At 46.2% G+C, this 1,105,067-nt stretch overlaps 23 protein-coding genes and 1 long non-coding RNA gene across 48 annotated transcripts; 8 read left to right on the top strand and 16 right to left on the bottom strand.

The window, feature by feature from the left end:
• Positions 1 to 893: 893 nt before the first annotated feature.
• Positions 894 to 25,477, bottom strand: MICALL2 (MICAL like 2). Its single transcript, XM_066560833.1, has 17 exons — positions 25,335 to 25,477; positions 18,610 to 18,658; positions 14,973 to 15,114; positions 12,394 to 12,554; positions 11,635 to 11,756; positions 10,602 to 11,273; positions 10,224 to 10,393; positions 9,292 to 9,367; positions 9,036 to 9,151; positions 8,360 to 8,509; positions 5,660 to 5,715; positions 4,774 to 4,897; positions 4,236 to 4,326; positions 3,830 to 3,903; positions 3,454 to 3,568; positions 2,517 to 2,563; positions 894 to 2,425 (listed from the first exon to the last, which is right to left on the bottom strand). The coding sequence occupies exons 1-17, from the start codon at positions 25,475 to 25,477 to the stop codon at positions 2,340 to 2,342; spliced, it is 2,394 nt and encodes a 797-aa protein (XP_066416930.1). The 3' UTR covers positions 894 to 2,339.
• An 8,948-nt stretch (positions 25,478 to 34,425) lies between these two features.
• On the bottom strand, positions 34,426 to 62,672 carry INTS1 (integrator complex subunit 1). Its single transcript, XM_066561147.1, has 47 exons — positions 62,615 to 62,672; positions 62,238 to 62,528; positions 61,493 to 61,689; positions 61,136 to 61,273; positions 60,382 to 60,541; positions 59,908 to 60,013; positions 59,454 to 59,640; positions 59,179 to 59,324; positions 58,742 to 58,883; positions 58,228 to 58,404; positions 57,871 to 57,979; positions 57,148 to 57,268; positions 56,399 to 56,476; positions 55,736 to 55,893; positions 54,474 to 54,570; positions 53,975 to 54,066; positions 53,586 to 53,646; positions 53,008 to 53,205; positions 52,597 to 52,726; positions 52,211 to 52,390; positions 51,970 to 52,119; positions 51,203 to 51,382; positions 50,911 to 51,015; positions 49,915 to 50,082; positions 49,495 to 49,606; positions 49,010 to 49,171; positions 48,124 to 48,270; positions 47,630 to 47,728; positions 47,132 to 47,256; positions 46,105 to 46,434; positions 45,226 to 45,385; positions 44,476 to 44,616; positions 43,830 to 44,004; positions 43,623 to 43,746; positions 42,973 to 43,091; positions 41,908 to 41,995; positions 41,095 to 41,321; positions 39,995 to 40,118; positions 39,383 to 39,516; positions 38,822 to 39,014; positions 38,426 to 38,553; positions 37,848 to 37,960; positions 37,183 to 37,296; positions 36,254 to 36,324; positions 35,671 to 35,762; positions 35,429 to 35,538; positions 34,426 to 35,034 (listed from the first exon to the last, which is right to left on the bottom strand). The coding sequence occupies exons 1-47, from the start codon at positions 62,670 to 62,672 to the stop codon at positions 34,919 to 34,921; spliced, it is 6,633 nt and encodes a 2,210-aa protein (XP_066417244.1). The 3' UTR covers positions 34,426 to 34,918.
• An 841-nt stretch (positions 62,673 to 63,513) lies between these two features.
• Positions 63,514 to 74,299, bottom strand: LOC136563253 (lysosomal alpha-glucosidase-like). Of its 3 annotated transcripts, none has more exons than XM_066560496.1 (20): positions 74,200 to 74,299; positions 72,535 to 73,066; positions 72,183 to 72,328; positions 71,070 to 71,235; positions 70,506 to 70,602; positions 69,271 to 69,390; positions 68,890 to 69,008; positions 68,649 to 68,780; positions 67,773 to 67,883; positions 66,856 to 66,969; positions 66,613 to 66,697; positions 66,158 to 66,275; positions 65,676 to 65,809; positions 65,440 to 65,591; positions 65,047 to 65,195; positions 64,825 to 64,966; positions 64,538 to 64,636; positions 64,257 to 64,421; positions 64,030 to 64,176; positions 63,514 to 63,826 (listed from the first exon to the last, which is right to left on the bottom strand). In XM_066560496.1, exons 2-20 carry the CDS (start codon positions 73,054 to 73,056, stop codon positions 63,764 to 63,766), a joined length of 2,781 nt encoding a protein of 926 aa, XP_066416593.1. In that variant the 5' UTR covers positions 73,057 to 73,066; positions 74,200 to 74,299; the 3' UTR covers positions 63,514 to 63,763. The 3 variants fall into 3 exon arrangements, with proteins under 3 accessions (XP_066416593.1, XP_066416594.1, XP_066416592.1); XM_066560497.1 differs by having other exon boundaries at positions 72,535 to 73,063; positions 74,200 to 74,294; XM_066560495.1 differs by having other exon boundaries at positions 72,535 to 73,224; positions 74,200 to 74,263.
• A 2,192-nt stretch (positions 74,300 to 76,491) lies between these two features.
• On the bottom strand, positions 76,492 to 84,796 carry LOC136563657 (collagen alpha-1(I) chain-like). The gene is made up of 6 exons (XM_066561148.1): positions 84,578 to 84,796; positions 83,521 to 83,644; positions 83,187 to 83,301; positions 78,264 to 78,539; positions 77,252 to 78,177; positions 76,492 to 76,571 (listed from the first exon to the last, which is right to left on the bottom strand). The coding sequence occupies exons 1-6, from the start codon at positions 84,794 to 84,796 to the stop codon at positions 76,492 to 76,494; spliced, it is 1,740 nt and encodes a 579-aa protein (XP_066417245.1).
• Positions 77,516 to 91,675, top strand: MAFK (MAF bZIP transcription factor K). Of its 4 annotated transcripts, none has more exons than XM_066560499.1 (3): positions 77,516 to 77,568; positions 85,571 to 85,650; positions 86,839 to 91,675. In XM_066560499.1, the coding sequence occupies exons 2-3, from the start codon at positions 85,615 to 85,617 to the stop codon at positions 87,271 to 87,273; spliced, it is 471 nt and encodes a 156-aa protein (XP_066416596.1). In that variant the 5' UTR covers positions 77,516 to 77,568; positions 85,571 to 85,614; the 3' UTR covers positions 87,274 to 91,675. The 4 variants fall into 4 exon arrangements, with proteins under 4 accessions (XP_066416596.1, XP_066416598.1, XP_066416597.1 ...); XM_066560501.1 differs by lacking the exon at positions 77,516 to 77,568 and adding an exon at positions 78,640 to 78,671; XM_066560500.1 differs by lacking the exon at positions 77,516 to 77,568 and adding an exon at positions 81,385 to 81,452.
• Positions 91,676 to 96,017: 4,342 nt separating this feature from the next.
• TMEM184A (transmembrane protein 184A) lies at positions 96,018 to 102,955 on the bottom strand. Of its 2 annotated transcripts, XM_066561042.1 has the most exons (9): positions 102,941 to 102,955; positions 100,124 to 100,348; positions 99,319 to 99,484; positions 98,404 to 98,494; positions 98,241 to 98,316; positions 97,601 to 97,692; positions 97,015 to 97,184; positions 96,718 to 96,915; positions 96,018 to 96,285 (listed from the first exon to the last, which is right to left on the bottom strand). In XM_066561042.1, exons 1-9 carry the CDS (start codon positions 102,953 to 102,955, stop codon positions 96,035 to 96,037), a joined length of 1,284 nt encoding a protein of 427 aa, XP_066417139.1. In that variant the 3' UTR covers positions 96,018 to 96,034. The 2 variants fall into 2 exon arrangements, with proteins under 2 accessions (XP_066417139.1, XP_066417137.1); XM_066561040.1 differs by lacking the exon at positions 102,941 to 102,955 and having other exon boundaries at positions 100,124 to 100,423.
• Positions 102,956 to 105,318: 2,363 nt separating this feature from the next.
• Positions 105,319 to 108,548, bottom strand: PSMG3 (proteasome assembly chaperone 3). Of its 3 annotated transcripts, none has more exons than XM_066560748.1 (3): positions 108,446 to 108,548; positions 107,858 to 108,075; positions 105,319 to 105,869 (listed from the first exon to the last, which is right to left on the bottom strand). In XM_066560748.1, exons 2-3 carry the CDS (start codon positions 108,071 to 108,073, stop codon positions 105,717 to 105,719), a joined length of 369 nt encoding a protein of 122 aa, XP_066416845.1. In that variant the 5' UTR covers positions 108,074 to 108,075; positions 108,446 to 108,548; the 3' UTR covers positions 105,319 to 105,716. The 3 variants fall into 3 exon arrangements, with proteins under 3 accessions (XP_066416845.1, XP_066416846.1, XP_066416847.1); XM_066560749.1 differs by lacking the exon at positions 108,446 to 108,548 and adding an exon at positions 108,184 to 108,435; XM_066560750.1 differs by having other exon boundaries at positions 105,757 to 105,869; positions 107,853 to 108,075.
• Positions 108,549 to 145,395: 36,847 nt separating this feature from the next.
• Positions 145,396 to 250,854, top strand: ELFN1 (extracellular leucine rich repeat and fibronectin type III domain containing 1). Of its 3 annotated transcripts, none has more exons than XM_066560991.1 (4): positions 145,396 to 145,503; positions 168,121 to 168,233; positions 203,567 to 203,701; positions 246,015 to 250,854. In XM_066560991.1, exon 4 carries the CDS (start codon positions 246,454 to 246,456, stop codon positions 248,842 to 248,844), a length of 2,391 nt encoding a protein of 796 aa, XP_066417088.1. In that variant the 5' UTR covers positions 145,396 to 145,503; positions 168,121 to 168,233; positions 203,567 to 203,701; positions 246,015 to 246,453; the 3' UTR covers positions 248,845 to 250,854. The 3 variants fall into 3 exon arrangements, with proteins under 3 accessions (XP_066417088.1, XP_066417087.1, XP_066417089.1); XM_066560990.1 differs by lacking the exon at positions 145,396 to 145,503 and adding an exon at positions 148,325 to 148,549; XM_066560992.1 differs by lacking the exons at positions 145,396 to 145,503; positions 168,121 to 168,233 and adding an exon at positions 194,358 to 194,428.
• On the bottom strand, positions 171,717 to 178,525 carry LOC136563328 (uncharacterized). The gene is made up of 3 exons (XR_010784619.1): positions 178,412 to 178,525; positions 177,979 to 178,051; positions 171,717 to 171,832 (listed from the first exon to the last, which is right to left on the bottom strand). It is a non-coding gene; the product is annotated as an uncharacterized lncRNA (long non-coding RNA).
• Positions 250,855 to 265,595: 14,741 nt separating the features above from the next.
• Positions 265,596 to 617,950, bottom strand: MAD1L1 (mitotic arrest deficient 1 like 1). Of its 4 annotated transcripts, none has more exons than XM_066561061.1 (18): positions 617,836 to 617,950; positions 614,462 to 614,615; positions 613,079 to 613,219; positions 611,204 to 611,383; positions 609,880 to 610,004; positions 609,104 to 609,185; positions 607,854 to 607,984; positions 606,616 to 606,730; positions 606,003 to 606,064; positions 580,222 to 580,308; positions 513,350 to 513,494; positions 471,669 to 471,809; positions 445,593 to 445,649; positions 428,459 to 428,547; positions 419,437 to 419,527; positions 387,514 to 387,721; positions 355,269 to 355,459; positions 265,596 to 266,670 (listed from the first exon to the last, which is right to left on the bottom strand). In XM_066561061.1, the coding sequence occupies exons 2-18, from the start codon at positions 614,609 to 614,611 to the stop codon at positions 266,512 to 266,514; spliced, it is 2,154 nt and encodes a 717-aa protein (XP_066417158.1). In that variant the 5' UTR covers positions 614,612 to 614,615; positions 617,836 to 617,950; the 3' UTR covers positions 265,596 to 266,511. The 4 variants fall into 4 exon arrangements, with proteins under 4 accessions (XP_066417158.1, XP_066417156.1, XP_066417157.1 ...); XM_066561059.1 differs by lacking the exon at positions 617,836 to 617,950 and adding an exon at positions 615,679 to 615,716; XM_066561060.1 differs by lacking the exon at positions 617,836 to 617,950 and adding an exon at positions 615,417 to 615,505.
• MRM2 (mitochondrial rRNA methyltransferase 2) lies at positions 616,475 to 618,794 on the bottom strand. Its single transcript, XM_066561063.1, has 3 exons — positions 618,737 to 618,794; positions 617,836 to 618,086; positions 616,475 to 617,131 (listed from the first exon to the last, which is right to left on the bottom strand). Exons 1-3 carry the CDS (start codon positions 618,772 to 618,774, stop codon positions 616,707 to 616,709), a joined length of 714 nt encoding a protein of 237 aa, XP_066417160.1. The 5' UTR covers positions 618,775 to 618,794; the 3' UTR covers positions 616,475 to 616,706.
• Positions 618,795 to 618,824: 30 nt separating this feature from the next.
• NUDT1 (nudix hydrolase 1) lies at positions 618,825 to 623,285 on the top strand. Its single transcript, XM_066560997.1, has 4 exons — positions 618,825 to 618,912; positions 619,501 to 619,661; positions 622,508 to 622,653; positions 622,866 to 623,285. The coding sequence occupies exons 2-4, from the start codon at positions 619,510 to 619,512 to the stop codon at positions 623,036 to 623,038; spliced, it is 471 nt and encodes a 156-aa protein (XP_066417094.1). The 5' UTR covers positions 618,825 to 618,912; positions 619,501 to 619,509; the 3' UTR covers positions 623,039 to 623,285.
• Positions 623,286 to 623,671: 386 nt separating this feature from the next.
• Positions 623,672 to 642,469, bottom strand: SNX8 (sorting nexin 8). 2 transcript variants are annotated; one of them, XM_066561099.1, is made up of 11 exons: positions 642,403 to 642,469; positions 634,606 to 634,796; positions 634,056 to 634,173; positions 633,656 to 633,777; positions 633,233 to 633,313; positions 632,132 to 632,292; positions 631,598 to 631,730; positions 630,444 to 630,512; positions 629,537 to 629,686; positions 629,006 to 629,155; positions 623,672 to 628,273 (listed from the first exon to the last, which is right to left on the bottom strand). In XM_066561099.1, the coding sequence occupies exons 1-11, from the start codon at positions 642,449 to 642,451 to the stop codon at positions 628,160 to 628,162; spliced, it is 1,338 nt and encodes a 445-aa protein (XP_066417196.1). In that variant the 5' UTR covers positions 642,452 to 642,469; the 3' UTR covers positions 623,672 to 628,159. The 2 variants fall into 2 exon arrangements, with proteins under 2 accessions (XP_066417196.1, XP_066417197.1); XM_066561100.1 differs by lacking the exon at positions 642,403 to 642,469 and adding an exon at positions 641,314 to 641,390.
• Positions 642,470 to 647,377: 4,908 nt separating this feature from the next.
• Positions 647,378 to 662,568, top strand: EIF3B (eukaryotic translation initiation factor 3 subunit B). Its single transcript, XM_066561037.1, has 19 exons — positions 647,378 to 647,949; positions 651,073 to 651,265; positions 652,292 to 652,411; positions 652,503 to 652,560; positions 653,230 to 653,358; positions 654,373 to 654,530; positions 655,125 to 655,256; positions 655,356 to 655,422; positions 655,521 to 655,567; positions 656,314 to 656,524; positions 657,080 to 657,152; positions 657,619 to 657,741; positions 657,917 to 657,995; positions 658,821 to 658,959; positions 659,156 to 659,281; positions 659,764 to 659,841; positions 660,361 to 660,469; positions 660,838 to 660,955; positions 661,998 to 662,568. The coding sequence occupies exons 1-18, from the start codon at positions 647,496 to 647,498 to the stop codon at positions 660,939 to 660,941; spliced, it is 2,400 nt and encodes a 799-aa protein (XP_066417134.1). The 5' UTR covers positions 647,378 to 647,495; the 3' UTR covers positions 660,942 to 660,955; positions 661,998 to 662,568.
• A 16,543-nt stretch (positions 662,569 to 679,111) lies between these two features.
• Positions 679,112 to 688,341, top strand: CHST12 (carbohydrate sulfotransferase 12). Of its 2 annotated transcripts, none has more exons than XM_066560830.1 (2): positions 679,112 to 679,197; positions 686,578 to 688,341. In XM_066560830.1, the coding sequence occupies exon 2, from the start codon at positions 686,672 to 686,674 to the stop codon at positions 687,920 to 687,922; it is 1,251 nt and encodes a 416-aa protein (XP_066416927.1). In that variant the 5' UTR covers positions 679,112 to 679,197; positions 686,578 to 686,671; the 3' UTR covers positions 687,923 to 688,341. The 2 variants fall into 2 exon arrangements, with proteins under 2 accessions (XP_066416927.1, XP_066416929.1); XM_066560832.1 differs by lacking the exon at positions 679,112 to 679,197 and adding an exon at positions 679,517 to 679,537.
• A 26,843-nt stretch (positions 688,342 to 715,184) lies between these two features.
• LOC136563511 (galanin receptor type 1-like) lies at positions 715,185 to 719,542 on the bottom strand. The gene is made up of 2 exons (XM_066560951.1): positions 719,421 to 719,542; positions 715,185 to 718,954 (listed from the first exon to the last, which is right to left on the bottom strand). The coding sequence occupies exon 2, from the start codon at positions 718,857 to 718,859 to the stop codon at positions 717,531 to 717,533; it is 1,329 nt and encodes a 442-aa protein (XP_066417048.1). The 5' UTR covers positions 718,860 to 718,954; positions 719,421 to 719,542; the 3' UTR covers positions 715,185 to 717,530.
• An 11,921-nt stretch (positions 719,543 to 731,463) lies between these two features.
• Positions 731,464 to 734,262, bottom strand: GRIFIN (galectin-related inter-fiber protein). The gene is made up of 4 exons (XM_066561149.1): positions 734,251 to 734,262; positions 732,308 to 732,387; positions 732,055 to 732,217; positions 731,464 to 731,628 (listed from the first exon to the last, which is right to left on the bottom strand). Exons 1-4 carry the CDS (start codon positions 734,260 to 734,262, stop codon positions 731,464 to 731,466), a joined length of 420 nt encoding a protein of 139 aa, XP_066417246.1.
• A 56,524-nt stretch (positions 734,263 to 790,786) lies between these two features.
• LFNG (LFNG O-fucosylpeptide 3-beta-N-acetylglucosaminyltransferase) lies at positions 790,787 to 801,957 on the top strand. Of its 2 annotated transcripts, XM_066560956.1 has the most exons (8): positions 790,787 to 791,203; positions 798,024 to 798,072; positions 798,901 to 799,000; positions 799,142 to 799,295; positions 799,386 to 799,471; positions 799,756 to 799,921; positions 800,145 to 800,230; positions 800,317 to 801,957. In XM_066560956.1, the coding sequence occupies exons 1-8, from the start codon at positions 790,808 to 790,810 to the stop codon at positions 800,381 to 800,383; spliced, it is 1,104 nt and encodes a 367-aa protein (XP_066417053.1). In that variant the 5' UTR covers positions 790,787 to 790,807; the 3' UTR covers positions 800,384 to 801,957. The 2 variants fall into 2 exon arrangements, with proteins under 2 accessions (XP_066417053.1, XP_066417052.1); XM_066560955.1 differs by lacking the exon at positions 790,787 to 791,203 and having other exon boundaries at positions 796,013 to 798,072.
• Positions 801,958 to 811,825: 9,868 nt separating this feature from the next.
• TTYH3 (tweety family member 3) lies at positions 811,826 to 884,361 on the bottom strand. 3 transcript variants are annotated; one of them, XM_066560523.1, is made up of 14 exons: positions 884,168 to 884,361; positions 845,992 to 846,161; positions 837,876 to 837,987; positions 837,040 to 837,260; positions 836,147 to 836,242; positions 833,591 to 833,663; positions 833,190 to 833,265; positions 826,444 to 826,499; positions 825,063 to 825,155; positions 824,851 to 824,943; positions 824,015 to 824,151; positions 821,970 to 822,146; positions 821,012 to 821,087; positions 811,826 to 813,484 (listed from the first exon to the last, which is right to left on the bottom strand). In XM_066560523.1, exons 1-14 carry the CDS (start codon positions 884,288 to 884,290, stop codon positions 813,413 to 813,415), a joined length of 1,575 nt encoding a protein of 524 aa, XP_066416620.1. In that variant the 5' UTR covers positions 884,291 to 884,361; the 3' UTR covers positions 811,826 to 813,412. The 3 variants fall into 3 exon arrangements, with proteins under 3 accessions (XP_066416620.1, XP_066416621.1, XP_066416619.1); XM_066560522.1 differs by lacking the exon at positions 811,826 to 813,484 and adding an exon at positions 818,285 to 818,939; XM_066560524.1 differs by lacking the exons at positions 821,012 to 821,087; positions 821,970 to 822,146.
• Positions 884,362 to 889,308: 4,947 nt separating this feature from the next.
• Positions 889,309 to 916,014, bottom strand: IQCE (IQ motif containing E). Of its 4 annotated transcripts, none has more exons than XM_066561034.1 (23): positions 915,916 to 916,014; positions 914,076 to 914,123; positions 913,418 to 913,460; positions 912,336 to 912,476; positions 911,911 to 912,042; positions 910,870 to 910,940; positions 910,223 to 910,336; positions 909,588 to 909,638; positions 909,018 to 909,088; positions 908,724 to 908,796; positions 908,265 to 908,314; positions 905,560 to 905,717; positions 905,037 to 905,092; positions 904,542 to 904,744; positions 903,634 to 903,738; positions 902,786 to 902,888; positions 900,526 to 900,621; positions 900,285 to 900,308; positions 899,305 to 899,400; positions 898,141 to 898,271; positions 897,332 to 897,447; positions 893,060 to 893,145; positions 889,309 to 889,532 (listed from the first exon to the last, which is right to left on the bottom strand). In XM_066561034.1, the coding sequence occupies exons 1-23, from the start codon at positions 915,955 to 915,957 to the stop codon at positions 889,524 to 889,526; spliced, it is 2,019 nt and encodes a 672-aa protein (XP_066417131.1). In that variant the 5' UTR covers positions 915,958 to 916,014; the 3' UTR covers positions 889,309 to 889,523. The 4 variants fall into 4 exon arrangements, with proteins under 4 accessions (XP_066417131.1, XP_066417129.1, XP_066417127.1 ...); XM_066561032.1 differs by lacking the exon at positions 889,309 to 889,532 and adding an exon at positions 889,919 to 892,232 and having other exon boundaries at positions 904,542 to 904,741; XM_066561030.1 differs by lacking the exon at positions 889,309 to 889,532 and adding an exon at positions 889,919 to 892,232.
• Positions 916,015 to 916,418: 404 nt separating this feature from the next.
• On the top strand, positions 916,419 to 925,067 carry BRAT1 (BRCA1 associated ATM activator 1). 4 transcript variants are annotated; one of them, XM_066561067.1, is made up of 13 exons: positions 916,419 to 916,657; positions 917,164 to 917,318; positions 918,111 to 918,258; positions 919,364 to 919,748; positions 919,839 to 919,958; positions 920,406 to 920,497; positions 920,747 to 920,865; positions 921,367 to 921,553; positions 921,679 to 921,752; positions 922,334 to 922,436; positions 922,718 to 922,816; positions 923,792 to 923,970; positions 924,164 to 925,067. In XM_066561067.1, exons 1-13 carry the CDS (start codon positions 916,480 to 916,482, stop codon positions 924,887 to 924,889), a joined length of 2,565 nt encoding a protein of 854 aa, XP_066417164.1. In that variant the 5' UTR covers positions 916,419 to 916,479; the 3' UTR covers positions 924,890 to 925,067. The 4 variants fall into 4 exon arrangements, with proteins under 4 accessions (XP_066417164.1, XP_066417165.1, XP_066417168.1 ...); XM_066561068.1 differs by having other exon boundaries at positions 918,114 to 918,258; XM_066561071.1 differs by lacking the exons at positions 916,419 to 916,657; positions 918,111 to 918,258 and having other exon boundaries at positions 917,157 to 917,318.
• A 13,175-nt stretch (positions 925,068 to 938,242) lies between these two features.
• On the top strand, positions 938,243 to 954,151 carry AMZ1 (archaelysin family metallopeptidase 1). Its single transcript, XM_066560865.1, has 7 exons — positions 938,243 to 938,329; positions 945,806 to 946,136; positions 946,746 to 946,913; positions 947,776 to 947,904; positions 948,232 to 948,395; positions 949,812 to 949,988; positions 953,451 to 954,151. Exons 2-7 carry the CDS (start codon positions 945,833 to 945,835, stop codon positions 954,018 to 954,020), a joined length of 1,512 nt encoding a protein of 503 aa, XP_066416962.1. The 5' UTR covers positions 938,243 to 938,329; positions 945,806 to 945,832; the 3' UTR covers positions 954,021 to 954,151.
• Positions 954,152 to 963,070: 8,919 nt separating this feature from the next.
• GNA12 (G protein subunit alpha 12) lies at positions 963,071 to 999,400 on the bottom strand. Its single transcript, XM_066560569.1, has 4 exons — positions 999,080 to 999,400; positions 987,447 to 987,662; positions 967,134 to 967,184; positions 963,071 to 966,144 (listed from the first exon to the last, which is right to left on the bottom strand). The coding sequence occupies exons 1-4, from the start codon at positions 999,398 to 999,400 to the stop codon at positions 965,575 to 965,577; spliced, it is 1,158 nt and encodes a 385-aa protein (XP_066416666.1). The 3' UTR covers positions 963,071 to 965,574.
• A 19,027-nt stretch (positions 999,401 to 1,018,427) lies between these two features.
• Positions 1,018,428 to 1,042,574, bottom strand: CARD11 (caspase recruitment domain family member 11). The gene is made up of 23 exons (XM_066561150.1): positions 1,042,376 to 1,042,574; positions 1,041,661 to 1,041,798; positions 1,040,695 to 1,041,020; positions 1,039,780 to 1,039,959; positions 1,038,058 to 1,038,210; positions 1,037,839 to 1,037,964; positions 1,037,155 to 1,037,352; positions 1,036,147 to 1,036,326; positions 1,035,058 to 1,035,112; positions 1,033,731 to 1,033,840; positions 1,032,475 to 1,032,578; positions 1,029,505 to 1,029,557; positions 1,028,824 to 1,028,956; positions 1,028,160 to 1,028,361; positions 1,027,592 to 1,027,718; positions 1,026,269 to 1,026,509; positions 1,025,764 to 1,025,860; positions 1,024,637 to 1,024,732; positions 1,023,588 to 1,023,720; positions 1,022,899 to 1,023,078; positions 1,021,620 to 1,021,744; positions 1,020,661 to 1,020,776; positions 1,018,428 to 1,020,100 (listed from the first exon to the last, which is right to left on the bottom strand). The coding sequence occupies exons 1-23, from the start codon at positions 1,042,572 to 1,042,574 to the stop codon at positions 1,019,896 to 1,019,898; spliced, it is 3,477 nt and encodes a 1,158-aa protein (XP_066417247.1). The 3' UTR covers positions 1,018,428 to 1,019,895.
• Positions 1,042,575 to 1,105,067: the final 62,493 nt, after the last annotated feature.

Raw genomic sequence — 1,105,067 nt, forward strand, 5'->3', positions numbered from 1 at the left:
ACCACAGGGCCCTGGGGGTGTTGTTTAAGCACTTTGTTATCACATTCCTACAGAGGTCCATTTCCTGCCTGTTTCCAAGGTGGGTGAAGGCTGGAGAGGGAAGGATTGGATGAGTTTGGATGGTGCTGCCACCATCCTCCACATCCATGCAGACTAAACTTCTTGAGGCTGGAGAATCAGAGCCTGAAAAGATGAAAGCCCAGCAATACTGACAGCCTGGGATAGCTCATCAGGAAAGGTATTTCTCTCCTTCAGCAGAGATGGTTTCAGCTCCCCTCCTCTCAGCTGGCAGCCCACAAAGGCAGGTTTAGTTCTGGGGATTTGCTGCCACTGCCCAGGTCTGGAAGAGGAGCCCTCCTCTGTCCCCTCTTGTTTACACACCAGGGAAGAAAGAGCTTCCTGACAAGCAGACGAGGATGGCAAGGCACAGCATGCCAGCCCCTGTGGCCAGCATGTCCCCACAGCCCAGTCTGTCCTCCCCTCTGGGTGAGCACAGGGGGCAGAGAGGCAGCAGAGCCTCCATCAGCCTTTCCCCGGTGACACTGCAGCTCTGCCACCCGTGTCACCAACGCCACGGTCCAGCTGTGGCACAACCAGCTCTGCCTCTTTGTGTCCCCCATCTGCTGGCCAGGCTGGGACCCCACAGGCTTTGGGACGTGTGTGATGCTAAAGCAGCAAGGGGGGAATTGCATTTACCTGAGAGCAGGGGTGAGTTTGACACCTAAACAAAGTCGGTGAAAAACCCCTTGGTGCCACGGCTCCCTCGGGACGTGCAGCTGCCCTGCAGGCTGTGGGCAAGGACTGCTCCATCACAGGCACACCGAGCTCCAGAGAGGGACTATCAGTGCTCCCAGGACAGCCATATCACACTGGGATGCTGAGATTTGCTCCAGTAATTCTTTATTGGGTGAAAGCATCTGCAGGCTCGGGGTGTCCCAGCACTTGCGCACACACGGTCCCCCTGCGGGCTCCAGGGCACTGGTGCCACCCCAGCACACCCCTGCCCGGAGAGTCCCACTGCCACCTCGTGGGAAAGGGATGCATCACCTCTGCTCTGCCGCCGGCACTGCGAACCTGCTCCGGCCAAAGCCCTGCTCCTGCTGGGCAGCAGCGCCCGCAGGAACCTCCAGCAGCTGCCCTGGAGGGAGGAGGCCACAGACCAGAGGCATCGTGAATTAATCTGATCCTTCCATGGCTGTCTCCATCCCTGCTCCCCAGGCTGACTGGGAACAGAGGGTGCACCCAGGGCAGGGTGCACTGAGGGAAGAGGGGAAAGGCTCCCTGCAACAGCCCAGAACCTGCTCCTGCACTCCTGCTCCCACCAGGGTGACCCACAACACCCCTTGAGGGTGATGGATGTCCAGGGATGGAGCTCAGGAACTGAAATACTGGTCCCAAGCAGAAGACTCAGGGGTGAGGCAAACCCATGAATTCCCTTGTGCTCCCAAGTTAGCACCAGGTTATTAAAATAATGGTTCTGTTCATTTTCATCAGGATAGGCCACAGACAATGAAAACACTGCTTCACTGAGCAGTCAGAGAAATAAGGAGGCTACAAATCTCCCCCACAGAGGGAATGAAGCAGTGAGCAGCCTCTCATGGCTTTGAGAAATCAGCCTACAGCAACTTCCAAGAGAGGTCTGGAAACAATTCACTATTGCTGAAACTACTGTGGGTGGAGAACATCCCACACCACAGACACAGAGGAGGGTCTGCTCCCTGCTCCCCCCAGACATGGAGCCTCCAGTTTGCAGGGGTGTGGTAAGAAGGGAACCATCAACCCCTCTTGTCCTGTAGCATCTCCCTCTCTGCATCTCTGATCCTGCCCAAAGAGCCACAGCACAAGCAGGAGGGAGGAAGGGAGGGACAAAGGCCCTTCCACAGCCCTGGGGACAGGATGGGACACTGTGAGGTGCCATGCAGGGCCATGCTCCTGCTTCCAGGACTGTACTGAGCCAGGCACTGGGTGGGCAACCTGAGCTCTGCCCTCCTGAGCTGCCAACAAGGCTGAACCAGCTCTGACCCAGAGCCAGAGAAGGAAGACAGTCTCAAAAGTCCACGTGCTGGGAAAGGTATCCTTGGGCTCCATACCAGGGCCAGGGGGCATTCACACTGTCCCTCTGGTCAGCAAACCTGCAGTCTCCACATCAGGGAGCACAGGGGCCTCTCACAGCCCAGGAGCTCCAGGAAAGCAGCACTCAGGAAGGACCACACCTTTGACAGGCCTCCTGGGGCCTCTCACAGTCCTGCACAGCTCCAGGAACACAGCACTGAGGAAGGACCACACCTTTGATGGGTCTCTCTGGACCACTGGGAAAAGGAACATCAAGCTCCTGAGCTTTACTCTTGTTTTTTCTGCCTCCATATTTTGGACAGGCAGAACTTGTTCTTCTTCCTCTCTGGCTCCTGGCTCTCAAGAGATCCATCTGCAGGAGAGGGAGCAGACACAGAGCAGGTTGAGACCCACAGCCCCAGTGAGCCCCAATGCTGCCCTGGAAAAGGAGAAAGGGCCCTTACCCAACCTCTGTATCATGTCTGCCAACATCTGGTCTTCCTCTTTCTCTCTGTAATGGAACAGCATAGCATTAGGAAACTTCCCTGTGCTCATGACAAGCTGGTAGATCCCAAAGCCCATGCAAATACTGCTCTTATTCCCCAGTAAGAAAGGACCAACCTCCACAGCATACCCTGAGAAGGCTGCAGGAAAAAACCCAACAGTTAGAGTCTTAGACATGAGCAAATTCCATCTGGTTCCCTTGAAAGCAAGGGCCTGTGTGGGGATTTCCAGACCTTCTCCCAGCTGGCTGATGAATCATCAGAGTTCATGGAGTGGTGGGACACCAGCTCACCCCAGGAGATGAGTGAAGCTGAGACAGCAGCCTGGGGTGCTACAGAGGTGCTCACTGCCATGAGGGACAAGCACACTGCTGTCACCCCCTTGTCCTGGCAGTACCAGAATCCACAAGCAGGAGCTGGTGCTCTGAGGTCAAGAAATGGAGGCTGTTCTCAGCATCAGGAGGCACAAATCCAGCTACTTGACACAGTTTTCCTTTGAACTTGGGAAGGATCCAGTTCTTGGCTACAGTTGTTCTTCCACTTGCTGCAGCAGACATTCCTGACTTCATGTTCCCAGATTCCTCCTGCATCTCCCATACTGCCTGCAGCCTCCCCATCTCCAGCCTCTCCCTCTCCTCCCCTGCATTCCACATCTCCCAGCCCTGTTCTCACAGCAGCTTTAGCTGGAGAGAGAACAGGGCTGTGGTCCTGATCTCTTCCCAACAGCTGCCAAGGATGCAAAGACAGCAGCATTCAGGACAAGATGTTGATGACAGGTGACCACCCACCTCTCATGGAGCAGAAGTCTGGACTACAGCCACCCACCCACCCCTACAGCCTGGGCAGCAGTGGAAACACAGCAGTGCTGGCTCATTTCCCACCACCTGAGCAGCCTCACCTGAGCCTGTCCTCATCCAGGCAATCCACAATATTATTGCGATCATTGACCGTGTTCAGGTACGACTCCAGCAGCTCCTTCTCTTGCTCCTTCTCCCTGGGAGTCTTCAGTTCCTCTGCACAAGACAAGGGAAGCCCATCTCACAGCTGCAGGCAGTACCTCCCCACTGTGGCTCCTGCCTCCACCCCAGTTTTACAGTCCTCACGCTCAGGGGCACATCCTACACGCCCTCACAAAGCAGAGGTGGGCTGGATGTCACAGGGAGTCTGCCCTGCCAGGGGACACCCACAGTGCAATCCCTTCAGATCTGAAGGACATCCCAGGGCTGGCTCACAAGGTGGAGGCTCCTGGGGCCAGCAGGACTCCCAGTCCTCACCTGGTTTGCTCATGAGCCTTCGCAGCTCCATCTCAATGTTCCACTGCTGCTCCTCCAGGTTCTGCTGCTTCATCCTGGAAGCAATGACAGGAGTGATGAGCTACTGCCATGCCCCAGGGTTGGACCCTTCTGCTGTCATGCTGAAGTCTCATCTCTCTGTAGCCCACCACCTGGGCAGGGGCTGCTGGCTCAGGGGAAATCTTCCTCTATCACATTTCTGAAGTTTCCCTCCTCACGAGCTCTTCCCAGACCCTGGGTGCTCAAAGCCCACCAGCTAATGCATCAGGATGCTGGCAGTTCTCCCAGAGACACTCTCAACCCTTCTCATCCCACCAACTGGCACAGGACTTTTTTGGGCTCACAGGAAGTGAGCACAAGCAGACAGGAGAATTTCTGATTTACTCACTTGTACATCAGCTCTGATTCCTGTCTGAGCAGCAGCTGCTTCTCATGGATCAGTTTGAACCAATCCACCATAAGGGCATCCTCAGACTCATCTACAGAGGAGACAAAGGGCAAGAAGCTGCATCAGTTCAGCCCCCCTGGCTCAAACACACAATCTCTTGAGGGAGAGCCTAGGATGACTTAGGTGAGCCCCAGGCAAGCTCAAGTGAAAACTGGCAATCTTTGGAGCCCCTGGCTCCAAGGGATGCAGGTCACTCCCTGTGGATTCAAGGAAGCTGCTTATGGATACTCTGCTACTGGACTCCCAAAACTCTGATCCTCAGCCAAATTAACACAAGACCTGCTCAAAAAATATATTACAAAGCAGCCAGAGAAGGTTGAAAATCCCCCAGGCTTTATCTTTGTATACCAGGTACCTCTGGCAACCTGGTGACTCACATGCAGCCTGAGCTCCTAAAAATGGTGCCAAGAGTGCCCAGGGGTAGGACATGAGCCCCACAGCTCCCCAGCAGGGCACAGCTGGCACCAGGGCTCCTCACCTCCCTCACAGGCACGCAGCTGCTTCTCCAGATCCACTCCTTTCAATTCCAGCTCATCCAGCTGCTTCTCGATGGCACAAACCTTCTCCTGGATCTTCTCCTCAGGGAGGTAGTCTGGGTGCAGCTAGGGAAAAAAATGTAGGGCCAAATGCAGCTCAGGAACCCTCAGACTGCCTGGTGAGGTCACAACAGAGATGGCAAAGGGCATAAAGAGCCCAGGTACAGAGCCACAGCCTGCGAGGGCCAGGCCAGCACAGGGGCAGAGCTGGCTGCTCACACCAGAGCAGGGGCCACTGCAAGGCTGTGACACATCTGCTGCCAGTGGCCACTGCAGGCTGGGACTCATCTGCTGCCAGTGGCCACTGCAGGCTGTGACACATCTGCTGCCAGTGGCCACTGCAGGCTGGGACTCATCTGCTGCCAGTGGCCACTGCAGGCTGTGACACATCTGCTGCCAGTGGCCACTGCAGGCTGGGACTCATCTGCTGCGAATGGCCACTGCAGGCTGGGACTCATCTGCTGCCAGTGGCCACTGCAGGCTGGGACACATCTGCTGTGAGTGGCCACTGCAGGCTGGGACACATCTGCTGCCAGTGGTAACTCCCCCACACCTGTCAGCCTGCAGACATTCTCCCTCATTCTGTGGGGGATGCAATGTCTGCCACAGTTTTGTTTGGCTCTGTCTGATTCCAGCTCTGATTGTCTCCCTGCATGGAAGATACCAGCAGCTTCTCCACCTTGTTCTGCCCCAGAGCCTTTCACCCCTTCCCTGGGTACCCAAATAAACATTCCCAATAAGACAAACTTAGATATATCTGGACAAGCACTCCAGAAGGATATTTAACCACCCCACCCTGCTCCCCTGACACCTGGTTTCCAGCCATACCTTGGTTGGGGACACCACTTGAGGCTTCCCTTTGCTTTTTGGAACAGGGAGTTCAACTAGAAGAGAGAGAAAAAAAAATCACAACAACCTTTAAATAATTTTATGGTGTGGGACAGTGCCTGTCCCACACCACCAGAGCACAACAGGTGCCAGCTACCCAGCAGAGGTCACAGATGATACACATGCATCCAAAGGCCTGACCAAAGTAAGAGACATCTCCTCACAGCCTGATTTACTCCTTGTGGCTTGTCCCTCAGGTCACAGGTTGCTGCTTTCAACCCCAGGGTACAGACAGTCACCTAATTCAGGTGTGACTTTGGAATTTCCACCCAAGAATACTGACTTGCATGTTCATTCACTATCTTGTTAAAACACGAAGATATTTGTTGTGGCAAAACCCATTCCTTATTAAGGTTCCAAAGGGCAGCACAGAAAGACAGGGTTACTGTCATAGCAAACACCAAGACACACTAAAAATGTCCCTCTAGTGCTCTTTTACAAAGGAGCATCAGTAAATACTGATGAAACAAAGATGGTCTAGGGGACCTCAGTGTAGATCTCAGGAAACTAAGGTTCAATTCCTCCCACAAAACACTTCTTAGGTGAGAAGTCCCTTAGGCCCCACTCCACAGCATTATTCAGGCTCTGGACACCTATTAAAATCAATCCTTAAGCAATGTGTATTTGTTCCACTGTGCCTCAGCTTCCTCTGCCCAACTGTGCTGCAAGGATAACTACAGAAGAGTGTGAGGTATTTGGATCCCCAAGGGGCTGGGCTGGATAATTACCACAGAGAGGGAACAGAGGCGTGAGTGGATGATGAGATAAGGGAGGAAAACTCTGCTACCAAAAGAGCAGGGTTGTAACAAAGGCAGCAGCAATGCAGGCTGAGCACACACAAGCAGAAAGGCAGGACAGACAGACTAGGGGAGCCTCCTGAGAGTCTCTGGAGATTGAGGAAGAGCTCAAGGACAGCTCTCCAGTTGCCATTGTGCTTTCTAGGAGGAGTGCAGAGGGAGAAGGTGCTGGATGTGGCTGTGCTGTTCCTGCACTGCTGGGCTCTGTCAGGGATCTCTTCCCTCTGGATGCTGCTGTTTTGCTGCCTGTGCACTGCCTGCAACTTCTCTTAAAGATTCCTCCAAGAGGGACTTGTCCTGCCTCGAGCTGTCTGCCTGAACAACACTTCCCTCTCCCAGCTCAGTCCTGCACCTCTGGGCTCCTCCCAGGTGGCCCCAGCAGCACCTCCAAGCACGGCAGAAAGCTGCACCCCTGATGGAGAGAAGGCCAGGGTCATTGCAGGGGAAAAGCCTGTAAAGTGACACCCTGTGACCAGCCCAGGATCTGATATCCCCTGATGCCCCCAGGTTGTGGCCTGACAGACACAGGATGGGCTGGCTGCTTGCCAGCAAGCTGGAAGTAGGACAGCTGCAGGAAAACCCTGGAGCCTCCTTTCTCAGCAGAAAACACCACCTACCACCAAAGAAAATGAAGGACCTACAGAAATGCTCCCCATTCACAGCTCAACCAGGACTGAGGGCAGGAACAGCAGCTGACTGTTCACAGCTCTGAGTGCTGAGGTAAAAATCTACAGAGGAGCAAGAGCTCCGTCCCTAACCCACAGCCTGCCCAGTGACAGCACAGGAACCAGCCTGGGGAAAAGTGGGGGGACACTGCCAGGAACATTTCCCAACGGCCCTCCCCCATGGCAATCACTCACCTTTAGGAAGACAGATATGAACCCAGCCTCCCTTCTCTTAACAGCTCACCCACTTCTTGGGAGAGACTGGAGCTGAACCCTGGGGCTGAGGCTGAGGAAAGAGGAGCTGGGAAGCTTTGGGAAAATGCTGGCAAAGGAGGCACAGCAAACTTTTAAAAAAGACAACACAACTGGAGACTGAATGTTTGGTAGCTGGCTAAGGACAATGCTGAAACCAGCTGACAAAAAATAGAGCATGAGGCCATTGAGCCACCAGGACCCATCCTGCTTGCTCCAAGACAAATATCAAGGGCAGGACTGAACCCTCCTGTGTGAATCTTCTACTCCAGACAGGTAAGACACAGCAAGATGGGCCAAGGAAAGGGGAGACAAAGAAGCTGAGGAAACAGGACAGCAGCAAACATCAGGTTAGCTCCAGAAAATTTCCTCAGCATTGTGGTGGGATATGTCAGAGCAAGGATAACTGGGCATTGGAGAAGAGGTGGGTGAACAAATAGCAGTAAGAAACTGGGTAAAGAGTAGGGACAAACTGGTCAGGACATCTTTGAATACCAAAGAAACAGCAGCCTTGGCTCTGCTCCTGTGGGTCCTGCCAGCTGGAGTCTCTGGATGACAGTTCTCTGCATTCCTTTTATTTCCTAAAGCCACTCAGCTGAAGAGGAACAGAGACATCAACTAGATCCCAGTTCCCCAAATTAGGAGATGGTCCTCTTCATAGCACTAAGTCTAAAGAATGAAAGGGCAGTGACCTTGAAAAATTCCTATTTCAATTTCTTCCTTTCCCACTGAATTCTCTGGCCTTGCTGCTTCCTGCTCAGGCCAAGCTGGCTAATAAAAATCAATTACACAAACTCTGCCCCCATGACAGCAGCCACAGGGTTAGGCACAGAAAACTCTGGGACTCATATTCCATAGTGACCACTGAGGCTGCTCCCTGACAGGGCAGGGGAGAGGGTGACTTTGGTAGGCAGAAGAGATCTTACATGTAGCAGTGCTTGTTTTCAACTGGTTGCCATCTCCCTCCTTCTTGGCAGACCCTCCAGGATCTTTCCAGTCTTGCTTTGAATTCTGACAGCTCCTGATAAGATCTGAGCTGGGAATCAACAACTTCTTTGTGAATCCACCAGATGAACCTGGATTAAGAAGCACAGACAGGTTTTGGGTAAGAAATTTCAACCCTTATCTCATAAAAATCCCTTTAATGCCCAACGTCTCTGGCAGTCACCACTACCAAACTCCATTTCTAGTCCTAGTCCTAGTCCTCCTCTCTTGATGATAATGAAGGGCATAAACCCAAAGTAAACAGGGAAAAAGCACTCATTACAAGGCCAGAGTAAGAGGAGAATAAACATTTGGGAGGAGAATAAACAGCTGGGAACCATCACTAAGATTTCTCAATATTCTACAAGAGAGTAAGTGGAATCTTGCTGGCTGTCTTGCAGAAAAGGGAACCGTATGGATACTGAGTGCCTCTCCCTGGGAAAGGATGGGAGGCCACCCACCAAAGGCACAAAATAAAGGCACCACAAGGCTAAAGCAGGTGCAGAGAGCAAAGATCCCTGAAAGCAAAGGCACATTCTCTACCAACACATCCTTGCAGTACAATGCCTGTCCCTTTCCTGAGCAGCAAAATGAAGGCAAAGCTTTTATCCTTCATACCAGAGTCCTGCTTTGCTGGTGGGACAACTACTGGGCTTGGCTTTGGCTCCTTCTGTGCTGGGCTCCCTGCTCCCACCTGGGAGATAGCAGCAGGTTTCTTAGAGCCATCTTGGTCCCTGCAAAGAAAAAAGACAAAGGTAGGGAAAATCCCTCATGCTGAATGGTCCACAGGAAAAGTTCTGGACATCCTGGTGTGGATCTCCACCTGGGATGGTCACATTTGTCATGGAAACCCACCAGCTGCAAAGACACTCACTTGCTGGCCACAGGCTTCAACCGAGATCTCCACCCTTCTGGGCTCTCAGACTTGTTGTCAGCAACATTTGTGCTTCCTGAAGAAAAGAACACAGCAAGGTAAATAAAGATACACAAGAACAAAAACATCCAATAAAAAGAAACAAGCCAGATTTGAGTCTCAGGAGAATCCTAGGAGATAAGGCATGCACTGGGGCAGGTACTATGATGTTATTGCAGCAAACCAGCACCAGCTCAACAAGTTTAACATGGGCAGATTCAGATACAATAGGCAGTAGGCAATCTCAGTGGCATTTTGTCTTCCATATCAAATGCTTTAAAACCTACACAGTTACAGAAATTCAGCCACAGAGTACGTGAACAGGCACATTCAACAGCAATACAACACAAACAGCTCAGATCTCAGAGACCAAAGGCTGGGGCAGGAAGAGACAAAAAAGCCCCACAAAGTCACAGCAAACTGCAAGCAGACAGTTCTTCTGGCCCCAAAAAAATTCCAGCCACCCAAAAGTGCCTGGGACACTGGGAACCCCCAGATACCACCCCCTGGCCTGCTGCTAAGTCACCATGATGGAAGCTTGGTACAAAACAGACAAGGAGGCTGGATGACCTGCAACTGCAATTAAAAAACCATCCCAAAGCTCTGGCAAGGTCTCCCACCTGGGAAACCCTAAGCCTTTGAAAGCCACCTGATCCCAATGCTTGATGACAGCAAGTACAACTTCAAACACCTGGAGATCCTCAGAGCAGTAGAACTCCCCATGCTAGAGGGAGCAGTTGCACAGGGATAGTGCACACAGGGAGAAAACACAGCTCAGAAAACACAGACACAAAGGACAGAGTCATGGACACATCTGCTGTACTGGTCCAAGAGGAAGGCATAAAGTTGGAGTGGTGTGTCCAGGCAGAGCTGTGTGAATCATTCATCCTCACCTTTGATGCCTTTTGACTCTGGCTTGTGCAAAGGGTCAGCAGGTTTGCTGGCAGCCTGGCTCTTGGGCACAGGGTCTGGAATCTTTTCCTGCTTTGGTGCTGGGTACCCTGTTTTGCTGGACTGTGGTTTTGGAGCTGGACTCTGAGAACTGGTGGGAGAAAACTTGCCACTGCAAAAAAGAACAACTTAATGAGTCTTTTTGAAAGGATGGACCTTTTTATTTGCCTCTGTTCCAATGATTTGTATGTGTCCCTCTACATGCCTTTAAAACGGAGCCACAAGAGCAGTCAGGACAAAGCAAAGAAAGATGCAGGGGCTTCTCAAATTATCCCAAGGAACATCTTGGCAGTAAAAAGGGAAAGAGAAATAGTGCTTACCTGCCAGGTGCTGAGGAGCCAGTGGAACTGAGTCCTCCTGGCCTGCTTGGAGCAGTGCCTGATGCAGACAGAGCCTGTATAATATGGTTACGTGCCTGATCCTTCCCAACATTCACCCGACTGACCTCAGCAGTGCTTCTGGCAGGGGCAGTTCTATCAGGGCCCTGAGGAGACTGCACTTGTTTTTGAGTCTCAGAAGATTTATTGCTGGAGGACTCAAAAGACCGAAAAAAGTTTTCTCGTGCTTGCTGTGTTTTAGTTGTGGAGGATGTCCAAGGAGACTTTGCTGGGGTGCCTTCATGGGGATCTGATTTAATCCCCAACGAGACACCTTTGCAGTCATCTGATTTATTTACAGCTGAGGAGGACCATGGAGTATTTACACTTTTGAAGCCAGAGCTTCCAGAAGATGAAACAGATGGCTTGGTTGAATTAGTGAGGCCTTCCTGGCTGGGTTTCTTCAACACCTGCTCTGGTTTCTTGGGTTCTGCTGCTTTCTGGAACGCCCTGGCAGCAGTAGGGGCTGGGGTACTGTCAGGCTTTTTCCCAGTACTGTGGAGACCAGAGATCTGGGCATTGTCAGGCTGCTGGTGGCTGGTACAGATGAACGTACCGGGCTCAGGCCCAGCTTTGTAGCTTCCAGGAAGAAGCAAGTTCCAACACTGCCTGCACCTGTGGATACAAAAATCTCAGGAAACATCCTCCAGAGTGCTGGGAGACACACAGCTGGGAGTGCAGGCACGACTCCACCACCCACAGGAGGGTGAAGGCACCACACTGGCAGTGAGCAGAGCCTGTGTGCACACTCCTCAGGCACCAGAACAAGAGCTGTTGATAGCACAGCCTGAAGCAGGAAAGGTGTAGATGAAAACAGACCTGTGGAGATGGTTTCCCTTACACACAGGTCAAGAGCAAGCCCAGATTGCCTCCACTCTGAATAAAATGTGCCACACCACTCTCTCCAGTCCCAAAGAACCAGGCTGGCCCCCTGTGAGTCCCAGGGCTGTGCCCCTGCCTTGAAGAGCTGCTGTACCTGAAGCAGTTCCTGTGATAGAGCTTCCCATCGACCAGGTAGCGCTGCACCAGGTGCACATGTTTCCCACAGACCCCACAGCTGCTGCTGGGGACATTCCCACTCTCTGCCAGGACCCTTTTCTGGGGGGAGAAGCAGAGGGTGAGCAGACAAGAGCATGGCCCTGGGCACAGCTACAAACCTCCCAAGAAGGTGAGTGTTTGGCATGCACAGCCAGGACAGAGAAGTGGCACCCAGGAAATCCCCTCTCCCTCTAATCCCTTGGTCATAGAAGTCACAGAAGTGGAACAGCCCTTGGAAGGACAAAGCATGGGGAATATGTTCCCACAAAACCAGAGGACCAGGGTGCTCTGTCTGCCTGTAGGCAAAGGTCTCTGATTTAAATTAGCTGGGAAAGGGCTTCTACCCTGTTTTCATCCCTACTCTGCTTTGAAACCGTATCCAGTAATTGGATCAACGTTTTCTAGTAAAAATAATATTACATCCTGTAAAAATCTCCATTCCCCATATCTAGGAGCAGCACATCCATGTCCTAAGACACCCACATCCTGTTCAGGAAGTATCCAGGCTGACTTATGATTTTCCAGCGATTCCCACCTCAATCTATGCCAGAATCAGACCTCTGGATTAAATCACTCATAGTGAACAGAAAATGTAGGGACTAAGTCCTTACCAGCAGGAGCCCTGCACCAGCCCAGTACTCTCCATCTCACTGAACACATTTAAGGTATAAGGAACACCCAAAGCCACATTTCTTACTGTGGTAACTGGAGAGGTTTCCTTTGGCTTAGCTCTGGCTGGTGGGTGGGCAGGAGGCAGTTTTGGTGGCACTGGCTTAGGAGGCTCTGGTGCAGTTTTCTTCCCAGGATGCTGCTCTGGAGATTCAGAGGAAGGACGCTTGATTCCAGCCATGCCTCCAACTGGAAGAATGGAAGAAGGGAATATTTTTAAGGAAACATAAGGAAAACTCACTGGTTTGGGAATAATTTATAAAGTAAGAATATCAAGAGGTGCCTGATGGGTAACATGAAAAGCACACAAGGAGACACAGACTTCCTTCATGAGCAGCTCTGTACTGGACTGAGGGGCAAGAAGCAACAAGTGAATTGTAACAACATTCTGAAACTGCTGATTTTTCTCTTCTCAGGGAATTTCATGAAGAGAAATGCAAAAGTGAAGAAATGCAAATCAACATCCATCGCTGGTGAGAACAAGACCTTGGGTTTTCAATTCCAGCCCATGGTTTGGCTGGAACTGATCCCAGCTGGAACAGGCCCTGCTGGAACAGGCAGAGGAGTCATGAATAAGGAGCTGAAGGGTTTGCAAACAGAGGGTTTGCTTCATTCAAGCTGTTGTGCTCCAGACTTCCTACAGAGCCTGAACATTCACTGCTGCAAGTGTGCAACCCACACCCCAGCTGGGACTCCCACAGAGCAAACAGCCTTGTTGAATGTGGAAATGACCACTAAAAATGGGTAATTCTGCAAAGATTTGGAGGTGCCATAAAGGTGCTGATGTGGAAACCAAGACTTGCCACAAGCAGCCCGAAAATGCCCAATTCCCTTTTCTTTGCAGATGAAATAGAACCCCTCAAAATTCACTACAAGTGGAGGAAAGAGATTCTCCAGCACACTTCAGTCAAGCAGGGAATGGTGCCCTGGGAAGTGCAGGGAACCTTCCCTGGGAAATAAGGCTTTGTGCAAAGTTTTTACAGACACAAACCCCAAGTGTCTCACAGGGATGTTATTCTTGCACCACTTCCTATTCTGAACGAGATGTCTCTGTGTTCCTTGTGGGATATTTGAGCCACAGCTCCACTTTCCAAGTGACACTTCAATGGCCACTCATCTGAAAAGAGATTATACCCTGCTCAGTAAACACAGAAAGGGCAGGGAGCAGAGAGGGAGCCCAGTTCCCAGCAGTCTGCCCTCAAGAAAGCCAACTCTCCAAATAAACACCCAGGACTCCTAGTGCAGGGAGCAGGGCACAGCTGACCCAGCACACAGGCTCCGACTGCCCCTCACTTGTGTCCCTCACTGAACTCCCAAAGCCCAGCACAAAGATGGGTGGCTTCAACTCTGCTCATCCACAACAGCGTGACCTCACTGAAGCCTTGTCTGCTCTCCCTGCCTGCCCTCCTGTGCCCTGCTTGTTCCAGGGTCCTGTGGAACCCATCTGAAGGGCACGGCTGTGCGTCCGCGACTCCGCTCGGTGCCAGAGGGCACATTCCAGGCTGGGCTCATTTTCAGACATTCCCATTCACCCCAGCAACAAGAATGCAACCAAAGTGTTTTGAGGGACACTTGTGGGAGTATAAAAATGTGCTGTGCTTGATGATGGGGTGGAAAAGATGCAGCGGGGAGGGGGCAAGGACCCCAGCCTGACCCAGGTTCTCACCACTTGGCACGAACATGACGGAATTTGTTTGAATTCAATCAGAACAGTTTTAAAACAAGAAATAAAAAATGAAGAGGGGGAGAGAAGAAGTTGTGGAAGGAGAGAAAAAGCATGGTTAAATGTCTAAAGAGGTGGAGAAGTAGGAAGAGTTTAAACAGTAAAGGCAGCTCTGAGTGAATTGTGCTTTCTTTCCAAGACGTAGGACATTTTCAATACATATCTCTCCATTTGCATTCACCTTAACCACTTAAGACATTCATGTCCCACTTTAGAAAGTTTCCTCTGGAGGAACCTGTAAAATTGGTTTATTATATTACTTCATTTTGTGTGAGCTTAAAGTGAAATATAAACCAAGACTACAAAAATGCTCCTGTGAGCCCAACTAAACTCTCCAGTATATGAATACAATGCCTTGGCAGCTCCGTTTTATGTTTGACAGAATTTCTATCACAATTATGTCAGTTAGGGTGGTAATTTTCTTCTCCTTCCTTCTATCAGTGCTGCTGTGCTGTACAAGCCCTACCACTGATGCTGTCACATTGGCACAGCCCAAGAGACAAGCTCAGCCTTGTTCTGCTCCATGCTCTCACCAGCCCTCAGGTGTGGTGAGACTGGAACAGGGGTGGAGGTGCTCAAGAATGGGAAGCTGAGGTGGGGACCGTGGAGAGGAACCTTCAGTGCTCCTCTCTGGCTGGACCACAAGAAATTTTAGACTGTATTTTAAATTTTAAGGCAGAGTTTCAAAGACAAGACATGGCCCTGTACCCTTTCAAAAGCACTGGTGCAACTGTAGGCTGGTGTGCAAAGAGTTTAACCCCCCAGTGAAACAGTTCTGATACCAAAAAGGCCTCTGTGCAGTTTATTTTGCTTTTTCCAAGCTTGTCAGGAGGCAAGGGAAAGCATGAAATGCTTCCCAGCCCTCCAGGGAATATGGTACTTACTAGGAGACCGTCCATGGAAGTAGTTATAGTACTGGGAAACGTAGGTGAGGATGCTCAGCCTGTCTGGCACCTTCAGAGCAACCATATCCTCTGCATCCAGCAAGGCTGGGATCCCCAGCTCCTCCTCTGCCACCCGAAACGCCTGGAGAAGGGGAAAAATAAAATAAAAATAAAAATACAGGGGTTTTATCCACAGCAGGCAGGAGAGCTGCTCCTCATCATAAGTAAGAAAGTGCACTGCAAACAGCCCCACTCAAATAAAAATAACTCTAGTGGGGAACAGCTGCACCAGTTTAACTCCTACATCATAGGAACCAACGGAGTCATGGCTTCCAGCCACTGCCTTGAGAAACCCAGGCAAGGAGCCAAAAATCTGTCCTGGCAAGTTGGCCATAGCTCAGTGCTCAGTAACTCACCTGGGCTTGCCTTGCTCTTCCCTCAGCCTGCCTGTGTGTGTGAGTGCACAGCTGCAGAGAGCCAGGCTGGCAGAAGGGGATGTGTCAGGCCAGGCTGGCAGAGCTGTTTCCAGGCTCCCAGCCCAACCTGAGCTCTTCCCAATTAATGGTGGGCTGGTAGGTGCTTGCAGGCAGCTTTCATCTCTGAGTGCTGTGCTAAACTTTCCAGCCTCCTACGGCCTGCTCTTCTCCATCTGAAAATTGGGCTGCAGGAGAGACCCTGCTCTCCCAGAGCAGAAAGGGGGAAAAGAGGTGTAATGCAGAAAAATTCCTGATACAGAGCTGCCTTCCAGTTTAACTGCTTCCATGCTGCCTAACATGTATTAGGGGTAAATATTCCTCTTTCTGGTGTCCTCTGCTTTGAAACTGCAGGTAAAGGAGGCAAAAGCTATTTGCTCTTGCCTCTGAAAAAAAGCCTTTAATAGAATACAAAAAAAACCTGCAACAACCAAACTTCACCCTTGCCCAGCTCAGTTTAGGGCTTTTACTCAGGACCTTCTCCAGCCTTGTTCCTTCCCAATTCATGGGGAAAAAAATCCTTTTTCTCCCCCTTTGGAGCACCCCTGTTGAAATGCCAATACAGCAAAGGAAAACAGCACTTGCAGGACCAGAGGTGCAAGGATAGCTACTGCTAAAGTCCAGAGTGAAAGGGTTAAAAAAAAAACTTGAATATATTAAACCCCTCCACATCTGACCTCTGGCACGGACACACACAGTGTTGGTGTACAAGCCAACCATTCCTGCTTAGAAGAAACAAACAGCCACTATTTTTCAGCAAGATAATTACCATTTTTTTCCATTGGGTATCCCAGTAAAAATGCAACAGAGCTGACATTAAAAACGCTTTCAGCCAGTTACCACCGGCTGCGTCACCCCAGCTGCCAGCCCAGCCTGGCACTTTCCTGTCTTGCAAACTGGTACTTAATGCATTCTTTGGAGTGCTCCCCACTGCACTGGCTGCACAACAGGTCTGACCAGTTGAGTTTCCCTGCTGGACACTGCTGGTGTGGGGTTTAGTGGGGACACAGGTCATGCCACCTCCTGCCACGGGTGACACCGGGCACGGAGCACGAGCCAGGGGCTGCTGGACCACAGAGAGGAGGATGCTCTGTGCTCCCACCTGGTTTGGGCAGAGCCAGGTGAGCAATGCAGAGAGCACCACCAGGACATGGTGTCCCCTGTGCCTGCAGCACCCTCGTGTTCCTGGGAGCTGCTCTTGCCTGGAGACCCAACAGGATCAGCACCTAACAGGACCCAGTCACCTCCTCCTCTGCCTGCCTGCCCAGGCTGCCCTTTAAAGGACCAACGTGTTGGTTTTGCATCATGGTTTTCATCAGTGCAGCTCCAAGGGCTTTCCAGGGGAAGAAAGTGCCACTGCTGCCATGTCCATGCAAAATGGGAAAGTGATATGCTTGAGGCCACCTGAGCTGCCTGGCACAGGCTCCACCTGCTACACCACACCACCATCCACCAGCACTGACTCCAAGCCTCTAGAAACTTTCCTCCTCTTTATATATTTTTGAAATCTCTAGCCAAAAAAGTGCCACCAACTGAAATTTTTCACGGGTCTGGGGTTGGTCTTGTGGCACTTGAGAAGTGACAAATTCTTCCTTGACAGATGACCTTAAATGGCCAGCTGCAGCTCAAACAAAGCTTTTTTACAGGCACAATACAGCCCTTGCAAAGAAGCCTCTGATGAGTAAGGCATCAGGGAGGGTCTGGACAATAGCAGAGCAGTAATTTTGGGAGAAATCAGCAAATCCTTGTATCCCAAGGACAGGCAGAGAGAGCAAGGCAGGGTAGGAGCCAGGATGGAGAGCAGCCCAAGGGGGATTCCAGGCCAGGAGCACAGAGAGGTGGAGGGACAGTCCCACAGCCAGCACAGCCAGCACAGCCAGCACACCAGCAGGGAAAGGACAACACAGACAAGTCACCCCACAGCAGGTGGAGTAAGGAAGAGAGAGCAGAACAAAGGACATAAAAGAAACTCAGAAAGGGGGAGGAGGGGGGGACACACAGACTGCAACAAAGGAGGGAAGCAACTCTTTATGAGAAGCACAAAGAAGCTTTTCATTAATGAAAGCAGCAGAGGCAGCTCACAGAGCTCATTTCCCAGACACAAGCAGACACCATCAGCCCAGCTGGACAAGGAGCAACACTCAGGGATCCTCAGCACTTCAGCCAAGATTCCATGGAGAAGAGGCCCCAACTCCTGCCAAACACCAAACCCCCAGGGCAAAATGCATGGTCTGAATCTGCCCTTGAGGAGAGGAACACACGGGGCTGAGCCCCAGAGTGTCACCAACCCCTCACAGGCTGCAGCCCCAGCCTGGGCACACAGGGGCTGTGAGGGACATGCCAGGGATGAAGGGGAGCAGGAGCTAAGGAGCCATGAGGGGACAAGTTTAGCTCTTCCAGAGGCAAGAAGCACTCCAGCCAGCTCACTGCCTGAGAGTGTGTCACTCCTCCAGCCCAGACTGGGCTAAGCTGCCATGGTTTGCTCATATCCCAAGCTCCTGTCAAGCAGCCAAGAAACTGCATGGAGCAATGCCAGGGGAAGAGAGGTGTTATAATTCACTGCCTCTCCTTTTGCAGTGGAGAGAGGGAGAGGAAAATCCCTCCTTGGATCACTAAGACCATGCTAGAATCCAGTGCAGGAGGGGGTTGGCCAGCCTAACTTCTGTTTTCTTTGTGGGAAGAACATGAGAAACTCCAATACCAGGCTGAAGTGTCCAGGCAGCATCCAGACAGGTTTTAGGATGTATCCACCTTGATCCCCTGCACCAGAAAGGAACAGAAGTGGGAGGACACTCCCTGTGCTTCCCCTCTCACACCAGCTTTTCCCCAGCTCCTGCTCCCCCCCATCAGGAGCATCACACACTCAACATGTCCATGTTTTGAGCTCTAGCAGCTCTGTCTGAGCTCCTGCTGCCACAGGACACACTGGGAACAGGCATCCCTGTGTGAGCTAAGAAGTGTGAACAGCCTGAAGGTGCTTCCAGGCAGCCAGCCAGGCTGGACATTGCTGTCCACAGGAGAAGGCTGGAAGGTGCAGAATAAGGCAAAGGTTTGGAACACAGCACAATGGGCACACTGTGTCTGCAGGGTTTCTGTTGCTAAATCACATGAGCAAAGTGCCACGTCCCAGACTAAACCAAAAGTAAACATGAAAAGTCACTTACCAACTTGTTGTTCTCATACACATTTTCTTTTCTGAGGGAGTCAAAGTTTCTGAAATACAGAAAGAGGAAAAATCTCAGATTGGTGATGAAGAGTGAGCTGCTCCACTTCCAGCTCTGGCTCAGGGGACAGAGCATCCCATCCAGCCTTGAACAGCTCCAGAGAGGGCAGCGTGGCAGATCCCACCTGAGAGTCCCAGACCTGCTGTACCCAGGACAGGGATGTGCAGCAGGCACAGCACCTGCCCACAGGCAGCACCAGAGAATTTTGGCACATCTGCCTCTGCAGGGCTGGCTCCCACAGCTGCCTGTGGACAGGACATGTTGGTGCAAAAACATCCCAGGCACATTGAGGGGTTCTGCTGAGACAGCCAGGAGCAACCTCTAATTCATGGGGTGGTTTCTTGGCCCCCAGAAAAGCCTTGCTTCCCTCCCACCTCAAAGAGACACACCAACACCTGCTGGCCAGGTATGAGCACTGTCACCCCAAAAGTACTTTCCATGTTCTTCTCCTGCCTTGAAAGTTGCCTCCACACAGAGAGCTCAGCTCCAAGGAGGTCTCTCATGGATCCCTCACACACTGCATGTATCACATGCTTTTCCAACACACCCATATCCTCTGATCTCAGAAGCTCCTGGGTCCAGCAGCACATGAGTTCTGGCTTCAAATCTTCCTTTTTCCTCTGGCAGAACTCCACAAAACCAGCACCAGGGATCTGCCTGGGAAAACCTCTGCCCATACCATACTGCATCTGGTAACACCAAAGTTGCCAGTAGAAATTTTTGTCTGCTTTCCCTAGGGCTGTAACTTTTGATTTGTGCTCATAATCAGTAACTGAAAAGGAAGTGACAATTACTGTTCACAAATCCAAGCCAAAGTCAACAACTCCTTTCTGCTGTCTCCAGACATCACTTCCCTCTTCACCTCTCCCCAGATTTGCTTTCCCTCTCCCTGGTCCAGCCCAGAAGCCACACTCCCTGCACTGTGCTGGGAACTGAGAACCTGGGATGTGCTGGGACAGGGATGGAAGCACAGGGGAGAGTTTGTGCTGCTGCAAGTGGAGCCCTGTGGCAGTGCTCCCTCAGCCACAGCAGAGTGTGTCCCTTGCTTAGGGAACAGCATCACCAGCTTTGTTAGAAACCCACTGCCACTTGCTAAACAGGGAACACAAAACTGGCTGCTGGCTGGCAGCCCTGCTCTCCAACACTGCTTCCTCCTGCCCAGGCAAGTTGGCAGGGTCAATTCCTTTCTGATAACCCCGTTTCACCTTCCAATCCTTGTGTCTGCTGGCACAGAGGCTGATACCTGAGAGGGGAATTCTCACTGACAAACAGAAAGCAGCACCAACTTTGCATTCCTTGTATGTAGCACCTTTATATCTGAGGTGGACCCACCTTCTTAGCCCATCCCTCTCCTCTGGGATGAGCCAGGGTAGCCCTGAGAGCCAGGGCAGAGCTGGCTCACAGCACCCTATTCATGAGAGAAACACATGATCCGTATGGCAGCGGGGGAACTTTTTCCACTGCTTGTAACAGCAAGGAGCAAGCCAGGTCCTCTATCTGCTCAGCACAGAAAGTGGAGCATTACATCATAAATAAGAGAGGAACCTTAAACAGGCTGGCTCATCATGCCACAGCCTTTGCCTCCTCCCTGCTTCCCACAGCTGGTATTGCTGTGTGGGATAAGGACAGAAGGAATGAAGATAAAAAAACCCTGAGGTTAAACTCCCCCAAGGAGCACGTAAAGACAAGGCACATCCCACCTCTAAAACACAGAGTCCTTCCTGTGCAAAATCAAAGGGAGTTGCAGAGGTTTCTCTTCAAGCAGTGCTCCTGCCCAAAGATTTCCCTTCCCTGAGACAATGGATTAAAAAGAGCAACAAAAATAATCATGTGCCAAAAAAGTCTCAGTGGAACAATAGATGCAGCCATCCTTGGGTTAAGTCAGGCCAGAAAATTGGTTTTTTTTAAGACCCAGCAGAAGGAGGTGATATCAGCTCTTTGCCTCACTCCCAGTTCTGCTCCCAAACAGTCTCTGTAGCATGGAAATGCAGCAAAACACTGCAAGAACAAAGAGGAGCTCCAGCTTCCTTGGTCCTTCTGACATGTAAGACACTGGAATTACTATTTATTGTCAGTCAGTGGCCTTAGCCACACTCAACACTGTTTGCTGTGGTGGTGTGTGCACCCTCTGGCATGCAGCAGAGACCTAAAAACCCCAATCTTTTGATGGTGAATGTCTCAAATCCCCTTCTATTCCTGAAAAGAAAGTGCAAACAACCAGGTTATTTGGTCATTTCAAGAGTCCCCTGACCTCTCAGCATCATTCTTTCCTGGCTAGTCAGGTGAACTGCTTACATCTAATATTTCTTGTGGAAATTGATCTTGCTGGTGCATCTCCTATCTTGGAATATCAAAGCTCTCTGGACCAATGTAATCCTAAGACAGCAAAGGTAATACAAACAGAGAAGTAGGAGTTCTCCACTGAGAAAACACAGGCAACTGAATTAATTGGAAAATGTGAAAAATATAAATGTGACCCAAGAGAGGCCTCCAGTGTTGGAAACAAATCAGAGTGGAGTTCACAAGCACAGAAATACTTTTATTCCTGTTTTAAAACAGGGCAAGTTTTTAGCTCTGAAAAAAAAACAAACCCTTCCCTTAGCAAATAAGTGGCTGAGCATTTCCCATGCCCACAAATCTCTGTGACCACCCCCTGCTCCAGCTGCACAGACCCAGCACTCACAAACATGTCACAGTGCTCTGCAAGCACATGTGCTTCCACAGGAGGAATCCCTGCTGCTGCAAGCACTAACTTGATTGGAAACTTGACCTTGGAGCAGACTGAGCTAAAAAAAAATCCCAGAGCCTCAATGGCACCAAAAAAGTTTCTGCTTTTTGGCACTTTTGTACTACTTTCTCTACAGACAATAAGATGTGCAGTCAAAAGGACCACTGTAAAGGAGTGAGGCACCCTTTGCCAGCTTGCACAGGGGGCTCAAATCCAGCCTGCTCTGCTGGGAACAGGAGCTTTCAGCTGTGCTCTTTCTGGAGATGCAAAGGTGGGACAAGGCTGGGAATTCCAGGAGGGAGATGTCCTCCATGTGCCCATCCTCCTCTGAGGAATGCCTGCCCACACTGCCATGCTCTGGCTGGCAAGAGACAGAATGCTGCCGAAATGAACCCCCAGCCATCCTCCCCTGCCTATGCCTGTCACACAAACCACAAACCCACCAAGCCAAGGCAGCTCTGCCTCACCCCAGCCTGCTGCTGACAACCCATCCCCAGCCTGACCTCATCCTGCCCTGCTGAGCTGCCCTTGACCTGGAAATGCTGCTGGGGAAAGAGCACTGCTGCTGCTCAGCTGCCAAGGGGGATTTCACCACCAGCCCATTCCCAGAACACCAGCCTGCAGCCTGGGAAAGAGCAAGATCCTGGATGAAGAGAAGGATCTTAATCAAAACCTTTCCTTGACATCTGGCATTAATATCTGAGTGAGCGTGCACAGCTCCCCTGCCTCTTCAACTCATTTATCAGGACAAGGCCACTAAAATCCTGGCTGAAGCTTACACAACCTTCACCACCACATGTGGCAGCTGCTGACCTCAGCCTCCTACCATGAGGCTTCATGTTCCTCTGACAAGAGATGTCCCCAGGCTCTACAACCATCCCAGAAAAAGAGCTGGAGCCTGCCTGAAACACTGTGTGTGCCCAGCTGGGACTGACTCTGAAGCACTCTTTATCTGGGACAAAAAAGAAGTGGATTTCCATGGTAATTCAGCATGGATCTTCACTCCCCCAAGCATCCTTGCATGAGTGGGAAGTGAGTGGGAAATGCATTTCTAATTTTACACAGCTTGCCCTGTTCACTGGTAAGACACAAGCCAACATTGGCTAAGTTTGAGAGGAGTTATCATATTTTCCATATGTTTTCCAGCAAGAAAACAGGAAGGAAGGAGAGACCCACACCAGCCTGCCCTCTGAGCCACATACCTCACAAGAGAAGCCCGTGTTTATGTCCATGTTTTGAGCTTGAAGTTTTCCTGGTAATTTTTCAGGCTCCTGCAGGAGAAATCCCCTGCACTCAGCCCAAGAATGTAATTTGTGTAAACCAAGGCAGAAAACACGCTGTTGCAAAACTGATGCTGTGACTGAATCACGTTCTGCAAGTAATCTGTGCAGCAGAGCTGCTGCAAACTCACCAAGAGCTCCAAACACCCCTTTCTAGTTTTACTTTCAGTCTGGTGTTTTTAATCTTTAACTAGAATCCTTGGTAGAAGCAAGGACAGGAGCCCAGGATGGAGCCCTGGGAAGGAGAGGTCACAGTCACACATGCACCCAGCTGCACTTCTCCACCTCTGTACCCTGCACCAGGAACACTCAGAGAAGCTTTTTGGGATAAATGGAGAATCTGCACAAGAATTCTGCCCCAGGATCTGACACATGGCACCTGGCAACCCTGGCCACCAACCACCCAAAAGCACCATTTCCTTCCAGCAGGACTTTGCCCAGTCAGTAGTACACGTGGTGCTTTCCTGAATTACAGCACTGACACGGATGAAGGAGGTGACAAATAAAGGCTTCTCTTACTTTAACCTTCAGGCAGCCCTTGCTGAGCTGGTCTGAGTCAGAAAGAGCTTCTGTGATGTCCCAAATAAAGTCAGGCAGAATGTCCACCATAAAAGAAAATGAATGGCAACAGAGAGATGCCTCAAGGAACATCTTCCCTCTCCAGCACAGGAAAATTTATTTAAGAAATGTCTATCCACAACCCTTTTTGCACAGTTCAAGGATTATAAACAACTCACTAAACTGGGCAACAGGATTATTCCAGCTCTCACACTGCTGAGCCCCTGTGCACAGCCGTGCTCCGGATGGGCCAGCTGCAGGAAGCAGTCACAGCCCCTCCACAAGAACACCTCAACCCTTCTGCCCCGGTGTTTTGTATTTTTGGGACTGCGAATCAAAGGAAGGAAAGGAAATATTTGGAGTCACATGGGCATGACAACATGTCAGGAAGTCATTCATGGCAACACCACGGTGACGGCGCAAGCACTGGGACAACAAAGGGTGCCTGGAGCTCCTGAACCAACCTCTTGCTGCCCAAGCCTGCTCCAGCTTCTGACAAGTTTCAAGGTAACAGAGGAGAGAAAACAAGAGGTCTTCTCTTGGGTTCAAGCAGAAGCAAACACCTGCAAGAGGGATGGCTGCACACAAACGCATGTGGCAGGCTGTCCTGGGAGCATGAAGAAAAAGGGAGAAGATGCAGGACAGGTGGAAAACTGCAGTACAGACCACCCAATCTGTTCCTCACCCAGCTGGGCACATCTGACAGGAGAGACCTAATGCTTAAATCAATACTCCTGGGCACTCTTTCCCTTGACTTCATCTTCCCCCTCAATCCCACCATCTCAAAGACCCCAGAAGAAAAAATTAATCAAACCCAAAGAACCCCAGCTATGAAGCAGGACCTATGACTCCCTTTGGCCATTCACCTTCCATATGTCATTTGGGCAGAGACAGTTCAAAATTCACAGGGCACCAGAAATGGCCCCAGCAAGGCATGAAAAGCACTTAAGCTCCCACAAACAGAGCTCTAGATGGGAAAAACAAGGATGTGCAAGAATCCAGTGGCTGTGGGGCCCTGCCCTTTTATTGCATTTTGTTTAAATAGCCCTTGCCTCATGACTTGTGAGTACTGTGCTGCTGTTGGGCTGAGCAAGGAGAGCCCAGCCAGAGCAAACACAACAGCAAAGAAGGAAATGCTGCCCCAAAGATCAGTGCCTGAACTTGTTCTGCAATGGAAAGGATGCATGTGGAACATTTATAATCCGGCTACTGAGGGAAGAAAAGGGAAAAAGGAAAAATGCATGGAAAAAACCAGCACGTAGGCTGGGAGAGCAGAGCTTTTCTCTTGGAGATTCTCAGTGTGGGTGTGAGCAGAATGCTGCTGGTGATGTGCCCACAGGGAGGGCAAGAGCCTGGGGAAGGTGGAAGACCAGGGTCCACAGCTCAATGGATGGCAAGACAGCCACAGCCCATCCACAACTTGATGGTTGGCGGCATGACCACAGGCTCAAGAGGGTTCTTGGGTGGATGGAGAACCTGGGGTCTGCAGCTTGATGGACAGCAGGATGGGCACAGCACATCAACAGCTCGATGGATGGAGGGATGGGCACAGCCCAGTGAGGGTTCTGAGGGGATGGAGGACACGGGGTCCACAGCGCAATGGAAGGCGGGATGGGCACAGCACAAGCACAGCTCAATGGATGGAGGGATGGGCACAGCACATCCACAGCTCAATGGATGGAGGGATGGGCAAGGCACATCCACAGCTCGATGGATGGAGGGATGGGCACAGCACATCCACAGCTTGATGGAAGGCGGGATGGGCACAGCACAAGCACAGCTCAATGGATGGAGGGATGGGCACAGCACATCCACAGCTCAATGGATGGAGGGATGGGCACAGCACATCCACAGCTCAATGGATGGAGGGATGGGCACAGCACAAGCACAGCTCGATGGACGGCGGGATGGGCACAGCACAAGCACAGCTCAATGGAAGGCGGGATGGGCACAGCACATCTACAGCCCGATGGAAGGCGGGATGGGCACAGCCCAGCATGGGTTCTTTGGGGATGGAGGACACGGGGTCGATGGGCACAGCCCAGCGCGGGTCCCGGGGTGTCCCTGGCGCGGCCCTCGATGCCCAGCACGGTACTCACATGAGGTCGGGGCGGTGTCGGTGCAGGATGGCGCAGAAGGCGAGGCCGTCGCGGAACGAGGTGGTCATGTTGGTGATGCTGACATCGCGGTAGCCCTCGCACTGCTGCCGGCACCACAGCTGCAGGTTCTGGATGGCCGCCATGGCCCGCGGGAGCCGCAGGGCTCGGCAGGGCCGGGCAGGGCCGGGCAGGGCCGGGCAGGGCCGGGCAGGGCCGGGACCCTCCGCGCCGCGCCGTGCCCAGCCCGGGCCGAGCAGCCCGCGGGTGGCGGCCGGACCGGCGGCGGGAGGCGGGGAAAGGGGCGGCTCTGGGGCGGTTCTCCGGCGGTTCAGGGGCGGAGAAGCGGCGGGGAAGGCGCCGCCTCGCCTCGGGGAGCGGGCAGCGGCGCCCCCGGCACAAGGGGGCCCGCAGCAAGGGCAAGGGAAATTTCCTCTGCTCCCACACAAAAACGTCCTGCCCGAAGGGGCGGCCACCAGCGGAGGCGTGAATCATATTTAGTCACTGGATGTTTTCTCCCCTTTTGGAGGAGAAAAAGTTAAAAAGCACCATAAAGCATCTAAATGTAAAGTGTTCGCTGGATAGTCCTGAGCTGGGATGATGGATTCATCCCCAGCATCACCGGCTAACACCAAGGGCGAGCGGTGCCGGAGCCGCCAGAGACCCTCCTCTGTCCTAGCGAGAGACGGCCGGGCAGGGAACGGGGAGGAGGAGGAGGGAGGACGAAGCTCGGCTGCCAGAACCTGCCCGGAACCTGCCCAGAACCTGCTCAGAACCTGCCCGGAGCCTGCCCAGAACCAGCCCGGAACCAGCCCGGAGCCTGCCCAGAACCAGCCCGGAACCAGCCCGGAGCCTGCCCAGAACCAGCCCGGAGCCTGCCCAGAGGTCTCGCTGTGGCCAGGCCAGCCGGGAGCAGGAGCTCTGTCCCTGCTGGGGCAGCGCATCAGGCATCGGCAGTGCCATGAAATCAAGGACTCGTTCAGGCTGGAAAAGCCCCGCGGGCTCCTCCCCACGCCGTCCCCGCAGGGAATGTGGCTCGATAAGGGGAAGGAAGGCGGTCCCGCTGGGCTCGCTCCGGCGCTGCCATGGCCCGCTCGGAACAGCTGCCCCGCAGCACACGCGTCCCATAAAATAACTCGGCAGACCTCACGCAGCTGGCAAAACACGAGAAGAGACAAGGTAACACTTAAACAGCTGCCTATAAATTAGGGGAAAATAATCAATAATACATATAATACATTAACGGCATTTCTGTGACATGATATGGATAATATACATTAATATATAAATACCTCACAAATAATTCAGAGTGTTTCCATTTCATCAACAATCACTGGCCAATGTATTTACTTTATGGTAAGGATTATACATTTCATTATAAATGGCTTGCTGGGCATGTCAGCAACTTTTACATCTCCATTCACTTTATTATTAATGGTTTCCTGAACAGTAATGGCATAATAATGCACACAATGCAGCATGAATATTTGATGTGGCATCTATAGTCTCCCATTTATCATTTATAACAGGCTACAAAAACATTATAAAACATTTATTACAAATTTATAGATCACTTTATACTAAAAAAAAGTTGTGTTATAAATACATTATTAATCCTTTATGTCATTTATAGGAATCCCTTGTAATAAGGCCTTAGCATATGTTGCTGCACAACCGTAACAAGAGTGGTGTGGTGAGGAGGAAATACAGCACTGTGAGGCTGCTCCCAGGTCCTGGGTGTATTCTGTGATGGAAAGCAGAAACATCTGCACTCAAAATTAATCAGACTGCCAAGGGACCAATCAAAAGAAAGGCTGGATTAACTCAAAGTTGGGTTTTTACCCCTCACTTCCCTCAAAAAAGACATTTGCTGGAGCCCTGAAAGATGAGCTGTCCCACATTTCCAGAACACCTTTGATAAAATAGTATAATTTACAAAAAGCCTGGCTAACAGTGAGCAGTCCTTCCCATCTCAGGTATCTTAGGGCTTGGTAAGAAATAAAGAGGAAGTGCTGGGTTTAGGAAATGTGTCTGTGGAGTTTCTGTTTAGCAGTGTGCATCCCCTGCTGCGCTTCCAATCGACACAGCGCAGCTCTGGGAAAGGAGGAGAAGGAAATGAGGTTTGGAAATGGAGTGGTTGCCAGTTGCCATCATACAAACAGTGAAAATCAGCTCCTGAGTGCAGCTTTGACACAGCTGTACTTACCCCTTTCAGATTTAATGGCCCAGATGGGGCACAGCCCAGGGAATGAGACTTCATTTTTTAAAAAATATATTTGTTTAACATGACAATCTGTCTTCTAACAAACCCAGCTCAATGAGCCAATGCAGTCAGTCCCTTCTCATTACCTCGTGCCTTGGGAAGGGGCAGCTGGGGCTGGGTGGCAGGGGACACAGACCCACAGAGTGGAAAGCCAGGCTGGGCTCAGAGCAGCTGTGGTTTCCTGTGTGTCACAGGCCACCACATCTCACCTTGTCCCTCCCTGTACTGAGCCCTGTTTATCACCAGGATGGTCAGACTACAAATCCAGGTTTGCAGGCACCAGAAGAAGAAACTATTAGTTGCTGGCTCCAAGCTGTGCACCCCAAGAGAGGGTTAGTCTGGAGGTACAGCCCTTGGTACACCAGAAGAATCAGGTGCACATTTTCCACTGAGGTGATTAAAATGACATTGCTGAAGGAGTTTGCTAATACAGTAAGGGTATTGCTGCTGGCCCAAGAATGGCTTTCCAAAGTACAGGCAGCAGAGAGTTGTGCAACCTCTGGAGGAGAGCTCTGTGGGAGTTTGCAGCTCTGATGAGCCTTTAATGCACCAACAGGTAAAGTAACACAGGAAAGGGCAGGAAGGGAGCAGAGCTGCCTGTGCAGCTGCCTGTTACCCACAGCTGCTGCTCTCTGAGGATGTTCCTCAGGGGATGATGCTGACAAATCCTTACTCTGCATTGTACCTCTCCTTTCTACATCTTTTCCTTCGAGGGAGTCTTATAGGTCCATATCCTTTTTTGGAGACTTTGCCCCTGCTCACTGAGCTTTTCCCAGAGCTGCTGGGTGAGGTTTCCCACCTGTGATGCACAGCTGGCTCATGGAGCAAAGTGTGTCCTGCAGCACAGTGCCTGCTCCCCTAGCTCCCTTCCCAAAGTGTGTTTGGAAGCTTGTTGGAGCAGCAATCCACAGATATGGACTGATTTATTCTTCTCTACTTATAGACACTCTTCTTTCTCTTCCTCGGTCCTTTTCAGTTCTCTTCTTAGATACCAGGCTGCACCAGGGAAATGCTGGTGCTTCCTGACAGTTGCTATAACTATGACCAGTGGGGATTACTCTGCTATCACCTCTTAAATTTATCCTGGTTCCCATATGCAGCAACCAAAGGATTTTACCATTAGTAGAGAAAAAACTTAAATATCTGACTAGGCCACCCTAAAGCCCAAAAAAACCCAACCAACATTTGTCACCTTGAAGACTCGAGAGGAGGAAGGGCCAATTCCTTGTATCAGGAAATGTGGGGCCTCATGAAGCTGAGAATCAAGTGATGCTTTTATTTTTTCCCTCATAAGAGAGCGTAACATCATAGAAAAAAATCACATCTTTTAACTATTGTGAGAAATCAGCTGATCAAATTGAGCTACTTCATAATTTTGCCTCAGGCTGTGTGCAGGGCTGTTCACCCCCAACAATAGGAAGTGTGTGTTGTAGCCAAGAGCTCTCATACATCCCCGTGCCAATGGCTTGAATGAAATTGAGGGATTTAAAACAAGAAGGAAAAAGCATTTGTCTCATCAGTAACATGCCTCATCAGCTCTCTCTTCCCAGAAGGCAGCCAGGCTGACTCCACAGAGATGGAAAGGCCCCAAACAGGGAAAAGAAAGCCCAACAATTTCACAGCTACTCACGCAGAAATGCTTCCACATGATACCTGCCTCCCCTCAGAGTCTGACTAGTTTGACCTGTAAAAGTGGCAGAAAAAAAGTTATTATGAAATTCAAGTCTGAACAAGAATCTCCACTTCTTCCATTCTTCCAAGAAGATGAAAGAGAAAACGTGAAGTTACAGGAAAAGGCACTTTGGTAAATCTCTCTGCAACACATCCTCCTGAGAAGCTCACAAATGGTAAACCCATTATCCTAAAATCTCAAAGGACCAAAACCAGTGAGCATCAGAAAACAGAGTGTCCTATCACCTAGGTATAATACAATATCACATCAAAACAGAAAGAAGTCTCTCCCTTGTCCCTCCTGCCCACCAGCCAGATGTCCTGCTGGCTTTTCTGTCCCCCAGTGCAGTGAAATGAGGGACAGGCTAGAGGGTGATTTCAGAAAGTTGTTTCCAGGCAACAAAGATAAGAGATTGCTCACATCCTGCATCCTACACACCAGGTGATAGGAAAAATGAAAAGGGCATTAACAGCAGCTTGGTGGGTCACCAGTCCCAGGGAGCTGAAAGGAGCACTCCAAGAGGGTTGGGGTGGTATTTATTTCATAAGGTGCTCTCCCCTTGTCGGACAAGGAGGGGAAACAGATAAATGTGATTCCAGTCTTTGCACTGCCATGGCAGAACACTCTCTCTGGTCCTCCAGGAGCTGCAAACATCCCCATTCTTATCAGAAAGCAAAAGCAAAGGTGTGTTTTGCAGACCAAAACCTGTTTGGATCATGCAACTGGGTGAAGTGACCCCAGGTTTATCAAGGCACATCCATGGGAGCAGAACACACCCTGGAGCAGGAACTGGCTTGGGCACTTTGAAATGCTGTGTCTTATCAGTAAAGCAGAATTTAAAGCCTGTAAAACCAATAAAATTTGTTAGTGATTAACAGTGTGAACATGCTGAAGCAAAAAATCACGTCACATTTTCCAGGCCCAAGTGAAGTTTCCTTTTCCTGGTAGTGAGGGTGAGGTCTTGTTCTTGTTTCAAGGAACACAAAAACACTTGCTCATCATTCAGCTTATTTCTGAATCCTGAAATCCAGCTGGAACCTCACCTGGAAAAGAAGCCAGCTCTTACCTCAGGTTACAAACTTCATAGGAATAAAATCCTTGAGACAGAGTAACTCTAAAGGCCTGAACTTTCCACTTCTGCACTGAATTGTCAGAAAAACTACAAATTGCCTTGTTTTCACCCAGACCAATCCTGAAGCACTCTGTTTTATTAGGGGGAGAACAGGGACTGCCCTAGAACATTTATGACAGTATAAAATTGTGACTCTCCAGTCCTGGCCACCCTGTGTCCCTGTGCTGGTGCCTTGGTGGGTGCAGAACCAGGGATGGCCTCATGTGGGGCACTACAAACTCTGCAAGAGAACTCATGGTGGATGTGTTTTGGGATGCCCCAAAAGGGCTGAGCACCCTTAGAGGTCTCACTCCTCTCCAAAGATACTCACAATAAAATCATATGCATCACTTTAGATTTTGAATATCATTATTGGTTAAAAAAAAAAAGAGAGAAAGGGAGGTAATTTTATTACTCTTATGGCATGTTTTCCATTATTTGCATAATTGCTTAATGCTAATAAGACAATTAGCAATTCTTACAGCTTAATAATTACCCAGCAATGACTGGGCTACTGTAGCTTAATTAATTTTTTAATTGTTGCTGGGGGTCTTGACATTTTTGTCAGTATCTTCTTGTGTTAGAGATGGTGTTCCTTCAAACAGGCTGATACCAAAACACCACCAGCAACACGGGACAGGCAGATATGTTTTTATAGATGTCTTCTGATTTTAAAATGATGGGAAATTTCAAGCTCTATATTCTGCTACTTTAGGGGCAAATTATCTGAATACAAGGATAGAGAACAGTCCACCTCAGGAAAGTGCTACCCCTAGAGCAGCCAGGGTTACTTGGATGGTATGGGGCTGGCTTTGACACTCCTGTAGTTACCATTTTTAGCTTTTAGCAAACCAGTCCTCGAGTTAAGTGTGAACTGCACTGTCCTGAACCATGGTGTGGCCAGAAGGAAGTTAATTGAGGGCAGGCAGGGCCAGGATTGCATTTGTCACTGATGGGGGTCACAGATGAGGTTGGCTGGAGGAAGGGGATGGCAGAGCCCCGGGGAGCTGTCCTGGGAACAGGCTCCACTCAAAGACACCAGGTAGAAGGAGTTTTCCTCTCCTTTTTCATTTTGCACAAGACTTCCTGCCTGCTGCTCCTTGCAAGGTGAGGCTTCTCTTTACCCTTTCTCATTTCTCATGGCTGGCACAACATCAGCCTTTAGGCATGAAATCCCAGTTGGTGGCTGTTACCTGCACACCTCTCCCTGTGCTTCTGCTGTTGGTGTGGCAGGTTGGGCAGATTTCCCTCTGAGCTCAGTGGTGGGACTTGTCCAGCTGCCCAATGCCAAGCATGTCCCAGAGGCAGCAGCCACTGGGGCAGGAACAGGCAGGCACCTCCCTGCTTAGTCACACCCTGCTCATGAGCAAATTTACATGCTGCTCCAGGACACCCCTCACAGTTCCTGGGATGCACAACCTTGCCCAGAGCTGTGCCAAAAAGCCACAAACCTCCAGGACACTGGCACATGTGAGGGGCCACAATTGCAGCCCCACAGAGCCTGGCAGGTGTGTGGCATGGCCAGCTTGGAGATGCCCATCCAAGCAGTTGAGGTCCATCATTTGCATGCTGGACAAGAGCCAGCCTTGCCCTGAGCTGGGTGCAGCCCCAGCATGAGACACAAACCTCTGGCCAGTTTTCTCCTCCCCATCATGCCTCCCCCTACAGCTGGCAAGGCATTCCCAGTGTATCTGAGAAGACAAAAAGCCTCCCCACGAGCCAGTGTTAAACATATTTCCCAACCCCAGACACCAGCTCTGGCAGCCCAGTTCTCTTTAGAGAGCTCTTGACTACAGGAGATGATGGTTAAAAAGTGTCTAAACAAGCATTCTGCACCAGTCTGGGATGTGCTGCCTGTAAGGCAGATGGGAGCAGTGACTTCCACTGGGTGAGTCATGGGGCCCCATGGGCTTGGCCAGGAAAGACCCTGCAAACCTCCTCCCCACTCCTCTTCTGATCAAGGCACAAGCTCTTGAAGACAGAGAAGATGGGCCCAGCCCCAGGAGGAGCCTGGGATGAGCTGTGAAGGGTGACACTGCCAGCTCAGCCAGGATGGGAGGAGAGGAGGTGCTCAGCCAGGCAGAGATGGAAATTACAGAGCACAGACTACAGGCAGCAAGTGTCAGGGCATCAGCAGCACTGTCACTAACCATGTGAGAGCTGTCACAGCTGCCTTCCCCAACAGCAGGGATGGGGCCCAGCCAGGCACCCTCTAACAGCCCTGTTTTCAGCATTGATCTGGTTTTGATGATGTGCTTCAAGCCAAGGCAACCTGCTTAGCTCCACTGGGTCCAGTGAGAGGGTGGCAGCAGATAAAATGCATTGTGGGAACCTTCAACACAGCAAAAAGGAGAGATCAACAAATCATAAGATGATTTTTGTACTGGGAGATCCATGGGAAGTGTCGGTTCTGCAGAGTAACTCCACCCACATCATCTCCATTTGACTTCATTTCCTGATTTCCCAAAAGGAGATTCCTGCTGCTGCTAAAGAGAAGCTCCTTCCACCTTCCCAGACACATCTCTTTCCACACAGCTCTGCAAAGCCTGTCTGCTCTGGACTGGGGGGTCCTGAAGTAGTTCTGCCAACATTCAAGTGTGCCCTGCTCCTGACCCAGGCATCCTGGAGCAGCTCTGCTCACCACAGGCATTGCAAAACAGACACAGGATAATTTGGGACCAACCACATTGTTTGGTTTTTGCCTGTAAATGTTTCTAGTTGCAGCCCCAGAGTGGAATTTCTGGAAAGCCCCAGCTGCAGAGAGGATCTTTACCAAAGCACCACTATTGTGCTTGACTCACTGTCCTTGCACAATAACAGTCTTGAGACATCTTCCTTGCTCCTTGGCTCCAAGTCCTTAAAAGCCCTTTTCCAGGAAGTCCCACAAGTTCCCAGCTGCTCTAGGCCCACAGCAGCACCAACAGAACTACCCCCCTGCCCTGACAAACTGAGCAGTGCCTTAATGATGTGTGATAAGGGACTAAGGAAAGGGTTCCCAGTGAGATTGCTGGCTCCCCTTGGACAGGCATTAATCCTGCTGTCACTGAGCCCCCCAGGAAACCCATTCCACTGACTTGATCTCCTTCAGCTGTTCCTCCACATAATTTACATGGAGCTAATTGCCACAGTAGTGGCTCTGGATGCAAAGCAGATGCTGCTGAGGAAAAGAGCATGTTGCATCCATAACTGATGGCTCTAATCTCTATTTAAAGACAAGGCTACTTAGAGTTGATGGGAGGTTCAGTTCTCCCCCTTTTCTTCTCCATTTCTTTGCAAAGCCAGCTGGACATTCATTCATTTTTTGACACACCTGCTAAAGTGCTCAGCTGTGGTATTCCTCATGTGCAAGAACAGCCAATATTTCCCCACCAGCCACCTATGAGGTCACAACTGTCCCTGCCACCAGCAAGGAGATAAAATTCCTCCAGGATGTTTGTCATTAGAATACTACAGTGCTTCTCTACTAACAAGTGGAGCAGCAGAGGAATAGAGACAAATGACAGGAGAACAAATTGGTGATTAGACATAAGTGAGGCTGGAGAACAAGCATACAGAGCAGTAATTTCTCTGGAGCAGGGGAAAGGAAGATTTCCTGTCCTCAAATGACAGCTGGCAAATAAACCCTCACCCCTATCTGAGGCAAGGACCAGAGAGCAGTGGTCAGAAGAGTCACAGGGAGGAACTGGCAGATCCCAACGAGGAAACCCAGCTGCTGGTTCAAAGTCTCCACTGTGACAGTGGCCAGCTGCTGGGATGTTTGCAGATTTACCAAGAAGTCTGTTGTATTTGTTTTTAAACAAAAGTTTTCCAAGGAACCTCTTAAAAGTTGTCCTGTCAGCAGCTGGTACTGACCCAACTCATCCATAGTCCCTCACTGACCCTTCCAAATCTGTTTCATTTCTTGCATATCCTGTAAAAGGTCTAGACAGCTCTGTGAGCCCTTGGCCATGGAGGTCTTCCAGAGATGCTTTGTCTAGAGTAACAAGAGACTGAAGAACAGGGTGAGAGGGATGTCAAGCTATGCCCAAGAGAGCAGAGAAAGGCACGATGGAAACAAAGAGAATTTTAATTATAAAATAAAAAAACCACCCACCCCCAGAAACCAAAGTGGTCTCCCCCTGCACAAATCTGCATGTTCTCTCCAGCACAGAGAGTGCAGACACTTCAATTGCAAGGGCCATCGCTCACTCCCTTCTGCTCTCCCAGCAGCTCTGCCTTCTTGGAGAGACAAAAAACCCCAAACAACAAACCAACAGCCACTGCCCCAAGACCCCAAGAAGGAAGTGGTCCCTGTTTGGCACAATGTTTAGGAGATTTTTCTCCCACAATAATGGCATCTCAGCCAGGCAGATTGATCCTTGCCCTTTTCTGATCTTCAGTCAGCACCTTCTTCTTTTCCAGCACAGTCTGGGCTGCCACATCACCTCTTTGATCCTCCAGCACATGGGTTGCAATACACTGCTCTTCTTACAGGGTTGTAATGCAGCTGATGAATCCATTAAATTAATTCCTCTGGAAATGGAACTCCCAGAACCACATGTTCATATCATGGCCTCCATATGCAGAATCTTCAAGGCCTCTGAGATCTGAGAGCTGGTGTCAATCTGGCCGTACATGCCCACCAGGAAGGCCCTGTGCAGCAGCACTGCTGCATGTTCTGGGAAAGGGAAAGGCAGAGTGAGGACTGGCCCCAGGGCTCCATGTGCAAGAGCAATCCACCAACAACCACTGGGTGAGCATTTGCAGCTGTATGAGAAATCTCTCCTTCCATAAGAACTTGGCACAATGCCCCCTCTAACAGCTCTGTGGGTTTGTGATCATGTGAGAGGTCACAACTCAGAGAAAACCATAAAGGAGCAAATCTACTTGAAGGAAGCCCCCCTTGTCTCTATGCCAACTCCCCCTTGTGAAGCTCAGCCCAAAGCTACTGCTGGTATTGACAGCCTGGTCTAAGCAACAGCAATCCATGGCAACTTCCCAGGGAGTACAGGACCCCAGCTTTGACCCTTGTGAGGCCAACCATGGCCCAAAAGGGGCTGATCTCCAGGTACCTTGGCAAAGGAGGGTGTACTCAGGCAGGTTCCTCAGCGCTGTCTGCACCACCTCGAAGTCTCGGCTGCCCAGGCAGTACATGTAGGTGGGCAGGAAATCTGCAGCAATGCTGGGAGTGAAACATGACAGGGTCAGTACATGTAGGTGGGCAGGAAATCTGCAGCAATGCTGGGAGTGAAACATGACAGGGTCAGTGGAGCCCCAGATCAGCCAGCACAGCCTCAGGTGCAGTGGTGCTCACCTGGGGCTGTTCTGGATGGAGCGCAGAGCCAGGCTGAAGGCCAGGTTTCGGCAGGAATCCTCTGATGAACTCATCAGCTTCTGCAGGTTTGTCTGAAAGATGGACAAATGTGGATCACAGGGCCATTCAGGGAGCACAAACTCCTCAGACTGGCATTACTCCCCCTCCACACCAATCCAGCCCAACACAAATCCAGCAGGTACTGGCTGACCCCAGAAATCCCTCTTTGTAAGACAGATTATCCTGGTTTTGAATACTTTAAAGTACCCTTCTGTAATCTTATTTCATGTGGGACAGCTGAGTTTTCCCTAGTTTCCAGCTTATTCAACAGAGCTGTTCTGTTCTCTTCTCTCCTTGCCCTGGGAAGAGGACAGAGGTTTAATTCTTCCTCTGACATACAGTAGATGATAGCTGAGGCAGTATGCAATGGAGGGAAATATTGTCTGCTCTCAGCAGGGCTAACTGAGGACACTTTTTTCCTATGGTGCTGCAACAACCACTCAAAAAGCAGAGGAAGGGTAGTGCTTAAGCTGGCTGGTGAAAAGAATCTCTTCCAGTTGCAGTTTAAGACACCAATACTCACAGCAAAAAAGGCAAGAATTTCTGGCCTCCGTCTGGACATCTCATCAATGTCTGTCAGCACCTCCAGGATATCTGGGAGAAGACACAGGTTGGAAAGGTGACTGAAATTCACTGATCCAGCAAAGAATCTTTCCTTTTCCCCCCCAAAACAAATCTCCCAAGCCATCAAGTTTCCCCACTTGCACACAGAGGTAGTGTAATGAAGGCAGTTCTTCAGAAAGGAGGAGACCAGGGATGTGCCAGATCAACACATCCCAACCTGCCCAGGCAGAAGGAATCCAAGGGGTGAGAGGTTTCAGTTTCAGAACACCTTCTTCTGTAAATAAAGACCTTCAGAGTGTCTCTTTAAAAAACAGGGTACAGGCAGGACGTTTTTGTCCTATTGTACCTTGGAAGGAAAACTGTCACAGCTTAGGTATGAACACAGGACGCTTGTAATTGCAGAAGACCTTTGGAGATTATTGTTCCCATATGCCAGATTAACATGGTTTTCTTCCATGAAGGCCATTTGGGGATTTCTAGCAAATCCTGCTTCTCATCAGTTTGGTATTTCATTCCTATCAGCACTTTAGACCTGGCTTGAACTGCAGCATTCCTTGATTTACTCATGCTATCTCCCAAAATGCTTGAAGATCCTTGAAGAGCCTCAAAGGGGCCATCAAATGGCCCAGAAGGGCCAATCTCAAATGGCCTAGAAGGGCCACTGAAGTAGTGCTGAGCTAAGAGATAACAGAATCACAGGAAGCCTCTGTCACAGAATCACAGGAGGCTATGGACAAGTTAATCCAAAAATGGAACAACATCCTAACTGCTGGTGACTTCCAAACACAAGACTGAAACAGGAAACCAGGCTGCTGCTGACAGATAAGTAACAAGGTTGACAAATGTCTGCATTTGCCCTGTGTCTCTGCACAGCAGGGCCTCACTCACCCTCCACTGTCTGGCCTCTGGAGAGCCTCTTCATGTATGGGGCCATTTCAGCCGGCGTGAGGGGAGTGAAGAGGGACACGCTGACCAGGGGGAGAGAGCCAGCAGCTGCTTCATCTGGGGGAGAGAGAGAGCAGGGCACTCCTGACAGCCTCTGGGCTGGCCAGGATTCCCCAGCAATGCAGTGGTGTATCATGAGCCACCAGCAATGCTGAGATACAATTGTCTCACACTGTCTCTAATCTCACTGCACCTCCTGTAACCCACTCAGCTGACACTGAGGAGGAAGCTTTGCAAGCTCTTTTAATGCTGAATAATTTTCCCCATGCAAGCTGTGCAAGCTGTCAACAGTGGAAGAATGGATGTACCCTTAGTCCCCCCAACAGGTCAATCCTTAATTGTGGATTAAAAGGGCAAAATCCACAACCAGGAAACTCACCATTGTTAAGAGCTGTTCTGCTTCAGTAGTGATACCACTGGCAGGAAAACAAATTAACCCATCCCAAATACTGGTTCCCAACTGCTGAGCATACAAGTGCCATTCTCCACTCTAAACACACTGAACTGCTACAAGAACAATCACAGTACACACCCCACAAAAACACCTATTCTCCAAAACAGAGTGCAGGTTCACCAGCTGGAATAACTCTTCTCCCACCCAGACTCACCATCCTTCTCTTCATCAGAGCCCCTGTCCAAGATGCCACTCTTACTAGGCAGACTCAGCCCAGCCAGGAGGGACTTCAGCATTGCTAGGTCACTGTTGTCTGATGACAGGTCACTGGGAAAAAGAAGTGGTGTGTTTGGCTTTCAATAGCAATAAGGGCATGAGAACAGATATGCACACTGAAACAAAGAGCTTCTCAGAAGCAGAAACAAGATTTTTTCTTTTCTTCATAACTGCAACTCAAATGCATTTCCCCCACATAGCTGTAGGTGGGACCCTGCTGCCACTGCTCTGGGTAAAGACTCTCCAGCTGCCTCTAGGAAAGGTTGCAGGGCACTATAATACCTCAATATAACATTTAGGCCATTATGTGAGTTAAAGTCATTATGTGACTTCCTTGGGCTCAGTTTTCACCTATAAAGAAGAGATATGCTGCTCATTTCAGTGGTGACTTAAGGTAGCCAAGGGTAAAAAAGTGCCATATTAGCAGCTACTCTGTCACATCCTCTTGCTGTCTTCTGTCTGATTAGCTCCTGGCAATCTGACTGTGCATGGGCTAAGAGACATAAGGAAGCTTACTGGAGTGGATCCGAGTGCTTCTGCAAGAAGGAGACAGCTGCCTGGGCATTGCACGTGATGTACTTGTGGATAAACTGCACAAACTTGCTGATGAAGGCAGCCAGGTGCCGGGAGGATTTTCTGTAGTTCTGGGAAAGAATCAAAAAGGTGAGAGTTAACCAAAAAATAGCAGCAATGCACTGCTCCATCCTACACCTCTGGGTACCAGGGAGCAGTTTCTTGATCTGCTGCCTCCACTTCAAGCTCTCCAAAATACTTAATGCATTTTTTTGTTCTTAAGCATTCAGGAAGGCTTTCCCTTCAAATGAGAAGCACCAAGGTTGGCCCTGTGTTACAGGAGCTTCCCCATCTAGTGGCCAGCAGCCGGCAGAGGGAGGGAAGCAGGGATTTTCCTACCAGCAGCAGACGGATGAAGGACAGGAGACAGTCCCAGAGTGCCGCCTGGTGCTCGTTCTGGAACACCTGCGGCTGGAGCAGCTCCAGGATCCCCAGGACATGGATGAAGAAGGTCAAGTGGTTCTGCTGCCTGAATTCCTGGAAATTGAGGTGAACGCGGCCGTGCAGCAGTGCTGCAATCATTGGCAAGTGTCTGAAACACCAAACGAGAAAATCTAGGCCTAGATCTTTCAAAGGTACATGTTACCTCAGTTCCTGGAAGGCAAAATCCCTTATCCTCTCCCAGAGTTCTTGTCTTGATCCCTGTATAGATAGACTCAGCATGCCCCATTTCCCACCCATACTCTGCTCCCTAGTCTCCAATTCCAAGATTATTTCCTGACAGACACAAGGTGTTGCCTCATTGTAAAAGGTGTCACTTTGCTGCCTTTTCTCCTGACTTCTCTACATGAAGGTGAATTCTCTCACCAACATTGTGACTGCTGCCAGTTTGTTCCCTTTCTAGGACAAGGGTGGATGCTTTTCAATAAGCCCCAGAGACACACAGGGAGAGAGAAGTACCTAAGGAGGAGGATGGGATGAGCCACAGCCAGCTTCCTGCAGGCCATATTGGCATCCCACACGCGGCTTTCGGATGACTTGGAGTCACTGGTGTCTGCGAGGAGGTTAATGAATCTGTGAACCAGGGCATCAAGCTGCAAGACAAATAATGAGCAAACTGTTAAGAAGTTTAATGTACAAACCAGCCCCTGGCTCTCCAGCAGTGTTTCCCAATTCCTTTCCAGCTACACAGGGGGGTTAACAGAAATTATTTTCAGGTAGAATCTGCGAGCAGATGCAGTGTTCCAGCTGGCATGGGATCTGAAGTCCACAGTCCCTACAGACACCAAAGCAGGATCAGATGCCTGCACACTTGTGCCTTACAGAAGCCTTTGGCACACAGAAGCTTGTGGAGCTTATACTATTTTATAGAAGGACACTGCAAAACAAACCACACCAGAACTCTCTTCTCTGGAGAGTGCAAGCAGGGATGGGGTAAGAGAAAATCAAAATAAAGAAACCAAAGTCACCCAGGAAGCTTTTGCCAGCCCTCAGCTTCTAAACTGGACATCAAGGTAGCATCCATTGTGCATACACAACTGAAAAGGGGCCTTCCTATGCCTCTAACTTTACCTTGCAAGTGCTGCTGTCTCTGGCTCCTTCACTGGTAAGAAGCATCTCAGGCATAGGGACCAGGAGCTCAGGTAGTTGCAGGTATATCTGCAGCAGAAGGTCCTGGCAGCATTTGCCCACAGAGCTAAAGGAAAAGGGGAGAGGTCAGCCACTGGACACTACATTAGTTCAACCAGCAAACACCCCAGACCCATCAGATTAGTAACACCCTTCCTGCATGTGGTAAACAGAGCATGTGAAAACAAAGACATCAAGAATCTCAACCAGTGTTTTTTAAGTCTTTGCTTCTTTTGAACAGCTCAAATCATTCACTTTCTACACAGATCCATGCACAGTCTATGGGGATCCACCAGGAGGCCATTTGGAGTTAGAAAACTGCAATTCAAAGGAGAAGAAAGCTCTGCTTACATCTCCAGTGCTGAGTTCCTGCATGTGGTACTCACAGTCAGCCCCATCCCAATTGGAAAATAAGCCAGAACCAGAACCATTCAGACTAACCAGCATGTTCTCTACACACCTGAAACCCCTGGAGATCTCTGGCATAGTCTGTACTGGGAGGCAGTAGGAAGAAACAGTCACTCAGAATCTTTCCTAATATCACCATAAGCAAGGTTGGAATTAGGTCAGTTCCTTTCACTGCCACAAAAACATCATCTTCCTGTTCTTTCCACAGTCTTAAAATAGCTGTTAGGAAATAATTTGGTCTCCATTCAGCTTTCAAAGCAAGTCAGAAGCAGGATGTATTACAAGCAGTGACTCAAGGGATGAGTAGACAAGAAATCCCACGTTAGAAACTAGTAATCAAAAATAACCACTGCCTTAAAGAACAAAAGAAAAAACCTCAAGCATGTCAAGAATTTCATTCTGAAGTCCTAAAAGCAAGAAGGCCCTTAAATTTCACTTTTGAAGTCAGCTTCCTGGGCTGAGTACCACTTAAAACCACTTGTTATTTCCCCAGACCTTGGGAGGATAGTGTGCACTTTCATACAGGCTCTGAACATGATATTCTTAATGAAGACATACTGGCAAGTCTCAGCATTACCTGCTTGTGCCCAAGAACTACAATTCCAGCAGACAATGCTCCTCATTTGCACCCTCACCTGCTTCCCCACTGCTGGATGCAGTTGGTCAAATATTCTGTTACTTTTTTGATGTTCTCAAGGTCTCCATGAGAACAACTGAGCAGCAATGGCAGTCGAGACTGGATGAGTGTGCAGGAGGCTTCATCAGTGTTCTGGTGTCTGGTCTCTGCTTCAGCCAGGATCAGCTCCACCATGCTGATCAGTTCTGATGCCTTCAGGTGGAGCACAAATTCCTCACGGCGCTTCTGTAAGGCAAGAGAACACCCCAAATTATTCCACCCCAAATCCCAAGATCCTTAGCTCCTTCTAGTCACACCTTCCTCAACTGGAATGGAACCTTAAAACCCTACTTAAGAATGGCTCCATATCTAGAGCTCTGAAAAAATCACAACCCCAAATAAAATCTCTTTACCCCTCCTCTACTTCTTCATTTACTTCCATGTCAGCATGTGTGATGGGTCAGAAAGCATAATTCAGTCACCAGTTCTGTGGAGAAGAGACACAGCTTCCTTTTCTTTGTAATATGGCAATTATCCCATGCTGAGTTTTAGCTTGCTTGCCACTCTCTTGTGCCTTTACCAGATATTGTGGCAACTACTGCAGGGGAAGTGCCAAGTGGGCAAACTTTATGTGTTCCTATCAGCTTTCTGGACTCTAAACTGCCACTGTAATATGGAACAGCTAAGTAATCAGCTGAGGTACAGGCAGCAAACTTGGCACACTGCACCTGAATCACTCCAGCCACCTCTTGGCCATGGAAAAATCAGGCGCTGTGAAAACATTGCCTCTCACTCCATCCAGATAGGAATCTTGGAAGAACTGAACCAATACCTGAGGAGTTCTCTGGTCCCTTCCCTGCCAGATCCGAGGAATGTGAATACAGGCCCACAAGAAATCCAAGGATGCAGTTGGGTCAAATCTGCCAGAAGACAAAAGAAGACAGATTTGCAATTAGAGTCAACACAACCCTCGGGCAGCACACAAACACATGGAAGCATCACTAAACATGATGAGTACTGTGAAGAAAGAAACATCTGCAAATGTAAAAATAGGACCTATTAAGTCCCAAGAAGGGGGTTGGTTCTGTTCCCAGATTATGACTAAATAGTTGCTGCAATAAGCACAGCACAGGGTACAGAACAGAACAAATGGCATTCAGCAAGTGTGGGGGCTACATGGAGCCTTACACCAAGGTCAGGAGCTGGTCACCACCAAATAGCTGGTACAATCAGACCAATGACCTTACTGTCCCTATCACAGCAGTTACCTTGAACTGAGAAAGTAATTTAATTTTGAGCAAGAAATTAAGAATAAAATAATAAACTGAAATGCTACCAGTTTTAGAAGTATTGCTGTTACTAGGTTTTAGCATTTCCTGGTCCATAACTGTAACAATACCACTACACTGGAACTTCAGTATTTGAAAGCTGTGTACAGAAGCTCAGAGCTAGAGCTGCTGCAGAGATCAAAACTGGGAGGCTGATGCCATGAAAGGGTTACAAAAAAGACTGGAAATGGAGTTTAGTACAACCAAAAAATCCATCAGAGCCTGCCCAAGTACAGAGACAGCCCTCAGTTTGCTATCCAAGCCATCCTGCAAACCCTGTGTTCATAAAGACTACCAACAAGGGCAATGCAAGATGGATTACCCACAATTAGCACTTCCTGTTTAGAACACAGCCAAATCTTTATGTGCTGCTTCCATCAAACAGTAGGCAATATTTACATCAAGGTACACAAATCAGCAGGACTGAAATCTGCAGCCTTCTCACAAAGTCTATTTCTGGCTGACTTACATCTCCTGGCAGACACATCATGAACATGGCAGGTCTTGTTCTCCCTCAGACAGACAGAGTTGCCCAACTCAATCCCTTGGCTGGGCCAAACAAGGCTCACCTCTGCTCCCTGTTCCTGCCAAGCAGAAGCCTGATGCACTGGTGCAGTGTGGTCCAGCTGGACTGGTGAGTCAGGAGAGCCAGGAGGTATGGGCGGAAGGAGGGCACCTGGGACCCTGCCTGGAAGCACCAAGAGAGGAAGAGATGTAATGAACAGGTCCTGGTAGCAAGGTGGCTGCAGGACATGCCATGTGTATTGCAGAAGGATAACAACCCAGGAGGGCAGACAGCACAGACAGCATGAGGATTTAGGGCAACACTTTCTGAGAGAATAAGGCATCAGATGTGAAATTCAGTTTCAGCCTTAACTTTGGCATGGCACTTTGGGCAAGCCATTGATCTGTCTGCAAAAATACCAATGAAAACACAGCTGGCTGGGTTGTTATGAGACTGTGCTGTGTCTGCAAAGCACTTTGAAGTCCTTAAAAGAACATAACTGAGGAAATATAAAGATAAGAGGAAACATAAGCCCTGCACTGACAAATGTGAGCCTTGCACACAACTGTCCCCCTAGTCAGCCTGTACAGCTCTGGAACTCCTACAGTAACCTGTGCCAGAACATAAAAACAGCCCTTGCCCTGTTTCCAGGTGCAGGTCAGTACCCCAGAAAGTTGTTCCAGCACAGCAATCCTTCTGCCCAGCAACTCTTACTTTGTTCCAGGAGAACAGTAGCTTCTGCTGTAGATCAGGGCAGCTGCTGATGACCTCTGGGTCCAACATCTCCAGCCAGTCATTGAGAAGGCCAGAGGCAGGCCCTGGCCAAGCTGATTCAGCACTGTGGACAAAGCAAGGCCAGTGTCACTGGTGATACCATGCAGCCAGACCTACCTGTGAATTCCCATCATTGCCTTGGCTCACCTGCAGCTCTCCACCTCCTTCTTTACTGGGGTTTCTTCCTTGTCCTGGAGCAACAAGGAGCACACCACAGCAATTGGTTTCATGGCAGGACACCTGGTCTCAACAGTAGCTGAGAAGAGGACAGTCAGGAGCTCCTCCAGGTATGGAGAGTGGGTTTCAATCAGACCTTGAAGGACTAGCAGAGGGAGAAAGATGCCACTCATTAACTCCAGGATGTGGTGAAAGGTGAATCTTGCAAGTATTATTCCTGATAGCCAGGCAGGACCTTGTATCAAGATCCTGTATCTATCAAGATACTTGTGAATCTTGCAAGTATTATTCCTGATAGCCAGGCTCAGTGAGGAAGAGGGAAGCAGTGAGGAAGAGGGAAGCCATTTTTATTTGGGATAGTAGGCTTCCATTTCTTTTTGCTAGTGGAAACCAACGGTTTGCTCAGAGACTTAATCTGAGCCCCAGATCACAGTTTATAAAGCCACATAGAGTGGGGGAAAGGAGGTGATACAGGACAGGGCCAAGCTTAGATCAGTTCACATTTTCTGATCCAGGAGAAGGCAGATTCCCACAGCCTGCACACTAGGCACTGCCTTGCTGGGCTGGAAGTTCAAGCTGATGCTACAAAGAAGGAGAGCAGAAGGGACATCCATACCTTTGCTGATGAGCTCTGGCTCCACATTACACTTCTCTCCTGATTTCAGGGTTGCAATGATGGCACAGACCGTGGAGCTGATCAAGTCCGGGTCACGACGGAAAGAAAGAGCTTCTGTGAGGTGCAGGAAGCCACCTCTAACTGCAACAAAATCACAGCACTGGCATCACAGGGACAAGCCAGCCCCCACATCAGACTTCCCTCCTCCAGATTCCCCATGTGGCTCCAGGGCACAACTACTCAAACATATAATACACATTCTACTGCCATTTATGGCCACCACAACCCTTGACAGCTCTCCTGCATGTTGGGACATGTGGCTAAGAAGAAGCTCTGTAACCACAAACTTCCATGCCCAAGCTCTTGGTTAGACTCCTGCTCCCAAGGGATGGCAGATGATAAACAACTCTGTAAGTCATGATGCGACCTTGCTCCAGAGGCATTCCTGCATGCTCATCTACCAAAACTAGAGCTCACACAGAATTCCTGGCCTGAGAAATTTTAAGTTTTTCCAGAGAGATCTGCTGTGCTTGGTGAGATGCTACCAGGTGTCTACTGCAAACCCCCAGAGCTAAGGCACTTGGTTCACAGCCTCAAAGAGCTTCTGCAGCACAATGTGCTACTTTTGTAACTCCTTATGACACCTATCTAAAAGGCTGCCCGTGACACTTCCTGCTCCAGGTGCAGTTTTGTCTCTTTCTTGCCCCACTTTGCCCCCTCTGAGCCCCATAAGCTGCCCAATGCCAGTACCATCACTGATCCTGTGCCTTGAGGAGTATTGCACAGCAAAGGCCTTCAGCTGAGCTCGCAGGGGACCATCTTCCACAGCAGGGTTCTCCAGCCACTGCAGCATCTGCATGAGCACTTTAAAGAAGAGCGAGGAGAAGGCAGTGTCCTGTGGCACGGCGCGCTGGGAAGAAATTCTTTACAGTTAGGGTGGTGAGGCACTGGCTGAGGTTGCCCAGAGGTTCTGGACTCCCCATCCCTGAAAGTGTTCAAAGCCAGGTAGGATGGGCTTGGAGCAACCTGGTCTCGTGAAAGGTGCCCCTGCCCAAGGCAGGGGAATTGGAGCCAGGTGATCTTTAAGGTCCCTTCCAACCCAAACCATTTTATGACTCTGTGAATTAGACTTCTGCTCTCAATGGTCTGCAAATGCCCTGGCTTGCAAGACACATCAAATGCTACAGAATACTACAGATCCTAAAGCCAGCAGAGACCTACAGCTGTAAATCCAAAAAACAGTTACCAGGCTAGGTAAGGTACACTAACTCTGCAGGTAATCTCAGCAGTGCCAGCCTAGTCCCACCAGCCTGCATCCAGCTGCCCATGGCCAGGCAACCTGAGCTGAGCATTACAAAGTGTGCACACAGCAGAGCAGATGCCCTGAAGATTTCCCATTTCTCCCTCACCACTCTTTATGAAATGCTCCCAAACAGATTCCCTGTTTCTCCCTCAGTCCTCTGTATGAAATGCTCCCAAACAGATTCCCTGTTTCTCCCTCAGCCCTCTGTATGAAATGCTCCCAAACAGATTCCCTGTTTCTCCCTCAGCCCTCTGTATGAACTGCTCCCAAACAGATTTCCCGTTCCGCCCTCAGCCCTCTGTATGAACTGCTCCCAAGGCACTCACGTGGTACTGGTAGAGCTGGCGCATGAGCGGGCAGGAGATGAAGTGGTGGCGGTGCATGGCCATGACCAGGGCGCCGCCGTGCGCGGAGTTGAGCAGCGCAGCCACGGCCTGCAGCAGCCGCCCTGTGACCCCGCTGGCTGTGACCCCACTGGCCACAACCCCACTGGCTGTGACTCCACTGCTTGTGACCCCACTGGCTGTGACCCCACTCTCTGGCACAGCCCCTTGGCGGATGTGGGCCAGCTCCTGCCCCAGTGACTGCTGCAGCGCCAGGGCCAGCGGCCGCAGGCTGGAGTTCTGCCACCGCGGGTCCGGGGTCAGTGGGAAAAGCTGGGGAGATACAACAGGGAGTACATTTATGACAGACAATGAAAGGTTTGCTGTACCATGAACACCCTGAGGCTGAGGAGTGATTTACCTTGTACAGTTATACTGATTGTAGGCTAATGGGAACCTTCTGCTACAGCTTTTTCTATATTCTAGTGCCTGGCACATGAACATAAGCAGCATCTCTGCAACCCCAACACGATTATCCACACTGACACTGCAGGGGAATCCTACTACCCAAACACCAACAACTGACTTGGCCAATTAATTCCCTGTAGGCTCCTTCTGGAGTCAATGAAGGGAGGGAAGCTCTGTAAGCAGACAAGCCAGAGTACAAATGCTGTTTGCACACAGCTTTGCTGCCAGGGCCCTGTGAGCATTTCACAAATCCTGCATCCACTGCTGAGAGGAAAGGCACTATGCACAGAACAAACAAGGTGCAGAGACAGCAACATGCTAGTAGGTACTGACAGTACCAGGCATGATCAAAAGCCACATCACGTTCCAACGACAAGAGAAAATTCCTGCCAGTACCAACTCCACCAGGCTGTAATGGCACAGCCTCATTGCATCAGGGTTTCCATATTTATTGCCTGCAAACACTGCAGGATAAGGAGTCACAAGACACAGGTATAAGAGAAATGGATTTCGTGAAGCTGCTGCAGGGAAGCAGCTACTCAGCTGGAGGTTATGACAGTACCTGCAGCAAGATGCCTGCCAGATCATCTTCTGGGCCCAGCACACGGACCTGGCTCAAGGCCCGGATCCGACTCTGACTTTGGGAGTTTTCAGGACTAGATTTTGACCTTGCAGCCTCAGCGCTGTCTGCAAGAGGAATAAAAGGAAAAAAAGGAAATGCTGTTATGGTAGATAGCATCTAGAACCCCAACACCAGATCACCTTCAGCTTCACGGTCTCTAACTACTGAGAAATTCAGCAGCTTTTCACTTAATTCCAAGCAAGACCTACTTTTCCATATGACTCAGAAAAACTCACTGTAATAAACTCCAAAAATACTGGAATGTCTCTCTTTGCCAGAAGCAAAAAAACTCTGGCAAAGCACTGGTGTCTAACTGTAGCTTGCTGGTTTATTACAACATGCCTGCTTTTTAAGACATCTCTGCCTGTTCCTCTCAATAGCAACAAAGGAGGGAAATTTGGAAGATGACTTTGATATTTAGGCTATCCTGGGCAGTACCTCGGCGGGCTGGTAAGGAGGCAGTAAGCAGGGAGTGGAAAGTCTGGCCTCCTGTTGCTCCTCTCTCATGTTGAACCTCCACAAGATGAGCCATGTAGTCTGAAAAAAGGAGGAAATAAGAACACATCATCATCTTGCCTTCTTCATTAAAACAGGACAGAATTGGCTGTTTGTACAGCCCTCACAGACAAGAGAATCTGCTGTTCCCACAGACTTTGTAAACATGATGCCTTGAAAGCTTTGGTTCTTTTACAAAGTACCCTCCAAAGTACTTTTTGACTCTGTACATTCCAATCCAAAAAAATCCTCCTCTATTTTGGGAAATACAGCCAAGGGCCACCCAGGTGTCTACAGTGACAACAAGCTGCCAAAGCAGCCTGTGCACAAAGTTTGCTGAACTAGCTTGGATTTTTCCAAGGAAGTCACAGGAGATACTCATGGAAACAGTTCAAGAAAAAGTTAAATGCCTAGTCAGCCTCATCTGCAGCTCTTACTTTTGTCCATGATGTTCTGCTCCAGCGTCTGTGGATCATGAGATACTGCCTGATCCAGGTACTGCAGAAGTTTGCTCATGCTGGAAACTGGGATTCCAAAAGACTGAACAAAGAGAAGCAGCTGCTGTGGCTCCAGGTCCTGCAGGGCTGCAAGAGACAAACACTGATTCTTCAGACCTCTGAACTGTCTATGGAAGGTCATCTTTATTACCTGATCTTTATGCTTTTATCTGGACCAAGAGTGACACGTTAAGGACAGAGCTGCAGAGAGCCTAAAGCCAGAAGTCTGACAGCTGCCTACTATATTTTCTTTCCTCTGCAAATCATTGCTGCCTTATTGCATCTTCCAGTTAATTCACTCACTGGCTAATCTGGTCTTCTGTTTAATTTTATTAGAACTTCAGTAATGCAATCATTTGTATTAAAAAATAACTTCCACCCTATCTCTTGACAGCTGCAGGCAGGAATTATTGAATAATTCAATCACTGGCTATAGACAGCTGTCATTTAATTAGTAAAATGGGATGAAAGCTCTGAATACCAAGAAGAAAGAGAGCACTGATGAGTGGTACAAGGACCAGAATAACTAGAGGTTTAACTTACATCCTTTAGGCACAGCTTTCCACAGCGCTGTGCCTATTGTCTGGTGATTGCATAGCTTGAATTGAATTGTTGTAAAAGAGATAGGACCTCAATTCAGAGTCTCCCATTCCTTTAAAATACACAGAAAGGGGAATATCCATTCAGACTCACTCTCCTACTTTAAAAGTAACATGGGTACATCCAAAGGCATCCAAACAGGATGGCTGGGCACACTTGAGCAAGGAAGCCTCTCCCTTTCCTTTCAGCAGGGTTTGAAACACCAACAGACACGGCCCAGGCTCACCTGCATCCACGAGCCGCGGGACCTCGGAGCGGATCATGCGCAGCTTCAGCCAGTCGGGGAGCAGCAGGGCCTCCTCGGAGGTGTCCACCAGAAAAGCAGTAGGGAGGGGCTTTTTCTCAGGGAACCATATATCCAGTAAGGTGTAAAAATCACCATCCCCTGCTTAAGAGTGGATAAAAAATTATTTCTCATGTTCACAAGTACCTAGAATGCCCTGCCCCTCTCTGTCAATACACCACAACACGCCATTGTTTTGGCATTTCCTGCTGTCTGCAGAAAGGAAAAAGAAAAATAAATCAGCCTGCAAATCCTTCACTCTTTGCAGCAATATTCTGATAAATCTTACAGCTACAAACATGTACTGCAAGGGTCAAGCCTGTGAATAGGATTAACACCAGTCTGATCTGTTAGGAGACAGCAAATAGAGAAAAGCCATCCTGTATTGACCGTTACCTCCCCAAAAAATCTGAGCATACTTCACCAACCTTGAGGTGGCCCCAATGTCAGGAGAATAACCATGGCATGGACCACAAGGATATGCATGGTGGCTGTTTCCCCACTAGTCCAACGAAGGAACACCTGATCCTGGGACTCTGACTGGAAAAAAGCAGGATAAGACAGGATGAGCAAATTGGGGAGAGAAAGGAGAACATGAGAATGGACAAATTTAGTCAGACCATAGTTCCCAACATCTCCAACAGTGGCCAAAAGATACGTGGGATAAAGTTAAAAAGGCATTTTACAAACACACAGGTTTGGCTCTGATACTATGTCACAATCCAATTATTTTCAGATCAGGGAATTCTTGAGCTGGACTTGGTTTATTCAAATTGAGTAACCCATTAAGGGCTCCTGCTAAGCTGCCCAGTGCCTGTGAGCTGTGGGGCAGGGCAGGAGGCACTCACCCAGCTGTACACCTCCTCGCCCTCCTTGCTCTGCCGCATGCGCTTGATGTAGCGCGAGAAGATGGAGAGCAGAGCCACGAGCACTGCATCTGACTCAGCACTGTAGGACAGCTTGGAGAACAGGTGGGACATGATGGTGGAGCGCTCCACGATCAGTCGGGCAACATCCTGCAGGGACAAAACATCCAGGAGGTGTTGACTGCAAAGCACAGCCAGGCCCCACTGTTTCACTGCATCATGCTCTCCAGTTCCCATCATCAGCCCCGTACACACCGCTCTGGAGATCACCTTGTGGAGTCAGGAACTGACACAGGAGGGAAAAGGCTGGTGCTTTGCATACATCTTACAGTGCCTGAGTGGAGCACAGATGCAGTCTGATGCACCCCATTACAAAATAAGCCTTTACATAGCTTTATTCCAAAGAAAAAGATCTCCTGACACTTATCATTCAATCTCCTCTGTGTATCCAAACAGAGGCAATATCACCACATGAGTCTTAAAAGCAATAAAAAAAGCACCCAGGGAGAAAAAAAAGAAAAAAATCATTATTAAAAAAATCACCAAAAGCTTTTCTAAAAAGAAAAAAACTCACACAAACAAATCAACCCAGAAATCTAGTTTTGGTTATAGGGGAATACATAGTCCACCACCGAAGTTCCTGACTTCCCATTCTCTCCCCAAACACATATGACTGCAGGTTTAGCACCTGCTTATTTATGAAACACTGCCAGGTGGTGGGATTTCCATCAAAACACTACCCACTCTTGCATCCCCCATTCCAGCTGATGGGCTGCTGCACCAGAGGTTATTGCTCTGATTACCATTTCATTATATAAACCAAAGACACAGGTTGGCCTTTCAACCCATGCACAGACACAAACATGCAGTTATCGGAGTAACACACTCCCCAAAACTCCTCCTGGTGGTACAGCAAGTCCCATGCCTACCACTCTCCTGGAACATGCCATGTGTCCCCCATACAATCCCTCCTCTCACCAGAGCAAGGTCATTGTGCTGTCCCTGCTCCTCCACTGGGGCATGCTGGGAGAGGTACACCAGGTAAGCACTGATGGTCTGGGGATCTGTCTCCATGTGGATGGCCTGGAATGAGAATTCTTTTCATTAGAAATCAGGATTTAATGAAAACAAGCACCAGCATAAGCAAAATTCTTGTGCAAGCACACAAACATGCCAATATCACAGCCAGATCCAGTTTGTTTAGATCTGTTTCATCACTAGCAGCAAAAGAACAAGCCTGACACTCCTCCCTTCAGCTGCTTGCACCCACCTGCTGCAAGGCCAGAGCTGTCGTGGCTCTCACACTGTCAAACAGTGGCAGCCTTGGGAGGTCTCTCAGCAGCCACTGATATCCCTGCAGCAGCTCAGAATCACCAGAATCTTCTTCCATGGGGTGATCCTTCTCCTCCCCATCACGCATCCCTCCTTCTGACAGCACCAAGGACAGGCCCTGCAAGGTCACACACAAACAGCTGCTGCATTTGAAGCCACAGCTGGACTGCTAGGTTCATACTGGTGAATGTAACAGAAACATGCTTCAAACACCACAGAACAATCCAAATGCAGCACACACAACAGGTTTCATCTCATATAATGTGTTTTCTTGACAGATAACCTGCTTGAAGTTTCAGTCTGAGCATGATCTTTGTGAGGCTTCCTGCAATTCTTTTTGCCTTGTCTATGCACCAGAGCACCAGGCACTCACTCACAAACAACAGCCTCTGCCAATTACTCCACATGGCACAAAATCTCCTGAGTCTACACCTGAACTCCAGAGGAAACACAGTAAAATCCAGCTCTATCTTCAGTACAACTTAGCTGTAGAACAATAACTTCAGTACAACTTAGCTGTTGAACAATAACTTCTGAGCAGCAGGGAGCAGAAGTGTATTTGATGGGGTTTGGAGATTGAGACAAGTCACTGGAGGAGGATGACATGGAACAGTTTCACTGTGCTGGCTCTGGACTCAAGATAACCTAGGGCTCTGCCCTGGGCTTCAGACAGACCCTAGTCAAGATGATTTCCATTCTGCTCACCTTCATGGCCAGGACCCTGGAAGCCACCTGGGAGGAGCTCAGGCGCCGCAGGAAGTAGTCAAGCACCTCACAGGTTGTCTGCTCATCTGCTTTGGGTCCCAACAGCAAGTCTTGCAAACGTCCAAGCAACTGCCTTTGTTTCTGTTGTCTCTGTGGAGTGATAAGTTGGTCTGTTCAGTGAAATCAAATCTGGGATGCACAGAAAGTAGGTAACAGAAGGGATCCCCAAAAGAATGCTCACCTGGCGTTTCTTGGCACGCTGGTCCTTACTCTCACCCTCCTCTTCTTCTTCACCTGAGGTGGACTCATCAGCAGCATCATGAAGCAGGAATTCACAAAGACACTGCACAGGCAGGACATCCAAGGAGCCCTCACTGGACTGAACCAGGTCTGCCAGCCATGGCATTGACTGTGATGAGGCCTGGGAAAGATGAGAGTAACAAGGTCAGCAGAACATAGAGCATAGATCAGATAGAACATAGATCATAGAACATAGATCAGAGAAGCACACTGATAATTTAATTCCTAAGCAGCAAACCACCTTCCCCTAAATCTCACTCAGCTTCCTTTTGCCCCTCACTCTGTTCAAGTTTCAGAGGCAAAGGATCCAGTCCCACCACAGCCCACCTGTCTCTGGATGATGTTGAGCAGAAAGTCAGGATGGCGACTGCGACACAGAAGGTGGCCCAAGCGAAGAGACTGGTTCAGGCTTTTCACCTGCTCCAGGACATGTGGTGGAGGTCTGCGAGGGGGGCCCCTGCCACAGAAACAGCAAGTTACAGGCTGATAGATCCCCACTCTGATGTGAGGAGGATCAGTCAGTTCTGTAGTGCATAAGGGGTTTATAGGAAGGTGGCAGGAAGGTTGGAACCAGATGATCTTCCAACCAAAACCATTCTGTGATTATGTGATCCCATGGGCTACCACACCACAGGGTTCTTCTTCCCCACATCAAGCACCCTGTGGGGGAGCAGGGTTTCCTGATAGTGCTGTTAACTAGGATTTCATAATGGTACTAGAATGCAGAAGGCTACTTACTGAGGGTCCAGACTTGTCAGCTGGGACAGCAAGAGGCTGCTGCTTTCTGTAATTGTTTGTTTTGTGGAGGCAGCTGCCAGATGACCCTCAAATGCAAGAATCTCCTGTTTTTCTCTCTGCGAGATTTGAAGTTCACGATTAATCATCTCTGTGCGTGTCTCCTCATCCGTCAAGGTACATTGAGGATAGGAATAATTACTGAGAAAAAAAGTTTAGAAAAGGAAATGGTTATCTTGTTCTATTCAAAATTCATGAACCACAGTCAGAAAGAACACAGGACCTCAGCTCTGATAGACAACATAGAAAAAACCAAGTAGCTTCTCAGTGGAGCCAGGAGACTGAGACCTTCTCAGCAAGGCACAGCAGTCATCCCCCCATCCCTTTTCTCAGCTTTACTCCCTTGCTTACAATATTCTTGTCAAGGGAAAGCACTTTTCCCACTCCAACTGCAGTGTTGATGCCAGTTTATTTTACACAAGTCCCACTGGAAAGGAAGGAGTTGCATGGCACAAACTTAATTCAGAAATGTGTGTTTTCAGTGATCTGTTTGACATACATAGGGATTTAACCATACTAACTTGGTCATGACCATTTCCATGAGCATCTTTAGAGAGGGGTACTCCTCCCAAGCAGCCAGACCTGCAGCAGAGAATAGAAGAACAATAAGGAACACAGGAAAAAAATAGAGCCTTTATATATACTCCAACACATTGCAAGGTGGGGAAACACAAGCTCACTTGAGAACAGCTCATAACACTTAAGAGCACAAACAAGGCAATTTCAGCCACATGCTAGTCCAAATCCCACCTGCACACATTTTTCACCCACAGGGGATACAGTTATTTAAGTGCAGTTCCCTAACCCTAACCCAGCACAGGCCTTGCACACAAGCAACCAGACTTCTGCAGAAAACCCCTTGGCCAATTTTTACAGCAGAACTGGCATCCTGAGAAATGTCCAAACTCACCAATATTTTCAGGATTGAATGCAGCCACTACTAGCAGAAGAGGCCAGGCTTTCCAGTAGAGAGTAGAAATAGCTAGATTTGGAGGCTGGTACCTGCAAAAGCCACCAAGAGAGATAAGTGGTCAAGTTTGGTTCCTTAGCTCATCCCAAGTCTGCTTTTCTCCTTCATCATGCACTGTTAGATTCAGTCATGCCAGTTCTTTTCTCAACAAAGAGACACCCACACACACACACAAAAATCCTTTCAGAAGGGAAAGCAGGATTCAGCTGAAGATTTCTAGGGCAAAAAGGTCAGTGTTTGCAGACCAAAGTACATTCCACGACTTGGGTCTTGATTGCTCTAGAGAAATACCCATCTGAACATGATCCTGTTAATCTTTGTCATTTTATTATTACAAATTTTAAGAGAAAAGCATCTTAAAATCTGTGAGCTGGGAATGTTAGTCACAAGGTGAAAGTGAGCTAGATCACAGCAAGATTATCTATATGATAAGTCTTACCCTGGAGGTAGCTGGATATTCTCTGGATGGTGATAAGTGCACAGATTTAAGACTGCATCGATCAGCTGGATTCTTTCTACCCTCAGGACCTCAACATCTGGAGAAGAAAAGACTGAGCAAGTTATTGACCTGTCTACCTGCCTGAAAGTCCTTCAAGAAAAGCAGCACAGTGTAAAAAAATTTTACTTCAAGCAACTATGTTATTGTGGGCTTGCTCTTGTGATATTACAAAAACTAAAAATCAACATTTAAAGAGCAACAACACTTAAAAAATCCTATAAGTCAATATATAAGGATATAGAGCTTTTCAGCAGCAATCTGGTTTAAATTCTTAAGGGTACTTTTTTTCCCAAATGCATCCAATATGATACTTGTAACTTTTTCAGAACTTGGATACACTCCTTCAGGTAAGCAACAAATCTGCTCAGAACTGCTGGAGCTTGGAGGAACTAAAAATGCATTTCAACTTTGTTGCAAGTTTTCAGATTCACTCTAATTCTGAGTCTTCCAGTATATGAAATGGTGCAGGATATAAAATCCTATATGAGAGGCTGGAAACATACTGAACAGCAACAAAGCAAGGAAAGTCTAGATCCTTCCATAAGCACTGAGCCCTTCAAGATCACTCTTTGCCATTAACCAGTCAGCACTAAGAGCATGTAAGATGTTTTAGAATCAAACCCTGACAACACCCTCAATTCTGCCACAAACACATACAGCTCAGCTGAATGGATGTATTTACCTGCAACGCAGGAATTTAGACAAATGCTAAATGAATTCATAAAAGGAGTAAGAGTAAAGATTGCTTTTGTAACTGCTATTCTGTAAGTGTCCCAATAATGGACTTGAGAAGAGCACACAATTGGTTAATTAATTTAACTTCCAATCCTTCCATTTTTGCATAGCCTACAAATTTCATTTTACAGTACGTACAAAGGACTAAATTGAATTTTAAAACGCTGACTCAAAACTCTGGGTGGTTGTTCACATTCCTTCATTCTCCACACAACCAATAATTTCCCAAACACTCCACGATACAAAATTAGTAACAGAGAGAAACAGTAAGAAAAAATAAGAAGCTCCTCAAGTGAGAAAGCAACTGCTGGCTTTGAGCCAAATGTTTAGCCATCACGACTAAAATATGCTTTAAGTGATGCAAAGGCTCTTTGGTAGGTGGCAGGAGCTGTCTCAGCCCTGGGTGGCAATAGGAGGATGTGGAGACAGAAGCCAGCACTTGCTGGTGGGAGCTTGTGCAGCCTCACCATCTGCTTGCACAGCTGCAGCCCTCTTCACCAAGTGGTCGGCGAGCTCCATGGCATCGGCGGGGCCCAGGGGCAGGTCCCGCGACAGCCCGATCACCAGGATGCGCATCAGCGTGTCCTCCAGGATGGGCACCTCCGAGCACAGCCGGAGGAAGAAGCTGCAGGAGACACCAGGCATCAATCACACCTTGCACAGCAGCCTCCTGGAAGCCTCCACAGACCTTACAACGTATCTGAGCAGAAGATACATCACAGCTTCTTTCCCTGGATCTCCAGCTCCAAATGCAACTATTTGAAACAAATTATTATCTGAGTGTCCCTTGCAGTGCCTTGTACCTCTATGCTTCAGCTTCCTTGAGTCTGAGCTCCCTAACCTTACCCCAGTTACCCACACACTGTGGGGCTACTCTCCTTACAACTACAGTGTCAAGATACAGAACAGCTTGGCACAGGGAGCAGGAATGAAGGAGGAAGAGAAACAGATGGAGAGTGGAACAACACCCCCCAGTTTTATGGCAGTGTAACAGATGAAGAAAATCTGAGCACAGTTCCAAGCCTTTCCAACACAGAGCTATATAAGGATGACCAGAAAACACCCATTCCTCTGCCTCCAGCTGGAGCAGCTCCCCACCTGCACCCACCACAGGAAGGGCACGCACTCACTTGCGGTCACTCTCGGGGGGCCAGTTGTCCCATTTGTAGTAGGTTTCTGGCTGCTCTGTGAAGAGCACCTTGTGGAGGCTGTAGAGATGAAGAGGACAGTAAACACCATCTGTGAGGCTTAAGAATACATACAACAGTCCCATCTCCCTCAAATCCTGCTAAAGCTTCCCAACCTGCACATGAAGGAGCCCCATCAGATAACTGAGTCTAGCAACAGTAACAACATGATCAGAACAGAGAGGACTATGCAATCAACATGGGCTCTGGGCTTTTATACTTTCAGTAGCCTGTCTTGCTTACGAGTAATTCTGGCTTGAACTGTCTCAGTAATGCCTTGTGTGTGTCAAGACCCCAGAATACCACCTGTCCTCCAGAAGACAGAACAATCTGTGGAGCCTTCAGCCACAGAGCCTTAAAAAATACATCAAACAAAAAAACAACAAGGAGTCCACAGGGAATTTGTTTGGTCAGATAGCTAAAAATCCCCTACTGAGTGGACCCAAATAATATAAATCAGAAATATTTTCCATTATCATATAAATCAGAAATATTTTCCATTATCATATATTTCTGAATGCATCTGAAGGAGTTTCAGAGAGGGAGACAGTCCCTGCTAAAATTGTTTCTGCTCCCTGTCTGAAAATGGGAGAGAAATCTAACCAAACCCTGGTGTATACTTGGCTTTTCATCATATATCAGTGCTGGGGAAGGGACTGGTTATGCACAGACATGACCAGGCTGACTCTCACCAGTGCACATAGTCCTTTGGAGCCAGCTTGCTGATAGATGGAACAACTGTATGCAGCCACCAGACAGCATCACGCTGGATAGCTGCAATCTGGTTCTGGAAAGAGCGCAGCACTTCCAAGTCTGAAAAACAGTCAGGGCACAAAATACACACACAGGCCCCGTCAGAAGCATGGCGGTTTCAAGACAGTAACCAGAACTCTGAGGCATCAACAGTAAATCACAGAATGGTTTGAATTGGAAGGAACCTTAAAGATCATTTTGTTTCAATTCCTGCACCACACGTTCCACTAGAGAAGGAGAATCAGAGGGGTGTATGAGAAGGACTTGAGTCCCCTAGCTCTGGCAGAACGTGTTCTTTGCTTTCTGACACATGCTGCAGCAAAACCCCCAACACAAAGCACAGATGGATGAGTTTTGTGAGAAGAAGGCACATGGGCAGTCATGTCAGTGCCACACCAAAGGCCTGTCTTCCCAGCCCCTTAATCCTTACAGCTGCCCCTTCAGGCCTGAGGCCCCTCCTCCCACAGCTCCCTCTCCCCAGCCTCTCAGCCACTGCTTCCATAGATACAAGAAGCACTGGCCATGCAAATGCCACATCCCCAATCTCTGTCAGCCCCAGGATGACAGCAGGCTCCCAACCCTAGCTGATGTTCTCCCAACACCAGGGGCAGATATCCACTAAAATGCTCATCCTCAGAGATAACCTAGGTTCTTCTACTTACTCTTTTTCTCTCCTTTGTCCCAAGCAATTCCAGCCTCCTTCACCTGGGCTGTGATACCAAGCATCATGGAGACAGCTAGCAGGTCGGTTATGTGGATGACAAACCGCTCCTTAAAATAGAAAAGAAAAAAAAAGAGTTGAATAGCAACAACCAGAGCTGCCTTCTGGAAGTGTTTTGTCATCAAAAATGATGAACGTGGATGTTTGAAAATGAGATATGGGAGTGCTGCTATGAGACACACAAACAGTGACTCACTCAGATACCAAAGAGCAAAAGGAAGAATGGCCAGGAAAGCAGACACGGAAGAGCTCAGGGCATCACCGGCACATCCAGCAGCACAAGGGTGGAGAATGGTACCTTGAATTCCATCTCTGCGTACAGGGCCTCCTTCCTTTCCTGCATGAGACCCAGGCAGAAGGCCTGGAAGTTGATCTCATGCTTTGTCTGCTTGATGATCTCTCTCAGCAGAGCCCGTGAAGCTCGCAGGTAATCGTCCTTGGTGGTCAACAGGTCCTGGAACACCATTGCCAGGTACTGGGGCCACACAGAGAGAAAACATTCAGTGCACTGTAATGGGTCTGCATCCACAAAATGAAGAGACACAAGGAAACCATGCTGGAGGTATCCTGTCCTTCATACCCCTGGGGAGCGGTAATAATGTTTCTCTCATGAAACTGCATTATCACCCAGAATGTGGGGGTTAGAAAATGTCCATTTATGTTTATTCCTAGCAAGAATAATTATATAATTTCAAAATAGTATGATACAGATCAGACAGCTGTCTCTGAAAAGATTCATCTGGGGCTCAAAACAACTAAATCTCTCAGGTGGGGTTCTGGGGTTACCATCAGTTATCCAAGACATCACCTACCTTTGGAGCTTGCTCTGAGCTGTGCTGAAGCACAGTATACAGGATCTGCATGTTGTTGGGATTTCTTGCATTTGACAGTTCATTGAAAATCACAAACTTAATGGTGGTGCCCAGGTTATCCCTGTGTGCATTCAGCAGCTCCCTGCAAGGGAAGACCAGGGATACCTGAACTGACATTTCATTGCAGCTGGACACATTCTTTTCATTTCTCCTTGAAGTATTTAGCACACAAAAGTGAAAAGGATGGAACAGCACATATCAAAGGACAATATCAAAGGACTACTGAAAGATTTCTAGGACAATGAAATTCATTTAAATGAGCACAAGACACTCTGTGCCCCAAGCTGGTATTTAAAACCAGAGACATTGAGACTGTCAAGTCCCTGGGCATGTCTCCCACAGTGCTTTCCCTTCCTGTCACAGACCCAGTCACTCACCTGACACACAGCATGTAGTGGTTGAGAAGGACTTTTGGCTTGAGACGAATTTTGATCAGGTTGGAGATAACTTCCATGTCCTCTGAGCTGTGGGTGTTACAGTTCATACACACTGACATCAGCAAGTCCTGAGCTGGCTTGGTCAACTGCAGAAAAAGAGCAGAAAGACTCCAGCCACTCGCCATTACAGACCAGAAACGTAACTGGAGTACAGCATGCAGCCCTCCTGGCTGGACTGCAGACCAGGGCTGTGCTCCAGCTGCTCCTCTCCTTACCTTTGGGTTCTGCAGCCACATCTCCAGCCTCTGCACAGCCATCTGGCGCACCTCTTTGTAGCCACAGGTTGCTGTCAGCAGGCGCAGGAGGTTCCTGGAGACGTTGTCCATGGGCTGGCGCCGGTTCAGCTGGTCCCGAAGCATGTCTAGCACATATTCCTCCACACTCTCTGCAAGGTCTTCATACCTGGGCCACACAAACTGAATTTTACTCATTTCCACAAAAGACAGTCCAGGGATCAGCACTCTTTCTTGTTTGTGGTATGACCCGCAAACCAAGAAAATCCTCTCTTTTCTCTTGGCACCAGTTTTATCTTTATTGACACCCCCCAACAGATGCCACAGGAGCACAGAGAAGGAGCTTCCTGCCACAGCTCTGCAGGGTGGGTGAGCACAGACACATCTACAGACACACCTGCACACAACTGTGCTAGGAAAGGAAGAGGCACTGTACCTGGGCATGAGCTGGCCCGCCTGCTCGGGGCTCATTTTCTCCTCTGCAATCAGCAGCTCACTCTGGCTGTCCTCCTCCTCTGTCATGGAAGGGTGTGGGCTACTCCCTAAGAGAGACCAGGACACAGCACACTCCATGAAAGAACTCCTCTCCCTACAGATCCATCACTGGGCACAGCACACAACTCCTCTCTAGAGATCAACCACTTGTGCTCTGGTTTGTTCAGCTTCTTTCAGGGAACCCTTTCAGCAGACCACAGCCTCTCACACTGCATCCCATACAAGCCCATTTTTCACTACCCCCAAACATCCCCTGGACATGAAAGAGCCCCAAAAAGAAGAAAAGCAATGCCTGGAACTCAAAGCCTGGTCTATGTGGCTCCATCTAATACCAAACTATTCTCACAACCAATAAGCACTGCAGGCTCCATGCTCTCCCTAAACCTTTGTTCCCGGTTCCCAAACATCTTCTTACCAGCACTAAGGTCCCCTCCACTACGTCCAACTTCTCCATGTAAGAGCATGGTCTTAGGAGGCATCTTGGTGTTAAAAGCTGTCTGGATGTTATCCACAAATGTCTTGCAGTGAGGGCTGTCCACCCAGATACGCTCCCCAAGGGAGTCCTCGATGTACACCTGCAGCAGGGAGCACAATCCATTTCCATGGGGTTAAGCAAAGGAGTATTTGTGAGTTTTTATAAATTTCTAATGTATAGAAACTAACATAACCAGTGCATGGATGAAAACCAGACCAGATTATCATAAAAGAGAAAAAATATACACCACCACATCTCAAGCTCTACTGGGCACCTTCTCAAAAGAGATTTTACAACAAGTTATACCACCAAAATATAGAAGCTGGTCAGCTCAGCCTTTTTAAGTTAATGAGCTATTTTAATCCCTACACATCAAATAGAAAGCAAGGAGTCTCTGCAACATCAATACAGACTCTCAAAGATATCTCAGGAAAGAGCAGAAATAAGGCAACAAAAGGCAATGGAGGCTATGTTCCAGAAACCCATGGAGAGTTTTCTTTACAAGGATGGGTCCAGACTCCAATTTCTGCCTCCTCCAGCTGCATTCCCACAGTGGATAAGAGGACACTAACCACCCCCTTCCCTACAGCTGAAATAAATCCTGTGCTGCTCTCCTACTCCAACACATCCACATTTGCCAAACCAGCCTGCCCACCACTGCCTCAGTCAGCAGAAATCCCCTCAATTCACCAACCTTCACAAAGATCTCTGGCCAGTTCTCATCCTCTTCGTAGGCTGCCATGAGAAGGTTGCATGCCAAGACAGACACAAGACTATTCCCTTTGGCTTTGAAATTGATGGAGGCATCTCTTCGGAGTAGGCTGCACAGTGCCTGGAATAACATCCACCAAAAAATAAAATAATAAACAAGTCATCTATTGAGAAAGCATGCAGAGAAGGTGCAGAAAGAGAAATACAAATTGCAGCAGCTTGCCACAGAGCTCTGGTATTTACAAAGCCATGCAGACCACGCACTGGCCTGAGCAGAGAAAGTGCAACTCTGCTCACAGTTTGGCAGGAATGATCAGTCAGTGACTTTGTGAGTCCTCACCTCGATAACTCCTTCGGTGGCAAATATGTTGGGTTTGATTTTTGCCAGGTACATGAGGCTCAGGTAGAGAGTGGTGTCAGGTTTGGCTCTGTTCATCTTCAGCTGCTTCACAGCTCCACACAGCACCCCCTCAATACGGTCATCGTTGCCTTCTGCCTCTGCTGCCTCAATCTCATCCAGCAGCACCGTGGGGACGACTGCAACCACCAACACACAGGCATCAGAATTTACCCTCATGCCAAACGACCACCCTGATGTGCTGCAGGGGACAGCAAAGCACAGACCAGCTCACTTTTAGCCCCTGCAATAGCTTTTCCCTACTCAATTGCCATTAAAAGTTCTGTTTCACAACTGACAATGCCCCTTCATTGTTTTTCCATGATAGCACACTCCTCTGAAAATGTATCCAACATCAGAAACAGAATGACAATTTAAAAGGCAACATCCAGACCCAGAGTTTGCTAAAGAAGTACGTGAATAAAACACCACAATCCAGACTTTGAGATCTCCTCAAAGGAGTATTTCACATACGGCTACTAAACAGCTGTCAGACAGAATGAACACAACCCAATGCCAACAGAAGAGAAAACCTTGACTCCAGCCCCATATCCAGGGAAGGAAACCCTCGAGGACAGCACATAATTGCATTGTGGTCTTCCAGAACGACTCCTGGGATGAGACTCCAGAGCAAGTAGAAGTTTCCCCGAGGCTTCCGTGTGACGGCAGGAGCGCAGCGAGGCCTCACCTTCGATGGGGATGACAGACGGCTCCTTGATGGAGGGCGAGATGGCTCTTTTCTCCGCCACGGCCGCCTCTGCCAGGCGTCCCAGGGCGCTGAGGGGCGGCGTGGAGGAGAGCTTGGGGCGCTTGGTGAGCCCGGGCAGCCCCGCCGGGCCCGCCAAGGCGGCGGCCGCGTCCCGCTTGCGCTCCGAGGGCAGCCCGGGCGGCGCCGGCTTCAGCAGCGTCACGGCGGCCTTGCCCTCGCCGCTCTGCCCCTTGGAGCCCAGCGCGATGAAGTCTCCGGGCGGCGGGTGCGCTGCGAGGGGAAACACGGAGACAGTGAGGGACAGCGACAGTGAGGGACAGTGAGGGACAGCGCCCGCCCGGCCCCGCGGGACTCACCGGAGGGCTTGGGCACGGCGCTGGGCCGCCGCACGGCCGCCGCCTTCGGCCGGTTCATGGCGCCACCAAGCACCGGCCCAGCGACGGACCGTGCGACAGCCGGGACGGGCAGACAGACACCGGGATCGGCAGCCGGGACCGACCGACGGCCGCGGCCGCACGGAACCGGAACCGCCGCCGCAGCGGCACCGCCCGGCCCGGCCCGCCCCGCCGGGCAGCGCCGTCTGGCGGGCGGGAGGGGGAACTGCAGCGCCGGGGGATCGCGGGCAGCCCGAGGTCAGAGAGGCTGCGAGGTGTGGAATATGTAAATATCTTCTTATAAAAATGTGTTCTTTGGTGCTCGATCCGTCTGTTCTCCCACGCCGCTAGCAGCAGGACAAGAGGACATAGTCTCAGGCTGCACCAGGGGGTGTTAAGTCAGACACCAGGAGGAATTTCTTCACAAAAAGGGGGATTACATGTTGGGATGGGCTGCCCAGGGTGGTGATGGAGTCACCGCCTCTGGAGGTGTTCAAGAAATGACTGGACGTGGCACTCAGTGCCATGGTGTATGGAAAAGTGATTAGTTCACGGCTGGACTTGATCTTGGAGGTCTTTTCCAGCTTAAATGATTCTGTGATGAGAGGATCTGGGATGAAAGAAGGGAATCAAGGAGGTGGGATTGGAGGATGTAGTCAGGGGCTGAAACTGGGGAGCTGGAAGTAGTGGTTGAAGTTGGAGGGGTGGAATGTGGGGCAGGAATTTTGGGGGGGTTGGACTGGGGCTAAAATTGAGCAGCTGACACCAGGGTGATGGAGCCAGGAGAACCGAGGTCAAGGATTAAAACAGCAGAAACTGTCTGCCCACCCCCTGTCCCCCATGCCACCCCTTCTGTCCCGACATCATGCTCCCAGGACAAGTTCTCCACATGCCTTTATTGCAGTGGGGACAGCAGGTACCCACACCTCCACCCACCCAGGACCATGCAGGGGGCACCCAGCAGCCAAGCCCCCATCCCACGCCCCCTGTCCCCAGCTGTGCTGGAGGGGGACGAGCAGCAGCAGGTGACAGTGCCCAGTGCCCCCTCCATGGCAGCATCCTGGCTTCAGGGGCTGGAGCATGGACCATCTCCCAGCAGGGTGTCCTGGGGGTGACCCCACAGCCCCCTGCTCACAGCCACTGCAGGGAGAAGCCCTGGCTGAGGCTCATGCCAAGGTCACTCACGTTGAGAACCTGTGGAGGGAGAGGAGACATTTTGGGGTACAGCCCTGACAGGAGGGAAATAGAGAATGCTTTCCCCTAACCCCTGGCATGGCAGGAGAGCCACAGAGAGTCCTCACCCCCTCTTTGGTCACTCTGTGACCTGGAGGAGGAGGGGTGGAGACCCTCAGGATGGGCACCCCCACCCAGCAAAGGGCACTCTGAACTTTTCCCACCTGGTTGTCCAGGTAGGAAAAGGGCTTCTCCTGGCCATTCAGGAGGACCTTGCTGGGCGGCTTCTGCACCCCAAAGATGCTCAGTGTGCCAATGGTGACCTTGGTGGCCTCGGTGCTGGCATGGAGGACGGTGGAGGTGAAGATGTTCTGTAGGAGGGGAGAGCTTGAGCTCAAGGTCACCAGGTAGCATGGGACCCTCCGCTCCTGCCCTCCCCACCACATTCCACCTGTGTGACATTGAACACCACGTAGGAGTAGTTGCCCTTCTCGAAGGTGTCCAGGCTCTCGCCATCATCCCAGAAAAGGTCACCCCAGGCAGTGGCATGTGAGGACAAGGCCACAATGAGACGCAGGGGGTTCCCTCGGGTGGCCTCTGTGGTGGTTCCTGGTTTCTGGGGTTCAAAGACATGGGTTCTGTAGGGCCATGACCTCAGGCTCCAGGAGTTGAGGTGCTGGGGGACGCACACACTGTGGGCAGCACCCAGGGAGGTGATGGGTGGGCACTCACTTGGGTGGGCAGGATGGAACCTTCCCGGATGTGCAGGTTGAGGTGCTCCAGAGGGGCTGACATCTTCAACATCTCCCCACTGCTGTTCACTGAAGAGCCCTGGGCAGGCAGTGAGAGACATGGGTGTGAGGGACCAGGGCTCAGGCATGGGTCTGCAGGGCAGCCATCCCCAACCCTCACCCATTAGGGCACACTGGGCTCAGCCAGGGCTTCCCACCCACAGCTTGACCCAAGAGGGTCAAGCAGGGATCAGCCAGCCCCTGGCCAAATGCTGTGATGCTCCTCACCGTGTAGAAGTCATACCACGTGCCTTGGGGGACATAACCTATGACTGAGTCCACCCCAGGCTCCAGCACTGGGGTTACCAGCAGGCTCTGGCCCCACAGGAACTGCCTGTCCAGCTCCCACGTGGCCTCATCCCGAGGGAACCTGTGGTGGGATGGAGACACCGCTCGGTCTCCCTGGTTCAGCCCAAGCATCTCCCCAGCTCCCGGTGGGGACGGCCTTACTCAAAGAACAAGGGCCGGGCCACGGTGTCCCCCTGCAGGTGGGCACGGTGGAAAAGGCTGTAGAGGAAGGGCAGGAGGGAATAGCGGGTCAGCAGCACGTCCTTCATGGCTGTCCTGGCTGCGGGGCTGAACACTGTTGGGTCCTGGGCCTGGGGGAGACACGGGCACTCAGCAGCTGTCCCACCCCTGACCCCACCTCCTGCATCCCCCACTCACATCTCATATCCTGCATTCCACACCCCATATCCTGCATCCCCAATTCCACATCCCATATCCTGCATCCCCCATCCCACACCCCATATCCTGCATCCCCCATCCCACACCCCATATCCTGCATCCCCCATCCTATACCCCAGCCCTAGGATGCCTCCCCCTGGGCACCCTGCCCTGGACCTTCTCGTTCTGGGTGTTGTGGTTGCGAGAGAAGGGGTAGAAGGCGCCGAGCTGCATCCAGCGTGTGCACAGCTCCTCCGAGGTGCTGCCCGAGAAGCCGCAGATGTCTGCCCCAACCAGAGGGATGCCAAAGAGGCTGAAGCTCAGCAGCCCTGGGGGCAGGGACAGTTAACAGGGCACAGTTTTGGAGACATCTCCAAACATTAGAGAGCTGGCAGGGGCTCTGTGCCACCCACCTGGGATTGAGTAACGCATGTCCTTCCACTGGCTCCGGTTGTCACCCAGCCAGTGCCCGGAGTAGCGGCCCTGGCTGGGGAAGGTGGAGCGGGAGATGAGGAAGGGGCGCTTCCCCCGGATCTGGATCAAGGCGCTGGAAAACAACAGCAAAGCTGGGGGCAGAAGGTAAGAGCAGCCTGCCAAGGGTTTGCCTCACCCCACAACAGCTGAGGGAAAATTCCAGCCCCCTGGCAGAGGGGGGGAGAGCCAGTCCCAGCAGTATGGCAAAGGCTTCCAGCAGGACCAGCCTCATTCACCCATTCCTCCCAGAGCAGTGTCAGCTCTCCTCTTCTCCTGGGTTATTCCCATCCCAGAAGCTGTGAGCAGTCAGAGCTTCTCCACTTCAGACCACACTCAAATCCCCATCCTTTTCCTGCTCAGCTCTGAGAAGGATTTTTCCCAGCCCACCCCCAGGCTGTCAGGAAGTGGGATGCCCAGGTACCTTGCTGTGGCTTTGGCTTCCATCAGCCCATAGAGGTTGTGGAGGTTGTAGTGCACAGAGACTTTCTGCTTTGCCGAGGCACACACTGTCTTTGCAGAAAGGGAATCGCCCAGCACGGCTGCCAGGAGGGAGAGCCCAGTTGGACCCAGCTGGGGTGCAGGGGATATGGACCCCCCACACTTGCTGGCCCTGGGTCAGCCCTCCCACAGCCAGCTGTCACTGCCAACCAGTGCCAAAAGCTCATGCAAATGGCCCCATCCTGCACCCTGACATGGCCCTAACAAGTGTGCATGGCTTAGACATGGATACTGGCACATGAAGGTAGGGATGGAGGCATTCAGGGTGTAAGAGACACAATGTCTTAGAAATGGTTTTCCTCACCACACTCAGCTGGCAGCCATATCAAAGCACACAGTACCTACGAGCACAGCCTTGTATCTCATCTCCCTCCTCACCTGGAGTGTAGGGTGGGTTGTCCAACTCTCCTGGGGGGCAGCCATCTTCAGACCCATCCATGAAGTTGGATGGCTCATTCATGTCCTAAGCAAAGAAAATTGTGCTGCAATTTCAGGTGTGTGTTTTTGGGATTAGTGGTAGACCTATAAAAGCTGCATTTGAGGGATAGCCCTGCCAGGACACACACCAGGCATGAGCTGAGCTGCTGGCAGGGAGCAACCCACGGGCAAGGAGGGACTTACGATCCAGAGGCCATCAAAGGGCACGTGGGCATGGAAGTGCTGCAGGTTCTCCAGCCACCACTGGTGTGTGTCTGGGTTGGAGAAGTCTGCAAAGGCAGTGAAACCAGGCCAGACCTGTGGAGACACCACCAATGCATGGGTTCAGCAAGCAGGTGATTTGTGGGGAGCCACCATGAGGAACAGGGTACCACAGCACGCCAGGAATTTCAGCTGGGGGTGAAACAGGAAATGAGACAGAAGATAAACCCAGCCAATGCTTTGAGTCCTGGGTGCTACACACACACAGCATCCCTCCTACTCCATGGTACCAGGAGTACCAGGTGCTGAGGAGCCCCCATAGGCCATGGGCAGTGGCAGCTGATGGAGCTGCTCTGCCCTCGCTTGCACAAGGCCTGATACCACCTCACCAAGAACATGTCAGGGAAAAGCCAAGATTTCTCTGTGCTTTGCCCCATTCCAGGAATTTTAGCCATTTCCCCCCGTGTTTTCAGGCTACATCAAAAGCTTCCTCCTTGGAGACAGCAAGAGAGAGAGCAGGTGGGAGAAAACAACCAGAGGGGTCAAAGTGGGAGGGAACAGCTGCAGAGCAGGTCTCGAGGCACACTGCTCATCACAGACAACCTCCCCTCACCCCAGAAACAGGAAGGGAGAGAAATCAGATGATCAGCCTTAGGCAGCACTGCTGACTCTGTGAAGCTCATATGACTTCCACAGGCTCCTCTGCTGAGCAGGGGCTGGTCCCTGGGCTGGTGAAGACACCAGGAGGTGACACAGGAGGAGGACAAGGGCTGAGCCAGGCTCTGGCAATTATCCCAGAGAAGTCCCTTGGCCACTTGGCTTTCCCTCCGGTGTGATGAAATCCCAACCCTGGTATTGCACAACCCTCTGGGCTGGGATTTCCCCCTGGAGCTCCTCACCTGCCCGATGAGCGGCTGCCCTTGGGTGGTGTTGAGGAACAAGCCCCGTCTCAAGCCCTCATCAAAAGGCCAGTAGGAGCCACGAGGGCTGGTGCTGCTGATGCCAGGATCCTGGGGATGGAGCAGAGGGTTAGTGACACTCCAGGCAACCCATGGCCCCTCACCCTGGCCAGACCAGTGTGATTCACAGAAGAGAACCCAGGCAGGGTCAGCCAGAGCCCACACACAGCGGCTGTTTCCCCCCAAGGGGAAGAGAAACTTGTGTTCAACACTTCCAGGCATGTTTTCTAAAATGCCACTTCTGCAAGTCCCCAGGACCCGTTACAGTGTTTTGGGGAGGGGGGGACAAATACAAGAACTCTTGCTCTTATGCAAGAAATGTCAGGTCACGGACAGAGCTGCTACAGAGAGTCCATTGAGGAGGAAATCCAACTTCCCCCTGCAAGGACCTGCTGGTCCCCACTGCCTCCAGCAAGCAGAACCCGTGCCCCCACTCCTTGCAGAGGGAAGAAGGGACATCACAGCCAGGTCACAAGATCCCAGCACTTGTGGGGATGTGAGGGCACCTGAGCTGAGCACCCACAAGTTAAACTGCCTGACCCACAGTTCCTCCATTCCTTCCCTCACAGGGGTCAGGGCCATCCTTGTACCCACAGAAGGACAGGAGCACAGCACAAGAACCTGGCTGTGTCTCCAAGGTCCCTGCATTAGGGGGATTTCCAGCCACAGTTTACAGTGCCTGACCAGCACTGGGAACTGGCTTCCTACAAAAATCCCCAGAGCCAGAAACGACCAGCTGGGACCAGGAGCATCCATTATGCCCTTGTCTGACATCCCTGCAGCAAAGACAGCACAGTGGGAGAGGAGGGGGAGTACCAAGATCATAACGTAGCGCTGCCCGTGTTTGTGGAGGTCTTCCACCAGGGAGGGCAGGGAGGAAAACCTCTGGGAATCCAAGGTGAAGTCCCGGTACCCATCCATGTAATCGATGTCATTCCACTGCCCATCCTGCAGGAAAGAGGCTCAGGAATGGGTGATGGAGACTCTGGAATGGGTGATGGGGCTCAGGAATGGGTGATGGAGAGTGCACTCCCTGCCCTACAGGCCTGGGGCTTACCTGGGGGATCTGGTAGTTCCTCATGGCTCTCACAGTCTGCCAGGTCCCGTTGCTGGATCCGTAGCCCCAGCGGCAGAGGTGGAAGCCAAGAGCCCAGATGGGTGGCATGGCTGGGAAACCTGCAGTGGGACAGTGGGAGCATGGATGGAGATTCCCAAGATGACAGCAGCATCTCAAAAGGATGGGAAGGTAAGGGAAGAGGGAGGATAAAAGGTGATCACTGACCACAGTGTGCTGGAAGGGCTGGGAATGGGATGGCTGGGGAATGCTGATCCCTCCCCAGCAGAGAGGGTTGGGGATGGTGGTGAAGCTGGGGTGAGACAGGGATGTGGGCATGAAGGAGGTGCCTGCAGAGAGCTGTGCTGAGGTGTGGGCACTTACCTATCACCTGCTGGTACTGCTGGATGACCATGTTGGGATCGGGCCCCAGGAAGATGTAAAAATCCAGCACCCCTCCAATGGTCCTCCAGGTCAGTCCTGGAGCAGGCTGCAGAGCCACCTCTTTGAGTGGGAAGGCAAAAAGGGAAAGAGAAGAAGAGAGAAGAAGAGAGAAGAGAAGAGAAGAGAAGAGAAGAGAAGAGAAGAGAAGAGAAGAGAAGAGAAGAGAAGAGAAGAGAAGAGAAGAGAAGAGAAGAGAAGAGAAGAGAAGAGAAGAGAAGAGAAGAGAAGAGAAGAGAAGAGACAATTGGGGAGCAGCCCCCAGACCTTAGCCCCTGTGATGGGGCCCAGGCAGCACCACAGGCAATGCTCAGGGCGGAATAGAGAAATCCCTGTCTTGCACTCAGCAGATGCTAAATGGGTGTCTGGAAGCTTAAATCATCACAGCCCAGAGAGATCATGGGTTTATGCTATCTTGAAAATCTGCTCTTTAATCTCAAATCTGTGCCAGCTTCTGGACCAAGACTAAGCACTTCAGTGCAGTGCTTTCCTTCATGTCCTCCCCTGAAATCCCCTCCTAAGTGAATTGAGAGCTGCTTTTACAAGCAAGCATGTGGAAGCCAGGCCTTTCCTGGGAAGGGCTCCTCACATGGAGCAGCCTTTTCACCTCAGCTCAGGAGGCTGCATCTCACAGGAGCTCCTCCTCAGCAGCATCACAGCCACAGAGCTGAGCACAGCTGGAGCTGCCAGAGCCCTGGGGTGAGCAGCATCATCCCAGCTGGCAGCAAGAGGCAGCTGCAGGGAGGACGGGTGGTCCTGGTGCTGCCCCTGGCACGGCAGGAGCTGCTGTGTTATCAGCTGGCACACACGGGCAGATCCCGTGGCCACAGCTGGCAGCACAGCTGGAAGAGTGAGGGTGACAGATGGCACCCCTGGCTGTGCCCCAGTGCTGGAGCAGGGGAATGGGCATGGAGCTGCATGCAGGGGACTTGCCTTGCTGATGGCAGCTCGGCAGCTGGGTGTGTGGTTAAACTGCTCGGCAGTTGCTAAAGAGCCTCGCCGTAGCCAGGAAACAGATGGCTGCTCTCAATAACGGAGCCATCAAACCACATCTTTCCTTTTTACGCCTTCCTCTCACCCCAAGGTCCCAAACTGGCCACTCCAGCAGCCCCCATCTGTCCCAATCTGCCACGTCCTCCACCATGGACAAGCTGGCCTGGGGTCCCCTGGACACCTACCCATGGCGTTGCTGTTGAGCAGGAAAACACCATGAGCATTTCCACCCTCCTCCATCAGCAGGTAGAAGGGGTGAGCACCATACAGGTTGAATGATTCCTGCAAGGAAAGGTGCCCAGTAAGAGAGCAAAGAGGGCAAAGCAGGAGAGCCCCATGTCACTGAAGGTGAATAAATGATTCTGAGTTCTACATGCTGCCACCACCTCACCAGGCATCTGTCACTCCTCTGGAGCATAAGGCAAGGAATGAGGATAGGTTTGGAGCTTAGGACCATGGGAGGCTGCTTCTTCCTCCAGCTCAGGGGCTGCTACTGAGCTGGGCTGGGTGAGGGGGAAACCTCCTGCCTCACCACAACACATTGCACGAGGAGCAGGGTGGAGCGGAAACACCCAGTGGCCTTGGAGTGCCAAGAGCATTTTGCAATTCTCTGAAATCCTCCCTGGCACATACCTGCTCATCAGCCTCTCCCAGTGCTGCTGCCCACCCCTGCCATGCTTTCCCAGGCACAGGAGAGCGGCACTCCTGCTCTCAGCCCCTGCACTCCCACGGGGAGAGGGCAGATGTACCGTGGGAGACACATCACGGGCCCACAGTGTGAGGGTGTTCCAGTCCAGGCTGTGCAGGAGGCTGCCACGGTGCTCCCCCAGCCCATAGAGGAACTTGGATGGGAGTGATGTGGATATCTGGAGAAACTGGTCAGCAAAGATCAAGGGTGCCACGGTGGTGTTTAGCCTGCCAGGGTGACACCAAGAAAGAGAGAGGGTCAAAAGAGGGTTCTGGGACTCATTAGGATCCATTTGCCCATCAATAACTGATCTCTTCCCTCTCAAAGCATCTCAAGGGGAAGTCTAGCAGCACATCCCACCCTGCATCCAGCCCCCAACATCCTGGCCCAGGAACAAATTCAGGTCTGGCTGGACACAAGGCACAGCCCAAGCCAGCACAGCACAGCCTTCCCTTTGACACCAGAAGTTTCCACCCAGGTTATTATTAACCACCGAGGTGATATGGCCATGGGGTTTCTCAGCCTGCTGTCACTGATAAGCAGCTCCCAAGTACAGAATGGATCACAGCCACCAGCAAATGGGAAAGAGGAGGAAAGGATGGGATCCCAAAACAGCCTGACCAGACATTGTTCAGATGGTGGTGCTTACCACCAACTTAGTGTGGGCAAAGCCGTGGAGGTGACAGAAGCTGTACAGAAAAGTCACCCACAGGCCTTTTCCACAAAAAGCCTGGAGCTGTGTGTGTCCCTATAGCTTGGACAGCCAGGGAAACCCAAAAGCAGGGAGAGGGCAAAGCCAGAACTGTTCTCTGACACTTTTCCTGAGCCACCAGATCATTCATTTGTGATGTGCTGGGATCTACACAATGTTTGGCTTCTGTAGCACCTTGGAAGGAATCAGAGCACTAGGAAGTTTTTGGAGAGATGCTGATCCCACACAGGCCTGCCATGGCCAGAGCAAGCACATGGCCAGCCCAGGGCCAGGAAGCCACCTGCTGCCACATCCCCATGTCAGCATTGCTCAAAAGATGTAAGACAAAGAGTAATAATTGGCTGGAGATCTCACAGCAAGGGATTTCCTAATGAAAAACCTCTGGGAAGCATGCTGGAGCCTGTCTAGGGTGGGAAAAGCTTCCATCCACTGGCACAGTATGAGCATGAGGTGGGTTCTTACAGCACTGTCCCTGTTGCCTTGCGCTGCAGCAGCACCCCAAAGGGGTCCCAGGAGAAGTTCAGACTGTAGATGGGGTTTTCTGCTCTCTTCATCACCCGGGGAACATCAAGGGGAACCTCATAGCGTGGATTGGCTGCATCTGTTATCTGCAAAAGGGAGAAAAAGGGCTTTAAAGACCAGCAAAGTGAGAGGGCAAAGAGCTAGAGATGCTCACTGGCCCCACACAGCCACGCCTGGAGCACAGCAGATTCCAGACTTGATCCAAAACAAGGGGTGGTTACCTACAGGATGGCAGGTGCAAGGGTCAGGAGCACGGTCACAGGCTCTTGAGGGCAGCCAGCAGGAAGCTCACCTTGATGTGCAGCCGTGTGTCCGTCTCAAACTCCACATCCAGCCTCAGCTTCTGGATGTCCCGGGGGTAATAGGCCTTCTCCCTCCGCACCAGCAGCCCCACCATGCCCAGCGCTGTCTGGTTGAGGCTCTCCAGGGTGTAGCTGGGGAAGTCAGGGGGATAGAAGCACCAGGGCACCCCCTGCTTGCCCTCTGCCAGCGGGGGACCCTGGATGAAGCAGCAGCCTCGGCTTTCGCAGAGCTCCTGGGTCACCACCACGCGCCGCTCCGGGTAGCAGTCAAAGCGATGGCTCTCAGGGACCACGAGACATTTTGGGGGTGCTGTGGGTCCCAGCCAGCCCCCCGACACTTGCCGCAGCACCCAGACAGTGATGGTGCTCAGCAGAACAGCGGCCACCAGCAGCCCACTGCCCACCCACCACGGGGCCAGCTTCCCATGGCCAGAGGGCACCGGGGCAGCCCCCTCCTCTTCCACCCGGCATGCTGCTGGCTGTGCTGCTGTCAGCCTCTGGTACGACTTCATTGTCCTGCTGCTGGATGGAAGGGGTGAAGGAGACTGAGGGGGAGAGCTTGCCCAGGCCTCAAGGACAGCTTCCTCCTCTCCTGATGCCTGTGGTTTGGGCAGAGCCTGCTCCCTCAGCACCCTGCAGCATCACATCTGCACCTTCAGCCAAGATGCACCTGGTAAACTCTGCAAAGGAAGGCTTTACCAAGGTCAGGTGGAACTGAGCCTGCTAAGTGTGGGGAGACACTGACACCCAACTGTCCACCAGTCCCAAGGGTCAAAGTGTGCCTGCTGCTCTCTGTGAAGAGGCCAAAGCACCATTTGCTTTTGGGAGGTGGCAGAGTGGCCCCTCAAGGAGTTTCTCCCAGGTCTGAATTAATGGGCTGCAGTGTTTCTGGAAGGTGCAAGCAAAACCGAGCTTGTTCTTCCTGTGGGAACGGAGCTGTGATGCTGAGAGCTGCAGCTCCGAGGTGAGGAGCATTCTCTGCTCTGAGCATTCCTCTGCTCAGAGCATCCTCTGTCATCACCGTCCAAAGCCCTGACTCAGAGGTTTTAGACCTAAGGAGGGCTGAGCAAGGGATGGCTGGGAATATGCCATTAGTCCTTGCTTTCCACTGATAAATGCTGATCCTGACAACCTCTCAGGCAAACAACTCCCGTACTCTATGCAAAGGAGACCCCCGTGCTAAGTTTGCAGGCAGCAATCTCAGCACCTTAAAAAAGATACACAACTTTCTTCCCTCCATCTCCTCACTCTCATTCAGACCCTGCTCCCCTCACCCTCCTCCCTGCACAGGCTCAGAAAACGGCTCCATCCCCCACCAACACATTTAGTCCCCAGCCCTCTCCCAGCTCGGGCCACCACCACGGCTCGACCCGGCCGCGAACCTCCCCGAGCGGCAGCGCCTCCGCTTTATGGACCCGCCCGCCGCTTCCCCAGGCACGGCCGGCTCCCGAACCCCGGGGCCCTCTGTCCGCCACGGCCACACGCACCGGGGACAGTGCCCGGCCGGCCGGGGGACACACAGCCGGGGGGACACACGGACAGGGGGGACACACGGCCGAAGGGGGGCACAGCCGGAGCGTCCCCGGGCAGCGGCGCGCCCCGGCAGCCCCTGCCCGCCTGCGGGCCCCGCTCCGGCCGTGCCGGCGCTTACATACACGTGTGTCCTCTTGACATTGTGGCTGCGGGCAGCGGGCACGGGCAGCGGGCAGGGCACGGGCAGCGGGCAGGGCACGGGCAGCGCTCCCGGCGCTGCGGCTCCGCCGGCCCCGCCGTAAACACCCGACGAGCCGCTCGGCCGGCTCCTACCGCGCCTCTCTAGTAGCAGCGCATCCCCACACGCCCCTCCTCAGCTCGCTCTTCCGCGTTGGGTGCTGTTTTTAATTTTATTTTTAATATTTGTGTCTAGAGTATGGGAGAGCAGCGGGTTTTTTAGGTTTTTCCACAGTTGATGCACGCAGGATGTCAAAACCCAAAGAATGAACACCTCTGTTTAGGTGTTCTAAACCTCTGTTCAGGTGACTAAACTTCTGTGGCCCCTTATAGAGTGAGAGTACTTTATCTCTGCTCGGTGGCTTCAGGGAATCGTGATGCTGGGTGTGTTTTGGGCCAGACTCACAAAACCTCACACATCCCAGAACCTTTCTCCATCCAAGTTTTCACCAGAGGTCCATGCACTCCACTTGCTTAACAAGTGTGTGTACTGCCCAGGCTTTCCCACTTTTCGAGGGACTAGAGAGCTCCTCCTTGTTTACTATTGAAGGCCACCGCTGTCTAAAGTTCAGCAGCAAATGAAAACAGACCTTTGGAGCAGAGGTACTTTCCCCAGGGAATGAAAACGAAAAGTAACCTGTTGTGAACAGGGCAATTCATCCAGAAACAGAATTTCAGGTGACACAGTTGCTCCCCTCCTGCTCTATGTGATCTGTCAAAGCCCATGTTGTTGTAAAAACAGGGGGAAATACCTCAGTTCTGGTGAGCTCCATGCGCAGGGTTGTCACCACAGAGGGCGAAACCCCCGTCCAGGATGCAGCCAGCCCATCCCTCCTGGTGGTCCTCGAGGACCACCATCTCGTGGATGTCTCAGGGATAAACCCTGGATGATTTAGCATGGCTCTGACCACTCTTAGTTATCACCACTCAGAGAGAGCACAAGGAGTAGGTGGCTGTGTTGGGGACATCAGTGGCCCCAAAGGCTCCCACACCCAGCATCCCTCTCCTTGCTCGTCTTGGCTCTCTGAGCCACTAGAACCTTCCTGGATGGAAAGAGATCTGGAGACAAACCTCTGAGGCATCAGTGGAGACCGCAGTGATGGCTGAAATCTGCCCCCCAACCCTTAGCTCACCCTGTCCCAGCACCCAGTGCAGGATTTCAACCAGTGCCTGCAAATCTGGGAGAGGTGAAGGCCAAAGCTGCTGCAGCTACACTGGACAGCAGCTTCATGCCACCCATCACCTGGGAGCTTTAGCCAACCTCATTAGCTCAGTTCCAATGATAAATAGGGATTTCTTAACATCAGGGAGGTGCATTCACTAAACCTTGCTCTGGCTGCCCAGATCCATGGGGCTGTGCCAGGTATGAGGCTCCCTGTGTTTTGCAGCTTGTGTTGTTCAAAGGGAGCAGGGAAAAAGATGGGATCTTACTCACAGCCTCAGCTGTGGCCCTTAGAGCTGCTCCAGTATTTGGCCCCAAGGCTGGAAAGCACAAGCTGCACGGGGCTGACACAGACTTTCCAACATTGTTATGGACACAGAGAAATCAAAACAAGCCCAGATGAGATGGAGCCAGTTTGGTTTAGTAAATTGCCTGTGTTATTACATTTTTTGATGCATTATCATGATTGTTGGATGCCCCCAGGGTCCAGAATGCTGTTCACACCACTGGGGTCAGGGTGCTGTGTTTAGCAGCTCACACAACTGCATGAGGAAAGTGCAAAGATTGGGTTGAGGATCCAGCCCTGGGCAGGATTTGGCCCTGCTGCAAAGCTCAGGGGGCTGCAGGACAGGCAGTCCACAGGTCCACAGGCAGGACAGGCAGTCCAAAGGCTGGTCCAGAGCTAGTGGAGGACAAGGCTGGTCAGTGGCCACCTCAAGCAGCCCAGGGAACAAGCGAGTCTTCCCAAGAGCATTGGGATGCCCAGGACATGTTTCCCCATCATCATTTGCCCTGCAACAAGGCCAAGTGCTGGTGCTGCACCTGGTTAGGGGAACTCCTGGTATTAATCCAGACTGGGGGATGAAAGGATCAAGAGCAGCCCTTCCAAGGATTTGGGGGTGCTGGTGGATGAGAGGCTGGATATGAGCTAACAAAGTGCTTGCAGCCTAGAAAGCCAACCGTGTCCTGGGCTGCACCAAAAGCAGAGGGGCCAGCAGGTCAAGGGAAGTGATTCTACCCCTCTGCTGTGCTCTGTGAGACCCCACCTGCAGTGCTGTGTCCAGCTCTGGGGTCCTCAGCACAGGAAGGACATGAAGCTGTTGGAGAGAGTCCAGAGGAGGCCACCAAATTGATTAGAGGGACGGAACACCTCTCCTATGAGGAAAGGAGAGAATTGGGATTGCTCAGCCTGGACAAGAGAAGGCTTCAGGGAGACCTTATTGCCATCTTTGTCTGAAGGGAGCCTGCAAGAAAGCTAAAGAGGAACTTTTGACCAGGGCATGTGGTGGCAGGACAAGGGGTAATGGTTTAAAACTGACAAAGAGCAGGTTTAGTTTAGACGTCAGGAAAAAATCTTTTCCATGAGGCTGGTGAGGCACTGGCACAGGTTGCACAGAAAAGTTGTGGATGCCACATCCCTGGAGGTGTTCAAGGCCAATTTAGATGGGGTTTGGAGCAACCTCGTCTAGTGGAAGGTGTCCCTGCCCATGGCAGGGGGGTTGAATGGCGATGAGCTTTAAGGTCCCTCCCTAACCAACCATTCTATGATTCCATAAAACGCACCCGTGTGTGAGCGTGCAAAACCCCCAGCCACGCTGCGCCCCCGCCATCGGGACTGATCCGAGCGGTCGGGAGCTGTCGGAGAGGGGTGAGCCCCGCAGCGGGGCGGGGGCACGGGGCGTGGTGTAGAGGAGACGCGGATGAGGATGGGCATGAAGGGGGCATAATAGAGGAATCAGGACCAGGGTGAGGATGGGGAGAAAGATGGAGATGAAGGAGGGATGGGGACCAGGATGAGAACAAGGACGGGGACGGGGATGAAGGGGGGCGACTACGTGCCGGCAGCGGGCAGTGCCCCGCCCGTCCCGCGCCCTCGGCCATGAATGAACGGCGCGGGCGGTCCCGGGGTGACGCGGCGGGCGGGCCGGGCCGGGCGGTGACGCGCGCGGTGACGCGCCATGCCGGAAGCGGCGGGGGCGCTGGTTGGTCGGCGGCGCGGCGGGGGGGAGGCGGCCGCCCCGCGCTTGTTGTTGTCCGCGGGACTCGCTGGCAGGGAGGGAGGAGGGAGCCGCGCAGCGCCCCCGCCGCCGCCCCCGCGCCCCCGCCGCCCCCGCCGCCGCCCCCGCCACGGGGCGCTCCCGCCGGCACGCAGGTGAGGAGCCGCCCGGGCGCGGCGCGGAGGGGGCGGGGGCGGGGGGGTGGGTCGGAGCCGGGAAGGGGGGGTGGCCGCGCGTTGCCGCTCGATCGCGGGGGAAGGGGCGGCTCGGCCCGGCTCCGGCCCGGCTCCCGCTCGGTCCGGTCGGGTCCGGTTGGGCGCGGGCGGGCGGGGCGGCGGAGGTAAAAGTGCTGAGTCACCACCGCGCCGGGCACGTGGTGCCGCCGCCCCTCGCACCGGGCCGGGCCGGGCCGGGCGCGCACGTGGGGCCCGGCGGGGGGCTCGGGGCGGGCGGCGGCGGCCCCGCCGTGCGGGAGCGGGAGGGGGCTCGGGGAGCGCCGCCCGCCCCCGCCGAGCGGCCCCCGAAGCCCCCGCGGGGCGGAGGCGCGACGGCCCCGCCGCCACAGCTTCCCTGTCACCTCGCACCAGCGGTGCGGAGCCGGCACCGCTGAACCCCCGTGGGACGGGGACGGGGCCGGCAGCGCCCCCGCACCCTCGGGGACACGGGGCTGGGGGGTCCCCTGGGTGTTTGCCGGGGTGATGCTTTCCCTGTCTCTTGTTGTTATTTTTCTTCCCCCCGAGGATGAGCGCGCTGCCTGCCTCTGCCTTTGAATGGCTCTTAAAATACATGTGAGGAAACCTGTTGTGACGCCGCGCGCTCCGCCGACTAAAAATAGCAGCTTTTGTAGTACGGAGGGAGCCGGGGCGCAGCCGGGGCCGGGCAGCGTGGCCGCGGCGTGCGGCGCTGGCCGGGCGTGGTGGCGGCTTCGTGATCCGCTGTCCGCCCCGGGTTATCGGGCAGGAGCAGCCGCCGCCACCGGGAAATGCCAGGCGGGCGCGTCGCTGCCTGTCGGATGGGCTGGGGGGTCAGGGCTGCGGCGGGTGGGGGGCTTATCTCTGCTGAGCACAGCTGCTGGTCGGGTGGAAAGAGGGAGAGGTGCGTGGTGTGTTCGGGCTGGTCCCGGAGCCTGTGGGGAGGGAGGGATGCGTGTGCATGGGGCCGCCCTGCAAGCGGGGTGCTCTGCGGCCGCCCTGGACTGGCCGTGGGAGGAAAGGGGACGGTGACATTCCGGGAGCGGGCAGTGCCGCGTGACTGTCTGGTGGGTGCGGGACGGTTTGGGGATTTAATCAGAAGTGAGGAGGTGGGTGGGGGGAACCTCTTCAGCCTCCCCGTGACGGCAGCGGCATAAGGTGGGGAAACATCCAGGCCACGAGCGACGGGAACTGAAATCTCCAAACTCTCACAGTGTGTCAGGGTCTGTTTCCTTCCTCCTCTTCCTCGGGCTGAGAGCCCGCTCCCCTCCCTCGTGGGTTTCTCCGTGGAGGATTTATTTTACAGATTCTGCTGAAAGCAGGCCATGAGGTCTCAAATTAGGAACGAGCCCCCTTTGGGCAAAGTTGTTACAGAAAAGGGAAAGGCCTCCATTTTCGCTTTCACCTGGCCGCCCCCTCCTTTGCCAGCGTGCCTAAAGCTGAGCTGGGACTGCGGAAGGTGGAGGGAGCCAGTGAGAGCAAAGTGGTGTTTCCCTGAAAAGCTGCACGCCTTTTTCTTGCACTTTCAGTTTTTGTGAGCCCTGTGGCGGACGCAGCCCAGCGCCCCAGCCCAGCGCCTGGTGCCGTCGGGGTTCTAGCAGCGAATGACTTTACCTGGTGGCTTTTTCTCACTGATGAAAGCAGCGTGCGTCCCTCCGCTCTTTCCCCCCTCTCCTTCCGTGTGTGTCCGCGGTGCTGCCTGCGGAGAGCCCTTCCCCAAGCCTTCAGTCACTTCCTCGGGCTGATGGACGCCGCGGCTGCCCAATGGCAGGCAGGGCTGCGCGGCCCCGGAGTTAACTCTGCTCCCGCCCGGCCGGGCTGCCGGACCTGCGGCTGCCTAGGGTTTCAATGCACTTGCCGCAAGGTTGGGCACACGGTGACTCTGGCCGTCAGGACACCCTGCCCGCTTCTGCACGCTCTGAGCTTGACAGGGCTTTGAGCCCTGTTAAGTGTTCTGGCTGTATTGTGCCAGCTTCTTGCCTTGCTTCACAACTGTTTCTGAACCAGAGGTAGAAATTTGTTGGGTTTTTTATTTTTTTTTTCCACTGCTTGCCTGTCAAGGACAGCGTGCTTTGTCATGTTTTATGTCATTTCTGCGCCGTCGCCTGCTTCAGCAATCTGTTGCGGCGTGGAGTTCAGTACTGCTGTGTGCCTCCTGAAAGGGAAAAATACAGATCAGCTTGATACCCTCTGATTTCCATCAGCATTGGAAGATGATTAATGGCATGGAATGTGCTGCAGGATTTGGTATTGAAAATCTCTAGCTGTATGAGATGTTTGGGAAGCGAAGAAAGGACAGCTGGGAGCGCTGGCCCCTGCGGCAGTCGGGGTTTGCGGGATAAGCTCGCTCGCTGATCATTTTTGTAAACATCCAGCTGTGAAATACTTGAGTGGTGCTAGCACTTTCAATTATCAGGAAGTTTCAGGCTCAGCACCCTGTAGAGATGAACAGGCAATTTCCACTTCTGTCTCAGCTATTGTTTGAGGCTATCTTCAAACTTGGGCAGAGCGTCTTCCAAGCATGAAGCAAGCACAAGTGATGCAGTGCTCTGTGACCATCAGCACAAGGGCTGGGGGAAGGCAGTAATGAGAGCAATTACCCTGGCACTGTGCTCCTGAGTTGAGAGACAGGCTGCATAGTGGATCCCACTGCTTTGCAATATTGCAGGACGCCAAATAGCGATGCTATGTTCCATTAGTAAAGTTAGTGAAGATCTCTGACTTGATGGCTGGCACTTGGGGTCAGGAGCAGCAAAGTTAGGAATCCCAGTTCTGCCCCAGGGTCTGGCTGTGCATCCGAGCAAGTTATTTGCTGCTTGGTGGCTCAGCTTGTCCGGCTGGGGAGCTGCATCTCTGGGCTGGTGATGCTGAGGTGTAATTCCAGTATATCTCTGTCACCGTGTTTTACAAGCACGTGATGGAAAAAGTGCTGTAAGCTTGTCAGTACCAGGGCTGGCTGTCGCATACCTTTCCCCTTCAGTCTCCTCCTCCATGAAGTTTCAGAGGTGACACACAGACATACCCGCCTGGTGCTCTGTATCCCTGCTCCCTAACCACAGGCTCTTTGCAGCTTCTGACTAGGTTGTTTACCAAAGCACTGAAGACTGTCTGATCCATGTCCAGGCTTCCCCAGAGAGTGCCTCAGAGAGCTCTGTCCTGGCAGCTCTCAAATGTGCTCTGAAGGTTCCTGAATCTCCCCTTTGCTGCTGGATGCTGGTTCTGATCCATAAGGGAAATGGAAAGCTGGCCAGCTGGGCGAGGGCTGCGTGGAGCTCCTCTAGAACAGTAAACAGTGACTCACCCCCTCCTTGTGTCTTCTCTCTCTTCATGTCAAATATATTGCCTCGCATATGCTTCTCTACTCTCTGATTCACACCACCAGCCCGTCCCTCCCCGCTCTCATTACAAATGAGTGACAAGCGTCAGTCTGCCTTACAGGATGTGTGAAGGTTGTCAGAGCAGGAGAATGGCTTTTTGAGTGATGGGAAGAGGGATGGTGCTCTGCCTACCATGCTGCAATGTGCTGGAAATCCGTGTCGTGCCTCCGAGCGGCAGAGGCACGGCGATGAGGATTTAAGCATCTGTAGTTGCCTTCACCTGTCAGCTCAGATGTTACCCGGGATAGGCACATCCGTTTGGCTGGCGCTCTGGAGCTGGGAACAACTTGAGGATAAACGAGAAATTTAAACAGCTGCCTAGGATTTAAATGGCTGCATTTGGGAACGAGTAGAGTGTTCCCTGCGTAGCTGTCGGTGCCGAATTGAGACGTGATGGCAGAGATCCCTGTCACTGCTTGAACCTTGCGCTGTTTTTCTGCCCTCGGGAAGTCGTCGCTGGCCTGGCGGAAGGTGAGGCTTGCATGTTTTCAGTTTGCTCTGTCTGTGTGAGGATGGAAGCTAAACACCAGCAGGGCTGTCTGCCAGGCACTCGTCTTGTGGCCGGGGTTGTCTTTCGGTGTAGAAAGAGTTTTAAAATTCAAGTTCATCTGCAGTTGTTGGGTGTCGGCAGTGATTTTATAGTAATTCCTTAATGTGTAACGTGCTTGGAAAGCCCTGTAGCGTGGAAAGTCTGAAATCTCACTCTGGCATGTTTTCTTTCTTAATTGCAAGCCTTGAGTGGAAAGCTCTGTCCTACCTCTGCCTGAGTCAGGCTTTCTGCTGCCTTTCCCTTTCAAAGCAAAGGAACTGAGATCTCTAGATGCTCTAAGCTGAGACTGTCAGACTTAGGATGTCAGCTGGAGACTTCCAGGTTTTTGGGAGGATGCTGCAGGAGGCACAGGAGCTGTCTGAGAGAGGGAGAGGGCGTTGGCAAGGCTGTCAATGGGTAACTTTATTGCAGAATTACAAGGGCTCTTTATGTAACCCACAGTCAAAACACTTGCTGTAAATACGAGCGTGGAGCAGCTCTGGAAAAGCTTTTTCCCCTCACAGTTGGTGTAATACTACTTGCTGCTTTATTGATGTGGCATTCAGAATGTGTCGTACTGCTTACAGAGCAGGGATGTAGCGCGGTGCTTGTTCCAAAAAGCTGAGCTCCTAATTTTAGATGTGATGCAGCAAATGCAATTAAGGAAAGAAGGGCAGGAGTAGGGTAAAGACTAAAAGGGTTCTAATAATCAAATCGCAGGCAGGGTCCCAGAAGACCCCTGTGCAGCATGTTTAGGGAACGCTGCTGGGTATGACTTGTTTGCAGAGTGGTTTATGATTTCATTGTGGGGTTTTGCTTTGTAAGTAACAAATGTAAGGGAGATGACATGCTGATTTTTAGTGTCTTCTTGCTGGTAGCTGAATAGTCCCAAATAATCCTGATGGGAAGGATTTGGTAGATAGGATGAGGCCCAAGGCTCTGGAGGACTGCTGGTGAGGATTGCGAGTGTTGCTGTATCGGTTTCGAGTGAAGCCCAGACCACACCTGTGTCTTCACCTAGTGCAGAGATAAGACTCACCCTTGCACTCATATCTGACTTGAGCATGTTTGAGTGTTTCTACTTGCTCTGTGAAATCTTGCCCTTTGGGTCAGGCCAGCCCACAGTCTCCCACCCCTGTTTTAAGAGGGTCTGGCATCACAATTCCTGATGGTGCCTTGAACCTCCTCGTTAATCTGTGTCAGCAGCAGCTTTGGCCATGGCCCCTGGTGCAGTAGGGTGGATCCCAGCCTATATCTGAGGGATGCTGGCCCATCCAGGGTGTTTTGGTGTGGGGGGAGACAGGTGTGCAGCGGAAGACTCCGAGCCAAGCGCCTGTGCTGTCCTCTGAGGAATGTGCAGGGTAAGGAGCTGTTGCTTGGGTGACATGGAGCAACAGGTGACCCGCAGGGTTTCATCACTCAGAGCTGGAGCACTGCTCAGGGTGGCAGGTGAGCCCTCACACTGACCCCCAGTGGAGGCAACCTCACCCCTCGCCTCTTGTTTTCCATGATACTTTACATTTCTTTCCATCTCCGCGCGGCCAAGCGGCCGCGTTCAGTTTTTCCATCGGCTGGCGCACGAAACGCTTTGAAGACGCGCTGGGTGAGGATCAAAAGGCTTTTTGTGCACTCGGTGGGTGTGACGGGGCTCTCGTCGGCCTCCCCCTCCTTTTTGCCTTTCCTTTTCCGGCGTTCGCAGCGCGGCCAGCGGCCAGTGCGCCCCTTCCCTTGTAGGGATGGGGGCGGCGCGGGAGGGGGGGATGCCGCCGAGGGAAGGAAGAGTTTCTGATGCTGTGGGAATGTGAGCGCTCAAACTCTGTAAACAGCTGGTGACTCACTGCATAACTATGGCACCAACTGCCTGCGGCCCGGCTGCGCCTCTGCAGGGAGGGGGCTGCCGGCCCTTTCCTCTCCGCACTGGCAGCGCCTCTGCGCTCCTCAGCTCCGAGACCTCCTGGCCAAGACAAGGAGCTTTTTCCTTCCCCCCCCGCCCCGCCTGCCAGTGCCTACGTCTGCGGCTCCGGCCGGGAGGTAGGGGTGGGCAGCAAATGCCTGGTGTGGAGGGGAAGCGATGGACGGTGCAAGGGCAGCGCTGGGGTCTGGAGAGGTGCCTGCGCTCGCAGGAGATGGTGCTCTGAAGAGCGCGCAGACAGAGGGTGGGCGCATCCCCGTCTGTCGCAGGCAGCTCAGGGGGGCTGGGAGTCGCCCCCCTGGCCCGTGCCCTGCCCATTCCTGCTGTCCTGGCGAGACAAGGGGCGGCTGTGGCTGGAGGTGTGCCCGGGGTGGGGCTCAGTGCTGGAGGAGAGCAGGGAAGGACTCGCTGATGCTCTAGAAAATGCAGCGCACACCAGTTGCTGTAAGTGGTCCATTCATCACGGAGCATCTTGGCTTGTGTGCTGTGCGGCTGTCCTTGTCCCTCCTCCAGACATGGAGAGCTGTGCTGTCTCAGGCTTAAAAATAGAGGAGGTGCCTAAATACACTCCCTAATATCTAGGATAGTATCTTGCAGCTCTGCAATTACAGGATTATTTTTTTCCCCCTCCTGCTCTTCATCTTGATTTTTATGTAAGTCGTGTGATGATGAGGTGCCTTGACTGATAAAATTCAAGTGACAGCAGCACAGGCTGAGCCAGCACCTTCACCCACTCAGCTCCCACTGGTCCCCACACCCCACCTTTGCACCCCCCCAAATCCCGCCACCCCTGTTTGCAGATATGAATGAGTTTGTTTACTCTCCGACGACCTCGTGATGTCTTTGCACAGACATGACCTGAAGTCATTATTGCTTTTGGGCTTCTCTGTTTCCATGGCGACTGTCTCCGGGTTGGCTACTTTCCCAAGGTCACCATGGCAACTATCAGAAGGGAATCATGCTTGGGATGCTTTGGCTGGATTTTTCATGAATGATTAGGATGTGTGACACGATGCAGACGTGGAAATGGGGAGGGTTTGGGCTGGGCAGGAGAAGGTGGGGGGAGACAGAGGACTCCCGCCAGACAGGAGCTCTGCGGTGCCGCGGGTGTGCAGCCCTCGAAGCCGCCCTGTGTCGGGGGCACCAGCGCCTCACCCCTCCCCTCTGGGGAGCCATAGCAGAGGCTGTGATGGTGGCACGGCTGCTGGTGCCTCTCCCGGGGTAGGTACCATCAGACCGTGGGGTGAAGGGGTTGGGTGGAGGTGCAGACAGGTGGATTTTCTGCAGGGCGCTGCTCGGAGGGGTGTAGTCGTGGCTAAGGTGAGAGTGAAGGGCAGTGTCACAGCAGGGGATGGGCTGGCTGTGGATGGACATGCCTCCACGTCACTAGAAACATCAAGCAGGTCTGATCTTGCAGTCTGGGGCTGGAGGGTTGGGAAGCAACAGTCTTGGTGTGTTGGGAGAGGTGAACTCCTTCCTGGCTTTGTTGTTGGGGGGGCTTTTGTTTCTGTTGTTTGGGTTTTCTGGTAGCATCTCCTTTGGGTGGGGACAGCGCTGGAAGCAGGTTACAAACCAGGCAGCTTCTCTCTGGGTTGCTGGCTCAATTTGGAGCCGAGCTAATAATCATCAAAATGAGGATGAAGGGAGTTGTTGTCTTGTGGCTTTTCAGTGCCTTTTATGAGCAGAGGTAACTCGTAATTCAGTCCCTAATAGGCCATTTGGAGCGTCTGGGATGCCTCCAGAGGGAGGTGAGCCAGTGACGGGGCCTCGGAGGCCACGCTCCATTCTCCCCTTGGGAAGGGGTGGCACATGGCAAGGTGGTGCGTGATGCTTAGTGTGACTCTTGTTTACAGATGAATGTGGGTGTCCTTCTTTCCTCCCTGCCCTGTCTTCTCTGCTGCATCTTAGCGTGGTTAACAGCAAAATACGAGGTCTGGCTGTTTAAAAGCAATGCACTTGTCAACACAAATTTCTCTTGCTCTTATCTGAATAGGGTAAATGATATCTGAATCCATCCCAGTGCTTCAAACAACTGTGTGCTTATTTCTTTTAATGGCGGTTGATTTGGGGGTTTGGGCTGTATGTTGGGTATCTTCATCCTGCCCTCATCTCTGTGATTAACCTGGAAACCTTGTTTTGTTTTTCCAGTTGCAATTTCTGAGCAGTTTTGTCCGGAAGACTGTGCTCAGGTTATGACGACTAATCCCAAACCGAACAAGGCATTAAAGGTAGGGAAGAGGCTGAGTGGGTGGTGCTGGGTGGCTGGGGAGGCTGTCACAGAGCTGTGCCGTGCTGCTCCTACGTGACTGTTCTTTTTCATTCCCAGAGACTCTTAGAAATGGGTGCTGGTACAATTTCCCCCTGTTTACAGGAAAGGTTAGGGTAGAAGAATACTGGCATTACCCAGAAAGAGGCCTGAAGTCTCTGGGGTGGCATGGAGGCTGGCATATCTCAGCAGCTACCCAAGAGACTTCTGACTACAGGAGGTATTGGCAGCATCCTGAGACCAGTGCTCCCAGTCTTTGCAATGAGCTGCTTTTACTCTCAGGATTAGGAGGCACTGAGCAAGGGACTTTTTCAGCTGGTGTCTCCCAGATCCATGAGACAGTAAATGCCTCAGACTTAGCAGCCTGATGGTGGTCTGTGCCTGGGCTGTTCATGCATGGTTGAAATTTCTTTCTAGTATTTTGGCTCTTCATTCCATATGTCCTGCAGTCTCTGAAAAGACAAAAGGATGGTGTCCTAAAAGTTCTGTGTTCAGTGATATTGATGGTGTTTTTCAGCCTAAACAATTTTGTGATTCTGAAAATGGTGGTGGCAAATGTGCTTGAGGAACAGGCAAGGACTTGGTGGTTTTTCTCATGTAACTTCAGTTACTACATGCTGTGCCCCAGCAAAACCAAATCGGACTGTCCTTGAAGCCAAGCATGGTTGGTTTTGTTCACGACTCAAATGAGCAATCTTCAACGAAAAACCACAAAATGCTGAATTAAGCCCTGCACAGAAGCAGCTATTCTGCTTTTGAGATGCTGCACTGGTGTCCCAGCATAATGCTGGGATAAGGTGTCATCTTTAGCATTCATGATGAATTCCAGGTCCTGACAAAGGACTTCACAAAAAAAGGCTTCAGCTGACTCTACATTTATCCCCTTGAAAATCTTGCTGTTGGGTTCCCACTGGGTGTGTAAAGATCTGTGACCTGAGAGGGTGACCCAGACCCAGACAACTGCAGTGCTCAGATCTCTGCCATGTTTAACCCAGATGTTTTAGTGGAGTTTGTGCTCTCCACAGCCCATCAGGAGTATTTCCCAGGTAGGGATGTCACGTTGCTGAGGGGTGGCCTTTTCTCCTTCTGCTGCCCAGACCATCCGCTCACCATCGGGTTGCTGCTACCCCTGTGCTGTTGGTATTTGCAGGTAAAGGAGGAGTCAGGAGAGAATGCCCCAGTGCTGAGTGATGATGAACTCGTGTCAATGTCCGTACGGGAGCTGAACCAGCACCTGAGGGGTCTCACCAAAGAGGAGGTCATCCGTCTGAAGCAGCGGAGGCGCACGCTCAAGAACCGGGGCTACGCTGCCAGCTGCCGCATCAAGCGTGTGACTCAGAAAGAGGAGCTCGAGAGGCAGCGGGTTGAGCTGCAGCAAGAGGTGGAGAAGCTGGCCAGAGAAAACAGCAGCATGAAGCTAGAGCTGGATGCCTTGCGCTCCAAGTACGAAGCACTCCAGACCTTTGCTCGTACTGTGGCGCGAGGGCCTATTACCCCGACCAAAGTTGCCACCACCAGTGTCATCACCATCGTGAAATCAGCCGAAATCTCATCCAGTTCTGTGCCCTTTTCAGCAGCCTCCTAGTGCTCTCGGTGGGGGGAACTAGCAGCCTTTCAGAGGGGAGGGGATAAGGCTCTTATGCATTGTTCCGGAGTCCTTGGTCACGTCAAGAATTGGCATTTTAAGAAGTCTCTTCCAAAAGTGCAAAAAAACAGAAGAATATTAAAAAAAAAAAGAAAAGAGAAAAACAAACAAACCCAAAGGGTTCCTACAAAGGGAACTTAACTGGCTGCTTCTGTCTGGACTCAGTGGCTCCATCAACCTCTCGTGTCCAGGATTTGAGCTCTGTATGCAGTACAAATTGCAAGATCTGCTTCCTCCTTCCCTCTGCCTCCACAAACCCCTCTCAGCTGTGGGCAGCTTTCCAGCTGGGAGAAGATACCTGAGGAGCCTCTGGAGTCTTCGTGAATGATGCTCAAGAGCCAGGAAACATATGGACCGTAGAAATCATCACGTGAGATGAATGTATAGGAAAAAGAGTTTCCTTTAGTGGCCTCCTACTCCTTGTAAGAAGGGTCTCCCCTACCTTCTCCACTTCCACCTGATATTATGAGGGCAGGAATATAGGCTTTTTGGGTTTGATTTCATCCTGCTAACAGTGGATGGGAGTGGGAGGATGATGGAGATAAATGCTTGGGTCTGACCACACCCATTAAGAATAACCTTTTGTTTTCAATCCATGCTGTTAAAATATGGAAAAATATATATTTTACATATTTTAATATGCCCCATTACCTGTGTGGCCTGTAAAAAAAACTACATTGCAGCCTCCTTTATTCCAAGCCCAAGTTTCCTGATAGCTCCTTCCCAAAGGTGTGCCTGTGAATTGGGTATATTTATGCAGTTTATTTCTTCCAAATGATCCGCAGTCTTGAAGTAGCAGCTTTTTTTTTCCTGGGTTACCTGAAGCTGAAGGGAGGGAGGCACAGTAAATGCTGTGAAGAGCAGTGTGGTGAGGAGGAGAAGGGGAGATGAGGAGGAAAAATGCTGCATGTATTACTGGTGGAGGCAGAATTGGCTGGGAGAGAAGGTGGGACAGTTCTGCTGGGATCAGCACTGCGAGAAAGGGTTTGTGCAGAGGATGTTGGAAGGATGTTTTTAAAGCACTGAACTGTAACTAGAGGGCAATAGCATTCAGCCAGGAGGAGAGAAGTTTAGAGCCTCTTCTTTGACAAAAGCATTTGTATGTTAGCAATGAGCATCCTTAGCTGGAGAGCTGTGCTCACCAGTCCTTGGTGATCAGAAAAGGGCTGTGGGGAGGTCAGATGGGAGCTTGGAAGAGTCTTTCCCTCTCCACAGCACGTCAGATGCTGGATTTGGGATCCAAAGAGTACAGTGAACAACCCTCAGTGTTCAGATAACCTGTGTGAATGTGACCCTGAAACTTGATGCTTTCTCTTGCAAGTGGGTGAGTTATAATGAGGGCAGGATGGAAAATCAATGTGCGTGTAGGGGACAGAAGAATTGGGATGGAGAAGTCGTTTGTTTGGCTCTGAGCAGTGGTTTGGGAGAGGGATTTCTGGCTTGGCAGTGGGCAGGATTTGGGAAGCTGAAAGGAGAGATTTTGCTGTCACGCAGCAGTGATGAACAATGAATGTTTCCAGGTCACTGTAAAAAAAAAAATAGCTATGTTGGTGTTTGTGTGTTTTGTTGTTGTTTTTTTTTCTTCTTGAAGTAGGAAAGGGAAGGGACTGTGTGTTTTGTAGGGCAGGTCAGAGACTTATGGAATGGACGATGCCTGTTGTCATGCAGGTGAGAAAAGAATGAGATTGCTGAGGTTTTTAAGATGAGGAGAAGAGCTTAGAGAATTTGGGCTCTGGAACAAAGATCACGGATAATTCATAAGTGGTTTGGACTGAAAGAGAATAATCAAGTGCTACCGTTGTTGGAAAGAGGACAGTGAACTGGCATATGACACCCAGTATAATTTGTTGTTTGAGGCTTTGTCTTGCCTTGAATGGCAGTAAGTTGCTAGAAATTTAGTGAAGCCCTACTTGTCTTTGGAAGAAGTTGTTAGCTTGCTTTTTCTTTTTTTTTTCACCTTGTCATCGGAGTCTCTGGATTTCCCAGGAGGATCCTTTGTGAAATAGGTTAATGAAAAGAGAAACCTCAGACTTGGTTCTCATTCAGTCCCCAACATCGACATCCGTGACTTTACTGAGCCAGAAAGGGTGTCAGTGAAATGCTTCCTGAAGGCTCGTTCCCCCTGCCAGATCCACGCGTTTTGGAGGGGAGCAGGAAGTTTCCTTCAAGTGATTTTCCAACACGTAGAGTTTGGATGGCACTTAGTGTTACCTCATTTCTCCTCCATTCCCTCCCTATCTCCAAACAGGCAGATCGATGTCCTGTGTATCAGTACCAGTTATTGACTCCCACAGCAGAAGCTGAGGAAGAGAAAGATGTTACGGTCATTTCCTGGTCCTCTCATGTTCTCCAGCTCACAGACATTGGACACTTTCCCAGACCTTACAGGTGCCTCCAAAAACAGGCAAAATGGAGACTCCTGGCACTGTTGGGGCTTTAAATGAAAACTTTATTGAAAAAGGCCAGTTGACTTGAAAATGCCCAAATGCTTCCAGTCTTTAAAACAGCTCCAGAGCTCCATAACATTCCTGGCTAGATAGGAACACCCTCTGGCTGCCCTTGACACCCCTCCGGGGAAATCAGACCTGTCTCACTGAAGGGGACAGAGGTTGAACTTTGTTCCTGGGGTCTTCTTGCTGTTGGAATGAGTTGAGAAACATATCTTTATGTGGCACTTCCCTTGTGGCCAAGTATTTCTTTTTTTTCCAGTTCTTGGAAGGGTGCCAAAGGCTTGTCCAAGTGATTGCTAGTTTAGTGCTGGTAGGCACTTAAATCTCTGGTCACTCGATAAAGAACAAGAGGCCTGGGTGTTGTTAAAGCTGTTGATACCATAGCCATGGTAGGTAATCCATATTGGATATCCATAAGGACCACGTGGAAATATTTAAAGAGAGAGAAATATATATATAAATATATAATTATATACATTTTATCGTACAGATTTTTCGTAAAAAAGAAAAAAAATAATTTTTTTTCCAAGTTTGATACTGTAAATCTTTATTAAAAGAAATTGCCAGTCCAGGGCTCCCTGGGTGGTGACCTGGAGGAGAATGAAATGTCCTGGCTAAACTTCCACAGAGGGATCAGAATTGCAAGGTAACGTGGAGGGAGGAATGACCCGAAAGCTGTTGATCGCGTTGGAGACCCAGCTCCTCCACCCTCCTCCCTGGAGGGCCCTCCAGCTTGGGGTTGTCGCGTTGCATTCCTCTGGGGTTCGGTTTGTTTCTGTTGTGTTTTAATTTTTTTGTTTTGTTTTGTTTGTTTTTTTTTTCTCTCCGTCCTGCACTTGCCAGCCTGACACCCAGGGTGAGCGGGGCACGGGGAGCTGGCGGCGTGGGATGCGTCCCGCAGCCGCACCTCCCGCGTTTCTCTGCTGCAGTACTTTGGATGGCTCCCTTCCCTGCCCCTCTTAGTTTGTCCCCCCGACCCTGCTGAGGAGGAGCAGGGGATCTGATTTTTGGGTGCTGGGATCCTCTCCCCTGGGCCTGGCCTTTCTTTGGTTGCTCCCCATCCTTGGTGTGACGCGGGAGGTGAGGCTGGGTGGGAGGCAGGAGAAGACGAAGGCGTCGGGAAGGGACTCCTCTGTTCTCGTAGACGTGTTTGCTGTGCTCTCTGTTGGGAGTGGGGAACCTTTCCCTCCAGGGCAGCTCCAGATCCCTTTGAAACAAGGCAGCATCTCTGCTCCTGCCCAGCTCTACATCTGCCAGGAGGAGACCACAAATTGCAGAGACCTGGGTGCCACGGCAGCTCCGGGACGGTGGGAGGGACGAGGCGCTGGCACTGGGCTGGGGCGGATGTGAGCTGTGCCACGGGATGGCTCAGACCCGGGGAGGAGGAGAAGGTGGCAGTTTTTTCTCTCTCGAATCATTTAAACTTCATTGTCATGATTGTTTTTATTTAAAAAAAAAAAAAAGGAAAAAAAGAAAAAAAAAACGGAAAAAAAAAAAGAAACAAAACAAAACCGAAAAACTTTTGTAATGTGGATTTGTTTTCCTTCGTCTGTATTTCAGTCTGCTGGGGTGTTTCCGTAGATGGTGGATACTTGCTTTCATTTTTTTAATGATAGAAGTCTTCTGTTTTAAGTTGTTTTTTATCACCAGCTCATTCTATCCTCTGTGGTTACTCAGTAATTTCATTTCAATATTTATTTTTGTGCTGCTTTTTTATTATAAAATAAATTATTGATATACCAAGCAATGTGGATTCCTGTTTGTAAGGCAAATAGCCCTGTGTATGTGTCCATTACTTCTCTTGACAGCCACAACGTAATTTATTGCTGTAAATTTAGCTGCAGTGACTGGTTTTTTTGTACCTTTCCAATAAAGCATTTTCTGGTTTCAGACTTGCCCTGGTCTATGGTCAGCGTTTTGGAGCCTGAATTGATCTTCAGTGGAGTGTTTTCCTCGGGTTTTTTTTGCTGCCTGTCCCAAGTGCAGCACCCGGTTGCGGTGAGCCGTGTGTTTTTTGGAGGCAGGCTGGGCTAAGGCGAGTGGGATGGCAGCTTGGGCTTTTGCAATCATCTGACCCAGCCTCCTGGAGCCCATCTTGGCCTTGCTGTAGTGCTTTCTTGGGCCACTTGGAATGTGCTCCAGGGATAGCTGTTGTCCGAGCTGTTTGTCAGGTCGATGCTGTGCTCAGACCGCGTGTGTTCCTGACCCAGGGGCCCTGTCTTTGTGCACAATCAGGGGCTGTCTGTGTTAGCACAAGCAGGACTGACAGCTCAGCAGGCACCTGCCTGTAGTTGTGATGCTGAGCAAAGCCGCTTGTGGCTTGGAGACACTGTGACCTGCCTGGAAGTGCTGGAGAGAGATACTCCTCTCTCTTCCTTTGGGTTGTGAAATATCCCTTCATGGTTTCCCTGTGTGACTGCTTGTGAATAAACTGCTTTAACCCCTTACATCAAATACTTCATCTTTTTGCTTTTCCCTGTTGGGGCTTTTAAAAAGGTGGTAGCTTGTGCCAGTGAGCTTCCAGGGGTTGTGTTGGCTTTAATGCCCTATTTCAAGTGGTAGAATTTCTTGAGGGAACAGCTGAAGGGGGTAAAACACTTGGCCTGTGTTGAGGCAGTAGGTTGGAGACAGATGGGTGTGTTGGCCAAAGCTGGAATTAAGAGGTAGGGCAAAGTGAAGAGGTGCAGGGCTGAAAGGCTTTGTGTGTCAGCAGGTAATGGATGGTCATTAGGTGGGGCCAGGCAGGCTTGGCTGAGCAGCACGTGGGTGAAGCCTGAGGGTGATGGCAGTTTCTGTGCTGAGCAAAAAAAGCATCATCAGCTGCTTTGGCTCCTGCCTGGAGTCACTGCAGCGAGGAGCTGGCAACAACAGAGGGGACAGGGAGGTGGGACAGTTGTGACTGTTGGAGGGATGGAGGAGCATCAGTTCAGGAGGAAAAGGGCATCAGGAATGGGCCAGGTGAATGTTCAGAAGTGAAAGGAAACTCAACATTTACCATGCATAGGTGAGGAGCATAGAAGGTCGCTGTGAACAGGGTGACAAAAGCACAAATCCTGCTCTCTGGCACAGGTTTGGCAGTCTGGTGCCTGTCAGCAGCTGGGCCCAGAGACTTGGTGAGTGCTAGCACCCAAGAAAAGAAATGTCTGTCTCTGACTGGGTGCTGTGCAGTGAGCAGCCATGTGTGAGAGCTGCTCTGCTTTGGTGCCAGCAGCTGCCTTCCTTCCCCTCTGCTTTTAGAGAGGTCAGCCTCAGCTCCTGCAGGTGTAGTGGCAGGGTTTGCTGTGATGATCATCCCTGATATGAGTGGGGTGTAAACCTGCCTGATCCAAGCCCAAAAAACACCAGGAGATCCGATAGCTGCAGCTTGGCCTTGTCCTTGGGGAAAGCCCGAGGACAAGCGACAACGGGAAAACAAATCTGCCGACCACTGGAGCCTGCTGCTGGCAGTGAGAGACGCCTGTTCCTCCCAGGCTGCCTGCTGGCGTGGCTCCAGGCACAGCAGGCTCCTGTGTAGGTCACCCGTGTGCTCGCCGCCAGCTTTCGCCGTGTCCTTGTTGAGGAGGTGGAGGAGACGCGTGAGCGGAGGAGACGGCGTCCAGCCTACATCAGCGTTGGCATTTCTGTTCCCCATGGATGCCTTTTGACAGCCTGAGGGTTTGAGGGCCGTGACAGCGCCCAGCCTGAGCCATCAGCTCTTGCCTCTCTCCCCTCTCCAAGAAGAAGGACGAGCAGGAGGCCCGGGCTGGAGCAGGGAGGGTGCCTGCTGTTGCCGTCGCGGCAGCCAGCTGGTGTCCAGCCCAGCACGGCTCCTTCAGGCTGGTATCACACTGCTGACTTGCATGAGTCACAGCTGACTTTTTTTTTCTTCCCCCCCTTGTTTGGCTTGCAAGAAAGATCTGGTTTACATATAATACAGTAATCAGGGCTTGACATAAATAGGCAAATGTTATTGTCTGCATTGGGAATTGCACCTGCTGGCAGAGCAGTGGAGGCAGCCCATTATGCACCGGAGTCGATCATCTGTGCAATGAAGTACAACCACGGTTCTTGCTGTGTTCTTGTGCAAGTCTTTATCTCAGCGGCTGCGAGAGCACCAGCAGATGTGCCATCATCACCTTTGCAGTCTGTCCTCGCCCCAGGAGCCAGAGCAGCCTCTGTTCCTGCAGCTGTGGCTGTCCTCTCCCAGAGGGGTGAAGACCAAGATGTTCAGCTGAGATGTCCCTGCTCCTGTGCTGGCTGCATTACAAAACCAGGCAGCCTTGGCCCCGAGTACTGAGGCTGCACTTTCTATGCAGGACAGTCTGGCTCCCAGGATGTGCAGGATCCTGGATGAATGCCTGGATGTGCACAGCATCTGGCTCTTGTTTGTGGACCTCCTTGCAGGAAAAGTGGCAGCAGTCTCACTGGCTGAGCAGGTATGAGCAGTGCTCCTTCTGACCAGAGGGACTTGCAGGACTGGCTGAACTATGGGTTGCTCATGTGGAGTCTGGGCTATAGCATGGTAAGATTTCTCCAATAATAATAATAATAATAAACAGAGCTTGTCTTACTGGTGCCGGAGTCTGGGCTTAGCTTAGCTAAACCAGATCCAGCACCTCTGAACGAGCTTAGGTGAGGATTGGAAGAGGTGCTGTACAAGGAGAGGAAGCAGGAGACACACACGTTTTTTGTGGAGTGAAAAAGATGAGCACAAATCCTGTAGGAATGCCAAAATGTGCAGGATGCTGCGTGTGCAGGTATTTCTGCTGGGCCAGCACTGAGGGGCAGGGAGGACGTTAAGCTTAAGAGCATCAGCATTATAGCAGGAACAGGCAGATCGTGGGCTTTGCTTGCTGAGCTCAGTGAAAATGCTTGCTTGCTCTGTGCTAGAAATTGCTGTTTATTAGAAAAAAAAAAATAAATAATTTTGTGTTGTGATTTACATTTTGCAGCTTAAGAGCAGGGAAAAAAAAGATCCAAATTCTCTGAGTTGTGTTTAAAAGGGCTCCAAGCCTTATCCATTGGTTTGTTTGCCACATGAGTGCAAATCTAAGGCTATAGATTTGCCTTCATTCTTCCACTAGCCAGCTACCATCCCAGACAACAGCCCAACCAGTGCCTAAGTTCATTCCCAGGGATCATCTCATTAACAGGAGAATAGAAATTAGACTAAAAATTGGGGAAGAAAGAAGAAGTAGTCTTAACAGAAGGATATGAGCTCACCATCACTGATACAAAGAGCATCCCTCCATACAGTCTTCCCTTGCCTGTGGTCTTGCCCCACGTGGCAACATCCCTCAGCACCTCTCTACCCTCACCATGGTCACCCAGCTGGGCTCAGCTCCTGCTTGCCTTCCCACAGGTCAGGCAAAGCCCAGGGATGGGGAATGGTGAAGGGTTGGGAGGAACAGACAGTTCCCAGTAAGTGAATTCCTACCACCACCAGTCACAGTCTGGTTCCCTAATAAAGATTCTGATAAGGAAGCTGGAATCCCTTTTAACTTCTGATCCGTTCAGAGATAAGCTGGTTTAGACATAAACAAGCACTTCTGTCACCAGCAGCTCTCAGAAATGCAGCTGCAGACCTCTGCCTAGTCCCAGTGAGGTCCTGCCACACTCCCAGGGGAATTACTTGGACAGCTGCATCCACATCTGGAGGGAGAAGAGGATGACTTACTCTTTCTCCATGGTAAAGATCTTTTGCACATCTCTATAAGCTTTGCTGTGAGAAGGAGAGGGGGTAAGATGTAAAAATAAGGAATGACGTCTTTCAACATTTACCGGGTTTTGAGGTGAAGCGAAGTCACCTTCCTGGGCTGGTTTTCTCCACGGAGCCCTTGGAGATCATTTTTTACTCAAATAGGGAGAAACTAGAGCAGAACTGTGCTGAGAAAAGCATTTCTCTCAGGCCTCAGCACTGCTTGGAGGTAAGAGTAGGGCGAGGGCGGCGGGTCTGTCCTGCACCCCGGCTCCCCCCCTGCCTGGCATCCCCCAGCATTGGCACAGGGCTGGCAGAGAGACAGCAGCAGTGGGGCAGCAAAGCCCAGGCTGCAACACAGGGTCCAACACAGCTTCATCCATGACAGCAGAAGCTGGCACTATTTCACTTAACCTTTTCTGGGTTATTGCATCTTCCCTTTGAGAGACTGGCTTTTTGCACAGAGTTCCTGGCTTCTCAGTATTCTGATTAGCCCAGGCTGTCTCAGCCTCAAGAGACCTCCCCTCTGCATGGGTTAAAACCTCTTCAGTGTCAGTGTCTCTTCTGATACCTCCTACAGCTCCTCATCTGACAGGATTAGCATTCTCTTTTCAATGTTTTTGCTCTTCCTGCTGCTCTGTCCATCTATCTTGGAGGCCACGTGCCCGTTGTCCCCCGGCGCTTTGCGCTCTGCCTCCTGCATGGACTGCTGGGTGTAGTGCTGGTATGCAGGTGAGAAGTTGTGGATGGCATCCTGCACAATGTCCTGGGGGCTGATTGTCTCCTTCAGCCCACTCGAGATGCTCTGCATTGGGGCGAGGTTTGCTGCAAAACAGGGAGAGCAGGAGGGTGATGGGACAGCAGACAGTCAATGAGCACGAGTGATCCAAGACACTTCTACTTAGAAATTCGAGATCAGGGGCTCATTGTGGGCCACATCAGCTTGTGATTCCAAGTTCCAAGGAGAAGGAAGGCAATCCCAACTCCATGTTCCAAAGGATAGATCCTCTCCAAGAGCATGTGGGTAATACCACCATCCCCTAATCCTGCCCAGCCACACCAAGGTCTCCTTACCTGCCCCATTGTTTTAGCTTGTGGGTGTCATGAGGGAAGAGGGAGAAGAAATGCATGGAGTACAGGGAAAAGAAATTCCTCTTGTGGCTTGTAGCATCCCATTGGCAATGGGATACTAATAAAATAGGGGAGGTTTCCTCTTTCCTTAGTCATTGCAGAAAGGAAGAAGTGAGGAAGAGTTACCTGTTGAGTTTTCTTTCTTCTCCCTGTACACGTGGCAGGTGAATGCGTAGCGCAGAGCAATGGAAGCGAAGAACATTTCAATGCAGATGATGAAGTTCTGGTAGCCAGCAGCCACTGTCCCAGCTCCCACCTCCTTCCCATCGATGATCTGAACTTCAGGGATCACCCCACATTTCTCCAGGATTGCCAGCAGTGTCCCTGTGTGGGGGAAAGGAGAGGGATCAGTTCTGCTCCTGCACCCCTGATCCAGGTGGGGCTATGGGAGGAGAAGCACAGGGTGTCCATGGTGGGACCCACCTTGCCAGAAGGAGAGGAAAATGACAGCCTTGATGGTGATGAACTTGAGGACTGGCTCAAACGGGCGCAGCAGGTCCATGGTGGCGAAGTAGAAGAGGAAAAGGGCATAAAGGGCCAGGCTGACAGAGAAGTTGTAGATGATGGTGATGTAGAGATATCCACTGTGGACACTGCAGGCAGAGACAGAGAGAGGGGGAGAGAGCTGCTGCCCTGGGCTGTGGGGAGCAAAGCAGGTGCAGCTGGGGGCAAAAAGAGATCAAATGGGGAAGAGGAGGGTGCATAGCTTTGCTGTGGGGGAGAACACAGCCCAGGAGGGGGAGGAGGGCAGAGGTAACAGCTTCTCCTCTGCTGGTGGGACCTAATTTTATTAATTTTTTTAATTTATTATTTTATTTATTATGGCTCACAGGAGTTTTGTCCCTTTATGGTTTGGGGGCAGTGAGTCTCTGTTCCCCAGCACTTTGGGCTCACAGTGCTCTCACTATCCATGGAGCAGCTTCCTGGGGAGACTGGCAGGACACACTGTGATGGAGCAGGGATCCTTCCTCTCCCATTCACCCCCCCCAGCCCCAGCCAGCATCCTCACTTGAAGTCTCCGTCGTGGTACTTCCCAAACGCCTGCAGGATGATGGTGACAATTGCCATGAGGGGTTTCACAATGCAGAACTGCAGTGTGGCCTGCACAGGGGAGAGACACGGTGTCCCATGGGCAGCAGGACATCCCACCCCTCTGCTCCAGGGACACACTCAAAGGAGGGAGCAGGGCTCTGGGGTGAAATATGAACCAGCACAAAGTCTGCACATGTGAGGGAGTGGGGTTTCCAGAAGGCAGCTCTCAAAAGGCAGCTTAGCCAGTCAAAGGTGGGGGAACCAGAGGGCTTGGGGACAGACAGGTGACAGGATTCAGCCCACAGTGCAGTCCTGGGGAGTGAGACAGCATCCAGGCTAACCTGGGACTGGACAGAGATGGCAATCTGAGCTCTGCAGTGGGAGGAGACCCTGACTCAGCAATGAGTCAGAAGCAAGGACAGCAAGCAGCCTTGCTGCTGGCCAGGTGCCAGCAAGCTGGTGACCTGCCTCGCTCAGAGGAAAAAAGCCTCCAAATCCAGCATTTTAAGTGAATAATGAAGCTAAGCTCCCTTGGCAGGGCAGTGGGGAAGGAACCTGCCTCCCAGAGAGCCCTCATCCGGGGGAAGTGGAGTCGATGCTCCCCATGGGGTACCCACCTGCTTGCAGAAGCGCAGGAACCCGATGGAGTAGGACATACCCTGAAGGCAGCAGGTCCCATAAAAACAGCTGGACCTGGAAGCAGAAGGCAAAGAGATGCCATTGGGGGTGCTGGGTGGGGAAAGTGGGTGGAGGAGGAACTCCCAGGATGGTGGGACTTACGCAATGGGCTTCCCTCGGATCTCGGTCATGATGGTGCTCTCCCCTCCGAGGTACTCGAAGCACAGGCTCAGGAAGCTGTAAATCACAAAAGCTGCCAAGGCAAGGGCAGACAGGATCAGCAGGACTGATGGAAGTCCTGGAGGGGGTTGTTTCACCTCACATTTCTTCCTGCTCAGGTGTTTCCTCATCCAACCTGGCACTGCATCACGATTTGGGATGCTGGTGGGTGGGAGCCCAGTGAGAGGAGCAGCAGGTCAAATCTATCCGATTTCCAAGTGGAGTCGGACACATTGCACTATGTGCACAGAGTTCATTACAGACACAGCAGCTCCTCTGGGCACACACAGTCTATCCAGGGACCATCTGCATGGAAGTACCTCAAAATTGCTAAGGGGCAGCACAAACGGCTGGTGGCCAGCAAGCAGCAGGTCCTGAACAGTTTTCTTGGACATCCCCACCACTTATTTTTCATATACACCAAACCTGAAGTAATGCAAATGCCCACACAACTTAATTCCTGAGGAAGACAGGACCAAGGTAGAAAAACAGCCTTAATCCTGACAAGTTTCCCTTGTACTTCAACACACCCCAACTCCCCAATTTCTTGGGTATATCTGCCTCGTGTTTTAGAGAAGCACTTCTACCCCACAGGTAAGCAGAAAACCTCTTTCCCAGGCATGTGGTGCTGGGATCCCTCCAAGCCTGTGTCTGAAAGGCAGCAGCTTGTGTTTGTGTGTGGGGCATCTCCTCCATGCTACTGACAGAGAAGGAAGGGGAAAACTTCCTCATGGAGGAAGGGAGAGTGGGAAGTGAAAGCAATGGAGATTTGCCACTTCAAGATGCTCCAGAGACAGGTCAGCAGGACGAGAGCCCTGCTTTGCCTTCAGCCTCCCTGCTGACAGATGCTGTGCTCACCTTCGTAGCAGTCCCGCACCGAGTCGAAGTAGACGTAGTACTGGTGGCTGCCGAGGAGGAGGAGGCTGAGCCAGGAGTCGAAGGCGTAGACGGGCACGATGAAGAGGATGCGGATGATGTAGCGCTGCTCCTTGGGGATGGTGTAATTCCTCAGGTGTGTGTAGATCTGCAAAGTGCCCAGCATGCAGAGTTGTAGCTGACACAGGTCAGGATGGGAACCCCCAAGGCACAGAGGTGCTGTGCTAACCCTCCTCTCTGGGGCGAGAGCTCTGCCAGCCTTCCACCGCAGACCATCGCAGTGAACACACACAGCAGGCTCCATCCCACTCCCTGGGCCCATCCCTTGCATGAAAACATGTAGAAATCAGGGTCCTTCCCTGGGCTGTGTGAGGAATGTGCCCTCCCCTGTGCAGCCCCATCCCAGTGCTTGGAGACAGCCGCTTGCCTCACGCTTGCCTTCAGCAGCATGGACCTGCACAGCCCCCTGAACCATGCCCACTCAGGGTATGCTTCAAGGCAGCTGGTGCTGAGCACCCCAAACGCCCCACTGGGTGTTGCCTCTGGGCAGTGCCAATGTCCTGCAGCCTCTCCTGGCTCTGGCAACCACCTGAGGAGAGTGTGGGCAAAGTTCATCCTTATGAGCTGCCAGCACCAGGCTCCTGACAGCAGGGATATCACCTCTGGGCAGCAACAGGAAGAAATACTTACCAGAAGCTGAGTAATTTGCAATGGACTTGGGGGTAATCAATAGTTTTGCTCTCATTTCAACCCCTGTGCTGAGCCCCACCTCTGCTGCAGCCCATACCTGGTGGAAGGTGACGATGAGTGCTGACCACACGAAGATGCCAGAGATGACCTTTGCTGCTGTGGTGGTCAGGAAAAGCTGCTGGCCCTCCTGGGAGGTGTTGTGGGCAGCCGTGAGCAGGGCAACAGCTGAGAATGGCGGGGCTGAGGCCAGCCTGGCTGCTGTGCCAGGCCCCGGCGTGCCAGGTGCCACGAGAGAGGGCACAGCACGTGTGGCATTACTCATCTGCAGGGAGGGAGAGGGAAGGGGAGTGGTGCAGGACAGGGAAGGCCCCAGCAGATTTCCCAGCCCGCACAACATGTACAAACCTCCTGGGAGGTTTATCTCCTCCCCAGGGTTTTTCCAGGGTGTCCTCCACCCAAACCAGCCCCTTTGCCATGATTGGGTCTGCTTCTCCCAGCGGGAAAATGCAAATATCCTTCAGGAGCAGACCCTCTTTTCCCTGAGGAGGTCTATGCAGTTCCCATGTTTCCCAAAAGACACGCTTCTCCTTCCCAGATTGGCTCCTTGCTTTCTCAGGAATCACTCCCACTTGAAAGGGAATGATCTATGCATCTTTTCCATCGGAAAATAGAGACTTAAGGGTTAAACCAATCCCTCACCCAGGATAATAAAGAGTCCCTTACCAACAAGCCATCAGGACACTTGTGTCATCTTCCTTGGGAGCCCAGAAAACACCAGGTTCCCCCCCAAATTTGGCTCCTTTCATCATGTGTGGCCTGCTGGGGGAAAGCCTGGGGCTGCCCAAAAAAAGAGACGTTTGGTGTCACCCACATTCTTCACCCAGTCATTTTGGGATTGTGGGGGTGTCACTGTGCCAGTAGTGCCAACCCCAAGACCTGAAGGACAGCCAGCAGTCCCTCCTGCACCCAAATTAAGCACAGGGGAGCAAGCCTGCCATGCCAGAGGCAGAGCTATGGCATCTCCCTGCTCAGTGTGTGCTCCTCAAAGCTGGCTGCCCCAAGGCACTGAGCATTCCTGGTGCAGAGGGTGGCTGGGCATACGGACGCCGTGTACCCTGTGGTTACAGACAGCAAGGACCAACCTAATAATAAGCAATTATTTATAGGGCAGCTTCATATCTCAAGGCCAACAGATGCATAAACTGCCATGTTTGGGTTCTCTTTCTGTTAATCTATGGAAAGCTGCTTTTTCCCCAAGTATAACAATAGTGGTTTAAAAACCCAACAACCTGCAAGCTGAACTCTAACAATATAGATGCTTCTCAGTGCATTGTTAATAAACAAATATTTTAGCTGCTGGGTAACTATTGCCTGGGGCAAAACTGTAAGCATGAACAGGAGAGAAGCACAAAAATATCTGCCACAGATAAGAGTGGTAGAGAATGACCTCGGTCCAATTAAACACTGAAAACAAACCAAAGCAAGAGCTGACCCTGCAGCTCCCTGTTCTGCCCTCTCACCGAACCCCAACCTCACAGGACAGCAAACTCAGCTGGTGTCAGATCAACAGCCCTAAAAATACCTTTCCCCGGCTCTGGCAGCAGCCCGTGTAAGCGGAGATGCCCGGGCTGGCGAGGCCCCAGCCGCTCACCCCCAGTACCTGCGCTGCGAGAGGGGGAGCGGAGCTGGAGCTGGAGCTGGCTGCGGGGCAGCAGCGGGGCCGATAGTGTTACACAGCCAGCAGCGAGCCCGTTCCTCCCCCCAACACCGTCCTGTGCTCCTGCCCCGGCCAGCAGGAAAAAGGATCCCGGGAAAGCCGGGGCGGGAGCTGGTCTTTGGACAGACTTGGATGCTGCCGGACTTGCCTTGTAAACATTAACAGGAGGACGGAGATAGCTCGTGGCACAGGGAAGGAGATGAGAGTCCGGCTGTGCCTCGTTCCCCAACCACTCCTCAATCTTTCTGGGGGTTGCCCTGCTGCTGGCTGGGGTGAATGGCTGCATTTGTGCTTTGCTTCTGCCAGAGCATCATGACTGAGCAGTAAAGCTCACTCTTGAAAAGCTCACTCTTGAAAAGCTCACTCTTTCTAGCTGTGTTTTCTAGCCACTTTTTTAATGATCCAGCTTACTCTCCAAGACATGGCAGAGAGCTGTGCTCTTCACTAGATCCATTTATTCTGCTTTCAGCCCAGCGCTGTGCCACAGATGCTTGGCCCAAGACATCCCATCTCCTATTAACTTTCCCAGCCATCGCGGTGTGAGCACGGTGGCACCAACAGCCAGTCCTGGCAGCCTCCCCGACATTGTCACACTCTGAACATTGCAGAACAAGTCGTTAAAAGCAAAAGCCTCGGTGCTGCTCACAGACAGGGCTCCCAGCTCCACAGGTAATTAGATCCCGGCCGTGGAAGGTAGTCAGGCAATTCAATGCAGTTAGAGAGCCATTTGCTTCCAAAACAAAGGCAGCAAGGAGACACCGGGAATAATACCAGCTGCAAAATTCAGCTCCTCGATGGGACTGAGCCGTATCCAATCTGTCTGTTTTCAGACACCTTGCAGGTAGCTGCCATACAGTGTCTACCTGTTACATGCACTCCCTGGGATATTAGAGATGCTAAGTGAGAACTGAAAAGATAAACTGAGCAGTGAAGCTTGTGTTCAGGCAGGCCACCTGCAAATGGGGCTTTTCACCTTGCCAGGGATTCCTCTCCATCTGCAGGCTGCCAGAGCCCAGACTCCCAGCTCACACCCCTCCCTGTGTCCTGCAGCACTTAGGACAAATCCCCACCTCAGTGGCAGCCCCCTGTGGGGTGAAGCAAGTCAGAAGGGAAAGGTGAGCCCTGCAGCCCCCCAGCAGCACCTCTGAGATCCCTGACCCACATCCTGGGGAGGGGAGCATCCAGGCTTAGCCCCACCAGAGCAGGAGGCATGCCTTTCCTCCTGATTGCTGTCAGATAAAGCCAGGACACTCGGGTTGTTCACGGGACCAGCCTCTCCACACCACCATCAGGCCACTCAGGGGGAAGGACCTACAGCACACAGCTACAAATCGCGGCAGGGCAGCATCGAGCCCTCTCTGAAGCCCATCTGGAGGAGTGGATGACGCAGGCACAGGGCTCTTAGCGGCGGCTCTGCCCTCCCAGCAGCTCCCACAGGTGCTCAGAATCAATGGCTGGGTCAACTCTGATTTGTGGGGTTTCCCCCAGCTGCACCCCCCAGGGCCCCACTCACCCTTTGGAGCTCCTCCGGGAGGGAGTCTGGCTGCCGTGCACCTGCCTCTGCATCCCCCGTGCCCTCCTCCACCTGCACCGCCGGAGACTCCTCCTCCGGCCACCGTCCCAGCCCTGCCCGCCTGCTGGCCGCGGGCCCTGCCACTGCCCCAGTTACCCTCGCTGCTCCCCGGCTCCCACCAGCACCCCACTTTTCCCACCAGCGTCCCACTCTCCCTGCCAGCCCCCAGTGGTTCTTGCTGTGCCCCGGGCTCGCCGGTGCCCCGCTTACCTTACCCGCACCCCTTGGCTGTGCCCGGCTCACCCTGCCAGCGCCCTCCCTGCGCCCCGGGCCCCGCGGGAGCTGGAGCAGCAGGTCGGGCTTTGTCTCCCGCAGAAAAGCCACCCAACTTACCTTTCCAGTCCGCCGTGCTCGGCACCCACGCCCGGAAAGCAAACACGGATGGAAAGCCGCGGCCCGACGCCGCTGCCCCCCGCCCAGCACACGTCCGAGGGCAAGAGCTCTGCCTGGGTGGCAGAGGCAGCTTTCCCTCAGCTGGGAATTAATCCCTACCTGGAGGAGAGCAGTGACTAAAAGGCAGGCAGCTGGTGGCACCTTGTGCCTGTTGTTTGAGCAGGCCTTCCCCTTGGTTTATTGTGCAGCAGACAGGAGCAAAGTCGAAGGACCAATTGCTCGTGCTCTAATTTACGGCACGTGGAAAGGCAGCAAGGTAAGTCTGTCGTGGCTCTGAGCATCAAATCAGAGAGGTTTCCACGTCCTTTCCTCACCCACAGCCCTAAGCAGACCAGGTGGCACATACACAGCCAGGAAATGAAGGTACTTAACTTGTGCCTGGCTTTTAGGTAGTAGCACTCAGCTCTTTGGGGCACAGCAGTGGTATCCACTGTATCACCACAGTGGAAGATGCAATTTTCATCCAATTTGCTGATTCATGCATGTTCTCAAGCTGCTGGAGCTATGGACACAGTAAGAGCCTCAGTTTTGTGTCAGGAGAGAATCCCTACTAGCAAACCAAAATTGACAATAACTAATTCCACATGCCTCTCTCAGCCTTCCTAGACAAAAAAAAAAAAAAAAAGGGAAGTGTAAAAGAGGAAAAATTTATAGCTCTGACAGATGCGAATCTTTGATTCTTGGAAGCACAGTTTAGAAAATTATTTTTAGATGAAGTTTCTTGTCAAGGGCAGCTGGAAGCCTGCAGTGTTTGAACGTATTTTTAAAAGAGAGTTTCATTTCTCATAATCCCTTTAAATGCTGTAAATAACTCTTACTTCAGAGAAAAGAGTCCTTTCAAAATCCATTTTCTGCTTTTCTGCTTCTAGGGGATTTTTTAGCAGCAGAATGACCTGGCAGCTGGATCGCCGTGGTGGGGCAGGCACAGGCTCTGTGCTGATTCTGCTGTACCAACTGGTCTTAGCACAACTCCTCCCTGCCCAGAATCCAAGACCTGGCCTCCGTCTGTGCTGTCAAGTTTATAAGTGACAAAAGTGTGTAACAGCTCACTTAAAAATTTACTACTTGTTGTTGTTTATTACAAGAGGTAAAAACAAATGTGTTTTCCAAGCCAAAGGCAAAAGTTTGGCTATTAATCTTTGCATCAGCTCATACAACATAATGTGACACTTTCTGTGAATGACTTGGCAGAAACAACCCTGTGTAACCCCTCAAACCATCTGTCCCCACATCTCCTAAGACAGATGCTCATTGCAGGTGATCAGCCTATGGATGTTCTGTTTCTCCAACGTGTTGGTACCACATAACCCATTGGCAGAGATCATTTTCTTACCACTATTTTGGGTTCCTGTCTTCCACCCTGACATCAGCTTTGATGAAATTTGCAGAGCGTCATGATCTGCCTCTCTTTAAAATCGGAGTGAAAGTGGAAAATGAATTCAGACTACCTCCAGAAAAGAATGGACATAAGGACAAAAGCAGCCATCTAGGACTCATTTCCTAAAAAAAGGCAAGAAAACCTTTCCCATTATACAACTGTTGATTTTTTACCAAAGCTTGTATTTCAATTGAAGTGATTCTCACAGAGCAAAAAAGAAAACAGGTAAAATTTGATTTGACAATATTTCTTTTATTCCCTCTGCACTGGGTGTTCCCCCTTTGTGGTATGGCACAGCTACAGGGCTTGGCATCTGCTGCTCCTCAGGACACATGTGCAGAGCCGAGCCCTTTCCCAAATAAGTGACCCACCCAACATGATAAAAGTAGCACTTCTCTCCTATGTTGAGACAATTGCTCTCATCTCACCACTGTCTATATGGACTTGCAAACCTGTCCCAGTAATAAAACCCACAAATGTTCTACACAGTAGAGAAAAATTCATGAAATTCCTCAGGACGTCCAAAACCACCACAAAGACATTCCATCATTTTCATTTCTAGTCCTTTTAACTAGGTGGTGATGAGTCATGGGCTCAGGATCATTTCCTTGAATCCAGATGGCACAACTTCACCACACTTGGCAACTTCGGATCACTTCTCGTAGAGCCTGTATTCCTTCCATGGTTTTGTCCTTTAAAGCCATGGCGAGGAGAACAGGTTTGTTCCCAGCTTCCTGCGACACAAATGCCACCAGGTTTTTGGCACAAACATGAACGAGGGGCTGAAAAGCAAAGGGATACAGATGTACACTCCTACAGATGGGAGAGTCCTCCTGCAGGAGTTAGGAGAGGAAGAGCCCTGGAGTGATGTGGAGAACCTGTTGATCCTGGGCTCAGACTGAGCAGTTCCAACATGGTCAGCAAAGACCAGCCATGGGACAGGGAATTTCAGAAAGCACTTTCTCAACCAGCTTAAAAGGGAAGAGTTTGCTCCCATGAGTGTGCCAGCCACCCACACCACCCTGAAACAACTTTACTGGAGCTGCACTTGAATTGAGTTCAGCACTGTCTGGGAAACTTGGAAACTCAGTACAGAGAATCCTTCCATAATCCTCCCACCTGAACTATGGCACCAGTGTTAAATGATATGAAATGCTGTGGATCCAAACGCCTTTATTTCCTTCACAGCCGGGTTTCTAAAGAAGGTTGCAAGCACAGTTTTTTTGTTTAAAAACTTATTCTGAAGAGGGGATGTTCCACTGACAAGCTCTGAAAAAAAGCTGTTATTTTTGTAATTCCTAGAGATCCCCAAATGGTGTTATATACAAAGTTTTTGTATGCCTGGTGTTACAGACATGTTGCTTTTTATTTTAAGAGAATCACGAGAAGCAGAAATAAGAAGTGAGGTTGAAGGTGGCAAAAAAAAAGGGATATAACCTTTTCCATGAGCTTTCTTTAACAAGAATAGATCAGAACAGCATTGACTATTTCACTTGGAAGGCACCTACAATGACATCTAGCCCAACTGCCTGACCAACTCAGAGCTCAGGTTAAAACATTATTCAGGGGATTGTCCAAATGGCTCTTAAACACTGACAGGCTCAGAGCATCAACCACCTCAAGCCTGTTCCAGTGTCTGACCACACTCTTGGTGAAGAGGTATTTTCTCCTGCCCAGTCTCAACCTCAGCCAGCACAGCTTTGAACCCTAGGGTTTATTTACACCCAGAGCTGTGTATTTGTCAGAAGGATCAGTTTCCTTGATTTTAGCTGCTGTTTGGTAATGTGCAACATCCCAAAGAATGATGTTAGCAGTGACAAGCAGGAAAGCAGCAAATTAGTGAAAGTCTTTTCTTGAACTTTAGATCAGTTAGTTAAAATAATTTAAAAATAGAATGGAACAAAGTAAACATAGCACTTCCCATTTCCAAATAAAACCCAAAATAAGTTTGGCGATGGAGGTGGTCAGCATTTGCAGATATCAAAGCAGAGAAAGCAAAATATCTCCCAAAAAGGGAAGGCTATTGCACAAGAAAAAGAACTCCACAAGGGGAACTCATGGATAGAATCAGGAACTTGTGCTGCTATAGCTTTTCTAGTTAAAGCTAGCAAGTAATATGTGATAGCTTCAACGCTGATGGAAAGCCTCATAATCTTGTAGCTCTGTAACTTTCTGTTTTAATGTTTGACCAGTTGATGCTTTTAGAAACACATTTGCTTCTGCTTTCTCTCTACCTTTGTGAAATGGTCGATAAAAACCTCATTTTGTTGAAGCAAAACAAATTAAACTTTATCAAGGGAACGTGCTGGCAGGCACACTTGGGAGTGGGCAACTAAAGTCCATTATGGGGCTGGCATAGATGGGGGAGGACAGGGGTGGGAAAACAGACCTGAAAAGGAAGACAAACTCACTGGAACAGAAACCCAAAAAGGTTATCAATGGCTGCATATTTAATCTTGCAACCCTTAAATCAACAGAGCTTTATCAAACTTTCCATAAACATGCAGAAGCAATCCATATCCTGTAGGATAAAAACAACAGATCGCCAAACCACTCACGGTTTAGTTAAACTTTTATGTCCAAGAGCAGACGAGCACACATACTTTTCTGATGAGCCCCTCTTTCCTCATTTTAAAATTAATCTTATCACTATTCAAACACTGCTTAACTGCTGTGATTCATCAACTCCCTGGCAACTCGCACAGCCCCACCTACCACATTTCCCCCTTATCCTTGCTGCCTCTGCGCTTCGCATCCGCTCTCACCTCACCTCATCCTTGCCCAGCAGCACCTTCGTGGTGAGCGAGGGCCTGCCCACGTTGTCGCCGATGGTGTTGGGGTCCACGTAGACGATGGTGCCCATCTTGCCGTACTGTGTGACCACCACGAGCACCGAGTTGGAGAAGGCCGTGCACACCACCTCGGTCGGCACCCCGTGCACCACCTCCTCTCGCTGCTTGGACGTCACGATGGGACTCGCTTCCATCGCTTCCGAAAAAGAACAAAACGACAACAAGAGTGTGACAACATTAGATTAAAAACATGCGCCACAAGCTACAAAAAGACAGAATCCTTCCCATAATTTGGAATACCCACGGTTAAGTTAATTTCAGTGCAAACTCGCACCCCTGACGGGGGGGGGGGGGGGGACTTCGCAGCCCCGCAGCGATGGCATCACTACGCCGCATGGCCCCGCTGCCTCCGACCGGGGCCCCGCTAGCGCGGATAGCTGGTACCGAGGGTGAAACCTCGAGCCCTGCTTTCCACCCCGGCTCCACCAGGCTTTTCCTAAGAGAGACATGGAGTCAGGGAGACAGCCACCCCCATCCCGCCGGGCCGCGGCCCTCACCGCCCCTACCCTCGCTAGCCCCGCCGCGCCGCCGCTCTCCGCCCCGGCCCGCCCCGCCGTGGCGGAAGCGGCGCCTTTCTTTTCCTTTCCCTTCCCATCCCTCCCTCTCTCCCTCCCGCAGCCGGCGGGGGGCGATGGCGCAGGGCAGCTGCTGCCCTCACGGGCTGTCTCCTCCCCTTCCCTCAGCGCCGCCGCCATTACCCGCCGCAGCAAGGCGCCATCTCCGACCCCCCCGCGCTGTCCTCACGGTCCCTCGCCGGCCCCGGGCAGAGCTGCCGCACCCGGTCCCCTCTCTGGGGATGAATCCCTTCCCTCGGGAATGATCCCCTTCCCTCGGGGATGATCCCTTTCTCCGGCGATAAACCCATTCCCAGGGATGAACCCCTTCTCCCGGGGATGAACCCGTTCCCCTGGTCCGATCTTCACTCTCGGTTTCTCCCCGTTTCACGCCAGGAGTTGGGGAGGACTCAGGCAGGACCTGTGGCTGTGAGGGGACAGGTGGCCCTGGGGACACAGAAGCGCTGTGAATATTGTTTTTCCCTCCGTTTCCCCATGGGATACGATCACTCTCAGTACTGGGTTTTGTTAGGCCACGCTCTAAGACCCTGAGTGTACTTTCCCATCTTAATAAAAATGGCTTATAAAGGGGGCTTGTGTGAAAAAGACAACTTTTTACATAGACAAACAGAGCTAGGACGAGGTGAATGCTTTTAAACTTAAAGGAAAGAAATGTATATTGGTTGTTAGGACTCAGACTTCCTCATAAGGGTGCTGAGGCCCTGGCACAGGTTGCCCAGAGCAGCTGAGGTTGTCTCATCCCTGGAGGTGCCCAAGACCAGGTTGGACAAGGCTTGGAGCAACCTGGGATGGTGGAAGGTGTCACCCACAACAGGGTGAAAGAAGATGATCTTTAAGGTCCTTTCCAACCCAAACCATTCTGTGATTCTATGAAAACAGGGCTGGTTTTGGTCGTGGAAGTGGCTTTGCTGTTAACTGAGCGAGCATTGGTAGGTGACTGATGGAACTGTACTGGGGGATAAAATAAAGACATCTGTGTGTGAGGAGAGTGAAAACAAATGTGTCTGTCCCAGGTGCAAACATTAGTTTCTATTAATTATACCTAATTAATACAGTGCTAACTTTTTCCTTTGAAATACTAGTATTCATGACTAAAAATTTTGTATTCTAATTTATACAATGCCCTGAAAACTGGCATTTCCCAGAAGTTTGCAACCTCCCAGATTCTACAATTGCTTCATATAAAATACAGTCAAAACCTGCATTCCCATGTTTTAGCTCTCCTTTGCCAGCATCCTCACCACATCCCAAATATCCTGGCCATGGATACAGCAATAGTTACCTGATCTGTGAGTTATCTGTTCAGGTAACATCTCTGAAGGACCCCATGAACACTTCTTTTGTTTGTTTTGCATTAAAAGTTTTACCAAAACTTGATTACAGGAAGAACACATACACTTTGTGCTGAGAATCCTTTAAGGCACCGTTAGAGAGCAGCAGAGATCCATGGAAAAGCTTTTAATTCAGCAGGTTATTTTTGTGGTTAATTCAAACAGAGAGACTCGATACCTTTTCAGTACTCTTTGCAGTCTGGCAAATAGTCTGTTTTCCAGCACTGAATAAACAGCATTCCTCTTTCTTGCTTACCACAGTCACTCGAGGCTTTGCCTGTTTGACAGAGATAATAGCAGCTATTGTCAGTAAAACCTCCTGACTCATAAAGAAGTTTATTCCTGCTCTGCCTTCTCCAGAGAGTAACTTTACTTCAGGACACAAAGGACTGGATTCTTCCTGCCATTCTTGCCAGACTTCATTTTATTTTTTACATGACAGGGGAACAAAGGGAGTCCACTGTAGTTCAGATTTACATGGAAACATGATTCTTTGCTGTTTTGCGTTAGTTTGGGACAAAAAAAAAAAGTTGTCTTCACAGCTTCCGTCAATTAGATGTCTCATTTTGGCATGTAGCTGAGATGGGATATAGCAAGCTGAAGAAACTGAGCAGTGAATCCTCATCACTGAAAGTGAATGTGTGAAAGAAATGAACTAAGGAGAAGATTCCTGTTTGTGTGACTGAGGCAGGGCATGGGGATTTGAGCATACACACCAGGACAGGTAATGAGACCTTTCCTGGAGGGCTCTGTCTGCCTGTCACCTGCTTCCCAGCATTTCTGGCTGAGAAGGGCTGTATCCGTACTCACACTCCTGGTTTCTATGACACTTTACCTCCACAGATCCCTGATCACATTGCAAACATTATTACATTTAGCTTCATAAACTGTCTTTCATCATAATAGATTGTTAATATAACCCATTTTATGGTTCGAGGGAAATAAAGAATTGAGACCGACAGCAGTTTCAGAGCCATCAAATCCTCAGCTGGAGATTTCACAGGATTTCAAGATCCCTTCTTCCATCCCCATGCACTCACTGCCAAAGAAGCATAAGTCATGCATGTCACTATCTCAATTATAAGAGAAAATCAATGACTGTGCAGCCCCATACTTTGACAAGTAAAACTACTCCTAATATTGCAGCTTAATACCTTTATTATTATTTATTCAAGCAGTTTTGCACTGCTTTTCTTTTTAAACTGCTTAAGTGCCTCTGTGTGTGTAGACTAGAAGGAGGCTGCTTTTATATTAGTCTTTGCATTTATCTGAACTGATTTTATAAGAACATATGTGTAAGATCCACAGAGCATCAGAAATATTTCCCACTTCTCTCGAACATAGACACACAGTGTTTCAGGACACCCATTAATAATCCCTGCTCTGGGGAGTGCCTCACTATCAAAGTGCTGGTTTGGTTTATTAGTTTACAGGTTATTACTTCTCCAGTTTAGATTTCTCTCTTGTATCTTTTATGATGCAGAATATAGACTGTGAGCTGGAACCTCGGGTGCAGCTGGACTCTGGGCTCCGCAGCTGAGGAGAGAGGAAAGAAATTGGTTTGCTCCCTGATGCAGGAGCTGCTTGGGAATTATTCTGACCCTTGTTATAAATCAGTTACATGAAGTGGAGCTGCCTGTGAGTACATTCCTCGGGCCAGACAATATCAGAACTCTCCTTCTCCTCTTATTGCTGTCACAGCAAGGTTGGGGTGTGGGCGGTGTGGGGTTGTGTGAGGGCTCTCTCCATGGGGCCATTGTAAAAGGAGTAGAATGGCAGAAATTCACCTCCTGGATTTCTCCTTTCAAGCCATCCCCACTGCATTTAATTAGTCTGGAAGAGACCGTGTTCAGAAAATAACAGTGAATCGAGGCCCTGGGGGAGGCAGGGAGCAGAGCACACCTGGGGCTGTTTGGCCCAGCACTCGGGTCTTCCTGGCTGGCTGCAGTCAGCAGAGAGAGGCTTTGGCCTTTGGTGCAGAGTGGAAACAGCTTTGAACCCCACTGTCTGCAGTCAGGAGTCACCCCTGCTGCACCTGACATTGGTTGGTTTATCTCTGGGCTTCTAGATCTCCTCCTGATAGAGGTATGAGCCTGCCAAACATGACCACAGCTCAGCCGCTTCTGCACGTGGGACATCAGGTGTGCAGGGGAGCCTGAGGTTGGAGTGTGAGCTGCTGAGGAGCTCAGATGTGTCCAGGATTAGGTGATACCTGAACAGCATCTCGGAGATAAAGCTCTGAGGCTCTCAGTTTATGTGCTCATACTTTGGAGGAAGATGAGGGGATTCTGGCTCTTTTGTGCGTTGGTCCCTTTGCTGTGCTCCCTAGGATAACAAAATTATCAGTTCTTATTCTGAGAGACAATTCTAAGAGGTTTGCTTTGTTCTGAAGTTGTCCCCATGGCTCTTATTGTATGGAACATCTCTTATTTCATTGATTGTGTGAGAGGAAGGCTCAGCCAATCTATGAGGCATTGCAGAACCACTCCAACCTACTTTGTTGTTGATGAAACATTTTTTTCTCCCAGTGTAGAATTCAGCCAGCAAAAAACATAGTGTTCGAAGAAAAAACATAAACATAACACTTAAACCCAAATTGTTCCCTTTCTTAGTGAGCTGCACTCAGCTGCACATCTGAAATAGAAATGCTGGATGTGCTTACATGCTTGAGACTGTCAGGTCATGTTATTGTTTTGGTTTCTTGCACTTGCAGCTTAGTAAGGAAGCAGTAGGGGAATGTTCATTAATGTTTGTGTCAATAGTAACAGCCCACACATGAGCACTAGCAGATTTTCCTGAGAAAGCTCAATGCACAGGGTAGGATTTAAAAACATGGCAGTAAGCCAGCATGCCCTGGCTGGGCCTGGAAACATCTAGGTAGCAATTTGACTGGTGCTCTGTGGAAGTTTTTTTTAGTCAGATTTAGCGACCTATAAATAGAGGAGTGCTCCAGCCCTTGTAGGACTTTTTTATGCTGTGTCATTGGTGTTTTCTGAGCTGCTCTGCAGGCTGGGGGAGGAGGATTACAGATACATGGGGCTAAGAGGAGAAAGGAGCAACTTTGGTGCTGGGGGAGAATTTTGGGAAGGGGCTCCTGCTGAGATTGCAGAGCCTGGCAAGAGTGAAGCAAGTCACACCTGCAGAAGGACTTTGCTGAAAACAGTTTCTGGGGTGCTTGATCTCAAACAGCAGTGTTTTTCAATATTCAGTACCCTTAAAACCAGCAGATCTTAGATTTCTTTGCAAAAATTTATGCAGAAATTATTTCAACAACCACTGAAATGAAAATGATTTTCTGGAAATGTGTGAGATACACCTCCAGAAACACTCCAGACTACCTAAGAGAGCTAAAAGAGCTCCAGCTACCTAAAGAGCCAGGATTACATCATTCAGACAACCTGGTGCTGTCTGATGATAATTTTATCCTCGATATTTATCATGAGATAACAGCTGGCTGTTCTGGGCACTGTAGGCAGGGGGTATGGAACAGACAGAGTCATCATGAGGCAAGATTGAGTTTGAGTACTGTTTACATAATTTTCATTTGTCAAATAACAGCCCCTCATAGATCACAACCATGACAGCGCCTGTGGATGGTATCATCCATCAGCAGATCTACTCTGAGAGCAGCAGAAGCTTTGTATTGCTGCAGTGGCCAAAGGAATTATTTCCATGGATCAGTAAAGACAGTAATTGCCTTAAAGCTCACTATAGTTTATGTAGGAGATTTTCAGGTGCTTGTGGTGATCTGTCAGATGGAAGACAACATGCAAATGGAGTGGATTGTAAAAATTACTGTGGCATAGCTTCTAACAGTAAAACTCATACCCCTCTGTTGCTGAGGAGTGTGAAAGCACTGAAAATAACTCCATGGCCCTTGCAGAAGTAACAAGAATGTCAGAGTATTAGTATGATGCTAATAGTATAGTCAGTCCTATAAATCACTTAATTGTGACAGCAAATTAAATAGTGTTGTTGTCTAGAATTCACCCACAGTTAAAATGATATATCTTGATGAGACAAATGCCTTCTGTGCTGCCAGTAATAAATTAGCTCCTCTTTCAAGTGAGAAAACAATTAAAAACTTGGTTGAAAAGGGCATGTTTCTCTGTGGCCACTGATCCCTCAAACTCTGGAAATAATAAAGTGGTTCTAATAGCTGTTCATTGTTACACAGTTGAAGGAGGAAAAATCCATTGCCTCATTATGTTCAAGACAGTTATGAAATTACATTGGGAATATTTGAGAATGTAAGAGGCATCTAACCAAATGGTTTCAACTTTGACAATGTGTCATCATTTGCAGTTCATAATGCTGCTGTTAACTTTTGGAGGTATCAGTCAGTGCACACAGTAGAAAATGAGAATAAATATTTACCTTGCATTTATATACTGCATAAATAACAGCAAAGTACACAGTAGACAAGTCATGATTCCATTTTGAGGGTTGTGTAACAAAAGTTCCAAAATTACAGGAGTATTCATTTTCAACACTCAAATATGTGGAAGCATTCAGGCAGTTCTCAAGAAAATGGGCAACAATGCCTTGCCAGTGAAACAGTAACAAAATGATTTATGAATTACCTCTGAATATTAGGTGAAAATTGGCCTAATCTAATTTTTAAGTTCTTTATGTGTTGAAGATATTGAAGATGGTGGAATTGCCTGGTGTCTGAATCTCTTTCATTATACATTAAATTTGTTTGCCATCTAATCAAAATTATCATGCTGTCTGGTGCTTAAGTTGAGCACATAAAACTGAAGCCACAATAAAGAATCCAAGTCAGCCTTGCATAAAGACATTCCATGGCAAGGCAGGAGAGTGCAGGCAGGTGTCCTTTAGTGGGCCATAGAGACTCTCAGATTTCTGTCTTCATCTGCCTATACTAAGCAGACTCACTGTAAAGAGAGAGATTTTAGGAATCTGGGAGCTCTATTGAAGGACCTACCTATAACAGGAGGTTGGAAATACATTTATGAAGATTATTGTGATTTGAAAGATTTTGTGAGACATCATGTGCATGTACTGCAGGAGTTCATTTTTAGAAGAGTTTCTAATCCTGGTTATCTCCATTTTAGAAAACTTGTGGAGTTTACTACATCTCCTCCTGTGTCTAGTGAGCAATCAAATAAATATTTCCTCTTGAAAGCAGATTTAATATTCCAAAGCCCTGCAAAATATTGAGTTGGGTAAAGTTGAAGTTCAAAGTTAATTTTAACTGACCATATAAATTCTTTTATGAATAAGATACATAAAAAGAACAAATACTGAAGTTGTTTGTTAGTGCCATTCTAGGTAACGAACTGAAGTTTGTGATAATTTAATTGTGCTTTTGATGGACTGTACAAATGTACTCTTAGAAGAAAATACAATTATATACTGGAGAAAATGGCATTAAAATGGAGTATTGTCCCTTATTTCATAGGTGCTTATCTCCTGTTTCTGCACAAGAAACATGATAATTAAAAAAGGCAGATATGCTATCAACTTTTTAAGTTTCATCCTGGAAATGAGGTTGGAATATTCCATGAGGAAATCAATGTTATTTTCCTACTCTCTTCTGTTTCAGTAAGAAATGCTGTGCCTAAATCCTTCTTTGCTCTGCATTTGCAATTCTTCTTCTGTATCTTTAGGTGACTCTAGGCTGAGCTCTTGTTTTTGTTCTCAACTTCATGTGAGCCTCCTTTTCTAACCCTTCCAAGAGCATTTTGGAACTAGTTTGCCCTGAAACCCTGACATCTGAGAACACTGGAGGATTAGTTTTAAACTTGTTAAACTGAATTAACACTCCTGCCACATGATTCTGGCCTGTGCCAGTCCTTCTAATCTCGTTCAGAGTTTAGGATAATTTGTTTAGTAGGGCTGATCAGCTGGAGGTTAATTCAATTGGACTTTGGCTATTTATTCATGCCCAGATTTGCTCAGTGTCACAGCAGATACATGAGGTCTCTGTTACAGTTATGAGATGGCTTCATTAGTGTGACGGAGAGTCCATCTGGGTGACTTCCTCTCCTCAGTGCAATAACTGCCTGTCAGGGCTCTCTCCAGTGGAAAAAATCTCCTTATGTAACATCTCCCTTTCATTTGTGTCACAAGTGTATTGATTAGAAGTTAAAAGGCACCTCTCTGTTCTGATTGCTGGGATTGCTGATAAACTTTCTCAGAGATGTCAGTAGTATTCCAGCTCGACATTTTCAACTGATACCAGAATTTAAAAGAAAAGCACCAAAATGTTTTAAAAGCCATTTATTATTAACTATGTGTTTTCATGCAGGATTTTGGTCCTTCTCACTTCAAGGTCCACTTTCCTTCTGACAGAGGTGCTGCCAGTGCTGGGTTGGAAGGTGGTCAGTCTTTTGCACTGTCCAGAATTAACTACCCAGAAATGGATGGCAAAAAGGAAGGAGAAAATTCCATCCTTCTGAAACCTCTGGAGGAATTTAGGTTGGCAGAATGTTGTTACTCAAACTGGAATGTGGCCAGGACACCAGGATTAATGTTAGCACAAAATGCCATTTGATTGCAAGTGTTCAGATAACCTTGGATGAAAGTCTTAACAGAAAAGAGGCTCTTCTAACAGAAAAGGGCTCCCTGATGTTGGCTGGGACTTTGGTTCAGGGTTGACTCTGAGAATTTTTGCTTTTTGCTTCAGCAGTTTTTGAATGGGACAGCTCTTGAATGGTAACAGATCTCCCCTACACAGCCTGCAGCACAGCAGATTATTTCCCAGAGACAATTCCATGCCACAGACTGATGTCTCTTTTTAGAGATGTTTCCTGATATATCATGCAAACAGGACAAATAAGAGCTTGACAGAACACTTGCTAGGGGAAGGTCCTAAAGATTAGAAAGCAGGACAAATGTTGAGAAGGCACTGGGACAAACTGAGCTTCTGCAGCCACATTAATGCAGAGTAGCTATTTATGTCATGGAGTTGGTCTTGAGCAAGTGAGACCATAATTTACCCCATTCTTACTTTGTTCTCCTCTCTGGTTCTTTCTACTGTCAGTCCTCTAATACATGTTATGGCTTGGACTGGCAAAACCAGGTGCTTTCCAGCTAAAGCTTTGGTGATTAAGAGCAGTGTTAATCAAAGTCTCTTTCTCTCTTTTTTATTTTATTTTTTTCAATTAAATTGTAAATCTGTGCTGAGGAGCAACCATTAGCTTCCAGGGACTGAGAAGTGTTCCCACATGCTTGGCCATCTTCAGAAAACCCTGTCACAGTTACAGACCATGAAATATGGTTTCCAACAGAACAATGTTCCCCAAACCAGCTGGGACCAGCATTACAACTCAGCATTCTTTGCAGAAGTTTATTTGCTGATGATTTTGGAAGCTACATTACAGCTTTGGAGAGGAGTTTCTGCTTTTCTACACAACAGTGCAACAGAGATCCCACAGCATCAGCTCCCACAGAGAAGCTGGAGACAGCAGATGATGTGTCTGTAGCCACCCTTGTCTCCAAATTGCTGCTGGAGGGGTGGCCCTTGCATTGGGCCTGGGTCCCAAATGCCTGCCCAGGGACAGGAAAGCATCCAGGGAGATGTTGAGGCGACTTGCATCAATTAGGAAGGGGGCTGTGTCTGCAAAAGGCAGTGTGTATTCCCACGGGACTGTGTCCCTGTCTGGAGGAGAAAGAGAAGTGTGCAGCTCCATCTCTGGGTGCTCTCCTGACCCTACAACTCCATCTTTCTGTAAGGCAGGAGCTCCATGCAATGGGAGCAATCCTTACAGGGCTGTGTGCGTGGATAACCTGTATGTGAGCCTGAGACTTGCTTTGCTCTTTGTTTTTGAGGGCAAAACACATTGCTGCTGTTATGTGGTATGAATGTGACCTAAACTTTTTTAAGTGGAGCTATTTTCCATTCTACCCAAGCTCCACTGATGTTTTCCCTTGTTTTCCATGAGAGGACACTGATTTTCCCTTTTCTTCCAGCTCAGTCTTCCCATTCCTTTCCTGCAGCACTGAGGACTTGTATATGAGCCAAGATATGATTCCTCTAAGAATACACTTAATTTAATATTCCTTTTTCCAGCCTTCATTATTTTTCATTTATGGGTTAACCAGCACCTGAGATGCTCAGTGCTTTCCCTAACTTTGTTTTGACTAGTTAAACTTTTAAATTAAACATTTTTATTCCCCTCTCCTTCAGTTTGAGGGTTATTGTATAATTCTGCATTTAAAAAACCCAGCAAATGGAGAAGTAATCACAGATACGTTTTTCTGAGAAGAGATAGATGACATAAAGGATTGAACATACTATCCCACAGATACCCCTGCATCTGACAAAATAGGCCAGACTCATTCTTTACGTGGCTCCACCAGGGATAACAAGGCTCAGGGCTGTGAGGAAGACCACGTGCTGACTTTTTGTTTCATGGAGTCCCTGGAACATCGAATATGTTCTTAATATGCAAGAGTAGGCTGAAATCTGCAATCAGCTCCATGAGTGTACTTGAATCTGAGTCAGGAGAAGTGACACCTGCAATGATGAAGAAGGGCATTCATTCTGCTCTGTTCAGGTCTGTACCAGCCTACTGGTGTGGACAGAGTTCAGCATGTGCGGTCTTGGGCTGAGGGATCACACAATCATGCTCCAACAATCATCTTCTATATCTATTTCTACTATGAGCTGGACATCTCAGTGCTCTGCTGACAAGTGCATGAGCACACCCCCTCTTATCTGAGTATCTGCTCTGTACATGCACAGCAGCAAACAGCAGCACATTGGACTTACCAATGTGAATTGGGCAAAACTTGTTGTATGACCTTCATGTGGGGCTGCTTTCCCTCTGAAAGATCAATCCAATGAGTCCCCCATTATTGCAGGGAAATGTGATACAGCTGTGCAGGGTCTGTGGTGCTGTGCATCTCACACACCTGCTCCCCATGCCCAACATTAATAACAGGACTTGGTACAAAAGATTGAAAGTCTCAAAGACAGCACATGAAAGAAGGAAAGACCAATGCATGTCACCATTGCCTTAAAAGGAAGCATAAGAGGAGAAAATTCCTAGGTGATCTCTGCATGTTATCACCAGGAATGGTCCTTTTGGGAATGGTGCAATGAAGAGCCTTTGAGAAAATGTTGTTAAAGGAATTTTTGTTGGAAATGTTATTTCGACACATCAGGCCGTATTGTTTTGATCACTCCCTTTTCAAAAGTAACTTTTAGGTTACAGTGTTCTGCTTTGATGATTTTTCAAACAAAGTTGCAGTCATTTCACTTCATGTCGATTTTTTTATCCACATTTTATCTTATATGGGAAAAGTGAGCAAAGGAAAACATTTGATTGACCCAAACTACCTGCAGGACATGCTGTTTTTGTGAAAACCTTTAAAATATTTCTTCCTTTTTCCCTATTTGGGTGAAAATCTTAGGATGCCCCACATTTTGGAGAAAGGACAACACATGAGGGCATGTGGTACCTAGACCAAGGTGCTAAACCAGGACTGGTTCTGAATCTCTCTCTGGTGCATCTGGATGCAGATGGGTTTTGTATTTATCTACACAGTGATCCCACGTTTCAGTCATGCCACCATGTGAGCAGTGTCCCTGGGGAAGGCTGGGCTCAGTGCTTGGCAGGAAGGCTTTTGGGACCATGTGCTGCAGACTTACACCCTCTGAAACACAGCCCAGGGCTCCTGGGGGGATCACCAGCAGGATTAGCCCTCAAGGAAGGTACTCAGGTGCCCTTGATGGGTGGGTAAATGGAGAAAGCAGCACGTCTTGCCGGGGAGACAAACAGCCTTGGCAGGTGGCCTTTGTGCAGGACAAGGGCATGGCAGCCCTCCTTTAGAGGAGGGAAATGTGATGTGGTGACAAGAATGAGGGTTAGACCCACTCCAGCCCCTTTGGATTTCCACTCAAGGCTGGAGTTCCATGTTCCTTCCCTATATAAAGTAGGAAACACTCAGTGTTTCTCCATGCTTGGAGGAATTCTTACCCAAATCCCCTGTGTAGACATACATGTATAAAATCAGTTACTGAAAGCAAGAGAACAATACTATTAAAGTAGCCAGATCCTCCAGAGAGTGATGCAAAATATGTATCCAATAAAACTTTTCTGATGATATCCATAAATACAGACCTGAAGTGCTGGCCCTGCTGTCCTCTCCAGTACCATTCCACCAGAAATATGTAACTCACATCTGAGTCATCCCCAAGGAGAGCAATAGATGTTATACACTGGAAATAGTTTAATTTCTAACTGGTCCAAGCACAGTTCATCCCTCTTTCATCAGGAAAGAGGAAGATGAAGAATTTTAATATCTCCTGGTGAGATCATGGGACCTCTGAGTCTCTAGGCTTATTCAATGCGGTCAGTGCATTTTGCCAGTTCCATGCAGGAAACTGCAGGTGTGGGAGAATTTGGGCTCCCAGATGCTCCTGCAAGGGCAGGAGAGTGATGATGCTTGTGCAGAAAGTTGGACTTTTCTGTTTGCTCTGTGCAGGACCACAAGATCTCCATTTTCAGATGAGGGAGACTTTTTTTTAGTCTCATGAGTTTATAGCAAGGTATCCTAATGGCTTTATTTCCAGAGGCAGGGATGATGGATTCCCACTTGAATAAAAAGGTCTCTAGGCAGATTTGTTTGGTGGGATCTAACACTTCATTTACCCTGGGAGACTGTAGCTTGCAACATCTATTTCTTGATTACTCCCAGCCTGAAAGCTGAGAGCTCACAGCCTCTGCTGTCCCCTCCAAAATAGTTGTCCCAGCATACACAGAGGGTTGGCTCCCAGGAATCTGCCCTCACCCCACTTTAATGCCCTGTAAATAAGTTTCCCTGGGAATAAGTGACTGATGGCTGCAATTACAGAATGAGATCTTTGGAACAGATCCAGCCCCCTCTATAAGAGAGTCAAAGGGCAAGAAAGATCTTTCAGGCGTCCTGCAGCTGTGAGGTGGCTTTGCTTTAAACATAAACAAGAAATACATTTTCAGAGCACTTGGAGTCCACAAGTGAAAAGGGAAAGAAAAAATGAGGAAATCAAATGGCTGAATTACTAACTCATCAGAAGCCAGTAGAGATTGTGGTAGTACAAGCTACATTATATTGTCAATTTGTACTGTACATTGGGAACAACAACAATCACGTTATTTTGAAATTAAGAGTAACCTGAAGGGGGAAAATAAACTAACAGTGTACCACATAGTTGAGAGGGAGAGAGAATTTGTACTTGGCAATAATCAATACTCATGTATGTCTTCTAATTGAGTCAGCCCAGTCTTCCTCCAGGATGTGACAGTGACAACTGAACTCCTCTTCCCGTTTGATGGATTTGGTTGTGCTGCAGCTGTAAATAGAGAGAGTGCACCAGAAATGGCTTTGGTTTGTCCTCAGCATCTGAGCACCAACTCTGCTGGGTCCCAAATATCAATCAGGGGATCAGGCAGGACAGGGGCACCAGTGCTGTGTTGCCTGGGACAGTTGGGGGTCACAACCGAGGACGTATCACCCATCTATCTCCTCATGTCCCCAGCATTCAGCCACAATCATATCAAAAAAGCATCTTCTGAAGAATCAAATGATCAGTTCTGCTGGCTTTCTCAACAATTTGATCCTTGTCCTGTCTCCTAAAATATTTTTAAAATACTCTGCTGCCAGAGGCACTGACTGGGTTGGTTGATCAGCACAACCCAGTGCTTGGGGATCCACAGAGGAAGTGTGCATTGTTAATTTGGAATCTGAGGTCCTTGCTTATGTGTGCAAACCTGCAGTGGTTGTTGGATTCATGGTGGAAATAATTGCAAGGATCCAGGGCTCTCATCTGGCACAGGGCCAGAACAGACCCCAGGCACCCTTTTCTCACATCTCCAACCCTGGCACTTCCTAGCTTGTATTACTTCCTCTGTCCCTCTGCTGTGGCTGGAGGCACAGTTCAAATGAAAGGCTTCCCTTTTCCCTCCTGAAATTGCTGCTTGCCTTGCCGACTCAAGCTCTTCCCTTGCTTTGCACTGGGGGGTGAGTCAAAGCCCTGGTCTATTCATATTTCACATCATGTGCACATTAATTGGTGCTTTACAACCCAGGAACTTCCTAAGGAAGCACAGATTTGGTCTCTTAACAATTTTACTACAAACACATTTCGCCCCCTTCCTTTTCCCTCTTTGTCATAGATAAGATTCATTTTTTTCTGGACATGAATCCATTGCCTGAGGTTTCTCAAATCTCTGCTCTGGGACAGTGAATTCTTATCTCTGAGGCAGAGTGGGAAAGGAAAAGTAGTACATGAGGGGAACTGTGACTCATGCAGAAATTGAAATGATGAAGCAGATGCTGCTATTACAAAGACCCAGAGGTGTTCAAAGACCTACTGGTGGAAAGGCAAAAGCCTGGGCTTTTCAGACTTGAAAGCTTCTGCATTTTGAAGCTTTGAGCAGCAGATGAGGGCTGCAGACTCGGGAGCTCTCTGCTTGCCTGCTAAGTCCTTTCCATGTCAGCAGCAGTGCAGCAGAGCCGAGAGCTCGACTGCAGGCATCGTGCAGCTGATTTAACATCTGATTTAAGCCTGATCAATAGAAGATCTGTTAAAAGTTGAAATGGTGCTACCTTCTTCTCTGCAACAGAAACTTTAATTTACTTTTTTTTTTCCTTTTAAGGGGCTAAATCTGAATGAAACGAAATAAGGAGCAAACATGCCTGATTTTTCTATTTCAATGAATGAGCTGAAGGAGGCACCTATGTGTCTGTCATCGTGAAAAGCTCCTTGTTTTGATGGAGCCTTAATGGATTTTTCAAAAGACTCTTTGAGTGCCTCACCCAGCTCTATTGCAAACAGTTCTGTTTTGAAGCTGGCACCTTGCCATGTCTATTTATATTCAATATTGCCTTCAAAAATAGCATTGCTTCTGTCTTTTCCCAATATTCAGGGCAGTGTCAGTACATAGGATGATGAGCTGGCCTTGCCTCCCCTGTTCTAGGGAAAATGCTTCAGGGGAGCTGAGACAAGCTTCTCTCCTCAAGGATGGGTAAAATTCTAAAATTCCTTTGCCACACAGATAGCATTTTAGACATCACAGAAGGGAGAAAAGACCTGTAGATGAACAAGAAAGAAAAGTTTACAGCTCTCAACATGGAGACTCCCCAGCATCCCAAAGTTATCTACTCCAGACCCTGTAAACAGTCCTGTGTGTCTAACCTGATTAGCTCTCACTGCAATTGTGTCATCAATGTGGCATCTTGTCCTGTCTGCTGCAGCTGTGCAGGACAGACTCTTCCTCTCCTCAGAAGGTTATCTTTTAAAGGCCTTAAGAACTGAATAGTTAAGCTGAGGGGGAGACAAGGTTAACATCTCTTCTCTGCTGCTTGTTAAGCTATGCAAGGAGAGGAACCATTTGGAGCTGAAGAAGAGACCATTACCCTGTAACTGCCATTATCCCAGCTCCTTTCTGGAAGAAAAGCCGTGCCTCTGTTCATTCCCACCCTGGATGTGAGCAGTTTGTGCCTCCTGCTGAAATGCAGTGCCTGGCTGTTGTCCCCCATTTGCATTTCACCCGAGTATTTGGGGCTGTTTCATCCAACTTGTCTAAGTAATTCTGAATTCTAACCTTGTCCCCAAAGTGTCCTTGCCATCCCTCCCCAATCACTCTTGTCTGCATGCATAATAACCCTGCTCCTTCATCCCTCACTGTGTCTTCCTGTTGTATTTGGGTTGCCCCCAGACAGAGGAAGGAATGATGAATCTGACTCCATGTTCTCAGAAGGTTAATTTATTATTTTATGATATTATATTATATTATATAAAAGAATGCTATACTAAACTATACTAAAGAATACAGAAAGGATAGTTACAGAAGGCTAACAAGATAATAATGGAAACTCCTGACTCTTTCCAGAGTCCTGACGCAGCTTGGCACCAATTGGCCAATGAGTCAAAAACAACTCACACCAGAATCCAATGAAACAATCACCTGTGGTAAACAATCTCCAAACACATTCCACATGTGAGCACAACACAGGAGAAGCAAATGAGATAAGAATTGCTTTCCTTTTTCTCTGAAGCTTCTCAGCTTCCCAGGAGAAAAATCCTGGGTGAAGGGATTTTTCAGAAAATATGAATGCCACATCTTCCATTCAAACAAAGTGGAGCAAACCCAGGAGAAAGTGCAGCCCAGCTGTCCATACAGTCTGAGAGCCATTGGATGCAGCAGATCTGCAGGGTTCTGCCATTCCAATTTGTCTATGCCTGGGGCCACAGTCCTTTCACTGCATGCTCAGTGGTTTCAGGGGCACTAAAACAACGGGGCCGAGTCTTGTCACCCCACAATCAGGGTGTGATGCAGCACCACTACATCACATGGCTGTGGAGGTGGCAAGGCAAGCAGAGGGCATTTTCCCAGGAAGACCTCCTCTCCTCTGTAGGAGTTGGCTGCAGGATGAGTAAGGTGCCCAGTCATGTTGTGACTCCCAAGAAATCCATTATCAAAAGCCTTTTTTCCCTTTGAAGTATCCTCAGCTCGGTGAGCGTGCAACCTTATCTTTCTCTATGCCAAATTCTCCTTAATGAGGTTTATCCAGCTTTGCCAGCATGGCTTAACATTGTCCATCCAGTCTGGCCAGAAAGGATCCTTTATTTTGCTAACATAATTAAAAGCAATAAGCGGCCCATGGTGTGCAGCGATAATGGTATTGATTCTGTAATGCCCCACAGACAGTGCTTGGGATTTAGAGAAAGTTTCATTTTGTGTGCAACGTTAGCAATTTCCCCAGCTCCCTTCCTGAACGATTTCTGTTTCTATTTCACATCCTATGCTGGAATTCTGCCTCATGCCGTTTACATTAAAAATGCATTATACGTGTGTTGAAACCATTGAGTTCTATGTTGCTGGCAAGGAAGGATGCTGTTGTGTTTAAGAAGCACTCTCTTATATTATTATCACTTTTGTTTAATTTAGTAGGATTATTTTCTCTAATTCCAAAGCTGGGAAAAGACTCCTGTAAATATTCTTCCCACTAGCCAATTTTTGTATCATCCAAACCCATGTATAAGCTGACTTGCTTATGAAATGCCACATCACCAATCCTGATTTAAATGCTGATTTCCCTCTGTTAGCTTTCTCCTGTGCTTTGGATCAAAAATATACAAAGAAAAGGTAATGTCATTTAAAAGAGCTCTAAAGGGCTTGCTGCAGCACAGGGGAGCTGGGATTTATGTTGGCAACAGAGCAGTGCTAGGCTGGGGAAATATTGAAGTTTCTAAACTCCACAGAAGAGTCACATGGAGTAGGAGGAGTGAGACTGAGCAACTCTGCACCTGTAGGGACCTAATGTTCAAATGCACTTTGCCATCCTCCATAAATGAGCCTCAGAGGGATTTTCTATGAGTCTCAGTGGTGTCATATCTAAGCACCTTATTGTAAAAACAGAGTGTGTCAGGGAGGGGAGTTAAACCCCTGTCTCTGAGCCCCAGAGCTTTAACTACATGGACATTTCTAGTCTTTGTAATGTAACTTACTGTTAAAGTGGCTTTTTAAAGAGATGATTCCCCATATCAACTGATCTGTGTCCCTGATTGTTCATGGGTCTTTGCACATCTTCCAGGGTGGTGAGAGATACCTGTTGACCCTCTGCAATTAGTACCCTAATTGTTAAGGGTATCCACCTTTGTCCTGGATGGCTCCATCTGCTCATTCAGGACAAAGGTGGATCTCCTTGAGATGCAGTTACAGATGAGAGGCAGATGTAGGGCAAATTTCATGCTCTTAGCACACATGAGGGAAGCTTTAAGGCTGCTGTCAAGGGGTGAGTGGCTCCTGGGACCATGCCATGGCCATGGCCTGCACAGCATTGATCCCAATCATCCTGTCTGCTCTGGCAGGGATGTGGGAGGATGCTGTGCCAGCCCCTCTGACAGCAGCATTTCTGAGTTTCAGAGGGAAAAGGCACTGGAGCTCACTCTCTGCTTGCATAACTGCATCCTTCACGTCTCACTGCCTTGGTTGGGGTCTGGGCAGGCGCACGTGAGCTGAGCTGTGCTTGCTGCTGCAGCCTTGAGGGGAACAGGGAACATCCATGCATGTAAAGCCATCAGCTCTGGAGTGAAACCTCTGCCTGACCCAGTAATCATTGGCAGGGATGAGCAGAGAAACCACTCCTGACAGGCTTTGCCAACCTGGCTTTTTGCGAGGGATGTGTTCAGAGACCTTAAAAACCCAATGACTGGGCTCTGGCTTCAAATAAATCATTCTCCTGCCTTTGCTGTCATTAGAAGATGTGATGAAGCCACCCCCCAGGGGCTGAGTCTCATCTAATCCCATGTAAATCTGCTAATATTCCATGCCTCAGATCTCCAGATTGTGCTGTCCCATTCCCTGGTTTGGGCAACAGGGACACAAATGCATCTTGCCGAAGGCCTTGAGATGCTGCTTGGTTTTTTAAGGTTGGCTTTGTGCCTGCTTGGGAGCCTGACCTTGCAGGAGGAGGTCTGCCAAGAGGATCTCCAGCCCCTGCTTCTGCAAATGCCACACACGCAGCCTGGCTGGGACTGAGGGAGGGACAGCAGGGCTGGGAAGAGATACTGCCTCCAGGCCATCTGCATGGCACCAAGGCAATGTGCTCCTGCCCACCTTGCACACAAAAGTGTTTCTCCTATGCAGAGGTTGTGATGTGCCCCAGGCCTTGGCCCCTTCCCCGCGGTGCCTGGGGACCCCTTTCAGGGCAATTGCTGGGAAAGCTGTGGGGCACAGCAGTCAGTGTCACCCTTGGCATGGGCGCAGTGACATCCAACGGAGTTGCTCTGTGTTGGCATCCTGTGGCCCATGTAACCTGTCATGTTGTCTTGGTGTTTCAGTGTTCCCTGGTTTCCCTGGGCACAGAAATTGCTCAGCTTGGCCTCAGATGTCTCAGCTCTTGTCACTCAATTCCACAGACCATGTCAGTGTTCAGCACCCAGCTGCTGACTGGCTGCTGCAGGTTGGTGTTCACCGTACAGGCTTCTCCAGCAAGCCCAGGGTTGCTGGAACCAGCAGAGCTCTTGGCTCTCATTCTGCTCTCTCCTTGAAACCAAGAGATTTAACTCCAAGAGAAGAAGGTTTGGGGCTTGCTGGGGAGGATGCAGCAGGACCATGTCCTTTAGCTGCTGGATCTCTCATCCTAGGTGCAATAGGAGTGTGCAGTGACCTGCAGACAGCCCCATTTGCTCCAGCCTGCCCCTCTCTAACATCCTTGAGCCAGCAACAGGACAGGGGATGCTCATGCACAATTCCCCTTGAGAACTAAGCTAACCAGCCACTGGATGTCATTATTGCTCCAAACCAATACATTGAAGAATCTATTCCAGACCTCCAAAAAAAAAAAGTGAGTTTTCAGTATTTAAAATGCTTCAAATGTGCTTCCTGAGGATACAAATCTGTTCCCTTCTTCTCCTGCAGCTCCTGTGTTCCCCAGCACACCTTTCCATGCCCGGGCACAGAGTGCCTGGGGTTTGGCACAGGGAGGACACAATCCTGGGTGACCTCCCTGCCCTTCCCGGGAGCTCCATCTGCGGGATGACATCACAGCTGTTTCTGTAGCAACAGAGAGGGGCACAGCAACTCCTGAGCGGGGTCCAGCAGCAGGGAGATGCTCCCCAGCAGTGTCCTGTGGGTGCCCCTGCACGGCCCTGGGCTGGAGAGCAGAGCTGGCAAGTCAGAGAGCTTTTGGCTGGTATCTGATCCAATAAATCAGGGGGAAAATTTGGTTCAGTTTCCCCCTGCTTTGTCTTTCAGCTGGGGACCCCAGCTGTCTCACTAGACCTGAATTGAAATATTTTGCTTTAAGTTATTTGACCTGACACACACTTTTCCTGCTTTCTCCCTGCTTCACTTTAAAAATGAAATCTAGTCTTAAAGAAAACTGTCCTTTGAAACCAAAGTTAGAAATTTCATTTATAGAGGGCAACATCTTTCTTCTGCCTTCTTCCCCCAGGGATTTTCATTGCAGCTTTCCCAAATTCAGCCTGATTTCACCAATGATTTTGGATTCTTGGACTGTCCATTTCCTGGCTGGTTTGATATTTACTGAGAACATTTTACGTGTGCCTGGTTCAATGTGAGAGCTGATGGGAGTAGGGGATCAAGGGTTCAGTTGATGCCTGACCCTCCTCTCCCCAGGCTACTCACATGTCCTCTCGTAGCACTCCCAGTGTGCCATCACTGCCTCCCATGAGCTCTGGCACAGACTTTTCCTGATGAACTGGGAAGTCTTGGGCATCCCATTTGATGTGTGTATGGTCAAGACTTTATGGGGGAGCGGAGAGGAGCTGCAGAGGAGGGCTGGTGTTTGCACTGCAGTGCAGTAGAGAGAGGAGTGGACAATCCCTGGGGAAATCCTGGCAGGATGCTTGCTGGGGAGAGCTTCCATAGAGCCTCACTGATCTGTACTCTTTCATCTTTATGTGCCTGCTTCTAAGTTGCTCTATTTCAGTTATATCCCTTTCATTGGCTTTTCTTCTTCCACCACAGCTGTAAAACAAGCCAGGGAAACATCAACTGCTGCAAGCCTGATGTGAAGAAATAATCCTGAAACAGCAGAGCAGGATGTATGTGGGCTGTGCCTCATCTCTAGCACTACCTTGGGTCCCACAAACAGCTCTGGCCAACAGCAGCATCATCTGCTCCCACTGCAAACCATTGCAAGGAGCTGCAGCCCAAGGGAAAAAAAAAACCACTCTGCTCAGCCTTGCTCTTAAACTCTTGCAGAGAAGAGCTTGGGACAGGCCTTGGGTGTGTGTGAGCAGAAAGGAAGGAGTCTCAGCCTCATAAGAGCTCTCAGCATATGCCAGCACTCCCTGCTTGTTTTGACTCGTGTGGGAATCTTTGCAATCAAAATGATCCGACAGTTCCAATCACTGCTGATCGCTTTAGGCAGCTGTAATTCAAGCTCTGGCTGTCATTTAATTAACAAGGAAAGAGCCAAAATTCTGTGTAAGGCTGGGGAAGGCAAAGAGAAGAGCCTGAGGGGGACTTGTGATAATAGAGAGCGGAGGATGCCAGCAGACTTACTCAGAGTTGATCTGTTCCCACAGCCAGGTAACGCTGACATTCCCTGCACCACAGCAGCAAGGTGTGTGAGCTGTGGTGGGCAGCACAGTTATGCACTTACTTCAGTCCAAGTCGTGGGCAATACCTTGAGGACAACACCCAGGGTAACAAGTCTCAGTATTGTTACCAGCTCTAGGAACTCACAGGCTCTGAACACTTTTTTCTCTCGCTGTTTCACCACTTTGATTTCATTCCTGGCTCAAGCAGCAGTATCTCTGGGGCCAAGCTCAGCTGGGTACAAATTGCTGCCGTTCTCTTTGGCCACTGGACTGGTGCTGGACAGTGCAGCATTTGTCCCTGTGCTGCTCCCTTTGTAGCTGCTGGCTTGCCAGGGCTGGTATTTCTTTGCAGTGGCTGTGTACCTTGTGTGCCTCTGCTTTCCACGCTTCTGACCCAGATTTCAATTTTCTACACCTCAAATGAAATTAATATGTCCTGTTACTGCAGCAGGGGAAGTGGTGGGCAGGGGAGGAAGTGCTTCAGTCCTGCTTATCTTGGGCAAATTGAGCACGTTTTGAAATGGTTTTCAATAACTCATGTCCTGACAGTGCAATGCAGCACCTGGAGCAGAGGGGAGCTGTGGGATGGGGTCACACACCCACCCCATCCCAGCAGGGTGGGGATGCTGGGCCCACCTTCAGCCAGGAGCACTGGTCACTGGAGCAGTGACCTCCCTTTGGGAGCCTCAAGTGAGGGACCAAGGGAAAGACCTCCTATGCTGGGCAGTGTTGATCTGGTGGAGGGATTTCCAGTTGTAGAGATGGCAGGAAATGTCACTCATTTGTCCCTTGGACCATGGGAGTGCCTGTGTGCATTGGTACAACCTTGCATTTGCATGGCCCAGAGAATGCATCCTGCTGGACCTGATCCAGCTCAACAAAACCATCCTTGTTGTCCCACTTGGTGTTGTGGCTTCTCATTTAACATCCCTGAGCTATGGAGATGGCAAGGCCTTGTAGTCTTTTAATTTACTTCTGTCTCTGGCTGTAATACTAAGAACCAAGTTTTGGAGAGGAGGGAGATGAAAATCCAGAGGAAATTGCTGGCTTCCTGCAGTGCTGACTCTGAGCTGTTTGATATTCTCCCTTTTTTAAGGTTTGCTTGTTTTAAAGCAACATTAATTGGAAAGATGCTGGAGTGTCAAATAGAAACCACTCCCTGAATAACCTCGCTAATGAGCATGTTATTAAAGCAGGGTTAGGAGCTCCCTAGAGGGCTCTCTCTGGATAGGATTAAATTAAAAAAAAAATCATCTAAACTAGAGAGAAAATCTCTGTTAGTCTGCAGTGATGAATATAGAAAAGTCCAATGAAAAATGGCTTTGAAAGGTTTAAGTGTATGTCTTCCTATCTAGGACTAGACTTCTCCATCCCTCAGGGCTCAGTCAGGCAGGGAAGAAATTTTTAATGAAGCAGAGGGTGGAGGAGTTGCAGTTCAGAGCCTGACAAGCCCACTTTCCATGTGGCCACTTCCCCATGCAGTTCAACAAGGGCAGTCCCTGCAGGCCACCAGGGTGGACAGTGTCTCTGCCCAAGTGGTGTGGCTGGTGGGAGGCAAGGGCCAGCAGAGGTGGGGATGCTGAGAGCCTGTGCCAGGAGATGAGAGTGCCTGTCCTCTCTGCAAAGTGCAGCTTTTTTCTGACTCCACTGGAGCAGTTTCCTGATAAAGCCTCGTGGTGCTCCAACCACTGTGATCCTTCTAAGTGCTGGCATCTCCAACTCCATCTGCCTCTCCCATAGGTGTGGAGCCATCTCTGAGAGCTCTGGGGCAGATGTAGCAGTGGGATGGGATCACACATTCCCCCTGTGACAGCAGGGTGGGGATGCTGGGCCCACCTTCAGCCAGGAGCACTGGTCACTGGAGCAGAGACCTCCCTTTGGGGAGGGATAGTGAAGGAGTGGTTCCATGGCTCCCTTCCCTCCTGCTGGAAAGGATGTGGGAGGATTTAGGGCAGGAAAACTGTTCTCACACCGTCTGAAGACAGGCATGAAATGCTTTAGCAAAGCTTCCCTGCAGGCAACAGCGACTTCCAGAGCAATTCCAGCTTTTTTGTGGCTTGCCCTTGCTGTGGATGGTGGGCAGGTCATCCCTGCCCCGGCCTCAGCAGGGGCTGCCTGGGGAGCTGATTTACTGCACATGCAGGCAAGGGGCTTCAGAGCTTAACACCATTCTTTGCCTGCATTACCACGGAGCACATTTTCAGGGGAGCTTGGCTGCCTGGGCTGCTCCTGCCCAGATATTTGGGCTTTGCAGGCAGGAGCATCCCTTCAGAGAGGATTTTGTCCATGTGCAGAAGGAAATGTATTGCCTTTGCAAAGCACTGTCTGACAGGCTAATGCAAAACATGCCAGCACCAAGCTGTGACTCCAAACAAAGAGAGGGAAAACGGGGTATTTTTATTTTCTCTGCTGCTGCACTCAGTTGGAGTTTTTTCTTTCTTCTTGTTTTTGTTTCTTTTTCTTTTTTTTTTTTTTCTTTGCCTGAGACAGGTATTTGGATTCTCTGTGCTCCCCAAACTCTTCCCTGGGCTGTCTCCAGCAATCAGACAGAGTGACAGCTCTGAAACTCTCCAAGTTAACAAGTTCAAGTGCTGATGATTAACTAGATTCACAAAGTTGATTGGAAAAAAATAGGGATATAAATAAATATTCCTGGAGATATTCCACCCCCTGTAGTCATGAACTTTGAATAATTGGAGGGAATTATGCTGAGTACTAATCAAAAGGGTTGTTTTTTTTTTTTAATTTGCTAATTACTGCTGGGTTTCATCAGTGTCAGACTCTAATCATCTCAAGACATGTTAATTGACCCTTGGGAGTTGTTTATCTGATGCAGAAAGTTTTAGATGGGGTCATACAAAGAAATGCAATCACTGAGGTTACTTCTTGCCTGCCACTCAGCTGGAGAGAAGAGTTAAAAAGTCTTTGGGCCATGAGGAGGTGTGCACTGACCTTCCCACCAGGCAGGCTCTGGAATGGCTCCTTGTGGACACTGTGGCATCCTCCATCCTTTGGGGACCTTCTCTTTCTTGTCCCTTGCACTTCAGTGTCCTCTCTGCAGGCCCCCTGGTTCTTTACACACACACACACAGAGTAACTTTGCTAACAGAGACATCCCTCTGGGATATGGTGATGCTGTAAGGCTGTTCTTTTCCATGGCAAGATCTCTGGGACAGGTTTGTGGTGCTCCAGGAGCAGGCTGAGGTTCATGCTAAGGATGCAGGCATCACTGTGGAAGGATGTATGCAGAGAGGAAGGTTTTGGGTTTTCTAACTAAATTCAGATACAGACCTTTAAATCCCCACGTTGCTTCCACCTCCTGAGAAGGCAGTGACCAGCAGCAGTCTGTCACTGTGACCACAGAGGGCCTCAGTCTGTCCCTAAGAGCACCTGTGTGGTCCCCTCCTGCTCAGAGACAAGGCTGCTGAGGTGCACGCTTCAGGGCTGGGTCACCTCCCTAAGCTGTGTCCTTTATTCCATCATTACCCCAAAACTGACTTCCTGGGCAGTTCCACAGCCTGGCTGCCTCACCTGTCTCACGTCCTGTTAATAAAACAAGAGGAGGTGGGAATTAGTGGGATAAAAGTTGGGGGTGGTGAGGAGCAGGGAAGCACTAAGCAAAGGGCTGACCAGGTTTCTCAAGGGCAGGTTTCAGGAATGCCAATGTTTTCATCATTTAATGTTTTAATTAATGACCTTGGTATAAAAATTAGTCTTATGCTAATGAAATGCTCTAGAGACGCAATGCTGTGAAATATCCTCAATAGAGAGGCACATAATGTCATAGCAGAAGACCTGGGTGATCTCAACATGAGTAGAAGTGATTAAATCTAAGAGTGCCAGCAGTGCAAGGTCGCTCACATAAGGGCAGATGAGGAGAACTTGTGCTACCAGCTGGGAACTGAGCAGCAGCTCGGGAAAAATGCCTGAGTCACGTAGTTAATGGTGGGTGACCACACTGCAGAGATGGAACCCAGCCCCAGGAGTGGCCTGTTGTGTCCACCTCAGCATCACAGCACAACAGGGATGTAAGTCAAATAAAGGAAGAATATTTCCAGGAGGTGTGAGATCCCCATGGCACACAGGGGCACCACCAGGAGCTGTGCCAGGCTCTGTGCATCCAGTGGCATCACAATTCATGGTGACAGTGATGGAAGCATCTGTGTTCCCATTACTGACTGATAATATTTTACCACCTCTTTTGTACCCATTTTCATTTTGATTCCAGGATAATTTCTATCAGTTTATGAAATGTGGCTTTTCTTTCATTGCAGAAGAACACAAACACAACTATGTTGTCTAGGTATTATTGGCTTAAGGCGTATATAGGAGTGTGTTTTTATTTGATGACCTTCATTTTTCTAATTTTCCCCTTCCCATAATCTTTTTCCTTTTTATTACATTGCTGGCTGTTCGAGGCCCTTAAATAGACATAAACTTTCTAGGTAATATTTCTTAATAAAAAGCATCATTTATTATTGTTATTCCCTACCAGTAAATGCTCAGTTCCCTCTCTCATTTGTTATAAGTATGGATTAAAATATTTTGTGGCAAGGCTGGGATACCTGAATATGACTGCAGCTGTACTCAGTTGAAGGTGTGCTAACAGAGGTCAGGTCTCAGCCACTGGCAGTGTGTCACATGTGGCAATTCCTTGCTGCCACAGCTGGACACTGAGTATAGAAGAGATTTTGTTTCAGGCTCCTGCATTTACCCTGTAGTGCAGAGAGGTGAGAGGCTCCTGACACCAGTGCCTGATCCTGCACCACTTCTTGTCCTCCAGTCAAGGTGCTGCTCGTTGAATCTCAGCTCAGTTCCTTCCCCTCCTGTTTGCTTCAACAGGAAGTAGGGGTAGAGATGTCTCTGAAAGACACCTGAGCTGTTGTTTACTGTGATGCCATTTCAAGGAAAAGCCTTTTGTGTAAAAGACACAAAAATAACTAATGGCATTAATATAAACATATACTTTAACTACCGTTTAAGGCTGTCATTGGGTTAAAATAATCCCTGGTGCTGCATCCCAAGTGCACAGTAATTATGTGGCAAATCTCTTTATTACAGGGTGTCAGTCAAGCAACAAGGTAGCTGTGAGTGAAATCTCTTTGTGTCTGCGCTGGTATTCCCAGCACGGAGCTGCATGCTCCATGATGCTCCTGGAGCTCTGTGTGCCTGTGCCCAGGATGTCTCATTAAAACATGGCTCTAGGAAGGACAATTGGGCACAGCAACTGTGCTTGGCTTTTGGGAAGGAAATGCCTCAGCCAAGTGTCTGTCCAGCTCCCTGTGTCAAAGGAAAGCACACAGAAATATTTGTTCTAGTTGTGTGCATCTCCAGGTGATGCTCACAGGGCACGGCACTGCAGTCCCCAATGTGGATGGCCAAGTGGTTGGGCAGAAACTGGTCCTGATTTTGCTGGTCCTGGCAAGCACTGAGCTGTACATGCAGCCACCCTCACCACAGCTAGAGCCTCAGTGCTGTTCCCAGGACACTACCTGGGGTGTGCAGCCTCTTCTGGGAGCATTCTGGGACCATCTCTTGCCATTCCTCCTGCTGGGACAAATGCATGGTGGCCAGGGACAGTGGCAGGGAGCTGAAAGGCTGCCAGACCTTGAGTGCAGCTGGCCAGTGGCTCCTGGCAGTCCCCACACAGAGGCCAGGGCAGAGGTCAGGGCAGGCAGGTTAATCCTGTAGCCAGGGTCTCTGGAGCCCAGCAGGTGGGGTGCATTATTTGGTTTTGGCCTGGAGGATGTTCTCAGCTGTTGGGATCTCATCTGCAACTTCTGCAGAGACAGAAGTACTTGGGGAGAGACAGAGCATGCATCCTGTGGGACTGCACAGCACCAGGGACTCTGTGGCTGCAATGAGTCTCTCCCTCTCCCACCCTGCCAGGCCATTGCTCATTGAGGATAAATATTCCTTTTGCTTTTCCACTTCCAGTTGCACTCCTTATCTCCTCCCACTCCCCTGCCCCTCCACCTTTCATTTCTCCACCTTTCCTTCTAACACTGCCTTCCCCTTGTACATGCTCTAGTATTGGTGGGTCAGACGGTTTTTGAGCAGAGGTTACAGAAATAATCCTAGGTTTTTCTTGGTGAAGATCTATCCAAAAGGAGGGCAGAAGAAATTTCCATGTGTTCTTGACTGAGGAGCAGGGATGTTGGCTGCTGAAGTGAACACAGACTGGACTGTTTAGTACACAGATCTTTTGGGCAGGAGCATAAATCCCACACCCCTGCTTTTGTGGGAGCCAAGGATGTGGTTTTCTTGGTCCAAATTCCCCCTTCCTCTCTCCTAAAAGGAGGATGGTGGCTGCTTTGCTGCTGTTGCATCCCACCAGGGCCTGTGTTTCTGCAGCTTTCAGAGGACATGATAACAAATCACTCTAGGGACTGTTTATGATAAAAAGTGCAATACAAACAGATAATATCATCATACTCCACTATTAACAGGCTTAAATCCCAAGGATGGGGAGAAGCTCCTGTGGAGAGCAGAGCTATCTCTCAAACACTTCTGCTGCAATTTAAAAGCACTCCCTAGTGTGGCAAGGCTAATTTCACTTTTTTTTTTCTCCAGGGAGTATATTTGGGGCTCTCCCTGCTTGAGGCAGGAGCCCTCCGTGCTGATTGGATTCAGACAGTAGTTTTGGTGATTGCTCTCCTTGAATTCTGATGGAACATGATGGAGAAGAACATGGTTGTCACCCCCAGTGAGGCCAAATCAGCTGTGAGCTGGGCAGGATGTGCTTACTGAGTTGTGTCCCAGTGAATGTGGCGCCTGGGGTGGGCAATGGGGACAGCTGGCCAAATTTCCCTTTTTTTATTGCTGCCACTGTGGTCTTTGGCTGGTCAGTGTGGGAGAGTCTCAGAGGTGAGGCGGGAGAGTCAGTAAAAATAAAATAGAAAAAGAGAAGAGCATGAAAGACAAAAATCCTTTTCATAATTAGGGCAGATGTTCCACCCTTTCAGTTTGTACTGAGGGATGGAAATTGCTTTTTCAGAATATTTCTTTGTCTGGAAAGATATTTGTATCCAGATATTGCTGGTGTGGTTGGTGTCTTGACTGGGCCTTTTCATTCCAATGGCCCTTCTGGAAGAGCCACGTTTTCATGCATTAAATTTGGTTTCTGCTTTGAACAGTGACTCACTGAGCCTTAACCTGGGTCATCCCTGGTGATGCACATGAAGGCAGTGGGAATGCCAGGGATGAGGAGCGGGTGAAGGGATGCCCTCAACAGGAGGAAAAGCGATAGTAAAGATTGAGTTGTGCTACAGCTACAGCCCCATAGTGCCTTCAGAGAGCATCTTCAGTTCCTGCAGGCACCTCCTGCCAACACCTGCTCAAAGCATGGCTGGGCCTCAGCTCAGACACCTCTTAGTTCTGACTGGTTTTAAATCACTGCGTTTCCCTTCTCGATTTCTTTTGCAGTGGGGGCTTTACCCCACTCAGCAGCATTTCCCTGCTCATCTCCGGCTCAGACAAGGCAGGAAACATATTTTCAATGTATTAATTAAAATGTCTTTGCAGCAGAACATCTGCATGGAGAGCGATAGATCACCGAAGTGTGCGTGTGCCTGCACGTTGCAGCCCTCCAGATAACGCATTGCTTTGCATAATTTATTCCAGCCAGCACAGCAATAATTTTCATAGCCTGTGATCTTCAAGTATGCGATTATCAACCTGCAACCTGGCTCCATGTGACCCAGATTATTCCCAGATAAAGGAGATGCAGGACGTTTGGTGCTCTGTCACCTCTGGCCAAATGGTTGTATGGGATAAGATCGAGCATTGTTTTGTTAGGTCCCACCTTGCTGAAGCAATGGATCTTCTCAGGTATTCATCACTGTCAGCTATTTTGGGAGAGGATGGTCTTTGCCAATGATGCTATTCAATTTCCTGATTGTTCAGCTCATATCAGTTTAGCTTGAAAGATAATAAGATAGAAGCCAGAGACTTCCCAGTCAATAAAAGGAAACCTCAGAGGCTTTTTCAGTCTTGCATCTGTCATACTTTGTTGATATTTTAGCTGCTGAGCATTTGACAGCTGGTTGTAAAACTCTTATTTTCTCCTTTGAGAGAATTAAATGAAGAACATTTAATTTATTCCATGGAGGTTTCCCCAAGTGACCCATGGAACAGGTCTCTTTCTGGCAGCTGGACCAAATCTGGAGGGATTTGGAGCTTTCTTCACTCCAGGGAGAAAAAAAGTGATTTCATTACCTTTGTCCCTCCTTTTTATATCATCAAACCAGTTCTGTGTTTTCCAGCACTGGTCCTACTTCCCATGAGTGCCACAAACCATCGCTGGCATCTGTGGTGCCAGCCTGGCCCTGCCAGTGGCACCCAGCATCTCCTGAGTGGAGACCTTGGCGCAGGATTGCACTGGGGTCCAACCTCCAGGCACTGGTGGAACTGGGAATGGCAACTGGGATCATTTCTCCTGCAACAGGCACAGGGTGCTCCTGCATCAGACACACAGGTGGGCACCCAGCACCATCCCTGGGGACGTCCCAGCCCCTTCAGCAGGTCAGGACTTTAATGGGCTCATGGTTAATGTCACTAATCAGTATCAGGGGAAGGCTCCCTTTGCTGTGCCAAGGGCAGGCAGCTGCTCAAACAGCACAATAATTAAGTATAGCCTAAGTAATTATTTTTGTCACATCTTCCTGGCAGGAGAAGACCATTTGTGGGCTGGGTTTAGCTACCTTCCACAACACGCCTGTGTCTTATTTATCCAGAACAATACGCTCAGTGTGATTTTTCTGTCGTCTTTTTCCTTTTAACGTCGTTTCCAGCCCACACTGCTTTTAATTTGGTGAGGTAAATTGAGACTGGGAGGGGAAGCTGCAGAAAACCTCCAAACTCCCATTCTCTGAGCAAAACATTCCCCTGGGAGCTGACGGCACTGCTGAATAGCTGGTCCTTCCCTTCCCAAGGGGCTTGTGAGTCTCAGTGGAGACAAATGCTATTTTGGACGGCTGTAGTCACTGCACAGCCAGGGCTTGTCGTGGGATCTGCTCACAGCTTTGGATCCTTCCCAGCAGCTCCTTCCTTACCTGGGGACCTCTGAGTCAGCAGCCCCAGCTGCCCTATTTTGATTGTCGTGTCAATAAAAGGGACATTAGCAGAGCTCTGCCTTCAGAGTCCTGTGCTGGGTTGGTGTGGAGGGAGGAGAATTGCTCCCCACACTCTTATTTCAAGGATGCACTCAGCCTGCCTGGGCCCAGCTAAAGAAGGTGATGGGTGGGAAGGTCTCTGCTCCTGGAACCCTGGGGAAAGGAGATGCACCACAAGACTCATTCTGAGCCCAGTTCCATTCCCTTCCTGAAAGCACTCATGTTCTCCTGGATCTCAAGTCAGCCTTAAAATAGGAGAAGAAGCTGAGATGGTGTCATTAATCCCAGATTTGGTGGATTGAGTAGCTGGATTCCCATCTGAATTTCTAATTTGTTCACTGCTTTCAGCCATCTTAATTTTTTTTCTGCTTTTCAAAGCAAAAGAGTTTAAATGTCCACAGCTGAGCCATAACCAGTCCTGTCTTGTAGCTTCTCCTACACATCTCCACTATTCTCTCCTTTCTCCCCAAAATACTAATGACCCTTAAATAGTGCAGGTGGCCACAAACAGGAACCAGCAGCCAGCCTCCAATGTGGCAGTCAGACAGGGTACTGCCATTTCCCCTTGTCATGGACACCTTGAATATGCAGCTTGAAGGTCCTAACGAGGATTCCCTGTCTGGATTTTGCACCCCTCACCTGTTGTATCCACTGTGGAGTCACACAGCTTTGAAAGGCACATTCTGTTTTGCATGGGGACAGCCTCCAAGTCTGCTTAATACATGAGTGCTCACTCAGAGGTGTCCTTTCATTTACTGCTTTCACCATCAGCAATCTATAGAAGTTTAGGGAGCCTTAGGGAATTCCTGGCTTTAGCATCTTTTGCTTGGTAACAGCACAGCTGCTCCTGGTGCAAATGGGTTTCTCCGGCCCCCTCCCCACCACGTTGCAGCATCCCCCATCCTCTCTTTCTTGGCTTTCTCCCTCCTCCTTCCTCTTCCTCTGGGTGTACTTGCAAAGTGTCTGCTATAACTATTGAAATGGATATAGTGGTAATTTGGGGAGAAGATGCTGTTTAAAGCTCTTTAATTTAAAGGATGCTAATTCACTCCACTCCATCCTCGGGTGAGTTATCCAGCTTCGTGCAAACCTCCTTCTCTACGGGTGTCAAATAGGAGGATGATTTTCTTCAGTCTATATTTAGAGACTTTGCTGAGCCCATGGCCCACAGGGCATCCTGCAAGGACAGCTGGGGGAGCAGGGTGCTCACAAAAGGCAGAGATGCTTTGGACACCATCCCCATGCTGCTGGGATGCTGCTGGGATGCTGTAGCCTGTGCTGGGGTTCCCTGGGCTCTGCTTTGTCTCTCCTGCTTGGGACCACAGGAAAGGGGCAACCTGAGGCAGGCTGTGGTTGGCAGCCAGGGATCAGGGTGAAGGCACTTGCTGGGAATAATAATCAGAAACTTGGCTACAGATCTCCGTCCCAGGTCGGGTGCTCCAAGGGCTGTAGTTAACCCATGTGAAAAATTGGCTGGAGACCTCCCTGCAAACCAGGTTCTGCCTCCAAGGCAAACTGGATTAATAGCTCTTCAAGCCAGGGGGGCAGCTCCAAAGAGAAGGCACAGGGTGATTCCCTGTGTTTAAAAGATCCCTCCAGTTACCATCCCAAATGATTCCTGTCCTGGGCCTGTGTGTGCTCCATTATCTCCCAGGCTCATCTGTGTCCCCACACAATTGCTCTGCAATCTCCCCCCGTGTGATATTGCAGGATATTCCACTGCATTAGCAAGTTGAACATGTTTTTACTGCCCACTGTCTCTCCATGCAATATTTCACTGTCTCCCTGGCTATTATCCTGGCGGCACAAAGTCCTATTGAAATTCATGGTGCAAGTCGCCCATTTGTTTCCTTTGAGCTTTGCAGGGTTGTTCTATGCAGCTTTATGCATATCATTTTTTGCTATGCAAAGTGAGGGTAATGACTTTACCTGCTCTCTTTCAAAGCACTGAACAAAGCCTGTCCCCATGCCGTAGACTGATTTTGGAATATTTGTTCTAGGGTTTGAGAGGGATGAATCAGAGCTCTTAGGGAATGTGCAATCTGATGCTCTGTAAATAAAAAGAAAGTCTTGCTGCATCTACATGTCTCCAAGGCAGGCGTGTGCTCCCTGTCAACCTTTCTTGCTGGAATCAGCTTCAGGGATGGCTTTGGCAAAAGTGAATAGCTTCATTTTAATGACAGCCCTGAACAGCATCACTTGGTTTGGCCAATGCCACTGACAAGCCTTGAACTGGCTCTGCCTTTTGAGGAACAGATGATGCCCCTCATGCATGATAAGGTGAGACTCTTCAAGCAAAGGGTCACTGGAGATATCCTCATGGACATCAGGAGAGTGGGAGAACCAAATGCACAGCAACAAAGGAAGGGTTTTGCTGTGAGGATCTCCAGGCTCAGGCTGACTTTCCTTCACCACCACCCCAAAGGAGACTGAACCTTGGGTACCCACAGCATGGCTTTGATGTCTTGAATGAAGCCCCCAAACCAGTGACCACTTGTAAACCTGGGGTTCACAATGTCTGTGCTTGGATCTGTGCAGTGCCAGGAGGGCAGAGACAAGGCTTCCTTCTCCAGCCTGGTGTTTGGACATGGCTAAGCGTGCAGGGTGGATTTTGGACATTGCCCTGGGATGCATGGTTTGAAATGTGTGTTTTGTTGGGCCATGATCAAATTGTCACTTGAAGGTTTGGTGACAGACTCCTTGCTTTGAAAGCATGCACAAGCTGAGAGTTATTCTCCAAAAATACTTGTGAGTAGCAAGTAACAAGTGCACTGGAGAATTTCTCATTTTCTTCATGGACAATGTATGTGAGACAGAGAAAAAAAAAAAAACCAACAAAAAAGACAAATATCTTTAAAGAATTTGCTCATTTTGAATTATTTACTCTGTCTACTTTCTTGGAGTCCCCAAGAGGAAGATGCTGTGCAATCTGCATTACAATAGCATGTCAAGGTATCCAGAAGGTCCAAAAGAAACCATCAACAGTGGGATGAGTCCCCTGGGGCCTTGGTGAAGGACATCCAACTGTGCTGCACTGAATCCAGAGCTGCAGATGTAGGCTCCACAGGGATGCAAGCACAGCAGGGAGGCAGTGATCAGCATCAATGAGGACCGAATGAAACCCATTTTCAGACTTAGTGGTCAATACAAGCAGCACACAGGACAGGGAAGTGTCCCTGCTTTGGGAGGTGGGTGAGCAGGAATGGCTGCCTGGGAACTGCACCATCCTCATGGACATCTCAGCTGCCAGGACCAGCAAGTAAAGCTAGAACTAGAGACCAAGCCAGTCCTGGATGTCCCCACCAGCTCCAGGTGCTGAGCAGAGCAACTCAGGATGCACAATCACTCTGCACCTGGGCTGTGGGCTGGCAGGAGTCCCCTGTTCCCACTGCTGTCACCTCTCGCTGACTTTCATGGACTTCTTGAGAGTTTCAAAGTCAAAATTGAAAGAGAAGCTCAGAACAAATGGGGGCCTATAAAAACACATCCAAGCTGCCAAGTCTACAGCAGATGTGATTTGCAATGGATGAGGTATTAATGCCCTGAAAAATTGGAGTAATGATGTGCAGTAATATTTGTCATCACCAAGGCTGAGTATGTTAAACAAAAATGTTTTGAAATGCAGCTTCTGCCTGGGCCTGGTAACTTTCCCAGATGTAAATATTGCAGTTGTTTTCCAAACATTCTCTAAATACCATAAGGCCCTAGTCCACTTACAGCACTAACAGCCCATAAAATGTCATTTTTTGTTTTCTAATTAATCTGATGATTTTTAGATAGGATTTGACAGCAGCAGTGAAAAAGCATTTCAGGCTGAAAAAAAAAAATTATCCCTTGGATGTCAAGTAACCCACAGCCAAGCTGGTGCATCCTTGGGTACTGCAGAGCAGCATCCCCTCATCCTACTGGATGGTGACTCATGGTTGGGCACATCTACTCACCCTCCAAGCCGGGGGACAGCAGCCAGTCTTGTGGGGATGCAAAGGGGGAGATCACACCCTTCCTGCAAGGATCATCCTCCCTCTTTTCTGGTAAGAGCTCGCCGTTGTGGTGCATATTTCATATGCTCACAGCAGAGAGGGGAGCTGGAGGCAGAGCCCTGGTGGAGGTTGCAGGTGGAGCAGGGCTGGTTGGATTTTCACCCTCTCTGTCAGGTGGGTCATTGCTGGTCTCACTGTGGGGCTTCAGGTGCTTGGGATTTTTAAGCCAGTTGAAGCCACTGCTTTTGGGAGGAGATGAACAGTATAGCCAAGCAAAGTACACCAGGCCTCCATCCCTTGTGTGGTGGGGACTTGTGACTGTCCCCCAGGCTCTGCACAGAGGCAGTCCCACGGCTGTCACATCACCACCTTTCCCTCCAGACCCCCCTGTTTTGGTGAGCCCTTCCCTCTCTGCAGGACACCAGCTTGTCACGCTCACTGTGGCATGAGGAGAATCCAGAGTCAAGCCCTGCTGCTGTGGGCACTGCAGGGGAACAACTCAGTCCCTGCCCTGAGCAAGGACACAGGAGACACTGCCTACCCAAAGTCACACTTTGTTTCCTTATCTTACTCAACACCTCCCCGTTCTGCATGGGCAAATGGAGCAGTGCCCAGCCAACACTCTGTCCCTTGGCCAGCATTTCTTTCCAGGTGATTCTCAAAAAGGCAGCAGAAGAGCTCTCATTCCCATTCCCCCTCCACATCATCGTGGGAAGCAGCCAGTGTTTCATTAACCACCTCTCTCTCCTTGTTAAACTGGGTTAGGGCTGCCTGAGCCTGCTGTGTCAGACACCTTCTGCTGGTGGAGGGGAAGGGCTCACAGGAGCTCTCCTGACCCCAGACACCTTTCTCACAGCCCTCCTCCTGCCATCCCTCATAAATAGATCAGTCATCCCAGCATGGCTACGTCTTCTTTTACTCCTTCCTGTCTTTAATAATATTATCAATGTCTGGTTTAGATTTTTACTAAATATAGGGGCCAGAGTCTGGACTGGCGTCACTTCCTCCCAGAAGAACTGGAACAGCTTGCTCAGAAGTACTTACTCCTTTTATTAATTTATCTTGGTTTGCAAAGTTGTTTGATTGCACCAAGTCTTTCCACCCCCCATTGACCTGGCAGCTGGAAGAAGTGATGCTGCTTAAAGCCTGTCCTTGATCCATGGGTGAGGCTTGAGGTTTTTGGTGCTGCCTCTCCCAAAGCAGCCCTGAGGAGCAGGGACACAGGCAGGACATTTGCAAAGAGCCTTTGGCAAATCTTCCCTCTCCTCACTGCTGATCTCCATGGGTGAAGATCTTTAATGGAGTGCCAGTGGCATCCATGTCCCCTCTGGGCAATTCTTCTTGCAGCTGCAGCTCCAGGGCTGGCATGAGCCCTCAGTGTTTGTGGCTGCCCAGGGTTTGTGTGGCACAGATGTGGAGGCTGAGCCCCAGAGCATCCTGCTCCTGGCAGTATCTGTTCCCTGCCCAGGAAATCCAGTCTGTTCCTTCTCCAGCAAAGGCAGAGGAGGGATGGGACCTCTTATCTGTCATCTCCCCAGGAGGGCATTTGACCCCAGAGCCACCCTCATGGTGTCCCCTGCTATTTCATGTCATTGCCTGGGTATTTATGAGTCCAAAGCAATTCCAGTGGGAATTCCTTGCCTTTAGGGCATCCCATGGGATGTGGGAGAATGGGATATCCCTGCTGCAGGGAGGAAGGAGTCTTCCATGCTTCAGGGGCATGAGCACAGGTGGTGATGGTGAAGGGGAATGGAAGAACCTCAGATCAACCTCCTCACCCAGAGACCAAGCCCCTGGGGACTGGGTGACAGCTGTGCAAGAGAGGATGCTGGATCCATTCTCCACGCCCATCCTCTCCATTGTGCAGGGTATCTCCTGCACTCCCATGGGCACTTCCCTGGGCTGTGTGTCTAATGCAGCTGAGTGCTGTGCCAGGTTGCCAGCTGCCATTTGGAGAGGGGCCATTGCTTGCCTGTTCCCAGGCTCTCTCCCAGCTCTATTACTCCACGCTTCAGGTTTTTTGGCTGTGGTGATGTTGGTGTTGTTGCTATTAAATTGAAAGGAGTAAAATTTCTCTCCTGCACCCATCTTTTTCTGCCTCCCCTGATACCTTCTTGCAGGGCTGCAAAAGGAAATCACTGTCTAGGAGGTGATTTTGGAGATGGTTTGAGACACCTCAAACCATCACAAAAAAATAAACGGGACAGTCCTTACCTCAAATGACAGTGCCTGGGGAGAGAGAAGAACACTTCTGTTCCAAGGGCCAGCTCAGTGCCAGCCACACTTTAATCATCCTGATTAAAAGTGTGTTGTGTTGCTAAAACAGCATAAAAAAACCTGCCCAAAATGGGAAGGCAGGATAGCAGCCTCTGGGACAGGGGAAGGGAGGTCTGAGGCAGGAGGATGCCTGGGAAGGGATGAGCACAGGGGCTGGGGACCCCTGGGAGCTGTGGGCAGGGGTCATGGTCCAGCCCCAGCAGTGTCATGGCTAGTCCCAGTGCTCGAGCTCCCTGCATCACCTGGTGCTGCCCAGATTTGGCCCATGGATGTTCAGATTTGGTGTGAGGGGTGGGGTGGCTGTCATGCACTCATGGGGACACACAGAGATGTTCACACAGACACACAGACACACGGACACATGTACACACGGACACACAGACACAGCCCGGGCCCTGCACCCTCCCACTGCACAGGTACACCTCAACACACAGACACACACCCCAACACGATCACCCCCGCACCCCCTCAGGGTGTCACCACACACACACACACAAAGGCAGAGTGTCCCCGACTCGGACACTCACACCTTCACAAGCCCTGCACACTCACAGCCGCGCTCTCACAAGGTGTCACTTGCACAGGCAGTGTCACACACATGCGAGTGACACAAATACAGTGTCGTGTACACACGGTACCGCGCAGTGTCACACAGCCAGTGTCACAGTGTCACACACCCCGTGTCACACTCACAGTGTCACCCACAGCCCCCAGCCCCCGGTGCCAGCCCGACTCTGCCGGCCAAGCCGTTTATGGCTCCGGGCCGTCACCGAGCCCGGAGAGCTCTACCGAACCGAACCGTGCCGTGCCGTGCCGGAACCGAGCCCAACCGGCCGTGCTGAGCCGTACCGGACCGTGCTAGGCCGTACCGAGCCGAACCGTGCCGTGCCCCATCGCACCCCTGCACCCGGCCCGCAGCGAGCCGTGCCCATCCCATCCCAGCCGAGCCGCGTCGAGCCGAGCCGTGCCGAGCCGTGCCGGCGGAGCCCCCCGGGCCTGGCAGCGCTGCCCGGCGCCGCCTGCACGGGCAGGGCTCTTCGCCTGACGCAGTGAGGAGCTGCAGCCCTTCTCTTCTCGGAGGCCGGGCTCCAGCGCTGGGATTTGCTCGGCTCCGGCTGCGTTTCCCTGCCCGCCTCCTGCCCCCGGCCCGCCCGCTTGGAAGGGCGCGGGGAGCCGCAGCCGCGGGTGCGTCCGCCGCCCATCACCGCGCTTCGGGGCTGGGCGCGCCGCCGAGCGCCGGGAGCCGCCTCCGGAGCAGGTAAATGCGCCCGCATCCCCCGCCGCAGCCCGCCCGGGCCCCCCGCGCCGCCCCCGGCCCCGAGCGGAGCCCCCCGCTCCGCTCCGCTCCGGCCCCGCGCCCGCTGTCGCCCCGCCGCGGCGCCCCGCTCTGCCCGGAGCCCCGCGCAGCCCCCGGTGGCCGTTCCGTGTCGCCAAACTTTTAGCGGCTGCAGCCCAGGCTGGGGCTCCGGAGGGAGGGGAGCGCGGGGCCGGCGGCGGGGGGAGCGGGGCGCCCTCCCCTCCGCGGGCGGGGAGTCCCCCGGCTCGGCCGGGGCTGCTCCCGCTGTGCTTATCCCCAGGGCGAGCGGGAGATCGGGAGCGGAGCGGCTCCGCGGCCACGGAGCCGGGAACCCCTCCGGCCGCTCGGGCCGTGTTCCCTCCCCCGCCCAGGGGGGATTCCCATTTCGGGGTCTCCCTCCGCCGGCGGGGTGCGCCCGAGCCGGAGCATCCTCCGGGGCAGCCCCTGCAACTGTTGCCTGCGGGAAGCTCCGGAGCAAGAGCCGGTGCCGCGGGCAGTAGCATCGCCTCGGGGGCAGGGGTCTTCCGCCCGGGTCGTCACAGCGCCGCACGGACCGCTCGGACAGGGGAGACCGTCCCCTCACCCCAAATAACCCTGGAGGCTGCGAACCTTGGGGTGGGAGCTGTGCGGAGCCGCTCTCCGGCTCTGCTCCCCCCGCCCCCCCAATCCCTTCTGCATTCCCACGCCGGCAGTTGGGACCTGCCTCCCCCCACACGCGCTCCTTCGGCGGCTATTTCTGTCCTCGCCAAACGCGCCGCACATTGAGCTTTAATTAAAGAAAATTAGTGGAGGAGGGCGAGGGGGGGGTGTCCGTGCTCCGGAGAGGGGGACGGTCCCCGGGACCTCGCCGGGTGCGACTGCCGTGGCTGATGGCTCGGGGGAGGCGGGGGGCAGGTGCCCGCCTGAGAGTTTGAGCCGCTTTCGCTTGGTTGGTTGTTGTTTTTATTTTAGAAAAGGGTGGCGGTGGAGGTGTGTGTGTGTATGGGGGGGTGGTACGGACACACGACGACGCGGGAACGCGTTCCTTCCCGGAGGGTGTGTTGCAGTTTTAATTATAATGACAGATGTTGCCGTAAAGTTCCGTCTCGGTTTCTGAACACAAGCAGAGCACGAAGCACCGGCAAACTCGCCCGTCGGACCGGGGCACTCGCCCGTCGGACCGGGGCACTCGCCCGTCGGACCGGGCACTCGCCCGTCGGCGCAGCGAAGTTGCCAAAGAATTTTTTGGTTGCGTTTTAACGAGGCTCGGCCGGGTCTGGGGGTCCTCGGGGCAGTGCGTGGAACCCGGGGATGCCCGGGAGATGCGGGAAGCCTCCGCTCCTTGGGCAGGATCCCTCCAACAGCCCGAACCCCCGGCGGTCCCCAGTTCTCATCCCGCTCCATGTGGAGCGTGGCTGCTCGTCCCGTGCGCGGCGGGACCCTCCGGTGCCGGGGACATGCCCGGGTGTCCGCCCCCGCAGTTCTTTCCTCCTCCAGCTGTCCCTGGACAGAATCCTCCGCACCTCCGCTCATCCCTGCCTTTCCGGCTCGGGCAGCCCGGGGGACCTGCGGTGCTGCCCACGTCCAGGCTGTGATTTGCAGCCCCGGGAAAGCCCCGCGGAGGGAGGGGACGGGGGGGACTGGCATCACCGGGCTCCCCCGGGGCAGAGCCGCCGCTCCCGCCTCCCCGGCCGGGGACTCGCCTCCTCCCGTCAGCTTCGCGCGTTCCGCCGCCGGTTCGCGCTGGATTAAATATTTAGAAGTTTGCAGCGTTGAATAAAGCGATCGTTAATAGAAATTGATGGCACCGATGCAAAGGGGGTGGCACCGGCGGCAGGAGCGGCGCGGCTCAACGGGAGCGGGCGGGGCGCTCCTGGGAAGGTTTTTAAGGGGTTTCACCCCAAGTTAAGGGTTTATCGCTCCAATGCTGTGGCAGCGCCAAAACCCGAGAGCGGCTCTTCACATTCCCGACGATGTCATTAAAAAGCATGTTTTTTCCGCCCTGCCTGCCTGGAAAGAATAACCCTCTGCTTTCGCAGGGACGAGGCAATCCGCTCGAATTTAGCACCTAAAATCCCCCGTCAGCACCTCCCGTCGTGCTGCCTGACACCAAGCAGGGCTCACACTCCTCCAGACCCTCCGGGTTTGCCATGGCAGCGGGGGTGCTGTCGGTAGGGACCGGGAGTGTTTCCCCAGCCCCCCGAAGTGCAGCGCTGGGCAGCGGGGGCACCAGGCTGGAGCAGGGATGAAGTTTGCCCCATGAGCTGGAGGAGCGAGCCCCCGGGGTCGGGGCGGCCTCCGCAGGGTGGGGTGGGAAGGACACGGGGCTGGCGGGGGCCCGGTGAGCCCTGGCCCCGCACACCGGGCTCCGCCGCCCCGCTCCGAGCTGGAGACAGCGCTCCGGCCAGCGGCGGGGATGGGGCAGCGCTCGGGGAGCGGGATGCGGTCCCGGCGCGGCTGCGGAGGCAGCGGCAGAGGAAAGACGAGCTGGAATAGGATGGAGGGGAGAGCAGAGAGCGAAAGAAAGGGCGAGGGTTGCCCGGGGAGCAGCCGGGGGTGCGGGCCCTCTCCGCAGAGCCGCTGCTCGGTGTGAGCCAGCGGCGATGGGCAGCGGCTCGGCGTGGGGATGGGTAGGGCGGAAAGCCCTGGGGCCGACCTGCTACGGGCGCCAGAGACAGTCTGTACCCAGCAGGGCGGGTCGGTGCCGTGCCCACGCCCGCCCACGCCCCTCAGCCCGCGCTGGGGGACGCTCCCCCGGCCCGGTGCTGCCCACGCGTGTCCCAGCCCGGCCGCCGCTCCGGGCTGGGGCAGCGCCGCTCTGTGACAACAGAAAGTGGCTGGAAAGGGGCGAGGCGTCACACGGTCTGCCTCCGGGAGGCAGGGAAAGGCTGAGGGACCGATGGGAAGGCATGAATGAATGAATCTCCATAAAGAGCCCCAAGCAGCAGGGAGAGGGAGAGAGGAGGAGGAAGGAGAGGAGGAGGAAGAGCCGGAGCAGGGCAGGCAGCAGCAGACGTGACGCCGGCAGGTAAGGGGGTGCCGGTGCAGCACGGCCCCGCGGTGCCCGGGATGGCAGATTAGGGGGCACAGCCAAAGGGGGGACAGGAGCTGCCGGGACCCTGCATGGGTTTGGGTATTATTTTTTTTTTTTAGGAAGCATGTTTTCCTCCTGACTCCTTGCAAAATGTGGAGTCCTTAAACTTCCTGGGACTCCTTTCCTCCCCCGGTACCGCCGCCCCGAGCCCGCCGGCTGTGGAGGGTTCCGGGCAGGGCACCGGCCCCGGCGGCTGGACCGGCTCCGTACCGGGGCAGCCCCGAGCCGGGCCAGCCTGCCCGGCGGCAGCGCCACTCGGCCGGGCGTCTAGAGTTACCTTGCCGGGGATATCCAGCTTCTGCCGCGGCCCCTTTGCTTTCGGGGCTCAGCGGGGAGCTCCTCTCCCCCCGGTCTCCATCCCCCTTCGGCGCTCCGTCCCTGCCACGGTTACATAAGGCAGAGGAGCCCGTAGCCAGCGCTGCCGCGGGCCGGATCATCGGGATCGGAGGATCGGACCCAGGGATGCCCAGAGCCGAGCTCAGCCTTGCCCGGCTGCTCGCCATCCTCGCTCGCTCCTGCCCCGCTGTCCGCGCTGAGCCACCCGCTGCCTGTCCCTGCTCGCTGCAGGGACTGTGCGGCACAGGTAGCCCTACACACACAGACACCGTGCCCTGCCTGCCCTGCCCTGCCCTCGGCTCTCTCGCAGAGCCGCCCCGCACTAACGCCGCTGGAATGCCCGTCCCGGGGAGCTGCCTGGCTCCCGCAGACGGGCCCACGCCAGGGCGATGCACTCTGGAAGTGTTTGCACACAAACACAGCGCTGCAGGCAGCACACGGGGCACGCTCCCGCACACACATGGGCTGGTGCTCGCCCGGGGCCGGAGATGCTCGCCCGGGGCCGGAGATGCTCGCCAGGGGCCGGTGCTCGCCAGGGGCGGCTCGGGGCTGCTGGGTGCTCTCGTCGTGCCGGCTCCCAGCCCAGGCAGGCGCTGGGAACCGTGCCGGGAGCGCTGCAGGCCTGGCAGGGCAGCCCTGGCTGGCTGCGGTGGGCAGCTCTGCTCTGCGGCTGCCCGCAGCTTCCCCCTCCCTGACCGAGGTGCTCCGAGCAGGGATCAATAATGCCTTTCTGATTGGCTTCGGTTCCCCATTCAAAGTCACTGCATTAGGGCTTGATTTTTCTCCCCTTTGACTCCTGGCCAGATTAGATTGTGAATTTGGCTGCTTTCAAGCTACTGGGGGAGGGAAGAATCATACAGCGAGCAAGAGAGAACTGAAATATCCTACAGGATCCCCTGGAGGGGAGAGAAATCAGGTCTAGATAAGAGCTTGTTCTCCCTGTCTGGCTAATGCTTCCCTGTTTGATGATCAGAAAACACAAGATCTAACCTCTCACCAGGATGCTTAACTGTGAAAGGTCAGGCTTTTGGCTTGTTCTAGGTGCAAGGTCTGTGAGCTGTGGACTGTGCATTCCAGTTCTCCTGTCTGTGGCAAACACAGGAGTGCACAATGCATGCAAACAGAAGGACGTGGTCAGTGCTTCTGAGGTTTAGGAGTTGAGCTCTGGGTGTAATGCTGAGGTTGGAGGAACTGTGATGGGGACAGGACACAAGGTCTGTGCCCTGGAGAGCCCAGAGCTGTCCCATCTGTTTGTCCAGTCTCAGCCTCATCCGTGGGGAGTTTTTTCCAATACTTATTCCTCCATGTATGTGCTGAGGATAAGTGAGTGGATTGTGTCAGTGAAGCCCTGCATTCCAGAGGGACGCAGAAAGCAGCACCCAGGAGCATCCCAGCTGTGCTGGTTGGGGTGCTCATCCCTGCTGGCTGCTCCAGGACCAGGATTTCATGCTGAAAAAGCCCCAGCATCACAGCATCACCTGCAGCATGCCAGCTGCCAGCACTTGCTGTGAATTGCTGTTAGCTCCAGGTGAAGCAAAAGCCTGGGATTATGTGGTTTTTCAGCAAAGGGCACTGGGAAGTCTGGTGGAGCAGAGGCACTTGTGAAGGAGCTGTTCTGGGTGGTGAGGAGCCTCAGGAGGAGAGGATGTGGGGCTGGGGGCTTGCTGCAGGTAAGCTGTGCTGTCCGGGCAGTCGGGAGGCAGCTGTGGAGTCACCAACAAGGCTGTGAGTGCAGGGCTGAGGAGATGGGAGCTGCTGTGGAGGCTGTGAAGGGGGTATGAGCAAGGAGCACAGCCTCGAGAAGTGTTTGGCATGATTTTGTGCAGCTGCTGGATTTTCTTGGTGCTGCAAACTCAGGGCTTGGAGTGGGTTGGAGTGAGCCCGATGTCAGGACAGCCTTGGGGTGGGGTATCTGGGTGTGAGGAGATGGAGATGTGATGGCCAGCAGTAACCTGGGCCCAGAGGAGGCTGATGAGGAGGAGAGGAGCTGTGTGGAGCTGGATGGGACAGCTATGGAGTTATACACTGCCCAAACTGTGGGTGAGGAGGGAGGCAGAGCTGTGAAAGCAGTAGGTCTGTGAGGACCTTGGGGTGAAGGGACTGGAGACCCTGAGCCTTGGTCCAGGGTGCAGACCGGTGCCAGGGGCTCAGTGGGGAAAAAGAGGACAAAGAGCATGAAATGAGTTGTGTGGTGTTATTTGGCTGCTGGAGTGGGGAGTGAATGCACCCAGCATGAGGGTGATCTCAGTCCCTGAGACATCTCTGTAATAGGAGCAAAGGATAATAAATATCAAAGAAAGGAGCTGTGAGAGTTAGCTCCAGGTGAGGAGGACCTGGAGCCTCCATGCACCATGAGGAGCTGGGGCAGGAGGGTCTGGGGGAGGTGGCACTGAGGGTGCAGGGGGTTTAGGAGCCTGGGTAAGGAGGCTGGGGAGGTGGAGATGGGAGTTGGTGTGGTTATGGCAGGAGCCTGTGAGAAAGCTGCATGTTTAGAAAACCACCTCAGTAACCAAACCCAAAACACCCATCAATCAGGACAGGCTGAAATCTCTTGTTTGGACTTGGCCTCTGCACTGCCTGGTCTGGTCCCCCGTGCAATGTGAGGTTAAAGGCACAGTTAAAGATGGCCCAGTGGCTGTAGAACCAGTGCTCATGAGGAAAGCCCTCAGCTGATGGAAGTGTGGACAGCTCCCTCAGGGAGCAGAGCATCCCACATCTGTGCCCTGAGAGCTCCTTGTCCTCCTCTCTGGAGACTGATGAGGGAGAAATGGGGTCCCAGGGCTGTGACCTCTGCTCCTGCTGGGTGGGTCCTGCCCCTCTTGGGGACCAAACCATCAGGGGATTGTTCTAGCACACACCCCATGTGTGTTCAGGGCTCCCAGAAAAGCCAAATGACCACAACTCTGCTGGCTTCCCCTACCCCTCTCTCCTTTGTGCTTAGAGGGAGTCAGTGGGAAAATCTCCAAGATCTGGGTTTTTTTTTCCTTTCCTATTCCAGCATTTCTTTATGAGCTGGACAAGGGCAATCTCTGAACTCATTTGTATTTTTAAATCTGCAGGAATAAGTGTATGGAAATATATGTGTTTTACTGTATCAGCTGCTATCAGCTTTTAACTTTATTACAGGAAGTGCAGAGTTTTCGTGGGCCAAACTCATTCATTGGATTTAATGGAGTTAAACTGCAGGCAGATTTGGCTACTTGTTTGTGTATATCTTTGTAAAATGGACAGGCAGAGATCATAAAATTTTATACTCTCCGTGGCATCTTTTAGGGAAAAGTCTTCCAATATGTTTTATAAACAGCATACATATTTTGCTACAGTGTATGCTCATACCTAACACAAGGCACTTTAGTGCTGCTTCTTTTTTCCCTTTCCCAGAGCCATATGTATGTCTGTGAACTTGGATTTGCCTGCATTATTTTTTCTTGCTGTTCTCCTTAAAAGAGTCTTTAACATTTTTAAACAATTTAACTGGATTTATTTCTTTCTTTTTGGTGTATTTGTATCTCTTCCTATAAATGGTAATAAGAGCTCTAACCCTTGCTCTGAAGGGCTCAAAATGAGGGGATAATAATGTTTGTAAAGCCTCTTGCTAAATACCCAAAGTACTCCTAAACCATTCGAGCTGCAAATGCATGATCTCAGGACATTTCACAGATGCTGTGATACGTTTGAGGGGCTGACTTTCCCCCTCCCTTTTCCCTGAGATACTGTTTTCTTCTGTTTTCACGATGTGATGATGTTGGTTTCTTGAATCTATTCTGGGCTGGGTTTAGATCCTACATGTGCAGGGCCTTTCCCAGTGTAACATGGAGCAAACTGACACTTGAAGCTGTAGAAAAAATGTATTTCTAGGAGATGGATTTATTTTCTAATGAGGTATTTGATGTTTTTCCAGGCTCTAAACAAATTAGACCCAGATCTGTGGCTGCAGGGCATTGGGAGGGGAAGTGGTTGATGAGCTGAGCTAATTAATTGCACTTACTTATGACTTATCAAATGGTGATCACCACCCCATATGGAGCACTTGAGTGTGTGGAATTGAGGAGAGAGGATATTGATATGTGGGGTAAATGTAAAGCAGTGGTCAATGGCAAGGACATAAATAAATCTGGAGATTCTCGTGACATTAAAATAAATTGTGGGTAGTGAGGTATGAGAGAGACTTAATGTCAAAGGAACCCTATAATGTATTTATATTCCCACTCAGGATTTGCTGGGGTTTCTAAATAATGCATTAATTCAATTACACATTCTTAATTAGTGTTTTCTCAAACTGGAGCAACATCATTAATTTACTGCGTCATATTTTTACTTTGCTGGTGTGGTGAGTTTCATTTTCGACTCTTTCCCCTCTCTGGTTTGTGAGACTTGTAACACTCAGCTGTGATGCTCATGCCACAAGCTGCAGCTTCTTTGGGAATACCAGTTTTCTCTATTATGATTTTTTAAAATATATTTTTTTTTTTACACTGACAGGCAGCACAGCACTGACCTGACCCCGTAATAGGAGTAAGAGGGAGAAAAAGAGCCCAGATCTGAAGCAGCTCCTTTTGAATGCTGAGCAGCATCTGTTCTCCATAGAGCAGGGCGATCTGCAGCATGCTGGGGCAGGATTAGGCCCTTTGGACTCCCCCAAATGGGATTATTTGATTTTTTTCCCCTCTCTGGAAACACATGGTACTTGCAGGGATGGGTGCTCCCTGTCCCTCTGGGGTGAGTGTGACACACAAGGGCTGCTCCTCCCTGGCACTGCACAGGGATGGGGGGACAGGGAGCTGTCTGCCACCCTGTGGGGCTTGTCTGCCTGCTTCTGCATGGGAAAGGTTGAGGGACAGCACCTTTGCTGCTGTGCCCCTCGCTGCTCTGTCTGCAGGGAAGATGTGCTCCTGAGAGCTGCTCTCGGGCGTTTGCTCTTGGGCAGCTCCTGGAAAGCAGAGCTGGGTCAGTGGCACACGGGCAGCTGGGTGCTGGTGCCAGGGCTCTGGTCCTCGCCACAAGCCAGGCTTGGGTCAACACTTGCTTAAAACAAATGTGTTACCTGGTTTATTCGAGTTGTAGGATGGTAACTGATCAGGAGACCAAGGCAAGCCAAGACTGCTCCCTCCAAGCGACGCCTTCCAGACCAACACTGGTCCAACTTCGCAGCGAGCGCTTTGGGCTTTTCTACCTGCCACCCCATTTCTTCCTTTTGATTTTTGTTCCTTGCTTTGCTTCTGTTCCCCACCCTCTGCCCACGCTCTGCTGTGGCTCGGAGGCGAGCGGAGCAGCCTCCAAAGCCCCATTCATCACCGCCTGCTCGCCAGGCACCGGCAGCCGCCGCTCCATTGATTGACTGCGGCGCGCAGTGAATTTAAAATCATTACGCTCCTGAGACAGATTTTAAATATGAGCAAAATCAAGTCTGTGAAGAAGCCCTTGTGGAAAGGGTGTCTCCAGCCAGGGAATTCCATGTGGCACCAGGGGGCTGTTTGGATCCAGAGGAGATTCTGCTGCTCTGGACCTCACGAGTGTCCTTGTGTGAGCCTGGACCACTCCGTGCTGGTGTGATGAGAGTGGGCAGGCAGCTGCTGGTGAGGAATTAAGTAGAAATATTTCACTGTAGAAAACACTATTGTGTAAAGCCATCCATCTGCTGCCTGTCTCATGCTTTGCATGAATTAATGAGCTGATTGATTAGGAGAACCTTGCAGCAGCCGGGTGAGGGAGATGATTCTTGTTCTCATGTTACAGGTGGGGGGAGCTCAGAGGTGCACAGGTTAAGATTAAGGTTTCCAAGTTAGGTTGGATTTTTTTGCTGTTAGTGAAGGCTAGAGTTGAGACATTTGTCTGTCTTGTTTTACTGATTGATCAGTCTGAGCTTTTGGATGTGTTTTGCCTTCAAGAGCAGTTGTGAGAGCTTGCTGTGGCTGCCACTCAGCCCCGGACAGTCTCTCTCAGGATCTGCTCTTCCAGTTTGTGGCAAAACAGCAAAGTCTACTGCAGCTCTTGGCTGTGGTGTTTGCAACCAACTGTCCCCTTTCTTTCTATTGAGAAAGACAAACTCACAATTTCTTACAGCATTGGCTGTTGACACACTCTCCTCTTGCTCCACAGCCTTTACCAGTCAAAGCTTTCTGTAAGCACCCCCCAGTTCCTCACAGAATCTCTCCTGGCCACCTGCAGCTGGCAGAGGCAGGTAACTGATGGCTGATGCATGGAGCATCCCCCTCCTCCATGCTACAACGAGTGCAGCTTTTCAGGAATGGAGCATTGAGCAAATGTCACTCCACAGCCCCAAAAATCTATCAAAGGAAATGACAGTGGCTGTAAGCATTAATCATCCCGTATCGTCAAAATAAAGTTGTTGCAATGGAGAATTGTCAAAGGATAAATGTCTTAACTTCAGCTCAGTGCTGGTTCCTTTAATGCTGCTGGTTCACCAAGGAGGAGATGGTCGTTGTGTGGCCCAGGGACTTTATTAATTAACCCTTCCCTCTCCAGGATAAACAATTGTTCAGTCTGGTTACCAGAAAAAGGCCTGGGACACTTGAGAAGTTGAAGTAGTTTCTTTTCATCATTGTGCTGAGAAATTTGTGCCTGGCCTGGAGTAAAAGCAGGAGTGTGTGGAGCAGCACTGTAGGAGCACTTCCCACTCACCTTTCTGAGCTCTCACTGCCCCCCAAAAGAAGGGTAGATTTGTTAAAGTAATGCAAAAAAGGCAGTGATTAAAAAAAGGTATTAAACATCTGATTTGCAGTGTAAAAACACCTGTTTGTGCTTTACTCCTGCCAAAGGATGGGGCTGGAAAGCAAACCCTGTAACCCTCGTGGTGGTCTCACCTGCTCAGGGTGAAGCAGGTACAAAGGCTGATGTGGGCAGACATCAGGAGTGTGCCAGACACAGCTTCCATCAGGAGCAGTGGGATGAGGGATGGGAGTGTGCCAGACACAGCTTCCATCAGGAGCAGTGGGATGAGGGATGCACTGCTGGTGGATTGACTCCTGGGGGTGAGGGAGCCACTGCAGCAATGTCACTTCCAGCCTTCTCCTGGGGAAGGTGGTGCTGAACAATGAATTGCAAAGTCTGGTGTGCAGCCCAAGGGGGATGGAGAGCTGCTGGAAATCTCTTTGTGTTTAAAATCTGGGTGTTCAAGCCAGTCTCTTGTGTTTTCTGGCACCATTGAACTTCTGTGCTGCCTGGGTTGGAGCCTCTGTCCCTAGGGGCTGCAGGGACCTGACCCAGGCCGTGCTTTGCCAGCTGTGCAGCAGAGCAGGGCACTGAGGGGGGAATGGAGAGCAGCTCTGCCCCTGCCCAGCTCTGCTGAGCAGGCAGGTGGGGCTGGAAATGAGGAGTGCACACAGCGGGGATGGGGATTCACACCTCGCTGGGCCCCTCTGGTGCTGCTCGCCTGTCCTGGCTCCTTTTTTACATTGCCCATGGAAATGCCGAAGCCTGGGCTCAGGAATAATGCAACTGCTTCTGGAGAACATCTAGCACAGAGGAGCAAGGGGAAAACTTCAATAAATCAGCACGTTTCACCTTCTGTCCCAGTTCACAAAGGAGCAGAAATCGGGCTGTGGAGTTTGTGTAACTGCTTCATGTATAAAGAAAAAAAGGAGAAATAAGTCTGTGGGATGAGATTCTTAAAGCTTCATTAGAAACCATATATTCATTTAGGTTGGAAAATAGCCTAAAAGACAAAGTCCAGCCATAATGCTTACAAGCAAAGTGAACCTAAGGGCCCTATCCAAGTTCAGAGAAGTTTGTCTCATTGTTTACTGTGGGTTAATCTTGAGATTCACTGATGGACTTGGTGATCTTGGAGATATTTTCCAATGTAAATGAGTCTATGATTCTCCAACTGTTTTGCAGAAAAGTCCTCTTCTACATTAAAATCCTTTCCAGTTGTGGACTAGCTTGTAGGTTCTCTAATACCACATTGGCTTTAAGAAAAAGCCCCAAACTTTCTGCATGGCTTTTCCCACTCTCTGTCAATAAAGAATGGATGGTTCATATTATGATTTTTTGGTCCATTTTAGTCCCAGTCTTAACAAAACAGCCATAAAACAGCATGAGCTTGTATAGCCCTTAGGACAGCACACTCTCTTTTGCACTGGAACTCTAATTTGTGGGGGTAAACAGAATAACACACTTCATTTTAATGAGGCTGGCTTGGGAATTAAGTGTGTGTCACTTATTGATCTTGCTTTTTCTCCCTGCTTATTTTGAAAAGCTGTTGTCTTTATTTTCAGCAGGTGAAATCTGAAGTGCTGTTGCAGATGCTGACTTGCTTCTGTGGTTTAGCTCAGCAGCTCCTCACAGCCAGGGCCTGTGGGGTCCTGGGAGGGGCTGAGTTACAGGTGACCTGTCCTGCACACAGCTCGTAGAGAGCCAGGCATGGGGACCAGATGGGAAATGAGCTCCTGTGCTGGTCAGGTTGTCTGTGACCATCTGAGAGCCCCTTATCTCATCAGAATGATATCCAGAGAGCCGGCTGCTGCATTCCGTGGGTAAACCTGGAAGGGGAGGGACATGCCCAGGGTTATCTGGGGTGTCAGTAGCAGAGCCTTGCTGGGACCAGGTCCTCCAACACCTGCTTCTGCACTACCCACAAGACTTCCTCGCTTTCTTTGTCCTTAGTTTTGCAGTGCAAGGAAATTTTTGTTTAATTTTAAATGTTCTCCTAAATCTTGGTGACGGCAGATTGACGTAAGCGTGTGCTGGATCAGGGCCTGTTCTCTAATGCATATGGATGTGGACACAGCTGTAAGCTTTCTCCATCTCCAGCCTTCTGCAGGGAAGCGAGAGATCTTCCCTCCCTGCCCATGGGTGTGCCCCCTTGTAGGGGGATGGAATAGAAGAAAATAAAGATAGTGTAGAAAGTAATCTGACCCCTGAGGAGATGCAGCTGGGTCAATTATCAAAGATCAGGAACAGGCCTGACTTTACCAGGCCACAGCTGTGACCAATGAGAAGAAGATGCTATAAAAGAGTGGGGTGGGGCCTTGAGAAGGAAACTGGAGTCAGTGCTCAGAGGAGCTGCCCATGAGAAGCACCAAGAAGGTCTGAAACTTTTGTGGTAAAGAGACAACAGAATGGAACCCCTGCAATAAGATGACAACACCCCCTCTCCCCTTTCACCAGGGGCAGCAGCTCTGGCTGCCCTGCCCTCCAAGGAGCACATGGGGGTGAATCCATGTGAGATCTGAATTCACTGAATCCTCCATGTGAGGACATTGGGGTGAATTTGGGCAGAATGGCTGCTTGCTTGGCTCAGTTATTGTCCATCAGGGTTCCTGCTGAAGCCTGTGTGTGTGTGCAGCCTGCTGGGACACTTGGGAGCTGGGCAGGGCAGCAGGGAGAGAGCCTCTGTGTTGGTTACATCTTCCTTGCACCACACAAGCTGGGAAATTCCTCCAAGCCTGATGCTCTTGAAGGTTTTGGGTGGTATGTCAGCACACCAGCAGCAGTACTGCATGTTGGCCATCTCTTGCCTGCCAGCTTGCCCAGGGTTTTGCTCCTGCTGGTGTCACCATAGCCAGAACGTGGCTGCTGCCTTGGGGTGGGAGCAGCAGCTCCTGGAAAGGGCAGCACAAGCAGGCTGGGTCAGATGGCAAAGCAGGTTGTGTTCATCCCAGCTGGTCACACGCTGACTGGAAAGCCCAGGCTCTGCATCTCTCCATGTGTGACATCCCCTCAGTCACACCATGGCCCATGTGCTTGCTCTAGAGAGCACAAGCTGCTTCCTCATCCCACTGCAGTATCTGCAACACCCAAGGGTGCTCCATCCTTTTGCCAGCATGGATTGTGCCCAGGAAGCTCCTGAATCAATCTGGATGCAGCCTGATGAAACTGCAGGGAGAATATTAAAGGAAAAAAAATGGTGAGAGAGAGCAAGTCAGCCCAAGTCTGTTTATGGTGATTCCATCTTATTTTAAAAGGATAGCAAAGCATAAACCATTTAAATATTTCATCAGCAGAAGAGCCCTGAATGAGTTTGTACTACATGTGCATGTGTGATGAATGAGTGGGGGTGGCACCAGCCCTGCTCAGGCCCATGTGCATGTGGAGGAAGTGGTGATGTTGTTTAGAGTTTTTTTACTTAAAAAGGGAATTCTTATTTTATTCTTTTGTTGGTGAAAGTTATCACTGTCCTAACAGGTTGGGTCTATCTGGAGTCAAGGGCCTTATCCTGCTCCTTGGTGCTTTCTGCCTGCTGGGTGCCTGGAGGATGCTCAAAATAGCCCCAAATCAGAGCTCTGCCTGCCCAACCTTGTGGAGAGTCACGAGGTCACTGGTGTAACTGGGAGGAGAATTTGTCCTTCTGGCTTTAAAAATAGCTGTGTTTTCTTTAATGGCATTTTCCTTGGGGCAGCCAGGAGCTTGCAGGAGTGCACAGCCCAGCTGAGGTGCTGCTGAGTGGGAAGGGGTGCCAGCACACCCCAGCTAATCCCATTTCTAAACCACATTTGTCTCTAAAAATGAACCAAACCAAGCTGGATTTCTTCTTCCTTCCAACATTTTCTATTTGACTGGCTTCCTAGAGCCAGATTGATGATGTTTCCTCTGTGAAAAATGCTCTCTGGTATAACTAAATAGGATTGTGTAATCTCCAGCAGCTGAAGTGTTTAGTTAGGGTCCAGGGGTGGGGTTTTTTTCATCCCAGCTGTGTCTGCCCTCACCCAAGTGTGGGGTTTCTAGTGATGAGTGATTTGGGGCTTATCTCTGGGAAGTGCCGTGAATGCCAGACCTGTGCTTACACAAGGAGAGAGAAATGCATGAATTTTTCCACATCAGTAGGAGCTGGAGATTTTGCTAAAGGTGTCTCCAGCTGCAAGGAGGGAGATAGGGCTCTGCTGGAGAGCTCTGGAGAGGCAGAACCGAGTAGGAAATTTAAATGTGGATTTAATGCCTCAGAAAGCCATCTGTAAGGGAAGGTTCAGGTGCTGCCTGGCTCCTGGCCATGCAACAGGTCACCGGGGCTGGCTGCTTGTGAGGCTGCTGAGGCACAGGCGCGGTGTTTAATCTGACTTGGGAGATGTTCATTAGGGAGCCCTGGGCTGTGGCACAGCCCAAGGCCAGTGATGTCCCTGGGAGTGCTCTCCATGCCCTGCTTGCACGGGGTCTGGCTGGATCAGCTGCTTGTGCCCCTATTTTTAAATAGAAAAGCTGCATTGAATGTTGTCAGGACCTGGGATGCAGATGGACAGACTGACCACAGCAGGGCAGGGGATGCAGTTGCCTTCCAAATTCCAGGCTCTGCCTGCATGTGCTGAAGGAAAAGCAATGGGTACAATCTGTTTGCTGCCCTGTTGGATGGTGAGGCAATGCTGAACCTGACCCTACACAGCACTTTTGTGGAGTGGCAGGGTGCCTCGGTTAAACCCCACCTCTGTATGGACACAGAGCTGCACCTCCTCCTGCTGCTCATTCCATTTTGTGCTGGGCATTCTGGTGTCCAGGGCAGGTCTGTGCAGGGCAAACCCACGCTGGGAGGGATGGGTGTGGACACAGCTGTAAGCCTTTTCCATCTCCAGGCTTCTGCAGGGAAGGGAGAGAGAGAGATCTTCCCCTCCTGCCCATGGGTGTGTCCAGGGGCAGCAGCTCTGGGTGCCCTGGCCTCCAAGGAGCACATGGGGGTGAGTTAATTTGGGCAGAATGGCTGCTTGCTTGGCTCAGTCATTGTCCATCAGGGTTCCTGCTGAAGGCTCTGTGTGTGTGTGCGCAGCCTCCAGGGAGGGAGCATCACCTCTGCCCTGCTCAGAACCCTCTGTGCTCACCCCACCACAGCAGGGTGGTGGCCAGGGTGCAGCAGTGCCCTGTTTGGGGGTCCTGCAGCCCCCTGTGCCCCCAACCTTGCGCTGCTGCCCTGAGCATCACATCAGCCTTGCCCCTGCCTGTGCCCCCTCCTCACACCCACCCTGGGGTTCTGTTGCCCAGCACGTAGCTGATGTCAATTTGTAAAACAATACTTCAGCATTACCCAGTGAAAACACAGACAGCATTGTACAGCTGGGAGCAACATTGATTGAAGTGATATTTAATCCAAGGAAAATACATGATACATAGTCTAGGATTCCTCGCTTATCCATCATATAATGCAGTTCATGGGGATTAAATATCCCTCCTGTAAAGTTGGTTGAGATCAGTGTTGTTATTTGTTTTGCAAATGATCCTGACAGTGATGCTGAGAGCTATTGATTATCAATGGTTCTTTAAAAATTACTATTATACTGCAAATTACAAACCTTGGGGGTATCCAGTTATATGATAATGGAAAGGCATTGGTGTGTAATGACACATGCATCATAACAAATTTGCTCTGGCTATATAATGGAGATTGAAAGGGACATGATTTATGACCAACAGGATTAGCTGTTTGCCATGATACATCTGAGGTAACATGACAACTGCCTAGTTGTTCATTGTGGCAAGGAGTCCTGATGATTAGAACATTTTAGAAATAAATGAAGGAAAAAAAAATAAAAGCAAAATCACCTCTACCTTTCCATTTAAAATACGTAAAGCACTCTTCTAATTAACAAATAGCAAAAATCCCTCCATCGCTCTCCCAGGAGCATCCACAAAGCACTGCACAGGTGCAAACCAAGGCTGCCAGTCCTGGTGGAACTCCTGGGTTTGCCTGGAAAGCCTTCAGAGCTTCTGGCTGTGGCTGTGTTGGAAGTGCAAACAAGATCCCTGAATCTGCTGGGAATTTCAATGCGTGTGTGCCCTTGAAGGCAGTGGAGGACACTCGTGTTGAGTTGTGTGCTCTCATTCCTGATGATGAATGCCTGATAACACAACTGCTTGTCTTCCAGGCTCTCCTGGTGTTTCCCAGCTCCCTAGATGAGAATTGAATACTTGATGTGTTTGAGTGGAGCCTGAGGGCTGCTCTAGCCTGTGGTGGCTTTAGCAGAGAGGCACAGGAGCCTTTGGCAGAGCTGGGTGCTGTGACCTTGCCCTGCCAGCCTGGGATGGCACAGAAAGAGGGCTGGTGGGAGGATTTTGCATTCAGGAGGGTGTGTGGTGTGAAGGTTAACTCCTGTGGCATCCTGTGCTCTGGACATGCTGCAAATACCAAATGCCAGCAATGCAAACAAGCCTTTTCCTCATCACCAGCTGAGCCCACAGACAGCAGTGCCTGGGTCTGTGCTGCTGGGTTAGCATGCTCAGCTGGGCATGGCGAAATGCATGTCCAGGAGCCAGTGCCAGCAGAAGCACTTGTAAAACAAAAGGGAGGGAAAAACTGTTTCCCTTCTTCACCAGCACCTTCTCACATCTTTTGTCATGGAGTTGTGTTGCACTGAGGGTCACCAGGCTGCCAGTGTGGAGAAATACCCATGGACAGGAGTCCTGCTCCACAAACACTGATTTACTCTTGCCCTGTGCTCTTTTATTCTTTGGTGCTGCAATAATAGGGACACTTGCCCGGTAATTTCTTTAAAGAATTTTAGCACTTGATAGCATGGCTCTTCAGATGGGGGAAGAAAGAGGTGCATACTTGTTTAGGTATTATTCTGTACAACATCTGAAGATCCAGCTCCAGCCTCCCAGGAATCCCACCAGCTCACCTGGAAGTGGGATGGAGGAAGTTTGAAATGATAAAAGGTAACTTGGACCCACCTGCACTAGTGGTTGGTGGGAGGGGAGTGCATGCCTGAGCACGAGCAGCACTGTGCTGTCACCCCCTCTGTTCCCAGAGGAATTACTCCCTCTGCCTGAAGTGTAAGCAGTGTCCTGGGATGAGGCTGCCAGCCTTCCTCCCAGAGTGAGGAGGAGCAAGGGCTCTTTGAGACCACACCATAGAAGCAGTTTGTGATATAAAAATCAGTGCAGAGTAAAATTCTCCTCCTTGTGGAAGTGCTGGCCCTTGACTTGCAATAGAGCACTTGTGCTTTTTACTCAGCCTGAGTCCTGTGCAGGTCACCATGAGCTGTACCCTGTCCTGGGGCCTGTCCCTGTGTGTGCTGTGCTTAGGGGTGCAGATGCAGAGATGCTGCTTGTTGCCAGGGGAGGGGCACCTGCAGAGGGAGCCTTGTTTTTCCAATAAAAATGAAATCCCAGTGTTTTGTCAGTACTTCATGTATGAGAATTTCTTCTTGTGGAGACAGAGAGCTCTCCAGAGGAGCTGCATTTCCAAGATTGTGGAGGAAGGTGAACCAGGAGGGGAGGACTCTGGGACTCTGCAGCTCAGTTTCATTTTTGAAGCAGGGCTTTTGCCAGTGGTGACTCAGGTTGGTGTTGTCTTTGTCTGGACAGGTCTCAGAACTCCTCCCAGGATGGATATGGGTGGTGGGCTGACTGCTCAGGTTCCTGCCTTCTGGGGGGAGCAGAGGTATTTGGGGGTACAGCTCATGGGATCCATCCTGTGACTGCAGACCCAGTGTGAGATCCTCTGGCTCTTCAGAAAGAAGGAGGAGCAAGGACCTGAGCTGGAGAAGTTGTGGGGCGTGGGGGAAAGGGCTGGTTTTGGCTGTTTGTTCATCTTCTTTGTCACTCCCAGCTGAAGCTGGGTCAGGGTACAGAACTGGACAGGAGATGCCCTCACCCAGAGCGTGCCTGACCTCTGCTCAGATGTGCCCAGACATGAATGTGCTCAGGAATGATGTTTTCCCCACCATTACCTTTGTAGATGACCTGACCTGATGTCTCTGGTCCAGGCCCTCCCAGGTGGGAGGGCTCTCTTGCAGGAGCTCTTTGATTAGCAAACACTTCACAGGGCTCAGGGGAGGCTGGAGTGGGAGGAAGAGAGAGCCCTTGTTCCTCTCAGCTGCTCTGGGTCGGGTGGACCTAAAAGTAGCAGGTATGAATGCAACTGTCATTACCTTAGTGCTTTGAATCACAGCTGGAGTGGGACACTGTCACATGTATGGATTCTGGGAGGTCTTTTGATCCAGCATTGTATCACATTTTTTTGACAAAAATCAGCGTAAAGTGGTTGAGCTGTGTCCTTCAGCCCAGTGAGTGGCTGCACAAGTCACTGAGTCTGTGCACAGCAGCAAAGCCAGGCACAATTCAGGAGGGACCTCTGAGTGTCAGAGGGGACAGAGGGGCCACACAGCTGTCACTGCACTGTGGGTTGGGCTGGGTGAAGGTGGGGAGTCCCCCCTGTCCCCAGAACACTCTGGGCAGAACCTGCTCTTCTCAGAGCGGCATCACTGGGGTTGTGTTGTGTGAGACACACATTGGGACAGGATTTGCTTCTCCTTGGAAGAGTTTATCTGGAAAATGTGGGTATAGAAGCATTTCTGGGTGGAGTACCCCACCCTGGACCATTGCCTGTCCTTGTGTGTGTGTGTCAAGCAGCCCCTTCCTGCTCTGATGGCATCTCCCTTGCTGGGATAGAGTGGGGCAAAGGGAGCCTCAGGGATCATGTGGCCATGGTTTAGAGAAGTTTGTAAGGGATTTGATAACAGCTTAGAAAAACTTCCTCCCTCTCCTATGTGCGAGTGATGACTTTCCATTTATTTCTCTGCCATTGTAATGAAAGTCCAAGTGCTACACAACTGCAGAGATCCTGACATTGGAGCAGCCAGCGTGCACCATTTCTCTGGGGGAAAAAAGGATCCATCCAAATGGTTCCTTTATGTCATGCTCTAATTTTGCTGCTGTTGGTTTATTTTTGTTTTTGGCTTCTTTTATTCACGGTATTCTTAAAACTTCTCTTTCAGGGCTTAACAGCTTAACCATTTCAAAATCATGCCAAGCGGAAATGTAGCATACGATTTTCTCACTAAACATTGTGCTGAGCGCTCAAATGTATTCTGGATTTGTGGAAAAGCTGCAAAAAACTGGGATGAAAGAGAGTGAGAATTAGCACTCAAATGAAGAGCCAGGTCTTTGCATGATTGAGAAAGGTCTGTGGAAGCAAGCAGAGTGCTCCTGGTTACCTTCTTGCTCTGCAGCATCCCACACTGGTGTGGCTCACAGGACTGGAGGGCAGGCAGGTGGTGAAGCACAGGTCTACAGTCTTTAAATATGGATCTTAGTCCTGGTTGTTGGTCCCCTGATATCTGAATTATGCCACAGGCTCTGCTACCAGATTCCTCTCTGTGCCTCAGCAGCTCCTTCAGTCTCTTGGGCCTCCCTCTCTTCTTCACAGGAAAGGGATTTTAGTGCCAAAAATAGCCTATTTTCCTAGGTGGGCCTCTTTGTGACTCTCTTCTGTGAAATACGTCTTTCTCCCTGTTCCTCCAAGTGAAATACAAAGGAGATGTGATTCACCACCAGTGCTGATGTGCCAAGGCAGCAGGGAAGCTGCTGGTGTGCAAAGGATGCTTTGTACCTGCACATGTGCCCCTCTGAAACACAGATCCCCTGCCTGGGCTGGTGGCTTCCTGCTCTGCTTGTCCTCCTGAGTAGCTAGAGGATTCAGGGCAGGAGTGGCCCTGCTCCTGGTGCTGATGGAGCACCTCTGCTGGGAGCAAATGCCGCTTCTGGGAGGTGAGGTGGGTGTTGTGTGATCATATGGACAGTCCTGTCCTATGAGAACTGATTTGGGATGGGTCTGTTGTGACTTTTGTTTGGCTCTTGCTCCCGCAAGGAGCTCCATTTTCCCAAGGAGGAGGAGGGCAAGGGACACATTTGGAAATGTAGGCTTTCTCTTGGAACTAAATTATCACTATCTAATGACTGCTGTGACTGTTGCTGAGCAAACCTGGGCTCCTGGGATGATCACAGGGGTGCAGGCTGGAACAGGAGAAGTCAGGTTGGTGTTGCAAAGCTGGGAGGCTTGTTTTAATCTTGCTTTCCGAACGCAAGGATAACAGAGTTATTTTTTTGCCATTTCTGATTATTTATGGTTGTTCACATTAGGAGATCTTTGAGGGTCCTCCCTACTTGCAGAAAATTCCTGTGGGACCTTGAGCTGTGGAGCTGAGCTGTGGACCAGAGCTTACAGATGCTCTGAGCTGGAATTTGCTCTTTCATTACAGCTCTCAGGCTTGTGAGGTGAAGTGAGGGACAGCTGATGATTATTAGTAGCTTTAAAATTAATATTGCTCTTTGGGACATTTAATCTTTCATTAACAGTGAATACAATACACGCTGGGGTGCATGCAGACCAAGAAATGTTCAGGTTCCTGCAGTGCTACAGCTTGGGCAGCTGTGAGTTCTGTGAGCAAGGGATTTTCCAAATCAGCAGAGGATGTGAGGAAGGGCTCAATTTGATTTCCAGAAGTCTCATCTGTGTAAATCCTGGACAGGGGATAGGCAAGACCCTGTGCCCTGCCAGTGCTTTGTGTCTTTGAACAGTTCCACATCCCTGCTTGTATCACAGACCAAGAGCTGAACGTGGGCCCTGATTTATTTAGAATATTCCTGGGAGAAGGAGGGACACGTGGAGGTCTCTGGACTAGAAGCAGAGGTGGAGAACATGGCCTGGGTACAAACCACAGAGAGGATGAAGATTTTGGACATGAAGTGAGAACACTTAGTGAGAAACCACTGTTTGAAAAAACCTCAGGATGCAGGAGAAGGGAGTAGAGGCATCCCTCAATTCATCTCTGTGCCTCTCCCAAGTAAATCCTTTCTGGCTGATGTGGTTGGCAAATGCAGAGCATCTTGGCTTGGTGCTTCAGTGGATGGTCTTCAGCTGGGGTGACAGCTCAGAGCTGGGAGGGGGGAAGCATTAGGGAGCCCAGGGGGCAAAATGTCTTGCCATGATCTTGAAAGAACAGGAAGGAAGAGCATTTTTTCTGTTATTGTTCATATTACAGGAAATTTCCCCACTCTCTTTTTCAGTTAATAACCACTGGGGCAAGAGGCTTTCCTGGCTCATAGGGGAGCAAATCTGAATAAACCATTAACAGTCATGTTGTTGAAGAGTGGCTCCTCTTGAGTTGTTTTTCCACTGTTTGGATAAATAAGACAATAAGAAGAGCTGCTGAGATAGTTGGCAGAGAAATGGATCCCCCAGGAGATTGGGGAAATGTTTTTTATTTGTGGGAGCTGCCTGTGCATGAGGGGTCAGTCCTGCAGTTCTGTAGAGAGAAGGGAAACAAACATTCTCTGTTCTAGCACTGGATTCATTGCAAGGAGGTATGCCAGGGATCATTAGTGCCACAGCCACCATGATCTTTTGCTCAGATTAGTTTTCTCTTTTTAAGGCAAAAAAAAAAAAAAAAAAAAAAAAAGAATAATGGCAGGTTCCCGTTACATCAGATATGGACAAAATAATAGCAGTATCACAGAGATTGAGGTCTGCAAGATTAAAATGTGAGAGGGAGGAGAAATGATAGCTTTGGCCCTGCTTGCTGTTACAGCAGCCATGTGAATAAATGACTCTATGCAGATAAGCAGGGCAAAAATAAAAGGGATGCTTAGGACGAGATGGCAAAAAAAAAAAAAAAAAGGGAACTAATCAGCAGATTCAACCACTGTAATAATGCAGTAAACATGGAAAATTACATTATATTAGCTCCTCTGCTTCCCCTTGTAGACACTAGCCACAAAGTCATCGATAGGTGATTCCCTGTGAAGGTGCAGTGCAGCAGAATCCAGAGCTCCCTGCTCCTGGGGGAAGGCCTGAGTGATGCTAAAGGAGAAGGTTGACTTTTGAACTGCCTGAGGAAGAAGTGGCTCAAGTGGAGCTGTAGAAAAGCTCACAGTTCACCAAATTAAAAACCTGCTCCTGGAAAAGGACGGCCGGCGTGTTTGTCCTCAGTGCTCAGGCAGCTGTAGGGTTCGTACTGAGCCACAGCTTAATTGCAGTCCTGGGACGTTCCCCTGATGCGGGAGAAATTGGTCTGCTGCAGATTTTTATATATATATATATATGTATATATTTCTTTTTTAACTAGTGAACTGATTTCCATTTTGTTCAATTTCTCACAAAGAATGACAAGTAGCCACTGCGGCTTTTCCCTGCGTTCAAGCAAAACCAGCATGTAACATTATTTGCAAATTAGCTTCATCCCTCTGGCTCCCAGTTAAAGCAGGAACTGCTTGGTCCAGAGTTGCTCCCAAAATATCCATTTAAACCATGTAATGATTCTGACTCTCTCATGCATAGTAGATGAAAGACGATCCGCGATTTATTTTTGAAGCTTTGAACCCCAAACATGGTCAATCATAGAAAAAAAGATTAAAAAAGGAGGAAGTCATGATAATGCAAAGCTGGGAGAAAAGCAGCCCTGCACTTCACAGTAAAATCCGTTTTCTTTGCACTTTTTTATTAACAGCCTCAACTCTGATCAGTGCATAAATCTACCTGCAACACAGGATGTTGGAAAATTACCGAGAGACAGCAACGTCCTCCCTGCTGCTTGGTGAGAAAAGAAGGATGCACCTTCAGGTATGGGCTGGAAAATTGTTTCATCCTCTGTTCCCTATTTGTGTTGCACTAAGCTTGCTCATTGCATTGATTAGAGGGGGGAAATAAGGTGTTTGCAAGAGGGAAACTTCAGAAGGGATTCTCTAAAAGTCTCAAGCCATAGTTAAGTGTCTCCTCTGCACCCAAGCAGTGCAAGGCTTTTTGGGCTCTACTGGGGGTTAATGCTGGTGTTTTGTCCTGTGTTTGCTGTTGTTCTTTCCCTGCCCCTGTGGTGGTTTTTGTTAAAAAAAGGGGTTCTCCTTCTTAATGAGAACCAGATCAGCTCCTCTCTGGGTGCCCCTGCAGCCTCCCAGGAGGAGCAGCTCTGCACAGCATCGGGCAGCAGAGCACATGCTCTGCCATTCCCTGCTCCTGGTTCAGGGAGGATCAGCTCCTCTCTGGGTTCTCCTGGAGCGTTGGGAAGCTGAGCACAAGCCCTGCCATTCCCTGCCCCTGATCCAGCTCCTCTCTGGGTTCTCCTGGAGCGTTGGGAAGCTGAGCACAAGCCCTGCCGTTCCCGGCTCCCGGATCACGTCAAACCGCGCATACGAAATCACTGCTTCCCCGGCCCTTGGAAGGGATCACATGGAGAGCTGAGCAGGATGAAGCTGTGCTGGCTGCTGCTGCTCAGCAGCCTTTTTAGAGCAGGAGCAGAGCTAAGCACTCCTCCTGGGTTTTCTTAATCCAGCCTCAATCCATGCACTTCAAACAGGAGCCTTGTTTTAGGGCTGTGCTGAGCACTCGAGTCTCCCAGAAAGCTGCTCTCATGCCTGGAAGGGCCAGCCAGAAGCCAAAAAGCTGGTTTTACTCTCTTTTGAAGAGGATGGAAATTGCTCCCTGTGAGCAGGGGAGTATGGAGAGGAGTTGTGGTTCCCAGGACAAGAAAAGGGAGGGTTGGTGACTTTCTGAATGTGGATTTTACTGACAGTTGTCTGATGCTTTGGGCTCAACATGGACAAGCCACTGTCCCTGAAATCCAGCATAGCAACTGGATTATAGCTGCCACATCCATCTCCCTAGGGAGAAAAACAGAGGCCAGTTTAAAACATGCCAGCCTTCTCCAGCATGCTTCCCTAAATGTATGCTTTGTAGCAAACAAGGACCCAAGGGCTACTTAAATCTTGGTAACTGGTGAGCACCGTGATCCCGCAGGTTGAGGTTTCTCATTTATCTAGGTGGGTTGATTGCTTGCTTTGCCACCTGTGCAAGTGGTTTGAGGAAATAGTGGGAATGAGCTCATCTGTCATCTCAGTGTTTATAGATGCCTGTCCAGTGGGAGTCGTTGTTTCTGGTAAAGCTCTTGCTCTTCATCGTGTCCATCACTCCTGCTTGTATTTCCCTAATCCCCTCGTTTGCTCCCTGCAGTGACCTCTGGGGACTTGAAATGGACAAATTGCTGTTGCTGGGGCTGGTTTTCACCTGGGGCCTCTTAGAAGGTGGCAGTATTGTGAGCATTGGGGTCCCCAGCATGTGACATGGCCTCCAGAGGAAGCCTGTGGTGGCACCTGATGTCCTGACATTCCAGTTGGAGTGTGTCTGTGCTGGTGGGTAAATGGAGTGGAGCAAGATGTGCTGGGGTCAGAAAGGAGCTGCAGATTTTGGGGCTTGAGTAGGTCTGTTTCACTGATGTGTTTCATGGATGTGCTGGCCAGCACCAAGGCTTCCTCATCTGTGGGATGTGCTGGCGGTCTTAGAGAAGTAGCTTAGGTTGAGTTGTGTCTGCTGAGTGGTGCTGGGTCCTGTCTGGATGTGGATTAGTTAATCAGGTAGTTCTGTATGTATTTATGTATTTTCCAAAGGTGAGGAGACGCAACAGGGGATGGGTGTTTGAAGGGAGGTGGATGAGAGCTGTCCTTGTGTGCAGGGCCACTTTTGTGCTGAATTTTCAGCTGGATTTCCAGCTTTCTGCCACTTCTGCCTTGGCTGTGGTGCTCCATCAGTACTTTGCACCACACTGATCTCTCCCCAGTTTTTCCTTTAGCCTCCCCCTGCATGACACACGATGCACAAGGGCCTGACACCATGTGCCAGGAGACACCATGAAAGTGGGGTTTGCTCCCTGCAACCTACTGTTCCCACTCTGCATTTCTTGGGAGAACTCTGGCATCCTGTCAGGCCATGGGGGAGATGTTTTTCACCCCTTCCCACATCCATGCATGCCTTCCTCCCTGCAGGGAAACCCGAGCTGGCACAGGACAATGTCGGATGATGCTGCACATTCAGTAAGAGGACGCTCCTCTAAAGCAGGATGAAGGCTGAGAGTAACGCCTTTTAATGTTCCTTCTCATAATTATCCTCTTAATTACTCAATGAAATGCCCAATAAAACAAATCACTATAATTTCTATTTTATTCCCTGCCTTTTGTGGGTTATTTAAGAGCTCAGGATACATTAAGGAGGCGCTTTCTCATGAGGGAATGCTTTCCAGTAGATGATACTTGCTAAATGGTTTTATGTCCCTATCCTGTGTGTTTCATCCTCATTTTCCATGCCAGTTTGCTAATTACCAGAGGCACTGGGAAGCACTGCCTCCCTCGCTGCTGATCTCTGCTGTGATGAAGTCACAGCTCTGAGTTTGTGACATCCCCATGGCAACGGCCCGTGATGTCACTAGCGGGGATTACAACTTTGCAAAGCACCCAGGCACAGGCAGCCGGGCTGGAACTCTCGGGCTCTCACATGGCTTTAAATAGCAAGGAACTTAAACACAGGGAAGTCTTTAAGAAGGCTTTAGATTTCCCTTTTTTTACTCTGAAGGAGGGGAGGCTGTTGACTGCAGGGCTGGCACCAGCAGTGCTGTCCCCTTGTCCTGCAGCAAGCCCAGCTCCCTCATGCAAATATGGGGTTTGCTTGGGGGAGCTCAGCCCTGCGGTGACCCTGGTGCAGGATTCTGTGGCCAAGGGCTGATGTGTTGGGCATCTCCCCAATGTCCCTGGGGGCTGCAGGTGTCCCCAGCCCCATGCAACTCCCTCTTGCTCTGTACTTCTTGCTGATAAAGTGAACATAAAGCAAAACTGGGGACCATGGATCCCCACAGCCCACCCCTGCCCATGCTCCACTCCCTCTAAACTGCTGGCTCCACTGGCTTTCTTCTGTGCTTTTTGTCCAATACTCCTAGTGTTTGCATAATAAGACATTGTTCATGCACAGGCAGTGAGAGAGGAAGATTCATGTGTGTGCCTCTCTAGCAACAGGAAAATCATGTAATAACCACACTTTATTTTGCACCTGGGGAGGAAATCCAGCTCCCACAGCTGGTATCACAAACTGTGCAGGATGTTTAAACACACAGCCCCAAAACTTACACAGGGTGGCCACCTGACTGATATTTATGTCCCTTGTTTAAACAGCAGAAGCAAATCAAGCAGATGGAAGAGTCAATCTCTTTATTTTAGCTTTTCCAAGGTAGGAATAAAAATGATATTTCAAAGGCCAGCGTGTCTCAGCTGAGCGGTGGTGGGGAAAAGCCGGTGCCGCAGAACATACTGTCCTGTCTCCCTCTTCCTCAGATCATAACTTCTAAGCTGGATTCAATAGAAATAAATGTTCAGTAGTTCCAGTGGTGGCCTTTGGAAATGGAGCTAATGGAACAAGACAAAAAAGTAGTTACAACGTTTTGACAAGCGCTTAAATGTTTAATGCTATGCACGGCGCAGCCCGACTGTGGGGAGGTGGTGGGTGCACCTGCAGGGAGCTGTGCCCCTCGTTAGCAGACAACGAGTCCTCCCACAGACACAGGAAATTAAGCAAGTGCTGTTTGAGCTGTGTGGTAGTAAACAGGCCGAGGGCAGCTGTGGTTTTGGCGGCCCTGCACTGTGCAGCAGGTGAAGAGGGAGAGGAGGGTGGCCAGTTCTTGGAGAAAAGCAGTGGAGGAGAAAGCATAACATTACCCTGAGCTGAGACAGGGGAGATGAAGAGGCTGCGGTGATTAAATTGGATCTACTGCAATCCTTCCAAAGCAGGCTTAGGAATTAAGAGCCATCAATGTCACATTGAGGGTCACTCGCTGCAGGACACCTCCGGCATCCCCCCCCACCCCGTGCCTCTGTTTAGCCCCATCTGAGCCTGAAGAAACTCATCCTTTGTTTCAGAGCCCAGCTGGACATTCCCCTCTGCCACAGAACAGTGGATCTCAGCGAGGAGGGCCTCTAAGAAGCCAATTTGTCTGGAGAGGGAGGATCAGACTGTGTATGGCCAGATTTGCTTTGAATTCAGGTGTCGTCAGGGATTTAATAACAGGGGAAGGTGGTGGGGACAGGAGGCATTGAACGTGCTGGGCTGACAGGGATCTGCTGGCTGGTCCCCTGGCAGCAGCAGTGATGGAGACTGAGCCCAGGAGGTGTCAGCTGGTGTCCCCTGTGTGTCAGGGACAGTGTGGTTTGCTCACTGAGACGATTCTTATCGTGCTCCTGGGACCTGACTGAAGCCACCGTGCTGTGCTGCAGGCTGGTCATGCCTGCCTGTCCCTGGGGCTGGATCCAGCTCGCACAGTCTCACCCAGAGGAGTCACAGCCCAGAGCAATGCTCCAGCAGCACAGCTGTGCCATGGCAGCCTGCACACCCCAGCTGCACCTCAGTCTGGGATCATTGCCCCCAACGCCAGCATGGGAGTATTGGTGGGACCAGCCAGAGCCAGGATGGAACCCACCCATGAAGCTGGCAGGCATTCCTTGCCTGGGAGTGAGCTTCCAGAGCGGCTCAGATGCTTTGGTCATGCTGACCTGCTCTCGACCAGGACCCCAATTCATCTGCTGCCACCGGTGGTGACACATTTACACACATTCCCATCAGTTCTGTGAAGCAGGGCCACCTCTGCCAGCCTCATGCAGGCACTGAGCAGAGCCCCAGAGGGACTGTCCTGCCTGACAAACCTCTGTCTGATCTGGGACTCCCACTGAAGGTTTTTTTAATGCCCCTCCTCCGCCTTTCTCCTTATTTTCCACAGCTGGAACGACGGGTCACAGCAGGGAGATTTTCACACATCATTAGAGCCAAGTGTCCAATTCCACACAGCCGTCAACCCCAATCAGAGCGATTTAAAAGGCAGAGCTTCCTTTAATCATCCGGGGACGCTCAGATCTGTTGGTGTGAACGGAGTGCTCCCATAGGCACGGCAGAAGCAGGGGGATGGAGCAAAGGGGGGATGATGCTGAGATGAGACTTGTGGTGTTCAAAGGCAGCGGCTCCTCACACGTAGATCAGCCCCAGGGCAGACCTGGAGGGTGAGGTCCTTCCTCCCTGTCTGTCTCCTCTGGTTTGGATGGATGATTGAGGTGGCCATGGGCCCGTGTGTGCATGAGCAGGGCTGCTGTCTGCAGCTGAGACCTGAGCCTGAGTGATGGATCAGAATGTTCCTAAGCATGAGAGAGCCTCGGCACCAGCATTTCTGACTCGGGAGGTGGAAACATCCTGCTCTGTAGGGCCCTGAGCATCGGAGGTGTCCTGGGGACCTGCGGGTGCTGCGTCAACCTGCGGCTCCGCGGATTCCCACGGAACAAATGAGTAACCCGAAATCTCAGAGCTCTGCTTCGCCTCTGCTTGCTCCTGACCTCTGTAAAGATGTGTGCTGGGCTCTGTGAGGCGGTGCAGCTCCGTGTCTGTGCCAGCAGCAGGAGACACAGGGGCACAAGCGGCACCTGGAGCGCGCAGAGCCGTGCGCGCGCAGCCTGCCAGGGGCGCGCTGCGTTTCCCCGTGTGCAGGCACACGACCTTCTCCTGGCCTTCTCACAGGCCTGCCACAGCCCCCGACCTTCTCCTGGCCTTCTCACAGGCCTGCCACAGCCCCCGACCTTCTGCTGGCCTTCTCACAGGCCTGCCACAGCCCCCGACCTTCTCCTGGCCTTCTCACAGGCCTGCCACAGCCCCCGACCTTCTCCTGGCCTTCTCACAGGCCTGCCACAGCCCCCGTGCAACGCAGGCTGCACGTGGATGGGGGAAGGACAAACACATGAGGAACGTCCCGGAGTTAGCAGCACACCTGACTGCAGGAAGATGAATGTCCTTCCCAAACGCGCGCAGAGTCCCTTCCCACAGCCTCCCTGTCTCAGAGCTTTCTGTGCTCATGATTTGTCCAAGGGCAACTTTGCAAAATGTCAACGTTTTTATCAAAATTCCCTGTGACAGGCTTCAAGTTTTAATTAATGGGACTTGGGGGTGTATGTTTGTTTGTTTCCATGAAATTAGTTTTTTTTTTTTTTTTCCTAAGAAAGTAAATGTTTTTCCAAGGAAAAAATGACAGCCCCTGTTTTTTTTTGCTACTCTGCCATGTCTTTCTGGCTAACCTGCTTTCTAAACCAACCTGTGAGCCTCTCCAGCAGGAAGCTCAGCAGCTTGGTGGTCCTGTGTCACAGGTTCCTCTGAGAGAGTAGCACTGCACGAGTGCCCAAGGCAGCATGTACACACCACTGGCCAGATCCACACGTGCCAAGACACCTACAGCCCTGAAAACACAACCAACTGATGCTGTAGATAAACCAGCGACTTGCAGACAAGGTTCTGCTTTAAAATCCCTGAGATCAGCAGAAACACAGGCAAAGGCTAGGGGAAATTTTGCCATTAGCCTCTGAAAACCCAAACATTTCTGCTAAAGAAGCAATCAGGTTGGTGTTTGTTCTGTCCTTGCTGCTGCAAATTGATTGGATTGATAGGAATGAAGGCAGTGGTGTAAGAGAGAGTCAGAGCAGCCTTCTGGACTTGGATTCGATCTCTGCCTTTCATGGTCTTCCCTTTTGTACTTGCTCATCGCTTTTTAAAGCAACTCTTTGATGAGAGGTGGCAAAATCTCACTTAGGCAGAGCTTTTTTGGCAACGAACATTTGACTTTTGGAGCTGCCCTCATCTGTTGGGTAAACATGAAATGATCATCTTTGACTCCTAGATGATCCTCTAGAGCCATGTCATTCCACTGGGGAGAGGTATTTGCACTGATTTTCAATGTGGATTATTTCTGTAACTGACTGTAATAGTTTCTTTGGCAGTATTAGGGCTTATTATGTCAGGATTTATTTCGGCGTGAGGTGATTCAACATGCTGTAGTCCTGTAACTTCCCTGTGCTTGCTGAAATCCAGGGGCTCCTCTCCTGCTCCCACCACAGACACAATGGGGGCAACCTCTCTGCAGCTGGACCTGTCTCCCAAGGTCAGCTTTCCCCCAGCTGCTTTGTAAACGCTGAAGGAGCAAGTTAAGAGAAGAAATTCCCTGTGAAGGACAGGTAAAATCTCATCTAGGTGAAACATCTATACAGAAAAGCCTCCTAGAAAGAGAAGGAGACGGCAGCAGGGAGGGGATTGCAGCTTCAGAGGAGCAGTGCAGGCTCTGGGAGCTCCCCAGCTTTAGCAGAGGGGTTAGCTGCAGAAAACACAATTGAGGATTAAATGTGGATTATGCTGCAGCGATCCTGAAACATCGGCAGTGCTGAGGCAACCAACAAAGGACTTTATTTCCTAAGGAGAAGAACTGCTGGGCCCAAAGCAGCTGTGGATAAAACTCTTCAGGAGCTGCTGGTGATGAAGTGGTGAGGCAGTGAGCCAAGGCAGCTTGTTTTGGTATCTGGTACCTCCTGGAGAATTTGGCAATGCAAACTGGTGGATCTGCTCCCCAAAGCCCCATGTAATATGAGATTTTGGGCATCACTTCACCATCAAACACTGCCCAGGCTGCACTGAGTATCAGAAGAAAAGATTCGCATAAACCCCTTCAGTGCTGTTGAGTAGAAATGAATGGGTAAGACTGGCTGCTGTTCCCTCTCTGTCAGCATCATTAAAATCATTCAGGACCTTGGGTTTATGGTGCACCTGTCTTGCTGGGATTGGGAAAGGATTGGGTTCATTATTTTTGGTTTCCTCTCAGCCAAAACAAAGGCTTGTGTGTAGGAACTCCTCTGGGCTGTGCAGCCAGCCAGGCTTGGGGCTTCCTTGGGTCCCAGCTGAACCACTCAGGGCAAACATCAGCTCAGTGGAACTCTGAGATGTAGAGATGGATGATTGGGATGGATGGACTAGGTCATGTTGAGGTGGAAGAGGCCAGGAAATTGGGACCTCACTTGCCTGCAAACCCTGCCTTGCTCAACAAATGACATTGAGCAACACTGCCCTCCTCAAGCTGGAGTTTGGATCATGCTCTGCTTGATCCAAACTCCAGCTTGAGGAGGGAGTTGAGTGCCTCCAGCTTTCAGCCTGCTGAGCTGACCCCTCTGGCTCCCTTCACAGGGCTGTGTGCAGGAAGGGGGATGCACCATGAGCAAGGCAGCGCTTACACCCTGTCTGCAGCCACAGGGCATTTGTGGGTCCCCTGGCATGACCTCGGGGCTGGGAGGAGCAGGGGGCTGTCTGTCTGTCCATCCTCTCCCACCACACGAGCTGGAGTTAGCCACAGCTCCTCTTGGCAGCCTGATTCCCTGCTCCAGCAAGTGCTGGGCTAATGGGGAGGCGGCCGCAAGAGGAACACTCTGTTCAGCAGCTGCACATTCCATTAATTTAATGAGGATTTTTTTTTTTTTACAAGGCAGATGGTAAAATAGCTATTTTCTGTTGTCTAATAAATACCATCAGCAAGGCAGAAAATGTGCAATCTCGCCAAGTCCTTTCTGATTCCTCGCCCTCCTGTCCCGATGCGTTTCCCTGTTCTCTGCTGGCAGCTGGTGGGGCTGGGAGGTGGGATGGGAGGGAGAGGTGGGACACCAAAGGCAAGTCCAAAATTGCTGGTGGGACCTGCAGATTGAGTTAGCAGCTTTCCCTGATTGGGCAGAGCCTCGGTGTCCTGCTGGGAGAGCTGTGCTCTGGCAGCCTCCGCCGATCCAATTCTCACTTCATCTGATTGCAGTAATAACAACTCACACAAATTTCCTGCCTCAACCTGAAATCTTCCAGCTCTGCAATGCAAATAATATAATGTGTGATGAGGAGCCCAATGACGGGGATAATAATAATAATAGTGATGAAGCCTTTATTCAATGAATGAGTGAATCAAGCAAGCAAAAATAAATGGTATTCAGGGCTTGGGAATCAATAGGAAGAGAAATCAGGAGGAAATGCAGGGGGACTTGCATCTCTGGGAGAGTGCTGTCCTTAGGAACGGCGTGAAGGAGAGATGAGCAGAGCCCTCTGATCTGGGCACTCCTTGTCTGCTCCTGGGCTCGCTCCTCTCCTGTGGTTGTGTTGCTCACTGCTGTGCCTGGTCCCAGCCTCCCTTGATCTCCTTGGCCCCCTTGATTTACAGCTCTCCTGGGCTCTCTGAATGTGTCTAGGCAGCTGGCAGGCTACAGACCTGACCTGGGGTTGGGTAATAACTTGTCTTTTGTCCCATGCCCAGGAGGTTGGCCATAAAAAAGCTCCAGACATCAATTTTCCTCTCCACCGGGGTGGAATTGCAAAATGATGAGTTGGTCTTTGCCCTCATTTATCTCTTTTTTCTTTTCTCCTCCTCTTTTTATCTTTCTCTATTCTTCCAACTCTGCTGTTCATTGCTCTCTTCTTCAACCCCTTTCCACTATCTCCTCCATCATTTACCAGCCTGCCTCCCCTCTGCACATCACTGCTTCTCCTCTCTCCCCCTTTTCTCCTCTTCTGCCTCATTTTTTCTGTGTGTTTTCTTCCCATCTCAAAACTTTCATGATTTTTCTTGCTGTGCATAGCATTTTGATATCTATACCTGTAATAGCTCGCTAATACAGTAATTCCACAAGTGACCCTTTAAAAACCCAAAGCCTTGGCAGGTAGTAAAACTCACCTTTCAACTTGGCTGCCTCTTTATCAGGGATTCATTTCAGACAGGATTTCTGTGTGCACAGCTCTGCCACTCTCTGTTAGTAAAAAAAAAAAAAGATTAATTCCTGCAACAGGTGAATATGTTTCACAGCTCTGGTAAGCAGGATCTATTCTCCACTTCCTGCAGGTACATGGGGGATTTAATCACCTAACATGGTGCTTCTCTTTGTCCAGTGTGTGTTTAAACCTGTGCAGACACCTCCTGGGGAATGCACCAGTGGGGAATTCCCATGGAACCTTGGCATTGTCCAAGAAATTTTCCACTTTCTGGAGAGAGATGCCACATAGCAAATTCTGGGCTGACATCCTGCTCTCTCAGGTGCTACTGGCATGGGTTGAGGTTTCTGAATGCTCTGTCCCAGCCCCATCAGTGCCAACCCCTGCCCTGAACTCACCTGTTGAGGTCTCCCATGGCTCCTGCTGTGTCTCCAAGCAGAGCTTGCTCAGGTGAGGGGCTGGCACAGCTCCAGGCACAGCCCCTTCTCTGACCTCTGGGAACAGAATCTTCCATAAGCCTAAAGAAAAAGCACAAGCTTCTCCTGCCCTTTTCCCCTCCAGCCTCTTTTGATGGTGTCTGCAGCTTTGTATTGTGTTTAAATCTATGCAAATGTGTTAGTGGATAAAACATGCAGAAGGCAAACCTGGGAAATTTAATCTGACTTGCAAATGTGCAAATTTCACTTGGTAAATCGAAACCAGGCTTTTATTCCTTTTGCCCCAAGACCTCCAGCAGGACCTGCCCTGGGGCAGTAGGGAAATATCTGAGTCCTGACATCCTCTCCATCTCCACTGTTAGGTGGGGTCATGAAGGAACCAGGGCATTCCCCTGTATTGTAAATATTGCAGCAGGACTGACCTCTCCTGGGCTCCCCAGTGTCACCCAGTTTCCCTGCTGGTCCCTGAGTGTGAAAGGGCAGCATTTGGTTTCTCTGCAGTGGTGGCTGAGGTGGTGGTGTCTTGGTGGGAGCATTGAGAGTGATGGGAACAGGCAGTGAGCAGCCCTTGGAGCTGCAGCAGGCAGTGAGAGCTGCCTGCCAGCTCCTGCTTTGGGACTGCCAACCCTCTCCCAGGCTGGGGAGCCCAGATTTCATCATCTCTGGTGGGTTCCTGAGCAATGGGGCAGGAGATGGCACTGAGCAGGGAGATGTGACTTGCAAATCTTCTTGTCAGGCTGTTTTCTGGACAGCACAAATCTGGAATAATTCCCCTGACCAGGCTGCCAGCTTTATACACAGGAGATGAGGTAGGAGATAATACAGCATGTCTGGTGCCAGATATTCAAGAATTTCTAAGTATATTGCAAACAGGGAGCTACAGGGCAGCATTGCTCTTTCCATTTCACACACAGGAAGGCCCTTGAAAATGGTGAAGTTTCCTGCCAAGTCACCCCAGGGACCATAATCTCTGCTTTGTATTTACAAAACTTTGGAACAATGTCTCTCTGTGCTTCCCTGACAAGACAGGAGAAAGTATTCATCTTTTCCAAGATAAAAGAACCTGATCTGACAGAGGTTCCACTCTGGACTAGTCAAACATGGTATTTTTCAATAGCAAAATCTGGCTAGCTCCAACCAAAATGGGATTTTCAGCAAGCAGGGTGACCAGGGTTTGGGGAGGGGGCCTGCAGGTAGAAAGACAGATACCAAAATATTGTGGTGAGTCACATTTCCTTGATAACAGAGCTGTGGGATGCCCTTCTTGCATTGCTGAGCAGAGCAGCGGCTGCCATCTGATCCTCCTTCCTCATCTCACTGACCCTCACCCAAAGAGCTGAGAGGGGCCCAGGAGCCCTCTTGGGAGGCACAGGGTGCCCGGGGGGAGCTGACCCAAGGAAATCCGTGGCTTTCTTAATCTGGTTTGATGTGCACTGCTAGTTCCCTTCACCAGCACTGTCAGACCAACATTCCAGGGCATCCAGAGACTCCTCATCCTGCCAGACAGCAGGATCAGAGTTGGAAAGGCAGCATGAAATAGCTACAGCTGCTTGGGCAGAGCCTGCAGAGGCAGCAGGGCCAAACTCTTGCCAAGAGCAGCAGGCAGCCTCACAGGGGGCAGGGGGCACACAGGCAGCTTGGGAGGCTCAGGATGGGCACTGGGAAGGAGATGTGCACTGAGGGTGCTCCACAACAGATGGCCAGAAAAGGCTGTGGGATCTCCATCCTTGGAGGTCTCCAGGACTCAGCCAAGCCATGGCTGGTCCAGGAGTGAAGATAATCTTGGAGATAACTCACAGGAGAGCTCGCTGTGAGAGACTTGGCACCCCAAACTGTTGTGTACTTTGTGCTGAGAGAAGAGGCAGGCTTGAAATGTCACCTCATTAGAGCTGATAGGTGAGATTTGTTACAGAAAAGGAGAGCTATCAGTCTTCTGGCTCCTGAGGGGACCAGCTCCTCAGCCAGAATGACTGGGGGATTGTAATGGAGTTAACTGAGATTGCCACCAGGGAGCTCAGACACTGGCATTTAGCTGAAGAGGAGAAAACATCTAGATTTCTTACAAACCCCAAGAAAACAGCATTTTCTCAAAGCAGAAGGAGGGAGCTCCTGCCGCCGTGGATTCCTGCATGTTTGGGGCAGGGAGTGTGGTCAGTCGAGGCTGCAGCAGAGGGATCAGCCCTTTCCTTTAGTGGAGAGTGGTCCAGTTCTCCAAGGTTACTCTGGGTCTGCCCAGATGGGCTTCCATGGAGCCAGGGCTGGGGTGCAGCCTTCAGCCTTCCCCTCCTCTCACCCAGGTGTGAAATCTTTCTCCAAATCAGCCTCTCTCATCTTGCCTGCAGTGGGAAACTGATGGAGAGGAATCCTTTACTGGGGGCAGGGGAGATTTTAGCAAACAGCTCTGGACTTCTGTGTTAAACAGCAGCACCCGGGGGGTGGTTTTGCTGCAGATGCTCCCTCCCTGCTGCAGAGGTGCCCACCTGAGCCCCAGCCCAGCCCTGGCCTGGCAGCTGCTCTGCCCTGAGGGTCCCGTCTCCAGGGGCTTGGCTTCATTAACTTCCTGATAAGTTGAGAGTTCAGCACTGAGTCTTAAGAAATTGGCAACAATGCCAAACCCTCTTACAAGGGTAAAAATAGCCCTAATAATTTAGGCAATTAGTTAATTAGCCTCATTTACTTGAAAGCACAGAGTGGCGTGGGAAGACTTTTCTGCTGGGTTTGTTATGCTTTCCTCATTCACTTTGTTTGCTTTTCCCTTGCCATTTTCTCTGCTCCCTGACATAGATACAGGGACCCAGAGCATTCCAAAGCAGTGGGATGCCAGCAGGAGAGTGAATGCCAGCCAGGGCAGGATGCAGGGAGGCAGGACTGCCTCTGGTACCCAGGCTTGGTGTGTCTTAGGGGAAGTGGGTAGTTCTTTGTGATAGGGTCCAGTGGTCATGGTGGTCTTTTCCAGCCTTAATGATCCTGTGATTTTTTCCCCATGCTGTTCCTTCCTCATGCCACCGCTGACCCCTCATCTCAGGCAGAGGCTGTGGCACATTCAGGGTGTCTGACAGCTCTTTATCAAATACCTAAGGGCAATATCCCACTGTTCATAGCACGGCTTGTTTGTTCCCAGTCAGAGAATTCCTGTCTAGAATTCCTGACTAGAACTGACCGAGAGCTGAAAGGAGGTGAGGTAAAACAGGCATTTACTGATGGGAACTGGGCTGCTGGAGTAGCACAAGGCTCAAGACCATGCTGGTCCTTACTGTGGTGGCAGAGCAGCCTCCTGCTGTTGGGCTGCACCTGCCAGCCCCAGGCTGCTGCAGCCTTTGGTCCTCTCTGCTCACACCCATTTCTGCAGCACCTGTGGCTGATGCCTTAAGCTTTAACTTTCATTTTTCTCAGGTTCTGTGCTGCCTAGGTGTGTAGCTCTGAGCTTCATATTAAGTGGTAGTAAGCCCTCTTCACAGAGTAGTTAGAATAAACAATCCTTTTCCAGCTTGAGACCAAGGACAACTGTTAAAAACTTCAGGACCAAAAGAATAAACAGTGAAGAACTGAGGGGAGCAAACAAGGAGGATGGGATTTCATAACCCGAAGCTGTAACTGGACAATCAACCCCAAGATGCAAACGGACCAAAACTTATAAAAGTGTGAAACCTCATGACTGGTTGTCCATTTTATGACCATTTTAGGTCTAGCTTGGGTGTAGCCCTGGCTGGGCTTTTGTGCTGCCCAAGGTGGATCCATTGAGGCCTTTTAATAAATCCCTGCTTTATTCTTTAGCTTTGTCTGTTCTCTGTTCCAGGTTCAGCCTCTCAATGCACCAGAGCCTCCAGTCCCAGGTGCTCAGAGCCTTTGTCAGTGCCCCTGCATGGCTGCACAGGCTCACCTGGTTTTGGAGAGCTGAGGCTGCTCAGGTGCCCCCTGTCCTCCTCTGACTCACACGAGTCCCATTCATTACTGACCTGGGGACCTGAATGAATTCTGTCTTCCTGAATTATTTCTGTAGACATTAGATCTTCTCAAATTGTTCATCTTCCCCAGAAATGACAGCTTGCAGGCACCTGGGAATAAATGGTGCCTTGGAACAATTTCATTGTTTCTATTCCAGGCAACAGGAATTCCTCAGATCTCAACATCAGTCCCCAGACCCTGGCGTGTTAGCATAACCTCCAGACAGCTACGAGTTTCTTGACCCAGAAAAAGGAGAGGATTTATTGTGAACCCTGGGAGCCCAGTGTCCTTGCAGCCTGTGTGCCCTAATGGTGTGCAGCATATTGTGTGCTCCTCTGGCTGGAATTGTCCAAACAGCTCCCTGTCAGCAAATGCCACTTCCACAAAACAGGCTTATGTGTGTGAAATCGAATCAGTGTTGATTAATTTTGAGTTTGGAAAAGAGGGGGGAAAAAAACCCGTTAAAAAATGTCAAGATGCCTTCTCCTTTCATTCTTGCAAGAAGAGCTTCAATTCTTTATCTCTTAATGACCTTTTGTTTAAAGCCTTTGTGTTTTCTAAGAAGTATTCAGAAAAGGATGGAGCAAAAATGAAGTGTTAAATATCTTTTGAAGGAAAATGTGTCCAGTTCTATAGGCTCTTTTTTGTAATTATTATTTAAAGGGAGGCAGGAGTCACACTTCTTTTCTCTCTGATTTTTTGCCATTTTGTCCCAAACCAAGTATACTTTCCAAGGCTCCTTGCTCTGCCCTGGCTGACGTGTGGTGGCACAACAAACAAACTTTTTAGCAGGGTCAGTAGTGATAGGACAAAGGGTGATGGGTTTAAATTAAAAGAGGGTCAATTTGGATTAGATAAAGAGAAATTTTTTAGAATGAGGGTGGTGAAACACTGGCCCAGGTTGCCCAGAGAAACTGTGGCTGCCCCATTGTTGGAAGTGTTCAGAGCAGCTTGGATGGGGTGTTGAGAAACCTGGGATGGTGGAAAATGTCCCTGCCCACAACAGAGAATTTGGACTTGGTGACCTTTAAAGGTCCCTTCCACCCCAAACTCTTCCATGGTTTTATAATTCTGTGATTTTTTTTTGCACAGGCAGTTGTGGCAAAGCTTTTATAGAGAGCTGATCCACATTGTTTCACCCACATTAAGGGCTTTTGTTTAGGCTTTTTTTTTAATCCTGGGAAGAAGTTTTTTTGACCTACATAAAAAAGTTTGCCAAAAGCTCTTGCATCCTTCAAAATCACTCATAAAGCTTAAAAAAATTTTTCTTTTTTCAAGTTATTTGAAACTCATGTAAAAAATTTCATTCTGGTTTTGTTAGTTTTCCTTTCCTCATCTCCTTTTTTTTTTAAACTCTAAGTAAAAAGCAGAGTAGTGGGGGGAAAAGGAGTCATTAAAGAAAACCGAACATTTCTACTTGAAAGAACAAGAGTTGAACTGGAAAATGTTCTTTCAACTTAAAGAAAAAAAATCAGGAAAAAGTTTTTTGTTTTTTTTTTTTTTTTCTGAAGGGTAAATAGAAACGTTTCCAGTGAAAATGTTCTGAGGGGAGAACGGTTATTTTGGAGCATTTCTTTTCCCCAGCCCCATGGGATGCCCTTAGTTGTACACTGAAAAATCTGAGCTGCACAGATCAGAGCCAGTGGATGCCTGGGCTCCTCCTTGGGGCTGTGACTTTCCTGCTGTTGCTTGGAGGGACAAAGTGTCTGGGTGTGGGGTTAAAGTGAGCAGGGCTTTGCTCCCAGACTAAGGGGCAGTTTTAACCTCTGGAGCTGGGATTTCACCCATGAACAGGGTGAAAGAGCACTCACTCTTATGCTTAATGAACCTTCTTTAAAAAAACCTCTTTACTGATGCTGCGAGGGGCAGTTTCAAAGCCATGGAGCCTTTTATTCCATCTGCATCTCTTCCTGCTGCACAGGGCTGAGCTCCTCTGTGTGTGCATCACTTTTCTCTTTCCTGGCACCACATCCCTCTCAGCCTTCTGACACATATGTCTCTTGCTGGAATTTTTTTTTCTCCCAGCCTCCAGCACTCCAGCAGCCCAGCAGCATTTGTGTGTCTCCAACAAGTAGCCACTGAGCCTGAGAAATGCATTAGCTGCCTGACCTGGTTCCATCCAGGTGTGAAAAGATGCAGTGGCTCTGGCTCTGCTCCACCTTTTCTGACCATGTGAGGAGAGGCAGAAGGCTTCTCCACTCTCCACCAGTTTGCATCATTCAAGTCTATGAAAAAAAAAAAAATAAACAGGATAGGAGTGGTGAGCGGATAGACAGAGCCAATCATGGGGAAACTGTGCAGACTAAAAGGCATTTACTGGGTTTTCTGTACTAGAAATGAAAGGAAAACCCTTCAATTAGCTGTCTGCCCGAGGAGCTGAGCAGAAAGGGATGAAAGCTGAGATGCTTTTGCAGGAGCAAAGGGAAATCACCAGCCAGGAGATGGTTTGTGGGCTCTGAGTCAGGCATCCTCGTCAGAGGGGTGTTCAGCATCTCCTGCTGCAAGGTGGAGAGCCTCCCTCTGTCCAGCTTTTGTGCCTTCCCCTGCTTTCTCCCACAGCTCTCCTTCCTGGCAGTGTTTCTGCAATCCTCAATTTGTGCTCAGAGCTTTGGAGCTTCACCTCCTCAAGTGCTGGTGCTCATGTCTGGAGCACTCAGCTCGTCCCTGTGCCCAGGAGGGTGATGTGGGTGCTGAGCAGCAGGATTACAGCTCATGGCCTTGTCTTGCTCACCCAAGGGCCTCCTGCCCCATTCCCTGTGCCCCAAATAGCAGCACATCCAACCCCCCTGGCCAGTGCTTTGGGCCACTTGTCCCCATTTTGTAAAGCAAACAGGTCACCTGGGAAGGGAGGCAGCAGCTGCTCTGCTTCTGGAGTTTCAGGCATCTGCTCCTTGCACACACATACAGACACACACAGACACACACAGGCTGCCTTTACCTAACAAACAATTATTTAACAAAGTATGCAAATAGTATAATTACTGTTATTTGTTTAGCTGTTATAAGTGTTTGAAATGTAAATGTCAACTTTGGGATTTTTTTTGCAGGGTATGTGTGTGTTGCTGGCTTTCTCTCTCTCTTGTGTGTGCTCTCCCTGGATTGCAATTTGATGAATTTCTCCTTGTCCTAGAAAAAAAAAGCTAATGTGATTTCTCTGCGATTACAGCCAAAGACGTCGGAGTGGGGATTACTCACAGTAACTCCTCTTACTTAGCAGATCTGAGTGGGAGGCAGGATTCATTACACCAGCACAGAAACAAAGAGGAAATGTCTTTCAGCTTGTGTCTGCCGAGGCAGGATCCTCACCAGAGCCAGGGCTTCCCTCCTGGCAGGCAGAGGGTCAGGCAGGGCAGTGACAGCGGTGTCAGGATCTTGGCAGCAGGATCACAGGAACCTGTTCCTGGCCTGCCACAGCTCCTCCCTGCACAGGAGCAGCAGCCAGTCTGAACTCTGGTTTTCTAAGCAATGTTTTTCCTTCTGAAGGAGACTGGAGAGATAGAAATAACATTACAGCCACCAGCATGCTCAAAGTAGAGCCCTGGTGGTCGGTAGAGTGACATTTTCCAAGGGTGTGTCCCACTGTCACCCATCCTGGCTGGCATTCAGGACAAATGGAGCTCTGAGGAGGTGGTCATCAGTAGGTCACAGCCTGTAGTTCAGGCCATCCATCCAAGGCTTGTCACCATTGCCTCAGTCAGTCTGAACTCTTGTTCCTGACTGGCTTTGAGTCCAGTCTCAGCAGCTGCTCCGTGCTGGAAATGCTGTCATGGACAGAGCAGTGCTCTGGAGCTCAGCACCTCTCTGATATTTCACAGCATCCCAAACCTGCTGGGCAGAGCACAGCATCCCAAACCCGTGCTCTGGCTTTGGAGCTTTCTCAGATGCACAGATCCAAGATGAATCCAGTTGGATTCATCAGCTGGCAGCAAGCCTGGCACCAGCTTTTCCTTCAGTTGGCTCAAAAGCCAGAGCAGGAGATGGAGTGAAAGTGGAAAGGCTGCACTGTTGCCATATCCCACCCTCCATCCTCTCTGTGACCCCTGTTCATGCAGACTGCTGGGGTGAGGAGCTCGTGGTTTTCATGGGAATCCCAGGGCTCTGAGAGGGGTAAGAGATTTCCCAGTGTGAACCAGAGGGACTGGAAAGAACGAGGCAGTAAACACAACTAAGAGCTCGGCTCCTGGAGGAGCAGGGAGAGCTTTGTGCCCAGCTCAGCACCAAGGGGTGAGCCCCAGGGCGTGGTGCACAGCCAGGGCACTCTCTGCTTGTGGCAGGAGATCAGGATTTCTCCACGTGTAGATGCTGAGCAGGCTGTGCCTGTGCCCAGCAGGGATCCAGGTCTGCTGGGATCAGTGCCTGTGGCTGAGGGTGTGTTGGGGCACAAGCCTGCACAGGGTGGTGGTGGTAGAGCACAGGCTGGGCTCTGTGGCATGGCAAGAAGATGCTGAACCAGGCTTTGCTGCTGCTCCAGGTTTCCCCCTGCTCTCTGGCAGGCCTTGAGTTGCTGGCACAGGAGCCCTTTGGCGTGCTGGCAGAGTGCTGGGAGCTGGTGCATGGCTCTGACACGTTCATCTCCTGGCTGGGGCTGTCTGTGCTCTCTGGACCAGCTTGTTAGTGCCCATCAGCAAGGCTGCTGGTCCCTGGGCATTCCCCCCAGACAGTGGTGCCATGGGGTGGAACCAGCAAAGCCACTTGGTTTTTAGTTGCAAAGACAGGAATCCAGTGACCTTTGGCAGATTTCATAGCCCAGCAGGCTCGTGTAATTGAAGCTGGTGATGATTTGTCATGGCTCTAAGCTTTCCCTATCTATTTCATTCTTCAGTCCCTCAGTCTCTCTTGTTCTCTCTTTCTCTTTCCTTCTTTGTGATCTCATTATCTCCATGCCTTTCTGTTTTTCTCTCTTTAACTGTAGCATTTCCCAGCATGGAGAGGTACCTTAGGATGTATTTGTCTTCGAGGGATTTAACTTCTGCCTGTCACAGTATTTTCTCCACATCCATTATCCAAGAAAACCTCTTTCTACCCATGACCAGGAGACCTGCACCTGCCAGAAAAATCCAGTCCATTCCATCATAAATAATGCATTGCTGTGGTCAGTACCCCCAAGCAGCCATGAGCTCCAAATCCCAACTTTCCTCCCCCTGTCAGGTGAAGGTTGAAGTGACATTATCACTTTTATTGAAATTCCCTGGTAGAAGGCAGGTTCAATGCTATTAACATATTTCAATTCAAGCCATTCTTATTTTAATTAGCCTTAAGTAATTAGTTCTAATTCATTGCCATTTTTTGCTCTGCATATTTTGGGTTATTTACTTCCCTTGCTAAGTAACAATTTGATGTAATTATGTGCTACTCATTCTTTCTATTTACATATGCTCACTCACTCAGATTTCCTCGTTGAAATTTCAACAGATCCTTTGAATTCCCTCTTGAATTGTTTTCTGAGTTGTCAGCGGTGTGGAAATTGTGGGGTGGGGAGAGAATTGATCCTGTTCTTTGGACATGCCTGGTGCCAAAGGCAGTGAGAGTGCATGTGAGCACCTGGGCTGGCAATGGGCTGCTCTTGGCAGGGAGGGTCCATTGCCAGCTTTTGTTCCTGGGAGTCTGGATTGCCATATGAAAGGAGTTTGGGGACTGTTTCCAACTCTCTCTGTCTTCCTCTTGGGTTGCTTTAGCCCAGATGCCAAAGGGACCAGTCAGTGTTGCTGCTTCCTTTCATTTGCTTTGTGCAGACAAAGATGCTTTGGCTTTCCAGAATGGAAATGCTCTGGATTTCCAGAGATGCAGTGCCTCTGTTGCTCAAAAAGCCTGCACCCTTTCAAGTCCTGTATTTTTTTTGACATTTTGAGTACTTTGAGCAATTTGTCACATTTATATATATGTCAGTTTCTTATCTGGAATGTACTTAGCAACCATTTTTCTAATTCCTCTGAAGGACTATATTGTTGTCTTCTTCTTTCTTCAAGGACTGTCCTTTTCTTACACCTTCTCCATAGCTGAGATTCTCAGAGGGTTGTGGTTCATCCATCTGAGGCTGTTTGCTGTTCAGCTGCTCTGAACCCATCTTTTCCATTGCCTCAAAACTTGATTCTGAGCAGTCTTAACATCTGCCTTCCTGCAGATCCTGCAAAAACGTGGATTTCATGCTCACATGGAGTGTGTTTATACCTGGGTGTATATGCCTCACAACTTTTAAGTGCATTATCCAACTCCAGCCGAATTTGATAGAGGGTAGCAGTCTCAAAAATAGCAAGTTCCCTCAAGGTTTGAGCAGACAGGCAGAGGTAGAAGAGAGATGCCCTACTTCTACAGAGGAAAAAGCTGCCATGTTGTGTTGAGCCTTTATTTGATGCTGGTGAATCCATTTGGGAGAGAGCACAAATCTCAGCACCCCACCCACAGGAAGGACTTCAATCAGCCCATGCCCCTTCTCAGTGCCCAAGTCAATCAAGATCAAAGAAAGCAGGAATTCATAGTTATGATGCTCATGGAACTACTTGGTTGTTTTTTTTTTCAAGTATCTTTTTCACTAAAATTTTATCAGCCATTTGAATCCATGTTCCATTAGCAAATCCTGCTTGCTTCATGAATATGCACGTTCACAATGTGTAGCACTGGCTTAACTGCTCCCATTGAAGTTGGTAATAAAACTCCTGCTGACTTCAAAGAGAATAAAGTCAGGCCAATGCTGAGTGCTTTGGAAAATCCCACCTCTTGTTGTTATTTTATTCTTAAGGCATCCACGCAGGAGCTGCGGGATGAGACTAAATACTCCAGAATGAGTAAAGAGGGGAAAAAGTTAACAAAAAGATCAAAGAGCCAAAAATGAAAATCCAGATTCTGAGGTAAATATTTGAGGACCTGTCTTTCAAGATGGGAAGTGAGAGCAGTTCTGCTTTTGTTTGAGGCAGGGTCACAAGCTGCAGCCTTGAGGCAGGAGAGGTGCTCGCACCTCACTGAGGCCATCGTGAAAGTTCAGATCTGAAAGTGTGGGGCCTCCAAGCTGTGCCAAGGCTACACATGACCATGAGCTGGAGTAGAATTTATCCTTAAATTCTCTCCTTACACTTCAGCTTTCCATGTCTAGGAGGGTCCAAAGAGGTTCTGGTTGCCTCTGCTGGCACCAGGAAAAGGCAAAAACCCAAAACATCCCATGGGTTATCAACATCTGCAAGTGAGCAGATCCCTCTTAAATGATCTGTTCCTCCGCTCCTCTCTTGCTGTGAATGATGCAGGGAAAAGGTGTTGCAGAGCTTTACAGCTCTTCACTTTGGGTTTTTTCCCCCAGTGAATGAAGTTCTCAGTTTTTTCCCCCCAATGAATGAAGTTCTCAGGTCAAGTTTTCCTACTACTTGAAGCCATAGCTCCCAAACTGCCATGGGAAGGGGAAGTTTCTCTACTACCACCCAATTTAGTGGAGCATTATGCATCCAGCTGACTTCAAGGGGCATAAACAAAATTGTCATACACAAATGATTTCCAAAATTGTCATACACAAATGATTTCCACTGGGCAGAACTCCCCTGGCATGAAGCCATTCTTACCTGTTTTGCTGAATCAGGGCACGTTCTTCTTGCAGGGACTTTGTGTTTTAGTGTGGGCTATTTTGGTATTTTTCCTCTCCTAAGATTATTTCCACTGGAAAAAACACAGTATTTTTCATTCCAGCTGTATTTTTGGTCACAGTTACTATTTCCTGACAATATGTCTGTATTTTAGGACAAAACCAAATTACATGTTGGAAGTGCCTTTCCCCACTGCAGTTTCTCCAGCACTACTCACAAGCCAGTTACATCAAGAACATAATCTGCAAGAGGCACAATAGAGGCTATATTAAGTTTTATACAGACTTGCCACAAAATTACATGCAATAGCTACTTGATCATGTTATATCCATCAATTTTTGCCTGGCCATTTGGAAAGCAATTGCTTTTATCTTGATGGCTTATTTTTTTAATTCAGACCTTGCAAAGATTTTACCAGGAGTTTTTGTCCAATGGCTGCAGAATTCTCCTGGTCACATGGTTTAGTACAATATGACTGTTAGTGCACTGTTGCATGATAAAGGGTTTTGGCAAAAAGAACCCTCTCACTGTAGTTCATTTTCATTGTTTTTCTGATTTTTTTTGGCTTTTACTCTCTGTTCCTTGACGTCTATAAAAATTTTGACAGCAGTTGGAACTGGATGCTATGAAACAGGCTAGAAACTGTGACAAATATAATTTTTTTTGCTCTTCTGTCTGCCACTTTGCTCCAGAAGAATGTGAATTTACCATCAAACTTCTGCAGAGTTAGAACCTCTCTTTTAAGCTTGGTAATAATAGGTAAAATCCTACTCCCTGGCTGCACCATATAATCATTATTATCTTACAAATCCTAAGTGCTTTGTGTAATCTTCAAGGCTGTGTTCCTGGTACTGTGCTTTAGTAGAAAATAGAAGTATCATAATTGTGGAAAATTGCATTTTGTTGCATCTTTTGCCAATTCCCAGAGATCAAAACGGTTAATTTCCCCCTGCCTGTACAAACTTTGAATCAGTACAATTTACTCTGGTGAGCCAGAACAGGGCTGCAGATTTACACTGCAGGTTTTTCTTGTTGCTAGATTCCTTCAGCTTGGTCATGGAAAGACCTAAAGAGGTTGAGTGTCCAGTTTTGATTAGATACAAATTATTCCTAATTTGCCTCCCAAATATCTGTTGTTTTTCTGGTCTGTACTTTAACTTCAAGATTAGTATTGGTTTTCTCTAAGAAGGGTTGTGAGGTTGATTTTTAAAACTTAACAAAAATTAAGTTTTAAAAATTTAGTTTTTAAAATTATGTTTCTAAAATAAAACTTAATAAAAATCAGTAAGTTTTAGTATTAATAAAGATCTGAACAGCTATGGTTGCACTTTTTTTTTAAGTGCCAAAGAAATCTTGCATAGCTGCAGAAATAACCCTAGGAAAGAGGGGAAATGATGAAGGAAGGAGTTCATTCAAATGCTGCCTAGCTGGAACCTGTGTACTTTGTTCTACTTTGCAGTTTCATTCTGAAACTTATGCAAAAACACCGTATGGGATGAAACTTTCAGGTGTATTAAACCCATCCCCATAATGTTTATTTTTGTACATGGACAAGAGATTACAGCTTTTCCATTGAACTTCCAAAGTCATCATCAAAAGCCATCGTCACTTTGTGAGCACTTTGTAGTCTGCTGTCTGTCCTACACTAGTTAATTCATGTAAATCTAAAGAAGTGGTTGCAGGCAGGATGGCATCAGAAATATGGAAATAGAGCATCTGGGTAGAAAGGGTAGGTTTTTGCAATGTTTCCATTGAAATTATTTCTTCCTGCCAAGTGAACAGATGCAGTGAAAACAGACAGTCTTATCGGCAGCCTTTCTTTTGGGGAGAATAAATGAGTGAATGATCTATCAAAATATTTTTTCCGTTTGATTAAACAGATGATATTTATAGCATTTCTAAATATAAACCAAACTGAGGTGAAAAAGAGGAAGATTCACAAAGAATGGCCACTCTACAAAGTCAGGTGCTGTTCCTGTACCCAAAAGTATTTTTAAATTCCTATTTCTTCACCTAAGCTGAGTGAATGCAGTTCACTGCACTCTGAGGGTGTTTAGCAGACTCAGTCCTGATGCTCATTTTGGTCTGATGCTGTGGGCTGCAGGTATGTTTGCTTATAGATTTCCTTTTGTTTCACATTAAAATGACAACAATATACCTAAGGGTTTCAAGAGTCTGTCTTTTTCTTATGTTACAGTACAGGTTCTGGAATAAATACCTGGAAAGGCTGAAAATTTAGCAATGAGATAATAGAAAAATTTGTACCTTGCAGAAAAACACAAGATTTTGACACTAGGTTGCATTCTGAATCGAATATTAAGTTATTATTAAAATATACTTCAGGTTAATTTTAATGTCATTTAGATATGAAAGTATTAAGATTTTGTTATGCAATAAAAGTAGAAATGGAAAATTCTCCTGAAGTCTTGCAAATGAAGTGTTTGATTTATCAAAACATTCCTAATTCTTTTAAAATATGATTTTGCCAGAACTAATTGATGTCATGAGAAATTTCAGCTTTGTTGAAATGCAACTTTCTGCTGGGAAAGTGAACTAACACCTGACCGGGGCTGCCTGGCTGCCTGAATTAAATGCTGGTCACATTTAATTCCTTTGCCAGAAATTACATGGTTATTAACCTTTTGACCATTGGTATGATACTGTAATGTTGGGCTTTTTTGTTTTTGCCTTTTTCCAAACTGAGCTACATCTTCTTATTAAAATAATTTTGCATTTGTTCTGAAGCATTTCCATATTTTTGTACTTTATATACACTGCCTTGTAATAAGGCAAAGCAAACCCTTTTATCTTGCTGCCCCTTTCATGGAAGTCTCCTTTGGCCACTTTTATTTGTGATTTTGCCTTTTCCCTTGATTATGTGTTGAGATTTGTGTTAGACTCTTTAGCATTCTGTCCTGCTTTTGGGTTACAGTGTTCATCTTTGGAGTTTGTTGTCCCTGTGTTTCTTTATCAAGGGAAGCAGCTTTTTCACAAATGCATTTTCTTTACATTATTATCAATCCCAAAAACTGTCCTGAAATGAGAGTTTTCACTGCTTAATGCAAGATGTCATCATGAGTAATCCTGAGTCATTTAATTTCATATCTTTTAAAATGTCTTTTCTAAGATGGTCAAACTGACATTTGTGTTCTCTGTCAACATAGTATTGAGTCTAATACTGTGTGTTCCCCTCTTTCCAGTGAACAATCTGAACCCAGAAGATATCACTATTTGAATGTTTTTGCTCAGATATTTAAATGCTGGTATGGAAGATGATTATTGACTTTTCACTTAAATGATGTAGTCGTTTGAGAAAATCAATTTTCCTTATATATTCACCAGCTGTATTTAAGAACTAGCATTTGGCTAGCAATTTTCACAATTTAAAATAGAAAAATCTCTCATGCGGTGGCTTTCCCTAAGAGATCTCCAACACTTCCCTGTCACATTAATCTCTTTTTAAATAGAGGAAAATTGAGGCAGAGATGTAGAAAGTCATCCCAGGAAACTCAGTGGCTGAAGCAGGAAGGAAAAGAGAAAACAAGTCGAAAAGCAGAAACCAAGCATTGGTATCTGTCCTGCTGGACTATCATATTGTTACGTGAACCTGTTCAATTCACAGGAGGGTAATTCATATCACTTAGGCTCTAAAAATCCTGTGTGTTCCATGTTTCTGGATAGACAGATGGATGCTCCCTTCACATGTCTGAGTTACTTTTGGTATCACACCGTGAACTGAAGGTCTTGCTCTGCCTTGTCTTGAACACGCTCCCATGAGCACTGCGAATAGCCTGTTAAATATGGATGATCCATCTTGATTTTCCAGATGAGTCAAGAAAAAATACTGGGAATGTTTTTTGACAGGTGTAAGCCAATTGGTGTAGAGAGCTGAAGTCTCCAAGGCATTTCCCTGGCCCCCAAGGAACCCTTTGGCTTCCAGCCATGGGCTTTTTGTCATCGGCTGCATCCTGTTCCTGGCAGCAGCACGCCCCAGGAAAGAGCACAAATCTCTGTCTTGGTGAATTAGCTCTCACAACTCTTCATTAATTTTATCCCCACTCTTCCTCCACATTTTTTGGCTTTGGAGAAGGGTCCTGAGATACTTTTTGCAATTTGTGTGCCCCGCTCAGAACCAGTTGCAAACATTTCCTTGGCAAAGCTGTATATGGATGGCAGCCTGGCCTTCCTCTGGTGACTTCTCCTGCCATTTAGGTCCCTATTTGATTTTCTCGTGTTGATCTTTGAAATGGCAATATCTGATTTTCCTGTAGACTTCCTGAATCCTGACTTCTGGGTTTTGCACAGATAACCTGTCCTTTTTTATAAAGCAGGAGTGGAATCTGGAGAGGTTTTGGCAGGATGGCTCTAAGAGGTGGCTTCAATGGCTCTAAGATCTAAAACCTGAGCTGGCACTAAGAACTTGGTCTTCTGAGAGGACTAAAACTGGCTCCCACTGAAGTAATGGAAGGTAATAATCTTATTTATTTATGGAAGACTTATAGCAAGAAGCCTCCTAGAACACAGTAGGGTTATTTCTGCAGTGTGGGTCATTAGCGCTGACCCTGGACTATGGCAAAACAGAGACATGAAACCTTCTGTTTCCAAATAGCTCTCAAGGTTATAAGGAAACCCTTAAAATTGCAAGACATGGCTATTCAAGACTGGGAAGATGGGTAGGAGAATACAGGTGGTGTCTCAGAAATAAATTAGTGTTCTGGAGAAGTTTGGAATTGCTAACCTCAGGAAAACCCAAGCTCAGTAAAAGGCTTGGTCTTTTAGGAAGACTGCACATAGTTGAGAGACCAGTCCCTGCTTTCCTCCTAGGACTGCAAAATTACACCTTTCAGGTCACACTTAAAAAGCAATTGGATGTAATCTGTACCTTGTGCATGACATAAAAGAAGTAGATGAGATAATCAGGCACCAGTGTGCCCTCAGGTCTTTTTTAAATACTGATATCACTCCAGGGTATGCTTATGATGATTTCCCCTCCTCCATCTCCTGTCTGCTGAGGGAGCTGCTTCTCTTGTGTCTGTTCACTTCAGGTGTTGGCCAAGTGCTCCCGACCTACCACCAATATTGGCACAACTTGAGTTGTCTTTGGTGGAGCACTCCCTGTTTCAACACTGAAAGGTGAAGTGTCTAGGCCAAGTTCATCATCCAGACTCCACAGTCAGTGGAGAAAGTTGAACACCTCCAGTGTGTAATTCATCCCATCCAAAAATAGATGTTTAAGACAGGAAGAATGAATCACTCTCTGGGGGCTGGTGCACGTCTCTCTGTTCACTGATGATAAAAGAAGTCTAGACAATTACCTTAACCTAGACATCCAGCTGTAAGACACCTTCAGCTGCGTGAGATCGAGCTGTGCTTTCAGGTCCCTAAGGACTGATTTCCACCCCCCTGTTCAAATGGGAAGTAGTTTTCTGATTTCACAGCAGCTTTCTAACTGAAGTCACTGACAATCAGAATCTCAGTGAGCCACATATGGCAGTTTTACCATAACTGAATAGCTTTTTAATGAAAGGGTTTTTTACCCTCAGTCCCATCTGGGAGTTATCCATGAGAAGTTGATGGTGTTTTGAGGAAAATTTCTTTCTATTACTTGCTGAACCATTGCCACCATTAAATATTGCTGCATAATTTCCTCCCAAGGAGTCTGTTGCATGGAGATAATATTCAAAATGTGGTCCCCATTGATTACTTTGATTGAACACATGATGTTCTCCATGAGCAGGAGCACAGCCCTTCAGATGGTGCTTGCAGGCACTCTTATTTGTGAGTTCATTTCTTATGGTCTGAAATTCATCTCATCTTCTCTCTTGCCTTCCCATGAGCTCATTTGTTAAAGTATTTGGGGAAAGGCAGACAGGGAAAGGCAATGGATGACTGCAGAAGGCAACAAAGCACCAAGATCATAAGGAGCATCCACAGAGCCCTGGAGAAGGAAACCACAGTGGAGGCAGCTGAGAGGAGGGAAAGCCTCCAGCATTGGACAACCAAAGAGCTGGAGTAGCCAGTTCCCAGTCCACCTCTGCAGTTCCTCACTGCCCACCTTGCCCCATGGCAGTGACCAGTGCAGGAGCAAAGCTGGCAGAGCAACCCAGGGTTCTGGGATATTGGCTGCTCCCCTTTCCAGCCCAGCACTTGGAGCAAAGCCACCTTCAGCTGGTGTTCCCATGGAGAGACCAGGGAGCAGGGGCCAGCACAGCCCAGCTCAGCCCTGCCTGGTTGTCCTTGCCCCCAGGACTGTGGTTCCTGTTGCCACTGATTGCAGAGAAGATAGCTGAGGATGATGATGTCTCCAAGGGGACAAAGGGTTCCCTGGCAAAGGCGGGCAGATGTGAACTGATGGAGAGGAGAGTTCAGGGTGCCAGTCTGTGATCCTAAAGCTTCCATCCCAGACAGGTTAAAAGGTTTGGAAATTACACAGCTTTGGCATCTCTGCAGAGAAGAACATCTCAGCTCACCTTGAAATATGTGACGATTTAATTCCTTTGACTTTCACATTTAGATTACATTTTACCCTTGCTCTTTTAAAAGTTCAATTCAACAAGGAAGTGCAATCTTCAAGGAAAATACTTGGAAAATATATTGGCCAATATGGTTAATGGAAAACATTCCTTTTTTCAAGATGTCTCTCTTTTGGAAGACGGCAGGAAGTCTGGATGAATCCTGAAGTGTTTGTGGTTTTTGTTTGTTTGTTTTCATCTGTTTGTTTATTGGTTTTGTTTTGTTTTTTGTTGTTTGCATGTGTATGTGAATTTTCTAGCTGCCAGAAAAAATAATTTGCCCAGTGATGTTCCAGGTGCCTCTTTGCTCCCCCTGCCAAGACTGCTGCCCACTGCTGCCTGCAGGAGCCCTCGGTGGAGTCCAAGCCGAAGCAGGGGATGTTTCTCTCAGGGAGTTCCCTGCTTCATCCCTGCTGCGTCAGAGCTGAACACATCCTGCCAAGACTCAAGCAAAATATTCCGGAAAAGGTTGAGATATTCACCGAGCTCAAACTTAGAGTACAAGAAGTTCCCTGGAGCAAAAGCAGAGCTGCGAGACACCGTCACAGCGCGGCGCTTCCCCCAGCCCGGCAGGCACCGCGCCGTACCAGACAAACTCCTCCAGATAGGATCCAGGCAGAGATGTTTGCTTAACACAGCAGCTCTTTGAAAAGGCAAATAAATGGACAGTGAAGCTACACAGACATGTCACTGTGCAGCGATTTCCGTTTAGCATTTACGTTTAGTGCCAGGAAAGCCTGACTCATGAATATGAAATCAGAAGGAAAGGAAGAAAGCAGTTGTTCATTATTAGAGCTTCGAATTGGGCATGTGGTGGGAATTAGCATTGAAAAATGTGCAGGTTAAAAAGAGAGGGGCTGGCTCTGGTGGTCCAGGAGGCTTGAAGAGCCTGGCTCTTCAATCAGGGGATGTGCTTTCGTGGGGGCCTCTCTGCTCTCAGGCTTTGCCCACGGGGAGTTGCTGCTAAAGAAGAGCCCTGGAGCTCAGGGCTACCATGATGAGGCTCTTGCTCATTTTGAAGAGGGTGAAAGCAGGTCCTGAATATTCTTGGAAATCCTCCAAATTTACCTTGAGATAATGGTGAGGAAAGGCAGGGAAGAAGAGCCTCTTAATTACCAGAAATAAGAGAAATAACTGAGAGGAACCTCCAAGAAAACAGATAGAAATCCTGAGGTCCCTAAAGGAAGCTCACATTTAATTGAGACTCATTGGGGTAAAAGTGAAGGAACCCACAGCCCTGATGCTTCTGCACTCTAGAGCTGAGAAAAGCCTCCGTGAGCCTGGGGTGAGCCTGGCTCCCTTCAACACTGGCTATCTTCCTTCCAGCCATCAAGGTGGGACACCAACCTTCTTTCTGCTCGTATTTCACCTTGAGAGAGCTGAGCTTGTTCTGCCAAGGAGGCATGTGGGTCAGAATCACAGAATCACAGAATATCCTGAGTTGGAAGGGGTCCAGAAGGGTCACTGAGCCCAGCTCCTGGCCCTACACAAGACAACCAACCCCAAGAATCACACCAGGCACCTGAGAGTCATCCAAACTTTTTCTTGAACTCTGGTAGGCTTGGTGCTTCAACCACTTCCCTGGGGAGTCTGTTCCAGTGCCCAAACACCCTCTGGGTAAAGAATCTTTTCCTAATGTCTCTAAGAAGAGTGATGCTATTGCAGCAAATATTTTTGATGGTGCTGGGAAGGAAGAAGCAAATGAAGACATTGCTGCAGGGTGGCAAGGGCTTGTTTTCCAGAGCAGCTCCTTGCTTCAAACCCTGGGAGCAGCTCAAGGCAGCAAGGAATTGTGTCATCCCCTCCAGTGCCTTCATCTGAAGCAGCCCAGCTGTGCTCTATAAGTACCCCTCATTTTCCTTGCATTTTGGTAATTCCAGTGCCCTTAAAATACAACAAGAGCTGATCTGTCTCTGTGGGGCACAGCAGCTCACAGTAATAGTAAAATAGTAAAAGCATTTGGCTGATACCCCTGGCCTGGAGGATACAAGGTGCCAGGCAGGAGGCTGGACAATGGGCTGGGTGGGCAAATGCCCACAGGACCAGACAGATCTGCCAGGGTGCTCCTCACCCAAGTGTCCCCTCTGCCCTCAGTGACAGCACTGGATCATGGTTGCTCTGCAGAGCCAGGCTTTGCCCCAAGGCCAGGCCATGGGAAGCTGCTGGCAGGGCTCTGCTCCACCCCATGCAGCTATGACAGCTTCAGAGAGTCGTTAGCTTGATGTGAATAATTAAAATACCTGCTGTGCTTCTAAATAGTTCAGAGCCAGCCTCGGAGCTGCATGTGCGAGCCATGGCTGCTGTCTTTGGAGGAGGCCAGAGGAAAGAGGAGGGCTGATATCCAGTGGAAAATTCAGGGCTTGATGCTGCTTCTGGCAGGAGGAGGGATGATGCTGGCAGCTTCCAGAGGGATGCAGGCAGTCCCTGCTCCTGAGGGAGGCTGGTGGCTGACACAGCTCTCCTTGCTGATGAGCAGACATCACGGCACAGAACTCTCCAAAGTCTCCTCTCTGCCAAAAATCTGAGCATCACTGGAGCTCAGCACCCACCCCTCCAACTGCCCCCGGGCTCTCATGCTGGTTCAGCTCTCCAAACCTTTGGGATGAGGATGTGGAGCAGGGGAACAGGGACAACCCCACAGCCTTGGGGCTGCCTCAGTGCTGGCAGCGTGGGGCCCCTCAACTGAACACACACAGGTGGGCTCTGGGGAGGATGCTCTGTCTTTTGTAAAGATTTCCCCAAGATATCAATTAGACACTGAAATCAAAACAGTTTCTGCATGAACAACTAACAGAGAGTTCCCTGCAGTCTCTCAGCAGCCGGACTCCTCCTGTTCCTCCCCCCAGCTGCCAGAGTTTGGATCAGAATAGCACTGAAGGGCCCCATGCCCCAGCATGGAGGAGCTTCATTGAACAGGGGAGGATATCAAACACTGTGGCTGTCAGTGCTGCTGGAGCATGGAGCTGTAAATCATCTCTTCTCATGGAAAAAAATGGGTTTCTGGGCAGAGGATGGAGGGAAAAATGACATTCCCCATGAGTTAGTTTCAGATTGAATTAAACCATTGTTTGACCATAGAGCTATATCTTTTATATATCTGTATTTATATCTATTTTTCTGTGGAGACCCTGGACAATTCCAATTTGGGGTCACTGTGCAGTGATTTTTTCTTTTTCCTTTTTTTTTTTTTAGTTCAACCAATGAACCAAAAAATTGGTTATTTTCACAGCTTTTTCATTATTACCTCCGGGGCAGGTAAAAGCAAAGTTTTTAGAGACAGAGGAAAAAAGTCTGTTTGGGGACTGGCATGGAGAGGAAAGAGAGAGAGCTGTGTGCTGACAGCTTTGCAGCAGTGTGTGAACATCATCCTGATGTTTGGTGCAGTCCCTGGTCCCAGGAGGGGAGTGGGAGCTGCCACCTGCTCCCCTTTCCTGTGGCCTTTTGCCCATGAAAGGCCAGGGCTCCTGAGCTGAAGATCAGCAAATTAGTCTTCTTCTCCCCCACTGCAGAATGTTATCCATCTAAATATTTCCTTTAATTTAGAGCCATGTAGAGTTTGAAAAGCCCTTCAAGTTCACTTGGGCTGATGAATTGGTAATTGAGTGTACCTGGATGTCAGTGCCTCTCTCTGCATTTGTATCAGTCCGTGTTTGTTTTCTCCAGCTGTAAATCACTCAGAACTTGGAGAGGCTTTTATCAAATCCTGCTAGGAATCAGTTGCTCTCCCTTTCACAAACACATTGCTAATGCCACGTGGAACCCACTGGCTTTGCTGTTCATTTAAAAACAATGAGGATGGTATTAAATGGGAAGAAAAAATCCTTAGCAACGAGGGAGAAGGAGGAGGAAAAGAATTGCTCCTGTCTCTCTGGAGTTTGCTCCTTTGGACTAATGTCTGTCCCATTGATCTCCTAATATGCTCTGCTTTGAGAGCCTGAGTTATTGCTCCACACTCCCCTATCCCCCTGGGTGTTAGAGCACACTTTGTGCTCAGCTTCTTCAGCCACCAGCAGGTTGGCTGCCAGCCTAGGTCCAGCCTCACCAGTGCTTCCATCTCCTGTGCCCCTTTCTCCACAGCCCTGGCCGGCACTGGGCATGGAAAAAATTTTTCACCAAAAGAATACTAAAGCACTGGAATGCTCTTCCCAGGGCGGTGGTAGAATCACCATCTCTGGATGTGTTTAAACATAGACTGGACATGGCACTTGGTGCTATAGTCTAGCAGAGGTGTTGGGGCATAGGTTGGACTCGATGGTCTTAGAGGTCTCTTCCAACCTCATTACTCTGTGATTCTGTGATTCTGTGATATGGAGAGTTAAGCAGGTGGTTTTAGGGGTTTAAGGGAGTCAGGGTCATCATCTAAAGGTCTCCATGTTCTCCAGTGTGTCCTTGGTGAATAGCTCTCCAGTAGCTTTGACAATACAAACTGGCTCTCCCATCAGTTACAGAGGGACCACAGCTGGCTCCCTTCCCACATTGCCCATATCCATGGCTCAGCCCAGTAAATGTGCTCCAGCACTGACAGATTTGGCAAAAGGAATTTCAAACAAGAGAGGTTAACAGTCCTGATTTGCATTTCTTGGAGCTCCTCTGATCCCTCAGCCAATGGAAGAATGGAGGAACAGCACCACGTGTCTGGCATAACCCATCCACCCAGCCTGTGCTTGACTGCAGATTTTTCAATGAACCGTTACGTTGCTGTTTGCTCAGTGGAAAAAACCAGCAAGTTATATCCTTTTGACAAAGAAATGTGAGGACTTTGCAATCTGTGTGTGAATGTTTCCTGAGCATAAAATGAGGTGAAGTTTGCCAAACAATTTTTCTTTAGGAATTGTTCATTCAGCTCTAATTGGTTGGGTCTAACTGTTCTTAGAAGGACTGTGACATCTTTGGAATATGCAGTTAAGGTCACAAAAGTATTGGTAGAAATTACTTCATGTTAAGTCAAGTTTTTATTTGGGTATAACAGGGCTGTTCTCCCTTAGCTTAGAAAAAGCAGTAAATGATGCTGCCTGTTAGTAAATGATGCCAGCCCAGTTAGCTAATGGAGGGTGAGTGGTGCCTTATTGACTCCTACTTTCTCTGTGGAAGGAGTAATTAAATTCACCTGCAGAATCCCCATCTTCTCATGTGTGGCAGTGTGCAACTTCCCTGCATCTCAGCTAACTAGATTAGAGATTACTCATGCTGATGAGAAAGCACCAGCTAGACAGGGTCTGGCCTGGCTTTCAGATCCCAGCTGTTATTTGCAGGACTTATGCTTAAGAAAAGCATCACTTTCTTTTGTTTTGCTTCTAACCTGACAAAGTTTGTCTGGAAACCCAGAGGAACAAGCACCAGGGAGCCCCACTGTCTGTCTTCCAGCAGCATTTTCTGAAATGGAACAGCACTTTAAAGTCTCGCCAGCTCAGCCTTTCACTTCACAGAATATGTGCCTGTCTCTAAAATACCAGCTTATTTTTCCTTACCCCCATAATATTCCCATCCAGCATTCACTCTCCTGGAAATCACCAATCCAACATTCACCTACCTTTATTGAAACACCTGTCATTGTTCTTGTGCTACTGCTCCTCTCCTTCCAATTTAGAGATTATATTTTATCACTGACCTCTAACTACCTATTGCCTCCCCGTGACACCTCACCCTTGTCTGCCTGATTGATTAGTCTATTATGCTCTGCACTCTTCCTGATGACTTACAGATTGCCCAGGATCTGTCACAGTCTTCCTTTTGTTCTCTAATATTCTTGGAGTTTTGGAACACCCTCCGGCTGCCATTCTCTCTCCATAGTCCCTGGCCACCACCTGCCTCTCTTATGAATGTCTAGTTTGGAAAAAAATGACAAGAAATCTTTTGCAAAATAAACCCCTACCTGCTGTGAGTTCACACATACCTGGTAAAACACACTTCTAAGACACTGTCATTTTTCAATGGGGCTCTTTATTTTCTTTGCACAATTTGGAGGTATAAAAATGTCATTAGATCAGGCTGTGATCAGTGACATGGCTTGGAAGGCAACTTTCCTCAGGAAATTTCCTCACCTGCAGAAGTCAATGAAGTGACAGAGAGAGAGCAATGTTGTGTTTAAAGATGTGGGGGGTAGGAGGGTTCTGTGTCTGCTGGGGGAGAGGTCTGGGACGTGTCCCAGATCCATCCATCTCCCTGTGCCTGCCAGAGGTTGTCCAGCTCTCTGATATTGTTCCAGGCTTGTCCCAGCTCTGTCCATCACTCTGACATTTAATTAACTGCCCCATTCTCCTGGATCTCGCACTGGATTTGTGTTGTCTTTCTGAAATACCTCTTAGGTCATGTCTGAATATTACTAACAGGAGTAACAAAATGGTTGTCACCAATATTGCTATTATTGTTACTGTGCAGATGATAATAAAACAAGACATTGAATATCACAAAGATGAGTACTGGTACCCTCAGTGTCACTTCTTCTTGCTGTACTGGTTGTTTGGCATCACAGGTGAGCAGGAGCTGACAGCAGTGGGAAACAGAGAGAGCCCTGGCCAGCCAGGCATCCAAAAGTAATAGAAAAACAGTGAAAGTGTGGGAACTGACCACTGAGAGCAATAAAATCACACTTATGATTTCAAAATACATTTATGAGACCAATCTTCAGGTGTAACAAGGATTATTAAACTTACTAAAACCTGCACATGCTGGGTGGCTGGTGCTGGTGGAGGCAGTGGCTCCTCACTCCTCCAGGAGCTCTGCATTGATGTTTTGCACCATCTGCCCTGGCCATGCCCATCCTTCTTCCCTGCATCTCTTTCCATCCTTGTCTGGCATTTGTCCCATTCTTTTTACTTCAGTCCCAGGTTCCCTTCGAGCATTTCTCACAGTCCCAAATCCATTGGCAAGTGGATTTATTTTCCCTTTTAGTTACTCTGTTGAGCTGCTGCTCTCATTTGGACCTCCCTGTGGTCTTCATCCCCTTCACCTTTGGTCCCCGTGTCTCTGTGTTTGATCCAAGGCTTAAGCAGCTGTTCTGTCCCTGGGATGGTTTGGTATTAATCAAGCCATCAATCAATCTTTTATCCCCTTTGTTGAAACTCCCTCTTATGCTTTCTCTTTTATCCTTGCAGGTTAAATACTTGGCTTGGTGACCACCTCGTGGGATCCTGAATGCTGTCTCCAGTGTGCCTCCCTGCCCCTGAGGACAACAACTAGGACCCATCCAGGACTGTGGCTGGGGCCAGCGGTGACACACGGGCTCAGAGGTGAGGGGTGGCGTCTCTGGAGTGAGAGGAGGAGCTGCCTGTGGGAGGGGAGAGCCAGCAGGGATGGAGCAGGTCCTTCTGGAGAGGGCTGAGTGCTGGGAAACCCTCCCGGGGTGGATGGTGAAGGGGAGCCCGAGGCACTCATTCTCAGCAGGAAATAGTGTGATGCAAACAGGACAGTGAGCCAGGGTTGTGTTTCTCACACTGCTCATCATGGGGTGGTTCCTGGTGGGGCTCTTCTCCAAGTCTGACCTTCCTGGAGAACCCCTGAGCTGTGGCTGCTCCACTCCTGGAAGCGTGGCAGCAGTGACACTTATTGTGGTTGCATATTTGATTTTTATTTTTTTTAAAGATTGAGTTCACATTCTTCTTTTAAGATTTAGGGAAAAAAGAAAAAGCACGTTATTTCTCCCCTGCAGATGAGAAGTGCAGTGCATGCCTCCATCCCAGCTTCTACAAAATTGTGTTTTACAAAGCAGAAAAAGAATATCAGGTTCATGTTGGAGCTGTAGCTCAGTTTTCTAAGACCAGATTTTGCCCCATGTTCCCTGTTCAAATGAGTAGCTGTGCTGGGCACTTTGAAATTTTCTCTCTCTTTCTCATCTCCACCTTGACATTATGAAAGGAGTTTTTATCAATCCATTGAAAGAAGGAGATAGCTTTTGTATAAAAGTGCATGGTTGACAGGGTTGAGTTTTTTGGGTAGTGTGTAATTTTTTTTTTACACTGTTATTATTTAAAAGATGCTTTCTAAGAGGACAAAAGGGAATAGCTTAATGGAAACAAATTTCTGTAGCAAAATGTGCAGCTGGATAAAAAAAGATTATTTCTGTTATTGCTTGGTTAGACAGGTGAATTTCGAATTTGAGTACAAAAGGTGCTAAAAACTGTGCCTTAACTTCTCTTCAGTGTGCTGTTGAGATTGAAAAGAATAATTTTTGGAGAAAAACTTTTCTCTGAGCCTCTATTTCCAGCATTGTCAAATCTTTAGCAGTGGCCTTTTCCCACAGCTATTATCATGTTTTCACCTTTTCTTCTTCCACCTCATTTGTCCTTTCTTGAAGAAAATGTAGTGCTGCTGAAAGGCAGGCAGGGCTGTGGGCTGGCACTGATCTGGAAGGGAGGGACAGCAGAGCTGGAGGCACACAGGCATGTCTGGAAGCCAGACCAGAGATGCAGTCCCAGGGAAAGATGGACAGCCTGGCCTGGGGGAAGTCATTTTGAAAGCATCCACAAGCCTACAGCCCTTAAAGACCACCTTTCCAAAATGACTTTTAACCAATTAGGAACCTAAGCATCAATGAAGATAAGCAGAGCTTAGGTGCTCAGGTCCCTTGGGGCAGACACAAATATCTCAGCAATGCAGACAGATAGACAGTTTGCCTGTCCAGATGGATCCAGACCCAGAGCCAGGCAATGAATTACAAATATAAGTGCCAAAACAGCAGGCTTGGGACACAAGGGATAAAAGACAGTTGTGTTATTTGAGCTGATAAGCTCTGCATCTCGTCTGGAAGATGCTGGCATCAAAGGCTCCTGCAGGGATTTCACAATGGAGTGTTACACATCCAGCACTGAGTTACCTAAGAAGTAAAATGGGCCTTGCAGAGAAAGCTTCATGCCTGCCACAAAGGAGCAGAATTAGAGTTTGTTTTTGAGGACTATTAGGCTGAATAATTTGGGATTGATCTCCATGGGCATTGTGAGATATTGCTCCCAACAGAGCAATGATTGCCATTAGTGTCTCAGCTCCCTGCCTTCTTCCTCCTTTTCTCTCCAGCCTTTGCAAGGGTCAAATGCTTCCCAGGCAGCATGAACAATATTTCCTCCTTTTTTGGTAATCATTGTCCCTTCTATTCATTCCTCAGAAGCCTTTTCAGAAGCAAGAGGTATTTTCAAGGGTTGTAAGCATTCATCTCAATGCACATTTTTATGCCTATTCTCCTTGGAAGAGCTGGAGAACTAGTTAACTTTATTAGACCAAATGAAAGGAGCTTATGGAGGTAGCCTTGTGCAGGAGGTCAGGGAGTCAGAGAAGAGACACCTCTGAGACTGCTGTGGAATTTCTTGCAGGAGCTGAAAAGTAGCTTTTGCTGTTTAGATTGGTGCTGTTCTTCCTTGCATTGTGCTGGCTCCATTTCCAGCACTGAGTGCTGAGATCTTCTGCATGGTCCCATCACTGCTCCAGCCATGAGGGCTTAGGAGCAGTGACAGCTGTAAGTACCTTGGATTGGCAAGCCTGGAGGTAGCCAGGCTCACAGCACTGGGTTGCTGTGCCAGGGAAGAGGTGCCCAGGGGGCTCTGGTGAAGGTTCCCACCATGGGGCATTCAAGTTTTCTGAAAAATCCCTTCACCCAGGATTTTTCTCCTGGAAAGCTGAGAAGCTTCAGAGAAAAGGGAAAACAATAATTGTCTGATTTGCTTCTCCTGTGTTTTGCTCCTTTGGAATCTGGAGGTTGTTTCTCAACAGGTGATTGTTTCATTGGTTTCTGCTGTGGGTTGTTTTCACTCATTGGCCAATTGGGACCAAGTTGCGTTGGGACTCTGAAAAGAGTCACAAGTTTTCATTATTATCTTTTTAGCCTTCTGTCTGTATCCTTTCTGTATTCTTTAGTATAGTTTAGTATAGTATTCTTTAATATCATATAGTATCATAAAATAATAAATTAGCCTGCTGAGAACATGGAGTCAGATCCATCATTCCTTCCTTCATCTGGGGGGAACCCAAATACAATTCCAGCCAGTCCAACCCAAGCCCACTTGACTGTTCAAACCCTTCTCCAAGCAGCTTCATGCAGTGAGCAGATGACTAAAACCTGTCTCGTGGGCAATTCACTTCATTCATCAATTAAATTGTTTGCTGTGAACGCTTTGGCCCCATCCAGCTCCAGGATTTCAGCCTTGTAATTTTGCTGGCAGAGGACAGCGGTGCCATGTCCGTGAAATCTGCCTGCCAACTGCTTCCCCTGCTAAGCATTTTCTAGGCTAACGATCCCAAAATCCTTGCCAGCAGCCCCAGCTCTGTCCCTTTCAGGGCAAGGCACTCATTTAAACGTGAGCACATCTAAATGACTCCATCTGCTAAGTGACGTTGGTAAAGAAAAGATTATAGCAGGAGTTAGTGCAGTGTCCTGGGGTTGTAACCCTGTTATAAAATGGGCTGGGAGAACAAGGGGACTGTGAGGAGCTGAGGACCAAAACCACCTGGGTGACTGTCAGCTTGATTTATTTTCTTGCTCATTAGATAAATTAGAAAACTGGCAAAAGAAAATCATCTCCCGCTCTCAGCTGCTTGGTAACCCGCCACGTGGCACGAGATGCCAGCTGCAGGGAGATGCAGCTCCTTCTCACCCCTGTGGCCCCTCTCCCCAGGGACACAGGATGGGACTTGGGCCTGCTAGTGCCACACATCTCAATCATCCTGGCACCCCAAACCACCTCACTGACCCATCTGGCCAATGGCTGGCAAACACTAGAGTTCCACTGTTCTCTAATATCGTTGGTTTTTGAATAGCAGCTATTCTCTAGGTGAAAACAGCAGCACCAAATATTGCTTCTGAACACTGGCTTTGACCTCAGAACTGCTTCTTACCCTCATTTCACAAATCAGGCTAAAGCAAAATAACCTGGTTTGTGCTGTATCATCAGGCAGGATCTGCTGCCCTTCAGAGGTGTTGTTCAACACTTTGATCTTGTGGCTTGTGACCAGTCTGCCTTCAGCAGCTGTCCCCCCTTGCTTATGAACCAGACTAATTTTTATTTGTCAGAAGGATGAAGCTTAATGGTCAGACTTGATTTAAATCCATGGGTAAAATTCACTGTCTAGGAGGTCAGGCTCCATTTACAGCACCTTCTAACCTAAAAACTCACTGAAATATTCAGCCTACATAACCAAATGTTAAATTTGGACCATTTAAGCCATCCTCAGTACCTTTAGCTGTGTCTGATGCACTCCTATAGTGGGAAATGAGGCCACTGTTACACACACTGTATTTACACACGAGGAAAAGCTTCCAGACAGGATGAGCTATTAAGAGACTGCAATGTATTTCTCAGCCAAGGTGGAGGAATCCCTGCTGCAAACAGATGCTGAAAACAGGGGAGAAGCAGGGCAGGAGCTCCTGGGAGGGAGACCCGGGGGTTCCAGCACTGCTGTGCCAGTGCAAGGAGTTGTGGGGGCAAGAGCTGCCCTGTGGATGATGGTTGGAGCAGGTTTCCTCTGCTCTCTGTGCCCCTTCTTCTGCCCCTGGGAGTTGTGTGCTGCCTGCCCAGCATCCTTGTCACCCTGTCCCCGGCCAGCATCGGGACACACGTGTCCCGTGGCTCAGCCCCCTGCCAGGTGTGTGCCCATGTGTGCAAACATTGCCCGGAGGGAGGGCGGGGACCCCGCGCTAATTCCTTCCTGTCATATGCAAGGAATCGGCTTACAGCCCCGAGCTCCGATTACTCTTATCTTAGCCTGCAGGGTGCTGGCCACATCCTGAAATTACCCGGATTTTTTCAAAATCCAGGGGATGGCTTGGATTTACCCGACCAACTGAGCAAACTCCAGCCCTGCTTTCAACCCCAGCAGGTTTGGGGGGCTGTGAGTCAGTGCAGAGGTTGGGGCATGTGGTTTGAACCTCCAAATGCACCTGGGTGTGATGCCCAATCCACCTGAAACAGCTGATGGGGTCCCACATGGAGCAACATCACAGCCCCTTCCCGGGCTCTGTGCAGAGCTGATTGCTCAGGCAGACTCACCTGCTGGGATCCTGGCAGATAACATGCCTCTGAAATGGCCAGCCAGGGAGAGATGCTGTCAAGCAAAACATGGAGTGAAATGTTTGGGCTGCTGGGATTAGGCTGTGAGTCCCACCTGTCTGCTGTGTGACATGTGGCACTGCACCCTCCATCCACCACCACTCCCCGTTCCCCATCACTGCCTGCCAAGCCCACCCTGCTTGGAAATTCGAGTGGGGAAATCAGAGTCCTTCTCCACCCACCCCTGCTGTGCCTCTCAGCCACTGACATTAACACCGAGCTGGCTGACATTAGCTCTGAATGGATTTTAATAACCCCCCTGTGAGCCTGAATTACCCACACAGCGTGAGGGCCACTGTGAGTGTGGGGATCTGGTGGTGAGCAGGGCATCAGGGGCCATTCCTGCTCCCCAGGCTGTGCATACAGGGCCAGACCTGCTCCCCTATGGACACAGGGCCATTCCTGCTCCCCAGGCTGTGCATAGAGGGCCAGACCTGCTCCCCTATGGACACAGGGCCATTCCTGCTCCCCAGGCTGTGCATAGAGGGCCATTCCTGCTCCCCTATGGACACAGGGCCATTCCTGCTCCCTAAGCTGTGGATACAGGACCATTCCTGCTCCCCTATGGACACAGGGCCATTCCTGCTCCCCAGGCTGTGGATACAGGACCATTCCTGCTGCCCAGGCTGTGGACACAGAATCAGGGCCACTCCAGGAGCTGCAGTGGCTTCTGCCAGTGGCAGCTGCTGGTGTGGAACCCTGGCTGTTGCCTGGCCCCTGGAGAGCTGCTGCTCTGGCTCCTGCTGCCCACAAATGTCCTGCCACCAGCAGCTCTGCCAGGGGCTGATGAGCTCCCCATCACTGTCTGCTGTCATCCCCCATCCCACTGGGCTGCTGGTCCAGGCGTCTGCCTCCGTGGGATGTTCTCCCCTCTGGGGTAAGGTCTGGCTGCTGCAGGGGGGTGAGAACCCCCTGTGCCATCAGTGAGAGCATCCCCAGCCCCTACCAGTGCATGGCATAAAATACCAGCCCTGGTTTAGCTGCCTCTGTGCATGGGATGCTAAATGAGATCATGCCTGGCCCAGCTGGGAGTCTGGACTAGTGTATGAAAATCTAGCAAGAAGATTAAAAGGTGTCCCCAGGCAGAAGAGGGTATTTATCCCTTTCCTTGTGGCTGAGATGCACATGGTGTGGGAGGCACAGGGACAGTGACCTCACCAGGGCACGTGGGCAGGGCTGTGTCCCCACGGGGGCTGGTCTGGGGAAAACACACTGACCACAAAAGCTCCTTCTGAGATACCGGTGGGCACAGCCAATCTCCCCTCCTGCGCCAGGAAAGCCTTCCTGCCCTGCATCTTCACTGCCAGCCCTGCAGCTCCTCCACAAAGGGAAAACTCCTCATTTTCCTTTCCTTTTACAAGAGGGAAAGCTAAAAGAGATGGTCAGGTGGTTCTCACTTCTGGAATGTGCATGGCCTGGAAACATGCTCTGAAGTTACTTTTCCGCAGTTAAAGCTCACAAGATCTGAGCAAGGGATGCAGCCTTCTCGGCCAGTGACAAAGTCACATCACCATTTGAGAGTGATGATTCCAACTGCCATTGAAACCCAGAGATATTTCCAGTATGGAAACAGGAACATCCACAGGAACATGGACAGGAGATCCCAACTGGGGTGGGCCAGCAGCTTCTCCAAGTCAGGCTCTACAGGGGCTGTGAAATCATCAGGCACTTGTAAGAGCTGAGTACTGATAAAAACCCCTGCAAAACAGTCCATGATAATGATTGAGTTATATTTAAGAGGCTCCTTCATACTAAGTAAGTGTAAATAGTTTACTCAGAAGATATTTCCCACTAAGATCTTCTCTACATAAAATGCTAACAGATTGAGATTATGACTCTAATGATTATTTTTATTGCTGGTTTACATTTAAATGGCATATATTTCCCCCTACTGTTCTCTCTTTGGGTTAAATCAATAAAACCTATTAAGAAGGTTCTTCCTCTAAGATTCCTCCCTCTCTTCTTTCTGTCTCATCTCCACTGGTGCCCTTTTTATCCACCCACCACCAGAGATTTCTCAGAGCTGCCTCCACGATATTGGTGCCAAGGATTTGAACATCCCCTTTGACAGAGTGGAGTGATTTTGGTCTTTGCTGAGATGTGGGACTAGAGAGGAACTCCAGGGCTGCTCCTTTTCCTCCTCTTGGGCTGTACTGCAAGGAGATGCAGTTGGAGCCTCTTCTAACACAGAAGCTGTACCTGTTTGTAGTCCTGTACCTCCTCAGCTATGGATGCTCTTGTGCTCCTTCAAGCACTGCCTGTGGCTCACTGAGGAGGTGCTGGATTTCTGTTTGGAGAGGAATTATCCTGCTATATACGCAGTGAAAACCATTAAGATGCTGACCTTTAAATTGGGCTTCTTCCTGCTCATGTAGGGAGGAGGTGGGTTGAGTGCCCAAATCTTATTCATTTTAATGACAAATCCTTCACACAGAGGCTTTGAAATGCTCAGCATTAATGCAATTTTCCTCCCTCTGCTGCAGCTTGGCTTTGCTGTGCAGGGGATGTCTCTGCTTCCCTCTCACAGTGACAGACCCTACAGATTTGCTCCAAAACTACCATGCCCAGGTACCATTGTGTATGGATTTGTGAGCTTAAGGCAGTGCTAACACAGGGATCTCCGTGCTCCTTAATCAGCATCACTGACCTTTCTTTCCTTCATTACTCTCAGCATTACTTTTTTTTCCACCCTAGCTTAATTTGCATAGGTCTCATGTTATCCATGTTTTTGCTTTGTGCCTGTTATCCCATTACCCTGGATAATCAAAGCTGGCTGTAATGGAAACAGCAGAAACAATTTGCTTACCCTTCTATTACAAGATATTCCCTCTACTAAGTCTGAGAATACCTGCAGTTCTGTGGTAATGCTAATTAACTGTGCATACATATAGAAAGTAAAGCAAAGGCCACCAGCATCCTTTGGGATGCTGGGGATTAAAGAAAGATAAGATATTATTCTCCTCTTTCTCTGTTCTTCACTGTCCCTACCCTCAATGGAAATTGCTTTGCACTTATAGAATAAAATGTAATACATGGTGGAGGAGTCACTGACTCTGCAGAGAGATGGAGTTAGAAGGAGCAGAGTTCTCTCTGCTGTGATCCTCCCTGATGTCTTGCTTCTTGTCTATTCCCAGAGTGGGATCTTTTCCCCATGCAGGTGCCCCCTGCCTTGGAGCCCAGTGCTGATTCCACAGCAATCCCCCAGAGCAGAGCTCCAGCAAAACATGGGTGGAAAACCTCCTGCCCAGCCTCAAGGATTGCTTGGAACAGTGTCTGTAAATGAATGCCTGTGGCTGAGCAGGGTACCTGCTGTTGGAAGTGGCTGTGGTGTCCATCAGGATGCTCAGGTACCATTCACTCTTCTTGGGTGGCTGAGGCAGCAGCAGCTTCAGAGCAGGTGAAGGGCCTGGGGACAATAAGAAAGATGGTGATGAAAAAAGAAAGATCATTGGGAGAGGGGGGACTGTGCCACCCACCCCTCTTGCTTTTGCACTGCACAGTGCCTCAGGTGAAGGCACAGGGGGCAATCTCCCCCCATTAGTGTGCAGCACCCTCTGACAGTCCCACATGAGGCTGTCCTGTGTGTCAGCTAAACCAGGAGTGACTGACACTGCCAGGCATGTGTGGAGGACTGCTGAGCTCTCCATGCAGGAGAAATCCCACTCAAGTCCACCCACCAGCTCCTTGCTGATTTCCCCAGCTCCTGTGCCAGCAGCATGGACAGACCACCTCACTGCACCCCTTGGAGCATCTCAGATTGGCCCTGGGTATGGACCCTGTGCTCCAGGAGGGTGGTTAGACAGCCCTTGCACTACTCCTGCCCCTGGAATTGTGAGGGAGATGTTATTTGTGCTCTGATAACCACAGAACCTTTGATGCAATACTCATGTTTGGGATTTTACCACATCTCTCATCCTCCAGGTCTGTCAAGGAGCTTCACACAGCCGTGACTCAGAGAGAGGCATCAGTGGAGAGAGTCTGTAGAAGCAGCCAGCAGCTGTCATGTGGAGGGCTTTAATAATGTATATGCAGGCATATATGCATGACCTACGAGCTCAGGACCCTCCCTGCCTGAGTGGCACCGACTCCTTTAAAATATCCCTGCACCATGCCAGAGGGCTGGGATTGCACAGGCATCACACACATCTGTCTGAGGAAAATGGGCAATAAAAGGGCTGACAGGGGTGAGTCTTGGGCCTGCTTGAGCAATGTAATAACTCCTTCCCTGTCACTGAAACCTTCAGTGCTCGCTGCTCTCCATCACCCTGCGGGTGGTTTTAGGACTGTGGGTGCAGCAGAGCCTTGCTCTGCTCACAAACCTGGTGATGTTTAAGGTGCTTTGAAACTGCCCCCATGGTATTCATCATTTAAAGCAACCCAGCTGCAGGGTTTTGGTACAAAGGGCTTTTAAACCAAGGGATTGGTGAGGCCAAAGGGATTTTCAACCAAGTGCACACCAAGGGCTTGCACAGAGCCATGCTTTGCCTTGCAGGTGCATTATCCCAACAGAGAGCTCAGTCCTGAAACTCTTGAGCCTCAGCAGAGGTGAGGAGACTCAGATCTGAGTGCTGAAGTCAGTCCCAAAGCCCAGCCCAGCCATCTGAGGCATTTTGGTTCTGATCAGGCAGCACAAGCCTCAAGTGGAAGAATGGGTTTAAAAATGAAAATGTGCGTTTGACTTGTAGAAGGGATGCTTGGGATTGGAGATGGAACCGTGTATCACTGTGATCAGAGGGGAATTTCTTGTTGATTTTACATGGCTGAGTCAAAGGTAAACTTCCTATTAACTTCCCTGAGTGACTCTGTAATGATTTGACCCTTAAAATTAAAGATGTGCAGTTACCAACTCCAGCATAGCTGCGCTGGTGGAGTTCAAGAAGCACACAGAAACAGCCAGCAGCCTTCAACAGCAATTGCACTCAGCACTGCTCTGTCTCCTCAACTCCTGACATCATTTAGGGGGGCAAAAAATGGCAAAGTTTGAATTCACAGCTTTTGTTTCTCTGCAGTTCAAAGGCTCCAAGAGCCTGGTTTTTAATTGGCACTGAGTTCTCCCAGCTGGTACCCAGGGCAGTCCTGGGACTGACACCCAGCCAGGCAGGAGCAGCAGCAGCCAAGGGGGGGAGGCTGTTGGATGTCCTGGGTGCCTGCCACCCATTGCAGGGACTCAGAACTCTCCTTGCCAGATCTGGGGGCAGAGGAGCACTGCTTCATTTCTGATCATTAATGCATTGGTCTCTTCTCTGTTTTCTTCTCACTGTTCTTCTCTGTGCACAGGCCAGGGAGAGCCGCACAGTGAGTGGTTTGTGCTGGAGATCACAGTGCAGAGACAGCAAAGCTGTTGGTGTTTCTCACAGTGCCCAGGGCAGGAGCCTTGCCCTGCCAGGGTGGGCTGCATGTCCCTGCAGAGAGAAGCAGGAAGGAGCATCCCAGGCTGTGCAGACCCTCAGCTGAGCCCCAGCACCTTGGCCAAGGGGCATTCAGCAGTGCTGCATGCAGAGCCTGGGGAGTGCAGGAGCTGCTGGCATGGAGGGGGTGGCAGCCAGGAATGGAGGGGTTGTGTTTGTTAGGGAAGCCCTGGCTGCCTCAGAGAGAGTCACAGCCCCTCTGACAAGGGTCACAGGGTGTCTGTGGCACTGTGCAGTGACACCTGGAGCACAGACTTACTTCAAGCACAGCTGGGGTGGGGAGCAGTGACCTGCTTCAACAGGCACTGTTATCTTCCACACCAATGGGACTTGAAAATTCCTTGTTGACTGAGATCCAACCAAAGCATCTTTCCAGGCCTTTTCTCCTCTGTCCAGGAGCAGGAAGGCTCTGTGGCTTCTACAGGCAGTGCAGCTCCCATTGATGGTTTCCTTAATGCTTAGAATGGGGTCCCACCTGCTTCTCTCTGCAGGTTCAGCATCACTCCCACCTTTCTGGCTGCCTGCTTTTCTTGACCTCACCTCTCCTTGGAGAGCTGGCTCATGGCTTTGCATCCTGCAGACTTCTTCACCCCTTTGTCTCTTCTGCTCATTTGTGGTTTGACCTCAGGAAAGCACCATTACAGGTGCCCTCTGTTCTGTGCTCATTGTGCTCCATCTCCATGCTCACACCTGCTTTGCCTCAGGTGCCTTTATATTTCCACCAGCAGTGTCAGTAAATCCTGTGCAATACAAAAACCTCAGCAAAGCTTTGTCACTCCACCTGGCCCACACCAAGCTGGAGCTGTCAACCCCAGAAGCTCAGTGGGGTGGATATACTTATTGCTAGAAAGCTTTATATTTACCATGGCCTTCCTGACATTACAATAAATGCATTTCAGAGCCCAAGAAGTATAAAAATAAACTGCAAGAAAATCAAGACAGCTAATTAGCCAAAGGTTACTGCTGGGCTCTGTGACTGTCAGCCCTTTTGAAGTTCTCCTTTACACAGGCAGATGTGTGTGCAATGCTGCTGCTCCTTTGAATAAATGTCTTGGTTTTCAGAGTGGCTTCATATCTGGATGTGACTGAACACATGTGAAGGCTGTCACAGCCAGCCTGGGCAGGAGAATCAGAATCCTTTAACCCTGCACTTCTCCAGTACTGCAGAGCACCTCATCCTGGGGAGTGGCTGATCAGGGCTGCGCTGCCTCCAGCCCCTCGTGAGGTGAGGAGAGGCCAGAGAGCTGCCTGTCTGCACAGAGAGCCCTCTGTGCTGGAGGTGCTCCTTCCCCTCTGTGTCCCTGCCCTCTGCCCTGTGGTCACAGGGAGCTGCTGAGGGCTGCACTGCTCATCCAGGGTTTGGATGGTGCCATTGGGGAGCAGCTCTGGGAGTGCCCTGGGAGCCTGGGAAGTGCTGGGGCACATCCCCCAGCATATCATGGTCTCACCCCACGTGTCCATCATTCCTCAGTGTCCAGTATCCCCCTGAGGACTGAGCATCTTGTATGGAGCTGCTGTACACCAGATGGGACAAGAGGAAGGGGAATGGGGTCCTGGCTGAGCTGAGAGCTGAGGGAGGGATGTGAGTGCCCCACCAGAGGAGAGAGGCTGAGCTGGTCATGACAGTGGTCCTGGTGCACTGATACTGGGTCCAGAGGAGTGTTTTGCTCATGTTTGGGCAGGAGAGCCCTGGAGCAGTGATGGAGTTTGAGCCATGTCCCTTGAGCCCAGCCATCCCCTGGCCACAAGCTGTGTGAGCTTTCTCTCCCTGTGCTCTGAACTGCTCCACACAGGGATCAGAGCTTGGGCACAGTGACCACAGGAACCACCAGCATCATCTGTGCTGTCCTCTCACTCCTCCTCTCAGGTTTTCCTCCTTCCCTTGCTCTGCTTTCTTTGGGCTCAGTTTTCCCTAGGAAAATCCTTTTTGCAGCTCCCTCTTCCCTCTCTGGCAGTTTCTCCTGTCTCCTGCTCACAGCTCGTGCTGTGTCATGTGTTTGCTCAGCATTGCTCCTCCTGGAACCTTCATTTGCTGCTCATTTCCTCACAGACTTTACACCACGAGCTGGGGCTTTATGTGCATGTGTGTGTGTGATTCAATTAAACAAAACACAATAAAATCAGGGAAAACAGAGGGAGACACAGACAGACAGCAATTCCCTGCTCTCTGAGGGCTAAGCTTGTCTGCCTGTGAGCTCGGCCCCAGCGTGGCTTTCTGATGTTGCCACATGGATTTGCTTGTAGCAGCTCCCTGGATCTCATGCTTGGGGTTTCCATCCCTCTGCTGGGACCCTGGGACAGCAGCTGCTCCTTCTCTGCTGTCAGAAGTTGGGGCTGCTTCATCACATGAGGTGAGCCTTGCAGGAGCTGTGTTCATTCTGAATAAGCCCTGAAATGCTGAGGCATCTCTTAATACTCAGCCTCCTCCATCTCTCCTTCTCTACAGCTCAGTCCCAGCAGCCCTCAGGATCCTGCAAGCCAGCAATGTTCCTATCCCCCATCCTGCTCCAGCCCTCTGGGGTGGCAGATTGTCCCTGTGCTAGCACCCAGCCTTCTCCCATGTCACACCTTTCCCTTGCAGTGCCACTTGAACAGCAACAGCTGTGCTCTGCAGGGCTTTGCCTGGCTGTGAGCTTCCCTTCCACTGCTCTGTCCGCCTCTCTGCCATGCCCTTCCCTTGCTCACTCCTTCCTGCCTTGTTTTCTTTGCCCTTTTCCCCCCTAATCCATTCATACTGTGAACAGATGCTTTCTGAGCATCCTTTGCTCCCTGCTCTCCCTGGCAGGTTTCTCACCTCTCTGCATGCCACATGGCTGTGGGTGTCTCTCTCTCCTGGAGAGCCTGTTCCTGCTCAGCCTCCTGAGCCTGTTCCTGCTCCCCCAGCCCTGGCTGGCTCCCTGGCTCTGCAGATTCATTCTGTGAATCCAGCCTCTTCTCTTTGGGCTGCAAATGTGGCACCTAAAGTGGGTCAGTGCAAGTGGAGGGAGGTGGTCTCAGGAAGGGCAGAGACAGAGCAGGCATGAGAGGCAGCCCCTGCCAGATTACAGGGTGGGTGGGAGAGGAGCAGATGCTCTTAAAAAGTGAAGATTTCAGGTTATTCACATGGCTCCAAACCCAGATGAAAGAGTGTTACCTCCACCAGCTCCAGTCTTATGCTCCTGGCTCTGGGTTGGCAGCAACCTTGGCAGCTTATTGATGACTTCTGTGGTACCTCAGTGTTCCCAAAGTACAGGACAGATCAGATTTTCAGGGTTTTAAAATGCACATAAAATGTGATTAAGGAAATCCTGGCACTCAATGCCTTCAACTTAGGAAAAAACACTGACAGCAGAAGGGACCCCCCCCTTTTCCTGATAGCAGCCCCCAGCACACAGAGCCCTCCTGGGGATGTGAAAGGTCTCACTGTGCCACTGCCCCTGGGTTTAACACTCTTCTGAAGTCCTTGTGAGGATGATCTCCCCCTTGTGAGGGGCCTTGTGCTGCTGAAAGGGAAAGATCCCAAGGAGCTCATCCCTGATCAATGCTTTAGGGCTTGTTCTTGCTCAGCAGGGCAATTGCACCTTGCCCAGCCACCCCCAGCCACCCTCAGGGTGGGCTCCAGAACATTGCAGAGAGATGCTCCATGCTTTGAGCCTCTGTCCCCTCCATGTAACCTCAGAGCTCCTTCTAGCCCCAAATCTTTATCTCTGCTCGATCCAGTGCTTGGTGGAACAGCAGGAAGAGGTGCCACTCCCCATGCTCTGTGTGTCCTGGCAGTGCTGGCGGCTGTGAGGTGACACTCAGGTGTCCCTGACTCCTGTCTCTGCTGACTGCATGCCCAGCAGGGGCAGGATGGATGCAATGGCACCTCTCACTCCAGCTTTGGCTCCTGGCTTCCACAGCTCAGACCGTCCCATCACTTGGGCTGTATGGACCTTCTTGGTGAGCAGAGTCAGAGGATGGGGCCAACATTGCTGGTGTGCAGAGAAGGGAGGGAGCTGCCTTGTGGAGCAGAGAACCAAGGGATTGTCCACCTTCCTTCCTCAGTTTCACCTCCACATGGGGACCCTGGTCCCTGAGCTGTTGTCCTCATGGACCACACGTGTCCCCAGCACAGAATCACTTTTAGCTGACAGCAGTACTGCAGCCTTTCCTGTGCATGCAGCCAATGCACCTGGAGCCATTCCCAGATGTCTCTCCTCATTAATGCCCCCTTAGCAATTTTCTGAGGACCAGCATCCATCTCCAACATTAAAAACAGTTCCTTCCTCTTTGATTTATGGATATTAATCCATGCCAGCAGGCAAGAGGCATGACATGTCTACATAATATATTCATTATTAAATTGTTCCTTTCCTTTCTCCTCCACCTTCCCAGGCTGCACTTTTCTTATTTCTCTGTAACATTTGAACCTGCATGCTGCACAAGAGACAGCCTGCAACATGGAGCAGTCAGATCACTTGCTAGATCACCCTCACCAGTCTCTGCTTCCTCACCAGTGGCCACAGGCAGGCTCCAGCAGAGAGAAGACCCACTTAGCCCTGTCCCTGAGTGTCTGGCTGCTCCAGAGCTCTGCCCAGGGCAGCTGCTGCTGTGGGCAGGGCTGTGGCAGGCTCTCAGTGCCACATCACTTGTGCTGATCATTGCACAGGACAGGCCAACTGCATGAGCCTGCTGGCAGCTGTGCCTGACACAGTGCCCAGGCAGGGCTCCAGTTGGGGTGAGCTTCTTCTGCAGTCATTCAGATGCTGGCTCCACATCAGTGATGGTTAATGCTGGCCAGCCCTCTGATTCAGGGCCCAAAACCCAGATGAGAGAGTGTTACCTCCACCTGCCTGAGCCATGCTCCTGGCTCTGGGTTGGCAGCCACCTTGGCAGCTTGTTGATGACTTCTGTGGTACCTCAGTGTTCCCAAAGTACAGGACAGATCAGATTTAGCAGCCAGCCTCTAGTGATCTCACTCTGCTGTGGCCTGGGAAGAGAGGAAAGGAAGATCTCAGGACCTTGGCATGGGGCTGCTTTAATTTTCCTTTCCTGTGTCTGTGCTGTGTGAGAACTCAGCCTGCTCTGCACCCTCAGGACAGCCCTGGGGCCTGGCAGCAATGCCCTTCATCCCTCTGAGCTGCACCCTGCTCCCCATGGCAGCTTCTGCAGGCCCATCTCCCTGCCCTGGTCACTTGTTCTGGTGAAGAAAAGGGGAGAAGAGGCAGATTGGGGGATCCCATCCCTGCACTTCCCTCAGTGCATCCTGGCTTTGCTATCAGCAGTGTGACAGCTGTGGTGGCAAAGTGGGGTGGTTATCTCTGTTATCCCCCTGGATAATCCAACCCCAAGAAGTGCCTGCAGCTCCCACTGCTGCCTGCCCAGCTGCCCTGGACCATTCCTTCAGCTCTCAGCAGCACCTTCACAGGGAGAGCTGCTGTGCTGGTGAGCTCTGTGCACATAACCTCACCCTCTCTACATAACCTCACCCTCTCTACATAACCTCACCCTCTCTACATAACCTCACCCTCTCTACATAACCTCACCCTCTCTACATAACCTCACCCTCACTACATAACCCCACCCTCACTCAACCCTACGTTCCTGACTATCCTAGCTATCCTAGGAGGATGAATGGGACTCAACCAAAGACAAATCTGAAAAATCCTAGCCTTTTCTTCCATCTCCCACCTAGGCTGAATAGCAATCATTATCATCTACAAGCCTAAACTCACCCTCCTCAACCTCTACCTATACGCTGTAATAACTGCAGCCGTCTTCCTCACCCTAAACACCATCAAAGTCCTAAAGCTATCTACCCTAAGAACTGCATGGACCAAAATTCCATGTCCTTTAAAATTTGTGCTTTTCTCTGTCCCTTGAAGGATTGGAAATACAGCCCTGCCTGAATGGCCCCTTGAGACACAGCCTGTGCCATGCCTGCCCCTCATCCCCACCCAGGTTTCTCCAGACCTCCTGTCTCCCTACCATAAAACAGCAGTTAGAGGAAAAGACTACAGCTAAAAAACTGATGGCATCTCTCTTTGCAGCCTGGCACAGCTGAGCCTGCTCCAAATCACCTTCCTCTCTCTCTCCTGCCCCCACTTTGCACTGCCCACGTGTCCCTGCTGGGGCTCTGCTCCCAGGGCCCTCTGTGAGGGGAAGCAGCAAGGCATTAACAACTTAGGGAGCTCAAGAGCAGCTTAAAAAATACTTGTGTTCTTTTGGTAAGTATGAATTTGTCCCAGTGGTAATAAGGCTGGTTTTGTTCAGCAGGCTCTTAGCAGTGATTATTGCTGTTTTTCAATTTAAAAACCAGACGGTCTATTTATAATGCATAGTATGTGGACTGAGATTTTTTTTTTATTATTATTCTCTTTAACCCAGCCTTTAAAACGTGCTGTCCTTGCCACTACTACAGTCCAAGGAAGCAGAGGGGCATCTGTCACCTTCAGAGCCTGTGGGTGGAATGATAAGTAAAATGTAGATAACAGAGCAAGGCTGCAGTGATGCTTTGGGGAACTGGTGAAAGGTGCCAGGAGGGAAAGGAACACGTGGGGATGTACCTGGGAGGTGTTTTTGGTGGGGTTGGAGGGGCTCTGGACACAGGTGCTGAGTATTTGGACTGTCTATGTCCATCTTTTCTCTCTTTTCTAGAGTAGGAGTGCTCAGTGCTCACATCAGCCCCATCCCCAGCACAGAGAGCAGGGAAAAGCCGAGTTCCAGCCTTGGCCTGGCACTGGCTCCAAGATGGCAAAGACCCCTGGGAAGAAAGCAGCCAATGCCCATGGGTGCTGGGGTGATACTGAGCAGGATGGGGGTCCCAGGGGTGCACTGAGGGGTCCAGCAGAGCACTGACAAGCTCCTGCAGGCATTATATGAACATCCCTACCTGCTTTGGGCATTGGCCAGTGCTGGGCTGGCATGGCCCCTTCCAGGCTCACAGCTTGCCAGCCCTGTGTGCTGCTCAGCTGCAGGGATGTGCCAATGCCAGACCTTAGGAGACCTTGGACACTGAGCACAGGAATGCTGTAAGACAGTTCTGCTGTGGCAGCCTTGAAGGTGTTTGTTGGATGCTCCCATGCAGGATGTGGGGGCTGCTTTGGCTCCTCTGTGCCTGGCTCTCCATGCACAGTCCAGCACCACTGGACAGCAGGAAATTTCACACTTGCATGTGAATGACTGAGTCCCTCTTGGACACTGCAGCTCACCTGTTGGCCCAAGAAGCTTCTTGAGGCAGGCTTTGCTGCAGACAGGTGTTCTGAAGGCCAGGTTACCTTGTGTTTGCAGCCAGGCTGGAGGCCACAGCCCTGCTGCCTCTGCCCTGCTGAGGCTCCTGTTTGTTCCCTTTCTCACTGCAGCTTATCTGACAGTGTTCCTCTCTCCATTTCCCCACACAGCCCCTTTTACTGCCACCATTTAGTTATTTTCTTAATTAAATATAGATTATGGCTCTGGGAATAAGGGATTATTACTTATTCATAAGCTACTTAGATTTTAAAGCGTGTGCAGAGCAGAGCTGATCACACATCTGTGTCTGCATCATTTCCATGCCAGGAGCCAAGGTGAGCTCCTGTGGCTGCCAGGGCTTCACCCAAACCTTGCTCCTCTTCTCTCCTCATGACCTCTGCACCCAGAGGAGCTCTGCTCCCTCCTCCTTGCTGTCTTTTTTCCAGTTGAGTCTTGCCAGGCTTTTCCCAAGGAAACCACCACCACTGCCCTCTCCCAAGCTGTTCCAGCCCCTCCACCACGCCTCTGCCTTGCCCCCTCCCCAGGGCTGTGCCAGCTCTCTCCCGCTGCTTCCCCAGCCTCCCCACGGTGCCAGCAGCTGCTCCACCTGCCCTCCGCAGGGGAATGGGCACGTAGCAGGAAGCAGCTCTGCAGGAGGTGCTTTGCTGCAAGGTTTTCTAGGAAATTCCCCCCCGTATGTGGGTAATTGTTGACTGAACTGCAGCCCTCCTGAGGGGCAGGAGGAGGAGGAGGCAGAGGAAGGGGCTGTTGGCAGGGTGGTGGGAGAAGTAGAGGAAGGAGAGTGTGGTGGGAAGGTGGATACTGCTGTGTACCCATAATATTTGTCCAAAGCCTTGTGCTCCTGCAGTGTGCCCAAGCAGAAGGGTTGGGAGCTACTCCTTCCACCCCAGGACAAGCAGCAGCTTCCCAAGACTCTTCCTGTGCCTTGAGGAGTGGAGCACTCCAATCTCTGGGTAATAATAATAATAATAATAATAATAATAATAATAATAATAATAGCAACAACAAAGCCATCTGACCTGGTTTGTGCTCACCAGAGTGCACTTCTGTCTCCATGTCACTGCAGTTTTTCTGTCCCCAGACAGTGCCATTAATGCCTGGTGCTGCAGGGCTTGTCCCAGTCTGCTGGCAAGCCCTCAGGTGGGAACAGGGCAGCTCATCAGACGCTGACCTGAAAGGAAAGAGGCACCATTAAATCCCAGAGCCCATCTCCCTCCATCCCCCTGCTCCAGGGCTGTCCCCAGGGCTGCAGCAGGGTCCCAGCATCTCTCAGCAGGTATCCCTGCTCTCACCCTTGGGGACCCATTAGCATTTCCATCTTGCTCCTCCTGTCTTCTCCTCTTGCTGCTGCTCCTTGCCTGGCTGAGATGGCAGCGTGGGGCTGCTCTGTGTGAGCCAGTCTGTCACTGCCACCTGCACTGTCCCCATGCCTCCCATGTGGTTCTTTCTGACTATTTCCAGGACTAATGCAAAGCTCTGGCTTGATAGCCCTGAGGTCTAAAGACCTTTTGTCAACAGAGCAGATATAAGACAAGCTGCTGCCAGATTCCTCTGAGCAAAATGATCTTGATAAATTGGAGAAATGGCCTGAAATCAATACACTGAAATTCAATAAAGTCGAGTGCAAAGTGTTGCACTTAGGAAGGCAATATCAAAATCACAGATATAAGATGGGGAAGGACTGGTGAGCCAGCAGGAGAGTGGCTCAAGCAATGGAGCAGCCCTCAAAGTGAGCAGCAGACAATAACCTGGTGCTTGAGAAAGGGAGAGCAAAGGCACATCTTGCCCACAGATATATTAATAGTTTCAGATAGAAGGCAGCGAGGTAATTTATTTGGCTCCATTTAGTGCCAGTGATGCATCAGCTGGAGACATATATCTCCAGGCCTTGGCATCACAACTCTGAGAAAGATTCAGACAAATTGAGTGAGTTCACAGAGTTTTGAAAACATGCTCCAGGGAAGATGGACTGAGAGAGCTGGTTTGTGCTCCAGGACTGAGACAACTGGAGGTAGGATGTGTAACATTCATCAGGGTGGAAAAAAGCAGTTAGAAAAATGATGCTGATCAATTGGTCAAGGGTTGGACAAGCTGTAATAGGCTTAAACTGCAGCCAAGAGTCTTGGGTTAGATTCTCAGGAAAAGCTTCCTAAGGACAAGGTTGTCTGAGAGCCTGTGCAGGCTGTAAAGGGGGTGTGTGGGAGTCCTGTCCCCAAGAGAGCTTCAACAACCAACTGAGGAAGCACCTGCATGGAGGTCACCTCCACAGCAGGGGTGAAGTTTCACCCCAAGCAGGATTAGCCATGCCCTTGGGATTACCAGGTTGAGACAAGCAATTTGCTTTCTCTTGTCTCATGTCCTCTTAGCAGCCCTACCAGGGGCACCTAGATATATCTACAGACAAATTACATATAGATATAGATATAGATGATATAGATATAGATATAGATGATATAGATATAGATGATATAGATGATGTAGATGTAGATATAGATAGATATAGAGATATATAGATATAGATATAGATATAGATATAGATATAGATATAGATATAGATATAGATATAGATATAGATATGTCTACAAACAGATTTATCCACTTCTCAGTTGCCTTGCACCACAAACTGGGAGAGCCAATGAAAGGAACCAGAGACTGAGGTGGCCAAGCCACATGTCACTGAGGATGACAATCATGTCAGCTTTGCTGTCTGGACCAACCCCACTGATTTGGTGTTTGGTAATTTGGTGGCTAGCTGCCACCCTCCTCCAGATCAATCCCTCTCAGTTGCATTTTCTGATCATAATTAATGTTTGCTGTGTAATTACATTGATTTTTAATGTGCTCTGAGAGATGAGGGGAATTCCTGGGCAGCCCAAGTGAGGGAGGAGGGGGCATGGTGGTGGTCCTGTGCTGAAGGGGAGGGCAGTGGGGGCTGCTCCCAGCATGTGCAGGGGGGAATCTGCTCAAAAAGCCCACATTGCACAGGGGTGTTGCCAAGCTGCAGTGACAAGGGGCAGGACACTGAAATGTTTGCACTGCTGCTCCTTCATTCCCTGCTCAGCTGGCCCTGCTTTCCACCTGCCAGCCCTGGTTGGCTGCTGCCCTGGCAGCCCTGCTGCCATTACTGAGCTCAGCAGGGAACAGGGTTTTATTTATTTACAAGTCACAGTGGGAAGAAGGATTTTAGGGCAGCCTGAGCTTCCCAGAGCTGTGAGCAGTGGATAAAACCTCCTCCAGCTTTGTACAGGGAGGCTCCTGCAAGGAAGAAACCTCAGTCTGTGCACAGCCAGAGCTGTGCTTCTCGCTCACTCATGCTACCAAGCAGCTTTGTCATGAGCATGTAGAAATGTAAGAGGCACCTGTAAGCCTCCCAGGCTGCTCTGTGCTTCCTGAGCAGCCAGGCTGTTACAGCCAGCACCTGCACAGCAAGCCCTGGGAGATGCTGTAGGGAGGCAGCTTTTGGTAGGCAGCACTCAAGGCTGTCAAAATCGTGAGGATTTGGGTGGCAGCACCAGCAGTGAGCTTCAGAATCCTTTCACTCATGATAAAAACTACCTGGGCAGTGCTGGGCCTCCAGACCTGACAGTGGAGGAGAAGAATTCTGGGCTTTCAGCCATCTGGGGATGCCTGCTGCCTTCTGGGTTCACTGTGCACAGCTGGCAGAGCCAGGGCTGCAGCAGCTCCTCGTGCCCCAGCACGGGGGTGACATTTCCCAGGCACATCTGGGCTGCAGCAAATGTGCAAATGTTTGTCAGAGCAGGAGTGGGCAGGGCAGGTGCCCAGAGCAGCTGTGTCAATGGCACAAGGGCAGTTTGTGTTCCTGCTGCCAGCAGCCCCCTGGGCTCTGCAGGTCCCAGAGCTGGCACTGCTGTGGCACACGCTGCTCCAAAGGGCTGCAAGAGGAGCGCCAGCCTTGCCCGTGCCCCCTCGGGGAGCAGGCAGCTCCTGGGCCACAAAAGAAATGGGGCGCTGCAAACACTGCCCAAAATGCTGATGGAAAGGCCAAATCCCCTCTGCCACCTCCTCTTACCATAACACCCGAGCTGGGTTGGCAGCCCAGCTCTCCCCCTGAGTGCCAGCAGCATTTGTTCAGATGATGCCAAGCTTTCCCCTTTTTAAAGGGATGTCTTTCATATTTTTTTCCTCAGCACCTTGTTTTCCATCACATGTTAATTCCACACCATCCAAGGATGGTTCTTGCCTGAGCAGTTCAGAGGAGGCCACACAGCACTGACTCAGCATTGCCCAGATGAGAATGCTGTGACAATCACTGCTGAAAATCAGCCTCGTCTCACACAGGTGTTTAGGAAGCAGCCACAGATGTTACACAATTTTTTCAATTAAAACCCCATAAATTAAAAAAAATAATGAGGCAGGCGCTGTGCTCAGCAGAGACAAAGGAACAAGTTGTCAGTGGCACTGTGTGGGCCCACTCACCACTGTGGGCAGAGAATGCTCAGCTGGTCACACAGGCCACTGGCCAAACACCTGTGGGCCCTTTGTGTTACACAGGTGGTGCCAGGAACATTTGATTTCTCCACTGGCCAAGGCCATCCAGCCCTGCTCTCCCCCCTCTTCCTGGCTGGAGCTGGGGAGAGGCAGGACCAGTGCTGGAGCTGCAGTCAGTGGTGACCATTCCCAGCATTGAGTGGATATTGCAGGAATTGGGAATTAGCCCTTTAAATAGGCTGAGAGCCCATTGGTACAACAAAGGTTGTGTCTTTGGGGTTTGAGAGCCGTGGTGAATGGAGGTGGCTCTCCCTTTTGTGTTGTGTGCGTGCCCTAAATGCAATTATTTGGCTCCTACCATGTCTGATATTATTATTTTCTTGCTATCTTTGGTACTTTTATGGCCCCATCACCATAGTAACTGAGCATCTCAGAACCCTGTGAGGAGGGAATAATATTATTCCCCTTGTAGAGTTGAAGGAAGAGAACAACAGCAAGGCTCAGAGCTGGAGGCACAGGAGGACTTGAGTCCATCCATGGCCAGGGATTTTGGTGTCATATTCCTGATACTTCCAGTTTTACAGTCGCACTGAGTTTTCCTAGTCAGCCCCAGGCCACATTTCCATCCCATTTCTCTTCCTCTTTCCTTGAGTTAGTCCAGTACCAGCCTCATACCTGGAGCTGCTCCCTCCTGCTGCCCCCTTCCCTGCGCACCAGCAGCTGATGGGCACTGCCCAAGGCAGGGGAAGTGTTGGTTTGCTCTGCTGAGGACCTTCCCTTTGCACAGACTATTTCCTGCTCAAACCCACCTTTAAATATTGAATGAAAACCAGAGCGAGGTCAGAGCCAGACGTCTCAGATTTTCTTCATCCCTGACCTATTCCTGACTCATTTCCACTCTGGGGGTTTGGCTGTCTGACAGAGACTCAGAAAGAAGGGTTTGGAACCAAGTCCTCAGCAGCACAAACTAAAGATTCAGCAGGTAAGGGCAGGCCAATGTGGTGCCCAAAAGATTGACCTGGGTTTCCCTCTACCTGCTTCTGGCTGTTTTTCTCTTCTGTGGGCACCTCCTCCCAGTGTGATGGGACTGCTCCCTCATGGCTTCCTCTGCCACCAGTTCATGGCTTGTGGTGCTGCCATCACCCTCCCCAACACATCATCTCTTTACTGCCTTCCCTGCCTCAGGTTGTTCTGGAATAAAACAATCTTCAATTATTTATCTCCTTTTTTTCTCCCCCTTTTGTGCAATATATCATTTTTTAATTAAAAAAATGCCTTGCGGAAGTGAAAGGGGCTATTAAATGTTTTGGTCCATAATTAACATCAATCCCTTGACTTAAAATCTTTATGTATTGAGTGATCTTCCTTAGCTGTTGCATGGATAACACTGCACAACTTTTGGTGGCCCAGGGGCTTCAAATCCCCCATATTTCTGTCTGACAGGAGAGACACATCTGCTGGGGCTGCTGGCAAATTTGAAGCATATTTCCACCCACACTCTAAAGGTGGCAATAGCACTGGCATTGAAGAACTGGTCTTTGATCCTGCTGGATTTTATGGATGACCAGCTCTTGTTTGAGCTGATGAATGCAGCTGCCACCTTGCCAATTTATGGAATTATTCTTTCTGGCCACCTCCACTGGCACATTGGTTATGGCCATTGGACACTAAGTGACAAGTTCCATATTCTTGGCTTTCTGAATGAGGCTGGAGTTAGCAGATACTGGTGTTCTCATTAGGTCTCTGCTGTGTACTCAGCTATTAGCCTGCTCTTGCTAAGAAGCTCTGGACTGTCTTTCAGGCTTTGCTTGTACATGAAATGAGCTGTCAATTGAAAACCCCTTGGCTGTGTTTCATAGCCAGGCTGTCACTCAGGCCCCTCATAACAGCGAGGACATCAGAAGCAGGCACTGTCCAAGGTAGGAGAAGATGGTCAACTTTCAGCACTTTTATATTTTTCTCTTCAGCTTAAAATGAATTTTTCCTTAAAGGAATCTTGGTTCACCTGGGACAGGATCCAACTGCAGTCCCCAGGGCTACATTGGCATGGCAGCTTGGCCATCCTCTGTAATCCACCTTCTCTTTCCAGTTCCAGCCCTTGAAGGAGGAGAACCTGAGAAAAAGGCCAGGCTGTGGAGGGGACACTCATCCCCCAGGCAAGACCTGCTTGGGACAGCACTGCCCCACCAACATCAACAAACAAGGTGTGCTGCCATTGTGCACAGATGTCAGACTGTGCCACAGGCACAGCCAAGGATCCACAGCCTGGGAAAAGGAAAGCAGAAGCAGGCTTGGCTGCATGGGCTATGTTAAAATGACTCCAAGCCCCAGTTTGCTGCTGTTGCAGTGTGGGAAAGAACTGGCACCATGTTCCCCGTGGCAGGGCTTGCCTATACCTGGGGGGAACTGGAGAGATATTTTAATAATCTAAGGATTAGTTGCATCCCCAGTCCCCTCCTTGAGACTGATGCTGGGCAGCGAGGCTGAAAATTAATTGCAGGGTTTTAATTTTTTCATTATTTCTTCATTTTTCTTCTTTTTATTTTTTGATTCTTATCTCAACAGTATTAAACTTTAAATCAATAGAATATGGGATATACAGCAGGGATTCTGCCAGCTCTCTTTTGCTCTCCTCCACTTCAGTCCCAGCCCTTTGGGTCAGCAACAGCATTTGCTGCACATAGCCAAGAGCCTGTGGAGAAAACAAAGCTGGGAAGAGTCCATTTTCTGCTGCTTTGTTTCCAATCCTGCCCAGGAGTGGAATAAACTCAAACAGGCACGGTTTCAATCAAGTTAGCTTCTGCTGAGTCAGCTCCATTTAAAACTTGGCCTTTCCAAAAACCCTGCAACTCTCAGAAACCCCGGCCAAGATTCTATGGGTAAATATAAAATGAATTAGGAGGCAGCTTTTTAAGATAAAGGATTGCTCTTGGAACCCAGGGGTAATAATAATTCCTCAGGAGAACACAGAATCTCTTAATCAGTAGCCCTGAGGTGCATGCTCAGCAGCACAGTGGAGGTGGAGGTGGATGGAGCTGCTCTTGGACACTGTGGTGGATCCCCCATCCTGGCTGCTGCTCAGTGGGGGCACGGCTGGGTTGGAAGGGGCCCTGGTTTTGTTTTCTTTTTGTCTCTCGGGTAGCAACAATCCTGTGAGCTGGCTGAAAAACCTCTCCAGGCAAGTCTGTGCCCTCAGAACTGGTGATTCAACCCCACCCGGCTGTCTGGAGGAGAGAGATTGGCTTCATTGCTGTTTTCAGCAAGGACATTATCAAACAGGTTTCATTTGGATGGTGTCATTTCAGCCTGGCTGTGTGGCGTGGCTGGGATGCTCCGCTTCGTTTGTGTTACAATCGAGTGACTGAAAGAGATGAGAGGGAAAAGGAAAATCAATTTTGAAGTATTTCTTTACTGCAAGAAAAATAACCCAAAACATTGACTTGTGCCCCCAGTCTGCTACCAAATCAAGTTTTGCTATCTTGAATCTTCTCACAAGCCAAAATGTTTGGGATTTGTCCAGCCAGCTGAAGTGATTGCTGCAGGATGATCTCACTTTGAGCTCCAGACTCGTGCTGGAGGCACCACAGGAGCATGGAGAGGGTGCAGCCCTGCCCCAGGACAGCCCCCTCTCCCCATGGATGTTTGCCAGCCTGTCCCCAAACAGCATTTTTTGTGTTTGTAGTGACAGAGCCCCTCCACCTCCCAGGTAACCACTGCCTTGCTCCAGGAGCCTGTTTTTGTCCCCAAGTCTAACCTGATTTCTCTTGCTGTAATTTAAGCTGATTATTTCTTGTCCTGTCCACCATGGACATAAAGAACAGATTATTCTCTTCCCCTTAGCAGCAGCCTTTTAAGCACTTGAAAACTGTTATCACATCTCTTCTTCCATCATCTCTTTTAGGCAAAATAACCCAGTTCTTTCAATCTTTCTTTGTAGGTCATGTCTCATAGACCTCTGATCATCCTGTTAGCTCTGTGCTGCCTACAGCAGCGCCACCTCCTTTCTGATATGAGCTGCCAATACCAGAATCCACTCCAGTGTAGACCTCACGAGGCCTGAACAGATCAGAGAGATGATTTTGTGAGGCTCCTGGGCTGCACTGCAGCTCGTGCATCCCAGGGCTCTGTCTGCCTCTTGATGCGACGCGGATACTTCATGTTCAGCCTGTGACCCATGATAATTCACAGACCTTTTTCTGGAGAGCTATTGCTTGTGGGCTTGGTGTTGCCCATGAGGTTTTGAGGTGAATAGCAAGAGGCAGGAATGAAGCATCTCAAATGAATGTTGTGTTCTCTTGTGTTTGTCAGTCTCTTGCAGGTCCTGATTTTGGTGTGCTCATGCATTCAAAGCACGCTTTTGGCCAGACTTTTGGCTAGGCTGTGTGGTACCTGGGTTAGATGTAACTCTGTCCATGCTGAAGGAGCTTTATTGATGATCCTTTCAGTTGCTGACTCCCATTACCTCATAATTTCTAGTGTTTTATCTCTTTTGTGCATGTCCTTTTACTGTCTAAAATGTGCTTGTGTTTAGCAGTCGTTAATCAGCATTTTATGCAAAAGAGATGAGATTTTCAATTTTCTGCAGCCAACAGAGCATTGAAAAGCCTGTCTCCATCCCTCAGGAGCTGCTTTTAGAGTGAGTTGAGCCTTTTTCCATGACTTGAATTTTTTCCTTAGAAACTGGAGGTTTCTGTCCAGAAGGACTCCATAGTGGGAAGCTGAAGGGACTCAGTGCAGGGACTCCAGATGATCCCAGGAGAAATGCTTCCACCACCCAGCCACAGAGTCAGTCCCCAATGAATATTTAAATTGTTTATGCCACGTGGAAAAGCCCATGCCCCAGAGATGGGGCAGCACTGCTGCTGCTGCTCAGGGAGGCAAGGGGTGAAGGAGCCCCCCGTGCTCAGGTGAGCCTGGACCAGAGCCTGACTGCCTGTCCTCCTCCCCAGGGGCTATCACAGCATCAGCTTTGCTCAGTGCTGGAAATCCCAGTCATGCCAAAGGTCCCAGGGGGAGGGAAATGCAGGTCACTGCTGGGACAGGCGTTCCAGGCAGGGGAGCTGTGCCAAGGTACTTGGGTATGATAGTAATTAATGTGGACATTGCTGGTAATGGCAGAGCTGGTGCTTCAAGTAAGTGCACAGAGGCAGGAAATGAACCCCATCAATTTTTAAGGCGTCGGCTGTTTGATGGGGCAGCTGCAGAGATGGGGATGACTGGAGCTGGTTTGTTGGGCAGGTCCTGCCCACAGCTGGCAGCTGGATGCAAACACACAGGTCCTACCCACAGGTCCTGGCAGCTGCATGCAAACACACTCCTGCCCTGCCATGGGGTGGGGCTGCCTTGCTGCCTGCAGGGAGATGGCCCTGGGAAGCTAAAATGGTCCCAGTTCAGTGAGAGTGTGAGCAAGGCTGTGGATATTCAGGCATTCAACCAGAAGGTGTGTTTGAGGGTGATGATTTAGATGAGGGTCTCTCTGTTTCTGTCTGCAGCTATTCAGCCCATGCTTCCAATGGGTCCCAATTCAGCAAAGCATGTTTGACTGTAGGTGAGGGCATTTCCACACCAAACCCTTCCTTTGCAGTGGAAGAGCCCCTTTCTGTCCAGGACCTGAGTGGTATTTGTAACATTTGGGAAACCACCCTGTTCCCACTGAAAACCAGGAGTCCCTTGTCCCCAGTTCCCACAGAATCAGTACAGATTGTCACAGAGTAGGTGTTTTTATGGACTGGCTGCTCTCTCCCTTCACAGTTCTAATTAAGTTGTATATTTTGGAAGTAAAAATGTCCTTTTTGATGATATTGGTCAGGAAAGCTCTCCAGCATCTCCAATAAAGGGCAGGGAAGAGGCAAGTGATCAAAGGCAGGCTGTAATGAGCTATCAGAGGCAAGCCCAAGGTCAGTGGGGGCAAAAGGGCCCCTGTCACACTGGCTGGTGGTGCTCAGCTGGTCCCCTGCTCCTGCACACTCCCATCCCCATCACTGTGGCTGAGGATTTGGGTCTGCACTCCCTAAACACACTCTGGTGTGGAGAGAAGCCCCTGCCACGTGGGCAGCACACTTTAAATCCACACGGTGAGAGCAGGGATGCTCACCTCACTTTAGGGAGGGGACAGACACATGCCAAGACCCTTCTCCCCACAGGGGTGAGAGTATCCAGTTGCTCTGGAAGAGCTGGAAGCACTGCAGGAATCATCTGCAGGGAGGGACACCATGTTGGCAGCAGGCAGAGATCTGGGGCACTGATGAGAGGAAATCTAGGGCATCAAAGAGCAGAGATTGGGATAATCAAGGAGAAGAGATCTAGGGCATGGAGGAGCAGAGATGTAGGTAATCAAGGAGCTGAGATCTGGGGCATCAAAGAACAGAGATGTGGATAATCAAGGAGCAGTGATCTAGGGCAGGGAGGAGAAGGGGTCTAGGTAATCAAGGAGTGACAATCTAAGGCACCCAGTGGGGTTGCTGTGGGGCATCAAGGAGAGGGGATCTGAGGAGGTGCAAGAAGGTGGAGACAAGGCTAATGTGCAGCCCAGACTAGCATTTCATAGTCCAGGCTAGAGGGGAACAAACTTCCACAAGAAACACTGCAGCATAGGAAGCTCCCGGGGCAGCTGAGCCTCAATTGGCAGCTCCAGGCTCCTCCAAGGAGGAACCCTGGGGTTGCTTCAGCCAGCAGGAGGGAGCCTTCCTCCCCATCAGCAGGCAGCAGCAAACATGATCTGTCTGAAAAATAGAGCCACGTTAACAGTTATTGATCTATAACTTTTAACCAATTTCTTTTTTACAATATTGGATTGCGTGCTAATATTAGCTTTTTATGGTCGGCACTAGGCAAACTCCACTCCATCAGCGAAAAACAGCTCCTGTGGGCCAATCTGCACCTCCCATTGAGCTGAATGATAGAGGACTGGAACAATATTTTTTGACAGAGCAGTTCCTGTTCAGAGTAGCAGTGGCCATTATGCAAATCGAGCTATAAGAAGTTTAAAAGTCTGGAACCATTATATTTCTTTATTTCATTAACATCAATGCAAGCAGGCAAGTTAATACAACAGGGTGATCCCATTCCAGGGCTTGCACAAAATAGTCCCCCCATCATTTAACAGGACTGGTGATTTCCTCTCCAGGTGCTCCCAGCAGCTGTACTGGGGCACTGAGGCATTTTTTGCATCATTCAGCTGGGAGAGGGGTGGGTGACAAATGTCTGAGAGCAGATCAGAGCACAGGAATCCTCTGCCTGAGCTGGCAGATGGCTGGGAGGGCCCTGCCCCTGGCAGCAGGCAGACAGCCAGGAGGATGGGGGACAAGGAGGGGATCCATTACAAGGGCCTGATTTCCCACTGGGCCTTGGGGATCTGCTCCCCACCTCAGAGCACCTGCACAAAATCTCTTCTGTGGTTTCCCCACCCCTAATTCTCTGCATGGGACATGAGAAACTGCTTGGGCAGAGCTGCCCTGGAGTCACAGAGTACACAGAGGCAGCATAAACACTCAGGATTCAGGTTTACAGGACAAGGCAGCATCGTGTTAAGCCCACTTCCTCCAGCCCTGGTGCTGGACACACATTTTCCCAGCAGAACAGCAATACAAGGAGCTAAGCACTGATGTAATACAGTGCTTATACGATCTGATGCTATATAATATGATGCTATAAAGATGCTATATATATACACAGACCTTCCCAGCCCTCCCCATCCTCCCTCATGCCCCTCACCTGCACCCCAGCAGGGCACAGGGGCATTCACTAAAGCAGCTTTGCAAAGAACACCCAGCCCACTTTGTGCCCCCTTCAGCTGAGGGTATCAGCACCTCTTTGCAATTAGAAAATTAATACACAGTGCAAGGAAAGGATGGGGCCCAGGGGCTCAGCCCTTCCATTAGAGCTTTAAGGAAGGGAGTGGGTGATTCCTGGTCACCCACAAAAGGCAGCAACCCTGTGAGAAGCTGATTCTTTCCCACACCCTCTTCCTGTCTATAACTCCCACACCCGGCACAGCCACGTGCACACTCACACTTACCTGTTTGCATAAATGTGGAAAATAAAGATCACAGCCTGCCACACTAATGGATCCCAGCACTACCATAGCTCCATTATAAATGGCAATGTCTTGGAGAATTACTGCTAAAGACTCTACCTTTTAGTGTTGAAACTTTTAATTGATTTTAAAATACACGATCAATCACAGTTAATCAAGGAATCATGAAGAAGCTATCGTACACAAATACACAAAGACAGCATATAAACTACAATTAATGACCACTTAAACAATGGGGGGAATGAAAATAGGGTTATTTATTAGTGTTTATGGACAGTAATGGATGAAGCAATGAAGCAGCAGCACAGTGGTGTGTTACAAGCCAAAGTTGGTGATACTTAACACCAAGTGGCCATAAGTGACTCTTCAGTAGATGGGTCAATGGCACAGTTTAGAGAAATCTTTTCCAAGGGAAGAGATGCCTTTCCCCCTACTCTAAGCATTACCATGGCCCTGCAGCTCCTGGTGGTCATCCATCCTGAAGGAAGGATGCAAAAAGCAATTCCTGGGCTCTCACCACAAACCCCATCTCTGTCCTAGGGCCAGTCAAACCTGTCAGGCACAGCTTTGCTCTGTCAGGGGGTCCTGTGGTCCCCCAGAAAACACCTCTGGGCTGCCTTCAGCCAAATGCCCATCTGTCACCTGCCAGGGAGCTCTCTAGTGCAGCTAGACAACTCTGGCTTTAGTACTAGGGGGAGAGGTTAAAAATCCAGCTGAGTGCCCTGTCCCACCCTTGGAGAGCCAATTTTGTGTCTCAGGGTGGCAAGCAGCCTGATGGGCCACAGAAGGGTGAGCAGAGCAAGGGCTGGGGGTTATTTAAGCCTGAGCCAAGGACAGTGAGCTCAGGCAGGGCAAAGGAGGTAAATTCCATGGAGGCATCTTGAGGCCCCTGAGCTCTGTCCTTGTCCACAGCTCCAGGTGGTCTGTCCAGGATTTAGTACCAAAGACTATTTTGTCTAAGCTGGCTTTATTCCCACCCACGTAGCCAGAGCCTTGCAAGGCCAGAGCCAGGTGCTGCTGAGGCACACACTGACACAATCCCACCTGGGCTGCCTGCAGACCCAGTTTGCCTTTGCTGGGCTGGATCAGGACCTTTCTGTGGCTCCAAGCAGTGCCTGCTGTCCCCAGGGGCAGTCAGAGGCACAGGGGTGTGGCATTCACACAGGGAGCAGCCTTTGCCTTCCAGCTGCGCAGTTTGCAGCTTTGCAACCACAGCTGTTTGGTTCTCTAAATTAATGAGCAGCACCCAGATCCCCTGGCACGTGGAGGCAGTGATGAAACAACTCCTGGTAAGGAGAAGGGGAGAGTCTAGAGGAAAGTTTGTGCTGTTGCACCATTCAGTGCCACCTAACTCCAAAAGACACCAACAGCACAATCCATGTGCTGGAGTCCCTGTAGAAAAGTGGGGACTGTCCCTCCTTCCCTCCTGGGGCAGGGCTGTGGGGATATTCTTGTGCTCAGATCTTTTTGTGGTGAGATGGAAGCCTCATGCTTGAAGGCGGCTGCTTTTAGCACTGGACTCAAACTGCTCTTAGTCATCTCAGATCTCTGGAAGGGAGCTGCCAGCAGGCCAGCCCCCATAGCCACATCTTCCCTGGGGCTCTGGTGGGGGCTGAGGATGCTGCAGCCCCTCTCTCCCAGCCCTGCCTGCCAGCAGCCTCCTTCCCACTGTGCTTGTGCTCGCTCGCATGGATCAATGTCTTCCTCTCCTCCACTCTCTCTTTTATTGCCTTGCAAGTTGGCCCCAGGATGTTTTATCACACCACAGCACATAATACAAATGAAAAACAAAGGGGAAAAGTTTGAATCATTTTTTTAATATATTCATCCCTGTGCTGGGGAACAATGATCTGTCTGATTAAATCCGCATGCCAGAGTTTATTAAACCAGGTTGGCCTCTCGCTTTCTCTCTCCTTTAGGCAGGGACAGGCTCATTAAAATGAGCATACTCTGCTCCCTCCCCAGTGCAATCCTGCCTCACACAGTCCCTGTGCTGCTGCTATCTCAGAGGCATCACCAGGAGCTGATGGATAAGGCTCTGCAGCTCAGTTTTCCCTGGCAGCAGCACAGCAGCCAGGCTGTGGCTTTTTGGCAAAGGGCAGGAAGAGCCTTCAGCCTCACAGCTGATGGGAGCACACACCCAAGGAAAGGCCCCTTAAAATAGGAGGGAGGTGGGGGGGCAGGGCCTGGCCACCTCTCCTGCCCTGCCCCAGTACCTGGTAGCTCATTTAGCTCCTCCTGGGCTCTGTTTCCCATCTGTGAAATGGGTTTCACGGGCACTGCTTTCCCATTAGGATAATTAATGGCTATAAAGCACTTTGGATCCTGCACTAAGAATAAACCCATCAGCAATGACAAGGTGACCAGTGGGCATCTGAGACACTCTTTCCCTGGGACCAGCTCCCTGTGTAGGCTCCTCAGTCTGCCCTCAGCTGCTGTCCCTGCAGCTCCAAATCCCCTTGGGCTGCCTCAGGAGGGTCCCCAGCCCACCCAGTCACCCTCACCCGGAGGCATTTCCAGCAGTGTTTGCTGCAGCTCCTCTTCTTCCTCAGGAGCCCTTCAGAGGCAACCTAAGTCTGCTCCACCCCAGCAATAACAGTGGCTTAGGCCCTGTAATCCCTCCTTTACTTGACTTTGGGTTATTTTGAGCAGGAGATTAAAGGCGATTATCTGCATCACCTGAGATGCTGCACTTTCTATCTCTACCCCCTTTGCTCCATCCCCAGGAGCTCACCCAGGCCCAGGCAAATAAATCCCTCCCTCCTTCCCATGTCCTCTGCCAGGCTCTGGTCTCAGGACAGCTGTCTGTCCGCAGGGTGCTGCCATGTGGTGCTCCATCATCAGCCTTGCTTCCTAGATCCAGCTCCTCACCTGGCCACCCTTGTGTCCTGCCCCCTGAGCCAAGTGCAGAGATGCTCCACAGGAGGGGAAGACAAAGGAGGGCACCCCAGAACTCTGTGGCACTCATTGGGATGAGTTCTGTAGGCTCCTTGAGGAGGAGGTGGTAGCAGAGAGGATAAAGAAAGTCCTCCTTTGGGCACTATGAGCTTGGCAGGGTGGGCTGGGTTCAGCATCAGATATTTACTACCACAGCTGGAGGGTGGAGAATGATTGTTTGTTTGGGAAATCCCACACTATTAAAAAAAAGTAAATCCAAATAGCACAGGAAAAGAACTGAAAAATGTCTATTCCATGCTCAAGGAGGAATCCCCATCACCTGGCAGCATCCAGCCGTGGGCAGGGAGCTCCTTTCCATGTTCTGGGGACCACGTGCTGCTCTCCAGCTCACTTCACTTGGATTTAGCCAAGCACTTGGTGCTGGTTTGAATCCCTCCCGAACCCTTGCTGAAATCAGCAGCTTCATTAAATGAAGGTCTAAACAAGCAGAGCTATGAGCAGTGACCAGAAATGTTAATTTACCTTCCTTTATGACTGAGAGATGCTCAAACATCCCAGTGGGGAAGAGCAAGAAGCAATTGTTCCCCTGGGAAGCAAACTCCCACACATGGCATCGCAGCAGCGTGTGTGACCTGTGCACACATTCATGGCAAGCTCACACCTTCATGGGCTGTTTTTCCTCATTTCAGACTACACCAGCCTAGAATCCATCTGCCACCCTGGAAATTAATAGCAATCATTAAACAAAAAGAGCTGGCAAAAAGAAGCCTGAGGTGAAAAGCAGCTATTTCTGCCAGAAAAAAAATTAAAACTATTTAGACATACAGAAAGTCATTTATTACTGTGAAGTCCTCCCTCCACCTGGGGTTTAAATCTCATTACAGTTTGTCCAAAACAGATGTTACCCTTTAGCAGTAGATTATTAACAATAAACTCCAATCCTCCAAAGAGGGTAGGTGTTTTGGGTTCACTTGCTTTTTCAGCTTGGGTAACCTCCACAGGAAATGTTTGGGGAAAGGACAGGCAATCCAAACTCTGGCACAGCTCCCTGCTTCTGTTCTCTTGGACTCCAAAGTTTCTTTCCACTCTCCATATCTTCTGGACAAGCAGGGAAACACAGAGGCTCAGAGAGTGGCCACAGACCTGGCTGAGGGGCAGCCAGGATGCAGAGCAAGGGCTTTGTGTGCTAACACACAGCAGCTCCTACTGCTGCTTTCCCACCATCAGTTTGGCACGTGCCCAGATAAAAACCAGTTTATTTTGTAGTCTAGCATGTGCACAACCCATTTTTTACAAGCTTCTCTGCATCTGGCCACACACTTTTAGGTAGAAGGCTGTTTGGTTGAGCTTTAGGCATGCTGGAAAAAGGAAACCCAGTGGTCCCTCATGCCTGTAGCTGAGTGTCCTCCGTGGGCAGAGATGGGTTTTGCTTGTTCCCACCAGTGCATGGGCATGCTCCAGTGGGAAATCAGGTTTCTCCTGAGAGAAACACACTGCCTGGCACCATGTTTAACCAGCCAAGCCCACTGTGGGGTATCTGTGTTCTGTTTAGATTTAGCATAATAAAGAAACCTGCTCAGGAGTCTAGGAGCCTTTTAATCATGCTGTAAACATAATCAAATGAGACATTAGTATCAGCTCCAAACACATGTGGCCATCTGGCTGTCCAGCCCTCTCCCTGACCATCTCAGGTAGCAGGAGGCACATTCCCAGTGTTCTCCAGGGACACTGCTAAATAGATGTTCTCACAGTGCCTCCCAGCATGCCTGAACCAGCTATTTTGGGACTGTTAGTGGTGAAGCCAGTACCAGCATCTCAGGGCTGCCTCAGAAAACTCTTTTTTCTATCTGTACAATTTTTCCTGCACCCCAAGGGAAGCATCAAGATTTCTCCTGGGCCATGTATGTCTGTGAGTACTTATTGCTGAATAGAATATTTCCCTTAGCACAGCACATCTCAGGCCTTCAGGCTTTCCAGCTTATACCCAGTCCTTTCATGGGGCCCTGAGGGGCCCAAGGAGAGCCCCAAGAAATCAATGTCCTCACCTCCCTGCAGGTGCAGGGTATTCTTGGGATGGACCTGTTGCACATCCTTTCACGTTGTGTCAAAGGCACGATGGAATAACTGCAGGGGCTCTGCTGGTGGGAGGAAATGGCTGTAATTCATGGCTGAAATTAAGCCATTAAAGAGCAGCTGAGGTGGATGAATGCACACAGCCATCTTGTGGACTCTGCCCTCTGCCAGAAGGTGCAGTCCCTGCTGTCTGACATCCCTGTGCCTCCTCATGTGCTAATCTGCACCAGCCCCTCATCCTCTCACTTCTATCCAGGCCACAACATCCCACCACCAGGCTGGGACCACTGGCCCATCTCCCAGATACCCAAATAAGTGGCTATTTTTTCGTAGCCTGGCTGTCTGACCCATGAGGAGTGTCCTATTTAAAAAAATAAAAAATAAAAAGGTGAGTGCATATTTCCACTGCTGAAACATCAGACCCACAGCCTGGTAAACTGTATTTCTGTAGAAACACAGCATCTGTTTGGGTTAGGAGGGCAGGGTTGGAAATGTTGAGGAGGACCTGAGCTGACCTAGGGAAGGGTCTCCTCCCAGAGGGGACACAGGTGAGCTGCTCCAGCAGAGCCACCTGCAGGAGCAGGGCTGTGATGGGGAAGCTCTGCGTGCAAGGTGGTCATGCTTGGTTTCCTCTGCAATGCTGTTATCCTGAATAAACATTAGATTGGTTTTGGAGGGCTGCCCAGATAATCATTAACCTTCTCCTGGCCCATGACAAGAAGCCAGCCTGCAGCACTGAGCTAAAATTAGGCTTGTAGGGCACTGGGGCTTGCCAGATATAGCAAAATCTGGGCAGAACCCCCCCTTCAGAAAGTGGATAGCCAGAGGGTCCAGCCTCAAGCTGGGCTTCTCAGCTCCAGAGGAACATTGAAATCACAACGATAACCTGGATTGGAAGAGACATCTGAAAGTCTCCAACCAGAAAAGCAGGACCAGCTTCCAAGGTGAGCGAGTCAGTGAGCGGTTAGCAGAGGTGTTTGCTTACAGAACAGACATAACAATTCCTGTGTGCAGGACACGTGCTGATGGAAAGGTGAATTCTGTTCTGCCTACCCAGACATCACAGATCATGAAGTCCTTCATGAGCTGTGTGTTTTCTTGTCCATCTCTCAGCACTCAGCATTACAGCCTGCCTAGAAACTGTGATGTTGCACAGAGTCCCCTTCACAGGGGAAGGGCAGGACAGAGGGGGAAGTGTTCTACAAATATAACCATAAAAATACCAGAATGAAAAAGACATTTGCACCTCTAAAAATAATTTCTAGCAACTCACCATTTCACAGATCCATCACCGGATTTTCCCCTGTGTAAAAGTGGGTTTTCCCATCTGAGAGGCAAAGGGTTATGCAGGCTTCCTGCAAAAATAAATTAATGAATGAAGGCAGTAAAGCCCTTTTCCAAACAGCAGCAAAGATCTGAGTGAGGATGACCATGCAGGGGAGACAAGGCTCAGCTCAGATTGTCTCTGCTGAGGAAAACCAGCAGCTCCACTTCCCAGCATGGGGCTGGCTCCCTCCATGGCATGGTGCTGGAAAAACATCATTTGATCTTCAGCACTGTTTACAGGGGAAAAGGGGACTCTTGCTTCCACACCAGACCTCTGCTTTTCCCCAGCCTGCCATCAGCATAACCATCCCATAATGAAGCTGTGATTCAGACTGATTATTTCTAAGGAAAAATCCCATCAAGAAAGTACTAGAGAGGCTTTCTCCCATGGAAACACATCTTTCTTATTGCTAGAGTGGTGCCTGATCAGAGCTCTTACTTCTCTACATTCCCTAAAATGTTTTTCCTCTTCACCTTCCCCTAACTCTGTCTCTCTCATCACATTTCTCAGCTCCTTGAGGGCTCAGCTGCTCTGTCAGGGGCTGGAGCTGATGTTCCAGTGCAGCTCGTGCTGATGTTTTGGAAGGCTGGTTTAATGCACAGGTAGCCCAGCTGGGCTTAAGAGGTTGTTCACCAAGAAGATCATTTATGCATTTACTTAAACTCAGCAGAGGCTTCTGCTCAGCAGCCTACAGCAGCATGAGATAGGGTTGTCATCTCAACAGACCCTGGAAACCAAGCAGCATGAGATGGATGTAAATGATTTCAGACTGCAGCTGAGTAACAGCAGAATAGTCTTATTTTCTGAAATCCCTACAGTTTGTCTTGAAAATGTTGTAATTTTAAACCAGAATTTATCTTGCCATAGAAAAAAGGGTTCTTAAAAATGTTTGTGCAAAGAAGGTTTGTTCTGGCCATTGCCAGGCTGCAGCTCTGGCCTCATCCTGGCTTTGGGAGGGAGGCACAGTGGATTTGAACTAGAGCTCCCCTCAGACACAAAGTTTACTGCTAAACTAAATGGGATTGAATATCAGCTTCCACTAAAGATCATAAATTTTCCAATCAAGGTTAAAATAGGAATAAGCCAAGGAGAGGTTGGCCCCAACACCATACAGAGTGTTGACATACTGATAATGCTAATGTCCCTGTATAGAGACCAAGCATGTCATTTCTCTTTTTTCTCCCAGTGCTCCCAGAAAAGTTATCTCTTTGCCTTCCCTCCCACCTGGATACTTGTCATACATTCTGTGGCCTCCCAGAGTCCCAGTAAAAGCTATCCTGGATGCAATGCTGGGCACCTCTCTCTCAGCCTCCCCTTCACCTCTCTGCTTCATTCCTTCTTAATCTCTCCTCAAACCTCGGTGGAAAATATATCTCTTCTCCCTTGCCTGTTTTTCTTAAATAATAAATAATAGCAGGAGAGAGAGTAGAATTGACTGGAGAACTCTATTATCTGACACTGTGAGGCATTTGGGAATAAGGTTGGGAAGCACAAAATGCTGCCTAAGCCCTGTCAGTGAAGGGACCAGGATGTCTGGATATAAAATGAACTTGAATTCTACAGGCCTGAGCATTTTTGTGATCCAGGGAGGTTTTGATTCTGACCAACATCACCCAGCAGGAGTCATGGAGCAAAGACCAGGAGTATGAATGAGGGAAAATCTGCCTGGAAGCCTCCTTTCCCCACCTGCCATATACAGGATGGACATTAGCTATTTACAGATGATTTCATCACTATTAAAGGTTTCATCTGCCATCTTGGAGCTCTCCAGATTATCTTACACGTAATGAAGAACCAAGGTTCACTTCAAAATCTGGTTTCTGTTAGCCAAATTTTCCCTCCCCTTCTTTTTGAGTGACCAAGCACTCATGTTTCTAATGTAGCACTCCCATTTTCCTCTGGCTCTCTTTGTAGTGGGGATAATTTTTTGATAAAACAGCCCAAGTAGCTGTGAAAGGGGATCTAAGAGAGGCTGGAGATGGAGCAGCTAGGGAAAAGGAAGTTGTGGAGATGCAGAAATGCCAAGGAGAGGAGCACTGCTGTGTGTACACACACACACACACACACACACGCATGCGTAATCTTGTGTTCCCTCAGTAAATGTAATCCACGGTTTGAAATAACTCATTCAGTAGAATAACAAAATTAGGAACTGAGTGCCAGCTCTCTTCCCAGCCCCCACAGCTGCTTTGTTTGCTTCCTTGCAGCTGCTGTTCTGGTTTAATTTTCCAAGATGCCATTAGTTGGGAAATGGAAGCAAAAACTTCCCATTCAGCTTGCACTGGTTTTTGAAGCTCCAGCTTTTCCCTTTTCTTTCCACCTCCCTTGCTGTGGGTTTTCAGCCAGGATAAGGATGCTGCTGCTCATCAAGGCAGGCTGCAGCCTCAAAATTCCAGCCATCCCTCTTTGCTGCTGGGTTGCTGACAGGGACCAGGGCTGGAGAAGCAGAGATGGGTAGGAGGGGAGCATATCACAGCCAGGGCTGAGGATTAGCAGGGACAAGCATGGATCTGGGCCCCAACAGAGATACTGGATGTCAGAGGCAATGTGCAGGGGGAGCAAGGAGTGAGGGACTGGTCACTGCCCCTTTGCTGGCCTCTGTTGGCCACAAAAACCCAGCATCATCTCAGTTGGTCAAACCACTCTGCCTCCTGAGAGAGGAAGGAAAGGGAATTGCAGCAGAGTCTTCAGGGCCCAGGGAACTGTGCAAGAATTTCCTGGGTGGCTACCATGGCCTTGTCATGGATATGGCCTGTTGTCATTGTCACCATGGTGCCACACTCTCCAAGGTGTTCTGACTGAGATCAAACCCATCATTCCAAAACATTTCTATTGTTATTCCACACTCTCTTCATTCCCACCTTTTGCTTCATTCTCCAGCAGCAAAAGAAACCCACAAAGTGCCACTTTCCCGGTTGCTTTTGATGAGAGAGTTTTGCTGGTTTATTCCCAGGTTTTCTCAGCTCTGTGGGGGTTCAGAGGACTGGAAAAAGTGGTGTGCAATTGTGTTACCAGGAGAATAAACTCAGGACAACTGGGCAAAGATGAATCAGGCAGGCAGGAGAGTTAAAGCACTAGATCCTTGCAGGATGCTTGGTGCTGGTGTTTGGGCACACACCCACACCCACCACGGGCTGGGATGGAGGCTCTCAGGAGCCAGCAAGATGAACAATTATGCCTTTTGTGCAAAGCAACAAGACCCACTTCTCCACTCACCAGTCATGTCCCGAGAATCTAATAAAAAGGGAGATTAGCCCCTCTTTCCTCTCTCACATCTCCTTAATACTGTCATTTTATTCACACTTTGTAAAGCAAATAAACCAGCAAATTGCTTGCTTTAATGAGCTGAAATTAAACTCAGGCTGCTGATAAAATGCCATTTCTCCTTTCTGTTGTTGGGAAGGACCTGGCTGATAGGCAATGTATGGGAAATAAGAGAAAACATACAGTGGGAGACTTACTGAAAGTGTTTGAGTCATTTACTGCTGCTCTTCTTCATCCCCAACACCTCCAATTAGATGAGGGAAGCACAAGGGTGCTCTTGGGGAAGGTTATGGGGGATGAGCCTGGCAAGATCTGTGGGGAGTCTGTCTCTGCTCCTTGCTCATGAATGGTCCCACTGCACAAATTTCCTGTGTGAGGAAAAGGCTGGTTTGGCTCTGCAGAGCCTTCCCAAACGCAGGTTTGCCCAGACAGAGTGGTTGGGTCAAAATGGGAGATAGAGGGGACAGAATAAATATTTGCTGAAGAGAATATGCCATGTTCATCCCTTCCTGCTGCCTGTGCTGGGTTTGGCCGGGCTTCCCCTGCCTGCAGGAATCCACAAGTCCTTGGAGGAGAACAGGGAGATGCTGGAACAGGGAAGTGCCACCCCAAAGGGACAATATAAGCCATTGCTTATGGCTCTGCAGGCCAGGAATACCCTCATCCCACACCCTTAGGAACAATGCAGATCCCCACAGGATGCAGGGGGAGCTGGACACGAGGCTGCTCTCTGTGGCAGAGGAGAGCTGGCACACCTAGAGAGAAAGTCTCCACCTGCAACACAGTGGGTGTGCTGGGATTTGCACCCCAACAGGAGGAGCTCAGGGCACTTTGCTTCAGTCTCCCCCCACCCCATGAAGTGCTATCATTACCTCACAGTACTAGAGAGGAGGCTGGAGTGCAGAGAGGTTAATTGAGTTGTCTAACACCAGAGGGATGCAGCAGCAGACGTGTTTCAGTCTGGCACTGCAGCCTGTGTCTCTGTGGGGGTGGCAAGGGGGGGCACTCACCTGCAATCTGCCAGGGAGCACAGTCCCACTTCCCTTCCTTGCTGGCTCTGAGGACTCAGCTGTGTTAAAATGGACTTGCAGGTATTGCCAGAGCATCTCAGGGCAGTGAGAGCACACGGAGGAAAAGGTGGCTGGAAAGTCTCAAAGCAGAGAGTGGATGTGAGAGAAGATCTTGTCATTCATGTAATGGAAACACAATTGTCACCAGGGAACAGACTCACTGGTCACAATCCAACCAAATAAACTGTTTTACTGCTTATTATTACTGGCCTGTTTACCAAGGTATAAACTGAATGGTGGACAGGGGTCTCTGCAGTGAAATATGCTCTCCTTTCCTGCTGGTATTGTGCTGGAAAAGAACCTGGTTTCTTTGGGACAAGGGTCAGAGTATACATCTGCCTCTAAACAATCAGCCCTACACAATTTTCATGTGTGTAGCCCCAAGAACAGTCCAGCCTGGGCACCGTAAAATGGTCTGGAAAACTGATTTTGGGTTTATACTATTTTTCAGATTTAATGAAAGAAAATTTGGATGTAAGATGTGGCCCTATCTCCTTCACAACTTCCCAAGAAACCTGCAGTTCTTACCAGCCATGTTTCCAAGGAGTGCTGGTGGTGCCTTCCCTGGCTTCTACAGTCTGCCCTTGGACAAGAGAGACAAACAGGGTTCCTGTTCCCAAAAAAGTTCAGAGAAGGATTTTTCTAGATAGGCCATGATGATTTCTCTCCATTTCTGGGCAACTCCATCTCTGCTACAACATCTCACTGCCTAGAGTTCCATTTGGCAGTGGAGATATCCACAGATCATGTTTTCAATATCTTGTGGAAAAGAATGACCCAGGAGATGCTGGTGCTCATGCATTTCCCACTCACCTGTCCACTTTTGCCTTCCTGTTTCCCTAAGAAATCAGAAAAAGAAGTAAGAGCTGTCCATGGAAATTTATGCTTAGTCAAAAATTTAAGGGAAAAAAATGGAAAATGTGAGCCAGAAATGAGTTTCTCTGCGGGGAGTGAGGCTGCTGGAAGTCCCCCAGGTTTGGGTCTACTGAAGACTTTTCCTGGTCTTCAAACAGCTGTTTCTGGCTGGGGAGGCAAGATCTTGTCCCATCCTCTGCAAATGCTCTTGTCATGGCACTGAATATTTGCTGGTTTTCCACACCTCTGCATCATTTCACCTGGGAGGGAAAGCCTTGGAGAAAGGCAGCAAGCCCCCAGCAAGCAGGGACAAGGGCACTGGGTGGTTCACAATCACACCAGTGGGTTTTGCAAAGGTTCCCAGGAACAGGACAAACATTTGATGCTGGGCTGTATCCCAGATGCCACATGGCAGTGCAGGCAGAGAGACACAGTGTCCCCGACCAGCACCCCTTGTGTGGGCACTGCTGCTGCACACACCAGCACATGAGACAGTCAGGATTCCCCTTAGCAAAACTCTGCAGCATCCAATCTACATCAGAGCCAGTTGTCTAGACTTCATCTGCTCTCAGCAGAGAGGAACAGACACTTCTGGGGCATCACTCCTCTCCTCCTCAGGTAGACACCTAAATAGGTCAGACAAACGGTGCGCTGGATGTGTGTTGGTCTCTCAATTGCCAAAAAAGTGATGCTGGACAAGGGCTCAGAGGGTGCCCTCAATGGTCAGTGACCACCTCTCCTTGTGCTGCCAAACAGTGCTGGTGGCAGCCAAATAAACCAAAGGCTCCTCGAAAGGTGGTTGCCAGAATGAGAAGGCGAGTGCCTAACTAAGAGGGGAGTTGGATGGATCTCCAACACCTCTGACTGCTGACTGTCTTTCCTTTGTGCTTAATTTGTGCTTGTGTTTTGTTTTGAGCAGGTGAGCTGGGGGACCCAGCGGGGACAGCCAGACACACAGAGGCACAGGGAGATGGGGACCAGCGCCACGATGTGCAGCAAAAAGAAAACGAGGAGAAGTACTATAAAAAATGAGAGGAAGGCTTGTCTCTAAGCCTGAACAACTCCTCTGCACAGGCGCTTAACTTCATGAGTCCCTCCTCGAGATGCCAGAGGCTTGGTGATGTGGGACCAGCCTCAGCCACCAAGGCCTTGGTAGCAGCCCCTGGCTGCTGGCTGCCGAGTACCGCGGGCACCGAGGTTTGCTTCCTCCACGGACGCTTCCCTCCCGTCTCTGAGCCATGAGGAGAAGGGAGAGGCAAGCAAAGCTGCCCAAGGAGCACTAGCCCACACCTTCCCAGCCCCTGTCCTGTTCCCCGCTTCCAGCAGACCAGGAGCCCTTCTCCGTGCTGCCCTTCCAGATGGCAGGTCGCCGGTGGGCCGCGACGTCAGCCCTCTGCATGTGCGTGGCGGCCGTGTCCCTCCTGCACGCCGGCGGGGTGCGGGCAGACTGCTGGCTCATCGAGGGGGACAAGGGCTTCGTCTGGTTGGCCATCTGCAGCCAAAACCAGCCCCCCTACGAGTCCATCCCCCAGCAGATCAACAGCACCATCGTGGACTTGCGGCTGAACGACAACAAGATCAAGAGCGTGCAGTACGCCTCGCTCAGCCGCTTCGGCAACCTGACATACCTCAACCTGACGAAGAACGAGATCTCCTACATCGAGGACGGTGCCTTTTCAGGACAGTTCAACCTCCAGGTGCTGCAGCTGGGTTACAACCGACTGAGGAACCTCACCGAGGGCATCCTCCGGGGCCTGGGGAAGCTGGAGTACCTCTATCTCCAGGCCAACCTCATCGAGACCGTCACCCCCAATGCCTTCTGGGAGTGCCCCAACATAGTGAACATTGACCTGTCCATGAACAGGATCCAGAGACTGGACAGCAACACTTTTCGGGGCCTAAACAAGCTCTCTGTCTGTGAACTCTACAGTAACCCCTTCTACTGCTCCTGCGAGCTGCTGGGCTTCCTGCAATGGCTGGAGGCTTTCACCAACATGACACGCACCTACGACCGGATGCAGTGCGACTCCCCGCCCGACTACATGGGCTACTACTTGTTAGGCCAAGGCCGGACTGGCTACCGCAATGCTCTGAGCATGCTCTCTTCCCTTTGCACTGGTGGCTCCTACACTGTGATCCCTCGTTTTATCCCCCCCAGGTACCAGGTGACCACGGTGCCCTCCGAAAGCCCCTGCTCCGAGGAGGAGTGCTCCTCCGGCGACGGCACGACGCCGCAGTTCTCCCTGTTCACGCCCATCGGTGAGACCGAGGTGCGCCCCAACATCCAGGTGAAGCACCTCAACCACAACTCGGCCGTCCTCACCGTGCAGATCCCCTACCCCTTCAGCAAGATGTACATCCTCTCCCAGTTCGAAAACGGCTTCTCCTCCATGATCACCAAGCTCAGGAAGAAGGAGGAGAACATCACCGTGAGCAACCTAGTAGCACAAAGAGATTACACCTACTGTGTAGTCTCTGTTCACCAATACTCCAAGTACAACCACACCTGCGTCACCATCACCCCCACCAGACCCAACCGCAAGGAGCCGGTGCCCACCCCTTCCACTGCCACCCATTACATCATGACAATCCTGGGCTGTCTCTTTGGCATGGTGATTGTCCTGGGTGTGGTGTATTACTGCCTCCGGAAGAGGCGCCAGCAGGAGGAGAAGCACAAAAAGGCTGCCGGCAGCATGAAGAAGACCATCATCGAGCTGAAGTATGGGCCAGAAATGGAGACCACCAGCATCACCCAGCTGTCCCAGGGACAGATACTGGGTGGGGAGACAGTGACCCGCATCCCCTACCTACCTTCTGCTGGCGAGGTTGAGCAGTACAAGCTGATTGAGAGCAGCGAGACCCCCAAGGCCACCAAGGGCAACTACATGGAGGTGAGGACAGGTGAGCAGCCTGAGAGGAGAGACTGTGAGCTGTCCCTGCCGCCAGACACCCAGGGCTCTGTGGCTGAGATCTCCACCATTGCCAAGGAGGTGGACAAGGTGAACCAGATCATCAACAACTGCATCGATGCCTTGAAATCCGAGTCCACCTCCTTCCAAGGGGTGAAGTCGGGGGCGGTCTCCACGGTGGAGCCTCAGCTGGTGCTCTTGTCAGAGCAGATCCCCAGCAAGCACGGATTCCTTTCCCCCGTCTACAAGGAAAGCTACAACCACCCTCTCCAGCGACACCACAGCATGGAGGCCGCCCCCAAACGCTCCAGCACCTCTTCCAGCGGCTCCATACGGAGCCCCAGGTCCTACCGCTCCGAGGGATCGGGCCACAAATCCGAAGCCAAATACATCGAGAAGACTTCCCCCACCACCGACACCATCCTCACTGTGACGCCGGCCGCGGCCATCCTGCGGGCAGAGGCGGAGAAGATCCGCCAGTACAGCGAGCACCGGCACTCGTACCCCAGCTCGCACCCGGGGGAGCAGCACGACAGCATGGGCGGGCGCAAGCCCTCCATCCTGGAGCCTCTGACCCGCCCTCGCCCCAGAGACCTGGCCTACTCCCAGCTCTCGCCTCAGTATCACAACCTGAGCTACACCTCCAGCCCAGAGTACACCTGCAAACCCTCGCACAGCATCTGGGAGCGCTTCAAACTCAATCGCAAGCGGCACAAAGACGAGGAGGAGTACATGGCAGCCGGCCACGCCCTACGCAAAAAGGTCCAGTTTGCCAAAGACGAGGATCTCCACGACATCTTAGACTACTGGAAGGGCGTCTCTGCCCAGCAAAAGTCCTGAGTCCTCACACAACTCGTGACTTAACACACTAACTGGACCAAAAGAAATCCGCAGCAGCTATTTTTATTCAGACTGTCTTTGAAACAAAATAAAAATTAAAAAAAAAAAAAAAGAGTCGATAAAAAAAATTAAAAGAGAGAACAAATAATGAAAAAATCTATAAATATTCTATATAATATATTCAGTGAGATATTAAAATGTCCTCACGTTGGTGAGGCATGCACCAAATTTGAACACAAACTTTGCAAACAAACAAACTGTGGAGTGGGAAAAAAAACAAAAAAAAGTTTTGTTTCATTTTGATTTTTTAAAAAAATATACGAAAAAAGAAAAAATTGAATATAAAATGAAAATGAAAGAGCGGGCAGAGAGCTGAGGTCTGGCGTTTTCCAATATTGCATTGCATGAGTCCCTATTCCGTGATTTTGTGGATTCTTTGTGAACAGTTTGTGTTCTTCCTTCCTTCCCTTCCAAAATCAACAGCGACAAAAACAGCAACAAAAACCAAAAAGAGACCAGAAGGAGCTCCATCTTTTGGGCTGTTTTTGCAAACGGAGTCTTCCAGTTTAGACTTTTACCCGGTTGAAGGCCCGTTCACATTTTCACTCACTAAGAGGTTTTACCACACATTGCATTGTAAACCGAAGTCGTTAATTGTACAGAGAAAATTTCTATATTTGCAATGTTTGCTGTATAATGAGAGAGAGAGAGGAGAAAAAAACAATACTACATCTACTAAAAAAAAAAAATATATATATATATCTATATTCACCTGTTTGTACCAGGTTTTAATCATGGATTTTAGAGAAAGAGATGGAGTTTTATTTGAAGGACTTTTTTGTTGGTTGGTTGGTCGATGGGATATCTTTTGGAGGGGGGAGTGTTTGGATTTCTAAGTGTTTTGTTTTGATTTCTTCCACCAATTTTCTGTGTCCAAGTGCTCATCACTTCCAAGTGCATTGAAGAAAAAAGGCTCACACCCAGGAAAATAGAATCCCTCACCTTATTCCAGGTGGGAGGAACTGGGAAGGGGATGAGAAGTGAAGGGCTCTTGGCTGAGCAGGTGCCACCATGCAGTGGGGTTTCTCCTGCAAATCAGAAGTTATTGGTCTCTGCCCCTAAACAGATGTGTCTGGGCAGTGGTGGCCCTTGGGACTGGCCTCTGAAGGGTGGATTATCCCCCCACTTTCAGGATGGGGAGCCAGTGATGGGTTAGAGCACAAAGCCTCTTGCTGCTCTGCGGAGAAGGAGAGAAGGGAGGGGTGATTTTGTTTTTGAGGTTAAAACACTCAGCATTTACAGCCTGCCCCATACTGAGACACCCTGGGGAGCCCCTGACCAGCCCCTGGCACTCTGAGACTGGAGGGGAAGGGGATGGCTCTGTGTCCATGGGTCCAGCCAAGCAGCCACGTGCCCCTCAACCATTGCTGCCCAACACTGTTCCAAGCCTCCACAGCTTTTTGACCCACATCTAAAATACTCACATGAGGTGAGAGGGGAGGTGTTGAGACCATGAAGGCACTTCCAGGCCAAAGGACACAACTTTGTCCTGATCAGCGCCAGCTGAGTCACACCCACCCATGACCAACAAAAAGTGCAAAAAGTGAGGGTCTGAGAGCTGCCCTGCTCCCAGGTGGGTTGTGTGGGAGCCCAGGGAGCCAGCACAGTGAGGTGAGGTGCTAAGCTCCCCAAATGCAGCCCTCTGAGGCCCTGCTGCTTGCCGGAGTTTTTTCCCTTGCATCCTGCTCACAAGTCGCTTTGGATGGACATCCTAAGTCCTGATGGATGAGCACTAGGGCCCAGGAGCAAACCATATCCCATCCTGTTATTTCAATATTTCAGAGTGATTTTGACAGGTATTCTTGCAAAAGGTTATGTTTGTTCAGAAAGGAGCTGAGCCAGGAAGACACAGAGCAGGCTGGGAAGTGCACGAGTTCATTCCCCGTGGTTATTTGTGTAGACAACAAACCATTAGCAGGATTTCATAATAAAAGGCAGGTAATTTCTCCAGGAATGCATTCACTCTTCCTCCAGCTCCTGCCCACAGCACGGAGCTTCCCAGGGCTGTGTCCTGCTCACCAGGCAGTGAACAGGACCCCGAGGGGGAGTTGGGGCTCACCCCTCTCTTGCTGAGTGCCTCATGGCAGATCCTTGCCCAGATCTCAGCTCCAGCACCTGGACCAAAGCAAACCTTTCAGCTGGAACAGCCTTTCCTTGCAAAGCCTGAGCGCCTCCTTATAGGACCGCAGAATGGTTTGGGTTGATAGGAACCTTAAAAGTCATCTAGGATTATAAAATAAAAAGTCATCATCATTTAGTTCCTGCTCCCCAGCCATGGGTGGGGATGCCACCCACTGAGTCATGTTGCTCAAGGTCCCAACCAGGAGAAATAAGAGTTGTTCAGCAAGGATGGATGATGGAAACAGTGGTGAGGCCTCCTAACACTGTTTCATGGTCTCACAGGATTCCTTATCAAGAGGCTGGGGTGGTCCAAGGTGATGGCAGCTCCTGAGTTCATTTGGGCTCAGATGCTCCAGTGCTGACAGTCACTGACAGACACCCAAAGAACCCCCTCAGCTGATCTCTGCATTGAGACCATTCCCACACCAGTCTGGAAAAGGGTCCAGGACCATCTCCACGGGACTGGGAGCAATGGCCCAGCCAGTGCAGGGTGAGGCATCACTGTGGAGGCAGCAGCCAGCTCAGCTCTTTAGCTGGGGCCAATAATTTTGCTTCTCTGCCTCTGTTTCCTCCTCTGGAAATGCTTCCTTGTGGCATTGAGGGCACAGGCTGGCTGGGGAGGCTCAATTAATTAATTGGCTGTCTGTGAAGCCCATTTAGCTCCTAGAATAAAAGCTGCTATCGAAATGCAAAGCTGTTAGTGGTGTAAAACAGCAGGGCCAGATGAAATCAAAGCCTGATTCTGTTTTCACACCAGGATTTCACTGGTGATAAACCAACAGAGACCGACAGGAATGTGATACAGCAGTGCTGGCCTTTCTAAATTAAACACTTCCCACATGCAAATGGTCTGCAACTGGAAAAAAGGAGAATTAGAAAAACTCCAGGCCCTTCTACCTCCAAGGCATCTCTAAGGCATCACCCAGTACCCCATTGTTGGTGGGGCCTCACCACAGGTCTCAGATGGCTCCTGGGCTGTTGAGCACCTTCCAGCACCTTGCCCTCCCTCCAAAGCAAGGTGCAGCCCTGGCAGCCACGCTTCACATCCCTTGGCAGGAGATGCCATAAAATGAGCTCTGAAAAAAGCCAGACAAGAAAAGGGAAGAGGTTCCACTGTCCCCAGGGCCACCACCCCATGGATGAGCCCCAGGGCTGGCTCTGCACAGGGGCTGGAGAGCTCTGTCCACAGCAGCTTCCATCCCTCCAAGGCAGCTGCTTTACAGACCCCTCTGGGGACAGAGCAGGGGTTTCATCACCTGTGACCTGCTGGCTGTTTTTGTTCTTTGTTTTGTCTCCTGTTCAACCACCAAAGCTCTCAAGCTGCTTCTGCAAAGAGAGCTGATACCTTGTGCAGCCAGGCTGCTCCTGCTGCCCCAAACTCATCCAAAGGAAGAGGGCTCCCCACCAAGCTGAAAGGAGAGGGTACAGGAAAGGCATGTTGCAGTGAAGAGGAGGGGAACCAAGGGGAGCAAAAATCACAGTTCCCTGCAGTAGAGCCATAGCCCTGGGGCCACGTGGAAATGCATTCTCCTGATGCCCTTTCTGTGCCCACAGAACTGCTGTTGTCTCAACAATCTGTCTTCAAGGGCAAAACCAAGGCAGCACTAAAAATCCTTCCTCTGATCCCTGCCCCAGCACCCCAGCAAGGACAGCCTCTGGCTGGAGGGTAAATCCAAGCCCACATTACCCATGGCTCAGTCCTCACCATGGCCCAGAGTCAGACAAGCACCTGCCATGTGGTACAAAGCCTGTGTGGCATCTAGAGCCTGGATATTATTTAAAAACCTGTAAATCAGGAGAGAAACATCCCATTATACAGACATGCACTATTTAAGGCCAGGATTCCTGAGGGCACCTGCCAGCCCTGGTGTGCACATGGGGTGTGTCCATCTGTTCCAAAGCATGGCCTGTGGGAAGGGGCAGGTTCACAGACAGAGCAGGGAGCAGCAGGACAGCAAAGCACTTGAGAGGGGAGCTGGGGGCTGCCTCCAGAGCTGGTGGGTGTTGGAGGTGTGAACTGCCCCCTCCTCTCCCTGCCCAGCATTTGAGCCTCCTGATGGCTTCAGCTGAGTTTGCCATGAAACCAGGTGCAGATCCCATGGGAGGGGTCTGTGCAAAGGGGCCCAAAGAAGGGAAGGTGCTCCATGCACCACCCTGACCAGACAACAGCCAGACTTCATTGGCTCTGCTCAAATGAGGCCTGCAGTGACCTGCAGTGCTTCCTGGGGCTGCCAGGGAGCCGTCCCTCTCCCAGCCCCACTGATGCTTATGGATCTGCCCATGCATCCACACCTGGGTGATGCCCAGGGCCGCTGCACAGCCAGAGGCAGAGCAGAGCCCAGCCAGCTCCTGCATGTCCCTCACTCCCAGCAAGCTCAGCCAAGTCCCCTCTGCCCATTTCTGAGGTCAGTCCTTCCCACAGTCAGGGCTGGGTCCTGGTGAACCGAGAGCCCCAAACTCCTCCCGGTGGCTCTGCAGGGTCGGGAGCTGCACCCAGCCCGGGCAGGCGCTGCTGCAGCCGAGCTGTGCAGCAATAAATCAGCTCCCTGGCAGGAGAGGGGGGCAGCAGGGGTGGAGGACAGTGTGCTGCAGGTGGCCTTGTGCTTTGGGAGAGGAGAGGCCCAGGGAGGAAGCGGAGGGATAGGATGGGATGGGATGGATGTGGAGAGGCTGGACCGGAGCCAGGAGCGCGGATCGATGGGGGTGATTGAAGCCAGCACACACTGCGTTGGGATATTTTTAGCACAGCCAGCAGAGCAGGAATTTGGGAGCCCAAGTCAGAATTTATTTGCATCTGTGAGTGCTCGTCAGGGGGAGGACCAACACCAGCACCCAGCAGAGCCCTGCTGCACGTTTTGGGACCTGCTCACCTTGGGTTCGGCTCCTCCTGGGTGCACAGCGTGTCCCTCTCCTCTGCAGGGCCCTGTGGGGACAGGGACAGTGACACCCCCCCAAAGCTTGGAGCTGTGAGCACGTGAATGCACACGGACACAGGATGGGGACAGAGCAGAGAGGGGAGGGGATGGACTTGAGGGGATGAAGGGTTTATTTGGGGAAAGCATTGATCCTACCTTAAATGCAACACTGCCATGGCCAGGCAGGTGTGGACTTCAGAGGTGCCCCAGCCTCTCCTCCAGCTCCTCTCTCCCATTTTCCTCACTTTCCACCATGGGCCCTGGGGCAGTTTTTCTGGGTAAGTGTTCTGAGATTACATTGATCTCCAGAGAGAGGAATATAGCACATTTCATTTCCTTCACCTCCAACCCCCAATGCCAGCAGGGCCCAAGGCACTGAAGATGGTGAAGGTGCTGGTGGGCACGGCCAGTGCTGCTGGAGAAACCAACTCAACTCCTTGGCTTGGAGCAGCGACTTTGGCTTCACCTGAATTTACTTAGGCTCCAATTTTTTGCATCTCCTCTGTGTCACTGCTTCTGTTTTACCCCTCTCACCCAGCTCACCAGCACCACCAGAAGGGTGGTAGAGAATATACAAATACTGCCTTGAGAGTTTTGTTCATTTCCCACTTTTCCCCCAACCCTGCCCAAAACTTAATGGAGGGAAACCATTTGATCCAGAGTGAAGGCAGTTTTCCGGACTCAGTTTCTTCTGTGCAAGGGATAAGAAGACACAGAAGTACCAGGGATGTGGATTTCATCACGTGGGGAGTGGCCAAGCAGGATGTCAGTTTTTACTTTAGTTTTGCTGCTCTTTCCTTTGGTTCAAATTGGATGTGAACATGGCTGTATCCATCCCTCTGCAAACTCCCTGTCCCTGCAGAGTAACCAGAGGAGCCTGCCAAGTCTCCAAGTTTGTGTGAGTGCCTTTTCAATAATTCAGAGGGAATGTTAATCACAGGCTTGTGCTGTTGTTCCTGTATGAGCTAGATCCCTTCTCACATCCCACCAACATCTGTTTTTTCACAGCTCAGCTGTCTGGCAATAGCCATTTGCTGCTCACCTTTACTTGCCTTGCCATTAAAGAGCTCATTAATGCACTCCATCCTTGCTTTCTTTGGGACAAAAAGATTTCCATTTCTGTCTTTTATCAGTTTTCACACGGCTTACATCCTGTCCTCCCTTCACCATGCAGTGCCCTTTTCTAATGAGCTCTCTCCTGGTCTGTCTCATCCATTAAGATCTGTGAGTGTTGTCCCCTGCATTGTCTTTCTCATCTCCTGGGCTCTGCTCTGGGTCCATCATATTCCTCAGTGTTTTCAGCTGTGAAAGGAAGCAATCAGCCCCACACACAGCATCCACATTTCCTCCCACCTCATTTCCTTTCCTAGCAGCCCTCCAGTCCGGCTCATCCCAGCCTTGACAGGCTCCTCCATCCTTACAGAAGCCCCTGGCTGGCTTCACCTGCTCTGCAGAAATCTGATGGAATGCCTCAGTTTGTGTGTGGTGCCTGCAGCTTGTCTCTGCCGGGGGCCTCTTGAATCCGTTCCTCTCTCTCAGCATTGCTTTTATGCAGCAGAGCTCTCCTTGGGCATCTCCTGCCTGGCAATCAAGAGCTCCCAGCCCATCCAGATGCAGGAGGCCTCTCTGGGTACTGCTAAAGCTCCTCTGTGGTCTCACAAGTAAACACTGGCACGCTTCATGTGATGCAGCTAAATTAATTAATCTTGCTCTACCACATTTGGAGCCTAGACACAAAGGTTTCCATTCCCCAAAGCTGGAGCTTAAAGTCTGCTTGTCCCAGAAGTTCCCTCCTGCCCCACCTGGGATTTGTGCTGCAGTGAGATTGGAAGAGTGGCAGCAGAGCAGCTCTTGGGAGTGGCTCCAAGGGGCTGGCAGAGCCAACAACCCCCTGGAAAAGTGGCCATGGGCACAAACCATCTGCCACCATCCAGCTGAAGCAGCCTCATGTGTCCAGCTCAGCTTAGGCTGATAAAGAGCTTGTGTGCACAAACCCAGTTGGGTTTTTTCCCCAGCCATCTCAGGTGCTGCAATTTATTACCTCTCCATACAAACCTTATCTCACTTTTATCCTCAGATCATTCTGGCTGTAACAACACTCCCACCCACCACAGAGGTTGCACACACACATCTCTGCCTAGGAAATCCCAGGCAGGAGCACAGCAGTCCCGAGAATGACAAACCCTTCATGACCTGACAGCTGACAAGCCCTGAGCTGCTCCACAGCTGCCTCCAGCCTCGCAGGGTGGCCACAGCTCCTAAAAGAGCACTGCAGACACCAGGGCTGTGGGTATGGAAAGGCAGGAGGCTGGGGAGGGCAGGTGCCTGGTATGGCCTCTCCAGAGCTCACAGCCAGGGAGGACAGGGAGGGGTGGGCTGGCTTCTGATCTCCCCCCATCTCACACTTGGGTCCTGAAGACCAGACATGTCCCAGCAGAGCTGTCAGGAGTGAAGAAGCAGAGATGGAGGTGTTGGAGCAGAGCTGGGAGCTCCAGAAACCACCTGAGATGAGGAAACACTTTTGGATACAGTTGTGAGGCTGAGGTGACCGAGAAGTCCCTGGCCCAGGGTGGCCTTGGAGAACAGCACACCCAGAAGAGCCCACCTGTGGCTGTGAAGGATTGGTCCATCCATCTCTGAAGCTGCCAGAAGATGGATTCACCCACTGGTGTGAAGGCTGAGCCAGTCCCCCTTGTCTGCAAAGCCACAGACGTACACGGGTGGAGATCCAGGTCTGAGGAGAGAGATCTGCTGGAAGCACAGCACAGAGCCCTCACAAAGAAGAAGAATAAACCAAAACATCACAAGATGCCAGCAAGTGGGAGGAGACAGCTTATCCAGGGAGCTAATTTAGCTGGAAGGAAATGGGAAGGATGCAAGATGTTCTCTTATTAGGAAAGAAAAGCAGCATGCAAGAGCAAGGAACCAGAGGTTGCAGTGCCTGACAGAAAGTGATGTGGATGCATTTGAGTTTAAGAAGCCAGAGCAGAGCTGGGGCAGATTCTGGACCCAGAACAAAGGCTGTTTCTACCCAAGCTTGAATGGCAAAGGTTAGGATGAGACTTGCAGAGACATGGAAGCCACTCAGGTGGGTGAATTGTAAGTGGCACTGTGTTTAATCTGAGCAGAATGCATGAAACCAGATAATGTAATTGAAAGGGTTATTTAAAATGAGTGTTCAGAGGGAAAAATAAAGCATTGCAGAAAAAAAATAATACTTAGCACTTGTAATGTGCTTGGCATCTTCAAAAACTGGTCAGCCATTAACTCATTGCTCCTCTGCTCAGTCCAAAGGCTAATAAAAAGCCTTTGGACTGTTCATTTAGTTATTTCACAGCTGAGCTTCTCAATAAGGCATGAGAAAGTGATTGCTGCTCTCCAGCATGTTGGTAAATAAACAGTTGGAAGTAGGAAAATGCAAAATCCTCCCAGCGCTTGGTCACAGCTTCGTGCTCAGCTCCTTCCTTCCTTCCTTCCTCACCTTGAGTTTGTCCAGACCAGACTGTGACAGGGAGTTTGTCTGGAGAGCATGCCATGGATGGGGACCAGGCTTCCAACAGTTCCAGCACTTGGAGTCTTCTGCCCAGGAACTGCCCCTGTGCCCACACGAGCAGGGATATGGAATCTGCAGGGCACCTGTCCATGGGTGGATGGGGTGGGAGACTGGCAGGTTTTGCTTGAGGGAGGTATTTGGGTCAGGACCTCCCTGATCTACAGTGCAGGACATGTCCTCCTCATCATCTGGGGGACCCAGGGAAAGCACTGAGACAGCAGCAGCCTTGGTGGGTTGCTTAAACACCCTTCTGACAGGAGGAAATTTGGGATGTGGTGCGCTAAAGACTCCCTGTTAACCCCTGTGAAACGCTCACGTCGAGCCAGGCATCAGCTACAGGGTCTGTGGAGGCTCTGCCAATGCTCCTCTGCCTGCTCCTGGCATTACGAGGCCCACAGGGTGTGTGCAAACAAAGCCAGCATCTCTCTCCCTGGACCTCACGCATCATTTAGGGGCAGATTTCCGTGGCACAAGGAACATTTACATATGCCAGCATTAATTCCGAACGCCGCTTCAAAGCCATCTCTGCCTAACGAACCCCGCGCGCTGTGCACAGCAAATTCCACCCCAAAAATAATTAGCGACGCACGCCACCAAAGCGTTACGAGGGGAACGCTGCACACACCACCTGCTGAAGCAAAATGAATGCCTGATTTATTTATTTTTTGCCACTTTTTAGCAATATTCAGGCACTGACTCAAAGCTGTGCTCTGTTCTTTGTAGGGCCCCAGGAAGCGTAATGTTCCCACTCTGCTTTCCAGTCTGAGATTTGGGAGGGTTCTATAGAACCATAAAAGGTTTGGGTTCCAAGGAATGTCAAATATAACCTAGTTCCAACCTCTCCTCCATGGACATGCAGGGCTTATGTTTTTCTTACATCACAACTGGACAGAGTTGTGCAAGACCCTGCTGATTTCTCCACACCAGAGGTGCCAGCTGGGAGTTAGGGTGCAGGCAGCTCTGTGACCCTTTCTCTGAAGCTGCACAAGTCCCAGACTTCTGGGATGCTGTCACCAGCTGACCAGTCACAGGCTGGTGGCTGGGAGCAGGACAGGACTCACCAAGTCTCACCCTGCTCTGACGTTCCCACAGAGCCTTTAACCCCTGCGTGGGATCAGTCTCACTGAGAAAAAAAGGAAATTGGAAATGAGATCAGGAGTTGAAGGTTTTGGTGCCCCTGCCGGCCATGGTGCTCCCACCCTGTGCTGGCTACAGGCAGCCCAGTTGTGAACAGCTCAGGGGACTGAGCTGGCTGCACTGAAATGATTTCTTTAATCTCTGTCAGAGCTGCCCAGCTCACAGCAGAAGGAATAGCATGTTCAGCTCAAAGCCTGATGTGGTGGCATTGCTGTGGAAGACCCAAACCACCATGGCAGAGAGATGGAGACCAAACCTGGAGGTGGCTGTGGGCACAGGGGGACCAACTGTGTCAGGATGAGGCTGGGATCCTGTATTCTCCTAGTTCTGTCCTTCTGGAGTGGAAAGGAAGGTGCATTGCAGAGCACTGCTCTCAGCCTATGTGTCTCTCCAGCATCAAGCCATGGAATTCAAATTGTCAGTCTCTGCCTTGTTAGGATGCAAGGGGTTAAACTGTTCTTCCTATGCAAATTAAGCTTAATTAATCCTTTTCATCAGTTGCAAATATACCTTCTGAACCCTATTAAAAACATGAATATGCAAATTCAGACCTTTTTTAATACTCATTTTCAAGGACTTGGAGTCAGGCTTGATTATTCGATTCCCGTTAACAGCCTGTAAAACCTGGTGCAAAATTTAATTTCCATTTTAAGTTACAAAAAAAAATATGAATCTGTTGGTAATTAAGCTAATTACAGTGTTACACTAAAGAGGAGACAAACAAGGAGGACAAGATCATTCATTACATTTAACACTGGCTACAGGACCTGGGGACTGTCCTGAGTTGACTGTGAAGCCAGGAAATGGCAGTGATATAAACAGGGTGTGTGTGAGGAGGCTGTGGCTTTTGGGGGCCTGGTGCTTTCCTTACCTTGGGAACAAACCTGCTTCAGTCCCACGAGCCATTCTCCTCCTTCTGTTAAAGACAGAAGCAAGGAAGAGGAGGTGCAGCCAGGCTGGAGGTGGCCTGTCAGTGTTGTGGGCTCTCTGCATGACCAGGAACATACTTGAGGTTGGAGTTTCAGAGTAACCTGCAAAACCACCTTATCTGCCAGAGCTGAGCATCCTGTACAGGTGAGATTTCCATCTTCCCTGAGCACTTTCTCTGTGTGTGGAGTGCAGAGGGGAGGTTTGCTCACAACTCCCTTTGCACTGGCAAAGCCATCAGGGAAGAGACATGACAAGACTCTGCAGAGACATCTACAAACTGCTGCTCCACAGCCATACTGGGGAGCAAATGATGACCAGGATGTGATGTCCTGTCCTCATGCCCATGGCTGCACATGTGGGGAGATGCCACCCAAACCAGCTCAGACCACAGCACCCAAACCTCCCTTGTGGTCACCCATCAGAGCTGGGCAGTCAGTACTGGTGGCTCTCAACTTGCCCATCAACCATCCCATGCCTCCAGGCTTTGCCTGCCTGTAATTAAAAAAAACCAACAATGCTATAGACTATTAATTATGCTTTACCAGCACAGTGGTCTCTTAAAATCAGTCCTTAGAATACCCAGCATCTATTCTGTACTTGGTGCTTTCCAGTGAGTTTCCAAAGTTGATTTGTGCCTTACCAGAGCTGTAATCCTCACCTTGGCAGCACAGCCTGGTGGGCTCAGGTGAGGACTCCCATGGCTAGGGTGGCACACATCACAAAGGGGATGCTCTGCCCACAGGAGGTGAGGGCTCAGTGCCCAGGACAGCAGTGCAGGACACTCCAGCACTGAACCAGAATGTTGGCATTACCTCCAGAGGTACCCAAAGACACCCAGCACTGGCAGGACACACCCACCCAGGGGATTTCTGCTATCTGGGGAGCTTTTCTCACTCCTGGTCAGTGCCAGGACAAGCAGCTCAGCTCCCTGTGGACTTGGTTCACTCCTCACCATCACCTCCTCTCCAGGGCTGCTTCTTCCCCTGCCAGGACTCACAGCAAGAGGAGCTGTCACTGCAGTGCCACTCACGGGGGCTCTGCCTCGCAACAGCGGCATCGGAGCAGGAGCCATCACACACACACCCAGGGGCTGCAGTGTGACTCCCAAAAGGAGCTGGGGAAAGGCACAGGCACACAGAGCAGCCAGGAGAGCCCAAAAGGAGCTGGGGAAAGGCACAGGCACATGGAGAGCAGCCAGGAGAGCCCAAAAGGAGCTGGGGAAAGGCACAGGCACATGGAGAGCAGACAGGAGAGCCCAAAAGGAGCTGGGGAAAGGCACAGGCACACAGAGCAGACAGGAGAGCCCAAAAGGAGCTGGGGAAAGGCACAGGCACATGGAGAGCAGACAGGAGAGCCCAAAAGGAGCTGGGGAAAGGCACAGGCACATGGAGAGCAGACAGGAGAGCCATGCTCCAGAGAAAGGTGAAGGAGGGACAGTGTGATTTGCCATCACCCCATTGTGAACAAGGCTGTGCATGGTCAGTGGGGAGTGGGAGGCACCTCCAAAATGAAGGACCCAAGTGACATCCATGGTCTGTGTTTCTTTTGGGAAGGCCACTCCTGGGCAGTGGTTATGGGGCAGCCTGGCAGATGAAGCAGTCACTACCAGCAAAGTGAAGTATCTGCCATCATACAGCACCAATGTCACTCAGCAGATGCTCCTTAAGAGGAAAGGTTCATCTGCCAACCTTCAGAGCCTTTCATCTGCCTGGAGAACATTTCCCACCACGCTGATACCAGAAGTTTCTGATCACATCAATGGAGTGAGAGAACAGAGATGATAAGGGAAATGCTCTCACCCTCCAGCCAAGCCCTTTGACCTGCCTGGTGCATCTTGTCAACTGTATCATATTTTGGGGAGAGCCAGGGATGCAGAATTACCTTCTCAGTCCCTGCAGGCAATCAACTTGCTCCCCGAACCATGAGATATGATTGCCCTTATTACTTTGGTTTGCATAGCAGTGAGCCTTGTTAATGGTCATAAAATTATCCAGTCCTTATTTAAATCCTACAGACGTCTGTGTTTCAATGACCTCCTGATGGTCTCTGGCTTTGCTCCAGGCTGAACAAGCATTAGAAGGACCAGGAAGGAAAAAGAGACAGTGGGAGGATTAAAGAAAAAAAAAAACAAAAACAGAACAACAACAAGCAACAGTCAACAAAGAGAATTCAAAGTGAAACATGGAATATTAAAGAGAACTCAATCAATCAGCTGGAGAGTTCAAAAAAACATAACCTGTCATGAAGAGAAGGAAGCAGCATCAGGTAAAATTAGCAACCCTAATAAACTCATCAGCACTGGAGCCTGGGCCAGGAAACAGCAGAGGGAAGGTGAAGGGGTTGGTAGAGGCTTGAGCCCATGCTGGGGAAGCAGAAGAAAACTGATACAACCTAAGGCAATGTGCTTTGGTGGTGGAATGTGGTTTGGGTGGAGACCAAAGACATGTACTGCTTCCGAGACCTCCAGCAGCAAGAAGTTGCCTTTGTGCTCCTTAAATTACATGGCAGCATTTTCTTTAAAGTGTATTTTTCTTCTGTTTTGTTCCTTGTTCTTGCTCTGAGGGAGAACACGCACAGAAGGAAGGCTGGAGACACAGACACTGTGGGTGGAAGGAACAGGAGGGGCTGCTGGGATGGCCTGTCCAGGGCTGGGCTTTGGCCAGTGATCTTTCTGGAGCAAAAATCTCCTCTTTCTTTTGGATAAAAGACCGTCCCCCTGTCCTTTCAAATAACATCTGCAAACCCCAGAGTAGCAAAAGATTTTACAATAATAATCCCCCAAAAGAGAAACAAGAACTGGAAAACCCCCAAGCAGCCAAGAACCGTTTTAATGTAACCAAGTTCCAACACAGATTTCCATCAATTTTGCAGCAAACCTGAGTCATGAAATTAAAAGTAGCATCAGCATATTTCCTATTAGCTATGGTTCCTTTTTCAGAACAGATCATACATTCCTACCCTATTTTTCTAGACACTTGTGTCAATGCGATATCATCAGATGCCGTTCAGTCTTTCCTCTTAGCCTGAAAAAAGCTTTCCTGTTGGGAAGGATGGGATTTTAATATTTAAAAAAGACTTCGTGAAAAAGCTTTGCTGATTTTTTATTTATTTATTTATTTAATATCCCTCCCCTGATCAGAGTGGGTGCATTTTGTAGCTTTTAAATATCATGCAAGTTTTAGCAACGCTGCTATTAAATCTGAATCTGCTGTCACAGCAGGCAGCAGGAATGTGATTCACACCAGCACAGAGAGCCTGTTCCATCCTCCCCAGCTCCTGTCCTTAGCTACAGACACCTGGCATCAGACACCACCATTGTTTTCCCAATGTCTCTGAACAGCTAAAAGCTCGCACAGAGCCAATCCTGCCCTGGCTGTGCCCTCTCACACCCCGAGCAGCAGGGCTCTGGCATCACTCTGGCATCAGCTCGGTGATGTCTGAGGAAGGCTCTTGCCTGTTGCCCCCTGGGGTTTATTTTGACACATCTGCCCATCAGCCCAGCTCACACCACTCTCAGCGCCTCTGAACCCACTGCTGGGCTGGGAAATGGAAAGGGCAGGCGCTGCTTGGTGTTTGTTTGGAGTGAGCAGAGGGGAGCAATGGAGAACCAGCAGCATGGCTGGCACTGCAGCTGTTCAGAAATGGAGGTGGCTTCTCCTTCTATCCATGCTCCATTTCTTCCATCCATCCCCTGCTCTGCTCTTGCCCTTCACTCTCTAGGTACCCACCTCCATCATGGCTCCAATGCTCTTCCCCCTTCTCCTTCCCTTGCTCCTGTAGTGTTACATGGAGAAGATCCAAACTAACATCCACAAACTCCAAACTTCTGATGGCTCATCCCAAAAGGGTTTCCCTGGTTCCTTCTCAGGCATCACACACTTCCAGGACAATGCGAACCACACATGATGACACCAAGAGCCAGGAGACACAAAGCAGGTGCAAAAACCTCCAGATTCAGAGATGTGCCCTTAGGAGAGGCACAAATCTAGCAAAACCTGCCTTAGCCCAGAGCTCTGCTGCTTTACCCGACAGCTCTGTGCCCGTTTGGTGTTTGTCTATGCACACAGATGCACAGGGCTGATTGGCAGCAGAGCAGGGACTCACGAGCAGTTTGAGTGAAGGGAAGCTTCAGGCAACACTGCAAACAAGACTGTGTTCTGACACACACATACACACACACAGAATCCTGCAGCCATGCACCAATAAATCATATTTCACAGCCTACAGCACATAAACCCAGCTAGTGTGCATGGAAACCCAGCGAGCACACACGCGCTTGTGAGCGCTCCTGCCTCTCCCCTCCAACCAACTGAAAATTTATTACCCAGCTCCCAAGATTTTCTAAAAGGATTTTCCACAAACAGGGCTGGAGCTTTGCAAGTGATGAGCCAAACCCAGATGGGATTTGTGCCCTCACCACTTGGGCTGGTGGCTACTGGTATCTCTTTGCACTGCCCCAGGGGGCTGCACTCACGGAGGGGGGATGCAAGGGGTGGTGAACACAGTGGCAGCACCTTTGATGGGCTGCTGAGCCCATGTAGCTCATAAAAGAAGGAGCAATCACAGCAAAATTCAGTGTCACAGTTATTCCTTGCAGCTCCCTCATGGCTCAGACAAGCAGGATAATGACAGAGATGGGAGCTCCCGTGGTATCAGGTACAGCCAAAGGTTTGTGGCTTCATCCTGAATTCAGTGTTGGAACTAGAAACTGGGAAGTCTCAGCTCCTCTTCTCCATGGCCCACAGGTGGCCCAAGTGGCTTTGCAATGGTCACACCTCCACATGAAAAACTCCCACGCTTCCATTTGTAAGACTTAGAGATATCAAGCTTCCCAAAAATCCCCGTTTCATGTGAGCCCTGTGAACTCACTGTGCAGCAGCACAATGCCATGAGCAGGGCAGGGATGCTGCTGACCAAAGCAGGACAGTCCAGCAGCTCCCAAACCACAGACAGCTGCTGCACCACACCAGCACAACCCGGCCAAGCACCCATCCTCACCACACACCTCTCCCATATTAAACTTAGTTGAACAAATCAGTCTTGCTGGGAGAACAGGGAGCAGAGCAGTAATTCATGTCTCCTCCCCACCGGAGGCGTCTCGGAAGCCTACTGTGTGTTCTCTCCCAACTTATTATCCTCTCACTCTCGGGAGGCAACTTTCCAGCGGGCAGAACGTGTTTTCCCTTGTCGCTCTCCAGCATCGCTTCTCGCCTCACCTGTGTTTTGCTAAGATAGAGGGTTTATTGTAAACTTATTAATTACTTCATTTCTCCTGCAAGGAGCCAGGAGAAAAATTTTCCGCGGCAGCCAGGATCCGCTATTGTGTTGGCGGCAGGGCTGAATGCGGCTGACGTCAGGATTCATTTTCCCCATGACTGGGGAAGGCGACTCTCCGTGCCACGCCGTGCATATGAATCAGGCAGCCATCCCCTGGCACAGCATGCCCAGCAATTCATCTTCCACCGGGACTTCTTCAAGCAGAAGAGAAAATGACAAACTTTTGCTATCGCGCTTCCCTGCAGAGAGGTGAGCTGGGGAGATGAGGGCTGCAGCCTCCCCAGGTCTCATGTTTGTCCCTCCACCTCTGGTCAACAGCAGATGGGGTCAACAGCAGATGTTTTCCATGCCTGGAGACACAGCAACAGGTGTCCAAGTGACTCCAGCAAGCCTGGCCAGCCCTGCAGTCACTGCAAGTATCTCAGCTAACTTCCTAGCCTGCTCACTGCTACCTTTTCTCCAAGCCTAGGGAGTGTGTTCCTGCTGAAATCAGGGGGAAATCAATATACACAGAGGTTTATAGCAAACTGATTTGGTTTAAGGCAGCCAGGGTTGGGAGTAAATGATCTCTAACATCCCTTCCAATTCAAACCATTGATGATTCTATAAATCTATGAATGAGACTTGCCTGGAAAAACAGAGATAATGATGTCCTCCCTTTGTGAAGCACATCAGACCATTGATGTGCTCTTCCTCTACATGTGGGAGAGCAGAGCTAGGCACAGAGTGCATCCCAAATAAGAGTCATACACCCAGTTTGGGCAGTGACAATTTATTGTTATGACAGAAGAGCTACATCCATTATAATACAAAATGTCAGGCATCTGGGGACACTCCACCTCCATGGAGGGGAGGAGGAAGGAGACCTCCCAAAACACATACCCACAGGGTGGTGGCAGGCAGCAGGCTAAAGCCACCAGCATTGAACACAATGGAGCCCAAACTGCTCCTTTACACTATTCTACAGTCCTGAGATAACCAAGATAACCTAAAGTCTCAGTAAGGAACCAAAAGCACGGCAGTGACTGAGCCACAGAGGTGTCAACACAGGTATAGGGGCTTCAAATGGCCATTAATGCTTGTGCTTGCCGAGTGATGGCAGACTCAGGTCACTGACATCTTAAAAATAATTTCAAACTTGCTGAGTGATGAGATGTTTGCAAGAGCAAGAGACTTTTCCTGGGTCTCTGTCCTCAGGGACCAAGCCCTTGGCTGCTATTAGAAGAGGACAACCATGCAGCAGGAAGCACCAGCCTGATGCAGGTTTGTCTCTTTGTTAGGGCTCAGATTTAGGGAATCCTTTTGGGAAAAGCCGTAAATGGTGATGCTGGGGCTCCTCAAATCAGCAGTTCCCACTGTATTCCCAGACAGATGCTGAGAATCTGGGTAGTGATGAACACATGGCCCAGTGCAAAGGCAGGGATTGGATCCTGTCACAGGAGAGCCCTGGGATGGAGCTAGACTTCCCCTCTCACAGGATGAAAATGATGCTTTTCAGAGGAATTGGTGGGATTTGTCACTCAGCATGAAAGAAGGGGGAAGAAGGAGTTCCTTGCAAAACAGAAGCAACCCAACACCACAAATTAAGGGTGGTGAACAGGAGGATTTTTCCTTGCTACCTCAAGTGTCCTGCCCAGGAGGGCCAAAGCCTGGCTGGCAGCTGGCAGTGGGGCACTAAGCGATGGTCTGGCGGCTGAAGAGGTCGAGGGTGAGGGCGCTGAGGAAGGCTGGGATGCTGTCCTGGCGCAGCAGGTGCAGCTCGATGAGCTCCCGGATGGTTCGCGAGAACTCTGTTTCCAGAAGTTGCATTTTTCCACCAGAAGAGCTGGAGGCCTAAAGGGAAAGAAGAACAAGCCCATTAATACCAGAGGGTTTTAATGCTGCATTTTTCCATCAGAGGAGCTGGAGGCCTAAAGGGAAAGAAGAACAAACCCATTAATACCACAGGGTTTTAATTCACCTCCCTGACACAGGAGCAGTGCCACCCTGAAGCCTCCTTTGGCACGGATCTGCTGTCACTGAGGACATGCCATCTGTTTGGCACACAGCATTCCTGAGTCCTGCATCCCAATGTCCCCATGCAGGATCCCTGTGAGCCTTCCCTGGTGACAAATGTGGCATTGGGGAGATGTTTGACCATCCTGGAAAGAGCCTGTGCTGCCAGCACAGAACAGAGGTGGCTACATCAGGGTCACTGTCACCAACACCACCCAGGATGGCAGGAGCTCTGCACAGGGCTTTTCTCTCCATGAAAACATTTATCCCTGAAGTCATGCCAGTTCTGTAGGAGAGAGCAGACCTGTTCCTGATTAGCATAACTCCTTCCCAAGGAGTACTGATCCATCCTGCATCCCTAAAGTGTTTAAATCAGCCTGGCAGCACACAGCCAAAGCCTCCAGAGGAAATATTCCAGGGATGCTCTCAAGAAAATAAGGAAACTCAACATGTGGGAAGACACTACAAATCTCCTGTAACATATAAAACAAGCAGAAAAAAGCTAAATGCAAGAGAAATAAGGAATGCTTGAAGCCTCTCCTGCCCCCAGAGGTACAAAAGCAGCTTGTTTATTAATAAACAGCAAAAACATCACAGTGCAAATGCTAATTATTTTCCCCTGCCATTTTCCTTTCAAAATACTCCCATTCCTAATTGCTTTGCAGCTCTGCTTCCTGTTGGAGGTGAGGTGGGACAGCATGGGTGGTGCCAGGCATGGCTGGCAGCCCCTTCCTCAATCAAAGGATGCCAAGACCCAAAGTGGAAGATTGCCATGGGAGGGGAAAACATGGCTCTAGCTGCTGAGAGCCCCAAGGAACCTGCTTCCTTCCAATTTCATGTTCTCAAGAGCCAGACACATTTGATTATGAACTCTCCATGTTTGGGTCACTTTGGATTGTGAGGAGTGCAAGGTACAGAGGATGCCCCTGCCATCCCTGAGCCAGGCAGGGAATCACAACAAGATTTTCATGTGGAAAAGTGAATTAGCTTTTATTTAGATCTTTGATTTGGCTGGGCTGTTTTTCAGCAAATCCTACACTTTGATCTGCTGCTTACCAGAGCTACCTGGTCCCTCCTGTGCACCTGAGGTACCCCTGGAGCAGATCAAAGAGGGAAGAGATGGCAGATGAAGGAGCCAGTTGGAGGCATCAGGAATGATGTAAATTCCCAGCCCACATAAAGCCAGAGGTGTCACAGCAGAGCAGAAGCACAGGAGCTGGGTGCTGTGGCAGCAGCACAGGTTTTATTTTGCAAATCCCCCCCCAGATTCAGCTGGTGAGAAGTGCCAGTTGTGGAGGAAGGTCCGAGTATTATGAATGCATCACTTGTATCTCCAGCTCTCTCAGTGCCGAGTTGGATTCATCTGAAATGGGAATTCAAGCTCTGTATGAAATACACAGCCTTCCTCGCAGATTTAAAACACTCTTTGGGCACAGAATTAATTTTCTAAGAATTTACAAGCAAATCCATTAATTGGTTTACTAGTTTAATTAATTAACGTAAATTCCTTAAGAAATTTAGCATCCAGTGCCAGACCATTTGCTTGTGTTTTATGACCTCAAAAACAGAGCAACATAAATGTTTTAAATTTCCTCTCCTTTGAGCTCGCTGGTGTCACGGGTGAAGGCTACATTTGAATATCTTCTCTTTTTTTTTATGAGATTAATGGTAGTTTCTCTCTACTATTCTTCATAAACAAAGTTTCCTCCTGCAGCAGAGGCAGAAGAATAATATTCAGAGGAAGTTATATGGGTAAATACGTGCTTCTGAGAAGACTGCTATTTCCCATTGAGTTTTCTCAGCTGTCAAGGGAGGCACCATCCTCCCTCTCACCCCCACGGCCTCTGTCTCCCCAGGAACTCTAAAAAATCAAAGAAAACCCCCAAATGCTTCCAAACCCCAGACATCTCACCCAGGTTTCTTATGATTGCTTCTGTAACAGGCACAGGGCGAGAAGGCAGCCACTTGGAAAAAAAGCAATTCTTCCTCTGCCAGTAGATGTTTACATGTGAACTTAGAGGATGGATGCACTTGCAGTGCAGCTCATTCAATCTCACATTGCTTTAAAAAAAAATGGAGAAACTTTTTTTTTTTCCCCCTAGGAGTGTTTTAAAATTGCTATCATTGTAACTTTTCTTATTATTTGTTTTTATTGCTTTTTTTCTTCACCCATCTGTTCATAATGTAGTATAGACTGGGATATATAGATAGATTTGCTGCTTTGGGTTCAACAGCAGGAGTACCTCTGCAGCCTGTGCTTTACAAATAAAGTGATTATATGAAATAATAGCAATATGTTCCCATTAATTCACAGGATTTCTTTTCAAAAGCCAGCCTGCACCCTGCCTGGTGCACTTGCTGGCAGAGAGGGAAGTGCCCGAGGCAGGAACAGGAGCGAGCAGGGGATCAGAGCAGGGCAGGGGGATGCACAGGGGTGGGCAGGAACTGAGGGGAGGACATGGGGGGGATGCTCTGCTGAGTGAACGCTGCAGGCTCTGGTGTTCCACACCATTCTGGATCAATGCAGAGCATGCCTGTGGTTCCAGCTCTAAAAACTGTATTTCTGAAGAAGAAATATGAAATTTCCAGCAGTTCAAAGCTGCAAGGGCACTCAAGTCCTGCTCTTCACTGTTCATAGCTAGGATTTCCTCCACCCATTTTTAATTTTTTTTTTTTATTTATGAAAGTCTCAACCCTCAAAGGCAAGCTCCTGGACATTCCTCTTGCTGGTACCAGCACAGATTAGCTATTCACAGCACACTCCATGTCTTGCAATCACCTTCACTCTGCTGATGCATTCCCTAAAATTCTAAGTTTATTTGAAGCCAAAAGCCACCCCAGCCCATCTAGGAATAAAATACAAAGCTGAGAGGAGCATAAACAAGTGTCACTGATCCACAGGGACAGTCCATGAGTGGGAATGGGTGACAGAGACCAGAGCACATTCAAACCCAGCCCTGACTGCTCTGTGCCCAACACTACTGACATCACTGCTACAGTGTGCTCTTGCTTTTAAAGAGAAGGGCCAAAGAGCAAAGAAAAAAAGAAAGAAAAAAACATCAACATTTAGAGTTAAACTGAATACATGGGATCAAAGGAAAAGCTGGATCTGTGAGAATCCCCATCCACCCCAGTCAATGCATAGTGGACACTTTGGGGACCACCATTATGCTTCACTCTCCTTTTCCCTCTGTGCTGGGCCACACAAGTGCAGTGCTTCATTAGAGATGTAAATATTCCCTCCTAAACCTCAGTTTCCCTGAGCACAGATCAGCAGCTCATCACGATGAGAACACCATCTCTCAGGTACTCTGTACATAGCCCTATATTGGTTTCTTCTAAATCATGAGAAAAGTCTGGCTCACTAAACTACCAAGATTCAGGTCTCTGTTATGTTTTATTCAGATCTCAAATACTTGCAAAAGGAGAGAGTTCAGCTTTCACTAAGCTCCGTTGCCAGTTTAGTCTGATTTAAGGGCTATGGGGACCTTTTCTAGAAAAGCAAAGGAAATCACTCTTTGCCCAGTGTTACTGCACACCCAGCTCTGCTGGGCTGGGTGGGATGTGACTCTGGTTGGAGATTTGAAGGGTGACAGCCTGTTTGCTACCCCACAGTAACCAGATGATCAGGGGACAGACCTCTCTATATTGCAAACCACAACAGCACTGGTCTATTTAGCACAGAACAACATGAACCTGGAGTAGCTGCTCCGAGAAGGGAGCTGTTAGCACAACTGTTTCTTCAGGGGAATGAAGATCAGCAGCCACCTGCCAGAAGGAAATATCATAAATCTTCCTCTTAACTCTGGAAACCAGTAAATTATTCAAGGCTTTATAGTTCAGATATACATGTAAACATCTCCCCAATAACCACGAACATGGTAGAAAAGCAGGTTCTTCTCTCCATCTCAGCAAGGAGCAGACAGTGCAGATGATGTGAGGGAGCAATAGGCATTCCCAAATGTCCCTCTTGGGGATGGACCTGCAGCTGGATGAACTGGGCTCGTAAAACTGCAACATCTGGACTTTAACAGGCTCCTTAACTACTGCCACTGCAATGTAACATGTACAGGACTCTGTCTGCACTGCTCCTGCTGAGATGGCCCTTTGCACCTGTGCTCCTGTTGCACACAGCCCCTCCTGAAAGCCAAGAGCCAGCATTTCCTTCTCTGATTCCTCCAGCTGCCGAGGGGGACCTCTGTCAAAAGTGTGACAGTGTCTCCTTTACCCACCCACAAGCTACCACATGGTTCAGAAGTGCACTCTCACCTAGATACACTCAGGTTCTATTTTCTTGCACACCCATTTCCTCTTCTCTCTGACATATTTTGGTAGCAAAAAACAATGGCTCCAAAGGTGCCATCGGCTATGAACTGACATGCGGCGTGAGTTTATTCACACAAAGGTTGCTTCTAAAAAATATGGGTTGAGTGTAAGACCCAAGGTCATGTAGACCTTCAGACACTGGAATAAGACTGTAAAGAGGGTGGCTGCACATGCCAAGGAGAGAGCTGGCATGGGGACTTGGTATCATCAGATAATATGGAGCAGAAATGCAGAAATGGGAAAATTCTGCACAACACGAATTCCATACAACTTGAATTCTATACAACTTGAGATTTCAAAATGAAGTGAGGATTTTCTTCCTCTGATTTCCACATTGAGAAAGCAAAACTGCCTTTGGGGATGCAATCCGTGCAGGACATGTGTTCCTGCAACTTCAAGCACGAACATCCAGCGTCACAGGTGGATTTCCTGAATGGGTTTTGGCAAGCTGACAACAGGGATGGGAGAGCTTTGTGCCAGGCACAGCAGGCAAGACAGTTGTGTCTCAGCTTGGGAACAAAGGAGCTTCAAACACCTCCACAGCGTGCAGAAGGATGAAGTTCAAGGCTTTGGCAGGGCTGGCAGAGCCACTCCTTGGCGTGGTGACAAACCTTTGCTTTGCAGATGCTGCTTGGCCATGCTCTATGGTAGACAGTGCTTTCCAAGGCTAAGATGTATTAGGGGTCAAAAGGGGCAAGTGAATCATTGCCTGGTGACATTTACCCAGTGAATGTATCTCGAAGGCCCATCTCATCTGCTCTGCTCCTTCCATAAATCACTGTCTGTGCTGTGTCCCCATGGATGCCAGCTCTGAGCACACACAGCAACCAGCCCCGTGTGCACTGAGGGAAGGGGCACCACGGCTTCACACCCAACACTAGGGTTAGGGGTTTTTAAACCAGAAAGCCCTGAGCTCCAGGAAAACTGCAGCTGCAAAAGGAATCTCAAGGGGAACACAAAACTGCCAAGACATGCCTTCCTCCACAGCTTTTTCCTTGGAAACAGCCTTAACCCTAGGCTGGGTTTATGGTTAGGGTTAGGGTTCCAGCTAGGGTTAGGGTTTCTTAACCACAAAGCCCAGAGCTCCAGGTACACTATAGTTGCAAAAGGCATCCCAAGGAGAACACAAAACTGCCACAACATGGCTTCCTCCACAGCTTTTTCCTTGGAACCAGCCTTAACCCTAGGCTGGGTTTAGTGGCTAGGGTTAGGGTTCCACCTAGGGTTAGGGTTAGTGTGCAGCTCCACAGGCTGCTCCAACACTATGGGCCATGCTGTGGCCTCTGTGCCTGAGTTCTCACTCCCCTCTTTCCCTTCTCCTTGTGGTGTTCCCCACCCTACCCTGCAGAGTGCTGTGCTGTCCACATCGATGTGGGTCATGCACATCTCCCCAGCAGATCGACCCCTTTGGCAATTTGCCTTCATCACATGAATCCCTCAGACCTCCTCTTCATGTGGGGCAGTCACTGCCTCTTCCCAAAGCCTTCATGTGCCAGCAGAAGCCTTCAGGGTTGGCTGTTCCAAGTGATTACCTCCCAAAAAGCTCTACAGCTCTATCTGAGTGTGTGTCAGAGCCTTGGGCACACTGCTGGTCCTGGAACATCCCTCAGCTCCCTCACACCTTCCCCATGGCACCCACTGACACCCACAAACCCTGCCACAGTGCAACAAACCTATTTGAAATTTTCCTTTAAGAAGCTGCTGGCTCTGACCTTTAAATGAGAAAATCCTTTTGTTTCTGCCTCTTGCTTCAGATGCCAAGATTTTTCTAAATGTCAAAGGCCGCCTTGTCCACGTACAGATGTTGAGGGGGGAAGCAGTGATGCTGAGCGGGCTGGCACCCTCTCTCTGGGTCTGCACAGCTGATAAATCACCACTTCAGATCACCCCGGACAGACAGACAGACAGACTCGGAGAAGCCAAAAAACTAGAGTGCCCAGAAAAAAACCAAGGAAAAAAAAGCAAGGAAAAAAATGTGTGTGTGTGTGTTTGTGTGTGTGCACATGCAGAAACTGCCTGCTGAAGTTATAACAACCCAAACACGAGGTTTTGAGATTTAATTGCTCAAACTTGGCTCTCTCGGGTGATGATATCATTATCAAAATACCCCAACTGAGTTATGCCTCACCAATCAATCTCTCCTAAGCATCATGCACTGCTCAAATACCAGGTCCCCAGGTAGCCTCTAAATCACTTTAATTACAGGCCGTTCATTTAAAATTAGGGAAATATTAAGGAAAGAAAAAAAACCAAAAAAACAACACAAAATTGAACCACAAGATGTGCTTATGGCTGGAAATATTTATGAGGTTATTTAGCAAACTGTTTACTGGTTTCCTTCTTTTTTTCATGGTAACTGGCAGGTTCCAGCTGGCCTGACAGGATGCCTGCCCATGGTGGCTCCCACAGGATGTGCAGCACTTAATCAATCAGGTCACCTCCCTTTCACAAATAACCATTCCTTGTCTGCAGCAAAATCCCCCCCCTTTAATATCCTCATTGTAACCCAAAGAAGAAGAGCACTTCCTTATAATAATTGTTTCTTGCCAAGACCTCTGACCTCTGTGTCACCAGCTTGGTATATAAAGTGAATTTATGAGGCAGACAGGGATGGATGCCTGTAAAGAGCCTTCCAGGAAATGTAATGAAAAAGCTGCTTTTAGCTGCTGAGCAAAGAAAAGCAAATGCCTGGCAATGCCAAGAAGAAAATTGAATGCTGGGATGGGGTAAGTGAGAAACAGCCCTGTGTGCACTGAGATTTATAGCAAACATTTCCTTTCTCTTTCTTATTATTCAACACTGAGATGAACCACAACCCCAGAATGCCTTTGGAACGAGAGGTCAGCTCGTATACTTCCATCTTAATCAGAACCACGACCCAGGCACTGTGTACACGAGTGGCAGCAGTGATGGGTCCTGGGTGCTGCACCAGCTCAGCAGCAGAGCAACGCAGAGCGGGGTGTGCTGCACCAGCCTGTCCCCACAGCTCCCTGTTTGGATCCAGGCAAGCTCTCCTGCACCTCACGTCAAAAATGGAACACGAAAAAGAGCAGGGACATGTGCTGAAGGGCTGCACCCCTCTCTGTGGGGGAAAGCTGCTGGTGTTGATCCTGGGGGACAGTGCTCTGTGCAGCAGAGGAGGAGTCAGCACCTTCTTTCAAAAGGTTTCTCCCACAGGTTAATGCCCTTTAGACTGTCAAATGCGATGCCATAAAAATAAGATCAAAGGCTTTAAAATAAGGGAAGCGTATTTTTTGATTCATACTATTACTATTTTATATCTGAATATTCCTATAGAGCTTTTCATCCTGGAAGACAGGTCTTTGAACTGCTGTGATTTCACCTATCACTGAGGAACAACCCCCGGGGTAAAATGTGACAGCTATTATCAGGGTGCATTAATGTTACTGAACAGTTCAGGACAGACAGAGACAAATATATCCAATTTAAATCATAGGATTGAAGAACTACTGCTCAGTGTGGATTAATACCCATGCATTTTCCAAAAGTGCTTTGAGAGTTTTTAGAGAACAAGTGCAGAAACTAAAATTCCCTGTTTCATCTGTAGGATTCATTCAGGCTCCCATCATTATGCTGCAAATTGAACATTGTCAAAGAGGGAAGATGGCAATGGAAATGATTCACCCGTAGCATCTACTTTTGCATCCACAGATTCTCTGATGGGATGTCCAAAGCAGCCAGAAGGAGACTCACCCTGTGGAGATTTGCTGAGGTGATACCTAAAAATGGTTCCACTGAACACATGGCTGGTGAGAGTAAATCACAGCAGACTACTCACATCACAGAGAATGGAAAATCACATGGGATGTCACTCTAAACTAATACTGGCAGCCAGCTGTAGTCGGAACTTGAGCTCATAAAGTACAAGTTTTTAACAGACTTCAGATCTGCTAAATAGTGTTCACCAGCCAAATATGCTTATAAACATCAAGCACGAAAGAGTAGAGATGGGGACAAGGCAGGGAGCTCACAGAATTTTTCCAACCCCATTCCATATAAACCCCAAACTACAGCATTAATCCTTTAAAGCCAATACCTCCATAAAATCTCAGGATCTTTACAAATCAGAGTCTCTCCTTGATACACAGGGAAGCTGTGCTGCTCCCACAGCCATGGCTATCTCTGACCTACAACAAATCCCTTTGGAAAGAGCAGCCAAACGTGTGTTATCCCAACTGCTGTCACACCACACGTGGCAGGGCTGGACCGCTCCAGCACCCTGGCTGCAGCTTCCCAACCATCTGTGAGGTGACTGTGTTGGACTGGTCAAGCTGCAGAGTGAGTAGCTAACAAGCATTAACAACATCTAGCCCATGTGTTCTGTCTAGTAAAATGCCAACCCATCTGTCTGTAACATCAGCGACTCCGTAGAAGCCATATGCAGGAGAGACATAAATTAGGGAGAGAAAAATCTCCCATTACCTTCTCTGCAGTGACTCTGCAGTTGTCACTGGGAATGTGAGGGACTGGGTGTTTTTTAAGCTCTGTTTTCCCAGCCAAATCTCAGGCTCATGTAGCTCTCCAGCCCTGCCATCCAGAGGCAGTTTCTGGTCTGCACCTGACCATGATGAACATGGCTTGGGACAAAAGTGAAAAGCAGCTGCAACTCAAACCAGGCCCCAAACTGCTCCTCCAGGAGAGCCAGGAGAAGGCAGAGAACTTGAGGGAGATACCAGGGACTGGCAAGTGAGCCCAGCATACAAGAATCCCTCAGTTAGACAGGGAGCTGATTAACCAGCCAAGCTGCTTATCACATTCCTCTTCATCTTCCTTGCTGAAAGCTCTCTGAGCTGGAAGGAACAGAGGAGCAGTAAACCAAGAACATGGAGTTTCTGGAACATGAGAAAGAAGCACCTATGGGAGAAATGCAAAAAAAAATTATCTTTGCAGGCTGTAATTAAGACTGCCTGTTCCCAAGGCAGGGAGATACTCCACTTGAGAACTGCAGCTGGGGGCATGAGGTCTGAAAGAGAACACAAGCAGCAGAGTTTGCCAAACCCTGCCATCAGTGAGAGATGTCTGGAACCATGGAGAATTTTGACAGCAACTTTGAGGCTGTTGCCTGAGAGATAGGCATCCCTTCCCCAAAGCAAACCACTGCTCCCCAAGAGGCAGAGCTTGCTGGAGCCTTCATCCCTCACTGACTGACACCAGACAAACACTGTTCCACTGCTTGGCTGCTCCTACATCATGGTCCTGCTCAGAAGCCTCTGCCTTCCTGTCTCTGGATTAGAGGAAATCAGCAGGAAAGTGCCTGCACATGACACAGAGTGAAAATAGGTCATACAGACCTCAGGACTCACCAGCTGCCAACTGGAAATGAACCCCTGAGTTTGGTATGGTAAAAATTCTGGTAGTGCATGTCAGGCTTGTTTGGAGTTGTAGGTCAATTGCCAATACAGAATTGCCTAAAAGATTGCCTGAGTTTGTGAGCTGGGCATGGATGGAGGGAGAGTGCCTGGGGCTGGGAATGGTTAAATGCAAAGAGGACACACACCTGGGAGGCACATCTGGAGTGGCTGCTACTCTGCCACGTTGCAGATGCCATCATGTGATTCACACATTTATCCTCATCATCTTTTTGGTATCCTTCTGGAAGCCTTGCCACAAGTGAGGTGGACAGAAGGCTAAAGAACTGAACAAGATCCTGTGACCAGTAATGGCTCAAGGGACTGTTAAGTGATAAGCTTAATGACAAGCAGACAATTAGACCTTAGCTCTGTGGCTGAGGGATGGGACAGTATATGGAGCATGCCTGTTCCTGGCTCATTGAGTTCACAAGGCTTGTGGGGGAAAGAGTAACAGATGGACCTGATGGCAGATTACAGCTGAAATTCTCACTGTGTTTATTCACTACCCTCTTCTAGTTCTTGTTTGTCATAGTCTGGCACCCCAGGCTAAAATGCAGGTTCAAGCCTTACATCAAGGAAATTGGTGACACGTATTTGTCACCTCTGCACAGAGCCAGCGCTCTGCACTGCAGACCAAAGCCACCACTCTTCTAAGAGCAACAAGAATTGGTCAATAATCACCCCTTCCTGTGGGACCCTGTGACTTGCTTACAGTTGTGATCTACCAAAGTGGAATTTAAGTGTTGGCTCTGGGAATAACGTTAGTTGCTATTGCAACATCAATAACCAAGTGCCACGATGTTAGTGTGGGTTGAGGAAGGTGCTTTTGTGCTTTTCCTGCTGTTGCTTTTCTGCTGGCTCACGTTTTCCTTCGTTTTTCTTCATTTGAAATCGCTGTCATCAGCAGGACTGCCAGCAGGACCAAAGCAAGCCTGAGTTGTCAGTACTCAGCAAGTCAAAGAAGGAAGTTGATTTTGAACACGCAAAATGATTTTCTTGTGTCCTCAAGAATGAGTTTTAACCCTTAACAGCTCACAATCTCACATTCCTCTGACTGCATCTATAGCCACAAGTGGAAGTTTATACTGAGAAGAAGATGTTATTATTTTTATCATGGAGCTGATGGATATCAGTAATTCTATTTGTGGAGTTACTCAACCAGACTTGTAGTCCACAGGCAGGAAACCTTGAAGAACTAGATAGTAGGGAAACCAGTAAACTGGCCTGTGCATGTTGGGTATATCCAGCTATATTGAAATGAGCCTTTAATGGTAAAATCCAATGTGAAACAAAGACACATGGGACTCCTCTCTCCTTAAGCAAGTCTGATCTCACCATAAGAAAGTCCATGGCTCAAGAGACAGAGGTTGCAGCTAAGGAGTGAATAAATAGGAAGATTTCAGTATTCACTGAAACAGCAGGAGAAATTCCACTGTATCCCTTGAGGGGACACTCAGCCCTTTGGGCTACAACACGTTTGCTGAAAGCTCCTGCTGTTGCTGCCTGTGCTGTCATTTGGCACTAAGCTCCTGAAGAACATGGCAAGACAGCACTGCTGGTTCTCATGTCTGGATGAACATGTTGCTCTCCCCGAAGGGAAAAGGAGAGGTTTTGTGTTTAGCAAGTGCACCATGTTCGAGCAACCTCTGAGGAGCCTGCCTGGGGCCCTGGGCCTCCCCATCTGACACACATCTGACTGGTTGTCTCTTCCTGCTGGTGTTCTCCCACTGATGTGCTGCCATCCTCCAGTCAGCTCCTTTTGCTGCAAGTGCAGGGGGGGAAGAGATTTATGCAGACACCATGTATGCAATTATGAAAACAGAAGACAAGACACCCGGATATCACACAAACTGATGCATTTTTGCTGGCAGGCTTTTTGCATGATCTGGTAACAGCTGTCATGCTCCAGCTTCTGTCATCTGAGCTCTGCTACCACTTCAGCATCCTTTCCACATCCTTTAAGAGGGCTTCCTTCCCTTCCTGGTGCAGCCTGCTCCAGATGCCACAGCAAAGTGGGCAGTAGTGTGGGATGCAAAGGGGACACAGTATGGCTGCTTTTCATAGCAGCACTAAAATGAAATGTTCACTTCTTTAGGCAAGACACTGCTCATTAGCAATGACCTCGAGGCATGCAAGCTGCTCAACCAGCAATCTCTCCCACTCTGGAGCTCTTTAAAATTTGCCCTTTTCCTGTGCCAAGTCTTTCAGCAAGCTTCCCTGAAGTGCAGTGGTGATCTGCAGAGATACACACACATTGTCCTGCACTTTCTGGAGAGATGTGGTGATGGGGAGCTGGTATGGAGCTTGGATTTCATACCTTGTCCCCTACTCAGCATAGCATTAAAAGGGAAGGAAAGGGCAAGCCTACAAGTTTCCCTGCCAAGGCAGCTCCTGCTGTGAACTCTAAAGCCTGGGAGCCTGTTAGTGCCCACATCCTCCTGGTTTTCAGCACTCCATGCTATGTTTGCTTTTGTAAATAGATTTAACCTTTCTAAAATTAAAAACAGAAGAGAACTTCTCTTGGCAGAACACCAGTTTTAGAAAGATGGAGGAACACAACATTTCCCAAACACTTCAAAACTGCAGACTAGAGATATGTGTTAGTCTCTGCAGTGCATGCTGGTTTTGCTCGTTTTTCTGAATGTTAATACATTAATAGATCTTCTCCTGATTAACGGCTGCACTAGGCTCTCTTTCTAGGAACACATATGGCTCTTTCTTGCCACAATATTGGAATAGAGAGCCAAAATATTTAAACACTACACTAATAAAAGATTTTATCACCCCCATCCTGATGTAAATAACTAAGGCTGGAGCCAGCTCTTAGCTCTATATGCCTATCTTTCAAAGAGTTCTTAATCAAATATGAATGAACTGGCTGAGGCCCATTTTAAGGAATTGGGCTGTTTGTGGTTACAGTGCTGCAGCACCAAAGCCACTGTGACACCCTCCCATCCTACAGATGCTGCAAGGGGAGGGTCTGGCTGAAAGGAGCACGTACTAGTTGGGGTTTTAGACCCAGGTGTGTGTGCAGGGGCTGGTTCTGCCCACAAGAAAAGGAAACACATTTTTTCTTTCCCCACACCTGCAAGGTTAAAATACTGTCCTGAATTAAGATGATTTTCAGGGGACTCCAAATGCTTCTCTCCCAGATATCTCACTCAGCAGCATTTACCCCACCTGCTGAAGGACGTGGGAATTACCCAGCACACAGGGTATGGTCAAAATTCTGGTAGTGCATGTCGGGCTTGTTTGGAGTTGTAGGTCAATTGCCAATACAGAATTGCCTAAAAGATCTGTTCCTCCCTCATTTTTTCCTATGCTGTGCCATTACCTTTCCTCTCTGCCCTATGTCCTGCTCTAATCCTACCTGTCTAGTGCCATCAGCTGCTAAAATAAACAGCAGTTCCCACTTTGTGCTGCTTGCCAAGCTGCTGATCAGACCTGTCACCGGCTAAGTGTGACACAACCTGACTGCTAAGAAAACCTTTAAATTAAAAAAAAACCTCTTTCTACATTTCAAGGAGTGAGACCTGCAAGGGGAGGGACTTCAGGTTTGTACTCCAGAAAACATTCATCACTACAGAGCTGAAACGTGGTGTGAAAATAAAAGCCCTCCAAACCTGCTTTCACACATTCCCCAGCGAGCCCAGAGGTGTTCCTGCTATGACCCACCTAACAATGCTCTTGAGAATTGTTTTCGCAAGCAAAAAATACAAACATAACAGCAAAAGAGTCAAGAAGTATTTCTTCAAATGCCTCAGATCTAGGCTGTGCTCTAAATACATTGTAGAAAAGCACTAATATATTTTCAGATGTTACAGAAGGCCACAGGAAAAGACCTCAGCAAATCTGAACTGTAATACAGAGCAGGTCCTGACTAAAGTGTCAGGATAACTTGAGATCACTGACCTCCTCCTGCTCAACCAGACTATTTTACAACTCAATTACATTTATTTCTGTATATACAGATGTACATGAGATACTTAACATTCTTTCTTGTGCAAGAACCAGACAGAAAGCAGAAGATGCAGATGAGAAAATGAGCGGCTGAGCTCCCTCAGAGGTTTCACGGACAAAGATGTTTAAACGAAGTAATTTAAAACCAGAAAGAACCTCACAAACACAGTGCTTCTAAGCATCTCATTTCACTTGCTTGTTTTCAACTACATTTGAAAAAAAATCTCAGAGGGAATCAAACCACTTTAGCTGCTGCTTCCTCATTCCTTATGTCCTCTGGAGAACATCACCAACGTCTTTTTCCTACCAGTTACACACCAGAATTTCTAGAACAAGTCACTCTACAGCAGTGAGGAGAATTGAAATACATTGAAAGTCATTGCCTGACATACCTCTGAAGGGCAGGGAAGCACCAGCATGGCCTGAGACTGACAGACAATATTGCCCTGTTCTTCTAAGCCTTCTGATGCTTACATTTTTGTAATGGAGTTTCTCACGCACTTTTCATGTAAATAATGATTGGTTTACATTCCTTTCTGGAGGAGGAGAGAATTAATAGACTGTTGGTTTGACCAGTGTGGCTGGAGAAGTGGCAATTTCATCCTCCAATCCCTGGTCACTTTTGGAATTCTATAAATATCGAGGTCGGGAAATAAACATTCCCTTTTTTGCCTTGAGCATCTCAGCGCGTGAGTGTCGCTCATTTTGTGTCATACTGCAACAAGACAAGAGGACATGGGCTTCCTACGCCAGCAGGGCAGCACAGAGCCACACAAAGGACTCAGTGCTTCAGGCCCATTTGCCTCCTTTGCTGCAGAAACCAGAGCTGTCCCCAAACGGGGGCTGAAGGGAACGTGTGAGATGTGGGATGAATTCTGCAATAACCAATCCCAAACTTGGTGGCACGGTGGGAATGCCCACAATAAAGCTGGCAGTGATGTCCAGGCACCTGCAGCATCCCCTGGGCACCATCCCAGCCAGGGCTCAGCCTGCCTGGGGAAGGGCCCTTCAGTGTGCACAGGGCTGCTCCAGCCCAACAACCAACCCATTCATCCCCATGACTGCTCCTTTCAGCACGAGCTGACACATCCTTCCCACAACAGAACCCTGCAAATGACTTTATTTAACCAGGAAAACAGATTTGTGTTGTTTCTAAAGACAAATGAATCTAGTTTTGGCTGCAGAGGGCCGAGCTGGGCTGCTCTCTGTGCCAGTAAAAGCATCAGGATTGTGGAGGAGACTTAAGAGACTGTGTTTACTTTCAGTCTCCCATGGATCATGACTGAACAGAAAAAAAAGGGCTCACACAGCACAACAGATCAGGCTGTAACTGTAAAGGAGTCCAACACTTTGGACGCTGTTTCTCTCAAGCTCTCAATGATTTTATTTTTTTAATTTAGTGAAAGACTTCCCACAGTTTACTGGTCTGCAGTGAGAGTGGGGCATTTTGGGGAGAGGATGGTGAAGCAGAAGATTTGATAGAATCAGAGAATAATTTGGGCTGGAAGGGACCATGAAGATCATCTAGTTCCAACTCACGTGGGATGCTGCCCACTAGATCAGGCTGGTGAAGAAAGATGCTTTTCCTTATTATTTTGTCACTTTTCAGTATATACATAATCCCAAATGTGGCTGAGCTCTGCCCAAAGATGCAAATATTTCTGTGCTGGAGGTTCCTGACTGTGTGCTCCCAACAAAAGGGGAATGGGGAAAGCAGTCCCCAGAGAGAAACAATGAAAAGTGCCCAGGGTCACAAAGCAGGTCAGCAGCAGAGGCAGGAGCCACGGACAGACCCTGCAAGTCCCCACAAAACACCCTGGCTGTGGGGAAATCTCTGCTCTCCAGTGCAAAGGCAGAGGCAGATATAATGACATAGATTTATCCTTAAGTTGCTACGCAGGGAGGCACAATTCTTTACTTAGTGCCCTGTTATTTAACCTTAATGCTCCACTGACATTATATTTTTGTATGGAATGTTACATATGTGTCTGTGTACAAATTTGCAAAGTATAAATAGCATAGATCAGAGGTGACCTTTAAGTTTGTGCATGTGGAGATTCATACAGCATGAGGGCTAGCTGGGAGGATGAAGTCATTAAGATGTGTTCTCATCTAAAGTTACTTATGAATTATTTGTAAGCTATTTTCTCACTTATTTTGTTATAATGCCCCCACATACTCACTCACCAACCAGTAAAAATAGCTTAGCAGTGAATACGTGTTTCGGAATTCTGTTTGCCTATTTTTCCTTTGTGCTGCAGCTGCTGTTGCCATGCTGTCGTTGCTATGTTTTCCTTTTTCTTTCTTTTTCTTAAGAAGGGAAAAGGGAAAAAAAAAATCTATTCCCTAAACATGCTAGACTCATTTCATGGAACAAAATACCTGAGGTAGAGCCTAGAGGAATAATCTGGCTGAAAGAGCATCATAGTGTAGAAGAAAGCCTTTTTGACACTAACACGCAGATTCTTCTCTGAAAGAGTTAATGAAACTACAAATATCATTCACATCAGGTAAAGATCACTAAAAAAGATAATGAATATAGATAGAAAATGGTCAGGGAAAGGTAAAACTCCATGCTGAATAGGCTGATAAGAAGGTAGAGGGAAAAATAGATTGAGAAGAGTAGATGTGGCCAAGTTTCATCTGGAAGACAAGACAATGAAGTTGTCTTGTCAATAAGCTTGTTAAAATAGTTCTTAAAGCTTGAAAGCTAAAGTTTGTCTCTGTGGGACAGCCCTGAGAAATACAAATGCTCCTTCCAAAGGCTGAAAGTCCAACGTGAAAAATTTGGTTCTGAGTTGTGGGTCCCAGTTGTCACCTTCTGCCTCTGGTCATTGTATGAAGAGCAGGCAGAGCTTGCCAGACTGGGGCTGGGGCTCAGCAATTCAGTTCTGAAAAGACAATTTGGGTTGCCCATTCCTTTTCTCTGTCTCTGAGCTTCAGAGGAACTTGGATTATTCCTCCATCCTCAGTCCCCTGCCAGTCTCCAGGATTGAGTCTCCATGGAGCAGAGTGGGCAACATGATCACAAGAATCAATAGTTTCAGCCCAATGACTCATGATTTAGAGGACCAAACCCCCCTGTGAGATGGCAGAATGACTTGGGTGGCTTAGGAGTGTGGAGAACTGTGAGGGACCATGAGAACCTGTGAAATTTGGGTCACTGGGCAATGCTACAGCAGAAGAAATTCGATACAGACAAGTGCAATGTACTGCATGTTGTTCTGCCAATTTAAAGGACTCTTAAGATGCTGACGTGTTGGAAATGATGTAACCTCTCAGAAAAATAAAAGGCCAAGTGCCACTGTGGCCAGCTTCTAGACAATTTCTCAGTGTACAGTGTCACTCAAAACATCAAGTAAAATGTTAGAATAAAATGTGTTTGAAAATACAGCTGGGAGTACCATGTCATGGTTTTACACAAGTTAAGAGCATGGCCTCTTCTCCTGAGCAGTGAGTCAGCCTGGGTGAGTTCAGTACAGCATGAGGGCAAAAGATAAATTAGGTTTTCCTTGTTTGAGGCATGTCCTGTTTAACCTGCCTTTCTTCTCATCACTGACTGCATCCCGGGGTCAGTGGGAGAAACATTAAGGGCTGCAACAATTTACTGCAGAATTAAGACAGGCAAGAGTAAATAGAGGATGGGCAGAGTGGTGAATGGTGGGTCAGATGCTACAAAGAAAAGAGAATTCCAGTATTTCAGGTACTCTTCAGCAACTACCCTCCTTGACTGAGGTGGGTGAGAGTTACAAAGTGCAGCTGGACTCAAGGTGCCCCTTTCTCTTCATGCAGTTTGGCTGCATTAGCTGCCATTTTTCTTCATGGAAAACCATGTTTCCATAGGTCAAAAAACCTCCAGTCCTGACCTGTGTGGGGCAGGGTTGCTAACCCTGACTGTAATCTTGAAACACAGCTCAGTCAAGACCAGTTCTGCCCTCCCCTGTGTATTGATTATTCCTGCCTTTACTCACATCCCATCAGCCCCACATTTTGGGGTTTGACAGAAACCTCTCTCCATGAGGACTGCCACTTCCAGCCAAGCCAAAGAAATCACAAAGAGTTATGTAGCCCCATGATTAAGAGCTGTGAGTCAGGAGCTTCCAAGTTTATTCCTCACTTTGGGTCCCAGCATGAACTACACAAGTAGCATCATTTCTCTGCATCTCAATATCCTCACCCTCCAGTAAAACTAATAACAACTCCTCCACTGAGCAGGCCTGCTGTGAGAATCAATTGGTATTTGTAAAGGCCTTTGAGAAATGTAAGGCACAGTCTGTATGTGAAAATTATTGATATGATTCATTACCAGGCATTCATACTCTATTTATGCAACTCCAAGTCTATTACTAAATATACTGTCCATTTGAATATTGAAATCACTGCTGCTAGTAATTTCTGCTAATGTTACACTGGTCTTTCAGAGGTAGCTTTTTTGACTTGAATGGGAGAATTGTGGAGGCAGTGAATAGGGGAACAAATGCCAGAAGAGGAATTTAAAAGAGGACAATAGCTCTGTGCAGACTTCATGGGAAACAATAAAAAAATCCATTTAACAAATAACTTTGTACTAACACTTTCCTGACTCCTCTTCCTGTTCTCTTTTTTCCTCAGCTGAATTTGTGTGGAAATCTGATCTCCATTAGCCTTTGTCTGCAAGATGAAAATGAGCAAACCTGAGTGCATTGTGTCTCTCCAGACAGACACCTGCCCCTCACACACTGTCTCAGGTGATGCCTGAGACCCTCTTTGTGACCAGTCTCCTTTTCAGAAAATGAGGATGCTCCACCCAAACCATCATCCTACAACCCTCAATCACCAGCTCCAGCTCTCCCCTGCCTTTTCCTTTGCCATGCTACTGAAAGCAGCAAAATCTGGGACTACTTGGAGAGTTTCTGAGAAGAGAGAGCATATGTCTATACATTATATATTTATTCACACACTGAGACATGTTCTCACTCCCAAGACACACACGGTATGTTCCGACTTTCTCACTCCAGCATGTTTTGCAAATTTCTTCTCCACCCCCTCCATTCCCTCGTTTCACTTTATCAGTATCTTGTTTAAAGGAAATGCTGCTTACTGTAAACTGGAAACATTAAGATCAGGTCAGCAGACCATTTATTAAGATGCAGCCGTGGGACAGGGAGTGATGGGGCACAGCTATTTTCCTGGCTCAGCTTCTTTTCCTTCCAGTTGGAAAATTTGTTTTCTTGCTGTGATCCTTCTCCTCACTCTTGGTGCTGACAAAATGTTGCCAATATTCGTGGTGTGGGAACTCAAGGACAATCGATATTTTGTTTGAATCAAATGCAATGATTTTTTTTTGTTTGTTTGTTTGTTTTGTTTTCAAAGCTCAATGTTTTGCAATTAAACATGTCAAGACATGGGGAAAGTTGAGGTGGGAGTTCTTTTGTGAAAGGCAGGAGAGAAAAGCACAGAAGTAGAAACCAGAACAAACCAGCAGTGAAACCAACAGAAATCTGCTGCGTTGTTTCTCTGTCTTCTTAATACATTTTTTACAAGAAGTGAGATTTTTGATTACATTTTTGATTGGGAGAGACAGGCATTGCCCTGCCCAGTGCACAGTAAGAAGGAAAGGAGCCTTTCATGTTCACAGATATCAGACATCAAAACAGCCATTCCCAACTCTTAAAAGAATCAGATGAAACTGCAGCTCAAACTGTGCCAGGGTACTTTGGTGCAGGCAGGTTCCCAGTGGAAAGCATTCTCAGAGCTGTAAGAAATCCTATGGATGCTGACATTCCTGTTGAGTATGGGGAGAAATACAGGAAATTTCTCCCAGAGAAGGCCAGGACCATGGTAAGGGCATTTCAAAATGAGCAAACAGAGAGCCATGACAGCCTGGCTGCAAAGAGAGAGCTGCCAAAAAGGAGCTCCTGGTTGTAAAGAATGGGTAGGTGCTCCATCAGAGGGTGCAGGACAGCTCTGTGGGGAAAGCAGCCAGCAGAGCACAGCCAGGAGCAGGATTGTGCAGATGAATTACATCTCTCCTTCCTGGGCTCACTAAAACTCCCAAATATGCTGATGCCCAGTTGCAGGACAAGAGCACGGACAACCAGCTCCACATGGAGCACAACTGGTCTCTGTCTTCAGAGCTGCAGAGCCCCAGTGGCCTCCCTGGTTTAGAGGCCACCTTGACACCCAGACAACCTACAACAGCTGAATTGTGTGAACAAGAGACCAGAGCTCTGATCCTGCACGGCTCCAGGTGAATATTAACCAAGATAACAGGGTGTCCTGGCTTGTCTCTCGCCACCACTGCAAATGGCCCTTCACCTGGAATCTGCAAAAACTCAAAGGCTGAAATGAGACAGGATAGCAAATCAACACATGGATTCATTCAGAGTCAGTTCAGCCTGGATTCAAGCACCTTTTCCTGCCAAAGCTTGCCAGCATGCATTACAGAAGAAAAAACCCAAATCCTTGACAATTTTCCAAAGTCCAAAGTAGGGTTTGTCTAGGTTGGTAGCAAACATGATGCCCATCTTCCCAGAATTTGGCTCAGCTGCACAGAAGTCCTGAAAGCATTGGCTGCACCTGAAACTAACTTGGATGCTAATTCAGACACCTGAACCTTCTCCACGTGTCCCCAGCACTGAATACTGATCCTCAGCCATTAAATGGACTTGCTGGTGCAGAAATAATCCTATCTCATCAGTACTTCAGCCTGTTTCTAATCCTTCTTTACAGAGAAATGTCTTCTAAAGCCCTGCAGCATCACCTGTCCTCCACCATCATCTTCTGTGCTCCCTCTAAGTCAGGATATCATATAGAGAGAGTGTTGGGACTGCATTCCAACACCAGGACACCATCCAGTCCAGCCTGTCTCTGTCTGTGGCCTCCAGCCCTGGCAGCAACGACCCAAATGGCATTAAGCTGACTCCATGCTCAGACTGGTAACGAAAATGTTGCAATGGACAATTGTTCCTTCTACCAAGGCTGCTGCAGATTTTTAACCCTGTTTTCCCCTTCTAATACAGCAATAATGTCAGAACAATGGAGTCTGGAGATTCCCAGAACTCACCCTCAATGGTGCACTGACACCCAGCCCTACATCTGCATTAAGGATGAGCAGAGCCATCACTCAGACTGGGGTAAGGAGAGCACGGGGATGGCAAAGAGCTGCCTCCAGCTCAGGACAGACACTGCAGAGGTGCTGAGGGAAAATTCAATCCCCTCTTCCATATCCATCCAGGAGATAAACAGCCCTTATTTCCTTCTGCCCGCATGTCTGATACACACCAGCAATGGCTTTGGACATCCCTTCTGCTACTCTGACCAGCAGCTGCTCCCAGGTCACAGCCTTTCCACTCTGATGCAGGCTTAGCTCATGGGGTCCCAGCCTCCCTTGCAGAGGGTGTAACTCACAGGCTCACTTCCCAGCTGGATCAGCTTGCAGCAGCTTGTCCATTTAGCACAGAGGCAGGTGAGATCTCGCTGTACTCCGGTGCCGCCTCGTATCGGCTCGTCATTAACCAGCACAAACGCTGCCATTGATTTCAGTTACATTTCTGTTCCCACCAGCTCTCTGGAAACACTTATCCCAAAGCCTGAAGTGCTCCTGAACACACGTCCTCCTTGTTTTCTACTGCTTATTGATGCACTCAGGATCTCTCAGTGTGGAAGGCAGACAGGAGGAAAGCTGAAATCTGATTTCCTCCCCAACATCACCAATGGGATCAAAGCAGCAGTGGCAGCACAGCCATTCTCTTGCTCTTATGGCTTTTTGCTCTGTGAGACATGTAGACCTTTGATGGTGTTTGAGGCTTTGATTTCACTGGCTGCACTGATTTGATGACACCACCAATTGTTATTTTTTAATCTTTACCAAACAACAGTGAGCTGCTGAAGCTCAAGCACAGCCCCATGCAGTGATTAGCTGCATGGTGGAAGAAAAGTAAGATTCCCCCAACACTGAGGCTTGAATAACAATGAGGAAGATTAATTTTTCTAGGAATGCTTTCGTGCAAAGCGGCCTTTAGAAAAAATCCAAGGGATATTTGGTCCTCTGGATGATGAAAAGAAACCAATAAACAGTTCATCCTGCAACCTGAAGAAATATTCCTATGTATGATCTCAGAGTTAGAGGGTGAACTCGAGATAAGAAAATTAACATGTGCCATGGGCTTGTGCAGAAGTCTCCTCCCAGGCACAGCTGCCTGCTGTTGATGTCACCCTAGATCCTCCTCACCCATGTGCCATCAGAGCAACTAAAGCCAAGAGCCCAAGCTCTGTGCATAGCACACCTGCTGAAGCAGGCTGCTCTCTATTCTCATGCTACAAAGAGAGAAGAATGAGGAAAACAAGGGAGCAAATGCACATATCTAGATATCTATGATATCTAAAAGCTACCTGTGTGGTGAGCAAAGGAGAGAGGCAGGAATGGATGCAGAACCAGGGAGTTAACAGGCACTAGCTGGGCATGTTCAGCTCAAGCAAGCATTACCCCAACCAATTTATATGTAACTACCTTAGCTGAAATGCCACTTAATTTAAAACATCCAGGAAACAAAATAATGTCTTCAAGGTCAGGTGAGGCCAGCTTGTTAAGGCAGGACAATTTTATTTCCTGCTGACTTGCCGCCCATACTAATGGTCCACCACAAGAGCACTGTCAAGGTGAAGGGAGCAGTCCACAATTCCAGACTTGAAATAGCCCATGATGTGCAACCAAACCATTGGCAGCTTCCTTCTCATGACTGGTACAATCAAACAGCCCAGCTCCCAGTCCCAAATGCCCACCTGCCTGCAGGGGCTCCTGCTGAGTTGCCAATGAGAGCAGAAACCTTAGAGAAACACTCCAAAAGATGAGCCTGTGGTTCCCCTGCTCTTCAGCCATGTGGTGGGCACCAGAGGAAGGGACATCCCTGGACAGCACAGTGACACTCTGAATACAGGGATTTATAAACCACACTGGATGCAAATGGCTCAGGAGCCCCTATGCCCTGGGTTCCTGTGGTGCTGCTGGCACACACTGAAACACTGAGGAGAGCCGGGGGCAACAAAACTGAATCCACTGGTGTTGAGGGACACCTGGGATCCTGGAGCAGCCAAAGGCATCAATGGCTGCCTGGCCACCTTCTAGTGCTCTCCTTCCCTGCTCACAAATGACCACTTCCATAAAGGTTGAGGGATCTGGGAGAGGAAGGTGCAGAATGAAAAACTCCACAGCGTCATCAGGAGACAGATTCTGGACAGCCACAGGACTGCACCTGGTGAGCAAACAAAGCCCTGAGGCAATGCCTAACATGAATAAAATAAAGACATACTCCTCCACATGCTGTGCTGCCTTGTACTCATGCTGTTCCTCAGTTTTTCAGTTTGTAAAATAGAGGAATATTTGCTGTACCTCGCAACAGTCCTGGAAGGCTTAATTCATGTTTGTGAAGTGCATTCAGATCTTAAATTGGAAGGCATGAGAAAGCACAAGTTGTTATTATAATTGCATTATTAAGTGCTGTTAAAAAAAAAAATTAGCTTATGTTTCGTAGAATTCAGGTCCTTCTTCAGACTAGCTTTATGTCCCTTGACACATGTATTTGACAATAACTCAAATAGCCTTGATCTTTTATTCCCAGCAGGGTCTTCCTTATACCTTAATGAGGTCTCTTCTTAATCCTTTTTCCAAAGGACAAACACCTCATCTCAGGATAACCAAACTCCCTGAGCTGCTGTGTGTGAGCCTGGTTTCCCTGGGCCAGACTGGATCTGCTCTGTGACACCAGTCCAGAGAGGGGTCAGGAGGAATATGGGTGGGATGTCACATAGCCCTCACAAGATGCCATGATACACTTGCAGATTTCCATAAGATATCTCTAATTTTTCTGCCATGTTCATTCCTGCAATACTCAACTGCTCCTGAGAGCCATGCCAGGTGTAGTCCCAAATGCAGCAGTGTTTTTAGCCTTCCTGTGCATCGTGCCTGATATTCAACCTTATTTCTGTGGCACAGCAGAAGAAGCTTCCAGGATATATTCCTGATTATATTTCTGTCTTGAGACTCCAATATTTCACTTCCCTTACCCTTACCATTACCAAATCACTCAGAGATCTACAGCCTTGTTGATATTGACTTTCTTCTCTCCTCAATCCTTCTCTCAGGTTCCTTTTTTTTCTCTCCTATCATCTGCAAATTGCATCATTTTTATCTTTCGCTATGCTGGAAATCTTATCATGAAAGAGAGACTTTTCTTTTTTCTTTTTTTAATTAGTACTTGGTAATATTACCAAGCTGTGAGTTTATGGCTTTGTAGATCTTATATTTTTGACACTAATTACTCACAAAGGCTTTTAAAGCAGCATTTCAACATAGCAATTGGCATGACTGTAATTAAGTAAGAAGCAGCAAATTTTTTTTTACATTTCAGAGGAAGTCTCTAGCATTCCTGCCCTGTATCACAGCTCAGCCCCTGGTATTGCTCCAGTGAATGAGACCAGATGTTGAAAACATATTACTCCCAATGCACACAGAGCTCTCCCCACCCTCACCCAAGCCCTTGGCTGATGCATTAATAGTGCTGTCAGCACAGAGCATCCACAGGGATTCACCACTTGCCTATTGCCAATCTGAAGGGCTTGGCTAATTTTAGATTTGTGGTTTCTGCTACTTGTGGGAGAGTGTTTTCCCTCTGTTCAAATCTCAAAGACTCGTGTTGTACAGACCACATGACTGCTCTTGATTTATTTCCTCCCCATCATACCCTCACTGGGAGCAAGACGGAACATGGAGGGGATGTTCTGGTTTCCATACTGATGCTGGATGCGCTGCCTGGAAGGTGCCAGGGCAGCAAGAGCTCTCATGATATGTTTGTAAACTAGCTGTTATGGAGATGATCAATTAAAGGCGTCTCAGTGGGGAGAGTTTCATTCCACTGGCCTAATTCATTTTCAAATTACTCCAGGATGCTGCCTTTTACTATTACATTATTTGTTCTGAAACTCCAAATTAAGATTTTATAGTGCCATTAATTTTTATGCAGAAATTACCATTAAAATCAATGTTTTCTGCTTAGAAGTTGACAGTTGGAGATGAGTGATTGCCCAGCCTGTTTTCTACTGCTTTACTGCCTTGGAAGTGGACGGGTCCATCTTTGTGTGCTGCTAACTCTGAGCAATGTTCTCACTGCCCCCTACCAAGACCTGAGCACATCCATCTGAGGGAGCTGTGACATCCCCATCCACATGTGTGTCTCCAGCATCACAGGTTGTTTCCAACACCTCCTGGAGGATGCAAATCCTCCTTCTGCTAACGAGCCAAGGGTAGTGATGGAGCCAGGTCTCCAATGCAGGCTGGAGCTCTGCCCTCCCTTCTGCTCTGGCAGGGAGAGCTCAGGGCAAAGGGCATCCCTGGCCATGCCAGCTCCTCTTGCTGCACCAGAAGAGCCACCCAAACAAGGTCTGCACCTGGGGTACCCCCCTGGCCAGGCTGCTGAGGTCGCTGCCCCCCTGCTCTGTGCAGGCCTGTCCCCATCTGTGGCCTCTTGTCCTGTGAACAGCCTGAACACTGAATTTTTGGGTGGTTTTTACAAGCCACCTGACCTAGGGCAGAGACTCCCATGCCCAGCAGTTACACCAGTCCTGAGTGGTGCTGGCAGTGACAAGGACTATTCAGGTGCAAGTGGTTTTACATTTTATACTACATCAGGAGCACTTCACACTGATACCGGCAGGGTGAACAGCAGTACCAGTCCAGGAATCACTCCCAGGAATTTTGTTTTCTAATTTTGAGGGAGCTTTCAGGGAGTTGGGCAGAGGAGAACATCTAATGACAAAAACATAGACTAGTTTGTGTTGGAAGGGACCTTAAAGATCATCTAGCCATGACCTTCCACTATCCCAGCACCATCCAACCTGGCCTTGGACACTTCCAGGGATGGGGCAGCCACAGCTTCTCTGGGCAACCTGTGCCAGGGCCTCATCATCCTCACTGGAAAGAATTTCTTCCTTATATCTAATCTAACCCTGCCCTCTGGCAGTTTGAAGCCATTCCCCCTTGTCCTGTCACCCCATGCCCTTCTAAGTCCCTCTCCAGCTCTCCTGTAATTCCCTGTTAGGTACTGGAAGTCTGCTATAAGCTCTCCCTAGAGATTTCTCTTCTCCAGACATTTCATTTCTTTCAAGACATCTTTTGAAACAAACAAAAAATATTTGCCCATCCTGTGGCAGCCAGAGGGAAACAAAAGAATAAAACAGAGAGGGAAAAGTTTGATCCTCTAAATATGAGGCATATTAAGCAAAACTGCATGTGATATGTAGTGAGTATCTGTGACAAGAGCAAACTGATCCTGCTGTTGGAATATTCATGCAAATAGGAGCAATTTCACTATGATTAAAAAGGCAATTAACTGAAAAAAACGCCAGCAATTTCAGAAGCAGCCTGTGTGTCACTGAGGCCTCCACGCAGTGCTGAACTGACATTTTGCTCACTTTCATATTCCATCAACGTGGTACTCACTACTACAGCTTGAGAGTACTAATTACCCCAACTGGAGGCAGATGCTCTTAGAAAGACTCCAACAAAGTCCCCACGAGGCACTCCACACACCCTGCACAGAGAGGGGGCTGTGCCAGCCTCCTGCCTGTCCCACCCACACTCAGATGAAAGGCACTGGCACAAAGAGCATCCACTGAAAGGATGGGCCCAGCCTGGAAATATTCACCCTGTAACACACAGAAGTGTTCAGGGAAGGGAGCACAGGCAGAATTGGAGCTGATGCCTTCTCCACTGTCTGCTGGTGGGGTTGGAAGCACTTCCACCTCTGTGGTCAGACCCAGAATAGGGAGATACTGATGAAAAATCTTCAATTACCCACGTGATAATTGATAGGATGCATAGGATGAGTGCAGTAGCCAGCAATCCCTCACAAAGCAGAGGGATTTAGAAGTATCATCTGATGATGAAACCCGAATGTCCAAATAACTTGTGCCCCCTCCAGAAGAAAGCTGAGACCAATGCACTGGGCAGGAGCACAGAACCACCCATTTTCAGAGCTCTACAACTCCCAGACCACCAAAGATCTCCCAAAGTACCCCAAGGAGCTGGTGAACTGAGTGTACAGTGGGCTGGCTGTCACCTCCCAGAGCCAGGCAATCTGTCCCCACCAGCACAGCCTGCACACACCAAGAGGCATCAGCAAATCCTTCCACAGCTGCTCCATCAGCTCCCCAGCACCAGCACAGGCAGAGCCACTGCAATATGCATGAGGTGGCTTCAGACCTGATCCCTGTGCAAGCTGAGTGTCCTCTGCTTGTCTTTGATGATTAACTGAGCACCAGGCTCACCCTCTGCTCAGGACTTTCTGTGGCTGAGGTCTTTTGCAGCTAGTCAGAAACTCAAATATATTTCCTGTCCAGCAGATACTGTCTACTCTTTAAAACAATTTTTATTAGATTTGTAATCCCCTTTCCATTTTTTTCTCTCCCCTTTTAATATTGTCTTTTAAGCCCTTTACCAAGAGTTCACTTTCTGAAGGCCAGCAAGGAACAGTGGACAGCACCTTTGGGTTTAAAAAAGAATATGCACAGAATGTTAATGCAAGAGAAATATGCAGCACTCTGACCCCTTTCAATTAAGGTGTCATCTCCATCACCTTTAGCTGTCCTCAAAACTTGGATGTGCCCTGAAACAAACAAAGAAAAGAGCCAAGAAATCAGTGCTATGAGCTGAACCTGACACCTTTAACCATTTATCTCCCCAGATGACACGTGCTGTGACTGCCTCTACTTACACAACCTCTCTAGACCAAAGTCAGTGCCAAGCGCTGATCAAGGACAAGAAGAAATGAAACTGGAACTGTTTAATAGAAGAAGAAAGGTGCTTATGCAGGGGTGGGTCTCATCACAAAAAACTGCAGCCACTGGTACCTGGAGCAGCACTGACAGAGCTGAAATGTGGCACTGAATGGCTACACCTGTCTGGATACACATGAAAGCAAATCCCAACCATCCAAGAAAATTTGGCATATGCCCACATCTCTCCTCCTCAGATCATGAATCCAAGCTGCAGGGATTAATGGGTAGGGAATGAAAATGTTCCTTTTAATCCACCAGAGTAGGCTGAGAGGTGACATAGACACAGGAGGGTAAGAGCAAACCCCTCACTTTTCTCCAAAGGAAACGAGGCCCCTGCAGAGAGGAGGATTCAACAGGTTCTCCAGCCATGTGGGACTTCATGAAAACCAGGAAAGGCAGGAGGGAGAAGCAGCACAAGGCAAAGGAGCAGACTTGGTGTGGAGCCCTCAGGAAGCACCCCCATGGTCCCTTACTACACCATGTCCTCTTTGTGTTCAGCTGAACAAGACAAGACTTGAGGTTCACTAGGACAAAAAAAAAGTCATTTTTAGACCACTCTAGCAGGTGGAAATACAGGAGTACAACTCCTTTGTACCTCCACAATTTGGATTAACCAGACTTCCCTCCTGCAATGAAAGGTTTTGTGGACCTCTGGGGCTCCTGGTGAAACATGTCTCCAGCCCTGCAGCTCATTTCAGTGCTGCAAAGCCCTTTGCAAATTGAGAGGTACCTGAGGTTCACCAGGGTGCCTCAGCCCTGCCTTAATTAACAGAAACAGCAAAGGGAACAGCATTTCCCTGGCTTGCCAATCTCTGGAGAAAAGTAACCAAATGAATTAATGTGTGGAAATCAGTTTGTCAAAAAGGAAATGGAAAAAAACCTTTTCTCTTAATTAGCACCACTGGAGATTGGGCTGGTGAGGTCTTTGTGGCTGCACTGATTGTGGCTCTGTGGCCTGAAGCCTGCCCTGGGTAACAGCAAAATATGGGCAATGTGAACTCCATTCTCACACACACACACATTCTCTTTGCACCTCTCCTTTGATGACCATTCCAGGATGATCTCCTTTCCAGGTGAACAAAAGCTCCTTACATTTATTTTTCATGCTGTCCTTCTAATTCCTCATTTTGGCACCGGTCTCCCTGTACAGAACAGCGAGCAGGATGCTAAAGCCTCCCTGCATCATTTTGCTTTATGTCTGCAAACATCTGTACCTGCAATTAGAGGGCCAACTCCTTTTATGTCCCTAAATGAGTAGTCTTAATCACCGCCATAAGAAATTAAAGCCTGGCTGGGCAGCACAACTCAGCAATGCAATGCTGAGCCAGGCTGGCACTACCTGCCTGCAGGATCAGCCCTGGGGAGAAATCTCTCACCCAGGAGCAAGCTCTTCAGGCTTTTCTTCTCCATGGAGGCATTTCCACAAGTCTAATTACAGGGAAGCAGTGAGATGCCTCCCTGCTGTGCCCAATGCTTTTCAGAGGCTTTGAGGGTGCTGGGAGACCGAGCTCTAGGTGCTGGTGCTGCTCCCAGGATGATTTTTTGGGAGCAAATGGCTGCAAGCTGGGGTTTGGCTGCCACACTGCAGCTTCCTCTGGCATGGCTGAGGGAGTTGTAAAGGGAATTGTGTGATGATACAATGAAAACTGGTATAAGCAATGGATGCCTGCATTCCTCCAGAAACACATCTCTTTTCTCACCTCTCTTCACCTCTGGCCTCTCCACCAGCCTTTGATGTGTTGCCCTCTTTTTTCTCCACCTTCCTCTGGCATTTCTCCATCACCACAACCAAGGTGCAGAGCCTCACAACAAGCCAGTGAAACCATCCATGTTCCACAGCCCCCACCAAAGGAAACAGGCCCCCAGAGGCTTGCTGGCACCCCCCTTGGCTGAGGAATCATAGAATATCCTGAACTGGAATGGACCCACAGGGATAGGATCACTGTGTCCAACTCCTGCTTCTGCACAGCACAACCCCAAGAATTCCACCTGAGAACCATGTTCAAACTCTTGGGGCAGTGACAACTGCCCTGTGGAGGAGAGCTGTCCCAGCTCCAACCCAGCTCTGGTGCTGCACCTTCACTGGCTTCCCACCTCCTCCTCCTCCTCCTCCCACCTGTGCCTCCTTCTGCCTTTCTTCCACCCTTCCTAAAGTGATCTCTTGCCTCCACACCCACTCTCCAAGCAAGATTCCTCCCTAAGCAACCTTCAAAGTCTATAAGGCCAGAAAAATTTATGGCAATATAGTGCATCTAGACCAAGAGCAGGAAGCATTTTGTCCCCTGGAAAGGAGCACAGTTGGTTTGATTTGTGTATGTGCAAAATATTAACTCCATTTTCCACTTCATCGGAGCCGGTGCCGGCATGAAGCCTCTGCCTGTTCTCAGCACTCAGGTCTCCAGGAGTATTTTGTTCACCTTGCCATTAGATTTTATGGCATGCATTCCAGTGACCATTTTGGATTCCAAAGGAGTGCTCAAAATACACACAGTCCTGATTTTTCTCCTTTAGATTTATGATCTGTTCTTCCGCTATGTAGCTTTAAGTAATTTTATTTCAAGCAGGAATATTTTAAAAGAATAATCTGTATGTGCATGTCAGGGAAAAGAATTAATTATTGCTCTAATTAAAAGAGAACTGTTGAAAATAATCCCTCTCTTTCCTGCTGATTTTGCCCTTTTTCTGTAAGCTTTACATTTTTGCATGTATATGTTTCTCAAGTAGCTTAAAATTAACAGGGCTTATTTTATGTATGCAACAGTATCAGCCAGGAGTTGTGCATCAGCAAAATGCACATTAAGCTGATGGCAAAGGCAAACATCAATGATTTTGTGTAGGTCCTAGCTAAGTAGTTGTTGTTATTATTACTATTATTGCTGTTGTTGTTGCTGTTATTATTACATAAAACCCTGGATCCTTTAAAGAAGCCCAAAAGGCATTTCCCTTTTCCCAAGTCTGCACTTCAGGTTTAAGGCTCTGAAATGCGTCAATTAAATTTTGTGGCTACAATGTGCTTTAAAGGCAAGTCCCTAGAGAGCTTCCTCCTCCTCCTCCTCCTCCCCGAGCAGCACAGCCCGGCCGTCAGGGCTGTCTGTATGGACCCAGCCATGGCTCAGTTCCCAGCCTGGGGACACCACTGGCTCAGGGTCCCCCTGCACTGCCTGTTTTCCTCTCTGTGTGGCTGGGAAGGTGGCTCTCATCCTGTGCACAGCCTGCCCCACGTCACAGGGTCCCCAGGCAGGGCTGCTCAGCCATATGGGAATGCTGGCTCCGTGGAGCGTCCCTTCCACTGGGGATGGGGACAGCTGGATGGAGCCACCTGGCCCTGTGAGCTGCAGCCAAGCTCGAGCACAGCTATCAAAGATAATGTCTGCACAGCCTACATGCATCTCCTCCTGTTTTGCCTTAAGGGAGAAAAGATTTCTTTAACCACAGCTTTACAGTATTGATAGACAGGGAGAGATGGGAACTGCACAAACCAGCACAACACTAGTCCCAGACGGAGTCCCAGACATTTCCTCCTTAAATTGAGGAGGAAAAAACCAGATTAATCCCTGGGAAGACGTCATTACACAAAAGTATCTGGCCATCAGAAAGACAATTAAGTCAGTCATTTGAAACTAAAAGACTTGGGAACACAAAGCAGGGAACAAGCAGGAGCTCACGGTGGGATGTGTGGAGTGATCCACAGAAAGCCAGGATTATGTCACAGAATGGGTAAGGTTGGAAAGGACCACAGTGGGTCACCTGGTCCAAGCTCCCTGCTCAAGCAGGTTTCCTAGAGCACCCTACTCTGGATTGTGTACCCAGACAGCTTTCAAATGTCTCCAGAGAAGGAGACTCCACAATGCTCCGTACCAACACTATGGAAAGCCTCAGCACACTGAGACTTGCCAAGGTTTGCATTTTAAGTCATAAAAAATCCAAAGTGTTCCACCCAATCTGAAAGGAAATCCTGACCTCCCAATCGATCACTGCAACTATTCTTCCAGCAATACTTAAAGGAGAAAGAGATAGAAGAAAAGGAATACTGGACCACTGCATAATTCAGAGTGTTTTGACAGTCACCTTCAGGGCATGTCACACTTGACTGCTCATCATTCTCCAAGATGGATATGAAAGGGGCTGGAGAAAGGGATGCTGGATGACATAATGAAGAGGCAATTAAAGAGCACAGAAAACGAAAAGACAAACTAGCTGCATCTTTCTCTAATTTACAGGACATGGAACAGGCAGTGTGACTGATTCATACATTTCTCATCCTGCGGGAGGAGTGTACGTACGGGTAAGAAATGATGTGCAGTGTGAGGAGCACAAACTACATGGCCTCTGCTGACATGTCACTTTGTGACACCTCTCCCTCTTCTCAGGCAGATGCTTGTGGAAAAGCCATCAGGTTTTAGCACTTTCTCCAAGCCCTGATGGTTTAATGAGACGCCATGACACTCGCTGTAAGTGCAGACTCAATTTTTGCACAGAGCTCGCAGTACTGGGGGAACGCCTGCACTAAAGGGTGGAGGGGCTTTGGCACAGTGACCTCCACATGTAGGTTCAAACTTAAACAAAAGTAATTTATAGTTCAGAACTGGTAAAATATTGTCTGCTGGTAATTTGCAGGAGATCCTCCTCAGATGATGACTCGGAAGAACAGAGCTTTCACTCATTTTCTCTTTCTAAATGTTCTTCAGGCAACTCTTCCTTACCTTATCCACTATCACCCCCTAGATGCTGACAGTTCACAGTCAAGTATGTCAAATACATCTGTCTTTCCAGGGTACTGTAGCTGTATCCTGACTGGCTTGATCTTTTGTAAAAATGTTAAAAATATCATAAACATTGTTATACTTAACAAGGAAACAGAAAACATGGGGAAAGCCAAGGATTGGTGTGAAACAGCTTGTACTTGAATATCTTTAGAGTGCTGTCTGCAAAAATACAGGCAATGGAGAAAAGAAACCTTGCTGGAGAGATCTGGGTGGCTGCCCATAAATCCAGAAGAAAATTAAGTCCCCAAAGCTCTGCAAGTTACCATTGCTCTCCCTGAAATGAGCAATTGGGTAATCAGCGTTAATATTAAACAGCTTGTTCTGAAAAAAAAAATAAAAATAGACAGTTTGAGAGATGCTGCCTTCCAGCACCTAGAGACAGTCAGAAAACCTAAGAAATGGGATGTTTGGCTTGTTCCTGAACTCACGTATGTAGCTATGTTAACTGTGATAATGAAATACCAAAAAATGGGGTTCTCAGCTCTGTATTGGGAGGATTTACTGGTGGGGATGAAAAGAACTGGGCTCTCCCTTTAGAGACCATCAGCAAGTAGCATTTGTGTAGATAAACATGTCAATAAACTGCAGTGCATTAAGTTGAGGACTTTCTAGGCTAGATGCAAGTTCTGTGGCCTCTGGAAAGCAATGCATCTTTTGCCAACAGGATGAATATTTGTTTCCTGACCACTTGACACTAAAGGGAAGATTTAAAATCAGTCTGAGACAGTAAGATTGTCTAGTTTGAGACTTACACAGTCAAAATTATTTTGGGAGGCAAAGCTAGAGGCACAGATGAAGCAAAATACATTAAGAAGAGCAATTTTTCTTTTTAAAGTGGCATCTGCATGCCATGGGTGGAGCAGTGAGGGTATTAGCATGAGACAATCATCAGGTAGAGCCACTGTATCTGTCAACAGACACAACACTCATTCCTACAGCCCCAGGGATGCTCAGGCATGTTCCAGCTATCTCTGGTAGGTGTTTCAATGTATTTACCCTCAGCTGGGTGTGACTCTGGCATGTGGGTAAACACAGTCACACACACAGTCCCACTGCACTGTGTGGAGCTCATACAACTGGCAAACATGGAAATGGATTCATTTCCTGCCTTTCCAATGGTGTCCTACTGGAACCAGTTAAGGGCAGACACACAGCTCCTGGTGAAATAGCATTTTGTGCCATTGGTATTTTCAGGAAACCTGGAACTTATCAGGAGTTTATCAGCAGATTACAGCCTTTATCAGCAGATTATTGCTTCAGGGTCTGGGCACTCCTGAACGTGAAATAAAAATATACCAACTTCTCTGTCCCTTCCTTGCTCCAGTGGCCTTACAGTAGGTGCACTTATCCCACTCAGCTTTCTTGGAGGCTATTAATTTTTGGCTTGCTTGCACAGGTCTATCACCGAGCCTGCAGAGCACTTGTGCCACCACCAGCCATCTCCTTGAAAGTGAAGGTCAGCTGCATCAGGACCTCTGAGTTCTCTGTGCACCACCATAATACAGCATAACACAGTGCCAGGGGCAACAGCCCTGCTCCATGGGCCTCTGGTCCATCAGCCTGACAGAGCCAAACGTGCAAATGCTCCTTTCCCTCTCTCCCACTTGCTCAGGGAGATCCTGCTCCTGCCTGGGCTCTGGGCACAAGCTCATGTGCAGGCTGGTTCCAGCTCCCAGTTTCACATTCACAGCCGCATGTCTGCCGCTCCTGAGGAGCCACAGCTCCTGCAAACGCAGCAGTACCTGCCTGGAATTGAAAAGCTGGACATTACCACCCTGGCCAGCTCTGCTGACTTATCATTTTGCTATCACCTGTGCCTCATTATCATGCAGCTTCTCGCCGGGTCTTGGCTTTCCTAATACATTCTCCTGCTTCCTGGCTCTGCACTTCTCTCTCTCCCCTTCTTATTAAACATGGGTTAGATGTTATCTCTCAGCCCTGCTTGCTCCACCTTCCCTCTATTGATTATTTCCTGGGAGCTCCCCCAGCAGCACGTTTGACCTTCCCCTGGAGGAAACAAAGCCCCAATGTCAGGCGACTCTCAGCGACGCAGCAATATGAAATGGCCACCTCAGCTCACTCCCATTTCACAGACAGAAAGAAAAAAAAATGGAAAACTTGGTCGGAAAAGCTGCAGAGGAAAGAGATCAAAATGCAGCATTCAAACTTTACAGCTCCTCCCTTGCTCAGAGCTGCCTGTGCATCACTGAAGCTGCACTGCAAGTATTTGCCATGCCCCAACCCACCTCCTTCCCTATTTTATGGAAATGATGGAGCTTTTTATCTTGCACATCAACTGGCAGAGAGAAATCCTGGCAGCTTAATGGCATCCTGCAAATTCATCATCACTTGAGTTGCCAAGGGCCTTGTAATGACCATCCCACATACTCCTGCAAGGATAAGGTTGGCACTACACACTCGTGGTCTCGGGAATCTTTGGTTTGCCTTGCATTTATGTAGCCTTCCCATTTTTAATGCATTCAGAGCAGAGCATGGGAAGAAAAAGGGAAAAAATGCAAAAAGAGCTTAAGAATCACTTGGGTTTCTGCAAATCAGATGAGCTGGAGGGAAATATATGGGCTGTACCATCAAAGGAGGGGCAGGAGCACAGCGGGAAGGTACAGAGCTGACGGCAGCCCAGCTCACTCACACTGCTGAGGTTGTGCAGAGAGCTCACACACACAAAAGGAGGAACTTTAAATAAAGATGAAGCGGATGTAGTGACATTGTTGGCACATTGTGGCCAATCAATTCCACCTGCACCTCAGGGGTCACCTGAGAGAGAGAGACCTTTCCAGTGGCCTTTTCCAACCCTTCCATTTCTCACCAGCAGGTCTTTTCATACTCATATCCAGTCTATTAACCCTTAAAGCTTCCCATTGCTCTCCTCCCATTTGTTATGTCCATACACTCCTTTAACCCAATGCCGACCTCTCTGTTTCTTGCTCCACAAAACCTCTTTGTCACATCTATGCTGAAGGTAGTCCTTGGTTTTCTCTTCTTTCAGTGATTTCCCCATTTCTCACACTTAGCCAGCATAATTTCTATGTCTATAATTACCAGGTTTACTTCTCACCTCATCTGTTTTATCTCTTGGCTCTCTTGCTTATACATCTCAGGGGCATCTCTCAACCATTTCCTTAAATGTGGATTCTACTTATGCTTTTGGGGTAGTTTGAACTTGGAAGTACTCAGGAAATCCCAGCACCTTCATCTTTTTGCTTTCTAATCATTCTGTGTTCCTCTTCTCCATCAGTACTAAAAACTTCATTATTTGGTTTGAGTTTTGTCTCTTGCAATAATGAACATCCTGAAGGATTAGCCCTAACAGTTAATGTATGACTCCTCTAAGATTCAGCTTCCTGTGCACAGGATGGACTAAGCTCAGTGCAAACAGCCTGGCTGTGAGACACAGACCCCGTGGATTGCTCCCTCCTTTGGGCTGAGGAAGGGACCAGACAACCCTATGATTTTGCTCTTTCCCCTGTCATTCTGCTCTAAATGCCTACAAAATGCATGGATGGATGGATGGATGGATGGATGGATGGATGGATGGATGGATGGATGGATGGATGGATGGATGGAAGGATGGAACCATAAGCATTTACTGGGTCTGACACTGGGAAAATGCACAGCTGGCACCTTAGGATAGGAGGATTGCCAGTATGAAAGTACAACTTGTATCAGAAAAGAGCAAAAATTAACAATAAAGACTTCCATGCTAAGCAGCTTTAAGCACCATGGGACATATTTTGTTTTTTCCTAATGCATTCCTCTGTCTGTCACTTGCTGGGTAAGACCATCTCATGACCAAGAGCATGAACTGCTGTGTGAATACAGAGCTGTGAAAGCATCAGTGTAAAGTTATTCTGGACACCAGAGAGCTGCTTCAGTGACCCAAACCCACGAAGATACCACTCAACATTAACACAACAGCACATATTTTCAAGCCCTTAAGCTACAAGTCACTTGGCTGCAGTGTATGTTCTTTGAAGGAGAGAACATCTGTAAGAGAGGAAAGGGCAGAGGAGAACCCTGCAGCCTCCAGAAGGTGATTTTATCAAAGGTGGGAATGGAACAGAACTGCAGCTATTGCTGTCTCATGGGCTTGTAGAATTTAGAAAGATATCCAGGTGACATAATATGATTTAAAAGTTAATTAAACTGAGTGATATAGTATAACAGCCCCAGGTGTTTATTTCAAGCAGCCTGTGTCCACAGCACTTAGAAGGAATGAACGGGGCAGGGGGAAATCTAATAAAAAACCTTCTGTGTGTTGCATTAAGAAGTAATCACACCGTTAAGTCATTCTGGTTCTGGAGCACTTCTAATACCTTAAAATCCTGGCAATTCTCTCCAGCTCAGGCTCATTTCCATCGTTGTACTGTCCTCCTTCCCAGAGCTGGCACGTTTTTCCTTTTAAGAAGCCCAGGAGAGAGCTGCACCACGTGGCAGCCGGGGCCGGCGGCTGCAGACACATCAGATCCCTTCTGAGCACTAATGCACTGGCTGGGCTGGCACCATCCCCCTCACACGGCTGCTGGGATGGAAGGGAACAGCCTGGACACAGCTCTGGGCACGTGGCAAATGCTGACAGACCCTAGCAAAATCAGCAGAGTGGCTGGAATGTGAGGGGTGAGTAGGGAGGAGCAGAAGGATCCATAGGAAAAGACCTTTCATAAACGGAATGTTTGGGAGAGACTACTTTTGTCCCTCAAAAATGTTTTATATGGAAAATGCAGTTGTAAGAAATTGCACAGGGAAGACTGAGGGACAACAGCTCCTGCTGTTTCTTGGGAAATCTCCCAGCATGGGCATTTCTCCTTCACAGGCAGAGATCTTTCCCCAGGACCATGCTGATGGAGAATCCTTTTTGCAGGACATTTGTGCCACATGCCTCATAATCATCTGCCACCAACAGCTGACTCTCTTCAGAGTTCATCACCTTTTCTTTTATGGGTTCAAAAATCTTCTAAAACTTTTGAACTTCAGACCTCAAGATTTGTGAATTCCTAGCCAAGCAGCATCTCTGTGCAGCATAAATCCAAGTGACATAGTATTTGAGCAAGAGCAGAGAGATGGAAGTCTCAGGAGTCTGAGGTGAGGTAAAAAGAAAGAAAAGAGGTTTCAGTATCCTCAGTGTCACCAAAGGCCCTGAGTTATCTCAAAGGCATCATGTCTAGGAAAGTTCCTCTACATTCTGAGGAAAAGTCCACTTTTCTGTAATTCCTCAGGTTAATAAATGGCTCCCTCTTCTTCCTACAGCCTCTCCTGTTACCAATTCTCATGCAGCATTGCCAGAGCCTCCTTTCACTATTAATACCACTCACTGTGAAATGTAATTACCAGCTCTATCACAAAGCGTCAGGCACATTTATCCACTGTACACCCTCGTTGGCTCCAGATCACATCAGTCACTGGCTGGCTTGTTCTGACAATGCTGTCCAAAGGAAAAAGTGTCTGCACAGGCTCCCAGCTAACTTGGGCCGCTTAAGTGGAGCATGAAACTTGTTCTGGGGGCCCAAAATGGGTTCAATAGGCAAACACAAAACTAAGAAGCAAAAAGAGATGCCTAAATTAATACAGACTCATAATTTAAATCCAAAAGAATGAACGATGATAGGCAGAGAGAAGTGTTTGGCTGTTGAAGATGGATTAGTGAGCGCTCTAGAAAGCAATTCAAAATTATAGAGTGAAATTAATGGCTCCCTCCTCTAGGCTGACACAAGCAAAATCCCTCCTTTGCTCTATGCTTTAGCTCTCCTCATTATATTTTGATTAAAACTGATAGAAAAGGGTTCACTTAGTGTCCCTTACTCATGGCTTTCTTCTCCTGCCTCCCTCTTTACATCTCCTTGCAGCTGTTTCCACCAAGCCCACGGGATACCCAGAATTCACACTGCCCAGCCCTTTGTCATTTGGTAAAGCTGCAACTCTCACAAAGGACAGGGACTCAGCCAGACGTATCAGCTTTAGCTTTATTTAAAAATTCTATTAGTTAGAAGAGAAAATAACACAAATTCTTACTGATATCCAACTGAGTCTTCTATTAAGTTCTTCTAATGCCATGGGGCTAGAGGCAGCTTTTCCTGCCCCGTCTGAATATCAAATATGTACTTTGAAGGTGGTACCTTCACTGAACTCAGTATTCCTGGAGCTGCTTAAAAGCACAGAGCCTGTGCCTATAGTGGGGAACAGATAAAAGGTGAATTTTGTTTACTGGTTGAGTGTTACCATGGGGCTATGAACACTGAAAGAGAACCCGAGAAATGCAACTCAAAGCACGGCTGAGAAAATAAAATAAGAATTATCAGCATACTTGAAGAGGAAAGAACTGGAACTGAGAGAGGATTAGTTATGTTAAGTGCTTATCTGTCCCTGAGTCTCCAATGTTTAGACTGTGTTGTCCAAAGCCAGCTAATGATCTGTACACCAGTACTTCCCTAGGCAGAGACAGGGAAGAGATGTCTGTGAGAAACCAAAGTATTTTAGAGTTTTCTTTGTGAGGAAAAAAAATGAAAACAGGAACAGAGAGATTGCAAAAACTTTCAGGTTCTAAAAAACCTGAGGATTAAACTGCTGCAGATGAGGAAGGAAATGAGGTAGGCGTCTTTCAATTAAAATAAAGCACAACAGTGTGACCTGCTGCGGTGTGTTTGTGCTAGGTACACATCCCAGCAACACCCCCAGCAAATCTCCGTGCTCCCAGGACCATCACAGAGCTCCTGGAGCCTGGCTGAGCCCAAGGTGCCTCTTTCCACCTGAATGGGCCCCTCAGTTTCAGCCAAACGCAACTGGTGGGGGAGAGGAGAAAGAAAGAGCTGAACTTCAAACCTTTCCCATGCTCTCACCATTCCGGTGTCGGTCTCAATCATGATGGATCCGTGGATCATCTTCTTCTCATCTCACACAATAATGATGTTTCCTGCTTTGATTCAAGCCCTTTTAAGCGTGATGGTGGCAGATGGCAGGCTATTACACAGCATGGCCACACAGCAATGGGAGCAGGAAGGATTATCCACAGAAATAGTGACTCTTCAAAATCCAAAAAGGTGAGGGCCCGTGGAAGAGCCGTGGTTTTATTTTTACACCTCAAATCAGTTATTCGAATGCATTATGAATGCTGTAAATACACCCAATGGATATAACAAAAATACATTATTAATTGGCACTCATTATTAATGAAGTTATAAATTCACAAGTGATGGAGCCATGACGGTGTGAGGGAAAGGTCATGAATAATAACTGGAGATAAATAATATATGTACAGTTAGCTCACAGGATACTATGCTCATATGACTGTAGTACCTCATGTTTATTTAACTCAGCATTGCATTGACTTTTTATTCTCTGCTAGATAATAACAGAAAGAATTACAGGGACTAAAATTTCTATTAATTCAACATAACAGATCACAATGGACAGCTGATACTTCGGCAGGGATGCTCCTGAATCTTAACTAATACCAAAATGCTGGAATCCTCCTCTCTGCTCCATTGTGCTCTTCCTCTATGACATCATAGAGCACATAGAGCTTTGCCTCATTCATCCACTGTTGGCACATGGAGAATGTCACATCTAGAAAGTCACAGCAGACCCAGAGATAAAGTCATGGCCAGCCCAAGTGGCACATGAGGGTGACTATCAGTGGAGAAATGGCAAAATCTCTGGGTCACATCCCAGTGTGACAAACAGTGCAAGGCAAGCTGTGTGCTGTGTGCACATACAGACAAATTTGTTTTGGTTCCGTCTGTTAGGACTAATTTGTTAATTATTAAATAGATAATTTATCATCTCTGCTTGCTTGATCGGTGTTTATTACCCACGGTCTGAGGCAGAGAGTGCTGCGTGAATAAAGATGGGATTAATTAATTACAAAAAGTTCAGGCGACTGCAAACTTGCAGTGACTGCTTCCAGTCCCTGTCTACTCCTGAACAGAAAGGAGGCTGGGGGATGGAAAAAGCATCAGGAATTCCAGCCTTTGAATGTCAAGTTTTCTCCTTTCCTCACAAATTAACCACTGCGGGATGATGAAAATCAACCTCTATCTCTTAAGACTTCACCTCAGCACTTTCCAACCAAATTCTCTTGAAAATCTCTGGATCCAGCTACCCTGTGAATGACAAAGTGTGAACAAGTGGTTCTCCAAGTCATCAGGGTCATCCCTTCCTCATACAGAATGGTGTCACTGCCCCCTGGCCACTGCCACCCATGAGGTCAATAAACCACAGCCAAAGCCAAGCACCTGGGGCTTGGGGACGCTGGCTCTGCCTTTCCTCTCTCAGCTGTTGACCCACTGGTGCCCACCCTCCTCTCCAGGTCCTCCCATACTGTAAAATTCACGGTGTTGAGAGGTTCCTTCAGCAGTCACTCCCTCCTCACTGCTTTAGTATTAGAAACCTGCACTTGTCTTTCCTTGAATGGAGTCTCAGGACCAGCAGAATAAACAAAGCCATACTAAGAGGTCAAAACAAGTAGGAAGCCATAAGCTTTCAGGATCATCCTGATACACTGAACCTTGCAACCCTAAGCTCATGTGGTAGAATGTGAAAGGGAAGGCCCACCTGAAATCCACCTACTCTCACTACTGAAAGGTGTTCACTAAGGTTCAAACAACATTTTATGAGGAATATCAAGATAGAAAAAAAATTTCTTCTGAAATATGCCAGCCTATGCAAGAGGCTACAGGTGAAATAAACACCAACCTGCCTAAAGATAAAGGAAAGATCCTGAAATTCAGGGATATTTGAACTGCAGGAAACAAAAGAACATAATTCACGTGCTATCAACTGAGGCTACAAATGCAACAGGTAAGGGATAACTTCCGAGGAGCCCAGCACTCAACTCACCAGATATTCAGTCTTCTGAAGGGAGACACCAAGGGAAATCAAAGGCAAGAGATGGTAAGTTATTTGATCAAAGACACTTCTAAGGTTAATGGACAGGCTACAAACAGCAATCATGCCTCCAGTCATGCAGTCAGAAAAATAGATACATCATGTTTGGTTCATGGTAGGAAAAGATCTTCCCCATAGAACTCATTCAGCCAGTTCTTCAGGGATTTTCAGGTGAGCTTTTGGGTAACTGTTGCCCTGCTATGCCTCTGAGTCACTGCATATTCGTTCCCTCAGTGCTCATGACCAATTTAACAAGTATTTTGTACCAACTGAAGTTTTCTTGCTAAATGAATTAATTATGACAGAGTAAACAAAAAACTTTTTTAAAATGCCTGTTTTCATGTGATTACATCCTTAATTGGCTGGTTTAACATTTGAAATTTGATTTAATTTTAAACTTGATTATCCTCACGGCAGGGTCAGGCTGCCAGAGACACAAACAAGCACAGAAGCCCTTTGGCACTCTCTATCTAGCTCCCAATGGAGCCCACTCTGTGCTGCAGCATTCCTCCAGCCCCTTCCCTCTTTTATTATTCTTATTTAAGAAAGGAAGATCAAATTCAGGCCAACAGCACACATACGTTTCCTAGCACTCCATTACTAATTTTAAAATGAGATGGTGGCTCTGGAGGCCTGACTATTAATCCCAGCTCTGACAGCTCCTTTCCTTAATTGCCTGAATGAAATCTCCACCCCACCTCGACTGTCCTTACCCATAAAATGAGCCAGGATAATGAGAAGCCAGAAAGGTATTCCAGGGAGTGGATAAATTATGTTTGGGAATTGCTTGAAAAGTGGATGCTATGAGCTGGGACGAAGAAAGCCACTGCACTGTCAGTCCTGTGACAAAACCCACATGGCATGATGAGTCTGATGAGGTGAAAACATCTCCAGTTTTCCAGTTTCCCTCTGGAAAAACCAGCCTAAGGTGGGTATGCAGCCTGATCTGTGCTGAAACACAGGAAAGGCAGTTTCTTTCCAGCAGAATTACCAAGCTGTTAGTAAATGTTACCACAGATTTCTCTTTCCTGCTTCAAAAGAGCCTTTTGCACTATTTTGCTACTTCCCAGTACCAGTATTTGTATTCTCAGGTGCTCTGCTCATCAGCACTATCCCTGATTTCTCATAGGTTCCCAAATTGTGGAGCTCAAAAGAACCGTAAGAATCAGCCAATCTAAAAACTGATGAAAAGCACAAGCTGGTGAATTAAGCAAAGCATAATTACCAGCTGACTTAGAACATTTCTTGTACGAGAATATCCCATCTTCATTTAGACACTTCAAAGTGATGGCAAATCCCCTCCGTACTGAGATAAATAGTTCCAATGGCTAATTACCCCTGTTGTAACAAAAGCATTTCCTTATTTCTAATCTTTTCTGGTTTCTACTTCCAGCATTTGATCTTGTTATGTTTTTGTCCGAGAGATTAAAGAGCTCTTCACTAGCCACAATCTCCTTCCCATATAGGAACTCAGACTATGATCAAGCTGCTTATTAACCTAGCCTTTGTTAAGTTAATTAGAAGGAAATTCTCCACTCTCATTGGTTTTAGATCTTGAGGTGAGGTAGAAGAAATAGACACTGCTCACCAAGGATTTCCCCTATTTTTAGAGAAAACAGGTTAAGATAATGTCTTGACAAAATAGAGGCCCATGTACCACATGCTTTATGCTGTCCATCCCATCTTTATGTCACCTTTCCTGCCTCCTCTTGTCCTGGTATAGGCTGATGCAGGAGGTGATGCTGGAAGCTGATTTCCATCTGAATTTGCACATGTTGAAGATCACTGACCCCACCTCAAAGGAGACAGAAAAGAGGGAAGCAAATACTGAGATACCAGGAGGTTCTGCTGGAAGACCCAAAGGAAGCACTCTACTTTTCTGGCAAGAGGCTGCTTGCCAAGTCAGCCCCTGTCATCTCTGAAGGCCCTTTACCAGGTTTTCTCTCTTCCCAAGGCTGCTTTGCTCTCTCCTGCCTGCCTGCAAATGACCTACACAGTCCTGCCTTCCCCTAATGCCAACGGGAACTCTTGGACTACTTCTCCCTTCTTCTCCTACTTCTCTCACACATATTGTCTTCTCTTCACTGTCTCCTTCGCCAAACTGCCTCAAAAAGTGCTTTCACCCCTCCCTTCCTCCTTTCGCTTCACATCTTCCCTGTGGGAGGACTCACAGGGCTGCTGCTCTCCTCTGCATCCATACAATCCCTCTTCTCAAATCCTGCTCTGAACAGGAGCTGGTTTTCTGCTCCTTCAACGAAGCTTTTTTGGTTCCCAGCACTGGGAGCTTACATGAGCACAGCTGCTATGTGAAATACTCCAAACCCAGACACACCCCACCCTTTTCTCCTCTCCAGCCCTTTGCAACACTCCTGGCCAACTCTCAGCCCTGCTGTGCTTCTTCTTCTTGCTGCCCCCTGAGCACCACTGTAAGCACCAACACTCCAGGGCAAAACTGCTTTGCTACCAGTAGGATCTCCAAACAACATCATCTTTCTGTGACTCACTTGCTGGGAAAGGAAGATGGGAACAGCTGTGCTGTTGCCTCAAGACTGATTCCTCCATCCCTGCACTGCTTCACGGTCACAGAAATATTCCTCCTCAAGAAGTATCTCATTCTGACTTATGCTAACCACTGCCTGACTTCATTCATCATTGATTGTCTCCTCTCTGAGAACCAGAGTGCTGCTGCAGATGCATTTTGATTGGCTTTAAATTGAGTGGTGATGGGGGTTTCATTATGCTCGTGGAAGTGCTAAACAGCAGCGTGCCAGTGGTGAGGAGCACAGTGCCATGCAGGAGATGTGGTGGGAAAATGTGAGCACCATGGTGGATACCTGGGGGCAAGCAGGGATAGAAATCCCCTAACAAATCTAAAACTGGAACTACAAAGAGGTTGGGGTCATTAAACACCATTTTGCCCCCATGAACGAGGTCTAAGTAGAGAGAAAGAGGATCCACCTTGCCACACAAAAGGAGAAAACAGGAGGGAGGCAGCAATTAAGCTGAGGGAGTTGGAAAGAGCTCACACTCCTCTCCTGTTATCCCAATCTGATTTGTGGGAACTAGGCAGAGTTGGGAAAAAAAAGGTTGGGGCCATCTTGGTGTAAAGAAAAGCACGGGGAAAATTGAGGAAAAATTGTCAGCAAACAATAGAGGATGAATGCAGAAAACATAATTCCTGCTCTTTATTATCTCTACTTTCTTTAGCACTTTTTCCTGCAAAACAATACCCCAAGGCATTAGTCAGGAACTGGTGGGATTCAAACACTGCTCAGCCCATCTGTGGGGCAGGATCCAAGGGTACTCTGCATGGTTTTCTCTCCCTACAAGCAGTACCAACCCCAACACGCTGCTGCCTCCAGATCTACTCAAGTGGTTTAATCAGAAGTTAATTTAGTGAGGTGGGAAGGGACTAATGGCAAGCAGCAAGAATGAAATGAGGCATCCCAGGAGAAGGGTGGAGAGACAGGAGAGCTGTGCTCAGCCATACCATGAGGGGTGACATGCCCCAGGGTCCCCTAGACAGGGAAGACTCAAATCCTCTCTTCCTCAGGACAAAGATTAGCATGGGTGGATCCTGGACACAAAACTGGGATGGTTTCTGTGTTGTTCATCTATCTGCTCTTTAAGAGGAACTAAATAAAGAGATAAAACCCTTCCTTGTTGAGAAAAACTACTGCTCAGTGTCAATGATTTTCTGTCGCTTCTTGCCAGAACTCTGGGTGACAAAGTCTGGCCTGAGGACCTCTGGGTGAAAAAGTCAGGCCTCAATTGACTTGTATTCTGACAGGGAATGCTGTCTAGTGGTCTTCTGCCCACTGGCAAAAGACAACTTTTCCCACCAGTTGGGGCTGTGATTTATTAGTCCAGGGGCTGAAATTCAATAAAATGAGCTCCCCCATCATCACCTCCCAGCAATTGTCTCGCTGCTCTGCTAATTTCACAAAGACACCCTGAGAAGACACCCAAAGCCCAGCCCCAGTGAGGCAGGAGGCTCTCAAGTACATGTGTCTGTGTCACCACAGCTTGTAACTGGCTGTTGTGGCACTTGGAAAGGCAGCTGCAGAGACAGAGACTGTCCCAGGTGCAGAGCAAACTTGAAGTCTGTGCTGGTGGCACAGCCAAGGCTCTGCTGTGTCAAAAACTCCTGGATCCAGAGTAAGTGCAGGAGGCTGTTAAAAGAGTCAGCACATCTCCCACCGAGGCCCTTAGGCAACAGCAGCACAGGGAGAAGAGAGAAAGCAGCTCCTAAGAGGTGGTTTGGACCAGTTGTGAGGGTACTCTGGACATAAATTTTGATCTATTAATGAGTCACAGCGGTCACATAACCGGCTGTGCCATCATTTCTTCCTCTCTAACAGCCCCTTCCGGAGATCTAATCTCAGTAAAATGCTGGAGGAGCCTCTCAAATGGCCATGTTTTACTGCTGTCACTCTAGCACTGGTTCCTCACCCAAAGGGCCACGGGGAAATAACCTCTTATCTCAGAGATCAAAGCCCTGTATTAATGACTGGGAGCTGCCACTCATCCTGTGCTCAGACCACCCTGCTGCTCTGCCCAGCTCAAAGCCTGGTTTGTTTATAGCAGCAGCATTAATCTGGAGGATGGCTTTTCAGTACAGGCAATTTTTATTATTTATTTAGTACCCAATATTTATTATTTATTTAATGCCCAAAACACAACAGGTCTTTGTGGCAACATGACAGAGGCAGAGTCCATTCCTTGAAAAGCCTTCAGGCTGATAAAGAGGAAAAGACTAAAAGAAGATGAATGGGGTTGAACGGACAAGAATGGGCTTGAAGAGACAAAGTACTCAATTGCTCCTCACTACTCACCTCACAGAGCTATTTTATACAGCTTTCTATATGCATGGAACACATGCAATGGAATGGATCCTTTATTTGGATACAAAATGGGGAATTGAAGGGAAAAAGGAACAAGTGGCTGTATGGACTCCAAAGAGAACCAATAGGTAGAGAGATGGGAAGGATAAGGAGCTGAAGTCTTCTCCAGGCTCTCCTTGAGGCACTTGGCCATATTAACAATGTCCAATCTTCCTCTGGATCCAAGGCTCCCCATGTAAAGCCTATCCTGCTGCTGCACTTCACGTTGGACTGGTTGATATAAACATTTGCCAGCTCTTATCCAGCTTCTGTGGACCCATGTTATCTTTCTCTTTCCCATATCTCAAAGATAAAATATCAGGGAAGACCAGCTAGAAAACTACTGATCTGGCACAGCTTTCCCCAGAGAGCAATCCATGCTCTTGGACTCCATGAAAAGAGGGACTTAGTCTGAAGCTCTCAAGAATTTTACATTTATGTGCTGAAAAGTGCTCCAGAAGAAATTCCTGAGTATCTTTCTTTATTTAACATGGGATGACTGTCTTCAATCTGTAGACCAACAGACAATGTACGACCATTTAATGTAAGGAGCAAGAGGAAACATCATTAGAATATGATGTGGCACATTAGCAAAGTCTAGGAAATAGAGGTAGGTAAACCTGGAGTTTTTTGACTTGACAATAATCAGAATTGTTATTGCTTTTTTTGCCAAGGAGATCTCCTCTTTGCAATGTCAACTTGGTCCTCCCATATATCACTTCCCAGCAAGATTCCCATCACAGCTGCATCTTCCAGATGAGAAGCTGTGGGGAATGGGATGCTTTTGACACCAGGAGAACCTGCTCAGTGCAGCCAGGCTGGAGCCAGAGGCTGCTCTGCCTCTGCCGTGGGTGTGCCAGTGCACTGAGTCTCCACAAAGCACAAATCCAGCACAAAGAGAGGCTGCAGCAGCATGAGCTCATCCAGAGAAGGTGTTACTTCTGCTGGAAAGCCATCTGCTGGGAAGGAGCACGTGCCTGGCTTTGTGAGGATGCTCCCTCCTCTTGCCACTGCTCTCATCACTGCTGGGCTGGTTTCAGGCTGGAACTGGCTGCTGCTCTACAGCTGCACCAACAGCCCATCATTGCCAGGCCCCTGCACAGTGATGCTCATTCCTTCATTTGTTCAGGTTGCCAAATGTCTGCTGACTGTGCTGTCCCTCACCCTGTGTGCAGCTGCCTCCCACCCTGTCCTGACTCTGGGGACAAGCCCAAGATCAATGATATAAAGAGATCTGTGACCATGCTGTCACTGCCACCTCTCTGCCTCTCAGCTTGCAGATGGGAAGAGGCAGAGGAGGAATAATGAAACAGAAAAGAAAGGCATTGCTTGCAGAAATTGTATTGCTTCTGCTTCAAACATTAAATACAACAGCCTACAGAATTCCCCTGGGGACCAACTCCAAATCCATGCACACAGACTTGGACATTTCCTGGATAAAAGCTTCCCTGCCTGGGTTCATTTCAACTCTAACAGGTCCATTTCTTAAGAGAGACACTGAGCTGACAGAAGGTAAGGTTGGAGGCTGCAGGCCTGAGTGGATTTGGGAAGAGCTGGGGGATTGCTAGTCCCCCTGGTCCTCTCTACCAGCACAGCACCCTCTGCTCCCACAGAACAGGCAGTTTCTGCTTTGAAAGGCCTTCTCCAGCATGACAGAAGGGAAGCTGTGGCTTGCTATACACCTCTTGACCCTAGAGAAGAGGGAGCAGAACAGCACCGATGGTAGCACTTAATTGAAGGTACCATAATGCCAGGCAAAACTGAGTGTTTAGCTCTCCAAGAGAGCTGCATGACCTTTCCTGTGTGCCTGGAGATATTTAGCACTGCACAGTTTGGGTAAAGAGGGTTTGTAAAAAGGGAAAACAACAGAAATCCCAGTTGTCTACACTGACAAAAACACACACAGAAGGCAGAAGAGCAGCAGAAGATTTTCATGCCTTGATGGAAAGACTGCATTTAAATAACAGAGCAGCACATTTCCCCCTGGTTCCACAGTGTTGCTTGTTGAAGGAAATCCGTGTGGTTAACCTGGCAGGAAGAACACATCTCTGTGATTTTCACTGAGCTAATGGGAGCCAACAACCTGTTACCTGTAACTCTGAGGACAGCATTCCCACCCATCCCAATATTTGCCTAATAAAAGGTCACCCCATTATACTGCACCTATTTGCAAAATTAAGAGCCTCTCTCCAGCGGCTAAATGCTTGCTTTAGATTCGGAATTACTGTAATTAAAGTTACATTGTGCTCGGATTGGTGCCAATCAGTGGGGAGCTCCAGGCGTGACCCGCGTTCCTGGCGCCCGGGCTCCCACTCCATTAGCTCCACGGAATTAGCTGTCATTAACGAAGAGATGCACACTCCTTCGTGTTGTCAAACCGCAATCAAGCGGGTCACAGGTGAAGAATAAATACTTTCAGAACAAGCCCAATTACACCATTTACATTTCATTACAGAACCTGTTTAATCCACTGATGGGCTCCCAAAGTTCTTCTGCCTAATAAACAGCATTTCAGAGGAATTAATAGGCCCTGCAAAACATGCTAATTACACTCTTTTGCATTGCATTTGCAATATTGATTTTAAAGTTGCCACTTCCTCCCCCTCCACTTTCCTTTCCCAGCCCCAAAGCCTTAACTTTAAGCAAAGTACACTCAAACCAACCTAATTACTTGTGAGTTTGGAAGCTAATGCATCTCTCTCGTCAAAGCTCAGTTCCAGCAAAGGCCAACACACAGGGACGGATTTTAACGTCCATAACTTGTGCAAGTTTCTCCAGACAACCACTGGAAACAGCTGCTGAATAGCAATTACAGGCAGAGAGCAGGCATCAGCAGAGACTTTGCCATGGCAACCAGCCTGGCTGGGCCCGCTCCCCAAAGACGCCTCCTCCTCCCAAAGACCAGAGCAGTGGAACAGGTACAATGACAACACAACCACCACAGTCTCATTTTGATTTGCAACCCGAGCTCTTTGATGCTCTCCTAGGCACTGAACTGTTTAAAAAACAAAAGGAAAGTTTATTTTCAAATTGCGGGTCTCAGCTAAACCGTTTGGAAGGGAGGAACAAATCAGCCATGCTGGTGGAACACGCTGCCTGGGTGTTTATTCACCCTGGCTGTTCTGCCCAGCTCCTGCCATGGGCTGTCAGTTCCCTTCCTCCTCTTTGTGCTCACTCTGCCTTCCTCTCCACTTCTCTGAAATCCATTTTCTTTAATCAGTGGGTTTACTTCCCCACCTCTGACTTTTTGCACTGGCTTGGAGGCTGTCACTTAACACTTGGGGTTTTATCCCAAGCTTACTGACAGCTGAAAGCTTTTGGAGGAGGAGATGGGAGAGGGACAGAGTGCTTGTGGTGTTTCTCTACAGCACCTGCAGGTTGCAGGCAGCAGTAGAGGACAGTAGCCTGCTGTGTTTAATTCCTTTGCTGACAACAAAGCAAGAAAGGAAAGCCAAAGGAAGGTCTATCAGAAGAGACTGAGATACAGAGCAGCCATCCCACCATAAGGGCTGACACCTACTCCTGCTCCTCAGAAACTCTCACCCACAGTAGCTTTCAAAGGGAAGGGATATAGAAGCAGATACTGCAGGAATGGACATAAGGAACGGTCAGAGTTTAATGAAGACAACACATGCTGCTCAGCCCTACTGTCCCTCCTCTGGGAGTTTGGGCATGTCCCCAGCTGCACTGAGGAACAACAAACACACCCCATGTCCAAGGATCTCATCTCCCTGCTATCCAGTCTGTGTGGATGCTCATGCAGGAGCAAGTCAGAACGGTTTGTGTTTGCCCAGCCATCCATGCAACCCTCAGCGTGAAGTCAGGACCAGGTGCTGCTCAGTGCCCCAGGTGATGCAGCGAGCGCCTGCCCTTGCACTGTCTGGCCAAAGAACAGCCCAGGAGCTGCCTCCTGCAAGCAGGAACCTCCACCCCTGCATGCCCACAGCCCTCTCCCCTCATGGGAACATCTGCCTCACGGGAGGCAACGCGTGCAAGAGGCATCCAAGCCATGTGGGAAGGTTGGCTGTCATCTTGTACCCTTTTATACCATTTATTTATCACATGTATGGAATTTCTTTTGCCTCTCGGAGATTCTGTAGGGATTTACAAACATGAAATGCTACAAATAATACCTTGGGATCTCTTCCCCCTCACAGGCACCAAACTGGATTAGTTAGTTATTGTCTGGAAAACACTTTGAAGTATCACTTAATGCTACTAATCATGCAGCACTCCTTTAACACCCTCTACCAATGCTAGCACAGGCTGGAGAGGAGATATAAATACCAACCAAGCTTTGTAATTACACTGCAAATACACCAATATTTGTCAAGAACTACTCTTAATCTCATAAAAGTGCCACAAGGAATCAAGACCTACGAGCAGTTCTCTATCTCTTCCTCAGGGCAGACCCTTAGGCAATGCAACATCTCTTGAGTGCACACTGTGCCCATGGCTGCCTCAGACAAGGGTGTTTTTTACTGCAAAACCTTCTGACAAACCTTTACTGCAGGTTTTCCAGAGCAGGGCTAACCCAGAGCAGCCCTGCATAGTTTGCAACAGCAGAGAAGAGCACAGGACAAGGAGAGTTTGCAACAGAATGGCTAAGACCATCTCTAATTTAAGCTGACAGAAAAGCAAATTGAGAAAAAGATATAGTCAACTATTTGAGGCTTGGCCCTTCTTAATCATCCACAGAAAGCAAGAGCTCAGTGTTGCCATCTCATTGCCCAGGTAAGATTAAAGACAGGCAGAAGATTTTTACCCCGTAGTTACAATGATTAATGTTCCTAAACAGACATATAGTTTGAAAGCACTATTACTGGAAAAAGAAAAGTTGTTGCCTCATTCTCAACCCACTATTTTCCCTGGGCAGTGAGCCAGCAGCTGAAGAATAAGGAAAGTTGCTATTTTAAGAGTTTTCTTGAATTGCAAGGTTTGGTAATGAACACAACTTGTTACCGTCCCCTTTGCTGAAATCAGGGGCAAATGAAAAAGGTATGGATGAGTGCTCTGCTGAGCACTCTGTCCTCAGTCAGACTTGGAGGACAAAGACTGGTGATATGCTCCTGACAGCTGTCCCTCCATCCCAGCTTCTCTCTCCTGGCATCAGAACAAACTTCGCTCCCTCACTGCCCACAAAGAACCAGGAGCTGCTCTGTGCAACTTTGTCTGCTGCTCTCAAGAAAGATGCAAGAAAATTATTCAGAGTCCCAGAATGGTTTGGGTTGGATGGAACCTTAAAGATCATCTAGTTCCAACCCCCCTGCTATGGGCCACTGAATTCAAAGAGCAAGACACAGCAGCTTTGCCTTTTTATACAAGATAGGACACTATATAAAGCTACCGGTCTCATAATGGTGACATAATACACATTCTACAGGTGATCATGCTGGGAAAAGAAAAGGTGTGAGCTTCCATGAAGCCAATGTTCCTCATTAGTTGCTGCAATACTTCTGAGAACAACTCCTGCCAGAGTTGGGATGCAACATGTGTGCTGGCACCTTGCTAGGAGACACAGGAAATAAGTTGGAATAAGTTCCTGCAAACCCAGCTTGTGGCCTGGCTGGGCATGGTGTGCTGCTCTCAGTTCCTATTGTACCTCATCATGCCCCAGTGTAATTTAAATAGTTCACTGTGGGAAGTGAGAGGAGGATATATTCCATAGGTTTTGTTTCCTGCTTAGTCTTGGGAACACTGATGTTGTGAGTTTTTGCTCTCATACCTTTGTGAAAGAAAAGCCCAACATGACCTTCTGCATCCAGGGCTTCCTGCTATTATAAACTCAGCAAAACAGCATGCTGTGTCCTGCCCATGAGGCAGACAGACAACAGACTGTGGTCTAATTAGAAAAGACATGCTTCCCACATTATCCATAAAGCTGCCTCAGCCTACAACTAAGGACAAATAAATAACTGTCAGGGCTAATAAGCCCAGAATCATAAGAGGAGGGAAAAAACTGAAATTGGATCTACTCAGATCTCAGTTATGTGATCATAGAAAACGTGTGGTAACAACTGTGAATACAAACAAAACCAGCTATGGTTGAGCCAGCTCCTCTTCAGCCGACTCAGACATGCTCCACCTCAACAGATTGTGCCAACCCCTTGGCATTTCTCTGAATTTCCAAACTAATAAGAGATACAAACTGCCATAGGTGATTAATTGGAGCATTTGAGCATCACAAGATCTCCATTTCAGCATGCCAGAACACAACAGGAGGACACGAGGAGATACCCAGTGTGGGGAACTGGAGAGAACAACCCTGAAATTATGAAGATTGTGAGGGTGGCACAAGCTCTGAGGGCTGGCTGTATCAGGAAGTTGTTTAGAGCATTCTTGAGATAAAAGATGCTAAAGGGATGATGTCTGGAAGCTTTGTGTGCATTACCCATTTTGGATCACAGCCTATCATTACAAAAGTCCTGAATCTAAATCCCTTCAATTTTGAATTCCCTCTCCCCACATCTCCACAGGAAGAGACAGACCAATTCCAGGCACTTTTCTGAACTTCCCTGGGAGCCAGTAGGTGTTGTTGGCACCCTACACCTACAATTTTACAAAAGCAAGCTCCTCAGCTCATTGTGATTGAAAAAAATGTAAGAATCCATAGAAAGGATTAACTCCAAGTGACAGTTTCCAACAGAACACACAAAAAATAAGTTGGAGTTACCCAAATTGCCTCAGCTTAGTCTCTCCATCCCTTCCTCAGCCACTGAATGACAGCTCAGGAATCTGTTCAGAATTAATTTTCATCAATCTGTTTCACCTTTATGCTCACAGATCGGAGGCAGGGCATGGGCCCTGGACATCTGCAGGGTGTTGGAGCAGTTCCCACTGGGAATCTGTCCCTGCCAAGTGACAGGGGAGCATCCACTGGGACGCAGCAGTGCCAGCTCCCAGCTATCAGTGGCACTGTGAGTCAAACGCCACCGCTCGGGTGCAACCATGCCTGACAGAAACACTGGTGTTCCCAGAGCTCTCTCCTCTTTGGTGAGGGGAAAACAGGGGCTGGACTCGAGACCAGGAGGCTGCCCAGAGCTTCTCCCACAAGAACAGTGACAGCAGGAGCCACCATATGGGATGAGACAGGGAGCGACTTTGCCTTGGCCCTGTTGATTGAACAGGACTAATCAGGCTGAACCTGGGGCCCATCTGCTGCCCACTGATCACAGGCTACAGAACCAGGACACTGCCCATGAGCTGGCAGGACTACAGGCATGGACAGTGGGGAGGGAGCAGCATCCACACACTCCTCTGCTCCCCAGTTCCTCCAGCTCTGCTTCTAGCTCTGTCCTGGAGGGATCTGTCTCTGGAAACAGCAAGGCAGTGCCATGTGCTGCTGCTACCTCAGATCACGGATCAGCCTGGAACATGCATCTTTTGAATCAGAGAGCTATTTCTTCCAAAAGAAACATCTCTATGCTGCACAGACTCGATCCTCACAAGGTATTTTTCAGCTCTTGGAGGCCACCAGACTTCCCTGCTCTCATGGCTGGAGTGTTTGAGAAAGCAGTGACCCCTTTGTGAGGGTGTGGAGCCCTGGCTGAGCAGAGGTCAAGGAGAGAGCTCCAGGCCATGGACCTTCTGCCCTGCCCCAGCTCTTCTGCCCTTGCAAAAGGTCTGAGCTGGGCCCAGAGCCATTCTGGTGGGGTGCAAGGAGCCAGCCCTGGGGCAGTAAGGGGACATGACCTTAAGAGACACAATCTCTGTTAACATGCATTTCATTTCACCACAATGGCAAGCTCAGCATGGCACCAAGGACTCAAAACCCTCCAGCTTTTATCCCTTCGAATTTGTGGGTGCATCAAAACACCAGCCAGAAGCTTGGGAGCTGATAAGGTGGACATCCATCCCGGAGAAGGTGCAAGATGCACCAAGGTAGGAGATTACAGCAAAAGCCCTAAGCCAGACTTTGTGTAAGTGCATCTTGGCCTCCAGGACACCTTTGCATCCTTGGCTCATGCTGAGGTGGCTGGTTGGGGTGCCTGTCCATGCCAGATACATTGATTGCATTCTGCAAACAGTTTATCTGCAGAGAACTGGACTAAACCCAAACTCATTTCACATAGGTCACTGCTCCAGAGGGCAGCCATGAAATGGCTTCACATCCCCACCTGCACAGGCAGGATGGAAACCACTGAAACTCCCCAGTTTCACCCCATCTCCTCAGTTAAAGGACATCTCTGTCCCACCACCACTCCCCCAGCACCTGTCAGAGCCAGCAGAGCTCCCCCTCCACAATGCCTAAAGGAAAATTCCCCTTTCACAAGCTCAATTACAAAGGAAAATCTCAACATCTGCCCATGTGAGTCAGCTATTTCTCTGAATCCCAACAACCTTGTCTGCAGGAGATGGCTGGGAAAGGCAAAACCAGAAAGACAAAAAGGGCCGTGTCCTAAATAGAAAACAAGTCCAAACACTTGGGGAAAAAAACGAAAAGGAAAAAAACCCATTTAGCTTTGTAAGGCAATAACAAGCAGAGCAATATGTAGCTGCAAGGCTACATAGCCAGGTCAGAAAACCCTCCAGAGAGAAAGAAGTAGGCCACAAAACTCTCACATTAGCTGCTAAATCTGCTGCATTACCCAAAATTTGTGGGGGAGGCCCCTCTGATGGCTGAGCCAGCTGGCAGCTCTCCTTTGACAGGTATTTATTCACATGCTGATGGGCTGTGGAAGCACCTCTGAACTCTCCAATAGAAGATGAGAGAATTCTGATGTGGCCAGAATTCCAAGAGCTGCAGGTGATGCCTCCACCTTCCCGGAGCTCAGAGTTGGGTCTGTGACAGAGGCACCCACTGCTCCAACAGCCAACATCTGGCTGCCATCCCTGCACTGATGTGTGCAAGATCTGTAAATCTGGAGAAAGCAACCCCCAGTCTGCTCCTCTTGGATCCACTGATGCCCATGGTACAGGATCTTAAAGGCCATTTAGCTTCAATCCCCCTGCCATGGGCAGGGACACCTTCCACCATCCCAGGCTGCTCCAAGGCCTGTCCAACCTGGCCTTGGACACTTTCAGGGATGGGGCAGCCACAGCTGCTCTGGGCAACCTGTGCCAGGGCCTCAGCACCTTTACATTAAAGACAAAAATTTAGCTCTGGCTCTAAACCTTGCACTTTCAAATCTGGTGTACTGAGAGATGGCTTTTGCAGATGATTTTATGGAGGAAAAGTCTTTGAGGTTATTCATCCCTATCCTGCTCAAGGGAAATCATTTCAATGTAATGAGCAACAGCACTGCTGAAGAGAACATGCAAAAAAACTGGAAAATGCCTCATTTTATCAACAGAAGCAAGGTCATCCAAACCCGGAGATGACGACATTCAATATTAATATCTCCAAGCAGGGTTTGAACCTCTTGGTAACCATCCATTCCCCAGAGAATCGTCTTCCAGTAACTTTGATATGCATTAATTAGGCTTGCACAGCTGGTAAGTGCCATCTGCCTGCCACGGCAGCGCTGCAGAGTCCATGGCATGGCAGAGGATGGGCTGTCTCACCCACAGCCCCTGCTGTTCCAGCACCCCTTCCTGCATCCTCCTGTGCTTCACAAGCCCCAGGATGTCCCAGCATCCAGCAAAGGGAACAACTCAACAGGCAACCATGCAAAGAAAAAAAGCTGCCTCCTCTCTGACACACACAACTCTCTAATTCAAGCCCCATTTTTTTTCTAATTTCCAGGAACTCCATGTGTTTCTGCTGCTCCAGCCCCAAGCAGTCATGTACAATGTTCTAATGGGGTCCATTCCACTGATATAAGGGGTACATCAACCACACTGCTCAATTTATTTCTGCTTGGAGCATCCAAGAATTGCTTCTCAAGGAGTTTGAGAAGATCTATTAAGAGTCCAGTCTTGAATGGTAAACAATGTCCATTTCTGGAGTGGCACCATCAATCCAATCAGCAAAGCCATTTAAGGACAGGATGTACAATACAGGAAAATGAAATTACTTTGAAAATATTCCTCCTTGCTTATTTGCCAGCTAATGACAGAACCAATGCCAAGCATAGCCAATCTGTGCTAGGGTGTTCAGAGAGACAGTCCTTATGCCAAGAGGTATTTTTTTCCTTCTCATCCACCTAAACACATCCCACACATTGATCTTCCCCCTCACTTGAGCCTGGGAACACCTCCAGAGGCTTCTCCAGCAGTAGAGAGGCAGCAAAATTCCCAATGCTGCACGATCAGGTGCCTTGTTTTGTCTCCGTTTTATAAAACATCCTGAATTTTGCACTTTTGGCAAAGCTGTGGTGTTGTCTTCCCCTTGTAAATATTTGCTGTTGAGAGCCATTTGCAATGTAAAACTTCTCTAAGGAAAGGGAGGCAGGCTAATGCTCTGATGTATTTGATACCACCCCTTATGTAATCCATGATGCTTCCCTGCTACTTTTACAGGTATTTTCAAGAAAGCCTGGATGATATTCAGCATGCAGAAATACAAAACTAAAAAAGAAGAAAGGCAAGACAACTCAGCAAGCTAAACTCAGAGAGTTAAGCCTAAGTTTGGGAGATCCAGGCTCAGTTCCTCGCTGTGCCAGACTCCCTACAGGACCCTCCTGCTCATCCCACAAGGAGATTAACAACGCTCCCTGACAGAGGTACAGCCCCACCGCCCTCCTGACAGACCTGAGGAAAGCTTCCAGAGGGTTTGTCCCCAGCAAAGTCCAAAGGAGCACCACTGGCCACAGCCTTTGCTGCTCCAGCTGTGTTCCACAGCATCACCCAATCACACCTTGCACTCTGCCCCATCCCTTCCTCCTGTGAACTTCCACGTAATAACTGAAAAATGTGACAAGCCTAACTTGAATCGTGTTTTAACTCGCGTTGGTGTTATTAATCTTGCAGCCACTGATGGGTAATTTAATTAGGGTGCATTTGTAATGAATTACAATCATCATTTAGCGCTATTGTTCCTCACACGAGCAGAGGGGAGTCAGAAAACTGGCACAGTTGATGTTCTTAATTACACTCACACACTATGCAAGGCACCACCAGCCCCAGCCTTTCACTGCTGGCTTTTCAGATACAGGAACATCAGCACCAGGGACCCTCCACATCGGGCCTGGCAAACATCTCCAGCTTGCTCCTCACCAGCAATCAGTGGCTACCAGGCCTGGGAGATGGAGCCTTTGATGGGGGAGCTGAAAAACTCTGAGCAAAGAGCTCAGGGCCGAATCAGGGAGAAAAATACACAGAAAAGTACACAGCCAGAAAAGTACACAGCCAGAAAAGTGCACAGCCAGAACAGAAAGTGGGCTTCGTTCTTTCTCACCACCTGCGAACATCTGACACGTGTTCAGGTATGGCAAGACACAAAATCTGAGTAAATGGCTGAATTGTAAGTCCAGAAGGATCCCAACTAAGGGATTGGATTTATTAAAACATGCTCACTTATGGTGTTGTAGAGTTACATGAAAGGCTGTAGTCACTAGGGATGCTCTAATGGAAGGAGAATATTTGCCCCAGAGCTTTAAATCCCCCTCTACACAACAATATCAGAAATTTCCAGCCATGACCTCTCATTTCTGCTCAGCTCCTCCACTGCTCCGTGCAGGATGCGTGGCAGTGAGTGCCTGTATTTATTTCAGACATGACTTCAGTCTGCAGAAGAGGAGCAATCTGTTGCTGTGGCTGAGAGCCAGCCCACTTCCTCCTCTCCATCTCTGTGCTCAACAGACAGACTCCACCAGGATGCCGTGTGGTGCCATCCCTCTTTGGCAGCCAGGCTACCCTGCCTCTGAACTAAACCCTTCTGAAGAGCTGCTCAACTTTTCTTGCTCTCAGGGAGGTGTTTTATGCAAATTTATATTTGTTTTTATGTAAAAATGATGTGTTTTACACAAGGGTTATTATGCATAGGAGGAAAAGGAGAGCAAGCCCTTTGTATCTCCTCCAACAGGGTGGTCAGGACCCCTCTCTTGGTCTCCACTCAGAAGAAATCTGGATTTACAGATATCAGAGCAAGGAGGAGGAACAGCTGTTCCCAATATTCCCCAGCTGGGACACCCCAGTTCTGGCACATTCCTGTGGGGAAGCAGAAGCTAGGTCAGACTTTTAAGAGAGAAAAGAAACATCCGACTCTGGGTTCCATGGTCTGGGACAGTGTCCTAAGGGCAACATGGCTTTGTCTCTCCCCTCCTCAAACATATTCACTGAGATTCCATAGAAACCCCATCTGAATTGACTAAAAGTATCCCAAAGTGCTTTTTTTCCACAATTAATTTTGTCAGGTATCATGAAGGACTCCTTCCTACGTGTGTGGAATTTGCCTGAAAACCAAAGAATTCTCAGGCAACGCAAAACACTGGGCTCTTGTCAAACCCAGTTTTTAAATAAAGGCTTGGGAAAGAGCTTACCAATTTGGACTGGCAAACCATGATCCCATGCCAGCACAAAGAGCAGGGAAAAATTATTAAAAACATGTGCAAATCCTCTGTGGTAGTATAATATGGGAAGAGAAATAATTTGATGTGGCTCAGGGCAGAGGACAACCAGGCCTCTGTTTTGGTAGTGCTTTTTCCAAGAGTTAGAAAAACTTGGATAAAGTGCTAGACAGTAATGAACAGAAAATAGGAAACAGTCTGGATTATACAGTAATGCAACTTTTAATTGGTGGCTTATACTTATCTGAAACATTGTGCACTTCCTTTAAGATAGGCCCAGGAGGGTACTGACAAGCACTAGAGAAAGCAAGGAAAGAGGTTTTTATAAATCTCTCAGAAATTCTGGAAAAACTATATGAAGGGACAAAAAACAAGAGGCTCATAAAAGAGGTCTACAAAATACCAAAATTATAATAAGGGAAGAAATAGCACTACTCTTTGTTCAGAAGAGAAAAACAGGAGAGAACTCAGCTGAAAAAATACAATGTAAGGACTTTAATTTTCATACAACATGCGTTAATTAACCTGCGCAACCATGGTTGTAGGGGAGCAGAAGCACAGAATTTAATGAAAATTAGAACAGACAACAACATCCTACTTTCTAAATGGTATTTCTGCCATTTCCATTTTGCTTTCGAGAATGAGATATGGTCAGGAGGAACCTCTTTTTAATCATGTTATTAACAATGCAGTCACTGAGCAGCATTTAATTATATTTTCCTAAGTCACGGCGTGCTCGCAGCTGGGAGCTCAGATGGCAAAACCCTTCTGAGTGACTCTTCCTGGAAAAGGTCCTGCCTGCTCTGCCCCTGCTCTGCTTTAGGGGCAGGTGAGGACCAGGATGAGTGTCCTGTCCTCCCTGCCAAGTGCTGCTGCACGTGGGGATGGAGCACAGCTGGCAATGTCTAACTGTGCTCACTGTCCATCATCAGCACCAAACCCTTCCCATCACGTCCCAGCCTGGGACACTGCCAGGCCACAGACACGCTGCAACTTCACACAAAAGTTTCAGGCAGAGGCCTTACCTGCTCCCATCCCCTGCCACTATAAAAGCTGAAAAATACAAGGGGAAAAAAAATTCTTTTTATCGTTGGGTTGCTCGCCAAATGCAGAGTCGGCGTTTTTCATACATCACCATCAGCATTTCTTTGTCAGTCGCTTTTCTCCACTTGCTTTCACGTAGTGAGTGAAAAGGATAAAATACCTTTTCTAGCAAAATGATTGTGAAGCCACTTCAAATGAGGGGAGGGATGCAGGCGCAGGTGCAGCTCTCAGCTGCTGCACTTGAAGATGACGGGGCTACAAGCTGGCAGCGTCGCTCTTCGGCTGCAGAGCCTCCACTGCAGCACTCTCAGCCCTTCCACTCTCAACTCCCTGAAATCCTGACTTTTCAGAGCTGACATCACTCAATTATTTTTTCTCCTAGAACTGGTTTTTTGTTTTTTTTTCAAGAGATGCACTGGTAAAAAGCACACAGTGCTCATGAGATGTGCTATCCCGAGTGTAATTTTCCGTTTGTAAATAAATTTTGGCCACCACCCAGTCTGGGTGGGATGACTGGGAAGCAGCTGATATTTGAAATCTCAACCATAGCATGAAAATAGTCTTTAATGAACTGTGCATCTGAGGGAAAAAAAAGAACTGGCTGCAAAATAACAAGTGATAACCATTGGAAAAAAAGGCGAAGCATATGCAGGAGGAAACTCCATTAAGGCAGCAGCCATGCAATTAAAGATGGATGTGGGAAATGTGTGTGTGAGCAGTTCACTGTGCTGCTGTGACCCACAGGCCCATTAGCTCTGGAGCACTGGTAAGCTGATTAGCTCTGGAGAAGGATGATGGCAGAACTCATCAGCTAAGCTTGTTAGCTGCCACACAAAGTTGGTGTACCTTGGAAGCTTTGCAAAGCGATTAGCTTGGGGTGGGAGGAGGCAGCAGAGCCTGCTACAGGAGATGAATAACCCAAAGCAGCCACTGCGTGGGCACGAGCTCCACACACAGATCGGCTGCCTGGCAGAGCTGGGATCTGCCTCTGCTGGGCTGGGGGGAAAAGACAGCCTTTGCAGGGCACAGCCTGCCTGCAGCCTGCCAAAGCAGTGCCCTGGTCACAGCCAAGCTCTGCAGCCTCCTTGCAAACACAGTTAAGTCCCTCCAAACTCCCTGCCTGCCATGGCTGAGTGTGCTCGGCTCCTCACCATGGAAGGCTGGCAGGTGGGTGCTGTCCTTGTGCCAGCCCAGCCCAGCTGAATGTCTTCAACTTGCCCCAAAATACCTCTTGACCAAGTTTGCTTTAAATAAAACCAGAGGAGCAGGATAACTCAGCCCAATGAAAAATGACAATTTTTCTCCCATCTGCTTTCAGTCTGCACAGTGATGCTCTGCTGCCATTCAAGAACAGTAACTCCTGTCTTATTTGGGAAACAGTTTCAAACACCTCTCCTCATTCTGTGGTGGGACCCCACTTTAGCCACAGAATCACAAAATTGTTTTGGTTAGAAAAGACCTTGAGGATCATTTGAGCCCAACTGCCAAGCCCACCACTAAACCACATCCCCAGGTGCCACATCCATCTATGGGGAATGTGACCTGCACTCCAGACATTTTTATACAGCAAGGTAACCATTTTATCCCAACTTAAAATGGTTCAAATACAGCTGCTTCACATCTCCAAAAACTGCACAAACCTACCTGCACTGCATGTCCACAAGCTGAAGCAAAAACAAAAAAAGGAGCTTTGGTCTTTATGCCAGTTCACAATGGCAGCATTGTGAACTGGCATATGTCTTGTACATGTCAGCTTCTGTTTGCCTTTTTTTTTTCTTTTTTCCATAAAAACAAGACAGAGAAAAGAATATCAAATATTAAAACCCCAAGGAATATAAATATTAAAAAAGCTTTAATCACAAATGCACAGATTATTTAGACTACATGTGGCTGTAAGAGTGTAGCAAATGCCTCTAAGGGTGAAGAAAGTTAATTCTTTAGGGTACAACATAGAGGGAAAATACGTGTTTTAACTTAATGCTTTCTAATTTCCAAATGCCTACCTGCAAACATTCATTGTGAATGCATGGAGATGTCTGATGCATTCATTATGTCTGTTTGGTTAATCTGCTTTTACACAAAACTCAAAGAGATTAATAAACTTCCCTAAATGCCCTACCATTGCCAGCATTCTTCCCTCTCTGAAAAGCTTTGCAAGACTTGTTTGATTAAAAACTTTTCTTCAATTTCGATATCCTGAAGTCAAGGTACTACATGGCAATCTTTGTTTTTGTTTCAAAATAAAGAAACTTCACAGTTGCAGAGAAAACATGATGCAAGTATAACTGACAGCTCAAAACCAGATGGCAAATAAAATTATCTCAAAGCATATTGTTTTTTTTCACATTGCATTTACAATTTTCAACGCTCATATTTGGCAACACTGCTGTCCCTCATTTTATGTAGGTTAAAAGTGAGAAGCAGCCGTCTGTTCACTTCAAAGTCAAGTATTTACCCCCAGGTAGGATCTATTTATGTGCATTTAACCAACTATTTATAGCCATTTGAAAACAGAAGGTTTTCATGAAAAGTGCTGGCACAGCCTTCACTATAACAGCATTGATAACATGTTCTCTCTGTTCCCACTGGACCTTCTAACTTGATAACTCCTTTGGTAAAGATGAACTGGAATGTGGGGACCTGTGATATTAAAATTTCTTTAAGCAACCAACCTCTCTGCTTCCCCAGATGCTTTTCTGCTGCTTGTAGCAATAAATCTTCCAGTCATGCAGCAAGGCACCAAGGCACTCATGGCTTTTATTAGATAGGCTTCTAAAGCTTTGGGAAGCATTAATAGTCCATCAGAGGAGGCACTGACACTGATCTCCAGGTAGCCAAGGCAGAACATCCCAGTGTGACAGGGCTGGAGATGAGCACAGGACAAAAGCACAACCAGAGTGTCACCCACAGACATCATCCCCCTTCATGCCATGGATTTATTCTCCCTACTGCCCTTTCTAAGAAACACAACAGTCACACGGTGAGATTTCTAAAATGAGATCTATGCCCCAGTCCCTCAGCAAAGCAGCAAGAAAAACAATTCTTTTCTGGAAGCTGATATTCATCAGCAAACCCCACCTCTCTGCTCTGCTCCACCACAGCAAACAGGGCCTTTCTCATTCCCGACTCGACTGCACAAAGATCCATTAGATAAAAAAAACATATCTAAATGAGAAATGCAGCAAAAAGAAATGAGTTCAGACAGCTCCTCCTCTCTGATCTGGGCTACAATAATTATGCCCACGTCATGTGAATTCATGGCTGTGCATCCTCAGCATAGCTCATTTTACCCAATAACTTCAAGATCCTCTTCCAGAAGCTCCTCTCTCTCCTCACCCACCTTTCCAGGTGTCCAACTCACTCATTTCTCTTCACCATCCCAGCTTCCCATTCCATGGCCCTCCCCTAACACAGGTGCTCCCCGGCAGCCACGCACACCTTGCTCTGCCAAGGAAGGTTTGCAGCTTTCAAGTCCAGACAGTTTCACCCAGGTGCCCTCCCATGCTTTTCCCCGTGCTAAAAAAGAGCCTGGAAGAGAATTTTGGGAGCAATCCATGCAGACATGAACACATCCTTCTTGCAAATTTTTCCAGACGTCCTCCTGCAGGGAGAGCTCCAGAGCCCTGGCAGTGGATCAGGACAGGCAGGTGACACTCCAGCTCTGTCCCTCTTCCCCTCACAGGCTGCCAGGCTCCTGCTGTGCCCTGCGACCTGCCTCTACTGCAATTAACAAACCAAATGAACCAACAGCCACAAGTGTAAACTCATGACTTTGTGCCAGCCACCACCAGCTCATTTGCTCACGGGCTGCTCCTTCCTTCAATATTTCTTCAGGTTTGGCTTTTAGGCTGTGAGCTTTCTGGAGAAAGCATCTATCTCCACTTATTTTTCCTACAAGAGCCAGTACTAATGTGGTTAATAATTGCAGCTAACCTTTGGCTGCTGAAGTATTAGCAATGCCACCCATAAAGCTGTGTCATATTTAGTGAGCTGTCAGAGCAGCAGCATCATTAAAAAGCCCAAGCACATAACTAATGTATGTAAAACACTGCAAGAGATAATCATTTGGTTGGTTGGTGATTTATTCCAAAACTGATGGAAGCAAAGGGCTTGGCAGTGAGAACTGCTGAAGGGAGGGAAGCAGGGCAGGCTAACACTCCCACTGAAACAGCCCTACCACCTGGCTTGCAGCAGCAAGCTCTGCTGAAAGCAGTACAGGTGTTTTTGAAACTCAAATGACCCTTCATGGTCTGTGGACTCACTCTCCTAATGATTTCTGCCTGGATTTGCAAGCTCTTTTTTTCCTTCTCTTCTCATTTCACATCAGAGGGGTGTCAAGACTTTTGCTGCCTAGTGTTAACTTTGTGTCTGTACATGATGTTCTCACTGTGCTCACTGGGACCTGCAGGCTCCATAATCAGGGCCAGATTCAAGCAGCACCAAGCACACTTGCAGAGATTTTCCTCAAACCCAAACTTCCCCACTCCTTCCCAGTGCTGTCCCTCCCTCCAGAGCTCTGCAGGCTAAAGGAGAAGACTGAAGAAAAAAGCAACACCTTCCCCTCCTCAGCACAGGGAACCTGGCTGCCTCTCCATGGGCAGCAGCACCAAGCTGCAGCTCCTGAGCTCTCCAGGTCCTGCAGCACCCAATCTCTTTGTAGCCTCTCTCCCTGTGGAGCTGAGACCCCCAGTCCTTCCCAGGAACAACAATTCCCTCTTGCACAGCCATGTCAGCCTCTCTGCCCACCCTGCCTGACCCGCAGAACCCCAAACCTGAGCCTCACAGGGCCCAGCCCACTCAGCAGCTCCCATGGTGGAAGCCAAGACCTGTTGATTTCTGTGGTTTCATGTAAGTGTGAATTGATGAGCTACTTCAGGGAGCTAATATTAATTCCTGGAATATCGTGCAAGGGCTGCCTGGCTGATTACCCCTCATTCCTGTCTGCTTACAAACAATGATTACAGTCTAATCTCAGCACTCTTGGAGGAGCTGAGGAGAGTACCCTTCATCTACTGTAATTATGTTCCAGCTCCCTTGGAGCTCCCTTGGAGCCAGAGCTCTTATTCACTCCTAGCATTATCTGCAGTCTAATCTAGTTGGCTGGAATGGAGGTGAAAATTACTCCAAAGAGCTGTAGTAAGCTCTGGCTGTAGCTCCAAAACCAAGCTAAAGAAACCAGATTGTTTTGTGATGGTCAGACAAAAGCACAGGATGAAAGAGAAGTGGATCCAGCACATGGCAAAAGTGAGTGCTGCTGGCACTGCCAACAGTTGACATTAATATGACTCAATCCTGGTTTTTGCAGAAATGTTCACCCTGCTGTATTTCCTTCAGCCTCTCAGCAGGATGGAGACACAGCAGACATCTCTGCAAGCTCTTTGAAAATAAAGCCTTTTCCCAGTGGGACCTGGTCACACAGCCTCCCCAGGCTGCTCCTCCACACTTCAGTGAGGCCTCACAAGGTGCTACAAGGCATTAAGTGTCAAAACATCACCAGTCTTCTGGATGTGATGGGAAGGTTTAGCTGCTTCCAGAAGTTTTGTTCTAAATATCAAAAGTCAAAAACAGTACATGCCTGATTTAATCCTGCAAAGGCTTCCAGGCAACTTCACTTGGCCTACAAACCAATTCTAGGTAACTGTGCAGGTCAACAACTTCTAAATCCATTTTCTGATCATGTTGTTTTGTCCAGTATCTATAGGTTAGATATAACAATAACATTGTTCCCTGTCAGGGTGGGGAGGCCCTGGCACAGGCTGCCCAGAGAAGCTGTGGAAGTGTCCAAGGCCAGCCCTGCAAGTGTCCAAGGCCAAGCTGGATGAGGCTTGGAAGAGCCTGGTCTAGTGGAAGGTGTTCCTTGCCATGGCAGGGGTGTGGAACTGGATGGTCTGTAAAGTCCCTTCCAACCCAAACCATTCTGTGACTCTATGAAATTATATTTAACTGTTTTCCTTCAACATAACTACACTAGAACATCAACATTGCCTGCTGCTCTTGTTAAAAACACTGAGGGTTTTACACCACCTCCTTGTGCAGACACGACTGAGACCCTCTGCTCAGGCACAGAAAAGACCTCTCCCTGCCAGGCTGTGAGCAGGATCCTGTGCTGCCTTCCCTTGCTGCTGGGGATGGCTCAGGATGATGGAAACTGCCAACCACAGCAAGGGCTGTCCAGCAAGCACAGCCTGAACTGGGCTCTCAGCACAGGCTGAAACCCTGAGCACTGTCTTATTCACTGCTGCTACAGGAACCTGGGAGATTGAACATGAAAGAAACTGCACATGCTGCAGTTACATTTTGCCTTTGCTGGGGGGACAGGAACTCACCCCTGCAGACAAAGCACATGAGGTTTAACTGCAGCAATCTGAGAAATGAGACATCTCTCCCCCTGATCTCCCAGAAGGCATCCTGATACCTGGGCTGCCAAAGGTCCTGTGTTCTCAAGAAATGTTAAATCTAGTCTGGTTTTTTTCTGAAAGCCAGTAAGATGTTTTCTCTGTCCTACAGTGCTGTCACCCTTTGCTGTGCTGTAATACAGTAAGGAGAACAGTTAATTAAGTTTGAACAACAGTGGCTAATGACTTCTATTTAAAGCTGTTCATAAAAAAAACATTAGAAGCCCTTAGAAATTACCTAACTTTGGAAGCCAACATGGTACCTTAAGAAAAGAAAACATGATAGCCCCGCACACTTGGACTTTGGAGGTGTTGTCTTCTACCCCAAGCAGTGCAGTGGAGCAAGGCATCCCCTCCTGCCCTACAACATTCTTATTTTAGATTTAAGTCATGATGAGAACACCATGAAAATAACAAAATGTCCCTGGATGCAGGGATCAAAATGAGTGTTGGCAGCATCACTGTGAAGTGCAGTTCCTCTTAAATTACTCTCAGGTGCTGGAGCAATGCAGCTGCTCTGTGAAAACCTGTGGTACCTGGTGGGGAAAGAAGATGGAGAAGCAAACAGGTCCTGAAGAGATGGGAAATACTGAAGAGACAGCAAAATGAGACAGCCTAAAAAAGCAGCAGCTCAAACAAAGCAGCATCATCCAAGATCTCAACAGGAGAAGGCAACCTCACTACAAATGGCTTGAGAAAGGAACTGAGGATCAGAGAAGGGGCAACAGAGGATTACCTATTCTGTTTAACCTCCTGAGATCTTAATCCTCATGTTCATCTCTAGAATTCAACAACAGAGGTTATGCTGAGACACATGATGGCATAGGAACATTGCCAGCCCCTGCACCAGAGAAATTCCAAGAATAAAACACACAGTGATTTAGACACATCACTGGTAGATGATAAACACTGGAATTATCAGAGAAATTAATAAGAAGATTGTTTAAATATTAGCTTAATTTAGCACAAAAGAGGAGATCTAGTGCAGCATTAACCTCAGACAGACCCTTTGAAAACACATCCTGGGAGTTGTGTGCTCGCTACACCCACTCACCAAAGTATCTCTAATGAATTTCCTCCTACCTGCTGTGTCAGATCTGGAGGGAGCCCCTCGAGGTAGCTTCCTTCCTAGCCTTGCCTTCCCCTTAATGCATAGACTGGGAATTGTTTGGATTGCAAAAGGGAAACCTTATTTTTCTTATTCTTCTTGGCAGCAAAGAAGTGATAAAGACAACCATCCATCACTGCTCTTCATGAGCATCCCAGAGCCATAATGCAAGGATCACACCTGATTTATCTTCTACACAGTCCAAATAAAAACAGACCTCTGGTCTGTCTCTACTCAAACATAATAAATTGAAACATTAAAATGAAGCCTAGTTTCATCCTCCTTTTTGAAGTCAGCAAAGGGACATGCTGAGGGGAGTTCAGTCTTCCCCTGATGGATTCCACAGGTGCCCCATGATGGGGACATGTCTCATCTCTTTTATGACAACTTTCATGAAAAATCCTTTCCTTAGGATTTTTCCTCCTGAGAAGCTGAGAGGCCTCAGGAACAAAATGTAACCAATGGTTATCTGCTGCTGTGGAATGCAACAGGTGCATCTGGGATTGGTCTCATGTGGTTGTTTGTAATTGATGGCCAATCACAGCCCAGCTGGCTTGGACACAGAGCCCGAGCCACAAACCTTTGTTATCATTCTTGCAGATTCTATTCTTAGCTAGCCTTTTGATGAGAACCTTTTCTTCTATTCTTTTAGTATATTTTAAATGTAATATATATCATAAAATAATAAATCAAGCCTTCTGAAACATGGGAGTCAGATCCTTGTCTCTTCCCTGATCCAAGAACCCCTGTGAACACGGTCACAGGGACACATATTTACCTGCTGGCTGTTAAAGCCATCCTGGGTGTCACTTCTGCATTTAGCTCTCCCTGTGACTTGGGAAGTCTGCTCAACTCACAAAATCCTCTGCAAGCTCCCATACCACATCTTTTATCCTCGGAGGATCATGAATCATCAAGGCAGAATAATATTTGAGGACTTAAAAGTACTGAAATTGTTAAAAAAAAATAGCCTCTTACCAGCAGACAAGAAAGGAGCAATATTGGAGCCTTTCTCCAGGTTTTCAGAAACAATCCAGAGAATATGAGGCCTTAAAACTTATTTATGTATCAAATAAAACTAAACAAGAAATAATAAACCCCCAGGCAAAATTATGCTAATAAATAAATTACAACATTGTCTTCCTATCTAGGAGAATTCCCTAAAATTCTTAAGAAGAAAAATAAAAAAATAAAAAAGAAAGAAACCCTGAGGATTAGGGTTTAATTATTTGGATTTTCAAAGCCTCTGTGACAAAGTACCACCAAGAAGGCTACAAGAAAACTGTCTGAGCAATGGAGCAGGGGATAAAGTGCTATTACAAATCCAGAAACGAACCGAACTAAATTAAAAAAGGAGGTATAACACATGATCAATATTCAACATAGTGAAAGATTACAGTGGCTGTTCCCCGAGGACCAGTTTTGTCTAACACATTCTTCAGCTATTTGCATAGGAGAGTGAGCTGAGATGTGGTGAGACTGCATATGACACCATTGGTTTGGGGGGCATTGAGCTGACCTTGGCTGCTCTGCCTCTCAGGAGCACTGAAACACTTCATCTTCACTGCAGGCTGTCTTGGGAGAGCTTCACTCGCTTTAGTTACAGAAAATATAAAAACACAGCTGTTTAGCAGTTAAGGAGAAACCTGAGAAAGCACAGAATAATGAAGATATTTACTCTTTTCTTGCAAGATGCTAGGGAAATGATACCCAGAGGAACAGAATGGCAATTTTAAAGAGATATAAAAACCCTCTTTTCTCAAGTCCTGCATTGACCTCTGGAGCTCACTGTCACAAGCTCTCTTGCAGATCAAGAGTTCAGAAAGTCCAAAACTGAATTAGATACATTCAGAGCAATAGTGGTGAAACACATTTACCAAAGCTTATGAAAAACATCTTTTATAAAGACACCACAGTAGTTTCTTGGGCAGGTTTGCACCACTATGTGTTTTGAAACCTGAAAACAAACTGTCTCTCTGTTTGAACAAGGGTGAAAAGCTTCCCTCTCCCTTGCAAGCTATAAAAATTAACACTTCACTAGGAACTTGCACAGCAGAACTGGAACACCTGGACAAGCTGGCAGAGCCATTGCTGTTCCCAAGTCACAGATGGGGAATGGGACAGAGTGAGGCACTCAGTGGCAGTGCTGGATTACAGTCAGGGAATCCCTGGATTTTTTTGGCTGTGTGCTCATCCAAAAGCTGCTGTATCTGCTGACCAAACAAGCACAGAGAACCTCAGTGGGGAAGAAGAGGCTCTTCCTCAGCTGTTCCCAGCCCTTCACCCATCCCATCCCACCTCAGATCTGCACTGCAGAGAAGAACTCCCCAGGGAGCTGCTGCTTCATCAGCACCAGAGCTGGGTATGGATGGGATAACTACAGACACTGTGGATGGGATAACTTGCCAAACCTCATTCTCTCAGCTCCCTGCAGGGTGATTTCCATGCAGATCTTTCTGGCAGGCTCTGGAGGAGCAGCAGAGCTCTTGTCCAGTTTGGGCAGGAGCTCCAGCAATGCCCTCTCTCATTGCCACGGCAGGTTGCACACCCAGGTGGATCACTGGGGCTGAGCCTGGCTGCTGTCAGCTCCTGTGCAGAGCAGGAGGTGAGGAAAGCCTGCCCTTCATGGTTCCCTCTTTGGTGTCAAGCCAAGCCTGTGGCCAGCCACCAGCTCCATCCACATCCCAACCCTTGCTTCCCTCCAGATGATCATATTTGCTTTCCAAATGTTCCTCTGACAGACACATGTCCTGCCCCTGAGCTGTGCATTCCAGTGTCTGCACATACTCACTTATGATTAAAAAAAAAGATAAAAGAAATTAGAAATTACTTAAAACCTGTAATGGCTTGAGGAGTCTCTAGAGTGAAAGGGAGGAGGGAAGGGGGAACCTGGGTTAATAAAAGCTGTTAATTAGAGTCAAATTTGCTGCTTAATGTGTCAAGAACTAGTGAGTTACGAGTTAATCAACTGTCTCAGTTCCTTGGGAGAGCAATAAAGCTGAAGCCTGAAAATGGAAGGACAAGGTCAGAGCCTTCAAAGGAGATGTCTTTAAAATCACTCAATCCTAAGGTCCAAGCTGTGAGACACCAGGATTGCCCTATCCTGAACATCCTGTTCTATCACTAACCATCAGCATTCCAAGCCTTCCACAGTACAGTCATCCTTGATTTTTACCTTTTTATCTCCTTTACTTGGGACATTATCACATGGGACAAAAGGCACAGAGAAGATTGTTAACTCTTCAAACCCTTCACTTTTTTTTTTTGTTTCTGCTGTTCCCTTTCAATGGATACTGCAAAAAACCCAAAGCAAAAGGCAGAAGAAGAAACATGGAGGAGTTGTAGAATATCCTTTAAACCCTGAGTTCAGAATCCAGTGTTCCTTGTGCAAGACCTATCAACATCTCCCTCACCATGCAGTCAAAGGAGCTGGCACAGCAGGAACTGCCTTAGAGAATAAATTAATAAAAACATCAGAGAGGGAAGAGTGAATAAAGCTTGTCAAGAAATGAAGAGTTTGGAGATGGAGCATTTCCCACATTTTAATGCATCTGGGAGACAGAAGGCAAATGATGGGTGATTTACTTTTGCCATTGAACTATGGAACGATTTAATCTCTTTTTACTCCAATTTACTCTTTGCAAGTCTAGCCTAGATGGAGAACATCCTTCTTGCCTGCAACATGCCAGCCATCCCTACTGCACCACTGTCATTGCTGAGAGAAGAAAAGCTGCAGTAACTGTGGGACCTCTGCCATCACCCAAGAGCTTTCCCAGCGAGGGGGGGTGCAGAGGGAGCTAGAATAGAAGATAAATATTTATAGCAGAGGATTCCACCAGACTTCCAAACTTCTGCTACAACAGAAGGCATGAAAAACTTCTTTTTTTTTTTTTTTAATTGAGTTATGCACCTCCCAGCCAGGCACACACCCAGCTCCAACCAAGCTGTTAATTCATGAATATCATCCATCACTGGGCATTGCTCAGTGTGGGCACCACAGTGGATCTCAATTTCCTGCTCTTGCCACCACATCTCCCTCTCTCTTCTCTTCCCTGCATAGCTGCCTCTGGAAGTTTTCAAAGAAAAATGCTTTTCCTGAGAGGTTTCTTCTCCTGCCTTGCAACCTCTGCTTAGTTTAGGGGGCAAATGTGCTATCTAACTGTTGTGGAGACAACATGATTCCCAAAGGTTGGGATTGGCACAGAAAGGGAAAACAGATGTTCATAGATTTCATTGTAAAATGTAATTACCCAAGATTTTGGGCACTACATACAACATATTCCAGTAAATGTAAAGCAACAGGAAGTGCCCTCTGTGTCCTTGTGGGCATCTTGGGTGGTCCTCCAGATCTCACCTGTATTTTCCATACTGCAACATTTCAGCACAGCAAGCAGCATCCTTCTGAAATGTGGGGAGCATGGGGGATTACTTCACATACATCCAAATAATCTTTTTAGCACTAATTTTCTTGTTCTCTACAACATCCAAGTCCTGAGGGAAAGCAGAGCCCAAAGCTAGCACTGGATGAAAAGATTAGTTGCTTCTGCATTAAGATGCTTGTAATGATTCAGCAACTTCAAGCCATCTTTCCACCAACAAGGAGTCTTTGTGCTTCTTCTATAATCTGATAGCTCAAAGTGACAAAAAAAAAAGAATTTGACAGAAGTCATTACCACCTACGAAGCTGTTGTACATTTGTGAGTACAAATGGGTGAATTGCTCCCCAGACTTGCAGCTTTATTCAGCTGGGGGAATAATCCCATCCTCCTTTCCAAAAAGAAATCTACAGTTCTGCCTTCCCTAACAAGCAATTCACCTGAAGCATCAGCAGCAGAGCCACAGCAGTGTCACACACAGCTCTAGGTGAGGTGGTTGCTTCCCAAAGAGCAGGTGAAGTGCACTGAGGACTCTGCCATGGTGAGAGTGACCAGCTATCTCCCATCTGACACCCCTTTCAGGCTCCTTTAAAAGGAGGCACAATAAACTCCAGAAGCAGTCAATCCTCTGCTTTTGTTGGAAACTGTTGCTGCACGGAGCAAAATAAACTACAGAAAATCTCAGCAAACAGCTCAGGGTCTGAAATTCTTCTAACAATTAGTAGAGAGCCTTTGTGTACCTCCTTCCACAGCTGCCTAGTGCAGAGGGAAGTGGAGAGGGTCACAACCTTCATTCTGGACACAAATTGGCTGCTGGTTCTTCACTGCTGAAATGGGGAGAGGAGGTTACAGTCACAGAGTAATGAGGGAGATCACACTGCAATCAGGGAACAGAGATGGGAGCTGGAGAGATGTGCTGAAGGCAGGGAAAACATCCCCTAAATTAAACCCCTATTGTTCACCTCATCTCTGCCTTGGTGGGTAACCCACAAAACTCTGAGCTCCTGCCAGGAGCCTGTGTGAATAATTCCAGAGCATTTTTCCTACCTGTTGCTAACATAACTGTCTATGAGCACACGAGCTTTATGCCTCTTTGAACCATACATATGGGAAGGTAAATTTTCTCTAATCCCTGGGAATAGCCTCTTCTTTTCCCCTTTCCCAGTAAAATGTATACTGTTGTTTTTCAGGACGAAGGGCTCAAGTTGCACTGCAGAAAAATCATGAGTGAAGTACATGACTCCTCAGCACAGCATCATTAGGGTGAGGTTATTAACAGGATTATGGGGGCTGAGGGCAGCAAGCTCTCATCCCTCTGGAGGATGATGTGTGAAACAAGGAGGGCAAATGCAAATTTGCAGAGGAACCATGCTTCATTCAAGAGATGAGTTAGTGTTCCCTTCCCCTGAGACACTGTGGACATCCTCACACCTGAAGAAAACCCCATGGTAGCAAAACCCTTTCCTGAAGACAAAGAGCAAGAATTCTACAAAGATGGCAAGACTACAATCATCAGTGGACATCTGCCTCAAATTCCATGTTGGCATCTGCTCTATAAAAATATGAGTACAGACACAGCAACAACGGGCAACTGTAGCTCTCAACATTTTGGGAAATAAAATTTGGGAAATACTGCATAGGAACTGATGCAATGTGCTTTGAGATCTTCCTTCAGAAGCCTTGGTGTAAGACTGTGATGGCACCCTATATCCAGTGTGCTGTGAGGCTAAATATAGCCATGCCCACCGAGAACAGCTTCCAGTCCTATCTTTGAAACTGCTATGGATATCAGCTCTTCCTTCATCTCATTAACACTGCTGTAAAGTGCCTGGCACAAATCTACATCAAATGAATATAATTACAGGGGAAAATACATTGCATTAACTTGTATGTCTGGCCTTCCCTTGCTTTTTCTGTCTTACTGCTGTACACAATTTTGTTTCTATTTTTCTTCACAATTCATCTTCTTTGTCTTTCTTTCCTTTCAGCTTTTCACCTACTCCTTATTTCAAGCCCAAAGTTGATTGCTTTCCATTTTCTTTTTAAGTTTGATTGATTTATTCTGCACTTACGTAAATTATTTTATACAAGGCATATAAACTGTAGAACTCCCTGCAGAACAACACAAGCACTGCTACCCATGTAGGTAAGGAGGAAAAAAAAGTAAAGTTAACAAAATGCTAAATTAAGTAAGAATCTCTTACATCACACTTTAAAGCCTGCCAAATCTGACTCTTCAGATGTACTGCAACAGCAATTTTCTAAGACACAGGTCCTTTGCAGGTAACATCTTTAGTGTCAGACAGAAAAAGAAATAGAGGTTCTTCCAGCTGCTTCAGCAGGGACTAGAGAATGATGTAACCTTCCAAACAACCAGGCTGCAAATTGTCAGGAGGTCACTACTGCATGGCCCCAAAACAATGCCATTCCCCTTGCCTGCTATAAAAAAAGAAAGGGAAGGAAGATGAGGGGAGGTATTTACTTTTCATATCTTGTCTGAAACACCTGCAGGACTTCAGGCGAGTGATCTCTGCTGAAATCCATTGTATTGCTCCGTCCATCCTCGCTTAATTCATCTCATGAAATTCCTAAATGGTACCCAGGCTACAGGCTGGCTCTCTACAGAGATGGGAATTACATCCCTAATTACAAGATATGGTACTGCCCTAATAATAAGTACTGTGCTCAAGAAGTCCCCACCCAGGGGAATGAGCCTTGACCTCTTTTAACAAAGACTGCAAAACAGTTGATAAGAACATTAAAGCAAGTCCCTGCTCCAGAAACCAGGCATTGCTTCCTGCAAGTGCTCCAGGGTTGGCTGCAGAAATAAGCTTTGAGCACTTCTCTCCAGTCTGAGCTGAGATGGCTTTCTGTCCCCCAGCTCAAACACAGCCTTGGTAATAAACATGCAGAGGTGTAGAAGAGGAGCTAGAAAGGCAGAGTTTTACCTCCACAGCATTCACTTGTTTTGCCCCACAATCCCCAAACAGCACCAGGACAAGCACAGCTCGACAGGTCCATTCCAGGCACTGCTGGAGAAATTATTCTGAATTTTCATGCATTTTCAGGATGAACCCTCACAACTCCTGGAGATGATGGGCTCCTCTACAAAACGCCCAAAAGAACTGGGCCTTGCTACCCTATCATTATTGCTCCCTACATTTCTTTACAAACATCACCCCCTGCCCTAAGAGCTTTCCCACCTCACACTGCAGCAATCTCAAACTGGGGCCAGGTTTTCCTCTCCAGCACAGATTTGTAGCATTTAACAGCAAACCTTCAATTACCACAGTGCATGACCGTAAAACTTGCTCAACTGGAAATGTTCACTTATTTCTAACCTTGCCTCCAGTTGTCTTCTTTCTTTTGCCCCTGAAGCCATCTCAAACAGTATTCTCCTGGAGCCTCTGTGCAGCCTGCCTAGCACAAACCTAAACCATAAGTCAAAATGATTTAAATTATATGGAAATATATATCCCTCCTTCAACACCAAACTGGGAATGTGGCTCCTAATGGGGACATCACTACACATTACTCATAAGGCCAAGACATGTGGCATTTCCCAGGGAATATGCACATTCTCCTTTTTATGCTGGATGACTTATAAGGAGCCATCAGTCTTCTCCTTTTGGGGCTGTGCCTTCCATATGCACAATTTGAGTCCTTAAAGTGAACCCCTCAATGTAGATTCCACCTGCCTCAGAGAATAAAAAAAAATACAAAAACAAAAAAAATAAAAGTCTTGGAAATATATAGCAACAAGAAACTGGCAGGACAAACTCACACTCCCACTGTGCCAAATTGCAAGTTTAGTAATTCTGTTTTCTTCCCGCTGAGTGGAAGGTGTCATTAGCTGCTGTATTTAGAGCCACAGAAAAGGTTCTTGGAGCAATCCCCAGCCTTCCTCTGAACCAGGTGGCTGCTGACCACAGGAACTCTGTGCAGCTGGGGACCTTCACCTTCATCTGCCTGCAGTCACCACTTCCATTTGAATGGAAAGGAAATAAACAGGGCAAGTGGCACTGCATGAAGAGAAACCCTCAGGCCACGCTGTCCTCGCTGTCCTCCTCGGGGCTGGAATTCATCCCTGCACCACCACGGCCACTTTAAAGCCCCTGTTCTGCAGAAAACACTCTGGGGTGCTTTTAACTCAAGAATAGATTTCCTTCTGGGAGAGGATTTCTCCTCTAGGCTGGTCTCTGTGGAGCACCCATTGAACCAAATCCTCATTTCTAAAGATTACTTACAACAATTCCAAGAATCATCCTCTTACTGTGAGAGCCTTGGAAAGGGAGCACAAAGGCTTTGAAAATGCCCTGCAATCATGCAATGTGCACCTGGGCTGGAGTCTTGTTTGCTGGCAACATTCCTCCAAGCTTTTGAGAATGTCAGCCCATCAGACCACGAGGAGAAATGTGCCCATCCACTGCTGGAGGTTTTGCTGTGTGATGGAGGAGGAATGGCAGAGTGTGGATGGGATGGCTTGATGGGATTGCAGATAAATAAATACACAAATCCATAAGCAGAGAGGGTCTTCATGATGCCTGCAAGGAGGAGGGAAGGGAATTGTGAGGAATTGCCCCCTTGGTGTAGGGCTGGGAGCACCCTGTGGTTTCCAGAACTGTTTGGGATGGTGGAAGTGAAGACCACCTGCACTGACAGAGAATTGGGAGAATCTGTGCAAACATTCATTATTTATAAGATAGCTGTCCAGAGACAAATTGCCTGGAATCCATTAAAGGGAGAAATCCCAGCTCCCTCTGGCAGTTGCCTGGCACAGGCCTTTTCCACTGGCAGAAAAGGGAGGGGAAAAAAATCACTTTCATTTCTAATTAATCTTCTGGTATATAATACTTTTAATTAGGAGGGGAAAAAAAATCCTGTGTGCTCTTGGAGAGAGGAAGGAAGGAGACAAAAGCAAAGCAGAAAGCTCTGGCATCTTAGCTGTAGTTAAGACCTTGTCTTCTTTAAACTGAGTTGCAGGTGAGCCCCAGTTCCTTTTCTCCTCATGATGTGACCAGAGCCCCCCAAAGCTTCAGGGGATGCTCTGGAGATGAGGAGTGGGACCCTGTGTGTACAGAGCTGGGTATCTACCCCAGGAAAGAAAGTCCAGGTGAAAGAGAAGCACTGGAAAAATGCCTTGGCCAGAAATGAAGCAGACTCCGTTGGACACAGCATGGACAAGAACGGAGAAAGGCCCAGGGAGAAAGAAGTACAATAAGAATACATTATCTCTTCAAATTAATAACCCCCAAAAACACTCCTTCCCCAACCCCAAATTTCCTATCCCTTCTTTTCCTAATGTCTCTCTTCCCTGCATTCATTATTAATGGCAGTGGGGGTACAGATTTGCACTTCAGTTTCTGAAAAATTAATTCAATGATTAAAATTTCAGTCTCTGAGTAATGAAAGCAGCTCAGGCAAGCTGGAGATGCCCCTTTGCAGTCTGAAGGCTTCTGGTGTGCTGCCCACTTACCCCCTGCATGAGAAGCCTCTGTAGACCTGGCTCAAGGGGGAAAATATGGTAGGAAAATGTAGTTTTAAGCTGATCAAGTTCTGGTTTTGTGGAGAAGCCATTTCAGTTTAACACCCTACCAATTCTGTATTCACTGCAGAGAGTGAATCCCAGGTTCTTCCAAAGCTCAAGTCCTCATGGCTTTCCACATGACTCCTTGGGTAAGGGAAAATCTCCAAAGAATGTAAATATTAATCAATGCTGTACATCTATCACTCACTGACAGGCTGATTGCAGGCTCAGAGACTTTTGGTGTGGCTAATGAAATTTTCTGTGACACTGTGCTTAAAATGAAAGAATAGCACAGAAAGTTTCTCAGAGAAAGACATCATCTCAACTCACTAAAAAAATATCTCTTTTCTCATCTGTTCCCATGCTATCAGCAGGAAGGGCAAGACTCAAGGAATCTGATAACTGGTGAGGAAAGGGCAGGAGACACAGCACCCACCCCTGGATGGCAATTTCACCTCATTCCAGAAAAACAGAGACTCCCACAGTCTCTGATTGAGTATCAGCCCAAGGAAGGTCCTTTCCCATCCTGCAGCAGAGCTACCCTTCCCACCAGCTCCATGTCAAAGCAGAAGGTGGGCAAAAGACCTGCATCGTTCTCCACCCTCGACTCCCAGCACTGTTATTTTTATTTATTTTAAAATAAATGTGAGAGGGATGTCAGAGCTCTGAGCAGCACAGGAAGCTCAGAACCTTCTCCAGACTGAGATTAGAGAAGGACAGGGAAGGGCTGGATTTAAACCTATACATCCCAATTTCATTCCTAAGGTGCTAAAAAATAGCAAAATACAACAAATATACACAGAACCCCCCTTGCCTTTTCAATGGCATTTTGCTACAAGGCTTAGTTGGATTTTTCCTCAGTGGAATAAGGAGAGCTAAAGTGAACAGAGTCCTTGGGGAGCAAAACCTTGGGAATTTGGTGGAATCTCAGGGCAGCCCTGGCAGGACATTCCCCACCAGCCAAAGCAGCACTGCTTGTGCTGCCATCATGGGGAAAAGAAATGGACAAAGAAGAACAGGAAGCTCTGCCAAAATCTTCCACGGGCAGGAAAATAGCAAAGCTGTGAAGCTGAGATCTGATTTTCTGTGAAGCAACAGGATTAGTGACAGCCCACATTGCACTTCACTGGGGTCAGGATAACTGAAGGAACACTGAGCGCTGACTCAAAGCCAACTCCTGGATTCAGATGCTGTGTGGCTGCTCCTGAAATATTTTATCAAAGTTTCTAAAATTCTACTGAATTGTGAATTTTGGGGGAAAAACCAAATGTCTTTGGTAGCTCCAGAAGAACACATGCTGTGCATATCACCTGAACAGTGCTACCAGGAACAAAAAGCAACACACAGAGACCTATTTTTCACCACATTTGCTGAAACTTTTCTGGGTGAATGTGCAGAGCATTGGCTGCTTGGGAAACTTGCTGCTTTTCTTCCTCAAGATGCAGCTTTGCAGAGATTTCCAAATACATGGCCTTTTATGTGCTGCTCAACCCTTGAAGTTATTCTGAGCTGAGCCTTTAGCACTCAGCCCTGTGAGTACAGGGCAGACAGAGAGTCAGGACATGCAGGATGAGCCCCCTCACAGGCTTTCATGTGCCAGCCTTCCCACCTCAGGACAGGTTCATTCATCTTGCTCTTAAGAGTCCAGGTGCTTTACTGAACCTGCAGCTATTAAATTTTCCCTTTTGCAGACACTCCTGAGCAGGATCCTTCCCAACCTGAGCTTTAACGTGTTGGGGCGCAGCCCCAGTGCTCTGTGCAGAGCAAAGAGGAAATGGAAATGCTGAACAAGCACTTTGGCACAGCTTCTTGGCTGGGCTAAAGGTTTATTCCTGGGATGCTGCTTTCCTGCAGACTAAGGAAAATTAAATTTAGCACTTTGCAAATAAATAGGTTAGGGCTGAAAGGACACTATTTAGGAATTTACTGCACACAGCAGCCTCAGAGATTATAGATCCATCACCGTCTATTACCTTGCTAGTTACTGCTTCCACTCTGTCTATCTTCCCTACTTACAGAGTGGTCCTTTCATCAGGTCTTTTTCTGTTCCAACTTGAAACTGTCATCACTCTAATGGAATTATATGAAGAAAAACAACTTCAGGCTGCAGTGACTGCCAAAAAGCCAAGGACAACTCCTGTGCTTCCCCAGGACAAGGCGGTGAGATTGCTGCCTGACAGAGACATGCACAGATGTCTGACACCCTCCTGAGCAGCACAGCAAGAGACAGCTGTTTACACACATGTCCAAAACCTCTGGGCCTCCCTGAAATTGTCAGCTGGGCCTTTTCAACACCCCCACACACAGGAGGCTTCACAGGGACTGGCAAACTGACAGCTGAAGTCAACCCTTGCTGCAGAGTCATCATCGCTACACGGCACGTGGCAGTCACCAAAGGCACCAACACAATTATAAACCCCACCTTGTGCTGCTCTTCTCTCTCCACTTCAGAGAAAAATCATCTGCAGACAGTTCCCTCTCCAGGGTCAGGTGCATCCCAGAAATGCAAAGTGACAGCCAGCACATGAACACTCCCCAGAGCCTTCCATTAAAACAGAAAAACCCTGTGCTTAAAGGTTTAAATTTATGAGAGCTCCTCAGAACACGTCTGAGATAGATCGACTGCTATCAGATACCTGCTTTAGCTGAAACAGATTAAGGACAAACTGACATTTTCAAGCTTGAGTTAGATATATTCCCTCCAAGATACACGTAGACTGGTTTGTTTTCTTCTGGAAGCAAAAGATGCCATCAGAAGATAATCTTGGGAGTTACTCAAGCTAGAGGTCATCCTCAGCTCTCAAATTCCCTGCTTCCCCCACAATGTGATTTAGCTACAAATCCTTGTAAGACAGATTTGATATAAAATACTGTTTGGAACTTCTTCCTCAAAGGACATTCTCATGCAATTGCCAAATAGAAAACACATTAGATACAAAGGCCTTATAAACAGTACTAAGTTACCTGCTCACAGCACTGACACTCACATGGGGCAGCAGGAATGGTTTTTGTGTGGAGTTACAATGATTCATGGACTTGCCTTTTTGAAGCAAATGTGAGGAGAGGTTATTCTACCATTTCCATGAATGTGAATGAAGACAGTTGATACATTCTCAAATCCTTAATATTATCCTTAATATTAAATTATTAGTGTAATATTAAATTATTAGAGCTGTATCCATATGAAGGATTAATTCCTTAAGTAAGTATACAGAACATAAAGAACTGAGCTGCAAGTGCTGTTGCTTTGCAGTGTCAGGTAGAAATCCACCAGAATCCCAGCAGTCAGTCCTTGCACAAAGCTCTCCAGGAGGATTTCCAGGGCACTGCTGCACTCTGTCACTGCTCCAGGGACACAGCAATATTAATGGATTGACATCTCTGATGGGACGTGTTATGATCTGTGCATGGCACATCATGCTGAAGACTCCCCAATGCTGTGAAGTGCCTCAAACTCTCATGAAATGCCACAGCTGGATGCCTGATGTGCTCCCAGCCCTCTCCAGCAGTAAGTGACCCCAGACAGTGGTAGGATGCCTTGGAGCAAAGCAGAAGGTACACTCACAGTAGTTATTATTTTTGCTTTTCTACAAGTGGTTTCATAAAAAAAAGAACTCTGTTTAGATGAGGGTCTTGGGAGAACCCAAACACGGTACAGACTGGGATCCCATGAAGGAGAGCTGCCTACAAAGCTCTTATCTTGAGCTGGCAAGCCAGTTTGAGAGAAAGCACATTAACTGGTTTATGCTGTGCCAACTTCATGGTTAAGAACCATGTAAGAATTGAGCTTTTAGACTGTGAAGTGTGGAAGAAATACAAGGATGATAGAGGAATTGCACGGCTCTGAGATGCTGGCTCCTGTCTCACTCCTGATGGTGGCCCTTGGCCTGCCAAAGGGGACCTGTGACCATGACACCCCATTATCTGCTTCTCATTAGTGCCTCATGCCATCCTTCCCCCTCACCTGCCAAACGTGGGGAGAAAGAGCCAACCACCTCATCACCCAAACTGAATTTAGGCTGAAACCTTTCAGCTAAATCCTACATGAAGGCACAACACAAGCATTTATATTCACAACAAATAAAGGAGAAGACCTTTATATGAGCCCAGACACACCCTCCAGATGAAGGCAATAGATGTTCCAGGGCCACACCAGCATGGGAATCTTCTGCTGTGTTTCCATACTTGTGAACAATTTTTGTACACACAAACACACGTCCTCTTCCCTCCCTGAAGGTTAGAAAATCTTCTGCCCCAGTCAAGCTATAACTCCCAAAAGAAGAGATAAGTCCTAATTATATTTGTATTTAAACACCGTGCTGCTTAGTGGAGACAGAAGAGAGGCAGTGACTGCCACCACTGCCACTGGTGCCTTTGTGCAGGCTGAGCTGTGCTGCCATGACCTGGGCACTCACATGCTGGTGGGTGCTCTGCTGGATGTCACCAGCTGCACCTTAGAGCTGTTCCCTGGAACTAAATGCTTTTCCTAGAGGTCTTCTCACAAACCTGTTCCTGGAACACACAGGGAAAAGGTGAAGGAGTGGTACAAAAGCCATCTTGAAGTCCTTTGGCAATGCTCTCACTGCGTGACCTCTGCAACACCAGCCACCCCTCACAGCCAGCTGGAGAGGCTTCAAGGGTGTTCCTGTGGAATCACAAGTGGAGGAAAGGTCCACAGGGATTGCTGAAGTCCCTGACAGCATTTGTCACGCAGGGACAGCACAGAAGATGATGCTGTGACACCCTTGCTCTGGCTGAACTTGCTGCCTTGGAGCAGATCAACGCCTGCACAGAGGCCCAGAAGGTGCCCAAGGCACCAGAGCTGACCTGTCCCCTCCTCGTGTCCAAGGACGGCAAACAGAGACTGTGGAGCAGCCAGGAAAGCTGGCTGAGATGCAGGGTACCCAGAAACTCCAGGCTTTTCCCCTCAAGAGGATAAAAACCTCCAGCAATTTCCACTCCTTTTCATGTGCAGCTTGAACAGAGCCATATGCAAGCGACCAGGGGGCTTGCTGACACGGCTCTGCAAGTTCTGCAAAATCACAAGAGAGCAGCCAGGGACAGTAACAAGCGTGCATCAAAAGCTGCTTTGCAAAACACCCATTTCATGTGTGCTGCAGTGAGCCTTGGTATTCCCCCATGCCCAGGCTCCGAGGCACTGCCTTTTCCTTAAAGAATGCTGATCACACAACCTCTAAGTAGAACACTTTTTGAAACTACCAGAGCCTCAAATAAATAAATAAATAAATAAATAAATAAATAAAATTGTTTGAAGTCATTTAATGCCAGCTGGAGGTGGTGGACACCCACAGAAAAGAGCACTGAAGCCCCCAGCCCTCTCAGGATGCACTGTGTGCCCGAGGGACGATTGCCTGCATCCATTGCTGTGCAAGAAAATTCCATCTGCCCTGGTTACATCTCCAGCCCATCCACACACAGCTTCCCCACCACGGGACATTTTGAAAAGCTTCTCACACCCCTGCGAGTCCAGGAATTGCAATATCCTGCAACCAGGTGAGAGGGACAGAGAAAACCAGGAGGTTGGCTGACCTAGAGCAGAGCCACGTGGCGATTTAGCGGCAGAGATGGGAACGGGAATCCAGGAGGGGTTTTGCTTATGTCCCCTCTGCTTGATCCCTTTTTTAACACTGTCTTCATCTCACACTGCATAAACACATCCCTGCCAGCCCACACAGTCCTTTGTAAGCTGTTCAAACACAGCAGCAGGCGGACACGGACATCCCCCTCTCCTGAGACCTCCCACAGGGACACGGGCACAGCCACAAGAACGACTCTTCCTTCAGCAAACTGCAACCACGGGTGCTGGGGACGTGCTGGGGGGCAGGGAACAGGGAGAGGGTTCATTAGAGCAGGGAAGGCAGCCAGGACCTGCTCTTCCCTGCCCCATGACACAAGGATGGAGTCACAGGCTCCTGTTTGGGGCACAGGCACAACCTGCCCATGTCCACCCCACGTCCCTCCACATGTTGCTGCACCAGCCTGGATGCTCCAGTTTAATTAAATTCTTATCAGTGATTTGTGATCCTTGATGGTGCACATGACTCAGCCCAGAAAGCAAAGGCTGTCTCTGTTTCATTAAATAGGAGTTATTTCAATGAAGGGGATTTGGATGGAGATAAGTTGCAAACTTATTAAAAAATAGGTGCATTCCAGTAATTTTGTTTCTTATTGCAGAATCATAGAAAATTTAAGTTGGAAAAGACCTGTATGATCATGGAGTCCAACTGTAAATCTAATGCTGCCAAGGCCACCAGAAGCCCAGGAGAGATGGTGAGGGCCTTCAGCTGGGATGGCTGATGCCTGTCACAGCCTGGATGAGGCCATCAGCAGCTCCAGCAGTGATGGGGGCTGAAGTCAGGTGAAGAATTTGTGTGGATAACTCAAAAGCTGCCTTTTCCAGTGCCCTGGAAGGAAGGGCAGACAGAGAGGCAGAGCTCATGCCAGCACAATTTGGGTGCTGTGGGCAGGGAAACCTGGGAATGCTGCAGTGGCACTGCCGTGTCCTTGGGGAATGAAGGAGCAAAGGGAAGGGAAAGTGCAAAAGCAACTTGGTGGTCAGCAGCTGATGACTGCAAAACAAGTGCAATTGCAGAGACAGATGGCTCTCAGATGGCATCTGAGAGCCAACCTCATGTTTCCTGTCCCAAACCAGGCCTGCTTTTGTGACAGGTTTTGTATCTGCCTCACCAGGTAACACAGCAGTCACTCCAACACAGAGGATGCACCCACGAGCAAGACAAATCTCTGACCTTTCAGAAAGCCTCACCCATCCCCTTGTCCTCCTAGTCAGGAAAGACTCTGTCACTGGAATAATGCTCCAAAATCACCAACATTAATTACCTTCGTGCCTGGGTCTACCTTGGCAGACCCTCAGGCATGGCAGGAAGGGGAGCAAGTGGTGCCAAGACACTGAAATGGGTGCCAGACCGGCAGGTAACAGGGGAGGGTATTCCCAGCCCAGAGGTGCTCTCTGCTCCCCAGCAGCACTGTCCATTAATTCCCACAACAGTCCAGGGACATTGGCAGGAGCATCATCCACCTTGTACACGTGGGGAACAGAGGCAGACAAAGAGCATTCCCTCTGTTCAGTTGGAAGAAGGTTCAGCCCAGCCTCTTCAGGCCTTTGCTCAGAAATTTTGCAGTCAAAAGGAAAAAACCTTCTGTGAGATTTTTCCAGTATACTCGAGATGACTGGCTTCATTAAAAACAAAGAGAGAAAAAGCCCTAATGTGCACTAGGGAATAGGCAGTTGCTCAGTAAAGCATACACAGTAAGAGAGAAACTGTGTAAGGAAGAAAAAAAAGCATGAAGAGCAATTTGAAGCCAGTAGCAAGAATTAAAGCTGGGTCCTAACACAAAACAGGCTGCTACAATATATGAAAGAAAATTATGTGTGGGAAGGTTAAACACAGGATTTGATGCTGTAACACCATAGACTGCTCAGCAGCTACTTTTAGAGGCTGCTGATTAGTGCAACCCAGGATGGGTGCTTGCTGACCCTTGCAGGAATCCCAGCAATCACCCAGCAGGAAGGCACCACGCTCACACAGCGATGGCCAGCGCCCCGGAGCTGAGCTGAAATCAAGCCTCCAACAACCACACAAAACACAACATGAAAATGAAATAACTTGCAATTAACAAAAACGAGGAGTTAAGAGAGGCCTACAGTCCCTAATCAATCTCTTGCTGCCTGGCCTGCTCCACCGATGAGCCCCATTGTTAGTTTTGATTGTGTGTGCAGGAGTGTGAAGCAGCGGCTGGAAGAATAGCTCTCCATCAAAACTGTGATTTCCTTCTCCCCTCGAGACTCATCAAGGGTGAAGAGGAGGAGAGGGGAGAAGATAGAGATACAAAAAGAAACAAACAGCTAGAACAGGCTTCCCCAAGACACTCTGCTAGGTTTGAGGAGGAATAACTGAAACTGCAGGTGTGCCAAGAATGTGGACTCAAGAATCACAGCTCCCATCACTGCTGTCAGCTTCAAGATGAAACAAGAGCACTCAGGAGAATAAAAGTAATCCCTGCATTAACCATCCTGCTTATTCTGAGCTGTACATCATTCACCAGCGTGCCCTGGCCAGACTGGTACTCAGACTGTGCTGGAATCTCAGCAGACCAGACTCTCTGCACATTTAACCACATGAGTTATTATTCTCTTCCTAATCTCTATAGTAAGGAGTTGTTTTTACACCTCCAAGAGAGAGCTCTGAATGTCCCTACTTTGGGTAAATGTACAAATTTAATGTAAAACTAGATATTATTATTTGCCCACAAAGATAGTTTAACATTTTAGAAAATGCAGTGGCCTCCCTATCTCAGTAGTTCCTTGAAGCCATAGGGTCTATCAAATAAAAGGATTTCTACTCTTTTTCTTTCAAATTGATTGACTTCAAATGCTTTGGCTGGGACTGTGTCCTTAGGCACACAAAAAGAAAAAAGCCTGCGATTTAATTTCTTTCCACTGTTTGTTCATTTGTACAAGTGTCTCCAAATCATCTCCTCTTCAAATTTGACCAGTCTTTCTGTTTACTGAAGGACTTTCTTTGTCTGAAACAATTGTCATTGCCTTTCTAAAGACCTCATTTCCTTACTCCCATTCAGGACCCAGCCAGAGACAAGGATAAACAGCACAATGTACTCCTGGCCAGGCAGTGACAGCCTGATTTGCCACCTCCTCATTCCCAGCCAGATAAGCTGATGCAGAGGCTCCCTAGCAATGTTTGTTTGTTTTAACAGACATCTTTAATGGCTTGTTACAAAGGGACTTGAGGCTGTTCCTGGATATCTGATGGGTGGGCTGGTCTAGACACACCAGTGAAGCATCACATAGAAGTCTGTGCCACGGCTGGACACATCTAATGGAGCAGCAACAGGAATAGAATACAAAACTGTCAAGTGCCCCAGGAGCTACAATGCATTACAGCCCACAAAAAAATCATCAGAATCTAAAATCCTGGTGAGGAATCTGTAACAGCCTTTCCACAGTGTTTAATTGAAACAATAAAAAGGAGCAAACAAACAGGAGCGAGCTGTGAAGCCTGAGATGTGCTTTTGTGCCCACGCACTCACAGAGGGGCTGGAAATCACTGGGACATCCTTCAAGCTGATGAGCTCATCTGTTGCACTGATAGGGATCACCAATAAATACTGGTATGGTTGCAGTGGAATTCAGTGCTCATTTATAGATGCAGTCATTGACATTCCCAGCACAGCACTGTGATTAACCCTTTCACTGGAGCTGTAAACCCAATTAATGCAAACTGGCAGGACACATACAGCAGGTAGATAATAAGCTCCACTATAGTAACAGCACACCTTGGCCAGGAAAACCAACATCTTTCATCTTCATTTAGCTTTGAAGGGGTTACATTACAGGAGCTCCTATTGCATCCCTCACTTAAAATTAAATGCCACCAGCAGTGCTACTGAAATATGCTTTTAAAGTTTACAGCCGAACTACAGAAGCTTGTAAAGTGCCAAGGGATTTCTCTGGTTTAATTATATAGACCCTGTTCCATAAACTGCTTGAATAGAATAAATACAAATAGCTTCCATGCTTTGTGACCTCTCTGGGTTAATGAAATGCACACAAACACCCACAGTCTGCTATGGCTCAGAAATTCCACAGCATAAACACACAGCCCTGCTGGAAGCTATAGTCAGGATTCAAGCCTTCATACATACAAGAGAACCAGCTGCCTGGACTCAGCAAGGAAATAATTTGTTGTTTATATTCTACTACTATTCAAAGCTGCAGCCAGTGGGAATTGTCTGCAATTTACTTAACAGGGAGAAAAAGTCTGAAGTTTTTAAATTGATGTTGAAGTTAGCAAATCTGCTCCTCTTGTCCAGAGAGGTGGTGAGGTAAGAGGGCCTGAGGAATTCCAAGAATCAATAAATGACCCACCCTTGGCTCTAAGAAATGTGAGATCTTCTTTACCTGTTGACACTCACCTCCATCCTTGGCACATACTTGGGAATAAATACTCAAATGAAGAAGAGAAAGCAAGAAGAATGTGTAGAGAGAGAAATCTGTGCTTTAGTATCCCCCATCCTGCATGTCAATATTTTATATTGCCATTTCACCAAGGAGAGTTTCCTTCTACCAGTGGCAAGCTCCTGAGCTTCCAGCCAGTTCTTGTTCATGTGGCCAGCATACAATCTTCTCACATTTTCTCAACTTTCTCCAAGCATGCCATCTCTCTTGTGGTGCAGAAAAAACTGCAACTTGTACTGTCTGGCCATGGCATCCAACAGACATCTCCAGGAGTCTGCTGAAGTTTCATCCATTGGATATTTAACACTACAGGTGTGAGCACAGGTCTCTGGAGGTGTTAGAGCAGCACTGCACCATCTCAACAGAGAACTATTTTCAGGATTTAATGACAGCACCTTAAAATCAACAGAGTTATTCTCTTCCCTGGGCACTGAGCTGCTTTTGTTGCTGCTATGTGCCTCAGGTAATCCAGAACTCTCCTAAGGCCAAGCAATATGACTGTTTTGGGGATATTCTCCTAGTTTTACTGAAGATCCTAGGTGCTGTCTTATACACACCCTCACTTGCTCTCTTTGTTGCGTTTTATTTGTTATATATTTTTTTCCTGAGTCACTAAAGTTGCAGAATAGGAAAACATTTGTCCTATTATATAGAGAAGCAATCTGGCAACCATCCACATGTGGCACACAGCTGTGGGTCTGCAGAAACAGAACTTCCCCACTTCCTGCTTGTAGAGTTCCCTCCTGTACTGAACCCCTCCAAAACCCTTCTTAAAGGAGATTTGCCCTCAGGAGGATCAGTGGGAGGCAGGTATGACTTTAAGGGCTGTCATGTTTGACATGGAGAAGAAGAAAGTTCTCTCACTGACCTGTAAACTTGGGCTCTTGGCATTGAACCAATCTAAAGACAGGACTTAACATCTTGGTGACTTCTAAATCACACCTCAGCTCTCTAATGCATCAGCTCAGAAGGTAACAGAGGAGGAAAACAGCCCCTGTATGAAGGCACAAGCTCACAGCCCACCCAGCCAGAGCAGGAAAGCACCCGACAGACAGAAGACAGACTGTTATTGCTACTCATCTGTGCCGTTCACATAAATGGCACTTCACACACACCAGCATGAGTTGCTGCTCAAAAGGGATTCCAATTTACATAAAGACAAGATGATGACACGCAGACAAGCTAGAGGATGGTAAAAAAACATAGGGAAATATATCTCATAGTGAAGTAATGATGAGCCTTGATGGTTACATAAGGTTTTATTACTGCGGCATGTAACTGATAATATAAAAAGGTGAAGTGCCAGGCCAGATGCCTGAGGTATTATGCATAGAGAGTCTCTTCTCTTTACTCCAGACTTTGATATATAAGTGGGAGACCAGATGTCAAACCTTTTCACAGAAGAAAGGATCTTTACTTCCCTCATGAGCAACACTCTGCCAGGTAACAGGGGGCAGTGATTTTCCAGTCTAATCACTGAGAAAGAGCAAATACACCCTGGCACATTGAAAAAAAACCATGAACCCAAAGAAGCAGGTGCAGGCAGGGGTGCACAGACCTACCTTGAAAAGCAGGCAGTCCCCCTGGTGCTCAGCATAGATGGAGCTGAGCCTGTACTGGTTCTCGGTGGTGATGTCGATCTGGTAGCCCGTGAGTGTGTAGCACACCTTGCGGAACTCCTGGATCTTGGTCTGGAAAACTTCTTTCAGGCGTTGGTTTTTCAGTTCTGCACTTTCCACTTGCTTCTTCAGCTCTGGGTAAGGGAAGAAAATGGGTACTTTCTTATATGTCACCAGCACGGAGCCCTTGTGCTGTACTTACAGAGCTAGCCAAACAGAGTGAATTGAAAAGGTTAATTAAAAAGTGAATTAAGCAGGCAAGAAACAAGCAAGCTGGATGCCTCTCCTCCTGGCCCCAGCAGACTAAAAGATAGTAAACTGGGGAGTAAGGAAAACAGACATGTCTTGGTGGGATGGATTTTTCTTTTGCTCAGACAGTCTTTTAACAACACACTACAAAAATTCAAAGCTATAGCATCCATTTCCCCACACGCACACAGCTTGTCTTCCACACAGAACCCAAGAGAAAGGTGCTCCTCTACAGAAAGCAATAAAGTGGAAAAATGGTCCAAAATACGCCTCTGTATGGTTGCATCAGGAGGAAGCTGCCTACAAGGGAAATCTCCTCCAATGGAGGAGATTTGAGGTAAGTGCTTTGATCTCAAATTGACACACTGCTTAGGAACCCCTCAAGGTTTGGGAAGGGGCTTTTATTGTGATAAAAAGCCTGGAGAGCACCTTTGCCTCTTTGCATTTGCTACCTTAACTGGACTAGCCCCTATCAGAGAGGTCCTGGGAGACTGCCTGCCACTCACCCTGTGTTTTATTGCTACAAAGGGAGCTGCCAGTACTGTGAATCCTTCAAGAGGATACACAACAATTACCATGAATCTTTCACCCAAGGTGCCTTCTGAGTAATTAAACCTCGATTTATCATCCCATTAATTAAAGAGATTGGCTTTACTTTAATATACACTAGAGATGTCTCCCAAGTCAGCCTGTTTTATCAACACTGCAGTCCAGGGTTAGGAAAAATCCTGACTCTTTCTAACAGCAAACAAATAGACTTCCTCAGTCGAATACCTCTTTGTCATTGTGAGGTTTAAGGCTTTGTGCTGTGATCAGAGACATAATTGCAGCATTTGCAGCCCATATGTCTTTAGTTTAGCTACTTCAGATCCAGCAGCAGGACAGCAGGAACTTCAGAGCAAGGTGACTGCTGGAATATGAGGGATGGTTTTGGCTGGGTTTATAGAGCCCATACTAAAACATTATCACTTCCCAAGTGGGCTGGAAATTTTTTTGCTTGAGTACTTGCTGGAAAGTGTTTCCATTGGCCTCCCAGGCACAGTGCAGGGAGGATGCAGGATGGAAACTGCAAGGCCATGGACTTGCCAGTGCCATTCACCTCTGAGCAGCTGCAGGCACACCAGGAGAGAGCCAGTCACCTCTCATCTCCTGTACTGCTCTGGTTAGGCACTGTGGGTGGAACAAAAGGATAATTCAATGTGTTAAGGTAAAGTGCCTTAAATGCCGCTGAGGATGCCCCTGCTCAGAAGTACTTGGGCCTTAATCCAACTCAGTTTAATCCCCAGGCAAGGACAGGAACTCTTTAATGGTCAAAGAGAACTACACGTCCCTTTACTTCTGAACAAGAACATCCACTCAGGGAGAGTTAACCCAGGCCAGCTCCTTACCTTCAGCTAATCCAGCTCCACCTTCCTGGGCAAGCAATGATTGCCTTTACCCTGGGCACCCCCAGCTGCATCTTGCTTTATGAAGGGGAGCAAACCAGTTGTGTGGAACATCACCTTTGGTTCATTAAAACCCTTCCATACAGGGAACCTCTCAATTGTAGGGGGATGTAAAGCAAGTAGAGACTATCCAAACCACCCTTAATGGCCCAAAGGGTTGTGTCTTACACACAGTCCCTTCTCATGAGCTCAAAAAGGCTCTTTTCTGACCACCCACCTTCCTACTCACAGCAACTCATCAATGTGTAATTAATTCAACGCTTCTCTGGATTATTACAACCCTTTCCCCATCATCTCAGCTGGGACTGGTCTTTGATTAATCAAGTAATCAGCCTCTGAAATTGGGAGGTTAATGGGTGGCTTTGACCTGGATATTCTCAGTTTTCATTCAGCTATGCAACTGTTAAGGACAAAATCCTATATATGAAAGTAAAAATTCAGTGACCACACTGCAGTGGTAAATAACATTTCGTCACTGTCAGAGACAGCTCTGCCTTTAATATATTGCCCATGTCCAACAGCAATATTTTTTTCCTTAATAAATGCAGCCTAGCCTTGGAAAAGTAAATCTGCCTCTTTCTACTGCATCTCAGAGGTTGCTTTTCCCAACTTTTATAACCTCAGAGGTGGATGGCACCCTAATTCATTAACTCCTTGAACAGCTTTTGTTATTCATAAAGAGTTAGTGCTTTTTCCACTGTTTTGTCTCTCAGACTTGGTCCTGCCAGTGGCCACCACGAGCATCCTCACCCCCACCCAACAGTGCTGGCCTAGTTAAACAACCCCCTGACTCTGCAAGAGCAACTAAATGATGGCAACTGCTTCCCTCCACTCCCCTCAGGGTGAGAAAAGAAAAACTTTGACTACAATCACTCTTTTATGCGAGAAATCTGGAGCTTTCCAGTGTAACTGAAGTACCAGGGAGCCTTCACCCCCAACTGGACTGTGTGCCCTTGCTGCCTCCCTGCTGCTCCTCCTGGCCCTCTTTCCAGAGCCTGCAGCAATGCTGGTGTCCTGGCTGGAGGAATTATCTGCACGAAGAACCTCTCTGCTCCTTAGAGATGCCTTGTGTCAGCCACTGGCACAAGGTGCTGAGCTGGGGAGCTGCTAATGTAGATGCAGCTGAACGTGCCAAGGGTGGGACAAAGCCTTGTCATCCCTCCCGTGACTCCATCAGGGCTTCTTTAGCTTAGGGACAGAGCAGGAAAAAACCCAAGCACAGGGACACAACGGGAATGCCTGAGTTTGCAGCTGCCCCCGGTGAAAGGTCCACTGAGCCCTGACTGTAAAACAGGGATTGCTCTTCCTTTACGCCCAATTAAGCCGCAGTGCTCAGCAGCTCAGCTCCAGCTGGTGCCTCTCTCCTGCAGTGTTTATCCCCTGGGAACAACTCAACCCGGGGCTACTCCTGGTTTAACTCAGGACAGCACTCAGCACTGTGACTGGCCCTGCTTTCCACTGAGGGATCTGCTGACACAACCAAGAAAGCACACCATGAGCAGGATCCTAGGAAGAGTAACATCAGAGGAAGGTAAACTGAGACTTGAGAGAAGTCAGATGGGATCCCACTGCTGAAACAAAGCCATTTGAGATGTCCTGGGATATTTTTCATACCTTTTTATCATACTTCTGCAGGAAAGAAGCACCCAGCAGGTTCTGTGTGATACCAGCTAGCCCCAGGCCAATGTCTCAGACACCGTGGGGTGTCTAAAATGGCAAAAAAATGATTAATTTTAGGGTACCACATGGGTCTGTCCAAGTACAGAGCTGGCATCACAGATTCCCTGCACCCAGCCAGCAGGACAGCAGCATTTGCACAGACTTGGGGACAGTAATTAATCCTTCTAATATGTCCCCCATCAAGTGAAGATGTTAAGCTAAAATGCAGCTCATTGTTTGCTCTGCATCTGAATTCAAAGCTGTGAAAACGTTAATTCTTAAGCTTCACCTAATACCGCTAATTCCCGCCAAATTTCTCGCACAGTCAGGAAAAATTGATTTAAAAGTCATCCCTTGCACAGAGTGCAACTCAGCTGTTTCAGAGCAGTGCTTAAGGCACAGACACAGAGGCCCTGGAACAGAGGGAGATCCTGTTGGGATGGTCAGAGCAGGGCTCCAGTGACAGCACTGATGTGTCCACCCCTTCCATCTACCACCTACAGAAAACGGAACACTTTGATCCATTCAGATCTTTGCCAGTGTTTGAAGAATTAGGTTTAATTACATCTTTAAAAGACAATACTTGAAAATGAGAATTTCTGTATTTAGAGAACCTGTTTGAGTTCCTGTATTTGACCTTGTTTTACTTGTACAACACAGGTGAGAAAAGTTGCAGAGGCCATGGGTGGGGAAGGTCACATTACAAACACTATTCATCCCAAAGAAGGGATGCCAAAGTATCTCCAAGTTTATGAAACAAATAAGAACTGAGAAAATAAGCAGGAGGTTACACAGGCCATGCCTTGGTTGAGGGTAATGACTGGCCTGAAAAAAAAAAAAGGAGAATAGAGAGAACAGGAAAATATATAGAAATCCTGTCCCATCTCCTTTGTATTCAGGCTGAGAGTATGCACAAAAAGTTGCCCGTCCTGAAGAGTTTGATGTGGAAAAAAAATCCTCACTTAAAAAAAAAAATCATTAATCTGTTAGAAAATTAATATTGCCAAATGATTAATTCCTCCTAATGATACTGCTTCTTGAAACACCTTGTATTTTCACACATTTACATTGACTTTAATGAATAATTCAAACTATTTTGGATAAATAAATAAAATATGAGTTGGGCTTTTTTGGTCTCATATTGGAAATGTCACTGCTTTTTATTCCATTGCTTTGACACTCCTTACATCTGAAACTGTTCAGAGCAGCCTGGAAATACCACAGCTTTGGCTCTTGCTCCAAGTTCAGCCAGGTCAATCAATAACAATAGCAGTCTCTGCACCAAAGAAAACCAAATTCACGCTTTGCCTTTTCCCCAGGGAAAGAGAAGGAAACAATGTGACTCTGAGCATGCCAAAAGTGGCATGAAATTAAATGTATCACTAGTCTTTTCCAGGAAAATACAAATTTGTTCTGCCCATCCTCAAAGATGCCACAAGCCATGTAGCTGCATTAATTCAGCTGCAACCCCAGCTCATATGGATCTCTCTCAGAAAGGCCTGCAGTCCTTTCTAACTCTCCATTAAAGGTTACTTTCCCTCAGTGACACGTTTGGGGGTCACTCACTCCAGCACACACAGGATAAAGGATTTACACATCAATTCCTGTCCTGCTGACCCTGCCAGGGTGCCACCCGACAGTGCTATGGAGGATGCTGCACTTTCACCAACCCTGCCTCACTTAAACAAGAGAGTCCTTAAATTTTGTTTCCAGCTTGCAGAAACGGATGCCAGAATCACCTTGTTCACGCAAGGTTCACAATGGGAAGAGGAAACACTGTTTTCTCAGCTCCAAGCAGCCAGGCACATTTGCATTTATTGTCCCCCATCTACAGGAGCTGCTGCCATGCAGTGGCACTCCTGAGCCACCCCCCTGCACCCCCAAACTGATAGTGAATTACTCCATCCATTGCAGGTCTGTTCTTCCCATCTGTCTCTCTGCACCTGGGACCCTTCCAGTCATGCCCCTGCTCAAACCTCAAGCTGGAATTTTCTTTGCCAGCCACAGTTTATGAGGAGCAATGTCTGAAAAGAGTTCTGTGATATTCTGTGAAGGGCACAACATAAAAATAAATTGTATCATGTTAAATAAAGGCTAATAGGAGAAGAGCTGAACATTTTCTGATGTAGGCAAGTTTATGACCATTGCTTTTGAGAAATAAAATTCACTTTGCTAGATTTTATAGGCATGTTTTATGGCCTGGGGGAGTGGGACCATGCAGCCCCACACCACCCCTACTTGACCTTACAGTCTGGCAGCCTCACGCTGCTCTCTGCAAAACTTGAAATTTGTGACATTACAGCCATGAATTATAACTTTTCTTGAAGGTAAAAACAGTTTTATATTCAACAGACTGCACTGGCTGTTCAATTTGAAACCTAAGTGGTATTTATTTGATCAGTCAACATTGGTTTATTTTTAAACCGTGTATGTACCATATGGTTCAATGCACCTCCCAGCCCCCTCCTCCAGCCACCAGCTTGCCCTTCCAGCAGCTCTGGGGAGAGTTTTCAAAGGCAAAACAGCACAAGTAAAGGTCTCCACCACCATGACCAGCTGCAGCTCTTGCACTGCCCAAGAACTGCCCACTAAAAAAATAATTTCCCAGATGTTTCTCTTCACTGAAGATGGTTGGCTGAAGGACCCATTTCAGACAATCCATGTACCTTTACAAAGGACATAATTAATTATGGACTTCTTGGGAAGAAGTCCATAATTAATTAGCCCCTGATAACTTGAAGGAAGTAGCAGAAGACATTGGGAGGGTAAGGTGAGAGCAGCAGGACACTGAGGACCAAAGAGAGGAAGTTGTGGAAAAGCATCAACTCTCTCTTGCAGTACCTACACACACATAGAACATGGGTCAGGATCAATTAAAGAGTGATTTTCTTTTCTTCTTTTTGCTAAAACTGAGATTACAACACTAAATTGCAAAACTCACAAGCACACCTGAGGCTGGCCAATGAACCACCCCTGAGCAAAAGGTTCTCTCAGGGCATCCCAGCCTCAGCACTGCTTGGAGCTTTCCTTGTCCTTCTTCTTGCTGGCAGAGCTGTTTTGGAGTGGGGGCAGGAAGAAAACAAGTGGGCTTTTGGAAGCTCAGCTCAGTTCCTGCAGCTGTTTTTAGTGGAGGCAGCACAGTGCTGTGTGAAGAGACCCTGGGTACCACTAAAATCTGTGGCTGTAATGGTGTGAGCAGCCTGCTTGCAGCAATACAGAACTCAGTGGGGATGGCAACACACACCCCAGACACAGGAGAAATCAACCTCAGGAGAGCTATTTATTGCCCAAGATGGACTCCATCAATTAGCATAATATGGCACAAACAGTTTGGAAATTAGGGTGGTCACACTGGTCATACATGAATTGTGACCCAAGCAGGAAGACATCTTCCTCCACCTCCCAAACTATGATTAAAGTCTGCCAGCCACATTTGCCTTCCATATGGCAATTACAGCCCAACAGCACTTCTCAGAACAAAGTGATGTCAGCCAGAGCTGCAGCAAGTCATTAACTCTGGATGCAAAAAATAGCCTCACCTTAACAACACAAATATACTGTGTCACTTCAGCTTACAGGAAAGTACTTAACTTCTGCTTCTAGAACTAGCCAGCAAATCTCAGGCATAAGTCTTCCAGCCTACATGTTTTTCAGGTAATCTATTTTGGAGTTCAAAAAAAAAAAAAAAAGTCAGTGGGACTTTTCATGGGCTGTAGTTCAGGCAAGTCAGGTAGCACAAAACTGGGGCATAATTTATATCACTTGTCAGATGAAGGAGAATCACTTCTCCACTAAGTTGCTTCCAAGAAAAAGAGTGCTTTGAAACCACTCAAGTGTCTAATGAAAAGATTAATCCTAAGAACTATATAATTAACATATATAATATGCATTGTTAATTAGATAGGGTGGTCTGCAGAAGCATCTAATAGATAATTTTATCCTCTGCCTATCACCTCCCTTGCACTCTGCCCATTATTTTGTTTCCACTGGCACATCACTACTATCAGTACAACCCCAAAACACTGGATGCATTTAATCCTCTGCAACAGCACCCAGCATCTGCTATTAAACCAAATGAGAAAAACAGCTCCAGAAATAGCTATTTGTTCTCTCTCACAGTGAAGACTTTTTGCAGGAGTTTTACTAATTCACAGCACAGGGTGGACAATATTCAATCATGCATTAGAGAGTGCTTCACAGTTTATTAGCTGATGATGCTCAGCGAAGCTGTGAACGGGAGATTTCCACCGCTGGCAAGAGATGATTTCAAGCCTTCCCAGGAGCAAAGCCATTCTGCTCTTACTCATGGAACTTTTTATAGTCAAATTCAGATGCTGAGACTCATGGAAATGCTATTTTAACTCAGTGGTAGTGTCCAAGATTATGTTACTTACAGTTTCTTGTCTCCCTCTGTTTTCTGCACTGCACAGTCTGTGTTCACAACACAAAAAGTTTGTAGCTTTGCAGGCAATCAAAATATAGAACTAACAAATGCCTCATGAGGTTCCTCCCACGTCTAGAGTCGCTGTTAAATAACTCTGTGGTGTAAGACAGATGCTGAGATGGGGCAGGGCATCACACAGGTACCTTTTAGCTCTGATTTGGGATGCACAGACCAAACTCCAAACCCTGCAGACTGTTTGGGAGCATGGCTGTCTACAGTCCCTTCTGCCCATATAATAACTGCCTCACAGTCATTATAACCCCATAATAACCCCATTCCCATCTCCAGAACTCCCTTTTTTGTGACACTGTACCCTGCCCCGAGCTGGGGAGACTCAGAAAGGTCAGCCAAGGGCCCTGGGGCACTGAGCACAGCCTGCAGGGCAGAGCCAGGAAAATGCACAGGCTCCAGCCAGCTGGGAGAACACAATGGCACTGCCACAGAGAAAGGCAAGGCTCTGCAGCATGCCACCTTACTTGTGTTTTTAATGGCAGAAGATTGTGGAGTTTGTTTTAGGGCTTTTGTTCCAAAGGAAATTAAGCTTTAAAAAGCCTCCACTTGCTCCTTCTATTCAATGTTTTTTTCCTCCCCTGTTTATCCCCTTAATAGTGTTTTGAAGTGTTGGCTCTGTAAATGTATTGCTCTTGGCCTGAAAGCTCTCTGGGTGCCGACTAGTCAAACCTTTCCCAAAGCCTTCTCCCTGCTCCTTGTGCTCCTGCAGCAGGACCCAAAGGCACTCTGCTCAAGAATCACATCAGATGTTTCCTCTGAGCACTCTTCTGAGTGCCCCAGACCTCCTCTCACAGGATAGCAGGTTCTGCCCTGTTTTTATTGGCATATTTTTCATGTTCTGCTTCATTGTCTGGTGTCCACTTTATGAAAACAATCCTTTAAAGATGCTCATGCTGGAGGAGAACTCTGTTGGTTCAGCGTGGAGCAGCAGCAGAGCAAGAGGGGAAAAAAGACTTTCAGACAACAGAACTGCAGGATTGTGACACAGATGTAAAGACAAGCAAACTTATTTCCCTGGAGCATGAAAGATGTTTGGAAACAGAGCCATCTCCTGGATAACCAGGCTTTCAATCATGTTATTCCAGCCTCTGGAGCTTTTATTTCCATTGCAGGAGTCTGAAATGTTACTATGGATAAGGGAGGGTTATGTCCCTTAACCTTGTGCTGGTGCTCTTACTCTTGGCCAAGAATAAAGGCTTGATGTCTCCAAGCACTGTCCATAAACTATGCCAAGGCTGGAGGACACCAAAATCATCTCTGGGCAGGGAGACAGGAAAGGTAACATCTGTCTCAGCCCAAATGCCAAGTCTCCTCTCCTGGTCCTGAATTATTCATCACGTGCTAACTTCCAAGCCAGTTCCGTTTTCAATTTTTAAATATTTAATAATTGGGTATTAAATATTCATGCAATTTTATTAGAAATTTTGGAAGATGGGCACTAAGGCTCTAATTGTAAAGTTCATCATTGGGACCAACTGCCTACTCAGAGAGACCTTCTGGCTACCTAGAAAGAGAGAAGGAAGAACAGAAAAGCTAAAACAAGTATTTATGGACCTCTCTGACTCATGATCAGAGAGACAGAGACACCTATGCCTTTTGTTTTCAGAAATGCATCACCTCTTTATGAAAAAGCTGAGAAACCTACACTGGGAACATGCTAGTCAGCTGCAGTCTAAAGAGTTTTTAAGAGTTTAAATTCAGTGCCACAGAGAAAGATGCACACCTCAGACAGGTGCAGTGGATCTGGTTGGTAAATGGAGCCTCTGATTACAAGAAAAACATGCAGTTAAGTCCTGGCTGGGATTTGGGGCAGATGCAGGGACAGTTCAGCTCAATACACCCCTAGAAGGACACAGATTCCTCCCTTTTTCTGATGCCTACTCAGAGGAGATGTCAGGAGGGATGGTCTCCCCTGAGCTGGTCTAATAACTTTGATTCATTAATTTTCCACGGCTGTTTCTCTCAATGTTGTTCCTCCAGACCCTGTTTTCCTCCTTTTTAGTAGATGACATGTCTTTAACCCTGATTCCTGCTGAGAGCAAGCCCATGTTCCTGTCCCTCTGTATTATGAGCACACATTCCCCACTGGGATGGAAATTGTATGGTTTACACAAAAGATGACAAAAAAGGCCTGGAATTATATGCAAATGAATGGATCCATTCCTCACTTCTTACCATCAAAAGTCAGACTTTCCAACAACTGCATAGGGTAATTTCTGCACCAGCTTTCAAACAAAGGGCATCTCTGTGTTATTAACATCTCACTGTGGCAAGCAGTTTGTCACCTTTCACAAGAATTATCTGAAAGGACACCAGCAATTATTCCCAAGGAGATTATTGGGTGGCTATGTCCCAGCAGAGCAGCTGGAAGCTCAAGAGACATAATATTCACCAGGAAAACTACTTTCTCAAGTCAAGAGAACGTGGAAGAAATTAAAAATTGAACTAATTGGAAACAAATACAAAACTAGAGGTAAAATCATGCTTGTTCCCTTCAGTTTTGTTCATCTCTATGCCAACATTAGGAGCACATCTTCAAAAGAAAACTAAAAGCTCCTGATTATAACATGACATAACAGGACTTTAACTCTGGAGACTTATCCTGGGAAGAAGTTTGATATTTATAATAAAAAACCCAAAAGAAGAATGGCTTCAGCACCAATTCCAGCTGCAGGAATCCAGCTGATTTCTAGGTCTTGTACATTTGGGTTTTCCAAGAATTTTAAACACCAAGAACTGGTGAAACACAAGACAGCCAAGTGTTCTTTTCCTGGGATTATTTTATAACTCCTGGTTATATTTTATAATACCACCCAAGAACCAGCTAATGTTCATGAATGAAGTGGAGCAGAAGTCCTGTGGAATTCCAAGAAAACAATTGTGGCTCTTGACAGAAATGAGTAATTAGGGTCCCTGCCTGTGCAAGAAAGATAAAGAGATTTAGTCACAAATTTCTTCAGGGAAATCAGTACTGGAGAAGGTGATGTTCTACTGGGTGTCCTCTGAAGACAGCTCATTTCCAGCTACACAGAATCACAGAGTGGCTGGGACTGTAAGGGACCTTAAAAATAATCTTGTTCCACACAGGGAGGCCACTCACTGCATCACCTTGCTCAGAGGCCCATCCAACCTGGCCATGGGGAGTTTGGGGGAATTAAATCCCATTAAATGATGCTCCAGCAGCTGCTAATTCCACATTCTGACCAGAAAACACAAGAAACCAGGGATGTAACCCTGGATTGTAACCTTGGGATGTCACATTTATATTCAAAAACCCAAAAAAACAAACCACCACCAACAAAAACAGTAAGTTTGACCTCGGAGATGAAAGTGGAAATCTCTTACCCAGTGAAACATTTTTGCTAGTGCTGAAACACTTAGTTACCTCCAGCTCTGTGAAAAATACCTCTTGTTACTTTGATGGAAATTCTTCTGAACACTGACACCCATGATTCTTTGGAGCCAAAGAAGCACAAGAAAATCTGAGCAAGTCTCCTGTTTGATAGTGAGAAAGAAGAACACACTACTGCTGCACTTTTGGGTGAATATTGTCGACAACTCTAAGCTCAGATTTTTCATAGAACCCATAAACATTTTTAAAAAATTATGAGCTCTGCTTGTTTCAAGCCCAAGCAACATCCAAAGAGCACATAATGGTCCAAAATGGAGCACTTTAGTGTGTTCATTTCTTCACTGATGTTTTTAAAAGTTTCTCTGCATCATCTAGGAGATATTGTCCAGAGTCAGAATTCATGTTGCTGCAACACATTCACATAGAGCATTCCATAAGCCCACAGGCAATGAGCAGAACAATACAGCTGAGGACAGAATAGATCCATGAGGAGATAAGGACATGCAGTGACTTTGCAAAGTTAGCTTAAAGGGTAATTAATAATAAGTAATTCTAGGGTGGAGGAAAGATTTTCAGAGGGAAAATGTGGAAAAGATTTCAAGACAGAGTCAACCACTATGAAAGCTAAAAAAATTCAAATAATTAAATAGTGGGGTGTGGAAGAATGAGAAAACAGAGATGGACAAATGCAGTCAGCCCACAGCCATCCAGAAGGCTGTATGGACCTACCTGCTCAAGACAACACCTTCTGTGGCTTCAGCAAGACCAGTTTGAATAAAGGATCAAGCCAAATCATCCAGGAGGATAAAATAAATCCCACTTTTGATTCTTCTCAGCTGAGGGAAGTTGATGGAGGAATAAACAGTGGTGGTGAGTGATTTCACACCTGCATATTTGAGTTACCTTAAGCAAGGTGAGCAGGGCCATCTGAGAAGAACTCAAATTACACAAGAATACTTGTGGATACATCTAATAAGACAGAAGCCCTGTCTTTTTTTCCTAAGAAAGACATATTTTATTGGCCTATAAGCCTTTTTGTGGCAGCAGAAAAAACCCACACCCAAATAAAAGATTCTGCAGAAGGCTCAGCATCTTTCTTCAGAGGAAGGCTACTGAAAGTGTCAAGTGAAGACACTTGATAGTTTGAGAGTTTAAACCAGAGCTTTTGGGATAATTTTGACTGCAAATAATAATAAAGCACTCTGACAGCAGGGGTTTGGGTGGAGAAAAAGGGTAAGGGAAGTAGAAACATATTCTTAATTAAAATCTCATTTAGCAAATTTTTTTTAATGTGCTTAAAAATTCCACCGAGGTCACCATTCTGGAGAGATGACAAACTCCTGGGATAAAGGCTGGAAAATCCTGGTAGTCATGTCACATTTAGCAAGTCAAAGATATGTTTGTATAAGGCTGTAGAGGGCTAAATCCATTTTACATGCCGTATGTATTATTAATTTCTGACAGTGGGCTTAGAAAAACCTAATTCTCTGGAATACGAGCTCCCTTTGAGCAGAGGGAAGCCTTTTCAAAACTCATCTTTTATTGACTGAGTCATTTTTGAGTCAATCTGTCTGCTTTCGGCAAGACAAGAGTTTTAAATCTTCTCCCTTTTTTTCCTCCTTTTGGAGTCGTGGCAAGTCTATTAAAACCTGCTAATGTATGCAGCAAGGCCTCTGATTTGAAATGTAATGAATTCTTCAGATAGTGGCAGATTAGGGGGAGAAGATGATAGAAACAGCCAGAGCTGCCAAAAAAAGAACTCTCCAGAAAAAGAGGAGGAGAAGGGTGAGTGGGAATGAGAAAGATTAACCCTTTTTACCCAGAAGAAGAAAATCTTTAAGCTCCATTAATAGAATCAGTTAAAAAAGCAGAACTGGAAGAGGCAGAGCATCTTCAGGCTTGCCTGGGGCTGAATGAGACGGAGAATAAATGAATCTTTCCTCCTAGAGTCTCTTGTAAGATTAGGTAATTCCCTGAGTGAAAAAGGAATAACTTAGAGAAAATTAGCTCCATCCATATAAATAAGCTTTCATATTCCAAACTCGTCACCCAGAGCTTCCCAGGCGAATGCCCCAAAACATTTCTGCTGTTGTGTAACAGATGGTTTCCTCCTCCCCCCTTCCCTGGGTTGGTTCCAACCGCAGTATCTTTCAGGTGATCTTGTTTTAGCACAAAAATGAGCATTTTGGGTGTAAATCATCAGTCCTGTTAGTGAAAGGAGGCTTGGCAGTTTTATTGACTTTGGCATCTTTGAAGCGCTGGACAAAGCTTATGGAGTCACACAAATGAGAGATTAGCACTGTCTCCATTTTACAGATAGAGGAGCTGAGGGAAAGAAAGTCAAGGATACTACTTAATTCGACAGCACAGATCTGGTGACAGCCCTGAGAGCACAGAATCTGCTGAATCACGGCACAGACCTGGGATATCTTCCTGTTTAACAGGAAAATTCATAGCTCAGCCTTGAATTGGATGGCTTTAAAAAATAAAATTAGCTCCATAATAAAGTTCTAATGAAACAAAACCTTAGAGAGAACAGTCTGATGGAGCATAGGTGACCCAGAGGATTATAATGAAAATTAAGCTCAGCAGAACTGATGCAGGTGAGTAAATGTGGGAGATTGAGAAATGGGTTCTGTCAGCCCAATGTCCCTTTGCTAATGACAGGCATTGAAATGTTTTAACAACTGAGAAATCCCAAATAACAGAGGCAAAATCCTTCAATTTAACATGCAGCAGGGATATGTAAGTCCATGCATGTCTTGAAGGAGAGACTGTCTTTCCCTACAGATGCAAGGCATTCAATCCTCTATCACACAACTCAAACTACAAAAGGCAAGAAGTTTTAAGAGCAAAGTTAGCTCAAAAGCTGCTGGAGGCAGAGACTGTGGAAACTCATCATGAGCTGGAAAAAAAAGCAAGGAAAAAACTAAGCATGAGCAGGAAACCTTTGCAGTGGGATACAGGACACAGGTAAGAGTGTTATCTTGGAGGGCAGCAAGCCATGGAGTTAGCCTGGCTTTTCAAATTGCTTCCAGGTACTGTCTGCATTTGCTGGCAGAAACACATTTTCTTCCACCCTGGAGAATAACAATGGCTGTTTGCTTGTGCCCACATCTCCTAAACTCCATCAGCCCCTTGATGTGGTTCTCTCCAACTGGGAAGCTGCCTTTTCCTACCTGTTTGCTTCCAAGCCTGATGTGAGTGCTGCAGAATTCATGAGAACTTTTCCATTTCCATGTATTAGTGCTTTTGGGAGGAAGAGGTTGTGCTTGCTTTCATCTACGTAGACACAACCCCGACCTTTAGCTGGGTGCCAGCCCTGTGATTCAATAGCTGGCACTCTCTGTCTGAATCAGTAATGAGCTAAAGGTTATGGCAGGGAGCACGCTGAGCTCTGGATAGTCCATTTTTCAGAGGAGATAAGAGACTCAGACCTGGAATGTTACAGAAGAGGTAAAATATTTTTCCTGGCAGTGCATTTTTTATTTGGGGCTGAGGGCATGACCCAGGACTGTGGCATCAGTCCTGTACAAATGCCATTTGGTAACCACGTTCTGCCTCCTCCACTTTCAAGTTAAAAAGACACTTCTCACTTTCTGCCATTGGGATGGCCCGTGTGGCACTAAGCAGTTGCTGTACTTCACACGAGCCATGGATCACATTAAGGTGGATGAAGCAATCCCCATGCAGATTTCCTTTTGCTGTGAAGTTTTGCAGAGCACTTTGGGAATCCTGAGAGGGCCAACACACTCATTGCAGCAAGCTCCACCACATCAACTGTAGCAGCAGGCTCAGAGAACAGCTTACTCCAGAATTTCACTATTTTTCTTTTCCAACTTCATCTTGAATTTACTCTGCACAGCCTCTACAGTCCTTTCTTCCTGCCTCACAGTCCTTTCTTCCTGCCCTACTTGTTGGGAAGATTCTCTTGCTTTCTGACATTGCTTGAACTCTTCCATCTCTCTGTCTCCTGAGAACTCTGCACCAAACATTGGCTTCGTGCAGGACTATCCTGTTTGGAATGAGATCAGTCAAAAAATTGAGATCTCCCATGCTTAGTCACCAAAGAGATTATTTTGGTATAGAAAAAAAGCACAGCACTGAGGTAACCTTGACTCTTGGTTTCCAATGATGCACCCCACACCAGGGAGCCAGTGCACAGAGAGTCCTGATCTCTTGCACTGCAGCCTTCCACAAGAAGAATTCACTTCATTAAGGTTTAGAGAATATTTTACTCACTGCTGCTGCTGTGGACTCTTCCCACTGAGGTCAATGACACCAAGTGCCATGGAGACCATGCTGCTGGCGTGAGCAGCTCTGCCAAAACAGATCAGACACTCTTAGGAAAAGTGTACATTGAGGAACAAGTGAGGAAAGGAAAAATGGTACACACAAAAGATTTGTGTGTGTGGGATGTGCAAGCAAGGAGAAACAGATTTACCCAACTCGGCTAAATCAGTGAATTATCTCTGTGCTCGAAGAAAAAGTTATCCTTAAAGGCTGTGCTATTCAGTAGCTCACTTTACATCTGAGAAAAGTCTGCAAAAATCCTCCTGTATTATCTCTAGCCTTATAGATTTCTTCTTTTCATCTGAGGCTCAGAGTGGGGATTACCCATTAAGGTGCAGTGGCCAAATCACATTCAATCTATTCTCTGTAAAAAGAAGAAAAAGCTTTGGTGTCTCTTGTCCCCTTCCATCTCATTCACTTCTCGTGTCCACATCCAAAGCATTTACCTCCAACTTTCAATAGGTGAATAGGTTCTGAATACCAAGAGGACACAAAGGATGATACTAAATAACAATTCTCACTTCTCAATCCTACAGCCTGCATCCCACTTATCCAGCACCACAGAACAAGGGTTCATTTAAAATATTCACCTATTTCTCAACCCAATCACCAGACAGCTGGCCATTTCCAGCCAGCACTGACCAATGTTGACCTGCACAGTTTCCCCAGTATCATCCCCCTTGCTCTGATCAGGGATGTAACAGTGGCAGCATCACTGGCAGGTTGGTGTCAGACCATCTGGGCTCAACCACACAAAACATCTGCAGTGGTTCACATCTGGCCACCCCCACGCTTGACCTGGCAGCACCAGCTGGAGCAGATGTGTTCAGCAAGGAGTGATGTGACCAAGAGATCCAGCCCTGAGCTGTGCCAGCTCTGCCTCTTCCCCTGCTCCTGCAGCCCCAGCGGGACCACTACCAAGTGGAGTTAAACAAAGGAGTTAATAAGTACAGCTGGAGAGAGGTAATAACAGCAAAAGACAACTAGAAAAATACCTTTGCAAGCAGATGAAGCATGTAACTACAGGCAACTAAAATGCTTTTACCACGTTGAGTTTTTATAGAACTGTGTTTGCTTTTCCTCAACCACAGAAGTCAGAGACTGTAAACATCTGCTTGTTCATGCTGTCTCTCTCCCACAATGTTTTGATTTAGGTATTTTGCTGTAATGTCTGCAACTTCAACACATCAGAATTGTGCCAAGGCTTCAGTAACAAACAGTAAAAGGGATTGAAGGTATTAGAAAAGTGAAAAGCTAATAAACCCAAAGCCATTAAAACTAACTGACAAGAGCCCTGGCATCACTCTGAAGCATTCCAAAGTAGAATTTCCTGAGCTGAAATTACCTTGAATACATCTTTCCAGTAAAACTGAAATTACCTTCCTTTCAGCATGAGACCTATTGAAGTACTTGACCCTTTGGACATTATAATCTTCTTGGCAGCATTATCAACAGTTGCTTCAGAAGCTGGTGAGCTGGAAGCCCAGCACGACTGTTTGTCATGGTTTAACCCCAGCCAGCAACTGAGTGCCACACAGCCACTCATTCACTCCCTCTCACCATCTACAGGACTCTCAGTGAGGTTTATTCTGCTGCTCCCTTAATTTTATTTACTAGTATTTGGATTCCAAAACAAAAAAAATCAATTTTGGCTTACTAGGAATTATAAAGAACTTGTGTAATTTGGCTTCTGATTTAGTTATCAATCCAAAAAGACATTCTGTACTAAGAAGTAAAAGATAAAACCATAAAGCAAGGTTTGCATTACTTGCAGCTGCTCAGAGTAAAAAAGAACGCAAAAAACAACAAACAAACAAAAAAAAATTAGAGAAAACCTAAAGAGATTTTTATTAATGCTTTAGATGACTTAGAGAAAAAGTCACTTAATCATAACATTGTAAACAAGGAAGTTCTACAGCAGTATTTAAAAATATCCAAAATTGTTTCAGGAGCCCCATTGATTTGAATTAGGCAGCTGCATAATCACAGGGGCTGCAATTTTAATGAACATTTCAACAGGAAATGTAGAGCTGATTATATATATCAAAACAGGAAAGATCTGAATGCTGCAGTAACTCTTTTTTTGTTGTTGTTCTGTTTATTACCTCAGTGTGCAGATCCAAACTAACTCCAGAAGTAATACAGAACTTACCTGACAGCCCCTCTCTCCTTGGCTCCCAATGCTTCCTTCTGGCTGCAGCTCTGATCTGTCTTGATACATGTCATTAGGCACAGCATTTTGAAAAATAATTAGTGATTCAATCAGATTTTACACTGGATCAAGTGGCTGGAAACTTCAATGCTGTGCTGCAGTTTTCCCTTAAAATACTTTAGGGCATGTTATATATACTTAATTAGATAATGTTTATACAGTGCTTTGAAGAAATAAGGAACTCTGTAAGGGCTGGGTCACATTTTCAGAAAGGAAAAGAGCAGTGTTGAGACAGCACAGGCACAGAGGGAGAACAAAGCTCTCAAAAGCTGAACATCACCTTGTTTTCAGAAAGGTTTCAGGACATTTGAGAAAATACATGTCAGCAGCTTCCAACACCCAGGAACTAAGAAAGGAACAAAAGTTGTGAACCAGGGGATGCTGCAGAGGCAGTGCAATGACAGGGCTGCTGATACCAAAGCGAGAACAGTGGCACCAGAGTCACAGGGGCAGCAGCAGCTCTCCAGTAGGAAAACTTTGCTTATACCCAAGCCCAGGCCATTATTATTACCCTCTTACTGCAATTTGCAACATAAGGGCTCAGATAGAGTTGTAGGCCTTGATAAAACAAAATGCATTCCACTCCTGGGAACACTCTTATTCCTAAGAGTGGGAACTAATGGAATAAAAGTATCTTGCTGCTTATTATTTTGAGGAGAGGGAAGCAGGGCTTTTTTGTAAAAGTTAGGGTGCTTTCAGGTTGCATGCTAAAATACTAAAATACACTGCAAAACACAAAAATATGTCTTGCTAGGAGGAACAGGGAGCAGCACATGGTCTTCCCCTGACTGGGCACCCAGAGCAGGCACCAGAGGGGATGCAAAGCACAGAAAGGGTGAGGGCCAGGTTCTGCTCTGGATCAGGATGAGGCACCCCATAAATCCTTCATCCAAACTTCTGTTAAAAGAATTTGGAAAGCAAAAAAGCAAGCTGTGGCTAAATCCTCTCAGAATGAACAAGAGATGCTGCATCAGACATTTGGCTCCCTACAGGGCAAGAGGCACAGAGAGTGCTCCAAAGAGTTTCCAGTGAGCAATGAAAGCAAACAATGTATGCAGGGAGCTTTCAAAATGATTGCAGAGAGAGCCCTGAGCTTCTGTTCAGTGCGTTTTTGGGTTTTTTATTTGCCTATAACTAAATTACATGATTTCTTTGCAAGTCTAATTATGCAGTTAATTGATGCTGGTGCCCTTTAGCATCTGGCATTTAAGATTAAGTAAATAATGGAGAAAAGTGCATGCAGCACCCAGCAATAATTAAACACAGCAAGTGTTTGTTCCCCCACCCTCCTCCATTCTAACCTGTTACATATAAATCTCTGAGGATAACTGTCTTTAATAGCCTCAAATACACTTACACAGCATATAATGGATACTTGACAACAGTATTTTTCCTCCTAGAGATCAGGGATAGTAGGTGTATCTTTACTCTTAGACAGGAGATTTCATTTCATGCCTTGCACTCAAGGGGAAGGAAAAGCTTCATTGTGACAACTCTACCCAACTGAAGAGCATGCTAAATGGATCTTCATGGGAACATACTTCTAAATCCAGAACTGTGACTGTTGGCATCATGCATTAAAGATTTGTGGTCAAATTTTTCCCTTTTTCACATGCATGCTTCCTTCCTGACAGACCATTCCGTGTTATTCATGTATTTCCTGAAGACTGTGGAAATGCAGGTTATGAAAAAGAAAGATTGTGTTATCTAAAATAAAGCTCCCAGGGAGACTTTATTGCTGCCTTTTAGTTCTTAAAGGTGGTTTATAAGAAAGACATGGAGAGACCTTTTAGCAGGGCTTCTGCAATTGGTTTTAAACTAAAAGAGGGTCAGTTCAGACTAGACATAAGGAAGAAGTTTTTCACAATGAGGATGGAGAAACACTGGCACAGGTTACCAAAAGAGATGGTGGATTGAAGCATTTCAGGTCAGGCTGGACAGGGCTCTGAGCAACCTGACCTAGTTGACGATGTCCCTGCTTATTGCAAAGGGTTGGACTAGATGACTTTTAAGGGTCTCTTCCAACTCAAACTAGAACATGATTCCGTGATTTTTCACATGTAGAGCACTGCACTGAGATTTCCATCTGATCTTAACAGCACAGTTTCCTCAGAAGGCCAAATGTAAGGACTGGACATAAGTTACAAGACCTACTCCAAGTCTTGTGCTACAAGAAACTCTGAACCAGCTACAGCAGACCCAGCTTCTGCTGCTCCTCCAACAAGACACTCAGGAGCATAAGCTCAGTCCCGCAGGTCAATGTCAGCCACACTCCTTTCCTAATACAGCTTTGATTCAAACTAACAACACTATGAAAGGTTTTTAGTTCTTCCAGAGCTGCCTGATGGAAGGAATTCCTGCCCAAAGATTAGTGCCACAATCTTTTTAGACTCTGCAAGCAAAAAAAACCTTGTGTGGAGACTCCTACCCACCTCCCACGGGTGCTTAATTAATATCTCTGGCATACTCAGAGACCTTTGGACAGAGGGTGCTACAGAAGTGGAAAATATTATCATCATTATGCCTGCTCCCACCAGTGCTGGCATCCAAGTGAGAGCTTTCCCAGTAGATGGTGAAGTTGTGAGCAGGGTTGGCTTTGGTTATAATTTCCCTCATCACAGACTCCCCTTGTTGGAGCAGCTTCCCTTCTTAATGCCTGAAGAGCAAACCAGAACCTGCAGAACAGGACTGCATCCTGCTGGTCAGTACCACTGACACGTTCAAACCAGCCAGCACTCAAATCACTGCAAACTAAATCATCCAAGGGGCTTTCTAATTAAAAAGAGCTTCACTTGGATGGCAGTTCTTTCTCCTGCCTGTCACAGTCAGCCCTCCCCTGAATTCTGATCATTAAAAGGAAAAAAACCCAAAGCATTAATCAGCTTTTGTTAAGTGTCAAACATTGCCTCTCTAAACAATGAGCAAAACAAGGAGAGGTGTTTAATAGCTCTCAGAGCAACTTTATACCTTCCTAAACACTATTTCTGTACCTCTTGCTAATTGCTTATTTGCCCTGGTTGTATGGAAGAGCCTGGCTCGCTCCAGCTTTGACAGAGAACAGCAGTGTTTAACATGCTGCAGGAGGTGTGATATGCCTGGTTCTAATTTTTATCCTTATTTATTTCTGTCGGGGTTAGCAGCTGAGGACTCTGAGCTACCTGAGGCGTAACTAAGATGCCATTAGCTTTAAATCTGTTCCCAAGTGCTGCAAGCAGCCTCTCCATTTGGCTTAGGACATCACCTTGCAGATGAAGCCTTTGCATATGTGGGAACATTCTGCTCAAAATTTCTCTCTTCACCAAAAACTTCCTAGGGAGACTCTGGAATAAAAGCACAGGGTAATGCTCCCCTCCTCTTTCCTGGGACTTTTCATTGTAAAATGTGAAGGATCCTGTAGTAGAAAGAAGTGCTTTGAAACGGGAGCAAAGAGTAATCTCTGCTACTCCTTGTAGCACCATGGGAGTCCAAACACCTTCTGCAGGGAGCTTGCAAAGGCATCAGCATCCTGCCCACATTGCAAGGAAGGGACTCATCATGGAAACAACCTGACCTGGAGCTCTCCTCATGGTGGCTGATGATGGAGATGCCTTTAGCCCACATCTGCGACTGGCTCTAACATCAGCGGCTCTAACGTGGGATTTATTTTTATCGCTTTGCTAAAACAAGACAGAAACCTCCCCTTGCCCGAATCCTGCCTCACTTCAGGGAAGGCAGCATGGCAGTCTAAAAGGGGAATCACACACCATCGTCATTACCAGCCTATTCAGAAAGCCTTTGCTGAATCCCTCAGATCTGCACGGGCGCTTTGATGCCACCAGCGGAGAGATTTCCGATGACACATCCGCAGTCTCCAGCAACGGTGCTGCTGCTGCTGCTGCTGCCTCTGGCCCTTCCTTACAGAAGCCTCTGATCTATCTAATTTAGGTACTTTTGCTGCACACCTCTGATGGTGTCTGATCATGGCAGAAGGTAACTTTACAACATTGCATACCTGCCCAACAACCCACCATGCCACAGTCCTCCAACAGGACCCATTGAGATTCTGCTATTCAACAGAGACAGAAACACACTCAGAGAGCCAGGGAGTGAAAAGGCAATTTGTGAATCTGATCTCATCTCCAGCTTTTCATCTGTTTGATTTTCATCCATTGAGCTGGAGCTGGTTGTACGTAAGGATGAATATGCTGTTCCCTAATGGAAGCTGGATTGACCTGCTCCTCTTTAAGTGGAGATGACAGAGAAGCTGGCACTGAAATGGAGAAACATGGAAACACTGCAATAGCAAGGGAAGATGCATCAGTGCTGTGACACACAAAACACACCTAGTAGCTTTAGTTTACTGTAAAGAATGGGCTGCTCAGAAATCCCTGATGGGCAAACACGAGTGTCCTGCATTTTAGGACTTGCTATGATTTAACAATGCCTTTGCCTCCCTGGCATGAAACTGCACCAGCAGCACGAGGTGCCCAGACCACAGCCAGCAGCACAGAGAGCACTGCATCTACACATGGGTGCTAGCAAGCCAGGTGGATAGGGGTGAAGATGCTAAGACAGGCCTTTCTCCCTTCCTGCTGACATCCTTATGTCAGCACCACATTCTAAAGGATATCACAACTCTACTACAACATGGTACTGATGTCAGTGCCATGATTGAGACAGCAAAGTAATTACAAGTGTCTGCTTTTGTATGCTGATTGCTTTCCAAATAGATCTTCTCCATTCCAAATAAATCCACTATGGATTAACATTTCTCCTACTTGTTCACTACCTAGAATGTATTTGATTAGAAAAGCGTGATCAAAACTCTGCTTGACCATTTTTCAGCACTTCACCATTTTTCCTCATCAGGGAGAAAAATGTATCCATTAGTTAACCTTTTCAAACACATTCTTTTTGTAGTCTAATTCAAAGAAGGATTATAAAAAAATCGTCAGACTCGGCATGTGAATAGCTTTTTGTGAGCACAGGGAACAAGCATTCATATATCAGAACATCAGCATGGGGAGATAAGGGAGCTGTATACTGAGAGCTTATCTGAATGCAAGATCAGCCCTGTGAAACCAGCATAAACATCAAGGACAGAATCCATATATTGATGTAATTCTTAGTGCTACTGGTGCATTTGTGTGAATTTGCAATTAAATAAAGCTTATTCCTTACAAAGAAAACAAGAAGTTAAAGATACAATTCAAGGTCTATTGAGATCAGTGAGAATTTTTTTCATTGCATTTGAATACAGCTCCCTTTCCCTCCCTCCTAATGTGTCTACCCGAATATTAAGAAAGAAATTACCTGAAATTTGTTTGTACTACTTTTAAACAGACCAAGAATTGAATCTTCAATTCTCTTAGTCTGCTTTCTAAAGCAGCAAATCCAAAGCTCTCCTTTCATCCACAGCTAACATTTAATGTATTTAAATCCACATTAGTTTTGTACCAAATAAAGTCATAGGAAATACCACAAATAGATGTGGGTGACAAATTAACTGATGCAGGCAACATAACTTTGAATTTCCTGACTTTTAGGCAATTAAAATATCAACTTAATTGTTGGATCTGTGTAGCTTCTCTCATTTTAATATGTAAATCAGTCTCTATTACGCTATAGCTCAAAGAATGTGTGACTCTGCTTACTTGATTAGGCTGGGAATTGCTGGTCCTGCTGTCACTATGTTTACACTCTAGTGACAACTTTGCACATCAAATTCACATAATGCAATGTCATCAACTTACTCATCAAATACAAACTTCTTAAATACAGCCGCCGCTCTAAAATACTGAACCTTATTTTACTTCATTTACAGCTCCTAAATAATCAGCCTAAGTGAAAAGAAAAACTGGAAATTCAACTGCACAACAGTATTTCTCAGAAAAAAACAGCTTCCCACAGTCAGGGAGATGAAGCAGAAAAACGGTCCATGCCAAAAGTTATCCTTTGGCTTCCAAATTTTAGTTGCATGTTGCCCCTTTAAAATGTGGTACAAGGAGACAAACTTTATTTCTCAGTCTCCACACATTCACCCCACCTCATTTAGGATTCAGTGTTAAGGAGCCCTTAAGATTTATCCTGTGAAGATAGTCAGATGTCAGCTCCTGGCCACCTGTAAATTGATACAAGGACTCCAGAGAAAAGCAGCAAACTCAGTCATTTTTTTCCTATTATGAGCTGATCACAACAGGAAAACCATCTTGGACAGTCTGGAGTGGGAAAGTGTAAATAAGTTCAGTATTTTCCCATTCCTGCAATCTTTCCCCAATCCAATAAGCAGCCCCAACCAAGGGGATGTTCGCCTTGCCAGCACAAGGCTTTTTAAGACTTCCCAGTGTCCTTGACACCCTTGCAAAGTTCCTCCACTGGATTTCTACCACTCTACTGGCTCACAGAGGCATCAGGCTTTAATTTCCAGGAGAAGCAATACATTGACAAGATGCAGAGCAGAGATCTGAGGCTCTCTGCTGCCGGAGCGCTCCGCCACGCTGGCAGGCTGGATTTTCTGATGTCAGGGAAATCGTGTTGGCCTGAATTTGAGACATCAGCACAAGCCTTTCTTCTCAATCCTGCTGATGAATGAAAGAGCATTTTCAATTGTGTACATCCAGAGGCCTTGTGGCACATCAGGACTAATCAAAAGCTGCTCCATGATGCCAAGTGCTGTCAGAGGCAGCTCACAGCACAGCCCCGCAGGAGCCAAAGGGCAGCTGCAGATAATGCTGCATTTCCTCCCCTTCAGGGCTGGAGACATCTAGCAGGAGCATCCCAGCCACCAAGGAGGCCACAATCAAGCAATGAGAACTCAACTCAAACATCCCAAGCAGGAAAACACAAATGCCAAAGTTTACCAGCAACAAAGCTCAACAGGCTGCTGGCCTGTCTCTGGTTGATAAAGAAACCATCAGCACAGAGGGACATTGAAGAAGCTGAGGGATGTAGAAGGACTGTGGCCACAAAGGATGTTACCTTTCATGTGGCAGTTTCTGTACAGTACAAATTTGGTGGTGTTTTACAAGGATTGTTGGAGTGGGAAGGATTTAAAACACAGAGAGAAGGGTTTTGGATCCTTCTGCAGCTCATTGACTTTCCTCCTTGCAAAGGCTCTGAATGTCCCATGAGTAAAAATGAAGGAGCACAGCCACTTCTGGGGGTTACTTCTGGTAGTGAGAGCAACTCTTCCACATGCTCACTTTGTATTTCACTCAGCTACTGATGGACTGGGAACTGGAATCCCAAGTAATCAGGCTTAAAAATACTGTTTCAATTACCAGTTTTTCCTTCACAGCCACATACAGAAGGAGAAAGAATACTCCTTGTCAGCCCAGGTTTCTCTACACATTTTCTCTTGATTTATCTGCTCCCTGAAGTCTCCTCTAACCTTGCTCTCTGCCCATCTGTAATGGTTTCAGCTGCCTCTAACCCTCCCACCTACCTCAGCAGAGGCAGCCTCTTCTTCCCCCGATGTAACACCACACCTGTACGGTGTCAGGACCGAGTAAGGAAAATGCATTTGCCCAGGAAACCAGCAGCTTTCTCCTCAGCTGTATTTTCTTGCAGTGCTACTCATTTCCATTACACCCAGACTCAAGTCAGGATCAATAAGCCCAGAGAATCTTCCCTTGGGAGCCTCCTTCCTCATATTGCTACAGAAACCATTGCAGATGTTGTCGCAGTTGTGTTTAAATTTGGTGCTCCTTATCACATATACATTTTTATTTTCTTTTCCATTTCCTTCTCTCTCAAAACTCATTTTACTATTTTTTCTTTGCAAAAATGGGGTTTTTTTTATGGAACAAAGCTTCTACTTCTACTAAATATTTTGTAATCCATTTCTACACAGTGTCTAGGAAGAGGGCAGAAGATGCTTTTAAAAAAAACACTTGTAGGACTTGCTGGAGCTAATGGAAGCATTATGTGGGTTCACAGGTTGCCTCTTAGAAAAACAGAAATATTGAGTTCTCCAAGAACTTCAGATGTGAAAGTGGTAGAAAAGGAGGGCAGGAAGAAATTCTGCAGCTTTTTTTGCTCTTTGTGAAGAGCTAAGTATAGTCTGGATAGTAACCTTTGACTGACACCAAGTTTTACACATTCACACATTCACCAGCTACAACAGAACTACTTTACAGAATTTATTACAAACCTCTGGCTCCCTGGGCAGCAGACAGAGCCTGAAAGTCCTAACAATGTCTCGGTGGCACCTCCCATCCCAGTTTCACAAGAAGCTGCAGGCTTCAGGCATCCTTGGGGGTTTGTTGGGTCAGCAACCTTTGGCCCTCTCACAGCACACAGATTACACTGAGCTCAGGGCAAGCCTCTGCTTGTTCAACAGACTCGTGGCATCTTGCCACAGGCAGGGCACACTGCTTGCAATATCCTCAGTGCTGCATGACTTCATATCTGTGTTATCTCCAAAAAGAAAAAAAACCTTGGGAATCTTTCTGGATGATGAATACTAGATAAGATTAAAGCAATTTTCTTTTAAGACCAGAAAACAAATTCAAATTCAAATTCTTCCAGCCCTTTTGAGATACTGGACTTTCATTCAAGCCAGAACCTTTATAGGTGCCTGCAGTGACTTCAGTAGTGCAGAACATTTACCATCAAAGGCACTGTTGCTAAATCAGAACACACAAAAGCTTCACGGTATTTTCCCCTTACAGCTGCACTGCCCAAATCCATTGACACCATTTATGGACTCTCCCCTCACCACTGTAACCCTGTCAATATGAAGTACAGGAGATCACAACTCTGCTAGAGTTATTTATGAAACCAGGTATATTTAGCAGTACCACCTGGCTATCTCTAGTACTGGGCTGAGACAAAGGGATATGGATAATAATGAAGGGAATCAGAGTAAGCTCTATTTAAACTATCAGCTTATTCCCAGTCTTAATATACAATTCAGGTCCCAGACTGGTCTAAATGTCTTGCAGAAGAGAAAGTAGCACCATAAAAACAATAATAAGGAGAATTAGCTGGGAGCTGGAGGGATTGCCCCACAGAGGCTGTGGAGTCAGCACAGGAGGGCAGGCAGCTCCCAGTGGGTCAGGACTGCTGCTAATAACTCATCCCTTGTGCTGCTGTCCATGTCATTTGTGGTTTGCACACTGATGCTGTGCAGCATCTCGGATGCAGGTAGCAGTAGGGGAGGATTTCTTCCCCCATCAAGGATATGTGGCCATCTCTGGAGTGAAAGAGGACAGACCTTCATCAGTGCACAGCAAAGCACCAGAGGCAAAGTCAAGCTCTTTATTAACTTCAGATGAAATTGGGATATGCAGAAAGCAATTTACTGAGATACAGGCAGGGCACAAAGGCTAACATCCTGCTTTTAACAGAAGTCCCTTAACATCTGAAGGCAGCAAATGCCCTGGACCTTTGTGCCTCTTTAGAACAAAGGCAATTCCTTCAGTATGAGTGAAGGGGAACTGGCAGGTTAAAGATAAGTGACAGAAGGGTCACCTAATGAGTCCTTCCTGTGCTTCAGGATGAGACTGAAGGAGAGCTGCCCTCTGTGCACTCACCTGGCCCAAGCCCATTTGACCAGTGGGATGCTGAGAGCCCTGGCACAAAGTGAGGAATGGAGGCTGCAGAGCCACATGTGCACCCACCAGCAGCTGAGGTCAGGGAAGGATCCTCCATCAGGTGGACTTGGTTCTCATTCACAGGTGCAGCCCTCATCATGTGTGGATTCCCTACACAGATGGCAGGAAGCACCAAGGCTTCCAAGCACCAACAGCTCAGACAACTGTGGATGGAGAACAGCAACTTCTAAATTCCATCTGCTCCTTTTTTGTCACCTTCTGTACTCAGAAACACATTCATCAGAAGCACAGGCACAGTGGGACAGTGACAAATTTTACCATCTCTGGCTTGTCACTTCAACAAGATTAGATTATTTTAATATTAATTCATTACCCAATTTAAATCCAATTAAATAGATTTTACAAGGCCCTGGCATGGCTGTGATGCTGGGGACAGCCCCTGCTGAATGCCAGGTGCAGCATCTGTGTTAGGGCCAAACACCTGCCTCAGAGTGAGATTTCCCCCTTTTCCCACTTTTTCCCTATCAAGGGGAAAAGGACACTGAAACCATTGAGATGGATGAACAGCTTTTCTTTTTGATGGGATTATGCTTAGGAAAATAGTTCCAAAGTTCTCCACAGATGGTTGAAATCAGAGTTGATTTCCCCATCTTCCTTCCTGGTAGGGGTGCCAGCCTCTCTCTCACCAGAAAGAATATTAAAAGCACTTTTCCTCTTTCTCACAGGGAGAAGCTGCATGAAGAAAGGAGCACTCTGGTGTAGCTATGGGATAGCAATAAATCATGAGAGCTCATGGAAAATTCGCATTACCGCATTCTTTTAGTCAGGAACCAGCTTCCATGGATCATCCATTCCTACCTTCAGATACATTACCTTTAAGATAAAAACACAAATGGAGATAAGAAGCACCTGAACCATTCTCTCTCATTTCTACCTATGCTTTGTTACAAGTCATTACTTCTCCAGCTCCCTATTAGCTACCACCTACATACTTGCTTGCAACTAAGACCCAAATCCATCTCCAAGAGGTCTATCAAGACCCCACAGTGCAAAAAAAGAAAGATCTAAACAAAAATGGCCTGGAGAGAAATGAGGAAAAAATAGGAAAAGCTATGAGATGGAAGAAAAAAAAAAGTAGAAGATGCAGACTGAAATACAGAAGGGGCACTGGAGGAAAGGTGTGAAGAGCATGGGAAAGGGAAATGCAGAATTGGAACAGATTTCAGATCTGTGCAGCAATGCCCTGTGCCACCTTTCCAAAGCTGTCACAATCTGCATCCCTGTTTCTGAGGCAGGAGGCCTCGGAGCCTCTCCCCAGATGGCTGTCTGACCTTGGTGCTCCCTGCTCTTACACAACCCAGCAGAGGAGCACAACACTCACAGAGCTCACACCCCGAGCACAGCACCCACAGCCCTGCCCCCCAACACCCCAACACCCTGCTCTGCCAATCTGTATTTTGGAAAAGGACAGGATATTGTTATAGCTCTCCATAGGTCCCCATCTGAACAGAGACTATTACGGCATAAATGAGAGGAAAGGGCCACTGAACCATGTGGCAAGTTGCCAGGCTGTGCTGCAGCCTCCAGCAGTTATGCTCAAAGAGATTTAAAGTCCAGCATAACCTTGATTTTTAATAGAGTCACATTTAATGAGCTTTAACGTCCACAGTAATAATTTTCTTATTACCTACGCAGGAGTCGGAAATACAATCACAAGAAATGTGCTGCACTCCAGTCCAATGAAGGGATTTAACAATGGCCAACACATTATTATCAAAACCATCAACATCATTGTCCTTAATGCCTTTTTTTGGTTGGTATAATTATAATTCTGTGAACCATAAGCAGAGCTGTTGCATACCACATAAGCTTGCTGGATGCATCAAACCTGGCTGGCTGGAGGCCACCCAAATCCCTCACCTTGCCAAGCAGCCAGTCAGGTTATATGGCAAAACAGGACAATAAAATCTTACATTTACCTCTATCTGTCTAAAGGCAAAATGCAAACTTACATATGACCTCTGCTGTCCTCCCAGCTTTTATCCACACTCTTCCTACTCTGTCCTTGCTCTCTCTTCACCCCATTCTGCTCTGACACCAGGGACCTCCCACCTCAAAAGCTCAGAGAAGTGAATTTGCCTCCTGTGTGTATCACATGAATGAGCAAGATAAACAGATGGGGACTGCAGCTGACAGAGAGGGGTGCAAGAAAAACTCCAATTCTTGTTATTTTTGTACAGAAACAGCTTCACAAAGCTCAAAGAAATTCGCTCCCTTATCATGCACAACAAACCTCCCTCCCTGGGGTAGCCAATTGGACAGTGACAAACAAAGCAGAGGGAGTTTCTGCCACACGCTCCCCACTTCACACCTTGAAAATACACTGAAGCAGAAGGCATGTGGCAGCTGTTCCTGTGGGCAGAGCTAAGAAAAAGCAAAAGCTGGATCTTCCATGTCTTATCCAGAAGGAGACAGTGTGATTTTCTGGCCGCACGGATCCATGTTGTTGAGCCACTGCTGAACAGCTGCTGTATCCACACTGTGGATGCAGGATGGAGCCAGTGCAGAAATGGATGCAGCCTGCACAGCACACTTGATCAGCTGCCCCCAAGCCACTGGAAGCTCTCCCTGCTCCAGCAAGGAGGCCAAATCTGGCATTCACCTTGCTAAATTAAAGCCAGCTCAGAATAACCTAGTAACCTTGTGGTCAGCACTGTAACATCCTCAGCATCTCTTCACATCCCAACATTTGCATCTGACTATGCTGCTGAATGCTCCCACAGCAGAAATGAGAGTTTAGGTGCATTCATGGCAATGTGCCCTGTGCATGACAGTGATGCACACAAGCACATGAACTACAAGAAAAAATGCCCAAGATGTCTCCACGCAACCTGGCTTCCTATACCTTCACCCTGTCCTCAGAGAGAGTCATCCACTGGGCTGCTCCAGCCTTCAACAGCTTTTTCCCACTTTGTTTACAAGAATCACTTCCAGATGCACTTATAGGCACTCTGAGAATCCAAAGGGCCCTCCTGTGACTTTGGTAAATGACACTGAAGTACTTCCCACCCTTCTAAGTTCTGAACCGGCTGCTCTCTTCCACCTGAGCTGGTTACCAGAAGTCAGAATGATGTAACTTGGGACTGGGGTAAAAGGCAAAAAAAAAAAGCATCACATACATGAGGCTGGAAATACCCTGAAACCCAGCGAGCTGTTTGTTTTCCTGTTGGAATCAAAGGCAGAAGAGAAAACAGCTTTAAAAATGCATCCTTTGTGAGCTAACGACAAACCTGGTAACATCCCAGCACAGAGGCACCTCACAAACAGCTAAAAGCAGCTGCACAGAAAGGCAGCAGAATAATAATTCTAACACATGACAGGAGGCACACGTGAGGAGCACATTTCCCCAGAAGAGATGGTCTAATTACTGCAGAAGATACCCCAGAGGTTCATCCAGCAGTGACAGAGGCAGGGGGCTGACCCCACCTCTGCAGCCTCTCTGCCCCTGCCCTCCCTGGGCACTGCAGCCCCTGGACCTGCAGCATCAGATGTGCCTGGCACTTGGGCATAAGGACAGACAAGGGCACTGGGCAGCTGCATCTGCTGCAATTTAAACACCTAAAACACAGTGCATTTCAAATCCAAATTGCAATGCAAGAGCTGTCCCCAGGAACTGCCCACTGGGGGTCTGAGACTGGAAGCTCCTACAGACAATAGTTTTTTTTTAAATGTTTGCCAAGTGTTTCATGCTTATGCATCTGTTAGAGCAGCCACTAACAGGAGTGACAGAACTGTCACTTACTTGTAACATGCAGTGAGCTCTTCACTTTATAAACCACCCCATCTGCACTTCTCACCATCATATTTTTAAGGCTATATAGTACCACAATCCAGTATGAGATGCTGGAACAAACACAATCTCAGCAGTAATAAAGTGTCATTGTTTGAGCGATGGGAACACAGACAAGCTACTTTCTGAGAATTTCTGTTTCATAACAGAGAGAGATGTTTTCTTCTGTGGATTTTCTTTAAACCAGGGCTCTGCCCTTTTGTGGGTCTGAAGCCTCCAGCACTTGTGACCTTTGGGAAAAGCCCTGCTCTTTCAGTCTCATCTGAGGGAGGATCCTGACCTCCAGACGTTGACCAAGTACATGCACTTGGGACACACCAGGTTTGCTCCACACAGACCTTCAGTTCTCTTTTATTTTTCTCTTCTCTAACAAATTGTTTTGAGGCCATGAGAGAATTACAGCAGGAACTTCTCCAGGGCTTTTCAGCATAACTTGGTTCTGCCTGGTCCCTCACGGTGTTACAGGTGATGGCTTAGGCTTTATTGATATCCTTACCTTGATTTTCAGAGTCTGAGAGCATGTCTGAAGGTGCTGATTTTTGGGGTTGCTGTACTAAAAAGTCTCACTCAGGTATGTGAAAGGAAGACAGACTGTACTGGAGTGCCACAGATTCTGTGAAACGTATTTAGCTCAGTGAAAGATGTACTCTGCTTTCATGGAGTATTGAATGTAGCTGTGATTAATGGGGCACATATACACTGATAAACAATATTAATTTGTTTTAAGCCAGGTCTGAAAAGATTTCAACCACTTGCTTCCCTGCAGCTATGAAAGTTATTTCCTGCTGTCTGTACTACCTCAAGGGCTAAACCAGCCCTGAAAGGAAGGAAATATTTCCTTTCACTCTGTTGGCAGCACCAGCATATGAAGGCTGTTGTATTGGTATTTCATTCATCATGAGCAAATGATATGAATTATTATTATTTAGCCTTACCACCTACCCTCTACCACACTGCCACAGGATTGCCACCTCACATCCCCTCTCGCCTGCATCAACCCAGCTTTTTTCATTTTCCATATAACCACTCCATCAAGCACACTGTCTGCAATGCCTCCATCTGCTCCTGCACTCAGTTCCTCTGGCAACACGGATTCAGAATAAATGCATCCCCAGGAGCAGAAGCCAGCAGCCTACCTGCAACTTCTTGTGGGGACTGAAAAGCCCCAACTCCTTCCAGACTCCCAGAGACGGAGCCGCCTCCTTTGAGCACCCGCACCAGCTCCCGCAGCCGCTCGCACTCCTCCTGCAGCTGCTGCTGCTCCTCCTTGCGCTGCTGCTTGGCCAAACTCATGGGGTTCATGCTGAAATGGACAACTTTGGTCCTGCTGGGGTCGTAGTCACCCTGGGGGGCAGGAAAAAAAACAAAACCAAAAGCACATTGAGTAACCGCTCCAATCCCCAAGCTCACCCGGCCTGTGTCACTCGGTGAAATAAAAAAATGTTACAGCAGAAATAAGGTGACATTTATGCAGTGACAAGGTTTTAGTACAACAGTTGAAGGCAGCCAAGCCCAGTGTTGTTTCTCCTTCTCTTGCTATTCCATCTTTAAAAAGCCCCTGAAACAAAGGCTGAAACAAGGCAAAGAAACCACAAACAAACAAAAAATAACCAAACCAGAAAAAACCCACCGAAACACCCCACTTATAACGGAACTCATCCCCTGGGTGATACTTCCACAGTCAGATTTAACTCCAGAAATGAAGTTTTATAGCTGTATTTAAAATCTCTTGATAGCAGGAGATTATAATGAACACCCAAACACACCCTTAAACTACAGCAGGACATCCAGTGCCAGCCTGATTTATTGCTCATATGAGCCAGCAACATCCATGGCATCCAAAGGTGGAGTCATTAGCAAGTTGTATCAGCTCATCCCAAGCAAGGGAACAGATACTCCATTCCTTTTTTCCTTAAAGGAGAATTGTATTTACAGCAGCTTAAATAGTCAGTCAAGCCCTAAGATGGCAAATTAATATTCTTTCAAAGCGAGAGGAAAACACTGATGTTTCATTTGTGATTTCAGAGAGACAATTTTCATATAAACTACAGGAAGCCTCACAACCATAAATGTAGTAAAACATGTGCTAACGCTGGCTGCCACGGCACTCTGCCCAGCTGAAACCCTATAGCAGTGCCTGCATAAAAAGCTATTTTATATGGTAATATTTTTCCTCCAATTAAATCTCGGGACCTAAAGTGATTTTGTAAACATTAATTAACCCTCAAGAGCAGCATGAGGTAGGTATTATCCCAATTTTATCATTTCATTTCCATTAAAGATGTGATAGAGCTTTATGTGGGGTTTTTTCCCATGCAAACCAGAGCAGAGACTGAGTGACTTCATCCTGCACTGCTGGTCATTGGTGGTAAGAGACCCCAGATTATCCCACTCCCAAGTATGATTTATTGAAAATACTCTCTATTCTCATAATGTGAAGCTCTTCATCAGGCAGTGAACTGCTGAAACTCACTGCCCCAGAGCCTGGCAACAGACACACAACAGTATCAAAAATGGGTTGGACAAATTCAAGGACAGAGCTCCATAACTGGGCCATGACAGGGCAGGACATGTGAGAATCTTCCAGCATCTCTGGTTGCTGGAAAAGTGCTGGAGAGCATGGACAAATCTGTGGGCTTTCACAGAATAACAGCTTCTATCTACCATTGTGGTCAAAGATGCTCTTCTGGGATTTTCTTCCCAGAGATAAAAAAGAAGGGTGTGGTGGTTCCTCATAACTACTCTGAGAAATCAGTTTGACCACAGCTGTGCATCTGGCTAGGAGAGAGTCACTGTTCCACAGGGTAAGTGCAAGTCACAGAGGAAGGAGGTCACATGAGTATGTCCCAGGCCATGAAGGGGTGGGAGGAACTCCCAGAGGTCTGCCCTGGTCCAAGAGCTCCCTCCAGGGAGCTGGGAAGAGTCAGGCATGGAAACCTCAGGTCCCCTTTGCAGGTGTTTGCAGTCCCCACAGTCAGGACTATGCGGTCTCCCAAGCCTTGGCCACACACTGAGCAGGTGATGCACGTTCTCCTACTGCCCAAGCCTCACTTCAGTGAGCTCAGGAACACCTGGGAGGGCAGCACTGCCCTGCAGCCCCACAGCAACAGGGCTTTGTGACCCCATTTGCACAGCCAGGCTGAGACAAATCTCTCTTAATTGCCAATCAAGCAATTCAGACCAAAAGAAGAAATTATCCCACCATCAGCCTTGATCACAAGAAATTCAGGTGAGACCTGAAGGACACAAGCAGCATGTTGGAGATATCAAACAGAGGGAGAAGGAAGACAGCTGCAACACCAGCTCATTAGATATATTTCCCCCAGCACACACTGGCATTTACAAACCTGCTTTTGCCAGCTCGTTACCTTCTCCTGCTATTTGCACTCCAGGACTCCTCCAGACAGGTCAGGGCACTCCTCACTCTTGTGTTTGTCTATTAAGGGAAGAGATTCAGCTCCAAAGTTTGCAACAGGGCTTACTCTGGCTGCTAGGAGGATGCTCCAGTGTCAGCTGTGGATCTCAGTTCTCCTTGGGCAGCTGCTGGTGCTTCTGATCAGCTGGGAAGGGCCCTGGCCCTGTCTCCCTTGCCAAGGCCAGGCAGAGCTCCCAGCTCCTCATCCTGGCTGCCAGCACCATTCCAGCTGCAGTGCAGGGATCCACAGCAGCAGGATCCCTGTGTGAGGAAAGCCTTGCACACCTGGAGACTGCTGCTCCCTCCCTGCTAGGGCTGCTGTGACCCACACTGCAGCAATCTTTTGATTCTGCAGGTTACTTACCCTTTTCCATCATCTCTCTGGCCTTTCTACAAAGCCCTGCCACGAAGCTGCAGTGCTTTGGCTCTTACAGATCTTTCAGACCATTTATCCTCTCCTTTCCTAACATGCCCCCCTTGAAAAATCTTGCTGTAAAACTCATCACCAGGACTCAGCCTTATTTTCAGGGTTCACCAGCTCTCCTCAGCACATCAGTCTGAAGCTTCACTGAGACAAGAGAATCTCTTAAAAGCCCACAGTGCAATGAAGGCAGTGGCAGAATCCATATGATTTAACATTTCTGGGAGATCACTAACATATTTGCTATGCTACTCACATTTTTGGGCTAGGGGCAGTAGCTTTCTCTTTCTTCTACACAGCACACATCAAACCAGTACATTTCTCCCTACAGCTAAAATATTAGTGCAGCTGGTTTATATTACAGCAATGCCTAAAAGAAACCAAGTGAGACAGGGATCCCAGCGTGCCAGGTCCTGTACAAACCCCACAAGGAACTGCCAGCTAAAGCCCAAAAAGCAGACAACAAATCCTAGAGGTGCAGTATGTGAGGGGAGCGCAGCTATGGAAAGATGCAGTCTCTGGTTCCAGGTTCCTCAGCAGCATGGCAGAAAGGAAAACACATCTTCAGAGCTGCTCCTCCTCCTCACCAGCAGACCATGCTGCCACCTCAGAGTCGTACCAAGCAGCCTCCAGGAAATTTACTGGCACTCTCTGGAGTTTCAAATAAACACAGGAAGCTTTCCATGGAAACGGCTCAGACCAGAGGCAGTGTCTGATGAAAGGGATGGGTCTCATGTGTAGGTAATATAGAAAGTCAAAACAGTATCACAGCTTGGGACATTTGGAGTGTTTTCCCCAAATTTCTGAAGGTTGAGGGTGACTTTGGGCCGTAAAAAGGACCCAAAGGGTTGGCTCTATGAAGACCCATGGCTGGAAACAGCTAAATATAAGAGACAGCAAAGTAGCATTAAAATCTCACTAGCATTTGATGGACGTGAAGCCCTAATGCTGGTAGGAAATCAGAGACTGAAGAAAGCAAACATCATCCTCCTGGAATCCCTTCCGTTCTGGAAAATGTAAATTGCTGTTTTTCTCTGTCAACTGCACTTCCACCTACAATAAATTAGTCTTACTGATCATAATTTTATCCTTTCATTTGTGCAGCAGAAGCCTGGAGAATTGTTTCAGGCACTGGGAGAGAAGACCTAAAACAGATTTTCCCATTTAGAAAATAATTTCTAATCTTGGGTGACTGAAGAGGAAGACCAAACAGTGGCATTTGAAAGGCAGGCACAGAAGAGACAGCCACGTTCCTTGAACAGGAGCTGGGACTCCCCAAACAGCTGCCCAGGCACAGCTCCAGATGCTGCTTCTGTGCTGAACCAACACATGCAAGGAGGTATTGCTTAGCAGAGTTAAAAAGCATCTTGTAACAAATGGTAATGTATCCCTGGTTTCTCCAAGAAGTGTGAAAATCGTGCTGCAGGTTTGGAAACTTGGCCTGAATGTGAGGTTTGACCAAATCCACTTAAGCTCATGGTGCCTTTAGATGGAAATGTGGGACATTTGGGCAATGCAATCGATGTGTGACCCACAGAGCTCTGTTGGAAAGCCATCCCATCCCTGGCTCATTCAGCAGTAACTTGGTAGCTTGTTTTGCTCATCAGCACATCATGGCCAGCGTCTCAGAGAGCAAAGATAACACATTACTGCCAGTTTCTCAGCAGTATCCTCTCTTTACCCCTGTTTTCCAATACCTTAAGAACCTTAAAATACCAGAAATTCTACCTTAAAAACCAGAAATTGCAGAGGTTCTGAAGAGTAAATTACTTGGACTAGAGAGAACTGCTGGCATTCATTGATTCTTCTTTTCAGAAATAACACTGAACAAGTAATTCAGATTTGTCAGAAAAATGTACAGAGAGCTTCAATTTAGGGGGAAGCAATAAATACCTTGATTGATTGCAACCAAACCTGGTTGGCACCTAAAGTGAATTACTCATTCCTGGAAAGCAACATGTTAACTAGCTGATTTGGTGCTTAAGGCAGCAAAACCTTGGTTTTTTGGCTCTCAGAAGGGCACTGGACATTTAATAGAGATGATTTGTTGATTTCACATGTCAATACGCTCCATAATTTGTGAAATAATGTTGTTTTGATGCATTATCCTCAGCCTTCCAGACATCTGCCCCAGGGTTTCCACATGGGAAACTCTCTCATGAACCACCCCATTGCTGCTGTCCCAACTGTGGAGTCACTGTGTGAGACAAACACTGCAGATGCCACACACAAATATTGGCTTAATGCAGTATGTTCCAAACACACTCTGGCAGAACTATTTAGTAAGACTCTGGCTATCAATAAACTTTCTGACAAAGACTATGGAAAAAAGAATTTGCAACAGGGCCAATTTGTCATCTAGAACTGAGGTACAAGCTCAAGTCAGATGTTGCTGCCTCCCCTCTCACTTCCATCTTCCAGCTTGAAAAAAAAAACACCCCAGGGAGATAATTGTGCTGATGCTATGTGTCATTTTTAAAAACTATATTATCACCAAACAGTCAGCATGTTGGTCTACGTGTTGAAATTACAGCTCAAAAACTTCCTAAGTAATCTGCCCATTAGGGAAGAATCAGTCAAGTGCCAAAGCAATGAATGAAGACAGGACTGCTTTAATCTCTGAAAAACAGAAACTTTTCCTTTAGAAGAGGAGTTGTTTAGAAGAACAATGAAAGCTGCCAGTGACAGCACCTTGAAAAGGGATGAACTTATTTTGGCATCTCTCCTCCTGGTTGTTTGAAAACTGCACAGTCCCAATTCAGTGATGTCTTTCTCAAGGAGCTATAAAAGCTTTTCTCTCTACTCCACTCACTTTCATAGGCACACAGGTAAGAATAAAGTACTTAAAACCATGTGGACCATTTTACATTTGATGAAACATTCAGTGCTTAACAACTCCATTTAAGGACTCTTCTTCTGTTGCAGGTAGTTCTGATCAGAAGGTAGAGCTGCTAGCAAAGGGAACAGTCTCCATTGGTGTGAATATGTTTATCTTCCATCACTAATGAAATTAAACAAGTCCATACATCCCCAAAAAAGGCACTGACTGTCAGGATACAATGTCAGCAGACACTGTGAAGGATTTTCAGCTGACTTCACATCCTCACCAGCTCCTTCTGTTAAACGCTTTGGCAAGCAAAATCATCAAAACCCATAGATGGGGCTGACACGCACTTAAGTACCTCATTTTTTCAGTCTTGGTATCTATCAGCCTTAAAAGATTGTGATTTCTGAGCAGCACAATAAATTCTGGTGGAGCATATGGACAGCTGAGCTTAATCACTGCTGGCTGGCAATACAACAGCTTGTGCTTCGCCCTGCTGAGAAAAGGCTGGGGATTGGAAGCTCTTCAAGGAACGGAAAATTTCCTCCTCACGCGACTCTCAGGCACAGTGAGGGCCACCCAAACACTTCTGCCTCCTGAGCTGAGGAATTTCTTCCCATGATGACTTCTTAAGAGAGAAATCTTCAAGGTTTCTGGGCTGGGACAGGTTATTCAGTACTGGAGAACTTAAATAGAAATGATTTAAGGAGCTTAGTAGATTATATCAGCTTTAAATGGGTCAGAAGTTACCTTGGAAGAATTGTTGAAATAAAGACTGCATCTAGCTGTAGGAGACAGATGGGAAAGTTTCTTATGTACAGATATGAAACATAAAGCATCAGTTGGGGGGATGGTGGAAGAGACGTGTTTGAAAAGCATCCAACTGGTCAGGGAATGCTCTTGCTTCCATTTACTACCTCTTGTAGGAACAAGAGTAGCTTAAATTGTAAACACTAACACACAGCAGGTAATTGGGTATATGCAAGTGGTCAATGTCCAAAACTGAACTTTTGAACTCTCGAGCAGAGGATGGTACTTCACAGCCTGGTGGATTTACACTTTGGTAAATCCTGGACTAAAACAGAGGAGGCACATCCTGAATCCCCCAAAGACAGGACAAAATGGGACAAAATGTTACTCAAGGTTTCTGGCTGGTCTTTCGCTGTGTCAGGCTCCAGCTACTGAATTCTCGCAAAATCCAGATTTCTGATGCTAGAAGATCTGAAACTGCTTTTGGGAACCTGCGGGCTTATTCTTGGGATTCAGTGCCTCCTCCTGACTATGAATCCTTTACACAGCTCAAGCATGCCTTTCCCAAGGCTTGTGGTTTCTGGAATGACTGTCTGGCTTCACTGCAAACATGTGGTATTTGTGGGTAAACACAGCCACACAGGCTTTGCACACAGCTAATGAACACCCCGTTGCTTCCTCTGAATTATGAAAGCAGACAAGTCACATATCATTAGAAGTTGTCTTTGAATGTGTTTATCTTCAGCTTACAGTTAATGGCTCAGCATTTATGTCAAGAATTGTCTGCTGTTAGTCCTGCATCAATAGCCATCGGAAATTTCACTCAAAGATGGAGAAGAAAAAAACAGCGGGAAGGCAAAATTGGAATTTATCACCTGAAAGGCACATGCAAGGTCCCCAACAACTACAGCTCTTGTTGTAGCTTATTAACTAGAGTCTGCCTGGCTATTCAGGTGGGCAGCTTCTCCTGATCTTCCTAAATTTTAACTTTAACAGCTTTAAAAAAAAAGAAAATTGGTTACTCAACTCTCTCATACAAAAGACTATTGGAGGCATTTCTGTACCCAGTACAAGGCAGCCTCAGAGAGCTTAATCCCACCTCAGGAAATGCCATTTTAATGGAAATTCTGTTTCTTGGTTTTGTTCTTTTTGTTTCTTTGCTCAGGCTCGTTAAAGTGATTAGAGTAATACCCAAAGTAAACTGCATCCCAAAGAATTCCCTCTGTACCCAGTGCACAAAGCACAGCACGCTCACCAGCCCCAGCTCCCTCTGTCACACAAGATAACCACACCAAGGGATCTTTAAAGCCTGTGGAACAGGAGCTGTATTAACAAAAATGGATTGCAAAGATGAGACAAAGCTAACTAACAAATAAGCAACAACCACCACCTGCTCCTTGTAGCTTTGCCAGTATGTGCATGCTTGACATCAGAAACAGTTGGAGGGGGGGGAAAAATGAAAAACAGAAGGTGCAGGATGTTGGGAAAAGGCTCATTTGTTCCCACCAGGTCTCATGGCGCTTCCCTACCCTTTTTCTCTCTCCATGGTGTTTTTTGTGTGCATCTGCACACACACAACACTGAAACCTGGCAGCAGAAATTCACTTGGGCAACCTTTCCATTGTTATCTTAGCCAGTTCTTAGCACAACACCTGCTACTTCTTCCACAAAACAGCAAGATCTTTCTCTTTGCCCAGGTGATGCTACCTCTTGCTCATACACCTTGATTCAGGCAACCTTTCACCTCTGGTGTCCTGAACACCCACGGCAGTCACTCCCAGAACAGTGAAGACTCTCTGTGCTAGCCTGAGTTATGCCTCTTCACCCCCAGTAACTCCTCCACCAGCACAACAAATTCCACATCCTTGCTCTCAGGAGCAGTGCGTAATCCCACATCACCTTCCCCTCTCCATTAGCAAGGCCACCTGGAACAGCTGCTCCTCCCCTTCTGCAAGGGTTTTTCTGTTCCTTCCTGAGCAGATCTTCCACACCATCCACACTCATTGATATTCCTCCCTATGGCCTCTTTCACTGCAGCATCTACAGCAAATTAGCAGTGAGACAGGGAGGTGGTTGGAGTTAGGCTGTATCACAGACAAAAAAGCTCTAATCGCCCTAATCACACTGTTCTAACACCAGACCATATCTTTGGGTACAACATGTAACACATTTTGGACACTGCTACAATGGGAGTAATAAAATAAAATGCCTTAGCAGTGGTGTGGAAGCCCTTCAGGTACAGTTTTAAAAGGAGATCTGTTTTCTGTATCTCTTTCAAACGTGTTCTTCCCTGGAGGATGCAAGACTGTAATTTGCATTGAGCGAGGCATTCAGATGAGGTCTGGGATGCAAACAAACGTGACAAGAAGGTTAAGAGTCAGGACAGAGAGACATGGAATGGCATGAAGCTGAGATAATCTAAAAGAAAAAATGCATCCAAATGTTCACTGTCCTTTTCAATTGCTGCTCTTCCTTTTATTGAAATGGAAGAAAATCATAGTCTGCTCTAGGATGGTTTGTTACCACCTAGAGACTTGAATTCCAGGGTTTCTACACTATTTTTTTCAAGTCAAGGAATCCTGTCTTTCCCAAGAACAAAGTCCATAAAAAGTTGCTATTATTTACAGTCTAGTAGCGTGCAGAGGAGACCTGTGCTGGTTCAAAAACCTCTGATAAAGACACTGAAAATAAAAAGCACATAGGTTCTGAAAACAGCCCCAAAGAGCTTATAGTGTGAGTTATAAAAATTCCTTTTCAGAGATAAGTCTTAACTTTATATGGTGAGAAATGCTGGCTCTCACAGATCTGAATTTCAAAAAAACATTCTATCAACTTTCCCATACAAATCAAGTAACTTTGGTTGAGAATACTGTTGAGAGGTGTCAGAGCAAATCTAGGTTTTCAAGAGAAGTACACACAGTTTACCAAAAAGTTTAACTATTTCTTAGCTGCTTTCTTTTTTATTCTGCAACATGCACATAGAGTTACTGTTCAGTAGACCAGAAAGACAGGAGACACTTGAAATGAGGTTTTTTTTGTAGTATTCACTCCAATTCAGATATTCAGCCACTCAAAGCTTTCCTTCCTGACAATGCTCTATAAATCTTGCTTTAATACCTCCATAATTCTGTGTTTCCTGGTAAAGCTCTACTTTGGAATGAATTCAGATTGGACTTCAAGGAGAGATCTCAGAGGAGAAAAGCAACACAAATTGGCTGTGCTAGACCAAGACCCTCAGTATCCAGATAGGAAGGGAGGAGTCAGAGTGAAGTATGACAGCAGAGGTCCTGCTTTCAAGACTTTATAAAGCAAAGTGAAACTGCAATGTAATAGGATTTTCCAGTTAATGGATCTCATTAGCAAAAAGCAAAACCTCTACGGGTATTTTTTTAAGATACTATCTGGTATAAAAAGAAAGATGCATAATTAAAAATTATGTAAAAGCCTTCATGGAAGCATCAAAGTTCATCTGAGCATATAAAAGCCTGAAAAACAAGTGACAAGAAGTGCTGTCAATCACTTTATGTATTTGTACAGCAAACACATGGCACAGGCTGGATGCTGAGGTCAGCCTCAACAGCAATGCTGAAACTCCTAAAGGCTTTAAGTGCACCAGGACATTTTGATCCTGTAATTTAATGCATATAAAGTACTATTATATGACCTTGCACATCTAATTCCAGCCTGGCAGGGTACAAAGCAAACCCACTGCATCTGAGTGAATGAATGAGCACCCTGAGCCTTGGCTGCCCCCTGAGCTAACCCACCACCATTACCAGATTCCTGCCTCAAGCTGGAAGCATTTCCACTCAAAGAGCAAGTCAAGTTCCCTTTCCCATCACACAGAAAAGTGACAGACACAAGTGCTTTGAAGGACTCATTTCTGACAGTCTCCTGGAGCAGCTGGGCAGTGTCTGAGTGGGATTTACAGCAAATGTGTTGCAGGTTAAACAAGCTGCAGTGCAGCCTCTCCCTGCGCGGGGTTATCGCCTCCCACGCACCTTCTGCTGTGGCCAGGCAGACAGGGAAAGGAGGGGAACAAAACATGGCCCTGCCACACACCCAGGGGAAGAGCAGCTACAGCACAACTGCCAGGTTTTATTCATTTTGTCCCTGTCACTTCACAGTCTTCACACTTGTCTTGCCCCTGGGGAGAGCTCATCCTCCCCAATATCACCTCAAAGTCCAACCAGGTACAGTGGAAATTCCTCTAGTAATGGGTGACTGCATAGAGGGAAAATGAGAAAGCTTCCAACATCTCAGAAAAACATGTACCCATGTAGATACCATTCTTTTACCCAAGCAGTCACCTACATTACTCACCAAGAGGAGTCACTGCAGGTTCCCTTTGCTGTGTTGAGCAGGCAGAAGCCTCTTCTGTTTGTTCTGCTCTTTCTCAAGTAAGAGACCTGAGTGTCTAAAACATCCAAATATTGATTCAGATGGTACATTCTCTTCTATCTCCTCAGGGCAAATAGCCAAATGTTTGGTTTTCCCTTCCTTTTCACCACTTTATCAGGTAAATTATTTTTTAAATTTAAGCAAGTTATAGGATCCCTGGTGAAAAGAGCTCTTTTCCCCTTCTCTAGGGGCATGAAAAAGGTCTCCTCCATCTCCTTTCTCCTCCTCTCCTTGTGATGATTACCTTTATGCCCCAGGTTTCCTCACCCAACTCCTTGGAGAGCTGGACTCTGCTCCCTTGGTCCCTATGCAGAAGGGCATCACTTTGTCTCCTTTCATTCCTTGAATATTAAAAGTTTCTACAGACTTGGGATTAACAAACATTCAAGATGTCCCAGGCAGTGAGAACAGGGCTGTCATGGAAGGGGTTGCTGTGCATACAAAGAAACCCTCAACAAGAAGAGTCAGCAATGCAAGGAGAATTAACAAGCACAGTTAAATAACCCTAAATCCTCATGCATATTTATAAACTACATCACATCAAAACCAAATCAATACCCTCACTAGTTACATATGGCCTGAGAAAGCAAGAGCTGGTAACTTGCTTGTGCTTTGCCCAACCAAGACAAGACCCAGAAAGTCTCCACATAGGAGTAAATTCCTGGGCTGTGAAGGGGAATCAAGCTGTAACATCACAGGCTAAGATGAAGCAGAGGGGAGAGAAGGAGCAGCCATCCACAGATGGCACAAGGAATTCACCTAAGCCTTGGCAATGGAGCAGAATTTCAGTTTAAACCCTTCTATTCCTATGACAAAGAGAAAACCACCTCTGGCAAGAGAACAGTTTTCACAATTTCAGCTGTAGCTCTGTAGGTGACATAACTACACCCCCCAACATTTCATACCCCACGTGCTGGGTGAGACTGTTCACATGGGGACTTCTATCAGCACAACCATCTCCTGAAACATCCCTTCTTGGCTTTCCCTGGGGGAAAATACTTCTTGGTTGCCTGCAATGCTTCAATTGCCATTCATGTCTTTTCAAGTAAATGCAGTTTGAAACAAAGATATGGGGAAATGCTTTAAAAAGTCACACTGGGATCACCAACCCATTAGCAAAATGTCTCTGTCAAACATGCTAAACCTGACTTACATCACTTCAACCCCAACAACACATTTTCCTTATTCAGGCTTAGACTGCTGTGAAGTTGAGCCAAACCCAATTTGAATCTACCTTGAAATATATTTAGTAGACACAACTGTCCAATCCTCAGTGCACGACTTAATGGTCTGAAATACAACTGTCCTGCCTCCAGTTTGATTTTATTTCACCAGTTTTACGTCACTGTGCTAATGGACTGGACAGCAACCCGCACATTTTGCACAGAGATGTGAAGGGGCAATGATTTTAAATTTCACTGCCAGGTTTTTCCAGAATTATGACTGCCAGGTCAATCTCTAAACTGTTAAGACCCTACAAAACCTCCTTCAAAACACAATACTTCCTGCTGTATAAAACTCAGGCTTTGATTTTTATCATCACTTTCCTCATTGCCAACATACATCACAGCATTTTTATGAAAGAAAATGGTGCATGAGGGGAAATTCTACTTTTCTGGTGTTTCTCAGTGAGAACCCAGTTCTCCAGCCTTCATGTAACAATCCAGGGAGGAGAGGACAGCTCAGCCTTACACTACAGCTACCACAACATGCTGTGGTAGTTATTTCTTTCCCATTAAGTTTTAATTAGACAACACATGCATGACTTGGAAACACAGCCTGGCTGCAGATGAGAAGGAATCTTTTCAAGTTCATTTGAGCAAACCTGAAAAAGAGCCTTCCTGTTCTTCTCTAACCACACATTTTCAGATAGCATCTTTAAGCACACAGTCACACTGAATTTCAGGGGTCAGACCGCATTTGCTAGGGAGAGTGCAATTTTCCTTCCTTGTAGGAACTACTTGGTCCTTTTCTATATTTCAGTTAACTGTTTTGTTTTTAATGCAATTTTAATACCTTAAAATTACTGCTACTTCAGCTGTACTCTTTGGTGGTACAAGGTCTGCAAGGGAGCTAAAGGTATTTATTGAGTTATTTTCATGAGCAGAACCCCAAAATTTTCTTTGGTATGGAATATACTGACAGAAAGCAGAGATTTTCTGCCTAAAACTGAGAAGTAGACAAGCACCTTGGAATTCATTTGACTGAAGCAAAAAGTGGCCTCAAGAACAATGATAAACATCTCAATTGCATACATTTAGACATTTTTATCCTCCAGCAGGTCAACAGCAGAGGAAAAAAAGATCAAGAGGGGTGATAAAGGAAAAGCACATTTGATGTTAGCAATTTCAGAAAAAAAAATTATTTTCTGTAATCACTGTGAAAGGAGTACAAATCTCTGCCATCGTCTTGCTTAACAGAGCTCAACAATGCTTACATTTCACTTGAGAGGAAATATCTGTTTTCATTATTTCAGCCCACTCAATCACTCCTCCTCCACCTTCTTCTCCAACTTCAACCCTCGACTCGGATGTATTCACTTACTGGAGTTTGCAAATTGCTAATCACCCATTGGCAGTATTGATCTGCACGTTTTACTGCAGTCAGAATGAGACAGCACAGGCTGGTGAATAGACTGTGAAGACTGAAAAATGAGATTAACCAGCTCGCCCCATACAGATCGAGTTATCTGCTGCCTTGTTCGCTTTTCATGAAGCTTCCAGAATGCAGCAAAATGAATCTCCTTAACTCACAAGACAGGGCTGATACATAAGTCCATTAGAAGAAAATATCAGAAAAAGCAAGTAACACAATTTCATGGAAAACAGGTCTTGTCAAACAGACTTGAAGAGATTTCAAGTCCAGCTAACTAAGATAACTGTGTTGACACAACAGAATAGGAATTCTGTAATATATTTGCCTCGGTATCAAAATCGCATTTTCTTTTAAAACCAGCATGATGCAAAAATCAGACTATGGCAGTTTTTAAATGGCCCAAAAGCTGATGAACTAATAGTGACATTTCCCTGTTACTTTCCCAACAAGAATTGCTCCTTTGGCCGATCGTATGCAGCACACATTCTCTAAGATACATAAGAAAATAATAAAACCTTACTAAAATATGCAGATAACACAAAGGCAGAATTGTAGCAAACAATAAAGCCCACAAAGATAGCTTAGAAATCTGATTGTGCCAGGCACAATCATTCCCTATGAATTCAAATGCACCGTGAGAGATCCCAGAGAGCAGAACAGTTTCAGGCACAAAACACAGCGGGTACTTTCTGGGAGACAGTGTCTGTGAGGAGGCCACAGTTAATAACCAAGGGTTACTTCTAATTTAATGCTGTGTGGAGGAAAAAAACAAGGAACAGCCAGAATCTTTATGTATCATTGAGCAGGAAGGACTAAAGAAACAATACTGTCCCTGAAGGCAGCACTGATGAGACCCCTACAGTGATAACACACCCAGGTGAGGTGTGCAGGCGTGAGAGTGTTGTTGAAAATTAAGGAAAGTGGTGAGAAGATTTCCATGAATGATTCATGGTCTGAAAAAACGCATCTTCCACTGAGAAATTAATGGAAATCAAACTATTTTATTTGCTATGGAGAAGGCAGAAGCAATTTGATCTGGGTTTTCGGTGGAAATCTGACACTAAATGGTTCTTTAATGTAGCAAACAAAAGCGTAGAGAGAACCCGATAGCTTCACTTCATGGTGAAGCCAATGAAATGGAAATAATATATATTTTTAATAGGGATAGCTAACCAGGGAAACCAATACATTGTCTGTTACTTAGTGTCTTTAAATCAATATTTGATATCTTATTAAAAAGAGTCTATGGAGCAACCACAAGTCACTGGGCAGATTTCTCTTAAAACTGTATTTTTGTGTTATATCAGACTAATGGGTATTCTTTTTGGCCATAAACCTCTTAATTCAACTCATTCCACTTCCCCCAATTCAAAAAAAGTGTCATCCAATACTTTTATCCATTCTCTCTCATATCATTAATTCCCCCTCTTACTTTATAAGCCTCCAGACAATTCTGTAACTTCAGCGTTTATTCCTCTTAGACATAACAAGAACTTAGATGTTATCACTGACAGTTTAATCTTTTTCAAGGAGAGTTTTAATTTGTAGAGAAATTATATTAGAATCAATGCCTCTAAATATAAAAATACTTTCAAATATATGTTCATTTCAATATTCCAGAGTGGCAGGGCTGCTCAAATCCTCAGGTGATGGAAAATCAGAATGACACTTAAGACCCAGCCACTGAGATTTTGCTTTTTTCCCTGAAGGAAATGTCTTTCTAACAGTCATAATGACAACTTGAACACGTGGATGCTGATCCATACAGATGTAATCTGGCTCATTGGAAAATTACAAGGCTTATTTGGTGTTTAAGAGTGGAAAAAACTGGAGAATGGAAACAGATTTGTCACCTGCCATCTTTTTTGATCTCTAGGCTTTACAGTAGGGAGTGTCCATCCTGATTTAAAGGGAGTAAAGCCAATTTTAAAACTACTTTTCTGGGAGATGATGGAGAGAGAAACAAAGATGGACTAAGATGTGAAAGCTCTACATGTCACAAAACAGAAAAAACCCTCTAGCTAAAACACCCCTGACCATGTGTACACATTCTTTGTAAAATAACCATTCTGCGCACGTGCTCACCCTCATTAAAGGAGCTTTACCAAATATCTCTCCCATTTCCACCCAACATCCTGCTGCCAGTCTCCCACCCACCTCCCACAGCTGCCCTGTGAAGGCAGCACCTGACATCAAGTCTTGAGCACTTTTGGAGGGGCACCTGAAGGATTGCAGAGTGGAAGGGAAGCAGAAAAGCAAACACCTTGAAAAAGCACAGTTTCCCCCTGTAATCCTGTATCATTTCTGCTCCAGCATGCACGAGTCACAGTAACAACAACGTGACTGTGGTTCTTCAAGTGCCTCAAGCACAGTTAAAGACAGATAAAAAATTATGGTTCTGCCCTCAGGAAAGACCTGGAACATCATGAGCTGCCACACTGGGAAAGGCAGCTTCACCAGCCAGCTGCACACTGGTCTTCTGCAACAGATAAAACCCAGCCCACTACTCTCAGGCTTTGTTCCCCCCAAGCACCTCCTTGCTACAGCCAGTAATTCTAACCCAAATTACAAATACAGGAGACCATAACATGGTTGCCTCTCTATACTAATAAGAAAAAAAAAAATCACAAATATCTCTAGTTCCTCAATACATGCCTGGTTTCTCTGCATCCATAATAAGCTTGTCCACATTCAACTTGGAAATACTATTCAATTTTATGAATTCTGCCTGGATCCGTACCAACTGCAAACTCTAATTTGTTTTCTGAATGTTATCTCAACTGTAAGAACTGATCAGTGCCTTCACTTCAGCTCTGCAGCCTGTATATTAAGTTAAGCCACACATAAATGCGTTTGCCTCTCTCAAAAGCTGTTAAATGAGATAGCCTCCTATGGAAAAAGAATGGAATACCACCTGGCAAAGAACAAGGAGTGCTGCTCTGCCAGGTGAGATGGTCAGCAAATTTTGGGTTACCAGGCTGGGCAGCCCATGCAACCTCTGTGAAGATCAGCCAGCTGTGCCCAAAGAAGTCCAGAGCTGCTCCAGGCAAAATTAACTGTGCCAGAATCTGACAATGGACCAAATCTGGTAGATTTGGACAGGTGTAATAGATGCTCAAAGGAAATGTGTTACTGCAAAATCTTTTTCTTTCAGAATTGTTTCCCTCCCTCTGTGATCTCCAAACCACACTGTGCCAACAGGGACTGCTGTGGCCAAGGGCCTGAGCATCTCCTTCACAGCACAAGCGACCACATTGCAGGGTTTATTATCTACAGATTGCACAGAAGCCACTTACACTCAGTCACACCCACAACAGAGCTGGAAGTGGCATCACCTCCTGCCTGCCAGACCTGTGCACTGCCAACAATGCAGCCACATCCCCAGCTCTGCTTTGGCACCATCTTCCTCTCGCTGCTGCTGAGCTTTCTCTCCTGCCTCTCCCCCTCATGACCATTTACATGGAGGTTTTACTTTTCCAGACATAAGCTTAACTGACCAAATATTTATAAATAACTGAAGAACAGAGCCTGAGTTCTGAGTTTTTTGCTTGCAACAACCTTATTGCTAATTTGGGCTTCTGTCAGGGATGGGTTTTGTGCTACCACAGAGACCAGACAACCTTTGCATTCAAGAGATTAAAAACTTATTCCAGTGTTCCTGACACAGGGTTGGGGGTGGAGAACTACTCTTACTGTGGGTAAGTTATTGTGCTGCACTGCCAGTTCTCATCTGGGCAGCTGCTGCCAGTCCAAAGCATTATCACCACTGAAACAGTCATGTGTAAATAGAGTGCAACAAGCACCCTCAAAGAACAAGGTACTTGAAGGCAGAAGATGAATTAAAATCCATTTTTTTGTATATTATTTTCTACAAGTGAACTCTCAAGTGCTCAGTCTCTAAGCTCTTGAGAAGGAACAGTAGCTGAAAAAACACTGTGACACAGGGGAGCAACAGGGGAGTGGAGTAACGAGAGATTTGTCTGCTAGTGCCAGCATTTCAAAAGACAAATTTTACTTATCTTCAAACCAGACAAATATTTTCCAATTCTCTTTCAGGAAATGGGAACATGCAGATTGACAGCAGACCCAAGGTTGCTTAAACCCTGATCTATAACCTGGCTGCCAGGGGATGCTGCAAGGGATTTGTAACCTTCAGCCTTGGCTGGTCTCTCAGACATGCAGCAGCCTTTGAGCAGCTGTGACAGGCATCCCAAACACTGCAGAAAAAAGGGAGTTGGTGTGTCTGGAGGAAGAGGATGCAGGTGGTTCCTGTGCAAAGCACAAGCAAAGAAAGCTAAGAAGGCTCCTCCATGGGACCACACTGTTCCTCTTAGCCATAAGCAGATCCCTCCTAGGAAAAGCAGCATGAGGTAAGGTAAAATATTCCAGACTCGATTTAAATGGCTCCATCCCTTGCAGTCACATTGACCAGAAACACCTGAAATCTCCATTTATCACCTCCCTATTTTAAAACTAATCGATACCACTGCAGGACAGCAACTTTCTGTATAAGTAGAAAACAAGATGGCCTGGAGCCCTGGGAAATTCTGCCTGCTCCCCACCAGCTGATCCCAGCTCTGCTCCCCTGTCTGCATCACGCACAGCCAGGGTTGTAACATGGCCTTAAACAATGCAGCAGCAGCAGCTACTTTGCTTCCAGCAGCTCAACAAGCCTCGAGCTGTGAGTAGAGAAAGAGCCCCCTCTGCTTGCTTCTCCACAGCAGTGTGTGCACAGGACCAAGGGTTTCATCGAGCGGAAGGGAAGGAGTAGGTGGGATGTAGGAGCTGTAAGTGCTGTTATAAACCCATGTGTGTGTCTGGAGAGTTTTGAAGGGGAGAGTGAATACCTGAGAAATAGAAAAAGGTGCAGTCCACAGGCATATGCAGCTCTTCAGCTGTAATTTGTGGTGTCCAGGAGGCTAAAAGCTTGTGAGAATGAGGGACTGAGTTGAGCTGTACTCTGTGGGCACAGGTGGGAAAATGCCACCAACTGTCCCATCACAGTTTTTAAGTGTTTGTCAAGAGAAGCTGGGAAGGAAGTTAACTAACCAATGAGGGTCCCCAAGAGAGAGACAGAGCGTGGCAAAAGTGCAACAGGAGAAGGAAAAGACAGGAAAGAATTTGTATGGCTCCTTGACCCTCCTGGGTTTTTTCAGATGCTTAGTCCTATGGTTGATGGCCGGGTGGTTTGAGTGTCAGAGCCCATCTGAATCTTGTCACCACAACAGCCTATACTGATGTTACTTCCAGAGGAGATACACCCACTGGGAGTTGAATACCCTGGCACAGAAAGGTTTTCAAACAACTCTGCTCTTTCCTTCATCCCGTACTCTTGCTAGTAGCACACACATTAAAAATAGCTGAGGAGCCACGCACACTAATAACACAAACCACAAGTGTTTGCATTAAGTTTTACCAACCTCATATGTAAATCAGCCCATAAAGGCTGGTAGCCCGTTATATACTATTCAATTACTACAGCAAGCATCCATCCTGTGCCTTTCACAGTGATCTGTAGCCTGGAACAGGTTCATAAACAGCTCAGAAAGGCAGCTGCTGTAGATTTCACTTAACTCCTTATCTATCTGCTTTAAACGGATTAAATGACTCTGTCATTAAAATGCTCGAAGTAAGCCTTTGATCATAAACTTCTCATCATTTTATAGTTATTGAATCTGATCCCTAATGAATCTTATTCTGCCATATTTCTGTCTCTGCTCCCGGCCTTGCTCCCCATTAGTCCTGGTTGCTCAGTCCTAATACAGCTGCTTTGTATGCCTGACCACTGGCTCCTTACAGCCCTTGATCATAGCTGCTGATTGCCCAGCCCAGAGGAAGGATGAAGTGCAGGAATTTCATTTGAGGTAGGGTCAGAAGGAGCGAGAAAATAATCCACAAAATACCAACCACACCAAACAGCCTCTCCATATTCACTGCACAGCTGCGTGACTGCAATTCCTTTCTGAGGGCCCTGCACCGAGCAGAGAGGGGGGCACTGTGCTCTCCAACATCTTACAGACAAAAAGATGGTTTATTTTCATAGTAAAGGGGTACATGAAAAAAAAAACACGCTACTGAGATCAAGGGATTTTCTGCTACAGCACACCAGCAGATTTTAGCAGCTGCAATGAAGGATGTGCCTGATCTCAGCATGTGCATAAGTGAAGGAAAGCTTGTGGTGTCCAGAAGTGCCCCAGCACAAACACCAGACAGCAACCCATGTCTAAGCACAGCAAGTGGAAAGGCACTGCAGATCCTGGGAAAATGGAGGGAGACAAAACATCCAGTGCCCTGGTCCATACATGAGCCAGTAGGGCTGGCAGTAATCAAAGGAGAACAAATGTTTACTGGTCATCAATGATCACTAGAGATGGGGACCACTGAGGTCATTCTGCATTCCAAGTTTTGCTCCAAACTCAACCAGGCTACAAAACCAGCTATTAAATGTGGTGCTAAATCTCATTTCTTGTACCAGTTTAGTTTTGGCAAATCCAAGGGCCCACACACAAGGGCTGGCAGGAGGGATCTGCAAATATTAAAGATGATGAACAGAGAAGGTCTTTTGACCCTACTATAAAGTAGACTTTATAAAAATATTTGATTTTAATATTGGTATACAATATCCTGAGTCCCTGTATTTTCTCCTTGAGAAGAAGAAAACCATGTTCTGAAATTTCAGAATTTGTTTTTTTCTAGCAAAGTTCCTTTCCATCAGGCACAACAGGAAGAAAATATCCAGGAATTCATGTCAAGCTGTCATTCAAAACAATGTAGAGGAATTCTATGGTGAGAGTGGTTTTTATCCTTCAGTATCAGTAGGCACAAAAGGGAAAAAAAAAAAGGTCTTTCTAGTAGCCTTCTAGTAACAGAAGAGGAAAGGTACTGTGCAACGTTACATGAGCACCAAATGCTTGTTTCAGCTGTGAACTCTATTAAAGTCACATGAAAGTGTTAAACTGAATACTGAAAAACCGCATGTTTGATATGGAAGAGGCCTATTATATCAACTTGCAAAGTCCTTGCCAATGCAGCAGACTGACTAATGTTAATCATTCTGCGTTCTAATTATCTTACCATTATAGCAATTTCCCCAATGATCATCCTTCTTTTTTTTTTTCCTCCCCATTTTGCTGTTGTTCAGTGGTTTTCAAAGATGCAGGCTGTAGGCTTGGACCACCTCTTGGCCATTTGAGTGTTTCCAAAGAATACACCAAAGGGTGTGTTATTATCTCTCTCCATCAATCCCTTGGCTTTCCAGGACATACTTTTGAACAAAAGGATGGGAAAGAGGCAGATGCTGCTTTGCTTCTGTCCCCTCAGATGCTGTGCACTGATACAGATTGGCTGTGGAACCCTCCCAGTTGCCCCAGTGCTAACCTCTGCTAGCACTGGTCCTCTGGCAGAGCATACCAGTGTTGGCTATGATGGGCCAGCAGGAACCAGCATCTTTGCTATCACCCAGCTGGAGTGAGACTCCCTTAGTAACTGCAGCAGAGCAAGAATGGATTTAATTTATTTTCTGCTTTATTCCAGTGAGAGAGAGAGAGAGAGAGAGGGAGAGAGGCCAGATTTACCCAGTGGCCTCATTCCTACCCCCAGAGCATGAATTACTTGCGGATTTCACAGTGAGTAGATAGAAGCAGGGACACAGACAAATTCCTAGAACCAAGGAAGTGATCGGTCTTTTCTGCCTCATCACCCTCATGTACATATTGTGACATTTTAATTAGCTTCCCCCATGTCTGACAGACATCCTGTGTCATGCAGAGAAACCACAGTTTACTCCCTATTGTCACAAAATTTGGGAGCTTTAAAAAAACCTACCAAACATCAAAAAACCCCAACCCAGTCCCCTCTCCCTTCAAACATCAAAAACCCCAACCCAGTCCCCTCTCCCTTCAAACCCAAGCAATTCAATTACTTGCCAGATAGCACTAAGAATCCATTAGAGAAGAATATATTCTGCATTTGCTGTGGAAATCTCCAGGTGATCTTATCTGTCTCTCAGTTCAAGCTCAAAGCTCAATTGTTTTTTCTGCCAGTGCAAGGAGACTTCAAGCAGCACTGACATCTTTTCAGATGGGGACAGTCGTCTCATCTTCATTTCAATTTTACAAGAGTAAGAGAGATTTGTGGATAAACTGAAACAATAAGAGGAATGGCTATGGGGCAATCTATTGGATTCTGAACAGCTTTGAGTTAACTGCTCCAACCAGCAAATTCAACATTATCCTGAGCTGCCTGCCTGAAGAAATAAATACTTCAGAAGCAGCCTTGCCCAGACACAAGTTTTCAAGTTATCATTGAGTAAACTGGTAGAAGGGCATCATCTCTAACTTCCACAAATATCTAAAGGACTCAGACTATCTTTTTGATCCCCTGCAAGCAGAAAACATCAGTAAAGAGCATTAAGTTGAACGAAACAGCCAAGGAACTAAAATGGGAAGGATGAGAGGGTAGGCTTAGGAGGAATACACTTGATAAATAGACCTATAGGTCTGTTTGCAGCATGTCCGGTGTTTTTTTTTCTCTCTAGGATGCTTGAGAGAATGGACCACACAAAAATCTCCAGATACAGACACAGATCTGTCTTCTAAGCAGTGTCAAACAGAAGCATCACACTCAGGAGATGTCAGAGACCTTGAGAAAGCAGGAAAGTCAAAAGACACTGACATTCAACCCTCAAACTGGCTGTAGAAGTTACTGTGTGCCAGCATGGCACAGCCTAATGGCAGCACTGGGGAAACCATTTCATGTCATACAACCACTGTTCCTTCCCCCCAACACCTGAAGAGGATGCTAGGGAATGTCTCCAATACTGCCCCCTCCTTCATTTCAGCTTCTGTGAGCCTGATGGGCACTGTCTGACGTGTTGGTTGGAGCCCATCCAAGGAAAAAGCCCCAGCCCACACCCACCCTCTGTTCTCCCTCCTGAGCAGGCATTTCCCTCCCTGTTTGGCCACCTTTGCCATCCCTCTGACCACACTCCAGCTGGATTCTGTTGAGCCAATGTAGGTGATAGTCCTATTTTACACCTAGCTACATCAAGTCATGTCTACATTTAAATACATTGACATGCATTCTAATAATCATTTGCAAATATACATATACATATATAAAAAATTAAATTCCCCAGTGCTGCATTTAAATGTTCAGGCAGCTCCACCATGTTAATATTAATCATAAGAGCTCACACATATCTAATCACACTTTTCCTTCCACACTGAAAAGACTGACCTCTGAGCAAGCCCTGACTCCTTGGGAAATCACCTTAAGGTCAGCAGCTCTGGCTGTGATGGATCCAGAGGGAAAGCAGCTCCACAGCTGAGCTCCCTTGCAGACTGCTGTCAACAGCTTTTCACATCCCTCTACTCATAAAAATGAGAAAATTTCTGTAATTACTACTGATTGGAACTGTGGTAGCACTGCACAGAGAGAAAGAATGCATCCACTGGAAGACAACCAATAATACACAACAGGACCTCTGGAGAGCTCATCCTTGCTGCACAGCCTTCATGTCACTGGTTTTTCAAGTTTTTCATCTTACTAGAGCCAGAAGCACAATGAACCCCCTTTTCAAAAGCAGAGTCTTTGTTCTGAAAGGTCACAATCTCAACTGAACATCTTCTGTCATGTCCAACATGCACAACAGCTTTCAGGGAATTTTTATTTCGTTTTAAATGTCCTGCCAAAAATGCAAAGAACAGGCACAGGGCTGCTGCATCATTTAGGAAATGTGGGGTTTAAATGTTGATCAGAGGAAGCAGCAGAGCTCCTGATGGAGCTGAGCCCCATGCTCGGCTGAGCAGGGCTGTGATGGATCCCCTGGGAGCCCTCCCAGCTGCAGGGAACACAGCTGGGCTTCCCAGACACCCTCCTGAACACACAGAACCCCCTCATGGGAAACTGCTCATTTTTTAAAAAAGATACGAAGGGGATGCTCTTCTCACAGCACTTCACTTACCCTGCCACTCCAACTGTCCATCCTCATTTAAACAGAACAGCCTTTCTACCTAAATTAGGCATCATCTTCCATTCCACTGTTACCTGTCTTTCAAATCTAGCTAGGAAAGCTGTCAAAAACAATTACTTTTTTCCTGACTTGTCTGGATCCATGTCTCTTTAAAGTCTTATCAAAAAAGAGCAAATGGAAATTGAGCTAAAATTGGTCTTGGAAGGGCCTGTATCATGGTCTGTGTTCAGTGTGCTGACAGAAATGCTCTGTTATTGGGGTGTTACTTCTCCCCATTTACTCCCAGGCACACCATGAGCCTGCACTGCCAGATGAATGGCAATGCCACACATCCCAGTGACAGAGGCATGTTGAGTTTCCTTCCTACTATCTGAAGAAATTCTTCAGAGAAAACCCATTTTTACAATGTAAATCTCTGCCTCCAAGTGTCACAGAGGTGGTAGGTCAGGCTGATCAAAGGGGAGAGTTCTGGGATGTGTAAGATAATGTATCAACATCTCACATGCTTGAATCCCCCTGGCAGAGGTCACAAAAATGTGTTTCTCTGATGCACACCCCCACCAGTGCCTCAGCTCAGAGCATCTCCCCATTTCCTCATGTGTATTTTAACATCATTACAAACACTGCCCACTCTTCACTGTGACATGAAACATTTCCTCTTTCCCTCATCACACACTCAGAGAAAATATTATTAAATTCCAACTTATTTCTTTTCCATAATCTGGGTGACATATCCTGGCCTTTTGTCTCCTAGAGATGGTGTCAAGTTTTACATATACCAAGAAGTAGAGAAAAAAATATGGCACCATAACCAGAGTATCAAAAGAATAAAACTGCTGAAGAATATTACTGAAAACTTGGACTTTACAAAGCCAGACCACAACAGAAATGGCAAAGACAAGGGCAGCACAAAACTGTGACCTATTACTTTGTTTTAATCAAAAACTCAGAAATAATTAGGTCATCAACCAAAGGCTGAAATGGTAATGAGTAAGGAAAAGCTCAAAGCCTAATGTGGAGAGAGCAGCAACTCATGGACATGGTACTCATAAAAGTCTGAGAGAAAGCACAAAGCTTCAGTAAACAAACCTTGTGAAGCATTATTTGCCTTACACAGGTCTAAATGACATTTTTGTTTTGTCTCTGTGACATGGAAGCAGAATTCAAAGCAGCAGAAAAATAACAGAAAATGAAGAAAGAACAATTGAAAACTAATTTGTGCCACTGAATGACTACAGAGAAAAACAAGAAAACTATAAAGGGACAGTCACTCTTATTACTTCCTGAAACTTTGTTTTTTCTTTGTGAGAGAAGTAAGATTAGAGGAGTTTAAAAGTGAAGTCTCACTTTAAAATGGTTGTTTCTGTCTCATCAGCCTTGGTATTCACCCACAGGGTGATTCTGGGGATCAGTGAAACACACAGAAGCCTTCTGGAGTTGCTACTTACTACTACTTGACTGGCACACATTTTTAAGTTTTTGGGTGGGAATTTGAATACACAACTGAGAGTATGAATGTATATACAAAAATTAGCCATTTCAGCATTTGTAGCTGAAATGACTAATTTTTGTATACTGTTGCTCTTTTTACCATACAAGAGTATCAATGGTGCCTTTGTCCCCTCACTCCCGTGAAGGCAGTGCACTCACCCCAGATTTAGTGCTCTGGTGCCATGCAACCAAGCCTTGCACAACTTTTAAAACATCGCCATTTATTCTGCAACACCTGTTCACAAAACCAAGCTTTGTTCCGAGCCAGCTTTCTTATACCACAGAAGGACTGGAACAATTTCCTGCTGCTTGCCCCTGCAGAACACATGCACCTCGTTAGTGTAGCAGCATCCTCATCTGCATTTTGCGCTCACTTTTTCTACTCCAGCATGGATGGCACCTCCTCAAGTTCATGCTTCCTGTGTAGTGGAACAGAGACCTTTTCCTGCAGGACATTTCCCATGGCCCAGCTCTCTCTGCCTGCTCTGAGCTCCCCACGCTGCTGCTCAGGTGCTGACACTCAGTGCACTGACCTTTCCTGTTTCAGAGCTGTTCAGGAAATCCAGCGCTCACCCTTCCTCCCCCTCTGCTCATCTAATGAGCTTTGTGATGCCACACAGCTGCTGATATTTTCAAGGGTAGTGGCAGGAGAACATTAATGAATTTATTCTGGATTTTCGTGTTAAATGTATTATGCAAATGTTAATCAGTTTCTGCAGAACTTTGAGAAAGGTGCTGCATGAAATAAACAATACGGTGGCAGCTCTGGCAGTAGAATTTATAGAGCTTCAGGTGTTTAATATTCAATGTGTGAATCCCTTTAAAAAAATTTTTTTAAAGGGCATGTTGGTAAAATTTTCCTGCACAAATGTGAACCTGTGCACTCGTGGTCTCTGATGTTAACAAACATTAGCAAGTCTGTTCTGTGCCTGTCCTTGTTTGGTTCGACATCCACTTTGCACATCACATTTATCAGGGCCACCAAGGCCATCAAACAGCTTCTCCTTGAACCACCTAATGACAAACCTACAAGTAAATGGCATGTTTATGCTTCTCCTCTCTGCTCCCATGGAATATTTCTAATTTCTGTTAATTCTAAGAACAGCAATGTATTCAGAATTAACACGCACAAATATTTGCATAGCCCCAGCTAATTCAGTGTCATGTAATCCCCAGGGGCTGGATCACAGCAGGTTCTACACTCCTTCTATTTTACACCAGTTCTAGGATTTCCTGCAGTACCTAATCCACGTGGCATGAGATACACAATGTTTTTTCCCAAACAACATGTATAATCCTTTCAGCACCATTTATGGGTGCATTACAGGGGAAGCTCTTTCCCTTCCCATTCATTTGGGTGAAACTTCAGCACATCCCCTTTAGCAGCTCCCTGTGAACACCAGGGACACCCACACAGCAGAGCAGCTCAGACTTAGCTTCTCCTGCCCAGCTTAAGAGATAATTGAAGTGAAGGTGGTGTAACAGCACAGGTGTTGCCCAGACCAACCACTAGGACATGCTGGGTGACTCCATGGGGTCCCTCTGCCCCTGTGCCACCTTCTCTCCAGTGCTGTTGTCATCCCCAGAACCAGACTCATTGGCCCCTTCTTCAATCAAAGCCAGCTTCCTGTGTGAATATTCTCCCCTGTTTTATGCAAGCATTACATATCTCTGAGCTGTCACAAATTAATACCCATGATATCTGTTTATCACATTTTTCATTGCTGTTTTGAGCAAAACTGTGGAGTGATCCCCAGAGTGCTCTCTGCCTGTATCCACTTGAGCAGATACACTTCCTTAGGCCAGTGCAGACCTGCTGCTGCCTGTGAAATATAGAGGAGAAGCTTTGCCTGTAAAAGATGAGCTTATGGCTGTTTAAATCCAGGAGTCTGTGGAATGGATCACAAATCACTCTGTTCTCCATCCACTCCCACATGCTCCCATGAACTCGATGCACTGGATGAGTGGGGCAGCACAATATGATCCAACCTTCTGCAGTCCTGGACCTGCACCTCTCTTCATCTTCTTTTTGCAGATCTCCTCCTGTATGCTCTCAGTTATTCTATCTCATAATTAAGTCCCTCTGGAGTACACGCAAATTTGTTCCTACACCTTCCCACAAGCAGTACCTGACTGAAGATATGCCAAGTGAATTACCCAGAACCAGCTAAAGAAGCCTTCTAAAAAAAAAAAAAGGCTGAACTTAGATAGGTGAGGTTTTCTACAGGGACCAGCTGTGCCACAGAGGCTAACACAGACCTAGGCATGCATAGATGAAGAAAAAAGGACAGGAAGTTTGTGAAAAGGGAAGGCATGGATGGAGATAATCCAGGAAGAATGTGAGCATTTGAGAGGCCAATTAGAGAACCTTGAAAGGTTGACTATGTCCTTTTAAGTTTTATAACAGTGTAAATGATTCATTCATCATTCTTTACTGGTCACAAAATGAACAGTTAGACTGTTAAATGACCTCAGCTTTCCCTTGGGCTCTTAACTCCAAGCCAGTCACTGCCTGGCTGCCAAAGCCCTAACCATAAAATGAGTCATTAATGCTTAAAGAGGAGAAACATTCTCTGTCCACCTTCCCCTGGGGTACAGCTCCCAGATGTTTTGTTATTCCCTCAAAATACAGCAATAGAAGAAGGAGGAGGCCAGTCCAAGCACGAGGGTTGCAGAGATAAGGGGAAAGGGAAACACATGAATGCTCTGGGCATCCAGCATTACTATCATTCATGGGCATCTCAGTTCTGGAGAACTAAACCCAGCAGGCACTTCTCTCAAGAACACCAAAATAGGCAATGCAGTCCCTTCCAGTCCAACAGCAAAGTTTAACATAAATTCCAGCTTCTGTCTGGGTTAAGATTTCTGATGACTGTCCCCACACTATGTAGTCAGTCAGCTCTTTCAGAGTTTTGAAATAACAGGCAAAAATCAATAATTTCAATATGTATGAATAATACTGCTTTTTTGAGAGTGTTGTTGTCTTATTGCTGACTCACAAAGATGCTAAACACAACCAGTTACTACTGTGAGTAGGGACATGGCAGCAAAAGCTGGACAGTCCAGAGTTTGTGCCAAGTCATGACCCTTTCCCACAGACAAACTGCCCTTGTTGGGTTTTGTCTACTCCCAAGATCCTCTCCCAGCTTTCTATCAGGTTTTTTTGACTGCCAGCATGCACAGGTGATTCTTTTTACTCAGAAACAAGCCAGAAAATAGAGATTCTTTCCATTTAGCCTCATAAATACACATGCACATGCTCAAAGGGATTAAGCTGCCAGCTTGGCTATGGGACTAGAGGTGATTTTCAAGCCCAAACACATCTCAATGTAAAAAAAACCCACCCATCTACTTGCCTTTTATCCATACAGATCCACTTATCTGAACTCTAACTGGAGTTTCATTTTTCTCACCAACCAGCTGTGAACTAATTACGAGGGCTTTAACTAGTCCTGCTCCCTCTCCAGCACATGGATCCAATTAAATCAAACTGCAGCTGATTTTAATCAATCTTCCTTGAAGCAGCCAACCTTGAAGAATCTCTTCTTCAGCTGGAAGAGTAGAGGAGAGCAGGAAAAGCAGGAGAGTAGTATTTGCATAAGGAACACTTCACATCCGCTTGGTTGCCTGTAAACACAGGGCTCCTAGCAGTAAGAAATGCTAATTGAACACTCCTCACAACTCCTTCCTCCTACTTTATCCAAAAAGCACTGATTTGATCAGTCTCTTTTGTTCCCAGCATCAAGCTGCACTTTTCCACCAGCACCTCTGGAAGATGGTCCAGATCATTTCAGATAACAAACAAACCAAGCCTTTCTCTGAAATCTCAGCCTGCCCACCATGGGCCAAGTAGTAGCAGCTCAGGTTTCCTGGAAATGTTATTTTGCTTCATCGAAAGGAAGGAGGGTAGAGAAGATGAGATAAAATTGTGTGCTTAAGCCCACTCTTTTCATATTATTTGAATCCCTCTCCTGAGCCAGGGTTTCAAGTGTTTTCCTTAAGATAATATCCTGGGCACCAGGGAGGCAGTCTCAACCAGGTGTCATTTCTCTACAGCTCTACATCTCCTGTGTTTTGTAATCTGAGGTTTTCATTAGCAGTAAAGACCTGGCCAGTGAGTGATATCCATGCTAAAGTCTTTATACCAGTGAAGGAAAATCAATGCAGCCTGCAGCTAGGTGTCAAGAGGCAAGGGGTTTTGGAAGACAGGGTGTGTGGAGGTGGAAAACACCTTCAGGCATCATTCAAGCTGTCCCCACAGAAGCACAGAATACAAAAGGATGTCAGATGTTACATGGCTGTGGAGAGGAGAGGTATCAGCACCTTAGTTCTTTTGCTAATACTGAGCTCAAGGAGTCTGAGTCACACACCAAAAGCACCTTTCCAGGTGCTCCTTTGGCCCCTGCCCAGTCCATCAGGGTCCCCTTGCTCACTAAGTGGGTTTTTGTGAGAAATCAGCAAAATTCCTATGCCAATATTCAGATACAGAAGGATGTGAGAGGAGGAGGTTCTTCACAGAAATGGAGATTAGACATTGGAATGGGCTGCCCAGGCAAGCAGTGGATTTGCCATTCCTGGAGGTGTTTAAGGAAAGCCTGGACATGGCTCAGTGCCATGGTCTGGTGGTGTTGGGCCATAGGTTGGATTCAATGATCTGAGGTCTTTTTCAACCTAAATGATTCTCTGATTTGGAGACAAACACTTTTGAAACTCCACACCTCTATACATTCAAAATGACATTTTTAATTATGAATTATTAGCTGTATCTCCCTAGATTTCATGCACCAAACACAACTTTGTGGACTCAACAGATTCAGTTCAGTGTAAAGCACTCAGAGCCTTAATTCTACAACCTGTCTCTTCAAAATTCCCAACTTTAATATGTCCCTTCTACATTTCTTTCCTTTAGTAGATAAAATTCCAGGAGTCAGAGATTTTACTTTACAAGAAAGAACTGCAGATAAGGATTTGTCAGAAATCACCCTCATTCTACCTGGTTTAATGTCAGCCCCTTCTCTTACATCTTTATTTGATTTGAAGCCATGCTTCTCCCATTTTTGTAGTTTTAGTCATCTTCCTGTTCAGTAAAACTTCCTTGTGACTTCTGTATGTAGTTTGTCTTGTTTTTTTTTCCTTTCAAAATACAGACTTTTATTTTAACTCATCATTTCCCAATAATTTCTTTCAGAGGTGGGAATAAATAACATGTCAAACTAGCAACACTTCAGTGACCTTATCTGAGTGTATAATGACATTTTCAGCATATTTGCTCAGCACTGATAGAAGAGGTGAATTTCTAAGCTTATCCTTAACTTTGTGGGTTCTCACTCTAACAAACCTTCTTTCAATGTGTTTATATAAAGAGTCATTTTAAGCTTGGCCTGTCAAGGTATTTGATTCACAGGGTGAATAAAAATTGGGAAGGCTGATGTTTTTCCCTCTGAGGAGTTCTTGGCCATTCAGGTGGGCACACACTGATCAATACTGACACTTTAGCATTCAGCTGACATATTCCTGTACTTGTGCTTTCCTCTCTACTCCCTCTCTTTCAAAAAAACTACTTTAGGCATCAAGTTCTCTAAGGCACAAGTAAAGTGAGACTTCAGGGACAGGGGGAGCAACCTTCTGTTAAATAAGGAGTTAAAGCCACGTCCTCAGCCTTGCCAAGAGAGATGGAAGGGCATCATTACCTGAATTCAGCTCACTAACTCCAAGACTTCTCTTTCTAGACCTGCTATTCAAGACTTGGCATCTCAAATCACTTGGTTCATCTTTGTATGAACAAATAAAGCAGATCTTTGTGATATTTCAAGATACCATGACTAAAATAGGGAATTCCTCTGGTCAGCCCTTCTTGGAAAGCCAGCAACCACTCTAAGACCATGTAGGCAGATTAACCATGACCCGAGCTGTAATCTGGTCTGAAACCAAAGCTGCTTGTGTGTTTGTTGGGAGACCTAAGCATCCAAACACCAGCCCAAAGCTTTCATCTCCTTCTGATGACTGAAACCCAATTAAAGGAGAGCAGGGTGACAGGTTTCACACTAAACATGGCTCAGCAGAGATGCTCAGCAGCTCTTAGCTCCCTGCTTTATCAAAGCTGTCACTTCCCCTGTCTCCAGGAATGGGTTATAAAAAAAGAAATTTTGATTCACGTCTAATAGGTGTCAAGATAAAATCAATGGTCTGGCTGAAATCTGGGTAATTTCAAACCAGGTTTCATGCAGGTTTTCTACCATGAAGCAATTTGCAAAAAAAAAAAAAAAAGGGGAAAAATAAAGATAAAGGAAAAATAAAATAATGGCGAAAAGAAAGAAAAATTAAGCGAATGCTACAATGACAAATTGTTCAGCACATCAGAGAGAAAAGAAGGAAGAGATAATACTCTTCTTCAAGAAGGGTGGGTGGGCTTTGACTGAACCAACAGGGTCAGGTTCTCGTTTGCTCCAGCATCTTTCCAACAGGAAACATCACAAAAGCTTGAAGCAACTCCCCTGCTCTTCCTCTGCACAGGAAAGCTGTTCCTAGGGTGACAACAACCTGAACACCAAGCCCACTTCTCTGCTGCAGGTGCCTTGTGTGGGATTTCACAGATCTATCCCAAAAGCTGAACACCTTCTGCCATAGAGGCCAGCACCAGGAAAAGGCAAAGCACACAGGGTAGCACAGCAAAGGGAACACATCTCCCATCCTCCTGACTCCACAGCTGTGGGTGCTGCCAGCTCATCCCCTCCACAGCACTGATGGTTCCTGGCTTGGAAAACTCCTGCCTGCTGAGGTGGCCTCTGCTTTCATCACTGACACCAGCAGAGAGGAGACTTCAACATGAACAAAGCTCAAAATTCCCATCCACTCCATGCTGTCCAGCCCTGTCTATGCTCTCACTTTGTCATGAATGAATTTGGGGACAGACAACTTCTAGTGGTGGAGCTACTTAATACAGACCCATTTTAAGGCTCCAAGAAGAGAAGTCCTAGAGAGAGTCATCCAACAGGACAACTGAATCTGTGTGATTACATCTGAGATCAAACCTCTGTGATGGCATGGTCAGAAACACAGGTGTGGCAGTGCAGTCAGCACAGGCTGCCCAAAGGTGCCGTGCCCATATGGAGGGGAGGGAAACTCCCCGCTGGGAGCCCTCATGGACCACACCAGGCTCTCCAGCTGCTCTGGACCTCCACACTCCTACCTGCAGAGTGAGCTTCTCCAGCTGCATTCCCAGAGATCTGTTCTCCTCTGCCAGCTTGCTGCGCTCAGCTTCCAGCTCCTCAATTTTCAACCTGGAGAAGAAGGGAAAATTAATAGACTTTGGGTGTCCCTGCACAGTCCCACCACAAATAATCAAGTACAGCATGAAACTAGAAATGGTATCAGATTATTCCTGCATTCAGTACCACAAAACTGCACTACAGAGGCAGCTAAAACCTATGGTTAAAAGTGACGTGTTTATATGATGAAACTGTAATTTGTAAAAGAATATTAAAAATACACAATTTGAACATAAAGCAAGTTCAGCTTGGATACCTTTTGAACCACAGACTGAGTCTAGACCATCATGTTTAATAACCACCAGCAGCTAAAACTTCCATGAGGCATCAAATCTCTTTTTGATCTGATTTATACTTTTGGCCTTCACAATACTCCTTGGCAGTAAGTTCCACAATTTAATTATGTGCTGTATAAAAAATTAGTTCAGTTTGTTTTATACTTCACATGAGATTATTTCACTGTGCCCATTAGTTCTGCTATGAAAAGTCGTGAATAATTGTACCACACTCCCCTCTCCACACCACAGTACAGGCCTCCTCTATTATTTCCTGAAGAATCTCAGTTTAGTCTTCCTTCACACCAAGGCTTTTCCATATTTTTATTGTTCTTCCTCGTTCCTTCAAGTTTTATATAGAGTTTTTGACATGAAATAAGCTGGAACTACAAAGAGCTACTCAGACATAATCAGTGATACAATGAGGATTTCTGCTTTATTTTCAACTTTCTTTCCAACAGCTTCTAGTACTCTATTTGTATTTTTAACTATGGAGCACTTAGCTGATATTTCAGAAAGCTCTTCACAATAATGTCAGATCTCTTTCTTGAATGACAACAGCTCATTTAGAGCTCTCTGTTGTGGGAGTAAAAGTAAGGGGTTTTTTTTCTTATGTGCATGGGTTTGGCAATTATTGACATGTAACTTCGTCTCCCATCTCAAGCAGCATCCTAAGACTTCTTCTGAAATTCTGAATGCTCTGATAAGCTGAAAAAATTCCTATTATCTCAAACTCTGCCACCTCACTACTCACAAACCCCTTTTCTGTGTTGGACAAGTTCCCAATTCCCCGTCAAAACCATTCTAGGACGTAGTGGAAAAACCCTCAGCATTGTGAAAACATTTATTCTTTGATTTTCCATATTTTAACTTTGTATTACATAAGCAAATTAACAGAAGAAAAATGCATGAAGTTTTACAAAGTAAAAAATATCTTGCCTTATCTGTGGCTCAGGAAATCTTGGAGACAAGGCACAGGGAATCCAGGAGAGCCTCCTGGCAAGGTACCCATATGTTCTGTCCAGTTCACATGAACACCCACCACTGGCCACCCCCACAGACTGGGACAGCCAGACCTCCAGGGTTTATATATTCTTATCAATCCAACAAAAAATCTCCTTTTTTATTCCATCAAAGTTTCTTTATGACCTTTGGCTCAAAGCTTTTTGAAAGGTCAAATACATTTGATCAACCATACCAGCCTTAGATTGGTGAATGATGGGTGAATCTTTCAGAAAACTCTATCAAAGTTGTTAGGCAGGAGATATATGTATAAAAGATTGGATACAAAAGTTTTGCTTGCATTTAAGTACAGAGTACAAAATCCTGATGCTCCTTCAAGACTCTCCCCTTCCACATGTTAGCTTCTTGGAATTAATTGTGCAACTAATACAGAACAACACTGATCTTTGGATTCAATTTTCTCAGGAGCCTTTTCTCAGAATATTCTTAAAAATTAATTAACTTGCTTAATACTTTTAAATTATCTAAATTAAGCTGAAAATCCTTGCACCATATAATAGAGTATGCAACCATCTGCCAATATCCCAAAATTATGCAACAGCAATTTCAGGTATGAGGAAGAAGTAATCTCTCCTATTCATTTGGCAACAGTTCCAAACTTTTCCATAGAAGCAGGTTGATCTACATCATGCTCAGCACAGAAATGTCTCCTTTATAAATATGCAGCTTGGATTGCCTAAATTATTTGTAAGCCTGACCCCTGCTGGCAATTTTCAAATATTATAAAATCTCATTTTTTCTGCTCTTGGAAGCCTCTAAAATGCTGAGGAACAGCTTTAGCACTGTCCAGGCCATTAAAAAATATCATCAATAACTTTCAGAAGAGACACCAAGCTAGTGGGAAAGGAGGATGCTGCAGCAGGAGACTGAAAAGGTCAGGAAAAATGGAAATTCAAAGTGGAATTAATGCTTTTAACGATGCATTTCTAAATGGATTGCAGAACAGGGCGCGAGGAGAGCAACACTCTTCTCTGAGGAACAACAGTGCAACAGCTCCTGAAAGGTCACAGCCAGACACAGGACTCTCATCAGTACTTTCTCCATCCTTGACACGCTGAATTTTAATTGGGGACAAATTTCTCCCCATCCAGCCTCACAAATAATCTGATGCTGCCTTTATCTGCCTGCAGAACTTGTCTCTGTGGTGAGGTTTAAGATCAGGCCTCTCAGTTGCCCTTTGAAAATCACTCACAGCAGCAGCCAGAAAACTCTTCCCGAAGACCTGAGACACAGCTGTAATGAGGGTAGATTCAAGCCATTACATTTTTGTGCTATTTCACCTGCAATTTTAGGATTCAATAACCTGTTTGTGCCCTTTGTGCCTCGCTGCTGAGCGCACGGTGATTTAAAGCCCGGGGCACTCCCAGTCAGGCTGCAGATATCACAGAATCCTGAAATGGTTTGTGGTGGAAGGGACAGTAAAAATCACTTAGTTCCCCACTCTGCCATGGCAGGGACACCTTCCCCTACCCCAGGTTGGTCCAAGCCCCATCCAACCTTGGACACTTCCAGGGATGAGGCAGCCTCAGCCTCCCTGGGCAACCCTCTCCCCACACCCTCACAGGGAAGAGAATTTCTTCCCAATTTCCCCTCTAGCCCTGGCTTGTGTCAGTTTAAGCCATTTCCCCTTGTGCTACCGCTTCATGTCATGGTCAAAAGTCCCTCTTCAACTCTCTTGTAGCCCTTTAGGGTCATCCTGGAGTCTTCTCTTCTCCAGAACCACCTGCAACAGGCACAGGAGCACCCCTGAGCTGGGGGTCCCAGCATGAGCATGGCCTTGGGCTCACCCCCCAGGTGTCTGCTCCTTCCCAGTGTCCCAGCTTTGGGGGCATCCTCATTTCCTGACACAACGTGGGGTTGCAGGGCTTCTGCCACGCTCTGGGCAAGGTTAGCCCATTGAACCTGGGGCACTCCCTGGCTCTCCTTCAGGGACAAAACCTGCTGCTTCCTCTGCCCTGAGGAGCACAAACATTGCTGCAACCTTTGTGCCAAGAGGATTTTGGGACTGACTAGTGCTTTCACCATTTATCCCTCTCCTATCTTATTTTTAACACTGTTAAGTGTCCTGGATCTCCAGTGGGAAAGCATTCAGAGCCATTAGCAAACAGTTTGTGCTATTCCAGCTTTGCTTCCCAGCCCCCTGGGAAACACTTCCCAATGGCAAAGAGAGAGAAGCAAGGGAAATCCTATCTATATATAAACACAGCAAAGCATTTGCAGCTGGTGGTTAAAATATGGAAGTCAAACATTGAAAAATATTTACAGGCTTGGCACTTGGATTTTTTTCATTTATGGATTTTTTTCATGAAGTTCACGTACAGGGATGGTTGTGCACTGCTTTGGGATGCACCAGCAGCCACAAAGGCAGCCTTGATGCACATTCCTTGTGCCTTTTCCCTCCAGGAACACCTGCACAAGAGAGGTGATGGTATTTTATCACCAGTTTGCAATCCTCCACTTGTTACATATTGGAGTTACCTGCAAGCAGGGAGAACAACCCAAGACAAAACCATGTGAGCACCATGAAAAGCAGGGTACAGAAACACCTGGGCACAGCACAATCCTCTACCAGCTCAATTTTTGGCCCAGAGTGTTTAAAAAGGACCTTAAAGATCATTCAGTTCCAGCCTCCCCACCATGGGCAGGGACACCTTCCACTAAACCAGATTCCTCCAAGCCACATCCAACCTGGCCTTAAAAGCTGGTGTCTATTGTAAAAACAGCCCTGTGCCACAAGGAAGGAAGAAACATCAGTTACTTTCTGAAATACCAACACCATTGTCGAGTTTTGTGATACAGGAAGAAACCATTTGAATTAATTTATGGAGAATTCATTAACTTCTCCATACAGGGGTTTGGAAACATGAAAATATTTAATCTCTGGCAAAGATCATCTCTTCACCTGTCTAGAAGATTTTCCTGTATCAGACAGCTAAACCAAGAGTTGAAGGCTCCACAGGCATAAGGTAAATTGATGCCACCTCCATAACCTTTCACAAGATCAAATTTAGTGCAAGAATACAGATTCATTGGCATTTGCTCAGCCTCATGGATTTTCCCTCTTTAAAAACAGAGCTTCATACTGTCTTAAGTGCATGTTTCCTTATCTCAAATCAGAAGGGGGAAGGAGGGGAAAAAAAAATCCACCTACAGCCTCAGGTCTCTTAAAATGACACTTGTGGGAATCAGGAGACATCCCACTGTGTGTTTTCAGTCTGTCTAAAAACCTGAGATCGTGAGACAAGGCTGCTGCTACCTCAGAAAGGAAAAAAGGGGGCAATCTGTTGGATTTTCAACAGCATCCACGCACTCCAAAAGTCTCTCTGAATCCAGAGCTTTTCAGTGGAATTAACCAGTGGAAACTCCCCCTACCATCACCCTTTTATCCTGGTTTTATTGGTTTTTAATGTTCTCAGCTGTGTTATGTGGCTGCCTGTGGAGATCACCAATGAGGACACGTCTCACAGAGGCCCCATCTGCCAAGGGGACAAGGCCATGTGGAAGAGCTACTGCAGAACAGGAAAATACTGAATGGAGCACAAAACGTATGTGTTGGGAAGATGCTACTAAGGGATCCAGATGGCATTGAGATGGTGTTAGGAGCAGAGCAGACAGAATATCAGCAAGTGTGACTAATGGGCATTGGCAAGGACATGAATTTCTTTTGAATTACTGTAACTCTACCCAGTCACTAAATCCACAGAAAACATTTAGGATTTACTGGGGTTGCAGCTTGACAGCAGAAAGAAAAAGTTCAGATTTGTTCCAGCTGAAAAGGTCCTTCAGCTGTTGCCACTTAAGTCTTCAGTGAAGTTCTTTTTAAATATATTCCTTTTATTTATAGATTCTGAAATACCAGTTTCTGCACAGTTATCACCTTCCCTCTAAAAGGTGCTAATGCCCAAATGCTGTACTCTACAGTGCAGGAACTCAATGGGTTGACCACTGTTTCTTTTCACAGGATCTGCAGAATATAAACAAATATTATTTCAGAGGGAGCAGCAAAAAGTGTGAGAAATGACAGCATTAGCACTGCTTTTATTGTCTCTCCAGAAACCATGATGCTGGGAGAGAGTTTCACATTTAAAGTTATAAAAGGTCTGACGAAATAGCACTTTGTTCTCAAGAGAAGGAGGAAAAACTGATAAAGTCTTTCAAGCTTCTGGCTGAAAATTTACTTTCCATACTAAAGAAAAATGAGACAAAAGGTATTTTTCTTAAAAGCTCTCGTTCACTCACAGGAGGTAAATACAGATTCAAAGGATTAATATGGATTTTTTTTCCTCCTCCTTTATGTCTCCCCTGCTTTTGTTTTCAGAAGTGAGCTCCTAGCCATGGGGTCTATATGGAAATGTCTGGAGGCTCAACAGTCCATTCCTGTTCTGCACACTCCTCTTGCTGGCTCCTGTTTTCCACATTCCTTCTTGACAGCAGCTAACAGGGGAGGCTGGGCTCAGCCCAGAGCAGAGGACAGGCCATCCTGTAGGTTACAGGATTTCAAAGACTACAATCAACTACAGAGATGGAAATAACTCCCTCATAAACTGTGGCATTTCTTTCCAATTTGGAAGTTTGTGTTCTTCCCCATGTTTTCTCCCAGAATTAGTTTCTGGCAGTGCTGTGTAGAAGGAAGGAGTAACAGTAGAGTTTGTGTTGCCATCCTTAGCAGCTACAGAGAATTGAGTGAACTGGTGCTGTTGAGGGTCACAGGAGGAGGATGAGCACAGCAGACCTTATCCCTTCCCATTCTGATCCCTGCTCTCCTCCAAACCCCTTCTGTTCTTTAATCACACCCACCCAGTTCACTGCTGCTGTATGGAGAGGACACATCCAGCTGAGCCACAAGGAGTGTTCTGATGTGGATCACAGCACATTCTTCCTGAGCTCCAAAGGGCTGGGAGAATACAGTGATTTATTCTGTGTTCCTTTGAGAAGGAGCCTCTTCTGTGAAAAAAGAACTTGGCCCAGTTTCTTGAACAATGCTCAGAAAATGCAAAATAAAGTCCAACCATATTCATTGACTGCTTAAGTCTAGAAACATAAGAAAAAAATCTTTATGGAGTCAATTCTGAGATTTCTCTCCATTTAGATGTGGAGTGCTGAGAGTGTAAAGGAGATGTCTGAAGCAGTAATAGAAGCCAACAGTAAGGAGAAAGGAGCAGGGACTGGCTTACAGTGCTCCAGCAAAGAAAGCCTCAGCAGAAAGAAAATGCCTTGCACCAAGGCATTTACTGTTAGAGCTGAGCAGTGAAAAGGGTGATCAAAATCAAACAAATCCCAGCTTTGTGGAACAGCTCTGTAACTAAATAACCAGCATCAGGGCCTGGGAGAAGTATTTAAATCAGCCACGAGAACAAAAAGTGGTTAAGTAAAAAAATGACAGGAAAAAAAACCAGTCTGGAATTAAAACGTAGAACTGTGGCTGCTATGCACCCACAGCTTCAGGAGCAAGAGAGATGAAAAACCAAAATATCAGCGTGAACCAACTGCAGAAGCTTGGCCTCTGCTGAAACAGCCTTCAGAGTATGGCCCATCATTGGAAAACAGCTCTGCACCATCAACCACCCCACTGGGAACTGGCCTGGGTTTGGGACACTGTGGGAAAGGTTTGACACCATTTCATGGAAGGAGGAGAGAGTGAGATTAGTAAAGAAATTCCTTAAAAACAAAGAGGGAAAATCAGGAGCTTTAGGGCTACTGTTGAGCTGAATCAAACACCATGATCCCATAAGAAGCAGGTTTTGGTGAGCTCCACTCATCCCTGCCCAGGAAATAGATTTTTATTCAGGCCAGAGCCAGACATCCCCATCCCCACTGCCAAAGCCTGTCCCCCCCCAGAATGGTCTGGACTCTGTGGCAGTCCAGCTGCTTCCCCCTACACACACTGTCCCTGAAGCTGCTCAGGTAATAGACAGCAAATGCTGTTCAGGGAGGCTAAACACCAAATAATGAGTCTTGGAGGGGAAAATAAAGAGCCTGAATATCTCCCAGATGAAAGGGTGCTGCAGCAACACCAGCCAGGGAGAGAGAGACTGGGGAGGCACTGTAGAAAAACTTTGCAAACCTGCAGGTCCCAGAAGAGAGCAGACAGGCTGCTGGCTTTACTGATACACAGGCACATTATTAATCAGGAATGACAGGTTTAATGCTGCCAAGGAGGTGGTGAATACACCTGCAGCAGTGTAAACCTCAGGTTTCAGAGGGTCCAGTGTGCCTTAGCACAGGAAAAGCCTGAATGAGCTAAAAAAAAAACCCCACAAAAGGCAAAAGTTGATGAAGACAGGTTTATCTCCCTGAAAAAGGGAAGTCATAGCATTATCTCCTTCAGCTGAACTCAAACATATGATAGAATAAAAAAAGGAGATGTATGCCTTGGGCCTCCAGAACTATTACAGCACCTTGAGGGAACTATAGGAGCAAGTCCCCAAGATGAGGTGTACAACCCCAAAATGTATTGGAATAGCTTAGCTGAACATGTGCTATTTTCAAGCACCTCCCTCCTGCTATGGAACTGGGCTTTCAAAGCCATAAAACAAGCTCCAGAGGCAAAGCACAAGAGCAAAGCCATAACATACAGGCCAGTAATTTCTGCTTTCTACAAATTCTGCTTGCTGCAAAACCTTGCTTTCAGTCCTATGAGGCAGTCACACTTTATTGTGATGGAGCTGAAAATATAAAAGAATTAAGAAGTGAAAGTCCAGCCAAAGTCTTACATCAGCTGAGAATAAAATACTCAGTCTGTGAGGACCTGATTTGCTCAACTTAAATAAAAGGAACTTTATTAAACATTCAGAAACAGATGAACTTTTTTGTGTTCAGTATTTATTGCGTCACCTGCTTTGCAATGAAAGCTATAAAAGCTTTAATAAATACATGGAAAGGTTGTTTAGCTTCACTGTAGCTTTTGTAAATGCCCATGTATCCTCTGCTGAAATGTTGTTTTGTAACTTCTCTTTCACTGAATCACAACAGGTACCCCTCTGCCATCTCCAGCAATGCACAAGGGGAAACATCCCTCTTTTATCTCCAGTGCTACACATGCATCAGCAGCACAAAAGCTGGATTCTAAACCTCTTCACACACATGCCAACAGATCCTGTATTTACAGTCGAGATTTGGTCAAAATAACAAACAAACAGCAATGCTATTTCCACAGGAAATCAGTCAAGAGGGGGAACAGTGATGCAGGAGCCAGGCCTATGAATTAACTGACAGCAAAAGACCCCAAACACCAGAAGAAAAGAGCCTGAAGCCTCCCAAAAGATAGCAAAGCTTATAAAGTATCTAAATGCAGGACAGATCATGGGCTGAGTGTTTCTGCTAATGCTTCATGGGGTTCTCACATCCATAAAAGCTGGTGAGAAAATAAAACTTGTGCTCAGAAAAAGAACATCCTACTTCAGGAATACAAGGCAAATATGTTCTGATCATCATCCCATTGCCTGAACAGCAGGCAGCCCATGGACACAGGCAGTCTATACACATAAAATTCATGCACTAAAACATGGTGAGCTCCTGTACCTGCTGCTCCACCAGGTGATGACAAAAACCATAGCAGGCAGTGGAACTGCCCCAGGCATTTCCCTTCTCATTAGTTCCACCAAAAAGAGTGGAACCTGCTCGGCCTTCCCCTTGCTTTGCCTACCTGAGCGTGTCCACCTCCTCCTTGGTGATGACAGTGCTCTGCTCAGCCGTGCACTGCTGAGACTTCAGGACCTTCATCTCCACCTCCAGCTGCAGGAGACAAAAGGCATTAGTTCCTGCAGCACTGCTAAGGGCACACACAAACAGCAAAGGGAGCAGGAAATCATGAGGTTCTGCACAGGGCAGACTTCTCATGATACAGATGTGAAGCACAACTTCTCTCGTGTTGGATGTCAAAACCTCTCAGAACTCTCCTTCCCTTTGCAATTCCTTTTGCCTTTCCTGACATTTTCTCCACAACAGATGAGGCACAGAAAGTTGAATGTTACTAGCAAAGCTTCTGTTTCTCTTTCAGGTATTTCCCCTATTTTCCCCCATGGATAATGGGAGGCAGAAGACTGTGTGGCATTAGGAGCTTGCTGGGACCTGAGGTTCAGGATTGATAGTTCAACCTCACTCAATTCCCCTCCCAGAAGAAATGAACCACAGGATTACACTGTCTTGTCCACAACAGCTCTGAGACACAGATACATTGAATCCAAAAGACTGGGGAATATTTCCAGCACTTTCCAATATACACTTCTAGCTCTAGCTGCTCAGGTAGCTCTGGCTGAACAAACAATTAAGAATATTTTCTGCCTCTGGCTTTGTTTGGGTAAGAACTCACAAGAAAGTATTTCAAAACTCTGCAGACATGAGAACTTCTTACCCAGACTCTACAATTCCCAGGCTCCCTGAGTTGTAGCAGTCTGGATGCCTAATTCAGAGTTCATGACAACGCACAGATTGATAAACTCCATATGTTACCTGTTTCTAAACCCCTCAGAAAATGATTCATTATGAAGTGTAAGCAGAGACAAACCACCTAGAGGATACTCAAACTTCTGCTCCAACACCTACTCCCAGCTCAGACCTTCTTCACATACTCATCCTTGAGATTCTGGACTTCCTTTTGTCATCTGTCTTTTCACCACCTGTTGACTAATTCCCCTAATAAATCTGTTGACAGAAATTATTTTTTTTCACCCAGGAGGAAAAAAATAAGCAATCCAGCCTTAATTATAAATGCAAAACTTATGACCACAGAGAGTTCAGTGCTCAGCACCAGGGAAATAATCCATTAATACACCATTCCCTGCAACAGCATAGATTAGACTTGTAGAGCAAAATCCCATTGCAAGGGCAAACTTCTGCAAGCTTTTTGCAGAAACTCTCCAATTTTACAAGAAAAAGGAGCATTTTGTCATGGACAGTCATATTGCTTAGAAAGAACTGAAGTTCTGACATGCTGCCTCTTTGCCCTACCATACTTAACAGAAAAGACAGGCAGAGCATGGCAGTGCTGTTGGCAGGAGAGGGCAGATAATAGATGGTTGGATTATGCTCCCACCCCCTTCTGACACCAAAGGAACAGAGCAGAAGAAAGCACCAAAAAATGGTTTGACCTAATTCCCCCTGACACCCCAAAAAGCCCTGCATTCTCCCCCTGCCTGTCAAGAAACATCTAGGAATAAAAAATAAGCAAAGGCCCACCTGCATCATCAGGCTGTACAAATGTTAATGCATATTAGCTGCCTGATAAGATTATCACAGCCAGAAATGCTTCCCTCAATTTTCTGATTACTGAGCTTATCTCTCCCAGCTCAGCCCATCACAGATGGCTGGGGATAAAGCAAGCACACCAGATAATTCCAGGAATGTGAATAAAAGGTACTGGGATGAGGAGTAGGCTTCAATTCCAACCTACTTCTAGCAGGAAAACACTCATTTTATGCCTCCTGTTTCCCATGTCTGCTGAAGCCTGGATGTGTTTGCTGTTAGGAGTTTGAGGATGCTTTCTCTGCTGAGTGAGGGCAGCACTTGAGGATGGAAGGGCTGGTGAGTTATTTATCACTGGCTAAGAGGGCTCATGAGCCTCAAGCCCACGTGGCACCTGCTCACCCAGACAGATAAATCACAGCCACCTTCTTGGGGGACAAGGGGGACATTCCCCACAGCTGGGTGAGCAATCTGCTCTTGGGATCTGGGGGCTCTTGTGGCTGCACAGAAAAAACAGAGTGTGTGACAGGAAAAGGAGATGGGAGAGTGAACACAAGTGAGCCTGTGAGAAGCACCTCACTCGATACACAAAATTAGTGCCAGGTATGCTCAGGATGAGATGCTGCTGGGTTTCTAAGAATAAGCTGCTGAAGGAGAATGAGGAGGAAAGGGCACATGGGCTGTAAGGGCATTTCATCTCATTTTTATGTCTTCCCAATTTGCAAGCACCAAGCCTCCCTGGACTGAAAATCTGATGTGCCTGAGGTGAGAAGAGACAGGAGGGCACAGTGATTTCACTACAGATGAAACTGGCTCAAGGAGTGAGATGTTGACACACACCTGCTTCCCAAAACTAGGACTAAAACTACTGGAGAGTTTAAAGTTCAGGCCAAGACACAATTTTGTGCCACAGGAAATTACTGCCATTCAAAGCTCACTAATTGTTGATGAAATAAGAAAGTAAAACAATTAAGGTATTAAACACTTCATTCAAAATGTGTTGTTTCCAGGTTTCATTCCTAGCAGTCATTAGGAAAACATCCCTTACTGCCAATCTCACCAAAGACATTACCATATCAGATATTAAAAATGCTATTTATTATGTTATTAATGTATTTTCCAGGACAAAAACAGTTAATTGAGATGAGATGGAGTGGATTACTCCTGGGACTCAATTCTGCTTTTCTGAAGGCAATAGAGTGCAAGCAGCAAGACAAAACAAGAATTAAGAGAATGACTAAAAATAAGGAATCTGTTGAAAAAGCCCAAGAGGTGAGGAGCTTTCCAAGATCATTCCCTTTGACACAGCCTCAGGATAGCTCTGGAATGGGTGATGAGCATGAAATAATTCACCACCAGTTTGTCCCTTCCTGTCCACTTGTCCTCAGTACCTGTGCCAAAGAACAGACTCAAGAAAACACAAGGAAAAGAAGAGCCAAACCCCTCCTGCTGCTTTCTCTGCCCAATTCCCATCACATCCCTTTTCCTAAATTAATTTCCAGCCCTGGTCTCTTGTTCACCAGATGCCACTTTCAGCAGGCATTTTATGCTTTTTGAACCAACTCACTATTCCTAGCTAAACTCTTCCAATTTTTATCAATAATTTTATGTGACTGGCTGAGTTAAACTTTTATTGCTTTGAATACATTAAACTAGTAGAAGTCATTACCAAGCAGAGAGGGGAAAAGGGCTGCTCAAATTACAGCTCACTGCTGTATTCCCCCATTCCATACCAAACGACCCAGGTCAGCCTTGATCTTTTAACTGGCATTGAGAGCAGACAGGGAACATTGTTGTGAAAATACAGCATTGTGCTTCTTGTCCTGAAAGCTGCACAAGAGGGACCTAAGGACCTACCTCATCTGCAGGAGCTTCAGGGAATGTATCACCCAGGATCAGATCCCCAGTGATAGTCCCACCCTACAGAACACATTAGCAACTTGTTATTTTAATAGTTTTTAAAGCTACCTAAGGTTTTTATGATAAGGCAGAATAATGAGTAATATCAAAGCCCATGGATGAATAAAACACATGAACAGGTACTTAGTATTTTGAGGATGTGTTGCTCTCAAAATATACTGGTGCCCCTTGTTCTCAACCTAAAGTAATCCCATTTATCCTGAACTATTTTATCTCTTTCAATTCTTAAGCATGAATTCCAGCACAGCTTTATTACTCTCCATAAAAAGTGATCAGGACACATACAGGATATAGACTAATTTTAGAATGCCCATTGTCAAAAATATGCAAGTGCCCCAAAAGATGAAGTGCAAATAATTTTTCCAAAATAAGTATTGCCATCATTATTTACCAAAGGAGAAAGAGAGGAAGGAAGAATGCAGATGCATTTTCATCTAGTATTTAATGATATGAAATATCATTCTTCTTTCAGCCTTACTTTTAAACCTGCCTGGACAAGATTCCAAGAAGGTGGTTCTCCTCCAAGTGTTAATGACATAGCAAACACCCACAGCAGGGTAAGAAATATGTTCTTCACTGCTTCTCTCTTCTGTAGCAATTCTTTAAAGACATATGAGATGACAGAAAAAACAAAATTATAAATTGATCTCCTGACAGTAGAAGAAACAGAACTTTAGAGAGTTGATTTTCTTGGTATATTTCTGGCAATTGTCATTTCTGACCCATTTTGTCCTCTCCAAGCAAGCACCCTGAGTCTCTGCAATGCCATGGACCCGTTGTTCCTCACACTCAACTCCATCAGGTTTCAGCATTAATGGAGAAAAGCTTTCCCAGAGCCTCCCAGTGACCACTGCTGCCCACACCCCATCTTCAGAGTGAGGCTTATCACAGGTCAGATCAGTCAGCCCTGAAAACCATATTCACAAACTTCTGAAAGTTTTAAACACACTGCCCAAAACAATGATCAAATCTCTCTTCAGGTGACTCATTTTGGGTAGTAAAGGACTCAAAATCTAAAGTATTTCAACTCACTGCCAAAGTAGGATTTGCATGTTGAAAAAAAAAAATGGGGGCTGGTTTACTCGCCCACATCATGTACACACATTTCACAGAACACATGCTGGAGACATACAGTTATTATTTGAATAATGAGTGCATTTTAGTGAGGGGCTGATACAGCAATCTTATCCTGATGAAGTGTGTCTGCACGTCATTCAGCATTTTTGGAACTGTAAAAAGCAGGAAATGCTGAATCCATTATAAATGTCTAAAGGTTTATTTAACAATGGGCTGATGCAACATCCTTTGAAAGGCCTTCCTCAGCAAAAGAGCTGATTTTGAACAGCAGAGATAAATGGGAACTGAATTGCACAGAGCCAGCGTGGAAAGGTGAATTGAGAGGTTGTGTTGGACTACAAGTCTCAACACAATTCAAGGAGCTATTTCAGTACATAAATATTTAAAATGTATGAACACCAAGCAGACTTGGAAAGGAAGAGTGTATGCTAAAATAGACAAGAACAGAGAAAGGGGACCCCGGGTGTGACCCATGCTCTGGGGTCTGAAAACAGGCAAAGCAGCACCTTGACGTGACAGTGGTGCCATTTGTGCTTCTCTCCACTGGATGTAGCAGAAACTAAGGAGCTTCTCTCCCTCTTCTCACAAGGTGTTGTCTACAAGCTTATAAATCTGGCATCAAAAATCCAATGTACATGAAACCTCAGTGAGTTTACTTTGGACGTCCAGCAATACCACAGCAAAGTAAGCCACCATGCTGAGCACTTCAGAGATCATTCTGCTCAGCAAAAGCACCACCACCTCTTCCATATGCCCATCCCACTGGCATTCTGAAGGGCTGTTCCCCCAAAACATCTGCAGAGAAGAACACAGAGGGAGAACTAAGCCTCACCAAATTTCCTAGTGAACTTTACTCTTCTTCAAAAAATAGGACAGTACTTGTAAAACAAAATATTGCCTGCCATTTAGAAACAGGCTAAGCAGCCCAGGATTAGTTGGTACATTTTCTTGGGAAAATTAAACCTTGATGCCATAGTGAAACAAAAGCAATAAAGACAAAGAAAATCAGATATTCAACAAAAAGTACTTTGGAACTACCCATCTCCCAGTTGGCTGAAGAAAAAAATATGTATTTTTTTTTCTCTTGGAAGATGAAGGCTGGCTGGATCACAGTCACCAGTCTCTAGGGGCTCCACCATCTGTAACAAACTTGCTGTGCTTTTATCACTGAGAAGTCAGGGCTAGGAGCAACCTCTCAGCAAACATTTTCCTAAAAATTTACTCATGCATATATATTATTGTTGATACACACACACTGGGAAATGGACATATGCTGACTTCTGCTTCTCTCCAATACAGTCTGGACTCTGGCTTTTCTCCTCCTGTTGCAGTAAAAAGAGAGCAATTTTTCAAGTTTATACCAAATGTCATTCTATTTCATTTCCAAATATAATCTCCCAGAGAGAAGGTTCACTTGCCCTATTTCCAATCTCTAAAGTTAATACACAAATTTATATTCCTTTCTCCCACTCGCTCTCCTAAATTAAGAGGTGTAATTACTGGGAAGGCTTGCTACAAACAAATGGAGTGCCAGGGGAGAAGGAGCTGTCAGGGCTGGACGTCTGCAGCAGCCACCCTCCCCTGTCCCCCATCCCTGGAGGACCCTGCTTATGAGGCAGTTTCTGTCTTTCCCATTAGCAGGGGTGGCTCACACACAGGAGCAGATGAACCTCTCCCTTCCCAGCCAGGGCAATCATAAGGGACAAAATTAACTTCAGCCTGCCAAGGCCCACAGGTGCTTGCCAGGATGATTGCTCCCCAAACCCACCTTCTGCCCCTCCTCAGCTCTGCTGACCTCTCAGGCAACATTGAGTTCCTTAAGAACAGCAGAGAAATGCAGATTTGAGATCTAAAAATTCAGTCACAGTCTCATCACTCTCCCCCTTCCTCATACCCAGCACCCTCTCCAAAGGAAGATTGATTATTATAATCAGACTTAGCTCTGACACAGCATTTGCATTTTCAAAGCACAGCATAGTCATTAACTAATTCATCTACCCCAAGGGAGCCTTAACGAGCATTCACCTCTCTCCCCTCTGATTCCCAATGCTCAGGCAGCCTGCAACTTGCCTTCCAACACCTCCCCTCCACACTGAGTGGCACCAGCACAACTTGGGGAACCTCCAGACAGGCTCAGCAAGCTGAACTCAGCCCTGCTGCAAAGCAACAGGAGGACAAATGTACAGACAGCCCATTTAGACCAGGCACTCTGTGGTTTCCATACCTAATCACAGCAGGACAGGGTATGGCAGGAAACTGTTTGTTCTGCAAAATAAGGCCAATGCCACATGAGTCCCAAAATGGCCCAAACCTGAGCTGCCTGCCCAGCTGCAAGCATGTGAAGAAGGAATCACCATCACATCACACCCCCAAAGCCCAAATTCCCCCTGCACAGCCCATCCAACAAGTTCTTCCTTAAACACCTACAACACACCTTTGCTCTGTGACTCCTGCCCCTCTCGAGCATCTTCTCACATCCCAACACCACCAGATGCCCACCCACCTTCCTGGGTGCCGTATTTGTTTCTATTTAGTAATCTGGGATGGGTGCAGGATGTGACTTTGGAAAAAGCACTACTCCTATTTCAGATGGATGGAAGCTGGTTCAGAGCTCAAAATTAACAAACCTGGAAAGTTCATGGGGAAGAAGAGCAAACATCTTGTACAAGAGACACACAGAGCAGGGGAACTGAAGATATTAATTTAAACCCATGAGTTTATTCAAGTATAATTACACATTTCAGCCCTCACTCCAAGAAAGGAGCAGACAAGGAATCTCTTCCTCTCAGCCTGTCCTGCCCACGCTTGCAGGCACTGCTGAGACCTCACTGCCACCGCTTGACAGCAAAACACCTTTGACAGCTCCACATCCAAAACCCTCTCTTTGCTTTAACAGCTCATTCTGAAGAAGGATCACCTAATTTCCATGTTCATTCAGCTCAGAGCTCTCTGCTGTTATCAGCCTTGCTCCACCACTTCCACCAGGCGTGTAGATGACTGTTTCCTTTAATTACTACCGAAAGCTCCTCCCAGCCAGGGAGAACAAAACAGCTGGTGTCCACCGAGAGAAGGCAACTCTGGAGTAATTAGCCTTAACTGGCTGACACCTCCTACCCATTACTCCTGGTTAGAACAGCAAAACACAGAATAAGAGCCTGTTTAGGGAACCTGTCAAGGTGCCAGACTGGATGTGCCACATCCCTGCCCAGCGTGGCTGTGGTGCTGGCACAATGCAGTTATCTGCTCTTGAGAAGAGCATCACACAGATCACTTCTTTCATGCAGGAATAGGCATGTTTTGCTAGAATCAAGACTTCTAGCAGCTATAATTTACAGGCAAAGCAACAAATAAATCTGCAAAGATGTCATACCTCCTCCGTACAGAGCTTGAATACAGTTTGTTTCCTAAAAATATAGCCTCGAGGAGTTTCCTGAGCATTCAGTCAAGAATTCTCATCAAACAGGAGCTTGTAATCCCACCTCTCACTCCCTCCATCAGTTTTCTCGTTGAAAAATCATCACATAATAAACAGTCAGAGAAGAATCTATGCAGTTACCAAGCACCTAGGAAGATCAAAGGGGAAAGAGGAATCCAACATCCATTTTTGTTTCTTTGTTTTCTAACATAAACACAGTGGAATCAATCCTGCTTAATAAAGAGAGCAAAGGAGCCTTCACTGAATGCTTGAACTTAATCTTCTTTCTCTTGCTCACATGGAACAACACACAGCCTGGGCTTTTAGGAACAGCTCTCTCTCTCCTGCTGCAGCTCCAGACCAATTTTGCAGCTCACTACAGCTGGGAGCACTGTTTGCTGGCACATCTTGGCAGGAGCCAGCAGAGCTGCCTGCTAAAGCTGCTCTCTGAACTCCCAGAGCTGGGAAATGTGAGGATGGGGCAAGGGGCCCAGCCATGTGAAAGCAGCAGCTCTCCTGACAGGGCCTCCCAGCTGCTTTAAAGGAAGCTGCAGAAGCCCAGCTCCCCAAACCCTGCCCAAAGAACAGGTTAAGCAGAGCAGGTTGAATATTTTCTAGCTAAATGACCCATCCTGAGATTAGCCTGTGACAAAAAGCAGTGGGCTTTTAATGTATAAAAAGTGAGCAATCTCTCTCCTGGTGCCAAAACCCAAAGGTCACAGGGCCCTGCCAGGACTGCTCTGCCCATTTCAGCCTCTGGGATGATGCCTGCAGGAACCTTCAGTTGCCAGCAGCAGTCACAGAATGAAAGGCAAACGGCAATTCCCTCTCAAATACCATATGTTCAAGTCTTGTGCCAAAGCACAAACTTGGCATTTTAACCTTTGGTGAACATGTTCTTGCTGCCACCAACAATAAACTCTGAGGCCCAGCTCAGAGGAAAGGTGGACTGGATGTGCAGTGATGACATTAGCACTGAACACAGCATTAACAGGACAGGGCCTGGCAGGAGCTAGATTTTATACAGCCAGTCTTTAGAGGTTAATGAAATATTCATAAATAAGTTAAAATTCTCCTGACAAGCCAGATCCTGTAATACAACAAAGAGTTGTCAGCCTCAATTAAGCAATTCCAAAGAGGTAGGGCTCTGCCATTCATTATTTACCAAGAGGTCATAGGAAAAATTCTGCTCTATGATCTCCTTGTCTCCATGGATAAATTGGGTTTTACAGCTCCTGCTGGAGGACTCTGCTGCCCTGACAGACCCCAGCCCGCCACAGTCACTACCTACCCCCAGCAACCATCAGCCAAAGGCAAGAAACACTGGGAACAAGCTCTTCTAAGGACACAGACACAAAAAGATTGAAAACAAATGATGTAACAAGCTGATTAGGCTGTCAGTCTAAGGACTAAGTCTTGAAACTTAAACTTTTTTTTAAGCCTTTGTCTCCCTTTTTGTATACACAAAGCCAGCCCCAGGCAAGAAGAGAAGTATCCAGCAACCTTTGATCTGCAGGCACATCCTCTGAACATGCCCTCCATGGCCCCCCCGGATCCCAGAGCTGCAGAGCTTCACATCCCCCCTGCATGTTCAGAACAAGCTGTGCTTACAGAATTGGCTCTCTTGCATCTCTCAGGATGGTCTTCTTCTGATGCAGGCACAGCTTCCCAGAGCTGTGAAAGCAGGAGGAAACTGGTCTCCAACCTTGTTACAAGGAAGCTGTAAATCTGTTATTATTTTGTCCTGTTCTAACACAATTGTTCAACAGCCCCAGGTCTTCCTTTCCCTCTCTGGACATGCATTGGCACTTCACGTTCCTTGTACAGCTCCTCCAAGCTGCCTTTTAGGAAGGCAGAAAAGAGGAGCAGAAATGATGGAATCCTAGAGGTCTCCTGGACCTCTCACCTGGTTTTCTCAAATTGCTGAACATAATGTAGAGCCCCTGCATTCTCCAGGAAATTTTAGCTCAGCTAAATTGAACCAAGTGAGTCTGAGGTAGCCCATAAACTTCTTACAGGTTCTGTAGAGATGAATGAAGCCCGGAAAAGCACAATTCTTGCATGTCTATTAAATACCCTTTTACATCTCCAGGCTGTGCCTAGTATAATGAAGGCTCTGACAGTATCCCTGTCCTGTTCTCATTTAACCAAGTAACTCAGTGTAACTCAGATTTTAGTGACAACAGTGACACTGACAAGGACCACTCCAGCTGCAGCACCTTCTAAACAGGACAACTACTCACTTTTCTCATTTTTCTCCTCTGCTCAACAACTGAAGAGAAAAAAACCTCCCCACTTCTCCCTCTCCAGTCCCTGTTATCATCATGCCTGTCAGTACAGCGCAGGTTTTAGGGGTACACCTGTAGCATGGAGGCCACCTCAAATGATGGGTTGGGAATTAGGGCAATGTCCATGAGTCCCATCTGAGCTGGAATTGCTCTTCAGGTCTGGGTCAGATCATTTACCCCCAGTCTGGCAGCACCTGCTCTCCACTTCAGGCAGCCACACTTCCTCCTCCTGACAGTGCTAACCCGGTGTCAGCTCTTATCACATTGAAAGAGCAAATGAAAACAATCCTGCTGAAACCAAACAGTGCTGCCGTGTCCCATAAAACTTCCACCTTAATGGATCCAACAGCAGGTTCATTTGTGTAATGGGACTTTTAAACAGACCGTTTATTTCTTTTTAATTTGAAGGGAATGTGCTATTTGATCCCATGTGCCCGGCTAGATTTTTAAAACAGAGATAAACCAGGAGAATTGACTCACTAAGTCTCTCCTTCTCACCTAATTAAAAGAGCATTGAGATAGAAACGTGCAGAGGTGTAATGCTGATCACCTCTCCAGCTTACAGCAGTTTGGCAGCTCTCATCCACCAGGATCTCAAGGATTCCTCCACACTCCCTGCTTTGCCCACAGTCACCTGCCACAGATGTTTCTGATGGTGCCACACTCTGTGTGCTGAACATGAATTTTCCAAGAGGGAACACAGCAGGTGCAACACACCAACTGAGGCTGTTCATCATTCCCCAGGCTAAGAGAGGGAGAAAAAAAATGACCTTGTCTGTGTAGCTCAGAGCTCACTATATTCCTACCCTGTGGGGAATAGCAGGGACCAGTTTTAATGTAGTTGTTTACAACAGGCACTGAGAGCTCTCTGCCAGGGAAAGGACAAGTGCACTCCTATCCCTCCATTCTAGGCTTCACCTTCAGAACCAAAACTCCACAGTAAAAACAGGGGGAAGACTCAAAATAGGGCATCAATGATTCCTGCACAATCATCCTCCTCTTCTAACAACTCATAATTCAGAGTTTACAGGATCACACGATAAAGTGAAGAATGATATAAACACTGTGAAGTAAACAAGCAACAAATGGCTTTGCTGAAGTAAAACTAAAACTACCTGATAGAGAAAAAGATGTCTCAGACACATCCAAAACAAACAAAATTCAATGAAGGCCTTTGGTCTAAAAATACAAACGCACAAACACAATTACTGAGAGCACAGAGGCTTTACCACAGAGGAGCATAAACTGATCAGAAAGAGGAAACTACATGAAAACAGAAGAAACAGCACAGAATTGAAATGTCAGAGTGCAAGTCCCAAAACAGCTCCTACAAATTGAGCTTTCCTCAGCCAGAAACTCGAGAGGAGGACAGAGTGGGGCAGATGAACTGATCTCATCAGGAGGAACATCAGCACTGGGTGGCACTGGAGATGCCCTGGATACAGCTCAGCTCTTCCACCACAGAACTGGAAGAGGTTCCTGCCTCTACTCCATGATCCTGTAGAAGACACTTTTGCAAAAGCTACTGCAGGAACATCACCTGGAATGATGAGACCACTCTGATAACTCATCTTCAAAGGAGAGATGGAAAAAGGAAGAGATTTAAAGCAAGCTGCAAGATTCATGAGGAAACTGAAGAGCCTGTTTTAAGAGAAGGCTGCAAGAGCTTGATTTGTTTAACCTAGACAAATGAAAGGCTGGGAGAGAACAATTGTTCTCTATAAATATGTCACAGCATAAATATGAGGGAGGAAGAACAGTCACTGTAGTTTAAGGAGAATATTAGCACAAGAAAAAAATGGATATTAACTGCACATATATTTTCACTTGGAACTGGGAAGATTTCAGCTATCAGAGCAGTCTTCCCATGACAGTAATGGTGCAAACAACCAAAGCAGTTTCAAGACAAGCTTGATAAATTTATGGACTGAGATATATAGTGAATTTGCCTCAGTTACTGAAGGACTGGACTTTATGATCTAAAAGTCCTCTTCCAGTCTTCTGTTACTACATCATTTCATTCTGGATTAGCTTCTTTTGCTGTCTTTTTATAACCAGGTTCATGCTTTTCAATCTGATTTGAGAAGTGGATATTTCTCTAAGATTGCCTCACTAAAACTATTCACCCTGCTGCTCAGCTGAGTGCCACACTGCTCATCTGTCTTGGCTTTGCTGGCCTCACATAAAGTGTTAGGATGAAATCTGTCACATGGGAAGGAGATTTGCTGTCACCTGCTAAATCAATTCAGAAATTATGTAATACACTTTTGATAGATGGAGACTTCCTGCACCAGTCAGTTGTCTCCTGCCCCTCCCAACCTGTTGGTTCTAAAGATGTTCCAGCAAAGCTTCATTTTTATTTATAACTACTGTGGTTCAGCCCTCTAATCCCACATTTAATTGCCTTCCTGTTACAGAAAATACAGAGAATTTACATTTCCACTAATGAACACCACTTTTGTTCTTGTTCTCAGTCTGTTGTATTTCTTCCTTTCTGTTCAGTAACTCTTAAACAAGAATTAAATTAGCTCTATTGGCCATTAATCCAGGGCAGGTATTCCTATACTAAAGTTCATATTTTTTCCTATTATCATTGGTGTTACCTGTAAATTAAAAACACAGTAATAACTTTTCCATATTGCCTTCCAGTTAACAGTTAGTTCCCAACTACATCAAGCTCAGTGTTGTCTGAGTTTATTTTCTTCATGTCCTCTCCCTTCTGTCTCCATTTCTACTCCTGATAACCATCAGTGTAGGCAGTCACTGACATTTAAGTTAATCCTAAACATTATGATTTCATCAGACTGAACACATGATTGGCTCTTTAACTATTGCTGACCTGCTGCTCTTAAATAAAGGTCTCCCCTTCTCTGCAAAGGGTTAACCAACACTTTTCCTCAAGGCAAGGGGCATTGATTATATTAATTTGAAGGTGTCTTTATTCCCTATGTAAGGACACTCAATTTATGCCATTCATTTGGTGATGGCTGCATTCTTGGACTTCAAATCTTCTTTACCTCCCACCCTGCTAAGCAATTCCTCTGATTCTTATATCCATCCTTTTTAATCTGCTGGAGGGTGAAATTTAATTTGTTCCAAAGAGCAGTCTATAGATTTCAGAGCCCACACGGGCCAAGCTGTCTTTTGAAGATGAAAGCCAAAAGATGCCCAAAGCACCTCAGGGTAATGAAAATACAGGTGATGCTTTTTTAATACCAAGCCAACTTCCCTCAGGGATTAATGATGGAGAACAAAAAATCTTGACATGAATGTCCCCTGCTACACAACCAGACTGGAAGAAAGAGTAAGATCACAGAGCAGAGCTGTTGCTTGGATGCCAAGCTTGAGCCAAACAATCTCCTCGTGTCTATAAAGGGATATGAAAAAGGAAAACGAAAATTACAAAAACAAACACGTCTTCTGTTTCCCTTCCCTCAGGGAGGGAAAGAAAAATAATATAACAAACAAGAAGGCATTTTCCACAAATAATATTTTGGTGTGAGTGAAGCTCTCCCTCAGCTTTAGGCCAGTAGAGCACTAAACTAACACACCATGTGAAAAAAGATCCTAGGACCACAGACCAGGGAGCTGACATCCTGCAAATAAAAACACTGTAGCACCAGCCCCAATAAAGAAAACTTCCAGTGCTGATCAAATCGTCAGAAAAGTGCACATTGATACAAAAAAAAAAAAAATAAATGGAAACAACAAACATTCAGCAAATAAAAGAGAGAAAAACCCCATGGATCTCTCAGCTCAGTGACCTGAGCCCTATTAAGAGTGGTGACTCTTATGTGTCTTATGGGCATACACTGTTCCCTTACAGTATGAACAAGCTTAAACTGTGAGAAAAAAACCCAAAAATAAATAAGTGAAGGGTTAGAGGGAGAGGAAAATCAAAGTTTCATTGTTAATTACATAGCACAATGATAAGGGTAATTTTTCTTAAATCAAAAAATAAATTCTAGGTTCAAGTTCCCTGAAGGATATAAAATATTAGAGGGTTTTTTATGGTTGCAATCACAAACTCATTTCTCCAGCCACTACTGGCCTTGTCTAATTAGGGCAAAGTATGTTAATGATACAGAGGCACAGCCCAGTCCTCAGTTGCAATATTAATTGCATTTAGGGAAAGAGGCATGAATTGTGCTTATACAAGCTAATTAGTATGGGTTTGCTAATTAATACTGGAAAGTCAAACTGCCTTTGTCTTGTCAACTGCAATTAACTGAAGACATTTAAATTTCCTTTTTTGTTGTTCCTTCAGTAGCACGCTCACTTTCAGTTGACAAGCAAAGAATCCCTGCACTGGAGCAGTGAGAACAGCCCCTCCATTTCACTGGCATCCCATTTTCCTCTAGCAGGACCTGGCCTAGCACAGGGCTCCTTATCACACACACACACCACCCTTCCTGTGCCATTGTCCCTGGGGGCACAATTCCCTGAGCTTGTCCTCAGAGGAGAGGCCCTGAATGTGCAGATACTGTTGTATTGAGGCCATGATCCCATCAGACTTATCCCACGAGTATTGTACTTTTAAATACATGTAAAAAATTGCAATGTAAATCATTGACCAGGGCACCAGAGATGCCCCCACTGATAGAAAGAAGTGCTTGGTTCTCTCAGTGAGGTGATATCAGCCAGTGCCCTGGGGCCAGACCCAGCTCTGTGCCCCAGGGAGGGTGGCAGAGCCATCAGAACTCTTTGGGGTGGCAGCAGAGGTGTCACCTGCACAGAGGTTTGTCCCAGAAGGTGATTGTCCCAAACACCTGCACCTGACAGGTGTTTGTTCCATTTCACTCAGAGCCTGTTTGCAGAAGAGCTGATGAAAAGCAATATCCACATGTGTCAGCACCCAGAGCAGGACAAGCCCTTCAGCATTCCCAGCTCAGCATCAAAGTGGGGCTGGAGGCTCACAGGTGAAAGGGATGAAAAGGAAGGTGAGAGACCAGCTACCCAAACCAGACAAATAATTTTGCTGAAGCATCAAATTTAAAGGAGTCAAAAATCAGGCCAGGCAGGTGAGACACTGATCTGGAGAGGGGGGGGGAAAGAAAAACCACATAAAGAGCATTTTGCTGGATGGCAGGAGGAGAGTGGGGCTGGTGGCATATCCACAGGAGCCTGTGGCAGGCAGCTATGGAACAGCCCCATCCAAAGGGGACAGACCTCAGTCACCATCACCACTGCAGAAGACACAAAGTGACAACAACTTTTCCTACCAGGGAGCTTTTGACTGGGGGTGCAGAAGAACCATCTACCACCAGTGAAAAGGAGCTATACTGTCAGGTTTTCCCTCAAAAAGGGAAAATATGGGAAAAAAAAGGATCTCTTTTCTTCTGTATGAATCAATTCTCTTGTATTTACAGAATAAATTCAAGCTGCTGAATAAAGCCCACACCTCACAATCTGCAATCCATGGTTAAAGCACCCCAGGAAACAGCCTGTTCATGGGAGGCTGATGTAAGAGTTACTGGAAGATCACAAGAGCAGCAGTTTTCCACTGAGAAACCCTTGGGAATAGGCACTGAACACTGACTGCAGCTTCATCCTCTGATGGATGATGCACAACACCAATTAATGCTTTAACACTGGAAGTTCCAGCTTCTCCAGCCTTCCGCTAGCCCACTTAACACAAGAAATTTTTGAAGGCAAACAAGTCAAAAAGCAGGCTTAATGAGCCCAAAAGAAAAACTTTTAAATGTTAAAAAAACCCAACTCCATAACATCAGAACATTTAAAACATAACAGCAAGTTTTTCCTCTGATACATCCAGTGAGCACAACACCAAATTGATTGTATAGAATTTGAAACTGTTACAAGGCAGCACATAATGAGATCAGCTGGTAAATAGGATTAATTCAGTTTTCTTTGGAAATATCAGCTGTGGCCTGTGTCACCACAGAAAGCAGCTGGGCATACAAAAATGTTTGCCCACATCGTGAGACCACCCCAGAACCGGAATCAATTAACGCTCTCACGATGGAAAATCTGATGTTGAAACAGCAAGAGGCACAAATTTAAAAAAAGATTTTAGGAGACGTATGGCAACCCATTAATAGCACAGTAGGGGCACCTCATCCTGCCCTTCAGTGCCCTACTAGAGCTCAGCACAAGTCTAAAAAGACCTGTGTTGGCACTCTAGTTTATGATTTGGATTTTAGAACAGATGTCTGTTTAGCACCTACTTACTAGCCAGTGCTGCAGGCTTGTTTTTATATTAGTAATAAAATTAATCACATCTACAGAATGAGTCTCTGCATCTTGGATACTGCTCAGGTTTTCCTTGTGACTAGGAAAAGTTGCAGGAATCCCAGAGTTCATCCATTAGCAAAAATATCAGTTCACATATAGCTTAACACTGACACCTCGTTTATTCCTGAGTATAAAAATCATATTCAAGTCATGAAACTGAATATAAACCTCCCTGCTACCTGGTTTTGTGTCCTTTCATTGTTTTTGGTCCTTGAGGGAAGTGCCAATAAAATAGACGAATCCAGCAGAAAATTAACAGATATTATAAAAAAATAGTTTGTGGTAATTCTCTTGTATCTCATCTGCCTGTTCTTTGAACACTTGAGACTGAATCAAAGGCCCCCAAAGAAAGGAGCTAATTCAGTATGAAATTAAATGCTTGCTTCTGATCTAGAACTGCTGAGGAGAAAAGGAATTGCCAGAAAAAGGAAGACAGACCACTAAATCTCATCCAACACTTTTTCCAGGTGAGCATGGAGACAGGGAGTGCCAAGACTGGCAGCAGCAACACAATTTTTGCAATGTTTATTTGCTGTTCATTTCTGAATATTTGGAACTGATCCACTGTTTAAATGAACTGAACTTTGCATATTGCTGCTCTGTAAAACAACCAGGGGAAAAAGAAAAAATTGAACACTTACTATCTCTGCTCTTTGCTTGTGGTTTCCCACTTCTTCCAGAACCTGAGACAGCTGAGCCTTCAAGACAAAAAGACAGGGAGAAAAATACAAAAGGAAATTAAGTCTAGGATGTAATTTTGGAAGTTTAATAAGACCCCCTCCCTGACCCACTCTCCCCCCCCAAAAACATCACATATGGCACCAGGATTTTCATGGGATTCAGAAGGAATTCTAAGTATTTGATCTTGTTCTGTCCTATCAGCATCCCATGCCATGAGACAGTCCTATCCCAAAGAGCCTGAAGTCTACGTGCACAAGAAAAACCAGGTTTATTACAGAGATGCCACAAGATGAGCCAGCCCAAATTTCAATCCCATGGTCCAGCCAGAACTGTGCCTCCACTCCATTGCTGTGAAGCTGCAGAAAGAGTGGTCTAAAACCCACCCAGTCTTGCCCAGTTTAACTTTGAAGAAGAGGAGGTTTAGCTCCATAGCTCCTGAGAGGAGTGTGTGTTTCAAGCTAACTTCATAGAAAATGTTCTGTGAATTTCTGGGGTCCAGGGTTAGGTTTCTTCCCACAGCCTTCCAAAATGCTGTGGGAAAACATCAAGAAAATCTGCTCTTTAACATAAACCTCTTGAATTTCCATGAGAAAATATCTCAATACAGCATTTCTACTTTTTAAAAGGGAAATTTGAAATGTAAAGAATCTCAAACCAGAGTAGAAATACCTTTGGTTATCCTGGCATAATCTAAGGGGAAACAGGAACTTGACTCAGAAAAGGATCTTTTACAGAGTTTTGTTTATGAAAAAGGATTTTAAACCAAATGGGTATTTAGGAGACAGTTAAGAGAAGCCACACATAATATGTGAATGCTATTACTTCCCACATCCTTGATTTTCTAACACTCTGCTAGGCTGCAATCAGCCTTTCTCTGCCTAGCAAAAAACCAATGTAAACAAATAAAAGAAGTAAAAACAACTTTCCTACAAACTGATTCATGTCATTTCAAGCAAATATTCATTAAAATCCTCTGGAGTCTCTCAACTTCCCACCACATATGAAATGAGCCTTTTGAGTGCCACATCCAAACCAGAGACAAACAGCAAGCAGTTTATTACAATGAAAAGCAAAACATTCAGCTTTGGAGGCTAACAGCACTGAAATGCAAGCAAATAATTAAATTTAAAAAATACAGTCTAAGGGTTCAGCACAGCAGAAGTTCCATTTTGCCAACAAACAAGCAAACAGTTCCAAATTTCCCTGGCCCCAGAGCTCAGCAGAAACTGAAAAAGTTTCAGCCTCTTGCTGTGCAGGGCTGGGGATGATGTGACATTATTTGAGGGAGAGACACTGAAACAGGATGAAAAGGGTTTTAACACAAGCCTGGGACCTGGCACAGGAGAATGAAACACACTCATTAAACACTGCAGGAGATGCCAGCCCCAACCCAAACTGGGGTGCCTGGACAGGCAAGGGAAGAGAGCAAATGAAAGGATCACCAGGCTTGATGTGGAAACATCAGGGAACTGTAAATCTGCAGACACCTGGGAAAGACTTTTCCCTACGGCTGCTGAAGCAGGTACAAGGGAGCAGGCTGGAGCCAGGAGTTGCTTGGGGAAGAATTAGAAAACAAGACCTTAGAGAGGTTATTTAGGAGAGATGATGGCATAAACTCTGCAAAACACCACAAGACTGACAATATTTTTGATTACAAACTACTCCAACCGTTCTGTATATTTATTAGCTTTCTCTGTATGAAGATGACCTTTAGATGGGAACCACTAGCCTATTCTAAACCACCTGTAAGAATTACTTAATTTAAAATGACATTAAAATCATGTCTTTTCTAACAGTAGCTGCCAGTCCTGAATTTGAGGATCAAGTCTCTGTTCAGCCTCCTGTTCACACAGACTCCTCTGGAATCACAGAGTAACCCACCCTGGAAGAGTGGGAATCCCCTCAAAGCTCAATCCCCTGTGGTTTTGGTGGGCACCTGGATCAACCCATCACACTGTGCCAAGCTTTGGTCACCCTCACAGTGTAAATATTTTTATTTATAACACCAAGGTCACAGTACCCTAGGAGCCTGCTTAACTGGATGGGTATAGGAGCATTTTAAAGCATAATACCTCCATAAAAGTCAGAAGAAAAGGATAGCAAAGACTCCAACACATTTTACTTCAGGAAAAGGCTGGAAAAACCTTTTAGGCAAGAGAGAAATAATATAAAGGGATGGGGAAAATTGAAAATACAAGTGGGAAATATGCCATAATTTATCTTGGATATAATATGGCTTGGGGAAAATAACCATTTCAGGGTGCTATGCCAACAGAGACACAGAACCCTGGACAGCAAGTCCAAGCCAGCATCACAACAACAGCAGATCAATATGATTTGGAGAAGCAATCAGATAAGAACTAAATCACAAAGTAGGTTTTCTTCATTGCATTCATTTCTAGGCAGCTCATCTCAAAGGGAAAGAGTCAGTAACTAGTGGGAATTCAGAGAGCAGCTACTAAACTTACCAGACTGCTGGAAGAAATGATTTATGAAGATTAAAAGATTTTTAAACATCATGGTTTGACTGCAACTCTCACAGAAGAGCAAAAGGGACATATTTAATGCAGTGAGAGCTGTTACAACGACAAAACTGGAAACCAGGAGGCTTCCCCAGCTGGCTGATGCTGTGGGATGCACTCAGAGTCCAGAGCAGGGACCCTCCCACTCCCTGTCCCCCTATTCAGACAGCTGGGGAAGCTCCAGACAAAGCCTAAATTTTCAGCAGGGTCCCCAATGCCTGCACTTGCCAGGCTGTGATACAGCTGATCTGGATGCTTTATCACGTCCAGTTTGTAAACATCAGCCCTATCCCAGACTTTTTATTAGCTTAAATCAAATATTGAACCTCCCTCAGCTGTTGGAGGACAGCTGCTGGCCAAGTGATTCACTGCCATATTCCTTCTAGGCCACAAGAAAATACAAACTAATCACCAGCAGCATGACAGATGCACGCATTTTTAATTATGAAGGAGAAATTAGGCTGTGAACTTAGCCCCACATCTCACTTAATCAGAGTGCTGGGGAGGAGCTGCCAGGAGCTGCAGAGGGCCCTGGAGTGGAGCCTGGCACCTGCTCAGCCCCTGCTCCCTCTCCCCAGGCATTTGCCAGGAAAGATCTGAAAAAAACCCAGTTATGTTGTTTCTTGGAATGTATCTTGTCAGGAATGAACTGCTGGTTCCTGGGTGCAGCCATCCCTGGCCACATGCAGACAAGGAAAGCAAGAGGGTTGGATGTGGGCCATTCAGGGGGCCCAGCAGATGCTGGAGCTCTTTGCCAGTCCCACCTCAGAGCTCTGCTCTGGGAAAAGCCATCCAGGTAGTGACAGGACAAGGGGTGTTGGGGAAGATGAAACAGGAAAGCCTTAAAAATATGATTGCCTGGCAAAAGAGTTTAAGAATATGGAAACTATAAGCGAGATTGAAATGAAAGCAAGCTTTGAGATACCTTAGTTACTGAACAACTGGAAAATAATGGTGTGGCCAGCTGAAGGTAATCTCCTTTTGATGGAACAACACCCTCTGCTTGCAGACAGGCCCAAGGGTCAGAGCAGACCCTACAGCTTGGCAGAAGGGCCCAAAGAGGAGTTTTTAGGGTTTAAAATGTAACACAGTATGGCAATGTAATGAGTCTTACAGGCTGTATGGAAATGCAATAGGATTTGTATATTGTACTAGATTGGTTAGTGAGAATTAGAATATTCAACAGAGGAGAAGATTTATTGTATTGTAAGGGGAACCTCACTCTCTCTCATCCTCTTTACCACGCTCTCACCTTCTCTCTCTTTACCTCTCTCTCCCTCTCTCAGGCCTGCTCTGAGCTGAGGCTGGCAGCTCCCAGCAGGGCCCTGCACCCAGGCTCTTTGCAATAAACCACAAGTTCCAGAGATCTGCCTTCAGAGATCTCTGCTCTCCATCCATCCTGACTGTCCTACCCCCTGATGCTCCTACAAAGGGGGAATGGCTTCCACCTGGAGAAGAGTAGGCTTAGATTAGACATTAGTAAACAATCCTCCCTGTGAGGGTGGGCAGGCCCTGGCACAGCGTGCCCAGAGAAGCCGTGGCTGTCCCAGCCCTGGAAGTGCCCAAGGCCAGGTTGGATGGATCTCTGAACAACCTCATCTAAGAAGGTATCCCTGCCCACAGAAAGATGATTTTTCCAACCCAAACCACTCCATGATTCTCTGAGTAGCTCAGCTCTGTGTTAGGGTCTTTTCAATTGATCGTATCCACCTTGGTACCTCAGCAATCTCTCCATAGGATAGACTTCCGTGTTGAATTTTCAGGCTATGCATAAATGTTAACTCAGAGCTCCAAGGAAATTCTCTTTACTTAAGACACATGTTAAATTCCCATAGATCACTGAGCTCAAGCATTAAGAAACCTGATATGCAAACAAATATTAGGAATCAGATATAAAAATACACTGCAATTCACCCACTGAAGGCAGCACAACCAGGTAATGGAAAATCAAGTTGTGAAGCAGGGAAAAAAATCCTCTCGAGTACTCAGTCAATTACTTTAAGCTTTCAAAAAAAGGTTTGTCAATTCAAAATATTCATCTTACATGACAACATAGTCTAATCTACTGTCAGTGGATTGTCATCCTCAAAAGAGAGTGGCAGCAAGAGAAGAACCTGTGCTCCAGCCTCACTGGGAATCTGCAGCTTGGGCTGAAAGAGGAGCAGGTTTCCAAGGAGAGGAACCAACTCAGCTCCAAGGAGACATTTCTGAATTGCTTAACTTGCTTCCCTGAATCAATAATTTCTCTTCTGTACCTTCCAGAAGTCAGCCTTCACTGACAGCACTGGAGGAGGCTGGTCAGGGAGGGTTTAATGAATGAAACTGAAGCAATCTGGTGGTGACAATGCAGTTGTTCAACTGACTGCATCCAGAGCCCCCCACTCCCCTCTGGAGGCTGATGCTGAGCTGGCTGCCCTGAATGATGGGCAGGCAGCTCAAAAGTGAGCCCCATTTGTAGGGAAAAATTAACTACTCAGTCTCTAATGAACAGTCTTTCTCTACACAAAACAATACCCTCTGCTCTACAAGCAATTAGCAAATCGAAGTGTTCTCTTTGTGGACCTGCATTAATTTACTCCTCGATGTGGCACATTAAATAGCTCACAGGTACAGCACAGCAGTGGCAACAGCCAGCACCATAAAATAAAAGCTTGCTTCAAAGAGTTTGGGAAGCAAAATTAGGCGTGCTGCATACAGGGAATAAATCAAAACAACCTTCATTGGGAAATATCATTTTAGTCTTATGCTTTCATCAAAAAACATGATTATCATAACAGTCACATTAGTACAACGCTGGTACTCTACAAGGGAGAGAAACAAGCTGCACATTCACTACCTCAAATTAGAAAGAGCAATTTTTATTCTTTCTCATCAGGGGGAAATACCTGAGAACATACACAGCTGCCTATTCTGGGATTGTGCTTTCAGAGCTAGAAATCCCAATGAGAGTCCCCAAAAGGAAGGCCACTTGTTGGAAGGGCAGCACCTCTGCAGGGAAGGGGAGGAGGAAGAGGCTTTCCCTGGAAGAGCTGGAACACAGCTGCAAAAAATTGGCATTTTTACAGCTCACTGAAGCCCAAGATACCCTTAGAAATATTTTATATGCAACAGTTGTATGCAAATCCAAGTCAAGTGTGATAATTGGCAAATTTAGGTATAATGTTAATTACCAGCTATTTCAAATTAATTAACTTCTAAGATAAATTCTTGCTTCTCCTCTTTGAGAAAGCTAACACACAATTTAAATTTACAAGGATATATCTGCTGCCGATCACAGAAATAGGGAATCTTGTATGTTCCAACATGCCAATTCACTTCAGTTTCCTTGTGCTGGCTGCTCCCCATTCCCTGGGTAATTTCACAGGCACTTATTTCTCTGATCACTCACAACAGAAGACACAAGATGAAGCCTCTTGGCTCAAGCTTGAGTGTGTGGCTAAAGTGTGGTATGACCTCTACAGTGCCCAAGCCAGCACATCTTATCTGGTGCCATAGCTGGGGAAGAGGGAAGAAAAGGAAAAAAAAAGCACAGTATCACCTTTTTTCTATCAGATTCAGGAGACACAAAGCAAATAAAGTGCATTGAAGCTGCGGCTGAAATACAGAAGGAAACTTGAAAACATGGCAGCACTCCCAGGACAGTTCTGATAAGGAAAACACTGACTGCAACAATTAGAATTCAATCCAATGTAGGAACACAAGCACCATGCTGATGAGTTACATGGAACAACACAGGAATAGGATGAGAACAATTTGAAGAGAACTTTGCAGTCACTAATTACCTCTCAGCAAAGAATGAGGCTCTGGCTTGTGGGGAAAACAGAAGGAAAACTTTGATTTCACCAAAGCCACAGACAGATTACTTCTGGGGGTGGCAGAGACTGAGCAGAAGTAACTCATCAGCCACTTGCAGTCAGACTTCACTTTATTTGCATATTGTGATCCTGCATATTAAAATACTGTGAGAACTGAAATTAAATTTTCATTAGTGTTCAATCTGGAATCTCACCCATGGGATTCAGCTTTCAGCAGTTCATGCAGGCATTTCCCTGTTTACTTCAAAGTCAGATATCCATTTATCTCATGCCAGCCAACACTTGTGGCCTTCAACCCACTGCACCCCATTATTGTCCAAAGGCAGCAGAGCAGGATTGTTTCTGCACCTCTGAACTGCACTACAGAATTACTCTGAACTAACTGGCCATTTCTAATTTAATGTTTTTTGATGCTTTGTAGTTGAAATTGCCAATCTATCACAAAACTGCATCAGTTGAGATCACAATCAAGAAGACAGTTTAGTACCAGCCATTGCTAAATAATTTCCTTGCTCCTTTACAGGCTCCTTTTTGCTGTTCTGAAGAAAGTTCTCCTGGTTATAAAATCAAATGCACATCCTTTATAAGGTGGGAAAGAAGAGCTACAAATAAACTCTGCTGCTGTCTCAAAAGCATCCAGAACACCACGTTATCTCACAGGAGCTGGATTGGAGGTGGCAGGGGGCTCAGTCTGATGTGAAAGTGAAGAGGAAAATTTCCCAACAACTTCTGAATGTGTTTCAGAAATTTAAATTCAGTGAAACCACACTCACTCCGACTTGCAGAAAAGCTGCAATAGGCAAAGCAGAGACCATTACTTACTGATATAATTTATGAGGATAGGCTTGCAGCTCAATGAAAAGCATGTGTCTCAGGCCACAGCTTATCCAGTTTTCCATGTAATTTAGTCCTTAATTTTACCCCAAGCAAGGACAGGAAACACAGGAAATGAGAATGCCTGTGAGCCAGATGTGCCACATCTTCAGGGACTCCTGCTCCTGGGCATCACAGCAAACCACAACACCCAGGGACTGAAGGCCACTGCTTTGTCCAGAGCAGTGAGAGTGTTTTCCACCAAAAAAAACAAGAGCTGCTCCTTCTCTGGAAACCAGTTTAGTACTGGATTTGTGCAGAGAAATGCCGCCCCCCAGTGAGACACAAAGAGCAGCTGGTTACCAAAATCAGGGAGAAATAAAGCAGAGCTCTTGGGCACTGAGCAAAAAAATGAAACTGCAAATTGAAAAATCGCCAAAGTCATGGCTATAATTACTGAAGACAAAGGGAAAACATCTCCCCTAGCAAAGATATGGGCTCCTGTCAACACTTTATCAAGATTTACTGGACAAGGGGATAATAGCCACACCTTTCTCTAGCTCTTGAGTCTCAAGGACAGACCAATCTCTCTCCTTCTCTTTAAGAGACAGAGTCACTTATAATGTCAAGAACACTTGACAGTAAGCTTAATATAATGAAATAACCCCAAACTCTGCCTGGTTAGACTATGAGAAAAGGGTGTTAACAAAGTGATCGTGAAGCAACTGATATGAGATGAAGACAGGATTCCAAGCCAAAATTGCCCACATCCTTATTCCTGGCAAATACTTGATCTAACTTAAAGTAAGGTGCACAGTCCTGCAGCAGAAACCTGGCTTTTGTTCTTACTCTGCCTAACAACTGAGATGTGGGGCAAAGCACTAAACTCTGAAACTCCTTTTCTCTCCCTCTCTAACCTAAAGATAATACTGACTCTGTAACACCCTTCCAAAACCTTTGAAAAAGGATAATCTCTGAGCACAAGGTGCCACTATTGACACAAACCACACCTGATGGGCCGCAGCACTAAAAGGATTAAGCACCAGAATAAGTGCAGAAGTCCAGCACCAACACGTTCAGAGGTGGCAGCCTCATCTCCCTGATCCTCAAAGCAAAGGTGACCTTCAAAGTTGCAATAAAATGTAAAACTTGGAGAAAGACCTTGAACTTCTCTAAATCTACTCCATCAACACTGTTCACATAATCTCTCAGACAGATGCTGCCAGGGAAGGAAGAGAAGCAAACTGGGAGATGGAAAAACGCAGAACTTTCTATCCAGGAAAGGATGAGTCCCTAGAGATTGGACAGCCCCGTGCCAGGCTGAAACAGTTAAAAATGAGGCAGGAAAATAGTGGGCTCAGGTAACAAAACCACCTTAGTTTTGCAAAAACCTCTCAAAACAAGAATGTTCATTTGTTGTTTTACTGCAGCTGAGGGTGAGGTGAGGCTGTGGGGCAACACCCCAGAGATTCCTCTCTCCTGCTGTTTTCCCTTGATGTTTTTATTCAGCACCTTGCTAAGAAGGAGCACAGAGACCAGAAGATTAGTACAGCTCTGCTGGGAACAATCTACTTTTGTAATAGGTCTCCTTCCCCCTATCCTAATCAAACGGTGCTGCAGTCCCCTGGGGAGAGAATACAGTGCCAAACAAAAAATGTGAGTTTGCAGCTGCTTCCTCAACAGCAAAGGGCAGCCTGACTGATGAAACTCTGCCAAGCCAATTGCTTCCAGCATGATGCAGTCGGCCAGCACAGCATCTCCAGGACACACACAAGTGACTGTGGGATGCTGATGGACCCTCCTAAGGAGTCAGTCCCCATCACTGGAACACCCATCAGAGAAGCCTCTGCCACTAAAATTCTCTTTGTGGCCTCGGAGAAGCAGCTGAGTGTGAAGATGTAGCAGGAAGCCTCTTCTCTTTTGCTACTCCTCACCAAAAGTTTTAACCCAACAGCAGAAAGATAAAATTTGTGTATTGAGGGTCAGCTGCAAATCTCTTGCCAGGAGTAAAACATATTAATATATTAGTGAAACTCAAAACCATTAAGAGAGTACCAGCCCATTGGACAGGGAAATAGCAAATGGGCAAAGAAATACAAAGTATCTGGAGGACACTAAGGAGAATTAATTTCACTGTGCTGTGGTCAAATCTCTAAAGGTGAAATGAAGGGACATCAGCACCCAATCCTGAAAGGGATGAAGCACATCTGGGAATCTGGTAATTCATCACTGTTTAGGTGATCTGAAACAGGTACTGTAAGCAATTCTGGGATCTGGTGAGCACAATGTTATATTAACATTCCTGGAACTGGGAGAGTGAGAGACAAACAGAAGACACACAGAGCAGCTAATGGGAACAGAATCCTTTGCCATTAGATGCAATAAAGAAGCTGGTTGAAGTAGGGAGGAACAAATGTTTGTGCATTTGTTTAATTTTCTGGTGAAATTTTAAGCCCAGCTCATTTATTTGCTTTTTTTTTTGTTCATCCCTTAGGTTATCAGCAGAATGAATTCAGGCTTCAAAGCTTTCTCTTGATGAAAGCAAACATCAGCACTCACCAAATCCAGAAAAAGGAAATCTCAAAAACTAGAAGTGGTGGCAATGTGACACCCAGCATCTATTAAACTGTCAACTCCTTCCTGTGCATTTTTGCCAGGACAACCTCCCTGGATCTAAGTTCTCCCCATCAGGTTACCTCCAACTAGGTTTGATAGCTGGAGGGAAAGAAACCACATCTAATTCATGAAATCTGTAAATTAGCCATCAAAAATGTTCATTCTTATCCATTCATCAGAAAAAAATGGTGGAATTACAGCTCTACCTAAAAAAGCCCTTCTAATTTCAGCCCGATGAGTCAGCAGTGCTGCATCTCATCACCAGGAGTGATTCATTGTCACTGCACTTCTCAAAGTCAAGAATAAGGGTATTCACCCCAATTCACTGTCATCTCCTAACTCCTCTGGACCCAGGCACTGTGTTGGCACACAGCACTGTTATAATGATTTATGTGAGCGTGTCACTTTTAATTTCAAGGGATAAAGAGTTATTGTCAAGTCTACCAACCATAAAGCAACATTTTCTTTCCACTGAGCTGACAGTTGAATACCTGGAAAATGTTCCTGTTTGCCAAGAAAGGAGAGGGCTCTACAGCCCATGGCCTTAGGGTGTCAGTGCTTCTGAAGAGAGGAGTGGATGGCCAGTGTCTCTGAAGGGAACACCAGCACTTGGGAGAGTTAAAAAAGGCTTACAATACAGCCAGAATCTGAATAAAAATTCAGACAAAAGCAGTATGGGTGGAAAGCCTCTGTCCCAAGTGAAAGTGAGGAAGGGGGTGTGGGGTATGGATGAGGGCCCAAAAAGATGGTCTGTGGTCATAGCTGGATGAAACAAAGACTATCATAAATTAATCAGTGGCACGGCTATAGTGTTCATATTCAAGTCCATTAATATCATAGTCACTTTTGATAATCTTTTAACTGCTAAAACAAGGCTACTGAGCAGCTCTCACTGACATTACACTCCTGAGTGGGCCAGTGCCTTCCTTTGAGCTGCCCAAGGCTGGTGATGATGGTGATAGCCCAGAAAAGACATTTTAATGGTGCTGGGAGCTCTGTCCCTGTGGCATCTGCTGTGATATCTGCTAACCCCACAAACACACTCCCAACAGGAGCCCTCAGGCATGTGGGCACACTTCCTTGTACAACCTTGTGTTGTGAGCCAGCCAGGAAACGCTGGGAAGTGAAGATCAGTGTTTAAATCAAATTTTTTTTGTTAACTCGAATCAAGCTTGGTTTCTGTTCTAGTTCTCAGCCCTACTACATAGGTTGTCCCAGCTCAAATAAAGGTCAAGGAGGGGTTTCAGCCAGCACCATCCTTGGCTTGGGAAATTACAGCCAGAGTGGTTTTGGCATCCAGCAGAACAGTGGGGAGAGTGCCTGAGCCTCGGAGGGGCTCCAACAAATTTCAAACGCTCTTGGAAGTTGCTAGGTAACAACATCCACCCCCAGGACAAGACTGTGCAATGTTTGCTCTGACAAAGCAGTGCTTGCCTTGCCCTTGCTTCCACCCTGGCAATGTGTGTGTTGAGGACCTGTCTCCTCTGCTGCCAGAGCATTTCCAGCCTCTAGTCTGGGTGCATAGTTGGATTTTGCTGAATAAAGCAAACATCCCATTTTAAACATAGCTATTATAATTAGCAGAAGCTCATTGCTCAATTCCCCTTCCAGACAGGGATTTCCAAATGTCAGTGTGCTTAGCACAGCTGATCTGTGCTGGCTGCTCTAAACACAACTGACCTAGGAGGGTTCAGAGCATAGAATCAAATCCTATCATGGGCAGTGAGATGGAAAAACAAACAGAATAATTGTCCTTCTTTAGCCTGTACCTTCATTTTCCTGTACCATTTGCACCAAGGCAAGGTTAGCAGAGACTCTGACACAGAAAATTCATGTTTGAGGCCAAGCAGGAATTTCTTTTGGAATTTTATATCTGTTTTCTGGGTTAGCCTTCCAGATGACTTGGCCTCATCCTGCTTGTCCTGCCAGGGTATCATGGCATAAAATCAAAGGGCAGTGAGGGGAGAACAAAAAAGGGGGAAAACCCCAAACCTGCACAGCTACTGCTGCTAGCACCTTTTTGCAGAGGCTCTGGCAAATGCAGAGACCAGTTTCAAACAGTATTTTCTTTTTAAATCTGTTTTGGGAAAGCAAAAACAACCTTCATCTCTACGAGTGATTTGCAATATTAGAAGAAAATTGCCAAGTATCTTCTCCCAACACAGACCTCCTCACACCAAAGATCTCCTTCCCTTGAAGGAGAAGTGTAGCCCTTCCATTTCCAGGTACTCCATAAATCAGTGGCCCCCAGCTTTCCTGCAGACACTTCAGAAACCCTGGCAGTGCTCCACACCTCAGGCTGAGTTTATCAATGTGGGTCTCAAGCAACCTCTCCCCTGTGTGGTACAAGGGCCTCACCCACAGCTCCTGCCTCGTTGTTTGGGATAGACCAGAATAATCCCCGTGAAGGGCTGAAGCAGATTAGCACCAAGCTGCTCAATAAAACCAGAAACCAAAGCTCAAAGAAAACATGAACTTTGCAAGGCCACATGGACAGTCATAATTTCCAGGTACAATATTTTACCCCATCAGGTTTGTACTACCAAGAGATTAAAGGCAGATTTTGCCTGAAGTTTAAGGGAAAAAGACTGGAAGGAACAAAACCAGAGGTTCTCTAGCCAAAGACATTGCTTACACTGAAAAAGGAAAAAAATCCTCCAAGATTCCAACTGGAAGAAAAAAAAAAAGCTGTGAAATACCCTCAAATAAAATCAAACATCCTTGCACACCATGGTCATGCTCCTGTAACTTCTAAGAAGAGGAACAAAACCCTTCTACTTTTATCTGAGAATTTATTCAAAATAAATAAATCCCAATGGAATTTAGGCACACTGTAGAGGCTCCAGCAAAAATCATAAATAAAGCAAGAAAACTAAAAAGATCCCTTTCTTGGCATGCTCTTGAAAGAAGGATTCACCACATTTCTGATTGACTGCCACTGTGGTATAAATGAATCAGCTATAAATAAGCAGCAAATGCAAGGCAAGCACTTGAAGGAAACAGCAAGGGGTTTTTTTTTTTGTTTTCTCTTGTTATTGCTTAATGGCCTGTTGGGAAGGAGGTGGCTGACAAGGTAGAGGAAATGTGGTAAAAATATAAAGAAACAGAAAAAGATGGGGTGTGGGAAGGAGGGATAAGGAGACATGAAGACATTCAAAGGTATGAAATGTGCAAATCCATTTCTGCCTCTGGTTTTCCAGAGGAGTGAAGGATCAGGGATGGGAGCAGGCACACAGACCTGGAGCTAGGGATGCCCTGGAAGTCCCCTTACACCCACAACTTGAAGAAGGCTTTTATGTTATCAGTAGCTGCAAAGTCAAGCTTCTGTGGGCCACCTTGGACTAATTTCTAGTCTTTCCTACATATCAGATTGAACATATGAAGTGCAGCATAAAGAAAAACACTGGAAGTGTTTCTGCAGCCCTCTTGTGCCAAGAGCCATCCAAAACAGGAGTGGCCTCAAAACTATTAAAGTTAAGCAGCCATCCACATCATAACAAAAGTGAAAATACTCGTGTCAATGAACACCAGAGCTGGAGGAATCTGAGTCACATCCAGAGAGGATCCAGTTTCTGAAAAGTATTTGCAGGGAAATCTCTAAAAAACTACTTTTAAAATATTGAATAATCACTTCTCAAAATAGCCAGAGCTTATTTCACAGCTCTTGTTCCAACTGTCTGCTCACTCTCCTCCTCTCTCCCACAGCTAGTCTGACTGCACACAACATCCCATCTCCAGCTCTCTGGCATCTTTTTAATTACTCCTCTTAATCCTATGCTCCTTCTTTCAGGACTGAAGGAGGCTCTCACAGAATCCAAGGAGCAGAAAACCTTCTGGTTTCCCCTCCCAATGAGTCTGACTAGCTTTAAAGACCTTCTCCACTCCTGCAAAGTATTTCCTTGCAATTCCATGGCAGATCTTGCCAGGACCTCCTCAGAGCCTTCTCCTATGTGGAGATGGAGGCTGATCCCATGGCAGCTCTGCACAGATTTACAGCTTTCTCCAAATTCACTGTTTCCTCCTGTAGGAAGGAGGAGAAAGCTATCAAAATGGCCTGAAATCCAAAGTTTTAAACTTCAGCAGTTAATATCTTGCCCTACTTAAAAAACAAAAATAAAATTTTGGAATGGATATGCAAGAGGTACAAGAAAAACCCCTGCAGAGACAGGATCAGAGCAAGTAAAGAACATCCTTGCACTGTACAGCCTGGTACATATTCTGTGTTTGCCAACCATCAGTTCAATTCTCATTCTAAGATCCTGCAGGAGAGGCAAAGTGGAGGGTTAATGAAGCCAGGGCTGAAGCCCTTTGTTTATCCCAGAACTGAGCAGAAGGAACAGAAGGGAATATTTCCATATGTTGCCCCATCAGTGCTGCTCAGTTTTGGGCTGAAAGAATTAACTCCAGAGGGAGCACTGCAATTTTATCTTACATGTGGTCCATTTGTTTCCCTTGGCCCTTCTGCTGAGGCTGCCAAAGATGCCAGACAGGATGATATTTCTGAGATGTGGGTGTTATTCTTCTCTAAGTGAACAGCAACTCATTTCAGGAAAGCAATCCAGCAACTCACAATTGCTTCTTGCTCCAGCAAAGGCAGCTTTGACAAGGCAAAAGCTGAAAGTGCCTGATGGTCCCATTAGGAACCTTTGAGTTTTCTCACTCCCTGAATGCCTGTTGAGCAAAACTGTGCAACAGAAAGATGAGAGATCTCCACTTGGCAGGGGAAGGAAGAAGTCAGGACATATGCCAAGATAATCTCAGTTATTAGCTCCTGCCAGGTGCAGGATGTGTTGAACCACTCCTCCATGGCACAGTGGGATGCTCAGGGCTGGGAGCTCTGCTCCAGAGGCTCCTGGTGGAAAAGCACCATGGAGCATGACAGAGAGCTTTCTCACATAAATACTTACAAATAACATTGTCAACACTTGGGCTTTTTAGCTTCTTTGCATGCTTCAATTTTCTTTCTTCTTAACCTAGCAGATAAACCACAGATTTACCTGTGCCTAAAAGTGCCTGATCCAGGGCAATGCCAGCTCCTTTGTCCCAGGCTGATACAAGCCAAAATAGTGACTCTCTCCTGGTGCAAGAGGCCACAGAGGAAGGCTCTATAACTGTACATTTGCTGTAGGAGTTGTTGTACTTGTGCCATGCAGCAGCTTCCAGATATTTATGAGGACTTGAGTGTGACCTTTCCTTTTCTCTGTCCCCTTTGCTGGCCAGAAAAAAAAGCATAATCCAAAGAGCAAGTGGAATGTAGCAGAAAATAATATCCACAATAATTGCAGTAATGTGTACAGTGTCGATGGGCTGTAGGAATTGCACAAGGATTGAGGATCCTGCCTGGCCTAAATAAAAAGGTGCTCATTATCCTGAAAGGAAATGCCTCCACTTATGAATGAGAAGGCCATACTGCACTGGGAAGATAAATGTCATTTCTCTATACAGCTGTGGTGGTCTCACTGTCTTCAAAAATGGACCTAAACAGCAAAGCAATAAAAAGCCTGTAGAATTAGCCTGAGACATTATTGTTTTGAGAGCATAACATCACTCATTTAGAGCTCTTCAGACATGCTTTCCTAGGAACACTTATATATGTGTACATGTGAATTTACATTGTGCCTTTTGGGAGTAATAATACATGAAAATAATTAACTGACACTTTCAAACAAGCTTGGATGTGTTTGGTACCATGTATGTCAAAAGAATTTGAGACTCACCATGTATTTTATACAGCTGTACACCTTCCCAGGAATTAAATCCATCTGCATAGGTAGTTTTGCACTCATCACAGCTCCTCCCCACCCCAGGCAGCCTCTGCCAAGCACAATGAGCAGCTTTAAATAAATACCATCCATAATGCCAACAACTCCTCTCTTTTCAGCAGCTCTGCAGGCTGCCATGCTGCAGCTGAGAGACAATTAAGTACACTCAGATGATCTTTAGGCACACAGTACAGAGCAATCCCCTCAAAGCAAAGGCAGCATCCATCCCCTCCAAGCAGGAGCAGCTTTGGGGGCCAGGTACCCCCAGCCCAGGCTTTTTGAAGAAGGGGTGTCCCATTTCAGCAAGTGGGGAGCTCCTGCCCCTTCACACCCACATGTGTGCAAGGCAAATAACTAATGAACATTACTCACTGCTGGTGTGTTCCCCCCCAGAGGAACAGGGGCTGTCACTGCAGATGTCACTCCTGCTGTCCCTGTCACCTTCCCTCATGCAAAAGGTCACAGAACACTTCAGCAACCAACACCTGATTTTGCTAGGGTGGAGCTAGACCCATAGAGGTCAAATTCAGATCACATTGATCTGAATATTTGAGATACCAGGGGGCTGACCTACCCTAAGGCTGCATTTTCATTCACTAAATGACCTCTTGTAAAAGGGAATAAACCAGAAAGTGAAGAACTCAGCCTCCATATGTTAATGAGATTGAGAGTAGTCAAAATAGAGCTGCCAAAGGTGGGGCTGGTAACGATGGGCTGAGCAAGAATATCTGCCACAAAGATCACTGGTTTAGGGTCTCCACCATCAGGTCAGATCCCAACTGCACTGCACAGCCTAGATTTTATGAAAAAGTCAGAATTTGTGGGCTCTCAAGAAATACTTCAATAATTAATACAGATGTAGACACTCATCATTTCTTTGTATATAAATAATGTACAGCAGTAACCTTTATACAAAGAAGCCTCAAACCCTCTCCCATTACATATGATATTCTACTTAAAATAACCTCTACAAAATAATTACTCTGTTCATGGTTTCTGAATATCTCATTGGGCTTTTATACACCAATAATACCATAACATATAATATTTTGAGCTTCTTGTTGATTTCCTTTAAAAATAAAAAAAAAATTTGGGTTTAGCAACTCTTCCAAGAATCAGCTTCCCAATGAAAATGAACTGTCTCAACAATTTTCTGACAAGAAGTGAAGTCGATGCCACAAAAACCCCATTTGGGAGTCTGACGTGTGGAACACAGGCACAAAAACACAGAACAGATAAAAATCAATGTCTTAAGCCAGGAATCAGTTGTGTTTTTAATGTGGGCTTGAACAGAACTAGAAATCTGAGTGTACATCTGTCAAAACTGCAGCCATTAGAGCCATTTAAACAAATTGAAACCATAAATCACATCAATATGTCAAATCGATGTGCCATGCATTTCATAGCCATGATGCTGTCACCACAGCTGGATTCATGGCACGTGTGTTCTGCAGCACTGCCTCTTTTATTAAACAGCATAAATAAAATTCAAAAGAAAAATGTTACAACTTGCATTACAGGGAGATCATGGCTTTCTCCACAACTCTTGACTTTGAGTTTGTTTTGCTGAAAAGCTTTTAGCACCATCAAAGCCCATTTGACATTAACACTGATTAAAGCAAATAGATAAATTGCAAAGACTCTGAGAAAGCAGAATTGTTCCTTACAATTTACCTGGACCACCCCTGGACAGAGGAGATCTATATCAACAGCTTAGTTTTCATTCACAGCATGGTGAGAACTGCTATCAGCTGGGTATTTCACTTACTCTGCTCCCAGCTTTATCCAAATATTAGTAGGCTGGTCACACTGGAGTGAAAAAAGAGAAAACTAAAGAGAGAAACCCATGCACCTTCCTTTGAATTCTGTTCAAGTTTTGACTGGCAATGGTGCCATGCTCAAATTCACGACCTTAACACAAACCAGGCTGAGGAAATGCAGGTGCTGCAGCCTCTGGACAAGCCAGGCCATGGTGAAAGGCTGGGTGAACAGATAGGAGCAAACACAACTCCAAAGGTGGAGAAGTACTGAGAGTGACCAATTATGGATGTTCTGAAACAAAACAACTGCAACTGGCACTTGCATTTCGGCCCCATTCGACAAACTGCTCAGGCACACGCTGAACCAGGCCTTTTAGACCAATTAGTTCCCTGAAGAAACACCTCTTCTACTCCTTGTAATTAAGGTCAAAATAAAGAATCAATGGGCTTCAAAAAGAAAACCAAGACAGCAACTACTGTTGTTCTAATTGCCACAATAACCAAAGTATTAAGTGCATAAAAGTGGATCTTATAATCCTTGCAAACTGCAAAGAGCAGGAGTGTTGGGGTCCACAAGATCATGGGAACAAGGTTGTGCTGATGTTGTTTTCTCAAAGCATTTTTTTCTGTTTATATGTTAAAACTATTTGGTAACAGGATTTCAATAAAACTGCAGCTGGACCCCACAGAAATGCAGTGGGCACAACTGTGCTGAGCCTATGTGGAGCCCCTACAGGAAACCCTTGGAATCTTTACAGGATTTTTTTGAACAGATTTTTTTTCTGTTTTTAAACAGAAAATAATAATTAAAAATATAATTCACTCTTACAGGTCACCACCATCATGAATTAAAAGATGACATGAAAACATTTACAACTACATACTTTAAATCTTAAATTGCACAGTGATTATGCAATTATTCTGAAATGAAGCACTACAAATCACAGAATTCAAATCCAATGATTACAAAAATCAACAAATCTCAACAAGTTCAGAACATCTCAAGACTCCCAGAAAAGAGCTGTTCAATCTCATTAATACAACTCAGAGCTCAGGAACAGGTAAAATTTCTGTGTAAAATGTTATCCTGATGTGTAATCTTAGCTTTTACTTTTTTTCAGAAGATATTTATTCATTTCTCCCCAGAATTGGTTTCCATGGGCTGTTAAAGCTTTCATTGATGTGAGAAGGTGCCTAAGTAGCAGTTCTAACAAACAGGAGACATTATTGGCCTGAGCCTGATTGATTCACCAAGAGTTCAAGAGATGAAAAGCACTGGCCTGAGATCCCTCTGGGAAACATAACCTAGAAGCCCAGCTTCCAGTTTGGAGACAAACTGGTCAGTCCTGACCAATTCTCCCATTTTCCTAAATTCTTCCATTCCTAAAGAGTCAGGCACCCAAATACTTATCTTGTGGTTGAGCCACACAAACACAGAGCAGCCACTACAGGAAACCGTGGGCTGGAAGTGCTCTGGAGGATGTGCCCCTGCTGCCAGGAGATCCCATCAGCTCATTCCAGAAAGGGACCATATCCCTTGGAAGTTGTGAGGAAACTTGAACCATTCCTGCCCAAGGCAAAGCAGATGTGTGGCACAGCAGTGACATGGGCTGTAGCTGCACAGTGCACGTGGATCAGACCAGTGCTATCTCAAATCACCACACTTTCCAGCCTGGAGGAGATTCATAGAGGTTAAATCTCCAAATTAAACACAGAAAGCAGTAGTCCTAATGGTGAAGGTTTCTCTAACGTTGCAGAAAACCAAACAATTCTCCAATTGTGCAAAGCAACATTGGAAAATGGTGCAAGATCTAGAAGAATTTGCCCAGCAACCTCTCTACTGCCTCTCATTCATCCCTCCAAACTGCCTGCAGCAGCAAGTGATGGAAACCAACATAAGAACATGCTTCTACTCTTTCAAAGCCTTCCCTCTGAAAAGCTGGAAGCTATCCATTCCTAATCCATTCCCCAAAGATACTTAATTTGCCTTTTTCTGTCTTCAGCCTCAGAGGAACATGCCATCACTGCTCTGCCTGTGCCTCAGTTCAGCCCCTGCTCCCCAGGTTCTCCTTGCAGCAGGAGGGGATTGCACCACACTGCACAGAATCAGCTCTTCTGTGCCATGCCTTTGCTGTGAATGGGGCCACTGCTTCCACTTCAAATGAATTCCTGCTTCCTCCTCCACCTAAAGACACCTAATTGCAGAGCCTGTATCTCTCAGCACAGGCATGCAGGCTCTCCAGTGTAAAGCATTTGAAAGCTCTCAGCATTGCATGAAATGCTCTCCCCTGTTCTATTGTGGCAAATGTGACTCATAACTGCACCTCAGTTATCGGCTCTTTCCAATACATCAGTAAGAAAGAGCCAAATTTTAAATCTTCTGTAGGAATTTAGACACTGTTCATCTGTTTCTCATGTTTTCTACAGCCAGGGAGGGACATCTGAAGCTAATCCAAATTCCTTAGGCCAAGCCTCTTTTGTGCTTGGTTATTCACAACATCACCAGAAGAGGCTATGGGAGGATTTGTTCATACCAAGAGCATTTTAATTGGAGCATTGTTGGGAAGAAGGGAAGATCTTTCTGTTCCTGGCACCTACCAATCTGCCAGGGCTGAAGTGAGTACTTAGAGCCTGAGTACAGGAGCATTCCCACAGCCTCTGAGATCAAACCTGGACAGCAGGAGGATGATATCAGCACAGTCTCAGCTAGGCTGGGTGTGCTCCCTGCAGGCTTGAAGCACTCAGCCAGACCCACCCTGAACTCCCTGCACTGCTAACACAGGTGACTGGTTATATTTATCATCACTGCACATCTTTATATGACAGAGTCAAGATGTGACCCAGCAAGAGAACAAAGGGCAGAGTGCCACTGACTGCATCTGCACCAGGAGTGTGACTTTCAGCAAGAGGTGAGAGCAATGACAATTGTCTATCCCTGTCCTTACTGCACTTGAAGAACACGAGAGGTGCAGAGCTGGAAAATGCTGGAAAATATTTTTCTGTCCCCTGCACTTCAATGTGCAGCCAAGAGGTAGAAGTGTCCTTGAGGCTGCTGGTGTGTTTGCAGCTGGGGGTAATTTTCTGGGGGCTTTTCAGAGGCTGAAGAAGTTGTCTCAGTTAATGATTCACCCCATGCAAGTTGGTGACAGGACATTCTCATTCCTGAGAATGATGGAGGTTGCTTCCAGTTAGCTGTGGTCCCTGGAAACTGCTGACTTAAAGCCATTCTTAAACTCTCAGAGCATTCCCACACTAAAAATAGCTGCAGCAATCTCCCTGTAGTGAAAACAATGCTGGTTTTGCAGAATATCTCCAGTGTAAGGAAGTGCCACAGACTGCTTCTCTTGATCAATTACTGACTTTCAGGACAGATCCAAAATGAGGAATCTCCTCAAAAAAATTAGGAGCAACTGAGTTTTAGAATCTAGTTTGACCAAACAAAAAAAGTCTCAGATACACAGAGACAGGACCTGCTGCAGCATCAATTAGTTTTAAGAGTCACTGTCCTTCCACAGGGCAGGGACTGTCACCTTTAACAAATCATTAAACTTCTTGGTGACTTGACTTCCTCATTTATATGATGATTATTTGCCAGGTGTTCTCCCAAAACACAGCCACTGGCAGGTGTAAAAGGGAGGGGAGGAAACAAATGAGTCACTGACTCAATAAGGTCACTCAGGTCTGAGGGAAGATGAAACACGTGAAAGAACAGAGAACCCAAGATAATCCATTCTGCAGGACTGCCAGAGCACACAGGCCTGAGCTGCTCTCCTTTAGCAAAGAAAAACAAATGCTGAGAACCTCAGTGGGTCCTGGGAAGGCTCGAGTCTGCCAAGAGATGCCAAAGCTTTGGGTTCAAAGTGCTATTTCAACAAGGTGTTTGCTTTGTCAGAAGATGATGTTCAGCCCTGTGACTGCTCAGCAATCAGTGGCAGCTGATGCGTGGAGCATCTCAGCACCATCTCTAGAGAGAGCCTGTTTTCTCCCACGAGCCACAGATGAGATGCTACAGTGACAGCAGAAGTCTGGGCAAGTGCAACATATGCCATTCTGGAGTGGCAGGAAAGCTCTAGTGATTCCAGTTTGCTCCTTATGGACATCCAAAGTGAGCAGAGTAATCATCTCACTGCTTCCTAAAAGTTGTCACTGAGCAAAAAAAGGTTGGATGGCAGCAGAGAGGTACAGAAAGTAGGCAGGAGAAAGCTGAAAATTAAAACAAACTCCTCTGTACCTTGCACAGATGGGAGGAAATGTCTCCCTAAAGTTCCCATCACCACAGAAGCCCCTTCTGCTGTGTAAAGGAGCAATCTACCTTTGAGGGGGAGAGGAAATGTGGCAAAGGAGCAAGATAAACACAAAGCGTGGATCAAAGGGAAGGAAAAAAAGGCAAAAAAACTGGAGAAGTGCTGATGGGGGAAGCTGGGTGAAAGACAAGGAAGAACTGTTAGATGCTCAAATTAACATTTTAATGCATTCACTGTAAAATTTAAGCACTTCAAGGACTGGGGTGGCTGCTGAGTAAACCCCCTTGGAAAGGAGCAGATTGATGACTTAACACCACAAAATCAGCAAGGTCCAGGTTTCACCATCAGCAGATTCACTGCAGTTATCAGGGGCAGATAATGTGACAATATTTGGCCTCAATGAGTTTTGAGGTGACCAGTAATGCCTGTGATGGAATAAAACCATAGAACATATGGCATTTCATGTGCTGAAACTGTCAGACTCACAATTAACTGATCAGAGTGCATATGGTGCTCACAGACAGGGGAAATCTCTCAGTGTAAAAGATGCTGGAGACCATTGAAGGTGTCAGCATGAGTCTTCCTTGCAAATCTCTCTTCATTAAAGTTTCGTATGGAGTCAGGAGTGCTGTAATAAAATCACTATTAATGCAGTTATATTTATGATTATCTCCCTTTTGTGCAGCTGGATTTAACTTTTCAAACACTAAACTCCACATCAAAGCTTTTTCACAGTGGCTGCTGCATACACAGAAGCTTTTTGTTTTGTCATATTTAGCTTGAAATTAAAAGTAATGAAAGCTGAGGTGGTAAAAGTAAACCAAGATTGTCAAGAAAACTATTAATATGACCAGTATCAAAACAGAAATTCACTCTGCCATAGAAATACAGTTACATTTCTGTTAAAGTATTTGTAACAGGCTGGCCAGGGACAAACTCATTCCCTCTCCAGGTCCAAAACACACTTTTAAAGAGATGGTGAGTGACACTTCATTAACCACATGAAATGGGCTGACACAGCCTGCTTGCTTTTCCAGCCACCATTTCAGATGACATTTTGCTTTGCATCTCTCTGTTCTTTACATTCAACACTCTGTAAATTGATTCCTTGAACCCCCCCAGCCACATCAGCCCTGTGGAGGAGGGGATTGGGCTGGGGGCAGTTCTGGGGTGGAGAAAGCAACTGCTTGTCCTTGTGTTTGCATTTGCATGTGCATGCATTACAGATCCTGCTTTTCTCATCCAGCATCACTGAAGGGGATTTTAAAAGTTCCCCATCAGCCTCTCTTTGCCTGTCAGTCCTCTGCCCCATCAGGCTCTGACAGGAGTGGTTCTTCTGCAGCCTCACCTCTGGAATGATCGGGGATGAGAGCATCCTGGTGTATCCCAGTTTCTGGAAGGTGCCTGTGATCCAGGTGATGTCTGCTGCAGGCAGGGCAGTGCTCCCAGCAGCTCTCCTGCCCAGCAAGGGCTGGGGCACAGCTCCCTGTGTGCCCCAACTCCATCCTCCAGCAGACATCAACCCTCATCAGACACAGCCCCCTCCAGAGCTTGCACACTGCTCTCACATTCCCTCTGCTCTTTTCAGCAGCTTCCCAGCAAAGGATCTACCAGAGATCTCATCTCCCTAATGAGTTAAAACCTGTTGCTCAACCCAAAATCTTCCCAGTCTCTCACAGCTTCCTCCTCTCTCTAACTGCATTATCTCTATCACTCCATCTTCACCACAGCTTCCTGACTGCTGCTGAAATGGATGGGGAAATCTCCCTTTCCAGAGTAAGGAAAAAAAACCCTGCTAAGAACATCCCTTTTTCCTCCTCTGTTTTGTCAGAAGTGGTGCTTCTGGTAACAGATTTAGGCAGCCAGGATAAACAAGAAAAAGGAAACTATTAAGGGGTTCTCTTCTAGGGAACACAGAAACATTTTGTTAATTTAAGTACTCTGTAGCAAAAATTTTTAAAAAGAAAAAAGAGGAAAACACTGTGATAGAAAGTCATGGTTCATAGTGCAAATGTTAAGATTTATGAACAAAGCTAAAGGGCAGAACCCACAAAATGGAATGGAAGAGTCAGAGTCTTCTAGGGCTTTGTTAAACCCCAGAAGCCCCTGGACCACAGCAATGCCTGGAGCCTCCCTGGCAGAGATGGAGCACACAGGGACTGTGTCCCTCTGTCTGCTGGGTGCCAGAGACCCCTCTGTGGGCACCCACAGCAGCACATCCCTGGCTAAATGGTGATCTCCACTGTTTTCCACACTTCAGCCATACCAGCCTTCCAAAAAACGTCAGCCAGGCCTTTTCAGCTCAAACCCATCACTGCCCCTCCCTGCAGCCACCCAGGCCTCCCCTGGCTGTGTCTGGAGTTGCTGTGCACTGCTTGCTTTGCTGGATGCTCCCAGGTGAGCACTCCTGGTTCTCCTGTGCTCCTCCCCAGCCCATCCACACCAGAGGCTCCTGAGGATGCTCCAACCCTTCTGCCACACTGATTTAAACATCCTCAAGCTCCCTTTTCCTTCCCTCCTCCCCCCTTACAGAGGCTGTTTCTCCCACATCTCAAACACCTGAGGCTCCAAGGTGCCTCATCCCAGCAGTTTCCTCTGCTTGTGAGCTGAGTCATGCAGGTGTCAACATTTCCAAACCTCATGGGGAGGCTCAGCAGAGCTGGGAGGGTGCAGAGCATCAAGTCAGGAGTTATTAATAGCTGCCATTGACCATCTCAGCAGCTTTGATCTACTGGCAGCTGATTACAGCTGCTGCTCCTGATGATGAAGCACCAGGGGTCCTGCCTGTACCTCAATTTCTCTTCCCAGTTTTCAAGTTTTTACTGGAACAAAACACTTTTCCCCAAAATTTCAAAATAGATGGGATTCAGCAGCCAACACTGCAGTCAGAAAGGCAAACACAATCAAGCTGAAGTGCAAAATTGTACTTTGGGAGGAAAATATCAGGTCTTTGAATCCTGCTTCTAGCAAAGTTTTAGAGGTTGACATCAGACACGACAAACCTCCAGAGAACACATCTCCTTTCTGAAATTTTCCATGTACCCCTTAATCCATATCCATGAAAATAAACTTAGAATTTGTTCCCTATAAATAATTAAAGGGGTAGAACCAAATGGTTCCCACACTATTCCATGCTTTCATCTGAAGAAGAAAAGATAATTTGCTATTGCCTGAAGACAACACAGCACACCTAACACATTCAAGGAAACAATTCAGAAAATCTCCCTGCAACAACCTAGAGCCACTGTTGGGAACAACTAAGGAAGCAGGATAAAATAGCCACAGATCCCTTTATGTCAGCATCACTGAATCCTGCTCTGTCTGCTGGGAAGCAATACAGTGTTCAAAAGACAAAACAGAGAAACATTCTGAGGCAGATGAATTCAGGCAAATTTCCATTTTATCTTGTGTTATCAGCTAACTTCTCTATCAGCTTGCCCAAAACTTTGCAGAATTCATTTTCAATGAAATGGATCTACACCAGGACACTGATCTACACCACGTTGTGCTGTCCTAAGGATTTAAAGATCACTGGAGCCAGTACTGCCTGAAATAGGCACCCATCTCCCAACACAAGGAAAGAGCATTTTTAAAGATGCCAGAAACAACAGAGTTTTGTGCAGAGTGAGACAGCTCTCTGTGACTTGAACATGAACTCAAGGAGCAATTCCTACCATTCTACTCCACTTGAGTTATAGCACCTAAATCTCTATGATGATGGAATTAGACATGAAGAAAAACTCACATACTTATGACTATTGTAAAGCCTGATGTAATAAAACTGCCAAGCTTCAAGATCACAGATATATTCCAAATATTTCAACTCACGACCACAAAGCCCATTCCACCAAGCACAACAGAAGAGAGGAACAATTTGGCCAGTGCAGGTTAACTTTAGCTCACCACAGTCACATTTCAGATTCCAAAACTTCAAAAAGAGAACTAAGGAGAATTATAAGAATTCCTTTCAGAAACACTTCTATCTTTGGACAGAATGTTTTCTTTCTTAGAAAAAACCTACTAAAAAACACTTAATAGTGACCAGTGTTCTGGGGTTTTTCGGGCCCAAGAAGTGAAGAACTTATAGCAGACACATACTTTACTACTTCAACCCTCAAGTAAAGCTGTTGCAAACACAAGTTGCTCACACTGTGTACAGCAGAGCCTCGATTACACATGTGATGGAGTGAATCTCTTCCACTACACCACAGAGAGGACCCCACACCTGCTACCCCTTCACAACCCTTTCACCACAGGGCGTGGCTGCCCCTCCAGCCATGCAGTGCAGCACAGCACACTCAGCACACCCAAAGATGATTATTCTTGGCTCCTGCCAGCCTCAGCTGCAGAGCAATAACTCGTGCCTCTTATTGATCCCGGAATTTCGGAGCGCGAACGCCGCAAATCTGGCTCCTGCGAGAGCAGATCCCGTCACCAGGCAACTCAAGCTCAGAGGTCTCAACTCCTCCACCCTTGGGCTTAGAGCAGGATGCTGCTTTATTACCTCCAGCTCGGTGTTGTGAGCGTGCAGCTTCTGCACCATGTCCTCGGCCTCGCGCATGCGGCGGCTCAGCTGCGGCGAGTGCTCCGCCGGGGTCAGCTCGCTGTCGTAGGACTCCAGGATCGCCCGCATCCCATCGCGCTCCTGCCGGGAACAGCAGCAAAACACACTCAGGGATGGAGGACCAGACCATACACCCTACCAGGAACAGCAGCAAAACACACTCAGGGATGGAGGCACAGAGCATACACCCTGCTAGGAACAGCAGCAAAACACACTCAGGGATGGAGGACCAGACCATACATCCTCCCAGGAACAACAGCAAAACACACTCAGGGATGGAGGACCAGACCATACATCCTCCCAGGAACAACAGCAAAACACACTCAGGGATGGAGGACCAGACCATACATCCTCCCAGGAACAGCAGCAAAACACACTCAGGGATGGAGGCACAGAGCATACATCCTCCCAGGAACAGCAGCAAAACACACTCAGGGATGGAGGCACAGAGCATACACCCTGCTAGGAACAACAGCAAAACATTCAGGGATGGAGGCACAGAGCATACACCCTGCTAGGAACAACAGCAAAACATTCAGGGATGGAGGCACAGAGCATACACCCTGCTAGGAACACCAGCAAAATGCTCAGGGATGGAGGCACAGAGCACACACCCTACCAGGAACAAAAGCAAAATGCTCAGGGATGAAGGACCAAAGCACACACCCCACCAAGAACAGCAGCAAAATGCTCAGGGATGAAGGCCCAGATCACACCAGGAACAGCAGCAAAACACAGGGATTGTTGGACAATTCCCTTTTCTGACCCAGAGATGGGGCAACTGAGAGGTGCTTTATAAACTTTTACTCCATGTCGCTATACAACACAAAATAAAACAACGTGGACATTGGAATCTCCAAGATAAAAAGGGCAGTTTAATTTCTGGCTCCAACATTTATAGGTTTTCAAAAGTGACAGTGGATTGGAGGATGACAGTGCCACCTCTCCAATGACACTGGACAAACCAACAGTCCATCAAATTTCTCCTCCTTCAGAAAAGAATGTAAAACAATTATTTAGAGAAAAGCGCATGAGAAAGTTTCTTATAAGAATGTAAACATCAGAAGGCTTAGAAGAACTTAGAAGAACAGGGTGACAATGGAAACTTAGAAGAACAGGGTGACAATTCCATTTTCAGTGTCATGAAAAGGGTAAGACAATACAGATGTTATAATTCACAATATCACAATCAGAAGTCAACTATTTCTTAATTACAATACACTATATAAGCATTTCCTGGCCTATCAGCTTTTTGCCACACCATGCTGTAGATGCCTTAAAGCAAATAATCTAAAACTATCCCTCGTGGGTCCTACTACAATGCATCTTTTTATTTCTCCAAAGTATCTAGTCTTATTTGCAAGGCCATCCTTTGAAACTTGTTTCTAGCTCCATTTCTCTCTCAACAATACCTGTCCTATTCCATGGCATTTCTAAGTCAGCATTTGTTATCTCAAAGTTTGCATACAGATGCATAGTGTGGACCTAGAGAATTCTCTACAAATCCATTTCCCACATGGGATAAAGGCCCAGAGCACACACCCTTCCAGGAACAACAGCAAAAACTTTTAAGGATAAAGCCCCAGAGTGTGCTCCAAGACTCTTCTGCATCTTTACCCACTTTGTTCTTTTATGCAGCAACTCAACTCGGATGGATGCAGGCTCATTGTCCTCATATCAGCATCAAGGCACAGATGAACACACAGTTCTAATAAAATAAATGTTGCTGCTGTGAGAAGTGAAAAATTAGACTTTCTTGTGTCTATAAAACCCCACATCCTTTGCAGGAAAGCAACACACAGACACTCTAACAAGCAGATGGCGACTGAAAACAGAGCCTGCCTTCTTCCTGGAGACACTCTTCTAATTCAACATGGCTGAATGGGTTTCCTCAGCAAAATATTTAGTGTTGTACTTGACATTTTTCCTGCCAGAGCCTCAGCAAAGAAAGAACAGAATTGTCACAACAGAAATGAAACAGATTTGACATCGAACAAAGTGGCTGAGAGCAAATATCCTCAAAATGGTATGTGACTTATCACTTGTTAGATGCTGCAACACTCAGTGCTTGTAACAAACATTTTTTCAGAGGTTAATGTCTGGCAGGCAGTGTTTGGCTCACTTCTCTATCTACTGGCAATTATAACCAGGCATTTGCAGAGAAAGACAAACAGAAGGATCCTTCTCCCCTCCCTGAGAGCAGCTCCCCAACTACAAGGCTTGGGCTCAGAGCTAAACGTAAAACTTTTTGTGTGGGCTGTTGGATGAGATATTCCTAATGCACTCCCAGCTTCAGAAGCACCTCATGCCTCCCCCCCAAGGCACTGATGGAGAAGAAGAATGAGGACAAAAGGAAAATTTGAAGAAGGAGGTGGCTGGTCGCGCTGCAGTGTGCACACAGGGATTAGCAGCTGGGTGAAGAGTTTCATCTTTTGACTGCATGGAAGAACCTTGATGCTTATGAGGCTACAGAACAGGATCAAAGCAGCACAGGCCCTTGGAATAAACACCAAGAGCCAAAACTCTGAGGAAACCTGAGCAGTGCTGCCCACCTTTCATGGCTGAAGTTTGCTACCTCCCCTGGTACACAAATGCAGGAGCAGCCTGGACAAACCAGCTCCTTGCTGAGAATTCTGCCACCACAAAGGAATAGCAGGAGATCACTGGGCTGTGCAGTTCACATCCAGCCCAGTGCAGCCCTTCATAAACCCAGCTCAGCTGCACTTAAAAGCTTCACTTGGGCAAACCAGGAATTGTTGGGGCAGGAAAAAAGGTGCTTTTCCCCACACCCCTAAATGCAAAAGGCTGTATTTCAGATAGTGAAGGTGGCCACCCAGCTCAGCCTGGATACAAAGCTTATCTCCTCCTTCCAAATCTAAAGGTCAAAGACTGAATGTGGATAGCAAGTGTCCATGTGAGAAGGGAAGGAACATTCAAATTCAAGGTGTGACAACAAGACTGGGGGCACTGCCAGAGGTACAGTGTGTTCAAAGCATGTCACAGACTGAAAGGTCAGCCAAGATAGTTGGGTTGGTCAGCAGGTAAAAGGACCCCAAGACTGAAGGACAGCCTGGGGCTACAGGAACTGACTTAATAAAATTATAAAGAAAAACAGGTTTTAACATAAATAGTACCAGCAGCTATTACCAGTTCCTAGCCCAGATTGACTGAAGAGAAATACTTTTCCAGGGAAATAGTTTTGCCATAGTTTAGAATTGTTCATCTGACAGACATATGAAAGGAAATACCTCCACATTACTGAGAAAGAAGAAAACCCAGCTGCAGTCACACCTTGCAATGAACTTGATAAGCAGAGAGGCAGCAGGACAGGATCTCTCCATCCTCCTCTTCCCCCTCCAGTACCCACAGACATCACCCAGTCTGCCCCAGTGCATTCTACATAAAGCAAACTGCTTTTGCTTGGGAGATGAATTCCATTCCCCACTTACAGCCAAATCACTTTCTAGAGCACAGAAGAGAACATAATGACAGCGTTTAGTGAAGGTATTGGTTTGAGCTTTGCATGTTGTTGTAATTAGATTTGCAATTACAGCATCCTCTCTCCTTCTCTGCATTCCAAGCTGCTCTGCTGCCCTAATTTTCTCCTAAGCATCTTTCATCCATGTGATAACTCACCACTGCTATGTTCTCCCTGGTGCAGCAGGGGCAGTCCCAAAACCCTTGGTGTTTTTTCAAAGGCAAACAGGACCCCTGGCACCTCCCATCACACTTGGCTTCCAATTCACTGCTGAATATGAGCTCAGTCACCCCATCAGGACCCCAGCAGGACCCCAGCAGCTCCTGGGCTGTCAAGTACAAGGAGGACAAACTCCAGCTTTCATGTGAGCATGGGAGAACTGCATGGGAGCATGACCAACCCCACAGGCTGTCTTTCCCCACAGCCCTTGCCCTTCAAAGCATCTCTCTAAAACAAAAAGTAAACTTGTCAAGAAAAAAAAAAAACACACATGGTAAACACAGCACAAGCTGTATTGGAAAAAGAAAAAAAAAAATTCTGAAAAGCTGAACTAAAGGGTGGCACAATTAAACACTTGATCCTGGAGTTTACTTAGCCTCTTTAATTATTTCTAAATATTAATATTATTAGTGAAATCAATTCTCAGCTTCCAAGTGGTCCCCAGCTCCATTTTTTAAATTTCTCCCCATCAAGAGCACTTACTAAAAGCTTCTCCCTCCCTCCTAAAGATCTTGTTAGTTTGGCAGGAAACAGAAGTTCTTGTTGAGAAGTCCTCTGTCTAAAAAGATTCTCTAAAATGTAATCCTAATTTAGTAATTGCTGCAGTATTTCCTCATTCTTCACGACCCATCAAAATCCTCCCCAGGCACTTTCAGATGCCCTTTCTAACCTTATTCTAATACAGCTGCTTGGCTGCTTCCTATCTGGAGAGTATTCATCAGAATTACTAAAAAGCAGTTCCTCTGGGAATTTCCAAAATTTCCCCTGCACAGGGGAAATCTCTGCTAACTCACTATGGCCCTACCCTGGCACAATTCCAGGTGATCTTTACCTTATCCAGTTTTACATCAACACTTGAACAGAAATGTAGCTCATTCCAAAGATGCCCTAAATGCAGAATAATAATTTTCATGTTCATTACAAACCTAGGAAATCAATGTCCTACAGCAAACCCTGTTGCTGCAGCTTGCAGCTGTGTTTGAGGAGATGTAAGTTTGAAAAAGAGGAAGGATAGTGATTTTTTCAAAGGTTGAACAGTTTCCCTTCCTTCTGCCAGCACCAGCCCATTCATCAAATAAATATTCCTCCCACTATTGCATAAGTAACTAAGAAGAAAACACATTTTATAATTTTAACCAGAAACTGGAGCTAATCCCTTGAAAATGTGCTATGGGAAAGAACAGGATGGCACCTCTGCAAAATGCCACCCCTAAGATGAAGCTTCTCCCCAGTCCTCCCACAGCTCCTTAGTCCCTCTGTGTAAAACCAACATTTGACCTGGCTGACAAGTAGCTTGAAGCTCAGAGCAAGTCCCTTTCTGCAGCCTTCACACCCCAGAGTGGTTTGGAAACAGCAGGAATAGAAGTGGGGCCCTCCAGGACTTTTGGGTTAATTTTAGGGAAAGAAGTAAGAAGGGTTCACATAAGCAGCATCATCATCATCACTGCAACCACAGACACCTGCACACTGAGGAGCATCAGAGCCACTCCTGCCTGGGTGTGGGAAGCAATTGAAGAGTAAAACCTAGCCAAAAAAACCATAAAAAGGTGTCTGACCCTATACACATACATGTAAGTTCAGGCCCTTCCTCTGCTGCTGCTCCTTAGCCCCGCTTCAAACACACACAGCCCATTCACCACAGACTTTCTAATTACTTGAAGAAAAGAAAAATCAATAAGAAAGAAATTAAAGTTACAAATCTAGCTGAAGTCAGTCACACACCCAGGGAAAATGTGTTCCTGGGGTAAAGTTTATCTAGTGTCATAATTTTATTGAAATCCTATATCTTCCTATTGACTTTTATGGTTTCAAGCTTGATGCCAGAGTTATCATTATTAGAGTCTCAGGGTTGCTCGCAGGCCTGAGGTTGAGGTGGCTTTTTTATTTTTTTCCTTTTATAAACAAGCTGTAATTGTCTGGTTTATTGATCAATAAATCTTTCAACTGCCTCTCTTCACCCCGCTCCTGTTCTGGTGAGTCCCCTGCACCATTCTCTGCAAGAAAATACAGGGTTGTTGTTTTTTAAAGAACAGATTGCTTTGTCATTAGCAATGAGAGAGCAGGAATTGTGCTGGTCAGTTCCAATAATGGCTTTTTAATGACACATTCTAGTCACAGTAAAATCTGCTTTATTTCCACACGAGTGAACTCTGACTATTAATCCACAACCCAATGGCACAGCTCTCTTGCTCCCTCACTTGTGCACAGGTTAGAGCCTGGCAGAGGAGACAGACTCTCTACAGTGGAGTCAGAATGATCTTTTGTAGAATATTTCCCTTCCCACTTGGTGCTTTTTTGATGGTACAGAAATATTCCCAAGTATTACATCAGCTTTTTGTTTAATTAATGATAATTTTTGAGGAATGTTAACAGGCTGCTTCATTATCAGAAATCAGTGGCAAGATTTCTTCCCCCTCCTCTTCATCTTCAGACTCCTAAATCCAAATTAGTTGTAATAAGGGAAAATTTCAAGACTGAAGAAAGATATGGAGCTTCAACATCAAACAGATGCTATTTGCAATCAGGTATAATTTAGCTAACTATTTCTTGTAAAAACACAAATAAAAGAGGGAGATGACTGTGCAACAGAGGTCTGGGCTTTCTGGCTTTAAACTAATATATAGAAAAAGGGAGATGGCAAGTGGGGCTTAACCAGATGATCAGTAAAATTAGTGAGAAGCACAGGAATATAAACCAAAATATGGTTAGAAATAACTGAAGAACACCTAAATACCTTAGATTGTGCCAGGACCTACTGACAAAATATATTCTTAGGTTACTTGATAAAATTAATCACATTAATCTCTGGTCCATGAGCAACCTCCTTTTGTGAGGAACTCACAAATGTTAAGACAGCAACTGGAAACAGGACAGACAGACCCAACCTTTTAAAAGAAGGATGGATGAGAGGATACAGATTCTGGCAATTATAAATCACTTCAATATTTCGGTATCTCATAAAATACTTGAAAAAAACATTAACAATCAAATTGCAAACAGCTAGAGAAGAATTAAGGACAAGAAACAATCAACTGAGCCTTAATATGAATAATATGAAAACAGTCTAATTTCCTTCTTTGACAGGTAAATTGTCTACTGAATAAAGGCAAATAATAAATGTGATAAATCTTAACTGCAGTGATGTGTTTATCAAAGAGGAGAATTACAATTCAACAGCATCTCTGTAATTCAGAGGAATGAGTTTGTACCAGGGTGATGAAGCTCATGGAAACAAAGCACAGAGCCCTGAGTGCTGTGTGCCAGCAGAGCCACCAGGCCCCACGAGCAGGCTGCAGCATCAGTGGGAATCTGCCCCTTCCCAAGGCTGCCTGTTTGTGCCTTCCTGATGGGAAACGTGTGCAGCCCTCTCCAGGTTCACCAGGATACACCCTGTGCCCTAAAAAAACCATTAACCAGGGACTGGGAACAGGGATGCTGACAATTAACAAGTTCTGCCCCAGTCTAGGGCTGTTAAACCTTACTTTGGAAGTAAAGTAAGTAAAGTAACTTCTTCTAGGTTCAAATCCTGTTGTTTTATGGAAAGTGTAAGGGGAAAAAGCAACAACCAAGCAACAGCAAGGCCCAGGAAGCACCAGCCCTGCAGGCACAGCTGGGGATAAAGACACATTGGGTCAGACCCTGCTCTTATCCCTCAGCTCCCTCCTGGAGCACTGCTAATTAGCACAGGAGCTAATGGACTCTTCTGGAACAAAAACCCCAAGAGCTCTCAGCCAAACAAAGCCAGCAAAACTTAAATTGCCAAAAACTTCTCAATCCCTCCTTGCCTTCAGCAGCAACTATGATGACCAGAAGGCAAATGGTTCCCCTTTCTCTTAGCACTCTCATCTTCTGTACAAATCATCTTTAAGCCAAAGTTTTCTACTCTCAAGCCTACAAATAGCTTCCTTCTCAGCTGCAGCCATTTCCCAACATTTCTCTCTGTGGCTGACCTATTTTCACATTACTTTGCAAATCAGAACTGACTGCAGACACATATGTATGCACACACCATTGGCTTTCTACTCAAGACCTCAATTAAAACACCATTTACAAAAAAAAACTGTTAACTTCATAAAAATAAAAACATCCAGCAGATTTCACTATCCTTGCCCTGACAAGACCATTAGGAAACATTTTTTAAAGTATTCTTAATTCTCAGATTTGGCTGTCTATATATCAACACTCTGCTGGTGTTTTTGCCCCTCAAGCCAACATAAAGCTACTGCAGGAATCTAAAGATGGATTTAACCTCTCAAGAAGCCTTGCAGATGTGCTGTGCCCTACAACTAAGGCTTCTCCAAGAAAAATAAAATATTCCTTCTTTTGAAGTCCAAGTTGCTCCATCCACACCTAACAGGAACAGGTGGGGAGAGGTCAGAAAAGCTGGTGTACATAACCACAGGCACACAGCAAATCAGGAATCCCTGTGTGTCCCATCCTCTCTCTGCAAAGGATGGCTTTCATCTGTTTTCTAACACTCTTAGAGCCATTTTCTTGCTAGGAGAGTCAGGTTATCATTCAGGCTGAAAAGCAACTTTCCTCCCGAGGCTGGAAGTCTGGAGAAAGCAACAACTCAGGGAAACTGTGGTGGGAAGAGAGCACAATCAGGCAGAGAGCAGGGGAGAGATGATCAAAGCCTCATTTTAGGTGCCAGAACAAGGCATTCAGAGACACTCCTAGCTTCTCAACCACCCATTCTTAAATTTTGGAGAAACTCTACAATCCAAATGCTCTTCTGGCCAACATTCAGCTGGCAGCTTTAAAACTCCTACAAATACCTGTGTACATCTTACATGCTCTTGTATTCTGTAGGTTTTCCTCCTGATTTATAGTCCTCCCTTTCTAGCTCCTGTCCCTCTCCTCCAACACTTCTCTGCAGAGAGCTCAGCTTGCCTTATATCCTGGCAATGGACCAGAGCAAATAAATCCACTGTAACTCTTCTAATCCGTCTCTGATAAATCTCCTGCTTTACTATCTTCTGGAAAATTGTGCATGGTCTCTGAAAGCCCCATTTTGCTTATAGCACATCCATATGCCAGCTGACAAGCAATCATACAACTGACACTGCAACAAATTAAATATTATCTGACTAAAATACCCCTGGGGTCCTCTTGCTTCACAGTGAGTTCAACATGTTTAGTTATGTTTCTTAGCCTCCTGCTGCTGTGAAATATTTGTATGGTTTTTTCTTAGTTTAGCTCCCCTCTACTGGAACACTCACTGCTGCCTGTCTCCAGAGTGAGCCTGATTTCTGTCTCAGTGTGTTTGGCATCTCTTCATCCCAAAAAACCCCTCTTTTTCCTATCATTTCTCACAGTCCCACTGCTCAGGCAATGGCAATCTTGTGTGTGAAGCTGCCTTATTTCACCTGCCTCAGCACAGGGTCACTCCTCATCTGACACCAGTATCTGACACCATGTGCACAGTTCACATGTGAAAAACAGTAATTTCTTTAAAAAAAAACCACCCCAAAACCCTCAACACACCTTCTTCAATCTAGGCACTAGATTGCCATCACTGCCAGGGGGAAAGCATACAGCTGACAAGGGAATGGATTCATCCTCACTGGCAATACAAAACTGATGTTACTCACCTATTAAAAAAAAAACAGAACTAAAAATAAGAAAAAAAGAAAGTTTCTGTGATGGTACATGAGATTTTTATGCTGCTAGGGTATAAAATTTCACCCCTATGTTCATTCCTTATGCTCAGATCTCTTTTTCCTCCTGTCTACTAAGTAACCCAGAAATTGGCCTCTAAAGCTCTTAACAGACAGTTTCCTGCAGTTTTAACCACTTAAATATCATTAACTTGGGAGAAAAGTAAACTGAACTGTGCTCTAAGCCAGTGCAGTTATCTCTGCAAGAACAAAGGAGGAGCAATGACCCCATCACCTGGGCTCTGCTCCCTGGGTATTCAGGCTAAGACAGAACTGAAGCAGGAGGGCAAAGCTCTCACATCACATTTGAGGGGACCAAAAAAAAAAAAAAAATCAGACATGACTTCATCCAATCCAACACAGCACGTTCCATGAACTCTAAAGTAATTCCTTGATCCCCTCATGATGTGTCAACAACTCCAGAAATATGCCAGCTGTGGCTTTTTGAAGGAGGCAAAAAAAAAAAGGGATTTTAGGTGATGCTTCAGAATATACATCACCTGTCTGCTTTATTAGAAGATATTAATAATTTCCCATACTTTACTTAATTCATAAAACATTCCCTCTACTGCCTCCAGGGTATAAAAGACCAGTGATTCCAATAAGAGTTTCACAAATTATACATCAAGTTATCTCCCAGGTCAGCCATAGCATATCTGCATTATTATAAAGGATCCTCAGGGCAGAGGGGACACAGCTCTTGGCCCTTGCAGCCCCTCCTGTCCTTCAGAGAGGACACCAGGGAGAAGAGACTGAACTGACACTGAAATTTGGCCCAGGGTGCACCTTCCCTACTACATGAACCATCTAGAAAGCAAAAGAATATCCAAATATATTCTTCTTGAAATAATAAGAAGCATAAAGGGCCACTTCACACCCAAACCATTCTCCCTCCTAACAATAAGACTGGGCCAGATTATTTAATCACACCCAGTGACTGACCAAGAGCAAAGCAATGATAAGCCTTTACTCTAAACTAAAATTCTATGCTTTTCCTGCATGAGGTCAAAATACTAATTTTACATCATATGTTTCACATTACCTACGTGATGTGTTCCATGTTTTAACTTGTACCCTTTGAAAATATGAAAGATCATTTTAACACCTCTGTCTTATAAAAGGTGGAAACTGCACCACCTCTTTGGCTGTTTTCAGGATCAGTTCATTCTCTCACCCAGAGCACAGCTCAGCCAACACCCACAGAATGTGCCTCATCAGCTTCATCAGGAGTCACCTTCAGAGCTTGCTCTTGGGCAGCAAGTGAGCACCATGAAGCTGATGTTTAACCCTGTGACCTGCACTTCTGAAAGAAAGAGTTTTCTGCATTTGAGAAGGAAAATGTGGCACCTCAGTGCTCGGGACTGCAGCTTCTGCACAGAGGTTTGCCATGGGAATCCCACACACACCTCAGGGCAGGCTGGCAGAGGAGCCCATAACCCCCTTGAGCCTGGCATCCTGCTCCTCCTGAGACCCTGAGGAACAAAACTGGGTGTTTGAGAAACAGCTACAAAGATCACCTCAGGCAGGTACTTTACCAAAATTCCAGCTGCACCTTCACCTTGGGCTTCCCAACTCCAGAAAAATGACATCTAATAAAAACATTTGAAAAACAACCTCTCATTGACAATTCCTCTGGATCCTTTCATTGATCATATAAATACCCAGTCTTTCTGAACACTGAGAAGCTCCTGACTTTACCAGTTTTCTGGTGGAAATTAATCCCATTATTTTTTTTCAGTGCTTGAAAATGCATTTTCTTTTATCAGGCTTTAATTTGCCACCTTTCAGCTCCATTGAACATCTTTGTTGTTGCCTTGCACAGACAGGGAAAACAACTCCCAAACAACTCTAAGCCATTCATTCATTAGATTCTGTGCTTTCAAATTGTCACCTCTTCTTCAACTGCTTTTTAAGGTCAACAAGTCCAATCATCATTTTTCCAGCATAGCTGCTTTCCCAATCTTCCACACTCCCACCACCCATGTCTGACTGCTGCTCCCATTCTGCAGCAGCTCTGCCTGAGCTGGGTTGATGAGGAATAAGTGAAGACACAAAGTCCTGGGGCCTTTCCCCACCCCTCTGTGAGTAACAGGAACCTCCTCACCCCCTCCTGCCATGCCCAGGGCAACAGGACAAGATGTTCTCCCAAAAGCTGCTGAGCCAGGGGATGACAAAAAGCCAGGAAATAATCTCCTCAGTAACCCCCCCTCAACCACAGCAGCAGAGAACACCAGAGAAGAGAATTTATCTCTACACCTGAAACTCCAGTTCTTGTGCTAACAGCCCACATGTACGAATTTTCTCAAATTTAAACATTTCAGGACTGAAATTATTACTTTATAATAGCCTACTAGTTAGTAAAGCTAGTTTTAACAGTAGCTGCCACTCAGTGAACACCTTCCCTTTAGTATCACTAGACACTCCAAAATTAATTCACAGACAAAATGGCATTGCTTTCTTTTCTCTCTCTCCACTGTCTCTGCAATATTAAGTCAACAAAATCTTTCCTCAAAACTGCACTGACATCAAGAATGTTATGCTCACACCATTAGACAAAATGTGAAGCACTGAAGTTGTGCTTCATTAAAAACAAGTGGAAAAATCAGTTTACCAGAAGAAAAATATTATTTAGGAAAGATATTCATTATACACATCTGAAAAACAATTATGATTAAATGTACAAGACAGAAATATTCATTCATCCTTTTAATATTTGACCACAATGTTTGCATTTTCAACAAAACTAGATTTCAGTAAAGAACAAAAACACAGTATCAACAAAAAAATCCTTTGTTGCAAACTAAACCCTTTGGTTTGTTTTCATAGTAACAAACTGCCACGTTTTGGAGAATGAAACAGAACTTCCAAGTGGACAGGACATGGTAAAAACCACAGAAACACCTGGCAAACAAAAAACAGAGAGGGAAGAAGTCCCTCCCTGCCATGTAACACCACAGAAAAAGCTGGTCAACATGATGGTTATCCTACTTCCAGACTGCAACACTTCCACACAGAACTTTCTGAGCAATTTTAAGGGACTTTAGTTGAATTTTCACCTTTGCTGTGCTCCACCTACCAGAAAGACAATCCAAAGGACACCCAACCCACCACAGGCAGAATTACAGAATTGTGAGTTTGCAATCAAGTCTTCAAGAAAACAAAAAGGTGGGAACAGACTCTTTTGCACTGCACTATTTAAACCCACAACACTCATTCCTAAATTTGTCCCATCTCTGGAAAAAAGTCCACTGTGACATGCCAGGAAATACTATCAGAACAATTTTTCTTATTCTAAAGTAAGTTAAAAGTTTAAAGTAAAGTCACATATCTGTTGCTATATTTGGTTCTTCTGCTTCAATTTGGAAAATACCATTATATTATTTAATAAAGTGCCTTTCAATAAACCTGGCACACTCCTGACTTAGTACAATCTTTCTCAAATACACCTTTATCTTACCAGCCAGTGCTGGAGGAGATGATGCCATTTTCAATGGAGTCTATTATCAGCACTAGGCAGACCCAAACTTGCACAACAGTTGAGGTTTGAAAGCTGCTGAGGACATTGTCCTCCCCAGCTCTCCTGGTTCCCCCTCCTCTCCAGGAGCATATTCCATGGAATTCTTCCAGGCAGGTTCATGAACAGCTCAGACTCTTCTCTCCAGAAGCCCAGGGGTGTGATCCTGCCATTGCCTTTGTTTCCTTCTCTCAGGAGTCATTTTCAATTATTTAACAGTGTCCTTAACATCCACCTTAGGCTGTTTAAAAAACCCTCCACAATCACCATAAAATCACTTGAATCCAGAAAAAAAAAAAAAAAAGGTTGGTTTGGTGATGAAGGGAAGGCAAAAGGTAACAGGAACAAATCAGACAGCTGGAATTTGTGACCACCTGACAATCCCTCTCTCTCAACCTATTCCAAAAATATTGCTCATATTTCACTTGCAACTACTATTTTTACACTTGTCCTTATTATTTCACCTCCAAGAACAACATTTGTGAGCTTTAGCATGTTCAAAGACAGCAGGACAAATGCATTGTTTTTGTCAGTGCAGTCCCAGAGATGCTGCCCATGGTTATTAATTCTCTTCAGCTTCTTGAGGCTAAAGAAGCACCCAAAAAGCAGCAAGTGATAAGTTCCTGCCTGTCTCCCTGTGCACATCAAGGATTCTAAATGCACACACAAACAAAATCAACAAGCAAGGTTATGCAGAAGAATCTCTGTGCCAAATACCTGCCACAAGTCCATGGGAGATGCAAGACAAATTTTACAGCAGATGTCAAATCTTTTCAACTTTTTCTCTCAATCAAATTAGCTACTAATGAAACAGTTTATGATTAATACTCACTTAAGTCAAGAAGAAAATTAGGGGGAAAGCTATCAGTTCAGAACACGAGCAAATCACATCAGCTCCAGATACACATAATGAAAGGAGAACATGCACAGAAAATACTATTGCTGTATCTTCAGAAGTCTCCAATTTCTGAACAAGCCCTTAAAACAGTGTCATCACCACCTAAGATCCTCTAGTGGCATTTCTGTGACACGAGGAACAAGGCAGCAGCAGTTGATGTACCTGTGCAGTACAGATGTACCTTCTGGTGATGGATCTGGTGATGGTCTCAGCACATGGAGCCTCCCCAAGGTTTGTATCTCACTGTCACCCTCACAGAGCTCCACTCATGGAAATATTGATCCCATCCACCTCAGGCTGCTTGACAAGACCAGGCTGGCTCTCACTTGGATTCCTCCTCAGCCCAGGGAGCAGGACCAAGGTCAGGGAGGGAGGAGAGGGCAAAGCAGAGTCCATCCATCCTGTGTGTGCTCAGAGCTGCTGGGGCAGTGCCTTGGCAGCGTGAACAGAACACAAAATACCTGCTAGAAATGAGCTCCACGCCTGTGAGCACAATTCTTGGCAAAAATTTATCACCTCTTCCTCCAGAGCAGTCTTGTACATATTTGAAGATATGCTCCTCTGCAGTATTCACCGGTGTAATTCTTCACTTTTTTCTCTTGCTTTTTACCATTTCAGTAGATGCTTAATAAATATCAATTTCTCTCCAACAACTGAGAAGAACCATTCTAGCATATCTCTCAGTTATCCAGAGCTGACTGGAAGGAGAGCCAGGAATAAATGAGATGGGGAATAAGGATGAGAAATCACTTTGTAATTGAAAACTCAGGGCCAAGCAAAATGCAAAATACTCACAGAGCCATGCTAAAAATCAAAGCAAAGAACAAATGTCTGTGGTCTTTGATTAATAGTCTGTATTTGCACATCCAACAGGTTACCCAATATACCTAATTTTAACACAAATCTCTGAAAGCTTTCACTTTAAAAACAAATGTAGTACTAATCAAAAACCCTTCCTCACCAAGCCTGTGGCAAAGTTTGTACAAAGACCTGTTCCTCCAGAGGGCACAGAATGGAAACTGTAATTGTATTTAGGTTTTGGATGTGTGAGAAAGGAAGGAAAAAATACTGTCAGTTCAATGTGTATGAAGGAAGATGACATGAAAAGAATAAACAGGTTGAAAACTAGAGAGCTCTGAAGTTTTCATCTCAAAAAAAAAAAACTTTATGCAAAATTTTAAAAACTTCTGAGGAGCACAAGCAAATGAAGGAATTAATCTCCAGCTGAAGCCTGCATGCTTCTAAAAGAAGGTACCTATTCAATCATCTTTTTCTTAATCAACAGTTTAATACTGTAAACAGCAAACCAGCAGCATGACAAATGAAGGTTTTAGAGAGAGCTTCTCTCTGCCTCCTCCTGTGGCACCGAAAGGCAAACAGCTGCTCGCTCTGCCTGGCACTCCCTGTCCCCACACTGGCAAACTAATGGCTTTTCTGACAAGGCAAACTCTAATATTAGACACTGCTCTTATTAGCTCAGATGAGAGGGTGCTGTTAAACCCTGCAGGTACCACACTCTGCCGAGGTTGCTCTTTATTTCACAAATCATGTGTAATTGCCTCTTTAATATCACCCACTGAACTGAGTTGAACACAATCATTCTTCTTTAAATTCAACATTCATGCTCTTCAAACATATTTCATTCTTAAAGAATACTTTTTACAATAAAAATACTTCAAAAGCTTAGAATTGAAGTTATTAGACAATTTACCCCACTGATACCAACAGGAAAGAGACACACAAAGGCAACTCCTCCCATGCTCCAAACAGCAATTGCTTTTTCCCTCGCCACGTGAAGAAACAGGGGTCCTCTGAAGTGGTTTTAAACCCTTATATTTCAATGAACACCGTGTGATGGATATGGCTGTTATTTGCAACGCCATAGGAGTGTGTTATAAATAAGCCAGCGTTATTTATAAGCAGTGTGTTGTTCTGCACACCAGAGCAGCCCCAGAGGCACAGCATCCCACGGCAGGCTGGCTGGGAGGAAGGGTTTGATGGAATGTTTGCACAGGCTCAGGAGCACGGGTGATCCCTGGCAGGGGCTGCTGCAGCCTGGCAGGAACCGTGGGGGCATCATCCAAACAGTGAGACCCTCACAGGGGCACTACAAGAGATGAGAAACAAGCAGGAGCTGGGCTGAATTCTGCATTCAGCATTAAGGAAATTTCTGTGTTTGAGAGCAGAGCATTCTGAGCAGAGGCAGGAATGACAGCCTGTCTGTGCTGGGGGTGGTTAATGCCAGAGTGAAGCTTGCTCAGGGTGGGCTGAAAGGGGAGGGCAGTTACTCATCACTAATGCTTACTTACACACCACTCTCCCACCAAGCTTGCTAACAGTCTGGCATGTTAATGGACAGCAAGGAAATTTCTGTCTCCCTCTTCTCATCTTTGGTCTTACCCGCTATGTTGGAACCAATTTAATTACTGCTAAATCATCTCCAACAAAGCACGCCAAGCCTGGCCCTGTATCTCTTCAAGAGGTGTGATTTTATCCCTCAGTTTCTCCTGCTTTTTCACTAATTTGCTTTTTAAACAGAAGAGATGACTGTCAAGATGTGTGATTTTTGTATTTCCCTGCCATTTACAGATGACATTAGCCTCTTCCTTGCTCATCCCTACTGAAACAATGCTGTCTCCTGGCACGTCAACTTTAAAAAGCAAATGCAATTGAAGTTATCACCATGCAGCTCACAGAGAGAGATACCTGCATGATATAATTGATTCCTCTTCTGATCTCACTGGTTAACAAAAATAATTGATTTTGGTACCCTTTTTAACACACTCACATATTCTTTTACAGTTCTGAGTTGAACATCCTCCCTGCTTTTGTCCTTGGTCTCATTTTCAAAAACTTTTATCTTTAGTTCACCAATCTAGCACAAGCAAGAGACTCTCCAGTCTGGGGAAAACTGGAGCACAGACAATTAAGGCAAGAGAAGCAGGAGGAAAAATGCAGTATAATATATGCAAATGCAGATGCCTTATGAGGACACTGTTATAAGTAACTTAGTTCATGAAACTCTTCCACTTAGCAGTGCACAAGTGCAGGGCTACCTTTAGGTTTTTATGCTGCACTTTTTAGCAATTAATCCTAAATCAGCCTCTTAGGGGAGCTCAGCATCACCATCTCCATCCCTCAGGAGAAGAAAGGGTTGAAAGATGAAATGGTTGTGGTCACTCACCAGTTTAGAACTGGGCTAAAACACAGACCTCTGAAGGCTCTCTGGGGATCTTCTCAGTGATTAGGTCATTCTCATCAAAAAGAATGACCAGAAAGAAGCAGTAAAAGAAAGCAGAGATAGTGACAAGTATGAATGTTCCCAAAGCATTCCTGCTGCACGTGCTTCAAATTCTTGACATTCAAAAGTCATGAAAGACATCAGCAGATCTAATTCCTTTCTGGTTTTGCAGAAGAAATGATCAGTACCTACCAGAATCAACCAAAATGGGGCTTCGAATTCTAGGAGTAAAAGGGGAAATCCAAAAGTGCTTTGTCCCACTATGAGGAGATCGTGCCATCATCTCCATCCCTTTGGAGATGAAGATTACCAGTTCTACCTGCAGCCACTGATACTTCATCCTATCCCTCATGTGAGTAAAGGAACTCAGAAGAAAAGATTCTCATTTTCTTCTCAAGGCAGCTTTTTGCTGATGAAACTTCAGAAATATTTTCAAACCAGTTCTGAGCAAAGGACCAGAGTATTTAGACGGGGAAGGGGAAAAGCTCAGGTTTTAAGTCACAAACCCCACAGTGAGTTCCAGCAGCACAAAGCCAAAAGCCTCCCTGTAGCTCCATTTCACACACAGGTGAGGAGAGAAGCCAGCCCTGACATCAGAGCCACCAAAAGCCCCATCCTTCAGCAAAACCAGGGCTGCATTCACAGGATAACTCACTGAGCTGCTGAATTTCTATGCAGCAACAGAACCATGTAAGGATCAAACAAAATTAATTCTGTCTAATAACAAATTAATTGTCCATGCCAACCTCTAATGTCTCCATCATCAAATGAATTTCCATGTTATTTACCCACCACAACTTCCCATGGGGAAGGAGAAAGACAGCTGCTTAGATTAAAGAGTGAAACAGAAGAGCCTCCTAAACAAAGAGTCTTTTCATTTTCTAAGTGATTGCTCTACTCCACAACGTCTTCGGAGAAATAATGTTATTTTTTTTATTCTTTTCACAAAACCAAGATGCAAACTGCCTGATTTGATGCTGCTATTTCATTGTCTCAGAACTGCATGCACCAGCTTCTAGTGGCAAGGAGAGAGAGGCTCATGCAGAAATAATGTTCCCATTACAAGAAAAATAAATTGTCAATAGACCTAAGGAAGTTATTTTTCTCATTTTATATTTTTCAGGAATGGATCACTGTAGTCCTCACCTTATTTATCGACAACAGGGACATCTTTAAAAGGCAACAAACAAAACCCACTTTATGGGTAAAACTAGGCTACAAATTCTTCCAAAAGACAACAAAAGTGGCATATGCTGTTAGATCCCCACTGCTCTTGTTTTACAATCTTAATGCCTCTAAAACATCAAAAATTGTCCAGTTTGACCACACCACAGAGTACCCCTCAAAATCATCATCTAATGAACAGGTTTTTCCTGGAAATAAAAGTAAGCTTTTCCTGACAGCAATATCAATGTTCCATCCACTTAATCTACTGTGATGCCTGAGGACTGACTGCCCACCCAAGCCTAGGAAACCAGCTCTTAACAAAAAGCTGATCCATTTAATCCTGGAAAAGTCCTGGGAAGGGGCAAAAGAGGAGAAGACAGATTTGGAGTAATTTGGGTCTTGGACCCGATCAGTCCAACAATTCACTATTTTTGATCAGATAAGCAGTGGCAAAAGACATAACAGACCTTTTAGACAGGAGCCAAAGTGCTTTGTCACCCAACACACAATTCTTTGTCACCTAACACACAATTCTCATTTGGACACAGTTTAAAAGGTTGTTACTCACAGGGCTGTCATGGGATAACCACCCAGTAACATTTATGTTATTGTATATTTATATTTATACTGGGAAATCTTTGCTAGAAGCCAACAGCAGGACTGTGCTCAGACTTACAAGAGTTCCCAATATCACAGAGTGATCCTACCAAAATTCTGCCTGACTGTCCCTGCAGCCACAGAGGAAAACAAAAATCTATGCACAGCAAAGCTACAGGCCACAACCTGCAAGGAATCTTTCAAAAGCGAACATGATCTGTCAAACTGAAGTAATTTATCCTGGCTGCAATGGCTTTTCTACACAGAGAAGATTAGGAGCAACAGAGTCACTCTTCCAAATCAGAAACAAAACAACTTTTAGTTAAGAAATGAAGCAGATGGCCTGTGCAGATTAAAGAGAAGGTACAGAGCAATGCACGAGCAAACCGCTGTGCCCAAATCCCACAGTAATTACCGTGGTGGTGGCGGCTCACTAATGATGCTGTGCCTCTGAACTGGGACAAATTAACACAAAGACACACATGCTGCTGACTTGCAGCCCAGGGGAAGGTGAATATTGTGGAGACTCAGATATTTAAGGCAATCACGACAGATTAAACGCTGCGAGGTAGAGGCAGGCGACATGCAGCCCCAAGAGGAAAGGGATACAGGAAAGAATGTGTTCCTCATCTGTCCTAGAAAACAAAATGAAAATGAAAACTCATGTTCTACATACATCCATTGTACAGACTCTCTCTCATCCCACTGTTTTTCAGTATCTTTACTTTATTCCATTTCCCTCAAACTCCTGTAAAGGCTGGAGATAGAAGCCCTGCCAACGGGATCGATCCTCAGCCAGGATAAACCTGCACCACCTGGCCCAGGGGTTCTGTTGGTTCAAGTGTGAACTTCCATAAAGCAAAACTGTTTGAAACCACATCCCCTGCATTGACTTTTCACTCCCAAGCATGGTGAGCTGCCAGAGCAGTACATCTGGAGTGGATGCCTAATGAACACTGCAGTTTTCCCCACTGAGAGGAATGGCAGCTAACATCCCATCCCAATAAGTTCAGGTTGTTTAGCCTGTGGTGGCAGCTCATTTTCTTGGACCTCTGGGAATAGAGGTGCAGTTTCCAGTGTGGCTTTTTGGATATTATTGATGCTGACTTTTCTGGGCTTCAAGATCTGGCAGGCAGTGAGAGTCTGCCTGGTCTGGGCCAGTGGAGAGCAATTCAATATTATTTTGTACTTCAGATGATGTTAAGCTAATGAAGGTCCTATTCTTTTTTATAACTCCCCATGCAAATGTTAATTTTTAATAAACTTTGCCCAAGTAGGATTTAAAGCTTATCTCACAAGACATATTTAGAGCAGTGCCATGGTGAAGTAATTCTGGGAAAAAAATATGTACAGCTGAAAATAGGATATTTCTGCATGCTTGCTTCAAAGGCTACCAAGAGTTTTTTTGCAGAGACTTGTCATCAGACTAGTCATTGTGCAGGACTGGAATTATTAATTAACAGCCCAAACCTGTGCCTCTCACGTGCTACAGAGAAACATCATCATCACCGTGAGCTCAGTGCTGCACATCAGGGACAAAGACACCCCCAGGACATCCCTGGAAGTGCTCAAGGCCAGGTCGGATGGGGCATTGAGCAGCCTGGTGTAGAGGGAGGTGTCCCTGCCCATGGAAGGGGGGTTTGAATGAGTTTTTTGGATTTCTAAGGTTTCTTCCAACCCAAACCACTCTGTGGTTCTACAGTGTGGGAAGGCTGGTGGAAAGGAAAGGCTGGGAAGAGCAGGCAGGTTTTGTTTAAATGTCCCAGGGTCAGAAAGGCTGAGCTGATGCTAACAGCAGCACGTGGACTGAGCAAGAGGCTTGAGGGGCATCAGGCTGCCTCTGGAGACAGGATGGAGCTGCTCTGATGGAAACCTTGCAGAGGCTGCTTAGCACAAGCCAGGCTGGCAAACCAGCAGCAAAGAGCAGCAATGTGCTTGGCTGGGACCCGACTGAAGATGGCTTTTAAAAGGTGCTGTTGCTGAGGGACAACAAACAGCTCGTTACATATCTGTGCTCAAGACCCTACAATCAATTAGAAATAATTAAACCTAAACATGTGAATGGCAGAAGGACTCCTACACACCCTTTTCAAAACCTGTTGAGCATTCTCTCTTCAAATCTGTAACCCCCACAGCCTTGTTTCTGTCTATCAGAAGTTAATTATGGGAGAGAGTTTCAAAATGTGTTAAGAGCTATCACATATCTGGGGGTCATTTGCACTGAAGACAGGAAAATGCATTAATGGAAATGGTGCTGTGAGCATCTCAGCTTTCTCTGCAGCATTCACAGATTCAAGGACACAACTTATGGCCTCTCTTTTCCATCATCAGAACCATTCAAAAAGCTAAAGTTCAAAAACTACAGAGTTAACAAACCAGACCTCTTTAGTTTTTTCATTTGCTAAGTTTTGTTTATATGTATACAAGACAGTAAGTATTGTGCATCACTTCTTCCCCCACAATACTACTTTTGTCAGCACCTGCATTCAACAAGTCCATTTTGTTCCAAGACGGGACAAAAATATTGCTGGAGAGCTCTCTCAACCATCAGAATTTACCTTGTATTTCACAGCTTTCTCAGGACATCTCATTGAGAAATGAAACCTTTGACTTTGGGAAATGAATCCTTTCCTATGCATAGGTCATCAACAGATGGCAGCAGAAAGAAAAGATGCTGCTTCTGAAATATTCATGTTGTTTGCTGCTCTAAGTTGCTACTTTACTTTGTATCTTGAGGGATGACACCCGAAAATTAAAGCCAAAATCTAATTTTGGTTGTAGGATCCTTGCCGTGCTCTATTTAAGCTCCAGAAATCAAAATAACATGAAATTTTGATTAAACAAAAAAGCCACTGCACTGACATCAAATTCTTACCTCATTATTTGAAACTCTTTTCATCTATATCTTTAAAATTACCTTCTGCTCCCAATACCCACATCCATCACCAAGAATCACAAAGTCTGAAGGTGAGGATGCAGAATGAAGGGCCTCTGACCCACAAATCAGTCACACAGGAGCACTGGAATTTTAGTTCCCAAAAAAGATTCATGTTCTCTTCCCAGCAGCAAGGAACAGCTGCATTGAGCTAATTATCTTAGAAATCCATATATTTACAGGTCCCAGAAAAGGGATATGGCATAAAGTAGCAAAATCTACATGTAATGCCTGAAAAAGACTTTTTTCCCCCTTTAATTCTTTCCTAGTAAAATGCAAAAATATTAAAAATATGTTCAGCCTCAACTGTCACCACTGAAAATATTCATATTCTCAGCCCATGGAACCTATTAAACAAATGCCCTTTGTGGCTGAAGTGCTCCTGCATGATGTGGCTCCACCATAGTCTCAAACCAGACCAAGTTCTGACTGAATCGAGACCATTTCTTAGACAGCAAAAGAAGTGTGGATCTCTTTCCAAAACAATGTAACAGAAATAAAAATTTCCTTTGGGCATGCGGCAAGATAAAATTGAAGATTCCACTTGATATACAAAATAGAAACCTCCCTCACACAAAGTACAACATAGATGAATGGCAAAAAAGTGCACACACATATCGCTGATAGGAAAAGCTTAAGAGCAGCTCTCTCTCTTTCTTAAATATTTTCATATTTGCCCAAAACCAATATTGAGCACATAAAAATCATTTGTAAAACAGAGATGAGCATACCAAATTAAAGTATTTTATGTTTTAAGCATTTCCATTTGTCAGAGCTCCTGCAGACAATGTTGTGCTGGCCCTGCCAGGGCCAGGCAGCCCAGTAAGGGACAATGTGTGCCCCAAATTCAGCAAATTCTGGGTGCTCACTGCCTTTTCTGAGCACCCATCCCAACAGGATTTAGTCAGCACTGGTTTCCTCTGGTATGGGAAGTCAAGAACAAGTTATTCTCTGGATTATTCTGACCTGCCCAGCCTTGGCAGCATCTCCCCCCCAGACACCAGGGACAGCTTTTCCCTGGTGTAGCTCAGATGGCATTCACACAACCACAACAGGGAGAAATCCTGCCTGAGGCTTATTGCACAGCAGCATTTCATCCTGGTCAGCCTACCAGCCTGGCTGCAGAGAGGATTTGGGATATCAAATACAAGAGAAAACCTCAAACACCCAAATCCCAGAGCACCTCTGGCCTGACATCCCTTTCAGAGCATCTTTTAAGGAAGCTGTGCTACCAAGGCAGGAACAAGAAGTCGTGGCTCTTCAGTGTGGGTGACCTTCTCCCCTCACCTGCCCCCAAATGAGTCTACAAAAAAGGGTTTTTATCCCTTTTCCCTCCTCTTTTAACTCTTTCACTAAATGTCACATTCATTTTCAAGGCCAAAGAACAGCCACCTGACATCTGAGAGTAAGACCATCGTGTTTTCCACTAGGAAAACCACAAAAGGATAAAATGAAGAGAAAGGCTAAGAGCTGTTTCACAAAGGTCACATGGAACACAGAGGCTGCAGCCCCTGGTAAGGGCACTTTGGGTTTACTAAGCCACTCACTCTGCATGTCACCTGCACACTGGGGAACTAAGGAAAAAAACTACAGAAAACAAAATGTCTTTAACCGCCCTTGGTCCTTAAAAGCTTAATTACCTTCAGCATGCTCAAACCACCTGCACTGCCCTCAGCAGCTGACAAAACTCTTTACTTGTGCTCAACAATACCGATGGTTTTGATAATTTTATTTAAAAATGCAGAAAATGAGGTTTCTCATTTTCCTAAAGCATTAAACTCCCTCTTGAAGTGTAACCTGAGATCAATTTTATTTCATCTGTTATGTAGTAGTTTTAATAAAGTGTTAAAATCAAAGATATTGAAAAATTACAGGAGAAAATAATCCTCTGAAATAATGTGAAAATGGAACGGGCAAATAATAATGCAACTGGAGCAGAAAACCATTACATCCACTCTCAGTTTGCTTCCATGCTGAGCATCTCCTTTGCTTAATCTTTCTAAAAGGAGACAGCAGCAAATGCCAGTCCCCACCAAAGCCTCTGCTCCCAGGTTTGTACTCCTGGTAAAACTACTCACTACTTCTGCAAGAAAGAACTTTCCTCTTTAGAACAAGATAGGAAAAAAGAAAAAGTTAAAACTGCCTGTTTATAAAACTCCTTATGTAAAGATACTACAGTGAATGAAGCATTAAATTATGCAGTGTGAGATGTAATGGAGTGAATTATATTCAGTAAGATCACACATTACTGAAAATATGCAAAAAGCTCTGCTGCTGGCTTTCAGTTGTCAAGCTACACATACATATATACATATTATATATATATAGATATAGATATATTTTGCACATCTCATTATTTTCTACTGTCTCCATGTGTGATAACATGCCCAGTGCTGACACTTGTCCTGCTCTCCCTGGAAGACCCTACATTAGCATGTAAATAGCTGGCAGACACAGGGAAATGAGAGCAAGGAATAGCTCTTTAATTAACTTTAATCCTCTGAAAATCCATACAGCAATCTGTTCTGACAGTTTTCTACACAAGATCTTCTTAGGAGGTCCCTAAGTGCTGCCTGAGGATCACTGCCAGGCTGGAACGAGGAGGAAGAACGAACAAACCAGTTTTGGAGACAATATTTAGGCATTTTTCTGCTATTAAACGATGACTGGTGACTGCCATCTGGCATTATCAGAGCTGTCATTAGCCTGGCTCTGGATGGGAAGCAAAGGGATGCCATGAGCAAGGCTCAGCACAGATCCAGGAGCACACCCATGGAGCAGCCTCCTGCAGCTCTCCACAGCACCCAGGCTGCCCAGCCCTGCCCTCTGGAACATCTCAGCCCAGTTCACACAACATCCTCAAGGTTGAAGGGCAAACTTGTTAGAAGACTTGATGAATCAGCTCCACAGCAGCACCCAGATCTTCAGTCTTGAATGGCAAAAAGGCTGGCAGACTGTAAAGGAGTGAGCTGAAATTGTTCCTCGATGGCTTACAGCTTCCAAACGTGACAAGTGTTATTCATAATCCTCCATTGTCGCAGACGTCTTTTGTGAAAATCCTTTTCTTTAGGATTTTTTCCCTTCTGAGAAGCAGAGGCCTCAGAAACAAAATGTAAACATTGGTTATCTGCTGCTGTGGAATGCATCAGGTGTGTCTGTGATTGGGCCCTCTTGAATGTTTACAATTAATGGCCAACCACAGACCAGACAGCTTGGACTCTCTGTCCGAGGCACAGATCTTTGTTATTCATTGCTTTCTATTCTTAGCTAGCCTTCTGAGGAAACCTTTCCTTCTATTCTTTTTTAGTAATAGTAATAATGTAATATATATCTCATAAAATAATAAATCAAGCCTTCTGAACATGGAGTCAACATTCTCGTCTCTTCCCTCGTCCAAGAACCCCTGTGAACACTGGACCAAGAACCCCCTGTCACACTCTATTACAAGGAAATTTCAAACAAATTTTGGCGTGGAGGGAAAAAGAAAATCAAAGGATAAATGGAAGGAGATGCACTGGCACAGGTTTTGGCAACACAAGATTGTCAAAGAACTCCTAGCTGCTGCAGGTTAGATTTAACTCTGAAAGTGGTCTAATAGTCCCATTCCTATAAATTCATATCCTCCTGCCAGTAGAACCATGCTAAGCATAAAGACTGCATGCCATCACAACTCCCCCCTCAATATTATAAATGCTGGAATATCATGAGCAGACATCTCACTTAATTCATCACATCAGATTCCAGGGCTAAAACATACAGAAAAGATCCAGCATGGCAACTTCAAAAACTTGGTGACTGCTAATGCTCAGAAGAATGCATCCTTTTATGAATATGTGAGCATGAATTTCAATAAAATGACCTTTAACATGACAGATTCCAGCTGAAGAAAGAAGGAAATCTCCACTGACACATAAATTACTTAAGATGAAGGTGCTCCTTCTAAGATTTACCTTCCACAGACTAGTCCTTATACACACTGATCACTAATCCTCTTTAAACTATGCCCTACTTCCTGCAGCTCTGAGAAGTTATGTTCTAATCTGATCTAAATTTTCCAGACTAGAGAAACACCATAAAAAGTGCCCTTAACAGCTCTGAAGACCAAATAAAAGGTGAAATTGGAATAAGTTCATAAAAACATCATAATCACATCCAGGACTAGTTAGAAGATTGCTCTTTGGCCATCTGGCAAGAGTACCTGGCACAGACAATGCCTGAACTATGGCCTCTCAGCTGATGCCTCCCTGTAAATAAATATGCAGCCACCAACCAGGTTGTTCCATAAAATGAAATAATAACATTAAATAACTCAAACAAATAAAATTTAATCATAAATTTTAAAGGGGCAAGAAAAGGAGGAAAAATCCACAAAGTAATGCCCTAAATGAGATCTAACAGCTCTGAAACCTCCATCTGATCCTAGAGAACAGGACCACCCAGCTCCATATACTGCCCACAGCTGCACATTTCTGATTCATCTTGCAGACAGGCAGGAGTGACAGCAGCTGTGATCCACTCACACTTTTCTGGGAATAGAGTGATTTGTTTACTCACAGCAACACTGTTAAATCTCATGGGATATTCAGACACTTGTACAGGGAGAAGAGAATGAGCAGCTCAGAAATTGCTTCTTGCAATACGTGAACTTGCAAGAGTGGCTCGTATCTTTAACAAAATTTGAAATAAAATAGATTTTTTTTAACATTGCCAGTTTCATAAAGATGCAAACAAATACAAATATCAAAACACTGAAAGTCACATTGCTTGCATGAAGCAAGAAAAGGTCATGTAAATGTAAAATATAATGGAGACTATCAAGTAAATAAAAGCAACAGCAATAATATTAATTTGTATTTTAAAGGCAGACAAATTTCAACACCATGAAAACATAAAGCCCCAAACAAAGCTGAAATGGACAGCTCCATGTAGAGGGCAATCCTTTGAGTCTATCAGAGACACAAGTGGCTGTAGCTGCACATTGACCCAGCAAAGATCCAGGCTCCAAAAAGAATCATCACAGCTCCTCTGCTCTATTTCATCCAGAGAACTGTGATAAAGGCAGCTAAATGCTTCAAGAAATTGAACTGCACTAAGAAGATATAATAATAATCTTAAAGCTGGATATTCACCCAAGACCAAAAAATAACAAAGGTGTTAACAGACAAAAGGAATAAAATGATTTATCATTAAAAATGGCTATCCTATTGGAGATACCAGACTGCAGACATCCTCCTCTGTTTTGAAAGCAGAGATAAGGTTGTTCTGGGAAATTAGAGTCATTGGCAAGGAAGTTTCACCTGAACATTAGGAAAATTAGTTAAGAAGATTCAGAATTCAAAGCATCTCTTTGAGTTGAGTGTAACAAGATAAAATAGAGATAGATAAGCAGGAGCTTTTGTGAAAGTAATTTAAACTGAACCAGTTAAGAATTCTTTGAGAGAACTCACAGGAGAGCCAACCAGTGAGCACAGGGCTTGAAAGTCTGTTTAAATGACCAAGCAACCCTGGGTTTTAATCATGATGTGAGAGGCAAATAGCAGCTGGTAGGAGCTGGTGATGGAGGAGCACACCAGCCCTCCCTGCCATGGAAAGCAATTAGCAGGAGGCTGCACTGAGGACTGGAGCCAGAAGTTTCCTTCAGGATCATTATTAGCATAGTGGAACAAGGGCAAGCAGCAAGATGTGAGCTGACAACATGAAATATTAATGTCAGCAGAGTCTAGAGACAAGGGTGAGGCATTCCAGAGCACCTAAAAATATCAATAATGACAGATGAGCAAAGGCTGATAAACAGATGAGCAAAACCACACACGAACATAAGTGTGTGAAGAGGGGAAGGAAAAAGCTTTCGATTTCACACAGTGTGCACACAAGCAGCTTTTACACCACAACCCCCCAAGGATTTGATTTTGACAACTTTGGAAGCCACAATATCCCTAGGGACATATCAGCCAGCCAGAGCCCACAAAGAGGAGGGAAGGGACTTCAGCCATAACCTCCACAAACAAAACCACCTCAGCAACACAGATCCAGGAAAAAACCAGATCCTTGTACTAGCACAGGTTTACCACAACAGTACCAGGTGATTCCAGGATGTGACACGACTCAAAAGATGTAGAAAATCAGTGCAACGCTGATACTAACACAGCAGAGCAGGCAGTGTCAGGGAATACATACACACGTGCTGCAGCAAAGGATTTGTCACCTGCAGGAAGGTCATTGTCACGTAGGTAAGGCACAGAAAACTGCAGTCTGCACTGGGGGACTTCATAATAAACCAAACATTCTCAGAAGGAGATACACTAAAGATTTCACAGCTCTTCCACAGCACTCCTGTTTGACTTGAGCTCAGGTCTTCAGTTATTTCACCCAAGCATCTCTGTTCCCTGTGCTCTTTTATAACTGAGATAACAGTGCTGTTACCTCACAGGAATGCTAGAAGGAGAAAAGCAGCTCTAGACACTGAGTACTGCTAAAATGTGAGTGACAGTGTCATTCAGGTTCCCAAAATAGACAGCATTTAACCTTCATTAGCTGCTAAGAGCTCTCCTAAGTCTACCAAGCATTGATACTCGGATATTTATAACACATTTAACTCCAGACTAAGTCCCAGCACAAAAAAAGAGAAAGGACAAGCAATGTATCAAGAAGGCTCCCCCCTCCCCTCAGAGTTTCTTATCACTACTTCTTGGGGGAAAAAATTGCCAGGAAAAGGAACTCATTGGTCTGGATGAATAAACCTTGTAAGTCCCAAAGCTGTCCCTGGGGAGAGCAGCAATCATGCTTGTTACATCCGAACAATGCAGCAAAATGAGAAGATACCATTTTTCTTAAGTTTTATTTGCATGAGGGATATGAACTCTGTAATTTGCATTTAATATTATTAGCCATCCTTTTAGCATATTGAAAGTTAATTACAAATCAAAACTTTTGATGCAGATCGTTAGGCACCCATTCATCCGCGGGAGGCAGAGCCACGATCCCAGAGCAGCTGAGGAGGAACAGCTTGCAGGTTCTGTCAGCTGAAGAACATCCAAAACACAGGGAATTCTGTATCAAGCCAAAGCATGACCCCCTGCCCACCAGCCAGGCTTGGCAGGAAGTTCTTGATCTGTTCCTATTACTAATTCAACTGGGTATGCCTACTTGGATGCTCTGGCTGCAGTTAAAGATCCAGTTCCTTCAGTGGAGCAGTTTGGCACTGAAACCAAGGCTGTGAAACTGCTGGCTGATGAGGGGCAACAATTCCACATCCCTGCTCCCTCTTCTTAAAGGAAAACTAGGAAAAAAAAACTACCTCTGCAAAGGGAGAAGCAGTGAGAACACAAATACCAACAAAAGAGCACCTCAAACTCAGCCTAATTTGGTGAAGTTTAGCAAGAACTCACAAAGTCACAGTATTTTGGTAGAGACTGATTTAGATGAGTCAGCTTGAGCTGGTTGCTTAGAGGGATCAAAAAATTCCTTATGTTAGAGAATGAACCCCAAGAGAGGGCACAGCTGAATGCAGAAAATGCACCAACAGCTGCAGCAGAAGGAGCTTCAGAACCGCAGAACTCACAAATCCACGTGCAGGCAGAGAGGAAAGTGAAGCAGGGAAGGTGAGCACATTTAATTATTTCTGCAGTTCTGGTTTCCTTGTGTTATCTGAAGGAAAACATCAGATCCAGAACACGTGTTTCACACCCTTCAGCTTGCACATGCCCCCAGAGAGTTAAACTATAAACCTGGCTATTATTTACAGCTCCTCAGCATCCCATCTAGGATGTTTTCAAGGAATTCAGCAGGGCTTTTTTCTTCTCTTTTATGCAAGTAAAAAGCCAATATTGGAACACAAGAGCTACAAACATAGCCTTAGGTTAACACCACACATGACAAATTCATGTGCATAGATATTACATAAGAAACACGTTGCCTCACACAGAAGGAGGTTAAATAGCTTTCTGGGGCTTTTTTTAATAACTTCTTTGGTGGAAAAGATTTCATCTAAAGCTTTTAAAGTGTGGTGACCATGGCTCCATTATGAACCACTCACTGAGCTACCCGTGACCTGCACCTCTGTCACAATTCCAGCACAGGGAGAAAGCAGAGGGATGAGCAGAATGGGACACTCAGCATGCCCTGCTGTGCCCCACATGTTCAGAGATGAACTGGCCACTAAGCTGAGTGGTACTTTCCTGCACAGGATCGTTTAGAGGCACAGGAAAGCAGAGAAGGAGAAGGCAATCACCTGGGCTTCCAGCAGAGCTGTGCCTGGATGGGACACTGAGGCACAGCAGGAAATGTGCAGCTATTGCTGCTCCTCAGTGGTCAGGGAGAACAAGGAATGGCTCTGAGAAAACAAACAGCTCTGTGGTTTTAAACTGGGAGGGAAAACAGAAAATAAACAGATTATTTGCTTGGCATTTTGCTAGGAGCAAACAGAAGAGCTGAGATTTACTTAAAGGACTGGCAAAGTGAAGCAGAGAGGGGGAAAGAAAATGATTCCAGGGTAATCTCTCCAAATAATGAGGTGGCAATGGGTACCCCCAGTGCAGCCCTTGGGTGGGGGCTTTGTTCCATGCAGGCTGAGCCCCTTTAGCCTCATGTGCAGAATGAATAAGAGGGAAAAAGGATAATGGACAGGGATACTTAGTGAAAACAGAGTGGGAGAGATGTCACTGGAGTAAGCACTGCCTCTTGGTCATGTTTACTTCATGCAAAAAGTCAAGAATTCTCTTGTAGGGTGATTTTCACTTTTAAAAAACAACCCTGAATGGTCCACAAGCACTTTTTTCCCCAGCACCAAACCTTATATACACTATCATAATAAACATCTCCACGTTGGAGAGGGATAAAAGGCATTTTGTTTTGATTTCATTATATCTCCTGAAATTGCTTTTTTCTTTCTGCATTTTTTTCTTGTCATTCAGTTGTGGTGGCCCTCACTGAGGGATAATGCAATAACACTTCTGACAAGGTCAGCTTTCCAATAACTTTGCAAATGGCATTTCCCAATGACAAAACAAGCACAGCTTCTCCTCTCTTTGTAATTAATATAATAGAAATGTCAACCTGAAAAGTTGGTCTCCAAAGGTAGTATGTTATCAACAGAAAATTAATTTATTAAAGTCAGAAAGTGTTTCTTTATCTGCAAAGCTGAAAATACTATTTACAGAGCAGAATTCCTGTTACAAGCACAAAGCATAAAACTTCTGCAGTTTATATATGTGCCTGAAAAAGCAGCAACCGAAGAGAAGAGTTAAATTGCTTAGATTTCTAATTCAGACACTAGATCATTTTGGGAGCTGCACCACTCCTTTTGCAAATGCCCTGTAGAAGATGTGTGCACATCCTGAAAGAAACATTACTCCACATCCATGTTTATCTTTAATTTAATCACAAGTCCAATGCACAGAATGAGTCTCCCTAGCTCCTGTCCCATGCACATAAGCAATAAAAAGCTGTTGGTCCTGGACCTGCCTGTAACCCATCTCTCCCATAAGGCAGGAAAAATGAGTGTGGGAGCAGGGACTCTTCCAGCTGCTTCTTCCACTGGAGAGAAGACTCTGCTGCTCAAAGGGAGTAAGAGCATCTCCTCTCCCTGAAGAGGGAATGAGTTCTTGGCTCTGTCCCATGAAGATGAGCCCATGGGGCTCCAGGCACACCCCACTCCAAAGCCACCAACTCTACAGGCCAGAAAGTCAGAGCCCTCCCTAGGACCTGCTGTGTATCATGGTATGAATCTCTCCTTCAACTGCTCACAAGGACAGGAGCCCCAGTCCTGTCATGCATTTCTGTCTGTATTTAGATTTTACAGCTCCTTCAGGCACCCAGGACAGGCAGACATGAGCTCCAGCTTGGTGCAATAGCCCAGCAGGGGAAGTGTGCTCACATCTCAGGGGGGAAGAGCATCCACCTGCAGCAGAACTACACATCCTGCAGTTCCAGCATGGGCTGGCACAGAGGACCGGCAGAATGCACATTTTGCTGTGAAAAATATTTGCCACTGGTGTCAAAGCCAGAGCCCCTCAGGTGCCTGCAGCTCCCGGGCATGAGATCAGCACAAACCTTCCCAAACACTTGCAGGAAAAGTTTAAAATGCTCCACCCTTTCAGCAACTTTCACTTGAACCACTTGGTCTCAATTCCTTGCACACAGACTTGTGGCACCCAAAATAATATTGACTAAAAGCCCAAATTGGGTGGGGTTTCCCTTTTCCCCAGTATTGATACAACACTGGAATAAACCCACGGCACTTTGTACACACCCAACACTGTGGGAAGCAAAGGAACACATCTGCTGGAATCAGTAAGGAGATGCAGACACAGATTTAAACTACTCTGGCCATGCTTCCCTGTGCTTAAAAAGCAGCTTGGATGCCCCACAGGGTTATAGAACCTTCCTAATACTCTTATGAGAAGAGATCTCCTCCTCCTGACAGAAAGCAAGTCCAACATCTTGATGTGTAAAAAGCATATCCTCTTTTCCTGCCTCATGCTCACACTTTACCTGTTGATTCCTTTTTAAATTCTTGACTTCAAAAAGGCATTGATCTTTCTAGGGAAATCCTGAAGCTCTGGATTCATACAGACAGAAAACTAAGCCTCAGCTCCCCCACTGTCCCAAATTGGTTCCACCTGAACAGGCAAGTTTACAGTTAATGATTCCTCACAGGTCCTGCCCCACATAACACTAAAAAAATCCAGCAGCTGTTCTGTATAGTGAGAAACTTGTAACATAATAATCTCATTACATCAATCAAAATTAATTAACTGTAGCTACACCAATTCTTCAAATATTCTGTAGCTTCTATTAAACAGTTGTTGACTCTATCTGAAATACTACCTAAACAAATGTGCTCATAAAAGAGGGAACAGTACATTTCTCCTCAATGCAACAAATCATGGGTCAGAGACCATTTCCAAGATGCTTTGTAAAACCTCATTTGACTTCTAATATATTCATCAATTTAAGCAATGCTTGACCTGAGATGCTGTGAACACACATTGAACAAAATAGTCAGCACTGCATGATACTGTGCCAGGAGCAATCCAAAACTCCTCAATTCTCCAGACAGTCCTTCAGTTTTATAAAGATTTTGGGTCTTCATTTGAAAGGATGCTCTGACTGGTGTCTGAGTAGTGCAGCTGTTCTTACCAGAGGCTCCCATCACATGTTGAAATAAGCTACTGTGCAATTACTTAATTATCTCTCTCTCCTATCCTTAAAAAAAAAAAAAATCCACTTCAATTCAACTTGAAGCAAACCCAGTTAATCCAGTTTTATGGCTGAGAATTAAAACAGAGGGAAGTCAGAGATTCAAAGCTGCAGTTCCTGTAGCAGTACCACCACTCTAAGAGGCAGCGAGATTAATGCCTTCAAACCATAAGGATGTGAGGAACAAAGAATTGCAAAAAAAAAGAACCAAAACCCCTTTTTGTGCAGCTTAGCCTTGCTGGTATTTCAGAGCCTGCTGTTCAGAAATCCTAAGCCCCCTCCCTGTCCCTGGCTGCTGCCCAAGCCCCTGCCCAGCAGTCAGGTTTGTTCTGCGCCACTTCCCCCAGCAATCACTCCCTCATTCCACCCATCCATCTTCCCTGCCAGAGCTGCTCAACCATCCCTCATAATTCAGAGCTGAGGAGCTAAGGAATAAATGTTACAGCACACGCATCAAGGGAACTATAACTTTGAATTACCTGACCTGGGTGAGTTTAAATTCTCAGCCATAACATTGGATTAACCTAATTTCTTTTTATTGAATATTTTACCTTTAGAAGTCCTACAGTCCTTTCTCTCAGAGAAATATGAGAACTGAAGGTCATATAAATTCTTTTATGGGTATATTTCTAATTTTCATAATCTAACCTCTTAGCAGTGAGCATTAATATCTAGTGGGGGCAGAACAAAGCAGAATCCAGTCAGTATTCTGGGGAAATAAAAGATCACATTTCTATTGTTCTTCACAAATACCTCATAAAATAACATAACTTTTAACTTTGCTGCATACTCTGAATTGTTATAAAATTTTTAAAAATCCTCTAAACTCGCTACTTAAATAGAAGCCATGTCAGAGATAACATCAATAAGAATACAGAGGCTTGTATTCTATGTCCTTGTGCCTCCACCTCAAAAACATCAGATATAAAGATAATAATGAACTCTGTATTTTTATCATTGCAAGGTTTACCAGATACATAATAAGGCAAGAGAAAGAATTACACAAAACCAACACCCAAAAAATTGCTAAGGTAATTTTTATGAGCTCTTTTATGCTTCTAAAAAGGAAAGGGAAGCAAGGCCCAGGGGCCAATTCATCTTCTGCCTCCAGGCTGGCCATTTGAACTCAGCCTCACCATCTCCATGGTGAGAGCCCTGAGGTGCTAAAGCTCAGCTCTAACAAAGCACATCACCCTCCTGCCTCCAAGGGACAAATTCCTACAGGTACACAGAGTACAATACCCAAAGTCAGGGAAAAGGCAAATTTATCCACCAGCTAGGAGGAATTAGGACAACAGATCAAGAGCAAAGGGTGTCACTGGAGAGGATGCAGTGGAAAGCAACAAGGGCAGACTCCAGTGCCCACAGCCTGGGAACAGCTCCTGCATCTCAGAGCCAGAGGTACCTTTGACAAATGCAGACTGACAAGTGAAACTAAGGGAACTCTCAGGCTTAGAAAAGTCATTTTGGAGCAGGATAAGGAAGTGAGAACAATTCTGCTACTTTCTTCATTGAGTCAAAAGTGAGTGGTAAACTTATTACCAAGTTAGGCAAAGTAAGGAACAATGGCAAAAAGAAAACCAAGCACTGCTCTGGGAGTCCACACCAGCAAAAACACACTCTTCTGACTTTCCAAGATCTGCAAATCACACTTCAGAAACAGAACATTTTCTGGTTTAATTTAAGGATTCTTCCTCCTCCCAAATGGTCTTTGTGCTCTGCTTCACCACTGCTGCAGCCAGTCCCTTCTACAAGCACATTGATCCCAGCTTTCCTTATTCATTCTTTATGGAGAGGTTCTGCAATTGTATCAGTAAATGATATTAGCAGACCTTATGAAACAACCTGTTTCAAAGGAAAATGGCTTGTACTCATTCTCTTCTGGAAGACAATTGCCATTTGCTTAATATAGCCATGATATTTTACTGAGGTAATTATACTCTTAGCTATCAGTAACAATTAAACCCTTAGATTGAGGTTGCTTAATAAAGGTCTCCAAATAAATAACACATTCCAAACACAGTATTTTAAAATGTCAAGCATCTTGTAATGAATATAAGGAAGCATCTAGTATAAATCAGCACAGAGTTAGTTTGTCACTGTACAAGTGTCTGCAAAAATTGCTGCTGGAGTATTGTGGGATTGTGCTCAGAAGGCTACAGAAAGGGCAGTGCTGCAGATGAAGCCATTTCAATAAATACTATGGCTGGTTCATGGCAGGGCCAGGGTGAAGCCATCAACACTGCTGTTCTTCTCCAGGGGCAGGGCTGAGTGACTTGGGGAACAGCTGAGGCTGATAAAATTTGTATTTGTTCTTTTTGATTCCCTGTAGCAACTTCCTTGAAAACTGGAGTAAGGCCATCCCATTAAAAGCTAAATAAAACTCAGAAGCAGACAAATTAGAGGGTACAGATAGAGGAGAAAAAAAAATCACTTTCAGACTCTGAGATCTAGAGATACTTGAAATCAGGTCAACAGATCCTGGCAGGCTGCTAGGTATGGAAGGTGAGAGCATGGTTTAAAGGTCCTCACAGTGCAGACTGCAAGATGATTAAGAAAGGTAAAGCAGACCAGTGATAAACATGAAAAATAATAAAAATTAATCAGGAAATGTGTTTTCAGAACACATATTTGTGGGGTTATCTGGCAGGGCATCTATTGCAGGCAAAGAGTGATACAGCAAGTTAGCTCCAACACTTCTACACGTGGAGGCAGCTGCCTGAGCTCCAGGAGGAGGTTCAGTGAATCAGGACTAAAATATGACACAGCAAGTAACTGGAAGAAGTTATTTTTAAAAAAATCCCCACAATAAATATGGGTTATACAGGGGAACAAAAACCAAACCACACTAACAAACCAAAAAACTGTTAAAATAACTTCTCACAGAACTCCATTTCCCTGGAGCACTTTCCACCTCATAGAGAGAAGGCAGTCAGAAACCAACAAAAGCAAAGTGTGATATTTCCTTAACTCCTACAAAGAATGTCTATGGAAACAGTCATCAAACCCCCAACTCCTGCTTTCTCCTCACAAAACTCAGCACCCTTTGTCCAGTAACCCAGACCCTCCTGTGGAAATCACAACATGAAGCCCAGCAACCACCCTTCATCAGACTGAACTCAGGAGCGTTTTAGCACCAGCTCACCAGCAGAGAATTACTCATAAAAGCACCTACCTCATCTCTGACCTGATGGTCTTCATTTTTTAATAAAGACACCCTACAAAAGCAGTCTGGGAATTTAAATTGATGATGCTACTAGTTACTAAAGATTAAAATTCAGCAGTGACCTGTTCTGAGCCCCTGCACCCTACAGGCAGCAATTCCCACTTTGCCTCTTTCCCACAAATCATTATGATCTTCTGTCTCCTTCTGCTATTATCCTTCTCCACCCCCACCTACCAAGCACCTTTTCTCTGAAATTGTTGAACTGATTAATATAATCAAGTTGAAATTAGAGAGACCTGTGCTCAATCTAAAAGGCTGCTGAGCCTCCTTCAAACACAGAGTGTCTTGTCTCCCTCTTCTCAAGGATGGATGGTCCAAGGAAGCACTCACAAAACCTGCCTTGCTTAATCCCTGAAGAGGGAGATGTGGAATCACCTTAAAATGTATTTATTTGCCAGTCCTAAAAAGGAAAGTAACTTCCCTGAGTTTATAAAAACCTACAAAGGGGAGACACAGTGAGCAGAGGGAAAGGTTTGGCCAGGCTCAGGCTGACAGCATTTAACAACCACGTGTGGACAGCAGCCCAGCTGGGAATGCACCTGCACTGCTGAAATGCCATGCACAGAATCATGACATGGGTTGAGGGAGGGAAGGAGGGAGAGTGATAACAGCCAGGGAAAGCATTGGATACTTTGGATACTGCTCACAGCCCCGAGGAGCAGCTCAGAGCTGCCCCAAGGCCATCAGGGTGTGATGCCCAAAAAGTCTGACACAAGGATGAGCTTTGCCAAAGTGCCTGTTTCTAATGCTGCTGAGTGCAATGCTGACTGCTGTATTTACAATTTATCTTCCAAATATCCCAGCAAAAGGGTTAATTCACCTTCTTTGCTGCACACCCAGAACTTTAAGATCCCTACTTGTGCTTTAAAATCATCTATGTACCTCCTCAGAAAAAACATCCTGCAGGACCCAATATGACAGAGAAGCCATCAGCATTATTTTAAATCTTTACTGATTACAAAACAAAGCAGATGGCAAATCAAGTCATGAACTCTGCATCTGCCATGCTTAATGAACAGTTTAATTACCTAGTCCCATTTCTGATGCATTTTTACCATTCTCAGCTCTGGGAGTCACTAATACACTTCACACTGACTGATATCTCCAGGAACATGTGGTATCAGCAGTCAGCTGGAGTTGGTTAATCAATACTTGTTTAATCTCTAACTTTTATGGTGATGGCCTAAACTATGTCTCAATAGAAACAGATTTCCTATCATATCACATGATCTGGTTGAGAGCCCAGGAAACAAAAGGGAATTTTTCAGTCTCTTCTCTGGGCAGCAGAGTACCCAAAGGCAGATAAGTGCACAGAGAGGAAATAAACACAGTGAAACAACAACATCCAACACAAGCAGCTTGGTTCAGTCATTGTGTTGTGCCTTAGATGAGAGCAAGGGCTGCAATTATGGCAGTGTGCACTCATAAAGCCCTCAATTTCAGGAACAAATTAGACTAATTTGGAATAAGTTACAAAAAGTAACTGAAATTGGGCTTCCCATTTTGAGTGTTGAGCTTCCTGCAAAGGATCACAGCCTGGCTGCAAGAAGCAGGGCACTTCATCTCAGGTGAAACCTGCAGTGCCATGGGCTGAACCCATGCACTCCAGAGCTCCTTGCAGAAGCTCCTCCTGGGCACAGAAGGAATCACTGCTCTCAGGAGTCACTGAACTGAACATGGGCAGGGGAAGACGCTCCAGGTCTGAACCCTGGCAGCAGCCAAGCAAGAAACTCAGTAAGGGCTGATCACAGCCGGGTAAAATACTCAGGGAGAGGAGCAGATGATGGCCAATCCTTGGCCCTCCACATCAGAGGGCTTTGGGAGCTTTTGAGTGAGCCTTTATTGCTGTTCTCCAGCAACACCTCTGCTGCACAAGACCCAGTTGTGCCCTCTGGAAGCTGCTCTCTCTCCTGAAATAAATAACCAGAGCTGGCTTTCCATGAAATACTGACTCAATCAGCTACTTACACTCAGATAAGGATTTTCAGAAAGGGTTTTTCATTTTGGGAGGCCTCTATGTCATATAAAATTTCCGAAGATTTCAATTTTAGCCATTCAGTAGCAGAATTGTCTGTTTTTAACAAGCCCACTTCATAAACAAAGACCAGGAGTTGTCTTTCTTTGAGAGAAACACTCAAAAGCTTAAGGACAACACAAAAGTCAAATACAAAAATCTGTGAGTAAACATGGCATTCAAAGAAAATGCAGCAGTAAATCAAACAGGCAAAAGGGCAGAGGTGGATTAGGTGTTTCCCCAGCATTTCAGGTATCTCCCAGCACTGCTGTATCACAACTACCTCAGGTACCAAAGCAAAGATGAAAGATTTTCCCAAAACTCTGAGCTAAGGGACAGCAAAAAGCATGACAGACAGCAAAGCCAGCCAGGCAGATCTCTGAGAAAGAGAGTGAATCCAACCCTTCAAACATCAATTTCTGTTTCATCACTTAAGTGAAGGGAGTGACACTTCAGGAGAAACCTCCCAGCCATCAATGTCGAGAGCCTCGGTGGGGTCCTAATCCAGCCTCATGTTTCACTGAATACATGTAAATCTGCAAACTTCAGTCCTGCCCTGATTTACAAGGGCATGTGGGACAAAATGATCAACCAACATGTTCTGAAGAGCAGTTTGTGAGCAGGAATAATCAGGATGCAGCTCCTACACCCAGCAGTGGAATCGATGGGGCTGGAACACCCAGAGACTGGAGAATGCTGTGCCAGGGATCAGAGATTTGTAGGGATGCACTGAAGGGTCCCACACTGACAACTGTGTCACTTCCAAGCAGTAAACCAACTGGAAAGGCCCAAGTAAGATCAAGAAAGCCCAAAAGAAGCAAGTGAGGCAAGGAAGGAAGCAATGGACAGAGAGGTTAAATGCACTGGGATGGAAATACAAGAGCAGCCAAGACAGATAGAGACTGTGGCAAGTGACAGCTGAGCATGACTGACAAGTGAGACTGGCAGTCTGTAAAAGCCACAAAATATTGCTTCAATCTTGGGGAAAAAAATCAGTAGCCATAGCAGTGAGAAGGAGTCAGACTGGCAAAGCAAATGGCCCCTGGAGAGAGCACATTTGCCACTGAATTATTTGGTCCTGCTGTTACAAAAAAAAAAACAACTTACTGTTTTCTATTCATATTTTAAAACATATTCTAGGCCTGAGACTTCCAGGTTCCAACCTCAGCCCAAAGAAAGGAAAACTGTTACAGCATTAAAATTAAACTTGCACTGTTGAACACCTCTGATGCCTTCCAGGCCCTGTTTGCTCAGCACACAGGAGGGTCAAACATAGTAGACCCTCAAACACAGTTGCTCAGCCCTAGTAGAGGGTCAAACATGCACAAATGCAGAAGTCATACTATCAAAAGCAATAGCATTTCAATCATATATATAATACTCTCCCCCAAATTAGATTTTCACAGTCCTATTTAACAAGACAAAGATTGAATAGAGAGAACTCATCTTTTCCATTCTCAAATTACATAAAAGCACACCACAGTACTGATGCCACTAATTAGATGATTAAATACCATTCTAGGTGATATGCTTTCAATGTAAAATAATTATTTTTGACAGGAAATGTATTTGCTCAATCTCACTTTAAATCACAATATCATACTTTTTTAATTAAATGAAATTCTTTCTTCTGATTTTGCATGAGAAGAGCAACCAGCAGGAGAAACAGGCTGAGGATAGATTGTCCAAGTACCATAATGCATGTACTCCTTCACAAAGGAACCCAGCATTCTCTGGATGGAATATAAATTTTCAGAGAACAGCAAAGTCTTTATTCCTTCAAAACAGGTCAGTTGAGGAATGACTGAGCACACTGAAAACCTGCCCTGTCAAAACACAAGTTTATTTGCCATGGTCTGATGAAGAACACTTCCAACTTTTCCTATGCTCCTCCTCAGGGGGAGCACAGCAAACAAAACAAAGGTTTGTCTTTCCAGATAAATCAGGGTACAATCCTTTGTCATCATCACATGACAAAGTAATGTTATGGTTTTGTCCAGTACTTAAAGAAAAGTAATGATATTTTTGTGTTCCATGACAAAAAGTGTTTCTGCTGAGCACTGGAAATAAATTAACAAAGGGAATATTTTAGAAACCATCTGAGAAACTTCTTTCAGGGCTGAGCAGTCCAGCACAACATTAGACAGCTGAAAAGGTTATAAAAACAGGTTTTTTATAGGGCTCAGTATGCACCTGTGTCTTATCCAGCCATGGCAGTCCCAAACCAGAACATCACAGAGAGCTGCCTGCTGCTGGGGCAGGAGAGGGCTGAAAGGAGATGCCTTTTCTGTTTCCATGGAGAGAGTTTGGTCCATCCACCCTGCCTGCAGCGCCTGCCTCAGTGTGAGGCTGACAGAACTGCTGTCATTTTCCTCTTTGCACTTCTGTGACTCTCCATGGCATCAAACTCTGCAGTCAGAAGATCTGATGGAATATCCTCTTGTAAAGTGGCTGCTTCATGCTTCAAGAGCCCTGCTTACTGCACCATACATCACAGCTTCTTTGGCTCAACAATGACACGGGAATTACACAAAATTGGGTGCAGCGCAATTAAAATCGATCAAAACGCTTTCGTTGACACTGGAAATCAAAGTCTAAAGCTCAGGCACCACAGCAGCTTTTCCTCTCCTGCCTGCCCACGTGGTGATGTGCCTGGCTCCCTCTCATGAGCTCTGACTACTGGAGTCTGACCTTCTGCACACACATAAGCTCATTTACGTGAGCAGCTTTTATAACACCAGGGAGATTGCTCAGATGGGGGAAGTTTTGCAAGGAGTATTCTTGGAAAGTGAAGTAACTCTCATTCTGGCTACAGCAAATTATTATTCCCTTTGTGGAAAGCGAGCTCTCAGAATTTAATATAAAATTTTCAATGCTCTGCAGACTTTAGAATTATTGTATAGAATTTCATCATGAGAGCACACCTGATATAGGATGATGCAGACCCCTTTGATATATTCTATAGAAAGAATCTTAAAACGTATTTTCAATTTACTGGTCTAGTGCTTGCCATTACATTTGAACAGACTTCCAGCGTAAGAGGAAGGCAAATCTCTTACTCCCTGTAAATTGTTTTTCCACAGGAACAGTTGACAAGGTGCTGCCACTTCGTTCTCTTTAGGAAAGGAGGCAATGCAGCCAAAGCCATTATAAATTCCCTCCAGTGGCTCAAAACACTCCAGCAACAACATGATCCAGTTCTCTGCCCTCACATGGGTGCCAAGGCTCAGACAAAGTCACATTTCCTCAGCACAGCACGAGCCCAGCTGGGGGAACACGAGCACAGCTTTAGGAGGCACTGGTACTTCCATTCCAGTGAAGCCCTAAAGACAGGCTGCATGTCTCCCACAGCACCCATTGTGCAAAGACCCCAGAACAGTTTTGTAGCACCAGTTATAGAGGTGAACAATAAAGAAATAGGAAGGACTGCACCTGGCAGAAAGAAATAAGGACATGTGCTTTTCCAGGCTCACCTTGGTGAGGAGCACCACGCGTTTCTGCAGCCGCCTGACCAGCGCTTCCTGGTGCTCCCGTTTCTTCTTCTCATCCAAGAGCTGGCTCTGGACACACAGGATCTCCTCCTGCAGCTGCTGCCTGGCCTTCTCCAGCATCCGGGCACTAGGAGAGATGGGACAGACCTGTAACTCCTGAGTGCTGCCTCTCAGAGACATCAGGAGAGCCTCAGAGGAGAAGCCTGACCATGACTGTGTCACTCTCATCTTACAGCTGCACCACTGGAAACTGGGCAGCTGCATTCTCATTATCAGCTGCTGTCAGAAAAAGATGTGAGAGAAGAACCACCCCAGGGACAGCCTTCTTGTGCAGCATGAGACAATTACTCACAGGTAGGAAGCATTTAAATAATTGCACATCTGTTTCAAAATCAATCCGTTTGCCTTTGAGAATGTGTCTTGTTTTCAACAAACAAACCACACTCTTGGGTTCTACTGGATCTTTTCCTTTTTTTTCCTGACAAAAAAGAAGAAAAAGTAGATCTGCTTTGACTGACAGATAGTACTCAGCAAGTAATTACAGCCACACTACCTGCACATTGCCAGCAACCTATGTTGGAAGAGAAATGTCTTCTGAGGGCAGGCGACTGGCACTTCTTTTGAGATGTGGACAAGATTCTCAATTAAACCGGAACAGCCTGGCCCTCTTCTCTTCTCAGCTCTCCATGCAGCACACTGTGGTGATGCACAATTATCTGTGAGCTCCTGGAGAAGCTCTCCAGGCGTGCCCTTCAGTCCCACAGCCTGCTGCTGGACACTGAGGGGCAGCTGCTCCCAGGCTCACATCAAGCAGCTCATCACACACCAGCTGCTGGCAAAGCGCTTGATCAATAACAAAATAAAAGTGGAACCACTCCTGTGATTAAGAGTCAGTTCATGATTTAAATATGATGAGTTTATCCAAGATTGCACTAAGTATTTAATGAGTGAGCATGACATGAAATAAAAGTGTTGCACACAAGTCAAAAACCCTCAAGCAAGCAAGCAAGATCAAACTCAACATCTGCAGCTTAGTCAGGAACAGAAGAACTTTGTTTCTCTAATGCTAGAAACGCCACTGGAAAATTTATGATGGCTTCCAAGGGGTCTTATTCATCATTATATTTGAAAGAAAAGAAATAAAAGTGCTGTAAATAAAATAGCACTATTGTTAAGGTACTGTTTAGATAGATCCAAAAGGGAATACTTAAAGAACACTTCTAGCATAAATCAAGTACAACCTGCACTGCCAGGTCACCAAATTGTATTTTTTGGGAAATGTATGTAGGAATTCACAAGAATTCCAAAGTAGCTGTCTCCCTACCTCAAAATCCTTCTCTTTGAAAAAAGTATTTGTTTTAAAGCACTGGATGAATTAGAAACCTGTTTAAAGCTCCAGTTCAATTTGGAACCATTCACAGACCAATTTAATAATTGGGAACTGTGAAAGAGTCTCTTCATTGCTGTACTCAGGTGGGAAGGTTCATCAAGAGGGCTTCACATCTGTGTTTGAAACTGGGTAATTGCATTACCAGGGCACCACTACTTCCTTGCACCTGTTTTAATTAATCAGCTAAGAAGGGCACCTGTGCCAAGAGTAACATCTCTGGTGGTGGAACATGCCTGTGGGGCAGCCTATCAAGCTTGCCCTCAAAACAGGGCAGAAATGAAGGGTTAATTCCTGGTAACCTCAATTTCTGCCTTAGGATTCATTACAGTTTGTCCAACAACATTCCTTGTTATGCATAGGGTAAATATAAGTACAAAATCCTCATTAACTCGGATACATGTGTTGTAACAATTAAAATCACACTACAGAAACCTTACTGCAAATATATTTTTCTTTATCAAAGAACCTTTGTCCTGATTAGAGTCAGAACAAAAGAAAAAAATGCAAGCATAAGATTAATTACCCTGAAACAGCAAAAATCTCACATTTGATTATTGCAAAACATTTTGATAAGGCTATGGAGCAATCTTTTTTCTTAATCTCCCAATATTGTGACTTATTTCTATAAATGTTGAGTGGACCAACAAATGATGATTGATTTGACATTCACCAAGAAAAATGAGATATGTGCTAGGTTTCCTTCCCAAAAGAATGAAAAATATTTGAGATTCACGTCTCATGGAGAGCACAGACATTCAGCCACACACAAAACCTTCAAGCTAGGTTGGAAAACAACTGCTTTAAAACATGAGAGAAGTTGAGCAAAGAGAGACAAATGGGCAATTTCTTCAGCCACTGCATGGAAATAACACCTTCATCTGTTTATATTTCAGCCTCGGTACAAATGTGATGTTAACGTACCTAAAATACAAATGCCAGAGATGGCTCTGAAAGCGAGGACAATCCTCAAACTCCCTGAACTGACTGCTACCATAGGTTTCCTTGCTATGGGAGGCATGAAATTCAACTTCCTCACAACTCTCCACACCATGCCAAAGTACATTATTGAGATCCTTTCTTCTTCTCTTTGGACAGATTGATAATTCTTCCAGAAACTGCACCAAATACAGCATGAGCTGCTTCTGTAAGGAAAAATCCAAAAGGAAAGTGCTATTTCTTATTGACACAAAACAGGATTTGCAAGTAGGTGTTCAGAAGCAAAAGCCTTTTAAACCAAGACTTGTGCACTCTTTTTCCACCCTGATGACACCTATGGCTTTTCAGAAGTAATTGCTCACTCAATATGAGCATTAAAAAATAAAATAAAAGAGGCACAAAGTTCTCCATTCAACATAAGCTTAGGGAAGTGGCATTTTAAAAAATCTTTGCAAGTTCAAAGTAAACCTTTTAAGCCTTAAAGAGAAAAAGTCATTTCTGTTTATCAGCCTATTAATGTTCCTTGTTCCACATCCCAGTGAATGAGATGCCAACATATTTCTGTTCTGAGCTGTTTGAGACTCTTCATTTTTTGCTCTTCCCTTCTGTAATCCACTTTAATGCAATCTTAATGATAAAACTTCATTTTCCAGAATATTCTTTGAGAGACTGAGAACAATGAGGGCACACAGTGAATACTGAAGCTATAAGATACATTTTAATAATCTCCTTCAAAAATGACAAAAGCAGCTGACAGCTCCCCCCCGCCCCCCAGTGATCCATAAAACATTATTTTAATCATTCCATCCTTTCAGTAGCCAAGTTACCACCTCAGAGTTACTAAAAAAAAAAAAAATAATAAAAAAACAACGAGGAAAGCACACAGGATGCCAGAGCCAGTCTGTGTGTGAAGCTGGGAGGAAAACAAGGGGACCACAGCGACAATTAGAAGAGGAACAGTGTCTGGGTCATGTTGTAGCTCAGCTGAAGATGAGACACGTGTACCTACCAGGGCCAGCTGTCAGGAGGGAGAGCACATCAAAGAGAAAAGCAGAGTGTGATGGGAAGAGCAGTGAGGGAGCACAGGGGAGAACACGGTGACAGTGCCAGCGCACACACCGCGCCGAAAAGAAAAACGCGCTGCAGCCATCAGCATCCTCGTGTCAGAGTGCACAAAAAAGGGTTAATGCAGAAGCTAATGAGGCAAAAAGGAGCAGGGGAAATTGTTTTGTAGCAAGACATTTGGATGAAGGAACACCCGCTCCTGAAAGCTGACAACTCGCAGGCATCTCAATGAATCCACGCGTACGCGCATAAACCAGACTGGAAACTGATAAACACAGGGCTGAACAAAAACGTTATTTTCATTCCAGTTCCTCCCACACAGGTTTTCTGAACAAACACAAAGGTGTAAGCAAAATCAGAGTCACTCCAGCATGTCTTTTATTTTGCAGTGGATAGCAACAGGACATCCCTGCCTGTGCTCTCCCTCAAGGATTCTTCCAACCTCCAGTTTCTGACACAACTTCCCCCCTCAGCCTCTGCCTAACCTGCCTCAGTACCACCCAGGATGGGAATTAAAAAGGAAAAACAGAAGGGAGAAGATGAAAACAGTTTGACTTAAATAGGGACAGAACACAGGAAAGAAAAGGTGATGCTTGGCAAAACAGAAAAATATCCATCCTATGTTAAAAAGGGAAAAAACTGATCCATTACAAAATGCTGCTGAAAAGACTGATTGGAGCTCTGAGAGCACAGCTACAGATGGAACTAGTTTATTGAACTAGCCTGAACTAGTTTAACATTTAAGGCAGCAGAAAAACCACCATCAGGAAGAAGGAGAAAACTTTAGCGCTACAAATATTTCAGCTCAAAATTCAGAAGTTTGGGTGCTAAATTTTTACTACAATAAGATTGGCATCTCTTTCTGCTTCCTTTCTTCTTCACAGACAGAACTGTGGCTATATGGAGGCAGTAGCACCCTGCCCTGCCCTCAAATCCTGCCCTGCCACTGGGACTGTGGGAGCTGTGGGGACCTACAGGTCTGTGTTGTCTATTTGCTCACTATATTCAGAAAGAAAAATGATACAAAATACGAACATCTTTAGCAGAAGTTATCACAGGGGCTATATTTTATTTAAAGCTTTAAGTGTGCCTCACAGAGAGCCCTATGAAATACTGCTACACAAAATACTACATGAAATGGTCTACAGAGAGTTGGTGGGAAAACACTCTTCTTGCTATTTATTTCTCCCAAGTCCTCAGCAAACATCTGCAAACTTTCTCTTGTATTTTCACACCTTGTATTTTCTCAAAGATCTTTTGTATAACTCAGCAGCACCAGGCTTCCATAAATCACAAATCATTCAAAAGTAAACAGATCATACATCATCTTGCTCCTAGACACACAAGGAAGATTCAAATCACATTGAATTTATAATGAGGGAACAACATAAAGAGAATTATTTTGCTAGTGTGGCCAGATGAAATGGGTAAGAAGCAGACAGACATTTGGAGCTTTATTGGTACACTGACAATGTTTTATCTGTGAGACACTATTTAATTTTACTCCCTAACCAGCAGTGTAACTATCAGGTTTGGAAACACAGTTCCACCAAAGTGAGCAGTTAGAGAAAGAAATAACCCACATTTTCTGCCCCAGCCTCAGTACAATGGCCATAATTGACTGGCAGGAATTAAGATTCACTGAAATAAATTCACATCAGGCACCCTGAGCTTCCTTCCACTGCAGGGTCAACACACACAGGGCTGTGCTGACAGCAGTGACCCAGAGGAGCCCAACCCAGGAACATTTCCAGCCACACAGCCCATGGTGGCTCCTCCTGAACAGACACTGAATCAGCCACTCAGGGTGAGAATCACAGTCCTGAACATGCTTTCCACATCATCATCAAGATGAGAATGAAAGCAGTGTCTTAACAAATGAGGAATGTCTGTGGTTTGTTTTGGTTCCATGTGGAAACATCAATAGTTTCAACATCAATCACTGAATTCTGGAACGAAAAATATTTCAAGGGGGAGATAACTACAGGCATAAATGTCCTTTTCCTAAGCTTCTAAACCTGAAGTGTTCATAAAGCCAAAGCTTCTACCAAAGGCATTTATTTGGCAAATAAAACTTCTACTGGTATTTAAGAACCACTGAGCCCTCACTGCTGGCTCTGCACTTACTACACTTGAAAATGCTGCTGCCTTCAGTGGCTGCAGGAGAAATTCTTCTGATAGCTGAATAAACAAAGTGATTAATATTAGCTTATGCAGACAAATCTTTAAGGGCCTTTGGTGTGTGCAGATGCTCATGGCTCTTGTTCTGAATCCACAACAAGTCAGACATCAGTTACACCCTAAGCAAATAAGATTCCCTCAGCAGTGCTTGGAGAGAAGCAAATACTAAATTTTCTTAATAAAATGCAAGTAATTAAAAAGCAGGAGTTAAAACCAAGAGTCCTGTATGATGATTAACACAGCATAGAGCCAGTACAGCATGTGTCACCTCTCCCTGCATCATCACTTGCATGTGGCATTTGGCAATTATGGAGGATGGACTACTTTAAAAGGGCATTCACTGAAGAGGATTTTCCACTCCCATTCTGAGATAAGAACAAGTTTAAGGTGCCCTTTCCTACACTGCAGAGAACAGCATGCCCACAGATGCCCTCTGAGCACAGACTGACCCACCACACCAAGCCAAGATGTTCAGTGACCTGTTCAAAATGCATCACAGGGAGCTGGGAAGGGAGCACCTCCACTCCCAGTACTTCATCAGGAGTTGTGCTCATTTGCTCCACTTTGCAGCTCCTCATTTTGGCTCTCCTAACAACCCTGGCCAGTGAGGAAGGTCAGCCTGTGGATGATGCTGTCAGTAAGGGAATTTGTGGAGCTTCAGCACCAGAAGATGCCAAATGTCTGCTCCCTTCCCTATGACCCCTCACCCAGATTCGAGCATCCAGCACAAGGGAGTAAAATACTGGAGAAAGAGAACTGTCATAGGAGAGAGGAAAACAAACAAACAAGCCCTCAAAGAAAAATCCAAGGAAGAATTTTGAAAGGAAACCTTTTCTCCAGCCAGGATGCAAGCACTCTCTGCAGCTGGCTTAATTTACATCATCTAATTCAAATTCTAAATGCTTCAAAGTGTTATTACACTTTTTTCTTTGAAAACAAAAATGACAACAACTGGAACAAAACTCTGAGAATGAGAAAACCCAAAGACTGAAATAATTACTAATCTAAACAGAGGCCTGTACATGGGCTGGTGAAGTCACTGGCCAGCTCTACCTAGTAATTTCTCTTCGTGTCGGCTCTGATGAGTTTTGTATTTGTAACATTTCATCAATTTGAATCACTAAATTCAATTTGCATTCACAGATAAACAGAGAAGGAATAATAAATACTCTCATCTGACCTTGAAGTGTGACACAGAAAATTGCCCTCGATGATTTCATTTCAGTCTGAACCAGAATGAATAATGCAGTTGGCCCCACCAGTTACCAATCTATGATCACACTTGTGGGCTCAAGGAACTCATGGCTGTGCCTAAATATGATGAAGAAAGTCCAAACTTCTCACTCTGTGTTGTACTAGTATTTTCTACTGCTCCTTCACTATAGGGATTAAGTCCCTACCTCTGTCCTTCCCCACCACTCCACAGCCCCAAATACAAATCCCAAGGATTTCAGTTTGTTGCACAGTCACAAGTGAAGGCATTGCACAGTTTTCTCAACCCAGTCCAGTATTAATTGCTTTATAAAGTGCACATAACAAATCTTGTCTCTCCCAGTAAGCTGTGAAGTCACTGGGACAACTCTCCAGCACAGCAACTGGTGACATGAACACCACAAGTGACTAAGAATATTTCCAATTTCTGTTATACATTCCAACCAACACTTATCCAGAGAATGGGAAAGTCATCTGGGAATAGCATGAGAGCTGAGGAGCTCTAAAGAATAAAGAACTGATAAAGAGGAGTGGAAAAAAAAAAAAAAAAAGAAAATTTGCTTGAAGTGGTGAAAGAAATGAGTAGGAGAATGGTCGTGCTGAACCAACTTGTCAGCAAACAAATCTGCAGAAATTCTAGGCTCTTGACAGCTAGATAATGGCTTATCTTAATAAAATAAGAAGGGTCAAAGTGTTTAGATGAGAAAAACAAAACATTAAACCCTCCACTGCAATATAGCAAGTGAGTCCTCACAGACTGGTGACTCATTGCAGCTTTGTGAAGGTTCTGTGGATCTTTTTCAAATTACCTTTTCCAATGAGACCTCATTTCCAATGTGCATTACAGTACTCCACAGTGAAATGAGGATTGAAATGAGGATTGTATATTACTGCTCAGTCACTTTTTTTTTTTTAATATCTGAACCTAAGACTACCTGAACAAATTTACAGAAGTACAATTGTCTGAGGTATTTTTTGCAGAACAATTCAGTGATGGACCCTCACCATAACTCTGACTAAAATCCAAAGCTATAGCTCAGCATTTCAGCATCAGGATTTGTCAGTGAAAACCCCTCCAGGTTATGTGATGAAAACTTGTCTCAGTTTTCACTAGGGACTCAGAAGAGAATTCATAGTGTTACTTGTTGACAACAAATAAACCCAAACAATTAAGTGCTACCCCCCAGCCTTTACCCATGGGACACTGGTACAGATAAAAGCAAAGAAATGACTGCAAAGTCACTCAGCTATCTGTAACAAGCACTCTGCCAGACTGCTGCTCTTGGCTTTCCTTTCCCACAAGCACCAATTTAACTCCATCTCATATCTGCCTCCCACCTGCTTTGACTCAGCTTGTGTCAAAGCAGTCTACCAGGATCCAAGCCATATTAAGCACAGCATTGTAAGAGACCTACTAATCCTTAAATCCTCAATATGGATGCATTTTAAGTCAGCAAAGATCTTGAAATTTCCGTGACCAAATAACATGACCTGTAACCATGGATTTTTGAAGTACCACCATGTTTTTGGGCACAAACAACATCTCATGGTAGTGAAAGATCTTTTCTACCATGCTCCAACAACAAATCAGGATTCAGTGCTAACTGCATCTGTTTTCTGCAGGATCTCTGCCTCATTTGCTGCAGAATTTGGAAGATTAATGAAGCACAGAAATTGCTTGAAGAGAATGGTCTCACATTATGGCAACTGAAAGGCTCCCAAAAAATCTGGCTCCAATTCTTGCCTCTGCCAGAGCTCCTGGTGATACCATGACCTTTCCAAAGCAGTCCTTGGTGCTCAGCCACTGGGCAGCCCCTGGTGCTGAGCTCCAGAGCTGGGCACTGACACTGCTGCTGAAATCAGCAGCAGCTACTCAGGCCCTACGAAGGCTTGGGTGTTCTGAAAGAACAAGTTCTAAATATTCCACATTGGCATCTCCGAAAATAAGGCTACACTTTCTCCTTGGTTTACATCTGGCATAACAGAACTAGCATAAGAAGTAACTAATAAAATATTAAATTTCTCTGTAGAAAAGCATTAATAGCTGCCCATTAAGTCAACATAATCCACCATCTCTGCCAAGTGAAACGAGAATGCCGCATGCTATAGGAAACCAGACTAAGGAGGTGTCAAGTGACTTGAATTTGGGATTTCCCACCCCCTGAGAGCTTCACCTTGTAACCCTGACCTTGCCTTTCAAGTATCTATTTTCCTCATGGGGAAAATAGTACTTAAAATATAAAAAAAAAAAAAAAAAAAACAAAAACAAAAAACACATAAAAGCAAAACCATATATCTAAGAATTAGAATAAAGCAAAACAGTAGAGTTGGCTGAAGCTGCCTCAAAAACACCCACTGTGGGGTATTCTTCATCCCAGTTATATTATTTTACACTATCACACACATCCATTTTGGGCATGTACATAAGCACAGGCAGACCCCCAAAGAAGAGCAGAGCTGATCTCCAGCCATCTGGTGTCACATAATGAGACTAAAGAAACTGGGATCCCTCCAAGCTCCACTGTCACACCAGGAATATCTGCCACTCCTCCTGCAGAGGCTGTGCAGCCCCCCTCTTTGCAAACCCAGGGAATGTGCAGAGGCAAAAGGCTTCTTCAGACCCCATTTCCAAGCTGTAATTTTTTCCCCACAAAAAGGAAATGCCCAAATCAGACTTACAATGAAGCCCTGCTAAGCCCATTCCTAGAACATCCTGTGGATGTTTGTTTTCCCTGTTTCACCTAGAAATCCAGAGCACTATTTCAATCTTCCACTAGACTGTTGACATTATTAGGATTTACATGCAGGGCACAGAGCCCTATCTTCCTCTAATTTTAATCCCCCAAATTAGGTCAAAGAACCCATAAACCAATACAAGGCAAGGGGAATAAAGCTGTCACCATGGAAGGAGAACTGCCAGAACAACTGCATTTATAGCCCTGTTACATCAATTCTACTGCATCAATATTTTTGAGTGTTTAATAAAACAATACTACATTCAAAGCAATCTTTTTGTCATGAATACTTATAGAGAAGCCAGTTAAGTTTACATGTAAATGGCCTTTATACAGCAGTTGCAGGTTTGAAAATCACTACATTTGCAGACAAATCAGATCCCTTATTTTGTGGTGAAGCTGTGACAAGGAAATGAATTTAAAGACGTGGCAAGTAATTTTGTCTCTGCAACACTCATAAAAGAAATGCTCTGTTCAATGTAATTTGGTATCAGCCCTTTGGCACCACAAATCCTACCTGAACCAGCTCCATGTTGGAGGGGTAGGATGATAGTCCAGCATGGATTCAGTAGGTGCAGGGAGAAGTTTCTGCCCTCAGAAATGTGGCACCTCAATTCATCACTGTCTTGGTTTAATCCCAGCAGAGCACGACATCACATGGAATACCATGGAAGCAGGGGATGGTTTGGGCTGGAAGGGACCTTAAAGATCATGTCATTCCAGCCTTCCTGCCATCAGCAGAGACACTTTCCACCAGGCCAGGCTGTCAGAACCCCATGCAGCCTGCCTTGAACGCTTCCAGGGTAACTATACAGAGATACTTGGCAAGGCTGATTTATCTGTCGCTTTCAAAAATTGTTCTAACCACGACACTTTATTTAAAGCAAAACACAAGACAATGCCACTAATGTGTTTATTTCTGCAAATTCTTTTAGGAAGGAAAGAAGAAAACCTTCAATGGGAGTTTAGGTGGGCCAGCAAAACAAAATGACAAGACAAAGTTGCCAAGACCAAAAGTAAAACCCCAAGGCAGTAACTGGGAGCCATAGCTCACTCTCTGGAGCTGCCCATCAGCACAGTGAGAGCTGGTGCCCCCACAGCCCACACCCTCCACTCAATAGAGGCACTTTGGCAGCCAATTGATGGCCTGTGCTCAACACATCCTTCGATTGCCACCTGTCTCCCCTCATCATCTCCCCTGCTGCCTCCGTTGTACCTGATTAATGCAGCCCATTTCCCTATCGATCCACCGTCCCCTGCATGGGAAAAGGCATCAATGCAGTTTAGGGCAGGCACCTGCCTGGACACTTCAGCCTTTGGCTGCTTTCTGAGAGAGAGTTCTGTTCCTACTGGATAATAAGTATCTCTGGTTAAAGGAGCTTTTAGATATTGGCAATGTCATAAAATGTTCCTTGTGTCCTACTTCAGCAGAGCTGACAAACTCTCCACTCGCTGTCACCGGACTAATGGGAAAAGAAGCACTTCTAAAGAGCTCTGGGTACTTTTGCATTGCAAAGTGAAAAGGAGAGAGTAAGATATTTCAATGATGTTCGTTCCAAAGCCCCATAAAGAGGAAAGAAAAAAGGGAATGTTTCTGCACAATCACTGTATCAAGCAAGCAGCTCACTTATTAATCTCTCCTTCCTCTGCATTCACTGGCTCGGGGGCTTCAAAAGTTGACACTTGACTTGAAAAATGCCAACTCTAAGCAGTTTATTTCCTCTTGAACTTTAAGAGCTGACTGAGACAGAAATGACCTTTAAAAAGGCAGGGTTAGTTCTTGTATGAATTGATAGAAGGATTCTTTGCTTACACAGCACAGCAAGGTACTGAGCAAATCTCCTATACAAACTCCCCTCTCTCACCAGAGGCAAGAACAACACCATGTTCCATCAGCCACAGGATCCACGGAGCTCTGCAGGATGTGGGACCTGGTGACCCAGCTTGTCTACAACAAAAGGGAAAGAGCCTCATACAACCATAAATCCATGACCTTTTACACGCCCAGGACAGAGACTACACCAATATTCACACCCTGGAGACATCCAAACTTCCATCACAAGGAAGCAGAGCAGGTACAACCAAAATTAAACAGAGCCACCAGCCTGCACCTAAACCCCAGCCCCAGAGTCCTGCTGCCATTGGGACACAGAACAAGGTACCAGGATACCAGGATTGCTATTTTGGGACATCTCCCTGGTGGTGTGAGCTTGCTTACATCCATCTCTACTGAAAAAGAAACCAATCACTGCATGGCCCATTGATGGTCTTCAATGAGAGGCAGCTGGGAAATGCAAATCAATACCCAACAATAACTACTAATAATACTTGCTGCCACACCAGTAGCCAGACATGTAACTGGGCAGAATACTCTTGTCTGAGGTTCACCACACAATTAATACCACCAGATGTCCAAAGAAAGGCCACTGAAGGATTTTGTGGCAGCAGAGGACAACCTGGGAGTTTTGATCAAGGAAATTCACAAAGCAAATATCTGAGATGTTAACAGGGATGGGAATATACTGGGGACAGATAAGTTTAGTAACCCTTTGTGTAAATTATGACACTTACTGGTATAGTATTTGAAGATACAAAGTGCCCTGCTGATGTGCATGATACTTACACATTAAACTAAGATATCCAAATGATATTTCATTTATCCAGATAGTGTAAGAGTATTCACCTATTTCTCACTCTGTAAGGAAGGCAGATGTAGCCATTTTGGTACCAGCAAAATATTAATGCAGAAGGTGAGCAAACTTTTCACTGCCAGGCAGAGAAGCTCCTCAGAGGCAGGGTTGAAATTTTGCCTCCTTCTTTTTTTTTTTTTTAAATTTTATTTCTGGCCTTGATCTCCAACTGCTAAGCCATGCTGACTGCAAGCAGTAAAGGACTGATGGAGTTCAGAAATCTCCAGTGAAGTATGAAGTATCACTTTGCCATCAGCAGCAATGAAATGCTTCCAATCCACCATCAGCCCACTTAAGCAGAAGCAGACGTCTCATAAAGAGAACCCCGTGGCTATTCTGTGCAGGATTTTCTTTTTCTCTGGAAGGGAAATACACATCAAACTCAGCAAGGCAGACAGAAGAAGTCAAGCCTTATATAGTCTAGGTTAACTTATTAATAATGAATCATTTTTGGCATTATTCCTAAGGTTTAGTATCAGGCACTTTGGTGGGGAGAGGGAGAGGGGTGTTTTGCTCTCCAGTGCAACTGGAGGCATGACAGGGAGCCATGGCCTCAGTGGGATATTGAGTGGAAACTCTCAGATAAGAGCTTGGCATCTCCCTGCTGGCAGATTTAGAAAATTCCTGCACCTGAAATATATACATATACAGTTATATGTGCAGCGTATAAATATGTATATATTTACGTACAGAGAGAGGCATAGACAAGAAAAAAGTACTTATCAATGCATATTAGATAATATCTGTACTGTTTTATCAATGCATATTAGATAATATCTGTACTGTTTTATCCTCTGTAGCATTGCAAGAGTTGCAAGTATTAATTTTTTTCATATTTTTAAATGCTATCTGATTTCTCTGATGGGGCTTTTCCTGTGTGTATAATCACAGGAGGTTTTGGAGAAACCTGTTTACTTCTGCAATCCATTAGAGAGACTCCCATTTCCAAAGTTACTGCACAATCACTTCTTTTAACAGTCAATTTAACAATGTTTAGCCTCCAACTGTTGCTCTCACACACAGAATATGCTGCTTTTGGGGCTCTGACTCTTGTGCATAGAAAAAGCTTCTTAACATCTTTAGGGCAATATGAAAATACAGATTTATACTGTAGGTGTATAACTGCTGCAAAACAGATTTTGCTCAACTGTAATACACATCAAACAACATTAAAAACCAGTAAGGAACCGCCATCTGATTTACATGAGATGTACTTTGAGACTTGTAACTTTTGCCTGAAGGTTTTAATTAAAGCAATTCATGTCCCAGGGCACTTTTCTTGTAGTAAAGTGTCTTCCCCATTCAGCTGCTTCAAGGACTGTGCTCTCTGTGCTTTGGCACCATCTAATCACTCCCATGGGAACAAACAGTAACACAAACGCAGATCACAAAAACAGCTTTAAATGAAGCAAGAGGGATGAAGGACTAAATGTAAAAGAAGAAACAATTCTGTACCCTTTATTCAAGAGTCTGTCAGATTTCTGGAATGACAACAAAGGGGGAAGAAGGCGTTGGTCTGAGTAAAACCTGAGACTCCTGAGTTGTGTCACTGCCTGCTGGAACACTCCCAACACCTGCGCTCCCAGACCTAACTTCCAGCAGTGATCTTCTTCAGTCCTCTGACTGAATTTCTCTGTCCTCACCACCCTTTTGAAAGAAGGAAGCAGTGATCAAGAGTCCATGTTTGGCAGCTCTTCCCTTCGTCATTTAATTCACTCCGAGGCAGGAGAATTTACAAGTCACAGCTGCTCTGGTTACTCCAGGTATTTCAGCAGAAATGTACCCAGTGGCCCAGAAGAAAAGGTGGAATTTTTTCCAGGATTTCGTTCAAAAGTACAGAAAACAAAGTTTACTGAAGGATGAAGAAACATCAACAGACAAGACACAATAAATTATCTTACCAGCAGGTTGTGTAAACCAGCTTTTAGCAGCATAAGGCAAAGCAAAGGAGGGTTTTTGCTGAAAATGAGGAATCCATTGTTACCATAAGGAGTTTGACTCAAATACTGCAATAACACACCACTGGAGTATTAGTCTAGGTGGATTCATTAACAGTAAGCAGTGCAAAAACTAATTTGCAATTGTTGAAATTTTGTCAATTTTGCACAAATTCCTTAAGAAACCCTCTCACCAAATTCATCCACACAGTGAGGAGGAAAAAAAGCCTTTTTCTGAAAACTTTTTTTTTTTAAATGGAACTCAAGCAGAAAACTTATAATTTTATTGCAAATTCACAAGAAGGTTGTAAGAATACAGAAAATATCTCTTTCCATCAAGAGCAACACTGTCACCCTTGAACGCCAGCAGATTCCTAAAGGGTTGACTGTGATTTACTGATGCTTTACAGAGCAGCTGTACCAGCTACAGGTGATGTTCCAAACCAAAGAATATTTGCAGGGGCTCCTTTGTATGCAGGTGTCAGCCAGGAACAGCCAGCAAGTGCTTCCCAGGCTTTCTAAATTCCTACAGATACATGAAATTACGTATAAAAGATAACTAGTGCAGCAACTCTATATAGCCTTCCTTCTTAATTTTTTTAATCAATGAAAAAACTCAATAAAATAAAAAAATAATTAAAAACACCCAAGAAAGTAAGCTAGATAAGGAAAAACAGGAGAGTGTAGTAAAGACTCACAAAATCACCAGGATTTTACAGAAGGTATTTTGTGCATGTGCACTGGCTGAACTGACAGACTGCTAACCTGGGAGAGGATTTTCTTTGATGTTCTGGCTGTTCAAAGTTATTCTCAAACTGAATAAAAACAGTAAACAGCAAACCCTGAAACCTGTGAAAGTATCCAAATATTCTGTACTGTAGAGGATCATGCTTCAATGGCATGCATGCCTGAATGAGTAAATATTTTCTGGTCTTTAGCTAATTTTATGACATTCTTAGTATCTCAAAATGAGTATATATTGACAAGTGTACTTGGAATCGCTTAAATCAATTGAACAGCCAATCAATTTTAGTTGAATTCATTAATCTATTTAGAGGAAGTGGATTCCATAGCTCCAACTATTAGATAGTGATAACATTTATACATTTAACAACCTGAGAATGATTTGAAAATCCATAAGCCTGTAATTACTTATCACAAACTTCATACAGGAATATTTTAAAACCCTAAGCTAGCTGATTTCATCAGTATTTTTCTGATCCTTCTCTAGCTCTAGACAACAATAACCAATTCATTCCAAGGCTGTTCATGTTCTCATTTTCAGGACCTTGGTGTTCGAATATTTGTGTTTCTATAAAGGCAGGACAGCCTAGGGAAATGATTATTTTAATAGTTTTATAAAAAATGTATATAGAGACATTTCTATCGATTGAAGAATCCCTTTAAGAAGAATTAATGTTTGTATTTTACCAGTAGTGTTTACAGAATAAAACCAGTTTCATGAGTCCATCTTTCTTTTTTTTTAATTGGATTTGTGAAATAGTTCATCCATTTGTGGTGCAGTACATGGGCTAAAAGCATTGGAATTAAAGAGAATGCAGGCACAATCTAACATTTACATTGCACTGAACTTTCAAACCACCACTGTTAACTACAGCACAGAGATCACTTACAAAGATGATGTGGGCAAGTGGATACTTCTAGACCAGAGGAGAAACTTTTATTAGATTTTCTAACAACACCATCCAGAGAAAATAGGCTGAGCAAAAAGACATTGTCTGTTAGGTCCTCAGAGTGGGTTTTTAAAGGTTGAATTAAAGTATTAAACTGAAATATAAGATTGCATCTGAAACTAAAACATCTCCTTTCCCGTGTTAACCAACCAGAATTCCAGTGAAACTGTCAGAGACAAGCAATAAAAACCACACAGTAATGCCTGGCTGTTAAATCCAATGCAAGAATAATGTCTTGTGACATACCAGTAATTCAGGAAACATTTGCACAGTACCAAAAGTATGGAATTTTCCTTTGGTTATGAGGCACCTCACCTCTCTGAGCCCCCTTCAGCACATGGACCTAGCACCAGCTTATCCTGGTACCCAGTGTTTATTTACTGCAAAGCTGTCACAGAAAGTACAACTGCTTTATCCTAAGAAAAATAACTTCAGTTTTGCCCACAACTGAGGACTAAATTTAACCAGGTCCTCAGCATTTATTTCAAATGTGGGGCAGGGTTGCAGCCTGCATGGCCTAGACTGGCACGTTCCTGGATTTTAATTTACATATTGGTGGGGCTTTTCTAAAATTCCTTTTAATTCCCTAAGAAAACTGCTGGCAATTCGGTTTCAACAAGCAAATATAAGCTTCCTATGAGGTCTTACACCAGGCTGTTAAGTAGAAAATCCTGCATTTAGCCCTTGGCAGGTTTGAGCTGGTGCAGAGCAGGGCAGTGACATGAGCAGGGGCACTGGGTTTACTCCATGAAAAATACCAAAAGGCAGAGTAGCAATATTTGAATATTCAAACAACTTCCAGTATGTACTCACCCTTTTCTTCAAGCTTCTATAGAAACATGATAAGCAGTCATGTTGAATAACATCAAATTTATTTATATAAAGCTAATTCAGTGCCTGTCTCCACTGACATCCCAAGCCAGGAGAGAGCCCTGAAGAGAGGAAAAACTAATCTATGCAGATGCCTGAACAATCTTTGCTAGCCTTCATGAGATTCCCTGCTGAATGCTGAAAACCTGGATCAATTTGACATCAACTAATTGTGGTTATTCTCCCCATCTTTCCAAGTGAGGGCCAGACAGAAATCCTAGGCAGCACAAGTTACCACACTGTGTGCAATTGAGTTCTGCCTCCAAAAGGTAAAATCTGAATTGCTTAGAAGATTAGAGGTGTCAGCCTTACAGTTTCATTAAAAGAAATTAGTGTGGTTTTCACAAGATTCAGTGTGCATTGATTTTTTAAAAAAACCATCAGAGATATTGAGTGTCATCAAACACGAGGTTCTGCTGGTAGCTCTGCATTTTTAAAAACCAATCTGAAAACCCAGTGCCTCCAAACACAGGGCAAAACCACCTAATATCACATTTGAGAGCACAGTAGTAGATCTAAATGCAAGTGCAAGGAAAATGAGACTGCAAATAAATATGAGACTATAATAGCTGTAAATGTCTTGCCTTTAGGAACATCTAATTTACTGTTTTAAAGGTAGGCTCTCAGTCTCCTGTTTGCTTTCCTCTGTGTCCCATCAAGTGTGACTGCATTAATACAAAGCTTAGTCTGCTCCTCAGGAACAGCTGAGCAGATTAGTTTCTATTCTAATCTTCAAGCAAAGGTTGTATCTCAAGCAGGCTTTTTCCACTCTTTTTGTGTTGTGTGCAGGAGACGTGCTGGGGTGGGTCCCATTTCCTCAGAACAATTCAGATGAAGATTCAGCCCAAACTGGTTTGCAGGAGACACAGACATTTCTCATCCAGCCACATCTCTTCTTAAAGAGTTTTAAAATCCATTAAATCCAGAGCTCATATGCTTGGGAGGGTCCCCTGACACACACACGTGGTCTGTGCAGTTTTACACTGCCTGCAGACATGGCTCAAAAACAAGAGGGAAAATTTCCTATTTGCTCCATATGTTAGGTGGGGATAGTAGTGCTAATTAACCAGAGAGATGTAAATTTATGTCATCATGGATAATTTCAGTGGAAACTTCCAGCTGTCCTGAAACTGGTTTGTGCCTGGAATTGAGACCAAAGCCTGGCCTTTTCCCTCCATTCTGAACACTCCCCAAATGTATTCATTCCCTAACCCCTGTGCAGTGGAGAGTTTGACTGGTGACAAAAACTACAAAAATTGTAGTAGCTGTCCCATCTGCTGACCTGTCCAACTTAGAAATACATCCATAACCAGAAGGCTGTTGACTAAGTGGCTTAAACATTGAATGCTAGTTTAATTATACATTTTACACTCTGATCTGAAGTCTGCATGTATACACATGCACATAAAGTCATATTTTAAAGTATTACATCTATGGCCTACAGTGCAGCTTAGGAAAGAGGAAATTGAAGTTTTCAATCAACCACTCCACACACAGAGCTTCACTGACAGCATTAAGCCTCACCCATTTGTGTGCAAACACCAAAACCAACATTATTTGTGTTGACACACAAATAATCTTTGCTTTCCTTCCATCCAAGGCACATTAAGCCTGAAAAGCAAAAGCAGGCACCACAGTGTGCTGACTAGAGAAGACATTTCCAAAACTGCCTCTGAATCACAGCAGTCAAGGGAATTAGACAGTGACCCTTTGAATCCAATCCAGGACATTGTTCAGATGTGGGGAAAATCAGTGTAAAAGGGGAAATGAACTTTGTGTTACATCTCCAGCCCACCAGACCTCTCCTGGCCTGGCTGGTGCTGGGCTGTTCCCATATTTTGGGTTATCTCTGCTTTGTGGCAGTTTCTCCCTGCCAGTGCAGGTAAGCCAGCAGGATTCACACCAGGTGGTTTGTAGGGATTTTTAGGGGTCCATTTCAAAGCTCTGTGGCTCCTGACCAAGGGCTCTACCCGAGCTAATCCCCTGTATTTCTGTACCAATCCAGGAAACTGAAAAGGGAGCTTTTTGGGGTAAAAAGGTGTCAAGTGATGCTCTCCCCCGTGAGCAACCTGCTCTCAGCTGTCAGCAGCCATGGCCACAACATGCAGAGCACATAATTCTGCATGCAAGGACCAGGACAGTAGGACCAAGATCCAGGACCCTCAGTTACCTCTATCCTAATGACTTACTCATAGAACTTGATGGTTTAGCCCCTTTTTTCTTAATTTTTTTCCCTGAAATTGCTTTTCTGTTCATGAAAAAATTATGAAGTGATTGAAACTGAAGGTAAAAAACCTCCAAATTTGTTAAGTTCTTGCCATGTCGTAGTTGACTGAGAAACAGTCCAGATGCAATATTCTTACTTTCCAAATGAACACAGAACCAGGTTTGAATTAAAACTTTATAATATACAGATTGAGGAATTCTCTTTTTTGCATTTCCAAAGGTCAGACAGTGCAATGCAACCCCCCCCTAAAATGAGACAAAAAGCCATTCCATGTGGAAATGCTAAGAGCCCTTCATATTCACAAATTCCTCATCTCATTTTTCAAGGAGAATCTCTTGCAGAAACATTACAAAACCATTTTCTTCCCCTTTCATCTATGTGAAACAGCACATTATTTCCATGCAGGGAGCTGAGGTGCAAGGGCATTAAAACCCAAACAGAGTCATTATGGTGACTGAGCAACCAGGAGTCATTTCTAACTAAACCCAGCTGCAAATCTCTTCCTTCAGACCATGACACCTTGGAAGCTCCACAGACTGAACAAAGGCTGAGGAATTTCATCCTCTACCCAAAGAAAGTAATAAAGTACATAATCCCATTGCAAGGAAAATGAGGCTGAAATGGCAGACTTTGATACAGAGAGAACAGAAATGTTGGGCCAAGCTAAATTACCTCTGTAGTTTTTATACTATATATGACAGCTGCTAGCAGTGCTCATTCAAATGGGAAAAGATCTTTGATACTCTATTTGCAGTAATACAATTTTGACACACAGACAGTAATTATAAAAATAAGTTGATGCATAGGGACAATTAAGAAATGTAAGCCTCCAGCATCTATTACATAATTTCTTTCTGAGCAGTGAAAACTCAGTACCAAAACTCCCAATATATTGCAAAATATGGTGAATTCTTCTATAGTGTTTTGAAGGCAGACAGACAGACATTTCCCTGCACTCTGAGCTGAAGATTTCCACAGTGACTGTTACCATTCTGAATCTAGGGGTCATGTTCCTCTAGAAACAAAGTGTGTTAAGGAATTAATCTCCCTGCAGTACTAAATGGGCTCTGGACATCTTAAAGCACAGGCAAAAGCTTTTTTAGGTTTCCCTAAAAAATACCACAAATATATCCACCATTTCCTATTCAAACGTTCCAAATCCCAAATACCAGCAGAGGTGACTTGCTTTAAAAAACATGATTTTTAAAACACAATCTATGAGAAGCCACTTCAGAGCACCAGAGTCAAGTCTCAGCCAATTACCTGTCGAAGCCTCAGGAGATAAGGAACTAACACCAAAGTTACACTGTGGAAGCAAATAAATGTATTCTTTAAAAATAAAGAAACAAACAAAAAACAACAATAACAACAAAAAAACTTCAAAGGGAAAATTACTTTGGAAAACTAAAGAGCTGAACAAGTGTTAGCAGTTTAGTCCATCTTAGGAAGATCTATCCTTATTTTGATCAAACAATCCAATGGATCAGGGAATCATGCAACAGTTTGGGTTGGAAGGGAACTTAAAGCTCATCCAGACATGAGCAGGGACACCTTGCACTGTCCCAGGCTGCTCCCAGCCCTGTCCAGCCTGGCCTTGGACACTGCCAGGGATCCAGGGGCAGCCACAGCTGCTCTGGGCACCTGTGCCAGGGCCTGCCCACCCTCCCAGGGAGGAATTTCTCCCCAATATCCCATCTAAACCTGCTGTCCTTCAGTTCAAAGCCATCCTGCCTTGTCCTATCACTGCATGTCCTTGTCCAGGGCATAGACCAGGCTTCCACCCCAGTCACCACGGGAGAGAGGGCTCTGCCAAGTGGGCACCTTCAATCTCAAGAAATCAAAACAGGACACAAAATCTCCCAGGAAACTCAGTGTGCACAGTCAGAATCAGGGATATCTCTAGCCCAAAGAGAGACTTAAGAGTTAAAAGCAATATATTTTCCACTTTCCAAAATACTTTGAAAATACTTATTAGTGGTTGTCCAGTTCTTAAAAGTAAATTCCATCTAAAATTGATAAAACAACTCTTTTGTGTTTAGCTATTGACACATTTTGCATTTGATGATACAGTTATAAATTAATTGCAGCAGGAACAGATCTAAGAAGAAAAATTAACAGGTTAGAGCTCTTATGTGGGATTCAGCAGATCTAAGTTCAACGCCACACTGAGCCTCAGGCTTTCAGCTTAACCTCAGGCAATTCATTTAACCTCCTCTGTACCTCTATTACTCATCTGTACAACACTGTATTTAATAAGAATGGCACAATCCTTTTTATGTGCACTGTTTATATGATAAACATGCACAAAAATCTGGCACTAGGATCTATGTGGGTACCTATAGACACATACAAGACTGAAAACCCAGACATTTCTCAGCAGAACCTTCAGGCGCAAACAGTATTTCCTCTCAAAAAGAGAGTAAAAAGAACCACGTCTCCCAAAAGCCCAAGAATTGTCATAAAAGAAGTGTCAGAAAGAAGACAGAGCAAACTTTTCTCTCAGTATCAGTAGCCTCAGTGCAAGAGTACAATAAATGAGAGATATAGGTCTGCAGAAAAGCCAGCTCAGAGGGAAAAATCACCTTAATTTCAGACAACAAAAGAGAAATGAGAGAAGACAAAACCAATTGGTTCTGCTCCTGTGTTATGGATGGGGAAATCAGTTATTCCCTGCCTTGAGAGAAGGAGCAATGCTGGAGACAGCACACAGTGCCTGTGGTTTCCAAAGGGAAGCCAAGATGGCAATCAGGTGCTGCTGGTCAGTGACAGCACAGCAAGTACCTTCAGGAGAAGCTTTTTGTATTTTCCACTCATCCTGGTGCATCAAATTCTTTGCAAAAGGAAATCTGGACACAAGTCCTGGCAGATGAGCCCAGGACACAGAGGAGGGGGGGGAATTTTGAATCCAGATGAGAAAGCCAAAAATAACAATCAGCAGCTTTCTGATAACCTTAGCACTTGCAGTAGCCTGTGGCCAAGGTTGGCAGGTAATAACACACAGTGTATTTTATCAGATAAAACAGATTAACCTTATGGGGCTGAGCCATATATTAGATTTCCCAATAAATGGCTGTGATTTACCAATCTAGTAGGGGTGAGGAGGGAATGCAAAGCAAAGAACTGCACTTGTGCTTCCTTACAGCCCTGCCACAAAGCAACTTCTGTGCAGAGCTAAGGAGGAAATGCAGCCAAAAACTCATCAAACAAACCCATGGAAGATGCTCAGACCTGCCACTGGAAAGAAACCATTTAACTGAGCTGCATTTCTTAAAGAGAGAAACCTGAAGAAATACAAAGGCATTTCAAAAGAAGATACTCCTAACAGGCTCCATGGGCAGCAGCACAAGCAAGCTGGCTGAGAAAGCAGATTCAGCTACTAGAGCAAATGGAATTCACATTCAGTTAGTGGAAATCTACTGGATACCCGAGGGTGATGAACATTAAACAGTGTGAAATTTTATTGCATTTTTCTGCTCCCCTCCTGGGATTTTTATGACGATAACCATTTTTTGCATATGAACAGTGTGAGCTCCAAAAGCTTCATTTTAATCGAAGATGTTCCATTAAAATTTAACATGCACCAAAGGTTTGAGTGCTGAGGCTGCCTTGTGAAGAATGTCATATTTAAACAGCTGGTGAATTAAACCCAAGTTATGTTGTGCATGGTAAGGTGACTTACCCAGCAGGTTCTGAAGCACAGTGAATTTGCTCTGTCCATAATTTGCAGTGCATTTGAATATTCCTAGTGTACAGAAACTTAACTGTCTTGTCATGCAGAAGATGGATTTCCTGAACACCTACCTACATTGTTAACATTTGTACATCACCACACTTTGTACTGAGTACACAAATATTCCATTTTATAAAGACTGTTGCTATTCCTCAAAAAAAAAAACCTATTCTCAGCAGTCACTCTGGGTCAGACCAAATCTAATCTAGCCCAGCATTCCACCTTCAACAGCAGCCAAGGCAGATGTCTTTGGAAAATACAAGAGCAGGACAAAGGCATATCAAAACTTTTCTAGGATATTCTCCATCTTTCCAGCAACTTCTGCCTCAGACTCTTTTTGAATCAAATGTGGTACCTTTGTAATAATAAATCAAAATGTATTTTTCTTCCCTTATTGTGCTTACTCCCTTTTTGAACTTTGAGACCATCCTACTGTGTGGTATCCCAGAATTTAATCCTACACACCATGATGTGCTGTTTTACACCTGCAGATTTTATTTGCTGGTCTCCAATTCCTGTAGCACAGACAGACCCTCAACTTTAGAAAAATCTGCATTTTCCTGAACACAAAAAGACAGCAAATAGGAAAACACGCAAAGGAAGCTGAGATGATAAAAATGCACATCCACACAGTGAAGAGACAGGCAATTCTTCACTAAGCAGACATCTTACCTGGCTGCAGCAACTACTGCAGAGAAATGAACAAAAATTCACAATAAATTAAGTTATTTTAACACATTTTTTACGGGTAGCACACGGATAACAAATCTCTAAAGAAAATCCCAAACCAGATTACAACTAGGTTTTTATAGCCCAAGTATCTGAGAAGTTTTATGAGGCAGAGGAGAGAGTCAGCAGCTGCACAGAACACCTTTCATTTAAAAGACAGGATAATAAATGAATCTAAACACAATGGAAGGAACAAGGAAAATAAATATTATCTTGTTGTCCTTAGTCATGCTTACAGCTTAAAAGGCAGGTTGGGGGATGCAGCTATAATGCATTCAAAAACTAACCAGCATTTGGAGTTTAAGTGAGGAAGACAAATAGCAAACAGAAGGGACTGCATGAATAAAATGTCTGTGTCTATGGAAAGGATGGGAAGAACAGAAGGAAAGAAGCAGTTCAGCACTAGGAGCAGCTCAGACTTTAGGGCAAATGAAAAGGTGATATTAAAAGGGGACCAGCCACCAGTGAAATGTATGCAAAATATGAACCACAGTTGGTGCTGAAATTTGAGCACCAGTCACAAAATGCTGCAGTCAAGAAGCTCCAAAAGTCCCTCTGGATAATAAAGTCACTCTGAACTCACAAGATTTAGAGGGATGTGCTCTCAGGGTGACCACAAAGAGATGGAAAAGCTTACCTGGCACTTCCTGCTTCCTAAAAACATTGCCCCTGAGTTAGGGAGAATGAAAAAAGGAGAACAGAGTTTCCTCTGCAATGTTAGGAAAGGAAACTTGTGAATATACAGCAGGGAATGGCCTTGCATGGGCAGACTTTGTATTGAAGCCCCAGCAGACAGTTTTGTGCACTGAGAATTAACAGGAGCTGTGAGAGAAGCAGCACAGGAAACCCTCACCCCAAACTGAATGCACACCCTCTCCCTTAGATAGCAATCCAAATAAAAGACACAAAGGAAGATTTCATCCCCACTTAGATTCCTTTATTCAAAAGGAAGTGTCTTCTACTGCCTTCCATCTCTGGATCCAGGAAAGAAAAAACACAAATCATTCTCTGTCTGCTCTAAGAAAACTCAGAGCAAGTGATCGGAAGCAGACGGAACCAGGAGGTTTCTGTACCAAAACACAGTTTCCTCTACCTCAAAATTTCTCCCACTGCTTTCTTTTTGTTTTGTATTTTTTGGAACATCTATTGATTTTCCTCCCCCTCCTTCGGGGAATATTCACAGATGTGCAAAGCCACCTCTAACAGCAACATTAGCTGAAGCAAAAAATGAAATTTACACTTGACTGCCTTCTTCAACAATGTGCAATCACCATTTAATAGGAAAATGGAGCAGAGTGCAAACAGGAAAAGGAAAGGCCTGATTAAAATCCACCCATCCCCAAGCTGAAAATCCCCCAGCACAGAAACAGGCACAGGCTGAGCTGGGAGGAGCAGGAGCTCTGCAGATCCACAGCCCTGACAAACCCAGAAGTGCAGGAGAGGGGCCAGGGGAGGGATTTTCACTGAGGAATGGCTGGTGGCTACCACAGTGCATCAACTTTCCTCTTTGCTAAGGAAAACAAAGCAGGTGCTGAAGATACTCAGCAGTGAATCCTTTTTTGCTCTCTAACAAAAGGCAAAGCCACCAGGAAAAGCCAAGAAATGAGTGCTGAGCTCGGAGCAGTGTCCAGCAGTGCCTTTGCTACTCAAAGACAACAGAATTTGAGCACAGCTCCACTGCCCAAGGAGTGAGCAGCTCCTCCTGTTTCAGTGCTGTGAGTTCAGTGACATCTCAAGCCCTGCCACTGCTCCAGTGCCCTTCAAGCCAGGCTGGGTCAGAGTATCCAACTCACAGCACTGACCAAAAAAATCTACCTTCACACTCAGACCATTCCTGACAGGTTGATCGTTTTTCATTGGTATTGTTGTTGTTTTCATTTTTATCATTTATATTACAGGTCTCTTATTAGTGGATTCTCATTTACACATGTCAGAAAATGAAAGAAATCACCTAATTACCTGCTTTTCCCATCAGTTATGGAACAGGGCTAACAATTTGCTTTCCACTTCTTTCTCTTCGTTCTTTCTATATATGTGATTTACCATCTCCTGTCAGCTGCAAGCTGGAAGAATCATTTTATAATTATCAAGATTTCTCACATACCAACTTTGAATTATTTTGCTTTTTTTCTCTTAAATTAGAAAAATATTCCTTTGAAACAATGTTTCATTTTCAATTGGCTCTGAGAAAAGTCTGAATTTCTGCTTAGCTTCTAATTGATATTCACAATACATTATTAATGACAAAACCAAAAGAATATGATTAGAGCAAACAAGTAAACAACCACATTCTTGTTATGTTCTGGCAATGTGAATAAAATTATAAGAAAAAGCCTTTAATTTTCTTCAGCTAGGCAGAAACTTTACCTTTTTATTTTGCCAAGTATAGCTTTATTTGTAAGATGAGGGAACTTTAAAAACTGCATTTTGTTCTCAGCTTACTGTCTCAGAATGTTAAATTATACATTTACGAGCAGGTTGGTGCTGTGATGCCACATAACCAGACTGCAGCAAGATTACACCACTGGGGGATGAATGTCCCCCACAACCCTCAACTGCTCCAACCAGAGCAGAAGTTAACACCAAACATTCCAGTCACTGTGGAATATCATTTGCCCTGCTGCAGTTATTTAGTTCTTTCAGAACACCTGATTTTTAGAAATCTGCACATCCACGTGGTTTTGCACCTCATCTCCCTCCTGGAGTTATTCTGCAGAGTTGAAGGCAACTAACCCTCACCAGACAGAAAAAATTGAGACATGTAATGGGTAAAACCAGCTGTACACAGGCTCCTTAAGCAGCTGTAAATTATTAGTAAAATAATTATTGTATGTAAATTATAATAATTAAATAATTCTTGTATTGGATGTAAATTATTAGTAAAATAAACCTGCTACCCAAATGGGCTTCCAGTGCCTCTGAGAGTGAGAAATTCCACTGTGCCCAGAAGAAAAGATGCCAAGAGGCAAAGGGCACTGCTGACTTCAATTCCACTACTCCTGTTTGCCCTCACAGGCTGCAAACACTGACAGCACCTCACTCACACACAGGGGAAGGTGCAGCAGGAGCTGCAGCAGGATTCATCTAAACTGAAATTGCAGATCCCTTCTAGATCCCTGCACTGATACCACACAAGATTAAGAAACCACTACAGACAATCTTCAGAGCAAAACCTTCCAAGAGAAGTATCACAGGGAAAGAAGTGCACTGCTTATATCTAGAAAAGGAAAAGATAAAGATAGGAATTTATCTAATCAGCTGCCTGGGGCAAAACAGCACGCTCAGATAAGTAATGATCAGAGTTTCACTGCCCAGCTGCATGACAGGCAGTATCTGTTATTACAGGCACTGAGGCCTATTACAGGAAAGCTGGATTGAACACTTATGGATCATCCCCCATTTGAAGGCAGCGTGGGAAGAACGCCAAAAAGAAAAACAGAGCTCAGGAACTGAACCCAGCCCAGCAGGGCCAGGTTCCAGCTCTGCAGGTGAATTCTTGATCTATGAGGGAAACAAGCAAATCCTGGAAAGATTCTACATGCCAAAGAATACCATTCATTTTCCTCATCTGGTAAAAAAAAAAACAGCAAGATTTACCTCAAAGCACTGCTGGGAAAAGTGAGCAGAGTAAGAAGAGGAGTAACACAAGGCTGAGGAGAATGGCCCAGGTGCGAGCAGCCAAACAAACACAAAGTCAAGTTGTAGTCCTCACTGAGAGATGCTATTCCAGAGGACAGGACAATCCAAACAGTTACAGTGGCACTCAGAATCATTTCAGCCACAATTTACCTCTTGAAAAATCTTTACATTAAATACATGGCAGGAATAAAGCTCCAGTTCTATATTTTATAATCCATTCTGTTAAGCCAACTGTTTCAGTAATTGACTTCAAACCTGGCTAAGTTCTCAGCTTTAAAATGTCATTATTTTGTTTTTATACATCTAATTCCAGCATTCCCAATACATTTAAAATAAGGGACAAGTTCCAGATCTCAGAAACCAGGTGAACCCAAATCTGGATGGCTCCCTCTAAGCAGCAACACCTGACAGGAACCAGCAGCATCTTTTTTGGTTTTAGGGAAGCCTGGGCTGTTTGGGGTTTTTTTGTTTGGTTGCTTGTGGGTTTGTTCTTTGGTTGGTTTGGTTTTGTTTTGCTTTTTAACGTGGTGTGGATGCTGGAAGGTGCCAGCTTTGGAGCATTACAGAGAATCAGCATGCCAGAACCAGGACTCCTCCCTTATCCCACTCAGGCACCAGCAGAAGCCACAGGCTGCAACACTTCAGTGCTTTTCTACCCACACAGTAAAAGACTTAACCTAATCTGTAAGAAATTAAGTCAAAACACCAACATCTTGCAAGTGAAATGATTAATCCTGCTTTGAATTAGATCCAGCACAATGACACAGGGGCCAGCAAATTTTGCAGCAGTGCATGGAGTTTTGAGTAACAGAGATGATTCCTCCCTCTACAGCATATTCCACTTGGGTTCTCACACCAAGTCTGTGCCTCTGCAGGAGCACCTCTGACCTATGGCAGTTTCTGGATCTTCCCTTCTTCCCATTCCCAAAGCAGCAACCAGTTCTAATTCATCAACTATTTCTTAAACTATTAGAAATGGGACTGGTGAAGTTATTTTTACTATGGAGGGTAATATCAAAATAGATGCTCAGCTGAGAAAGGGGGACTTGGGTTTACATCCAGAGAGATTTTTTTTTTCAACAACCCAAAGAAAATTTAAGAAAATTCTGTTCTACATGGAGAGCTAACATGTCATTACAAGTAGTGTTTTCAATATCCCAGACACTGAAAATTAGAGCAGTGAAGAAAAACCATGGAGACCTTGGGTTTTTTGGGAGGTTGAGTACAAAAATTCTATCAGTAGATTTGATTTCTGTGCCACAGACCTGAAACTGCTGTGGTTTGTAATGCCAGGGCAGGCTCACACTTCAGTACGTTGCTGTATATTCCAGCCCAGGAATTGCAGAGGTGCATGTGAATGAGGACAGGCTGCCATCCAGCTGGTCACAACACAGAGCAGGACAGAACTACCAAGGATGAAACAAGGATTTGGCTCAAGGCACAGAGCAGGAAAATCGCTGTAGGTGTAAAGCAGCCCTGACATTCACAGGAAGCTGTACTGTAGCTGCAGACTCTTCTCAAACATTTCAGTCTGCAAGCCAGCAATATTAATAATTCATTTTAACACTAGCTGTTAACCCAAGAGTTGCTTTGAGGCAAATGTGGAGACAGGCTGAAGACAAATGGCGCTACCAAAAGAAAAACACACTTAATGAAGATAACCCATTCTCTGGGGGCCTCAATCCACTACTAAAAGACAGTCTTTTGATTAATTCAAGCAGTTATTTTTCTGCATATAGCTGTTCTGATTGAGAGGCCAGCTCATCAAAAGGTGACAGGACAGGATAATAGTTTAACATTTCAAAAACTCTATTTAAAAAAACTATGAACACTCTCAAAAAGACAAGAATTATACTTGTTTAAACAACTGGACTCCCTGCCACAAAGAGGACTCAAGAGTTTAATACATTTTGTAATACAGGACAAATAAAAAAGCCCCAAAGGCTTCCACCTATGAGTAATACAAGAACAAATTAAATTGTAGAGGAAAAATAGAAAGGAATTTTCTCCCTTCTTTTCGACTAGGTCTCTGAACCTTCTCTTTATAAAACTACCCTGGGTAACTGACATTGTGCTAAGTTCTCAGTCACAGAGACAAAAGTTTATACTTGTGTGACAGACAAAATCAATCAGACAGTGGGTTGGACACACCACTGGCAAACTGAAAAGACCAGGCAAGGGCTTTTCATTCTGAGCCTCAGCACACACCAAGGACCCCTGTGCAGCCTTTGAGGGGAGCTTCTCCAGTGTCATAATTAGGATTTAAATTGACTCAAAGTGTCTCTGATCCAGAGCCTGGCTAAGAAGCTGCCTGTCCCCACACACCTGTGGCACAGGAGTTCTTCTCATCTCATAGAAACTCAAGAATCAATGACAGGTATTGACATGGCATTTCATCATAAATCTGATCTGAACTGACAGAATGGTTTGATCGTGCTCCTAAAGCCAGACTGATCTGCACTAAGATCCATCTGAGACAGAATCATTTCCCTTGAGATGTTCTAGTGGATAAACTACTGAGTTTTCTAGGAAATGGAATTATGTCTTACACAACCATGAAAAATTTGGATTACACATCTTTGGTCATGTTGGGTTCTTTCTAATGCAGCTGATCAAAAGGAGAACACCATCTATTTCTAAATATAGTTGTATTTCTTTACTTACAGGTACAGCTTACCAACCTAGCAACTACAAGCAAGAGGCATCTACACCTTATCCTCCTGTTCCTGCTCACCAGCTGTGGAGTTCCACTCTGTCCTGCACAAACCACCCTCCTGCCAACACACTGCTTTGGACCACACCAAAAACATAATTAAAAAATGATAGCATTACATGCTAGAATCAATCTTTATAAGGGGAAAGCAGCCACGTGTTTTGGTTTGTGTTTTGCACTTCGTTGGTCTGGTTCTTTTTCTAAAAGCACTACATTATAAAAGGAAATAATATACTGTTTATTTTAGATGTAAATACATTTACATGTGTACACACATGTATATTTACAGAATTAATCCCAGTTCTTCACCTTAGAAGCCTGGGGGATCTGTAGTAAAATAGTATTTTGATGGAATGTTTTTATGGAATATTTTTATGTGGAACTCCATGACACACACATGGAATGAATGTGCAAGAGAACTCTGTGCTGACATAGACATCAAACACTTGCAAAGTTTTCTTTCAGTCTGACACGAGCAAAGTCAATAAAACCAAGACTACCAAACTCAGCCCCCATGACAACTCCTTTGACCTTATCCCCAAACTGAACATGTTTGGAGATATTTTTTTGTTGTTGTTTTTATTCTGTGCCTGGAAATTTTAATAGAAATGTTATTGTACATTTGAAAACAGCACAAACTTGAGGGATTATATCAAATCAATTCCGCTGGGATTTGTGTCCGCTCTAATCCCCTATTCAGTCTCAATCTCATTAACATACCAGGCTTAATTGGCATTTCATCCCTGCATTGTGTCTCCAAAATGAACAAGGTGTAATTATGTTAAAAAGAGCACTTGAACGGTTTTAGTTGAATTCATGTCATTCATCCGCGTCAGAATGAACGCAGATGTTCCATTGCAGGATACAGCAAGAGATGAGCAGCTTTGAAACCACACTTCTGAGCTGCAAACTTTTTGGTAAAAAAGTTATTTAAGTGAAAAGTAAAACACAGTATTTTCTTCCTTTGTTTCCGTAGCTATACAACATTAACTTTCAAAAGCTGGTTCTGCTTAATTTGATTTTTCATTTTCAAATGAACAGCTGTGTTTAAGTCTAAAAGCCCTTTGTTTAAGCATACAGAGCCCCAGAAAAGGTTTGAACAAAGCATCTTTCTGTAAACACTTGATTACCAGGAAAGGCCTGGCTTCCAAAGTAATCTTGGGGTGGTTTTGCTCTAGGTTCTCTTTTAAACCAAAAAAATTGCATCACTTCTCAGATGCCAAACAACAAAAGCAACAAATGTCTTACTAATTGCATGGACTTCTTGTAGTCAAGGTAAATAAGGGAAGAGAGAAGAGGCTTTTCCAAAGGACCATTTTCCATCCTTTTTTCTCCCCTTCCCCAGTTGCAGACACAAACCCACCTTAATTAAAACCACAGCTAATGGGCATCATATTCAAATCGTTCAGAGAATCAACCACTGTAGAGTTTTGTGGTCAGACAGGTCCTCTTAATACTGATATCTCCCAGACAAAGGGAATATTTGCATAAGATATGCCATTTTAATTAATATATAGGTTGTCAGGTAAGTCATTTAATATTAATTCTTAACCAAATATTATTGAACATTAAGAAAAAGGCTCAGTGGGAAAGCTCGAGTATTTGCCCAAACTTCCAGTTTCAACTTTATTTTGTTAGTGCTGTACTCCCCATTTCATGGTTCTTGTGTGAAAACAAATACTTAAGTATAAATCTCTTTATTAAGATCAGTATGCTTTCTTAAGTGATTACAGCTGGAAGTACTTTGGATATTGAAACATACCTCCCAATTTCCTATTGTATTTTTCCAACTATGAAACATGAAAAACACCATCATCTATTGTATAAATTGTGTAATTACCTAATTACATGGCATCAGGTAAATATGTGACAATTTAGAACGGTAGGTAAACGAGTAATTAGGGAATTAAGATTTATTATTCAGAATGCATAATAATGATGACTGAATCAAAGGTGCATCCAATCAAAGCAGCAGCAGAAGCACCTCGGTGGTGGCTCTTAATTCTCACATAACAGGTGATAGGAGTGAGATATCCCAATGCACCCTGAGTAATTCATTCACAAACTGCTTTGTTTTTTAAATCACGTAAAGGTTCTGGTCAAAATTAGCGTGATGGAAAATCTTTCAGAAAAGCACCAACAGCATTTATAAGAAATAATGATGTCTTCTTAGTACAGTAATAGCAGTTAATGCTGCTTTATCAAAATACGACATGGATTTGGAAATCTCAATGGAAATTCCTCCTAGCAGACACTAACACAACACTGTGCTTTTATCATCTTAAAGGAAAAGAATATTAAATGCTATTGTATCAAAAAGTGTGTATGTACTCTTTGTATGCAAAGAGTATGTATGAACTCCTTTTATGCAAAGAGTTCTATGTTACTCTCATTTCAAAAAAAATTAAATACTTCTCAGTGCAAAATCCATACTTTTAGGATTTTTAATCATTATTATTGAAAATCAAGGTTAGACATTCACTGTATCTTTTTCCTCCCCCTACAAAACCTATTTACAAAAGTCATCTCCATAGGATACAGAGTAGACATCCCAAGGATAACCATCTTCCTACAAGTTTTGTGAAAATAAGCAGCTGGTGAGGAGACAATTTGGAATTCACAAATTCACCCTTAATTTCTCTAATCCCTGATCTAATTGGTGGTGTTGAAGAGAGCAGCACACATTCTGCTTTCCAAAATACTCTGTAGGAAAAGAGCAACAGGGAGAAAAGGATGGTTGTTTTTCAGGCTAATGAAGAATCAACAGAAAAATTAAGCCCAATTCAGTTTAGAGAAAGCTAATTAACCAAGACAGAGAAACCCACAGGAAATTAAAGCTGTTTCATTGTTCATGAAAATGTTTGTTTGGTCATTGTGATAAGAGCTGCTAAAAGGTCTGTTCAATATTTGAAATACTGGAAGTACTTTCCCCAGAGGAGTGGGACACCTCAGGGCCCCAGGTCAGAGACATTCAGGCTCCATCATCTCATGCAGTGGAAACACAAACACAGGTGTGGTCCAGCTCTTCTCTGGACTGAGGCCTGGAGAGTGTTACCCATCACTGATCATGGAATCACAGAATGGTTTGGGTTGGAAAGGACCTTAAAGATCATCTCCTTCCTCTCCATGGCCACCTTCCACTGTCCCAGGTTGCTCCAAACCCTGTCCAGCCTGGCCTTAGACACTTCCAGGGATGGGGAGCCCACAGCCTCTCTGGGCATTTCTCTTCCTTTCTCTACTGATGTACAAAGAAAAAGCATATAAGGAGGAGAAGCTGATCAAGGAAAAAATTTCAAGTTTATCTTCAATGAAGCCAGATTTAATGCAAACTAAAATGTATTCACTGATTGCCAGTAATAAAAGTCTGTTTATTCCATGCTACTGTAACTTGGGAGCTAGAAATTATCTCCAGCAATACCATTATGTTTAGTATTCAAAACTTATAAACAACATAAGACCCTCTGGGCTTGGAAACAAGTCCAAAATCTGATCTGTGTTTTTACTACAATATTGCATTTATGACCATACAGTACAGTTTGAATATGAGCAGTTTTAAAGCCACCTGCTGTTGCAAAAGTTATTTTCCATAATTAAATATCTTCATATCAAAGTCACCCAGGTCATCTAAAAACATGTGGTTTTCTCTCACACACATAATCAAAGTCAGCATATGCTATGAAATAAAACCATAGCTATAAGAAAACCGGCAGCATAATGTCATGAAAATGATTATTGCAAATCTCAGACCTGAGAAAAAGCAAGACCTTATCTTACATCACTGTCTTCATTCAAATAACAGCTGCCATAAACTTGAAATGATCCTCAATGCCAATTGCATACTTTATTATCTTCTGTGACTGTGCTGTTTACCAGGGCCTAGCACACCCTGGGAGTGCTCAAGCCCAGGCTGGACAGGCTTGGAGCAAGCTGGCCCAGTGGAAGGTGCTCCTGCCCAGGGCAGGGGGTTAGAACAAGAGGATCTTGAAGTTCCCCTCCAGCCCAAAACATTCTGTGATTTATCCTGTTAAACCACATCAAGTTCTGCTAGCAAAAACCCACATAACTCATCACACCCCAGTGCAGGGACACAGTACAGCAAATCAAAGGCTACTCCAATGCTGTTGAGGGAGGGAGAGAGAATGATGATGCATCCGACTCCATGGATATCAGAAGGCTAATTAATTATTTTATTACACTACATTATTCTATACCTCTAAAACTGAATCTGCCAAGCACTCAACTCTGCACACACTGCACTGAATCTCGTGACTGTCACCTGACAGTCCTGACACACACACACACACTCTTGGCCCTGATAAGCCAAGGAAAAAAACCACCACCACTTTGGGTAAATAATCTCCACGTTGCATTCTACTTTTGCACAAACACAGGCACAGCAAATGATAAGAATTATGTTTTCTTTCTCTGCAGTTCCAAGAATGTGAATCCCAGAAATATTCTTGGGGAGAATTGTGCCTTGCTTTTCTCTGTGAAGAGAAATGTGGGGCTACATCCCGGGACTGTGCCCTCGGTGTCTGTGGATGCCACCACTCCCAGAGCTCTGTTCTGAGCCCCCTGAGCAGCCTGGGCCAGGGTGCTGCTGCTTCACTGCCCAGCCCTGTGCTGAGCACAGCCTCCCAAAGCTGCCAGACACAGAGGGCAGCACATCAAACATCTGTCCTGCCTGCTCAGGAGATGGCAGTGACCCACATCTTGTAGCTTCCCATCAGGTGAGGGAATGTGGCACAACCTGTGACAATCACAAACCTCTGTCAAACCCAGGGAAAAAGCTGCAATGGTTCAAAGACCATTGAAATGGTTCATATGGTCTGCAATTCACTACTGCTCCTGTCTGGAAGCTCGTCAAGAAGAAAAAAGCATCAGCTAAACATCCAAAATGCCACATACAGGTTCCACGTGCCAAGTGAACCATCTATTTTAAAGAAAGCTGATTCCTGTGAAAATCAAAAGCTATGCAGTTCAGCTGCTGAAATATTAATGAACTTGCTATAAAACTTAAGTAAGGGAATACACAGGTATGCACAGAAAATACACAGGCAAGTCATGCAAATATGGGCTTCAAATAAGAATTCTGAGCTTGCTCTTTAAATCTCTAACTCTTAAAAGTCAGCTTGTCTAGGATTCAGGGTAATGTAAATATAAGTGCACAAAAAGTTTCTAACATACAGCTGGGGAGGCTCCAAACCAGTCTGCTCTTCTGGAAAATCAAACATGCTAAACTGGCACCATAAATCAATGAAGAGAGGGAGGCAGGTGAGGAACAGTACCTGAAAGCTTGTTTAACACAGAGCAAATGGAAATGCTCTGGGAACACCAGTGAGTGCAGTGAAAGAAGGAGAAAAGATCAACAGTTATCTTCAGAAACCACTGAAAACATGCAGAGACAGGAGAAAAAAACCAGTTGTATATAAAATGAAAATTTTACCAGAGGTGAGGAAAATGCTTGTTTATCAAGGCACAGAGTACTCTCCTTGTCTCTGAGGAAGATAAACTAGAATACCACCTGTGTGAGCAATCAATTTTCCAACAACATCAGGAGGTGGAGCTGGGTATTGAATAGGCAACAGAAAATATATGGGGCAAGTCAGGTGGACTGAAAGCAAACAGAGAACACATCTCAGTAATTTCCAACCACTGCTATTAAAGCAATCCCACTGCAGCCACTTACACAGGACAGGTGCTGGAAAAAGTATTTCCTAAAATTTCCAATAAGGTCCAAAATTCAGCTCAGTTTCAGGTACAGCAGCAGAAAATATGAAAAGCAGGGAAAAAAAAAAAAGAAGAAACTAAGGCATCATTACATTATAAAGCAAAATATTTTGGCATCAGTTATTTTTAGCAGAAGTTGGCAGGAGATGACATTGAAGTAAATCATAAGTAGCAGAACTGAGAGAAAATTCTATGACTAAACAGAATTTGTGTTAATACTTCCTGGGATAAAAATTCAAGGAACTGGCAGGAGCTGCTCTGTAAGTCAGTTCTTGGCTACAATTCTGTGTTTATAACTTCTAAATATTTTACTGAAGCTTTCATTGTAGGTAACCAAATTAAATCAACAATAGACCAACTGTTCTGCTCTGGAAAAATGTACCTGGAGTCACTTGGGGATATATCAAAAGTTAAATATGTCATTGATTGTGACACAGCCATATTGGTCTTTCCCTCAACTACAAATCAGAGCATGAAATGCAGCATTCAAACCCTCAATAAATCAATTAAAAGGATATGGAATGATCCCTACAGACCTAGGGTCTGGACTGGAATGCAAGAGGTCCTTGCCAGGCCTTTCATTTCCATGACAGGCATGGAAAACTGCAAAACCCCAGCTGCTGAAAGGAGAAGTATTATTCCAGGAAAGGGGAAACACTGGTGAAAAGACAATGTACAGAGTGCATCCACATGATAATCCCTTGGGAATGCAGGGTCAGGCCTCCCCTGGTGTCTTGTGCAGTTCCTGCTGAGACAAGCAGAAGGCTGGTGGTTTATAAAGTTTTTTTTTTTTTTTAAATGCCATCTGTACTACAGCAGGAAAAAATTAAGGAATCTTTTTTAGAAATGCCACAGAGAATTGAATAAAATATTTCTTTAAATTTTAATGGAACATCAAAATATTTGGGATTCCCCCCCTCCTCATATGGAAATCACAGTGCATTGTTGGGAAGCAGGCTTTCATGGTAGTTCTATTATTAAGCCATCATGAAAAATGTATCAAAGACAGTTCCACAAAACTAGTATTTATTTTCTCAAAAGTGAAAATACAACACTAAAAAAAAATATCCCAACCTATCAGTGTAGAACCATGCAAAAACACAATCTAACAGAACATTAACAAATAAAACCCAAACTGGAAACGCTGTAGAAACAGAAAATCTGACAAGCTTCAATAGATACATTCTCACAATATAAAAAATTGCACACATCTTAGCCCAGCTGTTCCACCAGTCACTGACTTTCTGCCTGGCCATTTTCCAGGCAACTCAACAGCTGGAGTGCCATGAAGGAATACCCTCATTTCTATTTTGGAGTTAAAATACTAATTTCCAGAAGCCACTTTTGCCATCTAGTGTGGAGGTATTTGGGGAGAACCAGTTTAGAGGTGGCATCTCCTCCTCACAGGGATCACCCCAGTGTTCTCTGGACTGTCCTTGTGAAAGATGCTCCTCACTTGTAGCAGCCTTGAGCCAAGTCCTGTGCCTAAACCAGATGATGGAGTAAGCACTGCTGTGGGCTATTTTTCTCAAAAGCTTTGAGGCCTTCACCAATGCCAAAACCTTTCAAGTGCTGTCTGTGAGGCCTTCTAGAACTTTCCCTTTTCATCCAGGGCCACAGGATCTCTGATGCTCCCAGGGTGTGATGGCATCATGCTTCACCTCTGACAATGCTAAAATTTTCATCACCTCGGAGCAGAAATAATTTCATTTTAAACCAATATGGGGCAGAGACTGGTTAACCCTTGTGAGATAAAAATCACAATCCAACCACTGGGGAAGAGAGCTGCATCCACTGCTCTCCACTGCCCGTGGTGAATAAAGTCACGTACTTTGAAACTTGTGTAAAAAACTTTTTCAGGCATATGTTCCTAGCAATTGCAACCAGCTCATGGAAGTTTGTACCTCCACACTCCCCATCCCTGTGCTAGCAGCCCCTTGGGAGACATTAAATCTGCCCAGACAGATCCTACATCATCCCATGTTTCCTGTGATGGAGCTTGGGCTGGAGGAGGTCTCCTGACAGCAGCAATTACCCCTGGGTGTGCCCATTTCCTTCCCAGCCTGCTCCACCTTCACCTGACAGAATCAAAACACATTCCAGGAAGAAACCACAAGCTCCTGGGAAGGGAGGCTGGAAAGCAAGATGCCACATCTGCAACAATTCCTCCAGCTCACTGCCTGCATCCAAAGCAGCTCTCTGGGGAAAGTGAGACAGGATCAGGCTGCCATGCTGGCTCTGAGGAGCTGCAGAACACAGCATTTTATTTCAGAGACACCTCCCACATTCTCCCACATTTGTTTTATTAATAAGTCAATGAGACTTATTTACAGAATATATTGGTGACACCAGAGTTCCCAAATCTCCCAACACCCTCTGATCAGCAAGGGCTTTTATACCTTGCACGCTATAAATACAGCATCTTAAAAATTAAATAACAAGAAACCCTTGAAAATTTTAGTGTGCTGGAAAAAGATATTTCAAGAACACACCATCGAGTCCAAGCTTTATGGATGCTGTTAAGAAAACAGTTCTCATTCCTTTAAGGTTTTTTTCCATCAGCATTTCTGTCGCCCTCCTTTCGCCTGGGACAAAGCACCAAACTGGATTTGCCAGCACAATGCACACCCATTCCTCAGCTTGGCTGTTCTCCTTAGGCACAAACAGCCTATAATCAAAAAGAAATAATAATCATAACACAAACAGCTGGATTCATATTCCCCTCTGCAGATTGCAAACACATATATCTTCTGTACAAAGAGATGAACTCTGTATTTCTTACAGCTAAATGGTATTTGTGTAAAGAAGGATTGCTCCATGCTGGGCTGATGGGTTCACTTCTCTAGGGTATTATTTTGAAGTAACTCTTCTCTTACCAAACCACCTTTTTTTCCTCCAGATCAGGAGAGGAAAGCACAATAACAAGGTAAACACAAATATCTCAAACTCAAAAATTTAAGGGTTAAACACAACACCTATTTGTGCTTGTAAGATTAGGAAGTGCTGGCTTGCTACAGTGGCCCTTTCAGCTGATATTAGAAATGCTCAGTGTCTGTAAATACTGTCATGACTTTGCTTCCTGAAATATTCATCCATCCTGCATTGTATCCTCAGTTTGCAAATGACATTTGATTTTTAATTCTACAAAGCATACAAGCAGTGACTCTCACCCTATTTTCCTCAATAATGAGCAGCGACTTAAAAACAAAAAGCCATCCACGCCAATGGCTGGCAGCCTGCAGTCATCAGTTCTCATTTCCTCGGTCAGACAGAGCACAGCCTGTCAGGCCACAGCACTAAATCCTGCACAGACCCTTCAAGACAAGCCAGCAGCCACTGGGAGTTTAGATAAACTCAGTACAAATGATTTCTTCCTCTTCTGACAGCAAGTCGTCCTTTGATTCAACATGAGAGAAGGTACATGAACAGCCTCTCTCCACAACACAACTCATGTACCAACCAAATTAATTCTGTTTATTGTCTGAGACTTTCTGTTCCTCCCTACACCTTACCCCAATTAGCCTTTTCAGTTGTCAGTGTCCTGGGTGGCAAATGGAAAACTCAGAATACTGAGGCATCACCAAAATGCTCTGCCAGAGCAGCAGCAGGCTGCCTGAAAACCCAAGCTGCTTGTAGGGAATGTTGGTGGTCTTTGCAGCCCCAAAAAAGACAAGGCAGCCTACATGTCTCTACAGATAAACTTGAGCTGGTAAATTAGTGCCAAAGAATCAAGAAACTGATTTTAAAGTGCAACAAAATACTTGAGAGGAGCAGATAAACATGAGCACAAACACTCCTGGGGTGATGTAAACAGTGTTACTTTAACTTCTTTTATTTGCCTTCTTTACACAACAACTAAAATACACAACTATCAACAAAGAAACCCTTGACTTCCCAGCTCAACACATCTCCCTGTCTGTTTACAGGCACTGAATTATTCATGTTGTATAAGGGTATATACAGGAAGAGATCCACGTATGTAGGAAAACAGAAAATGTCAATTCCCAGAGCCTTTGCTTAGAAAACGAAGAGAGAGAGTCACAAACTGTTTAAGCATCACGGAATTTCTCTAAAACTTCAGTCTCTAAATTACTTTGATACTTAAAAATTTACCTTATGTTCACAATCTGCTCTAATGCAAATCACATTACTCTGGGCTATAGCTCAATTTCATTTTTCTAAGCAAGAAGCTTTTATTGGCAGTGAAGCCTCTGAGAATGAAACTTGGCCTAATTAGATTGTTCACCCAGTGCCTTTCCTCCAGGAGCAGCACGTGCCATTCCCCACAGCCACGGGACCTTGGTGTCTGTGCTGTCACTCCAAGGCAAGTGTCACTTACACCCCAGTGGATCAGCACCACGTTCCTGTACACAGAGCATTTTATGGCACATGACCTCAGCAATCTTTAATGGCAAAATTACCAAAGGCAAGAGCCCCAGGTCCTTGGGTTTTGCTCACAGAGCTCTGACAATGTTTGTAACTCTAACTCTGCTGCACCTGAGCTGTGAGATGGTCAGCAAAACCCCCTCAGCACTGTGCCAAGAGCTCCAAGCAATGCCAAGGGTTTTATGTGGTTTTTTGGGGGCAATAGGAGAAAAATCCTGAAGTTGTTTTCTTGGAGGTTGGACTGGATGATTGCCATAGGCCAACTGCTGTTTTCTTGTAATGTATGGCTTAACAAACCCTTGTCACCACTCCAAAACCATCCCACTACAAAGGCTTTTCAACACATCTCCCCTTAAAATTAGTCACCCAACAGTTACCCTCCCACTTTATTAAATTCCCTCTTCTCTGCAGTCAACTGCAATTCAGCTGGCACAGTCAGAATGATAAATGCCCCAGAAAAGCACAGAAGAATCCAGGATACAATGCTTAATTTTGTTTGCTCCTTTGCCTGGAGCCACTTCCTCCTCTGACACAATATTTGATATTGGCTCAGAAACCTCGGATTTCTCCAGGCCATTGCAGGGAGGCTCATTCGTGCACAGCCCTGACAGGGAACTGGAGAGAGCAAGTGAGGACTGTAAACAAACCACATCCTGTTTATGACAGTCAGCACAGAAGAGCCATTTCCCTCCTGCTTGGCACTTCCCAACGTGTCACTTGGCATCTCCTCGCTGTTTTGGAAGGAAAGCTCATTAGAAAATTCATTTACTGCTAAGAAATTCTTGTCCTGGAGGACTGCATTTCGAGTGGGAAGCATCAGGAAGGGATTGCAGCACATCCAGAGGGGTTGGGATGCTGGTGGAAATTGTCAATTTTCCAGGTAAAAGGAATCAGATGTTTCCAAATCGCTGCATTTCCACATGAAAATAAATGGGTGAGAAGCTGCAGCTCTTCACTGGCTCCTACCAAAGTCTCCATGGCAGATGCTGTGTGCTCCAGAGGCCATTTCTAACTAATGGATCTTTCTAAGATGCATTTTAGTTGTATGACTATTCAATCCTGTCCTTCTCTACTAAAATATAGATGGCATAACACAACTTCACCTCCTACAGAACTGACTATTGTTAGAATGCCCTTCTACAAACCTCAGCAGAAGCCTCTCAGAGAGAGGGGGAAAAAACCCAGCACACATCTTCCTGGTTTCCAAACTATTTTATCCTGGTTTCCAAACTATTTTATCCTGGTTTCCAAACTATTTTATGCAAAATGCCCAAGGCTGGATTGAGTTTGGCAGGTAAAAAGCTGGAGTTTTCCCTAACAAACTCTTTTATTCTTTCCATCAGGTAGCACTAGCACAAAGGATGCAGACAATCAAGAATGTGATAATACAGCCCTGGATCACATTGGACCTGGGGGTAGGAGAAAGGAGCAGCAGCCCACAGTCCAAATCAATCACAACAGTCCCTTCTGTACTTGTCTAAAGGTGCCTTGAAAATGGGAAATAATACCAGGAGAATGCTGGGAAAAAAAAAAAAAACCAACAACAACAAAAAAAAAACCTTACAGCTGACAATACCAGTTTTTGAGATTTTTTTTTAAAAATCGTGAATTTGGATAAGTTTAATTTTTAAAATATACCTTAGAAGCAGATCTTTTCTGCCAGGGAAGGCTTGACAAGTAGCAAGGAGTGAAATTATGACATGGCACAATAGAAATTGAGGCCACAGCCCTGAAGTGAGTGCCAGCCCCACAGGAATAGGATCACCATGGCCATCCCATAGGATGGCAGCAAGGCAGAGGCGAGGCAGCAAGGCAGAGGCAGCAACTCAAGTGACTCCACAAGGCACTGAACAAGTCATTAGATTCCACAAGGCTTTAAGCAATTCCTCTGAAGTCATCTCTTAATAACATTTTTAAATTATCAGATGGCTGTGTTAAGTCACTACAAGTTTATCATACAGTTCCTGGGCTAATTATTTCACTCTGGCAGAAAGCAGACATGCAAAACAATGCTCTCAGTTTTGGTAAACATTCAATATTCCTTCAGTCTTATAGTCATTTATCACATTGAAGTTCTTCTTCACAAACCCCAGCAACATTATGTTTAAATTTAGGGTAAACTGGAGGGTGAGGGCTGTCAGTGAAGCAGCTGAAAATTTACCATTCTTTAGAGCTTATTGACACACCTTTCACAAGGTAATGCACAATATACACAAATAGATTTATTTACAGTCTTTCCAGCTCATCATTAAGCAAAATCCTAGGACTGGAAAAATGAAGATCAAAGCCTACAATACAATGAGTGCTTACACAAATTAGACCTAATGAGTTTCCATAGGAGGTACCTTAAATCTCCATAAAGCCAAGAAAGAAGAAAGAATCCCAAATATCACCAACAATACTGGAGAAAATGAAGACTGCAAATCTGGCACTTTGGCAAAAGCAACTTGATAAAAAAAAAAGTGAAATCAGTAGCAGATGTGTCTGCAGACACACCACACACACACAAAATTATATCAAAGATTGAGAACAAACAGCAGCTGGGTCAGAAGGTGTCAGAGGTGCAGTTCAGGAGGAAAGGCCAGTCTGGGATCTGAAGACAGGAATATCTGATGGACAAATGGATGACATGAAGACCCCACACATCTGTAGTACCCATCTCCTCTATGAAGTAGTTAAAACTTTGCCACAATACCCAAATACAGCTGCAAACTCAGAACATTCTTTCTGAAGTTATCCTGGGCAAAGAGGAGTCTGTGAAAGAGCAATTAAGTCTATTCCAGACTGGGTTCAGCTGCCTGCAGGGAGTCACAGATCCCCCTGCTCCTGTGCCACTGCAAGGAACAAATCAAGCAAGTGCTTGGCTCTACTCCCACACAGGAAGCAAATCTGTTTACAATCCTGGAATAAATAAATAAATGAAACTCAACACTTGTTAACACCCAAAGTTTTCCTCAGTGCACAGAATAAAGAGCAGAGGAGCGAAATGCCAATTGCAGCAGTCGCACTCTATTCAAAGAAGAAACCCAGGCAGGGTCTGAGGTCTGTGTGCAGCAGAAATGTTCCAGCAATGCACAAACAAGGAAACATCTGATATAAACAGGCATTTCTCAAAGGCAAGAGGGACACAGGCAGAGCAATAATGTGCATCTGACATGAGAAAGGTTTGACTGAAATCAGTTCTTCACTGTGGAAAAGCTAACTAGCACCAAGCTGTTCCAGGCACTGAACAACAGAAGAACTGGAGACCTGATGTGTCTGTATGAAACACTGTGTATTTAAAGATAGTTACAATCTGGATCTTCAGAAAAAATGTGTCATTTAATTGTTATGAAGGGAGGAATATATTTATATCCACCTCCACTGAGTTCAACTCTGCACTGCATTGATCCAATCCACTCTGGACTTGGTCTGCTAAATGCCAGCTTTTGATGCAGCTGAGCTACTGCAATCATCCAGGGAATACACAAAGCCATTAAGTACATACCTCCTGCATTGTTATTTTTACCCAAAAAACAGAAACAGAGGCTTAATTTTATACAAGGCCTTCGCATCTGGCAAGGAAAGGTAAAACCTTTGAAAGGAAAAAAGAAAGGAGAAATACCAAATTGCTCTTCTTATCATAAAAACCCTTTGGAATCATTTGGCAAGGAGTCAGTTCTGGACTTCTTCAATCCTGTGAGGGAGATTAAAAAGGAATAAAAATAACCTGAATTAACTATACAGGATTATTGAAATCCAACAATCTCTTGGGAGTTGAGCTTTGGGCTCAGAAGAGGTGCAAACAAACTCAGCCCCAAACACCAGCATAAGAAAAACTCTCTTACAAAGCAAAAGATACAAAGCAACAACTCTCCAGAGAAGAACAACTGAGTCTGAATTTAGCCAGCACTACTATTACTATCCATCAGCCTCTCAACCTAAGGGAAACAGAGCAATAAAGTAAATATGTCAATATTTACCGAGCATTTGAAGAACTGTATGTTCTTGTGATGCAAAATTAATCTGTACTGTTTGGTCAGCTTATTTAAAATATTTAAACTCTGTCTCAGCTGCCTCATTTATGAAAGAACTTTTGCCTGATATGGGATTTCAACACTCAAAATAGTTAAACAACTAACAACCAAGCTGTACTTACCAGAGTCCACTCAGCAAGGTTTATCACTCCTTCCTGTTTTCCCTTACTACCTGCTTTTTTTATATCTAGTTGTTTGTTAGATCTTGAATGAAATTACATTTCAAACTAATTAAGATAATAACTCCTTTATGGATTTGTTTTGCAACTGAAACAACATTATACCTCTTGTCTCTGATGGACTCAGGGTATTAAGGAGCCAAAGAGTAATACAACTACCCCAGAGATAAAATGTAATGTCTTTAGATCTATTACACAATATTAAGGAAAACTAGTACAGAAGAGAGCCAGCATGCAGCTGTGTGATGTACAGGGCCTTCCCTCATTTTTGGGACCAGTTCTTTCTCCAGTGAAACTGAAAGGTGATCAAGGCAGGCACAGACAAGTACTTGACTCCTTTGGTTAAACAGCTTGAGCAAAACACACTCATTCTACTCCCACTTTTCTGAAACAAATTAGATGTGAATAATTGGATGAGGGCAAAGAAAATCCAGCTCAGTAGTGAGAGTGCTGATTGAATGTCCATCTTACAGCACTCCCACTGCAGTGACTCAACAGGGGAACATCTTCACACAAACAATGCTTTCATAGGTCTGCTTTCCAACAAAAAGTCTATTTAATTAGAAAACCTCTCTTCTTAGATCCAAGTGAGAAGGTCTGCACACATGGGCCTGAGCATCTTCTGGTAAATAAGGAGCACATCTGCACAGATCACGTTTTACTTGCTGGCTCCCAAGGATTCTGTGCTTGCCCTAGACACCACTTCAAGAAATACATCTTATTGTTTTGGAGATTCATCTAATTTAATTGCTTATTACATTTCACAAATTGCTTTTCTGGGTAGAAGTGATTAATAGATACACTTGTAGGTATCCTCCTCCAGAAGTTTGCCAACAGAACATTTAGAATAAACAGAACAGCACTTTCATGGCTTCCCAAATTAGTGCTTCTCCCACCACTATAAAACGGTACAAGTTCACTTCATAGGTAACATTTAATCTCCAACAGGTGAGCACACACTCCAGAGCTACTGCAAGAGCTCCAGAGCCTTTTTCTTTTTTCAACACCAGAACTAGATCTGACATTAACAAAGCCATATATGTTATGGCAATATCTGGCAGCGTTCAGCACATTTTTAAGGGAACAGACTGATTTTTTAAAAGTCAGCAGTGAAAACTGGAGGTTATTTTTGGTTGCTGGCACTTAGCTCAGCTCTAGCTTCTTGTTACTTTAGCTCCCCATTCTGCCACACAGAGCAGGTGGATCCCAGGGGCAGAGGCACCAGGGAAAAATCCAGAAACTCTGGGATTGCCTCAGAGAAGTGAGACAAGCACAAGGGATGCCAAAGGGAAGGAGGCCACAGAAGAGGGAATATTTACCAGAAATTAAAAATGCGCAAGAGGCACTGCAAGATTTTAGTAATTAATTTGAAATCAAGCTCAGTCAATCACAGGGCTCTCTGAAGGATCAAACCTTACTTTCTCCAATACCTGAACTTTTCCTGTCTTGTTTCTGTCCATGTATCAGGCCCTTGGTGACATTTCTAATGCACTTGCTTGGAATAGAAAGCAGATGTCAAATATCCCTGCTGCAACCACAGCTTTGATGTGGTGGAGCAGGCCATGCAGACATGGATGAAATGGCCATTTAGAGCCAAAGGAAAAGGAACATTAAAGATATGAGTTAAAGCCAAAGGAATTCAGTTCAAAAATACAGAGTAAATTGAGTCCACCCACTGCAATAGTCTTTGGCAATTTTCTGCTGCCAAGTTCTTTATAATTAGCACAACACCAAGCATGTTAATCCTCAGAAAAATCAATGGATTCAACTTTGGAAGACACAAAGTGAAATTCTCCATACCGAGATGCCTCTCTTTAGCTCCATAGTCATTAAGAAAAAGAGGGTTTAAGAAAATCAATTATGGTCTTAACCTGCTCAGTCACAGAATGCATGTCAGGAGAAAAATACAAGTCTTTTTAAACAGCTGTTATTGAGCAGGTCCCCTTCCAGGCAGCCCTCTCTGACCATGTTAAATTACCTTATGCACACACACATCCTCAGATACTTCTGTAATCCACAAAGCCACCTAACTAGCAAAGCTCAATTTCCTTTGGACTGTGCTTGTACATCTAATTCCTCCCATACAGTAATAAATCAAATGTCCTCCCACATCACCCTCATCAGCCCTACATTGCCCACACTTCCTCTCCCCACACTTTCTCTCTGAATCCTGTTCCTGATGAACGTGTGGGCTACAGAACACACTCACATTCTCCTTGCCACTGTCAAACTAAACAGAGCAAACCAGCTGTCTCTGCATTTGGCTGGAGTGAAAGTCATATCCTTGCTCCTTCCTTTGCACAAAACTCCCTGGCTTTAAAAGATTGGTCCCCCTCTCCGGTGTGACCAAGGTAGCCAAACTCAAAGCCCAATGAAACTACTCCAAAAATAAATTTTTTCTTCTGTTCTTAGATAAAGATACTGGTCTGATCCCCTAGGAAAAATCTGCAACAATTCCATCCATTCAATTCAAATACCTCAACATCTCTGCATCTGTTTGTAAAAATGGTATTAAAACTAAAGTCCAGGACAAAAAAGTTCAATCACCCATTCTGAACAGAAAGGTTAAAACCCCTGTCATCTACAAAGCAACCTGGGCTAGTGGAAGGTGTCCCTGCCCATGGCAGGTGGTTGGAACAAGATGATCTTTGAGTTCCCTCCCAACCCAAATCTTTCTGGGATTTTATGATTTACCAAAACTTTGATCTCCTATTATCTGGAAATAAAGGTAGTGATCTCAGCATGACATTCCAAAACCAGATTGAGACTGTCCATGGAAATGAACATGCACCATGTCTCTCTGGGAAGACACTGACAGATGGATAACCCAGTTAATTAACAAAAGGACAGAAAAGCTTTGCACAGTTAAATGCCCCATTCAATTTCCATCATGATTAACAGCTCAGCTGTCAGGGTACCTAACAGCAGAATGTCACTTCCAGCATCTCTTTGGCAGAGACTTAAAAATCAAATATCTGTGTGGTCCCAGTCAATGGAACGGTTAAATGAGAACCTCCCCCAAGTCCCCCCTTTGTCTGAACTTGTTCACACCCCAAAAACTGATAACAGCCCTGAAAACAAACCTGACCACAACACTCTTCCTCAATAAGCTATTTTAGAGGAATAGCAGTTGTTTGGCTATGATCAAAGATTTCAACAGAAGTCACTAATCTTTATGGGGTTTTTTCCTAAAGAACTAGCTTCTTCCAGCTCTCCTGACCAAACTGTGATTATCAACCAATCTGCACCTTGTCATGTAACAGCTGGTAAAGATAAGAAACCAGAACTAAGTATTCATAATACACATCTGAAATGTGACTGTCCATGCAAACTCCAGCCCAAGCTGCAAACCCTCAGTTCTGAACTCACCATTTCTGCTGGCCCCAAAGTGACCATTTCTGATGACCTCCAGCCAGTACAGCCTCCATCTGCCTAAAAATCTTCCTGCTGCCACCTAAGTGTGATGTTCCTCACCGGAACAACAGGCTGGAGCTTGCTACTGCCTCTCTAACTATGTCCCTCACCAATGGATTTCATCTTTCCAGAAAACCAGAAATACATTTACTGCATGTCTAGGTATAAAAATTTTAAGCCAAAGAAAAATGGCATTTGAAGCAGGAGAAGAAAGAAGTTGCCTTTGTTTCCTTTCTCCTAAGAAGGTCACAAATGAAAGGTTACCTCTAGGCTTCTCTTCAGCTTATGCCATTATTTGTCCCTAGCATGGGTTTAATATTTTGGCCTGCAGTGCACTAAATTATGCTTTTTCTTCTTCTACTTCTACCCAAGTCCAGTACAAAAGCAGAACTTCATGAGCCAAACCAGGCAGGGCTCCTTTAGAATTGCATGCAGATGCCCATTTTAAAAGAACATTAAAATACCACAAACATTAATCAGATGAAAATTACTGAACATCCTTCTCATTAAAAAGAGCTCCCAAACAAAAGGAGAACTGAAAACTTGGCCCAGTAAACACCCCTTGCCATTTTCCCCCCATACCTACAGCACAAATCCACCCATAATTAACTTGGTCTAAGCAATCTCATTCATTTCTAGCTTTCCAATATTTAACTAAACTACTCAATTTTCAATTGTCAACCCACCTAAATAACTTTGCCAGCAGCACAGCTCATCTCTTTCATAATTATAAGAGATATGAAGAGTCTCCTTTCATCTTCTTGTGAACATGTATTTAGCTGGTTTCCAAATACCTGCTGCAATTTGTTATCCAGGGCTGCTTCTTGCCCCTGGCAGTCTCCCTTCTGTAATTCAGTGACATTTTAAGGATCCAACAATGCCCTGTTCAGTGGTAGCACAGAACTTATTTTAAGATGTTCAACTTGTTTCCTGGTACCAATGAAAGTGTTTCTTCAGCCTTTCAAACTACTGCTACATATCAGCAGAGTTTTTTTGAACCACTGAACATAGGAACATTTAAAATCTTTTCTCTTCATTTGGATGTACAGCCAGAATATCCTTCCAGTTGGCTCCTTACTAACAACTGGTTTAAAATTCTAAGAATACACACTCCATTTATTAAGTGGCTTAAATGATCTACAGCCTTTTGAGGCTGGGTGAACTATTATTGCTCAGTCAGAACTTGTTCTGCCTTCCATTTCCAATCACCTTCAAGCTTAAATTTCACTCAACACTCTCATTTCCAGTTTTAATATGGCCAAATCAAGGGAGCATATGGATGTAGTAGTATTAATAAAAATGGAGACACTCTCCTCTAATGGTGTGATCAACTAATCAAAGCAAAACTCGTAAAGCCAACATAATGAAACATTAGAACAGCATTACAGAAGACAACAACCCATCTTTCAGCATTTGACAGCACTGAGGAAAACTAACTACTAATAACACATCACACCAAAAAAAGAAAACATGTTTTCATATTGAAAAAGAGTTTATGGGTCCTGGTCAGTGTCTTTCTCCTGTCAACACATTGAGTGGTTTGTTAGCTATTAACTCTCCTGTGTGTTCACCCTTAATGTTGTATTTCTTATCTTACAAACCCTATTGACATAAAATCTCTCTCCACTTTGTACTGAGTCTGTCTTCCACTTCTGCCCTATTAACTCATGTCAATACAGCAAAGGGAGCAAAAGAAAGCAGCAAAGTCAATACCCATCCATCACATTCTTGTGCAGCTGCTGCAGTGAAGAGGAACACAGGACAAAGGAAGTGGCTGCACAGGTCAGAAATTCATCACTCCAATTAATATGGAGCACCCTGAATATTCAGAGCAAAGATCACATGCTGAAGCAGAAGCTGCTCTATCTCCACTGTGCTTTTGCAAATAAAAGTCTCTCACAAGACATGCTGTCCTTGTTTTAGGGAAATCACAAGCTGTGGTGGGATTTGCTACAGTCCCACTTCTTTCCTATGCTTTTTCTGCCCTTTTTGCAATTGCATTTCTCCTACTAAATCACAAGGTACCTCTGGGAATAAAGGAAGGCATCATCAGTGAACACTTAACTGGACAGGATGATCTCTTTTCTCTGCCAATCCCTGCACCAGTAGGAACACTAGAGAACTGAATTCAGAACAAAGAAGAAAGCATTTATCAGACAGAATAGCAGAGATTAAAGCATTTCTCCCTCTGATTGAATGACCACAGTATCACATTCCCTCTGCTCCTGCTGCTGCAGAGGAAGTGATTGAGCTCTGGCACAGGGGCCTTGCTGAGTGAGGAAGGGGGCAAATCCTCTCACCAGAATTTTAATTTCTTGCTCCTGGAAGCAGGAAATCATTACCCAATGCAGCAGAGAAATGAATGCTGCATCACGTCCAATGGTGTCCCTGCTGGCAATCTCTATGTGAGTTTCTTTCAAAGAGCCTGGATCAGGTATTGCAGACCTTTAAGTTACATGGGAGCCATGAAGGGCTGAAAGAACTGAGACAAAAAGAAAGAAATGAAAAATAGAAAAAAATGAAATTGTGAACACAATTTAAAGACAGATGGAAAGAGCCCAACTGAAATCTGTGATTTCCACTGAGGAGCAGTAAAACACATTAACTCATCTTGCCAAAATACTTGGTACAAAAGATATTATTTTTTTTAGTACCTTTTACACACTCCTGGGCTGCACTCAATTGAGGTCTCTCAATTTCCAAGCCTCATTTCTCCTTTCCAGTAGCCAATGTTGGGGGTCCCAGGAAGAGAAAAAGGTAAGATTCCAAATGCTGGATTGATTCCCATATGAAGAGCCTTGTGCCTCTATTGCATGGAAGTAGTGATATTAGAAAAGAAAGGTCTTATAAAATATGGTTTAGCCCCTGCTACTCAAGCTAAGTTAGCAGTAGCTTGTAGCTTCCCATGCAAAACAACCTTGGGAATGAAGAGTCAGTTAACACAACCATCTATTCTGGTAAGAAAAGTTAGTCTGCACCTGCATAAACAATAGATCTGTCCCTTGAGAATCCACAGAGGGAAAATGTAAACACCTGAATCCTAGCACATACACACAAAACAGCCTTTAATCAGTGAATGAGGTCGCAAGAATACTACCAGCCAATCAGAGTTACACACAAGGTCTGGGAAAACTGTATAAAATAAGTGATGTAAATAAAGAATGGGCTTTTCCTAGATAAAAAACTGAGTCCCAGCTAATTACTGTTGCAACATGCCTCCTCTCCAATTCATGCTGTTCTATGCTGAGCAGAGCCCACCTTGCACAGGGATAGGCCAGAGGCACAGCTTTCTAATTTTCTTTTTGATTTCATTTTTTCCTGCTGCAGAAATCAAGAAGTGTTACCATCTTACTGCAGGGGTTCCATACTGTTGTCTCCTTATCACAATAGTTCCATACCTTCCTGGTGGTTCTCATGGGCAGCTCCTCAGAGCACTGACTCTTTCTTCTTCACAAAGCAGCCACTGACTCCAGTCCCCCTCTCCACCAGCCACCCCACTCTTTTATAGCATCTTCTTCTCATTGCTTACAGCTGGGGCCTGTTAAAGTCAGGCCTGTTCCTAATCTTTGATAATTGGCCCAGCTGCAACTCCTTAGGAGTAAGATTACTTTCTACACTATCTTTATTTTCTTATATGCTATCCCCCTACAGAGAAGCAGCAGGAAAGTAATGCAGATTAAAAAAAAAATTAAAAGTTAGCTATTCAGATATTTGTTTGGATGCAGACAAACTGAATGAGTGATGGGATACCTGTTTTGAACACTCCAAAATAAATCTGTGCTGGCTCCCAGAATGATTAAATGGATGCTATAAAGGAATTATTAAAACAAATGTATTTAATGTGGTTCTGTGTCCAAGTTCTCTGACCATCAGATCATTTGCACAAACAAAAAGCAGACTGATTTATCACAGCCATGACTGCCAGCCTGTAAAGTGGCCCAAGTTTACATTGAGGTTTCAGGTTAGTGTGCAGAGGACTCCAATGTGCCAAATGTGCCTCAGATGGACACTGTGTTCCAACCCATTCTGCTTTTGTGACATCTTACACAAACAGGCCTAATAATTCTGATGGATTAAGGGGATTTCTGTTTGGTTCTTTTAAATGGAAGCAGCAAAACAAATTGTCCCTGTTGTTATATGGTATAAAGGATCCCAGCAAGTGTGCTCAGCCCCTGGCTCCTCTGTGGCCCCCAGGCTGTGCTGCATGTGAAGGTTGGTGTAAAGCAGCTGCTGAGATACAAGTTCAGGATGTGGGAACTGAAGCTGTCACTTGGAGAAACCATCATAAACATTTTACAGGAACATTTACCAACTGTTAAGCCATGATGAAATCAGAACAGACAAAACCACAGGCATCAGTTCTCAAAGAGTTTTAATGTCAAAAGGTACTAAATGAAGCTGTGACCCATGTGGAGATCAGACACCAGCCCTGCCACTCTCTGAAGGAAGTTTCAAAGCCAAATGCTCAACAGTTAAGAAATGTCAAACACATCCATGGAACCATCCCTCAGTCACTCCCTACCTTCCCATGCTATTTCAGCTTTTAATGCAGCAGGAGTAATTAACCTCCTGCATGCAGATGTATGAAATCATAAAGACTTATGGCTTGCAGGTAGAATAATTGCAATTAACAGATAAACTAGAGCTGCTCCTCAGCAGTCAGCTAGGAAGTTTCCCAGCTACACCACATTGTAGCCACTTATATTAAATATATATATATGTACAGCTATACAATGTACAGAACTTGCTGAACCTTTTTATGAAAAAGAAAGAAACAGCCTCCCTCCTCTCCTCACACTTGAATCAATGCCTCAAAGCATAAACCAGCTCCTCAGATGAAAGGAAAAGGAGGAAATTTTTAACAATGAAATTCATTCTCAGCTGTGACAGGTTGGGGCTTTTCATTTCTGCACTGGCTTCACAAAGCAGAAGATCCTGGAGTTGCAGTTTGAGCCTCTCAGTGACTGCAAGCATCCTCCCTGAGCTAAATGCAGTGGACACTACCACTCATTTCTTAATTTTTATGACCTACTATATTAAAACCAGTTTAAATGTAATAAAGTCTGCAACATTTACAGCTACAAAATATGGGAGGGCCATAAAATTAGCCAAGCATAAAAGTAAGGGAGTCTTAAGCATCCTCTGCTCACTTTCCAGTGACAATATACACAGAATTGGCATGGACTAAAAAATCAAAAGGAATTTGAATTCAAATTAGAATTCTAACAACCTTTCTCCTGCCTGCTAGGGGCTCAAGGGATATTAACACACACAGACTCACTCTTCTGCATTGTTTCTTCAGGTTTTCATTCTCACTTTCTAAAATTTGTTTATCAAAGTGGTGATCTGAAATATTGATGATTTACTCTCCTACATGGCTTTGCTCAGCTGCAGCTGGTTTGGCAGTAATGACACACTTTTTCTCTTCACACTCCACCCCTCTTCTGCAGAAGCTGGAGTCTAAAAATGTAGTTTTTAGAATCACAGAATATCCTGAGTTGGAAACAACGGACAAGGATCATTGAGTCCAACTCCTGGCATTGCACAGACACCAATCCCACCCTGTGCATCCTTGAGAGTGTTTTCCAAACATTCCTGGAGCTCTGGCAGCCTTGGGGCTGTGACCATGCCCTGGGGAGCCTGTTCAGTGCCTGACCAACACCTGAGCAAAGAACCTTTTCCTGATATCCACCCTCCAGCTCCCTGACTCCCAGAGCTCCAGCCACTCCCTGGGTCCTGTCCCTGTGCTGCCCCTCAGGAGGAGCTGCAGCCCCCATGAGTCTTCCCTCAGTCTCCTCTTCTCCAGCTGAATAAACCAAGAGATCTCAGCCACTCCTTGCATGGCTTCTCCTCCAGACCTTTCACCATCTTTCACAGGTTGCTCTCTATTTTTTTCCTCACTACATACCTTTAAAATGTGTAAGGCAAACCAGCAAATCCACACCAAAGCAAAATTCTGAGTGTCATAACAAATCCCTGTTGCAGTGCCAAAACAAAGCTGTTCTCACAACTCTTCCTGTCTCTCTGTCATTCCAACAGTGCAAGCATGGACTGTGCAGGGGACTTGGGCAGCATCTCTGCATAGTGGTCTATTCCAGGACCATGGAATCTTGCCAGCTTCTTCTCTTCCCAAGGAGGGTTCCCACTGTTTTCTTAGTAGGATGCTGTTTGATCAATGGATACAAAGCTGATTGAAGCAAAACAAAATTTACCTCCTTTCTCTCATGTTTATATTTGATAGAATTCAAAAAACTCTGTTTGGGACATAGGCAAAAGCTTTAGGATTTGCAAGTGACATGAATTGCTCTTTGAGAAAGCCCTGCACCAGCAGTGACAAAGACATGCTCTGGTAAATTCTGTCACAAGGTTTGTTAACTCCCACCAGCCAGAGGACAGATTGTGCTGACTTGCTTAACATTACACACAAGTCCTGGGTCAAAATCAGAGCCCAGAACAAAATTGCTTCCAAAGGTCCAATGAGTTTTGAATGTTTCTGCAGTCCTGTCTTACAGAGGTCTCTCAATTTCCATCCAGCCTCTCCCTCATCCTCTTTAGCTGAAGCAGCTCTAACACATTAAAAAGCACCACATCATTGACCACAAGCAGTAACACTTGTGCACACCTGGGGAGAACATAAATAACATTTACTGTACTTCAGAGAGGCTCCAGCCCAGGTCAGGTGTAAAAACACAGCAGACACACATTGCTTACACCATCAGCCTCCTTCTAAGAAAAGCATTTTTACAAGTCCTGGTTCATCTCTGCTGCAGGACATCTGTTGGTCCCAAATTTTCTGCACTTCAGCTGACCTCCATATAGGCCTCTCCTGACACAGTGATGAGTACTCAGGGGCATAAATCCCAGTGAGGGAATATGTACATGGTTCTGTATTGGTAACAATCAGCCAAGTCTCATGGATTTTATATGTCCAGTGCTCCCATGTATCAAGACTGTGCTTCAATATCTTGCAGCAGAGTCAATGATGGTGGTTTACTTCTTTGAAGTAAGGTAACTAGAGAAGGAACTTATTCTATAAAAGTGCTGTGAAAAAAACATGAATTAAAAAGTAGCTTAACTGATCAAACATGGTACCATCTACACTGAGTTCCTGGCTTGATTCACTGCTTTAAGGACAAGAGGAACTTCTTCAAAGTCTGTACACATTAACAAAAGATGCCTCTCACTTTATTTTTAAAACATCAAAACCAATGAAGTCAGAGGCTGTCTGACCAGGACTGCTGGGTTTGCAAGGAGAAGAACACAGGAACTTCTGTCAGCCTCAATGACAGCTACATTATCCATGGGAGCTGCAACAAATCTGCTCTCTCTTGCTCAGTGCTCATTCAGGAATTAGACAACTGTCTCCAGAGGATGGGAAAGGAAAAACCCCTAAAACTTCATCCACTCTCACTCTCCTGTGTTCAGTTCAAGACCTTCAGCATTCATTCAGAGATGATGTGACATATTTATTTCAACACAACATTAAAAAAATCCAAATTAAAAGCTTGCAAAAACTGAGGAATTTCTCTCTTATATGTGGCTCATATGTTTGAAACAAGGCCCACAGTTCATCATTCATAAGTTTGCCACTGAGCCAAAAATTTCACAAGGGAGTCAGAATGAATTTCTGGCTCCTCTGCCTTTAAGTATTAATGAATACTTCTGTAAGTTCAAGAATGGCCCCCATCCTTGTTCATACACTGAGCCCTCACCTTCAAGCAGCAGCTTGGAGAGATGACTGACACAGCCTGGGTGCTCATCTTCTCCACCAGGAAAAGCTCTCCCTGCAGTTCAGAACAAGCCTGTTATGAAGTCCTTCTGAGAAAGGGCACATTCTGCAGAGAGCAGACCTGCATTCTGCTTTGAGGAGATGACTGGAATGCATTTTCCCTCTGCATAAAGACATTTCCTTGGAGGCATCAGCAATCCATGTAAATAAAAGGTTTCCAAAAGGTCACTGGCAATATAAAATGTAATTAGCTTAAAAACAACAAGTATTTTTAGGCACTACTCTGCCCCAGGTTATCTTACTATTACTTGGGGTTTTATAATCACAGTTATTATCAGCACTTTTTCCCCCCTTTTGGAAGTAATCAGGAAAGAAAAAACCTGACAAATACACTGTTAAAAGACATCTTGTCACTCTCAAATAGGAGAGCTAGAGACTTACCACCCATGGCTGTGCACAAACTGCACATCATGATTCAAGGTAACACAGCAGCAGGTGCACTTGTATTAACAGGACACAATTAAAAATAAATAAACAAGTTAATTACGCTGCTGTTAAGGCCAAAATTGACAGATTTTGCCATGAGCACCAACATCCCACTTGGTATCTGCAGCTGGCCTTCCCAGAGTCAGCAGAGCCCACAGCATTCACAGCAGGGCTCAGGGAACAGTGACTGATCCTAGAAAGTGTTTGGACAAACAAAGCAAAACTCATTCTGCAGTCACTGTATTGGCAGTTCAGACTTGCTGCTGCACCCGACTGCCCACAGGAGATAAGTCAAACAATATAGCAAAATTATTTTATTGACAGTTCAGAAAACAGTATTTTTGGCTAATATAAAATTGAAGTCTGAGTCCCTTAACTGCAAGGCTGACACCCCAGTGCTGAGTCAGTGAAGCACAGAATTTACTGGGATGTGGCTCCAATAAAAACATGACACACACTATTTGCTTTCCATAAGAAGAAAGTGCATTTTGTTGATGGTTTGTCTTCTCCAAGTACCCAAGCCCTGCTATCAGAACAAACTGGACAGTCACTTTCTCATGGGTGCTAACAGCTCTACCATCTCCTCTGCTTCCTGTCCCAATCACCTTCTCTCTCAAATTGTCCAATTGATGAATCAAGTTAAACTCAGAGCAATTGTTCTCAACCTGCATTTAGCTGCAAGGCTTTTCCCTCTCCATCAGATGGGAGTGTTGGCTGTGTGCCCACACGTGTGTCTGTCTGCTAATCCTATCACTGGGGCTAATAAAAGGTATCACTGCTTCTCACAAACCTGGCTCTGCTGAGTCTTCTCTGAATCATCAAAATGCACTCTGACTCCAACAAGCTCCAGTTCTCACACCAGAGCAAGATTTGTAGAATGAAAAGCAAGGTTTAAGACCCAGATGAGCAAGGTCAAGTCAGTAAATTGGGAGTGTGACACAGGCAGACAAGCTGTGCTGCAATTCTGTCCCTGGTGGCACAGGATTCAACAGGAGGGGATGGGAGCAGCCCTGCTCCACACTCCCAGCTGCCACAGAAAGAGATACAAAGTGATTGCAGTCCTGCACTTTAAGTAGATAAAGATGCATCAACATAAATGATGCTTTCGGTTTTAAAAGGTCAATTAATGTATTGTCTCGTTAATTTTTACCTCTAATGCAAGATGCACAAAGAGGGACTTTTTCATTAGGATAATCCATGGAAAATGTGCTGTTTAGTCAGTAGAGTCCCATTAAAAAAAAATAAAACCTCACAGCTTTTTTTAAAGCATACACTCTATGTTATTAGTTGTAGATGCTTTGGACTCTATGTACTGCAACTGCCATAGGCTAGATCTGATAATCTCTTATTTGTACAGTCAGAAAGGGACACATTTTGGTTTATTTCCATAAATATTTCAAAAGCTTTCTCTGGCTGAGAAACAGAGCGCCTCTTCAGTAGTTATTCCAGTCATAAGAATTTGATTGTTGTTGCTTGAATAAAAGGAAAGCTTGGGGGATTTGTTGTGGGGGTTTTGATGAGATATTTTTTGTGTGTGTTTTTTGTTACTGATTTCCATCTCTTAACAGTGAGAACATATTTTAAAAGTTATTAATATGGACATTGTTTTAAATATTGAAAATATGCAAAAACAGCCCATACATAAAATATGACAAGGAAATTACATTTTGCTGGAACACTGTTCTAAACTCCAACAGATCACCATGCCCCAGTTTGCTTTCTGACCACTCATCCAGCCCCAACAGGCCCTCTGAAGGTCACATCCTACCAGAGGTTAAGGGAAAAACAAAACAAAAACAAGCCACCAGCAACAAAATAGCTGTACCAGTAGGATGCATCCCCTCTGAACCCATCTCTAACTCTATCTCCTTCCTAAGGAGGGACATATTTCTGCAACAGAATGACTGCACTGAGAAATTGTCAACATTTCTTCTGAACAAGGGCATGGCTGAGCCACTACTGCCTGAAAACACACCAAATACTGTTTCAAAGAGAGGCAGAGAGAGGAACTGACTATAAACACATTTCCCTTCTGTGATGCCCATGCAAGAACTAAGCAATTGGTATGACTTTGGGAATTTAAATATTAACAAAAATTAAAAATTCAATACATTTCCTTCAACAACAAATCTTGTGGACAAGGCTGGAGAAAGGAGGAAGTGCCAGAAAGGCACAAAGACATCCAAGATCTTTCCAATATCTAACCTAAGACTTTATCAGCACCATTTTCTAAGAAGGCCTTGCCTTTACTCCTCCAAAACAACTTCTCCTTCCTTAACCAGATGCATCCAATGTATCTGATACTTCACCAAAAGCTGCAGCTGGGCCAGGAAGACGCCCCGAGGGTTGGAGCACCTCTCCTACAAGGACAGGCTCAGAGAGCTGGGGGTGTTCAGCCTGGAGAAGAGGAGGCTCTGGGGAGACCTTATGGTGGCCCTCAGGTGCATGAAAAGGAGGGAGAAGGACATTTCTACCTTTTATATGGGTAGAAATAGTGATAGGACCTGGGGCAATAGTTTTAAACTGGCAGAGGGCAGGTTTAGATCAAATGTTAGGAAGAAATTCTTTACTCAGAGGGTGGTAAAACACTGGGACACAGAAGCAGTGGATGTCTCATCCCTGGAGGTATTCAAGGCCAGGCTGGATGGGACCCTGAGCAACCTGGTCTAGTGATTGGCATCCCTGCCCATGGCAGTGGGTTGGAAATGTGATTTTTAAGGTCCCTTCCAACCCAAACCATTCTGTGATTCTGTGATTCAAGCTCTCCACAGGAAGAATTTCTGAAACAGGCATATTCACATCAAGATGTTCTACAGCTTCTTCTCTTTCCTTTCACTTGTAACATTTTTTAGCTAATTGGCTCCAGAATTTATAATGCTGGTGACAGCAGCCTGGCTGTGCAAGGCAGAGGAGGTGGGGGAGGAGGGGAGGGGAGGCAGAGCAGCTGCCAAGGCTGCCGGCACCATCTCCTGTTCTCAGGCAGTTACTGCAAAGCCCAGCCCCAGCCTGGGATGCTGATGCTCAGCCAGGCAGCTCAGGGGATCTTATGCTTAGAAATATCACAAGACAACTTAGGAGGTTTTATGCAGACTCCAGAAAAAGCAGGAATCCAAATATGAAGTGCAGCTAAAACCACCGAATTTTGAAAAGGAGCAAATTAAGCAGCCAAGGAGGGGGGGGGAATGCAATTACAGCAGAAAAAACTGAGTTTCACCATTAGCATTGCACAATAAGAAGGTTTGTCAGGCACCGGTTTAGCCTCCACATGTTCACATCCGTCAGCATTTCCATGATAAATCCTAATTTTCGCCATTGTTGATCACATTGAACTAAAACTTGGTATGCAAGTTTTTAGCACAGATGCTCAAATAAATTATGCACATTAGTCATTTAACTTTCAGAGCAGCAAGAGAAAGCTGCTTTTTGGGAGGGGGGTTGACTGCAATTTATGACAAGTTTGTTTTTTTTTTTTTTTTTGCCTTACACAGCTAAAAAAGACAAGCAGCTCACTTCTTGAATAAACTTTCCAAGCAGTATGTCTTTTGTATAGATGATAAAACTTTGACAGTAGGAGAATATTTATGAGTAATTAAAAACACCTTCCCACCACCAGCAGTGATATACCTTCAGTATTTTGCTCTATATATTCACAGGTGCATGCAAGCAGCCACAAAGAATATTAAACACATAATGAAAATACCAATAACAGCAGCCTGAAGGCAGCAGGCAGCAGAGAGGATGTGATCCAGATGAGAAATTGTTCAAGAAGCAGTTAGTTATGGAGCTAAACAAAGTGTACATGCAGATATGATCAACTGATTGAGACATCCCAGGCCAGACAATCTATTTTTCAGACATAACCATATTCTGTGCAGTATTTGAACTGAAACCACTTTACAGCAGGTTAAAAAATCCTACAGAATTCACATTTACCTTGGTAAAAAGTCTCAGTGTATTCTGGCTGTCCTCATCAATCTGCTCAAAATAAACAATATCAACAGCACCATAAAGTACTTTAGAAAAATCCATAGTCTGTTTCAAAACTCCTGTTATTACAGCAACTACAGTAGGTGTTCAAATAAATGAGTACAAAAAGACAGAAAATTCATTCTGCATTCTGCCACCAATCTCCCTCTGGCTTCCCATGACTGCTCAGGAAAGCTGTCCTGCAGTTCTAGCATTACAAATTAAGAGACAAAACTGTTAAACACAGCCTTGCGTGACTGTTGATGCCTTCTCATGAAACAGTTCAGGAGCCACAGCCACCACAGCCATTTTAGGATACTGTATGGGAAGAAACAGATGTGCATTTGGGGGAAAATGGAACAAAAAATTCTTAACAGTTATGGGCAGATAGGAATTAATGTTTATTTGCCTTAAAAACAGCGATGTGCAGAGCAGGCAGGATGCAATGTTTGCTTTCATTCATGAGGTGACAAACTTGTGTCACTGGATAAAGTGACTCAGCACCCAGGAAAGCACTCCAGAAACTGAGTCCAGACTTCCTGGGCTCCAATCATCTTCCTCATCTATGGAACTACCCTGGTGGCTTCAACACCAAAGATATTACCAAACTGACAGGCCCCACTCTTTCCAACTCCCATCACATTTTTCAAGGCATACTGCCATGTTGCAGAGGAAATAAAAGACAAATCCTAAGAACTGGAAATCTTAAAGCACTACAATTCCCAGAGCTCTATACCAAGCTTGGCAGCAGGCTGAATATATGGTTTTACATAATACTACTGGTTTCAAAGTAGAATATTTCTACTGTACTGCTGCCTACTGCACAGCTGAGATTACAATTCCTCCCTTTGTGTTCATATCACAAATATAACATGGATGTGGGGCACTCTGCCCATCAGCCTCCTGTAAATCATTAATTTGATCATAGCATCCCTCTGCTAAGAAGGAAAGAATAAGAATAATAATAATAGATAATAAGTTTTGACTTCTAATTACTTCAATATCTAAATATTCATTCTGGATTCTGAGAACTCTGGACTAGTATTAAGATACATCTATTTCATCTAGAATTTTTAGGAATTTCATTCTCACAGAAGTGGAAGATTTATAGGGTAGATGTGAGTCATGCACAGGAGAGAAGGAAGGCAGATTTCTCCTTCCCTAAGTTTTACAGTGCAGTTCCAACCACGGTGTCTGCTGTACCACACACTACCAAGAACAGCCTGTGCTTCCTACCAAATTAGCTGGTTATTTTTACATATTTTTCTGATCAATAATGCCTACTGCTACCAAGGGAATGCTGAATCAGCATCTCCAGGTGAAATGAAAGCTAACATTCATTCCAGTAATAAAGAGATGCACAGACATCAGGGATGTTGGTGGGAATACTCAGGGTCAATCACAACCCTGGAACAAGAAGGACTATTAAGAACAGAGTTAAATACTTTCTACAATTATTTTTTTTTCATCATTAGAAGTGATCAGAGCACTGAACAGAGTGCTCTCACAGATTATTCTTGAATGTTCTCCCAGGAGCACAGTCAAATAAAAGGTAAGAAACCAAGCACTAATATTTGTACTGGTTTTGCACTCTACAGCCTCCACAGAGCTCCAGGGTATCATTATAGCTTTGTCTATCCCCTCTAGGCTGCTTTTTTTGGCTTTTTCTACATATTTTCTTTTTAAATACAGACAGAATGTTCCATGAGCTCCAGAACCAAAGTTGCCTGGTTTCCTGTGGATTTCTCTCTCTAAAGGTGACTCCTGACTCAAGCAGACTTCTTTTTCTCATACCAAAATGAGAGGAAACATGAAAAGCAGGAAAACCATGCCAGCAACATTACCGTGGTACTCTCAAATGCCATGAGCTTTTGGCAAGCATGGAATAGCAAAAATGATGGATTGTGGTGCTGCCAGGGTGTGAGGCCAGAGCTCCCTCAGTGCTGCCTGATCTGCAAAGGAGCCTTTCTGACAACAGGACATTCCCAAGGGTCTGTTTGCCTGCAGGGCTCTGGTCCCTGACATGACCTCAGGGCATGGCCTCAGGATGGAGATCTCCTGCAGATGGAGATCTGACTGCCTTAAACTTGCTGGAATTCGTGATTTTTGAGACCTCCACCATCTGCCAAGCTTGACAGAACACAACTTGCAAGTTCAAAAGTGTAGGGTAGGCACAGACAAATCTCATCTACATACACACACAAAGCACAGTAATAAGCCTCACTTCCTCAGGAAATCAGACTAAAAATGGCACAATCATGAAAAGCAAAGGTCTGGGCAAAATCCCATGTTTTTCAAATTGGAAGCATAAGTCAATGTCTTGGCTAAATTATTTTTTGCTTTCGTATTTTCTGCTAACTATATGATAGAAAAAAAAATAGAAAAGCTTTGTATCTACCTAATTAGAGTCATGAATAACCAGATGTTGCTCTAGAAGCTTGCTATATGAATATGTAGATTGGTCACTTAATGAGACCCTATTGAGTACCTTCTGGTATAGAAGTGCAGGAAAGATCCATTTTGCAGAAAAGGAAAAGCAGCATCTACAGTCATTTCTTCATCATCTCACTCTGGAAAATGAATGCAGAACCTGCCAGCAGTTAATATTGCCCTGAAGCACCGTGAATAAACATTTGTCTGATATTAGGTACACAGACACCTCCATGTATAAATCAAGGTGCAATGTGCCATATAAATGAACAAAGGAAGAAAAAAAATCCCTACCTAATCTTATATTAGACATTAAGTGCTTCTTTTGATCAAAAAATAACTCATAAAGCCTATTAAAAAGCTAGCACTTCTCTCTCTGTCAGATAAAAGACACTTCACTGTAATTAAACTTCTGTCCAACTTTCCAGAAGATTAGGGGAAGAAGTCTGACAGGCTCTATTTGTTTTTGTGACTGACATTCATTGGGACATCCAAGGAAAAGAGAGGTTGGGCAATAGATTTACAACACTTCTGATCTAACAGCACTTATGAAGATGGACAGTTCTGGGCTTATCATCACTCATTCTTTTTTTTTTGTTTAAAAAAAATCCCTGCTGCCCAAGTCTAAAGCATTTTCTGTTCAGTTTGCAATCTACATTCCCTGGTTTTCAATGGTTTGGGGTTTTATTTCATTTTAAACAACAACACACACAGCAGATTGTTTGGGTAAATCAGTCTTACATGATTTATATGAATACAGGTGGTAAACAACCAGGTCTCTTAACAGAACTCCATGAGCTCTTGCAGTAGGAAAATTCTTTTCCAAACACATTCTCTGTGTCCCTTTTCCCATATGAAACAATATGTCAAAACACATGGCTGGGTTTCTGACACAAGGTGATGGGAATAAGCCATCAGCTCCAGGATCTCAACACCAGAACCAAGGATTTATTGCTCTTCCATTTTCCCTTCTGTCCTTCATCCTGCCCAGAACCAACTTCACCTATGTATTTCCTTGTATTTGACCTTCCACAAGACATCTCAAGGTCCAAAATCAATCCTGCACTTAGACCACAAGAGCAAAAGTAGAAATGATCACGTTGGGAGGAGCCACAAGTAACCATTTTCATAGCCTGTCTTTCCAAATGCAGCAAAGCTCAAGCCATAATGCAGCATCATTCCTTCACGTGAGCCATCTCATAGGACAACATTTCCAATTCCAGAATACTTTGCCAGGATTGTTTGAGGAAATCTCTCCAGAGAGACCAAATATGTAGATAGGAAGCAGGCACAATAAATATGCAGCTTTTCTCACTTTAAAAAAATATGATGTATATGAGTATAATTGCTACATCATTTCTGCATCAGAGAAAAGCTCATGAACCACTTGGCTGACTTTCCACATTCCAAACTACAACCACCAACACTTTTCAGTGTACCACACCTACAGCAGTCACAGCTGGAGGGGAAAATGGGCTTTAACTAATGGTGACTGCATGGTTAAAGTGACCCACTAATTAAACACCTCCCTTCCATCACCTTTCCCCAAATAGCAGAACAGGTACAATTCTTGCTATCAAAGTGGCCCTGAGCAATCTTCTTTTGAGCTTTTGAACCTTTGGATTGTTAGCTTTGCTGCAGTTAAAAAGCTCCAGGACACTTCCTGCTGCTGCAAGTGTAATTTACTCTATTTATACGACTTCTAGCAACACACCCCAGAGCAGCACTGAGAGTCCATCACGCACGATTAATGGCACTTTCTGCTACATTACTCAGCCATCCTGAAGTTGCCAAGAGAAGTGAGTTGCTGCCCATGTGTTCAGTGCTAAAGTGACCCTCCTCTTGCCCCATGCTGGCACCACAGGAAGGTTTTCTCCCCTTAGCAAAAATAGCAAGCTCCGAGGGAGTCGACACTACTCAGACGTGTAAACAATCACTGTTAAAAGAAATTGATTTCAACCTACTGCTCAGGAAATTCAGTCCTGTGGTTCTGTGTCTAAAAGTGTGCAATGTGAGTGATGGAGCAGATAGGATATGCATCACCATTTGATCTCTGGGAGGCCTGGAGACACTGGCAATTGCACAGGCTACACAGAACACAGATTGCAGTGCAGATCCCCACTCAGGGAAATACCACTGCAAAAATGGGTTTATAGTGATGTTGTCTCTTTGTGGTGGGATCATCTCTATTGCCTTTTAATTACACAAACACTGGCTCTAAAAAATGCACAGTAATAAATGGAAAGCAGGTCAAGAATGCAAAAATGAGAAAAAATAAATTTTCTGTTTAGTGAAGCCATTCAGAAAAGGTGTTTATCAACCATAACTCCCCACTCTAGATCAACTACAGGACACTGGAAGCAGAAATAGCAGCTGGCAAGTGCCTACCCCAGTCACTGAACAGTGTGGGAAAGCATCACTGGCAATACAAACCAAGATGACTGCAGTGTAAAGACAGAGAGAGAATAATCAGCTTGCAAACCCCCCTCACACACCTTCCAGGCACTCTCCTGCCTGTGTTTAAAGGTTGGTGATGAGCACACACACACACACTGCACAAAAACTCAACATCTGCCAGGTAGGGAAGGGAGCCACATAATGCTCTTTACCATGACACTCAAAAATCTCTTCTACTAAACACAGTTTTGCACTGTAGCAACAGGTGAGCCAGGATTATCTGTGATTCTCTCCTTTGTTGCCATAAAAATAAATTCAGATGCCAACTTGTGATGATGTTTTCTTAAGTATCTGCCAATTCATTAATTTTAATGGAGAAAACTTAAAAGTTTAGGGCAGACACAAATTTTGTGGTGTTTGTACTGCACAGTGCTCTGTACACACATAACCACTGATGTTATAAATCAAACATTGCACTATCAGCACCAAAGAAAACATATTTCAACTAAGGGCAAAAGAACCTGTGGCTGAAAAAAAAAAAAAAAAAAACAATAGAAAGCTGAATAAGTGCTGGGCTTCATCACTAGAGGGAGGCATGATCACATATTAAATTACTCTAATACACAGACAATTCCGAACACAATTATGAAACAAATAAAAGAGAAGATCATCAGCTAAATCTGGAAAAGATTTATGGAAAGGAGAAAATTAGGTTTGCTTCCTTAACAAGATTTTATTTCCAAAATCTCAAAACCTTCTGCTGAGAATTTTCAAATCACTTGTAATGAAAGGTTTTTAAAAATTTATCTTATTACCTTCTTTTTAAGACAGAATAAGGTATGTGATAGAAGAAAGTCAAAATGATCAGTTTCAGAACTGACACATCAGGAAAATGTTAGAATTTTAATTTGAGCAGCTTTAAAGCCCATTTAACTTGAAATCAAAAAGTAATTTTAATCATGTTTTTATTTTTAAACTAAATTGGCACAATTATATCTAGATGAACAGGCACTACCAAAAAGCTGCTTTTTCAACAGACATTTCCCCTTGGCCATTAATAAATTTAGAAAAAGAACTTCTCTGAAGGGCTGTGAAAAGCAGCCTAAAAATAAAAACCCAAATCTATAACTCAAACACTACCATCATTCTTTTATTTTATCATTTAATCTCTTGTGGGTTTGAGGGTTTGCCTGGTTTATTTTTAATATACAGAATATCTTTTTTATATTGGTGAGATATTTTTTTCTCCCCTGTAAACTTCACAGATAAAACCACACAATAATTTGGCTGGCTCACTCCTGGGAATTTACCCTTAGCTAACCATTTTACAAGTGACTAAACAGTTTCATTAACAGCAGCAGCAGAGCCAAAACTTTTTACCACCCTGCTTGAATCCTGCCCATCATTAGGAACGTGGAGCCCAAAACAGGATCATCAGCTACCTCAGGAGACACGTCAGGAAATACTGCCCACAATAATCTAAGCGTGCCCATCCAGAGCTCAACATGGCACTGACTGCTCTGCATTCAGCATTTTTACACCAAAGGCTCAAATTCCCCACACTCCTGTTGCTCAGCAAGGCAGCCACAACCCTGCAGTGCAAACAGTTCAGGGTCTTTTTTGAAAGACAGAGGTATTGCTTTTAACAAGAATGGCTTGAACAGAGGGCTCCTAATGTGTGGAGTTAAACAGGGAAGCAAGAAGAAGTGCACTGAGGGTGAGCAGCACTGTCTGGCATGCTGTGGAACTGTGTTCAGAAAGGCTGTGGAACCAGTACAGACTGAAAGTTTAGCTCTGGCAAATTCATTTCACCATTACACATTGACTCCCACAGGAGGGCAATGGTTTAAACACCCTCATGTTTCAAACACACATCTCACTCCATAAACAGGCTGCTCCTCTCAAAGCCTGCCAGCACTTTGCCAGCAAAACTGCAAACATCCTTTTCCTTCACCATCTCTACAACCTGGTCCTTTTAGCAGTCAAATCACAGTCCTCAGAGCTCCTACTCCCTTTCCCATACCCAGACGGATACTTGGCACTTTTTGCTTTGTGACATTTCCTTTCCAGATGAAATGGTCCGGGGAAAGCAGCTCATTTCCCCTTGCAAACATTCCTAACGTAAAGCTTGATTAACTCTTCACTGCATCACCCACAGTTATTCATCTTTTTCTTTTTTTCTTTCCTGCAAGGATATCAGTAAGCAGAAAGGCCTTTATCAACATGGGAAAGAATAGAAAATGGCACAGAAAGAACATGGAACATGAAGGAAATATAAAGAGCTGGTCTCCCAGTTTGCAGCCCTTGTTTCCTATCTCTGGGCTTTAACATAGCAGGGTCTTGCTACCAGCATTCCCTCCTGGAGTCACTCACCTGTTCATGAAGGTGGAATTCTGCTCTTTCAGGGCAAGCTCCCTCTGCTGCAGGGCCACAATTTGCCTCGAGAGATCATCAGGTGTCCTATGCAAATAAAACAAATAAAAACTTTTAATGAATCATCGGTTGCAAATCTATATTGCACACACAGCCATGGAACAGCTCTCACCAAAAGCAGCCAAAGGTGATTTCCTGGGGCCAAACCTGCTGCAGTCCCTTAGAACAACACAGAGCTGCACCTTGTCCAGCTCACATAAAATCTAAAGCCATCACAGTATGAGCACAGCGTTAGTAGTGAGGGGGAAGAAAAGGAGGAAATAGAGGGGGAAGAAAAGGAGGAAATAAATCAAAATGCAGACTGTACAATTCAACAACTCTGGCTACTGCTGAACACTCTCTGAGAGTGTAGATGTTCATGTACATCACAGGTGACTCAAAGCAGTGCTCCCACAGAGTTACCAGTGTGCTGACTTCAGAGTCCTTCACACACACCACGACTCCAGAGCCACAGGAGAAAAAACCAGGATCCCTCAGCTCTGGGTAACACTTCAGATATCACTGATAACCTTTCCTTGTCAAAGAGATCAGAGATTTTTACAGACCCACTAGCAACAACTGCACAGCTGTCAGAAATAGGTTTATTTTTTCATCAAATCCAATGACAAATGTTTAAAGGTAATGGAATGGGATCAAGATAACTCCAGACTGGCAGTTCCAGGGACCACATCAACAGCCTTTGCAGGAGGAAACTGCTCTTTCAGAGGCCTCTCTTTAAGTCATAAAAATAAAAAATTGTCTTGAGCCATCAGAAAGGTTTTCCCACCCTAAAATAGAAGCATCTATACCACACTTCCCAGAGGAAAGGAAGCTGAAAAGTTTACCCCTGTATGAATTGGGTCCATACATCCCCCTGCTCCACCAAGATGCACCATCCACAAAGGGGAAGAGTAATCCAGACCCTGAAAGTGCTTTTCACAGGCAGATGAAACCAGGCCTGGTCAGAGTCTACAGTATTGAAATACAGTGCTGGAATGAGGCTGCTGCCACTCCAAACACTGAACAGGGAGAAGTGCCTCAAGCTTGATCATTGGATTCTGACTGGATCTAGGACTAGAGAAGCCCTTTTTCTGATGAAAATATTTTTCAGGCAACTACTCACATCAAAAAAAAGGCATTGCTTTTTCTCTTTAATCATCTGTCACTTCCAGTTGAGTGAAAATTAGTTAAATGCTGAGTTGGTGCAGATAGGATTCAATTTTGGCAACCCCAGCTAAAAGATTCCTGCATTTCACTTCCAGAATTACAAACCTTTATCCTTCCTCAGCAGAAAATTTTGAGGCTTCTAACACCACTTGTGTTAGATCCAAGTCTTAATAGTCAATATACAGTTAAAGAGATGGAAATGTTCTCCCATCAGACAACAGAGGCACAGATTGAAGCAAAGGAATCACTCAGGACAGGACATCACACTCACTAGCCAAGGGAATTATGAGAAGAAACCAAGACACAGCCCGGAGATGGCTTGGCTAGAACATCTGAAAACAGAATTCTGTTAGCAGAAACAAGTCAATTTTAAGCCAACATGCACCTGGATTTCAAAATGTGTTGCAGCATTAAATAACATTTCAAAATTTTGTAGCTGAGCCTGAAGGGATCCTTAACTTGAGCAGTTCACCAGCTCTTTACTGAGAGCTACCAATGGCTGGGCATCAGAGGAGCACCAGGGAAATGGACTGGGCACACCTAAGTCTGTTTGGCAAGAAAAAGCTGTAAGTAGACACAATGATTTCCACAGGAAAAATCTTTGCACAATGTCAGGCCAAGTCAACAAGGCTCTGAAAAATGCAGTTGTAAGCTTCTAATAAATCACCCAAATACAGCAGATTTATCATAAGCACAGTTAATATCAGGCAGCTCTCTGGTCATGTTGAGTGCCAGCCCTCAACACTATGGTCCCTGCATCAATGAAATAATTTCACAGATTCTTTTTTTAATGTATAAAACAAAGTGCGTCTGCCTTGATTTTTTTTTTCTCTTTTTTTTTTTTTTCCAGAAATTCATACCATAATCTATTAGGACTGAGATCAGGAACTGAAATTAATCCAGTAGTAAAATGAGAGAGTACAATAAAACCACAGATTTCTAGTAATGACAGCTCCTGACCGATTTCCAATAAAAAACAATCGTCCTCATCTGCTCAGCCATTCAAACCAACAATCAGCTTCCAATCTCAGTTCCAGCAATTGGCAGCTTTAGGTTTACACTCAGTTCTGGACAATGTTTTATTGGCATTAAATAGCTTTTATTATTTTTTTCTTTCTAAGTGGAGCAGCATAGCTACATAACAGAAAACCAAGCCCATGGGTATTAATCCCCTGTAAAGAAAAGTTCATTTGCTGTAACACTAAATCATATCAGGTGATCAGAGCCAAAGACACCTTTGCATGCACTCTGCTGTCCCAAGTGAGAGGTTTCAAAGCCTGGTTCCAAGGTCTACACGCTATCCTGAGCATCAGTAGTTTGGCAAAAGCCAAATTTCCACAGATCCAAGCAGAGGAACGACGCTGCGTGCACAATAAAATTAAATCAAAGCTTTCCATTTGAAGAGAATTGGTCAAGTCCCAGAGCACTGCAAACAGCAACCAGCTGTAACCAGGCCTCCCATTGCACGAGTTTCTGCAAACAATGCCATGCAAAGGGAGAAATCTGTCAGCATCCCAACACACAGCAATGTGCTCTGGCCTTGACAGCCTTGGCTGATGTCTATAATTTTTGCTAAGCTCTGCTCACTCCCTGTGGAACAGCTGATACAAAACCAGCACTGGAAAGCCAAGGAATCTGCTTTAAGAGGTTCTTTGTGACAACACAGCTTTCCAACACTACTGGAATCACCATGTCTTGTTGAGGGAAGTTTGAAACCCTGTCCTGAGCCAAACAGAGCCAGAAGTCCCTTTCTGAGAAGCTGAGCACTGCCACTATGCTCTGCAGGCAGCTTTCTTCCCCAGGGAGTAACCACCAAAAAACCCACACCTTGTGTGCACCAGCCATGCACAAATCTGTAAAGGGACCAGAACGGTCCCATTCAGGGCAGTGTGTTATAAACCTGATTCATGTGCTTTGTAATCATAAAGTGCACATGAACAAATGAAAAAGGGACTTCCAAACTGCAGGAACAAATCCCAGTTCCCTCCTCCTGGCTAAGGCACAAGAAGGTAAAAGCTAGAACATTCTTCCTCTGTCCCACCTTCCCATCCTGAGACTCCCTAAAGCAAAATTCATAAAAACAAACACTTAAATTTAAGTCTAATTTGGACAAGTCTTTCTTTTGCCCTAAACAAGCAAATTAGTCCAGCAGTTTACATCACACTAAGGCAGGAGGGAGACAAAACTGCTGGTAACGAAAGCTCTTTGCCTTCCTTTGAAGCATAGGTGATTTTAAAAGGCACAATTTAAGAATGATGAAAACATAAAACCATTCAAATGGTGAAGTGAAAAATTACCTTAATGGGATGTCCAACCAAGTCATACAATGACTTTAAGTGCCCACTGTCACACTTTTTAAACTTTTGAGGAAAACAGCTTATGCTATTTTGTATTATCTTTTTTTTGATGCACACAACTGACATTTGCCAGGATTTGGAGGAACACTCTGTTCTTAGTTAAGGATCTATCACCATTTCAGTATAAACTGTGACAGTTACACACTGAGAATTAGCTGTCGAAGTAACATTAAACCAAGACTCTCTAAGTAGGTGAAAATGTTAAAGAAAAAGATTTTTAATTTATAATTTATCAGAATGTCAACTTCTTATTGCTTCTATAAAATGTTTCAAAATGCACAGCAAAGGAAGAGTTTTGATCATAGCTAGAGATCAGACATGAAATTTTAAGTATGGAAGTGCAAGACAAAAGTAAAACTAAAGAGAAAAACAGGCACTTCATCAACTATGTTTGGAGGACTGAGCTCTTCACTGCTTTTTGTTTAATTAAATTTGATTCAAACAATCAAACTAATAGTACATTTATAACACTAAATTACACAGAATTACTTATTTTTGAAATGAATTAACATTTCTCTCCACAGATTTAGCTCAGTATGAATACACAATGACAGGTTTGGTTGTCTCAACTAAGTCATATTAAATTGAAATGGAACATTACCAGATTTTTGGCACAGTATTTTTAGTTTTACACTTAAACATAATTAACTGACAAAGACCAGAGACCAACATTCTTATTAAAGTGTTTGTCAAAAAAATAAGGCACAGAAAGGGAGTCCACATCTGTTTAATTCTCTTCTTTGAAAAACAACTTCCAGGTGTTTTTTTGGGCTTTGGTTTGTGGTTTGGGTTTTTTTTTAAGGTAATCTCCCAGAAGTATAAAATATTTATTTTGTCCCTTTTTTTTTGTATTATGAACATGGAAATGTTATAAGATTCTGAAATTCTGCTCTCCATAAGAAGAGCCTTTTCTACTTCTACAAAAATAATTTAATCTTCTTTCTAGGCAGGAAAACAACAGCATCTGAAGAACAAACAGAACAATAACATGACAACAAGAGAAGATTTCTGGAAAGGCAGTTTAGTTGTTTTAAATATTTCTGTATGATTAGAAAGGCCATGGAATGCCTGTAACAGTCTTTTCCTCTATGTTTGAAGTGAGTCTCAAACATCCTCTCTGTATATTTGATCTCCTCAACTGCTTTAACTCCTCTAGCTCTGGTTTACAGGACTCCTGTCTATCTCTGAAGCTTCACCAAGTCCAAAAGCAGCTCAGTTCCTGGAAGGACTTGCCCTGCAAGAAAGTTCAGCAAATATCAATAACCACAAGAGCTCATACAGAATTCTGGGATACAGCACAGAGTCCTCATGCTTCATTTGGTCATAATAACTCCATGTTTGTTACGAGAAAGGGAAATGAAGCAATTTGCAGCTTTCTCCTCAAAATATGCATTGCCTCTTGGGAGGACTCCTTAGCTCACCTTCACCAGACTAGAAGAAAATATTACCACTAAAATCTGGTGTCCAGACCTGGAAGTTCTGAGAGTTAACTTTCACAACAGCACTTCTCCTGCAGAAAAGCCCCTCCAAGCTCCAGTCCAGGCAGTTACCCCTGTCTGTTCATATCTCCATGCCTAAATCCTCCCCTCCTATTCCTGACTACATTAACTAAGGCACATGGTCTGGAATCTCCTACACACATTAGTCACAAAAAAAAAAAATACTCAATGTTTCCAGGCAATTAGGACATATTTAGTGCTTTGTAGCACTTTGATTAAATGTTTTGAATAGCAGTCACAAACCTTTACTCATTCAAATGAGCTGTCAAACCCACAAAACTAAGGTATACCTGAGACTGTTTCTCCAACAAAGTGGCTGCTTAATATTTTATGTACAAAGTAAATGGAGGAAATCTGAAGTGCAAGTGAAAGCAATAAGCAATCTCAGCCTCAGAGGTTCTCCTCATTTAGAGAACTCTTATTTGTGTACAGATAGAATCAAAAAATCCAATTGCTCTTTACCAAAGCAAATGTCCCCATTAACCACTTGAAGCAGAAGAACAACTTATTTGTAAGAAAACATTTGAAGTGTTTATAACGGTCTTGACAATTCTAAAGACAATTGATATGTCTCTTTTGAAGCAATTGCAAAATTAGCAAATTAATCCAATCAAGCTATAATTTGAAGAGAGGAGGGAAAAAAAGGAAGAAAACTATCTTAGATTCCAGTTACTAACTTCTTCAGATTTTAATGAAGAAAGCTTTTTTCCTCCCAAAGTTATGGCATGATAACAACACATTGTTCAAGTCTCATTTCTACTTTAAAGATAAAGGTAAGGGCTCAAAAAGATAAAATTAATCTTACTTTGGAAAAAAAAATTAACCGTTGGGCAAACATTTCAACAGTCCAAACTTCTTTCTCATCCCTACCACTGCTCTAAGAACAATCCACAGAAAGGTGGTAACACACATTGCAGTGCAATGGAACCTCAGCAGTGAAAAGCTTTCAGAGACCTCAGAAGAGGGAATGTACACAGCAGCACCAAGACTGCTGAGCTGGAAGATAAAAACACTCACCCTTGGGGTTTGCCACTGCATGCTCAATCACATGGCATAATCACATTTAGAGGTCATGGTGAAACAAAAATTTCACAGTCATCAAGAGACCTTCATAAAATAAGACCATTTATAAGGCAGCAATTTAACATACATCTCGAGACACAGGCAGGGCATGTACAAAGCTGTGAAATATTCCTTGTCCTATGTTTTTCCTATACAAGAAAATAAAGAGTTCTTAAGGTCTTAAATCCAATAGATTAGACACTGAAAAGAAAAAAAAAAGCCACAAAATTCTAAAGCACCTTTCAGCATTCCCCAGCCATAGCAGAGAGGTATTGAAGTTGGAAATGATCAAAAGGGATTTTAAAAATGGCTGTTACTGCTCTCATGCTAACAGAGATATCAGCACAATCTTCACAATTAGAGAAGCAAATGTACTTTCTCAATTCACAATTAAGTGAATGTAATTATATATTAATGATGATGTTGAAAGGAAATTATTGTGGTACACAATTTTGTACCTATTGCCCTTAAGACTTCAAGCACAAAATGTAAACACACTTAATAATGTAATGTTTCATTTTACTACAGCAGCAGCAAAAGACATTTTAAGTGTTTTTCCTAATCACAAACCTTATCTGAGAAAAAAGCAACAGCTGAAGGGAAAAATAATGCCATAAAATGAATAAAAACCCCTTTTAGGGAGTCATAAGTAGGGTTGTTTTTCCTATAGTTTCTATTTGTCACTGAATTTGGAACAATCATTTTGGCAACCTGAGGTTGGGCTGAGAGGACAGTGTCAAGGGAGCCAAGAGACTTCATGAGGAAGGTGAGGACAAATCAAACTAATCTAAAGAACAGAATGTCAGCAGAACACCAATTATGTATTAGATTTTCAATGCATTTGGATAGTTGTAAAGAGCAATAAACAAAAAATTAATATCTGAAAACCAGACTGAAATACAAAGATATGCTCCTTGGAAACAAACTCCAAACAGACAGATGTTTCTTTCAACAGTAGGTCATTAGAAACCTTGAAAACCATTACAGGCCAATTATCAGGATTATACAAAACTGGGAAAGAACCCTGACAGCTAAAAAATCAATTTTATCAAACCTCTGCTGGTTGCATTCTGCAAAGTTACTCTCAAGACATTTGAAGAGAGATTTGGACCAAGCCTAGAAAATTACATCAGCTTCTTCTCAAGGAAGTAGGAGTCGGACATAGGGACAAGATACAAAATCTTCCAAAACCTAAAAACAAATATAATTTGCATGTATCCAACATGCCCTTCTGGCATACCTTCTATCCCCATGGAAATTACCACCAGAGACATCATTTTTGCAGATAGCCAGGGCTCCTGTCTGACAGGAGAGCTCCTACAGCAGCCAAGGCTGGCTACTGACAATTTATGTACATTTGACTATTTCACAGATTGCACTGAATTGATGGTCTTGTTCTTTTGACACCTGTCTGAGATAATCCTTGCAGAATATTAATTTACCTAAGTCCTTGTATTGTTTTCAACATCTTTATTGATCCTGTTGTTTACCCAGACTCTTATCAGCTGAAAATATTAGCCAGCAGTAACACAAAGCCCCTAACCTTGAGCAAGAGGAAATAATAATAATGGCTGAAGACAGGTCCTTGGGAGAGTCTAGACCATATTTTCAACTGCTTTTATATAAAGTGATTTGACATCCCATATATTATTTACTTCTGATTACAATCACATATTTAATCTCATGCCAGGAATGGCCACTTTAAACTACAACTTTAAGCTACAGTAGAAGTTATTTTAAATGGGTTTTTTTTTTAAATATCAATACAATAACCAGTCACAGGTAAATTTATGGTAACAATTTTAGAAAAAATGAAAAGCATACTGCTTGTATGTTCAGCTGGAATTCTAAGTTATTCTTTCAGCTAGAAAATTGAGGTTAAGCCTGTTGCTTTGATTAATTAAAAACTACCCAAATTCAGTAAAAGATTATGTCTCACCTCTGCCAGAAGCAGAACATAAAACATCCAAGCTCCAGCAAATGTGAGAGGTTAAAAGCCTTGCCGAAGTACAGAAAACACTGCTGAAAAATTCTTATATTTATCATGAAAATCAATAGCAGAACAACAGAATTAGGAAATGCCTGAGGAAAATGCTTGTGCTGTTAGCAGCCACAGGGTATTTGTATTAAGATGGCAAAAAGGCATCAGCTGCCACTGAAGCTCTGTTTGTGGTAGTTACATCAAGTGCATGAAACATCTGATGCAGCTCTAGATATCCCTCGAAACCAGACCAAAGCAAGGCTTGAATTTTAGAAACTGAGGCACAAAGACTAAGCAACATCAGTAGAGACACCCAAAAATCTCTAGTTCAATGTAGAAAAGTGAAACCTTACACTGATTTAATAGATGATTATAGCTATCAATCATAAGCACTGTCTCCTAAATATTTTGTTTCCTAACTGGTAAAAGCCAAATATCAGTATGCAACACCATTTTTGTGAGCCATGCTAATCAGTTAATCCTAAAACACGAGTTTAAATCCCAGCTTTTTGCCTCCTGTTTAGCTGCCACATCGTTTCCCACCGAGTTCATTTCCCATTCAGAGCCTGTTGCTGAATTCCTGGTTTGAACAAATGCAGGAGCACGTGATCTCACTGTGCAGAACCCCCATCTTTGGCTCAGGCCTCCCCACTTAAGGAAGCACATTTCCCACTCAGCTGGCCACGGGCTTCATCCAGGAAAACAAATTACACACGTCCCCAGACACATGTAAATAAACCAAGGAAATTTCAGATTTACAGCTCTGTCTTCAAACCCTCTCCCCCAGCTCAGGGAGGATTAAAAAGGACTTCAAAGAAGCCTGAGTTCCAATTAAAACACTGTGACCACCCCAGGGACGCAAAAATATTCCTCTGATTAGTGAGATGCGCTCTTTGAACTGTTTGGCTAAAAAAAGCTTTCAGAACTTTAAACAAATGCAGTAATTCTCTCTCATACTTCTTTTTTTTTTTTTTTTTTTTTTTTGGAAAGTTTCTAAAAATTTAATATTCAAAGTGAAGGACAAATAACATTTCAAATGGAAAGTTTAATGGAAGCCCATTAGCACATCAGCTCTAGGCATCACTAACATGAGACACAGCAAGACCTGAGTGCTGCAGTCCCAGTACAAAGCAGAGAACTCAAGTTGGCAGAACAGAAGAGCCCAGAGTGTCACTGTTGCTGCAGAGGTGATGGCACCCCTGTGTAATGATATCCCAATCCCAGCAGCCCTCAGAACCACTCTCCCTGAAAGGGAGAGCACATCAATCCCACCTCGTTTTGAAATTCTGCTTTATTTCCTTAACATCCAAAGCTCCCAAGCCACACATACAAAGTGTCTCACATCCAAGTTCTTTGACACATGGTGATAATACAACAGTTACCCTCAGACTTAGCAATTAGCACAGATTTAAATAAAAAGCTCTTTCTATGCTTGCTGCAAAAAAAATCTATAGAAAGAAACCAACACTCTCCATCCCCTCAGACTCTCACTCCCAAAACCAGAGCTGAATTACATAGTCCAAAAGTTTTAACATCAAGAACAATGAATGCTAAGAACAAATGCTGGGAAAATAACTGAGGCTTGGAGCATGCCAAAGGAGTTGGAGCTAAAGTGGGTATAATAAACCTGTCTGTGAAAGCCAAGCCCCAATCACCCTCATCCACAAGGAATGAATAATTCATTGCAGAAGGAGATAGAAGCAGACTTCAAGACTTGTTCACAGAAAGTGGAACTGCTCAAGTATAATTGCATTACAGATGTAAACAGTGCATTTCAACAATTTCTGTTCTCCTTTTGCCAGCTTGCTCTCACAATCCTCACTCAGCTCAGGTACCTGCATCCAGCACAGGGGTCAGAGCAGCCAAAAGCAATTGTGGCTTCCCTGTGTCTGCCAGGGCTCCTGGGACTGGCATTCAGGTAAGGACTGCACTGGTGTCCCAAGCACTTGGACATCATCTTGGCTTGCTGCTATCATCCAGCTTTGAGCACTTCAATGCCTGAAGCTGCTAGGGGAGGCACTAATAAGATCAGATGATAAACACTGGCAAAGTTTGAAATGTATCCACAGAAAAGAAAGCTCCTATTCTCTCTATTAAAAGAAACAAACACCCTTTTTTCACTCCACTTTCACATCCTTCCTTTCATTCACATTTACCTTGAAGACCTTGATCATCATTCTGTCTGATACAGGACTACTCACAAACCAGTTACTTTTCCTTTTTCAGCAAATGGATGCTACAGAACCAACCAGGCAAGAGTACAAGAATGAAAGAGCTTTCCTAAAGTCTTCAAAAAATCCACCCTCCTGGAGATCTCCTCCTGGCTTCTCTGGGATCTTCAGCTTCCAGATTCTGGTCACTGCTGGTGTGACTGCAGCTTTGTAAAACAGCTAGGCCATTGAGGAGAAGGTGCATCAGATATTCCCAGCTCCTTGGATTTCACTGGAATTTGATTGGGAAGATACTGCAAGGGAGTCCCATTTATACAGCAAGTATTATGCACCTGAGATGCTAAACCTGCCTTTGGACAACAGTTTCAGAAAGCACAAATTAAAGCTGCAGCCATTAAACCACAAAATAATTTTAAGTTGCTGGTGCAGAGCTCCCTGAGTCAGCTGCTTTCCTCCAAAGCTTGTCTGAATTATCAGGTTTTCCTGATACATCACCAAGAAAATTTTTAGTTTACTTCAACCATTCTGGTTTATAACCTGAGCACATGCCAGCTAAAAATATTTTCAAATCTTAGCTCAACTCTCCTTCCTCTGCTGAGCCACAGCTCCTCTCATAGAACTCCCCACTTCAGAAGCACCCCAAAGGAATAATGCCAAAAATGCACATTTTTTGTAGAACTTGATACCACCACTGTGTTTAGTACTAAACCTGTGCAAAGACAGGATTAAAATGAAAGCACAAAGGCATATGGAAAACAAGTCCCTCTGTACCTGAAAGCAACTTTGTAAATGCAAATGCTTACACAACACTTGGCCACATGCTGAGCATTTACTCTTTGCAGAGTCATGTATCAAGACCAGGATTTCTTCTCTCTCCTTCTGCCAAAACCTTTCTTCTACCACATTTACTATATTTTTATAACAAGAAGAAAAAATTGTGCACACAGCACATGACAGAGAGAAAAAAAAATTTGGAACAAATGCTTAAACAGGCAAAGAGCTTTTTGTAAGTCTGGGTAAGAGGATGACTGGCTGAAAAATAAAAAAGTCACACCTTCAAGCTGTACCTTTCATGTAAGGAGAACTCTTCAATCAATGCAAGAACACACAGAAAGGTTCAACAAGTAGGAGCCTCCACATGAAACCACCTCCCTGCAGAGGATCCTGCTGCCCTCTGCACCAAGCCAGACAAACAGACACATCCTGCACTGGCACACCTTTTCCCAGAGAGGACTGGCAAAACCCTGAAGTGATGGGCACAATTACTGTACTGAGAGATTCAAATATATCCTACCAAAAAATCTTTGTTACAAACTCAGGGAACTACATAAATAACCCCAATTTTCACATGCACATTCACCAGAGTCTGTCAAACTATCCATTTTTTAGCAGGTTTAAAAGAAACACTCCAATATACAGTTCCTCAGAAAAGAGAAACCAGAGCTGCCTATTGATTAGGTGTCAGGGCTACCTCAGGAAAGAGGGAAAAAACATAATAGTGGAAACAAAAGTTGCCCATTACATCCTCCCTTCAGAAAGCACAAAGGCTTTAAATACATGAAACCAGCTCGACTGTGTAGTTACCCTCTGAAAGGCTGTCAATTACCTAAATTGGGCTGTGTGGCAGGGAGGAATAAAAATGAGACAGGGTCAAAACAGCTCTGGAATTAATTGGGAGGGGAGAGGGTATATTTCAAAAGAAGGGGAGTTTTCATTCTCGCCCACCTTCCTTCTCCCTCACTCTCCAGCAATCATCATGGCCCAAAGAGACAGCAGAGGAAGATTTCATTAATAAATTTATTTCAACTTTCTTTTCAATGGTGCTAAGAATGTATGCAAATCCATTCATAATTAGGTTTAAAAATTCCATTTCATGGGATAATCAGACTTCAAAAAACTCAATTTTAGTTTTAATCAGATTTTAACAAGGATATTAAGTCCATTTCGTTCAGAAGAGGGAGAAACGGTGAATTTAACACAAAATGTATTCAAGCTTAGCCCTGGGAGATAATTAAATAAAATTAATTTGGCAAGGGTTGTCTGTAAATGGAAACGCTCCAGACAGCAGAGCAGGTTCCTGAAGGAAACAAAAGCAGTTCATTACTGTACAAACAGATACAAAGCTTATTGTTCAGACAGAAGAGAACTGCAGCTCCTCCACAACAGCAGGACAACCTGAGCCCTTGAGCTGCCTCTGACAAATGCAGCAGTGTGTGGAGGAGGAGAAGGTGGTTGTTTCCTTCTTGTTTCAGCTAAGTCCCCACTCCCCTGGCACAGCAAGGAGGGAAAATGCAGGGGACAGCATATACAAACCTAACAATTCCAAATTACTAAGCACAGAAAATTATAAGAAACAATCTAGCGAGAGACAGCTCCTTTAAACTCTAAAAACCCACGTACAAACTTGAGGCTGTCAGCAAGATTTTTGCCAGATATGGTTCCATCAAATTCCATGTAATGATTTAGTCACACCATAGAACTGAATCCCAACTTTATACCAAAAGTATCCCATTCTCCCTGACAAAAACCACAGACTGATACAGATGCTAAAACTTTGGTAATTGTCCTTCTCACGCTGAAATTCTGAAGGGCCAAGTATTTATTTTGTAGCCCTTACAACCTTAGATACAAAAATGCAGTTCTTTTAACATTGTATACCAGATGTCTCTGACAATTATTAGCATCGGATGGGTACCAGAGTATGAAAGTAATTTCTGGAAAACACTCAACTGTGCTGTAGATTCAGACATTCTGGTTTAGGTTTTCATTATATATATATTGGTTAAGGGCTTACCTAAACTTTCCTCCAACACTGGACACTTTTAAGGTTCAGCTGGACCCAGTGCTGGGCCATCTTGTCCAGACCAGGCTTTTGCCAGGAAAGGCTGAACCTTGAGGTCCCTTCCAACCTGGTATTCTACAAATCTGAAAATCTGGTGACCTGGACACACCACCACTGAAAAGAACAGACAACAAAAACCAGACAGATATTTCTGGAAGAGAAAAAACTATTTTAACTATCTAACTACAGTCAAATGACATTGAGAAAGAGCATGTTTATCTTTAGCAGCTGTCACAAGCCATCCAGGGAGGAGCACGTGCATTTCCAAGACCTATGTCTATGCAATTAGGAAAAAAAAAATAATTCGGAGCATTTTTTCACTCTTCCTCTCTACCAGACTTGCAAATATATCACTTATTACAAAGTGCCAATTGCATTTTCCCTTGCCAGGTACTTGCAGACAGGTGAGCCAAAAGGTGTTGTGTGACCTTGACAAGTAGGCCAGCTCTCCAGAAGGCAGGTGATGCCTTTGCCAAAGTCACACTGGAAACCATCAAACCTAAATGAAAGGCTTGTCACAAAATAGGCTTGATGCCATCAACCTTGGCTGCTGCATTTGCAGAAAACCACCTGAAGCCACAGAGCTTTATCTCGGGGAGTACAAAGAGCACCGAGTCAAATGTCATTTGCAAACACAGTAGCAAAACTGAGTATAAAAAACTCCTAACTAGGTTAAAGCATCATCTTCTAATGGAGCCAAGAGCAGAGCTGTGAAGTATTCCCAAAAGCTGTCCCAGTTAAAGCTGACTTCTCTAACTGAGGATGCAGACACTGATATACTAGATATTCTCAGTCAAAGCCAGACACCCATTTCTGCCCTCCTTAGAAAAGTTAGCAGGATTTCCAGCCATCACTGAAGAGCTTGATGTGTATCACAGCAAGAGGATGACTGTTTCATTAAAAGAGAAAATAAATCAACTTGGTCAGCAGGGAATAACTCAAGTAAATCCAGAATTTCATATTTCTTCCCACCCAAAAGATTTATCTTCCCTTTTACTACACTGCTCATATTAGAGTGTCTCTGGAAGACAGTTTAAACAAGTAATAAGAATTCAAAAGCAATTACAACAAGAACAACTTGTGCCAGAAAATGGTTCTTGCAATAGCTGCCCATTACTCCCTGCAGAGACACAGAAATTGTTAACTCTGCTGACAAGGGAGTTGAGAATAATGCAGAGAAAGGGAGTGAGTAAGGATTGAGTCCAAGAGGCACTAAAAAAGCAGAGAAGAGATGCTCAAAATGTGAATCAATACATTTCTAGAAAAGACAAAACCCTGCCTTTTGTTTGGGCTCTGTGACAGATCTGCTCTGCTTATATAGCAAGAGGCAGCAAAAGTTGAGAGCAGCTTCACTGCTGCAGAGCTTTCTACCACTCTGTTCAAAATGGATCATGCTCTTACAAAAACACCATTCTGCAGGACATGACTTCATTAGAAAAAAACCATTTTGCTGCAAGGGGATGACCAAAATACATGCAAAACATCTACTTGAAAAAAATAAGCTTTGCCAATGCACTCCTAGAATTTTACATCAGTGGAAGGGAGGGAGAGAAGGTCCCATTTACCTCCAGCTCTTACCTGCCCTGGCTAAGTGGAAGAGCTGGCATGTTTGATCTCCTTTGTGCTGAGCAGGGCTGGTTTCATTTCCTACAAGCTGCTCTAACCCCACTGAGAGATGCATTTGAAAGCAGGAGCCCTGAGCTCTTATTCCAGGTATGCAGGTCAGCACTTTGAAAACAACCCCCAAGCACTGATTCTGGTGTTCACTACACACAGGGACCCACTCAGCCCCCAACACCTCCCATCTTTGCTTCCAGAATGGGAATCTTTCAAATTATCCCAGCCCCAGTGCTCTTGCCAGCCCAATGCAGTGTTTGCTCTCATTCAGGCTGCTCACTTCAGGCTGTGGGTTTTGTAGGTTAAGACAAAAAACACTTTTCATTTTGTCTCAAACACAAAAAGGCATCATTTATAGAAACAGCAGCAATTTAGGAAGCTCATTTCTAATACCTTACAACTTTGTTGAATATTGTTTCAAATAAGAAAGATTATAGCTGAAAGCAATACACTTTTCTATTTACTCTATGCACACATTAGAGGTCCAAACTGCAAGAGTCTTTACTTTTTAAAAGGGATGGAGGGCACCAACTGAAAATCTTTATACTTATTTAAAATTCATACTGATGAGAACAAACCTTCTAAAACAAAAAATCTGCTTCAGGTCCTGCTCTGGATTTTTCTATCTAGCCCAAGATAGCACTGACACTGAACAGAAATGAGTGAGTAAATAATCCAATCCACCATGCTAATTTCCATGCTATGAGTTATTTTAAAATAACAAACAACACTTACATAATCACAGCTAGTTCAAGAGAACCTTGAGGCACTTATCACATTAATCTTTTAACTCACTAACATTTCAAGTTCACTGTGCCCTTTAAGAAATATTTGAAAATATTGTGCTGTGCTTTTGCTACTCCAAGCCACATGAATTTTTCTCTCTCCAAGCAATGCATGGACAAAGGTATATTTGCAAGAATATTCCCTTTAATAAAGCAGCTTGTGAGGAAAGAGAATATAACTCAGGTAAAGATAAGCTTTCATCAAAAATATTCAGTGGGAAAGCAGTCCCAAGGGAGGACAGATTGGGGCTTCAGGACAAAGCTTACATAATATCTTCACAGGGCACATAAGCAAGCTTGTCAGAGCAGGAGCACTTTAACAATGCTAAAAAACTGAAGTACTGTAATGTTCATACATTTCCAAATTCCTCCTGCCCAAGTTGATGCTGCAATGCTGGCTGTGAGGTACAATTAAAACTGAAAATTTGACCTTTCCTGGCCAATCCAGCGCAGAGCTCCTCACTGCACTGATGACAAAGCAAAGCCAGATGATTAAAGCAGCCCCTTCCCAGCTCCCTCAGAAGCAGCAATCTGTGCTCTAGGCACTGATGAGGTTAAGCACTAACCAGGAGTGAGTCATTCTCAAAACACCATCAAGATAACCTGCACCAAAAACACTCAGAAAAGCTTCTCCAACGATACAAATCATATTTTAGTCTTATCAGCACTGACAGATAAGCTCTTCTTAATAGTTCAGTGCATTTTTCAGCAAACTGTTTATTTCTCAACATGAACAAGGGTCAGCTGCTTTCACACTTCGTGTCCCTGTCTACAGTTTTGTTCTGCATGGGCAGAAAGATGGACATCAGCTGCTTTTACTCATTAAACTCCACTCCCCCTTCTCCATCTCCAGTTTTCAGAAACAAAGCCTGCAATTCCAAACTAAAATGTACTGCCCCTCTTCCTATTCTTGAATACATCCCCTTGTTTACACATTGGCACATCCACATTCAAATGAAAGTGGGATTGAAAAGATCCTTCTAGTTTAGGTCCTGTCCAGTCCATTGCTATAATGAACTCATCTCTTCCATAACCCTGTGGAGCAGAAATTTGGATACCTTTGACTCCAGTGGAAGCTGGATTCAGAACTTTAGTCTTTCTAAAATTAACAACCTCCTTGTAACTGCATTCATGGCAGGGTTACAGCAATTTGATTTAAATGCCAGTGTAAGTCCTAAGGATAGCTGGTTCCTTTTCTCACCAGTATGGATCCCCCCTCCTTCTCCTCCCTTCTATCCATCAACTTCCTGGCAGCAATTACATCTCCCACCAGACTCTGCCAGAGGCTGCTCCATTCCACACTCAGGAATGGCCCCCAGGCTCCTGCTCCTTCCAGGAGCCACTTTCTGCATCCCCCACCATCTTCCTCCACACTGGGTGACCACAACTCTGAGCAGCATCTCCCAAGCCCCTTGAACGCTTTCACCTCCATGGCAATTTTTCTCCTGGTGACTCTCCTGTGTGAGAATGAACAGTGATTTTAACAAACACACAGCCCTTCTGGTCCTTTCTACTGCATGTGCTACGTTTTCCAAAAGAAGTTTGCATTCAGCTCCCAATTCCATGGAGCACTGTGCTTTGTTTCATTGAATTTTGTCCCATTTCTGCACTCTAATCCTCAGGGTCATTCAGTTCTGCATATCCAGCTTTTGTGTATTTATGAATCCTCTGAACTTGGCATCATTAGCCAAGTTTTATCAGCACACACCAAATTTTTGCACCAAAACCATTAATAGAAATACTAAATAAAGCAGATCCTAAGGCTAATCTTTGAGGAATTCTACTTATCCTTGCATTTTCCTTTCAACAATACTGAATCTATCCCTGCTTAAACAATTCTTATACATCCTACAATTCTTCTAATAATTTCCATCTTCTCCTCCATGGTTTATACTTCCCCAAGTGGTTCCTGTTTCAGTGAAGTTCAAAGAAATAAGATTTATTGTGATTTATTTGATAATATAATCAATTCTCTAGACAAAGAAAGCTGTTACATCAGTCTGGAAGAATCCATCTTGGTACTCCTTGATCCAATGAAGAGGGAGATTCCTTGCCCTGCAGCTAAAGGCCATGCCCAGGAGTACAGGGGAGCAGCACACAAGAGTTTGATTCCTTACTGAAACATTTGGTTTTGCTTCTGTTCAAAAAGGGCCTCTGCATTAGGGAAGAGCTTTGAAAAAGACATTGCTATGCTAAAACAAAATCATCCCCAATATGCATGTATGGGATGTGCATTTTTGTTTAAAAGTTTCCCTGCAAAAGCAAAACTTTGGGAGTAAGTGAGGGATAATGTACTGCACATCTAAGGGCACATCAACAGCCCCAGCTTAAAATTTAGAGCTGAAATACTGAAAGATGCTAAAATGGAAATGGAACGGTAAAATTAAAACTGAGCTGGAGATTACAGTGGTTATTGGGTTTTTGGAAACGATCAAATGATAGGCTGAATAAAAATCAAGCACAAGCATTTGAGCTGTCTGACAGGACCAAACCATCCCCTTGCTGATTAGTCTCTGCTATTTAAATGATAATTTCACTTAAAGGCAAACAGGGCTGCCTAATGCAATGAAAGTGGCTCTTTAGAAGCGTCTGTATTTTTGAAAGCTTCTCCTTCACAGCAGAGTGAACAGCAAAGTTGGAGCCATTTACACATAACATGGGTCACTACATGCTGCAGGGAGCCAAAGCAACTTTTACCAACTGTTTGCCAACAGTGTCAAACAATACTGTGTAAGAAGTCAAGGCAAGAAATCCAGCAGTAGCTCAAAATGGAGTGTCTGGCTGGTGAGCCCCCCATGGCAAATGAAACACCTGCTATGGAGCAGACAACACCAGCACACGTTGCTAAATTACTCTCCACACAGTTCTTGGACTCAAACTACTGAAGTTCCTCAAATCACCTTTCAGCACAGATGGACAGTGTGCTAAGCTATTGCTTAACAGCTTTTTCTGTCTCCAGAATGGCAGATCTGTGATCCTGGGAAGACAATCTCTTGAACTGCTCCCAGAGCTTTGAAATGCAAAGCAAGGACAGATATATTTTTGATCTGAGCTTGCTTACTTCTCACTCTGATTATCTGATTATACATTACAGCCTTGCTCTGCTTCAATGTCAGGTGCTCATCTGTTTTATTTTATACTCTTCCTATCTCTCCTTTAGCCTCCAGAGTTATTACTCTGATATATTCAAATGGAAATAAAAGCATTAATGGCAAAGGAGAAAGAACACTAATATTTTTGAACATCAGAGATAAGTACAGCATTCTTTGGAGAAAATTAGTATCAGATAGGAAAGTCTGGCAGGAAGTTTTGTCCAGCCTTTCAGTGAAGAACTGTAAAACACAGAACTAACAACACTTAAAGATACCTATGAAAAGTGGTTGCTTTATTAAACTAAGTGGATAAACCCCAAGGCAATGGGAGAAAACTAAACTCTGGTTAAAGCACAGATTTGACATCCACTTCCAAGCATCACATTGAAATGCATTCCTCCCAACACCCAAACATGAACTGAAGCCTCCCAAAACTGCATCTGACTGCTCTGAAGCCTGGAGCTTCAGAATTGAGATGACAAAGGAGCATTTTCCCCCCATGAGGCACAGTAAGAGTTCTGTCACGGAAAGCTAAAACCTAAGGCAGCGTGGAAAGTGAGGAATAATGTACATTTTAAAACAAGAGAACAGAATAATGAAGAACAAAAGAGCTTAGAGCAATACTCCAGCATATGCTGCATGTCACATTCAACAGGTGACAGCTTCCTCCACGACTTCTCTATGCAAAAATTGGTGGCTTCAGCACATGCACAATTAGTGTAAGAAAACCACAAGGAGTTTTTTCTTTACACTTGTAACTCACTCTAAAGCCAAAGATGCCCTTTGGAACTGTTCAGGCACTTCCCCCTCAAGAAGCTGCTGAGGCAGTGCTTTCATCTTTCACACATGCCAAGCCCTACAAATACTGAGCACGTAGCCTTTATTTCTATATTTCTATATAAACACAATGATTACCCTCATCATCCCTTCCACATCCCCTGCCCTGCTTTGGAACAGCACAACTATTTATGCACCAACACAGGAGACCTGATGAGGGAACAGATCAGGAATGGGATTGCTGTTTCCCTTTCCAGACTGCTTTTTTGCTCTGCAAGGACAACTCTTTCAGCTGCAGAGTTCACACAACCTGAAGGTACCAGGTAGGAATAGAATATTTTAAGACAGACACTGGAGTCAGAAGCCCCAGATGAGACAGGAATGGCAGAGCTGCTCTAAACTGGGACTAACTCATTCTGGTAGAACAATGCAAGGGAAATTCAGTCAGTATTAATTCCTGTGCAGAAGCCAAGAGAAAGCCCTATTCTGAGGGATTTGGGGGAATATTAGCAACCTGCATACCCTGGCCCTCTTCAGAGAGTGAATTCTTTAGCATTTCCCAAATCTTCACCTTCAGTAGAAGGCAAAAAAGTAACAGTAAAATGCAGTACTGCGCTTGTACAGGACAACAGCAGATAACCCATCCATGAGGTAAGCTGAGACCTCATAACTGTAAAAGTTTCTCTAGCAAGCACAGTGCTTTTTGGTTGTTTGGGTTTTTGGTGCTTGTTTGTGGTGGTTTTTAATTACTTGTTCCCCTACACAGCATTTATCTCCCTACTGGGTACCCTGGGAATTCCCACTGTGAGGAGACAGTTTGTTTTACACTGGGAATCTTGTAAACAGCAGTCATGCAAATTTCAGTCTGTTCACAGATCATAAATTACAACTATTTATGAAAAACTAAGACACAGAACATGAAGCTTCAATATCCTCATACTATGCTAATCCTAATTTTCTCTTCCAATTAAGGACACAGTTATAAAGCTGGGGGCCACCAGTGGCCAACCCAGACAAACCAAACTCCTCACCCTCCCTAACAGAGAAATTAGCACTGTAGTTCAGGGCAGTGGTACAGTTACAGGGGGCAGCCAGCACCAAATGCTTTTAATTACACTGATTTCTTGCTTGGTGACAAAAGACCACAGGGCTACAATAGGCTATCCCATAAAAATATTTGCTCCACTATGGAATGATCATGCCAGAATTATGGCATTACTGGAACCAGCAACAATAACCCTCAGTCTTGTCTTGATTGGCTGCAGTTAATTAAGTATCCAGAGTAACATGAGTAATTCAAATTATTTCAACATGCACTACTTTGTATATCTGTCAACAGATTTTTTTTTAACCAGTAACTACTTACTCATAATGGACATTCAGAGAAAGACAAATTACTACCTTGTGAGAAAGGAAAAGATTATGAGCCTCATTCACTACTGCAAAGATATTCAATGCCTTGGATGGAAGAGAGTGCACAGTAGCTAAGCATAGTTAATCAAGATTCAAAAAGGAAAGTAGAGAACTCAAATATTCTCCTTTTTCTTCTATTCACTGAAAAAAAAGAGCACTAATCCACCACTAAATGCAGAATCAAGAAATCCGATTCCCTTTCCCTCTCTCCCTCCCTTCCCCCAGCTCCCAAAGCAGAATGTGCATAGAAGGACTTCCCGTACTGAGTGTAGCACCTGGGTAATTACGAACTACAACTGTGCAAACCACTGTACTAAATAGAGATGCTTGCCACTTAATTAAACCCTTTCTTAGAGAGGAAATGCATACACATTCACACTATCTCCTCTCTTAATTGGTCTCAGACACTGCAGGAAGTTAGTCCCCAAGATTTGTCAGGCAGCCAGCTCACAGATGTTTCAGAAAGAAAACCAGGTCAGCATTCCCAGGTTCACTTCTTTGGCTCGAGGCGACAGGTCAGCAGATCAGTGTCTGCTGTCTGCAGCTGGCAGCTCCACCACTGGCCCAAATTCCTGCCAAACTGCATTTCCCTTGGCAGGCCTGGCCTGGCCAGTGAGCTCCCCAGACAGCCCCAGGAGATGGCACTGCTGCAGCCACCTGCACTCACCCCAGAGGGCTCTGTGGGCACTCCCCAAACCCAGGGAACCCCAAGTGTCTCTGGGTCAGCCTCACCCCACCAGCACAGGGGGCCAGGACCTGCCTGACACAAGAACTGCAGTGGGATGTGACTCAGAACACCCAAGCCCATGACCAGAGTGTCTGAGCTCCACACAAGAGTCCAAGCACACTTCTCTTTCTGATACATCAGCTCCACCTCTAATTTCCACACTGTATTCCATGGCCCATCAGAAAAGGACAACTGAGATCCTTATTGTGGAAAAAGCCAAAATTATTCTGAAGAGTTGTATGAACAAAATCTTTTGTTTTTTCCTACACATGAACACCAAGCCTGAGCTGACAGTACCACTGGAAAAAGAAAACAGTGCTCCAAAAAAGAAACACTGACTTAAATAGGCCATGATCAATATATTTGATCACCAATATAAAGTAACTCTGCTGTGTATACAAAGATCTTTGAACCCAGCAGATGAATCTGTAAAAACTTTATATTCATTACTTCCATTAAAAAAAACATGAAGCAATATAGGAAAAAAAACAAACCCTGTATCACACACTACTTTTTATTACCTCAAAAAAGAAAAAAAGCTTGGACTAAAACTCCTCTGAAGCTGTTGTTTGTGACCCACCTGGCAGCCTTCACCCACTTGTATGACTCCTCAGCCAAACTCCAACCTTTCAAAGCTTGCAATCTTCTACCACTTATGGAATAACACAAAGACAAATTTAAACCTTGTCAGCTGCTATCAGTGGCTATCAGTACCTTCAGTATCTGAGTTACTGCCTCAGCTTTAACAAATACCTGATGCACATCTTTTTCCATCATTCAGTACTCCAGGGTATATCTATTTATGGATAGCAAATCAGTTGCTAAATTCATTAGAGGACAAAAACAATATCAACCAAACACAGACAAACAGCAGCAAAAGAGGCTTATTTAGATTAATAGCTCACAGAACAAGCACCCTCATTTTTTATTTGGGCATCCTCTACATGCTGCAGAAGGGAAAGGCAGAACAACAATAACACTGCTCTGAAAATGCAATTCTAAGGCTTGGGGTGGGGAGAAAAGAACCAGGCTGTGAAGAACTCCTATTAAACAACACAAAATTAAGAATACATGGTGTAAACATGAAGTTTACAAAGTCTGCTAGAGAAACAGCTTCATATTCCATTAGAGAAACCTGCACAAACCATTTTCATACCAAGGTACAGCCCGGAGTACCGGGCAGGGAGACGGTGAGTGGATGCAGGCAGCATGAAAGGGAGTTTAAAAGTTCTGCCGGCAGCAGTTAGGAGTTTTCCTGAGCGCAGCTGTCCCTTCCCAAGGCTGATGGATTCACACCGGGCTGAACCCCAGGCTGGAGCGAGCCCGGTCCTTCCCCTGCAGGAGAGCGGGCGCCATCTCGTGGGAGTTCTGAGCTTTGTCACCCAAATAAAGCCACGGCTGTCACCCAAAACCAGCCCCAAGTATTTTTCTGTTAAAATAGATTAACTGTTAATTAGCAGTAGAGGAACTGCCTGGAAAATATCTCTAAGCTAATAGTTCAATGCCGAAAAAACAAGCGAGTGTGTCACATTAACATGGTTTGTCAGTGAAGATGGTCAACAATGCAATTACTCAAATACTTGATTTTGAAGAAATATAAACTACATCAGCACATCCTGGAGAGACAGAGTATAAGAAGTTTGTTTTCTCAACACAACCCTTTCCTAATAAAAGTCCTAAAAAAGCTGTGTATAAATATCCTTCTATAGGACAGTGCACTCCAAAATAAATAAGACTTTCTGCTCACAGAGCAAGAATTTAACTTTTGTGGTTTTTATCCCTTTACAGCTGAAACCAATTCTGCAGCAGAAGTATCAAGTCAGAGCAACACATGACAAATGTATGAAAATCCCTGGCAGCATAACAGTAACACACAAAAAAGACCTAGATCCACAATAAAAACCAGAGCCAACTATATTGGCAAGGTAGGCAGAAACAAGCTCAAGAAATCCAAAGGACATATAACTGAACACAAGAAAGAGGACACAGATTTATAATGTGTACACACGAACCATATATAGCACATATGATGAGTCCTATTTTCTTATTTATCTACTGCACAGCACAGGGATATTTTGCTATAGAGCCACAGCTGTCTTGGTTTCCACTGTTTATGAAGAGAGAGAAAGCCCAGGAGCTTACAAGTGGAATCCAGAACGAGCAAACAGAAGATTAGCCAGAGTCAACTGTTAATGAACTTGTTTTCCCCCCACAAGGTGAAGCATTATAAACACTCTTCCATTGTCACCAAAAAGAGACCAGTACTAAAAACAGTTGGATTACCACTACACTCCTGAAAGCTGCACCTCCTTCCCAAGTATTATTACATAAAATTACACTGCAAGGGCTGATCATAAGCCAATCTGACAAAAAGCCTGCTGGGAGCAGGCAATCAGTGAACAGCAACCACTGAGAGCAGACACTGAACAAGCCCTGTGGAAGTGCTGGAGGAAATGAAAAATCATCCTCTGCTAAAACGCCACACACTGCATGCACTTCCCTTATATCCTCTGTACCAATAAAGAACCTGATAAGAAAAGATGAGAAATCCTAATTTATTCCCTCTTCCCCTTTCTTATCTAGTTATTAGCAAACAGAACATTCCTCTGGCTCTTTGGGACAATCAGCCAACTTGTTCCCGTTTCTTTTCTGCTATGAGATGGGCAATTAACTCTTCTCAAACTTTCACCAACAGCATTTTCCAGGATCCAACCAGGACAATGATCTCTCACCATCTTCATCACCTTCACAAAAATTAATGTAATTCATGCTGTAAGAAGTCTGAGCAAGAAAAGAAAAAGAACAATAAGGGAGGGAGGGAGAAATCATCCAGTCCCACTTGCTCCAATTACATGAAAAGATGATCTTTGTCAAGAGCAATTCCCCTTTCTGTAGAAGGTGCCATTAATAGCACTAAACAATATGGCCCAATCACAAAACTAGCACTTCACAGTGAATATTCTGATTTTAAATGAAGGAGTTATTAGACTTCAACAGGCAGAATCACTTGGTTCCATTTCTCTCCCACTGTGAAATTACCTCGTTAAACCTTTAACAGCTTGAGGTAAGTAAAAAGCTTTTACTCCAAAAGGTTTTGTGAAAAGGATCCCTACAATTTCTGTCCATACCTTACCATAGGAGACTTAGCATAATTCCATCTTCATCTAAATGTATGGATCCTCAGCAGATGCAGGAGAGAACCTCAAGCTTGCTACCTACCAGCAGGCCTCAGGAAAAGGTTTGTTACCCTCATTAAACAGAAAACACTGAGGAAATTAAGGGAGCTTTCCCAAGTGGGAACACAAGTATCTTTTACATGAAGCACAGATGTGTAGAAACCATCTGTGCATTTCCAAACAATCCCAGCAGTGTGCAGACACAGCTCTGTGGCTGGGTATGTGGAATGAGTGGAATGGAGAAACAACTGGCAAGATGAGGTTCTGCTGCTCATGTTTTCAGCTTTGACCCAATGTGAAAAGTGATCAATCCTCTTATCAATTATTTACAAAGAAGCATCTCCTTTTCTCATGTAATAGCACTGTAAATATTTAGAGAAAATAAAACAGTGTTGAAATATGGCACACAAAAGACTCATATATACACAGAAAATGATCAGAAATTCCACTATTTCCAGCTCCTTTTTATACCACATACACAGGGACCTTAAAAAATCTGGTTCACTGCTCCAGATGTCAGGAGGAGCTGTTGAGTACCAGCACAAAGACCAGCTGGTGTTAGAAAACACAACTGGGGAGTGGCTTTGACAAAATAACTAAAATAACAACATTTCTTCAGCTGCTTTAGGGAAAGAAAGTCACAACATGATCTAGCAGCTAATTTTGACATCCAGATTTCATGGGAAATATGTTTACAATAGTTTGCCACAACTAGCACACATTCTCTTCTCTGGACATCTAAAATTCTTAGAAATTCACTTATTAAGCATGTGGAATCTCTTAACTAAATAAAAATGCAGCTATACACAAAAGGTTTCAAGAATTCAAAATTGATCCCCAGCCTCAAAGACATTACTCAAGGTTACTTGGTGAAACACATTTCTTAGATTTCAAAGTTACTTTAAAAATTGTGTTATCTTATTTTCTTCTCATATATAATGAAATGTACTATATAATGAATGTACATGAAGAAGGGACAGAAAGAAAGCATGGCCAACACACTTAAGAGATCAGTCAGAAGATTAAGAGGAAAGGGCTTAAAAGTCTTACTTCCCTCCAGAGCTGTGATCACATACCTGATATTTAAACCAGTGCTCTGATCCAGTTTCTCCCAGCTTTGTAATTTTCCCAGAAGTTTCTAAAGTGGAGATTAAAAGTAGAGTTAGACATAGACACGTGTTCTAACAGCTCACCAGAGCTGTTAGAAAACTCAAAACCAGAGTTTTCTCATAATCCTCCATGCAAAGTCAGTGTCATTCCTTCTCCTCCTGTGGATTTTCTGATCTTATCCAGCATTTTGGGTTTGTCATTCTGCAGCCCTGGGTACCAAGGTTCTTCACACACATGTTTGACGCCACCATGTCTGGGTAGAGCTTGATGCCAGAAAAAGCCTTTCCAGCAGAAGAAAGGTAACAGAGACACATCAAGGCTAAAATAGACACTATGATGAGATTATTCTGTACACAAAATCTCCAGCTGAACAGTAAATATCCTTTTTGCCTTTTACCCCTTCCTTACCATGACTCCCCTCATGGTGACTTTCCAGTTTGGGAATGTCTGGTTTGAGTCCATTAACTAAAGGAGATATCATATCTTAAGTAACACAATACAGGAAGAGCCTAAAAGTCAGACCAGGCAATAGAGGAAACTCCTGTCCTGTTCATCCACCAGATGTTCGCAGCTCCTCACCTCATTTTCCAATTCCACAGTCACGAGCTGTGCTTGGACTTTCTCATAGCGCTCCAGCTTTCTTTGGAGACCTTCCACCTCCTCTTTAAGCAAACCATTGTTTTCTTTCATTTCCCTGTGATGAAGAGAGAGACAGTTACTAGAGATTCATGCAAGGCAATTCCCTTTCACAAACTTTCTGATATACAGGAATCCCATGGGAATCATGACATTCAACTGACTCACTTCTATAACCTTCACAGCAAAGCCACTGCTACCAAAAAAATACAGTTTTATTGAAATTAATTTTTTATACTCTAAATACCATCCTAATTATGCCCAAACAAGCTGAAGCTTTGTGTCTGCTTTACTATTTGTCCAAACAAGGGTGACAAAAGACTCCAAACTCTGCTTTTCAGTCTGACTGGAACACAGCAAGCTGTACAGACCTGGGCTTTGGAGCACTGCTTGGTTTTACTTCAATAGAGGTGTACAAGGGTGAAATATATCTGTACAAAAGCAAATGACCTTTAATCTGTTGGTATGTTCCAGTGTAGAAAAAAAGCATGAGAAAAAATTCCAAGACTACCAATTTAAAATTATAATGAAATAATTACAAGACCAAAACCTAGGAAAACTACTTAATTAAAAAAAAAAAAAAGCTGGCAAGATGACTCGTGTAATTTTTTAAAAAGACAAATAACAATAACAACAAACACCCAAAACTTTAAGGCAATTTATTTCACATTATATTTAATTTTTCAAACTGATTGCCACTTTGACAATCCAGAATGCCTACCATACCCAATGGCTGTATCAGAGTTTAGAAATTTAAACAAGACACTTTCTAAACATTATGCTGGAACAACAGGCCTTTAAAACAGTGGTAACAATAGCTAAGCAAAACCACTTCTTAAAGGAATGTTCAGCTGCCTCTTTCCCCTACAGGAAATTCTTTCCCCAGTCTGTATGGAGTTCATCATTCCATTTAAACATTGAATTTTGTTCTAACAATCCAAAATCACCACCCAGAACAATGAAGTCACATTCTGTGAGGCTCCTGTGTTCAAGAAGATTTCTCAGATCCTCTCATCTAGTAAGCACCATGACACTGCTCAATTCATAGGCAGTATTTATATTAAAGACTTCCTCCTGAGCTTTCCCATGTGGAAACCCTAAAGAGGGATGTAAAGGACACACAGTGCAGCTGTAGCATGTACAGAAGAACACAACCCTCAACACCTGAGCCCTTCCTTCACCTGAAGTAGGCGTTTTCCTCCCTGAGCTGGCGCAATTCACGCTCCATTTTTGGGAAACGAGCCAGTTCTGCCTTCATGTTCTTGACAATCACAGCATCATGCTCCTGCTGGGACAGCTTCTGCTCCAGATCCTGGAAAACAAGGGATGAGAACAGGACAGCAGTGAGTAAGTTGGAATTTGTAAGAGCCATTTCTGCTTTGTACCTTTTAAGCTCAAATCAAGGACTGGAATGAAGTTGGAAGGGAACTCAGGAGGTCATGTGGTCCAATCCATGCTCAAAGCAGGGATGACTCTTGTTGCACTTTAAACACCTGGGCTGGTCTCTTCTCTCTACACCTGCTCAATCCAAGTTCACAACAAAAAAACCCTCAGTTACTCATTAAAATGATCTTCTATAAACTGAACCAAATCTGTGATTTTCTTGTCCTCTATCCCTCCACCAACAAAGTGGGACCATTGGAATAACCTGCAAGAATTAGGTACAGAAAGAAACACTAATATGCATTTCAATATTATGGTAAATGTTGGGGCACTTTCCATTAAAAACCCAAATTATTTAGGGTTGTGTTGCAGACTTATATCCTGTTTTCCATCTTTTCATTTCCATGGAGAAAGTCTCCCCTTGCTGGCCATCAGGTTGCTTTCACAGCAAGGCAGTGCCACTGTCAGCACTGCTTAAACCAAAGTAACTCCAACATCTGCCTCTGCAAGGAAAACAAGATAAATAAAAAGGATACACTCCCACCAACCTATGTGCTCATTTGGAAGCACAAAAAGCATCTCTACACTGATGTTTAAGATAGTGTAGTTTTGAAAGCTTTACAAGTAATTGCACTTTCTAAACACAACTGCAGAGGAAGGATTTTCTGGGAAGCAGAAAATAACTGTAGCTCATCACACACCATTTGAAAAAAGATCAATCTAGAAGCAGTCTTTTGCAGAGCAAATTTGTGCTGTGGCACAAGACCAAAAAAAGCATTCCTACAGAGCACTGCTTAAGGATATAAATCACCTTTCTATAGAGAAAGGATGCTTTTTTCAATCAATTGATACAACAAAGTGTCATGTTACAGCTAATTGTGGATAGCCTGGTCCACCCAAGCTCAACTCTTGCTAGCAACCAACTCAGGTACTTACATAACAAATTAACCTTTTACATCTGCAACAGCCAGGTTTTTAAAAAGCAGTGTTCTGCTCTTCCACTGAAGGAATTAAAATCTAAAGCTATATAGGTCACAAAGTTTCTTACCTTAATCTTCTGTTCATATTCTGTCAGTAAGGACTGGCTTGCTTGCAGTGTCTGGATTTGCTGACTTGCCTCCTGCCATTTCCTGTCAGATGAAGACACAAGAGGCACTTGAGCACCCAGAATTCAGGTACCACAAATAACCCACCTTCAGAAGTCTCTGACCAACAGAGTCAAACAGCACTACCAAGGTAAATGCTGCTCTTATATAACATTTGCTCTTTCAATCTCACACTCATATCAGCTCCCTCGTATTTAGAGACAAAAATATCCATTCATTTTAATAAAAAGAAGCATATTGAGAAAAATACAAAAAAATCAAGCCACTTAACTCTAAGAGCAACAAATATATACTCAGAATAAACAAAATTTCACAACTTAGAAATTGAAGAGTTGAAGTTAGCAAGCAAGAAGAAACACTCATAACTTTCAATTACCCCTCCACTATGAATTAAGGTTTCATATTACTGCTCTGTTTAGTCCATAAAGTTCAGATCAGTCTTTCCCACCCATGTGCCTTCTGGTAACTCTCCACTGAAAACACGAAACATCACTGAGATTTAAAGCTCAAGTTTGTGGGGTTTTTTCCTTAAGGTACAATTAAAATTGCACCTCAGAGTTGGTTTCAAACAATAGCTATAACCTGCACACCCAGATCAAAGAGCCCCTTTGAAGAGCAGAAATCAAACACAGTTGAAAGTTTTCTGAGTGATGACAGCTGCACAAGACTGAAGTTCTGTTTGCCTTTTTCTCCCTACAGTCATTCATCCCTTGCTTACTTTTTTTCAACATCCAGCTGCTCCATCAGTTCCTGCTTCTGAGAGTCTTGGCTTGTCATCTGCATCTCTTGGTTCATTATATTCCATTGCAGCTCTGATATTTTTCCTTTTAATACAGTGATTGTCTGAATTAATGGGAAAAAAAAAAGCATAAACACACAAGGCTGTGACTTTCCAAGTCAGATATTATGAATGATGACAGAAATAATATCCAACTAAAAAGTACTAACACAATCTTAGAAACAAACCCACACTCCTGCAAACCTTCAGACCTGCAAACCTACCTCAAACAAATAAAAGAGAAAATAATTTTGAACTTTGCCATCCAAATTGTCATTTGCATTATCCTTTAAATGGGTGACCTCAAACTGGCATGAAAAAATATCAAACTTTAAAGTTAGGTGATGTTTTTTTCTAAATATATTAACTCTAAATAAAAGCTCACAGGTTTGTTTCCAATAGCCATTACTCAGCTCCCTGTAACAGAGAAAAAGAGAAATATCTCAAAACATCACATATGCATTGTGTCTTCTAGACAGACAGACAGGTAGAGTTCTCATCTTGATACTGATAGGAAGAAAATACAGACACAGAACTGCAGCACACATCTTTTAGGTGGGTTTAGTTTCTCTAATGTACCATCACTGATAACTGGAACATTAAATCTGTTTACCTGCTTTATCACATTGCTACATTTCCAGTGACACCAAGGCAGGAGCAGGGCTTAAGGACTTAGTGATTGCTGATCAACAGCTGGTATGGGAAAGTTACAAATTAAACAACTGAACTCAACTATAATGATATTTGAGGAGGCTGAGGGTTGAGAAGATGGTCTGGGCATCCAAATATACCAAAACTGTTACCCAAGTATTCATTCTGCAGTAGAATGCACAGGTATTTAAGACACTTCAAGAAGACACACTTAGTACATAATGTTGCTCTCATCCATTCTACTGTTCTCCTGACTTCCCTGAATTTTCCCATATTATCTCCTCTATTACTGTTCCTTTCTATCTCCTCCATTACTGTTCCTTTCTTCACACTTCTGAACCCAGATGCTGGATGTTCCATCACACTTTTTTTTCCTCCTTCTCCATATCACCTTCTCTAAGAAATCTCTTTCCCTTCTGACCTGCTCTCTTATATCTGGGCTTGGTTTGTTTCTAAACTTTCACAGAAAAGACACACACCACCAGGGTTTATTCATTTCCAGGTGATGAACACAATGTTCCAGTTATTTTAAATCAAAAAGGGCATTATCAAGTCACAAGAACTGTAAAGTCACCTGAAGCTACAAATGAATTAAAAATTACTCTGTTCTTACTTCATTAGCTTCAGCTAATTTGCTCTCCTTCTCTTGCAGCTTCTTACTCATTGTCTCCATGCTCTTCTTGTAAGATTTGTTCATCTCCATTTGCTCTTTCAGTTTATTTTCAGCCTCTGTTTCCCTTTCCTGGTACTGCTTGATACGTGTGAGCAGCTCCTGGTTACGGTCGGCCTCTCGCTGGCCAAGGGAAAAAACACAGAGAGATTTCAGAAGAAAGCAGCAGAAAGGTGAAGCCATTTTTCCTTCTTTTGTCCTCATTCCTCATTACTGTGATCACCAATGGTAATTGCTTCATCATGAAGCAAAGTTACTCAGACCACAGTTTTAACCTAGCAAGGACAAAAATTTATTAGCAGTAACTCAATGGAATTACCCAAGGAATTACCCAGGGAAATGGAGCTGGAAAATTAAGAGACCACGTTTTCCAAATCTCTTTCACTAAGACATGACTATGAGAATTCAGATGTGGCTTCACAGACTCCATTGCACACTCCCTAGCAGATTAAAGATGAAAACATTCAATCTCCAATTTAAAGCTGACCCACACACAGCAAATTGACTTTCAGAAACTCAGCCCTCAACAGCTGGGTTAATAAGACAAACTTCCCTCTGCAACTTCTGGAATTGAGGCCATTTAAAAGAAAATATTATTAACTAACACAATAAATACTCTTGCAGTCTGACAACCTTTCATATACCATTTCAATTTACTTGTACCACAAATTCATCAATACTTATTGAAAAAATGCATAGTAAATTGCTTTGCTAATCAAAGCAACTGGGGACACGGATTTGCATAGTAAGCAAGGATTATGCAAAGCAATGTGAGGTTCCTAAAACCTTTATCCACATGACTCAGAAAAACACAGAATCTGAGCAGGGTAATTACCACAGTGCTGGATTAATGCTGCTCCCTTTTTTTGTACCAGTATTTCAAGGGTTTCTGTGACTGACTCAGCTACATTCCAGTTTGAACTCTTCCTGGCCTAATCCCACATCACCTTCCTTCAGAGGAAGGAGGAATTTAGTCACTGACTCCCTATTTCACAACCACACACTAAATCTGTCACCCTCATAAAATACAACAAAACATAGTTATTATTTTTTACAGATTTCTTTTTCAATAATCAGCCACACAGCAGACTTTTATTATGCTACAAAAGCCACTGATCCACAGCTTATTTCAGTAATGTCATTAAGCAAACATATGTGGGCAGAAAAGCAGAACCCAATAAAAGCTATTAGTCCCTGAGTGAGGCTCACTGTTTTATCAGTGCAGGCTCTCTTGCGTGACACTGCATGGCTGGAACTGCTGCCATTCCAATTAATTACAGTCACACAAACCAAATGCTGGCAATTGTGCCAGCAGAACTTTAAACCCTCTAGGAGAAAAATTATTAGATACTTCTGGGAGAAACATATAACAAATCCCTTTTGTTACTGCTACCCGTGACAACTTCAGGGCTAAGCTAACAGAATCCAGTGAGCAGATCAGCAGTCTGTGAACCTAACAAGGCTTCAAGTTCACACTCTTGTGCACATTGGCAAGTTAGTGCAGTGCACTGAGAGAGGACCTGCAGAGCAGTTCTTGTAGTGCATTGGTGCTGGCAACTTGACACGCACACCTGCAGTAAATGCATTCCAGATTCACTGAAGTCCTGCTCTGAAGACAGTGTCCATTAGCAGTTAGAGAACACCAGGCTTGCTCCTGGAGTGCACCTTCAGTTCAGTTTCACTCCAAAAAGAGAGTAACCATACACACTCTGAGACAGACCACTGCAAACCAGTGCACATCCCTGAACCAAACCACTGATGTAAATGTGTTCTGGCTTAGGCCAATGCTCCCAAGCCATGAGCAAACATCCCACTCACCTCATAGTTCCTGGCATTGGTATTGGCTGCCTTCTCCAGCTCGATGCGAGCTCGTTTGTGGCTCAGCTCCATCTGCATCTTCTCCCGTTCCACCTGCAGCAGCAGGGATTTGGAGTGGATCTGCCCAGCCTGCTCCTCCAGCTGGCCAGTTCATGTGTGAAAAATTGCACACCATTAACAGCACAACAGTATCATCATGCCCTGTATTGCTCAGCTAATATTAATTTGCCATTTTACAAACTATCACCACATTTGTGGTACTTCTCACACCAGCTGTAGATGGGGAAACTCAGAGTTCAACACCATGCCCAGAAACCCACATCAAACCAAGGTGAATTGGAAATAAACTAATTCCTGGTTCTTAAGTCAGAATTTCTCAATCTCTAGATGTAGCCTGACAAAATCTACCTCTCTATCTAAAAAGCTAATTATGAACTCCCCAAGCCTAAGAAGCACAGATCATACTCCCAATAAAAGTAACTGCTGAGCAAAATAACACATTTTTCCATGAGCTCTACAACATTACCCTTCATTTTTTCATTCAAATTACCTGAGAGCACAGACAATACTAACAGAACTGCTCACACCCTGGTGATGTACATCCAACACACAGCCAGTGGAGACTCTAACCAGAGAGAGCCTCCTGCAACTACTGCTGTCACCAGAGATGTAGCACAGACAGAAAAAGATTAAATTTTTGTCAACATTCCAAATGCAAAGCAGATTTACATTAAAAAGAAACAATCTCATTTTTTACTTAGAGGCTGAAATAGAAATTATATTAAGGTACAGAATAGAGAAACTTCATTCCAGCCTAATAAACAGTCCCTGGGATCTAAGATGCCAATTTACTTTATGCTTTATGAGCCTGAAGCAGCTAAGAGGAAAAAAAAAGTAAATAACCCAGGTGGATAAGAAAGCACAACTGGTTTGCATATCAAAGCCACAGCTCAATGCAAGTCTCCTGGATGTGTCCAGGCTAAGAAGCCTTTGAATCCTGAAGAAAGGTAACAAAGTGTCTTACTAGAAAAATGTTAAGATACCAAGCTCCTTTGTTCAGCAATATAAAAACAACTCACAATTTTATTTCCTGAGCTGGTACACAGATATAACTAGCAGGGAATAAATTCAAAGGACCTTTCTTAAGCTTTTACAAAACAGAAATAAACCTGTCTGCCACTGTAAAAAAAAATTAAATATATTCTGGGAAAGATTCCAGAATGGTGACAGAAAGCTTCCTTTATTTGTTTGTGTCAATTTCAGAACATCAACTTCAGAAAGAATGGTCAGAACTGAATGAAATTCCCAGCTCCAGGAATCAAAAGGAGCACACAAGCACACTGAAGTGATACTGCAGGCATCACCAAGATGAGGATTCCTCACCTGCATTCTCTGCTGGTACTGCATCTGTAAGGAGCTCTGAGTTGATCCTGGTGTAGCCAGCCCAGACACCCCCTCCATACGCTGTGAAATGAAGTTGTTGAGGGATCTCAGGGTGGAGAAGACAGTGGTATTATTTTCCAAGTCCTCCATGGCTCTGGAAATGCACAGAAAATCATCAGCAAAACACTCAGAGCAAGATGCTCTGCTAAAGAGGAATGCATCATTGTCCTGAGGAAACACTAAACACAAGGTCTTCCAATTTACAGGGTAAAAATCAAACTGCAAATCACTGCTGGGATCCACAGAAAACATAACCCCACCCAGGCTGAAGTTGTAATTTTCTCTGAAATGAGAAAAAGATGCAAGACAACCTCTTCTCTCTGACCAAACCAAATTCATTGTTCTTCCCCCTGGTTTTCGAAGCTGATGGGAGCAGAACTAACTCCACAGTAGCAGCAAACCCTTCCTGCTACACAACTTGTTTCTGGTTTCCCAGAAGCACTTTGAACTCTAATTTCCAACAAGAAGTCTTCCCAAGTCCATTGATCACTTGTAAAGTGAAAGTGCATCTCATCATTCATATAGTAAGATGTAGCTCTTCCTTCCAATTCAGAAAGGGATTAACTAGAACACTAACTAGATGAATCAGGAGTGGTGCTCAGAAAAGCCTGCAAGGTTTCCCTGGATATTTCAGGAAGCCTTAGGTGAGTCCCTCCAGTGACTGCATACTCTATAAATCCCCAGAAACACCGGAAAAGGTCCAGGACCAGGAAAAGCAGCCACAACATCCACATGGCTTGTGGCACACACAGAGCCCTGGGGCTGCCTCCTGCATCCCCGGGGTCACTCCGCAGTTACTGTTTGCATTCGCAGCACCACGAGCAGGCGGCGTAAGAGCGGCGCAGAAGCAACAGATCTGCCTAAACCCAAACTGAGCGCTGGATACCAAACGCACCTGCCGGCAGGTAGCTCCAGCAAGCCCTTTCTCAAACCTACTAACAATTAAGGCGACACAGGTGTGGGACCCGGTCCTCTTTAGGCCAAGGCTGCCCCGGGGCACGCAGCGAACACCGAGAGCGACAGCGGCGGGCACGGGGCAGCTCCGGGCATCGAGGGGTTAGCCCGCACGACTCCGCCAGGGGAAGAGCGGGGTGGGACGGGCTTGGTCGGAGCCCTCCTTCTCTCCCCTCTGCCCCCGTCCCTCGCTCAGCGCTCACCGCCGCGCGCCCCGCTTGGATCTCCCTCCTCGCCCCGGCCACGGGATCTCGCGGGAACTCCGCGCCCACCTCTCGCGAGAACGGCGGCGCCGGCAGCCGTAAGTGCGGCATTATGCGCGCAGCACTGCCCGCGGTACCGTAATGCCCGACACGGCGGGCTGAGCTCGGAGCCCGCCCCGCGCCCTCCTGCCCCGGCACCGATCCATTCAGCTGCCCCAAATGAGCTCCTGATGATATGAGAAAGGCCTCGGAGTCTTAAACCAGCCTCTGGTATAATTCATGCCACAGTCAGCCTGATAAAAGCAGTATTTAATATAAAATTTGTCACTTTCAGATGAGGCAGCAGCTGAATTTATTTGTGCTAACAGATTTCTGGCAATTCAGTCATTCTCCCTGCTGGGATCTTAGGAACACCTTGTGTTTTTGCCTGAGAAACACCACTGGCCACACCTAAAAAGCACTGGGGAGATGATTGGCATGGCCATGACCCTGTCCCACTGCCACTGACTGGATTTATGAGTGCCAGGAAGCAGCAATTCCTAAATATAACCTAAGTCCGCAGGAGAGTCAGCAGAGCCATAGGGCTGAACATTCCCAAGGCAGCCGTGCCTCTCACATGGCTGTGTTACACACCCTGCATGAGGATGCAGATCCTGATGTGCCCAGAAATATTTTCTAAAAGGCACTGAATTGGCTCAAACTCCCCTTTGCTGTTCCCTCACATTCTAACAATCACCTTTAAGGTCAGCGTCATGTATGACAGCATTAACAGTGCAATGGTTTTCAGGCAAGCATTAAAAAATCATATAATCAACATTTTATTTTCATTTCCATTACTCCAGCCCCAGAGGTTGCCTTTCAGATTATTCCTCTCCATTCCCAACCATTTTGTCCACAAGTATTTGAAAAGCCTGACGGACTTGAAGAGTAGCAAACTTCCCCAAGGCCTTAATAGTGGGATTTTCCTTTAAACACCCACTAAACGGAGATTTCCAACCAATGTCCAAGAATCTTGCAGCTCATGACTTTTATTTCCCTCTGTACAGCCTGGCCAAGTAATAAGATTCCGCAGAGTCTTTCCTGCTGGCCTGAGGCTTTATAGTTCTCACATCCTGGAACTGCTCCTTCAGTCTGTTTTGCAGCAGGCGGGCCTCAGATCCATCCCAGAATTTACAGAGCATCGTTCCTTTTGGCTTTAAAATGCTTTGGGCTATATCCAGAAGGCCTAAACACAGCCTGATCAGCTTCTGATGATCCAGCTCTTTAATGCCCGTGGCGTTGGGGGCCATGTCACTCAGGATAACATCTGCCTTCCCCGAGGGAAGCAGGCTCTGGATGGCCCTCAGCGTGCTGGGCTCTGCCATGTCAGTCTCTGACAGGAAAACTGCTCCTTCCAGGGGAGAAATCCGCAGCAGGTCAACGCCAAGCACGAAGCCAGTGCGGAGAGCAGCATCTGTAAGGATGAATGGCACAGGGAACGCTGAGAGTGGCTGCAAAACCCTGCACGTGCACGAGCTCTGTGCCAGCAGACACAACCCACCCCCTGCCACAGCCGCCTTCTCGTCCCCTGGCAGTTTGCTGGTGCATCTGGATGGAGGGTTTGCCATAAGCTCATCCGTTCAAGACATAAAAACTCAGCTACTTTGGATAAACAAGGAGGATTTTTCTTCGTTTTCTGCTGCTCTTACAAGGCTGACAGTCCAGAAATCCTGGATAATGGTGCACATGGTAACACCTCACTTTGTAAATATCAATGGCTTCACCCATATAAACCATGCAAAGCAGTTGCTTCCATTTTTCGAGAAGGGAATAATATTTCAAATAAGCCAAGGTAATTGCTAGAGGTCACACCAATTTCAGAACTGGGTGAAGGGATCTTCCCCATAACAGCTAATCAGATCACCAGTGCCACATGGTATGTTCTATTTCATAAACACAATCTCTCTACATGAACATTTACTAGGCTCACCCCTTCATGTTTTTATCAGTGACTCTAGCACTTGTCAGTACCCATGTCCCCTTCCCACACTGTTTCTATCATAATATTTCCTTGATTTCATAGTATTTCAATTTAGATTCCATAGTATTTCACAGACCTCTCACAGACCTTCAAGAGGAGTACCATCCCCAGCTTGCCTGCCAAAAAATTGCACTTACCAGTACCTAAGGCATTGACCCTCTCTACAGCAACCTGGCTCCAAGCACCAGGTGCTGCTCCACAGTCAAGAACAGAAAATCCTGGACGAAGAACACAGAGCTTGTCATCAATTTCCAGCAACTTGAAGGCACTTCGGCACCGGTACTGCTGCTGCTTCGATGCCTTGACAAAGGGATCCTTCAAGTGCCGCTCCAACCACCTCTGCTCAGTTCCAGTTTTCCTCAGAAACTTCACCGTGGTGTGCAGGCATCTGCTCATTCAAAGCCAGGAAGAGAGACAAGTCAACCAGTTAGTAAATAACCACCCACTCTGTATTTTAAAAGTCTTTATATTTATTAATTCCAGCCACTGCAGGCAGCCATGGAGGTTGTGGAGTCTCCCTGTCCGGAGACATTCTCAATACAGCTGGACATGTCCCTATGTCACCAGTTCCATTGGGCTAGATGGTCTCCAGAGGTCCCTTCCAACCCAAACCATTCTGTGATTCTATAAAGAAGCCCCCAAATTTGAGATTTCTGGCACCTTTATTTATCAGTTCCTATCACAACAGCAGGGTCAGACTTTGGATGAGGCCTCACTTGCTATCCTGAGCTAAGGGGGGAAAACGATCCCACTCTCGCTTCTGCTCAGGTGTTTTAAGGACACGACATAGCAGAGTGACCCCAGCACTCCTGAGCTGCCTCAGCGGGGCCGGTGGCCTCCGTGAGCCGCTCAGAGGAACGGAGCGATGCCCGAGCTCCCGCAAGCCTGGCAGAGCAACCAAGAGGCACGGCCCCTGCCCGGGCGGCACCCAAACTCCCATTAACCCATTCCCGAGAGAATCTCCAGGAACCGGCACTAGCGGCACCCCACCATCGCCCTCGTGGGCGCCGGGATCGCCTCAGCGGCCCCGCCACGCACCTGCCCCCGGCAATGACAGCTCCGCCCGCGGCCGCCATGGCCGCCTCGGCCCGCCCTGTCCCGCCTCCCCTCACGGCGGCCGCGGGCGGGGCGGCGGCGGCGCGGGAAGAGCCGGGACGGGCCGCGGCCGAGGGTGACACCGAGGCGGGCGGGAAAGCCGCGAGTGCGGGGCTGAGGTGCGCGGGGCGGGGATGGCAGTGCAGGGGGCTCAGGGACTGGGACAGGGGATCAACGATCTGGGGAAGGGGCGCTGGGAGTCAAGGATTCGGGGAGGGGATGTTGAGGGTGATAAGGGATTTGGGGAGGGAGTTTAGGAGGAATAAAGATTTAGGGACAGCGGATCGGAGATTTGGGGAGGAGTTTCTCGGGGGTCAGGGATTCGGGGAAGGGACGTTGAAGGTGGTCGGAGAATCTGGCGGGACGGGGGTTTGCGGAGAGGATCGAGGATTTGGGGAAGGCGTGCTGGGAGTCAGGGATGCTGGGAGAGGGTGTTAAAGGTGGTCAGGATTCTGAGGGGGGAGTTTGGGGAAACAAGGATTTGGGAATGGGGGATCAAACTTTGGGAAGGGGGTGCTGAGGTGGCCGGAGAGCGAGGGTCAGTGGGAGCGTTAGAGAGGTAGGCACTGGAAGAGGTGCTGGGGGACCAGAGTTTGGGGACCGGGCACTGGGGATGGCTGCTGGGTGTTCGGGGCTCTGTGCACCCCCGGGTCCCCTCGGAAGGAGGCCGGGAACCCTCGGCACAGCGTGTCCGCCTCGTCCCTCAGCCAGGAGCCATGCACACCTCCAGACTCTTCACCCTCGTCCTGGTGGTGCAGCCGTCCCGCGTCCTCCTGGGCATGAAGAAGCGCGGGTTCGGCGCCGGGCTGTGGAACGGCTTCGGGGGGAAGGTGCAGCCCGGGGAGAGCATCGAGGAGGCTGCCCGCAGGTGAGGGCCGAGCCGGCGCCACGGGGACAGGTATGGGGGCACAAGTGGAGGTGTTGGACCATCGGCAGTGGGCTGCAGGTGGAGGTACCACAGCTCCTCTGGTCAGGGACACCCTCGTGTTACCTGACCCAGCTCTGAACACCTGCTCCGCAGGTGATGAGGGATTATCCACATGTACAGAGAAACAGGATTGCTACTCTGCACAAGAGAAACAATCATCACCTTTGTCACCTGCATATCTTAAACTCATCCAGTCTGTGAGCAACTGGAGCTTCCTGTCCTCCCTCCCATCTCCTGGACTCTAATCTAAACTGAGAATGAGTCTGAGTGGTGGGTAGAGGTTCTTGCAATCTTCAGAGAGGTGCAGGGTTTAATTTTGGCTATATAGCAGAATTACAGCTAATTGAATTTAAATAATTAGCCAAACTGCTTATTATTTGATCGTATGGTGTGACATTTTTAAGTGCTAATGCTGAGTTGTGGAATTGAATTTCATCAGTAAAAAGGCAGAGTGTAATTTCTGAACCCTTTAGTACTGATTTCTTGTAGTTCTTTCATCTATCTGGTCATTAAAATGAAGTAGCAAATCACAGCTAAATTGCTAAATTCCTCTAAAAATTAGGTACCTTGTTCTTTACATGAATGTTGCTGTTACAAAGCCATGCTTTGCCATCTCCTCAGTTTCTGATAACGTGCCCACAGCTGCCCTTGCACCTGCAGGAAGATCAGTCATGGTGTGCTCAGCTTCTGCCCTCAACAGCCTCCTCAGCTGTGCCAGCACAACTGCCCGGGCTCTGTGGTGAGCTGGGCCCAGGGACAGCAGGGTCTCTGTGCAGATGTGCTCCCAGCAGGACATGGCCCTAACGTACCTGACATTTTATCATGGCTTTTTGTGTGGTTTATCATCTCTGAGCGGAGGGAGGGACACAAGTTTTGTCACTTAACATTTGCTAGACTTACCTGCCACCGGCTGTGGGGTAATCTAATGGTTTAATGTAGCATTTGATTTCCTTGGTGTGTTTACCTGTGCTGGCCCCGAGTTTGACACCAGAACCTCTGTTCACACAAGATGTCAAGCGCTAAAATTTCCCTCAATCCAAATGCAACGTGCCACAGCACAGCCAGCACCTGCTGCTGGGGACTGTCCCCATCCCTTCAGCTGCAGTTTAGTCCAGAATGACACAGCCAGTTCCTGCTGAGGTCAGCTGGGCAGGAAGCTGTCCCCAGAGCCAGGAGCAGCTGGACACACTGGCCACCTTGCTGGCTGGAGCACCACTGGTGCAGTGCTGCCTCGGGGCACAGCTCTGCTGCAGGAAGCACCACACACTCCAGATCAAACTCCCCTTGTACCACTTCCACTCTGCACTGGCAGTTGAGGTCTGAGGTTGTGGTTCCATGTTGCTCGCTCTCAGTTGGGTTGGCAGAGGCAGCAGGTGTGAAGTCTCAGCACAGGTAGTTAAATATTAAGCCAAAACATGAACAAAAGTTCCCAGCACCAGCAAGATTTCCATCTTCTGCTGTGTACAGCACATTCCCGTGAGCACCTGGACAGGTCCTTAGTGGCACAGCTTGTAAGGGGAGCATTTAATAAATGAGTTATTTCTAGTTTGCCACATGTAATGTTTCCACTTGCTACAGACAGAGCCAAGCAGCTGATGGATAAATTGCCTGGAGAACTATAGCAGTGTTGTGCTTTGTTGTTCAATTATCAGTGCCTGTAAAAGGAGGCTTTTAGAGTCATTGCTGGAAAACTGCCTCTATTTTAGACATAGATAGCTTCTCAGAAGATAAACTAAAATTAGCCAAGACATTAATTTGAAGTATTATTTTGAAAGATGGGATCCATGAAACCAATGCCAAAGAAAGCTGGAGCCTTGAAATAATTTCCATTACATTTTAAAATTGTTGTTCCTGCCAAATAGGCAACTACATTAATTATTAACTATAACTAAAGACACACAGTTTCAGAGTATTCCTTATTTTTGTACATTAGAAAAACCATTACTAACTTCAAGCCATGCTGCTTCTGTTAGAGGGAGGTAAAATAAAAAATTCTCTGAGCACAGAGCATAAAGAGAGGAAATAATTGAATGCACAGCTTCAAGTAGCTGTGCATGGTGGTGCGTGGAAAAGAGCTGGCACTGCTCTCCAAGTGCTCTTAAAAAGTCTTGCCTTTTGGCCTCTGGTTATGCTCAATGTGCTTCCAAGGAGCAGAAAGGCAAAGTTTGCACAAGTGCTTTGTGTTTTTCACACTGCATTTGAATGGGAACTGGAATTCTCAGCCTTCTGTATGCAAATGGTGTTATGGAGTGTGTAATTTAACTAAGCTTCAGTTTGCCTCAGAAGCAGCTGATTGTGTAGCAGGTATAGATGTTCTTTCTGGTATTCATGACCTGCTTCTCCACAATTCTAAAAGGTTCAGCTTGAAGTTGGCAAAGCTTTTTGCCTGTCTAAATGACGTGTATCTTGGAGTTCTGAAGCCACACCCAGCTATAGTCAGATGACTTCACATCCCCACTTCTCCCTTACCTCAGAGAAGAGCTGCATGTTGCAAGGACTGAATTCTACTAAATGTTCCATTTTCCTGAATCTTCCCCTTCCAACATAGACTATTTTCCTGCCAGGCTCAGGAGCCTAAAATAACACACAATCCCACCTGACCAGGCTCCATTGTGGTGTTGTAGCTTTGTGGCTTGGTGCAGGTCAGAACCCTGCTCTACTATTGTACTATAAGAGCTTTCACCTTTGGTTCACTGAAAGGGTTTTAAATGTGTGAGTAAAGCTAATGACTGAATTTTTGTCCTCCTAATGCTCAGTTTCATGTAAGAAGTCTTTTTCTTGTGCAGGGAGCTCCTGGAGGAGAGTGGACTGACTGTGGACACTTTGCAGAAGATGGGTCAGATCACATTTGAATTTGTGGGCAACTCTGAACTCATGGACGTTCACATTTTCCGTGCAGATCACTTTCATGGAGAGCCAACAGAAAGTGAGGGTAGGTGGCTGGTCTGGGGAAAGGAAGGAGGTGCATGCTCTTCTGAGACAGCATTGCCCTTGGGAAATGGAGAACTATTCACTCTAAAATGCCTCCCAGAAGGAAGGCAGCTGGGCTGCAGAGGGAGGCTGCTTGTTGGCCAACATTCACAGTGCAGGCAGCAACAATCCATGAGCAGGCCCATGCAGAGTTCTTTTGTTTTCTGCCACCAGAAATGCGGCCCCAGTGGTTTCAGCTGGACGAGGTGCCCTTCCATCGCATGTGGCCAGATGACAGCTACTGGTTTCCCCTGGTGCTTCAGAGAAAGTTGTTTCGTGGCTATTTTAAGTTCCAAGGACAAGACACCATCCTGGAGCACAGCCTGAAAGAAGTGGAGGAAGTTTAAGAAAGCAGAAGCATTCAGCCCACATGCTACTGCCCACATTGGGCTACAGCATCCTGAGTGTGACGTATGAGGGTCTTGTTGCTCGGCTCCAGAACACAAGACTTATTTTCCAGATCACTGGAAAGTAAGGGGGTTTCTTAGAGCAGAAATAAAAGTAACAAGATTTCCCATGCTGTGAAGTCCCTGGTTGTGGTAGGCTTTGGTGGTTATGTCATCACAGCTATTAAAATCTTAACTGTTAACCATTTTTAGTGGCTTAAGCTTTTCCCTTAGGGGTGGGTGTTTTGTTTTTTTTATTATTAAAAATACTTTTTTAGTAAAAGCATGTGTTGTTCTGTTGTAATGATGCTGTGAAAGCCTTTTGAAAAGTTCAAACCAGAGACTCCTTCAGGATCCTCCAGCTGAAGGCAGTGTGAGGTTATGGCAGTTAAAGCACAAGCCAGAGGTAGATATACAGCCCTGTCTCAGCCCAGCTTTCACTGTTGCAGCTCCTGCTGTGAAGTCAAACTATTTGAGCATTTCAGGTAAAAATATGCTGAATAAATTCAACTTCCAGCAAGTTCCTGTTGCAAAGTGCCATCCCCTAGGGCTGCAGGCTTTGTCCCAGGGCAGGACCAGGTGACTGCTCAGCACTGATGTCAGCCCAACCCAGCATGGTGGGCAGCACAAGTTTAATCCAATCATGCCAGAAATAACACATCACATATGTAACTTCTTACACAAGTTGGTTTTTTTTTTTTTTCCTTTTTTCAAACACTTTTACAGACATGTAACACTTACAGATAGAATCTTGGAATGTCATGTAGGATCTGTAAACATTTCCAGTCTACTAGCTGTAGTAATAGTTCTTTAATTCCTGCTTTTGAATAAAGTGCTTCATACATAAGGCTATTTGAGCAAAGCAAAGATACAGGATATTCCAGGCAGGCAAAATTCACACCCTCTGAACTATGTTTGTTTCTTGTCTCCTTCCAGCAGTTTTGAAAAATTTATACCACTCAAAACCATCCTTCTTCATCTGCTCAGCAAGCCACAGCTCAGACTTAGGAGGATGAGTTAATACCTTAAAACCTTACTTTTCCTTTTGTGCTGCACGTTTATTTGCAGAGGTTTTGATACCCACCTCTGCTTCTGACCTGGCAGTGAGGGTTCCTGGCTGCTCTAACAGAGAGAATGGCTTGGGGCAAATAGATTAAGCACGAAAGGACAAGCAGCTTTTACAGAGTGTAGGACCTTACTGCATGGTAGGAAAGGGCATGACTGGCAGCCAATATCTGTTAAATACCTTGGGTTATTTCCTGATGGAAACTGTAAATTGCTGGGTGAGAGACAGCACGTGACAATTACACAGAATTACTTTCTGTTCCTCCAGGAATTTGGGTAGGAGAAGAACAAGCATGGCTCAAAGCTTGCACTTCTGTCATTCTGTCTGCAGTCAGGTGAGTCCTTTCAGGAAGGTGCTTTCCCCAACCCTGATTTTTAGCTCATGTCAAAGAGCTGGGATGTTACTGCTGTTTTAAGTGAGTTCTGTCCCCAGCTGGTGCTCCTTGTCATTTAGTGAACAGCACGAACTGAAGAGTGTAGATTAGGCTGTTACAATTCTAGGAATTACACTCTTGCATGGTTAAAGGAGAGTTAAAAGCACTGGAATGTAGCAAGGCACCATTTAACATGTTACAACTGAGGAGGAGCAACTTGCCAGCAAGATGGAAGGAGAGGGAAAGAAGGATACAAGATTTAAGGTACTGTAAATAGAGTTTTGAGCCTTTCAACAGGATACTGACAAAAAGCCTGTATCTTCCCACTTCACAGCTGGAAGTGGAGAAGCCCTCAGGAGTGAGGAAAGTTAGAGCCCTTTTCAGAGAACAATTTTCAGGCAGCCTTTCAAGGTCTCAGGTGTTTACTACCCTGGTACCTCCAGCACTGCTCTGACAGACACTGCAGGCTTTTCTACCATCACTCCTTTACACATCAAAGTCCCCTGACCTCAAGCACACACAGAAAAGCTTCCATTCACAAAAGCACATTAACACTTTGGCACTGCATCTTACAGGAGCATCAGATCTCAGATAGGCAGCACACACTCCTCAATTAGTCTCGCTTGGTTAGTGTTCACTGCAGAAGGCAAGAGCATGGAGGTAACCACAACTGTTTTCCCCACATTGGCTAGGACAGACAGACAGCTTGATGGATCCTTGAGTCCCTGCTGCTTCCCTCTGGAGGAAGGAAGCTGTGCTTGATGCTGCCCTCCAAGTCTGACAGATCCATAAACTAAACAGAGACAGTAAGGAAATCCCTCACACATTGAGGTAAACAAACAGTGCTATTTGCACACTGACCAGTCTCCCAGAAGAAAGGTTTCCAAACTAAAGGTTGTATGAAATAGTGTCTGCATGTGTTTTAGGAATGAGACAGAAGCTTGACAGTCCAGTTTGAAATAAACTCTGAAAGTGCCAGCATCTGGATCAGCTTTGAGAATGCTGGGCCTCAGTTCTCAAATACCTGGTGAACAGAGTAAAACCAAAACAAGAAAAGCCCACCCCCAAAACTCTCCTCAAAGACACAAGGTCTGACAATGGAGGAATGGGGTGTTTCTCAAAACAAGACCATTTCAGTTTCTTTATAGGTCCTGTGGTGTGTCTATTATTGTTACAGTCTCTGCACTAGGACTGTACAATTTGTGCTTGAAGGCAAACAGGAAAGAGGAGTTAGTCTAAAGCCCTAATGACATTTTGATGTTTGCTTTTTGGGGGGTTGTTTTTTGATTTTAAATCAAGTTCAAAATTGTAATGTTTTTCTAAAAGTGAGAAGAGCAAAGTTCCATTCAGGCTAGTCCTTTGCAAGCACTCCTACAGAACACTGCCCAGTCAAACAAGTAACTCATGGGACCCATCATAAATTATCAGATCTTGCCCCAAAACATACAGTATTTTCTCAATTTCACTGTTCACCACATCAGGCAAACAAGTGAGGGAGGATGGGTGCTGAGACTAAGCCAGCCAGAACCAGCCAGCACCTTCTGCTAATGTGAAGAGCATGGAAAAGTCTGGTAACACACTTTCCACACTTAACCACAAACCATCTTTCTAATCAAGACAAGGTCAAGCAGAAAAAACCTGTTGTACCATGCCTGAGATGATATCTTCTCTGTAACTGGACTGTAGAAACATTTCCCTCCCCTGACAGTTTGCTCCAGCTTGTGAGCAGAATTTCTTCTGCATCACTTAGGAAATCTCCAGGAGAGAATCAAATCTGTCACAGCCATTTGCAGTTCATCTGTCTCACTGGACAAGACCCATGTGCAGGAGGAAAGTGAGTTAACACTTGAATTGTTGGAAAAAGCTCTTTAATGCAATCTGTGCAAGGTTGGCTACACACTGCTTAAGGCCCAGCACTCAAGGAGTTCACCCATAGCAGTGTATTTACTCCATTTTGAGGAGTGTGAGTAATGGTTATTCAGTCTCCTGAAACTGGGCAAATAACTTATCTTGCTCCTAGCTGAAGAAACTAATCCAGAATTTCCATCTGGGTTAGGAAGAGTTTCATGTTGCACTGAAATTTCTAAATTAAAAAAATCAAATCAGAAAAAGCTTTTGTGATTGGAGGATTTAAATATACTTCCTGATAATGGGGAAGTTCCCCAGTGGGAAAACACTGTAATGATTCTGATTAACAGCAAGCATGCATCCTTGTTAATGTGCTTCCTTTTTTACCCATTCGAGGAAAATGCTAAGAAGCCAAGTAACAAATTCCCCTTTGGAAGCTATTTTGGCCCCAGAGAAGTCAGGTTCAGGGAGTCCTGGTCACACAGAGTTTTGCTGCAGACGTTTGCAGTTTGATTATCAGTTTCTCGGGAGGATGTGCACCATTTCCCCTGAGGTAACACAACGTGCACGTTCTCCCCCTTTGCCTCCCGAGGCAAAGCCACTGGAGATGCAAAGTGGGGAATGTTTACTCCCTTTATCACAACCACAAACCATTCTGAAAACCCCATTACCAAGGGCTGTGGTGGTTTTAGAGATGAGAACTTTTACTTAATCATCTACTTTCCTTCACAAACAAACATACTGCAATGCTACCCACAGCCAGGAAGAATGACAGTAACATCCTGATAATACTGAATTTTTGCTAATGAACTTTATCAGCACTGTGTTCCAGCCTGCTGGTGCAGCAGGATACTTCTGATATTACACCAAAGAAAACACCAGCCTTTGGGTCAGCAGCTCTCCAACAGATCTGAGTAGCTACTCACCAGATGGAGGTCAGAACCTCCAGAAGAAATAAACAAGCTACCCTGTAGCTGTCCTGCTCCTGTAGTACAAGTGGTTTACAATTAGGGAATGTTTTAGTCAATTATTTTCTCATTTATGCCAGGCAAACTCCTCTGAGTTCCTGAACCCAGCTGTCTTTGGCCCCAAACTGAAAAATATGAGCAAGTCCCCAGAATGCCCTTCAACCGTGAAGGGAAACAAACTGACAATCCAGTCCATCCAGCACCATCAGGAAAATCCCTGTCACAGAGCAGCACTGACCCCTGCCCAGCTGGGTTACAAAATCCAACCACTTCATTCATTTTGTGCTAAGGTCTAGCAGTAAGAAATCAAATCCAGACACCTACAACAGGATGGGGGATGGCTTTCAGCTTTCCTTATGCACACACGTCCCTAACACAGGCCCTCCAAGGCATAAAAAGCAATTTATCTCCACTACAAGCAAGTGCTTCAGCTATCCTGTTCATCTCAGCGCTTCAGAGACGTGCAGAGATGTGTCAGCACAGCTGCAGATAAACACCATTGGAGGACTGTTAGTACAAGATGCAGAGGCCTCAGCAACAAGAAACCCCGCAGCACTCGCGGTGCAGGCCCTGTCCCGACCCCATGAGGAGTGTCTGCAGGAGAATGAACATCAGCTCTGCCCCAGGGCATTGCAAAATTACAAAATTGTCTCTATATCCATATGTTCTGCCCCACATCCAGTCTGTCTAAATCAGAGAGCAGCTCAAAGCAGCAATATTAAAAAAAAAATAAAAATAAAAATAGCTGTTTTGGAGGATTCATTGGAGGTAGAGGTCCCACCCCTTCGTTGATTGCCCTTCTTGCTCCGTGTGGGATGCTTGGAATGTTAATTGGAAAAGAAGTTTCCCTCTGGAGGTGACAGTGGTGGAGTTGGCATACTGCTGGATCCCACAAAAAGGCAGCTCAACTTCGGCTTCAATTCATTCCAAACTTTACTCATCTGTGAGTGGAGAAGGAGAGAAAGCAGACATGACCACACAGCAAGTAACAATCTCACCACATGGAATTTTAGCAGCAGTCTCAGACATACAGAGACAACAAATTTGCTGAAGTATTTTCAGGAAGTTCAGTGGACCCAGAATGTTCCTGTCAGACCAGTGAAGTTCCATGTATATTTTCCTGAGCCTGTATGGAAGGGAGATTTCCCTTCATCAAATTCCTTCACTGAAAGGATGGAAGGGAGCTGAAGGAGACAAGACTTTTTTAATATAACCAAAGCAAAAAAGTCTGTATATGGGAATATTAAAGACCATGTTTAGGGTTTAACAAAAGGGAGCTTCTAAGTTTTAGAGCAAAACCTGGAAAGTTTTCTTGTCATACAATATGTTGTGTAGCTCAACAAAAAACCACATTAATCTAACAAACACACATCACTCATTACAGAGTAGAGATTGAATGGTTGGGTCTTCTTCAACTACTCACAGGGTAGGGCCAGCAACAGCTGAGAGAAGAAAAGAAGAAAGAAAACTTGCTGCAGGAAGATACCATCTTTTAGAGGGGTTAGAGGCCAACCCTGATCCTCACCCCAAACTGGAAAAACCTCAGGTAACTTCCTAACCTATGAGAGAGCCCAACTGCACAAATGATTAGAGGATGAAGGCCAATGGGTGAAAACAAATTCATTCAAATTCTCATTCATATTTTGAGAAAAAGGACAGAGTATAGAACTCACCTCTTTGTGACCCTGAATCTGGGAGTTGACAAAGGCCCCCAAAATGTGAGATGTGAGAGGCAGGTAGATGTGGATGAGCTGTGTCTCCTGATGCAGGCAGTACAGGGAGAAGTAATTCCGCAGCTCCATGGTTATGATGGCGTTTTCTTGCTGAAAGAAGAGGAACTCAGTGACCAGGAAGAGGATGGGAAAAAGGAGAAACAGGAAAAAACAGCATTCCTTCCCATACCAGCAATCCAAACACATACCAAACCCCAAAAAGGCAGTTCCTAAACCCATTTGATAGAGCAGGAATTGCCCTTTCCATTATGCAGACTGATGCTTCCCACAACTCCTGCAAATGATGTGCTGTCTGAGACCCAGTAACAAGTGTTGAGGAAAACCAACACATTTTCCACGTGGCACAGTGGGGAGCACAGATTTCCCAAAGTACAGGCTACCCTTTCAATCCAAAAACTGTCTGCAAATGTGACTGAGTTCCAGAGCAGCAGCATCAGAGCCCAGTCCCACCCTTTGCTCTGCCTGCCCTACCTCCACAATCCGAGACTCCAGTTGCTCCACCGATTCTGGCTCTTTGTTCTGCACAGTGGCACTCATCATCTGCTTCTTCATCATGCTGTACTTGTGCAAGGCTCGCTGGTGCTTGTGCAACACCCCCTTCTCGTGCCTTTCACACAGGTCCTTTATGGGAAAAGAAAACAGCAGTGGAGCCAAGAGTCAGCAAACACACAGCCAAGTACATCAGGAGCACACACGTGTGGTCACATTTTGTGTCATTTCTATGCTGCAGATTTTTCCTCCTTTGTTTTCAAGAGGATCAAAAAATGCCAGTAGCTAAGAATTTAAGAAACAAAACTGCTTGAACCCAGACCAGTGAGCTTAAGAGTCAACCTGGAGCATCACTTCTGCCAACATTTTGGATCTTATCAGGCCTCTTATCTTTTCTGACCTTCTCAGTACTAAGTGCTGGCAATTAATTAAAGTGCTGGCTCAAGTACTTCAAATTCAGTCCTGGCCTGGGAATGTCAGGAGAGGCTGCCACATACAGCTGACCAGAAGATTAGTATTAACAAAATCCTTTCATTCATAACTGAACTCATGTCTCCATGACCAAATCAGTAGCAATCTAGTTCACTGCTTTGACTCAAAAGCAGCCAAATCTAAAACCAATAAGTTAGCTGATCCATACAGTTTCACCAGTCATGTTTTTAAATTCCTTGCAGAGTTTGCTCTTTGGCAAGTTCTCATCATCAGATGAGCTATCAGGAAGGCTACAGAGCTCCTTGTGGCCAACAGCCACTCCCCTGCCTCTGCCAGATGCCCAGTTTGCCTCTGAACTGGCCTCACAGACAGTTTTCCATCCAGTTGGCGTTACACCCTCTAAAGAGCACAGACTTGCTCTAAACAACTTTCTTGTTGGCAGAACAGCAGAGCTCACTTTATAGGACTGGAGTAAATCCAGGAAAAGGTTCAACTTCTCCACCACATCATTCTCTTCCTGTTTACCCTAGAAAACAAGGAAAAAGTACATTTTACGTAAGCCTGGCATCACAGCCCATCACCCCCCCACACCACACAGGCTCTCACTGCTCTCTCCAGGGCACATCAGAGCTTACACAACTGCATCAAAAATCTCTCCAATGGCACTGGAGTGTTTAGTCTTCAATGTGCAGAACAAAGACCTGACTGAGGCAGGAACAGCTTTTCCAACTGACTGATCATTAGAACAAGAGGAGTTGGTTTCACAGGCCTGCATGTCAGTCCTTTCAGCACACTCTGCCTGGAATTCCTTGCTCTTGCAGATTCCTCCAATCTTTCATCTTCCCTTCCTACAAGATAACTAATCCATTAAAACTCTGAATACCTGCATGTTCCCCATAACAGTTCATGCATCAGAAGGCAGAGATGAGACACCAAGACAAATTTCACTGCCATTTTTTTTATTTTATAGAATACTCTTTTCTTCCTGTATCAATAGAGCTCTCTGGAGCATAAACTCCTGAGAAAGAGACCTGGCCTGACTGATCTACAAAAGCACACTGACTGTTTTAACACAATGAGATGAAGAGCACTGAAGACAAAACTATTACTTTTCCTTCCCAGACTGTCGTGTTCTCACATCATTCTGACAGTCATTACCACACTGTGCACTTAGACTGGAATGTGATGCTGAATGATTCTCATGTAATGTTTAAGTACATGAACATGAAAATTTGATTCAGAAGTACGTTATTCTGGGTTCTCTGTGGCAGATTAATAAAATGGAACATGGCACTTTCGGACAGCTCACCCTAATAGTGAGCTTAATGTGTGCAGTAACATTTAAAAATATGAAAGAAAGCAGGTTTTTTCTTCCTTTCCCTTGCCTGTTACATTTTTTCCCCATTTAAACACAGTCCAGGTATTTCACACAAGCTTGAACAAGCAGGCTGTTAGTTGAGGATGTGAGTTTGGACTGCAATCTCCCTCTTAACTCTTGAAGGGCTTATGTCCACAAAACTCATGATTCAAGATAAAATTTAGGGCAGCAGTGTACTTCATTCATGTTACAAAAAGGAGAAAAAAAAAAAAGGACAAAAGTAAAGGACTCACCTGCTGCACAGCCTTATCTGCCAGAAGTGCAAATTCAACAGACAGACCCTTCAAGGCTTGTTTCAGAGTCCCCCATGTGTTGTTATTCAAAGCAGCCCAGGAAGGAAGTGGAGTAGTGTCTGAGCCCAAAGCACTGGAAGGAGAAAAGCAATGGTCACATCTAGGAGACAAATTCCACTGAGCAGATAAAGTTATTTGCAGAGAGCAGTTTCAAATCTGCCTAAATAGCCCACAGTGCTGAGCTACTACTGTCCTATCTCAAATGCAGAGTTAACTGTGTACATACTGGGGAGAGAGACAATAACACAAGTACCTGAATGTGAAGGTATTTCTGTTTTCTTTCCTCACACTCCAAGGAGTGCAGCCTTAGTGAAAAGTGTGTATTTCCTTCTTTTATAGAAGGAAAATTGATTATGTCCTACAGCATGCACTAAAACACTCATTTTTACCAGACCATTTGCAGGTAAACTTTACAAGAGTTTTGAGTTCCAAACCAACAGCAGAAATCAGCAAATCCTGCTCCTCCAAACCCACCTGAGCTCCTTCCCAAATATGAGGAGGTCGGAGGCGTTGTCGATGGCTCGGGAAGCGATTCTCTCCGCACGGTCCCGGAGCTTATAAAAACTGTTATAAATATTTCTGATCAGCTCCCTGCTGGCAGCAAACTGGGCCTGAATGTCAGCTGGGAGGAAGTCCTGAAGGAGGGGTACAGAGGGATTACTGGTGGATAAATCAGAGGCACACCACAGGCTGCAGAGAGGGACAGGCTTCCCTCCTGTGCTCACGCTCTCCCACTGTGCTCTAACAACTCTGCAGAGATCAGTTTGCCATTGAGGTGTCCAAGTCACATGTCACACAAACAGCCCTCATTTTCAGAGGTAGAAAGGGGTTCAAATGCCCAGCACAGATGGAATTGGCAAAATCTGCAATTCTCCTATGTAGTTAAAAGAAGGTATGTGAGGTTCCAAGCTCACAAGTTCTGATCTGATCCAACTGGTAACTCCCAGCCCAGTAAAGTCAAGCACAAATTGAAAGTTCAGCTTTTTTTGACCAGTTTATCACTGGTAAAAGCCTGAATTAAGCTCCAGTTGCAAAACCTTCTGCAAGCACTGCAGGAACCTGAACAACAACTTGCTTTGAAATTGCTCAATGAACACAGTGGATGTGTACTTAAAACTTCTCATAGCACTAATCACTGGGATAAACAGATATATGGAGAATTTATAACTAGCTTTTCCGAAACAGTCCAAATTGCTCTCCCACAGAGAGAGAACAAGACAGAATGAGGGCATGAGCACAAGGGAAAGACATCAATCTAGACATTACCTTTTAAATTGTGCAATTTGTGCATTTGTTTGTTATGCAAGTACAAGTAATTACAGAGAAACGTGTTCTGAGCAGGATTCATTGTTTAACCTATATCATATTCATGAGCCAGAATTTAGCTAGAAATATCAGGCCCTTAAGAGTCAAAAGTTTATTTGATCTTTTCAATAAAATTACAAGTCCTTCAATCTCTGGAAACAAATGTCTCCTACTTAAGGTGTCCATCACTGAAAAACTGCCATAACTGAAGCACCAGGAGAAGAAAGCCATTTAAAGCAAAGTAATGTTGCAAGAAATTCATATACGTACCTTGGCTTGGGTAGCTAATCTGCAAGTCACAAATTCATCTCCTACTCCCTGGACCAATTCCCTTAGCTTATTCTGTACATCCTGGAGAAAATATAGAATCAAATGAGCATGAAGGAACTATGAAAAAACACAGGCAGTTCATGCAAGTCTCAGATATATTATATCAGCAGATACAGCTTTACCCAGGTTAGATTTAATTTAAGGAAAAGCATAATCTCTGCCTAAGAACAGTTATAATTTTCAAAATACTACACTCCTGGCACTGAGTGAAATTACCTTCCACTTCCCACTGTGGAAACACCTACTGAGAGAAAATTCTCTTCCTCCCAGGGAGCACAGCCATGCAGGCTAACAGCAATCCTGAACGCTGTGGCAGTTACAGCAAGACTTGCAAGCTCAGGACTATTGCTAACAAACACTCACTGAGCCACTGAAGGACAGGAAGAGTTTCAAGAGCACATCTTCTGAGAAGGGGGGGTGTCGAGCCACCAGGTTTATGAATCGCTTCAGCGCTCTCCTCCTCGATTCTATGAACTCACGATCAGCTGCAGGAAGAAACATGAGATTTCAGCTAATGTCCCTCACGTGACATCTCAGAAAGAAAAAAGAAAGCACTGCAGCCAAAACCAAAGAATGGATACCTATAGTCCGTCAGCTCCCAAAACCAGACCTTTCAGACTGACCACCTGAACAAATATTCTCTAAGTTGTCTGAGGCAAGCAGAAGCCAAGACTTTCAATCTTTTTAACATTTCTTTTCAACAGTATCACACTTGCAGCATGAAGCAAACCCCCTGCAGCCCAAAAAGCAGATGCAGGTTTACCTCCCAGCACCCTCTTTGGGGGCAGTGCAGGCACCATGCGGTACGGGAACTTGTGCAGCAGCATCTCATGGAACACCACAAAGTCATTGTATCTTCTGTACACCGAGCACTTGAACCTCTGCAATTAACCAGGGGGGATAAATCAATGCACAGCTTAGACAGCAACACCTCAACCTTTTTTTTTTTTTTTTTTGCACTGTAAATAGAATTTCTTCACTAGCTCAAATCATGTTGGAATTCCCAGCTATCTACGCCAGTTTGTTACAAAACCGTTCCATTTCCATTGTCACCTGCTCTGGTACAGAGCTCAGGTTTTCAAGCAAGTGAACTTGCAGAGCATCCTTCACAGCTCATTTAGATGGTCCAAGCTGCAGAAGCCCACGTCAGGAAGGCCCAGTGCTGCTGCATTAAAAATCAGCCCACACAACCGGTCTGCTTAAAACCAGCATCACTCAGCACATCTAAATCACTCAGGACTTTGCCAGCAGAAACTGCACAGACATTTTTAGGAGGATGCATTCTCAGCAAGCCCAAAGCTTCTTCACATTACCTTGCTGGAAACTTCATATTCCACATGTTTCAGAAAAAGGCCCTTCTTCTCAGGTATAAGCTCCACCTGCACGCTGTCCTTGCTCAATAGCTCTTGTAGGGTGTGGGAAAGCAGCAGTGGATTTCCCTGGGGCGTCTGCATTAGAAACTGTTCTGCTTCCCTTGGTTCATTTACTGGAGGCTTTGCCAAATCTACAAGACAAAAAGGGAAAAAACAATAGACCTGATAAGATATAGTAAAAGAAGTAGCCTTAAAATATTCTGTTCCTTTGCTTGGTGCTGCCAGAGTAGTGCAACACCACCAGAAGCCCAGCCAGGCCACTCCCCTGGGAGGTTATGCTGCTTCTCACACGTTCACATCACTGGTACCTCCCTGCTCCCAACACCCAGGAGCACCACCAATTATATCGAGTCAGAGACATCTCCACTAAGCAAAGAATCACAGGCCAAATTTGTTCTGTGAATCAGCTAAGAGGCCTGCATTTCCTGTCTGTCCAGCTCCCACCACAGCAGGATCTGCCAAAATGAATGAAACCCTTGCTCAGCACTTTTGGATCCTGCCTAGAACAACTCATGGAAGGAAAGAAAAATGTGTCGTTTTACCACGCTGCAGAAATTTAATCCATTAATTCTGCACATCATTACAAAGGAAGGAGACACTTCATTTGACATAATTTTATTAAACTCTATGACAGTGTGCTACAGAGAGTGTGAATTACAATAATTTACTATGTCAACATACTTAAGTTCCAAAGCAGAGGGAAAAGGTTCCTAATAAGGGCTCCCAACCCAAGAATTCCTCAATCACAGCAAGCCGTGACAAAATCTTTCAAACTTACCTATTCTCTTCCATTGCTTGTAGCTAGAAAACAAACAGCTTTTGACAGTGAATTTGACCATAACTGGGCAGCTTTGGACAGTAACTGACTCTCAGATGCAGAAGTGAAAGAAGATGGCTCTTAAGAATGTGGCCCCAGAGGACAAATGGCATCAGAGAAGGGGCAAAGCTGATGACTCAGAGTGTTCTCTTACCAAGTGCCTGACTGCAGCCTGTTATCTCACCCTGACTTCATAACTGCATCTATTATGTGACTGTAAACTAAGCTTACATTGTTTTTCAAAGCCATCCTTTCTTTTCTACCCATTCCACACATAGGAAATAGTGTGAAAAATGAGGGTACAACCCTGGGCTCTGTCCACTCCATATCTGAGTTCTGCTCTCCAGTCTGGAGCAGCTGGGTTGCTTCCTCTCTGTAAAAGGCATACTGTGAACAAGCTATTTTATAAAGCAAGACATATCCATGATGAAAGGTACCTAGAAAAGCCAGGTAGGATTCATCATCCCTTCCTTGCCATTGTGCAGAAGTTCTTAAATATATCTGCAATTTGGAGAACACAGTAACACTACAGAAGCAAGAAGCATTTCTTTCAGCTCCGATACACAGTTCAAAAAGTTGCTAACTGGGTAACAGATTAACTCAAGGAAGATAAGAAGTCATAGCCTTAACTTGAAAGCCCTGACCTCCTCCTGATAAGGATTTCCTACCTGCTCCTTCATGTGCCCTAGGCCCTGATAAACAGGGAAAACAAGCAATCTTTAATTCTTCAGATCTATCACTTCATAACAGACACTGGGCTATTTGCTCCATAAAATTACTTAATGAAACCAAACTAAATCCAGGACAAATGACCTTATCCCACATGCCTCATCAGGCTTCAGATTCCTGCTAATGTGACTCAGAGAAGCAAGTCTTAACACCTCTGCTTTAATAGACATATCAGCTGCTAACCCCACCTATGTAGCAGCTCCTAAAGATTTCCAGCTACCTGCCAGAAAATTGCAGTAAAATAATATAAACTAATTCAATGTTGACATGGGATATTGCTGGATCAAGTGATAACACCTGTAGAGCACAAGGTATCCTGGATTTCCAGAGCAGCAGTTCTCTGGGTGTCCACCCTGGTAATTCTTGGGTTTAACTGCTCAAGACACACCAGTAAAATGCAACACAGGACAGCAGATGTTGTTACTCCTCCAATGCACACACAAACCTCCTCCCAGAGAATTCCAGAGCCTTCTGTGATGCTCAGCCACTGGCTGATGTTGCAGGGGCCTCCCCCAAAGGGGGCTACTCAAAATGCACCCCAAATAATTCCCCAAGCAGTGCCAATCTGTGCTAACACAACATCTCCTCCTGCCTATTGAGTCACTGTCTCTGCTTCCCATCTTTCTGCTGGACACCAACAGCACAAACCAGTCCCTGAACTGGGCTCAGCATTGTCTGGTTAACCCCTGAAACCCCAAAGGCAAGAGACAGGTATGAGGAGAAAAGACGTATAGGGTGAACCATGAAACCCTCACTGCTTCACCTTTAAGTCCCAGAACCAAACTAATGCTGAGGACTCTGAAGTTCCTTACAGGTCTGAACCCATTACCCAGTAAGACATCCACAGAGTGATGCCCCACCAGGCAAGAATCCACAGTTTGCCCCTTTCTTGGTAATTTCTCCCCAGTTTTTATCAAATTATTCTCTAAATTTGCTTTCTAAAAATCACCTACGGGACATGCCTTCTCTTTATCAGCAGTTCACACTCTTGGCTCTCCCTGAAATATTCTGTACCTTCTTTACATCTCAACCTTGTCTAAATGTGTGAAATCACACAAACCAGACAACCATGCAAACAAGTTTGAATAATTACTGTTTAATTAATAACCTCAGCATGTCTGGTAACAAGACAGAGTGAATCTACACCCACAAACACAGCTCTGAGAACACAGTAAAATGACTTGGGAACAGCTGTTAACCTGCTTTAGGAAATGCTTATCATGGCATTAACACTAACCCTACAGAGCAACATATACTGGAGCTATTCTTCAGCCCATTTTTCATTCTACTTACTAAAGAGCCTATTTGGGAACAGCCTCAAGAGCCCTGGCCAGGAATGGTGGATAATGGTGGGAACTCATTGGTATGAGCTCCTGTGTTCAGCCAGTAAAAGGATTTACATGCATTGTAACAGAACACTTAACACTCCCCATCACGCATCTCTGCTGCACAACAGCTAATTCTGAAAACATTCCCTTTGGTTTCAGCAGATCATTGTCTACTAAAGTTTATATAGAGACAGCAGCAAGTGGATACAGAAAGGAGGTATGGAATGGTTCCCCTGGAACACTGGGAAGCAGACAAAATAAAAATGAGCTTTTTCCTACAAGCTAGGCCTTTGCTACAGCAGATTCTCAATCTGTTGTCAATAAGGTATCAGGAAGTGGCCTGATACAATTGAAAACAAGTTGATATAAAAGTTAAAAATAGTACATACAAACATACATATGCAAACATGAAGACAACAAGATGACAACAACTAAAAGTTTGAAGAAGCATTCAAAGCATGGCCTAGTTTTTGTTTGGTTGTAAAAGAAAACAGCTATGAAAACACTGCCTAATACTTTTTTTTTTTTTTGCAACAAGTCAGATAGCCTTTGGACTGAAGGGAGTTGAGAAACTTACCCAGAGAAAAACTGCAATAGAAAATTTCTCTACTTCATGCTTTAGTTAGCGTTTCATGCTTTAGTTAGTGCTCAACATTCATTACTCCACTGATAGAACTGGGCAGCAATCTGCCTTCCGTGGAGTTAGCAGTTTCCTCCACCCAAATTTCCAAAATCATGCATTTATGAAAGCCAGAGCAAAATTCCAAGTACCTGGATAGCTGCACAGAGTTTTCACATGTGAGTAAGCACACCCAGGTGAGCAATGCCAGGGCTGGAAGCACAGGTGGTAAATCACAACATTGATCTCCCTTCCCTGTTTAAGCTCTGTCAATCAAATTTGGAGGCCTTATCTCCATTTTACAGATGGCTGATGCTACCAACTCCTTATTACACCAGGCAATAATCAGATAAATTTATCAGACATGCTTAAGTAGATGGTGCCACAGAATTACTTATTATATTAGTAGCATTTTTACTAGAAGGAGAAAGGAGCCTGTAAGGAAGCAAAACCTTCAGGAAAAGCAGCTCAGATCTCTCCTCCACCATCACAAGCCACAGCTGTGCAGAGCAGAGGGGATCCAACCCACAGGAAATATGAAAACTGACTGGTTTTGTACACCTCAGATACCTCAGATTTCTCCCTGGAAAAAGTGAGGGCTCCACAACCAACTCCTGGGCCAGGAATACTAAAGCAGCAATGTAAATATCATTCATCAGCAGTTCCCTTTCCTTTCTGTCTTCTCATGAGAAGCCCCAGGAATTATGGAAATGCCTCTCCCCCTTACCAGGTCAAAAACATTCCTCCATAATTCCAGAATCCAGTGTCCACATCAGCCTCCCTGAAAACTGGTGCAGATTTCAACTACAAATTCAAATAGACTCCCAATCTAGTTCTCATTTTTTAAAATATTACATAATTTGAAACCCCCTAAAAAAAAAAAAAACCAACATAAGTACCACCAAAAAAAAAGCAAACAAAACTTTTTTCCTATTAAAGGCTTTAAAGACTTTTTGAAACAACTGCACACAACTTGTTTGGGTTGTTTTGAACCGTGCAATTCTTATTTCAAAAGGAGAAAAGCAAAATAATCAATCTAACAAAGCTAAGTGCTGCACAGCTGTGTGTTCAACATGGAAAGCAGGTCTGTATTTATTACTGGGTACAAGAAAAGTTATCATATTTAGCTTCACTCTAATTAAGAGTCTCCTGCCTTCTCCTTCCCAACAATTCCCATGTAAATGCAAGCTACCCACAATGTCAAAACAAGATAAAATAGCACACACTATCATAAAATTAGATGCTGGAAACAGGCTCCAACATTTTGTTTTTCTCCTTTAAAAAAACCAAAACACCACCACCACAGATGCCAAGTATGTACTCTGCACTAGTTAGACTGGGTTTTGTGGGTTTTTTTTCTTTGGTTAGGTTTTCCTATTTCCCCTTTTTTTAGTGTTGAAGGTAGTTTGGTTTTTGTTTGGGAAGGGGTTTTTGGTGGTTTTTCCAAGTAAGTTTAAGATAGTTATTCAGCACTTGGTGCTGCTAAAGATGAAACAGAAGTTATGCCTCAACTCAAAAATAGATGAGACTATTTAAGCTTTCTTTAGTAATATTTAAAAAGCACCTGAATTTCTGCAGTCCCCTGCAGCTGTAGGCCTCTTGCTGCTTCTCAAACTACTACAATCCCATACTCCAGCAGAAAAAACCCCAACACCAACTTGTCACACAGATTTACTGTGTGTAAAGAACTAACCTTAAGCCTCTTGCCCTGCTCTTTTAACTATGCTGTTAGATCATCAACTGATTCATCTGACTCCCCAAGTCTGGGGATCCAAGGGACACATTCCATTCACAAGTCAGCCATGAGCCACAGACCCCAGCTGCAGCAAACACAATAAAGTGAGATGCAGCTACTTTGAAGAAATAACAGGATTAGCAGAGAAAAATCCAACGAGGAATGTGCCCTAAGATTACAGGGACAAAAAGTCAAATGCTCACTAGGGCTGGTTCCCAGCGCTCAGTGGAAGACTGCTAAGCTATCATTTTTCAAAAGAGGTTGGAAGTGTAAAAATTCACACCCAAAAATGTAACCCAGCAAGCAATAACCCAAACAACTACTCTGGGAAACTTTCACAAGGACATTTTAGCCTGACTACAAAACTGGCAAGTTTCCACAACTAACCGTCCTTATAGAGGTCAAGAATATCCCATGAAAATAAATAGTTTATGTTTGCTTTGCTTCTCATTTTCCTTACATGTTTCTCACTCTCCTGATTATGCTTGATGTTAGCATTTAAGCATTAAAAATGGCATTGCCACTCCAGACCCTACAGGATCTCAATGGTCTTTTCACACATTTTATTGTTAGAACAAGCTCATTCTTATCCCAAATCCTGTTGAAAAACAATTCTTAAAGCTTTCCTCCTTTTATATCAATTCCACATGCCTGCAACTGGTAAATTTTTCTCCCTCAACCTGCACCAACCCATAAAACTTGAAGATTGTGGGGAAATCATTGGTCATGTGCAAATTATATTGTCTGCAACCTGTACAGCCTTCCCACAGGCTGAACACAGAGTTAAAGGTTTACCATCAGAAGAAAAGGAGACACCTCACTCCCTACACAGCCAACACCTGAATTACCTCCCTGCAACTGTTGCAAAGCAGACTCAAATGGAAGTAAAAGCAAAAGCAAAAAAAAAGTCAATAAAAGCCACTCTGCAGAATTGACTTTACAAGCTGGACATTATCCTTTTTTCTTTTCTCTTCGATTGTATTAAAGTACTTCTACTTTTAGTACTGCTAAATCAAAACCACAGCATTTGTATGTGCCCTCAAAGGGGGGCATCAGTGATACCTATCAGGACTCTGCTCTGGACATTTCACTGACAAGCTGCTGGTCTCCAAAAACAATTACATGTGGGTGTGAAACTTCAAAGATCTCTGAACCTGCATCATGATGCTAAAAATAAAAAACATTGCTGCATTCACAGCATTATTTTTCTTTAGCCAAAATCATTATGTACCCTCTCTCAGTGTTCATCATAAATTCTGTGCCAAAGAAAACCAGGTTTTCTCAAGAAGGTTGAGTAGATCAGAAAGGTACAGAAGCACCATCACCAGAAGTTAATCAGTTCAAGAATACTCTACTTGGAGACAACTGTTTTATCTCTATAAGGCTCCTAAAGCAGATGGTAAATCCATAACAGACATACCTGAACAAGCTCTCTCTTTGGTACAGTAGGACATTTTTTCCACAAAGGCTGCTGTTCAATATGTTACATCAGTCCTGGACAGAAATATTCCAAAATAATTTATTTATAAGCATTATCTGCATCAGGAGCATCACAGGCCTAACAAGTGCAAACTCACAGAATTCTAAATACAATCAACCAAACCATTTTTCTATGCATTAAGCTTACCTACTTACTTTTCTTTCCAAACTGAGCCAAAAAAAAAAAAAAAAAAAAAGTATGGACAGAGCAGGTACAAAAGTTCAGCCACTTCAAAGAGAACTTCAGAGAACCCTCTAAAAGTTTCCTTCAGTTTAACAGCTAAAGGAGTCTAACACGTTATTCCCTCAATTCACCCAGGAGCTCCCTCCATCTCTCATTTCGCAACAAGCGCTGGCAGTATTTGGCTACAAGTTTCTTCATCCCAGCCCCAGCCGCACGCTCCTAAAACTGCAGCGCAGGGAGCCGGTGCTTTCTCCGCTGGCTGCGCCGGCTCGGAGCGGGGGCACCGGGACCGCCCGAGCCGCTGCCCCGCTACGGGAGGGTCCGCGCCGGCTCCGAGGGGCCCGGAGCCTCCGGGCGGGCACGAGATGAACTCCGTGCGGCACGGAGGGAGCGCTCGGCCGCGTCACTCCCCACGGGAGAACTTCGGGACCGCGCCCCGTGCCCGCGTCCAGCCCCGCACAAGGACTGCGGGGAGCTGAGCGCCGGCGGCACCGGGGCGGCCACCGGGCAGGTAACCCCAGCGGCCCGGGCGTTACCTGCTCCTTACCCGCTCCTCGGCACGGGGAGGGACCCCCATGGCCCCGGAGGGCAGCGCTGCGGCCCGGCCATGAGCCCCACCGGGCGGGCCGGGGCCAGCGGGGTCCCGCTGCCCCCGGGGGAGAGGGGAAGGCGGCGGCGCTTCCCCGCAGCTTTTCTGCTTCCCCGCAGCTTTTCTGCTTCCCCGCAGCTTTTCTGCTTCCCCGCAGCCCCGACCCCGGCGCGGAGCCGCGTCCGCTCCCGGGCGGGCAGCGCAGGGCGGGCGCGGCTGCACCGAGGGGCGGCCCCGGCACCCGCATCCCCCCGTACCTGCGGCCGTGCCCGCGGGCGGCTCTCCGTCCATCGCGGCCGCGGTCATGTGAGGCCGGGGCGGCCGCCCTCCCCTTCCTCCGCAGCGCCCGCCTGTCAGCGCGGGCGGGGCGGGCGGGCAGAGCCGCCTCCCGCGGGGCCGGGGGCGAGGGGCGCGGGGGGCGCGGTGCCCGCGGCGCGGCGGCTCCGCCCGGGCCCGGCTCCGGCTGCGGCTCGGCGGGGACGTGGTCAAATTGCAGCGGGGCTGCGCCTCCGGGGCTCCGGACAGGCTCTGGAGGGGCAGCGAGCCGGCCCCGCCGCTGCCGGGATGGCTGCGAGCGCCTCTGAAGCGCTTCGGGATTAGTAACGCATCTCGCAAGTATCTTAGAGCGTGTCAGAGTGATCGGCTCAGGGGTTTAATGCAGGATTATTCCGAAGTATAACTGCTTTAGGTTTTGAAATCTGAAAAGGAGCGTTGTGAACTTCAGGGAGGGTTTCTTGTGCGCTAGGAAAAGCAGGTAACTGGTGAGGCTGGACTTTGGGTTTCCCGACACACAATCTCAGAAACAACTGGGTTTGAAATCATCGATTTGTGACCGAACAGCGCCTTGTCACCCAGACCGTGGCACCGAGTGCCACGTCCACTCTATCCTGAAAGACCTCCAGGATCCGTGACTCCCCCGGACAGCCCATTCCATGTCTGATCACCGTTTCTCCGAAGGAAATTCCTCCTGATGTCCAACCCAAACCTGCCCTGGCACAGCTTGAGACTGTGCCCTCTCATCAGATTAATTACTCCAAGTTAATTTTTGTGTACTTTCTTTAACTGAGTTCCTTTTCCCATGGCGTTTCTGCTGCCATCTAGGTGATTAATCAAGTTTCTTATGCTCAGTATTTTTTCTATATTTTGCGTGCATCTGGATTTTTGGTAAACTTGGTAGAAATGAACACTAAGCTATTCAGAAAAGCACAGAAATATGAATATTTGAAATGCAAATACACCTTCCAAAACTGCATCAAAACAAGAACTCCATGTATGAGCACCTCTCATTTTATTAGTGATTTTTTTCCCCACTTCCTGTACTTTATTAATCAGGAATGATATGGTTGACAGTGGTGAAAAAAAAGGGTGCATGTTTTGTACAGTGATTTTCCTGAAAACACCATCAGACACAAAAAAAACCTTATAGATTTTGGATCCCCAGATTGAGACATTACAATCTATAATAATAATACTTTTATATTTTCAACATCCAAAGGATTGGATGCATTCCCTAATTAATATTCCTGATATTTCTTAATCATGGGAAGCTAAATATTCACCTCCACTGTATGCAGAGAGAACTAAAGCAGAAAATGATGCAGTGAGAATTATTTCAGGGGTAACTGTGACCACCATAATAACTTTTTGTGCTGCTACAAAGATGTAAATGAGTCAGTGATTCTCTTTTTCCTCCTCCCTCGGTGCTATTTCAGCTCAGTCCCCAAGAGCGTGGGTGCAGACGAAAGCTGTGTATAAAATTAAAAAAGCATGGCATTATTTAAGCTGAGAGGCCCTTCAAATCATGTTTGTACAGCAGCCCAGCAGAGTTTTGCATGCTCAGCACTTCTGAACACCGCAGGATTTTTCGCCCATACAGCATTTTTGGAGAAAATGAATGGAGGAATCAACATGTTCTCATTCAGCTATAGATTTTTGATTGGTCTGTACTTAAGCTAATAGCATAACTATTTATTTGGTATAAATAAGATATTCTCAACTGAAGATTGCTTCGGAGTCTTGAAGAAAAATACTGTGGAAAATAATTCAATTGCAGAAATAATTTTTCAACGGGGCAGTTGAAAAATTGAAAAATTGAAAAAGTAAGTTATTGAACACTTCTGTATTTGCTGTAAATGCAGCAAAAGCTTCTGGAAAACCTTGAGCATAAAGAAACGCTAAAGAAAAAAAAGGACACGTCAGAGAATCACAGAATGGTTTGGGTTGGAAGGGACCTTAAGGATCATCTTGTCACAACCCCATTCTGTGGGCAGGGACACCTTCCACTGTCCCAGTCTGCTCCATGCTTCATCCAACCTGGCCTTGGACACCTCCAGGGCTGGGGCAGCCACAGCTTCTCTGGGCAATCTGTGCCAGGGCCTGCCCACCCTCACAGGGTAGATTTTTTTCATCATATCTAATCAAACCTACTCCATTTTGATTTAAAATAATGTAAAAATCTTGTAAAAATCTCTCTCCATCTTTCTTGCAAGCCCCTTCAGGTATTGAAAAGTCACAGTCAGGTCACCCTGACACCTTCTCTTCTCCAGGCTGAACAATCCCAATTTGCTCAGCCTTTCCTTCCTTTCCATCCCTCTGATCATCTCAGTGGCCTCCTCTGGAGCTGTTCCAAGAGTTCCCTGTCCTTGCTGTGCTGACCCCAGAGCTGGATGCACGACTCCAGCTGGGTCTCACCAGAGCGGGGCTGAACCAGCAGGTTCCAGGTGACAAAAGCAACGCAGAAATAAATCCCTACCCCAGGCCCTGCCTCACAGAGTGTCATTCTGGGCACGTCCTGTCAGGATTAGATGAAATTTCATACAAGAATTTGCTTACTCCTTCAGAATTCAGTTTAGGAAACAGAGCTGTCAGCTCCACTATTCTCAGATCACCTGCACGCAATAAAATTCATGAGGCTCTGCTGGTTGGAGAGCTGTGTTATAAAAAGCCTTTCCTGCAAGATTTTTTTCCCCCAAATTTCCCATTGATTGGGAGTTTTGCATGTGGAGTACTTAAAGGAACAGGCTTCAGCTGCCAGTGCCAAAATCTGTGTTTTTAAAAGTTGTTCCACTCTCCCTCAGATTGCTGAGTAAGGGCCAGAAGAAAAAAGAATAGCAGTGAGATAGGGCAGGGACTGAGGGGAAATTTCAACAGAGAAAGGAAAAGGAGAAGGAAGGAAGAGCAGATAAATCAAAAGTTGCTGAAAAGTAGAGGAAAGTGCAAAGAGTCAGGGAAAGGAGAATCCAATGTTCAGATCTACGGCTTAACCAAAGGACTGGAAGAGTGCAAACAGGAAAAAGGGCAACTGCAGAAATTGCACATTCCAGCAACAGAGACAGCGGTGGGAGTGGTGAAACAAAAGCAACCCAGACCTCATGCACACCCCTGGAAGAGCCACGGAATACCGAGGACCCAGCTGGGACCATGGATTGACCATGTCCTGCCTCACATTTGGAAACACACATGGCTGTGATGGCAGGAAACAGCACTTTGTGTTCACTTCAGAGTCAGTGCTGGGGCTGACCGGGAAGTCAGGGGCTTGTCAGCTACCACGATGCAACGAGGGGAAAAAATTGCTGCCCCAAGTGCCAGTCATCGTTTCCATTCACGGGAGCTGCCTCCACAGGGAAGGGACACACTCAGCCGGGGAGCTGCAGTGGAGTTCGGATGCCATCGTGTGACTCCCTGAAACATTACACAGCTGGCCTGACTCAGCTTCCCAAACACCGCCCGAAGAGCTTCTCAAAACATCCAAGATGCTGCAATAGATGACTAATTTTAAAATGTCCTGTATACTACCTGCTCTGCCTTTTTTTTTTTTTTTAAAGCTGGCATTGTCTGTTTTGATGATTGATTGAAAGCATTGGGATAAAGAAAGAAATCCTACTCAAAATGCAGGTGTTCGTCTCTAAGTTTGAACAGATGAGCCATTACTCGAGAACTTTTTCCTCTAAAATTGTCACCTCAAGATGGTATCCGAGGCAAATTCCAAGTTCTCTGAGCCACTCTGAATATACTATATAAATATATATATACACACATGGTGACGGAAGTCACACCGCAGTATCCACTCTGAATGTACAACATATACTATATATATATATATGTGTATATATAAACACACATCGTGGCAGAAGTCACACTTCATGTATTTGTGATCCTCATCAGCCTGAGGTGCCCGGGACAGAATGCGGTGCTTTAATCGATAATGTGGGGTCACGTCTCTCAGGTCAGTCATGTTGGTAGCCAACATAAAGAGAGGAGAGCTTTCAGTCCAGAAACCATTTAAAAATCACGCTAAAATGCCAGGACCGCGCACCGTGACCCCTCAGATCACTGCCCTGTGTGTCCGCCTGCACCGGGAGGTCACCGGCCCTTAAGGCTTCTCGCGGGGCAGACAGAGATGCCGTAACATGGCCACTGTCATCTTGTACCTCAGGAAAAATGTTATTTAAAACCCACAAAGGTCACGGTGGGATAAAACAGCGCTCGGAAGCCGCCCAGCCGCGGCTGCCCTCAGCTCCCTCACCGCTCTCGGCTCCGCCATCTCGCCCGGCTGATGTGGCGCTACCGCCGGGCCCTACCACACGGCCCCGCCGCCGCAGGGGGGGCGCTGACCCGCCGCCCTCGCCGCGCCCCGGCACAACCGCGTCGATGTCGGCGGAGCACCGCGCGCCTCCCCCTCTACACCAACTTGGTAGCGCCCGCGCGCGCGCCGACTGACATCGGGCGAAGCCATAGTGAAACATTGTAGGGGGGTCGTAGGGGAAGTTTCGTGCCAGTGCGCTGTCCTTTCACGTGGCATTGTCCTGTCACCTGCTGCGCAGCTCTTGGCAGCTACGTGTGCTGAGGGAGGAGGTTTCACTGGGCGCCAGCGCAGTTAAATGTAGCGGCGCCCCCAAAAAATGGTTCGGCTGGACCCCACCTCAGTAGAATGGAAGGCGGCGCCATCTTGGGCGCAACCACAGCAGTCACGAAATAGGGGTGGCAGTCGTGCAGTGGGTGAGAAGGTGAAGAAGCCGCCGCTGGCGGAGAGAGCCGGGGCTGGCAAAGGCGCCGGAATCGCCCGTGTGCGGCGGAGAGAGAAGGCGGCGACGGGCGGGAGCGGCGGCGGGGACAGCAATCCCCCTCTCGCCCAGCGCGCGTTGGTAGGCGCCGGCGCGCGCGGGCCGCTGGGCCTGGCGCACATGGCCCGGCCGTAGGAGCCGCCCCGCCCCTCCCCCGCCTTTCCCCGCCGCGCTCCGGACGGGACCGAGACCGGCACCGGGAGTCCGCAGCGAACACCGGGCACCGCACCGACATCCGCGCACCGACACCCGCGCACAGCACCCGGGCCGGGCAGCACCGCCGCCCCATGCAGGACACCGAGGAGAGCCCCGCGGCCGCCGCGCCGCCCGGCGCGCAGGGCCCCGCCGAGGAGCTCGAGCACACGGACGCGCCCCCGCCGCCCACGGAGCCGCCGCAGCAGGAGCAGGAGGAGGACGAGAAGGAGGATGAGGAGCAGGATGGGGGAGGCGAGTCCCAGGCGCCGCCGGGGCCCCCCGAGCCGCCGCCCGCCGCCGCCGCGGAGCCCGAGCAGCCGCCCGAGCCGCAGCCGCCGTCCGGGCAGCAGAGCCCCGGGAAGGCCGAGCCCGAGCCCGGCTCTGAGGCCGAGCCCGCGGCGGAGCCCAAGTCCGAGGCGGCGGCCGAGGCCGAGCCCGGCGCGGCGCAGGAGAACGGGGAGGCCGCGCCCGCCGCCCCGGCCGAGCCCGAGGATGAGATTTCCTTCAGCGACCCCGAGGACTTCGTGGACGACATCAGCGACGAAGGTGCGGGACGGGAGGAGCCGGGGGAGCCCCCGGGGAGCCGGGGCCGGGGCGGGGAACGCCGTGCCCCGAGCCCCCGGCCCGGCTGCGGGGCAGCTGCACATCCACATCGGAGCTGGGCTTCGGAAATCATCTTCTTAATGAGTTATCTCTGCCCCGAACAACGCTGCTGCTCTAAAACCTTTGTTTAGTTTAAATCATCTTCTTCCTGAGTTATGTCTGCCCCGCACACGCTGCTGTTCTAAAAGCTGCTGTCAAAGTGGTTTTAAAGCCGCTGTTACACCTCAGGTGTGGGCTGCCCTCTGAGTGGAATCACCAGCTCGTCTCCCTTCCTTTGTAAACTCAGCTCTACAAACAGAAGTTTTAAATGGTTGATGTGGTGGTTACAAATTATGTTTCATCGTTCTTGTTTTTTCCATGCACCCAGAATGAAATCCGTAGGTAAATAGGGATTGAGGAGAGTTACTGCTCGTGAAGATGTGGTGTAGGTGTTTTGTGACAAGAAAATAGAGAAAAATCGTTTCTGGCAGTTAAAAATGTCAGCCCAGGCTCTTTTAAAAGTAGTGGATATTGACTGCCTTAAAATGGCCAAGCTGTCGTGTAACTGCACAGACAATAAATGTTACACATGGGCTTGTAATAGAGAATTTAGAACTCTAATGTAGTGTTTTTCAGATGAGTCTTTCCAGATAAATTTTCTTAGTTTTTTGAATAGGAAAAGTACTTGTTTCCCCATTATTGTTCAGTATTTTTGCTATTTTAGGGTCTTTAGGGTCTGTTACACATATAAAAAGTGGAAAAATGTTTCTAAAGCACAGGATTGTAAATCAGCCAGTTATCTCAAGTGGCAGTGGAATACAGGTGATGCAGGTGCATTTTTGTGTTCCAGTCCTTTGTTTAGTTTATTAAATCAGCAGCCAAATATCCTAGATTAAGGAAGTGTTTGCTGTTCTCAGTTTAGCAATCTGTATAACAGCTCTTTGAACTTTTACATTTGTTTCTTAAAGAGACTTTGGCAAAATTGCCTTGGAGTTGGATTATTTTTGCTAAGTGCCTGCTTAATACACTTTGTGTACATTTAGGATTGTTATGTTCAGTTCCTTCTTGGAAACTGAGCACATTTTCCATCCCCACCTATTTTGCTGTTAATTAATTTGGTTAACTTCTCAGCTGTCTGAAATCCAGTGTTAGTGGCTGAATTACAGGGTTTTGGTTTAGTCACTCTTGCTGGTCTGGCTTTCCATCTGTGTGTATGGCTAGCTGAGCTTCCTTACTTCTTTCTCATTATTCTGGTGCCTTCCCAAAGAGAAAAGCAGCCCAGTGTGACCAAGCCAAGGCTCTTCCAGTGCTGTGATAACTCAGATGCTCAGGAACACCTGTGAGACAGACCAGCTGCAGCCCTGGAACATCTCAGATCCTTTGCTGCCTCTCCTTTTCCCCGGGAGATGTCGGCATGGAAGAGCAGCTGGTGTGGGTTAAAGCAGAAGGGATGTGTTGGACACCCACTTAGGGACCAGCGAGGCTTTAGTTCAGATAATGACAGTGGTCCTTAAAATGCTGCCAGCTGAAGATAGCCCTGCACCCACCACACCCTGCTTCCCTTCTGGCTGCAGCAGGAGCTGGCTGAACCTGCTTCTTGCTCTTTGAAGATTCCTTTGTTCACAATTTGGAATTTCAGGGCACAGGCTGGGAATTTGGCTTCAGTTTGTTACAGTTTTGACTCAATACAGGGTGTTGCATTGCTGCTCTGGCATCTAAACATGCATTCCTTGGCCTACAAAGTCTTTTGTGAGAAATGGCTATGAAAAAAATGGCTAAAGGAGCCTTAAAAATTACCCTTTTGTGGTTTACTTCGGTTTTCTCCTTTTGCTAATAGACTCCTGTAGAAATGTCCTTGTGGGGCATGCTTTCATTTTATATATTTTATATTGTTATTTGTAGTTCCTGCATGCACATGGAGATAATATTTTTGAGTGATAAATATTACAAACAACAACATTCTGTGGATGCTACCTAATCTTGGTGGTAATGGGCTAAATAATTGTGATTTATGTTACCCCAGATCAATGGGAAGCTTCATGTGTAATAACCTGTTGAAGCTTAAAGTTGTAGAAAGCAACTTTTTAGTAGTTTGAAATTCAAAGTAAGCATGTTTCTCATATTTCTTCATTGCTGGAGATCTTTGCAGTGATGTTTCTGGGCAGAAAAATTTCTTGAATTACAAAACCATCAAAAATCTAATGTCTTCAAAATATCAGCATATACAGCACCTTTTTTAGTTTATTCTCATAGTTGAAGTCTTTCTACATGTGTTTGGATTTTGTTTCTTAGTCTGTGCATGCTGTAGATAGTCTGACTCTCCAGATTTTATCTAATTCAAAGGTATGGTGGTGTGAACTTATTTTCTCTGTAGTCTTGTACTTTATAGTGATCTTCACATAATCTTAAAGCTTTCTGCAGATATTCAGGAATTAATAAGTTCAAAGACTATCCAGTGTGAAAAGATCTGTGCTTGTCTTCACAAAGCTTAAATATGGCTTTCAGTGTCTTGCCTTAGACCTTCGTTTTTGTTCTTAATTAAAGGTTTAGATGGAGTGTGAGTTCTTAATTACAGTGATGCTGAGACAGGCAGAACTTCCAGTATGGTGGATAGTTTTGAATTATGCTAAAACTTGGGAGGTACAGGTTACATTTACTTTTATCAAAGTCATCTGGTTATAATTTGAGCAAGAGGACTGGTCAGAGGTCAGGTAGTAAATCATGCATTTGTCTGTGCTATTGTCAGTTTTGGGGACTTTGTGAGCCAGTTCCATCTCCTGAAAAAAACTGATAGAGCAAGCATTGACGACCTCAGTGTGTAAAGTATGTTTTTAAGAAAGACTTCAAGAGTTGGGTGCTCTAAGTTTGCCATGAAACCACATAATCCTGTCACTTAGGGTGTGCTGTTGGGCTGTTGTTCAGTTGTTTTTCTGATAGAAGGTTCAGTCACTACCAAGTTTCTTAAGTGATTCTTGAAATTTCTTGAAGTCTCCCTGTTTTCTACCTCTCACAGTTCTTTTTATCTTTGTCTTCCCTCCTTCATGATGTGAGCAGTGCTTTACTTTCCTGTCTGTGCTGTCTTTGCAGAGCTGCTTGGTGACATCCTGAAAGATCAGCCACAGGAGGCAGATGGAATAGACTCTGTGATTGTCGTGGATAACGTGCCCCAGGTTGGACCAGACCGACTGGAGAAACTGAAGAATGTCATCCACAAAATATTCTCCAAGTTTGGTAAAATTATCAATGAATTTTATCCAGAAGCAGATGGAAAAACAAAAGGGTAAGTCATGATAACTCCAACTGGAAAAAGGACTGAAACACAGCTCTGGCTTATCTTTGATTTTTAGTGTCAATACTTTATGGCCAGTTTTTATGGTGACCTCATAGTTGTTATCATCACCTTCTTCTACCTCAGCCTGTGCAGTCCTCACATCAGTCTCAGTGACAAACAAGTTCCTGAGGGAACTGAGAAGATGAATAGCTCATTAGGCTCCATGGTGGAGGCTGGTGGGGATTAATTATGGAAACAGTTTGGCTGGGTTTGGGGACAAATTTCTGTGCAACGTGGGGAGTTTTTTCTTAGTTTTCTGCTATGGTAGAAGTTAAAGATCCTCTTGAGCTAGAAACTTAGTAGCAATGGCTGGCCTGTTTGTTGCAAAATAGATTGTCAATATCTGTAGCATATATTCTGAGTATTGGAGGAATCCACACTTTATAAGGCATAGAAAGAGTTTTCTGGAGTGGAGGGATTGTTGTTTCTATAAGGTCAGCTTGAAAATTATTCTGTCTCTCTGTTCATACATCTGAGACACTGATGATGTTCAGGATACCATTAGTTTTGAGTCTGCTGGACTGCAAGCTAACTGGATTAAGTGGCCAGAAGGAATCTGAGTTCTGTAATTGAAAAACATTGAAAGAAAAAAATTGAAGAAGCCTGTGACAGCAAGTTCCAATTCCTAAACATGACCTGTTACTCAGCTGGGAGGAGCTGTGGATGTAACCTGCATGTTCCTGTCTCTCACTTGTCCTGGTTGTGTTGAGCTTGCATTCACTGCTCTGTCTGGCCCATTTCAGAAAGGATATCAGATTAACTGAGGTCAGGCCTAGAGAGCTAAAAAATGTGTGTGAGCCTGTGGCCAGAATGGGGTTTAATTTGCTGTTGACCCTAATTAGTTAAGGACAAGACAAGAGGTTATCTTGTAGATGCTCTGTACTGAATTCTTAATTACTCCCCATTGTTTCTGCTTTATTTTGAGCCTGTTGTGTAGTCAATAATGTCTTCTACTTTGATTTTCCTTCCTTGCAGGTACATCTTCCTGGAGTACATGTCTCCCTCCCATGCTGTGGATGCTGTGAAGAATGCAGATGGATACAAACTGGATAAGCAGCACACTTTCAGAGTTAACCTCTTCACTGACTTTGATAAGTGAGTACAGCAATTGTGTGTTATCTGTAAATTTGGGGATTCTAATCCTGAGTGCCTGCATGGACTGTAACCAACCAAATTGCTCTTTCAGGTACATGACAATAAGTGATGAGTGGGAAATCCCTGAGAAACAGCCATTTAAGGATTTGGTAAGAAATTTTTGGAAAAGTGGAAAGAATATTCAGCTAAATATTAAATGGTTACTTCATTGCTGAAATGTCCATATGAAAATAGAAACCATGTGTTAATGTGTTGTAAATAGCAGTGCTGATCACATGCTCTGTTCCTTCATGCTCACCATCATGCAGTGATGGGAGGAACTCAGTGCTTCTGCTTAATAGTTACACATAGTGTGAAGCTTAATTTACTCTTATTATTTAAGAGTGAATAATAAGTTTGCACAAGTCATTTTTAAATAGATTTTCAAAAGCATCTTTTTATATTCTCAATTGTTTGAGGCAAACTTTGGTGTTTGTTACTGGTTGCTTTGTAAATAGGCTGGTGGAAGAAACAATAGTTTGCTTTTTCTTTAAAAACCAAATTACTTCCTGTTTAAAATAAGTATTAAACATCATCAAAACACCTTGAAGGTCCACCTGTTTATGGTGTGCTCTCAGCCTCCAGCATCCAGTAATTGGGATTGTTTAATTTCACTTCAAAAACTTGTTTGCAGTGGTAAGACCCCGAAGTTGCACTCTCTGGTAAGATCAACTTCCACCTGCCAGGTGGAAGTTACTAATTAGTGGAAGATACTAATTAGTGGAACTTGCTGACTTAGCCTTGGACTCACTAACAGTCTTTTGCTGTGTTTTTCTCAGGGGAATCTCAGATACTGGTTGGAAGACCCTGATTGCAGGGATCAGTACAGTGTGATCTTTGAGTCAGGAGACCGGACATCCATTTTTTGGAATGACATCAAGGAACCTGTTCAAATTGAGGACAGAGCAGTGAGTGTCCTGGAAGTGCTGGAGATTGGCAGTGTTTCTGCAATCTCCTTCATTTTATGATATTGCAGCTTTTTTAATTGAGAAAAAAAAAAGGCTTTTTCCCATTGCTGAAATATTTTTCTTTCCTTGTGAAGAGTGGTGAAACCACATCCTTTAGAATTAGACTTAGCTGCTTTGGTAAGAGAACTGTGAAGTGAACTTTTCAAGAGTTTGTGGTGGTGTTTGTTTTTTTTTTATAACTGGTCTATGATGCCCATTAGTTTCCTTCATCTCTCTGTTATAGGTGATTCAGAAAGACCTGAGCAAAGTCAGAGTTTGAGGAGCACTATTCATTCCAGCTGAATATGTGCTTATATTTGCTACTTCAGATGACTCCTTGCTTTTGTGCTGACCACAGAGGTGTTAAAGAGGAATAGCTGGTTTGGTAATGGCATAAAAAAGGGAGAGTTAGTCTGCCTGTCTGCTGCAGGCACTGGACTTGCTGGGAACTGTTAGGACCCAGGAGCATTTTCCTTAATAACCATTGTGCATTTCAGTAGGAGGAAGTTGGCTCTGAGATGGTGAGAATATTTGCTCATCACCATGGTCTCTGGCTGTGGTCTGTATTGCTGAGATCTCTCTAACTTAGCTGAAGGTCCAGTTGTTCAGAAATTCAAAATACCTACCCTTACTTTTAAGAACAGTATGTTCATCTGAAGAAGGATTAAGACTGAAAGAAGGAAATCCAGGGTGTTAGGTGGGTTTGTTATTGCACAAAGGATGTCACTGTTCCTGAAAAACCTCTTTGGTGATCTGTAAGTTGAAAAGGTCTCAATTGACAATTTTGAACCTGAAGAATAAGTACTGTGCATTGTGTGCATGAAATAAAACTCCACAGTTATCACACATCCTGGCATCTTCACTTAGTAAAGGGATTTACAAAATGTGCTGCTACAAGCCATGCATTAATTCTTTCCCTTCCAGGGACACAGCATGAAAATAAACTTTTGTATGTCCTTTTTTTTTTAAATCCAGAGGTGGACAGAGACCTACGTCCGTTGGTCCCCCAAAGGCACCTACCTGGCTACGTTCCACCAGAGGGGCATTGCTCTCTGGGGTGGAGAGAAGTTCAAGCAGATTCAAAGGTTTAGTCACCAAGGAGTGCAGCTCATTGACTTCTCACCCTGTGAAAGGTACAGAGCATGATGTTGGTTTGGGCTAAGCAGTCAAAAGCATGAGGCATGAGCTGCACTCCAAATCTGGAGTGCTGAAATTAATTTCTTAAGATTTTTTTTAACATTAAAGAGCTCTGGAGAGAAGGATAAAATAATTTCAGGACTGAGATGCATTTCATTTGAGTTTTCAAGTAACACATTAGGAAGCAGACTAATTTTATGCTTTTTTGTTTTAAAGAGATTATTTACCTTTCAATGGAGAAGCCCAGCATCCCTGTACTTTGGGTTGGATAAGGTCAATAATTTGTGTTTAGTTGGAAACTGATGTTATTCTCATGTCAAAACTATATAACAGTGTATTTGGTGAGTTCCCCTCCCTTGTAACATCAACATGGGAGGACTTGTACATAAATCTGGAACCTTTTCAGCCAGAGGGATGCCAGGGAAACTTTCTCCTCCTTTCTCATCCTGTTCTTACTTTTCCCTCCCCTGAAAAATCCCATTAGAGAAACTGCTGTTTAAAAGTGCCTGGTATTTAAATACTACTTGAATGAAATGGTACTGACATATTAGATGAAGTTTCAATAATGAATTGGTTTATTTATTTTGTAGGTATTTAGTGACCTTCAGCCCTTTGATGGACACACAGGATGACCCTCAGGCTATCATCATCTGGGATATTCTGACTGGCCAAAAGAAGAGAGGATTCCACTGTGAAAACTCAGCTCACTGGCCTATTTTTAAGTAGGTTGAGAAGCAGAATTAGAGTAGAGAGTTGTGGTCTCAGACTTCATTTAATAAAAAGGCAGTTCCAATTTCATGGTTTTTTTCTTGCTTGCTTAGATGGAGTCATGATGGTAAATTCTTTGCTCGAATGACTTCAGATACCCTCAGCATCTATGAAACACCAGTAAGTTCTTGCTTTTTTTGCATAATAATGAGAGTAGAAATACATGTGTAAATGTAAGAGTGTTACTAACTTGAAAATTCATCATTTTCTCATTTTAGTCTATGGGTTTGTTGGACAAAAAGAGCTTGAAAATCAATGGGATAAGGTGAGTTTATTCCCTTGGAATCATAACTGTGCTCTTTAGCTGGAATCTTTTAGTCTGGGGATTTGTTATGGCAAGAGCAATCTTTATGTTGCCTGGAGCAAAGAGCTTTACATGTTGACGTGGTCAAATTAGACAAAGTAGCAAAAAGAAATGGAAAACTCTCCACTTGTTGATGACCACACTTGGTAGAGTCTGTGCTTTGAAATCCTCTTTGTGGTACTGCTTAATCCATCTTAGGAATTCTGTTCCTTGTCTACAAAACCAGACTGGAATGCAGTTTATTAGGGAATATCTCCCTAACAAGGTGGTTGTGCTGGCTTAGAGCAGTGTGCTGTGTCTGCACAAGACACATTGACTCCTGTGAGAGTTTTTAAAGTACATCTCTGTAAAGCAGCAAGAAAATTAAGTGTACCCAGGTGCAAGAAGATGGTCTCCATGGTAATTTAGTAGGGATTTTTTTTGGCTCATTTGTTCTTAGATCTTTAGCAGTTACTCTGTGTGCAACCCCTGCTCTTTGGTGAGATGTACTGGTGAGACAACATTGGTGATACAGCAAATTTAAACAGCTGCTTAAAAATCTGTTTAGGTATTGTTATTAAATTGCTCTGAGTTATGTATCTGTGCCTGTCTTTATTACTGAGAGGTGATCTTTGTCTGCAACATTCAGATACTCTGAGGAAAGTGCTTTCTGCTTGTAGTATCCAACTGAAAATTAAAACGGCATATTTTTAACTTTGTTCCTGTAGAGACTTCTCATGGTCTCCAGGTGGTAACATAATTGCTTTCTGGGTGCCTGAGGACAAAGACATCCCAGCAAGAGTGACTTTGATGCAGCTGCCTTCTAGACAAGAAATTCGTGTGCGGAATTTGTTCAACGTAGTCGATTGCAAACTGCACTGGCAGAAGAACGGGGACTACCTGTGTGTGAAGGTGGACAGGACTCCCAAAGGCACACAGGTACATGGCTTCTGATCTTACTGGGAAAAGCTGCTTCCTTTTCTTGCAGTACTGTCTTTAAGTAAAGGCAGTGTAAATTATATTATGTCAAAGCTATTTTTAATTTTTTCCGTTTGGATTTGAAGCATGTGGAAAGCAAAATGTATGTAATGTTTGCAACCAGAATTTGATTTGACTTCAGTGGCCTCTTGGTCTCTGTGAGGTCTGTGCCTTACCTCCACTCCTGATCACAATTAAGCAGCTGTTGAACAACATGTAGGTCAAGCTGCATAATGTGCCACATGTTCATCTGTTTTAATTAAATTTTATAACAGTCTGAAAAAAGATAAATGCTTTTCTACAATTCTGAAGTTATTCTTTATCAGAACAAATTGAGAATGTTTTTGGTAAGGAGGTATATTGTATTTATCTGCTCTCATGAAAGGAATAAACCTTGACTCACTCTCATCCTGTGTCCTAACAGGCTAATTGAGGAGTTGTCCTTCTGTGCCTAGTGATAAAATTATTTACTCTGTTGTTTTTGTGCTGGTAATGAGCTGATTTTGGCCTTCACAGGGAGTAGTGACCAACTTTGAAATATTCCGCATGAGAGAGAAACAGGTGCCAGTGGATGTGGTGGAAATGAAAGGTAATGCCAAGTATTTCCTTACTTTTGAGCTTGAACTTTTCTGCAGAGATGCTTGTGTCTTTCTTAGAAATTCTTGTCAACACCTGACATAATTAGGAATTTAACCCTTTGGAAAAGAGTGGGGTTTTGATGTTGCAGAATGTCTCATGTAAAAATGAGAAATCAAAACTTCTGTTGTTGTTCGTACTTATGACTGACTGGAAAAATGACAGAACTGAAAGTCTGGTATTAATCAAAATGATAGGGCTGATAATAGCAATGTATTTTGTAGATGATGGAAGGCCTGCAGCTATAGTTAGAAACATTTCCCCTAACTCCCTGCAATTGCCTTATCAACCTGTGTTTTAAAAGAAAGTCTGTTAACTGATGGGTTCTCTCTCTTCAATATCTTGGTTTTCTTTGGTAACTACTTGAAATTAGAGGTTTCTATTGTCCTTTTACAGAGTTTTGGCTTCTCTTGTTACAGAAAGCATCATAGCCTTTGCTTGGGAACCAAATGGAAGCAAGTTTGCTGTGTTGCATGGAGAAACTCCACGAATTTCAGTTTCCTTTTACCATGTGAAAAACAACGGGAAAATAGAACTCATAAGTAAGTGAAAAACAAGTGAAAAGTGCAGATACTAAACATTTTGCATGGTGATAGATGCTATAAACTCAAAATTGCATCTGTTTGTGATGTTTTGTGAGAAATTAGTGGGGTTGATGCATGTAATTGATGGCATTGGATTGAGATCTCTTTCTGAATTTGCCTTGTTTCTTTTCAGAGACTTTTGACAAACAGCAGGCAAACACGATATTCTGGAGTCCCCAGGGGCAGTTTGTGGTGTTGGCTGGCCTCAGAAGGTGAGTGTTGAACATTGATTTTAAAAGAGGTAAAGAACTACAGTATCTCACCAAGAAGTGTTTGGTGTCCCTGACAAGGCTGATTGCTGTAATCCTGATTGAGCTGTGCAAAAGCAAAGGCAGAGCAGAGATGCAGCTTCATGATGTATCTTAGTCCTTTGCAGCTTTCACTTCCTATTTTTGCCACACCAGGTGAAGAATGCATTTTTCAACAGAAAAGTGGATCTTTAGAAACACCTTCAGCTGTTTAAGTTAAATACTGACTGAGCCAACCAGTTTGGACATGCTTATGGCTCTTGTGATGCATTTGTTGTCATTGCCTTGTGCCCTTTCATGGGCAATACCTGTTATTGACAGTGCTGCTTTGTGAAAGAATTATCAAGGAAGTTCCACTTTAGAGCAAGTGAAAATTATTGTTGTCAATCAGTCAAGTAATATTTGCTTTCATGTGCTTTTAAACAAACACTGCTGTTCGTCTTAGAAATCTTTTCTTTAATGTCTTCTTCACTACTATGTCTAAGCATATGATTGTTAAACTTTGGCTGTAGCTTGCCCAGAGTATGTTTTTACAGTGACTTTAACCCATTTATTTGTATTCTTATGGGTCCCTGAACATAGAAACAGAAGTGTCATTCTTATGTGGCATTTTGTTTTTATCCACTGCCTTCCTTTCCAGCCACAGAGACTGGCAGAACCCTGGCTGCTCTCTTGGCTGCTGTGAGACTTTGTTTGCAATGAGGAGTTGTAGAGATGCAGCTTGTGGCATGTTTTTCAAAGCCCAGGCTGTGCTGCTGTGTAAAGCAATGTCCTGTTTCACCTGTGCAGCATGAATGGTGCCTTAGCCTTTGTTGACACATCTGACTGCACCATGATGAACATTGCCGAGCACTACACGGCCTCGGACGTGGAGTGGGACCCCACGGGCAGATACATTGTCACCTCTGTGTCTTGGTGGAGCCACAAGGTACTGATGCACCTCTTTCCCCCACCCCTGCTTGCTCTTCCAGTGGTTTTGGAAAGGGTTATTGATTAGGAAGAGAAAATGAACCCTGTCACTGGTCAAATGACTTAACCTCCACTACAATTTTAAACATTATTTCTGAGCACTCTACTGTTAAGTTAAAGCTTATTTTGGCTGAGCTGCTGCTTTGCTCTTCAAGGTGGACAATGCATATTGGTTATGGACTTTCCAAGGCCGTCTGCTTCAGAAAAACAACAAAGACAGGTTCTGTCAGCTGCTCTGGAGACCACGACCAGCCACCCTGCTCAGTGAGGATCAGATAAAGGTAGGGCACTCCAGGGACTTTGTGCTGACATGGATTTGGGCCATAAAGCATATTTGGTGTGCTCCCTCTTCTTGGGGATGAGGTTTGTTACACAACTGCCTTTTGCCCTGAATGTGTGAATAAACACATTGCTGTGTGGGACCTCACTTCTAGGAATGTCTGCAGATATTAACTGTATTATTATAAGCTCAAAATAGAAGTGATTACCGGTTGTTCTTGAAGTTAGGGTATGATGAAAGGGTATAAAGAAGAGTAAATTGAGTTTTGCTCTTCAGACCTTGCTAGTTGTATGTGTACAGAAGTGCTTGTATGATCTATAAGCCAGGAGGCACAAAATTATAGTGAAAGGAAATTGCCTAGCAGAGAGATGTTTTTCAGAAGGGCATAGCCTGCTTAGGCCTACCAAAGGAGTGCTTAGAGAAGATGATGGTTGTAATTGCTAGCCTGAAACTCCAGTTGAAATAAAATTTCCTGTTTCACAGCAAATTAAGAAGGACCTGAAGAAATACTCCAAGATATTTGAGCAGAAGGATCGTCTGAGCCAGTCCAAAGCTTCAAAGGCAAGACACTTTTGAAATATATTCTAGATGAAACTCTTGTAGCCTATCCTTAGTTTGTACTGGTGATATATAAGTTGCATTTCCTGTATCACAAGTGTTCATTTGATCCAGATGGTTAGAATTAGTCCAATGGATAGTTCAGAGAGGTGCCACTGTAAAGAGTCTGGAGAGGAACTGGTGTTACGTCATTAAGCAAAGGTGGTAACATTTTGGAGTTCTTTGCACATTGCTGCATTAGCCAGTATTTAAATTAAGAAAAGCTCTTTCAATTAGAAAAAAGGACACCTCACCAAAATAGCATTCTGATCAGAGAAGAGAATCTTGTTTCTTCTAAGTCAGTAGAAGTTGTTTATGAGAACAAAGTTGCCTCACTCAAGCATGCCTGGTGCGTGGGTTTGGTTCAGGGGGAGGTTGAAGAGCCCTGGGGTGGGTTTGGTTTGGTTCAGGGGGAGGTTGAAGAGCCCTGGGGTGGGTTTGGTGCAGGGGGAGGTTGGTTGAAGATCCCTCTGTGGCCTGCAGGAGCTGGTGGAGCGGCGGCGCACGATGATGGAGGAGTTCAGGAAGTACCGCAAGATGGCACAAGAGCTGTACATGGAGCAGCGCAACGAGCGCCTGGAGCTGCGCGGGGGTGAGACAGACAGGGCTGGGCAGAGCCACAGCAGCTCCTCCTTCAGAGGGGCATGGGGCCCCTCAGCCCCTTCTCTTCTCCCTCTGCTTCCTGCTAAAGCCAGTCCTGTGTTCTCTGGAGGTTTTTGTACTTTTTATCCTGAATCGTGGCAGGATTTAAGAGGGGAAAAAAGGCATTGGCTTGACCGTGGGATAAAACTGTAGTGGGAGACAGTAATGCCTTGGATATCACTGATTAGGATTTAAAGCACCAAATACCTCATTACTTCTTGTTTCACTGCTGGTCTAAGGGCTTTCTGCCAAGAGCATCAAATCATTCCATTGCTGCCTTGTTTGTTGTGTTCAGTGTTGATGTTTTCTCCATTGCAGGGGTAGACACAGATGAGCTGGACAGCAATGTCGATGACTGGGAGGAGGAGACTGTGGAATTTTTTATCAATGAAGAAATTATTACCCTTGCAGAACCAGAGTAATTAATAAAACTGTGGTAAGATACCATAACTCTGAGAGAAACTCTCTGTCAACTATTGCTATAGAGTTGATAATTTGCTTTAGGGATTTAGGTCTGTCTGTTGCACTGGTGAATGTGGTGTTCTCTGAGTTGATTCATGTTTTTTCTATGGCTAGGAAAGATTAGTTTTTTTAAAAAGTAATTGTAGACAGTCAAAATTGTGAGTAGATTAACTCTATAAATCCTGTCTTGCCAGAGGAATCAAACCCCCAACAGAGTCAGGGGTAGCCTGTGAACACAGTGTAGCAAACCTGTAAGTTCTGTCAGTAGGAGGAATTGTAGTTGGTATGAGATCAGAATTTTGCCTTTTGGAAGATTTGCATGTTAGTCCAAGACTGGACAGAGTTTAAATACGGTATTAAATATTATACAGCATTTGTCTGTGGGCTGATAAAATTTTGAGATTATGTTTAAATACCTGCATTAATTCAGTTGTTATTTTTTAGAAAAGTTGGATAGAGATCACGTGATAGCAGATTTTTGTGTACTGATTTGCATGGCTTGCTGGGAAATCTTGTATTTAATTGCGTGTTTTTCCCAGCTCCTTCTTGTGAATTCTTACAATGGAGGGTACTTCCAGCCCCTGTTGTATGAGATGTCCTTTAGTGAGCTTGACATGGTATTGAGGAGGAAAAATACTTTCACAGACATAGACAGGGTTTAAAACTTGCAGAGTTCCTGCTCTGTCATGTTTATGATCTTGCTTAAGGAAGAGGAAGGGGAGACTGGAAATATGCAGCTGTAAGTCACCCTGCAGTGCCTCTTGGAGCTGTAGAAAAATAATAGCCTTGAGAGCTTTGACTGTATTTTGGTCTAGTTTATGTGTTCCATACATGGGAGATCTTTTTCTGGAAGGAAGAGGGAGAGAAGCTGCTTAGTGCATGGATTTAAACCACATGAGTTTAGGAGGAGGTGAAACACAAGCTGGTGTAGCCTTTCACCAGCTGAGCTTCTGAGGTTGAGCTGTTTGTACAAAAGCACCATAACTAACTCACCTCTCTTTGTTGTTTTTCTGCAGCTCCACCAGATCTCGTGCTGAAGAGAAGTTTGTTTGTTTTCCAAAAGCCTATATCAACTTTGGAATTCTTAATCCATATTCTTGCACTCTGGAAGGGTGGATGCACCAGATTCTCTCCATTCTGACACATTGTAGTGCCTTTAAGTCTTGCTGCCTGCTGCAGTGAGATACTGGAAAGGCGCTGCTTTTAAATTTATATTATTTTTTTTTCTAGGGTTTGATTATTTTTTTTTTTTCTTTTTAAATCCACTACTACCAGTATTTACTTCCCCACTCCTGTGCAGTCCTTGCCAGCTGGCAGTTTTCGCCTTGTGCCAGTGAGGTGAGATTCACCAGTGCACCCCTGTCTCACACACGCAATGTTTGGGTTCCAGGACTCTCTCTGTGCCCCCAGGGCATGGACAGGTGTTCATTTGGGTTGGGGCAAAGTCACCAGAACCATTTTCTGTATGATGTGTTTTAGTGTGCTGAAGCAGCACTACAGCGGGCTATACCCTCCTCCTTTCAGATTGTGAAAGGATGTCTCCCTCAAAGAGCTGAATATGGAAATAAAAGCAGACCTGTACTAAAACCAGGCTGGCTACGTGTTGTTTGTAAGGAATCTTTCCCTGAATGATCCAAGTCAATCATCACCCAGTAATAAGAGAGTGTTTTGGCTAATGGTTCCTTGGGATTTTTTTCAGATCTCGGTTCCTCATCGCCCCTCTGGCTTTGTGTTGTGCTTGCTTGGTTTTTTACAATATGGTACAGCTCATTAATCTGTCACCTTGACCATGGTGGTGGAGTGACTAGAAAATGAAATTAAACCATTTGCAAACTGATAAAATCCTCAGGAGTTACTGGGTTAGTGTATCTTACTAGTGAAAACTGCAGAATTCAAAGCACTGCTCTGTGCTTTTTTCCCCCTCTTACAGTACCTGTTTCATTTCCAAAGCCCTCCAGGCTCAGGATGGAGAACTGTACCCAGAGCTGGTGCAGCAGCTTCTCTGTATTTTTATTTGTGAGCAGAGCAGTGAGAGAGGCTGGCCTGTTCCTTGCCTTTGGAGAATGAGGATGTTCCTGTCTTCTCTCCTGGACTGGGCAGGGAAATTGCCAGGGTGAGCACTTCTGACTGGCTTTCCTTAAACCCAGGGCTCACTTGTACAGCAGGGTGGGACGGCTCTGGAGTGGGAGGCCCTCTGGGCACAGGGCAGCCCCACTCAGCTGCAGGTGGCCAAGGGACAGGGATGTTCTCAGACTCATTTTGTCATCAGGTAAATTGGCTGTGATGGCCAATGCACAAATGCCCCAATTAACTCCCATGTCCTCTTCACCAGGAAGCTTTCAAAATTATTTTCCCATAAATGTTACTGACTGAGTTCCAACAATTCGCTCTTTACCCAGCATGTGTTGTTTTTCCAAAAGTCTGTATTGATTTCCAATTTTCTGCATTTGTTCATTCATAATCCAACAGGTACAGTTGATTAAAGTTTACTCCACAGTATTTCCATGCCTCATTTATCAACTAGACTGGAAGGAAATATTTTTTCTAGAAACACTTAGAGCACAACTAAGTTCTCTGGTGATCATGGAATGGTTTGGGTTGGAAAGGATGTTAAAGCCTGTCCAGGGGCACCTTGCACTATCCCAGGTTGCTCCAAGCCTCATCCAACCTGGCCTTGGGCACTTCCAGGGCTGGGGCAGCCACAGCTGCTCTGGGCACCCTGTGCCAGGGCCTCCCCACCCTCATGGTAAAGAATGATGGCTTGAACTAGCTTAGTAGGAATCATTTTTATGACCTTTTTGTTGGGAAGAGCTGACATCTCAACCATTTTTTGAATCACAAATTGAGCTGGAAGGTTTTTTACCCTGTCTCCACGCAGTGAAGGTTTCATAGGCTACTATGTTTTATTCCTGGCTGTTCTCTAAGTAATTGAATATAATTCCAGTGTTGAATGAATTGAGTTCTCTTCTAAGATGCTTCTCTAAAGTGTGGATCATTAGTGGAGGAAAACAACAACTCAAGAATTGCATCCAAAATTGTTCCTGCAGCAGCTTTGGAAGCTGATGAGGTCTTGTACTGATCATCAGTTCAGGCCTTTTCTCATCTAACACTGGCATTTCTGACATCACTCCCTTCAATTACTTCATCTTTTCTCTAGTGTTTCTTACTTCACATGCCTTTTGTAAATTATGTGCTACTGAAATTGCTTTATGGGAATGCACTTGGTAAATTTTCCTCTTTGCCATTTTTTGGAATAGCACTGGGAGGTGGAGCAGGGAGGAGGGTCCTGTGGGATTGAATCCATCTGTGTAGCTTTGAGCTCTCTGCCACTGCTTCTCAGCCTGTGCCTTTGGAAGGGCTTCAGAGGATGGTCAAAGCAGAAGCAGGTTTGTAGGTACTGTCTAAAGCTGTGTATGGTGGGGGAAAAGGCTTCCCACAGCACTTGTTCCTCCACTGAGTGCCCTTAAGGGTCCAGAATTTGGGTGGGAAAGGAAATGAACCTTAAGCATTAAGATAGTATCTCTCCTTGGTTTTGTTTAAGTATTGTATGAAGTGTTTTTAATGATTGTTCTTAAATAGCAGGATTAACCGGGCCAATTCATGTAATCCTGAGCTAGTCTTCACCATGTCTTTATTTTGAATTTGTAATACTTGTAATAAATATTCTCATGACCTTTTAACCATCTACAGCCCTTAATGCAACATCACAGAACAAATTTTGGTCCCTTGCTATACTAAGTTTTAACTTGTTAAATTCTAATATTTTTTCACTAAGCCTTGCTGTAACTTTTATGAGCTTTGACTCCTTTACAGTCAATAAATAATGAATACAAAAGGTGATCTTGTGGGGTTTTTTAATGGGTTGTTGTAGTGCATGGACTCCTGGTGTTCCTGGGCTCCCTGGTCCAATCAGGGGAAAAATCCAGACTTGCACTCTCCATGCATGGTTTAAAGCAAAAGAGGTGTGTAAGTAATCTTATAGAGAAAAATGGGCAGTAGGGTGAGTGAGGCTGGGTCACCTGGCAGGTGGTGGTGTCACAGTGATCCTCATTGTCCTCATCTCTTTGGGACCTGAGTGACAGATTCACAATAAGCAGCCAAAAGCAGCTGGGATTAAAGTCCTGCCGGAGTCCTCGCAATTCCTGCAGGGCCTCAGCATCTCTGTGCTGATCCCAGTAAGAGGAATGCTTTGAAAATGTAATCCTCTCCCAAGTTTTAACCTTCAACCCCATGCCTCTCAGTTAAACTGAAGCACTGCTCTCACAGTGTGCTGAAACAGGATTGGGGCAGACACAGAAACCTCTGCTCTAACTGGAATCGCTTAAATCAAGTCAATAATATGTGGAATACCTTTCATTCCTCTCTAATGCAAGGAAAAGCCTTAGAACTTGGTGTGACCTGGCTCCACATGCTGCTCATTTGAGCTTGTTTTCTTACCCTCAGTGGCTGGGGCTCCCAAATGCAGTGATTAACTGGAGCATTCTGGAGTTTAAGGCTGTCAAAGAGACTTGCACGATCCCCTCCACCTCCTGTAGGATTTGGGATTATGGTGTACAGGATAATATTTTAAAATGCTTTTAAGAGATGTGGGAATGAGCTGCTCATAGCAGCGTCCCTCAGCCCTGTTTAGAGGGCTGATGAAACTGCAATTAACTTATTCTTGTGAATATTAAAACTGTCCAAAACTAGGGAGCTCACCTGGTATCCTGAGATGTTCACAGCAAAGAAATGTTCCTTTACTGCTTCTGGAACTACTCAAAATTGTCTATGACACTGCTTGAGACTGGGAGCTGTTGGTGAAACCCTTGTTTAATTGGTACATGGTTTGTTATTGTGGAGATAAATCTGGTTCCTATAGAAACTAGTTGCTTGTGACTGGTGGGGCTGCAGAACAAGTCTGTTTTGAGAAGTGCTCACTGGGTACAGCATCGTTCCTGTGCGCTATGAAATGTTTCAGCAGCATCAGCTCTTCTGCCAGGAGCTGCAAAGGGGATGTCACTGTGTTTTATGAGAGCAAAAACCCCCATGGAAAGGTGAAAATAGAATTTTTCAAACCTCTGTTATTATCTGAGATCCCAAAGGCAGTTCTTGGGTGGAATTTCAAACAGACCCTCTGCCAGGCACTCAGCTTTGGGCCTGTGCCACTCACCCACGGTGAGTGAGGGCCAGAGCAGGATCCCAGCCTCAGGGGGCCCATTAACCCCACAGCAACATTTCCTCTGGGGCTTCACCTGCACATTAAACAGGCTGAAACACACGTGCTCTTGTCTGTTATTAATGCTGACAAAGAGGTTGTGCCATTGTGTTTTAAATCTTGGAGTCAAATTCTGTGTTTCAAACAGAGCAGAGTGTTTCTGACTGATTGAGTTGTGGCACGAGGCACTGGCACTTAATTGCTACTTTCTAATTGCTCCAGTCCTGTGATGAATTCCAGATGAATTCCAGCTCCTGAGGAACCCTGTGGGACCTGCACAGATCAGGGCCAACTTGCTCTGATCTGGTTGAACAGGCTCATAATGATTGTTACCTGGGATTAAACAAAATGGGTACTTAGTGAAATGCAATTCCCTTTCTTTGCCATGGATAACTTTAATCAGTGTTTGGGGAACACCAGGGGAATCTGTGATTGTGCTCAGCTCCACAACTGTGGGTACCACGGTCCCAGACCTCTGAAGGTTCCTGCTGGCTGCAGCAATGATGCAGCTGAGCTCACTCTGCCACCTTCCCTCTCAGAGTCCTGCTGTGTTAGAGACAGAAACAGAGGCAGACAGAGGAAGAATTTGTCAAGATAAACATGCAAACCATGGGAGAACGAACTGGTTTTAACTTTATAAACTTCATTAAACTCTCTGGGCTTCAAAGCTTCCAGTGCAGTGGCACTGCTTTTTTCCCAGTCCTGCATCTTCCACCTCTTGCTCACCTCTGTAAGAAGCAGGAATTGCAGAAGGGTCCCACTTATCTCTTCTACATTGCTACATCTCTTTACATCTTTTTATTGTGCCCTTGTTATTTACCTTCATTTTCAATGTAAATCCCATTATTTTTTATTGTGCTTCAGCTGATCTCTCTCTGAACCTTTCCTGAACACACTAATTCTGTAATATATCTTGTCTCCACAAAATAATCACATGGTAGCAGCTCTCAGAAGCAAAGAGAGCATGAATCTCTCTTTCCCCTTTATTGATTACAAATGCAATTTTTGTTTAGCACCTTACTTGTGAAATACCCTTTTTTTTTCTTTTCTATTTTGAAGCAGCCATTAATCTCACAAGGATATCAGCTTTATTTTTATACAGCTTATTCAGACTTGCATCATTTTCCCCAAGATCTGTTTTCTCTAATGGAAATCTGGGAAGGAAATGTGCATTACATTAGTCTGAGTAACTTCTGTCTATGAGAATGCTTTTCTCTTAATAATGCAAATAACTGTAATTATGGAAGCAAATTAATTGACTGGGCAGTCAAAGTACTTAAATTTCCTGGTGTATTTTGATTTGCATTCATGTTCCCTGCTATTTTTACTCCCAGCTGAACTCATTTAAAACTGCTTCTGTCTGCTTATTAATCCTGACTCAAAATTGACTCTGCTTGTGGCTTGTTATATTTTAATGCCTCCATGAAACAGCAGAAGATTTGTGCTTTTAGAATACTGCTAGTTAGACAAGGCATTAGCCCCAGGTTGGAAAAGAGGACTCTTGGATGCATGGATACAGCGTGTGAGCAAAATTTGGCTGTTACAGGAGCTCAGCAAAAGGGGCCTGAAAGTGTTACAGGATGAACTTCTCAAGGAAACAGGCTGACCTCATTCTCCAGGCTCTGCTCCCGCCTGTCACACTTGCCTGTGCACATGATTACGTGTCAGTCTGCCTTATGCAGGCAAATGCTGCCACCAAGGACAAACCAGGAGTTCCCTTTGCAGTTTGTTCTTGTGTTGCCTCAGGTTTTAAAGCCTGAGCTAGACCAGTGAAAATGAAAGAATTTGAAAAACCAACAACAATGAAGTAATTCTGGTAATTGAAAACTTGCAGATCAAAGAGATACTTGTTAGAGACTTGGAATTTAGCAGGAAATGCAAAAGAAAAAGAAACCCCAAAGTTCTGAAGTTTCCTGAACCCCATGGGCACTCATCTCTCTCCTGGGGCACCAATGGGGTTATTCTGCTGGCCTATGCTCTAATTGCTGATCTAACAACCTGTTTACCTGAGAGAGCACTAAGGCTGCTCTGGAGAAGGAGGCACAAGTTCTCTGTCCTTCCCTTGAGCATCTCCTTGTGAGCCCTCTTGGTGGAGGAGAAAGAACCCCATTCTCCACAGTGACTACACACTGTGATAATCATGTACTGAAATAAGTCCTGAAGGACTGAGAAGAAACAGAACCATTCTGTAACTTGCTTCTCACCTTTGCTTTTTTCCTCACTAAAAGCCAGATAGGGAATGAAGATTCTGTCCTTGAGCAATGCAGATATTTCCCTCAGTCCTTCTGCACAAAAGGCTTCAGGCAATTCTGCTGCTGAGGAACCTGGTTATTTCATTTCACAGCTCCTCTGTCTGAATCTTAGCTGAAAATTGAGGTAAGAGGTGCTGTCCCTCCCTCCCTCCCTCCCTCCCTGGGGCCTGTTTTGTCCCCAGGCTCTGCTCTTACCCAACACCAGCGACTGTTCCACTGCTCAACGGCCCTTCCAAGGATCTTGCAGGTCTCCAACTGCACAAATTGCCAAATCAGTTGCAAAACCCAGTCTGCCAGCTTCAGCCCCGTGTGTGTGAGTGTTTTCCAGGCAAAGCTGCAGTGCAGCATTCCTCTGGCCGAGGGATGGTGCTGTGAGGGATCCCCACAGGCTGTTACCCAAACCCAGACCTAGCGGTTCTCCTTCTGACTTCATCCCATCACTGAGGGGGGACCTGATGGCTCCAAGACCCAGAGATAACAGATCCTGAGGGAAAACATTTGTATTTGACGTGGCTTTTGGTCACACAGCAACCCAGGTATCAGCCTTTCATGTTTTTTAAGGCTTAACATTAGAATTGTTTTCCCTGCTTAGATAAATGTTTTTGGCAGGTGAACAGAACTGCACAGCCCAGAGGCCACTTGTCACCCAGATAAAAGGTGACAGTGCTGAAGGTGAGAGGGCTGTCAGGGTTTTCCTTTTGCCAGAGAAGGGGGGAGATGTGTGGGGTTCATTCTGCCTCTCTCTCCCCCCTGGCCCTCCCCAGGCGCAGCACACCTGAGCAGGGGTGAGGAGCTTTGTCTCCCGAGGTCCCTGGTGAGTGAGGTCACTGTCACGTTGTTGGCTCTGCTGCTCACACAGCTCTTCCCTGTGCTCTGTGGTTTTACAGGTTCTGGTGCCCTCCCTGAGCTGTGTTTTGCAGGCTGGGGAAAGGTGCGCTGGGAGAATTTAATCAGTGCCTGCATTCTATGATCACCACGATGTGGCTGCAGCTTTGCTTCTCACAGCAGTTCAGGCACCTGTGCTGTCTTTAACATCAAACTTCATCCTTCTATGCTACCTAAGACATTTTTGGAAGCCCAGTGGCATTTCTCAATATAGGTCAGGGAATGAATTTACTCCTTTCTTTAGCAGACACAAAAAACCCAAAGCATTTCATGTTCAGAGTCCAATAAAATAATGATATTGAAGGATATTTCTTTCAGCAGGCTCCTGCATCTTGCCTGCCTTTAGAAAATTCAATAAACCTCTGTGTTTTTCTGCTCATTCTTATGATGTATCAGAATTCAAACAGCTTGTGAATCCTTCCAAAGCCCAGGGAATTTCTAAAACATAGTGAGAAAATCACAGGGAATGTAATTAGGTATAGATCATTCAGACAGCTGTTGTGCCTGACCAAAAGTTTGTGCTTTTTTTGACTGAATTAGGAGGAAGTATATATGTCCACAACCAAGAGCCTGATAGGAGTCATTTCTGGCTTTAGTGCAACCATTTTTGCATGCTGTCCAACAGGTAAAGTAGTCCCTGTAGCTGTTCTGCTCCAGAGGAATAAAATACAGCTGTGAAAACCACAGCTAAAATATAGAGCCAATTAAGTGCTTACTGTGAGGACAAGGGTGGAGAGTTAAAATACCATTCTCACTGGGAAGTGTGGACCTCACTTAAATGCTAAAGTAACAGTGAAGCTGCCATGTTAGAAAAGTCACTTAATTGAGGTAGAATTCAGTAGAGACAAATCTTCCCATTAAAAAGGAGGAGGTGATAAGGGCATCTGTGCCATGCTGGAGGCTGATTTAGAGACAACAAATGTAGCTGTAGAAAGCATTTATAGACTACAGCTCTAGCTCTGAACACCTAGGTGGGCAGTTAACCTCCCTGTCTGCCCAGCTGCCAGTGCTCTTGTCACCCTTTTTGGATGGCACACACTGTCTCTCTCCTCAGACAGTGCCACTGTGGGATGAGACACTGAAGGAACTAGAGGAAATTATGGGGTGAAAATCAATAGGAAGCCAAGCATCATTTTTTGGGGAAACTTGCTCCAATGGCAATTGGGCTTTGCTGCTGTGTCTTGAACAGGAACAGGAAAGACCTGTTCATTTTGCCTCTCAGAGGATCAAGGAAGGAGCTTTTTTAGGGTTAAAGAAATTGTGTAGATGTGGGTCATACATCTCTAAGCTCACAGGTGACCAGTGAGTTTTTAAATTAATTTAATGCCTTTGAATGTTTCATCCCTTCTCTAAGATTTTGCTGAAATTGGACAATAAATTTTTTGAGGCAGGAGGAAGGAGGACTGAGAGTGACTGTGTGCTGTCATAAGCTGTCTCTCCCTTAGGAAATCAGAAAGGCTGCAGACACGCTCTCTGCCACGCTGGTTATTTTATGGACACTTTACAAGCCCATTTATGAACCTTGCCTCAAGCCTTGGTGCTGAGCTCTCACTGCTGCTCATGACAGATGTGTTTTCCAGAGGATAGAGGGAAGGAGGAGACATGGAGGGAAAAGCAGCTTCCTTTTGTGAGCAGAATTGGGATGCTGCCAGTGCATTTGTGTAAATTGGGATCTTCTTGCAAAAATTCTTCTTTTGTAGCAAGTTAATTACTTATTGATTTTACTGTTGATGGAGAGAGGGCCTAATGAATGGTCTTTTACCAGCATTTCCTTCACTCCTAATTGGGATTCTCCACCAGAATCCCAATGAACTGCAGGGGATGCAGGGTACCCAGCCACAGTGGTTGCCCCTGAACAATAAAACCCTGTCACATCCACATTAACCACATCAACATTGCATCTCTCCAGGACTCCTTAGGGGACAACAGCAGGACTGTTGTGATTGCACACATCAGCCCAGCCAATGCCTCCTCCCAGGAATCTCAAATGACCTTGATCTCTGCCTATAGTGCAAAAAACAGCAAGACACAGGTACCAGAGCAAACAACTGCCAAGAAGGTAAACTTCAGAGATTTATAGAGGGTGCTGAGGTCCTGGCACAGGTTGCCCAGAGAAGCTGTGGCTGCCCCAGCCCTGGAAATATTCAAGGCCAGGCTGGACAGAGCTGGGAACAACCTGGTCTAGTGGAAGATGTCCCTGCCCATGGCAGGTGTGAAATGAGAGGATAACCAACCCAAAACCATTTTATGATTCTATGACTATAATCTTGCAAGTGGAAATAGAAGATGCAGTGGATGAAGAAAGAACAAACTTCAGGAGTGGGCAGTGTAGGTTGGTGTAGAGGTGTGAGTGAGAGAAGAATTGCAGATGAAGGGAACAGCGGAAATAAAATTACGTGAGTTGTAGATGAGAAGGGAAATCTGAAGGTGACAAAATGGGGCAGAATAATAGAAAGGCAGAGGATGATGTGGGAAGGTTGAGTGGCTGAGGGAGAGGGCTGAGAACCAGGAGAAGGAGAAAAGTGCAGTCAGCCCCAACCGTGGGGTTCTGCAATGTAGAGCCAGGAGCTAAAACAGCCCTGGGGTTTCTGGAGGGGAGACAGAGGGAGAGGGGCTCTGTGTGTGTGGGGGACGGGGTGTGGTGGTGCCTGCTGGGTCTTCTGTGGCTCAGGAGTGCTTGTAGAGGAGCAAGTGGGAAGGACTCTCCGATGGGCAGTGGAGGCCGGTGGGGGAGCTGAAGTTGTTTCTCTGCATGAGCCTCTTTCTGATGTACTGTGTGACTCTGGGTATTGCCCTTCTCAGCGTCTTCCTCAGCCTTAAATGTGTTAAATTACACAAAGCTGCCCTTGAAAAGAGATTTGACATCAAATGGTGGCATTTGCTGTGGGGAGTCCTGTCTCTCACAGAGAGGTGACCGAGTTTGTAGCTGTGTCACTGCGGGCTCTGAGGCTGTGTCAGGACACTGAGCTCTGCTCTGTGAGCCATTGAATGCAATTTAAAAAAGAAAAAAATAGAGAGACGGGCAGGGTGAAGATTTTAAAACACTGATTGTTCTGCCCCAGGAATTGTTCCTTTTGTCAGTGAATCTGGCAAGAAATGAAATAAAAATAGTCAAGTTCTCTGACAGACTATACATGAGATATATTAGGCCTCTGCAACTGACAGCCAAGGTTATTTCTAGATTACAAGCACAGAAAACAGATACCTTTTTTCCTTTTGGTGTGTACAAAGGCAGAAGAGATCTCCCTGCAATGCAGTTTCCCCTTTATATTCACAAAAGCATAGTAATGAGCCCTAGCTATTGCTAATAATGGAATCATAAAGCTGTATCAGATTTCTTCAGTGCATGATGAACTTGACAAGACTGCAGAAAGAAGCAAAATCCTATAAAAGAATGTCTTAAAACATCTGGCCTGGTCCCAGAGTAGTTTTGGGGGGACATCACAGAATTGATCTGGCCTAATGTCAGATCAGAAATGTCTTCTCCTGCAGCAGAGAGGCACCAAGGGTCTGAGGCACACACAGCAGCCAAGTAATGAACACCTTGGGGGCACAGATGATCAAGGCTTTCAGAGAGCAAATGGAGATGTGGAGAGCCTGATGGAGCTGGAAAACACCAACACTGAGCTGCATTGGACACCTGCAGGCACCTCCCAACAACTGCTCAGTGAGAATCTCCTTAGCTTCCAGCATGATGGATACTTGGACCTCCAAACTCACCAGGAGGAGCTACAGTTCCATAAGGCAACCAGCATGTGGAGCATCGAGTTTAGGATGGAGACTAAAGTATAAATGGGAGACATCTCATCTCTTTTGGTCCAAATTCTGAACTTGTGTTTTAAGGGAAAAACTGGGTGAAGCACAGACTGGATTGGTCCTTCCCTGGTCCAGTCACTCAGTCCTTGTAAAGTGGTTTCCATTTGGATGCAGAACCTCTAGGCATGATTCCATGCCAGGAAAAGCAGCAGCATCCTTTTCTTCTGGATAAATTTATAAGTAGGTGTCAGTTCCCTATCACTAGTCACCCACCTAATGCCTCTGTAAATTTTATAGAATCATAGAATAGTTTGGGTTGGAAGGGACCTTAAAGATCATCTCATTCCAAGACCCCTGCCATGGGTAGGACACCTTCTACTGGACCAGGATGCTCTAAGCCCCATCCAGCCTGGCCTTGAACACTTCCAGGGATGGGACATCCACAGGTTCCCTGAGCAACCCTCACCAGTGCCTCACCACCCTCCCAGTAAGGAATTTCTTCCTAACATCTAATCTAACCCTGCCTCTGTCAGTTTGAAGCCGTTTCCCCTTGTCCTGCCACTACATGCCATTGTAAAAAATTTCTTTCCATCTTTCTTGTAGACTCCCTTTTGGTACTGGTCATTTATGGTTAAAACAATCTTGAGGACATGAAAGATATCAAAAGATATTCAACAAGTTCCTGTAAACAGGCAGTAATTTGTGTTGGGGCATTCTTTCCACAGAAAAATCACATAGGAGGCAAAGGGAGGAAGGTAATTGTGTTCTTCTGCATGGTTTGTGCAGCTTCAGAGCAGCCTGGACTAATTAATTCTGCTGTTGTCATGGAAGAAGAGGCTGGACAGACACAATGAAGGGCTATGCATCACTACAGCTATGTCACTGTGTCCCAGAAGTTCCTTTCTTCTTTTTTTTTTTCCTGGCAGTTGGAAACCAGAGAAGGCTCAGGGTGCACGCAGGGATGATATTCCATCAAAGGACGAGAAAGGAAGAAATACAGAGGAGGAAGACAGGGATGTCATGGATTCATGGATTCACAGGACCCTCAGGAAGCAGCAAGAGGAGATCAACCTGCTGCTGGTAGAACAGCACAGGACAGGCATGAATGATATTCCCTGGGGGGTGGAATTTGACATTCCCTCCATCACCCTTGAGTTAGACAAGTCCTTCTTATCATTAGACTCATTCTCTAGGCCATGGGGACCTGGCACCTCCCAGGTAAGTCCACAAAGCTGGGAGATACCAAACTGGGAGGGCCCCTAGAAACTGAAATCCCTTTAAAAAGTTTCCTGGTATATTGCTCTTGCAAAGCAGCTCTGTTTTAGCAGGAGCCTTCTCTGCAGGGAGAGCTACGGGACATGTTTCAATTTGCTCTGTTGCCAGGCTTTAAAACTAAATAAAGTAGCCAAGATAGTGAGGATCAGGAGACAAAAATGAATTTGAGGTATTCCTTGCTGTGTTCTTTATCACCATGTTTACCAGCTTTCTTGCTTTCCCCACAGCTTGACAGCTCCCAGTTACACATGTTCCATCTCTGCCTGTCGATAAGGGGTCTGTGCTTTCATCCGTTAACCTCTTGGCATATTCTGTTCACAGTGGCAGTTACAGATCATCTAAAATGACACTCTGTAGGAAGTGTGGTCTCTGGATACCCATCTCTGCCCAACTTTCTCTGGTTTGCCAGAAAGCTCAGTTCAGCAGGTCAGTACGGCAGGAACTGAATTCAAGGCACATTTGTTGTGGAAAGCATCCTGCTCTTGTGATGGCAGAACATGCAGAGCAGCCAAACCTAGTGTATGTGAGATTTTCCATGGGGAAAAGCCCCCTGTAGACTTTGCTGCTGTTCTACTGAGTCCAGAGACCTTGGAGGAAATTGCCAAAGAGCAAAAGAACCAAACTTTCACAGAGTGGGAACACGAGCTTATCTTAGTGTTTTTTTCCTAAAAGGGATGAGCTGAGCAGAAGGCATAGATCCAGGGGAGCAAGTGGTTTTTAAATAGAGTAAGAGAAACATAGTACAAACTGCATGAGGAAATAAGTTTATTCTTCTATAATGCCCTGACCTCCTGTCTAAAGAGCAAGCTGAGCCGGTCAGGTGGGAAGGGCAGGGAATATTTTTGGTGCAATGTGGACAACAGTCAGAGGTCAGAGACAACACCACTGGGTTTAACTCATCTTGATGTTTTCCAGATCTTAAAAGATAAGCCCTGGACTCCCTCAGGCCCCAGTACAGACAAAGTCTGTGAGAGCCCCCTGCACCAAGCCAGCCTCTTCCCTCCATCCCAAAGCTGCAAGCAGCAGATCCATTGCCACCAAGGCCAGGGCTCTTGTCCACCACCATTCAGGTAGGGGCCAAAGAGATTTCTCTGTGCCTGACATCACATCTGACAGATGGGGACATCCTGCATCAGCTCTGCTGGAGAAGATGGATTGGCATGTGAGAAATAAGTCAGGCTAAACGCTAACAATCAGAACTACCAGTAAATAATCATTTTTATACGGTGTAAGTAGCCTTTGTTGGGTAAGAAAGCACATCCTTTGTAGACAACTGCCTCAGCTATGCCTCTGTAATCTATGGGGAAGCATTAATGTTCAGTTGGGCTCATGTGCAGGGAGTTGTTGATTTCAGTTTAGCCTTTGTTTCATATCCAAGCTAAGCCTCAGCAAGGACACCAGTGATAGGCTGCACTGACCATCTGCCAGCTTCAGTAGTTTGGCTTTGTGCAGACATACAATACCAGGAGAAGTTATGGGGAACTGGACACCCCAATCCTATTGAAATGTTGCCAGAATCCTTCACAGTTCTGGCAAGGGGTGTTTACTGATCCTCCTAAGTTTTTCTTAGTTTTTTTTTACTAAAAATGGTTAACTTTTGATTTACAATGCTCTAATTTATTTTGGCTAGATTTTAGCAACTTGTACATTGCAAAATACTTTTAATCTGTGCTCTGTTTCCACTATTTATAACAAAGCTCTCCCTGCTTCCAGCTGAGGGGACTCCACTCAAGGTAGTGCCAAAAGGCAAAGCTCCTGCAAGCACCACCCAGCACAGCAATGCTGGTCACATCAAAGGACAGGACCTACAGAAACAAATGAGTGCATGAAATATCAGATTGGCTGGCACAGGAGGAACGGTGGCACTCTTCAGCACTTGCTCTGGTGCAATCTGAACTAAAAGAGCTGTAAATGCAACACAAATGGTCCAGTTGTGAAAGCAGTCACATGGGTAGAGGTTTTATAGCCAAGTTTTAAGCCTTTTTTCTTTGCAACAGATGACATGGGCAATGTTCCAGAAGGAGTTACACTCCATCTCCCTTTAGCCAAAAATAAGCTCTTAGGAAGAGAAAATAACATGTTCAGAGGTGTTCATAACCCCAGTCAAATCCATATGTGAAGCACAGAATTTTATCTGAGTTAGCCACATGCCAACATACTGCTTCCACTGAAGGTGTCACCTTGGGATCTTCCTGAAGCAGCATAGTGCAGATCCTTGGCTTTTGCCAAACTCATCCCTCCACAGCCTGTAGCAATCTGTCTCTTCCCCATTTTGACTGGCAAAGAGACTCAAATCAAGGTATGAGAAATTTGTCTGAGTTCCTCCTCTTCCCTCTCTTGCAGGGCCTGCAGATGGTGCCAGCAGTCGGCAAAAGCCACAGGCAGTGGCTTGTCTGGGGAGCCAGCCCAGGGCTGAAGAGAAGTCACCCATGAGCAGGACTCTCTTTGGCCCCAAAGGATTGCAATTTCAAGATTGCTGGAAGTCGAGGAAGCAGATTCAAAAGTGCCTTAAAATGTATTTAAGCTTCTGTGTCATGCTGCTGAAGAGCAGAGGGAAGGTGAGCAGGGAGGAGAGGAAGCTCATACACTGTAGATTTCCTGTTCTATATCCCTGCTTCAAGTCTTTGCTCTGTCCTGTGTGCTCTAGCTGTTAGCTTCAGTCTAAAACAAGTAGGGTGTTAACAGAGTCCAAGAGAAGAGGAAAACCTCCTTTTCCCAGCAGTGTCTGTCTCCCAGAAGATGTCAGCATGGAGCCCAAGCCACTGTTTTTTCCCAGGGCAAAAGTGTGGATGCCACCCATGCATCCAAAAGGCTCCCTGACTATTAAAACCAAATGTAAATGCCTGAGAAACAGTTTCCCTGTTCTTTCCCTGTGTGCTGCTGTGAAGCTGGGAGGTGTACTGCACGTCTGGAATGCTGTTTGGGTGAGCAGATGTTTGGCTGTGAGAGCAGCCAGGGATTGCTCTTAGCTCTCTTCTGTCTACAGAGCATTCCAGATCTGACTGCAGGCAGAGAGGCAGCAGTGGTGGTAGGTGAAGACCCTGATAAGAATTACTACCCTGGAGGTAAACTGTGGGGATGTGTTTTCCTTTCTGGAACAAACGTCTTCAGCTGGCAGCCTTCTCCATTTAAGGGGCTTTTAAAATATGCTGCAAATAAAATGGTTCTGATAATTGCATGGAATAGTGACTCCTTGCCCCAGGCAGAAGTGGCTTTCCTCCTCTTAGGTGACAGTCTCAGGTAGGTTTGGGCATTTATTTCAAATGGATGAAGAATCTATTTTACAGCTGCAGCACTTGCAAAGAATTCTCCTGTGTGCTGTTTCTCACTGGGTGACACTGTACACGCTCCTATTTCTCTGTGCCTCTTGCTTTGCTGTTGGGAAGATGAGGGATAGTTCACTCCAGGGATGAGGAAGCTTAATTACTTGTCTTTATTAATGCCTTAAGCCCCTGAAGTGAGGATGCAATCAATGCAAGGGCATGAGCAAGTGTAGCAAGCAGCCAATTTTCCTTGTGAAACAGAAAGCAGCAGGGAAAACTGTGACAGGGAAGTGGAAGGTCAGGAACACTTGTCTCCAGAGCTGACTTTTTGAGATAAATAAAGAAATAAAAAAGATAAAAATAAAGATAAAATAAACACAGAGTGTGTGTAAGACAAACCTGTGCCAGCAAGTCCTGAGCCAGGGTTGATTTACAAGACCTCACGTGACCTGCAAACAGTGCAGGACCAAAAATGAGGGAAAATAAAACTTTCTAAGCATATACATCTCTACTAAATACCTTTGGGCTGAATCACTATGAAAAAGTTGCAGTGTTTGGTGCCATTTCCAGTGAACTGAATTGAGCTGAGCACCTCAGTCTGAGGCTGCATCTCCAAAGGGAAAGTTTGTGTGACAAAGAGTTTGATAATTTTCCATGACTGCTGTGAAGAGTACAGAGCCAGGTGATCTGCAACTTCCCTGTTTGAAAAATCTACATTTAAGTCTGTTAATTTATGTAAAAGCTGGAGCTTGAAATCTTGGAGGTGGGATCTGTAAATTATCACTTGTATGTTTGATTATTGCTGGATGTGAGGCTGCAGCCCGTGTCTTGTGCAAAGTGGAATTTTCAGTGCTGGGCTAATGGTTTTTTTTATTCAATTCTTACCAATCACAAACAACTAGAGAAGCAAAAGGAGCTTAAACTGTGCTGGGATTTTTCAGCAGCATTTTCTAGCCTTGCTGTGTCCAGTTATTTAGACTTTGCTCCTTATAATGACTGTTGGCCACCCAAGCTTCAGGGACATTAAACACCCACACAGCGTTAAGGTGTGGTAACCTGTAATTATTTTAAAAGTGAGATTTACGTTAAATTTTTACAAGAACACAGAATTTTCAGGTTGGGAGGGACCTCTGAAGATCACCTAGTCAAACTCCTTGCCACAGAGGAGTCACCTAAAGCAAGCGACACAGGAATGCGTCCAGGTGGGTGTGGGATATCTCCAGAGAGGGAGACCCGCACCCTCCCTGGCCACCCTATTCCAGTGCTCTGCCCCCCTCCATGGCAAGCAGCTCTTCCACATGTTCAGGTGAATGCTGTGGTTTCGTTTATGGCCGTTTCTCCTCACGCCGGGAGGGTGTGAGGGCTCCGGAGCCGCCCCACCGCCGCCCGCCCTGCGCTCCCTCAGGCGAGGGCGGGCGCGCGGCCGGGGCCGCCCCTGGCGGGCGGAGCGGCGCCTGCGCGGCCCCGCGGGGACCCCCGCGCGCGGCGTCTCGCGAGAGGCGGCCCCGGGAGCGCGGCGGGAGGAGGAGGAGGAGGAGGAGGGAAGGAGAAGAAGGGGAAGAAGGCGAAGGCTGCGGTGCCCGGGCGGGAGGTGAGCGCGGGGCCGGGCAGGGCAGGGCTCGGGGGTTGTCCGAGAGGCCGGGCGGGGCTCGCTGAGGTGGTGCCGCCCCGGGGCCGGACCAGCTCCCGGTTATGAGCGTGGCGTGTCCCCGCCTGTCCCTCCGCTCTCCGCGGTGCCAGGTAGGGCTCGGTCCGGCGGGACGCGGGGCTGGGGCTGCGAGGGCTCTGCGGGGCAGATCCCCTTCTCCGCACATGCGGCACCTTCCCGGCTGGACGCTCCCCAGGGAGCTGGGCGGGTTTAGCCTGGATTAAAGGAGGACCGGGGGGACCACATCGCTCTGCACGGCCACTTGGGAGGAGGCTGTAGGCAGGTGGGTGTCGGTCTTTTTCCCAAATATAAAAAGACAGAAGAAGAGGAAACAGCCTCAAGCTGACCCAGGGAATGAGCTGCCCGGAGAGGTGGTGGTGTCACCGTCCCTGGAGGTAGATGTAGATGTGGCACTTGGGGTCACGGTTTGACAGCGTTAGATTGATGATCGTGGGACTCGATCCTAGAGATCTTTTCCAACATTAATGATTCTGTGAGTCCCTCCAGCCCCGGTGCTGGGCCTGAGGCTGGTGCAGCTCTGCCGGGTGCTCTGCAGCCCCTGCCGGGCTGGGCAGCGGCCGGGGGATGAGCGGGAGCGATGCCGGGATGCAGCCGGGATCCAGCGCTGCTCCGCGGGCATCCGGCCCTAAACGCTCTTCTTCCAGCCTGAACTTCACTGCAGAGCTCAAAACTGCCGGAACCGGCTGTTTGTAAGGTGACTACAGCCAGGGGTGACACACCACAAATGTCCCCGGGTGTTGTTGGCCCGGCTGCAGCACCGGGGCTGCCTGAGGTGCTCCCTGCGATTGTGAAGGCAAAGATGGTACGTGTGCTGGAAGTTTGTGATAAAAGTAAGGGATGAATGGCATGTCCTGCGTTTTGGGAGTTTCTTCCTGAAATTCAGGAAATTGTGACAACTTCCAAGTATGGATATTAAAATTGAGGTGACAAGTGCTGCCAAGCCTGTACAAACCAGGCTTTGTGGCAGCAATGTGGGCAGGGTGCTGGCAAAGTGTAGATTAGGATGTTCTGCTGGTCTCTAGCGTATATGGGCTAAGTTGTGGTGCAACATGCAAAGCAGCTCAATTTTTTTGCTTATGGTGTTTATACTAATGTAAGTATTGGTGTCATTCGATGAGGTAAAACTTCCTTGCTCTGCAAAGGGTGCAAGACTTTTGGGAAGCTGGGCAGAAACAATGTTTTGAGTGATAGCCAAGTGCATGAAATTTGTTTATTGGTACAGACTGCTTTCTCTGGTGGGTGCTTGTTCTCCTGCACCTTTAGGATATTAAATTAGATTCCACTTTTGTAGAGGTTGCTGATTCCCTAAGCATAACTGGTGTGTACCATGATATGTAAGTATAGAAGGCTGCAGGGGTCCAGTGATCCCTGGTGAAGTGCCCCAAAGGAAAGTATCCATTTGAATTTGGTGAGGATTTGATGTGTTTTTAAAAGTTCTTACTCCACTTCTTTCTGTCTTCCTAAGCAGGCAAAATCCAAGTAAGCTGCCAGAAATCCTGTATCTTTTCATGTTAGATCAAGTGGGCACTGGAGGAGTTGAGATGGTTCCTAGTGCTGGGGAAACCCAAAGGAAGAAGAGAGGAGATCTGCACCCAAGCCTTTGGAGGCACATTTCTTTCAAAAACCACTGCTGTTCATAGAGAGGGTTTATTGTCCCCTGTGTCTGCCACATGCCCTTCTGTAAGCTGCTTTATTTTCTGTGGGCCTTACTGCTCCTGTAAGTGAGCTGGAGTTACTTTTGCAGAGAGGCTGGAAGAGAATGTAGTTGTTCCATAAAGCCAAGAGGAGAGGAATAAAGAGACACAAATTACTTAAGCTCTTATCCGTCCTAAGAATAAACAGTTACAATCGGGCTGTGAAGTGGAAATAAAGTTTCCAAACCCCCGAGGAGTTGCATCTGCAATGGCTTTTGCAATAAGAGTGCTGGGGACATCCCCTTTTTCTGGTGTTCAATTTGAGAGGTGTTTGTTTGACACAGCAGGGGGTTTGACCTGTCATGGCACGAGTGACCTCAGACCACAGCGTCTTTCCCAGGCCTGGCATGGGGAGAAAAGCTCTTGGTTCACACCCAGGCCGGGTTCAGGTTGGAGATGGTTATGGGATGGCTGCTCAGGGGCCTCTGTAGGGTGATTATAGCACTTGGTCCACTCTCCAGTTTGCCAGCACTGTGTCACAGAGGCAGCTTTGTTTGGATCCTGGTGCACGTTCCTGTTGGCTGGTGACTTTGGGTTGAACTTGAATGTAAATTCTTGGCTCTTTCTGGAAGCTTTCCCTTTTGATTCTGGCAAGGGGAGGACAGAGGCACGTTCCTTCTAATGGCACAGGGAGCTCTAATTTGTGCTTTCAGTCTGGCATCCTTTATGAAGTGCTCAGGAAGGGGATGGCTCGTAATCAATAGAGCAACTCTTGTTTTCTGCAGCTTTTTCCTTCTGAGGGGGCATTAAGCTGTCTTACTGCTCTTTTCCAGGGTTCCTCTCTGGCACTGGTAGAGTTAATAGAAGTGGAGTCTTTCTGATTCTGTGCTGCTCGCTGCTGCTATGTGTGTGTGTGTCTTGGAAAAGCCAAACTCTCTGGCAGGCCTGCGTGCTGTGTCCTGGAAAGCAGGCTGGAGCTCTTGGGGTGCACTTGGTGAAGCTGCATTGTGGGGTGGCTTTGGTGAAGATCCCTCTTTCCATTTGCCCCAGGAATGGGAGTGCCACACACAGTGTCCACTCTGCCCCTGTCACTGCTGCCAGCAGGGTGATGTGTCCACAGCTGGCTGGGACAGCTTTGCATGAATGCTGGGAGGCTGCAGTGCTGCCCGGGGCTGTGGGAGCTGCTGGGTCTGGGGACAGCAGGAGAGGATGCTCCGTGCAGCTTTCCAGGCTTGCTGCATTCCAGGCAGCCCAGAGGGCTCAAGCAGCGCTGGAAGCGCAGCGTGCTGGGATTCTGTGCGCAGTGGGCACCCTATTCATCCAGAATAGGAAGCAGTCCCTGCCCTGAGCAGCTAAATGGGATCAAAAGCAAGAACAGACTTGGGCAAAACTCAAACCCAGGAGTGTGCCAAGCAGGAGGCTTGGCAGTGTCCCTCCATTATCTTCTGCTGCTGGACTCAGATGCTTGGTCTGAAGTGCTGACGCACATATGTAATTTGCCCCTTCTTTAGCTCTCTGCTGATCTCTCTGGGTGTTTCTTCTCAGATCTGCTCCATCCTCAATCTTGACTAGCTAAACAAGGAGAATTACTGCTGAGTAATACCTCCTTCTTGCTCTGCAGAGTGTAGAACGTTATGTCTGCAGTTCCTCCAGCTCCCCTTCGCAGGCAGAATAAGAACCTGGCTTCAGGAGAGGGCACTTTTTGGTGTTGCAGTGCAAAGCCTGTGTTAGGCTACAGCTCTGCTGAATTTCTGTCTGTCCCTATTTCCAAATTGTAAATAAAGACACCAGGGTGGAGAAACCATAAGCCTTCAGATATGTGTTTTGTGTCTTGGGACAAGCTGACCTAATACTTTGACATGTAACAGTATCTGGTATGGTTCCTCTTTGTTACTAAATTCTTGTCTAATGTTTGAAACCTGGACTTCGGTTGTTAAAACCCGTCACCCCTGAGACAGAAGCAACACCATGCAGGGCACTTTTTACCAAGTCATTCACTGCAAGGCTGCAGTGAACTTCAGAGGTACTGAGCACCTTTTCCCTGGGAATGACAGAGCTCAGCACTTCTGCATATCTGGACTTGAGTTCTTCTGCCTCTCTGTGTAGGGTGGGGTTGATGTTATTTAAGGGTGGTGTGAATTGGCTGGGGAGCAACTTCTGTGTTTTGGGAAGAAGAGACACCCAGCCTTCATTTTAACAAAACTTTTCAGGGCAGCTTGCCCTGAAGTAGCTTTGTTTTCAAAGCTGGTGTTTGCAGGGTTTGTGCTGAAGTCATTGGAAAGATTTAGGATGTCTGTGGAAAGGACAGCTCTTGTTTTTTATCTGTAGGTGCTGCTCTGTGTTTATAATCAGAGCCTGGACTATGCTTGGAGGGGTGGAGAACATTGCAGTAACTACTTGTACCTCGTCACTTTGCTGTGTTGTTCTTCCCTGGCTGTGGGCACTGGCCCCTTGCTGGCTTGGGGAGAGCTCAGGGCTGGTTTGCCAGCCTGCCTCTGCACAGAGCCTTGGAGCAGAAAACATGCAGCAGGGTGGGGAGATGGGTGTTCCCTGAGGATCCTGTGGGAAGCAAGAGGCTGGGAGTCATGGAAAGCAGACAGCAGTGAAAAGATGGGGCTGGTTGAAGCAAAAAAAATTCAAACCTGCTGCACCCCTCAGAATGGATGATCTGAGCTGCCTCTTTATTTCTCACCTGTCTTTGGTGATCAAGAGTTGTTAGTTGTGACAGTGTTCACAGGGGTTCTTGGATGAGGGAAGAGACCAAAATGTTGACTCCATGTTCAGAAGGCTTGATTTATTATTTTATGATATATATATTACATTATAACTGTACTAAAAAAGAATAGAAGGAAAGGTTTCCTCTCAGAAGGCTAGCTAAGAATAGAAAGGAATGAAAAACAAAGGTCTGTGCCTCGGACAGAGAGAGAGCCAGCTCTGCCATGAGTGGTCACTGAATCCAAACATCCACATGAGACCAAGCACGGATCCACCTGTTGCATTCCACAGCAGCAGATAACCATTGTTTCATTTTGTTTCTGAGGCCTCAGCTTCTCAGAAGGGAAAAAATCCTAAGAAAGGATTTTCACAAAAAGATATCTACGACAGTTAGTGTTGAGTGTGATAGAAATATAAATTACATTAAAGCAGCAAAAGAGGTCCTGACTCAACAGTGTCTGGGCACAAACACAGATTTACCAGAGCACCCTTAATCTCCAAAATCATTCAGTTAAAGGTAATCTCTCCTTTAGATTTTTATTGATGCATGGCTCTTATCAGGACTGTATCCCTTGGCGGGGGATTGTAGGAGAACTGTTTGTGTAATCTTTGTTCCTGGCAAAATGAAATAGCTACCAAGAGAGGTCATGGAGATAACACCTACTGGGTGCCTTCACACAGAGTAGATAGGATGGTGTGTTCAGGTCAGTGGTGTTCTCTCAGCAGGGACTTGCTTTAGCCACTGAGGCAGTGGCACCTTCAGCCCTGTATTCATAACTCCAATAAGGAATTTGTTTTCAGCACAGAGCATCTTCATGCAGAGATGAGACCACAGTGTGATACCAAAAGCTGAAATCATGGATTGAGGCTTCTTTCTTCTTGTGTGTTAGATAGTGTAAAAATCAAGGAAGTCTGCAAGGTAATTGGCTCTGCATACTTTCTGTGTATGGCTGTATATTTTAATACTCTCAAACTTGCCTCAGTAAGCTCTAGGCCTGGAATCATTATATTTTACTAATTTTTTTAAAATTTAAACAGAACTTCTCTTGAAATAATTTAATTCCAGAAACTTGATATTGATAAAAAGCCACGACTGCTATGAAACTGATAAAATTGCCACACATTATTATGTCTGCTTTTGGGCAGCCAGCTCTTTTCCACAGAGTCTCTATGGGCTGTGCAGTGCAGGGATGCCCGGGGCGGGGATCGATACCTGGCACAGCTGGGCACAGATCTGGGCCTGGGCCTGGACACTGCAGCTGCATCCTGCTCAGAGCCCTCCTTCCCAGCAGCCAGGCAAGCGGCCAAGGCAGGAGCGAGGGCACACCTGGGCACACTCGCGCTCACCTACGCACATTCGGGCACACCTGGGCACACCTGGGCACACTCGTGCACACCTACGCACATTCGGGCACACCTGGGCACACCTGGGCACACTCGCGCTCACCTACGCACATTCGGGCACACCTGGGCACACCTGGGCACACTCGTGCACACCTACGCACATTCGGGCACACCTGGGCACACTCGCGCACACTCTTGCACACTTATGCACACTCAGGCACGCTCGTGCACACTCGGGCACACCCGGGCACACTTGCGCACACCTGGGCACGCTCACTCACACTTACACACACTCAGGCACACTCGTGCACACTCGGGCACACTCACGCACACCTGGGCACACTTTTGCACACTCGGGCACACCCGCGCACACTCTTGCACACTTGGACACACTCACGCACACTCTTGCACACTTATGCACGCTCGTGCACACTCAGGCACGCCCGGGCACGCTCAGGCACGCTCACTCACACTTACACACACTTGTGCACACTCAGACACACTCGCGCACACTCTTGCACACTCGGGCACACTCTTGCACACTTATGCACACTCAGGCACGCTCGCGCACACCTGGGCACACTTGCACACACCTGGGCACGCCCGGGCACACTCAGGCACGCTCACTCACACTCGCGCACACTCTTGCACACTCGGGCACACTCCTGCACACCCAGGCACACTCGTGCACACTCGCGCACACTCGCGCACACTTGTGCACACTTGGGCACACCTGGGCATGCTCGCTCACACTCAGGCACACCCGGGCACACTTGGGCACACTCTCGCACACTTGCTCACACTTGTGCACACTCGCTCACATTCAGACAGAGGGCAGGATGCAGAATTCAGGAGGACTGAGCTGCAAGAAGTGATGCCACCCTCAGACTCCAGGCTGCTGCTCCTGAAGTGAGGAAATTGGTCCCAGCACCAGACTGAGTGCTGCTGGTGGAGCCAGCAGGAGCAATGGTCCAGCCAGTCTCAGACCGCAGAGTGTGTTTCTCCTTGCATGGCATGGGTCAAACCTGATCTCAGCAGCATCACCACTACCCCACAAAGCAGCACATTGGGGTGTCTCTGGCCACCTTCAGCCTCCACTGTGTAGTTTGTCCAGGTTTTGCCCAGGCCACCTGATCTGGCACAAAAGTGACAACCAAATCCTGACCTTTAGGAAATTGTCCCACTCCCTTCCACGCTTTGCTGCCTGTCCCCCCACATATATCAGACGCTCCCAGCAGAGCCCCAGCTTGGCCCCAGGCTGCTCTCTCAGCTGCTGCTCCCACATTTTGTACTCATCAGGCAGCCTGTGTGCAGTTCAGCAGCAGGCAGTGACATCTTTGTACACACAGCACTGCCAAGCTGTTTTCTGATGCAGCAGAAGTCTGTAGACAGTGTACTGATAATAGGGTTTCACCTGTTCCGAGTGAAGTGACAACTGACATGCCATGTTCTGATGAGCCTCTTTCCAGTAGGGCACTTCTCACAGCTCTCCCCACGTGGAAATGGGGATGGTCATGGACCCACGACAAGTTTTGACTGTGCCAGGTCATTCTCTCCAAACCAGAAGGATTTCTTAAGGATTAACTTTTCTTTCCTCATACCTTTCCAGGCTCCTGCTCTGCAGCACCATGCTGGATCCCAAGCCTCACTCTGCAAGCCAGAGGTGAGTCCAGGTGAAAGCCAGCTACCACAGTAGTGTCAGGATGACCAAAGCACGGCTCCTCCGTCTGTCTGTGGTGCTGGTCTCCATCTTCATGATCCTCCTGATTATTGTGTACTGGGACAACGTGGGCACGGCTCACTTCTACCTGCACACATCCTTCTCCAGACCCCACTCCCCGGGAGCCGTTGCAGCAAGTGAGGACTGGGAAGCCTTGCCAGATGTAGATGAATTTTTGGCAAAGCTGCTGAGCTCGAGCCTGAAACAGAACAGCTCTATCCCCCGAAAGACAGAGCAGCTCATCGTCCAGGGCTCCAACAAGCCTGTGGTGAGTAACTTGGAGGAGAATGTGAGGGGCTATGACTGGTCTACACACAAGGACAGGAACAGCTTGGACCAAGAGAAGCTGCAGGTAGAGAGGCAGAGAACATTGCGTGAGTTTTGTGCCAATTCCAGCTTCACCTTCCCCACCAAGGAGCGCTCCTTCGATGACATTCCCAACTACGAGCTCAACCACCTGATCGTGGATGACCGCCACGGCATCATCTACTGCTACGTGCCCAAGGTGGCCTGCACCAACTGGAAACGTGTGATGATCGTGCTGAGTGAGAGCCTGCTGGACCAGGGGGTCCCCTACAGGAACCCTCTGGATATCCCCCGGGAGCACGTCCACAACACCAGCACCCACCTGACCTTCAACAAATTCTGGCGCCGCTACGGGAAGTTCTCCCGGCACCTGATGAAGATCAAGCTGAAGAAATACACCAAGTTCCTCTTCGTACGAGACCCCTTTGTCCGCCTCATCTCCGCTTTCCGCAGCAAATTCGAGCTGGAGAACGAGGACTTCTACCGGCGTTTCGCCATCCCCATGCTAAAGCTCTACTCCAACCACACCAACCTTCCCACCTCGGTCAGCGAGGCCTTCGGGGCGGGCCTCAAAGTCTCCTTTTCTGACTTCATCCAGTACTTACTGGATCCCAGGACAGAGAAGATGGCCCCCTTCAATGAGCACTGGAGGCAGGTTTACCGTCTGTGCCACCCGTGCCAGATAGACTATGATTTCATCGGGAAGCTGGAGACGCTGGATGAGGACGCTGCTTATTTACTGCAGCTCCTCAAAGTGGACAGGCTGCTTCGCTTCCCACCCAGCTACCGAAACAGGACTGCCAGCAGCTGGGAAGATAACTGGTTTGCCAAAATCCCACTGGCTTGGAGGCAGCAGCTCTACAAGCTTTATGAAGCAGATTTTGTACTCTTTGGCTACCCCAAGCCAGAAAACTTGCTTAAAGACTGAAAGTGATTGGGCAGTGGGTGTGGGAGGGAACATCTGAAATACCAAAAATGTTTCAATCCTCCTTGTTTTTGCTCTGAACTCCCTTCCTTCCCAATGCAAGTTGGTACAATGGAATATATTTTTTCTACTGCTTCCCCTTCCATTTTTACAATAATGCCAGAGTCCAGGGTATTACAGCCAGCTCTGCATATGCAAAAAGGCCATTTTTTTGAATTATCATTTATTTTCTGTTTTTTAAAATGTTCCCATACTTTGCAATGGGTTGCTGCCCTTGGTCACTCTGCCAATCATGTCCTTCAGTAGCTTTTTATTAATACTTTTTAAAAATTAATATATTTAAGATATTTAAAACAAAGCGTGTGTCATGGCAATGGAAGGGAAGGAATAAAAAAAAAGTAAAAGAAAACTCCAAGAAATTATGTACCTGCCTCTGTGTGTTGTCTCAGGGCTGCTGCTTCAGAGGTCCAAGGTTTGCAGAGCACTTGGATCTCTCTGAGGGCTGGGATGTGTATGGTGCCAGGTCTGCTGGTGGTCACTTCAAGATGGGCTTGAGGCAGTGGGATGGGTCAGTGCCTGACTCTGCCAAACAGGCCTGGAAGAACACCTGGAAGGACTCTGGTGACTCACACTGCTCACAGGTGTGGAGTGTGACAGCAGGGTCACAGGAAGGAAATGGCATTGGGAGCAGTGACAGCAAGTCCTGTGGGGTGTTTTGGGCATGCAGGTGGCCAACACAGCACCTCTGCACTGCCTGACCTTTTGGCCAAGCACTGTGGGACTCAAAGCTGAGGTTCAGCCCCTATACCTTGCTCATGTGGAGCATTCCCATGACTTATCCCATTCCAGGAGGGTGGAGATGTTCTTAGGGGTTGTGGCCAGCCAGGATGGGCAGAGTGCTCCTGGATGGGTGAGCTGGCCAGGCCCTGGTGGTGTGCTGCTCTGTGTCTTGGTCACTGCTGCAGGCAGTGCAGGTCCCTTGAGATCTGTGCTGTGTCCTCATCATCCCTGTGCATGCTTTAAGGGAATGTGGCAGGGATGCAGATGCTTATCCCAGGGAGAAGAAGATCCAAAAGGTTTCTTTCAATAAGCAGATGTCAAGGTCAACTCAAAGTTTTTCTGTTTTCAGCATTCCAGCTACTGCTCGTGACACCACATCCTCATCTGCTGCCTTTCTGCTTATTCCAAATGGCTGATGCAGATTTGATCATCTGCCTTGCTGGGACCTGCTGCAGGAGTGATGGTTCCCACCCTGCTGGGAGCATGTGGGCTGCTTCCCAAAGGAAATTAATGCCTTTAGAGACTTTTTGTGTCTCATCAGCTGAATCTGCTTCTCTTTCTCCCTCTGAATTGCTCTGCAAAAATCGTTTGCTTAGCAGATTAGGCAGGCAACTCTTTCAGCACTGAAATGCTTAATTATTTCCCTGGACTGTGGATGGTATCAGTGATTAAGGTCCAGGGTCAGGCCCTGGGAGACAGCTCTGTGTTTTGGGGAGACTTCTTTGTATTGGCCTTTTACTCAGTTTCTCTCTAAGGCCATCAGCAAGCATGACTTTCCCTCTCTCTCTCCCCCCTCACTTCCCCAATTTCTGCACAAATACATCTAAGTACTCTATGGTCTTTCTAATAAATGTGCTGTATCAAGCTTTATAACCTATAAATGAGAGGTAATTGCTGGTAGTTAGACTCAATACAAAGGGTTTGTTTCTCCTTGTACTCACACCACTCTCCTGTAATTTGTGCAGAGATATTTGCAGTTTAAATGAGCCTGAAGCTGTCGTCAGGGTCTTGGTGCTTTGCTCCTCATAGCTTGGGGAAAAAGGAAGTGCCTGCTTCTGAGTCATTATTTAAAACTAATAATAGAAAAGTGTTGATCTATTCAATTTTTTCCCCAGTTAACAGTTAATTGCTGCAAAACAGAGAGATGTAGAGTCTCGTCTCCTGTAATGAGTAATCCCGGGAGTCTCTTGATTCCTGCTACATTTACATTTCTTCAGGGTGGGTTCATCCCGCTCTTCAAAAAACACAGCGTGGATGTTTTCATCTCTTGTCTTTTCAAAGTGTTTATTTTTTCCTCTTTTAATTTGCATGTAATTGAAGTTTAGTATGTGCAGGCATGGGGGGGCTGGGGCCAAAGCACAGATGCCGTGTGAGCTTCCCACCAGCTGCTTTCCCTGCACCTCCTGATCTGGTCCTCTCCCTTCCTGCCCTTCTGAGCAGTGCTTGGCTGCTGGATACCAGTGCCACCCTGCAAACCAGCTGCTGCCTCCCCAACCACACTTGTCCTGTGATTCATGGCCACAGCCTGTCCCAGGAGCATCTTCTCAAGGTCACGGGGTGGCAGTCATCCAGGCCAGGGGAGGAATGGCTTGCAGAGTGTTACCATTTTTGGCAGCGAGGTCCTGGTTGTGCAGTGGGCAGAAAAAGTGCAAAATGGCTGCAAAAGCTGCCCAGCAGCTGCTCCATGTGGTGTGAGAGTTTATCCTCTCCATGTGGCTGCCTTGTGATTTAATTGCCATAGAAGAAAAAGGTTTTTCCAAGGCTCCCTTGCTGACACTGGCTAGACAGGGGAGACTTGGAACACACTGATTCCTCTTTCCACATCCAAAGCTGGATGAAGTGAGTAAATTCCAGCTTTATGTGCTAACACCGCTCTGCATCACACTGAGGTCCAAAACACCCCATGTGTGAGGCTGAGCAAGCTGCCTGCATCCCAATGGCTCCATCAGCCTCGCTGGAACTGCAGGCAGGAGAATGTACGGATGGCATGCGGCCACTGAGGACCCTGCGTTCTCTACTTTCCCTTTTTCATCTCACCAAGTCCAGCCTTTACTGATATCTTAGACATTTTAGTGCTTGCAGAACTGTCCCCAGCCAACATGCTGGGTGCTCTTGGCTCTCTCCTCATTTTCCATTGCCACGCTTCAAAGCTCTTCCCAGGAGAAGCAGTAAAACTCTGATGGGGAGTGTTCATGTTGCAGTGGTTGGCTTCTGGATTCAAAATAACTTCTTCCTTGCTGCTCCTCCCTTTTGAAGCTCTTCTTCCCCACCCTGCCACCACTGTGAATGTATTGTTAAGAAGTCAAAGGGGATCCAGGCTGTGCTGAGCTTTGTGGTAAGATCACTGGGTTGCCAGAACTGGGATGTAGCCTCTGGCTTTGGAAATGTGCATTTTTTGTGGGTTTCTTGCTCTGTTCTCATGATGTGAAAGCGTGTATGTGGGGGGGAGAAGGACAAAGAGTTCAACCAGCCATGCTTCCTTCCCCCCTGGTTTTGTAAAGCAGTTGGAATTTGGTATTTGACAAATAATGGCAGGCAGAATGCATCCGTGCTGGCCTGAAGTCAGAAGAAGGCTGAAAATCCTGGAATGTAGATGGATATGATGCTCATATCAGTTTCATGAGGGCTGGAAAATGCTTTGAAGCAGGCTATTTGTGTCTGAATAAACCTGGCTTTGTCATTTCATGCTCAGCCTGCAAAGTTGTGTCCTGTTCCCCTCTTGGCTTGCTTTTCCCTGGGGTTGACCACTTGGCCAAAGACAGCACGGAGTCTCTAACGAGGCAGAACTGATGTGCAGATGCAAAAATAACCTGGGGTTTGACCAAGATGTTTCCAGCTGGGTAGAACTGAAACCAGTTTTAGTGCTTGCTCAGCATCAGAGCCAAAATCTTTACACAACCATTGAACAGATTTGGTCCCTCGCTGTTTGATGCCGGATTCTCTGGTGGAGGGGGATGCATGTGGCCTGGCTTTGCAGCCCCTGTGTCCTCCAGGAAAGGGCTGTCAGGTCAGAACTCCTTGTTTTTTAGGCAGTGACATGACTTTGTCAGGGTGGGAGTGTCTTTAACACATGGGTACCTTTGCATCTCAGTATTTTTTTTTTTTGCCTTAACCCTTTAATTCACCTGTGTTTAGGGGGACAAAACTATAGACTCATCACCCACGGACAACATTCACCCTGAGACAACATGTGAGATGTTTTGGCTGTGTGTTTTGCATCCTTCAAGGTGGCACTGGAAGGATGGAGGGCAGGGGATGAATGGCAGCATTGAAAGGGTGGTGAAGAAAAGCCAGTTTGTTCCCTCTTACATAAGCTGGACCTTCGAGCGCCCGCGGGGGAAAGCCGGTGACTTGGCAGGGTGCTGCTGCAGGGCTGTGGTGCACAGCGGTGCCAGGGAGGGTGTGGGCTCTGGTGCCTCAAAAGAAAGTCGTGTTGCTTGAATTTAAGGGCTTGCCCACGCTGGTCTTGCTCATAAACCCTCTAGTCAAGGGTAAGAGGGATAAATAAAGCAGAAGTTAATAAAGCCATTGATACCTGGCTGCTTGGGAAAGAGATGGGGAGGATGGGTGGTGCTGGCTCTGGAGCTGGCACGGTGCAGCTCTGCTCTATCCTTGATTCAAGCAAATTGGGGATCCAGCTCACACTGTGCAGGCGGAGGTCTGTCCTTGCAGGAGTTGGGGAGCATTTGCCTTGGGGGCTGTGGCAGAGTGCCATGCTGTGCTGGGAGTGGTGTGGAAGAGCCCTGGGCTGGGTGGGAGGGATGCTGGAAAGCCCCGTGCTGGGATGGGAGCAATGCTTGGCAGCTGGGGGGGTTGGTCTCTCCTCTCCCTCTCCTCTCCTCTCCTCTCCTCTCCTCTCCTCTCCTCTCCTCTCCTCTCCTCTCCTCTCCTCTCCTCTCCTCTCCTCTCCTCTCCTCTCCTCTCCTCTCCTCTCCTCTCCTGGTGATTTTAAAAAGCACAGAATCGTACTCACTCTCTTCCTGAGTTGGAAGAGACCTACAAGGATCATTGAGTCCAGCCCTGCCCAGGACATCCCCAAGAGTCACACCATAGGTGCTAATGGAGAATGCTGCAGTAATTTTAGCAGACTGCCCCAGAGGGGAAGCAGGGCAAGTAAATGTGGCTGTTCATCAGTCTTTTCTCACTGTTTATACTTTAGGACTATTGCCTTTTATATCTGGCTTTTCAGGTATTTGTGTCCTTGCCATCTGGGCTGCGAGGTCTGGACCTGGCCCATTGCTTTTGGAGAGAGACAGTGACCCCCAGGCTGGGGTGGGATGCAGGGCAGCAGGAATTTCCCTTGTAGGGAATGATGTGAACCCAGAGACTCATGGAATGGACCATGTTTTCCTCCTCAAACCATGAGACAGAACCAAGGAGCATGCATTTAATTATCAGGGATGTTAATTGTAGCTGTGAGAGCCCTTTGGTGAGTTCCTCCTGTTTGTCCTCCATAAAGAAGGAGTGGCAGACACCTGTTTTCTGGAGAGCTCCTGTGTCCACAGGAGGTCTGGGGCTCTCCAGGAGGAGCAGTGGCCTGGGTGGGAGTGTTGGGATAGAGTGCTGGCAGTGAAAGCCATGCAGAACTGCCTCAATCCAGGCATGTTCTGCCATGGGGTTGATCTGGAAGCAGTTGGCATTAGAACTGTATTGATTCAAGGAGTACATATGCTTTGGACAGCTCAAGGGCTCATATGGGTCTGTGAACAAAACTCTGCCACAGAAATGCAGAGGTCTTAGCTCACCATCCTGCTCTGCCCCTGGCTGCCTTCCAGAGGAAGAGGAGGCACAGAGAGTACCATCAATCTGAACAAAATGTCTTTCTTCATCTGGGGAAATGCTGGGCATTCTTGAGCACAGTGTGCTCAGCCAGCTGGGATGCCATTAGCAGGGCTGGCACTTTTCACCTGATGAGGGGATTTGTAATTTTGTCTCAGATTCTCATCCTCAGACTGTGCCAGCATCAAAATACTCCCAGTCTTGCCCAGACCATGTGTTCCAACAAATGAGGGAGAATTCTCCTGACCCTCCAAGCAGTGCCTTCATGAACTCCATGTTTTATCCCCTGGGCAGATGGATCACACACAGCTTTGGCAAAGGCACATTTTGTGGCAGAGAAGCTGCAGTTTCAGTGTTTATTTCTCTGTCATTGTAGGAATTCAAAATGGATGGAACAAAATGCCATTGGGATTGACTCTTATTTTGTTTGGACACTACACAGGTCTCTGTGGAAAACATGGGAGGAGTGCAGGGGACAGAGAAGAGCCAAGAAGATGTGTTAAAAAGGCAGTGGTGGCCAAAAGAGTGGTCAGCAGGGAGTGGAGCTGGGCTGGGGATGTGTTTCTGAAGGATAAAAAGGGAGTGGAGGGCATCTCTAAACAGAATTGGGGTTCTGTGCAGTGGGTAAATGCTGAGATGAGTGAGAGGGGCTGCTGAGAAACCAGGCACCATCTGCTGCAGCATGGAGACCTGTCCTGTCTGCTCTTCCAGGGGGGAGCAGGGGCTGAAATAGAGGAGGAAAGAAATAATTGAAAAATCAGGTAGTAAAGCTTATCATAATGCAGCAGGCACAATCCAAGGGGTTCTGATACAGGATGTGGGGACAGATTATCTGAAATTCTGTGTCTTTGTGAGTGGTGCTGGGCATTGTGGACTTGGACCAAACAGTTATTTAGAGCAAACTAAGAAGAGTGGTGGCCTAGGGTTCACCTGTGCTGGGGGAGGAAGGCTTGCAGCTCTACCAGCTGTCACTCTCTGCAAGCAGGGCAATGTCCATGGGGGGTGGAAGTGCTCAAGAGTGACCTTTCACATGTTATTGGGCACTTCTGTCTGTCTCCAGTTTTTCTTTCCCTCAACCTTTACGTGCTTTATTGATTTGTGACTCTGTATAGTTTGTGTCTTGGGTAAACCAGAAGTATTTGTCACCTAGAATGATCATGCTGAGAGGATAAAGCTTTTTACAAAGCCTTTGGTGACCTTTAGCTAATGATAAATCAGTGAACTGAGTGTACATAAGCATTTCTCAAGTGCTGGGTGCTGCTGTGCACAGTGGGGAACCCACCTTGGCATGACACAGCTACCCAGTAGCAGCCTGGGCATGCAGGTCTTCTGAATAAAGGTTCTTGCTTCAGGTCAGGATGACCTAGATTTGTGTTTCTTGATTATCTTCCCTTGTATTTTATGCATTGTGAGTGTGAATGTAGTGTATGTGCAGTCAGGTGTCAGAACCAATCCACAGCTCTGGGCAGGTGAACACCTGTGAAATGTTTATAGGAACCCATTTCTGATGGAGTGAAATACATGCAATTGATGGCTTTCAGTTTTCTATCAGCAGAGGATCATTTTTATGGTTACAAATACCCAATTGCAATGGATTCTAGATTCTAGGACATTTCTCTTGACTAACCCAGTTTTTGTCAGCTCTCCTGAGCAAACCCTGTGGTGTCCCGGGGTGGTTTGTGCTGTGCAGCCACCAGGGTGCTGTGGGAGTCCCTCTGTCTGTCCATCCCTGATCCTCTTTGCTTTGTCCCTGTTTCCAGCTGCCCTGAGCAGCCAGAGAGTGAACCCAGGCACGGCTGCACCCTCCAGTCTGCCCTGCACGGATCCAGCCCCTGGTTAGTGGGGCTGGGAGTTAATCCCAAAATGATGGAATCATGTTGGGTTTCCCTCTTCTTCTTTGGATGCCTCAAATCTGAGCTTCCTGGATTTCTTGGATTCTCAAAATAGCACCAGGTTTCCTTTGAAGCCCTGCCAGGTGCAACAGGAGAGCGAGTACAGCCTGTGGTGGGCAGTAAAATTTGTGGTGTTATTCCACAGATCCTCCCAGTGAGTACAGCCTATGGTGGCAGTAAAATCTGTGGTGTTATTCCACAGATACTCCCAGACAGAAGCAATTCTTGGATTGATTTTGCATCATAGGCACAGATTTTCCTAGGGAAAGTGAGGGTTCTGGGAACAGCCTGAAAACAAAAGCTCTTTGTAAGACAGAGACAAACTGTGTTTCTCTTCCACCACACAGCACCAGGTAGAGGCAGAGCAGCAGGATGAAGCTGCTGTGTGCTGAGGGCCCTTCATGTACCAAAATTGGGTCAGGATGGGACCAGGCCCTCAGCCATGGCTCCAGGCTACAGATTTTTGGGAGCAAACTTGTTTGAAAGAAGAAGCAAAGCATCTTTCATCAGCAAGTGAGAATGTGAATTCAAGATGTCAGGACAGGTTCCAGATGCTGTTGCACTTTGCATTTATGACATTTTTTAGAGCTTAGCAAAAGGTCAGTGTGCTTGGGCACAGTTCCTGGCTTTTGGAAAGTCTGCAGGTTTGGGATCCGTGATTTTCACTTTATTTTCAATAACAAAACTGCCTGCTTGCAAAGTTTGCCTTCAGAATTGAAACACCAGTGAAAATTTAGCTCTTATTATTTTAGGCTAAAAAGACAATGAGGGACAAGTTTTTTGGGGGTGGAGTGGGTTTGTGTTATTTTTTTCTCTTTGTTTTTCCCTCCAATACGCAGGAATAAGCTTTCAGTACACATTAGGCTGATGCTGTAAGTGTTAGCTGTTTTTTTTTTGGCCATGTCGATTGGAAGGAAATTTCCAATACAGCTTCATTGCCAGAAATGGATTCTTTGCTGGAATATTTTTGCTAAAATATTCCAACTTGCTCCTTTCAGGGGTGCCACTTAGTGCAAGAACACACAGCAATTGGCTGCCTCGTTCTCAGCTCTGAGTTTGATCTTTTCTTTATTTTTGTTGGGGTTTTTTTAGCTGGTATTTGCTTTGGACAGGCCTGTTCCCACACTATGGAGATTGTGATGCCACAAGCAAGGTCTTTCTGTAGGATCCTTTCTTGGCCCTTCTAGAGATGTGTGTTTTACTGGGAGTGGAGTGCAATGGCAGGAGGAATTCCATCAGGATGGAGTTAATTAGCTGGGGCAGGACCAACATGTGAGCACGGCCTTGGAGGCAGCCTGGGTTCCCTCTCATCTTCTGATCTTCTTGGATCAAAGCTGGGACTTACTGACCTTGGAGGTTTTTCCAACAAAAATGACTCTGTGATTCTCCCTTCTGGGAGTTATTAGATGTTATACATTCACCTCCAGGATCTCATGTGGTGCCTTCCAAGTAAAAATGGGGAAATTACACGTGTTTGGCTTGATCTGCCTGACCCTGGCAAGGCATTTCTGAGGCCTTTGTGCTGCTGCTGCTGCTCCCTGCCCACAGCTGCAAGGCTTGACAGCGTGGAGCTGAGGCACAGCTCTGCTCAGCCCTGCTCACACAGGCACCCACAGATAGCAGGAGCTGCACTGGGATTTGTTTTTCTTCTTTTCTTGTTTGGTCAAAAGCAACAGGGGATTTTTTTTTTTTCCCCCCACTGAAAGAACAGCAGTGTTTGGTTTGAGAAAGGATGAGGTCAAGAAGTGGCAGGAAAAGGCTGTCTCATTGTGTTTTTGGTTCCTTGATTGCTTCTTTGCACCTGCACCAGGCTTGCACTGGTGAGAACTGGGGCTGTGCTGGGCTCCCAGAGTGGTGCAGAGGAAACATCTTCCAGTCCCCAGTTGCATCCTGTGTTTTCCTTCTCACTCTGTCATCGATTCACAGAGCAAAACCCCGAGCTCACGTTGCACTTTTCCACAGCCATCCACCCTTGTGTTCCCAGCTGCTGGCAGGATGGGAAAGGGGCAGCCACCAGCAGCGAAGGGATTAACTGGCAGGTGATTTTAAGGGCTCTCTTCCCATTAGGGATGTACCTCTTGGTTTTCTCCAGCCTGCTCTCTGCAAATAAAGAGAAATACTGCAAAATGAGAAGTTTAGGAATACAAAAGAAGAAAGGAAGAATAAAAGAGTTTTGTGAATGAAAGGCTCAAGAAGAAAAATTTTAAGAATTTAAAGGGAAGATAGCAGGAAACAGAATTCATAGGTCATGTTCTGGGCTGTTTCAATAGTAGTTTAATTCAAATAAATTCCTCTCTGTGCATTGGAACTTCCTTTGCACTGCCGTCCCCAAGATCAGAGACCATTAGGAATGCAATTGGGATACAAGGCTGAGAGGCAAAGGACTTTCCATTCTTAGCTCTGAAATGGGTCATGCTCTGACCTTCAGTGAGTCACTTATCTGCTTGATGCCTCCAGTTTTACCAGGCTACAACTGCTGGCTTGTTCCTAAGGATTTGGAAACACTCTTGGGCCAAACAGAGACAGAGAATTACAGAGGACTGGCTTTAGGTTAATGGCTGCAACAATTAAAGGGAATCAGTTCTTTCCTGCCCGGGGCTGTGGCTCCATGACAAGTTAAGCAAACAGCTCAGCTGCTGCTGCAGCGCCTGCAGGGAGGGACTGACCCATTAAAAATCTCATTTTGCTGGACACCTTGTTCAGAGGCTTTAGTTTGTGCTAGTTACCCTTAATCTGGATCATGTGTAGTTGATAGGGTGGCGTGCTGCAGCTGGAACCTTTCCTGTTGTGCTTTTTAGGGATGTGCAGTACGTGCCTTGTATTGGCTCCAGGGCACTGTGCACAAGATTTTCTGCATCCAATGGTCTCTGGACTCTAATAACTTATTGGGCAGGTTGGTGGTGAGCTGACATCTGTCCAGTCCTATTGGCACCTCTGTAGTTTTATTTTTGACTTAGGAAACTGCGATGTGAAGCTGGCTTTTTTCCCTGCAAATTCATTTTTTTCCTAGGGTGTTTTTTTTTTCTTTTTCCCTTTTTCTATTTCTGCTCTAACTTTTCCTGCTCTGCCTATTCTAAAGGCTGAAATAGGTTAGCCCCTCTTCTCCTTCCTGCTCCCACACAGGCACATTTTGAAAAGTACCACAGCCTCAAATTTGCAATCTGTGCAGTTTGAGTGTGTCAGATACCCCAGTCTCTAACACCAGCTATTAGAGCTGTGTTTAGTCTAGCAGTATTTGAAATAAATTTGAGCTGGTGGAATGTGAGAGGACTTTAGAGATTGCTGGAAAAGAAAAGTTATTCCAAGAAAACCCATATTACTCTCAGGAATGCCAGAGGCAGCAAGAGAGAGAAGAGAAATAGGTTATCTATAGCCCAGGCAAATAAAATATTCTTATTATAACTCCATGGGCACTATGCCAGCTCTCTGCAAGCAATATTTCTCTTTGCATCTTGCTTTGCCAGTTAATTGGACATCTATTATTTCATGATTTCAGCAGGAAACATAGCCTGAGTGATGACTTTGGTACCCAGCCCAGTGCTACTGTGCACTTGCTGAGCCCTGAATTGTGGAAATGCTTCCAGTCTCTCTCTGCTCCTTCTCCAAGTGTGTGTGTGAATTGTCAGAGCTGCTGGGTGACATTTTCTAGGGACAGGGGTCTGTGACAGGTTCCTCCAGCACACAGCTCTTCATGGTGTTCAGGGTCCTGCAAGGGTGGAGGCAGCTCCTCCTTCCCCACCTCCTGCTCTTTTCCCTTCCCTGCCAGGGGACCATTCTGGCTGCTCCCTCGGGGACACGGGGGCAGCTGGAGGACAGAGCCACACACCACGTGCAGGGATGTGGCAGCCCAGGGCTGGTCCTCAATGCCCAGCTCTCTCTGACAGATTATTTTGGTCAGTTATATCTAGAAACCGTGGTGGAAGCAGCTTATTTTAAGATGTTACAATTTTTTTCTTTCTTTTTTTTTTTTTTTCCTCCAGATCCTGATTTTGTAAACAAGTTTGTTTACCCTTCCTACCCTACCCAACTCTGGGGTTATCCACCCCCAGACCAGAGTCTGAGCATGGTTACAGCTGCCTGCCCAGATGCTCACAACGAATTGTTTGCTGACAAGCTTCAGACCTGCAATTACTCAGACAAATTATTCAGCAAATAGTTTTGAATAATGAACCCCTTTAAGAAATTTGAGTTGTTTTGCAGGCTGATTCCAGACACAGAACATGCTCAGGAAGTCGTAGCTTTCAGCACATTTTCCCCTCTGTTTGCCAGGCTGTGGAGTTGGCAAAGCATCCCCTTCTGATACCTTCCCCTGGGATTAAAGGGCTCCACCAGACTCGTGTGATGTAGCCTGAGGGTGCCCACAGCTCAGAGCAAATCCCAAATCCCCTCACATCTCCTCCTTGATGGTGATCTCAGCTGCTTTTTCTTCCAGTCCAGCTTCCCCAGAGCAAGGCAGCAGGGATGTCTGCATCCAGACATGTCACCAGCAATGCAGGGCACCAGGGTTTGGAGAGCTGAGCCCTGCCTGCTGTCACCCATTTTGGCCAGTATTGCCTCTGGGATCTGCAAAATCAGCACCTTAAATTGCTGCAGGGCCTTTGAGCAAAGGGGCTGTGGAAAAGCAGAGTCAGGAGCGGTCCCTGTGAGAATTCACATCCTGAGAGCTACAAGGAGAGGAAAAAGCAGCTTTTGAGGTCAATTATCTGTAGGCTCCTTCCAGATCCCACCTGCCAGCAGAGCCCAGTGCTGGATGTTTTATAGCTGGGGAAGGAGAGCTTTTGGCAGGGAAGGCCAAAATGAGAGACATCCCTTTGAGTCTCCTGGTCCCTGAGTTCCATCAGGGGCTGATCACTGTGGAATAAAAAGATGGCTCTTGCCAGCAGGGAATCATGAGGACAAGGAGCTGAGGACCTGTCCCTTTCCAGAGCTTTCAGTCACCTGCTCTGGACTCTGCAACTGGGCAAAGCAGGGAATGGTGGAGGGCAGAACCTGCTGGGTAAAGGACACAGGATTTCAGCCCCTCAAGGTTGCAACATCTGCACCTTTTCCACCAGAGAGGGGACATGAGAAGATGAGGGAAAAAGTCACACAGGGCATGGAGAGGTGGGGGGGGCTAAAAGGGTTGGCAGAGGTTGCCCAGAGAGGCTGTGGATGCCCATCCAAGGGAACCTTCAAGGACAGATGGGGCCCTGAGCAACAAAATCTTGGTGTGGCACCCCTCCCCATGGCAGAGGGTTTGGAACTAGATGATATTTAAGGTCCTTTCTGACCCAAACCAGTCTATGATTCTATGAAATGGCCTGTTCTTTGCTTTGGAGCTGCCAGAGGAGGAGGATGGCAGCGCTGCCAGGGCTGAAGGTTGGGGCATCCTCGGGCCACACACTGCACGTTCCCCTGACCCGTGCCTGCACAAGGAACCAGAGCATCCCTGCAAACAGAAATGGCTCTGCCCTCACAGGGGCTGCTGTTTGCATATTTGAAGCTCTGTGGCCACAATCTGTCAGCGGGAGAGCAGCAGAGGAGGAAACAGCTTCAGACGCATGTACGCAAACACTGCTGCCCAAAGGTAGGACAGGAATACAAATCACCTCCTCTCTCTCTCTCTCTCTCCGCGCTCGCATTTGCAACTTCTGCATATTCAGACTCCCAAACTCCCCGCAGCCCCTTCCGAGGGAGCCGAGGTGGGAAATTCCCTTTCTCGGGATGTTTTGCCATCTAGTGCCCAGCTGGGAAATCTCATCCGGCTGCGCCTCGGGGAGGCAAAAGCACCAGGAATGACTTTTTTGGGAGACCATAAATATTTCAGGAGGATCAAGTGATGCAGGAGCCTAGATTTGGTACTTTGGTGGGTCAGACTCATTGGGAGGCAACAGGACATCCTGGTATCTCATTTCTGACCATAGGCTTCAAACTCTAGAATTGTTCCACTGCTGTCACTCCTGTTGCACCTCTGAAAAGGTGATACTGGAAAGAGTGAAGAAAGGATAGGAACAAAGAGCTGCTGATCTTAGGGATGAGTATCACAAAGGGCAGTAGAGTTGGAAGTGAAGAGGAATGGCAGAAAGGACAGGGATGATCCAGAAGAAGATCAGGCAAGAAAACAAATCCCATCAGCCACCAGTTTGGGTCTGTCTTGGCTCTCTCATCCTCCAGAGAGCAGATTGCTCCTGCTGCCCAAGTGTTTTGTGGATTTGGAGCTGCTGGTGGAGGTCTCCTCTGCCTTGTTTCCAGCTGGCTGAGAGCACATCTCCCTGCTACTCCCCTGCTCAGGAGATGCTGGTGATGGAGAGGACAAGGCTGTGCATTGTGGGGTGGAGCTCTGTCAGATAACAAGGGAACAATGGCACCACTGACCCAGACAGAGCCGAGCCCAGAGCAAACTCCCTGCGTGCCTGGAAAGAGCATCAGCTGGGAAGACAGATCCATGATGGATTCTCTCTGTCTCTCTCTCCCTCTCTCTCTTTCTCATTGCTGATGATGGAGAAATCCCAGTTTGGTGGAGAAGGGTGAGAAAGGCAGGGATGGAGCTGAAGAATCCCAGGTAAGCAAAGCCTCCAGAGAATCCTGTTTCTAGTCAGTGTGCCAGCTCTCATTGCCACGTGCCCTGCAGACAGGGGTGAGCAGCACTTCCAGCAATTTCTGCCATGGGCATTTGGCATTTCTCACCAGCACCAGGTTTCACTGAGAAAGGGGGACCTGGAAAGCCACTGTCAGAGGAGAGTTCCTGCTGCTATGAGGGGCTGTGGTTGTGTTTGCAGGGGTCCCAGGACGAGGGAAGAGATGAGAATCATGACTCCATGTTTCAGAAGGCTGATTTATTATTTTATGATATATTTTGTAGTAAAAGAAAATGATATACTAAAACTATGCTAAGGAAAAGAGAAAGGAGTTCATCAGAAGGCTCGAAAAGAAAGGAATGGAATGATAACAAAACCTTGTGTCTGACCAGAGTCTCAACACAGCTGGACATGTGATTGGTCATCAAGTAGAAACAACTCACATGGAGCAATCCAAGATGCACCCCTTGCATTCCACAGCAACAGATAATTATTGTTTTTCTTTTCCTCTGAGGCTTCACAGCTTCTCAGGAGAAAAAATCCTAGCTAAGGATTTTTCAGAAAATATGTCTGTGACAAGGGGCAGCCTGAAAACAGCACTTGGAAACTGAGGAGCACAAACATGCAGTGCCCAGGCAATGCCTTGGTGCTCTTTGTAGCCAGGAGCTGACTTAGGAGAGAAAGTCCTGTCCTGAAGAATCCTATCCTGCCTGCATCTGGAGGATGCTCCTGGAGAGGCAGACACCAGGCTGGGTGTTTTGCCATCTCAGTCTGCCCAGCTCTGACTTCAGTCAGCATTGTCATGGTGCTGAGCACCAGGGCCGGTTCAGCAGTGAGGACAGGCAGTCGTGTCCACATCCTGCTGTCACTTTGTATTTGTGCTGCCAGGTAATCTGGTGTTGCGTGCACCCGATGTGACCAAGCACTCTGAGCTCACAAGGATCAGATTTTCAAAGCTATCAGCCTCCCAAATATGCCAATAGGTGACTAATGGCTTCTAAGTGCACTGTGCTCTAAGAACCCTGAGACACACAAAGGGGCTGAGATAAGACAGGAGAGGGAAAAGGCTTTGTATCATTTTAAAAAACGTTGCAACTCTCGAGTGCTTTGAAAAAATGTGTCTAGTGTCTAATATGAATTTCTAATGAAAAGAAAAACATGAAAGAAATGCCTTAAATATTTCAATGACTTTATTGATTGGTATTATAAAGTATGTATTACTAAACCATGTTCTGTCATCGTTCTGCAGCAACTGATAAACAGAATCTTCAGCAAGCATTCTCACAAGTTCGTTTTTTTTCTGTATTCCCCTAGTTTGTGAAATGCAGCTCTGTGGAGCTCAGCTTACCCCTATCTATCTTAAGAACAAAGTACCAAAATATCTCTGTAGGAGATACACGAATCGTCTCAAATAATATCCTTCTGATGGGCTTAAAAATAGAAATAAATCATTGCAAAACTGTCATCATCAATGGCTGGAACAAAAATAGAACCATTGCTACATGCTTTTTAAAAAAAAACACTATTCAAGTTTAAAGGTCACCAAAATCCAGTTTTGCTGTTTGCTTTAAGAGCTCAGGTATCAGAGGAGTCTCGGTCAGAGCAGAGATAAGGCTTTTTTCACCTAAATGAAAGCTGATGTAAGTAACAATATCCATGTCTCTGACCTGTGACAGACACCGTGCATGAGGAAAAAACTACAGCTCCAAATCACCATGAAGTCAGCAGAAAATCTTTTCCAGATTGTTTTTATCTCCAGCTGGGAAATGTGGTGAAATTTAGAATTCCCTCATGCCTCGCAAAAATTGGTGGTTGAAGTAGCTCATCTATAAATAATTTAAGCTCCATTTATATGGAATGAAGATTCCAGTACCTCACCAGGTCATCATAAAGACAATCAACAGCTTCTGTTCTGTTACATCACAATTCCCTGTGGAAATTCCCTTTTTTTGTCCTTGAGACATGGTATTGAAGCCTTGATGTGAGCAGGCGTGGAATGCAGGGCCCTGATTCTGCTGAGCCATCAACCAGCCTTCAAAGCTGCATCCTAAAAAAAACACCAAACCTCTCAATTTGCCTGTGCCTGGGATATGTTACAGAAGAAAGGAAATTACATTAAATGGTCTTTATAGAGCCCAGAGAGTCAATAATTTGAATGCTGGGTTCTTTTCAAGCTGGTTTTGCATTTGTCATTACTCTTTAAATGGGTTTGCTCACAGAATGGTACAATTCAGGTAAGGGCTAGGAATCCTGGGCAGTTTTCTACAGAGCTGCAATGAGATAAAATCCAATGAACGACCATTTCAGATGTTCCAGAGTCCACTCCCAGGTAACTGGAGTGTCTCCAGTGCACAGTGACACTCCCAGCTGTCATCAGAACCTGGGACATGGAAGCACTAATAGCTTTCAGTAGGTCTGGTGAGATATCACACTGCAGCAGCAGACACAGGAAAAAAACATGACTTCTATTAATTTTATATCATCCTAAGGATCTCTGGGCCACTATGTCATGGAGAAGTGTATTATTTCTCCAAGAATCTGCAGAATCTGTGATGGTGGAGTTTGAATCCAGATAATCATGTTTTTTGGGCACGTATCTGAAAACAGTCTTGTGAAAAACTTGGGTTAGTGTTAAGCAATTTAACAGAGGGCCATGCCAAATTGGCATCATCTTCTTGCAATTGCTCATGACTTTATCTTACTCAGTGACTAGCACAGCATGTCATTCTCTAGGAACAAGGTGTGAGTGTTTGAGAAATCTTTATAAAATCTATGAAAATTGAAAGGAAAAGATCAAGAACAGGAATCCTTTATGTGGATGCCGTGAGGTCTGTTCCTGTTGATGGAAGGTGCTTTAAAGAGAGCAGAGGTGAACTCCATGAGTGCCTGGGAGATCAGGGCTTGGGAGGAGGAGTTTTGTTGGAAATTCAAGCTGACCTTGAGGATGTGGGGCAGCAGGGCATGGGAGGCCAAGCCCTGGCATGGTGGAGGGGCTGGGTGCTTTCATGTCTGCCAAAGAAGGGCCACCAAAGAGCACAAGGATGAATCATCACCATCTCTGAGCCTGGCAGAGACTTCTGTGAAGTATCTTCATTCTTTGTGAAGGCACTGTGTGCCTTGAAGGCATTCAAGGCTTGAACTCAAACCTTTCTTCTGAGTTGGCTCCACATCCTGTCCTCTCTGTGGATTGAGGTTTCAAAACCAGTTACTTAACGTTTCTCTTTGGAAATTCTCTCAGGTTCATAGGTCTCGGAAGAGGGAGGAGAAATGTGCACACAGAATTTCCTAGCTGGGCTCCAGCATGGGATTCGTGTGCTGTCACCAGAATGACAATACAGGTACCCTGCTTTGCTATTTTCTTTGAAGACTACAGGAGAAGAGATCCTGTGGGAAGCAGTCTCTCACCTGGTAGGGAAGGCTCTGAGATGGAGCCAGGAGCTCTTCTGGATTTTGCAGGTGCTTTTGCACATCCCACACCCTGACAGTCCCACCTCACGCCCTGACCTTGTTCTGCTCCCTCTCTGGGCACAGCAAATGCCTCTGACTCCAGTTCCTCCGTGGCTCAGCTGTTTCTGTCACACCCGGTAGATGGTGCCACCAAGTAGCACATTCACATGAGCGGTTTCTTGTCGGAGGCATTTTAAGTTTGCTTCAATCACTGCACGTGTCTTAGGATCCAGCAGAATTCCTTCCTTCCACCACTACAGAGAGTTTTTCCCCCAGGCTTGTGATATTGTCACAGGAAACATTTATACTTTAATTTTTCCCTATTTTCATCATGTCATCTAATTAGCATCATATTTGCTGTACAAATATTTAGGAAAAAAAAACCCTAAACTGAAGTCATTAATTTTTCAATTTATATAATTTCCCCAGCTTTTCAAATTTTTTGAGTAAAATTCAGTGCTCAGATTTTTTACTGGGACAGAATCTATTGTTAGGAAACAAGTGGTTCTGGGTAAGAAATGTTAGGAGTGAGTAAGTGAGTGCTCAGCACCTTCAGTCATGTCTTGAGAATCTTTTCTCTTTATTTTCTACTCCTTTAGCAGCACATTTGCAAGTGAGAGATCCACTGATGGTTCTGCCCCTGGCCAGGCTGGAGGTTTTAGAAACTCATTTCTTGTAACCAGAGCTGGCAGCAAAGGAACAAATGGTGAGCTCTATTTCCATCTTAGATGTCTTCTGCTGCACCAGCCCCCAAATGAGAATCCCTCCTGTGTAGCACAAATGCTTTGATAATTCAGGCTGTCAACTTGTCTGCAAAAGCCAGAAAAAGAGATATGAGAGAAGGCTCCCCTGTGGGTAAAACACAATATTTAATTCCTGATCCTTTTGTTTTTTTTCTTGGAAGATTCACCTGTGGAGCATTTGGTTTCCTGTGTCTCAAAGCATGGTTTTCCTTTTGGAGGCTGTTTAAATATTTACCTTCTCTGCCCTTCTCATCCCACCATACTTCAAACCAGAGTTTGAACATTTATCCACATGCAGCCTGGAAGATGCTTTGTCTGGGTGAGTAACAAATACCTGCAGTTTAATGAAGACTGGAGTTTTCAGTCTTTGAGAGCATGTATTACAGCCTCAATTTGGAATAGGTGATGAGGTGATTACTAAACCCTGGTTGCCATGGGGAAAGAGAGGAGGGTGATTGCTTTTTGATGGAAGAAACTGAGAGGTACCAACAGTAACTTACTGCTAATACACACTCAAGGTGCACTTGGCATCAATGCATCTGGTGGGGAGCAGCAGTCAATCTTGCTAATGTCTGAGGAGTCAGCTTTAGCAGCAGCAGTTATTGATGCAGAAGGTCAGCTTTTTGTGGCTGGTCACTCCTTGAAACCTCCCTGGAGTTTGGTGTGGCTGTGGGAGTGATCCCCACAAGGGCGCTCGATTGAATTTTGTGAGCGGCTCAGGGCTACTCACAAATCAAGGAGGCATTGGCCACCTGCAAACAGGAGTAAAGCATCAGCCCAAAATGGGCTCTGGAGCCTGAGGGATTCTTAATAAGGCAGATTATTGTGCTGGTGTGCTGGAGAGCAGCTCCTGCCTTAAAATTCCAGGGGCTTGGGAGGAAAGCTGTGCAGTGCTGGGGCTGCTGCTGGGGGTGCAAGGATGCCCCAGCTGAGCAGTGTGTGCCAGAGGGTTTGTGCCTGTGCTTTGGTGCTTGGGGTGCAAGGGAGAGATTGGCTCCCTGATTAGATACATCAGCCTGGGATAAAGCTGCAGTAATCCCTCCCCTGGAAAAACAGTCAGGCAAGGGGAATGTGAGAAGGGAGTGAGACCCTAGAAAAGCGGAGGTTGATTTTCACTTTGGTGAGCACTTCGATGGAGACCCCACTGAATCCACAGCTGCTGGTGGCTGTGACAGCTTCTGCCACCACCTCACAGCCCTTGGGGAGGCATCCTGACTGTGGCCCCTTTCCAGGGCAGAATTTGGTCTGGGAAAGCAGCACTAAACTGGCTAAGATGGAGCTGAGCATTTCTTCAGGAGCTCAAGAGTGACAGAGGGGCTGAAGCAAGTGGTGGCTCTTCTGTCTGCTGGTGCTGGGAAGCTCTGAGCACCTTCACCCTTTCCTACACCCCTCTCCTGTAGAATGTGGTTGAAAGCTGCCCTTGGTGTCTTGTTTCTCTCTAAAACTGGAAGTATTTTGGGTGTAACTATTGAAAATCTGGGCTAAATCCTGCTTTCTGTACCAGTTGTAGCCCAGTATTTTTAGGGGCTACTGCACAAGTAACAAACCAGCCTGTTTGCCCTGGGTCACTGTGGGTTTTCCACCTTGCTCTTTTTCTCTCCTTGGTGCTTTTCATGTTGGAAACAGCTCCAAAATAGCCAGAGTCTTTGGAATGACACTTCCCTTACCATCATCCTTAATGATCTGACAGTGGTGGAGACACATCACTGTAATTGTGTTTGTCTCCTTCACTGGCTTTTCCTTGTAAATTTGTTCCTTGAATTTATTTCTGGATGGCAGATGTGTTAATGGCTGGGCAGTTTAATGTGTTTATCTTTTGTGTGCTGTATATTTTGGATATAGAAACAGAGAAGAGATAAGTGTGAAGAAACCACTTCTGCATTAATGCCAGCAATTCTGACATTATAAATATATATGAGAGAGTTTCCATGATTATATTTTAATGTTTTGTTTAATGCATTGACTCTCTGGGGATGAAACAAGATAAAACCTCATTTGTATAATTTAAATGGCTAGCAATAAAACTAGGAGCAAAAAAAGGACCAATTAAATAGCCATGCTTTCTAACCCATGCAGATCCCATTCCCTTGGAAGGTCCAGCCCCTGCAATGGAGCCTGTGTGGCTCCAGCCCCTTGTGTCCTGGACAGAAGCCATGGGCTGTGGAGCTTGTGGCACCAAAGCCTGGCACCTCCTCAAGGAGGGAAGTCAAGCCAAGCTGAGGCTCTTGTGATGTTACAAGGGAGGCACAGGGACCCTTTTCCATTGGAGAGGCAGTGGAAAGGACAGCAGGGACTGGCAGGACCAGTCCTCCCCACCCCTGTGCGAACAGCAGACCATCCTAGACCATCCCAAACCATCCTAGACCATCCCAAACCATCCTAGACCACTCCAGACCATCCCAAACCATCCCAGACCACCTCAGACCACCCCAGACCATCCCAGACCATCCCAGAGCACTCCAGACCACCCCAGACCACCCCTGACCATCCCAAACCATCCTAGACCATCCCAAACCATCCTAGACCACTCCAGACCATCCCAGACCACCCCAGACCATCCTAGACCATCCCAGACCACCCCAGACCATCCCAGACCATCCTAGACCATCCCAGACCATCCCAGACCATCCCAGACCATCCCAGACCATCTCAGGCCATCCCATTGTGAGAGGTGAGGCATATAAAAGAAGACAAATTTGTGTAGTCCCCGTGTTGGTTGTTTGGCACTTGAGCAATTCCTCCTAGCAGAAGTGCTCACCTGTGGTTTCATAGTTTAGGTTCCTTCTTGCTGCTTCACTGTCTGTGTTGTTTTCAGCTTTGTGTCTTTTTTTCAGGGTGGCACTCCATCACCTCACCCCTTTGTTCTCAGATTTCTCTTATCCAGCACAGCATGCCAAAGAACAAAAATTACAATTCTTAGCTTTTCTCACAGTTGAGAAAAGGACTTGGGGAAAAACAAAAGCCCCAACAAACCCCACAGCAATAATCTAACAAAAGATTTCCCATGGGCAAAGGCTGCTGGACCAAACATGCTGAAGCTTATCAGCAAAATGAAACACTGCTTTTCTCTTTCCCACTCCTTTGGAGCTCTCCCACCAGCACTGCACAGCTCTGCTCCCACAGAGCAGGACACAGAAAGTGCCATGCCCTGAGAGCTTCCTCCAGTCACCTCTAATTGCCAGCAGAGAGCAGTCCATGGGTTGTGGCCCTTGTTTCTGTGCTACAAGAGCAGGCAGCAGAGATTGCCTCTGGTTAGGCAGCTTTAAGACAGCAGACAAGAAAATTTAAGCTCTTGCTGTCCAGTTGTGTTGTACCTTTGCAGCCAAGCCAGCCTGGAGCCAGGAGCATCCCACGTGCCCTGGCAGAGCCTCTCTTGGCTTCCCCTGGCAGTGGGTTTGGAGGAAGGGGAGCTGCTCCATGAGCACTTTCAGACCCCCACATCCATCACTGCCCCCCCGTTTTCCCAAGTTTTGTTTTTTGCTTGATGAAGCAAAGACTGGGAAAGAGTTGTTTGCTGTTTCTGGGAGTTCTGGCTTCCAGCTCTGGCACTGAGCCTTGAAGAAAAGCTTTGCTGTTTCCATGACAAAATTGGCAGCTTTCTGGCTTCTGGGCTGTCATGCCTGGACTTCAGGAAGAGAATTAAGGAGATGAGATCAAAAAGAGCATTTTGTTATTTGAGAGCAAAGACTTTCCCATCCTACTCAGTGTTCCCACGCTGTGCTTGCAGATGCAGAAACGTGGCTGCTGTAGGTGTTTTTCTTCCAGGATGTGTGTCTGTAGATCCATTTGAATCCACACAGTTGGTCCTGTGTGACATGGTCTTGGTTAAGCCATGAATTTCCATTCACAGCCTGTGATCACACAGATATTCACCAACTTTTGGAGGGACCACGGTGTTCTAAGCTTGATATGCTTACACTGTAATTGGAATGATATTCATATTTATGCATTCCTTATTTCTGAAGTCTACAAGAAAAGCCCATACAGTTGGAAAACTATTTATTCTTCTTTATCTGAATTTTTTGCTGTAAGAAGCTGCACATCATCAGGACTGTGTCATTCCCTGCAAAAAACAGCCTCAAGGAAGGGGCTTAAAATCTCTCACACCAAATTGCTGGGGGACCCAGCTGCCCATTTTGGCCCCTGACAGCCTGTGTGGAACAAGCAGATGGCCAAAAAGTGTGCAGCCTTGAGACCTGAGGGTAATGAAACCACTAGCAAGAATTTCACCTTTCTGCAGGAAGAGAAAAGAATCCATTGCAGCTCAGACTTCTTGGAAAGATCTAATGTGGTATTTATTTCAGATATAAATTTGACTGTATAAAAATGACACCTTTTTACTCAGCCTGTGGTGCCAGGTCCAGCTCTCACTTGTAAATTAGGAGTAGATCCATTAAGGCTGTGGAATTACAGCAGCTGATGTGACAGGAGCCTCACCCTGGCACTATTTCATTCACTGTGTGCTTCCCTCTAATCTCCTGCGGGTGTGAATCAGAAGAAACTCTGCTGAAGCCAACAGCGGTGGGGAGGGGATGAAGGAGAAGCAGGATCTGCATTTTTTGGGCAGCAAGGAGCCTGGTGCTCTCTCCTGCTGCAGAGCAGCAGCATCTCCACTGCCTTGCTGGGCAGTCGGAGCCCTGCTGGAGAGGTGGCATCGAAAATGCTCTCGCACAAACTCTTGATCCCTCTCTGCTGTTGCTGCATGGATGCACCTCTGCACCTCCTGCCTGATGTCCCAGCTCACCACAGGCACCTTGCAGGGCTCGTTGTCCCCCCATAATCTGTTTCCCACTCACAGAGGAGCAGACTGCAGCCTTCCCCCTGCTGTGAGGACTTGGGAGGGGGAGTTTGGATCGTTTTGCCATTTTGTATCATCTCCCTGCTGCCTTTCTGCCAGGGGCTGTGCTGGGCTGTTAGCTCCTGCAGGAGCACATCCCACCTTTGTGAAGCTTTGTGAGTCAGCCCACTCCAAATACCAACGTGTACCAAGAGGCAGTGCAGGAATTTATTGTTTGCTCCCGTGCTGCCAGAGCCCAGAGGAACAACCAGACAAAGCAGAAGTGCTGGATGCAGCCTTAGGAATTGCAGGTTCAGTTCTGAGCTGGGGGAGGCAACCAGGGAGGTGACTTGAGTCCCAGTCCCACAGGTGCAGGTACCACTCACCTGCTGTGCTTGTGCCCAGCCATGCTGGAAAAGGTCTTCCTGCAGGCATGTGACTTTCTGAGATCCTTGGGCTGCCTCTGGTACTGATTACAGCAGATTTAATAGTGTTATTAGTTTAGCCACTGAGACCTTTATCAGAAGCGATTAGCAGGTGGATGAGAGCTTTAATATCCTTGGCAGATCTATTTCTCCCCCAGTAATTGCCTTAAGATGGTTTTATTTCACTGTCTGGACTTTCTCTCCTTCCCCTTTTTATCTTTTAGCTTATTTCCTGAATGTTTTGCCACATTTTCCTTCCTCACACTAAGAAACAGCAGCCCAGGACTTGTGAGCACTGGGTGATGGGATCCATCTGCCTGAAGTCTCATTCACAAAGCCCTTTAATTCAGCAGCTCCTTTCTTGTGCTGAATGTCTGAGGATAGGAAAGAGGAGGGTTGACTGAAAACACCTCAAGTGGAAAATTAAGAAAGGCAGAGGCTCTGCAGCACCTGAGGCAGCAGCCTGCACACCCAGGGATGCTGCTACTTTTGTTTGGAGGTGCTTGGCCAGCCTCAGAACAGCCACCTCTGGCAGGGACAGGGGCAGGCCACTGCTCACTGCTCTGCAGATGGGCCCCAGAGCACCTGGCAGAAGGCTGTGCATGGGAAATGCCTGCTAGGTAAAGGAATGAGTGAAGTGATTTTATCCTACAGTGCACACAGCATTTTATGTGCCATAAAACCTCCCAGAGACAAGGGTAGGGCATGTGGGGACAAGTTGTTAATTCCTGGTTCTTTCAGGTGCAGAAATACTTCATGTGTATTTTTAAAAATGAATTATCCGTGGGTAATTCACCCACCCCTCAGCGTGCAACATAAACCTGTTGTCTTAGAGTGCAATGAGTTAAGAAGGAAAAGGTTGAATGTAGAAAATGTTTAAAAGCAAAGGTCATGCTGCAGCTCCATGAGAGTTCCCCTTCTCCCCATGGGGTGAGGATAATCCCAAGGCAATCAGTGCCCCCTGCTCTGGCAGTCCTGAGCAGCTCCTCACCACTGCACTCCAGGCATTGATTTCTTCTGGGGGTGCCTTGCAATCAGCAAGAGACACCAAGCAGGAACACTCTGCTGTAGAACCCTCACTTGGAAAAAAGTAAAAAGTTCTCTGCAAGTGCTGCATCCATTTTTTTTTTTTTTATTTTTTTGCTGATATATTTTAAAATATTTCCTGGCTGTTTCAAATGAAGGAGGAAGAAATCCCTGGATCAGGGCAGCCAGGAGCCTCCTTCAGGGCCTGGCAGAGGAGCCTGGGGGTGGCAGCCACATGAGGCTGCACTGACTTTGCAGCTGTGTTGTGTCAGTTCTGAGTCTGAGGACTTGCCCTAAAGGTGTTTAGCAGGCAGAGAAAGCAACTCCTGCAGTTCCTGTACCCCTGGGCTGACCTAACCAGCAATCATTCATCCCCAGACATTTTGGGAAAGTCTTACATGATCCCTGTGCCTGCCAGTACTTTCCTGGAGGCTGAGTTTCCCACAGGGCTCCACCAATCTCTTTGGATGTACCTGCTCATAGCTGCTCTTTTATTTGCTCTTCTAGCAGCTGACAGGGATTTATTTTCATGACAAATATAATCAAAAATGTAAACTGAGGTGCACTGGTTTTTCCTAGAAGATTCACAGTGATAAATCTCTGATTCCTGGCAAGGGCATCACAAGACACTGGAAACCCAGGCAAGTCCTGCAGTCTCTGTTCTTTTAGATATTTCACTGTTTAGTTTTTTCACATCAGAAGAGCTCAGGTGCTGTTGTGTGTGGGATGTGCTGTGCTGAAGGGAGTGCAGGAGGAATGATGCTGATGTTGTGGATAACTTTCCAGCCAGCTTCCATCCTGTTTTGCATGCCAGCATCTGTAAGAATAATGTATAAAATCCCAAAATACCAGCAGGCAGGAGTTTCCCTTTGGAGGGCATTCCTCTTTCTGGGATGTTGCAGTGAAAGTGCTGACCCCTTGAAAGGGCTGATGGGTTTAGAAGAGGGATGGAGCAGCTGGTTCTGTGGTGCTGCACTGGAGTGGGCACCATGCACCATCCCCTGGGGCTCCTCAGCTCTCACTCTGCAGTGCCTGAGTGAGCATTTCTCAGCCTGTGCTCCGTCAGCATTCACGTGCCCTACCTCCAGGTGACTCTGCCTGGCAAAGTTTTACCACTGATCACATTTTCCCAGGTCTGAAATCATCCCCTGCTCTTGCCTTGCTCTTTAATGTGGAAGGATTTTCCATAGGGATGTAAAAACAAGGGTACTGAATAGAGCAAGCAATGCTCAGCCCAACAGCCAGCTCCCAGTGAGGGCTGGCAGCACGTTCTGGGAAGGAGCAAGAGTGGAAATCACAGCTTATACACCCAATGTGCTCTAGGCCAGAAGTTTCATCATTGTTTTAAAGAGCTGCTGATGGCCTTTTCTGCTGTGAAGGGTCCTCTCCTCCTGGACATGTTATTGCTTTCAGCCCTCACCACTTGCTCTGCCTGTGAGCCCAGCAGCTGCCACAGTGGGAGGAGAGGAGCTGCTTGCCCTCACACATCCTGGATAATCCTTCCACTGGCTTCCCCTGAGTATTTTGTTAGAAGGAACAGTGATTCATCAATCTCCATGTGAAGGCTAGGGAGCAGTCATGATTGTACCTACCTCAATGACACCTGCTACAAAAATTTTTCTCTTTTCTATCTCCCTGGTGGTTCCCAGAAAACAAACCTGTCACATCTTTGAGGCAGTGCTGACAGTAAGAGAACAGATCATGGAATAGGAGAGGGTTACTGAGCAGCAGCTGCTGTAAGACCTTAGCACAGCAAATGGATTCAGGCACTGGCACGGCTGCCCAGGGCTGTGCTGGAGTCCCCTTCCCTGGAGGGGTTTAAAAGATGTGGCTCTTGGAAACATGGTTTGGTGGGAGCTTGGCAGTGTTGGGTTAATGGTTGGATCTTAGAGGTCTTTCCCAACCTAAATGATTCAGTGGTTCTAAGGAAGGCTGTTCTAAACATCCTATTTCTGTAAGGTGGTAAAATGCCTGTATTGATTTGAACAGCAAAGCAGAGGAGAAAGACCCACGGGGGAAGAGTGGGACTGAGATGCATTAGCAGCATTGCTGTGGGAAAACATTGTCCTTGAGATGCCTAAAATTCACATTTCCAGTCTGCCTGGGCACAGTCAGAGAGAAACACATTTCCTCAACCACACAACGAGTATGGGATGTCTGGCTGGAGCTCCTGTGAGGAAACCATCTGTGCTCACCAGCCAGAGCTGCGTCTGCTCCCTGCTCCTCAAAGGACCAGGAGTCCCCTGAATGCCTATCAGAGCACCTGCCATCTGAAACAAGGACCTTGTGTGGCCTGGAGGACGCTCAGATGTCTTATCAGCCCTAAATATAAAGAGATCTTTTATCAGAGAGGAGAGGGAAGAAGCCACCTTCCCAAATGCTGAGGTTTCACTTCTCTGGGATCCAGGATGAGTCAGCCAGGCCCTGCTGAGCTCCACAGACCTGTTCAGGTTAATAAAATCCCTGCCAGAGCCTGGGCAGCTCACAGGATGCTGTGTGGCTTCCACGTTGACCTCACTGCTTCTCATTTACCCTTGGGTGAGAGTGACCAAAATCCATCACTACCTGGCAGCCACTGGGTAAAGCCCTGCCAAATAAATCAGTGTTGTGCACAGCAAACAGGTGTCTGCAGCACAAAAGGAGCCATTCACATCAGCACAGCACAAAGGGATTTTTCATCAGGGGAGTGAAGACATGAATGGGTCATTAGAGTGAGGGGAATTCACAGGCAGAGAGAGATAACAGGGAAAAGCAGGGGGAGATTTCACTGTAGAGACAGTGGAGAAGTGGTTGGAGTGTGGGGGGATAGAGAAGAGGCAACCAAGGAGGCAAAGAGGAGTTAAGTGAGCAATTTGACTTTATTATAGGAAAACAGGGACACTGAACAAAACTGGAAAATACATTTAGAAGTGTGGAGAGGAGATAACCTTGCCAAGTGGAAGTGACTTTTGCCTCTGTGAAGAATTTCAGTGGTTGGGAGTGCTGTGGGGCTGGAGGAAGGCACGGGCACCTGTGTCAGGAGGGGAAGGCCCAGGTACACTAATGAGAACACAGTTCCTGGTATTCCTCCTCCATGGAGGGTACAGAGGCTTCCAGGTAGGACCCAGGCATTAGCACACAAATTCAGAGAAAAGAATTCTCCTCTGGGATATTTTAAAATATTAATATCTTGCATCTTTGACTGCATCACTTGATTTTGTCCATTTTCAGAGCCAGGAAACCACAGGGAATGGAGCTCTGTGGTCCCTTCATTGTAGTTTATCCAGGGCAGGATTAAATATACAGGTCAGGGCAATGTTGGGGTTACAATATTGTGTTACATTTGGTCTGGGGATGGAGAACATCTTTTTACAGACAAGGAATCAGTGGGCATTCAGAGTGACCTTTTGATGCTCCTCAGTCTGCCACATTTTGCCAGCCCTAAAAATATGCCTTGAAAGAGAAAATAAAATCTCTACAGGCTTTTCTCCACAGCTACTAAAAGATCAGGCAGTATGTACGCTCCTATATCACCTGCAAAAATGCAGATGCTCTCATCTCCAGCACACATAAAAGCCATAAATCTGGGTAGTTGTAATGTCTTGTTCATTCATATAAAGAGAACACAAATTGTGGATGGCACTGCCTGGTAAGGAGGAATCTTTCACTTCCCAGGCAGATCATTGTCAACATTAAACATTATTGAGTGATCATTACAAGGGTTACATTGAATGGCTATTTTCTTATCTCTATTTTTTTGCCTACAAAAGGCACCCTGGAAGGCAGCAGGATATCATATGAAACTTGGATTTCCTTAAACATCCTTCCCTTGTTCAGTAATAATAATAATAATAATAATAATAAAGCCCCCAGTCATCAGAAGCCTCTGAGTTCCTTTAAATTCAAAATCCTCTCACAGGGACGCTGCTGTTTTCAGTCTGGGCTTTGCTAAGGGGACAAACCTGCTGTGCCAGGAGCTGGGGCACAAGCATCTGGGCATGGGCTCTCTCCCCTGGCATTGGGCAGCGAAGGGTTCATCTCTGGTATCATTCCATCCTTTTGGATTTTTGTTGCACATTTTTTGTCTCCTACCTGTTGCCTGATCTGTTTTCTGATGTGTTTTCTCTTGGACCTTGGGGAGAAAGGTCTCCTTTGTGCTCAGAACAACAGAATGCTCAAGCTATACTGGAGTCTTTCAATGCTAACAGAATAAAAGTATACCATTTATTTATCAAAGTCTCCTTTAAAGGAGGAGATGGACAAAACAGGTTTTAACCTACTTGTGATGCTCAGGAAAAGCAAGCACTTTGATTCGCTCCTTCCCAGACAAACAGCATTGCATTGCTTGTATCTGATTTTATTACCTATAAACCACTTTCTATTTTTGTTTTCACATGCCATTGACTTTGTTTGGTACAGACACAGCTGAACAAGGCTGGTTTTTCAAGTGCAAATCATGTTAATAGATGCCCAGTTCTTTCCACTCCATACACAGGAGCACCACTGTAAGAAAGAGAGCTGGTGCCCAAAAAAATATTTTCCTGTTTCATTTCCTAAATTACCTCTGAGCCACATTATCCCTTCTGAATTCCAAAATGTGGAATGGTGATGGTTGCTTTAGTACTTCTGGCATGGTCTCTTCAAATAAGGAGAATTTATTTGCGTGGAGGAGTGAAACAATATGAGCAGACAATGAAATCTCAAGTGGTAAAGTGTGTGAAATTCTCCATTTACTATTACTTTTTATGATGCTGTTTCCAGCTTTTCTTCACTGCTTGCAACTACAACTGATGGATTTGGAGCACAGAGTGCCTCTTATCACTGCTCTTCATCAGCAAGTGTGAGCAGCAGCAAGCAGTCAAATCGTTGCTGTACCCAAACAGCATCTCTGCATCCAGGGATGGAGCTGCAGGGAGAGCTCACTCGTTGGGAACTTGATCTGCCTAATTATGTGACTGTTGACTGGGCAACAGGCTGCACACCCAGTTGTCCCCAGTAAAAATAATTTGTCTTAAAATTTCATCTGAGTTAAAATACATCATCTTTTTATCTCATTACCTGTTTGTTTCCCTGTCACAGCATTTTTGAAATGGTATCAAGAGTTATTAGAAGAAAGCTCTTTTCTGTCATTAAAATACCAGGTTCAGAAAGATCTCCAGAGTCCTGGAATGCAGATGAGGGCATGAGTGGCACTTCCTGAGCAGAATTACAAGGAAGTGTTCTCACTGGAGACAGTATTCAGAGGTGGATGCTGGCAGGAGTTCAAGTGTCCACACTTGGTCTTATGGCCATGACTTCCCTGACATCTCCTGTCCATGGAGGGGGTGCTGGAGGGTCCTTTCCTTGCAGGCTCCACTGAACTCCGGTAAGAGAGCAGCTCTGGGACTGAGGAATGAGTTGTCCCTTCAGACAGAGAGAAGTTAAAGAGAGAGACCATCCTTTGGTGGTATTTGCTCTTCATTTCCTTGGCTGATCTGTAGAGGTTCCCAACAAAGCAATAACATATCGGGTTGAGACTGGAATTGGTGAGGCCGAGCCACTGGGCAAAAGGCCTGAGCTGCAGGATCCAAGGAGAAGGAGTCACATCCTGCAAAGACTTGGGGATGTTGAAATCAATCCAGATGTCCATCAGGTAGACGGGCAGCCAAGAGATGGCGAAGAGCAGCACCAGGGCCACCACCATCTGTGCCACCTTCCTGCGGATCTTCAGCCTGGAGGCCGGCAGGGACCGGTTCAGGGCAGAGCTCTCCTTCAGCTGGCTGCTGCGGCTCCACAGGCGCCTCACCGTCAGGAAGCAGATCACCATGTTGAACAGGACGGGCAGGCAGTACAGGGCACAGAAGAGCAGAAAGTTGTAGGCTTGCTTGAGTCTCTCCTGAGGCCAGATCTCCCTGCAGATGGAAAACACCAGGGGCAAGCCCTCCACCACCCCGATCTCATCCCGTTTGTTCATGAAGATGAGGGGCATGCATATCCCTGAGGACAGCAACCACACCACCAGGATGGTGCTGAGGATCCTCTTCTGGGTGAAGAAGGAGCGGGCGTTGAGCGGGTTGTGCACGCTGTAGTACCGGTTCACGCTGATGACCGTCAGGCTGAGGACGCTGGCGGACACAGAAACGGCCTGGATGAAGGGCACTGCCCGGCAGAGGAAGTCCCCGTACACCCAGGCTTTGTAGATGAGGTTGCCCACGGTGATGGGCATGCAGATGCACACCACCATGAGGTCACACACTGCCAGGTTGATGAGGAGGCTGCGGGTGGCGCTCAGGCTGGACGTGCGGCTCCGGCGCTTGCGGGTCAGCACCCTGATGGACATGATGTTGCCCACGAAGCCCACCACAAAGGACAGCAAGTACATCACCGTGAGGCTGATGGTCACAGGCTCCTTTGCAAAGAGGAAGAGCATCTTCTCCAGCTCTTCCCACCCCAGCTCCTGGCTGCCGTTCCAGAGCCCGCCTTGGGTCTGGTTCTCCTCCTGCCAGAGCTGCAGAGGGTCAGGGGGGGCCCCGGGTTCTGGGGAGGACGAATCCATGGCTGAGTCCCCCCCCGGGTAACCTGGGCTAACGGGGCAGAGCCTTCTGCACAGCTTCCAGTGCTCCGGACATGGCGAGCTGCGATCAGCCCTGCCTGCAAAAGAGCGTGTGGAGAAGGGGGATCAGCGGGGGCTCGGAGCAGCGATCGCCCTTCAAGGGGAGCTTCTTATCCGCAACTTAGTTGAGAAGCGGCCGTAGCGCGGGGCGGCCGGGCTGGGCAGCGCGGCACCGGCACCGGCACCGCTCCGGCAGCAGCGGCGGGACCGACGGGAGCCCCTGCCCGGCCTCGGAGGGACGGCGCCTCCGCTGGGAGGGCGGGGAAGGAGCCCCGGACCCCCGGCAGCCCGGAGAGCAGCCCCGGCCTCGGTCCGCAGCCACTCCCCCGCTCCCTCTGTCCCTCACTCCCTCCTTCCCCGGAAAGTTGCGTGTGCCGCGGCCGCGCTGCCGGACCCCTGCTCCGGGCTATCCCCAGGTCCCGGTCCCCCCGGTCCCTCCCGGTCCCTCCCGGTCCCTCCCGGTTCCCCGTCTCTCCCGCGGTCCCGCGGCGCGACGGCACTCACCGGGCGGAGGGCGGGCAGCGCCGGCCGGGCTCCTCCCGCCGGCAGCTCTGCCGTGGATGTGTGCGTGTGTCCGTGTGTCCCCGTGTCCGTGTGTCCGTGCGTGTGTGCGGCGGCAGCGCCCGACCCGCTGCCACAGGCGCGTGCTCGCACCCACGCACCCACCGCACCGCCAGCCCCGCGCTCACCGCGCGGCGCGCACACGCTGCACACCCCGCACACCCTGCACAGCCCACACAGCCCGCACACAGCCCTGCACACCCCGCACACCCTGCACAGCCCACACAGCCCGCACACAGCCCTGCACACCCCGCACACCCTGCACACCCCGCACACCCTGCACAGCCCACACACCCTGCACAGCCCACACAGCCCGCACAGCCCGCACACAGCCCTGCACACCCCGCACACCCTGCACACCCCGCACACCCTGCACACCCCGCACACCCTGCACAGCCCACACAGCCCGCACAGCCCGCAGACAGCCCTGCGCACCCTGCACACCCTGCACACCCTGCACAGCCCCGCACACCCCGCAGACAGCCCTGCACACAGCCCCGCACACCCTGCACACCCTGCACACCGAGCACACAGCCCTGCACACCCTGCACAACCCACACACCCTGCACACAGCTCTGCGCACCCCGCACACGCTGCACACCCCGCACGCACCGCACACGCTGCACGCTGTGCACACACTGTACCCAGCCCCGCACACTGCCCCGCACGCTCCGCACAAGCACAAAGCCACACAGAGTTCTGTCCTGCGACCCCCGCACACGCACGCACACACGCGGACCCCGACAGACCCTACACACATCCCTCAGCACGCTCTGTCCACACTCCCTTTGCACACTCCCTTTGCACGAATCCTTCCTAGAGGCGTCCCGCACACCCGCAGGCACCCTGAGCATCCACCGCCCCGCTCCCTCCTCACTCCCGCACCCACTCCCGCACCTCTGCGTGGCCCCGCACGCTTTGCACCCCCAGAGCCTTCCCGTGCACCCCTCCCCGCACACGCAGGTGCGGCTCAACCCCGCAGCCCCTCCGCACCCCAAGAACACCCGCACACACCCCCACACACACATACACATACCCACACACACACACACACGCACACACGCACACCCACACGCACCCCACTCTCCCGCCGCAAAGCAGCCCCCGTCCCTCCGCCGGCAGCGCGGGACAGGCCGAGCTGGAAGGAGCCGAGCCCTGCCCGGGCCAGCCCGGGATATTTTAAGCCGAGCCGAACCGTGCCAGCCGCCCCTCCCGCCCGTGGTGCTGAAGGGACAGCTCCGGGCGGGCCGGGCACGGAGTGGGCAGGGACCGGGCGGGGCTGGGACAGTCGGGGATTGCCCCTGAGGGTCGCCTCCTCCTCCTCCTCCTCCTCCTCCTCCTCCTCCTCTCGCTGGGTTCAGCTGTGGCACAGCGGGGAGGATCCTGCTTCACTTCTACTCAAACATCCCCCACCATCCCGAGTTTCTGGCGGACCCCGGCACGCCGAGGGTTAACAGCACCGCAGGTGGGATGGGAACTCACCCGGACGAGGAGCGCCGCGCAAAGAAACCAAACTTCTGGTGTTTTCTGTGGAATTGAAGGAATGGGGGAAAGGAACGTTTATGGGGAAAAGTGTCTTGAAAGGTTGAAGTGGTTGTTTGGGGAGCAAGGTTGGTTTGTAAAATGGAACTTTTGACTGGAGGTGCTCAGAGGATGTCAGTGTATCACAGGGGACAATGTTTGATGAGAGGAATTCATAGCTCTGCCTGAAATGTTTAGTTTTTATTCTCTTTCTTTGCCTTCTCTGAGGGAGAGCAAAGTAACAAATACAGCCCAGTGGAGGCTGCTCGTCACTGAACAGTGAATGCCCTTGATTTCACTGGGAAATTCCCCATCCTTTTTATTCTATGCATGTGAAAGCAGAAAGTAAACATTTTTGGTCAGCTTTACGTGAAATGAAAGGAAGATCAGTGGTGGAGCTACGCTGAGGGGGGTGGCAGGCAGATGTGATCAGCCTGTAAACCTCTGCTGGCTGAGAATGCATTTGCTCCAAGTGTGTAACTGCTCATTCTCCCACAGTTCTCTGTCTGTGTATTTATAGGTCTTCAGAGACAAACAGCTTCCACAAACTAATTGCAGAGTGTTGCCCAGAGCACCAGGTACACATTATTCCACACAGTGAAATGCGTGGATACTCCCATGGATACCTAAAATCTGCTGCAGTTTCACAGCTGCTCCATAAGCAAATAGATCTGTGGCAATGAGGCAACTACAGAGACCAGCCTTGGAGCTGGCAATTGGAAATCTCCATGCACCCGAGCCCTTGCCAGCCTCTGACAGCCTCCCTACAGCACACCTGCCATTTACACATGGAAAACACAGGATGGAGGTGATAAAGTCAACATTTTTAGTAGGGTATTAACAGAATACAAGAGAGGAGCGTGAAGAAACGCAGAAATGTGCCAGGGCTTGTTTTGTCCAGGTAGTTGCCTTCCAAGTGTTCAAGCTAATAAATGCATTTAACTTCTTTCTTTCTCCTCGGTGCACTCTATTTGTAACTCGCATGATTTACTGCAGAGGGACCTTTAGGACTTCAAGACTAAATTACTAAGTTAATCAATGGTTTGATATAATTAGAATGAATCTGCTTTTGCATCCATTGACACAACTCACAAATGCCAAGTCATCTCTAGCAGCAAATGACAAATTCATCCACTGTGTGCAGCTGACAGGGAGCACAGGGCATTGATTATCACGAGTTCATTGATTCTAACAAGTTCAAAGTCACCAGATAACTCAAGATGGGGAATCTCCAGCTAAAAGAAATGCTGTACCCTTTTCACTTTGGTTTGCCTCTTACAGAACAGCTTTGAAGTGGAAGCTAAATAAAGTCCACCGGAGATAGGAGGCAACCTTCAGCAGCAAGGGCAATGGGCTGTGATCATACAGCAAAGCACATCAGAAATAACCCACTGGTCTCACTGGAGTTACAGCTGTGAACAACTGACCTGAGAGGAGTGAGTCAGCCACTTTGGGGCTTCGCCAGAATCTCAAAAAACCTCACAATTCCCATGCCAGCTACAAGTGCCCAACCCTGCCCTGCCCACTGCGCAGCAGAGTCCCGGGCCAGGGTAAATTTAGCTTTGCAGCCTCAGCACAACCTCCCTGCTCCCACTGCAGCAGGAGCTGGGTATCACACAGAGCTGCAGTGATGCTCTGCTGTCCCAACAATGGGTGCAAATCCAGGAAACCCTGAGGATTTTCCAGCTTGGGCTGGACCTTGACAGTGTGAAGCTAGAGCAAACCCTCTGGCTGTGCATCTCCTTGCAGTAGCTCGTGTGCTGTCCTTACTCTAACTTTTCCCCCTGCTAGCCAGGCTCCCTGCCAGGATTTGGGGGATACACAGCCCTGTGTGGTCCCCAGTGCATCTGCATCCCTGACCTCTGTGTGATGGCTGGCACCTGACCAAAGGGCACTTGGCTCTCTTGGCTTTGTCCCAGTGCCCATCCCGATGTACCTGATGAGTCTCAGCTGGCACAGTTTGAGGTGAAGGCCTGTTGGGAGGAAATAGCTGCTCTCCCCTCCGGTGCTTGCCCAGCAGGTTGGTGGGATGGGGTTTGCCCCCTTCACAGAGGTGAAACAGAATTTGGGCTTGTCTCAGTCCAGCAGGGCTGGGTTGGTGCCACTGGGACAGATTGTCAATGGTGCTGCCTGTGTCAGGTGAGCTAGCAGCGCATTGCAGGGTGTTAGGGGTGAGCACTGGCACTGGTGAAATTGTTTCCCACCTGATTTTGCTGGGAGGTGCTGTTAACACTGCCCTTGGGAAGCACTGGATAAAACCCACCTCCACTGCCCCTTGTCCCTTCTGCCTGCCACACTTTGGACCAATGGCACGGGCACAGGAGGGGACCTGGGGCTAAGGGAGACTCCCCCAGCCCTCCGGGACCCTGCTGGGAAGCTGTGTGTGAGCATTTCTAACGCTGAGTAATACAGAAAATACAGAAACCTGGCTCTCTTGCCATCAGGAGAGAGTAACAACATCACCATTAACTCACGTAACTCCCCAAATTCTCTGTGCCATCGGGCCGGGATCTCTGAGCTGGCTTTGTCGCTCCCTCTGCTGGTGACTGCTCCGTCCCCGTGGCAGCGCTGCTCCGGCACCGCCGTTTTGGGGCCAAAACGAGCTATTTTTGGTCCCAGGGTCCGGGTCCTCATCACAGCTCCCGTGTGACATTCACAGATGTCAGCGCTTTGATGCTGCTGTCAATCCAGGATGAGATAAGAGGCCAACGCTGCTCCCAATCAAAGGCAATACAAAGGAGATGCCAAGTGCACTTCAGATTCTTTGAAAATAAAATAGAGAAGCAAATAAAAAACATCTGGGAATTGATGTTTGTTGTTTGTAATTACTTCCATGAGAGAGAAAATCTTTGTTCTCCCACTAGTCTTCCCTCAATCAAAGAATGAAATATTTAAACTATCTCCAGTCTCCTTTGGAGGATTTTAAATGGAGAATGTGTGCATTTTTATGTCTGAGAATATTCACTGGTCTGTTTTCATAAACAGATATGTGCCAAATTCCATATCTTCTGTCCTTTTTATTGGATGCCTTTTAGATTAAGTGTTCCGGAAATGTAGTGGCTGAAAGAAAAAGATAATTTTGCACAGAAGAATTTGTCTAATACAATGTTCACCGGCTCAAGAACAATGAAACACCATTTTGGCATTGGAGTGATTGAAAATTCTGTCTTTCAGATGTCTTTGCTTGAGGTTTTTGCAGAAGTTCAGGCAAGTAGCAGGCTGGGAATGCAGGGCTAAAAATGTTCCTGCAGAGCCCCTGTTTAAACCCAGGGCCACACCAAGTGAACTTGACCCTCTCCCATTAAATGGAGGATCCTGAATGGATGTGCAATGAGTAACAAAGTGAGGGTTTTAAGGAGAAATCAGTGCTGTGGATTCCTGAATCGCTGCACACGTTTACAGAGAAGATTTTGAAGTGATAATGAGCATCAGGTCAAGCCTTTGAGAAGTTAAGGGTGCCAGGACTTGGCAGAGGAGGCAGCTGACACACAAAGCAGCCTCCAACACTGCCTGCATTCATGCAGCCTTCTCTCCCTGGAGAGCTGGGACCTAGGGTCCTCAGAGGCAATGATGGGGTTTCCTCCATGCCCACGTTTTGTGTGGTGCTCTCACCCTCCTGCTCAGTACAGGCCCCATAAACCCTGGGGAGAAATATTTAGAACCAGACTGAAAGCAAAGCATGAGCAAAGCACCAGAATGAGCAGATTTGGTGATTGAGGGAATCTGGTGGTCTGAGCAGGTTTCTGGGGCTCCATTTCACCCTGTTATGGCTCCAAGCAGTTTTTCACTGGACTGGTACTGCCAGGTGAGACAGCATTGAGAGCAGGGGCTGGTAAATCCTCCCTCCTTCTACCTGCACTGCTCCACATTTGAATATCAATACATCTTCCTTGGTGCTCTATACCCAGGTGCAACAGGCTAATAAAGGGCTTTTCAGACGACAAATCTTCCTGGGTTTCATCAGCTGATTGCCATCTGGGGGAAGTCTGACAAAGGCTTTAAATTTGCCACTGTTTTGCCTTTTCCCAGCTGCAGAGGCTTGCAGAGGGGAAATGCGGGGAGGCAGGAAGGAAAGGCTCTGCAGAAAAAAAAAACCAACAACATTCTCAGGGCCCAGATCTGCTCGTATCAGAGAGGAGATAAAGATTTTTGAGAATACAATAGGAGGGAGTTTGTCTTTCTGAGTGAAATAACTTACTCTCAGCCTAGGTGACACTTGGCCTGACTGTCACAAAGCAGATACCTCAGGGATCAGGTTGCAATAAGAATTAGAACTTGAGCATGTTTGCAACAAGGGCTTAGTGATCAGTCAAGTGTTTTGTGTTAAAAATCAGCTTTCCTATATTTTATACTTGCAGTGAGAGAATTCTTAGGATTTGTGCTCTCTGGATTCAAGAGAGGATTAGCTGGGAAGCAGGGAGAGATGTGATTCTAGTTCTGAATGTTCTCCAATGTTTTGACAGTATAAGATAATCTGTGAGCTGCTATTTATTTTCAGCAGCCTTTTAGAAGGAATCCCCACAACTAAAGCAAACCAGGCAGGCAGAGGCTTCGAGGGGCTGTTAAACTCTTGTCAGGATCAGTTGCACACTTTTTTTCCTCCCTAATGCCTCACCTCTCTCGGTGCAGTGACTCATGTGGAAAGGCTCAGGCAATTTACTGGAAGTACAATCACTGCCCTCTCATCACCACTGACTGTGTCTGTCCTTCTGCTTCCAGAGTGTGCTCCCAGCTCAGAGGAGCTGCAGGAAATGAAAGCTGACAATGGCTGCAGCTCGCCACAGAGGCGGAGGAGGTGACAAGGTGAAATAGCTGCATCTCAGCTTCACTCCCAATTTTTGAAACCAGAAAGGTTTTCATGCCATAGATCAAACAGCAGCTGCTATGCCTTTGGAAAAGGGATGTATCAAGGAAAGGGAGGAAAATGAAGGGTTTGTTGGTGGTTCTTTCATCATTTCTGGCACGAAACAAGCTAGAAAAATGCTGGTTAGCATGGGAGAGCAGAGTGATGGTGTCTGTGTGCAGGTGGATGGAAACTCCTCGGGCTGGTGAGCTGCTCAGCAACCCTCAGCCCCACTGAGAGCAGGGGCTGGCTCAGCTGTGACACTTGGAGGGATTCATCATGGGGCCTGCTGGCTCACTAAGGCTTGGGGCAACACCTGACAGATGATGGAAAGTCCCAGCCCAAGGTACCCATGGGCTCCAGGGTCAGGCCCAGAGTGCAGGGGGAGAGCACCAGGCTGGAGACAAAACCACCTGGTTCCCTCCTTCCTTTTCTGCTCCCATTTCCTGCAAGTGCCTTGGTTCCCTCACTGCACAAGGGTGTTATGACAGTTCTTTTTATACTTGGATCTTTTTAAGTGCTTTTTAAGACCCCAAAAATCTTTCAATAATGGGATGGTGCAGAGGAAACATCCAGATCTCCGCAGGCTGTTGTCTTGTGCTCTGCTAAAACCAGAGATTTGGCTACTGATGTCCATATAGCTTGAAGAAATAACATGATAAATTGCATCTGGCCTTGGCAAGAGGGTCTTGGACAGACTGTGGGGCTGCAGGACCAGCAAATCTGGGCATCAGGCTAATTTCTGTCACGCTTTCCTCAGGCAGTATTGATGCACAATAACTCAGCTGCTAAATAAAGTGATACCATCAGCTTCCAATTCTTCAACTTCTAGACCAGAGCCTTTCTTTCAGAAAATAATCCCTCTCCAGGCTTTCATGTCTGGAGCTGGTACCTGCCACCATGCATACAAAATCAGGGCTGGGAGGTGTGCTTTCCTGCCTGAGCTGGCTGGAGATGCTGAAAATGGCTTTACAAACCTCTCTTTAATTGCAATGCAAGAAACACCCCTCTGCCTTCCTGCAGAGACTCTTCTAGCTGCATTCTGGGGCTGCCTGTAGCCTCAGAAATTCCCTTTCCCCACCAGAACTCAGAGCTGCTACTCCTTTCCTCTTGTTTTACTTTCCTCACACTCTCCAGAAAAAGGCTGAACGTTTCCCCTCTGTGTTTCTCAGTCCTGCCAGCAAACACCTGTGACTGCTGAGCATTTAAGGAGTTGGACAGCCCACAAGGGTTGAATAAGCAACCTCTTAGACAGGGACTCAGAGATGCAGTGCAGAAAGTCACTGCTGATAAGGTCTGCACTTCTGGCAGGTGTTTCTGTGCTGGGAAAACAGCCCTTGGGGGATGGGGATAATTGGAGATGCCACAGACAAGGGGCCAGGGTCACTGAGCTGTGCCACAACACAGCTGCTTAGTGTGAGTGAGGAGAAGGTCTGTGCTGCTGTTTCCACCAGGAGATGTTCAGGGGAGCATCAAAATAGGGGGAGAAAGGGAATTTTAAATTAAATGTTAAAGAACTGCCCTCCTCCTGCCTTTCTTCACCACAGCTGCCTTCTAGCACTGAGGAAGTAGCTAAACACCCAGCATCAAATTTGGTAGGTTTGGGGTTTTTTTTCTGCAGGGATGGAAAAGAAAGAAAACAGAGGTTGAAAGAAGATGTACCAAGTTGCAAAGTGAGTACGGGGCAGATGCAGCCTGTGTGACTTTCTTCTGTTTTAGAACTTTCCTGAAAGATTTTGTCACTGCATTGGCAACAAGTCCTTGCCCTTTCCTCCCCCATTTCCTGCCTCCAGGCAGGACCCAGGCTGATATTAATTGTATTAATTGTCACTTGCTGAGGCTGGCAGGGCTGGTGTCAGTCAGCCCAGTCATGTCCCCAGGCTGCTGCTGTGCTGGTGAGATGTGACTGAGGCTGAGGAGGGTTTGCTCAGCAGCCTGTGGGGGAATTGCTGGGGTGTGTGGGGATTGCCAGGGCTGTCAGGGACACCCAGGAGCAGCTCTGGTCATGCATCAGCAGATGCTCCACAGGAGATCTGTGAAACTGCCAGAGGGGCCCTGAGCCCCTGGAGCTCTGGCACAGCTCAAGGATGAAGATTTATGAGCCTGACTTTCCCCTTGTTGATCTGGGGATGAACCAGAGCGTTTCTGAGCTCTGCAGATCCACTCCAAATGAGGAGAACTGGTGGGAAAGGGAGAGCCCATGTGGGAGGTCATCACTTCTGTCACTTTTGCCTCCTGAGACACATCTCTCTTTTCCAGGTATCCTTTCCTGGTCTGTGTGAGCCACACAAGCAGCAACTGCTGCTTTAGCTGCAGATCCTGACTAGGACAGCCCCTACCCCATCCCACAGCAATGTTCTCTCTGGAACATTCCAGCTGGATTCTCTGCAGAATTTGGCCAAAGCAAAAATGCAGAGCTTTGTCACAGACATGTTTTATGAAAAATCTTTTCGTTAGGATCTTCTCTCCTGAGAAGCTGAGAGGCCTCAGAAACGAAATGTAAACAATAATTATCTGCTGCTGTGGAATGCAACAGGTGCATCTTTGATTGGTCTCATGTGGTTGTTTTAAATTAATGGCCAATCACAGTCCAGCTGTCTCAGACTCTGGTCAGTCACAAGGTTTTATTATCATTCCATTCCTTTCTATTCCTTGCAAGCCTTCTAATGAAGTCCTTTCTTCTATTCTTTTAGCATAGTCTTAATATATCATTTTCTTTTAATATAATAGATATCATAAAATAATAAATGAGCCTTCTGAAACATGGAGTCAAGATTCTCATCTCTTCCCATGTCAGGGTTCCCTGCAAATTCCTACAGAGCTTGACCTTGAGGCTGGGCAGTGAAATTCTGGTGGGAGATCCTCCAGTGCTGCACCCCCAGCTGCTGCAGCCCCTTCCCCTTCAAAATCCCCGGGCAGGAGCTTGTCTTCATTTATTGTCTTCATTTATTGTCTTCATTTATTGTCTCTATCAGTTCTCCCCCCAGGTCATGGACAGGAAAGCTGATAGAAATGTGGAAAAGGATTAATTTGTCCCCTTTGATCCCCTCAGTGCCAGCACATGATGCCTCCCTGCAAGCCTGGTGTGCCAGCCCTGCTCCAGAGAGTTTAATTCACCATTGTAATTGCAAGGCTTAATTTTTTTTCTGGAGTTTTCCCTCACGGGACAGATGAGGGTCACAGACTTGGAGGGCATCTCATTCTCCATAAAACTCTGCAAAACAGCTCTAAACAGCCAGCCCTGAAGTTCTGCTTCCAGCAGGGCTCTGTAGATTCCCAGACCTCTCTTGCTCTTCTGCCCCCTTCACCCTTGGCTGTGTTTTGGCTGGAGGAGGCAGCAGATAAAGCCCTGAAGGCAGCAGCAGAGCTGGGGATGTGTCAGGAGAGATTGGGCTCTCTTGGTGCAGATGGCAAAGGAGTGAGATCAGCTGCTGGCAGGAGCTGGGGGGGATGTGTCCAGGAGTCAGGGCATTATCTCTGTCTCTGCCTGATTTTTGTGGCATCTCTTTATTTATTTGTACTTGAAATGTTTTTGCCCTCTTTGTCTGTGGTCTTTTCTGGGGAACAATGAAATTGTGGGGTGTTTCTGCAGCAGGGGCTGTGGATGCAGCTGGTGGCCATATAAGTACAAAGTATTACCCTTATAAATCATTTCGTCACTTTTCCTCCGTGGAAAACGATCTGTCTTTATCAGCACCCAAAGAAAGCACAAACAGAAAGGACAATTTCTTTCAAATGCTGCTCAGCATTATCAGATGGATGACACAGAGATCCCTGCAGGCCTGGCTTTGTCTGGCTTTGTGCCTGTTTTGCTGAAGGCATGGCCACGAGAGCAAAGTGTGTTGAACCCTTGAGTTATACCATAATGCCCAGAATTTGGGTCGACTCTCTTGTCCCAGTGGTGATGGATTTATTCCAGGCCAGAGGAAGCCTCACCATCTCCAACTCTTCTGACTTGCCATTCAGACCTCTGCCATTTCCCAAACCTGTTTTCTGTTCTTTTTGGAGGGAAAATGGTACCATTTGGCACCATTTTGTGTTCCCAATGAGCCCTTTGCTACAAGAACAGGATGGTTTCCCATTAGTGCTCTTGACAGTCTGGAAAAACACTGCAAACTTCTTAACAGGTTCATGAATGTCAGGTTTATGGCATCATGTGTTGTGGTTTTCTACACCCACCTCTTCCTCACAAGTCCTTGAAACTGTAAATAGCAGGAAGTGCTGGGAATGGCCAATTTGAGCACTGAGAAAAGGCTGGAGCAAAGCTGCAACCTTCAGAGATCTCATCCAAAGGCAAGGATGGATCAGGGCTGACTTCTTATTAAGTGATTTCTCCTCAATGAAAAGGACTGGCAATGCAGGACCATCTTTGCCTTTGCCATCAGGAATATGTTCTGTCTTATATGTGAGGAATAAAGGAGTGATTGGAGGGCAGCTGTAATTGCATTTTTGGAATAAGTTCCTGTTCAGATTTAACACTGTGACATTGTGCTGTTTATGATGCGTGTAATTAAAACAAAGTAAAAATAACAACTTTTACTCTGCTGTGGCCTGGTCAAGGAGTCACAGATATGTTGTGCTCCAAGGAAGAGGCTGGAAAAGGGAAGAGGGTGCAAGGGATGAGTGGTTGTTTTGAAAGACAACTAAAAAGGGGGAGAAAAGAAAACAATAAAGCAGAGAAAAGCCAGAGGCTACCCATGCACATCCCCAGGCACTCTGCTCATTCCAAGCTTATCAAAATTTCTAGATTCACTCAGTTCCTTTTGTTTGGAGTCCAGCTGCATTCCTGGTGCATGGTGGAGGAGCCATGTGCTTTTATGTGCCTCCCCCAGCTCTTGCCCTTCTCTGACACACAGCATCACTCTGGGGTCTGTCTGGGAAGCCTGGACTTGGCAGGGGTAGAGCTGAGCAAACATCTCTCAGCTGGCGAAGGGAATTCCTGGCAACACCTGGCAAGTTGAGTCTGATCACACTGTTCTGCATGCCAGGGACCTTCACCTTGCATTTGCCCTCAAAAAAAAAAAGCAGTATTTTCCCAGAGCCAAAATCACACAGACCTCAACAGTGTCCTCCAACCCATTGGTCATGCCAGGTGCCTGGATTGGCAGGGAAGGAATGATGAGATTGATCTGCCCAGGGAGGGATGTCTCAGCAGGGATTCCCTTGGTTGATTTTATTGGCAAATCTGGTGTCATTCTTACCCAGCTCCTGGAAAGAAACATCCCTTTCCAACCCTAACATCCACATTCCCCACGTGCCCAGCTGAGGACTGGTGCTCATGCACACCCTACTCTTGGGCAAACACAATTTCTAAGGTAACATTGAGGTGTCCAGACTCCTGAAGACAGATTTTGATGTGCAGCAAAGATGATCAGACCTACAGAGCCTGTTGTGCACCTTAAGGTGTAGGGTGTCTTTGAAGGGCTGGGCTATGGTCAGCAATGTGGCTGGTGATGGGAATGACCATCCCTTCCACTCTGAGGACACATGGCCATCTCCCTGGTTGGTGGTGGCATGTGGAAATGGGGAGGAAATGATCCTTGGCTGAATCAGAAGCTCGAGGGGGAATGGTCTGTGAGAGGGTCCCAAGAGTAAGAGAGTCCCTTTACTAGAGTCTGGTCTCTAGTAAAGAGCTCGTTTGGTGATTTCCACTGAAGAAATGTCAATATCATCCAGAATCTGCAGCTTGGTGATGGATGAGAGATTCTTCTGCCGATGCTTGTACTGCAGGACTTTGTTTTCATTGATGAAAACGTGGAAATAGTCCTGGTCAGAGTAGATTTCAACCTGAAAGAGAGACTGTGTTATGTTCACGTGGCCTTACTGGACTTGTTTCCATCACATCAGGGAGCTGCTGGATCTGTCCACCCACCTCAAATCCTGCCAGAGCTGACACACACACTGCTCACCCCCACTCTGGGCAAAAAGAGGGAATAACTGAGTTTTTCCTTTCATGATAACAAAATCTGGTGGCAATGCAAAGCCCAAATTGAAAACAAATGCTGCATCCAGGGATTACTGCTGGAGCTCTGCATGGCTGTGCCAGAGCTGGGTATAAATCACCAGGTTTTAACAGGATTACCATCAGGAGACAAAGCCAGAGAGGGGATGTTGCTGGGTATGGTGTTGGCAGGAAAGGCAATGGGGAGCACCCCAGTATTGGCTGGGTTATTCCTGTTACACCTGAGGAGACCTGTGGGGGGCCAGAGTTACCTGGAAGGGCTCCTTTGCTTTGAAGGGAAAGGTGCTGTTAACCTCTTCCTGCCCCCAGTGGCTGTTGAGGAAGGAGTTGCAGACAATTCTGGAGATGGAGAGGCGAGGGTTAAAGTGGAGAGCGATTTGGTCTCCGGGATCACAGAGCAAATTAACCTCAAACCTAGGACAGAGAGAGAAAAGGGATGGAGAGCTGGGAACAATGCTTCTGGCCCCTGTGAGCCAGGGGAGCTGGGAGCAGAGCATTCCTTACATGCCTGAAGTGGAACTGGTCTCACCCTTGACCACGATGCTCCATCCAGGACAGATTCCCTCTGGATGCACGGCCTCAAACTGCAGACAAGGAGCAGGACACAGCAAGGTGGCAGAGCTGCACTGCCCCACTCAGCCCTGACACTTCTTTCTCCCATTTTCGTTGTTATCTTCTTTCTCTCCCCTTCCCACACAAGCACATTCTCTATCCCAGTCTTTTTCTCACTCCTAAATAATCTCAGAGACTCTAAACTGATAAGAAATCAAGTCTCTATGACACCCAGTTGATGAGGTGGGATTTGCTGTCCCCGAGGTCTTTTGTAAAGAGCTGAGCGGGATCAGAAAGCAAAAAATAAAAGAAGAACTTGAATGCCTTCATTGTTGTCAGGACACAAAGATGTTCTGCTTCTCTCTGCACCCGAGCAATACAAAAATCTGAAGCAGAAAACTTTGTGATGCTTTGAAGCAGAGGAACAGGTGTAAAGTGACATCCAGTCTGAGCTCATCCAGTGTTACATGGCTGATTCTTCCCAAAAGCTCCTGCCTGAGCTCCTGTTCCATGTGCTCTCCCCATCTCCAAGGTTAAATTTGCATAAAATGAGCTGGAAAATGTTCCTTTTTGAATAATTCATAGTTTTATTAAATAACTCATTTTAATAAGAAGTTCTTGCCATTTCACCCCACTTTTTTTTGTCTTTGGCACTCTAATGATCTTGCATTTCTGAGCATCCCCTCTCACAAACTTATTGCTCACATTAGGAAAATTTCCCCAGCCTTGACATCTCCACTGCCAGTTGTGTGCCTGTTTCTCCTTCCTACAGCTCAGGACTTCAACTCCCCTGTTTCTTTCTCTGTCACGAGTTCTATTTCAATGCTTTTTTGGGATATACATGTTTTTGGGCAGGAGCTGAGACATTTAGGCAGGAATTAGCAATGACCAACCTCATACCTGCATGCCTGGAGGGCAGCTTTGGGACCCCACACGTGTGGGCACCGAAAAGCTCTGACCAGTGTTCACCCCTGTGAGGCACAGAAGCTGCTGGAGCTGATGAGCTCTGGATTCCAAGAGCACCTGGCAGCACCCAGGTTCACCTGGCCTTGACCTTTAGTGTGTAATCATTGCACCAACCCCAGCAAGAGACACAGCACACACAGCAAAGAGCTGTTCCCTCTGCTGCTGGATGAAAATCTGTCCAATTGCCCGTTACTGAGCATCACAAAACTCACTTTTGCAGTAGCCTGGACCAGACTGACAGAGAGGAGCAATAATCCCTGTGTTATTCAGGATTTCTACCTGTCTGGCCCTTCTCTTCCACTTTCCTTTACCCACTGTCACTCCCATGCTTGTCACTGTCATATTTTCTGGAAAAATCTCCAATCCTTCGCCAGCATTTCTTCTCTGGGGAAGATGAGAAGCCTCAGAGAGAAATGAAAACAATAATTATCTGATCCGCTTCTCCTGTGTTTGCTGCTTTGGAATGTGGTCTGGAGATTGTTTACCACCTGGTCATTGATTGGTTTCATGGGAATTGTTTTAACTTAATGAATTGTTTACCAACTGGTCATTGCTTGATTGGTTTAATGGGAATTGTTTTAACTTAATGACCAATCACATCCAGCTGTGTCGAGGCTCTGGAGAATCACAAGTTTTTCTTTATCATTCTTGTTTTTTTTTTAATATTATTTCTTTATCATTCTTTATCATTCCCCTGTCTGTATCCTTTCTCTTTTAGTATAGTTTTATTATAGCATTCTATAATATAATATAACATAATATAATAAAATATAATACGATATATAATAGAATAGAATAGAATATATTTACATAAAATAATGAATTAGCCTTCTAAGGACATGGAGTCAGACTCACTCACCTCTCACCTCGTGCTGGGGACCCCTGCAAATGCCACCCTTGCTGTCACCCCGCCCTGTCCCCATGCTCACCCGCAGTGCCATCGCTCTCCAGCCCCGCAGCCCAGCCCGGGCACGGACAGAGGGGTTTTTATGGATGCTGCTGGCCAGGAGCCCACGTGTGCGGGGGTTGGCATCACCAGGGGGCTGAGCTGTGCTGTCAGAGCCGGGATGGGGAGCAGGAATCCCGCTGAGCGCGGCGGGGCCAGCCCGGTCAGGCGTGCGGGTCAATCCGGCCCCGCCGGGCTGGATCAGGAGCCGTGTGGTCGGACAGGGTGGAACCGTGTGGCCCAGAGGGGTCAGATGTGTCTGAGGCATGAGGGAAGGATGGGGACTCCCAAAGCTGAGGGAGATACCAGCAGTCACCTCCAGGTCCCGAGAGAAGGGAGGTGGCAGAGGAGGAATGGTGCCTATGACAGGAGCTCAGCCACACCCTGACCATCAGAGATCGCTTTTTCTCCCTGTTTCCTTTTTTCTCTCTTTGTGAGTCACAGCCTGGCCTGAAATGAGCTGATGCCAGCTTTGTCACAGCCACGTTTCCCCCTCGTGGTGCCCCGGGATGCTGCTGTGCTGAGCTCAGCACGCCCCGGTTCTGCATTTCCCTTCCCTGCTGGGGACAATGCAGGGATTTGGGAGCAGGGTGAGCGAGCCTTTGTCCAATATTTCCTGACATGGAAATGCACCAAGACATGAGCAACGTTGAAATGAATTTCAGTGATGAGGTGTTTTCATAAGCTGGGGAAGGGAGGGATGATTGTGCATGTCCCCCCCTTCCCACAGTGTAAACGTCTTAAAACCATGAAGCACTGTGCCCATCTCTGCATGCATGGGAGGCTGTGATGGTCCTTGGCTGGTCCTACAGGAATCCATGGCTTTGGTGGACTAAAACCCCTTTAATGTATAGGCCACAGCACTGGGTATTATTTAATGTTTGTTTTATTTCCAGCAGATAAGCAGAACGATATCTACAATTCCAGGCTCTGGTGCCCTTGGCAGACAACTAAAAATGCAATTCAGCAGACACAGAAGCCAACAGCCTCTCTTGGGACTGAAAAAGCCAAATCCAGGGCCGGGATTTGCCCATGTGGACTCTCACAAAGCCAAGCCTTGTGAAGCTGAGCTCTGCCCTGGTGTCTGCAGGCACTGTGCTGGGAGCAGGAGCAGAGCTCTGTGCTACAGATGGCAGCATTGGGTCGTGCAAGGGAGCCCTGAGCAGCGGCAGAGGTGCCCAGGTGGTGCTGGAAGGACAGGGACAGGGACAGGACATCCCAGTCTCTCCTTGGGTGGCTGAAGGATGATGGACATTGGTGCCTCCAATCTGCCCAGCTGCATCTTCCCCCTTCTTATGGCCTGACCCCAATATTGTGTTTTCAGCCCCCAAATCATCACTTCCTGCTCATTTCTGCTGCCTGCAAGGGACTGCAGGGAGAAAGGGCTGCTGTTGAGATACTCACAGTGATAGTGGGCAGAACAAAGCAGAATTGCTGTCCTATAGGAAAGGAGGGTCTGCAAGCTAAATAAGTGTGTTCAGTTTATAATGATGATGTTAGTGATGTCAGTGGATGGGGGTAAGGCCTGGGCACTGCAGAGCAGGTTGTGTTCAGGCAGGCTCAGCTCCTTCTCAAAGGGTGAGGCTGGGTCACCCCAAATCCAGGCAGGCCTCCCAGCCCAAATCAGGGGCTGTGATTTCCCCAGAGCACACCTCTGTGCAAGGCTTCTCCAGCCTTGCTGATCTGCTGCCTGGCAGCATTTACACCTCCTCTGCAGCCATTTCATTTATTGAGGGAATTCCTAAAACTCCTCTGTGCAAACAGGGGTCAGCCTGTGCTCTGGCCATGCTGATTTAGGAATGTGTGACCCCGGGAAGGGTTTGGGATGTTGCTTTGCTGGCTCTCCCCCGTTCCCTTTCCCACAGATCTATGGCTCTGCAATAACTTGGGATCTCCCTCCAACATTGCTGTCTACAAGGAACTGACCATGTCAGTGCTGTGTCAGGGCTGGATGCTGTGAATGCTCCTCCAGGCTTAGTATGGGAGAAAAAATACCTATAAAACCTTTGTGAGTGAAACCTTGGTGCCACAGACCGTGGTATCTCTCTGTTTCTGTGATTTATAAAGCACTGCTGTGATTTTTGGAACTGGCCAGGAGAGGGCTGGAGAGTGCAGGCAAATCCCCGAGGTAAATTATAACAAAATTCACACATGGTTCTAACTCTAACTCTCCTCTAACTCTGGAAGAGTCTGATGCAGCACCTGCTGCTGCTCTGACAGGGGTCAGTGCTGCAGCCTGCAGCTCTCATCCCTGCTGTAAGGAGACTCCAGGCTCTCTGGCAGGAGCCCCTTGCAGCTGCTCAGCCCAAGCATCCCCAGGCAGCTCATCAGAGAGCACCGAAGGAAAACATCACACCCTGAAAGGTGGCAAGAGAAACAGGGGAAGCTGACACCCTGGCACACGCTGCTGGGCTCCAGCTGAGCCTCCTGCCCCTCATTTGGGGCCAGCCCTGCTAACGAGGGCAGCCTCAGTGCTGGCAGCTTCTGGGAACGAGTGTTTGTCAGACTTTCCATTCTTTGGCCTCCTGTTAGCATGTCCCATCACCCTCCCAGTCAGGCACTGGTGCTGGGGAAGGGAAGGGCATGTTCTCTCCCCCAGCAGCTGTCTGGGTAGGTGCTGGCTGTGGGATTCTGCTTTTATTCTTGTGGATGGTAAGAAAAGGAGCCTGGTTCTGTCCCGGACAGTGCCGTGAATGCGATTCATTGAAAAGTGAAGTCTCTGCCTCCCACTGCTCTTTCCCCATGCTGGTGGGAAGGGGAAGGTGATCCCACCCCTGCACAGGGCCATGAACCCACAAAGTGCAGCTGAGGCCAAGGCTGGAGCTGCTGCTGTCCCCAGCCCAGCTCCTGCTCCCCGCTCAGGACTTCCCTTCCGCGGCTTTGAGGAGCGGGGATGAAAGGCAAGGAGTGCAAACACAAAGCATGCCTGGTTTATTTTATTTATGACTGGCCTCTGCTTAAAAGGAAACCAGCATTATCAGTCCCAGCACTGCCAGGTCAGATGAGTAAATGAAAGAGAAGGGTTTCGTTTATGACTGGGAGCTCGAGTTTGCTCTTATAAGGGCATCCTGCCAGCACTGCTGCTGCCACTGCTGCTGCTCCTGTCAGGGCTGGCCAGGCCCAGCCAGAAACTGAACCAGGCTCTTCCAGAGGTCACAGCCCTGAGGCTGAGAGTGGCAGAGATCAGGTTGTACCTACCCCTCCTTCTTTGGCTTGGGGCAGCCACATGTGCTATGACACAACATCCCTGCAGGCAGCAGATCCCAGTGGGTCCATACCCATATCTGCTGTGTGTTATCCTGCCAGGCTTGGTGAACCTGACTGCGCTTTCCTGCTCAATTCCCCAGGGAGAAAGTGGTAAAACCATGTCAGAATAAGTCCCTCTGCCCTCACCAGTGACTCCAGCTGGAAAGGAGTGCTGGGTTTGGGTCGTGGCTGGTGCTGATCTCATTGCTCCAGCTCTGTGAGGTGCAGGCAGAAGGTAAACACACACCCTGGCACAGGCTGCTGTTTGATGCCTGGGGTTTTCAGAGCCAATATTTGATGATCCGTAAATAATTGCCCTGTTGTATATGCAGGGACCTGATTTATCCTGCTCCTTGATGATACCTTCCAAACTCCTCAGGAGACATCTGTCTCCCTGTTCCTGGTGATTGATGGAGGAGGAGGAGAGCTGGCGCTGGGCCCCGTCGTGCTCCTCAGAGTCGGTGTGTGGGTGTACTGCTTGTCCCTCCATGGTGGCTCAGAGCTACAGCAATGACAGATCCTCAGGGGGAGGGAGGTTATGTATGAACTCTCCCTGCTCACTTTTATCTTGAGTCCCTGGTTCCTGAAGAGCAGCATCAGCACTGTCAAATCCCCTTTCATTCCCCACTGCTAGCTCTTGCCAACTCAGAAGTGCTTCCCAGCGGCTTCCCAGGTGAGGTTTGTCCCTGGGAGCCATTCTTCCTCAGTTTGAGCAGCTCTTATTCCATGTTGAATGATTTACTGCCCCAAAGCAGAGGGGGAGGACGAGGCACAGCAGTGGAGGGGCTGCAGCTTGGCCGTGTGCTCTGCTCCTGCTCTCAGCTGCGAGCGCAAACAACAGCACAACCATCTCCTGCTGCTGCTCCCCCTGCAAGCTCCGTGCCAGCCCCTTGGCCAGGGGGCCCACGTGGCAGCAGGTCTGAGCAGGGCCCAGGCAGGGCACACTGCGCATCCCAAAGCCTCCCTCGTGCCCGGGAGCAGCGCGTGGGCTGGAGCCGCAGCCTGAGCCCGCAGGTGGGTCTGGAGAACGTGCAGAGAGAGGAGAGCCTGGGGCGGTGGAAAGAGGGAGGGAGGCAACCTGTGAGGTTTTAGGGATGCTCTGGGGTTCAGGGAGCAGCCACAGGTGTCTCCCATATGCTGGAGCCCTTCTGGCTATTGGCAGGTTTCATGAGGATTGTTTGGGTCTGGGGAGCTTTGGAATTTGTGTAGCCCTGCTTTTTCACCATTTTCTATTGAGACTTATTAACATAAAGAGTTATGTTTATGTTATATAAAGAGGGATAGGTTCTGACATCATAAAAACTTTTCCATGCCCTTGTTTGATATCCTCATCACACCTGAAAACATTTGTCCCACAGGCTGCATCCTAGAGAAGGTCCAGTTTGGGGTCAGATGGTGACTGGCACTAAAGGGGGCAGAAAAACTCTAAAAAGAAGAAAACAATGAGACCATCAGCATCACAAACATCTCAGCCTCCTCCAGCCAGTTGCTCAGCCCAGTGCTGAGTGACCTTTCCCAGGCACAGAGAAGTGCAAATAATTCTTCCCCATGAGGAAGCTGTGCCAAGGCCAGAGCCAGCTCAGCCCCTTCCCAGCAGGAGCCAGCCTGGGGAGCTGTGTCCAAGGGCCACCATCCATCAGGGTGGCACAGACGGTGCTGTGTGGATGAGCAGTTTTCCCTCCAGGCAGATCAGTGGTGGTCAGTGCTGGGACACAATAGATGGCATCATCCTGGAGCTGCTGATAGAAGTGTGAACCCCACCCCAGGGAGACACCAGGGAGCTTAGAGGGGGCTTGGAGGCATTTGCTGGGGAGGAACTCTGGGTTTGGCCAATGAAAAGGGTTTAGGGACTGAGAGGCTTGCAGCTCTGGTCCTTCCTCCACCTCTGAGTATTTGACCACCCCTTGCACCACCACTGCTTCCTTCTCTTGGTCTTGTTGCACTGAAGCACCAGCTCATCACTGCCCTGCTGCAAGAGAGGGACAGTGACAGTAGAAGAAGGGATGTAGGGTCCACTGCCCATCCCAGGCTCTGGGAGGAGGTGGGATGACACAGGGGTGAGTGTAGGAAGGACATTTTCAGCCTGGCAGGGCATGACACACATCCAAAGGTACCAGCAGGACCCCACACACGCCTGCCTCAGGCCACCCAGTCAGCAAACCCTTGAGCTGGGAGCACTGGTCCCCTCCAAAGGGCTCTGACCTTTGCTGCTGGTGGCTGAGGAGAAGTGCTGGGTGTTGCAGCAACCTACAAGAGGCAGCTGGGGGAGGAGGATGCAGCTTTTTGCTATTTTGGAGAGCAGGGAGGAAGGGGAAGAGCTGCTAACAAAGAGTGAAACTAGAAAAATGACGACGATGACAAAAAACCTTCTCCCGTTTAGGGAACCAAATGTATTTGTTTCCTGATGAGACCAGGATAGCTCAAAGTGAGCCACAGCAGAGGCTGAGTGGCAGCTCCCAGGTCCCAGGGTGAGGCTGGGACTGTTTGAGCTGGAGAGGCACCACCAGGCCCCTGAGCCCCTGACCTGCCCAGGGGCCAGGAGCTGCCTTTGCCTCTCTCCTTTGCCTGCTCCCCTCCATCCTCTCCCCCAGCCACTGTCCAGGAGCAGCTGCCTTGCTGTCCCACCAGGCAGGAGCCAAGGAGGTGCTAGCCAATGGTAGCACATTTTTTGGAGATTTTGGGGCTCACAGAAGTGCTGAGGAATGAAGAGGGGGAATCATGGCCTTCCCTATAGCCATGTCTGCTGGTGCCCATCCTGCTGCTGGCTCCTCTGGGGCTGGAGGAGCCACAAGCCCACCTCCCCCTGGTGAGTTCTGCTCCTCTCATAGACAGTGAAATTGTTCTAGAGACAAACAAACAGCCCCTGCCCCAGGGAGCCTGTGGTCAAGACCAGGAGATGCTATGTTACTTGGTTTCTTCTCTATTTTCATTTTGGCTTTTAGACTTGCAGATGGGCTCCAGCCACAAAGTCTGGAGGCAGGTCCAGCTTCCAGCCAACTCCTGGCTTGGGTGGAGGCTGAATCCAGGCTGTTGATTCAGTCCCTCTCTATTTCTGGTGCTGGCTTTATATGTAATTTGAGTCTATATAGTTATGGATAGGAGTAAGTAGAGCGTGCGAATTTCAGCACGGGAGGTGAAGGGATGCTTTGTGAATGAAACATTTGTTAGTGCAAGGATTCAGCAAGAGGAAGGGACACAAACTGGCAGGAAGAGCACAGTGTGGGGGGATGGAGGGGTCCAGCAGGGGTTTAATCCACTGAAGGCTCCACCCAGACCCACCCACACTTTGGCTGCAGTTTTCCTGCTCATAGAGCAGCTCTGGGAATTGGGGTTGAATCCCATCTGCATCTCAGTAGCAGCTCAGGGGAAGCCAAGGCACGCTGAGGAGCTGAGGACAGAGCTGCAGCTCCAGAATGTGCTGCATCCATCTTCCCTGCTCCTGCCATGGCTGGTGGTGAGTCCCCAAGCCCTCAGGCTCAGAGGGAAATGCCATTTGCTGCAGCCAGGGGCAAAACTCCCACTGATGGAAAAGGACAAGGACTGCAGGGGTTTGGCCTTCATCTTCAAGAGAGATCTGTGGTAGCTCTGACCTGCCTCAGCACTTCATCAATCCTGGCTTGTGCTTGATGTGGATCGTAGCCTAGGGAGATGTTATCCAAGCATGACTCTGCTCCTCACATCCTCTGCTGCTACTCCTCCTCCTCCTCCTTTAGATCTCTCTGATGGGAGAAATTATCTTGTTTTCTGGAGCTTTTACCAAACTGCAAGGGGTTTTCCAAAACATCTGGAACAGCTCATGGAGTGGAGCAAAACGCTGAGGGTGGAAACAGGGTCATGGAAACAGAGGCACCCTGTTAGATTAATGCTTGGGAGCCACACTGGGACGGGCTGAGTTCAAATCCTCACCCCACTCACAAAGGAAAACAGCTGGAAAGGACACTGAGACCCTCCCCACACCACCACGTGCCTCTGGGTCCTGCTGCCCAGCAGGAGGACCCAGCAGTGCCCACCTCAGCACAGGGATGGGGCTCTGGGTTCTGCAGGGCAGCGTGGGTGTCCTGGTGTCCCAAACCCTGGTGTCCCAAACCCTGGTGTCCCAAACCCTGCTCCTAAATTCAGGCTGTGGGAGGAGCTCTAGAAAGAAGCCAGCATTTTGCAAAGGGCAAGGAGGCCCCTTGGGTTATTTGGAGGCTGCCAGCTTGGCATCCATCACTGCTGGAATACTGAGATGGCTTTGAATACAAAGCAACATGTAGTTAATTAAAAGAGGGGTGTAACTGGTGCCAAGCCCAGAAAATGATGAAAATAGACCTCTACTAACATCTCCATTTCTCCATTGGACTGATAAAGAGGATCTTGTCAATGCCACAGCCTTGGTTGTGTGGTTTGACTTGGCATCAGCCCGTGGTACAAATAGAGCAGGGGTGGAATCTGCTGCTCAGATAAATTGATAAATTCTAGCAATGCAAAGCCATCAGAGCTCACCTGAAGGGAGGACAAACAAGGCTGGGGGGTGCAGCTGTCCTGGGGAAGTGTGTGGGGTTCACAGTGGGGTTGCAAAGTGATTGGTTCTTGAGCCTCCCTGGTTTTACCTGTTAAGGGAAAAAATAAAACCCTTCTGGTAACATTTTTAGACAGCTGCTAAAAAATAAGCCTGATCACTTGACATGGTGCGAGCCAGAATTGCCTTTATTAGTACAACCACAAGGAGATTCTAGGAAAAGGGAAGGTGTGATTTATAGGATGGGACAACCTCTTTCTTGGAAAGGAAAATATGTGAAAGCCGTGGCAGAACCAGGACTTTTAGCCTTATTTCAGTGGGACACCCTCTGAAAACGCTTCTGTGGTGCCTCAGGGGTAATCCAAGCTCCCAGGGCCAGTCCTCAGATTTGTGATTTCACTGCAGTAACTCTGCCTGTGTCCCACCAGCCGTGGGGGGGTGAGGATGGAGGGTGCATTTCTGTGGCTGTGACAATGGGGTGAGAGCAGGGAGGGCCATGTCCCCAGCTCTGGTGTCCCCTTGCCAAGAGGAGGGTGGCACATTGGGAGTGTCCAGGAAAAGTGCCCCAGAAGTGATTCAGGGCCTGGAAATGTTGCTTATGCAGACAGGGTGGAGAAACTCGGTTTATTTTTTATTATTTTTTGTCATTTATTTTAGCACTATATATCGAAGAGTTTTGGCTGATGGATGATGATATCCCTAAATATCAGAACTGAGAGGGGAGAGGGTTTCGGGGGCCAACAGGAAAAGGAGGATAAGATCAAATGAATGAATACAAAAGGGTACAACTTTGGGCTGGAATGAACACTAAGGTCATCTGAAAAATTCAAATGGAGACTGGAACACCCCATCCCCCTGCACTGACTGCCACGAAATCTTTAACTTCTGCAGGGAATATTTGGGAGTTCAGGGTGAGGGATTCTTGCATGCCGTGGCTGTGCCTCCACCTGCCAGCCCACAACAGGCTCTGGGTTTTAAAACCAGATTTAAACACTGATGGCCTCAGGCTTTCCTATCCAGGCAAGAAAACAAGCTGTGAAAAAAGTAAACATGTCACTGAGGTATTTTCCTTTCAGATGGGTTGATCTTTCCAAGCTCAGAGAAAGGACACAAGGAAGCTGCTGTCAGACATGAGGATACCAGCCTTGACTTCACAAATATTTGAATAATGTTTGCTGAACTTTATGCGTTATTCCAGAAGAAACAAAAACCAAAAAAACAAAAAACAAAAACAAAAAAGGGAAGAGGAAAGGCTTCACTGGACTGTGGCAGATGTGATTCCCTCAGGTAACCTCACTGCTCAGCCCAGGCCCAGCAGCTGCTGTCACCACTGGCTGCATTTGCCCCGGCATGCCTGGATGGAATCCTTGTGGGATCCAAAGCTCCTTTTAAAAGAAGTGGTGACCCATGGGGCACCTACCCCACCTCTATCCCACCCCACAGCACCCATGGACTGCTGCCACAGGGATGGGCTCTGTGCCTTGCTCGGGGCACAGACAGGACATTGTTTGTGCAGGACCTCCCTCCAGTGCCTTCGCTGCTGAGCTCCCTCTGTGGTTTCCTGTATTTGAAGCCCTTATCTGGTATCCTGCCACCAGAACATGTGCTCAGGAGGGTGAGTTTTATGGGTTGATAAGGTTTTATTGCAGCCAGACTTATTGGTGGATGGCTGAAATAAAGAGATGGGGAGCCTGAGGAGAAGGGGTCTAGGCAGCTCCAGTTTCCACTAAACTCAGTAGTCTGGACACAGGTTTTAAGTAAAACCCAGGCAGGTTCAAGTCCAGCTCAGGCACACCTGGGAAGGTCCTTGTCAGAGAGCCCCAGGGCAGTGTCAGTTTGTACCTAGGAGTTGGGTTTCATTGAAATGTTTATTTCCATCCCCTGGCAAGGGGAAGCAGCCACAGGGATGTGGTGTACACAGTGCCCTGTCCACAGCTCAGCCCTGTAACACACCTCAGGAACCCCTCAGAACCCCAGAACAGTGAGGGCTCTCCACTGCACCCCACTAGGCCATCCCACCAGGTGTGGGTGCAATACATATATAGATTGCACCCTCTTCTGCCTCAGTTTCCCTCTCCACTCCTCACACCTCCGTCACAACCTTCCCTCCAACGTGGGCCAAGTCCTTCTCTTGGCAGCAGCTTGCATTTAACTTTTTCTCTTCCTTAGCATCAGATTAGAAATAAATTAAGCTGGCCAGTAATGACTTTGCCAGGTGCTGAGTGCTGCTGCACTTCAGCTCTGAGTGTCCTTTGTGTGCATGTGTGCACAAGCGACCAACAATGATTAAAGAGGCTTTATTAGTCCCATGACTGAGCTGTAATAGGAAAAACCTGTGTCCTTCCTGCCAGTGAGCAGCACAGGGAGAACAGCTCTGCAGGAGTGCTCTGCCCCTGCTCCTGTGCAGAGCAATGCTGTGGCCACAGGGTTAGAGGGTTTTCTGATCTCTTTTACCCCAAGGAACACACGGGGAATGTGATGTTGGACATGGAGATGGTTGTGTGTGGTCTCCTCAGGCTGTTTGTGGTCCCTTGTGGCTGCTCCCTGGGTGCTGCAGGGGACTGGGGGCCCTCACCATTCACTTCTGTTCCACGAGCTGGTGCTTCAGCCTGCCCCTGCTCATGTCCATCCAAGGACACAGGGTGATGTGGAGGCTGCAGTTCTTGGGAAGGGATTTGTTTGCAATGATTTGAACCAATCTTCCCCTAAATCCATGCTGTGACCTGACCTCCAGCACAGAAACCCCCAGAGCACTGCCAGGGAGCCTGCTCTTCCTGATTTATCCATCAAACAGAAGAATTACCTTCTAATAAACTTCAGCTTGCTCTTACCCAACCAAACACACCAGAACCTTTCCAGAATGTCTTTTACTTCTGAGATGGCAGACACCAGGGCATTCCCCTGGCTGCAGGCTGAATTGCAGGGCATAAAACAAACATCTTCAGGACAGATATTGTCAGCCACTGGCTGTGACTGCGCTGTTGGCATCCCTTGGCCCCAGGGATGTGTGACTGTCCTGGACCCACCACCATGGAAATGAATTAGGGACTTCTGGGACCTGGGATGTGCTGTGGGAGCATCAGGTCACACAAACAAAGCAGCCCAAAGTTACTGCTGCTGTCTCTGCAAGAAGGGACCAATTATTTCAAGTATTCTGGGCCAACAGATACAAACTGTGGCCAGACACAGAGCCTGCCCTGTGGATGTAAATCTGTCAGGAGGCCAAGTGATGGGGAAAGGGCTGATTTTTACATTTTGGTTGAGACCTCTTCCCAGCACAGGGCTTTAAGCTGGTGGCTCAGCCCAGCCCCACCACATCTCAGCAGAGCAAATGCTCAGCACTTCTGCCAGGCTGCAGCCAGCCAGGGGATGCTGCAGGGGGAATTTCAGGGAGCAACTAGAGTAATGCAGTAAAGAGAGAAAACAGAGCAAGATATTTTCTTTCCTCCCCCATAGCTCCACTCCTGGGGCATCCCTTCAGAACCTTCATTAATGGCAGAAGGCAAACACGGGGAGTGGGCTGTCCTTTCCCCTGGACCTGCCCCCTCTGAATCACGCTGGGCTTGCAGCATTTCCTGCAAATGCCCCCCTGGGCCCATCCCGCCCTCCTGCAGGACCCGGCGCTGCCATCCCTGCCTGCATACAAAGGAGGTTGCATCATAACTGCTTTTTAAACTCCCGGGCTTTTGAAGTCAACGCCAAAGTTTGTTTTTACACCTGATCCGAGCCAAGTCCCTTGTTCTGATGTTTACGAGAGTCTCTCTGGTTAGCAGGAGCTGAGCTCACCTTTATAACAGTCAGGTTATCTCAGCGATGTTTGTCCAGACTGGAAAGAACCTGGGCTCTTGAAGAACTGAAAATCAAAGGAATCTGGGCTCTAGAAGGACTGAAAATCAACGTCATGAGAGACACCAAACAACGGCTCTGCTGGAAGATCTCCAGCTCTCTCTCCAGCCGTGGCTGAGATTATCAGAACTCCCTGGAGGGGAAGAGACATATTTTGAGTATAGACATCCTTTAGAGGAAACAGGGAGAACCTCAAAAACAGGGCCTTGAAGTTCACAGGGCAGGGATGGAGTCAGCTGCACCATCACTCACCCCACATCCATGGTGAAGGGAAAAGATGCTCAAAATGGGCAGGGCCCCCCAGCATTCCCAGGAACAGTGGGTTTGAGCAGGGAGTGCCTGTTCCTCCACTTTTGGGCTCATTTTGGAGCTGTGTAACCCCTGTGACAGCTCTGACCATGGCACAGCAGGGCACTCCCAGGATCCCTGGCATTCTGTGTCCTCTGCTGAATATTTGCAGTGCAGCACTTCACAGACACCACCCTGGCTGTTCACAGCATCCCGTTTTCCCCCAGAACCAACCAGGCCAGGCTTGGAATACACATCCCGAGTGCAGGGCTGGGGCTGAGCCGGCAGCACAGGGAACCACCGCCAGCAGCAGGAGCGCGCTGAGAAACCTCAACCCAAATTCCTCACCGCGGGCACGGAGCAAAGGAGGCGCTCCGGGCAAGATGAAAGCCGAGTGCTTAATGCAGCAGCATCTTCTCCGAGCCGACTTTCCAGTCGCGGCTTGCACGGGCTTCCTTGCGGACATCTGGCAGATGGGCCGGGAGAGGAATGCGATGGGCTCTGCAGATGGGAGGTGCCGCGCTCAGGTTGCAGCCGTGGGGCAGGGAGTCAGTGTTTTGTTTATAAACACGGGCAGGATGACTAAGATAAGAAGGGGATGGTAATTAAATTAAATTAAGGCTCTGGAAGTCGTTAGATGAGCCTGAAAGCATCAGCAGCCACTCGGATTCCTAGTTCTGCCAAACAGGGGCTCGCTGTGGTGGAGCATCAGGGGGTGGCAGGGGAGCAGGGGGCTCTTTCATCAGCTCAGTGGGAGGAGATGGACACAGTTACATCCAAACAGGGGACACAGAGGGGAGTCAGGTAAAAATGAAACACCAGAGCATCAGGGGAGGAAGAGAAAGTCCACAAAGGTTCTTCCCATTCCCCTGGGAAAAGCATTCCCAAAGCATGGATGGGGAACTGAGGCACTGTGGGATGAAGGGACGAGGTTCCCACCGGGATTTTGGTGCAAAGAGGAGAGTTTTGCAGAAGTCAGTTGGGTTGTAAATGCCCCTTCACATCCAGAGCATCTCTGCAGGTGGTCTGAGCCTCTTGGTGAGAGAAAAGGGAAGCAATCAGGTGAGAGCAGGTCAGAAAAGGCAGCCCTGACCCAAACTGTCTGGGAGGCATTTCTTGGCTGAGGGAGTGGCAAAGCCTGTCAGCCACTGACTGCTAAGTTTGGAGAAAAATTACTTAGGAAGTGTGACAGCAGAGGCGGAGGTTTTGGATGGGTTTCTTTATCCAGCATGGAGGCTGCAGCTCCACCTGTCTCAGCTAAGAGAAAATGATGCTCAGAGCCAAACAAACCCACCCAGCACTGGGGGCTTGTGGCTTCTCTTCCCAGGGCTGCTGGTTTGCTGGGAGATCCTGTGCCTGTTTATTTTTCTTTGCTGCTTGCAGTGGCCCTGATACACCTCCAAGCCTTAAATGCTTTCCCTGCTGCCCACATGGGGTAAATTGGTCCTGGGAGCTTTCCTACCTCCCTGGGAAGAAGGAATGGGCTGGGAAGGTCTGGATGCTGCAAGGCAGGCAGGCTGGGGGGCTGGGGCAGCTTGGGAGAAGGATGTTTTATGGACATCCATGACCTAGAGACGAATGTCTGCTGCTGTCCCAGCTTGGGAACGTGGCCCCAGAGAACATGATGCAGAGACATGTGCTTTTTAGCTCAGGAGGTCTTTCAGCCTGCTCTCCTGGTGCCAGCCCTCTGCAAAGGGCTGTTGGGAAGCATGGAGGAAATACCAACAGAATCCTTGCAGCATTAATCATGGCCAGGATGGTGAATGCAAATAAAAATGCTGGATCCTTGGAGAGGGGGAGAGACCCTTTTCCCACCAAGTGTTTGCAGGGTGCTGGTTGATCAAAGCTGGGCTGAGGGAAAGGTTCTCTCTCATGCAGGTGCCAAGGGGAGAGCAGGTAACTTATTGGTGGCTTCATGTTTCTAATTAGTAAGTAAGGACCCACGGCAGCCCCCAGAGCACCCTGCTGCCACCCTCCTGACACATTCCTTAACCTCAGCCCAAGGAAACCATCAGCTCAATCCCTGTCAGAGCCATCAGGAGCTGCAGGAAGGTGACAGCTTGCTGTGATGCTGATGGAGAGGGAGGCACCACCCCGGTGAAGAGGCTGGAGCAGCCAGAAGGATGGGAAGCAGCTTTTGGGGATGAGGCTGTTCCTGCAGCCCCGCCAGTGTGGGCAGGTACATCCCATGGGTGGCCAATGCCCTGCCACATGGATTCACTGCTTTGTGCTGGCAAATCCTCTCCTCTTTGCCCACAAGGCCTCTTTCCTTCCCCTGGGGTCGTGGGGAGGGGGCTGGTGGCTGGGAGGGACAGGAGAGCACGGGCTCAGGCTGGCATTGCTGCTCTGCTCTGTGAACAGCCCATGCCTGCCCAGGCTGCTCGTGGCTCAGCTGTGCCAGGGCTCAGGGCTGAATTCAGCTCCTGGCACAGCTGAGGGTGCAGTGGGAGCTCAGCATTCCCTGGGGAGCAGGGACTGGTCCCTGCCACCCCTTCCTGGTCAGTGGGACACCCCACAGGAGGTTTCACCCACAGTTCTGTCCTGCTGTGGTTCCTGGGGCAGGCTGAGCTCCCCTTGCAGCTCCCCAGGGGAGAAACTGATTTTCCAACCACTGTCTGGGGCTTTGGGGACAGCATGTGCCAGCTTTGGTCGTGCTGATCTCCCCAATTAGTCTCCCATCTCCTTTTCTGAGATCAAAGCACTGAGCATCATTAATCTGTTTGGGGGATTAATGCCAGGCTGAGCTGGGGAGGCCGGGCCCTGGCCCTCTCACACACACAGCCCTGCACACTAATAGTTTTTGCTACCCCTGTCACAGCTGTTAAGGCTACAAAAGCCCCGAGTAATGTGATCTCCCAGGGCCCTTGTCCACAGAGGCCCAGGCACCCTGGACCCTTTTGAAGGCAGGAATGTGGCTGAGCATGACCAAGTTTGTCCCAGCCACGGCCTTGTGCTCTCCTTCCCGACCATCCAAGCAGGAGTTAACTGTGCATGAAGAATTGGATAAGCCTGTGGGACAGCCAGCCCAGAGCCCCCCTTCTACCCTCCCGTCACCACAGAGTGTCTCAAGTTCAGGGCTGAGTGGCCCAAGAGCCAGGAGAGTGTGCTGCAGGCACTGATGGGCACAGAAGGCTTTAAACCAAATTTAGGACAATAGGCTTGCCATAGATTCCAGACCTTTTCCCATGATTGTTTTCTCAGGTGTCAATGAGTTGGACACTCTGCAGGAGAGGTCTGACATATCCACTGGCATGTGCCATGGAAAATGGACCAGATTGCTTGGGGATGAAAAATGCATCCCTGAGCATCATTTGCCAGGACCCAGGGACTTCTCCAGGCCCTTGAAAGAAATGGACAGTGGCCACAAAAGGCACAGGAGGGTGCTGGTTGCTCTGGGGGCTGTGGGAGCCTTGCTCCCGGTCTGAATGTCCTTCTCCCTTCTCCCATGGCAAGGGTCAGAGAGGAGTGATGGCTCCAAGTGCCCTCCCTGGTGCCCAGGGCTGTGCCCCAGGAGGAGGGAGCCCAGCTGTTGTTTGAAGCTCTGTCTGCTCCAGCCTGGATTTCAAAGCAGCTGCCGGCTCTTGCCTTGGATCTGAGGTGGCTCAGTGGGATTGGGCAGCTTTGTAATTTGAAACAATGGGGTTAGGGGGGGACTGTGCTGCCAGCAGCCCCAGCCATACAAGGAAAGAGGATCCCACTGTGTGTGCACAGCCCTGCATTCCCCATCCTCCCCCTGCCCCAGCCTGGGACAGGCAGCCCCAGCATCACCCAGTGGCCCCCAAAGCAGAGGCCAGAGGACACTGAGATGGGCATCAGGCACAGCTGGGTCCTGTCCCTCCTCATGCTGTTACAGGTGGGGTTTGGGTTTCTCTCCCTCTTGTTTTCTACACAGTGTTGAAACTCTACGCCGGGGCGGGAGATGCTCGGGGGAATTTGCCACAGCAGATGGTGGGGAAAAGAGAAAAGGGCAGAGCACGCTGCCTGTGGGCACGGGAACACAACACCCCATGAGGGAGTGTGCAGTGAACAGCCAAATGTGGCCAGCCTGCAATGAAAGCTTTCAGTGCCCAGGGCTCTCCTGCCTTCCCTACTCACACACACCTGCAGGCCAGGAACAATCCCGCTCCCGATGCCTCCTTCCTTTCTTTCTTTTTCTTGCTTTTGCTCTCTTCTCCCTCTGAAACAAAGATGTTTCTCCAGATGCACTGGTCCCCATCCAACAGATCCCTTTGTCTTGTCACTTTGAATTATATTTTCTTTGTCTGCACTCGCCATCCTCCCAGGCTGAGCACTGGATGTCTCATTAGGAGGGAGATTCTGGCAAGCGGTGCCAAAACTCCTCGCAACGCTGACGCAGAGGGATCCTTACTGGAGGGAAGATGCTAAAAGCTAAACCTCAGCCAAGGGAAGACTGCAGGATGAAGTCAGAGTGGAGAGATGCCCGAAGGGAATTAGGAAACTTCGGCATGATTTTAGGATTATAAAAGGGATGAAGAAAAATTACAGCAGCAGAGCCAGAAGATTTCTCACCCCAAGCATAGAATTTCTCATCCCAAATGAGGCACATTTGTGGGGCCACATGAGATTCCTGTGGATGTTGTCCCCAGGGAGAGGCACAAGGGCAGCCCTGGGTGATGACAGCTCCTGCTGTCCCCTGCTCCAGGGCAGGGCCCTGAGTCAACATCCCTGGGTGGGATGCCCTGAGCTGCCAGGCAGGCGGGTCCTGCTGAGCAGCCCAGCTCTGTGGTGACTTTACTCCAGACCTCAGAGGGCATCTGGGTGCTCAAACCCAGACTCATTCCTCCCAACTGGCTCGATCTGGAGTAGAAAAAGAAATGAGCTCTCCCCGCAGGCCTGCCCTCACTTAACTTTGCAAGAGGAAATTTTCTCCCGAGCTCCAGGGATTGCAGGACATTTTTGATGTGAGGGAGATATGGAAAGCAAACCTGACCTTTTCAACCAGAGAAAAGCTGTTTCCCCACAAGTCTGTGTCACAAAAAATGTTGGGTTTTATTTTCCTCCCAGCACTGCACTGAAAACAAACATCCAAACCTCAAACTTTGCTACAAAGCACAATTGTCTCTCAAAACCAGCTCTCAGCCATTTCTATCCGGCCCTGCCTCCCTGTGCTGCTCCTGCCTCTCTGCAGGCTCAGGGAGAGTGGTGGGATCAGCCTGGGAAGTTATTCTGTTCCCACCAAACACCTTGGCTAGCATGGAGCCCTTTTGTTGCCGGGATGTCACTCACCCTGTGCTTGTTTAACACACACTCCAGCTGCCTCTGTTCATGCTACTGCTCTGAGAACCAGGGCTGAGCTCTTCCCAAGTTCACAGGACGATGGGCTCATCTGGGGACCTGGGATGTAAATCCCCTCAAACACTGCATATATTTGCATCTGCATCTGATTTTATCTCCCCTCTCACACTGCAAGGTTCCTGTGCCCTGTCATGTTGGGGAAAAGAAATGCATCCTTCACGGGTTGAGTTTGGGATTCTTTTTCTGCTGTTGGTGACTGTTTTTTTTTTTTTTAATTGATTTTTAGGGTCCCATAATGACCAAAGAAGGACTTGTTTCCATCAAACATCATGGCTGCTGCTCAACCACCACGTGGCCCCCAAACCAGCATCGTCTGGAGTGGCACCACATCCTCAGGCAGCCACAGTGTGGCACATGCATGGAGCAAGCCCTTCCTCAGCCACTGTGACTGTTTTCCCACTTTGGGACATAACAGAAGATCCTTTCAACAACATTTCCTTTGAAAAATAATCCATCTAGCTCTGTTTTTGGAAAGTGCTCCATGCTCTGCACAGGAAGAAGTTAATTACTGTCCGGGGGGTGAGGGCGTGTGTTCTCAAATGTTTTAAATGTTTAATTTTCTTGAAAGAAAAACCATCTCTGATCTCTGTTGGATCCTCTCCCTGTTTATACAGAGGGTTTCTATTAGCAGGGCCAGTGGTACATCCCTGACTGCCACGTCCGTGTCCTTTTCTTCTTCCCTCCAAACAGGAACCCCTCCCAAGGGGGTGTGTCCCACCTCTCTGAGCACCTCTCTCCAGGGAGCAGTGTCTGCTCCAAGGACTGCTCCATCCAGACCCTGAGCTGTGGTGAATGATCTCTAACTGATGCAACTTTTCCTTCCCTGCCCATTTTCCTGGAAGGTGTGGAAGAAGTGAGGTGGATGACCCCCCCCTCACAGCCCCTTCCAGCAAGGAGAGTCAAAATGTCCCTGAGACCTTTGCTGGTGGATTCAAGCCAACCTCTGCTCACATCAGCTGGGGATGGGCCATGATGATGAGGCATCCTCAGCTATTTCAGATGAGGTTTTCAGGCAGAGGGTGTCCCACAGACATCCCTGTGTCCCCATCATGGAATAGTGTTTACAGCAGGGACATCAGTAGCTTTGCTTAGTCCCAACCTCCTCTAATGGCATTTAGGGTCTCTCCTATGTCCCCTTTGCACCATGGATGGGCACAGGCTCCCAGCCCCACCCAGATGACCCCAGGTGTTTGTCCCCAGCTTGTTGAGGTCCTTTGTGGGGTGCTGAGCTGGTGTGGAGGTGCTGGGGAGATGGGTTCTGTGGTGGGACAGCCCTGAATGCCTGGCCATGCCTTCCAGGACACCCAGAGCTGGCCATTCCCTTGGAGAATTGATAGTGCTGCTTATCTCAGCCCTGCTGGTGCCTCCAGTGCATTGTCAGGGGTGCTGATTTAATGTTGATGAGATGATTATGAGAATGACCATCAGTGTGGTAATACCCATTTGATTTTTGATTTATTACAGTAAGGAAGAGGTGACTAAGAGGAAGGGCTGGGGACCTAAGTGTGCATGCTGTGACATTTACAGGCTGTGCTGGAGACTGAGGTGGGCAAACCTTATGGGGCCTCTGGATCTTAGAGTTTGGTCCTTAAGAGCTCAGGGCTGGGGCTGTCGCCTTCTGGAAAGATCCACCACATGAACCATTGTGTAGGGTGGATGGTGTTCTCAGGGTCTGATTCCAGAACCTCTAGGTTAGTGTTAAATGAGTGGGGTCCCATGGAAGAGCAGAGGGACAGGGCTTGCTCTTTGTGCATGTGTGTGGATGTGGAGAGCATTGGTTGTGGGGCTGCTGAGAAATGGAGAAGGACTTTGGCACCTGATTGTGGGGCAGGGGGAGCATTGGACAGATTGAGGTGAACAAGTGGGACCCTGAAAGCTCTGCATCTGGGTTTCATAACTCCATCTCCTGGGATGTCTTCAAACCTCTCCCAGCCTTGATTTTCAGCTGTTTTTCTGTGGAGCCCCTCTCCCAGAACAACTGGTGCCTCACACCCATGGCTTGTGTCCTCAAAAGCATCCTGCAGCAAGCAAAGTCACTGCAGCAGGCTGGGTGCACAGTGCAGCTCTCTGAGCTGAGGAACAGGCTCAAATTGCTCCTCTCAGCTGCCCTTCCACAATGCCATCCATATTTTGGGCTCCAAACATCCACCTCTGTCAGGCTCAGTCTGCAGCAGGAAAACCAGGCTGGTGCACAGACTGCATCTGTGTCCCACCACCAGACTGTGGATGGCTAAGAAAGCAGCAATGCCTGTGGGAGAAATGGGAGATGGAGAGGACAGGAGGAAGAGGAGGCAGGGCAGAGGGCCGTGCTGGGAAGGCTGTGGGGGCCGCGTGTGCATCCGGCCAAGCCCACGTGCTGCTCTTCACACTGAGAAGCGCTGTGGCTGGAGGAAGGGGCTGCCTGGGGAGCGCTCAGCCTGGCCTCTGCAGGGTCAGGGCTCCTCACAGCTTTATTTTGGCCGTGGGGGCGGCAGCGATGCTTTGCGGTGAGCCGTTGGGTGGCTGGCGGGGCTGGAGGAGAACCAGAATGACTTTATTTTGGAAATATGTCCCTGTGGAGCACTCAGTGTCCCTTGGCTATCCCAGCCCAGAGCCGGTTGAGCCGCTGGGACCTGCTCCACTCACAATTGTACTCTCCCAATCCCTTATGGCTCTGCTGGGAAAAGAGCTGGCGAGGAAGCGAGCCAAGCCCGCACGCGCTCGTGCTCCCTTTGGCACGCTTGAGCCAAAGCCTGGCTCCTTTCCTCCTTTCTTTTTCCTTTCTTTAGTCCTTCTTTCTTCCCCAGGCACGTTTTTCAGGTTGATAGCGCAGCAGAGAGGATGAGAACGTGGTAGGGCTTTGGCCAGGATTGTGGAGGGGAAGCAGTGTGGTGGTGCTTGGCAGCGCCGTGTCCGCTGTTGGGCCAGCCGGGTGCCAGGCAGGAAAGGGCGTCCCCAGCCCTGCTTGGAGCCAGACGAGGAAAGGAAAGGGACGGGGACAGAAAGGGCAGAGTGGCGCCAGGGGAGGGGTCACACCAGGTGGGAGAGTGCCCAGCTCCCCCCGGGCAGGTTGTGCCCTCCAGCCCCACCGCAGGCTGGAGAGCGGGGCTGGGGGGACAACGCGCTGTTGAGTCTGGCCCAGGATCAACAACCTTCTGCTCCTGGAGAAAACAGCTGGCCTGTTTTCCAGCCTGACCGGGAAATGGTGGAGCCTTTTTCCTCTGGCCCTGTTCCAGCAGGGAGTTGCAGCAGCATTAACCCACTCTGGTGGATGGGAGCGAGGAGCTTGTCCCAGGATTGGCGCTGGCTCCCAGGATGGGACGGGGCTTCTCCCATTTGGTTTTTGCTTTGGCACTGCCACGTTTCATGCTCTTACTGTGTTGACCATGGGTCTCCTTGGGTGCTGTTGAATAGGAACCCCCTGCCTCGAGTTCCCCTGCTCTCTGGAGTTGCTGGAGACTTGCTGGAAGAAAGAAAGGAGCTGGAGATGGGTCTGGATGCTCTCACTCGGCTTCCCACACATGAGGAGTGAGGTGGCATTGCAAACCATGGGGTGGAAGGAGAGCAAAGAGCAACCCACACTTTCATGAGGGACTTATCTTTAAGGAAGACACCTAAAGAGCCACCAATAGAATTATTGTAGCCAAACCCATGGATTTCCCTTCCCTAGAGTGCATGGCAGCCCTGTGAAGTCCCCGTATGTTTGCACTCTGGAGCAGGGCTGAGCTTAGCACAGACACATGAGTGAATTGGCTGCAGACCCCCTGGAGTCAGCCATAGGAAGCCTCCCCACAGGAGGATCAATTTAGCATAAATATTTAATAGCTCCAGTAAATATTTAACTTCTCTGACATGAGTGAGGATGGAAAAAACAGACCCTGGCGGGCAACCTCGCAAAGCCCCTGGGTGAGAGACTTCAGAGCGCTCTTCCCAGCTCTGAGCCCATTGTATGGGCTTCTAGGCAGGACCTGGCTTTCATTAGATGTATCTGCAGAGCCTAACACGGGGAGGCTGTGATCTGGAACCAGACCATTATAAAAATAGCATGCCCTTTGCACGAGTCGAGAAACACCCGCTCCCAATTAAATGGGAACGTCATCCCTCAGCTGGCTCATGCTCGGCATTGTGATCATCTCTTTAGGCATTTCCAGCTTGAGAGAGCATTTCTGGGAGGACAAGTTTTTTAAAGGGTGGGCACAAGTTGTGCAGAAGAGGAAATTCTGCTCTTGTTTGCTCTTGAGGCTGCTCAATGCAATCAGCAATCACAGAGGGATTTTTGCCCTCTCCAGCTGTGGACGGCACACGTTGATTGTGGTCAGTGCAAAATGCCACCCCTTTAGTGAGGGATCAGGAATGCCTGGAGCAAGAGGAGACCTGCACACTCTTTCTCCAGGCCCATGCAAGCCAACCCTCTCCTCTAACACTCTGAACATCAAAATTTGGTTTTCGTCATCATTTCCTCTCTTTTTTAGTTGAAACACCACTGGCTGAGAGGAGGTCCCACATGTGCAAGATGCTAGAAAGCCCTTGTCCTGTGTATCCAGCTGCCTCAGTATACAGTGGTCTGGGATTTCAGGAACTGGCAAGTGGTCACAGAGCTCTGTCACAGCCTGTTTTATTTTGAAGAGCCAGTTTTGCACAGCGAGACCTAGAAACTCTGCCATCTGGTCGGATGTTTCTGCGCTAATATTAGTGCAGCTAAATATTTGCATGTGGGCCTCTTTTAGCACTGGGCGTCCCAGGGGAATATGGGCCATGTTTCTGGGGTTTTTAATAGAAAGCAAGAGAGGCCATGAAGTCAAAGGAAGAAAAGGTGTCAGAAAACACCAGGTCAATAGAATGGGGCAACAGGGGCACTCCAGCTTCGAGAAGAGTCCTCCAAAGGCTCTGTGTGACCAGTTCCAAGTGATGCTAAGGGGCTGGTGTGGTGCCACGTGGGTCTGGACTTGGGTGATGCTCTGTCTTGTGTAAGGGAGGAAGCCTGGCAGGTCAGCAAAGCTAAAACCACTCAGACTCATCCTTCCTGAGACACATCACCCGATACTGGCTCTCTGAACTGTGGTTTCCTGATGCAGCTGTTTGATAAATATTTATCTCTGCTCTATTGCAAAGCAATTAGGACAGCCTCAGAAGTGGGTTTACTCAAGAGGCACCACAAAAATAAGACAATTTGGATAATGAATGTATCTATTTATTTTCCATTCATAAGGGCTCTCCTGAAAGCTCCTGTGGAAACAGGCATTTCCCAAAGCTCTGTGTGTCTCTATGGTGCTGCACAAAGGTTAAAATTCACACTTCTGCTGTCACTCACCTCATACTGGTTTCACCCCAGTGTCCACACACTGAAGCTGCCAGCCTGCACCAGTAAAAGGGAGAGCTGCACAGGCTTTAATCAGGCCACTGGCTGCAATTTTGGAGGCTCCAGTGTCCACGTGTGCATCTCCCTGTGCAGGCTGTTGGGGTGCACTGTAGGTGAACACCCACTGACAGCAATTGGATTTTGCTGCAGAAAAAAAATAGGTTGCTGTCCCAGAAACAGGTCTGGGGCTCTTATATGAGCTTCTTGGTCGTGGGGAGGGCAGTGGAGGGATGTAGTCTCCAAATCAAGCAGTGAGCTCATGGAGAGATGGGTTTCAGTTTCCTTCTTTAAACTTGTTTTAATATTCCTACTTTCAGTTTTGCCCAGGACAGAGAAGGTGCTGGGACCACTCCCAGCCTGCAAACCCCTACAGTGCAGGGTGGACACAGGCAGGTTACACTGACTGCTATGGGGTCAGATCAGGGGTCCAGCCCCAATTTCCTGCTCATACCTACCAGGAGCCTGATTTCATTCCAGTCCCAGGCCAGTGCCACAGGGCTGGACCAGGACATTCCTCAAGCCCTGCTGTCAAACAGGGCTGCATCTCACCCATTCCTGAGCACCAGCTGTATTGTCCCATCCCTGGAGGAGGTGTGGAGAGACCAAGGGGTTTGCACATCCCTCGTGGAGGGACTGCAGGGTTTGCACAAGCTTTGTGGAGGAATCGAGGGTGCTGCTGGCAGAAAAAGGAGCTGGTTTATGGACTTGTAGCACAAACCAAGCGAATCCTCCACGTGTCAGGCCAGAAGATTAACTGGGGCCCAAGACTGGGAGGGTGACAAAGGGACAGAAGAGGTTCCTTTGTTGGATTTGGGAAGAGGCAGCCACTGCACTCTCCTTTGTGCAGTTGCCGCCTCTCGCTTTGCTTTTTTCCCTTCTCCCTTCAACAGGTTGCTCGGCACAAGCCTCCCTGGCATTCAGGGCCATCCCACACCCCCTCCCATGGCCCATCACCATCTGCTCACCACAGCCCCTCACAGTCCAGCCCCGAGCCCTCGTCCACCGTGGCTCCACAACCCTTTGTGCCATTTTATCCCCTCGGTCATAACTCCTCCACCACTTGCCCCTCGCTCCCTCCTTCTTGCCCGTAAAGGCAAGAGGTGGGAAGGGAAAGGTTTCCCCAGCTCTGTGCAGAAATGTTCGAGTGTGTCAAAAGACAAAGCCTGTCCCCTTTGCAACCCACCAGCTGCTGCTGCCACAAAAGCAGCGAGAGGAGGGGGGCCAGGAGCGTGGGGGGCACTTTGTGACCCGAAAGGAAAAACCTTGAGAAAAGAACAGAATAAATATCCCCTCCTTCCGCCCCTTCTTAACAAGAGGGGACAGAATTAAACACTTTTGTTAAGTGAGGGGCTGTTCCCCACACCAGTTAACACGGCTCCTGCGCCCTGTCCTGGTGTCGGACTTTAACTCACTCTGTGTCGTGTCCTTCTCTTCACGGGCAGAAAATTCAATTAGTCTCGAGCAAATGCCTTCCTAAAGGACACAGAAAACGAAAATAAAGAGGAGAAATCTGCTTTCATCCTGTACAGAAAGAGGCTCTGGGGGGAAAATATAGATTAGGGAGATAAAGAGGCAGGTTTAGGGCTTTCAGAAGGAGATTTCTTTTCTTTTCTTTTCTTTTCTTTTCTTTTCTTTTCTTTTCTTTTCTTTTCTTTTCTTTTCTTTTCTTTTCTTTTCCTCTTCTCTTCTCTTCTCTTCTCTTCTCTTCTCTTCTCTTCTCTTCTCTTCTCTTCTCTTCTCTTCTCTTCTCTTCTCTTCTCTTCTCTTCTCTCTCTTCTCTTCTTCTCTTTTTCCTTCCTTCCTTTCCTTTCTTTCTCTTTTGGTTTGCTTTTTTTGTCTTTCTTTTTTAATTCCTCACCTATCCTCTCTCCCTTTCCATCTCTTGCTCTTTTTCTCCTGCAGCCATCTGATGACCAAAGCCTGATCCCACACACTCCAGTGCTGAATCAATCCAAACCCCTGTGTAAGCAGAACTGTGTTTGTCTTGCTGTGAGTAAGGCTCCAAACCAGCCCTGGGTCTTTGCCTGTCTACACAGCTCCTCCATCCAGATACAACCCTACCCCACTGCCAGGAAAAGCCAAGGACTGATGCAGGGAGCCCTTCCCTGCTGGGCCAGTCATGCTACAAACCAACAGCCTTGGGGATTTCTGTAGGATTCTGTGGCCACGGGAATCAAGGGGAGCAGTTCCAGTGGTTCTGCATCAAGGACCAGCTCCCTGTGTGCTCAGAGCTGGGGTGCTGCTGGCTGGGCAGGGTGCCAGGGGGCACGGAAGGGCTGGTGCCTCCCCCTCGGGGCACTCGGGGTTTATCGCGTTTCCCGGCGCTCGCGCTTCCTGCTCTTGATTGCAGATGCTGCTGTCTAATCACAGCTTCCTCCCCTGGCTCTCAGGGCTCCCAGGGCAGGTTGGCATCATCCCACCCTTCGTGTTCACCTCCCACCACTGGTTTTCCCCATGTTGTTCACCTCCTCCTCCTCCTTTTCCAAGAAGTTCCTCTTGGTGTGCTGCTCTGGTCCTCGGCTGCCAATGCTCTGGAGTGAGGGCTGGTGCCTGATATTGCTGCGTGCCAGAGATAAGAGCTAATCTCTGTTTTATGGTCATGAATAAAACTTGCAGATCAGAGTCTCTGTGCGGAAATCAGGACCATACAAACCCTCACGGGAGGAGGGAGGGGGCTGGCAGCACATCCCGTGTACTGAGCTGTTGTTTTTGTGTGAGCCTGCCCCTACAATGCACCAAGCTTGGCTGGCAGGGAGGTACAGCTCAGCAAGCACTGGGCAAGAGGGGCCAAAAACATCAGTGGGGCAGAAGACTTCAGTTTTTGAGTCATGAGAGGCTGGGAATGGGGAATTCACTCTTGAGCCTCTCCTAAACACTGCCTGCTGGAAGGTACAAAGAGGGAGAGGAACAGAGAGGCACTGAGCCAGATGAGAACCTGAATTTGTGCTGCAATAGCTCACAACAGACCTGCACCAACATTTTTAGGCATTGATTTTGTCTCTCAATGTCAAGCTTTGGGAGGGAAAGGGACTCTACAAACAATGTAGGAATTGTGTGGAAGGGAGAAAAGTTGGCTGTCCTTTCCAGCTGCTGCCATCTTTTTATGTGCACCCAACACCTGGCAGAAAAGTTGGGGTTTTAGCTTCCATCCTTCTCCCCAGTGGCTCTCCTGCAAGCTCCCTGCCACGCAAGCAATGGATATGCCTGACTCTTCCTGCTGGCAGGGATTCACTGCTCAGAGCACAGGGGATGGATGATGGCTGGACTGTTTTCAGGTTGCTTTTGGAGATGAATCTGTAGCTGTGGCCTCCCAACATTTGCCAGTCAGCAGGAGGATGAACCAAATATCTGTAGTACCAGAGGAGAAGACCATGTGGGATGGAGTGAGGAGATGATGGAGTCTCCAAGAAAAAGGGTGGAAGAAGAAAAAGTAGGAAAAGAGACAGACTGTAGAATCAGAGGGAGTTTGGGTCAGGGGTTTGTGTCTTGGTTTTTCCCTATGTGCAGGCTTTCCCCGGGTTATCTTGCTCTGGCTGAAAGCTGAAGGGGGGCTGGTGAAGGAACTCTTCAAAACCAGTAAGGCAGTGGCTGAGTGCTGGTTAATGAGTTACTCATAGCCCCGAGCTCCTGTGAGCTGCTTTGATCTCTGAGCCAAAGGAAAGGATGGATCATTCTTCAGCAGCTTCCTCTGCAACATCTGGGCTCTGCTAGAGCCAGCTCTGGATCTCTGGGAGCAGCAGAGCCACCACAGCCCCCCCAGGCATGGGGTGCTCCCACTGTCCAGCACTGCTGGAACCTGAGCACAGGCTTGGTGCCACCAACAGCTGCTCTTCTGGGCCTGACTCAAGTTTTGGATCTCTCCAACATGAACAACCCATTGTGCTCCAGCCCCTGTGCCCTGCTGATGTCTCTGTGCACTACCCATGGCTTAAATAGTTCAAAGAGAATCATGGCAGACTCTGCCTCATGCCAAGTCCTTCATGGTACCCATAAAGTCATTGTGGCCTCCTTGATCATTGCCCTGGACTCTTGTTGTCCTCAAGATCTTTATTCCCTCACTCTAAACATTTTTTCCCTGCTCTACCTCCCATAAACAGGGCTACCAGGCTCCACACTCCTGGGAGAAATTCCCACTCCTGTTCCCTTCATGGTCTGTTGAGACAAAGTAGAAAAAATGGTCAGAGGGGAGAAGAAAGCATCTGGTTTTGGAATGAATAGAAGCTGCTGGTCAGGCTGCCACTGAGCAGACAAAGGCTTTGCAGCGTGTAGCTGCTTGTCTATGCAGGGAAATTAATTGGAACAGCTTTTCCAAATTAGCTGCATCTGATGATGATAAAAATAATAAAAACAAATAGTGGATTAAGTTAAATTAGGAAAAAGCAGCTTTATTCTGGAATAGGCGTGTCCACATTCCAGCATATTTTATTCCACAATAGCAGCTTTGCTGTGCTGCTCTGTGCAGACAAGCCCTGACACCGGCCCTGTGCACGCTCCTGCTCCTCCTCTGCAGGGCAATCCTGCCTGCTTGCTCTCCCCTCCTGCTGCCAGAGCCTCCTCCAGGCTTTCTCCTTCAGGCTGCTGTTTTTCCAGCACTTCTCCCAATCTTCCAAGAACCTGGTGCAGCCTGTCCTGTGGATTTTGTTGTTTCTCATCCCAGTGAAATCTGTCCCCAGACCTTCCCACATGTGTGTGACTCTGCTGTCCCTGATATCTGCAACAACCTCCCGTGCAAATTTGGACTAATTCCCACTTTGACAGTTTACTCCATTCCTTTGCTTATCATCCAGACCTTTTTTCCCTGAGAGCTGGTTCCTGGATAGCACAGGCAGCTTGTCTGCCTTCAGCTTAGCTCCTAAGTGACATCTGCACACACATACAAAAATGCCAGATTTATTTTGGATTGGGAAAGATGAGAATTTGGCACACACAGCCAAACTGTGACCTCTCTAACTATGCTGAATTTGCAGAGCTTGGTTGCTGGATCTCATTTCATTGCTGCCAATTCCATGGGCTCAGTCTCCAGTGGGGTGAGCAGGAGTGACCATACAGAGCTACAGCATCTTACATCAGATTAGCATCTTGCCCTTTCTATTAGAAGAAAGACATAATTTTAATTATCTTGACATGTTTATCACTGTGAGCCTGGACCCGTTATCTCCACGAGTTCATTCTCAAATGTGCAGAGCTGCAAGGACACGATTGTCTTTTGGTAAAATCCCCTTTGAGGTATTTCTGCAGCTGCACTTTGTGTCAAAGGATAAAAAATGTGCAGGGTGACTTTCCTCACATTGTTGGGCAGGAGTAGCTGCTGTTTGCTGCAAGCCATTGCCTACACAATGGGGCTTCAGCTATTACAGTTAATTTATGGGTCTGCCTGTGTTTACCCTCAAACCGTCTTTCAGGGAGGGTTTAAAGACATCAAAAAAGCGGTTTGTGTAAGTTTCCCTGGAAGTTGTTTCTCTGTGAGGATTGAAGTGGAAGAGCTGCTGTTTTTCTGGGTGTCAGGTTGATTCCTGACCCCACACAGCAAATCTGGGACTCATCCCAGAGTCCCCCACCCACTCACAGGAGCATGTGTGATTTAAGGAGTGCCCATTGCCACTCAAACCCAGCTGCCCCATCTCCCTTTCCAGTGTGCCCAAAGCAAGACCCTACTGCCTTTTTTACTTCTTTGAGCTTTATATCATCTCCACAAAGGTTTTCTTTTCTTCATTGACATTTTTGATGTGAATTTGAAAAAGGCTTGAAACTTCTGCACTGTGGTCTGCTGAGTTACCAGCTTGATTCTGCATCCATCTCACTGTTAGACTGACCAAAGCCATCCTGCAGATTTCTTTCTCCCTGTTTGACCAGCTTGCATCAGACGTAGTAAATTCCTCGTCAATTATTATTTGTGTTTATTATTTGCTACACCAAAGGGCCCAGGCACGCTAGGCATGGGGTCCTTGACCAACACACAGAAAATATTCTCTCTTTCCCACCAAATTTTACGATCTAAGAACAAAACACGAGATAACTGAGGCTTGTCAAAGAGCCCCAGACCACAGTGTCAGCCAGCCCTTAATGGTCCCAGCATCATCAGCAGGGCTAAAAATAAGTCCAGTGAGGTTTGTTTTCATCATTATTCTGCCAGAATATGTCTCCTCCAGCATGTGGCCTCGCTCCAGCCCCATTCCCAAAGTCGCCAGAGCAGCCTTCCCTCTTCCTCCTCTTCCTCCTCCCTGTCCCACCATTCCCATCCCCTCAGGGAGCCCTGGGGTCCCGCAGGGTGCGGCAGCAGCAGATGGCAGTGGCGGGGCCGGGTCACTTGTCACTTGTCACAGCGCCACCGGTCACCGCTGGAGCCTCCCCCTGCCCCGGGCTCTGCCTTTGTTTGTCCAACGTGGCCCCAAGGGCTGGCCCTGCTCTGGTGGCAGCTTCATCCCGGCCGTGCTCCTGCTTTTCTGGATCACGCTGCTGATCCCCAGGGCTGGTGCTTTCCCCAGACAGCAGCACTCACCACGGTTTTCTGATGGGGTCTCTATAGGTCAAGGCAGAGCCCAGTGGAATCCAGATCCAGCAATATGGGAAGGAATAAAGCAGGAATAACCCATCCAGGATAACAGCTCTGCTCCTCAGCCAGCCTAGGATAGCATGGAAGTGGCTCAGCAAGTGGGTGGAAGTGGTTTTGTCCCTTTCACACCAGTGTTCAGCCATTTAGGACAATGTGGGTATCTGTCAGTGCCACATTGGTGCATGGGGACACATCCTGGCCTTTCAGCCCAGTTCTGGGGGATGAGGGACCTTCCTCAGGCAGGGGCAAAGTGGTGCTGGCAATAGGCAGAGTGACAAGTGAGGGTGGCAATGAGAAGTTGCTCATGGTCACGGGGAAATTTCAGGATCATAAAAGCACAGTGTGATCTGTAATTATCAGGTGGAGGTTGGGGAATCACATACAGCAAGTAGGTTATGAAAAGGAGAAAAGGAACAGTGTGGCCAACGACAACAATCAGGGGAAACTTATCTCCAGGCTCAGGGTGCAAGTTTAATTTTACCCTTTGCTCTCCTTCCCTTCATTCAGTGGAGCACAATGGCAAAAATGCAGCCTTGGATATTTCTCCTTCCCCTGAGGGATGCCTGCTTGCTCTGGTGTGGCAGAGCCCAAATTCTGGGATAAATGCCCTAATCCCAGGGCTACAAGAGGAGATTCCCCTGGTGGGCTCCTGTCTCCTGTGCCCTTTCCTTCACTGTTAAAAGCAGGAGTACTGCAAATCTCACTAATGGTGTGCAGAGCTGCTCTGCCAAAGAACTGCTTGGTTTCTATACAGCAGACCAAAGCAGAGACAAAACCAAAGCTCAAAGCAGGGACAGAACATGTCCAAGTCTGCTGCCAAGGAAGGGACAGAGGCTATAAGTCACTCTGCTGCAGTGACAAACCCGATGGCAGCACTGAAACAGAGCTCAGCCCCTCTCACATCTTTAGGGATGATTGTCAGAGGAAGCCAAAGGGGCACGGAGCAACCCTGCCAGCCCCAGGGCTCATCCCACGGCCAGTGCTAAGCACGGCACCGTGAGAGGGAAGTTGTCAAGAAGCAAACCCATTCTCCCCTTGGAACAGCGTTGCATTCATAGCTGCACCCCAGCCCCTTCCCAGCCTGTCTTTTGCTTAATTAACTACAGAGCTTGTACGATTTTCTCTTTTTTTAAGGGAAAAAAAAAAAAAGAAGAAGAAGAAGAGAAAGAAAATCAGAGCGGAATGCCATTTTTGAGAACGCCCCCCGCCGCCGCGGCATCGCACGGATCTGCAGCCCCGCGGCGGCTTCCTCCACCCCCGCAGGAGCCCCGCGCTGCCCCGGCTCCCCCGCACGCAGATGTGGGATGTGGGCTTCCCCCGGGCCCCCGGGCTGCGCTGGGAAAGGCCAAACCTGCCGCGGTCCTTCGACAGCTCTGCGAGAGCATCACTACCCCGCTGGGGCATCCCCCGCACCCCGCACCGTGCCGCGGTGGCAGCCCCGGGGCGGGGGGAAGCGCTTGGTCCCCGCTCCATCTCCCCTCGGTAGGAAGGATTCCCGCTAAATAAACAGCAGCTGTTGGTGAAGCGGATCTGAGGCGTTTTCCCAGTCTCTGACCGGAGCTGTGATTGCATCCAGGTGTGGGGAGCCGGGGGCTGAGCGCTGAGATGCTGATTTGGCACAGATTTGGCACCGCTCAGTTTGAACGGTGATGGGATGACTCAGGGCTGGCCCTCAGCACTGAAGGACAGGACTCTTGGGGTGACAGTGACCATGCTCCAAGTCCTGGGGCTGCCTGCAGTAGGGGAGGCAGTTTTGGGGAGCTCACGAGGCTGGTCCCCAACCTCAATTCCCTCTCCTCTCATTTACCCAGCTCTAACATCCCTCTCCCCAAGACACAGTCCCCATCACCTCAGACTGTACCAAAGCCCTCACTCTTGGTGGAAACTTGGCTTGAGACACAGGAAACCAAACTCAGTTTCACTTCGGTTTGGTGTTTTTGTTTGGGTTTTTTTCGTTTTGTTTTGTTTTTCTTTTAATGTTGAGCAAGATCTACAGATGTGAGATCAGCCCACGCTCAAGGGCCTTTGCAGTGATCCCTGGCGGGGCAATACCCTGAGGAGTCTCGGTGTTGCCCTGGGGCTCACGGGCAGCCCCAGAGCCGCAGGGATGCTGATTGAGATGAGGTGTGAAAGGCTCACGTAGCTCATCCTGCGTGGAAACTTCGTGCTGTCCCATGGGCTCCCAGAAGGACCCACAAAGGCCACGGCTGAAAGTGCAAAGTCTCGTTTTCACTCACTGGGGAGGGAGCTCAGGTGAAAGGGGTCAGGGTGGCCCAGGAGCCACATCCCGTGGCTGCACCTGATGCCATCTCCAAATAACTGATTTCTCAAATTGCCTGATTTCCAAACACCCACGAACTGCCCACCCTGGTGAAGCTGACTGCTCCATCGGGGACTTTCTCACCCTGGGCTACAAACCAGAGCTGTTGTCACTCTGCAATGCCAGAGCTGGGGGGAGCAGACCCCAACAAAACACCTCCCCAAGGCCACTGTGCTCCTGCCACTCAGGGAGCTCTGTCCCCTGCTCCCCGTGCCCTGGCAATGGCACGGCAGGCTCGGCCATGAATCACTGTCTGGCACGGACAGCATCCCCTCCATACCACACCTGCCACGCTTTGGTTCGCCCTTCCCCTGAACAAGTTTTTCCCCCTCCCTTTGAGAGTGGCTCTTTTCAGCTCCCCGTGGAAGGAGCCTGTTCTCCCGGTGATGGATTGCACCTGATTTCAATATCAATGAAGCTCTGCCCGCACAGCCCCGAGCAGCCTGTTTAGCCGAGGTTTGTTAACAGGATCACATCCCTCCTCCTCCTCCTCCTCCTCCTCACATCCCTCCCCGCTGCCTCCGACTCCGCACTGAGGAGGCAGCGGCTGATCCACGCTTGGGGATGGATTTTCCTGCCAGCCAGGCAGGTGATGCTGCTGATGGGGCCGTGATGCATCAGGCACAGGGATGGCCTCGCAGTGGGGTTTGCCGAGGGCTGTTCAGTGGGAGAGGGGTGGTTTAGCACGGGCTCTCCAGCAATGAGCATGCCGCCCCAGGAGACTGATGTTGCCATGGTGTCTCCTCTCCCTCTGCTGATTTCAAAAAAAAAAATGAAAGAGAAGAAAAAAGATGATTCTTTCTTTTCTCCCAGGCTTTTATCTCCCCTTCTATGGCTGTTGGTTTTGGTCTATGTGGAAAGCATCCATTGCTAAAGGAGCCAGAGGGAGCCATAAATTCAGGCGACCCCGAGCGATGCCTCTTGCCCCACACCCCATCCAGTGAGGGCCCTTTGTTCTTCCCACTGTCTGCAATTTATGGTGCTCAATCCAGGGCTGTTCCCAAGAGAGCTGTCACCCTTGTCCCCAAACTGACAGGCCACCAAGAGGCACCAACTGTGTTTTGGCAGTGCAGTACCTGCTCCAAAACAGCAGCCAAACCCAGCCTGAAGGGATGCCCGCTGCTCTGCGTGCTGTCTGTCCCACAGGGATCAGAGTCCTGATGACAGCCCCCTGCTAACCAGCTTTTCAAAGCTGTCCTGTGGTTTGGAGATCCTCAGCTCCATACCCACCACAGGGGCCAAAGTGGTGTCAAGCATCCCTGCGAGGTGCCAGCCTGGCAAGCTGGGAACAGGCCCCTGACTGCCAGGCTGCAGTTCACTGGGAGCACCCTGGGGGCTTCTTCAGCAACAAAAATCTCCTGCTTTACAAATATCTTACCTGAGAGAGCAGAAAACTCAGAAATTCTACTGATATCGACCTCCCATGCTGAGAAAGTGAAGTGCAATCATCCTAGAGAAGCACATCCTTCCAAGCCACCCTGGCTGCCACATGTGGTCAGATCCCAGCCCAGATGAGAGGAATGGAAAGTCCCATGGAAAAGGTGAAGAAATGATGTGAATTACTCATCCAGCTCTGGCTGGCCCAAAAGGCAACCCCCCAGCTCTCCATGTGAGTGCAGGACACTGGAATCTGTGCCTGTATCTCTGGGGCTCTTAGAGAACTGCTGAGCCAGAGTCAGCATCTGTTCCCTCCTCTCCTCTTCCCTCCCCAGAGTTCAGTTAAGCTTCATGACATGGAGAAGAGGAAAAGGAAAACAGAGGGCGAGGGGAAGCAACGCAAACTGTAAAAACAGTGAAGGACTCCTCCAGTGCCCTGGGGAGCTCAGGAATGGGAATGAGGGTCTAAATTTTCCAATAGAAAAAATAAACTCCCCTGATGAACCAGGGAAGCGAGTTCCTCTGGATTAGCTCAAGATAATCTGAAATTTTGGGGCTGCCAAACAACTCATCCTTCTCTGCAATCCCACAGGTCTGTCTCTTGATACCTGCGTTTGTGTCCCACATCTGTGGCTGAGTTTTGGGCTTCTGTGCTTGTTCCTGCACTAATGCTGCTTCAGGGATCCAGGGGAAAGCCTGTGGTACTGCCAGTGTGGATTCTAATGCTGGGATAATGGCACAGCTGTCCTGCACCAGCCCTTACCAGGACCTGGCTGGATAAACCTGACCCCATAAAGATCCCATTGCCCTGCTTTTACTTATGAACTGGCATCTGTTGTCCCACACAGCACAGCGTGGTGGCACAGTGGATCACGTTCCCTCCAGGCCCTGTGGTGACACCCCACGAGCCAAGGGCACAGCTTGGCTTCCCACCATGGTGCCCATTCCCTGGAGTCCCTGTGACAGCAGCTGGGGTGGCTGCCCAAACTTGGCTCTTGACAGAAACTGGACAGAATTGAGATGAATTTTCCTCTCTCCACAGTTCACATGGTGACAGCAGCCGCGAGGGCACGGGGACCTGCCTTTCATATTGGTCATCACTCCTTCTCTTGACCGACCAAGTCAAGGCTTCAACCCTGGACTTCTCCACCAGGAAAGGTTCTTGCTGGCTTTTTGTTGAGATTCTCCTTCAAGACTAGGGCTGAGCAAGCAGCTGGGTATGTGCCAAAGCTGCTGCTGCTCCGGAGACCCGCTCCCCGCCGGGGGCTGCTGGCAGCCAGAGGAGCAGCTGCACACCAGGAGTTGCATCACGGAGGTGGATGGATGGGTGGATGGATGGATGGATGGATGGATGGATGGATGGATGGATGGATGGATGGATGGATGGATGGATGGATGGAGGTGGGGCTCGGTGGCGGGCGGTTCGTGCCTTGGGGCTGCTCCTGGCTGCGGTGTCTGACAGCTGCTGGCAGGTAAGGGCTGGCCGGCAGGATCAGCGCTGTCTGAAACAACACAAACAGCGCACCAGAAAAAGGAGCCCGGGGGCAGGGATGGGTAAGCACGCTGGAGTCTTCTTGACAGCTGGATTTCCTGTGCCTGAGCCAGCTCCCTGACACAGGTCTCTCCCCAGGGCCTGTGCAGCTCCTGGGGCTGCTGCTCCCCTGGAGATGGGGAGCTGGAGAAGCCCGGGGTGCAGCGAGGGGTCTGCAAACCTCCCACTGTACGGGCAGCTCTGGCCCCAGTGCTCCCTGGTGGGGATGGACTGCCGGGAGTAGCAGCTTTAGCCCTCAGGCAGAGAGTGAGTGGGATGGAAACACTCCAGCAAGTCTACAGGAGGAAGGTAAAACCTCTTCCAAGCCCAGCTCCCTGCAAAGGTTTCCTGGGGGCTCAGCTGGAGACTGTCCAGGGATGTAACCTCGCACGGGCGAGACGTGCAGCTGCCTCCTGCACCCACTCCACCGCCTCCTGCCAAGCCACAATCCACAAAACAGAAGTAACTGGGATCACACCAGCTCTATCTCCGTGGGTTTTCCAAGTAAACGCCTGGGAAGACTAAATAGTATTGATCTCTCCCCTTTCTTCTCTGGAAATTCCCTGCGTGTATGGGTTTTTCCATCCAGCCTGCACATCATCACAAGGAATCCAGTGCTGCCTTCCCAGTCCATCTTGTAGGAAGCATGAGCATAGCTTTAATGATGCTGCCAAGTTGTACCACGTGCCCACCAGGCACTTTTGGCAAGTTCTGGAAGTGAGTAAAGTGCAGGGCTGACATGTGTGGAGCCATCCGTAATATTTTCCCGGGCAGCTCTGTGGCATGCAGGGCATCAGCACAGTGCTTAATTAAACTGCAGTCTCCACAGCAACCGGGCAGCAATAGGAGGAATTATATATTTGCTTTTATTTATAGTGGCAGCCTTCATCCTGAGATTAAATGGGAACCAGCCCCTCTCCCCGCACACACAGCAGCTCCGGGGCAGCTTCTGCAGAGGGAGAGGGAAGAAAAGGCTGCTTGTTTCTCAAGATGCCCTTTGCTATTCAAGTTCCTTCTACGTGGTTTTATTCAGCTGCATCTTACACCAGGCATCAAACAAGCCCCAGACTATTATGTGCTGGAAGTTTTCCCCATGGAGAAAGCTGCTTGGATCCGCCTTGTGTTTTCCAGTCCATCTCCCCAGTGAGACACACAGACAAGTTAAAACAGGCAGATTTCGACAGGGCCCAGAAAGAGGGTTGTGAAGGATCTGCCAGGCGTGGAAGGGCTGCCTCCCCTTGCTCCCTGTCCTCCCCAGTGGAAATCAGGAAGGCTGCTGCTTTCCCAGCTTCCAGCACGGGGGTTTTCTCCCCCACCAGCACCCACAAGGACCCTGGCAAGGAGGAGGAAATTTGTCACACTGGTGGTGGGTGGGGAAGCGATGGGATCTACACATCAGGGCTCCAAGCAAGGGTGGGGATTTCACTGCTAATGTGAGCTGAAGGCTGGTTAGGCAAGGGCTGCTCACAGCTCTGCATCCCTGAGAGAGCTCCCTCCCTCCTCCTGGCCCCGAGGTTCCCCCAGGGCTCGGGAATAGGGGCAGGGCTGGGGCACCTCTTTGCCCAGGGGGAAATTTTTCCCATATCTAGAGCTGGAGAGTATCCAGTGGCCAAGAGGATCCCCCAGGGTAGATTACTCATCTTGGTGATGAGCTTTTTTGGTTTTCTGGACTATGCGAGGCTCCAAGAATTTGCATCCAAGCCTGGCAGCAGTATTTATTCATTAAATTACCCAAAAAAAGGGAGCTTGAGGAAACAAGAGGTTTAGGTGAGGGGTTGGACTAAGTATGGAGGAAAAAGGAGAAGAGGCAGTGAAGGAAAAAGGGGAAGAGAAAAGGGGAACTTTGTGGGGTGAAAAGGCATATTTTAAGGTCCTTTGGGGAAGAGGATCTTCACCTTTATCCAGAGCAACCAATTACACAGTTTTGAAAATTTCTGCTTGCAGAAGCTTGGCTCAGGAGCTGAGCTGCCTCTGGTGAACAGGACTGAGTTCACTAAAAAATGTGCCCTTTTGTGGGGAACCAACAATGTGCAAATCCAGGACAAATGCAAATGCAGGGCTTCAGCCAAAACAAGGGAGAGAGATCATTTGGAAGATGTCGAAACATCTTGTTTCAATGTGGGGTTTTTTTTTCAGAACAAAGTTTGCTTTTTTTAATCTTCTTTATTTCAAAACAGGTTTTCCTATTTGAACAGTGCTGCAAGCCAAAAGGAGAAGAAAGGTTAAAAAGGTGCAAGGGGAAGGAAACATTGGGGATTTGGTTGGGGGGATGTTTCAGGCTGGGCTGAAACAACATTTTTTGATATCTTGCCGACTTTTTTTCCGCTTGGTACTCTTTTGGCACAGACAACAAGCGGAGAAACCCCACCCTTGCCAGCCAGGGATGGAGTCTGCCATGCAGCCACCCCAAAACACCCCTCTGCTGCTCCAAATAACCCAGCTTCTCCTGCTCTCCGCCAAAATTTCGGAACCGCGAGCGCAGCATCGCTCATTCTCTCTGCCTGCCGAGGAAACACATGGGGAGAAGAGCAAATCCTGCCCGGGCTCAGAGTCCCCCCGCGTCCCCGAGGGGAGCAGCTGCTCCATCCCAACGGCCCGGGCCCTTCCCGCAGCCCCGGCTCCGCTTTCCCAGCCAGCGGACGGGGAAGAATCGGGCCCTTTGTTGAGCTGAATGCGGGCCATGTGCTGGGCTAACGCTGCCGGTGAGCCCACCCCGAGCCGCGCATTCAGGCCGAGATTAGCGCAGCTATCAGGACACATTTAGATATGGACCATTTCCTCCGCCGTCGCCGGCCAGGGGGGCACGGAGTGTGGGAAAGCTCGGGACCCTCCTCTCGCCCATCGCGGCCCCATCCCAGGGCCGGTTGTTAATCGGATTCCCACCGAGATCCAGCAGCGGCGTGTGACCCTCCCGGAGGTGCGGGGCGGCGGAGGAGCCCTGTGGGAACCAGGGCGAGGAAGGCTCCGCCAGAAAGGAGGAGATTTTTCAGGGTTCAGTAGCCAAGGGCTTTTCCAGCAGGCCGCTGTGCCTTGAGAGCGAGCGGAGCGCGCATCCCACCTGTGATTTCTCCCCCCCCGCCCCAGACAGCCCACCAGTGTTAACCCTTGGTGGCCTGGGTGGCTGGAAATTAATTTTGAGGGGCAGAAAACATGTGGGGGAGGGAGGGGAGAGGGAGATGCTTCACCTCAATGGCAGTGGCATCACCCTGTGCCTGTTAATATTTCGAAACCCTCCCTCTCCAGGCAGGAGAGGTGGATGCAGTCTGGAGCAGCAGTTGTTCCCCTGCTAAAGCAGCGTGCAGGTGATCTGTGGTCTGTGATACTGTGATCCTCACAGCCCTGATTTTGGCAGCTCTGCCCAAAACCGGGGTCCTGCCTGGGAACACCCTTCCAGTTGGGACTGATGTCTCCTGCCTGTTTCTGGAGGCAATATGGGCAATACAGAGTTTATGTGGTTTCTTCCCAATTAGCAGCATAGCAGGGACTACCAGGCAGGACTTCTGGCTCCCTCCCTCCCCTAAAACCACGGTGTTTGGGGAAAATGTATGTCATGTGGATAGAATTGAGGGCCACCCCATGCAGGCAGGGCTTCAGCTGTGACGGGAGGGCAGAGCCAGGCCTGGGCCAGGCACCCAGGGCTCTGTGTGACCCCCTCCCTGCAGTGGCAGGGAGATGGGCTGCAGCAGGGCCACAGCTTCAGACCTGTGTGCTGACACGTCCCTTCTGTCCCCTCCACCCGAGCTGAAGCGCCTGGGGCAAACATGGGCTGCCTTGATCGATGCCTCAGGTGTGGGAACCATCAGGATGTATCAGGATGGAAACCTTGAGACAGGCTATGGGGGATGGGGCTGGGATGGCTCGTGGGAATCGGCTGCAGCGGAGGGCAAACCCCTGCGGGGACACTTCCAAAGCGAGTGCCAATCCTGCCACCTCCTCCTCCTCCTCCTCCCATCCCCGCGGCCGCGGCCGTGCTGCCTGCGGACCCCCGCCGGGAGCGGCTCTCCCTGCCCAGGCTTCCCAGAGGGGGAGGAAGGACGGCAAACTTCACACCAGCGTGTCAGGCAAGCTCCCAGGACACCTCCGCAGCATCCTGCCCCGTCACCCCCGTGCCTTCTCACCCACCTCCTGCTCCTCCCTCAGATGTCACCATAAAGGCATCAGCGGCAGTAAAGAGGTTAATGCGGGTGGGAGGAGGAGGCGGGGGAGAGGGAAGCGGTTCCCATGAACCGGGTCCAAGGCTTATACAGCCTCCTTAGCAGAGCAGAGCATCTGGCCCTGGGGTTCATTTGCTCTGGAGCAGATGGTGCTGTCCTCCATCCGTGCAGGCGATGGGCGCTGGCTGACGCTGAGCCCCAAAGAGCCTTTTGTCACTTGGGCATTTCACAGGAGATGAGGCTGAGCCGTGTGGGGGGAGGGAGAGGTGCAGGAAAGAGGTGCTGGGAGAGTTCTGAACCTCTCAGTCTGAACAGGCTCTTATAGGTGTTTTTTTCTAATGTAAAAATCCTCCAGAGCTCAGCGCTGAGCCCTGAACACAGAGCCCCTATTTTAGCTGTGCCCAGCTCCAGCTCACCTCTATCCACAGTGGCCCTGGGACCTCCTGGCTCTCAGTCTGTTGAGGGCATGGCCAGCAGTGTGGGGAGGAGAGCCTGGCTTTGGTCAGCCTGCCTGGGCACGTTGTCTTGCTGGAAGGAGGTTTGGCATCTTCAAAGCCACGTGTCCAGCTCTGCCTGCCTTGTCACACTGCCTGAGGAGGCTCAGCTGAGAGAGGCTGGCAGCTCCTGCTGGGAGAGGCCTTGGGGAGAAAAGTCACATCTTCTGCCACCCCCTCAGGGCCACGATGCTTGTCTCCCAAAGCTTAAGCATGCCCTGTGGCAGTAGTTTGGGGATGCCCTGACCACAGCAGATTTAGAGGGCTCAAACCAGCTGCTGCATTCATTGTCTATGCTGCTGAGCAAGGTGTTTGCTGGAGAACACCCCTGCCAAGGATGCTGCAGGAAAGATTTATGGCATGGTGGTTTAAGGATGTAATCAGAGCTGAACGTAGCCAGTTCCTGTTTTCCTAAGAGGGATCTCCCTCCAGTACATGCCTGGGGCTGCTGGACAAGGCTGAAGCAAGGTGGTGGAGCAGGACCTCAGCATTATCTTCTATGTACCAAGTGTGAATAATGCCTCTGGTTTGCTTCCTTTCATGTGTGACATCTCTCTGTGGTGTCTGGAGGGAACTCAGGCCTGAACATCCACCCACATTGGAGAACAACCTCCTCTCTTATTCCCCTCTGAAGAGATGAGCTTCCTGATTTATCCATATCTGGGCTTACAATCTCTAACAAAACAGCTCTGGGCCGTGTCCTCACAGCTGTGACATGAGTATTGTTACCAGATATTTAAGCAAGCCCTCCCCCCTTTTGCTGTCCAAGGACTACAGCACTTTCTCATCACTACTCTTTGTGCTGGAATAGGATTTTTGAGAAAACCCCTTCCAAATTTCTGTTCCAGGTCTGAGGACCTGCAATCCTTCTCTTGGATCTTTCCCCATGCTGAGATGACTTCATACTGTGGCACTGTTTCTTTTGTCTTCTCAGCAGCCTCTGAAAACCATAACCCATGGTCAGTGATGCTGGATGTTATGCAGTGGTTATAAAGATATCACTGGGGGTTTTGGGACCTCCTCTGTTCAGGAGAAGGAGGAATGTCAGCTGTTCTGGCTCCTCCAGGCTTTCTCCTGGGCCTGGCCCAGAGACCCACCTGTGCTGCTGCTCCCCTGGGTGTATGGAGGTGGAAGAAAAGCTGGACTCAACAGGGACACCAGCTGAACCTCCATCATCCCTGCTCTCCTGTGGAAACTGGATCTTCCACTGGCCCTTTGCCAAGGATAAACAGAATTGATTCAATCTCTCACTTTGCCCACACTCTCCTCAGCCCTCTGGGTCTCTGAGCTTCCAGGACAGCTGTAAGTTATTCCAGGGGAGTTTATATCCTCCCATCCTGCTGGGTTTTCCTACCTTGGCTCCACTATGTCCCAAAGGGAGGACAACACTAGCACAGACCTTCCTCTGGAAGCATGTTTACTAAAGGATGGGAGTAACTTTCCAGATGTGCTGGAGGGAAGTTTCTCTATCCAAGGACCTGCCCATGGTGTGTTTGTGTCCCTGCTAAGGCATCTTTTCCTCGCGTGGAGGATGCTGGGCAGCCAGCCCGACGTGCATGAGCCTGGACCTGCTCCCAGACACCTCTGCAGGGGCCGTGTCCGATGGCTGCACGCTCCCGCACGCGGCTCAGCCTCAGCAGCTGCGGGCAGCTGTCCCCACACAGCGCTGGGGACACCAACCAGCCCTGCCCCAGGCTCGGTGCCACCTCCCCAGCTGCTTCATGGGCATTTCTACCCATCTAAGAGTGTGCCTCCCCGTCCAGGGACATGGCAACAGGTCAGCAATGCTCGTGACTTCCCACCCAACTCAACGTGCTCAACCACTTGGAGGCTGCCTCATGGCCTGGCAGTGGATTGCTCTTGCCAGAAGAGGTAGCCAGGAGCCAGCTTGGTTTAGGAACAGAGAATAGTAAAAGGAAACACAACGAGCTGAAGTGCAATAGGAAGCGAGCGGCCGAATGCGAAAGGCAACGGGAAAGCCGATGGCAAACAGCTGTGGTGCAGATGCTGAGCAGAACTGAAATCCTCTGCTCTGTGGGCAGACCAAGATGAACCAGCAGATGCAGCCTGGGATGAGTAAATTGGTTTATCACTGTGGGAGAAGGTCATTTGTCACCTTAGGCAAAACCAGCCTGTCACAAATGGGAAACTGTGAATTTTCCGTGACATTGCAGAGAAACCACAGACCAGGCTGAGGAGAGCAGCCAGGACACTGGGGGAGCAGCATTGGGCAGGAAGAGAAAGGTCTTGACCCAGCTATGTCCCATGTTTAGGTTTAAGCAAGTAAACAGTCACATTCATGTTCAAGTGCTTTAATGCTTTATTGGGCCAGGATTTTAAAAGTGTTGAAAAGTCTGTGTGAATCCAGAGCAGAGGCTCGGCTGAGAAAGAGGGAGGAACCAATCAGTCAGCACGAGAAGGTTGGAGATAAGGGATCAGCCAGGGAATGGTTTATATCAGCCAGGCTTCACTGGGGTTATGCAGCTCCTCAGCATGAGGAGCCAGAAGTGGCTCTGCATGGCCTAAATGCAGTCAGTATCTGTGCTAAATCAGGCGTTTTAATGGCTTGGGGAGGGGAGAGTGCTGATTTCTTTGAGGAGAAAAGACACTGCACCCCCCTTGGGCTTGTCAGAGCTCTAGATGTCCCATCCCAGGACAGACAGGGTCATGCAGCAGCCAGGCTCTGTCTGTGTTGGATAGGGCTGGATATTCTCAGATGGGACACCCAGCAGTATGAGCTTGTGCTGCAGCAGGGGCTGAGGACCAATATTCCTTCCTGTGTGTTTAGGAAGCATTTAACATCCCTGAAAATCCCTAAGTGCAGAAGAGAGCCAGAGATAGGATCTCCCATCTTTTTGGGGGCTGTAGGTGCTTTGTACCCGGGACCAGCTCTTCTGGCAATGCCAGAGGGTGCATGGGAGGGAATGGAGACAATCCTGGGTTTTCCTCCACATTTTCCAACATGTCACTGAGTTTTTGAGGTTGTTGCTGCTCCTCCCGCACAGAGCAAGTGTTGTCACCCTTATGTTACCTCTTCCTTGCACATCCAAGGCACCAAACGAGCTTTGTACCTGGTGCACCTGTCTGTGTATGTGCGTGTCCCCCTCTCCATGGGTTCAGGGATGCTTGCCAAGGGCACAGGGCTTCCATCCATCCATCCATCCATCCATCCATCCATCCATCCATCCATCCATCCATCCATCCATCCATCCATCCATCCATCCATCCATCCCTGCTCTTTTGTGGACACCCGAGCTCGGAGGAGAAAGCTCCGGGCAGCAGATGTCGGCCCAGCCTCCTCATCAGAGCTCAGAGTCCCTCTGGAGCAGGGAGGAGCCGCGCACGGGGCAGGTCGGGAGCGCCCCCGGGCATTGTCCCCGCTCCGGTGCCGTGCGGGTTCCCACAGCTGCGCCACAATGGAGGCACAAGAGGCTCCTCTGGGGACAAAACCTAATCTGAGAGATACGGGGGCTGAGAAAGCTCTTCCTAAAAAGATGCAGTGAAAAGCTCCTGGATGCCCTGTGTCCAGGGATACCCGATATGCCCGCCTGCGGTGTGATTACCTGCAGGCAGGCTTTGTCCGCTCCGGCTCCCCTGAATGTCACACTTGTTCCCAAATACCAGCAGGGAACAATGTGGGGGCAATGCAAGGAAAAGCCTCCTCTGTCCCTCCCGGTCTGGAAGTAAATATCAGATGCCAGCAGTGAAGGGGAGGGAGGGGAATGGTGAGAGCAGAGACAAAAAGGAAAAAGCCGGGGGTTGAGAAGTGCCTCGGTGAAACTGGGTCATGGCTATAGGGTGACAGCAGAAAAGGGTCCCTGTTCTCAGGGAGGATGAGCAGATGCCTCTGCCCCATGGCTTCTTGCTGGTGGCCTCGTGAGCAGACAGGGCTGGAGGGAGCTGAGGAGAAGGGGAAACATAAAGCCATCCATGCCTGTCCCTCCAGGTACCCTGCACGGTACTCCACATGGAGTGAGGTGCTTGGATAATCCCATATAACCCTTCCTGGGCTCAGAGAAGGGCAGCAATGATGAGATCCATCAGAGATTGGAGGTCAGTGAGTGCTGGTGGAGTTGGCTTCACTCTGCCACACTCAGCCCCTCCTCATGCTGCTGCCACCGTGGCAGGAGACACCACCTTCATGGGGACAAAGGAGATCCCTAGGGTCTCCTTCAGGATCTCCCAACTCTGCCCAGCATCCAGACCCTTCACACTGCACATGGATCTCATAGCCTCTTCCCCACAGACTGCCCAGACATGAGCTGGAAACAATCTGATTTTCCATCCTTATCTTCCCTTCCTGCTGCTGATGAAGTCAAGTCCTCTTCAGCCCCCTCTTTCCTGTAGGCCACCCATGGATTCTTCCTCTCTCAGTGAGTCCCTTTGTCCCCTGGAGGGGATGTGTGTCCAGCTGGGTGTGCTGCTGGGCCAGCAGACTGGTCACTGGCTGTCCTGTGTCCTGTCCCAGATGGGGAGTTGGTTGTCCTGGCATTCCCATGGTCCCTGGAGCTCAGGCAGCACAGGCAGGAGCTGTGCTTTATCAAAGACTTGCTGGAAAGGCAAACAAACACTGTCATGGATGCAGCCACTATTCACTGTGTGCCCTCTTCGAGCAGCCACAGGACATCCCCATTCTCCTCCCTGCCTGAGGCTGGAAGGGAAAATCAGCTAAAAAAGCCTGTTTATGTCAGCATGGCTGTCCTTGACCCCAGCAGCCAAGGGACACTGACCCCAGCAGCAGGTCCAGCCAGGGAAATGGGGCAGGAAAAGATGTTTTTCTAGGAATTCAAGCTCTGACCCAAACTCATTGATGTTAGGGGCAGTTTTTATCAGGCTTTGGTGCAAACTTTTAACAAATCACCGGGAACATGGGAGGAAGCAGAGCAGCAGGAGCAGAGGCAGATGAGCCAGAGAAACAAATCTGTCCAAGCACAAGGGACTGAAATGCTCCAGGATCCTTCATTCTGTAGGTAACTGAAAAAACCAGACCTATTTCAATGAAATTGGAGAAGTGACTCAGTAGTGTGTAGGGTCTTAATGGGAGATCCCTTGTGAGGTCCTGGGACCAAGGCTGGGAACATTCCAACTTGTCTCCTTGGAGCAGTGCATTGGTAGGAGGGAGCATAATGAGAAGTCCTCTGGTTTGAGCAGTGACCCACTGAACACAGCAGGGACAACTGCTGAAACCACATTTTGGGGGACACAGGGGTTCATGCCTTGCAAGAGTTGATGGAAGACTTCCTGCAAGGAGAAGACAACCCAGGGGGCAGCCCCAGATGGCCACACAGCGAGTGTGACCTTACCTCACAAGATAACAAGATTTATTCTGCTCCTTTTGATAGGACTTCGATTAAGGGTTCCATGCAGGGGCACCGGGCGTTCAAAGGGCTGAGGGGACAACACAGAGTAATGAAAGTCAGGATTTTCTTGGCTTCCACCAGAGATTTATGGATGCTGTTTGTCTTACAGCAAGACTGTTGTGAACATCCAACTGCTTGTGACCGGAGCAGAAAGGCAGAATCCATCAAAACTGCCGAGCTGAGCTGAACTCAAAACAAGCCCTGAGACCCCTGGCATGTGAGGAACCCAAACAGACCGTGCTGCCAGTGCTCACAGGGCCTGGGGTCAGCTGGCAGCGCTCCCAGCGCCGTGCCTCGCGCTCCGGGCGCGATGAGCTCACCACGCGCTCAGCCTGCACACCAAACCCCGCCTGGGAGGGCAGCCTGTGTGTCCCACGCTCGCCCTGACAGCCAGACAGGCCCAGCTTTGTGCTCATTCAAGAAAAATGGCCGGGCTGAGTGGATGCAGCCGCTCGTTCCTGGTGATTTTTGGGTGGCAGCCTCAGCTCGGGCGGCTCGGTGAGGCTTTGCCAATGGAGCGGCATTGACATGGAAGGGGTCCCTTGGAAATAGAGCTCAGCTGCAGGTGCTGTGAGGTGATTTGTAGCTAAGGAGCCTTTGATGGGTTGAACTCACCAGCACTGAGCAGTTTTAACCCAATATCAGGCGAGTAATCCCTTGCCACCTGCGCATGCAAGGCGGGAGGATCAGCAGGCCCCCGTGTGCTCCGTGGGCTCGCTGCCTCTGGGAACCCTTCCCACTCTATTTTTTACTGTGCTGACCTCATGGCTCCTATCAGCCTGCCCTTTTCCAGCTTCCTCTCCCTAACAGCTGGCTTCTGCTCCATATTTCCTCACGTGTTGAGCAATCACCTCAAGCCTCTCTCCACATTTCTAGGATTCTTGTTTATCCCCCTGCATGGCGCAGGGCTCTGACGAGGCCCTGCTTTCCTGTCCTGCCTGCCCAGTTCCTCTGTTTACCTATAGCACAAACTGGATTTGTTTGCTTTTTTTAGATACAAAACAACAACTCAGAACTAGGAGGGATGTTTTCTTCTCTCCTTTCAACTCATTTCTCCATGGTCTCAGTCATCTTCTCCAGGTTTTACCACCTGCCAAGGGCTTTTCTCCTCCCCTCTTCATAAGCAATGTATAAAATTTCTGCTGCAAACAGTAATTCCCATCTTGGGGGGCCTGGAGACTCCCAAAATCTCTAACTTGTCCCATACTGGCCACTATTGTTTGCAGGGAAGTAAAGACTTCGATCCCAATGGGACACAGAGAGGAAATGAAAATTGCTTTGCCACCCCCACCTCCCTGCACTCCCCCAGTGACCCCTCTCCCCTGCGTGATCCCACACTCTTCCCTCACAAAGCAAACTCTTCCTGGATTATATTTTAATATCTGCAAAGCCTCATGTTTTAAAGAAAAACAAATGTGAGACCAGCTCATGTGAAAAACAGAGAGATGGCCTCTGTTGCTCCTGAGAGCCGGTGTAGGAGCCACACGAAGGGATCAGGGTGGGCAGAGCTGACAGACAGGCGCTGTGTCAGAGCAGGGGTTGGGATATCAGGAGCTTAAACTGAAAAATGATGGTCACACAGTGCAAGGGGAGAGGATAATGGCAACAATCTTTCTTTGCCCACACATTTCTGATTCAGGATTTTCTTCTTTCTCTTTCTATTTTTTCTTTTCTCTCTCCTTCCTTTCCTTCCTATCTCTTTTCTCTATCTTTTCTTTTCTTCCTCTTTCTATCCCTGAGCATTTATGCATACTCCTGGTTAGAGCAGTGAGGTGCCACTGTGGGGTCTCAAGGCTGGGGACAGAGCACCAGCAGGAGCATGGTCCTGCCTCCTGAAGAAAAGCCTCTCTGCAGCAGCATCCCACCCTGCAGAGGCTGGGATCAAGCTGGAAACAAAGTCTTGCTGTTCCCTGAGCTCTTCTCTTTTGCATTTGACCCAGTTTGGGGAAATGACAGCTTGTCTGTGCACAGCCCTCACTGAGGGCAGCTCCAGCCCTGGCTGGCCCTGGCTCAGAGGAGCCCCTGTAAAGCCCTGGTGTGTTTTTCTGTTTTGCAGAGGGATGGGGTTGTTACGAAAGGGAAGCAAGGTGAGAGATAACCATAGAATATGGCTTCCTCTTCGCTCCCAGCTGCCAGCTTGACTCCAGCCCAGGTCAGTAGTGGAGGACACTGCTGCTGCTGGGTGCCTGTCCTGGTGTGCGCACAAACCTTGCCTGGCTGCTGGCCCACTTCCTATGGGGCAGGTGGCTGTGTCCCCTCCGTGGGCTTGGCACGCTCCCTAAGCCCTGTTCCACAGGAGCAGCCAACAGCCAACTCATTCCAGGATAACAGCCATGTCATTCTGAGTGCAAAAAACAGGATAACAGCTTCATGATGTCCTTTGTCCACCTGAGCGGGCAACCCACACTTGGAGATGCTATTCCTAGGTGGAGATTGCATTTAAATAATAATAAACCCAAAGAAATCCCCTTAACCACCTCCTTAGATGTGGTCCTTCATGGTGAGGGAATGGGGCACGAAGGGGAGCCTTGGGACAAAGGACAGAGCTGTTCTGCAACAACAAGAGGAGCAGTCGAGGACGTGTAGTTCCTTCCAAGAGTACAAAACTTGTTGCCTCCACCCTTCCTGATGTAAAACTTTATGAGCCATGGGGAACAGGAATAAGGAGTTTCCTCATTTTTTGCTCCCAGATTTTGATGATGATCACTGACCTAAGCCTTTTCCCAGTGGTATGCAGAAGTACTGCTCAGTTCTCCTCCTCATCTTGGTTTCCCAGCCTACAGATATCTTGCCTGCTACTTCCCTCCTCTTGTTACAGCAGGGTAACAAGTGACACAGGCTGTACCTCACAAACTGGGACAGCTGCTCCATGAGCACTGATTGCAGGGCTAAAATTGGTTATTTTCTTCCCTTCCAGATAGGAAAATTAATTTCCCATATTCTAACTCCTTATCCTTCTTTATGTAAGTAAAACCAGCTCTGAAGAAAGGCTCCTGGCCTCTTTGGGTGCTGTGAACATCTTTCCACCTCCCTTGGCTGGGGACCTCCTCCCTGGGCTCTGTGTATGGGACAGGAACAAGGGACTGGGGTGGGGACACTGGCTTGTACTGGCCAGCATGTCCTAGTGTCACCTGGGCTCCCCAGGTCCCCTGCTCAGACACATGTGACAGTAACTTGCAAGGAACTGCTGAAAACCTCAAGGAATGACCAGCACTGGGTACCTCAGTGTGATATTCCAGCACAAGGATGGAGCTGGAAACGTGCATGGGGTGGGGGCTCGTCCCAGGCTGAATTATCATCTGGGGGTTTCTCTGTGACTGGCTGATCTGAGGAGAAATGTTCCCAATTCTCTTGTTGCCACATGTATTTGTTCTGTCTTGTCTGTGTTTTAGGGTTTTAAATATTCTCTTCCCAAAGGGATCATCTGTTCTTGGTTAGCTACCATGAGGCCACCCCACGGCACTGGTGCATTTCAATGGCTAGAAGGACTTGTCATAAAAGACTCTAAGCTCCCCAAAGGCTTTTAAAAACCACATTTTTAATGAAGTTTAAGAACTGGATCTGAATGCTTCTGAACAACGTGGTCCTGGAGCAGCTGGGCTGAAACCTATTCCTGTTGGAAAACCGTTGCTGCGTGTGCCAATACTGCAAGAGCAAATATTGACTTACAACCATTGCATCTGCATCTATGAAGAATTTCACTCTCCTGTTCGAGTATCAGTCCTTTTCACCTGCAGCCTTCCTCCTGAATAAATTGCTGCTGTAAATTCCAGTGTTTGTTAACATCCTTGTCCTCGGGGTATGGGTGTGCTCTTCAGGCTTTCATGGAAACACAAAGAGAAGATCATCCTTTTTATACAGAGAATTACAATTTTTTTTCCTGGAGAATTTTTGAAGTTTGTCTTTTCTGTTTTCAGTGGTTACCATATCCTCGTGGCTGAGATCTGTGTGACTAATTCCTCCTTCATCTGCAGTTGGGCAAAAATTATTCTCAAGAGACCTGAAAGACAAGAGCCTTGGGTTGGGAGTGAGGCAGAGGCCAAGCACATCCCTCACCTCTGGGGCAGCTGGAAGAAAATGACTCCAGCCACAGATGTCTCAGCTGCTCTGCCCACATGGGAGTGACAGCCCAGCAAGCAGCAGAGCTCCTGGGGCTGCTCTGCAGCCAGTGGAGGCTGGAGCCAGGTTCACTTTGAGATTTGTGCTTTGAACTGTGTGACAATCTTTTCACACTGATCTGAAATGATTGTTCTGAGTGCCCAGACCCACCAGGGTACTGCTCATGATACTGCTTATAAGGCCATGAGCTGCTCTGTGATGGAGGCCACAGAGCAATTAAATTTGCCAAGTGCAAATTGCATTGCAGTGACCCTAAGAGCTCCTGGAGGGGATGAGGTGGTACAGGGGAGCAAGGAAGGCTGGTGGCTTCTTGCTGGTTGGAACCCCCAGATGTTTCCATTCCCAGGGAGATGAGGCACCTCCAGAAGTTACAGATCAGCTCCATCAGGGTCCAGCCTAGCAGGTGCTGTATTTCAGAATCAGATCATATACATTAAATGGCTTTCCCTGCCTAGGAAACCTCATGGCCTGGATGAAGGCTTCCCAGAGGATGCTGTAGAGCAAGCAGAGCTCTGTAAGTTGTTGGGAGAATGGGAAGGGAGTGTTATATTGATCTTTGTGCACCCACCCTGTTTACAGCACAGTGCTGGGCTGGGCAGCAGCAGAGCTGCTGTGCTGTGCCTTGGGGAGACAGTGGCACCCCTAAACAACCCCTTCTCCCCAGAGGGGAGGTGCTGGGGCCCTGCAGCGTTTCTAGGTTGCTGCAGTCTCAGAGGAGCTATTCAAGGGGAAAAACACATGCACATTCCTGAGCACAATTCCTGAGCACAATGGAGCCCAAGCCAGGCAATGCTGTGGTCCAGGAGCATCCTCGGAGGAGGAGGAAGATTTACAGGAATACCTGAAAGAGGAAGACTATAGTTAAACTTCCAGTTCCCCCAGAAGGTGGAAGACAATGAGCAGCCATCAAAAGGCATTTCCTGGCCATCTATTGTTTCCCTCTCTGAGTCCTGCTCATGCTTTGCACATGGTCTGCAAGTGGACAGACTTTCTAATCATAGCACCAGGTGAAGTGCACGTGCTGTGTGTGCCAGAGCCTTGGAGCAGTCCCTGAGCAGCTGGATGAAGATGTTTCTTGCAAACGTTTGTGCCTGGCACCATTTCTCTGTGTCACAGCTCTGCCTTAGCAGCCTCAAGAGCTGTCACAGCCTCCCACTCCCATCCCCAGCGCCTGCCCAGCTCTAATCCCACTGGAGGCTGGTGCAGAGCAGGGACTGCTCCCTACCCACTCTCCAAGCACAGACAGCATTGTCTCCTCTCCAGGTTAGGGCACCCGACCTATCCTCCATCTCTGCCAGTCTTTATCTCACCCCATTTCCTGGCCCCAGCTTTTCTGTCCTAATTAAATGGTAAAAACACGTGGGATCCAGGCCAGGCACGAATGGTTTCAGCAAAGCAATTAGCCCTACGTGAGAGAGGAACAATTAGCGCGGCTCTCTGGAATTCGGCCATTGTGCCGGCTCATTGTATATTTTTGCCTTAAAAGGGGGCCAGCGTGTTGGGAGGGGAGCAGGGCCCCCGTTCGCAGAGCCGGGATGACATTTGCACTATGTTAGTCATGCTACATGTCAACATTTTTGTGAGCTTTCCAAAAACAGAAATTCTAATGGGATGTTTTAATCCCATCTTCACCCCCGCACGTCCCCCCGCCGCCTCTCCCCCTTTCAGCTCCCACCTCCCTCCTCCTCCTCCCTGCCTTGCACAGCGCTAATGCCATCCCCTCTCAGCTTTGCCTCCCGGAAACCAGCGAAGCCAGAGCAGTGAAATTCCTATTTAAACTTGCATCACATGAAAAATGAACTGTTGCTTTTAATCCCTTTTGCAGCGGCAGTGGGAAGGGAGCAAACAAATTTCCCAGGGGTGCAGTGGGGAAATTGGAAGGGGTAGGCTTTTGGAAATACCAAGGCAAGCTGGGGGAAGTGGTGGGTGAATATTGACTCGCTCATCTACCTTTGAAAAACCCCTCAGCAAATAAATTGGGACACCCCAAGGGCAAGGAAGAAGCCAAGAAGCTGTGGGGGCCCAGAGAGAAGCCAAAATCCCTGTGAGCAACCAACATTTTGAAGCAGCTTTTGCAGGAGTGTTTCAGGGCAAGAGTGACACACATATCTGATCTGGGCTGGGTGCAGAGGGTGTGCACAGGAGGCTCTGGGATCTACCACAGGCCCTGAGATGCTCAGGTCTGAGCAGGGCAGTTAAAATGCATCCCTGATCCTCCTGCCTGGCTGCTTCTCCCCAGGAGGTTTGGGAGACCTGGAGCTGTAGGCAGCTGTGACCAGGAAAAGAGTGGCCCATCATGGAATGGGACCAGCCATGGCATCAGACATGGGCAAAACCATGAGTTTTAAGGAGTTGTTAAGGCAGGTGCTGGTCTGGAGGGGAGCACAGTGCAGGGTTTGGCTGGGGTGGGCTCTGGGAGCAGCCTGCCTTTGGTAGCTGTTCCTTATACATATACAAAAAAAACCCCAAAAAACTAAACAAACTATATATGACAGTTCTTCTGTTGCTGGAGGCTGGACATGGGGTTCACTGGGCCTTTGTCCATCCAGTCCAGCCCAGCATGAGATTTGATTCCTGCTTTCTCCTTGGGGTAATCATCAAACACTTCCCCTGACATCAGCTTCTGGCTCCTTTTCAGAAAGGCAAAGCGGAGAGGGACAGCACACAACAGGAGCATGAGAAAATTTGGGGCCAGAAAGCATGAGAGGCCAAAAATTAAAGGCCAGGAGGTGCAAGCTCTGCTGACCACACCTCTGGAAGGAGCCTGGGACAGGCTGGCCTGAGATCTACAGCAAACTGTGATCTCAGCTCATTGTGCTCCTGCTCTGCCTGTACAGATGGACACAAACAGACTGACATGTGCAGGCTGCATGCACAGCCCACAAGGGAATCTCCCAAACAGGCACCAGCCCAGGGGACAGGGACCATGGTGTCTTTGCCAATGTCACCTCTTGGGAAACTGAGGCACAGCGAGCTGAGCTCAGTCAGTCTGTCTGTCCAGCTTCCTGAGCACTGCTGAAGGCTCTGGCTCTATGATAATCTCATGCAGTGCAGGGTTACCAGTCTCAGTCACTGCTTATTTAATTATGGTCTTTTTCCATCCCAAATCCACGCTGCCAGTCAGTCTGAGCAGTGTGCAGCAGCAAATCTCCAGCTGGGAGATTAGGGCAGCTCTGAATCTCCCTGGCTTGCTCTCAGGGTCAGCACCAAGTGAGGCACCGGCAGGCAGAGGCTGCTGCCCCCAGCCCAGCACCCCTGGCTGGCAGCAGTGTGATCCCCCCATGGCCCAGCAGCTGGACCCATGGAGAGGAAGTGCTCCTGCCCACCAGCCCAGGGATTTGGGGTCACAAAGCCAGGTTTGTGAAGATAGTCCTCAGCTGCCCCAGGAGTTGCTGTTGGGAGGAGAGAGATGCACAGGCTGTGGGAAAGAAGGGTTGCACCCAGCTAATTTTGCAAGTTCAAATTTCCTTTCCCTCATGTTTTTACTTTCAATCCACGGTTTTAACATCAAAATTCCATGCCCCAAAGGAAGGAGTGCACAGCCCCCCTTGCACACCTTAACCTGCCAAAGCTCTCTTGAGATCAACCTCGGTGGTGAAGCACTGGGAGAGGCATTAAATCAGCAGTGGATGCCCCACCAGCCTCCCCTCTCCCCACACCTACCTCCCCTCCCCTGGGCTGAATAGGGAGCATGAGAAACCAGGCTGGGCAGGGACGGCCCCGTGCCCCTCGCTTTCTTTTAGGATCAGAGCATCTATGGGGCCGCTTGTGTTCCCCCAGCTCCTCTCCCCCCGCCGCACCGGGAGCTGTAATCTGGAGGCAGCGAGCCTGGAGATGGAGAAAAATGCAGGAGCTGGGGAGGGGGGGGAGACAGGGACCGTCCCTTCCCGCTACCACCACCGCCAAAGCCCCAAATTCTTAGACCTGGAGGAGTCACCACCAAATTCCATTCAACTGACAGAAAAGAAATCAAATCCTTTTAAAGAGAGCCCACTTTCCCCGCAAGAATGCTCCCTCGGCCTTTTGTTGAGGGCTTTGCTTGCTCCCAGCAGCTCGGAGGAAGCTGCTCCAATACATTAACCAGTTTAACTTGCTCGTGACCCCCTCTGCCCAGCGCACAATGAAACTCCTCGCCCGCTTTTCTCCCTGGCTCCTTTTCAGGAGCTAAATCCCCCGCTGTTCCCTGCTCGCTGCCTCTCTCACTCAACCTTTCTCAGGCCTCTGCTTCAGCCCCGGGAAAATAATGACGCTTTGCATTTGTATAGCCCCCGGCCCCGTGGGATCTCACAGTGCCCTGCACGGATCGAATCGTGTCCTCCCGCCCCGCCGAGGGGACCAGCAGACCCCAGAGGTGGAGGGGAAAAGCGATGTAGGGTCTGAGGCCACGGAGGGTGGAGGGGGCTTGCAGCAGGACCTGGTGGTGCCAGCGCTGGAGCGCATCGGGGTTGATTGGCGTGGGGACAGTTCAGCATCAGGAGACGCAGCGCAGGCACTCCTTGCAAGGGATTTGCGTGCTGGGCAGGGAGATGCTGACATGCTCCACCTCAAAGGCACTGCCAGGCCCTCTGCTACGAGGGCAGGAAGGTTTTTTGTTTCGAAGATGTTTAAAAAAAGCCGCGGTAGATGAAAGAAGCTGAGTCCTTGCCCTGGCCCTGAATAGCGGAGCCTATCAGACAATGGGAAGTTAACCAAGCCCGGAACGGGAGCGCGCAGTTCTGCCGCGGGGCTCTGCCGCTTTCCTACCAGTAATTGATGCAAAAATCTCTTTTGTGCGCGCAGAAAATCCCAGAAAGAAAAAGCGGGGGGTGAGAGGCAGACCACGGGCAAGATCCAGCTCTTGGGCCGCCCTCCTTCTACAGCTCCCTCCCAAACCCGAGCTGCACAGTGGGACCAGTGGCCGCCCGGCCGCACGTCGGGGCCGAACCCCGTTAAACACCCTCGACAATGCGACAGCGGCGAAATCGGCGCCTGACAGAGCTTTTAACCCCTGTCCGACGGAGCGCGTAAATCGCTGCGGGCACACAATGCGGCTTTGCAGCTCGAGCGCGGCATTTCTCTCGGATGACCTGAACACTTTATTACTGGGGATTTATTAACCATTTTTAGCAACCATGAGAACCTGGGAGCCTCTTAGGGACCACCTATTGAGCGCTGGGGTCAGGCTGCGAGCAGGGGCGATGCGAAGAGTTTAAACCAATTTAAACAGACCTAATACCGTGGTATGGCTGAAAGGGAGATACCCCACGTGCAGCCCCAGCCCTGGGTTTGGTGCGGGGCTGAACCCAGCTATCTGCAGTGGAAAACTAGTCTGGAGTTTCAGTGAAATTAATCTGAAGTGGGGGCGATCATATCCTTGAGATTTGGGGGATTTGAGCAGAATGTTCTGTCTTGGAACCATCCCTGTGGAGTCAGGCAGAGTGGGGAGCACACCACCACCCTGTAGCCTCACCTCACATCTCCGTGGGGGAGTTATGGACTGTGTCCAAAATGGGATCCTTTTTGGGAGGAGTGAGATACCCCTCCAGGTCCAGCCTGGGCATCCCTTCTGTGACAGAACCCATCTCCCCTGCCCTTTGTATTTATGGGCCACCGGAATTTGTCTGGTCCTGGAGTCACCCCTGTTGGGCTTAAGCTTTTGGTACCCAAAAAATTGTCTGAATACCAGTGAACCTGGCATCAAACATTCCTGGGACCATCCTCCACATGCCCACTTTTGGCTCCCTGCCCCTCAGGTGCCATCCTGTGTGCACTGCAGAGTAAGCACGGTTTCCCCGGGGGAATCGGTGCCTCGTGGCAGGTGAGGGCCGAGCCAGGAGGCGAGGAGCCTGGAGGGGAAACCTGTGGGGATGCGGCCAGCGGCTGAACAGTCCCGGAGGAGTCTTGTTCTGGCAGGACAGCGCTGCTGGAAGAACAACTTCCCCTCGCCGCGGGCCCTGGGCAGCGGGGCTGAGCCGAGCGGCAGAGCCGGGCTGGGGTAAGGCAGGGATGGAAGGCTGGGACAGCGCTGGTGCCGGCAGCGGTGGCAGCACAGCGGCTCCTCCGGCCCCTGCATCCCCGGGTGGCAGCGCAGCGGCTCCTCCGGCCCCTGCATCCCCGGGTGGCAGCACCGCGGCTCCTGCAGCCCCTGCATCCCCGGGTGGCAGCACCGCGGCTCCTCCGGCCCCTGCATCCCCGGGTGGCAGCACCGCGGCTCCTCCGGCCCCTGCATCCCCGGGTGGCAGCACCGCGGCTCCTCCGGCCCCTGCATCCCCGGGTGGCAGCGCAGCGGCTCCTCCGGCCCCTGCATCCCCGGGGGCCGGCGCGCTCGGAGCCCGGCGCACACAGAGCCCGCATTGTCACTCGCCGGCTGGGACCCCAACATCTGGCCACAGCCCGTGTCCCCAGCCAGCGCCGGGGCTGCGGGAGTGGCAGAGCAGCTGGTCGGGGGAAAAGTGCCTTTCCTCCCCTTTTGGCTCCTGGAGAAAAGGGCTCTTTCTTCATTCAGGGTTTTGCTGCTCGGGCTTTTCAGCTGCCTCTTGAGCCGCGGTTGTTGTGCCATAGGGTTTGGAGACAAAGGGCGCCCAAAAAAAAAAAAAGACAAATTGAGACTGGAAGGCTGGGCAGCAATAGCGGGAAGTGGGGAGTGTGGGATTTGGTTCCTGTGTTTGTACGGTCTAACTGCCTTTTTAAATTTTATTTTATTATGGGAGGCTTCTTTGGCAACCCAGGTCTGTCTCCATATGTGGCCAATGCCCTGAAAAACGAAGCCCCAAAGTCCCCCTGAGTGTTTCTAGCCTGGGATCATGGTTCAAGTGCTGACCAAGGGAATGCATGGCCTAAAATCAAGAGGAGGCAAATGCTGGGGCTTGCCTGAGGAAGCAGTTTCCCTGCTTCATCCTGCCTGGTATTATGGTATTGTTTATCCAGTGCCAGAGATGAATGGAACACGTGACACCAGGAAAAATGCAAGTTGGACAAGGTCCCTGCCCAAAAATGCAGCAGCCCCTGATTATGGCATTAGATTGCAGCCCAGGCCCAAACCCAAATCCGCCTCTCTGTAGCTGCACACTCCCTGGGAAAGAAAACCCCAAGAGCTCACTGCTTACAGAGGCAGAGGGTAAGGGGGGAAAGAGGCCCTGGGATTCGGCGCCAGGAAAATATCGAGCTGGTGGCACATCCAAGACCTGATTTCAACCCAGTTTTCTCTTTCAGGCACAACTTCTCCCACTGTCTGGCTGGAAAAATGGTGTCTCATTTAACAAGCAATCATTATCATGATTAGTGATCACTGGGGACGAGGAGAGGGGACTGCTTGGTACCTATGCAACATTTATTTTCAGATATCCCAGCACTTTGAGGCTTCAAAGCATAAGCATGGTGCTGTGCCTGGGATGAGGTTGGTCAAGTCTGGGAGCCTCTCCAGGTCTCCCTGAAGAAAGAATGAGAACTGACGCTCCTGGCTCCCTGTTCCCAGATTTACCCACCAGAATGGAGCTTGGTGGAAGTGAGAGGAGTGCTGCGGTTTTTTGAGGGGGGGTTTGGTGTGTTTGTTTTCAATTATGCTTTGCCTCACGGGAGACTGATGGGACAATGCCTGGAGTTTGGTCAGGCTGGTCAGCTTTCTGGAAACCTCTTGGACAGGGCTGTGAGAACATCTCGGTGCAGGGCTTTGGGCAGCCCGGGATGGGGAACGCTGCCGACAGAGCGGCGAATGATGCTCCCAGCGCGCTGGGGGCTGCAGGGGACCAGAGCGTCCCCATCGCCGGGTATCAGGGGAAAGGGAGAAAGAGGAGGAGGAGGAGACAGCACGGGCACCCTGCCCGCACCCAGCCGTGCGCTCCTGGCCGCGGGCGCGGAGATGCGCAGGGCAGAGGCCGGCCCGGGCAGGACGGGGCCGGAGGAGCCGGGACGCGCGCAGGGGCTGGCGGGGAGGCCGCGGGGCTCGCAGGGGCGCGGGCGGTCCGCGGGCAGGGCCGGGCGGTGCCCACGCCCCGCGTGGGGCGGCCCCGGCTCCGTCCCTCCCCGGGCGGGGCGGGCGCGGTTTAAAGGCGGTGGCGCGGCGGGGGCCGGCGGTGGCGGCGGCGCGGAGAGGCGAGGAGCGGAGCGCAGGAAGGAAGGATGCTGAAGAGCTGCGGGAGGAAGCTGCTCCTGTCCCTCGTGGGCTCCATGTTCACCTGCCTGCTGGTGCTCATGGTGGAGCCGCCGGGCAGGCCGGGGCTGGCCCGGGGGGAGGCCGGCGGAGCGCAGCGGGCGCTGCAGAGCCTGGGGGCGGCGGCGGCCGTGGCTCCTCCGGCGGCGCAGGGGCCGCCCGGGCTCCGCAGCTTCGCCGATTACTTCGGGCGGCTGAGCCGAGCGCGGCGGGAGCTGCCCCCGGCCCCGCCGAGCCCCCCGCGGCCGCCGGCCGAGGACATCTCCCCCCGCGATGTCTTCATCGCCGTCAAGACCACTAAAAAGTTTCACAAGGCGCGGCTGGAGCTGCTGCTCGACACCTGGATCTCCCGCAACCGCGACATGGTAAGGGATGGGGACAGGGGTGGAGACGGGGCTGGTCCCCTCCGCTGGCCGGGATGGAGCGGCTCGGGGCGGGCTGGAGCCCACGCTTCACCGCCGCGGTCCTGGCCTTTCGTTCTGTGCGATCCGGGTGGTGCCGCGACCCAGCAAATACCACTTGCCCTTCCCTTTTGCCCATATCGCTGAGCAGGGTGGTATTCCGAGGCTGGCTGGGCTGTTCTGCAGCCAACTGCGTTTTCGGCAGCGTTGTAGGGTGAGTGATGGAGAGAGCCCGACCTTGGCTCCTCGCACTCGGAACCCTCCCCAAACTCTGCTCCGGGGTCCTTTCCCCTCAGTACCTCCCATTGCTGCTCTGCTTTTGGCTGGTGAAACTGAGGCACGGTGAGGAGGTGCAGCCCAGCCCGTGGTGCCACAGTCTGGGTCAGGCCTCTGCAGTTGTGCTGCTCAAAGGACACCCGGGTTATCAGCCTAGGGCTGGGAGATGTGCTGCTGGGATGTGCTGAAGCTCTGCTCAGGTCTCCTGGCAAGGGATTGGGCAGGACTGGAGTTGCTGGGCTCACCCACACCAGGGCAGTTTCAGCGAGTCTGGTTCCTGACCTTACTGATGTCCTGCCCAGAGTCCTGGCAGTCCCTTACTCTGTCCTTCAAGTACTGAAGCAAAATTCAAAAGGAAAAAAGAAAAAAAAAAGCTGTTTCCTTAGGAAATGTGCTTTGCCATTTGCTCTTAAGACACTTTTTCTACCCTTAGACAGCTTCCCAAAAGTAAGTTATGTCTGGTCCTAACCTTTTCTTCCTACTGTCTTCACGTGTTTCCTCCTGGCCTGGAATTCAGTTTCTTGCTTGCAAACTGTTTTCCTTGGAAATCTGGAGTGGCTGAGGGTGGAGGCCATGGGGGAAGGATTGACCTGCCCATGCCCCCCTCACCTAAGTCTGCTGGACCTTGTGGGGTCTTGGCTCCTTCACTGTACCCCAAGAATTATCTTGCTACATTTTTTCCCCTGTGAATTGTGGGGTGGTTTTTTTTTGTTTTTTTTTGGTTTTTTTTTTTTTTTGCTCATGTTTCCTGGGCTTGGCAGTGGATCTGCCACTTCTCCTTGGTCCAGTTATTTAATGGAAACCTCTTTTATGCTCTGCTGTCACTGCGAGGGGGCGGTGAGTGGTGGTGGAGTGAAACGCTCTTTGAGCACCTACAGATGATCCTGGGAATGGCTGCTCTTTTTTTTTCTTCTCCCTCTTGTGAGCTCCGGCTTTCTTCTAGGTTTTTTTTTTTTTTTTTTTTTTTTTGTGCTTCGTTTGTCCGTTTGGATTCCCAGAGCCCTAAGGCTCGGCTCTCACGCTGTCCCCCTGGGCAAGCTAACAAAGCCCCTTTTCTCCTGGCGCAGAGAAAAGGCTTCGCAGCCTCTTGTGTGGCACTTTCCATGGGAACGAGGGAGCCGGAGCCGGCCGTGTCCAGGTCAGGTTGCCTAGAGATGAGGGCCATGAAGCCAGGGGGGCCGCAGCCCGGCGAGGTGCCTGCCTGACAAGCCAAGCCGCTGAGTGACGGCTCTTGTACAGCACTTGAGCACAAGGAGCTGCCGAGAGAGCTGGAGGCAGCACCAACTCCTGCGGAGCAAAGCAGGGCTGAGGGGATGTGAGGCACAGGGGATGAGCCCGCCCTGCTGGGGGTGACCGGCTCTGCTCTTCCCACGCTGTCCCTGACTTTAAGGCACCCTGGGCTTCCCCAAACTTGGCATCAGGTTGGGGTTTTTTTGCCTGCAGAGTGTGGGATTGCTGCTATGGGGCTGTTCTCTCTTGCTTCCCTGCAGTTCCTGCATCTCTTCCCTGCCTGGCCCCCTGGTTCCCATCCCAGGAGGGTGATTTAGTGGCACTGGGGCGCTGCCTTCTCTCAAACGTCTCTCTTGGTCTGAGTCAGGCCTGTCTCTGCTCATCCTCCCTCACTCTGGGTTTCACTAAGGGTGCTCAGGCATGTGAGCTGCCTCACCAACGCGGGGAAGTTCCTGCCCCGGGGCTGAGAATCTCCTTTGCCTGACGCTGCGTCTCTTTCTCCTCTCACTCAACCCCCAGCCTCCCTCTGGCTGTTCATTAGCCAGGCAGGAGGGATGCAGACAGGCTGAGAAGGGGTTAAATCCGGCAGGTAGCTCCTGCCTGGGCCCTGGCAGATAGATTGTGTCCTTCCTTGGCCGTTCTTTGTTCTGTCCACAATAGTCCCTGTTTCCTGCCCTCTGTCACCTCCAAGACACTGCAAAGGGCACCCCCTTCTCCTTCCTGCCTCTCTGCACAGGGAGAGCACATCCCTATTCCCTTCTAAATCCCCTCTTTGGGTTGCACAATCCAGGCCGCACAAGCTGCTTTTGGAGGAGAGTTATAGGCTTTCCCCTCTCTGCTTTGGGGAGAGTTTCCAGCTGTCTCAGTATCCTTAGGATGCTGGAGTGCGGGCTGGAGAAACTTTGTACTTGAAAGGAAAGAGAGGGGGGAGGAAAACGACCATTAAGCAGAAACCCTGGACAGGAGCAAGTCTAAATCCCCTGCTCTCTTGCCGAGTCGGGTGATCTGCAGCGGCAGAGTCGCCAAAGCCAACTCTGCTGCCCCTGGGCTTGCCCTGAAGGCGGCTGGGTGTCCCTGGGGCAGCCGGAGGCACCCGGGCAGCTCGGCACACGCCTCGGAGCCCGCCGGGGCTCAGCCCGGGCCGCCGTCCCGCCCGCGTGGGATCCGCTGGCTGCCTCCCGCTCGGTAATTGCAGCCTTTGAAAAATTCCTGCTCTCGGGGCAAAGCCAACGGGTTCGCCTTCCAAAGAGCACGCTCCTCTGATGGCGGCTCCCAAATCCCTCTAGCACCTTGGCCAGGGTCCCCACCCACACGCTGGAGCGTGCTGGCATGCCGGTCTCACTTGCACGCCCACCAGAGCGGCTGAGACCGGGGGCTGCTCATCCCAAACCAGCCCCGCGGTGCAGCTGCCTCCCCCCGGCCCTGGGCTGGGTGCCAGGGCCTGCTGAGCACCGATCAGCTCGGGTGGTGTGTGAGGGTCCCTCCCTGCTGCCCCCCGGGGCAGCCTGTGTGGGTTTAAGGGGTGGGAGCCCTTTAATTGCCTGTCCCGAAGGATGCTGCTGTCCTTGCCCATAAAAGCCCCGGAGCCGGTGAGCGGCGCGTGGAGCACCAGGCGGGAGGGAGGGTGGGGGACCCTTGCCACACAATGAGCTCATTGTTTGTGAGGAGGTTATTAAAAATTACAGCATTTAAAATTACAGTGGAGGATTCTTCCTCTTGCTGAAGGGAGCAGGGGGAGGAAGGGCCCGGGGCCCTGCAAGCCCCTTCGCCGCCTCTGCAGGTCCCAGCCCTGGGATCCAGTGCCAGCACAGACCCGCCCCCGGTCCGGGGTAAAGCCACCCCCATGGACTGGGGCTGCTGCCGCCACCGTGGCACGCTGTCATTGCAGGGACATCGCCGTCACACTGCTCCCAACTTGGTGAAGAGGGGTGGGGATTTCCCCCCCTAAACCCTGAGGCTGGAGGGAAAAGAGGAGCATTTGCTGTGGGGGACACAAAGCTGGCAGGCAGCATCCTGACCTGCTCCAGAACCCCTCACCAGCTGGAGACTGAGCCCCCCAACCAGCACATCTTGCTGCCTCCTTTCCTCTGCACCCAAGTGGGGAGGCTGTGAAAAGGGTGCTGGGGTGCTCCATCCTCTCCCAGCATGGGGAAGTGAGATGTGGCACAGGGTCAGGATTTGTGCACTGCAGGGTCACGGGGTGCCTGCCTGGCCCAGTTCCCCTTTTGGTGGGGGTGCTGGTGGGGCGGTGGCAGGCATGGGCTATGCTGAGAGTGTGTCACCCTGGGAAGTCACAGACCCACTCGGCCAGGCAGCACAGAGAGCCCACGATGACCCTGGGGTGGCCCTGGCTGGAGGGACACCTTGTGCAGCACCAGCCATGAGCAACCCACGGGCTCCAGCAGCGCAGGGGAAATGAGTCACCCTGAAAGCAGAAATGAAGGGGAGCAAAAAAAAAAAAGAAAAAAATAAAAGATCCCTCCCCGAGGGCTTGGAGGGGGCAGTGGGGACTGGCGGCGGCCGCCTGGCTCCCGGCGGGCAGCTGGGGAGGGGCTGACCCCGTTGTGGCCACGGGGATCCCGGGTGCCGCTCAGTCCCGGCCGCGGGGCCGCGCATTGTGCGGGGCTGCGAGCAGCGCTGGCAGCTATTGTTCGGCAGGGATTTGGCATCCTGTGTTTCTTGAAGCTGCAGTTCTGAGAACAATGAGGTTTCCTGCAGGGGCTGGGGGGGGCAGCGGGCCCTTCCTCTCTTGCACCCTGCAGGAAAAGTTACTGGGGGGGGTCCAAGAGGTCCTTGCACCCCTCGGTGCTGTGGCTGGCACAGGGGCCAAGTGGGAGAGAGGTGGCTGGGAGGGCTGGGAGTGCTTTCTGGCCCTGCTGGGTCTGGAGGTGGTGGTTTACAGGTGACAGCTCAGGGATGCTGGCTGCAGTGTTCACTTGCACCGCTATAAACTGGACTCTGCCCTCGTGTCTGGCATCCTACATGGGAGATGCCAAAGTTGGATTCATGTTTTTAACTTGTTCTCATCCTTTCCTGGCCTATCCCCTCCCAGGCTGAGCTGTCACCTCTGCTCCTCTCCCCTGCAGCCCCAGGTGAAAGGCCATGCAGGCAGGGTGCATCTCCCATCCAAGAAACACAAATCAACAACAAAATTAATTTTAAAAAATGAAGCCTTTAATAGTTTTAGTTTTAATTTAATGTCATGGTGGGGTTGGGAGGGATGTGGGAAACCTGTGAGGCCCCAGTAGGTGCCCACATGGGGTGACTGGCAGCTGTGTGCCCCTGTCCCAGTCCCTGAGGTGCCACCTGGTCCACCCACATCAGGAACGTCCCAGGGCTGTGTGTGGGGAGGGGCCCAGGGGAGATGCCTGGGTAGGATGAAACGTTTCGGTGCAGGCCAGTAATAAACAATTGTCTCTGTGCTCTATTTATAGAGGCTGAGTGCAGGATTAGTTGTGGGGTTATTTTTGGAGCAGCTGAAGGCAGTTGCTGGACGGCGCTTCTGAGCTAATCAAGCAAACATTTTCTGTCTCGCCTGTGCACAGGCTCTGTGTTCCCTGCCCCCCCAGCGAGGCTGGAACCTGGGCTGGAGTGCCAACCCCCCTGTGTGATGGGGTTGTCTCAGGCATCTTTGGATGCTGTCCTGCTGCCCTGCTTCAGTTTGTACCTCAATCAGTTGCGTGACCAGTCCCTGAGCACCTGGGGGAAATGGGGACCAGCAGCTGTACCCCGAGTTGGTTGGGGGTGACAGCCCCTCCTCTACACACAGCACTGACTTTGTGCCACCCCAGCAGTGCTGTGTCCATGGGGACACAGCAGCCACAGGCATCCTTGGCCCTGCAGCTGATGGGTCCCCGTCCCCCAGCTGTCCCTTCCTCACCAGCTCTTCCCCATCCCCTTTACTCAGAGCCTTCCTGACCTCTGTCCCTCCCCACAAGCCAGGCTGCACGGCAGGCTGTGCATTTGTGAGAACTTGCCTTCCCACCTCCTCCATCATTTTTTTTCTCCCCCTGCTTTTTCTTTTCTCCTTTTCAAGCCCCAAAGGTCACTTGTAGCCCCGTCCCCTCCCATTGAGGCTCACTGCAGCTCCGGGCTCTCCCCACCAGCCCCGGCTGGGGACCTGAGCAAACAGGGCTGGGTTAACCAGTGCAGCTGTATGCTAATGACTGCTGCCCGCTTAACTCTCCTCGCTGAGTAAAGTCAACCCCACTATTGTACCCAGCTCCTCAAACAAGCCACAAAACCCCAGCGCGCTCCTGGGCCGGCTGCGGGGTGGCACCCAATTTCCAGCTCACTTGTAATTCATCATCCCCAGCGCTCCATCGTCCCCCCTCTGCTGCCTCCTGCCTTCCCCCCCCAGCCCTTTTGTCTTTCTTCCTTTGCCCTTTTGTGCACGTCTGGTTTTTAATAGCGCTTGGCAGCTGGTTGTGGTTTCTCTCCTCCAGCTTTGTTTGCTGCCCGCTGATTGATGGCGATGCCTTTCCCACCCCCTGCTCTCTCCTCCTGCTTCTCGTCCTTCCCCAAATCCCAGGCCCAGAGCAGCCCCTCCAGTCTCCTTCCTGGGTGACATATGCCAGGAATTAGCTGTGTAAACAGAGGAGTGCAGCCGGGCAGGCAGCTCAGGGGTCCGGGGGGGGCGGCCGGGCGCTGCCTGGCACCGTGGGATTGTGCTGGGACGGGGCAGTGGGGAACCATCCCCTCCTCGGGCTGCCAAGTGGCACTCACTGGCACCATCTCAGCCCCCTTGGGTAGGACACAGGGAGCAGAGAGGAGCTGTGGAGGCATTGTGCAAGTGGCCAAGGAGAGCCACGTGCTGTTGACACAGGTGGGGACGCGGTTGGAGCCGGCGCCAGGGACAAACACACCTGCCTGGGCGGCTGCTGCGGCGCCACACGCGCCAGCTCAGCTCCGAAATCCCTGCTCAGATCAGGCCACGCTCTGCACCTGCTCCCCTGCATGCCCCCGCCTCCCCTGGGTCTGGGGACAGCCCCTGTGGCCCCCAACACCTCCCTGCCAGCTGCTGCCCATGCTAAAGGCTAGAGGATGGGGATGCTCTGTGCAGGGTTTGCTCCCAAGGGGAGCTCAGCACCCAGCCTGGTCTGAAGCTGGGGGTCTTGTGTGGCTGCCTGGCTCTCCAAGTGCCACTTGGGGATTGGACAAGGTCACCACCAGCTTCCTGGAGGAGCTGATCCCAGCTGCTGCCCAGGGGTGCTGTGTCACATCCAGAGCCACATGGTCTCAGCCCCGGTCCTCAGAGGTGCCTCGTCTTCTCTTTCAGACCTTCATCTTCACTGACGGGGAGGATGAGGAGCTGAAGAAGCAAGCACGTGAGTCTGTGGCTCTTGTCCCTTTGTGTGTGTGACCTGGCCAGGTCCCCTGAAAAGCTCTCACCTGTGGAGCATGGTTGGTGTGGGGCCTGCCCTGGGAACTCTGAAAAAGCCCTCGCCACTGGAATGTGGGTTGAGAATGACACAATTTGTTTCACTGATGATGCCTAAAGCACCCTCTGCCTGAGAGCCCCATCTGGGGGCAGGTTTAATTCCCAGTCAGCCCTGCCCATCCACTGCATGGTGCTGCTGGGGATCACAGTAACAGGGTGGGGTGCCTTTGAACCACTTTGTCCCTGGGGTGAGCTGGGGTTGATGGCAACACTGACATGGTTTCATGGGAGCATTTTCTTGGCTGGGGTCAGCATGGTCTATTCTCCCCATGCAAATGACTCCTTTTCAGGCTGGGAAGAGATTACCTTTGAACTGGGCAAGAAAAATAGGACAGGATTTTTACCATGTCCTGAGGAAGCTCAGGGCTCACAGATATTCCCTCACCCCCAGGGTGGCTGGTGCAGCCTGGACAAGGTGATGTGGGGTGGCATCATGCTTAAAACATGGATAGAGCTGATCTTCAGTGCATCTGCTGCATCCACATTCCTTAATCATCCCTTCCCTTCTCTCATGTGGACAAAAAAGACATTCCCCCAAAAATTCATCATTTACCCAAAACAACATAGCATGTGGGTCACTGAGCATCGGGATCACCCATGAGTTTCCATCCCCCGGCACACCTGGGACATGAGTGGTGAAGTGTCACCGTTTGAGTGTGTGGGGAGGTGTGGGATGCACCAATGCTGGGCTTTGACCCCTCTTTTTTCCCTGCAGGAAACGTCATCAACACCAACTGCTCGGCTGCCCACAGCCGCCAGGCGCTGTCCTGCAAGATGGCCGTGGAGTACGACAAGTTCATCGAGTCCGGCAGAAAGTAGGTGGCTGCTGTGGGGGAGGACAGGGATAAAGGGGGGCAGGATGGTGCAAACAGAGACCATTTGTGGTTTTGGGGTTGTACCTCAGAGTGGGGACTGGGCAGCTGCCCCGGGCGGGTGTGACACCGCTGTCACTGCAGGTGGTTCTGCCACGTGGACGATGACAACTACGTGAACGTGCGGATGCTGGTGAAGCTGCTCTCCAGCTACCCCCACACACAGGACATCTACATCGGGAAGCCCAGCCTGGACCGGCCCATCCAGGCCACGGAGAGGATCAGTGAGAACAAGATGGTGAGCCTGGGGAGAGTTTGGGGCTGGTTTAATCTGGGCTGTGTGCAGAAGGAGCTGTTGTCTCACTGCATTGGTTCCCCTCTCTCACAGCATCCTGTGCATTTCTGGTTTGCCACGGGTGGAGCAGGGTTCTGTATCAGCCGGGGGCTGGCACTGAAGATGAGCCCTTGGGCCAGGTAAGAGCATTGGTGTTGCTCTCCCATGGGGGCTCCTCATGGTCCCCAGGGCACAGAGAGGTGACATTTTTGGGGATGGGTGCTGGACCATGTCCCACAACCTTTCTCTCTTTGCCTTCTGGGGGTGTCTGCAGGGAGCTTGGAAACAAGCTGGGAAGGGTTTCAGCTCCCCTAAAGTGACTTTTAATCAGAGCTGGGCACCCACTGGCCAAGCCCAGAATCCTGCAGGGTGCCCACATCCCCTGGGCTTTGCTCCTCTGCAGCCCCTCTCTGTCTCCCCGCAGTGGGGGTCACTTCATGAGCACTGCAGAGAAGATTCGCCTGCCTGACGACTGCACCATCGGCTACATCATCGAGTCTGTGCTGGGCGTGAAGCTCATCCGGAGCAACCTCTTCCACTCCCACCTGGAGAACCTCCACCAGGTGCCCAAGTCGGAGATCCACAAACAGGTACCCCAAGTTGTCACCTAAAAATTGGGCATCATGGCTAAGATATTGATTGACACGTGATCAAAACAGCAGAGGGGAAAAGCCCCATTGGCTCATCCCTGTGGGATGATGCAAAGTGTCACTGGAGGCTTTGGGAAACGGGGTGAATTTTGCAGCTTCCCTTTCCTCTGCTTGATCCTTACGGCCATGTCGGCCACTTCACCCCTCTGTGCTTGCCCCCCAGGTGACACTGAGCTATGGCATGTTCGAAAACAAGCGCAACTCCATCCACATGAAGGGAGCCTTCTCTGTCGAGGAGGACCCATCCAGGTGAGCCAGGGCTCCCTGTCCCCCCAAACCTGGGTGCCGTGGGGCCGCCACCATCCCATGCTCAGCTTTGCTTCTCTGCCCCTCAGGTTCCGCTCCGTGCACTGCCTGCTGTACCCTGACACGCCGTGGTGCCCCACCAACATGGTTTACTAGGAGGTGCGCGTGCCCTCCAGCCTCGTCCCGAGTTTCCCCGGTATCCGACGGGCGTGCGGGACCTGCGTGCGGGTGTGTCGCTCCGGCCTCGCCGCCGGACGGACGGACGGACGTCGTTGCTGTGGTATTGCACAGTGTGTGTGTACTGAAGGCTGCTGTGCGGCCCCTGGAGCCCTGCCCTGCCTGCCTCGCTGCCTGGTCCGGCCGGGAGGGCGGAGAGGGACGGGAATGAGCACTTACCCACGGGCACCGCGGCTGCCGGGCCCCACGCCATGCGTGGGCAGCGGCCGCAGCGCGGGGCCCTGCCCCACCCCGGCCTTGCTTCTCCTTGATGGTTGGTTTTTTGTTTTTTTCCCTTTCAAATGTTAATTTTTTTTTTTTTTTGGTGTGTTCTTCCCTTCTTTGCATCTTCCCCCCACAACCCGCTCCTATAACCCCTGACCCAGCCCATCCTCTCTCCCAGTCCCAAAATCTCAGCAGCGAAGCTCTGGCTCCCAGTTTGGATGAGGGATCCCTGTGAGTTCTGCTCCCCGGCTCGGCAGGCAGAGGTGGGCAGGAGAAGCCTCTGGTCATGGCAATGGCTCCTCCAGGGTCCTGCAAAGCTGCTGGGTGCTCCACAGCCTCACTGGAGGGAGACCGTGGGGTGGCTGGGAGATGGTGTTGGTGTTAACTCCATTTCCCAGAGCTCCCCCAACACAGGTGAAGCGTTGCTGGCAGCATTGGTGGGTGAACTATTTAGAGACTGGTGTAAAGACTTTCTATAAATATGGGCGTGGGAGGAGGGATTTTCCAGAGCTGCCACAGTGGGGTGGGCACCGTGTTTGTCCAGGATCTCCCTCCAGTGCTGCTCAAGCACCCCTGCAGCTCTGCAAAGGAACACCTCGAGGTCTGTGCAGGGGCTCTGTGGGTGTCCCCTGCAGGGCCAGAGCATCCTCCAGCCTTGCCCTGGCTGTGGGTGCTGCCCAGGAGGCACCTGACCAGCTGGGCACCTGCCACAGGCAGGCAGCATCTCCCAACCCTCCCACTGTGCTCTCTCTGATGGAGAGGGATTTATCCGGGGAGGGAGAGGGACCCTGCATCATCTGAGAGCTGCCCTGCCTGCCAACACCAGCCCTCTCTCTGCCCCTGGGCTGAGCCAGAGCTGAACATTTCCAACTTGAAGCTGAGTGAAAATAGCCCATAATGGGTGTGTTGTAAATATGTTATTGAGCCAGTATTTTTTTTACTGTGCCTTTTTTTTTAAGGAAAAAAAAACACATTGAGAAATATGTAGATTTTAAAATGCTTTTTATACATTTTCTGTGGATCAGAAAAAGAAAATTCCCCAACCTTTGATAATCTGTTTAAGAAAGAAAAAAAAAAAATTGCGATGTCTTGTAACTATCACTTAATTTATATGTTCCAGTATCTGGAATGTCACTCTGTGCTTTCTGTACCTAGGATGTGTTTAAAGCAATAGATGTGGGGAGGGGAACCAGCATGGACAGTGTGTTCTCAGGGACCTGAACCCGATCGCTGCCACGGGGTTCCCGTGGGAGCGGTCACCAATAAAGTGGCTTTTTTTGCTGACCACAGTCACCTGCTCCCGGCTCCGGCGTCTCTTTATGGATGTGCTGCTCCCAACAGCCCTTGATCCCCGCAGATGTTATCACCTCTGGCCGCGCTCTCAGGGATGCTCTGAGGAGGGGCTGCTCCTCCATCCCCTGTTTTCCCACGGGTACCGGGATCCTGCTGGCCATTTGCATCCCGGGGTGTCAGGCTCCTCTCCTCCTTCCCCTTCCCAAAAGGCTCGCACAGGGTTTGGCACCTCGGGGCTGGTTTTTCCCAGGCTCGGGGGCGGGAGGGAGGCGGTGGGGATGAGGTGAGAGCCGGTTGTTAGCGGGGTGTTGTTAACAGCCGGCGGGCAGGCGTGTGCGTGGGAAGCTTGGGGGCTGCGGGGGAGGAGCCCCTTCCCCCTCCCCAGCCCTCCCCTCACCCTCTCCACCACAGTTTCAGCCAACACTGAGCATCCACCTGCCAGAAACAAGCCCCAGCTTTCATGGGCTCTGTGGAGATAGCCCAAGATCTGCCCCCCCTACTCCCCAAACCAGTCCTGTTGGTGCCACCGGTACCAGCTTCCACCTGTGCCACCCCCTCCTCCCTGCCTTCCTGCAGGGCCAGCACCCTCTCCTCCCCTCTCCCTCTCCCTCTCCTCTCCATTTCATTTGAATCTCTGGGTTATCAAGGGCTGTCCTTGCTAAAAATACAGCCTGGCAGGAAATCGGTGTGTGCTGAAGCAGCCACCCCTCCTCCCAGCCCGCTCACCCTTCAGACAGCCACAAAAATCAAAAGTGCCCCAAGCTCTGCAGCCCTTGCTGAGGTGGGGCTCTGGCTGAGAGTGTGCCAGCCCAGAGAACCAGCACTGCCCTGACCTGGCCACCCCAAAAAGGGCCCTGGAGGAAGGGAAGGGTGGATGGGCAGCAGTGCTGCCTTCCCCCACTGCCCAAGGCCAGGGCTGGTGTGCTGGGTAAGGATCTGGCGGCCCTCAGGCCTGCCCTGGTGCAGGGTCAGCAAAGGGACCTGCGTCAGGCACAGGAAGCTGTGACACCGAGCCCCATCTGCCCCCCACGGGTTTTCCTATTGCTCACAGGCTGCGGTTTTGGCAGCGTGGGCACTTCCCAGCAGTGGTGCTGTCACCCTCACCGAGCCTGACCCTCCCCTGCACCCCAGACAGGACTGGCAGATGTGGGTTAGGTGCCCATGAAGGCACTGGGCAGCCAGGGGCTGTGGCTTGGGGTTGGGATGCTGCTGTGAGGAGCAGGAGCTGCAGGCAGGGGTAAAGGCTGGGGGGATGCTGGGCATGGTGCAACTCCCAACTCCAGAGAGGGCCTAAAAATTAAAATAAATACAAACAAAAAATAAAGTTACAAATAAAATAAAATAAAATAATAAAATGAAATATACCCCACTGAGCCTTCAGAAGTGGGGGAAGCAGCTCACCAGCCCTCCAGTTTGTCTCCCACCAGGCTCCCAGCCTCTCCCTCCTCCTTCCCCTGCTCGTGGGCTGAAAAGTAAATAAATACAGGCATTAATAAACAAAAGGAAAACAAAAGCAAAGCCTGCTGCTCTCGCATACTTGGCAGACTCTGCAGGCCAGGCTGCTTTCATCTGCACCCCGGCGCTGGTGTGGGACGTCCTGTTTACTCTCGCCTGCTCGAGGCAGCTGATAAGGCAGCTGTACCTTTTGGAGAGTCTGCTGTGTGGTGATGGGGTGGGGACAAGCCAGGCCTGCTGGGGACACTGCCACTATGGAGGCACTGCTGCTGTTGACAGCATTGTGCCTGGCTAAAGGCTTTCCCCATCTCTGGGTGGTTGCAACATCGAGGGCAGAGAGTAACACACTGCTTTAGTCCTTTTTGCTTTTTGTTTCCAACCTCCTTTTCTTTTTCTTTTTCTTTTTCTTTTTCTTTTTCTTTTTCTTTTTCTTTTTCTTTTTCTTTTTCTTTTTCTTTTTCTTTTTCTTTTTCTTTTTAATTTAATTTGCATTTGGGTCACTTGCAGTCCCAGCCTTCGTGTGAGTCACTGTGTTCCCAGCCTGGCTGTGGGGACTTTCACCAGGGACCATGTGCAGGGCGCTGGGACAAACGCCCATGATGGACAAACACCCATCCTGCTACTGACAGCAGCGAGAAGTACTTGAGGCTTGGGGTGGGAGGGCAGCGTTGGGAGACAACAAAACTTGTGTGAATTGGCTCCAAGAGCCACTTCCAGCTGCTTTGGCCCAGAAAAGTGGAATATTTGTGGGAAATGAACATAAAAGCATCTGAATGGCGGGGCCTGAGCGATGCATGCAGCTGCAGCTTTGGGAGCTGCCTGTCCCAGTGCTGGGTGGGAGAGTGCTGGGACCCCTGTGGGGGCATGATCTACATCCCACCACCTCTGTGCAGCTGGAGGTGATTTAATGCAGCACCAGCACTGTCTGCCTTGGAGTGAGGGGCTGCAAAGCCCTGCAGCAGAGAGTGATGGCTGTGGGATGGCCAAGACTCAGCACTGGGATGTGCAGAGTAGCTCTCAACCACTGCCCCTTTATTTTTTTCACCCTTCTACTATTTCCCAACCCTGCATAACATGCAGGTGGTTAAAATAAATAACCCAAAAGCCCTGCAAAGTTTATTTTTCCCTTCCTGACTTTTAAGACCAGCCTTGAATCTATCAAAACCAATCCCCCTTGCCCCAGAGCTCCCAGCAACTGCTGTTTCTGGTCTGCCTCAGCTGCCCAGTGGGGCCAGTTCTGCTGCTGTAGCCATTTGGCAAGCCAAGAGTGGAGGAGGAGATAAATTGAGCATCTCAAAAGCATCTGGAAACGCTTCCCACGGCGCTGCCAGATGAGATCTGCGGAGCCGCGGCATCACCGAACAGCCCCGCTCCCAACCAGCCCCTCCTTCCTCCTCCTCCTCCTCCTCAGTGGATGTGCCCCCCTTCAGCCCCCACCAAACCATGGTGCTTTCACCAGGGAAACAGTGCTGGGTTTGTGCTGGTCCCCACTGAGGACAGGGAGCTGCAGCAGCAGTGACACTGCAGCAGGGTCAGCCCTGGGTGATGCTCCAGCCGTGCCCTCACCTGCCGGGTGAGCCCCCTTCTTTAGGGTGGCTGTTGAGTTAGGAAGCCCTTGGGAGTGGGGGCCATTCTGGGTCCCTGATGAGCAGCCCGTGCACAGGCCAGAGCTGATGTGTTTGGAGCAGCTCAGGAGTGGCTGGGTGATTTATGGGGTGCAAAGCTCCCCCAGAGCTCCAGGTTCCGTGAGGTTTGCTGGTGGGAAGAGGAAGCACCAGCATCTGCAACACCTCGCAGTGAGCAGGGAGCTGTGCTTCCTCCCACTTCCCTCCACGGGCTGGGAGGGATTCAAAAATCCCTGAGCAGGGATTTTTGCTGAGGTCATGGTGAGAAACACCCCCTGCTCCAGGCAGAGCCGAGGCAAACGGTCCCAGCAGCAATGGAGAGCCCAGCTGCAGAAGGAGAATCCTCTGCTCCTGCCACCATCCATCCCCTCTCCAGCACACAGCAGTGTGAGCTGCTGCTTCATCATCATGGCCACAGCCAGCCCACCCTCTGTCCCTGCCTGGGCACTCCTAAATGAACTGGGAGATGCTGGAGCGCTGGACAAAGCAGGCTGGGCTGGGGACACGGGGTGAGGAGGAGCCCTGGATGGAGCATTCTCTGCCTCTGCTCACAAAGTGCCAAGCACAGGGCTCCAGCATCCCCACGTGGTCAGACTGATCCGAGTCTCCCTGCTCGGGGTTTTCTTTCCAGGGGACACTCAGGTCTGTCCTGGCCTCCCTTGCAGTGCAAGGAGACGACAAGACCTCCTGAAAGCACCACAGGGTGTGTGTGGGGAGATGGGGTCACTCCTCAGTGTGGTACCAGGTGGTGTTTTCATTGGAGAGTGATTGGCATCTGACTCCATGATGCAGGAGGCTTAAAAGACACTTCATTATCAAGTGTAGTAGTAAGAAATCTGCAGTTCTTATAGGAACAGTAGTGGACCTAAGACTTGATTTGTCTTAAGGTGAAAACTTCTAACACTATTGGTGTGCTATGAATAGCACTTTCAGCAAATTATATCTATAAACAATGGTTATAGAAAGAGAGATGTGTGTGCTATGATTAGCACTTGGTGTGCTATGAATAGCACTTTTAGCAAATTATGTCTATAAACAATGGTTCTAGAAAGAGACATAATAATTGTTTGATATTTTTTTTCTTCTAAGATCCTTAGGCTTAGCTTGTGAGAAATTGTTGTTGTTCTTTCTTTGACTGAACTGAGAATATCTACACCTCAGCAGTGAGGGTGCTTTGGGAAGGGTTAGAGAAGATGAGCTGCAATTTCTGCTGTCTGCTGCTGTCCTGGACTCATGGAGAGTGCAAAACCCCTCTGGACCTTCCCAAACAATCACAAACCCAAGTCCTAAATGCACCCAATGGAGGGAGCTGGGAAGAGCAGGCTGCAGCACCAGCAGCAGGTGCTGCCTGCACAGGGCCACGTTCAGCAGAACAGAAGCTGCAGTTTGGGCCATTCCCCACCCCAGGAGGTGACAGCAGATGGGGACATGCCATCAGGAACCTTGTCCCACTGCCACCAGCTCTGCCTGATGGTTTTCCATCCTCCATCCCACGGGAGCTGCCAGAGGCGCCGCTGGTGTTGGCACAGCTCAGCACAGCACAGAGCAAACACGTTTGAAAGCAACTCCCCAGGGCACCCCTCCCTGCCTTATCTCCCAGCACTGAGATCTAAGGGACCACTACTGAGGGCTGATCTGAGGGTGAGGTTTATTCAAACACATTCTTCACCCTTCCCTCTGTTTTCTCCAAGCCCTGAGTGGCTCAGGAGAGGGCTCAGCCCGGCTCCTGCTGGGACTGGCAGCAGTGCAGAGGGTGAGGGAAGCTGCAGCTCCTGGGAGAGGTCACCAGGAAGGTGGCCTTTGCATGTTCCCATCCCTGGTGGAGTCCATAAACCTGGTAAAATATTTACACTGATGACTCTGATCTAGGCTTTATTTTCCTTCAGGCCATGAGACTCCCTTGACTGCTCCAAGCCCTTTTAGAGCTTTAGAGAGCAGATTTAATCATCTCAGGTCAGGGATGAAGATGGAAAATGTGGGTTCCTCCTTTAGATGGGAATAAAAATAAAAAGAGGGAGACACATCTGTCAATTATTAGTGAAGGGAGGAAAACTGGTGTTTGTTGGGATTCACAGCCATGAGGGGCAAGTCACAACAAGGAGCCCTCTGTGGTTCTGAACTGGACTCGTGGACTGGTGTGGGTTTCAGCCATACTCACAGCATTTAAAAAAATACACAGCATTTCCAAAGACAGAGTTGAATTATTGCTTGTCCCCACACCTAGGAAGGGAGGGGCTGAGGTCAGGGCAAGAATAGCACAGGATGGGGGCAGGAGCCCCTTTGGCTGGCAGGATCAGGCAGAAAACAGATGAGGAAAATTAGAGGAAGGTGAAGGTTTCAGTTCACTGCGTGATAGTGATGTGGTGCTGGGCCTGTGATCAGAGAAGTGCACAAACAGAACTAAAAAGAAACCCACAATACCCTGGGGCAGCAGTGAGCAAGGTGAGCCCATGCTGAGTTTCATCTTCCCCCAAAGAGAAGCCTTTGACAGGGCTGAGCTGGTGGGGCACCATCCCAGGACATTTTTCCACATTTTTTGTACTTGTGCTGGTGGAAGTGAACCACTCCTGTTTCCTGCTGCTCCAGTGGGGAATAATCAAATCAGCAGAGGGGCCTAAAGGGGTTAAAACTCGCTGGACACAGGAGAACATCTCCCAGGCTGATGTGGCCCATGGCTGCTCCAGCATCTCCTGCCCCCAGGCACAAGGACATCCCCACTGCAGCCACCAGCCCCAAGCTCCCTCTGGGACAAAACACAGATCAATAACCAGGAACAATGGTTTTAAATCGTTTATTTTTAAAACATGAAACCCAAGCTGAATAGAAACCACAGATATTACATTTAGGTTTTTTTGTTTAGTATTTGCAAACCAAAAAGTTACAGTAAAAAATAGCTACGTTACAATCAAGAGAACTACAGAATTAAAAGTAAAGATACAAAAATGGGCTCAATCCTCTTTAATCTTCACAATTTAAAAACATTTTGGGTAAGTGCAGGAACACTTGAAAGAAACTAGCAGGTCCGAAGTTTAAAAAAAAATTATATATATTTATATATTATATATGTATATAAAGTGGTATGATATACAACCATTATGGTTAAGAAGAAAAAAAAAACCAAACTAAACAAAACAGAGAAGTTACAAAAAGGCCAGGTACATGTTCACCATTAGGTTTCTGTGCACAGTGTCCAAGAAAATAAACTTCCCTCTGAATGATGTGAATAAAACTCATGGGGCCTCCCGTTACCAAGGGACCTGAGGCACACGATGTGACAGCTGGGCAGCTGCACCCAGGGCAGAGGACAATGGAAGAAATGAGGCTTTTCTGGGACTTCAGCAGCCTCCTGGGCAGAGGCTGCTGGAGAAGTCTTGGTGTGAGATTAGAGGAGGAACAGGAAGGAAGGAGTTGGGAATTGCATAGTGAGGAGCAATGTGGTATCAAATATGCAGAGCACCTAAGAGCTTCATGCTACAGTTATCCTCTTTAGGAAAGGAGTATTTTGAACTTTCTGGTTGCCCATCAATTTATGTTCCACTTTGTTCATGCAGCCACAGGGGCTGGGTGAGCACCTGGGAGCTCCAGGCCACCAGTAACCCATCCCTCATCTCCCAGCTGGGCAGCACACTCACCATCACGGCTTGGCAGAGATCCCACACCCCCTGACAGCACAAACCACCTGTCAGCCACCTAGGAACTGCTGTGAAACATCCCATGTTCTGCTGGGCCTCCTGGGCTGCCCAGGGAAGCCATCCATAGCACACACACAATTTCTGGAGAAGGGAGGTAGGCTGTGCTGAAAGGAGGTACAGACCAAGCCTTGGCTCTGTCTCAAGGCATGAGATCTGCTCCTCAGCACCTCCCTGGAGGGCTTTTCCCCTCCCACCCAGAGGTGTTCACTGACACTTGCTGGGCTGGGGGGGACCCTGGCTGCTCCTTGGAGCCCAGGCAGGAACAACTCCAAAGGCAGCTCCTCTCCTGAGCTCAGGGGAAACCCACCCACCCCATCTCCTCCAGAACTGGGGGGTGGCAGGGACCAACAAGCCAAGAGACCTCTCTCTTCTTCAAAGGGCTCAGAATGGTATTTCAGTGGCTGCTGGGAGGGAGAGAAGGGGGCACCAGAAGTGAAGCCTGGGCTTGCTCCCACAGGTACCTGGACCTTGCTCTGGGGGCACCCACCCACTCCTGTCTCCCGCCACCACCCTGCAGCACCCACAGCTCCCGTGAGCAATGGCTGAGCAGCTCCCTGAGAAATGCTTTAACTCTCAGAAAGGCCAAACTTTTCATGTAGTTTCAGGGAACTGCTGTGGAAATCCTGACTTAGGATCACTTAAAACCCCATGCACTGTGTCCCCCTCAAAGCACTCAAATGAACATCCCTTGCATCTTGGCTGAGATGACTGTACACGGAAAATCAACACCTATCAAATGGAGAAAATTAAAAAGGACAGGAGGGGAAGGGAGCACTCCATCCTTCACATTTGGGTACATGGATGCACGCTAAAAATCTTAGCTTGAACCCTTTTATCAGCACACAAAATGAACTCAGTTTAATAATACATACAGGATACAAACACTACAGTTATAATTCCCAAGACAGCACAAGAAATTCACAGCCAAGTCTTGATTTGATTTCCTTTACAATTACAATGCAGTCTTGAACACTGGACACAAGAGTCCAACATGCTATTTACATTTCACATTGTGGAGATGTTTGTGTGCTTGGAAGAGTTCTCAGTTCCAAAAGAAAGTGTCATTCACACATGATGATGCAGTGGAAAATAAACCAAGCCAACCAGACAAGCCAATGACCACATTTGTGCTTCTGAAAAGGTAACATGAAGTGTCTTCACCGATGCAGTCACCTTCAACCGGACAAGCTGCCGTCCACTCTGCAGTCAGCGAGGTGTCCAGAGGCCAATCTCAGCTCCTCCAACTTCTGGACCCTTTTTCTAGCAACCAGCAACACGAGAAATGTCCAATAAGGTCAGCTAGGACACACCAAGTGATATGGCCTCGGCGTTTTGTCACATTAAAAACAGAGAGACACGATGGAAGAGAGAGAAGTCTCTACAGCTTTACCTCCTGCAGCTTGAAGAGTTTGGACTCCCTCAACCATGAATGCCATCCAGAACAGATGAGTCTTTGCCAGATAGCACCTGCTGTTCACCCTGGAGGGAGGCACAGAGTCTGGGAGATCTTGGCTTTTCAAAGTCCCCTCCTCAGACTGAATGTGACCATATGGATGAGACTGATTATGTCGCAGCCATAAGAATAGGCAAAGGCCATCTGTTCTTCAGCAGATCCATTCAGACCAGCCTGCAGAAATGCCACACTGTTGCTCAAGGTTCCAGTAAAACAAAAAAAAAAAAAAAAAAAAAAGGAAAAAACCCAAAAAAGTAGTAGTAATAATAATAATAATAATAAACCAAAAGAAACCCATTTGTCTGTGTTTCCTATCCAGCGCTCTGCACAGCATGCAGTGGGGCAGCAGAGTTCCAGGATGCTTTACAAAAGTGCAATATCCATGTCAAGTAAAGGAAGTGCTGGCTGGACACAGGTACACTGCTCACACCGCAGTCACGTTGTGCTGGCCTCCAGAGAGCAAAATGTTATCTCCATAACATTCTTTCCAGTTATATGTTGAAGTCACAGAGCATGTATCTCCACAGCTGTGCCTTGCTGCGAGCCCCAAACACTGTCAGAAGTTGTTCTGGGTGTTGGAAGTGGCTGTGCCAGACCTTGGAAGGAAGCAGGTCAAGGTGGCTGCTCTGTTGGATGCTGCAAACAAAGGCTCACTCCTGTTCCTGTGTGGCACAGACAACGCCACGGTGACAACTTAGACCCAGCCCAAAGTGCAGTCACACGCAGGTTCAGGGTGCATTCTGTGCACACAGAAGTTGGTACACAGAAGCACTTGTTTTCACAGGGTTCCCCACACCCTCCAGCCTCCAAAACATTTGCCTTCCACCAGTGGGACTGGGCCACAAATTTCAGGGCAGCTCCCCTAAAATTGATAACGTGAGTAGCAATCGGAGCACATCCTTGCATGGAGGGATGATGGCAGAACAACTCAGTCTTAGTAAGGATTATATGGCTCTTGATTCTTTCTTCAAAGTGGGGGAAGGGTTGGGGTTCCCCCAGAGAACAGTTGGGTGCTTGGGGCCCTGCAAGATCACCTCACCACACCTTGCACACCCACAGCTCCTGGTAGGCTCCAAGACAGGATGGAAACCCTGGGGCTCGTGAGCCACAGTGTCCCTCCATACCACCTGTGACCAGGTTTCCCTGCCCTTGTTATTTGATAAAACAGAGGTAATGTTTCAGTGTGAAGCCCATCCAATGTGTCTGAAAGGGCATACTCAGTCCTGAGCAAGAACATCCTGCTTCCAGAGATTTATGGTGAAGTGTGAAGTTTATTCCAAACCCTTCTCCTCCTGTCTGTGTGGTGATGCCTCCTCCCTGTCTCACACTCCTTCGAATGGTAACAGCTGGCCTTGCAGTTTAGTAGTGGTTTCTATCTTAAGAGGAGTCTCCAAGCTTGCTGTGCCACAGAGCTGGTACCATTTCCCAGCAGATCCCTCCAGCCTGTTTAGCTGCCTGCCAGGAGCAGTTCCCACCTCACTGCAAGAAGGCAACTGACTTGAGTAAAGGCAGGTTGGTAATTCTGTGCCCCAAGCTGCAAACGAGGGGTAAACAAACATCAGTCTGAACATCACTGAGGTGACAATGAACTGCCTCTGCCAACGGCTCCACTCCAGTTTGAGAGATGCTTCCCACTCGATTTCCTCTGCCAGTTATTTAATAAAATGTTCAACAGCTCTGCTAAGATGCCCCTACTAAGAGGTAAAAAGACAAAAAGGAACATTATAGTTACCCTAGTGAAAGGGCAGTAGTTGACAGCACCTCCCAAGAGGCAGTCTCCTCTTCCAGCAGGAAGCTGCCAGTGCCCTTTGGAGCACTGCTCTTCAGTGGGAAGTACAGCACCAGTGAAGGATGTTGCCCTCTGCAGGCACCCAGCTGCCCCTTTGCAAGCCTTGTTCTGCCTCACGTCTAGAAAATGCCTTACATGTGCATTAGTATGGTCAGATAGTGGTTAGCAATGTGCCTTTGAAAACTAAACAAAATAGAATAAAATATAAATCTGTTCTGACAGTCACAATGTTGTCGAGGGTTTTGGACTCTAAACACAGAAGATACACTGACAATCTGGTGAGTTTGTTAGGAATGAGGCTCCAAAAACCTCCTTCAATGCCATTTCAGCAACCCTGTGCTGTAGATTATGGTTTATAAAAAAGGAAAAAAAGAAAGTCCAGCAGAGTTCACAGCTCATTCCCACGTGGAGAGCTTGCATTTGCTATAAATCCATTGGTGCTTCCAGTTTCTCTTGCTTTTGCAAGCTGACTGTCCCATAAGATCTAGCATCAGAGAGCCAAAACTCTTTAGTGCAAAAATACCTCCCATAAAGTCTTAAAAGTCTTTCCCTGGAAAAATTTGGCACCAAGTGAGTGGCTGGCTCCTGTTTGATCTGTGTCAGCCTAGGAAAGGCAGCACCCAGAATGCCATCTGCAAATACCTGGGCTTCCCTGGTGGAGCAGAGAGGTCAGCTCCAGAGCAGTGGACAGGGTGATTGACTGGTGCTGGGCCCCCCTGCTCCTCCTCAAGAATTCACATATAGATATAGAGGGAAAGAAAAAGGCATTTTCTTAATGGATTTAAAAAAAAAAAAGTTAACCAGGGTAGTGAAATGGTTTGCTCTTCTGGAGCAAATTCCAGTGGATATGCAGTGACACCCTGAGGCAGGAGCTCCCTCCTCCCTCACCAGAGGATTCCCACCAGGTGCTGAGCTGTGCATTCCCCAGCATTCCCTCGTTGCACACCAGCCACAGGCACCCAGTGCTGCTTCTTCAGAGTCTGGCAGGCTGCTGGTCCCACTGCAGGAGTGAAGAAGATCTACCACCATCTTTCACCAAGTCCCTCTTGGAACAGAACGGGGGAAGAAGGGGGCAGAAGATTTTCACCCCCTGTTCCTGCCAGGCTGCTCTGGTGAGCTGCCCCACGGGCTGAGGGCCCAGGTTCCTGCCCAGGTGCTGTCAGCTGCTGGCCAGCACACGTTTGCTCTCTTGTACTACAGGGTGAAGGCTTAAATTCAAAAGGAGCTTCCACTCAGTGGCCAGGAACCAGGTTGGAAGGGTGGTCTGGACTGGAGAAACAGAAGGAGCTGCACTAGATTTTGGGCAGAACAGCAGGATTGTTCTACAAGGACAGCACAGGGGCACAGCAGTTGGCACATTGTTTAGTCTGACTGCACGTTTGGGTTTTGTTTTTTGTTTTTGTTTTTTTTTTTGCTTTTTGCTTTTGCTTTTTCATTTTAATGCACACTGCCAGCATCTGGACGAGGTTGGTTGGTGGCGAGGTATTTGGCTCTCATGCTGGAGGTGTACTGGAGAAAGAAAAGACAAGACAAAAAAAACAAAACAAATAAACAGAAAGTTAAGTCAGAATGACTAATGTCACGACGGGACCACAGATTTCTACCACTTCTCAGCACAACATGGTGTGTGTTTACAGCAAGCATCTCAAGGAGCTGCTGACTCAGTCTTTAAGAGGAAAGTTTCACAAGTCACTGCATAGTTCACTCTGAGTGACATTCTGCCAGTCTGCTGCAGGGGTGCTGGTGATTTATCCAAGCTCTCTAGAGAAGGAAATCCAATAGTCACTAAGTCAAAACATGACATTTGTTGCTTGGGAGAAGAGAGGGAAATGGGAATGATGCAGATGTAAAAACCCACCCCACACTTCCATCCTCTCTTAGTGATGTTACTGCTTTCAACCATGCCAGAAAAGGAGGTTGAAAAGAAAATGGGTGCTCACTGCATCTTCACATTGCATTTTATAGCAATGAGGGCATCAGAAGACTGCACGTGCCACGGATGGGCAGCTTGAAAGAAAAGTGAGGAATAAGTGATTTATGCCCAAGAAAGAACAGACCCTATCAGGCTGGAAACAGGCTGCCATCAAACAGGATGATATCAGCAAGCTATCAGGTGGGTGACAGCCCACTGTGGTTTGGGATCCAAGCTGTGCACTGTGCGGCAGCAGATGAGACTCCAGCGTGGGGGTGAGAAGAGCAAGTCACAAAGATGAAGGTTAGTTTGATTTGGAGGTGGTGGTGCTGTTCTTGTTCTCCTTTTTATTCTAAACAAGGCAATCCAGCTAAAAACAGCTCCCAGAAGCTACTGAGGTAACATGTGTCATTCAGCTCTGAATAATGAGCTGAAAACCACGTGAATAAAATCTAGCAGTAAGAACAGAACTTTGCCTCTTTATGCCAATGTGTTTGATACCTTCTGGGTTCTGCTACCACAATATTAACAACCAAGCAATGAGGACAGACATTTCATTCCTCTTTTTATACCCTCTGGAGCCTGAATAATTCTATAATATCCACAGCTTACTTCCCAAGAGTGCTCTTCAGCATTCTGACTTTTTATCACCTCTTAAACCAAACCACATAAAATAGCCAGTTAAGCTGGCAGAGACAACTGAAAGGCAGTTCCACACCAGGAGGTGTGATTTATCTTGCCCACTGGGAAAGAACATTATGAGGCATCTTTAGGCTCTCAAAAGCTCAGCTGTCCACAGGGGTTTTCAGAGAATTAACAGTATTTTATCAGTTTTCCTCCAAAGACTGACCTGGGTTGAACCTCTGCACAATAGAAGAGAGAAACTGCTCCTCTGGCAGAGCTGATCCCAGCAGCACAAGATGAAGACACCTGTGGCTTACTTGCACACTCAGCTTTTTGTGTCTTCCATAATTGGAAAACTTTTTTCAGAACATGGATCTTAATATAAAACTCTGGCCCAGAAATGGCATCTATATTTAGAAGACAAAGGGTACATCTGTTCTTTCTAAGATGTATTTTTTGTCAGGGAGAGGGCAAAAGATAGAAAATAGCAAGCTCAGCTACTTTAAGGGCAATAATCTATACAGTTTATTAAATGTGATTACTGTTTCAGAAATAAAGTTTAGGATGTTATTAATACATAGGAGAATAACCCAACAGGCTCAGAGAGGTTTAGAAGTCAAAGAACTTTCTCATAGAGTAAGTAGGGCACATTTCAGGTAGTGCAATGCTGAAATTACCAGCCAAGCCTCATGATAAGAAGAGTTCCTTAGAAGGAAAAATCCATTTGAGTGCTCATTTTCCATTTGCATTCTCTGTAGTGACATGTGATAGGAGATGAACATGAACAGAGAACTTTTCCAGGTGCTAAAGTTGTGTAAGAAGTATTCAGAAAAAAAAAAAAAAATCTCTGATAATGGAAGGCTATTGTGCATCTTTCTAGACTAGTCATATGGGTTCAGCACACAACATGCAATATAAACTTTCTTTAAAGCATTAAAATCAAGATGACCACTTGATGAATTGCATTTCAAAGATGTACAAAGTACACCTATCATGGTGGGAGAAGTTGAAAAGAATTCCCTCCTTCCTCCAAAAAGAAAAGACCCCACAGTTGTTTAAGTGTCACTAAAACAAAGTAACCGGGAACACAAGATCTGGAGAGTCAAGCAGAGAGTATTTTACATTCAAACCTACCTGCAAATCCACCACAAGGAACAAATCAAGACTCAGAGTAGTCAGAGTTAGGGCTGATGTTCTCTCCTTAACTCAGGATTTTTGCACCTTTGTACCTCTTCCCAGTTCAGCTGAACCAGTTACTCTTTCTGTTGATTCTGTGTATTTTAATGACCATGGGAAGTGTGACAGCAACCTGGCAGCAGAGAGCCAACACTCCCCTGTGCACCTCTCACAGCACAGCTCTGTCAGAGTGCTCTGGGCCAGCCTCAGCATCACCCTCCAGGTACCACTGCCTTCTCCACGTGCTGAGTCCTTCCTCAAGTCCTTCTCTGCATCCTCTGCTGGGAAGCAGAGGAAAGATGCTGTGGAACACACAGGTCCCAACAGCTGGACAGGCCAGCAGATGAAGATGTATCAGCAGACACTTGTCACTTTTGGATATGAAACCAAACTATATTATCCAGGGTTAAAGTAATTAAGCCTTTAGTTGCTTTTACAAAAATCACTATGTCTTTAACTCCTTTAAAAAGTGATTCTAAAGACAGAAAACCTGAGCACAGTTCAGATCAAGGAGGGCTTGGACTCCACTCTGAGGCCCACAGCTGTCAGGTTCACAGTTGCATTTAGTTTCCTTTAAAGAGGAGCTTTCATAGAAGGTTAAAGAACATGCACAATTCAGTCATTCTTCCAGCATGCTCACTGGAAGTACCCATGTGCCTACACACTCTCATTTACCCTTTCAAAAACAGCACAGAGGACAAGTTCCACCCCATACCTCCACCTCACTGTCAGCTTCCCCAAGAAGGGCACCTGAAAGAGTTCTTGTTACCATTCCTGCTGGTGCCTGGGCTTTTCAGCACAGCACCTCTCAGTCACTTACCAGCCAGCTCCAACAAACATAGCTGATTGCACACAGGGTTATTTTTGTATTCCTCCAAAGAAAATAAAAGTCTCTGCTTCACATTCAGCCTTGTTGAGGGTCTAAACTTTCATAGGTGTGGTTTGCCAGCACATGCTAGTTAGGCACTTAACACACATAGCCTGGGCACAAAGGAATCATTGGCTGCAAAAAACCCCTAAGTTTAAGGAATACTAAGTTTGTTTTAGAGGCCATAAATTCTACTGACTCCTGTGAAATCCATGAGCACTTCAGAGCTAACTGAGCTATGCTGAAAGATCACTTACCATATGAAACCATGACTGAGTACAAACCATTTACTATTTGTGGTTAAAAACCCACATGAATTTCTCTTGAGCTACCCTGACTTTGATTTCCTGCCAGAGCTGTTCAGGTAATGCAATAAAGACCAAAGCTTCTGGATTCAAGTTCTGAAAGGTTGATCTCAAATAGCTAGAGCACAGTAAACACAAAGGGTTTGGTGTTATTATGTATGGGAGGTACAAGATGCAGGGAAACAGCTAATTCTAGCCAGTGGGTTCTGAATTCAAAGGGACTTAAGTCTTTCAAGTCCAAAGAACAGAGCTTCTGTTGGTTTTGTTTGTTTTTAAAGCCCTGGAAAGAATGCAGTGCCTTTTCCATAGCCCTTCAGCCAGCCACATGAAGCTTGGATGGGACCATAGATAAACAGGAGACAGTTCAGACTGGGATCAGGTCATGCTCCAGCCCAGGGATTTCAAGTCTAGAATGGAGGCCCTAGAACTTCTCCACCCTCACCAGTATTTTATTTTATGGAACAGATCCATCTAACATTGCTACAATACCACCTACAGGAACAGCAAAGCAGAAAACCCACCACAAGCTGAGGCCCAGGAGCAGTCTTAGCAAGAGTTAAGACTGGAGAAAGCTGTGAGCCTTTCAAGGGTGCTGGCACCATGCTTCAGACAATGTTGTTTGCATTCATGCACCACGGCAGAGGCATCAAGACACCCCATCCAGCCCCTCCCCAGGCAGGCAGGCAGAGAGCAAGGAGCAGCAGGGATGCAGACCAAGCACCAACAGAACAGAAAGGAATCCAGTGCAAGGCTGAGAGAAGTGCCAAGAAGAAGAAGAAGAAGAAGAAGAAGAAGAAGAAGAAGAAGCAGAGAAGAAGGAACAGCAGCAGCTTTATGGACATGTATTTCTGGGAGGAGAATGCAAGATATGACAGCCAAAAGCAAAGGGCTCCCTGCTCCCACTGGAACCAGCACCTTCCTGGCACTGTGTAGTTCCCTTGAAGGAGCACTCTCCTTCACACCACCTGAGTTGTCTGGTAGTCCTAATCACACCCTGTATTTAAGCAAGCTAAGAACCCCCCAAAAATGCAGAGCACCTCCTCTTTCTTTGTCATGAGGGAGGAAACATTGGCTGTCTTGGAGAGCACCAGCAACTGCAGCCCATGAGGAATGCAGACAGTGGAATGGTACTAGGAGGGCCCTGCTCACAGAGTCTGTGGGACATGGATGGGATGATTTGGACACACACAGAACAAACAAAACAGTAAAAGGTTTTGAAACAGAATGAAACAGATCTTAGTGATTATATCTGGACCCTTAAGGAAGCTTTTTTTCTAAAAATTTGCTTCTTTTTGACCTTAAATGTAAGGATAAAAGGAAAAGCTGCCCACAGATCTGACAGGCAATTAAGTAACTCTTCAGGACAGTTTAAAATTAAAAATCCTACAAAGGAGCTACAAGGATTTTGTAAATTAAAAATCCTACAAAGGAGCTTGTGGCAGGTTGGTATTGATGGTTTTGGGTGTTATGGCTACTAAGGACAAGCAGAACAGCAGCAGGGCTCAAGGAGAGCCAAAAGCTGAATTAAGACAACCATTCCTGACTGAAGTGCTGCTAGATTGGTTCTCTTTACTCCTAGAGAATGGCTTCTTGTGATGGAAGAACTTCTGTGTTGTTTTTGAAGTGCAAGTTTATTCCTACATTTGAGCAGCACCCAGCACTTGGTGTTCAAGCTGTTCTGAAGTGTGGGATCCAAGCTGAAGCTGCTGTGAGGTGGCTTTTGTGAGGCACGGGCACCTGCAACCCTCACAAGGCACACCAGAAGCCTCCAGAAGGTCGATACTGCTCCTCGAGCCTGCACCAGAGCCAAAAACGGATTTTCACTTTCACCCTTGGCAGGAGGGAATGGGGTGGGAGGTGCAGAGGGAAGGAATGTGAAGAAATAAAAGGCACTGGCCTGGGATAAAGAGTGCAGGGATGAAGGGAGCGGTCGGGAGTGGAGAGGGGGTTGAGCAGGGAGGACCTTGGTTGCAGTACCTGTTCCATCTGCGGGCGCTGTTACCAGTATGTCCGAGCACTGTCCGAGGGCTTAAGCTGCCAGCTCATATGGCTGCTACTGTCCATGGCAGCCAAATACAACTGTGATGACGCAAGAAAGAGAGAGAAAAAGAGAGTGCAGCCTCAACGTGCATGAAAAACACAGTGCAAGCAAGTGAAACCCTGGTGTGTGCCAGCGACAAGGTGGGCTCTACCACCCTAAGGGGACATCCCTGTGGCAAGAAGGAGAAATCAGAAGGAATGAGAGAAGGAAAAACACAAACAAACGAACAAAAAGCCAGGAAAAGTAACGGACAAACAATGCAGCAGGATCATCACATCATCACATCTTGGTTTTCACCATCTGTTCACAGAAAGCTAAATGCAATAGGTAGCTCTGTCTGCCCACTGGACATAACCTGCTTGGATGGTTATCTCCCTCTCCTCCCTCCCAAAAAGAGGCAGGGATGTGTGCAATGGTATTCCCTTTTTGTCTCTCTCCTCCCACAGATAATTTGCTATGAAAAGTTACCATTCCTTCTGTCTCAGTACGGTCTCAGCCACCTGCTACAGAGAGCTGCAACTACAAAAATCCCAGAAAAGCCTTTCCCTGTTGCCTGCCAATATGAGAATAGAAAGCATTTTTCTTCTCTCCACTGCCTGTCTACTACATCCCTCCAGGAAACACATCTACCCCATAGCCTGGTTCCTCCTCTCATCTGGGGAGAAGCTCCCTTTTCTACAGGTGCAGTGCTGCTCCCTCATCCTCCCCAGCTCCTGCACTTCCCCACAGCCCACACTGATGGCTGCCAACTCAAGTTACTCTGAAGAAAAAAACCCCTTTATCTACTCCCAAACCCCAGCCTAAGGCAGCAGGACTCATATTCCCACTCAAGGTATTGACACAAACAGCTACTGAAGAACCAGGGAGCTCCTTGCCTCACTCCAGCCCCGTGGAAGGGGATTTGCTTTCTCTGAAGCAGAAGAGCTGTAGGGCAAGGGGAAGCAGGACATGGAAGGAACAGGTGCCCTGGCAGTAGCAGAGGGACAGTGCCCTTCTGGCCCAGGAGACAGCAGCAGTGCAGCACGTCAGGGACTCTGCTCAGAGCGGAAAACGCGACCAGAGCTCGCGATCGGAGCACGGGGCAGGAAACCTCTTTGGGAAGGGTGGAAGAGGTCTGGCCAAGGACAGAGACAAGGATCAACTCTGCACATTTCCACTTCCTCTACAGCAAGATGAACTGGTCCTCTTGAAGTGAAACCATGAATGGGATGCCCTCATTTCCACCACAATTCCTACTCCTTCATCCGCCAACCTCCTCTTCCTCCCCTTCCCATCACTTTGAACCAGGCACCACGGAGTGTATTTTCTTTACCTACACCTGAAGACTGGTTGGTCATTAGGCATTTTACTACTCATCCTCTGTAATCACACCACCAAGTTAGTGAGCACTGGGATGGCATGTTCTCCAGGTTCTGCTGTAAATCAGGTTTACAGGATCCAGTGAGGGAGGGCAAGATTCATTTAGCTCTTACCCAGCCATGAAGACAAGCCCATGTTTTATCCAGCATACAGAAATGGCTATCAGGCCACTCCAAATACCAAAACCTTCCATGAAAGTTTCTTTTTTTCCTCCATAGGAAATTAAATACAAAAATAGATTTCAAAGAAAGTAAAACAGTTGTGAAAGAAAGATTTAAAAAAAAAAATCTCAACAAAAAAATAATACAGGTTTCATCCTACCATCTCTTTAGGGCAGATTAAGGAGAGAGGTTCAGCAATAACTCTGAATTTACAGTTTGAACAAGTTTCTTTTTAAACTTGAGGAAGCAATGGCACAGATACCAAGTACACTGCATGCAAGTGAATCATCCTGCTGAAGTCACCCATCAAGATACTCATGCACTTCAGTGGTGGCAGGACTGGGCCCATAGGATTACCAGTATTAATTGACTGAGTTTTATTTAGTCTTTTCTTGTGCAATGTCCAAAGCAGCACAGCAGGGTTTTATTCTCCATGGCAGGTGAGACACAGCTTGTCTATTCAAGCTGCTGCCATTTATGGGCCAGATCCTGTGTTTGGCTGCATAATCAGCTCCCTTGGGAGTACACAGGAGTGGCAAATGTGTATTCCCCAAAGCTGCTGAAGCAAAGAGCAGTAAAGAGAGACTTACTGAGGGAGGTGGGGACTCCCGGCCAATGAGCGGGGTATTCTCGCAACGGGGGTTCTGGAAATTTGCATTCTGGCTCCTAGGAAAGGAAGACACACATGGTAACGGGGCACTTGCCATGCTTCTCTGGGGAGGGTCTCTGATGGGGACACAGGACAGAGCATCCTCACCCCCAGAACTACTGTGTCAGGTCAGCCTCCTTCAAAGCTTTTCTTACAGGCCAGATGGATCCCCTTTTTCAGATAAGGGCATAAAGCTATCATAATTTTCCTCAGATTGAGCACTATTTTTACATTCTTACTCAGAAGGGCCCACAATGAATCACATCAAGTGATTTAAAAATAGGGCCTTGTGAAAATCTGCCTCCCTGCAGCATCAGAACTGCCAAGTGGCAGAAATGGAGATAAAATGAGGACAACGTCTAAGGGGATAAACAAAATGATGTGGCAGCCCAAAAAAAGATGGGCCCTGATGATAGTCCAAATGTAATCAGGGTTAGGCACTTCTGGAGAAAGCTCTGAAGATCCCACCTGGACTAGGTAGCTCCAAACTGCAACAGATGTCAGAGGTGACTGCAAATACTGTAGAAAGAGAGAGCCCACAGGTTTTTTCTTGGCTCAGTCTTTTGGGAGGCTTCTGGCAAGATTGCTCTGTGTGAAGAATTAAGTCTTCTGGTGATCAGAATCACTGTGTAATAAGAAGCCCAGACAATACCTTCCTACTTCTTTTCTTTAGACATTTTCCTGAGTCCTGGAGCACAAAGCTGTTCACGTTTTGGAGCATGCTCTCTAACAAAACTCCTCCTAGTGCAGCACTATTCCCTTGTCCCATTAGGTGCCAATCAGAAAACAAAATCCTCCACTGCTTTTTACCTCTAGGTCAGAAGTGCCAACCCTGCAGCACTGGAGCCAACAGAGATGAGGAGGGAGCCCTGTGCAGAGGCTTCCCTGGGGATACTCACATGTACTCCGTGACGGGAGCATTGCTGACTGTGTGTGCTGCTGCAGGGATGCTGGTCTCACTGCCATAACTACTGCCACAGCTGTACAGGCTGGGCATGTGCACTCTGTACAGATTATCGTGTGTCTGCCTGCTCCCTTGAGCAGCTGATTCTTCTTCCCCATCATCATCTGAGCCTCTGCAAGAAGGAGAAAAAGTTCCTCCTAGAACCCTACAGTGACCCCACGTGTGGGGTTTGCAGGAAACCATGGCAATCCTTGGAGCCTCCCAGTCATCTTCCACATCCTCCACGTTCGTGCCCGTTTGGGATGGCTCAGGGTGGCAGTGTGAAGCACAGCCCACAGCACAGTGACTCAGCCCTCCCACAGATCCCATCTGGAGGTGCACACTGCGTGATCCCCTCCAGCCTCCCTGCAGGCTTCTCAGCACGGGTCTGCAGCTGCCCAGCTGTACAACCAGAGGATGGGTACACACCCCAAAATGTACAGCGCTAAAAAACCCCACAGACAGCAAAAAGGAGAGGCAGTGGGGATGTAGTGCCATGCACCCCACAGGAACATCCTTCAAAACTGCAATCTGCATCTTTCCATTTCCCGTAGACACGTCCAAAGAGCTCTTAAGGATAAACCTCTGTAGGCTTCTCTGAAGTTCCATTCTGGTGGCAAAGGGTCTGCTTCAGCTTCTGGCAAAATCACAGAAGTCTTTACAGAGACTAAGTTGCAAAATTTGTGTCTAAAGGCTTTATCTTCTCAAAAATGCCAGGATCTAAATCAATGGAGAGCAGAACTGTTTGCCAGCTGGTTCCCTCTGTCTTCCCATAATATTCTCTTGCCCCTCCTACATAATATACCCTGATGTTTCATCTCCCTAATTAGGGGGTGGAGCACCATGGTCTGAAATATATTTAATCTGTACTTAAAGCTAGTGAAAGGTTCTACACAGCATGGCCATCACTAGAACCTCCCAAACATCACCTGCAGCTTCTGCACCACACGGTGGCACTGAAGATCGAGGGATTGCAGCCTGCACAGTCCCTCACAGGCAATAAACCACGAGATCCTCCACTTCCCAGAGGGAGGCTGGGGCACAAATGGTGCTCCACAGAATGCAAGAGGGAGCCCTTCAGCTCACAGCAGCAGCCTGAGCCTGCTGGGGCTGGCAGGGCAGGAGCCCACAGGGGAGGCAGCACAGGAGATGCCACCAAACCTTTCTCCTTCCAACAGGCAGACTGCTGTGCTCTTTGTGGTAAGGGCTCTGCAGCTGTGAAAAAGCTGAGCACCCAGCCATAGTCTCAGGAGCTGTTCTGACACTTCCTGGCTGGGCCAGCTCTGGCTTCCTGCTGTTGTTCAGGGCCTTCTATTTTACCACAAAAATCAGGACCACAGAAGAGAGTCTGCTGCAGTCTCTTGCTGTTCTGCAAGAGTAGAAAACTCAATGCCATTTTAACAGCTGCCTGTGGTGCAGCAGCCAGTCAGTGAAGCAAAGGTTTGCTAAAGATTTACTGTTTAATCTGGTTATCATCATTAATACCAGTTCCAGTTTGCAAGTGCCTCACCTGCCCATGTTATTGACAAGAAGACAGTTCCTGTTTTCTGTTATCTATGCAAGTCAGTCACCTCAGCATGAGCAAAGCTACAAAGGCAAGTGTAAACTGCTTCTTATTCCAATTCTCTTCCCCACAGTAGAACAAATGCCTCAGGACAATGTAAGAGAGGAAGAATTTTACAGAGAGAGCAATAGTTCAAGCAGTACCTCTATGTTACAGCTATAATCATTCATCTGACTTGACTCACAGTCCTGCAGTGTACTGAATGCTCTGCACACAGAATATTCCAGTGCAATAAGGTTCAGATGTTAGTATCAACCACAGCCAGAGCAAAACACAACCTTTTTTTTTCTGTTAGACCTGTGCTTATAAAGCCTCATCCCTCACACCCCTGGGATCATGTGGGAATGAGCTCCATATGCTCATGGGCCCAAATCCAGCAGCCAGGCTTCACTGGGAAAGAGCTCTACAGTGCTACAGGATCTCAACCCTCTCTGTACCTCTTCTGCTGCCAAGTGTGTGGGACGCTGCAGACAATGGAACTGAACATGAGGGCTGTGACAAAGGAGAAGAGAACCAGGTAGATGAGGCCTTCCACTCCATCATAGCAGAATCCTGTCAGAGCCTGGATGTAATCCTGCAGAGGGAAAGGAGCAGAGTTACCATTGAGCTCTTACTCAAAAACCCTTCTCCAGACTGCACTCTCTGAAACAACTTAGAGACATCACGCTCCCTTTTCTAGAGCATATTTCTATTTTAATTTCAGGGACTCAAGTGTTTTTCATAAATGATCTAACCCTTGTTTCCTCTCACAAAGACTAGCTTGGATTTAGACACAGAAATATTTTCAACCGCCCACAGTAAGACTTTAAGAGGAGGAAAAATAAACAGCCAAGGCAAATTTATCCACCCAACTGAAGATATAATATTTTTCATTATGCCTTTCAACTCCCTCACAGTGTCTCATGCCCAGGAACAGAAGCAGGGACTGTGTCTCTGCCTTTAGAGGGGCAGTGAGGACAATAGCAAGGCTACACTGCTCTAAGTGCTCTAAGGCACTGCACTCCATGGCAAAGGCAGCAAGTTATTTGTTATACTCAAAAAACCTGAAGGCCTCTATGGCTGCAGCTTGTAGAGGTATGAAGGCATGTTATCTACTCTACTATGCTGAAATTTAAACTCAAAGTTAGCTTGATCCAAGTTCTCATGCCCCTTTCTGCTATAATCAATAAGTAAAAAGTTGTAAACTTGAACCAGAGGTTTGGAACTCCAAACTAACACAGGCTCTACACTCCCTTTGCTCTTCCTTAGCTCAAGTCCAGTTACCAAAACTCACCAAATGCAGACTCCTACAGTCCACCAAAGCTGTCAGCTGCTGCAAGTTGATCTCTGTGGAGTTCAAAACCTCCTGGATCCGAGTAAGGTACTCCTGCAAACAACAGAACAGTGATTAGTGCAAGGGAATGCTTAGCAGGAGCTGATCCTGGGCTCTGTAAAAAGCTGAGGGAAGCCCCAAAGGACAGGGAGAGCAAACTTGAGGAGAGTTACCTTGGAGGTGGGGTGCTCCTTGCTTGCTGACCTCATCAGCTCCAACACATCGTCCTGCATTTCCACCAAAGCCTTGTGACTTCCTGACAGCTTCTGCTCAACACAAAACATGCAATGTTTCAGCAGTTCAGACCACATGGTCTGAACTCCTGGGAAAAGACTGAAATCCTATCTCCCAAATACTGAAGCAGCATCTGTATGAATGGTACTAGTTAAAGATGTCCCAACTGACATGAGTGCAGCTGCAACAGGGTTAAGGTTGACCTTTAGCAAACTGGAAGAAGTACAGACAGAGAGAAGAGGAGAAGGGAAGAGAACCAGAAGGAAAAAAAAATCCAAAAAACACAAACCCACAAACAAAGAAGAAAATACATACACAAAAAATGTACACACGGCTGGGGCTGGCTCTAGGACAGAAAGGAAGGAGAAAAAAAAGACACAAAGCACTCAAGTTCTCACCACAGAACACAGCTGGATTTTTTTACTAAATCAGATGGATGAAAAAGAATGTTAACAGTGGTAGTCGTTTGTTTTAGGGTGCAGCCTTCACATCCCTTTAAAGCACCACGAGAATTTCACATGCAATAGCATGTCAGGGAGTACACAGAGCAACCAGAAATGCAACAGATGGCAGAGGTGCATCAAACCACAGCCCTAAGTGTTCTTATCCCACCCTTTAAAACAGAGGAAGACAAGATTTTAAAAAAATCCTAAATATAAACGGGAAGCAGCTGGTGTCTGCCAAACGGTGGGTGGTGTGGGCCTGTTCTGGCCTCTGATGCACACAGCAAAGTTTGGAATGGGCCCAGGTGCTCTTCTTCTGCCCCCACACAAAAGAATAATGACTCACATTTATACTTTAGGATAAATCCCTTGGATGTTCAAAGGTTTGTAAGAGGCATCTGTGGAAAGCACTCCTTCACCCACAGAAGCAACTGCATTTTGGGAGTGGAGTGTTGCCACTGTTTAACCCAAAAGAACCTTCAAGAAGGGATTCAAAGCAGGAATGACAGAGTTTCCCACCCTGGCATTAATTGTGGTCCTGTGTCTCCACATTGCTGCTCTTTAGACAAGTGCCTTGTAAACAGAGGTACCACCAACAAAGCCATGGCTCTCACCACATTACACACAGGCCCTTCTAAGGGGTGTCCTGGACCTGAAGCTGTGCAGGTGGTGATGATGAAGTTGGAAAAAACTCCTCCCTAAATCCCAGTGCCACCTCCTGCACAGCTGGGAAGCAGCTGCCAAAGCTTTACCAGCAGCCAGAGCACCCCCTAAAGCAAACACCCTGTCACTGGCTGCATGCTGCACCAGAGCACTTCACCTGCACCCTGCAGGGTGAGGAGAGCCAGGGCTGGAAGGATTGGGGAGCTGGACTCACCTGCTGGAAGGGGTTGGGGTACCCAGCACTACAGGTCATGTAATAGCGGAGAGTCTCTGGAAAACACGAGAGGAGAAAGTCAGGCCAGAAACATCACCCCAGCTCCACTTGAAGTTAGATGGAACACAGAGAAAGTTTTGTTCAGAAGTTGGCACTATCCATCACATAAACCTAAGACAAGACATCAGTCTAGGGCAAGTTCAACTACAGTACATTGAGACATGCTCATAAACTCCAGGTAAGATTGTTACTGTGCTCTGCTAACAACATCATCTGTTTCCAGGCTTGAAGACACAGCTGTGTTCCTCTTCATTCAAACCAGGCTGGTGCCCTCATGAGCCCTCTACAACATTACATCACCTGCCAGCACACACAAATTGCAAATACCAGGCTTTCCCCTGCCATCCTCAATAATGTTATCAAGGAAGGAAGCTCTGAAAGACTTGATCATCCAAATACCTTTAGATTATTCCTCAAACATTTACAGTTCCTCTTCAGATAAAAATGAGCATGCTAGCTCAGCAAAATCAAGGGTGATGTTGGCATGGTAAAGACTACAAAAGCCCTAAAACACACAAACCCTCTGCATTCCCCCCTCCACCAGCATCTTTTCCTCTGTTCTTTTTAATCTCCTGTCTGTGCCTTTCAGTAATGCATATTCCAGACTGCACAGCTATTCTGATGAATCCCAACTCAGAAATCAGTAAAAGGCACAACCAGAAGCAAGCAGAGCTGTGAAGGAAGCAGACCTGCCTGTATCCTGCCTCTGCCATGCTTGCCATCAATATTTCATGCACCTTTGGGCAAGGCTGCCCGCTGGAGAGGAGTGCTCCAGCACAGCCTGTCAGCTCCTGTGTGCTGGCAATGCAACCTGACAGCTGTTATTTATAATTCATCAGCCTGCTCTGGGGCAGCTCCTGCCAGCTGCTCCATCCCCCTCCCACTGACTCTTTCTCTGGGACAACTCACACCTCCCCAGCCAAGCCTCTAAACAGCAATTAGCAAATTGTGGGCAGACAGGAGGGCAGAAAGAGCTGCTTTGTGCCTTGCTTTGGGCAGACCACAGAAGTGACTGTCCACAAGCACCGAGCCAAGGAAAGGGCTGCTCCTGCCTGGCTCATAAATCACACACAGCGGCTGTGTGAAAATGGATTAAAACACACCTGCACTGAGAGAACAGCAACAGCAACCCACTGCATCACACATGGTGGCCCAGAGGAGCTGTGATCTTGTCACCTCTTTATTTTAAACCAACAAACCACTAAAAAGTTTCTCCTAAGCTCCCACAGTGGTATCAAGTTTACATTGCCTTTTTAAGTGCAATAAGTTGCATGACATACTGCTAATGCAGAGCTCTAGAAATGTTTCTTGAGGGCCTTCTGGATTGTCCCTGGTGGGCAGATTAGAGATGAGAGCTCCTGATATCATAGTTTGCAGCTTGTAAGCTCAGGATAAAGATTGCTGGTTACAAGTGAAGCAAAAAGCAGTACAGTGAAATAAATGCTTGCCTTGCTTCACCCTGGAAGGCAGGATCAGCAAGGATTCACTGTGGTAGCACTGGCTTTGCTGCTGACAAGTGTGACACTCCACATAAAACGTGCTTCCCAAAATGGCTCAGCCAGCAGGAGCAGCTTTGCCCTGCACTGAACCCAGGCTGTGCTGCTTTAAATCCATGGCTACAACAGGCAGAGAAGCTGCCTTCAGGAGATCCTGTACTGCAAAGCCTGGAAATTAAGGTGCCTCCTGCTCCTTCCTCTTTCTGGTGCCCTCCATGCCACCAGAAAAAGAGGAAGGAGCAGGAGGCACCTTCACCTGTTTTAAACCTGGTGGAGGCTATCCTGTACATCACCAAATCTCATATTTCTGACCAGAAAGCAGCTACATTAATCCATCCTTTGCACTTTGCTAACAGCTCCAGGCAATTGCTTTCTATAATTATCTTTCTGGTGCATTTTCCTCTCAAGAAAAATTCCTAAAGGTTGATCTGAGTTTTGAAGCTGGCCTTTAGGCAATCTAGTTCATAGCAGAAGGGTTAGGCAGGGTCACATCTGCAGCTGCCCGTGCCTGCTGTAGCTAGCAGCAATCCTCCTGACTCACTCCTGGTGCACAGGCATTGTGGGAGCAGAAGGCAAGGGAGGGAACTACCTAAAATGCTTTATTTTTGCAAAATCTGTTTTTCCTAGAAAGGAAAGAAGAGCTTCCTACTAAAGACAGCTTCAGCTGCTAGAAGAACTTACTGCTTCTGCAACCATGGAGACCTACTACTCACTTCAAAGCCCAGCCAAAATGCAAAAATGGTATTATGCACCTGCCAAAAGGCAGTGAGGTCTGGAGAGAGCAACGAGAAAAAAAGATCCTAGCTCCAAAAAAAAAAATATCCTCACACCTAGACCAGCATTTCCCAGCTCTTCTTCATCTCTAATTGAACATTCTCTTAGCAGGGCTCATTTTAGCCAGATACCCAGATGAGGCTGTCTCTGAGGGTTCAATCACCAGAGAGAGCACCTGTGGTGTCAAAGGAGCTCTTTTGGCTGGAGCTCCTTGCCCAGGTAAGGTTCTCCACCAGGAGTTTTGTTTCCCCAAGGCACCAGTCTGACAGCAAAGGGAGGTGTCTGCATAATACTGAATTTCTCTGAGACATCCTATTCTCATAGTGGTAAAAGCAAAGAGCTTGCAACTCTCCCATTTGCCCTCCACTCAGAGCCCTTCTTTGGGCAAACTCTGTCCTGCAGTGCACTCTGGGCTCAGGTAAAGTCTGTGCAGAGCCCACTGCCCCAGCTGAGGCTTTGTCCTGATCTCACCTCTGGAGAGGAGGCAGAGGTGCTGATGGTGTCAGTCCTTTGATTCAGCCCTGGACTTGTGAGATTGCAGCAGGGGAGGCCAGCTGGGAGGGTGGGCACAGCAAGGACCCCTCCTGCTCTCATCTGAGCAGCTCAGCCTCAGCATCCAGCCTGGAGCACGGCTAAAAGGCTCCATCATTCATCCCCTGAGGTTCACAGCTCCCTCAGATGAAGGGAGTGCCTGTTCACCAAGCAGATTTCTGGGAAGAGAATCTGGAGAAAGCTCTTCCTGTTGTTTAGACAGATTGGGCCTTTTTATTTAATTTTATGCAACAAGTCATCTGATAATAACATAATATCAGTGAAAAAGAATGGGAATAGAAGATGGCCTCCTGCTATGAAAATGAACATCTTGGCTGCACCAAGTCTTTTTACTAGCAGCAGGAGTTGATTATACAGGCACTGTTCAATTCCATTGGCTTTATCTCAGTTAATGAATACAGGGTGAGTTAGGCACATACATCAGCCTCTTCTGCAAAATTATTTAAGTATTTGCTTCTCCCAAAATCCTGCATTAAAGTTCTTTGCCTCCCTTTCCTCCCCCCCATCATTTTTTTAATGCAGTACATTTTATCTGCAAAACAAGAACATCTCTTCTCCAGCTAAAAACATGACAGTAATAATGCACTTAATCAGATTATTCTCAGCTCCATTAATTTCACTTAGATTTGAAAACAGCAATTAATACATAAACAAGAATATTAACATACTAGTTGCTCAGTATTCAACTGAGTTATTTTTCTGTGAAAACTACAACCACTAGCAGCAAAACCACATTGCAAATATTGATGACTCAGTCCCAGTCTGAATGTCAGAGCATGGAGAACCTTAGAATACATTGTATGTAACAACAGCAACTAAAAGTAGTGATTGAAGAGAAAAATTGACCCAGCAGTACCAAACTTAGGATTACTGGTTGGTTCTTATATCCTTAAAATTAGATGGCAGCACCCAGCCCTGGCCAGAAGCAGATACCTCAGCAAGGCTCTCAAGCCAGCTTCAGCTGAAGTGATTCTCACAGCAAATTGTGATTCTTACACCTGTGATAACTCCCCATGGATTCTCCCTCCATGCCCTACCTGAGCCCCTCCAGCCACCCACACTCCCTTTTAGTGTGTCTATACCTTTTTTAGTGGGTCCATACCTCTTTTAGTGTACCTATACTGCTGTTAAAGCTGGAGAAGACCATCCAAAATGCAGAGATACCAACCCAGAGAGCCCAAAGCAGCAGAACCAGGGGCTTTCAAACAGGGCCTCCTCCTCTGAGAGGACAGCATGGATGTCCAGCTGCCTGTCCCTGTCTCCTGGAGCTCCTCACTCTCCTACATCAGGCTCAGCTGATCACAAATCAGCTGCTACAATTTGCAGCCAAGGGATACTAACACTTATCCCAGACTTTTAAAGAGGTTTTATTGGGATTAAAGTGTAATTGCCACACTGCAGTCCTCATGTCATCATTTTTCTTCCTGCTGAGCTGCAGGGGAAGATCTCAACATTGGGGACCAAGGGCTATTTCCATAACTATGACACAGCAGTGAAAACCCACATGGGAAGACAGAAGACTCAATCATCTCCCAATCAGCTGCCTGGTGCAATGGCAGGCTCAGAAGTTGGACAGATTTCCTTCTGGAGAAAGGAAAAGGGTGACTGGCAGCAGGAGCTGATGATGCTTTGTGAAGGCTGACCTAGAACAGAGACTAGACAGAGTTAAAGAATAAAGTAGGGATTTATTAAAAGGATATTTTCAATGGATACACCTTGGGCAGCACAAGAGCCCAGCCAGGGCTACACCCAAGATGAACCAAAATGGTCACAAAATGCATGACCAGGCACGGGGTCTCTCCCTGGGATCAGTTCTGCTCCATTTGCACATTGGAGTCAATCGTCCAACTATAGCTTTAGGTAATGAAGTCCCATCTTTCTTGTTTTTCTCTCTTTAGTTCACATTGTTTGTGCTCTTGGGCCTGAGATTTGGATCATTTGTCCTTGGTCCCCAGCTGGAGAAGGAATTGTTTTGTCTCCCTGCTCTGTGCACAGAGCTCACAATCCCCTGACATGAAGCTCAGACCCACACACTACAGCAGCCCAGAACCTGAAAAGAATAAAAGCTAAACCCTGAGCATCACAGACACACTCAGCCCCCACGGAGGGGCTGCCCTTCCAACCCAGGCCTGTGGCAGCACCTGCTCTTCCTGCTGCTCCCCATTTCCCTCAGAGCCATTCACTGTTATTTAAGGGGCTTTAACAACTGCTCCATGGTGGTGCTGCAGGAGCAGGGCCTGTATTCCCTGGGGGAGCCAACTGTCCCTGCTGGGGAATGCAGGAGCAGGGATGGAATGCCAGCCTCCCAATGAGCATTGATCCCAATCAATGGAAATCCACAGGAGCCCAGCACACAAGCACAGCTGAAATGGAGAAGCAGCACAAAGGGGCCTTTCTTTGGTTCCCCAGGGTCAATCTGATTGTTACCAAACACATTCCAGGCTAATCTGGGTTACCAAATTATCACAGCACACAGCTGGCAGCAGCATCACATATTTCCCCTTGGCCTCACTGACCCACTTGCCTCTTGAAGAGCCAGGAAAGCAGCCTGGCACCTGAAGCCACATCTTTGTCACCTTCACAGCCAAAGAGGATTTTCATCTTATGCTAAACACTCATTTTCTTCCCTCACTACATTTCTTTGTTGCCAAGAGAGTTGCCTGGCTCTATCCTTCCCACAAAATCAATAAATAAGGCACTCCAAAAATAAGATGTAGGGTTGTAAGATCAACCTGTACACACTCTTTTATACTACATTCTGCCTCCAGACATTTATGTTTTTTACTGTTCCCAATCCCTGCATCCTCAGCCATAGCTACCTACCTAATTTCCTACCAGTTGCACATTGAGAGACAGCTAAGCACAGACCTTCTGCACACACAGCAGAAGTTCTCTGGTTACACCAAATAAGGACAAGAAAAAACACAAGTCAGTCCTCTTACAAATCAGTGTCTTTGCCTATTTGTGTTTTACCACACACAGAACTACATAAAGGAACTATTGGAGGAGAGAAGGCAGAGAAAAAAAAGTCAACTTTGTAAATTAAGCAGCCAACTCAGTCCTAAAAATACTTTTTCTTTTCAGCCCTTATTGTATCTCTGCTGGCAGGCACCCAATAACCTTTTTGTTAAGCCATGGATCTGAATGCCATCTTTGCCCCACTGAGGTTCAAATGGGAGGCACCTCTCACCTCAGCAACCACTTCAGTCTAAATTAGGAGCAACAAGCCCCAAATACATCAGTGCTTCAGCTGGAAGCCACTGAGGTGCAGGCACATGCTTTAAGTGGAGCAGAATACACAAAGAAGTCAAAATGCTGCATTTATAATGGAAAGGGAAATTCAAACTTCTTTGTGGCTGTTTCCATCCACTTACCCTGCAAAGAGGATACTATTTACAGCCACCATTAAGAGAAAAAAGTTATATATCAACTGTTGATAACAGATATAAAAATAGGTAGGCTAGATTCAGGAATACAGACCTGAGAGCAAATTTTAAAAATGATAACTCAAGTTGCACACTGCTACTGCCACAGTTCTGTCACTTGGAGAGGAGAATAAGCCTCAAGAGTGCTATATTTAAAGGAAAATAATCTACTAATCTGGGGGCTTCTGTTATTCCATCTTATCAGTTATTTCCACCTGAAGGTGAAGGCAGGAGAAAGGTTCTGAAGGTGGTTCTCATGCATACATGAACACCTCTGACCAGAATGCTGTTTTTCCACAAATGAGCTCCACAAATTTAGTTTCCCACTGTATGCCAGCTGCTCTGTTTCAAACACAGCCTAAAATTCTCAGTCACTGCCATGCTCCTGTGTGACAGCTGGAGCTGCAGAGCCCCGTGCCAGAGCCATCCCAGCACTCACCAGCACTGAGCACTGCATTCTCTTCAACCACTTTGGAGACATAAGCATCAGGGTTGATGCAGAAGTCACTGGAGCCCTGGACAGATGGAAGACAAAAGGAATATCAAACACATCAGCATGAAAGAGCAGTTGGGCCAGGTTAACATCAGGGAACCTTCTATTCTAGGGGTGTTTCAGATGCTGAGGTCTCTCATCCCCATCCCCAGCAGCACTGCTTTACACAGCACAGCAGTGCTTGACTCTCACACCATGGAGAAGGAGCAGCTCTGCACTTCTCCCAGATGGAAATTGCTAGGACACTTAGATCAGGAGGTGCTGTAAAACAGGCACAGCACAACATTAATCTGGTGTCTGCTAAACCTGCAGCAAAGGGTGATAGGATTTGGATGTCAGCCACTCACCACAGCAACAGCCAGCTCCAGGCCCAGGGATCCCCAGCTGACAATCAGGGCAAACACCCCAAGCAAGCACACCCTGTGGGAGACAGACAGATGGCAGATGTAGCAGCTCTGATTTCAAGCAGTTCCTTTCACAAGATGTATTATTTGGAGTCCAAAGCAATTACCAAACCCAAGAAATTATCAGCCACTGACTGTATGTTCAGCTAAACAATCCTATTTTAGATGTCATGGACAGCAGCACCCAGAGCAGTTCACATCCAGCTGTTGGTTACTGCATCACCTGCCCTAGAGCTGCAGGGGAAGGGAGAAGTAGGGAAGCAAAGTTTGGTCCTGCTTCTAGCAGGGAAACCAAAGGCACAAAGCCTCAGAGGTGGCTGTAGGGGAGGCAGATTGGCAGGAGGTTCACTACAGTCCCATCACTTTCACTCTTCCCATTCTAGACTTCATTTTCCAGGTCCAAAGATACCCAAAGAAAAATGTGCTAAATAAAGAAAACCGCACAAAACCACACTGATGCAAAACTGGAGAAATCTCTCCTGTGCCTGCAATAAATGAAGTTGTTGGGTGTAAGCACCACATGGCTACAGATGGTGGGAGGGAACACAGCCCCTGTTAGGAGACCTTGGCTCCAAGCTGGTGCACCTGAACAGCACCAAGCATCCCACACAGCTCCAGGAGAGAAAGTCACCTGCAGGCAAACAGCTTGGAGCTGCAGTTCAGGTGCCCCCCACTGCCATGTGAGTCCATCTCTGCAGATTTGAAGCTCTGTTCTGACAGCTGGACCTCATTACTGACAGAAATCCTGAGATGTGTCTGCTGCCAAGCAGCCACAAGGCAGAGGGCTGGCAGAGCAGCGCTCTCAGTGACATTCAGGAGCACACACTCATGGAAAAGGCTTTTGCACTTCCCAACCAGCACATTAGCTCTTCACCCTTGCTGTCAGTATGAGTGGTAGAGATATTTAGGCTAGAATGCTCCTCAGCTCCCTCAGGTAAAGGGCTGCAGACTAATAAGCAGTTTCATTTTATCTGTTTCTATCTTCAAAGGAAAGAGACACTGGCTTGCTCTCTTTGGGATGCTTTTTCCCTCAAGCTTTGAAACATAAGTAGATCCCTTCCCACCCACACCCTGAACAATACAAAAACCTGTTCATAACCAAGACATTCTTTATTCAAACCTAGTACAACCCTCTCTGTGAGGAAGGGATATCTTTTTTCTGCTACATTTGTCTCACTGAATACTAGAGCTTTAAAAAAGTAAACCTATGGGTCTCCATTAAAAAAAACCCAACAAACTAGCCCTCAGTTTACTAACTTATTTTAATTCCAAATAATCCCTATTCTGTGAATGGATCTATGCCTCATCTTGCAGAAGTAAGGGAGTTTCACCAGACTGACATCTGTGCTGCACTCTGAAATGAGACACTAAAGACTTTGCTATGCCTTTTCCAAATGGATGCAAAAATTATCAGCCATGTATCAGCAAGGTTCTGTGGGTTTATGACATAAGGACACCACAGCTTTGTGCCTCCAGCTGAGCATGTTAATCAATAAGACACATTTGTTGTTTTACTTTAAATGAAGATGACTGGGTCAGTAACTGATTGCTTGGCTAAAAGATCTAAAACTGGCATTTCACCATCTTGCCTGGCTGTGATACACTTGTTTCTTTATGCCATGTGCTCCCTTTAGGGAATGCCTTAATATGAACTTCTGGCTAACGGGGAATGAGATTCTAATTTAAGCCCCAGGTCTGCCATCTGTGCATCCACTTGGACTTTTGTCTGTATAACCTGCCAGGTATGAAATCATCTGGTAAATAATAAATCTGGATACACATTCCAATTATTAATGGCACCACCACGAACCAGGAGAAACCCTTGGCCATGTCAGTAATCAAACTGTCACTGTGTTTATGATACCAGGCTCTTTGCCAAATATGCCAAGCTACAAGATAAGGAGAGGAAGAGTTTTTTCCTGTAATGGGGCATTTTCAGTGCTTTTGAGAAACAGACATGCATTAACATTGCAGTGCCATGGCAACAAGACTCCTTCTCATCCCTGTGCAAACCATGGCTTGTTCTCAGTTTAATGTTTCCTCAGGTGTGACAGCCCCAGGTAACAAGAGCAGATAGAGACACAGAAGGCAATGCTGCAGGTTGTGTAGGCACCTGCAATGCTTATCATCAATTAACAAATGCTTCCCAACTGCAGAGAACTAAGGGGAGATTTTTAAAGCCTGTCATTTTAAGGAAGGATGTTCACATTATTATCTCCCAGCAAATGGAGGCTTCCAAAGCCAGCCAGTGGAAAGCAGACAGCCTGGATGAGCTCCTCACCTTTGATTTTATAGCTCAAGAACCTTCCTGTGAACATCTCTTGTGTGAAACTCTATCTCCACACAGCTACACTCTACAATGTCTCTCTACTCAGAGGAACTGTAAGATGTTCAGTTTCAGATGTCCTTGATATCAGTTGACAACAGGGAGAGGTTCCCACTAGCAGGCACTTGCTTTCAGCTGACTTTCTTATGCAATGTCCCCAGATCAAGACTTACCCCATAAGAATGGCCCTGGAGTTTCTAATGAGCCCAAAGAGCACCAGCAAACATATCAGGACATTGAACAGGAGCAGGCCCAGGTATCCCAGCCACCTGCAGCAAACAAAAACACAGTCTGCAAAGGAAAACTGGTGTGTAAAAAGCACAGATCAAGAAGCAGTTGTGACTTCTGGGGAAAACAGAGTCCTTCTCTTCCCCAAAACCACCTCCAAAGATTAATCTCCAGAGAGCTCTGGGTATTTGTGGGATTGGAAGTTGAGGCAGGTAAAAGAATTTACACAACATGCTCAGCACAAACAGTTGTTGAGAAATGTCACTGCTAGTGTTTTCTAGTGTGTTGTCACATTCACTGGTCATCAGAGGAAGAAAAGGCATTGCAGCTTCTTGAACTTCCTAGATATTTGTCAGGAAATGCTTCAGTTATTTATTCCACATGTTTGGATAGAGATTTTCTTTTGTGGAATACAACTGATGCAATATCTTACTGAATATGTTTAATAAAAAGGAATGTTAGGCTGTGGAATTAACTTACAGAACTAGTGCCATTTTCTACTCCATTTAATGTATTCCTTATGCACTTATTAGGACAGAGAAGAAGCTATACCTGGGGCTGGTTTTTTTCCCCAGTGCTAGAACACAAACTACAGATTTTGTATATTGAGAATAAATTTCTCATCAGTTGGTAATAAAGATACTTAAGAAAAAAAAGCTGTGCATTTTGATTTAAATGGAATACAGTCCTGCTGTAAGAAACAAATCAGCTCTGTGGGCCAAGAGCACCTGCAGCAATAAACAGAGCCTTTGGCTCAGTCACCCAGAACATGCACATAATTTTTGCAAAACAGGCCAAAGCAGATGTTACAACCACTACAGTACAGCATGCTACACACCTGTACCAGTCATAGAGGTCAATCTGAATTGCCAGCTCCTCCAGAGACAGCTCGTCATTCTTCCAGAAGGGGATCTCAGTCGTTTGCCTGACCAGATTATCCAAGAGACTTTGTAGTTTCTGGACAATTTGCAGGTAGTCTGTCTGCTTCTTGAACATCTCCTCCAGGACGAGCAAGTTTGGTTCCACTGTTTGGTTCAGGGCCACTGCAGTGTCCAGTACCTACAGTGTGGGAAAGAAAATGGGGGATAAACAAATTTAAAACAAAAAAAAAAATTAAAGTACAGGAAGCCAAGGAAGTAAGAGGGAATTCATTCTTCCTAGCAAGTTATGGACAGCTTCCAGATTACCAGCCCTCTGTCTTAAGAGGCTCAGACTGCTTACCCCTCAAAAGCAACTTAAAAGCATCTGTAAGGGAGATTGTTTGCAGTGATGGCACCTCAGCTGAGCCTTAACACACGCACACATTTTACATCAGGGTTGCAGTATGATACCATGAAATTAGAGACAGCACAGGAACAACCAATGGTACCCAAATGCTACATTTTATTAAGATTTGTCTGCTTTGGCCTGCCTCCTCTCCTGGGTGTGGAGGAGAGAGCTGATCACAAGCTGTTTTCAAGCCTAGCAAAGAGAAGACTTCACTCCACAAGCCGCATTCGCTTTGTTATTTTTAGACGAGCGGAAGAAATCACCCCACCACTAATGGAAATTTTAGCACAATCTGAGCCCGGATACTGAGAGAAAACAGGAAGAGACTCAGGCACAGCCAGATTCAGGAGGAGAGGTGCTGAGTGAGGCTGCTGGTGGCCCCAAGGCCGTTTTTGGGGTGCTCACCCTGTCCTGCACGCCGGCCACGGTGCGGTTGGCGTGGCGCAGCGAGTACGTCAGCCGGTGGATGCCGTCGCTGGTCTCCCCATTCCCGTAGAATCCCACAGCAATTCCAGCACTGCAGAGGAAGAAAAGCACCAAAAGGCAGAGGTAAAGCTGAAAGGCAAGTGGGTAGCACAGGGCTGATGGCTGCAGAGTCATTTCCCACCAAAGGGAAGGCGCTCCCGCCCGCAGGGAGCTGGGGTCGTGCTGCTGCTCAGTTTGCACCTGTGAATATTCACAGCCAGCAGCTCTCCATGCAGCACCCACAGGGCCAAGAGCAGAACACAGCAAACACAAGCAGAACATATATTTCATTTATGGTAAAATAATGAAAATCTGTTAGATTACTGTTTGGGAGCTCAGAACCAGAAATCCAGCCTGTGGCTCCTGTGAGAGCTGCCATTGCTGTGCAAGATGCCCTCTCTACATGAAATTTTGTTACATTTTTTTTAAAGCAGGACACAAAGAGCTTGCTTTGACTGCTTGCCCATGGTGGTGATTCCTCCAGATAGATTTTCCATGCCCTCTTCTCTACCCTGTGAAATATCTATGAACATTATCTTGATTTATCTTCCCATTAGAAACATTTGTGTCACACTGATTTAGAGTACTGGGAAGGGAGGCATAATAACTTACTGGGACAAAAGGCTTATTTATTTTTAAAGCAAGCAAATTTCAAGCTTGCAGACACAATTCAACTCTAGCTGCTTAGCAAATTACCACCTATCAGCTGATTTTCTATAATTGTCCACACATATCAGTCTGCCCCAATTATGAAGTAAACCATATTAGCTTAAGCCTCACTTAAAGGAGGAAGATCCTGTAAATGAGTTGCAACCAGAGGATTATCTCATGCAAGTCAGCAATACCTCTTCTATGAAGACATCACTGCAGGAACTCACAGTTCCTCTCCTCAAGCCCATATTTCCTAATAATAGAGGAGGAAAGAACTTGTGAAGGGATGACACAACTAAACTCAGGGCAACCAAACCTTACCAAGACACAATTTTTCTGTTCCCATGTTATATTTAGCTTGAGAGCACCCAGGACCTTTTCTAGGAAGGTTCTCATGACACCAAGGTTGTGTTTGTGGCAGTGCAGAGGAAGGAGGTGGTGATGATCCTGTTGTAAATCTAAACTTATTCTGGATGAAACATTTAGTTCCTTCACAACACCTTTGTGTACTGTTCCTGCTCTTGCTCCTCTCCTGCAGGAAGACACATCCATTCCTCCTTGCCTAGGTTCTGCTTCAAAAGAGTGAGCAGAACAATGCAGTTCACCTGGTCACATTTCTCCTTGTATGTGACAAGAAATAGAAGCAAAGATCATAATCTGGAAGCAGATTCACCAGGAAAATCTGTGTCAGCCTCATGCTTTTTCCAGCAATTGAATCTCCATAAATTATAGAGAGCTTGGCCCATAAAAACCAAGGAGTCTTCTAGGGACAAGAGGCAGCCTTCACAAACAGAAAGAGAGGCAACAAGACTCCTTCTGTGTAACTATGTGACTAAATATTTAGCATTAATAAAAGGAATGTGCCTCTTTCTTCAGGAACACCATTCCTCAAACATTTTCCTAATGCAAATTACGCTGATAACTCAAGAGAGAAAAGCCCTCTGCATTCCTCTGGTTGCAGCTATTATCAGAGCTTGATAACACATGCCTGGGGTGCACGGGGGTGGAAGGGATAAAAAAGACACACTCCCCCCTCCCCCTGAAGCACAGAGATTACAGATGCACAGCTATGCCCAGGATAAGGCAACTCAGCACCCCATCACAGAAATTACAAAACCATGGCTTGGATTTCTCCTTATCAGAGCAAAGAAATTCACACAGACCCTTTCAGCCTCCTGAGTTGCAGAAAAAACTTAACAGTTGTTCCTACCATAGGCACCAAATAAATTCCAGAACATTCTGGACATTGAATAGGCAGATCTGACCCCTTTAATTAGCGAGCAATTTCTATTCAGCCTGTTTACAGCTACTAGAAGCCTATTCTTTCAGCAAAGACTTGGTAAGTGCCCAAAATCTGCTGCTTGGCTCTCAGTATTCCCAGCACAGTAGCACAGTTTTGGTGGGAAAGACTCAGAAACAGCACTCTGGAATAGCAGCAGGATCCTTGGGGATGCTGCACAGAGCAGCCAGTTTACTCACAGGTACCAGGATGAAGTGCTGGCAATACAAACAAGTGACTTTAAACTCGTTGCCCTGTTGGAGGCAGATCTATGCTGGCAGTTTTCCATAGGTTTCCCATCCTGCCCAGTAAAAACCACAGCTCCCACTGCCCTGCCCCTCCAGGCACAGCCACTGCTCCTGAAAGCAAACCCCGCAGCAGAACAATTGGGATAAAAGCCATTCAATCCAATAATAAACTCCTGTAGACATGAGACTCACACATGCACTGCAAATTACACATGAAGTGTTAATTATTCCATTCCTGCCCTGCAAAAGCCAGCTCTGCATTCCCACCCTGAGCTGGCAAGGACCACTTACACAGCCAGTCCTTCCCCCAGGAGCAGTTTGGTGGCTTTTCCTCTTCCTATCAGGGTAGAGAGGGAAGGAACCCATCCCACAAATCTGGGCTGGGGGCAGCTGTGCCTGAGGAGGGGCAGAACTGAAGGGCAGCCAGGGGGGAACTGCTGCTGCTGAGCTTTGTTTGCATTTGGCTTCATCTAAATCCAATAGTTGTTTCAAATCCCTGCCCACACACACTGATATGAGTTGCTATTGTTTAAAGCAGATTTAAGGATTTACACTAGTTTTTAACTACCTTTTATATGATTAAAGGGAAACAGAGGGGCTCCTTCTATTTAAGAGCATTCTTTTAAAATAAAAATAGACCAACTCCTCTTAACCCAGCAGCATAAGTCCTTGAGGTCATGAAAAATCACAAGGCTTCTTGCACGAACCCTGGAAGGCACAGTGGCCTAAGATCCAGCAGATCCATCTCCCAGCACAGGATGACAAAATCATCACCCAAAGGGGGCATTTCTGTCACACAGCCTGGATGCAAGGACAGCATCCCTGAATGACACAGCTCTTCTCTACCCTGGCACCTCCTGGAAGATACTCCAACACATTTTCAGTGCTTCCATAGGAAAGTCATGGCTATTTCTGCCAGTCTTGCTTCTGTTCCACTTCCCTTTGAGTGCTCATACCCCTCTCTCCTCCCAAATCCAAACCGTCCCATCCTCAATTCCTCCTCCCAAATCCAAACCGTCCCATCCTCAATTCCTCCTCCCAAATCCAAACTGTCCCATCCTCAATTCCTCCTCCCAAACCTACCTTGGCCAGTTTCCTGTCACTTTCACTACCACCACCTCTCCTCTGCTTTCCCTCTCACTCATATTTTTTAATAAATTCTTTAAAAATCAATATATCACAGTCTTACAGGCCATTTAGAACGTTGCTCCTGCTATTCAACGCTGCACTTAAAAAGCCACTTGGCTACTCAATAGTTTTGGTAAGTTTCAAGAAACCCACTTTTAAGTCAAGAAAATTGCACTTTGAGCTTAAAGCTCTCACCACCAGTGATATCACACTCACAGACACCCACTGGGGACACAGAGCTCCACAAGCTCCTCAAAGAGTGGTACAAGTGAGATGGAAGAGGTGCACACCAGGATTTCTGTCTTTTCCTACAGATACAACAGTGGGATCTAAACTCCTGCAGGCTGTACACACACCTCAGTGTCACTTTTCAGCAAGACTCCAGAAATTCAAGTCTGGAGAGCAGCTTTCCCATTGTTTGTGTGCAAGAACCACCTGCACTTTGGACACCTAGGTGAAGAACCAGAAAAAAATAAAGGAAGTGTAATTCTGAATTTTCTTGCAATGTGACCTGCAAAAAACAAAAAAATGTTTTCTGCATTTACACATGATGAACATCAGAGCATTGATCTGACACAGAGAGGTTCTCTGTGCTTTCTGGTGATGAGATCCTCCTGCTGTAATACCCACACACAGACTGTGACCCTTGGGTACCCAGACAGCAGCCTGCAAAGATGAGCACTAGCCATTCACATCACATCCTTAGAAATGAATAATCTAACTACACCAAGTCATCTTTAATTACAGGAACTTCATAAGGAGAGCCCTTTTTAGACTTCAGGTTCTCAGGAGGAATGTTAATTTGTCTGCCTAATTACCACCTTGCACTTTCACACCAGGGGAAAGTGCTATTACTGGCACTTGATAAAACAAGTTTTTACCATTTATTTGCACCCATTTCTTCCTGATGCCCTCTCCACAAAGCTTTCTCCCCACCTTTGGAGCTGAGGTCCCTTCTGGGAGAATTAGGGTCACCTAAGCAGTGGGTGAGATGGTTTATAAGACAACTCCCCATACACAGAAACCAATCAAAATTAGTGAGGGCTAGCACTGAAGCATTAATGGAAAAATCCAGGCTAAGCATTCCTGTAGCTTTGTGGCTAGAGCAACTGGGAAGACTCAATAGAGACATTTTGTTGGAAGCTCCTGTTCACCAGTTCTGCCTCAGAATGCTGGCTCAGCATTCTCCCTGCTGTGAGTGATTAGGAAACAGCCAAGCACAGAGCAGCACTCACAGCTCAAACAGCCCCCTGGCACTGAGGGAACCCAGAGAACCATGTTCTAGGCACAGCTGGACTTCACCAGAGTTAACAGCTCTCAGCTAGGAGGACAAGAGTCCCCTTCCAAGTGCTCAGACAGAGCAAACCTGCTGCTGGCTGGAACCTCTCGCTGCCTCAGCACCCAACCAGAGGCACAGAAGTGCCTCCCAGGGCAGGCAGAGGTTCAGAACAGCCTCAGAGGGTCAGAACAGCCTCATACCCCATCAGGACAGCTGCTCTGGCTCTTCTGGAGTGTGTGACACACAGCTGGGAGAGCACAGGATCTATGCAGAGGGCTAATCTTTAATCAGTGCTAGCAGGAAGTCCCAGGTGGATTCCAACAGCTGGAGTGGGATTGTTGGGAGCTGTGTCTGCATTCCCAGCACAGACTGAGCTCAGAGCATCAACACACACTGCTTTGGGGGCACTGTGGCATCCAGCTGCTGCAGAGAGGCAGAAAACCAACCTCAGCCCTGCAGGACAGCAGCAGCACCTTCCTCACCATGGTGGTACCAACCTGCTCTTGCTCAGGCATGCTGATTTCAGAGAGGAAATTAAGCAAATAATTTAAAAAGTCAAGAAAAATGATCATCCAATATCACTGGATGTTCAGATAGAACCTTATGTTATGACCCTTAGTTTTATGGTTCTGCATTTAATACTTGCAGAAGCAAATTGTACACCAAGGATGAGAACAAATGGCTCAGATTTTGAGGAAGCCTAAGCAGCTTTCCAGCTCGTGGATTTGACAGAGTCACATCAAGTTTACCAGAATTTATATGCTGCCCTTCCAGTGTTAAATTATCTCACACATGCTCTGGAGAAGAGCAGAATACCTCCTTCTCACCCTTTCCACAACCAAAAACAAACACAACTACCACAGGGCAGCAGCTGCCTGGGTCACATTTGCTGCATAACAATGGCTAACAAGGGCCTGTAGCAGCAGCACAACTATAAATAGCATCAGCAGAGCTTCTGTAAGAAAGGGTTAGGACCACAGCTCTCTCAGTGAATTGGAATGGATGCAGCTGAAGCTCTTAAGATCACAAAAATAAAGGTGAATAAGGCTGAGATTTCTTCTTTACAAGTTGTTCTGTGGTTTGCCTTTCCACCCCAGGCACCTCCTGGCAAGCAGCAAAGCATGGAAGAGCTCCTTGCAGCAATCCTGGCTGGTACACAAGGTCTCCTCCTCAGCCCTCAGCCCCTGCTTCTGCAGGCAAATCCACCCCCAGCTGCTAAACTCACCACAGAATGTCTGCTCTGCTCTGTCTGTTCCAACACTGCAAGGGTTTGCTGTTCTCTGCAGCGAGTGCCGCGAGAGAGCAAACACACAAATCCAGTCTGGCTCCTGAGCAGCTGAGCCTGGCCTCCAGGGAGCCCCTCACCTGCACAGGGGTCACCAGCACACCCAGCACCTACCAGCAGGCCAGTGCCAAAACAGAGCCACAAGGCACTGCCAAGTACAACCATCCCATTGCTCCCTCCTCGCTGAATAGGGGGCTGCTCCCAGACCTGCCTGACCCACAGAGGGGCAGCTGAGACCACCTGGAGCCTTGGGCAAGAGTTGATGATGCTTGGAATTGGAAAGAAAAGCAAATTGGAAAGTGTTTGATACAGGGCACACATCCAGAGGGCTCATTCTGCCCAAGCCAAAACAAGATCAGAGGCTCCTTCCTTCCCTATCTGCAAACACATCCCTGCTTTCAGATGCCCCATCATCCACTTTCTAGAAAATTATTTCCTTTTAAATTCTCCTGCACCCATTCTCCACTAAATACTGATTTTTTCCTTGGTTTTCAGCAATCCTTCTTTTCACCTCACCTCCAAAAGCTCCTATTGCTCAGTCATAACACCAAACACTGCTGACCCTGGCACCATTACCAGCAGCCCCTGGAGATGGAACATAAGTGCAGATAACAAAATGCAGCAGTGTCTTACACAGGCTACAAAATCTGAACATTCCCTCCAGGCAAACACCAATCCTTCCAAACCCAAAAGAATCAGCTGTGACTCTTTCTTCCTAATCTACTCTCCCACACATAGTGATTCTTTCTGGACACCAGGTTCTGAGAAAATCTGCATTTAGACCTGATAAATATTTCAGCTGTATCCAACCTGTTTAAGTGATAAGCTCCCAAGGACAGAGGGTCCTTGATTTATCACTTGAAAAGTATCAAAGAGCAGGACATTAACTATTCCTTTTCACATTGCTCAAACCACCAGGCAGCTCTGCAAGCAGTAGAAAGGAAGGAAATATATTACAGACATTTAAAAACATACATACATGAAATGAAAGACAGAGGGATTATTGCCAATATTTACCAAGTAGAGGGAGAGCATTTTGATGCCTTGTGAAGGCTGACCTAGAATGTAGGAATGCACTCCTTGTTGATGGAGTGACAAAACTGTCCTTTGTCTCCTCAAAAAGGAAAAGAAGCCCAGAAGTTTCCTTTTTGATTAGGCAAAAAGACATTTCATAGGACCTAGGGGATTTTACCTCAAACTTAAGGATAGCCAATTAGATAGAAGCTAAAAAGTCCTGCTTGAGCAATTTACTGGAAAAAGAAGAGAACTAAGAAACTAATCAGTTTTGTGATGTTTTCCCAGGCAAGCCTCAAATTTCTGGCTATATATGATTAGAACATAGAGGTAGGTTAACAAACTTTTGACACAATGACAATAACTTACAGAACTTTTTCACTAGAACACAGGCTAGATGGAGTTAAAGAATAAAGTAGGGAGTTATTAAAAGGATATCCTCAATGGATCCACCTTGGGCAGTGTAAGAGCCCAGCCAGGGCTACACCCAAGATGAACAAAAACGGTCACAAAATCAATGACAGGTTGTCATTGTTAGGTCAGATGTGACATATACATACGTGATTAGGGTCCAAGAAGAAAACATTTTTTATTGTGCATGTTCTCCAGCTTATATACTCTTAACAAAGCGTGATCTTAAGTCATTACTACATTACAATAACTTATTATATTCATTGGTGCAAAGCTATCTTTTCTAATCTGTTTCCATGCTGATGGCCTTGTCTTCTTCCTTGCTATGGATACACTCAAAAATCATCAATTGTTATTTCTTCTATTAACTCAACTTTGCTTGCAGGCCAGCTGTCAAGCCCCTCCAAAACTGCTCACAGGGTCTCTCACTTTTATAAGTTCTGCTCCATTTGCATATTGGAATTAATTGTGCAATTATAGCTTTAGGTTATGAAGTCCCATCCTTCTTGTTTTTCTCTCTTCAGTCCACATTGTTTGTGCTCTTGGGCCTGAGATTTGGATCATTTGTCCTTGGTCCCCAGCTAGAGAAGGAATTGTTTTGTCTCCCTGCTCTGTGCACAGAGCTCACCATCCCTTAATATGAACCCCAGACCCACACACTAAAGCAGCAGAGAGTCTGAAAAACATAAAAGCTAAACCCTGAGGCATTATTTGAAGAGTGGGGCCGTGGTTCAGGACACAGAGGACGGGGATGGCCGTACCTGCAGACGAGGGTGGCGATGATGACGCACCAGGCCGTGCAGCAGCAGTCAGCATTGAGGTGCTCCTCGCTCTTGCGGTGGCGGCAGCACAGCCAGAAGGAGTAGAACAGGAGGAAGAGCAGGTCCAGAGCCAGGCAGGACAGAGCAATGCCACCCAACAGCAGCAGGGCCTGCAGGGACAGACATGGGGGTCACACCCAGCCATGGCAGGGCAGGCCAGCCAGGGACATTCCTAAAGTATTGCAGGGATCCCCGTGGCAGGGAGAAATGATGAGGGGGACTCCATTTTATTAGAAGGTTAATTAATTACTTTATTATACTGTATTGTTCTATGTGACATTACATCTAAAGTGAATCTGCAAGCACTGAACTGCACTCACCTCGTGACTGTCACCCAACAGTCCCAGCACAAACACACATTTAGGCCTGATAGGCCAAGGAAACAAAACACCATCACTCTGGGTAAATAATCTCCATATTGCATTCTACTTTTGCACAAACAAATGAGATAAGAATTGTTTTTCCTTTCTCTGAGGTTCAGAGAATGTGAATCCCAGAAATATTCTTGGGAAGAATTATGCCTTGCTTTTCTCTGTGAGGAGAAATGTGGTGACACATACCTACCAAGGCATACCTTGCCAACAAGTCATTTTGTGTGCTTGGCACATTGTTAAAATATAAAGAGGTGATTTTTTTGTCTCACTTGCTTCCCTCTGTCCATCCCACTCAATGAAACCACGTTCTGTACCTCAGCAGTAAATAGCTGAGCCATTTTGTCTGTCCCAGTCTGCAAACAGCCTAAGTTAATCAGAGGGTTTTCTCTTTACTACTGATCACAGGTCAGCAGATTTAGAGAACAAAAATAATAATAAAAAAAAAAGTGCAACCAGCTGCCTCTATCTGTACAGTTTTTTAATCTTCATGAATAAATATGCAGGCTTATTCATTAGAAATCCAAGTGCATGAGTGGGTTTGAAAGGGGGTGGAATTTATTATACATGCATGAGATTAATTTTTTTAAAAAATCAATCTCCATGCAATGCTTCTGTTAAAGGTAGACCTAGAATAAATACTAAACCCCACCATCTACCATCCACATATATATAAGTACAACAAACTTGGATGCTACAGACACACTTGAAGCAGTCACAAGTTAGTGGGAATTATACCTATTTCTAGTCATGTTCCTGGGAGGAAAGGGAAGTTGTAAGTGTTTAACTCCCCTCCAATTTATTTTTATTTGAAAGATCCTGCCTAAAATCCAAAAATACAAACCAATTCTGTTAAATAAAATAAAATTTTAAAAAACAAATCCATTCCAACACCATATCTAGCCACATTTTCCCACCTGCATGAATCAAGCAAAAGGATGCAATTTTATCCATAAGGTTTTTTTGATAAATCCTTGTTACTGGTGACAAATGCCAACTTACTAGAAATTATTTATCTGGAAAGAGTCCAGGTCACTTACTGCTGCCCCAGTATTGGGAATTCAGACACAGATCTGTATCAGCTAACCTAGAACAAAGGCTTGAGTTTTCAAACCAGTATCTCTTTTCCTCCCCATGCAGAAATTCCTTAAAGAACATTTATTTGCTTCCTCCTGATTGAAACAATAACTTCCTTCTGATCAAAAGGAATACAACAAGGAATGCTGAGATTAAAGTAAAGAACTTTCACAACTGGTGTGACTGTTTTAACGGGGTCTGGTAGGAACTTGCTCTTTGTAGGCTTTTCTTTCCCCTTTTTTCCCCTGCTCTGCTCCACAGGTACTCCCTGCTGGGTGATTATCCTGGCAAACAAGCCCCACAAGGTCCTTCCCAGCCACAAAACATAGGCACACATAACGAGGTGCACACCAGCTAAACCCAAGTGCTGCACCACAGATACCCCACAAACCCCCTTGCTCTTGGCTTTCCCAGCTTTACAAGCCCTCCCATCCTTTACAAACCCTTTCCCATCCTTTACAAACCCATCCTTCCAAACCCTCCCCAAGCCCCCCAAGCTCCCTGGGCTGGGGGAGCTCCCAGGTGCTGCCTTCCCAAACCCAGGCGCAGGAACTCAGCCCCGCTGTGCAAAGTGAGCTCTGGGACCTCTCCCAGCCAGGAGTGGGGGTGGGAAGAAGGGAACAAGCCCAATCCCCCTTTCCCATGCTTTCTCCAGATGGTGGGAGCTCTGCTGGAGCTGCTGAGCAGAAAGGGGCCTCTGAGAGGGGAGCTGCACTCCGAGCCCTGCGTTCCCCCACTTCTGAAGCCTTGCCACAAACGAGCACTCCATGCTAATTTAACTAACACACTTGGCATACCAAAGCTCCTCAGGGGTATTCTTTATTTTTTAAACATGTCAGGCTGCTGTAAGGCAAAGCTTTCCTGCCCCACTCGCCTGCATTTCTTTCTTCACACCCTCAACCCTCCTGCACATGCTAAAAGGCATTAGTGCTGGGAAGACAAACTCAGCTGAAAACATCCTCCCAGCAACCCTTCTATCAGCAAAAAATCCACACTGCAGCTCCAGATGTAGGGGAACCGCCCCCATTGAAAGCAAATAAAAGGAAATACTTTAAAAAAAATCTTAAAAAACGAAAAATGGATATTAGACTGCCAACCAGCAAGCAACCTGAAGTCCTTGCTTTGAAGGGACACTTAATACATGCTTTAAATTTGCATCTGGCCAAAAGGACTTGGCTGGCCACTATACCACAATCTGCATTCAATTTTCCAGAGAATATTTGTTTTCCATTAATGGATATGTGCCATGACAAGTGAAATCATCCAGCAGAGCAGTTATTAATCTTTCTGACTGATGAGTCAGTTTAGGACCCAGGAACTGGCAGGCAGTGAAAGCCTGGTCACAACCAAAGATATTCCTCTGCCTGCTTGTCAGGATTAAATGACAGTATTTAAAAAAAGGGGGTTGAGGCTGGATAAAGCCTTAGACACTCTATCCTGCACCAGTAAATCTGGGACTCGGTTATCCAAGGCCACATTATCCCAAGTAAATGTAAAATTATGCACTGGGCCTTTTGCCACAAAAGAGCATCAATTTGTCTTCGAACATTTGCTGAGCTATCAGAACCTTTATAGCAAATGATGCATGAACTGCCCTTACAGGAAAATGGAGACAACTTGGAGGAACAGCATTTTACCACTGCACTGACACTAATGGCAGAAGTGGAGACAGAGCAGTCCCTGAAAATGAGAGTAAATCCAAGTGGTATCCCCAGACTGGCAGGAGACAAAGCTACAGTGTCAGGAAGCACTTTCAAAATAAAAGCTGCACACAGGGAAGTAACCACAGGAGCATTGCTGGCTTGGAGAGGCACCACAGAACCTGAAAGCCCTCAGTGTTGGGCAGGGATGGTGCTGCAATGTTAGCAGCCTTCCCAGCTCCAGTGTGGCTGCCAGGATTTGTGGTAAGTACCACCTGCATGGGAGTAGGAAGCCAAAAATAAGGGCAGAAAGCATCTAGAGCCTCATGGAGAGAAAGGGGAAACACAAAGCAGAAAAAAAAATCCTCCACAAAGCTGCCGAGGGGGTGGTCAGCTCTTCCATGGGCTATGGTGTTGGTATCATTCCTAAGGACTCACATGCAGAGCAACCTTCAGTTTGATCAATCCCTGCTCTCCAAGACCCTGCCTTATGTTACTGGGGATCAAATAAACCAAGATAGAGCCTTGCCTGCTGGATGAAAATCCCATATATGAAACAGGCAATGAAATAAACCAATATACAGCCTTGTCTGCTGGATGAAAATCCCCCATATGAAACAGCCACTTCCAGCCTGCAAATTCCAAAGGGTGATCCACACTGTTAGTTATCCAAATATATCTATGGACTGTGGTCCTGCAAGGCTAATTTTAGCTGCTGAAACTGCACTTTAGGGAGGTATACTTCATCCCATCCAATAGATGAAGTCACAAAGAAAGGAGATCTACATAAGAACACAAGAAAAAGGGATGTACAAGATGTATTTATTTCCTTATAAAGGGGGAAAGCCTAAATAAAGCCAAGAAACAAAGCACCAGAAAGCAGGAGGTAAACTCTGGATTGCATTCATGTTAAATGTCAAGGTTTACCACTGCATTAAATGTTGTTTGCTCATCACCTGACTTTACAGAGAAGTGTTGGCTTAGTGACTCTTCTTCACATGACCATGTTGCCTCTGCCATGAAGATTATTTGGCACAAAATATCCTGGCAGCAGAATAGGTTTAAGAAGTTAATTCTGAATACACAAGGGCTCAAAACAATCCAGGTCTTTATCAGGTACAAGTTTTACCAATCTCAATTTATCCAACTTCCAATTACCACACTCTTTAAACTTTAACTGCAGTAACAGCACAGAATAGTGAGAAGCTCTTCACATGGAATAGATGATTGCTATTTTACTGTCAGTTGGAAAGTCTACCAAAACTCCTTAAGAAACTTGAGAGCAAAGCTGAAGCCTTCAGGTGGTTTCTGAGAAGCATTGCAGATTCATTTTTAATTTTCCATCAATGATTTTAAAGGTATTTTATCTTAAAACTTCATCATTTCAGCCCACAGAACAAAAAGAGCTACAGCTTTTGAGCACCTCAAGAACACAGCTGTCTTAATCACTGCCAGATTGAGAATGGTTTACCTTAAAGTCAGCTTTTGCCAAAAGAAAGCTTTCCATTGAATCTGCAGCTAGTGTTCTTTCTGTATTTCCATGCAGAGACTTGAGATAGTGATAATAAAACAGAGAGAAGAGGTTAAAGGAGTGTGGGAAGAGAAAAACGTTCACCCAGAAGAGCAAATGAAGCAACCTGGGCTGCTGCCAAAGGAGCACTCATCTCTATTTATTCCATGAAGGACGGAAGTCATCCTAGCAAGAAAAGAAACTGCTGTGGGATAGTGTCATGCCTACACTTACTTCCTACACTGCCTTTTTTTTTTTTTTCCTTCCAGACTCCAGGACATCTCTCTAAAAAGCTTATGTACTCACAGATGAGAAGCAGTTATGTTCTACCAAGCTAACTGGTTTTTTAAATTTTTTTTTGAATGCTGGCAACATGAGGAACACCCTGACCTCTTCATCAACTTGTTCTGAACAAGCTGTGCGTCCAGAGATTTGGTTTTCAGTACTTAAAGAAATGCTGTACGAGGTGTTTGTTGAGTGTCTGGGGATGTCACTCGTGCCACAGCCCCTCCAGAAGGGGAGGGAACACAGCCAGCCACAGACTGGCCAGTGGAAGGTGGGGGAGGATGTGGAAAGCACTGCTGATGTCAGCACTAAAGCATCCCCATCTCCTCACAGGAACAGCCCTTCCCAGGCCAATTACTGCTCTCAGCACTGCAGGAGCAAAGCTGGGCAGGAAATGTGCTCTGAAGGGGCTTTTCCCACGGCACTGAGATGAATTCTCTTCCATGAGGGGTCCCTCTGCAACAGGGAAGAGCTCCATGGAAACAGAGAACAGGTTCCACTGTCTCATCCCTTCTACAGACATCTCCCACAGAAAGCACACTGCTAAGGAGTGCAGATTACAGATATATTTAGGGCAAGTCCACACTGGAGCAAGCAATATAGGCCAACACTTTGCCTTTAGCTTTTTTTGGCTATTGGCTTTCCTTTCTGGAAAGCAGGAAATGCCAAGGGTTGTGTCATGCTTTTTTCCCCTGTTTTTTCTTGTTTTTTTTTTTTTTTTTGTTTTTTTTAAACACCTTAAGAGACAATACAGCAGACACACTGGAATAAAAACAGATCTGCAGCTGAAACCTGTGTTAGCACAACTCCATCACTCAATTCCATTTACCAAGCTGGTTAAATGAACAGCCCAGTTTCCCCAGCACTGCAAAACTCTCTACATAGGCATGGGCATTATATAGTTAATTGGTATTAGAGCTGTGAACTAAAGCCACTTTAACTACAAATGAGTGTTCACACAGGGATTTAATGTAGTTTAGCTAGAATGGCCTTAATTCAGTATAGTTTAGTTCACTTTAGTGCATTTAAAGTGGTTTAACTAATCTGTTTTGAATTTATTCCTCCAGTTAATTCAGATTAATTTCTCAAGTGTAAGCAACAAATAAGAACAAGGCTAGGTTGATTAAAGATTCATCATCATTTCCTCCATACTAACATTGTGACCCCTTATTTCATAATTAAAGACTTTCAAACTCTGCCTTTACATTTGGTCCAATTCACAGAGGCCAGCAGTGTAGAGGCCAAAAATACACAGCTTGCTGACCCTTGGCTCATTGCAGCAACCAACTCAACAGAATCACTGTGAGGGTTTTGAGAGCTGTGGCTGAATAATAAATACATAGCTCAGGTGTGTCTGCACCTCAGCTGCCACAGGTTACACATGGGCAGGTGCTGGAATTCATCAGAGCAGCTCACATCACACACCAAAGAGAGATGGAAAGCACAGACTAGAAAGGGTTTGCTTAACAATTGTGTTGGATATTTCTCCCTGCCCATGAATGCAGATCTAAGCTGTGCTAATCAGCAGCAAACACTGAGGTCCTATTGGGTTGAAGTCAAACAACAATGCATTTATTCCCTTAGTTGTTACCAACTCAGCAATCTCCATCTTACACAGCAAGGAAATGTTCCCAGAGGTAAGAGGGTCCTCTAAATTGGATGTTCTTATCCCTAGTTTCTCCAATGTTCTTATCCCTAGTTTCTCCAGAGTGCTGGCTGAAAGCCTCTGTGCACTACAGCAATGAAAAGAATGAGACACTCTCACCAAACACTCAGTTTCTACTGACAGGTCCCCACAGACTAAATCTTTATTAAATGAGGCTTAGCTCAGAACTGGCAGCTTGTCAAATGAGCATTCTCGCTGAAAAGGCGGATTTCCTTTCTGGGGATTCTGCAAATTCCCTTGCAGGACTCTAAAAAAACCACCACGGATGCATCAGTGCTTCTGCAGGTCTTTGCCCCAAATCCCAGACCAGCAATACGTGTAAGAATCCTCATGGGAACAGGTCTTCAGCTTCAGAAGGTTATTTCTTCTTAGTACTCCCAGCTAGACAAAGTTAGAGCCATTAATTAGCTTTGTTAAAAGGCAAGGATATCAGATAATTTTTTGGGATATTGAGGTGAAGGGCACCAGAAGGGTAGCTGGAGGAATTTGGCAGGTATCCTGCACCACTCAGCTCACCCATGGCACACCCACACAAACCCACCAGACATTCCTTTCCCACAGCAGATTAGCTCACACATTCCCACCCAACAGCAGCTCCTCTCCTCCAGGTCTTTTAGAAGCCACTTCACTTCCTTGCTTAGAAAACTGCATCACCCATTAATGCCTTAAACCACAGGCTCCTCACAAGGCAATTTTCCAGCAAACTGGATAATGGAAAGAAACCCCATGCTATAAAGGAAGTATGAATTTAATGCTCCAACAGCTCAGGGCTAAGCAAGCACTGCCTCTATAACCTGGCTGGGGCTCAAGTGCTGTATAAATTCCCACACCAAGAGAATTCCCCAGCCCCAGCCCTCCAGCAGGAGCTCAGCTTTGCTCCTGCAGGCCTGGAACTCCCTGAAGGAAAAATGTGGCACTGCCTGCAGGCAGGGACCTGGGCACAGTTGCAGAGCCCAGCACGTGAGTGAGGCAGCACTGGTGTCTTTAAAAAAAAAAAAAAGAAAGAAAAAAAAAAGAGCAGGAAATGCTTAGGCCTGAAGCCCAGTGATTTAATCCAATTTCCATCCCTTTTTCCCTTCCCCCTCCTACAATGTGCACTCTCAGAGACAATACGCTTCATTTAGAGGGGAAAAACATGATCTCTCCTAAGTGCCTGTCCTTACACTCTATCAAGCCAAGTGCTGGGACACTGCTTTTTTAAAAATCTATGATGGCCATTCATGCTTTGGCACAGACAGCAGCCTCAAGGATTTTCTTCCAAGGCCCCAGCTGTACAGAGTTTGTGCTTTACTCCACGTTAGCTGTTCTTCAGCTATTGCTGTTCCTTATTAAATTTGGGTTTCAAACCCAAGTGCTCCTCCTGCCCCTGTGAATTTTAAGAATTCTCCACAAAGATTGGGCCTTCCACTAGAGGTGATTACAGGCATCATCTACAAGTCTCCCATTCTTCTGCAGAGCCCAAACCCTGTCCTTTCCAGGAGACATGGCACCAGTTCAGATTAAATGCAGCATTTAGGCTCACAGCAACTTCTTGATCTTCTTAATCATCTCTTCTTAAACCAGACAACCAAATCTGAACTGATCAGCCACTCCAGAGTTTGAAGACACTGAGCCCAATCCTCAGCTCTGATGTCCTGGCAGGGAGGTCACTGCAAGCTGTCACCAGTATTTTGCCATTTCTATCAGGGAGAGGATAAACAAGGCACTGGGGAGGGAGAGGAAAGAGCATGGAAATGAGCAGAGCCACCCCAAAGTGGAACAGAAAACAAATCCTTGTCCCAGTGGTGGAAACTCTGCCCAACCCATCAACAGGGTTAGCCCATGCCCTCAGCAGGAATGGCAGTGTTTCCATGAGCATAACCACTGTGGATAATGTGGTTCTGCTCCCTTCTGCCATTATTTTGCATTATTTTGGACGTGCTGCTTTCTCTTCAGTCACTATTTTAATCCCATTTATGTCTTGAGAGTTTTGGCACTGAGCATCTCCAGCTGCACGCCATAAACTTGAGCAGAACATTTGCTGCACTGAGCCACAGAAGTTATACAGAATAACAGAGAGAGAATCCAAATTGGAATGGAAACTCTTAACATCACATTGTTACTAATGTTAGACTTGAAAGGCAACTTAATGTTGCCTTTTTTTTAATGTATACAACTTGTTCCATATCATTAGCACAATGAAGAGGTCTTTTTCTAAACTACAGCTATTAGGAAAATGTCTAAGTGAGAAGCTCTAGCACACACTTTGGCATTTGAAGGCAGGAGAGTTAAAAAAAAAAATTAAAATTAATTAGAAGGAAAAGAGGTACTTTCTAGCCAAGATTACAAATCCACTGCAAATGGCTTCATAAACTGCTTTTATTATCACTGAATGGACAGGAAGGTAAGCAGCAATAATTGAGCTTCTGCATTTGTGTGTCAGTGATGGCAATGGGTCATTTTAGTGTACTCAGGTGTCTCTGACAGGGAGATCCACATCCAGTTTGTACTCAGTTTGCACCCTGAAGTCAATCCTCAGCATAAGAAGCAGGAAGTTTTGGAACAACATGAAAATAACCACCAGGAAAACAACAGGCACTGAGTTTCCATAATATTTACCCTGCCCAGCTTCATTGGCATTTGTCTACACCAGTGGAGCAGGTCAAAAGGCTGTTCACACAGCAAAAACTGAGTGCAGCTCACAATGCACTGTAGGCCTATACAGGGTGAGAGAAACAGCACTCCTGATTGCATTAACAGCCAGCCTGGTGTGGCTGCCCCCAGGAGTGACCTCTGGGAGGGACAAAGAACAAAATCAAAGGCACACTGCCCTACATCCTCAGAAAGCCATGGCCCACTGTGCTACAGCCAGCAGCACACATGACATCTTCCTTAAAATAATTTGTATTTGAAGCCAGCTTCAGTGCAGTATGTGGGTCATGTGGAGAGGCTGTGAAGAGCTGGGAAGGGGCAATATCCCATAGGAAGAGCTTCTGGGAGCTGGGGAAGGGAGAACAGAGACCTCTGACCCATCTATTGACTGTGGATCCCGCTGACCTCCTTGCACAAACAATGCAAAAGTGCCTTTTAACTGCAGAGACAAACAGGTGCCACGCTTCTCACCATAAATTCACTCCAAACTGCCTCTTTCAAGAGTACTGTAGTCAGAGTTCAAAAAAAGAAATAATTTTTTTAAAAGCAGGGGAAAGAAAGGGAGGAAATCTCTTCCTTCAACTTAAAACTGCACCTTTCCTTCCCACGAAAGAGGCTCCTTCATGTGCAGGAAACATTTCAATTTCAACTCTTCTTTAGTTTTATTTTGGGGTTGAGTTGCCTTTTTTCCTTTTCTTTCTTTAAAGAATAAAAAAAGCTCTCAAAAAAAAAAAAAAAAAAAGCCCCTCAGGGACAAAGACTACCAATACTCACTATTGAGAACCTTCAAACCCATGAAAAAAAATACTATAGAGGGACTAACAGAGGAAGCAGATTAAAAAAACCCATCCAAGCTAGCCAAGACCCACCACAGTCACAGCTGGAGCCCGTGTTTCTGCACCACTGACAACACTGGGAGTGTCATTAACCACTTCTCCTCAGCCTGTGCAAGGGAGACTGGGGAGCTCAGAAAAGCCTCCTGCAGGCTCCTGGCCAAATGTGAGAAGGGATTAGGGCCTCCTCAGGCTGCTGCCCTGAAGGGAAATGCAATCTGAACATGGAGTTTTCTTTGCAGCTCTTCCCACCAGCAGAGCAGAGCTGCAGATGCTCCTCTCAGCAAGCTGAGTCAAGCTCCTCCTCAAGAGCAGCGTTCTGATGAGTGGTCACTGCCTCACCCTCTGCTTCTGCTCCCCAGCATCCTCCTGACAAAAGGGGAGCTCACACTTTTTAAATTCCCCTCCTGAATGCCATCCCTGAGCGAACAGGGGCACAGCTAACAGCAGATGCTCTCATAGATTAAACCCCTTGCAATTACAAGGCAAATCTGACGCCCCAACACACATCCACAGGGGCATCAATCTCACCCTGTGGCTCTGCTTCAGCAGCTCCTCTTGCAGTTTCCTCATTTCCCCACGGGGCTGGGGGAAGAGGGGAATCTGTCTCCTTTCAACTGTTTCAAAGCTGTTTAACTCTCTTAGGGTTTGCCTGCAAAGCTGAAAGCTGTCATGGACCACTGGCCTAAAAAGATTTAAAGCACTTGGTTTATATCAACTATTTAAAGACAAACACACTCCACTTTTAGCTTCCTTTACACAACCAAGTTTGGGAATATGTAGGACACAGGGCTATCTGGCTGTAATAGAGGTTACATCAGTTAAAAGGAGAAGGTGTTTGCCCCACTGTGTCCTAATAGGATTTTTCATTAGTTGCTTTGCTTTCCCATGACATACACATCATATTCACTAGAAATCAATGCATTTTATAGGTAATTTAATACACACACAGCCTGCCTTCAGAGATCCTTTCATCCTGCTCATGGGATCAGTGCTGGTGGGATTCCTCGAGTTCCTGCACTGATACTCATTCATTCAGCAATTCTTCTGAACCACAGAGATTGATTTTTCAGGAAAGTTCCCAGAGTTCTCTTAGAGGTTCTGCCTGCACTTATGTCATGGCTATATTTAAAGAAGGAATCCCACTAAAGTGGTTTATAACGTGCTCTGGCAGGACAGTGTAGACAGAGCTAAATCCTATTAAGCTACTTAAGTTGCTTTCCCCCTCTGAAGTCATCTGTCAAATGCTGCTCCTAGACATAGCAGCCAGCTATCAAACTGGCTTATCAAGAGCCATGCTTAAAACACCAGACAAAACTGTAAAATGCAATCATCACACACATGGGGAAGAGAAACTGGGGCAGTGTGCTGTTCCAGTAACCTCCTGGGATCCCAGAGGGTGGAGAAGGCTGGTGATTAGCTTTTCATTACAGCTAGATTGTAACCCACTTGCACACCATGGACCTTATTAAAGAGAAAATCAGAATGACTGTGTCTTTAATGTCAGCCTTGACTCTTCTGAAAGCACTGTATGGACAATACATGAATGTGAGGCATACTTTTAAAATAGAGATCACACTAACTGGGCAGGAGGGGGTACCTGGCAAAACAAAGCACCATTCAGCCTTAACTCAGCACCCCACAGAGAAGGGGGAAAGCAGCATTCATGGTTATTTCAGCTCTTTTCCCAGTAACTCAAAAATAGGCACCACAGAGTCCTGAAAGGTTAATTCCCATAAATGTTAAATGTCCACATTTAAAGCTCCAGCTTTAGAGCACTCACTCCACTGTGTCAACACATCACTGCTGCTGTGACAACACGCTGCTGAGATTTCAGAGACAAACCTCAATTCCACACATTCCATACAACAATAGAAAACAATAGGCTGGAAAAGACCTCTGGAGGTCACTGTAGTGCAACCTGCTGCTTAAAGCAGGGCTAATTTAATGGATGGGGCTGCTCAGTCTTGCCTGGGCAAGTTTTGAGTGTCTCTAATGCTCCCAAAGCTTCCCTCACCCTGCTCCAGCATTGTAAAAAAATGCTCATAAGTGGCAGCACCCATTTTCCATTCCCCATTTCAGCTTGAGGTTGTTGTCACTTGTCCTTTTGCTGGGCACCTCTGAGAAGAGCCTGGAACCATCTTCTCCATCTTGTTCTTCAGTTATGCAAAGGCTGCTCACAGATTTGTCATTTCTCCTCCTCCTCTCCAGGCTGAAGGGTCCCAAATGTCCCAGCATCCCTTCCCAGGTCAGCCTCATCTCATCTTTCCCTACACATGTTCCAGCTCACCAGCAGCTCACCTGCACCAGGGCCCCAAGGAATGAGGCAGTTTCACAGAATTTATGCTGGCACACAACTGGAAGAGAGTCCATGCACGTGAAATGGCTGATGACCCCATTTTAGGGCTACTTTCAGCTTGCTTACAGGCCTGGCCAAACCACAAGCCTTCAGAGCTCAGGTTTTTCTCCAGCTGCATGTCCCACCCAAGCTGACAGGGTCACCAGGCACCAAGAGGTGACAGATTTCCCCCACACTGGGTGTGAGAAGCACAGCAAGCACCATCAGAGTCTCAGACTCAACAGCATTCATGTTATTGCTCAAAACAGCACAGTGAGACAGCTGAGGGCAGAGAAGAGGAATGGCAGGGCAAGGCAAAAAGCAGCAATAGAGAAGTTACATGCTTCAGACTGAAAACAAGGCACCTGGGGAGGTATTTGGGATCCCAAGTGCAGGGATGCTCCTGTATCCCATTGGCTGCTGCCTCCCAGAGCTGCACAGCAATGAATGGAGCTGGAGGCTGCCAGCTCACATGGGAGCTCCCAGCTCAACCCCTCCTGGCATCCCCAGAGCCTGCCCAGCTCATCCCAGCATTGATCCCTGTCCCAGCCCGGGGTCAGGCAGGGAGACAGGAGCTCGCTTAAACAAATCAGCAACCACTTTTTGGAATCTTCCAATCAAATCTCCTTTATTACTCTTTAGGTCCTCATAAACTGGTATCCCTAATTGATCTCCATCAGGTCATGGTAAAAGAAAAAATCCTGGCTTCCCTTTCCACTGAGAGGGGAGGTTTGGGTATGCTCTTTTTCCACATATCCACAATAACCATCTGGAGCTTTCCAATAATCATTTTTTCTGTTGATCTATAGTCTCCCACAATTTGGAGATTTCTGGGATGCCGAAGTAAGGATTCTTGCCTGTATACAAGAATGTAGGATAATCACATGCTTTATCTTGGTCCACAGCTCAGGTTTTCCTTGACAAGCAGGAAGGCAGAACTGCAGAAATAAGGAGGGGTGAGATGTGCAGCTGTGCTTGTGCCTGACACAGCTCAGAGAAGTGCTGACACCCAAAAGGGATTAATACTCCTCAAAGGCAGCAGCACACAGCACAAGTGCTGCTTCTGTAGGTGTTTCACTCCATTAATTCAGGAAAGTGAGGGAGGAAGTGGTCTCTACAGAGAAAGCTGCCCAGCCTCAGCTTCCCTATGAAAGGGCTCCGATCCCAGGGTTCCAGACCTCACCACAGTTTATAACAGAAGATCAGAATTCTCAAAAAACAAGCAGGAGAGAGCACAGAAGGTGGCATCATGTGGGAAAGGAGCTGATCCAGCTGTTGGGCTCACCCCCAGCACAGCAGGTCAGGAAGCCTGCTGGGGATGAGGAGGAGCAAAGCTGGTTCTGGTGCCTGAGCAGCACAGGTCCCAGCAGGAGAGCTGGTTACACCTTCCCTCTTGCACAACAACCTAAACCAAATCCCCAACAGATCCAAACAAAAATTAATCTAAGACACAGAACTCAAATGCAATGATTTGCAGGCTCTAGCACAAAAATATCTTGAATTCTCTCCATCCAGACCCTAAGTCATTATCTTCCAGGAGCACTTGGAGCCAAGGAAAGAATGAACTCCTCTGCCCTATTTCGCAGTGTGTGCAGGAGTAGCTCATCTCCTGAGCAGTCACAATTTATTGATCAGGTGCCTCTGCTCAGGCTGTGAAGTCCCCCAGGGCTCACTCTGAGCCTGCCCCACTCAGGGAGGGGAAAGCAGCAGCACCTCTCCCTTTTTGCCATTACACAACTGCACTACAGCAATTGTTTGTGCAGCCTGGAACACCCACCTGCCTCCCACTATTTATAAACCACTGCAGAACAACTGAGTTTTGTGTCACTGCCTGCCCTGAATTGCCTGCCCTCAGCTCATCAAACAGCACTGAGGCAGATGAGAAGCACCAGCATGAAGTCAAAAAGATAAGTTTTGCACCTGAACACCCAACTCTGCACTGAAACAGGAGGCCCTGAAGCAATCCATGCTGCCAGCTCTGCTGGGGATAGAACAAAGAGCAAATTTAATATCTTAAATACAAAACCCACAGGTTTCCTGCATGCAAACATACGCACACCCATTGCTGCTATGGTTGTCTCAAACAGGAAAAAGCTCCAAGAAATACAGCACCTTCATAGACTTTCTGGTCAGAGAGGAGTAGATCCTGCCACCCTACTAAGTACTAAAACTATTTAAAAGTTTTTAGGGACTAAGTGTACAAATTCGTTTGAAAATCTGTCACATCCGCTGTTGGTTGCTTTGAGCAAAACTACTTGTAAAGACATTTGACAAGCAGACAGCTAAATATTAGATTTCTTTATTACTTTGGCAGTAGCCAAAAAGGTCTGTAATCATTTATATGGGCACAGTTCTCAAGCTTATGAATTACTGTTATTTTGGAATCAACTTACTTTTACTTCAACAAGGAAAAAAAAAGAGGTAAAAAGCATAGTTTTAATAAGTGAGATCTCTCCAGTTTTGACAAAGCACTACTTTCCTCATTAACAGCTGCTGCTACATATGAAGGTGTCAGACTTTTTTTTTCTTCTCCTCCAACATCACAGCTGAACATTTAGCAACAGAAGAAAAACAAGAAAGCCACCATGAGAAGTTGTGACAATTGAGCCTGTGACGGGCAGTGCGGCTCTCCCTGGGCTCAAGCAATCACTCCCCACGTCACTGCTGTGGTCTCTGAGCTGGACACAATGCCACTCTTACTAGAGCAGCCAGGAAAATGAAACAGCAGGTAGCACAGCAGCTCCCAAAACCTGTCATCTACCCCATCCGCAGAGGGAAGATAGCCAGGTTTCCCTCTATTTTCTCCTCCTTTTACAAAAACAAAAAAAGCTATAAATCCCTAGGTCCTCAAGGGAGACTGACTTTGATATCCACTACACAAATACCAAGATGTGTTGTTTAGGTGAACTACCCAGAGGTCATCATCTCCCAGCTGACCTGCTGGAGCAGCCAAGCACAGCAGACACAGCTCCACACTAACAAGCAAGGCTATTTCTGCTGCTCTGCTTGATGATCAAAGCTTCTCCCTAAAATAATAAGATCCCAGGGTCTCCAAGACCAGTTTGGTAACAGCTGAGATGGGAAGAAGACCCTTCCCTTGCAGGAAGCAAACACCACACAAGCTTTGTGTTAAGCTTTGTGTCAAACTGATGCACAGCAGCCTTATTAAAACCTGCAACTAACTTAATCAAGGAATTCCAATATTCATAACTGAACTTAAAAGCACTACCCTCTGGGATACCAGAGAATTTCCCCTCAAAGACTGTTCACCTCATTGACAGTCATGTTGCTTTTCATAATCTTGTTCACAAATTCAATCAAGCTCCAGATAAAATCTAATCAAGTTGGACAAGCTGAATTGCAAGGGCTGTCGTTTCAAGTCCTTTAACAGGAGGTCAGCTCAAAGTAAGCCTCTGATGTCTCAGGACTTGAGCAGGATTATTTCATGTAGTTCATTGCTGTAGGCACCAAAGATCATTTTAGCTCCCCAAACTATTTTTAATACTCACTCTAGTGGAGCATTTGATCTCTAGACAAGCTAGGTTTAGTCTTCCGTCTTTTTTGCTCAAATCCTCAGTGATTTCTCCAGGCACAAAAGTGGCTCTCTCAGGTACAGGAAAGAACAGCTATTCACAAAACTTCATTATTATAATTGTTCTTCAACTGAAGTTTGTCCCTCTGGAAAACATCACCATCCTTGAGAACTACTGCTAGTCTGGAGACACTGACCATTCCAAAGCAGATATAAAAGCACCCAGACTGCCAGGCCAAGGCATTAAGGAAGCCCTCATCATTCACACTCAAGGCATGCTGGTCACTTCAGTCTGCCCTCTGGAGACACCCTTTTCCTTTTCCCCTCAACTGAAAAAACAAAATTCAAGCCATAGCCAAGATTTAGATCCTTTTGCTACTCCCCAGCAAACAGGCACTAGGAAAAATTTACTCCCACAAAAATTAAATGAGAGAAGAAGCCTTTTTATAATGATTCAATCCAGACTAAAAGATTCATGAAGCATGAACATAACTTGTGATCTTGAAGATAAAACTCTTAACTCTTTCGAATGCATCCTGATATTGTAAGAAAATAATTACTCAAGTGGTTCATGGTTCTAAAGTTAACTTTAAATTCTATCTATGGAGCCCAGGAAAAACTGGATAACACTTAAATACCTTACATGACAGTGTGACATTGCAAACCAGTGTGACCAGTTTAAAGCATGTGCAGCCATATCCCACATGTGGCTGTCACCTCACTGCCTTCCTTCTGCTCACCAAGCAATAGGAATCCTGATTCAGACTAACACATCTGATGCAGATTCAAGGCAACTCTCTCTATGAAAGTGGTGTTGATGAAAAAAATGCTTCCATAACAATATTAGTCACAAACTTTATTATAACTAAAATCTTAAGAGGTGAACACCCCTTTTTCCCATCATCATGCTTCCATGGATAACAAGACAATGAGTGGTCCCACTAGCCAAACTCTGAACACTTGAGAAGTAATTATTTCTCAGCTACTGAACAGATAAACAGAACTACCAAGTTTCCAGCCAGCAAGCCACTCCCCTTCTTCCTCTTGTTCAGCATGTGTAGCTCAGGTCATTTCCCATTTTGATCCCAGCAGGAAGAGCTATTTCAGCCAGTGCCCAGAAATAAGAAATTCAGAGACCCAGACTCACTGGCTGCACTGCATTAAAAAGCACTAGGAAAAAAGGCCACTGATTAAAGGGAGGCTGCCTTTATCTCCAACACACCAAACATCTGAAAGGATGTTCCCTCCCAGACACTTCAATGTATCAATCTTGCTTCCCTTCCTTTCTTTTTTTTTTTTTTAAGTCTCTATAAAATAAAAGAAAGTGTTTGTTCATTTAACTGTTTATCCAGCTAGCTTCAAAATTAAAATATTTCTGCCCTGTCTCCAATCCAGGTTGGTCCCTGGTGACCATCTCCTGTATTTTACATAACACTATGTCTTCCTAGAAACTAAGCTTTAGGGAAAATGAAGAAGTAAGGAAGCATGGGAATGCAGCCCTGGAAAACCATTTCCCTGACAAATGGATGGGCCTGAACTGAGCTGCACAGCCCTGGATCTCACTTCTCATCACTCTTCTAAAGAGGGACAACTCTGGAGAGGGCTTCAAACTGCAGATGGACTTGCAGGAGGGGAGCTTGCAGGGAAGGTGGGGACTGGAGCTACATTACAGACCCCAGCTGAGCCCCAGGGCTCTGGTGAGGTGTCACCTGTGGAGTGGCACTACACCCCAGCTCAGAGCCTGCCACACAGAACACATCCAGAGCTCTCCTGCACACTGGGGAGGAGCAGAGGCACACACAGCACCAAGGAGGGCATCACATCACACACAATCCACTGCTGGAAAGGGAAAATTGATCACCTGCTCCTGTGGCAACAAGAGCTGCTCCACACTGGTAAAGTGATGGAGAGTGGGGTCTTAAGGGCAGAGGGAAACAAAGGAAGAATCAGCTCTGAAAAGGAGGGGTTGATGTTTGCGCTTTAAGAGGAATATTCCCTGCTCAGCTACAATTCTGCAGGTCACAAATGAACCAGAAATAAAATGCTATTACAGACCCTTTCCCCAGCAGTCCAGTGGGCTGTTCTATGTGCTCTCAGCATTGTTTCCAACTCCAAACCAGAAAGAAGCCATAAAGGGCAGGAAACAGCTCATCTATTAGCCAAAACCAGAAGTGTGGTTTTTTCCATGATGGTTTAAAAAAAGGTATGGTTTAGGAAAGCCTATGGGGTCACATGAAGACAGAAGTCGGCCAGAAACCTTTTATTTGGTTCCTGATTTCTGCTTCTTGATTGAGCACCCCAAGATATTCCAAAAGGGAGATTCAACACAAAGCCTGCCATGTCCCACACTTTTCCACCCAACTCTTGGTGCTGCAGCACCAGGAGGGCCCAGGGACTTTGTTTCCATGCCAGGTTTATGCCAGGCCAGGGTTATAACAATTAATCAGCCACAAATATCCAGTGTTTCATGCCTGGATCAGATGTTCAGTCTGGTTCACTGGGCAGCTGTTCAAACACCCTGCTCCAGGCTGGCAGTGCTGCTCCTGTGCATTCCAGGCCTGGTTACACTATAACTGGAACCAGAGCTACCTCTGAGTGAGAAACCTGTTTCCAGCCTGGGCAGTCCCCTGATTTTATCACTGAGCAGCCCCAGAGTGCAAAATGTTCCAGTCACCCTCCTGAGCCATGACCTCAGGAACCACAGATTTCCACTTCACACAGGTGTGATTAAAAGATCTAAAGCTGGAAACTTTATTAGGCAAGGGAGAGTCACATCAGTGATGGAATTGCCCATGCAGGACCTCAGATTTAGGTGCCATTTGCACAAAGACCCAGTGTTGAAACCACAATTTTGCACTGTTTCTCTGCTGAGGTCCTGCCTGTAGGTGCCTATCATAGACAAACATCCATGTTCACAGCCCAAATCTAATTTTAAATTGTGCTGTGTATGTTAAATTACAGTACTATCCATTTCTTGATCTTGTTCAACAAGCAATATAAATGTATTTATTCCAAATGGGTGCTGGATGCAGTTTCACCACCACACACAGGTCCTGGCACTGCAGCACTGATACAGCAATGCCATTCCATGGGAAATCAGGACAAAAAAAAAGTCTTTAATGTCATTAAAAAGCAAAGGGGACTTTGAGCACACAGTTACAGACAATGGTCAGAATCTCCCTCCATATAATGTTTAAAAAAGAGATTTGCAACTCTGTAGAGAAACAGACTCATTTTCCAGAGATTCAGATCACAAGTACAAACCTTGCAGCAAAGTTTGGGCTCCATACAACCATGAGATTTCCTGGGGTTTCAGTGTACACACAGACAAACCTAAAGTCAATTTGTTTGCATGGATTTCTACAACATAAAGATGTTTGGGTTTGATTGTTTGGAGGTTTTAAAAACAACTTCAAAACTCCCGTCTAACTTGTAAGGAAAGTGACAACACTAAAGTTTTCTCCTGGGCTCTTTGAGCGTATCTAAGCACCTGCATGTTGCAAAAAGAATCTCAATAAAAAACCACCAGCAACAACAAAACACTCAAACCACACAGGACTTGAGAACACGCAGTTTATCTGGGTTATTAGAAAAAACAATCTTTCCAAACACAGCACAAGGGAGGAAATATTTTTGCAATGCTCCGCAGTTCCCAGAAGTGTGACCTCTTCTAGCACCAGCCCCAGGCTGTGCACTGCAGACTTGGACAGCACCAAACCCTTCTGCACTTTAGAGATGCAGGAGAGGAAGTGGTGACACTTCAGGCAGACAAAGCTTTCTTTTTAAGTCCAGGATTGGAAAAAGTGCAAGACAGCAGAATTATAAGTTGCTTGATCATAATTCTAGCAGGAAACACTCTGCTCTTATCAGCATTGCTTCAAACCACCCTTGTTATGCTAATCCAGTGACTGGTGAAGGCTGAAGCACCCTTGATAGAGGACCATTGTGAGAAAATAGTCCTTCAACATTTGTTTGCACAGCAGCTAACATCTGGGGAAGAAATTACTGCAAAGCTTCTACCTCCCAGCAGAACACTGCTTGGATCAGTTTGAGAGGCAGAAATGCCAGGTCCACATGCCCCGTGGAGCTTTAGCTGCTTCAGAGACCCACAGCTTGTCAGAGCCGTGTGTCACTTGGACACAGGTTTGTCACACAAAGTCCCCATGTCTGCAGCACCAAGAGTTGGGTGGAAAAGTGTGGGACACGGCAGACTTTGTGTTGAACTTCCCTTTTGGAATGTCTTGGGGTGCTCAATCAAGAAGCAGAAATCAGGAACCAAATAAAAGGTTTCTGGCTGACTTCTGTCTTCTGAGCAGATTTCCTTCCTTGGGATTGCTAACCAGAGTCAGCAGAGCCAGCAGCTCCCCTGCTCCTGTCACCCTGACCACCAGGGAAAGCCTTCATCCTGAAATGCCTCCAGATGCTCTGTGAGATGCACAACTTACATAATGCCATGAGCTGCACTAAACACTAACTTTTATCCAGGAAAAAAGTGAGCCCCACAAGCTAGATGCAAAAGCTGTGCCTTTTATAGAAAGTACTGACTGCAATTTGATTTCTCTGGTTGTGATAAACTCACCCTTTGCAACTTTTCACTGTGTATTTCACTGGGAAATTTGAGCTACTTTGGACACTTACTGTTGATAATGGAGACTTCTCCCCCTTCTCCACCCACTGAAAGACAATTCATCTCACAACTGCAGTTCAGCATCCTGAAAGCATCACATCCTCCCACCAACAGACAGCCTCAGCAGCCAGCAGTCCTGGCCTTTGAGCTTGAAACCTTAAACAGACTGAAGCCTTCCTTCAGAGGGCCCACAACACTGCTCACTGGGGCCAGAACTATAAAATAGAAGGAGGAAGTAGATTTTCTTTCACATCCAAAACTGGCTGATAGCTCCCCCCTCAAAGTGTAATCCTGAGCTATTCTTCCCACTAACTCCTTTTTCTCTTGTCCCTGCTTAGGTATGCAGAGATTACTGCATCTATTGTGTATTTCTGTGTATTTCTGCCACTAAGGCTTTCTATCCATGAAGAATCACAAGACACAAGTGCAGGAGCAGAAGAGCTTGACAGGCCAAGCTCAAGGTGTTGCACAACCAGCCAAGGGAAAAGCTCCTTCAGCCAAAACAGCTGCTGTGGTCACAGCCCTGACCCAGCACAGCCACCAGGGCAGGATTCCCCAGAAACACCCCAGGGAAGGATTCACTGCTGAAGAACAGGCTCCAGTGCTCCTGCTCACCAGGTCCTCACTTGGCCTTGGGAGGGACTCGCACTTCTGACCCACAAACCAGACCCTTAATCCTTCTCTAATGTGTTCACAGCTACTGACTGGCAGATTTGGGGTTACTGTGCCTTTCAGAATCTAAGCCCAGGAGCACAGACTCCTCACTCTGCTGTTTCAAGCCTCACATCTCAGGTTAGAAACACAGCCCACAGCATTCCAACTGGAATTATGAGGAGGGATCCAGCAAAGGAAGGAGAAATCCAATGGACAACAGCAGCTGCCTCCTCCACTTACTACCCTGCACTCATCTACTGCAGCTCTTTGAAGCAACAGGGATTCAGGAGAGAGTCCTGGCCTGAAAATTCCTGGGAAGGATTGTTCTATCCAGCCTCCCATACAATATTCAGGCCACAGCCATTGATATCTGAGCAATGGGTCCTTCCTGCTATGAGCCATCCCTGTGGTTGCTCTGATTTTTGGCCTATCATTCAACACACACCTTGTGGTACCTTAAAATGACTTTTGTATGTTTGCATCATCACTGAGGTTGGACACTTCCACTAACAACAACACAAACAGTATTTATCAGTCCTGCAGGGAGTACTGACACAAACTTAAAAATTAAATTAGGCTACTTAAAAATCAGCATTCTCAGTGAGAGGTTCCAGAATAAGAAATGCAGAAATAATGATATCACCCTTTCTTGCTGCTGTGGTTCCTGGAACACATTTTCATCAAATCTACATCAGGAACTGGTGCTGAGTTACTTATTTGCTATCTGCCTGCTGTGTTTACTTTTATTTCAGTGTCTTTCAGTTCACTGCTGCAGCTGGATGGACTTTCAGCCACCTTATCTTGACCAGTGAACCACATTCCTTGGCTTTATAGCAGCCTTCAGCACTAATACCTACAGTTACCTTCATGGCTAACTTTGCATTTGCAGACAGTTTTTCTGAAGCACCAAATACCTTGTTACATGTGCAAATCTGCAATTTGCCTGCTTGGAACATCATCCCAAAGTGGGATTCACCAGTGTGTAAAGCAGAAAAACCACAGGCTATGTATGAACTCTCCCATAAAGGTTGCCACAAAAGAGAACCAGGTGTATCACTCTGCATGAGTAGTTTTATACAGATTTTTAAGCCAGGCCACACCATACATTCAACTTGCACTTGAAATATCTCAGGCTTGAGATCCTCCCTTCCCTACAGGAAATTTTTCTTTCTATTCTTTATAGACAGATATTTAAAGCCTCATTTGTGAATATATTTTGGGTGAGAATCCTAATCAGGAACAAAAAACCCCGCTTGCCCCAGTGTAGGACTCACAGCATCTCTTACTGAAGCTTATTCTCTAATCAGGTGGGGCTGTCAGACCTCACTGATTGCAGGACCAGTAGTAAAAATACAATAAAGAGAGTCATGTCCTCCTCAGCAATTTTGTATTCCCTTTCCCCAAACTCAGCTCTCCTAAAACACCATCACTACAAAAAGTAGTTCAGCAACAACAGAGAGCTGGAACTGACCAAGCCCATTTGATTCGTGGGGAGCATTATCTTGATTCCCAACCTGGACAGAAAGCTGGATCTTTGACAAGAGGCTTTTCACAGCACTTAAGGGCTGGCAGCAGTTGGCCAGAATTCTTCACCCTTTTAGCAGGTGTTAAAGCTCCTGGGAGAGAGCCAAGCAGTACTTTTGACTGACTGAAGCAATGGAGTCATTGGTTACATTACCCAAAGGCTGCTAAGACTGAGAGCAATTCACTAGAAAGAAGTTTTGCCCAGCCCCATGATAAGATACCCTGAAGCCACAGACCAAATATCTGCAATAACTCCCGTGTTTTCATGCTGCCTTTTATTGAGCAAAAGCAAGTGGTGCATAAACTGCAGAACAAAGTAGAGCAGAGCAGCTGCTCAAACACTCCTACAAAGCATTCAGTAACTGTTCTCACTTAAATCTATGCAGCATAAAACCAACTACAATACCACTGGCAGTAACTGTGTGCAAGTGAAGTAGTTCTCTTTCCTTTATGGGGCTGCAGAAGAACATTACGTGACACTGTTTGTCTTCTCTGAAGAAGGAGCTAAAGACAGAAGCTTTTGATTTTGCAGCTTCTTCCCATCATCTGTGACAATAAAACAGCTCAAGTTTATACTAAAAGAGAGTGCAAGCTTGAATGTGTATTGAGAAAGTATTTTAATTTAACTCTGCAGACAGCATTAGTGGGAAAAAATTCAGTACTTTATAGCAGACAAACCTTACCCTCTGCAGACTGGAGGATAAGAGTGTCCATGACTGGGAAGTGGAAAAAAGGAAGGCAAGGGATGGCTAGAATGTGTCCCTTCAGGGGTTTAATCTCATTAGCTGAGCCAATGCAGCCTGGTGCACTTGCACCTAGAGATCAGTAACAGGCTCTCTGCAGGCTTTACCTTGCCCTGCTAATGACACAGATTCACCTTCTCAAGGCTTTGTCACACCAGTTTAAGGACACAGCACACACGTGAACCTGTGCCCTTCCTCCTCCCCTGCTCCCAGGGTGACACACACAGGTCACCATTTACCCTGCTTTGCTCCATGGTAATGAGGGGGCAGTTCTTTCCTGAATTCTTTGTGCCTCCGTCCTGTCTAGGTGCCATAATCCTGTTTATGACAGGCTGGTTGCTATGGAAGTGATTGTATTGTCACTGGATTATGCCCTCAGGTGGAAAGCGTGTAAGGGAAGGCACATGAACAGGTTTTTGCATACATTTGAAGACATGATAGTGCAATCCCACATGTAGTGACTAGCAGCTTTAGCAGCAGCTTCCAGACACAGAATATGATCATGAGGAATAGCATGGCATCAAGTTTTCATGTGGTTTTCTCCTAAAAAATGAGATATTTTTCACTTCCATATCACTGGCTGCCACTATTTTATTTGAGGCAGTGTCCTACAGTCCCAGCCACTTTCCCAGGCTCCTGAAAATACTTTCTGCACTCCAAACACTGTCTCTGAAGATCAGGGTGAAAGAAGTGACAGGATCATGTAACCAGGCTCCACAACTCCAAGTGCCCTTTTGTTGATTACTGTCTTTTACAGAGCATGGATGTGGAGAGCAGCAGCAGGAGAGACAGATCTGAGCTCTGACACGCTCGGGGAGACGCATGACTAACTCAGCTTGAGCCAGGACGTGCCTGGAATGTGCAAGCCCACTTGGAAGCCTTTTTACCAGGGGCACAAGCTTGGGGGGTTATCTGGCTGCTGCCTGGATGGTAAATGCATGATAGCAAGGAGTGCAACATAAACAGCCTGAAGACAAGACCCTGCTCCTTGTGAGCAGCTGGGAATCACACGAGATGCTTTCCTACCGACTGAGACCCCACTCAGCAGCACTGGAGGAGCTTTAGATCTTCACAGCCAAGACTGTGCCAGGACCAGCAGCCCAAGTGCAGCATTGATGGCCACATGCAGGGGCCAGCACCATTCCCCCAGTTGATGCTATGTGCACACACACATGGACTCTTCCTGCAGCCATCAGCTCATCATCTACATCAGCAGAAATACTGTCCTGGAACACAAAGAGCCACACAGGCCAAGCCACAGGTGTACCAAGAAAAAGATTCTTATCCCAGCATAGCTAATGTTTTGACTACAAAAAGAATACATCACCTGCAATTAACATCAAACTTTTCGCCATGTACTATTTCCTTACTGCAGCACTAGAGCAGAGCTGTGGTTCCATTTCACATGCCCTGCTCTTTAGAGGAAAAGAGCAGTTTCCAGAAGCTCTCAGCCCTGTTTACAGTTACCATATTCATAGCACGAGGCCATGACCACGCACTGCCCAAGGTCTGAGTAGCAGCTACACAGAAAACACTCAGGTCTCTCTTTTCCCAGGAGATATGACCTGTGACTTGTTGGAAGGCAACAGCATGTCAAAGGCTAGTTGAACACAACTCTGGGACAAAAGCCTAGTTGATCACATCCTCAAGGATGACAGCCTTGTAGGACTAGCTTTAGTATCAAAGAAATGCTGATGATGTGTTTGTGAGTAGGAAGCAAAGAACTAAACTGCTGGTGAATCCCAGCTGAAGGCACAGATGTTAGAAAGGAAGCTCAACATTCACTACATCTGACAAAGCAGCAAATTTCACTTTGGCAGAGAAAAAACAGACACACCTGGTTTGAACTTGAACCTTGAAGAGCATTCACAGCCTATCCTGGAAACTGGTTCTTTCTTAGGAACCTTGTGTTTAATTTATTGCATCACACAACCAAGACCACCCTTGCTGGAGCCAGCACATGTAAACCAAACCTGATAATTGAGTTAGTGATGAGAGTCTAGCCCATAGGTTACACCTGCAGAACTACATTTCACTACTGGTATTTGTCACTGCTGTGGTCCAAGAGGTTCATCTCCTCCCACCAGCAGAAGGTGATTCAGATCTAGCCACAAAAATGAACTTGGATCTGCAGAGGACATTAAGAGGTGGGTCAACCACAGGCAGAAGATGTCACATCTAGCAAATAGCCAGTAAATGTAGTTAGGACAGGAGCAGGACAAGCAGCCATATCTCAGAGCAACATTTTCTTGAGGAAAAAAAATTAACAGCAATGAAATACCATAGCAGGCAACTGATTTCTAATAGCTGCAACAAAATGCACACAAAAAAGGTTGAAAGGGCACTGCAGTGAGACACACGTGACCCAGCAAGCAGTTGCCTCAGTAGGAATTTCAGTAAGATACGAGTAGAAAGACAAGAAGAATTAACATGCCAAGGGGGGATTAGGGTAACCAGATCCCCAAACCTTCTCATCATGCTCTGCTGGGAGAGGAGGCAAATTCACAGCTTGTCCCTTCCTCCTTCTCCCATAACCTCCACATCACCCGAGGCAAAAGCCAAGCTGCACTAATAAAAACAGCAGAGCCAGTCTAAACTGTCCAACCTTGTTATTTACACCTCAGCAGAACGCTCCCAGCATCCAGGATCATTTACACAGCTCCTCCAAGACCTTGGAAGCAGCTCCCAGAGCACCGCTTGTCCACACGGAGAATTCTGTCAACAGCACCTGACCTATTTCCTATTCATCATCTGCACTTTGCCATTTCATATTGGAGCATTTAAAATGCTGAAGAGCTTGTGCTCAAAGAGATTTTTTAGTTTGCAGCGGGTCAGGCTGAAAAAGCTCAAAAAAAAAAAAAGAACCTCTGCAGTGATCAAGAGGTTCAATGCTGGAGTACAAAACCTGCCCCAGAACTTGGGCTCCAAGAGCAGCCAGGAACCTCAGCAGGATATTTATCAAGTTGTACTTATGAGATTGAAAGGCAATATTTAACCTTGTAAATTTGCTGCTCCAGTTAATTTGTCCATTCAGGTTGATCCAATGTTTGTTGTCCAACCTGTAGGAATTTTAAATATATACAGAAATAAGGAAAGGCCAGCGTATTTGACCCAGCATATTTGACCTCAGAGGCCAGGGATGAAGCCCAATTCCAGCCAAGCTCCAGGCACTACTCAGTCTCATAAACCAACAATAACTCAGACTGTGTGGGGAGAGGATGGGAGGGACAAACAGGAGGCAGCAGCCACATACTGTAATACAAAAAGGCACACAAGAAGTGTTGTACAGTGGTTTTAAAATAGCACCCTCATCAGAAGTAAAGACTTCTGTTTAGCTACAGAAGTGTCAAACAAATCATTCCATCCTCACTGGATGTACTATCTGTGCTTTCCACTAAATCCAGACAGAAAAAGACCCAAAACACAGCTGATCCATTTTTTCCTGCCACCTACTCCAATTGAAACAGTTTCCCTCTTAAGGGAACATGAACATTAATACTTGCCATTGCCTAGCAGTACCTCTGATCTACTCTTGTGCAACAGCTCCCATTTTTTTCAAATGTTCCAAAATGTCCATTCTAACCTTACTCAAGTTAAAAATTCTAAGGAAAAAAAATATTAAAAAATGAAGCCTATCTCTTCAATCATCTCTGTTTAAGCCCAGTGGCTGCCAGCTATCTCCATCCCTAGCCTCTTCCTAGGTCTGTGCCTTTTTGGATTGCTTGCACTTGACAGCCTGTCAGTCCAATGCTAAAAGGAGATCATATTATCAGGGTCTACCATGGCATTCACAAGGATCAGAACTACAAGCAGAGATGCAATAGAGTAGAAATAAGTTTTTCCCTGAAATCCTTTCAGCCTTCCCTCTAGTTGTTCTTCTGCAAAAGAAAAGAACCCATGAGCATTTCAAAGGTACCAGAAGCAGCACAAGCTTCTCTCAGAAGATCCCAATCATCTGTTGCTGGGGGTGAGCTGCACAAATTAGTTCTGAAAATTACCTTGCTTCCCATTTCAGAAACAAGAAGACATTACAAAATAATAGAAGTTCACTATTGATTTTCTTCCCCCAGAAGACTGAAAAAAAAGTACCCGGTACTTTTCATTGTAGAACACCTGGCTATTCCCTAACTTCCAAAAAGCAAAATGGGTGCTGTGTGCAATGCCTGCAGCTGTTCTTGTTACACTTATTCCAAAAGTGTAATTCCAATGGGTGCTAAAGGTTTTATACAATATTCCATATTAAGATAGTATTTTCATTTGATTCTCCTTCCTCTTTTCTCTCTTTGAAAGTTACATTATTACACCTCCCAAGGAAAAAAAATATTTATAAGCAGGACAGCTCCACCCTTTCCTCTCAGTTCAACACCACAAGGCAAGATTCAGCCAGAGGTCAGCCACAACACACACTCAGCTGCTGCTTTCATTTCTATGCCTTTGCATGTTCCTCACCAAAAACCAGACCTGAGAAGAGTTCACCATATCTGCATTTGCCAAAAATCCACGATTTCTGCAATTGATGCAGCACAGCTTATTACAGCTGCAAACCTTCCTGGGCTCTGATAATTATAAGCCCATGGCTGGGTGTCTAATTAAAGGAGGAATGAATTAATGAGTTTTACCAAAGGCTTTTGAGTCACCATTATAATTCTCACCCTTAATCGGCTGCAGGACACTCAAAGGACACCGTGAGCAGGATCAAGAGCAGAGAGGGGGGATGAGCCACCCGCAGCTGATGCTTCCCCCATCACGTTCCTCTCCAACATGTCACTGTCATTCAGACCCCGACTGCCAGATCAAACCCAGCAGGAAAACGCCTGGGCTTTTTTGGACAGCTGAATACAAAAACGCTTCCTGAAGCTGCCACAAAGCTCTCAGCAGCCTCTGAATGCCGAGGGAGAGCGGCGAGATGCGGGAGAGGCTCCGCAGAGCGCTGACTCCGGCACTTCCATTCATCCGGCCCCAGCCCCCACAGCCACAGCTCAGTCCCAGGCTCCCGAGGAGGCAGAAATTGAAAACACGTTTTCATTGAAGCACAGCTTGAATTTCATGAATTCCATTACTCCCGACTTTCTCAGCATTTCCTGGAGTGAGTACTGTAAAGGCAGGGAGAAAGGGGATGGGGCTGGCCGTAGGTAGGGCAGCAACCCTGTGTGCCCCCTCTGACCACGCCGGCCCAAAAACGGTCTGGAGGCACTTGCAGTGAGGATGCAACATAAACCACTCCTAAACTAAAGAAAATAAGTATAGATGAACCGCAAAGTTAAGGAGGAAATAAAATAACAAGCTGCCAGAGGCCTCGGAACAGGCTCCAGGCACAGCCCTGTGAGAAGCATCACAATTTCAGCAAGCAGCAGAAAGCATCTCTTTGGCAGACTGAGGCATTCTTAGCTCCTAGAGCAAGTGTCAAAATTACCAGTTTATCAGCTACAGGAACTTGAGCACACTGTTGAACTTCAAGAAAGCTCACCCCAGGGAAAAAGCGATCATGATCAGAGAAAACAGGTAGCACTGAGCAGTTTTTTTCCACATGTACAGTTGTAACACAATCAACTTTGGAATTATTCAAGCCTGCTAATTAACACCCTATGGAAAGCTTTGATACCACTAGCAATACTTTTAATGGCTCTGTCACTGACACCATCTTCCCTTTTTCCCCATCCCCAGCCTGGGCCTTATCTTAAGGAGCATTACATCATCTCCTGCACCAAGGCCTCCTTGTAACAGACACTATTATGCAACTGAAGTGCCTCCATTTGGATTTTGGCGTTATTTTGAATTTCGGCCTTGAATAGAAGGCTTGTTTAAATTCCCTGCATGAACAGCAGCATTTTACAGCCTGAAAAGGGCGTCCGTGCACAGACACCAACACTGGCATAACAACGTGTCTGAATGTGTTACACATTTGTGAAACATCCATTCCCCACATTCCCTTTTCCCCTCGTCCAGGAATAAGTCCTGCATTGTTAGGGCTGATTAGCAATATCTTTCATCCCTAATTTCACACTACAAAGGGCTTTCATGCATATGCACGTGTGGCACCATTCTGAGCCATATCAGCCAGAAAAAGCATTTAGTGGTGACCGAGGAAATCAAAATCCGAGGGTGCAGCTCCAGTTTAAGTGAAGGCAAAGGGGAGTGTCAGCTCTTTCCCTGGATGGCTTCAATGCTGCTTTCACCATTGACCAAAAACCGCTCATTTGATAAAATAATAACTAAAAAGAGGGCTGGCACTCATTACATCTGCTGAAGCAAGCAACCTGATAAGCATGTGAAAGCACACATTATTGCAAATGTTACCCTTATGTTCCCCAGTGCTTGGAGAAGGGAATGGCACAAGCATCTGACTGAGTTACACCAACTGCTGTGGCCATGGATTGCACGCTAACCTACTTTTCTTTTTTCTTGCAAGAGAATAGCCTTGAAGCCTTAGCACACAAATGACTACTTTGCAAAAACGTGCACATTTGCAGCTTACCAAACCCTAAAGCTCACAATTACAAGATCAGACTCAAACACTATAAGTGGCTCATTACGCAGAAATCTAAAAAAAAAAAAAAAGAAGTTTGAAATGAAAGCTTTAGCAACATGAAAGTGCTCTGTGTTTTGTTCTTTCCTAGTTTATTTAATACAAAAAAAAGAAAAAAAAAATAGCATCAGCATGGCTCTGCCCCACAGCCACTATTCACCTGGAGACCCCTTCGCCATGCAGCAAAAATAACTTATGGTTTGAGAATAAATGTAACCAATTTCCAGTTTTTCACTGCTGCAACACATCAGTTACCCCTTGAAGTGGAGGAAAGGAGAGGATTTCTAACAGTGATGACTTTTTTGTTTTTTCAGACTGTCATATGAATGCATCCCCAGGACTAGAAGCCTTGCATGAACTTGATCCTCCTTGATTTTAGCTCATCTGTCTTGTTAATCATTGTCATCAGCTAAAACTAAACTGGTAGGATGACATCCCCAGAAAGTGCAGCCTTGCCAAGAGAGGAGTAAAGTTACTGGGCTTGGGCATTATTATTGTTGTCGTTGTTTTTATATTATGTTTATTGTTGTTATTGTTATTATTACCACCTCCTGAGTATTATGAGTCTTATTCATGTCTTAAAAGTGAGAATTGAGGTTCAGTGCAGTAGGCAATCCTGATATATTCCAAAGTTACTCAGGTCTCATCTGAATCTCAGAGGAAATAAGTTCCCAGACATCACATCCCTTCCCCCAGCTATGGGAATCACATTCAGCTGAAAACAAGCCAAGTTCTCCTACTCACTCAAGGGGAATGGGAAATCTCACCATAACCGGTGGAAAAGTTACTAGTGAAAATTAAAACAGGAACAAGAAGAGAACTGACAGTCACCAAGAGGTTAATGCAAACGAGGTGCTGACTCCTCTCCACCCTAAGAAAATTAAGAGTGAGCACCACCTTACTCACTGCTTGCTTGCAGCCACCCAAGCAAATTCACTGGACATCAAAGCCTGTGAAAGAATAACTCCAGGAGAAGCTTTGGCCATCATCACTGGCCCTTCAGCACAGCCATCCTCACAGGTACAGGAGTGTCACACCAGGGGTGACTGTGCAAGCTGTGCCACAGCACAGCCCTACAACACAAACACCACCAGCTCTGGATTCACCCTTCCATCAGTGGGTGCTGCTGGGGGCAGGGGAGCAGAAGAAATGGTGTAAAATTAGCCTTGTCCTGGGAGAAAAAGGGAAGGAAAAAACCAAACCAAATTAAACAGAAAGAATAGAAAAAAAGACAGAAATTCCAAGGGGTTGGAGAGTGCTTGTTCCTCTGACTGACTGCTCTGCAGACACAGGGCAAGAAAGCTGATGAGACACGGGCCCATAACTTTCCTCTCTCTTGTACTCAATGGACAGGGTTTTGTTTACAGGTTCCAAAATAAATATAATCCCAAAGTACAAGTAAGAGGTCAAGAAGACTTGTGGTACAGCCCCTTAATCCACATTCAGAGCCTTGGGATTAAGTCAGAGAAAGCACCTGACTTCGTGCCCTTAATCTCCAGAGCCATGCCTAATGGGATATGTTCTTCTGGGTGAGAATTTCTCACTTTCCCTAATAACAAAATGTAAAGAACACTAAAAATCCACATCAACATCTGCTTTAAGCACTGCTTGCTTCATTGGATCGACTTTTAAACAAAGGCACTTTGTTAACCTGGAGACCACAGATGTTCCTCTGCTCAAAAAGGCATGAAGGGGAAAAGAACAAAAAGAGGCAAGACACGCTAAGACTGAACTAAATTTGCTTACCCCTTTCTCCAGACTGCTAGAGATCAGGTTTTGCAGACCAGGAGTCAGATGGTGTTACACTCATGTGGATAAAAATGGAGCATTCTCAGGAAGACAAATGTTGTGTAGGTGCAGAAGCACCAGGGTGCCAGTGGCTGGCCACTACAACCAGACACATTTTCAGCTCTGGTTCTACCCTTGCAGCTGAGACCAGCACGGTGCCTTCAGGGCACCACATGCTCCATAAATGTGTCTTAAGGCTGGGAAGCTCACCAGGCTGGCACCAGCATCTTCTCTGTGCAGGATGAATAGTTTTGGGATCCCACGCAGAGGAAGTGAGCGAGCAGGGTTTACATCTTTGCACACTCACCTGCATCTCCTTTCCTTCACGCACCACAAAGTGTTTCACATTTCTCCAAGACACCTTTTACCCCTGTGTACTCTGCTAAAACCACACCTTTAGAAGAGTTGCTTTTTTTGACTAGAGCAGGGTAACTACAGCCAGTGTTTCCAGAAACTGCCAGGTCTCAGGAGAGCATCTGAAAACGTGGCAGCACAGCATGGGTCAGCAAAACAAAGCAAGGCTGCAGACAGAAAGCTGGCAAAGTTGGAATTTTTTCCTCTCTGCACACCATATGCTGCTGCATGACTGCATGAATGGTCAACAGAACACATTTTATGTCTACCTTTGGTAAAAATCAGCCAATAATAGCCTTGGTTCTACCTTTTTGGTTATTCATTGTGGTGCTGCTCATCAGTAAAGGCTCTTCCAGATCAAAGAGAGAAGAGTCAGAGCACAGCACCAGTTTGCTGATGGGAGGCATTACTGCATGGTTACTCATGCAGCCGACATTGATGAGTAAAGGGAAGAGGGAATTTACCAGCAGCTCTTAAAAAAATAAAAACAACTTCAATTTCATCAGAAAACATTGGATTCTACTAACAGGGGTCACTTAACCTTTCTGGAAATATGAGCAAACTGGTGCTACAGCAGGATAGCTGATCAGACCTTGGAAGGGGTCCATCTGTTCTTGAAAGAAAGAAACCTTCAGTCCAACCCCTTTAAAAAAGGCACATTACCCTCTGACTTTGAGCCAACTAGACAAAAACACGTCATCCAACTTGACTAATACACATGTTTCCAATTTACAGAAAGACTCTTGGTTTCAAAATTGAAATAAGATGCCAGTACAGTAGAGGAAGTTCTAAAACAATCTCTATAATCCAAGTTTTTTGGCAGTTTGGGCTCCATCATGTTTCTCCAGCCAAGAAACACTTCCAAAGACAACGTTAGCTGTTATGTGTGGGGAAACAGCCTCACAGAGCCAGAAAGTACCTGACAGAATTAATTCCTTGCTGAACCTTTGGCTATGGGTTCAAACACACATGCCTTGGATTAGAGACTCTGTTGGGCTTACACAGCACCTTTCCCTGCTGGATCCCTTCTCAGCACACGTACAGAGGGAGAAAAAGAACATTATGACATGAAAGCACTGACAGATGCATGATAGGAAACTCCTGGGTGACAACACTGAAGAGAGCATCTCAAAGCCAAGGACTAGAGCATGTCCCTGCTCTTGTCACTGCTTCCTTCAGCACGACTCTGCATCTTAATTGGTGTGAATCAATCATCAGTCATCTTCCAAAGCACAAACAGCTGCCATTACACCTACTAACCATGCATCTGCAGCTCTGACTGTACTGAGAAGGCACGAAGTGGTGCAAGGGATGAGTTTCAAAGATGCTGGAGAATTTTTCTTTATTCTAGCCTGACTCACACATAACCTTTGCGTTTACACAGGTTTGTGTCAACATCATCAGTTTCCAGCAATGAAGAAAAAGCAGAAACTCCAAAGGGCTCCGTGGTTTGGCTTTTACAGCCTCTTTTCTCCTTCACTATTCACAGGGCACTTCTGAGCCCACAGTCAGACTCCAGAGATAAAGTGCCATAGTCTCCTTTTCTGTCAGTGTACAGACACCCTGACTGGAGCAGATATCCCATTACCTGTTGTTGTGCTGTATTACAAAGCTATTCAGCTTTTCTATTTCTTTCCAGCACATGACCTCCACGCTACTTCAAGGCTCTTAACCAACTCTACCCTGAGAAAGAAAGTGAATTCAATGCCACACAGCTAAGTCAGTCACTTACACTGCTAAATAAATTAAACTAGTGACAGCAGCAGTCTCAGGACCATCTCACTGTGCCAATCAACTGAACTGGAAAGTAAGTGGACAGCACTGGCAAGACCATCATGATTTGATCAGCAGCAGAAGGCAGGGAGACCTGAACTGGTGTTAGCATGATGCTGTCAGAAGGAACAGGAGCTCTGCTCCATTTTTACATTCCCTTCACTCTAGAATTTGTGACTCACTACACAATGAAAAGGCTTTGCAGAGCACTGCAGTATGACTCAGATGAGAATACAGCCAGAACAAAGCTGTTCATATCAAGATATTTTCAACCCCAATGATTCATGGGAGGATTAGGAAAAGAACTGGTCTGATAAGATCCTCTGTAGGGAGGACTATGGAGCAAGTCCTGCAAGTGGCACCTGAAGGCAGCTCTGATAGGACTCACCAGCATGCCAAACTCCTGCAGAAGAAGGACAACAACCCCAGCTCATTCTACATGGAGATTCACCTCAATTCCTCCAGAAAAAGAAAACAGCTGGTTGTACTGCTTGTTGTGGCAGAAGCAGAGCATCTGAAGGACATCAGGATACACATACATTTTTAAACAATCTAGTCCAGAGGGGAAGGATCTGTTCTGCTCCTCCACACTCACACACACTGCTCTAACCTAATGCAACAAGATATGCTGTGGAAGAAGATAAAGAGCAAAGTAATACTGAGAGAGAGAGAGCGTTTTAGAGCCTGACTCAGGTGAAGAAGGTGTGCAGCCAAAACCTGCAGCTGCACTGATCTCAGCCCTTGGCAGCAGCACTGCCATGAGCATTTCTCATGCTCTCAGACAAAAGGAGGAAGCCCCAGTAGGTTGGTACACAATGGCTGCAGCCTTGAGGCAGCCCAGCACACAGCAGGCGTCCCTGCTGCCCTGGCCAAGGGACTCCTGGGGACAGAACAGCAGGAGCAGCCATTGCAGCCACATCCTGCTAGACATCCTCCATCACCCAGGGTCCCAGAAGACTTAACAAAGACCTGGACTTCAAAGAGTGGCAGCATGTGCTTATCTGCCCTCCTTCAGAGAGGTTTCAGGGCACAATGGCTGGGCTGCTGCTCCAGGGGAAGAGCAGCTTGGCATTACGCTAATCCTGCTAGGCAGAGGTGCAAAGCCTCTCCAGGCAGCAGCCTCCTCACCTGCAGCAGCACGTGGCACTGCAACAAGTGACAGGACAACATGCAAAGCCAAGCCACTGCATTCCACTTCTGGCTGCAGTGGGATGTTCAGCTGATGCACAATTTCAAAGCCCATCATCAAAACAGGAGTACAACAAACAGGTGGGTATTTACTAAAAGGTGGCTGAAGAAAAGAGTTTTATAAGGAAAGTGCTGCTTTCCTGTGGTCACGGATTGGGAAATCTTTTCTAGAGAAGCAGTGAGGAATCAGAAAGGGTACATTGCTTCCTTCCTCAAAACACGTCAGAATGGGACTGGACACTGAGCCCAGCTGTATGGCTATTTATGACAACAGTCCAGCTCCCAGATGAATTGGAGCCATGTAGTTTAGCAAAGGCAATCATTCCTCACAGGTAGGGACACTCTGCCCTTACCTGTGCCCATAAACTTCCTCTAGCATCCCCCCCACTGACCTCTCCTCACCCCCTGGGGAAATCAAATGCAGTGTGTAGTTTAATAGTTCATACTTAAAAATCAGAGTATCAATCACTAATGGACTAGAAAACAAAAACATACACAATTTGCAGCAGTGAGACCTACAAAGTAAAGAAAAATAAGCCAAAGTTAAAATTAATAAACGGACTTCCTAATTTTGAGGATGTATATGATCTCACCTGTTAAATACAAAAGGTTCCTAAAGATAAGGGAAGACAATGCCAGCACAAGCTGCACACAGAACAAGAGGTGCAAATCCATTAAAAAAATCCAGAATTCAAACAAAAAGGCCTTCAGAAGCATTTAAAGCACAAGAGAGCATTTATCATTACAGTTCCCAGTGCTGGATTAAGTTTCCCTGGTTCACTGCATTAGAATTAATCTATGTGCCTACGAACTCCAGAGCCAACTTGCAGAGCCACAGCAGCGTGGTTATATAACCACAGCACTGATAGCACAGGCTGCAGTGCTGCTGGAGCCTGCTTGCTACCCCTCAGCAACACCAAAACCAGCAAAGCTGCTGCTGCTCAAACCATTCTCTTGATGACAGACGCCTCAGTAATGCAGACATTGGAGTTTGGATTTGATAAAATGTTTTCTTGAGAGCTGGTGTTAAGACTTAAAAGGCCATTGACTGCTGTGCAAGAAGTCCTTAATGTCATCAAGGGAGGGGAGGCAGCTACACAGGAGGAGAGCAGCAGAAGGCTTTAAGTGGGAATATGATTACTGCTGAAAAATTATCTGACACAAACAAACACAACCCCAGATTATTGCTAGGAATGCTTTTAAGCAATTCAAGTGAAAACTGGTACATCTGCTGTCTATTCAAAAGGTCACTGAGTGCTTATTTCATGATAACACACTCCCAAGAAGATCTTTCAATGAACTCTTAACTTCTGATCTCCAGGATTGCATATCCCTTGTTTTAAAGGCAGCTACCCTCTGAGGTCATGGAAATACAGTTCAGCTGCTGTGCAGCGTTACATCTGCATGTGGCCATCTTGAACTCTGCTAAGCCAAGGGAACTAAAACAAATTAACAAATTGAAGCCTCAAAATACAAAGTTAGCTCAAAAGTCCCTTTGATTTGCTGGTATAAAGATGTTTCTTTGTATCTACCCATGGCTCTTTAAATATATCTCTCACATTTTGCTCTAGCTTCAGTCCTCAGATCTGTTCATCTGTTTAGAACAAAAAGCCAAAACATACTGCTTCCTAAAGTATTTCTAATACCTTCTACTTCTAGGATAAACAAGAACTGCTTAGATGCTTTAGCCTTGATAGCTGTGTGCATGATAGCAGGCTGTGTATATAGGACACTGCAAGTATGTTCAGAAAAGCAAAATGGTGTTTTCAAAACCAGAGACCGTGGCAAAACGAGGCAGCAGAGTCACTGCAGCTCTGTTCCAAGATGACAGCAGAGAACACAGATGTTGGAGCACACAGATTCACTCCACAGTCATTTTAATTACATGCCCAGCCAACCAAGCACAGGATACAGGCTAAGCAGCATTAAAAAAAAAAAAAAAAAAAAAAAAGCTGCACACAAGTATTCTGCGAGCATCCTCCCGTGCACTTGATGCTAACGCCACTCTCGTGCATTAAGTCATCTGTTTTCCAGCAGGCAGGCAGCCGGTTTGGAAAGGCACTGCTGGCCTCGCTGCGGGGCTGGCGGCATCAAAGGGGATGGTTGGGGGATGGTCAGAGGAGCCTGCACAGGACTGGCACAATCAGCGGGGATGGATGGTCAGTGCAGCCTGCACAGGACTGGCACAATCAGAGGGGATGGATGGTCAGTGCAGGCTGCACAGGACTGGCACAATCAGAGGGGATGGATGGCCAGTGCAGGCTGCACAGGACTGGCACAATCAGAGGGGATGGATGGCCAGAGGAGCCTGCACAGGACTGGCACAATCAGAGGGGATGGATGGCCAGAGGAGCCTGCACAGGACTGGCACAATCAGAGGGGATGGATGGCCAGCAGAGCCTGCACAGGACTGGCACAATCAGAGGGGATGGATGGCCAGCAGAGCCTGCACAGGACTGGCACAATCAGAGGGGATGGATGGCCAGCAGAGCCTGCACAGGACTGGCACAATCAGAGGGGATGGATGGCCAGCAGAGCCTGCACAGGACTGGCACAGCCCACGGTGGCTGCGGGCAGCCCAGGGGCTCCAGGCCGGGACGGTGCCCTCGGCCGGGCAGCGCTGGGAGCGGCCGGGACACCCCTGGCTCCTGCCCCGCTCCAGGGGTCGCTTCGCGATGCGGGTCAGCGGGCACACGGTGGCATTGGGTCGAAGGTTGAGCTCGCTGATCCTGGAGGGCTTTTCCAACCTCAGTGATTTTATCAATCTATAATTTCAGCTTCTGCCAAGAAGAACTCGGGCTCCGGGCGGGCTGGGGGCAGCTCGGGGTGGTGACCTCCCGCCCCAGCCCTGTCCGCCCGGCCCTGCGGGGGCACCTGCTCCGGGAGCAGGGGGGACACAGCACCCTCGGCCACCCACCCGGGCAGCCCCAGCGGGGGCCGCACGCCCCCTTCTCCTCCTCCTCCTCCGCCTCCGGGCGGGCCGAGCCCCCGCTCCCACCGCCCCTCACGGCCGGGGGCGCGCACCCCGCGCCCCGCACAGCCCCGGGCAGACTCACCTGCTGGTACTCGGCGTCGTGCGGTCGGAAGTCGGCGGCGGTGAGCTCCCAGCGCAGGCTGAGGTGCGGCAGGCGGTGCAGCAGACTCACCCACCAGGGCGGCGAGTAGCTCACGCCCGCCATGCCCGCGCCTGCCTCACCCCGAGCCGCCGGCCATGGAGCGCCGCCCGCCTCACCCGCACCGCGGCCGCCGGCCCCGCATGGCCGGCTGTCCCCCCCGCCCGCTGCCGTCCCTCCGCCCGCTCCCGCTCCCTCTTTGTTCGCCCAGAGGCTCCGCCGCCCGCGCCCGGCGCCGCCCGCCCGCTCCCATTGGCGCGGCCGCCGCCGCCCCGCCCCGGCCCGGCCCCCGCCGCTCCCCCGGGACCGGGGGTCGCTGCCGGGCCCCGAGCCCCCAGCGCCGCGTTTGCTTCCCGACAAATGTCCCGGCGCCGTGAGTGTCACACGGCCCCGCGGTTCTAACAGCGGGAGGTGCGGGTTGGATTTAGCCTAAAAGCCAGCGGAGTAAAAGCAGTTTGTGCAGCAGCAAGTGGTAAAGGTAGGCGTAAAGTCATTTATTGTTAGCTCCTCTCGAGTCCGTCTCAACGCCCATCCTAAGAGCCAGAGGCAGCAAGTTTGCCCTTCCTGAATTCACAGTTCCTGGAGGCAGAAGGTTATCCAGCACTCCCTTGGCTGGGCACGCACATGGCAATGACAGCGACAGGAGCACAGGTGAACGTTAAGGAAACACCTCTCACTGGGTGACAGCACGAGGGGAAAAATAATAAAATGATAATTTGAACAAAGTCTTGGAATCTCTCAGAATACCTCAAAAAATGTGAAGATATGGCACTTGAGGGCATGGTTTAGTAGTGAGCGTGGTCCTGCTGGTGGGTTGATGGTTTGACTTGGTGATCTTGGAGGTTTTTTCCAACACGATGACTCTGGTGCTGGGCACAGGGCCACGTGTTAACCCCTTAGAGCAAATAAACATATTTCTGCTGATGTTCTGAAAACTTCAATAGCTTTTGACTAGGATGGGATTTTCATATGAGTATTATCAACACAGCTAAAAAGAAATCTTATCACTCACAAATAGCATTAAGACACATGTCAGAGGGTTTAGAGCCACGTGCTGTGTGCACAAGTACAAGATATACAAGGGTACAAGATAGAAGACTTCAACTCCCTCCAGCTTTCTTGAAGAAAAGGGTTTATTTTTCTGCTGCAGGACAGCTGAACATCAGCCAATTTTATTTTTTTCCTTATTATTTTCATTTTTTTTCACAGTGCTGGCAAGGATGGATAGATGGAAGAAGGAATTCTTTCAAGGGCCAATGGTCCAGCATATTTCACCTCCAGTTCTAACAACCCAAAGACAAGGAGCAGAGAGACCTTGCTGGGAGCAAGAGATCTCTGCCTAAGCCCCTTCTCACACAGAGTTTATGCAATTTCACAATAAAACACTCAAGGCTGGAATCTGTCCTGCAGACGTAACCACAGCCACCGGCCTCTGGATGGACACAAAAGCCCCACCAGGCTGCAGGTCCAAGCACCTCTGTCAGTGTGTGATGGACAGGGAAGAGAAGCTGCAGCCAGGACACCACACTGAGATCTCGTTTGACAGGGCTGATGTAAATCAAACTGCACAGAAAGTTTTGGAATCAATGACAGGAAAAGCTGGATGCTGTTCCATGGGGGTGGGTGTTTGAGGCACTCTGTGGGGCTGGGGGTGAGTGGGAAAGGGAGCAGTGCTGGTGTGCATGCCTCCCCTCAGCCTCCTGCTGCCGAGACAACTGGATTACATTAGAGCAGAATGAGCACTGGGGATTACAGAGAAACAGAGGCATCAACAGTTTTCATTTCTCCCCCACAATTATTTATAATGATATGGGAAAATGAAGAGCAGAATGGATTCAGCAAACGAGGAATAAGAGACAAACCACAGGATCCAGCACTAGCCAGACTTTCCATGGCATTCCAGCCTGTTGAGCCACATCACAAAGAAATATCTGCAATTATTGGATGTCTAGCATCTCTCATTTGATCCTGTTCAGGTAACTCTTGAGTATAGGACAAGACAGTTATCAAGGCTCTCATGTTTAGATTAGAGCAGCCTTTTTTTCCTTCCCACACAAATAAGGACACTCTCTTTTGCCAAAGCCAAATGAACAAACGAGACACTGTCGTGACATCCCAGGAATAAAATCTAACAGTAAATCACCCTTGCATGGAAAGCAGTTCTACAGTCAAGCAAAGCAAACTGCAAATGTCAGTTTGTTCACTGGTAATCCTGCTGAAAAGTAACCCAAAGAGCAGTATTAGTGTTTCTAACTTGCTCTGACAGTGGCTTTGCTAAAAAATCAGTGGAAAAAATAGGCAGATGAGAAGTGTTCCACATTAAAGAAGCAACAAAACAAGACTAGTTTAAACCTCCAAAATAAGGCAGCCAGTGCTGTCCTCCACCCTCTTGAGACCACCGGGCAGTCTACAGAAGCCCTCCAAGAAATGTAGCACTTTTCACTCTTCACAAGCTTCTGATTCCAGACATCCCTACTGCTGAAATGGTACTGACAATGAGAGCACCTTTTAAAACAGCAATCTCCTACCCCTGGCTTTTCTGATTCACTATGAAATTAAATAATTCAGCTTTTAATATAGTGTGGTGCAAGGAGTCTTCCCCTTTCTGTCAAACCTAATATGTGCTACTAAAGGTTTTAGCTAACAATACAGATTAAAAAAAAAAAAAAGAAAAAAAAAAAAAGACAAGTTTGCACTCCAAGTGCCAGCAGATGGATGAGTTACCCTCTTGAGACAGGGACTAAATTACAGATGGTCATGGGGAGGTCAGGGAGAGGACCGTGCCTCGGCACTCAGCTGCCACTGCCGGGCCGCACCTCTGACTCCGCCGCTCCATAAACTCTGCCCTTGCAGCCAGCCGTGCCTCCTTCCCGCTGAGCTGAACTGTGCCTCCATTAAAACTACCCTTCCTCTCCTCCCAGGCCTTCCTCTGTAATTTTCTGCTCAAAGTCAAAGGAAATAACAAAGCCAGGGCTGCTCTGCAGCCTCCCCCAGGCATCGCTGCCCCCTCCATGACAGCTCTGTCTCCAGCCTTGCTGTCCCAGCAAAGCCAGGGACCTTCCCAGCTGACTTCTCCTCCCAGCTTGAAGGACTTCTCCCAAGTGGAAGCATCTGCAGGCAGGAACATACATTTGGGTTTTCATGACTTTCCTCTGACGTCCTGCCAGGGACTTTCAGGTTTACACAAAGAATAGCCACTACCACGGCCAGCAAAAAAAAAAAAGCTTTCGGCCAACTGAAAGAAATAATAATAGGTTAATTCTTTCATTTCCAGTCCTGAGGCAATATTCTCTCTCTTTCTCATGTTTTACTGGTCTTTTTTAACTGAGTTCTAGGGAAATGGGTGGAAGATGTGGAAATCCTATTGCAAAAGCACCTGCCTGCTCTTTTCCCCAGAGAGCCACACAGAGAACATTCTATTATTTAGTTAATTGCAAAGAAACAATTACAAAGGAACTTGGCAAACTCTCTCTAATCACAGCAAGACCCACTGCAGTCCAGTAAGTTCAGCAAATTAGCAAATAAGTGAACATAAAAAGGAAAGAATAACACAGCTCAAATTGCACTTTGTTCATTTGTTTTGTCACTCTTCGTTTCTATTTAATTATTTAAGGTATTTCTTCATAACATTCTGGTACATTTTGTATAATAATGAAGGTTTACTAGCATGGAAATGCAATACGTGGCTATTAAATATCTACCAAGAGAGGGAAGAAAACTGCCAATTCTCTGAGTAGATTATAGAGAGCCTGTTCAGGAAAAATTTCCAGGTTAGATAAATAGAAGGTTCTGCCACAATTTGTGTAAGTTCCAAATAAGGATTATTGCTCAATAATGGCAATGCAAAGCAATGTTTGTGCAGAACGTTGTAACTTGTACTACAGGCACTCATGGTCAATCCCATTTATTAAAAACTCTTCTAATTTTCCATGCATGTACCTGGAGGCCATTCAAGCCTTTTTTTACGGCAGCACTGTAACCAAGTGACAGATTTTACAGGATTCCATCCCTAAAGTCAGAGCACAGCAGAGACTTTCAAGCTGTGTTACATTGCTGAGGCAGAGGCTCTGCTCTGCAGAGCTGATGAGCTGAGGAGGGGACAGGAATGACAACCAGGTGTGGGATTGTCTGGCTGATGGCCATGGACAGGATGTCCCTCCTGTCCCTCCTGCTCCTTCCCAGACCCTTTTGAGCATCAAGATTTTATGACACCTCAGTTCACACTAGCAGCAATAGAAGCCCCACGGGAGCTCATGTGGTATCCAGTGCTGTGTGTCTGTGAGGCAAAACCCTCCCCAAGAGAGGGGAGCTGGGACAGCCTGAGCAACACCTTGGGCTGGGACATTGGTTCAGACACAGCTCTGGTGAGGGGAACACCACAAACACTGTCCTGGAGAGCAGGGGGAGTCCACATGCTCAGGTTTGAAAAGGGAAATTGGGAGAGCCAGGCAGGGAGGGGCAAGGGGAGCAGGGTGCAACTTCATCAGTGAACCAGAGCAGAGTGAATTCCTGAGAACACAGCAACCCTCATTGCTCAGGGCTCTTCCTTGAGCACAGCAGAGTGGCCACTGAACACCACAGGTAACCCAAGTGCCAAACACACACCAAAACCAGGCCAGGCACTGGGAAGGGATGTCAGGGCTGCCTCCACCAGCACAGCAGCACTCCAGCAAACAGAAGGAAACATCAGAGCAACTCATGCAGCACCTGACCACCAACCATGCCTGGAAATCCTTCCCTAAAAACCTGGAGTCTAACGTGGAAATTTTGCTCTTTGCCCATTGAATGAAACTTTTTTTCTCCTTTTAAAAAGTTTGTATGAGGAAAGCAATTCATTAGCTGACAAACCTACCACAGAGAGATGCTGCAATGCTTGCAAGAGTCAAGGGCATTCCAACTTCAGCTGCAGACAAATTATGGCTTAATATAACTAAGTGTGAATGTTTAATTGCTTTCAACTGAATTCAAGACCAGCCTGCTCCAAGAAATAATACCAAATTTTTCCATTCATGCCTCATGGATTACCTCTGGTGTTTAAGATTTAAAACTGAAGTTTCTTGTAAGAAATCCAGAGAATATGCCAGTGGAGCTGAGAGAAAAGAATAAAAAATGTGAAATTTAATTAATAAAATCATGGAACAAAGACTGTCTCATCTTGTACTCTCATAGCTGTTGTAGTCCTACACCAAGGACTCTGCTTGACAGGAGGATGACTGCAGGATTCCCATGTTTTCACAGCAGGGACTTCTATTGCCATAAACCAGCAGAAGGCTTCTATAGGGAGTCCTTAAAGGCTTTTTCAGTGGACCTGGAAAAGAATGCACATGTCCCAGCTCCTTCCAGAGCTTCACACACAGCAACAATAAGCCAGGTGGGAGGATACACTGTCAGTAAACTGTTGAATTCTGTAGTCTCCTGCTCTCCCTCAGCTGCTCCCAGACCAGTTTTTTAAAGCAAAAACCCATCAGGTCTTTCAGTTCCACCAGGTTTTGGTCAGGGACACTGCTCATTCCTGATGGGAAAACCTTGAACCTGCACTAGAAGAAAGAAGAAATTTCACACCTTACATGTTTCAGTTATCTTGTTACTGTCCACTCAGGAAATCAGGGATAAAGGGTCAGCCCAGGTGCAAAGAGAAAACAGGAGAGTGCAGCAGAGGCCAGAGGGGCAATGAAAATAGAAGAGTAGCAGAAGAAACACATCAACATTCTGTTATAAACTTTATTTCAAAATTCAACAGTTGAAAGAAAATTCATTGCAATTGTTTTAGCTTTTCAAAGATCCCAAATAAATTATATAAAATACTTGCACAGTTCTAAATATTAAAAAGATCATAAAAATTAATGGTGCTCTCATATGCCAAGATTAATCCTTTTCCATTTTGACTACATTAGAAGTTGCCTGTGCAGGGATTATTTTTAGAGCTGTGCAGGAAACAATACAGTTTTCAGGTCTTGATGCCTCAGTAAAGATTTACAGGCAAAGGCACTTAAGGGCAAAAAGAGATCAAGAGAGATAACATCCCATTAAAGTCAGATCTCTGCACTCACACACAATCTCTAACTAACACTGCTGCAAACTGCAGATGGTTTTAAGGCAGAAACATTATTCCATATTGACAGGATGGAAAGTGTGCTTTTAGATTACACTGGATACAGGGGAGTTTCATTTTCATTCAAGGCCTTGACACCCCCACAAGGTTTCCAGGGCTTTCTACAGAGGTGTTTTTCAGAAACAGTGTGTTTGTACAGGACCTATCTTGGCAGATTTGAGCCTCACTCATTTCTACTGTCCTCAGCTCCCTGTTGAGGAAAACCAGCATTTATTAATAAAATAACTTTTTCCTCCCTCTTTGTGCCATATTTCTTCCCAGATTTATGGGTGCTGGCATTCAGATGGATAACCACAGAACCAAACCTGGTGTCAATCACTACTCCTTCCAACACATCCCATCAAGTGTACAACAGAACAACACCTAAGGCTGGTACTGTGCAGGCTTCCCTTCCTCCTGTACCACACCAAGCTCCTGACTGGAAGGTAATTATGTGTTCACTCCACAAGTAAGGGATGGGTTTGAAGGCCATCTCAATGTTAGTATCAGATCTTTAATAGCTGGGAGACAGCACTCCCAAATTTAGAAAGTTTTAGACACATTTTGATTCAGCCCAGAAAACACTTGTTCCTTTTCATCCTGGTTTCTGCCTGTGTCTGGGTCATTCCAAGCTCCTATCTCCCATTAATCCCAGAATTTGTCTATGGACAGTGCTGCTGCTGGCCACCTGCTCTGCTCAAACACAAACCCTTCTGCTCTGTATCAACTTCCTAATACTGTCATATTGCTCATTACAGCAGAGTAAAGTAAAAGAATGTTGTCTTTATTGCATTTGCTGCCCCAGTATCTCCCTATAGGATGACAGCCAGGCAGGTATTTGGTATCAGCCTTGGTCCTGACACATTACACACTCTGCCTTTAATGTGTCAGGCCTCATCTCTGGTTACTCTCTGGAGAGATCCATGACAGAGTCACAGTTACAGACCTGAAATATTATACACAGCAACTCAGTACAGCACTGCTTCCATTTAGCAAAATGACCCTTCTTCTTAATGTGACTTCCAGAAAAAGAAACATATCCCAGCTTCTACCAGGATTCTATCCCTTTTCTTTTATGTATATTTTTTTTATCCTTCCTGCAGATGACAGTCATGTGACCAAAGCACCAGCAGGAAAAATTTACCCAGTGGGAGTGCAAATGACATTCTTCAGACTGCTTTGGGTATGGAGAGCTCCCAAAACTGCCTTTGGAAATAGCACAGGCAGCATTTCCACCAAGGGGATTAAATGAAATCAGCTGCATTGTGCTGCAGCCATCCAGTTTCCTCTTTGGCTCTAAGTACTGGCACAAACTATGATAAGCCTCAGATAGTCTTCACTGAAATCACAGAACTGAGACAGCCCTGACTTATTGGTATTCTGAGAAACAGTGGTGACTGATTTTTAATTTAGAAAAGCTGATAAAAATCTTATATTTAAGAGTGTGCTTTCTGTTTACAGGAGACTTTATTACTCTTTGATGACAAAGAAACCATTAGTGTTTCCAGAAAACCTTCACCATGTGCTTGTAAAATTAATTTCCCCTTCCAATAAGTATCATGATTTATCTAGCTCACCTTAAAAAAAAACCCACACACATTTCAATGTCTTTGAAGGATGTTGGTGCAACAGTAGGAACTATCCAGTCCAAAAGTACAGTCTGCAGAGATCTGGAAAGACTCTCTCTGATGAAATCCTCAACAGCCCATCAGGCTGTTTTCTTTGGTCTTTCCATGGATAATTACACTGTGAGTGCTTTTTCTGGATGCAGTCTGATTTCTGTTATAATCCAACCTACCACTTCTGCTCCCAAACCAAAACAAACTGGCCCAATTAGATATGAGCAATGTAGTCAGGTGAGCATTCCAGACAGTTCTATCTCCCATGTCAAATATTTTTACACGTTAAGAGTTGACCCTGCAAAACAGACACAATTTGTGACTTTTTAAGCAGGAAAAACACTCACAGGGGCATCCCTTCAGAGCACACTGCTGCTAATACACACCTGCCCTGACAAATCCCAAAAGCTGATTATGTCATCAGACATTTCAACACAAAGCAGTACATGTCACCATACACACACAGGAAAAGGTCAATAAATAAGAAAGCCCAGCTGATACAGTGGGCCTAGAATAGTCCTATGGCAAAGAAATGGTTTTCTAAAAGCCTTTACAAGGTCTGCACAGACTGTAAATGTTCAATATAAAAATAAAAAGAAAGATATTAAAATATGATACAGTAAAAATTTTAAATAGTAAAGCACAGATAACAAATACCAGTTGTACCGCTTTCATACATGGGCTAAAAACTGGAGTTATGTCATTTACCACTTTCTGATTAAACAAACTATTTTATTGACCTGAAACAAAACTTTGTTTGGCATTAAATATCTTAAGGCTTTATTGCTTTCACTTAAATTTGGCAACTGAATTTATAATCCTCATTAAAAACAATGAAGTGTTTTGGTTGAGTTTATAAATCCAAACTCTCTGTGTACCAGGAGGGTAAGGTTAACAGTCAGTCAGTGGCTTTTAGCCATAAAGTCTGCAGAGAAAACATGTCAAAGAATTACTCATTTGTGGCTGAAATCATGTGAACTGTCATTAAAAAGGGGCTGATATTCCCCCTTTTTCCATCTCTGATATGACTGATCTTGGTACGAATAGTTTTGTTGGTGAACCAAGTAATTCCAGACCACCAGAGCCTGTCAGCAAACCTTAGAGGTGGGTGTGGCTTTTCTTCACCTGCAGCAAGGGAGGGACCACGACATCATCGGAGTCATCGGAGTGAGCCTCGTCCAGGGCCACACAGGGGGCAGAGCAGGACCTGCCTGAAAGGATTCCAGCAGACAAGCTCATCAACACACAGCACTGACCAAAACAAACCCTTGGGGCAAATATGCTATTCTCTGAGCCAGCAAATTTCCAAGTTTACCTGGAGTCATCCAGTTATGGATGGTGTGATCTCTTTGTGCATGGAGCTGTTTGTGCTCCTCTTTAGTGAGCCACAGTGCACAGCAAGGGTTGAGCTGACACACTGACCATGCATGAGCTCTCTTATTGCCTTTAAACCTTTGCAAGGGGTTACACACACCAAGTAAGGCCATTTGATACTGAAGCCATTGCAGGTCAAAACCAAATATTCATAAAATGGCCAGAAAAGGAGAAATTGACCCAAGCTTAAACTACACAGAGAGATCACAATGAGAACTTGACTCAGATATAGATGGAACAAAGGGAAATAGATGCAAAAAAAGGTAGAAGCTCTCAGTCACTGTCTTTAACCCTAATACATGTAAAACACCTAAAATATTGTTCACATGCTGTTCTACTGTAAGACAATAAAAACAGTGACCACACCATTGGGTTTCCCCTTTTTTAAAAAAAATTTGTTTCTTTGCTCTTTTCCTGGATGTGTTTCTATGCATCTCAACCATTCCAATGTTTGAAGAAGTGTTCAGGTTGTGAACAGATGCTCCTGATGATTCCAGTAAACACTGGAGAATCAGAGGCATAAAATGAGTATGTACAAAGTCCCTGACACAGGAAGAGCAGAACCAGCAGCTTATAACCCCTGTGCAAGAGATGTAGGAACTAAATGATGACTGCTATTAATACCTTCCAGCACAATATCCTCCCCTCAGCTATTAATACCTTCTAGCACAATATTCTTCCCTCAGCTCCACTTCTTTTTCAGTTTCAAACATAAATTCTCTGAAAAGACTCTCCCAGAGAAGAAAACAAATCAAGACAACCTGTGGTAGAAAGAGGAAACTGGCAAGAAGCCACAGTCTGAGGTTTTGACCTGAACTGGAGGGCACACAGAGAATATTATCCAGGGACAACAGACCTGCCACAGGGTTTGTAGTGAAATAAGAGATTCCTGACACAGGAAAAAAAAATTCTTGGTATGGAAGAGCAGGCAAACACAGAAAGTGGAACATGGAATAAAGAAAAGGGACCACAACTGGCCCAAGAATAGGAAAAGAGTGACAGAGCCTGTGAATGGCAAGGGCGATGCAGGGAGGCCATTATATTACATTGACCTCAGCCTAAAAAGTAAGGAAACACATGATTTTCTAGTTAAGTGAAAATCTTCTCTGCATCAGACAACAAATAATGTCAGAGTTTTTCAGGGAGATTTATGAGATAGTAGCACTGGTGATATGGAGGAGCAAAGGGATCTGCCAAAACCAGGCATGATAACCAGAAGAAGCAACTCTAAGAATAAACATATTATATATGAAATAGCTTAATATTATCCCAATCATGCTTGATTATATCCTGCTCCTGACATATGAGATTTTCTTGTCCTCATTTTCAGTTCGATATCAACTTTATCTTGGTGCTTGTGAAGGTTAAGCACTGCTATGAGTTAAGGGTTGTATGTAAACTCATTATGATTCTAAAAAAGCCTGAAATGAAGTTAACAGTTGCAGCCAGAGTGGCCAGTAATATACAAAGAGAAACACTGCCCTTAATCAAGATTGCTGTGCATGTACAGAACATATTCTTCCTTCCTGTCACTCCCTTGACAGAATAAAACAAAACACAACACCAAGTTTCACAGGCTGAATCGTTAATTTCTCTTTCATTTCATGGGAAACAGCAGGAATGGCTTTATAAAACCTCCAGGTCCTGAAGACAAGCAAAGCAGCACTGAATAATACACTTTTAAAAAAAATGTTTTCTATTCCTAGAAAATACAGAGATATCTAACCTGATGCAAACAATGAATTATAAGTCTGCAATGCCACACCAGGATTATATACATTCATTCTAGCAGATGTAGAAGGTGTTTTAAAACACATTTTCATCTTCCCCACTGTTCTTCAAATAATGCCAAAGGGGTAGTGAATTGAAATGATTTATTGCAAGACAGATATTGACTGAAAGCTTAAGATCATTTTAAGACCTAGAGGTCATGAAATGCAAGTCTGGACTTGGGACAAATGAAGAAAGAACTTGTTCAACAGCTGCATGATTTAAAGCTGTAAGAATTTGATTGCTTTTAAATCACTCAGCTGCTCAACAAGCTCCTTGTCTCACATCCTTCCCAGGCTGCAGGATGACCACTGAAATCCCAATTTACCATCAAACCCCAATTTTGCCAGTGGATTTTTCTATCAGTCATGAGCTCAGAATGGCAGGGGTGGATTTTTAGTTAACTTTAACTTAAGCTACATAAATCCACATGGCAAAAAACCAAACAGATCCTTGAGGGGTTGCATTTACACCAGGATGCTCTCCTTCCTTTAGGAGGCTTTTCCTAATTCATTTTTTGGGAGATTTTGGTTAAACACTTCCATGCAACAGGACCTCATACTTCTGAGAGCTCAGTGCCAGGCAGTTTTTTGGGCAGCTGTGCAGTTACAGAAGCACATCCCCAGTGTGCTCCCCCACAAACCACCTGGATATATTCTATCCTCATCCTAGAGCTTGAAAACATCTCCCACATTGATAAAATCAGCAGCAAACAAAACCTGCTCTGCTCCCAATCACTCCTTTTTGATATTCACCAGGAAAGGACTGCAAGGAAGAAAGTTTCAGAGCATGGTTTCCTCTGTCTCTCTTCCAGCATAAACTATCCCAGAACTTCTTCACTCATCAACTTGTCATCATAATCTGCAATAAAACTTAGCTTAGGAGACTTCATAGCTAGACAATGACTGTGCCCTTCTGGCACTCAAATGACTGTGCTCACTGGGCTTGCCTCATCTTACACTCCTCTGTGGGTCCTAGAAGGACTAAACATTTAAGGGATTCTTTCTCTTTGAGCAGAATTTTGCAACTGATTTCCCCTGGCTTTAGAGTGAGCACGCCAATAATGAACACTGCAGTAGAGCTCAGGCAAATCAAGGTGCTGCAGCACTATTTTTTTCCAGGATACTATCACCAGACATAATTAAAGTCACTCAAAACTCAAACATCTTCAGAAGCAAGTACTTCTTTCACAAAGCAGAACGTGCCTCTGAATATGGAACACAGTGAAGTTTCTTAAATGCATTTTCTTCCACTGAAGTGTTACCTCTGTTTTCACAAGCCCTGCAAATCTGGCTTATTCCCCACCTCCTATCTTAGAGAAACAGCCTCATTGCTTACAGCATTCTCTGTCTCTGAGCAAGCCTGCAGGGACTGAGAGCTTTTCATTGACAAAAAACTGAGCCAGTGTTTCTCAGGTCACACTCAAAGTTGTTCCTTTTCTCCCCAACTGGTCCATGAAAGCCTCAAATGTCCCACTCTGGACAGAACCAGCCCTTTTTGATTTAAATCCTTTGAAGCTGCATGTTTAAGGCTGTCTTATCTGCAGCATTGCTTTGTCTTTCTTACTCAATACTTCCAAAATCCTCCTAAAAGCTTCTTTGGCTTTAACTCCTTCTTCTCACAAACAGCAAGAAGGAATCCAAGAAGAAAACCAAAAGGCACAAGAGCCATAAAAGAGACAGATTTTCTCAGTTTGTATTACAGTAGTACTTGCTGGCAAGGTTATCCAGGACTTCATTTTTCCCCTCACTGCAGCAACTGAAGACTGCTGAAAACACCATGACCAAATGCACATGGCTGCCTAGGATGGCTCTTTTTAGCAGATGTCTGTCTGTCTTCTGCAGAAACTAAGTCAGGGTGGTGGAAATGCTCTCAGCTTGTCTATGGCTAAGGGCCCAAAATGTGATGGGAAGTACCACACTGCAGCTACAGGGCTGAAAAGGAAGCAGAGAGGCAATACAGGGGAACACCATGTTCCCTCAATAATTACCACTTACATCAGAGAGACATTCCAAGCCACAGCTGGGACAAACAGACAAAGCTCTGTGAAGAAGCTGGTGCTGAGACTGTCAGAGCTTCTATTTTTTATGTAGGGAACTGCACGTGCCAGTAGAAGCAACATGCCACCAAATGAAGCCACCCACAGGGAGTACAAGGCTGCACATGTGTGTGCACATGCAGATGTTCTCTATAAAACTGTGCAGGCACCCACTCAAAACACCCAGACTTTTGAACACAGGGGAGGGAGATTACCAGGAAGAGGAGATGAGGGGACTGGAGATCCCTGGAGTGCTGCTGAGCCCGGTCTCTTCTCTGAGCTGGGAACTGCAGGATCTGCTTTCTCACTGGGGGAACTGGGCACAGAGGGCCTGCAAAAAGACACACACAGAGCATGAGGCACAGAACAGTGTTTGCAGTCTCTCTGCACAGGCTGTGCTGAAAAGTTTCTTGTGTTGCTGCTCTATCACCTGCAGGAGTGAACCCAGACACTGAACAGAGGTGACAGCCATGCACCTCTCCTTGTAACCATGGCAGCTGACATTAAAAACTTTCAGAGCAGGAAACCCTGGAGAGAAAGGAAGTATTTTTCAAGACAGAGTCACCATAAACCTAAGCAGTAATCAAACCCCTGCACCCTGCCTGAGCTAAGTGACTTGATGGCATTCTAGCTTCTCCCTCTTCTTCCTCCACATAACCCTTCACCTGCACATGTCAGGGCTTCAGATTCACACATTAAGCAAATATAGCAGCAATCTGTGTGATAACAACAATAACCTGTCTGTTCCACAGAGGAATTATTTCACTTTACTTTCACTCACTGCTATGGAAGAGAACATGCAGCAGGGCATGGGAAGACTCCTGCTGCCACAAAGCTCCTTTTAGTTGCACATCTTTTGAATCTTCTCAGGAATTAGCTCTCCCTTGTCTTTTCTTATAACAATGGCCTTGTTCTCCCTCTCTGCCAAGAAGCCCACACTAAAAATCTATTAAAAAATACTCCTCTCCTGTAATTAAAATGATTTTGCTATTGCATGTTGCAGAAGTATCTACTCCTGGCTTACCTCTCCTGAAGGGATTCTGTATGTGCTAAGTGAGCCCTGAAAATGGACTGGATGAATGTCACAATCTCATCTCTCTCCTTGCAATCAGAAGAAAAGCTCGAGGAGTCTGACATGGAAGACAGGCAGGAGTTCTGCAAAGCAATCAGATTAAAGAAAACTGACCTTTTACAGATTGCACAGAAGCTCTACAGAACCTTTCACAATCTTCTTGATTGTGAAACTGGCAGTAGAACAAACATCCCCATCTTTTGGTCTGCAGGTTTTAAGGTTCTGTAAGACTAAATCAGCAGGAAATGCAAATCTGATCATCATGTAAGCTTTGAAGCATCAGCATTCAATTAATGAAAGAGCAGACACCTGCAAGGAAAGTTCATTTATTTTCCAGGAAGGAAACCTTTTGAAGATTAAGGAGGTAAGACAACCTTCATAATGGATTTATTTTCTACTTGTATCAAGGCAAGTATTCAGTCCTCCTACATTGGGCCAGTTTACCAGAATCAAAGAGCATGGAAAGTACAATCAGATGGACAACCTGGATGGAGAATTACAAATTAACTACATCCTGTTAAAGGTCCAAAGGATATTTATATAACCTGGCAAATGATTTACAGAAACCAAATGTTTAATTGGTAAGGAAATTTTTTCATATTCAGAACTGAATAATCTGGAGCAAACTGGACATGATAGAGGACACCAAGTCTTAGGTTGAGCATGCCTCACCAAGGCTCCTTTACTTTTCAATCCAATAAAAGATGTTTTCCAGATTCTTATTGCTGAACTTTGGTGAAAAAAAATTATCTATGACTCCAGTGATTGAGTAGTGAGCCCCCGAGAGCAGAAAAAGTTTTCAACAAACTCCAAATTAAAGAGTTAAAGAGGGTGCTATCTGAAGGGAGAACCAGGGGAAAAAAAAGTTACAGTGTTACAGACCACAAGGCTGAGAAGTTACAGCTTTACTTCTAAGAAAAAGTGTGAACTACAGAAAGTAAGAAGGGAAGCCAGGGAATGAGCTCAGTATCTTTCCAGAATTACAGTGGTGCTGCCAACCAGCCCATTAAAACAATCACCAGGTGATTCAACAAATTAAGCCTGGAAGTAAAGTCCTTTACAGGGCAAGATAAACACAGAGTTGATGCTGGGATCCCCATCTGTCCCCACAGTTACCTCGGTGTGAGACTTTGCATCAGGCACCCCAGCATCCAGCAGCACTTTCTGCCGAGATAAATGTCCCCTGAAGGCTGCCTGGAGCAGAACAACTGCCTGCCATGGAGAGAAGTGGCATTAGCTCCTCTGAAAGATAACCCCAGACTCTGCACCCCCAGGGGCAGCTCTGGGCTTTAAACTCCACCTGGGAGGTGCTCAGCACTGATCCTATCCAATGTAGTGAAGTCGGAGCTGCCAGCACCAGCCTGAGTTTCACCAACACAGCACCGTGCTCCCACTCCCATGTCAGATTCTGGGTACCCAGAGGGCTCTGAGATGCTCTGCTGCAATCAGAAACCCAACCAAGGCTGGCAGACCTTGTGGTGATTGCACTGAAGGCCAAGCCTTCCACTCCCCTCAGAGGTTTTACTGGATTATAATCAACAAAAAGCATTTAGAACAGCATGTTTGTGTCACATGGTCAGAATTAATTCTAATTTATGAACGTGGGATTTTTAGTGTTCTGGAAGAAACAAAGGTAAGATGCTACATTGTGCTATTTGAAAAAAACAGTTTAATTAAAACCCTTCTCCAAAACATTCATCAAGAAATGACTTTGTGTGACAAACTTTTCATTATCTTCATAATTCTCAGATATTTTTCCTTAGCAAAAGCTTCAAATCCTATTTCAAAGCTTTCTGAAGATTCATCATAATGAAAATTAAATCAGGATTAGAGTTATCACATTTAGAAAACTTTATTGTTTATAGGTATCAGATTTGGTTCAGAATTTTCAGAAGCTTTCACCTTGTAGAAGGTGCCAACTATGGAAAATTAGAGACCAAAAATTTAAGACCACTGACAAAATACACGAAACAAAATCAGGACATCAGAAGGAGAATTATAGCCAGCCTGAAGAACAAATATTGTCTTGGCTGTTTGCCCTTTGATACAAATCAAATCTGTTGTACTGTTTGGTTGGGTGTCATAAACACACTCACCTCATGCAGAGCAACTTCTTCTTTCTGAAATGAAAAATGCCCATGTTAATGCCACAAATATATGCAAGCTTTAGCTAATAAAAATTAGCCAAATTTTCCCAATAATTAAAAGACACAGAAAACATTTGTCCCAACCCCTGCCAAACTCAAACAACATAATCTTTCAAGATGTGTGGATAGATGCTAAAACAAGAGTAAGATTCAGAGGGGGGATAGCTGTTCCCTGATAGGAGAATTTCACCTTGGTTTTGTACATCTTCCAGTATCTCTGGATAATTCTGGCTGCTTGTTCTTTCCTGTGACTTTCTTTGTCTGTCACTGTGCAGACTGGAGGAGCCTGCAAAGGAGAATCTCTAAGTTAGCACAGTAAATCCAGAGCTGTGAGGGAACAGATTACAAATGACTCAGGAAAATCAGCACCAGAGCTCATCCTGCCTGCAGGGCAGAGGGAAGTTCAAGAGGAAACTCTTAATTCTGAACCCTGTTTGTGTTCAAACTCATCATGGAGACAACTCTGAGAGTGAAACACATCCCTGCCCCTCTCAGCCCTCAGCAGGGCATGGGAATGGAGAAGTTTCCATTTGCACACACTCCTATTTTTCTGTGCTTTGCTAACTCGTTGCTTTGTTACTCAGAAATGATTTGTGTGTTAGCAACAGACTGAGAACAAAAATCAGGTTATCTGATTCTGCAGTTCTTCTCCAGGAAAGACAAGTATTAATTAACCAGGGAGGTCTCTTGTGCCTCATCCTGGCAACTGTGGCCCCATAATCATCTCTTTAAGCTTACTGAGAGCTGGCCATTGTATGACACCAAGCTTGTGGAAGTTGGCATAAATCTAGTCTTCTATCTTAATGAAATTAATTAGAGGAAAAAGGAAGAAACCAAGAATAAAACAAGATCTTGTTCCAATAATTTCTCCCAAGGTGTGGTTGCATATTCCACCTCTCACCACTTGATCCTTTTGATCCCAAATTATCCCACCCTACTTGTCATACCTCACATGCCAAACAAAAGTTAACTGCAAGTTTAAAAGACTAATCTAATTTGTTGGTGTAAAATTTTAACTAGAGGAACAAGAGATTTTATAGGCTCTGAACAAACCTCTTGATTCTGTGAAAAGAATTTATTTATAACCTAAAACCGCCGAGCTCCAGGCTTAAGTTTAGCAAATGGATCATGTCATATTAAAAATGACAACCTACTATTAAAATGAGAAATTGGTAGGAACTTAGTGATAATTACAAATAATGGGAACATTTCAATAAATGGATGGTTACTGGCCAAGAATATATATAGTCTGCAGAGGGAAAAAGGAGCTGTTTGTTGGCTGTTTTTAAAGACTCCAGTTATTTGGTATTCAAAACATCCTCTAGCATCCATGAGCCTGTAACACACAGAAAAGAATCTACAGAATGGCACAGTATATCAGAAACCAGAACCCTTAAGCCACTGGACATTTTTATTAGTATTTTTTACTATGTGTATTTCAGGGTCTATTTATTTTTAAGTGCAAATCAAAACCCCAGTAACAATTTCCAAGCAATATTTAGTAAAATGAGATTAACATGGCCACAGTGCCTCTGAAAGCAGCTCTGTCAGTGCCCATCCATCTCTGCTGGCCAATTGCCTCACTGGGAAGAGGGACAGAAGATTACATAGATATCAAGCTCAGACATATTTTACAAAACCCCAAACTGATTCAAGAGCCACACTTAAGACTGTCCAGGATTAACAGAATATATGCACAAAGCTATTTATTAGGTAGAATGCATCAAGTCTAGGAAAACTTCACTTGAAAGTGAAGTTCACTTATGGACATCTTCCTTAATTCTTGAGTCAAATATTACATTCCACCAGCAGCAGAATTAAAACCCCCCTCAATTTCCATGATGATGAGTGCTCTACATCCTGTATATCTTCCCACAAAAAAGCACCTCATTTCCATCCTAATAGAAAAGCAAGTGAGTATATTTTCTGACTGGACAGCTCTTGTGCCCTAAGTGACCACCTGGCCAGCAGAAGAATCACTGAAAATGGATTTTTATCTTTTGCCAGTCTGCCAGGGAGCACATTTACCTGTGTCTCCATTCTTTATCTAACTGTCAACTCCTTCAAAACCTCCCTCCCTCTACAAAATCAGACTGAAATTAGGAAATGGCCTCAGATGCTGTAAGAAGATGAAAGTAACCACAATTTTTTTATTAAGTTTTAGGAAAAGCCCAAACATGTAAAAGTTTAAGACTTCTGCAATATTACACTGAGAAAGAAAAAAAGCAACAGCAATGCAGAGGATCACTAACAGAACAGCTTCAAAAAACTCCCCAAGCTGCAGTGTTAATTACTGACATAACTTATTTCCAACAAATATTGGGAGTTAACCATCATTATCTCTATGACAAGATTTAATGTATCTCTGAAAAAACACAAGTAGCAGCTCTTTTGAAATCTATATCAGACACATAGAAAAAAGAAAAACACAAACAAAAATGTGGCTGTACCTTACTAAGCTTTTCCACTGTATCTTCTCCAATCTGCCTTTTTTCCTCCTCCAGTTTTAACTCCAGTTTTCCTGCTTTCTGTGTTAGGTTCTGGATTTCCTCACTATGGTTGGAAAAGCAAAGAAATTTACAGCTTATAGAAATTTTCTGTTGACCCTGCTTTGAAAATACTGAACCTATCTCATAACACTTGGTTGCTTTGGGTTTGTTTTTTAAGGCCAAGGAGGGAAACTGCTCAGGATGATACCTGTTCTCACAGTAACAGACACAAAACATCAATTCTCAATCTGTGATAGCACAGCCTTATGTTAAAATTAAGAAGTCTCAAGGTTACCGTGTAGCCTTGATACTATAATAATGTATTTAGATCTGCTACAGTTTTGTATTTGTCAGTCAAAGTCCTTTCTCACAAAACAATATTGAAATCACTTTTTTGTGCCTCCCTTGCAGAGGATTCTCACTCACAGTTGTACAGAATACAAGGAGTAACGGGAGTGACACAGAGACAATGGTCTAGAAACACAGGCCAAGGTAAAGAGAGTACAACATTTTCATGCAGAAAAAATGTCTGAAACATAAAAGCTTTTTCCATTTATCTTATGAATTTTTATTATAATTTTAATCTTATTTTTACTATCCTACTTAATCTTCCACTTCCTCTAAGAGCACTCTAAAGTCTTCCCCTAGTAACTTACTCCATCTCTCCAAACACTTCTGCTTAAAAGAATCCCCAGCTTCTTTCAGCTCAGATGAACTCCTACAGAATTTGAGCCACTTCAAAAGAGATTTATACTTTAGGAGATTTGTTTTTGGGTTCAAAAAGGATCTATTAATACAAAATGCTTTACCTTAAAGTCTGCTCTTCTGTACTCTTTTCTTCCATCTTACTCTGCCACTTCTGCAGCTCCAGCTCCACTTCAGCCTTAGCCTGCAGTAACTGCTTGATATCTAATCTACAAAGGTACAGGGAAATCTCAGTGATACCTGAGACATTCATACTTCCACCAAGTAGTTATTTTTTCTTTAAACTTTTAAATCAATTGGGTTTCCTCAAATTTGTAAAGTAACTAAATGTTTAGTTTTTCCTTTTAAACAAAACTAAGTGCAAACACCCATTGCTGAGGAGCAAAGGCCTCCCCAGGTGCTCTCACTGTGCATTTTTGTTCAGAGGTGACACAGGAGGCAAAGTGTCACCAAGACACCTCCCTGTGGCATGTCCCTGCTCACAGTGCTCAGATGAAGCTGCCCCAAGGCCCTGACACACCGAACAGTCCAGGCAATACAAACTGCACATCAATCACTTATGGGGAGAACACAAGCCACAGAGCATCCCAGGGCAGAAGGCAGGTTTAAATGGAGAAAGTGAGAGATCAGGACAAAACATGTTAAAAAAAAAAAAAAACAAACAAAAAACCACATACAGAGTTTTACAGCACAATGCAAACAAGAAGTGCTGTATAAACATATAACCTCTCAAAGGGTTTTCAGTATGGCTGGCAGAAAAATAAACCTTGAAAAAATGTGCTAGAAACAATCAGAAATTCTCATTTTCCATCCTCTGGCTTTTCTTCTTCAATGTAATATTATGAAGCAAGTAGAACTAGAACAAAGCTTTTGAAATAAAAACTGAAGGGATTCTCAAAATGAATATTCTAGTTGAAAATGTGAATTACTTATTACATCATTTCATAACAGGAACAGAAATGATGAAACACTTCACACCTACAGAAGAACATCCCAGACAAGCCACACTTACTCTTTACTGAGCAGGAGGTTCTGAAGTGCCTGCCTGTCATCCTTCAGCTTCTTCACCAGCCTCTGGAGACGACAGCATTCCTCACCTAAATGTTGGGATGCTGGATGGTCCAGGTCCACAGAATGTGAGGATGACTCAGGAAGCACTTGTGATGCCCCACTATCACCTAAGGACACCCTGCTGCTCTCCATGGCACACACCTTCTAAGCAGGGTAAATTCACATGGAAAACACACACACACAAAAAGAAAGTTAAATTTAGTGTGAAATTACTTTATTTAGGCTGTGAGAAAAGATCTAATGGAGGTTAATTCTAAAATGTGCATCTACAGCTAACAAGTGTGAGAGAAGAAAACAGGGAGGGAGGGCTCATGCTACAGGCAGCAGTGTATGAGGCAGAAGGCACAAGGCTGAGACACCACTGAAGGACAAGGCAGTGGTTCTGCATTTTCTGCTCCCAGACAGGTAAAAAAGCCACTTAACTATGACCACTTACTTTTTCTAGATCCAAAATCTTCCTCACCAGCCTCTGTCTGCTCCACTCACTGTAATCTAAATACAATAACAAAGCTTTAAACATGTAACTACATCCATAGGGCAACATTGTTCTTGCTTTTTGAAACTTCTGGCCATATCAAAATACCATTTAAAGATGTCTGAAAGCCAACTTTAAACATCTATCAATGAAAAAATGAGAATGGGCATAAAATATCTGACTTCTAAACCAATTAGCTCAGAAATCAATATAAGGGACTCATGTTCACCAGTTTTCAGCTATTGAAAAGTTTCCTCTATCAATTCCAGTTTAGAATTCTCAGGGACAATAAGGGAAGAAACACAGATCTGACTGGAGAAATCAGAGAATCCTGAAAGAAGGTTCTCATTCCAACTTTGCCACTCCTGAATCTTCACTTTTGTAATAAATCCCTTATTTCTCCCTTTGTAGGGTCCTGCTGCCACACCTCTTTTGGCTGTACCCAAACCCCTTGGCCCAGGCTCGGTGATTTCCCAGCACACACTTTTTGTTTTACTGTGAGGAGGGGAAGTGCTCAGCACGTGATCCAGGTCCTCCTTCAGCCTGCGGTTCTCAGCCTGCATTTCCCTGATGTTCCTGGAGAGCCTCAGCACTGCAGCATTCAGGGCCTTCAGCCGTTTCTGGGTGTCTCTGCCCTCTGCACTTGGAAAAGGGATCAAAACCAGAAAGTTAACTTAAAAGCAGAGAACAAAGAAGCAGCATTAAAAGGAGTGGAGCAGCTCCACTATTCCAGTCAGATCGCTGAGTTGACGGCCTCAGTTCCCCCATAATAACATTTCTCAATGTTTTTTTTTTACTTGGGGAGTTACCTCTTCTTCTCTGAAAAAGCATGCAAAGATCATCTTGCTCAACACTTCCACAATTGTTTTGTGTCAAAAAATTTGAAACATTGAAAATTCATTTATTACTTTTACTTCCTCCCCCACTCTTTCCATTTATGCACAAACAAAGGCACTTGTATGAATGTTATTTATCTTATTTTCTGTTTGTTTTGTTAACCAACCTTATAATGTTTTACCAGCACTCTGTGAACCTCTGATTTAAAAAATGCTTCAGTAAACTGTGAGACTCCTCCAAAAAACTGTCCAGCACAGAGAACCAACCTGCAGGCTCTGAATGGCTTTTGTTCACTAACAAACATTGAAACTGGGGGAGAGAGGGAGGGATAGACAGAGATGGAATAACTCTCAAACAAATCCAACACCCAAGTGTATTTTCAGATAACTGGAAATGGTGCTCTACTGTAAAAGAAATTATCCTTGTGTCTATAAACCCCAGAGAGATCTGAAACAGATTTGAAGAATACAGCTAATATGGAAATGAAAAGCATCAGAAATGGGGAAGTGTGTTAAAACAACTTTAAATATACTACAGGGATTTTAAATTTTTTTTCTAATAAAGGGGAGAAGAAATCTGAGCTTCTAGTTGTGCAAAGTTGTAACATTTGTTCACAAAACAGACTTTTAGTGAGATGAAATAGATTTGCTTTATTGCTATGAAAAAATTCCCAAAATCTTACTTCTGGAAATAAAGGCCTGAAGTAACTGATGGAGTTGGTTTTGCACAAATGCCACTGCCAGTGACAACTACAGAACAGTCTGTGAAGGAATCTTACATCCCATCCACTGGAATAATCACAAGGTAAAAGGGGAGACAGCCCACAGTTAGCATATCAGAGTGAAAAGGCTGAATTTTCAGCTGATCTCCTTTTTAGAAATTCAAAGGAAATGAAGAAAAAAACAAACAAAATAAGACTGTCCAGATGTCATGGATGACTATCCCCACAGCTGTCCCAGGCAGGAGGGAAAACTAAGAGTAAAAACCAAAACACAACACACCATCAAAATGGGGCTAGTGACAGGAATGATAGAAATCAGAACCAGACCACTCAGTGACATTATTTTAGGCTCATCTAAACCTAAATAAAAAAATAGATTTCAGTCCATTTTGAGAGCTTAGAAAGTCAGTTTCTAGCTACAACTGGATACTACAGCTTCACATACAAATAATCAGCCTTCAGCATTAACACTGAAAAAAGCCAAATGCCATTCACATCAGCCAGAACTAATGGAGACAAGCATCATGAAAGAAATACTCTCAAACAGCTCTTTCAATATGCCAGAGTCCTGACCTTCAGCATGATTTATTATTTCAGTGCTCAGCCTCTCCAGCAGAGACTGGCAGTCCTGTAATGGAGAGAGACTGCCCTGACCACCACTTTTTGAAGCTATGAATAACTGAGGACAAGGAAGAGACCTGTGACTAATTTTCACCTGTAAATAAATGAGGTGTGATGGCTTAGAGCCTTGAGAGAGTGGTCACTGCAAGCCTGAGCCAAAAGATTTTTATTTTTAAAAAAGTGACAAAACAAATTGCAGTTTTCAATCCACAAGTGACAGTGAGTTAGGGAACACAAGCAGTATAAATAATGACCCTAAGGAGTTCTCACATGTTTCTATCAATCTAAATAATTACACTCAATGTTAAGACAGTTGTCTGTACCTCACACTAAGAGGTCAAGTATATTTTGAAGTGGTGTAGTAACAAATTTTACTGTCCTACAAGACACTCTTACCCTTTTTTCAGCTCAAATGACACTCACTTGCAGTGATGCTTTTAATTTGCTCTCTTAGTGGAGTTTTGTCTTCTGCCTTTGTGCTTGGACTTTAATTGCCTCTATAAGCTGTTCACCCTCATGCCCACACTTGCACACCAGTGACAAGCACTAGTACAAGCTTCTCTGACACAATTTACTCATCTGTGTCTCTGCACCAAAGGAAAATATTGTTTACTCCAAGAACATTTTCTTTGCAGCACACACTCTAGAGCAAGATGCAGAACTGACTCAAGTGTGAAATGCCAAACATCCAGGGAGTTTGTTTCAATTACCAGCAATGCCAGAATAGGTGTGATTATGAGGGAAGATGTAACAGAGATAAATTTTCAGTGCTATCCTGTACTTTTTAAATAGCTCTGGTGTTTTTCCAGATCCACAAAATGATCTATCTACAAGCAAAAAATGTGACTAAGACATATTTCAAGGCTGTGAAGCCAACTAAAGCAGTACCAAAAAAGCAAATCCAGCAATCTAAAAAACCTGTTCCCATGTAGTAGTTTTCCATCAGTTAAAGTAGGACTCCAGTGATGTGTGAAACACACAAACATTTTTATCAGAAGAATTAAACATACTTTTTCCTCATGGTCTCAGACTTGGCCAGGAGGAGCTGGAGGCGATGGACCTGTGAAAAACAGATTCCATTAAGGAACATTAGCAATGTCAGCTTCCACAGCAACACATCTGTTCATTAGGTGAAAATCAGAACAAGACTCTCTGGGTAGTGGCAAAGCTAATGATGCCATCACTGAAGATCAGGCTACTGTTAAATTTGCTTCCATCTCAACATCACACTTATGGATGTACAGTGGGTTCTTGACTTGCCCTTTTTCATTAACACACTTAACATATTGAAAAAAACATTTTTCCAGTACATACAGCTGGAGCTGTGAGAATAACTATGAAAACCTGCTACCAATGACAGGTGCTGTTAAGGTACAAGAAACTTATCTTAAACATTCCTTTTGCACTTTGACTCAACAACTGCCCAGCTTCCTGTCCTGCATGCACCCTGCAGGACCTGCCAGACATACCTCTTCATAGTAGGTTTCCATGGCTAACCTCACTTCTTCCAAACTACTGGTCCTCATGTCTGCCTGGGATTCACTGAGAATAGAATAATACAAAAAAAAGAACCCAGTCAGATCAGCAAAGACACTGCAAGCTGGTGGTTCATAATTTTTGGCTTATAATTGCCAATATGTTCTTGAGAGTTTATTAAAATGTCTTAAGGAATAGAATGCAAATGAAAAATAACATGGATTTCCAATTCTCTCTATTAGCTCATCCAATACAAGCCTCTACCCCCTGCTCCCTCAAAGTCATACTTAACACTGCTGTCTTTCTCCTTGCACTGCTCTTCAAGCTTGACAATCTTCTGCTTTAATCCAGTAACCACCTACAGAAAGAACAAAGAGCTCGTGAGTCCTTGAATGATCTGTCTCTTCACAGGTGGTCTATTCCTGTCTGCCCTGTCTTTATACATTGTACCCAATCAGATATACTTATTTCTACATATTTCAGTACTTAGTAAATCATACACATCTGCAACCCTGTGAAAAAGAGAACACTGATGAAATCAGATGCTTGATTTCATAATGAGTTTAACAATTTGGATATACAGCTATGAAATAAAGCAACATTGCCCACTACCTTGCCAACATCAAATACTGCCTAAACAGACTCAAGACAATGACAAAGAAAGCTCCCCAAAATAATGTTAATTCTAGATTTTTGTTAGTTCTAGATCTTTGACTCCTTACCTGCTAACAGAGATACAGGTTATGTGAATCCCTAACTGATTATTCTTTCTGACCTAATTTAATTTTTACTAGTGTTTCACCTTAGCAAGAGGAAAAAGCACAAATGAAAGCAGGAAGTGATGAAGACACTCTTACCCATCCATTATCAGTCTTCTTTTCTGACCAAGCTCGTGCCAGCTCAGAGCCCTGCAACAGAAAAAGCAAGTGGCCAACTCTGCTGCTTTATTCTACTGCTGGCTCTTCCCACAGAATTTTCCAACCTGCTCAACTCCACAGTCCAACAGCTGCAATTCTGAACTCCCTATGCCCACAGCTTTCTATTAGCACATTTCTCCCAAGACATAGTTTTGCACAGAGTGACAGCCACAAGAAATTCAGTAAGATTCAAGTCTGACCACAACCACAAATGCTTCTTGTCAGTGCCTGACAAGGCTGCTCCTCTGCCTCCTGGTCAGGTCTCAGGACTGCATGCACCCATCACTCTGCAAGAGGTTAACTCCCTTCTACTCTCAGGAAAAATATTCAGAAAGTGGGCTCCTAATTAGACAGCATTTTTATTTTACCTTCAGAAATTAAAAGTATTTGTGCTAAATCTGTAGTGCATGGCATCATCTTCCTTTGAACTGAACTGGACTACTGCTAATCTGAGATGCACAGACCAGAAATCCCTTTACACCACCTCTCATATTCCAGCTCATCACTCCTAGGAGTCAGCACACCACAAACTCCTACTCTTTTGCCCCACTTCTATCCCCACAAGAAATCCCCACCCTGGAAGGATCCAGCAGTTGCTCAATCTGTTTGTCCTTTCTATTGTTCTCCTCTTCCAGGCGACGGAGCTTGGTCTTCATTCTGTCTCCCTCATTCTTCTGAGCTTGTATTGTCTAAAAGGGGGAAGAGGAATCATTTCAGAAATAGGAAAATGCAGAGTTTTCACATGGAAACACATTTTGATGTCAAAACCAATCCAATTACGATGGTAAAGGTGATATGGAAGAAGAGGACAAAACAGCCAAAACACAAAACCATCACACTGGACCAGGGCAGACACCAGGACAGGACAGCTTAGGGAGGAGACAGAGGGAAGATAAAAGGAGAAGGTCTTACAGAAAGGCAGCCTTACACCAACAATCAACCACAGCCAAGCATTTGTCTACAGGTAACCCCAGAGTTCAACAAGCCCAGTCCTGACCCTTCATACAGTGCACCAACCTCTAGAGAAAACTCTAACCCTACCACAACAGTGAATTTGTCTTAGATAGACACAAGTTTTAGTTTAGCCCTACATTACAAATGCAAAAAAATGTGGTGGATATCCCAAGTTGTAGAAACTGAAGTATTCTGGATCATTAAGGCCAGGACAGGTACAGGATGGAGCAATGCCATGACTTTTTCTGTAGTATCAGAGAAACTGTACCTTTTTCAGTTCTATAATTTCATCATACATATCTTCCTTCTCTTTGTAGTCAGGAGTTCCAGGAATGTAGCCTACAGAAAGGGGTATGTAAAATAAGTAGATCCAAAAGAGGTATTTTTAATATTTTTAACTAACCAGAAACCTTGCAGATAAAGAGAAATATCTAGAACAGCACCAAAGTGGAAACTAGGTTTTTCTCCTTTCCTCGAAGAAGCAAAATCAACAAGGAAATTAATTTTAGAAATGGAGGTGAAATGGAAGTGTTACTGTAGGAAACTTCTGCCAGATTTTGCAGCCAACTTTTTCCTAATTACTTCTCTGCTGCTATATTAAAATACCCATCTCAAGAAAGATACAAACTTCACAGACGACTGCAATCTTCTCATCCCAATAAATCCATTATTTACAAAAGGTTTCTAAAAGATGTCTAGAATGCATTTTTCTATTTATGTTTAACATGCACAAATATATCATCCTGTAAAGTTGCCAGAAACTGTGTATCGCCAGTAAATGTATAGGTGTCATTTTAAATGGAAGTGGAATTTTAAAGTTTACAGTTCTCCTTTAAGAAAAGCAGAACAAAACTTTGAAAGTTTGCTCTTCTCATAAAACTCATTTGATTTTAATGTCACAACCACATGATAAAACACTTTCTAGAGAAGAAGTAAAAGGAGTCAATTACACAGAATTTCAGGCAAGCAGATGGTTTCTATCAATGGTTCCTAAACTATGTTTTGAAGTCACAATAAATTGTCTACAGCTGTCCCATTGAACCATATTATATTTGCAACGTTTTCAGCTGCAAATGCATGGCAATTCGCAAAAGTTTTGAAAGCTAATAGTGATTCATTGCTCAAAAAAAAAAATTGGAAATCCCTGCCTTAACAAATTTAGGAATCTCAAAAAGTATCTCATGGATCATATTTTCACACATGTATTTTAGTATACTAAAATGGCTCTTGCTTTTCTTAAGCAATGTGTGTTTTTAGAGGGGAAAAAAAAATAATTCACTTTTATCTACCACACCATTATAGAACTTACCATTACTGGAAGAACGAGCATGTTTTGGCTTTTTCATTCCTAGAGCTTCCTTCAAATATTCTGGAGTGCTACTGGAAATGTTACCTCGCACATGCCCCGTGTCAGCATCTGATTTCAGAGCATGGCTCATTCCTGCCAAGAGAAATGGAACAAAAATGCAAAAATCAGGCATAATTGTGAATTAAATTTGTGGAATTATTCTGAACAAATGCAACATGGAAAGCTCCAGATGCTGTTAATTATTCCCTCTATAAATGCCAACGCTCAAGATCAGATAAATCCAACCACCCAAATAAATAACAGTGAAATTAACTCCTGTGTAACCTTTAATCAAATACAAATCTATTTTTTAATAGTTTATATGTTAAGCTGTCCACAACAATGAATTTTATCCATAAATGCAAACAACATTTCTATACTAATACCTTGTTTCAGAAATCCCAGCCACATCTGCCTTGGGTTTTCAACAGTTGCATTCTCAAAACAAGCACTGCCTGCTCCCTGCAGAGATCTCCAAGCTGCAGCTTTTTTAGGATACAGTTGTGTGCTTGAGCTGTAGGGAGACTCTGCAGCAAAAGAAAATATCTCAGTGCTGCCTTCAAAAGCTCAAGGTTACTAAAATTCTTGTTGTCTTGTTCTTCAAAGTTTCCAGACTCAATCCTATTACTTGTAAAAATAAAATTTAACAGCATATTCCAGACTGGCTTATACAGAGCAATGGGACAGTCATATAAAAAAAAAACAAAACCACAAAGCCCCAAAAACTCCACCATAAATAAAGAAATACAATTCCAAAAAAATGAAAAGGCTTAGAAAAAGCAGAGTGACAGTAGTATGACTCAACACATGTGGAAATATTTATGTGTACAGTTTGGATAGGCATCCTTAAGATACCTGCACATGTTGCTATTAACAACACTTTAGGGTAAAGCCTTCTTTGAAACACTCACTAAAAGCCAATGAAGCAAGGTAAATGGAAAAGTACAACAAAAAACCATAAACCCCAGAAAAAAAGGACAAACCCAATATTAGAACTGCAGATCTAATAATAATAACAACATTGTACTGTGAAAAAAAATGAAACAACCCATCACAACAAATGAAACAGAGAACCACTAAATCTACACACAGAGATCTATGACTGGATGGTAGAGAGCTCCAGTAATTCCAGAGTCTCTCTACACAACAAGTATCAGCATTTCTCCAAAAAGACAAGAAGAAAAACAAATTCAGAATGGTTGCCATCAGAAGGCATAACATGAGAAAAAATTAGATTATGCTGGAGAATCAAGAAATACAACCAACCCATAAATGTCAATATTTCAGTCTATAGAAGCTGGACTTCACAGGTTACAGAAGAGATCTCAAACAGGTGTGCTCTGCACAAAGCAGTGAACAATTCTGAAGAGAATAACAAGATGTTGTCTCAGATAAAGCTCCCAGTTCCTGTATCCCACAAACATACCCAGTTTTGCAATCACAGACTAAAAAGCTTTGGAACACTTACTTGGTGACTTTGGAGGTTTGTGAAAAATCTTCTTCTTTAACTTCTGAAAGAGAAATGGAATTTTTTTTCTGTATTGAAAATACTCAGCTCTTAAGATATCATCATATAATCTCAAAATTGCCTTCAATCTCCCATTTTCTATGAAGATCTTTTTTTCTAATAAGACAAAACCTTTTCTAGAGAGAAGAAAAATAGTAGCATTAAGCATATGCAGATTTGGGCACAGCAATGGTGATCAGAATTAAGGTGGTGCCAAGTGAAGTCTGATGATACAGATAAACTGTCAATTCTTGCTCAGAACATGAGACCTTTCCCATCAATATTAAATATGAGTAGCAGAAAATTCAAGATGATCCCAGAGTAGAGGCTGATCTGTAGAACCCTTTAGCTAAAGGAGTTATTCAATCCTATTAAAACTCTGTAAAAGGATTACTTAAGCCCACAACTTGATAGAACAGCAAAATAAAGCCAAATATCATTTGCAGCCCCAGTGCTGAGAATCTGGAAGGCAGAATTACATCTGAAATTAGAGATTTGTGACAAGCCCACTGCAGTGCCACTGGTCACTCTCCTCTCTGAGGGGTGCTTGGTGAGCAGGAGGCAGCACACAGATGAGCAGGAGCTCCAGAGGGGTTTTGGGGCATTAATCCAAACTCACCAGGGCTGTTTCTGACTGGCAGGTTACCACAGACAGGCTGTCATCTCCCTGCAAACACAGACAGGACATTTCCTACTGAACAACTGCTTGCAATACACATCCAAAAAACTTGTACAGTTCTACAAAGCTGGAAAGCTAAAAATTCAAACAGTAAACACTGTGACCAAAGCCTTCCATTGCATTGCTAAAATGTCAATTGTTTAAGACAAAAATAAGCCATTTTTCAAAACCACTAAAGCCACTGAAAGATGGTGGGGCTCTTGCTGCAAAAGCCAGCATCATTTGCTCTATACTATAAATAAATATATATATACTATATATACTATATATACTATATATATATACATATATATATATACTATACTATAAATAGTTTTGGGATATTGTGAAAGTCACTTCAGCAATGAACCATCACAGAATGCTTTGGGTTGGAAGGGACCTTAAAGATCATCCAGGTTCAACCCCTGTGCCATGAGGGACACTTTGAGGGCACTTGAGTCACAGAGACCTGACACTGCAGTGCACAGCATTGCACCAGCTGAATCTTCATGGCTCTGCAGGAATTTCTCCACCATTTAGGCTGCAACTCACCCAGCTCTTCCCTTCCTCCCTCACCTGTGCTACCCCTGCTATGCTATGGGATTGTTCAGCTCCTGTACCGAAGTGGAGAAGTGCTCAGGCCAAGGGAAGAGACCTCAAATGCAAGAAAGATGACAAGTTTCCCTCCCTCTCAAATGCAAGCATATCCACAGCTGAAGGAAAAATTCCACTTAGCTTCCAAATTATCTGAATGCTGCCCACACAGAAAGACCTTTTCCACTTGCTGCTGCCTCTGAGGCACTCAGCACCAAGCTTTGGACAGATGCTGATCTGTGCCTGTAAGAGGCAGGAGAGGGGATGAAGTATTTTTGGAAACCCTGTCTGGCAGAAGAGGAGCAAGGAGAGCAGGTTAAAGAGCCTGCCATGCTGGCTGAGAGCAGGCAGGGATGTGTCCTCACACACCAGGCCATACAGTTTTTCATTTCCTGAGGCAATGCTCCTTGCAGCACACTGATTAATTTTGTTATTTTAAGGTGTCTCGTTCTGAAATATCTCTCCCTAACTGCAGCTATTATGTTTGGAATCAGACAATGTGGAGAGTGCCCAGCTTTGATAAATGGTAACAACAAAACCTTGGCCAGGATACAAACATGCAGTAACAGCCCCAGCACTGTGGCTTGGTAACTTTCGGAGCCCCTTTGCTCCTGCAAAACTGCCCCAGCCAGAGCCACCTGCAGCAGGCAGCAACAGAACCTGGGGGCTCCCAGAGGGAGCTGGCTGCTGAGGGGGTGGGAGACAAACACCAACACAGAAGCGCAGCATTATCTAGGTTGGAAAAGCCCTCCAAGATCATCGAGTCCAACCTATGACCCAACACCACCTCACCAACCAGACCACGGCACTGAGTGCCACGTCCACCTTCCTTTAAACACCTCCAGGGACGGCAAATCCACCACCTCCCTGGGCAGCCCATTCCAATATCTAATCACTCTTTCTGTGAAGGAATTCTTCCTAACGTCCAGCCCAAACCTTCCTTAGCACAGCTTGAGACTTTGTCACCTCTGTGCCGTGCTGCGGGGCACTCGGGGAGACACAGGCAGAGCCCAGAGTCCCGCGGGCTGGAGAAGGCAGAATCCATCCCACTCCCCCTCCGAGCCACCATCTCGCCGGCCCGCTGAGCCCGGGGGTGCTCCAGGATTTTGTCCCGGCCTCGCGGGAGCGCTTCCTGAGCCGAGCCCGGGCCGAAGCAGGCCTAGACAGAACCGGGGCCTTCTCCTCCTCCCCGCCGCTCACTCCTTACCAGCTCCCCCTCCGCGGCCGCCTCGCCGGCCCCCCGGGCCATGGTGGGAGAGCAGTGGGAAGGCCTCACGGGGCGGCGGGGCCGCGGGGCCCCCTTCGGGCCGTGGCTGCCGGCTCGGGGCTGGGGGCAGCCATCGCCCCCCGGCGGCACTTCCGGGTCGCGGTAACCATGGCAACCCTCAGCGGCCCGGGGCGGAGACGCATGCGCAGAGTGGGGGTGCGCCTGCAGGCAGGGCCGGGGAAGGGTTCGGCCCGGCCGCGGAGCGCGGGTGACACCAAGCGGCCCCGCAGGGAGCGAAACCCCGGCGGGCGGCGGAGCGGCCTCTGCGGGGGCTCCGCTCCACTTGCGGGCCAGGAGTTTTTGCCCGAGAGCGCCGGGATAACTCGAGGCAGGGCGCAACTCCATCCCGCGCACCGCCGCTACCGTCCCGCAGCCACCGCCTGTCCCTGGAGCGCGCCCGGGTCACGCCCCCGCTCCGCTGGCCACGCCCCCTTTGCGACACTCGCGGTGCGGCTGGGCTGGCCCGGCTCGGTTCGGTTCAGTCCGGTCCCGGTGGCCCCGGCCATGTGCGACCCCCAGTCCCGCTTCGTGGCCCGGGCCCGCCGCCGCTTCGCCATGACCCGCGAGTGCGCCGTGCTGCTGCCCGGAGTCTGCGCCGCCCTGGCCGACCCGCGGCAGCCCGGCCTCGACGACACCTGCCTGGAGAAACTGCTGGACTGGTTCCGCAGCCTGACGTGGTTCGGTGAGCGCCGGGGGCTGGCAGGGGCCGGTCCGAGGGGAGCCGAGATCCATCCGGGATCGCAGAGTAGTTCGGGTTGGAAGGGATGTCTGGAGATCATCCAGTGCGACCATGCCAAGGCAGGGACACGGGAACAGGGGTCCAGGTGGGATTGGAATGCCTGCACAGCTGTCTGAGGTGCTGGTGCTGTGTCACCCAAAAATGCTGTGGGTGCACCCGAACTCATCAGTTCTAGCAGCTGGCAGGGCTTAACACAAATTTTGTATTTTAATACAAAACCCAAAAGGCCTCATTCAGGGAAGAGATGTGTACAGGTGTATAAAGCAGTCTGATGGAACTGGTACACGTAAGTTGTCCCTTAGCACCTGCAAACAAAGCAGTTTTGCTTTTGAACCACTCAGCTCAGGGAACCACTTTAGTGAGACAGGACAGTCCTGGCAGTGTGGCTTTGGAAGCTCTGCAGAGCTCAGTCCTGGCAGTGAGCTGATGTTTTCTGCTGTCCTGGGCAGACCCCACTGTGGAGCTGGTGCAGGACAACCCGTGTCTGACAGAGCTCCTCAGCTCCGTGCTGGCCCTGGCAGATCCCAGCCCTGGCATCCTGTCCTTCACCCTGCAGCTGGCCGGGATCCTCGCCTCGTCCGAAAGCCGCTTCCAGCACCTGCAGGTGAGCTGGGTACCACTGACCCAGGTACCTGCTGCTGTGTGTCTGTCTGCTCCTTCTGTATGCACAGCCCCTAAAAACGTGCGTGTTCTGCTTAGTAAAAGTACGGCTTACATGGAACAACTCAGCAGAAGTGATTCGACAGCAAAGACCTACCATCACCATTCTTGTTCGATCCTCATGTACAGCTGCTTCTCACTTCTGTCTCACCACAGCAGGACTGTGAATGCTGATGGGTAGTGCTTCCATTTTTAGTTGAAAAGAGTGTATGGGGTAACCCAGCTCTGGGTTGGACTCTATGAAGATCTCTGCCGACCTAGTCATTCTGTGAACACTACTTCTCAGCAGCCACTGCACAGTACTGCATCCCAGGACAGATCCTGCAGATCTAAACTGCACTAACAGGTGTTGTTTTCACTCTGTAGCAGGTTGACAGGAAATTTTTGATTCCCTGCAAAAACAAGGGAGCTTTTTAAAGCAGTGCTTTCTGCACCAGGATACATTTTAGTACAAAACCCAAAAAACCTTCATTCAGAGAAGAGATGTGTACAAGTGTATAAAGCATTCTGATGGAACTGACACACATAAGCTGTCCGTTAGCACCTGCAAACAAAGCAGTTTTGGTTTTGAACACCCTGGTTTATCCATATGTTGCCTTTAAGCGTGAGATTCTGAACACTGCCCATTTTATGATACTTGTAGCAAGAGGAGGTTTCACCACAGCACTGATACTCTTGACTGGCACAGAGCAGCCCCTTTTCTCCCTGTTTACTCTTGTTTTCTGCCCTGCCTCAGCAGGAGAAGCTGCTGGGGAGGCTCTTTGGCCCGGAGGGGCCGCGGGGCGGCGCGGCGTGGGAGGAGGCGTCGGTGCGCAGCGCCTGGCTGAAGGGTGTGCACAGCATGCTGCACCACCTGCCTGCCCTGCACTGCCTCTGCTCCACGGGTGAGTGCTGCTGGGGCTGCCACCCCCCTTCCTGATGTGCCCCTTGCTGTGCAAGATGGGTGTCTTGGCTTATTTAAGGTTAAAGTGAGCTATTTGTCCAAAAAACTGAGTCGTTGCAAGATGTTGGTTAAGTTAGCTAAGCAGTAAGTTAACTTTTGTTAAGTTAGTTATGCATTTGGTTTTTTCCTCCAAACACTGAAGGTGGTGCTCTGGCTGAAGGGTGTGCAGAGCATGCTGCACCACCTGCCTCCCCAGCACTGCCTCTGCTCCACGGGTGAGTGCTGCTGGGTCTGCCATCCCAGTCTCTTGCTCAGGTGGCAAATGAGCAAGATGGTATCTTGGTTTATTTAAGGTTAAAGTAAGCCATTTGTCAAAAAACAAAGTGATAGAAAGATGTTGGTTAAGTTAGCTAAGCAGTAATTTAACTTTTGTTGAGTTAGTTATGCATTTGGTTTTTTCCTCCAAACACTGAAGGTGGTGCTTTTTTCAGGGGGGAAAGAATCTTATAAAATTGCCCTTATAAAATTAAGAGCTATCTGTATTCTTATTTGTAACTCCTACTAAAGGGTACATTTCAGCATTATTTTAGTGCAGAAAAACTAAGCAGAGGCTCATTTATCTCTTTGTGCTTGCACACATTTGCAATCCTGTTGTTATGAAGGTATGTAAATGATGCTGTTAACACCATCTTTAGATCCCATGTACAGAGGGGTATAAAAGACTGGATTGGTATTGAAGTGCAGCACATGCTGCTGTCCCTGTGATGGAAAAGTGGTGCTGATACTGCTGTTCATGTTTTTCCTACTGGTTATGTCCAGAGATGGTACAGGCTCTGTCCATAAATACACATTGAGTGTTCTGTCAACTCTCCTAACGTTACTGATGTTATATTGAAGTCTGATCCTGAGTTATTAAACCCCTGAGGATCTGAAACAATTTCATTTTCTTCTGTTTGCTTGTTCTTAAGGACTGGCTGACTTTGAGTAGAGACTACAAAATAAAGTATAAGAAAACCCCATCACCACCATTTAAAGCTGTGTGGTACCTGAATTAGAGTCATAACTGGTTATTTGTTGCTCCAGTGACTTGTTTTGTTTTCCCACAGGAGGCATGGATGTGATCTTCACTCTGCAAGGAGATCCCAGCCTGTTTGTGGCTTCAGCTGCCAGCCAGCTCCTGGTGCACATGCTCACCTTCTCCCTAGAGTCTGCAACACCCAAAGCTCTCAGTACCAAGGACTGTGACTGGCCAGGCTGTGCCCAGACGATTGTAAAGCACATCAAAGAGTCCCTTCAGTCCAGCTCTGCCTCTCACATTGAGCAGTCACTGAAGCTGCTGAGCAGTTTGTTTGGCAGTTGTTTTGGCAGTTGCTATGCTGCATGGACTGAAGCCCTTTGGTTGGACATAGCAAAGCAAATAGAATCCTTCCTGCTGGAGGAGACTGTTCAAGCCCAGCCCCTGCTGGCCAATCTTCTGCTGAACGTGGCACGGTAAAGATCTTGTGGCACCTTGGAGCCTGTGCTGAGATAGATCTGTTTGCCACCCTGGGATGGGTTACACTTACACTTCTCTCTTCTCAGATCCCCTGCATTTTGTGGCACTGAAGGCAGCTTTTGGGCATTAGTAACTTCTGCTCTGGAACACTTAACCCCAGTACAAGCAGGTCCTCTGGCTGTGGGACTTTTGAAGCTCTGCAAATGGTAGGACTTAAAGCAATGAAATTTCTGCACTGTGCAAGTGTTTCTGCTCCATGATTCCCCTTTAGGTAGTGAAAAAGCAGCAGGAAATCATCAGATGAATAGTGTACATACAGATACTGATTTCCAGGCTAAATAACACTTTTGTTCTTAGATAGAAAAACACTTTTTGGACAAGATATTCCTCTCTCCCGGCCTCCTTACACAAGATCCCACTCTCTATTTGCTTAGCTTGACAAAGCTACTTCTAAATTCAAAACCTATTTCTCCTCTGCTTTCATTTAGCATTGGAAGAAGGCTCAGATTGTGATACTGCTTTTGTTGCTCTGTCATTGCTGGCTTGTTTAAAAGCCTGCATGAAAGTCATTATCCTGCTCAGCATTTGGGGGCAAGTATTTGGGAAGGAACTGAAGTTTACTTGTGTTGGTAACTGCTGTTTCCTCCTTGAAGCCCACAAGATGTCAGGATTCAGGCACTGACTGTTCTGCTTCAGCCAATGGACTGTATTTTGAGAGCAGCCTCCCAGCCTCTGGAATGTGCAGGTACAGTTGTGACAGAAAAGTTACAGGCCAGTCTGGTTGCCAGTATTTTAAGTGCCTGGTGCAGCCAAAACTGGAGGAAAAAGAGCAGGAGAAGTCAAGGACAATAGCAGTGTTTGTGGTAAATCCTACTGCCAGTTGCATTTGATGGCATGTTCATACTGCATCAGCTGAATATCTTGGATAGCTTTAAAAGTCACAGCCTTTTCTATTCATTGGTGACCTGAGCTCTTCCCTTCTTTGGTCCTCTAGGTTTGCTGGATGAGTCTGTCAGTGATCCTGCCACTGTTGAAAGTCTTCTGTCCTCCAAGACATCTTGTGCTGGTCTCCTGTGTCAGACCCTCACCCACCTGGAGAAGCTGCTGTCTCTGGTAACATGCAGAGAGGGAAAAAAAGAGCCTGGGAGTCAAACTGGTCCTTGAAAGACAGTGTTAAGATGGTTGCAAACTTGTTCAGTAGAGCATAACAGAATGTGGAGAGGAATTGGCAGTGAGGGTTTCCATATTTTAAGGAAATTTAGCACAGTAGGCTCTAAACAGGAAAACAGAGGCATACTGAGACTGTTAAAGAGGGACTGCACTTAAGTTTTAAATTTGTCTTGATGAGTTTGTTACCATACCTTACTTGTATTACAATTACTGATCCTGAGAAGAAACACAAATTGGGCTGCTTTCCCAAGCAGTCAGAAGAATCTCCTTCCATCTGTGCAGCAGTTCTTGGAAGAGAGGAAGATCATTTATTTGTAGTTATTGACTTTGTGGTACCTTAAGAACACACTAGAAGTTGCAATTTTTTACTGCCTTCTGACCTAAAACTGCTCTGTACTTAAGACTGTTTCTGGAAACTCTTTTCTTTTCTCTCTCACCCATTAGAAACATTTAAGAGTGGATTTACCCTGTGTGTCTTTGCTGCACTCTCTCCTGACAATATTACAATTCTGCAATGGCTTCCTGAGCCCACCTTCTCCTCTGGGAAGCACAATCAGCCGGAATCTGATCAATTGCTTCAGAGTGCAAAAGTCAGCCCTTGATGTCCTTGCAGCACTCTCAGAGAAAAAAGGTGAGTTAATCTTTGCTTTCTTACCCAAAACAATTTTACAATTATATGTCTTTGTGTATTTCAGCAGGGATTTGGCTGCTCCATCTCTCAGTATTGGTCCTTTGGATTTGTTTTCTCTGTTTCAGAGTGTGACACTCTCATAGGAAATCTATTCAAAGTCCTTCTGGCATATCTGCAGAGTCCAAACACCAGCCCTACTGTGAGTATAGAACTAAGGAGAGATCTAGGTCCATTAGTGTGCCCCAGTAGGGTGTGATTCTCATAAAGGGTCTGACTGCAGTTGTTTCTTAGCTCACTTTGTATTAGAATATGTAAGACACTTCTCTTGTCCTGGGTGGCTTGCAGAAAATGGCCAAAATTGTAATGAGCACGTAACTGACCAGTACATTGAGAGTTCTTGAGAAGACAGGAGCCATCATGTCTAAGAGTAGCACTGACATACTCAGCTTGACATGGTCATGGATTATCTGAATTCTTTTTATTAAGGGGATTTGGTTTTTTGCTTTGTTTTGTTTGAATGACTCTGATGGCAGCTGCAAACCCAAAGCTGGAGGTACAGAACTTTGTAATACTAAGCTGATCACAGGGATTTTCTAGATGTTTGTTATAAATTGTATTTAAGCACAATTTTTTGTGGTTAGCTTCTTAGTGAGGAGGCATAATTATAATTATGATATATTTCCCTGTAAGTTTGAGGCTAAAATTAATTTTACCTTTTAAGGCATAAAGGCAGCACTGCTTCCTCCTGTAGTAAAGTCAATCTGCTTTACCTTGCCCCAGGTTCTAAAGAAAACCTTTCAAGCTACATCCAAGTGGTTGGTGCACTTGCAGGAACTGTCCTCCTCCAACAGTCAGTGGCCACAAACTGAGAAGATTTTGGAAGGTAATGAAGCTGTTCCAGCTGGGACAAACAGCAGCTAGTGGCACACATGAAATCTGCTCCTGCCTACCCTTCCTGCTCAAAGCACTGGATTCACTTGTTCACAATCATGTTGAATTGAAGTTTAGCTGCCCAAATAGTGCTTTGCAGAACTCTGGAAGAAGCACCCAGCAGCAGCAAAAGGGATTGTATGAGATGAAACGGTGTAGAGGTTGTACAGTGAGTGTTTTAGTAAGGCTTGTTGCTTTTCGTATCCATTCAGGTTTGTCACTTGCCTTTTACAGATGTGTTGGTGGTGCTGCAGAAACGTTTGTGCAGTCCTTGCTGGGAAGTAAGAGATTCTTCCCTGGAGTTCCTCACTTCCATGGTTAAGTGCTTGAGAGGTAGGTGCAACGATTTACCAGTTCAGATTTGAGGAGTATTTCCTTTAATGGTTGTGAAAGTCAGTCAGGCTGGTGAAGCATCTTCTGACCTGTAACTGGAGGGCTGAGAAAAGAAAGAAGTGTCAAGATTTTTACTCTTAGATCATGATCAAAATCTGACAAAAATATTAATATACTTACCCTGCTTTTTCTGTTGATTTCTCAGATTGCTGTATCTGCCTTGATGGCAGTTTTGGTGAGTTAAATTGAGGTGTTGAGACTTGTCTGTCAAGGCAGGTGACAGTGCTTAATGGCAGAGAACACTTTCTGGTTTTCAGTTTGCTCTGCACTGGAGCCTGGTTTCTTTCAGCTGGCTGGGGGCTGGCCTTTAGGAGGCTAAAAGCCTAGACCTGCTTTATATGCTTGGGATTAATTACTGATTTTCTGCTTTACTGATAGCTCAGGCCTTGCAGCAGGTAGCACTGAGGCAAAGCTGATTTTCCTACAGTAGCTCTGCTGTGTTGGAAGGGAGGGGAATGTTATCCACTGCTGTTGTCCCCAGGTCACAAAGGAAGTATCCAACATGCTCAACTGCATTAGCACCTTACCCTGCAGCCCCTCTCAGTGCTGCAGTTACTTTTGTTTTCCCTGCCATGTGCCCAACAACAGGAAAGGAAGACTATTTTTTCCTCCTTTAAGCAAAGGCATAAATTTGATGAGGCTGGAACCGTGTCCCCACTTGCAGAAAATTTTTTCTTGCTGTTAAAACAACTCTAAGTGCAATTTTCCAAGTTCCAGTGTCTGTCAGGGCTTGACTAAAAGCTGCTGGGAGAGGGGGAGCCTGACACAGAACATCTGCCTGGTCCTGCAGCAGCTCCTCTCCCTGGCAGCTGTCCCTGCAGGCAGTGGCCATCCTTGAATGAGGCAAAGGGAAACAGCTTCATGCTCAGAGGGAATAAAATCCTACTTCTTTGGATTGCTGTCTTGTTTTTACAGACCAGAAGGAGTTCAGGCAGTGTCTCCTGTCCTCAGAGGTGCTGAGGCTGACAGAAAATCTGCTGGAGGACCCGGAGAGCTACGTGCGAGCGAGTGCCGTGACTGCCGTGGGACACCTGGCCCCCATTGCTTGCTTTGCTCCAGAGTCACCTGTCACAGGCAATCAATACAACAAAGAGGTAGGAAACCTTTTCTGCATGAGCAATTCCCATCAGTTTACTGCTGCACTGCTTATCATTTTCTTCACAAGTTATCTGCTGATGCAGGCAGGTTGCACAACCAGTAATGAGAAGATTTTTCACCTCTGTTGTTTTTATTTCTTTGCATGTCCCTCCCCTCACTGTGCTTTCTCTTTTGTCTTTTTGCATCCAGAGCATTGTAGCAAAGCTTCAGGAAATCCTGTCAACAGACTCAGAGGGCTTTCCTAGGAGGGCTGTTATCAGCATCTTCACCAAGTGGCTGAGAGAAGGCTGCACAGGTCAGCTGGAAGATACCGAGCACTTTGTCTCTAGAGTCATCCAGACTGTGGAGCATGACTTAGACTGGGAAGTCAGACTCGGTGGTTTGGAGCTGGTTGAAGTTTTCTGTAGTCAGACCATTTGCCAGCTTTCCCAGTGTCCCTATGCTCCTGTGTCCTCTGCAGTCCCCAGTTCCACCCCTCAGAACGAGCTGCTGCAGGTGTTCTGTCGGGCAAAGCTCTTTGGGTTCCTGTTTGGCTCTTTGTGTGACTGTGACAAACCCGTGGGGCAGAGAGCCTGTGATGTGCTGGTTGGCTTGAGAGGTCACTTCTACCCCATGAGTACTTTGGAGAATCCACAGGAGATTGAAGATTCACCTGCAGGACGTGGCATTGCCTGGTTACAGAGGACATTAAGACAGGGTTCTCTGGCTCAGAACTTCCCTGTGGATGGTGATGTTGGGGTGGATTTCCAAGATCCAGAGAGCATGATGTTAGCTTTGGGTGCAATAGACTTACTGGAGCTGCATGATGAGCTAAATAAAAGTAGTGACCATGTGGAGGAAAGCCCTCAGTCCCTCTTACAGGACATCCTTGCTGCTGTGGGGACCATAGAGGATAATGAAGTTGACTGTTACTGAACACAGCTTTTGCTGTGAAGGAGAAGTGCTCAAGCAGTTTTCTTCTGGAGGAGAAGGATGGTTTTGTTATCTGTTAAATGGGTTAGAAAATCTTTGCTTTAATACTGATGAATATTTTTTTGTTAAGTGTCATTTCCAATAAACTGTTGTTTCTTTTTCAAAGTAAAAACATTAAGAATGGTATTTATTCTTTTTTTTTAAAGTTGTTGTCTTTTAGGAAAGCACCAGACCATGCCTACATAAGGAAGCATTTAAAAAAAACAAGAGTGACTGAAAACAAGCTGTTGCAGGCTCCTTTTAGAGCCAGAGTAGCTACAACTGATGGAGACTGGTTTTAAGGGACACTTGTTTTGACCTTTCTGTATTTATTCTATAAACAGAGCTCTCAGCTTCCCTTGTGCATTTTGAGGTCTAGAGCAGAAAGTGGCATTTAAGGAGTCAGAAGCTGATCATCCTTGGCATTACAAATTTTCTCCTATAGATCACAGACTTGTTTGATCTCAGCAGTGACACCAGCATGCTGACTTTGGTTTTAATTGAAGCCAGAAGCAGGTTCATTTTGCTGATTCTTTTTTCAAGTGCTCCTGTTTTTCATTCCTAAAATACTCAGTTTCCAACTTTTGAGAGAAACTTACGCTTAAAGATTTTTCAAGATAAATTTGATCTGTGATTAGCTTTGGTAACAATTAGAAACCAGCAGACATAGTGTGAATGGCAACATAATTTTCTGAGAAAAAAATGCCAGTTTTTTAAAAACTTAGGGAAGAGTGCAGTTTGCAACTTGCTCCAGTATCTTGCCATGTGCTAAGAAACTCTCTGCAACCTAGAAAAACCCCAAATGAACCAGTACCTTCAGCAGCAGATCAAACCATGGTGGGTTCTTTTCCAGCAGGTGTTACTGAGCATCCTTTATCCTCCTGCAGCCTGTGGAGAGGCAAACATGGCACTGATTTTGGAGCTGCAGCATCTGAAGCAGTGAAAGGACTGCACAAACCTCCTCCCTGCAGCAGCACAATGGGCTGAGGTGTAGTTGGATCTCTTGCTGCTGAGGCTGAAGGTTTGCTCTGTGCCTTCTGAGGAAGGCAGCACACTTGCCTCTTGCTCTGTGCACAGCTTTATGTGTGACAGAGCCCTTGGGTTTTGTACCAGCAGCTGTTTTTAGGAGAGAATAGCTCTGCTTCTGACACACAATTCCACCTGAGCTGGGTCTACACCTGGCAAAAGACAGAAGATAGTAAAATTCAGGCCTTTTCCTGTCACTGCATTTGTCTCAGAAATGGAAGGGGTTAGTGAGAGAGCAGGGATGTGCTTTTAGAGGTGTGGAGTGTTTGTGGAGTTCAGCAGTCCTGTCTAGTGAAGGCACTGCAGTCCAAAACCAGCATTCTGTGCTGACAGAAGGTCAGCTGTGCTCCAGGAGAGGAGGCAGCAGCTTGCTGGGTGAACCCTCCCTCCTGTTCAGCACTGCAATTCTGGTCATTTCAGGACTCTGCAGTTTAGGAGACTCCAAGGAGTTACTCAGATACCAGCAGATTGAAAAAGTGAGTTGTTACAGAAGGAAAACTCACTGCTTATTACCAAGGTCTCTCAACTCCCAGACCTATTAATTTTTCATGGAACTCCTTTTTCTTTTTAATAAGCTGGGGTGAGGGTGACACGATGTTTGCCTAATTGCAGTCCAAAATTGTGTTTATACACTTGTACACTAAAAACCAAATGTGCAACAAGCTGGGGGGGGGGCTCCTTCCCTCTAGAAGGGGTATTAAGGACTTGTTTCCTCTTTCATTAAAAACAGGACTCCACCTCCAGCAGCTCTGTGCCAGTGTATTTCTGTCTGTCTGAGCTCCCTGCTTTGCCTTTGCTCTCCCTGCTGCTCCAGTGACAGTGGAGTGCCCCTGGCACCGAGGTGGTGGCACTGCCATGCTGCCCCTGAGAGCTGGGAGAAACAGGGAGGGTCAGGGACATCTGGGCAGAGTGTGGAACAAATGCCCAGGCTTAGAGAGATTAAGGGAGATGAAAGCAAACCAGAAATTCCACAATTCTTTCTACAGAAAACAATGGGATGGGATTTTTGAGCTGGAAATTTAGCTGCCAAGTTTATGAACACACACCAACAGCTCCTGATGTGGATCATCCCTCACACTGGGATACCTCTCTAGGATGCCCATCTTCACACACTTGAGGACTCATACAAGCCCTACCCCACTTGCTTACACCCACAACTTATTTTAAACCCACTTCTTACCTACCCAGGGTGTTTTTGCACCTCCACAAGATCCTTATCCCAGCCCCAGAGCTTCCTGCTGGGTTAAGGATTACACTCTGTGCCAAGCCCTGCCAAGGAGCTGTGGTCATGCTGCAGCTGGGGGAAGGTTTGGATCCCAAGGAGTCAGCCCTGAGCAGCTCTGGCTGCCCCCAGGTGCATCCTGAGCATTCACTTGAGCCAGTGCCATTGTTGTTTACCCACTTCACAGCCCAACAACAGCTGTCTCTCCAGAAACCAGCACCAGCTCACTCTGCCACACAGCACAGAGAAGGAGGAGCTGCCTGGCCTGCTCTAAGGGACATTTTGGGATGGATTCTCTGGAAACTCCAGTGCTCATCCCATCAGAGCTGTAGCTGTGGTTGGTTCCTGCAGGAGGCAGGCACCACTGGGAGTTTTTCCAACACCCACAGAGCTGATTGTGCCAGAGGCTGTGGCCACACATGAGTCTCAATGCAAGAGGACACGGGGCTCAGGACTGTCCTTTGAAACAAAATAGCTGGCAGGAGAAATGCAGATAATTGACAAAAAACATCACAGTTTAAAAAAATTGTATCTCTGGTGGCTGGTGCTGTGAAGGAAGAAAATTTCAAAGCTCATTTCAGCTCTTTATCTGCACAGGGGCAATGCTAAGTTGTGTTGTCTGATCTGTACACAGGTAGGAAATTCCTAGAGTTGCTTTCAACACATTTCAACGAAGCTCTGAAGAGAGGATTTATCCTTTAACTGCTCAGACTCAGATTCCACAGAGAATAAGCATCTTTGGCTCAGCCCTACACTAGCAATGGCTTATTGAAAGCTGCCAAAGAAATGGCTGTTAATTTTCTGGTTTAATACACTAGACATTTACAATACAAAGAATATTCTTTGCCTAATTACACTAATTGCACAACTTAGTCAAAAATGGGCTATAAATGTCTAGGGCTGTTGCTTCAGCTTAGATATACGTGATCTGTGATTACAGATCAATTTGTGCACATCTATGCAATTCCTTCTATCCTCTGATAGAATCTGCTCTACCTTTCACTACATATTCATCAAGGCTTCTAAAAACCAGCATGCATTAGAGAGGAGCTCCTCAAAAAGCTTTACTGCAGAAGATCTCAGCAATTTACAATGGAAATGGATACCAGCAGCAGCAGCAGCAGCAGCTCTGTGGTCTGTGTCATTTCCCCTCAGAGCAGTGGGGTTTCTCCTCTGCTGAGAAATAAAGCAGCACTTCAGCAGGGCCAGAGCTCGGGCTGGGTCAGCCCTGCTGCTCCAGGGGCAGCACAGCTCCTGCCTTGAACCTCGGAGCAGCACACACAGAAATGGGGTTTGGAGGAGCAGCGTGTTCTCCTGGGCAAGGCAGAGCAGAGCTGAAGATGTGCAACTGTGAGGAAACACATCCAGGGGGCTCTCCTGAATCCCCCCATGGAAGGGGGATGAGCAGCCCTCACCAAGGGTCCCTGCAGAGCTGCAGGTGCAGTTACACAACAACTTCAGTTAAAGCAAAAAGAAATTAAAGAAAGCAGTGTTTCTATCTGTGGTACCAATACTCACTCTCTGCTCAGAGCCCACCAGCTGAAAGTGTTTATTTACATTATAATGAACATATAACAGGGCTCCAAAGATACCCTTCACACCTCTGCTTCCAAAACAAGCCCATACAAACCAAGTTACTCCCCACTTGCCTGGCTGTTAACCTCCATGCCAGGCAGGAGCCCAATGTCTGGCACAGAGGGTGCACTCACCTCTTTGAGAGGCTTTTCTCAGCTAGATCAGACCAGATCAGGTGTTAAACCAAGACCTTAACGAGTTCCTGTAGAGTGTTAGAGCTTGAACTGTCATAGGTCTGATGCTTTTCCCTCATTGTCAGTGCAGGGTAGGTGAGAATTACCCTCAAGAGACAGAGACCTTCAGTCTTCAGCTCTCCCATCTCATTATCTTTCACTCCTCACTTTCCAGTCTCCACCGAGCCCATCCTCCTGAGCTCTCCAGCAGCAGGGAGCAGGATCTGGTGCTCACAGACACCCAGGCTTGCCCAGGCTGGTCCCTCCTTTCTGCACTCAGATTTGAGCTTTGGCCCCAAACCAGGCTGGCCTGTGAGCAGCACGAGGGAGCTGCAGAGCCAGGCCTGGCAGATGGTGAATGCAGGCTGCACATCTTGAAACACGACTTGGCCCAGCCAAGGCAGCTCCTCAACAAACCCTTATTAAGCTGCATTGGCCATCACACATGAAATCTGATTTAGCCTTATAGGCTGGGGCACAGGTGAGTCCTAAAACCCATCACTCTTGATAACAAACACCATCCATGGGACTGATCTCATGATTACAACTCTCATTACGTGCCAACAACAAAAAAGCTGCAGTTAAAACACAAATGGCAGTGGTTGCTAAGTGACAACATCCATCACAGCCCTGAGACAAACAGCTGTGGCTGCACAGCAATCCTGTCTTGTCCATGTAATTGAGGATAAAAATGCTGTTTTCATAACTGTCCAATAACCTTAACTTTGACCCAACAGAGTATTTTGTGCTTTAGGTTCTGACAAAGAGCCCTGTGAAAACAAGGCTAAATCTTCCGCTGAAACCAGATGAAGTGAATTTGATTCAAAATACCTTTAATATTGCATGCTCTTTCAACATATTTTCTTCCCAGTGAGGTAGTGCATAAGACAAACATGGCTTTCTCAGTGGAATGGCCCATTTCTGAAAACAGAGATCAGTGACAGTATTTTCAGTGAGGGCCATGTGAAACAACAACAACAACAACAACAAAATCAACAAAACCCCCACTTGTCAGCTTCTAAAGGGAACCTGTGGGCTTTGTTCCATACTGAAGCTTTCTGCAATATTTGGAAAAGATGATAAAATTTCAGAGCTGTAAGCAACATTTATCCTCGTAAATAAAGTCTCTAAACTGCAAATTTAAAATTACATGAAATGATGGTTGAGTCGTTCAGGAGCCTGAGATCCAGCAAGGCACAAAGGGAAAGGGAAAGCAGGGGTGGGAGCAAGGTGCTTCAGAGCTGGGTGATAACTCTTAGAGCAGAGAGACCCTAATTAGCACAACTGGCAGCTCAATGCATCTGAGGAAGATTATTTAGGGAAAAAAAGGAGGAAAAGCAGCTGTACACAGCAGTTTGCTCACCCTGACATGCTGCAATAAAACCTGTTTGGGGCCATGCTGGCAGCTGAGACAAAGGGAGGGATCTGGCAGTGTCCTGTGAACAGATCTGGAGCGAGCAGGGCAGGGCACCGTGGCGCCCAGCGCAGCAGGAATGCAGCACAGGCGCTGCCACCGGCACCGTGTGCCCTGCCACCGTGGCCTCCTACCCCGAGCACAGCCCCGAGACTGCTCTGCTAATTATACCCTTCCCTAATGAATTCTCTGCTGCTCCATCCACGGGAAACTCAATTCCTGGTGCCAGCAGTAACAGATCTGCCCACAGCTCCAAGAACACACGAGTTGCCGGCGTGGTCAAAGCTCAGCCGTGTGGATAAAGCCAACTTGACTGCTGCCCTTGGTCACTATCTCCATGTCAGCATAGGAAACACTTCTATTTTGCACATTACACCAGAGTAAAATGTGATTTTTTTCCGCCCTCTATATTTTATCCATAAACAGAGCACTTTTCCTGGCTGTTCTCATTGCTTCACCAGAGTCAAGAAAAGGAGCATGCCTCTCACTGGTGTTGAACCCTGTGTCTGTTCTCCCAGTCCTGCAGCACAGGGTGAATATTGCAGTGCAGACAAAGGCCTGCCTATCCAGCACCATTAAATCAGGCACTCCAAGGTGCAGAGTGTCTGGCTGGCTGCATGAAGGGCACGTTCTCCATGTGTGCTGGCGGGCACACAGCTCAACCTCCCTGCTACCACAGACGTGGCATTGGGAGGGATAAAAAGAGAAGCCTCCTGTCACCCTAATTCCTCTTGAGAACTTCTGCCCCGTAGGGATCAGCCTTGCCTTCCTTCCTGGTTTGGGAGCATCTTCTCCGCCCTTTATTTATTTCAGCGAGATCAAAGATTCATCTCCATGGAAACGTCTGAGCTCAAAGAGTTTCTGCACTACAGCTTTGCATCCTGCACGTAGGGCTTGGCACCGGGTTTTTGAAACAGAACCTTTGAGATGATCAGCAGCCAGGTGTCTCCAGAAATGGTTTGATGAGCAATAATCAATCACCTGAGCAGTGTGTGTGTGTCACTAACACAGTGGAGTGGAGCTGCCATTCCACAGTGGACTCTCGGGCCCATGAAGATCACATGAGGGACAATGACATGACTGCTCTCTAGGTGCTGGCACTTTGTCCCCATATCTGATATTTGGTAGGACTCCCAGGAGACCAGAGCCACGTGGGCAGAGCTGCTGGAGCCCATCACTGCCCACCCTGTGCTGCAGCTCATGCCTCAGAGGAGGTGGCTGCAAAGCTGCTTGGATTTACCCAAAGGAAGCAGTCTGAGTGGCCCAGCAAAGACCTCATGAATTCTGCATTCAAACTGCTGCCTCTGGGCCAGCACTGGCTGGGGCACTGGGTCTGTGTCATTCCAGTGATTTCCCTCCCAGTAGCTCTGAGCTCCAATTCCTCCAGCGCAGTCACTCCTACAACTAGTTCCCAGGAGAGGGAAAATAAAAAAAAATAAATAAACCAGACATGTTTAATGCTATTTTTGTTCCCTTTTCAGCTCACCACATGGCCACACAAACTGTTAAACTGTTGTTCTGGGGGCAGGAGCAACCAGCCAGGAGGAAAACTATTCAGACATCCATGGCAGCTGCTGCTGACAGAAAGGGGCCGTGGAGATGCAGCCTTGCAAGAAATCCTGAATTCTACTTAACTCTCACGCGAAGAAAAGGAGGACAAAAAGGAGCGAAACAGAACTCGTTTACAAGACTCACATTTTCACAGGCATGTCCTAGGCAGGGTGGGCAGGGAGTGGAGAGCACGTGGGGCTGCATTTGCACTGGAGCAGAGCTAATAGCATCCACCTGGAGAGCATCAGCCAGCACCTGGGGCAGGAGGAAGCCCCTTCCCCCAGCTCTGCCAGGGGCACAGATTCTGCTCTGGAGGAAGTCAGACCACACCTCACTGCTTGTGGCAGTGCACAGCCCCAAGCTGCACATATGCAAGCAGAATGTGATTTTTATAATCATATTAAAAATTTTCAGAATAGTGACTGTGCAGAGAGCAATCCAGCTGCCAGCATTTAGCCTTATCCTAGGGCACAGGCAGAATACGCCAGCCATGAATTAATACTGCATAAGCTGCACCATGCTGGGTTTCATGGCTTAATTATAAAAGAGAAAGCAATAATCAAGGGATCTGTAAGGCTAATAGATGTTCTGAGAACACCAAATGTGACACAAGAGCTGCAGCCAGTGCGACAGGACATGAATGCATTTAAAAAGCGCGTTAATCACACCCTGAGCATTAATTCACAGTTGGTTTCCAGCGACAGCACTTGGCCTTCAGCCGCCTTTGTAGCGTCACCGGGCACAAGCGGATCCTCACCCAGCCCAGAGCAAACTGGGCTGTGGTCAGTTCCCCAGCCAAAAATCACAGCCATGCATCAGCCCAACGAGACACAGAGATGAGCTCTGAGGCTCTGCAGCCCTGTGCTTCCCCTGTGCCTCGTGCCTGAGCTCAGTTCAGTGCCCACTCCTGTTTCTGGGTCAGTGATGTGTCCCCCTGGGTGCCCAGCACGAGTCACCTGGCTCAGGACAGCACAAAGGGAAAACCAGGCAAATTCTCCAGTCACCTCTGCAGCAAAATACTTGAAAACACTTCTGTTTCTCAGTGCCTCCAACTATCTCTGCTCTCCATCTTGTGTCTCATCTCACTGCAGTGTTTTAATTACGCAGACAGAGCGTTGCAGGGCTCTGCCTCTGAGGCACAGACCCCTCTCCTTCTGTGGGGAGAGCTTGTTCCACATTACTGACCATGTGCAACTTCATGTCTGTACATCTCAGGGAAATCTCTGATAAACCTTTAAGTTGGGGTGCCACCAAAACCCTCTCCACCTGCACTGTCACACAGCAGTCCCCAGATTCCTGCAGACTGAGATGCCACTGCAGGACACAACCCAGCCCTGAACTGTTGACATCAGCCAGACACTCCCTGAGCTGAAACACTGCAGGACTCAGTGCCAGACAGGGCTGCACATATAGAAACTTGAAATGCTCCCAAACATCCATTTCTGCCCAATAATTTATTGGAATCAAAAAGTTTCCAATCTGCAAATGTCTCATCCTCTAGCTCTCTACAAAGGGCAGCTCTTCCCAGCTCTCTGCCCAAAGATCTGTATTATCAAAGATTTATTTCAAAAGAAATAGCTGCCCTTCCTCCCTTACTAATATTCCCAAATTTATCTATGTCCTACTTAACACCTCCTCTGAAACCAGGAAGCAAAAAGCTATTTCTGCTGGACCCAATAAGTGGACTCTCTGCTGAATCCCAGGGAACAGACACCAGATACCAGGCTGAGTTCAAATCCTGGGATGGATTGCTGAGGCAGCAGCCTCCTCCTTCCTCAATGTTCCTAAAACCTAATCAGGAGCCAAGAGGAAGATAATCATGGAAATAGATAAATAAATAATCATTCTGTATATTCCCCACATCTTCTAAGCCAAGCCAAATTTGTACACTGAAGTTGCATTCTCCTGGCTGTAAAAATACATATCTGCCCCCTCTTCTGCCTCTGCAGCCATCTGGGAACCTTAAATCATGCTTCCCCATGGGAATGAATCATGGAGCAGCCACCCTGACTTCCTGCAGAGAGACACAAAATCAATGGTAAAAAGTGAAGAAGACCCTTAAATTTTCCTCAGATTGGCACAAGACAGACTTGGACCAGCCACACGTGTGGGCTGATGTCTCAAGAGTCTCCAGCTCCAGTCAAAACTCTCAGTTCTGAATAAGCCCATAGTATTAGAAGCTGCCCAGATGCACATGAAGCCTGATCTAGCAACTTATTTGCAAATAAATGGCTCCCTTTCATCCACCCACAGATCTTCTGCCCAGTGTTTTCATCTTCACTCCAGAGCTGTTTTCTTTTTCTCTCTCTTATCTTTTCCTCCAGCATCAGCTGTGGCAGCAGATTGCACTCACTAATCAAAGAGGGGCTGGGCTCTCTCTGTTTGCTCCTTGTGGCACTTCAGTAACACCAGCCAAACATTTGTTTTCATTAAAACTCCTCCCCGAGCTGCCAACAGAGCCTGGACTGTGCCAGGACCCAGCAGAGAGGGACAATTCTGGTGGTGTGGCTCCGCCTTAGGGACAGTGATGCCCCCAGTCCATCCCCTACCAGAAGGTGCCTGCTGCTCTCTGCTTCTCTTCTGCCACCTCCTGCCGAGGGAAGGGAGCTGTCCCTCGCTGCTGCCAGTCCCTCGGGTTTCTCAGGGGGATTGTGGAAATCCTGGAGTGCTGCTCACCCATTCCTCCAGGAGGTTTGTCTGCAGGGCTCTCTGGGGAAGGGTGATGGATGGGGCACGAGGCAGCACCACAGGGCATGTGCTGGCACATGGGATGGCACTGCCCAATGCAGGGCAGCAGCTGGGCAAAGGAGGGGCCTTTCCTCAGCACCAGCACAATGCACTGCATTTTCAGGGTATCAGTGGAGGAGACAAGGAACACTTCATCCTCCTTCCACACCCTCTGACGTGTGGCAGGGAGCCAAATCCACTGATTTCAGTGAGGAAGCAAAAACCTCCTGCAGTCTTGTCAGATGAGGTCCCTCAGACTCTCCAGATCAAGGTGAAATCCTACTTTAATAACTCCTCATCTCCTGCCTCAGACCCTCAACCACCAGGACCTGCAAAGGGAGTGGACCTGACCCCAGACAGGTCTGTGCCACATCCTCCCAGGCTGGGAACTCTCCATCTCCTGTGCAAACCAGTCAGTCCCGTTTCTCCTCCTTTCCATCACCATTTACATGGAGGAGATCTCACCTTTTGATTTTGAGCCTGCTCCTCCTAGCAAATTTTGTACTTTACTGATTTCCATAGAAGCATCAATGTGAGATTAGATTCTTACTTTTTTTTTTTTTTTTTGGGGGGGGGGCATTCCCTGATTCTCCTCCTTGTGTCCAAAGGTGGGACAGATGTGGCTGCAATTGCTTTAGGACCAACATCAAAGTAGCTGCTGGTAGTTCTACAGTGCTGCCCAAGAGTAGGTCAGGGTTTTGTGACTGACCAGAAAAGAGATAACACAAGCTGAACCCACTCTGCTCTCTCTGGGCTGCTGCTGTGGTCCAAACTTTCAGAAAATTTGCCTGTGTGCATTTGTGCTTTGTGGTAGCAGCACAAACTGAAATTAGGAGCGCCCTCCAGGAGGGATTTAGAGACCCAGTCCAAGAGCAGAGCCTTTATTCCCTGAAATCAAGGTGGGGCCACAAAATTACCTCTTCACCTCCTCAGAGCAGAGACCACCACATTTCACCCCATCCTTGCTCTGCTGAGCACGGGAACATGTGCTTGGCTGAAGCCCACTTGGGGAAAGGCATCTTATCTGGAATAGAAAACACTATCACATGGGAAGACTTTCACTTTCCTCAGTAATTTGTTCCAGCAGCTAATCAACTTCATTCTTTAAAAAATTAATGCCTATTTTCTCATTTCAATTAGTCTGCCTTCAGCCTGCAGCTGTGGGTTTGGGCTGTCTCTTCTCTGTGGCTTACACAGCTCATGGGTACCTGCCTTTTCTGCCCATGGAGCTATTTGTGCATGTATACAACTTTCTTTGGCTAAATAGCTACAGTTGCCTAAATTCCAGTCTCAGGCAGCACCTCTGGGATTTTTTTCCTTCTCCCTGAGGATGTGCTGCCCCATGAAGTTTCCTGCACTCACCTGCCCAAGGCATGTACCCCTGTATTTTACATCCTCCTGTGGGGAGGATGCCGGTTGTGGCTGCTCCAGCAAACACAGCTTTGCACAAACAGCTGATTTCAGAGCAGAATGGTGGCTGCTGCTGATCACTGCAGATAAAGGCCACTTGTGGTGAGCACCACGTCTGTGCTGTGACCAGCTCTAGTGGCAGCTGAGTGAATGCTGAGTGAGTGCAGCTGTCCCAGAGCTCTTCTGCTCCCTGCATGGCCCCAGATCCCATCTCTCTGATTCACTGCTCTCTCCAGCTCCTGGTTGTCTTCTCATCTGAGTTTTGACCACCTCCTGCTCCCTTCTCCCTTCCTTTTCTACTGATCCTCTCTTGATAAAATCTCCTAAAAAGTCAGAGAGTGAGTGTGTGGCTGTTTCCTCATCACTGTCTCTGTCCCTGCCTCCCTCTCCCTCACTGCCAGCTCTGCTGGGCCAGGACTGCCCACCTGCCCCTGTTCCTGTCCAGGATAAATGCATCATTATGGGAACATTTAACAACAACACCAGCCCTGTTTACCTGTGCTGGTCAGTCAGTGGGCTGGCAGCTAAGCTAACTACTAATTTTTAAGTTTACAATAGGTTCAACTAAAAAATAATTGTGCATTTTGGGAGCACACTGTATCAGTGCATCTGGTTTTCCAGTTCACAGCTTCCTCATGTAGGAGCTGACTCTTTGAGGCTTGTTATGGCTCTAAACATGTTGATGGTGTACTCAGAGCAACTCATAAATACATAATTTAAGTAATTAATACAAATAAAGTCTCATTACAAGCAGCAACCAATTAAAGCAGCACAGAGGGCATCTCCTGTGCCTTGGGTAGCAGCTGAAGTGGAAGAAGATACTGTTGCAAGGCCTCAGAATTCCCTCCTGCCCTTCCCATACGCTGAATCTCAGGAAGGTTTCCCACAAGGAAGATTCACGAGCAGCGTCTGCTGCCAGGAGAAGCTGCTGCTTTGCCTTGGCCTGATTATGAGAGCAGCAAATTAGGGCAATTTTTCACCAGTGATGCTGCCAGTGCCTTCAGAGCAATGCAGGTCCCAGGCACGCAGGCTGCAGCAGGGATGGTCTCACCCTGCTCTTGCTAGTCCTGCAGCATGGCATGCAGTCATTGGCCACGACAGGTCCAGGACATTCTGCTGGCCCTTGCAAGCCCTGTGGTTGTGCTGGGCATGCAGATGGCATTTGGGCTGCCAGCACTGCTACAGCCCCTGAGGCTGTAAAATATATTTTTTTTTTCCTAATTTGAGTTTATGTCACTTAGGGACACGCTTGGGTCCCAGCCAGGGTATTCCTTTTTCCTCCCATTCAGGGATGGCAGAAGTGAGGGATCAAAGCACTGAAGAGGATCAAAACATGAAAGGCAGAATAAATGAAGCCATGAAGAAATGGGAACAGAGATCCACTCCTTTAATGTAATTAACCTTTCCAAGAACAGATAATATTCCCGAATTAAAGGACATCGTGGGACACACAAACGCATCCGGGTCATGTGGGAGCGATGCTGCGAGCGAGGCATCAAGGCGAATGCAAACACGGCTCGCAGGGCGGGGATGGCACCAGCCACCGGCACAACCGGCCCCCAGACAGCCCAGCTCTCCTTAGAGCACACATTAAAGGGTTTCCATCCCCCGGCACCGCCGCGCTGCTCAGCCCGGGCTCTCTGGGGACTGCGCTTCCCAAACCGGGGCTGAGTGCGCTCCCGCCCCGCTCCGGGCTCTGGCAGCCGAGCGGGACCCGCCGCGACCGGGCACGTCCTGACCCCGCACCTCCTGGACCGCGCGTCCTTCCTGCACCCCGTGTCCTGCCCCGCACCCCGTGTCCCTCCTACACCCCGTATCCTGTCCCTGCACTCCGTGCCCTGTCCCTGTCCCCCTGTCCTGTCTCTGTCCCCATGTCCCCCACGCCCCCGTGTTCTCTCCCAGTCCCCGTTTCCTATCCCTGTCCCCGTTTCCTGTCCCTGTCCCCCTGTCCTGTCCCTGTCCCCGTGTTCTGTCCCCGTATCTCTCCCGGACCCCGTGTCCCGTCCCTGTCGCGGTGTCCCCTGTCCCGGCCGCTCCCCGCGGGCGCCCCCCGGCGGTTGCCCCGGGTGCGGCAGGAGGCGGCTCTGCGCGGCCGCTCGGCGAATCCCGCGGGCTCCCGGCGGCGGGGCCGAGCCCCCCTTTGCTCCCCCTTTTCTTCTTCCTCCTCCTCCTCCTCCTCCTCCTGCTCCTCCTGCTCCTCCTGCCGCCGCCGCCGCTGCCGGGCTCCGCTCCGCCTCGCCAGCCCCGAGCCGGGTGCCCCGGCCCTGCCGCTCCTCCCGGCCTCCGCAGTCCCGGCCCGGCGGGCGGTGAGTCCTGTCCTGTCCTGTCCTGTCCTGTCCTGTCCGGATCGGGGGGGTTGCGGGGTCGCCGCATCGTGGGAGGGCACGGTCAGGTGGGAAGGGGGGTCCGGGCGGCCCCGGAGTGCGGCGGGACCCCCAGGTGGGTGATGGGCATCGCCCCCGGGGTGACGGGCACCGCTCCGTGGGTCACGGTGGCCACGCTCGGGGCACCTCCCGGGGGGACGGGCAGCGCTTCCCGGCGATGGCATCGCTCCGCGGACGATGGTGGCCGTGCTCGGGGCATCCTCCCCCGGTGGCGGCGGGTCACGCTTTAGGGCATCCCTCTCCGGGGGCTGGTGACCGCGCTCGGGGCATCTCCCGCCGGGGATTAGGGACTGCGCTCCGGGCATCATCCCCACGGGCTCCAGGGGTCCCGCCCGGGCACTCTCGGTGCAGCCTCCGGGGGTTTGCGGTGCCGGGGGTGAGCTCGGTGTTCGTGCTTGGTGCATCGTCCCAGAGCGCTGGGGGACTTGTTCCCTCCCTGCACACCCACCCGTGTGATTCCCGCACCCGGGAGCAGCATCCACAGCCCCATTTTCACACCTGCGGGGCCGGGGCTGTTCAGGTGTCCCAGGAGCAGCACCTGCTTCTGCGGCCCTTCCAGAACATGCCTCGCACGCAGCAGCCCTCCGGCGGGCAGCGCTGGCTGCTGATCAGCTACAGCCGGCCCCTACCGTGGCTTTGGGCTCTGTCGTTGTCCCCCCCAGCCATGCTGGCTGTAGTAACACCTCGGAGCCCCTTCCTTCCCCTGGGCTGCGAAATGCCCGCAAACATCCCCGACCTGGCGGCACCGCTTAAAAAGCACTGGGTGTGCTGGGAGGAGGAGGCACCGCATCCCCGCGCCTTTTTACCTTTTCACCGCGGGATGAGGCACTTCCACACCGCCCGTGCTCCAGGGAATACCCACCCTTAGCCATACCTGTTTGGGAGTTCATCCGTATGGAAAACGCAGCCGCTTTCCTGGCTAACACCGGGGCTGTCTCGCAGAGACCATTTAGTCTGTCTAGACAAGTATGATGAAGAGCAAAGTGCCTGGAGCTGAGTGATTAGAGCTCGGCTATCTCTGCAGTGCTACGTTTGTTGTACAGCTCTGATAGATGCTGCTCCGTGCTTTTGGATCTCTGGTTAGCAAGTGCACAGCACGCAGACATGGATTGTGGAGGATTATTTCATGTCAGAGCCAGGGAAGGAGAACACAGCCAGCCCTTCGTCACATGTGTGCATGGGAGAAGCAGCACAGGCACTTGAACCAGACTAAAATGAACAGAGAAAACTCTGAAAATGGTGAATAAATGGGTGATGAGGGGGAGGAGGGGGAAAGGCACATACTGCCAGCTTACTTTCTGGAGGCTAGCACAGAGAAGTTCATGAATGTTTGTGTGACACTTAGAAAGCCTCAAATGGCAGGCACTGAAAAATAGGGTAGTGCTTTGTACGAGCATAGAATAAATAAAACCTGTAGAAGAGAAGGCTGAACCGAGGGATAATGTATGTCCTCAGGACGTATTAAAATGAAGCACAGCACATTGAGAGAGCAGGCTTTAACATAAAACAAAATCAAAGGCAAAGTGGACGTGTATGTGTTCTTAAATACTTAAGAACACTTAAATAAGAATATTTAAATAAGGACAAAAGGAAGCATCTGCCTCCATCTTAGGTATTTAATGACCTTTACAAGTCTTGTCTTTCACCTTGCAAACCTTTTTTGCATATTGTTGAGTTGTCCATCTAACTTGTCCAGCAGTCTAAGTTAATTAATGAGGCAGATTCCTGAGAGGACAAACTTCCAGGGCTGAGTCTTGCAGCAGCAACACATCAATCACAGCTCCAACAGGACAGGCAGATTTTGCTCCTGGTAAATGCACGTGTGAATCTCTGAAGGTTTCCACAGCACCAGGAATGACTCTTCCCGAGACCATCTGTTTCTGAGCCACAGACATATTCTAGAGACATTACACACAAATATTATTGGGATCTGGCACTACTTGAGGCCAGAAGGCTTTATCTGAGTTTCTGGGCTGGAACACACACAGATCTGACTCAGTGCTCTGTGGCTACTTAATGCCAACTGGACAGAGCATGCCAGAGCTCCATGAGGGTGCAAGTAGAGGGCTGAGCAGGTCCAGAGTGGATTTTCTCTGTGAGCAGAGGGGATTGGTTCTGAAAACTGCTGAGGATCTCAAATCCAGGTCTGAGCCTGGCCAAAGAGATTTGGTGTGACCCCAGCAGCTGAGCCTCTCAGCAGGCAAAGCCTGGGTCTGTGTGAGGGGCTGTGTTGAGCTCCTTGAGGAAGGAGCTGGACCAGTGAGAATTTTATTTGGAGCAGAGCTTCTCAGTCAAGAAAAATCGCTTTCTATACATGTAAACAAATAAATTGAGAAAATTGCTTTCAGGCTGTCATGGGTGCAATACTGGGAAGCACTGAAAAGGAGAGGCTGATCCTGGAGCAGCAGTAGCAGACACCAAGTGCAAATCTCAGGGAAAGAGCTATTAAGTAACTGGAGCATGTGTTGATAATTAGTTATCGCTCGTTATGTTTGCTCTGGGCCTTTCATTTCTGTTGACTGGCGATGAATTTTCTGCACTATCACTGCTTGTTTACAGTGCAGCACCTAACAAAGGTAATTAATCAGTGTTAAGAGACCCTGCTAATGTCCCTCTGACATGCAAAGAGCCAGGTAAAGTCAGTTTGCCTCCAAATACTTCACAAGAGCTGAGAGGGGAAGGGAACAGAGGGAAGCTTCTGTGCATCTGCAGTGCCTATGGGAGAGTCAGAACTAGAAATTACTTACAAGTTAGCTTATAAAATAAATAGCTTTAGAAAGACCTTAAAAATTATACAATCTTTGCAATGTTAGGGTCAAATTCTATTCAATACCAAATAACTTCATAATGCACTGAGTGCCCTTTCTGGACCTGTACATGGAATTTCTTCACACAAGACCATCCATGTTTTGTCAGAATATCCCAAATGAACTCACACTGTATGATATTGCCTCGGCCTTTGAGAATCATCCTGTTACTGTCAGCCACAGGCATATCTATCCAAGAAAGCAATGTCAATGTATTAGAGAATAAATGACATGTCTGTGAATTACAAACAGAATAATTCATAGGTAATTTTCAATTACAGAGAATAATTTATATGTGTCTGATTTGCAAAGAGAATTATTTATGAGTAACCTGAATTGCACATGAAGCACATTAAGAGGTTACTGTGGGAAAGGGAGTGTACAGGCTGCTCAGGTGTCACGTGCTGAGCCTGGATTTTGGGGTGTTTCTTGTGAAAACACTCACCATAAAATAAAATCTGTCAGATTCCATAGTAAACAGATTTGTGTAATGTGCCCAATCTGGTCTGAAACCTTGGGGTGGTGCTGAAAGCCTCAGGGAGTGTGTTGGAGCTCCTGCCTTGTGGAGCACCACGAGCAGAAAGGCCACAACTGATGTCCTACAATATAATCCTTGGGAAAGGTGGTGCCAGGGGCAGACAAGGAGCCAAGTGCCAAAACCTTTGGGTTCTCTGTGTCCCCTCTGCACTGTGTGGAGGTGATGATGGATGATATGAAATATGCAAATAACAAAGAAAAAGAGGAGGATCTCCAGGAGTGGATGAGATTCCCAGCAAGGCTCCTTCCCTGCCCCTGGGTCCTGCACATGTTCCGTCCTGCACACAGGGACATTGATTGCTCCTTCATATCACAGAATCACTGAGGTTGGAGAGACCTCCAGGATCATCAGGTCCAACCTTCTTGGATCTCATGTGGTCCAACACAGTTGCTCCTGGTTTAGGAAAAATTACAATGTTAGCAAGTGGCTGTGAGATGGAACCACAAAATGTGTGTTGGGAACAGGATGTTTTCCTAATGGTAAAGTAAAAAACAGCACAGGAGTGGATGTGGGGAGTGTCTCCACTTGCAGCAGATCTCTAGATTATTATTTTGCTTAAAGCATTTTCTTAAGTGCAACTACAAATTAGTGGCCTTTTAAACAAAAGGAGTTACTTTCTCCTCCCCAGGACTTGCTGGTCAGGTCCCACAGCTTGTCATTTCACAAGGGGCCAAAACAGCTTCTTTAAAGGCAGAACATCTTCTAAAGTACCTGAAGGGCAGAAGGATGCATTGGTGCTTCCACTTCTTCATCCCCACCTTGTCATCTTAAAAACTGAGTTGGGAAAGAAACTATCCAAGCCAAAGTGCCATTCCCTCCTGAGGGACTGCCTCAGGGAGTTACACCCGGCACCCTCAGCACAAGAACTAAAAATTATAAAGCCCTGTAGCTCTGCTCCAGTTAAATGAAACACCATATCCCTATATTAGACCAAGACAAATAACATCTACTATGGCTAATCTGGTAAAAGAGCTTCTTTTTTCAACCACTAAAGTTGGTCCAGAAATTTTTTTTGAAGCATTAATTTTCTCCAATGAAGTATTTTAGAAAAGCTTCTAAAGAGAAGCAATTGTCTTGGATTTGGGGAGTGTAGTGGGTTGCTGCTGTTCTGTTGGAAGCAAAGGCAGACTCTCCAGGAGAAGGAGGCACATGTCATTCCAGACTGAATTCCTGCAAATGCCTCCCTGTGCCCGAGCTTTTGAACCCCTAAAGCGTCGTCATGGGCACCCTTGGGCATGAGGAACATCACAAAACACCCATGGACACAGCTGGGAATGTCTGGAGCTGGGTGAATGTCCCCTTTTAGGAAGTCTAGGGAAACAATGTATATCCCATAGCTTTGGGCTCACACTACACTCCATGAGGGACCCTGGGGGGAACACTTACTGCAAGACTGTGCACTCATTGTATTTGCTGTCACATACATCCACTCTTTGCTGCTTCCCATTTAGCTGAGAAAAATGCATTCATTTTCCAACCAGCTCCTCCTCCCCTGACCAACGCTCCAGTTGCTGCCCAAAACATTAATGAAAGCAGCTCATGCTTCCAGAAACTTTGAAATTTAAATCCTTTAACATGATCAGTCTCAACCTGGACCAAGTGCAAAGTCTCTTTCTTGACTTGCACTGTGCAGGCAGCAGCATCACATCCTCAGGGAGCTGAATATTGCTAAGAGCTCCACCGTGGAAGTTTTGCAATCACCAGGAAAAGGATGCTTGTATTTAAAGGTTGTGCAGAACAAGTGAAATCTTGTCCATTAGGAAAATGCCAATCTTCACCCTACTCCAAGGCAAAACTCCTGGTGACCTGCTGGGGTCAGACTCTCACTTTGTGCTCCCAAATCTGGAAGGAAGTCAGAAGTGTAGAGATTTGGGTCACCAAGTGCAGGGAAACCTCACACAAACTCTTGCTGCTCCCTGTAAAAACCAGCTGGAACAATTTGGACAATTTTGGCAATAAGAAGAGCTCAGAAAGTATCACAGATTTTTTTTTTTCTAAACTTTCACTGGATTAGGAACCTTGTACCACTTCAGGTCCCCCCATGCCACCTGCTGTCAGCCTTTAATGCAAGTGAAATACAAAGCTTGCAAAAATGAAAGAAAACTGCTTATCCACTCCCTCTCCAAGCTACACACCCTTAGAGACAAAAAAGATCACACTAAATGAGCCCTTTTAAGGACTACCAATACATACCCAGCTCTTCCCAAGGGTTAGATGAGAAGGAATGCAGTGTTAATTTTAATGGGCTGCCACTTTCCTCTTAAAGTGCAAACCACCTCTGCATAAGTGAGGAGAGGCTTTGGCTCATGTTGGTACTACTTTTTTTAAATATTGAATTTTCTTAATCATATTGCTGTCCTCAGGGGCCAGTGAATGCCACTTACCTAGCAGAACTAGGCTAAAGACCTACTTAAATTATAGACTTAACCAGTTCCTCCTTAAAATATTTAATCTCTCTTTTTTTTCCCTGTGATTGAATGCTGCTGCTAGAGCAGTGATGGTCAGCAGCTGATGTCCACCCAGAAAGCTTTTCTGGCTCCTTTTGAGTTACTATGAACTTGCCTAGAGGAAGGCAACACTTATTCCTAGAAACCCTGGGCTTTTGTGCATGTATCCCTCAAATTTCTCATTCTGCTGTGAACAGGTGGAGCACTTACCTGTGGTAAGCAAAAAGCCCAAAGCACTGCTCCAAAATGCTCCAGTTCTGCTTGGCATGGTCTCCTTACAAAAAGGAAAAATCCAGACATGGACTAGTCATGGGGGTTGTGCTTTGTTTCCTCTTCTGATTCCTTCTCCCCAAGGTGTTCACTGGCACCTCCCCAAGTGCATAAACTGCAGTGGGAAATAGGTGCTAGGAATAGGAATAGGAATGGGAATAAGAATAGGAATTCTGCAGCTTTGGGGAATGCTGGCCTTAGACAAGACCCTGGAGAGGATATTTCCAGGAAGCTCCAAATTAGTTTCTTTGTGCTGCAGGCTTTCATTTGCTCTTTATTTACCACTTGACATCATCCCCAGCGTTGCTGATGCTAACACAGTGTGACATGAAGCTGTTCATGAAGGGACACGATGGCAATGGGCCCAAGCGCGTCCTGCTAGAGAGGCACCACCAGCCTCGCACAGCAAGTCCCACCTTGGCTGGGCAAATGTACCCAAATCCTGCAGCCTGACAACAGCACTGGGAGCCAAAGATGCCCTGGGATAATAGTTAGGATTAAAAGGTATTAGAGGAAATTGTCACCAGAGAACAGCTGCTCTCACTGGTGTCAGATAAGGCAGAAGTTTAGGCTTCTGATCGACAGATAAAGACCAACATCAACCTCTTTGTTCCTGGCATGGACCTGTTCCAAGGAGTGTGGTTTATCCCAAGTAAATAAGAGCACCACAGCCTACAAGGTCCAGTGCAATCAGTTGCACAACACTGAGAGGTATTTCTCATCTTTCTGGGGCTTCAGGACAGAGCACCAAAAAAACCCCAAACCAGTGAAGCCATCTGGTTTACTCCAGACACCCAGCACCATTTTGGGGCTGTGCATTCTTGAGCACCATCTCCTGGCACAGGGTCCCTGAACCAGTGACAGCCATGGGGACCTGGAGAACCCATAACAGCCACTCCCACACGAAGTGTGGGGCCTGGAACTCAACATGCAGTGTTTACAGAATCCCACCACCCCCTACAGCCGGGATTTTGGTGCTCATTGCTGCAAGGGCCAAATGTGAGGTGCTTTCCTGTCCCTGCCAAGGCTGGGCGCTGATGGCCGTGTCCCCCACACATGAGGAGTTTTCCCACCCCTGGCAAGGCCGGGCACTGATGGCCGTGTCCCATCTGTGGTGAGGCCAGGCACTGATGGCCATGTCCCCCAAGTGTGAGGAGCTTTCCTGTCCCTGGTGAGGCCGGGCGCTGATGGCCGTGTCCCTGAGGCATGAGGAGTTTTCCCATCCCTGATGAGATCCCATCCCACGTGTACCCGGTGCTGACGGCTGTGTCCCCCAGGTGTGAGGTTTCCCATCCCTGGCGAGGCCTGGCGCTGATGGCCGTGTCCCCTCCCTCAGGCCGTGCCGCCGCTGCCGTGCCCCGCGATGCTGCAGTGCAAACACGCGCAGGAGTTCAGCTTCGGGCCCCGCGCTCTGAAGGACGCGCTCATCTCCACGGACCCCGCGCTGCAGGAGCTCTACGCCAAGGCCTTCTCCAGGGCCGAGAAGCTGTTCCTGTCCGAGGCCTACAACCCCCAGCGCACGCTGTTCTGCACGCTGCTCATCCGCACGGCCTTCGACTGGCTGCTCAGCCACCCCGATGCCCCCGAGGACTTTGAGACCTTCTACCACGCCATGCTGAGGAGGAAACAGAACTTCTGTCGAAAGCACATTTACCTGCAGCCTATAGGTAATGGGGGGATCTTCACTGGGCTGCCTGGAGAGACACAGGAGGGCGGTGGGTGGTGTTGAGTGCTGCTAACACCCTCCTCTAAGGATTCACCTGCAAATGCAATGGCCGTAGCAAAGACAAGTGTAACAGGCAAGGCTCTGACATGTCCCCAGTCCAGAGTCACAAGCTGTGGTGGTAGACCTGCCATATAAATGGTATGTGTGCCCCTGGGTGAGGCTCGCTATGAATTTATGCATATGTGTATATCAAAGTATGAAACAATGCTGGAAAAACTAGCATTTCTGGAGGTCTGTCTCTGATGGTTCATTAAACACAGCCACCTGTTCCCACGTTAATCATTCTGCACAACTTAAACAGGAGACAACCTTCCAGCACATCTGCTCTGCTAATGAGAGCATACTGATGACTTGAGCAACCTCTCAGAAAGAGCTCCCTCTCCTCCTCTATATCCATAACCATCCAGAGGCATTCACCACATCCCAGAGTGAGCAATGAGCTCCAGAATGAACCAGCCTGCCCAGTTGCTGTGGCCAGTGCCACAAAACCCCATCAGACCCTAATGCTCACCCTGGCTGCAAGGCATTGACAGAGAGCCTCTCTCCTCAGATTTGATCGAAGGCCCCGCTGGGCTCTCGCTGCTGGATTCCCTGCAGAGCTGTGTGGAGTCTTTCTTCCTGGGCCTGCGTGTGAAGTGCCTTCCCTCCATCCCAGTCTCCTCCATCCACTGCTGCTTCCGCCACAGCCAGGACTCGGACAGGGTGCAGCTTCACGCAGGTGAGCAAGGAGCTGGCAGCAGGGAGCCCACCGAGACACCAGCCTGGCACACGGACACGAGCTCTGCCTTAGGAAATGCCTGACACAGCCCTTCATTGCCTGGCCTGGGAGGGGATGAGGAAGGGAGTGAAAAGGCAGAAATCCTGTTCCCATGGAAAGCCCAGAGCTTTGAGGCTGGAAACAGGAATAAAAAACAAAGTGACTTTCATCATATTTTCCTCTGCTGTTTGTGTTTTTCAGTGCTATTATGTTCAGGTCCAGCTCTGGATCGGATCAGCTCTGCGGGAAGGCTCTGTTGATTTGGTGCAGTCTGAGTTCTCCCATCCCCTGTCCAGAGCCAAAGTAAATTATTGGCCTGGGTGGTGCAGGGGGGGAACTCACAGGCCTTTCATGATAGGAAATTTGGGTTCAAGTGTCACACAGTTCCCCAGGGGACTGGGTTTGCCAGTTGCCAAACTTGCACTGCACAAACATCCACCTGGAATGAGATGTTTGCAGGTACCATGGGCAGCACATGCGCAGCACAGACCCAGCACTGCAGCCCTGCGGTTGTTCCAGCTCGGTTCTGAACTGCCTGTAGGGAAATTCTGCTCCAGGTGCTCATTTCCATGGGTTAGTACTGAATTCATCAGCAACTCTGCTTTGTTTTGACTCTGTGCCCAGCACCACTTCCAAATTCAAGTCTTCTCTGATTTGAGAGATGGGCTACACAGCCGTGGTTCTCCACCTGAGATGATGAATCCAGCAGCTCTGCCCCATCAGGGCTTGGATTACATCCTCCTCCCATCAGCAGCAGAAATTCTGGCTCTGTGCCTTCCAGGGATTCTTCATTTAAATGAACATCTCTCTTGTATTTGTCCAGATGGGATCCTGAATTTCCTGAAGAACAACAAACCCATGGATGCCCTGTGTGTCCTTGGACTTACCCTGCTGGACCTTTACCCATGTGAGACCTGGAGCTTCACATTCAGCAAATTCCTGCCAGGACAAGGTGGGCTGGTGTCCCATGGTGATTCAGCACAGTGTGTGAATAAGGCAGCACTGTACCAAAATCCCTTCCCTGTGAGACTGGAATAGCCAATTCTTAATATGCTATTCTCTGCTAAGAGGAACTTTCCCCCAATGTGAAATTAGGGGGATCAGAGCTCCTGATCCAGGCAGAGGTAACTGAGGTGATACCAACCTTTTGGGGAGTGGGTCTCATCACACCCTGTGTGCCCAGCTGGACTGTGCTCCCACAGTTGTATTTTCATGCTGCCTAAGGTGAGAGACAGCTGTAAAAGAGCAGATGCCTGACTTTACTCCCCTCTCTTCACAGAAGTGGGAGTCTGCAGCTTTGCCAGGTTTTCTGGGGATTTCCCCCAGGCTGGTTGTAGCAGCCTGAACCCACCCACACAGAAGGAAGAGCTCTGTGAAGTCAGCAAGGAGGGTGGAGAGCGGAGCTTGCAGTTCAGTGCCCAGGAGATGGTCCAGTGCTGTAAGGTAGGACCAGCAACCTCCTGCACCCCTTGCTTCTTCCTGGGTAGGGTTAAATATTGCAGGCCAAGACATAAAACAGGCCTCAGCCCAGTGAAGCAGCCATGAGACTCCTCCCAGAAGCACAGGCAGTCACAGCTACATCCACACTGAATTCAGACATAAAGAGCTTTCATTTTAATGCAGAATGAACCAGCCCTGCATGGACAGCTCCTACTCCCCTCGCCACTGGAGCAAGTGACAACATCAGTTATTGGGGAGGCTACAGGGCTTGCCTCAGAATCACAGAATGGTTTGGGTTGGAAGGCACCTTAAAGACCATCTTGTCCCAAACCTCTAACGTGGACAGGGACACCTTCCACTAAACCAGGTTTTGTCGTGGAGCAGGACTGAAACAGCCCTGCCCAGCTCCCAGGCTCATGCTTGGGTAATCCTGAGTATTTTTCTTGTCAGGCACAGCAGGGATGATACAGTATTTGAAGGATAATTAGAATATCTGGTGGAGCTGTGTGTAACCAATGGATGGCTGCAAAGGGTGACTCTGTCCTCCTCAGACACTGACATCTGTAAGGGGAGAGGTCCCTGTGCCATCCCTGTTGCATGGATGGAGGACAAGAATACCTCAGCCAAGTCATCTTTATAAATGCAGAGCCCTTAAACCTCCCTAACCTCCAACACATCATCTTCATGAGTGCTGTTCTCCCTCATCCCAACATCTGCCTTATCTCAGCTCTGCTTCCAGTGACCCTCCCAAGGTGGCCCACACAGAGCAGTCGCACCAGCACATTCAAAGCCACTTCCCTTTGCTCCCCTGGTATTTGCTCAGGATTTTCTAGTTTGAGGCCTCTTCCTGTAATAATTTTAAATTATATTAGGTGGCAATGGGAGGAGGAGAGGAGTCCTCCATCCTCAGCCTTTCCACAGTTGCCAATTCCCAAGGCAGTCATGCTTGGCCAGCTGACTCCAGCTCAGTTTTCTGCTTTGGCACAAATGTTAATGGAGTCTGTTCTGGAAGGACTCAGATCTGTTATTGCCAACAGCTTCTTGCACATTTCTCACACAAGCTGCGCTGCTCTTTTCAGGCCCCAGTGGGACTGGTTTTCCTCTTTAAAAAACCCCTAAAACAACAAAAACCACCACATTGTCCTTTGGGAAGAGCAGCAGCACCACCAAGCATTCTGCCTACAGGGCTCCCCACATCTGCCTCACCCTCCTTCTCCACAACACAAACATGGAGCTGGGAAGAGGCAGCCAGGCTCTCCTGCCACCTTGGACAGGCCTAGGCTGGGGGAGAGCCATTGCTGAGCAGGAGCTTGGTCAGCCTGTGGGGGAGCAGGGAAGGTGGAACAGCAGAGGAGAAGGGGAGGGGGCAGCAGAAACAGGAATGACCATGCACTGCTGCCATCTTTGCTTCCCCGACAGGTGACCTGCCATGAGATCTGCCACCTGATGGGGCTGGGGACGTGTCGCTGGCTGCAGTGCATCATGCAGGGAGCCCTGAGCCTGGAGGAGGTGCTGCTGCGGCCGCTGGAGCCCTGCCCCATCTGCCTGCGCAAGCTGCAGCACGTGGTGGGCTTCAAACTCATCGAGCGCTACAGGGTGAGCCCCAAGCCCCAGAGCCTCCCGGAGCAGGGACAGGGCAGGGACAGGCTGGCCCAGCCCAAACCCCAGCGCTGAGGGTGCTGCAGCAGCCTGGGGAAGGCAGGAGATCTCAGGAACTCTCAGCATGCAGGGCTGAGGCACCTCACACCTGAACATGGGGTGTTCTGCACAGGCTCTGACCAACAAAGCGCTCTGCACAGTTCCAGGGATTTTGGCTCTTCCCAAGGGACACTGCCACACTCCAACCACACTTTCCTATTCCCAAAAACGAAGTGGGAAGGGCAGGCAGACTGCAAGCAGGAGCAGCAGTGAGTGCAGGGATTCCCACAGCTACGCCCTTTCCTCTGCCACCCTGGGTTTTTGCCTCTCTGGGGCTGCTGGGAACAGGGAGGACACATCGTGTGTGTACTTTGCTGCAATTCCTCTGTTTAAATCTATGAGAATGGATCCCAAATTATTACCCCCAGTATGTGCAGGGTCCCAGACTCATCTTTTGTCTCTTCTCTCTCACCCATACCACTGCTAACACCACATTTAGACAGACCAGGAACAGTGCTAACACACCCTTAACTCTTGAAAGGGTTTTCTACCTCTGCTGTCTGAAAAGCAGGATTCAGTAGCCAAATGGTTGGTGGAATAGAAATAATGTCCCCTTTCTCACTCAGCACCCATCTTCCCCCTGGCTGTGATTCCTGTCTGACACACATCATGTTCAGAGGCAGGATTTTCCATGGCTGCCGATTTTAAAGTCTGTGGGTTGTATTTGTAACAAGATTTGAGCAGAATGAGAAAGGAGATGCCTCTGGTTTCATTCAGCATGGAATCAGATACACAGAAGCATGGCAAAGACTGTGAGGAAACACACACTTTTTTGTGGTTTTCCTACTTATCTGTGGTGCTGCCAGACCCTTCTCTGACTCTGTGGCTGTTTGGTCCCTACTTCTGTCAGAGAAGTGTCTAAATTGCCCAGACCACCAGAAGATTCTGCTTAAATAAAGCAAATAAATTCTGCTTTATTTAAACACCCAGCCTGTCATCATCCAGCCAGTGCTTTCTAGAAGAGAATGGCCACCTGCATTTATCTTTTCTAGAAATATTTTTGCCTTTACACCTGCAGCAAATACAGTAATTGGCTCAGCATCCTCTGGTGACAGGGAACACAAACCTTAAGGAATGATGCACTTGCCAAATGTCACATCTGCTTCCTTGAGAGGGCAAAGCTCAACTAGATACCAGCATAAGCTGGTGTAAGACAGCTGTGATAATCTCTGTAAGAGGCTTTGCCATGGTGTTGAGAGGAGACATAAATGCCCGAGATGAATTAAATAGTTAAGGAACAGGACAGAAGAGGGCAGAAAGCATTTGGAGACAATAACAGAGAGCAAAGTTAAATTGCCAAGCATGTTAAGTGTAAGTCTGAAGTCACATTTCCTCTTGGAAACAATCACAGGTCCCCACCTGCCACAAAACAGCTTCAGACACTCCTAATAACCACAGGAAATGCCAGAACCAAGCTGTGCCTCAGCAGCACCAGGTAACACTGCTCAGATCTGCAATCTGGGGCAGGAAACCAGTGCTTATGCAGCAGAAAGAGCTCCTCAACTTATCTATCTGAGTTGTACTCAGAACCACACTCCATTTTTTATCCCAGCTGCTTATTCCAGCATGAGTCATCTCGAAAACTGAAAGCAAATTAATTGTCCTGGTGTTTCCCCACCACAATCAACATTTCCACATTTCCACCTGCTGCTTGTGCAGCATCCCAGGCTGTCCTCACATGGTGCTGGATGAGTTTGCAGTGGCCACACACACACACAGACAGCAGGTCTTAGTGACATCCTCAGGGTGGACATCCACTTCAGCTGCTCTTGCCTGCAGGTAAACAAAACCCACACAGAGCTCATTCTTTCCTGGTTAAACAGGAGAACATAAGAGGCTGCAGCCCTTCAAACCCACCCAAGGTTCAAATGAAAAAGCCACCCAACGGATGAGAGAGATTGAAGAGATTCTGGGAATTCAGGCAGTGATCCTGAGTAGATTATCCCCCTTTTTTGCCTTGAACAACCCCAATGTACTGTTGGGAAATCCACATCTCCACAGCTTTTTTATTCCTGGGAATTGGGCTAAGTAGCAATTGGGATTCCTTCCCAGATTCACTATTCTTGGGAATTTAGAGCCATTACAAAATCATGGGCTGCTTGCAGCTTTCCAGTAGCTTTGCTGTCCACTTCTTTAGCCCAGCTCCCACTTCAGCTTCTGGCACTGCCTTTGTTGGATAAATCCAGAGGGAGGGAAGGCCCACTGGAGGTGGGACCAGGCAGGAGAAAAGTTGTTCCTTTACAATTTTTCTTGCCCCAGAGGGAGGGGGCAGGGTGGATTAGCTAAGCTGAAAAGAGTCCATTTTATTCCTGTACAGAATTCTTCCCCGAGGCTCCATGCTCAGACTGAAATGAGAAGCAGGGCTGATTTCTCCCACCCACTCAATTTGAGCTCTTTATCCTTTCTGTCACTTGCCTGAAGAGACAGCAATAGAGGAGGAAAGGAGGAGGGAGCAGTGGGGGGCTGTGAGAGAAGGGAGCTGCACAGGGCTGGGAATCTCCTGCCTGCTCCTCAAGCACTGCAGCTCCCCCTGAGCTGAGCAGGGACAGGTCCAGCTCTGTGCCTGGCACACTGTGGGGACAGCCCAGCTAATCCTGTCACTGCTGAGCAACTGGGGCTTTGCAGATGCATCACTGGGTGCTGCAGAGAGTAAAGGAGACGAAATAGGCCACAGGAGTGTGAAAAACTGAAAAATACACACAAAAAACCCTCAACACTGGCAGCAAGGCAGATGAGATCACCTTTTACCCAGGATGACTGGCATACTGTGGTTCATTCCCTAAAGCGTAAGGAACAAACGTGCCAGGAGCAACCTGTTACATGCCTCATTGTGGCATTTAATATTTAAAAAGGAAATTGTCTCAGACATTTTCCTTTCATTAATTCTTTTCTAGAATCAGCCTCCCACTTGTTCATTTCAGCTTGGGAGGGGAAGAGCTATTCTTAGGAATAAAACACAGGCATTAATAACATGATGAAACACAATTCCTCACCACTATCTGAAGAGTTTCTATAATGACAGAGTTTCCTCTGGAGAGGCATTGGTTTGCCTCTCCTAGAGGCCACATTCACATAGCAGAGAGTGATCTGGTGCAGTTTGCTCCTACCACCTTCAATAACAGGGCAGATAAAGTCCACATCTGACTGGAGGCAGCTCTGCCACAGTCCAAGTAAATGGGACAAGAGAAAGCCCCTGCTTTGTAGGGTCACCAGGAGTTGCCTGACCCCAGTGTCTGGCAGAGAGGACTGCGGCAGCAGCAGCTGAGCCACCCAAGATAAACAGGCTTACCTGGCAAACACAGGGAAGGTGTAATAGCATCTCTCATCCTCCACAATGAAACCTTTCTCCTCTCACCACAGAAGCTCTATGCTTGGACACAGACCGTGCTGTCCACGTGGCCAAGGCAGGAGTCAGCAGAGCTCTCTGCCTCTGAGGACATCCTCCCGTTCAGCTCCGACTCCGGGATGTGCTGCGAGAACGACTCCGAGGCCGTGACCTCCCTGTCCGAGCCCCTGACCCCCGACACCTGCAGCCAGGGCCTGTCCCTGGGGCCAGAGCTGGAGCAGGACGAGCAGCCCAGCTCCCTGCAGGAGGGGCAGGGCCAGCCCCGGCCCCCTGGGCACAGCAAGGCCACGGACACCATCAAGGATTACGAGCTGTGGCTGGAGATGTGCATCGCTGCCCTGGAGAGGAACGTCTCTGAGGAGGAACTGGCTCAAGTGGACAGGAGTGTGGACGCCCTGGCTAAGTGGGAAATGTTTACAGGCCAGCTGCCTGCTATGAGGAAGGACCTGCCCTTTGCTAGGGACAGCACTGGGCTACGCAAAGTTCTTGGAGACAAATTTTCCTCCTTGCGGAGGAAGCTGAGTTCCAGAAAACTTTCCAAAGGGGAATCGTCCCCTCATCGCTGGCGCTGGGAGGACAACTAGGCTGGGGCTGCCTTGGGCCAGCTTTGCTCAGCTCACTGCTTCCAGCCTTCCTCACCCCAAGCTGTTGCTGTCTCAGAGAAACAGCAACTTCCCCCAGGAATAAAAGGTGTTTTGATTTCTGAGATTGCTAACTCAGTTTTGATGTGATTAGTTCTTCTCCAAGGGTTTTTGCTGTGTTGGTCTAAATGACACCACCAGTCCACACCTACCTCAAGTCCCATGTAGGTGCTTTTGTTTTCTTGGTCTGAAGTTGGCCAGGAAGAGGTCAGCCACGTCCCCAGTAAAGACTGAACATGCTCACACAGGAGCTTGGGCCATCTGAACAAACAGATGCAAATGAAACCAGGGCAGCTCCCCCACACAGAGAGCTCCTCTCTGCTTAGCAGTCAGTCCCAGGCACAGGTGAGATTTCTCCCTCAAACACTCAGAGTGCTCTGCTCGCTGTCCCACCAGCTGGAGGTTGTGCTGAGCACAGGAGCACAATCCAGGCTGGTGGGCTCTCATTATGAGCTGGGGGAGATGGAGGAGAGGGGCACAGAGAAAAGCAGAAAGATCCCTGGCAGCTCTGCCCCAAAGAGCAGCGTTAGCCTGATGGTTGTCTCTTGGCAGACCCTCAAAAGATCTCCTGAGATGCCTCAGTTCAAACAAAGCCAGGCTTGGAGCATGAGCTGGAACTACCCACATCCTCTGTAGATTGGCACAGGAGAGGAAACCTTTGGAAACATTCACAGACTCATTGATTATTAATGTAAAAAGGGGAACCACACACGTATTCCCCTTTCTGCCTTGGGAAGTGACCACCCTGGCCCTTCCCTTTTCCCACGGAGCAGGACTGGGTGCTGGTGCTGTGCTGGCAGCACGAGAGCAGAGCCTCCCTTGCCATGGCCAGGGCACGCTGCTCCTCTCTGCTCCTCCTGCTATTTATAGCCAAAGCTCAAGAGGCCGATGGGTTCTGTGCTCCTGCCAGGGGAAGGCTGGACCCTCTCCAACCCTGCTCCCTCAGCCCTGAGCACTGATAACGCTCCCACAGCTCATGGCAACGTGGCTGAGCTCCACATTTCTCCTGGCTAAAAGCACCAGCAGGTAGGATCAGATACCAGCAAATGGGAGAGAGGGGAGATGTTTCCCTCCGAGGAGGCAGCAGCAGCTTTGCTTTGCCGGGGCACTTGCCCTGTGCACTTTGAGGCCCCCAGCCCATCAGTGAGGTTCTGAAGCAGGAAACAAGAGGACAACTGGAAGACACGGGAAGAACTCCGGAGATTTACACACGCAGGTGAGTAGCAAAGATGGTTTTGCAGTAAATTCAGCTGCATTCCGGAAACACAAGCGTTTCACATCCGCATGATTCATACCGGGAGAGAAAGGGAGTTTGGCTTCGGGGCCGATGACGGCAATTCCTGGAAACATTTTCCAGGCTGCGAGCCTGGAGCAGCAGAATCGCGGCTGCCGCCCTCTCCTGGCAGCCGCAAAGGTGACGGCTCCTCATCCAAGGCTTCTCATCCAACACATTCTTCCCAGCAGCAGAAACCTTCCAAACAAACCCTGCTTGAATTACAAATCCCAGTTCTGCCCCCGAACTCACTCAGTTGTTGCCTGAACACATTTGCTATTTTAAGCAAGAGATTATTCGCTGTTCAGCCTTGTTTGCTCCTCCTTGGTTCTGCACTGAGTTCTTAGGCTGAACTTTAGAAACTTCCCAGAAAGAGGCTCAGGATGACAACCCTGCCCAAGAGAACAGAGGCAGCTTCCCATCATAACGTTCCAGAGACAGCAGAGGAGTGGGGTGGCACAGAAGGGCTGGCAGAAGTCACAGATGGGGACTCCTTGTGACACCTGGCACGTGTGAGTGCTGCTGTGAGAGCAGGAATTTCTGCTGAGAGCTCTTGCGACTGCAAACAGGTATTTTTGACACCATCACTGCCAGCACCAGCACTTACCTGCTCAGCTTGTCCACAAGAGCTGCAGGTAAGACATAAATGAGATGGAAACTCAGAGCTTTCACCTGGGCTGCTCAGCAGTGCCCACAAGCAAGAGGCAGAAGGTGGCTGAAAACACTTGGAAGTTCTTCAGCAGCTGGAGCAGAGGGCCCCTGCAATATTCCACTGCAGGGTTTGGTCATGTGAAGACATTACTCCTCCTCACAGCAGCACATTGAGCACAGGGTCTGTGAGCAGCACTTTGCCCCAGCCCACACCAGTGAAAGGCCTGGAGGCAGCCTGGGTCACAGAGGAACAAATCACTGGCCAAGCTTACACTGAAAATGAAGGTTATAACCAGAACTAAAGCACAAAGGCACAGCTCCTACTCCTCTCTGCATGTACCAGAGTTGCAGGGGGGCAGAAAACAGCTGGCTCAGGAATAAGGAGTAGGCCAAACTGAAGGTAAGCCCCTAAATGAGATTTCCTGCATGTTAAGCAGCAGTTCCTGGGGAGATCCTTCTACTTGGAAGGGTGTGGGAACATAGCTTGCAGCTAATGAGCAGCTGAGTAAGCTGTGAAACAGAAATCCAGATGAGATAATTAGGAGTCACTTTAGAAGGTCAAGCTGTGGATCAACCACCAGCAAGAAGGAGCAGGGTGCTCTATATATAAATCCAACATGCAGAAATCACTTGCACTGCAGCAGCCAGGATTGGGGCTGGTTACAGAGGTCCAGGAACAGTTCCTGTGTGTGGCAGGCAGTGGGCAGGAGACCTGGGTGCTCCCTGTGCAGCAGCTCAGCCACAGCCTGGAGAGCCTTTGCAGAAGAGAGGCAGGGGAAGGGAAGGGGCACTCAAAGGGCAGGGCCAGCAGCTCCCAGAGGACACAGTGCCAGCAGCCTGCCCCAGGGAGGCTGGGGCTCTGCCTGGCTCCCCTGGCTCGTGGTGACAGGCAGAGCATGAATCCTGCACCTGAGCCACCTTCAGGAGATCCCCCAGCAGAACCAGCATCTCCTCCTCCCTGCACCTGCTGTTGGCTTCCATGTAACAACCCCTAAAGCCCAGCACAGGTCCATGTTGGGCTCCTGTGGCTCAGAGCATCTCCCAGACCACACCATCCTGTGGCACCTGCAGCACCCTGCCCCACCAAGGCAGCTCAGTCACACCCCTTCTGCCCCAAGCTCAAGGACACTTGGTTTTGAAGCAACTTCTAAAGTCTAATGCTGAACATAGTAAAAAACAGGCTTTTAATAGCTTTACAAGCTCATAAAGACAAATATCTTCTCCCAAGAATAAACAGGCAGAACATTCCACTGCTGCTCTGAAAACAAGGACTGGCTGTAGCTGAAGGGAGAGGGGAGACAAAGCCACTGTCCAGAGGGAAAAAAAACCCAATACAACAAAAATTCCATGCTCTTTACTAGCTAGGGGTGCAATTGCCTCCAATAAATTGCAAGGGTGAGAGAGGAAAAAGCAGCACCTTCCACAGACATTTCAGTAGCATGATCACTTTGTGGTTTAACAGTGGCTGTGACCACCTCTGTCCCCTAAAAATGGAACTTCTCACTGAAATCTGCTTCTGCCGTGCAAAACTGAGGCTTTAAGGGAAAGCTACTTTTGGTAAAAATCCCTGAACACTCCTCCTAATTAACTCTTCCTGCCTTAACACCACACAGCTTGCCAAGATGCCAGTCAGTCCTGGGAAGAGTGGCAAGAAATTTGGGATTAGTAACTGAGTAAACTTCCTCCCAGTCTGTAAGGATAATGAGATACTAGGCTGGAGCTAGAAACCACAAGGATTCATTTAATTTCTCTCCTCAGAGAGTTCTAAGGAATACTTTAATATTACTATAACCGCCCCAAACCTTACACCTTGTTCACTTGAGCAAAAATACAAGCTATACTTTGCATTTTAGAGCAGCCTCTCCCTGGGGAAACAGACATGTTTTCCCTTTTATCTTCAGTGTTGGATTACTGAAATTGCAGAAGAGATACTCTGATTCTGAGCAGGGAGTTGTGCTGCTCCTGGGAAGGTAATTCCAAGACAATTTATGGAGTTTAGGCTCTCCCTGGGGCACAAGCACTGACTGGCACTGAACAAACCCACCTGCAGAACCAACTGCTGCAGCTCTGCTCTTCTGGAGCAGCATCTGCACAGCTGAGCTAGGAAAGGGCATCTCACAGCAACACCTGGGCCCCAAAAGGGCCACTCTGCTGCACAGAGCTCACCAAAGAGATCCCCTGGAGCTGCTGCTGCTGCTGAGAGCTTCTCAGGCTTTAGTGATCACACCTGGGCACCTTCTGCTAGAGCAAATTGAATTTGCAATTGCTGCTCAGCAGAGATGCTGAACACTGGCAATAAATCTCACCTGAAAGTGCCCAGCAGCTCCAGGGACAGAGGCAGCCACTCCCAAAGACCTGATGCAGCTGAAGAGCTGCATTTCCAATTGTTGGTGGAAAGGGCCAAAAATGCCCCATGAAGTGTTTCAAGTTGTGCACTGGCAGTGGAACTGACTTGGCACTAACAGGTTACACAAGAAACAATCAAGACTGGCCACAAAAATCTGCCAGATGAGACCTTTGGAAGTGAGGGAATGTGAGGAAAGGTACTGGCATTCCCAAGGACTGGAGCCTGAGTTCAGGCCAATGCTCTGTGACAGGGACACTGGTGACCCCCAAAGGTCCTGCTGTGCTCCCAGACAGGGGCCTGCCCTTGGGGAAGGTCAATGGCTATTTATTGATCCCCTTGGCTATTCATTATCACATCCTACACAGCACTGAGCAATCCCCAGCAGGTGCTGCCATCTCTACAGGCCCAATTCTCTTCCCTTGCTGAGCCCAAAATGCATCAGCAAAGCCCAGTTGTGCCTCCCCTCCCACCTCCCAGCAGTGCAAATGCCCCAGAAGAAGGAGCTCCAAGTTCCACCCAGGTTAATGAGCCACCAGCCTGAGCTCCTGGACACACTCAGGAAGAATAATTCCAACCAGGACTGGAGGAGTGGGAGATACCTAAAGGTTACAGACAGATTTCATACAGCCCATGCTGCTGTTTGTTCAAAAGGCAACTCTCTCACAGAAAAAAAATGTAATCAAGTCACCTCAAACTCTTGCTGAAAGATAAAACCCATAAGAACAGTATAACAAGTCAAGTTTTAATAGATTTATAAAATTCATATATACAAAACAGTAAACTAAGTCACCAAAGCTATAAAATACACTTTTTACACATCACAATATAATTTTATCTAGTACACAGTTTTCATAAGTTGAAACTATTACAGCAAGTAGCTGCTTCTATCACGGATGCTGTTTTGGTGCTAGAAAGACACTTATGTGAGCAGTCTGGGACTGTGCTTTTACTTTATGCATTTTCCACCTTCTTTTAATTTGTCACTGTTTTTAAAGTACTTTCCTGTGAATTGTTAAGAAAATTAAGGCTAAACTCAGGCCTTTCTTGCCCAATGTAGTGAACTGGTTTAAAAAAAGACTGATATTGCATAGTATGTGTGTTAATGCATAGGCACCAGAGAGCAAGTACATTGCAGAATAAAAGATAACATCACTTGGCTTCCTAAGCTATGTGGTTGTGCCACAGACAACCTGGTGTTTTGTCAGTTTGTTTTGTACATTTTGATTCCACAAACAAGACAACTCCTCACTAGAGCGAGAAACACCAGCACTGTGGTTCAGTGGAGTCTCCAGAAAACACCTTTTAATCTGTGTCATCAATTCAAGCCCATTCCACATTCCAGACAACACAACTGGAGGAACTCTCCCTCACCTAAGTCCACCAAGCACCTTCCCAAGCCTTGTGAGCTCCCAGCAGATCCTTCCTGCCCTCAGCCCCTGCTCCCTGCCACCTCCTCTCAGTCTTTGTGCCCAACCACCTGCACAAGAGATCGGTGGCAAGTGACAGCAGAGAAGTTGTGCTACTCAAAACCTGCCACTGCCCTCAAAAGATGCTCTCTCAGGTCCTACTTATTAAAAAAATGTTGCCCTCCATCAGTTGTAGCTGTTATGCAAAGAATGGAAACAGCCTCCTACCTTCTTGTGCTCTGGTATCTTGAAGAAAGTCTAAGCAGCTGTCAGGAAGGAGTAAGATGCACTGTCTGGCCAGAGATCTGCAGACTGTGTTTTATCAAAATTGAGTTTTAGCACCCAGTGATGAACAGATGAACAATGGCAGGGCCAGCCTTGCCAGCCTGCTGCTCTCAATTCACAGCCAATGGCTCTCTGGAGTCACTCAAAGCTTTTGGGTCAGTGCAGATGGCATTTCACTTCAATACAGCCTTCGAGCACCATCAGCTTTTGGCATCTGTTTAGACACTAGCTCCCCTCTCCTGCTCCCCTCCAACATACTTTGGCTTTTTTTTTTTTACCAAAATGCCCACCTTGGAAGTTAGTGCTGCTCTTTTTCCCCCTCTATTTTCACACCAGACAGAAGATCCAACCTTCAGTCACAGGCCAAGAGCTGGGCTGGGGCAGCTCCTCAAGCCAGGCACAGAACCACCAGCACTGACAATCTAGAACCTCCGCACTCCCCACCCAGTAAAACACAAGCATATCAACACACAGACAAACTTTAACACCGCTTTCCAAATGCCATTGTCAAGATAAAAACGTCAGGGATCGAGCTGGACTGCCCAGCCACCAAGGTGAGCAAAGAGGCAGCATCACCTGGTTAGCAGAGAGGCAGATTCAGCTCCAAAACTCCTGGCTTTACTCATTTCCATCAATGCAAAACAAGATTAGTGTTAAAACAAAGAAGTGCCCACGTCACAGCACAAAGCAGAGCTCACCCCAGCTAATTACAAAACAGGCATTATTAAAAAGCACTAGGTCTTGCATTACCCATTATTCCTCACTAGGCTAGACAGTCCTCACCTAGAGCTGTGTGGAGCCAGCACTAACTCAGGCCAAGCCTGGCCCAGACCACGCCAGTCTTCCTGATCCATAATGGATGCTCCCTACAAAAACTGTTAAAAGCTCATTTACAAAAGTAGGCACAGATGTTTTATAGTTGCTACTGAAACACCCCACCCAGCACTTTGTGTTACAGAATTACAGAGTATGAGGTAAAGAGTTGGCAGTGCTGTATGAAACCCCTGACTACACCACGTGCTTTTATACTAGAAAGAGAACACAGAAAAGAGGGTACAGCCCAACTTACAGCTCTCATCATGAGCTCAGTGTTTGGTGTACATGACCAACTGCACTGTGAGGAGGTGTTGCTGCATATCCTGTTTGTCTCTCAAGCTGGCACACATCAAATCATCCATCAATGCAGCAGGTACTCCTGGAAATTGGATAACAGAAGCCAAGCTAAAACTCACTGCTTGAAAATCAGAGGGGCCTTTTAGAGAAATCCTCTAGGTCCATGCACAAAAGGATTCTTCCCCCAGCAATAAAGTACACATATAGAAAAGACTCCAAAACATAAGTTAATATAAGTTAAAACACAGTTAATACAAAGACAGCCATCTAAAGGCAGCAGAGGACCTGTTTTCTAAAATGCTGTTCTGTGGAAGGCAGCTGTCTGTCACTAAAGAGAGCTGCTGGTTTCTTCAGTGGTACCACATCTGTTCTTCTAACTGCTTTAATTCTACATTTCTCTGCAGATCACAGGAACCAGGATGGGAATTCCCAGAGGGAATGAGGCCACGGGGACGGGGGGCAACACATGGACAGAATGGGACACACTCCAAATGCACCACTTTTCAAACCAAATGCCACTTCAGCTGTCTTAGGGGAATTATATATTTGTGTCCAGTGCCATGTATAAATGAGCTCTTCCTACTCCATTTCCCTATGGTTTATTTGCCATTACTTTCTCCACTCCGGCAGCCTGGCTGCAGCTCAGCTTTACCTGCCTCAGGAGGCCTGGGAATGGTCATCTTCAGGAGCTTCAATCTTGTAACATGCCTAGTTCTAGGTTCTACACAGCAGCAATTAAAAAAAAATTAAATATATTATCAAGTTAATAAGTCAAATGATCTAGGCTGCCATATTAAATAAGATCCATTCTCTGCATGAAACTGAAAGCATCTTTGAGTTGTAAAACTGAGTGGCCAGTAATTTCAATTCCATAACCACCATTAGGTAATTTTCAACATTAAGAACTATTTCCTTCCTTCAAAGTGACAAGTGCCTATTGAATATGTCACTTGCAGAAAACCACTCATCCTTTTGAGCTCCACCGAGTCACCTTGCAATGCATCTCAGGAGTGCTCAGAGCCTGCAGTGCTGACACACTCTATCAGCTCAACACTTGCTTTGAGGACAACAAACACAAAGTACTGTTGGAAAAATGACTCCCATTTAGTTTTTCTACTTCAGCTCCAGGTTTATGTAAGTCTCTGCCCCAAGCACAGGCTGCAAGGGTTTCCTCTCTTTGTCCTCAGGAGAGACAACCCCTCTGCAATATTCTGTCACTGACCCCGGGTGTCAGGAGGGACTGCAAAAAGCTGCTTTTTTCTTTAAAAAACAAAAAGTACTTGTTCAAGGTCTCCATCTGATCATCATCCTGCCTGTGACCCATTTCCTGACCAGCCAAATGAACAATAAGCCTATAAAGCTAACAAAAAAAGATGCTCTCTCCAGCTGTGTTTACCTGCAAAGTCCTCCAGGATGTCACTTAAAATAAAGTTTTCTATTTGTTTCTGGTGAAAGGACTAAGCAACCCACCAGGCCTGTCCCTAGAAGTGTGAACAACCTCATCTACCCAAGCTCTGCTTTAGTAATTCACTGATTTACCACAACGTGATTTTCTGGCTTTATTATGCTACAACTTTCCTTGGAAAAAAAACCCAAGCCCCCTCAGCTGTGGCATGAAGAGTATTTTGCAGAGAAAGCTGACAGTTAAAAAAGACCCCCAAGCCCTTTTTACTCACAAGCCAGCTCCTCTGCAAACTTGGAAGTGCTTGACTTTTGCAAGGAGAGTTTCCTGACCTGGGGTTCCTGGTGTGATCCATCACTATCCAAACAGAACTCTGAGCCCACAGAGGCAAAATATGGATTTTCACCTGCAGCCCCACACTCAGGCCCATTTCATCAATTAAAACAAAAGGCAATAATGGGCCCAAGGTGGGCAAATTGGTTCCCTATAACTGACTTAGTGTGCAAAACTGCCATATCATACAAAAAAAAAAAAAAGCAGCTTGAGAGCTCAGAGTGAGATCTCTCATGCTGTTTCTTTTCCAGGTGCAGAAAAAAATCTTTTCCAGATTTTAAGTTATTTAAAATATAAGTTGCATCATTAGCTCTGTTGAGGGTAAATCCATAAGGTGACTAAGGATACAAAACCATGGATGAGTGTCAAGAGAAAAACAGAACAGAAATTCCATGCTATGCCTCCCAGGTAAAACTACAGTAGATTCAGACACCAAACTGAGGTAATTCTTGAGAAAAAATACAGTTGTTAGGGAATGTTTAACTAATTTGAGAAAACAGGCATAATATTAACTCATCTGGAAAATTCAGTGAAGGAATAAAGCTCACAGCAAATTAAGAACTAAAGTCAAGTCAACCTAGAAGTCAGGTGAGCCCACAACTGCCTCCTCTTTCCCAGTGTCTTGTGTGAAGTGAAAACCACCACCAAGAACTCAGAAAACCTCTGAAAGCTTTGAAAGCAGCCTTAGTCTTCAGCCAAACAAATGGGCTCAGAGAAACCAACCTTATGTGATGAGTAAACTTGTTTGCATCACGCTGTGGTGAAACATTTTCCTTTTCAAATGTAATAATCTGAAGATTTTTTTTCCCCATCTGAATATTAGTTACATAACATTCTTCCCCTTCAAGACTAAAAATTAATAAATATTTAAAAGACAGAGTTGGTCCTGGCAAAATAAGACTTGTTGCAAGGAAGCTAATTCCTGTTTAAGTTTGCTGCAATTTAAGTTAGGTTTTCCCACCTGCAACTTCTCAGTTGCTTCTTATGTCGATTCTGTGCCTGTTACAGGCACTGAAACAGCCACAGCTTTTCCACTCTGGAGCCTGCACAAGGAAAGCCAGGAGGCTGCTACATCAGGAAACGACACAAAAATACTGATATGAACATCTGCAAGCTTCAGAGGGGAAGAAAGATTCCAGATTTTATCCAAATTAACATGAAAGGACAATGGAACAGGACTTTTCTTTGACCACATTTCCCATGGGATTACCAGCTGAAGTAAAACTTTGCTTGTTTTGACATGCCATTACAGGCTCAAAGGGGATAAGAACTCCAGGGACTTTTTATGCTGACTTTTTATGGGTACAAACAGCCCTTCAGGTTTATCCTTGGATAAAAACTATGACAAAAATTGCACAGTAAACTATGTTTGAGTTACCTAAAGGATAGCACTACAATATCTTTCTTTGTCCATGTACCCCACTGCAATAGAAAAGACTCAATGTCTGTACACAAAAAAGGCACCTGGCAGAGACTGAGAGCACAAGGAAATTTGGAGTTCACACCCAAATTGTTCACAGCCTCTTGCCATTTTACACCCAAACCACTGCCCAAAGGGGTGACTCCAAACCCAGCAGTGCTCTGAGTTCCATGTGCATCACTACATGCTGAAGATCCCATTAAGACACAGATTAAAGGCTAATTTTACAGCAAGGTCCTGCTGTCCTAATCCATCAGTGCAGCTGGAAAGCTGGGATCTCCAGGGTGTTCAGTCTTCCTACAAGGTCAGCTGTTGGGAACTAATCAAGCAGCTGCTGTGCTACCAAAACCTTTGCTTAAAGAGTTTAATCAGCTTCCAAACTTTTGAGTTCAGATGAAGCCCTGTCACATGAGATACTGAACCTTCACAAATGCTGCCCCCACTGTGGGTGTGAGGACAGTGCTAGCTGGCCATGGAACACATCTCCCTCGAGCAACCACTGTGCAGATACGTGCCTGGGTGCTCCAGCACAGGCTGCTGCACCAAGGAAATCAGTTTTCCATGATGTGACACCCTCCAAGCATAGTGCAAAATAAACCCTTCTCCGAATCAGCGAGGCCTCAAGTCCCCATCCCATTTACTCCAACATGAGTTTCCCTACACAGTTTTAGACTTCTCCCTCAGGAGACTCATGCAAAACCTTCAGACAAGAGCTGTGCATCCACCTTGGGAGGTGGATTCTAGACCCCTGGCAAAGCTGAACACACACACAAGACCTGGTTATACTCCTAAGGGTTAAGAATGGAACCTCCATTAACATTCTCCAATACAGCTGCCAATCTCATCATGTTTAGATTAGTTTGATCGATTCAGCACCTCCAAACTACAAAAAAAAAAAGGCAGTTTGTACAATTAGTGTCGGAAAAATGAGCGTGTTCATCGGAAACGTGTCTTCCATCCATGGTTTGTCAGAGATTTCTGTTCTCCAAGAAGGCAGACGGTGGTTGTGTCATTCAGCGTTCCAAACTCAGTACAGAACCTACCAGGGCCAGGTTTCAGTAGTGTTTTAGTCCAAGTGATTCAGTAGCTAACATCAACACGACTCCTCCGGCCTAGAGCTCCTCTGTTTGGACTGGCTAGTGTACAGCATTCCTGAGCCAAGGAATTCGCACAGGCCCCGCGCCGCACGCAAGGCCCGTAAAGAAAGGATCAAAAACTTCGATGGAACCCTCCAGCGAAATTCCAACAGAGCAGGGGCTGCTCTCCTTCACTGCAGCATGATGTCCTTGAGGTTCTCCTGCAGGATGGTGTCCTTGACGGCGTGGAACACGAAGCGGATGTTCTCCGTGTCGATGGCCGTGGTGAAGTGGTGGAACAGGGGCTTGCTGCGGTTCCGCCTCTTCCTGTCGAAGCACTGCACCAGGTAACGCTGCACGTCCTCCAGGCGGTGAGGGTCGCCCTTGAAGTCCGAGAAATACTTCTTAATGCTGACAGTCTTGACCTTCTCCACGAGAAGGTCCATCTTGTTGAGGAATAGGATAATGGAAACGTTAAAGAAAAGCTTGTTGTTGACTATTGTCTCAAAGATATTCATGGACTCCACGAGTCTGTTTGTGCGCCTGTCTTCCATGAGGACCTGGTCGTATTCGCTGGAGGAGACCATGAACAAAATTGAAGTTATTCCATCAAAGCACTGGAACCATTTTTGACGCTGAGATCTCTGTCCCCCTACATCCACCATCTTGAAAGGAATTTTTTTAATGATGAAATCATGCTCTACTATCCCCTTGGTGGCTTTTCTGGCCAGCAAAATATCTTGTTTGCTGGGGAAATAGTTCTGCAAAGAAAGGAGAGACGTATCAAAAAAAGTCCTTCAAAAATTCTGGCTAATGCCTGAATACTGAAGGAATGGGTAAAATCACCAAGAGCTGCTTTTAAATTTAAAAATTATCAGATGAAGAATGAATACTCAACTTTAAAACACTGCTCTGTTGACCATTTAGCTCAACACTTTGGTAAACAGCTACAGAGGATCCTGAGACATATGAGAACAAAAATAAAGGACTAATTCACTACCTCACACTTTCATCCATCAAGCCTCTTGGTTTAAGATTCAAGTGTATTTTTTCATCATGAAATTCTTATCTAGAGTGTTACTGCCACTTAGTTAGCATTCAATAAAGCAGATCAAATCATCACAAAAAGGTGGTTTTTTTTAAATCTAGCTTTTCCACAGTTCATTACTCTTACAAGGACCATCTTGAAAGCTTTAGTGGAAACTTTTCTTCCAGGTCCATACTCTATGGCCAGCAAGTACAGCAACAGATTCTACCACAGGCTGTGCCCCGATCTACTGCTGCAGAGAAATTTGTTCTTCAGAACCTTATCATTGCTACTGTTTAGGAAAATCATCTCTCTTCTTTCTCCTCCAAGTGTCCAGACAGATGTTTTCATTACAGAGTTTGAATCCTACAAGTGCTAGGAATGGTTTTTATTTCGCTAAGGTTTCATTCTGCTACCTTAAGTAGCAGCAGCCCTCAGAACATCAGGAAAAGCGAATGAGATCCAGAGACTGCACAGAAGGGCTGATAAAATATGTGCACAAATACAACTTCCATTTGTTGGCTGTCAAAAAAGATTAAACAAATGCTAAGCTCCAGTTTCAGAAAGCTGCAGTTTACTGTTCCTACAGAAAGAACACTGAATTTAATGCGTAATTATTTCATAAACAAATGAAAAACCCCAAGCAAACCCCATTAATCACAGCACACTCAGGCTCTCCTTGTCCCTTGGAGCTCTGTGCTTCAGAAGGAGAAGGTTTCTTACCAGCTGACCGATCCGATCCAGGTTATCCAGGAAGTATTTCACTGATTCACCCTGTGGAAAAGCAAAGATATGGCAACTGAGCTTGTGTCTAGGGCAGCAAATCCAACAGAACCAAGGCCTTCTTCCCAACATGAACTGAGGTCTAACAAAGCAATATCACCAGGTCTGGAAAAATCAAAGTTGTGAAGAGATTTACACAAATGTTCAGATCTATCCAGTAAATCTCTACAATAAAAGAGTAGTGTTATCAAAGTCAGTTCTTTGACTTAAAAGAATTTGGTTTTTTTCCCCCTTGTAAGATAAGTGCAGTTAACTGACACTGAGTGGGAGTAAAAAATGAAACACATTTACAAGAAACCAGTGTAGTTTGTTTAAAATTCATAACAGTGAACAAAAGCATATCCTAGAAAAGTGGAAGATTTAAGTCCCCCGCAATTAATGGTGACTTAAGCTAGACTTGCTTGTCACAAACAAAGGAAAAAAGGAGCACTTCAAGGACTTGCTCTTATACAGACAGCTCCCCTTCTGGGCTCAAGACTTTTAATAATAGACTTGCTCATCTTGTAAAAAGTCTTTTAGCAATTTTATCAAGAAGAAAATAGGAACGTGTACAGGGAGAAGTCATTCTTGTGTGAAAATTTACTCTTGTGTAAGAGGACTTGGTGTTTTATCAAACAAGCTTGCCTGGGTGTCCCACCCAAACCAAGGGCCTCTCTGCATTAAGTGGGGACCAGAAGCCCTGCACAGACTTTTAAAGAAATAACAATATTGTTTCCATACATATGCAGACTACTCTGGAGTAAAACCCTCCAGCAAATGCTTCCTTTCACGAAGAAGTAATTCACTAAATCTTCTTTATTGTTCAGGATATGTCTTGGAGTTGTAGCCATGCCATGAGAATGATAAAGTGGAAAATCCTGCTGCCTTTTAGTGATTTTAGGCAGGAAAACCCATTCTTTATCATGAAGCAGGGCTGTCAGTCATGACCAAATGACAGTAAGTGCCCTCATCAAGTCACTAGCTCAGAATGGAACTTCCTCCAAGTACTCCAGCTGCAATAAAAGCTCCTAAACCATACATCCTCCTCTACACCATAGCCCTGAGACAGAAGAGAATTCCTGCCCCCAGTACAACTCTGAACAGATGAACACAACAGCTCATTGTGAGGAATCAGACTGGAGATCAGAGGATTCAGTGTTGGACAAGTACACACTCCCAGCATAAGGCACACACAAAAGGAGCTGCAGCTTATTATTTTCTAACATTTAAAACTGGAAGTGTCTTTTCATAAAGGAGAGAGAACACATGGATTTGCAAAAGACTACCAAGTATCAACAAAAGATTTACAATGGATTGCTGGCAGAATAAAAACCACTTCTTTTTTTGGGGGTGGGGTGGGGGAGAGGGGAAGTTTCCAAAGAACAATTGCTCTAAGAGCTTCCTTACAATCATGAATTTTCATAAGGTGAAAGTAATTTCCTGTATTTTTTGGCACTCTGTGGATCAGAAGAGATATCACAGACTGCATGAATAAGAGAAAAGGGCTTCCTGTACAGCATTAGTCATATTCAGGAGATGGGAGAGCCCAGAAAGAAAAGATCACTGAAGCTACAAAAAAACCCCTTCTCTATCTGTGGTGCTCCATCCCAAACAGCTCCTTCAGACGTGCAAAAATACTGCAAAGGGGCCATTTCTGATGGACATTCTTCCAATTTTCCACCCAGCTGCTTCAGAGTCCCTGCCTGTCTGTCTGTCTGTCCCCCCTCCCAGGCTGGAGCAGGAACAGCCATGTGCCTGTGAAATGCAGGGACACACAGGCAGGATCTGCCTCCCCTAATTCCCACCCCAGCATCCATCATTCTGACATTCTGCACATTGATAGGGAGCTAAGAAAATCAACTGATTAATGGAAAAAATACACGTTCATTTCTGCAGTGATTTAAGGAAAGCAGATTCTTCTCTAGATTCTTACCCAGCTCTTATTAACGTTGCAATTAAGCCACGTAATTTGTTCAGGGAAATTTTAATCAGCAATGGCAAAGCACTGGGAGAGCTGGGTAAGTCAGGTGGCTGGAACAGGGGTGAGCACCATATGCATGGTCTGACAGATCTGAAGGAATCTCAATATTCTCCTCTAACACAGAATCCAAAGGCATCCAGTACTTAAGTCAAAATATCTGTTTCCAGCCAAAACAACAAATCCTCAACAAACTCCAGAGAGTTTGAAGTTTAAAAACCCTCAAAACATGAAAGCACACAAACATGAAGGGAGGAAAAACACCCACCAAAAACGTGCCAGAGTAATAAGCCCAAAGCCAGTGCGCACACTCAAAACCTCCTGCCTTAATGATTCCCTGATTAATGATTCTTTATTAAGTCCTAGGGAAATGTGAACTCAGTTCCTGCTCCAAGGGCTTCTGGAATAACCTTGTCCTACATCTTAGTCAGATTTACAGCAAACTGGGATCTTCTGGGAAGCACATTCAGCTCCTCCAGGCAGCAGCACTCACAGGCACTGGGCATTAACTGATGTGATGAGTAACATGTAATGTATTAAATGAGGAAAATATGGAAACTCCAGGTTTCACAACTGTTTGCTGTTAGTGTTTCTAATTAGAACAATTATGCTAACTGAACATTCCTTTCTGTATTCATTTTTCCTAGTCATTCAGACAGCAATATTAATTACATCTAGAAGTCAAATTCACTGAGTTTTATATCAAGCTGCACTTCACTGGATTTTTGAATTCCACTAATAAATTATCATTTATGCAAAGCTGTCTCATGCTTTGGGTATTACACACACATACAAACAAATGCTTATGTATATAAATGTATGTACATAAACATACACGCACAGTTTCTAAATCAAAGTAGATTTTCCATTCAAAGCAAGTAATTATCAAAATAAATATCAGCTGCCTCTTTTGTGTTGAATTATTTTTTCTCTTCATGACACTGGCCATAAAGAAGCTGGTTTGGCTTTTTCAGTGCAAATATTTAGTGTTTCCCCAATATTCATCCAGCCATTCAGCTCCATTCAAAGCTGGCTTAGCAGTTCAAGTGCTCTCCTCCTCCAGATCTCAGCCAGTTATTTCAGGTCCATGACCATGACTTCCTATAAAAGTGTCAGCAAATATTTGCAATTGATTCATCAGATACTAAAAATAACTTTATGCAGATTGATGACTTCAATTTCAATATTTTAATGGTTCTGTTGGGGAAAAAGAAAGCTTATTTTAACATCACAATCTATTTCAAGCTATGCTTGCAAAGTAGAAATGAAAGCTGAAGTTATTTATAATATATGTATATTTATACCCTCTATGTGTATTTATACAAAGTGTAACTACCTAAATATAATCACATCTTGGTGTGTTCACTTAGAAAACAAACAAAAAAGATCCAGATCAGATCTTTTACAGGCTGATGTTGCAAGAAAAACTGTGGCAGCTCCAGAAACTTCCTCAGATCAATGGTGCTCATAGAAAGTTGTTGAGCTTCTGCCTTTCAGATTCAAAAAGACTCACATCTTGCAATGTCCTAACAGTACACTATTTCCTTTAAAAATATTCTAACATTATTCATGAATAATGCTTTTAAAATATGAAAGACTATTTAACTTCAACCAGCACGATACCGAGATAGGAAGCCCTGTTCTGTCACAGTCCCAGCAGTCTGTCAGTGAAGCATTCACACACTGACATTTCTTATTTATTTTATTTTTAACTAGTCCTCGATTAGTACATTTCACACTGGAAAGTTACAAGCCAGTTGGCTATTTTTATGGATTTTCATCCTCCTGATAATAAATCAAGAGGTTTCAGTGGTGTCTCCTGCACCCACAGCCCGTGTTTTACGGGACAGCTGTGGGGGAGGGAGCACTGACCTCTGAGTTATGAATTTTATGTAGCTCAGATGATCCTTTTTTAGTGCCTCAGAGTACAGCAGTGACCATTGGTGCTCCTCTCCTTGCTGCCCACACAGGAGTGACCACAAAGCTGGGGTGACTCATTCTGCCACTCTGAGCTCCCCTCCCTCTGCAGTCCAGACCCTCTGAGTAACACTTCTGCCACTGGGACCAAGAGAAGGACTGGGAGATGCTGTTCCCATTGTTCAGGAGGATGAGTCACTGGACATCTGGGAACTGGGGGAATCAAGAAACACAAACAGAAGGCCTCAAATGAGCCCACAATGCAGTATCGCTATTGGATTATTTTTTTTTTAAAAATTGTTATTCTTTTAAACTGGCCTATCTGCAGTATAAAGTTTGGTGAAGCCAGAGAAAATAGTGCAATTTGTTTAAAAAGTGACTGGTGGAAGAGAAAGGGAGGAAAGTTGAAATGTAAACATATACTCCTGCTTCCTGAAATAGCCCTCTAAAACTCTTTTTATATGCTAGATTATTTTGACCACAGCATTCTCAAGGGGCGAAAGCCATGAAAAAAAAGAATCTTTAATCTACATACTTTGTGCAATGTGAATGCCATCTTAACATGAGCTCCAAATAAGTCACCATGAAAATAGTGATTGAATTCAACATCCCTGTCCCTTCAGGCTACGTTCAGAGCACATAGGAAATCTCCACACAGAAATATTATAACTAATCTGGCATCACTTCCTTTGCCATTGATAGCCTCATTTTGGGCAGAGTTCCCAAGCAGTGTTTACTGCATGAAAATAATGCACAGAAAGCTTTAAAAGACCCCCAGAAACTCAGCAGACATGTTCTGGAAGGCCAGAATTTATCAACCTGCCACTGTAACCCTCAGTTATTCAGAGTGAGCCTTGGTCAGATCATAAAGGACAGTGACACATCCCATTGTCCAGCTCCCTAAAATACTGGCTCATTTCAAACTTTTCCTGCTGAAAAGCAGTTCCTCTATATTCTGCTCTGAACTAGAAGACTTGAAAGGGGACCCTCTGTTCCAAATTGGCTTTTTTGCTTTCCTTGTCCCAAGGCCTTTTTGACATAATATTAATTTAGCCCTTCCTGATCATTCTGTCTCTGGCTGCTAAATTTAGAGTGCACAATTTAAGGTAGACCTGTCAGTCTTAGCTTGTTTCAGATGATGGATTAAACCACAGAGGAAGGAAATGTTGTACTTCAAGGAAGCATCTAACACAGATCAAACAGAAACACAAAATACAGATCTAACAGAATTCCCACACTACAGAGAAACAGACACTGCAAATAACTGCCACAAACTGCAGCAGAGTCTGCAAGGTGAGAGGACACTGATCCAGATAAAACACTGATCCAGATAAAACACTGATCCAGATAAAACACCAGTGTTGGGCACCCACCCTCTGCTCAGGAGCTGGGAAACATTCAGCAGCAGGGCTGAGAAACACAGAGGGAATCCAGGAGACCCTAGGAAGATGTTTGGGAATCTCCCAGCTCTGAGACCTTGGATCCATAAATGGGATGGACTGAAAGCATTGACAGAATTTCATCCAAAGCTGGCCTTTATTTAAGGAACTACTCCATGATGGCTGCTTGAGACATCTACGGACAAAAAGCAAACTTGTAAGCAAAATCTTTGTTTGCAAACACTGAGATCTCCCCTTTTCCAGGTTTCCTGGGATGTCAATCACCTCTTGACTGTAAGGGGTCTGAATGTCACCACTTCAGATGTTTTAGAAAAGCAAGAGGCCCGAGGGAGAAGCAAGGTTACAAAATAACCAGGAGCCCAGTACTTTAAAATGTTCAGGAGTTAGATCAGCCAAGTTTTTGGGTACTGAAATTAGAACCAAAACCTCACCATCTAAAAGTGATAGAGAAAATGATTTCCTCAGTGAGAGGCACTGGACACAAGCAGCAGGATGACACCCTGCCACCACAACACACAAATCCTTTGGAAGTGAAGGGGCTCAGGCTCTGCACCCTGCTTCTGCCCAAGGGCTAAAACTCTCCTGAGGGACAGCTGCAAACAAACAACTCCCCCTCCCCAAGCCCTTGGGCTCCTTCAAGAGATTACTGCTAAATCTGCACTTCTATTCAGCCTCACTGCTAACAGGGCATGGATTTACTGCGGCCAGAAATGTGTTCTCTCCTCTCTGACAGCTGATGAATTCAGTATTATTTTCCAAGGAGGTGAGCAAGTCTGTGCTTGTTAAGAATTCCCCCAGAGGATGCTGAAGTAACCCAAATTGCCCTGAAATGCTGATGCCCATTGGACACTGCAATTCTGTTCTACAGATATTCTACATCCTGTCTGGGCATCGAAATTTATTGACACAAGACAAACATTAATTTTTCATTCAATCACCAGCTCCAGTGCAGAGACCAACCATTTCTCCTTATTTAAGCTGTACAGAATTCCAGCTATCAAATCTCCCCAGTGTTATTTAACTTCCTCCTTAACTACAGACTGAGCTCCTGGCTCCCATCCAGCAACTCCAGTGCTTATCCAAGTTGCTGCTATCTGGACCCTACAAACATGCCAACTACAAAAAAAGTACCATATGGTTCCAAACTTCTAAAAATTACCTCTCCTTTCTCCTGCCTGTTCACACACTGTAGGTATCAGATGTTAAGGTCTGAAAATATTTAAAAAATTCATTATTTGTCATCTCAGTCCAAACAGGCAATGGAAAAATTTGTTGGGACATGACAGGGTGGGTTTATATCAACTCATCCTCCATGACACATGGCCTAACTGTGCTTTGCAGCATATGGAAAATAATAGGTGATAAATATTTATTTAAGTCTCCAGAAAAACTTGAGGTTAATCAGAGCTTCCACATCAGTACTAAGATTTGTGGAATCCTGTGACTGAAATTCCAGCCTTGCAGCTAAGAAACACTCATACAGGAGCAGGGCTCTTTGCCGAAGGGCAACTCTTAACATGTGTTAGCTTTTTCCAGCAATCTAACACAGCAATTCTTTCTCCCAAGTGCTGCAAGGGAAAACTAGAGTTACATTTTTTCCTGAAATTCTAGGTATTTCTACATCAACAGGATGTAGATGAGATAAATTACTCTTGGACTAGGTTAACAATTCTGTCCATTTGTCTCAAATATGCACACCAGCAGCAGTGCCTCCAGGAAGAAAGGAATTTTCTGTAATAGACTAAGGCAGGCTCCATCCTACACTAAAAGTTTCAAGAAATATTAACAAAAAATCCCTGTAATTTTGATTTTACTCATACTTACTGTCTTAATCACTGCTGTTTCTGCTTCACAGATTTGCAGTGGCTGGAAGAAAAACAGGTGCAAACAGCAGAGAAAACAGTACTGGCCACAAACAAAACACAAAGTGTAACATAAATATGTTAAATGTTAGCTTCCCAAAAAAATAAATCTAGAAAAATCCTTAACCAGACAGACCTGCACATCAGGGATTCAGCATGTCCTACCCTTCACTGACCAGCAGCTAGCAAGAGTTGAGGAGTGGATGCAAGGGACCAAATTCATGTGGAAGAATCACAGCTATGTTTAAACAACTAAAATAGCCCAACAACTGCATCCAACATCAGCAGTGAGCCCGGCTCAGAGCTGGCACGAGTGGCTGCCAGACCTACTCCTAAGCATCCCATGGAAGGATTCCTTCCTGTTTCCCTGCCAACTGTCCAAGGGAATTCATTGTCTGCAAGTGCTGCCAGAGCCCTTTCATCTCCTCTCCGGAGGTTCTCGCGGAGCCGAGCGAGCGCACGCCAGGCTCAGCTCCTCGTTCCAGGCACAGCCAGATCAGCAGCACCCCAAAAGCAACTGAGCCAGCACTGCTAGAACAAAGTCCTGAGCTGCACAAGGAGGGATGGAGCCAAGATTCTGGCCCATCACCAGCAAATTATCCCATTTATTCTCAGTGAGCAGCTGCAATGGAGAAATGGGCATTTTCAACCAACAGGGCAGAATTTAGAAGCAGCTGGATGTTTCTGCATCCCCTGGAATGATGCACAATCCCGTTATTCCTTGCTCCCAGCAGGTCAGAATGCAAACCTGAAACTTGCTTTGTTTACAGGAGACATCTGCAGTACTAGAACAGACAGTGACAAAAAAAAAAGGCACCTCCTGAATTAATCTAGTCAGCAGTACTGACTATCTGATCAAGACTAAATCACAAGTTTACCAGCGAGTTTCCCTTTCAAATCTTATCAGATCAAGGGATGGGAAATAAATATCTTAGATCTTGTGGGCTGAAAAAGCAGCTAACACCAGCCATGAGAGAATGTTGAGCTTGGACTTTTCCATGGCAGGTGGCCAGCTGGAAAGCTCAGCAACTTGGATGCACTTACAAGAGGCATAACCTTGAGTATCTTGCAGAACGATGCTTCCTGCTCCACTTCCACACCAAAGATTTGCTGCAGTGTCCTAATGCTCCACTTTCTGGGGAATATCAGCTCAGACATGTCATGGTGACATTTGTCTGTTGTTAAATGGTGACCATAAGGATTGCAAAGTGCCATTCATCCCTCATATTTTTTTAAATTTTGTTCTAAACAAGATTTTCTCATTTTGTCTGTATGTATACAACTGAGATGTTTTTAGATGGGCAGAATAAAATGATGGCCTTGCAAAACTCAGAAAGCTGCTCAGAATCTGAAAGAAAGGTTGCATTTTAGCTGAGTTTTACCTAAAACCTAAGTCTTAGCTGCACTCAAGTGTGCTATTTAACAGTTAGATTCCTATAAAATCAAGTGTGTAGAGAATAGAGTGCAGAAAGAAATTAAATTCCACCTTGCTTACATTACTCTGAAGTTGTGCCCCATGCCCATTACCTCAGTGCTTGGCAGGCTCAACCACAGACAGCACAAGGCTTGCAGGTCTCAGGGACTCCTCAAAGCAGCTTCACAGCTGATTCTCAAAACCCAGAAACAAAAACCTCCTTTTTCAATAAAAGTTTGGTATTTGTTAATTCTAAGAGACTTAGAACTAACCAGCCCTGAGGTGCAGGTTCTGACTGTTGTTACCCTGTCTGCCCCCCCAGTGCCTTTCCCATCAGTGGGAATTCTCATCCTGCATTACCTTGCAAGGCTTTTTATCTATTCACATCAAAACATATCAGCTATTCGAAATATTCTCCCCCTTTGACATCTGTTTTGGCATGAGGAGGAGGAATTATTCAAATCTGCACTTAAATTTTCACCCTATTGATACTTCACTATGAAGATTTCATGCAACCTGGACTACTTTCAACATAACTTCAGAATTTGTTCTCTTTCAGGTCTGAAAACAAATCTAAAGATTAAATCTGTGATTAGAAATAGGTGACAGCTTCTATCCTGAAGGCCTCAGCTACACACAGAAATTAATCAAGCCACAGTGGAAAATGAAGTGAGTTTAACAAACTTTTCCAAGCTGTTGAGCAGACTAGCCTATTAAAAAAATCCTAATTAAAGCCTCGGTCACATCCTACTGAACTGGAGAGAGGGCAGCAGTCCAGCCACGTGGATGGCCAGCTGAACTCCCTGCAAGCAGGAATGCATGTGCTGGCCTGGAAGAAAGGACAGAAAAGGAGAATACAGTAGGTGTTCTTTTGTCTCCTGCCCACATCCAACACCACGACTGATTCACTGCTGTACTCTGACCAGACTGAAACCACATGGATCAAAAGCCTTGAATCCAGAGGTGGAATTAAATGGGAAAGAGTTCCATCAATAAACGAGTACTTTTTCAGTTTGAGATTCTACCGAGTTTTCCAAAGTAGAATTAAGGGAGTACCAAGGAAAGCAAGTCAAATTAAGAGCTTTGGGGGTGGGGTGGAGAGCAGACCTTCTAAGGACAAACAGCAACAGTTTGTTCAGGAGCAAAGCCAAGTGAAGCACAAGTCTGCCTCAGTCTGACTGCAGGAATCTGTGTTGTATATAGAGGAGACATTTGAAAGGTGTCAATAAATTACTTCTCAGAGCAACATGTTTTCCACTTTCTCAAACAGAAAATCTTGCATGATGTTTCCAAGAAGTTTCCTACCCTCCTCCAAGTCCTGAGTCAATAATTGAGACAAACAGGTTTACTCCTCAGAGCTGCTTTAGGTGTAGCTGCAAACTAGAGAAGGTGGGGACCAAGCTGCCTCCTGCCTTTGTGACAGAAGCTTTTCCAGCAGGGCAGCTGAGAAAGGAGAAGTGAAACACTGAGCTAACCTCACCCTTCTCCTTTGGAAAGGGCACTCAACAGCTCTGCTCCCTCCACCAGGGTTTGTTATCAGCTGCTTGGTTTGTAGCACTTTGGAGCACTGAGATATTTCCTGGAACAGCATCACATTCAGATGCATCTTAAGTCATCTGTCTATGAAACCCTCCCCTGTTGCACAGCTACCACTGCACATAAACCCAGCAGTCAAGAGTCAAACACTGCTTCTTCCATCCCTCTGCTCACCTCCTCTTCTTCTTCCACAGTCAACACCTGTGGAACAGAGCCTGGATTTGAACAGTCTGTGACCACTTCAGATACTCCAGTAATTCAGAACACAAGCACTGAAAAAACAACTCTTTGAGGTACAGGCGTCTTAGTTTGGCCTCAGGAAAGGAACCATTGCTTGGGAGAAGAATCAGTGAGATAAAGACACTGCCATCACTCCTTGGCAAGCACCAGGTTAAGGCAATTTGTGCCCACTTGTGATGGCCATGGCTTGTTCCTTCCCCAGTGTGTCACCCCCAGGCTGCATCTGCCCCTTCTCCAAGAGCAGCTTCCAAAAACCCCACCCAGCACAACCAAGAGCTCAGTGCAAAGCAGAATCCCCCAAATCACCATTTCCCATTGCTCACTGGCATCACTGCCCAGAGCTACAGCCCAAGGTAAGCTGGAGCCAAGAGTGGTTTGCATTCAGTGATTTTAAGGCAAACCAGGCTTGTTTGGGAGACAGCAGGAGCAGGGGGAAAACCAGAAGAAAAGCAGGTTAAAGACATTACAATCTTTTTGAGAAGTCATTGCAAAAAGGTCAGGGTTTGGACAGGTAGCAAGGGTACAACATCACCACCTGAGCAGGTTACTGCTGCCTCACCATCCTACCTGCAATCTCCTCCTCAGCTTTCTGTCAGGTCCCATCTTTTCAGGAACATGGGCTCATCAAACATAATTCACTCTCATTGTGATAAGTAAAGAACAAATTCAAATATCTGCTAAGTATAAAAATACAGAAGATATGCCAATAAGACTTTCTCATAAAAACAGACCTAGTTTTTAATGATTTGCTTATTTGTTCATCTGTTCATGTTACTTGTTCTTGATCCTACATAGCTTACAATGAACTAGGATTTTCAGGAAAGCCTGAAAGCATTCATTACCCATTATCCTATTAAATTCAGTGGCCCCTTTGAAAAATCCAAGCCTTAACCTCTTACTGTTTTTTTCTCAAGGGAACCTTTTAGAACATTTTTAAAGGCACTGAAAACCCCCTTGCTCGCTGTCCCAGTTCTAGGTGAAAAGTGCAAGGTTTGGTACCAATAAAAAGCTGAATGGGTACCAAAAGCAAGCTGAATCACTACAAAGAACATATAAATGAGGTACAAAAGGCTGACTTGTAAAACTGGAACTTTCTGAAGTGCACTGTCAGCACTGCTGCTCTGAGCAGAGAGAGCCATGTCAGGGAGACAGGCTTAACAAAACCAGCCACCTCTTCTTGGGCAGTGCCTGTTTCCCCCCCCAGTTTCCTGAAACCAGCCACAGGGTCAGGAAACTGCTAATACAGCACACAGCAAGTAGCAGGAGCTCTCTCTTTTCCTTCACACAGCTAAGCCAGTCCTTGCTGATCTTCAAGTAGTGCATGTAGCTTTCATACACCAAGAACTTTGAACTCGTGTATCATGGGAACAAAAATATAAATGTCTCCTTTTCCATTGTATCTTTGAGACTGAATGGATGAAACCAGTCTGACAAGAGGAGCCCTTCCACTAGAAACAGTATTCTTTGTTTTCAGGCAGATAAACATTAACATATATGTCTATGCATAATGAAGTATTTTTGTAGCAACTCAAATAAAAGTTTTCCTTGTGACTTTAACCATGACTTTAACCTATGCAGATGCTCATTACTGAATATGTGAGTTCTCTCCTGCTTCCATCAAATTTCAGAAGGAACTCTTCATTAGACTCCCTCTGTCATTCAAAGGGTTCACCTTTAAACGTGCCCAACTTCTCAGATTTCTGGAATACATTTTCATCACTGGGAATCTCTAAGCTGATAATAGTTGCAATTTTAAAGTCTCCTGAATGATTAAGGTCCATTAGAAACTTTCTAAGTATGAAATTAAACAACATAATCAAAGCTAAAGGCTGCTCACTGGGCTGGATTTGTCTCTGCCCAGACCTTTCCTGCACACTAGAAAGGGATAAAGAGATTACTCCAGTGGTTTGTAGCTGCAGTTGGGTACTGGCTCAGACAGCCTGAACTGAAAGTTTCCTTCCTTGTTTCTCACAGCATGTGCCAGCATTTCTTGATGGGAATGCAAAGATTAATTACAGCTGTACTTGCTCTGAACAAATCCTCATATTCAATACAGTCCTGCAAGATTTAGAGTAGCACTAATTAGGGCTTAGAACAACAATTCTGCAAAGACAAACATACAGAGTATTTTTTCTAATTATTTTATGCATAATAAAATTAAAGCTTCTTTCCAGAACCAAGGTGGCATTTATTCTCAAGAGCTGGCAGCCAAAAGGACTTTTCCAGCCTAAGAACATTAGATTTAATGTTTCAGTGCTGTTGTTGAAGGTGAGACAGCAAACAATAACCACTTCCATATGCACACAGAAAGGTAAGGATGAGTAAAAAACCTTTTGGGTCACCCAGACAGTTCTCTAGGGGGCTCAATTGCTAAGAGGTACAGACAAAAAAAATGTTTGTACTTGGTAAAATACATATAAGAAGAAAAAAAAATCTTTCAACCATAAAAATGGCAATCATTAGGCAAGAGGCAAATGCTTGCAATCAATTTTCACCATGGCAGCTGCAAATATGAAGTTGTTTCTCTTATTTATCTTAACCACACCAAAAACACAGTCAGTATGCATTGGCTTCCAAGGGCCAGCAGCAAAAAGCTCCTACAGGAAGCCTTACATAGTTTTTAATCTGCCTTCAAGAATCTGTAAATTAAAGGTAGGTCCACACTCAGTCTGAATTTCACCCTTTTGGTACCCACAGAGAGCAGAGCATTAATGAAGTGCATTAATTCCACATCTTACAGACTTTGGAGGTGATTTTGCCCAAAGTTTTTGATCTTTAAATAATGTAAAAATTAAAAAATGCTGAGTGCTGGGAATTCACTACACAGAAGAGCAGGACAGCCAGTAGCACAGCTCTTTTTATTCAGATCCATCTCAGCTCCCATATGGTAGGCATATCAATTTCTTGTTATCCACTTATTTATTATGTATGATCTACTCATTACTTTCCATCTTATCCTCCCATTCCATGCAGGCCACATTTCACCCAGCTGTTGCACTTTGTCATAACCTAAGGTCAGGAGAAATCCATGGCAAGAATCCTCCTATTTTCCCACACAACATTTAACACTCAATGCTTGGTTGAGGTTTCAGGTAGGTACAGTCACAAACTGCTGTTCTCCAAGACTTCTCCACTTGCACCGTTTTTAATAAATCATAATTCATCCATTCATTTCTGGTTTCTTCTTCTTTCTCTCCAATATCACAAAGTACTTAAGAATGGCTAATAACTGTTTTACCCATCACAGCTTTCTTAGGTTGCTTTTGCCTCAGAGAACAGCACTCGTCACTGAGAAAAGGTTTTGCAAGAGCAGATTTTGCAGGAATTCAAAATGATTTGCAGTGATTCCCCACATGGTTGTGAACCCAGGAATCCAGCCTACTTTAAATGCAAGTTCTTCTCACCTCTTGTTCAATGGCACTTAAAGCAAAGCTGAGGGTACCAAGTGGAGCATTCCTTGCTGTGGGTGACAGCCAACATCTCCAACTCTGCCTCCTGCTCAGGCTGAATCCCTCCCTGACTGGCACAGCCAGAGCCTGCACTGCTCCAGGAGCTCTCTGCTGGCAGCAGGCCCATGAACATATCTCATTTAAACATTCATTTTTAGAATATTGCAAATTTAAGACTAAAGATTGAACTGCAGATGCAAACTGGCAAACTCTACAGCCTTAGCCAGTACTCACACAGTATTTTGCATGAAGGTTTCCAGCTGCTTGTGCTTTGCTATCTCTCAATTTTTAATAAAACCTAAACTATAGCTCACTAACTAACTCCTTTAACAAAATACCACTTCTGTTTGACGGTTCTTACTCAAGACCTTGCTCTGAAAAAAATGTTCCTGTTTGGTCACAGAGACAGGATTGGAAGCCAGGGACTCCAGCTGCTAATCCTTCCTGCTGCAGAGCAGCCACCAGGCTTTGCAGGATTACACTTAAACAAGCAATTAACTTCCCCTGCTGCACAAAGATGAGTCAGACTCCAGAACCTGACCATAAACTTTGGAGGTCTTGGGATTTGAAACAGAACTAGAACTTAAATCTGGATCTCTGGCACTTAATTGCTGTGAGACTGGCTCAAAACCTTGCTCAGATATTTAACTAAGAAGCATCTTCATAACTCTCCCTTCCATATGAGTCCAGAGCAAGTCAGTGATCTTTTGTTAAAGTCTGCAAGTCAGTGATCTTTTGGGTTAATATGACATCTTGTTTCAGATCAGGCCACTCTTTCAGAATTCTAACATAAAACCAGATTATAATCAACTATTATTTTGTTTTATATAAAAAAATACAGCATTATCATTCCTTACATGTACTAGCTATGATTCAGACAAGCCAATTTACCATCCACAGCTTCATCATTAGCTTCAAAAAGAAAGAAAGTATATAATATTGTTAGATACAGATGCACTTGGCTTTCAGCCCTAAGAGTGTGCAAATACAAAAAATTAAGGCTCAGCAACAGCAAACATGAGTTTCTGCTTTGTAGCTTTACTGTCAATCCCTTGTTTTGTAAAAAATTTTGTGGGTTAGAGTGGTATGTCCCATCCAGATCTAGAAAAGAAAACAAAAAAACCATGTAACTTCCCAGAAATAATTTAGTTTCACAGGAGTTCTGCAAGCTAGGAAATACCCATGCAGAGTTCAACAGTAATTTGGCAGAGTTGCTGCCTAGTCCCAATTACATGCATGAAATTGTAACAAGATTTCCCAGGCTGGCACTTTGAACAGTGTGGTTATTGCCTTTGTACATCTCACCAGCATTGGTCAAGCCTCAATGGATTTCACTGATGAAATATGAGAATTTCACAGCTCTGGGAAAAAAAAATCATCCTTGCAGAATGGGCAACATTCAGAGAGTCTCTTGTGTAAGCTCATATTCAAACAGTAGTTTGCAAAGAGAAGAGCTGATTTTTGTGTTCCAGCCAATTGTATAAGCTGGGCTTGATTTGACACTCGGTGTTTCCTCAAGTGCAAAGTGATTTACAGCAATGCCAGGCACAAGCATCCCTGCATTTCAGGGCTCTGCCATATGTGCTGAGAGAGCAAATTGCCTACAAACATGCTTTTGGGGCTGCCTCTGCTCTGCCATTGCATCTTAAAGAGAAATCAGCAGTTGGAAACTTTGTGCTTCAGGATTCAGGAAATCGCAGGTAAAGTGCACTGAAGAACTCTGACAAAATACAGCCCACTGCTGTAGATTTCATTGAATGTGTCACTTCAAAGTCACCTACTTCTCACATTAAGTCAATTTTCTGCTGCCCCATCTCTCAATTCACTTGGCTTCAGCCAAATGCTGCCACAAAATCTCCCAGCGCCTCAGGGGCCGATGTACAGCCCAACTGCTGATTACATCACTGCATCATCATTTCTGTACAAAAATAAAGACATTGAAGCCACAGTTTGTCTACCCTGAACCAAGAATTAGTGTGAATAACTGGTGCCTCCCCTGCACACTGGCCAGAGCACACAGCTGACTGCCTGTGAGGCTCTGAAGCCATCAGCTCCTTGCATGGGGAGGAGGCAGCACAAAGCTCTGCTACCCCAAGGAGGAGGCTGCTCCCTCTGCAGTGCTCCAGCTCACTGCTGTCCTGGCAGGCAGAATTCAACCAATTCCAGGGGCTGCTTAAAAGAAAAACAGCAAACCCCCCAGTTAATTCTCAGAGGGGTGACCCATGTGCTATTGCAAATATCCCCCAATTCCCCCTCACTCTCACCCAGAGAATGGTGAATGAATATAAAAGAAAGGGTCTTTAAAACATTTTCCAGAGTCTTCCCACAAGCAAGGCTTCAGAGGCTCTCAGTATTTGAAGTATTAATGGAAGCGTTCCATACAATTCCCTGTGCACACAGCTAAAAATAGCTATGGACACAGTACTAAGGTTTTTGTCTATATTTGCAAGAGACTTACTTCCCTCTCAGGAACCACAACTTCCCATTAATGCTGACATTTATTTTTTCTTTTAAAAAGAGCTATTAAAACACCAGAAAGTCTTTTAACACTGCAGGGAACATCAATAATAATATTAATACATCGATAACAATCTCAATTGATATTCTGGTGATGGATCATGAACATATTTTTTATAACAACAATGTCAATTTTGCTCTAAGAACTGATAAAGGCACATGATGGCCTTGGCAGATCTGCTCATCATTATCCATCTGTTCTGCTCGTGACAAAAATATAATTTTTTTCCCTGACAAGCCCCATTTGTCCCATCTTTACCCACAATGACATCAAGCACGCCAAGCTGCAAGAAGCCAAAAGAGTATCTAACCTTGTGTCACTTTTTGTTCTGGGCACATTAAAGAGAAGTGAATGGCTTCTCACATTCTCACAGTAAAGACCTGAGAGGATGGAAAAAACCAAAAAACCCCCAAACCACAGACCAAAACAGAAACCACATGACCAAAGCAATTCCTACCTTGGCCTTGGCCACCATGGTTTATAGCATAAAAGGAAATGTCACTACTGGGTGAAAAAGAGCCTGCAGACACAAGCACCCAAACTCCCAAATACACCCAAGCAGCTGCCATCAGGCTGAAACTGCAGAAGCTCCCAGCTTCCTGCTCTCCAGGAACATTCCCTGTGGGATTTGTCTCCTCCTGCTGGGACTGGGGGATTTGCAGCCCCTTGCCCAAACTACCACGGGCACCCTCCAAGGAACAAACATCCCCGTGACCAAAATATTCCTTTTGAACACCCAGACAGAAAATGGGTGGGGGGATAATGAGGCCAGGGGAGAAGGGAGAAGAATCCCATTCTGATTACAAAGGAATTCCTATTCCAGTAGTTAAAAAACGAGGACAGACGTGACAATGGAAGCAAACATACAATGGAGCTTTTGTCCCCAAACTACTTGGCTCCCATACAAGGAACAGAGGAACTTGGGTTGGTGGGGACTGGCTGGGGTAGGGGAAGAGAGAGAGGCTGATGTTTGTAAAAAGAAAGCAAAATTGGTTCGTCTGCTTTAAGAGAGGCTGGGAAGACAAAAGCAAAAAGAAAAAAAAAAAAAAAAGCAGCCTTCTATTGTAGAATCCACCCACTCACTTCTGAAATGCTCAAAGACCCAGACAGGGATTTACAACCAACACTTGTAGGCACTGAGTATGAAGCAGAAAACACTCAAATGCCCAGAGGCAGCTTCTGTGGTGCCAGAGAAGCAGCTTTTAGATTGCACAGGGTTATGGTCAGAGCTGTTTTCTTTCAACAAGTTTGTTACTGCTGAGTCAGTCACTGAGCTGGGCATTGCAGACCATAGGAAGGCACCTGCACACTGCAATTTCCAGCTCTAGTCAACCAACCAACCAACTGCTGTGTTTTACTTTTTAACAGCCCCACAGCTTCCTGGAGAAGCAGAACATTCACAAGCAGACCAATAATCCTTTGAAGCCAAAATAACAACAATGATTTATAAAAAAAGCTGTTGTTCAGTTGACTGCAAGAGGAGGGTGAAGAAAATGCCAGTGCTGAGTGGGGTTATTTTTTCAAACAGTGTCAAGGCACATTCAGAAAGATCACAGTAATGTAAAGCTGCAACATTTTGGTGATGATTTAGGAACTATTTTAAAGATAATAAATTCAGTTTAAACCAAGCATATTCCATTTAATAACTTGCTTATACTAGGGAAGAAAGAGAGTGCTGATGCAGAGGTTTTCTTTAGCCTGAGTTAAAATCAGTTCAGAAAAGATTTATTTTCTCAGAGTCCACTATATCTGGCTTCTATTTATTTACACAAGTCTATATCCAGCAAGGGTTTAAACTAAATGAAGGTATGGGTTTATACATATGATATGCAATTACAAATTAGGCATCTCCTTAAACCACCTCTTTCTTTAAAACATTATGTAGTTTTAATTTTTTTAAAGGATTGTACAGTTGCTTATTCCCATATATTGAGGGAATCAGACTTCTGCTGAACTTAGAAGCAAGATATGGAAACTTGTTCAAAGTATTGAGGTGTTAATAATTTGTTCAATCCAGAAGCAGCATTTATAAACCTTTTATGCAGCCAAGTGCTTTTATTTAGTTACAAGTGAGGCACTTCCTGATCCCCTGGTGATGCAGCCTGCACAATAAAATAACAGCACCCAGATTTTCATGCTGCCAGTGCCACAGATGCAGGACTGGGATGGAGTTACACAGTTTTTGTGACACAGGTGGCTGCAGTATTGACAGGGTACCAGCCCTGGAGCCTGCAGCAGTTCCAGGTGCCCCAGTGACACCGCCCAGGTGACACCAGTGGCATCCAAAAGGATGCACCTTGGAACTGCAGCACAATGTTGAAGATGACAGCCTCTCAAATGATCCCTTGCATGCCTCTCTGCTTTGTTTCTGTGGGGCTTTTTTATTTTTTTTTGCTATTTCCTGTTTAATCCTCTAAGCCAGGGAATGCAGAGGTAGGCCTGCTACTTTTGGAACACAATTTATTCAACAAATAGGACTTTCTTCCCCCCAGTTTGATACTACTTTTATTACTAACCAGTACAGAAATGAGCCTCCCACATGATCCCCATCTGAATCTCTCCCTACAAACAAAATCCATGCCTGACCATAGCATTTCCCAGGGAAAAAAAATAAACAATCTTAGCAGGCTGCTGATGCAACTATTGCTTACTATACTGGATTCTCTTAGCAGTTGTTTCATGGCAAATTCAAGTTCCCTGTGGCACGAGCCATCTTTTTATTCCACAGTGCTTAGAACAGCAAAGCCTGTGTCTACAGATGCTAGGAATAATAGAACAATTAATCCATCCTCTCTCCCCCTGCACATCCTTTCCCCCCACCCCCAGTGCTGTAACATGGAAATTGTTTCATTTTTAGCCTAAGGAAGTGAAGTTTATCCCATCATCCTGCGACAGCTTTACTTCATTTCATTTGTTCTTTACCTATTTGGCAGTCTCATGATACTTCAGAGACAGATTTCAAAGACATGCAACAACAAGACTCAAACAGGCATCTTATTAGTGGAGACAGATGAGTAGCTAAGGGCTGCAGCATGAGTTTAACTACAGTACCAGACACCAGAGAACCCACACAGAGAAGCAGCATGAGGGAACAATCAGAATTTCACTATCCAATTTCTCTAGTTCTCCTTCAGCTGTATCAACTCCCTTTGTAAAAGAATCTAAAGGAGACCATTCAAAGCCCTGTTTCTGTCCTTTAACCCCTCTAATTAAACCATGATAACATAGCAGTTGTGGTACCAGGCTGTCTGGATCAGTACCTTGCTCCACAGAACAGGGAAGAAAAAGAGAGGGGAAAAAAAAATCCTCTCCATCTTGTACATATGAAGAAAAAGGAGTGGATTATGAACAGCTGTCAGAAACATATCCCATACCAGAAGTGCAGCTATTTTGGCACAAGAGCATGAAGACCTAACAACAAGAAAGCAGAGAAGAGAGCACATTTTTATGCTCACTGTCATCTTTCAGTTGCTTATCCAAGTTTCACTTGCAGACGTCAGGATGAAAAGAAACAGTCAGGGAGCAGCAGCCTGAATGGGTGCTGCATTCACTTCAAAAGAGCTGCATGCAGGAAGAGTTTGCCAGTATCAATATAGTGCAAGCTGGCAGGACTGGAAAGTTACAAATTAAGTGTGCCTTCATCAGTGACCTACTATGAACAGACCTACTGAGCTGCTAAAATATTTTTAGTTCAACCAATTCCTGCCTTTTTTGGTTCCTCTTGCTCTTCCAGTTTATCCAGTCATGTGCACTTTTCCACTCCCTCTTACTGCCATGTAGTTTTTCAAGTTTGGCTCCAATTACCACTTGTTTCTGCTGCTGAAGTGCTCAGATTTACAGCACTCCTACAAACAGCTAACAGGGTGGCTCCATCTTGCACGTAGCAAGCTGTGTTTGAGCTGAAGAGAGACTGACAGTGCAGCACTTGTCTCCTCCCAGCGAGGAGCTGGGTGTACTCACCAGCTGGTACTCGCTGCGGCGGCTGAAGGCTTCCTTGATTCCTGAATCCCTCCAGAGAGCAGCCAGGGCAGGGACGTAGAGCTGGAAGGTGGCAGGCTCGATGGGCATCCCAGCTTTGTTCTCAAAGGCCATCAGGAACATCCCATGCTTCTCATTCTCTGTGTACTGCCAAGGGATCCCCAGCTTGTCCCGTGCGTCAACCAGAACCCTGCAGCCCTAAGGAACGATTCAGAGAAGAAAGTCGGTGAATGAAGATTGAGGACTTGAAGGTACTTGAAGATTATTTTTTTGACACTGTTCTGGTGATACTGAACTTAGGAGAGAAGCAAAAACATTGTTTATTGCAACATCTCCAACAGAAGTAAGATAGAGCCTGCTTCTGTAAGCAATTTAGCCACAAAATATTCCCCCAGGTGGAAAAAGTATTAGCGGCGACAGCTTATGGCAACAAGCAGTGCTACCAACAGATAATGAAAGTAAACATCAGTGAGAGCATGAAAAGTGTCTGGGAATTAAGAAAAGTGTCTGAGAACTGGTGTGTGATCATCATAGCTGTAGTTTTAACAGTAACACCACGCCTGAAACCATTTTCTTCCATCTTTTCCTTTGCATTTGGGTTTCTGACACCAAAAAGGACATCCCAGCTTTCTCAAGCATTAGGGAGATCAGAGGAGCATCACAGGACTGAAGACATTGCATAGATTCCAAACTACCAGGCTCAGGAAAGTAGATCCAGTTTCCCTGAGACTCAGCTTACTTTTTGAACTTGCCACACATTTGCCAAGCAGTGTGTGACAGGTAGGCTTTGCTATTCTAATACTGGAAAAGAAATCTAGAAGTGAAGAGATATAGTTCTCAAATTCAATTCAGGATTACTGAGCTGGTTCTTTTCACATTTTTCAGTTTTTATGGAAACCTAATTTCATATTCATGGCAATAAGCCAAACACATGAGGTTAAAGAAATTTGAAACTTCAGTCTTGACTCTAACTTCACCTGCAGTAAATGGCTTCCAATGGCCAATATTTATTTCTCAATAGTGAGCCCCATTTCAGTAATGGACAGATCTGCTAATGGTGACTCAGCACCTCAAGTACCACTGAATTCACAAGTAAAATCCCTGGGTTATACTGGATTACTTCCCTCATTATGTTGATCTTTGGTTCTAGAGATACCAAAGTAAATAAAATAAAAAAATCTCCAGAAGTGAAGTTCTGTTTCCACAGCTACTCACAAGAGCCTCCACATTACTGGACTGATCTCTTTTTTTGCACACTTTAAGCTACCAAGACTGCACGTATGTTTTATTAACACTTGAACTTTTCTGCTCTCCAGTCCTTTAGCAGCACCACACAACAACAACAACAACTTCCCAACAGCAACCAAGATTAGAGAGGGAAGTGAGAAGCAACTTAGTGGAGTGTCACAGAATAGGAAAAGTGAAGTGTCGTGGTTGTCACTAGCTAGCAGTGCTCCTGAACAGCAGCTTCCCAAAAATGTAAATATTTATGATTCACTACTGATTGTTACTTTTTCTCATGAAATAGAGAATGTATCTCCACAATACCATGAAAAGACTAAAATCAAATATATTTACCAACTGATGCTTTAAATTCCAGACATAACTATTTAGTAACTGTCATACAAACTAAAAGCCAACTCTCATTCCCAGTTGCAGAGTTTATCCCTTTATTAACAGAAGTCTTTCAATGGTTATTTGAAGGGCACTAGCAAACAGAAGCATGAAAATCACTTATAAGGCTCTGTCTCTGAATTGCAGATGCCTCCATGGCATCTGTGAGGGCACCTCACAGCTTCAAACACTTTTGCAGACCACCCTTGCACACATTCCCATCGTGGCTGCAACTGGAAGGCAGGGTCAGCTCCCAGCCATGCCCAGTTAAGACCTTGGGAGATTTTTCCAGAGGATTGTTGTGACTGAGCCCAGCAGGACAGGGTTATTTCTAGGTGTCCCATGCCAGGTTTGTCTCTGCTCAGTGAGAGCTGCTGTGTATGAAATGGTTAATCAGCACAGCGTGGGACAGTGACCACCATCTCCCCAAGGGCCACCATGTCCCCAGCCACGTCCATCCCCCGGGGGTCACCCTGTCCCCTCACTGCCCTGGGCCCTGCACAGAGCTCCCAGCCCACACAGCTCTGACCTTCCTGGGGCTGGTGGAACCCTTCTCCACCCCACAGCCCCTGCACAGCCTCTCAAAGGAGTGCCTGCAGCTCTGCACAACTCCTGCTTGGATAAAGGAGTCTGGGACCTCAGTCCAAGTGCATTTCCCCATGCTGCTGTCCTGACTTTCCTTGTTCCTGCTGGAGACATGGAGGCTCTCAAGAAGCTGTTTGTTGTTAGGGAAAGTTTCATTATTTGTGTGGAGAAAACCACAGAACAGTTTCAATCAAGGGCGTACAGACTGCTCCAGTCCTGGAATAATCACTTATCTGCTGCTCGCTGGAAATGCAGGTTTGACCCTCCCTGAGGAAAAAAAGGAACTAAAGTCAGGTCCCACAAAGCCTGTGGGAGTGGATCAACCACTGCAAGGGCACCCATGGGGAGCACGTGGCATCAGCATTGCTCTGACTGTTCCAGATGCTGCCACCAAGTCACATGCAGAGCCTGATCTGGGACAAAGTGATTCAGTAGTGGGACACCAGCACTGACAAACAGACACACACTGCATGAAGGAAATAAAAACACAGGAGAGAAACTAGCAGGAATGCTGTCCTATGCACACCCACAGCACCTCTCATAATTTTTAGAACACATCTGCTTCAACATCTGTCTCTAAAACACATCAGGAATGAAAGCTTCACATAATGAGCAAAATAGTCAATGTTTCTTCTGCCCAACTCTTAGCAGTTAAGTGTGACTCAGCAAAACCCCCAGTAAAATGAATCTAAACTTAACATTTCTCCATCTCCACAAAACAGTTCCATAAATGCTACAAACAGATGTCAGAAAGATGAGGAGAAACAGAAAACACTAAATTTAGATGCTGTGTACTCCTTTTCTCACATCTCAGACCTACTGGTAACACTGTATTTTGCAAGCTCACTGAGCATTTGATAATCCCTGCCTCATTAATCTGCAGAGCAAGTCACCATAGGAAAGGTTTCCACTTACTGGAAATACAAGCAAGACACTTTTCCTGCCCCCTTCCTGACAGTTTTTCTGATTTTTTGTGACTATAGAAAATATCAACTCACTCTTTCATTTATGAGGCTGAGTACCATTAATTACCATTCTGTTTTCAAATTTGGACTATGGAAAAAATGATGCAACAAGTTTAGATGGGAAAAAAACTTCTGAACACTTCAACTGATTTAAAGCTTTTGTGCTGCAGTTTAAAGCAGGACCCAGAATAAGCATAGGTGGAAAGAATTAAAAGTCACAGATAAGGATAGTGTCAGGCATTAGAAAACAGAAAACCAGCAGCATAATGGAAGCACCAGCTAGGGAGGAAAAAAAAATAGGAAATTCTCTGTTCCATTCCTTTCTTAATAATTTTAATATAATCAAGTTACTGCATAAATCCCTGCCATGCACAAAACCTGAATGGAATCAGGGTAGAAGAAAGAAAAAGGTGAAACAAGAGTGTGATGAGATCTACCTCATGAAGCAGCACATCTTATACAGATGAAAATGCTAAATATAGAAATCCATAGATTTGAAAAGACAGCTAAGGCATAACACACAAGAAATCCAGAGAAATTACAAACCACTTGCAGAAAGGGACTAGACAAAGACTATTTTTCTCCTTCCCCTTGCTAGACAAATATGAGTTATCAAACAGTTCAAACTCAAAACTCACACAACCCCAGCCAGCCAAATGCATTTACACAGGATGTTGGCCAGAAGCATAAATGGACTCCAAAAGCCATGGAGAAGAATAGATGGAAGCAAGGTCCAGAGAGGACTATTCGATTACATTCCAGATGCAAATCCTGGCTCGGGGAGTTTCCTAAACCAAAGGCTGCCAATAACTGGAAGAGCACACCAAAGGATCACATTGCCTTGAGCTCGTACCCATTTTGGTTGTGGGCTGTTTTTCCATGTCCCACACAGAGGCTGAGCTCCTCAGCCTGACACAGCACAGCTGTTTGGAGCACGTTTGCTGCTCACCAGCAGGAAGGTTTTACGAGCATTTACACAAACGCTCATTACTAGGACTGGCTCAAATACAATTTCTCTCCTTCATTTTTGAAAGCATTCTAGCTTTGAAAAAAAATCCAGGTTTTCTTGTATTTTTCAGTAATATTTAAATGAATTTGTGGGAATTATTAGAAAGGTTATCATGAGCTAATGTCACTTGAAGCCAGAGATGTTTGCAGTATTTAAAGGGCAGCATGATTTAAGCACATCTTACATCTGTAGTTACACTGCTACATAAAACACAACACTCACTTTTTAAATTATTCATATGCTCCAGTACTTGAAGGATTCATCATCCCTAAAGCCTCACACCTTTCACCAGATGGACCAACTCAGAGGCCAAGTGAACACCCCTCAGTTAAGCACCAAACATAAAATTGGCACAACAGGTTTGGGGAGCACTTGCTCATAGGCAAGGCCAGGTTCTTCCATGCAGTCAAGTGATCAAAAAACCTGATTCAGTGTCTAGAGAGAACCTGCAAGTGTAGAGTTTGTATACAAATAGAAGAGTTTCCTACAGTGCATTTTCTCAAATAATTTTAGAGAATTACTACTGAGTAAGAGAGCATAGACAACAGAGTAACTGTTACACATGAAATACTACAGCAGCTACTTTTTACACTTTTACCATTAATACACTGCTCAACCTCCAGCAAAGCCCAAAATCTCCAGCATCTACATATCAGTTATGGACTTTAGTGTCCTGAGAGAGGTGCTGAGCCCTCCCTGGGGGCTCCAGGTCACAGCTAACAGGCACTGCTGTCTTCCCCTAGGGCTGCAAACCAGCAGGAGCACTGCAGGCACAGGCAGAGTCCAGCCTGTTTCCTACTGAGTGTTTTTCCTCTCTGCTGTTGACAAGGAACTGGCAGAAGTCTGGGGATCTCATCTCACAGAGACCAATCTATATCAGAGCTGCTGCCAACAGGATTGCTCCCACCTCAGCCCACAGATATTCTTTGGAGCCAGAGGAACAATACAAGGTGATGAGGAACACAGGTCCAGCTGCACAGTTTTTAAAAATAAAGTTGTCAGTGTTAGCAAATATAATCATATGCACTGTTTGTAAATTGCTGTCTGAGCACTGCAGAGAAGGTGACCTACTACAAACAGAGTGACAGCAAGACAATCAGATTTTTACAGCACACTATCATAAAAACATTAACAGAGTTTTCCTTTGATCTCTGTCCTTGGAGCATTATGCCAAGCAGCAGTAGAGAACCCAATGTCATTCAGGATAAGGTTTCACATTACAAAACAGCCAAAAAATGAGGTACCATCAAAAGGGGCATCTTTCCTGGCAGTGGAGTTCCACCCTCTTCTGTTTGATAGGTTTGTCACTTGCCTGAGCCCACAATCCAGTGAGCAAACATCACCAAGAACCTGGCTATTCATATCAAAAGTGCATTAGTTTGCTGTGAGGTGAGACACACACAAGGGTAGGGGTGGGAGCAGCACCAGTTGGCCCAGTTAGACAACAAAAAGGCTCCCCAGTTCTGCATGTCCTTTCACCACTCACATATTCCAGTACCACCCAGGTGAGAGCAGGGTAAACAGCACAGATGACAGACCTTCCAGGCCAGCATACAAATAAAAAATGGCAACAAAGGGGAAGTGTCATTTACCTAGTCCACAGGAACACAAACATTAAAAAACATTTGGATTAGCCACCGAGTCTCTGGATTGGGAGCAGCAGTGATGTCTGCTTGTCTGGAAACTCTGAAAAGAGTCCTTGTCTTTGAGTGAACCCAGTGAAATGACGATAAATGCAGCAGAAGGAAAATACCCACTGCAAACTTTACTTGTGTAACTCAGCACAGGGTAGAGATGATGACCTCAGAGATGACGTTCAGGACCTCACAAAAAGTTCTCAGTTGATGCTTTCAGACTTGTATTAGCAGCTTTCTCCTTGCCCTGAGCCCATCCCACCAATATCAGTTCACAGTTAGTTCATGCTGTCAGTACAGGACACAGCATCTGCAGCTCCAGAGGCATCCCTGCCACGCTGCCCTCATGGATTCAGTACCCAGCACTTGTGCTCATTCAATGCCAGCCTGGGACCAGCTCCTGACCTTCACTAGGCTGAAAAATCCCAGGCAAGGGGTGGAAACTCATTTGGAAACCCTGCAGCCTCCAAATCCTTGCAGCTTTTTCCTTGTTGCAATTTGCATTGAACTTACTTTTCCAGACAATGTAAACTACAGCTTGCTCCAAAGTTTTCCTGTAAACATTTTTTACAGGACAATTTGCTAATTTTTTTTTTTTTTTGCCAATACCGTTTCCAAGTTAATTATAAAACTAACCAAGTGAATAAGTTGGGAGTAAGCTCCCAAATTTAGTCACTTCAGTGACTAAACTTTTGTCTGGAAGACATCAAAGTATGTGCCTGCAGTCTCCAGGGACTAAGTCATGCTCTGCAATACTAATGACTACATCACAAGAGCATTGTGAGCTCCATTTTGGAACTGCTATGGGTATTTATCATTTACTACTGACCATGACTCCTCTTCCAGTATCTGCCATGATGGAGAGAGATGGCTGACTCCCAGCCAAACCAAGGGACACCCCAAATGCAAAGGGACCACCAGAGTTGATGGAATTTACATTTAAGACATAGAAAACACACCAACTGGAAGTTAGTAAGAGATCCATTGATGAAATGAACCTGGAACAACAAGATCAGCAAGACTCATCAGGGCTTTTTGTCTTTTCTACATAAACTAGTGAATATTATTTTTCTTAATAAAATAAGCTCAGAGTAAAGATAATCAGAATTAAAAGACTGCTCTAGTACAGAACTTGAGCACTTCTATACTGAATTTAAAGATTCTAATTAACCACAGTTCCTATGCTCTCCTTGTCACTCCTCTGAAAAGAAGCTGTTCCAGCAGAAAGGAGACTGACACTGTCCTGAGCCCAGCTCCTCAAACAGCTGGATCCAGCCCTGAAGCAGCAGCTGGAGTGTGACCATCATCACCTCCTAATGGGTTTCCAAACTCATTTGCATGTAAAGCCAGGGAAGTGTGGAGTCAAGGCAATTTAAAGAGTAACTGGCGTTTACCTGATGCATTTCCTCTGAGTTTGCAGGCCACTGAAAGAAACATGCTTACATTAGAAATGAGTAACTTGGTCGCTTGCAAGTGTAGCTCCCAAACAAACTGAGGAACAATCTGTTTCCACATGCTAGAGTTTCTATCTGTACCTGGCTGCAACTTGAAAGTTGCAAAAGAGTTTTCTTGGTTTGTTTGTTGGTGACAGGAGGTACAACCACCTTACTTCAGCCACTATAAATACAATTTAGGTGCACTCAAGGTACACAGAGTCCCAGCAACAGTCCAGGTTTAGTATTAATTGCAGAAGTCTAAAGTTCTTCAAGCTGCCTTCAGCACAAGCCACTTACTTTGCTTAACTGCCACTCATATTCCTGCTGGCAAGGAGAAATGCTCTCAGGTATCCCCTCGTGTATTGCAGCTGCACTCAAAAGCCCCAAAGGATTGTTCCTCAAAGATTTTACATGTTCGGAATCTTTCCTTGTTTTTTTCCCCACTCAGAGCTCACAAATGATCACACATAATTTCCTGTGTAGTCCTTCCCTCTGCAATTCCAGGCTTTTTAATTCCTTAGTCAATCATTACACTTCAGGCCAAAAACAAGAAGAAAACACTCTTGGATGTACTGCAACCTTGAGCTGGTATTTCCATTCTCAACAGGAAAACTAACATTACCAAAAGAGCTCAACAGATTATACTTCAGGCTTCTAAAAGCTGAACTTTTTCTCTCTTCAGATCAAAATCTCCTAAACAAGCTGGTGCAAGCACCACTCTGGTGCTTGTAGATTGCTGTAATTATTTTCTTATGCAACTAAACCGGGTTTTTTTAAGCAGCATGATATTCACATACTTGAAACAGAAAAACATTTAGACAAGGAACATCAGAGTTGGGACCCGTTGAGTGTCTGAGCTCTTTAACTTTTATCAAAGGAAGCAAATAGAGTAGCAAGGGCAACCCATCTGTTTTGGATGGAAGGTATCAGAAAATTCCTGTAGCTCCAGTTAAAAAGCATCAAAGTGCTCTGTAATACCACCACACATTGCTTAGATTTGAAACTTAAGGTACATGACAGTTTTCCAACATAGGCAAGAGTCACCTTAAAACTCAGGCCTGGGCAGCCAGACAGCCCTGTCCTGTGCACTTTCCTTTTCCAGGTGGGTGTGCTGAAGTCCTGAAGCCTGTGTACTCATACCAGAACATTAACACTACTGCTTTTCACTTCAGTCATCAAAAAGTTCCAAAAAGTTACTTTGAAACTTAGCCTCGATTAACAAGCAAAACCCGAGTTAACCAATGACTATTTACCTTAAACCAAAGCAAAACTCTTGTATTTGAACACCATCCCACAAATGCCAGAAAAAGCTAGCAAGGCCCTGAACCATCACCTGTACTAAATGGAAAAGTAAATTCTGTATCATAGGTTTATTTTGTTTCAGCATTTTGTTTCTGACTAGGGTTTCCCCAAAATGGGAGATGAGAACCAGAGAGAACAGGGTAAGCAAAGAACTCAGCATTAAGAAGATATCAGAAAGGCAAGAAGGTGAAAACTCAAAATGAAGTGGAAGCTGACACTAATGTCAATTCATGCTTAGCACTGTTATTTTCAGAGAGGTTTCACATTGTGTTCTCTGAAGCAGTTTCTTCATTCTCCATAAGCTGTACAGTTGCTTAAACACCACTGCAAAAAGCATTTCAGAAATAACCAGCACTGTTACAAGAGTAGGAATGCTCCTCCTTCAGAGAGGAGTTTAGTCATGGCTGGAAAATGAAAATTGACCATTTAATCCCAGAGATTTACACTGCATTTCTAACTCAGATCTCAGTGTTGCAGAAGCTTAGGGGGACCATTGTCTGACCATGCTGAGGACTGTGTGGAAAAACGGGCTAAGGCTGCTGCAGCTGTACTTGACAATGTCACACAGATTTAAATGCTACTTGATAGGATCATTTCCACTTCACATTGCCCACATACAGTACTAAAAATTCATCTGAGATCTTTTATTGCCAGTTAAACACATGGGGATCTTGGCTTCGTTAAGTCTTAACCAGTGATCATTGAACTTCCTGAAAAAGTGAAAAGGACCTGCAGTCTAAACACTGTTACAGAAAGAGCAGCAATCTCGTGCACTTGACAACTGACACTGTCAAAGAAGCTAAGAAAGTTTACTTTAAACACTGGATGTGTATCCACGTTTAATGCAAGAGAGTATTACACAATTACCCTAAAATAAAAGCACTGACAATCACTGTTTTGGAAGCTGTTATTCTGTCCTGGTATTTGATTTCTTCCTGATGATTGTGCCAGAATATCAAGGTTTTATCAGGCTTCTCTCAGATGAGCAAAAATGCAAACAAAACATCTACTGCCTTCCCACCAGAAAACTCTTCCAGCTCTCTTGTTTGCTCTTCCTCCTTCTGCCTACTTTTTCCAGAGTGACTCTTCCCAAGCCATTCCCCAAAAACATATGGGAGGAGCCTAAATTGCATTATTGTATACAAGAGCCACCTGTGTTATCTGGAAAAGCAAGGGAAGGAAGAGTCTGACATGTACCCAAAGGAGAAGCCTAACCTAACCTTAACACTCCCAAGTCACCACCTGCAAGGCCAAAAGGGCAATCAATCTGCTGAACCATATTAACCCACTTTAAAGCTACTTCCAAATTTCATTTTCAGGATTAGAAGAGTTTAAAAGGTTCGACTGACATAGTCCAAGAAGTGCTGTTAACTATCAGAACACCTGACTGCTATCTTGAGGACCAGGATTCTACTTTGAATTCTGCAAATCTACCCAGGAGTGTTTCAAGTGTGTGACTCTGCCTCCCCTACTACAAGGAGGAGACACTTTTCTTTCCAAAGCACACCGAGTTCTACTGCTGAAAGCTCTACACCTTCTGCATACATAAAATATTACATCATTTTACCACAACTGCTACTGCTTAGACAACTTAAAGAGGAAGGAGTCTCAGATTTTTCCATTTTCACAAATTGCTTCCCTAAAAGCTTCTCCTACCGCTTGAAATTAGCAGCAGCAAAAAAAAAAAAAAAAAAAAATCACTGACAGGACCACAATACGCATTAAGACCTAGAATAAGACCCCTTATTTCTAGGAATATAGATTTAAAAAATCATAACACTCTCTTTGCTCACATAACTACAATCAGAGAGAAGCTTCTGAATTTCAACTTTCTTGCAGTTAATGGGCTCCAGCCTGGAAATGGACAAAAAAAAAAGAAAAGAACATTAGACAACAATTTTCCTGTTCATTAACAGAAGTGAAAGCCCTTTATGGAATAGCAGCATTCTTAAAAACAAGAGTCATTGTATGCATGCACTTATTAAGTGCACATAAAGCTTCTATTTAAACACGAATCTGGAAACTCAAAAGTAACTCGTTATCTTTAACTTGCACAGTTCCCTTTCCTTTAACTTTCTATGAAATCTCACAAAGCCTCACAAATCCATGCCCACAAAAGAATGGTGACGGTCCTACAGAAAAATATAGGCAGGAAAGCAGCATTTCTTTTAGGGAAAGATTATGAAGATGAAGAGAGAAACACTCCTGAGTGAGCTTTTCATGTATCTTCATGTATTTTCTAAAATGTGATCACTTCTACCTGCACAGGGCATCAAGGCTGTATCCCTGAAAGGAACAGTATTTGTCAAGGTTGCCTTTCCCCAGTTATGGAAATACTGGTCTGTAGACCAAAGGTTCTACCAGCAGCTTTTAGAGTCTCCAGTCAATAGAGAAACACGCTGCCAGCACTACAAAACCTGCACACACACTGAAAGAAAACTTTCCTGCAAAGGCACCAAAGCAGAGTTATTTCCATTTCGGCTCCAGGTTTGGTAACACCCCACAGTGCCCAGCTCTGCGGGCCTACACTCCTGCATTTCTAACGATGCACCAAGTAAGTAACAACCACTCGCAGCCATAACATCTGTACGAGGAGCCCTTTCTTGTCCCATCTCCAGGTGCACAGACTGGGGACACTTTGCAAAAGCAGAGAAATTCCTCCTCATTTCTTCAAACCTTGAAGTTTCTCCAATTCCGACTTCGAGGATGCTCTCATAATGTTTTTTCCAGAAGGCAGGCCACACCTATATCCTCCTTCCTCTGCGTTTCCACAAAGCTTTTCTCAATCCCCTTTGCAAGGAAATTTCCTTGGAGCCTTTTCCACGGAAGCCTTCAGCCGGGAATCGCCGGAACCCACATTGCCCGGGTCCCGGCAGCCCAAAGGTGCCCGCCCTCCCAAACACCTGCATCGAGCCCGGTCCCGGAGCACCGGGAGCGGCGGCGGGGCAGGAGGGGGGCGCAGCCGCCGCCCCGGCCGAGCCCTCACATCCCTTCCCGAGGGCACGGCCCGAGCTCCGGGCGCCGCGGGATGTGCCGGCCTCCAACCCCGCTCCCCTCGGCCGCCCCTCACCTTGAGGATGTTCTCGTAGATGGTGGCCCGGAACTCCAGCAGCGCCTTCTGGTCGAACTCGCGGCCGTGGATGATCCGCATCTGCTTGAGGAAGGTGGACTTGCCGCTCTCGCCGGCGCCCAGCAGCAGGATCTTGACGAGGCGGCGCACGGCGCGCCGCTCCCGGGCCAGCATCGCGTCGATCTCCCGGCTGCGCCGCCGCGCCTCCCGCTCGGCATCGCGGCTCCGCTCCTTGCCGTCCCTCCGCGGCTGCTCCCCGGCGCGGCCCGCGGCCTCGGCCGGCAGCAGGCAGCGGCTCAGGGTGCGCACCACGCCGGACATGGCGGCGGCGGCCCGGCCGGAGCGCTCACAACGCCGCCGCCGAGACCCCGAGCTCCGCCAGCATCGGGCGGAGGCCGCCGAGACGCTGCGACCGGGAGGAGGAGCAGCCGCAGCCGGGGGCTACGGGCCGGGACCGCCCATTCCTCGCTCCGGCTCGGCCGGGGGAGGGGTGCGGGCGGCGGGGCGCGGCCCGCAGGCCCTGCCCGGGGAGGGGGCGCGGCCGCTCCGAGGGGGCTGCGCGGGGCCGGGGGCGGCGGGAGGCACCCGGAGCCCTCGGCGCGGGGTCGCGGCAGTGCCGCGGCGGGCGGGGGACACGCGGCCCCGGCCCCTTGCCCTGAGCGCCGCCGCCCGCGCGGGGAGGAGCCCGCGCCGCTCTCATTGGGTGGCAGCGCGATCGCTCAACGCTTCCGTTCTCTAATTGGATGAACCGGGAAGCAGGGCGGGACCAAGAGGGCGACGCGACTCAGGGCAAGGCAGGGCGGGCAGTGCCGGGAGGGGGCGAGGACAGGGGCGCGAGCACCAATCAGCAGCGAGAGGGCGTGGCCTCGCTGCCGGAGGCGGGGCCTGGGTGGTGGGCGCACCGTCCGTGGCGTGACGTCACGCCAACAACACGGGATACGGCGTGACGTCATGGCGCGTCCGGGATGACGTCAGGCGGAGCCGCCGCGGCGGGGCCGCGGCGGGGCCTGGGCGGGCCCTTGGGGTCCCGAGCCGGCGGTACCGGGGCGCTGTTTGTAACAGGTGGGTCAGAACCCAGTGGGGTTTGTTCTCACCAGACAACATGCAGTGACGTAAAAAACGTGTCATCACTGACGTCATCAGGGAACAAACGTCCCTAGCGCTGCAGCATCCGCAGATCCTTGCTCAGCCAGATTAAACCACGAGGGGATTTTTCCCTCCACCCCCCAGGAGCTGATCCCAGGGGGATCCGGCCCAGGCTGAGCCCATTGCCCTGGGGCTGCCCTGGGTGCTCCAGCCCCTGCTGCCATCGGGGTAACTCCTCAAACAAACCTGCACCAATCCAGGGCCCCGCTGCTGCAGAGGTGGGGATTAAAGTATCAAAGTACACCTTTGAAAGAAAATCCCCCTCGGTCTCGTGATTAGGTACTGGAAGGGAAAAACCATTTTGGGAAGCAGCTGGTGTGTGATCAGCGAGCAGTGGCTGGGATCCCAGACCTTCTGGCTGCAGAATGAAATCATAAAGGCACATGTCCTCACTTCTATGAGATTATTTGTCCTTTCTGCATTACTTCTGTCTGTGCTTACAAGTATTTATGGCATAAACATCTATTCCAGTTTAAGTTTCAGATTGTTTATCCTCCCCAGGCCTGTTCCAAAGATGGGACACAAGAATAGAGAGATGAGGGAAACTACAGAATGACTGGGATTTCACAGAATATTGAGGATGCTGAGTCCTAGCTGGTTTGGGTTGGAAAGGACCTTATAGCTCATCTTGTTTCATTCCCTGCCATGGCAGGGATACCTTCCCCTATCCCACGTTGCTCCAAGCTTCATCTAATCTGACCTTGGACATTTCCAGGGCTGGAGCAGCCCCAGCTTCTCTGGGCAACCTGTGCCAGGGCCTCCCCACCCTCACAGGGAACAATTTCTTCCTAATATCCAATTTAAATTCATCTCTCTTCAGCATATGGCTATTCCCCCTCGTCCTGTCACCACCCTGTCAAAAGTTCCTCTCCAGCCTCCTTGTAGGCATTGAGACATCTTAGAAGGTCAGGGAGTCACAGATTTAAAACAAAAAAAAAATCACAGAAAACATTTCATGGAGGTGAGAATCCTGTGTGAGGATTAATCCACTGAGATGTCAACTCTTCCCCAAAGTCCAAGTTTTTCTCCCTGGCAAGAAGAGACATTTCAAACCACATTTAGATATTGCAGATTTCAGGAAACCAGCACAAAACGCTTAGTCCTGAGCAATACCCTACAGAAGTTTCTTGAACAGTTTCCCTTCCATGCTCTTACCCTTCGGTTGCAGTTTCAGCCTCAGGAACGGCTCATTCCCCCATAAAGAGCTGCTGTAGTTCAGGAGTTTCCCACTGGATGTCATGATTGCCCCGCCAGAACCCAGCCACAGCGGTGGGATGGAGACAAACAACCCAAGCCGAATCCCCGATCTCTGATTTTCGCAACAGCTGAGCACTCAGGGCTCCCGCTGGCATCCGCAGATGTTAAACTGCCTGGAAATCAGGAGCTGTGCAGTGCCCAGATTGGCGTATTCTGATTAGCTCGGTGTCTCCTGCCCCTCTGGCTTTGTCTGTGCCCTACTTGAGGTTCTCTTCAACTTGAGGTGCAGAGAGTTCAGTATCTGTGGAGTCCCACTCCAGTGACAGACCTGCTTCATCTGGGAGAGGGAAATTGCGGTACACAATAAACGAATCAAATAAATCAGTTGCCAGACGTCCTTAGTTCTCCATGCATTCATCCATGAAAGCAGCTTTCAACAGCTCCCATCGAATTGTCCAAAGGAAAAGGTCCAGCCCTGCCTCCATCCCCCGGAGCCCCGTGGTTCCCCATGGAATCCCTGGGAAGCTGCTGGGAGCAGCACAAAGCAGAATTCTGTTTGCTCCTGCAGCAGCGCAGGGCCGGGCAGGGCTCTCAGCCATGTGACAATCCCCACTGACAGCCCTGCAGAGGCTCTGGCATGAGCCTAAGCAGGAGGTGAAAGTGTCCCTGGTGAGAGTCAGGTTTGTTCTCAGCCTCAGAGAATTCCCTTTCCTCATTACCTGTCCAGCTCCATGCTTCAGGATTTCTGATTCATCTCCCTTCTTTGGGCTTAGACTGAAATTAAAACAACTTCTATTGATACAAAATAAAATAAAGCAATATCAATTACTTCATTTTTCTGTTCTTTTACCTTCTCACTTTTCCTTTTTTTACTTTTTCTTTTGTATTTCTACTCTATTTTCCTCTTTCCCACCTCTGTTTCTTCTTATAACTCCTGTTCTCTTTCTACTGATTATGCAACTGCTTCTGTTCCTTCTTTAATCTCCCATAGAGAGAGTGAAAAGACTAAAAGATGGAAGAGAACAGAGAACTGGAGGATAGAAAGAAAGGGAGATTCAGTGAGGGAAGCATTATTTCCGTTCCCCCCTCCTTGTCTGCAAAGCAACTGAATTATGAGCAGAAAGATGGGGGCTCTTGGGGGAAAGGCTGGGGAATAAACTTTGGGGCTCTGGCCCTGAGAAACATCTGCAGATGAAAGCTGGAAAAGTGTCTGGCAGCTGGAGGAGGCAGTGGCTGCTTGTGCATGAAGACCTGACTGCAGATGGGAGTGACAGCAGGAGGCCCAGGGGGAAGGAGCTGCTGCCACTCGAGCTGAGGGTGCAGCTGATGGACCCTGCATAAAAAACTGACTGTTTGCCACACCTGGGACATGATTGCTGCTCCCCTGAGTGCCACCAGACGCCAGCACTGCCACAAAGAGTATTTTGCTCCATGAAACTGAGAACCAAATAATCCACAAGGAGGGTTTGCTCCTGCTGCAGTAGCAGCACCTTGCAGCAATGCCAGAGCTACTTCAAATGCAATCAAAACTCCAGAGTTTAGGCACAAAAGTGAGGATAATAACAGGATGGCAAGGAAAGGTGTGCAGTGATGGAATCACCCTAAGTGATAAATCACCCACCCCGTGCTGGTGAGCAAACTGAGTCAGAGTATTGAACTGTTGCTCCCACAGGGCAGGTGCACTCCTGGCTTTCCCTGGGTGATTTGAAGATATCTGGGCCCTTGAATTGCTCATTGTGCATTCAGGCAGCAAAGCCTGTAGTTCTGAAGAGCATTTATGATCTAAACTCCTTTTGCTGCTTCTCTGTTGAGACTGTGACTCTCTTTGCCTGAGGAGGTGCTGGAGTTTATGTGCACTTCAAGCCTTACCTAAGCTGGTAGTTTTGTCGTGTTAAAAGTGCCATGTTCTGCTTATTGCATTCTCCAGGTTTTATATGGCTTTTTCAATGGCCTTCTCTCTGCACACTCCCCATGGCAGAATGAAAAAGTGCAGAGAGGCAAAGGGAATAATATTCTCCTGCACAGGAATGAACAAGAGCAGTTCAAACAGATCAACCATTTTCTAGCAACATCATTAAGTATATGTGAACCTTCTGGTACTAAAGTATTAGTTTTTTGCTGTAGGTATTGAACTCTTGGCTGGTTGTTATCTGCAAGACTTTATGATCCCTATTCTATTCTCTTTCTGAGAGATCCAAATTTTTTGAAGTGTTTGCAGTCTTAACACTTGTGCAGCCAAAGAAAACTGAAGTAGTTTGGTGTCTCTCAAGAAAAAAATCCACTTATTAGTGAGTTTGTATCTCAATAGTTGCCTTGTCCCTTTTAATGCCGCTGGAAGGGCTGAGAGAATGGGGTTTATTCAGCCTGGAGAAAAGGTTGAGGGGAGGAGACCTTATCTATCCCAGTATTTAAAGGTGGCTCCAAAGAAGATGGAGTCACCCTCTTTACCAGGTTTCACATGGAAAGGACAGGGGAAATGGGTACAAATTATTTGTGGGGAGATTCTGACTGGACACAAGAGGAAAATCTTTCAAAAAATTTTCAAAAGAGGAACAATCTATCATTGGAATAATCTCCCCAGAGAAGTGGTGGATTCCCCAATATTGGACACTTTTAAGGTTCAGCTGGGTGAACCTTAAAAGGGTGGTGGGACATCTTGGCTAGACCAGTTTTTTTGCCAAGAAAGGCTTGACCAGATGATCCTTGAGATCCCTTCCAATGTGGGGAGGAACTCTATGATTTCAGTGTATTCTGATTTTTAATGGTATTTTCTTCCCCTTTGATATCTCTGTGAATACAGAGGCTGCAGAACCTTTGGTTCATACTGTTTGTGAGCTCTCTTGCAGTGGATTCTCTTGCAGTGGCCCAGCCCAGCTGCCACCAAGCAGTCAAAACTCCAAATTATGTCAAAGCAATTACTCCTGCTTCTCTTATTAAATTGGCAGCCAGTATTTTTTCTTTTCCATGTGGTATTTTCATCTTCTGTCCCACAGAAGACACATTACTCATATACATAAAATATGTGAGTCGTGACACTTCATGGAGTTAATTTTCACTATTTTCAGACTGCTTGACAGCAGCCTGTTCTCCTTCATTAAACACCAGCCAGTGAGTGGATTAGTTTACTTACAAAACACAAAACCTCATATTTATCCACAAACAATTAATTATTGAGAGAAGACAAGCATATTTTGAACCCAACCTGTGACTTTCCTACTTATTTCATGCAACGAGGCATGATCTGTGTAATTCCAGGCATGTCCTGCCAAGCATCCTGCTAGTTCTTAGTGAAGATTGGATATTAGCAAAAAATCCTTTCCTGTGAGGCCCTGGAACAGCTTTCCCAGAGAAGCTCTGGCTGCCCCATCCCTGGAAGAGTTCCAGGCCAGGTTGGATGAGGCTTGGAGCAACCTGGGATAGGGGAAGGTGTTCCTGCCCAGGGCAGGGGTTGGAACCCAATGGTCTTCAAGGTCCCTTCCAACCAAAACCATTCTAGCATTCTGTGAAGTTCCTGTGATTACCCCTCAGGATGATAAACCTTGGTTCTGAGAGTGAAGAAACATCAGAAGCTGAAGTTGTGCTCCAAGGTGTTTCCTCAGAGGGCACAGAACCTGGGGCTGTGGAACCTGAGTGGGGCTTTCTCAAGTTCTGAGTTCGAAATCTGGGGACACATTCCTGCAGCAAAAGGGACAGAACAGGCTCGTGCTAGCTCGAGTGCTCTCGGGGTGCAGAAAAACTCGGCATTGAAGAACAACTTAAAAGCAGACCTAAGTTCTGAAAGCATTTGGACCTCTGATTTTGAGTACAAAAGGCTCCAGCAATAAGTAGCTTTGTCACTTTAGGTGCATTTTGTTTAGTCATCTATGTCATAAAAAGTCATTAGAAAACAAGATGAGTGACATTAAGAGGGAGAAAAAAGGGCACAAATCTATAAATTACACAAACAAAGCCAAAGCCCCGGGAGCAGAACCTCACATATTTGCTGCCAAGCTATGTCCATTTTTATGCATTGTTTTTAAAATGACTTTTCATCTGGTGATGCAAAGCCAAATATCTGCACTGGTAGCATGTATCTCCCCAAACTCGTCAGAAATTAGCAAGCCTTGATAAAATTTATGCATGGCTTGCTAGTGCAGTTCCACATCTAAAGGGAAAACAGATGTTCTCTTTAGTTATTCTCTTCATGTCCAAAGGAAAGCTGTTGGTTACAGTTTGTGTTTAAAAAAGCTGGTGCTGAAAAGGTTACAAATGATGCAATTTCTGCAATCCTACTCCAAAGCTCTTGGTGAACCTGAATTGCTGAGGTGACACTTGCAGATGCCTGTCACCCACTCACCAGCCTCATATTTCTTAACACCTCCACTTCAGGATGAATAAATGGAACAGAGTTCCCAGTATTTGCCTGAGATCACTAACAGGGTGGCTGGCCAGGCTCCGAGCCCTGCGCTGCATGACGGGGAGGTTCCTCAGCCTGGGCTGGTTGCAGAGGTGAGGCAGAAGGGATGGATGGTGCATCTGCAAGGTGGGGCAGAAGGGATGGATGGTGCATCTGAAAGGTGGGGCAGAAGGGATGGATGGTGCATCTGAAAGGTGAGGCAGAAGGGATGGATGGTGCATCTGCAAGGTGAGGCAGAAGGGATGGATGGTGCATCTGCAAGGTGTCATTAGACATGTCACTGAATGGGCCTCTCAAGACTTCAGCAGGAAGAAGGGAAGCCTTGATTCTTCACCTCCCTCAGCTGGCTGCCTTCACTGAGCACACGTGCACGCTGCCCACAGCGTTCCCTGCTCACGTTGCAGATGGGCAATCTTTGCTCTTTCTGTTTTTACGCAAATATTTCCAAGATGTGCAAAAAATGTTGGCACTTACAGTGAGTGTTTGCTATCTGAAAGAGTTTGCCCCTGCAAACATGGATGCATGCGTGCACATCTATCTGAAATTCATATTTTACTTTGCAGATGTGTTTCAAACACAGAGCCTTTCAAAATGCTAATATTTGTTTGTTTCTGCAACGTATTTATTCACTGCTCCCTGAATGAAGGATCCCAAGCCTTCTTTATTCCTCTGCAGTTACCAAGTGGACATTGGTATAAAAAGCTGCTCTCTATCGACAGAAATTGTCCCAAAAGAACAGCAAATGCTTTAAATTGTAGACATTGGGTTAATACTCTTTCTAAGCATTTATTCAAACAATCCTTTTTAGCTTGTGAATATTCATGATCTTACAATTAATATGAAAGATAAACACTCACACCACACCTAAATGTGACAACCAGCTAATTTAGGAATTATTGCTCTCCCAGAAAGGGAGAAGGAATAGGCTCTGTCACTTAAAGAAACGATGGCAAATGATGCAAAACCCAGGTGGCAGGAATGCAGAGAAGAGCTGGCAGGAGCTAACCAGATGAGTGATCAGCATTTTATTCAGACAGTGTTCCAGCGTCCACCCAGAGGAGATTAAGTATCCTGTCCTCTCAGTGCAGAGAAGGAGAAATAAATCAGGTTTTACCACAAGTAGGGTGGCAGGGAGTTAATTAGGAATGGAAAAAATATATTTCAGTTTGAAAAGGAATAAAAAAATGGTGAAAAGAAGGAACTGAAATACACTGAAAACATGTTGGAGCCCACCTGGGATGCTGACTGAGAATCCTGCCTGGGGATCTGCAGCCACAGGGGACTGACACAACAGGTGATGCCGACAGCTCTCTGAAAGCTGCAGTCCTGCAGCCAAATGCTGCTGCTCTGAGATGTTAAATGAAAGCAGACATTTCCCAGAGCCTGTCTCATGTCAGAGTCTCTCCAACCACAAAGTGTATAAGAAAGGCAAGGTTGCATAAAGAAATAAAAGAACCTTCGTTTTCTCCTTAATGTAGTTTTTAAAAACCGCAACCCTTGTTAAAGTCAACAGGAATTTGCTCCACATCTTTTCTAATTTGCCTCCGAGGATTTGTGCAAAACTAGAAGATGACAGATTCTGCTATTAGAGTAAGCAAAGCTACACCAGAAAATTAGCAGAAGCCACAAGCAGCAGAAGAGTGGTGAAACCACCTTATTGCCTCATGTTCAGTGATTTTCATTAATGATTTAACAGCAAAGGTCAATTAAATGAGTGGTGGATACTGATACCCACTGGCTGGAGCTCTGCTCTGGCCTGTTGGAGCACATGGATATGCTAAAGCTGGAGAAGCTTCCAAAGGCAGTGCACCATTCCCCCCTGGCCCGATCCAAGGTTAGATGTGCCTGGGGCATTTCCTCTGCTCCTAAGGAGGATCAGTCCCAGACTAAGGCTGCAGTCCCTTTCTGTCAGCTGAGGCTTCTGTATCCCTCTGGGATTAAACCTGGCTACCAGGGGGTTTGGGGGAATGCTGCCTTGCAGGAGGCAAAGTCCTGGCTGCCAGCTGAGGGGTGCCACTCGCCTCTGTGGAAAATGGCTCAGGGCCTGCTCCGTGCCATTCCAGAGCCCTTCATGCCAGGAATGCCGTGGGCTGCAGGTCACAGCTCAAGAGGAAAGGCCTGGATGTGAATGAATGCATGAACAAGGCTTCTGGCTGAAATATTTAATCAATGTGCAAGTGACTTTGTGCCACCAGTGAATATCAGCATTCCTCATTTTGGGTAAAAGCTGGGAGTCACATTCCAACAATATATTCAGAAAGCATCAATATATTCAGATTGCATCCGCTGATGCAGGAGCACAGGCTGTGGTCAATCACCATCCTGGTAATTTAGGAGAGTGCAGAAGAAGGAGTGCTGGCTTTTGAGTGTCTCCATGTTTGTTATTTATACACCATGTCATCTGGAGCTGGTTCTTTGCTTGTAGCTTTGGGCTGACAGTTCCCTGATTCCAAAGGCAATTCAGCCCCTGACATAAAGCAGAGGAACAATGCAGAGTTCCTGTAAAACAACAGTGCTCCCCCCACTGCTGTCAGAATGCAGGGATTAGATGCAGAATAATGCAGTCCCTGATCAAACCTGCAGCTGTAATTCAACCTCTGGACAGTGCTGATGCCATAAATTTGGGAAGAAAGTGCAGCTCAAGCGATTTGTGAACAAGAGCTGATGAGTCCAATTGAATTACAGTTGTGGGAGCAGCCGGGATCCCCCTGCACCGAATCATTACTAATGAGAGCCAGGGAGTGATTACTTACAACTTTAATGAAATTGAATTTCAATTTATACCCTTGGCTAGAAGAAGGAAAAAACATACACTGAATATTTGGGGGTGACAGGGCAAAAGTACAAACAGAAATCCAAAATATATGGATGGACAATGCATTCTCCTGGAAGAGACAAGATAAAATTTTATCTTCAAAAATAAATTCATATTTAAGGATACAGTGAAGACTGAATAAAGCTATTCTATCTAACAGTTCTGATGATGAAAGAGCTCAGAAAGAAAATGTTCATATGGGTTTTCTCTAAACCATTTACTATGTTCAGAAGAAGGGGGATTGTTTAGCTGATTCTCAAGCCATCACTGCCCATTCTTTTGGCATGAAATCAGGAGAATGGTAACCACAAGCACCACTGACATATTCCAATCAAATAATCCCATGGAACCCTTTCTGAGCAAGTCTTCCAATTTCAGCACTGAGTAGTTGTTCACCACTGGAAGGGAAAACATAATTAACATTAAATACTGGTTTCAATAGAATTTCTTGGCACTTCCCATCACTCTGGAGGTATCACTCTGCTATTTTAATACCTTTTTTAATATTGCACCTTTCCTGCTGGTGCTAGAGTAAGGCCTAGGGAGGTTAAGAAAAGTGGTTTATGAAGTTTGCTTCAGATATGGAAATGTGAGGAGAGAGAGACAGGAAAAACAGAGAGCTTGAGTGAGGAACACAAAATGGATGAATAAGGGAGCATTTGTGCCTTACAACACAGATCACACAAGTTTTGCAAATCAAAATATGAATCTACAATTGGAGGATGATTAGGAAGGTGTGGGATGTGCAGTGGAAGGTCTGAGCCGTGGGGCTTGCAGCCAGGGTCACACCAATCAGGCAGAGTATGGAGAGGTGCTGAAAAATGCTCAGACTTTTGACTTTACATTCATTTTCCAGAAGGTAAATCAATATCTCTTCACCCCAGTGCACTTGTGTCAGATGGCTTTCTGTTACAAGGTGACCAGGGCTCGGACATGTCTCTTCTGAACTGAAAACAGCTTAATCCAAAGGGATTTTTTTTTTCTGCAAAATGTCTAAAGCACTGTATTACCTCATGCCATGGGGTGATGGGATCCAACCCAGTATTTCATGTGCAACTTGACAATCAGCAATAGGAACTGTTATTGCTGCAACAGTAAAACAGGCAGATAGAGTGGGAATTCAGTGCTATTTTCACATAGTAAGCTATTTTGTTAAAAGGGGTAGTATTAAAAGGAGATTTTCCAGACAAGAGAAGATTTTCAAAGACAATGGGTGTTCTACTGGGAGCAATGTTATAAGAAGACGTGGTTAATAGCAAAGGGTCTTCAAAAATCCTTCAAAAATTACTTTCCATTGAAGTGTATTGTGGTGCACACTCATTTTCCCAGCCTCATATGCCCTCAGTGATTTAGGGAGTCAAAGCTGTTTCCTGCCACCACTGGAGGGAGACCTTATTCCTTCCAAGAGCTGTAAAACTTCTGCTGCCAGACTGCACTTCAGTAAGGAAGAGTGCAAAATAATCTGGAGAAATACAGCTGCTGAATTTGATCCAGGCTGGACACGGTAAATCACAGGTTCTAATAACAATAATAATGCAACACGAATGAAACAGTGCCAGATTAAGAGTTTAATGTTTCCACTCTGATCAATACTGCTCAAGTGAGTCTGCTCCAGGTGTCTGAAGTCAGTCCTGGTTAAATCCACCACCAGTGTCTGTACATTCCCCTCCCTCTGTCCTCACCTCCTCCCCTCACTCTCAGGATGTGCTGGCAGAAGCCATTGGTGATGTTAAATTCTCAAGCTGATATTTCCTAACCCTTTATCACACTGTGACCTTAAATCTGACCAAAAAATGTTCCCATCAATGGCATTATTTTCATTTTCACTTAACCCCTATTGGCCCAGTGGCCTCTTTTACAATCATTCAATTACCCCCACTGCTGCTGAAAAAAAAAAAAAAAACCAGGGAGAAAATAATTATTTGGTGGAGCTCAAGGTCAATGACAGCAGGAGGACAGGGAGCCATCAAGCAAAGTCACTGAGGCACTGTTGGCCCAGTGAGAAGTGCATGGATGTACTTCAGAGAGGGGCCAGGACACACAGCTCAGCTCTAAACCCCCAGAACTTCTGCTGGTGGAACAAAAGAAGCAGTTCTGCTAGGAAAAAAGAAAAAAGAAAAAAGAAGGAGCAATTGTCCCCAGTGTCATGTGGCATGTTCCCACAAGGATGATGTTGCACATATCTGCACAGACTCATTCTGCTGGGTGGTGACACAGGCATGTGTTTGCACATGCACACACTCACCCACTCTACCTAAGTTACAAAACAGCTTCTCAGCAAGATAAAACTCGTGATAAGAAGGAAATTCCTGTCTGAAGGACTCTCACGTTGCCAGTAACAGCGAAGAGCCCACGGAAGCTTTCAGCTCAGCTGACTGTCTGTGGTTTGTGTCTTGAACTTTATTAATGACACGTGCTACCACCTGAGAGCTGCCTCCTCACTCCTCAACTAGGCTAATTCTAAAATTAGTGGAGAAAACAAAGCCTTTGTTAAACATATATTCTCATCACCTCCCCACGCAATTGCATCTGACACGTACAGCTGCAGCCAACCATGAGTTTCCTGTGGTACTCACTGAATGGGGCAATTTCAGAGTAAATATAGTTCAAACACTTATAAATCTCTAGAGTGAAATCCCTGCTGTGCTGAAAATAGGAGGTTTGCCACAGATTTTTATAGTTTTTCAGTCAGTTTTAAAGTTGCTTTTGGTTCTCAGTGAGCCCTGTTAGTGGCAAGGGGACGATTAATGTGATCTTACAGCGTGTGCCACCCTGGGTCTCCCTGCTGACCCACACGTCAGCTTCCATAAAGCACCACACACCTCCTGACAGGAATCATCTGCTCAGCCCTCATGGCTTGGATGTGCTGGCTGGACTCTGCAAGAACCAGCTTGTGAACAGTGACCTAAGACAGAGAAAAGAGGAAGGAGCAGGGGAAAAACCCATCATGACCATCAGCTCCATTAATTTTACTGCAGAACAAAATCTCCCTCTGGTACAGGCTGCTCGTCCCAGCCTAAGCACAGGTGCCTGTTCTGTACCTTCCAGCTGCTTCAGCTCCAGCAGAGCTTCTGGCCAGTGCTGAGCATTTGTAAGGTGTCATCTTGGAGAGATAATTTGTGTTCAGTATCCATGACTCTCATGGATTTCCCTAGGACTCCACCTGCAGGACTTCACACACTGGTGGAGTCTCATTATCACAGCATTTCCATATGCTGTTTTATAGCAGAGAAGGTCATGGCTTAGTTGCTGGAAGAACCCACTGTTCTGACTATCACCACAGAAATAGAGCTAAAGAGAAGAGAAATTCAAATCCCTACCCCTACTGCACAGTGCAGTTCAATCTTCCTGAGGCATACAAAGTAAATAGTAGTAATAAAATGTGATAGGAAAATCAATTGGAACAAATGAAGCACTGGCTGTGCTGTATTCCAGCTCCTCTGTCCCATTGTTACCGCTCTGATTAATAAACAGCAATCTGATAATGAGCAAATCACCTCAGCACCAGGATATGGGGAAGCAAATGCTGCAGACAGGCTACAATGACAAAGCTGAATATTCCCAGTGTGTTTGGAAGGTGCTGGGCTGGTCCAGGAGGCTGGATCAGAGACACCACAGGGCAGGCTCAGAGGGCAGAGCTCTTTAGGAGAGGAGCTGCTGTAAGCCACTGGATTTGATGTTATATTTATAAATGTGCACTTAGAACCAGGCATCAATTTTTCACGTTCATTTAATAGATATTTACCCCACTGGTTTTCTCTGGGGGGCAAAAATGGAGGCAACAGCCCAAAACTGGCTCTTAAAACAATGTTTTAACAATACAGAAATGTTAGTATAATGAACTCCAACTAGGTCAGAGTCAATATCCAGCTTAGTTTCTTTCTGGTGTGTATTTAGATGGAACTGAAAGTTAATGGAATTGTGTCAATTTCTGCCAGGAGTAAATCAGTTTAATTATGAGTTATTCTTTATTTCTTACTGTGTTTATTTCTTTCCTGCTCTTTCCAAATGTTCCCATGGCCATGGTTGGAGAGTGCCTTGTGCAGCCCTTCCTGAGCAGTGTCCTGGTGTGCCCTGGTGCCTCCCTAAGCTCTCTGTTAGGAATTCTCTGGCTGCTGCTGTTTGAGCAGGGGGCTGAACTTCAGCAAGTGTCAGTGCCCGTTTCTGTCTCCTTGCTGTTTTGCAAATGCCTTGGTAGATGCAGTCACTGCAGGCTGTGCCAGAGATCCTTGTTGGTTCCCCACCTCTGTGAGCAAAAATTATCAGATTCACTGACATTTCAGACACAGAGATGAGGAGCAGTGTACATAATTGATGTGAGACCACTGGTTGCAGGGAATTTAAATCAGAAGTAGGAGATGTTGTCCAAAGAACTGGTTAAACCCAAAACTTGTCGTCAAGAAATAGTTCCAAGAGCCAACTGCTGACCACAAGGAGATTTTTCTACCAATGTGTGAAAAATAAATTAATGGGACAAGGGATAAAGGAGAAATCTTAGTTCTAAAGTAGAATTTTTCCAGATGCTAAAGTGTTAAAATGGCTATTTTGGCAGCACCCTGGAAAGTCAGGATGGCTGCTGTATCCAAGGGAGAGACAGAAGGACTGGTAGCTATTACTGCTCAGATTACTTTGCAGCAATTAATTCACATATCCTCTGAGAACAAGGGGAGCAAGCTACTTCCCATGTCTCTTCCACATTCCATCCCAGCTCCACTACTTTGCTCTATTTCCCATTCTCCCTGCTGGGAGCAGCCTGGTGCTGGCCCCAGCCCCAGTTCCTCCCCCCTGGGAGGTGCCCTCCATTCAGCACAGGCTCCTGACAAGGCTGCAGTGGATCTGTCCCTGGTTCCCTCCAGAAGCTCTCACCTGCAGGCTGCTCCTGCCCTGCTGATGGCACTGGGGGCTGCAGGTCCTTTCCTGCCTTGTCTTTGCCAGGCATAATGGGGATCCTCTGAAAAAGCCACCTCTCCATCTTTGTCTTTCTGCATCTGCACTTTGGAAGAAAATCAATATTGCTGTTTGTTGCTAAATTATCAGACAGCTTTTGATGCTAATATCTGATGAAGCAGACACGCTGTTGTAGATAGTTACTCTCAAGCAGGTTCTCTATCATCTACCATCTGCTTTTAAAAGTGTCCTTTTTTCCCTTTTTCCCAGTGACTAATGGTGCATTTAACCCTGGAGAGCCTCTGATCTGAACATCAGACAGTTTCTGCAGCAGAGGAACAGAAAAAAGGAGGTGGGGGAGGGAGGGTGGATGAGCTTCCTGTTGTTCTAACTTGGCTTACTGCGAGGGTTCTCAAATCAGACTAGAAATCTCACCACTTAAGGCAAGCCCCACTCAAACCCTCGATCCAGCTGCCAGCTGGCATCACCCCCTGCAGAGCCTTGAGACAGAGCAGTGCAGCCCAGGGGGAGCCAGGCTGTGCCACTGGCCTGTGTGGACAGGTGCCCTCAGCTCTGTCACCTCCTGCATCTGTACAGGGACAGTGACAGCACCTTCTTAAAGAAGCATCAGTTCTACAGGTGAAATCTGCAGGGATGCCAGGCCTTCTGTTTGCTTCTGCAGCCTCAACATTTACAAGCAATCAATGAAAAGTCTGTAAGAACTGCATAGATTCCTCAGAGTTTGGGTCTGGGGTTATCCCTGAGGGTCAGACAGAGTTTTACAGAGATAGCAAATTTTCTGGGAACTGATTTCTGGGAGCATGGCAGAATTCTGCAGTCCCTGAAATACATAGATGAAATCTCATGCCACAGTCTTTCAGCATTGCCTTGGCTGGATCAGGTTTCCTTCCCTGGGTCTGGTTGTTTTGCATCACATGAGCAGATAACCACAAAGAGTCTGCAGAGCTAGGAATTTACAGATGCACTTGGATATGAGAAGAAAGGTTTGCTCCATGTATCCATTCCTCTCTTGTTTCACAGAAATAATTAGATCTCTTGTTCTCTGCCTCAATCTCTACTTCCACTTTTCCCATAAAGGAAGAGCTGGGCAGAATGGTGACCCCAGTAGCTGCAGGTACTGTGTGGGCAGGACTGGCACAGCAGGGTCACTGTCACTCATGCTATACCAGGAGGGTGTCCCAGACAATGACTGTACTGCCACCCAAACTTGCCAGTGCTCGAGAGCCCCTATTCACTGTGCCTGAACCAAAACTCACACTGGATTTTGTCTCCAAAACCAAAAGGCACATGGCCTTGATCCATGGGAGAGCCTCCTTTTTCTTCTACAGATGAGTCTGGAAAAGCAGAAGGTTTTTCTGGAACTGCTGCTTCAGTTGACAGCCATCCCTGAATGTGGTGGTGCCCTGGTGAGGGAACTCAGGGCTGCACATGGAATCAGCCCCCGTGGGGCACAGGGAGCAGAACAAGCAACTCTGGAAACTGAGCAAGCAGGAGGAAGGGGGGAGACAAAGTCACTTACAAGCAGTGAATCACAATCTCCTGTTTGATATTGTGTGGCTCTTTGTGAGGTACTGTTCAATTCTCAGAGCTGAACAAGAGCAAAGGAGATGGAAACAGCACCAAAGGGGAACACATTGTCACGGTCTAAGCTGATTAAGGCTGAATGACTTGGAATTCACAATACAAATAACTGCAAAATCCTAGAATGTTGCTCTCCCAGAAGCCCTAAACTCCTGTGTCTTGCTTTCCCAGTCTCCAGGGAACAGTTTAACAAGTGCTGCTGAGACAGCCCAGCCCAGGCAGGGCTGAAGAAGCTGCGAGCAGCTCCAGGGCTCAGCAGCGCCCGACTGCAGCCTTGTACTGAGCTCTCAAACCCTGGGCCATGAAAATAGCTTGGCACAAAGAATACAGAAACCTCTAACAGGTTTACAGGCATTTTTCCAGCTTTGGCATCTATCTCCACTTTAAGTTTGTAGGCACAAGTCTGCTTTGTGTGTGTTCCTACCCCCCTGCAAATTGTGCTGCCAGAGCTGTCTGTGCTGCAGCCGGACCGATTGACAGCTTTGCCTCCAGCCAGAATTCTGATTCAAAGGAATATCCAATTCTGTGTAATAAAGTTTGCATGAAATTTTTACCTGCAACAATTCCCCAATGTGCTGAACTGCATGATACTGACTTATACAATACATCATTTTAGAAGCAGAGTTAAACAAAACGCAAAGCCAGACTCAGTTGGATTTTTCTCTTGTGATCACAGGTATTATACCACATGTGAGAGCTGTAAGCCATTACTTCCATTATTTTGTAGTATGTAAACATCAAATACAACAAGTGTTTCAATCAAATAAAATGTTTAAATGTAGATTTTTAAAAAGGTTTCACCTAAAAAATTAAAAATTAATCCCAAAAATGTTTTCAGATAAAAGATTAAAAGTATGTGAAATATTGAATATGACTGCTTCAGTATTATTGAAATACTTTCAATTTTTTAAAAATGAAATGTTAGAATGAAAGAATTTCCATAGACATTTGATTTAGATGAAAACATATTTTCTAACAGAACAATATTCCATTGAAAAAATTTCCAATTGCATTTTCTAGTGGGCAATTTTTCAATGACATTTTCAGAAGAACAATTTGCATTTGAAAAATTTTCCAACAAGCTCTTGTGAGCTCTTAAAGGCAAGAAGTAGTTTTCAAATAATCCATTTTGAAAGGCAGTTATTATTCTATGTTTTCCACCTCTTACAGTAAAAGCAGCAGACCAAACATAGGGCAATTTCCAGGCTTTCTGTTACCTCCTTTCGAACTTAAAATACAAACTGCTGAGAAATGTTCCCAGACTTCAATTAGAAACAATGAGTGATTTTAAAATGGGTTGTGCTGTGAATGTTGCTTACCTTAGGTAGGGATCCTTACCTGGGATTCACACACAGTGGCTGGGCCTGAGCTCTGGTGTCCAAGCACAGCCTCCAGTTCCAAATCAGGTCTGCAGCTTAAATTTCTCTCTTTAGACTGATTTAGAGAATGTATCTGAATTTTGGTGGTACCTGAAAGTCCAGTTATTGACCCCAAATCTCATATCAAGTGCTGTCTAAAATACAGAAACAACCAAAGAATAAATCAACATTAAACTTGTCCCATTCTAACCATTTGATGAGATCAGGTGGAGAATCTGCTTGAGATTCCATTGTTCAGAACTTGGAATCCACACTGATTCAAGCACTCTGACATTCAGGGGAAATCATGGCCTCTTTTCAAGATCTGAATGTGTTTCAAGAGGTGCAGGGGTTAATTTCCTTCAGTTGAGAGGGGCAGCTCTTGGCTCCAGAGCAGAGGCACCTCCCAGCCAGTGTAAATGACTGTGGCCCCTTTTGCTCCGTGGCTGCTTTGCAGCTCCACTCCAGCTACAGATCTGCTCTTGGAGTTCACACCCAGAAGTCAAGAGGGAACAGAGTTTTCAATCCTCCTCCACCAAGTCTCAGAGAGACGAGGCTTGTGCAGGGTACAGCACACAGCTGTGCCATGAACTGCACTGGACAGGGTCTGGTTGTTTTGCATCACATGAGCAGATAACCACAATGTGTCTGCAGAGCTGGGAATTTACAGATGAACTTGGATATGAGAAGAAAGGTCTGCTCCATGTATCCATTCCTCTCTTGTTTCACAGAAATAATTAGATCTCCTGTTCTCTGCCTCAATCTCTACTTCCACTTTTCCCATAAGGTGGTTTAGCTGCCCTAAATTACAGATCAAAGAGCTAAATGCTAAAGGCCAGGCTAATTCTCTCATTTCTTGCTGTAGTCTATGAAAACCCCAGACAGTTCAGAGGGCAATTCATCTCACCCTTAGATAGCCATCTCCAGTAAGTCAGAGAAACAGCTCTTTGGAGGTGAATCTGTGCTCACTGCAAAGGAACCTCCTCCAGAGTTTGGCATTTGCCTTTCCTGTGCCTAGAGTGGAGTGGGACAAATCACATCTGCAGCTTTGTCCATGCAAAGAGACATAAAGCTGTGGGGAGAGGAGATCACTGCAGAAACAACCACGGCATTCTGAGACAGTCCATCCCCTCTGCCCCACCTGCCATCTGTTGCAGCCATTCCAGCAGATGGCAGCGATCCCCGTGGCACAGCCGGTGGCACAAGGACATCCTCCATGTGCTGGCCACTGAGCAGTCAGAGCAGTCAGCTGCTGGCTCCTGGAGGCATCTGACGCTGACCTGGCTGAACTTTTTGCTGAAGCAGCTGAGAAATGTTCCTGCAGTCCCTCCCATTGCTCAGCTGCGGACTCAAAAGCTTTCACAAGAGGGGCAGGAACAAACCACAGGCAGCTGTTACACAAGGCTGCATTATCAGGACATTAGGAATGAATGCAAAATGCTCCTGGAAGGCTTAGTTCTTCCAACTGATGCTTTCTTATTTCTGCTTGAGCTACAGAGGATCTCTGAAGAATCATCCAATTTGTTCTATATATACCCCAACTGGTTGTTGTTCTTTGCCCTGGAGGGAGCTGCAAATTGTGTGTGCAGCCTGTCCTTTTTGTAAAGAGATGGCACATGGAAGTATCCCCCTGCTTGCACAGTCCAAGCAGATGGCACTGGGCAGGTAAAAAGCTATTCTCTGAGAAGTACTAGCTATGAACATTCTTTCAAACATTAATAACTTGAGAAACACAGCAGCAGCAATTAGATGTAAAGTGACATAAATTACTTCTCAAAGAGTCCATTAGTTAAAAAACGATGTGCATAAAAGAGAGGAGCATAAAAGAAAAGCACAGTCCCACAAGCCAAGAGGAGCTGACCCAGTCTACCTGAGAGACACCCACAGCAGAAGTTTCTTGCAAAGACAAGGGAGCAGCTAATCTAGTGAAGGCAACCAGGCCAGATGTTCTGTTTAGATCCGATTGATTTTTTATTGCCTGCTACTGCACATCAGCCCACAGCACCGAGATGGGGGACTGAGGATGAATGCAGAAGGAAAGGAAATTTTGTTATTAAATACATCTTAAAAGGGAGGGATATGGCAAGGAATGAAGGATCTAAGGACAATGGGATGGACCACTCTTCATCTGTAGGTCAATTTTTATTGCATTTCAGATCAGCAATTGCGCTAGTCATTATTATCGGGTCAGTTTTATTGGATCAATTTGGCAATCTCGGTACAGCATCTAATGGAGGAAAGATTTCAAAGACTGAAGAGATTTAGGAGTATAAGTCACACTCATGAGCAGTGGAACTTAAACTGCTTGAGGACTTAAGTGCTTTTGAAAATGGGACATGGTCTCCTCAGCCCTACACACACTTCTGGAAGCATAATCCCACTTGGCCACAGCTCAGTGTGGTGCCCGCCGGGCTCCTCGCTGTTGCTCGTGGCACACAGGTCAAGGACTGAGTGGTCCACAGCAATTACTGGCTTATGATATCCTCCTTTTCTTCTTCTAAGAATAGTCCCTCCTGTTGAGAGTGGGCATGTTGGTAGGCAACGATGTTGTAGAGAAATATTTCAGTGAAGAAACACAGAAATCTGTTGTCTGAAGAAAGCACCGTGGTATTTTCCATGAGTAAAAAAATGTTCAAAACTGAGAGATGTACAAATGAATACAATGCAGAGGCAGGGATAAACTAAATGAAATGTTGGCAGATGTGGAAAGATCTGATGTGCCACTGGGACAGTAAAGTCTGTTTTCCTGTAAGCGCCAGGACTACAAAGGAAACCTGCAAAACTGTTAAATAAAACTGGGGTTTCAAAAGAAAGAGAAAATTTTCATTTTAGTTAATGCCCGGAGGAATAGCTATTTTCTTCTCTTTTGATTAAAATGGGTGAAAATGGCTGTGGAGAACCAGGGCTACAGAGTTGCTCTGGCCATCAGCAGTTGTGTTGCTGTTGCTCCCAACCAGCCTTCAGCTTCCTCAGCTGGGTATGTTCAGAATTTCACCTCAGGGGTGTGTGGGGCACATCTCAATTCCACATCCTGCACCCCAATCCCCATGCTTTATCCCTTTCAGATTCCACTTATTTGTTCTCATCAGAAATTTTGAATGAGACCAAAAAGATCCATATTTTGAACAAAATAAATTACCCCAAGCTCCCTCTCAAGATCTTTGTCCTCATGTGTTAAACAGGTGCTGTCCCTTAAGAAATGCCAGTGGATCAGAAATTGTGGTGGTGGCCCCACAGCCTGGGGGCCAGCATCTGAGACTCTGGCTCTTCAACACAGCTCCAGTCCTGTTCCAGACATGCATCCTGCCAGCAGGGAGTGCCCCAGCAGCAAGGGTGAAACAGGAGTGAGCTCTGGGCACCTAACCAGAGGATTCTGAGGAGCCCTCACCAAAGAGCTCCATGTTCCTGAGGGCTTTCATAGCTGATCCTCATCCACCCAGATGGTTTTCCGCTGCTCTTCCCCGATCCTGTCCTTTATTGTCCGGATAAGATCCTCAATGCTGCTCCAAGTCTCTGCCTCCACAGAGGCATAAAGGCAGGGCAGTGCTTCCAGCTCCTTCTCCTTCAGGCGGCACATCCGTAAAAACTCATCCTCAGTCTCTGGCTTTGGCAGCAGTTTCCTGTATCAAATGAGCAGACCAAAAATAAATGTCTTGGATTTTAAGTTAATCCTGTAGTCTCAGCTGTCCCATCAAGAATTTATTTTCTCCTAACTACTTACAAGCAATAAAGGCAGTGAAGGATGCAGCTACTGCAGGTCTACCATCCCCTTACCTCCATGCTGCCCCCAAGGAGAAATATTTGCTATGGGGAAACAATTTCAGAGGATTGAATGGAGGGAGAGTGCAAGTGTTTACGAGCTCTCCTCTTCCAGCTTGCATTACCTTAAGAAATGCTGTGGGAGTGCTGAGCATGGAGAAAACCCCATTTTCCTCGGTCTCATCCTCCCACAATGCTCATTGCCACCAGTGACAGTGAAAGAGTGCCAGATTTCAGGAATTCCTGCTTTCTCCAGTTGTAAGATTTCAGGGAGGAGTCACGGGAGGAAATAGTGCACATAGAAGTACCAGATGGAGAGGGATGAGGGTCTTTATTTCTCTCAGTGAGAACATTATTGGACTCAAGAATTATTCACTGAGTAAGATAGAACATCAAATATGCAAAAGGTTTGACATGTTACCTGAACCTCTTGATGTTTTTCTCTGAGACTCTTATAAAGAGAACAATAGGATATATCTTGGCTTTGATTAAATCCTTCGTGCAGCTTATTCCAGCTTCCAGGAGACAATGCTTGTTCTAAAAACAAAGTCATAGCAGTGTCACAAAGGAAAATTCACTGCTGTGGAATCTCAAGATAATGATATCTATCCCTTATGGGGTGATTTGGAGGGCTCTCTATTTACCATTGTACTGATTGAAAACCTTTTAATCAAATATACATTTAAAGTCAAGCTCCTCCTACTGGTTTAAAACTAGTCAGTCAAATAACAGCTGAGCTTAACAGGTTTAAACAGGTTTAAAAAGGTTTAAAATGGAAATGGAATGCTCTAAAGATGAAAAGTATGATAAAATACCAGTTTTACATATAGACCCAAACACACAGACTTGCTTTTTGTTCAGAAAGAACATCTACTGCAACTACTTGTGAGACAAAAAAAACCATCACTTTAATTCTCCTTTTTTTCCATGCTGTGCATCAAATCTACTCTACTTGACATCAGATCTCTGTCTTGGGCATTGTTATCTTTGTTCTGTACACCCTTATGTCTGGGTTTCAGGCTTCTCTTTCCTTTGTCTAGGTCCTTGTATCTCTTACTCTCTCGTGTATTCATATATACTTATGATATGAAAAGGAAATGAATAAAGGATGGAGCACAGAAAATGAAAGGATATTTAGCTGCATCAATGTGGGTCATCACAGGGAATGAGGGAGAACATAAAAGGATATGGCTGAGGATGGGAAAGAAAAGGAAAAGTAAGAGCACAAATAAAAGCCATTTGGGGGAATAAATAAAAATCTGAGACTGAAAGAGGGCAGGAGAGAGAATGTGCAACTGTAAATTGGCCAGTCTGATATGCAGGACATTGCAGAGAGGTTCCCAGAGAGCCCAGAGAAGGGACACAGAGCACTGTGAGCACCTTGGCAGCAACAGCCTCGATGTTGGCAGGTACAATACATTCATATGTGTTCAGATTCTTTTCTCTGCTGAAGATGACAGTCTCTGTCCTTTGCTTCCTTAAGAACTCTTCCTTTGTTACAATATCTAGGAAGAGATGTGGATGGGGACAGAATCAAATTTACAGCATCAGAACACGTAGGAAAGTATCCAGTAGTACTTCACATGGGATCTAAGGATGTTCAGGGAAGGAGGATGAGCAATGAATTGTCTTAACAGCTGCCTCATTTCTTCCATTGAATTCAATTAAAGCCTAATCTGATCACAGCTGAGCATCTCAGCTATATCCTGCACCAATGAGTCCTTGGGCAATTACTACAACACTATGAAGGCATTAAATTAAAACAGTAAATACAATTCCAGCACCTAATGTTATATAGTAGCAGTCCAGGGATGGAGGATGCTGAGAAGTGCTAAAAAAAGGTGGTCTCTTCAGCAGAGGATCCTAAAATAAGGATTTAGTGTTCCAACATTTGTGTTTAAAGTTTCCAAAAAATTTGGCTTAGGTTGCAATGTGTGATACTGGCCCCCTTGTGAATTGCAGCTCTACATCAAAGCTTTTGTTTTATGTTGCAAGACAGGGGATATTTATTATAATACTTAACTTCTCAGTTTCTCTGTCTGGATGACTGTAAGGCTGCATACTATGCTGTGAGTATTCAATATTAGTGTAAAAATGAAACGTCAGCTCTGTTTAATGCTGGGTTGTATACAATCCTGCCCTGCAGCCATCGCGGCACTGCGAACTGCTTTAATAGTAAATACTTAGCATGGAAGAAAATCAGTCTTTCCAGTAGATCAAATGCACAATCTTCACAGCTTGGATGAGACAGAAACCTAAAGTTGCTCTAGGGAAGATATTCCTCATAATAGCAAATACTAGAAACAAATTAATCAAAATTTCACATTGCCTAGATATGCAGTATGCAAACAGTATGCAAACAGAAAGAGCACTCACAGCATTTCAGTCTCTGAGGGGCAGCCTAGCAACCACACAGCATACACATGGATAATATTTATAGACACAGAATCTCATAACCATGTGTACTGGCTGTCTCAAAAACATTCAAATATCCCAGATAGTCTCAAAAAGCAGGATTTACAGCTACACATCACTCTGATGTGACTCAAAGTACCTCAAGCAACTCTCACATGTGCATTCCCCTACGTGTGCACGCATATATATGTTCATATTTCCAACACTGAGAGCTGACAGTCATGGCTCTCTCTTATCCCATTACCTGGCTTGCATATGTTGAATTCCAGGGCACCCCCAGAGTTGAGAAGCTTCTGCACCAAGGGCTTGGCCAGCATGGTGGGGGTGAAGAGCACAGGGCGCCTGCGCTCGCAGTGGATGGGTCTCACCAAGCTATAAGGGATCAGACTGAGCTTCTTGTCCAGTTCACTCTCTGAATCCAAATCTGAGCAAAGAACAAGACATTTATCCTCTGGGTTCCTCTCCATCAATATTTGGAGAAAAAAAAAGGAGACACACATGAGAAATGACATAATCCTTCTTCCCTTTTACTGGGGTTGTCTTTACTGTACTCACAGCACTATGATGTCCAATCTAATACTAAATAATTCAACTGCCTTTTGCTTTCAAGAGATTATTTCTTAACCTCTTCCACACAACATTTTGCTTGGAGACTCTCTGCTTGTTAGCTTGACTTACTCCAAGTTAAATGTTTTGGAGCAAAAGGCAAGAAAGCACCTAGGAAGAAGTGCCAGCCAAACAGGACATTTCAGTGTCCTAAAGCTGCCCCAAGCTCTTTTAGCAAAATCAGTTTTGGTCACAGTTGTTGAACTTTTGCAGAGTGGACCACAAATGCAAGGCCTGTGATCCATTTCACAGCCATGATGTTCTGTAGATATTTATGTAGGCCTTTGTGGCAGTGCTATGTGTGTAAAGGCTCTTTTGGATTTTTACCTTCCAGTTTATCAGGCAGCTGCTTCTTCCCTTCCGATGAGCTCAGTGCCAGGCCCGAGGGCCAGCCTGTGACAATGCGGACCCGCTCATTGCTGTTCATTCTTTTGTATTTGTTCTCAGACCTACTGACAAACTAAAAAGGTGAACAAAAAAAAGAGAGATTTGAGCCTCACTTTTTGCATTATTTACCCTCCCATGTATTCATCAGCTCGTTACCTGCGAGATCTGAATCACTTGTGTCTATCAAAGACAGGACTCCATGGATCTGTGGACTGAATTCTAAGACTCTTTAAATATCATAGATCTGTTTCAGAGCCTGTGTTAATCCCTTCTGGTATTTGTTGTTTTGTTCTCTGCTCTTAAGAGGCATGTTTTCCCTTCACAGAGCTCCCTGCTATCATCAGTACAAGCACTGATGTGTACATCATACCTGGAGTATATGCACAAATGTATCACAGGCTATACCCAAACTGCCTCTTCTTTGCTCTTCCAGAGAGACTTAAAAACTCCCAAATGGCATCTTTTTACAGTCATTTTACATGAGAAATAGGCTTCGTGCTTTCCTTCCTCATCCATGTGTCTATTCCTCTATCCAAACATTGACTCCTCCTCCTGTGTATTTGCTAACCTTTCCCAGTCACCTTCCTTCACAAGGCTTTATCTTTCACCCACACAATCTCTGTCATGCTCAGAGTCACTGGCCCACAATTAAAGGACTATTTGCTGATCGAGCCCTATCTCAGAGACTTGGAGATTTGATCCAGCCCATTGGATTTGTCCTTATGGTACAAGCAAAGCACATTTCAGCCTCTGATGGCAGATATGTGGGATTCCTTAAGGCACATCCGTAATGGAAGCCATGATCTTGAAAACAAACACCCCACATCACAACAGAAAACCCATCCTTAAATCTCTTTTTGATAGGAATAAATTCCAATACAACCTCTAGACCTGAGCTGGGATTTCTGGGTGAATTAGGATAACCTGAGAATATCTACCGTTCAGATCCACTATTTCAGACATTGCACTGAGGATTTGAACTTTATTACCTGTAAAATCTGGCCCAAAAGAAAGCTTGCTCTGGACAGGCGAGGGCTGGTTTTGGGGTCGCTTTGCAGGGCAGGCTCCTCTGGCTGCAATGTATTCTAGTAAAAAATAACACACAAGGTCTTCTCACCCCTTCTCTTTTTTGTATTTTTTAATCATAACATTTGAGAAACAAAAGAAGCCAAACCAGATATTTTCTATTTCCAATAAAAGGGATAGTGATTGCTACCTATCCCAAACACAATATTCTAAACAAACAGCGGGCATAGCACAGCCTGTGCTGACAAGCACTGCTTTTTCACTGCTCTTCACATTCCTTTGTTCACAGACTGCTCTCCACGCCTAAGAAAGAGATTATTTCTGCACCAAGAAAGGGCTTTTGCTTTCACAAGCACCTCTGCCAGTGATCTCTGTCCCTTTGATCAGTGGGGCCGTGAGCACAGAAGGAATGTGTGACACTCAGCCTTGACTGAAATCAAGCACAAGCACTGTCTACCTGTGTCTGTTAAACTTAGAAGCATGAATATCTCCCAGACTCTAAAAATAACATATGGTAACTAACACACCAGGAAGGCAGTTTTAATTATGTAAAAATGGAATTTTAGGGTCTAAAAATGCTTTTAGTGATGGAAAAGGGAAAATTTGAAGGGCTGTTGAGTTTGAAGGCCTGACAATCCCAATTCTCTCCACAGCATCCAGGCTGGAAGAGACAGGTCTTTCTAAAGTGGGACAACAGACTCTATAGTTTAGAGGCTTATTCACAATAGGAGAGAAATAATTCTGATTATTAACTGCAAGGACACAGCTTATTCCTCATGTGTACATGAAGATGCATTAAATGTTTACAGGGATGGAAGCATGAAAAGGGTGACTAACACACAGAACAGAGTTTGGACTTTTAAAGTGTAGTCCCTCCTAGCTGGAAGGAATAAGAGTGAGCCAGAGCTGGGTTTATTCCCAGGGACAATATTATTTAAAGCAAACTGAAGGTGCCCACAGCCTGACACAATCAAAACCTACAGAGAGTGTAAACAGGAATTTCTGTAAAATGATGATGAAAAATGAAAAATGAAAAACCAATAGCAGGGGAGTATGAGGTGTTAAAAGGACTTTGTTGGCAGATACTTACCCGCAGGGCCCGAAGGGTGTTGTAGGAGTTTTCTGTCTCATCTTTGCTTCCTCTGTGCATCAACCGCTGCAGCTTCACCAGAAGGAGTTGCTGGGCTCTGAAAGAAAGGATGAAATCACACATATCAAAATATTTTTGAAACCACTCACAAGCTGGATTGCAACTGGTCTGTGCCTACAGAAAAGATGAAATAGAAATAGCAGTGAGGACTGACTGAACCCTGCAGTAAAGGCAGGAACAAAACAATATGAAGAACTGCAGTTCAGTTAAGGACTAGAGAATATCCATGGAATATTTGCGCATGATACTTTTTGAGGGACTCACTTCATTTTTTCAGGTAACATCTGGAATCTCCCTTCTTAAGTTTTATAGCTCATACTACAGTTTAACATCAAAATTTTATCTCAAAATTTAAGACACAGACACCTCTTTCCTTACAGCAGTAATTAAGCTCCCTGTTTCTAGATGCCTGCTCTCAGTAATGGTCACTCAGTATCACTCTCACCTGCTGTAGCTGGGAATGGTCCCCATCTCCAGGTCCCTGTCAGTGAAGGGATCCACCCTGGCACACAGCCACTCACACCTGCCCTGGTACATGGTGTCCAGAATGTGGACAATCTCGTCACATTTCACAGACAGGGAGCAGCAGTCCAGCTGGCTGGAGATGTTCAGGTTGAGGCGGATGTGGAATGAGTCCCCCGAGGTGATGAGCCCCTCCTCCAGCTCCGACAGCAGCTTGCGGTACCCTGCAGCAGGGAGGGAAGGGGTGAGGCAGGAGCTCCACTCTGCTGCTGCTGCATTCCCTCTGGGAGAAGCCACAGCACAAACTCCTGAGGTTCCTCTGAGAGGTTTGTACTTCCAGAGTGCTGCTTGCAGGAGTTCCAGCAAGATCATGGGCCTGCACCTCAGAAACACTGATGGGGCACTGGCTCACGGACAGCCCATGCTGCTGCTGTCAGCTCTGTGGGAATATTCTCATTATAATGCTACTTTTAGGTAACTCCATTCTCAGTACTCCCCACATGACCCGTGGAACAAAGAACTTCTCAGCAAAGACACAGACACAGCTATAGCTCTGCCCTCTAAGTACCATGTGAGTTCTGCCACCAATTTTAATGACAAGCTATTCTCCTTATTATCAGCTCTAATTGGCACTCCCAGAATCTATAACATGCTTTATCTGCAGTTAAGTGATGCTCAAAAAATTGCAATAGTCTTTCCTAGAATTGAAAACATCAAAGAAAATCAAAGGCATCACTTCCTGCATGATCTATGCAGCTGAAATTCTCTAACCAGCATAAAAAACATGAATGTCCATTTATACACACCAGTAAAGAATGGATTTTGGAATATAATTTTTGATCCATAACCTGAAATTATCATTATAGAACTTGAACACTAAAATCAAATTCTATTCGCCACACATGAACTCCAGCTGTTAAAGATAAGATAAAGGCACAAAGGTAATAAACAGGGCAACTCCATCAGGTAAATGCTAAATCGACCAGCTGGATAAAGATCACTCAGCTCACTGCATCGTATTGCAGAAAACTACATAAAAATAAGCTTGAGTGTGTTTCATGAGTCATGTTGCTATTGGCCACCATGTAAATTTTTCAGACTCCTGTTGACAAGCACATGTTGTTGTTTTTTCTCAGACAGCAGGCTAAAAGCTGAAGCAGTTCCACAGAGGAGCTGTAATTAACACCAGTGGCATGCTCCAGATTTATCCCAATACAAAGGATATGCTGGTCCTGTCACTCTCTTCCAGACAAGTTGCTATAAAAGCCCTGGGACTACTTGAGATAAGAAATACTTTTGTTCTTACCTTCATGATTTGATTTATACTGGAGTGTTACTGGACCACTGCACCTCTGAATTGTCCAGTGAACTTCTTCCTTTGTGCAAGTATCCAAAGGAACACTTTGATTTTCCCCTTTAATGCAGCCCTCCAACTAGATATGAAAGAAATATTACTCTTCAGTGCAAGTTCAATCTCTGAGTCAATTAAACTTTTTTTTTAAAGTGCCATGATCTTTTTCTTATTAAACAATGCAGACACTTTGTTACCAGAATATAGATTATGTTCTAATTATATAATTGTTTTTCTCTTAAATTAGGAAATGCTAGCAGTCAACAGAGCTGCAGCACTTGCACAATCCCAGGCTTCCCTGGGAGTAAGAAGGAAGTGCAGGAATATAAATTGTGGGGGGTTGTTTTTCCCCCCTTGGAGGCATTTGAACAGGGAAATGGTTTGGGAACATTGGCAATGGAGGGAAAACGAAGTAAAGAGAAACTTGGCAGAAGCATTGTTGAACTTGTGCTCCTGGGATGCCAGGGACAGCATAGGTGGGCGGGCAGACACCCAGGCTGCTTGGTGACAATGTCATGCTCACCAGGAGGATCTGGTGTCCCTCCCGAAGGCCAGCTTTCTCTGCCAGGGAGCCTGTCTTGACAGAGCTGACGAAGCTGCCTTTGTCATTGCCCCCCAGCAGGGTGATCTCTGAGTTGAGGCTGTCCCCGTTGAGCGTCACGCGCTGGACCGTGTGACACGAGCTCCTGATGCGGCCCACGGACGTGACAGAGGGACGGAAGGGTCTGTGTCCAGGAGAGGAAGGGACAACTGGTTATCTCACTCTGAGTTAAATAGATGCATGAGAAATGAGAGATATGCAAATAAACTTCTAGCGTTATCAAACACTAGGATCTAAGGACTCTAAAAGAAAATCTCCTTGTTACTGCAAAAGTTCTGGAGAAGAGCATCTCTGAAAATTCAGTGTATAACAGTTCTCCAGTCAGCAAGCTTTGCAGCAAGATAGCAAGATCACAAGGAGAAATAGAAGCCTTTAGAACATTTTGTCTGCCTTGAAGTTTTTGAATTTTCAGGCTGACCTTCATGGGTTTACAGAACATGAAAGGGCTCCAAGATAACGTTATACTGCTGCCACCATAATCACTCCTGCTGTTATAACTTCAGCAACTAATAAATAAATAGAGAGTTTCTACCACAGCACCCTTTCCTCTCAGTCTCTAAGGTAAGTAAACTGGAATCTCAAGTACCTTTCCAGAGAGAACTTTCTAAATATGGAGTTGACGTGCTCGAGCTCATAGGCATCCAGGCCTTCTGACTGATGAGAAGAAGAGGAAGAGTGCACTGAAGGAGCTCCATGTGAATGCCTGTCATGACTGTCATCTGGAAAAAGAAACAAGAATGATAATGAGTCCTAGATAAAGTGACAAAGATGGAAAAGGGGAAAATTAATTTTAATTGATCCCAGCCAAAGCTGAAGTAGGAAATTCCTCATGCAGAGATGTGATTCACATCCACAGGACATGGCACAAGGAATGCCACTCTCATAGAACAGAAAGTGGGAAGGGACCTCTGGAGACTGTCTAGTCAAAGGTCAATGCAGGCTCAGCTCAAGAAGATTGCTCAGGACTTTGTCCAGATGTGTTTTGATATCTCCAAGGATGAAGAGTTTGGCTAAAACTCTCTGGACAACCCTGTTCCAGTGTTTTACCACCCTGTGGTAACAAAACTAACCCTTTTCCCTCTTAGCTCTTCAGGAATGACTGCTTTCCCCTTCTCACCACTGGCTCACCTTTTGTTTCCTTGAATTACTCACAGGCTGTGTGTCCCATTTACTTAGAGCAGGGCTGGTTATCTGACAGTCTCTGTAGCTGGGGAGCAGATCACATATTAGCTCATATTTCAATTATACATGATATCCTCTTGCTTACCATCCATCTCCAAAGCATCACATCCAAAGCTGTCATTGTCCTCTTCAACCAGACTGGAATTAAAAACAAAGCATGAGATAATGGAAGAGAGAGAAAGCTGAACACTTTCAAGCTTTCAGCAGATTTCCAGCTTCAGTAGATTTCATTAAATTCTGAAAGAGGAACTTCTTCTGTCCAAAAGGAAGATGTTGGAGGTGTTGCATTAGGCAATGGTGCAGCTGCAAAAAAATAAGCAAGTAACATCCTTGAGGGTTCAGGGAAGATACAGAAAAGGGCAGGAGACAACATGTGTCAGCCAGCATGGGAAACATGTGAAACAGCAAGACAGTTCAGAAGGAAGAACTGCCAACAGCAGTGAGGGAATGAAGATTTTGCTGAGGACAACAGGAAGCTGCTGGCTGGTCTGGTGTGTGACTCACACCACCCTTGGTTCAGCACAGAGATAAAGGGCTGCACCATGCCTGCTGTGCATGCACTGCACCATGAGGGTTTTCTACAACTTAGCAAAAAGCCAGAAGTTCACTGATGGACAGAGTGAATGCAAGGGAAGTTACTGAGGTGCAGCAGAAGAGGAATAATTTATCTGCTTGATTTAAAGTACTTGAAGCATTTTATAGCAGTTTCAGGGTAGCTCTCATAGCTACTCAGGTACCTGCAGTACAGAATGGCAAAGTGCTCCAGGCTTCTGCACAGGAACTGCCACAGCTCTGGTCCCAGCCCAGCTCCCAGTGACACTGCCATTCCTGCAAAGGTGACTGGGTTGGCTGGCCTTAAAGCCACTCTAAGTTCACTAAAATTTTGCACTTACAGGGGTATTGGGGCTGTCCAGCCAAGTGAGTGATCTGACAGCTTCACTAGAAGGACTTCATTAAAGCATGTTCTTTGGTTGCAAAGCTGTTTAAATAACAGCTTGTTGTTTTTCCCATTCAAAATGATTTGTAGGTCTCCTGTGGAGCTGATATTTCTCATATTTGGCTTCAGCTGAAGGGTGAATTTTTGCAGCCAGGCTGCAGAGGATCAGCTATTTTTACTTCATGCATAAGCAGGGAAATAATGTACCTTTTCCTACACTAAATGATGATCTCACCTTTTTTTTTTTCCACACAAATTAAGAAGAGATGAACTGTGAAACCTGCAACTTGGCTTGCAAACAGCAATTATTCTGGATTATATTCACAAATAAGTTCCAAAAATTTATCATGCTAATTATAAAGTTATAAACTACACTGAACTTTTGGGCAGGCTCTTGAGATACTTGACTTTAGTGATTATCAGCTCAACAAAGCAAGTCCCCATTCAAACCTTGTTCCAGGATAACTGTTCTTTCCACATAAAGAATATCTAATATGAGGGAAAAATTCAGATTTCAGTACAACTCAGTCTTCCAGTGCCTTAACACACAGAACAGACTACAGTGAGAGTTACAGTGAAATAAGTCCACAAGATGAATAATCTCCATGTAATCTCCACTGTGTTCTGTAATACACTGCAAATATTGAAAAGTCCAGGCATGCCAAAGGCTTCTCAAGCACCTGAAGCACAAAACATTCAAATCATTAATAAAAACCCCTTTTCTGCATCTTGAGTTGTTACAACACACTTTAAAAAGGGCCTTGGAGGACATTGAAGGAGAATCTAAGGGAGACTAAAATAAACACTGCTTAAATCCTCAGCAACCTAGAAAATTATGTGGGAGAACCAGCTGAAGATGCTCTCAGTGGAAAGCTTGTGAAGCTGTCCAGAGAGAGAGGCAGAAGTGGCAGTCTGCCTGAGATTAGATTGTTTTGAAAAACATAAAAATCTGAATAAAGTTTTAATAAAGATTAGATATTAAAACCAGATCTAATAAAGATCTAAACCCTCCACATATATTGCTTTCTTCTTAATTGGTCTTCTCTGTTCTTTTCTCCTTTTGCTTGCTACCTTTAGGGAATGTATTTGTGCCTCCTGCTATTTCTGATGCAGACACTGATGCTATTGACACCACACCAGCACAGCATGTCTGAGTATCACATTGCAAAAACCCTTTTAGAAAAGGGGTCAGTGCCCTTTAGGGAACTGTGAGGCTGGAGAGGTCTCTTTCCTTCCTGCCACCAACTTCCCACTCAGCAGCTGATGTGATTTCACTGCCAGGGGAACTCCAGGGGCCCTGACCTGGCAAAAGTGGAAGCTGCAGCAGAAGGTGAAGCCAAGGGCAAAGCCTCTCTCCCCTCCCTTCTCTGCTGAGAGACAAAGCCTGAGACTCACAAGAACCAGCTCCCTCCTCCGCTTCTCCCCTCACTCCTCACAGACCTGCAAGCAGCTCTGCTCTACTTCTGCAGCTTACAGAGAGAAGGGGGGGCTTTGAAAGAAGGGGAAGAAACAGGGACATGAGGGCAGCAGGGAGCTGAGGGGCAAAAACTGAAGCTGGATCAGCTCCCTGCAAAGGTAGGGAGAGCATTCTCTCCAATAGTGCTGAGGTATTCTAGTCCTGTTTGTGTTTCTCTCCATTACACTCATGCTGCAGTGCTGTCACTGTGTCATTCATCCCAGATGAACTTCAGACATTCCTGAATACTTTGGACAAAATGTGGAATGAAGGGCTGAGCCTTGAGAAGTTTAGGTTAATCCTATGCCTTACAGACAGAACCAGAGGACACAGTCTCAAGCTGTGCCAAGGGAAAGATAGGTTGCATATTAGAAAATAGCTTTTACAGAAAGGGTGATAAAGTTCTGGAATGGCCTGCCCAGGGAGGTGGTTTTAAACACATCCCTGGATGTGTTTAAAAAAAGACTGCATGTGGCACTCAGTGACATGGTTTAGCTGAGATGTTAGGGCATGGGTTAGACTTGATGATCTTTAAGGCCTCTTCCAACCCAGTGATTCCGTGAATTCTGTGCATTCTGTAGAGGCTCTCCAACTCCTAGAGGAGCTCTAGAGCCCCTTGTCCCCGGTCCCTGTGGCAGCAGGCTCAGGGCAGGTGTCCCCACCTGCAGTGAGGGGCGTCCTCCTTGCAGCGCCGCATGATGGAGTCGTTGCCGGGAGGCTCGGGGGTGGTGGACATGATGCTGTCGTTGCGGTTCCGCAGGGTTTGCTGAGAATGAGAAACCAAAAGGTGTCAGAAAGGTTATCTGGCTGAAATGTGCTCTCACTTCTGACTCACAGCAGAGTTAGCAAGGGTGCTCTGCATTGGCTGTACTCTGCTCTGAGAAGCACACACAGAAAAAGAAGAGAAGTTGATTCTAGCTGTGCAGAATCCAAGAGAACTTATTTATCCCAGATTTTAGCACAATGCACAGCTTGTGTGCTGGCACTGCACCTTCTCCTGTGACCACACAACTGCCTGATTTACTGAGCCATTGTAACTTTTCTTCTGTGTGTGGCACATCTGACATAGGAGGAGGGGGATGAAAAGCAGTATGTGTACTTGTATAAATATATATATAGTTGGAATGAGGAAGAAAAATACAGATCTCTATATATTAAATAATTAATCTTCCAGCACACTGGAAACCCTGAATTGCACTAGAGGGAAAACAGTATAAGTCATCTAAACATCCAGCAGATATTCCAAAAAATATTCCTAACCTAGCTAAGCTTATTATGAGCGGCAGCAAGTTCTTTTCTGGCTATTCTTGAGTGTAATTTTAATTTCCTGGGGGCAGCATTTTTCACGGTGTTCTAGAAAGATGTTTTGTTCTTTGTTATTAACACTCTGCAAGAGCACTCTCTCTATCTGCCTGTCCTGCTGTGTCAGTGCTCACATATGTATAATGGAATATCTACCTTGGAAGATTATGGGGATACAGCAAGCAGGGAAGAAATGCTTTGACTATGGTATGCAGAAATTTCCAACTGTGATCTGCACCCCTTTCCTCACTCGCTGTTACTTATAGACAGGAAAAGTATTATAGAACTCAAAAACCCTTAAAATTTTCTCAGATAAGTTACAAAGCAGCTTTTAAAGGAAATCTCTTTCTTCTAACAGTTAAATGTTAAATGGCATAAGGAGACAGCAAGAGGTCATAAATACCTCTGAAATATCTTTAAATAAACATAAACCAATTCTGTGATTTTGGGAAAGGCTAATAACATAGTTCTTACAAAATGCAGGATTAAGGGAGCTTCTGACAAGGGCATTGAATGGGATCGCAGCTGGGATGCTGGGGAAGGGCCAATATTGAATTGTGCAAGCTCTGAACCACATTAGGAGAGATGGCTCTAGGCAGGCAAGGGGCATCCTTACAATCTTGGTGACTTCACAGCTGCTGATGGAGTTGCTGATGGACACAGAGGAGCTCGTCTCCGTGCGGCCAGTGCTGCCCTCGGCCCCATCTTCATCCTGTGCTCTGGCTGCTGCTCTCATGGGGACAAGGGAAGCACACAGAGAAAACACACAGAGAGAAGCATGTCAGAGCACTTCCAGTGCAGAGCCCTTCACAGATGTGCCACTGCACTTACGTTCTCTTTCCATTTCAGTTGGTCTTGTACTGCACAGGGGCCCTGGACACACCCCTGCCCTACAGCTCTGGCTCCCATTGCCCAATAGTTCCCAGCAAAGCACAGAAATTCCCATCCTCTGCACACACTCCTGCCCACTTTGTCTCTCAGCTCTGTCCTGGGTGTTTTTAGTAGATCTGTGGATGCTATTTGACAAATTAAAGAAGGATGGTTTCATGAATTTATGTTTTAATTAAACCACCTGAATCTGGCAATTTGCAAGGTTGGCTCGTTGAATTACACTTTGTTACAACAAAGAATCTACAACAAGGACCAAGGAGCCTGAGATGCCTCAGCAGTCCCAGGTAACACAGAGTGAATGTGGGCTCCTTCCCTTCCTCAGCACCTCTGATTGGTACCAATGCTGCACACTGCCTGACAGCAAAGCTGCTGTTTAACATGGAATTCCTTGGGGCAGGAGCTCTGTTCCCCAGGATATTTTATCTAACAGGGCCTCACACAACTACTGGAAGTGCTGCCTCTGATGGGGTTTGGTGTTTCAGGGGTAGTGTTACACAAACAAGAGGAATTAGGAGTAGCTCAAACATGAGTGTACAGCAACAAATTTGGTAACTTGGCAGCTGGCTGGGGCATGGGTCAATCCCCCACTCCCAGCCTTTGCAATGCTTTAGATTTAAAATTAATTCCCTTTTGCTGAAGGACAAAGGAACTCATTAGACAATCACTAGATTAAGGCCTTTTCAGCTTGAATGATTTTTCCAACAGCAAAAGGAGAATGGTATAATGATTTTTAGTACAGATGTTTCACAAATGACTTTACAACTTTTGTAAACTAAATAGAGAACTGAGTAAACAGAAAATTTAGGTAAGCTATGGGATACACATTGTGTGCCTGGGGAGGTACCTTTGGATGGAGAGGACAATGAATTAGAACTCAACCACTTTTAATCATTACATTTGTAACTGTGAGAGAAACTGTTTTGGTTTTTTTACTGACTTGGACTTAGTTAAGAATTTCCCTGGTTGGCATATTTGTTTGAACAACTTAAAGAGATTGAGTGAAAGAGACAAAGCAATGGAAAAGAAATAAGGACATGGGTGCTCTTTCTGACCTTGAAACTCTGATGTTTTGTTCATGCTGACAGGAGATTTAGCTCTTGGACTTATCTAAAAGAAAGAGGACAAAAATCAGCACAAATGCAGAATATTTACCACACACTGTAAACCAGATATTTTCACCACCTTTTTTCACTGTTATGTTGTAATATACTTGCCCTCCTTTAAACAACAGGACCCAAAATTTAGAAGAAATTTAGGTATCTAAATACAACAGCAGTGATGGAGTGTGAGCAACCTGGCTACTTTTGAATGCCTGGCCCAAATGCATTGCAATTTCCAGATTCTGCTGAAGAAAAAAAGAGACAAAAGGTGAAGTGGGTGCCTTGGGACTGGTTTCAGGCAGCTGTTAATACAACAGGCATCCTTTTGGAGTGTGCAACGTGAAAAATACAGCTCTATTGCCACAATTCATAACGACTGTCAGAGCTCAGAAAGGTTATGAAGGGCAGGGACAATTCAAGTGCAGATGAAAGGGAAGAGAACCTCAAAAGCCCAAATGTTAGATTTTTGTGGGATTTTTTTACAGATCATGAATCCAGCATCAGATAATAGCCATGTGAAGGGAGAAAGCATGAACCTAACTCATGCTGCCCCCTTCCTGTTAGGGGTGAGGAAATTGCCATAATTTAATTCTAAATTAGATAGTTAATTTTGCTCTAGATTGTGTCCATTTCTTTCTATTTTTCCTTCCAGCTGCTGAGAGCTTTTCCACCAACACTTTGTTTTTCACCTTCAGTGTGTGTTAGACCTCAGGCATTATGTCATTTTTTTTCCCCACTAATGTTAAGGAGGCAAAGAATCAATTTATTGACAACGCTCCAAGAATGTGAATGAACAGCAGAAGCAAGAAGAAAACAGAAAATGGGGAGAAGGGACAGAAAACAGTCTATGAAGCCAGATGAGATCTGCTCCTCAAGATGCAAATCACCACAGGGCAAAAACTATCACGCACAGCTCACTATCATACACAGATCTATTCTTATCTTTACAGAAGTTTCAGAGGCACAGCCACAACGTGTGTTATGTCTGATAATTCTCAAAGTCCCCGCTCTGTGTTATTCCAGCCTCAGATTCAGACCCACCTGGATCCCCTTTAGGTTCACTCTTCTCTTGAGACGGACTTGATCAGGCAAGAAGAATTTGTTGTCTTCTGGAGAGTCCTCAGAAGTGGAGGAGTCATCAGCTTCCTGACCATTGGCTTTTGGGCCAGAACTCCCAAAGGCCTGGGAGATAACGGTGATGGGGAGATTCCGTGGCAAACTCTAAAGATCACAAGGGAACACTTTGTTTCTGAGACCAGTTTGGTACAACAAACTCATAATCTTCCTTTAGAGTAATCTAATTGAACCTATTGCAACTCCAGTGCTCCAGGAGCTCACAGAGAATGTGGGTCCAGACCCAATCAGTAATTTGGGCTGAGATTTGTGGGGATTTCTGTTCACAGACTGAATTTTTTTTCATTCATGTTCCTAAAAATATTTGTAGTTTCTACCCCAGTGTAGAAAATCATTGTTTTTCTGCATTTTCCCCCTTCCATTTAAAGTCAAGCTGTGGACCAGCAACCTTTGGGAAGCCATGTACATAACAGACAACTTGAAAAACACTATAACAAAGAATTCACAACACTGACATTTAGTAGACTACTTTTTTCAGTTAATTCATGGAAAGGATTAGAAAAGTCCTCTCTCCCTTCCAGACCAAAATGTTTGTAAAAGCACCTTAACAAGTCTCTTCCTTATCACTCTCTACAACTTCCTGAAAGGTGGTTATAGTCAGGTGGGGTCTCTTTCACCAGGCAGCAACTGACAGAACCAGAGGACATAGTTTCAAGCTGCAGCAAGTGTTGGATATTAGGAAAAAGTTTTTTACACAAGGGATGATAAAGTTCTGGAATGGTCTGCCTGGGGAGGTGGTGGAGTCACCATCCCTAGGTGTGTTTAAGAAAAGACTGGATGTGGCACTGGGTGCCAGGGTTTAGTTGAGGTGTTAGGGCATGGGTTGGCCTCAATGATCTTTAAGGTGCCTCCCAACCTGGTCGTTCCGTGAATTCTGTGAACAAAAGAGATGCTGTCTGTGTTGCCCGGCCGTACCTGGTCGAGGAAGTTGCTGTCCTTGGAGAGGCGCCGCAGTTTGCACTCCAGGTTGACGATGCACGCTTCCTTGCGCACCACCTCGATCCGCAGCTCGTCGTTCCTCTCCTCCAGCTCCCGGATCTGCTTCCTGTACTTGTCCTTCTCAATGAGGCAGTGTGAGTACTGCGTCTGAGCCTCGTCGCGCGAGCGGAACGCCTGCAGCGGGGCACGAAACCTCCTTGGCACCTGGGCAGCACATCCTCCTCCTGCTGCTTTTGTTTGGGAGGTGTTGGCAACGGGGACTTCAGAAGTGGTACCCAGTCACCCATTAACACAGCAATCAGGACCAGCATGTGCCACAGTAGCACCATTAAAAATTATGATGATGAGGGTGGTTCATTTACAGCTCCCTCTGGGTTGGTGGGAAAATGTCCCAGAGTGCAAATGGGGTGACTTGACACTGATGTAAAGCCTTGCAGGAGCTGTTGTTAAGATCCTGGTCCTGCCTGCCAGATGCTACACTGTGGAAACAACCCAATATTACCCTGTGTTTAATTACCATAATGCAAATCCCAACAAGTAATTCTTTTAACTGCTTATTTTATAATGGTATTTTGGGCCCAATTACCTACAATTCCCCAAAGTGACACAGAGCAGATAGACACTTTGCTACTGATATTCCCCACTTTAACTGTGAGATACCTGGTCCCGCTCCTTTTCCACCTCTTCCAGCTGTATCATCACAGTGTTCATGCGGTGCTTGTACATCTCACAGTCTTTTCCTAGTGTTGAGCACTTTAACTCCAAATCTTCTTTCTCCTCAAGATACTGGAAATGACAAACTGTTAGCCACCACTGCTCTCAGAGGCATTTTGGGCATCAGCCTGAGATATTCCATCTCTCTACTCTTCCATTCCTCACCTTGTCTCTCAAGTCCTCCACATGACGAATCTCCTCTTGGAGATTGAAGATCTTGTTGACCAGCTCATGGCGATCCTCCAGTGCCTCCTTACGGTCGTGTTCCAGAATATCCAAAATGGCTTTGTCTGAATCTGGCAAACCCCTCTTGTCAGCCTGAGGAAAGACATTTTTTAGAGCCAGGCCAGGGAAACAGAAAGTAGTTTTGCAGGGAGAGAAGTATCAGAGACAGTAACAAGCAAGAGGAATAGCAAATGAACAAGGTGCTGCAATGGGAAAGGAGAAAAGATGGACATTTGTTCATACTTTAAAGCAGTGTCAGAAAAGATGAATAAAATCTGTCTTGCTGTCAGAATAGTCTGATGAGGGAACTGTTTTACTGGTCTATTGTACTGGCTATAATTTGATCCAGTTTGGATGCAGCCACAATTCTTCACTCCAAGCCCTGCATTCAAAACCCTTTTCTATTAATCAGCTCTCACTGAGCACAAAAATCACCCTTTTCCAAAGAGCAGGGCCTAAGAAAATATTCAGGAGAATTTTTAAGGCATGCACAGCCTTTGCAGGGCTGTGCTTAGAGAATATTAAACATGCCTGGAGTACCTTGTACCACTGCTTCATTTTCTACACCATCCAGGAATATAATTTCTTGTAGATTAAAAATGAACAAGACTACCAAAGCAGGTTCCAACACATAATTGCCATCCAAAATTAACCATAAATGGAAGAGGAAAAAGCATAAAATGCTAGCAAGGAATATGCAGATTTGTTTTTGAAATATCTAGACTGAGTTGGAGATTTCAGGGACATTTATGTTACCCAGTATTTCTAAGCATACCTAAGCATTTCTAAACCAAACTGGTTCGAGTTTATTTATACTTTCACTTAGGAGAATTTAAATCCTATTTTTAGCTATTTCTCTGTTCCTTTAAGTGCTGTAAGACCATTTCAATTAATATAAGAGACCTACATGAACCAGACCTCTCAGGATCTTATATTCTACATTCTTTTTCAACCTTTGAATTGGATTTGTGTTAGAACTAAGAATTGTTAGACACTGCTAGAGGCTACAGACATTTCTGAAAGGCCTTCTACTGATAATTTAAAATGCCACAAGCCTTTTCTAACAAAGTGCTAAGTAATCTCACATATATCCCAATATTTGGCTAAGTTGTTCACAGAGGGGTCCTGAATGTGCTGCACATCAACTGTTTTCCCTACCTGCCAAACAGAGGTTGGTGAAGCTCCCTGTGCAGGTTACAGCAGGGTTCTGCAGGACACCCTGGTGCTTAGTGACCACTCAAGTACAGAAACCTTTATCATCCTCTGCTTCATTAAAACCTTTTGTCAAAGATATGTCAACAGCCTAACACAGGGTACCCAGAGCCACTGTCAGGAATTTCTGTGCTGGCTGTTTAACACAGATTTGTAGTGACAGGCTGGTACAATGTTCAGCAATTAAACACTGCACTCTTGGAAGAGCCAATTTCTCGTGTACACTTGATTTTTTTAGAGGACTATTTTTGTAGAACTCCTCCTCATGCATGTGTCTGCACAGGGAGCACTCCAGGCAGCTGGGAGCTGTACAAGCAGCCTTCTGTCTGTCCAAACTTTGCACTTCTGCTGGTTGCAGCTTTGCAGGCAGAGGTTTCAGCCAACACCTCCTGCACTGTAACTGGAGAATGTGTGAGTTTGGATTTTAAAGGCAGCAATCTGCTTTTATACCTGAATGATGGACTGTAACTCCTGGATTTTAGTCTTCATCATCTCATTTTCCCGCTCCAGCTCCAGAACTTGTTCCTTTTTGGGTCGGTTTTCAATATCATTTTTCAGCTTCAAGGACTGGTTCCTCTCCAGCTTGCACTCCTCTTCCACCTTGTTCAAGCGATGCTTCAGCTGGTCAATCTAGAGGGAGCAGAGAAAAGGAGAAAAGGAGAGGAAGGGAATCCTCCCTAGCTCTGACATTTAGTGCTCTGAAAAAACTCTCTCTTCCAGGTGGAAAACATACAGGGCAAAATAGCTTAAACTGTGAATGCTAACAAGAGATTGATAATTGGGTGCTGTACGTCCGCAACTGAACTGGTGAAGTCTCAAGTACAAACCTGCTACTTGCCAGCTACAGCTCATATGGGCTGGTTGTGAAATTTTAGAATACCTGGGCTAAAAAAAAGGTGGCACATTTTCAATCCTCCAATAAATAAAGAGATGTGAAACAGAATGAACACGTAAAAGGTTGACCACACATTGTGCTTTTTGGATCTATTTGGATCTAACTATCATGGACTATTTGGATCAGGAAAAACAGAAGAAAATTCAGGATTATCTTTCTGAATAAATCCCCCACAGCTGCAGTGCTGCTGGATAACTGTGCCAAGATATTACTGAGGCTAAAAAAGCTAAAATTAAGTTTTTAGCATGCAGTTATGTTTTACATTTTATTTTTATTTGCATTCTATTCTGTTAATTCATTATCTGCTATTAATACACCTCACTGCAGTTGGCATTTCTGTACAGTGATGCCTTCAATCACCTGGATAAGCAAAGTAAATGAGAGCTCCACATCTTTCTGCTGTCAGAGAAGGTCTGATTTTCCCAGATGCCACTGGCACCCTCCATTGCTGCCCAGAGCATTTGTCTCACCTCCAGCTGCAGGTCCCGGCTCCTTATCACAGCCATGCTCTTCTCGTCACTCAGCTGGGCATATCTCATGGCCAGGTTGTAGTTCTCATCTTTCACCTTGACCAGCTCATCATTGTAGTTATTCCTCTCCTCCTTCATCTTGTTGTATCTCTCCTGGAAGGTCAGCAGCTCTATCTTGTTCAGCTTTAGCTGCTTTCTCTCATCCTCCAGCTGGCGGGACTTGGCCAGGAGCTCACAGCGCTGCACGTCTTTTGCCTTCACCTGCTGCTGGAGCTTGATGATCTCATTCATTAGGAAATGGGTAAGGCCTTCATGTCCCTCCTCCACTGAAAACGTTTGAACAGCTTATCAATGCCTGGTAAAGTACCTTATTTAAGTTACTTTATTAATAAGGTAATATGTAGGATCAGCAGAAGTAAGTAAGAAACAAAAGGTCCAGAATATGTACAGAGGTACAGAGTTTACAAAAATTCACACACATCTGTATGTCTAGCAGGGAACAGAACAAATATTACACAGAACACTGGTATCAGTATCTCAATATACACACATACAGCTTGTCTGGATAGAAGATGAAGCCTGAAACATTTGTCTTGTTTCAGCTGAGCCTGTGGAAATAGCACAACCTTTGTACAATGAATCTGTGCAAGTACAATTAATCTGAATACTTCAAATGTGCTGCACATGTGTAAGTTATCATTGTAATTTAGTCCACTGTTCCAATATAGCTTCTCTTGAGAATTCTGGTAATGTCTATCATTCCACTTGAAGCCCTTCAGCTTCATCCAGACAGCTGGGATGTCCCTTTGCTTTATACATTACCTACCACATTTTGCTTTGAATGGGACTGAAAAGCATTCTACACCAAGATTAGCTTTTATTTCCACTTCTTGCCTGAAAAAAACCAAGCCAGTCTTCCAGAGAGTCCTTACTTCAACAGAGTCCTTTGTGATTGATTCTACTCACCAACAATAGTGGAAAATCTTCGTGTAGGCTCTTTCCCTGTCACCAGTTTGTAGAGTTCAGGGTAGTAAAACTCCAGGCTCTCTAGGAACACCACGTAGCCCCTCTGGCCCTTGGTGTGGAGGATGTCCAGCAGTCGGCCTGGGTACAGACAGCAGAGAGGTGACACATCAGCCCCACGAGCAGCACGAGCAAATGTTACATCCCTGATGTTCCTAAGGTTCATCACAGCAACGAGCTGTGCAAAATCCAGCTGAACCCATAAAGTAATGCCAGCAATTCTGTATGTTTGTGCTGATCGTTATTCTGAGGGGGTGTGGGCAAATTGGTTTCTGGAACAGAAATTTCAAAGGACAAGTTTTTCAGTGCAGCCTTTACCAGGCAGGGATGGCAGATCTTCCAATGACAAATCACAAAGTACTGCAAGACAGCTGAAAAGCTACTCCTGGAATGGCACTGACTGCTGCTTGTGTTAACTGAAATATGTGCCAAGGCTTTGATGAGAATTTGAACCCCACGAACTCCAGTCTGCACAGCACTGGAAGGAGTCTCTGTTATCAAAATAGCAGCAGAATCCCCCTGTACTTTAAACCTCCTGTAAATAAGATAAAAGAGTTTCTACCTGATAATCCATAACTTGATTCAGGCTCTCTCCAGACTTAGTAGAGCAAAGCTATTCAGAGAGAGATGCAGATGGAGCCACTGACCAGATAATTACCTGCTCTGTTAATTTTGGAGGGCAGCATGAGTGAGTTGAGCACCTCATCCTCATCCTGCTCGTCGATGACTTTGCACTGCCGTAAGTAGGGGGTCAGTTTGGCTGGGTTGATGTAGCGGCTCAGCATGTGCCGGTTGCACTCCACGTTCTCCCACAAAGCCTCCTCCTCATCTTTCAGGGTCTCCAGGCAGTCATCCATCTCTGGCTCTGCTCCTGAACAAGGGACACAAGTGGCAAATGAACTCCAAGCAGGACAGCTACAATTCCAGTACTTTTTTGTGTTTCCATGTCATAAGGGATGAGCTCAGAACCACTTCTGACTAATGCTGAATTTGCCCAATATTGAGGCTGTTTGAAGTGCAGCCTGTCCACAGCTCACCTGGGAAATGACAGTTCCCAGAAGTGCTATCTTGAGCCTGTGAACTACTGCTCCTTGCTCTGCAGTGATGAATCTGCACTCAGCCAACCCCACCGAACTCTTTACAAGTCAGAGGACGCCTCTGCTCCAGAGAGGCAATGGCAAAGGGCAAGAAGGGAGTGAACCTGCAGGGCTCAGAGCAAAGACAAATACTGGCTGCAGGCAATGAAGGCTTTCATCCTCACCTCCTTTGCTCCTGCAAGCTGTACTGATGCGAACCTGCACAGATGTGATGAGCCAGCACCTGTAAGTGGCTGCACACAGCAATAGTTAAGGCAGGTCTGTGTCTGCAGCTGGCTGTGGAGGCACTGAGGGCTCTGTGAGTGCAGGTACCTGGGAGCTCAGACCTTGCCTTTCCCTGCAGGAGGGGGCAGGTAACAGCACTGTGTCACTGCAGTCTGGAAATGTTCTTGACTCATGCAAATGTCATCACATGGTTTCTGAGTGCTTGTGAAGCAATTTCCTGCCAGCTCCTAATTTGCACCCAGCTCATTAGAGAAGGTTACATGGCAGGCTACAGTGAGGCAAGAAAACTTGTACTGAAGTTAAAATGAAAGAAACTTTATTAAAAAAAAATCTTTCCTTCTTTATTTTGTGACAAATATTAAGCTTTCAACTAGTACTCTTTTTGCATTCTAGCTTACATAGGACCTTGTGATCCAGGTGGCACGTGGAACATAAATTTTTATTTCAAGTTCAGAGACCCTGGTGGAAGAAGAATATGCAGTTCTTGGATCATATGAGACAACAGGCCTGCTTTATGAGGCTTTGCTGGTAATCAGTAACTAAAGACCTCAAAAGCAGCATGCTGTTTTTCTCAGCTTCCAGCTTTAGGAGCTGGGGAACAGCCTGTGTTACACTGAGAATCCCTGAGCAAAAACAGCTCATGAACTGCATAGCCAAGGGGTATTAATTCCTCATTTTGAAAACTAAAGCCAAAAGTGCTAATCTGCTAAATAATGTGTTTGTCAGTGTTCTCACATAATGAAATACAGAATATTCCTACAAAAACAATGCATGCCCTCTGCTTGATGCTTTTAAAAGCTTTCCCAATTTGTCAAAAATCCCAGTCAGGGTTTCAATATCTCTATGAGAAAAATTTGGATGGTTTTTCATTGTATGGACAAGTTAAGGGAGTATTGGCAGAGGCTTTGTTCTTCTCCTGTACTCCAGCAGAGTTCTTTTCTTTGCAGTTTCACATCCTGGAGCCCCTTATTCCACCTTTGCTTTGATGCTTGCATGGGGATTACATATTCTGGGGGAGACAGCAGTCCCCAGAGGGCCAGGAAGACCAGGGCAGTTCAATGGGATGCAGAATCATGAGGCAAGGCTGTAGGTAGGGGAAAAGTCTCCCTGATCTTATGAACTTCACACTGGTTGGGTGAAATTCTCATGAATGCCAGTATTTATGTGTGGTAAAAATGACACTGAAGCAACGAGCACAATAAAGGTAAAACAACAGAGAAAAATCTTTACAAAGCAGGTTGTAGTGGGAGGAATGCTAAAGGTGAAAGAGATTCATCTGAAGTCCTCACACATTCTCATGAACCTTAGTCTCCACCACTATTCTGGAAGTAACTGTATTTCACTTCAAGGGTGAATTTAACAAACGCTACATAATTGGAGAAGCTGGACTTTGGGGAGTAGAAGGCAGTGAAGCAGAAGGTCACACAGAGCCTCAGCCAGCTCACAGCCACAGCATCCACTGCAGCTGCAAAAAGGAAAGTCACAGGCCCTTTAATTTCTGGGAGCGTACCGGGGAGCTCGGGGATGGATCTCAGAGTGCAAAAGAAGCACTTGCCTCAATTTCATAAAATGCAAGATATCTTGTAATCTGCTGCGCTGAACCAGAAATTATTGCACACTGTCAGCAGTTCCCTCGGGACATTAGTAAGGGATTTCTCCACTAAATGATTCAAAGAAGAGTTCACTCATCAGCGTAATTCTCAACATGAACACTCTTTTTTTTTTTTACCTGACATTAAAAAAAATCTTTATCAAATAGTCCCTTGTGTATGGGCATAATACATCCATACTGTTATTTTGGGGACATAATGTTTAATGGGAAAGTAATAAGTATATTGGATGTGTGGCTAAGAATTTTAAAAGGTTTCTGGTAGCAAGCTCCTGCTAAACACAGTCTATTATTATAAGGTGCAAGCCCTGAGAAATGACATTTAGTGGAGTGGTCCTTCATGTAGGAATGTCAGACTCTGTCTTTTGCTTCCTTCTTTGGAATTCCACCTTGGAAAAGCCCTGCAGAATCCCAGCTAAGCTCTGTGCTAGCAGCCTGTCCTGCCATCAGCTCCCAGGGATGTGTCCCAGGGCTCACTCCTCCCCTCCCTGGAGCTTGGGGCCTTCCTTGCCTTTGTTTGAGGCTTTGGCCAGGCTGCTCTGAGAGCACAACCCCCATGGAGCTGTTCCAGAGGAAATAGCAATGATCAGCTGATATTAGTGCAGAACCCCTCCTACTGAGCAAATAATTATTTGATTTAGTATTTAATATAGTGTTGAATAGGAAACAAAATGCTTGCCATTGGTTGAAATTTTGGTGTGCTGGTCAAAAACCCAGATGTAACAACTGAAGCTCAGTGGGACACTAATAAAGGTCTTGTATTACAGGCTTTAATTTTAGAAGTTTTTTTGCAGTACATGCATTTTCTAGGCATTTTATATCCCTTGCTCCCTGCTTCTGTCCTTCCTCCTATGATGATATTGCAGAAAAGTTGTTTTCACTTATAAAATTAAAAATGACAGATTTAAAATGTTTTCAAATGTGTAATCACTTATTTAAGCTGATCTTTATTACCATTATCTAATTTGTGATTCCAACACCTCTTGAGCTGTAAACTAACACATGCAGGAGCTGTGATATGTCATAGAAATGCTGTGGCATCCATTACAAATCACAGGTGTGAACTCACAGACTTGGACTGACTTCAACAGACATTAAGCAAAAAGAAATCAGAAATCACCACAGCAGTTAAAAAATTGCTCTCCTGCTGCTTCTTTCAGTATTTAGTATACAAAATAGCTTTTAACTGCAAGAAAGCTTAATCCAGTCATAATCTCAGCTGGTTCCATCTATTTCAAACGTCTCTGTAGATGTAGACAAATAAAAGAGAGAATCCCTTTTTACATTAGAAGGAACACTCTGCTCCCCTTGTCTCCTTTTGTCTCTCAGGGACTATCCTTCTGCTGGCTGTTACACACAAATGAATCGTTCTGGATGTTTGCTGGTTTTTCTGTGGTGTACTTTTCAGCTGAACAAATCAACTTGCAGTTAAAGCTGCTCTCTGTTCTCACTCAGACTCCACACTCTCATATGTCAGTGACACTCTCCACTGATCAAGGGAATAAAGCCTGCAGGCTTCAGACCCAGGGGTTCTATAAAGTGCTCATCATCAGGTCACATCGAAAGCTTCATTTTTGTTTTTCGTGCTTTGTTTGATGATGGTGCAGAAATTAACCCTTGAGCTGTTTAATTATTTGCATCCCCGTGCTCTCAATTCCTGCCAGCCTGTCAATACTCAGGAACTGCCATGCAGCTCAGGTTTCTGATTTCCTGATATTCCCTTTGTGAAATATGAAAAAGGGGTTTTCTCTTCGTACTGAGAAGCAGAAGAGAGTTTATTTTGGAAGTGGTAATCTATTGTTATGTTTTGGATTTCTGTATTTGTCACAGATGTTTGCAGACTGGCAGTATTTAAAAAGAAACCACAGTACACAAAATGTTTTGCATATTATAAGTTAATAAGAACAGAATTTTATGTTAAATGCTGAGTATGAAAGAATTACATACAAATCATCATGCTTAAAACCAAAAATAAAGATGAAAACAGCACTCTAAAATTGTATATGTAATTATTCTCACCATTTTGAGGGTGTTGTTCTACATTCTCTTTCTCTGCACATCTCCAGAGTCTGTGGGCCAATGTCTTTTCTCCCTCCCTGAGTATGTACAACACCTCACATGACAAAATGTAACAACTGGGTGATTTTCTCAAAAGCTGCTTGTGTGGATATGTGCAGATTTGCAATATCAGAGAACCACAAAACCACAAAGGGATTTAGAGCTATTTTTACTTTTAGAGGAAAGTCACAGTTTATAGTGTGATAAGGAAATTATATTCCTTTGCTTAAGGACAGGAGAGCTCTGTGTGCCCTCTAGGCTTGCTGAAATGCTGAATACCAGCAGTTTCCAATTATGTTGGCTGCTCTCTGGATGTTCTGTGGTACTGAAAACCACTTTTAAAAGGTTTAAACATTGATAAAGATGACTAAATTTGCTTACCTATCCTTGCAATATTTTTTGATACAGATGTCTAAATCCAGACTCCCAAAGGAAATGAGGCAGTGTCTTCCTCTGCCTTTAAGAATTTGCACTTTATATCCTTCCTTTCTGCCTCAGTGTCCCCACCTGAAAACAAGGCTGGCAATGGGTATGTTTGTGACAAGGTAGGATTTGTTAATTAGTGACTGCAAAGCACAAGGAACCACTGAGCTGGAAAGCCCTGAGAAAAATATTGATTATTAGTGCAGATTTCTTACTTCAGACTCTGCAGACCTCAGAACACTTTCTGAAGGCAGAAGCTCTGCTGGCTGGGCTGGGTTGTATTACTGTTTTGGGTCATAGTGAACCACATGAAAAGAACCATTCTGTGTATCTCAGAACCCCTTCTTTATACAAGAAATTCAACCATCTTACTTATTTCAACAAAATATAAAAGAAAAAATAGAATAAGAGATACCAAAGTAATAGAAGAGCAAGAAGATTTAAACACAAAATAGGATTATTTTTGCACAAAACATGTCTTATTCAATTCAATTGAGTCATTCCACACAGCCTACAAAAGGAACTCCAAACACCAGCAGGCTGCAGGGAGGTAAAGCTAGATTTTCAGCAGCTATTATGAGTAGTACTCCCATTTTCTGAACAGAAGAGAGGGAGAAGGAAGCAAACCAAACTCCCTAACTGGTTCAGAAAGCTCTGGAAGCATCTTCATCTGGCTTCAGAAGAGAGAAAGGAAATTCCCTTCATTTTTGTAACTATAAGTTCAAAACCCAAATAAGACAAAAAGAAGTGAAGAATTCTATCATGTTACTCTCCCTTCTGTACTTCAGTACTTCTGTACTGTGATTCAGTACTTCTCCCTTCTGGAAAAAAAAAAAAAGAAACCCAAACAAACGAAGCAATTGAATAAATCAGAGATTTATGTCTAATCACTATTCCTGTTCTAACAGAAGGGGATCAGAAGAATTAATACTCTTGGAATACTCTTTAATTATAGTTTTCTGTCTTTATTTACTTTCCTAAGAACAGATCCATATAAAACCCCATCTCAGAAAAAAGAAGGGTAACTCATACAAAAAGCACAGCTCAATTATTGGTGTTGTCAGTCAGGACACCCAACAGTTTGCTTAGAACTACCTAAACCTGAAAGCACTTGTGTGCAACAAAGACAGACAAGTCTTCAGTGCTGCAGGATAGCATTGCCCAAGAGCTGAACAATGACTGAATTGAATTCCACACTTAATGCAGGGAGCTTTTGTGTGCTCTGAAATTGCAAATGAAATTCCATACAATTGCTATTGCTTTCTGGAGGAAAACACTATTTACACATTAAGAACATTGTTTTGCCCAATGCAATATTGTTGCAAGACCCCAATCAGTGCAGCAATGCTCCTTAGGATCCTGTAATGATTTTTGTTTCAGAAAAGGCTGAGATTGGAGCTTTCCCATCTCACACCCCACCTGCTGGCAGAATCTGCTCTACTTCTTCCTCAGGTCTGGCAGCTTTAGAGCCCCTGAGCTCCCATCACCTGATCTCACAGGAAGGAAATGACTCATTGTGCTCAATGGCCAAGTGAGAGCAGGTTGTGCTGCCTCCAACATGCAACAGGCAGCATCCAATCAGCTTTGGTTGCGGCACACACATTATTGATCATAAACAAAGACAATGGAAAAATCCTCCTCTGCAAATAGCTGAAACCATGTTTTGACAACTGCCAGTTCTCTGTGTGTCACTATTTCCCACAAACAATTAACCTGCTTCCAGCTCTGGCAGTAACACACTGTTTAAACATTACTGAGAGAGGAGCAAATTTTGGGGGTGGATTCATCTCACTATTTTGAATTAGGCATGAATTAAGAATCCAGTTCTTCTCTAGTGAATGGAAAATGCTCTGTTAAAAACTCTTCATTCCACCATATTTCCACCTTGGAATGCTCTCCAAAGATTGGTTTCCAGCCACCCCAAATCACTTGGGCTCCCTCTGGGGTCCATGGAGAGAGGTTTGTTCACCTGATGCCAATATCTACACTGGTGATTGGATGGGTATTATTCTGTTTTCACATATTGTTTGAGAATCTGATACCCAGGTTTCAGAAACTGTCATACTGCCATTATTGAATGCTAATATGTGTAAAAGTAAAGGAGAAATGAGAGATATGAACAATGAGAGATGGAGGAAAAAAAGTGAAGAGGTGAGAGAAAGATAAGAATTGAGGGTGAAAAATGGTGAGGTTAGGGAAAAAGGAAATATTAAATAGGGAACAGGAAAACAAAAAGAAAGTTAGAGAAAGAGGAACTCAACAGAATGAAAGTGAGGAACAAAAGTGAGACAGAAATAAGAATAGGAAAGGCCTTACTAAAGGCAAGGGTAAGGAATGTGGGAATAAATAGGGAAGGACCTGCCACAGATCCTGAAACATTAGGAATCAGTGTTACTTCTGAGCATGCAAATCAAGATAATGGCAGAGTAATTAAAATAAATAATTTACCACAAGACTTCAGTGCACCTATTTTAAAGGATTTGCAAAGTAGCAGTGGAGAGCTGAGTGCCTGACATTTAATAAATGCTTTAATCTGCACATGCTCTGTCCTGTTCCGCATGGTGATGAGGAGGGCAGCAGAAATCACTGTGCAAACGTGGTACAAATATGTTTATATAGCTGCCCTTCTGTTCTGGAGCATCAGCTACTGACACAAGCGTTTCCTTTCAACTAATGTGTGCTAAAAGCCAAGATCTAAGAAAGAAGCTGCCGAGGCTCATGAGAATGCTGGTCCAACAAAGCCTCAGAAGTCATTACCAGGTCCCAGGTTAATTTTTTCTTTAGACTGACTCACTTTGTTTTTACAATTGATAATGAGATTCTTGCCAGCACCGGAGGAGGTGGAGGCACAGCTGGGGGCAAGTCTTGTGTGTTTAGGAGGAGCCTTGAATTAAAAATTCAAGTTGCTCAAAGATGCAAATGGTTTGATGACAGTAGGTTAGGTCCCAGTAAATGTGTGTTTGAATTACAAAACCCAGCACATTCTTTGGTGCAGAGAGCCAGCGTTTGTGAGGAACCTCCACAGGCTGAGCTACACAGAAACCTGCTAAGGACAAAGGTTCATTAACTGGTACATATGAAACCTGAACAACCCTGGCACAGACAGCATGATTCTTATCAGTGCTGTTAACATTTCACTGCTATTAATACCAGTCACAAGGGGAAGGGAGAAAGAATTGGAGCTCTGCCAAACAAAACTCCCACTTAGTCTGTTTCTTGAAAAAAAATTGTCACTTTCTACAAACTCTTACATTACAGAAGTTTAAAAAAATAACAGAGAGAAGAACACTTAGTCAGATAATGACCCTCTGTAGGTGATTCTCTCATCCAGGCAGTCAAAGGATAACACAGAATGCATTCGAGGAGAGGACTGCACTCACTTGAACAATCTCCAAATTCGGAAACAACTGACAGTAAATGTGTAGGACATTCTTAAAACAGAAAAGGTCACACTCCATTCTTGAATACTGCCAGATAATCTCACTGTAATTCACCATGGCCCAGGAAAGTTTGAAAATACTATTTCATATAGCAGGCTTTATAACGTGGTAGGAAAATAAGACATGAACCTATATGGAGAATCATAGAATCATGGAATCTTCTGAGTTGGAAGAGACTCACAAGGGTCAGCCAGTCCAGTTCCTGGCCCTGCACAGACACCCCAACAATTCCACCCTGTGCACCCCTGGGAACATTGTCCAAAGCTCCTGGAGCTCTGGCAGCCTTGGGGCTCTGACCATGCCCTGAGGAGCCTGTTCAGTGCCTGACCAACACCTGGGCAAAGAACCTTTTCCTAAAATCCAACCCTAATCCAATCCTAAACCTCCCCTGACACAGCTCCAGTCGTTAAAGAATCCCACAACTAGTAAAAACACACAAAATATAAAGAAAGAATAAATAAGAAGCAAACTCTGATAACCCTCCTTTTAAGATCAACCTTGACAAACTGCTCTAAACACATGAAAAACAACCCCCATGCAAACTGTTTACTGTTTTATAAGAGCAGCATGCACTGATTGTGATGAGAATATTATTTAATTAAATACTTTAAATACTCTGCAAAGGTATAATAGCTCCCATCTAGCTCTGTGAAAACTTACCCATTTTTGTTTAGCTTCTAATTTCCAATAACATATCTTGGATCAAACACTGGCCAGTCTCCTAAAGGTGATGACTCCCATGGTTCACACATACATTTTGCTCATTTTATGTAAATGCATGGGTTATGTAGATAGAACAGGAATCAACACCTTATTACTTTTTGTGACCTCTTTGTAACCATTACTTTAAAATAGACTCTAATTTTAAAGAGCGGGCTGCTCTCCTGTAGCTCCACTGCAGCTGGAACAATGTCATACATACCTTCCACAACCAACCCCTCACTGGAAGAGGTGAGCTCCACTCCTAGCCACAGTCTGCCACAGTCCTGGGTGCTCTGCTCATTGGCCAAATCCTTGCACCTTGCTCAGAGCTGCAGGAACATCTCAGCCAGCAGCACACAACACACACAGAGGACAGCTGGATGCCATTTGATGAGGAAAAACCTACAAAAAATCACAGCAGCCTGGTCTAGGAAGGGTAAACCCTTACCAGGAATGAGAAGGAGCTTGATATTTTACTCCTTGTACATGGAAATGGTTGTGCTTGTTTTATGAATAGATCTTCCCTGCTTGTGCTTTCTGGTCACCTCCTCTTGCTCTGTGCCCTCTCTTTTTTCACCAGTGTTGTGGGACTGTGACATGCAGCTCCGGAAACCTCCACCCACCACCCTCCCTCTCAGACTTACAGCCTATATATAGCAGGCACAGAGCTGCTGGGGGCTGCCTTACTTCCCTTTTCTTCTGAACAGAGCTTGTGGGTAACTTTCAAATGTGACACCACTGCTGAGGGAAGTCTTAGAGGAAGTGTTCTCACAGCCACGGGGAGCTGGGGGCTCTGAATGGAACAGCAAGGGCCTTAGGAGGACCTCAAACAGGTCCTTTTTCCTTCAGAGATCCCAGCTGGGTTTCCTTAGCCATCCCCTGTCACCAAAGATCTGCAATTAAGAGCAGGAAAGCAATCTCTGCAGAACAGAGAGACAATTCACTCTCCCTTTTGCAGAAGGGCTCCTGTGAGTCACTTCTGTAGCAATCTAAAGGAAAAATGGTCTGTTTGTACATTGTCTGTCCATTATTTCTGTAGTGGTAATGTCTCCATGACCTTGTCTGGCTGTCTTGGGGAAGAGATAATGCCAAATACTTGGCAATTCTATATTTTCTATGTTCAAAGCACTGCAAGGAGGAATTAAGCATCTTCTGTTGCTCTCTCCATAACTAAGCCCATTGCTCTGATGATAGGGAATAAAATACTGTAAAGCTTTCATGTGGAAAATTTATCCCCAAAGAATTAACTAACCATGGGAAGAGACTAAACTCTGGTCTCATCAGGAAACTCTGGCCGGTTCAGTTCATGGTTAATCTGTATTTTTTTTTAAAGACCAAAGTAAAAAAGTCCTAAAACAGCAATAAATCTGACTATTTGTTTTCACCTAGTGTGGTTCTTGACCATGAGTCAAAGTAAAAAGAAGTATGAGAATTGTATTGAATTCTCTGCTGACTGTGGAAATAAGTATTTGTGAAAATAACAACTGTAAAGTGATGCCAGAATTACATTCCATCTGTGAGCATCCCAGCCTTTAAGGATGGGCAGCTGCTGTTAAAACAACATCTACAAAAACTAATACAAAAGCAAGACTTGCAGGATTATTTGCACCCAAACCCTGATTTTTAGATGTTTAACAGTACAAAGGGTGGTAACCAGCTCAAAATCAGGGGAAGTTTGTTTTATTCTTCCAACTTATGCCTTCAAGCACAACAATTCCTTAGCACAGGCTGACAGTAAAATCATTTGCAGAATGTGCAGAAAAGGCTTTGTTTTAAATGCAGTGTTGCATTTGTGGCTGAGGTGAGGTTACACACAAGATGAGCACAAGCAAATGGCTCCCACGCGTGAGGATTGATTTCCCCTATTTCTCATTCCTGCTCTAGGGCACAGCTCATAATTAGGGTCAGATTTTCTAAGAGCACAGGTGGTATTTAGGCATCAAAATAAATGGCCAGATTTTTGCCAGCCTTGCCTTGGAGTGTGGGATAAGGTGGTGTTATGAATCACAGGGCTGCTGAACGTTAAGCACTTTTTAAAATCAGGCCTTCTGTACACACTTAAATTAAAGTTGAATGCTTTCAAAAATCTTCTCACAACTGGAACATTCTTCAAATTCTAGGTATTGGAAAAATGGGCCTTAAAGCTTTGTGAGGTGCTAATTTTTACATGAATAGGGAACTGCTCCCTATAGCACCAATAAATCTGGCTGGCAGCAGTATTTAAGCAGTTCTGGTTCTCTAGTGTTGTATAAACTCCGCAGCAGTGCACATTCCATGGGGAAGAGGGCAGATGCTGTGTGCCAGAGCTTACCTGTGTTAATTCTAAGCTGTGAAATAAATATTTTGCAAGCTAACAGGTAATGACAAACACTGCAGATGCATCAATCTCTTCAGCATATTGTCTCCAGCCACAACTGAGATTTTAAGAATTAAATGGAATTGTAAGCTTGGAACCCTCTGAAACATAATAAAAGAAGGGTTCTTTTTACGTGACTTTCTACAAAGAACCAAAACAAATTTATTTTTTTTATGCTCAAAAGCTAATACAGTGTAGAAACTGCATGAGGTTTTAGATTAGACTCTCCTTTCATCATTAGTTGCTCTATTTATCTTTTTTTTTCAAAGCCGGTGAGTTCAGCCTTGCAGAATCCATGCTGCTGACTCAGCTAACTGAGCCAAAACTCATAAAAATCTATTTAAAAAGGGTCCAATGATTTTATTTTCTAATCATAAATATGAAATTTAATTAGCATCTCATTGCTAACGAAGTCACCATGGAAGACAAGACTGAGGAATTAGGCGCAGGAGTGGAACATCAAGCATAAGACAAAGCAACTGTTATGTGGGAGCCAGTTTAACTCCTGCTTTTCTCCACTCATGTTTCAGATTTTTTAAGAATGATGGGCTGTTTTCACAGGCTTCCTGCTCTGACAGCAAGGTCCTTCGATCCTCTCTGTGGCAGTAATGACTCCATCATGACATCCCATCATGTGAAATACCAAATAACAACAGATAAGCTTCACTCTGGATTAGAAAAGGAAGCAAGGCAGAGCAAGTTGGAGCTGAATTCAAAATCCTGTTTTGTCATAAGCTACTCAGGTCAGCAAGTGTTTCAAATCCTGTAAAAGCAATAGACTCATCAAATGAGAAAAGAACTCTCATTATTCTCCAGGGTACTGCAAACATCAGAAAGATTAAAGGAATGTTTTTAAATGAAGCATATGGAGAATTTACAGAGCTCTTCAAGTAGGAATGTGTCCAGCCTTTTCATTACTAGCAATTTTATAAGCTGTGTCCCAGGCTGACATCAGCACTGAGGTCAGCATTATTGGGTGGAATTCTGTCAACTGGGAGCATCCTCTGCCACCTTCTCCCTGAGCTCTGGAGAGGTCGGGAGCTCTTGCTCTGGCTTCACCCTCCCAGGTGGGCAGGAGGAGTTCCATGAGTGCCTGTCCCTGCGGAGCAGCACAGCCACCTGGGTGCAGGCAGGGACAGGAGCCCTCCTGGTGCCCCCCTCGGTGCCTCAGTGAGGGAGCACAGAACACAGAACACCACGGGACAGGGCACCACGTGGGCAATGCTGTGGGACAGCTCTGCAAGGGCTGGGGAACGGCAGTAACCACAAAGCTGTGTGTGCTTTCTCCCCACACTCACACTGAAATTGTTCACAGCAATCAGTGTGGGAGGAAGTGTTTACAGGACCTTTCCTGAGAGCGACTAATCATTAATAATTCCTGGATTGCTAGAAGAGCTTCAGCAGTAACTGTGAGTGGGCAAGTCCCTTGGGTGCTCTCAATGACAGCATTCTCTGGGGTAAAAAGCAGCTGATTAGCAGTGGTCCTGGTTACTTTTATGCATCAGGACAGTTTCATATCACTGTTCCACGATCAGTCACTTGCAATAGCCAAGAGCCACACCAAGACTTGTTATCACCAGCACTGACTGGGGTAACACTGCCCATTTTATCAGCAGTGCTGGTGCTGAGCTGAGTGGTGGAGTTGAGGTGAACTGAGCAAGGACCAGCAGCTTTCTTCAAATAATGGATGCACAGTCCCTGCTATCTTCAGTGGAGTGGTGATGGAAGTCTCTGTAAATGAGACTTATCCTAGTCCAAATTCCTGAAATAACTCTGTTTCTTTCTAGTATTTATTATTCCACTTATTCTAGCAAGGAAAAAAGAGGGAATGAAACTTTCTCACTCCACAGTTAGAGAGTCTAAAAGGGATAATTCTGGTAAAGCATATTTTTAAAGAACAAGGGAAGTTTAAAGCAATGGCCATATGCTCCTTTTGGATTCTTACATGCAAACTTTTAGCACTTAGCCAGAAATGTTGCTGTTCCTTTTCAGGACAGAATGGTCCAGCTGGTGGCTCAGAATCCACATTCAAGCACTCAGTAGTTTTCCTCTGGAGGAAATAAGGATTGTTGGTTTGGGCAGCATAAGCTTTTCAGTTTCTCTTGGGCTTGTGTAAGGCCAAATTCAAGGTAGAGCAGATTTCTGGTCTGAGGTTACAGAGTTCACTGCCTCCACATGAGGAGAGATGAGAAGTGGGCAGGAACCACTTCTAGACACAGACAACATATTGCAGGATGCCAGGATGTGGCATTGCCCAGCCCACAGAAGCTGATGCTCTGAGCTGACACCCAGCACAGCAACCTGAACAACCTGGATTACTACAGCCAGCTGGTTGTGTGCAGCGTTCTCCACAAGAGAAAAGAACTGGAAGAATATCCCAAGTGAAAATCTGACTTTGTTTAGAGAGTTAAGAGCTTGCTAAAGCACAATGGCCTCTCTGTTTCCAGGCAGGTTTGTTTTCATTTGCTGTGCCTTGTGCATTGCTTCACCTCCCTCTGTCACAAACTGGAGGTGAGTGATGCTTTCAGCTCGAATATCTGCTGGACAGAGAGGAGTTTGCCAGATGCCTTCTCTCACTTGATGGGACTCCCATGCATGGGCTGGGAATCAGAATCAGAGAGGAGGAGGAAAGGAGATATTAAACAAGACAAGTGAGGGGAGTCAGACTAACAGGTCAGGCTGAAGGGAGGGAGGACTTGGAATGTTCTGTGAGGACCAAAGGAACAGTAACAAACCACTCTCTGCCTTTTCTCATGCTCTTTCCTCACCATATTTGAATGTTCAAATAATAATTTCTATTGTTCAGTCCCTTTGTGCAGATTCTACTTGAAGTGCTGATGGCATTGGCTATTTAACAGCCAAAATTTCTAAATGCATTCAAGATTTCTAATACTATCCTGCTCAAGTAGCTTTGGATTTCTGCACTATTATCATGTTGCAATGATGCAGTTGTAATGAGTTTACATTTTTCTGCATTGCAGTACATACTACAAGGTATCAGGAGCTTGTCACTGAATCCACAGCCTTCAAAGGGGCATTCAAATTCTGATCACTTCCACCTCAGACCAAGCATTTTCCAGTTGTTTCTTGCAGGTGGAATATTCTTCCTGATATTGTATTCTCATATAGCTTCTAAGGCCAATCTGGAGGCAGCCCTGCTCTCCCAGGTGTGCAGCCTTCCTGGGCAGTGGTTCAGTGAAGGTGCTGCTGTCAATAGTGTTTAATCCAGCAAAACTGCCTGGATGCTGCTCTCAGTATGGATATGGATGAGTCACAAAAACACCATTCTGCAGTGTAACACTCCATATGAAAATATTCAAGTATCACTTTTCCTTCAGGCCACAGACTTGCGGATTAAAAAACCCAACAGATTCAACCTTTCCAGCCTTTCGGGAAATGTAAAATTCCTTCACTTTTTTGAACAACTGAAGCAAGAGAAAAACTCATTGTTTTCAATCCTGACATAAAAGTTTCAACATTTTCTGTTTCATACTACTCTGGTATCTTTTATGGCATAAATTGCTAAAAAAGAGAGAATAAAAGACAGAAGGAAATTAAACCTTCTAAAATAAAATTTGCCAATATTTGGTCTTTCTGAAAAATATGTAACTGGAAATACAGGAATATAGTACTGGAAGAATGAAGCACAAAAGATTCTTAAAGAATTAAAGATTCTTAAAGAATTAAATTTTGGGACTTATCCTGACTTCCTTTGGCAAGAGCTGTGAAGGAGGAGTAGCAGTGTGGGAGCAGGGAAGAATCTTACTTTAAGTGTGGTTTTTTTTCCCCTCAGGAAAAATATCAGCTCAGCAATAGTAAAGAATGTGGGAAAAATTGATGGAATTTTCTATTTTCAGTCACTGCAAATCATTAGTGAAAAGAGTTTGATGATCTCACTAACTACCTCATTATAAACTACAAAAACCATATGGAATGTAAACTACCTTCACATGGTGCTCAGAGACATGATTTAGTGCTGCACTTGGCAGTGCTGGGTTAACAGTCGGACTCAATGACCTTAAAGGTCTTTTCCAACCTAAATAATTCTGCAATTCAGAAAAAGCCAAGCAATGAGATGCAGGCAGCAGATGCTGGATAGACACTGTGACTTGTTCTTGTAAAAAACATGAAACTGCCACCAGGGAGAAAGGTTCTTTTAAACACAGAATCCATGCAATGGACCAGTTTGGTCAGCGAGTACTGCAGGTCACTGATATTTGGATTGAGTTGTTAAAAGCCAAAAGACTTCAAATGATCTTACAAATGTGATAATTTTACAGTTCATGATCAAAGTTTCAATTACCATTTTCGCTGTAGTTTGGAAATGTACTTGGTGTAAAAAGACTTGAAACACCCTTTGGGTGTTTTCCCAGTTTCATCAGGATTCAGAATCCCCAGAGGGAAATATTTGATAGCTGCCTTTATTAGTGTTTCAAATCTTGGAGGAACTTATTTTTGTGCTCAAATATATTAAATGTATGTAACAACCCATTAAGTACACTCAGACTGATTTCAAGTATGGGCACAGCCAGATTGGAGATGTTTCTACAAGTTTAGAGCTATAAAATTTAAGTGGAAACAATTCTTCAGCTGCTAATGACAACCATGTATGTACTGCTATCATACAGCTTCTTCTGCATGCAGATGAAAAAAAAAATCCATATCCCACTTTAAACAGAAACCTTATACTAGAATTGAGGATCTCAATTACAACCTGAGGAAAATTTTCCAGCAAACACCCAGTGCTCAGAGGGCCAGTGGGAATCCTTTCCTTGGCTACACTGAAGCTGATTGCTCCCCTGAACTCCAAAAATCAGGGCTGACTTTACCAAGTACCTGTGTGTAAGGCCAAGCTGGCCTCAGGGACCAGAACAAACACATCCCTTAATGCAACACCAAGTTACTTCACACAGCAAAATTCACTGAAGCAACAATTACTACAAATAACATCACACACAGAGCTGTATATACATTTATCCTTTTGACAAAACCAGAATGTTACAGTATTTCATTTGACATTTCTGACAGATTTCCAGTGGGATTTGGCAAATTTCTTTCCTCTTTTTGAGCTGCTAAACAGATTCACTGAAGTAGACAGCGTTAGAAAGTAATGCCCCATCCAGCCCTGAAGATAAAATAGGTTTTGCAGGACTAACATAACAGGAATATTCTCCTCACCACATGTTCAGCATTGGGAGCAGACAGTGAACAACATGTTGCCAGTTTTGAGTGCTATTAGTAATGTGTGTTTGCTTTTTGTATATGAAAGCAAAAGTTCCTACTTGTGGAAGAGGTTTTACAGCAACTTCTGTGAGCCAGAGAGAAGTTTGATAAGAGGATTCATGTTTACCACCGAAAGAATTTTCTACCAAGGTTGTTGACATAGAAACCAAGAAAGAAAGAAGGATAAATAAAGAAACCTGCAAGTGCCTGTTCCAATAAGCACTTTGTCTCTTGTGACCAACGAGTAAAGTGTAAACTTATGGGTTTTGCAAGAATATATAAAAAGCACGCATGCTATAATAAAGAGTTTGAAGCCTTCTGAAAATGGAGTGTGTCGTTCAGTATTGTCTCCATCTCAACTACAACATTTTACTCACTGGTAAAATGTTACATGTAGATCTCTAATCTTGGGAGTTCATGTTACTCACAAACTATTGCCCTTCCTAGAGCCCAAATATTTGTCAGAAGGTTATGAAGGGAGGTGTTTGAAATCAAAGTTCAGAGGAGGCTGTGCTTAACTCAGTGTGCAAACCTCAGCCAAGGGAATCCACTGCCCAGAGCTGGGACACTCAGTGACAGGGAATCTGGCAGAGCTGCTGTTCTGTCTAACTGCACTTTAAACAGCCTGGCACTGCATTCCCCTCTTGCCTGGGAGGAGCAGAAGTGAGAGGGTGATATAGGGAGAGAATACAGACTGAAGCAACAGAAACAACGAAGCTTTTATCACTCATTGGATGTGTGCCACAGACACCAATTATATACGTTTGACAGCAACCATTATAATTCCAGAGTCCTTGAACAAATCACAAGCAGAAAGGTTACCTTCCTGAAAATGTTCATTACCATTAAATAAGTGACCCAGACTAGAGAATGAAGGCAGCACTTAAGAAAAAATTTGGGGAAAGGGTAGAGATGGAGAATATTATTACATGTAGACCTGTAAAACCCCATCATTCGTTCTGAAAAAGGAATTGCAGATTCACTGCAGATACTGGATTGTAGTGTTCACTGCAGATACTGGATTACACTGTTCTGCAAGTGCAAATTCTACAGACAGCAGTGGCAAAACAGACAAGAGAAAAATAATTTTTCTCTCAGTGGTGAGACTTGACCAAACTTGGTGGGGTTTATGGTTTTACCCTTCAGTTTGAAAATCACAAGGCATACTTTCATATTTCTTTTAAAGTTTAGATTGCTGTGGAGGCTACTGCCAAAGAAAGCTGCCATAGGTCAAACTCCACCATCACTTACACAACTTAATGACCATATCTAAGTGAAAGATTTGTATTTCATGAAAGATGCATTTCAATATCAAAGAGAGAGTTAAGCCATCTGCTAACAAGTGGGTAGCTAAGATCTCTATAAATTTCATCCTCTGTGAGCAATCATCCCATATATCTATCAGATAAAAACTTTTACCAAGCAACTATACAGAAATCAAGGTCATTTGGTGTATGGCATTCTGGTATCTTCAGCATATCCAATTATTTGGGATTCACCCTTCTAGAGAAGGTCCAAATTGACTTTAACTGTAAAAGATACAGGCAGTCAGATGGCTCTTCCTTCTCCCCCACATTGAAAGCTTATTAAGAAAGTTTATTAGTCAAGTTTATTTAACTCTTAATTAAGAGTTAAATCTAATTGAAAGGAACTATTTGCATAAGAACAGTGAGTCAAACACATGATTCTGAATTTCTGTTCTGGGGTGAGCTCTCTTGAAACAGCAATTTCCTGAGGAGGACAGAAAGTTTCCAGGCTCTTTCCTGCTGAAATTTCTCCTCTGCTAGACACATGATTCAAGAAACTGGACACAGACACACACAAAAATAAAATTTCTGTCTCCAGGTTCCCTTACAAATGTCACAACACACCTTTGAAAATGTCCATTTTTAACTCAACACAAGCAAACTATATGAAGCAAAAGAAAAAGGAGGAAGAGAGAGAGAGAAGAGACGTTGTCTCAGCCAATTTATTTATGGGAGCCTTTACAAAAAGAACCAGTAATAGGGGCAAAAAATACTGACGAAACAAGGCACAAAATCCAAAAGTTTTGTAGAATGACTCAAAGGAATACAAATGCTGTTCCCATCACAAGATGAGTTGTAACAGAGTAAGAAAGAGTCATATTAGACCTGAATGTATAAAATGAGCATCTCTTATTTTATTGTTCTAGGCTTGTGGATTTTTTGCAAGATCCAAAAGGCAAAGATATTTTAATGTAACTGTTTCTGTATTCAGAAGAGAATGCTCACAGCTCAAAGGCCACAGTTTCCAGCTCTGAATCAGAAAGGATATCTTATAATTGCAAACATAAAAATTTAAGCTCCTTTCACTCATAAGGAGATGGACAATTTCAGAGAGCCAGACAGATTGCTAAGAGAATTCTCCCACATAATAATTCTCTTATTAATTCAGCTGAGTTTAATAAGTGAACCTTATTCAGTTCCCAAAAGACCACACCAGAACATCCACAGAAATAAATCTTCAGTCTCAATAGTCCTGCTCAAGAAGGTGAGGCTAAAAAGCTTCATCAAAGAAATGCACTTATTTGTCATATCTGATTCAAAGCATACAAATTTAAGCAAGGAATAATACCAGATATTGTCCTTGGATGCAGTTTTTAGCCATGTCTGATCTTGGTGACTCACCAATATGTCTGGTATAAAAGACATGAGCTGTTTCCAGATCCTAGGAGCAAAGTTACTGCCACTACAGCATTGGAGATGAGAACTTCTACCTTTGGGACTTGGAGTCCCATAGGAATCAAAAGGACAAAAATTATGGCAGTGTCAGATCAGAAATTCTGCAGGGGCAGGAATTCCAGAACTTTATTAAGCTTAGTAAAAAGATTCACGAACAACTAGAACTATTTTTTACAGTTTTCCAAAGGCATTTTGCATTGTGCTCTCCCATTTTTTCATCTACCTTCAGTCCCATCACTAAGATCTTTCTCTGCTCAGGTTGCATATTCTGCAGAGGAAAGAGGAGCTGAGAGACTGCAATACTTCCTCTGGTTCCCCCGCAGGCTGGCAGCAGGGATCCTAAGGCAGCAGTGCAAGCCCAGCTGCATCAGCAGCTCCTCCCAGTTTGAATGCAATATAAAGATAAAAACAGATAGAGAAACCTGGTGGAGAGTTGTGGTAAGGAGGTAGGAAGGAGTGGGATGGCAGAAAGAGAAGGGATAGAATACCCAAAGTCAGGACAGGCTCTATTTGAGAGTGGAGAGCAAGACAAAGGAGTTACAGGTATTAGAAAATGCTGTTTGTGAGACAGAAAGAAACAGAGAGACAGGATGGCAGTGGTTATTTGTTGTGAATGACTAAATACGAGTCTAAGCATTGGAAGGAAGCTATGCAAGTGTAAAAGTCTCCTACTTTGGGATGCATCCCCAAAACTCTAAATATGGAAATCCTGCACATGTCTATGGAAGGGAATGAGAGGACTAAGAGATGTGTGTGCAAGAACAGCCCAGTGGAGAGGCAGCAGCTCTCACAAAAGGATCTTGCCATGGCAGCAAATACAGGAGAGAGGGGATGGAGCAGGAAGTAGCATGTGGGAAGCTGGAGGAACAGCAGGAAAGGGGAACACAAGAGCAAGAAGGAGCTGACAGAGGGGAGGGAAGGAGAGACTAAGAACTTGAGGGAGGATGTACAGTCTATTGCACAGGCACAGAAGAAAGTAGAGGGAAAGGAAAGGAATGAAGAAGGGAAATATTTGTCACACAGAAAATACTCTTGATGGCATAAAAAGGCATAAAAAGATGGTGAAAAAGATAACAAGAAATCAAGATGGTTGAGAATAGAAAAAAGGAAGTGAGAAGAACAAATAAAAAGAGGAAGAAAACCAAATAAGAAAGATTTTACTAGTTAACAGAAAGCATAAATCTCAGTGAAGAGATTTAAAGAAAGGGCTAGAGCACAAGAAACCATGGGTAGAACCAGAAATAGTCTGGAGACCAGTGCTGATGATCAGTCCTTCATCTCCCTTCTCCAGACCTCAATATTAACTCTCTTTCCCAGTGCACATTTGCACCTCCAGCTACAGCCTCTTTGCCTCCCTCAACCCTGGGCTCCAAGGATCGGCACACGCCGAGTACCAGACCTGAGGAGGGCAGGGAAAGCACAAACGGAACCATTTTCAAAGAACCTTTTGAATATCAACGCAAAAAAGGTGAAAGTGGAACTTTCACTGATCAGAGCTGTGGTAGGCAGCAGGGAGGTGAGCTGCTCTGGCAGCTGCTCTCCTTACCTTGGGTGCTCATGAGTGACCGGCTGTCTGGCTGCAGCTGCTGCAGGCTGCACTCTCTACGTCGCCTCCATGCAATTGTCAGTGTCTCTCCAGGAGTCCTGGAGAGGTTATTTGTGCTCTGCAGCTGTTGAAAAGTAAAGAAAACACAAGGAGTAAAACACCCCCTGGCCCCCAAAGTACAGTAGTTTCGAGGAGAATCAGGAATGAAAGAGGCTGGGGCACCGGGGGCAGAACAAGCAAAAAGCCACACAGAAAGTAAGAAAAAGTGTGTCAGAGACTGGGAGGGGCGGAGAAGGAAAATGCAAAGATCTGACAGGAAACCAGACTATAAATCTGCTTCGGGTTGAAAAAAACACATTCTGCTCCCCAGCAATAGGGCCTGTTTGCAAATGACTCTGCAGGCAGGTGACAGCAAAGCCCTGTGGCAGCAGGCAAGCAAATCAGGAGGCACTGCTGGCCCTTCCCCAGGAGGAGCAGTGGGCAGAGGTGGCAGCACTAACAACCAGCTCAGGCACAAGAAGCTCCACTGCCTCACTTCCAGCTGCACACACTGCCAGGGCATGTTTTCCTGGGGCACAAGGAGATGTGCTTCATGCCAGCCTGGCTGGTGCTGTGCCCCTCCCAGCACAGGGCAGCAGCCCTGGTGTCTCAGGGTACTTGCTGGTAGAAAGCAGGTGGGAGAGAAAAAAGAATGAAGGAACTGAAGAAAACAGAGTTTCAAGAACAACAGTTCCAGGTAGAAGGAGTTCTGGGTTTTCCCAAGATTTCAAAGGTTTTTCATTGAAGCATCTATTTTATTAATAGCTCCTTTTGCTAAAAAGGTAGTCAACAAGGTTTGCTTTATGCATCAGATGATTTTACAGTTGAAGGATGCTTTAAAGAACATGTTTTCCAAAGGGTCTCACAGAGGACATTTACCTCTTGCTGCAACCAGGAGCCCCCCTGCAGCCAAACCCACCAGCCAAAGTCACCCAGTCCCTGCCCTTGCTGTTCTCTGGGTCCTGCAGGAGCAGGAGTCACCACCACTTCTAGAAACATCCTTCAGTGCTCTGCCACCCTGCTGAGGGATCCTGAGCCTGAACCCCTTGCATGGTGTGCTGGCTCTTGTACGAGGCATAGGCACAGCTCTACTCCTCACACCCAAGGTTTTACCTTTACACTGGGCAGATGTGCACAGGTGAAGCCTCAATGGAGTCAGGTCCTGGATGTGTGAGGGACAGAGAGAAGACCCTTAAAGAAAGGATGAGTAATAAGGATGCCAGTGTGCAACGGTGACTGCAAAGGTCACCAGTCCAGGTATAAGTGCAAGCACATCAAATTACAGGAACAATAACAGGGGTTTCAGCAGAGTCACCCACAGGTTTTGCTGTCTGGATTACCTTCTGCTACCTCATGATTTTTGCAAGGTTCAGTTTTTCTTTCAGGGTGACTAGAAAAAAACAACTATGTATATATGGGCATGGATATGTGTTTATTTCCTGAGACAAAATAACAGAAATAAAATCAGAAACACTAGAAAAATAAGCATAAGCAACCTACGATAGATAATTTAGGAATGTGTGTGGGGGGAAAGCATGATGACAGTAGTAGAGGGAGAAAATAAGAAAGGAAAAAGTATTTGGTAGAGAATAAAGAAAAACATAACAAATGGAAAGTAAGTACAAAAGAACAGTGGAAAAATTGTCAAAGGATAGAGCGGCGTCAAAGAGCAGAATAGAGGAAGTGAGGTGATACAGTGAAAAGAAGAAATGTAAAGAAAATAGAGAAAACCCATGGCTCAAAGTCTTGCTACAATAACACATAAAGTGTTCTCACCAAACTGAAAATCTGAAGCCTGAAAAAATTGTAAGGGTGCTCTGGTCCAGTCCCCCCTTATTTTTTCTCTAATTTCACATGTTTTTAACTGTACCTGGACTGGTGAGGGTCTAAGTTTATCCATAAGGATTATTTAGAAAGGGCTTCTGGAAGCAATTCCAGTTCTCTATATCAAGAGCTCAAAGATAAAGGAAGGCAGTAATTTCTGTCTCATGCTGAGCAACAGCAGAACTTGCTACCCCCCCTACCAATTTTTTTCCAGCGAGGACTATATTGTGATGTGTTACTTATATTCTTGTGCAATTTTACCAAAATTCACTGCTGAACAAACTTGGAGCTGCATGTGACAAGGTGCAGGAAAACCTCCTGCCTTGAGCAGCCAAAAATCTCACCATGCAACAACTGCACAGGTGAGGTTCTGCAGTTTCTGACCGGGGGAAAGTCTGTGAAACTTTGCGTGAGAACTGTGAAATAGAGCTACAAGAATCATGGCTTACAATTCTTCCATCAAAACCAATACAAGTCACTTTTGAGTTGAGCTTTCTGCTGCTTTCACAGAGGAAGCTGATTTGTGCATGCAACAGAGGAACCATTTTAAGCACAACCAGAGAAACTAACTCTGCTGGCAGGAGGCTTTGTGGCTTCACTTCAATTTTAAAATCACAGATCTTCCACACATAGTTCCTAACCTGAAAGAAAAAAACATGATAAAAATTCAAATCAAAACTCACAAAGTCTCATTACAGCTTTCTCCTTCTGTCCTTGATTTCTTCAGCAAACAGAGTATCAGGCAGCACACTCTGAAACTGCCCTACAAGCAAGGGGTTAGGTATCATTTGTTCCTGTTCCTGCTTTTGTTTTGCTTAATGCTGTAGATTACAAACAGATCAAAAACTACAGTAACTGTTTTAAAGAAGATGCCACAATTCCCTGCATTAAAGTGACACAATAGAGATGGAGCAATTATCCAGCAAAGCCTGAGCAGCTCTAAGGAATCTATCAGAGAAATCAAAGAACCTAAAATTCTCATAGTCATAAAGGGTTTACTGGCAAACTGAGATTAGCTGAGCAGGATACAGTCATCAATCATGAAGCCACATGTAACTGATATCAACTCTCTTTTAAAAGAATTTACAATCTTAATCCCAGTTTTCAGGTGTAAAAAATTCTCTCAAGCTATAAAAAAAGTGTTATAGTGAGGCTGCAGTTCCTTGAGGCTGGCAGACTGAAATTATGTGTTTCACACAGTGCAAGTGTAGAAAATAATTTTGTTCTATTAGGCAACCAGAAAACATGAAAAACTTCATATGCATCACCTAAAATACAGCAAAAAGCAGCAGAGTTTGAACCAGGAGCTTTCCTGGCCCAAATGCATGGTCTACCAGCCTGACTGGTAGAGTTCTAAACAAGAAATATTCCTTTTTTATTTTTATTTTCTTGGAGTGAGAAAACAGAATTGCCTCAAAAAGATACCTGTCTCTGTCCTCTGATTCTTTTTTTTCATAATAACGGTAATTTAAGAAATTCCACTGGAACTTTCAGTTTAACAAGCTGTCCAATTAAAGGGTAACAATAAACAATACTTTTTTTATTATTGGTGTTGGTTATGGCTTCTCAGATTTCTTTCATTAAACTTGGTGGAGGAAAGAATAAATTGCACCTCTGCTTTCAAAGGAACTCCTCTCACCTGAAGACCCCCTGGAAGGACACACCTGGTATATTTGCTGTCTCCCTCTTTTCCAGAGACTTCAGGAAAAAAGGGTATATTTAGTTCCTCCCAGTTGGTCTAATTCTGCAGGATCCAAGCCCTGGTGGTACAACCTGAACGAGGTTGCATTTTAAAGTCTTTGGTGGTGCTGTACCTTCTCTTCCTCCCTGCTTTTACTTTGGGTTCCTTGCATAAAAAGGCAGTAAAATTTCAAGGTAATTCTATTAGGCGATCAAAGAGTGGAGAAGATTTTGAATTTTAGATATTCCTCCCCATTTTTGCTGGTCTCCCACGCATTTTGCCCATGGGTGACTTTCATACCAGAACATCGTTATTGGGGTCTACAGGGAAAGTTTCTCTCCTTTCTCCTGTCTGTCCCACAGGAATCCCATATATTTCCTATGGGAATAAACTTCCCCTGGTGTAAGGTTCTCCTTGCACACTACAACTTCGTACAGGAGGCCTTTTTAAAGAGGTGATTCATCAGCTCTAAGACAGAGCTGAAGCTGCTGCAGAACTTTAAATATCTGCAAACTGAAGAGTTAAAAAAAAAGCAGCGTTTGGAAGTAAAAAAACACTAAAATGTTCTGCCCTTAATCTGCTCCTCCTTTTCTTCTGTTCCCTTCCTCTCCCAAGAGAGCCATCCCAGCCCATGAGGAGACTGCCCTTGACTCCTTATCAGTGTAACAGTCCTGAAAATCCCTGGATACCAGAAAGGCATTTCACAAACTACTGATTTGAGAACTAATATATTGCATTTCTCCTGCATGCCTGAGCACAGCAGCACCGTATATATTGTTAACACAACCCTTCCAACTCCTTAGAGCAGAGAAACAGAAGTATTAAATATTTTCCCCATTTTACATATTTTATGTTATCAGCCTTGCTCAACTATCCTTAGAGACTATCACTCTTACTTAAGGATGCTCACAATTTATCATTTTTCTCTGGAGATCTGGCTTCCAGAACAGAAGTATTTCCCTATTCAATTCACCAGCCTGTGCATAAGCAGCTGTTAGTGTTCATCTGCCTTTTCTAGGCATTAACATCAAAAATGCCCCTTGATCTTAAAAAGTGACACACAGCGTGGTTTCTTTAACACCTTTGGGGGTAATGGTTTAAATCCAGCAGGGAAATGTTCTCATCTATAGGTTTATGATACACATTTAAACAGTGTTTCAATTGCCTCAACTATGAAATAAGATGACAGCCAAACATATATCAGAGGGGAACAGAGAGCATAAAATTCCCTCTTTCATTTGACAGTGTGGGGCTTACATGGTTTTGCACAAAATGTACAGTCCCTGTCAAGTTTGACAGTATTATGGGATCTATCCCAGTCACCTGTTAGCATATTCACCCAGTGTGGAAAATTTGGGCTCAAATCCATCCTGGGATCTGGGTTCACAATCCATGGCACAAAAGACCAGCCCTCCACTAAAGCAAAGAACCCAGACGTGGGTTTTTGATAGGAAAAAGGGGAACAGCTTTAAGCTGAAAGAGGGTAGATTTAGATGGGATACTGGGAAGAAATTCCTCTCTGTGAGGGTGGTGAGGCCCTGGCTCAGGTTGTCCAGAGAAGCTGTGGCTGCCTCATGCCTGGAATTGTTCCAGACCATGTTGGGCAGGGCTTGGAGCAGCCTGGGGTAGTGGGAGGTGTCTCTGCCTGTGGCAGGGGGTGGAACATGATGTGCTTTAAGGTCCCCAACCCAAAGCAGTCTGGGATTCTACAGCTCTGGCATTCTATGACAGATTCTGCCCCTTCTTGAGGCCAAAGGGAGGGAAGGACTCTCTGATGCTCTCTCCAGAAGAGTCAGAGTTAATGGAGTTGTTATTCCACCTGTTCTCTTTCCCTTACACTTACATGATTCATCAAAATTGGGCATGAGCCATAGCTCAGGTGCTTGTGCTTTTCCATATGTTCTTAATTACATGTCCACAGGGCTTAAAATCCAACGATCTTTAAACCTTCCAGACAAATGATTTAGTTTCACAGCAATCAATGAGTTATATATTCATATCCATCCTTAGTGGATGATGAGACAAAGTATTGGAGAAGTAAAAAGAGAATATTTCCTCTCCCTTACAAGTGGTAAAAACAGTTCTTCCACATAGTTCAATATTTTGGTCTATTTAAAAAAAAACCAACAATGCCACAACAACTGAAAAAAGTTGAGATCGTGGCAGACACTTCTAAACCAATATTTTTTTCTTAAAATAAAGAAGGACAGGAATAAATTCAACCACTATTATTGAAAAAAAAAAAGCATTGATAGAATTCAGATCATTGTCACCACAACAAATACTGGAAAAAATTATTTTAGTTCAACAACTTCTGTTAAAATTTTTTTCTAAATAAATTAATCAGTCTCATATCTCACCTTTTGCTTAAAGCACAAAGTCATCTTTCCCCATTTATATGATAGTAGCACTGTCAATATCTATTCTGAATATTAGACTGAAGGACTTAAGATATCTGGAATCTAAAGGATAATCTATCAAACTTGAAATTTAGTAGATGCCAAGAGAGGTGAGTTACTTGTTTTTGTTTGTTTGTTTGTTTTAAATTGGAAATGTTTCTTGTCTTCTTTATAGGTCAGCATTTATTCCAATTAAAAGTATGCATATTTTAATAGAGACAAATTGAAAATAACTGCACAATTTTAATGGCTCACATTCTTCAACATTTTATCTTTTTGAATCTATACAGATTCTTCAAAAGGTCAGGAGGAGGAAAACTTGAGCTGAGAGCACTAAGATACCACACAGAAATAGCAGTGTTAGGGTTAATTAATAATATAAACGATGTAATTTCTAAACCAAGGGTTATATATTAATCCACATAGGTTGAATGGCAAGGGAAAGTTTCCACAGTTTAAATATCCAGGGAATACAAGTGGAAGTAAAGGTTTTTTACCTTTCATTACAGGTCTTCTGCATCCACCATGATTCACAGAATCTACCAGTGCTTCTCCCCTGTCAATAGAACCACAACACCTTTGAACTTGAAACTGTTACATAAATGTGTCAAAACCAGAGTATATCATCAGTACACCTTAGAAAAGCAAGAATTCCTGTATTGAGTCACACCAAAGATCCAGCTCTGCCAGAGAGCAGCAACTGCATGCTCCCAAAGCTGGGAGCTGAAGCCATCCTCATGCAAATGCAGCTCCACTGCAGGAACAGGAGCTGGGTCATTACAGAGGGGAACAGAGATAAGCTTATGAAACAGGAATTTGCCAAAAGCAACTTGGGCTAAGTTATTAATTTGATGGAAAAGTTATCAGATCCCAGGGGTCAGACTGAGATATTACCACGTTATGCCTTATTTCTCCTTATTGTTTCCCTTAAATAGAACAAGCTTAAGCCAACATCACATTCAGAGTTATTCTGCCAAAACAGAAATGATCATTTCTGAAAGCAGAGGATCCTGAGGCAGGCTAGGAACATATAATGTTTTCCAAGCAAGGGAAAGAGGGCAGAAGCAGCAGGTAGTGGAGAGTTCTTGAGGGATTTTTAACAGCCTGTGAGACTGAACTGGCCCCAGTGACTGATCTGACAGAAATCTTGTTGTCCCACTTGATCAGTTTGTGGGATTTTTCTATGACTTGCTACTTATAAATTATTTTTTCATCTTTGGATGTATCTGTTCTCCCAAGAGCTCAGGTTCATTTTCCATTTAACTGTGTAGTTCCCAAGGGAAGGTCTCTGAGCATTCCTGTAGAAGAGTTCTTAGGATGCATATAAATAGTGGTCATATATCACAGCACATTTTACATATGTGAGATTAAACATAGCCATAAAACTATATGACTGCTATTTATTGATCCATAAATGAATACCTAGGTAGGAATTTTTAATATTTCTATTTGAAACAATAGTGTAGCTTTCTGCAAGCTCTGCTTTCTCACTGCATGGCAACTCTGTGTTAGAATATTTAATATCTTTACATCTATAGGACTTTCACTTCATTCCAATGGCCACATACTCACATTCATTACACACCATGAAATTTGTAACAAACTTTAATTCACTTATCATTCATGGAGTTACTTCTGATGCACCTGATGTAATAGAATGCAGATAATCCATCTCAAAATAAGTAATGGAAATAAAATTAATTCAAGCACACATAGGTCTAGGTTTTTATCTGTAGATCTAAATTGCCACGATTTTAATAACTTCTTAAATTTATTACATTAATAGATAATGATATCTAATAAAACTGAAGCCTGATTTTATGAGACATTGCACTAATTACCTGGTTTGATGTGTTAATCACTGATTCTTGTGTAAAACATACCAGACCCCTGCTGAGTTTACTGACCCCCATTCATTCATAGAAATATGCCTACATTATATTTTGTATAAAGGAGAGAAAGGACAGAGAGATGAGCACAGTCCTTTCATATAAAACTGAAAAAAAAGTCTAAAATTTACAGCACTGCATAGTGCTTTAGGCTTATTTAAGAGTCTAAAAAGTTTTGGAGAGAACAAAGAAACCATATTGTCTATTTCTGAAAAGATATGGAATTATGCATTTATCCTCTTTTGGCTCACCAAAATATGAAAAACTGCTTATAAACTTGTAGGCTTAAAATTCCAGTGAGTGAAACCTGTAAATTTTAAAAAACCCCAGTAACTCCTAAATTGGACTTTCAGTGAGACAAAGAAGCAATAATGTTAAGAGTATTGACAGAAAGAGGGAACTACCATTTTATACCAGGATTTAGGGAATGATATATTCCCCTTGCAACTACTGTATCCAATTCTCATCCTTACACCATGAAACAAACTAAATTCTCTATTCTATCATGGATCTATTGAGCTCTCTCTACACCAATATAACTGAGGAATTTAACAGCTACTCCCACTAATCCTGAAAATTTATCCACAACAAAAGAATTCTTTCTCAAAATTTACCACCAGCCAGCCTTTTGCTAATTACCTCCCTGTTGTTAGGGGCTGGCCTGCTTTTCTCCTGAGCAGAAGTCAAGCCTGTCTTGTACCTCAGGTTGTTGTATTTCTCTGAGCATGAGAAATGAAAGCGTGCCTGGAGTGTATTTGCTCTCACTCTATTGAACCACTCACTAATAGGTGATTCAAGGTGTTTTAGCATCATTTACTTAATGAACAAGACAGGATGCTTCTTTCAGGAATGGTCAGCAATCCATTTCTGGCCATGCAAGCTTCCCAGGGGAAAAGTCAAGTGTTTGAACAAAACTATGGTTTGGGTCTTAAGAGATTTAACACATCGACAGCAGGCTGTCATGGAGGCTGAGAGCTGCTTGGGAAACCATCAGTCTCCCACTGACACACAGGGAATGGGTTTCCTATAAACATTCTCTGAAATCTTTGTCCTCTTCTGTTCTTACAGAACCTAACTGGCCACTGCTAGAGGCAAGATGTTCACAAAATGTCAGAGAAGTTGAAAGAGGGAATCTGATTTTTTTAATACAGAAAGTCTAGAAAATGTTTCACTTTTGGACACAGCTTGTGTCTGGGAATACAATCAAAGTAACTCAGCAATGATGTAATCAAAGTAATGAGGCAAACAAGTTTGGAGATGAGAGAGGGGCAGTGAAGATGGGCACAGAAGTTTCAGAAGACTTAACTCTTGCAAAGACAAAAGTACAAAAGCTGTTAGCAGCCCACAGGTGAAGATCTGCTGGCCAAAAGCTGTAGCTCTCCATAGTTATGTATGGACAAAGAAGCAAAAAAACCCTAATGGAAATGGAAGAGTAATGAAATTGTCTTAAAAGTGATTTCATACACACAGAACACTGTTCTGGTCCAAAAACTGTACATCAGCCACTGGTCCAAGATCTTCCTGTGAAATACTCTGGTAATTGATGCCTTGAGAGGGAAGAATAGAGATGACAGCAAGGAAGAATAGAAAGCTCAAAATTTGAAGGGAATGGGAAAAGCTTGAATCTGAAGGGAATAAAAAAATCATACATGAATATTGCACTTGAGATGATGAAAGTGAAAGGACATAAGGGAAAACAGACCTTGGAGATGGAGTGTTGGTGGAAGAGGCTGCTGAGCAGGTGTGGAAGGATCAGCAATGCTGAAAGCACAGATGTGCAGACAATGGGCAGCTTTTGTCCTGATTTCTTGAAACAGACCAGGAATTAGTTTACACTTCTAAAGACTGTAGTAGTGTTCTGCTTTCAATAACAGCTACAAACCAGACATTTGCTATCAATAGTACTGTACACTGCTGCAATACCTTCATCTTGGGGTCTCAGCAGTCGCTACCTCTCCCAAAGAAAGCAGCTCAGTAATATTGACCTGTGCATGCAGAAAAAACAGGACTTGAGGTTTTCCAGCAGAGCCACAGACGTTCTCACCAGAGGCAAAAAAGAAGTGGCCTCATAAGACAGCACAGCTTGATCCTTATTATGTTAAAATGGAGGTCCAACATTTCTTCCATATGGAAAATCACTGTGGATGCCTGAGGTATAAGAAACAAAAAAAGGATGATAGTGAGTACCAAAAGCCCTAATGAAGATGAATTAACAAACAAGAAGTGAGGAGAAAGATTAAGATGATGATACAATGCTTTTTGCAGAAGCTTTCACTTTGCTGAGTCTAGTCTAAACTGACAGGCCTGGCTGGGAGCAAAAGCTCAAGTGTTCAGAGGAGTGGAGAAGGAGAGCTCACTTTTATATTTTGCTGAGTTGAAAAGTGTCACTTTTCATTTTGCTTTTATAGTTCTGGAGACCATTCCAGCTCAGCCTGGGTTGGCTTTCCCTGCCCTGGAGGAAGTAAATGCCATGTGAGGAGGCAGTAACTGTGTGGTTTATGGGCTCATTTCATGGGACCCCACAAAAGCACTGCAGGCTCATCTGCAACACTTCAGCTTCACATCACTTGGGTGAAGCAGTACCAGGCACAGCTACTTTTGTTTATATAACTCTCAGCAGCTTTACAACAGGGGAGCAGAACACAATGTCTGCTCTGGCAAGCCCAGAGGAAAGCAAGATCATGACAGGAGACCTTGTAGGAACTCCCTGTCCTTGAAGAGAGGAGGGGTGATAGGGAGAACTATCAGGAGATGTAGTGGAATGTGCACATGGTATAGATGCTGGGCACATCTTATTTCTGCAATAAGACATATACATCCTTTTCAGCTGAATTCAGAATGTCTCCACATGCTGTGAGGGAGTGAAGGTGATGCAGTAAGGACAGATTCTTTCTGGCACGACCCTGAGAGCAGAGAAAGGGACACTACAAAGCCCAACTGCTTCTTTTTGGTTACAGAATTTAGATTAACCCACTGTGAGGTTTCTGAAGGAGGAGACAGCTGAGGATATGATAGTGCCTCTCTTTTTTCTAATGAATACTCAACACTCCTGTGGATGGAAAGAAGAGGAAGAGGAGGCAGCACCCAGCTGTGCTGCTGGAATGGTCGGAGGGTAACTCATTCTGTCATGGAGCTAAAAAGAGTAAGAGAAAATCAGAACATTCATTGTCTGTAGGTTCAGTGACTGGATGGTACCAGGGCTGTGAAGTCAGAGACTGCAGGATCAATGCACAACCACAACCTGCTGCTCTGCAGCTCCCTGGAAGTGAGGCAGCTGTCCCTGGAAATAGTGCACTGTTATAATTAAGAACACTAAGGCAAAGTTAGTATTTTGGATTTCAGTTCTGCAAAGTCTCACATAGGTTCCTCATACTGTGAGCAGACCTACTGAAGTATCAGTTCTTAAAATTAAGGCCATTAATATGTCTCTGCAGGATCATAATCAAGGATTGTATTTTCAATCCTGTGTTAATCCTGAAAAGGGGCTTCATGAGAAAGACATTAGAATAAAGTAGACTGCAAAGCATATTCCAAAAATTCTAAATCCTAGAAGCCAGACAAGCTGTGCTATTCATTAACATTTCTGGTCTTCCCCAAAGTCATCAGAGATTCATACAATTGCTGCAGCAAAGGGCTACAAATATGATAGAAAATAAAACATTTACATACATATAAAGCCAGACTAAATTTGGTTGCTTTTGCATAGCATCTCCACATTTGTATTGATACATTTGCTATCATAAAGTGAGAAAAAGAACACACTAATTTCTCTGCATTATTTCCAGTGCTGAATCCATCAATAGTGGGAAACATATGTCATAAACAGCTGTGAAATCCAGCCTTTCATCCCATCAAGGGTAAGACATTAGCCAGGTTATTATCAACACAATGACACACGCAGAGCAAAGGAGAGGGTTTCAGGGAGGGTTTTCACATGAAAGGTAAAAAGATTCTTTCCATGGTGAGTTTCTGTGACTGTTTTCACTGCCTCAAGCAAGTTGCATCACCACCCCCTCCCCCCAGATATCTTCCATTACCTCCACATGGATGCAGAGAGGGTTATCTCATACATCAGCTTTTTATTCAGGTAGCTAATGTCTTCAACCAGACTGAAAGTACTAAAAATAAAATGCAGAAAATTCGACTGGAATGGTTTCAGAGTTTACAAACTCACAGGAGGTAGCAGAATCAGAAACAAAAGTGAACTTTAAGGCTCTGTACAAGTTGAAAGATGGATTAAAATATACTTCAGCTCATTTCTTTTGTATCTACAGTAGATTAAATTATCACACTCTGTTCTTTTTGAATTTTTTTCCCCTCCTCCCCAAGTGCCAACTCTTTTCCTTGTTCCTGCATGAAAAGACACAATTCCATTCCTTAGTTCCCATGCAAAACCATATGAAAGAGGTCTGTGGTTATTTAAGAAATATTTGCCTCCCAACTCATGTTCTCATTTGTCTGCCAGTGCCAACTTGAGAGAGCAGGCAATGATGTGAAAATGTGGAACCAGAGAATGTGCACACGTTGCAGTTTCAAACTTCTCATTCCCGTATGTGCTCAGTCACTCGCAGCCTTTGCTGTCCCTGTTTATCTTCCCCAGGAGCAGCAGCAGTGCGGCTCCCTCGGCTGCCTTGGTGTCACTGTTCCTGTGCCATCTGCATGTGTGACACTGATTTATTCAGCCGCACAGACAGCTCCCAGCTTTGGCCAGGAGGACGAGCAGCAGCTTTGCTCTCCTGAACAAAACCCTGGCGCGGTGCCAGCTCAAGGTGCTCGGGTCTGACCTGCACCTGATGTGCCACTTCCACCTGGCACTGCCAAGAGACCCCAAACGTCCAGATCACGGAGTATGGAGTGCAGTTCTTACCACACTGCAAGGAAACAGGAGCAAACAGCACCTGAAGGAAACAGGAGCAAACAGCACCTTCCTGTCCCTCTCCCCCTGCAGTGCTCAGTCCCCAGCAAACCCAGCTGGTGTAAGAGCTGCACTGTGCTCTGCTACTTCAAAACCTTCATTACTTCTACAAAATATGTTGCAGCACATTTAACAATGCACTGTGAAGGATTATAAATAATTAAAACTAAACCATTCATGTCAGAAATAAATGAACAAAGCCCATTTTGCAATGCACCATCCCTGATTTATTTTTATTGCATTCATTTAGCTCATTTGTTAATTCTCAAAACCCAGCAGTCCGCACAGAGTGGGTCTCACACACAGTAGGGAATGCTAGTGAGGTTGTGTCTTCTCTCATAAAGGAGCAAATCATTTTGGGTCAATAAAAACCATACAAAATACAGAAAATTATCAACTAACTGCTCCTGGATTTCACACTCTGTGTTTTCCAGGTGTCTGCTGCTCTGAACATCTCTTTTTAAGAACCTTATCTGCACACTGCATTTGCATTGGGGTACAAAATATGCAGAATCACACTCCAATTAGAAATAATTTTAAATACAGCTCTGGCTAATATCTACCCTGTGAGAGACTGATACTATCTTGGCTGCTCTCTGACTTCCAGTGGGCTTGTTTGTGAGCATCATAAATAACATTGCTTCTATTTAAAGCTGCAGTTTCACAAGGTGAGGATTTCTTTGAGGGTCCAGATTATGGTAGTGAGGATCAGACACCCTTATTGCTGTGCTATTCTTATTTTCTGTATCAGGGTTACTTAAATTAGTTCCTACTATTCCAATATTAATTATCCCGCAAAATTTTGCAACCACTGTAGAGTAAAATTGGTAAAATTTCATAGGTTTATTGATGTCATGTCAATATTTTAATCATAAACAGTTTCACAGATGGAATAGTTTAAATCCTTCCTAAGGTTTCCATGTGCCATTTTTTGCCATTTAAAGAGGAAATACATTCTCAGAAGATAAAGTGGATTTAAACAGGTAAGAAATAAAAGGCTTTAGCTTCTATTCTGATTTTTCTATACTATTCTATGCTGTTGTGGTCCATTCCTATGCTTTTCCCAACCCTGGAATTGGAGAGGTTTGTAGCCCCAAGTCACTGCTCTTCTCTGGGAGTTTCCTTATTCATGAAACTGTAGAATATCCCTGCCTGCATTCCAAGTGCACCACAGAAATTAGAGCATTTAATCTTGCTGCCTATTCACAGCAAAACACCTATAAAAATGAACAGGATGCAGAATTAGGTGTCACACCCTTCCATTCTTGCTTTCATGCCTGCTGTTTCCCAGCACAAGCAGCTCCTGAAGCCTGGGCAAATCACCACACCCAAGTGTGCTGCTCCCAGGGTGGATATGGGCACAGAGACCTGCACTCTGTAGTCCAAAGTGTGCTCAGCCTGGCATTAAAAACCCTTTGAGAGAAGTGTGTTCCTCACTGGCAGCAGTCCAGGTGCTCCCCAGGGAGGGGCTCTCCTGCTGTGCCAGGGGGGTTACACCAGGAGTGTTTGCTGAGCTCAGGTCCAAGGGGAAGGGAGGAAGCAGATCCTCAGAGAGAGGAGCTTCTGAACAGCCTCTCTTATGAGAGTCTTGAAGGAAGAGCAGCTGAGCTCACCTGAATCCCTCAGCAAGAGATTCCTGTGTCCACACCTCCACAGACAGGACTGGGACAGACACCACTGATAAATACACAAACCCCCTTTGTGTTCAGTAGGATGGGAACAGGCACTCACTGGGCATGAGCCTGGCTTCTCCCAGAACGTACCACACTCAGGGGCTGAACTTATGCACATAATGATTATTCTACTCCATTCATCTTTATGCATGAACTGGATTTATTTTATTTTTCTAAGCCATTATTTAATACAAGAGGCAGTGCAGAAAGTAAGAAGCTAATACAATCACTTCTCTTGTGTACTGCATGCTTCTCTAGCTGAAAATGTAAAAATGTCAGAATGCATGAAGGATATCAGAAGTGTCATTAGGTCTGTTCTGCATGCAAAAGAGCACTGGAGAAGTTTTTTTATTTAAAAATATATATTTACTCCAAATTAAATTTCTCCTACCACAACTTCAGTACTCAACAACTAGTTTAAAAAATTCTGATTGGTTTTTAGGTATTTATAAGTAATGCAAACCAAATTATTAACAAGACTCAGATCCAGACTGCAATGTCACCATGGACAACAGCCTCAACCTGAGCAGCCTTGTCAGCCCTGAGCTTTTAAACAAATGTGAACAGTTAAGGTTCTTCCCAGGTCCCACCAAGGGAACAGCTCTAAAAGCTATTTTGCATTGACTAATGCTGAAGAGACTGAAATCTTCTCAAAGGAGCCACATTTCAACTAATGCTGCTCAGTTTTAAACATGAATGCCCCTTATATTTGGTGTCTCCCACTTTCTGCCTTACACATCATTTTCATCAGAGGGAAGCAGCTACTGAAGGATCTACTATCACCTGAGTTTTTTATAAATGTGAACTTTGTCAGGGATTGCAGTTCTGGGAAAACACAGTTATGTTACTGTGATAATTAAATGATGCCATGACATTTGCACCATCAACAAACAAGTACAGCAGAATACGTGATTCTTCCTCTTGAGCTGGAGGGCAAACAGGCAGTGAGCCAATCATGGGCATGGCATGGCATGGTGCCCTTCAGCCCAGCTCAGATCCTGCCTGCCCACCCTGGCAGGGCACAGAGGGGCAGCTCCATCAGCAGGGCCAGGAACAGGAGCAGCTGGAGGCCACGGCAGGGCTGGGGTGCAGGGGACACCGAGCCCCCAGTCTGGGATGTCTGCTCAAGGGTGCCTGAGCCACCACAGCAACAGGCAGCAGAGTATTAACACCATCACCAGAACAATGATGACTCTTCATTATTGAAGAAACACCATTTTAATCTCCCCCTTTTTCTATTAAAACATTAAAAAAAATCCTCAATAAGTAATCTGCATTTCACAAATGACAGTGACCTCGGTCTGCTGCTGCTCCAAACAGAGCTTGCTTTAGGGCAATGGGCTCTTAACAACCATCAGTTTACAGCAAATGAACATTTATCTGATTTTTTTTTTATTCTATTGTATTGTAATTCTGTAATGGTGCTTGAAATTAACATTTTTGCTCTGTTTTTTTCACTTTTTTGATCATTAATGTAGTAAATTATACCAGCAAAATGACTACAATGGTTTCATCTGTGTCCTAAAAACCTATTAAGTGTCTGTGTAGAAATTGTTGAGCTTTTGGAGGTTGACTGTCTTATTTCTAAGGTCATACTTGGCCTATTGACCTAAACTAAACTGACTCCACCTCAAATATTCGCAAGAAGAATTGCATCAAATTAAAAGCATCACGTGGAAGAGGAAATAGAGCCTAGACACATAGTTACAATCATCAAAGCTAAAATTATCTGTAACTAGTCAAAGTGTTCCAGAGATCTCCATCGGCTTTTTCTTCCTGGGAGGTCCCTATTGTATTATTCAGATTTTAAAATACCTCATAAGTTGAGCTATTCAACAAGCTGCTGGATATAATTTATCTTTCTTTAATTTATTGGAACACGTTTCTATATCACTGTTCTTATTTTAACAAAGACATTTTTTTAAACTGGTAAAATGAAATGCATATTTAATTTATTCTGCCCAGTAAAGAATCCTGGAGAAAATCAATTTCCATTTACAAAGATATCCCAGCAGGCTGGGTGTCCCATTACCACAGTATTGTGCCTCTTATATCCAGGTTTATGTGACAACGCCATCATTTCTTCTCCATGATTCTATTACTTCTGGAAAACTATGTTAAAACATAATATAACGTAATGTGACTTCAGACTGACAAAAGCTGTGGAAATCAAAGGCAGTGCTGATCACTGGCAGGTTGGGTGACAGCACACCTGATGCTTAATGACACATTTCCATATTTCTGCCACCACATGACCAAGCAAACTTCTTACACCTCACCCCACAACCACTGAGCACTACCAAGAGCAGGGTTTCTGACCTGCTGGGGATGCCCTGGGCTGATACTGCTGCTGCTTTATTCAGCCATTTACCCTGACCCCAGGAGTGACAAACATCCCATTGACACCTTCCACAGCAGCAGTGACTCAGCTGGAGGAGCTGTTCCCATGCTCTCAAAACCTGCAGTGATCCATCTCACCTTTCCCCAAAGGACACTCCCTATGCTTGGATCAAGGAGTGGGATTTTGTGTCCATTTTTTGAATTTTAGACTAAAAGCAAGGACCTTTTCAACTACTTATAGCTGTCACAGTTTTCAAGGTATTGTTACGTAGAACCAACACCAAACAATCCAACTCCAATAAAAGCAGCCTTGGTGAGACCCAATATTCAAAAAGGAATTTAGTTAGATTTCAGGTTGGGCCTTCATTTCACTTATGATTTTATACAAAGTATACACAAAAAGTGTGTGTTTATACCCATATTTAAAGGTGCTGAGAATTACAGGACCCTAATTCCATTGTGGCTTCTCACATCATCATAAACTGTGGGAGGGGGAACCCAGGGATTGTGCAACCAGAACTCGAACCATAAATGACATTTCTGCAAACCTGACCTGCTTTGTATTTCAGACAAAATGTTGGTACAGATGCTGTGCATTTCCCAGCCTTTCAGTTCTCCTGCTTATGCTGCTTCCTCAGTAATGTGCCCTCCACATTCCCACGTCCGCTGATTTCCACGGAGCCTCGCTCCTCTTCAAGTGTTTCTGAAGAGTTCTGATATTCTTGCACACGACATTTTGCAATCAATGAGCACAACTTCAGCAGGAATGCTGATTTAGGTGCATACAGGCATACCCAGGAATTATGAGGGCTTTTTCTGGGACTGCAATGTGCACAACACTGCAATGAATAATGCTGCACTCCCCAAGCCGGCATAAGAAATGGCTGTAAAACTAATCACCTCCTAGCCCAAGAATGACACAGCTGAGGTTGCCTTTGCATGCTCGATTCATCTGAAGGTGTGTGTTGCCCCTCATCCCCAATAGCACAGTTTCAAAGGCATCTAAGGGAATCAGATGCTCCTGTTTCACTGAAGTTCCAAGGAATGTCTAACTGCATGCAGTTTTAAAAACTGTTGAAAATTATAGTTTACTGTATTTAATTATACAACCTTTCTGTCTTACTCAAGGATAGATGGTGCTTACTAAAGTTGTGTCTGAGCAAATGTAATCAAGTTCTTAAATTTTAGTATATCCTTAAATCCCATTTCCTTTAGCAGGAATGTAATGAATCTGTTCTGATGGAGTGTGATGTTTACTTTAAAATAATATCTGAAAGCAAGAGAGAAGGCCATCTCATATCTAAGCACTTTCCTTTTTGGAACTGCAAGAGGACTCAGAAGTGAAAAGAGGAAGACTAAAAATGTGTATTTCTTAAGAATGCACATAATGAACAAAGGCAAAAAGAACGAAGATAAGATTTCCAAATGTGGATGTTGTCCCTTGCTTATTCACAGTATTAATATGTAGACTACAAAATAGAAATACCTTTGTTCAGTATAAACACGTACTTTTCGCTTGCTAAGGCAAAGTGATGGCAATTTGGAAAAGGAAATCACAGGTCAGACAGCACAGCAATCATTCCTGGCCATGGACAACAATCTACCCATGTGACAGGAGACATTCAATTTTTATAACCTGGATCTATGTCAGGTGACTGGGATCAGAAAATAGAGGGCAATTTGTTCCTAACACTTCTTTGTTGCACATTTTTTACAAGGTTTTAACCTCCAGCAACTCTGGGATTTGAAAGAAGGAGGTATCTCCCTTACACAATATCCCTACATCCCACATCAGACTAAGAGTAAATCCCAGCAAGCCATTAGCTGTGTGTAAATCAATAAAAACCAACCAAACAAAAATAAATCCCAGAGACCAAACATATAAGATCAGAATTTCCAAGTCCTTGCCTGATTTATAAACTCTCTTTACTAATTCTGAACCCAAGCCTGTTATCAGCCCTGGAGCAGTGCATCAGGAATGCCACACAGCCACCAGTTTTTATCCTTATCTTCATCACCATTTCCCCTCTGCCACTTCAACGCAGCGCAGAAAAAGCAACATCTCCTCTACTCTTGGATACCACTACAGGCATTTTTGCTCATTATTTGAATATTAAGTACTGGATTTCTGTGCACAAACTTGTTACAAATATGGTTGTTGTCTTCATGTTTCATTCTTTAATAAGCTGCTGTTAAAAATGCCTTAAGATGCCCAGCACGAACAGCTACAGCATGTAAAGCACAAACCACAGAGAAACTGCAGGGGGGTTGTGTTCATGTGTGTGCACACATGGAACAAAGAGAAGGCAGGAAGCACTTCTAGAGCCTGTCCTGTTGGAAAACTGTGCTGCTACACGAGACAAGGTGATGCTGTGCCATCACTACACAAACCTGCACAACAATTCACCAACACCATGTACAGACACACCACACCAGGAGGAAATGCTGCATCAAATTACTACAGTTGAAATGAACATGAAGTTGCACATGCTGACTTCTTCCAAATATAGCATAAGAATATGATTTTCCTCTACAGATCTCTTTGAATAGTTATGAGAGGTTCGGGCTTCTTGTGAGCAGTCACAGGGCTTTGAAAATGAGTATTTTTGTACCATGCTGCTGGTGATAGCATCTGTGGAACAATGTCATGGCATATGCCACAGGAATATAGCACTGAAATCAATCAACAAAGCCTCCTTCTTAACATGCTGTGGAAAAAAAAAAGCGAGACACAAATATTTCATATTTAGAATTGCATATGTTCAGGGCAGGCAGTTCTGCAGGCGAGCTGTGCTCAGGCTCTGTGCTGTGCAGAGCTGCTGCAGTGCTCCTGCTGCAGCTCAGCCCCGTGCCCAGAGCTTCAGCACGCCCAGGGGAGCCAGCACCAAGGGGAGCCACCTCTCAGGAAGAGCAGGCAAAATGCATCCCTGCTCCCAGCTCATGGATTGCAGAACACTCGCATCCAAACCAGAGTTGGTTCTGTCTGTGTAACATCCTTCATCTCAATGTCCACTAAAATATCATTTGTCAGGACTCAAAAAAACCCCAAAAAGATCTGTCACCTTCTGTCACCTTTCTTTTGGCACTGAGGTATCTTCACTCTGCTAGGGACACTCTCAGGGGGTGATCAAAACAATTAGGACATTATTAGGTAATGAGGTTCATACAACATAAATCATTCTCTCCCTGATATCTGGGTCTCTGAAATCTTATCTTCTCTGAGGATGAAACTCAATCCAGTGTCCTCAGCTGTGCTGCCCTGTAACACACTAGTCACCAGCACTTTGTGACAATTACTATTCCCTAGAAAGCTGCTTTGCTGTAGCTGGTACACTCAGCATGTTTTTAGCATATGCTGAGTACATATCAAAGGCCAGCTTGGACAGGGCTTGGAGCAACCTGGGACAGTGGAAGGTGTCCCTGCCCATGGCAGGGGTGAAACAAGATGAGATTTAAGGTGCCTTCCAACCCAAACCATTCAGTGAGTCTGTAATTCTATGAAATCAGGTGTCCTGCTGACCATATGCAGGACATATGGTCAGCAGGACACCTGAAAGTCCCACAGGAAAAGTTTCGGAAGCAGAGGTGGGGAAGTGTAAAGAGGCATTTAATTCAAATGCAAGGGCTGGGGGAGCACAAGATCTCATTCGTGAACTTTCCTCCCACTGTCATCCCAGGTTGTGTAAATATTAGCTCTGTGAACTGGAATAATGGCTCGACTGTCTGAGAGGATGACAAGTGACAGCGAAGAACTGGGTCAGGATCAATCCCTATTTGCATACCAATTAGTTAATGTTCTTTCTTTTCTCACACAAATAGAGGAAAGGGTAAGACTTCTCACTTTTAGAATAGAAAGCTTCAAATGTCTTTCATGCGATAGCTTGTGTTGTATTTTTAGAAAACTTGTTTAGGCCTCAGGAGCTTTGCTAAAACTCCTTAATCCTGATTTTAAACTCATCTTAGTCCCAGCTTCATCAACTCAGCTAATGTATCTTGTACCACTCACCTTTCCAGTAAACCCATGTGCTTAGCAAACAGGTTTTTTCTGGCTCTGGAGCAGTCACCCTTACTTCACTCCCCCAGTGCTTCTTTATAACTCTTATATTTTTCAGTATATTCTGAGAGTGATGTTTGCTGCTTTCCTCTTATTCAGGCCACAGGCCCTCTGTCAACACAGCAAGCCCCAAACATGTGGCACTCCTGCAGATTCCCTCCTTGGTCATCATTAAAACAGAGCTTGAATTCCACCCTGTTTCTGGGCACAGCAGATTTATGGTAGAAATTACAAGAATCATTCATCTTTTTCAGGTTTATAGTGGAGCTCACTGCTGGACCGTTACCTCTCTTAAAGAGGCTACTTGCAGTAAGGAAATTGGAGAGAGGAGCAGCTAGATGGAAACTTTTATCATTTGGACACTGTTCTTGTCCTTATTGATCCTTGCCTTAGTTGAGCCAGTACCCCCAGCTCCATTAACACCTTATTTCTAAAGAGGGCAGAATCCTCAGAAAGACTCAGAATGCTGGATTTGTAAAACAGTCACTTTCTAGACTTATTTCTTCAAGTATTTTAATATTTCAAAGGATTAACTCTAAATGTTTTAAGAGCTTTAAATTAGTAGCTGTAACCTGATCATAAATTAAACATCTTCCCTTCCCAATGCAAAGCGATGCCAAGTTATTTGTATACTTATTGGTTGTTTACACTCAGCATCAAGATATTCCCTGGAAACTGATTTTTATTGCCAGAAGAATCTGTAAAGACAATAGAACTTCCATACTAACTAATCTTGTATTATTCCTTCATTAAGCAACTTGTGCATTTCTGGTCATGCACAAACATCCACCCCAACCCATGAAATTTTAGATGTAAATAAATATCCCAAAATCCACATAAACAGAGCACCTAATTCTCACATCAGAATGCAGATAGGTGAGAATATGTGTGCAATCATATCCAAGTGGAATTTCAGGTGATGTAAAAGCTTAAACAAAGAGCTCTGGCCAAATGAAGGAATCACAGTAACTCCAGCTTCCTTCTCCAAACAAAATGGAAACTCAGAATCCTGGTCATGCTCATATGCTAAGCCTAATACTACTTATTTATTTATTTTACTTTTTAAAAATACAGTACATTTCCAGGCACATCTGGGTGCAACCCCACTGTTCTAGATGTTGTGTGGCCATCTGGCATAACATTAAGCCAGAGGAAAGCTAAAGTGAATTGGACATAAACTCAAAATTTAAAAAAAAAAAAAAGGTGTGCCCATGCTGACTTCCCTCATTATGGAAGGCTTCTCCCCCATGCTCTTTAAACAAACTTAAAGCTTTTGGGCTTCTTTCTCATTCCAGGGACATTGGCTCCAGTAGACATTCCAGGAATACATACACTTCCTTTGATTTCATTAAGAGTCATCCCCAGGCCAACAGCCAGCAACACAATGGATCCTTCAGATGTCATTTCCGCAGCTCATTCTGTTATTAATGAAAACTGGAAACAAAGTCCAGCATCAGTAGTCTACTTTCCTACAGGTGCTGCAGTGCCTAGGGAATAAAAAATCCTTGTTTGTGAAATCCCAGGTGTCTTAAATTAACAACAGTTAATTTACCTATGATTAGCACTTCACATGACATCTCCATCCCATTGGAATAAAAAACCATGTCAAGTCAACTGAAGGAAGCTTGGGAGAACAGGAAAGAGAAATTCAAATTGATTTGGAACTCTGGAAATCATTAGCTATTGGGATGTGATTGGCCAAAATGTTCATAGACAAAAGTAAACACTATTCTGTATCAACTGCTCAGTTTTTTCACCCCAGAAATTGGTTGACTCAAATTCCACAACCTTCAGAAACACTTAGCCCTGTATAACAATCCTACATAATCCCAAGTATGTGTTTTTTTACAGTTTTTCTAGTTTTACATAATATATAGATCCTACAGCACTGCCATATCAAAAATATATTTTCTAAGTTGAGAAAACTGAAAATATTAATTTCTTATTGGCCCATTTGTTTTATAAAGAGCATAAACAACAGCCCTTTTCTAAGCATTTGGAGACTTTCACAAGTATATTTTTATGTAACTCACATTGGTTTCACTGCAAGTTGTGCATTGAGTACCTGTGTGCTGCTTTGGGCTGGGGGAGAGTTAATTTTCTTCACTGGAGCTGACATGGGACTGGTTTTGGGATTTGTGCTGCAATTACACCGAATCAAGGTCTTTTCTGCTGCCCACCCCAGCCCAGCAGTGGGGAGCTCTGGATGCCCAAGGAGGTGAAGGAATGCCTGGGCTTGCTTTGCTTGTGGGTGAGGCTTTTGCTTTACCTATTAAACTGTCTTTATCTCAACCCACAAATTCTCTTTTTTACTCTTCCAATCCCATCAGGGATGTGGGTGAGTGGCTATCTGGGGCTTACTTGCTGTCTGGGATTAAGCAACATCAATGTGGGAATTCTACTAAATCAGCAATGAAATCCATAAAAGGCTCCTGAAAACATCCCTTTGCTATTGCCCTAAACCCAAAGATACAGAAAGCTCAGTGGTTTCCAGCTGACAGAATATTTACAGTGTCTCATGCCTAAATGTCATTTTATTGCATTCTTCCTGCTTCATCTCCTATAAATTAAAAGATGTGTGATTAATCAGTTGTACTTTGGGTTCCACACACGAATTCGTGCCCTGCCAAACCCACAGCCCAAGTGTGCCACCTAATGGCCCTGGAATAGGGAATGCACCGATCCCTCAACTTCAGCAATAAAATCTAAAGAAAGCACCGCTTCACTTGTTGAGGTGGGGGTGGAGCTTCATCATTATTTTCCTGCAGGTCCTACCCACCACATTTCCCCAGCAATTCTGCAGGTTGGATGAAATAATTGCTTTAAGGCGCTTCAAAATGTTGAGATAAAAAAGCATTTGAATGTGACCGTGAGGTTAAAGAAATCCACAGAGCTTTGACCTCACAGTTGAAACCTCATGGGCTGCAAGCTGCACAAAAACCTGGACATTGCCTGGCTGCCTCCAAGCCTCACTGCTAAATGACCAGCATTTCCAGTGAACTTGTGGTGAGTGGCAGCAGTGGATTCAGCCTGCTAAATGAAAGTGTTATTTTTCTGTTGAAGTACTTACAGAGGGCAAGCTTAATTTAGCTGATATCATCTCCTTAAAATGCAGTCCATAGTCAAGTGAAGTGTTTGCCTTAAGAAGTACCAGGAAAAAAAAAATTACATAGAGGAGTTGTGGAATAACATTTGCAATGGTGATACATACAAAGAGAATATAATTCCATTATAAAATAAATACCACAGTAGCACACATTAATGAAGTTGTCAAGAAAAGTTCTTAAAAATACTACCCACCTAAAAATACTGTTAAGGAATAAAAAAGAAATACAGATGCAATTAATTCATGTACATTTACTATTGGGAAGCATAGCTCCTTTGTAATAATTTACAAAAGAAAGCATTACAAACGTGGGGCAGAGGGTGTAGATTAAGGCAATGAGTTACTGATTTGGTTATGTACTCAGAAACTGAACACCAGGAAGGAGGCTTGGGATTTACGTTTACACTGCTTACTGTCAGTCCCTGTTTCCTACTGCTTGAAAAGAAGATTCAGAAAATGCTTACATTTGCATGGGATTAATGATTTATTATAAACACAGTGTGCCAGCAGATGAACAAGGGATGGAAAATACTCCTCGACATTCAAATTATTTTCATATGTACTCAAAGCTTCCTTTCCATTATTATTAACTAATAATGTAAAATCTAAACCTAAATATTGTTAGATGCAAACTGTATGCCAAGAGAGTGTTTACATTATTTATTTTGAAATCAATTATAATAACACCCCATTTCTTTTCAAATATGCCTGAATTCTGTGCCTTCCCTTTCCAAGCTTTACTTCACCACCTTGCTTGCTTTAGGCAGGATGAGCCATATGAGCCTTTTGATTCTGATAAATTCATCCACACCACAAGATTGCTTTCTCTTTATCTAATGTTAGCAGTAGTAAAGAACAATTATATCAGTTTTATGGAGCTGTAGCAATACAGAATATCTCTGTGATACATAACTGTGGTGCCTTAGGAGGAGTAATTACTGAACCAGTGTCTTGACTGTATCAGTGGCACAGGCACAGGAATGAGGAAATGCCTGTGCCTGTGGTGGGCTCCTGACAAGACCCCATGACCCAAGGTGCAAGGGAACTTCAGCCACAGTTTAGCACAACAAATCCTAACAAATATATTGCAGGTCTGGAAAGAGATTCTATCTTTACAATTGGATAAGAGGTTTCAGACAGCTTGAGCCTGAAAGAAAAAAAAAGGTATCTTATGGAGTGGGGTACTTAGAAACCCTCCAATACAGAGCTAAATTTCTGCAACTGTCACCTGATTTTTTTGTTTATGATTTACTTACAGCTGCCTGTTAGCAGCTGGTATGATGTGGCAGCCATGTGGAGATTCCAAACTCCAGTGAAAAGGGCAACTAAAGGAATGCATGTAGAAAACCATCAACATAGAGATTTTAGGATGCATTCATATCCTTTAGTCCAAGCATGCTATTCCTGAGGCAACTTCCTACCAAATGTTCAAGCAAACATGAAACTAATCCTTCCATTGTGATGGAAGCACCTCTATTCCATGGGCTTTAATTCCCATTCCAGAAGCCTTCTGGAAATTGTCTGTACTGTACAGAACTGAACTCGTTCATCAAAGCAAAAGGAAATGTCTGTCTTGTCTGTCTTTCTAAGATCAGGGTTGAAGATATTTTTCATTTAAAGCGTACTTTTTCAGTTTCACTGCCAAATTCTCCATTTGCTACCATGGCAAGAGATGTAAGGATGTGCAACAGAAAATATTTCTTAATATTTCTTTCTCTTTTCCTATAAAATCCTGATTTCTTTTGCCATAATGCTGAAGCTGGTAGAATATTCTGCATGTTGTGTAAGCCAACAGGAGTAGGGGGATGAGGCAAGAAGAGCTGAGTGCGATTAAATAGCAGAACTAAGTAATTGGGGTTTTACCTCTCTTCTCCTCAATTCTCTATATTCATGCTTGGACAATTCCACACAGAGCCAGCTGACCCTGCCCACCCAGAGCTGGAAGGTTCTTTTCATTTCAGATCTCATTTCTCTGACAGGCTGCCAAACAGAGAGGATGTTATCTCACAGTTTGTCACATCAGGATTGCTAGTGATGCAACAAAAGGAAAATAAAGACAGAAAATAGCCAAGAAGAATACAGGCACTCATGGCCAAGACATTTCTGAAGTGAAGTTTAGAAAAGGTATGGTTCATACACAGTGCTTGTCACAACTGAGGCTGCTCTGTGGCTGGCTGCATTAAGAATGGGAATGGCTGCTGCTCATGGAATTCTAGTATTTCCTACAAGACATCTCTCCTACACCATTCTTTTCCTTATATGCTGTGTTGTGCAATTTGTATATGGAAGATGCTTTTATTCTATCTCCTTATAACCAACACTAGCCAAAGGATTTAGTTTTAGTGGAAAGTTATCTCCTTTGCAGGTGTCAGTGATTAGCAGAGAAGGAATCACTCAATGTTTGTAGACACAGCCTTTCCCACTTTATGTGGAGATAAACTTCCTTAATGTATAGCTCTCTTAATGTGTGCATGTAGCTTAAGACAGTAATTCTGTATAAATATTTAAATTAAATCAGTGGCAGCTTTCTCTAGTGACGAAATATAAATGAAACTTGCAAAGAAAACAAAAAACCCCCAACGCTTTCACTGAACGCTACTGCAAACTACATAAGGTATTTATGGAAATTTTTCACACCACTCCCCCTCTCATTTCCTCTTGTCATATAAATAATTCACCAGCAAAATCCTCATTCTGAACCAGAAATGAAAAAATTAAATAAACAGAAGATCTAAAGATATGTATGGGCCCTGCACAAGGTATAATTTTGTTTTGTTTTCTTCAGGTCGGTAGGGAGTTGTTAGCAAGTCCTCCTGCCACACTGGGATGAGAGGGGGGATTGCAAAACCTGCAGACAGATAAAACTGCTGGAGAGGCTGGAATCTGATTTCCTTATCAGAGTCAGAAAGTTGGCTGATGCAAAGCAGAGCGCAAACACTCACCTATTGGGTTTTCAGCATGCAAAAAAGAAATGGTAATTGCACAGTGATGGCTCTGAGTTAGAGGTAAAATCTAAACTAAAAACTAAACCAGGTGAATAATTCAAATTTGACATATCTTCCAAGGTAGGGGAATAGCCCAAGTTCTTCCTATTCAACAACAAATAGTAGATTTTCCTCCATGCATATCATGCTCCAAAGATTTTTAAGTGAAAGAAACTTGTTATCTGAATAATCCAGTTTTAGCTCAGTGGAACAGAATTTGCAATTATAGAATGCTGCTGTAAACTTTGACATCACTCATGTAAATATCATTCATCCCAACGTGATCTGTAAGCTCAAAAAACATTTCCAAAAGCAGGATCTCAGCACTTGAGGTTGAATCCTGCATTGTGTGCTTGTTGAGCCTGCTGATCCTTTCAGGACTGTTCTTCCAGATGAGGGACACTTGAGCATCTTAGTTTGATAGTTTGATAGTTTCTTTCCGAGAGAAAAAGAGAAGGAGAATTGCAAACCATTTCTCATTCTCATTATGAGGTTGCCTGGGTGCACATCCCATGGCACCTACACTGCTCTGTCAGCAGCCACTGTTTACAAAGAGCAAAAGCCCCATCCCCACTGACTTGTACAAGCATTGCTGTCAGCTGAGGGAAAAACCTACTGAGATTTCTGAATACAATAAAATGTGTGATCATATTAGAAATTCTTCCAAGAAAGCAGCAATGATTTCCCAGCACTGAAAGTTGCTAGTCCTGTATTTAACTCTTCCTTCCCACACCAGCTTTGTGGTACAGACAGAGCAGGTGAGCAGGGTTCCTCAGCTGCAGGATGCTGGTGACTGCTCAGGAAGGACAGCTCTGTGCCCATCAATAGCAGATGGTGCCTGGAGAGAAGAAGAAATATTTGGCAGCATGTGCTGAGAACAGCCAGGGATGCAGAGTGCTCCCATGACACTGCAGCTAGCCTGGCCAGCCCTGCTCTAGCTGCTCTTTGGGAGCAAGGTCTCCAAGGTCCAGGTCGCTATAAACCAGGCATTGAAATCTGGAGGTGACTCAATGCTGCTTTCAGGAGAGCCCTGGTATGAAACCTGAGCACAGCTGTGCATGTTAAGCTGCTACTGGATGATCATTAAAGGAAAGAGAATAGTTCTCAACCAGAGGGGATGCCAGCAGGAAGCTCCTCTTTCAGACATAAAAGCCTGATGCATCCTGAGAGTTTACTCTTGTGAAGGAAAACAAGGGAAAGGACAACCAGTTCTCTTGATGTGATTCCAGTAAACTACAACACAAAACATATATGAACATAGTATTTTTATCTATGTGCCATAATACAACATATAATAGTGTCCTGTTTTATTTATGGCTTGAGGCTGTCCTAATTGCAGCTTCCCAGTACCTGAAAGGAGCCTAAAGAAAGATGGAGACAGACAATTTACAAGAGTGAGAGGACAAGGGGGAGTGGATTCAAACTGAGATATATGGAGAAAATTCTTCCCTGTGAGGGTGGGGAGGCCCTGGCACAGGTTGCCCAAAGAAGCTGTGGCTGCCCCAGCCCTGGAAGTGTCCAAGGCCAGATGGGATGGAGCTTGGAGCAGCCTGGTCGATGGGAAGGTGTCCCTGCACCTGGAATGAGATGAGCTTTAGGTCCCTTCCAACCCAAACCATTTCATGATTTCATGATTCTATGATACTTTCATGGTACATTTAGGGAAAGTGTGTCATTAAAGAGTAACATCATAAGAGATTTGAGAGGGCATGGTCTGCCCTTAGTACTTCCAGACAACTCTCTTTACATCAATATCATTGCAAAAATGTAACTCTGGGTAGAATTGTATCTGCAATTTATAAATGATGGTGTGCTGGAGTCTGCAGCTGTGTTGAGCTGATATTTAGCTGCTCTATTGTGAGCCTCTGACTCTGATATGAATAAATACACCAATGACAGAATTCACAAGCAGTGTAAACCTCAGGAGAACTGCAAATGGATTTTCTTGGTTTTTTTTATTTTTTTAATCATTCCAATCTCCTTTATTTGGAATAAAGGATTTTCTGGGAGGAGGAATACAGAAAGACCTCATGAAAATACCACCTAGGTATTTGTGAGTTTGGGTTTTCAAGCAGCCTGTTGCAGGGTAGTTAAACTTACCTCACACTAACAAGTTCTGTTTGTGAAGAGCAGATGTGAATAAGTTTGTGGCAAAAACAAAATATAGCCATTATAAAGAAGATTTTGGATACTGCAGATTTTTTCTGGAATTTCTGGAGATAGAGTCCCACTTTCGTTCTCCAGGCTGATGGGAACAGAGTGCACTCTGCAATTCTGACTGGTACAGTTACAGTTCAGTCCCATACACTGACTGGGATCATTAGCTAATTCTATACATGGAGAGGGAAAATATAGGACATGTCTAAACTGCAGACAATTGTGTGCTGAGCATCCTTTGTTCTTGTCTGGCTGCATAATGACCCAGCTGTGATCCAGAGGCACTGGGACATGCTGGGGGTGGGGATGTTTCTGTGGTTCCCAGGCTCTCCCCCAGCAGCCCTTCCAGGGGAATGCAGCCAGCCTGGCTGTGCCATGCCAGGGCAGGAGCAGAGCTGATGCCACAGCTCCCTGTGCCTAAAGGAGTCTGTAGTCCCAAACCTGCCTCCACTGGGTCAGAGAAGGAAAAGCTGCCTTACATTGAGATAAAGCATATTCCTGTCACAGGAAAAGCTTTTAAAAATCCAAGGCAAGCTGTCTCACATTCATTCAATTGAGCTTCAGAAAGGAAAGACAGAATGAAAGGGGAAATTCAGGGTTACGTGATTGACATTAGCACATCTTCAAGATCAGTGGAAAGAACAATGAATCTGTTTGGAAACTCTTCTTTAACACCAGTATGGAGAAACCCACAAAGGTAGGGCTTTTTTTTGCCTCAAACAGATAGTGTTTCTAGGTCAGAATTGCAGCTTCACTGCTTAACCAAGATGCAGAGAATTCAGGACTAATCAAATTCTACTGAAGGGAAAAGCAATGTCTGAACTGAACTACAAGAACTACAGATCAAATAAAACTAAGTAAGGTTCCTCTTTTTCACCACTGAATTTAAATTTTGGTCCAAACTGCAGAACCGTAATTCTGAGTACAGAATTTTGAAAACAAAGATGTAGGGAAAAACATATTTTGAAATTTCCTTTAAATGAATCCACTGATTGTATCTTCCAGGGCAGCATAAACTCTCATGTTGCTAACCCAAAATCAAGGGATTACTCGGCACTATGATGCCGTAACAAACAGAATAGGTTAATAGCTGTCATTGCCATTTCTAAATTGAGAACTGCATCATTATGCATTGTTTGAGCTGCCAGCATCACATCCCTATTACAGCACTCCTGTAACCTCACACAATAACAGCAGTGATGTTTGGCAAGATATTTTGATATTTGCAGACCTAAGGAGACTTCAGTAAAGGCAGTGCTTAGGTTAGATATGCAAAAAGAGAGCAAAACCAAAAATGTTTTTCTTCTTCATTCTAATTTAATGTTGTTTCCTGCACAATTCTTGCAACTTTTCTGACACATGAGAAATGCCTGGAGGAGGCCAGTCTGTCAGCAAAACAGCCAGAGAGAAATTTATTTATTGGAAAGAACTGAGGTGCAGTTAAAAAAGAAAATAAAAAAATACTCCCCTTTGAGAGGAGATGGAAAAGCAGTATAGACTAACAAGCCTTTCTTGATCTTTCCTCCTTACTTAAAAAAATGTCTTAAAGAAGTCGGACTTGCAACACTCAGAACAGAACAGACAATTGCCATCCAGTGTCTCCCTAAGCTTCCTGCAATATAATACATGCTTGCTTAGGGACTATTTCCCATGTCTCTTTTGTCTAAGATAGCAGCTCCCACATACAACTGGTGATATTCACTGGAGATCTGTGAGATTTAGATTAACTCCAGTTTCAAGTGTGGGGTTTGATCCCTGTGTCAGACACTACCCCATCACTGCCCTTAATAATGACTGTTCTGGCTTTTCAGTCCCTTGAAAATATTTTTGAAAGACTGGAATTCTTCCCTTCTGTCTAACTGTACTGCCAGGCTTTTTTTCCCCTATAAAACAGGTGAAGGAATTGCAGAACAGATACGATATGGTTGGTAAAATTATTGTACAGGGCAGTAAAATGTTACGACCAAAATCACATTTCCTGTCTTTAGCTAAGGCACTCTAAAATGAGCTTGGACAACAAACCCATTGTACTAAAGGAAAACCATGACACATTGTAATGCAAAGCATATTTATAATATAGTTGTATTTAAATCCATGAGTTAGCTATTGGCATTTTCCTGTGAGTGCCACTGTCTCACTTGGAACTGCACCTACTGACAACAGTATAATTTTATCTACGGCCTGTTTGGAACATGGGCAGCTTTGCTACAGGGAAATGCATTCTCATATATTCCTTTTCTCAATCTATCTTTCTCAGTCATTCACACCATATAAATGCTTTTGGTTTCACATGTATCTCTTGCAGCATACTAATTAAAGGTTTCAAAAGGCTTTATCCATGGTTAAGTGATGATAAAATTTTAATGATTTAATTAGCAAGCTCCAAGAAAAAAATAATAATGAACAGAGATGGGTGCTTTTAGTGGCTCTTGAGCTCATGTTACATTAGAAGCACAGGAAGATGCAACATTCAACACACTTATACACCCAGCAACAGAGAACATGGTCCATACCATGCTGGAAGGGAAGTGTGGAACACAAGGCAAATGTCTTATGCCAGTTCTCAGCTTCATATGTGAAGGGCACTCTCTCAAGGAAGAAGTGCAACCTTATGGAGGGGAAAACAAATCTATTTTTTGAAAGCAGCTGGGAAAAAATAGATATTAGTTTCAGAAGATGCACTGAAAACTGTTCACTTTTAGTGTATCCTCATGACTTTGTGTTTCTCTTGTCAGTTGGCCCCTTTTCTCTCCCAGGCCACTATATTTAGGGTTTGGTAAAGCTAAAATTCTGTTGTTCTGTATTATAGGTTAGAGAATAAAGAGCTAATTGCTCTGTGTCAATAACTTTCTATTCCAATTTTGAATGTATTATTTTGCTTTTCCTCTCGACCAAGATTAGCCTATTATGAAAATCACTACCCAGACACCACATATCAGTGACAGAGAGCACAATAGCAGGCAGTTTGAGCCTGCCTCTGGGATGCAGCCATTCTAATCCCACCACTTGGCTCTTCCCTCCCAAATGCGATGAAGTTGGTTACAATATTCTGTTCTATATAGACCATGATGAGCCCTATGCTCTAATTCACATACTGAATATCAAAAGGAGATTAAAGGTTGCTGGGATTGTTCCCTCATTATAAAGCATCACTCATTCAAAGAAGTTAAATGCATCAATAGGCAGCTGCTCCCTCAGCACAGTTCAGAGGGATCAACAGCACATGGAGCCCTGCTTTAAGAATTAGAGGCGAGGACAGAGCAGAAGGAGGGCTCAGAAAACACGCATTTAGCTGCAATTAGAATTGCAGCCCATTGTAACATAATCATTGTTTTAGTTCACAAAATTTGCGGTTGGCAACGATCTCACTCTGTCAGCCATCACTGAGCCTGCTCTGCAAAGAGCAAGAGCTGTGCTCAGTATCAGCTCTTGGCAGAAGTGATCACCATGCAGACACTCAAAGCAAAGTGATATCTATATTCTCATCTCATTATCATTATTCTTCTCAGCCAGGATCCCCAGTAAGAAGATGGAGCTGGCCAAGTTTTGCAGAAGGCTCTGTGCACAGGATAATAAAGCTGTGAAAGCTACGTGCAAAAAGAGGGCATGACACAAATGTGCCCTGCAGAGGGAAGGCAACTGGTAAGGGATATAGTGAAGAAACTGAGGAACTGATTCCAGCCATGGAAATCCAGCAGAACATGTGACTCTCTAGGAGTTTCAGTTGTATATAGTACTTATTCTATGTTCTGGTTCTTATAAACTCAGAATATGGGCACTGCTCAAGCCTTTAATCTGCAAATCCCCTGGAGCAAGGATTTACTTTTGTAAGTGTTAGTCAACCTCTTGTAAATCACTGTGTACAGCTAACAACACTATCAATGACTGCAACAAAAGAGTGCTAATATGGGTGGCAGAGGCACTGGGGGAGAAAAGTTGCAGGGAGCAACTGTACAACTGGTGTGGATATAAAAAAGCACTTGAGGTCAGCTTCACGTGTTCAAATTAAAATTAAGGCTTGTTTTTCAGTGCTTAGTTAAGAAACAAATTATGTGAGCTGTACACATTAAAGTCACACTCACTGGACATCTTTATGCTGCTCATTTGTGCACAATATGCTCCTCATACTATTTGACTTCTTTCCTGTAAATCTGACTAACCAAAGATGACCTGTACTGCTGTAAAACACTCAAAGTTAAATTGGTTCACAAAAGCAGGTTCAGGGGACAGAAGGAGGAGAATCTGAACTATTCACTCATTAAAAAGCACTATCCATTTACAGCTGATGTGTTTTGTGTTGCTTTCTCTGAACAAACAAACTGAACAAGGAAATCAACAGTTTTGAACTTTGAGCTACACTGAAAGTAGACATGGACAGTTCTGCCCTATGTCAACTCAAAAAAAAAAAACCCAAACAAACAGAACACCACTAAAAGCTCTTACAAATATACATTAGAGATTTTCAATATTTAACTGCACTAATCTGAAAGAAATGCAAAGCATAGTACCCCAAATCTTAAATATAAGTACACCAGTATTGTAATGTCCTTGCTCTTGCAAATGTCAGTGAAAACTAGGGATGGTGATTCAAAACATGAGAGTTTTCCACATCTCCCACTACTACAGAATGCAGCTATTTTCCTGGTGAAGTTATGGAGTACTAACTCACTCTTTCACCAACACTAAAAACACAGAACTTGCGCTAGAGACACATGAACACTTTGGTTAAAATTTGGATAAAATTATCATAGGCTTCTAGGAAGCAGAGGTCTGTCTATGTCAGCTGTTCTTGCCTGGCACTTCTGCAAATTTGCCTATGAGGGTCTTCAAAAGTTCTTTGATAAAGATTAATTAAGGAAGAAAGAGTCTATGTTTGCCATCTCTTAATTCTCCCAAGCAATGTAAATGTTTGAAAATACTGTGAGATTGGTTTCAGCTCTTTTTCAAACAGAGAGCAATTGCTGGTGAGATCGATGGTGGGACGTGGGCACAGCCAAGGGACAAATTACAGGAACCACTGGTGTTTCCTGTACAGCTCATCAGCTGTTAACAACTAAACTGGACAGAAGCAAATCTTCCAGCTGCAGCAATATTGAAAAAAAACTTCTACCAGAGATTTTCACATTGGTGTGGCTGTAATAAAAAGTCTATCAGTGTTAAAGTTATAAGTCTTGCTTAATTTAACTACGAAAATTTGCTGGAGGCAGAGGTTTGTAATATAATTTTTTAGCCTGACAGCAATTTCCACTTTACACATTTTGAAAACAAATGTGGCAATGTTTCAGTTAGTGGAGAACAAATAATGTCATGGAAGTCTATCTGTTAAAGGAGTTGAAGAAAGGAAGATTTGCACATTTTAAAGCTGACAAACTCCCATTACTATCAGTGCTGACATGTGCTTGGTTAATTCATGCTTTACCAGAAACTACCATCAAGTCAGGAAATGTGGAATAACTACAAATGTTTTATAAGCATTCACAGTGGCAAATCATGTTGGATTGACTTGACCAGTTTAAGTAGGAACATTTAGAATATATTATAGAAATCCTTATGAACACACACCGGTGGTTACTTTTGTTCTTTGTTCCATATGTGTCTTATAATTTTGGATGTAAGTATGTCAATTGCTGCTTTCAAACATTCTTGAAGTATAATATTGCACCACAACACTACAAGTGATAGTTCTAGGTAGAAAACATGAGGCCACAAAGAGGCAAAGAACCCAGAATATGGGGCAGAAGTCCATTCAGTTCTGGAAGTGCAAGTGAGTGCAATACAAAGCACAGTGTGATTCCAGAAATGCCATGACCCTGAGAGGACCCATGTGTGCACAGTTCCAGGCACACCAACATTCATTTGTCCACAAAATAGGCTCTAATAAATCCTGATCAGCAGTTGTGCCTGCTCTCTATGTAATTAGCATTTGTGTGCTTTTCACTGCCCAGGACTGTCATCTAGAATCCTGTAGATTACCGCTTTCCATTTCCCCTCCAGTATTGTAATTTCTGCCAAACTGCCTTCATGCCAGAGAACATAGTTGTGAAATGATTAAAGAAAAAAATAAATGAACAAACTCATCATGTTTGATTTTAACTGCTTTCCATGTTCATTATGTGATACGTGTTTCTCGCTCAGGCTTTGTGGAATCGCTTATCCCAGGTACAGCCCTGCAATCTTCACTGCACAATGGAAAACTGGCTTGCAATTATTGTCATGAAATTGGAAGGATGGTGTGAATTTCCATAACAACTTAATGGATCTCAGTTCTTCATCTGACAAGCAAGTTTGTGCTTATTTCTTAGTAAATTTACTGATTAACTCCCTGGTAATCTGCAATAGATTGGAAGTGCCTGTGTTTTATGCAAACTGAAAACAGAGCCTCTGCAGTCACTCAATCAAATCCATGGAATCCACTGTGGTGCCTTTTAGCCAGCCCCTGGGAAAATGCAGGGGTTCATTGGATGCTGTGAAGCTTAATGCACTCATGCTCTCATGGACCAAGGAAATAAATTAACTGCCCCTCAATGGAAAATGCTCTGGTCACTGATTCCTGATAAACACCTTTTTGCTCCTAAGGTTATTTCAATTGAGTAGATATGACTTAAAAAGAGATGTTCTCCAGGCTGTGTTGAATTAACACCATTTCAGCCACTGTATAGACTAAGCGTACCCAGAAACAAACTGGAAACCAATTAGATCTAAGAAGAACAAAGATAATTTGCTTTACCAAGCAGCAAGAGAGGAGGATTCTACATTAGCTGAGATTTCAGAGAGGTTTTTTTGTATTGCTCCAATGCAGATTACAAATCTGCAATTCTAGACATGACAAAGCTTGGATAACTGCAGTAGAGACTGCTATCACTAAAGCTCAGGAAACAAAGAAGAGGATGAAGCAGGAGAATATTTCAAATACTGGTTTAATTCAGTATTTATTCTTCAAAAGTTTGCAAAAGTTTTATTACAAAAATTCCTGGGGAACCCAATTTTCATTTGAACAGAACCATTCTGGAGTAAATTCAATCATTAAAGTGCAAGTCTTGCTTGGTATAAAAATCTCAATGCAGCCTGAACTGCCCATTTACTGCTGATAGCTCTGTAATATGTGACTTTATAAAGCATTGTCCAAACTTTTTAAAATTAAGCATTTATACTCCTAAATCACTCCTGTCTGAAAAAATACTGGGTATTCAGCAATTTTGAAAATCATGCCTTTGCATGTCTAAATATAGATGTAGGATGTTCTTGATGACTAAAGCATCACAGAATCCTTCTCAGCTAGAGAGTAAATATTAATACTACTCTGAGTCCTCATTCATCTCTCTGCACAGTGCTTGGAGATCTCTGGATGAAAAGAGTTACACATCTATTAAAGGATCTTCTCCAGAACTCAGAATGTTGAAGAGCTCTGTAAACCCACTCCTTCCTTAACAGGACTCACAGCACATGCTCTCCTAAGAATCTGTGTGCCATTTTCTTTTATATACTGGCAATTGGAATTCTGTCAACCAGAGCTCTTTTGCCTTAACCTCCTCTTTGTTCTATTTTTGTTTTTCTGTGTCACACTTTTCTCTTATCGACGGATGCTGTATCTGCACTAAAGGATGTGCACTTCTAATGAAAATAAAGTTTTAGCTTGCTAGCTATGCCATCTCCACTTCATTATTTTCCGTACCTAGGCTATTGCTTATTAATTATATGTATCTATTTAAAGTTAATAAATGCTGAAAAATAAAATACACGTATGAGGCCTGGAGCCAGTGAGAAAATTAAATAACAGCAAGAAAATCTTCCAGCAATGCTCCAGCAAAAGGTAGATTCTCGATTTTGCAGCACATCTGATCTGTCCAGAGCATTTTCTTTTATCAGAACAGCTGGATTACAGCTCTAGTACACAATAATGGCATATTCATTTTAATCCTATTAAATAAACAAAATGAACAAAATGGAACTGCTCTTTGTGAAGGCAAAGGGTTTAGCTTCTTTCTTGGAGGCTTTCTGTACATTGGGATAGCAGGATTGCTTTTTAGTGAAAGAAGGCATGCCTCTTTTGAAAGGGTCCAATTAGCAAGTCTGGGGACGCTCAGCTTACAGTGCTGAGTGAAATTGGAGCTGGACTTGTGCAAAACAAGACTCCAGTCCCCTGCTCACTGGAGAGAAAATGTAGTCAACTGAGAAGAAGGAAATAAGAGGAACAAAAAGAAAAAAGGGAAAGTGGATGATAAAACCCATTCTCCCACATGTTTTCATTTATAGAGTGTCATAAAAGCCTGCTTAGGGACTTTTATGTACTCTTAAGCCAGACATTGGAGTTTTCCCTGAACATCCAATATCCCTCACTAGAACTAGCAAAACTCTTTTCATAGAGGGACAGAAATATTTCTTGTTGATTCTTATGAAATTCTAATTTTGTAAGTATTGGAAATGATGCACAAATTTATGAGTAGTCTGGGAGTTTCAGAGCAAACAGAATTACTTTCTTTTTTGTGCTAACGAGAAGGAGAAGAGGAAAATATGCAAGATCAGTAAATATATGAAAACAGTCCAATTAGTGCCAATGGAAAGAAAGGAAATCACATGATAATCAAACCTCAGTATTACAGATCAAAGAAGATCCTAGCAAATTCCATGAAGTTGTTCTAGGTTAATCCAAACCAAGCTCATGCCAAAGCTTTCAGTTGCAGTATAGACACAGATCCTCACACACAGACATTTTAAATGAAACTGTTCTCCCATTCAGCATTAAAACCCCAAACTTATAAGGATCTGCCAGCCTGTATTTTCTGTTTTGCAGTGGCAAATAATAAACGAGGCCTACATATTACATGGAGTACAGTGACACAGTTAAACCACCAATTTCAATTATTGTTGTCGACCCCTCTAACCATCTCAGAAGCATCTGATATATCCTGAGGTCTCTAAAGAGGCTATGATCACAACATTGCAAAAAAGCAATCAGAAGGTTGTGTGTGAACAGAAAGCAGCCAGGCAACAAGAAGCCAAAAATACCAAGCAGAGCTGCAGGTGGGGGCTGCCTTGGTGCCTGGGCACAGGGGCACAAAAGGGAGAAAACCTGCTGGGAATCTTTGGCAAATTATGTCCCCAGGGGATGTTTCCCAGGAGAGCACAAACCCACAGAGCAACCTCACACCTTTCTGGGAGTGTCACACGGAAGGGAGGACAAAAGCCAAGAGCAGCATTGTTCTTAGCACTGGTACTGGCAGCTGTGCAAACACAAGGAGCCATCTGCTGTCATTTCATAAGTGCAGGGGTGATCTGGGACAGCAACGGGCTAAAAATATGAGCTTTCTAAGTAAGGGAGGTTGGCTGAATTTCTAACATTTCTGTCAACAAATCTGTGGGCTAGGTCATACTCTTGAGACATTCCCAACTTAGCTTCTGCATGGAGGTGTGATATCAATGGGTTTTATGACCACATTAGTTAAGCCCTCAGGACAATGATTGCATTTCATGGATCTTAGGGGATGATATGCTCCAACTTGGCTTTGTGGTGGAAGCTGAACTCCTCCACAACCATCACTCTAAAATGACAACACACAGAGAAAAAGAACAAATAGTCTATTTGTGCAGCCTAATCCACAACAGTGTCCCATCTAAAATTCACACACTGTTTGGGGGGTGGGGGGGTTCTGCTTTGCTGGCTTGCATTGTGTCATGGCAAACTGTACTGTATTAAACACATTGCACACAGTGTTGTAATTCCTACAACAAACACACAGTTATCTCAACCTGACTATTCACTGCCACTTCACCTGCAGGAAATGTTGGCTCCTGAGCAAAACCAGAGCTCAGCAATGCATGGAAAATAAAGATTTGGTTGTTTATACATATAGCAAGAAGTCACTTATGTATTGTTATTTCTTGTCAGTGTTGTCTTGTAGTGATTACAGCAAACACTGGCTATGTATTTGTGAAAACAGACTAAAAAATGAGGTACATAATAGAAAACCATGGCATACAAAGGAAAGAATACAAATGTATAGACCCCAGAAAGCTAAAATTCATAGCCTAATACTGTGACTAGGTACTTCCATGCAGTTTTGCATTTCCAAAGAACAGAACAAATTGTCTAATTGACCCTCATGAATAATTTACTGTTTGAAATGACACTGTAACCCTTCCCTTTCAGTGTATCACTGAACCTTCTGCCTTATTTTAAAACTGTGGATTCTGCAAGAGATACACATAAGTATGTTTTAATCATTTAATAGAATTTCAGTTGGGCAATAGTCTGCCACAACTTAGTGGAAGCTGTTCATCTTATCACAAACTACTTGTTGATTCCTCCCCATGATGAAGTGTTCTGCTCACATAAATAAATTAAATGCTTATCTAACTGCCTAGAATATGCTACCTTTGCATATGCATTCTGTCTGGATAAGTATGCACATGAAATCCACAAAGCTCTTTATGTTTTTAGAAACCCCTTCCCCAATAAAACCTTGTGAACCTCTCATTAGTCTCATTGTGACTTATAATGGCAACACATGGAAATCATTGCTACAGCGAATCATTGGCTACATGAACTCTCCACACTAAATCTTAGTCCACAATTTCAGCAGAATTCAAATAAAGGTCCAGACAGTTAGACAGAAACACCCACAATTACAATGGATAGAATAAAGTTAATTATCAGGGATAAAAACTCCCTGTGGTATTTCTTTTCTACCCATCACCGATATATTTTATACTTTCAGATGTCTGATAGATGCAGCCCTAAATGAACAACCACTTTGATCTGCCATGGCAATTCTTATCTTCTTAAAATGTAGAAACGTTTTTGCAATATTCTCTGTGAAAGGCCAAATCAACTGGAATCAAGTAGCAGCACAGTAATTATATTTCTGTTTAAAATGAATGTGCAATAGAATCAATGGCATTAATAATTTAATTTAATCTATAATCTGATTTTAATTTTTATTATTGAACATGACAGTTGTGTGCAACACACTTTATTCACTTTCACTTAGTTGGTACCTAAAATGTAATAACTATGTTATCACACAAAACTTTTTATATGGCATTCATCACATGTTCTTTAGTGCACTGTATATTTTTTGAGCTCCATGTATATTTTAATAACGCTGAGTGAAAAATTCATAGGAAGCCTTTTTGCATCTTTTCAAGCATGAAACTGCCTTACTACAGATGAAGCACTATTCTGCAAACGTGCATAATGCTAGGACAGCTCCAGAATTACAGAGACATCAGTGCAATGTGCAAACACAAAAGCAAAAAAAAGGAAACATTCTACCTCATGTTTATATAATCCACAGATTTCTCCATTAAACTAAAATATTCCTTGATTCTCTCTTTCTGCCTCCTCCCTATACAATGGCACAAACTTGATTTCAGACACACATAGTTTCTTGAACTATAAACTTTTCCCACCTGAAAAGTAAATTATAAATTACAGCCCCTGAGGGCTCACTACTGATATTCTCTTAACACACATGGCCAATAACAATATAGAGTTTCATGGCTAAATAGTAACCCTGTAATTCAATCACAGGCTCCTGCTGCCATGTATAAATTGCTCCCGCTTTTATGATGCCAGCATCACACCTTCTTTGGAAATGCAGAATGGGATTCAGACATAAAACTTGTTTTATTGTACCTGCACAAGGACTATAAGGCAGTGTCCACATAAATGTTAACCCAAGGGGAATACATTCTTGCTGGTCAGAGTTGCTGATGCAGTTCACCAGGTTGAGACCTGTTTCCTGAAGGAGGGAGAGGCAGGTACACTTACCTTATACTTAAATGCTACGACCTAACAGAAACCAGACAAAAACCAGCTTGGATCAAAGGTCACCTTTCTCTTCTTGCTCTTGCAAGGCCATGTAGTTTTATTGGGAGAAAAGGGTGTCAGAATTCTGGCAAGCTCTGTAATGTAAGGCAGCACTGTCCCCACAAAGCAGAGTTTTTGTGTGACATATTCAATTTTCATATCCAGCATAAAATTACAGCTGGAAACCCATATGCCCACAAGTTCAGGGAAAGCCTAAAGGAAACCAGTTGAAAAGAATTAGGTCAATAAGAGAGGGAAGAAAAACAGTGAAAAGGGCGAGGTAGGTGAAAGGAGAAAAAGAACATTTAATTCCACTGCTGTGGATTTTTTTCTCCATAGATCCTCCAAGAGTCAAAGTTCAGCAAGTCTGATGTGCTGTATTATAACATCAGCCTCCTTTCAAATCCTGGCACTGCCAGCCGACACCACAGCACAACTATGGAGAGCACGGACTTCAAACGTCTTTCAGAAAGAGGGTGATGTGCTTATTACAAATTCTATACACTTTGTGCTTTTTTAGTAAACATTAGGTTTGTTAGACTACTACCATTCTTCTAATGAGGAACCTCAAGTGAGAGGAGTTGAGAGGTTCTTGCTCCATGGACACTACTTGGTCTTTTAAGAGTCAGAGGAGATGAAAAAGATGGCACTTGGTGCAGTTCAATAATTTCACTGTTTTCTTTCTTTTGGAGCTCACACTAACACCCTACTGCTCTTCAGGGAATTTTTTTCCAGGTCAATTCCAACATAACACTTCAACGTCAGCAGAATTAGCATTGTTTGTCTCTCACCCTCCCTTTCCCAGTGACCTTGGACACCTTATGATAGAATCTGCAAAATCTATAGAAGGGAGACTACACTGAAAACTGTGGTCCCCAGGGTTTTAAAGAAAGTTTCCCTGAATATAAACGGATTCATACTTCAGATTAATAACCAAGGAGAATGAATGATGAACGGATGCGTTATGACTGTTGCAATTGAGAAAATGAAGCATAACTAAAAAAAAAAAATGAAATCAGGTTAACTCTATGTGGCTACCATTGTGGTAGGAGCAATGGGAAGCACAGCCTCATAGCAGATAAAATATCTCTGAAGGGAA

Source organism: Molothrus aeneus, chromosome 16, assembly GCF_037042795.1.
Source record: "Molothrus aeneus isolate 106 chromosome 16, BPBGC_Maene_1.0, whole genome shotgun sequence".
NCBI classification, from domain to species: Eukaryota; Metazoa; Chordata; class Aves; order Passeriformes; family Icteridae; genus Molothrus; species Molothrus aeneus.

What these genes read in the sequence shown, in the direction of transcription:
- MICALL2 (XM_066560833.1), bottom strand. Translation starts at nt 25,477, where the DNA reads ATGGCGGCCATCCAGAACCTGCAGCTGTGGTGCCGGCAGCAGTGCGAG. An exon ending in CTTCCATGGACGGTCTCCTA is followed by an intron (nt 12,555 to 14,972) that starts GTAAGTACCATA and finishes CCATTCTTCCAG; the next exon opens with TTGGAGGCATGGCTGGAATC. An exon ending in GGCTCCTCAGCACCTGGCAG is followed by an intron (nt 10,394 to 10,601) that starts GTAAGCACTATT and finishes TCTTTTTTGCAG; the next exon opens with TGGCAAGTTTTCTCCCACCA.
- INTS1 (XM_066561147.1), bottom strand. Translation starts at nt 62,672, where the DNA reads ATGAACCGGCCGAAGGCGGCGGCCGTGCGGCGGCCCAGCGCCGTGCCC. An exon ending in GCGAGGAGGTGTACAGCTGG is followed by an intron (nt 49,607 to 49,914) that starts GTGAGTGCCTCC and finishes GCTTTTTTCCAG; the next exon opens with TCAGAGTCCCAGGATCAGGT. An exon ending in AAGGCACAGGATCAGTGATG is followed by an intron (nt 44,617 to 45,225) that starts GTACTGGCATTG and finishes ATTTTGTTGCAG; the next exon opens with TTAGAGGTGGCTTCCTGCAC.
- LOC136563253 (XM_066560496.1), bottom strand. Translation starts at nt 73,056, where the DNA reads ATGAAGTCGTACCAGAGGCTGACAGCAGCACAGCCAGCAGCATGCCGG. An exon ending in GGAACTACCAGATCCCCCAG is followed by an intron (nt 68,781 to 68,889) that starts GTAAGCCCCAGG and finishes TCTTTCCTGCAG; the next exon opens with GATGGGCAGTGGAATGACAT. An exon ending in GGCAGCCGCTCATCGGGCAG is followed by an intron (nt 66,970 to 67,772) that starts GTGAGGAGCTCC and finishes GTGTCTCCACAG; the next exon opens with GTCTGGCCTGGTTTCACTGC.
- LOC136563657 (XM_066561148.1), bottom strand. Translation starts at nt 84,796, where the DNA reads ATGTCCATCCACAGCCAGCCCATCCCCTGCTGTGACACTGCCCTTCAC. An exon ending in TCCCGGCCGGAGCCGCAGAC is followed by an intron (nt 83,302 to 83,520) that starts GTAGGCACTGGC and finishes ACATTCCCACAG; the next exon opens with CATCAGAAACTCTTCCTTCC. An exon ending in GCTGCGCCCCGGCTCCCTCC is followed by an intron (nt 78,178 to 78,263) that starts GTACTACAAAAG and finishes AGCCATTCAAAG; the next exon opens with GCAGAGGCAGGCAGCGCGCT.
- MAFK (XM_066560499.1), top strand. Translation starts at nt 85,615, where the DNA reads ATGACGACTAATCCCAAACCGAACAAGGCATTAAAG. An exon ending in AACCGAACAAGGCATTAAAG is followed by an intron (nt 85,651 to 86,838) that starts GTAGGGAAGAGG and finishes TGGTATTTGCAG; the next exon opens with GTAAAGGAGGAGTCAGGAGA.
- TMEM184A (XM_066561040.1), bottom strand. Translation starts at nt 100,423, where the DNA reads ATGTTGTGCGGGCTGGGAAATCTGCTGGGGCCTTCCCTGTCCTGCACC. An exon ending in TCATCGTCACCTTCCACCAG is followed by an intron (nt 99,485 to 100,123) that starts GTATGGGCTGCA and finishes GGCACTTTGCAG; the next exon opens with ATCTACACACACCTGAGGAA. An exon ending in ATCCGAGGGAAGCCCATTGC is followed by an intron (nt 98,317 to 98,403) that starts GTAAGTCCCACC and finishes TTCTGCTTCCAG; the next exon opens with GTCCAGCTGTTTTTATGGGA.
- PSMG3 (XM_066560748.1), bottom strand. Translation starts at nt 108,073, where the DNA reads ATGGAAGCGAGTCCCATCGTGACGTCCAAGCAGCGAGAGGAGGTGGTG. An exon ending in TGCTGCTGGGCAAGGATGAG is followed by an intron (nt 105,870 to 107,857) that starts GTGAGGTGAGAG and finishes TTTGCTTTTCAG; the next exon opens with CCCCTCGTTCATGTTTGTGC.
- ELFN1 (XM_066560991.1), top strand. Translation starts at nt 246,454, where the DNA reads ATGGCAGGTCGCCGGTGGGCCGCGACGTCAGCCCTCTGCATGTGCGTG.
- MAD1L1 (XM_066561061.1), bottom strand. Translation starts at nt 614,611, where the DNA reads ATGGAGGACTTGGAAAATAATACCACTGTCTTCTCCACCCTGAGATCC. An exon ending in GCGTGGTGCTCCTCACCAAG is followed by an intron (nt 471,810 to 513,349) that starts GTGAGCCTGGAA and finishes TGTTCCCGGCAG; the next exon opens with GAGCGCGATGGGATGCGGGC. An exon ending in ACAAGCAAAGAGCAGAGATA is followed by an intron (nt 428,548 to 445,592) that starts GTAAGTGTTCAA and finishes TGTCTCCTGCAG; the next exon opens with CTGGAGGTGGAGATGAAGGT.
- MRM2 (XM_066561063.1), bottom strand. Translation starts at nt 618,774, where the DNA reads ATGGCGGCCGCGGGCGGAGCTGTCATTGCCGGGGGCAG. An exon ending in GCTGTCATTGCCGGGGGCAG is followed by an intron (nt 618,087 to 618,736) that starts GTGCGTGGCGGG and finishes TTGAATGAGCAG; the next exon opens with ATGCCTGCACACCACGGTGA. An exon ending in GGTCAATGCCTTAGGTACTG is followed by an intron (nt 617,132 to 617,835) that starts GTAAGTGCAATT and finishes TCATCCTTACAG; the next exon opens with ATGCTGCTCTCCGCACTGGC.
- NUDT1 (XM_066560997.1), top strand. Translation starts at nt 619,510, where the DNA reads ATGCACACCTCCAGACTCTTCACCCTCGTCCTGGTGGTGCAGCCGTCC. An exon ending in ATCGAGGAGGCTGCCCGCAG is followed by an intron (nt 619,662 to 622,507) that starts GTGAGGGCCGAG and finishes TTTCTTGTGCAG; the next exon opens with GGAGCTCCTGGAGGAGAGTG. An exon ending in AGAGCCAACAGAAAGTGAGG is followed by an intron (nt 622,654 to 622,865) that starts GTAGGTGGCTGG and finishes TTCTGCCACCAG; the next exon opens with AAATGCGGCCCCAGTGGTTT.
- SNX8 (XM_066561099.1), bottom strand. Translation starts at nt 642,451, where the DNA reads ATGACCGCGGCCGCGATGGACGGAGAGCCGCCCGCGGGCACGGCCGCA. An exon ending in CCCAAAGAGGGTGCTGGGAG is followed by an intron (nt 633,778 to 634,055) that starts GTAAACCTGCAT and finishes TTCTTCCTGCAG; the next exon opens with CTGATCGTGAGTTCATAGAA. An exon ending in ATATTTGGGAAGGAGCTCAG is followed by an intron (nt 631,731 to 632,131) that starts GTGGGTTTGGAG and finishes TTCTCCTTCCAG; the next exon opens with TGCTTTGGGCTCAGACACTA.
- EIF3B (XM_066561037.1), top strand. Translation starts at nt 647,496, where the DNA reads ATGCAGGACACCGAGGAGAGCCCCGCGGCCGCCGCGCCGCCCGGCGCG. An exon ending in GCTCACTGGCCTATTTTTAA is followed by an intron (nt 655,257 to 655,355) that starts GTAGGTTGAGAA and finishes TTGCTTGCTTAG; the next exon opens with ATGGAGTCATGATGGTAAAT. An exon ending in CGGGAAAATAGAACTCATAA is followed by an intron (nt 657,742 to 657,916) that starts GTAAGTGAAAAA and finishes GTTTCTTTTCAG; the next exon opens with AGACTTTTGACAAACAGCAG.
- CHST12 (XM_066560830.1), top strand. Translation starts at nt 686,672, where the DNA reads ATGACCAAAGCACGGCTCCTCCGTCTGTCTGTGGTGCTGGTCTCCATC.
- LOC136563511 (XM_066560951.1), bottom strand. Translation starts at nt 718,859, where the DNA reads ATGGATTCGTCCTCCCCAGAACCCGGGGCCCCCCCTGACCCTCTGCAG.
- GRIFIN (XM_066561149.1), bottom strand. An exon ending in ACCAGTTCCACTTCAGGCAT is followed by an intron (nt 732,218 to 732,307) that starts GTAAGGAATGCT and finishes TCTCTGTCCTAG; the next exon opens with GTTTGAGGTTAATTTGCTCT. An exon ending in AAGCAAAGGAGCCCTTCCAG is followed by an intron (nt 731,629 to 732,054) that starts GTAACTCTGGCC and finishes TCTCTCTTTCAG; the next exon opens with GTTGAAATCTACTCTGACCA.
- LFNG (XM_066560955.1), top strand. Translation starts at nt 797,316, where the DNA reads ATGCCAGGAATTAGCTGTGTAAACAGAGGAGTGCAGCCGGGCAGGCAG. An exon ending in AGTCGGAGATCCACAAACAG is followed by an intron (nt 799,922 to 800,144) that starts GTACCCCAAGTT and finishes CTTGCCCCCCAG; the next exon opens with GTGACACTGAGCTATGGCAT. An exon ending in GTCGAGGAGGACCCATCCAG is followed by an intron (nt 800,231 to 800,316) that starts GTGAGCCAGGGC and finishes TCTGCCCCTCAG; the next exon opens with GTTCCGCTCCGTGCACTGCC.
- TTYH3 (XM_066560522.1), bottom strand. Translation starts at nt 884,290, where the DNA reads ATGGCGGGCGTGAGCTACTCGCCGCCCTGGTGGGTGAGTCTGCTGCAC. An exon ending in ACCCCAACCCCTTCCAGCAG is followed by an intron (nt 825,156 to 826,443) that starts GTGAGTCCAGCT and finishes TGTGTTGAGCAG; the next exon opens with AAGCTGTCAGGAAGTCACAA. An exon ending in ACTGTAGGAGTCTGCATTTG is followed by an intron (nt 824,152 to 824,850) that starts GTGAGTTTTGGT and finishes TTCCCTCTGCAG; the next exon opens with GATTACATCCAGGCTCTGAC.
- IQCE (XM_066561030.1), bottom strand. Translation starts at nt 915,957, where the DNA reads ATGGCCCGGGGGGCCGGCGAGGCGGCCGCGGAGGGGGAGCTG. An exon ending in GAGAAAGACAGCAGTGTTAA is followed by an intron (nt 908,797 to 909,017) that starts GTATGACTTTGA and finishes TTCTATTCTCAG; the next exon opens with TGAATCCCAGGCAGACATGA. An exon ending in TCTGAGACCATGAGGAAAAA is followed by an intron (nt 905,718 to 908,264) that starts GTATGTTTAATT and finishes CCCTTTTCCAAG; the next exon opens with TGCAGAGGGCAGAGACACCC.
- BRAT1 (XM_066561067.1), top strand. Translation starts at nt 916,480, where the DNA reads ATGTGCGACCCCCAGTCCCGCTTCGTGGCCCGGGCCCGCCGCCGCTTC. An exon ending in CTTCTGCTGAACGTGGCACG is followed by an intron (nt 919,749 to 919,838) that starts GTAAAGATCTTG and finishes CTCTCTTCTCAG; the next exon opens with ATCCCCTGCATTTTGTGGCA. An exon ending in TGGAGAAGCTGCTGTCTCTG is followed by an intron (nt 920,866 to 921,366) that starts GTAACATGCAGA and finishes CTCACCCATTAG; the next exon opens with AAACATTTAAGAGTGGATTT.
- AMZ1 (XM_066560865.1), top strand. Translation starts at nt 945,833, where the DNA reads ATGCTGCAGTGCAAACACGCGCAGGAGTTCAGCTTCGGGCCCCGCGCT. An exon ending in CAGGGTGCAGCTTCACGCAG is followed by an intron (nt 946,914 to 947,775) that starts GTGAGCAAGGAG and finishes GTATTTGTCCAG; the next exon opens with ATGGGATCCTGAATTTCCTG. An exon ending in CAAATTCCTGCCAGGACAAG is followed by an intron (nt 947,905 to 948,231) that starts GTGGGCTGGTGT and finishes CTCTCTTCACAG; the next exon opens with AAGTGGGAGTCTGCAGCTTT.
- GNA12 (XM_066560569.1), bottom strand. Translation starts at nt 999,400, where the DNA reads ATGTCCGGCGTGGTGCGCACCCTGAGCCGCTGCCTGCTGCCGGCCGAG. An exon ending in GCCGCAGCGAGTACCAGCTG is followed by an intron (nt 967,185 to 987,446) that starts GTGAGTACACCC and finishes GCTTTTCCACAG; the next exon opens with GGTGAATCAGTGAAATACTT. An exon ending in TGGATCGGATCGGTCAGCTG is followed by an intron (nt 966,145 to 967,133) that starts GTAAGAAACCTT and finishes CTTTCTTTGCAG; the next exon opens with AACTATTTCCCCAGCAAACA.
- CARD11 (XM_066561150.1), bottom strand. Translation starts at nt 1,042,574, where the DNA reads ATGGATGACTGCCTGGAGACCCTGAAAGATGAGGAGGAGGCTTTGTGG. An exon ending in AGAAAGTTCTCTCTGGAAAG is followed by an intron (nt 1,028,362 to 1,028,823) that starts GTACTTGAGATT and finishes TCCTGGACACAG; the next exon opens with ACCCTTCCGTCCCTCTGTCA. An exon ending in ACCATTCCCAGCTACAGCAG is followed by an intron (nt 1,025,861 to 1,026,268) that starts GTGAGAGTGATA and finishes CCTTTCTTTCAG; the next exon opens with AGCCCAGCAACTCCTTCTGG.